Below are 1,007,519 nucleotides of genomic sequence, written 5' to 3'. Positions count from 1 at the left end.
CCCCCACCCAGCACCGCTTTTGTGTGCCCCCCCCCCCCCTTCCCCGCTCGCGCCGCGCGGCATCGTTAGTTTTAATTTCCGCGCTGTTTACCGGGGGATGGGGGGGGGGGGGGGGGGGAATTGAAGGGGGGACATCCCATAATTCCTTGCAGAAATGCATAAATCATATTAAGCCTTGCTACAAAGCGAGGGCGGGGGGGGCGGCGGGCCGCCCGATTTGCCGGTCTGTGCTATTACCGGAGGGGGCCCCATGCCAACCCCCCCCCAACATAACCTCGATGCCGCTTTCTCTTTTGTCTTTACGAAGAAATCCCTCGGAACAAAATTAGGGAGCGGAGTGCGGCTGTGCACGGGTCGGGCTGGAGGGACTGAGGCTGCGGAGAGGCGACCGGGGCTGCGCTCATCCCCGCGGGCTCTCTGTCCCTCCGCCCCGACGGCGCGCACCTCCCAGGTCTTCCCGAGCCGGACCAGGCCGGGCCGGATCCGCCGCACAGCTCAGCGAGGAGCTCTCCCCTCTAAGTGCCGTTTGTGTTCGGCTGCCTCGCCACCGCCGGTCTCTCTTCTCTTTTTTCCTCCCCCCCTACTTCCCTCCCCCTTTTGTTTCTCTTCTATTTCTCTTTTTTCCCTCTTTCCCCCCATTTCGCTCCCCCTTTTTCCCTCCTCATCCCATCCCTCATAGTTCTGGGTCCAGCAGCACTCACCGATCCGAAGTTGTTTTGCTCCGACAAGCACCTAGAGGTTAATTTCTTGAAGTGCCCCATGAAAAGCGATTAGCCTGGCTCCCAAGAAGTATTTTCTAATTACGTGCAAGCCCTCGCACTGCTGCTACCCCGTAATTAAACGTCTTCAAGGTTGCTGCACTTCAATATTTCGCTCCCGGGGCCGCTGCCAGGAGCCGCGAGCTTCGGCCCCCCGCACCCCCCACTCTCCCACACCCCAAAATCCCGTCGCAGAGACACGCAACAAATCACTGCGTCTCTCTGTCCCGGCAGTCACCCCACGCAGGGCAGCACCGCAGGTATTGCGGGCAGCGACGGAGGGCGAAGGGCTGAGCTGACACCGAACCGAGGAGACCGGGATGAGCTTATTTATTGTTCTTGTTATTTTAAATGATTTATTTTTTTTTTCTCCCCTTCCCCGGGGTTATTTTTTATGTCTCTCTCTCCCGAAGGGTTCCAGCACCGCCTTTTCTCGCCGGGCTGCGGAGCTTCTCCAGCGGCTCCCCGGGCGTAGGGCTTTATCTTGGGGAGAAAATCACTTGCGGGGGCGCTGGGAGAGCCGCTTTAAGAACAGGGGTTGTGGTCGTCCGTTGCCGGCCCCCGCCCTCCCCGCAGTTCAACCCCGTGTATTCCAACGGGGCTCATGTAGGGGTCACCCCTTTAAATATATCCTTTTTTTTTTCCCCTTCCTGCTCCCCGTTTCCTCCTCTGCCACCCGGTGTTGGGGGCTGAGGATTGAGGACAGGGCACAGCGCGCCGCCTCCCGTCCCCTCGGCCGCCCGAGGTCCCCGCTGAATTTCGGGATGGGCAAAGCGTCCGCAGTTCCCTTCGAAGCCCGGCAGCTTTCCTGATAGCGGCGCCGGCGGGCAGAGCCCGGCCTCGGGGCTGCCCTTCCCTCCGCAGCCGGGTTTTCACCGTATTATCGACAACCAAAAATAAATGTTTATTACTACTATTATTTCAAATCACCACATCTGTCAGGTTGTTCCCGTGCCAGCGCGATGCGACACATCCAGGGCTGTTGGTGCTTCTGCGGAGGACCGGGCCGGGTTGTCTGTGGCATCTCCCCAGCAGGGTTACGGTGATTTCCCCATGGCCGCGGGTAAGGGCTCGGCTGCCTCTGACTCGCGGGACGCCGTCGGCTTTATTCCAGCCGCTCCCCGGGGAGCGAACGAATAAGCTCGGTGACGGCGTCCCGGCTCGGGATGGGGCCGACCGGCACCGCAGCGATTCCACCCACGGGGCGGGGTAAGGACCCCCCCGGGGCGGAGGAGCGGGAGGGGGGAGCCGGCCCTTTCCCCGCCCTGCCCCCTGGCCTGGCCCGGCCCTGCCTGTCCCTGCCCGTCCCTCGTCCCTGTTCTTGCCTCTTTCTCTGCGCCCGTCCCCGTCCCTGTCCGTGTTCCTGTCCTTGCCCCTGCTAGGCTGTGTCCATGGCACCTCTGTGCACATCCCCGCACCTCTGTGCATCTCCTGGTCCTTCTCAGCTGGCGGCCGTGGAGGCCAACGCAACATCGAAAATAAGGAAATAATGGCAATAAAAAGACTTTTTTTTTTTTTGAAAACATAGTGGAGATTCACGAGGTAAACGCGAGCTTAGCGCTCGATTGTATGATGTTGGCACGGGGAAGAGCAAAAGATGGAAGGTAAAAGAAAGAATTGAATAAGAAATGAAATAAATGAAATAGAAGACAGATAATGGAAGGAAAGGGGGAAAAAAAGAAAATAGAAGGGAAAGAAGAAAAATAAAACAAAATAAAATGAAGGAAAAAAGAGTGAAAGAAGATCAGCAATGGAAAAGAACGAAAAGGAAAAACGGAAATGAAAAAGGAAACCGAAAAAGTAAAAGAAAAAACGGGAAAGGAAAAAGTAAGAAAGTAAAAGAATGGAAAAGAAAGAGAGGGGAAGGGAAGGGAAGGGAAAGGGAAGGGAAGGAAGGGAAGGGAAGGGAAGGGAAGGGAGAAGGGAAGGGAAGGGAAGGGAAGGGAAGGGAAGGGAAGGGAAGGGAAGGGAAGGGAAGGGAAGGAAGGGAAGGGAAGGGAAGGGAAGGGAAGGGAAGGGAAGGGGAAGGGAAGGGAAGGGAAGGAAGGGAAGGGAAGGGAAGGGAAGGGAAGGGAAGGGAAGGGAAGGGAAGGGGAAGGGAAGGGAAGGGAAGGAAAGGGAGGGGAAGGGAAGGGAGGGGAAGGGAGGGGAAGGGAGGGGAAGGGAGGGGAAGGTGGAGGGGAGGAGAGGAGAGGAGAGAGAGGAGAGGAGAGGGAGAGGAGAGGAGAGGAGAGGAGAGGAGAGGAGAGGAGAGGAGAGGAGAGGAGAGGAGAGGAGGAGAAGGAGAAGGAGAAGGAGAAGGAGAAGGAGAAGGAGAAGGAGAAGGAGAAGGAGAAGGGAAGGAGAAGAGAAGAAGAGAAGAGAGAGAAGAGAAGAGAAGAGAAGAGAAGAGAAGAGAAAGAGAGAAGAGAAGAGAAGAGAAGAGAAGAGAAGAGAAGAGAAGAGAAGGAGAGAGAGAAGAGAGAGAAGAGAAGAGAAGAGAAGAGAAGAGGAAAATAAGGAAAAGGAAAAGAAGGAATAATGAAGGAAAAGAGAAGAAATAGAAAGAAGAAAGAAAAAGAAAAGAGAGAAGAAATGAAAATTAAAGAAAAGTCAAGAAGAAAGAGAAAAGAAAAGAAAGAAAGCAGCCCGGCCCGCAGCCCTCTGCCCGCTCCGGAGGAGCGCTGAGCACTCTCCTGGTTCAAGCGTGGCCCCGCCGGGGCTGTAGGTGGCCCTGGGGTGGCACCGGGTGGCTCTGGGTTGCATTTCCCTGCCCGGGTGCCCGCTCTTTGTTCAGCCGAGGCTGCACCTCACAAACTCACTGGCCCGAGAGGCAGCCAGCGCCGATCTCGCAGCCTTTTCCCAGCATCGTGAGAAAGTTTCTTGATTCGGGGCAAATAAATAAAGTGTGCCTTCCCCCTCCCCCTCCCCCCACCGCCCCCCCCCCCCAAAAAAAAAAAAAACAACAACCAAAAACAGAAACAAAATCATCATCATAAAGGCAAAGAAGTCAATAAACCCAATAAAGCTGGGAGCGAAACTTCTGCCCCTGCCTTCGAGTCGCAGAAGCACTACGAATAACTTTGCCAAGAGGGACGAGAACGGTTCCCGAGCGCTGCGGGTTGGGAGCGGACCCTGCAGCCCCCGACCCTCCCGGCCCCCTCCCGGCGAGCAGCGACTCCTCTCCCCTCTCCTCTCTCCTTTCTCCCCCTCGCCCACCCGCCGAGACAGAAGAGATGCAGCATAGGAACACTCGACGGCGTTTTTCTTGTATTTTCCACACACTGCATGTCCCCCTCTCCCCGTCCCATCTCCCCCCCGCGCACCGCAGACACTCGTGGGCCGTGGGGGTTGTGTCGCGTTTCCCCGTTTTCCCCGTGGTTCGGAGGAGTTAATCCGCGCAGACACAACAGCTCGTGTTGTGACGGCGGACTTGGGCAACCCTACACCGAGCAGGGCTCGGCAAGGACCTGGGCTGCCCCCACGCGGACTGGAATTCTTCGGACTGTTCAGGATTTACACCCCGGCGTGGGCCCGGCCGTCAGAAAGCCACCGGCGCTAATGAACCGGGTGCTGCCCCAACTCCACCCAGCATCACGTCTGCTGCTGTCTCGAAGGCGATTTTCCAGCTGTTTCGGGAATATCGGCCCGCGGACACTCGCACACATACACACACGATTCGTTTTCTTTTTCTTTCTCTCTTTTTTTTTTTTTTTTTTTTCTTTTCTTTTCTTTTCTTTTTTTCCCCCGTGATTTTCAATGGAAAAAAATTAATAATAAAGTTGCTGCAGGGGATTCTCTTCCCGCTTGGAAGGCAGGATTCAGGCTGGGTGCGGAGGTGAAGAATGCTCGTCCTCTTTTTGCTCTTGTATTTCTTGTGGAAAAAGTTTCTCGGGAAGTCGGCCGAGAATTGCCCGTCGGGCCTCTCCCGCCCGCTGGCTGGGGGGGCCGGCACCGACCCCCCCCCGGGAGCCCTCGGGGTCTGGCGGCTGCGGGCGGTGCGGAGGGAGAGCGAGCGGTGCGAGGGGTGTGCGGGTTGTGCGTCCGTGTGTGTGCACGGGGGGAGGAGATGGAGTGGGCGCCTTCGTCCCTCCTCCCTCCTCCCTCCCTCCTCCCTCCCTCCCTCCCTCCCTCCCTCCGTCTCCCTCTCCTCTCTCTCCCCTCTCCCTCTCCCTCTCCCTCCCTCCCTCCTCCCCTCTCCCTCTCCCTCTCCCTCTCCCTCTCCCTCTCCCCTCTCCCTCTCCTCTCCCTCTCCCTCTCCCTCTCATCCTCTCTCCTCTCCTCCTCTCTCCCTCTCCCTCTCCCTTCTCCCTCCTCTCACTTCTCCCTTCTCTTCTCCTTCTCCTTCTCCTTCTCCTTCTCCTTCTCCTTCTCCTTCTCCTTCTCCTTCTCCTTCTCCTTCTCCTTTCCTTCTCCTTCTCCTTCTCCTTCTCCTTCTCCTTCTCCTTCTCCTTCTCCTTCTCCTTCTCCTCTCCCTCTCCTCTCCTCTCCTTCTCCTTCTCTCCTTCTCCTTCTCCTTCTCCTTCTCCTTCTCTTCTCCTTCTCCTTCTCCTTCTCCTTCTCCTTCTCCTTCTCTCTCCTTCTCTTCTCCTCTCCTCTTCCTCTCCTCTCCTCTCCTCTCCTCTCCTCTCCTCTCCTCTCCTCTCCTCTCCTCTCCTCTCCTCTCCTCTCCTCTCCTCTCCTCTCCTCTCCTCTCCTCTCCTCTCCTCTCCTCTCCTCTCCTCTCCTCTCCTCTACTCTCCTCTCCTCTCCTCTCCTCTCCTCTCCCTCCTCTCCTCTCCTCCTCTCTCTCCTCTCCTTCCCTCCTCTCCTCTTTCCCTCCTTTCCCCTTCTTCATCCCATTCCCCTTCCCACTTCCCTTTCATTCCCCTTCCCACTTCCCTTTCTATTCCCATTCCCATCCCCATCTTCTCCATCTCCCCATCCCTCTCCCATCTCCCCTCTCAGCAGCTCCATTCCTCCATTCCCCCATCGCCGTCCCACCCCAGGCAGCGCTCCGCGGGGCGGCGCTGGGAGCGGTGGTGGCGGTGCGATGCTGCGGTGCCAGCTCAGCGATCAGAGAGGCTCTGCTCCGCTGCACCTCTCCCCGCTCACAATGCGAGGCCCTGCAAGTTTTAAAAAAAAAAAAAAAAGAAAGAAAAAAAAAAAAAGAAAAAAACCCGAAACTCAGAAACTTCAAAGCCAGGTTGTGGGTCTGAAAAGGATGAATCCTGCCGGGGTGGGTCTGCACGACCGGAGGGGTAGCAGGGGACACAAACGGTTTTTTGCCCTGAGCTGCACATCCTGAGGTGGGCACCTCCGTAATCGGTAGCTTTGTCCGCAGGGTTTATGTTGTCTGTCTGAGGCCGCTTCTCTAAATCGCTGTGTAAATTGAAAGCTCCCCCCCCCCCCCCCCCCACCGCCTCCCACCCTTCCCTCCAGCTCACTACCTTTTTTAATTAAAGCTTTTGACTCTCCGGTGTTTACTGTCTTATGTAAAGTATCTAAACAAACAAACTTCAGGAGAACACAAACACCAAAGGGAAGCTGGGCCCCCATTCTTACCCCTTTATTGTCCCCCCCCCCCAAAAAAAAACAAAACAAAAACCAAAAAAAAACCCGTGCATCTCTCTGCATGTCATAGTTACAGTTCCAAAAGGAAATTGCTTTTATTTGTAAAGGAGGCTTTAAAAAGCAGTGACATGAAGGGGGAAAAGCTCCTTAAGGAGGAAGGTCACGGGGTTAGGGGAGAGATTAAAGGAACGATCCCCTCCACCTCACAGGCAGAGCAGTGTGGAGGCTGCCTGGCTCTGGGGGGGAGATGCTGGGGCTGGCGTTGGACTCTGAGCCGTGCTGGGTCCCACACGGGCACCTCGCAGCTGTCCAGGAAGGGAGAGGATGGTGGGAAATGATATTTCTTGTGTGCACCTCAAATCCGCCCCCCTCCCCCCCAGTGCTGAAGGAAATACCCCCGTGATATCTGGGAAAGGGGAGGGCTGAGATCCCTCAGAGCTCTGGGGGATCCAGAGGATTATGGGATGCTCTGTGCCCGTGGAGATGGAGTCATGTAGGAGTCTGGCCCCGACCCTCCTACCAGTTCTCCTGCATCCAAGTGCCAGCATTGATGCCGCCCATGCTACTGGGGCACTGCCAGCACAGGGAAGTGGCTGTGACATTTCCCCACCCATGCGTCTGTCCCAAAGGGGGACATGGCTGCACCTCCAGCTCTAGGCAGCCAAAGCTGTCCCATGCCCCACGTTCACCCCCAGATCTTTCCCAGAGCTGCATCGATCGTGGCCCTTCAGAGCCCCCTGGGAGTCCCCTGGGGCCAAGTGACATTTGTGACATTTGTAACACAAGGAGCTGGAACGATCCAGCCTCAGCTTGGCACTTCCACTCCCCGTATCCTCCTCCGGAGTGAGGCAGCAGCGTTGTCCTTGATATTTGGAGAAGGGCTGCGTCGGGGAGGCTGCTCCTAAATATGTGCATTTAGATTGTCCGAGGGAATTGCTGACATTCGCCCGCTTTGTTTTCGGGCGCTATTAATGTCACTCAGCACACCTCCATCTGCACGCTGGGCAGCCAATGCCCGGCTGTGCCCGCCAGAGGTGCTGCTCAGCGCTCATCCTGGAGATAAATAAATCCGCACCATTCCTCACAGCCTGTGCCCTGAGAGCATCCTTCGTGCTCTCGGCTCACCTGCCAGAGAGCAACACATCCTGTTCGTGTTACATCGTGTTTATGGACACTCATTGAACACAGCCTCCTCGCTTCCCGGGCTGGGGAAAGGCTCTGTGCCCCGGTGCTGAGCCCCTGAGCTGGGAGCTCATCCTTTCTTCCTTTTCTGCATCGCTGCTTTTATATAAAACGGAACGACGGAGCATAAAGCCCGGCACACACAACTGGCTGGGAACTGACTGGGCGTCGTAGATACACACCGTGGCCATAAATATTCATGGAGGTACAGTCGGCTGCGGTGGGGGCTCACAGCAGTGTAAATAGTGCTGTATATACTGAGCTGCTGCGAGCTGTGCTGTGCGTGGGAAGAGCGTGTCATCACCAAATCAGTGTTATGAATCCGTTACAGTGCGAGGGGTGGCATGGCAGTGCCCAACAGTGGGAGCGTAGAGGTGGTGCTGGGCTGTGAGTGGGGACAGGGGAAGGGTGATCCCCCTCCCTGTGCCACAGAAACATGATGGAGAAATGTGGGTGCAGGTGGCAGAAATGAGAAGAAATGAGACAGAAATGTGTTTTACTGGATGCTATGCGGTGTTAGATGTAGCGGTGGCCCTGGTTGACTATTCGGGGTGGGAGAGGGAAGACTTTCTGATAATGAATGGGTTTAGGTGGGAACTGATGCTGCACACAATGATGTCAAGCATCTCTTCAGAAGAATTATTTTTGTAATTGCTTTCAACTTTCTAAATGTCTGTGTGTCAGCCCGTGGTACTAACCAGCACTGCCAATGCTCCTAGGGCATGCAACCTGATGGAGCTGTAGGTGTCCATGCTTTTGGATGCCCCTTCCACCTCAAACAACTCTATGATTCTGTGACGCGGATGTCTTGTGCTTTTCTCCTGGGTAAAGGAGGCTTCATGAAACCAAGAAAAATTTCTGGGTTGAAATCCACCCCTTCCAACAGGCTTCCCAGTGTCTGTGTGTGAACCACCCAACCCTTCTCTTCACATTGTCTGCAGTGGAGTGATGCCTCCCAGCCAAGCACTGCCCTTCCCAGCCCCATCTTTGCTGAGTCATGCTGGGAGCCCTACAGCACAGCAGCCTCTGCCCCACAGCACTCCCACGGTCAATGATCAAAGGTCTTTTGTAAAGTGGATAAAGTGGATCACAACTCGTTCTCTTATTGTTCAAGAAAAAACTGATGGTGCTGCAAAAGAGTCTTCTTGTTTATGGGCCTTTCAGAAGTCCATAGGATGAGAAGTGCTGTGTGTACCTTAATGCAGAGACATAGCACAGGAGGTGGGGTTATACATGGATGTGACTGTGGGCATATTTCTAAAATTGTTCTCAGTCCATAGACTATTGCAAAGCAGTTCAACATTTCACATTTTGACCCACAGTGCTGGAGGTATGAGTTCTGTTAGTGCTGTTCTACTCTGAATGCATGGGCAGTACCATCATTCACGTTTTTGGACATATTTGCTTACAGCTTTCTCCTTGCAGGTTTGCCCCAGACAGATAATTAGCAATCCTTGCAGAACTTCTCGTTGTGCAGAGTCTGTGTTTGTGAGCTCAGGAGTATTACAACCCATGGAACTCCATGCAGAGGCTGCTGGTTGAGCAGGAGGGCAAAAGAGATGTGTTGGCTGTGTTATCAGATGTGATGGGTGACCAAGTTTGTGGCCAGGCTGCTTTGTGAATAAGTGGGCTGGAGAGGTGAGAGTTAGGCTTCCACCACAGACCTCAGTGCAGACATGAACTTTCTGTGTCCCCATCCCCTGCTGCAGGACAGCATCCCCTGCCCACCACCAGCAAAACCAGCCAGAGTGAGCAGTGGACACAGAGTGTCTGAGCTCTGCAAAAAAAGTCCTGAAAATGAACACTAAATATCCCTGCAGCACTGCCAGAGTCAGCTCAGTTATTTAGGCCATTGGTGCCTTTGGGAAGGCGGTGATGATGACGGCGGTGATGATTAGAGCGATGACGACAATGATGATAATAATGATGATGAAGATGATTAGGGTGATGACGACAATGATGATGACGATGACAGAGATGATGATGACAGTTGCTCGTTGCAGAGGTCAATGGGATGTGCACAGTGTGACCTCTAAGTGCCACACTCAGCTCTGTGGAGAACAGCATTTGTTTGCCTGCTCCTCACACTGGCAATCTGCACGCTACACAGAAACACATTTAACATCTCTAAGAACACATTTTAGCGGCCTGGTACTTGACCTCGCCATTATTTTCAATTAATTAGACTATCAGGCACTGTTTCTGTCCCAGAGGTTTGTGTGGCTGCACACCTGGTGCTGTACTGTGCACAGAGCAGTGTGGTTTGCTTGAGCTTTTTGGTGGGCTGACTAAACCATGCAGCTTAGCATTAACGTGGCCTATAAGTATTCTTCAATATGATGCAAATAAGTACAATCAGATGATTTTTACTGATTTATTTTTGCATCCTTTCCTATTCTAATTAATGGACTGGAAGGTGCGGGAGAGGAAAATAGCGAAGCGCAAAGGCCGGTGGTGTGTTGTGCTTCATGCAAATTTCCCTTTTGGAACTAATGACTGTGTCATGCGGAGGAAGGATCTGGAGCAAAAGTCTTGTGAGGAGCAGCTGAGGCAACTGGGATTGTTCAGTTTGGAGAAGAGGAGGCTGATCTCTCTGTACAGTTCCCTGAAACTGTGGTGAGGTGGAGGTGAGTCTCATCACCAGGTGACAGCAATAGCATAGGAGGGAATGGCCCTAAATTGCCCCAGGGGAGGGGTCAAGTTGGATATCAGGAAGAATTTATTCTCAGAAAGAGTGGTGATGCAGTGGCACAGGCTGCCCAGGGAGGTGGTGCAGTCACTGTCCCTGAAGTTGTTCCAGAACTGTGGAGCTGTGGCACTGAAGGATGTGGTTTAGTGAACATGATGGAGATGAGTTGCAGTTGGAATAGGTGATCTTAGTGATTCTATGATTTCAAAAGGCAAAATCTATGCCAAAAGAGGAAAAAAAAAAGATGCATTTTGTGTGACATGTGGTTTGGGTAGGGCAGCACAGTGCTGCTGTGGGTTTCCTTGATCGTTGTGCACAACAACAGAGGTGGGATCTATGAGTCCCCATACCCTGATCTCCCATCATAGAGAAATGAAGTGACAGGGACTTTGCTCTAGCACAGTGGTAGATTTGAAAAATTATTTCAGGCAGGTAGTTTATCAGTTTTAGTTACTCTTTAATCTCCCTGATAGGCATGGCATGGAGAAATCCTTTCTGAATGGGGGAGCTGGTTTGAAGAGACCCAAGAAGGCTGGGAGAGCTGGAGAGAGGCAGGGATGAATGGTGTAGTAGGATAGAGGGATGAAGAGAGTGGTGGAAAGAGGGATGTGGGGATGAAAGAAGGATTGGAAAGAGGGATAGAGGAAGGGTGTAGGATAGAGGGGTGGAAAGAGGAATACATGGAGTGATAGAGGGATGAAAGAAAGGATGTGAAGATGGAGAGAAAGATGGGTAGAGATGGAGGGAAGGATGGTGGGATGTAGGGGAGATAGAAAGATGGAGGAAGGGATGGAAGAAATAATGGAAAGAGGGATTGAGGAAACATGGAGGGAAGGGACAGCTTTTTTTGCCATGCCACAGAGTCTGGCCCTGCTCTGCATCCTGGTTCTGCTGCCCACAGCCAACACCTCCTTTTGTAACTTGACAAAACTCAAGGCTATTCTTTTGTTTCAGAGACACCTGCCCAGATGAGAGCTCCTCCTGTCTTCATTTCCATAAACACAAGAACATATTTTTTTCCTATTCAAGGCATTTGAATAATTTCCCTTCAGTCACAGACACATGCACATTCTAGCTCAAGGTGTGTATTGCTTTTTATCCCATAGGTATAATTCTGGTTTTATTACACATTAAGTTGAGTCCAAACTTCTGCTTGCTTGGGTACAAGGAAAAGCACTCCAGTTAATTCCCAACAATATAATGTGCTACTGGGAACCTGAGTTGTGTCTATAAGCTCCTAAGAAAATTAACCCAGGCTTTCCACTTGAGACTTGATTGGTTTTAAATCAAGATCACAAACCAACTATAGGCAGGTTAATGACAACTAGAAGAAAAAAATTGCACCGATGAGCCCAAAAGGCCCCAAGGTACATTAACCACGAGACTCATTTTTTCCAATCTTCAGCAATGCAAACTCTCAAGGAAAACCTTTCCAGTGCCTAAAATATACAATTCAAATAGGATTGCTTTCATTCTTTCTCATGGCACAAAAGAAATTTACACTGGCATCTTCCAAGGCAGAATATCTTCAAATCTTTCGTGCAAATTGCTGTAGCTGGAGGGTTGTAGACCTGCTCTGAGCAGCCAAAGCTATGAGAAACCTCAAAGACAGGCTGCTGTGTCTCGCCAAAGGAAAACACTCAGTTGCAATGATGCTGCTAGGGAGATTTGTGCTGGATCATGTGAGGAAGTGGCATATTTCCACCATGGAGTCAGTCATGTTTCTGCACAGCAAGGCGCAGCGACTTGGGCTGCGTTGTTCGTGTAGGAATGGATATGGACTTTCCCTTTTGGTTAAGACAAGAAAGGAGGTTCTGTTCCTTCCAGCATCCCAGGGGCTTCTTGCAAATTGCATGTCTTTACTCAGATATGAGCTAGGTGCAAGGGATCAGAATCCTCTTTTTTATCCTTTCCATCAGTTATTCCACCTGCTTGGGCACCCAAGGTATCCCCTAGGGCTCTCTGAGGAGCTGAGCATCCTCTGCCCCAGGTTTGGGCAGGCTTGGTCCCACCATACCCACTCCATGAGCCCTCAGCCAGGAGCTGGGTGCTGGAAATAGGCTTCTATTCAGGCAAAAAGTTTTGAGCTGGGGGTGATTTGCTGGTGCAGTGACACACTCCTACTTTTCCATGGCAATGGGATGATCTGTAATCAACCAAATGTTTTCACTTTCATTTTTCTAGCACGAGGAGAATGAACATGGAAATGATGGATGAAGTGACGGAAAGACCAGGAAAAGAAGGAAAAAAGTCAACTTCCTTAACTCACCACCACTAATAACGGGAGATGACAAGACAGCAGTGCCATAATTAAAGCAGTGCCTCATTCAAGGCCAGGCTGATGGCTGGGTGGGGATTTTAATCCCAACATTAATTTACATAGGAGTCTGCTTGGAAAAACCCGTGGAGCACCTGAGCAATTTGTCTGGAAACAGGAATAGGTTTTCCCTCTCAGTTCAATCAGTTGGGTACAAACATCAACCTGGTAAATCCAAGTAAATGATTCCTGATAGTGATGGGGCAGGAGAGTGATGTCAGAACCTCTAAAACATCCTATTTCTAATATGAAGCCCCAAAGTGACCCACTATGCCTTAACTCATTCCTTCCATGCCTTTTCTATTGTTATTTCCCAATAGCTTTCCCTCTGTATTGAGAACTCTACAGAGAGACCTCGTGTCCTTGTGACAGACACAGCCTGGCTTTGGGCTGCAGGCTTTTTTCTTTATCTTTATTTTTTTGGCAATTTCTCCATTGGCTGCCCGAGGCAGGAGAGTTTTGCTTCTCCAGGAAGAGGCCTTGCCAGGCGTGCTCCCCTGCCTCACACTGCTCTAATTACCAGCACAGGGACGTGCAGGTGAGGAGACACAAATGGGGTCAGTTCCTCCCGAAAAAAAAACACCCTAAAACTAAAAAAAATTATAGATCAGATCTGAAACCACCAGGTCAAGAGGTGGGAGGGCAGTGGGATGAGTGCAGCATGCCTGTTGCTGCTGGCCCTAGGGCAATACCTGAGCCCCAAAGTGGGATCAAGGGCACCGTGGGATATGGGCACGAGTTGGGGGCTGTTGCAGCTATCCAGGACCTGCCTGGATTAACAGGTGCATCCATTAACAGATGCACCCAGAAACAGCAAGGCAATGGCTTAGTTCACAGGTATGCTGATGTTCCCAGGAGAAGTGGGTGCTGGATGCCTCCACAGATTGTGTCCCCAGGAAGCTCTGCCCTGAGTTCTTCTCTTCCCTTACTTTACTTACCAAAAACAGGAGGGCTTCCTGTTCACAGAGTCGTACAACCATAGAGTTATAGAATCACGGAATCATAAAGGTTGAAAAAGACTACTAAAACCATCAGGTCCAACCCCAGCCCATCCCACCATGCCCATTGACCTTGTCACTCAGAGCCAAATCTCCATGGCTCTTGAACAACTCCAGGGATGCTGGCTCCCCCAACTCCCTGGGCAGCCTATGCCAGTGCTCTATCACTCTTTCTGAGAATAATGTTTTTCCTAAAATCCAACCAGATGAGAAAAGGATGCACTGAGTTTTGATTTCCAACCCTGCTGAGGGAGAAGAAATAAAGCAGATGAAAATGCAATTGGGATGGCAGAACCAGCAGTGTTCCACTGGTCCATCACTGTTTGCTCACGCCTGGGGGGATGATGCCCTGGTGCTTTCCTTCCAGGTCTCATAGCAAGGAGAAACTCTTCATTGCATTTATTTGGAGGAGTTAATAACTTCAGATGGGAAAGGACAGAGCAGGACACAGAAATTGGGAGATCACACGAGGTCACTTTGTCTTGACAGGCTGTGGCCAATTCCTGAGCTCTATCTTTATCCAAAGACCTAGAAATCGTGCCAGCATCATTGCCATGTGTAACCCTCTACAAAAAGCTCTCATTCTACTGCTGTTGGCTTAGTGAGGATGAACGCAGGTCCAGCCCCATCTCCAGCAAGGTACAAACTGGAGTTTCTACAGGTATCTCCCTGCAGGATGCATTGCTGAAGGGAAGTAGGGGACAGATCTCCTTGTCCTTTGCAGACAGGATCTGGGTTTTTGCTGTAGTTCCTGAGCATGACTGGCTGCTCCCACGCCCACTCCATCCCTGGTGGGATGCTCTCAGCAGGGTGATGGATGCTGAGTCAGGGCAGCCGATGGCATCTGTGACCTGAAAAGCAGTGTGGCAACAACATGGGCACTTCCGTGGTGACAGATTTGAAGGATCCTGCATTGTCAGAACTGAGCTGATGAGAATTAATTGCTGTCAGCGCGGGATCTAAGACCCAGCCTGGCTGCTGCTCCCAGCCTTCGCCATTTGAGCAGCCTGCACCCGCTCCGCCAAGTTGGCAAGTGCTCGGTGAACAGATGCTCGGGAAAATTGGATCATTTACAGCGTGTTTACAAATACTTGCTGCTGGCCCACTTCCAAGTTTAACATCCTCAGCACTTGGAGAAAACACGCGGTTCTGTACCCAGCCGTGTCCTCTGGTGCTCGCTGGTGGGACTTGCGAGCTCTTGCCCTGTCCATGGGCACAGGGGGAGCAGTGTACCCTGTTCAGCCTGGATGGGACACAGAGGAGGGAGCAGACCTGATGCAGGACAAAGCTGCTGCCATGCAGTGTCACGGGGCTGCACGGCTGGAACTTCCCATGGGGAAAAAGAAGGGTGGGTATGGCTCAGACCAAAGAATGGGCGAGGAATTTGAGTGGATTTCTGAATGTCTATCCATATGCCAACACCTCTGATGACAGCCAACTTGCAAATTCAACAGCAGCAGATTTGGGGAGCACAAAGACTTTGGCTTATAGCTGAAGTAGATACTGCTTATGAAGACTGGTGATGGTAAAGGCAAAGGCTGCTGCTTTCTTCCTTGGATGTGTACAACTTCCTGAGCCAGAACAAGCACCTCTTAGATTAGGTCATCTCATGGTCATTGATGCTGATAAAAGTAGATGTCACATGGAGATGTGACAGGGGAGGTTCAGGTTGGATATCAGGAAGAGATTCTGCACCAGAGCGTGGTAGGCATGGAACAGGCTCCCCAGGGCAGTGTGCACAGCCCTGAGCTGCCAGAGATCAAGGGGTGTTTGGGCACCACTCTCAGACATAGGGTCTGGTTTTTGAGTGGTGCTGTGTGGAGCCAGAGTTTGGAGTCAATGATCCATAAGGGTCCCTTCAAATTGGGATATTTTATAATTCCATGATTCTGGGTGTGCACATTTCGAATACTTCAAAATAAAACATCCCACTCTGCGAGCAACTTTCTGATCCTTCTTTCTTCCAAAGGTCCATTCATTGAGTCCCCAAAATATTGCTCTGAAATGAAGAGTTAATGTGATTGAAGGGCTTTGGGGTGATCACCATACCATGCCTCTGGCCATACTGATCACTTATAGCTGTTTGCTCCAGCTTTGCTTTCCATACGCTGAGTGAGCACAGCAGCCCCTGCTCAAGCAGAGCATCCTCCCAGCTCTTACAATTCCTTCTTTAATATAGAAACAGGGGAAGAGGAAGATATTTGTCTGTGCATCCCCTGCTGGCCTTTACACTGCTGTGGCAGCGACGGCAGAGGGAGCACGTGCTGCTGCCGGCTAGGCACGGAGTTTTTTACCTAGATGTGACTGTTAATTTTAATTTCCTAGCAGCAGCAGGTTAGCCTGGCCCCTCCACCCCCCGGTGATGTTTGCTGATTGGCACGGTGAGCCTGGAGCCATCGCAGCGGCAAGGAAGGGCTTTGCCTCATTGGTGTGAGATCAAATCCTGCAGCCTGGCTGCAGTTTGCTCCCAAGTCAGAGACTTGGAGATATCGATTGGGACTGGCGAAGAGATGCGTGCAGGAGAAAGAGCACAAGATTTGGGGATTTAAAAATGGTATAATTGGATTCCTGAATTAAATACAGCCAGCAGGAAGGCTGGCAGCAGCATTCATGTAGGGGCAAGATTTCTAAACCTTAGCTGCTTGCATGGGTAAGGTGGGACCATTGGGAATGTCTTTGCCGCTGTGCCCAAAGGAAAGCATAGATTCCACCTGTGTGGTGTTAGGATGGATTTTCCTGCAGCATCATAGCATAGGCCAGATTGGGACTGAATGCTCTTTAATTGAATCTTCTGTGGTTCTTCAACCCTCTTTCTGAAGGATGAGTGGTGGCTTGTGGTCTCCAAGGGTGCCTCATAGCTGCACTTGCCAATACGCTGCTTCCAGCCACTGAAAATTCGTATTTTTAAATATTTATAGCATTGTAAGTTATAATCCCTTTTGTCTCTTACGTTACAACTTGGAGACGCAGGCTTGCCATATGTCTCTCTACATCTAGATGTCACAAAACATATGCCCACACAGCGTGGAGGCCAGCAGTTCTGTACGATGATCCCTTCCCTCTATCTGTTCAGTGCTGGGTTCTGTGACACCGGTACTTGAGATGCAGGGTGATGTCAGTACCGGAGATGCAGAGTGACATTGGTATTGGAGATGCATGGTCTCTTTGCTCGGAGTCCCAAGTCAGTATTCCCTTGGCTAGAAATGCAGCTACAAGTGGCACTGACCTGCCTCAGGGGGCTCACCTTAAATACAGAGCTTCAGGACAAGGTAGGGACCAACCTGGTGCAACTCATACCCTAAAATCCCACCAAGGCCCCAGGGATGAGCATCTTCAGCATCCCAGTCCACATCATGGGCTCTCCATAACATTATCCAACTACAGGTATAAACTATGAGCTGCTAAACTGCATGTTTGTTATCCTGTAAAGTAAACGTATTCATCTTTTACATGCATTTAAATATTTGGAGACACCTGGGAGTCCCAAAGCAACAACAAGCCCATGCTTTGCAAATCACTACTTGTAGTTTTCAGGTATGAAAGCCTCCCCAGAGGGTTCCCGCTCCCCAGCTGCCTCTGGACAGCTGATGCTCTGGCTGTGTTTCCATGGAAACAGAAGATGGATGGGTGAAAAAAGGAGGGAAAAGTTCTCATACTCCCTCAGTGGCATTTCCCAGCTCAGAAAGTGGGTTTGCCCCAGGTGCAACCAGACCTGCAGTGGCACATGACCCAATGTCCCACGCTGGAACATGACTCAGTGCCCCATGGTGGGTCACCTCTGCTGCCTGTTGCCTTCGGAAGACCAGCATGGGGCAAGAGGCTTTAATGGCATTTCTTGTGGTGGCTTTGCTACTTCAGAGTGGGCAATGTGGTTAAAGGGAAGAGGTTCCTAAAAGTTGGGGCAGGGCGGAGACTGTCTCGGTGCATGAGCTGTGACATTAAGGCACAGCCCAAGCACATAATGATGCTCCTTTCCCTCAACCTGCTGCTACAAAGCTTTATTAGCAAACACCCACAAAGGGTTTGTTGCCCTCAGCCCTCTCCCTGACATGAGGTCCCTCCCGGCAGGTGGGGCTGGTGCAGAGCTCCCAACCCAGATTGAGACATCAAACCCAAGGTGCACTGCAGCCGGCTCAAAGCAAACCCGAAATTACACGTGCTGCAGGGAGAGATGACAGCACTGCTATGGAGATCAAGGGTTTATGGAGATGGGGAGGCCAGATCTCTCGCTGGCATCCTGATAGATTATGTGACATATCAGGTGTCAGGGTATCTCCTATTCCTAAGAGGGGCACATTTGTAGGGCTGACATGTCGGCCCAGGCAAGGAGCAAATCATTAAGTTACATCCCAGCACGAGACAGGCAGAGGCAGCTCACTGAGGTTTACATAGCCTCAGGTGAACTGTACGACAGGAAAATATACATTTGATGTGAGGTTAGGCATTCTGGAACATGAAATAATCATCAGGATGGCTGTTTATTATCGAGTTGGTTGAGAGGTGCTGTCATTTAGTGCAGGATCCTGGCTCATGATGGTGACTTCTCTATATATATGACACACACGTTCATGTGCACACACACGCACATATATACACACACATACTGAAGGTATTAGCATTCAAAGTGTAGTGTGTATGTATATATGCATTATATTTAGAGATATGGCTTTTAGGGGCACGGTTATTAGGCATGGTGGTGATGGGTTGGTGGTTAGATTAGATTATCTTGGCTGTCTTTTCTTAATGATTCTATGATATATATATATATTTATATGTGCACAACCTGGGGCTTCTAAAATTTTGTCCTTTGCTGTAGTTATTTGGATTCACAGAATAATAAAGTCACAGAGTGAATATGATGGGAAAGACCACTAAGTCCATCTAGTCCATCCATCAACCCCTTACCACGTCCACTAACAATGTCCTTCAGTGTAGCATTTACCTTTATAAGGGGATTCACCCATGCCTTTTCCATCCATGGTGGGTGGCTTTTGCATATTTGGGCTGTCTACCCCTACACCATTTCTCTTCTTCCATCTCCACACTTTTTCCTATGGGATAGGATAAGGAATTTTAGGGAGAAAATCCCTTGAATTCCCAGCAAGACAAACATCTCAGCAAACATAACCTTGAGCTCTGTGCAGATTGGCAGGGTCATGGGGGAAGAATTAAGATCTTACTTCAACACGCTGATGATTACTGAGCCACGAGCTCTATTCCCATCCACGGTACTGCAGCACATATGGTGAGCCCAGACACACGCTGCTCCGGCCCCGTGACATCCGGCAGCACAAGGGCACACGTCACACAGCAAATATCAGCTCTGATCTGGCTCCAGGGCTTTTTTTCCAGGTATTTTTCAGTGTGGGAAGGGTTTCTTTAAAGCTATGTCTTGAGTGAGATGAAAATAAAATTAACTCTAGGAGGGGATGAGCTGATCGCTGCGGAATAGCAAAAGGCTGGAGGTTTTTAGGTGATGTGGGGGATAGGCTGGCAGTAGGGTTGCTGTAGGATGCTGGGGATGGTAGGAGGGCCCTTGTGTGCTGCTGGGCTGCAGAAACACCTCTAGAGTTGGGAGAAGTGATAACAGCCCCACTGCTCCCAGTTTGACCACTGAATCAACATGATGCCTTGGATCCTGTGTCTGTGGGATCATCGCCTGCCATGAAATCCAATGCATTTGGGAACTAATGCCCTCACCTCTACAATCTTGCAGATACTCTTCTTTAGGGGATGTTCAGCCAAACCGAGGCTGGGGAACAGCACAGTGCTGTAGCTGCTGCCAGCATGCAGACTTCACTATTGATACATTCAGCTTCCTCCTTCATGGAATCAGAGGATCATAGAATATCCTGATTTGGAAGGGACACACAGGGATCGAGTCAAACTCCTTCATTATTGTAAGCCTAGTTATAATCATATAGAAGAAAGCAATGCCATGGATTATATTTTCCCCTTCCTTTCTCCCTGTGAATGCCAGTGCCATTCTTCTGCCTCCTTGACCATGCCCAAAGAAAATCCCCTCAATTTGCTGGACAAGATCCATCTACAGGACAACGGTCCTCATGCTGTGACCCTGAATTCATAGCCACTCTCCTCCACCAGCAGACAGGAGCTGCCTCCATTTCCACCCAGGAATCCACTTTTCTCCAGCTTGCGATGCTTTATGCGTTTGTTTCCAAGTGAACAGGATTATAATCATTGCAAATAAAAAACTTAAATAAATAACCATCTGAAATATTCCAGCAAACACACCCACTGCTCAGCTCCATTCTTCGTTTTTCAGAAGTGGATTTAATTCTGCAGTCTACCTGGATAAAATGAGTTGGCCCCAATTTCACTGTCGGAGCATTAAGAGGAGATTTCATTACTCTAATTTAGCATGAAAATACACTTAAATAGCATTTTCATTTTCCCCTTTTGCAGTATTAAGTAACTGCAAGTATCTTTTCAAGAGCAATTGCCCACAGCTTTTTGCGCAAACACTCTCTTCACAAAAGTCTCATGATGATTTGGGAGAAGCAATAGGGGAAAAAATTGTTCCGTTGGCAGAAGACAGGAGAAATCTGGTGTAATATCCACTACTGTCTTATTTATCCTGTGGCTAATTACAGCGATAATCTGTTTTATAAGGGAGGCATTTCAATGTCAAATTTCATACAAGAGATTAACTCAGTGAGAGGGAAGCAGCCATTTTAGGGAAGTGGTGTGGCAGGACAAGGGGTTTCGCACTAGGGGGGGAAGATTTAGATTGGATACAAGGAAAAGGATTACCCTTACCCTACAGGAAGGATAGTGAAGCACTGGTACAGTGGCACTCAAGGTCGGGCTGGATGGGATTCTGGGCACCTGATGGAGCTGTGGGTGTCTCTGTTCACTGCAGGGGAGTTGGACCAGATGCCCTTTAAGGGTCCATTCCAACACAAATAATTCTATGATTCCACGTTCATTGCCCATGTGGGACATCCCTGCTCCAGGCATGGGAAATCCAAGGGATGAGGAATTCATGTTTTCGAGAGTCCAACTGAACAGAATTCCAGGAAAGACAAACTCTTGTGCAACCTCCCCTTGACAAGCCATCACTGCTCCATAGGGTGAGCGCCCTGCCCTCTCCTCCTTGCACAACGCACTGCTGTGGCTCAGAGTATCTCTGCTCTCCTCCTAAAAATAAAGCCCTGAGCACAAAGGATGAGCCTCCTGCCAGCAATCTGGCACTGGGCAGAGCGTGGTGTTGACAAGCATGGGGAGTTTTGTCCTTGCAGGTCACACCCTTGAGGGCTGCAGACAGCACTGGGACATGGAATTCCCCATGCCACAACCCTTCCTCCTCAGTGTCCATGTCCCCATGGAGGTGACATGGGATAGAAGCACTACCACCCCAAAAGCCAGCACATAGGAATGTCCCAAGGACAAGACCCCGTGGAAAGGTAGCTCTTATCACTGTCAGCTCAGCACATTAGTGAAAGGGCTGAAAGCATTTACAGGTGGTACACGATTTGTATCAGAAGTGTGTCAGTGGTCCCAGTCAGCATTTGTCCCTTGTTATATCGGAGAAAAAACCTAAACCAATAGCAGACAACAAAAATATATATGTATATATAGAGAGAGAGAGAGAAAGAGGAAGAAATGTCAAGATTTCTCTTTACTCTCAATCATCACACAAGCAAAGTATCACTAAAACACAGTTCCTTAGAGAGTCCCCTCTCAGCAGTCCTCTCCCTTTCCGTCCCACCTTATGTGGCTCCCAAGGCAAGGGCCTAAGAGCTTACATACAAAGCCCTAAAAGAGAGCAGCTTTGAGGCTGACTCCAGCTGTCAGGATTTCTGCCCTGTCTCAGAAAAAGAAAAGTAGAAAATCTGTCATAAAGTGCTTACAGGCTATCCTTATGGAGTTCAGGCATAAGCCGGGTGTGTTTATTAAGCCCATAGCCTGGCAGAGGGAAGGTGCCTGTATGAATTGCAATACAGTACACTTCAAAAGATTGGTTTGAAACTTTCCCTTGGCTTAGTGCCATGTTGGATGCAGGGATAAAGCACCCTGTGCTTCTCATGGTGAGCTGCAATGGGCACTGGGGAATAAGATGCTTTTGTGTCTGCATGTGATTGTCTCCATCCAGATCTGAATAGGTCATGGAATGGTTTGGATTGGAGGAAACCCTAAAGCTTATCCAGTGCCAACCTCAAGGCAGCTCTTCCTGGGCTCTGTAGCTGTGCTGATGGGACCAAGGCTGAAGTCAGCTGTTCGCATTTGAGTTCCTGGTGATCCCTGATGTTCACCAATTATTCCCATGACCACATCCCATTCCGTGTAACCTTCTCCTCCTAGCAAGGAGCATTCCCAGCTCAGCAGCTCCACACTGGAAGCAGGGCCATGGCTCCAGAGCTGCCCCATTTCCCCCCCCCATATCCCTTCCCCGTCCATACCGAGAGACACTGCTAGGAGGTCGAAGCCAGGAGCCAGCCTTTCCTAGCAGAAAAATCTCCTCGTTTATTTACATTTTCTTCCTGCTGATTTCTGAAAACCATATGAAGTTATTTGCTTCAGCAACCTGACAGCAGCCCCCAGGCTAAACTTTTGATCCGCCAGTTTGCTGCCACCTTCACAAAGCGCCGCGGTGCTGAGGCAAGCGGCAGCCAGAGGAGCTGGCCCCATGCTGCTGCACGTCTCCCTGCCCTGAACATCTCCTCTGCAGCAAGGGATGCTTTACAGCACATGTCCCCATCCCACATCACAAGGCCTTTCAGAAATTCACAATGATTGCCCTAAAACTGATACAGCTGTTTCGGTATTTACACCTCTGGCACTGCTAATGCAAGGCACAGAGGGAAGGAGATCTCTTTAGGAACCTGTGAGCTAAGGAGGCCCAGTGCTGGATAGCCCACATCTCCCATCCCATCTTCTGTGCACATGGATTGCCATGGCACTCATGTAGCTTCTACAAACAGGTGTAGTAAGAACACAAGCACAGGCTGAAGTGTACTGATAGGATAAAGAGTAAAGGCTGTAAACAAAAAGAGTGTAGATGTAGATCAAACATTGGGAAGAAATTCTTCAGAGTGAGGGGAGGCACTGGTACAGGCTGCCCAAAGGAGCTGAGGGTCCGTCCCTGGAGGTGCTCAATGACAGGTTGGATGGAGCCCTGGGCAGTGTGGTCTGCTGGGAGGTGTCCCTGTCCATGGCAAGGATCTGATGGGCTTTGAGGTCCCTTCCAATCCAAACTGTGCTGTGATTCTATGCACCACTCTTTGTACCATAAATGAGCAGTATGAATTGTCTAGCTGATATATATGTGAAACCACAGGTAGGGTGCATACAGAGAAGTAACCAAAAGCACATCAATTGTCCTGATGATATTGAGGGATGGCATCAGAGAGGTAAAAGTTAAGGATCGTCTTCTACTCTGGACCAATCATCAGTCTCTCTTCATCGTATGGATCCTCACCAGCAGCTGGCTCCTTCCCCTCAACCTGCCTGAGGGAAATGTTTAAGAGCCCTGTAAACCAAGAGATGTGCAGGGAGCAGTGATGTATGTAGGAATAGAGCAGGAGATCATATAAAAATCCATGGCATTGAGGAACCTTGCCCACCATGGTTAAAAGCTCTTGTGTGTGAGGAAGATGTGAGTGTCTGTACTTTAGATACCATAGAACCATGGAACAGTTTGAGTTGGAAGAAACCTTCAAGATCATCCATTCCAATCACATGGAGGCTGCTCTTCCTGGGCTCTAGAGCTGTGCTGGTGGGTCCAAGGCTGAAGTCCCATAACACTAGAGTCCTGCTTTTGGGTTGGGCTGTGGTATGTTTGACAGAAGTGAGCATTCTCACAGTCCCTCTGGAGAATTGTAAAACTGATTCTCCTGTCCAGAGCTATGCAGGAAAATCTGTAAATCAAGAAGTTACTCCAGGCAAGATTTAAAAAGCTCTAATTGCTTGTTGGATTTACGACAAAAGTGCCACGGGAGACAAACTGATTTCAGTACTTCACCAACATAATTGAGAAAAAAATTATTTTTCTTCCTGCAATAAGTCATCATCATTTAAGGTCTAGTGTTCAGACTTTTCCTATTAATATTGCAGCACTCTATGTGCTTATAACTGGTAACCAAAAGTCCTTGAAGATCAGAAAAGCATAAGGTTTTTGCACAGTGAGCTTAAAAAGCAACTGCAAATAGAGGTTATCATTTGGGATGTTGCTGTGAAGCACAATGGGAGGCAGCCCTGGCCATACCCTGTTCTCACCATCTTGCAATTTGGACTGAGTCTATTGAAAGCCAGTGGGTTTCAGGGGTTGGCCCAAAATGTTTTGTAAATGTCGTTTTAATGCTCTGTAAAGCTCCTACTGATGTGCATCAGCTCCTGTGGTTGGCTGGATGGAAGAGGAAGTTGAGGGGTGGAAGATGAGGGTGATGGATGGAAGAGTGAAGGGTGGAGGGTGAAGGATGGAAGAGGAAGGTGAAGAGCGGAAGAGGAAGGTGAAGGATGGAAGAGGTGGGAGGTGGATGGGAGAGAAGTGTGAAGAGTGAAAGATAGAAGAGAAAGGTGGTAGAAGAGGAAGATGAAGGGTCAGATAGGAAGGTGTTGGATGGAACAGGAGAGTGGAGGGTGGAAGAAGAGGGGGTAGGGTAGAAGAGATGAGTGATGGATGGAAGAGGTGGGTGATGGGTGGAAGGGGAAGGTGAAGAGAAGAAGAGGAAGGTGATGAATGGAAGAGGAAGACAAAGGGTGGAAGAAGAGGATGATGGGTGGAAGAGCAGCTGTCTCAGCTGCTTCTGGGCACACTGTTCTAGAAACACGAAAGAAGCCTCCATACCTCACAGCTGCAAAGCAAGATTTCCTGGTGGATACAAAATAATGCTGTAAGCCCAAACATGAAGAAAGTTTAGTTTGAAAGGCCAGAATCTCACAGGGCTCTGTTCCAAAGCTTCAAACAATTAAAGTATCTGGTGCTGGTTTACAGTAGCTGTAAGAATTCTGCACAGCGTAACGCTAACTGGGGGAATATTGACTTTCAGTATACTGGCAGCTTCCAATTTAAACTAGTATTTTGAATCAAGAATCTTAAAAGAGTTCTACTACCAGCTTTTATGATAATACTTCTCCCTGATGGTATGGTATATTTCCCCAAGTTGCCACTAGAAGTAAAACTAAGAATAAAAGCACTTTTTTAATCTTTGCACTTTATATTAAAAAATGACTCTCAATAAACAGCTTCCAGGATCACTTCTGACATTAAACATTGATTTCTATGTCTGTTATAAACCTCCAAGAATTGCCTCAGGCACTTGTAATAATCTAAGCATTAGATCGCAGCACTTTCACTATCTAATTATTACCTGCTTTAATACAAGCTGTACTTCAAAAATATTTGAAAAAAGAAAGAAAGAAAGAAATTATCTTAAAAACGATCCATCCCCCTGTAATTCCACTGCTGTCAGCCAAATACAGTGCCAACAAGGGGAGTGCAAGTCAGACCACCCAGAAACACAGCCTCCATGGAAAAACATTGTGATTTATACAGAAATGTCAGGATCTTCTTCTTTCTGAACAGGGAAAATCCTCTCCCCGTCTCCCTCATTTCCAGAACAAATAACAGCTGGCTTCACCCTGTCCTATTTACAAAACATGCCTTATTGCTGAACTTGAGGTTAATGTAGCAAAGTGTGCTGCATGAACCTCCCGTGCCCAAGGCTAGGTCCTGCTGGTTTTCATTTTAAAACCATCATTTATTTTCACATTTGCTCCCAGTACACTGCTTTCCAGAGTTGAAAGCTGGGAACGTTCTTCTGTGATTCAATTCAAGGAGGCTGGTGGGATGTACCCAGGTGTGGGGAAGACATGGAAGGCTTCTGACATGCTCTGTATTTAGGGTGCCAAGTGCAGCTGCTTCCATGATTCAAGTGCTTGGTTTCGCTTTACAATTCCAGAAATTAAAGAAAAATGAAAGACTTGGGAAAGTAAATCATAGAATCAGAGAATTGCAGAGTGGTTTCTGTTGGAAGGGACAGCAGCACCCATCTGGATCCAACCCCTGACATGAGCAAGGACACCTCCTATCACACCAGGCTTCCCAGGGGCCTTATCCAGCCTGGCTCTGAGCACCTCCAGGGATGGAGCATCCACAGTGTCTCTGGACAGCTTGTGCCAATGCAAAAATATTTGCATTACCATTAGCTGCACTCTGAAAGCTGCAGACCCCAATGGCTGTGGGCCATTTGCAATCCGGTTGATCTGATGAAACTGATATTTCTTCCCATAAACATTGCTTCATTTCAGTGCTTCGTAAGGAATGGTGATAACATGAAACAGTGCTGTCAATAGAGTGGGAAGATTTCAAGCTCTCCTTAAGTACAGAACTGTGACAACCTGTGTGCTCCCAGTGCGTCACCGCACACTCTGCATGCAGTGCTCAACGGGATTTGCACGCTGTTTATTGGCAGCAGAATGCAATGTGATGATCAGAAAATGTCTCCTGGTGGAAGGCATCAGATTAAAGAGAGATGAAAGATTTAAGGAAGGTTTAAGAGAAATATTACAGAAAAACCAGAAGGTCATGATAGAGGAAAACCATCCTATTCCCACCCTACCTGCAGGGCTGCAATGCTATTACAAAGGAAATTGTGCTGCCCCTCGCTCTCATGGCTGTGCATTGGGAGTGGTGTAGGGGTCAGCAGTGCCACCTGTCCCACTGACTCTGGCTGCAGCAGGGTTTCTTGCATGGGAAAGAGGGAGAAGCATTATAAACCAGATTTTTGTCTCTTTGCACAAGGACAATTTGCAATAAAGCCTGTGGCTAACACAAAATGATTGCAGGCTTGCACCAGCACGAATGAGGTCAGGAACCAGCCTGTGGCAAACGGCACTGAGAAACCTGGCTGAGAAACAAGGAACGTGACATCCTCCAGCCCCTAAATGATGGCAGGACGATGACACCATGGCCTCCAGCATTGTGGGTCAGGCTGCTGAGCATCGCAGCGCAGGGACGGAGCGCACAGAGCCGCGCAGCGCTCGCCGGCACCGTGTGCTAATTACAGCCGTCTGCTCCACCAGCTCAGCTTCAACTGCTTGCAGAGCGTCTGCGGCCAGGTTGGGATTTCCTCAAATTGATTTGTAATTTGAGGTTACTCAATTTTTTATTCTTTTTCTTTCTTTTTTTTTTTTATTTCTCTCCTGCTCACCCGTGTGCCGCGAGCGCTCGCTCCCCGTGCCCCGGCACAGCCGTATCTCCCACTCTCACCACACTCCAGGAGCACGTTTCAAAGAAGCAGCATGGAAGAAATTCAAACTTTTTCCTTTTCTGGGCCACACAAGCCTTGCCCAAGGCACTCTTCATAGAAAAATTAGGCTGCTGCACGATTCATCGGCGGGGTGCACAACTTAAATATAATTTTCTCTTGTCCCAGATACACAGTCCCAGCCTGATTCCCCCATCCCTTCTCCTGCAGTCAGCGGGGAGCAGCTCCAGGGTGGGGATTTCCCCCTCACCACAGGGCCTGACCTCCCCCCTGCTATGAATACCTGTGCTGAGGACATCCAAACTTTGGTTCTTCCTATCATTTCCCATTCGGTTCTGAACTACAGAGAGGTTTACTTTGGCAGTGGGTGAGATGGGCTTCATGGAGAGCTGGACCCTCCTGCAAGGTGCTATGGACCCCTCGCTGCTGATGCCCAGCATTGGACATAGTTGTTCAACACCTCAGTTTCTGTTGGTGAGGATATTCGGAGCACCACAACTCTCCAAACATTCCGTCCCCATACCGTTAGGACCCAAAACATTCCAAATAGCCCAGAAAATATACTGGGACACTGCCTGCCCACTCAGACATGGACCTGGAGGGTGCTTGTCATCTACACACTTCAGTGCCAACACATTGCTGATCCTGCAGGATTTTCATGGCAAAGGTGGATTTGGGGGTTTTTAACTCCTTATGGTTGTGGTACCCAAATACAAGATGCATTGCCTACAGAAGCAGGGAGGAGGAAAAGGCAAAAAGGAGGAGGAGGAGGAGGTTTTTCCTAGTAGAGCCTTGAGATTTTAAATCAGAGCGACCTCACTGGCTTCAGAGAGTACCTTCTAATTTCCAAGCATATGCTCAAGAATATAATCAGGCTGGCAAATCTCTGCTGACAGCAGTGCTGAGTGCCAGCTTCCCTCCACAAGCAACAAAGTGGGGCTCCAACAGCCCAGAACTCCACTGCCTCACTGCCTCAGTCCTGGAGATACATTTTGGAGGCAGAACTGGAAATCAAGGAGTGACAGCACAGCAACTGCCCCTATGGAAGGAGGTGGGGTCAGCTGCTACCCTAAGGGCCCAGTGATCCCAATGCTCTTCTGAGCATGCAGCTGGAGGCCCAGTGAATGAGGGTAGGTTTAGATTAGACATTAGGAAGAAATTCTTTACTCTCCAGGGGGGAGGCACTGGCACAAGCTGCCCAGAGAAGCTCTGGGTTCATCTGGAGGAGGCTCAGACAAGGTTGGATGGGGCTTTGGGCAAACCGTGGGTTGGAAGTGCAGTGAAAGAAAACCACAGTATCAATAAATCGCCAAGGTGGGTTTTGGAAAAGTCAAAGAAGTTCTACTCTCTGCAGAGATCTAGGGGTTAAGGACCACTTGTATGGAGCCAACATTCACCTGGCTGGTTGGTCACAGTGAGGAGCATCCCCTGGATCTTGGAGGTTGGCATTGGCTGTGAGCTGAGGGAGCAGAGGGAGCAGAGGGAGCAGAGGGATGAAACGCTGGCAGCAGGACTGGGCAACTTTATGGGTTACACCTCAGTATGTCACAGCTCCACGGGTCACACATCTATGGACACCTCAGCAGCTCTGCTGCTTTCTGGAAGGGTGAACTTTGTATTCTTTTGACTTTGAGCTGTGCACCCCAGAGTGTCTGCAGGTTGGAATGGGTGCAGCACTGGTGGGATGCGTGCTGCATTGGAGAGGGCTCAGCATGGAGTTGCATGGGGTGGATGCTGCATTGCTGGTAGGTCTATGCAGCATTGCATGGCGTGGAAAGCTACACTGTTTGGTGAGGGTACAACATTGCATGGGGTGAGTGCAGTATTGGTGGGCTCAGTGCAACATTACTGGGGTGGCTCGTGCTTTGCTGGTGTGGGTGCAGCATTGCTCAGGATGGATAGAGCATTGCTCAGGGTGGATGCAGCAAGGCTTATCTTGAGTACAACCCAGCTTTGTGCACCCGCAGCTGAGCCACCAACAGGTGCCAGCATGCAGTACAGCTGCTCTCCTGGGTGCTTTAGCAACATGTCCCCCATCCACTGCAACCCATGCACAGCAGCAGGGCACCACACATTCCCTACATACCCACTGCAGAGGGAAATGGAAGTTGCTTTTGTCTGGCAGGGGTCAGACAGAGCCGGTTTGTTCGATAAAGCTTTAACGCTCTCTGAACACGCAGAAAAGCTCAACCCCGGGGCCCTTTGACAATCTCCATTGTTTTGCAGCTAAAAAAAAAAAAAAAAAAAGAAAAGAAAAGAAAAAAAAAAAAAAGAAAGAAAGAAAAAAGGAAAAGGAAAAAAAGAAAGCAAAAAAGAAAGGCTGATTCGGTTTAAAACACCAAGTTCATGGCATTTCAAAGGGAGATGATACACGGCGTGTGGATTTGTGTGACACGGGGAGATAAAGCCGGGAATAAAGTGCCAGGCAGGGCGCTGCTCTCGGGGATGAGCCCGGTATGCTGCCATCTGACTCCTTTAAAAGGTTTCGCCTCTGCCATGAGCTGCACACCAACTCTTGGACAACGGGGGCAAAGTCTGAAAAAGGAGATGGTGTGGAAAGATGGGAGAGAGAGCGGTGCTTGGCCGTAATGCCCAACGTGCATGCCCGTGTGCGCGGTCCGCTCCATCCACATGCACCTCATTGCCTGCAAAACACACGGCAACGTGATGCACCAGTGGGCAAGCACGGCTGGGAACGGGAACCCTCAGAATGGTTTGTTTACACAACAAAATAACAACAGGAGTAAAATCACGGGGATCCCGATAGAGCGATAGGAGCTGGCGAGGAGTTGGGTTGGCGGGTTGTTTCATTTCTTGAACGCGCCATCGCCAAAATAAATAACCCAGGGAGGACGGCAGCAGCCAGCGAGCTGCCCGTGGGTTTGGCTGCGTGTAGTTGCTCTTCGAAGGCTGCGGGCGTGCACTGTCCTCGGCACCCAGAGAGGTGAGCGAGGAGCGGTGGCTCCGTGCGCTCCGGGCAGCGCTGCGCGGCGGCGGCTCCGCTCGGCTGTGCTGCGCCCGAGGGGCGGGAGGTGTTTTGGGCGTCGGGAATACGCGGCTTCTTTTCTTCTTTTTATTTCCTTTCTTCTTTTTTTTTTTTCTTTCCCCTTTCTTCTTCTTCCCCCCCCCTCCCCCCCCCCCTTTTTCCTTTTTCCTTTTTTTTTTTCTTTCCCTTTTTCCTCCTTTTTTTAATTTTTTTTTTAATTATTTTTACCTTTCCCCTTTTCTATCGCTTATTTCTTTTTCTTTTTTTTTCATTTCTTTTTTTTCCTCTGTCTTTATTTTCTGCTTTTTTCCCCAGTTTTTCCTTTCCCCCTCCCTTTTTTTCTCCTTTCTCCCCTTTCCCCCCCCCCCCCCCTTTTTCCCCTTCCCCCTCTCTTTTTCCTATTTATTTTTTTCCTTCCTATTTTCTTTTTCCTTCCCTCTCCCCCCTTTTTTTCCCCCTCTTTCTTTTATTTTTTTTTTCATTCTTTCCTCTTATTTTTAATTATTTTCTTTCTCTATTAACAAATCCGACTTCGGCCGGGATAAAACACCGAAAGCCCCCGCGGGAGAGACGGACGGACGCAGCCTTCGCGAACGCCTCTTGCCCCCTGGCGTCCCCTCACTGCAAGGACAGCCGGGGCCGGGGGGGCCCGAGAGATGCGGGATGTGAACGCGACTTTCGGCCACCTCCGTTTCCCACTGCCTCTTTCCCCTCCAAAACTCAGCCAACAAAACCCCAAAGGGACACAAGAGACCCCCTCCTCCTCCTCCTCCACAAAACGTGTTTCTCCTCCCCATCCTCAAAGCATCTTTTAAAAATGAAGCTCCTGCCTGCTTCCTCAAAGGGAGATGGGGAGCAAAGAAGGAAGGGAAAAAAAAAAAAAAAAAGACCAAAAAGAAAAAAAAAAAAAAAAAAAAAAAAAGGAAAGAAAAGAGAGAAAAGCAATAAATTTAAATAGTTGGTTGCTAGGAAGGGATGGCGGAGACTGATTTGGCATTTCCATCCTGCTTTGCACGGTCTCGGTTTCAGCTGGCAGCGCAGGAGGTATGCGGCTGCCTCCATTAAATCTGTTCTCATTGCAGCCTGACAAGGTTTTAAGAAAGGTTCCTAATGACCGATGCGGGCTGGCACCTCGGCCGAGTTTTGTAATTAAACGTTACCGAGCAGCGGCAGGAACCGGGGATAAATGTCAGGGCTTATATTTTTCTTTCTTCTTCTTCTTTTTTTTTTTCCTTACGATTTTCGGAGGAGAGGCGGCTGTGCCACAGGGAAACTGCCAAAATCATGTACGGGAGTACGGCAATAAAAATAACTCCCCCAGCGAGCTAAGCAAACGGCAGCTGCATAACACAGTGCTGAGCATCTCCCAAAGCCCCCAAATGCTGCAGTGAGTGACTGCGGTGAGGCACTCGTTAGCCAAAAAAAATATAACTACATACATATATAAATATACACTAACTGGGGTGATAAATTCACTGTGGGGGGGGGGGAAATACAAAAGAAAGAAACAGGAAAAGAAAATGTCCCGGCTGCACACCGTGCGGTGGAAGGGAAGACAGGCGGTGCCCGGAGGTACCCGGCTGTGCCCGTATCCCCCGGCCCGGCCCGGCTCGGGCCGCACACAGCCGCTCCTCCCGCTTCTTCTCGCTCTCTCGTTTGTTTGATGGATTTTATTTCTGGTTGTCGTTTTTCTTTTTCTTTCCTTTTTCTTTCCTTTTTCTTTCCTTTTTCTTTCTTTTTCTTTCTTTTTCTTTCCCTTCCTTCCTTCCTTCCTTCCTTCCTTCCTTCCTTCCTTCCTTCCTTCCTTCCTTCCTTCCTTCCTTCCTTCCTTCCTTCCTTCCTTCCTTCCTTCCTTCCTTCCTTCCTTCCTTCCTTCCTTCCTTCCTTCCTTCCTTCCTTCCTTCCTTCCTTCCTTCCTTCCTTCCTTCCTTCCTTCCTTTTCTCTCTCTCTTTCTCTTTCTCTATTTTTCTTTTTTTTCCCTCTTTCTCTCTTTTCCTTTCCCTTCTTCCCTTCCTTCTTTCCATTTATTTTTCCTCTCCCTCCTTCCTTTTCTTCTCTCACTCTCTTCCTTTACCATTTTCTCTATTTTCTCTATTTTCTTTTTTCCCCTTTTTGTCTCTATTTTCTCTACTTCTCCTTTCCCTTCCTTTCCCTCCCTTTCCCTTCCCTTCCCTTCCCTTCCCTTCCCTTCCCTTCCCTTCCCTTCCCTTCCCTTCCCTTCCCTTCCCTTCCCTTCCCTTCCCTTCCCTTCCCTTCCCTTCCCTTCCCTTCCCTTCCCTTCCCTTCCCTTCCCTTCCCTTCCCTTCCCTTCCCTTCCCTTCCCTTCCCTTCCCTTCCCTTCCTTTCCCTCCCGGATCAGAGCCGCTCCCACCTGCACACCCTTCGCTGAGCCGCCCCCTATTGCCCAAGGTGCCACCATTACACGGGGCAGAAGGACGGCTCCATCCGATCCCACATTTCAACCATTTCATCAATCCATTCCATACGCCCAAAGTTTACCCGGGGGGGGTTGGGGGAGGGGTGTGTGTGTGTGTTCCAAACGGCGGACTTCGACGTTAATTCTTCATATCCTGTCTCAAAAATACTGAACTGCCCACCGCGATCCTGTGCCCTAAATTGCCTGCACAGCCGGGCGCGCTCTGATCTCCCTGCGCCGATACAGCCCTGCTCCGCGCCTGCGGACGGCCAGGACGTGCCGATAGCAGCGGAACCCGGAGCGCGGAGCGCGGCCCCGCGGAGCAGGGCATCGCATTACCCGATTACGGACGTGTTTATTTAAAGGACGGGATCGTGTGTTTACGGGGAGACGTTTCCTCACGTCTGTTAGATGAAACGCGTTTACAGTAACTCCGGCGGTTATACAGTGCCGCCTCGTAGGGGAGGCTTTCATGAAACACGAATTGCAGAGTGAAAAAAGTTGTGGACACCCGCACGATGCAACCAGCCCCGGCCTCGGGCTGTTTGTCTATTTTATTTTATTTTATTTTATTTTATTTTATTTTATTTTATTTTATTTTATTTTATTTTTATTTTATTTTATCTTATTTTATCTTATTTTATCTTATTTTTTTATCTTATTTTATCTTATTTTTATTTTACTGTACTTATTTTGCATTACCTTATTTTATGTTATTGTACTTCATTCCATTTCATTCCATTTCCTTATTCATTTCTTTATTCAATTTCTGTAATTTCTTTTTTTTTTTTTTACCGTTTTCTTTTTATCATTTTATTTACGTTTTTTTTTTTTACCCTTTCCTGTCTTTTTTTTCTTTTTCTTTCTTTCTTTCTTTCTTTCTTTCTTTCTTTCTTTCTTTCTTTCTTTCTTTCTTTCTTTCTTTCTTTCTTTCTTTCTTTCTTTCTTTCTTTCTTTCTTTCTTTCTTTCTTTCTTTCTTTCTTTCCTTCTTTCCTTCTTTCCTTCTTTCCTTCTTTCCTTCTTTCCTTCTTTCCTTCTTTCCTTCTTTCCTCCTTCTTTCCTCCTTTCCTCCTTTCCTTCTTTCCTTCTTTCCTTCTTTCCTTCTTTCCTTCTTTCTTTCTTTCCTCCTTCTTTCCTCCTTCTTTCCTTCTTTCCTTCTTCTTTCCTTCTTTCCTTCTTCCTTTCCCATTTCGTTTCTTCCTTTTTGCCATTCCTATTACTCCTTTCTATCCAAGAACCACCCCCAGCCCAGGGCCGCTCGCTCCCATTGCCGCACAATAGGACAGAAGATGCGCACCCGCATCCCCTTTCCCTCGGGGCCGCCCATGTGGAGGATCCGGCACAGCGGCCGCTGCCACCTCCGCGGGAGCGGAACCTGCGCTCAGGGACAGGCCCGCGTCTGCCCGGGGAGGCACAAAGTCCTTTATTCCCGTAGCAGGCTTAGTGTGGCTTGCAGATTTATTATTATTAACTTTTTATACACATTTTATTTTTACTTCTATTTTTAGTTTTTAAATTTTTAGTTGCATTCATTTTATTTCATTTTATTTCATCTCATTTCATTTCATTTTATGTCATAGTTTTATGGATGCTTTTCCTTAGCCTCCCCCCTCAGGTTTTCTCCTTCTCTCTTCCCTTCCCTTCCCTTCCCTTCCCTTCCCTTCCCTTCCCTTCCCTTCCCTTCCCTTCCCTTCCCTTCCCTTCCCTTCCCTTCCCTTCCCTTCCCTTCCCTTCCCTTCCCTTCCCTTCCCTTCCCTTCCCTTCCCTTCCCTTCCCTTCCCTTCCCTTCCCTTCCCTTCCCTTCCCTTCCCTTCCCTTCCCTTCAGCAGTGCCATGCACATCCAGATATCCCAGCACAGAAATCCCCAAATATTTCCTTGTATCCCCCCACAAAACACACAGTTTCCCTCTGCAGAGCACACATCTGTCTTCTTTTTGGACCAACGAGGCTCAAGCAGAAAACAAATTTTCCTTTTTGCTTTGCCTATTAGATATAATTTAACATAGAACGCCTGTTATAATTACTGATTATACAAGGGGTCCCTTGTATTTCCAAGGTACTAACAGAATTATCTAACAAGGACAAGACTTCAAAATGAAGCAGAAATATCACAGAAAAATTCATTGCTCTGCATTTGGGACAGAGAAATGGGGTGAGTTTGGAGTGGGGGACAGAATGAGTGGGAGTTCATACTCAGTGCTACTCCGCTATGTAAAACTGTCTGTATCACAAAAGAGCATTTACAAATTAACTGGGGGAAAAAAAACAAAAACAAACAAAAAAAAAAACCAACAAAACACACAGACGTACAAAAAACAAAAACAAAACCAAAAAACAACCCACATAACAAAGATTGTTAAAGAAATCTTATGTTTTTCTTGCTTAGGAACATAGGGAGCAGGAATGTCCCCAAGCTGAGTCCCGACTTGCAGAGATGCTCTGTCTTCTGTCTATCCTTCCCTCCATCCCTTCCATTTTTCCATTCTTTCATTCCTTCTGTCCATCGATCTTTGCAATTCATCCATTCATCCTTTCCACCCTTCCATTCTCTCCATCCCTTCTATCTATCCATTCCCATCCCTTCTGTTCATCTATCCATCCTTTCCACCCACCCACCCACCCATCCATCCATCCATCCCCTTCATCTCTTCTGTCTTTCCACCCCTCCATCCCTTCTGTCCATCTGTCCCTTCAATTCATCCATCCATCCTTTCCATCCCTCCTTCCATTCCATCTGTCCATTCCTTCTCCCCATCCATCCCTTCCATCTCTCCATCCCTTTTTTCCTCCTAAAGCTCTCACGCTTTAGGCCTGACAGAAAGTAAATCCTTTTAATGAGTCAAATAATTTTGGACACAAGAAATTTCCCCCTCTCCTTTGTAATTAGAGCTGGCCGCATGTCTAAAATGATCTGCTTTCCAGGGGAAAACAATAATTGAATTGTTGGGAATCTCCTGAGCTTTGCTGGGCTCCAGGAAGGCTGCGAAGGAAGCTGAGCTGCTCTCTCGTTAGCGCTTGTGATGAGAGTGAGACACCCCAGAATTCAATTACGCGGCTCCTCCAGGAACCACTATAATTATAACGTCAAGTTGTTTTTTAAAATTTCATAATTATGTTTCAGAATCCTTGCACGCATGTTTGGGACCCTGGTGGAGCTGGAGGTAGCCTCCCACTGCACGTCACCTGGTGCCTGGGTGCCCTTTGCCCCCAGCCTCATCCCTTGTGACCACACCATGGATATTGAGACCTTCTCTGTGTCCCTGCCCTTTGCTGGACGTCACTTCTGAGAGCTGTCAGAGTGTTCTGTGCCTGCACTAGGGCCACATTCCCATCGTAAGGTCTGTTCAGCCCTTCAGAATTCACTGCTGGCAGAACTGGTTCCCATGCATAGATGTTCTAGAGGGAAATTGGGAAGAATTGCATGCTCTGGTTCCCTTGTCCTGTGCCTAGCTGGATGCAGAGGTCGGCCCCAGGGCTGGGGGCACCTATGGCTGCATTGAGCTGGGAATACATCTGGCTGCTCCAAACATCTGGTTGCACTGAGATGGGCACATGCCTGGCTGCACTGACCTGCGTGTGGGTTTCTGGGGAAGAAACTGCTCCTGAGAGGGAGAGAGGAGGATGAAAGAAATGGAAAAATAACCAGAGAGCAAGAAGACAAAAGCTCAGGGACATGATTTAGCGGAGGGTTGTTAGGGTAGTATGGTTCGGTTGCTGTTGGATCTGATGATCTTTAAGGTCATTTCCAACCTGAGCAATTCTATGATTCTAAGATCAAATGGAGGAAAGGTGGAAGAACTGTTAGCTGTTTCTCCAAAGGAATTCATTCAGCTCCCTATGCTCAAGCAAAGAGCCACTCAGGCACAAAGCAGGTAGCAGATGTTCTGCACTCTCACCCCATGACCATGGCCAAGGTTACCCCAAGCAGGCAGAGCAAAGGGATGAATCCCAGCAAGACTCATCAGAACCAAGACACCAAATTACCTTGTTTGACAGTACACCAAGCACTCAGCCCAGCTTCCCTTGACCTGGACCCACATGCAGGGGCTTTACAGGTCCACCTCATTGCTTGCTGAGGTGCAGGGGATGATGAGCACATCCCAGCCCCTGCAGGTCAGGGCCCGTATCATTGCTGTGGCACTGGGATTGCAGAGAGGAATATGCGATGAGTGCTGGCTGCAGGCTGGGAATAGGCTCATTTCTTGTTCTCTCAGACAAGCAATTAGAGTTGTCTCCTGAAGCAGTTCCCACCCAGCAAGGAGTTCCAAAATATGAAAATTCTTTCCTTTCATATTATTTTCCAGATGTTCACTCTTCGCTTCCCTTTATTAGTGCTTCCTTTGCCAGGGTGACTCATTTAACAATTAGTTTAAGCACTGACTGTAGCATCTGTTACAGATATTACCTGTGCCTCTAAGGCAAAGTTTCTTACCTTCATTTTTTACCCATCTCTCCTTTCCTTCCAGGCCTTTAATAACATGTAAAAATATCTTTAAATTAATAGGAAACTGATTTCTCAACCAGGTCAACAGATGGCTCATTTGGACCTGCCTTCAATTAAGCAGGTGGAGCATGCCCAAGGAGCAGGCAGTCAAATGCAGCTGTTCTTTCCCCAAGTCCCACCACAGATCTGGTGGGATCTCCCGCGTGATGCTGCTCACTCCATCAGCCTCATAGCTTAGTGCTCAGACTTCACTTACCTGGCTCCTGGTGGTGGGAGTGATGATGCAGGGATATTTGTGCATTGCTGGCTTTGGGATACCCTGATATGGGGTGATGGTGGGACTCAAAACTTGACCCTCATACTATCTTGGACATCTCACATCCCATGTATAGCCTTCAGCTGCTGCTCTTCGAGGCCATGCGTCTCCTGCGCCAAATTTTCAGCTTCACTGGAATGCCTTCAATAACCTGGGGTGTGAAATATTATGGTAGATGTCTGTGTTTCTCAGCTGGGACCCATCAGGAGAATTACTACTCCACAGGTTGTATTTTTAAGTTTCCGTTGAGTAAGGACTAACTTGTACCATAGTAAAAGTCTCATCCCAGTTGAATAAAGGCGAAGTAAAAATGAAGCTAAGACTTTGGGATGTGCCGTGATGAAACAATAAATCTGATAAAAACAAAGTAAAGTCACAAGGACTGACTATCCTGTGAGATACCATCACTATCAGTAGTAGACCACTTGGACCCTTTTTCAACAACCATAGTCAAACCAAAAGATTTCAATATGTTAACAAATGTTCAAGTTGACCCAGACTTCCTGCTCTTGTTTTCACATAAAAAAGCAAGGGGCTGGAGTTGTTTTACTGCCTTCAGTGTCAGATCTTCCACAGTCAGCTCTGATGGAGGACTTCAGCTGGCACTGGAAGACACAATCAGTGGAAGGAAGACCTCCTTTATCCTCAGGAAATTCTAGGTAAAAGGAACCTATACACCAGCCTGCAATGATGAGGAGCAGTGTCAGCCCACAGAGCCTTGCACTATGGGTCTCCTCTAAGCCGTGAAGCAAGAGGTGGTTCAAAACCCTCCAGACACACTGCTGGCAGACAAGGAATCTGCTTGCTGTTTGCTCCTCAAGGTGCAATACTTGTTTTGCTATCACAAAAGGAGTGACCTTTTCCAGTGATCCTGCTCCTAAATGACCTCAGTTCTTAATGCAACATCTTTGTGTCCATGCCCAAGGTTTGGGAATCTTCCCCTATCCCCAGAGGGCCCTTGCTAAACCCTGCATACCCCAGAAATTCCTTGGTGATTGCAGGAAAGGCTGTAGATACAGCTGGGCATGTCCCAGTTGGCTGCAGGCCTTTCTGCATTACAGGATATACTGGCCCTGTCCAAGCTGTGGTTGTTTCAAGCCATCTGATCTATAGTTTTCATGTCCCTCTTGGCTAAGCTATAATTCAAAATGCAGCCAGAAAAGCTGCCAGGCCTCTTGCCCTGAAGAACTGCATGGTCACATCCCAACAACATACATTTCTGCATGAACATCTCAGCAAACCATTACAGGCCTGTTTACAGGACGTGATGCTGTGTCCCTTTGAATCCAGTTCATCATATTTTAATTCTGGAGCAACGACTTCAAGGGAACATGAAAAGGATGAAATTTTGTGCATTAGCATCCAGTTAACAGACATATACCACCCACAGACACATGCACGTATATATGTATAATGTGTGTTTATAGATGTGTATATATACATATATACATTCTTTTAAATCAAAACCAACCCAGATAGACACTGGGAAGGGGAAGCCTCCCCTGCTCAGCCCCAAGTCACGCCAGACTGGCTCAGGAGAAACAGGGTAGGTGTGCTCAACTTCTGTATAAAAATACTTATTTGTAACAGGTGTTTTAGTTACTACAGGAAACACAGTAAGTTGGTGTAATTTCTATAGCACTCATCTGATGTTTAACATAATAGCACTCCGAAACTTCCTAAATAGGCAAGGACAGCTTACTGTAAAAGAAAACATTTGCAGCTGGATGAAAACTTCATTGAGCAGAACTCATGTCAGCTCTGATCCTTTAGGACTTCTTGGGTAGTAATGTGGGATTTATAGAAATGATCCCATCTACTCTGAGTTCTCTTTAGAAGTTAGTAAGACTGGGCTAGCAGCACCATTACAGCCTACAGGCTTTCTTAACACACAGTTATGCAATAAAACTGCAGTCCTTACCTCTTTGTTATTAATCTGTCATCATAACCTGCACTTACAGCCTCTGAAAATGGAACATCACAGTAAGATTTAGGGACAGGGAAAGGACTACAATGCTGGTGTGGGGAAGCTCACACACTCCATCAGCCAAAGAAATCCCCACCACCTTTAGAAAACCATTCTGGGCTCTTAGCTGAAGGGCTGTGGTCACACACACCTTTCAAGTTTCCAAGATCAGAGTCCTTAATGATCTCTGTTTCAGAGACGTGTTTTTGTTCAATTAGTCCAGCATGTAATGCTTTGTTCTCCAGAATTTTGGAGCTACTCTGATGTGCAGCAAGACTACTGAGACTTCATTTCATTATTCATCTCAATATGTTCCTGTTGCATTCAGAGAACAGTCTATGGGCCCTCCTGTGGCTAATTTAGCACCTGCAAATCCCCATGCTTAAGCCAAAGGCTGAATAACCCACAGAATGAGTGCACAGAAACTATGCTACCCACAGGTCAAATCATACTTTCTGGGAACACTAATACGGATTTTATTTCTCTTTTCTCTCCTTTAGGAACATCGTGACCCTCCCCATCTCAAGAGGAAGCCATGGGTGATGTCCTAGCTGGGGGATGGGGATGTCCTAGCTGTCCAAGATCAGGAGAACACCAGGTCTTTTTGTGTATCTTTTCATTCCTTCTAACAAAACCTGAGCAGAGTGAGGGAAAGCAATGCACCTGGAGGACTGGGGCCATCCTCAGCTTGGAGCTGTTAACCACTACCGAGCTGGCATGGAGCACACACTCAAACTGAACAGAATACAGGCTGTCTGAGCCAAAGCAGCTTAAGCAGCTCCTAGCTAAAAATGCTCAAGTTCAGCCAGCACTGCACTGAAGCAGATGAAGACAGATCACAAAGCCATTCAACTACTACTAAGAACAGCAGCTTCTAGAAGCCCAAGATATACATTTAAGTACAGTAAAACTGAAGGCTTTTTGTTCAGGTTTGCAAGCTGCTATCATGTCTAATTCACACAGCATTTAGCAATTCATCACTGCAGATAACCAGGCACACCAGGAAGCAGTATGCTTACCCTACACTGTCTGTATTTTGTTTCAATTATGAACGTTGCTATCTTGGAAAACAATGGCAATAGTGTTCTCCTCCCCAAGTCACATAGCAGTAACACATACTTATGCCACTTTCTTGGCAAAACAGCAAGACTTGTTCTTAAACTTGATTAACCCAGGCTGGAAACCCTTCTAGAAGTTAATCTTCCTGTGTTCAGCTTAGAATTATTATTATTTTTTTAAATAACACTGAGTATGCATGACTGAATATTAGTTATGCAACCATAACAACTGTCCTTTTCAAGAAAGATTCCTGCATAATGTGAATACAGAGAATCCAAGGCAAACATGACTTGATCATAAAACTTTAATAGTAAAAAAAGTGTAAAACCAAACATACTGCTGAAAACTTATTTGTAAGAATGAGAATTTAAGTGTTCAAATTCAGAATAGTGCAAATTTTCTTCACTCCCCTCTCGTCACTTCCAAACTTAAATCACTTTGGTTCAGATACTTAAAAGTATTGGCAAGAAATGAACTTCTGACTTACATTTTTTTGGCTACGGTATTTGTAACACAGATTCAGCTTGTCTTTGCAAATAAATACTTTGTTATCTATCAATTACATGCAAAGATCACAGTCATCTTACATCTGGTTTTATAGTTTTGAAAAATGGTCTCTTAAGACTGTTACAAAACTGTCTTTCCAGCAGGCAGCATATTTCTTGAGATATCTGAGCTGATCCAGTCCCAATCCAAGGACCTGATCTCTTCAAGTGGTCCTACAAAATGTGATTATTGGGGTTTTAAGTGTTTGAGGAAGGATAGAAGGGTCTGATGCCAGTGAAAATTACTCTTAATTTACACCAAGCAAGATTAGAATTGGGGTCTGTTTTGTAATACAGCCTTTGTACGAAACTCTTCCTATAAAAAAGCACAAGCAGCAGCTACAGCAGTCCCTTTGAAGAGTGAAAACAGCCGGAATGCTGCTACCTTGACTCAACATCTTTTTGGATGGGCTGCTCTTTAACAGATGCCTCTATTCATATCTGAAGCCATGTAAGATTAGAAATGAACACAACACAATAATTGTAGAATACAAAAAGGCAAATGCATAAAAGTTTACAAGTACACCATAACCACAAAACTGGAGTATTTCTAAAAATTTGGGTTTGATGAAAAGTACAACAGAACTAGTTAAATAAATTATTGCTCCATTTGACTCCATGCAGCATTGAAATGAACTCAGAACCCTTTTCTCTTTAATCTGTCATAAGAAATGATCACTATTGAAGAGAATATGAGGCTCAGATTTTTACTGTACATTGCACTTCGATTTTAAGACCTAATACTTGCTATTTAGGTCCACTGTGGTCTAAGCTATCAAACAAATACATTGTGCTCACAAAACTAAGTATTAAGAAACACCAATGTTTAATGTAGTGACGTAAGCACTTTTTTGTTGTTTTTGCTTTTTTTTTTTATACAAGGCAATCACAGATTGCAAGTTCCATAGGGTTGTGATAAAAATAAGCAGTGATCTCTTAAAAACTGAGTAAGTGAGCTGCTTGCTACTCTTCACACAGTTTATATCACATTTTATATCACATTTTAGGCCTGCTTTTGTTTCCAAACACTTCAGTCAAAGCCCTGACTCAAACACATGCAAGATCACACACAGCCTGGGAGGAAACTCCAGCCTTCCCAGGAGCTGGGGCACATGCTCAATGGCCACAAATACCTGCACCACACATAACTTTCAGTCACACCAGACATTTAAAGTACCTGAAGACTGACTTTGGTGAGACACTGAAACTTAAGCCTAATTTTAAGTTGGAATAATCACCCACATTAAAGTTCTTACTAAAGTAGGGCCAAAACTAAATATGCTCAAGTCTGACTGCAAGCTTGTGAAGCAAGCAACCTTTCAGTCACAATTTCTTGATAAAGTTCACCTTGGAATAAGATTGTCTCCAGTGTTCACCTGTGACACGAGTAATTTATAAATTCAGAACCAGGTGACAGTCTTTCATCCCTCTGACTCCTCCAAAGACAAACTTAATGCAGCATTACAAGTAAGGGCATGATTCCTTCATAAGACTCCCAGAAGCATTAGTGCAATGCCTCTAATTGGTTTTGATCACTCTTACTTTTAAATAACCCTATATTTTTATAAGATTTGGATAAATACTATTCCTATTAAACCATACTTCTTCATTGTTAAGCACCATCGATCTACTTCCTTTGGGCACTGATACAGGAGCTTGTAATTAAATTTCAGTTTCAAGGCTTTGAAAATACGGCAGCTGCTTCAATAACTTACATTGGATTCTAATACTTGGAAAACTGCCACTTAGCCTGAACTCTTGTATTCAACTTGGTGTTAAACTCTTCCAGAGAACAGCCATATGCAAATGCTTATGCAGTAAATCAGGGTAAGATTTCAAGATAAGCAGTTAATTTCACTTGGCTATTCTAAGAGTGGATTAATAATTTTTTTTTTTCCCCCACAAGTCATTTGTGCAGTGAGCCCATAAAGAGATTATTTTTTTTGCTAAATAATCTTCAATTTAAAACAGGAACACATCTTCTTAATGTTGCTCTCACACTGGCACCACGCTCTCTCCTCCGAGGATTTAGTCATTGTGTGGCTTCTCTGGAATACCCTATGAATATAAAAAAAATAACCAAAAGTATGTTAGATGTTAATACCACATGAGAACTTAACTATATTATGCAGTATTTTCTATGACTAAATAGTCAACTAGCTTCATTTAGGCTGACAATGACCTAGCACATGTGACTCTTGCAGGACATGCTCCTCAACTGAAGACAAAACAGAAGTCACTACGGTTCTGTGCAGCCTCAATTCATTCATCTGATAAAAATCAGTGGGACTGTATTAAGACTTCACTGGCAATCCTCCCCACCTCAATTTATTTTTCAGCAGGAAATGCACAGCACTTACTTACTAGACATTAGTTTCAATTTTAAGGGCTCTCCTTTAAACTGTCCTCAAAAGTTACTGGATTTTCCAAGCAAAGCCTGGTATCAGATAGACCTGCTCATTCCTTTTCCAGTATGAAATCCTGTAATAACATCAGTGTAAGACAACATGTAACCAGCTTTTACTTAAACAAAGCTTATGGCAAGTTTTTCCTCATACTATTTCCAACACAGAAATAGCCATAAGTATTGAATGTGTTCACAGTTCTGCAAGCTCAAGCACTAGCAAACAATAGTTACTCTTGAGGTGGGTGCTTTAAATACCACTCTAGTTTACAAGACACTAAGACTGATGGTTACAACTAAAGATGTTGCCTCATTACCAGAAATGTTTGCTGTTTTTTTTTTTTTAATATTGAAATACTTCAAACCACTGTCAGCACCATTCCAATTTTCCCAATTCAGCAAAAGACAGACAGGAGAAGCAAGGCAACTCTACTCCATTAAGATACTTTCCAAAGGTGCTGCTTCCTACTCTACATACACCCAACACACTTCTGTTCTTTGATTCACAACAGTCAAATGCAGCCCAACAGCTCAGTGACTACAGAGTAATATATTTAAAGTGATCCTTCCTTCAGGTTTAGTTTGAAGTGGTAATACTGCATCTTCTTACCACCCTTACAGTGGCATCACTCTGGTTTCCTCAGCTTTTAGGTCATTTCTATAGAAGGACCTAGCAGACTGAGTTCTGCTTCTCTGTTTTGAAGTGGTATTCTCCAAGCTCCTACCTGGCATTCTCATGAAGTTGCTGGGCTTCCCAAACTTTTTCCAGATTAAGTAATGGTAACAAAATTCACGAGAAGATGCTCCCAGATAACCAAAATAGAATGCTTTGCCTTGCCAGCTTCCCTCCTTTGAAAGGAGGGTGACAAGTTGGACAGAGAAGCTGCAGGCAGAAGTCAGTCTGATTTCAACTACATTCAGGTAAAATGCCAGGTGAACAAGACAAGAAAAAAACAAGAAAAAAAAAAAAATCTTATGTGCTTGAATTTAGTTTCTTCTTCATTGAGGCTCCCTTCTCTTCCCAACCTAAAAAACACAGCAACTGGAAATGCTGCATATACCATTACAATATACAGAATTATAGCACAGAGCTGACTGCAGAATTTTAAGTCTGTGTGCAATAAGCAAGGACTAAATTTGCTTTTCACACCAGGTAACAAAGTTTATGAATATATTTTATTTATCAAATTCTACCTTCCCCCCTGTACTTAGTCCTAAGGAAACAGAGCAAGACCAGATAGTGTGAAATGCTGTGATTTTAAAGAATATCAGAGTAAAAACTGAAGACTGTGGCTGGGGTCCTGGGAAATCTAACTTGGGATCAAGTCAGCAGGAAATAACTTTTAGAACAACACTATTAAGAACAGAAGTAGATTTACCCCCCCCCCCTTTTTTTTTTTTTCTTTCTTTTTTTTAAGGAAACAGACTTTTGCACAAGAGGTAATTTAACTGAGAATCAATATCAGAGAAATTAAACAGTCAACATGGCTTTTCTTCCCCCCCCCACCTTGCCTGTAAATCAGTCCAGCTACAGTATCAAGTTCTGACTGGTCACTTTAGAGGTACACTAGCATCTGTCTGTTGAGTTAGAAAGGTTAGACAGAAGGGATTGAAAGCCTGTTTAAGGCAAGGCAGGCAGCTTTAGACTAACTTATTTGTGGTTCAGTCCTAGAAAGTGGCTTCTCCCTTTACTAAACAAAGACTGGTATTTTAGTAAAGTCTATAAATGCAGTGGAAATTAAATGAATATAAGTGAATATAAATTCAGTGGAAATTAAAGGCACCCAAGGCACAACAACCTTTGAACTGGAATACTTGAACATTTTCCAGAATAAAGAAGTTATGTAGCAAAAGACAGAAATAAGATCAACGAAGTATTAATTATTTAACGACCAGGCTGAAAGCTGATGTACAGTCAGGTTTACTGTTAAATACACTACAAGGGAATAATTAGTTAAGAACCTAGCAGGTAAGATACCACTTATATTGTATTATACCATTTGCGGAGTGATACTTGAACCACGTATAAAATGACCAGAAAGAGCATATTTAATTCCAGAGTGGTGGAATTTAATGCTTTATGAAGATATATTTCCTCCACAAAAGAAAAATGCTTTAGTGAATGTTTAATTAGAGCAAGCCCATCTGCCTCTCAGCTTTCTAGCTACCTTAGACATTATGTCAACCGCTAATAGAAAGGGAGTAGTTAAGACACTGATCAGATCTGCTACACAGATGCAGTTCTTATTTAGGCTGCTACTGGAAAAAAGTTTTCATATAGAAAGGTAATTCCTACTCTACTGGCAACACAGGTTATGTTTACATTTCAGCTCTTTTGAAGACACCTATTCATCTCTCAATCTGTGAGTCACACCCTTAGAGGCATAGTTTGTTCTTGGACTGTGAATGACAGAAGTTATTTGGACTGTTAAAGGAAATGCTAATTACACAATAATTACCATAGCCAGTTGGCGTCCTATGTTTCCTACAGTCACACCTCCTGAGAAAAATATACATGGAAGCCAAGAACGGATGTACAGAAAATCTGGGGATGTGTACCTAATAAACAAGAAGTAGTAAGTTAAAGACAAGGCATTATCATCTTCTTATGTACTGTTAACAAGATGCTATCAATTCTCTCCCCAGACACAGCAGAGAAACACAGGAGAAGAAATAGCAAGACCAAGTTAAATCTGTTAACTTGAAAGTCTTAAAAAAACAAAGTCCAGCATTTCTTTCACCTGAGAGCAAGTTAATGACAGACCAAGTCAGGAGAAGTTCAGCTGTTGAGATGTATGCTGAAATAACAGCTCAGTTTGAAAGCCACCTCCCTCCCCACTCAGTGTTCAATCTAATAATTTAGAACATGACAATTAACTGCTTTAGACATAGAAAACACTTCGTTATAAGAATACGCCAAGAATGTTAATAAGTAGCTTCCAATACATGCGCACTGATTTTTATTACAAGAGTTGAAATACTATTTTAAAGTGTAACTTACTGATAAACACCATTATATACAAGGAACTGGGTTATCAGAGTTGCTACAAATGCTATTGTAATTCCAAGTCCGAGGCCACTTCTTGAACGATCAAATGTCCACCAAAGACCCAGTGATAAGGCTGCAAGAGTCAGGGACAGCTGAACGTTGTTGGCAAAATCTAGTTTCTGGAAAGAGATGTTAAGGACAATTCTTTCAAATCTGCTAACATCCTACCCATATGGAAAGCAAGTGTGATTTTACATTTCTAGATATACGACATTAAGAATCTAGTTCTCATACCTGCTGAGCAATTACTCCCCTTGTTGTCTTTACACTTGCTCAGTGTTACAGAAGCCAATGTGAGTGGAGTGCATCTAAAGAATACACCATATAGTAATACATTTAACTTCCATGGATTTTCCTTTTTTATCTGAAGTAACCAAGCTACTCCTTCCTAATTTAAAGTTTTCTGCACAAGTCATAAGCATTCAACACACACACAAAAAAAAACATTCTTACTGAATAACTTAGTGCATCTCCCTCCCCTGGAGGCACTCAAGGCCAGGCTGGATGTGGCTCTGGGCAGTTTGGTCTGGTGGTTGGTGACCCTGCACGTAGCAGTGAGGTTAAAACTAGATGAGCACTGAGGTCCTTTTCCACCCAGGCCATTCTATGATGCTGTGATCTCACTAGTTACTTACATTAACTATTAAATACAGACAGCACACAGATTAACTCGTGTTGTTTTGACCTTGTTGCACTCAGTTACACCAGACACAGAATAACGTCAGGCCTTCTCCCATCCCAGAACCCCATAACTACTTCAAAGTTAACAGTGGTGAAGTATTGTAGAGCAACCATTGCACTGTACTGCATGTTTCTGCAGTCCAAAGTTGCCCCCTGGCATTATCATTACCTTTGTAGCTTCCTCAGGTGAGCTCAGGGCAATACAAACAACATGTCAAGCAACAAAAACTAGGTAAGGATACAGCACTTGCGTGATTAATGCCAACAAAAACTGCTATGCAGCGCATCACACTCGCCCACTCTCTCTTGAACTTGTGTGGTTCCCCAAGGTGGCTGTCAATGCAGGGGTACAGCAGGCCAACAACAGCTGCAAGAGAAGCAAGACAATATATTAACCATTATACATTGATTATTTAAATACATTAGACATTAGCTTGTCAAATAAGTGTTTGGCTAAGCATTATTAGTAGTGACACAAGTCGTACACTACTGTAAGCCTGGCAAAGAAAAGACAATTAACAACCCTTCATATACACTTTAGGAATGAAAAAATAAGAGCCTCAGACTTTATAAAGAGATGTTCCATTTGAACCCTTAAAGCAGAGATGTATGTAGTGCTAAGTGTTAAGGTATCTCACTTCAAGCTCTTTTTCTTCCATAAGCATGAATCATTTCTCACTGAGTAAACACTTGCCTTGCGCCAATAAAACAAAATCAAATAGCTTAATTACAGAGATGAATAGAATGTATCTTTACTGTTTGTGCAAGATATCTCCTTTTATTAATGTATTGCCTGTGAATCAGGCCCTGAATTACTATTTATGTAGACTAAGATGTTGCTTGGCAGAGCTGCTTCCCTTTCTGCTGGGCTCTAACTCAGCCTATGATCCCAATCCATCCCACATGAGTTTTGGTATCTAACAGAAGCAGGGTGGAATCTCAGGAAGGAGCTACCATCAACCACAGCCTGTGACCCACCCTTTTAGCTAGACAGGGTTTTACCCTCAAATTGTCTTTGCAGTCGAGAAATGGTGGCAGAAGGAAGAAGAGAGGCTACCATGAGCTTAGTTGTATGTTTTAGAATAGCAAAACTTGACCCTGCTAGCAGCTCCATGTGTTGACAGAAGGCTCAAATGAGGCACCAGTCTCGTGTTATGTGTTTCCTCCACTCTGCTCCCCTCAATCTTTGATTCCTAAAAGAAACAGCTTCCCTGTGCAGGACAATATAAGACATATAATAGGGCATAAGGCAGTAGAGCTAATACTTCAAGTTTTGTTTCTTGATGCCAGTCACAGGACTTTTACCTTGAGATAGCCGCTAACAGCCAGAGCTTAATGCAAGCACGATAAGACTACTAGAAAACTATCTTATGACAATCTTTACTACACAGCTTATCACTCATGCAAGCATATCATTCATACTTTCAGCAGGGGCACAAACAGCACCACCAAAAGATAAACAAGGCACGCAAGGCTCGCTGAAGCACTTCCAGCGCCAAGACGACGGCGCTCTGACGCCCCGCGCTTCCACCCCAGCTCCCCGCACTCCGTCCCGGCTGCCCGCACACAACGCAGCCCCGCACGTGACTTCCTTGTTGTCGGCCCGGCCCGTGGCCTGTTGGCGGCGGCAGCCAATGGGAAGCGCCGTCCGCGCCTCACCAGTTCAGCAGCAGCCAATGGCGGCGCGAGGGGCGGTGGCGGGACGGGCGCGGGGAGCCCCGCGGCGGCTGCGGGCAGCGCGATCCGCGATCCGACCGAGGGGCGTCACGGAGAGCGGGATGTGGCGGGGGGGGGGGGGTGTCGGGAGGGGTCGCACGGCACTCACCTGCCGCAGTCCCGCAGCACGGCGGCACCCACCAGGCGGAGGAGAAGAGCGTGGCGATGACCTCGTCGGGAAACAGCGTGACGTTGCGCTGGATCTGCAGCAGGTTCAGCACCAGCGCCATGAAGGCGCCCACCACGAAGAGCACGACGCTGCGCTGCACCAGGTGCTGCCTCCACGTCGTGCCGTCCCGCACCGCACGTCCCACGCTGGGCGATGGGCTCCGCATGGCGCCTGCCTTGGGGGCCGCTTCCCCGGGCCGCGCCGCGTGCCGCGCACGGGCCGCGCAGGAGCAGCTCCAGGCGCCGCTCTCCAGCCGGGGCATCTGCCCGGCCGCGCTCCGGAGATGGCGGGGACGGCCGGCGGCGCAGGTGACGGCCGCAGAGCCGGGCTGCACCGCCCCCTCCCCGCTACCGCCTCTCACCTCAGCCCCTAAGGAAGGCGCAGGCCGCCACCGCGCTCGCCGCCCGCTCCCGGCGTAAGGTTTATAACCGCCGGCGGCCGCCGTCACGTCACCCGCCGCCAACCTACCGGCGGCAGCGCCTGGCCCGCCGGCGCTCCGCCCCTCCCCTCACGCCGCGCCGAGGGCGGGACCGGGTGCGAGCGCCGAGCGCGGGAGTCGCGCGCCGGTCCCGGCCGCCCGCCCAGCGCTGGGGTGAGGCGGCGCGGCCAATGGCGGGCGGGCGGCTGATATGACGTGCGGGACACACCACGCTCCCGCCCCCCCTCACTCCCCCCCCGCCCGCCCGCCGGGTGACGGCCGCAGCGCCGAGCGGCCAATGGAGGGCGGGGCGGGGCGAGAACGCGGGGAGTGTTGCTGGACGGGCTGTGGATCCGCGCTGCACCACCCAAACCCGAACCGGTGTCTGAGGTCACTGTCCCAGCGCTCCCTGTGAGGAGCTGTGAGGCAAGGCGGTCTCCGCTCAGCCTGCTCCGCTCTGCGCCCAAGCAAACCCAGGGACATCTGCTGCTCCTCACACCCCTCGCCCTGCATACCCTTCACTATCTTGGACACGCTGTGCGGTAGTGACTGATGGTGATGGTGGCAGTGGTTGTGGTCCTCGCAGGCTCGCCTGCACCTCCACGCTGGGTTGTCCCTCAGGAGATGGCACCTGCCCCTGTGTGGTGTCTCCTGAAGGACAAAGGATGGGCACTCCTCTGTAGAATCCTAGAATCATTAAGGTTGGATAAGACCTCTAAGATCATCAAGTCCAACCATCATCCTATTACCACCGTGCCCACTAAACCGTGGCCCTTAGTGCCACACCTCCACACGTCTAAAATGGCCGTGCAAGGAGATCCTGCCAAAGCCAGGGCGGATCATGCGCTCAAGGCCGTGGGGTGCCCAGGTGGCTCTGAGCATCTGTTACGTTTCCGCACTGAGAACTTGAACAGCTGCTGCCCCAGCAGTGCCAAAGACTGGGCCAGGGTGCACCCAGCCCAGCGCAGTGTCACTGAAATGCAGCTAAGTGCAGGTCCACCCTCTGCAGGGTCTGGCTGAGCAGAGACAGTTGTCTAGATGCTGTACGTGATACCCTGTCTAGCACTAGAAAATGTCTGCTTAGCTGCAGGGTTTCTTTTTTCAGATGTCATTTCTCCAGGACACACTGGGACTAGTGTGTTGGTACAGTAAGAATAACCGTGTTTCTTGTTTATTTAGCTGGCCTCACTGGAGCCAGCAGGGCTTCTTTTTCACACGAGGCATGTCCTGCTTGCAGTTGGAAAGAGCACAGGACCTGGTGCCTTCCTGAGCGATGACACTGAGGATTTAAGAATATCTTTGCAGTTGCTGTAGGAGCGAAGGGCGGAATGATGGTCTGCATTCAACTTGGTTGTACTTAATCAGTATGTTCAATGTAACAAATGTCAGTAAAACATATGGAAAGAAACAGGTCTTCTCTATATAGTAAAGTGAAAAATCAACCTAGGATATAGTTATTCCTTCTAATCTCTTATGAATTCCTGGTGGTGTGCAAAGAGTTAGGATAACTGAGCACACTGCATAGGGCAACTTTGGACTAGATACTTGACTTTGAGATGGATGAATTGTTAGTGTCACTGCTGGATGGGGCAGAAAAGCCAAACGTCTTGTTAATAGTGACCAGCTTTGGATGAGCCCAGATCTGCCTCCTGGATTTTACTGCTGGACTGTCATATATGTGTTCTGTGTACGTGGCATTGTAAATGTTCAGTTTCTATTTTTGTTTTATTGCAATAGTATATTGAAGCAGCTTTTTTTTTTTTTTTTTTTTTTTTTTTTTTTTAATGAAGGGGAAGGTAAATGAAAATATCAATAAATAGAAAAAAATCTTCCATTTCAAAGATGTCACTTTACTGTTCACTGCTTCTAGATTGACTATAATGTTGATTAAGCAGTGACTGAAGAGCTGTCCTCTGCATAAACACTGCTGGTTTGGCTTTGTCATAGTGAAGTGGAACACATGGACGCTCTGCCACGTATGCCAGCAAAATGTGGATGTGCCCATGAATTGAGAGTTTCTGTTTGCATCTTGGAAGAATATGCCTTTTCCATCTTCCTGCCTCACCATGCGTTCTGGTGTCAGTGTACACAGTTCTGCTTGTTTCTTACTCTTGTAAGTTACTCACATTGCGATTGTGTTTTGCATTGCACCACTCATTTCCTTTTCTTCATTTTTTTTTCCCCCTGAACAAATGGTCATTAATTGCAGTAAATTTAAATGAATTTTTTTTTTTTAAACTTTACTTTACTTTACTCTATTGTCAGCGTTTTATGATTTCCTCTGCAGAAACATTTGATTTGTTCCAGGAAATCACATGCAGATACAGTGCTTCCCTTCACAGCAACCAGATATATGTTTTGAATTGACACAGGCAGTTTATCCACATTCCTGGACTGCTAAGCACTACTTTCAGCAACTCTGAGGACTAGAACTCATTCCCTGGGAAATTTTCTTTCCTTATGAATCTTCAAGATTTACCAGCAGGACTGCAGATCTGACATAAAACAACCCGTCTTTGCAAGAAATCTCTTTCTGGAGTTGACCTCAGGGAAACAAACACTAAATCATCCTTGCTTGTGCTACATCTCTACTTTATTTGAAAATATAACTTTCTGTATTTCTGTATTCATTTTTCCCCCCCGAGCCCTACCTGTATCCTCAGTGCCTGTGCAGAGTTCAGATTCCCTTGCGTTGCATCTGCTGGTTTTCTCTCCTGAAAGAACCTGTTAAGCATTTTTTAATGCTGTGTTTTCCTTTCCTCGTGTCTGTCTCCCTTCTCCTTCCCATAGCATATTTTCTTACCTTTTTTTTTTTTAATAACAGAATATGGTGGTGCCCTTTTTTTCCCTAGGCTTCTTTCAGTTGGCAGAGACCAACTTCTGATATGGTAAAACTTGTGGCAGTTTCTCTATGACCAATGGCAGCAATGTGAATATTCACCAATTGAGAAATTGGCCCCAGTCATGTGTTTCCTGAAATCATCTGCTTAGAATAAAGGTTAAATGCCCCATCATATTTGTGTTGCTTTATACTCATTACGGTTTGGATTTCCTTTTAGAATCCTAAAAAGGGTTTGGCCTCAGAAAGCTTTGATTACTGCCTGAAATTTTATGCTGAACAGTTATTTCTGGAAAGAAGTGCTCATGTGTCTCTGTGAGATTAATGACAGTTATTTTTATCTCATTCCTGAGCAAAGACAGCAGAATCTGCAAGTGCTCAGCATCACTACTCGTTACATAAATAATTTCACCTGTTCTTTCCTGCCTTCTGTATTAAACTTTGACATTCTGAAATGTGACAAAATGAGTTTCACAAAGGCTGTTTCCTGGGCCTCTTAGGCAGGAAACCTCATGTGGGATACTGGGGCATTTTGCATTCCTCTCTATTCACACTGAGTCAAAAACTGAGCTGACTGCTGAGAGAAGGCAGTGGCAGAGAACCACAGAAATGATCAGTTTCCCTGCTGCTGAACAAGACCTAATACTGCTCTCCCTCTGCTTCACTAGAGACTTTGGAATTTTATTCACCTTTCAGGCTTTCTCCTATTGATAGAGAGAAAAGAGGCTTTCCCGGTCATAACCTAAACCTTAATCTCTTGTGTCTCCATAAGAGGATTTAGTGACGTGCTTTGTTTGATTCCTGATGCCAACTTTATGCACAATAGTTCAAAAAATCTCTTGTCATGAGTCGCAGTATATCAGACTGAATTCTTTGCTTTTGTTTTCAGTGCAGTGGTGTGAATTCTCTGGAACCTTCACTGAAGCCTGTATGTTGCATGATGCTTCCTCGGAGATCACAGTACCATAGAAAGGTGGATGCAGAATTCTGTAGTGTGATTTTGTGAAGTTTTGTAAGTCCTTAAGTTGTACAGGATCTCATTAAAAGCTAAAAGGAGAAGTACAGAGAGTGATTACATGGTACAATAAGCAGTATGCAAAAAGGACAGGCTCCCAACAAAACAAGCCCTAGCCAGAACACTTCAGGCGTGTAAAACAAAGGGGTTGAAACAGAGTGTTGGTGGTTAGTATGTAATAATTTGAGTCATCCACAGTGAGTTGAATGTAAAAATGTTGCTGCTAGTCTATAATCTAGGGTGACAAACGGAAGTTGGAGTCTTAGCATGGAAATTAAACCCTAACAAAGCTATTTCTTTCTGCAGTTAATAATATCGTGCAGGGCATATGACAAATGAAGTTTTTTTCTGTTGTTTAGTTGCAGACAATTCTCTAGCTGCTTTCCTACCAAAGCAAAACAGAAAGAACAATTATATGGAGGCTGCAGTCTTCAAGTGTCTATAAATTCATGTAGCAGCTATCATATAATTAGCTAATCAGCATCCTACATACAGCTGTGGGGAGTGACTCACTCTCAATGAACCTCTGTCCTGACACAAAGACAGTGTCTTTGTCTCAGCTGCAACTTCATTCATTGCCATCATTCTGTGTAGTTCTATAGCAGCTAGTTCAGTCAGTCCAGACTTCATATTCAAGACAGTGATTTGATCTAAACTTCATTAGGAAAAAGTACTTTTTGTTGTTGTATTGGCAACAAATTGCTTCTTTGATGACATTAGCAGGTTTGTGAGGTTGGCCAGCTTTTTATAATAGTAGTCCACGTCATGGTAGTCTAAAAAATAGGTGACATAAATAACATATGTGCTGCTAAAAAACTCAGCAAAGCAGAAGACACATCATCTTTTCTATAGATTATTGTTGATGGAAACATTGCTTGCCTGCAGAAGAAACTGAAAAAGTACATTTCTATATCTGATGCTCATAAATCATCATGAAGGGGCTTCTCTGTACGTGGAAGGGCTGTCGTGGTCACTAGCTCAAATGTTTCTCACTTCTTTAGTGGTTTGGATCTCATGCATTCCCTCATTGAATGAAATGATAATTTCCACAAAGTTTGTAATGTGAAATAAGTTCCCCTGACAGCCTTCTTCTTGTGGTACATATTTCCAGCACTTTTTATCTTTTCTTATTAGAAATCTTCCCACTTTTGTCAAGTGCCTGGGGAAGATGCTTCTTGAATGCATATGACAGCTAGTAGGGTTACCATGAATCCACCACAAAGGAGCTACTCCCCCACTACATGCTTAAATCCTTAAATTTCCTCACGGTACAGCAGGGGAGACGTGTAGTGACACTCTTTCCTGTAGTTATACAGTTGTAACGAGTAGTTACAGAGGAGAAGAAGGATCCTTGCAGCATCTTCATTTTCCAAACTCATCTCAGTGTGTCAAACAGAATGACTGTTCTTCTCTGGGAGAACTAGCTGTAGCCTTGGTGTCTGATGAGATAGGTAAGATCTAAATCCGATGAGCTCTTTTCTGCTCTGCCTCTTCCTTGCCTGGCCATACTGTAGCAATAACTATAAATAGCAGAGCTGTAGCTACCAGGAATAGACTCAGTATCACACACCATGGTTACATCTCTCCATCTTTATTTTCCTTAAGCTCTGGAACACAGTGGTTGGGAGTTCTAGAGCCATTGCTATCATGTGGAAAACACTTCTGTCTAGAGCTCTCTATGTAGTATGGTTCTGCCCAATTCATATTGCCTAAAAAAAAAATGCTTAGGGGCATAGGTAGTTCACTTGTAGGACTCCTTATATCTACCTGAAAGTGGTCAGAGGACCATTTTGAAAGCGTGACTATGTAGAGCTGATTTCACCATGAAGCACAAGCTATTGTTTGATTTGTTCTCCCATCACGTTGTAGACTCATATTCAGAGAACAGTCTCAGCTGTGAACAGAGCATTGGGAAAAGCTTTGCAATATACAATACAGTAAGTGTGATGAAGCACTGGCACAGGCTGCCCAGAGAGGTGGTGGATGCCCTGTCCCTGGTGACACTCAAGGTCAGACTGGATGGGGCTCTGAGCACCTGATGGAGCTGTGGGTGTCCCTGTTCACTGCAGGGGAGTTGGACCAGATGGCCTTTAATGGTTCCATCCAACACAAACGATTCTGTGATACAGCCAGGAAAACCAGTGCACAGCAAAGATATCAGAAAGAGAACTTGTGTACACATGATTGCGTGATGTGATATGGAAATGTGGTGTCTACACTGCATCTTGATTAGCTGTCCAGACATTGCCACTTTCAGGCAAAATCTCAAGATTCCCATTTCATGATGACATCAGCAGTGCTCCTCATTGCAGTTCACTGTACTGAGGTGGTAGGAATTTTTGGATTGCCAAACTGAACTTTAAAGAAGCACCGCATGTGGGAGGCCTAGAACTTTCCCTGGGGCAATAGCTTAGAAATTGCTGAAGCCAGGATGTGCTGAAAAATGTGTTTCTTTAGAGCCAAACCCTTCAGCTTTTACTCATGAAGAAACACTTTAATTGTAATAATGAGATCAGGCCACTTGCATGTAAAATCAAAGGCATAATTATGAGCTAAGTTGTTGGTTATATGCTAATATAGGTCTTGCTATTTTTCTATGGGTGTTTCTTATACAACTGCTTCAAACACGCCATAGTACATTTTACTTTTTTTTACAGGTATTGCTAATAGAGTCATCTTAAATCAAGTACTAGGTTAAAATTCTGCAAATTGCAGCTTGTTAATGGTCTGAGCTGCACGCTGCCAGCTTCACTTACTGTATTCTTCAGGCTTGCTGGATTTGAAAATCCAGGAGAGCAGACTGTGGTGTAGGAACATGCACTGCACTCACTCAGCCTGCTCAGAGCAACCCACTTCATAGAGGTGCCTCTGCTCAAGCCCAGGTTCAGTTGCCTTCGCAGGCAGCAGAAGGAAATAGTTCTTTGATGGATCTCTATCTGAGCAGGCCTGGGAGGTGCCTGCTTCTCTCCTCTGACTGCAGCAAAAGCTTTTGCTTTCTGTACCCAGAAGTAAATTCTAAAGTAGTCTAGATTGAAGCTTTGAGGTCAGAGGGCAGCTGTATGTTTATACCTTGCTATAATGCAGTACAGTCAGAAGGTCCAGCAACCACCCAGATTTCAGTCTGGTCAGGTTGGTTTGTGAGTTGCCTCACAGTGTCAGGGCTTGGTGGCATTAGTAAAGATGAGATTGATACCTTCATTGCAGAGGTTCAGAAATTGTGATTGCAAAAAGACCTCCTGACAAACAGGCATTAACTGCAATATCTGCAATGTTACTTGTTTCTTACATCCCACATATGGTGAGGGAGAAACACAAGGAATAAAGAATGATACCTCAATCTGGGGAAACAGGAGACATAAGCACAAAATTTCTGAAGATAAAATGGTTTTATATTCTATCTTAGATGCTAAAATGGTTTTGCATCCGTCTTAGAAGCTATCAGTCTTCTCATCAGCCAATCTTGGCATCTGTTGAACTGCATACGTATTTACTCTTCCCAGATTCACTAAAGGAATCTCAGAAAAATGAAGCAGGCATCTATCTCCTGCTTTTGAATTATTAGCACAAAGATTTGTTGTTACAAAGAGAACTTGCCCCTCTTTTTTACGATTAGAAATTCTGCTGGCTTTGCTGTTTTGTGGTTAGCTGGTTGCTTGTGTTTGTGTGTGGAAATCTTTGTTCTTGCGGTGTTGTTTCTCTGGAATGCTATGAGCAGTTGTTTTTGTTTGCTCATACTTGGGTGGAGCTAACTATCTAATTGGGTAAATATTTGCAATGTTGTGCTTGCATGCACAGAAGACAAAGAGGGCCTGATTCCTACTGACACAAATGGCCTTTTACACTGGCCTGGCAATGTAAAGGCTTACATAAAATTGATAACTATGAGCCCACTTCTTGTGGTCACACCATGTAAAGTGGATTTAGTATAAATAATTGTCCTGCTCATATTTATTTCCCATTTCAGATGGACTGGTATTTTTTGGATGGGAGGCCTTCTGGTTACAGCCACAAAGGAGGAAACTGTCCCGTGCACTGACTCTGTGTTCAGAAGTGCACAACTTCTCCTAGCCTTAGTAGGACTTGGAGCTTGGCGCTGCTGAAAAGCAAGGCATGTATTTACCAGCCTGTCTTCCCGCATGTAAGTTTTCCACAAATGTTTCCCAGGTGAACATTAAGGCCAGATAAATGAGTCCGAATACCTGAAGCTGCTTTGAAAATTAGAATTTGCTGGTGCTCATGAAAGGCATGTTTATATCAGTGATAAATATGGTGTTTCAACCGTACCAGGTGTCTGCTACATGTGTTATTATAAGCAAATCTACAAAGTTCACTGTAAAGATCTAAGATCTACACACTTAGGAAGAGATCACAGTGAATACTTAGGACTGATCTACTGTTAACAGATAATTGAGTCTTTCTTTGTACAGGCGTTAATAAAACTGCTTGTGACATAAGGAATAGTGAAACTGAGCTCCACAGCTGAGGTGCTGTATAAACCTGACCCTCGCTCAGCTTCTGCATAGCTGCAGCTATAAAAGCCTGGAGCTTACTATCCTGCCTAGTCTTGAAAGAATTGCATAGTCTCCAGGTGCCATTGCTTCATACATGCCTTATGGGGACAATACAAAATGTACTTAGTGCCTTTCTTTAGATCTAATAAAAAACTTTAATATATGAAGGTTTCATTTTATTAAAAATTCTTTTTCTTGTTTGAAATTCTTGCTCACTTATTTGCTTCAAGGTTCAGCTATTTATTCTTGTCTTTAAGTAATAAATAGGAATAATTTAGAGTTTGAACTCCACAGAGCCAAACTGTGATGCTTTTACACTGGATGATATCTTACTGGGTTCATTGTAATTATTCTGCAGAGTCCCTCAGGCTAAGTAAACTTCCCAGGCTGCTTTAAGACTTTTATCATCACAGTGTAGCCATTCTTCCTCGTCCTTTACTGTAGGTCCTCAATTTTTGTCTGTCTTATAAAAAATGTGTTGAACCTCAGATTGTTCAAGCATTTATTGATGGAAAGCCTTCCTTACTGGTATCCATGCAGACTTATTCCTGTTGCCTGCCATTCCCCTGTTCCCAGTCTCTGTGTATGCATTCTGTAAAGCATCATGGGGTCTTAGGGACATGATTTAGTGGGCATGATTGTAATGGATTGATGGTTGGATTTCATGATCTTAGTGGCCTTTTACAACCTTGATGATTTTATGGTTCTGTGATTCTATGACTTGAGACAGATAAAACAGGTTGTTTTGTTGCTTGCAGGTGTATCCTTTCTCTGATCTAGTTCACTTCTCCATACTCCAATGCTGTGTTGGTTGGGATAGGAGCTGCAGAGGACCCTGAAGTTCATTGTGCTGGAGAAGACTCCTCATAGAGCTGGAGCTGTTTTGCCTTCTGTGTTTGGTAAGAATTTCTCACTGTGTTAACCACCAAGCCATGTCACAAATGTGGTGCTGAATAGTTTCCTATGAGCTCACATCTTTCCACTGACAGTAAACCACTAACTTTTCTAGCTTTTGGGATCTTTGTAAGCTCCTTTGTAGGTACTTGTAAACACATGTTGAGTTTTTCCCTCAGTCAGGTATAAGTGGAATTTATAAAAAGGCACATATAATTCTGTCTTATGATTGCTGCATTAATCCTGAACACATCTAGAACTTTATCACTGAGTTACCTTCATGCAGATGTAAAACTAGGTTAAGATTAATCAGAATATTTAAAGTTGTGAGTAGGGAAGCAAATACCAGACAAGGCAGCAATATTTTTTCATTAAAAAAGGAGGCTAAAAATGATACCAGTTCTCTTCCCCCACGTGATACTTGTTGAAGTACAAATATATATAAACCATCTTCCTCGTGACTTTGAGATTAGTATTACTAATCCTGTTTCTCTGAAGTGTTTTTCCTGCTTCTTGTAAGCAAACAGACTGTAGCTATAGGACAGCAGCACCTAATCCTCACCTTCTGTCAGCCACCCACAGAAACCTGTTCCTTCTTCAGGTCTTACCTTTTCCGTGGGTGCTGCAATTAATCACGTTGGTGAGGTGCGTGTGAGTGGCCAATGACATTTCCCTCTGTCCTTCAAACTCTTATCCCATCATCACTGTGTTTTCTGAATATTTCTGTCTGTTTTTGCCAACAGATTTGGGCATATCTTTCTAGCTCTATTTATGTTTGTTTCATTGGCACTGCTGTGATTTCTCATCTGACCTGGGTGAGCAGAATTTGCCATGTTGTTTGGTTTTGGGGTATTACCAAAGACTCATTTAGTGGCAAAGGTGCTTTCAAGATATTGTGAAAAGAGTGTGTCCCTTTCTGCTTCAGCTCACCTATCTGCACCTGCCAAAGCTGAGTCTTGCCTATTTACAAGATAAACTTTGTCACGAGTATCTGATATTTGAACTGGCAGCAGTCAGAAATGTCTGACTGCTCCATGACTTTCTCCATGAGCAGAAGTTAAATTTATACCTGAATTTTCTAGCACACGTTTAAAGTCCACAGCCTAATTTGCTGAGAGAGGTCATTAACTTTGCGTTGTATTAGGAAATACTCTTTACCAATCCATTTCAATGCAAAAGAAAACAAAACGGATTTGTTCCAAAAGATTCATTCATGAAAAAATTGAGTTGAATGAAAAAGGAAATGTACAGTATTTTTTTTAAAAATGTATCTGGTATGAGTGCTTCAGACTAGACTGTGCATTTTACAGATAGCTACTAATTACACTGATCATTGAGACGTGTGATAAACACTGTAAGAGTTATTGGCATATCTGTAATGTTTCCTTCTGCATAATATATCTGCACTCTCCATAGAAATAATGCCTACTGCTGTTTCATGTTCAAGATGAAATATGTCCATCAATATATTTCCCAGGGGAAAAGAGAGAACAAGGGCAGGGAGAAGGTTGCTCTGCAAATACACTCCTTATGAGGAGCAAAGTTGCAGGGGAGCTTGTCTGTAGCTCTTCCCAAGCAGTGGAGCGTGTCATTGCTTTTGCAATAAACCTTTCTTCAGGAACAGATAGAAAACAACTGAAAAACAATTAAAAACTTAATTTGATGTAATACTGTCCATAAAACAACTTTACTCAAGACTTTTTGAAAGACTGCTGTTCAATGTGAAAAAAGACTGCCAGAAGTCCAAGGAGAACAGAGAATATTTATGACTGGAGAAATACAATTCCACTTTTACCCTGGAGGAATGGCTTGGTGAGATGTAATGCTTAACCCAAGCTTGAGGAAAATAATTTGGACCTACACTCTAGGTAATGATGTTCAACAAAACTGTTACAAAGACTTCTTTACTGCCCAAATGATACCCAACAGAATGAATGGCCTGGGAGCCTGTGGTGACCTAACCCACAGCTGCAGAGTTGGTCAATTCTATCTTTGGAAAAGCTTGGATCGGTACCGAGATATGAAATGTATAGTTCACATTTTTTACACAGATTTATTTCCTTTAGCAAAAATCCTGTTTGACTTATCTCATGTTTTTCTTTACAACACCTAGCAACGTCAGGAACAACACTTTGTGCTACACTGGATCTGTTTAGAACAGATCCACTGACTCAACTGGTCAGAGGAACAAAAGGCAAAATGTTGTTCTTTATTCCAATCTAATGCATGTAAAAATCACCTTTCTGGGCCCACAGTCCCATACAGGTGTCAACACATGACTACAGAACAAAAGAAAATACAGCAAACCTTAATATGTATGCTTGGATTAGCTATCTAACAGTGCTGCTAGTGACCTAATCTGCTTCTAACTGCATTTAATTTTTTTTTTCCCCCAAACTGCCTTAGCCATAGCTGTTTCAGACTGATTTCCTGATAGCTTTCCTCCTTTAGTAATGCCACCTGATACTGTCGGGAAGACTGAAATGGGGAGGATGCAAAACTGGCTAAAATTCACTTTCCTCACAATATGTCAAGTTATGCTGGATATACTGTTCTTCTGTAACCCTGTCACATAGCATCTCTTTGCTTTTTAAACCAGCAAACAATAACTCGTGCCTAAAACAAGCTACTTCATTATCTTTTTGTTCTTTTTCTTAATGAACTTTGGTTATCACTGGTACTCATTAAAACATTTTCCTTGTAGCTCAAAAACTGAATGGACGCTTTGTAGTCAGTTGTCTATCATTCCACTATGGAAATCAATTCTCTGTTACCTATGCATGGGTTGCCTGGGTTATGTATTAACCAGGCTGGGATGTGGTGACCTCTGTTTGCATACTATGTGAAAACTTGACTTCGGACCAGGAGGCTGCATTGACTGAAGTAGAGGGGTGCAGGAACATCTGTCACATCCATGTCTCCGGGCAACAAGCTGCCTTCATCACAGAGATTTGAGCTTCCATGTATTTCTGGCTGTTGGCTCCAGCAAAATGTCCTACTTTTTCACCATCAGCAGCAGACATGGGTTGCCTGAGCATTACTTGTATTTACTTTAAGTTGGTAGAGGATGGGGAGTTTAGGTCTTAATGCAGACTGTCAGTTCAAGTTCAAATGTTTAGATGTTTAAATCATCAACTTTTAGTGATTTTTACTGGTGTATTGTCTCTGTATCTTGTACTGGAAATAGTGCAGTCAGGAGGAACATGTGATCAACCCTCTGTACTCAGCACTGGTGAGGCTGCATGTTGAGTGTTGTGTTCAGTTTTGGGTCCCTCACTACAAGAAGGCATTGAGGCCCTGGAGTGTGTCCAGAGAAGTGTATTGGAGCTGAGAGGGGACAGGAGCATAAGTCTGAGGGGGAGATACTGGGGGAACTGGGATGATTCAGTCTGGAGAAGAGGAGGTTCAGGGGAGACCTTATTGCCTTCTATAGCTCCCTGAAAGGAGGTTGTGGTGAGGTGAGGGTTGGCCTCCACTCCCAGGTAACTGATAGAATGAGAGACAGTGGCCATAAATTGTGCCAGGAGAGTTTCAGGTTGGATATTAGAAAATATTTCTTTTCAGAAAGAGTGGTGATGCAGTGGCACAGGCTGCCCAGGGAGGTGATGGAGTCACTGTCCCTCGAGGTGTTCCAGGACCGTGGAGATGTGGCACTGAGGGATATGGTCAGTGGGCATGGTTAGGATGGGCTGATGGCTGGACTAGATAATCTTAGAGGTCTTTTCCAACCTATGATTCTCTGATCTCCTCCATTTTCAGGAATATTTGTGCTAGCAGCTTTTTGAATTTCAGACTCCTCCAAATTCCTGTGCCTCTTTGGGAAGGCAGTGCTGTCTGCACCACTTGGGAGTGCTTGCTGCCTTGCAGAACCAAGTCCCAGGGGTTCAATCCTGTACACTTTGTGTCTTTGGCCATTGACCTCGATGTGACAATTTGAATCCCGAGGTCACAGAATTGTTTCTCCCATTGAATTACTGCTCCTGGCTTTTAGGATATTTCCCCATGCTCTTGCACATCCAAAAACTGTTTATTTCCCCTTCTGGCAACCCATATTCCTAGATGACTTATTTTAGCAGGAGTCAGATGCTTACAACAGTAAGAGGTTTGTACTGGTTCTTGCTGGTTTAGAGAGCTGACACTAGTGTAATGAGAGTGCTGGCAGCAGCAACAGCTCAAGCCCTGGCTGAGCTGGCTTCTGTCCTTCAGGAACCACCCCCCAGCAGTGTGTCCCCAAGGGGATGGAGTCCCACAGATGTGTGTCTGTGGGCAGAACTGACCCCAAGGCTGGCCAGCAAGCACAGCCAATGATGGGAGAGGGGAGCTGCTACGTTTAACTTAATGGTGGAGGAACAAGGATACACCTTTCACAGCTTAGTCTGGTACTGAATCACATTAAGGCATGCTTTCCTCTGTAGTTTTATCTTACTCAGCTAAAAGTTGTAAGGGTGTGACAGATCAGCAGAGGTCAGGTGAGACTGCATGGAAAGGGAGGAGTTGCTCTCGTTTAGGTGTTTTTTCCCCCTCCCCTCCCCCCCAAACCAAATAGACAGCACTTTTAATAGCTAGACTCACCTGTGCTTTTTTAATAATAGGTTGCTAGAGTGCTCAGCTTGTTCAGTAATTACAGCCAGCACCAAAGTCATAACGTGGAGCGTGGGGTGAGGTCTTAATGAATATCGTTGCTTGCCTCCAAGTACAGCTCTGTGCAGCTTCTGAGAGTATGGCTTCCTCTGGGACGTGCTGTTATCAGGTAGCACAGGGTGAGTATGTGGCAGCTGGGGACAGTAAGTGTTCAGGTGGCTCTATTGGATCATGGCAGTTTTGCAGGTTCAGGAAATCAGAACTCAGTCTTTATTAGTCACTTTTAACATCTGAGAGCTCAGTGTGTTTCTATATTGAAGCTGATATACCCAGCAACGTGCTGAGGCAGTGATTTTTATCACTCACAGGGAAAAAAAGCCGAGTACTGACTTAGCAACATCCAAACCTGCAGAACCTAAGCAATTTTTTTTTTTTTTTAGGATCCGAAGCCAGTCTTGTTCTCACTTGGCACCAAATAGACACAGATGATGAGACTGTAACATATAACACACAGAAGAATTTATTCTAGCTCTCTTCAACAGATTCTGACTTCTGAAACCTACAACAGTACGTTGTTTTCAAAGGTGGAGAAAGGGATAGAGCAAATTACTGGAAGGAAACCTATTGCATATGAAGCCATTTCTGCTCATAAAGTTGCTAAACCTCTGGTTGCCTGAAGTTTGGAAAGTGGAAGGGCAAACTGAAACCTCTGTTTGGTCTGGGCTGGCTGTGTTCTGCAGTCTGCACAGCGCCTATGTTCTCTGGACACCATGAGTAGTTGCTTAAGATTAAAATCATAGACAGTGGGTGTTCCCAGGCTGTCCCGCAGTCAGTAACCAATAATCAAAAATATTTAGTGAAAGAAAAAGTTCAGGTAAATGTTATTTGAGAATGTGAACAACAGGAAGGAGAAAAAGGTGGAAATTCAGAGGGAAAAATGACGAGCAGTAGAAAATATGTATTTTCCAAGATCTACAGTGGAGTGAGAATGTTCCCTGGGGTGGAATACTATTTGGTTTTAAAAGTAGACTGAGTAGGAGGCTGGAAAATGCTATGCTAGAAAGGATCCCACGTTTTCATCTGTTGACCCACTAACCTTTTCTTTACATCTGTTATCAGAAGTGCTTTGCAAAGTTTTTGTTTGTTTTTCTTTTTTGTTTCATCAGAAATTGTTCTACACAGATCTGACTTGTCTGTTTTCCCAGCAGAGATATGCCAGGACATCCAGAGTCATAGGGATTACCCAATATTTGCCTGTGTTGGCAGTAAATGCTGGCAGTAGGGAACTCCCTTTTTGGCCGTGTAGGTTGCTCTCGTCATATCTTCCAGTTTGAGAATTGCAGTAGAGGTAGAGAATAGCTACAGAGATCCAGAAAAAAGAACCCTGAGGCATTAAGTTCCACTCTTACACCAGCGTAAATCTGAAGTGGATCTCATTACATGGCTCTAATTTTAAAGAATTATACCTGAAATGGAAACGTTAGAGATACTATGGATAGGCAGTGTGCTCTCTGCTTTGCTAAATGGATTTACTGTGCTAATTCTGATGGAATTTCACTTCAGCAGATAATCAGAATTACTGATAGAAGAGTTCAGAGTAAGTAGGAGAAAGTACAGCAGTTAATTACAGTGATGTTAAAAATAGATTATGTGGGAATGAGAACACTTTCCAGTAGATGAAAGTGTGAAAGTCAGAACATGGTGCACAGCTTTTCACCTCCAAGTATAAAAGTCACCAAGAAATGTCCCATTGCCTCACCAAGGATGGGTGTTACCTACACGGAAGTGGCTGCTTTGCCATCAGAGTGGCTGCCTCCCAGCTGGTGATTCCTTCCAGAAAAAGACTCAGGAAACAATCCAGGAAAGCTTTCCCTCTATTTGGTGTATGCACTATGTAATTGGAAGGTTGTGATCACAAAAGCATAGAATCATAAAATGGTTTGTGTTGGGAGGGATCTCAATGATCATCCAGTTCTAACACCTGCCATGGGCAGAGTTGCCACCCACTGAACCAGAAATTAGATGAGGCTGCCCAGGCCCCATCCATCCTGGCCTTGAGCACCTGCAGGGATGGGGCATCCACAGCTTCTCTGGGCAGCTCTTGTACCAGCACCTCATTCTGTAGGTGCTGAATGTAGTCATATACCTACACAAAATAAGGAAGATGAACTCTTTGAAGGGGCTAATTCAGAACTGGCCTCCTGGAAATCTTTCAGCTGGAGTAGCTACATAGATTGGAAGAGTTGAGAAAGGCATCGTGCTTTGCACTTCTGACTGTCATTGCAAAGCAGCCAGAAATAAAGAGTGGAACGAGAAGCGTTTAACTGCAATGTCTGAAGGCTTCAACTATCAATGAAGCTAACCTGATAGCTCTGGTGCTCCCGTGGTTCATGATGAGAGAATGAGGAACCTCCAGAGCCCTGGAACACTGTTCTGTGCCAATCTCAGAGCTGCCTTCAGCTCTGTGCTTGGTAATCTGTTAGTGATTGCAAAGCTGTTCTCCTTCTCTTTCTTAACACTTCAAAGGAGAAAGAATTCAGCATTTTCCCATTCTGTGCTGTGTCTCTGGCACAGACATATGTCTTGTACCTTGCAGCTAATGTGTACCTTGCACTGTCACAGGGTGCAAGAAAGATAAATACCCACTGATAACCATAGCATCTTCTTTTTTAAACCTTCTAAGTGCTCTGCTGACACAGTCCCACATTCCACCTGTTTGGCTGCAAACTCTCAGTCCCCCATATCTGCATGCATTGCCCCACCAGCCAGCATCTGGTCCAGCCCCAGCTACCTTTTGTCTCTCTGTTTTAAATCTCAGTCTGTTTTTGAGGATGAAAAATTATCCTCTGCTTCAATTTCCTCTTGCTGGTGCTGGAATTAATTGTTAGTTGCATTCCTTGTGGGGAATGTAATGAAAATATGACTATAATATACTTATAGTGTGATTTGTGGTTACCAGTGGAAATATTTAATGATCTTTTTGTACACATGGAATAATTGCTTCTTCTGTATCACAATAATGGACTGCAATACAATTACACTCTTGTTCTTCTTCGTATAAGAAATAAGCACATGAGTGGAACAGAATCTGAAAAGCAGAATGCCCGTCATATCTCTCCAATATCCATCTGCTCACTGGAGATTCTGCACTCTTTTGAATAACACAGACTCTTATAATCAACGTGATTGTGCAGCTTTAAGATAAACAATTCATAAGATAGCTGAAGTTCATTTTCATAACAAAACTAGGCATTAAGGAGTCATTCCTGAGGCTTTCCCTAAAGGTAAAGGCTCGGAGGAATGCAATACATTGCAGATAAATCCTCCTCATATAAAGCAGTGTATCCTCAGTTGCACGGAGATGAGCAACACTCACTTTCTCTAACAAACTTCTGCTGTGAGCTGCCTCTGAACAAGGTGTTCCTGCCTTATGAGAGCTCATTGCCCATATGTTAAACCACAGACTTTTCATTTTTTCATTTGGCAGGAGAAGGAAGGGGTTAAAAGGCAAGGAGCAATCATGTGCTGGCTTTAGGAAAAAGCAAGTTGTGCAAAAAGTTGATGAGAAGTGAAAATCGCTGAGGAAGTGATTTTTTAGGGAAGGAAATGTGATGTTTGCAGACAGGAGCACTCAGTCTCCTTCTTCTGCCATGGAGTGTGGGTGAGAGCAGTCCCATGGGCGGGCCTGGTAGGGCTGGAGATGTTATTCTGTGCCACAGAGATGGAAAAAGGATCAGAGAAAGGGTCCCAGGTGTAGAAAGGAGGGACGGAATGCGCCCCAATGTTGGATTCCTTGGCACAACATTTGCTAGTGCAACCCTACTGAGCTGCCAAGCACCATGACTTGTACGTATGTCACCCCTCTGGCACAATTATGGCTGTGTGACTCATTCTCAGAGCAAAGATTGTAGAGAACACTTCTTCAATTTGGGGAATGGCTGAAGATAGAATGGAGTGCAGTTAGGACATCAATTTAAAAGCAGCTGGCAACACACAGTACAACAAACAGAGGGTAAGTTAAGCTGTCACCTTACAGTAAGCTGGTGGTCAGAGAGCCCTTTGATGCCACCCTTCCAACCTTTCAGCGTTTGGTGAGAGCGATCAGCCATGAGGTGTTTGCACTGCCCTGCTGCTGGGACCCATCACTCTAACAGGTTTAGTGGCCGACATTTTTGTGTTGCTGTGTTGCTGTGATGCATTGCTTTAAGACTTTTAAGCTGCAATTGTGCATTTCTTCATAAAATATTGACTTCAAGCCTGGGACAGTTCTCTTAAAACAGGAGATGTGGATGCTGCCTCAGCCTGCCTTGTGCCATTCAGCACTGGCTGGATCTGGGCAAGCAGGCAGTGCTGCAAACCAGGAGCAGCAGTGCTTTGTTCCCATCCCACGCCGGTACAAGTGACTATGTAGGTCAGTGAGCAGGGATGAATCATGTCATGTGGCCTGTACAAATGCAGAACCATGTTCTTTGTGTAGAGGCACATGCAGATTCCTATGGAGAGCTGCTGGGGGCTGGGGCTCACAGGGTGCTCTCCATCTAAGTGCATAGCATGAAGAGAGTCGCAGAATGGTTTGGTTGGATGGGACCTCAAAGCCCATCCAGTGCCAACCCTTGTTTTGGGCAAAGCTACCTCTCCCCTGAATACGTTGCCCAAAGCCGTCTCTGGCCCAGCCTGATGTGTGGCCCTACGAGTCCCTTGCCAGGGGCAGATAGAAAGCAGGATCTGCTCCCAAACACCATCAGCACTCTTCTTAAGAGCTTTTTCCCTGTTAATTGCTTTATAACCAGTTATGATTACCCAGTAATGATTCCTGGGTCTAATGATAGGAAGTACTCATTAGCACATGGGCAAGGGAGCAGTTCCCCAGAGCATGTGCATTTAGCAGAGGGGAATATTTGAGACTTGCAAGTTTCCAGAACAGGAAACTGAAATTTTAGGATCTAATATAGCAACCTATTCTCCATTACCATCAGCTGCCATAGTCTAGAGGAAGACACAGAGGGAATCAAGTATGCATAATGCAAACTCACGTAATTATAACACTATCAACCTGACTTTAGCCACTTGGCTTGGAAACAATTGCCCCCAAATATTGGCCTTTGACTGTAGAAATGAAATACTCTTGGGAGAAACTTTCATTTAGATAGCAAATTAGAGGCATAAATTAAAAAAGAAAAGCAAATCACTTAGAAAGTAGCTACCCCTGGTGTAATGCAACGAATATCAGCAAGCTCTGCTTCAGGGCTGAGAATGCTGTGTGCTAAATCAGCATCAAAATGGAGCATGGGGGGCTACTGTCATGTTGATGGTTTTCCTAGAATGATCTAAGTCTAAAACCTCTGAAATTAACAGTCAAATAAACAGAAAAGGGCACAGAAGGTGCTTCCAATCTGTTCTTAAAACACAAAATCGAAGTCATGCCTTCAAGCACGCCCTTCCTCCCGTGTGATGCTGGCCAGACAGATGGTCTTACACTGCACTTCCAGATCAATGCATTTAAAGAGTCCAAAATCAGAAGATTTTACAAAAAAGTAGCCAGCCTCTGCCTGACCTCAACAACTGAGTGTTGTCCAGTTGTCTGTAGCTCAAGCATTGCGAGCACCTTTTCTAGTCCAAGTAACAGGAGGATGATTTGTGGGACTGCAGGCAATTATTCCAGTCTTCAATTTCAAGATGCTGTTGACTTTTACCTCTGACACACTAGAACGATTGAAGTGTTTCACAATAGCAGGGTCCCAGGAAAACATTTCTCAGTCAGACTGATGGGGACACCCATTCCAAGAGGAGAAGATATTCAATTGTGTAAATGCAGAGAAAATGAGGAAAAGAAAGGTATTGTCTGCCATTATTATTAGCTGAAGACCCAGAAGAATTTCTGCAGATGGCAGATAGCATTGCTAGTTTCCAGAACCTAGTGGCTTTTCTTCATATTTGTTTTGTCTTCAGGGAAATGTGCAACATTTAGCAATTAGATGTTGATCCAACTATGAAACAAGGTCAAGGGAATCTTTTACAGTATTACAGCTATTTTTTCTCCCTAACATAACTGATTTTAGAGAGTATGTCTGTGCGCCTTGTGCTGTGGCAACAGCAGGGGAAAAAGTTTATCACTACAAAGTTCACAGCTTAAAATGCAGAAAAAGCCTTTACCAGATCCCAGAGAAATGGAGGATGTGGATAACAGTGGGGCTTCCCAGAGAGCCCAGGCAGTAGGGGAGAGGTGCTGCTCTTGCTTCATGAATTCCTAATAATTTCACTGGGATTCTGCAGATAAACTTCCTGCTTGAGTTCATCCTCCCAAAGACAGAAGGCTGCTGGTGGTGATACTCTGCAACTTAGGGATGTTTTTGTTACGCCTTACTCCTGCATGGTTTCATAGATTAGGCAGTACAGTCAGTGACTGAGAGCTTTTCTTTTACACTGCTACTTCATATAATCTCACTTAGAACCATAGAATCGTGGAGTAGGAAAAGACCACTAAGATCACCCAGTCCAACCATCGACCCATCCCCACCATGCCACTGAACCACGTCCCTCAGTGCCACATCTCCATTGTTCTGGAGTACATCCAGTGTTGGGGACTCCACCACCTCCCTGGCAGCCTGTGCCACTGCATCACCACTCTTTGGCCAAATAAATTGTTCCTAATATCCAGCCTGGACCTCCCCTGAAGCAATTTGAGGCCATTACCTCTTGTCGCACTCGACCATTCTTCTTTCCTTTGCACAACAATAATAGTAGTATAATGATAGTAATAATAATAATAATAAAAAATCCCATTTCCCTGCTGTCAAGAAGGATGCAAGACTTAAACATATGTCCACCACACTGCAATAAAAATTGATTTGAACTGAGCTGAAAGCCGATAAGTAATAAGGATTTGTTGGCTTGCATCGGTTTTTGTCTGACAGCAGCAGAAGATAGCATCAAGCAGCATGTGCTGAAATACACTGTTACAAACTGCATTGGAGGCAAAATGAAGTGGTGGTCAGTGAGGGTGCACCCAGGACCCTGCAGATTGGGATGGGGCTGGGATGCCTGCAGGGCAGGGATGGATAGGAAGGGTGGAAACGGAGAGAAACTGAGAGCTGAGGAGAAAGGTGAACTTCTGCCTACATCTCCAGCCTCCTGCCCACGCGCTGGGAGCCCTGCAGAACCACAAGGCATGTTGGCATAGGCAAAGCCCAAGGATTTGAACTGAGGAACCATGTTCTGTTGTCAGCAGCTTTTCTTTGGACTCAGGTACTCTGCAGTGAGTTTTGCAATCTGATTCTGCAGGGAGAAGCTCACTTTGTTAGGTCGGGGGGGGCTCCTCAAGGGCCTGAAGATGTCACGTCATGCCATGTCCAACACTGCTGAAGTCCACATCTGAATCAGGTTTTAGCTCCCACAGAAGATAAAAAAAAAAGTAAATGCTTTGAGCTCTGCAGTCACAGATTTCTTCCCCCCCTGTTACCACAACATAAGGCACATTTGCATGTTCTCTAAAACTAGGTATTTTGGAATTAGAAAGAAAAAAAAACAGAATAGAAAGGAAACCCCAGGATCTCCCCAGTCCTGTAGTGATGTTCGGAGCCCAGCACATATGATAACAATGCATACCTTCCAGTCAACTTGTTCTATCCCCCCGTGCCCACACTGTGTCCAAGGGGAATGTCGTGTATGTGGTGGATGAGTGCTCTATGGTCCCTCATGTGTGCTGGATTGGGCTACGTCTCATCTATGCAGCTGGATGGGAGCTGCATTTATGGAAGCTTCTCCATCCTCTTCCCACAGGAAGCAGGGACAACAGCTGTGGCAAAAGGGTAAAGCCATGTTAATCTTGGGTTTATGACTGCTTTTTATTTTCTATTCTCTCTGCACACCAAAGCTCATAAAAATGCTATGGGAATCTGTGTATTATCTTGGAAATGGAGTGTTGGATCAACCCCTGAATTGTCTTATTGTGTTCAAGACCGTGGCCAACAAACCAATGGCTTCCTCAGCGCTCAGCTGCTGTCATTCCTGTGATCACAGACTGCATCATCCTGCCCTTGGATTTATCTCATTGCTCCCCAGCTATGCTGTGTGTGGCTGTGTTCCATCACACTTGTTCTTTGTGGAGCAACCTCCTGGGAGCCTTCCTTATGGGCATATTGGGGAACCACCAGACTACCTCTGCCCAGAGGTAGACTTTCTGGTGGAAGGAACAGCGTAGAACAATACAATCACTAAATCATTAAGTCTGAAAAAGATCTCTAAGATTATCTAGTCCAACCATCAGCCCATTGCCACCATACCCACTATCCATGTCCCTCAGTGCCACCACGTCCTTGGGCAGCATATTCTAGTGCATTACTGCTCTTCCAGAGAAGAATTTTTTCCTAATATCCAAATGGAACCCCCCCAGATGCAACTTAAGGCCATTACAACCTCCCCAGATGCAACTTAAGGCCATTACTTCTTATTCTAGTTTGTTGAACACTTTTTTTTTTAACACTTTTAAAACACTTCTGTGAAGATCTGAGTTATCTTTTGTGGTCTGTTGGAGCCCTCTGCCTTGGTTTTGCTCCTTCCCATGTTTGCTTCATTTTTGCAGTTGGACATACATCAGTTTATTGACAAACTCATATGGACAACTTAGCATTCAGGAGCTGATGTTGCTGATTCTTTCCTAATTTTTACAAATGTAGCCAATGTGGTTTTGTAATCTTAAGCATCTTTTCCAGATGGCTTGGCTGGCTCAGTTAATACTATATTACAAATGTGTGTAGTGTTTTTTCTAATGTACAGGGACTTGATCAACTGGAGTCATGGCAAAAAATCTCAGCACAGAAATGCCTTAGGAGCATATTCTCTTTTAAAGCAAATGTAATATGGACTAGTATTGATGAGACTGCTCTGTACCGATGAAGGTCAGGAGAAGGATTTTGTGCTGGCAGCAGTGATGCGCTCGGGAAGACAAGGAAGCTGTCAAACTGTGTTCTAGAAGGTGCCGGTTACCAAGTGGAATTTCACCAGTTTGGGCAAGTGTTGGGCTGGGCTCCTCCAGGACACAGTCTTGCAGTGTGGCCCAAGTATTTTCTTTTTGCCTTTCCGGAGTGAAGTGTTTGGTTTTTTTTTTTCTGGGTGAGTTCCCATTTCAGCTCTTAACAATTTCAAGTGGTACAAAGCAAAGTGTCAAATAAAATTGGAATGTTTCTCTGCGTCACAGTCCAAATTTTGAATAACAAACTCCAACACAAAATCCTTACCCCATCTCAGCATCCTCGCCCCAGCTCAACGTCCTCACCCCATCTCAGCATCCTCATCCAGACTCAGTAACCTCACCCCAGTGTGCCCACAGCCATCACTGCTCCCGCTGGGAGCTGGAAGCTGCTCCGTGCCGCCTGCTCATTTGTCCTATTCTCTGGGCTTGGCAGGTGGCATTTTTGCTCAGTGATTCATTCCCTGGCATATGCATTTATCTGGGCTGACATTTTAATCATGCAAATAAGGATCTCCTTAATGAAGAAAAAAATTAATTTCACAACTGTTGCTACAAACACAGTGACAGTCCTGCTAATGTCATTACATTCATAATACAATCAGTGGCTTTTCCATAATTACTATAAACTGGTGCACTTAGCAGCAGAGTAAAGGTTACACAAAGAGCTGCACGACTCCTCTTGTTCACTCTGGTTTTATCGAGAGTGTTTGGCACTCCTCTTATGCCCCTTTGAAATCTTTTGGTTATCGCTGCCTCATTGCTTGTACTGCAGATGGCTTTGCCTTTGTTGGAGGCACAGACAAAATAAGTGGCACAGAGACAACTCCTCCATGACCTTTATTGCTCCTTGTCTTTCAGATCCCAGCGTGCAGAGTAAACAAGGTGACTCATTCTCTTCTGGTAAATAGCTGCCTCCCAAGGTTTTGCTGCTGACAGGATTTTTTGTTTTTTTAACTGCACCCAAAGAACAGAGGGATGTGAGCTATGAACCACATAGGTAAACTCTGCCTCTGAATCCTTATAGGCTCAGTAGCCATAAGGAGAAAAAGCATTTTATAGTCAAAAAGCAGTGAGAATAAATGATTTCCTAATGGGAAAGTGCCTTCTCTCTTCCCTTTTTCCTTAGAGATGCTGTGGGTGAGATACTTGAGACCTTAATCCCAGAGACTGGAGGGATTGGAACCAATTGCAAACGATGCCCATCAGCCTCAAGTGTTTTAGGGCTGGGATTTCACCTTCTTGTTATCAAGGAAAGATTTAAGGTTGTTTGAAAACTTATTCCAAAATCAAGCTATTGCTGTTAAGATTGGGGCCACTTTTCACAGACATTTGAGGTTGTTCCTTTAAGATACAGTATCTAAAAGGGGGCAATAAGAAAGAAGGGGACAGACTCTTTAGCAGGGTCTGTTGTGGTAGGACAAGGGGAAATGGTTTCAAATTATTAAAAGAGAGATTTAGATTGGATATAAGGAAAATGTTTTTTATGATAAGGGTGGTGAAACAGTGGAACAGGTTGCCCAGAGAGACTGTGGGTGTCCCATCCATGGAGACATTCAAGGTCAGGCTGGATGGTGTTCAGAGCACTTGGTGGAGCTGTAGGTGTGTCCCTGTTCATCGCAGGGGAGTTAGACTAGATGACCTTTAAAGGTTCCTTCCAACTCAAAAGATTCTATGACACTGTTTTATGACACTTCACATGGTAATGTCAGCCTTTCTGTTTCATTTTCACCAGAATGGGAAGAGTTCTCCTGGTGGCAGAAATGCAGGATATACATTATTCATCTGGCAGAGCTGTCAGGGACTGCAAGTTTGCTGCAAGACCTTTGGAATTTCACAACAGCAAAAGAAAAGTAAGAGAAAACCAAGAGAAGGGAGAAAAAGCACAAAAGGAGGGAAAGAATGAGAGGATATTGCTGGGGAGGTTCTGCTTGTTGGTGGGAAATTTAGAAGCTCTTCCTGGACCACTTTGGCCATCTCTACACTTACTGAGGACATAATATATTTAATTGATGTACCTAAGGTGGAGAAGAGCTGGTGTAAATCATAGAATTATAGAATGATTGAGTTTGGAAAAGACCACTGAGATCATCAGGTCCAACCATAGCCCACCACCCTGCCCACTAACCATATCCCTAAGATGTAGCATTGCAGCTGCATGGGACAGGTGGAACCTGCATCCTCAGCAGCAGCCCTTGCTGTATCTGACCATGGAGTTTGCATGAGCTTGGTAACAGCTCCATGAAAGAAAAATCCCTGTGTGTGTCCATGCTGAGCATGTTCCTTGTAGGTTTCTCCCGCTGGGAGAAGGAGCTGGGGCTGGATCACAAGGAGGACAGAAGGGGCTGTAAGGGATGTTCAGAACAGGAGGGAAAGATATTAGGCACTGAGAGGTGGCACTTGGTCGGTCAGCCAGGTGAGGGCATACAACCAGCAGCCATCTGCAGCCTGATGATGAATGCACGTGGGCCAACAGTTGTGCATTCATTGTTCATCTTGCTTGTAATGGATGCACTTTTTGTAAGAGGGAAAAATCTATAAAACACTGCTGTTCAGCACAGATGGTCATTGTCACTGCCTCACTGCCCCGAGAAGAATCATAAACCTGCACTTCAAAAAGATTTTTCCAGTGACACTGTAAAGGCTCAGAATCAGAGGTAAGGCCACAGTGCTGCCCTGCAAGATCATTTTGTGTCTATCAAAGCGACACCCAAGCCAGGCTATGAAGCCTGTGTTAGTCCTCAGGGCATTTTCTTTGCCATGTTCCTATCCAAGGAACCTGCAGCCCTGGTGGAGGGTTGCACTCCATGTAATAACCAAATCAGTGCTTCGTTTGGCTTCCAAGAACTTGGAATATGCTGTGTCAGTGAGGGATCCCTTGGGGATCCTTTCCCATAGTTTCTTGCTGGTTTGTGAATTGATTTTGGGGTTTTGGGATCAGACATAGGAAACACAGCTGTAGCTTACAGCCCCATCAGCAGGGTCAGCTTCCCTGGCTGGAGGATGGGAGGCAGCAGGGAGGGCACCCATGCACAGAGCTGTGCTGTATGTGCAGTCCCCACAGCCAGAGGCACATTGTAAGCTTTGGGTCCTACCATGAACCACCAGATACAACTTCCTCTGGAGTCAGTGGGAATTTGCCAGCACGAGGAGCACAATGTGATGGAAACAGGAGACACTGCGAGTTCACAGGGGACTTGAATTAAAAGTTTGTTAGGACATAGTCTATATTAGTTAACTACATTCAGATAATCATTTTCCAGGCATTCAAGGCCAGGTTGGATGGGGCCCTGGGCAGCCTCATCTGGTACCAGATCTGGAGGTTGGTGGCTCTGCCTGTAGCAGGGAGCTGGAACTTGATGATCCTTGGGGTCCTTTCCAACTCAATCCATTCTATGATTCTATGATTCTAATCATGTTCCAAGTACCTAGTAATTTCCATGACAGCAATGTGATCAATATCTGGCACATGTTGGTATCCAGCCTTTGTGTTAGTAAGAAATCTATGTCTGGGTTTCAAAAGCATGTTTCCAAACCTTTACTTGGAGTGGTCTGAATAAAAGTAAATGTGCTTCCATAGAGCACATTAAAAACATACAGAAGATGTTTATGTCCAAGCTTGAGCCGTCGGTCTCACTTCCATGATCCCTGCGAGCCCCTTACAAGCCCTGCTGTATGCTCATGGCAGTGCTGGTCACAAGTGCAGCAAGCAGAGGTGAGTGATGTGGAGTTATTAACAGAACATTTGGCCTTGGGAATAGAAATCAGCATGTGAGCAGTCAGAGCAGGGTCTGCTTCTGCCTCCCTCCCTCCCCTCCCTCCGCCTGCAAGGACAAGAAAGCTGTTAGCTGGTGCGTCACCTGCAGCCAATAAAAGTGACATTTCTTGGGCACATCACGCAGGGGAGGCTGAGATGTTTTGATCCATCTTAGGCAAGACTGATGGCAATTTAGAGATGTTTCTGTCTGTGCTGAGATGGCTGACGGACGGAAAAACTGCCAGTGAAGAAACAGCCTTGTACCAGGAGTTTTGCTGAAAAAGGCAGAATCTGATTTTTAGTTAACTCAGCGTCAGAATGGAAAACCCAAATGCTTACTTGCAAGAGTTGTTGGTTTTTTTTTTTTTTTTTTTTTTTAATGCACAGAATAATATTAGGAATTGATCTGAAACCTAGAGGACCTTCAGTCCATTGTCATTCTGACCTATCAGCTTTAAATCCAGATATTCATTGTTCTATAAATACGCAAAATATTGCTAATTCTAGCATTTGATATAATTTAATATTGTAACACATTGATTAAATAAATGAAAAACAATATATATATTCTAGCTACAGACATTCCTGTGTCATGTCAAACTGCTTGGAAAGCACAGCCATCCCAGTGCAGGCGCATGGGTCAGCAGCTGGCTGCAGCTTTGCATTCCCCATCCTCTCTTCTTGGTCTTTTTCCCTCTTCCAATCCTCCTCTGTGGATGGAAAAGCAGCATTGTGAGCCTCTGAAATTCAAAGGAGACCTTAGAACTGGACAACCTCTCCCTTCTGGAGCCCACGCTGCCCAGGGTGCATTTTGTTTCATTCAGAAACAGTTCTGTGAGACTGCAGTAGCAAAGAGCCAACACTAGATAGCATTTCATGTTTGTTTTGAGGAAGAAAAGCCTTTTGTTCTCCTACTGTAGATTCAGAAAGAACTGAAGCATGTTTTAAATGTGATGAATTGTTAATATTTTCTGGTGATCTGTGCAATATCTCCTATACATTCAAAACAGCAGGCAACAAGTCTCTCTTTTTCTATTGTTTTCTGTTGTTGTTGACATCACTGCATCTGTACAGAACCGAGCTGAGTTTATGAAGTGCCTCATGCCATTTTGCCTCTAGGTGCTGATGTAAGAGGCTTATGTTTGATCTTTGCGTAGGCATGTTCCTGATCCTATTAACATTGCATGTGAAATCCCCACCAGGCTGGGATCTAACCCCTTCTGTATGTAGGTACCACAAGCACTAACAGATAAGCAGTGAAGGAATAGTTCTCATGACATACAAGACAACAGAAAACAGAAAACAGGACATGGCATACACTGCCTCTCTGGGCAACCTGTTGCAGCTCTTCATACATTTTTTTGTAAAATACTTCTTATATCCAATCAAAATCTCCTCTCTTTCAGTTTGAAACCATTTCCCCTTGTGCTGTCACAACGGATCCTGCTCAGCAATGTGTCCCCTTCTTTCTTGTAGCTCCCTTTAGATACTGAAAGGCCACAATCAGGTCTTCCCAGAGTTAGGAGGTTGAGGTTCCGCTGTCCTTAAAAGATGGAGCTTGAAGTTCCTTTTGTATGGGTTTGTACATTTCTCATCAGCCTTGCTGCCCCGGGACCTCATTTTTCAGAGTTGCTGTGGATATGTAGCACATTCACTGGACCCTGGGGGTGCTTTAGAACTGCCAAGAAACCATTGCTCTACCTGGTGCTCACACTGTGCGTGCAGGAAAACCACAGGGATGGGAGTGGAGCAACAGAGGAACCAGCTGCTCCCTGAGGAACAGCCAGCCCCAACTGATCTGCTGGGAGGGAGGTTGCCTGCAGGCCTTCATCTTAGTGGCCCTCCTCTGGACTTGTTCCAAGAGCTCAGCATCTTTCTTGTACTGGGGTCCCCAGGCCTGGACGCAGTACTCCAAAGAGCCAAGCAAAGGGGGACAATCACCTCCCTCTCCCTGCTGGCCAGCCCTTTTTTAATGCAGCCCTGAACTCAGTTGGCCTTCCGGGCTGCAAGTGCACACTGCTGGCTCTTGTACAGCTTCTTGTCCACCAGGACCCCTAATTCCTTCTCTGCAGGGCTGCTGGCAAGGAGATCTTTGCCCAGTCTGTATAAACACCTGGGGTTGCCCCGACCCAACTGCAGCACCCTGCACTTGGCCTTATTGAACCTCATTAGGTTCACATGGGCCCACTTCTCCAGCCTGTTTAGATCCCTCTGGATGGCTTCCATTAAAATATACATTTTGTATATTGCACACAAAGAGGTGCTTGATACTCTCTGTGCTGTAACTCCTGAAATGCAGCATGCTGTAGAAAACAGCTTCAGTTTTGGACAAAGGATGCTCCCTTCCCTCCTAACAAAGCACCAGAGAGTAACCCTGTGGCTGAAAGCAACACAAACTTGGAATTGATTCCTAAATATGCTTTTAGGGGTAGCAAAGCCACAGCCTCAGGATGAGCAATAGTAAAATGATTACTCAGAATCTGTTCAGATTTGGGAGTGCTACAGAAAGGTGGACATTTGAGAGTTCTCTGTGTTGCTGTTTTACATCAGGTGTGTATGAAGTTGTCACACACAGCTGAGGAAATCTTTCACCTATTTAAGAGAGATGTTTTGTGCTATTTGTGTGAGCTGCAGTTTGCATGGCAGAGCAAAAAATGCAGTCCTGATGATCACTTAGCCCCCTGGTCTATTTGTAGAGCAGGGTCTTCCCCTGTTAAATGCAACTACAGCCAGTATTACTTCTTGTGCTAAGCCTATATTGCACTGAACATGTTACCCTTTGGTTTTCACAGAATCATAAAATGATTAAGGTTGGATAAGACCTCTAGGATCATCTAATCCAACCATCAACCCCCTCCATCATGCCCACTGAACTCCGTGCCACATCTCCATGGGTCTGGAAGACTTCCAGGGATGGTGACCCCTCCACCCCCTGGGCAGCTGTGCCAGTGCATCACCACTCTTTCACAGAATAACTTTTCCTAACATCCAACCCGAACCTCCTAGAGGCCATTACCTCTCACCCTACCATGAAGCATATGGTGTTATAAACAAAAATTTATTGTTTTTCTTCTTCATTTTGCATTTAAGAAAACAAGGAGGAAAACATACAAAAGGGTGCAGCTGCTGAGGCAGACTTGAATTCCCCCAAAATACCCAAATGGCTCTGTAGCCAAGCATCCCTGCGCAGGCAGCCACACTGGGATCAGATGTCATTCATCTTTTACATCTTTTGCCTAAGGACAGAACTATAGGACAACTTTTTCTTCCAATTAAGGTCCCAAATTTGAAATTGCAAGTAATTTTTCCATCTCATAACACATTCTCAAGTAGAAGATGAAAATATCAGGGAAGGGGGAAAAATCTCCATTTTTCTTGGTCAAATAAAAACTTATTAACAAAAGGCTGTAAGTAAGGAGAAAGTGCAAATGGAAGGTTGTTTGGGCTACTTTGACATATGTCTTTGCAGGATTTTATTTGCTGCAATTAGCTTTTACAGGCTTCTGACTTACTCATTCCTTTTGCTTTCTTATCACATTTATCATGTTTAATAGACTCGAGGTATAATAAGCTCACTAATTCGCTTATAGTAAAACCATAGCCGTACCCAAAGCTAAAGAAAGTGGGAACATACTGCTGAACTGTAGGGGGTAATGTTGCTACACATACTCTGCCTGCCAGCTGCAAGAGGTAGATAAAGCTATTGGCTGTGTCATTATGTGACAAACTGGATCTCTGTGGAAAGAATAAGAGCACGCTGTTACTCCTAGCAGCCTCCTCCCTCCTTCCTGTCAGTGTCTCATTTGCAAACTGTGGCACTTTGTTTCTTCAGATCTTGCACCAATACCTGTGCACTTACCTTAGGAAAAGCAATGCTGGACTTCCATGTGCGACCCAGGCAATGCACAGAGCGCACTGAGTCCTGGCTCTCTCAAGGACAGCTTTCTCTAGTGGTCTCACAGCCTTGACTGCACTCTTACTACTGCAAAGCAAAGCGCAGTGATGGGTGCTGGAGCTCAGATTCTTCTGAGGAACACAAATACCTGTTCAGAGAGCTGTATGGGAAAGTAATGGTACCTGGCAATGGCAAAAAAGCCCTGGTGCAGTCTGTCTGATATGGCAGGCCCAAGATGCCCAGGAATTGGGTTTTCACCACTTCTTCATGTAGCATCTGACACACTGGGGCTCTTAGGTCTGATCACAGCATAGCTGATGTGGGCAAAATAAAGCTGCTCTTAAGGCAGACTGACTGACAGACTTGTCATGGTGAAAGTACACATATTTGAAATGTTATGGCTGTGTTCTTGGAAACTCTAACTAGGGTAAGCTATTTCCTTGAATTCATGGGGTAAAAATAGAACCTGCTTTCAGACAGTGGATTTGACAGCTGTGAGGATATAGTATAGATGTCTCCAAAAGCATGATACAGTTTTTTGCTTTGTACACCAAATAATAATAGGATTTGTTATGGAAAGAAGGGATGACGAGATTTGAATTCCTAGGTACAAGGGGAAGAGCATGGTGGGGGATTACAGCTCAGTGGAACTAACAGAAACCATCGGCCATGCTTCTCACTTCAAGCTACATCACTACTTTCTCATGTTCTGCATGGATCCAATGACTGTCACCTTGCTGCTCACTGGGGCTCCTTGAAAATCATAGAATCACAGAATCATGGAATGACGTGGGTTGAAAAGGACCACAATGCTCATCCAGTTCCAACCCCCCTGCTATGTGCAGGGTTGCCAACCACCAGACCAGGCTGCCCAGAGCCACATCCAACCTGGCCTTGAATGCCTCCAGGGATGTGAAATGCGGTGCTGTTTTGCTGAGCCTGAAGTGCTTTGCCTTTCTTTGTGGACAAGTGTTTGAATAGATTCATAGAATGACTTATATTGGAGTGGACCTTAAAGATCATGTAGCTCCAACCCCTCACCATGGGCAAGTTACTCCCATGGCATACTCCCATTGCAGGCTGCAGAAACAGGTGGTGGCATTGCTTCTCACTCCTCAAAAAACCACCCAGAGATGATCCCATCCTTTGGTAGCTTGCTTGAGTGGCCAATCACTTTCCCCAAGAAAAAGCTGTGATGTGCATTTTAGTGGAAATGGTCTGCCCTTAACTTCCAGCCATCGGTTCTGATTTAGTCTGAGGGCTTCCTTCCTTTAAGGGTATTTGTGCTCTGGGTTCACATCACTTTGTAAGCTTTTCGATGACGTCGAACAGATGGAGCTTCTCAGTTCTTGTACTACTTAGGTATCTTACTCATTTCTCAAATCTTTCTCTGTTTGTTTTTTGAACTTCATGTCAAAAATGTTGCCAGTGAAAACTGCATTCAGTATTTTAGTTTTTGTACTCAGTCTCACCGTTGTTACATATATACAGGTAACAGCTCTCTGTTAATGTTACTTTTAATTTTCAGATGTCTTTTTCCATCTCCCTTTTCATGAATATTTTTTTCTACATTACAGAATCACAGAATGACCAGGGTTGGAAGGGACCTCAAGGATCATGAATCTCCAACCCCCTGCCACATGCAGGGCCACCAACCTCCACATTTAACACCAGACCAGGCTGCCCAGGGCCCCATCCAACCTGGCCTTGAACACCTCCAGGGACAGAGCATCCACAGCTCCCTGGGCAGCTGTTCCAGCACCTCACCACTTTCTCTGTAAAGAACTTCTCCATTGTTTAAGGAAAAACAGCATCGAGCTATTTACACATTGTAAGTTCTTAGATCTTTTCCAAGATGCAGATTTATAGGACAGAACCACCTACTCTTTAGATTTGCCCTCACAGCTGTATTCCAATCCTTATGTATTTGGTTTTATTTATTTTTATTTATATAAACTTTGTTCTGTATAAAAAGATAAAGCTTTCCAAGAAATCCTGACACCTTTGTGTGATACTGCAAGTGCTGCTGCATTCTTCTGACTTCTGCACCAACCATCCTTCTTGTCCCTCTTGATATCAGATGATCCTCTGAATTTATGAACTGAGAAATACTGGCAACAATCAGAGTGCTTTCCTAGAGAATATTTCTTTCTTTTTTTTTGTGAGCTTACAAGTTGAGCTGACAGAGGTCAACTGAATGCACTGCAGTTGCCCTTTTAAAATATTTGGCACCATCACATACTATGTTTTTACTAAAACTTTTCATTAAGAAAATGATACAGCATAGTAAGAAGATTATAAACTATGTGTCTAATCTCAAAAAGTAAGTAAATCTTTTCAATTAGGAGTTATTAGCTAATTTTTGGGCTTTGTATACCTTTGCCCAAGACTTATAAATATATTTACAATAGAGTTACAGAGCAATCATTAGTTGAGAAGAAAATAAAAAATATTGGTGAAAAATATCCAGATGATAGAGTGATTGTTGGCATGGTGATAACCTAGACATATCATTTATGTAGCATGGCCTTACTCAGTATTTGGAACATAATAAAAGAAAATCTGTGATTTTAGTGTTGAAGTACGTACATCATGCTGACAAGACAATGGACTGGATCCTGGAGAAGATGGATTCCTGAAAACTGGAGGGAATTCATGAAGCCATTAGTGAATCTGTAGGTAATACAAGTGTTTCAAGTGAGACTCAGAAATTACGTAGGTGTCCAAATCCAAAACTGTGATTCTGACTGCCCTCCTCAGCATTTGGGTAAAGAGCATTTTTGTGTCTTCTAAAGTTGTTTACTATTTTACTTTAAACCTCGCTGTCCTGAGGTGAGAACAGGAGAATGACTATTGGGCAAAGCATCACCCGGGCCTGTATCCCACCAGTGCTGGCCAACAGCAAACGCCTGAGAGAGCAGGACAAGTGGTGATATTTCCCAAAAAACACCTTGCTATGACTATGGACCTTCCTAAACTGAAGGAGTGATTTTGTGCCAAATGACCTGTATGGGATTCTTCTGCCACACTTGTGTCTGCTGGCCCTTGGGAACGCCTGGTACCCACCTCATCCTCTGACCAACCACAGCTTAATAACCTGCTGCACAAATAATGACCTTCTCATACCCTGCTGTCTGCTCGTGCACACCCCTGCCATGGGTTACCACTCATCACTGACCTCAACCTGGACATGCAACATTGACCGCAACCCTCTGGCTACAACCACCCAACCAATTCTTTGTCTGCCTTGCACAAGTCCAGACAGACGACATCAGCTGCCCTGCCTTTGTCCACCAATGCCATCACTCCATCATAGAAGGCGTGTCAGAAGTGGGAACATCTAACATCAGCAGGATGGGGCTTTTCACAACATCTCTAAGCGATTCCTTTTGCAATGTGTCTGATAAAGGAAGTAGCAGTTGTGCAACATCTTGCTGATTGATGAGCAGAGCAGAGCAGAACATGGAACATATCACATGGGGTGTTGCCTTTCTGTATCTTGTTTTATGATAAGGAACAATCTGCGTAGTCCAACAGAAAGCCAAACGTGCTTATCTTTGGGGTGATGCTCAAGGCTGTGCATCTTGAATCAGGTCCTGTGTCAGGTTCTGGATCTTGCTGCACAGATAGCTATGTATTCACACAGAAAATGCACAGAGTACAATTAATTTTCTTTTTTTATTTACTCATATCATTATCAAAGTACCTCAGAACCTCTGTCAAAAACACAGACTTTGTAGTTCTTGCTGCTGCATATACAGAGATGATGTAATTTGCCAGCAGCTTGTGGTTTCAGATTAAGAAGAACTGATACGCAGATGAGCAAATACAAAGAAACAGCTTTAGCAAATGCCTAGGTAAAACAGAGCCAGAGACTACTTACAACTACTTACAAATGCTGCCCTCCTCCCCATGCAGAAGAACCCTCCACTCCACTTCATTTGCAGAGCCAGCTGAAGTTGCTAAGAAACAATGCTCTTACCCAGCATGTGCCTTGCTCAGAGCACCATCAGTGAGGACAAGGTGATGACAGCTTTGACATGCAATATTCGCAGCTGTGGTGCAGAAGGAATGCAGTGTTGACACCCAAGAGAGCTCGTGGCTCACCATGCTGGGATGAATCCTGGCCTGCCCACAGACCTGAAGCACAAGGGAAGATGCTGTGCTCCCTTCTGCTTTCTTATTCCATGCTGCTGCAATGGCCACATCTCCCACTTGTAATGCTAAGACCTTCCCTTAAGGGTAGCACAAAACAACAAGTTCCTCTACATTCACTTCCATTCCCTTCTTGCCTTTCCATTCCTCCGCTTCTCCAAAGAAAACTGCAAGTCTTCGCTTCTTCCTGAGACATCAGTCACCCCATGGTGACTGATCATTAGGTGACCTCATCATTAGGCTTTGTTTTCAATCCGTGCTGCCTCTGATCCAAGGCTGTAAGTTGATGTTAGACACCTGGAACTATGGTCAAGCAAAGAGCCTGGAGCTGCCAACCAAAAACAATGAATTTCATTATGGCGTGTGACCACTTACTGATGGTCCCCTCCAGCAAAGTCCTGTATTTTTTTTTCTTTCCCACCTGTATTTTGGGTTGATCCTAATACTATCCTGAAGCCCCAGACCAATAGGCATTTGTCCTGGAAATGTCAGTGTTCAGCATCTTTGCTCTCTGTGATAACTGTGACCTGTGCATAGCTCTGAAGTCAGATCTCCTCCCATAGGATGTAGAGAATGGACACACTTCATTCTTTGACAGGGTACCCAATGGTGGCAATCCCATAAATCCTTCCTTCATCCTCCAGGAAGGGACTCTACAGCCAAATGAAAAACCTGCGGTGAGGTGTCACATATGGGCGTTTCCATGGGAGTCATAGCTCCTGTTTCTGTCAATAGATTCAATCAACAGAGCAATGTGTGTGCTGGCTTGCTTCAGAGTGGACTGCAATGCTCCCCAGAGCCCACTGACTCCAGACAGTGCTGACATGTAAGTCTAGGTGTCTTAATTTGCAGTGTGAATCATATCCACAGCAGCACTTCTGCTGTGATCTTCTGGCTGTAGTTATTCATCCTCGCCCACCTGCTAGATAAAACAGCAGTGTTTTTGTAGATTTAAATATATGCTGGTAGATTTTCAGTTGTTTATTTTAAATAATACATTACATCCAGATCTGGAGCGATTCTAAGCTAGCAAGTATCCCTCTAAATCAAGTGGCACTTCCTGGATATCTTTAAACACCCAGAAGTGCCAGGCCATGACAGAAGATAAAGATAAGCCACAAACTTTTTCTGGTGAGCTGCAGCACTATGGTCTCCAGCAGCTGAGCTTACCATGGGCTGACCCCTTTCTCATCATGATTTGCTCTTGTGCTTGTTCTTCATTAACATCTTTTGTAAACCTTTTGATTTGTTGAAAGCGGTCATTTGTTTTCAGGCTGGGAGCACTGCTAGATGTGGCCAATAGTGGAGCAGTGCTTCAGAGCTCTTCTAACTTGCAAAGTCCTGATGATGGATGTAATCAGCAGCACCCCATGAGATTGTAGGTGTACTCAGGTGCCTTCCATCCACCTGAAAGGAACAGCTGGAATGAAGGGGCTATTTTAAATTAGCCCTTCCAGTGCTCTTTGTTCATCTTTCAGTTGTGCTGTTCAGCACAGGGCATGGCCAGTGAGCAGGGTAGGTGGCTGGACCAGACAGCTGGTGTAATACTGTATCTTTCATGGACTGACAGTATTTTCACAGCCTTGCTGAAGACGGAGGGAGATAGTTCGTCATTTCTGTGACTTCTTCTGGAGCTGATGAGGAGATTAACCTGTAACAAAGCTTTGTTTTGATGGACCAATACTGTGGTTAAATAAATCTATTGCAAGTTGCTTGGGCTGATGAAGTTGCCTTGTGATTAGATTAACTGCTGATTAGATTTTGATGGGACCTGGAAAGAGTGTGAGTTGTAGGGTGCATTTTAAAAACACTGTGCAAGGAATTAATTCTCTGTTCTCACTCTTCTATTCTGTTCTATCCTAGCCCTTAATTCTCTATTCTTTGCTTTAAAAACCTGCCCTAATGACTGCACAGTGAATTGATTAACAGGCTAACGCTTATTTTTATTCACATAAAGAGTAGTACTGTGTTGGTTTTCTCAACATGGAGGAGACAACCGCACCCTTGTAGGGTGTGTGTACAAGTCTTAAGGCATGCTTTACCTGCCAGGTGAGCCTGCAATCCTCATCTGACCGATAACAGCATCAGCAGAACCAGTGAAAAGAGACAAAATGGCCAAAGTACGAAGAAATGATGGGCACAAACATTCAGCAGCTCTGCGGTCTTGTGCGGGAGGAAATCTTACAGAGGGCTGAAGCTGTGTGAGTGACATATACATGACACAAGCAGTCTTAAAATCAGTTTTTCTGGTCCAGAAGAGCAGAGTGGCTGGGTTTGCTCTCAGGAAGTGTTGCTGCACTGTAGAAGTGGTTTCACATAGATGCATGGGAGGATGGACCTTGGGGAACACAGAAGCAGAGGCCAGCTGCAGCACTGAAATCTGATGCAGCAGTTAATAAACCAGTAACTTTCTCCACCAGTGACTAGAACACCAAGATGGAGATAGGGCCAAGGCAGAGTTTTCCTACCCTCAATCCCACACCCTCTTCTGTTTCCCCTGCCTACATCAAAGGGAGCAAAACTTGGTGGTTTCTCTCTAGCTCAGCCTGGCTCCATCCCTTGCAGCCTTGGCTGCATCCCAGCAGGACGTGCATTGCACTGGCTGCATAAGAACCAGAGGCTGGATGGAAGGCACGAGCTATTCACTTTCACCAAATGATGAATGGTGGCTGTCACTGCCTCCATCGATAGCAGCTCTCTGTAGCTGTCAGACATGCACCATTTTGTAAACCTGATCGTGTTTACATTAGCAGTGTTTTATGAGCCTCATCACGTTGCAATGTAAATATTTCTGCAGCAGCTGCTCCCTGAGGAGTGACGTGGTGGGGTGGTGTTGAACAAACACCAGCCACAGACTTCAGTACATGCATATCCTCCAGGAAGGAGCCAGAAAACACAAGTGCACCAGGAATTAGATGAAGAAGCTTGAAGTCTTTGGTAAGAAATTTCAGCCATCTTGAATGTTAGAATAGGCAGAGGTTTCATACTAGTCTATCTTTTCTCTTATGAAAATAGCACGTCACTTAGAAAAGGAGGCTGGCCATCTGGCTACGAGATTTTGTCTGAGATGCTTCACTTGCATGTTGATCATGAAGCACTGAGCTTGTGTCACCTGCTGTACAGGTATGACTATCCTGCTATGACATATTCGATTTCCACTGCAATTAGTTTTTGCACGCACCTCTCCTTTGGCTGTGACGGTGGGGTTTGTAATGGGGAGCAGCCTTGGCACAGACGCTCTCTGGTGTCCTCTCCAGCACGATGCTGGCACACCAAGGGAAAAAGCAAAATGAACATTCAGAGCAAATCCTAGTTTGGCCATCATGAGAAACAGAGCAAAACTCCAAGTCTAATATATAACATTTTTATTTTCACTTTGTTTAAAGCATGAAAGCATAGCAGTGATAGCTTTCTGAGTGGCAAAACCCCAGCTGGTATCTGAAACCTAATGGCTGTAATTCAGATGTAGATATTTCTCCTCAGAGATCAGAAAAAATCCTCTCCTAGCCAGATAATAAAGGGAGACAAATTATATTGTTTGCTGAGAGTCTGAACCAGGTCCATGGCATTACTCTGGGAGATCCTGACAACATGATGCACCATCTACAGCGACTATCCTACATGATGGTAGCAATTACATCAAATTGTCTCCCCAATCTAGACCCCAAACATAGTTTACTATTTTTTTTATTTTTTTATTTTTGCAAATGAAGAACAAAATGCTGTGTTAAAGATTATATTTCCTATATTCCAATGAGAAGTGATGTGAACATCTACCAAGCATAGGGTAAGTCTTGGTCTCCCTCTAGTGATGGACCTACCAACAGCAATGATCAACCCAGCTGCAGCCTCACACTTCCATCCTTTGCCTCCATCACTGGCTTCATGATGTGGTTGGTGGCCAAGGGTAGCTCTAACCCTTCTCAAGACCAGCCAAAATCTCACAAAGATACTTCCTGATGTAGCATGCGTGATGATGGCTGATGATGCAACCTACAACACAAGGCTCGATGCATTCTGGCTTACAACTGTGCTTATATTTTGTATGCGGATTGCTAATCTGTGCAGGACTAGGAGACGTGAGCTTGTACCTCCCATTGCTGGAGAGATGTCATGTAAGAAGCCCACCACTGCACCCGGTAGCACTTTCCACCTCACAGAAAGGCAAAGATAACCAAGACACACACAGAGGTGTGTGGCACTTCAGCAAGACAAGGGGGCAGAGCTAAACTACCAGTGCTCCTCCTCTCTAGACATACCCACCTCTGACAGTGACTGCTGGAGGAACTGAAGGTCCTGAAGTTGCCATGGAACCACCTGGGTAGGAGCCCACGCAGACTGAACTGACATGGTGCATCTATGAGGCTCAGAGTACCCAGAGCATCTCTGGTGCTGGGTTATGAAGTAGCTCAGCACACACCCCTGTGAAATCCATAAGGATGCAGTTGAAGACTTTGGGCCATGTGTTGCAGGCTAATTTCTTTGGTAACTGTGATATGGTTGTGCAAGGGCTGCATGGGCTTGATGGTATCAGCCCTAATACCTACTAAATTCTAGAGCAAATCTTTTAGGTTGTCTCTTCTAGTGCTTCCAATTTTCATTCTGAGCTTTGTTGTAGGACATGATTAAAATGAGAAAGTTTCTGGAAGTCTTGCTCTTTAGAGGGATAAGCAAGGAGAAGATGCTTTGAGCAATACATCAATATTGCCTAGAGTGATGATTTAAAAAATAAGCAAGTGATACTGTTTAAATGCATGATTTAATTTTCTCTATATATATTTTATTTTTTAATTATTTTGGCTAAGGAATTTCCTAGTGGAAAAGTATCCATAAAGTTGGTAGTAACACCTGGATGCCCACCTTGACATGGATATGATCTTGCACTTAAATGACTTCAGGTCAGGAACAGAGAGAGAGTGCTGTATAATTGAAAGAGATGTTATCATTTGGAAAATTAACAAAATAAATGATGACATTTTTATGCACTAGTTCTTCTGTTTCCCTGCCATGCAACTGACTCACTATGGCAGTAACTTTTTTTTTCTTTACTGTCTTTTCTTCTGTTGGGCTGCTAAGTGGGAGAACATTTGAAAATGAGCAATTCCTGAACTCTTAGTTTTTATATACTAAGATTTTGACATGTTCAGACCTTTGTCATGGCTCTAAATAGACCTCAAATGCTACATCTTAAAATCCATTGGAATTGCTAAAGGCACTGATGGTACAAATTGATAAAAGCCCAGAGTTAAACGTCTCATTCATAAAATCAAAATTATTCCAAGTAAAGACAGCACTCAGGACGTGTTTTAGGAGTTCATGAACTGAACGCTCATCTTTGTCAGATGGCCTACCACATTCCTTCCTCTTCATTTCTTCTGAAGAGAAGCAGATGAAAGGGGGTGTTCCATACCTCAAATTGCCTCTTCTGTATTCAGTGGGCTGAAATACTGAAAGAGGAAAGGGTGTTATGGCAGACAGAGGATCCTCAGACAGAGGATGGTGCCTTCTTTACCAACCAAACTGCCTTAGCTGTAGTTATTCCAATAAGCTTCTTGAATGTGCCTTTAACTGTTCCTGGCTTTTACAGAAAGAACTGGAAAAGAAGTATTAGGTTTCACAAAGAGGGTCAAGCAGTTCTGCATCAGAATGACACCAAGGACTTTCTAGATCCTTCACGATGAGGCACATTAAGTATGGAGCAAGTGAAAAGGTGGTGAAGAACAATAAAGCTCTCAAGTAGAGAGCAACCAGCAACCTCAAAGGTCACAGCTATGGGAGCACTGCTGTTGTACATATTGAGATGTGTGAGAGATTTGAACATGGGTCATTTGAGTTAGGAAAATGCCTGATGTTCTTGGGATGTGATTTTAAGCCTGAAAAACCCCTTTAACAACCATCCTGTTGAAACAAAGAATGTTTTTCCTTACACAGCTTTGCTTTTGTACTTAAAGCTATTATCCTCAGAAATATCTCAATTTTGTATTGATTTATTTTCTGCCTAAATCTCCCTGATCCAGCAAAAGGGAGAAGAAAGCCTGGCTGATGCCCTCTTCTAGTACAGCTTCGCCAATCTTCAGAGCAAGATGGGAATGAAAATAGAGAAAACCCCAAGGACAACCCTGGGGGGTTGATTTGGTGCTGACCTAATGGTGCTGAACACAAGTGCTGATGAAAGAGGTGCTGGATCCAAATAAACCATTGGTGAAATGTAAAGGATGTGTGAGCACCCAGTACTTCATCACTGTTAGCACTGCAGTATGGAGGTGTGAGTGAAGGCCCACAGCCTTCTACTGAGCTATGAACAGAGTTGAAAACAGGGACTCAACCTCCAGCTGCTGCAGTTGGGACTTTCTGCCAGGAAAAGTCAGTGTGACTGTGGATGAGCCACTGAATGAAAGGCAGTTTTGGTGTTTGCGTGCTTGTTCAGATACTCACTGCCATATATGCTCAGCAGAATTTTGAACTTTGAGTTCCTAAGTGGCATGTGAAACCTTCCCAAGCACATTAATTTATTCACATACCTTTTCTGAGTTTATTAGAGGAATTAAAGAGAAAGATGATACCATGGCCAGAAGGACCAAAGGGAAGGATGAAGCAGCTGATAATCCCATCAGGAGCATATTAGACATATTTCATTAACGGTCAGATAATTAAAGCGGAAGATGTGAGACACAAATTCAGTCCATGTTTGATCAGAAGCTATGAATTTTGCTCTTTGATCCTGATAAAAGGTAAAGAAAAACAGTTTAAGAAAAGAATGGAGGAATATCCCTATTAACATCAAATATGAGACCCCTGTTATGGTAAGGAAAGGAAATGTAGATGGCAAAGATCAAAGGTGTATTCTGTAGAAACAAATGCTGTGTTACATAAACTTTGCTTTTTCAAAGTGGTGATTTCAGTTTTGCAGAATCCTTTTGAGAAACACACCAGAAAGTTTGGAATTTTTGTGGGCTAGAAACTGGTAGGAATTGAAAATAAAAATGCAAGAAGGTGCATTCTGGAAAGATGGTATTTCAAAAGATGGTCAGAAAATTGTTTTTGCTTCTACAGGAGCTTGGAGCTGCATAACAAAAATTCAAATACTGAAACTTTTTTTGCTTGAAAACCATGTAGCCAGTGGGGCAAACCTCCAGACATTTCACACCTTGACGCTGCTGGCAGCTGCACTCTTGCAGACACGCAGGGTTGGAGCCAGTCGTGTTTCCAGGCTGGGGTTAGGTCACTGACACGAAGCTCAGAGATGTGCAGCCCTGCAGCCCCACTGCAGCCGTACTGTGGGCAGTGGGCGTTTGATGCCAACTGCATCTATGCGCCAGACCCTGCAGTACACAAAATAAATGCTGTTTGTTGATATGGACACCTTCTGTCTCTTGTTCAGGACTCCCACAACTTTCCATTGGTCTATGCTGTCTTTATGTTACGTAAATGCCAGTTCTGGCTTTTAGTAGTCTTTAGCTCAGAGCTACAACAAACTCACACTGGTCTAATAATGAATTGCAAGCTTAATAATGTAAGAAACTAGGGGCTTAAGTCAGTCTCCAGAGTTTAATAAGGCTGCTAAATAAGAAAGTGTTATTTATGTATTACAGAGCTAATAGCTTAAAATGTCGGTGTGAACTGAATAGCAAGAAATTGAGCCAGCAAAGGTTTTTTCTGCTGTTATCAAATTGCTTGTGAAATTATTTTCTGTACACAGAGGATGAAAGAATGGAGTGTAGATTTCTCGTATATTTCTGTAGCTTTATGGACTTCACAACAGTTGCTTTGGATTTTGTCATTCACACACGTTTGTTGTTCCAGTTTGGTAGGTTGGGGAAGGTGGGGAAGGCTGGGAATGCTGGCTGCACTCTTGCTAATGCAGCATAGTGTGCAAGGTGCACTATTTGCTAGAAGGGAGCATTGCTGACTCATATTAAACTTGTGTCCATCACAACAACTACTTACTGTTCTGCAAGGCTGCTTTCCAGACTGCTGACACCAATGTTTTCATGGTAGAGTACTGGCTGGAGAAGTTATGAGTGACTATTTCAGATGATAAAGAACATCTGCTTCCATTTTATTTCTAGGTGAACACTTGACTGCCAAGAAGCTCAGATCTGAGCTTGAATCCAGACTTCTTACATGTTACTTTCTTTCTTCAGTAGCTCTAATGCTGTGAGCAAGTAAGAAGAAGGATTAGAAGTTAAGGTTGAGAAGAGAGTTTGAAATTATGATGCAGCACATGGTGAAAGTACTACCAAACAGATCTGCAAAGGTTTTTAAACAACACTTGTGATGCTTGAAAAATCTCTTGTAACAGAATTCATCATTCTTGGTGTGTTCCTGGGAGACAGACAGGTGAGAACTGAAATCAATGTGTTCTGTGTCCAAAGAGAAATGCTGCAGAAATAGAAAAGAGTAATAAGCAGTCGTTTTAAATGTGCTGCTAAATCCTAAAGCATATTCCTCCACAGAGTAAGACAGAATGAAGCAGGAGAAGTGAGGAGGTCTTAGACAGTCTGGCGACCTGCAGGAAAAAAATAAGAGGGGAATTAACCCAGCAGTCTCAAATTAAATACAGGTAATATGGCTGCCACAGGGACAGTGCCTACAACAAAACCAGAATATCCCAAGGGCTCCATTTTTCCAATTATGTTTGATATCTTTTTGGTACAGTAACTGCTTATACATTTCCACTAAGATGATCAGAGAGCTGGAGTACCTTTCCTATGAAGAAAAGTTGAGGGAACTGGGCTTGTTTAGCTTGGAGAAGAGAAGGCTCCAGGAAGACCTCATTGTGGCCTTTCAGTACTTGAAGGGAGCGCATAAACAGGAGGGGGAACGGCTGTTTAAGAGATAGTGACAGGACAAGGGGGAATGGTTTTAAACTGAGACAGGGGAGGTTGAGGTTAGATATTAGGAGGAAGTTTTTCACACAGAGGTGGTGAGGCACTGGAACAGGTTGCCCAAGGAGGCTGTGGATGCCCCATCCCTGCAGGCATTCAAGGCCAGGCTGGATGTGGCTCTGGGCAGCCTGGTCTGCTGGTTGGCGACCTGCACACAGCAGGGGTTGGAACCAGATGATCACCTTGATTCCTTTCAACCCAGGCCATTCTATGATTCTATGATTTCCATAACATCTGTAATTCAGATCTGTAATTCAGCCTTAGCTACAGTAGGCAAAGCTGCTTCTTTTCTGATAAACTGGGTTTTACGTAATGTTTTTTTGAGGTGAGAAGTTATGATGTAATATCTAATTTCCAGAATATCTACCAAATAGTCTGAAGTTGCATTGCAATAGATACAACAGGTAATCAACAGATCCTCTGTAAAATGACGTTAAGCCTCAGAGACAGAATATGTTGCAATTATAAAGCATCACTCAGGCATCACTTTTCTCATCTGCATCATTAAAATTAAATTAGAAGCAACACATCAGACATAACAGATCATATTTTGTTTTGAATTATCTTAGTTCCTGGGGCTTAATCATCTCTAGAGAGAAAGTCTCAGACCCACCAAGCTTAATCATAGAATCAGTCATAGAATGGCTTAATTTGGAAGGGACCTTCAGGATTGTCCATTTCTAGCCACTTGCTGTGGGCTGGTTGCCACCCACCAGCTCAGGTTGTCCAGGGCCCCATCCAACCTGGCCTTGTGGACCTCCAGGGATGAGGCACCCACAGCTCTCTGTGCAAAGGTGTCAGTATCTCACCACCCTCTAAGTAAATAATTTCTTCCTAACATCTAACCTAAATCTCCCCTCTTTTAGTTTGAAGTCATTGCCCCTTATCTTATCACTATCCGACCACATAAAATGTCGGTCCCCCTCCTCTTTGTAAGCTCTCTTCAAGTACCGGAAGGTGGCACTCAGGAGATACTTCTGGTCCCGGTCACTGACTGCACATCTAGGGTCATAACCCTGTGCTCTTTTCCTTCTACAGCAAAATCAGGTAATCTGTGATCTTGTAAAAGTAACAAGAATGGACACACGTGCATTTCCCTTCATGAACTTGAAGTCATTGGCTACTCAACATGTGTGCGTTCATGCTTTAACATCAAGCAGCCTCCCTGTCCAAGCAGAGCACTCAAGAAACAGAAATGTCTGCTTTCTGAAAAATGCAATATCTTCAGTTGAAGAATTAAGAAAGCAGAGGATGATTTAGACCAATGTTCACTGGCTGTACAACTCATGGCTTGGCCCAGAAAGAACTTCAATTAGGGCTGATTGCAGAAGTTGAAATGGAGACAGTAAAAAAAAAAACAAAAAAAAACCCACAAAAAAACCACGAGAACCAAAGGGAAATTAAAATGAAAATGAACCTCTAAGGGGCTAGATTAAATAACTGTGAAACCATTAGAGATAAAGGAATCTAGGAGAAGGCATTTACAAAAGAATTTGGGGAAACTGTTGGACCTGGATGTTCAATGGACTGTCACAGCAGAGCCCTAAAAAGCGTGAGGGTACATTGCACTTCAGCACCAAGCTGTGGATAAACACGCTGCCCTGGTTTATACCTGCCCTGAGCTGAAGGTGAACATCCAGGCACATATCTAAAAAACAAACTGAAAACATCCAAGTGCACAAATCATAAAATCGTAGAACCATTTGAGTTGGAAGGCACCTTTGTAGGCCATCTAGTTTAACTCCCCTGCCCTGAACAGGGCATCTACAGCTTGATCAGGTACACAGCTGCTATGTGAAGAGGGGACTGCTCAAGAACCTGCACCCCTGTGACCCTCAGCCCCACCATGCAATTGCAGCCACACTTGATATGTCTTTAGGTCCTTTTCCCTTGTCCAGCAGGGTGTCCAGCTGGGGATGCAGGACATAGGGGCACAGAGGGATGGATGCTTACCCGGAGAAAGACTGACATGTTTGCAATAAGCTTTCATGATGTTTGCTTTATTCTTTTAATGGCAAGTCATGAGCCAGGACTTTGCAAGCACTCTTGATTACCACAGTGGTTTGACTGCACTGAGCCCAAGTACTTATCATACCATATTGGTATGTTTAAAAAAATGCTTCCAAAACACTTTTTTTTTCAACTTTGAAATTCATCTTTACTAAAAGGCATCCAAAAATTAGAAGTTGATTATGTATATTTTTCATCATTAGAAATGAAAAGATTTTGGAATATGGAGGAAAATGAAAAATAAATGAGTGTATAGACTTGGTAAGACAACAGAGTGTGGGGCAATACAGGTTCATTACAGATAAAGCTTGAAAGAAGTTATTTCATTGACAAAGACTTTTTCTGACTCCAGTTGTGTTCTTAATAAGGTGTTGTTTTCCAGTCCCCATTTTATTGGTCCCTCTCTGTTCACTTGTGCCATATTCATGCTCATGTAGCACCGCATTTCTGCTTTCCTTTCCTACTTTATGTCAGTCTGAAATTCTCTCCATCATTTTTATTGTGTACAGTAGACATAGGTTCTCCAGTTTGCCCTCCGGGTTCAAAGCATTGCTGAGATCAGAGCAATAAACTGTCCCTTTCTTGCAATCGGAAAATAAGAATTTTTTAGATTTGGGCTTTTTTAAAGAACTCTTTGTCCTCTTGGTCCTTCCTTGGAAACAGGTGCTTGTGTCCTCTTGAACTTGATGCCGAAACATTCCCACTGATGGTCATGGAAATATTTATGAGCTGGTTGGAATGTCACCTCCATGCCAGCCATCTCCAGAAAGTGTCCAGCTCATGAGGATGATGAAGCACGCTCAGACTGTACATTTTCATTTCCCTGGCTTTCATTCATTCTCTGAATCACGGAATCATAGAATGGTTTGGCTTGGAAGAGATCTTTATGATCATCTAGTTCCAACCCTCCTGCTACAGGCAGGGTTGGAACACTTCTCTAGCTCAGGTTGCTCACAGCCCCATCCAGCTGGCTTTGAATGCCTCCAGAGAGGGCATATCCTCAACTTCTCTGGGCAACCTATCCAGTATTTCACCACCTTCACAGTAAATAATTTCTTCCTAATATCTAGTCTAAATCTACCTTCTTCCAGTTTAAAGCCATTCTCCCTCATCCTGTTACTGCATGCCTTTATAAGCTGTCCCTTTCCAGCTTTCCTGTAGCCCCCCTTCAGGTACTGGAAGGCCACTATGAGATCCCCCCAGAGCCTTCTCTTTGTGATGAAGAGCCCCAGCTCTAGCTGTATTGCGAGCCCCAGAACTGGACACTCCAGGTAGGGTTTCATGAGAGCAAAGTAAGTAGAGGGGCAGAATCATCTCCCTCAACCTGCTGTTGATGCTGGTACTTGATGCAGTCCAGGATGGCCTTCTAGCCTCTGAGTGTATGTTGCCAGCTCATGTAGAGTCTTTCATCAACCAACACCCCCAAATCCTTCTCCTCCGGGCTACTCTCAGGCCTAGCCTGTGTATGTGCTTGTGACTGCTACAACCCAGTTGCAGGATGTTGCATTTGGCCTTGCTGAACTTCATGAGGTTGGAATGGCCCCACCTCTCAAGTCTTTTCAGGTTCCTCTGAATGGCATCCCTTCCTTCTAGCGTGTCAACTGCACCACTCAGCGTGGTGTGATCTGCAAACTTGCTGAGGATGTGCTTGATCCCGCTTCTGTGTTGCCTACAAAGATGTTAAATAACACTGATCCCTGAGGAGTGCCACTTGTCACCAGACTCCACTTGGACACTGAGCCATTGCCTGCAAATCTCTGAGTGTGACACTCCCAGTATCTGGGTGCTAACACCCAGCTGCCACTGCTCAGTCATGGAGCAGCTCCTTCGTAGTGACTTGTGCTTCCCATTTTCCCTCTACCCAAAGTTCAACTCACCGTGGTTTTGTACTTCCTGCTTCACACTAGTCTTCAATCAAGCCCGGAATTATAGGTTTCAGCAGAGATATTTATGTCTGCTCCAGCTTTCTGAGAAGGCAGAGTGTTTTTTGGTCTCCTTCAGAGCTTTATGAGCCTTTCCTACTGGTCTCTTACCACTCTAGTCACATTATTACACTGGAAGCTCTTTTCTCCATCCCACTGCACGGAGCAGCTGAGTCAAGGGAATTATTTGCACCAATCTTAGTATATAATTAAATTTAGAATTCCTATTTTTTACAGCCCATCCAATAAATACTGTAACGTTCAAGTATTAATCTACCATTTGGCCTGAAGTATTTTATTAACTGAACTTTATTGCTTGAAGTAAGAGGCTTAGCTCATGCACATGGGCTATTGTGTGCAGGGCAAGAAGTCAGGGATGCTATCCTTCACAGGACAGTCATTGCATCCCCACAAATGTGCTCAGATGTTACAGGTGTGTTTTTAAGGCTTTGGCTCTTTTCAGTAGCTTCAAAGTGTCTGGACTCCCCTGGAACCTATGGCCCCTGTTCATCTGCCCTAGCTCCAACACATCTCCTGTTTCTGCATTGTTGTCTTCTCCTCCATTAACTTTCTTCAGATGGATAGCTCACATATCATTCATTAAGTTTTCTCTTACCTTTCTCCCATCCCACACTGTTCAGGGAACCGTCTGCCTTGCTATTCATCCTACATCAATAAATTCAGCACTGCTGTTTGACCTTTAAGACAACTCCTTTGTTAGTTACCATCGCCCTTTCGCATCCACGTCCTGCTGCACTGATAACAACCCAAGCACCTGACGAACGCAGTGTTGGCACGCTTCAGTTCACCGGTGAGGATTAAGCCATAATTTCTATGACAGTGCAAGATATGTAGGAATCAACACCTGCTGGAGTTGATTAACCTCTGGCACAAATGTGTAATCAATCACAGAAGCTGTAAGTGTAGGCCATTGCCATCATAGCAAGCCCTGTTTCCCAGCCTGGGGGGTCTGCCTTATCCTCTCCTGACTGTTTTGGGGTGAATGGTGAAAGAGTTGTCATTGATGCCATCTAACTATAGATAGAATCATAGAATCATAGAATCACCAAGGTTGGAAAAGACCTAAAAGATCATCCAGTCCAACTGTTCACCTTTCACCAATAGCTCCCACTAAACCATGTCCCTCAACACAACATCCAGATAGTAGAACTGGGTGCTGTTGCTATTTTCTACTTCTTCCATTTACTTCTCAGCGGTCAGATACGCAGAGCAATTACCTCATACATTGCTTATTCTGAAGGTTTAGGGTTCACTTGGCTCTCACTGCATCTATCCTGCCATACAACCCTCTTTGCAGGAGAAAGTACCACAAAGAACAGCCAGCCAATAGGAAAAGCAGCTTAGGAAAGCTACAAAATGCCTGGAAAGCATTGGTTGTAATGCTCAAAGATGAATAAGCAGAAATAGGTTATTTTTCCTGTTTGCATCTCTAGGACTTCTGAATACCACTTATCTACCTCCTGCCAGTTATCTAAATTTGGCTAACTGGATCCTGACTAGCTCACCAGCTCATTTCCTTCTCTTTTCCCAAGACAGTGGGCACAACCCCAAGCTGCCAGAGGTCAAGGAGCATCTGGACACTGATCTCAGACACAGGGTATGATTTTTGGGTGGTGCTGAGTGGAGTCAGGAGTTGGACTCAATGATCCTTATGGGTCCCTTTCAACTTGGGATATTCTATGATTCTATTTTTTTTTTTTTTTTTTTTCCCAAACAGGAAATGAACTTTAATTCTGTTTTTTTTTTTTTAATTAAAAATGTAAAGGTGAGGTAAATCAAGTCTTCAGCTATCAATGATGCAAACAGTTCCAAGCATCTCCAGGAAGGGTTCATGCTGGGCACCATCCTAGAGCAATGACCAGCTACTGCTTCATATTACAAGGGACACATCACATCAACAAACCTGAAGCAATTCCAGAAGTGTCAGCTCCTGGATTACTCTTTTCTGGTCATCTCCACAGCTATTTTGCTGCACAGGATGAGAGATGTTTTCATTAAAAGCACAAAAAAAAAAAAAAGCACAGCCACTTGAGTTTTGGCTTGCTTGGTTGCCTTCAAGCATGAAAATTAAAGCTAAATTAGAAAAGCAACAGCCAGTGTAAATAGTCTCATGTCTCTAATTAAAGTTGTTTTGATCAATCTTCTGCTGAGCACTTGTTTTAAAACATTTCTATCTTATTTTTAAAGATTAGAAAACATGACTTTTACAAGCCATGTGCTGCTGCAGACTGTATTTATGCTGTTTTTCTCCTCGTGGTTTTGCCCACACTGGCTTCTTGGGTATAATTAATGGAGCTGACTACCATGTAAGTGTAACTTAAACTCAGTGTCTCATTTCATGCAGAGAAAAGGAAATAATTATATAACAAGGGATAGCTAGCACCACAAATCTCATGCAGAGATTAGAGAAGAAGCAACGATGACCTGACTGTTCAATAGATGGCATTGGTCTGGAGCCATGTCAGCCTGCTTTCAGCCATACAAATACAACGCTTGCATACAAGATCTTGTGCTTCTCTGTTGGCCAAAAAAAACCAAAGTAGCTAAGCTTCTCCTTCAAGAGCCAACAGGACTGGAAGAGAAAGTGTAAAGCTAGACACACTGCATCAGCAATGCTTTCTTAATCATTGCCATCTAATTATTGGCAAGATGCAGTGCAGTTACCATATGTGATAACTTGGGGAAGCTATTTATGAATTCTTACTGATGTCACAGTGTTGCTACATCATTTTTTAAAATTCCCTCTCAAATGAGCTCCCAGTGTAGCTGCTGACAGTAATGTTTTGGACTCCCTGCTGGGACACTGAGAGGTGCTGTGGCCATGTTAGACAACAGCACTGATGGATTCTCATCCCTGTGTCCCCCAGGAAGGCTCCTCAGTGATAAATGTTGACTGAGGGATAGAAAATTCTGCGTGAATATTCCTGATACCCAGAGACACCACCACATCTTGGTGTCACAGTCTTCGATATCCCTGAATTTCCAGAGCTTCCCATCTTCCATTCTCTTCTCCGACACCACAACACCTCATCGTCCCCAGGGAACTGAGGGACTGGATGCAGCTTTTTGTCACCAAACACAGAGTTTTTCTCATCACGTCTCACTCCCAGAGTACATTTGCCCATCGCAATTCTAACGAGGGCTGGCACCTCTCTGTCATTGCTGGCGCCAGGCATTGCGCTGGCTCTGCTGATGTGATCCAGCATCCCTGAACCAGAGCTGTAGGCCAGTTCATTACTGCTTAATGCTCTCCCCAAACCTCTTACAGTGAGCAGTGTCTCTGCCCAGGGTGGAACTAATGTCATTTTTCATCCCTGTGAACACCGTTAGCAGCTGAGCAAAAAATGTCAGTTTTAATTACAGCCCTTTTACACATATCTCTCCCATTTTAAATTGGAGACCATCATCACATGGGGCTCACGCGTTCCTGTTAAAGAAACAGCCATAACTCTTGCCAAGAGGAGTAAATCTCTCAGGAACACCTGCTTATGCCTCTTCTCAAAGCAAATAACAGCGATCAATGACATTTAAAACATGAGATTTTTTTTTAATCATTTCAGCCTTGCTAAATAGATGCTCTAGTAAATCTGGCATTTCCCTCACATTCTGCTCTGGTAATCCCCGTTTGCTTTTTATTTCCACATGCATTGGTGAAAATACACTGTGGTCTCTTGACGACCACAATGAACAAAACTGGCATGAGACTAACAAAGAGATTTCTCTGGAGAAAGCACTCTAATAGGCATTTTCCAAGTTCCATTTCTGCTCCTTAAAAGCCAACTGTGATGCAAGATTTCAGCTGCTTGTTTTTTCCTTGATCCTCTAGACAGCCATCCATTTACTCCTCAGAACTTATTTCCATCTCTTAGAGTATACAATACTTCTCTTCTTCCTATTTACCTTTTGGTATTCCTTTGGGTGCCATCAGTTGGCACAAATGGGCTGTGGAGGATCTCATCCTACGCTTCTTTGCTGCATCACTGAAGATGAGTTGCATGGGATGGCTGGTGGTGACACATTAACTGCTTTGTTCACTTGTTTGTCTTTATGCATCATCCAGCTTCTTTCTTTTGGACTTCTGACTACTCTAATTAGGAGAAAATGTAGTTAGATCAATCCTGACTGCTTTTGTGGTATCAGCTTTAACATGGCCAACTGTACAGGTTAGAAGAAGAGGAAGGTGAGCTGTGATTCTCCCCTGCACTTCTCATGGCTTTTTAAGACTGTCTGGTGGGTACAGCATGGAAGATGAATACGGGATATTACACTGAAACACAGGCATTCCTGGTGCTGGGGATCAGGTTAGGTATAAATGCTTATACTATACACCAATATTCAACATGAATGAAATATAAATGTCCTATTTCAATTGCTTTTAATAAATAACTTGTAAAAAGACACCACCTTCTTCCAGATTAACATGATTTCTGAACATTTTGAAGCAGAGAGGAGTTGAGTTGATCTGTGTAAAACAAATACGCTGTTAGCCGATATCCTGAGATACCAAGCAGTGATTGTTTCTTTCTTCCCTCAGAAAATAGATGAGGAAAATCTTTGTTAACCTATGAAATGGGAAACATCCTGCTGGATACACTGTGAGAAACAGCACACTGAACCAGTGCAAAGTGGAGTCCCATTGGCTCAGTCTTGCTGGAGCCTGAGGGAGTAACCTTGGGAATATTCTATAAAGAGCTGATGGAAGAGTTTCTTTTTAAATTGAATGCTCATGGAGAGCAGAAAACCTGCTAGAATTTGGATACAGTAGAGGTCTGAGAACAGAAGTAGTCTTCTCTCTTAGCTAATAGTTGCTGGGTCTGAAAATCTCCATCCTACCTCTCTGTTTCCCTTGGAATAAAGTTCAGCTTTACTTGCAGTTAAAGCCTCAGGAACCAGAAGCGTCATTGCAGTGGGCTATGGGGACCACAGCCAACCTCTGGCAATGCTTATGGAGCCTCAGGAGCCAGCTCAGTGCTGGTGGTGGCTATCTACGTCTGAGGGCAAAGTATTGCTTTCCCACTGAGAGGAAAATCTCACCCTGAAACCAAGTACGCTGTGATGGGGCCCTGCTAACAACTCACAATCATTTCTTCAAGGCAGAAAGTTCTCTTCCAGCATCACTTTCCCCGTTAATTGGATGACCTCTGCGACTCAGCACTGGGCTGCGATTCAGGAAAAGGTCAGGCCTTTTTCACTGCTGCTCTTCCCAATTAACTTTTTGGTGTACTCAGGCACAGGCTTCCTGCCCTTCAAGTGTGGAAGCTGCTCAGCATGCCATCGAGCTCGGAGGAGCGCGAGGGCTAAGTGATCCTCCTGGGAGGCACCTGACCTGACTGCTAACTCCAGTTTCACATGGTAGAACAAGAAACGTCCTCTATTTTCTGCCATAGAGATGGGGAAGAGCTACAGTGGAGCAGCAATATGAGTTAATAGGGATTTTCTTTTATCAGCTGCAGCTTCATCTTTCCCCAGTCCCACTATCTGCTTGGCTGAATCCATGATGTAGGAGTCGCTGTGCTCTGTAGGACAGAGCCCTGCCTCCAATAATGCCAGAATGTGCCAGCAGAGACATAACCATTTTGGACTGAAATCCTATAAATAATTGTGCAACTAGTCTGTATTGGTTTCCTATGCTACGCATAGGTGCTGCTTATCCCCACTCCTCCTTGGTCATGTTTCAGGAATTTCTGCAGATGAAAAAGACTTGCAGATAACTGATTTTTTCTGAACTTGGGGGAAAAAAATTGATTGCCAGAGAGGAGAAAATTGCATTGTGGACCTGTGCCAAGGTAAGAGTGCAATGTGTGCTCAGATCATATCAAGTGCCTGCAAAGTCACATGGCAGAAAGCCTTTTAAATGCCAACAAGATGTGAATAAAACCCACTGAAGTGCAAAAAGTTTTGATTCAAGCTCACATTATCTCTTATACCTACAAATCAACTGTGGCACAAAGCTAAAAGGACTCTGGAAGCTCTGGTACTCATGCAACTAGCTCCTCTACAGCTCTCATGGAGATGCTCATCCTTACCTTGAGGGAAGGGAATCCTATGCCATGCTCATGGCCGAGTCACTTCCTGCTTTGAAGGTTTGCATGTTCCAAAGTGTTTAGTTGAAGTTTAGTTGATGCTGTACGTGCTGTACATGAGGTGGAGCGCCATCTACAGAGATAGATGATAAAGCCTCATTTCTAAGGATCTGCTTCATCTGGTTTAGCACCCTCCAAGACCAACACGTGGTCGCTGAATGAGAATGGGTACAAACCCAGTTTTATTTTTTACCAAATTCACTCTATTTTCCATCGTCACTCCCTGGGCACCCTGAAGTCTCTTCAGTGCAGAAAAGGTGGATCAAAATTGTGATGTTGAATGACTGGGCAAGAGCAGCCAGGGCTGGAAATCCAAAGTAGGCATCCACTGTCCTGCAAGTGCTTCACTGTGCACCCCTGGGAGCCCCGTTGGGTGGCTTGGTGTTGCACTGTCAGCATCAAGCCCAGGTTTGAGGTCATTCCCTTGCCGATTCCCTCAGGACTGTGATAGTGAAACATCTCCCTGCACAGATCAGCCTTCATCTGGAGATAAAAACCCAGCAAGGCTTTTGACACAATAAAAACATTAAGACATAACACTCTGCTAATCACCTGCTAAAATTCTGATTTCAAAAGTACCTCCTAATATGTGGGAATGTTGTAACCTTAAAGCCAGGGGGGATCCATAGCTAAAGATTGCTGTTATCACTAGGGCATCTGTCATTGCTTAATTAAGATGCAAATCATAGCTGTCTCTACAGCAACATATTCTGCTTTCTGTGTCAATGAAATACAAACACAGCTGGACCTGCTCAATTGAACTAGGTAGACACTAAAGAGAAAATGTTGGGGCTGGCTACAGATGCTGGCACAGCACCCTGTGATTTAAAAAAAAAAAAGACCACCCAACCAAACAAACAAAAAAACCAAACCCAGAAGTGCTTAACATGTCACTGTTAATCAAGGCAAAAAATATATAGGTGGGCTGGGCACTGTGTTTGACAGTGGTGGGGACAACCCTGCTCCTTGCTCCAGGCAATGCATATGGCTTACCTAGCTTGTAGGGGCCTAATTAATGGGGGAGGTAAATAATTACTTGAGCTACAAAGCTGCTTATGAAATGTGCCTTTAGGAAGGAAGCAAATCCTGCAGCAGATCAATCTTCAGTCCTTGGAGCTGGGCTAGTGGGAAATGCCAGCATCTGTGGCTGTGGTGCAGAAACTTGCTGGAAAAAGGGCTTTTCCTCACCACCAGCATTCACAATGCTCTTTTAAGACCCTAGTTTTTTCTTACCCATCTCTTGTCAAACCAGACCTGTTGCCTGCTTTTTGTTAGTAGTTTGAAGTTGTCAGTGCTGATAGCTGTGAGCCCAACTCATGACATAACCCCAGCACTCCTGCTGCTTCTTGCAGTTTGGATGCTCCCTTGCCTATCCTGCCTCGCTTTCTCTGCATCTAGTGTTAATAGCAACATCCTAGGGAGAAAGCCTGTGTTGCTTCAGTGCCCTATGGGGAAACTGAGGCATGAGAGTGCTCATATTTGTGCTCAGTTGAGCAGCTTCTGCTGAAGGCAGAAACAAGGCAGTAGAGTCTGCATGCAACAGTGGTTGCTGACAGCCTGTCTGCCTCAGCAAGCCCCTGGGAGAACAGGCTCAGCTCATTGCTGGATGCAGGCTGCTGTGAGATCCTCTGCACTTCTGTCTGCTCCCACTGCTCTCTGGCTGCTGCTGGGTCAAGGTAACTGCATTCTCCATTTAATGTCAGAAACCTGTTCCTGCAAATGCATAATTTGCAGGAACAATAACAATGAGATACAGTCCACGTGTATCAGCACGTGCTTTGAAGGTCTGTGGTGTTTTAACAATATGTGCAATTGCCTTCAGTGAAAGATTTTTGTTTGGAAATCCAGCATTTGCTTGTTTTGAGTTGTTTTGCTTTGCTTCATTTTTGCCACCAGCCCAGACTCATTATGCAGTCTCTGGATGCTTCTGCTCTGGAGGAAGCCAGACTAAGTCGCCTAATTTGCCCAGTTGCAGGTTGCCTTGACATTCTTCTTCCAGGTCTTACTCTCAGCTTGGGACCTTATGAGCAGTTCCTACTTGTAACCAGTCCTTCCTCCTTGCTCTTGCTCTCCAATCCAAAATTCTGTAAGTCTGTTTCTAATTCATGGGTGATTCACCAGATATATCTGAACATGCACTGTTAGGGTTTGTTATGATGTCAGACAGTGAACAGATAACCACAGCTGCTCTTGGCATTGTAAAATATATCTAGTTCTATAAGCAGAGGGACCACTGTTTTTTCTTTCCCTACACAGCTACATTTTCCAAATGCAGACAGGAGAGAACAGCAGACTCAAAGGCAAATCTTGGTGCGCTGTGCCACTGGGCAGCGTTAGCGCAGAATCCAGTGAGCAAAATGCACAGGAGGAACCATGTCCATCTCTGCCACAAAAGCCCTTCCCAAAGAGCTGCTGGGCCAAATCCTGTGCTCCCAGCCTGGATGAAAACAATAGAAGGAAGCTCTAAGGAGAGAAGTGCTTCCTCCGAGCTCCCTGGATGCACCATGCTGCAGAGAGCATGTCCAAGCCCACCCAAATGGCTGCTCCTTCCCTGGGCTGGAGTTTGGTGACAGTGGCACCCAGGCTCTTAGGGATGTCAGCGCTCACAATTTGCAGGTCACAGTGACTTACAGACCTGATTTGGGCAGGATTGGCTCGAAATCCTGTAGCAGCAGGAATCAGTCATCCCATCAGCTGCAGCACACAGCAGCCAGCTCACTGCAAAGGGCTGCAGCTCCGCTTATACCTGTGCCTTTCTCACATCGCTTCTCTGATTCCCTTTGCCATTCCAGCTGTTCCATACCATCTGTATGATCTCTGTCCAGACTACTAATGAGTGCCTTGTTAGAGCAATAATTGGCTTCTTATTTAGAAGACTCATAACAATTACGGCGGAAGTACATTATCAGCCATAGGGCATCATCTATTTTAAACTGCCGTACGCAGGGACCACGGTTTATGTGCTTTGATGTGATTTCTATTTCTTTTGTCAAAGCAATTATGTGCATTTGACTGTATACTGCTATTGTTGAAGCCTTTTATGCAAGAGTTAGCTGTACACAGAGCGATTTATAAATGGCAACTCAGAGAACAGGCAGCAGCACAATGGGACCAGCAAGTGGGCTTAACCAGAAAGGGAACAGAATACAGGAAATTCAATGTGCTCCTAGGAAATTATCTGCTTTCACTCTCATGATGGATTACGTTGTCAAGCAGTTGTATAATATTCAAGGAAATATCAATAACTCGCTGAGATTCTGTACTCCAAATGCCAGCAGTTCGACTTTGCAGCGTGCTGATGGAGTGCACGGCTGGGTGATAACCAAGCTGGGGGTTTGAGAAATGCATGGGGTCAGGAATGATTTTCTGCTGCTCCCTGCATGGATCATTGCTTTCTGCAGTTATTTCAGTAGGTAACAGGAGCTCTGGCTTTGTAAACTCATGCAAAGTGTTTCTATGAACTCATCTCCACCTGAATAACCCGGATGGTGCATGGTGCACGGGATGGTGCCATCAGCTCTCTTCTCTAACTCACTTGGTTAACAAAGCATCAGGAGCATTACAAACATTGACAGTTGTATCAAAGCAGAGCCACACCTGCTTTTGAAAAGGATGTGGGAAGGAGAGGATGGCCTTTCTGGGACATTTTTCTTCTTTAACTACAGTACACATGGTTTCCCAAAGTATTAGAAGATCGGCATGCTTTAGGTTTTGACTACTGAGATAAAAACTTACAGAAGTTACCTGATGGGAAGTGGCAAGCATCAAATTTCTGGCAAGTTGGCAGCATGCGTGTCTAAAGAGGAAATGCCCCAAATGTGAGGGCTGCTCTGAAAGTAATGCCTCCTATTTTATGATGTTGGCCCATGACATAAAAGGTGAGTGTTGCTGGTGTGGAAGTAGAGTCCTAGCCTTTCCCACCAATATTCCGTTCTGTTTTGTTGCTGTGTGGCAAATGGCAGCAGAGGGGCAGTCTGACACTATGGTGTCTGACACAGATGTGCAAAGGAATGCCACTGATGCAGAAAAAATGGAACCCATTGACATCGGCTGACATTGCCAAGTGAAAGACAAGCCGTGTTCTGGATGACCATGCAGATTTTTATGAGTGCAGTATGCAGGATCTTGTTCATTGCTGGTGGATATGCATAGCGAATGATGGTGATTATGTTGAAAAATAGTATTTTGTAGTCAAGAATTTGTTCTATCAAATAGTATTGTGGTTCCCTTTTATCTGCTGTAGTTACCATGGAAACAAATAGGAGGCATTACTTTTGGAGCAACCCAGGTAATTACTGAATCTGAAATTTTAGAATCCAGAACAAAAATTGCTTCGGGTTACATCTTCTGAGAGCAGTGTCTTTAGCTATTTTTCTTCCAATTCGCTTGTCTCATCCATGTACATCTTTAGATCAAAATTTAATGGTATTTACAGAACCTGCAACAAATTTTATTCCTACACAAGGAAGAACAAAGAACGAAGCTGACCTTTCAGTTAGGTGATGTTTCTTTGGTTTGCTGTCATCGCTGTCGCCATGACTTTGCTGCTCCTTGTGTTTTCTGTGCAAGGACACACACCTGGACAGCAGGAGCTCTGCACTTGCCAGTTTTTGCACACCTAGGACAATCTTCTGCAGTGGGTCCAACATCCTCCATAGGCATTGGACTCCTGGTGTGTACTTTTACAGCAAAGCATTCTGGTTTCCTGGGAGACAAACATCAGCCCAAATCAGACAGTATCTCCCACTGGCAGGAGGGCAGGACATGAGTTGTCGGGGCTTATTCCAATCACCCCAGACAATCACAGCTGGGTTAAAACATCAGTTTGCAGGCATTTCAATTTCCACCAGAAAAAAACAATTGGCCTGAAGGGAAATTTTTGGGTGGGTCTTGTTTTGGACTCTGGGTGACACGGATGATTTACTGCCATCTACCTGGACAGTACTAGAAAGGGGCTCAGGGCTGAATGGGACCATCAGCTACTGCTGTGTGACACTCCAATAAAATTAATGTGGGGAAATAATTAATTTTCAAAGCTTTGGCTCACCAGTGAACCTCCCACTTGCAGTCCAGAACAAAATGAATATCAGTTTCCTGTTTTCTTTTGTAAAACCTGTTTTAAGCCTCCAGTTCCCTTCTAATTTCTCAGAATCATTCAAACTTCATTACCTTCCTCATGGCACTGGGAACTGGAATTTCTCCATGCTTACTGCAATGCCAATTACCAATGCACATCCCCCTAGAAGTACCAACTGCATTCCCCTGAAAGCACCATTACTAGGAGCTGCTCATTTTGAATGAAGAAATGCTATATTAAAGGTAATTAAATTAAAATGGAACTTAATGTATAGAACTAGTGGTAGGAGAGATGAAGAATGGGTGCCTTAATTATATCTGATGGAGCATTTGGCAGCACATCCAAACTTTCACTTTTTCACTTGCTTAATATACTCCTGCCCAGTTTACAGCATAGGAAGCAGAATGTTGATTAGTTTCAGTGTATTTCAGCAAGCTTACGAGTGCAATTTGTGCATGTGGTTTTGATCTTGTTTTTCCTAAGAAAAGAGATTCTGACAGAAGAATTTTTTGTGTCCTCCTGGGAGCTAGGTTCTGCACAGACAAAGTATGAGAGGTAACGGCCTTAAGTTGCACCAGGGAGGCACAGGTTGGATATCAGGAAACATTTCTTCTCAGAAAGAGTGGTAATGTGTTGGCACAGGCTGGCCAGGGAGGTGGTGGAGTCATCATCACTGCAGCTGTTCAAGAAGAAGGTTGATGTCATACTGAGTGACATGGCTTAGTGGGTATAGGGGGAACTTGTATCTCATGACCTGAACTGATGATTGAGCACCTGGTGACTGGCCCAGGAAGCACAGGTGCAAGCAATTCACCCACTTGACTGGAAGGAGTGGACACAGGATCCACCCCTCTCTGGGCTCACTCAAGGGCTTGCCTCAAGAGAGAGAACTTCTCCTGGGTGAAGATCACTTTCTGAGATGGAGTGTTCTATAAACAGGGACCCTCATGGCTAGTTGGGTGAGTCAATTTTTTATTTTTTTTTCCCCCCTGTATGTGATTGTTGGTAATTCTAATGGTGCTTTACTTTGTATTGCAAAGAACGTAGTTAGAAACAATCTCACTGCTTCCAAAGACCAACGGTGAGCATGGTGGGGATGGGTTTGTAGTTTGACTAGATGATCTTAGTGGTCTTTTCCAGCCTTAATGATTCTATGATTCTTAGAACTTGGCTCTTTTCTTTTCCCTGATTTAACATTCCCCCTGGGTATTGATTGTATACCTGGAAGAGACATTCCTATGTTAAGATCTCTTTGGCCAGGGAAGAGGATTTTTCTAGTCAAAAGGAAAAACAACTGCAGGTAACTTCATCTACACTCCTTTTGAGAGTTTTTTGCCTGGTCCAACAGCAGATGAAGCTGCTTACCAAGATTTGGAGGAGGTAAAGCAGTTCTTGCTCAATGGGGATGGGCTCCAGGCAGGACCAGGGTGTGGAACCTTGGACCAGAGTGCCTAGCATCCAGCTCTGGGGTATCTGGTAATGCTTGGGATGCTGTCTTTAGTGCATCTCCCCAAAAGCAGCCTGATGAGGAGGTGTTTTCAGGGCTGGTTCTGGCAGAAGGAACCATGCACACCCAGTGTGCCTTGGCAGAATCCAGACAGGGTAGGATTCAGGAGTTTCCCAGTATTTGTACCACTTGTAACTATTCACAAATCAAAAGCCTTTTTGTAGGAAACAATGTTCTCCCCTCTGGGTCTTCAATTACTCTCCAATAATTTTCTCTACTCCCAGTGGTTAGGGGAAAAGACTTTGAAAGTGTTTCTGCTCTTTCCTCTTCCACTTGGATCTCATGAAATCTCAAAGCACACAAGATTCCTCTCTGCTTCATTGCAAACAGCTTTACAACCTTGTGCATGTCCCACCCCAGCTAGTTATTTCTGGCAAGGCATTTCTGTTGTCTTTGCATGGTCCTCCAGAGGAGTTGTCCTGCTGAGTGTGGTGCCAGGGTGCTGCTGTGTAACGAGATGAAACACGTTTGGCCACTCATCTCCCTATTTCTATGCTTTTGGGAAGATGAGGACACAGTTGCTGGACCACAACAGGACAATCACATAGTATCCATATGGGAAAGCATTGATGGTGGAAGTACCTTGTAGACCTCTGCATCTCCATGGAGTGCCCACCACCTACCTGAGGCTGGGGAGTATGCGTGTGTTGTTAAGGCTGCATTTAGTTATTCATTTACTCCAAATTTCATTTTTTCTGCTTTCCTGTATTAGAAGACAGAAAAAATGGTCTCTTTGCACCAGCTGTGAAAATTGTTGTCTTACTATCCAGTGACTTAGCAAATAAGACTGTTAGAGTAACTTGTCCTCCTGGCATGAGTAGTTATCAAGTTACTATAAAACAGCACTGCTGTTGCTGTCTCCTGGGGATCCCCAGCCTCTGTAGGCATGGTAATGACATGTTCCTTTTGCTTGCCTCTGGCACAGCATAGCATCCTCTGAACACCCTATTACTTCGGTGTTCCCTCAGGGAAGAAGGCAGCAGCTGTTCATCTCAGCTTGCCCAGGGAGCCTCCATGCTCCCAGGTGAGCTACTGAGGCCTAATAAATAAGATAGCAGCCCCCAGGGTCCTTATTTCATTTAATTCCTCTGCTCCATTCTCTGATTTTGCTCCTTTTTCCTCTCCAGCCCTCGTAAAATTGTAGAATATCCCAAGTTGGAAGGGATCCTTAAGGATCATCAAGTCCCACTCCTGGGTCTACACAGCATCATCCAAAAATCAGACCATATGATCAGAGCATTGTCCAAACTCTCTTTAAACTCTGGCAGCTCAGGGCTGTGCCCACTATCTTGGGCAGCCTGTTCTGTGCCCACAGTGACCTGACAGGATTGCAAACTCCTGTTCACAGCACAGACTGTTCAAATAGGTGCTGCAGGGTTCCATTTTTCTGTAACAGAGATCCAGCGAGGACTTCCTAATGTCTTGAAGATCACTTATTTTCCTTATGAGGAAAGGCATGTTGTGCTTTCTGTAAGTATGTTGAGATCCCTCATGAAAGGAGGTAGACTTCTTCTTGCTGATATTCTTAATAAACAGGAACTTTCTTACGTGCTCAAATTCACGACAGTGTGTGCTAGTTCATTCTCCTGCCAACATGACCTGACCAGTTATACACCTTTCCTCTTTCCCACCTATTTTACACATATACAGGTAGCTATACCAGCAGCCCATTTTTCCAGGCTGATCAAGCCCATCTCCTTCCATTTCCTTTTGATGAATGCCTCCCAGCTTGTCCAGTTATCCTAGTAAGCTTCAATGATCCCCTCTGGCTGAGCTGGCCTTTCACTTGACCATTTGCCATTACTGCTGGGGCAACTTGCAGATGAGGGATACCAATAATCATTTATAATACTTGTGCCACAGAGACCTTTCCCAATCCAAGGAATTGAATACCTGCCTCATCCTGGCCCTGAAATTGTTTGTCATTTCCCAGCTGCATTATGCTGATCACTGTCCCATCACCTGGAACTTCTCAGTCATTTCCAGGTGATAAGCCATATGTTTATATCATAACGCTGTGTGGATATTTAGTTCCCCTAAAAAAAATTACATTGCATTTTGTACCAGTGAATTTCTTCTCTTTCCTCATATTGCAGTCCTCAGAATCGTGTGCTGATTCTGCTGGTATTTCACTCCACCTCTGTACTGACACTGCCTCTAAATTATGCCATTAGCAGATTTTGTCAGATATTTTTTGCGCCTAAGTAATTAATAAAAATGTTAGTCTCAAGGCTGATTCTTGAGGAAATCTGTTAGTAATTTCCCTCCAGCCTGATCCTCACCCTTGCAGTAGTATGTGTTTCCATCTCCACACCTACTCTGCAGTTCATCCATCTTCCACTCTCCCCATCTGAGCTGATCTCCCAGATGGTGTTTAATCAAATACTTTCTTCAAGCCAGCATGGATGAGCTCCACTGCACATCTATGAAGTCAATTATGTCCCTGATCTTACTTTGAAATTTTCATAATGTTTGTTATATCATTTATCACCATTATACTCTTATTCCAAATCTGATCTGAAATTTCACCTGTTTTTATGGTCAGGCATAAGAGTCCGCCATTTCACTCCTCATTTTCTGTCTGCTTTGCGTTTCCTGTTCTCCCATTGAATGCAGGTTTCCAAGAGAAGGGTAGGTGTGGCACTGAGGGATGTGGTTAATGATGGGTCAGCTGTTGGACTTGGTGATCTTAGTGATCTTTTCCAACCTTTATGATTCCTGGAAGGGCATGTGGAACTCAGAAGGGTAGTGGGTCCTTCCAGCTGTGAGATGTGAAAACATTGAGTGCAATGTCTGCCTCCACTGCTGTGTTTCTGCTCTTGTTTCTTATCTCCTTTTGGCCCACAGACAAAATCACTGCTACCTTACTGACACCAAAGCTGGAGGCAAGCACTTGTTTTGCAGTTTTGTGTCCATGCTTCTCATTATCTTGCATGACTGGCAATTTTTGCTTTTACCATTTGACTTCACTATCAGCTCTTTATGTCACTCCTTGCTCTCTCTTTCTGCTCATTTTCATTGCTGTTCCTGAGGTGTCAGGAGCTCTTTTCCACATGTATTTCTCCTGTCTGGTGGGACAGATTGTTGTCTCTCCTGCGCACAGGGCAAGGAGAACTTTCACCACATCCACGGGAAGGAATTCTTTCCACCTTTAATATACCAAAATGTGTTCTTGGAATAGTGCGGTCTTCTCTTGGTCTACCTTTCCATTTCATTTGATTGACCTATATTTAGAGGTGTTCAACACACTGTTTAAGTTTCTATATTATCAATGCCATCATATTCTTCCTTCGTTTCTTCCCTGTTTCTGTGCCACATTTCTGATTACGGTGTAACAGCTTCAGATAATACCTCAATGCTATAAGGAATCTCACTCCTAGAGGATAAAATCTTATAATACCTTATCTTTTCTAGTTAATGTCTTGTAAAGGTAATTGAAACCAGGTTTTCTAACTTATATATTTAAATTTTTATGCTTTCATCTTAGGAGAAATACAAAATCTAGCTATAAGAAGTTATTTCTCAAAGCCCGACGTTTTCAGCATTGATTTCCAATAACCCTATGTATCCACAATAACTTCAGAGATATATCTATGTGTCTGGGTCGTCTTCCTTGGAGGAAGCGAGAAAGAAATGGGTGTCGATTCTTCAAATTTTGTTTAGATTTTGTTTAGCCTCTTTCTCTTTTAGTATGCTGAGATATTTGAGCAGTACTTCAAATACATGATGCCCCTTTGAGAAAGGCGAGAACTTGGATCTGTTTTTATTGATCAGGTGGATCCTGATGCCCATTTGAGCATCGCACTGTTCCAACAGAAACTGTCCTGGTTGCAACTCAGCAGTAATTTGCAGTGGTCATCCAGAACTGCCTCCAGCTTTTCCTTTACGATTCCTTAATTCCAGTTTAATGTAGGATTATCCCACTGATGTCATTTTCCTTTGCAAAAGAAGTTGCAGAGACAGTGGATTGTATTGGAGCGGTGACTGTTTGTCCAGAAAAATAGTGGTTGTTAAATCAACACTGCAGGATGAGATGGGACTCGGGTCACTAATTAAGATGCTGATATTCAAGTGTCTACGTGTCAGCACTTTATGAGCACTGTGTCTGAACTCCCATTATGGTCAACAGACCCTGGAAAGCTTTTTGTCTCCCACTATGGTGGACATCCAGGTGGGATTTGGGACACTACCAGAGATACCTAGAGGTTTTGGCAGTGCCTGGTCTCCAGTGAGAGGTGGAACTTTCATGTAAATCTGCACCATTCGAATCTCACAAAAGACGGCACCAGGTGCTTGTATAAAACAGCTGAAATCCTTCTGTACCTGTGTTCAGCTGAATATCCCCTGAAAACCTCCCAGATGTGAAGGTCTTTGATTTGCACTATGAATGGACCAGCAGCGCATTGCATCTGGAGCTTAGCGTGAAGTTTCTGGTGGCACGTGTTGATTTTGATGTGCTCTGGCTGAAGCACAGGTGGGAAAGCAACAGCAGTTACTCCCCAGGTGTCCTGAAGCTTTCTGGCCTTCCAGATCTCCACTGCAGGCAACGCTGGCAGGAGAACAAATGGGTATAAAATGACCACAAATGCATTTAACCTGGAAATGAATAGGAAGTTTATAATTATCAAACCATAATGTTCCCACAACGTTCCCGCAGGACCAGTGCCAAATGCTTTGGAGATAGATTAGTTTATTAAAGCAATCTGAAAACAAGGTTGCTATGATACTGAAGTAGGATCCTCACGGTGTGGGAAGGCTCTTTCACGTTTCTACAAAGTGGGATGTACAGGGATTGTAGGGCAGTCTGGGTCAAAGTTGTATCTTTGACTCAGAAAGGGTGAAAATGGTCTGGGATTCCTTGGTTTATCTGGTGAGATTAATTTTGTTTGGTAATTTCTCCTTGGGATTTTGAAAATTTGTCTGCTTTATGAATTAGAAAAAAAACCTTATCTGAGATGACAGCCAGTCTATGCTAGAGAAATTCAAATATTCACTTCATTTTAGATGTAACCTCAAAGAAAAATAGTAGAATCACGGGTTTTGGAAAGGACCTTTGAGATCATCTAATTACAGGCAGGGACACCTCCCTCTCGACCAGGTTGCTCACAGCCCCATCCAGCCTGGCCTGTAATGCTTCCAGGGAGAGGCATCCACAGCCTGACTGGGCAACCAGGTCAGTGTCTCACCACCCTCACAGTAAGGAGTTTCTTCCTAATATCTAGTCTAAATCTACCCTCTTCCAGTTTAAAACCATTTCCCCTCATCCAGTCACTACCTGCCCTTATAAAATATCCCTCCCCAGCTTTCTGATGGGGGAACTGTGATATTGCAGTTCTTTCTCTGCATAAAGAGTATCTTGCTGACAAAGCAGTAATTTGACTTGCATATCAATTGATACTTCTCTGCTCCACCAAGCAAAACATGCTACTGTATATTAAAAATGCATAAGTTAGGATGAGTTCCTTTTGCTGCTCACAGAACTTGCAAATGTTTCATGATCTCTCAGCAAAACTTGAGAATGCTTTGCTTCAAGTGGCTGCAGTGGAAAGGGTGTTTTGAAGGATGCCATCGTTGATGCTGTCTTTGATTTTACTGTCTGAAAGTAGAGCTCATTCAGATGAGCATGGAATTAAAGCTGAAAAAATGAACGTATATTCTTGAAAAGATTCTAGGAAAATATGACTTTTACTGCTAATGTAAAGATGTGAATAGAAAATGCTTCAGTAGCCTTTGCTATTCTTGTCCTTAAATGGATTTAACTACAGATTTCAATATTTCTTTCATGTCTTGTTCATTATATAGCTCTGCGAGCCCATTCCTTTCTGGTTTCTGTAGTATCATAGCCCACATCATCACAGCACCAGAGGAACTTGCAGATGTAAAAAGCATTAACTGTTAGTAACCTCTTCTTGCAAAATTCTTAAGATGTAGCTGGCAATATTGTACCTGATGCTTCTGCAGTGCAATGCACCTGGCTTTTCTGTAAAAGTTAGTAGCAAAAGACAGTCAGTGCCTTTAGGATGAGTCCAGATAAACAGCAATCCTGCAGTTAGTGCAGAAATGGACTTAATACCTTCTGATATGGAGATACTGACCAAAAATGAAAGTGTTCATTTTCTGCATTTATAAAGAAACTCTCAAAAATAAACTAAAAATTATCAACATCTCAGAAAAGCAAAATCCAGTATCTCCTGCTTAACGTTGTTTGTTTGTTTTTGGTCAGAATCTCCTATTTCTGTAGTCTTTGTGGCTCAGTTCTGACACTCCTTGAGGCTTAGGACCCGTCTAGAAATTACAGCAGATGTGTTTTCAGAGACAGCTTGCGTTGGGCATTCCAAATACCTTGTCCATCATCTCCTAGTGTGGCAGCACAAGTTATGGACCCTACCTCGGCTGGCAGGAATCCTGCCAGGGTGGCTCCTTTAGAAAGATTCACGTGTGAATGGGTGCTCTAGATGTAGTGGCTGAATCTACTGGAAGCAAGGAGGCATCACAGAAATAGCTAAAATCACAGTAGTATGGGGAAAAAAAATAACCCATAGAAGTATACATAAAGATGTGCTAGCTGGAAAATGAAACAGGGCAGGATAAAAAGTGATGGAAGGGCTTGAGAAAGGCATCAAAATTAATGATAAATCCTTTTTGAAAGACTTGAAGACAGAAGGCCTATCAAAGAGTTGTAAAAATGTGCAGTGAAAGAGGCACTCAGTCAAGGCCAGTGCAGAAAAGCTAAATTAAATTTTTTCATCTATGTTCACTTTCTAGTATCTTGGAGGTCTCTTTTACATGGATCTCATCAGAGACTTCATCCCAATTTGAAATGCTGGTAGAAGAGTATTCTGAAGAAATCTGTAAAATGATGAATAGCAAACACCCAGGACCCAGATAATGTTTGCCCAGAGAGGTGGTGGATGCCCCGTCCCTGGAGACACCCAAGGTCAGGCTAGATGGGGCTCTGAGCGCCTGATGGAGCTGAAGGTGCCCCTGAGCGCCTGATGGAGCTGAAGGTGCCCCTGCTCATTGCAGGGAGTTGGGCTAGGTGATATTTAGGGTCCTTCCAATTCAGATGACTCTGTGATTCTGTGATATTCAAGTAGGACCTAGGCAGGATGCCAAGAATGAAACAGATGAACAGCCACCAGAACTGTAGTCTCCTCTTGAAACGTATCTCATTATTAGAAAAGCGAGCGCTGATTAATTTAGTACCAATTGTTCCAAAGACGGTTGTGGAGGGCAATGCAGTCTTTAATCTGCATGGTGAAGCTTAATAGAAATGCAATTTCTCAAAGCCCCATGCCGGATGTGCCCTGAAGGGCAAGTACGTCACCTGCATGTCCCCTTCGGTGCCACCTGCAGACCACAGTCCTCATTCTAGTTGAAAAGAGCTCAGTTCTCTCAATGGTCTTGATACCAGGGGCTCCGTGAAGCCTCTACCTGCCTGGCTCACCGTCTGCTTCCCTGTGCTGCATGCTGTGCCAGCATCCGCCTGGCAGCATCCCTCCTCCCGCTGCTCCTCACCTCGCACGTGGACGCTTTCCACCTCGGTGCCAGGGAAGCACTGAGCCAGGAGAAGTTCACTTCGTTTTGGGGCTGTAGCCAGCAGGAATACTTCTGTGAGATGTGTTTTAATTGGGAAGGGTAAATAAGCAACAGGGGGTGCGACCAGCATCAATATTTCCAAGGAAGTATTTTGGGGGGCTGAAAAATCATGTATTATATGCTATAATAGAGATCCTTTAGAAAAATGTTGATTAGCTTCAGAGTATTAGCGAAGCAGAAAATTGGCTTGGAATATGATTGTTAGCAGCTACCTCGAGAGCTTCATCCATTTATATCACTATTTTCTTTTCAAATGAGCCGAGGGATTAGCTTACACTGACAGACTGAGGACACATCAAATTCCATTTAAGAAGAAGCAGAGGAATTTTTTGGTGTCTTTAAAAATGGCCTTTCTTATTAACTTGGCTATTCCCAGTGCACAGTTTCCTGGAACTGCATATATATGGCTGTTCCCCACCACCACTTTTTCCCTCAGGAAAACATTATTTCTGTTTTATTGGAATGCTGTATTTAAGTGGTAGAATCTGCATGTTCCCACCATGAGTTAGACAGGACTTTTTTCACTCTATATCCAGGGAAGGGCAAGTATGATGGGAAGGCTGAGAGCTCCTTCTTGCTGCACCATTCATTCTCATATAAGCTTTGACTCTTTGCTCTATGCCTAGTTTCTTTAAGAAATTGATGTTAGCTGTGCTTGCCTGTTTTAAAGGGAAACATAAAGTCTATAACTTGATTTTTGGATTAAAATGCCTTGGTCAATCCAACCTTTCTCATGAAGACCAATGGCTCCACAGTGTGGCAGATACAACACAGTTCCTATGGGAATCCTCATCCCTTCCATTGTGAGAAATCCCCAGCGGTGCATGTGTTGAGGCAATTGGGATGGCTTTGTTCTGGGAATTATGCTTGTGAGATTTTCTAGTGTGAATCCTGTTATCAAATCGTCAGTCTACCCGTAACTGTATAGAGCAGTTTTCACCAGCTGATAATTTAAAATACGTGGTCCTGTTGGAGCACATCCAGAGGAGGGCTGCAAAAATGACCCCAGGGATGGAACACCTCTCCTACAAGGATAGGCTGAGAGAGCTGGGCTGTGCAGCCTGGAAAAGGGAAGGCTCCGGGGAGACCTGAGAGCAGCCTGTCAGTATCTAAAGGGGCTGTAAGAAAGGAGGGGACAGACTCTTTAGCAGGGTCTGTGGTGGGGGGGAAGTGGTTTCAAACTAGAGAGGGGTCATTTAGATTAAGTTGGTAAGAAAGCAGTTTTTTATGATAACGGCAGTGAAGCACTTGCACAGGTTGCCCAGAGAGGTGGTGGATGCCCCATCTCTGGAGACACCCAAGGTCAGACTGGACAGGGCTCTGAGCATCTGGTGGAGCTGTAGGTGTCCCTGTTCATTGCAGGGGGGTTGGACTGGGTGGTCTTTCAGGGTCTGTTCCAACTCAAACAATGCTATGATTCCATTATGCCTTCCTATTTAAGGAACTGCTTAGCTGATTGTATCTCGGATGGCCACAAATACAAAGCTGTATGCATCTCAAATGCTTTGCTGTCATTTTCCTCTCTGAATCTTCATTCCTTCTCAGGACCTGCCATATTCCTCTATTCTTCATCTGTGGGAAGCATAATTAAAATTCATTTGTTGACTCATTGACATTTTCCCCATTGACCTAGAAGTTTTAACGGCCAAGAGATGACAATATCTGTGTGCATGTGAAAAAGGCTGATCAGTAATCAGAGCAGTGCATAGAATATGCAAGTAACTTCTGAAAATAGCAGGGGGAGGCTCACTGTCTTTTCACATGGGCTGAATTGTAAACTTCATGTGGCTTGGTTTTGGGGATGCAAACAAAAAATTGCCTTCTGAGAGAAGGGTAGCGCTTGTTATTGTAGTAGCTGGGTTAAACAAGACCAGTGTTGAGCTGTGCAGGTCTAGCAAGCCATTCTGTGTCATGGTATCTGTATCTGTACTATGTGTATCTTACAGAATTGTCAGTGCCTTGTCAGTGTTTCCCAGTGAAGGAACCTTCTTCAGAAAACTGAGTCGTGGCAAATGGCAAAGAGCAAGGGGATTGGTGGCTTGCAATGTGCTATGACAGATGCATTTGCAGGAATTGATTAACATAGGAACACCCAAGCTGGTAACTTCCACCTGGAAGCAACTTTAAAATAATCAATCTGGTAGCCCTGTCAGATGGCCCAATAGACTTTAAGAGGGAGGAGAAAAGCACTTATGGAGTGCAGGAGAGGTTTGAGGAGATGATAATTACTCATCTGTGTTATGTTGTGTGAGGTCTGAACAGCTGGATTCAGGTCTAAGCATCCAAAAGCTGTAAGAAAAGCTAAGCTGCAATCATCCCAGTTGCAGTTCTGTTTGCACATATCCGCCTATTATAAACAGAAGCTTTTGTATCTAATTGGTAATATCTCACAGTCCATCTCTAAGCAAAATCAGAATTATTTTCCTATTTGCTTTTCTTTATGCTTATTTATACAGAATTTCATCTGCCATTCTGTTTCTCAGACACCTAGTGGCACAAAAAATGCTTTGGCAGTTCTTCACGGTTAACTCATAGCTGCTAGCCTGAATTTCTCATCCTAATTATTGACCTAGGTTGCCTTTCTGAGATTTTATTGATTTTTATTACATATATCCAAAGCAGTCTGGATGTGGCAGATCTGAAGAAGTAAAACAGGTCAATTAATCACCTATGATGACCCCAAAGTAAAACAAAACTGCTCAGCCATAAAGTCCTGCACCTGACCTCCAATGCTCTCTAGTTTTGTGCTTAAGCTTAAGTAATTCTTGATGCAATCAAGTTATCTATGCTCAACACGAGGATATTAGCAAATAATATTAAGGAACATGAATTCTAGCTTGAACAGAAGTAAGAAATCTTTTCTTACACTGAAATTGTTTCAACAAACTCTGTGTGCAGTTTTACTCCCAAGAGGATGGGGGGGGGAGGGAATTTAAAAAAAAAAAAAAAAAAAAAAAAGTGTAGGTGATGGAGAATGCAGCCACATCCTTGGGTCACCACTTGCTTTCCTGACTGGTGGATTGCTGGAGCTACCTGAAAGCCCACTTGTAAGAAGAATAGTGTTTTCCATGTCAAGTCACTGGATGGGGATTGTGAAGAACTCATCAACAGCCCTGCATTTGATTTCCAGTTTGATTTTTTTGGACTGCAGTCTCTACCTGCCAACTGGGAATTGCCTTTATGAAGTGCATATCAGAATCCGCTTCTGCATTGAATCTATGAGGAAACACGACAGGAAACAGCTGGAGGCGGCTTGGTCACTCTGGATGGGTGATTTTCCCATGGTCACCTCATCAGAACTGGATCCAATCCTGATAAAATAGAAACAATATAGTCAGACTGCTCCCTTTCCTCTTTTCTCTGGATATATTGCAACACATTTTTATTCTTGATGAACTGCATATCTTCCTTCTGTCTCCCCAGATGTGTTCATTTCCTACCTACAAATCTGTAGTTTTTCTTTTAGAAGAAAAATTGTGTTCCATAGGATTTTTTCCTTGCACATCTATCTTAATCTATGGCTGCCTACAACATGAACTATTCCTGCTGTACTTCTCTGAACTCTTAGATTGAATTCTGCTGTCTAATCGTGGCTGTCCCAGTTCAGTTGCTGTCTGTTACTCTGGCTGTATCTCTTGATTATTGCTGCACTGAGATCATGCACGTTGTTTTTGCTTTTTCACCTAACAGTTGGGAAAAGCATTGTTTTCTCTTCTGTCAGGGCTTATATCCTGCTTAGCATTTGCCCATCACTCCTCTGTTCTAGGAAATGTTATATGAATCTTCCTCTCCTGTGTAGTTTCTTCTGCCTGAGCACCAGAGATGTCTGAGTCACAACAGATCTATGATAAAATTTTTGGTTTCTCTGCTCTTCTCCTTTGTGGAATGTGTATTATTGCAGTTGATAAATACACACTCCTCTCTAGACACAAGCAGTTTGACATTTGAACAATGAAATGTGTTCCCTTGGTCATTTCCTAAACAATTTCCATGATGAAACTGTCAGCTCTTAGCCTCTGCTACCTCCAAGCCAATGGCAACCTTGTGCAATTTATGCAAGGTAATATGTTTTCAAAAGCTTTCCTTTACTCTCCACCATTCAAACTTCTTCTGATCTGAATAGAGAACTGATGTTATTTCTCATCCACTGTCCTTCCGTGCATGGCAGTTATTGCCAGGCCCTATTCCACCCCACTCACTTCAGTGTCTCATGTTTCTGAGGTCCCTTGGGACTCTCTCTTCTGCTGCATAATCAGGGCACTCTGTATCCCTGAAGTCTGCCCCATCCCAGTGATTGATGTTTACTATGTACAGTCCTTTGAAAGTGGTCTTAATTTTGTGTCCTCAAAGACCTTCTGCCATGGGGAACAGTGATCCCTCTCTGAAAGAATACAGGCACAGAGGTATTTAATGTAGGGGCTGCATGTGCCATGTACAGACGTGGGTCATAGGGCTTGAAGGAATTTCAAGAATATGCATCTTTCCCACTGCAGTGAAAATGCTTATGAATTCCTGGCATCCATCTCCAAAGGCTTCTAAAGGCAGAGGTTCCCCTTCAGGATGCATTGCCCTGGAGCATTGCTTTTGCCAGCTTCTTGCTCTGCCAGAGACAAGGAGAGCTGATTGCTATCTCCCTGGCATTCCAAGTTGTACTTGAAAATTGTGCTAGTTTTGGACAGCCCTTCATTTTGGAACAGTTTTGTGTGGTTTTCCAGTGCCTCTCCATAAGGTGTTGGGCACAGGTGGTGTGCACGCTGCTCTGTTTCCCCACGACTGAGGTATTTCAGGCCACTTCATGGCACACAGATATTGAAGGTAGCAGCCCAATGCTCCAGGGGATGTTTGGATCTTCCTGCAGCTCCTGCTCTGTGGGCTGCTGCCTGTTCTGCATGATTCAGCAGCTCAGCCTCAAAAAAAAAAAAAGCAAAAAAAAAAGCTTTATTTTCTCCTTCATCCCAGCTTGCCAGGAACTTCTTTACACTTTCAAATCTGTCTCTGGAAACTCACTGGAGAAATGAGCAAATTCTGTGATCCTTCAAGTGTTGACAAAATATAGGCTGCTGGGAAGATATCAGAGGTTGTGTAACAACAAAAACCCAAAGACAATCAGGGAATCATAGAACAATTAAGGTTGGAAAAGAACCACTAAGATAATCTAGTCCAACCACTGATCCATCACCACCTGTGTTCCCAGGTGCTAAGTATGAGAGCTTTGGCAGCTGTCTGTTTCTTCAAAGCGTGGAAGATGCTGAACTCTGTGGAATTGCCTTCAGAAAGCCCAGTGACCAGCAGAGAAGATGAGTTGTGCTGTTATCTCAGCAGGGGCATCAACTGCATTGCTATAGAGATAATGAATGTGTCACGAACTGCAGGGCTAAGGCAGAGAACTGTGCTCCTCTGCCATTTGAAAGTACCACTTCTCTCTGGTTTTCTCTCCCTGTCTGTTGCTTATTTAGTTTAATACTGTTGGACAGAGAGAGAGCACAGGGTGAGATGATGGAACTTCCTCACTGAGGAACTCTGTGAGATCCTCCCTAAAATTGCTTTCTCTTCCTAAGTGCCTGTGAGAAATGCATGGAGGTGATTTACCTCCTAATACTTCACTTTGGCTTGGTGCTGCAGGCACTGATAAAACCAGGAGGCAGATATATGATAGCGGCGCTTTTTCATTTGAGGATGTGCTGTGCTGATCAAAGTGCCTTTCCTGCAAGTAAATTTTGCCCTCTGTGATGTCACCAGTTTGCAAAGTGGTCAGCCATGCTAGGTGGAAAGTAAGGGGGACACAGGCAGGATTCACCATTGTGAATATGGGACTTTTCTTCCCTTTCTTTAAATAAAGGATCCAATCATCCATGCTGTGCTGCAGCTGTGGGCTGAAAGGTGCTGGCTGAGCAACTGCAACAAAAGGACCAAGGCCACTCTCAGCTAAGGGCCCAATGAGCTGGGAGGGAACAGAATTAGGACAGCTGACTTAAACTGTCTGAAAGGATATTCCAAGCCAAATGACATCATGTGGAAGGAGTTTTGAAGGGGTTGGGAGTTCATCTCTCTCTCTCTTCTTTTGCCTGGGGGATTAGCTGGGCATCAGTCAGAGGTTGGTGTATGCATGCACAGTCATAACTATTATCATTTTCCTTTTCTCTATCTTAGTAAATAGTTTTATCTCAATCCACAAGTTTTACTTTTTTCTTTCTGGTTCTCTCTCCCATTTCCATTTCACTGGAAAGGGGGAGGAGTGAGTGGAAGACTGTGTGGTGCTTTGCCATCTGCTGATTTAAGCCACTTTGAAAGGGACTATCAGCATGGTCATCACAGCCAGGTGGGTAAATGGCAAATGTTGGATGGATATACAAGGTCAGGCTGGTTGGGGCTCTGAGCACCCATTCAAGCTATAGATGTCCCTGTTCACTGCAGAGAAGTTGGACTAGATGACCTTTAAAGGTCCCTTTCAACTCAAAGAATTCTGTGATTCTATGATAATCATTTATCAAAAGCGACTTATTCCAACTTGTTCTACATTTGAGTTGCATAGAATTATAGAATCATGCAATGGCCTGGGTTGAAAAGGACCACAATGCTCATCCAGTTCCAACTCCCTGCTGTGTGCAGGTCGCCAGCCAGCAGACCAGGCTGCCCAGAGCCACATCCAGCCTGGCCTTGAATGCCTCCAGGGATGGGGCATCCACAGTCTCCTTGGGCAACCTGTTCCAATGCATCACCACCCTGTGTGAAAAACTTCCTCCTAATATCTATCTAACCTAAACCTCCCTTGTCTCAGTTTAAAACCATTCCCCCTTGTTCTATCACATTGCAGATGATTTACAAAAACAACGAAGAAAAAAACAACTCAGTGCACTGAAGTTTATTTTTGTGCAGAAAATCTCAGGTTTATCTGTGATAAATTCCAATTCCAGAGATGCTCTACTTGCCTTATCTTGGCCTGTCTGCTGCAGAGCTGAGTGCAGCTCCAAACTCAACATAGATGCTTATTTCATGCTTTCACAGGAATGGGGATATCTCCCTTTATTATCCACTACTCTGACACCGCTGAGTTTCCTTGTAGAGGGTTGCTAAGCCGTGCAGCAGTGCCAAAGGGCGATCCATGTGGATGAATTCGGACACAGAGTCAAGGCATTTTTATAATTCACATCCTTTGTTTTTCTCCTCACAGAAGGAATTACCAGAATGGCGAGCAGCTGTGAATAAAATGAGAAATAATTGGGGAGTGGGTGGAAATCTCACAAAACAAACGGAGGCAAATTTTGAAGCAGAAGTGAGCTATGGGCTCTGCAGGGCTCTGCTCTGGAGCCCTCATTTTCTGCTTTCTCCCTTCCTTGGGGGCTGGAATGAGTCCAAGTGGCAGAACAGCAAAGCAGAATGTCATTACTCGGTCTTGTATTTATTTTCCTCCTGCCACCAATTGCAGGAAACTGTAAACAGTGATTATGTTTTTCAGACATCTACAAAACTCACACAGCAAGGTTTCAGCTCTTCATTTTATCATCTGTGAGAGGAACTGTTTACAGAAGTCACTGTGACCCAACACTTTTCCTACCAGAGCTGAATGGAAAGTTTACCATTGACTTTAGGGCAGCAGAACTGAGCCAAGAAACACAAGTTTTGGGTACAATGCTTAACAATGAATAATGTTTCACTGATTTTGAAGTGACTTGGGTTAGAATGTAGGATGTTCTACTCTAGATCTAAAACATGCCTACTCAATGGATACATTTGTTTTTGTTGTTCTTGTCAATTGCTTTCGTTACTTATCCATTTATTTAATTGAAATGATATTTCCTTCTCTTATTCCTCTTTGTGGGCGTAAAACACTTGGTCTGATGTTCCCTGGGGCAGTTGATAGGGCAGTTTGAAGGGAATACAGTAAGCAAAAAGCAGGTCGTATGAAGGTAAAAAGTCCAAGAAGACCAGGCTTGGGATGCAAGGTATGGGATATTCCTCAAGTGACATGACAGTGAGAGGGGTAGCATGGGCTGCCTGCTCTGTGTGTGGCGTGGCATCATGGAGAACCCTTTCTGTGCTGGACGGCTTACAGGAACACAGGGTTATGAGCTTACCTTGCTTTTAAATCCTAACAAAGTGGGAATGAGGAAGAATTTGAAAACAAAACAAATAAGCATAGAAAGACAGCAAAGTTTGACTTTATTCGACACATATTTTTGCTAGTCTGGAGCCTTAATAGCCATGTTGGTACAAACTCTGTGCTGAGATTTCACTTTATCTACTTGGAAAGTACTGTCATGTCACACCTACAGCTTCTTCAAAGACTCCTATGCTTTATTTGAATCAAAGAAAGCTTTGTACATATTTTTTATGAGTATTAGGTTTTAGATTGTTTTTGCACTGTGCTTGGTAGCCCCTATTTTCTGCATTTACCCATTGCGTGCTGGTCGATGAGAGGGTGGAGGTGTGGGACTGCATTTGTGGGCATGTGTCCATGTGGGAGGAGGACATGTAGCAGTGCTGGGCTCGGTAGCTTGATCTAGGGGTGACTTGTGGACACACTGTCAGGAGTGCCGCTGTGTACAGTGGCCATTTCTCTATTTAAGTCAAATCTAAATAGCAGTGAGCTATTTAGTAGTGACTCGTTACTATTGCCCTAGTTTTCTAAGGCTGCCTTGTACTCATACACCTGAAGTCCTCCTTTCCTATATCATGTAAATATATAGCAATCACGTTGGGAGCTTTGATAAGATCTATGCAGAAGAGAACTGGCTCTCTGAGCACAGCAGCAGCCTGGCTTTATGCACTGAAATGGCTCCTCTTTTATTTCTACTTATTCCTAGTAAACTGCAATCAAACTTTCATGGGATTTTAGGGATAATTACTATTATTACTAGAAAGCACATCTGTCCCAGTGAAGGATTTGTCAGAGCTTAGTTAGATTCTTGGAACACTCCATGTTCTTAGAGGAATCTGAACTCACCAAAAAGAGTGAAGGAGCACAGGGCTGAGGGCAGAGTGGTTTGGGGTCAATGTCAGGATTTCAGGAAGTTTTCAATAGGATGTTTCTCTGCGATTTGTAAAAAAAAGTGTACTATTGGAAAGGGAACGTGCTTTGGGGAGGGCTGTCAGATGAACCTGGTGGATCTGGTGCCATGAGGTTATGATTTTACGGGCAAGGAAAAACACTGCATGTAAGCTGTCTCTGGTCAACTGCACTACCTTGGGCCTTGTCGGTATGTCCTCAGACAGAGTTATCCTTAGCACTGGTAAAGAGTAAATGCCCAGTTTTCTGAGTGGATGGCAATTTTCACACCGCTCGTGGACCTCCTGCTCAGAATCTGTGGGATCTGGTGTTCAAAAATGGCAGAATTGGTCAGGAAAAAAGGAGCATAGGATAAAGGGACAGTGGTGGTTGATGCCAAACCACTGGTATTATGGGGTATGTCTCACCACTGAGTGCCTGGGCTGGTAAATTCGTCATCATTGAGAAGACAGCAAGTCATGCAGCAGAAAAGAGCATAAAAATATGCACAGAGAGATGAGTAGAGAACACTATTAAATTAAACAGAGAAATCAAATAGGGAGGAGAGTGCCAAGCCTTGTCCCCAGACCTACTGGGAGAGGATTTTGGCCCATGGGGAGTGGGAAAAGGTTTCTTTGCTATGCTTGGATGAACTTTCATCTCTTTCTTATTTATACTGAGCTCAAGATTTTCCCCCAAGCATAACAGGATTATGCTTCAGCCTTCATGTGATCCTACAAATCAACATTCAGTCCCACCTGGAGTAGCTGTAGGAAGGGTAGTGTGAGAGGCTATCTACATTTTTCAAAAGAAAGCAGGTAATTTTGGATACTAAATCCCATCCTGCACTCTTTCCACTGCAACTTGCAGTGCAGATGATCATAGATAAGTAAGGAAATCAGTATTCTTCACTTGCTACTCAGCAAACCCATACACTATGAATTTTGGAACAAGAGCTTAGTGGCCAGTATGCCTTAGCTGACAATAAAAGTACTGAAAAATTCTGTATTATCTTGAAGTTTTGCCTTTCACCTTTGTGATTCCATTGATCCCAAGGCTGCTAAGGTATGAGTGGAAAAAATCCATCCAATTAATTCTTAAAAGGGCACTGAATATTCCCAGGCAGAAGCCAGCTCAACAAAGCCATGCCTGCAGTGCTATCAATACTGAAAACTTGTTTTGAGAGTGGATTTCTTTCCCCCATTAAAATACCAAGACATGACATTAAGTGCACATAGGAAATTAAAAGCATTGATGAGCTAACAGTTTTGCTGTGTGCCTTTGGTCCCTGACCTTTATTTCACTGCAATTTGGACATTCCAAACATGTATCTCTTATAAGGGATGGCACACAAATGATGATACATTCCTCAATATACATCACATAGTTCTAAAATCATGGTCCGTTGTAGTTGCTGAGGCCAATGAAACATTTAGTAAGTGCAACTTTATTTTACTTTCTGGTTTCTTTACAAAGGAGCAGAGGATCAGTTCTTCTTGCTGAGGGACCAGAAATCAGGGGGTACCCTAAATTTGGAGATGGGTTTTCTTTTCCTATTTCCATCTGGCTTGTTCCCTTACCATGCTAATTCTAAAGTAAGAAAAATGCCGCAGAGGCAATGAAGTGAACATACGTGCATGGTTATAAAGTGGCTGATGTTATTGCCTTTCTCTTAACAGCTTTACATAGATTTTTTTGTAGTATTTGAAATACTGTGACTTAATTCACAGGAATGTTCATAGGCACAGAGCATTCTAGAATAGAGGTATAAATATTTAGAAATTGTTGGCTTAAATGGGTAAATGTAAGCATTTCCATGGGAAATCCAGTTTCTATGAGGACATGACCGGATAGGTTTCTCTGCCACTCAAGGACGAGGGCTAGGAGGATGAGGGCATCTTCCTGCAAGGGAGACAGGGCAGGAGGAGGACGGGGACTGACTCTAGGCTTGATCTTCCCAGGCAGTGTCCTATGAAATTGCTCTGCAGATACAGGACAGAAAGACTACATCAGTGCTTCACAGATTGCCCTCTCCACGAGCAACATATTTGGGTTTAGAAGCCCAGGATTGTTTTCTATAGCATTAGTGATCGTAAGGCTTCTTCCCACGTGATGAGAGAACCTGTTCTTCATTGACCTCAGTCCTCTGCACTGCTCCTATGGCATTGCACTGACCTTCTTTTGGGTGAAATCCAACATTCTTTCTGGGCTGAGGCCATCAGTAACCATCCAGAGCCATTCCAGCAGCAATGTGGCTATAGAGCACTGGAAAAAAGCTGTGCAGTGGACTGAGCTGCAATTCTGGGTAAGAAGTAGCTGCAAAATAATGTCAAATTGGTACAATATCGTTTGTGCCACATTTCAATCTACAAACAGAAAAGGAGAGAAATTCTTCAAATGAACCTTTTAATCAATTATTCATCCAGCTTTAATCTACTCAATCAGAAGTCCTCCAGCACCACAGGGCATAAACAGACTCATCTTTTTCATTCAGAGGATAACTTCTGGTCAGTACCTTGCTCCCACACCCAACATCTGGGGCTGTGAGATGAATTCCTGCACTTGGCTGAAACAGTGCTTTTCTAAAGCACATTTCAGTCATCCCATATCGAGGACAAAGCTATTTTCTCCTTTCTTATTATATTTCTACACAGTTACAGCCTTAGACACGTCAGAACCTGTTGATAGATCTGCAATGACCCGTTTGTTAACACTAGCTTAACCTCCAGGGATGTGCCAGCACAGTCCAATTAAGCATGAAAGTGAGAGAAGAGGTTTCTCATTCTTACCTTCCTGCAAGTCCCAAATTATTCCTTGTGCTTAGGCTCTGCATTCAGGACCACCCTGAGCTCTTGTTTTGCAAGGAGTCTGTATACATTCTTCCCCATCACAGCAACCATGCACTGCTTCATCATCTGCAATGTTATTCATGTCCTACAGTGAACTTTCCAGAGCTTACTGGAGAGCAGCAGTTCACAGCTGCTCCAGTTGGAAATATTTTCTGTTTTTCATTAAATGCTGAACGTAGATGGCTGAAGCCATCTCAGTTACCCCAATTCATGTAGCACTTTTGGTATGACGAATTACCTAAACCATCCCTACTATGGCTTATCTCCAAGGCTATGCCTGCTCCCTGTTGGGTTGGGCTCATGGAGTATTACACCTGCAAAGTGCATTTACTGTGAACAGTTCTACAGGGATGTATTTTATGCAGGCTTAGGAAAAACATGTCCCTGGGAAAGCCATTTTTGCTATGCTGCCCACAGGCAGAGTGCTACTGATGGGGCTGCAGAAGATGCAATCATGAGCTGCCTGCAGGGTCTGCGATGAAGGTATGACCAGGTTTTATTTTTGGTGCTGTACCTGGCATCATCAGGGCAGCTGCAGCAGTACAGGTCTGGAGGCAGCTTTTGCCTGCTCAGCCTTCTCTCCACGGAGCCCAGAGGCACGCTGTGATCCTGCTCTTTACCTGAGCATTAGCGTGGGTATTGCAGCTGTTTGTGACAACACAGCTTTAGCTGGAGATCCTCAGAGATATCCTGATTGTGCCCAGGCTCCACAGGTCTGACTCATTTTTGAGTCAATCAAGGGCAACAGAAAGCTAATGGGGCTCTCCTGAGCACAGCCGTGGGTTTGTTGCTCATTGGGAAGCTCATGAAGCAAGGTCAGTGGAGGAAAGCAGACTGTGGCATTACTGATTTGTTTGAATGGGGACACTGGAACAGCCTTCCTATGGAACTGGTCATGGCACCAAGCTTGTTCAAGAAGCATCTGAACAATGCTCTCGGAGATGTGATCTGGTTTTTGGGTGATCCCATGTGGAGACAGGGTTGAACTCCATGATCCTTATGGGTCCAACAATTCAGAATATTCCGTGATTCTATGATTCTAGGACTACTGTGCCTTATTACGCAGGGAAGTGTTTTACAAGCTCCAAATTGCACACAGGCAAACTAAAACAGAGGAAAGGCTGACTGGACATGGTGGCTGAAGCACAGAGGTGTGTCTTCATGATTGTAACCCTATTAGTGACAGATTGGCAGTGAATCAGTTCAGTGCAGTCATGCCTATGAGCTGTGGTCTGAGAGCTGCCAGCATAGCCCATGAGCTCGAGGCAAAAATCAGAGCTCAGAGTTTGGCTTGGACATTTTCTTACAGTTACTGCAAAAAGCACGAGGAATGTGAGTTGGAGCTGTACCACAGCTCAGTGGAGGTTTTCCAGCTCCCTTGGTGCCAGAAGCACTGCTGCTCATGGTCTGCACAACTCCCAGGCCCTGACCAGAAGTTCTTCATGGGCAACGAGGAAGAAATTGTATTTCGTCTTGAACCCATTATTTCATTTGTAGTTGCACTTAAATGAAATCTTTGTTATAGAGCCATAAAGAGCCTTGCCTACTGGTAACAGATGGAGTTAGCTTCTCCACTCCCTTTCACTGGTACAGATCAGCAGTTAGTATATTAAAGTTGGTGAATTCACACCATACCAAACCAGTGCAAAGCAGAAAGCAATCACATTCCTGTATTCAGGTAACGTTGCATTTTGCCTTTCCTCTTGTTGCAAACGCTATCCCACATCAAAGATACGTTTTCCCCTGCTTCTAAGCTCACTCAGTCATTTGAGATTTGCTTCTCACAACCAAAAAATTTATTAACCTCTTAGATTTTCAGATGCAGCATTTCAAGCTGTTCCTGAAAAATCAGAATTAAAGATCGTACAAAATATCTTGAATTTCTACTTTCTGTTGTTGCTTACCGTGCCAAATAAAATAGCAAAGCAAGATGTGATTCTCCACAGTAAATAGAGAAAAAAGTCATTGTTTGGTACATGATGTGTTCATAGCAACAAAGCCACCACCTCCCTTTATTGCTCTTAAGCATTTCTAAAAAAAAAATTAATTTTAGTGCAGCTTTCCCTTATCTAGAAACTAGATGAAAAGGAAAGGAGAGACAGATCACTAAGTGCAACAGTCAAAATAATGGGGAAAAGTATTAAACCAAAGAATGGCTTGTGTTGAAAGGAATCTCAAAGATCATCTACTTCCAACTCCATGCCATGGGCTGATTTCCACCTACCAGATCAGGCTGTCCAGGGCCCCATCCAGCCTGGCCTTGAGCACCTCCAGGGATGGGGCATCCCCAGCTTCTCTACATCTGGAGCAGGTTTTGTTAGAGTCATGCATGAGGTTTGGAGCCTGACTGATCTGCTGCAGCCAGCTGAGATTCAGCCATTGCTTTCAGCAGGTTCTTTTGGTGGCTCAGTCAGCAGATGCTCCCAGAGCATCCTTTCTCTTGGCCACTTTCTTGTCATGAGAAACACAGTGCAGCTGTCAGAGTGCCCAGGCAGTGTATCATTGCCTAAAAATCATGCAGCCTAAAGCATCAAAGGAAGCTGATCGCGGACACTCACAGAATCACAGATTAGTTGAGGTTGGAAGGGATTTCTGGAGGTCCTCTGGTGTCTAACAGGGCCACTAGGGCAGGTTGTCCAAGGAATGAGGTCCAGCGGAGTAGTGGTGATTAAAAAAAATTCAGACATATTTTTCAGCCAAAGCTTAACTATAAGACCATAAAATCTATCTAATATTTACTGACCCTGACACACAAAGCAATGTCCTTTCTATCCTGTAGTTGTACTGAGAAGAAAATGACTATATTTTATCATTTGTACTTGGTGTTTTCATGCCAGTGCTGGCTTCTCTGAGGCCTCTTGGGGAAGCACAGTCCAGGCAAGACTTTGCTGGGAAGCTGCTCTGCATGTGGTGTGGTCTAAGTGGAGCGTTCCCTTGGGAAGATGCAGAGGGTGAGGAGGGATGGGGAGAGAAAGGAAATCTGGGTAGAGATGGGGTGACTGGGGATTGAATCTTGGCTAACACACCATGTTCCATAGCTGGCCCAACTCAATAAAATAAAACCTTTAAGGGAAAGGGAGCCTTCTGCATGCCTTCAGAAAGGACACCATTTTATGAAGAGGAACGAGCTGTACACATGTATTTGAAGGCTCCAATTCACAATATGTATTACGGGCTAAAAGACAGATCTGAGGGGGAAATCAGATAGCGCTTCCAAAGAGATGTGAAGATCTGAGTGGTTACAGGACTCAAATGTATAAACTTGATCTCTACAGATGTATTATAATGTATTTTGTTTTTGGAACTAGTTTTGGATTTGAAACACGTCCAGCTGTGCCCATGGTGGAAGCTGTGCCATGGTGGATTACTTAACCCTGGGGTCTACACCTTGAGGCCCACAGCATCAGAGATGGATGTTGCTGGTATGGCAATAGAGGTTGAACCTTTCTGCCAATATTCCATTACATTTTGTTGCAGTGCAACAGATGGCAGCAAAGGGGCTGAATAATACAATGGTTTCTGATATGGAAATGCCCATGAAACAAAAGAGTGGAACTGAATTCCTCCATGTGAAAAAAAATGGCACCCACTGACACTCATTGATACTTGCTGAACATTTATGGAGACCAAGCAGTGGATGTGAGCGCAGTGAGGAGGTGGGTGGTGTGTTTCAGTAGGGGTGACAGTGATGTGAAAGGCAAGCCACGTTTCAGATGGCCATGCAGATTTTTATGAGTGTGACAAGCAGGCTTTTGTTCATTGCTGGTCAAAACGCACAGCTAATGGTGGTGACGATGTTTAAAAATAAAGGTTTGTAGCTGAGAATTTGGTCATTATCTGTGAAAGAGCAAAACCCTCTGATGCAGCAGAATCGAGTTGCTCTAGGGATCCTCTGCCAGGGACTTCAAACGCCCAGCAAATAAGCTGAAAACAAGAATTAAAGAACAGAGTTATCGAAAAGGATGATGCTGGCTTCTGCTTCATGTTTCTGAAAAGCCACAGGTGCAGACCTACAGCCCAGCACCTCACTCTTCCTATGTGGTTTAGAAGGGCCAGCAGCAGGCAGGATCCCATAAGGATCTCTGCAGGGCACAGGCAAGTGCTCAGTGGACTCAGGAAGAGAAAGTGTGGATGCTGCTCTCTGCTTTCGCTCTTTTCTTAAGGAGATAAGTGCTGCCTAATTCATGTCACTCTTGCACTTCAGCCATGCTTAGTTTTCAAAGGTACTGCATGTCTTTTATCTTTGTATTTTTAATAAAGAGTAAATGAAAAAAAAAAAAAAAAGCAAAAAACACCCAATCCTTTCAGTCTCAGCCATTTTTATCTCCATTAGATGCATTACCTGATTACTTAACCCACATTCTCGGATTCATTTACTGTTATTTTCCCCCTGTTAGTCTAAAAATCACTCAGTGACAACCCAGAAGATGAGCCCTAATCACCTCTCACAGTCCAGGCAGCTTAGTGATCTGTAGTTCAGATGAGATGGAATGAAATGGCCTTTTCATCTCCAGGTTTAGCACGAGCAATGGGCTCCTGCATGCTAGGATGGTGATCTTCCACTACTGTGATGGTCTGTACCATCTCCATTCCCACTTTCCAGCTCCTCATGGACTTAGCAGCAGCTGAGCCCTATGAATGCAGAAACCAGAGATGGGTGGCATAGAGGTGCCATAGTTCAGGCAGATCCATGGGGGTTCCTCCCATCTCAGGCACCACAAAACCACCTTGGGATTCATTGTACAGGCAGAACCAGCACTCTTGGCTGAAACTGTTAGCAATTGCAATTTAAGGCCTGATTTTCACCAGCAGAATGATCCTTTCATCCCAGCTCCAGTCCTATGGCCATGGCCTTTACACCTCCTCCAGGGTGTTTTTGTGCCATTCAAGTGGTGCATGGGGAGGTACCAGTGCAAAGGCAATCTCCAGCCCTGGATTTGTGGCTGGGCATCAGCTGTGCGAGCGGCTGCGGTAGCTGAGCACACTGATTGCATGTCTGTAGGGGAAAATTCAAAGCTGTGAATCTCGTGCTTTTCATTTGGCTTCTTGTTCTACAAACGAAAAAGCCACAAAGTGGGAGAGGAACTAATCTGACTGCAAAAGTTGTTTCCCCTGATGGAAATATTATGCAGTAAAACATGCCTACCCGCTTTCCACAAATTCATCTTAACCATAACTCTTTCCCTCTGTCCTCTCGATGTGTTTATTTCTTATTCATCATTTCTTCAGAATCGCTTCTCTGTTTGCTTGTCAGTCCTTCCACCCACCTTTACACTGCCTGTCCTGCCTATGATTAATTCCCTTTCATCCTTTTCTTTTTAGACCGAGCCTAATAAGACGTGGGATGGAGAAAACCTTCTGCTTCCCAGTGAAAAACTCCTCTTCCTCTCAGCCCTTGGGCTGCCAACAGTGAGGTGTTGGAGTTACAAAAACCCAGCTTGAAATGTATACACATGCTGAATTTCCTTGAAGATGTTTAATGATGCACAGAAGCATTCACTGAGCCCATCCCATTAACTCCTCTGTAATTATTTTCTTGCAATTAAACACTTTAAAAAAAAAAAAGACAGAAAAAGCAGGTAATCGCTACAAGGAAATGCATTTCTGGGAAGGGCTGAATAAGGAGTGAAAGTACCAGGCGTATTTCTGCTTCTGCAGTTTGTTTGTTCTTTGAATTCTTAGTTGTCACAAAATGCAGCAGTGAGTGAAAGGTTGTTTCCCATCTGTTCCTGGCTTCATGGTTTCTGCCTCGTGAGATCGTTTCCAGAAGAGCATTAGTTATACATTCCTACAGAGCAGTGCCAGTACTGCCTGCTAAAGCACGTACTGTGCAGCCACCGAGCGTTCACAGCCATGATGCCTCTTCTGTTTTCTTCACGCACTGAAGACATTCACCAAATATGATCACTGGTACGGCTAGGCAATAGTTGTCAGGCCTAAGCATCAGCTGATGAGTGAAACAGTCTTTGGAATGAGTGGTGACAATTGTAACTCAGAACCCTAACCCTGCATCCAGGTGGGTGCTAGAAGGTATAATTATTTATGGCAGCCATTAGATGTCAGTGCAAAATAGTGACAGGAGCTGCTTTTTAAGCAGAGATCTACTCTTCCATACTTGGAGCAAGACGTGGGCTGTGATTAACAGAACGATGCACAGATGACTGGGGCTTTTTAGTTCTCTCCTTTTCTTCCAGTTTAGAGCTATAAGGGTTTTCGCAGCCTTTTCCTGGTGCAGAGCTGGTCAGGATAAATGTAATTCAGCATGGATATTAGGAAGAACTTCTTCTCAGAAAGAGTGGTGATGCAGTGGCACAGACTGCCCAGGGAGGTGGTGCAGTCACCATCCCTGGACAGTTCAAGAACTGTGGAGATGTGGCACTGAGGGACGTGGTCAGTGGGCATGGTAGGGGTGGGTTGGGCTTGGGGATCTTAGTGGTCTTTTCCAGCCTTAACAACTCTGTGATTCTACGATTCTGTGATGATAGTATATTCAGATCCCTGTGATATCTGATGGCATGCAATACTATCTGCCCTTTTGGATGTAGCTTCATTAATCCAGACCCACAGCTTGTGCTACGAGTAACAGGAAAGATGCAGGGCTGAAAAGCAGCTTTCAGAAGAAGAGCTGTTGTCAAAGCAATTTCACTGCCCATAGCTGCATTTCTGATCTCAAGACCCTGATGGGAGCATGAAGGAGTGATGCTGAGTATTTGGAACAACTTGAAAGCACGCTCCAAAAAAACATGAGCTGGTCCTGAAACTGGAGGGGCTGCACCACTGGAGAAAAGCCCTTTCCTACTGCCAGTGTAACACAACTGGCCAACTGTGGCCCAGCAGTTGGGCTGCTTATCACATTGGCTTTGCACTCAGTTGCAGTGGTATGTTTGATAGAAATGATGCAATTACAGAGTGGCTGAGGTTGGAGGTTGGAAAAGACCTTAAAGATCACTGAGCTCCAATCCCTTTGCCATGGGCAAGACTGTCAAACACCAGATCGGTCTGCCCAGGGCCCCATCCAACCTGGCCTTGAGCACCTCCAGGGATGGGACATTCACAGCTCTCTGAGCAGCTTGTACCTGGGTCTCACTGCTCTCTAAGTAATTTCTTCCTAACATGTAACCTAAATCTCCCCTTTCTTAATTTAAAGCCATTTCCCCTTGTCTTATCACTATTAGACCATGTAAAAAGTTGGTCCCCCTCTAGCTCATAAGCTCCATGATAAAGCCCTACTTCTAATATTAAATCACATCCTATGCTCTGGAAACATGAAAACTTGATCGTCTCTCACTTCCTTCTCATAATGAAAAAAGAGAAGGGTCTTCTTCAAAAAATAAAGATATATGTTTATACATATACATATATATGTCTTCTGATAGACTTTTGCAAGGTGCTTGGGTCAGGAAGGGGCTCAGTGCCATTCAGAAAGCTGGAGGACCATGACAGGTGATGACACTGACAGTCTGCAAGGCCTCATGCTGCTGAGCAATGCTGTACTCTGCTTACAGCTGTATGGAGTGCTGCACACTCCATTGCATCTTTGCATCTTTGCAATATGCTTTTCATTTTACTAAAACATATTGTGAGGAATTTTAGTGGTTTAAAAATACTCATCCTGATGAAATTTGTAATAAGAGCTGCATGTATTTCATCTGAATGCATTTCCTGTACAACTGAGCACATTGTGTACTTTCTGATAGAGCTACAAAATGTTTGGCTCTCAGTAAACACCCCTCTAAAAAAAATGCAGAATTCACTGTTTGTTTAAGGAGACCATAGCCAGCATCCAGATCTGCCCTTTCTGTGCATAACACTCAGAGTTTCTAAAACCCCAGAGCTTCAGAATCTGCTAAATGCAGATTAAAATTTAAGAAGACGAAATAGCTGCAATCAAAATTGATAAAAATTTCTTGTTGTACACCAGTTAATTTTATAAACTGCTGTACTTGTGTTCAGTGAAACTGGGTGAAGTGGCCCGTCGTGAACCATGTGCTGAATAAATGATGCTCCTTGATTCAGAGTGTTTATGTGCTGCTGCTTTTGATTTTAAATCTCATTATTTTTAAGTCACTACTGCAGTTTTTGATTACTCAAGGTAATTACTCAATTTTAATTACTCAGGGTTGTGAATGGTGATAAATGTATCTGCAGGAGAACCCACCATTGGTAACACATTTCCTTCTCCCTGCCTCTCTCCTTTCTAGGAGAGGAGAGGAGAGGAGAGGAGAGGAGAGGAGAGGAGAGGAGAGGAGAGGAGAGGAGAGGAGAGGAGAGGAGAGGAGAGGAGAGGAGAGGAGAGGAGAGGAGAGGAGAGGAGAGGAGAGGAGAGGAGAGGAGAGGAGAGTTGGGACCTATAAAGATCATCTAGTCCAACTAGTCCAACTTTCTGACCACCTCTGAGCATTTTTGCTCACTCAGTTCTTAAAAAATAGCTTTTTTTGTGGAGTTTTTCCCAACCTATTCACTTTTCAGCTTCACCTATTGTTCACAAACCATTGTTACTCTTCACTAGAAATGGGTTCAGCACATGTTTGGAGTTGCATTAAGAGGCTATTCAAATCCTCCAGCTTTTTCCTCCAGAAATTTCTTTTCTCTGTGTACTGACCAGGTCCTACATCCCTCATTGCTGCAGCCTGCGTTAGGTAAAGATGTTTTCCAACCTAAAACAGAGAGGAAGAAACTCCTTTAAGAGCAGCCTGTACACACACAGCACATCCTGGGGACAGCCACTAGGAGCTGGGGCTGCCTTCTGCCCACCTCCATGCAGCTGGAAGAAGATGAGGTCTTCATCACAGCCATACGGGTGATGACTTCTTCAGCAAGAGTTGGTGCTATCAGAAGAATTGTTTGGGGAAAAATAAAAATGAAGCCGTTCTACCTGATCAACTCTTCCAAGGTCTTAACAGGGGAAGGTTGCTGCCAGAATTCTAGAAGCTCTTGGCCAGCTCTCTCATAGGGTTTGAATTTTGGGTGGTAATGTGCAGAGCCAGCAGTTGGACTCAGTGATCTTTGTAGGTCCCTTCCAACTCGGGATATTCTGTGATTCTGTAACTGTATAAACCCCCTGAATCTTCAAAAAACACATCAGCTGTACATTACATGTATTGCTTGTAGATGTGTAGCTATTGAGAACTGGGTTGTAGGTGAGCGTGAAACCAAATCTTGACTGTTATCTGTGCAAAAATGGCAGAGTGTGGCAAACATGGCTTCTTCTGCAGTAGGCACATGTTGAGAGGGATTTTTGCATATTCTTTTGGGAACTTTATTCACATATTCATGATTTTTCTCATAAGAAAAGCAATCAGAACTAGCTTAAGTGTTATTATTTTTTAATCAGATATTTTCTTGCAGGACTGTCTAATATCCAAAGAATTGCCATGGGAAGTTAGTGTTGCTACAGCTATTATTTAAGTTACACAAGAAAATAATGCAGCATCACCCTAAATCTGTCCCTTTCCCATTTCTGCTCATGCAGTTGCTGTTTTTCCTTTGTCCCAGAGTAGCTGCAGTGTCTCAGAGCAGGAAGGCTGCCGAGTTCAGGGATAAGTCCAGGGAGGTTGCAATAGGGATGGTGGAAGGCTTGCTTTTCACTGGAGGAACGTCAAGGTCTCTGGCTGTGGCAGTGATTCCCATTTGCAGGAGGGAGACTTTTTATAAGACGGAATAAACCTTATTAGGAGTTAGAGGTTTAATCAGCACCTTTAATGTGAAGTGATGTTACAGACAATTAAGCAGGAGCTTGTACTCATAAAAGCAAATGTGAGATTACTCAGGAGTGCCAGCAGTCTGGGAGGAGATTTGCAGAGCACAGTATTGGAAGGAACATGAGTGGGTGACAATAAGCAGTGGAGGTAGCAAAGAAAGGTTTAATGCGCTCTGCAACCCCATGGGCATCGAGACTGGGGTTTGAGGCCAAGGGCTGGCTGAACAGGATGCAATGAAATTCTTCATGGTTGCTGGTTTGCTTCAGTTACCAGCAGAAAAGTGCTCTTGATATCCTTCTGCACAACCATAATGGCAGCAGGGATGGATGGCTGTGCCTCTCCTTTTGCTGTGCAGCTAGAATTCCTTGCAGGACCTCTAATTCGTATACTGCTAAAACAAAAAGAGGTGGTGGGGAAGACAGCAGAGTCAGATTAATTTTTTTAAGGAGAATTGTGAGCTAGTCAAGGGAGAGCACAAAATGGAAGGCGTCACAAACCTGAATGTGGCACGAAGATTTAAAGCCCAGAAACTGTGCCAAAGAGATAAAACCAGATCTCTGTCAAGAGGTGTCAGTTTCCTGCAAACACAGAACAGTCAGACAGCACATCTGCATGAATTAGAGCCCATCTGCAAATCTCTCATTTTGGAATAGTGAAGCAGCTCTGAAGAGTGGCCCAGAGCCTCCTATAGGAAATCTCCCATGACACAAGGGAAGGCAGTGATATACTGGCTGACCTGGAATTTGCTGACAGATGTGAAAGGCAGCACAAAAGGTGAAAATTCATCATCAGAAGGGTCCCACTGTGAGCCAGAAGCTTGGCAATGCAGTGGGGCTGTTCGCTGAGTGGTACAGGCGTGGCATTTACAGCAGTTCTAAGGAGCTGAAGAAGACTTTAAGTATGAAAGAACCAAACTTTGAGTGAGAAAGGACCTCCGGCAATCAAAAGTTAGGTCAGGTTTCCTGCAGCCTCTCCCCATTCTCATTCAGGCAACATACGGCTTCACAAACTGTGATGGAAACACAGCAAGACAAGTTTCTTTCCACTTTCTTTGACTTTCTTAACAAAGCAATGGGTTGGGATATCCCATACAGATGGGTTTAATATGCATGAGGACAAAAGCGATCCTCAGCTGGCTCATGATATTACTGAGTCTTAGAAAAAGTCATAAATTCTACCTGCAATGACAGGGAAATTAGTGATTATGGGGAAAAAAATAAGGGAGGCTGTTCAGTTAACTGTAGAAACAGTGTAAAAAATTGGCAAGAAAAAAGGCTACTGTAACCTGAATACCAAGGATAAAAAATTTTTAAAATAAAAAATGTTTAAAATTGAAATTAGTCCTTCAGTCTGAGAAACAAGGACAATAAGCGGAAGAAGCTGATGTAGGACGTTGGACATCACCTCTCCTTGTCTGGTTTCCATCTGGGCAGCTTAGCCAGAGTTTGGCAGAAAAATCTTATAATTATGAGATGTTTTGATGGCAATGGTGTGCCTGGATCATACGGATCACTTCTGAGTTCAGTCACAGATGGGACTGAGGTGCCACCACCACAAACAAGGTGACCAGTGGGCAAGATCATGAATCAAGGATCCTCAGTGGGTGGCCCCAGAGGAGTTTCCATCTGGAATTGGGAGATGCTCCCCTACCCCAACACAAACACCACTGTGCTCAGTACAAGTTCTACCCCAGTGGTTCAGCCAAAAAGTGGTACTGGGGGCAAACAGATGGCAGCAAAGGAAAAGTCTCTTTTCACATTTCTTATCCTCTGACACAAACATATGGCTCCCTGGAGGCTTTAACAGGTTCATTTTTGTTTTTCTGCATTAGGACTTAAGCACTGCAAGTGGAAATGAATCTGGAGGACAAGGGGAATCTGTCTTCAGAGCAGAACAAAGCCTGTGGCACTTGGAGATGATGGCTCTCAGTCTGTGCATTGTCCCTGGCACATTTGGGGAGCTGACAGAGAAAGCATTACATGGCATGCCTATTGAATTTCAAATAAATGTAAAGCATCTAGATCCCTCTCAATTTATTCATTGAAAATATCTTCTACCTTTTCTACATATTGAGCCTACTACAAATTCTGGTAATATCAGTGCTAGCTGGAAGTAACTATATTTGCCTGTTGGGTGCTTTGATGTGTAGGATTTGAATGCTTTGGAGGGGATTGAATAAGTGTCACAACATGAAAAAGCAGCACAGATACACCTGACAGAATCAACTGAGAGGAATGCAAATAGAAATTTTGATAGAGAGATAACAGTGACACCTATAGAGTCATAGGTACAATGGGTAAAATCCAAAAGTGGGGAACTGAGCATGAGAAATCAACCTTCTTGTTTTAACTGATGAGACTGTTATTGCTCTGATTGATTTCAGCTGTAATGAGTATTTTCAGCCCTTTTCAATTCATGCATATTTCTGTACATATTGAAAGACCACATGTACCTGTTTGTCTCCCTTGGGCTTGTTTCTTGCAACTGGACACGCACAAACATTCACAGCTGAAAGCACCCTCCACCTCTTCATTGAATATAAGCTTGAAATTTGGCTTGCTTTCCACAATTTAGTTTTGCTCCTTTTAATGAATCCTTAATTCTCCTGAGAACATTTCAATTTGGAATCCCAAGGTTCAAACAGACATCCATCTGCAGAGCTCCAGACATGAATACCTGTAGCTGCTTTATATTATTTATACACGTCACTTACATGGCAGTTCTTTCTATTTGCCATGATGATCTTCAACTGAAGAATGCTGTATAGAAGCAGTAATGGGCATTACTTTCTATCTTGTTCTGAGGCTTATGCACTTTCCATGGCTATCAAGGCAGCCCTCCTGTTAAAAAAGGATTTAGCAAATAACTATGTGCTAAAAGAACAATTTAGAAGAGATGAGATTCTGAACTGGCAGGATTATTCTGAGGCTTAAAAAGTATTATTTAAAATGTACTTGGTTAAAATGATGGATATTCAGTACTATGAAGCATCCCCCAGCAAATGTGATCCAAAGTTTTTGGGTTTTTTTTGTAAAAGCTTTTCACAACAGGCAGAGCCTGCCTCTGTATCTTCAGTTGCTTGTTTCAGATTGCCTGCAGACTGTGAACAAAGTGGCTACAGCATGTGAAAACCCACACACTCCTTACTACAGAAGATTTCAATCCTTTTCTGTCATGAGACAGCTGCTACTACGAGCAGCGCTGGACAAGAAATTATAGCCCTCAAGAAAGGAGTGGGATTTGAGGACAAGCTGAGTGAAATGTGCAGAGTGATCTCACTTTGACATACTTATCCAACTTCTCCTGATTGTGTTGTGAGGACTGATGGGACTTGTCTGAGGGGCTGCTGCAAGTGCTGTGGGTTGTCCTGTTACCCAGGGAGATGGTCTCAGACAGTCTCTCCTTTAGAGCCAAGACTCCTTCTCACGCAACAGGCAAGAAGGGTGTGAGCAATACTGGCCCTTTCTACTCTGTACATTGGAGCTTGAGTACAAAAAAACCCAACACTTAAAGAAAATGGTACTGTCATAGAATCATAGAATTGTTTGAGCTAGAAGGGACTCTTAAAGGCCACCTAGTCCAACACTGCAATGAACAGGGATGTCTACAGGATGTCAGCCAAATAAACATCTGTATGTTCCACCAGGTCAAGGCTTGTGCACAAAGAACTGAAGATACATAAGCAAGCCAGGATGAAAAGTCACAGCTTGCTGAAGAATAGAGATTTCCCAGTCAGTGGAGCCACGCAACAATCATGAAGGAGCACAGCCTTTGTGAGATTGTTCTCAGCCAAACTGGCCATTCCTCTGCCCTCCTGCTGTGCAGAGCTGCTCATCCCAGTGCTCCCTGTGAGGAACCAGCTTGCAAAGAAAGGCTGTCCATTCTGTTCTCTAGGGACACAGGAGCTGAATGCTGCCAGTTTCAGCGTGTTCTTAAGACACAGTATGTGTTGTGTGGCCTCATGTGAAGGCAGCCCATGCAGAAGATATTTCCATCCTAGAGGGGAGACATGGAAAAATGCTGGAGCCTTGTTCTGGGAGCAGAGCTGTGCACTGGCTTTGTGCTATTCTATTCCACACATTTCTCATCTCAAAAGGAGGCATAATAAACTTGTCTTAAAACAGACGAGCGTTTAGGAGAATGAGAAGGGGGAATTGCTTCTCTCCCTCCTCAGATAACAAATTTGATTGCTGATGTGAAAAAGTCTGTTTTGTAAAAGCAGAGTGCAGCTGAGAAACATCAGACATCTTGAAAGGCAGCAGATTTCTCTGAAGGGCCTCTTCTGCCTTTGCCAGCATTGGGGTTTGGACTGGAGACCCCAGCACTCTGCTCTGGTTTGTATTGCTTGGACATATGTTAAAATTGACTTGTTTACTCATTTTATGTTTTATATTTTCACATAAGTCTGCTAACATCGCAGTAACTATTATGCCCCTGGAATTGTTGATGTGAGATGGGAATAATGGACACATGCTGTATTTTGTCACATCCCGCCTACTGGCCACATCCTGAGCAGACAGGTCAGAGAACACAGGTGAGCTGGGCAAGAAGGGTCAGAAGACGCAGGGAGGAGCCTGGAGGAGAAGGGAGGATGAGACTAGAGCAAGATGTGACATTTATCTTGCTGGTTTCTCTGTCACCATGCCTGTCCTAAAGGCAGCACCAAGGTCACAGGGTGCACCTTGCTGTATCTCTGTGGACAAAACGAGGTGCACGAATTCCTTCAAGGCACTGTGCTTTGTATCAACAGCAATCTCCCATATCTGCACTCAGTTCCTTTCTGTCCTCTGCAGACCTTTCCCTCTGAGGACAGCCAGCCCTAATTAATGCACTTCTGGCTTCTTCGCAGGGTTTTGCCATTTACCTAAAGCACTTCAGTGGTAGTCAGAAAGGTCAGATAAAAAAAGAAAAGAGTGAGGTTTTGCAATGTGTCTTAACTCCAGTATTGTTGCAAACTGTTACTGAGCCTGGCTGCGTGTTCAGGACCCTCTCTGTCTATGTGGTATCAGCTCAACTGCCCAACTTTGGGTGATGCAGACTAGCAGCCTACCTTAGGTGGCTCACATGAGTAGTCTTGATGTTGCATAAATGTCTTGGTGTTATAATTTTAGTCCAACTAGCAACATTCTACATCTTACATTGTTGCTTACTGCTGCTTGATAGTTTTTGACCATGCTATTTGAGAAAGAATAAATGTTTTTCATTAATAAGTATAACTTTAAGGAAAAGACAACTAAAACATACTCCAGACTATCATTCAGTCTATGGTTTTTCTGAGATGTGTTTTGAAATCCGAATGGATTCCAAAAAGCAAATGCACTGATTTGGAGGAAAAGCACAGCTCACCTGTTGTACTCAGAGGGATAGTGCAGGCAGTGCTCTTGAGCTGATGGTTCTCCTAATGGGAGAGCTCCTTTCTTGCTTCTACCAGTTCACACTGGAACAGGAAAACAGTCATGGAAATCTTGTTCAGAAAATAACTCATTGCTTAACTGAAGGAAGTGATCCTTTTGCAGAGATAAAGTAAAAATGAGAGACTTTTCAATATCCAATGTGTCAATTTTCATCAGTGCTTCCTAGGTGCAAGCTAAGAGCTATCGTGATCGTCTCATGCCTTAAGAAAAAGGGAAAATGCAACAGGAAATGCAGGGAAATAATTTTCTAGTCACTTTATTATTCTTAAAAATAATCAGAGGTTTCCACCTGGGCCAATTTTTTGTGGGACAATGACATAAGAGATCGCTGCTGGATATTTCCAGGTAGCCCTGTGTATCTGTAAAATTCATGCTTTTTCAAGGAAGCTTTGGGAATATAGCACACATTCATCTTAACTTTATTTCTCCTTTAAACAAAATGAGTTATTTCAGATCAAAATACTTTCTTGCTCTCAAAAAAACTTCCAAGTGTGGCTTATGATTTCTTTTAAAGCATTTGCAATTTATTTAATAAGCAGTAAATAAGTGATACATACCATCTTCATCTCTCTTCTGACAGAACGACAAATTCTGCCAGCCTTCTAGACTCTCCCTGCATGGCAGATGAAGCCACCAGCCATATTCCCAGGCACATCCCAAGCAACTGGGCAGGTCCATCATCAAGGTGTGGGCCAGCAGTGGAGGTTAACTATGGTTGCAGACTTCAAAGTATGATGTCTGGAAATTATTCCTTTCTTCCAAACATCCTCTTTATTATTTTATCTTTAGCTGCCTTCTAAAGGCCCTTATTTATTCACAGCCCCTCTTCTGCAAAGGTCATAAGGGTCACTTGAGGTAACCAGACCTTTTATGGGACCAAACCTGTGGGTCCCTGACCATGGCTGGGACATGGCCATTGCAGCAGGAGAGGATATCCATATCCTCTCGTGAGCATAGTCCAGCACTATGGAGCTCCAGGAGCATCTCAGATACATTCACAGGTTCCCTTTGAGTATCAGGAGGTAATTACAGGGGAAAAAAGTGGTCCCTGTTACATTAGTGGATGGTTTCTATTTTTCTGAGTCAACTATTGAGCTAACATGCCAGTTTCCATCTGTAATCTAGACAGTGGCTGACTACCACAGAGGTACAGCTTAATGCAGCCCGACAGGCATCCTTTCGAGTGATTTATGGGGAGAGCAGCCAAGGCATAGTGATTAATTGGTCTAAGTGGAAAGAGAGCTGTAAACAAATCTCCTTGGCTCCTACTCAGCAACAAGCATTCTCAGACTTCTTAGGGTTTTTTTTTTAATTATTATTTTTAGATCATTTTCTTAATTAGAGCCAAATGGTAGCAGCAATCTAAACTCTGACATTTGGGTTTTAGATTAGGATTGATCACCTCTGTAACATTCCCACTAAGACGATGAACAGTTTGTGCATCACTGAGGGTCTGCTCTGGCCCTGGCATTACATCTCTGGAGTAAGTAAGACCCTGGGATCTGCAGGTCTTCAATACCTCTATTCAAAAGGCCAAGCACTGTCCAAATCCAAACATCAGTGCAATGCAGGCTTCTCTTTTTGCCATTGAGAAGCCTGCAAGCCCTTTTGAATCCTGTAATGCCTCACTGTAGTATTCTCACAGCTCATCATCAGCCAGCAGGATCAAGCAAGTGGTTTATTGCAGGTTTATTTTGATTAGCAGGCTAGGAGTCCAAGGCTGCATTAATGTTAATGTGAGCATCTCATTGATTCAGGACTGTCATCTTTAAGCATGAGGAAGAGTGAGCATCAAAACCACTGGTATTTAAGAGAACTCAAATCCAAATACAAGCTGAAGCTGAAGAAACAATCTTCGGTCCCTAAGAGACTTCTGAGATCAATTAACAAGTTCCCCTCTTATTGTAATTTCTGTAGGATTCATCAGTATCCTCAGCCCTTATACCTGTCATGATCTGAATCTTAGAAAAAACAAATATTTGCCTCATGTAAGGGTAAAGTGCTTGGTTATCTCTTTCCACAATTAACCATCCTAACAAGCCTTGGCTTTTTCTTAGGTGATACTACTTTATTTTGGTCCCTATTGAGGAGGATCCCTATCATCAGACTGTCCACAAGAGAGCACCTATAGAAGTTTAGAGATTTTGGAGAAATTCAAGAAATTTATCTGTTTCCTCTTTAGGATGCTTTGAAAATAAAAGCATAACTGTTCAAATCCATCCAAGTTCTATATTTGCTTTGTTGTTATTTGAAAATCTAATAAGTAGGCTCATAGCAATTTCCTAGTGTTCCCGCTACCACTGCTTTTGTTTCTACTCGTTTAGCCTCAGAAACCAGTGAACCGCTCCGACAGCTCTGACTGCAATTTCTCATCTTCTTGTGTCAGAGCCTTTTGGGGTTTGCAGCCAGGATCTGATTCCAAAGAAGACCAGTGCAGCACCGCATCAAGGATCTCACCGTTTTCTACCATTTGCTGTGATCATATGGCAGGCCACCTGTCTGTGGGTGGGTGGGTGAGTGACCCCGCCAGGCCATCCGCCCATGGAGATTTTCATCCCATAAACTGGCATTTGCCCACTGTCCCCGAGGCTGCTTGGATGGACACAGACCAACTCCCACGTGTTTTCATCGAATCATGCCTCCAGGGCAAATCCTTGGCAACCTTCACAGATCCCTTTTCTATTCCAGTTCACTCTCCTTTTTTCACTTTTGAAGGCATTTCAGTTAAGTAGGTTTGAAAAGAATGCACAGAACAACATGCAGGGTGATGACCCCAGAACAGCCTGTGGAGTAGGAGAAAAAAAAGACAGAAATGTCTGAGCACAAGAGGTTTCCACCCTTCTACTCTCTTCTCAGCATGCACCTCTTGTAAATCCTTTTGTACCTGCATCATAGGAGCACCAAGATGCCCCAGCTGGCATCACAGCCCTTTTGCAGGAAGGATCGTATGACAAGTAGTGAAAGAGTAAATGAGATGGTGAACGTACAGAGATTAAAGGCAACATCCACGCTGTCTTCTGTCTTCTTCAGGGCTCAGTGCAGCAGAGATGACAGGTCTTTGGAGGGATGAGGATGAGGGATAGAGCAGAAAAGAAGGGTTCATGTGAACCTTGATGTCAGTAGAAGAATTGACAGGAAATCGATGTTACACGCGAGCCTTATTTGCACTGCCTATGGAGGGCAGAAAGGAGTAAGTTCTTGAGTATTTTCAGGATGAACATTTTTGACAGAAGACTGCAGGTTCTTGGAACTTCAACCAGCTCCATTGCCTCCAAACTCAAAAACATGTGTAACAGCTGCAGTTGCCTATTGAAACCACAGGAGCCATCACTTGAAAAAAGCATCAATATTTTTGCCTTTGGACATCTAAGTTCTCACTTACAAAGAATGGCCAGTAGCCTTTATATTGCATAAAGCTCACCTGACAGAGTGCTTTCTCATGCCTGAGATGTTCGTGGTGTTATTCCTGGCTATCGGAGTTATCGCTCCCTTCAGGCAGCAGCACTGAGGTGCCATGAGACCCAAAAAACTGCTGGCAAAGAGGCCATGAAGCTTGGCTTTTCCCAGAAGTGCCAATCAAATGGCCAACTGGAAGAGATGTTTAAGTTGTAAGCAGAACTCTTCTCTCTTCATTAGCTTCCCTGTGGTGAGTTTGACATCCATATAATGCACCCACACACTACCAAACAGATTCCACGTAACTTGTGCTTTTTTTTTTATTTTCTGAAAGAATGAAAAGAAGGGAAAAAAGAGGCTTTTGTATCTTTTCTCCTTTAAATACTTGTGAGACGTGTAGCTACAAGAATTCTCCAGATGATCCCTGAAGGCAATAACAAAAAGGAGACAATAAACATTTTCACTCTGTTAAAAAAAATAGTTTTCATTAATTCCAAGAATACTGGAAGTCAGAGTACAAGATATATCCGTAGTTCCCACACACAATCAGACACTGGAACAATAGATTTAATTGCAGTAGAGAGTATGAATGTGAATAAATAAAGTTATCTGTCATATTACAGTCAAAATGACTTGCTTGTCCCTGCAAGATTTTCAGTCCTGTTAGTCTAACACTGAAGACTTAAAAAAAACCAAAACAACACAAATAAACACAACCACAAACAAAACTTTCATTCAGGTATTTTCAACAGGATTAGGCTAAAACCAACCAATTCTAGCTCTGTAGTGATGAGCCACTGAAAATCAGAGTAGATTCCGCAGGTTACAGAACAGGAAATGAAGAATTCAGCTTTGCAAATGACTTGTTTTAGCAAGGATTGGCTTCGTTGCTCAGAATAGAATTTGAAACACAGAAGATGCTTTGTTTTTTAGCCAGTTGCTCAAACAGGACACCCACCATCAAGAGGAGATGAGGCACTGGCACAGACTGCCTATGGGTGCCCCATCCCTGGACGTGCTCAAAGCCAGCCTGGATGGAGCTGTGAGCAACCTGGTCTGATGAAAAGTGTCCCTCCCATTGCAGGGGGTGGAACAGGATGAGCTTCAAGGTCCGTTCCTACCCAAACCACTCAATTTTCTGCAATTCAATTACATTTGAGAACATATGGACTACTACACAAAAACAGTGAGTTTGCAGATAGCAAACAGGGACCTTTAGTGGATTGTCCCATTGAAAGAGGATCGATGGTGGTCTCATCCAGAATTCCTCTGAATTGTGAAAGCTAAGGTGGCACAGAGAGGATAGAGTATGGCTGCCATCTTCGCTCCTGCCTTAGTGGTTCTCCTGGCCAGGTTACAGAGTATGTGATACATACTTATCACTGATTTGGAGACGTGGCCCATTTGAGGAGGACAGGTTCCTTTGGAAGTCTGAGAGACCCCAGAGAAAGAAAAGTCAGGTTCACACATGGTCAGCAACCATGGTACAGTGGCATAAATTGTTTTTCACAGCCCACACACCAGTTGTTCCTTTGGCCCGGGGGCCAAAACTGACCTTCTACATGTCTCCTTTTTTAACGTGTGAGAAAAGAACAGAAAGAGAGAAGAGAATGGGGAAGAAACTCTACCAGACTCCTAGATTTGTCCAGTCATCAAAGAGAAAAAAAATGTAAATTAATTTTCTATACTTCTCTGGGTTTTAAATTAATTTGTACTCCGGGTGAAATTAATCTCTCCTCCTTATAAAAGTCTCCATATTTAATGTTTAAATGTGAGCTGGCGTCTGTAGACTTCTTTCATATTCAGGGCAAAAACTTCTATTTTTAACAATACCTCACTCCTTTTGAATGGAGAGTTAGGTAACAAGATGCTCCAGAAAATACTGCTCGGTGATGGCCGTGGTCTTCACCTTCTGGTCTTGTTTCTGAGCTGTCTATAGCAGCCTACCAACAGCCCTTCATGCATAATGAAGAGCATTTTGTTCTGAGTGATCACAGCAATTGCCAAAACTTTTTGCTAATCACCTCTGGAAAAAGTTCATGAAATGTTTTATCTCTGTAAATCACATCAATTTATGCAACAGATAAACGCAACAAGCTAACAGAATGTTCCGAGTGAAAATCAGCTTCCCTTTGGCTTGCCTTTCCTTTTATCCTTGATCAGAGAGAGGCTTTTTATACTGAGAGAGATTTTTGTTCTTCATACGTTTGCACAGAGAGTCTTCCTAGACAGGAGAAAGAAAAACAAAATGAAACACTGTGTGTATCCGTTTGTGCAATGTATGTTCTGTAGGAAAATTATGCACTTGGGCTGATGTTTTCTGGCGCACGTGGGCTGATCACTATGTCCAGAAAGGACACTTTCCTGGGTGTATTCAGACAGTGCTGTCTGCTTAGGTCAGTGGGTCTGATGCTGTTCAGAGAGCTGCTTTAAGAGTAGTAGAGAGGAAGAAAGGAAAGTATTTGCACAAAGCCAAGCATCCAAGTGCTAAACACCTTGAACACACTGCTCATTTCTCAGCATCCCACACAGCTGCAGCATACTTGTTGAAGGGCAGAGTGCACTTCGCTTTCAGCCTCAGTGCTGAAGCGTGGGTCATCAGGTTATTGGGGTGCTTCATTACCTTTCAGATAAAAGAAGCCTAAATATCTTGCCGTCTCCAAGGACCGCGTCTGGGAACAATAAAGGAGATATTGCTCTTTGGGAGGAAATTAAAACTAATCAGTCTCTGCTTGCCCTGCGCTGCCACCTCCAGCAGATCTGAGAGCACTCAGCTCCTGACCTCACTGAGCTGAGCTGGGCACAGAGGAACTGCTCCAACATGGGGCTGTACTATGGGGCCCATCTTTCAGGAACTGCTCCATAGGTCACCATGGTGGCAGTTTCCCCAGCCCTCCTGCCCCACAGCAGCCCCTCTCCATGGGCTGCAGCTCCAGCCAGAGTCCTGCTCCCATGGGGGATCTCCATGGGCCGTACCTCCTCTACTGCTGCACCATGGGGTCCTCCATGGCTGCACATAGAGATCTGCTTTGTATGGTGCCCATGGGTGCAGGGGAACAGTCTGCCCCTCCATGGCTCAGTTCTGCCCAGCACTGGATCCCTTTCAGGGCATCTGGAGCTGTCTCTGATCTGGGGCAGTTCCCCACTCCCAAAACCTTGCCATGTCATTCCTAAACCACAGGGGGTGCGAGCCTCTCTGTGAGGGTGTCCCAAAAGGAACAAATGCCACAGCAGTGCTAGCTTAAGTGCAGATGAGATATTTCATTTTGTTCCTGAAAGAAACAGGCTCCCTGCAGGTGGGTAACTGCTGCCTTGGAGACAGGTGGAAATACAGCGACAGCACAGAGGGTGGGAGCTGGTCTGAGGAGCAACGGTGGATCTGCTGTCAAATAGGTTTTGTTCAAGAGTTATTTGCTGTGTTCTGCATTCAAATACCAACTATGCTGGGGTCTCCAAAGGAATTTCAAGGCTTTGTGCTGTTTGTAACCTTGTCTGGAGGCCTAAACTTCACTTCAATAAGAAATAGCCTTGACTTTCATTTTGGTTGGCCACTATCAACACTGTATGGAATAGCCCAAAGGCATCAGCCAGGGTAATATGCTATGAATTCCCCTTAATGCCAACGTTTGTGCTGCTAAACAGTGGGAAGCAGAGCAGCATGGCTATGTGTTGCCTCTGCCTCCTCTTAAAAACTCTACAAAAATCTGAATCATTTTACAATGCAAACTTGCAGTTTCCTTCTCCACTCCCATTCTAGATATTAAGCAATCCCCTGTGCCAGTGCTGCCTCGCACTTCACATCTGCTGCTCCCCTCCTGTCTGTTTAATATTCATCCCAAGCATGAGCACCCTGCCTTAATGCACCTGCAGTCATTGGCAGTGGGTGAGCAGCTGAGGAGAGAGAAAAATTACAGCCCTGCACCTCCTGACACCGCGTGAGGGGCTCCATATGCTCTGTGCTCACTGGAAGATCTGAGACTGGCATTGCATCACAATCATTCTTCCCACTTTTGAAAGCAAGTCTGCATCTAAAGCGTGGCACGACGTGACCATCAGCTTGGTGCAGGGCTCAGCTTTTCCCTTTTAAGACTGGTTGGCATAGAGCTTGGGGAATCTGTAGGGCAGGATAGAAGGCTCCGTGAGGGCATCATGGGGTGATTATATTAATTTTCATGAAAGTCCATGTGCTGCAAGCTCTTCTGGGGTAGAAATAGCTCTGTTTGTTCCAGACAGCCCATGTGTGAAAGGCTCACTGATGTCCAGAGCTTCTCTTCTTCCTCCCCCTCCCATCTCTCTGACCAACAGGTTACTTTGATGACAGAGATTTCCACCTTCCACAGCCAGCTCATGGACTGGGCAGGACGTATGCCCAAGTGATGCAGTAAGCATTCCATCTCCAACAAAGGGGCTGGAGAATTGTTATCCTGCAGTTAGGGGTGCAGGAATGTTTCCCTTCATTTCCAGAGCAAACCTCTCAGAGCTGCTCCCAGCCTCATGTGGGCATTGCAGAGCTGCTTCTCCCACTGATGGAGGTGCTGGTCCAGCTGAAGAACTACAGTGGTGACTGGGGGATGTGGAGAAAGGGCCCATCTGTCTTGCTTTTGGGATGGTTAGGGGAAGCCTTGGACATGCCCAGCATGGGAAGTTGCACTGAGGCTGCACAGCTGATTCTGGCTGCGTGCAGGAGAAGCAGTGAGATCCAATGAACTGAAATTGCAGCCTCCCCTGCAGCAAACAGCTTAAAATCCATTCCTGGATGCAGACCATGCACAGGCAGTAAATACACCTATATGTTCTGAAGAGATCGACCTGTTCAGCTCCTTCTGTACTGCCCCTGAACTACTTTCAGCCTCATTTTCCAGTACAAGTGAGGTCATATTTACACCTTTTCCAATCTATGAGCAATTAGCAAATATTGGGCAGTTTGAACCACACATTGATTTCTTCTTCACTTTTTCATGGAGCTATTGAGTGTCACCAAGCCAGGTTCATTACCAAGGGATGAATACTTAATATCACCATTTGCAATGAACCACGTGTTGCAGTCTAAGAAAGACATCAACATGATTTATTTTAATTATATTTATTTCCTGTAATTTTTTATTCATTGAGTCCTTCATCAGCTATTCCACATTTTTGCCAAGGATCAATTTCCAGCTGTAAATCAGTAACAGCATTAGCCTTATGAATACTTGGCTCTCTCCATCTGCCCTTTTAAAGCACCGGCACAACTTCAGCTCTCATCCAAACCTCTGCACTCAGGTGTTAGTGAAAATAACAGCTATTTAAATAGCTCTTTGGCCACCTCCTTTAAAGTCAAGGCCTATTCTGGCAGGTTGGTGATGTTCGACGTACTGCAGTGGGGTCATAGACCTTGCCAGAGGTGTTTTAACCCAGTGCTCCACATGGAGCATCTGTGGCACCCACGTTATGATCCCTGTGAGTCTGCTACCTGTTCTGTGGGTACAGTAATGGATACAAGGGGAATACGGTGACGTGCCCCTCATGCACAAAGTAGCCCAAATCACTACTTTACAACAATCACTTTGACACTTTGTCAGTTGCACCACACTGCAGTGACTGCTGGAACCAATAGCCATTAATTACCTTTGTCAGCTGACATTTCCTTAATTGTCCACAACTTTGCTTCCATGAACTCGCCAGTTTGAGCTGTCAGCACCAGTTTAAAGGCTGCAGCTCTCAGGAAAAATCTTTAGGAAAAATCCAGGTGAGTTAATGGAAAGTGAAGTCACCTGGCTGTGTGGGATGGGTGCACATCCTAGTGTCACCTGCCTTCATTGAGGATTGTAGCAGGAAGGTGCTCAGCCAGCTGCTATTTAATTCAATGGAATTCTTTTATGTCCTTTCCCTAAAATACCCAGAAATGGGGCAGCATACTGCCTGGAGAGCTGCTGCTCCCTGGACCTTGACCAGAGGCACATGGAGCAGGCAGCACGCAGCACTGCATGGCTGCTGCATCCAGCAGCTCCATGCAGATGTTTGTCGAGCTGTCAGGGCACCAAGAGGGAAATGAATTAATCAGAGGTGTAGAAGGTTAGTTAAATCTTTTCTGGAAGTACTATACAGCCATTAAAATTGCATAGGAAAGTCAATAATAATGGGTAATAAAGTTCTTCTGAGAAATTAAATAGGAGCCCAATTTTTAATGCAGCTTGGCATTCAAAGCAGAGTGTTCCACATCCTGGTACATGATAAACATTTACTAATTAATCCCCACATACCCTCAGCAAGGTAGATCTCTTCACACCACTGACGCTGTTTAATAAATGGGAACAAGAAGGTACAAGACACATCCTTTGAAGCTGGGGTTATGTATATTTTAAACATGGTCTGGGTCCCCGGGAGCCTGCTCAGCACATGTATCTGAGTAGCTTTTTGTGAAAAGCCTCAGAGCTGGGATCAGAAGTCAAGGTTTCTTTATGCTCCTTCGCATGCCCTGATCACAGCCGCATGTTTTGATGTGAATCTTCAGCACAGTCTCTGAAATACTGATATTTTTCTTGTGTTATCACATTACATTGCAGGAATGGTATTTAGAAGAAAAGCCAATGGACTTAAGCCTCAAGCTGTAGGAATTGGCCCACAGTGAAGCCACTAATTATGTGCAGAACCAGAGGAACAAGACTCAGGACCAGCTGGAAGCTGCTATTTGCTGAAGATCAGTAAGGATTGTATTGGATGTGGGTTGTCACATAGATGTGGATGCAGATGTGGATGGAACACCTCTCCTATGAGGACAGGCTGAGAGAGCTGGGGGGCTGTGCAGCCTGGAGAAGGCTCTGGGGAGACCTGAGAGCGGCCTGTCTGTATCTAAAGGGGAGCTGTAAAAAAGAAGGGGACAGACCCTTTAGCAGGGTCTGTGGTGAGAGAACAAGGGGAAATGGTTTTAAACAAATAGAGAAGAGATTTAGATTGGATATAGGGAAGATTTTTACAATAAGGGTCGTGAAGCACTGGCACAGGGTGCCCAGAGATATGGAGGATTCCCAGGCTTGGAGACATTCAAGGACAGGCTGGACAGGGCTCTGAGCATCTGATAGAGCTGTAGGTGTCCCTGTTCATTGCAGGCAGTTTGATTACATGGCCTTTAAGGATCACTTCCAACTCAAACAATTTTATGATTCTGTGATAGTTTTAGAAGTCTATGGATTGTATTTTGGAGGAGTGTTGTTCAAAGCAAATAGTCTATCGTCTGCTTACAGGCTTTGCTGAAAATGACTGTGTAGCTCCACTACCTCAGCTGAATATGGCTGGATAAGGAAGTACTCTTCCAGCTCATTTCTGGATGAACAGCCCTTCACACAACAAAAGCACTTAAGTTCCCTTAACTCTGCATTGGTGATGAGCTGTCCAGAGAAAGCAGTGTAACTTTTATACCTTCACAAGAATAGCAGCTCAAGAGTTTATCACAATGTTTGATACACCAGAGAGATCACTGCCTTACCTCATGTAATAAAGAACTGAAACATTCTTTTACTAGCTGTGGGGAGGTTGGTCCCTGCTTAGTGCAGAGCAAGGACTATTGCAGGGAATTTGAAGATTGTTCCCATCCTGCCCATCTTCTTTAATTAATTAACATTAAAGCTATGGTTTTACAAGATAAGACACTGGGTAAAACTCCAATTCAGTTGAATTCATTGAGAAGTTGTCCACTGCCTTCAGTGAGGATAAGGTTTTACCTAGTATTTTGATCAGACTTTTATAAAGTAGTGTTGAAAAGGATCTCAAGGGCCACCTTATCTCTCTTGCTTGGAGGCAGATCAGCTGCATCTGTGTCACTCCTGATGGATGTTTGGCCCTGAAAGGGCTGCAAGGCTTGGTAGCACCTTGAGCTCTGCTTCCATTTGTACCTGTCTCAAGATGTGAAAAGAAAAAGGGATTTTTTTTTTTAACAATTCTAACAGGATTTTTGACTGGTTTAAAGGACCAGTGACAATTTTAACTTCTGATGTCTCATGATCCACTAAGGATAAGAACTAATCCTATCCATCACGAGGGAACTTTCCCATGATTTATAGACATTTTTCCCTTTTATCTCTTCTTCTTGAAAGATCTGACACCAAATCATGTCATTCCAGTTCCAATCTGATTTCAGTGGCTGCCCCTAAAGAAGTGATAGTTAAAAATAATGCTGTTTTTTATCTGGAGGCCTGTCAATCTTTCAGCAGCACAGTACAAAGTGCATAATTCTAATTCTAGTAGTGAAATGCCAACAACAGTGTGGGCAACAAGGGAAGGCATGGAGGCCACAGAGCAACCAGGCAGAATAACTGTAGAGGGGTAAAAGAATTATTCAAGTCTGGGCCTTACAGCAGAGCACATCTATGGGTTGGTTCTGCTTTCAGAATGAAACTGTGCCCATCATTAACTGCCTTGAGTCTGCAGTCCAGTGCCCGTGGAAATTAAATGGGGTCTTTGCTTTGACTCAAGTGAACCTGAATCACACTCATAAATAGAAATACACGGCTCCACATTGATGGGAAATCTGAAATACTCACCTTGTATCCCCTGCAACGACAGGAAACCTGCCCCACATCTGCTCAAAATACATCTGTGATTTAGAATGGCAAACATGGACACAGTTCAACATTCACAGCCCAAGAAGGCCTGGGGTTTTGGAAAGTAAAAGTCTGAAGCAGATGCTTATCAGTTAGGCAATGAGACAGGTGGATTTCCCATGCATTATTTCTCATTCCAGTGTATACCATGCACTAAGCTTTCACAATAAATATTTTTTTAAAAAACCTGCTACATGGAACAGAATAGCAAACAGCACAATCTGTTGTTGATGTGAAAAAGGGCATTGTGGTTGGGATTCTGCTTTTAACCCTTCAACGAGGACATTATCTCTCAAACACAAACACTCGATAATCTCTACCAGCGAAAGCTATGACAGTCTGTTCAACCAAGCCAGGAACATTAAGTTTCATCCAGAGTCACCAACTGCCCTGACACTGAAGGCTCCCATCTTTGCAATGGGACAAAGCTGATTAATGCTCCAGGAGACCAGCAGTGGGCCACACCAGAGTTTCAAATGGGAACCTTTCCCAGAAGCCATCACTGTCACCTCAATGTCCCGAGAGCATCACTGTGAAGGGAGGAGGAAAGCAGTGGGGCACTGGAGGCAGAACTCTTTGCTGCTAGCCAGAGAAACCTTTGCATGCTGCTTCATGAAAAATAGCAACTGCATAGGAATGGGGACCATTGCTGGGACATAACTATGGGGACACATCCGTAGCATCACTGCAGTGTTTGTGGTTCTCAGCTTCCTCAGGAGTTTGTTAGGTTCCACTGAGAGCTGACAATAGCCTCGTGGGGCAGAGAAAGCTTCTCTTGCTCAGTGCTGTCTAAAGAATAGGTTCCGGAAGGCATTGTTGTAGTTTTTGTTGAAAGCAGTGTAAATGAGGGGATTAAAAAAGGAATTGGAATAGCCTAGCCATAGAAAAATACTCTTCCAAATGGGCGGGATGTCGCAGGAGCAGAGTGGGCTGATGAGCTCCGTGATGAAGAAGGGAATCCAGCAGAGCACGAAGACTCCAATGAGGATGCCCACCATGAGGGCAGCTCTCCTCTCCTTCTGCTCTCTCCACGTGTCTCCGTCTGTCTGGAACGTAACCGTGGCGTGTCGGACAGTGAAGACCATCTGTGGCTGCTGGGCAGCTTCCTTTATCTGCCAAAGACAAACACAAGTCACACTGTATGCGTCTCGGACGGCTGATCCTGCACAGTGGGTATGCAGCCAAGGCACGGGGAAATGCAAGCCATCTACGTCATGCTCAGGTTGGAGTGAGGCTGGGGCTGTAGTCCTTTCGTGGGTGACCTGAGCCAATAGGGACATATGTGTGCATAGAATTGCTCACATATCACGAGAATATTATTTCCCTGCTTATGATTGGATCAGCAAAAGAGGCACACAACCACAAGCCATGCACACAAGCCTTGCTTTCTCCAAACACATCAAGAGTTTTTAATAAGGAAGGTGGGACAGTTAAGATACTTCTCCTTTCCCCTTAAGAAACCTTTACAATGCACAATCATCATTCTCAAGATCAACTGACACAACCCAGGAAGGTCTTGCATGGGTAAATCCAGACCCTTATCAAATCCCATTTGCTCACCAGCTGATCCTCCCAGCTGTGTTGGGATCCCATTCCTTCACACCCTGGGTGCAGCTCAGCCCTGTTGCTCCTAAGAGCTCCCTAGAGCAAAATGCAAGCCAGGTGACCTACCTCTAGGGCTTCTGGTGAGACGGGAGTGATGGAGTTGCTCTTCCGAGATCCGATGCGAAACTTGGCCGCCCTGTAGATCTTCCAGTAGACAAACAGCACCACACAGAGGGGCAGGTAGAAGGCCCCGAAGGTGGAGAAGATGGTGTAGGAAGGCTCCTGGCTTACCTGGCATTCCTCACTGTCCTCCGAGTAAGTCTCTCCCCAGCCAAAGAGCAGCGGGGCCAGGGAGATGAAGGCAGAGAGCGCCCAGATAAGCACGATCATGATGTTGGAGATTCGGCGCCGGGTGCGCAGCGTGTACTCCAGGTGCCGGGTGATGGACCAGTAGCGGTCGAGGGCGATGGCAGTGACGTTCCAGATGCTGGCAGTGCAGCACAGAACGTCAAAGGAGATCCACACTTGACAAAGTGAGCGACCCAGCCGCCACCGCCGCCCTGATAATTCGTGCACCAAGCTCAGGGGCATGACGAGGGCTGCCACCATCACGTCGGAGATGGCCATGGATGCCACCAGGTTGTGGGGCACCCGATGAAACGTGCGCACGCGGAAGATGGTGGCCAGGACCAAGCCGTTCCACAGGAAAGTGGCCACCACCAGCATGGCCAGGAGAGTGAGGACAAGCACGCTGAAGACGGAGAGCTGTGCCCTGCCGCCCTCCAGCCCTCCGGATGACCCGCTCCGGTTACTGGCATCCGGCGTCGCACCGCCGAGGCAGCTGATGTTGAGCTGGCGGTCCATGCCACCGCGCTGGGCGCCGGGACTCTTCGGTGCTCGGTGCTACCGCGAGAGCGCAGAGCCCCCGGCCGCCCCTCGGCGCTCCGCGCTGCCCTTCGCCGGGGTCTTCATCCCCGGGAGGAACAGCCGTGCGTCAGCAGCCGCAGGCTGACGGCAACCCCCCGGCCCCGCGCCCGCCCCGGCGGCGGCGGCGGCGGCGGCGGAGCTGCGGCTCCGCGGGCGCGGCAGCTCCGCGGCTCCCCCCGGCGGAGCGGATCGGGGCGGCGCGGAGCAGCGCGGAGCGGATAGGGGCGGCGCTGCCGACGGGCGCGGAGCGGCGGCGAAGGAGCGGGCGGCGGGCAGGTGAGTGCCCCGGGCCGGGTGCTTAGTCATGGCACGGCGCCGGTCTCACCTCGCCATCGGAGCCGGGCGGCGCGGGTAGCCGAGCCGGGATGCGCGATGCGGGATGCGGTTTTGTCTCCGCCGGGGCCGCTGGGGGTGGGGGTTCCCCGCGGTGGGGCGTAGGGTGGATAGCAAAGGGAGAAAGTTAGCGTGCGTGTTGCATTGTACGCAGGTCCTTCTAAAAATCTGCTGGGGAATGTCATGGCAATGTTACGGCTTTCATATAATCTGTATGAACCACCAGCTGGTCGTTCTGCTTGTCTGTGTCGAGGGATTATTTCTTTGAGAACTTCTGCTCTGGCGTTTCCTAACTTGTTAGCAATCGGTGAGCCCTTTCTTAGTGGTAATCTCTCCCTTTGCTATTGCTATTGACTAGTGCATGGGTATTTCACCTGCCTGAGATAAGAAACGGGATTGTGGGCCTCGGAGCAGAAAGCAGAATAGGGATGCACCGAGCAGGTTTCTTGTGCACCAGCTCCATGCAGGATCCAGCCTGGGCAGCTCTCGGCAGGGCTGTGCCTGCGTGGGCACACTGCTGCTCCGGACTGCCCCACTGAGGGCTTCGAAGGGCTTCCAGGTAGGAGCTGCTGTCACCGGGCATGGGCACATGACTGGGACAAGAGCAGGTGCCAACACACAGCACCTGCTACCTGCATTGGCAGGACGGCCCTGTGGGAAGAGTGTTAGGAAATGGGGGCAGTGGCACTTGCTGGTGAATTGCACTTTCAGAGAGTCAGGAGAGAAAACCCAAATGAAGGTGATGCTGTGAGGTGTACCTTGTGCGTGCTGTGCTGTGTGTTTAAAGGCAGCCTCACAGACAGCCCCTATGTGGAGTTGGGAATGCAGTGCAGGGAAAGCCCCGAGTCCAGTGAGAGTTCTGAAGGCAGTCACCTTGTTTTGGTGGAAGGGGGATCTGCCCGTACAGATTCATGCGTTGCTGTGACATTTGTCCTCAGAGCCAGGAAATAGGAGCTGGTCTGATTTGGTTGTTAGAAGGGATGTAACCTTAGGGATTGTAACATGATTTCTGAAGTATACTGCCATCTTCTTGGGGGAGAGATTGTTTTTTTGTCTTTCGTACACATAAATACTGACAATTTGGAATGGCTAGTTTCTGTACTTATGATTCAGAGGACAGATGAGGTTTGTGTGCTTTCATAAAAGCCTCCTGATTTAAAATTCCGGGTTTGCAAGGTGCCAGATGTCCTTGACTATCATTCAACTGATCAGAACACTTAGCAACTGCTGGCACTGAGAGGTTTTTGTAGTATGGGTCCTTCCTGGAGAATCAGATGAAGCCCGTAATTCACAGAATTATCCACAAATTATAGAAAATATGTCGTTATTCTTTGCTTCAGGAACAAATACAAAAATTACATTTAAAGGGAAATGGAAATTAAAATGTATTAAATCTGAAGAAGTAAAACTACATTATGTTCTAATGACAAAATTATTCATGTTTTCATGATCTCACTTACTGAACTTTTAAAAATATGTATTAGCAGATTCTGGAGTTGAATGAGTTGGTTGAGTATTAATTGAAAATAGAAATTGGAGACAAATACATACAAATATATATGTATGTATAGAATTTATATAGAAATGCAGAATTCTTCACTTAGGATGGAAGAACCCTATGCAGCCCTTTGCAGCAGGACCTGGGTAGCTTCCTGGGTGAGAAATAGCAGCCTGCATCTGGCCAAAGGTGCTATGGAGAAGAGTGTAGCCCACAGGTCAGGGGATGTAATCATTCCAACTTCTTGGAATATCATGTCCAGTTTGGGTTTCCTCTGTAAACAGTGCTGACAAACTGGAAGAAATCCAATGGAAGGTCATCACAATGGTGAGTGGACTGGTTTCTGATATATAAGGAGGTGGACAGTTGAGTTTTTCCACTCTAAAAAGAGGAGATAAAGGGAAGAATCTTAGTGCTGTCTCCAGCTGCCTTATGTGAGGGTGTAGAGAAGGGGGTGGCAAACTCTTCTTGGAGGTACGTATGGGACAGGATGCATTAGATGCAAGTTGAAATATTAGATATTCCAATGAGAAATTAGGAAACAAATGTTCACCTGGACAGCAGACAAGATTTGAAATGAGTCCAGAGAGGCAGTGAAATCCCCATCCTTGGTTATATTCAAAATCCATCTGGACAAGACTGGGAGGACATTTGCACTTTGAAGAGGGCCATTCTTTAATGGGAATTGGACTGAGTGAGTGTTCTCCAGTGGTCCTTCCCACGCTGGGGGATCCCACAGCTCTGATTCTGTAATCCTTAGGTAACGTGGCTTAACGTCCCAGATGCTGGAAAGTGACTGAATGTTGTTATTATTAAAGACCAATTGCTGTTTGCTTTACACACATTAATTTCCTCAGAATGTTGTTATTTATAATGTGAGTGAGGGTTTGGGATCTGTAGCAATTTGGTAGTGTTTGTGGAATAATCTCATCCATGAAACTCTTGAGAAAACGATCTAGGCTGCAAAATCAGGATTGTCTCACAGCTTCACAGATGATACTGGGGAATTAAAAGTGACACTGGTTCATTAGAATTAGCGGTTTCCCTCCAGTAGAGACCACTAAATGCTGTTTGTAACCAGATACCATATCACAGAATCACAGAATGGCTTGGGATGGGAGGGACCTGAAAGATCATCTAGTTCCAATCTCCCTGCTTTTGGCAGAGTTTGCCAACCACTATGCCCAGAAACCCATCAAACCTGGCCTTGAATGCCTCTAGGGACGGGGCATCCAGAACTTCTCTGGGCAACCTGTGCCGATTCACTCACAGTGCCAGCGAGTGAAGAATTTCTTCCTAACCCCTAACCTAAACCTCCCCTCTTCCAGTTTAAGTCCATTCCCCTTGACCTTATGCTATCTACCTGTGCAAAATTTGTTTCCCCTCAGGCTTGTAAGCTCCTTTCAAGTACTGGAAGATTTGTGCTGCAAAGCCTATTGCTATGTGAATGTCCAACTAGTTCCTTCTTGTGGGGATGGTGTGAATAGACTTTTACTGTCAACCTGTACAGAGATCTCTTGAACCTTTGCACTCAAAACAGGCAGAAAAGTGAAAGGAAATGACCCTGACAGGTGTTTTTTTCCTGAGCAAACCTGATGAATAAAGGAGAACTTCAGGCTATGGGGGAGGTGGTGCTGCTGGGTTGAGCTTTAAAGGAATATGTGTACTCAATTCATGCATACACCAGCACTGAAAGCTCTGCTCAGTTCCCAGCCAGGCTGCTCAGTAAGTGTGCAGCCTGTCAGCACAATTTGTAAAACTCAGGTAGTCATCAATTAAATTTCATTTAATGTTCCACATTTCCAGCTTGCTCATTTTACACCCAGACATGCTTTCTGAACACACTAGCACACCACCCACTCCTTTCCTGTAAAGGCAAAACTTTCAAAACGTAAAATACCCCAAATGTGAGGCTGTTCTCACACCCTCACAGCCTATCCACACTTCTGATTATCACTCTAGTCTTTCCAAAACGAAGATCTTCAGGCATGTGTTGTGATAGACTTGTGATGCCCCACTTCTGGCTTGGTTTGGATTTCAGTGCCCTGTAGTGATAGGAAGGCAGTTTTGGGAGTGAGAGGAGGCTGTATTACTATTTTAATTGCCAAGAGTTGTTCTGGATAGCTCTCTCTTTTGCTGAAGCTGTTTAGGAATGAGATATTTAGGGGAACACAGATTTACCCAAGCATTTGCAACAGTCAAGTGCCACAGCAACCGAAATATGAAGTCATTCTTTTTCTTCCAGTAAGCTGAAGTTACATTCTGCAGAGTGGAGCAGTTCCAGGCTGAGAAGCTGATAGGACACTTCAGGGTTGTAGAAGAACCCTGAGGTACTTCTCAGGGCAGGAAGAAGAAGGACCTCAGTGCTCCAATTCCCAGTGTCCCAGGGCCTGACCCCTTTGCTCAGTTGGGCTTTTCTGCTGCAGATGCTCAGGAAGAACACTGAAAAGTCTGATGCAGAAAATAGTAAATTGAAGTCCTTTTGTCTTTTCCTTTGTATGGCTGGAAAATTGTTCTGATTCAGCCTCTCATGGCAGGTTTAATTCACTTTAGGTCATGCAAGCCTTCCTTTAGGAATTATCACCATTTGTATGAGTTCAGTGACATATCTAAAGTTTAATTTTTGCAGTAAGAACAAAGCAGAACAAGAAAAAAGTGTTAAAAGAACAGCCTCTATCAGGTGTACCTCTATCACCTTCACCTAAGTCATCTCATGTAGTCTGCTTGTATGTGTCTTGAGTTTGTCCGCGATCTATTACATGGGTAGCCTGAAGGGAGGATGGACACAGTATCCAAGATACCACGTTTTTCTCAGAAAGTGTTCTGATCATCAGGAGTGTTTACTAACCTTCTACCGAGCGTGTGTTAACTCCTGTTGGAATTCATAGTCACAGAAACATAGAATAGCCTAGGCCAGAAGAGACCTCAAAGATCACCAAGCTCTAACCCCTGCCACAGGCAGGGCCACCAACCTCCACATTCAATACCAGACCAGGCTGCCCAGGGCCCCATCCAACCCAGCCTTGAACTCCTCCAGGGACGGGGCATCCACAGCCTCTCTGGGCAGCTGTTCCAGCACCTCACCACTCTCTCTGTAAAGAACTTCCCTCTATTTTAATACACATAATTAATATAATTAATCCTTGGCTTTTGCTTAGGAAAAGAAAATAATCTGTAGTCATTGTCAAAGATGGAGCAGAACTTCACAGATTCTTACGGGTAGCTCCGGCATCATTCACTGCCACCGTTAGGGTTGTACTCCATGTAAATAAATGAAATATAAATATTTTATCCCTCCTTTCGTACCTTCAGGGACAACATTAATCATCTGTGTAATTTCAGGGGAATCTGTGGAGTTGCTAAGTGTCAGACTGGCTTTAAGTCAAAAGTACTTTGCAGTGAGCAGTTGTGACAGCGATGCAATAACTCGGGGCCTGCCTCAGGGGCTGCTGCCCTCACAAGGCATCCACAGCTCTCATGTGTTGCTCTGTTGCTAGCAAATACTCAACACGTATATACACCTGCATCTGTAATATTCTGTACTTGTGGTCAGTCCCTGGGAGCTGTGCCTCTCTCCTGTCTCTGATAGAGTTATTTTCTGCAGGTTGCGGATCACTGTTGAAAATTACCCGTATTTCTGATTATTTTTTTTTAAGTTTAAGAATGTCAAAGCATATTAGGCTTCTAGGAGCACACAGTATCCTGTGGGTCTATCAATCTTCTAGAATAGCAGGTCTGTAGAAAAATAATAAGAAACTGTGTGTGAAGTCTAGGTAACTCCAACTTATTACATGAGCTCTGGCAATCAAAGCTGCCAGTGCAAACTCTCAGGGCTCTGCCAGGCTGACAGATGGCACGATGACAGGGAATGGATGGGTCTCTAGAACTCAATTATCATTGCAGTTCAGGCTTTTTTCCTTATGCCAAGTTGTGGAAGAGATTTGTTTATCCTGAGCGTTATACATTTTGGCAGATAATTTGCATAGGTGTGAAGCTACAGAAAGGCTGTGATAGTGTTAGCCTGAACATGGCTTTTCCTGCTGTGTGCTGTTTTCCAGGCTACTTTCCTGCTTCCTTGAGAAAGACGGGTTTCTGAACATTTACGTAAGAAAATCTATCCATAGCCTGGGAATGTTCTTTCAGAACTCCAGAGACAAAATACCTTAAGATTCATTTGCAACAATAAGAACAGAAATCAAATAGGTTTCCAGAACAGCACTTTTTCAACTATTTTTTTCTAAATGCCTCCTTTCTTCCCTATTGTGTTTCACTTGGCCCCTTGGCAGCATGTAGCCAAGCTCCGATCTTCCTTGATTTGATACCTTATCTCCAAACCATCATTATCTTTAGCATTCACGACTGATTTTGTTACCTTATCAACTTAGCTGCGTGTGCAAAAATGAAACCACAAAACCCAGCCATCAAATAATATATTCAGTGGGTGATTCTCTCCTCTTTTTCCACCTTATAGCCCAATTTATTTATTTGCCACTGGTTTTTGCCTTCTCTCCTTTTCCTCTGAGCAGCCACATCCTTCTCACTTACACAGCATGGAAAGCATTGGTTGTTCAGATTTTCTCAGGATATTGCTGATGGCTGTCTCGGGTTCACATGCCTCTTCCTTCCAGCTGTGGAGTGCTTTCCTCCTCCTGATTTTTCACCACACTTATCACAGGCAAATAACAGCAAACCTTTCCAGCTATTTGAGCAGACCACAGTTTTTAAAGGACCTCGAATGTTAGTTTGGTTCCTTCTGCTTCAGCAGGCACCTGATGAGCAGTGTCTTATTGTTACAGCTGTAAAATTCTCTGAACCCACAGGATGGAAGCAATTGTATAAATGTGTCTCTATTTTTTTTTCTTTGCAAGGATTTTTAACAGCAGCATCATTACTTTTGACAGCCAGTATTCATGGCTTTGACAGCAAAATGCTGTCAGATCCTTCTTAATTGTATGGCAATGTGTTTTATTACAAAATAGCTGATATTTTTGTTGTGGATGTCTGCTGGTCTGCTCTGTGCTGCAGAGGTGCTGAGCTGCAGCACTTACTGCTCAGCAGGTTTCAACAGTGGGTCTGATCTCAGCTACTAAAGGATGTGACTTCCCTACAGAATTTTAAAGCAAATTTAGTCCGAATCTTCCATTCTGATGCCATTAAGTTCTTTCAAAGTCTTGTGCAATCACACTTCATAGGATGTCTTCATTAAAGAAGATGTTACCATCTGCACAAAAGATGGTTCACAAATTACTTAAAAAGATGAGCCTTATTTTGGAAACAAATAAGTCTTGCTGTGTTTTGTAAAAGAACTTTTCATCTGCCCTGATACCTCTTCAGAGCCAGTGTCCTTCCTCCTCCACATACTTCTCTGTCTTTGCTTCACTTGTACTCTAATGCCTCTCCTTTATTTTGTTCCATATTGAGCACAAGAATAGTTAACATGGTCAGCTTTTAAACATCACTACTAGCAACTGACTTGGCATGTAGGTATAAATGACATTTTGTAATCACAACCACTAATTGAATAGAAAAAAAAAAATGGGAAAAAAAATAAAAACAGTTAAGATGTTGATGTTTTAGAGCCCTCCACCCAACACTCACATGTAACAGCTCTAATTGCTCAGCTCTGGCTTCCAGCACTGCATCAGCCTTGCAGAGCTGCCCACATGCACGTGTGCTCCCCATCCCTCCTTCCTGGGCTGACCTTCAGCCACCATAGCTCTGTCCTTCTGCCACTGTCCCTTCCGCAGCACAGCCAGTCTTGGTGGCAGTCTGTAGTGGAGTTATGGCTTGGTACACAGTGGGGAAGAGTCACAAAGACAAATGGTCTCTGCCACAGGTCATGTTCTCCATCTCCATAAGGCTTTCTTGCAGCTTTCCTGTTTTTATGACAGCTGTGATTCTAAGGATCCATAAATCCCAGTGTCCTTGCCTTAGACAATCCCTGCTGCCCAGTGAGAGGCATGCCCCATTAAACACTGCATTACAGCATCAAATTAATACCGAGTGGTACGAAAGATCATCATGGGTTTTGAAGAACCACAAGGAATTAATTAAGATGGTTCTTGCAAACAATGAATGATAAATATCAGCTGGACAGGTGAGCGTTAGTGCAAGGATTTGGCCTGTGTGAATAGAGTTAGCTATGAAGGTGTCTAGCATTCATTCTACAAATTTATGGCAGCTGTTATCTGTGAGCATCAGCAAAATAGTTGAAGAAATAGATTTCCTTAACTGGCCCATACATCTGGCAGTATCTCCTCCATTGATTTTGGGGAGAATTATTATTTTGAGTTAATAAAACTCAAATGTATAAATCCTATCCATCTAAATCCTCTGTAACACTTATAAAATCTCAAGACCCCTATCCTTCACCCTTTCAAAGTCAGGATAGACATGGGTGAGTTGTGCTGTACAAAAAGCAAGACCAGTCTCTGAGACACATCCCATTGGCAATTAAGTTGGCCTATTAGGAAAAATCACCCTCTATAAATTGAGATGCAGCAAGTTATGACATATATGGAGCCCTGGGCAGCCTGGTTTAGCATTAAACGTGGAGGCTGATGGCCCTGCATGTGGCAGGGGGGTTGGAGATTCATGATCCTTAAGGTCCCTACCAACCCTGGCCATTGTGTGATTCTGTGATTCTGTGATATGCTTCTGCTCTTGTCAGCTTAGTGTAAAGCGAGTTAGATTCGCTTTCTTATATTGCTGTCTTCCCTTCTTTGTACCAAAGCAGAACAGAAGAATCCACACCAAATCAGTGAGGGAAATGTAACCCTCTGATATTTACTGAGTTGTTTGTGAGCACGACTCCACACCTAAAGCAAGAGAGAGCTCTTCTGGGGAGGGTGTATCTTGTAATGGATCTCAATGTTTGCATTGATTAGGTCACAGTTTGGTGATCTTATCATTTGGTCACTGTGAGCATGGTGTGAATCAAAATTATAAGCACATACATGCAAAGCATAACATATGTGGAGCACTGTTGTAGTTGAACTAGACAGCCGTTCACTGCTTCCTTTCCAGTGGGACGGAGGAGGAAATTGGAAAAATGGTAGAACTCAGAGGTTAGGATACAGACAGTTTAATAGGATGGAAAAAAGAATGGAAAATAATAATAGTAACAATAACAATAAAAGAAGACAGACAACAAGCGATATACAACACAGTTTCTCATGACTCGCTGCCTGATGCCCAGCCAGTCACCAAGCAGCAGCAGCCCCCAGGCCAGCTCTCTCCAGTGTTATTGCTCAGAATGACGCCTCATGGCATGGGACATGCCTTTGGCCAGTCTGGGCCAGCTGTCCTGGTTCTGTCCCCTCCAGATGCACTCCCAGCTCCCTGCTGGAAGGGTAGCACAAGAATCAGGAAAGTGTTTGAGTCAGTGTAAGCGCCGCTCAGTAAGATCTTAAATATGGGTGCACAATCAAAATTGGTCTCATCCTAAATCCAAAACACAGCACCACACCACACCAGCTACTAGGAATAAAATTAACTCTGTCCTACCCAAAACCAGGACAAGTGTTAGCCATTGTAACATGCCCGTTGTCCCTCTTCATATGGACTTATTTCAGAATGCGTGCTCATTGAAGATGGTGTTTAATTTCATACGAGCACTTTAGTCCCACAAAATAAGCAGGATTTAAGGATATACTGAGAGCTAAGAAGGTGATTTCTGAATTTGACTGTGAGACAAAGCTTGGGAAAACTGTCACAAAGTACAGGAGGCAAAAAGATTACACTGCAGAGAAATGAACTATGGAAAAATCCCTTCCCTTGTAGGCAAAAAGAAATCTATTCAAATTCCTCAGTAGGACTGTAAGCAGTGCAAAGGAAAAGACTACTACACATTTACAATAAGTTAAATCAACTGATGGCTATCCTTCCACAGAGAAAAATAATGTAATTGTAATTGCGAGCAGCAAAGTGGTTCAGCCTAATAGTTAAACATCAGTAAGCACCAGTAGTGTGTCTAATAAAATGCAGATCTCATTATCTGTTTGTTATGTGCATCGTGAGATAAGTGTTCGCGTTGAAAAGTATAAAAATTTGATTTAATTCACTGACATTTTGGATACAACAGGGTCAGGTCGGTCTTGTAACAAAGAACAGCTTGGGGCATATGGAAAGGAGTGTAATTGAAGATAAGGCTCTAGCAAGATGAGTGGAAAATGTAATAGAGTTCAAGGATACATTAAACAAATGTATCCTGGCCTTCGCACTGTAATCACCTACATGTGCTGTAAGGCAAACAGCGAATGTAATTGATACCCCGAGGAAGATCATTTCAGCTTTGGTGCCTTCTGCCTCATGTCACAGTTTCTGCCATTTAAAAGACTGAGAATTCAGACTTGGCAAGTTTTGGGTCCCTGAGGCTGCTCTAATTTATACAGGGAACTCAGCAAGCTCTAAATAAATCCCGAGAAGTTTGCAGTGGCTTCTTTAAACATTAAACCTGTGTCTGCTGCAGTGTCATAGACTTAAACTGACCAACACTGACCAGAATATGTCAGGAAAGTCAGGAAAGGGAAAGATGGTCCTTTAGGAATATTTTTTGAGACCTAACAAGTTCAGTCTCTGGTATGCCAAAACCAAAAAGGGCAGATTCTTCTCACATTAGTGTCCTGGAGAGTTCCATGTGATCATGTTATCTTGCACGTAGAATAGCAGTTATCCCTTTTCCCCAGTTTCTGGGCAGTTTTAACCATCTCTGTCAGGGCTGTAGAGGAATCGGGGATATTCCGGAGGTGACAAACATCATTAGGTATGGAAGGAGCCATGCTGTGAACTTAATCCTTGCCAGTTCACAGAGGAATTGGGCCTTGAGACATGAATCCATTTGAGGCCTTCTTGGTGCAAAGAACTATTTGTTTGCACTCAGGGAGCTTCAGCATATCATAGAGCATATCTTTCAAATAGCCAAAACATTTTGGGATTCAAAGAGCCTTTATTTTCCTGAAAGCCTCCTGGAAGTGAAAAGGAGAGTTAGAGCCAGGGCTGGCCTGGAGTCCAAGCAATATGGCTGCATTTGCATTTAGCTCAGCAGGGAGAAGTCTTGCTCAGCGGGGAGAAGTCTTGACAGTGAGACCCATTTCCTTAGATTCCAGTTCCTGGCTATTACTGAGTAGCTGAGATTATTAAATTTGTTTGTTTTGTTTTGTTTTGTTTTGTATTGAAGAATGGCAGATAACTGGGGACCTAAGCAGTGCGTGTGTTATTCCTAATGTTTTCCACTTGGCATACTAAAAAGACAGAGAGTCCTAGATATCAATCTCTAATTAATTAAGTTGGCAATGAAGTCATGTTAAAATTATTGATCAGCTAAGAACAGCAGTGTATTCTTCATCTCAGTGTCTTTGTATCAAGATTCTCTTGATACTCTTTTGGGAAGTTCCACTTTAACTAACTACTCAGGATATTCAGTTCACACAAGGACTATTTTTGGTAAAACTTAAGGATAAAATATAATTAAATTTAATTAATAAGAAGAGCTGATGAGAAGAACTACTGGTCTCTTCTTCCAATCTCAGGATTATGTGAATGCATAGTTTTGTTTCAACTCTAAATGCTACCAGAAGGCCATCAGAACATATTTTTCAGAAATGTTGGTTCATTTCTTTTGAAAATACAGAAGTAATGAAAATCAGGTTCACTCCACAGAAAATATTGTAATGATCATAGAATCATTAAGTTTGTAAAAGGCCTCTAAGATCATCTAGACCAACCATCAACCTATTCTCACCATGCCCACTGACTGTGCCTCTCAGTGCCACATCTCCACACGGTGTTTCTTGAACACCTTCAGAGAAGTGGTGATGTCCCATCCTTGGAAACATTCAGGTCAGGAATTACTTTCCATTAGTTTTAGCATGGATCCCAAGCCTACGTGTGAATTTCTCAGGCTTGTGTGACTAGTGCCCTCTGCCTCCTCCTCCATGAACCCCGAATTAATGCCTGCACGGTGCCAATGCTGAGGCACTAACTGAGTCAGGGAAATGACCTGCCGAAAAAAACAACCATTTCTATTAGGCTGTTCTCAGCAACATCAGTGTGGGCCATCCCTGGGGCACTGCAACTTTTGTGTGAGCACGATGCAGAAAAAGTGCAGAGGCATAAATAAGTGACTTAAAGTGACACTGATAAGTGACATTGATTTAAATCAATGACATCGATGTAGGAATCGAGCGTACCCTCAGCAAGTTTGCTGATGACACCAAGCTGAGTGGTGCGGTTGACACGGTGGAAGGAAGGGATGCCATTCAGAGGGACCTCGAGAGGCTAGAAAGGTGGGCCTGGGTGAACCTGATGAGGTTCAACACGGCAAAGTGCAAATTTTTGCACTTGGGCCAGAGGAATCCCAGGCATCCATACAGGCTGGAAGGAGCGGTCCTTGAAAGCAGCCCTGTGGAGAAGGACCTGGGGGTCCTGATAGATGAAAAAGTTAATATGAGCCAACAGTGTGCTCTTGTGGCTCGGAGGGCAAATGGTATCCTGGGGTCCATCAGAAGAGGGGTGGCCAGCAGGGACAGGGAGGTGATTGTCCCCCTCTACTCTGTTCTTGTGAGGCCCCATCTGGAATACTGTGTCCAAGTGTGGAGCCCGCAGTACAAGAAAGACAGGGAGCTGTTGGAGAGGGTCCAGAGGAGAGCCACGAAGATGATCAGGGGACTGGAGCACCTCCCCTATGAGGACAGGCTGAGGGAGCTGGGATTGTTCAGCCTGGAGAAAAGAAGGCTGCGGGGTGACCTCATGGCAGCCTTTCAGTACCTAAAGGGAGCCTACAGATGGGAGGGGAATCAACTCTTTGAAAGGGTTGATATGTGTAGGACGAGGGGAAATGGTTTTAAGTTGAGGGAGGGGAGATTTAGGTTGGACATCAGGGGGAAATTCTTTACCATGAGAGTGGTGAGGTGCTGGAACAGCTGCCCAGAGAGGCTGTGGATGCCCCGTCCCTGGAGGTGTTCAAGGCCAGGTTGGATGGGGCCCTGGGCAGCCTGGTTTAGCATTAAACGTGGAGGTTGGTGGCCCTGCATGTGGCAGGGGGTTGGAGATTCATGATCCTTAAGGTCCCTTCCAACCCTGGCCATTCTGTGGTTCTGTGACTGGAACCAGGGGACATTTTGAAGCAGTTTAATTCAACTTAAGTGATATTGCAGGCTTCAAGCATGCCCTGTGTTGTGTGATGCTGTGTTACAGTGGGAGGGGAGACAAAAATTCCCACAGCTTGTTTTGATCTGAGAGCAGGAGTGACTTTAGACAAGTGTAACTGGTGCAATTACATTGCATACCACCCTGCTGGCAATGCAGTGCTTTGATAAAGGCATAGTCAGATGCAGCTCAGGGTTATTTTTTTTTATCTTTGCAACGTGACATGATACATCTCATTCAACTTTCCCCGTGGACTAATATGCCAGATAATTTCCTTGCCAGGCAACAGAAAGCCATGTATATCCTTTAATATTGCCTCACCTCTGATTTTAAAAATGCCCTTACGTTACATGTGTTAACAAGAGCACTCTCCTCCCCTACCCATTCATGCACTGCAATAGTAAAGGCATACCTTATCACTTGCCATTTGCAAAACATTTTGTAACTATTCCATTAAAAAAAGAAAACTGTCAAGCAAGTGACAACACAGCCTCAGTGCAGCTCTGGAACTTGAGGAGAATCAAAAATGAAATGATCAGATCCAGATAAGCCTTTTAGGATTAGGTGTTGTAATACAGTTAAAAACAAAGTTTTTAATTATAAATCCTGTTTAGCCTTTACAAGTAGTTCCACTGAAGTAAAGAGGCAACATGCATTTTATAAGCTTAAGTGGAGCCCTCTGTGTGTTTTGTATATTTTGGTTTTGATATAAAACCTGATTCTTATTCATGTTAAGAAATGTATATGTTGATAAGGCTGGAAGCCTGCTCTATATGACGTTTCAAAACCTTTCCAGATACACTGAAACTAACAGCATTCTGTAAAAAAAAAAAAAAAGGGTAATTTGTGGAGATATATTTTCTTGGAAAAGTAACATCTAAAGAGCCAGCTGGTACCAAGTGAGTATGTATTATTGATGCAGGCCTGGGGAAAGCTTCTGCTCACTGGAGTAAAACAAATACACAATTTAATTTAAGCTCTGAATTTAATTCACTGCAAGAAAAAAAATCAAAATGTAGCTTTTTTTCACAAGTAATTATGCTTCAGTATGATACTGTAGGTGAATATACATTTTTCATAATAATCATCAATACTCATTTGTGCACACAAATAATGTACTTATGTAAGCAAAGCCTAATTGCCTGCACAAGCCTTGTCATATTGGTAGGCTTTTCCTATGTGCAAGCAACACTTATTGCAAAGGAAATGTCATTCTACAGCTTTTGTGAAAATATGATCATAAAGTTTTATGCACAGACCTGGCATTGTTAAGGCATTAGGCACTGTGCTTGGTGTTTTTAGATCATTGGTGTTCAGATCATTGTGGGCTCTGCAATGTGCAAAAACTCTACCAGTCTATCCACCGGAGTAACTAAGCTCAGATATCAGTTTGTATTACAGCATTGTTGGTCCCTGTGATTGGTTACTCCCATGGAATTACAGTGTTGTGAGGCATCAGAAGTCAATTGTACTTTAACAGAGTCCAATCTTGATGTTTCTTGGGTAGATCAAGGTTTTGCTATGAGCTAAGTGCCTCTGAAAAGGTTAAATTCCCTTGGATTGGTCTTATCCCTCTATGCTGTGGTCAGACCAATGTTCATTCAACATTCAGCATATTCATTCAGTATTCAACAACAGCTGCTTGGCTTCACACACGAACACACCACCACATGGCTCAGCATCCCATGTTGTGTGAGTCACACATGTCCAGCAATGTGACAGGGAGATCCTGCTAACCCTTCTGAATGAGGATGAAATGAATGGGTAGAATGAACACTGTTAGAGAAAAATACATCATTATGGATCCAAGAGAAACGTGAGAGCAGCTGCTGAATGTCCCCAGGTCCAACCAGTAGCGAGACCGAGATTTATTCTCATCAGCTACTTTTATTCCCATGCACCCCTACTCTCCCACTCCTGTTCCTCTCTAAACTTACACCTTGCTACAACTAAGCAGGCTAGCCTGTTGATTTGACTTAACTCTGTGTGCTGTCCAGTAAGCAGAACCTAAAGGTTAATTTTGTTAAATACAGGGGTTGTTTTCCATGTTTAATATCATATGTTGGCTTCTAAACTAGATCACAGATATGATGCAGAAACATGAATTATTCATTTCTGTTAGTAGTCAAATTATTAGAAATTAAATAACAGGCTGCCCACAGAAGCTGAGGATATCCCATCCCTGGAGATGCTCAAGGCCAGTTTGGATGGGGCCATGGATAGCCTGATCTGGTTGGAGATGTCCCTGACCATGGTGGGGTTGGAACTGGATGATCTTAAGGTCCCTTCCAATCCAAACCATTCTATAATTCTAGAATTTTTAGTTGATAATTAAAGATAATAATTTGTGCATTTCTACAGTAGTTTTTTCTCTTGTGTATGATTGTCTTGAAGCCAGCAAAACTGTGGATAAAAATATAGTATCACGGCTTAGATTATATTACTACTTAGATTCGTATCACTGATGATAATACAACACCTTATATAACCAGAAGTCCAATACTGAGATTTACCGAACTACTTCTCAGCAGCACCTAAAACTTTTAGGTATCTAAAATAGAACATACAGAGGATGCAGGCATCCAATGTCCATATCTATCTGTGCTTCAGTGGAAAAGTTCTTTTTAACTCATTTAGGAAGAGAAGGAAAGACTTGAATGTATGTCTCTCACATCTCAGATAAGGGCTTCACCTTTATTTTTGTTTTCTGGGATCAAATTTATAAAGCAGATTTTTTTTTTTTAAGCTATTTTAATCAATTCTTAATCTCTATCCCTACAGATGGAAATATTTTTGTTGCTGTTATTACAATTAGTCAAAATAACAATTCTGTTTAAGCCTGATGCCATTTAATGGGTATCATTTTGCAAAAAAAAACCCCAACCAAACAAACAAACAAAAAAACACCAACAAGATTTTGCAGCGAATTTCAGTGTTCTAATGCCGTAGCATTGCTAGTGTCATAGAATCATACAATATCCCAAATTCAAAGGGTCCTACAAGAATCACCATCTCCAAGTCTTGGCTCCACACAGGACAACCCAAAACTCAAACTTTATGACTAAGCGTGTAATCCAAACCCTTCTTGAACTTTGAGAGTTTGGGAACCTGACCACTGTCCCAGGGAGCCTGTTCCACAACCAACAACCCTCTGGTGAGGTCTGATATTTTGTAGAGAATTTTCAAATTAGTAGGATTTTAAATAGCATGTTTACCTCATAGTCTTCGCATTTGATCAGTTGAACAAACAGAAGATCTAAAGTGACACAACCTGATGCTGAGATGAAGTTTTAGGAAAGGATTTTATTCTTATAAACCACATTCAAAGCACTGTTTGTTTGCCTTATGTCTCTTTACCAGTATTCAGTGCCTGATTGGAAATGTTTGCAATCTGATTGAAGAATCTGATGAAGAGCTAAAAATAATGTGGATATGGTGAATCCAAAGGATAGGAACACCAGGGGAACTCATTATAGTAACAAAGAAAATAGGCTGCGGAGAGGAATCACTTTGGTTTTCTTTGTGCAGAATGGGTAGATGCAACGGCATATAAAATTAGCTATGAAGAAAGTACTCATGTGAAAAGGGGCAATTTAGCAATCACACTGAGAAGAAAATGAAGCCAAGTAATGAATGACATCATGAAGAGAAAATAATTCAGAGAAAAATATGAAACAAAAACCTAAAACCAGATATATTTAAGCAAGAAAAGAGGTGAGAATTAGATGATTAGGGAGGCACCGAAATCCAAATGGAAAGAAAATTCAATAAGCAATGGTTTTATAGCTCATAGATCAAAAAAAAAAAAAACCAAGGAAAAATATTTCTCTCTAAGTGAAAGGATTATTGTGGTCAAAGTGATTCCAATTTAGTGGGAAGAAGAAAATGGATCAAAAATAGAGTTGGAAAGAATGAAAATTACATGACAAAGAAAGAAAGGTCTGGATTTAGGGGTCCTGGATGGCATCTTTATTTAAAAGCAGAAAGTAGGAAGGTGTTCTTCGAAGACAGTCCAGGAAATACTTGGAGCATAAGAATAACAGGAGTCAGTTACTAGGGAAGATAAAAAGTGAGAATATGAATTGTTGTGTGGAGGAGACAGACTGAGACGCAAGACCAGATAGTTATTTCTACATTTTTTCTGTACTACAAAAGAAATGTACTGTATAGAAGTGTAATGACTTTGCACCTTAGTTTGCACTGAAATATTAAATTGTAGTCAGGGAGCTAATACAATAAAACCTACAAGTAAAGGGTAAGGTCTCCTTCTTGAACAGGAAAAGAACTGGTTAGAGCAGACTTTAATAGGTTGGGTGTTTCTTCCTTGGCTGGAGTAGAAAGGGACACACGTCATGGTGAAGAATCTGGGGCATGAGTTTTATGAGGAGGGGCTGAAGGATCTGGGATTGTTCAGTCTGGAGAAGAGGAAGCAGACAGCAGACCTTATGGCTTTCTACAACTCTGAAAGGAGGTTGTGGCCAGGTGAGGTTGGCCTCATCTCACAGGTAGCAGCAGTAGGATTAGGTGTAATGGCTTTTAAGTTGTGTCAGGAGAGGTTTGGGTTGGATGTCAGGAAGAATTTCTTCTCAGAAAGAGGGGTGATGCAGTAGCACAGGCTGCCCAGGGAGGTGGTGTGGTCACCGTCCCTGGAAGTTCAGAACCATGGAGATGTGGCACTGAGGGACATGGGCAGCGGGCATGTTGGCATGGGTTGATGGTCGGACGAGATGTTCTTAGAGGTCTTTTCCAACCTTAATGATTCTGTGATTCTACGTGAAGATTCAGGAGACCAGAAGAAAGGCAAATGAAGTATCTTCCTTGAAAAAGGAGAAGTCAGAAACTTGTATACTGTACATTTCACTTCAGCCGCTAGAAAAATAATGGATAAATAATAAATTGCTTGTAAACAGACGATCAGTTTCTACTTGGTAAGGATAAATCGGGTTCAACAAATCTAATTTCACCTAAGAAAGGCCTTGTAGTTAGGAGACAGCCAATAGCTGTCCAGTAGCCTTATTTCAGCAAAACTTTTGAGGGAAAAGGACTCATTTCGGTAACATTCAGTACATTCATTAATAAGTTGGATGTTGGGATACATGCTGTGCCTATCGGATTTGCACAGACTCCCAGCTGGAAGGGCTGACAGATAAATTCGGGAAAGGACTGACTATGGAATGGATTTGACAAGTTGAAACAACGGCTTGGAGCTGGAAAGTGTTGTTATGGGGTGAATGCAGCGTGGCTGCAGCCAGGACTGCTCCGCCAAGGGGCCCCCAAATCCTGCCATCCTGCCTCTGGCAAATCGAGCAGCGGGGAACGGCCGAACTCATCTGAGTCTGAGCAGCTGCGGAGGTGAGCGGGAAGTGCCGGGCGGGGCCGAGGCGGTGGGGCGGGGTCCGGGCGGCAGAGGGGCGGGGCCAGAGGGAGCCGCTCTCCCCTCCCCCCTCGCCGCGCCTGCTCGCTAATGGGCGGGTCCGGGTATCCCCGCTGCCCGCCTCTGTCGTTTCGGGAGGAACCATTGCTTTCCGCGCGTGGGGGGGGAGCCGGGCCCGGCTGTCGGCCCTTACTTCTGTTCGGAGACGGAGTGATGAGCGGAGATCGCAGCCGCTGAGCGGGAGCAGGGGTCGTTCCGCTGCAGCGGTAGTGGCAGTTCGGAGGGGGGAGCCGCTCGGGGCCGGCGGCTCTGCCCACTTCTCTCGTGCCACCCCCGCGTCCCGGAGCGGGATGGTGCGTCCCGCAGCGCGCGCCTTGCTCGCGCGGTTCGGCGGCACGGCGGGGGAGGGGACGGGGGGACCCGGGCCCCGCGGTTCTACTCGGCGGGCAGCGGGCGGAGCGAGGCGGCGGAGAGACGCGCCGTGCGGGCGGCCGGCACCATGTCGGCGGACGAGGAAGAACTGAAAGTCCCGGAGGAGATGTTCAAAGACGTCAAGTTCTTCACGGTGGGAGACATCGACCCGAAGGTACCGCCTCGGCCGCCCCTCGGGCTCCTTCCCGCCGCGCGCGTCCCCACACCCCCCGCTGGGGTGGGGGGGGGGCAGGGCGGGATCGTCCGCCTCCGCGCAAACGCTGCCCCGCGAGCCTCAGAGCGCGCAGAGCTGGAGGGGGAACGCGGCCGCGTCCTCTCAGGGGCCGCGCGGGGAGCGCCGCGGTAACCGCCGCTCCTTCGCCGCCCGCCCGCCCGCCATGGGAGCCGGGCGGCCGCGGCGCGCAGGCCCCGTGCAGCCTTGCGAGCGGAGGAGGGGCGGGAGAAGGGACTTCCTGTGAGAGACGGGGCCGGAGGCTGACCCCGGCTGCGGGGAGCGGGGCTGCTGCTCGTTGAGGCGCTGAGGAGAGGCTGAGGGCCGCGGGGCCCAGCCCCACACCGCGTCTGTCTGTCTGTCTGTCTATGTGTCTGTCTTGGTTCCTTTGCCAGGTGCGAGAGTTGGGTCTTTGTTCCGTGTAGGTCGGTGTCCTGGCTTGCACTGAGCCTGAGAGGCAGTTCCAGGAGCACCGCTGACCTGTGAGATGGGTTCTGTAGGTTATGTGTGAACTGCAGCCTTGATGTGCAGTAGGACCTTAACCTTAAACTATTTGGAAATGGTGTGGGGATAACAACTCAAATCCTGTGACTGCAACGGCACTGTATGAAGAGGAGTGCAAAACGCAGCAAGATGCCTGTTACTGTAAAAATAACGGCCCCAAAGGCACGCTGCTAGGTTTGTGTTGACATAGCAGTATTGCCAGACAGGGAGTAAACAAGCAACCACTTGGGCAAGTTTTATTTTCACATAAAGTTTTATCCTTCGTAGCAATGTCATTGTTACAAGGCTTGATTTGCTCTGGATCAAGTATACAAAATGCTCATCTACCTGTGGTTGAGCTTCAGATAGACTCCAAAGCTTAAAAAAGCTTCACATAGATTTATACTATACCATAGTACCATAATACTAGATTGAATTTGAAAAGCAGTTAATTTCTTCATCCTTTGGGCATGAGCACACTTAGATCAGCTTGTTTCCAAATGTTTTCACTGAAGACCAGTTACCTTAATAAATATTGAAACAGGCCTAGCGCAAGTGAGCAACCTAATCAAAACAAATCCAAGAGTTAGAAAGGAAACATCATACAGTCGTGTGAAAGCTGCATATCCACTACCTGTTAAAGCATATGCGACATAAACTAGGATGGAAACAAAAGTCTGGAATTGTGCCTGATTGTTCTTTGGCAAATGAGGGAGAATTAGGCTGCTGGCACTCAAATTTGAATCCATTCCATTGGGATGTGCGCTTGGCTGTTCTCACCTTACAGGAGGTGATGACTAGATGTCAGCTATTATTGTTTTTTTAGGTGCTTTTATTGCTTTCCTAAATGTGTAAACCCAAGCTGTCAAGCTTTGGTAACTTTGGTTAAAATCAGTATTTCATGCAGAAAGAAGGTGATGCAACATAGCATGACGACTTTAAGCAGGGTATTTGGTTTCTGGTTATCTCTTATTTTAATAGTATTTTTTTTAGTATCCATTGCCTTATTTCAGAGATCTAAACTTTCCTTTTGTTTCTTCTAACACAGCTTTTAGTGGGAATGATTTAAATTTTTCATGCCTGCAAAATTAAATTTCATTTAGTGGATTTAAGCTTGCACCTGAAGCACAGGATTTTTATAGTAATTTTAGGGAAAAATCTCTGGGTCACTGCTTCAGCTGAAGAAGTCACATGCTCTGGGGGGAGTTTTGAAGCTGACATAGGCTACCCTGGGAAAACTTTTCTTCATACTGCTTTAATGCTGTGAAATCATCCATCTCTACACCACGTTAGACTTACAGCTTGGTACTGGCCTAACTTCCTGCACCAGCAAACTCTTTGCATTGACTCTTTGTTACAAAACTAAAAGAAACAAAAGTCTTCTTACTTTATTAGCTGTAACTTTTTCCTCATGCTGTCAGATTTGGATGCTTGGCTTTGGTTACAGTTTCTCCTCTCTTTAGCCTTCCCATAAATAGACGAAGGGAACATGTAACTCGCAGAGCTGTGCAGGACAAAGAGCTCGTGCGATGGGCTGATCTGTGTCTACTGCAGTGCTCATGCCAGTTTGGTTCTGAAAAACCATTACAAAGTCCAACTATTCATTTCCAAATAATATAAGGAAAAAGGAGGAGTGATCTTCATTGGTGTTTTAAGCATTTAAATTTTAGAACTCAGTTTTCTTGAATGCTTTTCTCCTATTCCCCTCCACACCCTCTGCCTTCTGCGTTACCTTTATGTTGAAGTGAGTCTTATTTCTTGACTCCCATTTTTTTATGAGCAGGGCTAGAGAGAATGGTGAAGTCTTAAACAGACACTTTCCATATTGGCCTTGCAAAAAAGGAGTAAGATACACTTTGAGTTGTGAGGGCTTTTTGTGATCACTGAAGGCAGAGTAATGGAATTAAAAATTTCTGCTTTAGCTCTTTAAAGGAGTAAGAGGGCATATGTCCTTCTGCTTTTCTTTTTCTTTTATGTTTTTTCTTTGTTGTATCAAAATCATCTTTAGTCCTCCATCGATTCAATTCTCAATACAGCTCTTTGTTAGAACCTCCACTTCTCAGGACAGTGGTTATGACTTATTTTGCTTTTAGGGCCTTCTCATATCCAAATGGTGTTGGTTTTTTTTCTTTTTTTTTTTTTTTTCTTTTTCCACCTGCTTTTCTGTAGCTTTCATAGCTACGCATTGAGTTAGGTTGCTTTTCTTTTCTTTGTGCCAAGTGTATTCAGAGGCTTCTGAAGCTAACATATGGAAAATCAAATGCTGAGGAGAGAGAGTTCCTTAGTCTGCCTAAGAAAAAAAACAGTTTTTGAGGACTGTATGTTTTTAAAAAAAAGGTTGAAACATTCCAAATTTCTGCCCCAGTCTGAAGTATTTTGGAAGTAAAACTTCAACTTGAATCATCAAAATGCAGCAGTCGCAAGCCTTAGGAAATCAGGACTTAAATGGGTTGTGTTTGCCAAAAAAAGAGTGCTATCTGTTTCTACAGGGCAACCAAGAGAGAAAGTTGAACTCATTCCCTTGATGTGCTGCATTTCTTTCATTACTGTTCTTCTCAAATGAAAGGTAATAATTTTTCACTTCTTTCCCTTCTCTTTTGGGTTTAGGTTATTCAACTTCTGAAAGCTGGGAAAGCAAAGGAAGTCTCTTACAATGCTCTGGCCTCGCATATTATTTCAGAAGATGGAGACCATCCAGAGGTTGGAGAATCTCGTGAAGTTTTTGATCTCCCTGTGGTAAAGGTGGGTGACTCCTCCACTATATTGTCTGACATAGCTATTGGGTTATGGTAACAGAAAATACCAGTGTTTAGATGATGTCTGAATGAAACTTACCTTTGTCTTACCTTACCTTTTAGTCTCATTTCATGGTTTTTTTCCTGAATTGTGAACTTTTACAATTCTGTTCCCTTCTTTTCTTTTGTGTTTTTTTTTTTTGTGATCTGGTGATCTGTTGATGGGTTTTCTTTTGTGTGTGTTCTCTTTCTGAAATTCTTCCTTCATTCATCTATCTGTGGGACGTTGCACTGTTCAATTTTACTTAGGAACTTTCCTGTCAGGAACATTTCTAATAAGTTTCTGGCAATGGAAAACCTCAGCATAAAGTTGTAGAGATTGAGATTGGTTTTTTTTCCTTGTTTGTTTTCAAACATGTACTTGGCAAGGTGCAGAATCACAGGATCATTAAGGTTGGAAAAGAGCACTAAGATGATTTAGTGCAACCATCAACCTATCCCCCCCATACCACCAAACCACGTCCCTCAGTGCCACATCTGCCCTTTCCTTGGACACCTCCAGGGACTGTAATTCCACCACCTCCCTGGGCAGCCTGTTCCAATGCATTATCCCTTTTTCAGAGAAGCAATTTTTTCTAATATCCAACCTGAATTTCTCTTGACAATGATTTCTACATATGTGTATGGTGCTAATTTTCAACAAAATAAACTTTAGAAAATTAGACTTCTTTCCTATATTAATTTTTTGAAGTCTTTGACTTTTTTTCTTTCTTACAATGAAATTGTCAGTATTTTGTTACCCTCTTGCGATATGGGTTTCTTTTTCCAGTGAAAGTTTCCAGGGTTCATGTTTGAAAATGTGAGCTTGTTGTTCTGCAGTTCATGAACAATGAGAAAAAATAATTATTATTTCTCTGCCAGTGATTTTGGATTATTCTTTTCATATAGTTGCAGGCGGCTGTACTGAATTCTGATGGCTTATAGCGTGAGAGTTCATCTGGCAGTGGAGAAGTACGAGTTGGCAAATTCCAAAAAATAAGGGGTGCTTAGCACAAGGCCATATGGTTTTAGATGGGAGTAATAATTAATTTTAAGCTTAGTTCTTGTTTTTATTTTCTCCCTTTCATGAAGTGTTTAGTGACATCGTTTCAGTCTTGAAAAACAAGAAGACTGCAGCCATTTTCATGGGATGGAAAGGCATCATTGTCCTAGCAGTACTTTCTGCTATTGGCTGCCTTTCAGTTAAATAATTTAATTTTCTTTTTAAGTACCACTGACTAAACTTTATGTCATTTGCCAAACAGCAGGCCTCTCAGTGATGTTGCTTAGTTGGACCTGAAAACATTGCAGCATGTTCTGTAATCAAGAAGATTAGACTTCGTGTTAAGGGAATGAAACTTGGAGGCAAAGGTAGCTTGCTGCAGAAGGAATGGAGAGTAAGGAAGAGAAAAAGTGGAGGGAGAGAAATCTCCCAATTTTTATTTATTTATTTATTTATTTATTTTGCAAACAGTAGAACTGGAAAAGACCGACAACCAACTTCTCTGTCTTTTTTTAAATGAGAGAGAATAGGGACACCACAAACAGTTACAGTATGTGTGTGAGTAGATGTGTACTGGGGGAGAGGAGAGCGTGGGGAGGAAAAATGTCGTATTAAATGGGATGGTACTCCTTCCTTCTTCCTTTCACTTTGTGTCAGGGGCACTGTCCTACATGGCCTCTATTTGCCATTTCCTTCTCTCTCTTTGAGCCATTCTGTTGCTGTGTGCCATTGGTTAGGGTCTATCACCGGTGTGCTTAGCATCCAGCATTATTATGTGTGTATAAACCCCTTTCTGTGTAAGGGTATGCTTCCCAACTCCTTGGTTAAAATGTAAGGTAGGGAATTGAGATTTTAGAACTGCGTGCATGAGTAAATACTGTAAATAGCATTCAAAGAATAATGGAATTAAAAGACAAAGGAGTCTTATTCCCATATTGCTGTATGATCTTTGAGAACTTTCTCTATTAACTTACAAATCAGTCAGAACATTTTTTTGGTAAAGCCCTAAGTAAATGTCTGTGAAACACTTAAGCTTTAAAGCTGAGAGTTGGCTAATGAAACTAGATACACTACAGAGTTGGTCACTAACTTGCACTTCACTCATGCAGTATGAGTTTGGTTTTTCCACCTCACAATTTTTGTTTTTCAGCCTTCCTGGGTGATCCTGTCTGTTCGCTGTGGAGCTCTCCTTCCGTATCCTTTAAGTTAAAATGTGATGAAATGCTGTAGGAAACATCTTAAATGCATTTCACATGCGTTGAGTGAATGAAGATTGTTACATGTATGTACATCGTACATTTTTGAAATGACAGTATATATTTTGCTTGTTAAGCAAAGTGTGCTTAGAGCTGCTTTGTCTTGCTTTACTTTTCTTCTCCCTTTGGCTATTGTGGATAAGTACTTAATAAGCACTTGCAGGAAATTTGTTATCAAATAGACCAAACATTTTAGCTTGATGTTGATCATTAACTGAGGATCTGGGAGAAATGCTGGAATGCCATAAGGGGACAAATGTTGGGTCAGTGGAATAGCCTATTTTTATGGCTTTAAGAACCAAAGTTAAGGAAGAAATAAACACACAATACCTCATGTCCATAGTCTTAGTAATAGTGCTTTGTTAACTTGTCATGATAACACTCCTATTATTGCTTAGCTTGACTCTGTCTTTTTTTGACTTTGTCTTTTGTTGTGGTTTATGTTGGCTAGATTTACGTTTCTCAACTTATTTGGAACATGTATTCTTGCATGTGGACACTGCATTCTGTTTTATTATTTATTACTGTTTTATCTCTATTTATTTTCCTCTGTTTTTCTTTGGATCCTAGGAATGATGAGAATAACCATTATTATAGGCTGAAATTCATGCTTTTTTTTTTCTCAGCCCATTCATAATAGGGATTATGTTTATGCAAAGACTGAAGCAGAGCAGTACATTTCAGTACAGATACCAGCAGATGATTGCAATGAACAGCAGGACTAAGGAGGAAGGCTGTCAGGCATGAGATCTCATTTTGGAAGGATAGCAGGTGGTAGTGTTCATAATGGAGAACAAGAGGTGGTAGAAGCCAGAGTCCAGGTGTTCATATTAGAAATTTCAGGTCTTAATGTGTTTCAGCGGTACAGAATTCCAATTTTATATCTCATATTTCAAAATAGGTGCCCTTGCATCTATTTGTGTGTCTGGGCTGTTTTGAAGATATGCCTTGTGTATCTTCTACCAGGAGAATTCAGTTCGAGGAGTGAGCTGTGGAAGGAAAAGAGAATAAAAAACCATGATATACTGAGGTACTTAAAGCTGTTTTAATCGTAATAATGAACATGTCAAATAGAATTCTCGAGTTAGTATGACACGTTTGCTGTAGTCCTGGACTATCTTCTGATCTAAGGAGAATTTTTCTTTAGTGATTTCACTTCTGAAGGTAAATGATGCACCAAACGTGACGTGGCAAAACCCAAAATACTTCTATACTCAAATCAGCTGCTGTTGTGGCATCTAGGCTGGTGATTTTTTTTTTTTTGTATTTTGTACTGGAAATAACGTGTTTATCAGCTTATCGTTATCAGGAAGGGAGTTTAGATCACACTGATGTAATGTGTAGGGCTGGGTGGAAAACAGAAAGTGTAAAATGACTTGGAGTTAGTTATATTTTCAAAGTTGTGTAATAGAGCATTATATTGCTGGTGGTTTTCTCTCCCATAGAGAAGTTGACTATTAGGCAATAGGTTTTCTGTCTGAAACCGTATGTTTTCAAAAGGATGCTTTAAGTTCTGATTTTATTACAAACCCAAAAGAGAAATCAACAGATAAAATGGACTGGTGCAGTCTATAACTAAATTGTAGGAAAAAGTGTGGGAATGTAGGCCTGAATGGCAATTGCTTAGGAAGTCTTTATTGTGGTTATATAAGAGCAGCCAAATGAAACGGCAGGTCTCAGGAGGATCGTATTCTTGAGTTGCATGGAAGAAAGCTTTGTACACCTGTCAGCAATAAATGTGTACTTGGACATTTACTTTTATTCTTTCTAGCCCTTAGAACCTGGTGTTTTTGGATTTTATTCAGAGCTCACTAAAATGGGTTGTTAAGTCTTAACATTGTTCTGTTTCAGTCTCTTTATGACTTCTACTGCTGTGGCATCCGGCCTTTCATCAGGGTTTTAGGTACTACAATAAGGAAAAAATGTTGTAGTTAATAGTAAACTTAACTTTTTTTTTCCCAGTTGATTGGTTTGGATTTCTTTTTAGTTAAGGCTTTGAGATTCAACTTTTTTTGCCTTTATTTATATTTGTGTTGAAATACTCAAGATACTGTATTTACTGAAGCAAGTCCTAGGAATACCTTTTGACAGTTAAATAAATGGATCTAGGACGAGTCTTAAATATTTTGTTTACAGTCCAATTTTGGTGCTTGATAGGCGTTTGACTATATAAAAAATTTTAATGCAGAATAAACACAGTAATTTTTCTTTTTCCTTATGAATACAGTTTAACATTCTGCTGTGGAAGTTGTTTTCCACCAGAGGGGACTTCAGAAGGCAAGGTGTTCTGAGCACTACTAACTGATGTCAACAAAATCTGACTATCCTGCAGTCAGAAGGAAGGAACAAAAAAAAAGGCATGTGGAAGCAGCCTTCCTGAAGAAGATGAGAGTTCTGTGTGTGAAAGCCTACAGTTACGATACCAGAAAGGGGGTGGTGATTTCTTTCTTACTTCTCTCGATAGCAGCAAATGCAGTAGTGATGAAGAAGGTTGTTTTTGGTTGCTTTTTTTTTTTTTTTGTGGTCTTGTGTATGTGTGATGGAAGGGAGTCAGAGCATTTCTGAATGTTTGTTGCTGAAGAAAAGAGATGTGAGCTTTGTCGCATCACTCTCGTTCTTTCAGAATGTTGTTCTACTGCTGCTAACTTGTAAGACAGTGTATTTCATTCCTGTTCTTTAGAGAGTGCAAGCTGGGGTCAAACTGATGGACATCTTGGAAGTGATGTATTGAGCTGTTGCTGCTCTGTGTGCTAGGAGCAGATGCCAAAGCAAAGAGTGGACAACTGCACTGTTAAAAGATGCAGTACTGACTCTCTGCATTAGATGAAATACTGAGCAACAGTGTGATATTTAGGATGCTCCTTGGACTTGTATTTCCTGGAGTACTCTGGATAATGGCAGTAAATCTGCTCTTAAGTTTTAATGTACCCTAGGCTTTGTTGTCAGTTTTCTATGTGTTGTCTTTTCTGTCTCAGAATTTTAACTATTGCTGTGCTTCAGCAGCAGGAGGAAAATAATTTTGTTTGATGACAGGTATTTACTTGCTCTGTGACACGCTGCACGTTTGTTTTTGTAATCTGTTTTTCCAAAGAATTATGTATGTACTTTAAAACCATATAAAAGTGTGGAAAAGACAGGGAGGCCGTAAAATCAGCCCATCATTTTTCCACATCGCTTCTGTCAAACCATTATCTCTCCTATTTCATGAGTCCTGACCCTCCCTCCCCCCCCCCCCCACCAAATGGAGACTTAATTCATAGTCTTCCCAGTCACCTTACAGCAGTGATGCAATGTATTGCTGAAGTTTAACTTCATTACCTGCCGCTTTATAGCCCCATGTTGATTTATTTGAGCCACTCTGACCAGGGAGAACAAACGACTTTTCATTTGGCAGCCTTTTATGGACTTGAAGATGTCTTCTTAACTTCTTAAGCCTATCAGTTCTGGTTCTTTCAGTTTCCTCTCATAAGTCTTATTTACTTGCTCTGTAAGAAGTTCTTGTTGCTGTTTTTGCATACTGTTTCATTTATCCATCTCTCTGATGCCTCTGAAAACAAATATACGTTGCTGTCAGAGATTTTGTTGAGTGTTGAAAGTATGGTGGAAAACTTTACATTAATTTCAGGCTGTGTTTCTGTTTTTACATCCTAATGTGATGTTTTCTCTGTTTGTCAGTCACAGTGGTGCCTGGATATTTTTTTCCTTCAGAATCTGTTGCCTGGCTAACTTTCTGTCCTATTTTGTACCTTGGTATGAAAAAAATAGCTGTAGAAAAATCTGATACTTGCTTATACTGATCTGTCTGCTTCTGTTTTCAGATCATCTCTGTAGTACTTAGTTTGATTTGTTATTTTTCTTGATAGGAGTTTATATGCTTGTTGCTCAGCACCTTTTGTGGACTGGATAACCACGTTGTGTATTGAGAACATGTTTCTACTTTTCCAGTCTTTGAGAATTTGAAATGGCAGGATAGGTTCCAAAAGATGCCTTCAACCCCCCAAAAAACCGTTATTTTATTGGAATTTTATGGAATTTATTGCACACTATATTCATCCTGTTTTGTCTTTTGCTGACTGTAACAAAACTTTCTTTGGATTCTCACTTCTAAGTATGGAAGATAAGCTCTCAATGATAATGGAAGAAAGCTCTGATAAACACTCAACTCCTGTGTGCTTTATTTCCTGAGCTGAGCATCCTAGGATAGAATTGAGGGGGCTGTTCTGGGAGTGTTTGTGATACTACCATAATTGGTCATAATGTTAAAGATGTCCTTATCCTTTTTACGCCTTTCTTTCCTTTTTTTTCTTCTTTCTGCTATATGCAACTTGAATTGTAAACAAATCACATGCTTTTAAAAGTAAAGCTTGAGAGTACTATGCACGCTGCTTTATTTCCTTCCAATATCCCTCAGGAAACTCATTTATTTACATCCTTGACAACTGCTATCCAGTGTTAATGGCTTCTCTCCAGAATCGTGTCAGACCTTTTTTGGAGTTACTGCCTGTCTCTCTCAGGTAAGAGGTGAACCGTGTTTCATTGTACAGAGTGTGTGTGATGCTTCAATTTTCAATGGAGATATCAGTATTTCTGTTGTAATGTGACTTCTTGTGTGCATGTGTGAATTAGCACCTTAAAAAGGTTTTTCACCTGGAAATAGTTTTCCACTGAAAATGAAGTAATGGGCATTTGAAGCTGGACATTCAGTCAGTAATTGATCCTGTATTCAATACTGTGATGATTCTAAAATGAAGAGTACAGTATAAAATCCTTGTTCCTGTTTTTCTGTTCAGGCATTAGCACAAAATATTCAGGCAACCTGATACACGAGCTTTGCACTGGAAGCTTAATAAGGATGCCAGTGAGTAAATTAAGTGCAAGTGGCTTCAGTAGCCTGTGATCATACGCAGCTCTGTGGCTTAAACACACATGGCTTGTCAGAGCTGAACATCAGCGTTAGAAATAAACCTTTGTTTATGTAGGCTGTTAATTTGGGGTCTACTTGTTAATAAGCTTAAAAAATTCACCTAAGATAATAAATAAATCCTGTTTGCTTGATCACTAATGTTTACTTACTGTGAAAGGCGATATGCTAGCGCTCTGTGTTGAAGAACTTCCTCCCCTGTACAGGCTAAAATGTTTGTTTAATGTCTTTTTCTATCACTTCTTTTCCTCTGTGATTTTCATGATACTTTGGTATTTAATAGAGATAGGTGGGTATACTAGCCAGATTTGTAAATGGGGATGGCAAGAATTGTACTGAAGTTCCTCAAGAAGAGGGCATCTGGTTACGCAGAGCTAAAAGGCTTCTTTACCTTCTTAGGTTTCATCTGAAGACCGAAATACGCTGTGGGCTTTGATTACTTTTTATGGTGGGAATTGCCAGCTGAACCTGAATAAGAAGTGTACTCACTTGATTGTGCCTGAGCCAAAGGGGGTAAGAGTTTATTACATGTACAGTTCTTCCTCTTGTTGCTCTCGTTTGCTTTTGAATAATGACAAATTTTACTTCACTCTGAAGTTAAGGTCCTTCAGCTTGTTTGTCACACTTAAGTGGCTAAATTTAACGGTTATGCACTGCTGTTAATCACTTGGTCTTTATTTTCTGCATGGTTTTAAGCCTCATTAATCTGAAATATGTCCAATTTCATACTGTCGTTGCTATCTCTGGTTGAATAAATCGTATTATTCTTTATTTTGTTTGTCCTAATCTAATTTGTCATATAATCATTAGTGATGATGACTTGTATATCTGTAGCTAAAATCAGTGGACAAAAAAAAAGATACGAGTTGGAAAATTGAGTAAAATACCCTTAGATGTTATGCCCTGAAAGGAATACAGTGTGGAAGGAGGAACAGATTTCCCACTTTTTTGAAATACAACTCTCAAAGGCCCACAGCACTTTCCTCTTAAAAAGGACTAAGCAGTATGCAGCATTCCTGCACAAGTTCTGATCAACAAAGTAGTTATGCTTCCAATCACTCCCTTGTAGGAAATGAAATGTTTTTATGCAGCTGGAGAAGCTGAATCAGAAAGATTAGGTAGCTGGCTAAAGGCGGTGCTGAGCCCATCAGAATAGCATTCTGTACTGTGATGGCTTTGGTTAGAATAGTTCTGCTGAAACTTTCTGATGTCTTCCTGAAAAAGAAAGAACACTTGTAATTGATTTAGTGCATTTGTTCAGAGCCTAAAAATACTGAGAAGAAATTGAGGCTCACTTAACAAAAATGTGTTTGTAGATTTTTCTGGTTAATGTAGTGGATGAAGGGAGTTTTTACTGTAATTTTCTGCATTATTTTTTTTATCCTTTAGTAACATGAGAACGTTTTCTTCATCACTTTTAAAATTCTATTCTGATCAGTGAGAGAGGCTACGTGGGTTAGTTATTTGTGAGCAACTCTAAGATCTATATAATATCTCCTTACATTAATATGTAATGCTTTATCAAGTTGAATTTTATATAAATTTAATATATTATTGTTCCACCAAGAACTTTTTTAGTATTTCAAAGTTAATATAAACTGTCGGAAGAGGAAAAACATGTAGCTATTGAGATGGCTTTTAACCTCTACATGCAACATGTAGGAAAGTGCTTTAGAAAAATCATGGGGTGACAGTGGGAGAAGGGAAAATAGCTTACACAGTATGGGTGATGCTTGCTTTTTTTCCCCCCTGTTTCATTGAAACTCTTAAAAGAGCTTTTAGGGTTTATTTTCATAGAATCATAGAATGGCCTGGGTTGAAAAGGACCACAATGCTCATCCAGTTCCAACCCCCTGCTATGTGCAGGGTCACCAACCAGCAGACCAGGCTGCCCAGAGCCACACGCAGCCTGGCCTTGAATGCCTGCAGGGATGGGGCATCCACAGCCTCCTTGGGCAACCTGTGCCAGTGCATCACCACCTCTGTGTGAAAAACTTCCTCCTAATACCTAACCTAAACCTCCCGTCTCAGTTTAAAGCCATTCCCCCTTGTTCTATCACTGTTCCTCCCCCCCTACCCCCCCATTTAAACGATTTTTTTACATTATTTTGGTCAAGTCAGAGACTTTTTTTCTTCTGTGGATGCTAAAAGAATATATTGAACACCATCTTAGTTGTCTTTTCCATTGCAGTAATATGGAATACTTGATTAAAGAGCATTAGTAACTAAAATTCAATGGCAATGGTATGCACTTCAGTGTTACCTTAAATCATAAGCCTTTTAGAATAAGGGCACTGTCTTAAATTTACCACTTGAACAGAAGAAAACACACTAACATTTCATATCTTTAGGACAACATAATTACCTTGCTTTGCTTCTGCAATGAATGAATAGAGGCAAACGTATGGGATGATTATTTAAAACACATCTAGGCCTGCTGCTCTGACATGCACTACAAGGGAAACTGCAGTAGCTTATAATGAATAGTTTTGATGCCAGTGAAAGCTTGAATGATTGCTTTGTCTAGACATGAGATGATAAAACAAGGTTCTTAATAATTCTCACCACAAAAAAAAATAGAACAAAAACTTCTATCTGCAAATAAACTGTTTCATCTGTAATCTCTTTATTGGGTATGAATGACAGTTTCATTGTAGGAAATAACTCTAGAGAATCATTAGATGAAATTAATTTCCTCTGTATGCCCTGATTGTTAATTTATGTTGTCTGACATATGAAGAAAATCCCAGTTTAATCATTTTTAAATATTAGATTCTGAAATCAGTTTCAAATCTCATACTAAACATTTTTTTTTCCACTATTTTGATATTTGTGAGAAGCTCCTATCAGAGAGAACTTTTGAACACAGAGAAAATTCATTCCGTGTGTACATCGGGTTAGTTAAGAAGATAATGGTGAAATCATAGGGAGGAATAAAACGTTCTACTTTGCCAAGTTCATAAACTTCCATTGAAATTTATTTAGCTAATACATGGACAGAAAAATAACTTTCAAGATGAGGACCACATTACAGTTTGCAACTTCTGAGAAGGTGTATGAAAAATAGCCTTCTTTTTTCTGACCTGTATTCATGTTAAAATTCATCCTTCCAAAGATTTGTGTCTACTTTATTGTGCCTTATCTCTCGTTCTGAGAAGAAATTTTTCCTAATATCTAACCTAAACCTCCTCTGGTGCAATTCAAGGCTGTTACCTCTTCTACTTAATGATGTTCTGCAGGTGAAGACTTGATCATCTGCATATTTGCATTCCTAGTCAATTATATTTTTTTGAGTTGGAAACTGTGGTTAAGCGCAGTGTTCTATTTTGTTCTGTTGGTTCTGGCAGAGAGCAATTTCTGTGATTGCTGTCTCTTGCAATCTGCCTTTCCATACTCTATCCCAGCCTCACCAAAAGTAACTTGGTTTTTTTTGGTTGTGTTTTTTTTTTTCTTTTTGTCTTTCAGTGAAATGTTCTCATCCTTTTATTTTTTCCTTTTTTTTCTTCCTAGGAGAAATATGAATGTGCTTGTAAGCATGACAGCATTAAAATTGTGACACCAGAGTGGGTATTGGATTCTATAGCTGATAAAGCTAAAAAAGAAGAGACTCCGTATCATCCTCGTTTAATTATATATGAGGAAGAAGAGGAGGAGGAGGAGGAAGAGGAGGAAGAAGCAGAAAATGAAGAGCAGGATTCTCAAAATGAAGCTAGTACTGATGAAAAGTTATCAAGCCCAGCATCTTCGCGAGAAGGATCACCTTTGGGTGATCAAGGCTTTTCACCAAAATCTACTACTGCTGATAAGGCAAAAGGGGAACTGATGTTTGATGATTCTTCAGATTCTTCTCCGGAAAAGCAAGAGAGGAATTTGAATTGGACACCAGCTGAAGTTCCGCAGGCATCCACAGCAAAGCGTAGGTTGCCCCAAGGGAAAGACTCTGGGTTAATTAATTTGTGTGCCAATGTCCCTCCGGTGCCAGGTAATATCTTGCCTCCAGATATGAGAGGCAACTTAATGGCTTCGGTACAAGGTGCCCAAAGTTCTGACCGACAGGAAATGATGGCTGCGTGGAGTCCAGCAGTGCGGACGTTGAGGAATATTACTAATAGTGCTGATATTCAGCAGATTAATAGACCATCAAATGTAGCACATGTAAGTGTTGGATTTTTTGTTTATAAGATACATCACTTGTTATTAAGAACTAACATTTCCAAGAACTTTCCTATTGTTGTTCTCTAATAGTATGAAGAATTAAATTTGTTACTTAGAAGTTGTTGCCAAATCAGTAACCTCCCCATAATAATTATCTTCATTCCTAGCAGGTTCACAGAAGTAAGAATGTGTGTGGAAAAAGAGTTGAGAGTAAAGCTATGTTTAACTATGGCTTGGTTTAGAGTTTCCCAGTATTTCAGTATTGGGGAAAATAAAAGGTTCATTAATTTCAAATTATTTGTCTAGTTGAAAAACCCTGATTTCAAACCCTTTGAGCTTCTTATTCAGTGCAAGGAATTATTAGTGCTATAAGCACATAGAAGTGTAAAATAGATTGTTCTTCCAGTAGGTTCAGTTCTAGACTGTTCTGCTGGGCATCATTAAGTTGTTATGCAGCATAGTCAGGATTATGATGCAGAAGTCCTAATTTACAACTTCTTTTGACACTCAGTTGAAATAATTGTAGCTTTTGTGTTGAAATTATTTTTAGAAGAGAAGAAAAAATGAGTGAGCATGCACTGAAATAACTTGCAGCATTGAAATCTTGTTTGTGGGAAGGGAATGTGGAAAAAGCAGGTGCTGCTAAATGTTAGGCATAGCTTTAATTATGTTGATGAATTAATATTGAGGTGTTCGTCTGAAAGTCAGCTTTCAAAGGTGCCTGAATAATATACAACCTTATAGGTGGTACTCAAAAAAAAGCACTAGAAGTGGAGGCATTCAGAAACATTGGTTCTTTGTTGCCTATATGAGAAGGAAGTGCTAGCTTCCTTGTGAAACTTAAATTCCTCCTCTCAGTGCCTTGAACTGTTGAAGGACTGAGATTTCTGGGTGAGGAATGAGCAGGTGCCAAAATTCTGGTAAGGTGGCCAGTGCTTTCACGTCTAAATACAACATTATCTACAACATGGTCATTATACCATATAATATGCTGTTTTGTGGCCTAATGTCAGAGTGTTTTTGCATAACTAGTACTGATGCAGCTACAAGGCAGTTGGTGGTATTGTGATTTGGTTGGCCCTTGTTCTGTTCTGCAAGTCTGTAAGCTTGGAGATGGGCTGTGGTGTACAAGGACTGTTTTCAGGTACCGTGCTTGGCTGCTATATGAATTAAGGAGCTAGCTCCAGTACTTGGAGGAAGTCTGTGCTTTTGAGAATTGTGAAACTGCCTCACAGGGGGCAGATCCTTCTGGTACCCCTGAATACTAGTTCTGCAGTTCTTCATAGAACTTCCCTTTGACTAGGTTAGGTTATCCTCCATCTAGGTTAAGTCTTCTTCCAGAACTTTGGGGGTGGCAGAGTGCAGGAACAAGCTACCTCTTTCTCTGAGATACTCAGATTCTACCTAGTAGAATGCTTTCCTATGCATCCTACTGTAGGGAACCTATCCTATGTTAGCATGGGCGTGGACTAGATCATCTCCAGAGGTTCCTTCTAGCCCCTACAGTTCTGTGATTCTGAGATATTCAGGGTCATGGATGGGTTTGGTATTACGGTGCACAGCCTTTGGAAGTTGAACCAGAGATTTCTGGTGAATGGCAAGATCCATAGCTACAAAACACCTTATTAATAAGGAATTATGTGAATATAGCCCAAGCGGTTTCCTCCCTTCATTTTGACATATCTGTCCCAAAACTCCTGTAATTTTGACTTTTGTGGTACTTCTTGTGGAGTTTCCTAATGCTAAACCACACAGAAATTCTTTCTGTATCTGTTCATTTTTACTTATTGAATACTTAGTGTCTGTGGTACTGTCCAGAGCTTCGTGTGGTGGGTGGTGTGCTGGTAATCATAATTGTAATGTGTGCTATACCAACAACCTAACACTGCATGTGTGAAGCCTGAGGTGTTTTGGAGTGCACTGTAAAAGCACTTGAGTCATCTCTGCTAAAGAGTTGATATCTAGAGGGATAGGAGACTGTAGGAATGTAGTTTCTTATTGCTCTGATTTTTAATAGCAGACTTTAGTAGGAATTTGCCCAGTTTTGTCGTTGCTAACATTTCCTCCTGCTGACTTGTTTCCACTCTGTTAATTACAGATCTAAAAATGAAATTCCAATTTACTTCAGCACTTTGTATCAACTGAGAATCTTTTTTTTTTTCTCAAAAAAACTATGAGTGCTGAGAAAATCCATGTTTCTCTTTGTATTTTGGGACACATTTTTTTTTAAATGTAGCTGAATATTTCTGCACTGGATCAAGAGAACAAAGGCTTGCACTAAACTCCCATGTTTCAAACAGTGCTAATTAATGGCAGCTTTATTAATGATTTTGAAGTAAAAGAAGATCTATGGAGCTACACTTTGAACTTAATGGGCCAACGGGATTGTAAATTGAGTCCTACAGTTGGTTGAGTTGATGAGTGTAATTACTGATACCTAATTAACCGTCATAATGCATATTATCAAGAATATGGGGATGGGTTTCAATCTTCAATTTTGCTGAAACGTGTTCTGTGTTTTATTAGGGGCAGAGTATAGATCCACATTTCTCTGTGTGTTAGTCCTATCTTTTCACTTTGAGAAAAGGATTTTTGTTTAGCTTAGTATGTATTTAAGATTATTTCCTTTTAAGAGAGCTTTTTCCCAGTCGTCGTTTAAATATTTTAAAAATTGAATGACAACAAAAAGATCACAAAACTAATCTTTGTTTTCTAGATATTGCAATCACTTTCAGCACCTACAAAAAGTTTAGAACAGCAAGTAAATCATAGCCAACAGGGACATCCAAACGCAGTGCTGTTTAGTCAAGTGAAACTAACACCAGAGACACATTTGTTGCAGCAGACACATCAAGCACAGCAGCAACAACAGCACCATCCTCTTTTACATCTTCAACCTCAGCAACTTATGCAGTTACAGCAGCAGCAGCAGCAACCCCAGATCTCCCAGCAGTCTTTCCAGCAGCAACAGACTCATCAGTTCTCGCAACAGCAACAAGTTCATCAACAGCACCAGTTTGCACAACAGCAGCTTCAGTTTCCTCAGCAGCAGTTACATGCTCAACAACAGCTACACCGTCCTCAGCAGCAGCTTCAGTTCCAACAGCAGCATGCTTTGCAACAGCAACTTCATCAGTTGCAGCAGCAGCAGCTACAGCAGCAACAGCTGCAGCAGCTTCAGCAGCAGAACCTTCAGCAACAGCAGCTACAGCATCAGCAGCAACAAATTCAGCAGCAGCAATTGCAACAGCAGCACTTACAGAGATTACACCAACAGCATCAGCAACAGCAAATGCAGAATCAGGCAACGCAGCACTTAACTCCGACATCCCAAACACTACAGCATCAAGCTGTAACCCAGCAGCAGCACCATCAGCAGCAACAGACACAACTGCAGCAGCAGCCACTTTTTGGGCACGATCCATCAGTGGAGAGTTAGTAACATCACCTTCTGGTTCTGGAAAGAAATGGCTAATGGCATGATGGAATTTGGGTTAGAATATTAGAAAAAAAAAAAAAAGTAGCTCTGTGTTGCAGTATGGGATTGTAAGGCTTAAACTCTGTTCGTGGCTCAGGACCTGTTTTGGTAATTTTCATGCTAACATTTAAATTGTAACTAAGGATGTCCAGAAACCAGAAAAGCAAGAGAGTCTTGAAAACTTATTATTTTCAAATCTGTGCTAGAGGCATGAAGTACGTAAATTATGCTGTGAGAAGAACATTGGCCTGTGCATACTGTTCTTTCCTTTGAAAGAGGGGGTTGGGGAGGCCTTCAAAGAGGGTAACAACTGGAAAGGTAGCTTGAATTTTGGAAATGCTAGTTCCAAACTAATGAGGAGTCAGTATCAGATAAAATTGTTACAGCTGGCTTTGAGTTCTGCTCATGCCAGTGGAACTGAAAGTTTTTAATTGTTTTAGTTGATCATAGATCTGTGTATTTCTCTCAGCATTGATTTTTGCATCCTGCTTTTTACAAGACTTTCCTTCAGAGTTGAATATAGTTTCTAACTTGATAATAGCGAAGATTAAAGTAATGAATGTGTTCTGAGATGAACTCTGCAGACCTTTAAGTGTTTAATTTTCTGTTCTTTTATGTGCTAAACTATTCCAGTTCCAGAAGATTATTTCCTACTGGGTTGTGTCTTTGCAATTGCTGATTACCCAGAGCAGATGTCTGATAAACAGCTGTTAGCAACCTGGAAACGGGTAAGATTCTGCTGTATTTCCAAAGAACTATTATAACCTTGCTCTCAGTAACTGAATTCTAGAATGAATAGTTGGAAATATTTTGGCACTATGCACTTTTATTTAAGTATCATTTGGTTTAATGTTTATAATTTAGATGAATATCAGCCTATTTCAGCAAACCAAAAAAAGTAAATGCTTTACACGTGGTGTCTGTCTGAATTGGGTTTTTACTCACAGCATTAGCTCAGTTAGAGCATTAACTGTTTCCCAGCTGTTCATACTTTTAATTAGACAGCTGTATAGCAGCAAATGTAATATAGTATTGCACTCTAACTTAATGGAATACAATTTTTTTGCATATAATTTTGGCACTTAGTAAGCTGTGAGGTATCCACTTGGGTGAATAAGATGAAGGAATAGTGTTTCTATTTTTTGCCAACTTCTATTTTTCAGAAAAATCTGATTGTATCCTTTCCTAAATGAGAGGACTTTGATGTTCTTCAGAAACTTCTGATGGATTTTGTAGTTGAATTTTCCCAACAATTTTACATAATCAAGTAAGCTGTTGACATTTTTAACAGCACTTGTGTTTATTGCTGAGATAGAATTGAATGGTTTGTGAAAAATTGTAGAGGAGTTATAATGCAAAAATAAAAAATGAGGTTATTTTTGTTAATATATAATAATAATAATAATAATTATTATTTTGCTTCTTAAAAAGTTTAATTTTTTATAGTTCATTGAAAAGGTACATATTTAATTTTGTTTTCTCCTTTTTTTTTCCCCCCAAATTCTGAAACTAGTCAGTGAACTTTTTTGGGGGGGAGGGGTGACTCTTTAGTGAAATAGTTCAGTCTCCTAAACACTAGACTTCATTTCAGGCTGTTTGTTTCCTAGGGTAACTTTAAAATTGTTAGGTAACTTCTTGTTTTGTTGTTTTCCCAGATCATTCAGGCACATGGTGGGACTGTGGACCCTACACTTACAAGCAGGTGTACACATCTTCTGTGCGAAAGCCAAGTCAGTAACATGTATGCTCAGGTAAGCAAGTTAATAACATGTATTACTGAGTTAAAGCATGGCATGGATTGGAAGGAACTTTAAATTAATTCCAGCCCCTGTGCTGTGGGTAGGGTTGTGCCACCCACTAGATTAAGTTGCCCAGAATCCCATCCAACCTGGTCTTGAATGCCTCTGGGGATGGGGCATCCATAACCTCTCTGGACAACCTGAAATGCCTGATTTTATTCCCTTAATGAAAAGGTAGGGGGGTTTCAGTATGTCCTTCATGCTTTAAGTGTTAAATAAGTTTCCCATGGTATACTTTCTTTTTGTTTTTTCAATCATTTGTTGTTTGTAATGTGACAGAATTTAATAATGCATATGGTAGTTTATTTCTGAGAACACTGAGTAAGATCCTGTGAGAAACAGGGTCATGAAAATGCTCAGAAAAACAGTCACTAAGATTGAAGATTTATCTTGTAGAAGAAGAGTAAAATAAAGATGTGTTTCAGTTTTTAAAATTTGTTCATGCATATCTTCATAGGCTTTGAGAGAAAGGAAGAGATGTATTACAGCACACTGGCTGAACTCAATTTTAAAGAAGAAGAAAATGGTACCACCTCATCGAGCCCTTCATTTTCCAGTGGCATTTCCACCAGGAGGAAAGCCATGCTCTCAGCATGTAAGAAGAAAAAGCTTTCCTCGTAATGAAGCAAGCATTCTTTAATGAGCTTTATGAAATTGTAGCTAGAAAGTGCTTAGTCAAAGCAAAATGCACATTTCTTATGTCATACAACTACAAACTTATCATAATCTTAGTCTTATGTTAATATGGGGCATACTACCATGTGATTCGGAGTGCTTTGCACATCTTGCTGGACTCTGAGAGCTAAATATTTAGAAGCTATGTTTTGTATCCTCTTAGAAGGAGGAAAGGTGCAAATATAACATGAGTTATTCATAATAACATGACAGGAATCCAAACCTCTTATGTCTTTAGTGACAGTGCATCCAACACTTTATGCTTCTTTTACAACTGCAATTTTTCCTTTTTAAGTAAAAGAATGGCAAAAATGAAAACTGGGCAAGAAAAGTGGGTAAAAAGTATATTAGGATATTATCTAATGATAACAAAGGTAAGAGAGAGAATTAAAATTTGCTTTGTATGATACTGCTTATTCAGTTTCATGGCAGAGTAGAGCTGAGAGTTGAGGAGATTTTTTTTCGAAGGGAAAGTAGGGTAAATAAGTAAAAAATTTTGTCTTCAGCAGGAGAAAGAGGTAAAATGTGTGAGAAGAAATCTGGACGTGAGCTTTTTTTGTAGTAAAGCTGTAGGAAAAATGTAGTAAATGACAAAAAGCTGACCAACATTATGAAAGTAATTTTTCTTGAGTCGAAGCTAGTGCTAGAAGCCTGTAACTTTTACGTATAAGCAGATTGGTTTTTAACTGTATGCTACAAGCCATATTTTGAGTGCCTACATACCATAGCTAAGGTATGTTTCATTAAAATGTTTAAAAAGTTACTGAAACAGAAATATTTTCAACAGGGATGGTTCATAAGTACCTTCTACTTTCAGTTATTTGTCTTTCTATCTGTACGTAGATAATCTCTGTGACAGGATTTGTCGATAGTGACAGAGATGACCTCAAACTAATGGCATACCTAGCAGGTGCCAAATACACAGGCTATCTATGTCGCAGCAACACAGTTCTCATCTGTAAAGAGTAAGTGCTTTACCTCCAAAGCCCTCGCATCCTCGGTTGCTTCTTGCCACTTGATGTGTTTCTAAATGTGAAGTACTCATTGCATCTCACTATGGATGTTTAATCATTTTCGTGGTTTGAAAGCATTAAACTTTGTGATGTTGCTTCTTGAAGGAAATCACTGCATGCTTCTATCTTAAATTTGGCCTGAAAACTGGCAAAAGAGAAGTCATTTCTTGTGCTGGTTTAGATTATTTTTGCAAGTGATCTTGTAAACTGTTGTATTGTCAGTAAGTAAAATATATTGGGGCTGGGAGTGGGGATGGAATGATAGTTTTTAAAGTGCTAGAGGAGGGAAAACTGAGTTAAATCCAGTTCTGGCCTGATGGCATTTGGGGCAGAAATTCTTCTCTAATTAACATTGCTTGTTCCAGCATGTAGAGCAAAAGTATTTTTTGAGAGTGCCTACTCTATTACAATTAAAATAGATAATAGGCAAAGAAATAAATACCAATATAGAAGTTTATTAGTATAAATGCTATTTATCTGTTTTATTAAAACCTTTTTTCTTCGTCTCTGGAACAATAAGACCCAGTGGCTTGAAGTATGAGAAAGCCAAAGAATGGAGAATACCATGTGTAAATGCACAGTGGCTATGTGACATACTGCTGGGGAACTTTGAAGCTTTACGGCAGATACAGCACAGTCGATACACAGTGTTCAGTCTTCAAGATCCACTTTCTCCCAGTCAGCATTTAGTTCTAAACCTGCTGGGTAAGTTTGCCAAAATTCTATGATCTGTAGCATTTGTTGATGTAAACGTTTAATCAAGAAAAGCATCTTTATTCTTGCCATAAGTAATTTTGTGGTGGATTCACTTCTGCGGTGTTCTTCATTTCGTAGATGCTTGGAGAGTCCCATTAAAGGTATCACCAGAGCTTCTAATGGTACGTTGAGTTATACAGCTGTTTTTGTTAGATTGCTGCATAGCGTTTGTAACATCTGAGCATGTGTGCATATGGTGTGAGGAGAGATGCCAGAAGAACCCACACAAACTATCCTGGTGGCACTTGCTTTTAGTTATCTGTTTGCATAAATCTTAAAAATAATCTTTGGCAGAACTACGAAACTGCAGTGTATTATATAAAATTGCTGCTTCAGAAATGTTGTGGCCTGGTTCTTCATTCTTTGTTTTTACGTAAGGCCTTTAGAAGAGGCTTTGTATTTTGGAGTCAGGACCTAGCACAATCTGAAAACAGGCCACATAGGAATTTTTAAAGCAGAGCACCTGAAATCTCTAAGAACTTTGTTATAATCATTACTAAATTTTAAATAGGTTAGGTAATGCAAATCATGGGGTGGAAGTACTTTGTACCCTGTCTAAAAACTGAAGCTGTGGGCACGTGTACCTAATAATTCCAAAAAATACAATGTGATTTCAAAAAGCGAAAGTGTAAGAGATATTAAGGAAGCTAAGAATGCACCATTTAAAAAAGTTTTTCCATGGAGTGGACTCTGATGTATGTAAAATATAACAGGTATAAATTGCTGTCCACACCACAGCTCTTCTAAACTGTTTACTTGCTCTGAACATGTGGAATACTGCTTTGGTTTTAGCCTTCTGAAAGTTTTTGTGCTGTAATTTCTTTCCATTTGAGATTTATGCTTGATAACTGTTTTCACTGTGCCTGTCTTGACATAGGTAATTCCTAGTTTGAGCTAATGAGCTTTCAGTTCATTTGTACCACAAATGACTGTCAGATAACATTTTATATTACACAAAAATACTTTGACTCAGCCTTTGTATTCTGGATTGCGTACCTCAGTCCATTTGCGAAGTCTTCCAAAGACAGGTGCTTAATAATTGTAATAACTTCATTAGTACCCAGACCCAATTTAAAATATTAGTACAAGTTGTTGACTCATTACGTTTCAGCTTTAGAAGTAGCCACTACTTCTGTATCTCTTCTGTGACCTTAACTTCAAAACAGTCTTATACTTGCAGTCCCCTCTGAAGTGGTGCTGTAATCCATTAGGAATCTGGTTTTTTTGTTTGTTTGTTTGTTTTTTAAGTTTGTGAATTTAATGCTTTCTCCTTGAAGAGATTAACTTTCAGGTGTAGATTTGAAAGTTAAATGTTTGTCACGCTTTCTGTCAGTGAGGACTTTCAGGTTAGTTGTGCCAGGGAGAGTCTGAAAGCTGTTTTTCACTTCTTCCGGGCAAATTCTCTAGTGGCTAATTTAGATTTAATCTAGAGGAGGCTGAAGTTTTTGTGAAATGACTGCCCAAGCATCTACTGGAGCTTCTCTTTCTCTAATCAGGGTACTTGAGTTTCTACAATGCAGGTGCCACTATTTTCTGTTGGTACAGTATTACTGAAAGGCTACTGCAGTCTTCACCTATTTTACAAATGAGCAGGTTTTTTGGTCTCTTTCTCACTTAATTCTTTGAGTTTTCCAGTAATAACCATCCTCATTATCTAAATGGAACAACAAAAAAAATTGTTTTTTCTTTCTATTTTACTTAAATGGTTGCATAACTTTGTGGAGAAGCTTTAGTTAATGCTCAGCTGTGCTCTTCAGCTCTGTAAGCAGTCAGTGCTGCACTGCACACTTGATAGCCTGTCCTTCTCATCTCTGTGTTTGAAGTATAGTCTCAGAATACTGTTGTACAATTCTCCTGTTTCAGAATAGAAATTGAGTTCCCTGCTCAGTTCAGATGTAAACATATAGATGGTCTAATTTCAGGGTGTGAGGTTGCCTTTGAAACCAAAGCAAAATGAATCCAGTCTTCAGCCATCTTCCAAAAGAGCCAGGTAAGAACAATGAGTGCCAATAGTCCTTAATTTTCTTTGCCGTGTAACTGTGAACTGCTCGTCATTCTGGTTCCATCCTGTGCCCCGCTAATTGAAATAACTAGCAGCATTTCTTGCATATTACTAGCTGTCCAAAAGGCAGAAATAGGTTAATAGCTGAGGAGCAGAATAGTAAGAGAGCTGGAAGAGAATTGAATTAGGAGAAAATACTCTGTTCTCAGCATTATAATTTTTTTTTATCTAGAAGATTGATCCTGCCTAATTCTTGTTTGTATTTTCATTCCTAGAAGTTGCAGGAGTGTGCTTGTTTGTTTTTGAAATAATATGACATTGCACCCAAACTTACATTCTGCTGTATTTCATGTATTCTGTAGGATTGAAGACCTACCACCACCTACTAAAAAGCTTACCCCAGAGTTGACGCCAATGGTGCTCTTCACAGGATTTGAACCTATGCAAGTTCAACAGTACATTAAGGTGACTTTTGCATCTTGTAAACTGTGTGGAAGCATTTGTGTTCTTCTTTTGCAAGACTTGATTAGCCCGTGTTTAGTGTGTAAAAACTGATACTTGCTGCAAGTGAGATTAGAATGTAGATTTATGTGAAATTAGTTTTGTTTGATAACTTTCCTGCTTTAGTTTACTTCATGCCTCTCTGCTACCTTTTTGTTCTCCATGGTTGTTTTAAAAGACAAGAGCCTTTCATGTTCTGTGGTGGGTTTTTTTATTTGTTCTGTTTGTTTGTTTTAAATCAGCAAACTTCACAACCAAACTTAAGTGAGGAAAGTAATGATTACTGTACAGGATAGGACCCAGACTTCTCATATAACACCACATGCTTCAGAGGAAGTTGATGGCAGAGCTGATGGCACACTTATGATCATATGTTCCCATGTATTGTTCTGTTCTCATAAATTGCTCCCAAAGCTTAATGATGTAAAAATCCAATCACTCCTTGAACTGTAACGATCACTAAGCATTAGTTCAAAAATAGTTTTTCATTTGTAATTTGTCACATGTTGGCTGAAATCTGAGACACAGAGGTGGTGGTTTGTTTTTTTGTTTTTTTGTTTTTTTTAACTACTCACCCCAGTAGGGCATGAAATATCTTGCTGCTTTTACCAGCTCCAAATAATCAAGTGAGGACTAGTTCTATGTTTTTCTATTCTATGTTTCTTAGCAATACATGTCACTTAAGCACACCCCAAGTATCCTAGTTTCTTCTTGATTGTATCTAAAGTATTTTTCAGGTAGCTGGAATTTTGGAATTATCTCAACAAAGTTCCAGTGCCAACTCCCCATCCTGTCATGTTGGTACCAAGTTGACTATATGAAGAAATTTCATTAGAGCTATGGCTCACAAATACACTGAATAAATTTTTGGCCTCAGGGCTTGTGATGTTGAAGCCAAATGTTGCAGTGATAATACCATTAAAAGTGTCAGTGTTTGAATACCTTCCTGAGGCTAGAGACCTCCCATCTTCTTGAACTGGAGAGTTAGTCTTTTTTTTTTCCTATGCACCCAAATGGCTCCTTGAAGATCAGAATGCAAGTCTTGTAAGGTACTCACAGGCATGCAGTGTTTGAGGTGAGCATATATTATGAATGAAAACAACAGCTTTTGCATTTCAGAGTGTACAAGTTTAGTATTCACAGTGTGTTTTTTGCATATCTCAAAGGAGTTTAGCAGTAGAGAGATGCAGTGTATTGGATAATACTTTTGTGTATCATCTTGATGCAAGCTGTCAAAATAAGCCAGTGCAGTACAGAAAAGCTTAAAACATTGTCCCTGTCTAACTTGTTTGTTACTATCAGAGCAGTACAGAGGGATGCCAGACCTTTCAGGGTTTCTAATGCATGCAGTAAGCCTTCTTGCTTTGTTACTGTCTGATGACTGATGTAATACAAACGCTCCCGTATGTTAAATTTTAATGCCTAAAAATACTGTGGTTTTGTTGATTCTTTTTAAATTTGTACAAAATACTTGTGCTGTAAAAATCAAAAATCTGTGGTGCATGGATAGTGAAGCTGTCCAGATACTTTCAAATGTTGTAATTGTTTAAATTCTTATCAGAGGAAGCACTCTTTATAAATAATTCCTATGTTGAATGGTTGTTAGTGGTGTGTGTATCTTAGCTGAGATGTCAACTGTGAGGTAGTTTGGGTTTGGTAGTTCAAACTTAGGAAAAAATGATAGTTCCTCAGTATCCTCTCAAATAGGTATGGAACTGATGTATGTAAAATATAGGTGGTTTTCATATAAAGAAATTTTGTCTTCTATGAATAATTGAGTAGCAAAATTAGGTTTACCAAAATTATGATGGATGTCATACATTTTGTAGATGAAAAGAGCAAAATTATTTCATTTTCTGCCTATAAAAGACCCCACAAAATTGACTTTATATACAGAAATAATCAACAGATACAAAAGTAAAGTTTCAGCACATAGCTCTCATTCTAGCTAGATGAAATTAATGCCTGCAAATAGCTGGATCTTCCATGTCTGTAAATTCTATTCATTAATCACCCTTAGTAAATGAATTCCTGTAATACAGAAATCTCTTACGTTTGCTATTTCATGAAGTGCTCAGTTTTGTTTGATGGCAGTGTTGTGATTCCGTGTTCTGTTCTTTCCAATTTCTAAGGACTGTTCCATTCTGATTGGTTTTTTTTACAACTTTCAGAAACTGTATATTCTTGGAGGTGAAGTAGCAGAATCTGCCCAGAAATGCACCCACCTAATTGCCAGTAAAGTGACCCGCACTGTCAAGTTCCTGACTGCAATTTCTGTAGTCAAGCACATAGTAACTCCAGAGTGGTTAGAAGAGTGTTTCAAATGCCAGAAGTTTGTTGGTAAGCTATGCTGCTATCAGTTTATAATAAAAAAACTTAAGGTTGTTTGATTTCAGTGTGTGAAGATGGCCTGCAGATTTAAAAAACCCTTTCTTTGTGAGATTTTGAATTGTTTTGTCTCTTGAAGATTCTCTGTAGGCTTCCATTTTGAATGCACAGGTTTTTAAGTTCGTAGCAAATCTGACCATCGTAGTTCATAACTCCCAGAGGATTACTTGCTAAGTTCAAACAGTTACACTAGCAAATAGTTCATATTTCACTTAAGGTAGAAGGTTATGTTGGTATTGTTAAAGCTGTCCCAGGACTGTTTTTATTAAGTTTTCTTACAATAGAACACTTTGTTACACTTAATTTTCATTTGATTTAATCTTTCCATTAAGTGAAATATAAAAGAAGTTTGTGTTAGTGTGGTTAAGATAGTTGGGTGTTGGCAAACGGTCTGTCTGTGATGCAGCTACTTACAGTTCTCACCTCTGAGTAGTTTTAAAGTCTTGGGTGATTTTAATTTCATTAGTTCTAAAATAAAAGCTGTGAAGAAGTAAGCAATGGGTGGCACTGTGTACAAGAATTCATTTAAATAATTAAAATAGTTTAATTTAGTGCTGCAACAGTGTTGTACATCAACTTTCTTTTTACACTTTTTAGACAGCAGAAAAGAACAAAATAGTTTGTTTGAAAGGGATGCTGGATCTGAAGAAAATCTTGAAGGCTGATTGTTTTATTACTGTTTTGTGCTTTTCATGTAATTTGTTTGGAAGGAGCAAGCGTATAACATTGCTGCCTCACAATCACAAACATTTAAGTCTGTGGATAATTAACCAATAAACCACAAAGATTTTGTTAATCTGAAGATAGCAACTCTCTTGATTCAGCATCAGTGAACTGAGAAATCAATCCATTTGAAAGCTATTAGAAAATAAATAAGGTCTGGGGGTTTACAAGGATGACTTAAATACTTGTCTACTGATATTTAGCAGGTTTGTGGAAAATGAGTTGCCTTTGCTTTTGTACTAAAATTAAGATGGAAAATGTGGCAACTCTCTAGAAAAATTGCAGATTGTCCCTGGGAAGACCAATTTTTTCTTAATGTAAAATTGTTTTTGCTCTTTGAACCAGATTGTTTTGAATTGAATCTCATTTTGAAATATGCTTAACATAACTTTTTGTGGAATGGTAAAGGTAAGATTGAAATCCCATCCCAAGCTTAAAAAAGGCAATTAAAAACAATCAGCTGAATAACAGGAAAAAGGGAAACAGAAAAAGGGAAATGGAAAGTTTTTTCTTTTAAGGCTGCATGAGGGCTTGAAGACAGTTTTTGGGCAAGTAGAAAAGGGGACTGTGTAACAGTGTATGTTGCTAGATAAACAGGTGTGAAACTGTTTCATTTTCCAAGTAATTGTGGGTCATCCTAATGAAGGGATACTAAAATCACATTGAAATTACGGTGTTAGCATTTAGAGTCATTCAGCCACTAATGTTTTCTAATTGGCTTAGATGTAAGGCTATGATGATGTTACAGTCTTTCCTGTATTGTGTTTATTACTCTTTCAGATGAGCAGAACTTTGTGCTGAGGGATGCTGAAGCTGAGGTGCTTTTCTGCTTCAGTTTGGAAGAGTCCCTAAAGAGAGCACAAGTAGCTCCGCTGTTCAAGGTGGGCACTATTAAGAACAGCATTTAAATGCTGGGAGCTTTTCAGCTGAATTCTTTCAGCACTGAGACCACAGCTTTTGCAGTTCAGAACAGTAGGACAGACAAGCAAATAACAGACATTTATATGTATTTTTATATATGTATAACAAATTATTTACGTAGAGAGAGGGTTGACTTTATGCATGTTTCTTGCTTAAGTATTGAGTCATAGTGGATGTACACTTCAGCCTGATTCTCCTTGAGGACTGCACTTAGCATCAGGTCCTTTGCTGGCATGGTGCAAGATGGTTTTTCTGCCTCTGATTGAAATTATGCTGCTGTGCAGAGAGTTTTGAAGATTCAAGTTGCTAGTGATTCTTTACCCTAGCAGAATTTGAGTCTTTTTCTTGAGACAAACCACCTAAAAAGTGTATTTTCACAACCTGTAATGAATAAGCATCTGTTTTCTGTTAAATCTGAATAGTACATTTCGATCAGTTTTGCACTCCTAGCTGATAAACAAAGCTGATCTACTTGGTGATCTGTATCACTCTGTATCACACAGGATGATTTTTGCTGGGGAGTAATGTATGTATTAATATTAAATAATATGTATATGTATAATATGTATTAATATTAAATAAATATTGGGATATTTATTTAAAAGATGAAAGCTTTAATTAGAATAAATCAGGTTTTTGGAGCCCCTTAGGCATACTTGTGCTTGAAGAAGCAAGGAGCATTGTTCTTAGTAAATTGCAGTTGTTTCTTTTCTTTGTTTAAGAAGTGGTCATTTCAGGTTTGTCCCTCTAGGGAAAGCAGAAGAGCAGTAATTAAAGACAACTCATCAGCTGTTGGATTTGTTGCTGTAGGCCACTGTAAGCTGTTTACAGGCAGCCAATGATTGCATCAGAATTCATCCATAAGGAAACATGGCTATGTTTCAGACACAGGTTAACAAAATAACATTTCTTGTTACTCTTTTTTTTCTCTTCTTAGGGGAAGTATTTTTATATTACACCTGGAATTTGTCCCAGTCTTTCTACCATGAAAGCTATTGTGGAATGCGCAGGAGGAAAAGTGTTATCTAAACAGCCTTCATTTCGAAAACTCATGGAGCATAAGCAGAACAAAGTGTGTATGGTGTTGCCTTCTGAAATTTACTGGTAATATCTTATTGTGTTATTCTGAGCTTACAGTTGCTTTCTTTGATTTAGAGTTTGCCGGAGATAATCTTGATTTCCTGTGAAAATGACCTTCACCTGTGTCGAGAGTATTTTGCTAGAGGCATAGGTATGTATGCACTGTCAATGTGATTTGAACAGCATAGGTGTAAAATAATAACAGTAAAAATCAATGCAAGTACAGATACCTATTGAAGATGTCAGATACTGGTAGAGGGGTGCGCGGACGATCCTGCAGGTCATAGAGATGTCTGACCCATCTCATTCCTAGGTGTTTCTAATAAGCACCTTTCTGGCCAGGTCACCACATATCTCTGCAAGAGTAGTCTTGAATTTGGGGCTGCAACTGCATGATGCATGATTGTCAAGTTAAAGACCTGAGGTTTTTCTCTTTAGCTGTTTTTCAACATGGAGCCTAGAAACGTGACATGTTTATCAGTGAAACCAATTCTGAAGCTTGGTAGCTGTAGCATGAAGTGTGTGGCTAAAAGTAGGGCTCTAGTAGTGATGGGGCCACATTCCCTTATTCCTTTGTACGAAGAGCAGAAAGGTACTGAATGGCTCCTCCTGATGTGCCTGCAGAAAGAGAAGTGTCATCGTAAGGGTGTAACTGTATACATGTTTTTGATATTTCCAGATGTCCACAATGCTGAATTTGTCCTCACTGGAGTACTTACTCAAACACTGGATTATGAGTCATATCCTTTTTGTGTGAAAGCTGTCAGCTGCTCAAGGAAAATGCTTAGAAGTTTTTCTTAATTAGGAACTAACTACTTAAAGTTTTTGTAGGATGTGTAATGTTTACTTGATAAAAGCACAGCTTAGCACCCAGACACCTGGTTTAAATTCCAACTGGGGTTACATTTTGATAGCAAATAGTGGAGGTGGGATGCAGGGTTGTCAGAAAGTATCAATAGTAGAATAGTAGCAACAAGGGAAAGTAAGTGTCAGTAAGGAAAGTACCTGCACAGGTGAATTGTAGTTGACAGAAATAGCTTCTACTAAGGCAGAGTATAAATTTTATTTGGTAAATGCATTGTAGGGCTGGGCAGGGTACTGCATCTTTATGGGTGTGCTTCATACTTGCAAAAGTTCTGTTTTACAGTCATTTCTTAAAAGTTGTTCTTTCTTAACAGACGTACATATAAATTTACTTGAAGGAATAGTGAAATGCCTTAGTGCTTCGGAGCCCTTGGAGCATTAAATCCAGCTATTCAGCCATTGTACAAAGTAACTAAAACTTCCTGTGGACACTGTTTTCCAGCTGTTTGCCTAGGGATGAAGAGCAGTTTAAAGCAGGGAAGCAAAAATAAACTGCATCATTTTTAGGATGTGTAATTTTATTATGAGGAAACATAATTTACTATGTTTTGTATTATACTCCCGTTTTAAAAGATCCCACTTTAGGTATCACAATTAGCCAGTTTTTAAGCATTTTAACGTTAATGATGGTACTTCAGCCAAAAGTGTAACTTGGGTGTAAAAATAAAAGGGCTTGCTGTCTATTAAATTATGGATGTTGAAGATGAAAATGTTTTGTACTTTATTTTTATTTCTTATACTCTATTTTCTTTTATATTGATATTTTGCCCACATTTTAAATAAATGTACTTTTAAATGTTTTACTCTATATTTTAGTGGTGGTTCATTTTCTTTAATACTGTGCAACAGTGGCACTCTGGTAAGAGTAAATTACTCAAATCTTTTTCCAAATGATGTAAAATTATTTTGAACTTATTTTTATTAGGTATGTTTTAATATATAAAAATCCCAATGCTTTAAAGGGGAAATTGTTAAAAATTTATAGATGTGTTTTTACTGAAGAAAAGAAAAAGCTTGAAGGAAGGAGAAAGCCTAACCCTACATAGTATGCTGTTGTGATAAGTTTTGTTTGTATAGTGAGTTTTACTAAATAAATATTAAAAACCAGTCTTCAAAATATATTCAGTTGTTCTTCCTGACTCGCACACAATTTTAATAAATGTGACTTTACATTTTTTAGTTCAGATTCTGGTAGATGGAAATTGTCCTAAAAATGTTTATCAGCAAGCCATTAAACTCTAGTGGGAGAGTGCAGATATTCACTTGTCTGCGTGGTGTTGGATGCATCATAACAGCTTGTGAACCATTTGGAAAATAATTCAAGGTGGAAGACAAAGCCTACTGAAAACAATGGCTTATCATACTGTTTCTTCTAATGTTTTGTATTTCTATGCAGAACTGTTTTACAGGGAAGGTTTTTCAGTCTCTTTAAAGAGAGGTAAGCAGCTTTTTTTAGCTTATGCAAAGCTGTCTGCAGAGAAGTTATTAATTTCAAATCTCCTTTGTGCTGTGGCATAGAATGTAAATCCACCTGATATTTGACCATTATTTCTGTTGCTTTTTTTTTTCCCCGTGCCTCAGTTCAACAAGATGCTTAAGCAAATGGCAAATTCAAGCTGTAAGAACACAGTAAATTTCAAGACGAGTGAAGTCCCATAGAGGTCAGTACTGTGCTTGTTGCCTTAGTGCTGGCTCTGGGTTCCTCAGCTATTATGATTTATTCTTGTATTCACCATTTGTTTTTTAAGTAATGAGGAGTTACGTGATGTTAAGAGGAATTTCTGCCAGCCTGACCTTTGGTAAGGTGACAAAGTGTAGTAAATAGATTAAGGTGTTTTTAGATCACGGAATCATAAAATACCTCAAGTTGCAAGGGACCCATGAGGATCACTGATTCCAGCCTGTGGTTCCACACAAGACCACCCAGAATCCAAGCCCTGTTTTTGAGAGTGTTGTCCAAACTCTCCTTGAACTCTGGCAGCTTGGGGCAGTGACCACTGCCCTGGGCACCCTGTGGCAGAGCCTGATCACCCCCTGGTGAAGAACCTTCTCCCAGTCCCCCCCTCACCTTCCTCTGTTGCAGCTTTGTGTTGTTCTATCAAGTTCTGTCACTGTCAGCAGAGACCTGAGATCAGCACCTGCCCCTCTGCTTTGTGGCAGTGCTGTAGGCTGCCATGAGGCCTTCCTCTCAGCCTCCTCTCTGGGCTGAACAAAATAAACAACTTCAGAGGCTAAAAAAGTATGGTATGGGGTGGGAGAAAATAGTACTTTTCCCCAAATGCCATTCATTGCTTAGAACAGAGCTATGTGCTTTTTTTTTTGTTTGTGAGTGCAGTTCAATTGTCCATAATAAACTTCATTAGGAATTTCTTTTTCTTAATCTCATAAATGTGGACATCTGGAAGTTGATAACATGTTTTTACACCTTTAAAACTAGTTCAAGAAAAAATAAAGGAGTTATTTTTTGGGTTAATGGGCTTTCTTAATGGCTTAAATGTTCAGGCACACAGACCTACCTGGTGTGCCTTCCCTTTACTATCAGTAGAGCATTGCTCTAAAACCTGACTTAAAGACGCCTGCACAGAGCACATCTCTTAGGAATTTAGCAAGCTTGTTTAGTTATCTACACTTTCTAAGGAGCACTAAAAATAGACAAGATGAATCCTACCATAAAGAACTTAACTAATGTACTGCATATTTTTTTAGTGGAGAGAATGCTTTTTTTCTTCAAATACATTCCAGAATGTGTAATATTGAACTAACTCAGATCTGTGCTATTCTCTGTATGGCTTAAGGCTTTCTTCATTATGCTGGTTACCAGCATGCAGAAAGTATCTTGGTGCCTTTTCCTTTAAAAAGCAGCGGTTGTAGCTTTTGAACTTTTCAAAATACTGTGATACCTGAGAGCTTCTTACCTTGAATAAATACTTTTTACTTATCAAGGATTCAGTATATCTTTCAAATATCTTGCAAATGATGGATTGCCTTATGAAGTGTAGAACCCGATTTCAGAAAGAAGCACGTGTGTAGAGTAGGTGTCACTGTTTAATGGAATCAAACACAAGACAGGAATTTGTACCACCAAGGTCTAGAAGCTAACAAGACCTACTAAGACAAGTCTTGGCAGAGCAAAGCTGTTTATGGAGGGGAGGAGAGGGAGAAAGAAACCAGGTTCAAATGTGTTGGCAGTTTGTGTCCTGGCTGCTAGATTCAGTTATTCGTTTGGCTCTTGGTAATGGTTCTCACCTTTTTCAGGATTAACCTCCACATTTTCTATAACCAAGCAGCGCTGAGGGTATGTTACACCTTTGCCAAAGACTGTTCTAGTTAAGAGAGGTGTGAATGCAATAGCGTCTGAAAGGTGAATTTCCTTTGTATGAGAACTATCCAAAATGCTGTCAGATATTGCATAGAGAAGCTTGAAGAAAAGCAAATGCAATCATGGAACAAATGAACCCTGTGGGAAGTATGAGTGGTAACGCATCTGTTTCATCATCAATGGAGACAGTGTGTTTATTTAGCCAACATACAAGTATGACTGATTTGATTAACCTTTCAATTAGAGTAGAAAACAGAACCTGCCAAGAAATAGTCTTTCAAGATCCACAGGAGCTGTCCAGAGCCAACTGGCTTGCACAGATGTTACTGTGTGTGTGTGATTAGCGGTAGGGAAAGGATTTGATTAGGGAAAGGATTTGATGAAGTTTTCTGATACTAGATTGTTGTTATGAGCTTGCTTTTCTTTAGTGGAAGATTATAATACTTAAGTGTCCTATTTGATCCTGGCTCCTGTACTTCTCAGGAAAATAAAAAAGCTTTCCCTTTGTTAATTAGTTGTCTGGAGAAACGTTATGTTCACATTATGAATTTTCTGGTAGAAAACATGTCTTGATGTTTTAGTTATTTGAAGATAAATAAATGTGAAATGTAATCTTGATAGCAGAGCTATTTCACTAGTAAAAGACTTAGAGGATGCTAGGAGGACTTGGTCTCCACTCATAGCCTTGCAACTTTTCATGGCCATTAGTTGTAAAGAACTGTAGAACAGAGTAGTGGAATTGAGGTTGGGAGACACCTCTGGAGGTGCAGTCAGGGTTTCCGTACCTCGAAGGACGGAGATTCCATGATTTCTGTTGTCACCCTATTTCTGTGTTTTGCCTCTGTCCATTAAAGTCACCTGTATTGGCCTTAAGGTTGATTGCTGGGAAGGATGCTCATTGCTAGCTGCTGCCTCCTATTACTTGTTGCAGCATTTTGAGTCCAGTAATCCAACAAGTTACCTACTTTATCTGCCTACTTCTCACACTTTGACTGTGCTGACAGTATGAGAAACAGTATTGAAATCTGAACCTGAAACAGATGACAGCCTGTGTTCAGCCTGTGTCTGTGCAGATTCAATTGAGGAAAAAGGTTCTGGGTACCTTGGCCTTCTTTGTGTCTTTCATCTCTAGGTCCCTAGCCATGTTAAGCTGCACACTTTCTTCTTTTTCCTTTCCTTTTTTACCACTGATGCTTTTACAGAGGCATTTCGTGCCACCTTTCACATCTCTTGATAGTTTCAACCCAGGATGAGCTACTCTTGAATAAAATATTAGCTGCACAGCTCAAGATGTGTAAAACATCTGAGCAGAACAGATGAGCGCTGGGATGGATTGTTTAGCAAGGTTGCAGAACTTTAATCTTTGTGCAGCTGTACTATTAAAAATGCATCAAATATCTTCGAAGAGCAATTTAGTTAGTTTATCCTACCTCAAGGCAAAAGAGTAGACAAGAAGACAGGTCTGTTGATGTTTACTTTATGTTCAAAAATCACGTTGTTTTACAGAGTGCTCGGAGGTGAAGCTAATGTGTGTTTGGTAAGAGTTACCCTTTTTATGGATTAAGTTCAGAGAGCAGTATGCTGTGGGTGTGGTGAGGCAGAACTAAAGCACAGGTTAGCTAAACTCAAAGTTTGCATCTTGACAGCTAGTCAAAGCCCATTCCTTTGGACTTTTTTCTTCCTGCCCTGTGCTGCCTGCAGGAAAAGTTACGTAAACATCAAAGCAACAGAGCTGAGAAATGGCTGTAGAAGAAACAAGGAAAGATACAACCTGCAGGCTGACTGCACAGAGAGCAAACTTTACAAGTGACTAGTGTTTAAGAGGAGTACATTTTTGTAAAATCATTAATGGAATAGCAGTAATGAATGCAATTGTGTTAATAATGGTGTTGCACGTGCTATCTCTAGCTACGGGGCTACCTCCAAAATGATTGTACTTGCTAGAATTCATTCTGCAGGAGCAGTGTAGGATATAGGCACTTCTTGTTGCTTAGTCTCCAGAATCTGATTTCATTGAAGGAAAGATACATTCTGGTTGTCTGAGCCTTAGTGTGATGATGTGTACAGGTTGTGGAGTAGCAGTTCTGACACAAGAAGCATCTACCCGACCCGTTGTGTTCTGCTGGTCACGATACATCTGATGCCAGCATCCTTAGCTTGCTGTCTGTGCAGTCTCTTGGAAGTCACATCTTTGGAATGCGGTTTGATGAGGAGCAGGTTAAGCTATCTCTAGGCAAGCAGATTAGGAATGTACCACTTCCTATTGCTTATAAGACTGCTCCAGTATCTCCTGGAAATGGGGCCTATCTCTAGAGAAAGGCACGCTTGATGAGCTTCTTAGTGGGATGTAGGAGCTTTCCCTGGAGAAAGCCAGGGAGAGAGAGTCTGTCTGAGCCCTTGGGAGACTCTCAAAGCTCTGCCAAGGGAATTCTAACTTACACTTGTGAAGAGTGAGCAAAGCTTGGGAAAACATTCCTATTCTTAGCAGTATGGTAAATGTTATTGGTCCTTAGGCAGTGCTTTGTCAGAATGCTACACAGCTGTGTCTGCTAGGGATAAAGCATGATAGTCAGGGGCACTCATGAGCAGACACAGCTTTCCATGTGCCTGCAAAGGGTATTTCCTCATAGCAAGGAGCTGGTGGAGTGAATCTGGAGGAAGCTATGGCGATGGCTGGAGCACCCCTTCTATGAAGAAAGGTTGAGGGAGTTGGCCTTCTTCAGCCTGAAGAGAGAAGGCTCCAGGGAGACTTCATTATAACTTTCCAGTGCTTAGAGCTTATAGGCATGAGGGCGAATGACTTTTTACTTGGTCTGATGGTGATAGGACCAGGGGAATGGTTTTAAACGAAAAGAGGAGAGATTTAGGTTTGATATTAGGAGGAAATAGTTTATTTAGAGGGTAGTGAGGCAACTGTGCCCATAGCAGGGAGTTGGAACTGGATGATCTTCAAGATCTCTTCCAACCTGAGGCATTCTGTGAATAAATTCTGTGCCTGCTGCCTCTGATCAGTAACTCCTGCAGGTGCTGTTTGCAGCATGAACAGCAGCTCTCATTTCTGCCTGCTGTTTTCAGTTTTTCCATGCTTCAGGTGAGAGTAGGGGTGTAGCATGGTTTGAGATAGGAAATAAAGTACTTTGCTCCCAAGCAAGTTACCAGGAGTTTCTGTGCAGCCTGGAGAAGCATCTCAAGGTGAGTCTCAGTGTGCTTGCAGCACAGAACATCTGTCAGCAGCAACTCTTTGACTCTATCTCCTGGTCAGCCATGACAAGAGGTTTTTTATTGCAGGCTCTATTTCTACTTCCCTGGAGCAGACAATAAAAGTCTACTTAGTAAAAATCAGTGCATCTCTCAGTCTTGGAGGCAGGTTAAGTAAAAGAAAACAGCACAACAGAACAAGACTTTATACAGTATATTAGGGCTACATGAAACACCAAGCTCTGTTGGCTGGCAGATGCAGCAAATGTCCCAGTATGTTTTGTGATGGCCATGAGGACTGAGTCCCATTGTCAGCCCAGTGATGGAGAAGCCCAGCAATGCAGCAATCCCAACAATGGAATAACCCAGTGATGGAGAAGACCAGTGATGGAAAAGCCCAATAACAGAGCAGTTGAGAGCCTGGTGTAGGCACAGGGCTGCTGTTCTTGTTCCAGTGCTAATTACAAGATGCAAAGATAACCCCAAGTAAAGGTGGAGGCTTCACACTCATTCTTCCAGGCAGTGAATAAAAATATGCCCTCTCTCCAAAGATGATGTCGGGATTTGGTAAGGCTACGAGCTTTTGGGAGCTGACATTATTAAATTATTCCATTTAAATTGGAGCATTTTGCAAGAAACTGTCAATTTTGTTGAAACTAGATTGGGGCTTTATGAGTAGGAAGGCAAAATGAATTATTAACATACCAAATAGTGAATTAATTGGAATGAAATTCATTGAGGAAACAAAGTTGGAGCAAGACATTTTATACCACTGTGTTCGGTCATGGGGTGTGGGGGTGAAATGGAAAGGGAATTCAAGTTCCTAGCTGTACAGCAGCACTGCTGGATTACTGCAAAAATGCTGCAGAATGCTTGCAGCTTACCTAAACCCTGAATAACCTAGGCTGATCTGCTTGTCAAATTCCTGCAATTTCTGGCTTTATTGCTTCTATGCCTGGTGCTGCTTTGCTTTACTTCTCTGTGGTGAATATAGTGATAAATTACCAGTTAGCATGTGTTCCAGAGGCTTCGTTGTTATTTATTGCTTGCAGCTCCTTGATGCATCTCTTCCTGCACAGTCATTACCAGGCCCTTGTGAAAGCAGGAGGTGATGACAGAAAGGGGCAAAGAGCATCATGGAGGAGGCTTCACACGTCTCGGTGCTGCTTCAGAATGCTGGGACTCATCAGAGGCGGGAGGGAATTGTTAGTTCCATGGACATGCAAGGAGAGGGATGCTCCTGCAGAAATGCCCCAACTATAAAGGCAGCACTGAATCACAGAATCACAGTAGAAAAGGTCGGAAAGGCCAAAAAGAACATCCAGTCCAAATACCAACCCATGCCTGTGACTGCTCAAAACTGTGTCATCTATGGATACAAGAGGGCTTTCCTTTAGGACAATTTGAAACAAAGCACTTGGAGCAACCAGACCAAGCAGCAGAGCATTGCCTTGGAGCAGCTGCTCACACCACATTGTTTTGTTTGCTGATGTCCTTGGGCGCTGCCACCTGGCAGAATGCTGAGTTCCTGGTGCTCGTCTCCTGCTTTGCATTGGGATCAAACTGAAAGCTGGTGAGATGCAAGCTGGTTACTAACATGCTCATTAACAGAGATTTATTGCTTCCATATATGCCATCACAACTTTAGATATGCCAGATGCTTGTTGGATGCACGTGTCCCTGCTCTAAGAATGTAGTTATTTATATTTAAAGCTAACAAGCATTAAATATTGATATATCACTGTGTATTTAACAAGCTACCCAATCGTATGCCAAGTCTCCCAAAGACACAACTTTGTCTCTTGTGTTTTGCTCACCAGTTGTATGGTGGAACTGGCTGTGATCCTGATCACAAGAATCACACAAGAATCACAAGGTTGGAAACGACCTACAAGATCATCCAGTCCAACCATCTCCTCATCACCATTGCCACCACTAGCACTAAACCACATCACGCAGCACGTCATCCAGATGCCTCTTGAACACTGCCAGGGACGGTGACTCCCCCACCTCCCTGGGCAGCCATTCCAGTGCCTGACCACTCTCTGAGAGAAGTTCTTCCTTATGTCCAACCTGAACCTCCTCTGATACAACTTGTGGCCATTGCCCCCTGTCCTGCTTGTTGCCTGGGAGAAGAGGCCAGATCCCTCTTCACCACAGCCTCCCTTCAGGAGGTTGTAGAGTGCAATGAGGTCTCCCCTGAGCCTCCTCTTCTCCAGACTGAACAATCCCAGCTCCCTCAGCCACTCCTCATAAGGTTTGTGCTCCAGATCCCTCACCAGTTTTGTTGCCTTTCTCTGAACACTCTCCAGGATCTCAACATCTTTCCTGTAGTGAGGGGCCCAAAACTGAACACAGTACTCAAGGTGCAGCCTCACCAGTGCTGAGTACAGGGGGATGATCACCTCCCTGCTCCTGCTGGCCACACTATTTCTGATGCAGGCCAGTATGCCGGTGGCCCTCTGATGTCCTGAAATGGGTGGCCCTAGTAGAACAGAAGGCCCTGGTGGTTCTGCCAACCCCAACCAGCCTGGATTCTGTGATACAACTCCTACAACTCCATTTGGAACTGCATGGTCCCTTCCAGCACAAGTCATCCTATTTTTCTGTGACTATGAACCCAGATTAGGAGTCTATGCAATTCCTACAAGGTGAGGAGTTGGCACTGCAGGTGAGGATATGAGTGCTGCTGTGCTCTCTAGGTATCATGCCAAGAGAAAGGAGAGCTTTGGGTTTTTGACCCTGAGCATGGAGCTGTCACTGTTGGGCTGTGAACTGTTCATAGCATGAAGGAAGCACAATTCACTGCTGTTACTTAGTTCTTCAGAAATAAAACCTGTTGTATCCTGGGTATTAAATGCCTAATCAAATCATGTTTACTGCTCAGCACTACACTGCTAATTTGCTTTGATTTAGAATTTAAAAAGATAATTGCAGATGTGTGTCTGCGTAAGTTTCTGTGAAAAGGCTTTCCTCTGTCAAATAAGCAGCCTATTAATATGGACTGCAGTAATTTGTCTTTTCTCTTCCAGTGTGATTGATTTGAATCCCTCCTTCAGAGGGGGAGATGGAGATGAGGAGGCAGTGTGCTCAGCCCCAAAGCTTGAGGTTCCCCTTGGGGGAGCAGTGAGGATGCTCAAAAATCAGCATTGAAGACCACTGTGCATGGTCAGGTTCTGTGGAAGCAACTCAGCACGTGATTCAAGAAGGGAGCAAGGGGAAATTGCCAAGGGCATAACAAGATTATGTTCTTACCTTGCTCCTTCACCAGACCAAATCGAATGAGTAACAAGCCTATTCTAGAATATGGCAGCACCAGTGTGCCATAGAGGTTGTTGAGGAAGGTGTAAGGCACTGCTTCCATCTTCTAGTATCAGCTTCATAAAGTGTGAGGAAGAGTGCAGGGAAATTCATAGAGTCATAGAAAGGTTTGGGTTGGAAGGGACTTTAAATCCCATCCAGACCAGCCCCTGCAGCATGGGCAGAGTTGCTGCCCACTAGATGAGGTTGCCCATGGTCCCATCCAACCTGGCCTCAAACACTCAGAACACAATTAGTTCATTGATTTTCTCCCTCTGATCCTGCTTGCAAAAAGACAGGAATTGGCTCTTCTGGTCTTCAGGAATGGGAATTTTGTCTAGAGATACAGTCCTTGTAACCATTAGGTAGTCATTAATCATTGCACTGAAGTGGCTTACAGTGACAAGCTGTTCTGGAATACTGAGCGAAAAACAACTCCTAAGGCATTGCAGGAGAAACCTCACCAACCCAGAGCTGTCTCCAGGACTACTAATCACAGGCATGGAAGAGGGTGCTGAACTCCAGGTCCTCTATACTAGCAGCAGGAGAGCTGCAGCCCACCTCATTGACCCACACCGAGCTCCTCCCACATCCAGTCTTACAGCAGCCTTTGCTGTCTCTGGCATAACTACTTAAACATTTAGCAGCCTGGGCTGTGCAATGCTGCAGCCAGCAAGGGCAATGCCCAGTCCCCAGGTGGCACGGCTTGTTCACCATCTGTATGGATTACATCTAAAAATTGAGATGCTCGTGCAGGGGGAGCAGCAAGCGAAGCAGATTTTGCATAGTGACAGGATGCGCTGCATGCATTCCATCAGTGCCTAATGCCGCATTTCTGAGGATGTGGAAAACTATATCTAATAATACACCTTACGTAAAATAAACAGTGCTCCTGTCTACGTCTTGTCACACAGCTCACACCTTAAAATATACAAGTGCAATGAAAAAACATTAGAAATGTTTCTATGACTCAATGCAGTAATAATTGCCCCTTTTTTTTCATGAAGGTATTGCCTTGAATTCCGCAGTCACGTCAAGGCTACTTGACATGTAAAGTATTTCTCAAAGCTTGAAACAGCTCTTTTGCAACTGTCTAAGTGCTGATATCCACAAGGAATAGGGTCTCCTAATAGAGTACAGCCATGAAATGAAAACAGAAGAGAAGGAAAATAAAAGGAGCTGCAGTAGAGAGCGGGGGTTACTCCAACAACAAAATATACTTCCACAGCAATGAACATCTCTGCTATGACAAAGAGGGAACCTTTCCCAGAGAGCTGATAGGAAGGCCAGTTTTTTGTCTTTTAAAAGTTAGCTGTTTGTCCTGTGTGCACTTGTACAATAAATAAGGGTACAAAGGTTAGGATTAGTAAGATTACAGCAACAGAAAGATAATCAAAATAAATGGAAACGCTCACCGGTGTTGTAGGCTTGCAGTAAACTCCAAAAACAGGGATCTCCAGAAAGAGATCCTCCTTCAGTTCCAGTCAGCCCTTAAATGGGGTTTAGGAGAGGTGCAGCCAGGCTCCACCCCTTCCTGGTAGCACAGGTGCATTGCCTTCACCTGTGCAGCCCAATGAGGGCTGACTCATTGCTTGCCTCAGGTGGTCAATCAGAGTTTCAGGCCGTGATCAGCAGTTCCCATACAGTGCCAAACCCCAGGCAATACCCTGAGACACTGCACCCCAGGGACACCACGTTTGCTTGCTTTGATTCGAGTTTTGGGGACAGTTTTTGATTCCTTGAAACTTCTGGCTATCCAACTCCACGCCCAGCTGGCTTCTTCCTACGTAAAGAAATGCAAAAGCACGTTGTGTTGATGCAACCTGCAGGATAAACTGAAAGATGCGGTCTGCGGAGGATCTTATCCCTACCGATCCTCGGCTCCGCTCCTCGCGGCCTCTGCTGCCATCTGCCGCCGCGCTGAGACCCAGCACGGGAGCGCTTCCATCGGCTGCCCATTCCAGCGGAGTTTTCCTGTTTAAACCCCGAGTGATGGCACTTTTAGGTAAAAACTAATGTCATCTCCCTGTTCACTGAGAGAAAGGGATGGTTTCTAGAGCAGAGAGCAGCACATCTGCTTTCTGGGGACCTCCAATGTGTAACTCCACAGCTGTGCTGCATAGGACATCTCAGGACATAACTCTATGCAAGCAAGTGCTTTCAACTTGTATCTCCCTAAATGAGATGATGCCCTAATGGCTGGAATTTGTCAGGGCTGGGAAAAGAAGGAGAACAGAAAGAAAAAATGACACATGCACCTGCACAGAATGCTTGATCTCTCTAGCAGCAAAACCACACCCCAATTTCCCTTTCCTTCCTTTTCCCTTTCCTTCTTCCTCCTGTGATTTCCTCTCCCTTCCCTTCCCTTCCCTTCCCTTCCCTTCCCTTCCCTTCCCTTCCCTTCCCTTCCCTTCCCTTCCCTTCCCTTCCCTTCCCCATCACTGGGACGTGCTCCCTGTATCCCCCTGAGGGGCCTCAGCTATCAGGGCTGTGTTTTGTAAGGCTAAAGGCTGCCCATGTCCTGCATTGCATGCAGCTCCTCTATTGTAACAGCAGTGGTCAAAAGAGAAATCTATCTGCACAGCAAAGAGGGGGAGAGCAGTCGGCAGCCTCAGCCCACATGCTGAAAGAGAAATAGTGAGAGCCTGGGCAGCCTCAGGCTGCATATTTCAGAGCTGACAAGCTGGAAGACTTGGCTTCCTTCAAACCTGCCTGCTCTCCCCGGTGAGCAATGGTAATAGGATCGAGGCAGGGGATCAGACGCGAAGGCAGGCTGAAGGTTACCGAGTGCTGGGCCCTGGAGAAGTGCTCTTTTTAAAGTCTGCCCAACACTTGGCAAGCACATCTTAAAAAAACTTTACATGACCTTGAAGAGATGGGACTGAAGGCACATCAATCTGTGGGAGGAGGAGACTTGTGGCTCTGCAAAGCTGCTGATGGCAAAGCCTTTCAGCTTGGTGTTGCAGCTCTTGTCCCAAAGTCTTTTTATGGCTTTTATGAGTGTGCACTGTTTCACTCATCAGGAAAACACAGTAGATTTGGGATGGTTATTCTGCAAGGATCAGCTGACACAGAAGTGACAGTTTTAGTGTTAGAAAACTACTTTATAGGCAGTGAATGCGGACAGCCAGAAGAACATGGCTGGGAAAGCCTGTGCTGCTTCCTGAGGGTTGTGGTGGGATCTCTTGCAGTGTCTGTTCTGTAGGTAAAACTTCTGAGCCTGATGCAATGTTCCCTCCCTATCTATACTTTTGTTGGGGAGATATGTGATGGGATCAGTGTTTCAGAGAAGCTGAACTTACCTTGTATTATTTCATTGGGCTGCAGACCAAGCTGAACTTTGCTGAAGTGGTTGGTAACTATGCCTATGGCAGGAGATTGGAACTAATGGTTTTTGAGGTCTCTTCCAACCCAAGCCACTCTACGATTCTATGAATGATTCCCTTGGAATACTAATGCAGAGTGATAAAAGTTCATGGTGCAAAGCTCTTCAGTCACATTTTCTGACTATGTGCAATTTTGTTGCAGAGATTCAAGAAAATGACGTCCAAAAATCGGTGGTAAATTTGTAGACTTTGAAGATTTAAGTGATGAGAATTGTATAATTTGATACGTATCCATTACTTGATTAAAATTGAGAAAAATAATTGAGAAAAATAATTCCAAGTGTCTCCTAAATCTAAAACGAAGTTTGCTTTCAAGTGAAACATTTGGTGTGATTCAGTACCTAGCAAGGGTTGATCTTCAGTGCTGTGACAGCATCATACTCCCAAAGGTTCCATAAAAATGAACTGAAGCCAATCAAGGAGTTTGGACTGCCAGCAGCCACTGGCTCCTGTGTGGGGATTTTCAGCCATCAAGCCCTAATCCTTTCCTAAAAAGCAGCGATTGCCATTGGATGGTTGCTCTCTGTAGGCTTCATGAAGGTCTTTCTTCCTGTCAGAATGGTGTCCTGACTGTACTGGGAGATGTGTACAGTATAAAGTAAAGTTCTACCCTGTGGCATTTTCTTGTTACTGATGGGAAGAGTTTTGTCTAATGCTAGTATAGAGAAATGCCAGTTGCAGCTCAGTGAACATATGCTAAGTAAGCAATTTCATTAGCTAGTAGTCAGTCTACAGTATAATTTCATTACTATGATGTGCATCATTACCTCTTCTTTCATTTACAGGGGAATTATAAATTTCACTTGGATGCATATTTTTTCTCTACCTTTTCTATTCATAATCTCTCCTTCCTGTTTTTTTTCCATTGCTGTTTCTCCCCAAGTGCAGGTGAGCTTTGAATTGATTCTGCCTCCCTTAGCTGCTGGATGAAGATTTCTTGAGCAGAGAGTGCTTGTGGCTGTCATGTGGTTGCTTCCTCCACACCAGGGCTTTTCTTACTGACCGTGCTCATGGACTGTATCCATCCATTCACCAGTTCAACCAACCATCCAGCTATTCACCAGTCCATCCATCCATCCATCCATCCATCCATCCATCCATCCATCCACACACTCACCCATCCACCCATTGCTTCCTCCATCTTCTCTACCCCCTTTCTCCAAGCCCCTGCTCACATCTCTTCATTCTTTTCATCCATTTTTTTCCCTTTGCCAGCCACTGAATGCTTCTGGGGGTTTCTTTCTAGGCTATGTGCTGCCTCATCTGATGTCAAACAGGATGAGATCTCCCACTGAGAAAGCAGAGACAGGTTGATTGGTGGTGTTTTACCTCTCCCCGAAACTCAAGGGTCTGCTTTTGTTGGCTTTTTAAAGCCATTCATACACTGTTAGTATGAAATTGTGTTTGCCATAACTTATTTCTGGAGATTTTCTATTGTACTCTCTGTGCTGGCAATTAATTATTGAGGCAGCTTATTTACGGGCAGCGCTTACTTTCTTCTAGCAGCTCCAATGAGTTGTGAATAGCAACATTTTTTGTTGCTGGTGTTGAGAGGTGGATATATTCTCTTTCAGAGCAAGACTGTAGTTTAAGCAGTAACTCAAAGAGAGTCAGCCTTGGTTATAAACAAGTCAGGAATTCAGCCTTTAAAATCACATGTATTGGCCAGTAACCTTGGGCTTGATTGTTGCTTTTTGTTTGTTTGTTTTCTTTTTTCAACTTTTGTTTATGCTTCACATAAAAGCAAAGCTTGTTCTCAGCTCTTCCCATGCTTCAGGGCTTTAATCTCAATAACTCTGGAGCATTTTGCTGGGCCATTAGCAACCTGGTGGATGTGGTTCCCTCTTCATCGCTCCTGTGAGGGCTGCACATGCAGTGGCACACTCAGTATCACCAGTTCATTTGCCTCCTTAATGCATGTGAAGAGCTTTGCAATTGAATGTGTCCAGATTCAGGACTGATCCTCCCACCTTTTTGTCTGCCCAGTCTACCTTTATTTATGCACAGATACTTAGAGAATCAAAGGATTATTAGAGGTTGGAAAGACCACTAAAATTATTAAGAAGTCCAAACCCAACCCATCCCAACCATGCCCACTGACCATGTTCCCAGTGCCACATCTCCATGGTTCTTGAGCACCTCCAGGGACAGTGACTGCACCACCTCCCTGGCCAGCCTGTGCTACTTCATTAACACTCTCAGAAGGATTTTTCCCTAATACCCAACCTGGACCTCCTCTGGTGCAATTTAAGGCCAATATCTCTCATCCTAACTCCTCTCTCCTCTCCACCTCTCTCATCAAAGGGTTTCCCTCTGACTGCAGTGAACAAGCCAGGGTTACCCTGCACTTAACAGGAGATCTGCAACAGGAAGATGCTAAAATACTCTAGCAACCAATTAGCTCAAATCCATCAAAGCCTGATTAAAATAAGCAGAAAGGTTTTTCCTTCCTCTGCAGCAAAAGAAACCCTCTTACACAGAAAGTGCTTCTCTTAATTACTACTCAGCAAATCCTCGGTGAGACAAAGACTCAGCATCGCAGCTTAATTCCTCTCTACTGTAATAATGCTTTCATTCCATAAGTGCACAAGGAAGATAATATGTGGGCTTTGGTTTTTCTTCTTTCATTTATATTGCAAACGTCCTTCATTCAGTAATGGAATTGCAGAAGATGTAGTCAGAACAATAAGAAGACATTGGTACAGCAACTAGAGATTGTGTACTGCCATGATCTTTGTGGGATGGGGGAGTTTGGGCTGAGATTGCAGACCCAACTGTAATCCTATTGGAATCCTATTGGAAAGTGCCATGGCTGGCAGCAGCATGTAGCAATAATAGCAGAGGTCATATATAAGATAAAGAGAAACAACTAATGCCTTATGGTGAAATTTAGGCAGGATTTGGTTCTGATCAGAAAGAAAAAGTCAGATTCATTCAGAAGGTGCTAAGCCCCTGAAATGCTGGTGGGCACTCACGAAAAGATGCCAAGGGATGTTTAGGAGTCAAATGTGACCTTCAGCTGGGATTAGTGCAAGCAAGTGAAGGGAACATTGGAAGTGGCAGGAGGCAGAGTAGCAAGAAGCCTAGAATCATTAAGGTTAGAAAAGAACACTAAGATCATCAAGTCCAGCTGCCAACCCATCACCACCATGCCCAACTAAGCATGTCCCAGGGCTGTCCTGTGCTTCCCTTCACTCTCTTGGAGAATGCAAAGATTTGGAGGACATTTTCATGGCATTCCTCCAGCTGCCTGCTAGGCCATGAAGCAGCAGTTTGAAATGTGGTGCCGATGGGGTTTTCCAGATAACAGTCAGGCAAATCCAGTCCCCAACCAGAGAGATGGGGTAACATGAGCATCCTCAAAGTCCCAGCCTGGAGGTTGGCAGTCCCCTCTCCATATTGGCATTTTCTTCTCTTGCGTGAAGCAGAGTGGCTCCTAGGAGGCTGACTGTGAAGTGTTTGCTGAATTCAGCTCCATGAGTTACTTAGCCTTTCTGATAAACCGAAACAAACAAACCACATTCTGCTGGCTGGAGCAATCAAAATGTTGGCTCCTGCATAAGGGAAAGAGGACTGAAGTCTTCCTCACCACTCTGAAGTCCCTCCACACCCAGCTGTAGCCACATCCACCTATGTGTGATGGTGAGAATTGAGGACAGCTAGCACAGTCACAGCACCAATGCCATGGGAGATGCATGCTTGTGCCATAAAGGATTGCAAGGCAGCCAGTATGGCCATGTAAGGCTGGGAATGATTCAGAAGGATAGAGACAACTGTTTGGTTGCTCTTCCATATCCTCACTAGCCCAGATCAAGAATAAGTTTCTGAAATGATTATCCTTCCCATCTCCACTCACCATGCTGGTTTTCATCAAAGAGAGGTCTCGGGGCACACATGGAACATGTCCCACGTCAGTTGCAAATAGAGATGCAAACACAAAATGCCTGCAGTGTTGCAAAGAGAAGACCCAGCTGTGGCTGTCAGCTCCTGTCTCAATGTTACAGGCTGAGATTTGTTCCAAGCACAGGCTCACCTTGAAACTCTCATGCAAATGAGAAAATTAACGGTGTGGAAAAAGCGAAGAGCGTGAATGACTCTGTGATCTGTTTTATCCAGTTTTTTTCAGAAGGCATTTTGGTTAGCCATGAATGTGACAAAGTTGATCTCATCCTCCAGGAGGGAGCAGGCTGCTGAAGCCTGATATGGGCTCCCCAGAGAGCTGCCCACGTGCATCTCCTGCATGGTGCTGCTTTCAAACACTGAGGCTGCAAAGAGTTAATGGACTCATAGCTGAAATAATGTCTAATTGGCTTTCTCTGTGGACTCCTCTCCTCTCCTCTCCTCTCCTCTCCTCTCCTCTCCTCTCCTCTCCTCTCCTCTCCTCTCCTCTCCTCTCCTCTCCTCTCCTCTCCTCTCCTCTCCTCTCCTCTCCTCTCCTCTCCTCTCCTCTCCTCTCCTCTCCTCTCCTCTCCCCTCCCCTCCCCTCCCCTCCCCTCCTCTCCCTCTTTTTCTTACTGCAGTCCTGCCATTTGAAAAACTCACAGAGGAAAAAAATAAGCAGAGAAATAAGAACCCCATGGCAGCAGTTTTCATGTCTTTTCCTTTTCTCTCAGTTCTAGACATGGTATCTTTTCAACACTTAATTCTTCTAAATGCCTAATTATGTCTCATACAACACAGTGATTCAAGCTGTGAAACACTCTTAAGCTCCCAGAAGAGCACCTTCTTCCATTGCTTCCAAAGCTAGGCAAAGCTGGTTTGTTTGAGGGGGAGGATTGCCCCAAGTCTGAGCCTTAGCTCCCACTTTAACCTGAGCTGGCTGAGCTGTGCTTCCTGTCCCTAGGAAGATGTCCCTAAGGCCTCTTGGGCCACATCTTTGTGTTCCACCTCTTCAGGTTGTTGGAAGGTCAGTGTGGAACAAGGAGAAGACACCAGTCATATATTTGGCTCTTGGCCTTGGAGAAGCAGGATGGCACAAGGGGCAGAGCCAGTCCCTGTGCAACATTTTGGGATCTCTTGTCTGCAGGAATGGAGGCATGAGCTGTTCAGAGCTTTGGGAGCAGAGAGATCCCACAGGGAACAAATCCAGCACTGAAACAACACATAAGAAAAGGCAAAGCTGATATTCACCATTCTTCTCAACAACCTCTGTGCACAGCTAAATGTCCCACTTCCTTATTTAACTGCTCCTGGGGGCTTCATCAGCCATTTGAGGGACTTTGTTCTTATATGAATTGATTCATTTCTACTTCTGGACTGTGATCTTCTGGGCCATGACACAACAGGACCAAGTTACTGTGGATCTTACCCTGGTGTTTATTCAAATGAAAGAATTGTGCTCAAATCCATGTCTATATATATATATTTTCTTCTATTATTCCTACTCCTGAAGACAACATTTGCATTGGGAAACAGTGTGCTAACAAAGCAAACAACTGCAGCCCGTTGGGACTGGAGTTGCTGAATGCAGCTCATCACAGCAGCAGGGACACTTACCCACATAACCCAGAACAACCAAGCTGTTAAACAAACATAATCCAACAGTAATGGATGGTTTTGGTATGCTTTAAGGAGCTGAGTGCTCATCTGCTCCAGCTGGCTGTGTGCAGGGAGGTGTCGGGCTGAGGACAGACAGGGGCTTGCCTCTTCTCCCTCCCTCCCTATATTGTTGCAGTGAAGCTGCCAGGGGTGTATGGAGAAAAGCTGCTGTTTATATCACTCTGCAGAGTGAGAAAGTTACGCGATTTAAAAGCAGACATCCTCCATATGTTCATCTACTGACTGAAAGCCTGGGAATTGCTTGTCTATATTTTAGGAAGGACACTGTATTTCTAGCAGCAAGCCTTCCATGTTTATGTTTCCTTGATCACAGCTAGACCCAACGCATATGCACCGAATTTACTGAGCATTTGCAGTAAAGACAGTGCTGAGAATCCCCTGCTCAGAATTGTGAGATCTGAGCTACGTGGCAAGGAGAGCAGGGGGCAGGTGTTGCAACCAAACATACTGCTGATGTTTGTGCAGGTGATCAGTACTGAGGAGACGTGGGTTTATTATTCCATCGTCAAGGAAAGAGCAGAGGTGTGATCACTTTTCTTTCCAGTGATGCTCCCTTGCTTCTGCTCAGCACTGAGGTCCTTGCTTATGGAACATCACAATGTGCAGCACTGCATCAGGAAGCCTTTCTCAAGGTATGTCCACTCATTTGGCACTGACTGAAGTGCCTCTCCTGCAGCTCACTGGGGCACAATACCACTGCTGTAGTCTTTGGGAACATCCACGATGCTCTTTGGTCTATGCTGGAGTGCCTACAACCATATGAATAGTCCTTTACAGTAGCATGCTCAAAAGGTTTGTCTTTCTCTGTCAAAATGCTGCCTTTCTCTTGTAAACATTGTGCATCCTTTCTCAGTGTTATGATAACCTCCAGAGCCATCTTTGGAGAAAGAGTTAAAGCACCTCAGTGTCAATGGTTTGGCCGTGGAGATGTGAGCAGTGTCTATTCCCACCCTGAACATCCTCTTGTCCTGCTTTGTAGGTAAGTGAATCAGTCACTGGAAATAAGATCTGAAGACCAACATCCACTGGTCCAATGGTACTGGATTTATCACAGCTGTATCAAGAGATCATTCCCAGAGCCTGTTTGAAGAAAACACCTGTTCCCAAAAGGCTTGGGAAACACTTCTACTGAGCAAAAATCCTCAAAAGGTTGATGAGCTTCACTGGTTCACAAATAGTTTGTTAGCTTAATAAAGGAGAAAAAAATCCTTCTGCAGTTCGTGCCTGAGCACCACTTACATCTCAATTATTCCCACGTGGCGTCACTGCGTGTGACATTATGAGCTAAGGCATCCTGCATGTCTTCCTCAGCACAGCCTTAAGAGCAATGTTCATCTCTGGTAATGTCATTTCTTTGGTCAACTCAGCAGCTCGCTGAGGTGATGCTCGCTGCCCTCATACTGGAGTGTCCGCTAACGAGGCCAAGTGTTTTATTCATTAAGGGCAGGGAAATCTGGAGCTTTATTCAAGAGGCCCTGGTGGGAAATTTGCATGAAAATTTCATGCTGCTCTCTTGCAGGAGCCCTGCCTGGCAGCAGGTGTCCTTCCCTGCTGGGCTGCCCTTCCGCCTGCTGCAGAGCTCTAATAGAGGTGGAACATGTAAAGCTTTTCTGTTTCCTTTTGTTTTGCTCCATTTTGCAAAATTCATGGGGCCAGGAAGCTGTCATCTATTTAGAGAAAGAGAGGGGCTTTGGGGACCTGGGATGCCTTCAGACAGATCTGACCATGTTTAAACACCGTCAGGATAGCAGGTTCCCAGTTCTCAAGCAATGGATTAAATCAAGATGGTCTAGTAGGTCTCTAGTGTCTGGAGACGAAAATAAATTTGGGTTTAATTTACAAAGTTTTGTTCAAATCCTCAAATGCTATTTGCAGAAGTTCAACATTTTATCTAATCTTGTCCTGCTCGCTTCGTGTGTGAATCATTGCAGGACATGGTTAGTGGGCATGGTGGTGATGCATTGCCAATCAGACTAGATGACCTTTGTGCTCTTTTCTAACCTTAATAAACCTGGGGTTCCTGTGCTGCATTTCATGCTCAGGAAAAGTCCCCACGGACCCATGGAGACTTGCTTCTCTTTTCTGTTTTCTCATCAAGCTCTTCCTGTGGCACCTTTGCTGTCTCATATAGTTCAGCTCAGGCTTCCATTTCAACAGCGGAAAAATGTATTGGCCCATAAATTAGGAATGGTCATAGAATCATTAAAGTTGGAAAGAGCAATAAGATCTGCTAGTGCAACCCACGCCTATGACTGCTCTAGAGCACATCACTCACTGCAACACCTACCCTTTTCTTGAGCACCTCCAGAGACAGTGGTTCCACCACATCCCTGGGCAGCCATGTGCCAATGCATTACTGCTCTTCCTGAGAAGAAATTTTTCCTAATATCCAATCTGAACCTCCTCTGGTGTAACTTAAGGCTGTTACTTTAAGAATCAGCAGAGCAGTGCATGATCATTGTGATGGAATCAGTGATTGTGATTGAAACTTGTCTTCAGCATGCAAATATCACTAGGAGATGGAGGGGAAGGCCATGATGGCTTCTTCATCACTGACAGATGGCTTTGGATGATGGTTCATCAGTGGAGGGAAAATCAAACCAGTGGGCTTCATCATTTCAGCAAATGCAGGGGTCCAGGAGTGGGCATGAGCACTGCCCTGAGCTGCCTGCACACCTCTGTGCATGGGGCACTGGGGCTGTTTCAGAGAGAGAAGAAATTTTTCCTCTTGCTTTTGATGCTCCCAACTGCCCCAGGGATGCAGCTAGCAACTGCACTGCTGCAGCTCTCGAGTAATGGATACCTCCTGAAATTGCACCTTGCAAGCTGCTGACTCGTTCCTGCAATGAGCTCCTGAATAATTGAAGCAATATTTGTGGGTTTAGCACTGAAGTACTAACAGCTGCGGTATGTTTTGATATTTATGAAGCCCAATAAATTATGGATTAGGCAGCACAGTGAGCCCAGCTTGATACTTAGTGCTGCCAGAGTGCCAGTGCTGGTGGTGCGCGGTTCCCCCCGTTCTCTTCCATCGTGTAGCTGGGTAGGACTGGTGTCTGTAACTGGGCTTAAAAGTGCTTACTCACAGGTTGAAGTTCCAATCCCAAGAGCTGGCAGTGTGTTTTGAATTGCTCCTCACTACACAGATTTTATAAAGATAAACTGAGGCTGTATTTCAGGTCATGGGACATTGCAGAGGTGGAGATGTCCATTTCCTTGACAACGGAGGAAGCAGAATTAATAGCAAGAGTCAAGCTGGAAATAACATAGAACCCAATCTTGCTTTCAAAGTTCCATGGGTAAATATCAGCCACCTTCTCCAGGATGCCTCATGCAGCATACAAGCTTTTCTTTGTCATTTATGAGATTAAACTCCGTGCTCGGCTTTTTATCACCCAGGCAAATTTTGTTTCATGCATGAGAATGGTTTTGCTTTGCAAATGATCCAGACGCAATCCAGATATCCCCCATCGGCACAGGCTGCACGCTGGGAAGGGATGGGAAGCAAGGAAATAACTGCTTGAAGCAGCAGATGGCATCCTACTCCTCAGAAGCTTTCCCATCTCTGTGGAAGTACAATAAATTCAGACTACAAGCGTGTGTGCTCTGGTCACAGTTGCACAAAGGGATTTGGTAGAAAGCTGTAGGCTTGCTTAGTTTCTCAAAAATCATTTGTCTTTAATACTTTCTTTGCTTGCTTTCCCTGCCTGCTTGGATGAGAGGAGGTGCCATGTCTCGCTTCTCACCCTTGTGCTTGCTCCCATTGCTTTCAGAATGTTTTTTTCCCCTCTTTACCCATAGAACCAGAGTTTGCAGATCACTTTGGAGGAGTTCAGGCTGAGGTTCTGTCTCTGTTGTGCTGCTGCACAATGAACTGCCTGAAGTCTGCCACTGCAGTAAGTGAGAAAAATTTCCCCTATCCCAAAAGCCTTGCAATTTATGCAACTATGAGAATCACAGCAGCAAAACCAGAAGTCTGCTGGATCACAGGAAAATCCTGTGTGGTGGACAAGGCTTTAATTTAAGGTTTTCAGGGTTTCTGCCTAAACAAAATGTCTCTTAAAGAAGTGATGCCCTTTGCACAGAGCAGATAAAGATGAAAAATATGTACACACTGCTGGTTTGGTTTTCCACTCAAAGCTGGGATGTTACTTGCTCCTTTCCCCCTCAAAAGCACTACTAGATTTCCTACCATGCTAACCAGATGTGTAACCCTCCTCTTCGGAGCTGAAATAGGTGAAGAATGCCAAAAGATAGCAAAGATCAAAACATTTCCACATGCACGCTTGCCTGGTAGCCCAAGGATGCAACATTACGACTAAAATGCAGGTGGAATGGTGTCAGGATTGGGATTCAAGCCTGAGGAATTGCTCCTATCCATTTTCCAGGAAAAATATTACTTTGGAGATAGAGCACAGCCAAAATAATCTTCCTGTGGCAAGGGAAAGGGTGTTATAGAATCACACAGTGGTTTGGGTCAGAAGGCACCTCTGGGGGTCACCTGAGCAGGTTGGAGCAGCACATGGAGGACACCCAGAAGCCATCTGACTGTTTCTAAGGAAGAAGTCTGTATTTTCTGTTAGCTGGGAGACTTGGCTGACCACATCTAGCCCTCTGTGGTGCTTGGTGCTACAAGGACAACCACCAGTGCCATCCCTTGCCCATGCTGATTTCTGTGCTCAGCAGAGGCCTGTAGTAGACAACCCCAGCACAAAGTGATGGTCTTTCTATTGTTCTGTTGGCACTGCATTAAAAAGATTCTAAATTAAGAACTCCCCATCTCCATTGGAGAGATGAGAGGAGGACTGGATGAACCAATGCTCATGGGATCTGACCCTACCCTCCCCACCTCCTGCATCTAATAGTCTTGCAAGGGGAGCCCAGAGAGGGCAGCAGCCCTATGTCTTCTCTACTGTGGCTGCTTTCTAAAGAGGAGGGGCAGAAATTCTCTTCCAGAATCTGGCAGCAGGAGAGCTCTTAGAAAAGGACAAAGCAACAAGCAGAACGCTGGCCAAGCATGAATTTTCTGTCAAAATAAAGAACTGAATCTGGTTGTGACTAATTGGGAGAACTAATCGAGCTTCTTTTTATATTTGTTTCCTCAGTATGCCAGGGGATGGCTGGGTTTGTCTTCAGATTGTAACCAGGCTGAATTAGGAAAAGAGAAAGGTGAAGAGGGAAGAAGATGCAGTCCCCTGAGCTCTGCTGGAAGCCTTCGAGCTGGAGCCTGAACAGGGAAAGGAAAATACAGATTGTTAAGTAGGTGGTATGAGGCAATGATTAAGGAGTCTGTAACTAACATTGTGTGGTTTTTTTTTTTTTTTTTTTTTTTTAATATATATTCTCTTTTTTTTTTTGCCTTTTCTTATTCTTTATCAAATAGAAAGTAGATATGAAGTCCAGGTAAGAAGGAGTATTCAGGGCAAGCAGGAAAGAGTCCTCATCCCAACCCTCTCAGAGGCACACCTGGCAGATATTCTACAGCCCCAAGGAGGGCAGATGTGCCCTTGGACCATGCGCGTAACACAGAAAGATCCAGTGACTTCACTGACATGCTGAGTGCACTTCAAAGGGACAACATTAAGCCAGAGAGCAAAAGCCATAGGAGAGCACCTCTCCTGGTATCAGCACAGCCCCCTGTGGGCTCCAGCACCAATAACTTTCCCTTGGATTCCCACATTAGATGCTCATTTCTCCCCATGGGTAGCAGCAGCCTCCACCGGTCTTGCAGTAAGCATCCCATGCATCCTTTCTCCTTCACTCATGCTCTTCCTTCCCAAAATTCAGATGCAGCTTTGTCTTGGCATGAGTTTACGAACAGAACTCGGATGGGTTTGTTTGCTCCATGCCTGAACCCACAGACAATTACAATCATGGCTGACTGCCTAGCTTTGTTAATTAGCTGCCAGCAATGGCTCATTTTTCCCTCTGTGGTTTCCTCCTGAATTAGTAGGGCACTGCTCATTAGCTCTACCCTGCTTTGGGATGCTACAGTTGAACATGATGGCAGCCAGAAATGCCAGCTGAGGGTATGAGCTTGATTTGTTTGGACAATTAAAAAAATATTAGTTACATTTAGGTAATAAAGCCAAATATTAGCAAAGCTATTTTGTACGAGTGCAATCTGCCTGCCCTGTGCCACTACTAAAGCTTCTGGTTTCTGGGTTTGCTGGCAACAAATATTAAAATGTCCACTATAGTTCATTGATGGCTTGGTATCTGCTAACAGGCTTGTTTTCATTTAGCTGACCTGCATCTGGAGTTTGGGTTCAATTCAACCAGGAACTGCACTTCCAGCCTCTCAACATTGACTTAAGTACTTTAAATAACAGAAGTAGCAACCGGGGTGGTAAAATAATGTTTTATTCCATGAATGAACGAACACTACCATGCCACATCCTAAAGTTTTTTCTACAAAAGATCGTGGACAGAGCAGATTGTTAACATTTCTCAGGTCAAGTTCATTTTGAGGCCGCTGAGCCTGTTCAGTGTAGCAAAATCTGGACACGCAGCATTCTTACTGTCTATTTGGCATTCTGCTGGATAAAGCAGGTTTATACTGCAGTTCTTGTTCACACAATGTCGATGCACTGTAAATTAAAGAGGATAATCAAACCAAACTAAGTAACTTCTGTGGTTTATCAGTATATATATATATATATTTATTTCTTTTTTTTTTTTTATGATGGTCAAAGTACAACCAACATTCAAAGCTTAAAATAATGGCAACTAAAAAGACACGCTAAAGAACACCAATGGAAACATCATCATTGCTGTCAGGATGTGAGCTTACCCACAGTACTATGTAAAAAGTAGGAACCGGCATTGACATTCAAGCTGTCAAAACAAGAAAAGAAATTATATTATTTGTTATATTTCCAAGCTAGTACTTCTAAAGAGTCCTGATCAGCAAAGAAGAGTTATCGCATGCATGCTGAACACAAGACTAATATTGGGTCGGGGACCTGACAAATAACTGACTTACATTCCTTTATATACAACAAAATGAAATATACAGTATTAATACTGGCTGTACATTTGGTCAGAGTATTTTACAAGGAGAGACACTAGCCAAAATTCTTATCAGGTGGGAAAATGGCAATGGATGAGCGCTGATTTTCTTTCTGAGAGTTAAAACATTTTCACAAGAAGTTTTAAAAGTTGCTTTGCACTGCAATGTAGAAATGATATTTTAAAGGAAAAGATGTTCCTAATTTTTTTTTTAAATCTAGTATGCCTGGCAAAGCTCATGCGAGCAGAAGAGAGAACCAAACGCTAATCATCGACCTGGAATAAAACTAAGCCACAGACAGCATGTGCAACAAATCTGAGCATACTGGTTCTGTTTAAATGGCCTTATGAGATGATCTGCAAAGTATCTGCCACAAATCCCTGCTGCCAAAACCTAATCTAGCCTTCTCCCAACAGGCTGCCAACCAGAAACAAAAAGCAAAACAAAAGAAGTTATGACCATCACATATTTTTGTTTAGTACTGTAAATGTGTCTCAATGTTAAGCTGATTCAGGCTGTTTATGTGTGTATTTTTCAAGGCTGCCAAAGAAAATGCTCGATCTTGTGAGTAAGGGCTCTGCCAGGAACACAAGACTGAGGTTTCCCTTGTTGAGTGTAACAGATTTTCTAATGGCTGGTTACCCTGACCCTCATTGCTTCTCCAGACCTCTAAGGTCTAAAGAGGATTGGTTAATTCCTCATGTAGTTGTTTCTCATCCAGAACAAGCTGAGAAGCTAATAAGGTAAGCATGAGACCAAATGAAAACAGAAGTAAAAGCTATACAAAATTCAGAAATAATTACAGGAAAGTAAGCATCAGTGTAACTCTAGTGACACTTCATACAACTGAATTTGTATGTCCTTTAGCAATGCTAAATCATGGGAAAGAGCAGGCAAATATGCATGAATCAGTGTCCTTTAAAATAACTGTGCTGTAATCTTTTCTGTGTATTAGGTTAGATTTTTTTTTTACAAAGTGTGATGCTAACTATAGGAACATAATACAAATGATGGATGTCAGGGCTGCTGCTTGATTGCTTGAATGCAAAGGGACATCACATCTTCCAATCCTCGAAGTGGTTTCATGGGGTGTTCCTTCAAGTCCAACGTTTTGCCACTTTCACACCAGAAGTCACTTTGTGGCAAAGTAAAAGGAGAGAAAAAGGAAAAAAATGGAGAAAAGAAAAAGAAGATGTTGGTCGTGATGAGTTAATTTCAGACAGCAGTTTCTGCTGAGTTCACCATGCTTAATGTTCTTCCATCTAGGAAGGAGTTGCTGTCAAGTAAAGCAGAGGAGCTGCTTTCAGTTGTCTTTAAATACATGCTAACAACATAACATCTCTTTCTTCAGGAAAATGATCCAGTTGCATATTGTTAGAGGGATCTGCCTTGTGCTTAGCACAGACACAAGGGGTTAATCATCGTCCTCCTCCTCTTTCAGTGGAGCTATTGGGAGTTTGTCTTGAACTTGGAAACATGATGCAAAGAAGTTGACAATGGAGTTGTACAAATGCTGCTCTAATGCTGGATTGCTGAAATAATGGCTTTCATCAGGGTAAATCTGCAAAGAAGCAAGGAAATACACAGTGAGAAGCTTGAAGTGTTGGAACTGAGCACTCAGCCCACTGGTCGCCCTGTGTCTTTCCATGGATGCCACAAGGCCCAGGTTAATTCAGTGCACTGAGAGCATGCCTGAACCAAAACGAACGTTTTTGTAGGTGGGCACTGCATTTATTTTGTTCTGAACAAGTTCAAGAGAAACAGAACCAAACCACCCAGTAAGAAGTCAGTAACCTCTGCACACGGTGAAGGAAAGCAAGTCATCACTGTTGGTCTAGAGTGGGGTAGTGAGTGGAAGGCAATGTGCCTGCTGGACTGAATCCTTACAGGTAGGACTGAGGGCTCCCACTGCTGCTCTGAGTGCCTCTATCCACAGTGTAAATCCTTGATCTCTCCCACTTACTCCTCAACAAATCCTTAAGGGCACCTACCCCATGGCTGCCTTCAAGCTCCAAAGCACCAATACTTCTTCACTGGGAATGCGCACCGAACCCTTAGTCCTCTTAGCAGCCATCAAATCCCTTCCAGGCTCATAGCCCCAGTGTCTGCGTTCCTACTGCCTTTGGAATCTGATGGAGCTCATGTGAAACTGCAGAAATGCAGCCAGAGGGAGCTGGTATTCAGTAGATGAAATGTTAGTAGGCTTTGGGCACTGCAATAAAACCATCTATACTTCAAGCTGCAGTCCCTGCCATGGTAGCTCTGACTGCTGGCACTCTCCTGGCTGTGGCTCAGTAGGTAGCAGAGAACAGGGACCATCTCCTTTGTCTGTGGATGGGCTTCTTTCAGAAGCTGTGGCATCACTGGCACAGATACAGGCAGTTCAGCAAATCAGAGCTGTAACTCAGCAGAAAGAGGGGCTTTTCTGACCGGTGTGTGTCACACAGGGATGTCAGATCTGAGAAACATTTATCCCCCTAACTTTTCCAGCTGATTTAATTTAGAGCCCTTTGTATCTGTAATTCATCCTGATTTCAGCCTGCTGTTCCCACTGAAAGATAGCAGCCATCAACTCCTTAGAGACACTCCTTGCAAAATCTAATTTACTGTAATTCAATAACTGTCCAACAACTGTCCAAAGCAAAACAGTGATATCAAGTTAGCACATGAACACATGGGAACGCATTATAAGCAGATTCTGTTTCTACTGCCAGGCTGTATTTGCAAGTGGCTTTTCGAAGCTTGTTTCGTAACAGCAGTTTGAGTTCAGACTGGGAAATAACTGTTCAAATATGAAAAAAGGAAACACATACTGTACCTGCAAGCTGTAATTAGCCTTTGCCTTAATTAGGTGTGTGATAAGGTCCGCAGTATGCTGAAAATGGATTTTTTCTGTAGAAACAGATTACAATCATTAAAAAGGCAAATTTAATTAAGAAAAATCAAAGCCATCTCAAATACATAACGAACTCAAGTGATGGGCTAACTTACCGTCAGCAGTAGCATGAATGATCAAAAATGTCTGTTCCTTCAGTAATGAGACTCTGTGTTCTAATCTGGTGATCTGTGAAGGTAGAGGTTGCAATAAGATTAAAACTCTTGCAAGAAATTAGCAATTCATATGGGGGGAGCAGAAGCACTTAATTCTATTTGATGCTCCCTCACATGGATAACAAGCAGACACCAGCACAGCATATTCTCTCAGCCACCTGCATCACTCCAGAGGTAAAACAGACTTCCACTCCTCCTTCCATGCTCTGCACCAGCAGCAGGAAGAGGTCAGAGACCCTCATCTATTTTAATACTTTAATGTTCAGCAAAAGCCTCAACTGTAGAACACGTGGAAAAAGTCCAAGGGAATATTCCAAAGTGAAAAAAATGCACTGACAAAAAGAAGCCTAACTGCACGAGCTAAAGCAGGTTCAGCGAGCTGCAGTAACTTTGGTACGGTTTGAAAGATGGCACTGATGAGCTTAGGTGGACCAAAGGAGGTTCTTAAGTATTTACTGCTGTGAATCTCTAGTCTCCAGCCAACTCCCAGATGCACAAAGGACCTACTAGTTGGAATGACTGCAAATACTACAGCCTCTGTGGACTTAGCGAGTATTTACTAATTTGCAAGAGCTGACTCTGATCATCCTGATATCCTTGAACTTAACTCTCATCCTCTCAGCCATGATATCCAAGTTCTTTGACAGTGCATGCATGTACCTTGCACTCTGTTCTCCTTCCTATTACCCCCTGATTGATGCTTCTTCAGTTGCACATTGCCATGGGACAATACAGGCTTTTTGGGGTCCACACCTGGTCTCTACTGATATGATTTTGATAAACTTCATGGGTGGTTCACAGAATAGGATCAATTCTTATTCCTTAAGCAATCTGTGGTCCAACTGCAGAATGCAGGAGATGTGTATCAGTTAGGAGCCGTGCCTGGAGGAGTGCAATGCCCTGCAGTAAGCTCAAGCTGTTGTCTAGCAGATAATCCCAAATCACAGGATCATAGAACGGTTTGGGTTGGAAAGCACCTTGAAGTCCATGCAATTTCACCTGCCTGTCATGGGCAGGGACACCTCCCACTAGAGTAGGTTGTCCAAAAACCCATACAACCTGGTCCTTAACACCTTCAGGAATGGGGCACCCAGTTTCTCTGGGTAGCCTATGTCAGTGTCTCACTGTCCTCATTGTGAAGACTTTTTTCCTAACGCTCAATCTAAATCCACCCTCTTTCAGCTTAAAGCAATTACCCCTTGTCCTATCACTACATGTCCTTATAAAGAGTTCCTCCCCAGCTTTCCTGTACGCCCCTTTAGGTACTGAAAGTTGCAACGAAGTCTCCCGAAAGCCTTCTCCTCTGCAGGCTGAACAACCCCAGCTCTCTCAGCCTATCCCCACTGGGGAGGTGCTCCAGCCCTCAGAGCATCCTTGTAGCCTACTCTGGACCTTCTTAACAGAACCATGTCCTTCTTGTACTGAGGGCCCCAGAGCTGAATGCAAGCACAAAACAGGGGAGAATCACTGCTCTCCATTTGGACACAGAGCCACTGACTACAATTCTTTGACTGCAACCATCCAGCCAATTCCTTATGCACTGGGTCCATCACATCTGTATCTCTCCAATTTAGAGACAAGGATGTAATGCAAAATGATGTCAAATGCTTTGTACAAGTCAGGCAGATTGTGTCAGTTGCTCTTCCCTTTTCCACCAACGCTATCACCACATTGCAGAAGGCCAGCAAATTTGTCAGGCACAATTTGCCCTTAGAGAAGTCACGCTGGTTGTTCCCAGTCAACTCTGTTTTTTGTGTGCATTAAAACAGTTTTGAGTAGGATCTGCTCCATGATCTTGCAGGCACAGAGGTGAGACTGACTGGCTTGTAGCTCCACAAGTCTTTTTTTCTCTTTATAAAAATGGGAGTTGTGTTTCCTCTTTTGGCCAGGATCTCCCTGTTCATCCATCCATACCTCCTGGCATTTTTGCCTGATTTCCTTTTGTTGGGATGCTCCTGAGCTCCTGAGGAGGTGATCTTTGAGCATAAACCAGTTTGTTTGGCTCCACTTCCCTTCAGTGCTTTATCCTAGGTCACTCAACCAAGAAGAACCCTGAGAGGCCCAAGTCTGCTCTTTGAAAAGGCCAACTTTTCAACACACAAAGAGCAAGTGGCAATTCAAAGTTCTAATTTCTATTAAATTTCTTATTTCAATATTTTTGCTTGCTTTCACTGCTACTGATCTGCCTTTAAATTCCTAAAAGAACAAAAAGAATTTAACATGAACTAGAGATCGTCCATGCAAAATCTGAGAGACAGTGAACTCAGAATCTAGATAACCATGACAAAGCTTCCACTGCAAGGCTCAGGAAGCTATCTGCCTCACGAAAATGGGCCAAAATTTATGTCTTAGAAGGTAACAAAGTGATAAGATCATTGGGATGAACTTGGATGGAGGTTGTGACTATATGGCTACATCTGAGTTTCTAAGCCTCAGTTCTTTCAATAGGTTAAATTGAAATATCTGTATTTACCCAATGTAGAGAGGTGGACATGAAGACTAATCAATAAAAAAAAAGAGTAACCATTATTACTATGAAGATGACAAGGCTGTAAGTAGACTTAATGATACCTTCCTGCCTCTTAAGTACAGAGAGTTTTATTGGTCAGTCTGTTGCGTGTTCTTGTTCCTTTCCCAGGAGAGAACACAAGGAGGAAGAGTTAAAACCCCTTTCACATTTTATGAGATGCAGTGTCCATGCACTTACCTCATACACTCTGTTATCAATCCCATACAAACCCAAGTATCTTTCAGAAAATGCTGAAGCTTGAAAAGAAATAAAGAAAGCATTCAGTCATATTTGAGTACATTGGCACTTCTAAGCCAAATACTACAGATGCTAAAAAAGTGCTTATTTTCTACTACAGCTTTAATAGATTTATTTCTAAAAGTTTTAGAAAATACAATCAGGATATGTACTATACCACAGGCTTTCATCATCACTATGTCCATCAGTAGCAGAAGAACTATTTTTTATTTACTTACTGCAACTGAGATACAAGAGGAGGAGTGTCACGTTTGTTCCTTTCATAAGCAGCTGACTCCATCAACTACAAGCTCCTGTTGCTCTCAGGGATAACTGCAGTGTTTAACACCCTGGCTTTCACTTAGTGCAAAGGGAAGTGGTGACCCTGAGAGGAAGGACCACTGTGTGCATGGGGTATCACCAGAAGAGAACCAGGGGGATCACCACCACAGGATGGGCACTGCATTGCAGCTCCCATGGAGGGATGTATCAGGCAAGAAGGAATAATGTTCAATACAGGTTGGTGGTAGAGGTTGGATGGTAAAAGTAGTTTATAGTCTTTACAGCTAGCTGAGAAAACTATCAGGATCTTGGGAAAGAAAGAGAAGAACACTGCGTAAGGGTAGGATAGACACATCATCTGCAGTCAGAGAGGCAGCCTGTGGGCTCCAGGATAATGTTTACCATATAGTTTGAAGTCTGTCAGTGGGGAAAGAGCAGCTCCACATGCAAACACCTGGTTTTCTTCGCCAGCTGGAAGCATGTAAGTGCTCAGGTAGCCACCATAGTCCTAGAACACAAACAGGAGAGGGACATCAGCAGTCATGCAGTGACATATTGATGCTTTTGGGTACAGAACAGGGCACTTGAGACCTTGCAGGAGCTTCTTGGCTGTTACAGAGCCCTCAGCACTTGGTCCTGGAGAAGGAGGGAACAAGGGACCACAGCCATGGCTGAGGAGGAGCTCTGCACTTGCTGCACTCTCCTGAATCAGAAGGGTTGTGTGCCCCAGAGCCTGCCCCTTCTTAACCCACTACACGGCTGTAGGTCTGCTCTCCAAAATATCATCTCAGCACCTCCTTTTTTAAAATGGACATCATAATTTTGGTGTCTGCTGTCAGTCTGTTAACAATTCCCCACAGAGATGCTGCTGTAAGTGCAGCTCTCATCGCTCACTCTAAGCCCATATCTCCCACAACAAACAGTTTCTACTCGCAGTCCCGTTCTCATTTCAAATTGTGTGTACTTTGCAATTGCTGTTTCCCAGCCGGGCACACGCTGGGATGTGAGTCAGCTCAGAGATCAAAAATGCTGTTGAACATTTGTACAATTCAAGCCAGGTCTGCCCACACACCCACAGGCCTTAAGGGATGCAAGGAAAATGAAAGTTTGCAAGGGAAAAAGTAACTAATGTTGACAGCATTTTTCTGGCAAGTTGTCACTTTCTGCACCCAGAAGTTAATTTACACACATTGATGAATGTACTGATAAAACAAAAGCTTTCATCAGCAGCATCTCTGAGCAAGAAGCAGCCTATGTCAAAAATAAATAATAACAAAAAATACTATTAGCATAATCAGGATTTAGCTCAGCTGCCTAACCTCATCAGCCAACCACAGCAGTGCAGAGGAATAAGAGCAAGAAGTTACCTTTCCAAACACACCAACTCGCATTTTATCGATGTAATGCTCTTTCAGCATTGTCCTAGAATATGAGGGGAGAAACTATGAATTAAAAACACTTTTCCCTTCACACTGCAGAGCCCTGCCTCTGAAAGGCATAATAAAGCTGTTTTTATTGCACTACGCTGGTGGTGTTTTTAGTGTGATTGTGCTCAGAGTGAATGTAACAGTATGACAGGACTTGATATTTAGGATTTTACACTTAAAAAAACAGTCTGTAAAAAAGTGTGAAGTTTTAAAGGGGTACATTTTCTCCCACTGCGAGTCCAGCGAAAAATTAATCTAGGAGCTGATATTCCAGCTTGTTTGCAGCTGTATGACTGTACAGAGCTAAAAATAAACAGGCTTTGAACATGTGACACAGATAAGTGTGCTCTAATTTAGCTCTTTAAGTTCGTTCTCCTCCATCTGCACAGGCTGGCACGAGCTTCCTCTCTCACATGCCATTGCTTGATCACAGCCACGGGATTACATTGTCCTTCCTTCCTGCTCTACCCTACATACTGCCAAAGGAAGCAGGACTAATGCCAGCCTTGGAGTAATTATTAGTAATTAATTAAGTTCACAGAATCATAGAATGGCTTGGGTTGGAGGCATCTTAAAGACCATGCAGCTCCAAGCCCCTGCCTTGAGAAGAGGCACTCTCACCATATCAGGCTGCCCAAAGTCCCATCCAACCTGGTGTGGAGCACCTCCAGGGATGGGACATCCACAACCTCTTTGGGCAGCCTGTGCCACTGCCTCCCCGCCCTCTGAGTGAAGACTTTCCTCCTAACATCTAATCTAAACCTCCCCTCTTTTAGTTTAAGTTCTTCAAGACGTTCTTCAAGAACAGTGTGATTCACCGGACAGCTTCCAGCTGGTCCTTCTCTTCCAAAAGGCCCAGCCTCCTCTTAACCTCGTGCAATAGTTTAGTGCCTTGGAAGCCGCTCCCGCGGCCGTCGAACTTCAGCACGATGGCGTTGTGCAAGCTGACCATCACGCTCTCCCACGTCACCTCAAACCTCTCCGTTACGATCTGGTTGCCCGGCGTCCCATCCCTGAAACACAAACAGGCATCAGGAAAAGGAACAGTGCTTCAAGAAACAAAGGCAACATCACTAAATGGGAGCCCAAAGCTCTTCCCAGGGCCATGGGTTTGCTGTGGGAATGGGATCTGATGTGATGCAGAAGTCAGTGGAGTTTTCCTCACTAACACCTGGATCTACTTCTCTACCATCTCTGGCTCCAATCTGTCTCCATTTCTCTACCACTCCCAAAGACAGGGTATTTCTGGTGGAGGATTTGCTGTAAGGAGCCTGGCTTAGCATGCTGCTAAGACACACTGGTTGAAACCTGCAGCTATTCAACCTCTCTTCCTTCAGTGGCAAGTGTTCAAGTTTCATCTATCACCCCAGTTCACCCAACGCAGACACCCCTCTCCCATCAGCTTCTTGGGTGGCTGCACGTGGAGCTGTCAGTCATGTCTGTCACCTCCCACTGAGGCAAGTGAAGAAGGTAAGAACACTTCTAGAAGTGGTAAAACCAAGAGCACAGAAACGCCCAGGTTGACCCAAGGTAAGTGGAATACATGGGCAAGACTCCCCTCACAATGTTTTGCTCACAGTCTGCACAAGGGCACTGCCTCAAGAAATACTGAGCCACTTCTGGAAGACAGCCCAGAAAAAACAAGAGGTAATGGTAATGAGAAATAATATTTTAGGTTGGCATTACTGGAGACTTGCAGGCACTTCCCCCAATTGTTGTCTTTTCTGGGGGGTTCTTGGGAACATCAGTCAACTCACTGCAGGTTTTTAACATGCATGTGACTCCTATTCATTTGCATTTATTCAGGCAAGACCCAGGCACATTCAGCTTCAGAGACAGCCTAATCAAGTGCTGTTAGCTTGATGAGCACCAATCTTCCTCAAGCACTTGTCTAATGAAGTACATTTTCTCTGCAGTATTTCTGTGATGTAGTGGCATGCTTATTGCAGTGTTTTCGTCCTTCATGGAAGGAAGTGCTGCATGTTGTTCAGGCACACAGCTACCTCTCTCACTCTTATGTGGGGCTTCTCTGCTGCAGGGCATCCCCTGGCAGGGAGCAAGTGATGCAGCAGGATGCAGCAGGCCAGGAAGGTGTCTCCAATGTCAGTCAATTCCCTCCCCACGATTCTTCCAAATTTCCAGAAAAATATTATTATTCCTAAATGTTGCATAAAGAGATACCCATCTGCTATGCTCTCCAGGAAGAAATTCTACCTGCCTAATATAAATACAAAAATTGTACAGATCTTCCAAAGGCACTAAGAAGGAAAGCAGGATGCTCCCCTTCCTCCAGTGTCTCAGCAGACATAGCTCCTGCTTTGGATGGAAACAAGTCTCTCCTTTGCCTGAGGTTTGCTGAAATACAAACCATGCAAACCCATGGAGAGCTGAGATCCCTGATGCTGGATCTCCTGCTTGCCCAGGTCAGCCACTCTCAGCCCTTCTCAAAGAAGCACTCAGCACACTCTGCACAGTGGCACAGAGTTAGGGCCCTATTTCTCACTCAACCAGGTGTGCACCTTAATGCCAGGATAGAAAGACTATGTCCATCTTTTCTTTCTCCCAGTGTTTCTGCTCCCCAAATAACTGAATTGGGAGTTTATTTGCAACAACTGCAAAACCCCTACAACGCATGTAGGACTCGACTAGGGAATCCTCCCGGGAGGTGAAATCCTTGGCCCAAACATATGAGAGAAGAAACCCATGTCCAACCTTGCCCAACTCTCGTGTGAGCAATTGGAAGGGAAATTGTGTCATATCTTGAAAGTTGAAACTTCCACACTGCCATAATAATGTGAAGAGAAACAAAAGAAGAGTGAAAACTTACACAACTAAAAGCAAGGGATAGTGCGCCATGTCTGAAAACGTTGCTGGCTTTAGGATCTGCATTGGTAATTCTAGGCAAGAAAACAACAAATGACAGCATGTCTTTAGTGTAAGAAAACCAACATAATGACAGTACATATTTCTGGTGTTTTGGCTACTTATGAACAGGAACAACACAGCATTTCATCAGACATGCTGGTAAATAACACCTTAGGAACACAGCTGTTGTCAATGAAAAGATCATATTATAGTAGCTGAGGTGACAAGAAATGTAAATTGAGAGAAGAGTGTGTGCTGTTCAGTCATGCATCCCTTTTACAGCATTCAATTAACATCTGGCAACAGCTATAATTTTCCTTCTCGGCAGCTGTATGAGTGACACAGCCAGATATCAATACTTCAGGGCAGCAGAGGAGGGAGGAAAGAGACAAGGAGGATGATAATTTAAGACCCAATTAAGTGTGGTGTGTTGGGGGGGAGAATGGGATCTTTTCTGCTGTAGTGGTGTGAAGACTGGTAGAGAAACATCTGCTTTAATCCTGTTTTTCAGGGGCCCTAAATGGTACTCTAAAACAGCAGGTAACTGTGCTGAAGGCTGCACAGTATGGCTGGTTCCAAACCAACAAAAGTGGAAAATGTCCAAGGTCCCCAGGCATGGGGACTCTCACCACAGCTCCTTTAACTACTTTCGATGGCCTGGTATTGACAGCTGAATGCTCCCATCTGAATGCCATCCACATCAACGAGAGCACATTTATATTTAAAATGTTAACTACAATCCAGATTAGCAAAGGCGGGCAATTAAATCGGTATTAGGAGCATTTTCAATAGATTAATACACACATTAGCTGTGCGGTTTAGGTAGATGGCTTTGCAATCATTGTCTGACACTCCACCTAATTAGTTATTCCATCTGAATGCTAATGGACTGCAAATTGGATCAATGGCCCAGGGACAGCCCAAAAGGCCATCACTTGACTTTAAATATAAACAAGCACCACTTGCAGGGTTCCCAGGGCTGTTCAGCCCAAGGCCACGGAGACATAGGGAGGACATGGAAACAGCCCACTTGTATTTATTACATGTATTTGGTTAAATGGGCAGAATCCAGTGTCAGTGATACCTGCTGGTAAGACACTGAGCGTCAGCCTGAGTTATTCACTATCAGCTGACACTACCACAAGTGAGCTGGCGGATGGAGGGGACAGGTATCATCTTTTTGACTGTCTCCTTCTGCTGCATGTGAAGCTTACAAGTGTTACTTTATGCACTCCTAACACCGGCAAGCAGAACATTTTGGAGCCATTATTATCCTTTTCAAATGCCTTTCAGCCTTTGCTGCACACTTTTTTTTTTTTTTTAACACCTGCTAATGATTGAAATTAGTAACCTGCCATCAGTCACACCTCCCTGCCTTCATTTCATATGCCCTGAGAGGTGTGCTGCTTTTTGGCTCGGGAAATGCCAAAATCCAAACACGCCATTTGAATCCAGGATCTGTGTTTGTTTTTAGAGTTACTGCCATACACACAAACTAGGGCTCTGGCGTGCAACATCACAACGCTGAATATGCGGATTTTCCATGTATTCCATCTGCTTACAACCAGAGCAGATGCTTATTAGGTTGGTCCAGGTGCAGCTCTAGAGACAGGCAGAGAATGCCTACACTTTACCTATTTGCCACTAGGTTTTCTTTCCTTCTGTCCAGATACAGATTCACGGGGAAAACAATTACACAAATGGTGCAAACAACGTGCCAGGCACTGACATATACCGCTCTGTTTTTTTCTTTTCTTTACTCCAGATGAAATCTCTTTGCTTTTGTTGAAAAGCTTTTTTTTTTTTTTTCCTTTTTTTTTTTCCAGCCCTGTCAAATGATATGGCTTTCTCAAAAGACTCCTGAATGACTCCAAGGGGCAGTCAGGTTCATTCACTGTGGTTCAATATCGTACAAATGAAAGGCAGTCCCAGCTGTAGCCAGCAAGCACATACACTATCCCACTTCACACCCATCTTAGATAATAAACCACTTGAGCTATGGCAAATGCCCTGAACAATGGGAGCACCACACTGTGTCAATTCTCAGAGCGGATTTTCATCTGCAAAGAAAACTGTCAAAGGAGAAAAGAAAAACTCAACACCACCCAATCCAATCATTTTGCTTTTCTTTAGCTGCATTCTTATCCAATCCTGTCTCAGTAATAACTTCCTTGTGAAGCACATCCTAAGAGAGAGCTTTGCTAACTGTGTGAGTAAATCGAGAGCCAGAGTCATTTTTCCTCCTGCCAGTCTAGGCAAGATGACTGTATCATTCTGCAGCAATAGTAGTTATAAAGAAAAATAAGATAGAGAAAAGTGCTACTTACTGTAATCATCTATCTTGATTTCCATGTATTCTACTTTAGGCATTTGCCTGTCATTTACAGCCAGTTGCACATTTTCATTTACCTCCAGCTCAAAAATTTCTGAAAGAAGAAGGATTAAGATCACAAAAACTTCCAATATTGTTTGTGAAAATGCAGATTAACATTTTATAGCCACCTTAATATGTGTAACACAGCTTTCCTTATGGGAGTGTGACCATCTGTGTTGAGACCTGGCTATGAGCCCCAGTCAGATGTCTACACGAAAATCTAAGGGTCAGATGAAGAGGCTCTCAAGTCTGTGGCCAAGCTAAGTATAACAAAACAGAGAAAGGGAGGAGACTTTAGAGTGCTTCAGGACAAGGTTGTGGTGCTACTCATGAGAAAGTCAATTGAAAGGAAAACTACGGGGAGAGAGATCACAGAAACATCAGGTCTGGGAGCAGTACCGGTTTGCAAACTTCTTTAGAGTTTGTTACTCTGCCTTTCAGTCCCACTGATGTTGGTGAGGCTGCTTGTACAGATAACAACGAACCACAAAGTCTACTTTAAGATAAAAAGCTTCTTTGGAATGTCCCTCTATCTTAAAAGCAATCACTTGCATCCTCTAACAGAGAAAGAGGAAGAAAAAATTAACAACAGTTTCAGCAATTGTTTATTTTTCTTGTTTCTCTTATTCAAGAACTGTCTGGGATGGGAATAGAGGATTCCTTCCTTCTTCCTTTAAGTCTCATAAAGGAATTAACCTTTATAGCTCAAATCCTGGCCCTTGAGGACCTCTTAGAAAAAGTGACTACCTCTAGCAACAGAAAGAACAAGTCCTCCTCAGTTGGCAAGGAAAGGGCCCATCCTGAGGGAATATTTCCATGTGTGATGATGAGGCTCCTGAGCCCCATGGGGAGAGATTCCAAGATGGTGAGATCCTGGCTTTGGATTTCAGTCATGGAACATGCTGCAGTGCTTGGCCCCTTGGTCTCAGGCTGGGATTGGACTGGGGGACCCAGAGCATCACTTCTGCATTGTGCGCGCAGAGAAGGCTTTGCACCAAATTATGAGTTTAGCTGATTGTACCTTCCCTTTAGAGACACACCAATAAACAGACGTGTAATCCTAACTCCTCCAGTAATACTTAGCTGATAATCATGCTGTCATGGCCCACCTTTGCTGAAAAGGCAGGCACACCACAAAAACATGCCTTCCCACATCTTTCAGCAAGACCCTATTGGTTCCCAGACTATTTACTCTGCTTCTGAAAAGCCTGTCTCATCCCTATTGAAATCACATTCCCCACAAAACTGCCAAAGCAACAGCCTATTACATTTAGTTAAATATTAAGATTCTCATTTAATTACGGCACACACAAGTAGCTTTATCAGCAGAAAGGGGCCTGCCACGTAGGGGAATTTAGTCAAGCCATTTTATTTGTTCACATAATTGCATCTTTAGAAAGCCAAGACGACTATGGAGGAAATAAAAAGATTGGCATATCTCCTAAAGGACTTTCTTTTCTGCTTTAGGACCACAGGGAGATTGAGTCTACAGAGTACAAATGGTCATTGCTTAATTAAATGTAAGCACGCTATAATATTCGGAGCGACGCACTATTATCAGATTATTGCAGAATACAGAGGCAAACTCCCTCTATAGAGTAATGCACTCATATTAAATGAGCAAATTCAGTAATGTGTGCAACTGTCAGTTGCTCTTTTTTCAGAAGAAGAAGAATGAGGGAAAAAGGGAAGCAAGGGAAATGCTAATCATATGCAGAAAATCATGAATTTCAGCAGGTGCTGTGTTCAGTGCACAACTAGATCAAGCTTTCTATGTAATACGCACTACTGGGTACCATCAGAATCAAACTAATTTCAGTGTGTCTTGTGTTCCTTTTTCAACCTTCATTTCCTTTATTTGTTTTTTCGTTTTATATAGCATTTATCGTTTTAATCTCCCAAAAGTAATTTGTAAAACTATTCAGGAGCCTGCAACACAGTTCATGAGAGCACGGTCCTGTATGCACTATTAGAGTCAGCCCTCTCCACGTCTACTGTAAAATGAAAGCATTGTTTTTAAGGAGAAAAACCACGAAGATAAAAATGGATGGAGAGGAGGAAGACATGGCAGCAGAAGGGACTGGATATTCTGAACTTGCACAGATGAGATCTGTGAATCCAGGTTCAGGCACCCAGGTAAGCTGTTACTCTGTCTTTCAGTCTCACTGATGTTGGTGAGGCTGCTTGTACAGATAACAACAAATCACAAAGTCTACTTTCCTCTAAGATAAAAAGCTTCTTTGGAATGTCCCTCTATCTTAAAAGCAATCACTTGTACCCTCTAACAGAGAAAGAGGAAGAAAAAATTAACAACAGTCAAACAATTTTGCATAAATGACTTCTAAACGGCTCTCAAGGCTTGAAGGTTGCCTCAATGGTAGCGTGTCAGCCATCAGCAAGGAGCCTGCCTAGCTGCAAGACAGAGCTCTAAAATCCCACTGCTACTACCCTGTGCAAAGATTGAGATACGAGCAGCCACTGGTGCAGAGAGATTAAAATGTTTGCAGTTTGCTATTTGCTGCCTGTTGTGACTCCGAAAAAAAAAAGCAATTCTTGTATCTTTGTCAACCAGGACAATTGCACATGCCAACTTTTGCTATTTATGGCAGAAGCATTTTCACAAGGGATAAAACCTGTTAAAAATAAAATAATAATCCCTCTGCATTTGGCTGTGCCTGGGCAACTTTGGGTATAGAGGGACTCCAGGCTTTTACCTGGAAATTTCAGACCAGAGAGGAAACAGAGACATGAAGAAACGCTAGACCAATGCTAGTCATGTAAGCATTTGGCAGCAGACAGTCCAGTGAAGCAGCATATTGCTTTAACCTAACTTCTTCCAGAATGCTGCTAAGTTTTGTGCATGTATTTTTTTCTGCAAAGGAACATCTGAATTTGAACAGATTAATTGAAAATAATGGCAGGATAAATTAGAGTTAAGTGTACATACATCTCCTTAATTACCTCAGATGCTTCTGGCACTGCATGGAACACTATTGAGCATTTCTATTTTAACTGCAAAGATTACAGTGTGTCACAAATCTGGTTTTAAATGTGATTTAAAAAAAAAAAAAATCCATCAGAATTTAGGGTTGCACTCTGTACTTGCTGTTCACAAGTCCAACTTTTCTAGGTGGGATCAGGGCTCGAAATGTGTGTTGCCAACAGGAACTGAGAAAACAAGCCATAAAATCACATATGACTCAGGGTAGATGTTATGTTTTCTTTCCTACACATCCTAGTGTCATAGGAATCCATCCTCTGACACTTCCCACCTTCAATGGGAAACAAAACAGCACAGATTTTCACAAAAAAACATTTGATTTGGGGGTGAAACACTCTGTTTTGCTCTGTTCCTTTGAAGACACTGCAGCAGGGAGTTGTTCTAAGTGTGGCTAAGCTAAACTGATGGCTAATAAACTGCTACCAGCCCCACAGAGAGCTACAGGAATAAAGCAGGTGCTTATTATTTGTATTACAGCAATGTCTGAAGGCCCTAATAGCAGGTTAAAGCTGGGCTAAATGCTACATTAAAGTGGTAGGAAAGGGTCTCTTATCAAAACAACAGGAGCAGATAAATGTTGGTTTCAGGTAAGACTGACTCATCTCCTGCTGTGAGGCTCATGGAGGCTCATAAGAAACAGAAGGGAAGACATCTGGGTGTTCCTGCCATGCTGACTTGGGGTAAAAAAAACGGACAAAAAGAAGGGAGAAAAAGCAGGTCCAGAGGAGGGCCACTAAAATGATCAGAGGGATGGAGCACCTCTCCCGTGAAGAAAGATTGAGGGAACTGGGCTTGTTTAGCTTGGAGAAGAGAAGGCTCCAGGGAGATCTCATTGTGGCCTTCCTCCCTTGAAGGGAGCGTATAAAAAGAAGGGGGAATGGCTGTTTATGAGGGTGGATAGTGATAGGACAAGGGGGAATGGTCTTAAACTGAGGGGAGGTTGAGGTTAGATATTAGGAGGAAGTTTTTCACACAGAGGGTGGTGAGGCACTGGAACAGGTTGCCCAAGGAGGCTGTGGATGCCCCATCCCTGCAGGCATTCAAGGCCAGGTTGGATGTGGCTCTGGGCAGCCTGGTCTGCTGGTTGGTGACCTGCACACAGCAGGGGGTTGGAACTGGATGAGCATTGTGGTCCTTTTCAACCCAGGCCATTCTACGATTCTGAGATTCCATGTGAAATCTGAACTGTGCATTTTTTGAGAAGGCTGATAACAAATGACATTTGCAAATCATCATCTTCATACCCCCAAGAGCAATATTCCTAGAACAGCATTGTATTCAGAAGGATTTCAGAGACGTATCTACATCCATGGGAACCCAAACAGAGAATTTTAACTGCAGGCTGGAACATGGGAGAGTTGGAACTTAGGGTCTGGCCCCCTGAGAAGATCTGCCTTTAGGCGGTGCCCTCACTCCCTCTTTTCATGAATATACCAAAGAGCAGCTAGACCTTACTGTCCTGCCTGGCTATACTTCACTGCAGAAACGCAAGGCATAAATCCAGTCTTACTCTGTGCATCGGTCGTGCTGTGAACAGTCACCATCGGAACCCGGGGACCTTGAAAAGAAGAAGGAAACAAGGTGGTTAAACAGCTACCCATGCACGCACATACCCATGTGAACCAGGTTTTGAATTCCATGGAGCTGCAGCCTCCCGAGGATTGCTTTCCATGCAAGAGTAATCTACAAAGCAAATCATCCAGGTATTAGAAAGAATCTATGAATAAATGACAGTGTTGTAGACTTGAAGACATGCGAGGTTTCAAAGCTTTTTCCCAATGGACCACTAAATGCATCTTTCCCTAATTTGTAAACATTATAATTAGCACAAACACAATCAAATCACTTGCTTTTTAAATTATTCTAATGACACACAGACATCACAGCACAAAGCATTTATGTTTTATATGCCATGGATAACTGTTGCTGTTTTGCAAACTTTTTTTTTTTTTTTTTTTTAAAGAATTAAACACCAGATTTACTTCTACACTGGAAAAAAAAAAACACCCACATATGCTGTCTGAAAATGCAGCTTGTGGGTACTGAAATCAGTGTTATAAAAAAGAGGATTATCATTCCTATGTAATCCACATGAATGAAGAAAAGAACTCACTGTCACAGGATGTGACAGATTTTAGGATGCTGTAGGATGATGTAGCACAGTGGTCTGGGTTCAGCTTCTAGTTCAGGAAGACACCAAGGGGCTGACTGATAGAAAAATGAGGTGGTCACTGGAATCGGGTTCATTTTGTAGCTGGCTAGCTTCTTACCCTCCTTTTTCCTTTCAAGTGTCATCTGCCTGCTGCTTTTGGAGACAGGACCAAAAGGAACTTTGGTCTGACCCAGCGCAGCCATTCTTTGGTTATACCATATTTGCTTACAACTTTTCTAATGGGATTGACTGCTCTGGAAGGAAGAAAACCCTCAAAGAGCTCAAAGCTAGGTCTTGTCTCTTTTTCCTTTCCTTTCCCATCAAGATGTAGCAAAGCTGTCTGTGTAGGGACAGCAGAAATTGAAGCTGGCTCTAAGAAGACTCTTGGAGGAAATGCTGCTAGAAATGCTGGTTTCTACTTTCTTGGGATGTTGACACTTTTGTGTCCTGGAGAACCCTGCAGCTGGGCTGGAGTTTTTTTAATAAAAGATAGGCCCTTTTACACTTCAAAATTAAGAGTTTTCAAAATTAAGCCTCTTTGGTATTGATAAAATTTATACTTCTTGGGATTCAGACCTCTTTAAGATGCCTTGTGTCATTCAGCCTACAAACCATGACTGCTGCTCATGTGCACCAGCCACCTGGGTACTTCTTGCCAACAGAAACCTCTCACAATATGAGAGTGTGTCCCCAGAACTCTGTAAATGGCAACAAAAGTGGGTTGATGTGAGCACCCACACCAGTTTGGTAAGTTGCTGACAGGAAAAAAGGCTTCAGGGCGGTGTAAGGCCAATGGCTTTCCTAGTGCTGCCCAGTAACTATATCCCATTGAGTGAAATATGGCTTCAGAAGTATTTAATGTAGTCCTCACCTATACAGAAAAGAGAAACATCAAATTTTATTTACTGTTAAGCTGACTGATGCAGCAGGTCTGACATTGGTTTCGTAGCCGCTGAGAAATGTCTTCTCTAACAGAGATTCTTTTATCTGCATCATCTTCTTAAAATGCAGCCAAGTCAGTACAAATCACACAGAAAAACAGTGCTTTACTCACTGAGATTTAGCTGAATTTACCTTTCTACTACTGATACACATTGACATGCTGACCGTATTTATGTATAAATCTGCCCTGCTTTTTTTACTGCATTCCCAGAAGCCAGCCTGTTGGAAATGGAACAAACCTACTGAACAATTCATCGTGGGCATGATAAAATCATCAATGAAAACAGAAGAATTCCTCCCAAATTATTTCAATTAGAGCTAGAGCAGTCCTCTATTTAACAGAAAAATGCCTAAAAACAGGAAAGAGATAGAGAGAGAAACACAACACGTATCATCATTTGATTTTCTAATATATTTTTCCTTTCTTTTCCCCATGTTAGCAATGGGAAAGCAATCAGAAACTAAGAAAGAAAAAAGTCAATACGCAGTTTACAAAACCCATGTATTATACATTGTGTTTAGTTCTCTCTCACTACCTCACTATCATCTTCCCAAATAAATATTTTAAAGTGAAGTCTCATACAAAGATACTCAGTTTCAGTCAATGTCAAAGAAAACATCTTAAACTATGCATTAATTTCCTTGAAAAAGTAGACTTCTGAGTTGCTCTACTTATCCTTTACAAGAAAAGAGGTAAAATGATAAAGAAAGAAATGTATAGAATGTAGGATTGTGTGAAAGATTAGTCTCAGTACAAAATATTGCCAATGATGCCATTCCAGTTAATCAATACATTTTGCTTGTGAATAATTTGAAAGTCATTCAGAAGAGAAATCACTCCCCCTTTTTTTTCATCTTTAGGGATTGGTGTAAACTACCCATTTTAATGCCAACTTTTAAACTGCTACATCCCAGTTACATGCCATACTGTGTCTTCTCATATGTGTACACCAAGCATCTTACAACACATGCATATTGAGTGCATAACGCCCAAGGAAGGAAACAAACTCTTGAAATTAGAAAGTGTATACTCCTTAGCCTTCCACACTTCATTTTTAAAACCCATAATGGTGTGACAGTCCCATTACACATGCCATCTGCTAAATGCCAGCCACTATCATTTGCAGCTGTGCGAGTGAAACCTAATTTACTTGCTGGGAGCTGACAGCAGTGGCACAAGGCCACCCCTGCCCCACCACTCCTCACTGCTCAGCCCTTCCAGATCTAGATGGAACCCTGAGCCTGGCACATCCTACTGCCCAATAATGCTGCACAAGGCTCCACTTACAGGAATTTACAATTCTTTTTCAGCTAAAAATTTAGCTCTGTCATAAAAACTTTGACTTTTCTCATTATCTGTGCTAGAAAAAAATGTTACTATTATTATCTACGCTTGAAGTAAATTAAGTCATATCGCTGTAATGACAAGGGCAAATATATCATCAAGGAGGTACTACTCCTTTCTGAATGTGCACAGAAAGTCTGTGCCTCAGTAATTTGGCAAGAAAAAGCATTGCCTATGGCTCATCATCAATTTTTAAGTGGTTCTTGCTATTATTTTCAAAAGAGTTCTGCTTGAACACTTCAGAAAGAAACAACTCTGTATATATTTAGGTAACCAGGTACAGATTTTCAGAATAAAAACTGAATTACAACTTTGAACAAAGCACTCAACTGACATTTGTTCTGCAATACTTTAAAGAGAATATTCTAAAGTATTCCTGATATTTTCATAGTCTAAATAGCTATATTATCAAAACAAAGTAGTAATTATAAAAAGAATATTATGTAAAATTGAAAAAAAAAAAAAATTAAGTGTTTAGAAAGTGGAAAAAAGATGAATTGTCTAAATTGTCTTATTCTCCTCATTCATATTCTCAAAGGCTTCAGTATGGAAGATAATTTCAGACCAGAAGCTAAATTCAGTGTGTAAACAATGAAAATTCAAATACTCTCTGCCAGCACCACCACAGTATCTCTTAAACACTGATGAATGATTTAAAAGAGCAGCTGCAAGCAATGGGAGCTGAGTGGGTCTGGCTCTGCACGAGTGAGATAATTGGCAACAGCCATCTCTGTGTACAGATTCCAGATCTCTTTATTTGCTAATCCATGAATTATTTATATGTGCTGCATAAAGTTCATATGTTGGGGTGATAATATCACCCTAATAAATAAAGACATGGGGAATTCATTGAGCCACTGCTTATAATTAAAATATTTTCCCATCTACAATATTTTCCAGCTTATGCTAAAGACAGATGTTCGTGCTGCTTGCTTTGGCAACCTTATGGACACAAACATCAAACAGATTTGTGCTGCTATTCACCCTCCTCAAGGCATTTCATCTTTTAATCTAATCTTTACTTCCTCAAATGTAACTTGTCTTGCAAAACAATCAATACAGTCTTATTGTCAGGAAACATGAAGAACAGCACAAACTGCATGGAAGGTACAGCTGGTGTCTGCTCTGTCACTTCCATGATAGATTTCATGCGTGCTTTGCGTACAGCAGAAACAAGGCTGATTCTGCTGAGACAGTTTCAGTTAGCTGTGTCTAGAGGGCAAAGGTGCAAGAGGTTAATTATATTGCACAAAATAGCTTTGAGGAGTTTTTGAAAAGGTTGCTTGAGTGCCTAAGTGTGGTCAGGAGCAGGGTCAGTTCCATGGGCATCTATATATGCCTATCTATAGGCATATGGGATTGACACCGACCCACCCAACCTGCTCCATTACATTGTCCCTCCTGTGACCGCTGGGACACAGAAGGATACAGGACTGAAAAAGCTCTCCCTTGCTTCTCCAGGCAATAGCATGTTATAAAAATACTGATAAATGCCCTCTAAATATAGCTATATTTTCTTTGATGTAATTGCTGCTGGTATTTCACTCTTCCAAAAGAAGCTGTCCTCTAACTTCAGGCTCTGTTGGCTGTCACTCCAGTTTACACCTCCGTGGTTTTGTGCCCAAAAGCTGTTTTCTACTAATCACACGTATTCCCTCTGCAGTCGTAACAGTCACGTCTCCCTAATGTCCTCATTCCATTAGATAAAATAGATTATTTTAGCTCCCTTTTGTAGTACAAATTCCTCTTATCCTTTAATCTAAGAGCATTTCACTTTCAGTTCATCCTTCCTAAACACAAATGACCAGGACTCCACTCCCTGCTGTAGAGGATGTCTTAAGCAGTCCTTAATACAGCAGAATTGCCAGTTGCTTGGTTCTTTAGAAAAATTTTTGCTTAATCCATCCCAAAAGTTCATCTCTTTTCCATAGCCACAGCTGGTAGGTGCTTTGAAGACATTCAGTGATAAGCACTGCATGCCCAGGCATCCATCCACTCTTAAAGCTGCAAGCATACGAGACAAAGTCAGCACGTGCTTAATTCTGCTTTTTGTACTATCAATTTCCCCCTTCTAGGTCTGTAAGACAGCCAACTCCTCCAGTATTTCTTTCTGCCTTCTGATGATGCTTATCAGCTTTGTAGTCTAATTCCATTAGCTGAGTCCAGCTTTGGGTTCCCAGGCTGTCATGGAAAAACCTCAGTAAGGTCATTCCCAAGACCAGCTCCTAATGAATCTGCTGCTGATCCCCATCATTCCCAAGACCAGCTCCTAATGAATCTGCTGCTGATCCCCAATTAGCCTTACATTTCTCTTTATCTTAATCTACTGCCTTATTTCATTTAGGCAATCCTTGACCTTCCCTCACAATTCTTGAACTAATCCTCACCCTCTACCTCTTAATTAATATCATCCAATGAGGCATCACATCCTGGTGGATGAGTGAAAACATGCCCTTCCTTTCATGAGATGGTGGCCAAGTTTTTCAAAAGACAATGTAACAACACACGTGGATGGTTTCAAGGTGTAATAAGGAAAGCCGATGATGTTCAATAAATGCTGCAGATACATTTACCCATTGTAGTGACTGATAATCAGATAAAAAAAATGAAATGTGCTAGGAAAATTTGCTTGCTGACTCCCTGAACCTCATAGCGCACCATTAATGTGTATCTGGAGAGATGGAAAGATAGAGCCTCTCCAGCTCACACAGGGATCACTGTCTTGCCCAAAGGTACTATTGTTTTGGCCTAGTTCAGATCTCCAGTCATAGGAATGAATCTGAACAGAGAAATTTCCATACCCAACTTCCTTTCTTTTCTCCAATTACTGCTGTATATCCTGACATTTCTAATTGAATCCCTCATTAATGTGACACCCGTCAATTCAATTTGAATTCAGATTTTCTCCAGTCTTTGAGATGAAAGTACTGTCACTATGCTTTAAATATATTTAAGTTTCTTATAGGATTAGCATATGCTAATCTGAAGAAAAATAACATACATAGAGGAATACTGTCTGTATTACCTGTCCACTTTGGAAAGCCTCTGGATATCTCAGGCTGCCCAGGAAGGCTGTGCACTCTATATCCTTGCAGGCTTCCAAGATCAAACTGGGTAAAGCCCTGAGCATACAGTTCTGGCTTCTCTTCTAACACTGCTTTGAACAGGAGATTGGACCAGAGATCTCCTCAGATGCTTTCTAATCTGAATTTTCCTATGATCTTGTGCTTCTGTGATTAACAAGTATACAAATAGCAGTACTATCACAATGGAGAGACTGCAACCATGTCCTCACCACATCTCCCAGAGCCGCATCCCTGGCAGAGCAGTAGAAGGGCAGGAAGAGCCTCACAGTCCCTGCCAGTCCTCCCAGCTGCTCTAATAGAGACGCTGATATATCCAAGGGAAAAGGGTATCTCCTCGCAACTGCATCATGAGAGAAAATATATTCTTAGCACTGCTTACAATTCACAAACCTCACTTCATATTTTATTTGTATATTTTTAATATTGTATAATGTGATTTAGATAACTTTAATTTATCCTTCTTATAATTAATTTTTTTCTTGCATACAGAATGGCTTCCTAGGTAGTTAAGTAATAGTTAATATTTGATATTAATGCTTTACAAGAACAAAAACAACACTGCTTCTCATTGTCCCATTATTAAGCTATTATTCTCTTCCGTGTGTTCTCAAGTTTTAATATATCCTCAAACGTACTGACTGCATTAATAAAGCCCTAAGTATCATGCAAACAGGAGACAAAAACAGCAATAAACCCTACAGCTGGTCCAGCTGGCCAGCGAGGTGAAAGAAGCAGTTTTCCTTAAAGGAAGCTTTAAATCTTGCAGGATGGTAACATCTGTACAATCCACTACAGAGTAATGAGTTCAACCAGGGTTGCTCATATAGCTGGAAATGATGCACCCTTGTTTCAGCATGCAGGGTGCCTGAGTTGTGAAGCTCCATTATTCCCAGCATCAGAGGAAGCCTCCTGTCATGGACATTTATCTTCTATGAGTAAAGTTCAAACAAAAATTTGTATTGTATGGACTGACCAGATGACAGGAACCCTGGCTGTAAGCGGATGTTGGATCACCTGCTTCTGGACAACATCAGACAGCTCACACCAGTGAGAGTCAACATCTAAACAGGATCAAAGCAAAAAAGCAAAAAAAAAGGTAATGCTTTGCAGTACGAAGTGATTTAAAAGGGCATAGGAGTTTCACTCCCCCCCTTTTTTTTTTTTTCTCCATGCAAGGGAAATTACAGATGTTGCCTGTTCATTTTTTGTTAAATGTTCATGCATATTTCTTTTCACTTGCTCCCTGTCACTGAGTACACAGCTTCAAAGATGTTTAGCAATACAGTATTATATCAATTCCCAGCTTGTAGCAGCGGGGTTGGAACTATGTGATCTTCAAAGTCCTTTCCAACACAAACATTCTATGACTCTATGATTCAACACATAAACAAATGGTCTACTAAAAGGAAGATGTAAGATGATGGGAACATCCAGAAAAGATACCATTGTAATTAATCTCAGACTAATATCTAGGTTGTAAAGAGCCAACAGAAAAGAAGTTCTTTAAATTTTAAACTGCTAATAGTATCCTCTCTTTTCCCAGACGAAAAGCTCTTATGATAGCTCCTATTTATGCAGAAGAGATTTTTCATGCCAGCTTGCTGTGTTAATACCGCAAAAGCGTTCAAGAGAGGGAGAGAATCCCCCACTGTGCCTCACCCCTGGGACTCCTGACCCCTGTCCCATGCACAAAGGCACTGAGACACCAGAGCCAACCTTAGCTGCTAAGTGGGAAAGGGAGTCAAGTGAATGCAAATGAGAATTATATAGTAATTATAATATAAATAGGGTCCGCAGATTAAGTCTGTGCATGCTTTCAAAGAGCAGAAACTAATTTAGGCTTCATAACCCTCAGGAAAAGTTCCAAGAGGTCACATTTTGCCTTGAAGCACTAATTACAACCTCCTGCTACTGGGTATACAAAAAGTCAAGCATCGCTGTAATCATCGCTGCATGGGAAACCACTCTGGTCACAGCAGATAACAGTCACCCAGTGACACAATATGTGAGCAGCAGCCAGGATTGTCTCACAGGCATGGCCAATGTGCTCCTTGAATGACTGCAGTGTGGGAAACCCACACTTGTGCCATTGGGTCATACCCAGAAAAACGTAACCATGTTCCGCTCCTCCTAACAATGCATCTAATATGGGCTCTCCACCCCTAACCAAACACTCCAGAGTAAGCCAACAACATCTCAAATGATCCAGAAAATCAGCCGTTCCATGACATGCAGGTAAGACAATTCCCACCCACAATGCTTGCGCAGCCATCTAACAAAACACTGTAACAGCTTCTAGAGCTGATTCCTGCATGAAAATAAATATACATACATCAACTGAATTAATATGAAGTTTTCATTCAGTTTGGATTGTGGACCCAGCTTGGAATGCACCTGCTTGTGATACAGGTGGGAAAAGCCCCAAACACGTATGGAGAACAGAGAAGCCTCTTTCAGGAATAGCACTGATTTTCTCTTCAGACTTGGTGGACATAAAGTGTTACAGTCCTCTATGACTTACTGATAGAAATTACTACAAGGCGCTTATAAAGGGTCATTGCATTTAACAGCAAGACAAGCTGGGGCACAGAGAGGCATGATCAGTTGGGGATGCAGGTGAGAACCACTCCCTCACAGCCTGGGAGTTATTGCTTCTAAAATTGGCTGTCAGAGGATGGCTATACTGAAGTGCTGCCAGATGGTTCACATTCCATTAGTAAAATCTGAGTATCAACCTTTTGTATTTGTTTAAACCCAAATGTGTTTCTTTATCCATAAGCTCTAAACTCAGTTAATAAAAGTCCTGTATCAGCATTAATAGTTGTTTCAGCACCTAATTAAGTCTCTTTAGCCTGCTTCAATGACATCAGTTATTACAATTCTTGCCAAAGGTCACTTGAAATGCCAAGTGCCGGCCTCCTTCGCAGGATCAATAGCACTTAGAAAGCTTTTACTTGAATTTCAGCAAACAGTGCTTCAGAGATGCTATATTCTCACCATGATGAGCAGTTTTATGACGTTACTGGTTGACGGTCAACCCACACACTTCACAAATTTTGCCAAGCAGCAGGCTTGCCACATAACTAAGCTTAAATGAGCAATGAACGGAGGCATTTTTTCTTGTACATTTAATGCTGGTTATCTGGAGAGGCTAAATAAGAGTTTTGTGTCTTTCTCTCAAAAGAAGAAATCACTGAATGCCATGCTTGTCTCCAAAGACACTGAGTGATGAGGTGGCAAAGGTGGCGGCTGCTCTTGCAGCATCCTCTGCCATCACTGTGAGATTTAAGAGCATTCAGCACCCGGGAGGGCTGGGCCCTTGCTTATTAAGGCCTGTGATGTAATTACAGACCAGTTACTGAATTGCTGTTGAGATGAAACTGCATAGGGCTGTGAACTAACTGCGAAAGTGTGCATCCACACCTTGTTAACTCTTCACTCAGGTATGATTTCATAAACATTACTGATGAGAGTATGATAGGTCACATTTCTATGTGATGTGCAAGGCAACACATTAGCAACATGGCTTGTTTTTGTAGATGAAACACTGTTTTATCAACTTGCTCTGTGGAATGGCAGACCTTCCATGCTGATGTATAGTTCTCTAGTCATCTGCTTGAGATTACTATAAAGCATCCTCATCTCCTGTTTTTTTCACTGATTTCAAGTGATGGCGGGTCTGGCCCATACAACACAGGTTAAAAGGTCTGATTAAATGAAGGAAATGAGAAAGATGTAGAAAAAGGCTCATTATCCTCCTGCCTGCAGGCATGAGCCAACCGCTTATTGTGGAGACTGGGCAGACACATCCCTGATGAGTATGTTATTGGAAAAATCCTGCAGACAGTAATTATGCACCTTCCACTGAAGAACACTGGCTGTGGAGATAGACCTACTTCTAATCTGTTCCAGTAGCCAACGGTGCTTTCCCTGGGAGTGCTGCCTTGCAACATGGGAAAGGAAATGAGGGTTGTGATACTCGACTTGAGATGCGGCCATAGGCAAACCACTAATTCTTGTGTACCTCTGCTCCCCGTTTGGTAAAAGCATGAAAATGATCATATGGGGGAAGGTTACAAAGGGACTTTTGTGTGTCTTTCCACAATTTAAATACAACTGTTACTGCTGCATTTATTTTACCAATGATAAAATTTATATTTCTTCCTCCCTGTATCTGAAAAGTCTCAATATACAATCATCTTGAGACATTAAATATTAAGCTCTTCATGTTCAAAGCGACATAAATATATACAATACTGCCAATAATGTCTCTGCACTGATCTCACGGCCTCTAATATAAATGAAGTAAGTGCAGCAAAATCTGATTTGATTCATGACTCATGATAAAAGATGAATATCACAATCTTCTTTAGCAATGCAAAAATAATTCAGATACCTTTATTCAGAAAGCAAGTCCCTCGCAGTAGAAATATCTGTGTCTTTGTGATGAATATTCCAGAAAGAGGAGCTGTCTGCTAAAACTAGTATTTTTTGTGAAGATACCCATGATTAAAAATCATATATCCAAGATTTTATGAGGCTTTCAAGCCAAGTGCATTCCAAAAACTCACCATTATAGAGTATTACAAAAGTGCAGATTAAACTGCTTATGTTGATAAGAAGATGGAGAAAACAAATTGTTATTTTGTTACCATGGAACTCATCAATAAATCGAAGAGCTTTATCAGTTTAATTTAGCTTTTCTTTGGGACACATTCAAGCCTGGCTAAATCAACCGATAATCCCATGACAGAAGAAAATAATAGGAGTTTTTCCAAAACACACATCTTCAAAAAACCAAAGTCTTTATCCAGCCATGGCATCTAAGAAGATGTACAATACCAAAAACAACATACAGAATTTTATATATTTGCTCACAACTTCGGAAATATTTTTTAAAATCCCTGGACTGAACTATGCCAGTAGTGATGGTGCTAGATACTGGCATTTCAGCTGGTTGAGCTTATCTCATACTGCACAGCCCTTGGCTATGCAGCACACAAGTTTTCCCATTTTTCTGGCCTCCTCCAGGCTCCTTTAAAAGTTGTTCTCCCAGGAGTGCTGGATTCTAGTAAAAAAATGACAATATTAAAAGAATAATGAGGCACCAGAAAAGGTTGCTCAGAGAAGCTGTGGAATCCCAAAAGATTGAGTTACTCAAGGCCAGGTTGGATGTGGCTCCGGTCAGCCTGATCTGGTGGGGGTCAACAGCCCATGGCAGAGGAATTGGACTTTTAATGTCCCTTCCAATCTAAGTCATCCTATGATTCCATGAATGCAGAAGAGATGCTAGTTAGCAGTCAATAACTGGATTTAGCATTGCACAGATCAAGGATGTGTCAATTTCTGAACCTTGGCCCTGACAAGTGTAAATACTAAGCTGATGCATTCTGCTAAAGAACTCTTCACTGTAAATCAATGATCGAATTGAATCTCTTTTTTAAACTTAGTCCCACCTACACAAAAACTTTCTGTGTGTGTGGAATCCTCAAGAAGTATAACATCTTGTGCCATCTGCATGCGCAGTAGCTTGTCTTGCAACCACATGAGAGGGCAGAAAAATCTATATTAGTAAAATGATTCCACAGCATGGTTTTAGACATGCCTGGAAGAAGCAGACCTATCCTCCGATAAATCCCTTCCCCATTTGTCATTTTGGGCACAGCTCAGGTACAACATATCATTTAGGTCTACACTTGCAAAATTGCCTGCTCAGAAAGATAGAAATGATTTCACTCCTGCTACCTGTGATTACTGATCTACAGCATCTAAGCCACACTACTGATACTACTAGAGAGGGCCTTCAAAGGAGGTGGTTAATACTAGAACATTACTAGGAGAGCCTATTTTGCTTTCTTCAAAGAGACAAACAGCTTCAGCACCAGTTGACCTGCACTCACTAGCAGTAAAGACTACCAGGCAAACACAGGTTCCAGCAGAGATACTCTTTGAAGAGCTCAACAGACTACAGCAATGCTGAAGTGTCTTGAATCAGAGCACTCATACTATTTCTGGAAAAAAAGAAGGGACGTGAAATGCGTAGGAAGAAAGTAGTGTTCTCTGTTCTTAGATACACTGTTATTTCTTTTCAAACTAATAGGTGATTTTTCCCAAACTTGTCAATAAAATGAAAAGATGATACACAGCACAGTGGCAAAGGCTGTATCACCAGACCATGCCACGCATGAATAGTTTCCCCTCAGTCCTTCTTACAGTCCCCTCCCTTCTGTGTAACTACTAATTTTCTTCGTGTCATCCCTAAAAATGATTATTCCCTTCCTGAAAAGGCATGATTATGGAGAACCTTAATTAGCAGGCTGGTAGGTATTCCATGAACAACACACACCCCTATCATTTTCATCACATATTAAATGGCATTAATTGCAGTAATGTATGCATGTGCCAAAGATCTTCCTCACCATTCCCTTTGTCTCAAAGCTAGCAGGCATTAACCCTTCATTGGGAACCTCATGACTCTAATTACAGTGAGGATACAGCTGCCTGCGTGCAATAGCAGGGACTTGAACTCCAGGATCCAGAAAAACCATTGTTAGTTCTGTGTGTTGAAGCCAAACTCTCAATGGCTTCAAACAGACTATTTAGAAGAATGAACACACTGGAACCAAACTGCTTCAGGGAGTGCTAGGGTACAAAGTAGCCTGCAACAAAAATGGCTGCACATTCTTTATTCCCCATGAACGTAGTACTAACATTGAAGTTTTAATAGTGCTGGGGAGTGAGGGAAGGAGTCACTGAAGATGAGGAGCACCAATTTAAAATGGAAACACTAAAACAGTGCAGAGCTGATTACAGTGATAGTCTTGGTAAAGCTTTATTCTTGCTAAGGACTAAGAGTTATCACCAAAAAATGGGCTTAAGGGCATTACTGGCTACGTGTCATTGAGCTTCGTACTTTACATGTCCAAACCTCACCAAATGAACAGGAATATAAAATTGCTTTCCAGAGCCGAAACTTGAGAATTCTTACCTTTTTCTCTACATAATTGAATTTTACATCATATTCCAGAAAAGAAAACCCCATCCTCAATGAAATTTAAGTATAAAGTGCCAAAAGCAGATTTTCCTCCTTTATTTCAGAGACTCATTGGCAGAGGCTGTGCCAGTTTATAAGAGGAGAGAGAAGGACAAGCCCATATTTTATGATGAAAAGGACAGTAGGAGTCACCTTGCTCCAGCACACATTGCGTTTTTGACAGTGTCTAGAGGAGATAATCTAAGAGCAGTCTGCAAAGCATCGCGTTTCCTTAGGTCCTACTACAGTAATTCAATCATGAGCATATAAAATTAGATGAGAAACAAGGTAACTAGCCTTCTGGGACTGAATGATTGCAAAAGGGCTTGCCTACTGACAGTAAGCATTACACTGTTTTCCTGAAAGAGAGGTTACCTTTCATTATGGCATATTTTTCCCCATTTCAGCCTCTGCCAGATAGCACTGCTGGACAGCAAAAATAAGAAAATTACATGCTGCATCTAAGGTACCGAAGCAGTGAGTAGAATTCCTGACCTTTGGGATCCACGAGCAGTTCCAGACCCTTTTTATACTTTAGTTTGTTTTGCCTTTGAATAGCTGTTTCCCCTTTCCAGTGCCCTTCATGTAAGCATCATAGAATACCTTATAAACACGCTGATTAATCAATTCTTATAAAACTATTTTAAAGAGTTTAATGTAAGTCACATCTGCTTCTGCATCTCTAAGTGCATTGAAGTTTTGAACTGAAGATCACAAAGCGAGTTATTAAAGCAAGATAGAGTGAAACTGAAGTATGGAGGAGGTTAAGTCTCTAAATCAGCCCAGGAATTGTTTTCTAGTCACAGAAAACTTCATATAAATATTTGCCCATGAAACATTCATTTAGACAAATGAGAAAATTTGATTTACTGGTTAGAGTAAAAACATGGGATAGCTATTTTCAGTAAGTCTGCTTTTCAGACACAAGTGATGATTTCCCTCACCAGACCCACTGTAACATGATGGAAAGCACAGCAATGATAGCAGGGTAACAAATTCCCAGCTTGCAGCAAGGACAAGCCTAAATGCAGCTGCCATAGACACAGAAACAAAGAAAAAAAGCTACTTACCCTTGGAAAACCTCAGATAAACAGGGATCTCCAGCAAGATACCCCTGCGCCAATAGCAACCCTTCAATGAGGTCTGGGAAAGGGTGGATCCTGGCTCCACACTTTCTAGTCACTCAGCTGCACTGCATGCACCTGAGCTCCCCTGGGTTGGCCCTGCCTTCCCACCAGGTGCTTAATTACTGTTTCAAGACCTGTCTTAGCATTTCCACTACACTCACATGAGCTACAACAGGTACTAAAGTTGGTTAACTTTGCTGTAGATGTGCACGTAGCAGACACTTGATGTTGAACCGATCCTGAATGAAACATGTTGAGAAGAAACGCTCCTGTAAACTGCTTGAAAGTAAGAAATTGAAAACCTCACACTCCCAGTTATGTAATGAAGTAATGACTTCACCAAGTTTAATGGACTGGTACTTTTATAAAATCATTGAAAAGGTAAACTTTCAGGATCTCTGTTTTCTTGCATAAGCGTATTTTGCAAAGTGAACTGAATGAAGACACTGACAGTAGCCCCACAGTACAAACCATGTTGTATTGGCATTGCACTGAGAGCAGAGTTTGACAATTTAGACTTGTATAATTAACATTCACATAAAACACATTCAGCAGATGTAAACAGATCTAACTCTAATAACCTGATAATAGTTACTGTTTGCAGCAGCTGAGGATCCGTCCTACAGTTCATTATGGAATAACAGTATCTTGTGTACCTGGATTAATGTACATACTAATAAAACTCATTAATCTCTTTAGGTACCATTGCAGGGCTTTTGTAAATGAGATATAATGCAATACAAACACATCCCCCCACAACTGTTGATAAGACCCTTTAGAAACTTAATACTGTTATTCACAAGTACTTCTAATTACAGCAAAACAATTATTTTGGTGAAAGGGACACTGTTCCTAGGAGCTACTGGAAATTTTCTTGAAATAAAAACAAGAAGAAAAACATATGGGTCTTTTGTTGTCAAGAGATAAACTTCATGAACATAATAACATTCACTGCAGCACTGAGCATTTAATGGGAAATGGCATTTCTCCACGTATGGCTGCCATGCCTATATATTCACAGATTTGCAGGTGGTCCGTTAGCATAATTAGGCCACTGCACCAAAGCTACTTCATTACACTGTATCACCAAGTGCTTTTTACTCTACCTATAAATGTCTCACAAAATAAAGTCCATCTTTAAGTCCATCAGTAAAGCGCATTTTAGAGTTAAGGTGTCAGGAACTTGTTCTCAGTTGCCCATGGTTGATCCCACCTCTTCGGTTTCTCTCTCACAAATTTTCTGATGTTTTATCTCCTCTTGTCTTATTTTAACTTAAGGATGCTTCAACTGGTTAAAGGGACTTACCTCTGACTTGAGTAGGAAGATGTGCACAGAAACAGGTTGCACACATCTGCCTTATCATTTAAAAACAACAGCAAACCAAAACACATAAAAGAAAAAACATTAAGAGTAAACTTTCAAAAGTGAAGTAATTCAGGTACGCACAGCCAGACTTTCAAAACTACCCGCAGGTACATTGGATATGTGAAGATATCTATGTCTAAATCCTATCCTTAGGCACAACAACCACAAAACCAATTCCCACGTACCTTCACATGTCAGTAGGAAGTATTCCAGGTTGTGACTGAAAGATGCACTGAAATAGGTACAGTTTTCAATCAGATCACAAGACAGACACTGCCTGTTGAAGTTTCCATTTGTGCTTGCACTGGAAAAAAAGTTAATATAATTCTGTGAAGGTCACTGAGCAAATGTTATCTGGAAGCAACATTATTTGAATCTCACTTTACTATAGAGCAAGAACATAAATATAATGTGCCCAACATTAGCAAGAGACAAAGCATTTCCATTTGGCTGAGTTTAAATAGCAGTAATGGCTATTTTTTTGCTTGAATGGACAGTGTTTAAATGGATAATGATGTCTATCTTTGCAAGGTCAGGTGGGTATGCAGGATTCTGTAGCTTTTAAAATAAAATCACAGTTGCAATTCCACAAGAGGAAGCTATAATTTAGTTAATGAAAGCATAAAAATAAAAAGGAGCAGTGTTTTCACACCAACTCATTTTATAGCAGGCAATAAAGACCTGGAACTGCTTTCTTGAAGTTTCTTACTGGTTGCCTCACTGGTTTGATTTGCTAGCAGCTCCCTTTGGGGCTTTAGGTATTTTCAGGAATTTAAATAGTTGTGTTATCATGTCCAAGTGGAAAAAAAACCACACCGCTTTGCAGAGTCTGTTTTTGTTGAAGGTAATGTGGCCTGTGCATATGGTCAGAAAGATTTTGTGGGAGTCTACTGTTGGTTGAAGAATGAATTACAGATCATTAGTAAATATTATTAAATACAATTCTGTACTGTTACAGCATTTTGCAACCTCACAGTGCTTCTTTCCAGTATTCTTGTGAGGCAGGTGACTGATTTTGCTGCCTTTTCAAGGTAGAAAGAGACGAAGCTGACAACTTGTTTAGGGCCACCAAAGACTCAACTGAGAAGCTCTGGGGATCTTGTTTAGGCTGAGATCATGTTTCTGGCTTTCAAATCATTCTGCTTAGAATCTATTAAATCAGATCCAAAATAGGAAACAAAGAACACCCAACAAAACCAGATTGTCATTTGATACGAGCTGCCTTATCTCAACTGCTCAGTTAATGAACATAGGCCAAGGATGCTTCTGAGTTGACTCCTTTGGACAAGGATGAGAGAATCAAACTATCCTCAAGAGACAATCAAATGCTTAAGGAGAGGCCAGTTTCATTGGGTAATGAATGTAAGGTTGAGGACATTCACATTTTGGGCACCTCTTTCCTCATAACCAGTGTGGGAAACGAAATTAGGGAGGCTTCTTGAGCAGCAGTACCTGGACTCAGTTGACTCTCTTTCCATCTTTCATTAGAAATTAACAGTTATGGCAGTTATTAACAGATATGGCTTTTTTTTTTTTTTTTTTGCTTCACCTTTTTTCTTTAAGAAAATAAACAGTGAGAGCTGAACTACTCTCAGAAAAGTGTGCAACAGGCATAGATGTTACAGAAGGAAAACATGACTGAACTGCAGATAATATGGTTTGCTCCAGTCTCTTTCCCACTGAGGAAAAAAAAAGGTATGAAGTCATGTCAGAAAGGGCAAATGTACTGAGAGTCCCTTATCAAACAATGCTATCACTAGTTCTGCACTTCATTACACTGAGAAAAATAAAGAGGAAAATAAAACAATTATTCCCAAATGGTTATAATCTGAATTTGATTTTCCTCTTCTATAATCTATTTCTGCAATAATTCTTGATAGCTATACTACCTATAGCTGGCCATAAAATAACCTTTTGCTCACTGTGCTGTTCCTTGAGGACACTGAAGTCATCTGGGATTGCAAAAAAATAAATTAAAAAAAAAAAATCAAACAAAAACAACCCACAAACACCTGTAAACATAACATCCTGCTTTTCCTTTTCAATTTCCTAACCAGGTGAGGTGCTATTAAACTCTAATGAAAATTGCAGTCTGGAAGAATAGAAACAATTCATATGTGTGGTTTATGCAATTCTGGAATCTTCCACGCGTTAAGCAGCGCTGTTGGAAAGTTGTACGACAGGTTATCAATCGTCAGAGTAATTTTAAATTTTCAAGAAAATGAGAAAATTGCTAAATTTCAGACATTTCCAGATGTCTGTCATTCTGCTCACTGTCATTACACTGCTCTGTGCCAGTGATGCACTGCAAGGTGCTGCGATGCTATTAAGGACAATCAGATGAGTGACAGTTTGTACTGCAGTCTCTTATGTAATGACTCATGCTCTGTATGTGAAGTTAACAAACTACAGACCTGTACAAATGCCGCCTTCTTGGCAAATCTTCTGTGCTGAGGAAATAACTTTAAAACAAACAACGACAACAAAAACAAAAAAGACATGTGAATTATTAGTAGGGTGTTTGCAAGTATCATGTATAACATCTTAATTCACAAAGTCATTTGACTGATCATACAAAGTTTGGGACTCGGACTACTGATGATCAAAAAAGAATCAAGTGATGAAGGTAACAACCTTTTTATTTTTTCATCAAGGTCTATGGTGCAAAATTACCTTTGAGCAAATTTTCTTATTCTCTGAAACCAGTTTTTAACTTTATTTTTATTCTTCTCCCAGTGAGCCAACCGGGATCTGATGCAAAACGCACTGAAATATCCTCTTTGAAAAAGGGAATCAAACTTTCAGGAAGGATAAGTGAAGAATGCTTCATTGCCCAATTTTTGTGCTGAGATTGTGATGAAGGCTTTTTCTGCTTAAATACTGAACTCACTGATCTGCCGTGAGGCAGTTTCTGTTCACCTTGAATGTGCTGATGCTGCTGGTGGCCAACATGCAGGGTCCAGAATGATGCTCCACATACACTTCATGTCAATACTGAAACATCACAGGGGCAAATGCAGTGCCCATGTGGAGAACACATTAGATAGGACATTCAGCCCTGCTGATCTTTTTCCAATAAGCTGCACTTGCCTCAAAGTATATTTTGATTGCTTAAGTTGTGCATGGTATTTTCCACTTGAGTGGACTGTGAAAAACAAGTAAGAGCTTTGCTGCGAGTTTGCTACTCCGCTCTGCTAAGTCTTAATGACCATTTTCTCATAGTGAAGTTATTAGTAATTGAGTGCATCCAACACCTTGAAGGAGCCTTATGCTGTGTTCTTAATGATCATTCAAAGGTCATCATATTACAGAGACATTAGTCAGATGTTTCAATGACCTTACAAAACCAAGTCAATCTTCTAACTAAGGCTTTGCATGCAAAGGATTCTATAGGCATTTTGAGTCCAGAAAAGCTTCCGAATATTTTCTTTCCATGTATTTTCAGAAAGTCTGTCTAATCTGTTTTTAAAAAGAAAATAATACAGAATTTAATTTACAGGCATAAATGACAATGTGTGTGTGTGTGTGTGTGAGTGTGTATTCTAGCTAAACACTATTCCTATAATGCAATGATATATCTGAAGGTCAATAAAGGACTCTTTCTAAAATTGTGTAAGAGGTCAATGAAAATACTCTTCCTTGCTTCAGAGCTTAACATCTGAAGTTGCTGTAGGGGAAATGATTCCTCTATAGAAATTTATCCTGCATTTGATAGCCACAGAAACAACCGGACAGAGAAAACAAATCTAAGACAAACTCTATGCAACAGTGCAGGATATTAAACCAAAGCAGAGACAAACAGAGGCTGCTGTCTTATCTCCACCTCCTGTGCTCAGACATTTCAGACGCATGTACTTCACTGTAACTAAACCAACAGCCCAGTGCTAAGCAGGGGATGACTGAATTGTCACACCAATATTTACTTACATTTTATGCCTCTTTTCATCATAGGCCAATATCTTTGTCACATCCCAGTCGCCAGATGTGATAGACTCCAAGTTATCGCTGCTGCTGTTGGGCTGCCAGAAACAGAAGAGAATTCAGTGTCTTTATTCTTGAAAGAAGCTATCTAAGCAAAGCTTCTCTTTATGTTTCTGTTCTGATGAAGGGAGCTCTTTAGACTCTGGTACCTGCTCAGGGCTACCAAGCACCTGCAATTTCCACCAGCTCCCCCCCCCTTCCCATATTTCTGAGAATAGACAGTTATGGAAATAAATAACAGAGTCAAAATCGTCTTAACTGTAACTCTTCTAGAGATAACAGGATAAATTCAGTATAGAACTGCTTCATATCCCTTCCTCTAATCTGGCGTATCCACAAGCTTCAGATTAATCCTTTATGACAGTGCAGGGATTTACTTATTTACACTAAGAAGGCATTAAAAAACAAAATAAAACAAAGCAAAGTAAAGCAATGATACTGTTTGAAAAGAGAAAGTTGGGAAACTTTTTTATCCTAAGTATCTCAGTCAGAAATTGGTATTATTTCATGCACAACCACTGAATACTTTCGTTTCTGCACAAGTCCAACATTCTACCCTTGCACCACCTGGTCTCTCTGGTCTGAGCACAGGTATTACTTTCACTGCTTCCTGCTGCAGGTGCACACAAGGCAGCAGCAGCGAGCCATTCACCTGTGATGATGACATGGCAACGTGGTAGAACTTCCCGCGTCCTCCCTGGGGATGGGCTCTCACAAAGAAAAACTTCCGACCGTCCTTGGAAAAAATCGGCTCTTCATTCTGTAAATGGCAGAATTAAGGACTATGTTACCACTAAATTGAACCATGCTGCAGAACCCTGTGAGATTAATTTAGAGTGAAGCAGAGAATGGCCTTTAACAGCAACCCGAGGCAAGTGGAAAACCCACTGAAAACTGGAGAACGTTTTGGAAATTACTGTGTCTGTGGTCTCAGAAAGCTGACACCTTCCAGCTGGGGGAAGACGGGGAGCTGAGCAGGAAGGAAAAGCCCTTGGGTGTAAAGTCAACTCCCATTTGCACAGCCAAAAGTGCATACATACAGCTGACTGCTCGCGGCAGCTGGCATCAGGCCTTCAGCAATGATGTGAAGCTTGTTGGCGTAAGTATGTCAAACTTTGTTTGCTCCACTGGAAGAACTGATCTGTTCCTGTCTTTGAGGAAACACAGCTAACAGCATACTAGAGCAGCTGTCACCTTTTCCTGCTCACTTACAGTTATTTATTTCACTGAAGTATTTATGAGGGGAAGGATATTCTTGCCAAACTGCCTTTGACACAGAGCTCCCAGGTGAAGGTGATGATTGACTTTTATTGGGTGACTGGAACATTCAACCTGAGATAGAAATGACCCAGTGTGAGGAACTGAAACCACACATATGACAAGTGAGCAGTTCCTGGAAGAGTCTTTGTTTTCCTTTTTGTAGAGGCACGTGGGACATCTCCAGTGCAAGAGATGGTCGAACAGCAGGTTACAAAGAAGGGCAGAAGGATGGCCGATAAGGTGGCACAGTAGCTCTGTACGAAGGGAATGGGCTGGTTGAAGCTCCTTTGCATGTTGAATAGATGGGACTAACACACAAGCTGAACCTCTGCTGAACTTTTCCTGGGGACCAGCTGAGCCCTGCCTGCACTGACCCATCTTTGTGGCTCCTTTGTGGCAACATGGTTGATAACGTTGAGCCTTTTCTGGTTCCAACGTTTACCAAATCTCTGCTTTCTGCTTTGGCTCTGCACTAAACCAGAACTTCGCTGCACAGGCTGATGCAAATGCACATGGTAAAAATAAGTGTTTTTATTTATCATGAAGTTCTTATTGTGTATTAATTTGCTACCATCTCTCCATGATTAATTACTTTCCACTATTTTTTGGTTTTAACAACACTGTGCTTGGTGTTCAAACTGCTTGCTTTTCTTATTTTCTAGTGCTAAGGATTTCATTATATTTTAGAATATTCCCATTTACAGCTCATTGAATGAAATAATGGTATCATTTGTTTCTGACGTTGTACTGAAACTTGAAATATGAAACAACATTATTTCCACATGTCTTGAACGACAGAAGAAAACTCCTTGAAAAACAACATGGGCAAATCTACTGCTCCACCAGAACAGAGATACATGCCAGAGATTTCACCCCATGTTTCTCTATCTGTGCCTCCTGCACATATATATTATATATTATATTTTCATTTATATATTTATATTATATATTATATATTCCAGCAACATGTTTTTGCCAGTGAGAACAGGCTTTGCACAGATTCATCCGAGTTTTGCTTAGACTTCATCAGGCTTTGTTTAAGGTTATGACAGAGACAGTGACTTATCCTGGATGGCAAACTGGGGCTATCAGGAAGGGAGCTTGCCTTGAGCTGCAGCTGATACGATTTACGTGGGTCAAACACCACCACACTGCAGCTCCACAGGAAGCATTTTCCAGCTGGTCCATCTGTGCTTCTTTGTGCAATATCCTCTCTGCTTCCTGCTCCTCCGGAGTACAGTGCTTAATATGCTTTTGGAGAGATTCTTTGAAATCCTGCTTAAGTTTTGGTCTGCTGTGTGTTATTGATTGTGAATAATACTTTGAGAAGTTTTTCTGGTTTGCCCTCAATTTTAAAAAAGGAAAGCAGTTTATCTGAATCACCCAGTCCTCTGCAATCACTCCACTGATTGCTTTTCCCTTTCTCAGAAGTCTCCTACTTTGTCTTAATGATGCACCTTTGCCTGCCTTTGTAACATCAGATCACTTATGGGGTGGTTTCATGAAAAGCTTTTTGCACAGTGAAAGTCAGTCTTGCTTGTAAGCTTCTGTGAGCTCTGCTTTTATTTTAAAGAACTTCATTTCATTCTGCCTATTAACAAGCTGCAAGAGAATCATTACTGGGCTACTCTGCTGGTGGAATTAAAACAAGGGAGCTGTAAAAGAAAAATGTTGTGAGATTTTCTACATCTCCACCTTTTGACAGAGCGTAAGTCTTCTCAAACAGAGGTGACCTGAAACACTAGGGGGACAGGAGGACTGCAAAGGCAAACAGAGCCCAAAGGAGCTGTTTTCAGGGGAGGTCAGGCAGCCCATGCAGGCACTTTTGGATGTGGTATGTCTATAAACTATTTTGTGGCAATCTCCTGGTTCCACTGACATCATTGTCAAAACCCACAGCTTTGTGTAAAGGTGGAATTGCACCCTGATTTATAATTAAATTTATTCAGCACAATTTCACGATTAAATAAATAATCCAATTTAAATGCCATAAATTTTATCTACGCCTGGTGCTGTAGAAAATTCTCCTTTGCTGTCTCCTTGTCTTTATATGGCCATCATAATCGTTATATGGAAATGGCTTCTTTACAAAAACACAAACAAAACTTTTTACAGCTGCAATTGTTTCAGAGAATTTGTATATCTAAGCAAAGGTATGAAAGAAGGTGAGTTTGGTTTTTACACTCAGCAGAGAACTTGAAGGTACATAAATAAAAGCAGCAAAATCTTCCAAAATCACAGAATCACAGAACTGTAGGGGTTGGAAGGGACCTCCATAGATCATTGAGTCCAACCCCCCTGCCAAAGCAGGGTATCCCTAGGTATCTTTGGTGAACTTGTACCGATTCTTTTTCATCAAAAAGGCTCGAAATCCCTGGCTTGAAAATCATCTGATGAGGAGTTACAGGCATTTTATAGAAGACTATGTGTATTTCTCATCGTACTTTGAGTAATTAATCCTGTTTTTTAGCCACACAATGAAAGCAATATTGCTATTGGCCTGTGTTGGAGAGAGGTCTCCAAAGTTTTGGGGTAGAATTCATTCACGCACTGAAGCCCATAATGGAACACAGGACCATTTACCATGACCTTCCATATTAAATTATTGAATGTCACAGAGTAACCAAACAGTTACAGTGAAAAGAAAAAAAATAAAAAAAAATTCATGAGCAATGAATTGTTGAAAAAATCAACAGTCCCAGCACTTCAGACAGCTGACAAAAAGTCAACTACATTACCCTTGGAGATTTGCTCATGCCCATTTTTAGTATCTTCTGTTATTTCACTGTTTTTCTCTCCCCCATTCAAGTGTGAAGTCTGTCTCTATTCTAGGAAGATCTAGGAAGGTAAACTTGAAGTAAAACGTAAAGTCACCGTACGGTTTTTAAATGATGTGCCTGGAGTATTGTGAAGCAGTATTTTAAGGAATGATGCAAACATCTATATTCTTTGATTTAGGTATGTTTGGACTAATTCTCAGTTGGTCTGGCCAATGGAACACGCTGATGTCTTCTTCAGGTTGGGCTGAATCATGCTCAAGGTCCATTGACTATGCCCACACTGCTGGCAGAACCTGCTGACTACAGCACCGAATTGCATCCTTGGCCCGTATGTATATTGAAATATATCAACCAAGGACTCTTCTTTCTGAGCTGAGTCACACTTCTGGTCTCCTTCAGAGGCTGCCGAATGTGTGATCCATCTTCTTCTTAAAGAGTTGACATTTTCACATTATTCTCATGCTCCGACACCCATGGCATGAAAATTGCTTTTCAATTTTTTAGACTAATGTGCCACAGAGTAAAAAGTACATACAGAAAATGCAATTATTCCAGTAACCATATGCTCAGTCAAAACTGGATTTTAAGTCATTTTCTTGTTAGAAATACAGGTGAAAAAGCTCTGTATTTCTTCAGACTCTTAAAAAGCTTTTGAAGAATAATCTCAAAAGCATCCGTAGATGCTACAGTTATCTTTGTTCAGTAATGAAATGCTTGACTCAATTGGTTATAATAAACATACTTTTCTGACCTCAGATTAGGTATATGATGTTTGCAGTAATACAAACTAATTCCTTGGAATAAGCTGGTTAGAAATTGGCAATTCTTTTAACAGTTATTCAGGACAAAACACCATCTATTAATGTTTGTACGTTTAATAGGTAAACGACTAAGAAGCATAGCAGTGTAAAGCACAAGTTCTTCTAATACACTGCTCTGGGTTTCAGGAGAATGGAGGATCCAGTTAATAGCAAGGGAAAGGAGTAAAATTCTTCTCAGATTTATAAAATAAAATAACTCTTTGAAATATATATATATTTTTTTTAATTAAAAAAAGATACAAAATACGGTCAATTTATTTTTCTCATGACTTGTCCTTGAAGATTTTGTTATCTATTTAAGCTAACACAGGCGATGTAAACACAAAGAATACTTTGGCAGCATTTTCATTCTACACCTGAGTACAGCAAAAGATTACTTGGAATGCTTGGAGCACAAAATCTATTTCCTCTGTAAAATCAATTTTAATCTGGATCAGACTGGAAGACAGACACTGGAACAGAGAAAAACATTGCTTTTGCTGTGAACTGATGTATGGCTGTTTCTATAGGTTCTTGAACCCTGTAAGCAAGCCACTACAAAAATGGGATATACTTTAAATCCAAAAATACAGAGCAAGTTCTTTTTGTGACATGCTCCTCCCTGTCTGGCATTCACATATTCCATGAAAACAGTTCTTTGTTGTGGCTGAGATCGTATCAGCAGCATCTCTCTAAAGAACAGCTTAATCAAATCTGAGATCCCTTCATAAACTACCTGCTGGGGAAGTGTTATACATGACCTAGAGATTTACATGCTGAAAATCAACGGTATATAAATCTATAAGCAGGTGTTAAAAAAAAATCTGAACAAAAAAAGAAAAATTCCATTAATAAAAAATCTTTTGGGGTTTTAAATTTACTATATATATACATACCTAGTGAATTTATAGGGATTTACTTTCATCTTAGTGTTATTTCATTTGAAGGATGGCAGCACCTATCACTATACAAAGCAGTAGTATGAGACAAAAGTGAGAGCATCAGAAGAATTATGTGAAATGAATGTGAGTTAAAACAGGATATTACACTCCACCACACAGTTTTTCCTCATTTTGGGATTCATGTAAGCCAGCAGTGTTTCAGCTGCCCTACAGACAATTTAATTCCATTTTTCACCTTTTTTACATTTCTGCTAACAGCTGCAGAGTAACAGATAATTTTGTCAGATTTAGCTTAAATGACTTGAAATCCTATCTGCATGATTTTGATTGGAAATGGACACAGGCTCTTTTAATTAAATGCTGTTTTCAGCCGTAAACTTCTTTCCAGTCTGGAAGACCAGAAAACCACCACCACAGTGCTTCAAATAACTGTCAGTCTCAGAGCAGGATTTGAAGGACTACCTATGAGGTTGCTCCACGAATGGGTGGATTACCATTAACATCAGCTTTTTGTCTCTTAAACCTCAGTAAATCTTAGGCTGAGATCTCTGTGCACACTAGAGAAGGTGACAGCTGAAGCACATGATGCTTTCTTATTACTGGGGAACTGTTTTATATAACACAAACCATGGCATCTTATCTTTCTTATTTCTGGAAATCAGTTTTTTCCTCTTGGTAGGACAAGAAAAAAAGAAAAAAAAACTTGCCAAAAGTTTGACCAGAAAGAGAAGATCACTATTACCTGTCTGTGCAGCCAACCTTCACTTTCATCTTCATGTTTCTAAAACAAAGCAAGATCATTAAAGAAACATTCCTGGCATGTATTACATGTTTCTTATCAGTGCAAAACTGTAGTTGGACTGAATCTGAAAAGTTGTGCAGAAGAACAAAAATGCACAAGTCACATTATTCCCCAAAGAAACAGAATTTGTCAGTAACAAACAAAGGTTGAAACAAAGGTTTTAAGAAAAGACTCTGTACTATGCTCTGTGCATAGCATATCTAAAGCACAGAGACAGATACGCTCCACTGCATATCTATCTCTCTTCTCTGCTACAGATATTTCTACTACAGAAATATCCTTGTTGGTTTAAAAGATGGGATGTGCTAATAGCTATGCATACATTTACATTAGTATATCTACTGGAGGTATTAATTAACTACAAGTAACTACATAATTTATAATATATTAATAACATTGTTTATATTCTCTGTCTGGCTAAATAAATATGCACCAGTGGACATGTCCCCATGTGAGATGGCTAGAACACTTTCTCCTCAGGTGCAGGTGGCCAAGGACCTCCAGGCTCTTCTCCCTACCTTGGTGCAGACGCCCGTGGTCGCATCGCACAGCGTCAGGATGGAGAAGTTCTGGGCCCTGTTCAGCCAGTTCACTGCCACCTTGGTGCTGGTAGCCCACTTTACCATGGTGATGTAATAGTCCCTGAAAACACAGAGGTGTTTCTGGTTATTAAAATGGCGAATCTGGATGATTCTGGGCCTCCTTATGTATGGATTTCAACCCCTGACAATGACATTTTTAGGGCTGTGCAGGTGTTTTATCTGCCACTTGTGAAAGTCATTTTCAAAGATCCACAGGCAGAGATAAAGAACTTTTCAAGCTATTTAGTCTTCCAAGAAGGACTGAAATGCCTGGAGCTACAAATTAATGCACCGATGGAAAAGAAATTGCAAACACTTGCCACTCTCAAACCCATCATCACCAACAGTAGGGTTCTTTATGCTTATGAAGAGTTAACAATCTCTGAATGTCCCTGATATACAACATCCATACGTACTGAATCAGAAGAACAAGAGCAGGAAGGACATGGTTTAGAAAGGTGTTGGATTTCAGTAGAACTGTAACAACTGGTTGCCAAAAAGAAGTCAGTAGAGATGTGAAACTTTACATCATCAAAAATATCATCCCACACTCCCTCGGCCATTCTCTGTGGTTGGACATTTACAGGTTCTAGTAATATCCACAGTAAATCACCACTATTGGCTGCACAGTCCTGTAAGCAATATCTTGCCCAAGAAAACATAGCAAAATTGAGCAATATGCAATATTGACCATTGCAACCCACTTAGGCTGGAGTAGGCTTGAAAATCCAGGGTCACAAATAAATATCCTGATGGTCACTTTCCAAGAGCTGCTCACAGATGTGCACCTCTGCACTACTCCATTTTCAGGGTAAAGCTCTTGCTGGGTTGACAAAGCTTTAGTATACCAATGGGCTGTGCAGACCAAAGACACCCTTAACAACTTCTCACAGCACACAGTCTATAAAAATTTATTAGTTCATTTGTTTGCTATAAAATATGTATAAGGAATTGTTGCTCCCTTTGGAATTAATGTGCTGTGTCACTGGAGAGTACTTTGCGTTCTGGCAAGCACTCCTGCATATACTGAAGATAAAGGGCAAAAGCAACAAAGACACGCTTCTCTAGCAAAATAACAAGTTGGGAATTGATTTTGTAGTTTTCTGAAACATTTAGTGCCTGAATTCGGCTGGGGATAAATAACAAAAGACCTCAACAACAGCATCCACCACACTGGGAGGAAGGATACTTCCAGGTGAGAAAACAGCAGTCTGAGAATTCAGTGCTTGAAATAAAATCGTAATTTTACGCCCTATCAGCAAGAGAGCATAGGCCCTAAGAAGGAAAGAAAGGCATTGATGCAAAATTAAACTGTAAAACCACCTCTTCTTCCTCTTCACAATGAACTGAGCAGATTCAGTCACCCTGAAAAGGAAGGTGAATTCAGTACATATTGTCGCTCGGCGTATTTTTATTTTTCATAAATCCAATTCAAAGTTATAAAGGCATGTATTAAATTTCTTTGTCATTGCTTGAACACAGGAGCCACAGTTCTTGCTCAGGAACTTTAAATTATTATTTTAAGTTATGTATATATCTTCTCTATCACCCTGGAGATGGCATGGAGACCCGATTTCTGTCTGTAGCCTCTGTGAAGCCTGCAGACACCCAGCAAGCAGACAACAGCACGTACTTGTAGAGTACTTGTTATTCTAGTCTCAGAGTCTTTAATTTACTTCTCCTTACATCTCTTCTGTAGGACAACTAAATTTTATGTCTCCCATTTTGTAGAGGAAAACGAGACAATAAGGTGTGATTCATCTCAGCTAATTGTAAACATCTGCACTTTGAGAGCTGCCCTTGTTGGGCAGCCAATGGAGGGGAGTGGGGCATTTCTCAGGCTCTGTCTGACCCAGTCAGGATTTTATAGGAGCTGAGGGAAGGAGAATGTATTTCTTATGTCTTCTGCACTCAGGGGAGTGCTTCATTTGCCATCTGAGATGCCAATGTGATTTGAGAAATACATTGGACGGCAGTCTGGTTCCCATCACCTGCTGATGTAGCAGTTCACTGTTGCGGGTCCAATGCCTTTCATCAAAATTAAAGTGCCATTTAGACATCAAGCAGTAAACCTTTTTTTTTGTTTTCTTTTTTTTTTTTTTTTCTGTTTTTCTGCAACTTTTTTTCCTTTCATTCACTTTCTTCTCACAGCAAAGCATGGAATTGCAGAAAATTTGGCAAAAAGACTTTGAAATGATATTCTATTGCTTCCAAATATGCTTCCTATCATCAACTTATTTTTTTTCCTGACAAACATTCCGATTCTGTGGAAAATTTTTGATTTCCTTTAATTCCAAGGCAAAACAAATGGAGTATTATCTCCTCTTTATTTTCAATTGTATTAACTGTACCAAAACACTTTGCTCCAGATACAAAGAACAACCAGACCTGCTGCTCTGTCCATGTGTGAATACACTGGGCACACTGAAATACTCCAGATCCTTATCCTTATCATCATCATTCTCCCCTGAATTTCTGATGCTCTTTTCTGTAACTGTCTGTACGGTGCACCTCTCATGTCTCTTCATGAAACATTATCACATTAATCATCTCATTTTGGAAAACATATGCATAATTAAAATGTATTCCTCTTTCTTCAGCAGCACTAATAATGTGCTTCGGGGATGGAAATCACCATGGTTTGGATGAAATTTAAAGCACTAATTGATCATGACATTTTGCATCATTTTACAATACTGATTGAAACCCAATAAATTGCAGCCACCCATAGCCACATAGCACTAATTTATTAGTGACGTGGAGCCTGCAGCCTCAACTCATTACTGTAATTAAAACACTTCTGAGTATACCTCTGAACAAAAAAATGATGTTGTCCAGGAGCAGCAATTCTGATGCTGTGATTTGGGTACTGTGAGCTGGGAATGCAGCCTGCAGACCTGAAGCTGTTGGTTTGAAAGGCAAACACGGCAATGCCCATTTGATTTGTTTACAGGTCATACAACTGCTGTTGCATAATTGGATCTGAATTGGAGCCATTCAAAATGATTCAGTGAAAACCTGTTCTGAGGTTGACATTAATTTCCTAACAGGAAGAAAGGTAACTTCCTCCATAAGTGATTGCACTGGTTTAGCATCCTCTCATCAGATGACTACACAGCGTGTGCACAACAAGGCAGAGACCTTATGTACCTATCATTTATAGGACTAGAGGTAATGGCCTTAAATTGCACCAGGAGAGGTTTGAATTGGATAATAGGAAAAATTTATTCTCAAGAGCAGCCAGGCATTGGCACAGGCTGCCCAGGGAGGTGGTGGAGTCACCATCCCTGGAGGTGTTCAAAAAACATGCAGATGTGGCACTGAGGGATGTGGTCAGTGGCCATGGTGGGGGTGGCTGATGATCTTAGTGGCCTTTTTCAAACTCAATGGCTCTATGATTCTATGATCATGCATAATGGGGTCACCTTTCCCTGCCTTCACAGTGGGCCTGTTCCATTAAATCTGTGCTGTACCTATATGTCTGCTGGCACTGGGACTGCCCATCCAGCAGCCTAATTTAGCAATCATTCAAGAAAGATGAAGTGTGATCGGGTGCTGTTACTTGAGTAAGTGATATGCAGGGAATGAAAACCTTGTTGCATCATGTCTGACATGCACAGAAAGCATCATGGTGCTGGGCAGAGGGGTCACTGCAGGTACCAGAAGTAGAAGCAGAATTCTTCTGCAGGATGTCATGCTGTAAAGCTATTTCAAGTGTGTACAGCGAAGCTGCTGAAATCCAGAAATGGCTCTAATCCCCAAGCTTTGCAAGGAAGTGTGCCAGGCATTGACTAAAGCTGCTTCTTTCCCAAAGGCAGGCTGGAAATACGTGATGCACCTTTCAAGTGCTCACAGACTACAGACGTAGTACCACTTTTGGCCATAGGCTGAAGTCCAAGCCAAATTTCCAGCTCTTGCTGAATGCAAACAGGTCAGAGCACTTGCTTAGATAGAAATGTGTGGCTAAGTGCTTGGCTGAACAGCAGGCCAACTTCTCAAATATACTTACCCTGAAAGCAGCAAAGAGCTTTACTTTCTATTTTTTTAATGAAGACAGGGCAATGTATTTGCAGAATGTCCTGATTTCATTCCCATGCTTGACTCACAAAGCAGTGAACTCATGATTTCTGTATTCATGTTTGTGCTTCATGGTGTCCCATACAGTACACAGACAAGTGTCCCTGTTCAATGCCAATGACTAGATGTGAAATGAAAATGTTGTTATGGATTTTGCAACATCCTGCTCAGTGCTCTAAAAATAAGCCTACTCTGAAGTTAGACTGGGTCACAGTGATTTTGAGTAAAAAATGAACAGTGCTCAAGAAAAACATGGAAGAAGAAAAAATATATGAAAACTTTCAGCTAGATTTACCCAAAGTGAAACTTGACAGTAGTGGCAGGAAAAGTTACTGTAAAATGACCTCAAAAAAGTCAGGGTCTGATATAAAGACCTAACAGAATCAGATTGGGCATACCAGTACAAGGAAGCACATACCTCAGTCTCTGATCATCTGGGGGAATCATCTCTAGATCATGGGTAGGTCCATTCAGACCAATCACATGCAAAGAAATAGTTGGATTTTCCATTCCAGCCTGGATTTCAAAATAAAATGAAATAAAAATAGAGTAATTACTACAACTTACACAACACAGAATGGTTTTGATTTATGATGTGCCCATGGACTGTAAAATGTGCTCTCCTGGTTAAGGTTATGGATTCGTATCACAGCCATTCATAGGGAAGGCACAACTAATGTGGTTTATCACAGAGGTGTGGAAAGCTCATTAGGCAGAATGAAGGGGAAATTCTACATAGCACATCTCTAACTTTTGTAGAAGATGTTGTTTTACATGGTGACTAGAACTAATTTTTTCTTTTCTTTTTATAAGACAGACTATTGGGATAATGGCAAATGTTGTAATACATGGATTTATTCCTTCATTGTAGGAAACCTACTGCGTCAGCTACTTTCCATAAAACCTGCATATATGTATCTCTCCTATTTGATTATGGCTCAGTTAGGACACATCTGTGAGCTCTGAGGAACTCAGTATACAAAGCAAGAAGTGACAGAAGAGACGACAGTGCTGCAGAGTACACATCCTGGAAACTGTAGAGAAATCCAAACAAATTTTCCTTCTTGTTTCTTTTCTCAGAAATGCCATGAAACCAAATGTTTTAAGGACTGCTGTAAGCTTTTAGATTTTGTCAACTCCTATCTAGAACACAAGCACAATTGCAGGCACAAAGCAAGAACTGAAACATTTTATTTTCATTACATTAGGAATGAATAATACTTTGATCAGAAAACTGCAGTTTTAATAATACAGCTAAAGAAAAATACAGACTTAATCCAGTGGGGAGCAGCTGACTTTTCTTTAGATCTGTTTATTTTCATTGCTTATGAGTATGTCCAATCATAATGTCTCCTATCTGAGCCTACCAAGAAAAAATAAAAACAACATGAGTTTGCTGTTTGCTTGTTTGTTTTTGACAGAACAACAGAACTGCTTGTTTTATTTTCCCTTACCTTTGGATAATGGTACGTTTTAACAGTAGGGTAAAGACTGCCAGTGTATACTGGGATCTCCATGGTGGGGACTCTGGAAGCATTAATTGTTGCATATGCTAACCTGGTGCCATCAGGAGACCACCAATGAGCAATATGAGTCTTCAAGATCTCCTCTAATTAAAAAAAAAAGATAGGAAAAGAGGGAGAGAGGGAAAAAAAAAGACTATTAGATGTGAATTGCTAGTTAGCAATAAATGAAAACCATGTAGATACAAAAATCCCAGTCTAATCACAGCATGGGGAGAATGTCACAGGAATATCAATTAAAAATGCTCATTAAATTATGCTGTATACACAAATGAACACGATTGATTACAATTACTCAGAATATATCAGTTATTAAGCATAATTACGTTGCTCAAGAAACATCAACTTATTCATACTAGTACACACACTCATGATAGAATACAAAGCCTGGCTGCTCCTGCCCCGTGTCTTGTGCTCACGTATATGAACATAAGGAATTTGACAGTAGCAAAAGCTGGGCTCCTTTGGGAATATTGCACTGATTTACTTCTCCATAAAGAGTTCACAAAGTCATGCTTGACTTATATCAATGGATTCAAGCAGCCTTCGTACTTAGTTTAAAGCACATCACCTGAAATTTGAATCTTCCTAATCTCTGCTGCCAGCTGGGAATTAACAGAAATGGTGACTTTCTGTAAGTTATGCAATGTTGGAGTTTTGTAACACTTTGTGAGACACCAGGCTTAGAGGTTGCCATCTTGAATATTATCCCTGCTTCATTTTTAAAAACATTTTTGCAAAGCAATGTTTCATACCAATGTTTCAGCCAGGGTCGGACGTGTGGCTGTTAGTGACAAAATGCTTGGAGAGATGACGATGTAAGTATGTCAGAGCTCAAGTATGTAAGTGGAAAGCAAAACTGCAGATATGTACACAGATCAGGAGAACTCCTTGAGAGTAGCCCTGAGGAGAGGAGCTTAGAGGTCCTGGTCGATGCAAACCTTAATATGAGCCAGCAGTGCGAGCCTGGAGCCCAGAAGGCCAATGGTATCCGGGGCTGCATCAGAAGAGGGGTGGCAGTAGGGAGAGGGAAGGGATTGCTCTCCTCTGCTCTGATAAGGCACCAGCTGGAATAGTGCACCCAGACCTGGGGTTCCCAGCACTGGAAAGATGTGAGGAGTTGGCAAAGGCTGCCCAGAGGGGTTTCAGATGCCCCAACCTTGGAGATGTCCAAGGCCAGATTGGATGGGGCCTTGGACAACCTGAGCTAGTATTTGATCCAGTGGCTGGCAACACCCGCCCGTGGCAGGGTGATGGTCCTCGAGATCCCTTCCAACCCAAGCCATTCTATGATTCTATGATGAATGGATGATTGCAATCCAAATGAATTATCTTGAAGTCTGGCAGAACCTAATTCTCATTAAATATCAATTCAAAGTCCTTTTAATTGCTAATACTTTCTCTTATCGTTTAATATGCTTCATTGCAAAGACGACTTCAACTGACAGATAGCCAGAAAAGCTATAAATTCACTGCCCAAAGTGTCTTCAGCTACCAACAAGTGGAAGACACTAACTTGGCTTTCTAAACCTACCATTTTGCAAAGTGCAATATCGTAATTCATTTTCATTTAAAGGCTTAATATCATACAAGTCATTCCTATTCAAACTGGAGCAGAAGGGCTTGCATACGCTGTACAGATTGATGGGCAGGAAGACAGATGCCATTACTTTAATGTGAGAATGAAGAATTAAATAGGCTTCAGAGTGTTTCTGAACTTTCACCACTGATACTCAACTACTGAGATCAAGCAGCTCCACTCTCTGTTGTTATTGTGGTCATTCAAAAAATGAATGAGAATCTTTAGAGTTTGGACCCACCATCTTAGTATAACACTCTGTGATGACTCTTTGCTTCAACCAAAATGCCCACTTGGTCTGAAGAGTAGAAATTCACCAGATAGTGTATTTCAAAGGAAAAAATCTTGCATCTATCCTTGGAGAACAGATGGGCAATGAGACATGTCAGAGATCAAATGGAGTAACCTTTGTTACTCCAGACTTGGATTTGTCTTGAGAAAGTGCTCAAGATAACACTAGGAAGAGTGCAAGGGAAAATCACTCTCAAGAGCCATACTTCTACAAGTAACAAATTAGTTAATCAGTACATAATGGGAATATCTATGAGAATCTTCAGGAAAATGTCTAGGAATTTGCAAATATCACATGGGAAAGCGTATTTCTGGCAGATTTCTTTTGCTGCATTGCCCCGCCTATTATTTAAAAAATGCTGCTCTTGACTTTTTATTGCTACATCATTAAAGACATAATTAAAAGTATAAATGAAGAGGAAAAATGGATGGCAGATGAATCTTTGGCATTTTAACATTAATTAACAAACTTTTTCTCAGGGACCTCAGACTTAAGGAAGCAGTTCTACTGAAGGTCACATGCCAAAAAAGGTTTCAGTGCCAAAAAAAGATTTTGTGTTCCTTTGTTAACCAGATTTAACGGTGTGCGTGAACCTTTGCCTTGATAGAAAGTCGGGACCCTGCCATTATTAGAGAGATCAGTTAGTTTTAGCAAACCAGAGAGCGTTCTATTGAAATACAAAATGCACTCGTGCCAGAAAGTTTCAGCTGAAAGCAGACTAATTTGCAGCAGTTTGCAGACTACATATTTTTGAGGACACTTAATTCTTTGCACTTGTATTTACCACACAATCTGAAAATCAACTGCACATAGTACATCTGCTAGTTAAAAATTTATAGTAATAACTGGTCAAAACTGGCTCTCCTCCTCAAGGCTTGCATCACTAGTTGCTACACGATGCAGGCATGCTGTGAGTGAGGGGTGGAGATTCCTCAGTCAGTTGCCGGTTCCTCTGTGCTACACAGCTGTGCATGTCCAGGTTCATACACAGCACCTGAAGCAAGTCAATGCTTACTCCATGTTACTTCATTCATCCTCAAACCATTCAGAGACAGCTGGCCTGTAAGTGGTGAATCCTTGGACACCACATACTAGTCAGCTTGTGATCTAGAGAAATGCAGAAACACAATCAAACAGTTCAACTTGAGGAATGTCTGGCTCCAGCTGAGGAAGGTGGCAGTCCAAATGGGTTAAAAGTTGCAACACATACCTTTGGTATTGAAATTTGAAGAGCATCTAGAGAGGATTGGGCTGTTCATGTCAGGGATGGCATCCCTATAGAAGAACATGTTCTCGGAAGAATGAGCAAGAGGAACAGCCCATTGCTACATTTCTTGGCTGGAAAGTAGCAACTCTATGATCATTGTGGTCCTTTTCAACCCAAGCCATTCTATCATTCGATGATTCTATGATTTAGGTTCACATGATATCTATCCCTCTGTACTCAGCTCTGGTGAGGCCACAACTTAAGAACTGTCTGAAGTTTCAGTTTTGGGCCTCTCACTACAAGAAGACATTGAGACCCTGAAGTGTGTCCAGAGAAGGGCAGTGGAGTTGTGACGAGTCTGGAACATAAATCTGGTGGGGAGAGGCTGAGGGAACTGGGATTGATTAGTCTGGAGAAGAGGACGTTCAGGGAAGACCTTACTGCTCTCTACAGCTCCCTAAAAGGAGGCTGTGGTGAGGTGGGGGTTGGCATCTTCTCCTGCATAACTAGTGATAGGACTAGAGGGAATGACCTGAAGTTGCACCAGGGGAGATTCAGATTGGATAGTAGGAAAAGTTTCATCTCTGAATGAGTGGTCAGGCATTGGAATAGGGAGGTGGTGGAGTCACCAACCCGAGGTGTTCAAGGAACGTTTGGATGTTCATGGATATGATTTAGAGAGAACTATTGGCGATCAGTGGATGGTTGGTCTGGGTAACCTTGGGGGTCTTTTCCAACCTTGGAGATTCTACAATTCTATGATTCTAACTAGCCCAGAAAGTGTATAAAAGAGAAGGAAGCATTTGTCTGCTTGAAGATTTGAAGTTATGTCAACAGTTCTTGTAAGACCGATAAAACTGGAGACTTGTATATTGTTTCAGGTAATACATTTCTCAAAGAAGGGCCTTGAGCATCAGGGCTTTATCTCTGGAACCTCAGTGGTAACCAGCAGATTCTGGATAAAACCTGTTTTGTGAACAACATTTGGAAATCCAAATAGGTGGTTATACTGTTATATAACATAATCTGCCACTGAGATATCGATACAGATATTTACATAACAAATCTGCTTCTCAGTCTCGTGTAGAGTTCACAGTTAGATGAGCTCTTTGTTAATAAGTGCACATCAATGCTATTGTCACAGGGGCCAATAAATGTATTTTTTCGAGCATTTCTAAAAATCTATTTCCACATTCTCTGTCAGTCCTGAGTCATACTATTGATTAATGCCATTCTGTTAAGTTCTGGCTGGTAGTGAAAGAATGAAGCTTTTACCAATGGCTGAGTGGGAAATCCATTGGCATAACAGGAGGTTCTTCCAATTTACGAAGACATTATGAATGATTTGCAGTTTGCAAGTGTGAGCTAAATGAAATGGAGACTTGCAAAAGGCAAGGACGCTTGGCTGGCCCAGTCCTCTGACAGATCTGTCATTTCCATAAAATGAATAAATGCAGAGTCAGAAGAAAAACTGGAGTAATAAAGGAATAGTTTTCAAGCGGAAAATGCATTTGTTTTCTGTTGTCATGGTCAACAGAAACTGAGATTATTAGCTGTATAATTTACCCACTGAGGCTATAGCTATCATAAGCATCAATAGTTCAGTTTCCTTGGAAGATAAGAACAGCTGCAGTAAGTACCTCGATCAAATACTTTCCTTTGGCTGCCCACATGCTTCTGTTTTGTAAGGCAGAATCTCACCAATGTGAGCCTCTCCACAACAATCCTCTGGATGCACTCATGCACACCTGTCCACATTATCACCTCCATCGGAAGTATGGTAGTAGGTCTGCCCATACAATCCCTGCAGTGTCATAGAAAGCCTTTCTAGAAGGGCGAGCAAGTTGGTGCAAGGCTGGTCCTAATGCCTCTTCAACAATTGACTGCTAACATCTCCCAGTATCCAGGAAAATAAATGTATAATGAAAACAAAGAAACAAACCTTGTCTCTTCAAAGAAAAAATGTCTCCCTCATAGATCTGTGCTACAGGCAAACAAGAGATGTTCAGGAAATCTAAGTGGTGTGTCCACTCTTGGTAAAGCCCCTTTTGTTAGACAGACAAGCTGTGGCTAAAAACTGCAGAGTCATTAATTTCCAAAAAGAAAACTCAGTTACTAGGGAGGTGTCCTTGGAGACTAAGCAGAAAGGCTTTTTAACTGCACCTGGAAAACAGAAACTGCATTTCTAGAGGTCAAAAGAAGGGTAGAGGCATTTAAGACATTTTACTTATTAAACAAATCAATTTCTTTCAAATAATTAAAATCTGCTTCTTGTTCCAAACATTGCACATTTTTGGGAATCAACACAATATTCTTAATGTTGTACGTTGTCTCTGTGAGAAAAAAGATGAAAAATAGTTTGATTCTCCTGCAAGCAAATGTGTACACAAGCAGACACAAACACGTTCAAGCATATCTAGTTTGATGTCAATAGGCCCACTAATTCCAGAGAATTTTAATTTTTACTTAAAGGACTAGACAAGGTTTTGTCTTACAGAGGGAACATACCCTTGTTTGTAACTCACTGCTGATGGTTTAAAGCACAGTGACTCCAGGAAGCAGAATCAATGGTTTTGTTTGTGCAATTTGGAGTAGATGATGCTCAGATTGTTAAGCACTTGGTGTGCTGATGGCATTTTAGTCTTTTTTTAAAAAGCTGTTAATAAGAAGGAATCTTAAGCAAAATGAAATTAAAGTCTAACATAAAGGCCAAGGCTTATGCTGGGCAAGAAAGCTCAAAGGAATTTGTCAGTAGGAAGCATCAAAAGAAGATGAGAGGAAGAGAGATCAGAGAAGCAGAAGGGGGTCTAGGAAAGGAGAACAAAAAGACTTCTGAGATAGCAAAACCCCAAGGGTTCCCAGAGAAACATCACATAAATACAAATGCTTATTTGACAGCTAGCATCTGTTTTAAAATCAATTACTAGATCATCTCAAATCACCAACCACACACCAAATCGATTACTATTGTATAGTTTGAAAGCTAGTATTTTTGCCTAGTTAGGGGAAACACTGCTCGTATTGGCCTTCACTGACGTGTTTCAGGGAGGCTTTCAAGGACCACCGTGCCATCTTTCATACATGTGCAAAGTATATTTTCTCTCAGTTGGTGTAATGCAGAATCAAAGAATCATAGAACTGTCTGAGTTGAAGGGGACCCTTAAAGGCCATCTGATACAATGAACAAGGACACCTACAGCTCCATCAGGTGCTCAGAGCCCCATCCAGCCTGACCCTGAATATATCTAAGGATGGGACATCCACTTCTCTGTAGGCAATCTGCTTCAGTGCTTCACCACACTTATTGTAAAAAAAAAATTTCCTTACATCCAGTCTAAATCTCCCCTCTTTCAGTTTGAAACCATTTCCCAATGTCCTATCACAACAGACCTTGCTAAAGACTCTGTTCCTTCTGTCTTAGAGGCCCCGTGTAGCTCTACATTGCCTTCTATTAAATCGGTATAAAATGAGAGTAAAAGTAGTTAAATGTATGAAAATTGCTTTCTTATATAATTCTGCTTTACATTAGTTTTATATCCAATCTACATTTTCCTACGTTGACATATTTTTATGCTTATGTCAACAATACCCCTGCTGTACTCCTGATTTCAACGGAACAAACCTTTTCAAGCTGCATAATTGCGTCAGGTGAAAAAATCATTTTTCAGGATCACTAAAGAATTCTGTGCCATTTGGAAGAAGGTAGAGACACTAAAAAAAATAAATAGATGTTCAAGGAAGAAGAGAGAATACTCCATTCTCAGCCAGATCCCATGATTCCTGTATGCCAACAATGAATGTTCTCAAGGTGTTTTGTCACCGTAACAGAGATCCTTAAGGAAAACTGAGTGCAATGCTCAACCCAATGCCTCCAAATTCCTTCTCAAAACACATAGCCTCTTCTTCTGTGATACGCAGCAAGCTTATGAAGAATAAAATATTACTTGCTTCTGAGGGATTTGAAGACATGCTTTAAAGAACATATTTTAAACACAAAATCCTTGATCCAAAAGCAATCACCACCTGATGGCAGCAGCATCACACAGTCGAGGTGCTCCCATGTGTTCAGCAGCTGAGAGAACGTGGCAGCCCCTCATGTCAGGGAAAGGAGCCCATGCATAGGGAAGGTGTGGGCTGTGAGTGTCATTAGTTTCTCCTTAGTCATGCAGTTTAATTGCTTGAACACATGTTGTTTTCTGCTCATGCAGTCTTGCAGCCCCATGTTCCTTTCAGAAGAACATCATGGTAAGATGCCAGCATTTTCCCCTGGTTAGTTAGGCAGCATCCCAATGTAAGATGCTATCTGCCTTCAAGGACTTGCTGTGCTGCAGATGAAGTGTGGAACAAGTACTGGCCTTTCGTTTTTAAGCAAACAGAAAGGAAGCTATAGGACATACAGAGCTCTCAGTTGTGCACTTCAAAGATGGAGCACAGGGAGTTGTGAGGGTTTGGCTTGTGCTTTCTGCCTCTGTGTCTGAAAGATGAGGCCTGAAGAGAAACTCATTTCTTAAGCTGGCCACTGAGGACAATGCCATACGACCCTCCAGTCTAGCCACTTCTCTTATGTGGGTCCCAGGGCTACTGCACATCCTGAACCAGACTTGAGCTTGACCAACATGTCAACCTCACCAAATCTGAAGACAAATAGGCCGTGGTTCACAAACTACTGTGCACACAGAAACTGCCAGTACAGTGTCACCTTCGGATGCTCTCTGAGGCCCTGAAAGAATAACATGGGGATGAAGAGCAAACAGCACCCAGTAGAGCCAGGGTGACTACAGCAGAGAAAGCCCTGCCTGACAGCCTGGCCAAATTCTGATCACATTAATCCAGGCTTCTTAGCACAGCAATTCACCAGCAATCCCCTCCTGAACAGGGAGGGTGTTGAGCTGTTGGACTGGATTTAGAGGATGGCCATGAAGATGATCAAAGGGCTGGAACACTCATCATATGGAGAAAGGTTGAGAGAGCTGAGCTTGTTTAGCTTGGAGAAGAGAAGGCTCTGGGGAAATCTTATTGCAGCCTTCTAGTACTTGAAGGGAGCTTATAAGCAGGAAAGGGATTGACTTTTTACACTACATGGAAGTGATAGGACAAGAGGGAGTAGATTTAAACCTAAACAAGGGGAGATTCAGATTAGGTGTTAGGAAGAAATATTTTACTGAGAGGGCAGCACTGGCACAGGCTGCCCAGAGAGCTGTGGGTGCCCCATCCCTGCAGGTGCTCAATTCCAGCTTGGATGGGGCCCTGGGCAGCCTGAGCTGGTGGGTGGCAACCAGCCCACAGCAGGGGCTTGGAACTGGCTGACTGCTAAGGTCCCTTTCAATGTAAGCTGTTCTATGATTCTGTATGATTTCTCTGAGGACAAACTTTAGGACATCTTTCCCCAAGGAGTGTGATTAAGACCAGCTCAGGGCAGCAGGCTGCTGACAGACTGAATAGGCTTTCTGAGGCTGCTCTTCTCAGCCACACCAAAAGTACCAGTTTCATGCTGCTGCTTTGTTCTTTTTTTTTTTTTTTTTTTTCCCCAGACCATTGATTCTTCTAATTTGTTGTGTTTTCTTCACCAAAAAATCCTGTAGTTGCTATATGAGTCAGGGCACTGGGGTGTTGTTAACAATGTTATTGACAAGAAGTTGCCAGATCTTTGCTGTCTGAGTGTTACAAAACACCAGAGGTATCGATTACAGATCTGGCTCTGCTCTTTGGTAGTGCTCTACGGCTCCTACCAGAGTGCATGAAGGTCAGGTGCAATAAGTAAGAAATCATGACAGTTTAAAGTCCTCCTCATTCATACAAATGAATTTGTTGAAATAATAAAAAAAAAAGTTAGAAAGTAAAACAAACAAACAAACAAACAAAAAACCCACAAAACAAAAAAAACCAAAAAACCAAACAACCTACCAAACAAAACATGCACACAAGTGATGCCATCAATAGCAACCCTCAGCTGTTTGCTTTCAAAACCACAAAGGATTTCTGCTCACAATAGCTCCTAATAGTTAGCAGGTTTCCTGGTATCAGTGAGTCCCAGACATCTGTAAAAACCTCCCGATCCATTCTGTCTATGCTGGCATGCAGACATTTCATGGAAGCAGGCAAATCTGTAATTCGTCAGGATGCCCAGTGATAATGAAAATGGGGACTGAATTAAGAAAGTAGAAGCATTACTCAGAGATCACATAGTCAGATATTCCTAACACTCACTCCAAAGAGCAAATGCATCTCAAAAACCTCTATGCAGTATGCCATTAATGCATGATAATGATGTATGTTTCCCTCACTTGGTGTAGGCATACCCCACAGTCTTTATCAACTCTCCATGAAAGCTTGTTAGCTAGAGGCACTAAAGCAGCAATAAAATCTGTAGTAACAGTGGCAAAAGTCTTCTGGGTCATCTGCACTGCCGCTCATTGCTGAGGGTAGATGTTCATTGCAAGGTCGCATCATAGCTTCTCAACTTCTAAAGGGTTTGACAAGACAGAATTCCTGTTGCCCAACTGACGTGATGCAGTGAGGCTCCTTACTGTCAAGTCTTGTTTTTTTTTTTCTCCCTGCCACTTAGCAGGCTGCTATGGCTGGAAATACAATTTGCTTATCTGTGCAATGCAGTGAGACAAATCAAGGCTTTCATTATATGCTGAATATTGCTCTATTCAAACCTGCTCAAGCAGCTTTCACTGCACCTTTCTTTTAAATTAAAAGTAACATATTCTTACCAGCTAATCTGTGGGCTTATGACAGCAGGAAGATGGACAGCCAACACTGACACAAGGGATCAATTTCAATAGCTACAGACATATCAAGAAAGTTAGTGATCACAAAACCCTCTGAATCTATCAAAAATTCATTAGATGGTTGCAATAGTTCAAGAACACAAGTGTCCCAAAGCAATCTCTTTTAACTTTTCATAAAGAAATACACTAGAAAGGAAGACTGAAGAGCCTGACATTGCTATTACAGAATTTGATTCTTCAGCCTCATGAATGCCTATCAGCACCTGCACCAGTCATCTTTCATGTGAATTAACTGCATGATTTATTCACTGTAAGCAGCACCTGCTAATCACCTAACACGAGTGCTAATAAACCTTTAGTACTGCAGCATAAGGCTCTATGGTCTAAAACAGGGACTGTACCACATGAACTGCATTTAGTTTAGCTTCAATTTTTTTACCCAATGTAAACTGCTACCGACATTGAAAAGCCATTAAAAACCCACTCAGAGTTTATGTTGCCCTGCTATGGCAAGATTCCCAGAGGTTTCAACCCGAACAGTGATTCAGGAACTGGCTAACTGAAAGACTTAGCTGAACAGTGACTCAGAGGATGAATCTGATTTTACTGTGCTGTATAATTAGAGGAACTACTGAGATCAATAGAATTACCCAAGAATAATCAAAATGAGAGCAGGATAAAAACGGAAGCAGAATTAGCTTATAGCATTATTTCAGTAAAAAGCACTCTTATTAAATAACAGAAACATTTATTATTAATAAAGGTAATGGCATATAATAAAGTTATACCACAGATGGATTGGAGTGGTCTGACTGTTTCTCAGTGGTGGCATTTGCATGTGCAAGCAGGAAACACCAAAAAATACTATTGAAGAGTGAGAACCAGAGTACAAATCCTTTTCATTTACTATGCACAAATCCCAACATCATCAGTTGTAAAATCACACAAAACAGTTGATACACACTTGAATAAGGAAAATGTGCTGATTTTTATTATCCTTTGCTAAAACAGCGTATGTAATCATCTCAATCATATGTAGCAGAAACTGCAGAAAACACAAATTGTTCAATAACCAGTGAAACTATTTCTGGTTGTGCAGGCACCATGAGGACGAGAACAGGTTGGTTTTGACCACACTCAATGTGTGTATGCAAGAATCCTGGCACTGTAAGCTCTCCTAGCCCATGTAGCCCCCATCTCCAAAGCCTTTTGTGGGCACCCACAAGCCTGGCCCTTCATGATGCTGTCAAAATCAGAAATCACTTGGATGTATTGCTGTGTGATGGTGTTGTGCATGTAGCAAGCAGTAAGAAGACTGAAGAAAAAAACAGAAAGGAAAGAAAAGGGTAGGGAGGCTGAGAAACAGTACGACCCTCTTCTACTTGAGGAAAAGGCATTAACAAAATCACTCTGTGAACTTACTGTAAGTTCTGTTCCTCCTACATACAAGCCTTGAGGGATCACCACTATTGAATCAGATAAGCAAACAGAAGAAACAAATATACCTGCATGACAGCATCAACTCATTGAGAGCTCTTTCATCTCTACAACGAGGAAATACAACTTTATCTCAGTCATTCTGAACTGAAGCCTACTATGCAGTAATTTTAAACCCATTCAACTACCACACAGTAGTAAAGAAAAACTTACATATTGGCCTTCCTTGGACCTCTTGGAATTAGTCCACTTCTCTGTAGGCAGGTGCAGATCTACTATTACGCCCAGGCAATACACAGAAGACAGCTGCAGCTGCTGTGGGTACAGGTGGTGGTCCCAGCATAGAGCCTGGGAAGAGGGCACTGAGCCTGTGTAACTGTCATCAATACTTGCAGCCCAGAAACTCCCATAGGTGACTGAGGAAGTAAACAAAACCCAAGGTTTTGTGTATGTCCAGAAATTGGCCAAAAAGCATTAAGGGATGGCCAAAAGTACTGAAGGATGTCTTACTCGCAACACGCTGCCTGGTGGCCTTTCTTGATCCTTCCTATGATCACCTATCACTTATCACTGCAGCTTCAGGTAGGAGCTTTGTGGACCAAGAGCCAGCCATCCTGTACACTCAGCACCACTGTGCCAGCAGAGCAGTGTCTAAAGCAACCCTACAGGATGGTTTTGTAGAAGTTATTTGAAAGAAAAACAGGACCTCATTATTAAGTCCAACACACAGGACAGCCAAGTGGGCAACGACGTCCAGATCATCTCATCCACTGTGCTGGGCTCAGTGATGAAGTCTGAGTAACTGCCTTACTCATTCAAACTGGGATTTTCCAATGGAGATAAATGTATTAAACATATTCTAGGAAATTTCGAAGGTGTTTTGCTATATTTCCTATTACAGGCACTATGCCTACATACTTTCATATTTACTAACGTTTTTATTTTTGAATTTATGAAAAAATTAATTTCCTTAGAGAGTCTAAAGTTTGTGTCTCTAACAACTGCTGGTTTTACTTTAAAGCTACAATAATTTGTCTTCTAATGAGAATTGTAATTGGATAGTGACTTAAACACCAGATGAGGTTCATACTGGCAGTGAAATTACAGAGGTTAGTTTTTTTTTTTCATTTTCTTGTATTGATTTGATTTTTTCTATTGCCTCTGATATCCTGCTTCTCATAGCTATACAGTGATTTCATTATTTTCAAATTTTTAGTTTTGACATAAGCCCATCCATACCAGTACATAAAATTTCTGAGCAAAATATATACCAAAATGCATGCAGAAATACACATATGAACACACACACAGCTATGCATAAGAAATGTAACAGTAAAAACAAATTGCCTACATAATTGGATCTAAAACTGGTAGAAAATAAGTTATTTAAAAAAATGCCATAGAAAGGCAATTAAGAATTTTAAGAAGCAAAAAACCAACCTGATTAATTAACCGCAAATTATAAGTATTACTTTGATCTGCTTTGTACAGAATAGTACCAAATTACTAATTATCCCTGCCCGCTTTGTTCAAAGATCATGAATGTGCATTTTAATTTACACTGGAGTAAGCTAAGTATAGTGAGAGCCAGCGTGTAGAATTCTGCAGAAATCACTTGGGACGAAGGGAAATTCCCCCATTACCATACAAATGACATGCACAGAGTTACAAATGACACGCATCACATCCAGCTCCTATTGTTCCTTAGGATGTAGCAGATAAATACCAGAAATTATAAGAAAGCCTGTAACCTAAAGGATAATAAACGTAACCCATACCCCACAAATCACTATCTACCAAAGGTAATTTTGTCTGCTGTTTTTCACTGATTAAGGGTGACTCTGAAAAAAATACCCTCCCCCCTTTCTCTCTTTATCTGTTGCAATGGCAGGTTAGAGGTTCTGTTTTTATCTACCTAAGAGCTTGTGATATCTAACGTAGACTAATCTTCATTTCCAAAGCCCTTCACAGCCACCTTTACCCTTAAACACTTCCTATTTAGTATCAAGGACAGTTCCCACATAAAAATGACTCATTATAGAAGCTGCTTTGCCAGTATATTTCGACCGTGACATTCACAATGTTAGCAGTGCTGCCGTGCAGAGATTGCAGCTGACCAATATCCTCACTACTCCTTGCAGCCAACTGGGAATGGGGCAGTTTCTATGGGGTGTTTGCTTAGCTCCAGGCACAGCAAGGCAAGCAACTTAGCAAGTACTTTCTCATGGCCAGGTTCTAAAACATATATTCTATAATGTCTTAAAACATTTGAATGGCAAACATCATCAGACTGCAAAGAAATTACCATCATCCTTGCTGAGTAGGATGAGAACTGCTGAGCTGTACTCCTTGGCCCTCTGTTTATCTCATAAAACAGTTATTTTATAAATCATGTTATTCCTGGACAATTCGGATGCCAATTTTAACATTTATTATCCTCTTCTTTCTCAGGCTTTGTTGGATGTCTTTCATCTCCTCCCTGTGATTTTCCCCTGGAAGATTCAGCAGCTCAGGGCTGGCTGACTGTCCCCTTCCACTGATGGCTTATGGCTATGGTTTCCAAAGGTGGGAACACTGACCCACTCCATGGGGACAGGTACAAGCGTGTGGGAATATCCATCACAGACCTAGGCTGTGATTTACTCCTTGGGCACCCTCAGAGTGATCATTCCCTCCAACTCCTTCAGATAACGAGCTCCAGAGTATACATTTCAGTTATGTTATCAGCACATCAGATGGAAGGTTTCATCTTCACAAGGCTTATCAGTACTCTGCTAATACATGAAAAAAAGCATAGTTACATCATGGGACAGACCTCAATTATTTTTCAGTTTGAAGAGCATTTATTGGAAGAGGGCTAACAGGAAGTTTGGTTTCTACTTCGCAGATCTCCATCTCCTAAGTGGAAAAGGGAGCACGATATACTGCCATGAAAACAACCACCTGGTTGCCTAATTGCCTGTAAATTATCTCTCTGTGCCTTGTGTGCTCAGAGAGTTGGCTCAGTGCAATTTTAAGTCCAAAATGATAGGTAGTGTAAATATTTAGAGAAAAATACTAAGGATCCATTATTTTTCCATTGTAATTTAAAGAAATGTAGCAGTGCTGTGCTTGCCCGCTAAGGATTTATGTGTTCAGAGGAGCCAAATTCACTCAGTTTATACCTGTGAATTCACAACATGATTTGCTATTTTCCAATTGAAACAAAAAATAGACACTCAGGAAAACTGTGCAGCCAAACAACTGCTTTATTCTTTCTTTCCTTTTTCAAGTGGCCAGCACATTGCATGCTGCTTCCACTCAGCAAACTATAAACTTAAAATGAGGTTAAGTCATACAGGAGAAGTGACTCCTCAGGCATATTTTGCTTGCTATGCTGTAGGCAAAGGGCTAATTTCTCCTCCAAACCTTTCTCAGTTGCACTTTCAGATGCATACTTTCTGCAAGAGGAGAAGTCCAATTCAATCTAAGGACTGAGATGGCCAGGAGCAATCTGTAGATGCCCGAGCAACGTTACTTTGCTGGAATCAAAGCCAAATGCTTTGTGATCTCCTGTTTACTGATAAGCACTGCCGTGGACTTGCATTTGTAATGTCTGTTCTGTCTAAGCAAACAGTTCATTCAGGAGATCATCAGTTCTTGGATGGGAACAGAAAGGTTGGTTGGCTGGTTTAAGATGCTTAACTAGGGGTAATAATTGGGCTTTCAGCAACCAACCAACCATCACACTGCCACTACTACCTGGAGACCATGCTTCAGACCACGCAATTTGTTATTTGCCACCTCACCTCCTTCTCAGGATCTCCTATAGGCCCAGGTACATTCTCCAAGTTAGAAGCCCAGAGGCATTGCTTCTTCTATGCCACACACTCTCCACACTTCCTGAAGCTTCCTTTCAGGCTGAGGTGCCAGTCAGAAGTGTTGTGCTACACAATCTCCTCATTAAAAATAATCCTGGCCTTCTGTAATGAGTATATCATGTACTACAACACTTCCAAGTGGTAGCTCACACCAGAAGAACATTGCTATTATGTCTGCCTTTCTGTCAAACGACTCCCACCACTCATCTGGCACCACATGCTCTCTGGTAACAGAACCAGAAAAACACCATGAAAGTTCTCTTTTCTTCTCACTTTCAGAATTGTTTTTCTTTCTTGCATCATTTTGGAGCACACTAAAGTGGAAACAGATTCCTTCAGGTTGTCACCCCTGATACAATCTGGGCAACATGCACTAAATGATGGGGATTTACAGACCTTTGAAAACCCTGCAGCAGCTTTGTGCCAAGCCTCTGCAGTGCAGTACAACCCTGAAGAACTTCAAGACACAGCTCTCCATCCTGTCCTGTACTCAAGGTTTCAAGCCTGCTTGTGATACACCAGAACAACACATAACAAGCTCTAAGTTAGGATGGGTCAGTTCAATAATCAAATGAACTTCAATTTTTCTAATGAGGTATTGAATCTTTTAAGTAATCTCTGTGCACACAGCCTAAGGTAGAGACCAGAAAATCAAAACAAATGCAATAAATACAGTGATCTCCAGATAATTCCTAATGAGTAAGATTTATTTCACTGTCTGTTTTCAGACTGTTGCCTTCAATTTTAGAAGTACAATAGTGTGAAAACATAATGTTTTGCTTTTAGGAGCTGTTTTCCTTCAGTTCAGTTTCTGACCACTTTCTCAAATCTGTAATCTGCCTACCTTGAATGCCTCCTTTAAAAAACTGCTTTTGATCTACTTTGATTCAGTAGCAACCGATGCTGATTTTTCCCCCCCTGCTATTGTCATTAAATCAAATACAAGGCAATGACTCAATTTCAAAGGAAAGCAAAACTAATGTAGGAGGCAAATGCTTGTGAGTCATACGAGTAGAAAGGGAAGGCCTGAAGTGATTTATTCCTATATTTGGGGTGATTTGAGAGTCAGGTGCGAGGCTGTCATCCCCTCTATGGTGCAGAACAGAAGTAGTAACACAGCAGAGCTGGGGCAGCTTAAACAATATGCATTTGTCCTCCTGTTCGTAGGATGCCCCCTGGGTTGGAAAGCCTCCTCCCCATGCTGAAATCCTCAGGGCTCACCTGGCCTTCCTGCTGATGCTTACCCCCTCCAGATGCTTCTCTCCAACTCCACCTTGTCACCATACCTGCCCAGGACTAGGCAGAGAACAACCAGATCTGGGTTTTTGTGACAGCTACACCATGCCTTTCATTTGACATCCAGGGCCCAAGGTGAGGCTCTCACCTCAGCTTTGTGTCCTAATTTCTCTGAGCTCATCTAAAATCAGGTCAATAACTGTGCCTCAGTTTGCCTGATTCTAGAAAGATGATAATAACTCAAGTTCTACCAGGATATAATGAGAAGTTTTATTAATTGATGATTGTAAAAGGCATTAAGATCAAGACAGAATAATTGCCTCTGTGAAGGTCATAATTAGATGTACCAAAAAATACATCAGAGCGTTCTCTGCAATGCTTATCTCATTTTATCCTTGTACTTCAGCTACAAGGAGTGTGGGTGCTAAGAAGAGCTGTGCTTATAAGCACTTTGCTACACTGACACCCGAACACACACATGCAAGTGATGTTGAACAAAAGAGAAACAGAGAAAGGGTCATGTGGCACCAAAACAGAAGAAAGACATCTTGCAGTGAAGCACCTCTGGGCAAAGATACGTGTCAGGGTAGTCCTACCAGGATATCCTGGTACGGATAGGTTAGATATTAGGAGAAATTTCTTCTCAAAAAGAGAGATAAGGCAGTGGCACAGGCTGCCCAGGGAGGAGCTGGAGTCCCACGGATGTGTTCCAGAACTGTGGAGATGTGGCACTGAGGGATGTGGTCAGCGGGCACAGTGGGGGTAGGCTTACAGCTGGACTTGATGATCTCCATGGTCTTTTCCAACCTTAATGATTCTAAGATTCTATGTGCTGGCTCTCCCTGCCAGCATGTCAGCTCAGGGTCAACACTAATCTGATCCAGGCAGGGATTGTGAAAAGCTCATCTGACTCAGGCTGTGAAATCATGCCCTTGGATCCTAATAACATCTACAGTGACCAGTTGTTGTGCCAGGGAGAATTAAAATCAAAAGTTGGGGGGGGGGGGGGGGGGGGGAAGAATAAACTGACACACATTCATGAATCCCAAATCCTGCTTTAGGGAGAACTGGAAGACTTTGCATTTTAAAAATTATTATTTATCACTCTAGTACATTCTAAAAAGTTCTCCATGAGACACTAAGGGCCATATTTATGAACATGATAGCACTGCGAACTATCCCAGGATTATTAAAAGGATTTGAGAAAAATCAAAATGCGTGTAGAAACTCTGGAGAAATTTTCAGAAAGACATGCAACGTAATGACGGATTTTTATATTCACAGAGACTTCTAAAAGAACTCATTTTAAACCTTTTTTTTAATCTTTAAAGCTCTTTTCCGCACTCTGCTTGCTTTTTATTTTCCACTGAATATTTGATGCAACAGTTGTAGTTCTGAATTAAAGTTCAGGTTTAAAAAAAACCACCCAAACAACCCACCAAAGAACCAACCATACACACTAATCAAAAGCAAAAATGGGATTTCATCTCGCATTGCTTCTCCTTTTGAATCAGGATGCTATTTGCATACTACATCTTCTCAGCAAATCATGCAGATTTGTGAGTGCAGCACTCTAACCACATCATCTCCGTGCAAAAGCTCTGGATACTCGCATCACATGGAGGCAATGTAACTTCCACTTTCCTGCAAAGGGCTAAGGAGATGAGTTTTGCCCAATTTCCTCCTTCATTACATCTTACATGATTTTTATTTTTATTTTTATTTTTTTTTTTTTGCAGGTGACAATTACAGTCCTTTGAGTTTCTGCTTTCCATTTCCTCTATAAATTTAATAGAGTATTGTTGGGTTTATTTTTCAAATAAACTTTGAAACATTTCCAAGGAGATTAAGCCCTGTTACATAAGGGCTTTTCTTTTAGCTAATGCAATATTGTATGTTTCTCTATTCTCTAATGAAGTTTGGAAGCCCACTCTGCACTTATTCCTTTTTATCAACACATGTTCCCATGCCCTTCTGTATTAACTCCTTCCCTGCGAGACAGATCCTCTTTCCTCCAATCCTTGTTGCTCTTATTACACCAACAGAATCAGAGAAGAAGAAAAAAAGAAGAAAATAAATAAATTGATCAAAAACCAGCGTAAGAATAATGCAAGGAGCACAAAGAAGAAAGAAACAGGAGTATTTACTTAAGGAAAAGAACTGTAAAACATTCAGCCTGGAAGGGGATTACAGATGCATAAGAAAATATGATCTACAAGAGATTTAACAGCTATACTGAGCAATACCTTTATAAGCCACAGTGCAAAGTAAACTTATAATCCTCATTTTGAATGTTTGTTACAACTTCTTTTTAAAATATGTATGTAGGTAGACTGAACCTGAAGTACGATATAAACCTTTAATAAAAGGTTAAAAATTGTTAATACATCTCAGACTGGAATGTAACTACTAGCAGATCCCAGCAGAAAGGTGTCATTCTCTGTTCCCAAGCATTGTAGATTTAAGGCTTAAATGGCTACCTTCAAAAATGCAATGCTGTAAAATTAAGTAGAAACACTCAAAAAAATCCAAGCAAAATCTTGGAGTAATACTCAGAAGTTTAAGGAACATGGTTAGAGGTATCAATTTCTGCTCAATCATACAATTTTCCTAGAATCTAAAATGTAAGTTAGAGTGCTGTGCATGCTAAATGAGATTGAAATACTTGAATTTCACATCCACTTCTCTGACCCGCCTGTTCCCTACGTGAATTAAGAGAAATTTTTTGTTAATAGACTGCAATTCAAGTACACTGACTGGCAGTAGTTGCCCTTTGCTGTGCAATCAGCACCAGGAGAGCCAGAAAGGAGATGTTCTTGTGGGGTAACTTACACCCAGCTGTGCAACAGTCAAGGAATCCTAGCTATGTCACAGAAAATGTTACTTCAGAACCATGCAATGCCTCCACACTTATTAAAAGCTCAAAAATCCTTTAAAGGTGAGAGTTTTTCAAAACTGACAGCCAAATGATTCCTTTATAAATAAGCAGCATTTTAAATAATTGTAAATAAATTATAATATTTAGCTCTTAGCAGCAGTTCATGGGGCTGCTCTGTTTGATGTCACTCAAAACAGCAGACTAAACTTCTCTTGTGTAGATACGAAGGGTAAGAACTTCATGTTCTTAAAGCTTCTGAAGGTTGGGGAAAGGGGCACAACAAATTTTCAGTAATTTTCAGAAAAAAAGTCTCAGCAAAACTGCCTGGCATGCAAACAACAGTTGGCCAAGATGGCAGCACAAGCTGGCTGAAAGCTGGATCACTCAGCACAAGGAGCAGTGGTTTGGTGGGCGCTGTGGTGACAGGTTGATGGTTGGACTTGATGATCCTAGAGTCTTTTTCAATCTTAATGATTCTGTGATTCTAAGTCTTCCTGTGCTACTGTAAGGAACCTGCTCTAGCAAGCGGGGTTGGGTTTGCTTATCTCTAGAGGTCCCTTCCAAGCCCAGTGAGTCATACAGCACCTGTAGGCAGCTACTTAACACCAGCACACACCAGTCAAGGTGTATGTGGTCACTCGTATTTTGCTACTTTCTTAGGATCTTTACAATTTTCGCTTTTCCTCCTCTTTTTCTCTTGCTAATCATCATCACTCAGTGACATAAACTAATAGAGAGCACAATATAATCCCTGGATGCTTTATCTTCTTGTAACTATGGTATGCCAATCACTATAAAGACCTGCCCTTGCTCTTCAGTTCTCCTGATGCAGGTATATCTGCTTCCACTGGTGATTGGTATGAACACAACAGTCACCACTGGGCTTAATCTGCAAAATGTTGCACTGTAACATCCATGTCCTCACGTGCAAGAGGCCCCTGATATCTGCCCGAAGGAGAGCTGGGAGCCTGAAACACACCTAAAACTGTTCAGTTTTCTCAATGGTAGCACCCAAGTGTGTTGGCTATCATTTCTCACGTAGCATCGAGCACATGGAACATAGATAGCAATGCTGGAGATTGCTTTCCAAGCACAAAGATTTAAGCTCCTGCCTGCTCTGCCAGAGGAAACAGCTGAGCTCAGCTCTGTGGGGCACTGTTCAGTCCAATCCTCCTCACATGAGTTCACCCTTTCATCCTCGGGTCGCTGCCTCCCTGCTTGCAGACCCGCTCCAACCTGTGGCTGCTTCCAGCTCACATTAGGAGCAGGCCTTACAGCTTTTTTCAAAAGCACGCTTCATTTCATCGATTTCATTTCCCCATTAGAAGAGCTGACGGATGGGAATTATGAGCAGATGACCAACTGCTGTCATTATTTCTGATATTCTTTTGATTTTGCTACATTTATGCAACAATGGATAGGTCAAACCTCTAGCGAGGCTCACATTTCTTGGCAGAATTTTCATTCTCTTGATGTACCTTTCACTTTTTCTAATTTAGACAGAGTACATTTATTTTTGCTTTTTACATTTTTTTTTTTTCTTCTGGCACATGCTCCTTATTCAGGCCAAAGATCAGTGAGATAAAGAGATAGCTATTTAAACTTCTTACAGGTTTTCCACTGGCCCCTGAATTTCCATAAGCAAGAATTCTTCCACTGTGGTGGATCAAGTGCATCAAGAGGAAAAAAAAAAAACAACCAAAAAACCCACAGAAATTTACTTTTTAGGTCAAATTGGTGGAATTATGTACTAATAAAATTTCTAAAGCAATCCTTCAGTTTCGGCCGTACTTATTTCTGTCATTTTAATCACTTCGTGAATGCAGCACTTTAAGATTTGTAGAGCCTTTAAGGATGGAAAAGACTTTTAAGATCATCTAGGCCAACCATCAGTCCAACATCACTATACCATTCTTAAATTCTCCAGAACAGAGATCCCTACAGTGCCCTGGGCACCATGCCCTATCTTTTCCCTAACATTTACATGCAACCATTTTTTGTGCAAATCAACCCAATTTCTTTTAATCTTCTACAGCATTATAGAGGCTGTTACATTAGGCACAACAAAAGTCAATTCTGCCACCACAGAAACGAAGCACTTCAATTTGTTCACTGTAACCTGAACCCCTAAATGCATTGTGTGTTTTACAGTATCAAATCACTGGTAAGACTTAATGGAGAAAAAACAAGGTCTCAAAATTGGGAGAGTTCTTAAGTGCTGTGTAACATTCACATTTTTTCTAGGAATAATGACAATTCAAACTTTTTTTTTTGCAACTCTGATAGTGGTCACAGAGCATGAATATTACAGCTCAGCTGTAGTGAAGATTGGCATCACTACTGTGAGCTTCCATGCAATTAATCCAGACTTCAGACTTAGCACAGCATATGTCAAAATATATTCTGCAATATTTAAACTGCAGAAATTACAGATTAGTTCCTCAAAATGCGAGTATAATCTGAAAATGGGGACAAAGTATTTCTCCTAAGGCTACTGTAAATGGCTCTGATGCATATAAACAGAACTCACATACAAGTAGAAGCTCCTAACAGTTGTGTTGTACAACCCAATACATGTTTTAGATATATTTGACTCAGTGATGCAGAATTTGCTGGATATCTGTAAGAATAGATCTGTAAATACCAGGTGCTACTTTCATACTGATCTACATATTTCTGTTGTCAGTTTTTCATTTTCATTCACATACTCAAGGAGGGCAGTAGCTAACTAGGTTTAATTTGGCTGCAAACTGGGTAGCTTTTTTCTCTCACATAAGATGAATAAGAGACAAATATGTGCTCGACAAAGCAACAGTAAAATAGCAGAACAGAAAGGAGACTCTACTACAATAGTTGGGTTAAATTTTGTGGGAAGCTTCAAATCTCAACTAAATCTGCAGAGATCAGAAGACTCACTATGGATTTAAACTACTGTAACCAAACTGCTCTCACGTGTTCCATGTAGACTGCAAATCTAGCTCAGGAAGAGATTCATATCAATTTCACGATTACTTTAATCATGCCCAAGGAGACCTGTTGCAACTCGAAAGAATGTTTAAGATTAAAATACTGGCAACCACAGCATATAACACTTTCTTTTTGCTATATACATATAGAAATCATCTAATAATAAAAGCCTAGCCAAAATAAACAATCAAAAAATTAAAAAAAAAAAAGAAAAAAATCAGAGCAACAATGAATGAATTGCAAGGCATTGCATGGAACTGGAAGAAGCTACCTGAAATATTATGAAGGTGGATCTGATTTATTGGAAATCTCCCCTTTGACAATGACTAGGCTGGCATTAGATATAGGAGGACAGTAACTTATTATAGAAAGGACAATTCTCTTTTCCTTTATTGGCTGGAGGTGAGCTCACACCAAGGTACTGCCTTCAGCATTCTATCACCCATAGCCACCAAGCAGGGTGTGTTGAAGGGAAAAATCTATGCTCAGCTTAGCAACAGACTTCGTGAGCTCTAAATTTCTCTCAGTAAAGCATGCAACACATGATCATGGTGCCAAGAGAAGTCTGGGGGCTCAAAGCTCTTCCTGAAAAAACAGCATGTTAAATAGGGAATCTGACAAGGGAAAGCACATGCTTCTTCAGTGCAAACACCAACAATCTCACTCCCTGAACACCCTGGACTTGGAGCATTGGCAGCTACTGACTGACAGGCGAAATCAGGACAGCCACCTGGCTTCCTTCCACTGCACCAAGGAGATCACTGACCTCAGTAAATAATATTCTGTTTTCCTTCCAAAAGTCATCCTGAAGCCAGAATGATGGCAATCCAAAAATTAGAGCATGACAGGTGTTGGGTTTGGCTGGCAATCTCCTTCTAAACAACCTTCTGCAGAAAGGGAAGGTTAAAGCCTGGGCTAGAGCTGGCATGGCTTATTGCAGTGAGGCAATGGATTTTGAAGCCTGTCCAGAGAACGGCACATTTAAAAGTTTTCAGGAGCATGCTGACTTCTAGGCAGGTGTTCTCAATGTGCATTGTAAATGGTTCAATTTTCTCTGACCTTAACCAACTGAGAAGGGCCAGGAGCCCATCCCCAGTGATGCAATCCATATGAAAGGGAAACTCCACCAATACTAGAAGATCATGGAACTTCTACCAAACCTTTCATTGTATGGCCAGCTGAAATTTAAGCCTTTTTCCTTCTTTTTAAACATAGATAAGGCAAAACATTGCTGCATACAGCTGACCTTCCTTGAAATAACTGTAAATAATTCTGTTACAAACACATGGCTGAGGTGTAAAGCTGCCCTTCATTTTTATTTGCCCACAACAGAAATGGACAGATCATGCAAATCAGCATGCAAATAAACGTAGGCTTAAAAAAAAAAAAAAAAAAAAAAAGTCACTTACATTTTCAATGCTAAAGCTAAAGAATGGCCAATTGGGAACTGCATGGCTGAAGTGTTATGCAACAGCTGCATGCACTTAATAGGCAATGCTGAACAATGCACAACATGCAGAAATAAACTTTCTATTTTAATATAGAGATGTCACTGAAACAATAACTGGGTCTCCTGCCCTACCTGAAGAGGCACAGAGCCAAGGGTAAAAATTCCACGTCTTCCTCATAAGCCATAAATACAATCTGCACGTTCCTGAGGAAAACTCAAGGATTTCTAGACTTAGGGTACACTGTGAAGGCATCTCCAAGTGCTCTTTGTTATCCTTTGCTCCACAATGGAAAAAATGCAGAGCTACACATTTACCCACTTCCATGGAAAACTTTACTTAACTGAAAATACATTAACTGTTAAAAATAAACAGATGAGAATTGCCATTCACTGCCCTAGTGGTTCTTCATGTGCAGTGTCCAAGAGCAGTCACAGAATCACAGAGGCTTAAAAAGATCAGTAAGATCATCCAGTTCAACTATGAACCATCACCACCATGCCCAATAAACCATATCCTTATGCACCACAGCTACATGTCTCTTGTAAACCTCCATGGATAGTGACTCCACCACTTCCTTGGGCAGTCATCTGCTTCATTAACAGTCCTATCCAGGAGGGCCCTTTTGATTGTCTGGAGTCCTGCCTTAAGCATCCTTTTGGTGAGAGATCACTCTATCCAGGAGATCTTAAAACGTTCAGTGATGACTCAGTCTAACTTTTACCCCCCCGTAAGCCTTGGAGCAGTTAATTACTGGGAAAGGCTAAACCTACACAGTGAGACGTTACACTACCTCATCTCCTCTGATGACACCAAACAGGAATTTTTGTAGTTACTAGCATTCAGCCTAATTATGACTGCCCCTTGCCAATCTGTCCAATCATCAGTTACTGTTTTCAAGCACTAAAGGTTTAGAGATCTCACATTATACAATGAAGAATCAAGCACACAGATGAATTAGGCAGAGAGCAATACTTCAGCAGACATATCTAGCATTTACCCAGCATTAAGGCCATTTCCAGACTTCCAGGATTAATGCTTCTGACCATAAGAAATATATCTACGTCAGTTGGTTGAAATACTATAAGCATAAAAGATACTGCTCAAGAGAAATGCTATTTGTTTTGGCAGCTGTTACCAGGCGCTGCACCTCTGAGACCAGCCATACAGGTTCTAAATATACACTCTGATTTTTCTGAGATGCTGATTAAATTATGGAAAAGATTTTTCTTTATTACTGCATTCTCTTTTCTCTCTTTGCAACGTCTAGGAAAGGAACAGAAGCACTATTAGCGTGAATCAGCCAGCAGCTTTGGCTCTGTCATTCCCATAAGCACAAAGGGAGTTTCAGGGAAGTGCACAGGAGGGGAAATTGGAAGTCTTTTACTAGATCTTGCAGCAAAAAATTCTGCAGTTTCATTGTCTTAATGATGATGACATCCTGGCCTCCCCCACCAGGTGTCACTACAAAGTCATTTAAGAGGATCTGTTGGTGATAAAGCAAGATGCGGGTGGAATGAAGATTAATAAGGCATGCGACTCAGAGCTGGAAAAAAAGAGTCTCTTCTCACTCCTCCTCTCGCTCCCCAGCCAAAAATAAAGCAGAGCAACACCACTGTGCATTAAGCTCAACAGAGCAGAGTATCAATTTTAGATGTCGGATACGTATAATTCATATTGCATAAGAGTTTTAAATGAGAGCCAAGTGAGCCATTCAGATGTGCTCCTCCAGCGTGAGGCTGAGGAGACCAGATGAGATGTCACAGCTACCAGGTCAGTACTGGTCTGGAAAAGGGTCCTTGCTTTGAGGTAATCTTCAGGGACTTGCACAACAAACCCTTACCACGGCAGGGAAAGGAGGTGAGGGATTAACTCATGTGTAACTCTTCCTTTTACAAGCAAAGTCCCTAAACCACAAACAAAACAAGTCCTTCAGATCAGGTTGCAAAATGGTTTATATGGTACTGCTTTTATGTCTAAGGGCACAAGAAATAAGCAGCGCCCTCCGTTTCGCAGTCTGCACACAGGATCAGCTCATCTGTGGGTAAAAATCCATCCTCCCCCTCCCACCCATGGAAGGAACACATGGAACGTGCCTGCTGCTCCACTCCCCTGTGACTTCCATGCAGCAGAATGCAACATCAGAGTCGTGTCTGTGAATGCAAACTTGCTGAAAAGAGGTCAAACCAGGACTTCAGAGCAGAGCAGCCAGGGAAGGTCCTTGTCCTGCCCAGCAGAGCCATGTACAGGGAGCCTGAAACAGGCTCAGGCAGGATTCAGCGCTCCCCAGGATTCAGCCAGAAGTGAAAAACCCTCTTTGTGCATGCTATCCGTTTAAATGCTGAGCTGGTTTCAGCCACAGCACTTTAAGTTCTCTCTTATGGGATCTCACAATATTTTAGCACAGGCATCTATCAGGCAGAACTCTGAAAATGTTAAGTCAGTCTACATGCAAACACTGTCAATGCTTATTTTAGTAATAAAAGCCATGTTTAATCTATGCTTTCATGTTTCAGTAATCTATGTATCAATCTATAGCCTTCCAGCTAAATATACTAAGTAGATTAAGCTCTGATTGATTCAAAATGTTTTTCACTATATTATCAAAAGTCTACAGATCAGCATAAATACCATGAGGAATTTTTTTTTCCCCTTTGGCAGATTTACAAAAGCAGAGCTTAACTTGAATTGAAATGAACTCCTGCATTTTTACAGGGCAAAAAAAGCCTGTCAAACCTCCTCTAGTTCTGCATTACTTCCAGACCTGGTAAAGACCTGTGATTAATAGCTCAGAGCATCTATTCTGTTGTGCCAAAAGCAACAGTGCTATGAAGAGGAGTGTTTCCCCTGTACCCACCATTTATCTCAGCCATTGGGAGATACCCCAAAGACAGCACTGCTGGGGCTGCAATCTGCCCACGGTGCAGGCAGCTCTACAAAATGGAGGAGTAGGAGTGTTGGTGATACGCTTTTAAAGATGACAGTAAAAATACTGCAAGTGGCTTCCTCAAGACTGAAAATACCAACATTTTTATTTCTGTAATGCATGCAGGAAAAGTGATAAGCAGGTCACGAACCCGCCAGGTGCTCCAGTGAAGCTCAGCTGCCATTGCTGGCAGTGGTGAACTTCAGCAACAAAAAGAGCATAGAGCAACATGCCCAACTCGCTGTGATCTTGTTTCAGCGGCTCTTTGCAGACTATCTGCTGGAGGTGGCCGCACAGATGGAACAAGATCCCTACATATGCTCAGCATCCACCCCGGGAGCTCGCTGAGACAGTAGTGATGCAAGCAGACGTGGGTTTGAGCATCCCAGCTCAACTAGTGAGGTGGAGGAGACATTTCCAAACATCACTAGGAATGGAGGGAGGTGAAAAGTAGCCCTGGGATGGTAAATTTTGATCCTAGCTCAGATTTCAAGAAATTCCACTCAGCTGAATTTGAATTTAAAGACTCTAGTTCTTTCCCCCACCTTTCAAAGATGAAGCGCCCAAGAAAAGGGGAGAATTTGGTTAAATAAAGTTGCTGGTAACCATGTAACAGCAGAGTATCCCAGCTGCTGGAAGGGTAATGCTTCAGCCTTTCTAATGTTAACGCCTGAACTCTCACAGACTCCTTACCCACTCACCACTCTGCCATATCCAATTCATTCTGGGATCATTCTCCATCCATCAGTGCATTCAGAGAACTGACACTTGGATGCTGCGAACCCATCTGATCCTGCCTCCCCACAGCTTGTTCACACATCTGCCTCAGTACTGATCCTACACCCAGCTTCACCTCCAAGGGAAGGAGCTCAGCTTACAAGGGCCACCTTTGGATTTGAGTGGAACTCTATCGCCTGAAAACACATATTTCAGATTTTCCTAGGGGTCCCTCTTTATCTTGCTTGATAAGTAAAAGGAGTTTTCATTTTAACATCAGCCCTATGTTCTTGGGCTCAAAGTGACATTTCCAAAGGGATGTTATAACCCGATTTCTGTTAAAATGTACTCCAAGTGAACAACAAGATCAGAGGTCTTACTGCATACACAGTACTCAGAAAGATTACAGAACCTGGCTTGGTATATTCACAGACTGTATTTGGTTCCTTTATCATCCCAGTATATTAATATACAGTTAACAAGTAAGTTCATTATAAAGGACAAACCTGAAAGTCAATGTCTGCCAAGAAATTGCCCGAGCAATCCAGTAATTGAATAAAAACACATGTCAGCAAAACACAAGTGTCACCACGGGCTTCGAGCTCACCAGTGTGACAAACTTCTCCTGTCAGCATGCTGCTGCGTGCAAGGCTCTATGAGAAGACCTTGTGTACCAAGTGATGTTTTGCAGCAAAAGACAGCTACCAACATGCACACCTGACCTACAGAGTCAAACCAGCCTGTCCAGAACTTCAAATTCATAACGTAGAAATCAAAGAAAATCAGCACTTCGCAACTTCTTAGCCACTCCTCTGGTGACAAAGAACTTCACAAGGGGAATATTTGCTCGTCAATGTTCTGCAGTACAACATAAACATGAACTTAAACACCAAAAGTAATCCAAACGGGTATCAGATTTCTGCCAATGTGTTCGATGAGTTTGGGGCTGTGCCTGCTGCCCTGGGCAGCCCATTCCATGCTCACCGCCCTCTGGGGCACAGCCTTTCCCTCACCCCCAGCTGCCCCTCCCCTGACAGTGCCATATTCCTTCAGGCCCCATGGCTGCCCCTCTGCTCCCTGTGAGAAGCTGCAGCTGCCATGAGCTCTCCCCTCAGCCTGCTCTGCTCCCAGTGAATCCTGGGCTCTCAGCCACTCTTCATATATCTTCCCCTCTGGACCCTTCCAGCAATGACCCTCTGCCCCACCAGGTCCATTTTCAAGGGAAGGAACCCAATTACTGAGAGAACCTGGCTTTCAGAAAACTGTCAGCTGTCAAGAGCTGAGTAGCTTCTAAGGCACACATAGAGCTGTGGCAAACAACCGATCAAGTAAAATTGTCTCCGAGCTTCTTCCCTTAAAATAGAAGCAACCTCCCCTCCATGTTTCTGTCCTTTCCAGTGACTTGAAAACTGTCACATCTCTGAGTGATTGCAGGTGCCACTAAATAATGAACCAGCTCTGTTCATTAATGCTTCGTGATTTATTACTTTTGGACTAAGGGAAAGAAAAACAGCCTGAAAAACAAAACAGGATTCTGACATCACTTGACATTATTTTCAGTCCAGCACTTCAGACAACTGTTAGAATAGCAAATTTTTAGCAAATGTCCACCAGTCCCCAGAAATGTAGCAATGAACATCTAAATTCAGACAGTTCTGCCAAGAGTGTAGAGTGTAAAAAAACTCATAACTAACTGCCATCCTAGAAGTTGTGTCCTACCTTCATATAGCCAGTCGCTGAGCCCATTGAAAATAACACCTTCTTTTCCTGAGGAGACCACTCGAATGGCTTGTTTCCCCACATGGGCACAGTAATAGATGTTATTCTCAAAGATAAAAATCTGATTTGAAAGGAGAAAGAAAAAGAGAAGAGCATTAAGCAGTGGCTCCATTTTAAGACGTTGCATTTAACTTTTACAATAATTGGTAGTAAAGGAAAAAAAAAAAAATCACATATGACATTTTTACAGCATTTTCATCCAAAAAAGATTTTCACAGCTTGCTTCCAATGTCATGAACTACTGGAAATATGCTAATTTATAGCAAACTAAGCCCTGGTCCTCCAACACAAGCTTTATTTTTCTTGGTCCTGTCCTCATTTCAGAAATTGAAGAGTGCCATGAGAAGGCACGAAATGAGGTACACTACCTCTCCAGATTTTGAAGAAGTGCTTCAGGACACAGAGTTGATGGCGACTAAACTGATTACTGGAAAATGCTTTTTACATATTTCCATTAAGACTTAGTGCTACCAGATCATTTTTGGGAATCAGACTGTTCATTTAGGTGTTTAAGAGATGATGAGCGAGCCAAACTTTAGCCAGCCACTTAAATATACATATCTCTCTATATATTTATATATATTGGTCTATGGAATCATCTGGTTAGGTGCTTAAATGTCACCACTGACACAGAGATCCTCTCCTTCCTCCCCTCAAAGTGAACCACAGCCTAGTCTTATTCGGAAAAAAATTTCTGAGATCCACTCAGGCTGCAGAGATGTACTGAACAGAGTACCAGGCAATCCATACAGACTAAAAGACAAAACTGTTAATAGAGTTCAGCAGATGTTTACAGATGAGTTTATAGAAGGTTGGGCTATTGGAACAAATGTTAGGTATCTACAGCACAATACGAGAATGCAATTTCTCATGCTGCACTCATGAAAGGATAGAATTGAGTAAAAGTATTTGCTTTCAGCTTCTGTTTCACGTCCTACTGTGGTATGTGTTTCAACTAAAGATGAGCTGGAAAGATACCACAAGAAAGTATAGGTCCTAACGTAGTTTTGGCAGTTGTTACTGCGAGTTTACCTAAGGATAAAAAGTCTGACTGTAACTGGAACTTGCTTTTTGCCCTTCTAGTCTACAAGGGCTTTTAAACTAAAGAGAGGCCATTAATATGTTTTTGAAAGAAAAAAATACATTGTGGAAGATTCAATCCTGCCTTCATTTTCAGTAAGCAGAGAATCCAGACTGAAGACCTCTAGTAGGGAATTCAATGTGTTAGCTAGCTTGTTCATGGGAGGGCTGCCAAAACATAGGGAAAAAAAAAAATAAAAAAAAAATCAGGAAGACCACAGTGGACAAAATATGAGGTTGTTTTTCAAAGCCTATAGGGAAAAAAAGAATAGAAACTGGTGAATATTATTAGCAATATGGGGTGGCAATGGGGATAAAAAACAGTGCTGGGACACAATAGCCTTAGTGCTGTGGACCATTCTTCTCTGCAGCTCCTCCTGCCACAGCCAAGGCTCTGCACTCCCTGCTGTGTATCTTCAATTTGCACAACAGACACCCTGGATTGTCCACAATCCATTAGTGGCATTTGTTGGTTAAAGGGAAGACTTGTCAGACTGGGACTTGAGAAACCTATTCTCAGCAATGCACAATGCCCTAAAGGATGCTATCACCAAACTGCAAGACAATCCCAAATCTCTACATCAACAAGTGCGATGGGTGTTTGGGCAACCTCTTATGCAACAGGTGCACAGCCAGGTGGAGTTATTCAAGTGATGCAGCCCATTTCTTGCCCGGCTTCTTCCCAGCAAATGAAGGCTTTGCAATATTTTGTAATGTCTTAAATGTTAAATGAGTCTACAGGAAAAATAAATAAGGCAGAATGACAATCTGCCTCTGCCCCGTGCTTTGTAAAGCACTGCAATGTTTTCTGTCTTCACTGCTTTGTCTTTCAAAGCGTCACTGCACTGGTCAGGCTGCATAGGGTATCTGGTAGCTGCAATGGAAAATAATAAAGTGCACTGACTTCAAACCATCTCCCATGTAATTCAGAACCAAACTGCAGCACCTCATAGAGAATTTAAAATTATCCTCCTAACTACAGTGCCTCGTACCCTAAAAATGTCAAGCATAATCAAGATAAAAAATAACTGAAGCAGCAGACGGAAGATTTCTATGTAATGTATCTTATAAATTAAGAAAAAGCTTTTGAAATTCCGTTATTCATCAAAAAGAGATGTCTCTGGATTACTTCACTTTCTGGTCTAGAGATATTAGATTTTTTTTTTTTTTAAACCTCTATAATATTTTCTACTGTTTACATTTTGTGACATTAAAGTAGCGCTTCCTATCAAGCAATCAGAATCCCTTGAGCTAATTAGAAAATAATAAATCAGTGCAATTAAAAAAAAAATCCACGGACATCATTTCCACATTATTTTATGCTTACTTTATGTAGCAATCTTAAATAATAAAAGAAAGGACAACAGAAGGGGTCAAGTTGAGTTTTGTGTGCCTCTGTACAGAAGATGGAGAGCATAATAATTTTCTAGTGCCTTCTCTTCTGGTGTGTGTATTTGAGAATGATTTTAGCCCCAAGATCCTTGCAATGTCTATGCCTTTTCTGATGGACAGCACATGATATCCAGCACTGAGTGCAACTAATGGCATGGGAAATAAAGCTGGGCAATGTTAGGGGGAAATCCCCACGTTGAGCACTGTGCAGGTTTGTTATTACATTTTACATTTACATTTATGTTATTACACTGTGCCCATTAAATGTTATTACATTTCACAGCCTCCAAAAAATAAGATATTTTGAAAGAAGTAAGAAGAGCACAAACATCCACATATCAATTGAAGAAACCGTAACCATTAACCCTGTAAAATACACAAGTCATAAGCTAAACAAGATGAAAGCATGAGACAGAAAAGAGGTAAAAAAAAAAAAAAAAAAAAAAAGTATTTTTAGCCTTCAATTTTTCTTTTCCAAGTATCACAGAAACCAACAAAACCTAAAAGAATGCTGTTTGAAAATGGATACAAAGACTTTCTCCTATTGAAATCAGAATTAGCGTGACACTCCGGGGTGTAATGGCAGACTCCCTTCTCTTCCTTCTGGATGTTATAATAGGGCTCAAAAAATGAAATATTTCTTCACAATGATAACTAGAGTGCCCTGGAGGACTGAGATAAAGACTTTTTTTAAAAAAAACTTACTTGCTCACTCCCAGGATAATAAACCCATGGGGATTTTGCTGATGCCCTTGTGGGGCTCAGGATATCACCTAGCATTTTCAGCGTAAGCCACTATGCCCTCAGCCTTGGGTATCAACACATCACTAGTTCCTGTGAACCGGGAAGAAATCTCTGCCTGATCACAATTTGTATTAGAACTGATTACTGCAAGCCATTAGTTTTACAAAACTAACATTAAAGAAGAAAGTACTATGCAGTTTGGACCACATGCCTAAGATGGAAGGAGATCTTTTAGTCAAGGATTAGGTGTTTATCCAGTAAAATAAATGTATACTAAGCTAATGCAAAGTAAACTCAATCATCTTACAACACACAAGATCCATCACAACGCTGACTGACCACGTCAAACTTCATTTGCAACTATTTAAAGGCTGACTATTCTGAACTGAAAGATACTATACTTCCTTTTACAGTTATTTCACTCTCCCTTCCTTACAGCCAAAGAGGTGAGAACTTCTCATTTCCTCAAAGACCATGGGAAAATAAATTAACACACATTAATCTGTGCTTTTCATGCTTTGATTTATTCTCCAAATTTCAGGAAGAATTCCGAGTTCTCTTGCCAACTAAATGAATGACATCTTTAAAATTTAGCATCGCCAAATATGAAGTTAATGTCTGGATGCTTATTACCTTACACATTGGAGAAGTGTGAATACTTCCTGCATGCCAGAGAGCAGCCTTCCCACTGCAAGGTCAGCCCACAGGAGACTAGTTAACATGAAAAGTTTGTCTATTTAGCATTGAGAGTTTAGTGAATAAGACCCAGCCTCATGTATAGACAGGCACAAAAGGTTTGAATGTGCATTAAATTCCAAGTCAGCCCAATTGCAGTCTGAAAGAGCAACGGTCTCAAAATAGAAGCCTCAATTAATAGTGGAACACAGCTTTAAATCAACATCTACTTTCTCCTCATCTAACATAATGCACTCCATTTTCTTCCATTTTTTAATATTAAAGCCTTATTTCATTTTTATTGTGATTTTTGCAGCTGTTGGTTTTTTCCATTTACAGAAGTCTTCAAATAAGCTGGCAAGCCAGTTTACCTGAGGGAGTATTCTGGCAGAATAAATGAAATAGCAGATTCATTTTAGAATTCTGTCTCTCAGAAACACATTTAATTTTGCAGAATCAGTAAAGATATCTATGTAAAAGTAATTATCCACGGACTTCTCTGTTCTAGATGCTGAACAAACGCACAGAAAAAGATCATCCCTACCCCAACAGCATATTTTCATAGACTGGTAAGCCTAGAAGCCTAGAATGGAGATAATAGTCTTCACTGAACATGTGGAGGAAAAAAAAAAAAAAAGAGCAGGGACACTGAAGACACACTGAAGACAAGACTCACAGGTACCCAGAGCCATTTTAAGCCCCTCACAGCATCTAAAACATTCTGTAGTATCATACAGAATGCAGGAGAAACCTCTACTGTCCTGGAAAAGCATCTATAGCCCACATATATTTAATACTATTCATCTGAATTGCTCTAGAAACCTATGTATATGAAGACAAATGCAGTTTTTAGTGTCACATAAGTGCACCAGCAAAACCATGAGTCACATTTGAGCTGCTTGAGCTCTATTCCAATGCATGAACCATAAGATCATCCGTGCTATAATTATAATTTTACATCAGGTAGACTATTATAAGCTTGTGAAGACTGAGAGACAAAAGATCCCAATTGCTCCTTGTCCTGTAATGAACTGCATGTCATACTGATCAAATTACTTGCAGAGCCACGGTCAGCTTCAACATGATACTGAACTCATAATGTTCCCTTCTGCACAGGCAGAGCCACAGCTGCTACAAAAATCCTTTTGCTGAAATAACAAAGAAAAATGGTTCTTTACGTATCTTGCTCTGTGTTTATGCCAATGCATGCAGGTTGGTATCAATCCTACCTCACCTTGGTTGTGACCTTCTGTCAGTGTGTGGCTCCAAAGGCGTGAGCCAGACTGTCCTAGATACCAATGAAGAATTGCCTGACTCTGTGGACTTCTCATTCTCTGGCAGCTTTTACGGCTTTCAGGTTGCTTCCATGTCCAAAGAAGTCAATCAAAGCAGTCCATGCAGTTTAGGTATCTACTGCTTCTACCGACCATAGACAGCCAAAAGTAAGTATCAGGTATCTTCATCTACTCAAGACATGGTCCACTAGCTCTCTGTTACTTGCAGTCCTAATCATGTCCAAGTCACACTGTTTCTCCTTCACATGGTTTCCTCTACTTAAATGCCAGTCACATCACTTCTTAAGAAGCAGGCACTGATTTATTCAAACAAGCCTAGCATGAATCTATGTGGGTAAATGAAGGTGATCACTTGAGGCAGATTTCTGTGTGGCTAGTCAATCCTTCAATAGAACTGGACCACCAAATTCCCTCAAACGAGGATTCTACCACCTGAAACCAATCTAGGCACAATTTAAGGTTCTTACTCCTTTACATCAACTAATTCTTCAGCCAGGTGTACATATGAAAAGTCCTACAGTGCCATCAAGGGCATTTTAAACTTCTTCATGTAAGGTGCTCTGTTAATTTTTAAAAGCTTCCATTTATTTTTTGGGTGAATACAGCCAGATAAAATTTCATGTTTTGAACTGAACTAAATATTAACTACCTTACACTTGCATGGTGTTACACATCACACAGGTCTGAAATCCATCTGAAAACAAGACAGCTTTAGCCTCTTGATGCGTTCAGTAAGAAAAGTATTACCTCTTTGTTTATATACTAAATAACTGGCTGCAGGCAGTAACAAAGCCACAGCGTGCAAGCAGTATCATGGAGCTGTCAGGTCATGGACACAAGTAATTTGGAGCATTATCAAGCTCCCGAAAATGCACACCCAGGGGAGATCTCTCCCTCCACCTCAGTTTCTACACTCCCTCTACTTCCATTCAAATATTTTGAAGATGGCCCCTCTCAAACCAGTTCTGTTTTGCCATTGCCATGTGACATCCGGAAGCTGAAGTCTGTGAAAATGAAAAACTGTCAGGAGAAAGATTCCCTTGCTGCTTCCCCCAACTCGTCCTTACTACACAGAATTAGCATGCCCATCTGTGTCCACACAGCATCTTGAAGCAGATATGATCATCATGTTCTCACTTTGGGATATCATGGAAATCTGACAAGCACTGCACTGAAAAGGTCTTGGCATTTTGCAATGATAATTCTTACACCAACTCATGCAGAAAAATGCATGATCAATGCAAAATCAGTTTCTAAAGCTTGTTACTGATTGATTATGCATTATTCAATGAATGATGATTATCTGAATGTGAAAAAAATGCATAAATGGAAGCTAGTTGAACATCAAAGTTCATATTTATCATAAGTGTTGTTCTTAATGCATATGATATGATTACACCAACTCATCAGTTCTTCAAAAAAAGAGTAATAAAAGCATAAACTGTTCCTCAACAGTAAGCTTATATAAAAAGAGAGAGTATTTTAATTAGACTTCTAACACCAGCTATTTAAAAAGAAAAGCTTGATAGCAATTGGGATAAAAATAGTGAGTCAAAACATTTTTATTCTCCTGCATCACAGAGTTCAATTTTGCAGGTTTGGAAAGAAACATACAGCAATGACGATGGAGAAGTGAAAGAAAGTTTTTAAAGTTGATTCTTTTTTCCACAAAACCAAAATGCCATCATTAAGATTGACAATGAATGAATGAAACTATTCTATTTAATCAACATGTTGCAGAGAAAGAAATTCTGATAAATTATTGACAGGGAAGGCTACAGGTTCAATTCTTCATTTAAGGGTTTAGCTTTGCTGTAATTCAAAGTAAGAAGATAACTGATTCCCAGGGCAAGGATTTAGAGGACATGCTTTCTGAATGTATGCACCACACAGATAACGTTTTCTTTGGACAAGGGTAAAATTTACTTATCTTCTTCCTAGAAGAGGCCAAAGGTGGCACTTATAGAGTGAAGCGAGGACTATTCCAGTATTAGAAATATTCTGCAGGAAGGCTTTCAAGATTGAGAAGCTGAAAACAGCTGAGAAGACCACTAAGACCAGAGAATACAGTAGTACAGATTGACACCCATAAGAACAGTGCTGGTTCATAGACATTTCAGGAGCAGTATTTTTGACTCAGAGATCAAAGGCTCCATGTCTGATACAAGTAGTGTAAGAGAGTAACTGAATGGAGATTTGTGTTATTAAAAAAACCAAAAAAAAAAAAAAAAAAGGAAATGCAGTCAGTTCTGCAAAGGAAAACCACCAGAATTACTGCAACAGAAAACTGCTGCACATAGTTGCTTTGATTACACATTTAGCAAAGGAAGTGCAGAGAGTTACCACCCGTAAACTGTACAAAACTCCCTTGTAAAATAAGCATTAAGACCCTAATTCTGCTGTCATTGCCCATAACCAGCAAAGAGACTAAGAAGTCAGAGGGATGTTTTTCCATTCCTCATGTCCTCAGACAAAGTATTTTTTATTTCTGCAGGCAGTGACTAGTGTCAAAGGCAACCAGGAGATGTAACAGCTTGCACAATGGTGTAAAGGCTTTGCTTCTTGATCCTCTAGAGCTATTCTGTTGTCACCGGAGGATCCTATGAACAGCATTCTGTAGACCTTTTCCACTAGAGATACTAAGGTATCCTTTGGAAAGAAGAAGAGTTTGTAAGATCCTGTAGTTCTTATGGTCTCTAGAGCTGCTCTAAGCTGGCGTGCTAAAAGAAGTCCCATTCAACAAACTATGGGAGCAATGACTGAATCACATTTCATTTTTTTTCTTTTTAAACTGGAGACAGATTTTTGTCTCAATTCTTTCAGCTTAAGTTCTTAACTACATTAATATTCTTCTCAGGTTTCTACAAGCCTCTTCATGTTTTCGACGCTGCATCATTACAAACACCATCTATTTCCATTTATACTTCATGAGCACGCTAGTCAATAACATGTAGAGATTCTAATTACACCCAGAATCTGCTAGAGTCTGGCCAAATGAGCAATTATTATAGCTTGGAAGATTTTAAAATAGATGTTTTAAGAAAAATACGCTGTCCTATTTTCTGTTCTTCGGGGAAGAAAGAGCATTTATTTCACACTGACAAAGAGAACCATGTCCGCTTGGAATTCTTTGCCCTGGATTCTAATGGGGTTATTTTAATTTATGACTGCCTTGTTGTATTAGAGTATGTATCAGTAAATGTACCATTTGGTATGGAACTCAGATTCTGCTTTTAAGTTCTCCTTGATGGATTATCTTGTATTCTGTAAACTAATACCACTGATGGTTATGTGGGGCATCGCTATAAATTAGATTATTTAATAAGAGATGATACAGTGTATAATTTTAACTATTTTACTCTGTTATAGAATGAGTATCTGGCAGGGGGCAGCACACGAATTACTTGTCAGCATAAAGAAAACTTGCAACTGGGTTCCTCCAAGAACACAACATCCTTACACAGTGAGCAATGCAGCGCAATATGCTTCTTTCATACAATGTTTAGTATGGTATAAAAACCATCAGCATTTATTCCAGGAGCTGAGCAGCAAGTACCTGAAGGACTAACGGAACTGTGCTAAAGGCTTTTTCATGCCTCAAACAAATGCCTGGGGAAGGTGAGATCACCAATGCAAACAAAGGTGAGCCACTCCACAATGCAAGTAGATTAAGTAGTGCAAACTAAGAGACTGCTTGTGCTGTCCTGAAGTATAGCATTTAAACATACTGTTACTTATGACTGCTTCTTTATAAACAAAAGGAAACTTATAACTTCAGTGGATTGCATCTACAAATCACAGCTAGCAGGATGCCAGAAACACTAATGCTCTTACTCAAGCAAAGTAAAGGAACATCAACATTTCAGATAGCAAGGAGGGAACTGTTTTCAGTGGAACCGACCCTAATGTGTTTTACTATCAGAAATTTTGTGCTTTTGTGACACTGCAGTAGCATACAATGAGCTACAGTAACATAATAGAAGAGAACTCGGTACTTGTACTATAGTGCATCAAGATGGTGAATTGCTCTGTGATTAAAAAAAAAAAAAAGAAGAAGCAAAATACTCTAAGTTAGCGTAGCACATCCATCAATATGTGCATTTTTGTTAGCTATATCCTTGTATGTATGTGTGCGCCCACAATAATTAATGTTTTAATCCTGTAAATTCACTGGGAAGGAGGACTGTATATTGTCATCTTCATAAAACACTTCACTAAAACAGAAAACACAGTAATGGCTATGAAGTCATGAAAGAAGTCTGTGGCAGTGGCAACCTCCAGGGGAAATGCCCTCAGTACTAAGTCACTGTATGGCTCTCACATTTAGATGGAAAAAAAGTAGATTTTTCTTTGATTCATTGGTAGAACTTCTATGGCAAATCATCTATTTATTTTTTTTCTTTCAGATACTTCACGTCCACCAAGTGGCTGATATGTTATCTAAAGTACCCATAACTTCTTCCAGTAATGACTACTGAAGCATCTTCTCTTGACATTGGTGAAAATACAGCACTGAGAATGTTGAAATGGAAAGGGACAGCAGAGCTCACAGTGAGGATGCAAAACATTCCCTTCATGAATGAGGACTGCATGTTAAAGTGATGTCAGAGAAAGCAAGAAATGTGTAGAAATGAAAAATAGTACACCACAGTCACCATGATCAAAGAGCAAAGCATCAAAAGGAAAAAAACAAACCAACACAACACCTTTTCAGTGATATCCATTAATTATAAAAAAAAAGGGAAAGGGAATTTCCAACTGTAGCAACCTGCCCATACACATATCTCACTGCAGATTTCATAAAGATTTTGACACTGGGAAAGGGGATGAAGTGAAGGTTTTCTGAAATTCTTGCTTTTCCCAGAATTCAGGAACTATGCATAAAGCCGTCCTCTAACTGTGAATTGGGCAGACACAGCGATTAGAAAGGAAGGAATATTTTCTTCCTTGCAACTAAGATAACCAAGCCAAAATTATTACATATAGCAGACCACAGTTAAATATTGATTCAGATGCCATTGTAAAAATAAAAAGTGAGAGTAGTCTAGCTTAAAAACAACACTGTAAAAAAACTGTGAAATAATAGTAGAAACAAATAGACCCGCAGCAGTTATTAGTTCAAAGGCTCAACTGGATTAGAAAAACAACAAATGACTCAGTACCTCCCATAGAAATCCTCCTCACTTGTGATCTGTGCAGATATTCTGCCAAGCACTAAGCTGGCATGAATTCATGCAGGGAACAACCTGCTAATTAAAGGAGTCAGGCCACTTCAGTTCCAGGTGCCATCACTTAACCTGCATTTTGCATCTAGATATCCTAGGGAACAAGACATTGTGCTAGGTGGTGAAGTTTCTTGATAACAAAAGGCAAAGCTGATTCATTGTGACCCTGTATGGCAGGACCTATCATTCGATGTTTTATATACAAATGAACTCCAGTATTTCTCTAAATGGCACTGCTTTGTTTTTTTCTTCTTTCTTTCCTTTTTGACAGCAATACTTAAAACAACAACCTCTTTAACCACCATTAGCATTCATTGTTTGAGGGCACCTGGCAAAGACCTAACGTGGCAGAGGCTGAAAGATTTGTTCCTCTTTTTCTTTGACATTTGCATTTCACTGAAATGGAGATTTCTTACTGCACCTGCTGTGATACCTAAGTTTTACTGCTTTAGAACAAATTATACACTTGATTGCTGCACAATCTGCAAGCATAAAAGGTAGCTCCTGCTTCAGAGGAGTCGACATCAGAAGATTTATTGGCTCTGAATGCCAGAGGAACCCATTTTGACCATTCTCTGAGTTCACCATAAATGCAAGGGCATACAAAAAAATCCTGCAATTAAATGCAATTATGATCCTCTTCCTGCACATCTTAGGAAGTATAAAAAGACAGTGGAAACAGTAAAAGACTGAACACCCAGGAGAACCTCAAACATGTTTTTCTTTGCTGAAAGATAAATACTGGGATACGAGAGATTTTTTGGAATTGTAGCTCCTGCCTCTAAAGCTGTGAAGAACTGCTGTCCCCCACATCTGATGTGTCACTGATCATTTGTCTCCATCAGACTGTTACAGGGAATTATAGGAAGGAAAACAGCATCACAGCAGAAAGTCTTCTGCCTCTGACAGCTGGAGTATAACCATTTCCATGAACGGTACTGTAGCGTTGGCAATGCATGTAAACACTGTGCACTATTAGAATAGCCCTACTGCTTGTGCCATCCTTATGACAACAGTGCCCATGTACACCCCCAGCTTGTCCTTGAGGCAAACATTCTGAACTTAGATGTGCTCATTTTGGAGTAACTTAGACAAAAGCATCCTGAAAACCTCAGGGTTTGGGATTCTTTGCACACTTCAGCTACAGATATGCACTAGAAGGTCTTGCTCCTAAAGCATTTCCTGCCTTCAGGGAAACCAGCCAAGGAAATTTCTGATTTTTTTGTGGATAAATAGAGAACCCAAGTCTGTCTTTCTCACACATTCTATGACAACTGATTTCAGACTGATAGCAACTCTAATATGCACAGACAGTACTGAGGGAAATACAGTATGGAAACCTTGCGTGACCCCTCTGCATGTATGCAGAAACTCATTCAAAAAATGTAAAAATGCAAAGCTATAAAGCATGAAAGCATTAAAATAATCCAGTAAGATCAATCAACAAAAGCTCTTTGCTTATCTTTTTTTTCTTTTTTTTCCCTGGTGGTATTGAAACTCCAAAAGGAGAAAAGTATGATTTCTGTTGGGTCACAAATATCAAGATAAGAGAAGAAATCCAAGATAAGCATACATGGAACAGGGCAAGGGAGGAGCACAACATGTTTTTTGCAGTCCTATCACGACATCAAGATCCTTATATTGCTGCAAAACATCATGCTATGATGCTGCTTGAGAGATATACAGCATACACACTGAAAATCACCTAGGAACGTGCTGAAGGTCATGGGATTGATGCCATTGCATACTGAGGGCTTTGGACTGTTGACTGTACCTTGGTAACAATGAATTTTTTTTGCCAATACCTTGAATAGACAATTTCATGCACAAAAAACTGCACTGCTGCTTAAATTTAACTGTGCTTTTCACTCTGCAAAGGCATAAATGATGTTTAATGTGGTAGGACAAAAGAGAAGAAGCAGCCCATTAATAAGTGCCATACTTAGAGAATGTTTGAACTGAAGTTGGTGGCTCCCCTTCCATACTCAGAAGGTCAGTACAGGTAAAGGCACGATCCTTCCATCAGCCTTGTCAGAATTCTATTTTTTTAAGACATGGGCTGAAAGCTGAGAAAGACAAAAGCAATTTTTTGAGATGCCAGAAGTGAGGGCTTTTCTGCATTTTGATTTCCTGACATTGATTTTCTCAGTTCCAATATCTGCTGCTATTTATGTAGATCTGTCAGAACGTATGGCATTCTGCAGGCTATTGAGAAGTCAAGAACCATGCTCTGGTGAGTTTATAATCCAAAAATTGGCATATAATTTAATGAGTAAAGACAAAAGAAAACAAGATAAATAGAAAATTGCTCCTGGGAAAATTCCACTGTTTATTCTAAACTGAAAAGAATGCAAATTATTCAGATTGTTCAGCTGCAGATCTGTTTTCATGAATCATTAGGCAAGCAAGCAAGAACGAGGTCAGACACGGTGACCAAAAGTTCTCCTTGGAAGGATGAAACAACGGAAATAAAAAGCTGCAGGGCTAAAATCGCCCAGCCTTCCTCCCCTTTGCAACGACAAAGAAGGAATCAAGAGATTTTGACAGGAAAGTATTCTGTTTTCTGAAAACTGGGATATCTTCAAGGTGATGAAAATCCATCCAACCCTTGCTCCCATCTTTCCTGGGACTCAACGTGTTTTGTTCTGACTGAAGGAGTCAACACATAGGTGGAAATAGCACCTTGGGAACTCTCTCTCCTCTTACAACACAACCCAGCAAACATTTACACTTGAAAGACTGCTGCTTTTCTTTGCATTAGCACTCTATGCTGTCCCTGCAGAAGGAGAAATTAACTTCACTTGGAGTTATATTCAGAGTAACTCAATCAGTCTCGAAATATAGAAGACTGAGTATTTATATTCTCTTTATCTCATTTGTAATGCTTGCAGTTTTGTTTTTTTTTTTCCTTTAAAGAGAAGCTTCTTTGGTAATCCTCTGCTGATAATTGGCTGTGAGTAGACTAGATGTGCGTGTGAAAGCCACCTTATTTTATAAACTACACTCATAGTTTTATTTCAGGGTGAATAACTGGTGAGGAAAAGATCAAAAGGCATATGTGTTAACGTGGTAACACTTAAAACTACTAATTAGGGTCTCTTCTCCATTCTGATTGGCAAAGCAGGAATAGGGAATGCTGCTGAATGATAGGCCAACAGATATACATATTTAGAAACCTGAAACAGAAACATCCAGAAGAAACCCACAGTTGCACAATATTTCCAGACTCGTAGGAGTGCTTCAGATTACTTTAAAAAAGACTGCATGTAGCCCAAAGAAGGGATATTTACCAAACTTTATGTATTAGGGAATTGAGATAATACCGTATTCTTAATAAAAAATGGTGGAAAGTGAGATCAGTTATTTCAGTATAAGAAGATGAAGCTGGGAGTTTAAAAACTTTATTTTTCTGAACTATATAGATAATATTTTCTTTTATATATAGAGTCATAGAATGGTTTGGACTGGAAGAGACATGTAATTCATCCATTTGGATATTTTTTCTTTCTGTACAGAAAGATTCCTTTGGTAGAGGAGTCAATAGAGTAAGCAGATTGATTGTCTTATCTTTGGCTTGAAAAAAGTGAAATCTTCTTTCTAAGATGAAAATCAAGTATATCCACTCAGCTTGGTAGAACTAACATAAACATGAATCAGTGTTGTGCTGTGACTGGAGGCACTGAAGCACATAAGTTCACAGCAAAAGTACACTAAAAAAAAAAAAGAAAAAAAAGGAGCTGCCCTTATGAACTTGAGAAAAACTAGTAAAACAGCTCAGGACTATCTTTCCATTAGCAGAGATAGCTTTTATTATATTATGCGTATGTTTATGTTGTGAAGCTCAGTTTCTTGGAAGCAAGAAAACAGTAAAAAAACAAACAAACAAACAAACAAACAATTCTCTGGATGCTTAATATCATGCGTTATCAGCTGATCGTACACTGTCAGTAACCAGAAGTCTAAAGATACGAACTTGCTGGTGTTCACAAATGAGTATGAGAGTTTGGTCAAATATCAAATCCCAATCTCTTGTGAATTAGCACAAACTGCTCTACAGGGATCTGTCAGGCAGCAGAAGAAGGAAGGTAAAATGGCACATATTAGAGGACAAAACTTGGGTATGTATGTGTGTGAGATGAGGAAAAATAAGCTTGTCAGGAGTCAATATGCAGAGATGCAAAAATTGCCTCATCTATTCCTGTGAGATTTGAGGTCAATAACTCCCTTCAACCTCATTTTCTTGATGGAGAAAGGGAGAGACACCTTCTTGTTCCTGCACCTGTTCTTTTTCTTCCAACATGGTTTAGAGACTTGCAGTGACAACTGTTGTTTCTTAAGTCACAACTTTGAAAATAACATAGCTAAGGACACAAATAAAGAAATCCCTGAAAAAAAGCACTGGGAAGAGGAGAAATAGACTAGATTTTCTTAGCTGTTCTAAAGCTCCTATTTGTTTTTACTTTTTGGGGGGAATAAGAATACTTCTTATTGGATTTATATCAGGAAATGAAGCATAGGAATGTAGCCAGCTGTGAAAAATAGGCAAACCCAAAGATAACAGTAGCCGAGAGAAAAAAAAACAAATTGGAGATTTCAGAACTGCTACATCAGGCTTCATGAAATACAAAAGATATTTAACGATTTGTGTTTTTTTTGGCTTTTTTTTTTTTTTTTAAAGGCATACTCTGAAAACTTCCTTCAACACCACAATGCGACGGAAAGTACAGCAATGATAGCGCAGTAGCAAGGCCCTGTGCTGCAGCAAATGAGGAGTTGCTGAAATACAACATCAATGGGCACAGAAATAAAGGTAAGATGCAGCTTATCCTAGGAAAGCCTCAGGTACACAGGGACCTCCAGCAAGACACCCTCACCTCTGCTGCCAACCCTTAAATGAGGTCTGGGAAGGGATGGAGCCAGGATCCACCCCTTCTGGTCACTCAAGTGCACTGCGCACACCTGAGCTGCCTGGGTCGGCCCAGCCTTCAACCAGATGCTCAATCACTGGTTCAAGCCATGACTTAGCATTTCTGTTACAAACACAATTCTACTTCAGTCTATTCTGCAGACAATTACAGAGCAAATTAAGAGCACACCTGTTCTAGATTTGAAATATTCCCAGTGCCAAGTTTGCACATCTGGAGACATCCTTGTGAAGCAGTGATATACTCACTAGCTCATATGTTCTATTATAAATCTGTCCTGTGCCCAACAATAGGAGAAGCAAGTGCTTCCTCTCAAAGGATTTTCATAAAATCTTCTTTATTTGCATTTTTAGACACAATTACTTTGCTGCACATTTATACACTTGGCAATTATATAAATAATTTACATGATAAAACAACTCCACAAAGATAACAGTAGCTACCACATGGGTTTTGGGAATCTAGTCATGAGCTGATTATTCTCTTTACTTCAGATCAATAGCACTATAGTGTCTAAATTCATTTGCACACTTGTTCTTTTTCTTACCAGCTGTTGCCCTTTTGGACCCCAACCAGCATACTGAAGCTTTGCATTGCTGACCTCAGGGGGATACAAATTCTGGGGATCCCTGCAAAAGAAAAAAACAAAATTTCAACTTCAGGAATGTCCTCATGTGGTGCTGGTGCACGCTCTCCTTTGGAAATCCACCATGTTTCATTAGGCATCTTTCAGCCAGAGTCATATCATATTTTGTGCCCAAATTCAGCATATGTCTTATCATATGATAAGAACTATACCAGTACCAAGCACTGGCAAAATCAAACTTTTACCTGACAAGCTATGTTTTCTATTAATATGATGTTAAAAACATTAGTTTTATCATTGATTTCCCTAAGCCTTAAGAATTACCATTGATTTCCCTAAGCCTTAAGAATTAGTCAAGGGATGGTAAACACAGTAATTGTATACACTGATGGTATCTAATAAGGATAAACAATAATCATGTATTTGAAACATAATGCCACAAGAAAAAATATAATTTCTTCTTCATCTTCTCACAGCTTTCCTGCCTAATAATTTTCCTTTGTACATGATGGCAAGCAAGTTTTGCAGCTGTATAACAACTGATATGAAGTCTGGCTTTGAAGGCAAAATCTCCTGCTAATACAAAAAATCTCTATCTTTTAGAAAATAAAATACTTTTCTTGTTCTTTCATCTATTACCTTTATTTTGTAGCTGAACAACAGTGAGATGTAGCAAATGCAATATAGAAAAAGGAATGGTTTTTTTTTCCCGTAAATGTCAGAGTAGCATAATGTCATTTCATCATATCACAGAAAGCAAAACTTCCAGTATATTGATGGTATTTATACTCAGTAAAAATAAGTACATTTTATATTCTGAAGTCACATTACTAAAACTGTGTATCGTAATGTTCAACAAATAAATGCACTTAAAAAGTCAGTATACAGTACGTCTCATTAGCAGAATTGTAACATGGCAATCTGAGGCCAACATTGCCCAAAAATGAGAAGAGAGCCAAAGCCTGCCTAGCCTCCTAGCAAAAGACTGCACTGCAGCATTTGTTACTTAAATAAAGGCAATTTTTTACGGATTAAATTTTCAAAACAGAACAAAACTGAAAGCAGTAATTAGACACTAACAAAATTCTTTTTGTTGCCTAGACTATGAGCAATGCAGTGCCATGGCTATGTTCCAGCTCTGCCTATTCAGATCAGATCTCCCATGGCTCTACCTTCCCATTGCACCATGGATGCATGTCCAATAGCACCAGCAACAGGAGAACTTAGCAATGCATTTTACAGTCTTTCAAATGGGAAAAGTGTTTTTCCTGTGTGCTCCAGTTTAAAGCCAACTACAATCAGAGTAGACCCTAAATGAGATGAGATACCGATGTACACAGAGTTCATTTCCATAACAGATCTGGTTGGAATAGCAACTTTTGCACTGCTGCTAGAGAGTGGTTATAAACTATAACCCACATTGTCTCTGTGAGGAGGCCCTTGGAGCTGATTGAACAATGAAGTGCTCATGATGACAGGTCTGATGTAGAAGTGGAGAGATGAGTGGTTTGTTGAGGCACTGACCCTTCAAGTCAATGTGCATCACCCAGATGGCTTCTGGTTCTACTGGCAAAGTGTCACTCAGCACTGATGCTGGTGGGATATAATTATGCCTTTTCTTGTGATGATTTTCAATTATAAGTAAGTCTTTGTGGGCAGCCTGAAGTCACTTTTGTAAGATAAGTGACTGTCATACTGAACTCCTGCTAATAACAGCCAGAAAAGTCCCATTCCCACAAGAGGAACAGCCCTACAAGTTCTGTATCTTTTTAGGTTTGTATGCATCAGCTACTTAAACTTCAAGTCAGCTGTTCCTGTTAAGACTCAATTTCTTTGGTTAGCTACTTTGATTATCCCAACAGACAGCAATATCTGAATGCAGGAGAGAGAAAACTAGTGAATCAAGTAAAAACCTCTCATGGGAGAAAAACAGTCATTTACTATTTGACAAATAAATTATCTATTTGTTGGTGGTTTGTTTGCTTGCTTGTTTTCACCTATAATAAGAAGAGGAGCAAGATACTACAAACAGCATAAATAGAGAGGGAAATATCATCGCCAAACAAACAGATAAGACAAATTGTAAGAATTGAAACCTGTAATGCTTCAAATAACCCAGGTGGAGCTCAGCGACAGACATACCAATTACATTCTGTAATTCAGACCATAGCCCAGACAAGTCCCATCATGATGCTCACTGCATCATGCTCTAGAAGAGGAAGACTCTAACACAATGAGAAAACCTGCATAAACTGGCTTTGGTGGCTGATAAGGTGAAAGACAAGGCAGAAGGTAAAAGCCCTCCATTTGGTTTACCAGGAAAAAGCTCTGCTGCAGACATGAAAAGCAGACATTTTCCCTTTCTCTGAGGAAAAATATCATTACATCTGTTGAATTAGTTCCTACGCTGCTCAGAATTGCTGGTAAATTTCTCTTGTAGCCTAATCTTGCTTATTGGCCGCTTGATAAATGTGCAGATAGAAAGGCTGACTGATGGAATTGCATATTGTGTGAAGGTGCCTGATTTACAAATTGAGCTACAATAAACCTCCTCTACATCGAATGCTCTTACACATTCAGTGTGTAAGAGCAGGCATGCTGAAGTCATGATGTAGACCACTGCAGGGAGGTATTAGCTAGGAAGTTATCCTCGTACTCTGAACTATTCTTTTCCACCATGGGATAATAAAAGCAGTTTAAGGTCCTAGTTTCCTCCAGAAATGCTCCTGACAATTGGACATGTTCTTCTAGTTCTCTTCTCTTAGAAAGAAGAGAATCCTCTTCCCAAGAGAACCACTATTCACTCCTTGCGGAAAACTTGAGCATCCCATCAGAAGGCCTGAGAAGACATCCCTCTTTGTCAGCCATGATCTAGAAGGCTTTGGAGAAACTGGAACATCACATACTCTGTATTAGCAGTGACCAGGTGAGACCAGACTGTCCGTAAGCCTTAAAATGGCATAAAATTAAGCTCACCTACTGGTAAACTCTACTGTGAAAGAGTAGATTCCTACATGCTTACATGGGCTACATGGGTGCTTAAACATGAAATCCCTCTATGGGCAGCCCCAAACAACTCCATTACAAATCCACTCCATCAGCTACAGCAGGAGTACTTGCCTACACAGCCTCTATAGTGGGATGGCCATAGCCTTTTACCACTCCCTCCAGGGAAGCTGTACATGATCCACAAACTGAAACACACATTTGGAGAGCAGCAAATCAAGCTGTTGTATTGCCTACTACATCAAACACACCTCAGCTTATCTCATCCTATTCTGGACCTTCTCCTTGTTATTCTCCTTCTTAATGAAGCCTGAAGGGTCTCAGACCAAATGCACACCAAAAAGTCAGGAGCACTCGCCCATTGTCCAAGCACTGCATACATGGAGTCTCATGATGGCCTAACCAGCCACCTCCTTCTGGGAGCTATATTACTACTGAAAAGCAATGGCTTTTCACAGCTACAGCCTTCCTCTAAAACATTCTGATAAAATTCTTCTATATATATGTTCTTGAATCAATCACAATTACAGGGAACACAGCCTCTCCAAAGAGCCAATGCTTCTCACAGACTCTCATCATTAGGTCTTGTTTGGACCCAAGCCTTCCCCTGTGAGCTCATTTGTGTCTTGGAAATGGGTTGTTCTGAAGTCAGCCTGTATATCTACTATTACAGGTTCACATGAAGAAATAGGTTCACTGCATCATTACACCACTTTCGGTGTTTCCTTGTGGAAAAGCACTCTATTTTTTCCCAGCCAAAGTAATGGCAAGGCAAGGGCTTTAACATAAAGGGTTGCTCTTATTTATTTCATCTCTTAAGATGATTGATTTTAAAGCCTGGGAAAGAAGGGAAAAGTAACATTGTTTTAGGCCAGACAGAGGATGGAGTGGGTGCTGTATAAACTCTTCCACATTCAGATGACATTGTCTGGAACAGAGGCTGTTGAGCTGTTCCAGGAACAGGAATTATTTCAGCACAATGTTCACAAAAGATTATTGAACTAGTAAACAGAGAAATTTACTCATTTCTTTAAATGAGTACTCATTTCTCAAAAAGTCTTAACAAGAAACGTTCCTGAATGTAATTAGCATGCCATCTACCAAGTCATTTTTTTCCTTGTAATTCAGATCAAAACATCTATGTAGAACAAAAAATCAAACAGTCATATCAGCTTGCCTGTTTTTGACCTTAAGCAATACTGTGATTAATGAAGAACTAGTTTTAAAGAGATTGCATTCTTTAAGCTGAATTTTTTCAGTCTATGTGTTCCCTCTTTTTCCTGTTCTGAAGAGCATTTTCCCTCACCAGCACTGAGTCTTGCTCTGAGCACAATCATGACAAATGGTACTATAACAATGGCTTCAAAAGCAGCTTAAAACAAAATAAAATGTCCCAATAACTCAGTCAGAAGCTCCTTGGATTTCAAGAATTCTTCAAGGAAAATATTCTAGAGAACCAGACTGAAGAAGACTGGAAGTTAAAAAAAATCACTCAAAATATGGGGTATGGTATGGATGTTCTTCCTTGGTCCTGCTTGAATAATGTTTCAGCTTGATTTGCAATACAGAACAGTATTTGCATGGAATTTCTTTGCATATACTGCCGATATGAACAAAAATGCAATGATTTCCACCGAACAGCACTCCCATATGTCTAAATATATGTGAGCTAAATATATGAGCTGGAGTGAGTTCCTGAGAAAAACTCTGAGCCCTCTTGGTTAACTGTGACATAACTTTGGAGAATAAAGAAAGCATTTTAAAACTGCACTGTCATAGGAAAATAAGTTGAAGAAAAAATAGGGAAGGCAGGAATACTCCTCCAGTTATTTTCATCAAACCATCACTGAATATCTTGATAGACAACAGCCCTAAGCACATCAGCTCTTCTCACTGTAAATTTTTTTTCATGGTTAGCTATTAAAAAAAAAAAAAAGCTATCCATCCTAATTATCTGTCTCAGCATTAGAAGTTGGTCTCTTCACACTGACTTTTAATAGCATAAAACCAGACAGCAGCTTAAATAGATTTCTTTTTCTCTGCGAAGAGGAAGAGAAAAAACAGCAAAAAGAAGAAATTTGGAAAGGTTATAAAGAACTGGAAACTTCATATTTAAGAACTGTTGGTGAATTAAAAAAAGAAGTAGACTTGAGGATATTTGCAAAAAGAAATTAAAGGGAGTAGAACACATGTTCATAAACGAACAAAGAACCATAGATTCTCCAACCAGAGGTTGGAGAAAGAGAGGAAGACTTCCAAGAAGCAAGAATGCCATTTCTCATGGAGCAAGAAGGCATTCTTAAATAATTAAATGACTTGTTTACTTCAGTATTCACCAAGGAGAAAAGGAGACAGGTGTCATTAAGAAAATTGCTTCCCAGGAGATACACAGTCTTACAGAGACTCTCAGCAAGAGGAAAACACAATACAGATGGGAATCAAAGACTTACCAGAACAGATAATCAAGAAATTAAACTATGAGAAAGTGCAACTAAAGGAATCATACTGGAATTCTAACACAAGTGCTTTAACAGATGGAAAAAGCTCTTCCATGCATGTAGGTTTATCCACTACTAAAGATTTAATGCATGTAGGCACAGATATTCTTTTTTTTTTTTTTTTTTTTTTTTTTTTTTTACAGCACTTTTCAGTGAATTGAAGTTGGAAGAAGCAATAGAAGCGATCTGAATCAACTAACTTCAAACACTGATCCACATCTTATCATTTAACAAGTCTTAAAAACAGCTTAGCTCACCCAGCGTTTTGTCCAAGATGAAGGAATTCCATGGAGTTAGAGCATACAGGATGAAAAGCAAGGGAATCTAAAACATATTTGGCTCTGATTTAGCAATCTAGTCAGATACAGCAGAGAATAGGAGCTGAGAGATCTGTCTAATTATAGTCTGCCATTGTTTGTAAAGCACCCGTGTATGTAATTTTTGGTACTAGACCTATGAAATATTGTACAGTACTAATATCACTTTAAAAATCAATCACATGCCATAAAGGGAGCCACAAACTTCCTCTGGGAATTAAATAAACTTAAGGCATTGGCTTGTATTTCCAGTGAAGATCTAATCCAATCTAATCTAATCCATGCTGGAGGACAGCAAACCACTCATTGAAATCTCTAGGCTTACCCGAGCACACAAAGAATGGAAATGGCCCTTAGATGTTGGTAACAACGTTCTTCAAATTATGATATTATCACATTCCAAACATTTCCAAATCCAGCTGAGTTTCTCACTAGTGAAGCCTGGTTTCTGTATTGAGTGACCCTGCACAATTTATTTAAGAATAGAAGTTAATAGGAATCCTACTTCCATTTTCAGGGAATGCTGCCTCAGATAAATATTATGGCAGACTTTGTTTCAAATCCTTCTTCTTTATTCCTCTTTTTCGGTTTTCCAATGAACAATAAACTGTTGACCTTTTCTGTAATATCAGGAAGTTGGACTTTTCCCTGCCAAACTGCTGACATGTGCACCTAACTATTAATTACTCAAGATTTTAGTTCTTTTTCCTTCAGTTTCTCCAGCCATTACTCTCATTCTTAATACCAAATCCTCCCATCAGGGGACTGCTCCTTTTTATTATCACTATGTATGGTTTCTAAGGTGTCCACCCACATCACAACTAACTCTGGAAAAGAGAAGCACGTGGTAAAGAATTGCTTTGCCTACACAGAGGAGGAACATTTCAAATTAAAAATGCTGAGCAGTGACCAACATGGGTGAACAAATGGCAAATTCCCAGTGGAAATGATATGGTTTTAAGCTGCTGAAGTGATTTTCCTCCCACTGGCACAGGCTACAACAGTCTTCAATGCTGAGCTGCTCTCGACCTGCCACCACTTGGAAGTGAGTGATGTTCAAATAAAGGCTTTGCTTAATGAAATGCTGGAGCTTTCTTATTAAAAAGGTACAAAACGAATTTCCAAGCAAGAAGCACGTGTATTTTAACTGCTGTTCAAGCACTGACCTTCAGTGTCTAATTCATATGATTAAAAAAGCAAGGAACCCAACTGATCCATCAGGACTTGAGCCAAATTCCAGTAAATTCAAAGATTCCTATTTGCTCCAGCAGATTTAAGGTCAGGCTCCACAATCAAAACACCAATATAACTTGTCCAGTCTTCTGTTGTCAAAAACAATGGGATAAGCATATCTGATAATGAGTATGTTGTTATTCATAGCCTGGCACAAGAATCACCACACAATGAAGCAAAGGTTCCTGGATTTGCCATAGAAAGCTCTTCAAAAAATGATACAAACAATGGACTGTAATTGGAAAACAGAGAGTAAGGAGGAGATGCAACATTAGCAGATTATTCACAAACTGCATAAGGCATTTGTTTTTGAGTTGTTTTAAAAATTTTTGTAGTATTATTTGTTTTCACATATCTCTTATAAGAGCTAGTTTCAATCCCCTATGTCATTGTTAGGGGAAGAATGCACCTCATACAGTAAAATCTAATTAGCTGAAAACAGACTCTATTAATTACCATGCTTTTTTATCTTAAAATAAAATATGGGCTCTAGTACAAATTTATAAAAGTTAAAGAGTGAAATCGTGCAGCACTTCTACAGTAATTACTGTGTATCACCACTGTGGGGTAAGCAATATTTCTCTCCCTGCTTCGCAGATGGAGACACAGAAGCACAGGAAGACTCTTGTTGTGCAATGATATTGGAATGCTAAAAGGAAGGGGCATTATAGAACAAAACAGACTTGGTCACACTGGAAGTTGTCTCCGGCATGGCCAGTTCTCTGAACGGTTTTCTATCTTTTCCTATAAATAGGAAAATAAGAGCACGTGTGAGGAAAACTTGGCCACCTTTCAAAATGCTCAACAGTACTGTATAAATTCTTATTAAACTTTCTTTAATGGGCCTTAATTTCTTCCCTGGCTATAGCTTGTATAAAAGGATTGGACAGGAATATTAGTGAGAGCTCTGCAGAAATCTGTAGCCATTGCTTTGAAAATGGGCTGAGTTCTTCCTCCTGTTACAGCTTGGGTGATCTCCAGTGCACATTTCCTACTGCACTCACGGGACTTCTCTTCAAGTTAATGGAAATTCAGTATGGGGAGCAATGCAGTAATTTACAGTGCTTTAAAGTGTACATAGGAAGAGCTGAACCAAACTCTACAATTGCTCTTATGATGTATTCATCACATTCTTCTGATAATGCGATACAAATTTGGGAAGGAGTGCAAATCATTGTGGTGATGGGTTAATAGTTGGACTAGATGATCTTAGTAGTCTTTTCCAACCTTAATGGAGTTTATGATTCTAACTAATCCTTTGCAGAAGTAGCTATTCACAATTTCCTCCTCCACGTATAAAATCACTGAGGAGTGGGAATAACTGCTAACGTCTCTTTGATCCCTATAAGAAGATATGCAAGCTCCCATTGGTGTGCACTGTCTGGATGTGCTAACACTGTACTGAGACTTCATTTGAGGAGTCAGTTCTAATCCCTGCCACTCAGCACAGCTGTGCTCAGTGGGCAACGGTAAGTGCAGAATGAGTTGAGGGCTAGGAGGTCTGAGGAAATGCACAAGTTTTATGCTGGTCTTTGTGTTGAGAAATGCAAACACAACATAGGTGTTTTTTTCATTTTTTTTCTTCTCTCTCCCCTCCCCTTTTTTTTTTTTTAATTGTATTACTTTTGGCTGCAGCCAGAAGTTAAATACAGAGGTACCCTGAGGGATACAAAGCTAGCTCTTGCCTAGAACCTGCAGTGCCAGATCAAGCTGTAGTGGGAAGTGACCTTAATACTGGTAAGGGAAATCCTGAAGCAGGGTTAGGGGAACAGTCCAATGAGCCAAACAAGAAAACTCTGAACAAACCAAGCCTTTTCCCTAGTCCAGCACAGGTTGTGAATGACTAGTACCATCCACTACTATTGGACTTTGTAGGACCACTGTATGTAAAACCCACAGGAGCATAAAATAGTTTTTGGTTGCTGGATTTCACAAGCATGTTGCTGGCTTGTGCCTACATCATATTAGGTAACTTATTTTTTTCCTAAGTTACTTGAAATAATATGAAATAGTTTCTATTATTTATCTCTGCTCTTTCCCTGCACCTCACATGTGAGCAGCCTGTTGCATATTTAAGCGTGGGGATGCAATGGCAGTAACTATCAATTACAACTCAACAGCAATTACAATGCAGCAAGTACAAGTTTGGGGTTATGAGAGGAGCTTTGCAAAAGGGTTTATCAAGCAGAGAGCTGTAAGTAGTTATCAGTGGGTATCTAAGCCAGACAGAAACAGAGGGGATGGTACATCTCGCCTGTGTCAGGGAGGATGAAAAGAGAGAAGAGCCTTGTTCCACTAGATGGCACCCGGGGCCAGCATCACATTTTTGAGCGAGCAGTAAAAGCAAAACCGGTGCCATGCAGGGAAGCAGAAATGAACCTAACTCCTCTCCGTGCCCCGAGTCCTCTGCAAATAAAATGGGAATGCAGATCTTGGCTTGTTCTCCCTGTGAAATATGAAAACCTCAGGCCACAATAAACAAACAAACAAACAAATCCAGAAGCACAAGCTGTACGGGTTTCGAACTGAATCTATGAATTTGCGAGAAGGCTGGGATTACAAAAAACAACATTAACAACAACAGCAACAACAACAACAAACAACCATATATAATAGAATCACAGAATCATAAAGTTGGAAAAGACCTCCAAGATCATCAAGTTCAATCATCAACCCATCCCCACCATGCCCACTAACCAATGTCCCTCAGCACCACATCTCCATGATTCCTGAACACCTCTAAGCATGATGACTCCAGCACTTCCCTAGGCAACCTGTGCCAGTACTTCACCAAATCCACACAGAATCCTTGCAGGTTTATTTGCTCCCTCTTCTAACCCAGCCTTTTTTTCATTTTCAGGTAAGATCCTCAGTGTATATGTCACTGGTATATACTAGTTGTCTGTAGAGAGCTAAATTGTGCTACTTCTCCTTATATGGGGAGTTCACTTCCACAGCAACTCTTATAGGAAAATGTTACAGTCCCACACCCTTTATATCCACATATGAGATGAGGATGTACTCAGATCGGCCATCACACAGAACACTCAGACACTGCCTGAATCTGGAGAGTCTGCAGAACATGGAAGAAAGAATTAGAAATTTCCCTTTATAAAGCAACTTCGGCTTACAGATTAATTTCAGGTTATTTTAAAAGTGATGTTTAAGATTAGATTAATTCACCTCCTTAATAGTTAGCCTCAGCAGAGATACACACCTTCTGTTATCAGCCAGAGGAGGTCAAGGATGCTTGCCTGGATTATGAATTTTGTTGTCACTGGAGAACCTGAGGCATCAAACTAAACTGCACTTTGTGCTTTGTCAGTGCATTGGGTCCTGACCTAATGCTCTTCACTCCCACCCATCCATCAGACAATGTCCCTGTATTAAATATGAAATATGCACTGAAGACATTTTCATGCCTTCATCCGACAGAGGCTCTACTTCCCTTGTAGGAGTTGATCACCTGCTACATCATCTCCACTCATTACACCTGCCCTCTCTCTTCTTGTAGAATCCTAAAATATATCTAGGATTTGTCCAGATGAGTGATAAAAGCCCATGTTTCATGCAAATGCTAGTAAGCCATGCATCTCAATTCTATCCTGTGCTACAATCACATAAAAGATTAATGCAATTGTTACTGCGTGATGTTTGCAATGCTTGTATGCATATCTACAGCCCAAACTGCTTTCTAAACCACACCTTTCGCAACATGAAACACTGAAATCCTTCCACCTCTCTTCCTGCCTGCTCCAACACTGCTTCATGCAAGGCTCTATAATCCACATCCCTGCAGGTTTCCAAAACTCAACCAGTTGAAATTCTGAGCAACCTGCTTTGAACTGGATGTTGGACTTCAGGAGATCCTTTCCAACCTGAATTGCATGGTGATTCTATGATCGCCCTGTGTATAGAACTGGTGCACTTTTTAAAACTTCACAGGTTTTGTCAGCTATTAGAAGGATCCAAAGCATCTGCTACCAGTGTAGCCATCACATATAGAAATGAAAACTCAGTGAACAAGCAAAGTGAATACTGAAATTATATTTCAGCACGATTATATTGTTACTTTTTATCATTCCCACACAGCTATCACCAGTGCAATACTTAAAACACACAATCTGGCATCAGATTCACAGCTTTTAGCCCTGTATTCACTGACAGTGATTTGAGGAATTTAGTTTATGCATTTCCATGGATGCTACAGAAATATCACTTTGAAATGCCAGGAATCATTATATGCCTGTATGCGTCATGTTGATATGATGGAATCCCACTCCTAACCACTTGGGTTAGTCCTTAAATAATCAGGAAATATATAATAAAATAAATAATCAAGAAAAAAACACAAACAAAACAGGTATATTTTAAGGGATAATCAGATAGGAACTATGGGATAAACTCTAGCCAAATAAGAGGTGAGCTGCAGGGAGATGGGGGTTATCTACAATGCCATGGAGACAGAGATGATTAAGAGGGATTTTAAAAACTGCCTCTGATCAATGATGAAGAAGGATCTCCTCAAGCTAGCTGATACCTATGTGAGTCATACTCAACCAACTTGATCAGCTTGTATAACAAAATGATCAGCCTGATGGATGAGAAGGGAGCTGTGAATATTATCTTCCTTGACTTCAGTAAGGCCTTTGACACTGTACCCCATAAAACCCATAGTGAGAAGATGTTGAAGCGTGGGGTGGATGAGCAGACAGTGAAGTGGATCAAAAACTGGCTAAACTGCCCAGCCCAGAGTAGTGGTCAGTGGCACAAAGTCTAGTTAGAGGCCAGAAATGCGTGGAGTACCCCAGGGATCACTGTTGGGTCCAGTCCTGTTTGACACCTTCATTCCTTATCTGGATGATGGGATAGTGTGAACACTCAGTAGAAATTCAGAAATGCTTTGTAAAGCCTACTGTTTGTCTGCACACTCTCTGAAAAGATATACCGAAAAACCCAAAGGCTTATGACTTTGGTGTAACTTTGAGTGCAGTGGGATCCTGCGAACACACAGTGGCTCTATTTGCTCTCTGCTGCGATGCTAAGTGAGAAAATTTGTGTCCAGGGAATCTGCTGAGAAATGTAAACTGAAGGGTGATGCCTCAGTTGTGGCTAAATTTAAGGAAGTGACATCCTTGGATAGATCCTCCAATAGTGCTCTGGTGAGTGGCCAACCATGGCTCCCAGTCAGATGCCAACACATCTACGTTCTGGCCAAAACCTTGACAACCAGAATATGAAATTCATGCAGTCTGATGTTCCAGGGAGGATGAGTACTTCTGCTTCCAGACTGTGTCATCTTTTGTACAACACATAGCACCACGGCTGCTGCAGCTGAATGCCAAACCTCTGCAAAGGGCTGTCATAGGGAAACCACTGGGCATGATACACATTATTTTGCAGAATTCTTAATGGATGAATTTTAATATGAAAACATCGAATAATTGCTTACCCGTGAGGAATTTTGCTGAGGACATAATGTGCCGCATACGAATGCCGATACATCTACAAAATGAAATTAAGAAATAGAAGAGAAAAAAAAAAAACAACAGATTAGTAATTGTCAACTCTATTAATGGGGCTCTTTTCCTGAAACTAGACAAATAAATAAATAAATACAGGAAACCTATCATTTATGGCTGGGGAGCAGTTATTCAACGTCTGCAGTAGAAAAGAACAATGCGTTCATTCACCTAATACTGCTGTGTGTTCTTTCTGTCTTGCACTTCATTACAGTTTGGCAAATGGTATACATCCAGATGCTCAGTGTCGTTACCATGACTACCAGGTCTCTGATTGAACTGGGGGCACAAGCTCTCCGTGCAGGCTAAATATAGAACAGTCATTAATGAGGACACCTTGGTCAGCTGGAGACAACCTCTCATTATAACTAAACACAACAGGGACATAATGCGTATTTCGCTTCTTTAGTCCTGCGTTAATAAAACTGGGAGTGACAGTGGGTGATCTCTGAGCAGGTTGTAGGACCGCAGTCAGCCAGCAAATGAAAGCTTATTGACTTTGGACACAGAACTGACCTCACGTTTGTTTGGCCTGCTCAGATGCTAAGCTGCATCTTCATATCAATTTACACTCTCCAGGCTTCGGGGAGGAGCTCATCAGTTTGTATGGCACCATCTCAGTAGGGAGAGTTTATTACTTATTTCATAAGTGGCAAATAATGACACCAGAGTCAAGGTCGGTGCTTTGAGAATTAGTACAATATTTTTCTCTAGTGAAGACAATTTTATTTATTTAATTTTATTTATTTATTTTATTTATGCTAAGAAACCATGAGATGTCCTGGACGGTGCTGCAAGCCTCAGCAGTGATCATCCCAGGCACACTGCAACGCAGACAAGTGTGCAGGACTTCCTATAACTCTCATGCACAGTGGTATCTATTTCTGGGGAGCTTAACAGAGAGGCAGAGAAACACCTGGTATATCATTCTGTAGATATTAAAGCCAACTTCTCTGTTACGATTTAAATCTTTACATTACTGCATAACCCCTCCTGGAAAATAAAATACAAAGATACATAAAAATCTACCACAGACTGCAGAAGTGGCAACAGCGACTGACACCAGAGTGATGTGACTCCATTTCAGCAATTCATTCATTTCCTTACAAGGATCAAGTTTCATACCAAAATCAAATCCTTTTTTTAGGCGTGCTGATACATAAAGTCACCCCTAACAAGGTCAGTCTCTGATGCGCTGGTATCAGGGAAGATCTAGGAGCACAAATGAATTCACTGCAAGATAGCATTGATTTTAGTACACATCCTTTTCAGATTCACCTGTTGCAGATAGCATCAAATAAATTGCCATTATCTCATCTACAGCTAATCACACCAAAGCCAAACAGCTCTTGAAGCTTATACTACTGAAAATGGAGACTTCAGTGATGCCTGAGGCCTTAGGTTTCATTTCAGCCTTGGTGAAATTCTACTACAATTCCTTATAGAGAATGCACTGGAGGAGTAGATTTGTCTGTAGAACTAGAAAACATGATTTAGAGGGAATTGGTTTAGTGGGCGCAGTGGTGAGGAGTCAACAATTGGACTAGATGATTTTAGTGGTCTTTTCCAACCCTAATGACTCTATGAAAGCCATAAAGGGTCAAATGATGAAATACTGGTATGATCTGCATGTTTTTTTGCTAAGTTTAAAATAGTTTTATAGGTATGACAAGATACATTTGTGTTCATTGTTTTCCTGATGTGCAACAGTACGTTGCCAACAAATACTGAGTAACTTTTGTTTTCAAGTATCCTGGCAGTAGGATGAAGAAAACAGTATAAACATATAAAAAGTGGGCTGGGCAAGGAGAACCAGAAGTCAGCCTCCAAAATAAGTATGAACAGAAAGCTTCAGGAGAAAATGGAGAAATGTGGCAGGCCAGAGGGAAAAGAAACAGCCAGGGAATTTGTGAGAAGGCCATTTCCTGATGTTCCCACTTGTGGTATAGAGTCCCCACAGCCATGCTGGAGGGCTTAAAGCTGTCTCAGAGCCATTAATGCAGATCAAGGTAAAAGATTTATTACTTAGATCCAGGAGGAACTCTGTGTCTTGGATGTCCTTCTAAAAACTGAAATAGATGCTTTCCTCTTAAGATACACAAACCAAATGGAATTATTTTAACTTCTTTTTCAGATGATGACTATATCTGCTTAATATCTCAACTAATGACTAGATGATGACTATATCTGCTAAGTTCAATTATTCATTTATCAGTAAGAGAATCCCACGCTAGGAAAAAGCGTAGGATCAGCATCCCTCTGAAAACCAAAGTCTCAGAGACTGGGTAGCTCTTGAAAGTTCTTATTTATTTCATATAACTTGTCTGGTTTTGAGGTTTAACCAACAAAAATAGCAGCGTTAACTCTTTGCATTCTTCCTGTCTATCAAGGGGTGAGGTACGAGTTCACTGCACTGATTTGACTATCTTAGCCCTAATTTTGGCTGTGTCCCAGAAGCACACAGCTCCTCTCAGTAGAGGGGCACATTCAAAGGCAGCAGAGTTTCTGTCAGTATTTTGCTCTGTGCCAAGTTGTTCCGCCAGCATAAGTCAGAATAGGTTTGGGATTGCTCTAAAGGGCTCTAGGTATTATAAAAACTGGGTCACAAAAAGTTCTGTGCCAGCAGTGATCAGCGAGTACTGTAGAGAAGTCATTATACTAAAACCACAGTGCCAGAAGCACTCTCCCACTGGGTGTCTCAGCCCAGGTCACAGCACACATCTTGCCTACTTTCAAGTCTACATTACCTGCTGCAACATGTGCATGTTTTTACTGAAATCACAAGGGGTCTAAGAGATGGCTCTGTTTTCCTCTCGCAAATGCAGAAAAGTGCAGGACTGATTATATATGAAAACATTTTTTGTTGTGAAGCCACTGAGCTCCTTCTTATACAATCAACAAAAGAAACCTGGACCTGACCATAAGACAGTGGGAATGCAAATGTTGCAGCACGTACAGCAGCAGAGTGCCGTCCTCTTTTTTCCTCACCACCAAATTCCAAAACAACACATAAACTGTGGGTCCTGCAAGCCACAGAAACAAACTGGAAGACGTAATTTCTGTTGTACATCACAGCAAAGTATGATGTGGATGGTAATGTCTCCTTGAAATCCCCTGTGCGTTCTCCAAGGATACAGATTCTAGTCCAGCAGAGCTTATTCAACGGAAAGTAGAAATTATTTAATACAACGGATTTAGACTCTTTCACTCACTGTGACTATTCATTTAAATTGTAATTTAATAGCTCTTGCTCATGTCCCGAAATGACTGCAGCAGCACTTGACATAAGCCCAAAAAGACAGAGAAGGCTCTGTTACCCCTCACATCTCACCTGCTTTGTCACATGGCACAGCCTAGACATAGGATCTTTACCTTCATTAACTTCTTTTTTAAAAGTTTGGCATTTTCATCATCATTTCCAACTTGGCACAGCCTGTGCAACTATAAAGCATTTGGGAAAGTTTTTAGGTGGAAATTTGGGATTATTATATATATGTATATATATAAATAAATATATATATATAAAAAGAAGTAAACTGTGAAATCTATTTCCATCATATGAAAAGGATATGCTGTCTGATGAGGACATTCCACCAGCATCAGAAAAAGAGGAAGAGTTTAGTTTACACTTCCATCTTCTGTGCTGGTTTCTGTCATACACTGTGGGCTGATGCTCTGCTAGCAACAGCAATCTGTAGTCATTGAAAGGCTTTTCTTTATGTCTGCATGACAAGGTGCTGAATCAATGCAAACAGGAGACACGGGCAGGCATGAAAAGGCCTGCTCATAAAGATGGTTAGAGGCAAAGAAGGGGAGACCTAGATGAAAATTCCCCATGTCAGCCCAACTATTCCATCTTCCAACACGTTGCTCCATCAAAACAATTAATTTAGGACCTTCTCTCTCAATATATTGAACAGCTTGCTGATCAGAGGTAAAGTTCAGAGGGACCGGTTGTCCTGATCTCATGATTATTAGTTACATGGTAAATACAGAAACAAAACATGTTTTCTATCCTTTTTCATCCATAGAGCCAACTGGTCTTTCATGTCCTACTACTGCTTAGCTCAAATTGTTACCTAGAAAACTCACAAAATGTATAATTAAGATTTTTAAAGGGAACAGTCACAGAGCAGGCTAGAAATATAAAGCGTATTATAATGCAGTTCAAAGGATTAATATCAAATTTCTAGTAATTTGTGTTTTCTTCATGTTTTGAAATCAAATATTACATCCAAAATGTCATCACAGCACCCTTAAAAATAATCTCAAGTCATCAGAAATGATACTGTACAACAGTTGCCTGAAGTGTGAGCACAGCAAGAAAACATTTTAACATAATTCATCATAAATCCCTCAGTAGTTATATGGGTAAAAGGAACCACTTTTCATTCTGTAACAATAAAGTATATCTCCAAGTAATAGATCCCCTCAGGACGCTTAACTGACCCAAATTGTCCTTACAATCTATTCCCTTTCATGAACTGCAGCAAGACATAAGTGGCTGGCGAAATGGGAACTGCCAGATCCATTAGAAGAGTTTCCTACAAGATATCTCTCAGAAGACATTTGCTGTAAGTAGATTATGCAGTCCTTTTTCCTACTTGTCCTATGAGCAGGACATCCCCCAAATGCACATATGGGAATCAGCCCAGTTGAATAACCCCAACTGTGTGACACAGCTGTGTACTATACCTTTCTAAACTGCTCTGGAACCCTATAAACCTGCAATTCATGCTATGATGCAAGTTATATAGGTGAAAGCAGGTTTGGCATTTGTCCCTTAATATTTATGCTATCTTTCTTCATGGCATTCTGTGGAGAATCGAAGGATGTCACTTACTTGTTCTGAGAATTCTCTATAATTTTGATGGAAGTTAACATTAAAGATTGAATTTGCGCTTAGTGAGTCACCCTTTGCCTTCATAAAAATCCTTCATGATGTCACTGGTTTTGTTGGGTCTGAGCAGCCTGAAAACTGATGGACCCATCTGTTCTGTTGAGAAGAAATCTTTCATTTCCCCTAATAGGTTGGACTTGCCCTCCAAATGGCTGAAAAGAAAAACCAAGCCCTACAGCTGAGCACTAACTTCTCAGCAATGATTTGTTCAAGTTACAATCTTTTAGAAATACATTCAGGTGAAATTACATTTTTCTTGATTCTCCCATGTATTTGTGATTCAGAGCACAAAGGGCTCCCTCTTGTTGAGTCATAGCTTGTGGGCAGGAAGGTAACAGACTTTTCTTTTTTTTTTTTCTCCTGGTGGAGACAGATTGGTCATCACTATTCTCTCTGTTAATAGGCACTCCACAATAACCAACTTTGAATTAGGCTCTGAAAAACCACAGTACCTATTCCTTTTGTGTCACTATCATGAAAAAAAATCATAAATCCACACCTGTATTTTGTACCCTAGACCTGATTATTTGTCAGAACCAAACAGCTCAATAAAGCCATATAATTTGAGATCTTTTCAACATTCTCACCTCCCAAATTCATCATGACACTGACCTACTTTGGTTTTGTCTGAAACAGCAAACTCTCTTATATTGTATTAGACTGTATTATCCCTTTATACTTTATCCCTTCCCAAGCAATGTACCTCTAACTTTCACAAGCTGTGTACCAGCCTGTTGATACAGTCTTCCAAGGAGCACTGCCCATTTCACTTTGTGCCTCAAATAAACTAGGAATACCATGATGAAATGGTATCCTCAAGTGTTTCCTGCGCATCAGTTCAGCTGCCAGCCAAACAACCCACAGCTGTTCCCAACACCCGATTTAGAATGCTCTTACCCCTTCCCAACACCCCATCCAGATGATCAGTCCCACATGCAATGTGGTCACAGCTGTGGGAACTGCCCATTGCCAGCACTGTGCCACACCAGGGAGGTCTGAGGAACTTGGGTAAGAGCACAGACAGGGGAAATAGGTCTAGGAAGGAAGGGCATTTAGAAGAATGGGTCTCTGGGGTCAATAGGTATACAGAGCATTTGGCAGATGGTTGCCTTTGCTATAATTGTCTCTCTTCCACAGAAACTAAAAGCACCAAGATCTATACCTGGTGAATGCAGGCATTATAGTGGAGAAAAGGTATGGAAATCCTTTCTGTTGGGAGGATCTCAATGCAGCAGCTTATTTACGCTTGTATAAAATGATGCTGCCCACACCTAGCAACCCATGTCTCAAGGAGAACTAAGCAGTCAAAGTTTCATCTCTGCTACATCACTGTGAACAAGGCACTGCTCCACTGCTACTCAATGACATATAAAATCAAGAAGCAGCAATTAGGTATCTCCAAAACTAGAAAGAAATTTTAGCAGTTGCTTTGGAAGAAGAGAATGACATCGTCTGCATAAGGGATGGAGAGTGAAAGAACATGAGAGATCATCAGGAAAAACGTTTGCATGGCTCTATTTCTTAAAATCTTTCAATGATTCATTCAGTTTTCTCTGAGGCTGCAGATTAAATCATTTCAACATGAGTCTGAAGGAGCCTAAGGCTGTAAGTTTGTCCTTGCTGTGTGCAGGATGATTGGAGCAGCTCTGCAGCCATGCAGTACTGTGGATGGCCAGCACTCCTGCCACCCATGCCAGAGAGGCTTCCTTGGAGCAGAAGTGATCTCACATCAAAATGACATCAGGAAGCGATAGCATATTCATGCCACAGGGTCTAGTTTTTCAGAAGCATTTGTCACCCAAACTTAAGCCATTTATAACAGTGTTATGTTCTGCAGGCAACATGTGCAGTTAACACGTAAATCTCTCCCACAGATGCATGGGGTGTGTGTGTTGGGACTAGCTAATTTTCCAGCTCTTGGCCCAAAGCTCTCTGAACCAGCTAAACCAAAGAATTGCTGCTTCACAAATAGTATCATCTCCAGCGTGCAAGATAATCACAAATAAAGTATGATGGCTGCATCCACTTCAGAAATAGATGGACCGCAGTGCTGTAGGTTAATGCTGCTGCTTCACACTCTACAAACTGATTATCTCTCTGTTATTTCATAATAATAATTCTTGATTAAAAGATATCCATCTGAATTACATGTATAAGAGCTTTATTCTGATGATGATGCCAAAAAGGAATTTTGATGCCAGCTTTAGTATTTATGCTTCTGTGACATGGTAGAGATAAAGTAAATGCTCTTTTTGTTACAAATACGGCTCCAGAATCAACTTAGGCTCCAGGTATTAACATACAACTCATGTGCCAGATCTCGCCCCTAGGAGAACGTTAATCCAATCTGCCAACTGCTGCTGCACTCTAATACAGCTCTGCCCTGCCAAGCAATTACAAAAACCTCCTTTTGCTCCCAAGCCACCTGTCCCTCACAGTGCTTTACTGGCACCAGCAGCACAAGCAGCCTTTTGCAGTCACTGGCTTAAAAGATGACTGCTCCATTTTCTACTGGTAAACAAAATGGCAGCTACAAAACACTCCACAATGTTTTTTGCACCAGCACTTGTGCATTCGTTGCTGCTCTGCACCAGGATATCAGGGAGCATTTCCAATCAATTTTTAAGAACTATGTGAATAATGAACTCATTTTGTTTTTGATCTTTTTAAAAACTTCTATCAATATTCACACAACATGGTTCCTTCTCCTGCTTTACAATACGTTAGTGAAAAACTGGATACATGTTCTCCAAACACTGCACTTGCTTATTTTGAAGTCCTGTTCAGAAACTTGGAAGTGAGAATAAAATTATTGAGAACAAAGTTAGTACATTGATTATGACATACTATACAATAATTCCATCTAAGGAAAAGAATAAAGGGAAAAACAAATAACTTGGCATTATTACCTAATAAGTGTAAAAGTACAAAAGTAGCCTACAAGCACATAACATTTTTAGAAGGAAACAATTTTCCAAAACTGAACAAACATAAAACCTTCAAATCTGTACAGTGCCCCACAAACCTGCAACTGTGCTCCTCTTGAAATATCACTGGTCATAATACTGGTCAGCACTAGGTTAGACCTAGAGTCTATCCAATTTGCTGCCTTGTCTTTGAGAGTAGCTCAGTGCAGGTTCAGAAAGATGACTGCAACTAGCATACAGGTGGTCATCCTTCCCTATAACATTTCCTCAAGCTCTTGGCAACTTGGAGCTTGGAGCAGCTGCCTTCCTTGAGGGCTGTCTTTGACACTGAGTTTTCTAGTCATATGCTTTTGCACCTACAACCTCATGTAGCAACACCCTCTTCCAGACAACTGCTCCAAAAGCATGGTTGGGGTGTTGTTCCTCTAATCATCATCTGGTGCTCATTTTAGCCTACAGCCTTCAGAAGCCTACATCCTAGCCTTCAGGCCTACATCCTACAGAAGAGTACTTCCAAAGGCAGCCCAGGGAAGCTAATGAAGCTGGAGAGTTTGTGTTGTTCACATCTATATTTACATCACTGACTCTCATCTTTATTGACTTTGGAGGTGCAAGTTGGGGGGTTGAAGGACAGTATGGTAAATCAATGCTTATAAGGAAACATTAGATACTGTCTTCTTTAAATGAAACACTTCTTGAGTTGGGCAGGCTGAATGTGGGGAGACTCTAAAAAACTTCTCTCTGTGGTGTTTACAATCCAAACTATACAGCTTTGTAGCAATTACATGAAAACCAAGCCAGGAAAATGGGCTGCATATTTAATATATCTAATTAATTTATTCACTTTTCAATAATTCAATTTAGGTATCGAGCACCCCATGTTCTTTTATTAAAATTTTCTCCTAGAATATCAAAATTTCTTTCTTATTCTAGCAATTGTGAGGGTGAATACTACAAAGAAGTTAGCACTTTCTCTGAAAGCTTTCATGACATTAATCAGCTCAGGGCAGACTTAGAAGACTCAAAGAAAAGAATCCAAGACAAGATGTGACCTTCAAATGTCGCTAGAGAGCAGAAGGGAATGAGCACCGAAGTGGTTGTGAAAGGAAAATGAAAAGCACTGAGATATATGCCAGGAACTTTGGTCCAAAAAAGCTCTCTCTTTTAAGCAAAAGATTCATTTTCCAGTTCCATATGAGATCAGAAGACTCTGAGCTGTATCTGGATGCATGCGTAGGTTTAATTCACCGAAGGCAACATTTCTATTTTCTGAGATAAGGAAAATAAACCAGTATCACGTAAGAGACCTCTAGCAGCAGGGTATTTTGTGTGTCATCCTGGCATCTGCAGACATCTTCAGAGGGGTCAATGGATGGTGGCAATGGTGGGTTGGTGGGTATCCCTTCAGAAAGTGAGGGAAGAGGCAGAAAGAAGAACAGAGCATCTCCAGTTCCTTGTGTGCTGCGCATCTGTTCACAGCAAACACTCGACCGGTACTTTTCCACACCTGCACACAAAAGTCTGAGGATTCTTGAACTTAAAGACTTAAAAAGCCCTAGAATTCACTTCCATTTCTAGGAAAATGCTTTTCTTATTCTTTTTTTTAAAAAAAAATTCTTTATTTTTTTCTTTCATGTCGAGAGTAGAAGAAAAACGCATAGAAATTCCCTGTTCCAAATCTGGGTCATTAGCTGCCCAAGGAGGAATTATAATGATTGGTTTTAACATGGCTCCGATATAAAACGGAGTTCTGCAGGCAGTTAAAGAGATAAAAGGCACTTGTTCAGCATAAACACAAAGCTGGATTGAGGCATGTAACAGCTAAAAAGGAAAACATCTCCATCAGGAGATTTGCATTTCTGAATATAGAGACTTCACTGGGGTGCCATGCATAGCAAAATCTGGTTTTCCAGAAGAGGGCACTAAATATATTTTCATTGATTTAAAATAAATAAATAAGAGAGATCAGAAATCAGAAGAAATAGATCATAAACTCCTGCAGGCCTGGACTGCTTCCTATGTCCCTGCACAGACATCAGAATTAAATTATTTCTGATTTTTGAATTCTAATGCCATTTTCCCATTTTGTATCCTATTCCTAACCTATCTTCTTCCTTAACATTTTAAAACAGCTATCTATAATTATCACAATGCAGTGTAAGTTGGATTCATCCCTTAAAACTTAGGAAGCAAAATTATGCTACAAATAGGAACTCACCCGTCTCTAATTCTAAAGCTCCTAGATGTTGCAGGGAACCTAGCTCTTTATTAAGATCTATTTTTTCAGTAAGTTTTATGTATCTATTTCATTGCTGATAAAGCATGGAAGGCTCCCCCATCTTTCACTCTGATGGTTTCCAATACAAGTACAAGAAAGAAAATGGCAGTGATATATCTGCAGTCTATCTGAGTTTGACTATCTAGGAGACCTTGTACACTTATGTTATCTGTGTTTTATTCAAAAATAAATTTCAGGCTATTTTTAAGGTGCTTTGTGAATTTTGTTAGAACATTATTCTCTGCTAGTCTGTCTGTTCAAGTTAGATCATCTATACACTCAGAATAGACTAGACAACTAGAATGAAAAATGTAAGATTGTTCCAACACAGAAAAAGGTTGTTTTTTTTATTGTGTTGTTTTGCCTTGATTTCTAAAAATTTTCCCTGATCTGTTTGATGAAAATCTCATTTACCAAAGAAAATATTTAGAGAGGAAGACTGCTGATAGCTGATAGCGACACATAACATGCCTATGTGCTCTTGCATGACAGGATAATTATTTCAGATTTTTTATATTTTTCTGTTCTTCCCTGGAACAGTGCACTTGCTTTCCAGTTCACTGACATGCATCTGTGTCTGAATAAATGTAGGATACAATTTGTTGGCCTCTTCTGCATGAGCAAGACTTAGTTTGAGGTATTATTTTGCACTCAGTCACATCTGTGCAATTTGTATTGAAGTCTGCCATCATAAATCACGAGGCTTAAAAGTCAGTCCTAACTCCATGCGTTTGTTAGAAGAGAAGCAGTAGTTTAATCCTTTGTTTCTAGTAGGAAATAGTTAAAGCTCCGATGGCATGATCAAAGAATCACAGCATCATTAAAGCTGGCAACACTACTAAGATGTCCAGTTGTCAATCCATGGAACAGCTGAAGCCACCACACTGAGATTTTAACGCTCTCCATTCCTTGCAGTCAGTATTTTGTGGTTATAATCCCATTAAACAACACTAGCTAGAATAGACTCAGTAAGCAACCAATATTTAGTGCAATTTTACTGAAACCACTGCTAAACAGGGAGCATATATTAGAAAAATTGGAATGTGGGGGCTGGGGATTGTACTGAGAGGTTTGTCTGTCATTTATGATAAACAAATCACATCATATTTTATGAATGTATTAAGATGATCATTTCATATACACCACAAGTAACCATAGTGGCTACTCATGAGAAACACAAAACCCCAGCTTCTACCTTCAAAATTGAGATGATTTTGATCCTACAGTATCTCCTGAGGATGATGCAGAGAGAACCAGTCCTACATTTAAGAAGTGAAAACATTCTTTCCCTGGATAATAGGCACAAGAGGCCTCCATCCACTCATTTTTCTTTTTACAATGACAAGTTCTTAATTCCTCTTGTCCCTACTGTGTAAGGAACTCAACTACCAAAATGTCCTTGCAATTCATGTAGGACTGCCCAGCTCCTATCTACCCCCTTATTTTTGCTGTATTTCTTTTCTTGACTTTTCTCGGCTATACCATGTCAAAGCAGAAGGATTGTTTTTAAGAGCAAAGCACCATTTAGGCCACAGAAAGGAACACATTTTCTGCTGGAGCTTTGTAGGGATTTGAAATGAACCACAAGTTTCCTCCAAAATTAATAAGAAAGAAGCTTGACCACTCTTCTTCCCCTGTGTTAGTCCAAAACTGGTGCTGACCACTACTAACATGAAATGTTGGTTACTCTGTGGTTTCTCCTGAAAGAAGATGCAGGATTAAAGCTCTCACTAATTGGCATTCCACCATTCTTTGCCTGCATCCAAAAGTTTCTATTCCACGCACACCAAATAAGAGAAGTTGCAGAGTAATCACTCTGCAGTAAGAACAAATAATCTCACCACGTGATGATATGTTTACTCAATTACAATGTGTATCCACCCTCCCATGGTGAGAATTTATAATTTTTGAAGCGTGTGCAGCAAAGAAAAACAAAAGATTTGTGATTGCAATCGCTCAGCAGTCAAAGACACAAATGAGGACACCTGAGCAGACACTGTTTGCACAACTCTCCAATAGTTCTAAAAATCCATAAATCCCTCCAGAGCTGTGTGGCAAACCTGCCAGTCCCTTTCTGCTATGGAAGACAATAAAATACTAATTAGGCTGAACCAATTGCTGATAGCAACACACAACAGAAGAACTTGATACATCGGTATGTCTGACAGAGATATTGCTACCTGAATACAGGCATCCCAAGGAAAATGTCCCAGTTGCTCAGGTTTTATTTCCAGCTGTGGTTTATTTAATCCAAGGTGATTGTGCAGCACAGTGTTTTGGGTGAGCTGCACACATCCAGGTCTGACAGTGCAGAAAAGTAAATGGAAATGGAGAAATGATCTTCAGTCAACCTTCTCCAATGCCTTTGAAAATATTCTTTTGTCTATCCTGTTGCTATTCAGCCCACACTGAAAACGACAGTTTAGGGAATTTATTCATGGTGGTTTTGAGATTTGAAAAGATAAGGAGTCTTTCACAAAGGGTATTTTAAGAAGAACAGATTCATAATTAAAAGAAATGACAACACACTCTCCATTTAACATAAATGAATGCTTCCAAATTTTCTCAAACAGCTGCTGCTTCAGCTTCAAATCCAAAGTGAACCATCACCCAGAAAATTAACCTCAGTTGTGTTCTTGAGACTTTCTTGTTAATACAGTACTTCTAGATGCACAACTCTTAGCTTTTGTTATGTAAATGAAGCTGGAGCACTTCTTATCATGGTCGCTACAAACAGGACAAAAAATGCACTGTTAGACAAGGATATGTGCTGTACTGATCTTGGCTTCTGAAGTAATGTGACTCAAAACAGGACAGAATTACAGAGCTGTAGGGTTTGGAAGAAACGTCTAGAGATCACCCAGTCCAACCCCTGCTAAAGCCGTTCCATGCACAGGAAAGTCTCCAGAGAGGTCCTGGATATCTCCAGAGAAGGAGGAGACTCTGCAACCTCTCTGGAAAGCCTGTTCCAGCACTCTGTCACTCTCACAGTAAATAGCTTCTTCCTTGTGTTAGTATGGAACTTCCTATTTTCCAGTTTCTGTCCACTGCCTCTTGTTCTACTGTGATGAGATCCCCTCTCAGCCTTTCCTCTGCACAGCCCCAGGTCTCTCAGCCTTTCCTGATAACGGAGATGTTCCAGGTCCTTAACCATTTTTGTATCGCTCCACTGGACTCTATTCCAGAGTGCTCCTGGTGTGGCCTCACCAGGGCAGAGTAGAGGGGAAGGATCACCTTCCTCCATCTCCTGGCTACATCACTTGATGTACCCTAATATACCATTGGCCTTCTTAGCCACAAGGGTGCACTGCTGCCTGATGGCCAGCCTGCTGCTCACCAGGACACCCTTCTTCACAGAGCTCCTTTCCAGCAGGTCAGCCCCTAACCTGTACAGGTGTATGTGGTTATTCCTCTCCAGGTGTTGGACTCTACACTTTCAGGTCTAGCTCTCTAGAGTCACCTGGCGAAAACTCCACATTGGCATGCTCATAAAAATGGCATGATTTCAGAAGTTGTGAGCATTTAATTGAAATATTAAATAATATCTGAAAGGTATTAGTAATATTTATTCTATAGGAATCAGCTGAAGATATCATTTTTATGAAATGACTGAAGGTTTAGCAAATCATAATAGGTTCAATGAGTCCAGTAGTTCCACTAATTCACTAAGAACTTATTGACTACAGCCCTCCAGTGAATCAAGAAAAGATACTTTGCCTGAAGATGTGCACAAGAATACACATGTACAGATTGAACAATAGAAGAACATTTTAACTAACAGAAGTTTTACATTTCTAGGACTGATTTTTTGCCTTCTTTTTATGTTATAACTGCAGCAACAGATTTTATGCTACTAATGGCTAATATTCTCTCGAGTAAACAGAGTTACAGTGCATTAAGCTTGGAAATGCCAATGACTTGGGAAACTAGATTTAGCCACCGGCCTTCGATAATGTTCAGCACCACCAGTATATTGTGCAGCTTTGCAATTGAGAAGGAGCCTTTTGGTTTATGAGCAACAAAGATTCAACTCTGCATGTATATGAAAAAAGAGTATAAAAATGAAAATTATAAGCTTTTCTAATCAAAACTCTCTGAAAACTCTACTAGTCTACACAGGTATCAAAAATGTTATAAACTGCTAAAACAGCTGTCTTGATTTTATGGAGCTACTCTAACTGCTTACTTTACCTAGTACAAACACTGTACACTATCACTGCTTCTGAAAACGAAGTTGGGTTGGAATGGTAAATAAATTTGAATTACATTTATTGCCACAGAAAGAAAACAACTGTAAACAGATCTATTTCTAGCACTGGTAAACGTTTCAATTAAGTAATAAATTTTCAGAGCTAAAATATTAGTATTACTGTTGATAACTATGACAGTATCTAATTTTTGGAGGCATATTTATCATAATAATAGTGCTCACCTAACTGAAAGGATGTTTGGAGAAGTCATTAATATTTATGCCTATTAGTGTTTTGGAAATAACAAGTATTATATTATTTTAATTTTTACATGCTTAATTAAAGCAATGATGAGGCTGTAATTGGAGTGACAACCACAAAACCTGCTCATTCTACATAACAACCACATTTGGACAAATACTAAAAAATATAACAGCTATAATAATATCCTGCATTTGAAAAATAACTGTTTTTTAGTTCCTTCATTTACTCAATACAAAATCTAGGGTTTGAGATAAGTCTTCTGAGGTCTCCTTGGTGTCACCTCTCTCAGCTCCTCTGCCTTCTCTCGTCCTTCAGTTGTTCTTCCAAAACCCATCCAAATTCTCCACCCAAGCAAAGCCCTCTTTAATGAAGCAAAATTCAGTCGTGTCTTAAATCCTCAGCAGGATACTTGCCTCTGGCTCAGGAACTACAATGAATCTCTGCCTAAAGGACCAACCAAAAAGCAACAGCATCAATCACTTGTAAGTCATCGTGGCACCCATGGCAACAGGCAGGATGGAAGGAAATACGAAGCTCATCACAGAAACTATTCTAAGAAAAATGCAGTTGGACCTTCTTTAATTATAATGATGATTAATTCCTTGCAGCTTTCAGCATTATAAAAATGCATTCCTTTAACTTGAAAATAGGTAATAGCGTCTGTTGTATCAGCTATGAAAGTCTTGAAGCCCTAATTGTTGTTGTTCAGAAGACTTAGCAATTTGCTGTGAATTAATCAGCCAGGATTTCTTGTATGTAATTGCTCTCAACGACTTTGCACACAGTAACAGACTGGTAAATTGGAAAAGAAGAATGAACAGCTTTAAGAAGAATGTTGGCCACTTTAATTCCTCTCCTGCACTCTGACGACAGCTATTCATAACAAAGCCAATTAAATATTCTCTATTTAAAGTCTCACGTGTCACTCCAGAAAATCACTTTTCTTCTCGTTTACTTTTCTCTGCTACTTTTATCACCATTACACAACACACAAATTGCACTACCACAGAAATCTACTCAAGCCCATGCCTGGTGGCTTTCTCCTGGCACCGGGTTCCAGATGGTACAGCTGCGGCCCACTCTAATAGGATGCTATGGCTCAACCCCAATTTACTTAAGTGGAATTACTGAGCAATGTGGGTACAGCCCCCTTACATATTTTGGTGAATGACAATTTGAAATCAGTTTCCCCATGGGTGCATTTGCTCCCCAGTTCTTCTCCAGAACTTTACCCTGTGGTTTCATTTGCAGCCTGCAGCTTGTTTTAGTGTAAGGAAACAAGAACAAGACAACGATTTGTCTTGTTTTAAAGATAAGCCTGGCATCTTCCCCTATGATCTTTCAAAAGAAATCTGTGGTCAGGGTGGGAAAAGCTCCCTATTAGTACAAGGCTTAGGCAGAATACTGCTGAAAGACTGAAGTTCCAGAAATAGAAACAATGGAAAAATGAGCTGAGCAGCCTGGCTGGCCACAATGCACCCATAGCAGCCCCACAGCTATCTGCTGAGCAACCTCCTCATACCAGAGCTGCTCTGAAAGTAATGCTTCCTACTTTACGATGTTGGCCCATGGTGTCACAGGCAGATGCTGATGGTATGGCAGTAAAGTCTGAACACGCTTGACAATATTCCATTACATTTTGTTGCTGGGTGACAGATGGCAGCAGAAGGGCGGTCTGACACAATTGTGTCTGACATGGAAGTGCCTATGAAGCAAAGATGTGGAACCAAATTCCTCCATGTGGAAAAAATGGCACCCACTGACATTCATCAATGCTTGCTGAACATTTATGGAGACCAAACAGTGGATGTCAGCACAGTGAGGTGGTGAGTGGTACATTTCAGCAGTGGTAACAGCAGTGTGAAAGAAAAACCATGTTCCAGTCAGCCACGAACAGCTGTCCCAACACAAAATGAAGAGCATCTCCATCAGCTGATCAATACGGACTGGGTGGTGACTATATTGAAAAAGAGTGTTTTGCAGCTGAGAATTTGCTCTATCAAACACTGTTATTGTACTCTTGGCAGCTGTTGTAGTTCCCATGGAAATAAACAGCAACTTATGTATTATGTATATTAAGATATCATGCATTCATGTAGATGCAGTAAATGTGTAAAAATAATTACAGTATCCCATCACCACTATTTCTATCACAAATCCAAAAGGAAACATCATACAAGCCTCTACAAATAAACCTAACTCTATCCCAGACAAAAACATGGCACACTTATACTCACAAGCATACAGAAGGTAGCACATAGTCCTTGTAAGTGGAGAAAAATAAAGCAATGTTTTCAGACATCTATTAAAAAAAAACATACACAATAGGCTCAAGAAGTTTCTTTTTGAAAGTATTTGTAGAATTAAACTTCAAAGAAATGTCCTTTGACAACATATTTCCTGAAATTTCCTTCTGACTTTGCAACAAGGACAACTGCCCAAGGCTTTACTAATCAATTTCTTGTGCTGTTGAAAACAGCTTAATTTGAATTTTGGCCAAGAATGTATTTTGAAACATAGAAAATGTGAAAAGCTTGATCACTATTATATAGCCATAGTCTGCATATCAAGACAGAAGAGGGATGAGTAAATAATTTAGCAGTGATTGCAACTTTAATAAATACAAATAACTACCCAATATGGCTTAGTAACCCTCTATAAGTACACTTCTTCACAAGCATGGATCTTAAAGGGGGAAAAAAAAAAAAGATTTTTTTCATTTAGTTTTGTTTCAGAAAATTGTTTTGGGAATTCTTGCTATCAGAAACTCACATATGTGAGTTTCTGATAGCAACCCCTGAGGAATTTTTCTTTTTGCACATAGTACACATCTAGTCACATCCTGAAATCTTCCCAAACTTTCCCTTTCCACCTTGGGCTTTCCTTTCCCAAGGAAGGGTTTATGAGTTATTCCTGAAGTTTACATTACAGTTTCATTTGACCTTTTCCTAGCAGCAGGCATTGTTCTCCAAACCATCACACTACTGTGAGTCAGGAATAACCCCAATGATGACAGCAGAGAAATCAGATGGGCAACAGGATGACAAACTCTACTACCCAAGGACCCACAAATTTCCTTTGGTTAGCAGCTCAAACCAGATTTATTGTATGGAAAAGGACTTGCAGTTGCTAGTGAATGAATTATTTTCATTTTGAGGAATTGGTGCATTCCTAAATTATGGAAACAGAATGTATGGGGCTTACAGTTTATCCAAGCGATACAACATAGCCATCATTCAAATTCTTTCAGATCTTACACCAGCAGTGTTTTAAAAGAAAATAAATATTATTCATGCCTAAGAACTGCTTTCCTTGCGCCTGGTGCTTTAGTTATTTAAAAATGACTCATTATACTTTTCTCTTTTGAAGTTTGGTAGAAAAGAATTACCCTAATCTAAAACTCAGAAGTAACCCAATGGTGATTTCTTACAAATGATTTATACCAAAACCTCCGAAGAAAAGGATTTATAATGGAAGTGATAGCTCAGCCCTAACTGCAGTACTGGGAACAGTGACACCATAATTAATGTATTATTTCAGTTGTGGGAGACACTGACAGTTGCTTTTTGTTCTTGGGAAGAAATTTATAGCGTGACTGAAAAAAAAATTACACAGGAGAGGAATAGAAATCCTTGTAGCAAAGACATGTCCTTACAACTCTCCTCCCAAAGCTTATAAAATTCGGGCAATGGCAGTGTTTCCTCCGTGCTGTAATTTATACCTTTCTTCTCTACTAGATGGCAGTGTGACATGCTTTCAGAATATCCAAGTGAGAGGTTTTCTTTCATTGTTTCATTAGAAGCAATTAATTTAAAATACCATTTTACTGGCATAGATTTGGGAAAAAAAAAAAAAAAAAAAATCAGGAAAAGAAAAAAAAAGTGAGGCTACCGGTGACTTTGTGCTCCAAAATCACATCTATTTACTTACTGGTTCAACATCAAAAGCAAAAAGTGCGTATTCCCGGTCAGGTGACACTTCATATCGAACGGCCTTCAAGGAAACCTAGAAAATAAACCAGACATTGAAATTATTTTTTTTATTTTCAATTTTTGAGCTGTCCTTATATAGATGAAGATTACTGCCAGACTAAGCATCTTGAAAAACAACATTTTGTATCTCTTTAAAGCAAACAAACAAAAAAAAAACACCAGAAAATTTATGCAGGCAAATGTATGTTTCCGTAAGAGAAAAGATAACCACACTACGACACAGACCAGGCAGCTTCCTCAGGAAAGTTTTCCTTCCAAATCCATTGCACAGAGGCTGGTGGACAGCAGGTAGAGGAAAAAATGTGGTAAACAACTTAATTCCCTCATTCCCTGCAGTCACTGGCCACAGTGCTGGAGGTAGCAAGCAGTAAATACCCATCAGAACAAATTAATAGTAAGAAGACACCACTGCCTATCCCAGTTAAGACAACACTGAGGAATTCTAATGCCGTTTTCCCCAGTCAAGAAAGTTTTTGGTATAGTGTGGTGATTCAGTTTTCCTTGTGCATCCTGATCTGAACTCTGTAAAAAGCTGCACTGTGAGTCTTGCTAACGAGAACAGATGCCAGAATATCTCAGACTTGTCATGAATTCTCCCTGCTGCACTGCTCTTTTGTGTAGTGCAGACATCCCTTCTCCTTTCCAGTGTGCTTCACAACATACAGTGCCAATACACACGGCACCAGAGAGAGTTGCTGCCAATACAACACTCATCCACTGTCTTTTAAAGCTCTTAAATCCTGTCCCCTCACCTAATAAACTGGCTTCAAGTCACTGAGATATTCTCTGGTAGCAGAATGGGAGGAGGAAGTTGGACTTAAGGGAAATGTACAGCATCCCATGAAAACAGACCTCCCCAGCATCAGCAGAGTGGAAGGGGCACGAGGTGGGACAACGGCAGCGGGGACCGATGGGCCCCTGTGGTTCAGAGTGAAGGCACATCTTGTTTGCTGATATATTACTGACACAGAGAAAGGAAAACACTCCAAGGCAGCAGAAGTTATTCTGACCTGAGGCTGGCAAGGAAGAGGACAAATACAATGTGACAGAAAGAGGTATTACAGCAGCTCTTAGTAGAACTTTTGGGATGAACGTGGAGGTGATGTTGTGCAGATTTGTTTGTCTAGAGGACAGAGGAGCAGGGGTAGAGCAGGCAGCAGGAAAGCTGTAACACTGAAGAGTAGGGTTATCTTGTAACACTGCACTTTTCTTGTGATTGGTAAAAATTAAAAATGAGAGGAATAAAAGAGAGAAGAAATGGAATTAGCCCGACTACAGCAGACCTTCTTGTTAGTGGATTGAACCCATGGAGAAAAGGCAATACATAACAGATAGAAGAATCACCATTACATCAAACTGTAGAAAGTCAGAGATCAACAGATCCTGGTTCTAGTCAGCATATTGCACTGATTCGTTTTATCTGGGATGGGTATATTTTACAACATTCATCTGTGCTGCCCTACTGGCCCTAGGTTACTGACACTTCATGTCGTGGTCTCTTAGGTTGACAAAAAAATGAAAGAAAAAAAGAACAGAACAGCAGAAGAAAGGGGTTATACTCTGTTTAAAAAAAAGAAAGAAAAAAAAAAAGATTGCTTGCATGGTGTAGCAAAAGTTAAATGGCAGGATGTGAAGTTTAAGGTTGAGTCCTGCAGTAATAATTCAGTGATGAATTCCTTGTCTCATTAAAATAAAATACTGTGCTCTAGCCTATACTCTAACTCTACTCTATATGAGTCACGTACTCAGGTTTACTGCATAATAAGCTCAACCTAGAATCCAGTGTTAAAATTTTCTTGTTCATTTAGTTCTATTTTTTGAGAACAAGTCAAGTCTGCAGTTTTCTGGAGACCTTGGGTCATTGATAGTCTGTTAGCTATTCTGTACTTCTCGACTTTTGAAATGATATTACATGAAAACCAAACCAAACAATGAACAAACCTCCAATCTGACTAAAATTGGAAGGAAGTGATGCAATTTTACCAGAACAACATGATTTATATCTCACAGCTGGAACAAACATAAGAATATTTAATCTCAGGAATTCGGTTTTTAAAGGATATTTTGCAAACACTCCGACATTTAATCTTCTAGCACAAAGCTGACTTCATCTGCTACACAAAAATGATGCTTCCTTTTTATAAATGATGCACTGTTTTAACTGTGAATTTATTTTATTTCCATTCATTTTCATAAGAGTCTACTAACTTCTTTCCCCAGTAATTTCTTGGGGTTTCTGCCATATGCAGCCCATTACTACTCATCATCGCTACTCATTAACAACACTGAAATCACATTACAAACATTAGGCAAGAAAAATCAGTAAATCCACAAGTTAAATAATAAGCATTGACATGGAGTAATGTGGAGAATGCTACCAACAGACAGTAAATAGAATCAATTGTTTTTTTTCTATTAAGCATGCGAAGACCAGAATTATGTACCTTCCAATTATATGTCATATGCAAGACTAACTTCAAATATCTATATGATACTTTCCTGTAGTATAAAAGAAACTGAGCTTGCAGTATAATAATGAAAACTGGAGCTGAATTTCAAATTATTGGCTGCTGCTTAGCTCACAGCATTACCAGCGTATTGTTTCTCCTTGACAACGCAGGGTTGAAACCCAAGTCATTCTCTGTTTTTCTGATCCAACTGCAAGAAAACTGAAATTATGCTCATTGTAGAAAATACTTACAATTTTTTTGTTTTCTATTAATATTGTTGAATTGTTAGTTTCAACATTCCTCAGAATCACTGTGCCATTCTGGTTTCGATAAATGAATTCATTATCTGCAAGGAGAAAAAGAAAATATCATTAAGGAAGTCTGATATTGTCTGTCTGTGTGGAACCCAACAATGCACTTGATTCAAAAGGACTGCTGGGAGCCTTCCTGTAAAGAGCATAGATTTTCTAATTCAGCCACTGCTTTAACATTAAGGTGGTTTGGAGGATAGCCATCAAACTGTTTGTCATATTGTCATATTATTAGTGTAGAAAAACAAGGTCAGAAAATATTCCTTGCACTGAAAGGTTTCCAAGATCCTTAATATATGTTACATCAGATGCCTGGAAAGTCCCTGAAGGCCAAAGGCAACTTACTTTTTGACACAGCATATTTTTGAAGCTAGTTTTGTACAGATCTTCTGACTCTGCAGCTTATCCTAATACCAGAAGGAGATTCATGGGAAGAAATGTCTATTTTCACATGCAACATGACAAATCACCTTACTCTTGTTGCACTTTGGGACTACCTCAGCACCCAGGATGTCTGCACAAGGACAAGAATCCTGCAGCAGGAGTAGCTCAGGCAGTCTCCAGCTCTCAAGAGCTCAAAACCTACTACAGAAAGGCTGGGATGGGCATATGAAAGAGACTCCAAATGAGAGTTGGGTGGCAGGTCGAAGGTTCAGGATGAAAAAACATTGCAACAATAGAGGGCAATGATCTTGTCAGATGTCATAAACTGAAGTTCATGTCTGATAAGTGCTTGCATGCACTGCCCCACAGATGAAATATGAAACCGAAGTCACAAGCATGTTGTCATGAAAGGATTCAGCAGTTCTTCCTGACACAGAGTTAGGGTTACTGCGTTTTTAGCAACCTAGCTAAACTAACATAGAGAACTGATGGGTCCTACCCAACATCTGCCTTTGGCTTCAGGTAGGGAAACCATCCCTCACTGTGTCTGCCTCAGGGTGATGTCATGGTGCATCCCACAAGTCTTAGGAACAGATGAATGATTAAACATAATCCATGGGTTGTCCAGGGAAGAGTCAAAGGTGGCATGTTCCTTCCTTACCCATATGTCAGACTTCTTATCAATTTCAAACTCATGATGACCAGTCATTATCCATCTCTGTAAACTACTTTGTGTGTGCAGATGTAAAGTTTCTGCACAGTACTTATTCATAAGAAAACAGTCAACACCTACACATCACTGGTTTACAACAACAACAACAATAACAACAACAACAACAAAAGGAAAAAATCTATTTTGAGAATAAGGTGAAGCAAATTCTTTGGGGGCAAAGTCCTGATTGTATTTTCAATCTGTAAATGTACTGACGGAAGAACTAGGACAGACATCCAAAAAGTTGTAAGCATGGAGAACATAAGTAGGCAATGCTAATTTCCTGCCTCTTCCAAAATAAATATTAGGAGGCATTAAATGATGCCATCCAGTGACAGGTTCAACACAAATAAAAGGGATTATTTCTTCACACAGAAGGTAATCAAGTGGTGGACATTGTGGTCTCAGAGTAAAGCAGTTGTCAGGAACTAGAAAAATGGATGAAAAATCCAGGAAAGATTATAGGCCTTGAGGGGAGACACTTTTTGGAAGGTCCCTGAATCTCAGAATCATAGAATTGCTTGGGTTGGAAAAGACCTTAAAGATCATCAAGTCCAACCACAACCCAACCATACTACCCTAACTCTACCAACCATTGCTAAATCATGTCCCTGAGCACCACATCCAAATGGTTTTTAAACACATCCAGGGATGGTGACTCAACCACCTCCCTGGGGAGCCTATTCCAGTGCTTAACAACCCTTTCTGAAAAGAAGTTTTTCCTAATATCCAACCTAAACTTACCCTGGTGCAACTTAAGTCCATTTCCCCTCGACCTGGCACCAGTGACAAGAGACCAACCCCCTCTCGCTGTAAGCGCCTTTCAGGTATTGAAAGAGAGCAGTGAGGTCTCCCCTCAGCCTCCTTTTCCCCAAACTAAACAGCCCCAGTTCCTTCAGTCTTTCTTCATAGGGCACATTCTCCAAGCCCTTCATCAGCCTCGTTGCCCTTCTTTGGACCTGCTCCAGCACCCCAATGTCCTTTCTGTACGGAAGTGCCCAAAACGGAACACAGTACTGGAGATGAAGCCTCACAAGTGCTGAGTACAGGGGCAGAATTACTTCCCTAATCCTGCTCACCACAACTCCTGATACAAGCCAGGATGCCACTGGCCTTCTTGGCCACCTGGGCACATATTCAGCTGATTGTCCGTCAGTACACCAAGGTCCCTTTCCATCAGGTTTCCAGCCACTCCTCCCCAAGCCTGTAGGGTTGCCTGGGGTTACTGTGAGCAAAATGCAGGACCTGACACTTGCCCCTATTGAAACTCATACAGTTTGCCTTGGCCCCTCGATCCAGTCTGCCCAGGTCCCTCTGTAGTGCCCTTCTCCCCTCAGGCAGATCAGCACTCCCTCCCAGACAACTTGGTGTTGTCTGCAAACTTACTGAGAGTACACTCAATCCCCTCATCAAGATCGTTAATAAAGATGTTAAATAGAAGCTGTCCTAGTACTGAACTCTGGGGGGCACCACTCGTGACCGGCAGCCATCTGGATTTAACTCCATTGAATGAGAGATTTGTGGTGACCAGAAGCATATTCCAAATTACTGCCATGAGAAATGATGTACTCTTAAAAATCTTTCCTAAGCATCTGCTTGTGTCCCCAGTCAGACAGCAGCACAGATGATGTCTGGGGTCTGATCCAGTACTGCTTATTTACAACCTCAACTTCCAGCTTCTGTGATAGGTCACAAAGAAAAACTTCTGTGCCAACAATTTTTTGCAGTATTACAATAAAATATATTAATGCACTCTACATATATTTCTCATTTATACATGTATTCTTAGGCCATTAAGGCTGAAGCATCATTTGTTAAGAGAGGAAAACATATAGTCCAAATTTGTATTCTCAGGTATCCTTGAAAAATGGAATAACTAAGCTCATTATCAAGCATTCTGAGAAAGATTAGCATTTTAATAATCATCCTATGTCAGCAACAGCAGTTGTTTTCCAATTACATTTTAAATTCTAGGTAGAAAAAAAGCTCATTTTAAATACAGCCAGTAAAGCATCTGGATAATTGTAATACTGTCAGAATACCTCTTAATCGCAGGAAAACCTTGCCATGAATGCTTGCCCTCAGCTCTAAGTTCAAGACACAAGAGAAGCATCTTGTTAAGCCAATGAGTCAGTGGCCTGTTAATACCTTGTGATTTTTTCTTGAGCATCACTTGATCTGATGGAAATTATATTACTGCTCCCAGTTACGTCGCTACCACACTTCTATTCCTCCCTAAGATCCTGCTTGGAGATACTGCAAAAAGTAACACTTCCATGATGTGTGAAACTTCAAGATCATTACATGGAAGCTACTATAGAGTTGGAATCAGGAAGTGAAAGGCCTTTTTGTTATTTCTTAAAGTGTAATGAGCTTAAAATCAGCCACTAATCTACTGCACATACTTCTGACACGAATAGGGAAGAACAAATGAAGCAGTGCAGATTTGTTAGGGCAGTAAATCTTGCTGTTATATTCAATATGAGCCATCAACGCAGTGTCTGAATTAATGAACAAAAAAATCACTCTGCTTAAAAGAGGAACAAATTGCTCTGCATTATACTCCAAGCAAAACACTGTGAGGTTTAGCTGGTCTGTAAGTTGCACTATCTTATCTTATTATCAATTAACAATATTCTTGGAATATTGTCTTGAAATGTGTGATTTGTTCCATTGAAGAAGCATTTATTTATATGGAACATATCTCAATCAAAGACAAAAAGCAATGCAGTAATCTCTGTCAGTAATGAATTCTGTCCAGCAAGCTGATGAGTATTTGCAGCCTGATTTATAGCTGTTGCCATAGCTGACAAAGGTCATCAGCGCATCTCATTTTTTATACCTGCCTTTCTTTGGGGCTGGTGTTCAATGTAAATGATGCTGAAAATTTTAACTTTCAGGCATAAAGCCTTTTATTCCATTAGATAATTGATTTCTTCAACAGCAGAGGTCAGGCCACTGGTTCCCCCTCCTCTCTTAACTTCTAGGAACCTGTCTGCCTGGTAGAATCCAGAATGTAGGCACAACATATAGTCACACTTGCAAAAGTGACCGATTACAGAAAGTAATGATTACTTGAAATAATGAAGCAGCCTTGCTGCTATGCAGTCAGTGTGAGCTTCAGCAATTTCTTTCCTTCTTCTTTTTTTTTTTTTTTGAAATAGTAAATGGAACAAATGCAACTAGGAAGCACCAGACTGATGACGAATTTGCAGTGTCAGTTTCCCAGACTCTTCGCAGACAGCTTTCTTAAATTTGGGCAGGTAAAGTGAATGCAGAGAAAACAAACTAAATGCCAGGAGCTCCTACCCCATGCAGTTGTTGAACTTGTGCTGTCTCCTCTCATTTAGGGTAAAACAAGATAAAAACACTGGCATTAATGGCCTCAGTTGTGTCAGGGAAGGTTGAGATTGCACATTAGAAAGAACTTCTTCATGGAGATGTGGCCATGCATTGGAACAGGCTGCCTAGGAGAGGGGGGAATCCCCATCTCTGGAAGTATTTGAAATGTGTGGATGTGACATTAAGGAATATTTAGAGATGAGACTTGCGAAGTCTAGTTGATAACTGGAATTGATGATCTTGAAGGTGTTTTCCAACCTAGATGATTCCATGATTCTATTGTTTTTTTTTAAGGGAAGAACGTATTAGGTCTCCAATTTTGAAGGCTGTTTTTGCTTTTCCAGGCATGAAAAGCTCTTCATTCCTTCCTAGGGTTTTCCTATTCAGAAAAGCAGAGGGACTCTGGGAGCCTGCACACTGGTGCTGCCACATTGCCAGACCTGGAAGTGCCAGCTGAAATACAAGAGAAAGATCACAAGGCCCTCAACTTGTCAGCTCAACAAGCCGAGGTAGCCTAAACAGCCACCTACACACTGGAACATCATCAAGAGAACAAGAAGGTATTTATCATTTCCCAAAACATAAAAAAAAGAGTATCAAAATTCATGGACAAACATTTACTGACTAATAAACTGGCAGATATTGAAGGAAATGGGCAGGATAATTATTTATCACTTGTAATCCAGTGCTTCTGTTATCACAAAATCACAGAATATGTGAATGACAGAATCCATGGATGACTAAAATAGGTCAGGCTCAAGTCCAATGTAGCATCAGCTACTGCCATGATTAGAAACCCAAAGCTGGACTGTAGGATTACTTGGCTGATCCAGGTCTCCTATTCACATGGTCCAAACTGGGCACCAGACAGACATCATCACAGAGACAGAAGGTCAAGGGACAATTTTACCCCCAAAAGGATGAGTTTCACTTCTGGCAGATGCAAGGAAGTTGAAGGAATTACATCTAGCTACAGATTTGCACGGCTCAAGTATATATGGCTATGGCTGTACAGCTTCTGCACTGAGACTCTGTAAGCACACATTTTCAGAGGAGAGAGACTGGTTTGTAAGGTAAAAGAATGGCAGACATGCTTTTGAGGATAATTTTCATTATTTGTCAGAGAGCATGAAAAGCAGAAAGACTTCACTGATAAAAGATAGGGGAGATAAGAAAAGTATTTAATTCCAGTTCTGATAAAATACTCCTAAAGAAACTGCAATTTTTTATCAGATTACAGGAGAAGGAAAAACGGGGGAAAAAAAAAAATCACATGCAGCAACTTAAAAGGACCAGTTGGTGAAAGGCAGAAGGTAATATCAGGGTTGTTAGGAGACTCTAGTCATTCAGAGCCACAGATTCAGAGGAAAAGGCAACTTCTCAATTGTTTCAAGCATTGTAGATTTGGACATGAAAGATAACCAAGCGTGTCTCAGTCTGATGAAAGTCAGCATCAGGGGAATTACTGTTCTCAGCCTCTAAGATGAAGGGAGACTGGCGAATAAGGAAAACCTAAATCTTACAATTATTCTGAGCCATTTCAGAGAGATTAGCCTCTAGACAGCAGTGTGACCAGTAGGGCTGGCAAACAAATTACACGGGGTCCAGAGGGCAGAGGGCAGGGATGAGGCAGCACTGCACTGGCCATCCGCACGGCTGTCACCATCATGGGGCTGCCCAGAGTGGACCAGGAGCTTTCAGTCATTTCTCACCTCTGCTGCTGTAGCAAGAGACTTTGCAATCCTTTTTAGTGGGACTGGAAAAGCTGAAAGAATCCTCAGAATTTTGCAAGTGGAAACACTATTCCACCTGGGGAGGCCAGCTGCTGCAGCTGGAAATGACAGAAGAGCCCACTGTTTTCACCCTTTAACAGGAAGAAAGCACACAATAGGGTAGGATGGTGTTACAGACTGAGCTGGTGTTTTCAAACTGGCGGAAGTGTGTACTATAATCATATTCATTCATAAAAACATGTGAGGATGAGGAAGTGGAATTTAAATTATTTAAATAAATAAATATATAATAGAAAAGATAGAAGGGGAGGGGAGGGAAGGGAAAAGAAAGGAGGAAGGAGATGGGAAAGGGAAGGGAATAAGAAGGGGAGGGGAAGGGGAAAGGTAAGAGGAAGGGGAAGAAAAAAGGGGAAGAGGAAAAAAAAAAAAAAAAGAGAAAAGGAAAAAACAAGGGAAAGGAAGGGAAAGGAAAAAAAAAGAAAAAGGAAATCTCACAACCGTCACCCCAGTACACACACACACACTGGGGCCAAAGAGAAGGTTCTGGATGGAGAAAGTAAATCCAGACTACCCACAGCAGGCCTGCAGCATGCAGGAAGAAAATACTTGCTTGTAGAGATGCCTGACATTTGTAGGACCAAGAGTGGCTGCTAGTTTATGTTGAAATTCAGAAGGTTACTGTGGGAACAGCATCACAATAAAAGCAGGCACCCAGAAGCAGGCAGGGCAGTGGTGGGTGCTTGCTGCTTGGACTGCCACATTCCCACCCACAAATTCACCCACAAGTGGATGAAGCAGCTGGTAAGTTCCAGGCAAAGCAAAAGGTTTATATCATCCAAACACCCCATGTGAGTACCTGGCATGAAAGGTAAGCTGTAAGAGGCTTAGGATTTCCTGGAAAAAAAGTGTTTTCTGTGTGACAAGTGAGAACAAATAGGGCAAGTGGAGGTTGAACAGGTTGCTGAGCATTGCACCAAGGCCCTAAAAACATTTAATCCTGCCAGATGTAGCCAGCTACATTCAGAGATCGATGTTCAGAGAGCCAGTGTGGTACGTTCCTTTCAAATAAACGGGCAGCAAATGCTAGGGCCATGCATGCTTCTTAACAGCTATAAAATCAAACTGCAGAGACTATAATGCAAAATAAAGGCAGCCAACCCCCCAGCAGAAGCCTACTTAGGTGTCCAGATAAACACAGTCCTAAATTCAGGTAGAAAAGAAGAATGTTATGATGACTCATTTAATACTATGACCTGTTGCTCTTCCAAGACACACTGTAGTGCCTCTATTTGTTATTTATCATAGGTACTCATAACTGGATCAAAATCCACTCCCCCAAGCACAAAGCAAGCCCATTTCTGTACTGAGCTGCTTACCAAAGAGAAAATGCAGAAGCACATCCCATCCCCAGATGTTACAATAAACTGACTTTGGGAGAGCAGACACAGAGAGAGAGGGAGAGAGTGTGTAGCCTATTTGGTGATTATTAGGAATATCGGGAAGAATTTCTTCTCAGGAGTGGTGATGCGGTGGCACAAGCTGCCCAGGGTGGTGGTGGAATCATCATCCCTGGAGGTGTGGCACAGAGGGACATGGTTAGTGCTATGGGATGAGTTGACTGTTGGACTAGATGATCTTACTGGTCTTTTTCAAACTTACAGATTCTACGATTCAGTGGTTCTACGAATGGCAATGAAACCCCATCTCCATACCCTTGTTATGAGGATGGCCCTTAATACACCTTGGCACTTGCAACATAACACAGACCTTCATAACCAGCCTGCTTTATGTCTTCCATCCACCTGCCCTCCACCAGCAGCTCCTGTTTGTTCAGCCTTGCTGAACCTCAGTGCAGAAATAGTTACAATCTGTTGTATATTGTGATGCTGATGCAAGGGTGCAACAAGGGATGGAGAACAGCTTGCCTCTAACAACATCACTACAGCCTTTAATTCCAGGAGACAACAGAAATCCCATTTTTATCTTCCTGGCATGATGGATCATTATTCTTTTGTTTCCAGCATTTTATTTTTTTTAACGTGAGAAGTAGAAATAGAAACTTCAAATAGGTGATTTACCATAATTCAGCTAAATATGCTGTGTAACACACTGCACTGGTACATTAAGTAAGTACAACATGAAAAAATGTGTTTTATTATGCAAGAAATGGTTTTAATTGCTTATCACTTCAATACAGCTGTAGTTGGTGCAGCAGTATAGTGCTTTGGCAGTAGTAGCCAAGTAAAATAAAACACAATTATAACTCAGATAAATTCCCAAATCAAGGTGCATCTCTTGTAGGCTTGTAAATCATTTGTCAAAAGCTCAAAGAAGGCTGAGCCTTGGGAAGATTTAAGACTATAGAAATCCATAACGCCAACCTGTTTCTCTTTTTTTTTTTTTCCTGTCTAATCCCAAATATATCACAACTCAACTCAAAGAAAGCTTATTCACTCTCATTGAAAGAATGCTGAGGAACCAAACCATAGGCCCAGTCTGTGCATATCTTTGAAATTCCAGTCCCAAATATTAAACCAGCTACAATTCTGCAGCTCATTTGTGAGACTGAACTTCACTTCAAAGGCCCCAATCTGGGAACTCTGTAGGCACACATCACAGCTCAGTGGCATAGACGTGAAAAGCTGAAGTGCATATGAGAAACAGTATGCATTTCAACTTCAAAAAGATTCTCTTCCCAGCTTCCATAACGCATGCATGGAAAAAGGAGAGAGAGACTGCCGTTAAGAAAAAAAATGAATGAGAAATCCTCTAGAGTAAATGCATTTTGATTCCAGCCAGGGCAAATTATGTCGTCCCCGCCCCCCATCTAGTTCAACCATCAACCCATCACCACAACCATGTTCACTAAACCAGATCTCAGTTCCACAAACCAGCACAGATCAAATGCAATTTAACTCCAAGCAACTAATTCCGAGGAAATAGATCCAGAACACCTTTACTCACACACTGTATAGGTTTCATAATCTCACCATGCATCAAAACAGCAAAACAAAGTGCAGGCAATTGGTAGCACAAAGAACATCCCAGTTAGTGTGGTGGCCAGAATGGGTGATATGCAGGCATTGAGTTTATCTGGAGTATGAGACCTCAAGAGCAACTGCTACTGTAGCTGCCAGCTGATGTGACAGCTGTCACCACCTCCTTGCTGGCACCTTTGCTCCAAGCACCCTTTAGAGCTGCAGCATCCCTTGGTGATCCCTCACTTCTTGGCCAACAGCAACCACTCTTATCTGCCTCATTTAGGTTGCCCTCACAGATGGGAGCATATAACCCTGTGTGTTACAAATGAATGGAATAAGCCATCTGACATTAAGAAAAAAAAAAAAAAAGGAATCCATGAATAAATTTTCATTAGAATGTGAACTCACAGCTTGCTTTCTTAATTCCTCCATGCATTTCCTTGGATTGTTCTCTCTCCCCCGGCCCAATTACACTTCTTAGTGGCCAGAACAGAAAGAACACACAGAGTGGTTGTTTTTTTTCTTCCTGTTACTATTATTATGCTCAGTGTTCTGACATTTCAATACCAGCTGAATGAGATCTTTGTGTATTAATAAGCATATTCACTACGCACACAGATCCCATTTACACCTCCTTATTTTGGACAGATGCTGAAGTCCAACAACAGAAAGAGCGTGGCAGAGCTGCAGCCATCGCTCTGACTCCAGACCTCTGAAAATCAAGGAAAGACACTAAACCCAGTGCCCTGCTCATTTTGGTTACTGCGTGCTGGTCACAAGAGGGCACTGCATTACAGAGCTGATGGAAATGATTTCCGTAGATGCAGAAGGCTGTTAATGAATGTTTGAGTATGGTGTTGGCTGCAAATCCAGCAAGGAGCAGCACCTGAAGCTGAACAGACACTCAACTCAAAGGGACAGCTACTGAGAAGAGCAGTTTGCAATTAAACTGCTTTCAAATGAATTCCCAATGAGGAAATTAAATTCGTATCAGCCATGTATAAAGGCTTTCCCTGGACATCTCAAACCTGTTTGTCCACAGTAATTGGCCCAGCTCCCTGGACTGGCAGTCCAACATGAATCACAGAAGTGACATATTGGATTTCTTGTTCCACGTTATTCTTGTTCTTATTCCTGTTCTCACCAAGAAACAAGTGTTGCGCAGCGCTCCCACCCTTTACTCCATCAGTCTTGAATCAGCAGTGTTTTGCAGCTAGGAGGGCAAGCTGATACAGACACTGAAGCAGAAAAGATGAACACCTACACATCCATTTAAATGCAATGGACTAAATATGATTATACCAAAAGAAGAACTGGTCCTTTCCTGAATCCTAGACAATATTTTGTCTAAAAGTGTCTTCTCAGTGGGCCCTCAGTGTGTTAATAACTTTCAGCAGATGGCTTTAAAACCAAACAATATCTTCTGTTCTGATTCAATGAAAAAACTGTCATCTCTTCATGTTTTTCCTTATTTTCTCAATTCTTACATCATTTCTATGCCATTCAGTGCAATCCTGCCTTTAACATGCATTTAAATGCTTCTCTTGTAGACTTTATGCTTCTTTGGACAGTGCCTATTCCCACAACAATCTATCCTTTTTGGATAGAGCAATCAAAACACAGTGCTTTGATTAAGATGATAGTGTCCCTCAAACTGGTAAAAACAGGCTATATTCAATATTGTTCTCTCCTGAATGTCATTCAATATTGTTTCCCTCAAAAAAATGATTGCAACAGCAAATTGATTATAAATCCTCTCCTGTTCTTCATACCCAGATCCGTTTTGGATGGCAATTCTGTGTCCATTAAAAAAACAACAGAATCATAGAATCACCAGGGTTGGTAAAGATCTCCAAGATCGTCTAGTGCAACCATTCACCCACCACCAATAACTTCAAAAAATTAAAACCAATTTTTAAGAAAATGTTAGGAATACTACAATTGTTGGTATATAATTCTTCTTTTAAAAACATCTCCCCATACAAGACATTAAAAAAAGGGAAAGAAACAAAGACTAAAGGTGTGACTGGCATTCCCTGCTCCTGCGCCCTAGAAACATGGTTATCCTAACCAATATTAAGGCAAATACCTGTAATATGTATGAGGGCTATAAATAATAAGCTATGCTGATTATTAATTTAATAGGAGAATAGGACTGATAGTAAGCATTTACTAGGGTGGTAAAAAATTTAACTACATGAAATCTTTCTGGACACGTTTTCCAGGTTGAATTGGTGGATATTATACGTTTGTCCAAGCCTTGCTGACTTGAACAAACCCACATTTCTTCTCATCTCAGAAGAATATGCTATGGTATATAGCAAGTGTACAACAAGGCCAACACTTCCAAGCAGCACCTGGACTGACTTGCTCTGCCTGAATGACCACACACCGAACATAGCTTCAGCAAGCCCAAAGTGTCTGTAAACTTCTGGGTTTATCACTCCAGCAACATGCAGTTGATTTTTCACAAGGTCCAGTGCATGCCAAAATAAATACCATTCAGGCAGCAGATCCAAACTTTTGCCCTTCATGGACAAATTGCTTTTGAGCTGAAGCTGATTTTTCCCTTCTTGGCACGAGCTTTTGAAACTCCTCAATATTTTACTAGACTTTGCATACTTTTACCACCCATTCCATTGCAAGCTGCCTTCTCCAGAAGGTGAGTGAGCTTTGAAGCCAACTGTCCTTATTTGGTGACTTACTGCAAACCTTAAGCACTGACAAATCACATACAAGACTGAAGCTGGGCCTTGAGGTGAAGTATTAACACGAAAGCTTATCACCATGCTCTGCTGGCAGGGCTGTGAAGGAGAGCTCCCTGCCCAGCCGTACACAAATCTGGTAACACATTCAGCTCTTGCCATCAATCAAACGTTTATTCTAGGAAATAGCTTCCTACTCTCTTCTTCCTTGCCTTTTATTTTCCTTCTTTCATTTCTATACCTTTGTTGGCTTACCTTGATTTTTTTTCTCGCCACTAAGTATGACATTAGAAGTGCCTTTTAAGAGGTGCTATAACCAGAGATTATTTCACAGCATGCAACAACTGTCTCAGAGGATCACCTTATTTTCTACCAGAGAGTCTTCTTCCTTGTTACTGACAATGAAGAGTTGCCAGCCAAATAACCAATACAAAGCTCTGAGACACATGCTGGGAAAGCCATGGTAGGTATATTTATTCCATGTTTTTACTGTTTTGTAGTCCCTCAGCGTGGTATAATTTGGCACAAGATCACATATATCTATCACAGTGGAAAAGATTCTGCCTTTTCTTTAGGGTCAAACAAATTGAATGACCTGCAGCTCTTGGTACTTCTGTGCAATTCTTATGTGTAGCCATGATCCTACTGTCTCGAAAATGAAGAATTAGAGATGGAAAGCATTCAAGAAACAAGGGTGACCCAGAATACTCATCTAAGGGCCAACAAGCAAAGCAAATGAGAACAAACTCCTAAGTGAGGAAAAGGAGACAGTTCTTCATGCAGCAGGCTCTAGGCCTAAGAAACCCCTTGATGAAGCATACAGGGATGCAGGAGGAACTGGAGGACACTTGGAAGTGATTTGGAAGAGAAATACATTTGGGCTTATCTCATAATAATAATAATAATAATAATAATGGATCTGATATTCCTCTGAGCTAAACAGTGCATAAATCTTGCTGCACTCTCACATCCCTGTGCATACACTTATTGCCACTGACAGAAACAGAATTTGGGGTTGGGCAAAACTTTGGTCTCTTCTGTTCTCGACTGAATTTTCACTGATGTGAGATTTGTATAGCTAAATTTTAAAGCATAATTCTATTCCCTTGATCAACGATAATTATTTCACTCTATTTCTTTTAATGAATTATATATATAAGCCTGGTGTTATTTCTTCTAAGAATAAAAAAAGTACTGCTTATAGAGTCAACAGCTTAATGCAGTCAGGAGATCCAAACTCACTAGAGGTTTTCTTTCTTAGAGAAGTAAATCTTTGCATGTTGAAATTTCAATTACAAATATCTGATATAAATTTAATCACTGCAATTTAATACAGCATTTCCCATCTCTAATTTGTGAAGTTATTGTTTCAGGGTATGTATTTATTTCATGTTCATTAAAAGGGGGCAAGTAGAAGAATACATACTACCCTAATTATCCTTTATAAGTACTCCATGTTCAACAAGCATCTAAGAGCAGTGGAGCGTGCTCATGGAAAGATCCTGAGTCAGGATAATGTGCTTTACAATACCTGTCAATACCTGCAACAAGGAATCAGACACAAAGAGCAATGCAATAAATGAAAAACTGCCTTGAGAAAGAGAAAAAAAGGAACCTTTTTGTCTCCTACAGAATATAGAGCTCAAAAGCTGGACTCTGTGGGTAGATTCCAGATCTCTGGAAATCAATGCTGAAGATGCAAGCTGTTTGTTGTTATCAGGATCAACTGTTTGACAAGAGGCTTGAACACACGGAAGGGCTCTCCTTTCTTATCAGCCCTCTCTCTTTTGTGGTTATCCTGCAATGATGCAACTCATTTCTTTCCTCTTTTTTTTTTTCTAGATGCTCATCTCCTCAGTGTCTCTATCCCAAAACATTTGCATTCTTACATCAGCATGATTACTCGGAAAACCCTCAGCAAATCCATGCAAACTCCCATTCTTGATCTTCTTTATCCAAAGCTCAAAACTGAATTCCCCACCTGTCTACTCAGATTTTCTCAGCAGTGCTGGATCTAAATGGAACACATTTCTTACACCCCCCACCCCCAAGGCAACCCTAATCAAGGCAAGGCACTGACAGATGCCTGGGTGAGGGAGATGATATTAGGAAGAACCTTCCTCTCTGAAGGAGTTCATGGGCACTGGCACAGGCTGCCCAGGGAGGTGGTGGGGTCACTGTCCTTGGAGATGTTCCAGAACAGTGGAGATGTGGCACCACAGGACACGGTCAGTGGTCATGGTAGGAATGGGTTGGTGGTTGAAGATGATCTTAGTGGTCAATTTCAAATTTAACGACTCTATGATATCACCATCACCTGGGAGCTGTGTACGGGCTGCCTTACTTTTCTCCCTTCTCTTTCCCTTTTGTGCTAGAGACATCTAAAGGGACAAAGGAAAAAAAAAAAAGGAACAAAGCACCTTTATTTTACCTTTACTTTGCTACAATACCAACCACTTTCACAGGCTTGTCAAAGGAAATTGCCATCACAGCAGTTTTCCTTCATCAGGGGCTGGGGCAGCTGGGAGTTTGGTGCCTGCTTTACAGGTGTAAGCCATGGAAGCACATTTATCAGTGTCACACTGGACCCGCAGCTCTTCACCTGGAATTTTAACTAACACAAACCAGAAAAACACCTAATCCAGTTAAATCCCTACAAAACCAGTGTGTCTCCTTTGGCAGTGAGTTCTGATTTCAAACCATTCTGAATAAGATGAAAAACCAGATCCTTTTTTAATTTGTCTCGAACTGTTAGCACACAGGCAAAGCTGGCATTTCTTTTCCTTCAGCCAGAGAAACACTGCTGATGCGAGCTGCATCTTCTAAAGTCCCCCAGCAGCTCCCCATGGAAGAATGATGGAAGAATGATGCTTCTTCCCTTCTTCCCTATCTTCCTATCTGCTGTTCTCTTTTTTTTTTTTTTTTAATCAAAATCCTTCCCCCTGTGAACTGTGTCCAGCTACAGGAAGCACTGAAGTTTGTATATTTCTATCAGCCACCAGCCATGCAAAGCTCTGGTGCAGCATAAATCATGACAACAGGGGTGGCTTCCACCCAATCTCCATGGATTTCTACCTCAAATCTGCAAACAAATTGAACGCACACCAGAGCCCAAATGCTCCTGGTTCTCACACCTGTTGCAGCATCAAATTATTCCCCACAGATGCTCCTTGCTGGCAGACACCATTGTGGCAGGAAGCACCGCCTCGCTGCTGAGGTATTTTGAGAGAGAAGCACTAATTTGAGTGGAGCCAGGCATGAAAGGAAAACTGGAAATCTCTTTTTGCAAATGGATATAAAAAGTCTAGGAAGTGCTTGCTGATCCAACATGTGAAAGTGTGAGTGTTATATTGCTTGTGGGGAAGCCTATTTTTCCTACTCTTTGAAAAATTATATCAATGAAAACAGAATTAGGCAGTTATGTAGAGTGGGCGTTAGCAGAGCTCTGACAAGAAGGAAAGCGAAGTCAAGAACATCTCCTGCATCCATCTTTTCCTCTTTAGCAGTTCCCTATAAAGTTACCCAAGCAAATGAATGCCTTTTCCAGCTACTTGTTTTAGACTATTAAGGCATTCTTGCACAGGACAGGGCTCTTCTCATCATTTCCACAACCCCAGCCTCTGCTCCTCCTTGCACACCCCCATAATACATGGGGTTCTCCCTCATCCTCACTGCAGCCAAACCTTCTCCATCACTTGCTCCCTTACATCTCACTCCTCAAAGGTGACCTTCACACCACCAGTCCTGTCCATTGGTTGGCCTCTTCACTCAATCTGGTGTGATGCACAGCCATAACAAACACGAAGCTATTATGCTGAACATCTGAGATCACTTTTCGTTTTTTTCTTTTTAAAATATTTTTTACATATTGTTACAGGCTGCCCAGAGAAACTGTGGGTTCCCCACCCCTGGAGGTGCTTAAGGCCAGGTTGGATGGGGCCCTGGGCAGCCTGATCTGGTGGGTGGCAACCAGCCCACAGCAAGGGGTTGGAACTGGATAGTCTTGAAGGCCCTTTCCAACCCAAGCCATTTTGTGATTCTATGATTTGATGATTTTTGCATAGGGGTGTTTAGGTTTTCATTAGGTAAAGCCATGTTTTGGTATTTCAAGAGGACTTTTGGCGCAGAGTTGCTGATGCTGAAAACCAGTTGACACCCAAGGGAATGGTTGAGGAAACTGGTTACCTATGGAGTCTATCTACCTGAAAATTTTGACCTCCTCAAGACATCAAACTACTCAAAAACAAGCAAAAATCAAATTGACCATTACTGTGTCACTTCTGCTTTTATAGTGTGTGATATTTTTCACTATCAGGACTTTCCCCAGTATATTTCTCCTTCCAAATCCAGCTGCTCAGGGATGATTTTCTCAGCCTGCCAGGCACACATGCCCCACAGCACCCTAGTGCTTCAGTGAAGCTGGGCACAGCCACCCTTCTAAAGGCAAGTACAGAGCTGCTTCCCAGCTTGTTCCTGCAGACTGTATTAATTTTTAAGAGAGCTAAATTGATTTCTCATTTCATTCTCTCTAGCAGCAATGAACAAAATAGCTACATGGCAGAAATGCTCTCCTTCACGGTCTATAATAGTATGTTAAAAAGCCATTAATTCCAGGGTTTCTTGTCTTTAGCAAATAGGTTACTGTCACTGCTAAACTTAGGGAAGTGCCTAGCAGCAGCAAGGCGGGAAGCAAGGCAAACTCCCTCAGTGCTCTCAGAGTAGAGTATCTATTGAAAACCCTGAAGATGACAATCCAGAATGGGCTGTAAAATCAAAACCATGGATCAAGACATTTAACCTGCTCTGCTCTTCTTGTCAACTGGAGTGGTCTTGACAGAGCACGAACCTTAATCTGTTCTGTTTTAGCAACACAGGATGTCACTTCATGAGGATATTCAGATTACAAATAGCACATGGAAACTTCCACTGGCACCAAAACAATCTCAAAGGTCACTGTGTGCCTACTTAACTGTTTCATACATTCACAGATCAAAGAAAAAGTCATTCTAAACGTCATTCCTGACTAAACCTCCATGTAAGGGTGTGCTAACAGAATAGCCTCCTTCAGTCGTTCCCCCAGGTTTTCCTCTGGTCTACATGGCGTTTTCCTTCAGTATCATGTCTCTGTGCCAGCACAAGGTCATCTGTATGGTTTCTCTGTGCTGTGGATCTCAAAGATCAATGAAATCTTCAATGCCACGAACCACTGTGCTGTGCTCCAGGTAACTTCTTGTATATTTCAGAAAATATTTCAAAAGTGACCAAAAAGCCAGAACATCCACACGAATATCACAAAAACAAATTGCCATGAGGTGGGAAATATGATGTTCAGCACACCAGAATTGGGAGTGTGATAAGTTTTCTTTGAGCCATTAAGTTCAGTAAACCCATTCTCTCAAACCATTTCAACACACCATTAAAAATAATTGAAAGTAACTATTTAGTATCTCTGTAGAGCAAAATGGGCAATGAAGCAAGTATTCCAAAAGAGTAACCTGGCTTTCTTTATGCTTCTTCCAAATTTATACTAACCAGTGAGCAGTTCACATTGATTTAACACAAGATAAGAGCTGGGGTGAGCGTGTGCCCCCAACTTGCAGCACCTGTGTTCAAGAGCACCTACAAACACCACACAAGACTGGAAATTGTTCACCTGGTGATCAAGGCTTTCCTTCTACTCCAGTCCAACTTTGCTAAGGAAAAGGCTCTGACTTTGGTGACTCAGAAGCTCTTAAGATCACAGAGGAGCAGCCTGGAGAAGCCTATGCCCCCAGCTAACCATGCTACAGCTCTAACAATGCTATTCTATTCTTCAGGGCTCTCAAAGCAGCATCTCAACACAACCCTTTTTCACAGTGAATAATATTTGCACTTATGAAGTTCTTAATATCTATGCAAAGCAAACTATAAATAATTCATTTATTCCACATGCATCTGCACCATTTGAAATGCATCAGTGCTTTTATCAATACAGTGGGACGAATTTACACTGCACTGAATAGACTTGGGGGCATTTGGGCTCTCCATGAACTGTTGATTTGAGCATTATTATTAAAGGTAAACTGAAATAAATTACCTCAGTTACTGCAAGACATTTTTTTCAGCTTGGTAAATAAAACTTATTAGTTCTAGGTCATTAAATTAAATATTAGACTTAAAAAGAGCTTTGAGAGCCTATAATGCTCTCAAAAATATGCAGTAAAACATATGTGTCTCATTATCAAAGATAAAAGAAATGCTGTATTATATTTGGTTCTTAGTTATTAGTGCATTTTTCAAGAGGACTGATGCAAAGGCCCCTTTGCCATTCTCAGACACGAGCCAGGCACACAGACATTGTGGCTCCAGCTGAGGGGGCAGGTTTCCAAACAAGTAAATCATTTCCAAAAATGCCATTTAGAGCCTCTTGCTAAGCAATCTACTGTTCTCCTTCACATTAGAATAAATAATGTTTTCCCAGTTTTGCAGCTGCAGCAATTGGGCAGGGAGCAAAGACAGCAACGTTTGTTCTTCAGATGCCTGGGGGCATCCTTCAGCATCCCATGCCCCTTGCTGACCAATATATTTTCATTTCATGCTTTATTCTGTTGTTTGGCTACAACATCTCTGCAAGGACTATCTCATCATGCTGAGCCAGTGTTTGGCACAAAAAAGATGCACTCTCAGTTGGATCCTGCAGCCTCCAAAGCACAGCCCCAAATCCTGACAGCAGTCACCACAACATACACTCTGTCTTGTACGACATCAACAGCAAGGCTGGAAATACAAGTAATGATAGCAGGCTGCATCCAATCAGTTGGGAGTACCCAGTGAATTCCAAGCTCCCATGACACTGGGGTTGGAACCTGATGATCTTTAAGGTCCCGTAAGCTCCATAAGCCATTCTAAAATTCAACGATTATTAACTGTAATAACCAATACTGCAATGGAAGCACAGTTATGTCAGATTTGAGACCAGTTCTCTCTCTTTTTTTTTTTTTTTAGCTCATTTGAAATCGGAGAAATGACAGTGCTATTGATCTGACACTCATTATTTCTACTTGCCCACCACGAATCAAAAAAATCCTTAAACATCAGCACATCCCATCAATTTCAGTAAGTTTTCAGAATAATTTAATGTGTCATCCTGTAAATAAATACTCTTCTGGGAAAGGAAGGAAACAGATTTAAAGAGCTGAGAGAACTGAATTTTGCAGATGTCTGAGTGATGGTGGTACTGCACAACATTAAATCGTAGGAGGAAAAGGAAAACAAGGATAGAACACAGGTATCTATTTTTTTTGTTCAGATTCTCCACAAAACGTTGCTAGAATCACTCATTTTGTGGCACTTAAATAGGCAATTTTTCTGCTAAGCCATTTCAGCGCTCTTGCTGTATGGAGCTTTACAAGTCTGCTGTAGGCATTCTTTCATTTGCACTTAAACTGAGAATATGACACCAATGGGAAAGTGTGCTTAGGAATCAGGCTACTGCACTGTCATTTGGCTTATCAGAATTCTTGATCCAGATTTCACCACTTAGCCAGCTAGAGAGAACTGTGAAAAGCAACTATAACACAGGCAAGAAATTAATGTTGCAAAATGGCTATGGGTCCTTGGATGAAGGACTGCAGATTGCAGTCTTGTCTTCAAACACCAAATTACTTTTGTATACAGAATATTTATGGATTTACAAATAAATTTTCTAGTTATATTAAAATCAGTATCAGTGGTATTAATAGCAAAGCAACAACACAAGTCCTTCAAAAATATCTTGGCAGTTTTGCTCAATACAACTTTATATTCTCTTCAACAGAAACACTATTTTAGTAACATCAGGGCAGGCAAAACTCATTGGAGTTAGAGTGCATGAGAGCAGGGAAATGGAGTCAAATACATGCTAGGACTGGACTCTTACTGAAAGTGCATATGATACCAATACGTGAATGTAACTTGAAAAACACCTTTTATCAACAAAATAACACACGCATCAGAGAGGAGAGGTTATACACAGCCCCATGGCAGTGTTCCATTCTCTCTTTTCCTGTAGAAGTTTCATTCATTATAATTCCCTCATAGTCTATCAAATAACTAAAAAAAATAGCAGTGAACATCTCAATAAAAGCACCTCTTCCTCTTCCTTTATTAGGATCGTTAGGATGAGGGTGACTGGGGAACATGCTCATTCAACACAATCCTTCAGCACTCTCTCTTGGTTATGGGTATTATAAATGCTCCAAATGGGCGTAGTAGACAAGGAAAGCCAAACACAAGGAAGGAACTGATCCTGTTCCCTTATTAAATTCAAAGGAAAGACTAATAACTTCAGAGATAAAAGGACCTGGACTGGAACCTACATGAATGGCACACAATGGATCAACTTATTCTTGCCGAAGCTTCTTCAGTCTGCAGCAACTTCCAGCAGGAGCTGGATTCTTCGTCCCCTAAAGAGTTCAATTCCAGCAAGCACTACGTGTATTAATTCCAGCATTACTTGGTTTTCCTCTGACTAGAAAACACACAGCAGCATAAGACAAAAAGAGTACATGGTGTGTGTGCAAGCACCAGACCGGCTGCTGCTGGGCCACTGTTTTCCAGTTGCTTAGCAACACTTCACCTCCCTGCTGGAAAAGAAGTGTTTTGATGAGGGAATATAAAGAAAATGATTTGTTTATGGGGAAATAATGATTTTAACCACTTCTTCTAACCATCACCTATTGAATCCTGGGAGCACTTAGGGACAAAGGCTGCAGCTGTCAGTGCCTAGCTATGAGTCCACTGGAGATCTTCAAATGAAAAGTGGGAAGAACAGGGCAGTAGTTTTTGCATATGCGTATCTATAAATTGGGAGGAAAACTGGAATAGGAATTTGAGGACTGCATTTTTGGGGAACCTATTTTAGCTACCACCCTTGAACAGAAGGTTAGACAGATGACTGAGGCCCCTTCCAACCTCAACCACTATGTGATTCTATGATACATACGTGATTCTGTAATTTCAGGAGCAAAGAAGAGAATAGGGCAAACAAAAGAGGAAATACAAAGAGAGATCAGGGAACAAACCGGAGAATTATTTGTACCTCACTCACCAGTTATCCATTTAGCCTCTGGGTCATGAATTTTGAAATCAGCACTGAAGAGATCTTCCACTGTTATCTTCTTCTTCTGAGATAAGCTGTTATCTTCAACTGTAACACATTCAAAAACAGTTATTAATTCTGCTTTGAAATGTATCTGAAAGTATAGTAAGTGAGTAACGCCCTATGATATTGCATTCAGAAATGGTCCGCATTAAGCTTTCTATCACTCATAAACCCCTTTGTATTTTTAATGTAGAAAAGAACCATTTAATAGATCACGAACAGAAATCCCTTAGTTATTTATGTCTGGAATATCTTTGAGCTATCAGAGACCACTAAAAATTAACTCTGAATGATGGTTTGTTCTGCCAAAAGGTGTGTCAGTACAGATCACTTTCACCAAATTAAAAGAGAGACTCCAGTGCTCTTTTTTATTATTATTTTTTCTAAAGTCTGATTGACATTTCAATTACACTGCTTAATTTGATTTCCAGTGTACCAAGACGTATTAAGACAAGTTCTTCTGCATTATTTTATGAAAATAATAGGTCAGAGGAACTTCAGGAAACTGTCGCAGTTAGTTTCCACCATGGCATAAGGTTCTATCATAGGGCACCCATGGATATTATGCAGAGTGAAGCAGGATGTCAGAGAACAGCTGGTTCAGGTGCTGCTTTCCAAATGCCACCTTGAAAGCATAAGAAAAGGCACAAATGAAACTCTGCGCTGGAGCTTTGGGAAGGGACAGGGTGGTAAGCTCTTACCATTCCTTCTTTGCAGCATCAGACTATATTAGCTGCCAAAGGTCTTACAGACTCTAGGGAAATCAACTCTTTACATGGGCAGTGATAGGACAAAAGGGAAGAGTGGGGGAGGTTTAGATTAGAAGAAATTTGTATTTGATAAGGGTAAATTTTTATGCCCAGAGAGTTTGTGGATGCCCCATCCACAGAGGTGCTCAAGGCCAAGTTGGATGGGGCAGCCTCGTTTGGTGCCTGATCTACTGGTTGGCAACTTTGCCTGTGGCAGGGGGCTGGAAGTGAATGATCTTTGAGATCCCTTTGAACCCAAGACATTCTGTAATTCTATAGGTACTATGTTAACCTCAGTCATAGAGCTGGAGAAAAAAATAATAAAATATTTGATTAATCAGTGATCTTTTGGTGAAAAATTCAGATCTACTGACCTTTCGTCTAACACAGGGGCAAGTTGGAATGCTAATTAAGGATGCACGCTTCATTTCTCTGGCCCCAGCAGAAAGACAGCAGACAAAAAATACACTTTCAGGCTCTGAAGTTGTCCACCCCATCCTGACTATCACACCTGAGGATACCTTAGAGCATCTCAGCAAGTTGGTGGATACCACACTGCTGCAGAGTTATTGGAACTTCCTCAAGTCAGGGAAGCAGAGAATCAAGCATGTTGCCCACCACCTCTTTCGCCCTCGTATCTCTTCAGCCTCAGACCCATATGGCCGATGCCACAGCAATGGTGCACACAACACAAGGACAGATGATTTGAGTGCCAGGTTAGAAACCCAGCAACCAAACAGCACACATGCATGCTGAGAGAATTCGGTGAAAACAATGAATTTTTTTACTTCTGATTCAGTTTCAAAAATGTGATGGGAACCGTGCTGGTCAGATTCTTTCGGTTCATCTATGAATACATCCTTTAAGTTAGTGCACCCAAAAGGACATAGGCTGAATTGATGAAACCTCATTCATCAGGACACAAATGTAACAAGGATCCAAAACGCCAAAACTCAGAACAAAACAGAAAAGGTCAGACCTCCTTGCCTGTTTTCCCTCTGCGATACCAATGCTGTTTTTCAAACTTTCTCTCAGTTTCAGCAATGTTCTGAGGCTGTCTGATGGATCAGGCAATCTCAGCCACCTTGCCTTCCATCAACCCTGGGGCTCAGCTACAGGTCACTGTCCTGGGATAGTCTGCACTGCAAGCTGACAGGTATGTCTTGCTTTGCAAACGTCCATCTCTTGGCAGCCCTGATCCAGCACTTCAGAAACTCCCACCCCACCTTGCTTTCCTGCTCACTGCTTGGGCAGACGTGAGCCCTCTTCTACCCCAACAGAGCTCCCTGTATCACAGTGGGTAAGCTTTAAAATCCATGTTTTTGTTGGAAATTAATGTTTCTGTGTAATGCTTATGAATTAAAAAAATGACTCTTTTTCACATCTGGTTTCACATTGGATATTTACCTGCTCTTGCTAAGCAGCAAAAGCCATACAAAATTAAGTCCTTCTTAGCCTCACTCTTCATAGAATGGAATCGCAGAATGACCTTAGTTGAAAAGGACCTCTAATATCATCTAATTTCAACCCCCCCTGCCATGGGCAAGGCTGCCAACCACTACACCAGGCTGCCAGAGTCACATCCAACCTGGCCCTAATGTATCCATGGATGGGGCATCTACAACCTCTCTGTGCAACCTGTTCCAGTGGAACAATATTAAAAAAAAAAACAACAAAAAACCAACAGTCTTTTCCTAAGCACAATGCCTAATGATATTTTGGTATAGATTTGTTAATCAAAACTTCTGTAGTTTTGGGCCTTCTCTTCAGCTTTGATACGTGTGTGTGCACATGCATGTCTATAAACATTTGCACACGCTAATACAAATACACACATAATTGTTAGGATGAGACCCATACAGATGCCATATGCTGCAAGAAGTGAGCAACTGTCAATTAGGAAAGCTTCCATCCCACACTTTTATCACTTATATGAATAGCCTCACATTTTTCTAAGGTGGGTGGAATGGCAGGTCTCACACACACACAGCCTTTGGCATAGGCAACTGCATTATTAAATGCAAGCTTTCACCAGTTACTGCTTCTTTTAAGAATACAGTTCTAAAATATCAGAAGATATACAAATCATAAAACTGTTCAAGTTTTATTAGGATTTTATAATCCTAAGAATCCTCAGAATTAGCTAGCAGTACCGCACTCCCATTTTAAGCCAGCTGAATGCAAACAGTGCTCTTTCCAGTTTATGAGATAATCCTGAAGCAGGGTGAGACCTGCCTCCCAGAAACCATAACCAGTAGGGATTTCAGCCTTTCTGAAGCTGAATCCACAGCTGGAAGGTTTGAATTGATCTTACAGAAGAATCTTGCAGATATATATGAATCCTTTTTTTTCCCCCTAAATCATTAAATACCTTAATCAGCATCTGCTCTGCTAAACAAGCCTTGTCTGTTCCCCATTCTAACATTCACTCTTGCTTTTGCATGAGACTGCTCTGATGTTCACATTATGGGCAAATGCCATCCTGATGATACCAGCTGGTGATCCAGCTAACCACTTTCCTTTGTCTGAGCATGGACTGCAAGCCTGTATATTGACTATATCCCAGACCTGCTCTAAATTACTCTCTGTATGCACTGAATGATGCTCAGCATGTTTTAGAACATCTCCACATAACATGTGTTGGTGTTGCGCTGTAAAACCAGCCTTCAAACCAAAAGGAAATACTAAAAGAGCAATGGTTTCCCAGCCAGGGAGAAGGCCAAGATAGATACAAGCATGAAATGCAGAGATAAAATGCAAATTATATTTGTACTAGCACAGTAGTGTCAGATTAGACTCCAATATTACCATCAGAAGAAAGACTTAAGTGTGAAGTATCCCCAAGAATTTCACTCTGCTCACGCCAGGCTGCACTATCCACTTGAGAGATGCAGAGAAGAGGATTCTTTCCAACATCACTTTCACTTGGCAGCAGCTCCCAACATCCACAAATCTGCTATGCCTCCTTACTTCCATGTTCTGTCCTTCCCTTGGCTAACAGCTAAAATATCCATCACTGTATTTTCTGGAAACCCAAAGATAAACATTTCTCCAACCAAAGAACTATTCTAGGGCAGGTAGATGCAGATTCTGCATCCCCTTTTGGACAAGCTTCTTTATCTTCCTCTCTCCTACCTTTCTGGTAGGAAGTGCTATCTGCAGTCAGCACTAGCAGTGACCGTGCTTGTGATGTTTGCCAAGCCGGCCTCAATGTCTCACTTAGCAGTGCCTGTGAAATGAGCCACTTGTTAACCCTGTGCCATCGCATGTCCTTATAACAAGCTCCAGGGCCAGTGGCCTAAAGAAGACTGATCTCAGCTGCTGCCAAGCCACAGCAGCAATCTAAGCTATCAGATTTTACCCTTGGCAGAGCCTCACCATGAAGCAGTCTATCCATAATAAAAACAGAAGCAGTACTGAGCTCAGAGTTTTGTATTTGCATGCAGGGAACAGTTCAGAAAGACCAACAAGGAATAAACCAACCCAAATTCCATTCTGCTATATCAGAAATCCCAAAAAATGTGGTTTGAAGTTTTGGCATATAAATTCACTTGGCACTTTGATCAGTTTTAAACAGAGACATTTTCAAAGGTGCTGCTTGGAACTCTTGCTAAATATGTGCTAATTAATACCTATTTATTTCTATACACGTGTATACACAGAAATACAAAATGTCTGTGTATGTGCACATACCAAGAACACATAAATACATATGACTTTTACTTAGTTCTCAGTGCATGCACTTCACACTCCCAGTTCATATCATCTAAAATAGAAGGTAATCATAATAACTCATAGTTACTTTTTCTTTTTTTTTTTTCCTAAGAGAATATTAACAACATGGTCTCAATGCTCAGTACACCTTTTCTGTATCACAACTTACCTGGACAACAGCACTGTAGTATCTACAGTCAAAACAGTCATTAATGGATATATAAAATACATAAATGTAAATCATGAGTCACCTCCTCTATGGAGAAGGAGGAGTAACGCTCAGGAGAAGTCCTAAATGAGGTCTATGGTAGAAGCCAGAACTGAAACCAGAACTCCTAATCCTCATTAGATACTATTCTAACTGTCTGTACAGACATTCTTATTACAGGTGCTCACGTGGAAGGAATGACTCGTGACTCAGACTGTACTTAAGGTATTTGTGCTGTTCCCCACGTATCCACCTACATGGGATCTTGCTCTTTATGGAAGCTATACCTGTGCTCTCATCTGTGCAGTGAGAGCCACTGAGAGCATCACGAACTCCACAGGTAAGGGTTTAGGAATCTGTGCTTCAGCATGCATTTTTGAAAAGACAAGGATTCAACTTCCATAAAGTAGGAGGTAACGTTTCCATAACTAATGGGTACCATTCATCACAGCAGGTAAGTGTTGCCCGATGTGAATACAAACCACAGGCCATGCCTTAAAATGCCTCAGAGATGAACTGCATGACCCAAAGGTGTTAATCTGAACCCTAGCAAAAGCATTTTAAAGAATGATTCTTAATTACGTTTAACCTTAATTAACTTAATTACTTAATTACTCTAGTGTGACCATGCACTGCTTATGTTTACATTAACAAATTCTGGATAGCATGAAATAAACTGAACATAGCATATCATTAAGTAATCAAAAGGACACCTCAGTGATTGTTTCACTCATTTTCCAGTTAATTATGTGAAGTCCTGTTTCTCTGTTTGTCGCTCTCTCCTCTTACAGCAGGACTATTGGATAAGAATGGTGTCAGGGAAGATGGGCCAGAACTGCATGTCAGTTCACATGCCACAAGTTCCTAGAAATTTCTGCCTTGCAGTTCCCATCTCAATTTTCCTCTTCGCCACCTTGATCTCTTCCATTTCCTATAGTTTAATTTCTCCCTTGCTGCCTTTCATCTATTCCATCTGTGCTTGCATGTACTCATCCAACGAGGAGACCCTTTTCTTCTACACACCCCTCTACAGGTGATCTTCTACCTTATTCTATGTTTTGTAGCTCCTAACCCTTTCCAACACTGTATTCTATGCTTTTCATCTCATTCATCTGTCCTTTCATATTTAGATTGCAAGTTTCTCAGAGCAGCAAAAGCACATTACTTCTGCTTAAGAAGTCATAGAAATTTCAAGAGCTGTATAATACATAATAATCAATAATCATAATGATATCACATTAAGATTCAAAACTACAACCTCAACAGCTACTGCAAGAGAAGTAATTTGTAAAGATTCCATGTACAGAACCGTGCTGAAGCTCCGTAAACAAGATTAACTTAAAGAATTTCTTATAGGGAAGTTACTAATTATCTGCTGGAGTTATCTAGCACATACCTATCTGGAGTTGCTTTGTAAAGCTGAAACACCATGGTCTGATATGAAAGCCAGTGCAGTGAAAGGATTTAGGTGCCTACACATAGGTATTCAATGCCATGGTAGATGCTCCTAGGTATGCAGTGAATTGCTGGTTGCAGCTCCATGTGGGCATGGACTTCAGGAAGTGCCATGTCCTAACTGAGTGCCCCACATCAATGTCTCAGGTGCCCTCTACCTCTAAAACAACACTTGCAATCTGTGCTGAGGGAACCAAGTTTCTCATGCTGGTACCTTCAGCTCAGCAGTGGTCTTGTTCTTTGAGTCAAAATGTAAAACTCTAAACCAATCTGCTTACAAATGGTATTGAACTCAGCATCTCATCAAGCTAAAGAACTCCAAGGATGATTCCTTAGATGCTGACTTTGCAGTCAGCTTGCAGTCCTTTTACTCTTGGAAGTGTAAAATTATAGAAGAACACAGAATGAAAATGAGTTAAAGGTGATAAATACCTGGTGTCAGGAGTATAACAGAGGTGACAATCAGGGAGCAGATAACGAGAATAACAAGTAAGGCAATTGCAATTCCTTTCCAGTTTCTTTGTGGAGGATTACTCCCCACCAGCTCCTAGAAACATTAAAGGAAAGCAAATGTTTAGAAAAGGCACTGAAAGACAGAAATAAACTGCAGAAAGTGAAGAGCAAAGTATTCCTGCACAACCACAGCATGTGGCCATGGTCAGGCAAGCAGGTAAGCCGAGTACAGTTCATGATGTTGTAACACATTGTGGTGTCAATATAATTCCTTCTAAATCAAATGATGTGATAAACAAGTGCACTGTGCCCACAGGATGCTCAGGCATCGCCTGCCTACACTGATCTCGCTTATCAAAGGCCCATTTCCCACCTACCCTTATTAGGTCTGAATGAAGAGCTTTCCAGTAACTTTCAGATGACTTTTAAAATAAGATACTAGAGAGGAATACAGGGAGATAAATAATTCACAGGGGCACACAGGGAGATAAAAATCCATTAGGATATCTCCATGGTGACCTTTTTGCCTTCTGAGAAAACATCACATCCACTCAAACCACCTCTCCTTGATTCCTATGTTGTTAGGTCTAAGGACATGAAGACAGGCATCATGTCTAGCACACCCATTGTATTTACTCTCATCTTTTGCTGGATTTTCCCTTATTATTGCACACTGAAAGTGAATTCATTCATGCATGAAGCAGCTACAGCATGAAACATCCATGCTCTCCACTTTCCTAGAAAGCTGACTTCCCTCCAGAGATCAGACCTCAGAGCCTGAACAACTCTAAAAGCTCAACCTTCATGCTGACCTCTCTAATTGTCATAGTTTCATGGTTTGTCATCAGTATGCTCATGGGTCCATAGGTCCCTCTGCCCACTTGTCAGGGAATCCAGATGAACCAGGCCAAACCATGACACTAATTTAGGATTCTTGCTTCATTTCCTAAATTATGAGGTATAATTTAATGATTTTCTAATACAAACATCCTGGTACCTGTTCAGAGCCTTTTCTTGCTCCCCTCCCTCTCCCCAAGGAACACAAAAAGCCTGTAATAGAGTAAGGGTTTCTGTGATCCAGAAAGCTTATTTTCAACTTTTTTAGCAACCTCTTCCCTCCTTGCTTTTTTCTCAACTGTACTTGGCTTTTTATTTGAAATGCAAAGTAATAAGAAGGAACAAATTTATAGAGGAATCTGAAAAGTAGGTCAGGGTCCTTGAGAAACACAATTTTGCCACCAAGCAAACAGAATGTAAATACTTGCATTTTTATAGCATCTTCATCCTAGGTACCTTTACAAATGTTAATCTCATCTTAGGACGGAACACCTTTACTGGGCAAGTATTTTGGACTCCATTTCAGAGAGTGCAAATAAACCCAGGAAAAAAAATCCAGGTGTTGTTATAAAGGGGCAGAAATATTCTTCCTTCCACAGCAGGGCACGGGGTGACACAAGAAGATGATGGGAGAAATGGGGAAAAGCAGCTGAAAAACCACAGTGCTTCTGTAGAGCCACTGCAAACCCTGTCTGTGTCTGAAGGACATGCAGAGGGAAGTGCAGGCAGCTCTACAGGACTGATGGAAACACTCCCTGGAAAGAAACTAACCAGCTCCCCAAATTTAAGTTTTAAATTTGAGAGAACTACTTCATGGGTTTGAATTAGATCTACAGACCCAGATCTACAAACCACAAAGTTTCCCCATTCATACATGTTCTCAAGCTTTCGATGCATTGATACTTCCATTTAATCTGTTATCATATCAAAACTCCATTAATTCTTTAGTCATTATATCAATAGTGGAGCAAAAGCACAGCAACTAAAACTAGGAACTTCTAACACATCCTGAAAACTATTCACCAACAAAACTTTGGGGTTTAATACACTGCAACGAAGCAGAAGGAATGTTTCCATTTTGCTTTCAAAACATCATCAGAAATTTTTCCCAAATAAAAAGCAAAGAGGAGATAAATGACATTTCAAATGAAGGCAAACAGCTTTATTGAGGACAGGCCTGGACAGCAGCTTTGTTGTTCTCAGTCACTTGTAGTCTCTTCCAATGGAATTACTTACAGGACATCAGAACACAATGCCATACAAACCAGCACCCATGTCTTGGGTCTTTCCTAGCTTTATTTCTCTTGATTCACAGAATCATAGAATCATAAAGGTTGGAAAGACCAATAGGATCATCTAGTCCAACCATCAACCCATGCCTGTGACCACTTCAGCACAGCGCCACACCTCCACATTTCCTGAACTGTTCCCTAGCTTCCCATGTCTTTGGCTACAAGCTCCCATCCCTTAAAAAGGAGCACCTGCAAGCATACATCAGCTGTTTATATTGCTCAGATAAGCTTCTGTGTGGGTTCCAGAAGCCAGAAATGTGTTTAATTAAGCCCTTGGCAGCCAAGGATTTAAGCAGATAAGAAGCACTCCTGAAGTGGCATCTCAAAGGGTTTGTTTCCAATGTGCAGCACAAAGGTCTAATTTGCCCATTACTGAAAGATTCTGTATCCAAACTCAACAGTGAACTACAGCTGTTAATTCTGAAGTTATTACTTTGTCTTCAATGCTGAAATCTGAGTATAAACCAAGTACACATAGTTTCTGCCCCAACAAAACAACCTACCTAAAAACAGGATAGGAGATGTCAAAACAAAGCCAATCATCTATGTGAATCACCTGCCCTCTGCTTCTTAGGAAGAATTCACACAAAGCCTGTATGACCTCTGCAAGGAGGCAGTCTGACAGCCTCTTTTTTCTCCTTTTTCCCTTATCCATTTCCACCCCCTTCTATCTCTTACATAAAACCTTAATTCCTTCTGGATTAGGGAAGTAAAACACAAGTTACCACAGCTTTTAAAGTAAGCAGCCACTATTGATGCTGCGTATTACAAACTGTAAATGTTATCACTCTCATCTTCATTTATGATTGAAAAATAACACTACCCACCTGTGAACCTGACTTTGAAGCCATAAATCCAGACAGATACAGTATTTTAAGACTCTAAAATATGGATTTGTGGTGACATATTTTCCTCCCTGTGAAAGAATCACTGCACTGACATGTTAGGGATGAAGGCAGGACACGTTCTGATCCAAGATGCTGTCAACAAAATTATTTCTGGCATAGTTATTTGAAACCTGCCAAAAGTCTGCCTGCGTGGTGGCAATATTACAATAATAGCTTTTTGAGACAAGAATTCAGTCATCTTTGTTTTCAGTAGCTATGTCAATGCTGTTCAATGAAAGAAGGACACTGCAGACCTCATAGAATTAAAGAATCAGAGAATCATGGACTGGCTTGGGTTGAAAGGCACCTCAAGGATCAGGAATCTCCAACCCCCTGCCACATGCAGGGCTACCAACCTCCATATCTAATACTAGACCAGGCTGCCCATGGCCCCATCCAACCTGGCCTTGAACACCTCCAGGGACGGGGCATCCACAACCTCTCTGGGCAGCAGTTCCAGCACCTCACCACTCTCCCTGTAAAGAACTTCCCCCTGATATCCAACCTAAATCTTCCCTCCTTCAACTTAAAACTATTTTCCTTTGTCCTGCCATCATCTGCTCTTTTAACGGATTGACATCGCTTGGCAGGCACTGGTATTACCAAATAATGCTATACATCTTGAGCCAAAATCCCTGAAGTATCAAGAGTGCCATAGAGGGCAGGTCGTGGTGACCTTTGGGTACTTTTCTACATGGAGTTGTCACTTCTGTCCTTAAAGAAAAGTAACTGAGAGTATGTGCTATCTGGTGTCATGCACCTACAGACCATTCAGAATACATAAAGTACATCTACATCTGCTGGAAATCTCAGTGGCACTGCTACATGTGCAGACAGGAAACTGAGTTCTCCTCTCAGTTATGCCAGTGTAAATCAGAAAGGATACAATAAAATAAAGTGAAAAGTAATTGTATGAAACAAAAGCTGCCTAAGTACGGGCTTGGGGGAGGTTGGATGGGGTTTATAGAAAACTTTTTGTATGGTTACCATACCTGCCATTCTTGCAAATGCTTTTGCAAGCTCTGCTTCTTGAACTTTCAGTTTGCTTCCCTATTTTAACTAAATAACCCGAGCACAGCCCAAAATGCTACACTCAAACAAAGCAAAGAAAGAAATCTTGTTGTCACACAGTTAATTCAGGTGTGTTCTACCTACTATTTGTGCTCCATTACTCTGGATTATAACTTTTCCCTGAAGACACAGCATGGTGAGTACAACATATGTGGCAAGCCAGCCCTCAAATTTCCAAGCACAGCCCAGAATAAATACACTGTTCAGGAAATAAACACTTTTGTCCCTGGCAATAATGACCTTCAATGGAAAATAATCTTGTCATTAATTAGCTCTACATAACACAAAATTGCTGCAGATTATGACTGCTGAATAATACCACAAATAAGATGAAGAGTCGTTAGTCCGTATCAACAGATTATTAACCTTGCCTTGCAAAAACAAAGTAGTAATTGCAGTGATAACAGCAGCAAATTGTTAGCATAGAAGCGGTTACAGTGGGAGGTTTCCTGTTGTATTGCTGATTGATAACACACTCCCCCACGTCTGTGTCCTCTGCTGCTCTCCTGCCTTGAATTTAGGATGGAGGCTCTTCCTGGGCAGGAATAATTTTTGGTACCCTGCCTGGCAGATGGCAGACCTCAATCACTAAAGAACTTAGAGCATATCATAATACAGGTAAACAATAATAAGCAAATAACTGCATCTTTATCTGTGAATTCAAGCCAAATTGCTTTTGCTGGGGCTTTTTATTTCCTTTCCTCTCCTTCTCTACAGCAAACTCCACTGTTAAGATGCTAAAGGTGACATTTCAGAGACCTCAGTGAGAGGAAGAAAAACCCTTTCTGCTTTTACAAATGAGGCATGGCACGCATGTGGGCTTTCCTGCACAAGTCAACAGACTGATTAAGAGGGATGAAAAATGACAACTGTTATGCTTTTCTTCACATTCCACTGATAAAGCTAAACACGGTGTTACTTCTAAATTTACCAAAAAAGTCTGTAAAAAAATCTAAATACAGTAGTATCTGGAATTCCTAGCTGTGCTGTTCCTGTAGAAATGGATATTTAATAACTTCCCATCATTTTTTATGAGTACTGTGATGAAATGATTTTGGATTCCCTCCAAACCTAACAGCACTGGAAGATTAATTTAGCATCTTTCAATCCTGAACTGGCATCTCACATGACTTTTGTACTCAAGCATAGTAATCACATCACAACACTCTCTTAGCACTTTACCATGCACAAATAAACAGATATTGCACAGATATGCACAAATATTACTACTCTAAGTATTCCCAATTTTCCCTAGTGCTTAGGGACAGAGAGACAAAGTAAATTAGAAACTGGGAATGTGAACTCTGAATCATAGAATCACAGAATGGTGTGGGTTGGAAGGGACCTTAAAGATCACCCACTTCCAACCCCCTGTCATGGGCTGGCTGCTCCCCACAAGATCAGGCTGTCCAGGGCCCCATCCAACCCGGCCTTGAGCACCTCCAGGGATGGAGCATCCACAGCTTCTCTCGGCAGTCTATGCCACTGCCTCACTGCCCTCTGATTAAGCAATGTTTTTCCTGACATATAATTTAACTTTTCCCTCTTTTACCTTAAAACCATTCCTCCTTGTCCTATCACTAACAGACAACGTAATAAGTCAGTTCCCTCCTGCTTACAGGCTCCCTTCAAGCACTGGAAAGCCATAATGTTGCCCTCCCAAAGCTTTCTCTTCTCCATGCTGAACAAGTCTCTCTCAAACCTCTGAAATCCTGCCAGGAGCTCTTCCTCTAGATGAGTTAACATCCAGCTTTGAACAAAGCTGGGATTGTTGCATGAAGCTCCAGCCAAGGACATGGCCATCTTCTGTGTGAAGCCTAGGAAAAAGGAGATGGCCATGGCTGCACGCATGCATGGCACACAATGTATGTGATTTGAGACACGTTCACTCGAGAATTGGGATGATTCTGCTTTAATGCATTCTTATTAATCATCTTCATTCTCCAACTTCAGCTTGATTCACTCATCCACCATGTCCTAGATCCTTTTACAGCTCCTGGCACAGTGGGACTGCCAGTGCTCACAGGGGCACATAACTGCTACTGTAATTCAAAGCATAATTAAAGATTTATTCCCAATAGCAACAGACTTGATAAAATCAACAGCTTTTCTTTGACTTCATTTCACTGTTTGATATAAGTACTTACGTTCTGCTACTAAAACTGAACCAAACTATTTGCTAGGGTGAAATACCTGCTACAGCATCACCTCAAATTGGTTTGATGCTTAGGATTCTATTTCATAAGAATCTGTGTTTCCATCAGATCCATGAAAAGACTGGAAAGCCCAAATGCTGCAGATTATAATAGATATAAGACCCCATGTGCTACAGAGCTTACTTAACTCCAGTTTTGCCACCATAAAGCACTGAACACCTGGCTCCATCTAACCCAACATGCACACAAGCCTCCAAACAGCTCATTCCCATACAAAGAACATCTGCAAAAGATGATGCTGCTAAGGCATGCCAGGATGCCACTTTTCCACCTTATTTCTTGAACAATCAGTTTCAAGGAATGGGAAAATAAACCTCTCTGCAAGATTTGAAAGCTTTGAGAAACTCTCCTTTACTTCTCCCAGTTCCAAACAAATCACAGAATCATAGAATTATTGAGGTTAGAAAAGACCACCGAAATCAAGTTCAGCTGTCAAAACATCATATGGGTATCAAATGCCATGATGCTAATACTTGCTAACAGACAGTAACAGTTTTTAGAGAAACTCTATTTCAGAAAAATAAAATATAACATTCAATTTCTGACTCTGAATACCAAGGAAGAATTTGTGATAAGGGAAGTGGTGAGGTGTTTAATCTCCCTGGGCAGAAAAGCAGCATAAGAAATTGTTTAATATTTTACTAAATCCTAGACACTTTTTTTTTTTTTCCCCCCTATAATCCATTTTGTAAATAATTTGTTTGTAAGTGCTTCAGGAAAGAAAACGTGAAGTGAACAAAATGTAATTCTTTAGTAATTTGTTTGGGAACAATGTGAGAATTGGCCATTAAGACAGCAGAGTTTTGTGGTCACCAAGCTGTGAGGGCAGCTGGGGCAGGAACACCAAAGCAATGGGAACAGCCGGGGGGAAGAAAATGGGTTTATCATTTCATTTTGCACTCTCCTGAGGTGTCCATCAAATTCAAGATGTAGAAATTGCACTGCGTGCTAAGAAAATAAAAACAACCTTGTAAGGTTACTTGGAAGCAATCCTGTGATAGTCTACCTATAATATAGATGCATGTGTGAATTATAATAGGCAGGGACAATGGAAGGGTAGATTGGCCCACGTTGGCCAAAACATACGTGACTCTCATTAACAATCAAAGCTTCATGCATATATGGGCAAATAAATAAAATAATTACAAACAAACAAAAACAAACAACCCCAAACCAACAAATATCAACCAAAAGAAAAAAGAATAAACATCCAGAAAGAAGAGAAGCACCTTCATTGCAACTGTTCATGCCACCTGCTGTCTTTAAGCAGAGGTTTAAATAAATCAGCTGCTTTTTAAAAGATCAAAACACCATCACTTCCACTTCTGGAGGATGGTGGATTTTAGATGAAGTCCCTGGCCAACATGAGTGTTGCAAGGTGATGGCTCCCAAAAGCCCTGCAGATATGGGTGTGTTTGGTCAAAGCTGGTCAGACATAGGACCAACCTCTCATGTCCCATAATGGTGATGGGACAGGGCCAAGGGTGGATGGACGGCGTGAGGTGACACCGCAGTGACAGCTCAGAGCTCTTCTGGGGAAAAAAAACCATTTGATCAAAGCCCATAATAATGATACCTAAGCTTCCCTGGTGAGACGCAAAGCAAAATTCTTTTACTTACTGAACAAAGAAAAATGTCCAAACTTACAGGCAGCTGATGATAATATCTGATGGGCACACACTAAAACACTCAAACTTTAGTGAAGGAAATCACACATTTCTGTCCTACTGAGATATGCATTATACATAAAAGTCAAGTTCAGCAAATATATATAATAAATGCACATCTCCCTTAAATAAGTCTGCAGTATCTCACAAGAAATAAACATTCCTTCCTGTTTTAAACCAGAACCTATCCTTACTGAGGTTGATAACATTTTTAGTAGCATGCTGGAGTCCTTTCATCTTTTCCATATAGCATAAATTAATCACATTATGATGCCACATTCCTCAAGTGTCTGAATATCCTATAAGAATTAAAATACAGTGCAGGACATATATAAACTGCCAAGTCCAGATTTATTCTCAGTGCTAAAATTCAGATTATTTTTAGACTTTTCTAACAGACCTTTTATTTCAAGCCAAACCATTTTATCCACTGTAGAAGACGACTGTATCACATCACCTTTCCTAAATGCTCAGGCATAGCTCAAATATTCTCAAATCAGAAGCCATTTCATGCATATCCTGATTTGATGGCCAGGAAGGCTTTTTTAAAAGAAGCCATAATTCGCCCTGGTTCTTGTCCAGTCCTTGCTTAGGAAAACTGCAGTTTGATGGATTATGGCTCTTCGAGGGTACTTGGGCTTTCAGCATGAAATGCCAGAGGACTGGCTCAGCACCAAGGGCTGCTGTCAGGCAAAGTGACACCAAGGTCTCTAGAGGTTTGTGAGTCTTAATGCTTCATCTATTTTAATTGATTTCTATTTTTACGAAGGCTCTCACAGCCCATTACAAAAAAACTTTGTTGTCATTTATTTTCATTTTCAAAACTTTCTGGGTGGCAGTAAACATAACCAACAAACAGTAAGTCATTTTTTTCTTGGGAAAGTAAAGTGCCAACTTTATTTCCCATATAATGCTGCATTAGCAATGAAGTCTCCCCATATTGAGGCAAAGAGCTCACGAGTACCTTGGTCTTCTCTATGCCTGCTGAAGCCAGTTCTCCTTTCTCTTTTATTAGAGGAGGTACATCCTCCTTTGTCTAATTCCAAATCCCTAAAACCAACCGATCACAATATTTTTCACCCAGACCTACTTCTCAAGGGTCACTGCCATCCAGCAGCAAAGCAATTGCATTATCTTGATGATTTTCAATCTCCCTGCACAATTCATGCTAGCACCTTAACAGCAATGAACATGCAGTAGGGTTTTAAAGGAGAGAAAAATCGCCCAAGCAAGCACAATGACCTTTGAGTGGATTTTCATTGCATCCATGCAAAAGTGCTTCAGAAAGAGATAAGAGAGAAGGTGAGTGCCTAAGAAGCAAGGAGATTATTCTCTGCACCTCATCAGTCCCTTACTCCCCAGAAGAAGGATTTCCTTTCCAATCTTTAGTGATTGGAACAGGTTCAACAGTGAGAGAGCCATCTCCATATTGCTCCACATTGCTGAGGATCTTCAGAACAACTTCTGATTAAATATCTCAAGAAGGTCCTCTATCTTCTCTGAAAGAGTGTGCTGGAAGGGGCTGCCCAGGGATGTGGTAGAGTCAATGTCTCTGGAGCTGCTCAAGAAGTAGATGTTGTACTGAGGGGCATGGTTTAGTGTGGAAATATTGGCAACAGATGGACAGTTGGACTGGAAGACCTTGGAGGTCTTTTCTAACCTATGATTCTATGATCTTCATCTCCTTGTCCACTGCACTCACCTTGTGAGATTTAAGGACATCTTAAACACAAGCTATGGTACCAAAAACCCTTCCAATATGAATTTCCTCACCAACTACCCCAACCAGCCCTCTCAGAACACCCTCTATGAGATTGTCAGTGTGAAATCAACCTCTCCTTACACCCTGCACAGGCCAATGTCCTCAGTGATGTTCAGATCCTTAATTCTCTGTGGCTTTACCAGGAGTCAGGCATGAAACGCTCCCAAGGACGTGAGTCGTGGTGCCTTTTTTCTCCTTCTCTGTGTTCAAAGATAAAACTCTTCTATCACTAACAATGGAGTTTAGAAGTGATCAGATATGTAGCAGGGGGAGAAAACAAATGTTGGGGGCTGAGGCTGTGCTATTTTTAAAGAGAGATGAAAATTAATATAGGCAGGATCTCACTTACTACCTGAAAAAAATATGTCCAGAGAAGAATGGGAACTCTACCAATTAACATACTCTCTACATATGCATCTCTTCAGTATCCAAAGTTACATCATTTTTCTTTGACACATACCATAAGGGAATGACAAAGTTAATGTACTGTACGTAGGTGCATTTTTAAAAATCAATTTAAAGGAATTCTGTCTGCTGCAAATTAGGCTCTGGCACTGGGGAAAACCATCAAACTCAAATTAACAAAAGGAACAAAAGAATTTAATTTAAAACTACAGTCTAATTGTACTGTCACTGTGGTGCACACACAAATACCAGCAAGGCGCATTTTTTGCATTTTATGATTTCAAGAAAGCTATTATCAGTGAAAGATAGCACTGAATCATAATTAAAAGCAGGACTCTCCTTCCTACTGGCCTGCACAGCTCAACATTTTCTGCAATACAATATAAAGTCATTATGGCTCAAAATCCCACTTATCAGCTCTCCTCACGTTCATCAGATCATGATCCCTCTAACTCCAGCTGCATACTCTTCTGTATACTCTGAAAAAGAAGGATTTGGCTTCTGAATTCCTAGTTTCCTATTCAGCAAAACGTTAGATGGCTTTGGTACAGCTGGACTCACATCTGCACAAAAGACCTCAATCAAAGTTTCAAGCTCACGCTAATATTGACTAACAGTTCCTCTAACTCCATGGTATTGCCTCCATAATGGTACTGCTGGAAACTGGGTCCCACAAGTTATCACAGAATCGTAGAATGGCTTAGGGTGGAAGGGACCTCAAAGATCATAGAGTCACAACCCTCAGCCAGAGGCAGGGACACCACCCACCAGATCCGGCAGCCCAGGGCCCCATCCAACACGGCTTTGAACACCTCCAGGGGAATTACGCACGTGGGCTCTCGATCGCCCTTTCTTTGACCTGCAGATTATGATCTCTTCTTCCCCTTACAATGACTATACACAGAGAATCTACTTTACCTGCTGAAGACACCAGCAGCATAGTGACCTTCATACTCAGTTACAACAAGAACACATCCTCCATGTTACACAGCACCACACAGTGTTTCCCAAAATTATCATGTCACAGACCTCATCCTTTTCTCATGTAACATTTGCTGTCACCAAATTCAGGAACAGAAAGCTGGCACCAAGGGCACTGAGATTTTGTGAAAAGTTCTGTGTCAAAGAAGTGACAAAAGGATGTGACAGCTGATCCATGCTCCACACACTGGCTATTGTGCTGGCTGCCATCAAGCAGCAGCAGCAGCAGGACAGGCGGGTCATATGAGCTGGCCTTATTTTCCTTCCCCTTCATTGACATAAATGCCTCTGCATTTATCAGCACTTCCTCTGGTCCATTGCTACCTGCCTCTGCAGATCATTGTTGATGTAAAGAATCTCAGTTATTTAATGATGGGACAAATATTCAGCCATTAGCAAATAAGGCCTTGAGGAAGAGAGAACGTGGCTGTTTTTCTGTTGGCATTTTACTCTCCTCCAGTGCCCCCAACACTGCTGGCCCAGTCCTGCTCTGCCTTGTCTGTCCTTTCATAGGGTTTTGTTATCTCTTTCCAGCCAAACTCCACCTGTTAACAAATGAAGCAGTATAACTACAGCCTTTTTGTCAGATCAGCCTGCTACATAGCATTTACTCCCTCCTCTCACAGCTGGTCTGAGCTACTAATGAAGGGAGAGCCAAGAGTTAGCCTTTTGGTTGCCAGGATAAAATACAGTATCAAAGCTTATTACTTCACATAAAAAAGAAAAAAAAATGAAAAAAAATACCATGGTACCAGAACATTCCCCCCTACAGACCCTCCTACTTAAGCTTTGCACAAGAAGCCAGTTCTCTTTTATTCATTAGTTTTCATTTCAAAGGAAATGAGAGACAAACTGTCCTTTAGCGAGCTGAGTGGAGCTGGACTTTTGTTCCCCTGATGGAACACACAGCCAAGGGCATGGCTGCAGCCCCTTCCAGAGGCAGCAGCAGTGGGAGCTCAGCACTACAGCTTCTTCTCCCATATGGAGAGAGACTCCGGCTGCTGTGAATAATTAATGAAAAATATTCCTGATCAGAAGAGCAAAAGCAGCAGAGGAACTGCAGAAGTAAAAACCAGTGGCTTTCTTTTCCCTTGCCTTCCCTTCCCTTCTTTTCCCCCCTTTCTCCTTTCCTTTTCTTCTTTTTCTCTATTTTTTCCTCTTTTCCTCCCTTCCCCCCCTTTTTTTTTTTTCTTTAATTTCATCCCATTTCAGCTCACAGTGGAAAATTACACTCTTAAAGCTGAAGGCACACCCCACTGCCTTTCGTGCTCCTGCCAGCATTTCATCACAGTAGTTGGCAGTGGGATGCATCTGATATATCTGCCTGGGACCCCCGTGTCCCCAATCTTCTCACTGGACACCTTGAACTACACTGCATTTGAAGCATAGATCAAGTGCTGCAATACCTGCCCTCACACTCCTGGGACTCAAATGAGCTCATTTAAAACCAGGACTTATGGCAGTGACTGAAGCAGACATGCTCTCATTTACTTTTCAGTAGGAGGAGAAAGGAGGAGAAAAAAAGCTATGTGTTTTATGACTCCTTGTTAGCAAGAAATATCTTAAGGCTTTGCTTTAGTGCCCAAACCGTTTTTGTTGTCCCAGAATTAAAGAAGACATTGCTTAATAAAGTCAGTATTCTGACTTTATAAAATGTTGCTATCATGGCCTCATAATGGAAAATGGAAAAGTCACAATTATTTTATGCTCTGTGAAAGATGCTATAATTCACATCAATAACATATCCCACTTTTCCCTTAATTTCCTTCCTAATTTCCTTTTTTCTTCTTTTTTTCCTGTCTTTGACAGTATTCAGCATCCTCCACTGTGAGAGAGAAAAACTCTACTGGGAAAACTGGGGAATAGGAAAAAGTGCTGGCATCTGCTTGCTTCAGTAACATATGTATAGATTTTATATATATATTAGGGTTTATATAGACAAATGTATGTATATGTATGCAAGGAATAAGTGGAGTTCTACTTTTTCCCTGTGGTCTGGTAACGTAATTCCAGCAATGCTGGGAGTTCAGGAACAAGTGCCACTTGAGGCGATGTGCTTGGCACGAGCTCTGTGGCCACACAGCATATCCCCTTTGCAGGCTGAAGATAAAAAGTGTAAAATAATCAATCTTCCAAGGTCTTATCAAGCCCCCACGTAACAGACTGTAACACACAGTCATCTTCTGGAACAACAAAATAGTGTCTGGCACAGATGGAAAAGACAGCTTGAGGCTTGCATCAAATATCTTTGTGAAATTACAGGAGGCACTTCAACTTTGCAGTGTAACTTTTCACGAGGAATGAGGATGTGGGACTCACTGTCCCCCGCAGGAATAAAAGATGTCTTGTCATAATCCTCATCCTTTGACAACAAGGCTTCTGAACCCACATGCCCACTACAGACAAGTCCACGAAACCTCTGCACTTGTGTTCACATGGACTGCCCAAGGCCCTCCATGCTTTACATGCCTCACAATCACAATGCAATTGATTTCCCATTTGTCTTAAGAATTCAAATTCCTATAGGAGAAAATGCTTCTCTCGGAGAAGGACCTACACAGGAAAGCCTAGATGAAAGAAATGTTAGAAAAAACTATTTGTATAGAGTCTTCCATGCATATAAAAATTCAAGATCCTGATTCGGCAACACTGTCACAGGTGGGAGAAGGATCAGGAGTGACAATGTTTGACCTGCCCAACGATGGGATTGTGCTTGGAATCAGTCTGGAAAAATGCTTGCTATGTCCATTAGGGATGGCATTTAAATTAGTCTAGATGGCACGCACTTCTTCTCATGCAACATTTAAGCTATGAGCTCAGTGTTGAGGAAATGGTGCAGACAGTTCTTCAGAATTCTAAGTGTCATGCACGTGGGCTGCAGAGAGTTTAAAAAACAGATACATAAGAGAAACGTGAGCATTAAGAAAACGAAAAGTCAGTAATTCCCAAAAAAGTCAAGAATGACTATTATAATTGTTTCTGTTTGTCTGCTTTTCTTACATTAAATAACTGCACAACGTGCCTTGGTGTGCTGTTGCTTTCTTCATCTAAAGACCATTTTAATACTGCTTAACACAAGCAGCTCCTCAAACCAGTAACTGTATTTATTACCTCACTAAATCCTTTTGGTAGCAACTAAAAAACAGTACTGGCAGTTAATGCACACTACTGCTCCTTCCTGCTAGGATGCTCTCCTCCATCCACAGGGGAAAAAAAAAGCAGGGGATGGGCAATGATTTCCTCATATGCCCTTCAGGACTTCTCAGTTATGGGATGCCTTTCTATATTTGGGGAACCATTTAAACTTGTGTTCATGTTCCATGGTCCTCTGCAGGATGCAGAGCTTAAGCATTTCCTAGATATTCTTGCATATAATTTACTAAAATAAACACCATCCCTGCAGGGAAACACCCAAGGCACAACATAGGTATCCATTACAGGGGCACCATTTTCCTTCTGGAGGATGTCTGCCCTATGCACAAGACCGTGCATCATCACTTATCACCCAATACTGCTCACAATGCAAGGAGCTGAGCCTAACTGAACAGTGTCTTAATTTCTAAACAAATCTGATCCTTAATCAGCACAATGATAGAACATTATGGGGTGATAAGATAGAATATTATGCTGGTGACTCAAGAGCATAAATTATATTTGATACAAACAGCACATTAGGCATCTCATAACACTTCCTCAACATGGCTGAATACATCCTGTGCTTTCCTGCTTTTCAGTCATCCTCGTAAGAAGAGAAGTGCAAAATCAAAAAACAAAAACAAAACCATCCTGCTACAGCACGCTTCAGAAGATGAAAAACAAAGAGGTGTTTACAAGATTGAGTCAGAAAAACAGAAACTCAAATTAAGTTTTGGTGTGATTGATACTGTAAGTTTAACTACTCCATTATACAAGGCAAAATGATGAAACAGTAATATGTTTTAGCTTGCATCTCAAGGGTGCTTATAAATAGTTAAACAACTGTACAGAATTCATCAGTTTTTAGTGAAAAATTAAATTTCAACATTGCTATCTATAATATAATGACTTAACAAGTCAGGGTATAATTAATCTTGATATTAACTGCATACCCTAGTGGTCTGTGATTTATTAAGGGTTATTCATCTAACTTCTTGTAGGGGTATTACTTCATGTATATACAATCTAATAACTTCCTTTGCAGTAACAAGTGTTACTTCATAACAATGAAATTAACATTTCTGGAAAAAAAACATTCATCAATTGATCATATTCTGTTTTCACTTCCCTAATGGACTGGGAGAGTGATTAAAAATTAAAGCTGAAATACAGATCTTCATGCTGACTGCCTTTTTTGTTCTTCATACCATGCTTCTCTTATTTCAAAATCACATTACATGCCTATAGTTTGACATACTTATAGCCCTCTTAAATGCTCATCTATTCTGTGAGAAAAAAACATACCATATTGCTTTCACGGCACAGGCTCACCAAGAGGTTTAAATATTTCAACAAGCAGCTCAACTAACAAGATTCCTTCAGACCATGCTGTAACACATCACGGTCTGCAAACATCAGATCTACAAAACAACATAAAACTAAGTTATCTTCCTCCCCGTAAGGAACTCTAGCTACTGCAAGGCTGTGGTTACTTTCCAGTGAGAGCAGCTGCCAAAGAAACAGTCCCTGAGCTAGTCAGACAGGTCCTCGTGTCTGAGGAATGTTCCCAGATTGAGCTAAATGGGAAAGCTCTGCACACACTCCCAGAGAGGTAAGGGGATGATTGGATAAATTGGCAATTACCAGATGAGAGGCTACAGCTTCTAAATACGATGGCACTGCCATTGAATGGGATGGGGAAGAGATATGGGCAACAGATGTCCACGGCAAATATATACATAATAAATAACGGAGAACTGACCAGGATTGTCAACCACTGTGCTAGTACCTAGATGTTCAGTTTATCAGCAGACTCAACAGCAGATGCTAAAAGTTCCAATTATAACTATGACCTCCCTGTGATAAGAGACTGTCCAAGCATGACCGAAAGAGAGCTTCATTATAAGAAGCAATGTTGACCTTAAAGCTTCTGCTAAGCAAGTCACTGTTGACAACTTGAAGTGTTTTAATATCATTAGTGTATCTCCGAGACAGTCAGCAGCTGAAAACCCTGACATTCCCTAACACTGTTAAAGCTCTTTCCATAACCTTGTTGTAAGGAAATGCATTCAGAGCTTCTGTCTACCACTACCTATTGACATAGTGTCAGAAAGCCAATTCGTTGATACGAATCAAATTCATGTGAATCTGGATGTATTTCAAGAAAGGCTGTCTTTCCTTTACCAAATTCCATCTCAAGATACCCCCTGGAACAGATTCACACTTAAAATTGCAGTAATCCAGCCATGGTAAAAACAAACAAAACAGTAAACAACAATTTCCACCAGATGTTTACCGGCTCAAATAAGATTGTTACTTAGGGGTGAGAGATATCTCCGCTGCAGCAGGCTATGAGCTACCATATGGATGCAAAAGTTCAGAGCCACCAGCAGCATGAAAGCTGTATTTCTGGAGAGCAAGTCCTATGAGGAGCAGCTGAGTGCTACCCAACATTTCTAGAAAAGGCAGACATCTAACATGGCAGTGCAATGATAATACTCAATTACAATCAAATCAAAATTAATTCAGGCTTTTTTTCTTTCTTTTTTTTTTTCCTTCTTTTTTTTCTTTTTTTCTTTCAGGGATAATTTGGGGCAGAGAAAAAGTTTTGAGGAAAGAGAAGAAGGCTAGAGTTTGCAAATGTTCTTCTACCTGGTGGTACCTTGCAAACCCTAAACAGAAACAGCACAACTGGATCTCTCTCTTTCTTCTAAACTAGGTTCTAGTAAGCCTGTATATTAAAATATGTTAATTTTACTCCACTGTGCTCAAAAGGTCATTTTCAATTTCCTGTTGGTTCAATAAAGAACGTTGGTGTTCAGCACTTGCAAAAACACTCCTTTTTAAATAGATGCTTTCAGGCAGGTTTAGGTGTTTACCCTGAATAGTCAACATCTGCAGATCCCCAGCAGGATTACACAGTCCTCCAGGGCAAGCTTCTGTGTTGTCATACGTGCTGCATGCTGTGCTAACTGGAATCCTCACTGTAAAGACAGGCCTACAATAACTGAACACAGCCTAATCTAAGCAATGGGAATTGGTTGCCCATGCCTCAACAAGTCCTTGACATGGCTTTGACTTTGCTATCAGCAAAACAAACCAATCTCAAGGGAAAGTCTTGAGTTTGATCCAAGAGCATCAGGTAGACAACCTGGTCTGAAGTAAAAAAAGAAGAAATTGTTGATATCCACATCATACTGAGTGCACACTGTTCCCTCATGATTCTGGGATGAATGCTTTTCCAGAATAAATGCGGACTTTATTCCTACAACAATCCATTAAATTCTTAAAGAAATGACAAAAATCTTGGAGAAAAAAAATAAGAAAAACAAGCTTTGTACTTCTCAGATACCGAACAGCCAGCACCCATACACAATTGTTGAAGATCTGCCAACATTTTCAATGATTTTCAAAGTCATAGTATTTTTACTTGCTTCAGAACTGCTGATATCTGCAAGCATGTCCTTCTAAATAATTTATTGGCATTTCTACATAAATTAGATACTTAAAGGTGAAGATGCCATGAACCTTGTGGAGGCTGAGTGCTCACTACATGGACTATAATCCATCAACCCAACAGATAGATTTCCAAACTGGCTCAAACCTCAGCAGGCTCACTGCTTGGAAGGAGTTCAAGGACTCCAGAGACTGCAGTATGTTGTTGAAATGTCACTTGTAGTAAAAGCACATTCTACACAGAAATAAATCACTGTGAAATAAGGTATAAAACTCAGATACTTATAAATTCTTCATTTAAATCACATGTTAGTTACTGCTTACAGAAATGAGCAATGCAAACAAAAATGTGTACTTCAGCTAAAGACTATTACAAAGCACAGGATAGTTTATAAGGCTGAGCCATCAACCAGAACACATATCTACATAAAGTTTAAACTCTTCAATAACACATTATTTTTCCACCTGTTCATTTCTAAAGCCACCACGGGCTTCTTTTTTTCCTAATAGTATATAATAGCATTTTAAGAAGGAATGTAAGGATGGGAAACCCGTGAACAAAATCCACTGTACTAGAAAGAAGAAATCTTTAATTTCCAAAATTTGTTTTGAGGTGAAAGAGCAAAAATAAATCTTAGCTTCATAAAATCACTGGAAATTGTTGGAAAAGACCACTACAATCATGTAGTCCAACCCTCAAACATGCCTCATAACCATGCCCCCCAGTGTCACATCTCCACATTTCTTAAACACCCCAGCAACAGTTTCTGTTTGAATATAAATTATGGCTCATATTTATTCAACTGTCTGATGTCTTCATCAGTGGCAATTCACTGCAATGGAAGCTAAAGAAAATGGTGAAAAAGTGAACTTTTCTGCTACTGTTCCCCTCTTCCTTCCTCTCCAATAAAAGATGTTTTTTCATACCTGAAACTCAAACTATGGGGCAAGCCCAAAAAGTGAATAAAATAAATGGATGAGTATCAATTAAACCAGGAAATTTTCAATTGTAACAGAATTTGGAGATTGTTTTGGCATTCTATTCCTGTTTGTTCATGACAATAGATTAAAAATGCCTCGTTTCCCATTCCTGTTCAGTTACCACCAGAAAAAAGTGTACTTGCTGCAAACTATGAGTTTTTCCTTGCTCCATTCCTTTCAGTATTTGTTTCTGATTCTGAAAAATCAGCTCTTAGCACTACCAGATTACAGTCCTGAGGCCAAATGCAAAATAAAGGATCATCTTCCTTCTGAGAAGAGATGCAGTAAATTATTTAATCAGAATTCAGTCACCATGGAGATTTAAATGATGCCTGACGTTCTACCTTGCTACTTGCCATTCCTAACATTGCCACCTGCTTAAGATGAGACACCCAGAGGAAATGAGGTTCTGCTCTCATATTTACAAACACCATTACTTTATCTTAATGACTAACATGCCCTGTTTAATAAAACCCTGGCAGCAACTTTATTACATCCTGCACTACTAATGATTTGGTAGTCACCTAATGCATTAATCCTGATTCATGGCTCACCTGGAATATTTATATAGCACAAAGTGCTTAAGTGAAGGTCAGCTGCATACAAAGCCTCCAAGAACAAAAACAATCTCCTGTTACTTCTAAAAAGTAAGTTTTGTGATTTCAGTTTAATAAAGGAAGTGCAAACTGTGATAAGATCAAACAGAATGCAGTATATCTCAGCTACAGCTAAGACAAACAAAACTCAGAAAACACAGTATAGCAAAACAGAAGATGCCCCACTTTTTACTTGCAGTAAATTACAATACCACTTTACGACCAGCTTGATTATGAGCTGGTAGTTCAAACACCTATTTCACTAAAATACACCACAATTGAAGTGTTTAGGGCTCTTAAACAAATTTTTAGAGAACTTCATAAATCAAAATAGCTCATCCAGTGGTACTTCACACACAGTTCTACGTGGTACTTCAGACACGCAGTTCAATAATTGGATGTGTAATTAAAAGAAGAGTGAAAGGAAAATTTTCTCAACTGCCATTGTGCTCTCAGCAGGACATCACGCTTTTCACCACCCCTATGCATTTCATTCTCTTCACCCATTCCAGAGACTGTCAATAACTCTACACAGATGTGCCTGGTCTGCTCCTTTTCCCAGCAACATATACCTCACTGCAAACTAAGATCTACTGACTACTGTAGTGCTCTGCATCCACCCTGAATTAGAAGCATCTCAGGTCCCAATTTAAAAATTCTTTGAGACGTATAAACCCCAAAACAGGTAGGAAATATCAGCCCTGCTTCCAGCAGCACTCATTTTATGCACTATTTCTGCACGTGGCATGTGGTTTTCTTCTGGAGCACTTCATCATGGGTTGCATGATGCTGTTGAGGCAGAAAGTTAGCTGTGAAATCGGGTTGGGGTGGAAGAATCTTGCACAGCTTGTCTTCTCTACATTTTGCCCTCTTTGCAGCTGTTTTTCGTTCCCTGGGCTCTGTGTAATGGGATGAATTACAGAACAGAAGGAACTGTTTAATCAATAATGTGTTTAATTGCTAAAAATTATTCCACAGCCACAAACTCACAGTCAAGAGACCACACTATTACTGAAGATGCATTATGAGGCCAAGGGAAAGAAAGAGTTTGGAGTGTCATTATCCAAACAATAATAAAATAATCCATAAAATTGAAAATATGACCCAGTGAGAGCATATGAACATAAAACAACGCTGCCCCTAAAATGGAATCATATTGCATTACAGATAATTCCACATAATGTGGTATAAAATGGCCGGCTGTATTTGCGGTTTAAGGTATGCAGACATTTATTATGTGCAGCCAGAATTTACTCTATCGCATCATGAATTCAAGGAAAAATGCAGTTTCCACCAGACTGAATTGCACCAACTGACCAGTGCACGTTGAGAAGAACACAGTCCATTGCTCCTAAGGGAAGGATCTATCTAGAAACATACGTGAGACCTTGAACATCTAAATTTTAGACATTGAGTCATACAGCAATGATTAAAATGAACTCACTGCTGTTCTGGTATTTTGTATGCAATGCTTCCTTGAACACTTACTCACTTTGTGATGAAGATATATGTAAACAGCTCAGGAAAATAATCTGCCTCAGCACTTCCATTATAATTAAACACAGTCACATGTTGGCAAAAGTAATGACCACCATCTGCTCGGATCCACGGCTAGTGTGTCCTTCACCACAAATCACAAACCTCCACATGTTCAGCCAAACACCCATCCCCAGCTGATTCTCCAAAGTACCATATGAATCATCTGAATATGCAATGTTTGTAACAGATGAGCGCTAATGCATTTGGCCTCTAAAAATGCCAGTCTGGTTTGGGATGCTTTAATACTAATAATATTAAATACCTTTTAAAATATGTACTAAACAACTGAGGTTGCAAAGTGAGGTCTCAGGAATTAGAAAAAGCCAAAATTTACAATGCCTCTTTAGGTTCTATGCATTTGGATGCCACATCATGCCCCAGCATCGTTTTGCCTATGGCCTTATCTCATTTATTTTGCCAAGTTTCTTTCACACTGTGGGTATGCTCAGTGCAGCTCTTTCACTAATTAATTTCATCCTGTATAAATTTCACACTTTTTTACTTCTCAACAATCCTTGCAGTATGGACACAGTCTATGGCAGTCTATGGCATTATCCAAAGCCTCAGAGTGTTGTTCACATAAGGAACTTGTCTTCCTAATATATTTTTTTAAGAAACTGAGAACTGCTATCCTTTTTTTTTTTTTTTTTTTTTTACAAATTCAGAATCAACACTCAGACAGATGAATGTCCAAATCTGCTTCTAATTAGGGACACTTAACATAACATTCACAATGCCCTTCTCAACATCACAGCAAATCTTCAAGACAGCAATTCATTTTACTACACAACCCTGGCTTAATCTCTAAATAGTAAAACCCAGGAAATGAATAGAATAGGCCATTGAGTTAAAAAAAGTATGAATGACCATGTGGCCCAGAGCAGGGTCACAAAGATGATCAGAAGGCTGGAGCAACTCCCCTACGAAGACAGACTGAGGGAGCTGGGCTTGTTCAGCCTGGAGAAGAGAAGGCTGTGTGACCTCACTGCAGCCTTCCGGTATCTAAAGAGAACTTGCAAACAAGAGGAGTTGACTCTTCACAAGGGTAGATAAAAGCAGGACAAGGGGAAATGGTTTTAAGTTGAGGGAGGGAAGATTTAGGTTGGATGTCAGGGGGAAATTCTTTACAGAGAGAGCGGTGAGGTGCTGGAACAGCTGCCCAGAGAGGTTGTGGATGCTCCATCCATGGAAGTGTTCAAGGCCAGGTTGGATGGGGCCCTGGGCAGCCTGGTCTAGTATCAGATCTGAAGGTTGGTGGCCCTGCATTCGGCAGGGGGTTGGAGATTCATGATCCTTGAGGTCCCTTCCAATCCAAGCCATTCTATGATTCTATAATTCTATGAATTAAGGACCATACAAGGATAACTGTATATACACCAGAGACACACTGTATTTGCATAGAGCTTGACTCTGATGATAATTTACAGGCAACTTCTAAATGGACACAAGTGATGAAAGGGAGTATCTATCTCATGTTCCTTCTTCTTTTCTCCCTTTTTGCCTTTTTTTTTTTCTTTTTTTTTTTGGTAGGTCTTTGTGGACAGAGAAACATTTCTTGGTAGATCTTTCATACATAGCAAAGGTAAAGTGTAATGGTGGCAAGTTTCAACATGGGAGATTCGGATTAGATCTAATAAAAAAAATCTTCACAATAGGACTGATAAAGCATTGGAATATGGGCCAGTCACACTGTGCAATCTCCAGCCATGAAGAGTTTTAAATCTGGACTGGATGAGGCCATCAGCAACCTGATGTAGTGTGTCCTGCCCCTGCCTAGCACAGGCTTGGGCTAGGAAATTCCAGCCTAAGGTTTTCTGTTCTTATGTGATGTCTCCACACAGCTTATGCTGCTCAGGAAGATGCAGAGGCTTTTCCCCACCACACCATGGACATGTTCATCCTTAAAAATGAGAAGGACTCTTAGGAAGCACGTTCCCTATCCACTTAGTTTCAAAGATCCTGGTTACACAGTCACATTCATACATGGTAGGTTATTTATGCAAAATCCTTTCTAGGTGTCCCCTTGACTGAGTAAGCATCACAAAAAATGCTTATTCCTATTGAGATGTCACAGCTTGGCTAAGGTAATTAGATCATAATTATTGAAAACAGAAGTGAGCTATATTCTGCCTGACATTAGTAAATTCAAGGGAATGAAATACCTAGTTCCAAATTACAGTATCATTCATCTAGGCTTTTGATAGTTCTGAAAGACAGATGGTCTAGAAAATGGTTGCAATCATCATATGAATACAGTTTAGCTCCTACGACATATACAAACAGTAATATTTGGAGAAATATAATCACAGAATCACAGAATATCCTGAGTTGGAAGGGACTCTAAGGATCATCAAGTCTAACTCCTGACTCCATACAAGAGTATCTAACATTAGCAACCTCCAAAAGTGAATGGGGCCTTCCAATTGGGTGGGTTTAGTGAAATACATTGGTAAAAATTCAGAGCACATTTCCTTCAGATATTCTTTACTTTCCAAGAATAGCTTCCCCAAAGAAGCATGACCACAATTAACTGATTTATTATTATTAATAATGAATACATCAAGCTCAGACTCTCTGATTCCTGCTTAAAATAAGTCCCTTATGAGGTACCTTCTGGGGTATGGAAAACATAAGACCAACTTGTGTGTCAGTAAATGGTGTTGAAAAGCTACCTCTTGTTGACTAAACAATGCCTATGCTCTGATTCTGAGGCTAAAAGTACAGCTGCTCCTCAAAACAGGGTGGTCATGTTTGGAAGGGTCATTTGGAACACTGTACCTCGAATTCTGCCTCTGGCTTTGCTGGCTGCTGTGGGCAGGGGAAAGGCAGATCTCCAGCCAGGGCTCAGGTGTGCATCCAGCCCTGCTATTTAACCCTACATTCACATATGTGATGCAGGGAGGATGTGGATGAACACGTCTGCAAGATACATTTGCCATTCACAATAATAATGCTGACCTCATGTGTAGTCACGTACGTATAAGGCTTTGTGCACTGTATACAATACAAAACATGGTTCTTCACGTTCTTCATCTGTTAACTGGATTTATGAACCAGCATCTCATGCAATAAATAATCAATAATAATTTACTGCATCTCACGCAATAAATAATAATAATAAAAAAAAACAATTAGTACTCAAAGCAAGAATTCTGTACCATCTTCATTTTAAAAGAGAGGAGCTTCTGGAAGCACATACTACCTCAGAAAAAGTAAAAAAAAAAAAAAAAAAAAAGTAGTTTAATCCTGGCATGATTAATTATCCCCTTCATCTCATGAAATATTTCAGTTGTTCTGTATGTCATGGCCTGATCCTGTAGCCCTTTCTCTTCTAAGTTACAGTGTTTTTATCAAGGGGAAAAACAGCTGCAGGATTTGGTCCTGACCTCCACCCAATATTCTCCTCAACACACAACGCTGCATTCCGCCTGCTCAGAATTGCCAAGTCAGGAGATGGCATAGTGAAATGTAATATTGCTTTGGCAAATAAGGTTAAGTTACATTACTTCAGTTTTTCATTTGAAGAAAGCAGAGACTTTCTTTCTCCTGGACTTATTGGATTCAGCCTGTCACACACATCTAGAGCACAAGGGGCTGGGATGCATGGCGTCTGTGGAAGCATCCACCTGGCACATGCAGATGGGATTGATCTGCTCATTCCGTAGATGTAATTGCTTGCACAGAAATTCTACTAAAACCAGTTATTTGACTGTAAATAAGATGACTAATTGCAAAAGATAGTTGCACATAAATTCCAGACTGCCATGTATGGCACAATGCTAACTGTCACATAAAAGAAAATGACATATTCTCATAACTCATTTTTCCATTTTTCCTAATTAAATGCAAAATATTTCATTATTCCAACAGCTCATATCAGTGAAAACGAAGGCTATTTCAGCTTAACTACCAAATGCAGCATGTTTCCCTGACTGTTAGTACATTGTGCAACAGAAGGCCTGAGCAGATGATTTTAGGAGAGGATCTGACCATGCCAAACATTGAGACCCCCACAGAAACTCCTAATTCAGACTCACTCACCTTGCTTGTCAAAAGTCCTGTACAAACTTCTGCAGTGGTGCTATAGGTCCCAAAGTAATGACTGAAGGATTAGGTGATGGGTTTTTTTTTTTTAATTTATTTTATTTTTCTCTCAAAGCTCTCTAAGTAAATAATCACAAACACTTCAAACAACACCACATTTTGTAAAATAATCATAGAATCACAGCATCATTAAGGTTAGAAAAGACCTCTGTGGTCATCTACCTCAGCCATCATCCCATGCCCACCTTGCCCACTGACTGCATCCCTCAGTGCCATATCTCACATTTCTTGAACACCTCCAGGGACGGTGACTCCATCACCTCCCTGGGCAGCCTGTGGCAGTGCATCACAACTCTTTCTGACAAGAAATTCTTCCTAACATCCAACCTGAACCTCCCTTGGCAAAACTTCAGGCCATCCCCTCTCATCCTATCATTTTTACCTGAGAGAAGCGACTAACCCCCACCTCATCAAAATCTCCCTTCATGCAGTTGTAGAACATGGTGAGGTCTCTCTGAGCCTCCTCCACACTGAACAACCCCAGCTCCCTCAGCCGCTCCCCATCAGACTTGTGTTCCAGACCCCTCACAGCTCCACTGCCCTTCTCTGGACATGCTCCAGGGCCTCAGTGTCTTTCACATAGTGAGGAGCCCAAACTGAACATTGATAAAGATACTGCAAGTCAGGGGTTTGTTAGTGATCTTTAATTGTCTCTGACTTGTTTGTAGCCTTTTGCTAAAACCACCCAGTGCCACAAGTTGCACAGGACTTATCTGGCAGAGGAAGATAAACCCAGACCTTTTGTGTCCCAAAGACACAAAATAATATATATATGTATACACACACACTCCTAATACTGAAAAAAAAGACTAACAGAAATTATGTATCCTTTGTTCCTATTTCAAAGCAATGAAACAAAAAAATCCTTTAAAATAAAATTATAGCATCAAAGAATCATGAAGGTTGGAAAGATCACTAAGATCATCTAGTTCAACCCATGCCTGTGAGCACTCAAAACCATGACATCGAGTGCCACATTCACCCTTTTATTAAAAACCTTCAGGGATGGTGACTCCACCACTTCCCTAGGTCACCTATTCTTAGCATAAGACGTTCTTAGCGTATTCTTAGTGCAAGATGTTCTGGTAGACACAAAATAAAAAAATAACAATCCTACAACACCAGTAGACTGAAAGTCTAGCACAGAACAGATGTGTTTTAGTAGTAGAGTGGGAATTTGTAGTCAGTGCCTTTACCTGTATACATACGAGTTCTGTCTCTCTGTCCAGACAACAGGATGAAAAATATTTCATTTTATTAATTGCTTAAGGTAAATGAAACAGCACAGCTTTTCCCATGTGGAAAAAGTAAGAGGGGAAAGAAAAGCACGCCAACATCAATAAAACATAATTTAAAGTGCAATATTTCTCAGCACTGGACATGAAAGAAATCCAATAAGAATGCTGTTGGTCAAACACCATTAGCTTGTCCTGACTGTGAGTCCTTCTTTATGCATGAGGATTTTGAACCCTAATGAGTATGCACACAGCATCCTCACTGATTCACCGCCACAGGGAAGAGATTTGGCTGGGATTTCATCCAAAAATCTGCTAACAAAATAGCAAAATACAGGTATGGGAAAAGCTGTGCTGTGCACTAGGATTCAGACATCCCTCTGTAACAGAGCTATCCTATATGACTATGGCTGTTTTCACTGCCTTGCTGCATGTGAACCCTCTCTAAAGCACACTTCTGACACTTTCCCATTAGGCATCATAGAATCATTAAGATTGGAAAAGACCACTATGATCATCTAGTCTAACCAACAAACAATCACCACAACATCCATTAAACCACAACCCTCAGTGCCACGTCTCCACATTTCTTGAACACCTCCCAGGATGGTGACTCCCCCTGGGCAGCCTGTTCCAATGCATCACCACTCTTTTTGAAAAGAAATTTTTCCTAACGTCTAACCTGAAATTCTCCCAGACCCAAGGAAAATACTCTGCAAGGGCTCTTCCTTGTAAATCTTATGTACTGAGCTTCTCTGCTCTGCAAAGAAGACTCATAATGCCCGGACACCATGGCCAAGAAAATAAGAACAAAACAAGAGCAGAAACACCATTCTTCACCTTTTTTTGATAGCTGTGCACTGTCAATTCCTCAGTAATCAGGGAGCAGGAGACAGACTCACACATACATCAAATTACCAGATTACTCCAAAAGCCATGAATATTTTCAAATAGAAAATCTAAAATGTATCATTATATTTCTAGATTAGATCTTGCCAGTACATCCATTTCAAGGTTGTTTGTTTTTTTTTTGTTGGTGTTCATTTGCCTGCTTGCTTTGAGGCATCTAGTCATGTGCTTCCTGGAGTTCTTCAGTTAAGAGAAATACCAAATACTGAGAAAACTGTGATAAAATCTGTGCCTGACAGCTCCTTCTTCCTCTCATGTTTTGCAGGAGAAAGCCTGGAGAGCCCCTGAACTGCTGCTGCCAGAGCTCACTTAAACCTTGCGGAGATGCTGGAAGATCCTTATCAGTGAATGTCCTTATCAGTGAGACAGAAAGCTGCAGTGTTTGCAGTAGCTGTATGTGGTCTGGATCTGAATGCAAAGGGTCAGGAACACAAATAACAGAGAACTGGTCAGGAGCAGGCCACATAGACTGGTGAGAATATGAAATTTTACTCCCATTTCAGCTGAAAAATGGCATCTTTGTGAGCGTATCTCAGCCTAGCAATGCATTCCTCAACACCAGAGATAAAATTTGGGATCATTCGCCCATCTACTGTGCAGACACAGTAACCATCTTGAGACACTGGCTACCCTCAGAAATTCTGAAGTCAGAGCCAGTCTTTTCAGCGAAAAGATTCTCATCTCCTTTCATTTCCTGTGGTTTAAGGACTATCAGAACTGATAGCAGAACTGATAGGGCTACAGGACACAAACTTTAGATGTTATTTAAATATATCAGTTCAGTGGAAAACACGAGTAAGTCACAGCAACAACGTGAGCAGCTCTATCAGCCTGAAACATTTTATGCTTAAACCTTGAATTCTCTAGAGAAATCTTCAGGCTCAAAGAAGCAGCAAACTGCCGTATAATTCATCTTCATAATCCCGATGTGTGATTTTTATCACTGACATACTACTGCACTCCTGGCTTTTATTATATTTCAACTCTTGTTAGAGGTGTCCATTGGCCTTGTTGAGATATAATGCCATAAAATCACCTCTTCCTGTTTATTCTTTCTGTTGTCAGGACAGGATTCAATGGCACTCCCTCAGTGGAAGCTAAAAGTCGGACTTTGCATTTGTTCCAGCAATGCCAATCTATTACAAAAGCACTGATTTCAGTGACAGTATATGAAGTTAAATCTGGAGAGATCCATCTTTGGCACTGCAGGCCCTTCTCAACAGATAGCTGGAAACAAAGAGGATGACCTGACATAAGGCAGTTGTGCATTTCCCTTTTTTATACTATTCTGCAGATATCTGGTACTGACCACTGCCCAAGACAAGGCACTGGACCAGACAGATCCTCTGCCTGCCCTCTTAAGGTCATTCTTGTGTTTCTTTTGTAAAAAAATGCCCAGAATTGCACTGAGCCTTCTTACTTACTCAGTAGAATTATGCTTCAGAATCCATTTATTTACTCACATAAAATATTTTGATTCTCTTGTTTAAATGAATATTAGAAATAATGTACTGTTTAATACATTTTTAAAATCACCCAGTATTGACCAAACCATTTAATCTAACACAGTTAATTTGGAGTCAATATTATAATTAATTCCCTACTTTATCTGTCTTTTGAAATAGCATAACAACATCGCATCAGTTCAGCCCCATGGGATTGCGTGGAACACTGCTACTTGAGTCCTACTTTCCCCCAGTAAGTAAGATTGATTAGCAAGGATTCTTGCTGTAAGGAATGCTCTATAGGAACAGATCATGTCAAAAGGAAAAAAAAAAAAAAGTAAAAAGTTGTACAATGGCATTCATCTGATCTGATGTTCGACTGCATCTTTAGATCAGGCTAAGCTTTGCTTTAGGTTAGTCCTTAGGACTTGTCCCCCCTGCGTCCGTGTGGAATGCTGACATAGTCCCATGCTCATTGTGCTGGAAGGAGGCTCAGGGTATGGACACTAATAGGAGAAACATCACACTCCTGCTGGCCCGTATGAAGGAAAGGCTCAACCAGTGGTGCATAGCCCCTCCGGTGCACAGTAGTGGTCACCCGTGTTTCCAGTTGTACCACAGCAACCAGACACAGCCTCCCTCCCCCCACATGCTTATGAAGAAAAAAACCTCTCAGATTTACAAGACAGTGCCAGCAAGTACAGCAGGCCTACTAGAAGAACATGTAGTCACCAAGTCTGTCTCGTCTGCTAATGACCCAGAAGCTGAAGAGTTACCAAAAACCATGTGTACATTTAATAGATTTTCCCAACTACCGGTCAACCAGACGTGCGGCCAGAGGGAAGAGACATGGCAGAGAGATCCCAAATGCAGCCCACATCACAAAAAGACCAATAGCTGCAGAAGTGAACAGCTATCTGCAGAGAGATACTACAGCAAACGTCGAACTCCCTATAACGACCAATGCAAATACGTTACAGCTCATTATTTTTAAAATCTTTTCCAAAGAAGCATTTCCATTACCTGTCTCCCTCTTAACAGAGTGGCTTTTCTGTCCCACAGGGCCTCTGCAGATCAATGGAAAGCAGGACACGTTGAAGAAAGCTGATTCCCACCTTCCTATTCTCAGCCACCAGTTGGTTGACCATAATGCCAACCAGCATGTAAGCAAGTGATCAAGAAAGAGGTCAGAAGGCTCTAAATAAAGTAGTTAGAAACTCTATGCCTCCATAGAGAGATCAGAAGGATTTAATGATTTAAAACTTCCTTTCCAGAGTCTTTCAATTCCCATGACTTATTTAGTTTAATAAGAGCTGTGAGTATGCAGATTTACTCACCAGTATTGGCAAGCTCTTGGTATTTCCTTAATGATCCTATTTCTTCAGCTGTGGGATTATTAGAGTGTTTCTTGGAAAAATAACCAAATAAAAGCTTTTAGCCCTTCATGGTGCAGGAAAACATGTTTTAAATGGCTCCTCAGTGACTCAGTATTGTTCAAGATAACAGTTTGAAATTTCCTTAGTTTTCTTGGGCAGTTATCACGAACTTGTTGAGAACTCAAGTCATGATTCCTAAAAACTTAAAGTCAACACCTCTACAAGGTTAAAACTTTTCTCTTGCTTCATCCTACAGTAACCACGCACCAGTACCTGAAGCACTGAGGGTAGGCACTGCTCTGTTAGATGGGAATCACAAAAGATGCTAAGAAGTGAAAATAAAAAATAAGTGCAAAACTAGCAGATCCTGGGAGGGCTACTGTGATCTACTGGTGCAAGGGACCATGTTCAATCCATCTTTTGCCACAAGACATTTCTCCAATCCAGCCTATCAGCTGCAGTTCGTATGAGTCCTTTGGAAATGGTAACACACTTCCCAGAAGCTCAAGCAGGACAAGGGCAAAATAAGTTTGTATCCAAATAACTTCCAGATTCTTGTCTCTCCCCTTTACTGCCCTTATAAGACCCCGTCTGGAGCACTGCATCCAGGCCTGGGACCCCCAGACCAAGGAGGATGTGGAGTTATTGGAGCCAGTCCAGAGGAGGGCCACAAAGATGCTCAGAGGGCTGGAGCACCTCTCCTGTGAAGAAAGGTTGAGGGAGCTGAGCTTGTTTAGCTTGAAGAAGAGAAGGCTGTAGGTAGACCTCACTGAGACCTTACATTACTTAAGCAGAAGGGAAAACTGCCTTTTTACATGATCTGATAGCAACAGGACAAGGAGGAATGCCTTTAAAACTGAAAGAGGGAAGATTTACGTCACATGTTAGGAACAATTTATTTACTCAGAGGGCACTGAAACAAGTTACGCAGAGAAGCCATGGATGCTACATCTCTGGAGGTGCACAAGGCCAGGTTGGATAGGGTCCGGGGGTTGGAACAGAGTAATCTTTAGGGTCCTTTCCAACTGAAATCATTCTATGATTCTATGATGTGGAGGCTTTGTGCTTAACATTGTGCTGCTGGCCAAGTCACAGTCTCTTAATGCAAAAGACTAGCAGGAGTGACAAAATCACAACAGATCCCCAGTTAATACAGTTTGCTTCACTGCTTGTTGCTATATCTACACTGACAAAAGCCAACTGTGGGCTGGCAATGGGGAGCTGCTATGAAACTGGTCTTCATTAGGAAACAGATTCCCTTCCACCAGAAATTTCCTGCTTGCATGGCACAGACATCTCTGCCAACATTTCCATCCTCCTTTAACAGATGCCCCTGTTACACATTTGCTTCTGCAGGCTTACTCACCAAAACAGCTCAAAGAAAAGTCTATGTGACTCGACTGTTATTCATTTTATGTAATAAGAAAGAAAAACAAAACGATAACAAAAACTTCCACATTGTATTAATTTAACAATTTTGGCAATTGCTGCTGCTATCCAGCAGAATTTTGGCAATTGCTGCTGCTATCCAGAATTTAACAGCACACCAAGTTGTAGCAATACTGACAAATACACAGCATGCTAGTTATGAGAGTGTTAAAAACAATGACAACATGAACCCAAACTCTCTCGGAAAATTACTGGGAATCTCATGGCTTTTTCATAACTAAGATCTCCCTTGTGTCTTATGAGCTCTAAATTTAAGATGCGCAGCAGCAGGCAGCAACAGCAGCAGACAAAGACAGTTCTTCCCATGCCAGCCCCACCAACCTCAAGGAAGATGCACAGGAAGCAGAGAACAATTAAGCCAGTTATCAGAATATGCCGTTTCAATGCAGAGCATCACTGCTACATTTTCTCCTGTAATTAATTTACACTTAGTTACCAAAATGTTGAGGGAACTGTGAGAAGAAAACTAGTGCCAGAATGGAGTTCTGGCTATCACACTTGGCTATTAACATTCCTGAGATCAAAAGGAATCAAATTAAAAGCTGTGAACAACTAAAAAATACAAATATTTGACAAGAGTTTTTCTTTGAGCCACGTTTTAAATTCAGTTTCCACTCAATTGGGAAAACCAAGCACAGGTAAGCCTGGATATAAGTAAAAAGCTATTTCACAATAATGATTTGGTATATGAAAAATCTCTATGCTTAAAATCAAAAAAGAGAGCTTTGAGCCTTCCTAAACATACATCCATGCAGATCTCCCTGTGGTCATTTTTGGACATCTGGTCCTTCTAGTTTGCTTTCTGAACAAAATACAGCATTTTCATCACTCCACATTTCTCTTTGGTCTATTTGCACTGTGTGTGATGACAAAATACAGGGGTTGGGAGCTCTGCATCCTGGTGACTGGATGCCCAGATGTACAGAGAAACAGCATATGCTGTGTCTTGTGCTAAAGAAACAAGCTAGCAACATGCAAAAGGTAACTGGCCATCTTCCCACTGGGAAAGAGAAAGAAAGAAAATGCAGAATAAGGTAGCAGACATCTTTGTTTTCATGCTTCAGCTTTCAAGGTTCATCTGGGAAAACGAAAATGCAGCCAGTGGTTCACTTGAAGAAATACTTCCTTACACTTAAAAAATATTCAAAAATATATGAACAAATGCATTAAACGTTACACTACCAAGGCACTGAAAGTAACCCTTCTGCTGGGAACATGCTAATTTTGATGAAACAGTTAGAAAAGTTTCATATTTAGTAGGTCTGGATGTGAGGGAGACATTGGGCAACAGCAACAGATATATCTGGTGACCAAGGCCAACAACTCAGAAGTAGGTCAGGAAAATTTACTTTAGCAGTTTCAGAGCTAAGAACTGAAGTTGGCCCATGTGTCCCAGGTGAGTCTCTTTTTTCTCCACATAGCCAATTCCCTTTCCTAGTCCAATAAATATTTAATTGTTTATACAGCTGTAACAAGACTGAGACGAACCCAGCCCAGAGCACCCAGCTGCTGAATGGCTGGCATGTTCCTCGTGGAGGTGAGAGAATGGCAAATAATGTAATTTCTGTGCAGTTTGCTCTTCTAGGCTCTATTTTTTTTTTCTTTTTAACCAGAATATTCATCACTTCTTTTTTTTTTTAGTGTTTTTTTGTTTTTGCTTTTTGTTTTTGTTTTTGTTTTTTTTCCCAATTAGATCCAAGAAAGAGTATAGCTTCAAAAAGGAAAAAAAAAAGACAAAGAATTGTTTTGTCAGACAGAATATTCCTGCCTGTTCACAATCATAGGTAAAATGTGTGGCACACCTTTGAGCCTTCTGCAGTCTCTCCAAACTGGTGAGATTCTCCTCATTTCTCCTATTTGGGAATAAGACCCAGATGGTCCCTCCCTGCTGAGGACATTTCACAGCAGGCTCTGCACTCAGCCCAGCTGGGTTTGGCAGCACCACACCATCCTTTCCAATGTAACGCAAGGTTAGTACAAGCGATGGGTTTGATCTCCAATTATCAAATCTTAACAAAAGAAATAAATCTAAAGACTAAATAAAAAAAAAGTTTAAACACAGAAAAACTTAGTGATGAACTCTGTTTTACCCAAGACTTCTAGGCAGGTTGCTCCTTCTCCACCCCAGTTGAGATAAGGCACTTTCTTACTCCTCTCCTTTTCACCTCATTTGCCTTTTTCAAATCTAGCCCAAGCTCACCCTTCTCAACCTGGTTAAATCTCCTCTCCAGAGCATCCAAGGTGGCTATAAAAGCAGACTGCTCTACACTGTCTGATGTCCCTTGAAATATCAACCAGGAGGTGTGATTCTACAGCTAACAGTTTTCTCTCCTATCCTCCTTCCCATTCTTGGCTATTTCATTGTTAGCAAATTACATACTCAATGAAATCACTACAATACCTAATCAACACATTGCATATATTATGTACTGGAATGTTTCTCCTGTCATTCTCATCCATCAGTGAGCCACAAGCATCAAACAGCATAATTGCGGACAGTACGTTGTTTTCAGAAGTTGCTGAATACACTGAATTTAAAAGAGGATCTATGAAAGTTGAACGATTCCCAGGTCTACTGCAATGCTAAGTACCAGTTACCCATTGCTAACTCAGCCATTTCAGCAATGAATGAATTTGGATATAGCACGAAATAGGAACTAAGTAGAGAGTTCCTACATGGAAGAAATCAAACAGTGATCTGTACAGACTCTACGTCTGCACCATGTGATGAAAAACTGTCTTATCTTGTGTGACAGCAAAAGGCAACGGACAAGGGCAACATTTATTGACCCAGCCATAGCTGTGACACAATTGTCAGCAAGATGGTTCCAGCGAAAATGCGTGTGACAGACCATACTTCATTAGTCTGAAGTCTGTTTTACAAAGTGAGAGCAAAGTGCCCTGACTGAACAGATGCACTGCAGTAGCTGATTCATTTAATCTTATTTCAGCTGCAACAAACACAGTCATCTTTATGAGATAATACATTAATGAAACAACATACAAGTACTGGTCCAAAGATAAAATAAGTGTATTTTTTCCAGATTTGTATTTCAAATAGATTTCTATGCAATAACTTTATTCAGCAGTAGGTGTATGACTGGGAGGGTAGGTAGATATAGCGTTTAAGCTGATCTATATTCAAGACATCACAAAGAAGCATCTAAAATGCTATTTTAGCTTTAATCATAGATACCTGACCCTGCAATAAATTATATTTTCTAACCTAGGACATCAGGTTATGAAGCTGCAGCTGAAGTAATGATACAGAGGACAGCAGGAAAACCTTTGCTAAAGACAATCTAAATACCTTTAAATTGTATGCTGTGATGGAAAATCACGGCAACTTGCCCTTGCCTCCTGCATTCTTACATGGAGCAGGCACAGGCCTGTAAAATTTCCAAAATGATTCTGAACTTGACTCTTTTTAGAGGTATATTGCACACAAGCCAAGACAGACTACAATGTTTTTTAAATTTCAAAGCTAGTAACTTCTTCCCAACTCCAAGTGTAGAACCATTTTTCATTTTTGCCTTAGAACTGCTGTAGAAATACAATAATGATCATTTGCACAGTACTATGGATGTCACTGTCTGGGGAGCGGGAGGAGCAGGACCAGATCCACAGTCCTACAGCCTTCCCATAAACTGCAGATGCGTCTGGACAGCATGGGAAAATAAGAGAGCACACAGTCCTCAGTGGAAGAAAAAACACTTCATCTGGTATTTCTGAAATGCCAAAAGGAAATTAGCAACTAATGAAGTTGCAATTTGATAATCCCAGCTAAACAGGAACATTGAAACAGCGCACCAAGAGAACTGCCATCCTTCCTGGCTCCGGCTCTTGCCTGGGGTAGCTCAGAGCATCTCCAGGGAAGTCTGAGCTGGTTTACATCAGCAGAGAATCTGAATATTATTAACATTTCCCTTCAGATGTTTCCTCCATTTTTAACATTATCTGTGTGCTTCAAAGGAAAGAAAAATCAGGCAACAGCCAAGCATCCTGTACTCAGCAGCCTGGTGATGTGAAACCTAAGACATGATCTGAATTAGGAAACCTGTCATTCACCCTGACTTGTCATAGATCACAGCTCCTTTACAGACTTAAAACAGCTGAAAGAAATGTACTTCCACGTTATGCTGAACAGACCTCCATCAGTGAAAACCAGTCAGTGCTATTGGGACTCTGGCTCCTGCAGGGAGTGGGCAGTGGAAGGGAGCCAGCTGGCACCAATGGAGCATGCTGCTGCTGTGAAGATAGCAAGGTTCCACCTGTCTTATCCTTAGGATGTGTGAGGATGTCCATTGTTTCTGCCAGCATTTGTTCAACTTATCCCACCAAGTTCTCTTGTTATGCCATTTGTTTTTAATGGGTGGTTCGAACAAATGATTATCCCACAAAATATTTGAGTCAAAGGAACGGCAGATGAGAAGCCTAGGAGAATTAGGAGCAAAAGGACACTTGGGTGTGAGCACCAAAAGATAAGCAAGCTTGTCTCAGATCTTCACGCCTCCTTCTTCTATTGCAACAGCAGAGGCAAATTGTTCTGCCTTTTTCTTAGAAGTCTATGGGATTTAGTCCTACCTAGCTTCTTGCTTTAGAATGGCATAAAACTTGCTCAGACTGTTCTTTCCTCCCCTCTCCGCCCCTTTCCTTTCCCTTCCCTTTTTCCCTTTCCCTTTTCTTTGTTTTGAAGATAATCTGTTTGCTGCAGATTTTCAGCCTGTGTTGATTAATTTAGCAGTTAAGCCTCCTTTTGTTTTTCTTCTGAATTTTAAAGATGTGGACTGGATAGCCATGAATCAACGATGTTATCATGATTGTTTTTTATTCTAAGCGGTAGCCCATTGCTGATTTCCAGCACAGAATCACCAGTCAGTTTGATACAGTTCAGCTTTAATAGACTGAATCATTGCCTGCTTTTCTCTCTTACATAAAAGAAGAATCAGCCTCAGTAATCAGAGCTAAATCCCAACACTAGGAGGAAGAAAAAGCCAAGCAACCCTCTCCTTCCTGGTGCCAAGAACCCCACATGTCCACTGAATAAAGATAGCACTGTTAAATGCCTCTAGCCTGCACCCAATAACCAAAGATCTCTTAATCTGGTCAAATATTTTACCAGCTCTTTGATACTGACCATCAGAAGGAAGGCACACTTCCCCCCCGTTCTTTTACTGTGGAGTGGACTCTGAAACAACCGTAGGAAAACTTACTTAACAGTTTCAGTCAGTTTGAATTTTATACCTTTTCTAATCTAAAAACTTTTAGGTCCAGGTTATTCCATGAGACACTTGTGTTTTTTCCATCTGATTTGATAAACTTCTTTTACTGATTATTTGAGATGGTAAAAAACGGCAGCTCTACCTTGCTCTCAAATCTACCTCTTTCCATCACTCTCTCTAATAATTTTACCTCTAAATGACAGTTCTGCTGCATTTCAGCTACTTTGGCATGATGGTGCTCACCTCCAAATGACAGGCAGTGTCAATTTGCATTATCAGCCTGGTGCACCACATTCTGTAGCAGAAGAAGCTTTGTGACTGTATTTCTCACACACGTTTCCAACTATCACCCTACTACTGCATAACATCCCAACCTTCCTGAGCAGGGCATGGGGAAGGACATAACCCACGCTGGGCAGATAAGGAAGCACCAATGCTCAATGGGATGGCCAGTTTGTAATGAAGGCATATGTACTCAGAAGCCTTGCTCACTAGTTTCTGAAATCACTCACATGCAGCATTCAGAAAAAGAAAGGAAATGAAAGCTGTCTGTTTCAAAAATGTTGACAAGATGTTAGTGAAGGGACAATGTCAGCAGGACTTTGTTCCAGACATGAAAAGCTCAGCTGCTGCTGGCAAGGTGATTTGCTGGCATTCAGGAAGATGCACTAAGTTCTGCTCCTGGCCTGGGGGGGTCTTTTAAGTATTTTTATCACAGCCAGTTGTCATAAAATCTTAAGGAGAACCAGCCAGAATTCAGGCTTTGGTTGTGAGCTACAAGGAATCAACACCAGGCATGAAAAATGCAAATAAATCGAGTCCTATGTGCAGAGAAGCTATAGGTTGGATTAACAGCACTGGCACATAACAAGCTGACATGAGAGCACTGATTCAAAAACGAAACAAACAAAAAAAAACCCAACAAACCACAAAAACAGAAGCACAATCTCTGCCCTCTGAATAGGCAAATATCTGAATAGGCTTTTCATTTGCCCAGAGAAGCAATGCATGCCCCATTCCTGGAGGTGCTCAAGGCCAGGATGGATATGGCTCTGGGCAGCCTGATCTGCTGGTGGGCAACTAACCCATGATAGGGGCTGGAACTGGATGATCTTTGACATCCCTTCCAACTTAACCCATTCTGTGATTCATTCTAACCCATCTGTCAAAGGAAATATCAGTATTTTGGCTTTCCATAATTACTCCAATCTGTAGAGTGCCTAAAACAGAGATGCAATCATGTAACTGTTTCTGTTTAAGGTGCAAGTAAATGTTAGGGAAGAGAAGACAGAAGAATTTCTTAAACATTCAATGGCCAAAACCATTTAGGCATCTATCTGCTGAATATCAACGGACTGAGCAGCTCCTGAAGACTACAACTAAGTGGGCAGATTTTAGATATGATCAAGTAACAAAGAAAAGGCCACAAAGAAATACAGCTGTGAAAAATCAAAACAATTTCAAAGCATGCTGAGCTCACCTCCTGGTTTCCACAGTAAAAAGAATGAGAGGTTCCTTCTCATCCTAAAAAGAGAACACACACCATAGCCTGAAAATCTGCCACTAAGGATCCATCACTACGCACTTCCACAGTTTGTACGTATCAGACAGGTTTCTCCATTGCACCATTGCTATAGAAGGCTCCAGTAAAAACTGAGTTAAGATTAAATAGCATAAATATTTTTTCAATTTCTCCATACAGGAACAAATTCTACTCTGCCTTTATTTATATGGCAGCATAAATCTTCACAGAGCCATATGCAGTCGACGTAGTAGCTCATGTTATGAGATCATTTGGTAACTGACCATTAGCACTATAATCTTTGGGCATTTTAGGGCAGAGCTAAGGGCCTAATTCAGGACTTCATGTCTTTGGAGACATAGCTGAACGCTTCTACAGTTTTCCTGTCTGTGTGTAAGCAGAGTATGACTGGACATGTCCACCAGGCCAAAATCCATTCATCCTCACTCCAAAGAGAAAGGGGATCACAGCGAGGAAGTTGTTTTGATATCCTTCCTATTCCCCTTCAAGCAGAAAAGCCTACCTCAACTTTTCATCTTTTGTCCTCATGCGAGAGAAACTTCAGGAAAGAGGTTCAAGTAGTCCTGTCATAGATATCTAAACACCATGTTTCATCCAAATAAGACTGGCAAGATTTGAAGATGTGATTGTCTTTTATAAGGCAATTGATACAATTTTGGCTAAAATAGAGGCAGGAAACGTCAGTCTCCATACAGATGTGCTGTTCTGAGCTTTGTTTAGTTATGTTAATCAGCTAAGAACTTGAGAGAAGGGCATCCGGAAGGGTAACCACGGGGAGAGGTGATAAGGCTCATTTCCTTATCAGTTGGACAGTGGGTGGAATAGAAAGAGTTTATCAAAAAGAAAGGCTTAGTAAAAACTGTAATGCAACATTAAAAATGATTCAGTTGTGCCTATATTTGTAACATCCAGCAAAGTTGTGCATTTTAACTCAAACTTCCTCCCTCGAAGGAGTTTTGCACATCTCTCTTGAGAACAAGGCTCAGCCAAACAGAGATAAAGCAGTTCCCCACAAGAAGTGCTGTCCTCTGAGGACTAGATTTTCTGTTTATTTCCAATTAAAAATACAGAATTATTGTGGTGCAAAATCACTGTTTGTTTTCACTTGCTTAACTCCAAGAGGGCGTTTGGTGCATTAGAGAAAGCATATTACACTCCAAGGCTCCCATGTGCAGAACTCACTGGTGATGCGGCTGTCAAAAACAGTTTTCAGTGATTGCTTTAGAGATATTTTGGCAGCTTTTGCATTTGTTATTTTGTACAACCTGATTGCATCATGCTTCTGACAATCAGTTGGGTGAGGTTTGGAAGAACTGTTTAGAGGACTGAAGGGAGAGGTTCAGGATGCGTTATTCTTCCAGTGGAACATAAAGATGGAGTCATTTTCTGTAGAGACTCCCATATGAGGTAACAGCATGAAGCCCCTAGAAGTATTTTAGCAGTGTGCTTACATGTAGCATGGAGGTGGTTTCATCAAAGACGTGACAACTTCTCCAGAAAAGCATCTTGCTGTATGAAGGTGGTGGAGGCAGGCTACACGTGATCAGAGCAAATGCAGTGACACGTCATGAGCATGGGGCATTTTGAATGGTAGCTCACTGTGCAGTGCTGAGAGTTTGGGTCTGTGTGCTTTCTATGTGGAATGCTCTGTAGATTGCCCTTATGGTCTTGAACATGGCACAAAGTTTTCCTGGTATAGGAATATTCTTAGAACAATCTGATGGAGAACAGCTAATGAATTTGTGCTAAAAGGGAGGAAAGGAGTTACCACCTGACAGAGCAGAGAATTACAGGTCTTACTCCTTTCAATCACATTAGTAAGTGGGTATATACTTGCTACTATCCCTACTTAAAATTCACCCTGTGTGTCCAGCTCTGATTTTATGTTGCTTTACAGAACCCGTGAGCTATTAAAGTCCATTTGCTCTGGGGATTTCATTATGTGAATATTTCAAAATGCATTTGTCAATGAACAGCAGAATCGCCGGTCTGCTCTTGGGGGTCAGTTCACACTGAATGTTTGTTGCGTTTCTACTGACAGCTAAATGACAACCCAGTGCAAGCAGAACTATTTGAAGTAATAGGAAACAAACCTATTTCTATGCTAATGTGTTTGAAATGCTATGCTTCTCTGATAATATCATCATGTTGGAATCTATAAAATATCTATATAAGATCTGTTCTGTTGCTGTGTTAATAAACAAAAATTCATTATTCTAATTTTGCCCTTCATTCTCTGTAACCTTTGCAGAAAGAAAAAAAAAAAGCTTGTAAATATCATCGATGATAAATTAGCAGAGAGAGCTAGACATATTTACATGGACATAGCCTTCATATCAGCACACTAATTACTGCAGGCAAATTTAGTTTTCTCTTTAATCAGATTTTACAGGTAATTAGCAGTTAACTAAGATTAATTACAATTCATTTTATGTTAATGACATCTTTTGGTCACAGAAAGTTTACACAGTATTTTATTTGCCAGATGTGAAAGCTAATGCTTACATTGACATATCAAGGTTATGCAAATAAATTTTTAGTTTATCACACAGCTCTTACTTGCCCTAAAAAACATCAATTTGTATTGTGGGGCTACAGAGAACCATGCAAGATCTCCAGAAAGCCATTCAAAACTCTCATAAATCTCAAGAGGTTCCACCCAAGCAGACTTCAGCATTGTTCATTTGCAATCAAAGAATTTATCAGATGGGTTAACTTTAGTATATTCAGGGTAAGCCCATACTCCTGTTTGAATGTCATGCTTTCCTGCAGCTAGATTCACGCAGTTCTGCAGCCTTTCTTGCAATCCATCCCCCACTGCTAATGAGTCCTTTGGCTACTGATGAGCTGCATGGCACTGTGGGGATTGGATCTGCCACACTTTCAGAGGAGATCAGCTAGCTAGCAGGCTCTCCAACTGCAGCTTAACACTGCAGACCCTTCAGTCAAGGAATACTACAGCCACAGAGAAACAAGATTTTGAGATACACATCCCAGGCAATCCTGGGCGCACTGCCTAGGAGTTGCCTCCAGGACAGAATGGGGATCTCACGGAGCAACAAAGCAAGCTTGGAGATCTGTGGTTGTATCTGGTTCTGAGAAATATCACAGAAAGTGGAAGCAAGTACTTTGCACCTTTGAAAAGGCTGTAACTATTGACCAGGAATCAGAGATATTCTTGCCTCAGTTCCTACTTTGCTGGATCCATCATTCTGGTTTGCTTTCCTATCTCTTGTCACATACTGCGTAGCCTCATAAGGCCAGAGACTGACTCCAGTGATCTAGCTGGCTAAGCCACATTCTTATCCAAAGCTTAATCTCAAATCAGCCACTCATTTCTGTCCTCTCACAGATCACACTACAGAGATGGAGACCCCAGAGAATTATAGAACTAACAAGGTTGGAAAATACCTCCAAGATCATCCAGTCTAAGCATTCACCCACCATCAATATTTCCCCACTAAAACACGTCTGTCAGTACAATATGTAAGCATTTCTTGAACATCTCCAGGACGGTGATCCACCACCTCTCTGGACAGCCTGTACCAGTGCTGACCGCTCTTTCGGAGAGGAAATGTTTCCTAACATCCAACTTCTCCTGGCACAACCTGAGGCCATTCTCTCTAGTTCTATTACTAGTTATGCAGGAGAAGAGGCTGACTCGCACTTTGCCACAACCTCATTTCAGGGAGCTGTAGAAAGCAATCAGGAGACCCCTGCACCTCTCCCCCTCCCCTTTGCCATCTTACCTCATGCCCTTCTAAAACTAGAGAATTATCAGGAGTTAATTCTTAGCCTCCAATTCCTGGAAGCAGAATATCTGAAATATCTCAATATTTTGGGTATACTTCACCTATTCAGAAGGTGTTTCAAATAAAAGATATAAGAGCAGCTGAAAGACAGCATCAACAAACAGCTCCCAGGAGAGCCACGCTGCCCCTGTGTAAATGGGAAGGCCTCCCTGGTCACAGATCTCTGAGTAAGTGAAGGTCCTTCATAGAGCATTGATGGTACAGTTTCTCTCAGGCTCGATCTCATTCAGATCCCAACACACAATGCTTCTGTTTTGGCCACCATTAAGCCTTCGTAGTTATGGAAAGCAAGATTTGGGTAGAACCAACACTGAATATGGGGACACAGCATCACGGTCAGACAGAGGAGGGAGGGGCAGGAAACACTGAGCTGCTCTCCCCTCCCGAATCATGATATGTGCATAAATCTGGTCCTTGCACCTCACTGATGGCTGTTAATACTCCTGCCTAAATCTAAAAGGCTTACAAGTCATAATATAACCTCACATAAGAAAAAATGACGTGACAAATCAGTACAAAAAGTCCTTCCCCATTGACCTCTTCTCATCTACCTCTATAAAATCAAAACAAGAAACAAACATCAGTGTATCAGCCAAAAATGAAAAAGTAGACATAAATTTGCCATGACTATTAAACATCGAGCTGTGGAGCACACTGAAAGCACTTAGCCAGAACGAGGAAACAAATCTGATAGAGAGGTGAATAACTGGCAGTATTTCATCACACACTTGAAGGAGGGAAGCAGAAACACACATAAAGTGTGCTCTCTGCAGTTACAGAAATCACAGAATGCATTCCAGATCTAAAAAGCAGAGTTTGAGGAGTTATAGGGGCTCCATTATGACAACACAGAAAAATCTTTTTCCGCATATCAGTTTCTTTCTGCTCAAGCAGAAAGTCTCTCGCAAACATTTGCCCCAGATGCAAATTGAAATGCTCACAGCAAGTCTGAGTAGAAAGGCTGCTTAGCTAGCCTTTGTTGCAGTACGGCAACTAAAAGACAAAACCCACTGGCACCCTATTTTTAATTTTTCAAGATGAGTCACTTTAGGGTGAGATAATTTAACAATGCCCTGCACTGATAATCTGCTTTCATCTAGTCATTTCAATGCATTCTGTAAAACTTGGCGAAGTTTAATCTGCAGTACCTCCATGAACTAAAAGCTACTGGGTTCTTAGAGAAAAAAAGTGAGAGAAGGTCCAGGGTCAGTAAGAGATTTCACCAGAGTTACACTAATAGTGATAACACTGGAAACAAGAATAGGAAGTCTGACAGTTTGATTTTCATACAGTTAATACCGGAAGAATATTCTTTCTGCATCTGTGTTGTGGAGGTGATCTGATCTCCTAATAAAACTGATAAAATTTGGAAAAAAAATATGAAAATTAATTCTGCCTGCACATCATTCCATCTTTGCATTTTCACAGAATCAGAATCTTTAGAGTTGGAAGGGAACCTTAAAGGTCATCTAGTCCAACTCACCTACAATGAACAGGGACATCTACAGATAGGTAATTTTCCTGATTGGAACCTCTTGCTTACCAATCTCTAGATAAATAAAGATGAAAAATCACCATCACCATCTGGAACCAGAGCAGTTGCCCAGGTCCATGCAGAACCATGTAGCAACCATTTGACTGGCAGGTCTGTGAATATCCCACAAGCTGGGGGTCCCACAAAGCTAGGTCAGACAGGTGTGATCAAGCACTACACAGCTCTGTGTCCATCTTGGAATAACATTCTTCTTCTCCCATTTAAGTGTGTAGAGGAGCGACTTTTCCCTTCCAGCACTCCTGTGCTTTTTTTTTTATTAAATCCCTTAGTATTAGGAGGGTACTTCTTTTCCTGTCCCTTTATCACACAACACAGTGATCCATGCAGCAGTATAGCGGTGAGCCAAGCGATGAGTCAAGAGTAAACGTACCATCTCCACTCAAGAAAGCTGAGCTGTTGAGGCCAATATAGAAGGATCCGTTGCCATTATTTCCACATGATTTCCCCTCGAGGACACAGACAGACCTGACATAATGTTTTTAATGGCCCCAATTATTCGGTCCCTTGAATCCTACTCTACAGGCCCTATTCCAATGTTCCTGCTGCTGCTGAGCAGCAATTATGCTATCACACTGTGGTTTCAAAGGAACTTTTTTTCACTGAATTTGCTGCAAGTGAGAAACTAAAGTAACAAGACTAGCAAAATGAAGTTGGGGCCTGTGATCAAATCAGTATGTTTGCACAGCATCTTGCACCAGCCCTGCTCAGGGCCTTTGAACATTACAGCACCATTAATATCAATGTTCCCTACAGACAGCAAGTTCATTAAATTCACTCAGGAAGTGAAGTAAGTTCAGTAGACAATGGAGAGACCAGAAGACCAATTAAATAAGACCTTATACATCATTCATGGAGGCTTCCAACAGAACTCAACAGAACAGTTTTGCTTCAAGAAGTTAAGCAAATCATTTATCAAGAGGAAATTAAAAATGAGACAACTTTCAATACTTACATATAACCAAGTAATTAAAAGTATTCTTGCAGGCTATATGGTACTTCAAAAGCTGAGGATACAGAACCAACTTTACCTCAAACAGCTAATGTACTTATACTACAGAATCTTTAAAATAAACAAGAATTCCTATAAGCAAGTTATATCTTTCTTCACAGAGGATTTCTTAATTCTTTTCCCTTTCAATATTTCTCCTTAACTACTTTTTGTTAAATTCTTTATTCTCTAAGATCTGAGATGTTTCAGTTTGTATTTCTCTAAATAGAATGCTGAAGCATACCAGGTCTGGCTCTTATCTGCTCTGCAGGCTTCTTATCTTCCATCCAGTCCAGAGTGTAAATACTCTCCACATCCACATTCCATTTTCTCTCACTGACTTAAATTGTGCCCTTATGATGCAATATTCAAATTCTTTCCCAGTATCTCCTTTGACAGAAATGCCTTCAGGAGCAGTCAAATTAATTTAGCTATTTCTCCTCTATTCTGACTCACTATATAACACTGCATTAAGCTCTATACTTAGAATATGGTGTAAATATAGGAGGATTTGGAATACATTTCACTAACAAATTCATGGCACCTATCAATATGAGGAATGAATCTGCAAATACATAGCTATCTATAAGGAGGAGTAAAATCCTGATTTTTGCCTGTAAATTAGATGAGTAGAAAAGCAAGTCAGCTCTGTGCAGTAGCTGTAAGAATCTAAGTCTAAATTACGTTCTGGAAGATATTGAGGATTCTCGTCTTCCAGATGAATGTAATGGAGGTACAACTTAAAATAATAAAACCACAGAATCATTAAGGTTGAAAAAGACCATCTAGTCCAATCATCAATCCATCAGCACCATACCACAAAAAAGACTTATTAGACAATAACTTGGATCATTGACCGTGGTGGTTGGCAGACTGCTGAGCCTTAATGCCAGTGCTGATCCACACCTCACCACCAGGCTTTTCATAAAATAGAAACAAAAAAGTAACACAGATTTCCATGCAGATACACAAGAACATGCACACACATACACACATACAAACACAGAGAAAAACATCACCAAGATTCAAAGTTGAGGCTCGTTTTTTTTTTTTCCCTATGCAATCCTGCACAAGAAGATTTGTGATTTTGCTTTTTAAGAATGCATTACTTTCAAATAAGAAGGTGTGAAGACAGTGATGTATGGAAATAGCCAGAACATTCACAGAAGTGAATGCTCACATTCATTAACTTGCATTAAAAACGTTTGCAAGAATACATTAAGTGCTTGACTCTCTATATTTTTGTGAGTTTTCAATGTATTAAGAAGCAGCTAAAAATCCCTACAGGGCTTTTTTAAGGCTACTACTCTCTGCAGGTAACTGCTTTAGCTGCTGTTTTCATGTAGCATAATCCTTAATGAAGACAGAACTGTCCATGGCATAACTTTTCTCTTATGATATAGTTCACTTTATAAACTTTCTTGATTCAGCATCTGGAATTAGTGCCAGTCCAACTTTCTGCAATCATTAATGAAAATATCAGGCTGGAATTTCCTTCCTCAGCAAGAATACACAGCAGGAAACTCTATGCAGCATGACTGAAAGTGATTAATAAGATTTCCTTGAAATAGGACACTGACAAAATTCTGTTAGCACTTTCAAACTCCAGTCAAGTAAAATCAGTCTGCACAAAGCAACAAAGAGAACCTCAGGTTCTATATTAAGGATGAGAGATATGCTCTTGCTGAGTGGGTCCCCTCTTTCCAGGTGTTGCTAACACTTTTAACCTCAGAGAGATGCATATGTTCCCCACAGACAACTACCAGAAACACAGAGCAAGTGGAACTCTTTGATAGCAGAACATTTCAGAATAAAGAGCTGTCCCTTAGAGAGCAGACAGGATTCAACAAGAAATCCTGGCCCTACATGCACTAGTTTAAATCACTTAAACTGAATTAATACTTCAAATAATTTAGTAAGATCATTTGCTTCAACAAAAGTAGATACTGTAAGGCTCACCAAAGGATTACTGCACTACATTTAGATTCTTAGGCCATCTGGATCATTTTGGTTCGGATTTTATAATGAAAGGTAAGGACTAAACTGGGGTCAGAGATATGCCCCCATTAATCTGCTTCCTGGAAAGGCAGCCTGTGTGTATTAATCTTTGTATATTAAGGTGAACAGTACTGTCATATAAGGTTATCAGGTGTGCTCTTGTTTGCTGTCAGTAAACTGGGATGAAATTTGATCCTTCCTAAATGCTGTTTTGCTCCATCAAGAGGTTTAATTCAGCAACTGGCAGTGACAAATGAAAACAGATTTAGTGAGAGATGGCTTTGAATAATCACAGATTCCTCTGCAGAAGAATAAAACAGCAGCAGTTACAATTGAGAGCACTGCAAACAAGGAAGAAAAAAGGACTCATATAATATGTGCTGGGGGGAAAGAAACAACAACAAAGATGCACAGTATCATCCTCACGTACACCTAAGCACAGCCCCTTGCCTGGGGCCAGCACCTCAGCAACAGAAACCAGCAGCACCACGGCAAGATCTTTTCTCTGCAATTGAAGAACAGCTTACAAAGAGCCCTCACACCCGGACAGAACCGTTAAACAAGAAATAAAGAAGCGGAAGAACATTGAAAATAGATGCCTCAACTGTGTAAAAGATACAGCAAAGTCCTGAGAACAAGTTTAAACAGCATTAACAAAACCCTCTACGCAGAAAATACAAACAACCCAGTGTATAACAGGTAGGCAGCAGGGAATTATATCTAGTGTATCTGTAGTGCTGCATGTAAGGTATACACGTTTGTATACGGATACTTCAGACACACAAAATCCTGGCTCTTCACTGACATTTTAATTTTTACCTCTACACTTTATTTATGCTTCCTTCTGTGAAACAAATGCTTAAAATGGTTGCTTCCTTTTCCATTATCCTTTCTCATCTTCTGCCTGATGCTTCTGTTGCAAGGTGGCCATGATAATAAGACAGTCTATGAAAATACTATATTCTGTATTGTGACATGTATTATAATGTCTTTCAGTATCTAATTACAATTTTCAGTAAAGGGAGATTTGGGGATATTGTCAGTAGCCTGGACTCACTGCAGCTGCAATAAGGAGATGCAAAGTAGATTTCCTGCAGCCCTCCAAAAAAGAACAAAAACCTAGAATTCCTGGTCTTTCAAACATTAAAATAATGAAGAAAATGCAAATATTGATGTACCTATGCAGAAAATAAATGGTCTTTTACACTGAGTTTAAGCGAACATTTAAAATATGGTTTGCCTTTCCTGCAGTAGATCATTTCCTTTGGGTTGCAGACAACAGGGAAATCTCATATGTAAGAATGCAGATCCTTCTAGCTCAAAAGGGATGTGGGATTTTAAAGCTTTGCTGCTGAGAATTTTATGGTTCTCTCTTCAGCACTTTATACATAAAGGAGAGTTACAGAAAACAAAACATTTTTTTAAATGGGAAGTTATAGCATTGATAAACCAACAGCCAGCTAAATGTTAAGGTCTGATCCATCATTATTACCCGAGTAATTCTTAATTAAAATATACCTCTTCTAGATTTAATGGACCCACATACACAAGTCAGGTGTGCAGGATTTGTCCATATATATCATACAACCAGTAATATAAAGATTCGAGGAAGTCATAACCACACTATCAACTTACACTTTATTCATTACAGATACATAATTAATATGTTTATGCAACTAGAAATGGAAAGAAGTCCAAAAGATATGGGTGAGAAGGAGGGCACAGGGGAGCGTTATGCTTAGTAAATGCATTGGTCTACAACTTAAATCATGTATATTTTTTAACAAATCTTAAAAAATTAATCTTCCTGATGATACTGAAAAAGCTGGGAGTTCTTTAACTGCGTTTGGCAGAAATCAGAAGTATTGCCATGCATACAGAGAATAGGTATCCTCACTCCACCAAGCTTGAGGGTAGCAATTCATTCTGATAACAACATTTCTTGTTGAAGGAAATAACATTTTTAATTGGAATTATACCACACCTGGTATTAATCTTTGTTGTATTGTACTTAGCAGCAGCTTCTCGCCCCTCTTTTCTCTCAGTACCTCCTGCTTCTGCCATCTCTTCCACCTGTTCATGTTGCCTTTCAGACAATGGCCCTTTGGGAGCTGGGTTTACTATTATTTGTGTTCATGCAGAGCACAATACAGCTTAAATTGTTTCTGGCCTTTGGGTAGTATTTCAGTGTTTTATTACTGCATATTAATATGGACATCTGTGTAGGATGAGAGTATCCTGGGTGCACTACAGAAATCAACAGAAACACAGATCCTCCCCTGTACCACATACGACTTTCAATTACACTTTGGCAGCCACCTTCCTGTGGGTATATAGGAACGTGGGTATACATGAATCATAGAGGAGCACCAGTGCCATTTGCAATAGTCTTTGCTCAGAGGCACATTTCTGCCATGCAGAGTCTCTGTGAAGACCATTCAGTACTGCATGAGCACAAACTCCCAGCCTGGCTGCAGCCAGCTACATGAAAACGGTCTGGGGCCACGAACTCTTCTGATGAGATAATCTGAGATTATCAACTTGCTGACTGTGGGCTGTGGGGAAATCCTGAATCTCTAGAAGCAAAGGGAATGGTACATTGACTTCTGCATACTCATTTGAAAGTCAAAGTCACCCTCTTTTAGGCAGTAAAACCTGGCCACAAGTTATAACTTTGTCATGTGGGTGATAGAAGCAATGCTGATGTCTCAATAAAATTAGGTATTAAGAGAAACAAAAAGCTATAATTGACTTAAAAAAAAAAAATGCATTGAAGCATGGAGTATTCAAGAGCCTATGACAAAAAATAAAAACAAAAAGTAAAAAATCTAACAACAAGCCCTGGAAAAAATCTGTTACGAGAATGTGAGGCAGCGAGCAGACTGACAGAAAGAAACAAAGAAAATTATGTGAATTAAAGGAAGTTAAATGTTACCCCTGAGATGCTCAAGTGGCTATTATCTGTTTAGGGATTCCTGATTTGTCAGGCTTTAAGGCTGTTTCCCTATTCAGCTTCACTGGAATGAAAGCCATTACTTAAGTTAATACAGTACCAATCAGACAAAACCACACATACACACAATTCCAATTGGAAGGCACTACCCTGTCTGGCACCCTTCAAGCAAACTGTGTTCTTTCAGGCTGAGATTTACAAAGCTGTTGAGCTCTTACTGCATGAGTCTTCTCGCTGATGCATCCCAGACAGAAAATTTTTCAGCTTCACGCCCCATTTGTGCCAACAGATGCTATTCTCTGGGGAATTACTACAAGCACCCAAGACTGAGAGCCTAATTCCCAAGTTGCAGTATTCCTGTCACTAACCACAGTGAATTCTGAAGTTCTTTGGTTGCAGGACAAGTGCTAAAATCTACAGGAATATGGACGATTACAGCCAAACAGAACAACTTCAACAATGTTTTGTTAGGACTTCAATCTTCACCTCCTAGACACTTCTTATACATTAGTATTAGTTACACTTTGTAATGTAAAATAATTAAAAATTTTTAGTGCATAATTCTTAATGGCCAGCAGAATCAGGGAGGTGACTGCTATCTTCTACTCTGCACTTGTGAGGTCCCATCTGGAGCACTGCATCCAGACCTGGGGCCTCCAGCACAAGGATGTGGAACTCCTGGAGCGGGTCCAGAGGAGGGCCACAAAGATGCTCAGAGGGCTGGAGCACCTCTCCTATGAAGACTGACTGAGAGCTAGGCTTGTCCTTCCAGTACTTGAATGGAGCTTGTAAGCAGGAGGGGGATTGACTTTTTACATTGTCTGATAGCGGTAGGACAAGGGGGAAATGGTTTTAATCAAAAAGAAGGGAGATTTAGGTTAGATGTTTTTTTGTTTGTTTGTTTGTTTAATTTTTTTTACTCAGAAGGTGGTGAGACGTTGGCACAGGCTGCCCAGAGAGCTGTGGATGTCCCATCCCTGGAGATGCTCAAGGCCAGGCTGGATGGAGCCCTGAGCAGCCTGATGTAATGGTTGGCAACCCCACAGCAGAGAGGGCTGGACTAGGTGATCTTTAAGGTCCCTTCCATCCTAAGTAATTCTATGATTCTGTGAATTTCTGTTTCTCAGTATCTACCTATGTACAATTCATTGATTATAGTAGATCTGAAGGATACCACTGCTGAAAAGAGAGCATTATAGCTTTTCCACTGCACTCAAAATCGTCAAGAAGCTTTCAGCTGTGGTCTGGACAGTCACAGCTTAAGTAAAAAAAGTGGCCAAGGAAAAGGAAACAACCCAGTGAGTCGCTCAGCCAGCTGACAGGCCAACTACACAACACAAACGCCAAGTTCATTCTGTCTTTTTTCTAAGAAGAAGAATTTGAGATTTTTTTTTTCCCTATGTATCCACTGATTTTCATATTCGGACTCAATACTTTTGAATTCACTGCCCAGTCTGTCAAAGTTTTATGAAATCTATTACCAGACTCCACAGTTACCAGCAAAGGTGAGCAGAAAGGTGAAGACACGGACAAAAAGTATGACTGGACAGATCCTTTCAAATCAAGTCTAGGAGTACTTTTGTCAATTAACAACTATTGGTCCAAATATGCAAAGACTTTGTCCTACACACAGAATGTACGTACTTTACAAAACGTGTAGTTTTAAGCATGAGCTAATCTTGCAAATAGCTTTCTTCAGATGTTAGTCATATTCCAATCTGTCGATCTGAATGAGTCTGGAATTTATTTGCTCATTCTCACTGTACTATTTTTTTTTTTCTTCATTTCCTGTTGCATTCCTGAATTAAAAATAGTTCTGAAATTATGATCTTTGAAATAAGAGTAGCATCATTTTCATGATACTGCCTAGTTGCATGTGAGCAACTGAGACATTTCTCCTACATAAATTACAGTGAGGAAGCATGTTTTCTTGTTTTTTGTTTTTTTTTTTTTCCCCAATTATCACAATGTTTTGCTGAGCGATACAAAATAATTCCTCCTATCATCTTTACAAAATGTAAAAAAATTCTTCTTTTCAGGGGACTGCATAAAATAGCTCCTGGCTTTTGTTAGCTCACAACCCTTTAGCCTATTTCGCCTGCACTGTCTTGAGCTAATACATCTTAGATCATGTGTGTGATGTTTTGCTCCTGACAAATATAAAAGATAAAAATCACTCTGTGTACCAAAAACTTGAACAAAGAAAGAAAACCTACCAGTAATTATCTCAGGTTGACAAAACACTTTCTGTAAATATCAAGCAGCTTTTTTCCATTTCTATGGAAGTTGAAATTGTGTCTATACATATTTTGCTGAGAAGCTTATCTTTAAATTTTAAGTCATTCATAAGTATATATAATTATTAGCTAGGATGATATATACAGAACTTGCTATGAAACAGTATAGTTGAGAGATACTGAAGAGAAGACAGGAAAGACAAGTTATATAAAAACTTTAAAAGATTGTTAGCTGAAACGGCGTGCTAAGAAACCAAACACTGCTGAAATATTGTGATCTGCACGACTGCATGGAAGGCAAATAACATCAGATATTAGAAAGCACTGCAAGACACTTGGAAGAAATGAAAGGGATAACAGAAGGATTCTTGTTCCCAAATCTTAGATGTCACAGATTATTTTAAATGTCAAAGAATATCCTGCTTGCTTCTCTCTGGCACTCCAGAAACATGCAGGTCTTAACTCTTCTATACATGTCAGCTGCCAACCCTCTGCAAGCACACTGGACAATGCAAGGTGTGAAAATGGCTTTACGTAGTTAGGCTTAAATAATTAAATGTCATTCATAATGCTGGCGGAAAAAAATCACACCTGAAATTTGCAAGGACAATGAATAACTTGAGGTAATGAGTGCTTAGGCCAAAATGACATTGGTCAAAACTTCAAGCTTTGTCTTAAGGTCGAAGTTTAAACACGTCTGACGTATTATCTGTCAATGGAACCAAGTTACAGCTCTCAGAAATAAGGAAGATTTTATAGAATTATTAATTATCAGTTATTCAATTTCCAGCCTAGTTCCTACTAGAACAATCTCACAAAACTTTCTACTTATCTGTGTCTGTAGGCCTTGTCTTCTAATTACTTACCTAGAAAACTATGGATGTGATTTCTCTGCAATTTAAATATACTGTAGATCCGTAAAACAGATCATACAATTTAATAAGGGCTCCAACGACTACTGACAGCCCTGCTTATGAACCATCAGTAAAACTTTTCAACATTAAGCCTGGTCTGGTACAGTACAGATGTTAAGAAGAACACAAGTTTTTAATGCATAAGGGTGTTTTCAGGTTCATCATCACAAATGAGTGATGACTGTTTCATACCATTTGAAATAGAATACGATTGATCTTCCACCAGTGGTGTATGCCCAAGCCACTGCAAGACTATTCTATAGCAACTTCCAACTTCCTATTGTTAATTTAAGCAAATTCACGCTTGTGCAACGACTTCTCTTGCACAAGGCTGTTCAGCCAAACATACCTACCTAGGTTCACCCAAGAGCCATTTTTCTGTTTACAGGTTTCACATTAAAGAACAGATATTTTCTAATACTAATATAATGCCAAACAAGCAGAAAGGGCTCCTTGAAATGATCTGAACTATGCATACACACAAAAAAATTTGCAAAATGTCATTATAATAGAAGACAGACATCAAGCATAGCCAGAAGTCTGATTACCAAAAGACATGTCATGTCTTTGATATACCTAAGCTAAAAATGGGAGGCTGAGAAGTATTTCCTTAGAATTATACAGGGAAGGACTCGTAATGGTTGCAGAAGAGAAAACTGCTTCCAAGGCACTAATTCCTGTGAATTTTCCAATATATACACAACAACACAATAACTGCAGATATAGAGTTTGCAGAAATCAAGAGTTTATCTCCTTTTTCTCAGGAGTAGATACTGCCCACAGAGAGAATGTCTCTTAAATTCACTCTCGTGAAGTGTTTGAGGAGAACAACATACGAAAGCAATGCAGCTACAAACAGGCCAGACAGTAGCATATGGAGTAGCAGCAGATGTGCAATTTGAGACTTTTGGAATAGCTGCTAGAATTCAGGCATGCTTCAAACAAAACTGAGCCCAGAATTCTTTGCTAACAGACATTTGTAAATTGATTGCAAGCATTTTTCCAGATTGATATGACTGGCATTCTGTACTCAGGAGTGAAGCAAGAAGGAATGTTCATCAGATCTGTGCTGAATGAAGGTTAAAATACATCTTGATTTCAACTAGCTCTGCACCCATGAACTCCAGAATCCTCCCTTTTCATTTATTTTCACAATATGTCTTAGATATCATCTCTTTTTGAATAACTTGTACAGTAAATGAAAAATCTGGCTTATGGCTATATTCTGAAAAAAAAAGTCATCTAGAGAGGATTGCTAAGGAATAGAATTTTGCTAAAATATCATTGATCCGCAGACTTCACTGAACATAAATTACGTGAGTTTTTAGCAAGTATGGTAAGTTCCTAGGAAAAGGAACAATAAATCACAGCAGAAATCATATCGAAAAAGACAGGAGTGTTTCCAGTAGTAGAGGTTAGCAGCCACAAACACCACTTACTTTGTATTTACGCTTTGAATAATTCTAGAATTTCAGAAGCCAAGTGTGCAGTTATGAGTTATACTATGTTACCTTCCTATTACTAAATCGGAAACTTCAGTAAACTTCGTTCCCAGAATTAAAAACGTATTTTGTTTGCTTTGATTTTACACGGTTTGGTTTTAAGTGTTACCTGCTATGATTTGGAGAATGTTACAACTGGAGCATTTATACCGATAGGTCATAGCTGCATTTATCATATAATCACCCAGGTTGGAAAAGACCTACAAGATCATCCAGTCCAACCTATCATCAATAGTTCTCATATCATGCTCTCTTTAACAAAGCAGTCCCAACAATGAAGCCATGTTTAATTTAATATGGGCTAGATAGCATCTGTTCACTTGCACAAGGAATATTCACACAAATAGACAATCCACCAAGAGGTGAAGGGTCCAGTTCTTTCAGTGGACAGATCTGCACAAGGGTTCTTGAGCTGAAGAAATCTGGATGCTTCCTACTGTTGCCACAAGCTTTTTCTATAAATTTCTCCAAGGACATGTCCTACCACAATCACGATGGATGCCATTTCTATTCAGCTGGGGAATAGGTTCTCCACCCAGCCCTACAAAAAAGGCTGAAACCTCAGAGGAAATTGAATATGCAAATACATTGGTCATTAACTTCAGTATTAAACAGAGCTTTGTAGTGCACACCATAATTCAATTTCTGGTGAAATCTCATTTTCATGTGCTTCCTTTGCCTTATAGAAATATACTGGGATGATATTCCAGTTTTGCTGATTTAGCAGGTATAAGTGGTTGATTTATTATCACTTTGTCTACAGAAGAACAAACAGCAATCTCACAGATACCACAAAAACCACAGGTGCAGCAGCACATGGGGTCTGGTCACACTCTTTCAGAAGCCTTACTTCTCGTACAAATAAACCTTGAAGTGTGGTAGATAAAGAAGTGAGCTTTCAAGCTATGAAACCACAGAGACATCCAGAATTTGAGTCATCTCTCACAGATGGGCTTACACAATTGCACTTCATGTGAAAACCCCAATACTCTTAAGAACACATTTAGAGCAAAGTATTAGCAATTTAGTGACATTCTTGTCATGAATTAGCCTTAGTTGTAACAAGGATTCATCTCCATATACATCTAGCATTTAACATCTTATAGGGACTCCATACCATTTCATTCGTTTTGAGATTTTTTTTTCCCAATAATAGCTACAATAAAAAACTGCAACACTACCAAAGCACAATTCAAAACAAATTTTCAGAAGAGAGTTCAGTACTCATATAGCACAAAGCGAGCATACTTAGAAAGGAGGAATAATGAAATCACTTGGTTCAAATTCCCCTCTGCATTGTGGTGCCAGAACTACTGCAGGCAATAAGCAATGCAGGCTCTCTTTTGTGCCACTGTTCAGCTGGCCTTGTTGAGCTGGGTGTAGAACTTTGCTCCTGAATGCAGAAATGGGAGAAGAGATTTTCTTTGTGTGTTCTTCCCCTTGCAGAATCCCTTTGAGAAAATACTGATTTTCAAAAGTCACACATATTTAGATGAATGCATCATTCATTTTAGACTTTCCTATATGCTGCAATGTGCATGATATGTAATCATGCATGTTGGGAGCCTTAACAAATCCTAGAAAGAAAGTCTCTTTTCTATTGTCTTCCCATTTCTTTCCATGTTGCTGTTTTTGCACATTCTCTTGTTTTGCACTTTGATCTTCTTCCCCTACATAAATGCAACCTCCTGCTAGCCAAATTTCACGTCCTCCAAATGAAAAACGAAAATAAGAGACCTCCTTTTACCATTTTTCAATTTAAACTGCCTTAACTTCACAGCAGTGTCTGATAAGACACAACAAGGTTTATATCTCTGATGCTTACAGCAGCATAAATAACACCAAAAATTCATTCTGTGTAATTTAAATGCCATTCAGTGCATGTCAGAGAGATACCTTTGTAGGTTGCCTCAAGATTTCTGATGTTCAGAATCAGGTCAATGAAATTTTGCATTCAAGGTTAGTAAGAAAAATCCTGCATACTCATGTTGTACACTACCAAAAAACAATAAATACTGCCAAGTCCTAATGTTAGCATATCATATACAAGGCTGCTCTTAATAAAGCTAACAGCCCACAGGTATGACAAGAACTTCACTTCAAGCATTAAGTACTGCATTTTTCTGAGCCTACTTTCACAACAATTTGCAACACAGCTTGTGACTTGAAAGGCACTCAGTGCTGGCCTAAGTCTGCTCCACTAAAATCATCCATGTCTCCTACCCATCGTGAAGTCTGCCACCAACTCAGGCAGGATAGAGCCAAACGCTTTTGAAAATCTCACCCTTATTCAACAGTAACAGACAAAATCTACCTTAAAAAATGGCTAAAGTTCACAAGCAAGCATTAAGCTGGGAAATGTCAGATTTAAGCCTCAACATCCACAAGCTGTAATTCAGTCCCTCGTGCATACGCATCGTGCTAGAGTCTGATTACATACCCTACATGCTTTCAGCTGCCTCACTCACTGCACCAAAGGGCTGGTGCTCACACATAACGAGGCTTCTTCAATATTTCACTTGATCCTCACCACTGTGTGCATGGCCTTATTGGCAGCACACAATCCCAACCTGCTTTAAAGGCAGTTATCAGTTTTCTCATAGCTGTTCCTACGGAGCTCATTATTAGAACACAGGACTGCTTCAGATACTCATCACTTCCTTTCCACAGCACCTCTGCATGGTGAAGAGGATATTATCCCCTTGCACAGATGGGGAGCCAACTCAATGATCAAGGTCAAATATTTTGCTAATTTAGGGTTTCCAATTTCAGATGCCTAAGATCAGATAATTTTCAGACTAATTATCGTACATTCACATTGTTAGAGCATAGCTCTGCAATTCAGAAAAAAGAAAAAAATCAGATTCAGAATTCTACTGAGCAGTTGAACATGGCAAAAAAATAAAAGTGACAGATAAGAACAGGTGGACCTATGAAAAAAAACAACGGCTAAGCATTCCAGCATCCATACAAACACACAAGGGAGTTAAGGACCCAATGACAGCACTTTAACCTCTTCTGCCACCTGACCATCCTTCTCTTTCAGAAAAGGTATCTTCTGAGACCTTCAACTACTGGAGCCCTAGACAGTAAACTCCTTAGTATTACAGTCAAAAATCACCCATAGTTTAGCCATAGTCCACTCATAATTAAAAATAAATAAACAGATAACCTGAAATACCAAAGACTGCTTTTCTGAAAACTTTTAGATTAGATGGTTGGGCTATTTTTTCAAGTCTTCTATTATTTAACTGAAGTATTATTTGGTTGTTTCTTTGGACAGGAGAATTATCTTTAAGGTGGGTCTGTATGTACATTTACAAATACACAGTTATATGCATTGCTTGATAATACACAGATCCAATGAAAACAGAAACAATATTTTGGGCACTGTTCCATATTGTGAACCTTTACAAAGTAGTCTAAGATAACCAAAAATAGACGTGTGTAGGTAGTAAAAATCCATTTAGAATTGAACTGTAAAGCCAATGAAAGAAAGCCATTTGGAATCTGTAGAGATGAAGCACTACCTTACTAAATTGGAAAGTATTTCTTGATAGTACAATTTATGGCAGTCAACCAATTTATGGCAGCCAACGCTAGAGCCACAAGAAATAGGAAAGTCCACCTGAAGCATTTCAGGATAGAAGCTGTCTTTAGTTTGAGATACAGAATTGCCAGAAAGACCTCCAAGGAACCAAGGAAACAGAGGATGGTGAGTATTTTTTTTAGTACTGATTTTTCCTTTTATCTTTTTGACACAAATCAGTACACATCCTGAAATTCCTCTCGCTTCAGGAACAAATAAACACATCAAATTTTAAACCATCTGCAGTGGAAGTGAACTGTTCTTTACTCTAGAGATGAGGCATTTTTCAAGAACACTGTGCGAGTTTGCTTTTTCTTTCCCAAGTCAATTATTTCTTTAACCATCAGGAGTTCAGTGAGAAAATAATGGCTCTCAAAGAGGAGAGACACGGCCCAGGATTTCTCTGGAAGTACCTTAGCCTTAAGGTAATTATTTCTTGCTCTCAGGTTCACAGTTTAATGAATGCCAACATGCAGAAGGATTCATTTGATGATTTCCATGGTGGCTTTACATTCACCATTATTGGAATGTGTTTTAGGAGCCCTTTCTTTAAATAGTTATCAAACCTCCAGGCCTTCGGAGACCCAGCGTCATCTGATCTTATTCGAAAGAGCAGAGACACGAGCAACTGAATAACTAAAACACTGTTAACAGTTTAAAAATGACTGAGCAATATAGGACATATCTATTACTTGTAACAAACTGCCTGGAGCCAGGCTGACCCTGGCCAATAATCCCAACAGCAAAGAACAGCACTGCATCACATGCTCTTGCAGGTTGAAACACAAGAGTGATTTCATGCTCTTATTAAGCTTCCTTTTCTGCCAAATGTGGGAAATGCAGTTTACCCACATCGCTGAGATATCAGGAGGAATATTTTAAAAAGCAATTTGAAGACACAGAGCACAAAGAAAACACAAAGTATTCTTTTGTGGCTATTTACGAGATGAAAGAAATAGCTTAGCAGCGTGCATCTTTCTGTAAGGGAGCTCTGTTTAAGTAGTATAAGCCTATAATTATTTTTCTTTACATTTGATAGTATTAATAAATATTTTAGAACATATTCTGTCCTGAGAGCTTGCAGTACCTGTCACGTTCAAATTAAAACATAAAAGAACACAAATATTCTATGATTAAAATGGTAATTTAGTTCCATTTTTATACCATGGCTCAAAAAAAAAAAAAAAAAAAAAAAAAAGACTCAACAGGATTGCATGGTTCTCTAAAGCCTGAGCAACTGCTGCCTTTGCATTCTTAATACTGACCAGCAGACCTCCCTTGGATTCCTGAAATTAAATGCCATCATTGGACCACACAGCATTTCAAATGTGTTTCTTTCTATTTCGCTACCTTTTTTCAGCTGCTTTCAAAATAAAAGAGAGGGAAAATAAATGGCTAGCAAGTGCAGGAAGCGTTTAAGAAGCACTCTTTTTAATACACAAGAAAAGCGACCCTTCAAAGCCCATGCATAAGCACCTCCATAATTGGATGGATTTTCAAGAGCTCTGAGCATGCAGCAGTCCCCAGTGAGACCAGCTCCTGGATGCTCGACAATTTATCACAACTCAACAGTTTCCCCTCAGGGTGTTATTTACAACTGTGTGTGGTAAACAGGAAGCTACAACATTTGAGACTGTCATTTTCGGCTGGACTTGTACACTGACGTCTATCAAGCTCCCCTGAAACATCCCCAAGTATTTCCACGTGTCTTTTCCCCTGTTTTTTTTTTTAAAGAAACAGGCCTAACTTGAACAGTCACTGCACACTTAGGACTCAAATGTCAGGACTGTACCGTGCTGCTAAATGTTACATGAACTAATGATTAATTTAGTCTTTTTTCTCATTGGGGTTTTACTTGTTTGTCAGTAAAAGACAGTAGATGATTGCCTGGCCAAAATATGCATTACATCCAGTTCTCTAATATCACCGAGCGGTAGGCAGCAGTTTAATTTACCAGCAATAATTTATTGCATAGAATCAAAATTCTGCAAGCAACCTCTTCTCATCTGTTAATTTCAGCATCTCCTACAGCTATTTGATTTCCTTCCTGGCCTTTCATGTTAACCGGTCACCTCCTGCCAGATCCCAGCTAGCACAGCAAGGCTCTGCAGCTTGCTCAGTGCTAATATAGAGGAGACTTCAGTGCCATCCACATCCATCTGCCCCTGTGGTGGCGTAGGTGACAGCAAATGCTGCATTACTGGTCTGCTGGCTTAAACAAATAGCTTGGCTTAATATGCATTTTTGTGTATTCTCTTCCCTCGCTGGACATGAAAGAAAATGGAATGTAACAATGGGTAATATTAGCAAGGACAATTTGAGCAAACGAGTACATCAATGCCACGCTTCTTCCAAGCAAAGGTTTCCACTTGGTTGATTTGTTCTTGAGTTAGTTGTAATATCTGTGATGATAAAGAATATTAAAAAAGCTGTTCAACAGTCTTTTGGCTTGGAGCCACGGACTAATCTTCATTTGGTAATTGAAGGCTCATAAGATGGAAATAAACTCTATGGAAACTGTCAAGTCAATGAAAAGTAATGAAGTATAAACATCCGAGTGTCACCTAAATTCAGTCTCCTTACAACAACTGTCATCTCTTGTTTTATCATCAGTTGCAGCAATAAAACTAAATAAAAGTTATGCATTGCACCTGACAAGCAGTCAACCACATGTAAAAGCAGAGAGCACATTGTGAATGGCTTAAAGCAAAAAGCAAATTAACTCCTTTTTCCTCACAAAAACCATTTCTCCTTGACTGACAAAAAGCATTTACTCAAGAAATGGGCCAGTCAAAGAAAAATACATATAGTTCAGTAGATATGATAGGGCATGCTTCTGGCAACCCCTAAGTATTTGCAACCAAAAATATCAGAATCTGGATAGAACAGAATGAAGCATGATATGGAACACCATATGAAAGCTTATCATTGTTCCCTACAAAGGGACTCCCCAGGGAAAGAACACACTCATGCAGCATGCATTATGGTCTCATTAAGTGCTTTCCCAGACCTCCAGAACATATATTCTCTGCAGTACTAAGCAGAACTCCTGTATTACAGCTGATGGTGCTGCAGCAACTTTGTTGGAGAAAGAATTCTTACTCAAACTTTTTTTTTACAGGTCAAGAAGCTGTTTGGGAAACAAAAGCAAAGAGAAACAAGTTCTTGTTTCAGTGAGAAGACTCGAAGTAGTCTGAACATCTAGCATCCCGCTAGGATCTATTTTAGATCATATTTTTAGCCTCAAGTACATGTTATTTCTCAGGTGTATTTTACGGACTGTTGAGTTAAAGACTTTCTATCTTTGCGTGCCAAAAACAGTATTTCCAGAATGTATTAGTACAGGAGTCAGCCAAGCTCTCTTTTCTTCAGTAAAGCAAGATAAGGAAGGGCTTTCCAATCCCACAGTTTTTGGGATATTAATTGGGAACTGAAAAATAACTCTTCTTGTGTCACAAATCAGAACAAAACATTTCAATTTTCAGGTATTTAAACCCACAAGAACAACTACAACAAAAAAGTAAGGAAGTATATTCTGGCTGCAGAAAATGTTTAGACCAATGAGCTTTCTTTGGTAATTCTCCATCTTCTCATATATGAGTTTACCTCCTTTTTGATTGCCCAGGTTGATGCAGATACTCAAAATTTTTTAGTGTAGTTATTTAATTTTTTAAGCAAATTTACATTTGTGGTCCAACCACGTTCAGTGCGGAGATTTAAAAGGTCTCTCAGAATATTTAGAGTTAGGAGGTTCCGTGGAAATAGCTCTTCATGGATGGACTACGTTTTACCACAAAAAACCAATACACCATAATTTCAAACACCTCTAACGTACAGAAAGGCCCTGCAGACTTGAACACTGAAGACTTTAAATCTGGGCTCAGGCTATGACACAGGCTGTGTGCTATCAATCACTGCAGTCTTTCTGGAACTCACACTAGGCCACTGAAAAGCTAAAAAAATTGCTCTCTTCTGGCATGAGAGGCAGTACAACAATTTATTTACCGACTCAACCAGGTGCTAACTGGTTGCCAAATAAGTTCTCAAATTTATAAGAAACTACAGGAATTTCTAGGAACCTACATAAATGTCTAAGAAAAATACCAGCTATCACAGCGGCAGGAGACCTACAGTCCTGGTCTGCATGAGCATTCCAATCACTTCCCAACTCCAGGTCAGGAGAAGACTTGTGTGAACAGTATTTTGCCACATGCAAGAGGATGTGAGCTAACAGATGCTCCAATAAATCTTCTGAAGCAACTGATGAAGAGACCTGGTCCTGCAACCTTGGTCCAGGGTGCAACCATGGCCTCATTTATGTTGCAGTCCTAAGCTCAAAGTGCATTTCTGTAAGAGAAATTTGACTTCTTACAGAAATATTTTTCCCAGTAGCGTGAGAAACGTGCAGAGAAGAGACACATAAAATATTCAGTTCTTTCTATGATAAAAGCCACATGAAAATGGAACAGGCTGTTTGGAATAAAATTGCTGGTTACAAATTCTTTGCATTTGCAGGTTTAAAGCCTCAGTTTGCTACAGGATACTGGGCAGTGTACCTAAGGGATATGTCCATCCTTAACTCTTTTGGCAGCCCTTTGTATTCCTTTCTCTGCATGAAATGCCAGGGCCAAGACAACAGAAGTGCACAGACTGGAGACCAGTCTGCCTAATAAAAACTGTTCCTTTTTGGTTGGCCTCCTCCTCTTACCAAGTATTTAAGGTGGAGGGAGAAGCACATACAGTGGTATAGACCGAGAGAAGAGAAGAGCATGCTTAGATTCACTGCTACATCAATTTTAGAGGGCTGAGAACAGGATGAAAACAGCAACTCCAGGATAAAGAAAAGGGCAGTCTCTTTACATAATATCAACCTTAAAATCTCAAAGATGTTGTAGGTAAAAAGGTAAATTTTCTTGGGTAAATAAACAGTAACTCCTTAACTTTTCCTGTTCCTTACATTCCCAAACTGTCCTTTGATTTACCTGCCCAGTTTAAAGTTGAGTGTGAGAATAAAACATGTAATCACAATATGATTTGCAACAGCAATGTCAAGCATCAATATAATCCATGTAAAGCCATATACTACACCTTACAAGGGACAGAACACAGAAAAGAATTCAATTTTATGTAATTGAATGCTCCGCAGATTAATTTCACCAAGATTAATCTCAAAAAGTCATTACATTCAATAGATCAGTATTTTCAGCAATGTTTGTAAATGGACTTTTACATCAGACATACTGGGAATACAAAACACACTGGGACGTACAAAATATGAAAAAGAAGACTGCTACTATTGTTAGATTCTACTAAACTATGAAGTGTCTGGATTGCTTCAGTAACAGAAACGTGGTTTAAATACAAATTTCCCATAAAACAGTATTATAGAATGGCCAGGGCTGGAAGGAACCTCAAGGATCATCAAGCTCCAAGTCTCCTGCCACATGCAGGGTTGCCAACCTCCGTGTTTAATACTAGACCAGGCTGTCCAGGGCCCCATCCAACCTGGCCTTGAACACCTCCAGCCCCTCTGGGCAGCCTGTTCCTGCACCTCACCACTCCCTTGGTAAAGAACTTCCCTCTGATATCCAACCCAAATGTCCCCTCCTTCAACTTAAAACCATTTCCTCTTGTCCTGCTATTATCAACACTTTCAAAGAATTGGCTCCCCTCCTGTTTATAGGCTCCCTTTAGGTTCTGGAAGACTGCAATGAGTTCACCCCGCAGCAAACAGAAGGAGAAAATAATACTGACAACACTTAGGGCAGAAATTGAAATTTAAGAAATATTTTAAAAATTGCTCCCACCTTGAGCAATTCCTGTAATCCAGTGCCCAAGCATCTCAAAATAATAAAGAACCTGAAGTTTTTGCTTACTACCTCCCTCAGGTTATGTCATCTTCAATGCAGTTAAGTTTTATACAGCTAGTAAATGATTACCTGTCTCTTCCTTCTCTCATTTTAATACGGGTTATTTGGCCACAACTTTTCCCTCTAAGTCCTTGAGTTTCTCTCTACAAGGAGTCACAAAATGCTGCATATACATTTAAAAATAACCTGTTTGCTCCTGGTCACAAAAATAGAAAGATCGAAATGCGAGGTTATCAGTGTACTCAAGATTGGTTACAACTTAATGTAATGTGCATCAAATCCTACAGGTATATGAAGGTGAAACAGCATTCCCCTTTAAACTCTGCATGAACAAGGTTGGTTGATGTGTAATTAAGCTAAATTAAAGACCCAAAACATACATCAAATAATATGCCACTGTATACATTCACCCCTCCCTTCCCTTCCCCCCTCTCTCCCCCCCCCCCAAATTAGATGTTTATTATGGTATCTCTTGGACAAGCTAAATTAGCAATAAGTTAATGTCTAAGTTGTGGATTCACTTCTGGAAATAATATACTACAACTAAGCCTTAAATAGCTGCTACAAACGTAAGTGAAGGTAATGGAGTCAAAAACTGCAGACTAATTGCTTCCGTTGAAGGCTTATTATCTCTCCAATTTCAAGCTCAGCAGCAGTTCAGCAGTAATACAAGCTACTTTTGTCAAGGCACTGTCAGCCTTTAGATGAAATTCACTTTTAGTTCTGTCTCTGTTAGTTTTAAAAATAACAAAAACAGCCATTTGCTTTCCAGGCTGACAAAGGTAAGGAGGTAAGCAGAAGGGTTAATGAAAAACAAAACACAATACAACAACCAACAGTTGAGTCCTGAGACACAGAGAGTGCCTCGTTTTCTCTCCAGCCTTTCCTACCACAGCTGCTGGAGGAACCTCTAGACATGGCCAAGATGCAGGGCTGTTGAACACGAGAAGACCTCAAAATGGAGTCCTTGTTATGTGGCTGTGACCAGCCTTTACCCAGCAGGCTAGGACAAATCCCACTCTGAGATATGCTCTATCTGCAGTTTCCACCTGCAGTTCTGATCACAAAACCATATCTCATAGTACTAATAGCCATACTCTGCCAGACTGATGCCATGCATCATCCAGTGCACAGGTTCTCTCTCAAAAAAGCTTTACCTCTGCAGCAGCAAGGGCACTGTCAGGACACCCTGCTTCACCCATGGCTTGTAGGCTTCAGCCTTGGCTCACAGCTTCAACCTGATTTTTGAGGAAGAGATCAAAGCCCACAGACCTTGAACTTCACCCTGCTTCTCTCGCCCATCTGCCTTCCTCTTCTGAAAGGTTTTGTTCTTATCCTCAACCACACATATCTCTGGCTAATCATTATCCCTTTATTCACTTTCCCATTTCATCTCTATGGGCTCCTAATTATACCACAGTATTCCTACTGAAGAAAAAAAAACAAATTACTCCTTCTCGGAAAAGATCTTTCTGCATTATGCAAGAGAGAGCTGAAAGATCTGTATCTTACCTCAAAGTTGAAAACTGCTTCAAGTTCCCAAAATCTTAGAATCAGATGCAATCCCAAAATTCTTTGTATTTTCTCTCTTTCATTTACAAGTCTGCTTATAACTATTCAAAGTCCTGCTAGGATTTACTTCTATTCTTGATCTCATCCTGCTGAAATTCTTATTCAGATCTGATGCTTCAGAATGAGTTTTAACTTTCAGGACTTCTCCTATGACTCTAAACATCAAGGAGCTCATCTGTAATGGAAATGCTAAATCAGGGCTTGAATTGATTGAGCACCTGGTGGGAAGGCAGGGCATACCCAGGGCAATGCACCTGAATGACCAGAAGGGTGGAGCCAGGACTCCCCACTTGCTGCAGCCTAGCACCTTCCTGCTCTGCTATTATTTCTATGCTTTCCACCATGTTATAGCATCTCCCTAACATCTCAAGTACTCACTTGTGCAGCCTGAGCTACTACAATATCTCAGAACCTCACATCAGGAGATTGTGCTTTTCCTTTTGGTATAAGATAACAGCAAACAGAAGCTGCTGACTGTCATCATGGCCCTAAGTCTAACACACCTGCTCAGAGCCATAAGGGAAGTCTGCAGCACAACAAGCACTAAATCCCATGCTCTGACCACTGCACCATCCCTCACAGCCACCTCCACATTCAGACTTGGCTCTTTCATCAGAAATTGATATTAACTCAGCCTTCCGTTCTTGACCACTTTCCAATATAGTTCCCTCTCCAAAGTTATGTTCTAGAAAGGCTTTGAAAACTTGCCAAAAGTGCTCCCCTCCTTTCTCTCACTTTTGTAATCTGCTTCTCCCTATCTGAAGCGGCCCACTGGAATAGAGGTGAGCTCAGCTTTCCTGTTCTGTTGCTGCCAGCATTCACCCTTCTCCAAATCTATTTCACCTACTTAGATCTCACTTTAGAATCAGATGGAAGGACAGAAGACAGTATGAAAAAAAAAGAAAAATAGAAAGGATCAAAGACCAAAAGACTAGAATACAAAGCATACAGAATGAAGTACATGAACAATAAATACTATTGTACTTTCCATCATTTCACAAAAACTACCCTTTTCTCACATCATCATCCAAAGTGACCACGATTCATAAGAATGTAATGCATTATAAAGTCATAAGGAAGCTGTATTAAAGGCATAAAAACTGAAAGCAAGTAAAAACATTGTTCATAAAATAACTGTAGCAAAGAATAACACTGATAATGGTCCACAACTGAACTGAGGCATGGAATGTTCTACAGTAAGAGTTGGAAAAAAAAAAAAGAAAAAAAAAAAGTTTTTTCTTGTTGAGTTCAATCCCAGTCTCTAAGCTCTAGATAAATGAAACAACTTCAGAGAAAAAAATTCTTCTGTCTTGACCCATAAGCAAAAGAAAGACTTAATAAGAAAGACTGCAACATAAGACATCATAGAACCACAGAATCATTTGATTTGGTAAGGACCCTTAAAGGTCATCTAGTTCAACTCCCCTGCAATAAACAGGGACATCTCTATGTCAGAAATTGAGAGAGCAGCACTCAACCAGTACTGACCCAACCACAAGTGGCTGAGCAAATCCTATGGGCAATCTCCACTTGATCTCTCACACTGTAGCCACAGTTCAAAGTTTACACAATCTCAAGCATCCAAGAGAATGCTTCAATCTTCTGCTCATCATACCTACAGCTCAACACCACCAATCAATCTAGACGCATCCCAGGCCTTCCAGAAGAACTTCCATTTCAGGACTGAACACCAAAAAAGCTCTTCTTACAGCCTTCTCCTTCTGAGACTCCACCATTATGCCAAACATGTCCCTTCCCATCTCTGTCTCCTTCTCCTTATTTCTCATTTGCCTGTGTTCCTCATAGAAAATTATCAGCTTGAAAAGACTGCCAATGTGATGCAATTTCATGTTCTTGAATACAGGGTTCTCAGGAGCACAATTACGGAAATTTAATCTCTTGAGAAATAGAGCAGATATCATTAACAGAATGAAATACAAATGATCTCTAAAACTTCCTGAAGAAAACCTCTCTTGAATCTACAGTAAGATACGTAATTTACAAAATTGTTATCAGGAAACAACGGTATTGTTTCCTATCAACAAAATTATGTCTTAAAAAAAAAATTATGCACTTCAACATCTAATACTAAACACTTCCATTTAACATCTCATACCAAACACTTCCATTAAAACAAACAAACAAAGAAAGCCCAACAACTTGGTTTTCCATGCAAGTCATGAGTTAGGTTTCTACTCTTTCTTTCCACTTTGCCAAATACCTTGTACAAGTGGACACTGCTCTGTGATTTCTGCACAGCTATAATAGTCAAAGCAAGAATACTGCAGCAAATCAGCAAGAAAGACTGATTCTCATGAGCAGAGACTCACCTTTGGGATACCACAGCTTTCAATTCTAGCCAAGAATGCAGGAATTTTGCTATCACAAGTCATTGAGATAATATGCTAAATTAGCTCATCTCCTTGGAGATTCACTCCCACCTGTTCAACAGCCCCAGGCCAAGCTCTTTCCTGCCCACTGTTGAATCTAGGTAGCACAGAGGTATGTCACAGTGCTCCTCAATTATTCTCCATGGATTTTATGCCACTGAGGTGCTGCAGTGGGGACTGTGACTGTGCCAACTAATAGCACCATAAATCAGAGCTCTCTTGTAATGCTTTTGGGGCTTGGTTTGCTTCTGAACAAAAGCTTAGAACACAATATCTCAAACCCTTAAAACATGGAGGATTCACCACTGGCTCTTTTTGGTCTAGCATATGCTGGAGATGCTACTGAAAAATGGAAGGGCAAAGTCTCTTCCCTATTTCAACAGATAAAATTCAGTTATAACATGCACCCAAACCTACGCTACAGCCTGCTTACAAAGTGGAGAGATCCTGCACTCTTTGGAGACGATTTCACATGATGTAAGGAGGCTTTAAATTCACAGAGAATCAGGATTGTTGCAGCCTTTCAATAAAGCCTGAACGAACCAAGACATTGGGCACCCAGATACACTGATTTGTTGGACAGACCTCAGATAAATAAAGCAGATCTGAATCATAGAATGTCCTGGGTGGAAAAGGACCACAGTGATCATCTAGTTTCAACCCCCCTGCTATGTGCAGGGTCACACCAATCACCAGACCAGGCTGCCCAGAGCCACATCCAGCCTGGACCTGAATGCCTCCAGGGATGGGGCATCCGCAACTTAAGTCTGAAATGACTTAAGTAATGCCTCACTGGCTTCCCTTTGGATGAAGCTAAATGAGAAGGTGCTGTTCAATCAGTAGTTGACACCCACACTGGCCTGAAATAACTCCCTCTTGAAGATCTGTGTAACACAAGCTTTTGGACCTCAGTAGCACTTCTCTCACCCTCATGGTTCCACACAACTTCCTAATGTAAGCACAAACATATCTTTGAGTTTAATCTACTCTGGAAATGAAATGGCAGCACAGGACTTAGATCCCAATGGTTGGAGCTTTTTATGACCTTGAAGGAAGACAATGGCACACATAGGGATTGGACTGCCTTGGCTACCACAATTCCAGAATGACCTAAATTATATCTATCTATGGAAAAAGCCTGCACAGTGTACACTTCTTGTCCTATTTGGACAGGTTTTAGCATAGTATATTGGATACTCCAACTGTACTCACTTTGCAACGTACTAGAGGCTATTTCTGTGAAGTACAGAGTGGCAGGAGAACATTAGGAGCATGAAATATTCATCTCTCCATCCTCTTATCCCTGAGCCTGGTCTAGGTTTTCCAAGGCAACTATGTTCTCTCTCTATTTGAAAACATCTATCATTTGGATTTTCATCTGTTCTGTAAAGTTTAAAATTGATTATCTTAATGACAGTTAATAGCCAGAACTGTTCTATTGATCTGATGCTTCTCCTCCACAGAGCCCACTTCAATAACGGGCAGTCATTGAGCTATTTTGTCTCCTTACTTAATATTTGGCCTTGTACACAGAGTTGCATGCAAACAATCATCAACAGTGTTGTCTGGGACATGAGCGTATTTGGAGCAGGATACTGCTCCCTCCAAGTCTATGACAGTTCTCTTCTACGTAGGAAAAGAAATGGGAACAGTCATTTATTCTGAGTGTTATTAACCAATCACCCCTTGAATACGTTTTTTTTTTTTATAAAAGGTGAATACAACATTGAAAGAAGGCCAGCTAACAGTTCCCAAGACTAAGACCAAGAATCATCAGTCCTCTCCAGCATGATCCTAAGACTATTAGTGCCTGCAGGGTTTTCTAGGGACTTCTGAGCATTTGGTAGAGCAGAAATCCAAATGTAATCACTCACAATGCACTGCATCCATCTCCAACCATCTGAACAAGAAAATCTCAGCTGTGGCAAAAACATCAAAACATACAGAGGTGGCTGCATCCAACTTACGTTGAGCAAACAATCCTAATATGACTGCAGGAGACCCGATTACACATCTTACAGGATGTTTTCTGCTTGTGATGCCCAAAAGACTTAAAGTTCAGCGCCATGAAATTGAGTGATATGGAGATAAATGATTAAAAAGCCAAACAGTTTAAATGGTTTGCAGGCAGGCAGTGTTGCTTATCAGGAGGAAACTACAGAAGTGCTTTCAACTAACAAAGGGAAGAAAAGGATGCTTATTCCCTGACTTCAAGCAGGTTACACAGTGCATTGCTTACCTCCACATCCTAATAATTTTTTAAGTATCTCTATATTTGCAAATCTCAGAGCAGAGCCTTCATTTCTGCATGAACGCATGGCTCCAAATTAAATTTTAACTTATGCCCACAGCCCTTCTGCAGATGTTCAGATGTTCTTTAAACCTTCCCCACCCTGTTCCTACAGCATCTTTTTGCATCCAGTTTCTGCTTAGGTTAACATGGTAGGACACAACCAATGTGTCATTTGCCTGCCTTTGTATCCCAAGGATGTCACAGCGAGGGATACTGAAAAGGGATGGTCACAATTCCTCTATGACAGCAGCAGCTGCTTCTGAAGCCTCAGTCCTCTACAGACCAGCAGTTTGTGTTCAATTTTCTCTCAGCGACATTTTTCAATTTCTTGACCATTTTTATGCAAGAAAAGAACCTTGGCAATCCTTGAAACATAGAAGCTAATTTTCAGCTGGAAATAGAATTTGGATAGAGCCTTTTTTCAGTTATGAACTATTTCAAATAAAGTAAAGGTTCAGATCTGCGCTTGGTGTTAGAAGATAAAAGTGCACAGAAATCAATGGACACAGATTAGATTCAACATCCCACTGCAAAGCCCATTTTACTAATAACATACTTTGAAAACGAAAAAAAAATATAGGAGCTAGCAAAGTTGCTTGTAGACCCAAACATTAATATTCATCAATATCATTGATATTTATATATGCCTGATAGCTCTATTTCATGCTCATGCTGGGGCAGAGCTGAGAGAGTATGTACTTTCACACTATTTAAGAATACCATATTGGATATAATTGCAACTCAGTCACGTATAGAATACATTCAGTCAGCATTCTGAGAGACCCATTCTGGGCATTTTGTACTTCACAGAGGAAGAGTGAAGCAGTGAAGCAGTAGGAAGTCAGTAGTAAGATGGCATTTGGCAGGTAACACCACCTGCAATAAAAGCTGTGCTCCTTTATAAAGGCAACCAACCCATGCTCCTTGAGTTACCAAACTTGACACTTTTACACGGTTTGAAGAAGCCTTCTTTGTTCAGCAGAGGCTGCTGTGCATCTCTCCCTCCCAGAAACACAGCCAGATTGACTGCAAGGAGCAGCACACAGAGACACAGATCAGTATTCCAGTAGCTGTAGAGCATGGCAAAGATGAGATCAGTTCATGCCATTGCTTCTTCACCCTCCGTAACCAAAGTTGTTTTCCCCTTGTTTCAACAGAATCTTTAAGCCTGCCTTGGCCATCAGTGAAATTTCACCATGCCAATGGAGAATTTATGATGCTGCTTGTGGTGGGAGGGTACCCTAGGAATTCCCACGCTTTTCTTTTTGTTATTTCCCTAAAAAGATCAAGTCCAAAAACCACATACATATATAAACCGATGTGCGAGGCTCTCAGCCCACAAAGTCAGGAGGAACTATTTTAAGAATTAATTTGCGCCCTGAGAGATCTGTTTAAATTATCCTCCTGTGCTGTCCTAACCAAAGATGAGAGCAGAGAACCTCCAGTGTTTGGGGAAGGACGAAGGGGAGATGTGGATGCTCTGTGCACCCACAGGCAGTGGGAGGACACTGGGACTCCAGTGCAGCTTTGCTGTCCCTTGTGTCACCACCTCTAACCATATCTGCCATTTACAGCTGAGGATGTGTCACTTTTTTTTTTTTTTTTTTTTTGACAGGGAAAGTTTAGACTTCCTGCTGTTTGGATTACATGCCATTAAATAGGAGTGCTCTCAAAAAAAACTCAGCCCCAAACAAACAGGCAAGGCAGAGGAAATTAAGTCTTTAACTTTGCTATCCCTATCGAAACACAAAGAGCATTGAATATAAGCCAGAAAAAGGACTAAAGGACTTCAGTTCAGATACGGTGTCAGCACTGCAGTTTTCCATCAGGTCCATGGGAGCTGTACCTTCTTATGGCCCTCCAACACTGACTGCATGCTGTACCCCGGGGCATCTCTCCAAGAAAACATCACCCTCCAAAAATCTCTGGAAGTGCTGCACAAAGTCAAGAGCCGAACCCCAGTTTTGCACTCTTCCATCCACCTGCAGAGTGACCACAACCCTCCTGCAGCAAGAAGGGGCCTCTGTCCCAGCACTCTGCCCCACACATGCACACAGGGACTGAGATATGGAGCAAAGCTCTGCAGCCCAAAGGAAGAGGTGCAGTCAGATAAAAATAGCACAATTCACCCCCCCCTCCCCCCACCCAACCCTCCAAGCCTCCACGCACACCGACAGCAGACCTTGAGCTCAGATGCACAGCACTTTCCTCCTGCCACTGACTGGTGACTCAGTTGACAATTTCAGGAACGCACGCCAAAATCAAATAAAAATCAAAAATCACACAAGAAACACAGAGCTACACAACACAGATCTATATTTGTTTGAAATCGAGGAAAAGAAGCATTACCTGATCCTGCTGCTGGGCTTGTTTCCCTGATGCATTTTGCTCCTTGGCTGTAGTCATGCTCACCTATTTGTGCCCACCGCAGCGGCAAACAGGATTGGAATGTATGTATGTGTGTGTGTGTGTGAGAGTGTGAGCTGGTCTGTGTGTGCTCAGACATATACACACACACACACACACACAGTGGAGGGACGAGTAACTAGTCCATCACTTAATCACCAGCTGAGAAATTTCCCACCCCCGCAAAATAAAAATAAAAATAATAAAAATTTAAAAAGTAAAAAAAAAAAAAAATAGAAAATAAATAAAAATAGAAAATAATAGCAATAAAAAAAAAACCCTCTAGTATAGCTGCCTTCCCCCTTGAGCGTCTAAAAATCAAAAGCAGCAGCAGAAAGAGATAGAGAGAGAAAAGGATGCTGTGGGGGGCTCCTTCAATTAGCAACAGCCTCTGCAATCGTCACAGAAACAATGATAACTGCTTGGCAACCGGAGACGGGCAGCCGGGAGGCAGAGCCGCGCTCCGCGCTCCGCACCTCCCCGCCGGCAGCCCCCGCGCTGCGCATGCCCCGCCGCCCCCGCGTCGTCCTGCGCGGAGAGCGGCGCTGCGGGAAGCCGGTGGGATGCTGAGAGCGGAGGTGCTCCCAGCCCCCTCTGCGAGTCCATAACGGGATGGGGTCACTTCGGAAGTCTCTTCTTGCCGCTCTCACGCACGGAGTGTGTTCTGTTCTGCGCTCCCCAGCGCAGCAGAGCTCTTCTCACAAATAGACCTTCCCAACCCCTCCCGCCTGGCTGTCGTACCCGAGGCACACTTAGGTATTACCTCTGCCCACGCAACAACTTGGAGCGATGTGAAGGATGCTGTAAATGGGACAGGGGCTGATGCGGTCCCATGCTCACCTCCACACCGGGTGCTCCGATGCTGCCGTGGTGCTGCTTTCCATCCCCACACCCCCTGCATCCAGCCCTGCTCTGTGCTGCAGGACAAAGCTCAGTGTCCTCTCAGGAGTGATACTGGGATCTGTGCTGAGTCTGCAAATCACCAGCTAAGGAATATCAAGTTATTTATCCAGCAAGCGATAACGCCTCATTTGACCCCTAATGTTATATTGCTGGTAATGCTACCAAGTTGCATTAACCATGAATTCCACTGGATGTAATCCATGGCTTTGCTGGATGCCATCACTCCTTACACTCGGGATGAATTTGATGCTCAGCTGAGCTTTGCTAGAGCTCAGCTTCCAGCCACCACTAAGTATTCCTGTGTTTCCACTATCATATAGCACACCAGTTCATGGAAACCATGACACAAAAAGTCTGCAACGTGTAATTGTGCTGGTAGGAAAGTGGACAACTTCACCTGGTCCCAGCTGCCAGCATCCAGGAACAGCTCATTAGAGGAGTGAATAGCATCTCTCGAGCAAGAAGCAGTAATTTACACTTAAATCTAACAGCTTGTGTCAAGCTCTTGCTGGGCTGTACTATGACGCAGCCCCAGCTTACACTGCAGTTTCATCTCTTTAGTCCCAGTAGTTTTAGTCACAATACACTGTAGATGTTTTTAGTGAGGTTATTTCCACTCAGGTATTTTTCCCCAATTGTATGAACAGAATTGCTTTCAAGGGCAGCACAAGTAGATTGGTTTGAGTTTTTCAGTTGCTTTGGTCTGTTTTCCCACCTGTTGCGGGCAGTAATGGAGTCTCGCTGTACTCCACACTTTTGCTATCTTTCTTCCCAAGAGGAATTCAAACAAAACACAATTGTTTGGGTTTTGCACTTCCTCACTGTATGTCCTGGATATCTCTGCAGAATGGATCTTCTCACTGCATGAATCATTCTCTGTGTCCCTGACTCTCACTTAAACTACACTTTTACTGAAAAGATGTATAACTCTTTCTGTCTGTTAGCCACTGTTAGCCCTTGCACACCCTCTCCATGCAAATTCAACTCTTTTGCAGCCAGCAATGTAAGACACAGTTTTCACTAGCTCTGCAAACGGCCAGACCTACATTTTAAGGATTTTTGTGTTTTTTTTTTTTTCTCCTTGTTGTTGGGCACATAGCAAGTTAATTGTGCTAATTAGTCCAGCAGTTAGCTATACAAACGCATATGGCTTAACCTCATTACATAGGTGCATTACGACTGAGTGTTCCCACTGCATATCCAAATGTTTTGGCACAGTTATTCCAATGTTACTGAAGCTCACTGGTCTCTCTGCATGGTGGTACCTCTCTGCTTTCCCTGTACAGAGGGTCTCATCCCTTCAGATGGCCACGAGTCATCTGCTGAGGTTGGCAGATCCTGATTCTCATCCTGTAATAGGGGAAGATTAATCTTTCATAAGATTCAGCCAAACAAAAAAGTACCCTACCACACAGTGTGGAGGTCACACTGCATGACCTCACCCTGCTGATGCGTGAGCAGATTACTCCATGCCTGTTAATGAAGGCTGGATATTAAGAAAAATTTCTTGTCATAAACATTGATAATGCAGTGGCACAGGCTGCCCAGGGAGGTGGTGGAGTCATCCTCTCTAGAGGTGTTCAAGAACTGTAGAGATGTGGCACTGAGTGGTCAGTGGGCATGGTAGGGATGGGCTGATGGTTGGACTAGATGATCTTAGTGGTGTTTTCGAGCCTTAAAGATTCTTGATTCTGTGTTCCAAATGCCAGCTACAGTCACCCAAACAGCATCCCCATTCAACATCAGTCAGCTGCTCCAGCACTGTGGAAGGACAAACATTTCCCTCCCACCAGAAGAGGAACCTCTGACAGGTGGAAGGACCTGTTCTCACTCTCCTGAGACCAGCAGGAACAGAACTGTGCTATGGGAGCATTCTCAGAACGCTCCCAGGAATTCTTGCAGGCCATCTTCATCACCCTCACCATCACTACCACAACCATTATGCCCTCTCATGCTCCAAGACTGTTGTGAGCCTTGTACGTTGCAAATGGAACATAATGCTGCAATGGTTCTTAAAGACAAACCAAACTAAAAGTCATTGCTATGAGCTCCCATGCACTCTTGGTAGCTAGAACACAATAAGGGTTGTGTCTGACCACCCATTACAGCTAAGTATGCCAGGGAAAGCAGCAGTTTGTTATTTTCGCCCCCAGATGGTTCAGATCAGTTTATTTAGGCCATCTTTGATCCACAGGTGGATGTTTCTGCTAACCATGAATGCAGAGCAGCCCCTTTGCAGAAGCAGGGATGGGAGTTGGTGCAGAGCATTCCCATCTCCTATGTGTTACAGAGGGCAGATCCAAGAGCAGCCTGTGCTCGCAGGGAGTCCACCAGCTGCACACATCTGTTGGAGGGAATAGACACTGCGCAAAGACATTAATAAGCCTGCTGCAGCAGCAGGCAGAGTTATTGGATGCAGAGCCCTTCTGCTCCTTTGAAACCTAGGGTTCTGGCTATATCACTCCAGGTTATTAATTCCCCCCTCATTACCACATCAAGGAAGTTGAAGCCAGTGGGCAGAATGGGGAGAAATGAATCCTACTTGATTAACTAGACCTTCCTACAGCCTGCTAATGTTCTCCCCTCTCCAGATGAGGACCAGGTCCCAGATGAAGAGCTACATATCTGAACTTTTTAGTAGAGCTAACCCATTAGTACCTGCAGTGCTGTAATATGCTGCCTCCAGCAGAACACACCACATGATCTGCTTTTGTACATCCAGTCCCTCTGAGCTCCACACTCAGCACAGACCACTTCCCATTGGTTTGCTTTCAGCTCAGGGAGGACACAGCCCAGGAAAGCACTTCGGCAATCTGTGGCACTACAAAAACATACTCCTAGGTAGGTTACAAAGGAAAAGTCCTAAAAGCTCTAGTTTTCAGGATACAGTATTTTGGAGGTAGCAGATGTTAGTGAGACAACTCAGTGAGAGAGACAGACTGCCAGCACAGACACCCACAGAGAGAAGGTGAGAGGAGCATGTAGAAATGTTGTAGGCATGGATTTTTAACATTCAGACATTTGAAAGGTGATTGATGTAGCTTGGATCAACACAAATCCACAGAATACAAGGTGAGCTGAGCTCAGTAGAAAGCAGTGCTGCTTTCCAGCAGGGAGATAGCAGGATGGGAACATGAGCTCTCAGCAGTTCCTGCAGTAACTATCTGGAAAAAAGGTCCATGCCATTCATGAAAGCCAACTGTATCTTGAGCTGCATCAAAAGACGCGTGGTCAGCTGGTCGAGGGAGGTGACCCTCTCCTTTCTTCTGCACTGTGAGACCTCACCTGGAGTAACTGCGTCCAGATGTGGAGTCCTCAGCACAGGAGAGACATGGACCTGTTGGAACACATCCAGAGGAGGGCCACAGAAATGATCCAAGGGATGGAACAACTGCCCTGTGAGGACAGGCTGAGAGAACTGGGTATGAAAAGCCTGGAGAGGAGAAGGCTCTGGGGAGACCTGAGAGTGGCCTTTCTGTATTTAAAGGGGGCTGTAGGAAAGAAGGGGACAGACTCTTTAGTGGGGTTTGTTGAGATAGGACAAGGGGAAATGGTTTCAGACTCGAGGGGAGATTTAGACTGGATGTAAGGAAAAAGTTTTTTATGACAGGGACAGTGGAGCACTGGCACAGACTACCCAGAGAAGTGGTGGATTCTGCATCCCTGGAGATATTCAAGGTCAGGCTGGAAGGGGCTCTGAGCACCTGATGGAGCTGTAGGTTCAACTGCAAGGGAGCTGGACTTGATGAACTCTAAAGATCCCTTTCAAATTAAATGATTCTGTGATTCTACGTTCTTCTTAAGAGCATGGCTAGAGAAATCCAATTAATCTCCAAGTCTGAGTTTATAAATTTGCAGCTTCCTTATTCTCCCACAGCTCCAACTTTTCTAGAGGATGTCAAAGAGTGGGGAATGAGAGGGATGGTTCTGTGCAATGCAGGCGGTCCATAGCATTATTATGGTTTTGCAGATGTGCCAAGCCATGCTGGTGACCAACTATTTGCAGTCCCAGTGAAAAAATATCACCGACCAAAAAAGCAATGGCATATCCTCCATAGATCCTACTGGAGATTAAGGTAAAACCATGGGAGGGTTGCATGGTTAAAAAAACCTCTCTGTATAGGATTTTATGCTTTTAGAGGCAATCTCAGAATTGTTAAGATTGGAAAAGACCTCTAAGATCATCTAGTCCAACCATTAGCCTACTGCCCACGTCCCTCAGTGCCACATCTCCACCGTTCTGGAACATCCCCAGGGACGGTGACTCCACCACCTCCGTGGGCAGCCTGTGCCACTGCATCACCACTCCTTCTGAGAAGAAATCTTTCCTAATATCCAACCTGAACCTCCCCTGCCGCAACTTAAAGCCAATAACTCTCATCCTATCAGAAAAGCAGCAAGATATACTAACTGTTCATTCTGGAAGTCTCTGCTTTGTGTTTGTCTGAATAAGCTTCAGAGAAAGAGGACTGAATTTTGTTTTGAAAGCACAGTTTGTTGATCTCTGCCACCCCTCTCATGTTGTCTCCAACATGTTTGCTCTATGAAAGAAGAATGACAAGTGAGTCTTTATGTCCAGGTGAATCTTTAAAGACTCCACTGAGTGGCTTAGGGACCCATTCAGATGATTTCCAATATTTCAAAGGTTTTCTGAGTGTGTTAGAGGCAATAAAAGACTACAAACACAGTTACAGATAAAAATAACCACATTTCCATTATCCATGACCAAGATCATTAAGAAAGCAATTTGATGTGGTATTCTCCCTTAACAGATCAAAACCAGTTTATCTAGTCAGTGCCATCAATTAGGCACATCAATGAATATCTGTTCCTACAAGGAGAGCACTTAAAAATGTTTCTACAAGCTTGAAAACTAGTTATCTGAGACAGTCTTCCTCTATTTGTAGCAGAGGACACAGAGACAAAGGGGCATGGCAAGAATAACTCATGGGTCTATGGAACAGTCCCATGGTGTTGCCTCTACCTGTGCATTATAGGAGCTTCTCTCAGATGCATTTATTTTTTTATTTGAACATGGAAGTGTGGTTTAAATTGATTATAACAGGTTTATCTGCTGTACAGTATTCTGCTGTTTTCTGCTTCTTGCTGCTGCAGCAAGTTCCAGGATCTCTCAGTTCATGGTAAACAAATGAGACAGTGCTAGGAGGCAAGCTGTGAAGAAGTCTGCTCACTTGTGTGCAGCTTAGAGCTGTTTTGCATGGCACTTTCCTGTCTAAATTGGAGCATATCTCTGGGGAGCACGACCAGTACCTCTGCCCTACTCACTTCTGCATTATGTCTCCACTTTGCTTATCCCAAAGATCAAGCAGGTGTACCTAATGTCAGACTTTCCTACTTCAGTTGCTCAACAACTATTTCTGACTATACGTGGTCAATACATATTTTTGAGCCAGCACATGTATTTTAATACACCATTACAACTCCAAAGGCACATCATTCGTAGTACCATATTGGTTCAGCACTGTTACTGCTGCAAGGAATACAGACAGCATTGCTGGTTTTTCCCCTCCCCTCTCTCTGGTCCTGCTGGTGTGACCTTGGCAGCTGTAATGAACAGATGCCTCTTCCTTGCTTGTTTATCTGTGCAAGAGACTTCTGAGGTCTCAGCTTCTGTGCCAGCTGTGAGTCGTCTCCAAATTGGTTTTTCAGACTTTTCCTCCTCACAGTCTGTTCCCCGTGATCTCAGGGATTGATTTTCCATTTCCCCCTCTCCTGTTATTTTTTGGGTGTAGCTGAGTCCCTTCCTCATTGCTTCAACATAGGTGCTTTTCTGTTGTTTTGGAAGGGAGTGGAAGGATTTGTTTCTCTGCTCCCCATTTATATACATATGTATCTATATATTACTCAATTTTGTCAAATAGCCACAATCTATATTTCATAACTGAAACATTCAAGTCAGGGAAACAGTAGATGTGGCACTGAGGAACATCATCAGTGGGCATGGTGATCATGGGTTAATGGTTGAATTAGATGATTTCAGCGGTCTTTTCCAACCTCAGTGATGCTATGAAATGAAAAATAAACCACTAGGGAAGAGAAAACAGAAAATACAAAAGAATCTCTCCCAAGTTACCTGCAAAAAGACAATCCACATTTCTAAACAGCTACAAACATATTATTCTATTTAGCAGACTACAGGTTGGAAAAGGGAGAGTCCTGTCTTCATTTTTAGCTACAATAATGATTTATAGGGTGTATAAATGAACTGCATATAAGATGATGACTGGTTTAAATGTAAATGTTGTGAAAGACGTCTTATGTAAGCACATACAATTGCCTGAGAGATCCTTGTACATAAAAGCCACAGCTGGAGCAAGTGGCTTTTTAAACATTTGCTTTATGAAGCACAATTTTCTTTGCAATGGTTGTTATTTTTCATTTACTTTCCATCAGCTTTAAACAAAAAGAAAAGGAAGAAAAAAAATACTTGAACTTACAACATGATCTGTATACTTTCAGTAATGGAATTCTGCAAAACATTGATGCTGTTAAGGAGATGGATGCATATAATATACATTCATTTTAGAAGTGTGGTATTTCATAGCTTCATAGAACGGCTTGGTAGGAAGGTCCCCTCTGGTTGGAAGGGACCTTAAAGATCACTGAGCTCCATTTCCATGCTGCAGGCAGGCTGGCTGCCACCCACCCAGATCAGAGCCCAGGGCCCTATCCAACCTGACACTGATCATCTCCAGGGATGGGGCATCCACAGCTTCTCTGGGCAGCAGTGCCGGGGCCTCATCGCTCCTTCACTAAATATTTTTTTTGTAACATCTAACCTAAATAACTCCTCCTTTAGTTTAAAGCCATTCCCTCCTTGTCCCATCACTATCAGAACTGTGCAAAAAGTCAATCCTCCTCCTTCTTACAAGCTCCTTTCAAGTACTGGAAGGCCACAATGAGGTCTCCCCAGAACCTTCTCCAAGCTAAACAAGCCCAGCTCCCAGCCTATCCCCACAGGAGAAGTGTTCCAGCCCTCTGAGCATTCCTATGGCCCTCCTCTGGACCTGCTCCAGCAGCTCATGGTAGCTTCTCACAAATGTTCCTGAACAGCACCAAGAGGGTCAAACACACGAGATGTGGCACCTGCAGCAGTATTTTCAGTTAGTTGTCTATTTGCTGCCTCTCTGAAATGCTCCCTGTAGCTGGATGGCTTCCAGCACCCTCATTTGCTGGTGGGAACTGTGATGGCTACAAGCATTTATACATTGCCTTGATCGTATTTCAAGTGTTTCTAGATTTATTGGGATGAAACTTGTTCTGGTAAACATAGCACCCTGTGCTCACCCTTCGGAACTGAATGTCTCACATGGTGCACATGCCAAAGGAGAGGATGGATAAAAACACATATATACCAGTATTCTGAAAACCAACAGAAACACTCTGAGGAAAGCAGGCCACCTGGAAATGCCTACCCAGAATCCTGAACACAGAGGTAAGTTATGTCTTTATCACAAGGCTGAGGAAAAAAAGAGAAGGAAGAGGATGTTGTTGACTTACTGCTGGTACAGCCCCAGTAGTCCATTTGTTTTGAGGCAAACAGAAACCAGAGCAGTCCCTGCTCTGCTTTTTAGAAATTGACCAGCAGTTTCAATGTGCCACTTGGAACACCTTTGAGAAGCTTCATTTTCAGTGGATGAGAGCTGCCTTGTGTAAACAGTGCTGTGCCCCTGCTTTAACAGATGACGCAAAAAAGAAAGTGGAAAACTTTCCACACCATGTACAATGTACAGCGCACAACATAGCTGCTGAATGCAGCTTTATGTAGCATAACTAAGCCAAGTAAAGCAGCAGCAATGTCCTGCTCCCAACCATCTATTTGCCTTGCAAGTAACACAAGAAAATACATGCATGAAGGATGCACAGATCTATATATAATTTTCATTTTACTGAGAACTTGAGAACAGTTGAGCTCTGAGCACAGCATAAGACCACTAAGAGGGGATAAGGCATACTTTACTCATCATTGATAATGTTCATTAATTCGCAGACACAGAGCAGGTATTCAGCCTTGCTGAATAACCCTGGCCAGGTAATGGCCCTTCAGGCACTCATGTACTGCTGAAGCTAATGCAAAATCTAGGAGCTAGAAAAAAAATGATGCAAGAATGCACATTTTACCCCCCGAAGATATATATTTCTTAAGAATCCATGCAAGTATGAAATCTGAGCTTGGCAGTGAGAAAGTATCACAGCCAAGACCATATACCTGTCACAAATAATTAATGCAGATCCCCTTCACATACTTCACAGATCTCTGTAATTACACATATATTATATGCCCACCGTATTTATTTTAATACAAATCAGATACATCACCATTGCAAGTACCACAATCAATTGCCTAAATACATTGCAGTACAATAACAATACCAAACAAAGATATAAAAACTGAGTTCATTCTAGCTTCCAGGCATCTGCAAGCTCTTATATTAACCCAACCTACGGTCTAGTTGCAAGAGAGCAAAAGGAATTAAAAATCTGTTGCCTAAATGTCAGCAGTAGTAAGCAATAGCAAATCATAGAATCATTAAGGTTGAAAAAGACCACTAAGATCATCAAGTCCAACCACTGACCCATTATCACACCACATGCTTGGTTGTGTACAGGCTTTGCTATAATCAATATCTTCTGGAAAGCTCTGGGTCTGCATTTAGCTCAAGCTGCAAAACATTTACAACTGTGATTGCATGAGGAGAGCTTATAAAGTCTCACCTCCATACAGGAACTCCTATCGCAAAAGAGAAGATGCAACACCCATCACTGCACGCTCTGTAGAGCAGACCAGTCTTTTTAAATAAGATGAGGACATACCTGAGAACACCATTAGCACGTTATTGCAAATATTATCCAAAGACAGTCTCTTGGATGCATTTTCTAGGGATAATAAGGCAGCCTAAGGCCTATATTTATTCACTGAATCAGCAGTCTTTTCATTTCTCTTGTTCTCCTCCACAGATCAAGACTTCTGTCGCTGTAGGAAGTGGCTGCTGAAGAGGACATTTAGAGACTAAAAGATCCCAGAAAAGTGGAAATAGAAGTTGGCCAGTGGAAAAAAATCAATTCCATCTGTCTTATAAAGTAATCCAGAACACTGAATTGCTGGTTTAACCAGCAATTTCACCTCATGTTGTAGTTTTGTGATATCAGAACAAGTAACAGCTTCTCCAAAAGGAGAAATACGAGAAGAAAGCATAACAGATTGATGGGAAAAGTACACACATTCATGTTTGCCAGTAAATCCGAGCTGCAGGAAAGGAAGGTGATTGTAAAGAGCTTTAATGGACAGGATGCCTCAGTAATACTTTGCCTGATCGCTCTGCCTTTTCCAGTAGTCAAGGAAAAGTCAAACTAATAGAAAATCCTAACCAACTTATCAAGCTATTAATTATGTCCAGAAGTGAAGTCAAGAGGCAAGCTTTCCAAAACAAATTAATCTATTTTCAGCAGAGCTTATTCCCTTTATAGATACCAGAAACAGGCTGTATGTGATTGAAAATTACACCAGTAGCAGTATAGTCAGTTACAGTCTAGAAAGGATGCTTTAATTCAGTATTTTCTTGAACCTGATTCCCCTTCAGTTGTATTGACAGCAGAACAACATGGTCATGATGCAGTAGTTACCTTTTAGACATGAGGCTGCTGGCTTACCCTTGTGGTAATGACAGAAAGAAAACAAATAATTTATTTGCAGTCCATCTAGCATTACATTTTCATGTTTTCTTATCAACTGACCCATCAGGATGACACTGTTCATAATAATAATAATAAAAAACCTCTTTCATATATCTTTGCTAAATAAACTCTGCACTACCATTTCCTTTACCACAGCCATAATCTTTAACAGTGCCATTACAGTATTCCAAGTAGTTATGTTAAATATACCTTTCTAAAGATTTAATTTTATCCCTATTAAGAGTATGCCTTGTTAAACTTAACAGAAGTGGAGATAAACAGAGATGGTAGAATAAATCCTTCTCAAACACAAAGGCCTTTGCTGAAGGAGCCCATCCTGGGTACCAGAACCCTTCCTCACTATGGCTTTCCTTGCATGAGGAAAAAGGGGTAGTTGATTGACCTGGGAGGAATCTTTTTCAAGAAACAAAAATTGTAAGTATCTTCATCAGATTTTACACTGTAAATGAGGCTTAAATTTCTATAATCAAAGACACCTGATTGCTTTAAAAGACTGGTACAGCTTCCATCCTGGCACAGACCTATGCATCTTCTTCTGCCAGGCACTAAAGCTCCTTGACATTACTCTACTTCTGTAAAGTGGATGTAAGTGGCACTGTAAGTGGCTGAAAGTGCAAGGCACATCAATTTTAAAACCTCCTTACACAGTCAGGGAAGTGCAATGCAGGCAATATAAATGAAAATCCATTTTTGTTGGCTGAAGTCAAATCTGAAAAGCTTCTATTCATGAAATAATCCCATGACACATGGACATACAATCAATATAGTCAGTAGCTATAGTCAGGGAATTCACTGGAATGACAATGTAAGAAAAATAATCTTTTCTTTATATGTGTACACATATTTATTTATTTATTACATATTCGTATTTCAGAAGCACCCAGTAGCTGAACAACCCAGGGTTCTCCTGTGCTTTGGGATGGAGATGCTTCCAACAGAATTTACTTTGCTGAAAATAACTTATAGTCTCAAGGAGAATATTCTGCCTGCCATATGCCCAGCACATGGCTATTTACTCCTCAACAGCATCTTTGCTATTACTGAATTTTTCTGGCTAAGGTTTGATGCACCCTCCACCAAACCACACTGTGCTTCTACCTGTGGTTCTGGCCACTACTGGGTCCAGGACCTGAGATTTACCTGTATCTGACCCTGCAGCTCAGCATTATAGAAATGCAAAGCTGTAGTTTGTGTAAAGAATCAGAGCATAATGTAAAACACAGCACTTTATTCCTTTTGAGCAATGCACATCTGAACTGCCATTAATGAATGAGAATCTTGGTCCATCCACAGTGGGACATCATGGCATATTTACAGTCCAGAATCCATTACAGCTAATATTGCACTATTTACATCCATCTGCCATAAATCTAATATTGTTGTGATGGCTATTCCATTTAATGTACTCTAGGAATGCTTTGCAAGCCAGTATCAATTATGTTTGGAAATAAACTGATGCTTTGGGTTAAACAAAATGAAAATATTCTTCCTCTGAGAAATGCAGTACTTTGTATCTGCAGCTATTTCAAGTGAATCTTATGTTTTATTCAATTAAGTACCACTGAAGATAACAATGATTCAGAAAATATTAAATGAAAATATTGATTCTGCACTAATAAAGTCGAATGAGCGAGGGACTCCTACCAATAACATGATCACAACACATCAAACTCACCTACAGCTTCAAAATAGCTCCTTAATTTTGCAATAATTATTTAAAGATATTTTTCAACTCAGAGAAGAATTTTTTTTCTTGTATTCAACCTGAACCTGCCCTGGTGCCACTTAAGGCTGTTACCTCTCATCCTATCACTTACCTGGAAGCAGAGACCGACCCCCAGCTCGCTACAACCTCCTCTCAGGCAATTGCAGACAGCACTGAGGTCTCCCCTGAGCCTCCTCTTCTCTAGACTGAGCAACCCCAGCTCCCTTAGCTGCTCCCCATCACATTTGTGGTCCAGCCTCCTCACAGCTCCTTTGCCCTTCTCTGGACAAACATTTTTCATTCCACCCAAAGCACAGCTCTTGAAATGCCAGTTTCCCTTACAGATCTGGAGTCTTTCCAGCAGCATTCTTTATAATTACATTGATTATTAGCATCAATTTCCATTTCACTCTTCACCTCAGAAGAACAACAAATGTCTGCCAGCATTTACAAGGTATTCCAACAACAATTACTTTACCCACTGTGGAAACATAGACAATGTTTGGCTGAGGCAGGGCAGTTCCTCCCAGACTACATGATCCCCTAATGACAAGTGAGCCATCAGCTAAAGAATAGCACCAGCCAGCTTTTGCCAGGATTAGCTTGAACTACTGAGCCTTCACTCAGGTTCAAAACACACCTGGAAACATAAGAGTGAAGACATGCATAATAAAAAGAATAGCTCATACGTGCATGTTTGAAGAGGTTGTTAGAAGATCTAACTCCTCCAAATGGGAGAAGGGAGGGATGGAAGAGTAGAACACAGCTATGGCTCCATCCTCATACAGTAACAACACAAACAGTTCAGGGCAGCAAGATCCTAAACTTTTAAGAAAAACTCCAAAAACATCCAAGGTAGACCACAGGCAATGGAGCCTCCATACACCTTTTACCCCATACCAGAGACCCAGACAGACAGCTTCCATAAAGCCAGACAGCCCATCTTCCATTTGCCTCAGCAACAATCTTGAGGAAATAATGATGCATGGAGCCTTCCTAAATGTCCTCCCACAGCGAGCCATGTGAGAAACCTGAATTTCATTAAAAAGAGCAAACCATCAGTTTCTGCCCTTCATGAAACAAGGGAAAAACCAGACTACATGAACCAAAACCTCAAAACCCAGAAAAGAAATAAAGAGGCCAGAAAATATATTCCTTTAAAAATAAAAAAGTCTGTACTCTTTTTTTTTTTTTTCTTCATGGATTATTACTTCTTGAACATTCAGGTCTGACAGCACAGCTACTCATCCACCCAGACATTTAGCCAAGTTGGCAGTACTTAGCTCTAACGACTTCAAAGCCTGAGGAAGCACGGAAACATTTCATGCATCAGATGTATTTAAGAACATATACAAAGCACTGCTCACAAGCCATAACAGAAACAATATTGTCCCAGCAATAAAACCATGGAACGGAAAGAAATCACAGATATATTACCCATTTTCAAATTTCACATTTAAAATAAAACACAGTGAAAAGTGAACAAGATTTTTTTTTGGTCATGCAGCTTTCATTGGAGAAAATGTAAAGATAAAAATCAGATAGCAATTTAACAGAGGATAATGAAATTATTCATTTTCTCCCTCTGCTTGAAGAAGCCCCTGGCCAAAAATGAAATCGAGCTGCTTTTCAACATGTAAAATTGTTGTGGGTTCTTTTTACCTCTGCTTACATCCTTATTTTTTTCTAATGTTATTTACGATCCAGTAGCACTAATGTTGTGAGTGCATTCATCTGACAAATATGAAAATAAAACTGCCTAACAGGGATCCTGCAAGTCCAGCAACTTTACTGGTGAAGGCAGTTTTGAATGAAGGATGTCTGTACCAAAAGGCAAGATAAAAACACAGAAGACATTGCATTGCATCAAGATGAGTTGAGCACAGCTTATGGTAATGACAACCCGAATCAGCCACAGAATAAATGTTCACCAACCTACTTCAAGGCACACACTTTCTAATATTAAGAGTCATTAATGTTCTTACAAAACCTTTTTTTTGTTTTAAATGTACTTCTAAATGTTACCATGACAATTGTGAATGCTTTTTATTCATGTAATCACAGCAGTATGGAAGATACCTGACCAGAAAGTACAAGAGGGTGAATTAACTGGGTAGACGGCAGAATTAATTTTCAGAAAGTATAAGAAAACAGGAAGAATGCTTTGCTTTTGTCTTCATACTAATAGTTAAAATTTGCTTTTGTAGAGTTTGAGTCTCCTTCCTTAAATGTTTTACTGCTAATGAAAGCAATACCATTATGCTTAGTTTTCATACAAGTTTCCAGATTCTTTCCAAACACAGAATTCTTCTCTCAGCAGCTTCTCATGGCAGTGAGTTTCATGTGTGATAACGACATCATGGTGTTTGATTGGAACACAAACACTGAAAATGTGAGGAGGGTGCAGTGAAGTGAGGGTTGAATTCTTGGCAGGACACTGGGCTCCATGGGTTGGATCTGTACCAGAGGCTGACACCTGCCCAGTCCCATGTCTTGGTCTGTGGGCTCCTTTACAAAAATAACACCAGCAGTTAGCAATTTCTCTGTGTTAGAATTGTTCAAGCCTCACAATACACTCATCAGGCATCTCTGAGCACAGCCCTGAATGCAGCGTTCCCAATGAAACTGCAGAGCTTACTTATATAATTATATTTATATAATTACATTATAATTACCCTCTGTATTATCCTCTATCCCATTTTTTATACATTTTAACATCTTGTTTGCATTCTGTTAATTCCCTTTTCTCTGAACCCTGCTAAGCTCCTGGCCTCACTGATGTATTGTGATGTAGCTCCAGAGGTGCACTGTCACCCAAGCAATTACTGTTGTCCATTATCAACTAATTTCCATTGTCTATAAAAAAAATCCAAGGTGACACTCTTCCTCTGCAGCTTTTGGCTGATCACCCCAAAGAGTATGCCATTAATAATTACTAGTTAAATACTAAAACAGATGAATTGCAAACACATTAGCAGCACTTTGACTATGAAGATTACACTAGAGGAGGAGATTATCACAATGGCAGATCCCTGAAGGCTGAGCACTTGCAATTCCTATTTGCATTCCTGGAGAGTGAATGCAAGAGGGTTGTTTTGACACAGTAGAGTAACAACACAAAGAATTGCAATGGAGGCATGCATGGAAAGCAGACTCCCTCCGCACTGTAAAACATTGTCATGGTCTTAGTTCCAAATGCTATGAATAAAAACCTTATCTTCAAGAAACATTACAGCTTTATCTTTCTTCAAAAGAAGAGAAAATGCAAGGGGAATAAAGGCACTTAGCCGAAAAGCAGCAAAAGAGAGGGCCATCCCTCTAGGGCTACCCTGGGATGTGGCAGGGTTGATGCAACACCTTTATCAGTTAGAAAGAAGAGATGAGCAAAACATCACACTCAGGACAGGCTGCTGCCCATTGCTGTTGTTTCATCTCCAAATAAGCATGGGAACCCTTCTTTGGGAAGGAGTTCAGCACCGAGAAAAGTTGGAATTACAACATCCTATTCTTCGCTTTTGTTAAATATTTTGCTACATCATCACATCCAGTACTGCTTGAGACAGTGTGGTTTGCCATCCTTACTACTTATAAGGGCAATCATTACCACAGACAGAGCTGAGCAATTTGAATATGGAACTGTGTCTCAAACACAACTTCTGTCAATGGCAAACATAAGATTTTGCATGGATTAAAGCTTATCAAGCGTTGTGTTGAAAGGCTCTTCACAGTCCTATCCCTTATTGAACCTGACCTATAACATGAAGCACATGAAGGACAAAATTTTTTCCCTGTACCTCCACAACATTTATAACTCAAAACAAGGCATACATTGCATAAGGATTTGTAAGAGCCCTCCAAATGCTTATAGATACTATTTAACTTATGCTTACTCTCAGTTTTCTTTTATCTCCCAGCAATGTTACTGATACTATTTATTCTTCCTAGCTATTTTTTAATCATTTTCAGGCGATAATGTGTGTTTATTAAGTAGATCAATATTTTGCAAGCTATGCTTTCAGGAAAGCCAGATAAATTGTAGACTTTGCTTGACATTTGTCTCCCTGTGCAATAACATGTCTCAGAAACTCAAGTAAATTTACAAGCTAAGAACTCCCTTTTCCTGAGTCCAAGCAAACAATCCTCTATCATTGCTGGCAGAAACAAAACGCATTTCTCCCTTATCAGTTATATTGTTGTCAATGAACTGCATAAACACTGAATTCTTTTTTCACGCACTGCTTGTGCACAGAGACTGCATTAGCCCCTCTTTCTCTGGTCCTGTTGAGCCACTCCATCCTTGGAGATAGATCAGGAAATCTGCCAAAGTTTTCATCTCCACTTGTTGCTTCTGAGTGCTGAGATGAAACTCGTTTGGACCCAGTGCACCATCAACTTCTAGGCTCCTAATTGCCGAACTATCTGCTCTGGCATAACCATAAAACCTTTTAGCATTCTGTGTTATCCCTGGGAAAACATATTTCTAGTCTCTGATGTAACCTTCAGTTTTCTCTCTTAATACCAATGGCAAAGACTTCATGCAGCTCTTTGCAATGACAGCCTCATCTATCATACCCTACTCGTGCCTCTTAACACCTATTTCACTCTGCATTGCTGCACTGTTTCTGTGATATTTAAGGATATTGCTCCTGTTTATCTCTGTTCCAGTTACTGGTTACCTAGCCCAGCTTAATTTTTGTACGCCATTTTCTTATCTCACAGAAGATTTTTTGTGTGATTTTTTTTTTTTTTTTTCACAACAAAGCTACGACAAACTGCACTGGGCAACAGACCTGAATATTTTTTAGGAAAAGGAAAGCAATAATCACAGATTCCCTCACTGTCTTTATACATATGAAAGCACACATACATTTAAAAAAATGTTGTTGGATATATTGCTGTTTACATTGGTAGTTTTAATTATTCAGGCCTCCAGCACATTGGGATGCTCACAAAGGGAATGAGAGGAAACGATCTGAAATAAAAACCTGTGAGTCTTTACATCCAAATCTCTGAGCAGGTGACATGTCTGATCACTGTATTTGTCTGTTTGCAGAAGGGGACTGAAAGGCTGACAGGAAGGAACCAGATCTCATAAGACTCATAGGGCTAGGTTGTCATTCATGTTAAGCTTCCTTACTCTTGCACACAGTGATGCGAGAGGGAGCTAAAATAAATGAAAATAAGGATGATGATGACACCTGTTATCTCCAAGGCCATCTTTCCAACAATTCAGCTTTTCCCTGGTGTATATTTTCCATATACTGTGCAGACCTTTCTAAGCCCCAGGCTATACTATCCGTCACAAGTGATCAGCTCAAATGCTCAATTGACTCCTTCAGTTTCCCCATTCTTAACTGAAGTTTTTCATAATTTTGCCCTTTTGTTCTATGTTTTCTCTGTATCTGTAGGCAGCTCCATCCCTTAGGTTAAGCAGCCTATCCAGGCTCTCTGAATCTTGTCTCACTACGCAGCTTTCCCTTCATCTTCTATACTCAAATATTAAAGTACACAGGTCATCAGCAACCAGCAGAGAAGAGAAATTCCCACATCCCACTTGTATTTAATGTCTTCTTGAAGAGCCCAAAGTAGTGCTCTGCTTTCAGGGAGCAATATTCCATTGCAAACCTAGGTCTATTATCCTTGTAACAGGCTTTTGACTGTCTTTTTTCCCCAGATTTTTATAAGCATATCTTCCTCTTCTACTTCACTCATATTAACTCGTATTATTTAGAGATTAAATTAACTCCATTACTTGTGACTGTTCGTCACCTCCATATGCCTTTGTAGTCTTTACCTTCCTGCCTATTACTCACAGTTCCTCCCTTTATAGCTTTGCACACAAGTTCATTAACAGTTTACTCCCTCATCAGAATCATTAAACAAAGTTGCTAAATGAGACCTGACCTAACACAGACAGCTGCAATGAGCAATTCCTCATAAGAAGAGTCTTGACCATTTATGAAAAGCTTTGTGCTAACTTTCAGTGCTCTCTGAACTGCTTTCACACTGAGGCAGTTTCTTGAGGTTTCCAAATTTAGACTTGCCACATTATTTCATAGAATTATAGAATTGTAGAATGGCTTGGGGTTGGAAGAGACCTCAAAGATCACTTAATTCCAATCCTCCTGTCATGGGCCCCCTGAGACACGTTGGTGAAGGAGGTCCATCCCACCCAAAGAGTTCTTCATGACATTAAACTAATCTCTGCAGATGCTCCTTCCAAATCGATAGGAAAAGCTCAATACATCTTCAGAGTCAGCAAGGGCATTCACCACCACCAGCCATCCTCAGCTCTCTCTGGAACGGAGGAGGTGATGTGTAGGGTACACAGCCCTGGGCTGTAGGAGGGTGTGAGTCAATTGGAGAGAATCCAGTCACAGATTTCCAAAAATACATTGAATCTAAGGAAAAATTTGAAAGAACTTGGATCATCTAATTTATAGAGGCAGAGAAGATGTAACCTCTCTCAGGAACTGCATGGATATAATTAGACTACGCCTTCGGACAAAAGAATGAACTAGATGACCTTTGGAGATCCTTTCCACTCTTGTTTTCTCTGAAGCTTTGACTGCAGAGATCGCCTGCCAAATGTCCCATACAGAAAGCTGCCTCTACAACCAAAAGCTCTGCAGCCCTAAGCTTTGCATTTCAGCCCCAGAATGCATCCACGCCTGCCTTGGCCTTTCCTCTCCTTGGACCCTCTTGCCCAGGCAGAGGATGCTCATTCCCCCACCAAATGTGTATCATTTGTTTGTGACATCTACATCAGAGAAGGAGAACACTTCTGGAAGACATGTCTGGTAGAGAAGGTCTGAGTGACACACCAAGAACAGGGAAGTTGCCTGTGGCCTTGCTGCCTGCTGCACAGCTGAGTCTGTCCAGTGCTGGAGCAGGGCATTCCTCATGTCCTGCTATACTGATGCTATTGACACTTTTTTTTTTTTTTTTTTTTTTTTTAATATAGTTGCAATTGTTCCCTTGGTCTTTCTAATGGAGAAGCATTGCGATACTTGGCACGTTTTACTGCCTGAGATCAGTCACTTCCAAGGAAGCGGTGCAGTTCCTGTCCCTGGAGGTTTTCAAGAAATGTGGAGATGTGGCACTGAAGGACATGATAGAGGGCATAGTGGCGATGGGCTGATGGGTGGACTATATGACCTTAGATGTCTTCCCCAAATTTAATGATTCCATGACTCTAAGGTCTGTTTCTGCTAATAGAGAAAAAAAAAATCCCTAATTATCTTTCTTTCACAAATAAAGCTGTGCATCATTCTCCACTCTGTTATCACACTGCAAGCCAGATCCCACAGACTCTTCCTTGCCACGTTCCCAGCATGCGGATGAAGAAACATCTAGCATGCTGCATCTACACCCATCTCCAAAGCAGTTGCTTTTTATGTTCTCTTGGATTTCTGAATTTGCACAGTATATTTACAAACATAAATGCTTTAACTATAACACGTCTGACATGTTTTCTTTCACAATAATGCCCACGAGCCTCAGATCAAATCTGCTGCTTAATTACTTTGCATTCAAAGAACATGTTTCTTTGGTCTTCTTGGAGCAATGCTTCTAATTCTGTTTGGGATCTCTGCTGCCCTTTCCATCTCCTCCTCTGCCTTTCCAAGGATGTCCATCGCTTCTTTTTCTCACGTACAGCCTTGTCTTTGTGGGCTGCATACAGCCATACAGATCTTATTTGGGAAGAGTTGTCAGCACAGGCATTTGGGGGGGATTTGGTTTTAATCAGATGCTTTTTGTAACTTTATGTAGCTCTTCTATTTGATCATCCAAAGAGAGAAAATACCAATGTTTGCTTTAGAGATCTCTGCTCAAGAGCAAGTTGTGCTATCCAGCCTAGGGAAGAGATGTACCTCTTGGTGAAACAAGCACAAAGAACCTTTTGTTTGATCACAGAGATTCATCTAATCCCTTCGCTTTATCCCTCTGCTCATTTACCTACAAATCGTTCTCTCCCCATCCTCCAGCTACAGCCTTTCATCTCCTCACAGCTCTCCTCCTGCCATGACTCTTTGCTGAACCTCATCCCCAGGCATTCCCAGGCCACCTCATCCTTACACTTCACTTTTTCCCCAGCAGTTCAGCTCCTGCCACCTGGAGAGCCCGTTACTTCCTCCACTTCCTGCCCCTGGAAAGACAACAAGGATTTCAGCTTGCTACACAAACGTACATCCTGACACATGCTGCTGGCTGGTAATGACAGTATAGCTGCCTGCCATCACCAAAAGACAGAGGAGCATATACGCATAAAGTAACAAATAGAGCACTGTATTTTGCTGCTTCCTTTCCCACCTGCAACCAGGCTTGTTTGGCTCTGAGAGCCAGAGGGGCACCAGTAAAGGAGACTGGATTTGCAATTGCTGTTGCAGTGTCATTTCTCATCCTGTCACTGCTCCCCTATGCAAAAGCAGAGTTTGAGCAGCTCTGCCATCTACACTGCCCATTCATTCATGATGCTGAGGTCAATGGAGAGCAGGCCCTATGAAGTCAGGCTGGGCACTGCCTGTAAATGTTCAACCCCCTGCCAGAACCCACCTACATAAAAATCACCTTTAGTATCAAAATCACCATAGTATCCATACTATGATCACTAGGGAGCTGGCCTTGCCCCAGGCTATGTCTGTATCACACGTAAGTAACGTTTTCTGGAGTTGTTGTCTGGTTCTTATTAAAGGCTTGTAAATCTACATACAACAATCTAAGAAGCAAAATGTGCCATCTGTATGTAATTCTACGTGGCTGCAAACCTGGGTCTTCTGCCCACCAGGCAGCACTCGGATGAAATGCTGTGAGCAATGCTCTGAGCAATAAGGCAGTAAATGAAGAGGCAGAGAATGGATTATCCAGTCCTCATTGTTCAGTACCAGAAACCTATTTGCTGGATTTTATTTTTTCCCCAGGAAAAATACTCCACTCTGTAAATCTCTGTAAGTTAAAGGAAATGAAACAAATGAAAGAACAAAACAAAGCCTTGAATATAGTGTGGCAATATCTTAGGTGAAATCATTTTGCAGAGCCTTTCAGAAATGAAGAATAGGATTATAATGGATTATTCTACTACAAGCTCTTGATGTTTTGTGTAAAAGCTCTATTTTTTTTCAGAGGAGATGTTTAATGTCAACTGCTGAAAATCTGTAAAACTGATAGTACTTATAGGCTTTATGTGCTGCCTTGAAGGTGTGAGTGAAATTGTATGCAGAGGATAGACATTCAGCAGCAGTAGAATTCCTAACAGAAGAAACAGTATTAAAGTATTTCTATTCTGACTCTTACACTACAAACCCCAAGTGAAATCTTACTTTAATGGTTATGAAACTTGTGCAATAACCAAACCAAAAGAAAGAGGATTATAAAGTAGAGGAAGAAAAATGCTGCTGTACCACTGAAGTGTCAATCATATCAAACAGTGGACTACACACAGAAGTATTCAACCCTGCAAATCCTGGAAAATATCATTACCCCTTGGAAAACTTCATTACCCCTTGGAAAACTTCATTACCCCTTCCATCTGTCCAATATCTTTGCCCAGGGTGATCACCTATAGAGCGTAAGACTTTCCAACTGTACTGAAAGATACATTCACATCCAGAAATACAAACAGGGAAATGAAAGTACAGAAGGTTTTGCATTAACAGGAAAAGAAATCTCTTTTCCCCACCAGTAACTGAAAGTCTTTGTTTAAATGAAACAGTGCAAAGCACCAAAAACTCTCCATGTTTGTGACACCTTCTACCCAAACCCAATCCTTGGGTCTCTCCATAGTCTGGAGCAAAAATGAGCCACACAGTGCATCTTCTGTTTTCCAAGGCAGCCTAAATGATCATTTAAAACAACATCCAGCTGATGCTAAGTGGTCAGAGCCTTTAAACACCCAGGGAACCACCGTTTTACATGTAAAATAGCAAGAAACACAGCACCTGCTTTCTTTGTAACATCAGCTTGAGTGCTCTTCATTTAAAATCTCATCAGCATAATCATCTCTCTCTCAAAGAGAGAAATGTTGTGCCCAGTAATGACTTACGGGCACTAGAAGCCATTATCTTTGCTTCATTGTGACTGTAGTTGTCACTACATCAATTGCACAGACTGATTAAGTTATTCACATTATTAAGGTGCAACAGTCAACAATACAAACGATGCTCTTCAGATCCCAACAAAACCTCTCTTATGGATTCTATGTAAGTACTTGTCCTGTGGGGGGATATAAGTAGTTTCCTGAGTTTGGGTTCTACATAAAAACTAAACATATGAACGGAGCAAAGAAAAATGTTACTTATAATCCTAAATATCATACCGTTCCCCAAAGTGACAAGATCAATATTGCAACTTGGCTCTTGCAACTGTGACAGATGGTGCTGTTAAAACACTGAGCACATCTTCTCTGGAGAAAAAAAAATCATAAGCGAGGACAATCTATGTTGTCATCCAGTTTGCATTTTATGTTACTAACAAACAGGAGAAAAAAAGTAGAAAACTTTCTGTAGTAGTTTTGCATTTCTCTTTCAAACATAACAAAACACTTGAAAGGACTGTTACATCTCTTTTGAAATAGGGAAGCGAGGGATGCTTGCAGCAGCCTAAGGTCTGTCAGAAAAGAGTTTTCATTTTCTTCCCAACTGTGCTTTGCACTAATTTTACCAGGGCTCTTTCATTTTTAATAGATGCCTGTGCAAGAACTGATGAGGTTGGAAAGATTACTGACGTCTTTGTGAGCACTCTCTGCTGAGAACCTTTTGCAAAACGCACCTGAGGACAGCTTGGCTAAGAGTCAGTTATCTCTTGATCCTCTAGATATTCCAAATGAAGATTAGCTGAGATACTGAGGGTCAGCAATCACAAAGCTCATTCTGCTCCTCAAGATGAAAAAGCCAAGGCTGAAAGTCATCTTCAAGTACTTTGCCAACTGAGATTATTCACTGACAGAAAGGCTCCCATTCTTCTACCTATCAAGATGTCCAATTTGTTTTAATTACTTCCACTCATCCCCACCACCAGAGCTTAATTCTCCACTGCGAGTTTTTAGGAGGTGCAGCAATTGGCTCTATTTATTTTCTCATTTAGATTACGGTGTTTAGAAGAAGAGGCATCAGAGAATAAATCAGGAGGAACTGTTTGTATTAATCATCATTTTGTGGAAGATTTTCTGTGTAAATTTAGGCTTGACACTTTCATTTCTCACATACTTTTAAAATGATAACTTCTCAAAGCAAATTCTATTCAATATGATCTCTTGCACTTCCAAGCAATTTGAGGCAGGTAGGTGACACAGAAATCATTTCTCCCTCTGCCCTCCCTCCATCCTCTCCCTTTTTTTTTTTTTTTTCCTCAAGGAGAATTAGCTGGAAAAGTAAGAAATTTCCTTTCAAAAATCTTTGTATTGAAAACTGTTTATCTTCTGCAAGAAATTTCTACTCAGATCTTTGAGGCAAACTTTATGCAGAACTTTGAAAATTAGTATCAGAAAATAAAAGCATTCATAGCATTACAGAACGGTTTGGGTTGAAAGGAATCCTTAAGATCATTTAATTCCAGCCCCTTGCTACAGGCAGGGACACCTCCCTCTAGACCAGACTGCTCACAGCCCCATCCAGCCTGGCCTTGAATGCTTCCGGGGAGGAGGCATCCACAGCCTCGCTGGACAAGCTGTTCCAGTGTGTCAGCACCCTCATGGTAAAGTATTCTTTTCTACTTATATCAGTCTCCCAGATGCAGCAGTCCCTGCTTTGTAGCCGTCTTCATTGCCCACTTTCTGTTGCTGAGGGCAAAGCCACTGTGTGTGCTTACACTGAACATATTTTACATTGCCTCGTGGCTACGTACACCAGTAGCAAAGTGCACTAACTAACTTCGGAGAAGCATAAAATCATAGAATCATTAAGGCTGGAAAAGACATCTATGATCATAAAGCCCAAATACAACTCATCTCCACCATGCCCACCTGTCCCTCAGTGCCATCTCCACGGTTCTTGAACACCTCCAGGGACGGCGACTCCTCTACCTCCCAGGGCAGCCTATTCCAATGCCTTACCTCTCCAAGAAGAAATTCTTCCTAATATTCAACCTGGACCTCCCCTGGCACAACATGAGGCCATTCTCCCTCATCCTAATGCTGTAACATGGAGATGAGAATTACCCCCACCACAAACTCCTTTCAGGAAGTTGTAGAGAGTGGTAAGGTCCCCTCTGAGTCTCCTCCAAACTAAAAAAAATCCCTTTCCCTGAAACTGGCCTTCTTCATCACAGCATGGTGTTTTGCTAGCCTTATGATGTTCATTTTCTCACCTCAAGTCAAGACAGCTCCACCAGCAGGATTTAATATTGCCAGTGTGACCTAAGTGCAGTGTTTGTACAGATGAAGTTTATGGTAGGCAGGGGTAGGATGGCACACTGAAATAAATATTCTGCCATAGCATCTAGTGCAGATGCAGCTCTGTCAACACAGAGGCATCTCATAGATGCACTACTTCTGAAGCAACTGTCATAAGTAAGTGCATCTGATGCACTTACTTCAGAAGCAACTGTAATATTACATGTATGGTAGGTATGTATTATAATGTATGGTATAAGGTATCTTTATCTGTTATTCTGTTAAGATCACTGCTTCTACAGAAGAAGTGTTGCTTTACCAATGCTCCCATAGGTAAAACGTGTTTAGGCAAGGCCACAGTCTAGATGTTGAGTTTTGAACACACAAACCACACAAAACCACTTCCCATCCCAAGGGCATGTACACTGTAGGGAGGTGAGCATCCTTACCAACTTTTGGAGGACAGTTTTTGTCTAGTTGCTTTGTGTTTGAACTGCCAAGTGCTGCAAGCCCAGATAATTTAATTTACTATACACAGTTATTGTAGGTTTCTCTCTGTGACTCTATGAGTCAGTCCACTTATTCAGATTACTGCTGGATTGCACTGTCTCTGTGTTAAGGACAAGGGTGGAAGAATGGTGGCTAATCTTAGCCAATGGGGAACTTCAGATGATGGAGCATGTTAAGGTGGGTTATTTTTGCCTGCAGTCTAAATCAAATGACATATGCAGTTATTAATGAAAATTAATACTGGTAGAAGACAATTGGGAAGTGAGGTAAAGGAAGTAAAAAGGTGCTTTGGAAGAATCATGGCAGGTGGTTACAAGGAGAGATATATACTTATAGGGAACAAATAATTGTTGTTTAGATGTTGACAGGTAAGGCTAAGGAAGAGAAATAATAATAAATCCAAGTAATTTAATGGTAAAAATGCTACTGTGCTTCAGTGCTGCTGTGCACAATATAGTCAATCCTGATGGCCACATCTGGGAACAAATCAAATGTCTACCAGATCAGAATTTATCTTGTGTCTACACATTTCTATTTTTGCTGAATTTAAAAAAAAAAAGACAAAACTGAGAAAGATAGAATGGAGATTTTTAATGCTAAGAATAGATTGTAGAACAAGAATAAGCAAAAAATAGCTAAGGGAAAGTGAGAAAAGAATTACAAAAAGCTCAGTATTACACAAGCATTGCCTTCTGTAATTACAGGTGACTGTGTCAACAAGTCATAGCAGCCACATTTTAAACAGATTAACCTTGAAGTCAGATTCTGCTAGAAGCAGCAGAAATAGTGCTCTTGTTAAAATCCTTTCACTTATCTAGGTAAATAGAGGGGAAAAGAACAACCAGAGCAGATGGTGTGAGGAAGATCAGAGACCTCCACCACTATCCAGTGGAGAGAAAGCTCTGCAGTGCCAGCAGTGATTTCCCTCCTCTTTGAGTGGTTTAAAGACTTCAACTATAGGGGATGGAATGTCTTGATAGGATAGGAGAGATGGAAGGGGCTTTCAAAGTCCAACTGCCTGACGACTTCAGGGCTAACCAAAAGTATAAGCGTATTAATAAGAATGTTAGCCAAATGCCTCTTGAACAACAGCAGGTATGAGGCATCAACCACCTCTCTAGGAAGCCTGTCCAAATGTTTGAACACCCTCAAGCTAAAGAAATTTTTGCTGATGCCTAGTCTGAATATCCCCTGGTGCAGCTTTGTTGTCTTTCCCACACATCCTGTTGGAGTACGCTCAGAGAAGGTCAAGCAAGTTGGTGAGGGGTCTGGAACAAGTCTTATGAGGAGGGCTGAGGGAACTGGGATTACTTATTCTGGAGGCCATGGGAGCCTTGTTACTCTCCACAGCTACCTGAAGCAAGGTTATGGCGAGGTGAGGGTTGGTCTCTTCTCCCATGTAATTAGAAATAGGATGAGAGGGAATGGCCTCAAGTTGCATCAGCAAAGATTCAGGTTGGACGTTAGGAAAAACTTCTCTGAAAGAGTGTTCAGGTGCTAGAACGGGCTGCCCAGAGAGGTAATGTAGTCACAGTCCCTAGAGGTGTTCAAGAAATGTTTTGATGTTGTACTGAGGGATGTGGTTTAGAAGGAAATATTGGAAGGTGGATGGTTGGACTGGAGGAGATCTTGGAGGTCTTTTCCAACCTTGGTGATTCTATGATTCTGCCATCAACTCCCAGTGAGAAGACAGCTCCTTCTCTTTTCCCAGCTAGCAGAATGTATGAGATCAGGCCATATTCAGGCAAAACAACAAATGAAAGTGTTGTTCACACCTATGCATGCTTGTACTTCACAGGTCTACTGCAGATTACTGCTGAAGAGGGGCTGTTGGAGAGATGAGGATGAATTAACCAGAGCTACAAAGATGAGCAATAAGCCAGTTCCTGCTGCATTGGACATAGGAAGCCAAGAGGAAAGTTTGTTAGCAGTACCATGATGGTGGAAAAGGAGCAATCAAAGAGAATGAGAAGCTAAATGATTTAGTCAGAGAGCAGAGAAGCTAAACAGATTTCATTTATCTTTCCCTTTGGAAAGTGAAGGGGAAATAACCATCCCAAAGTGACATTTTACAGGCAATGAAACAGAGGGATTTGCAAAAGCAGATGTATGGAGAAGAGAGGTGAAAGAATAGTTCAATAAATTAAAATGCAATAAATCACTCAGGCTGGCTGTACCTCTCCAAGAGTGGAGAAGAAATGAAGGTGAGACTGTTGAAAACGTACATTTCAGTATGAAAGCCTTTGTATTGCAGCTCCAAAGCAGCAGGGCACAGCCAAAGTAATGCCTGTCTATTAAAAAGAACACCGAAGAGTGAGAGAGGACTGGGAGTTCTGTGTTACACAGTCTTGCCCCAAAAACGAGGAAGGGTGGAGAGGTCACTAAGAGTAAAGGATGGGAAAAATCAATTCACAGCTTATTTTAAGAAGGCAGATATGGCCAAACCCACAAACCACTGTAGTATTTGGCAGAGCAATTGAGCCAAATAAGATGAGAAGGGGAAGCTGGGGGTCAAGCCACTAAATGCTTTGCTTTTTCTCTGAACAGACATCACAGAAAAGCTGAAGAGGCAGTGGCGGACTTCCAAAAAGCCCTTCCAAACACACTGTCCTCAGGATGATATTTGGGAAATAACCCAGGAATGGAGAGGAATAGGCTTCTGTCACTGCTCACTTGGGAAAGAAAGCACAATATTAGATGTGTTTTGTTTTTTTTTTTCTTAGCACAGTGCAGGATGATGGCAATGAGCCCTAAAAAGAAAGGGACTCGACTGACTGAAGCCATCCACACCTGAGCTCCCTGTGCAGCTCTCAAGTCCACAGCTCTCTGCCAATACAGTCAACGGGAGGCCTGGGGGAACCTGAGTCAGCAACCACACCATTTTCTCTTCTATAAAGAGAGCTGGAGTGACTGAGACAAATATACACACAGACAGGACTTTTGCTGGAATTTAGAATTCAGAGAGAGAAATCCCACACAAACTGACACCGCTCCTTTTAAGGTAGTTCTGAGCTTTTGTAATTTGTTTTTCCATTGCAAATACATTCAAATCTATATAGACCATGCTGTTCTTACAGACCACATTAGCAGCACAACAGCATCCTCACCGTAGCTGCCCCCTGCTATGAAGGGATGTCACGTGAAGGTAATGGACTAGCTGTTTAAAGGGACACAAGATGAGGACCAAATGTTCCTGAGCTCCTCAGTGCAGGATTAGCTCACTGCAGGAGTTTATCCTCCTCACCTCCTTACAGAAGAGCAACAAGCAGGCTCGGCAGGGAAGATGGACCAACACTGCCAGACTGCTAGAGTGCTTTCCTAGAGAGCTGTAATCTGCTCAGCCAGGGATGAAGCTCCAGGGGGACAGCAGAACCTTCTAACCTACTTTCAGATAGAAATTAAAATGCAGCAGCTGTTTCCCTGTGGAAGGCAGCGCTGTGAGCCAGCTCTTCACTCCGTAGCTGAATCCTCCAGAGCAGGGGAAGGGACCGGCTTCTCTTGCAGAGGTCAGCCTGGCTCATAAGTTACCGAGCCTTCAGGCAAGCTGGTCAGCAGGCCACAAGAATCTTATTTACTTTAAGAATTTAAACAAACAAACAAAAACAAAACAAAACAAAACAAAACAACACACAAAAAAAACCCAAAACAGAACAGAATGAGGATTTTCTATGATTTACTCTTGGTTCTATCTGAAAAATCCTTTTTTTTTTTTTCTGACCTTGTTTTCTTAAGATGGCCACAATCCTACCAACACAACAAATGTCCCACTGACCTCACTGTACACGATGAGGCTCTTTAACTGACAGAGGAAACCGAGGGACAGGGTCAGGCACCAGAACACCCTGCAGACACTAAACCATATCCAACACTGTCAAACCTCAAAGCAGACCACACATCACAGCAACTATCTCAAATGTTTCCATAGACATTTATCAGCTTCTTCTCCCTCCATTCTACACCTCTAAACTTAGGATCAGCCAAAGTAAGAAGGCAATAAGATTTTGAGACATGACTGCCTTGATATAGCTTCTCTCCTTAATTTGTAGGCAAACAATCCCTGCACTCCATTGGATTCTGGCTGCCACAACTATTAGATCAGCTAAATAGCTTGAAGGGGTCAGGCCAAACTCACAGATTAATTTAAATGGTAATCCAAGGCCTGTTTAACTTGAGGAGTGAAAATCATGAATTGCTTTCAGCAGTTTCAGTCCATCACTTTGGACCACCAAGATCAAGTACTCAGCTGGGACTTCAGGATGTGCAGCCTACATACTTCAGCAATGCAGAGCCACCCCTCACCTTCCCTGTGCTCTTAGGCATAGAATTATAGAATCAGAGAATTGAGTTGGAAGGAACCTTAATGGTCACCTGGTCCAACTTCTCTGCAATGAACAGGGACACCTACAGCTCCATCAGGTGCTTAGAGCCCCCATCCAGCCCGACCTTGAATGCCTCCAGGCATGGGGTATCTACCTCTCTGGGCAACCTGTGCCAGTGCCTCATCATACTTATTGTAAAAAACTTCTCCCTTACATCCAATCTAAATCTGCCCTTTTTTAGCTTAAAACCATTTCCCCTAATCAGCTAAAGTGGAAGGACAACTGGACTGCTTTCTTTGTGCCTGGGGAATTCTCTGGCTGTCCCATATGCAATTATTTTTAGCCACATTTGCAATCCTCACGCCTTAGAAATTTGTACATAGGCACTGAGGATCAAGGGAATGGGAACTTCCAACACTTCTAATCTGCAATCAAGTCTGACTCACAGAAATCTATTTACAAAATCAAATACATTTCTCACACAAACACATACACAGTAATTTGCAAAACCTCAAACTGCTTGACGTTTGAAGCTAAGCTCAGTTCTACCAGTGCCAGGAGGAATTTAGTCATACTAAGCATTGTGTGAGTGTATTTATAGGCAAGCATAAACAACTATGATTTATGATATGGTTATCATAAATGGGTATTTTTTCTTTTTTTCACTTGGTACGCAGCTTCTAGGCATACCTTTTTATATATTGCAAAGATTGCTGTACTTTAATAGTTGACATTTCTTTATCATTCTTGCAACGATCCCAAAGCAATCTAAACCAACAAAAATGTCTCATATCACCACAACTCCTTGCAAGTATTTCCATTTCAGTTCCTGGGGAAGCTAACAAGTGACCTGTCTAGAATGAGATAACAGCAAAATTTGGATCAGAAATTCTGAGCTTTGGCTCTGAACTCTGATCTTACCATTAATTACAGTGGCTCCCAAAACATTTCAACAATTTTTTACTCATGTGGACAGAAAGGGGGAAAAATGCCCACAACATAAGAAATTGTATTTTTTAACTAGTTCTCTTCTAATTATCCAGAGAAAGTTCCAGTGGGCAGGGGGATAAGCTTAAGAGACCCAGATTCATTTGTATTTTTTCACAATTACTGTGAGCAAACATGGATCAGTTTCCTTCCTGAACTATGAGTTAATGGCACTGCCTTGTTCAGCAAGTGTGTTGTTGGAATAACCCATCGTGACAGACACATTGCTGCAGGTTATTAAGAACCACTGAACATCTGCACACTAGGCCCAAGCTAAAATTATTCCTTGCCACAGTTGAAGTTATCTTGATTCATCAAAAACTATTTCTTGAAGCTTTTCCTCTGCAGAGCTCTTTCCTCAGCTCTGCAGATCTGCACTTATTCTGAAGTGAAATGATTGTATCCCACCAGCTCTTTTGAGCAGGGTAATTGGCAATTACTTATTTTTTGACATATGCAGGAAATCTAGTAAAGCATAATTCAAATTCTGTTACCAGTGATGAACTCCTTTTGCTTAACAGTGCTCATCTCTGCATCCAATATCCCTGGCAGTTTTAATTCAAATCTCAGAAGTATTATGTGCAGCACATTGTTTCTTATCTGCAAGTTCCACGCTACAGAAATTCTTTTGTTGCATAACCTTGAATCCTTTTCCTATACTTTTTGAAACTCTTTGCTGGTTGAAGAGAAAACAGAACTGATTTTTATCTTCAGCCTATTCAGTTTCATGGCTGAAAGTTGCTGTACAAAGTGCATTCATTATCTCCTGCTCTTGTTACAAACAAATAGATCTAGCCATGCAAATTGCCAAACAGCAGTTAATCTTACTAAGATGATTTTTAATGAGTACGAACAAAAGTGCCCACAGATATGCCTGGTGAAGCTCTACCTAGAAACCAGAGTAATAGGCTCATTACAAAAAGATTACACATTAGATATGCTGCTCCCTTAGTGAGCAAAATACGTGAGTGCAGATTAGCTGTGCACATTTAGAAAAAATAATTTTGCCAATGGCAAATCATACTTTGGGCCATTTGATGTAATGGATATGCAGCACATTATTGCATCTTAGCTGCGTCCAAGCCATGATGGATTATCCCAAGTATTAAATCACGCAGTGGCTGAATAACACCCATTAGTGGGTATTTCACTTTTGTAAAACCAAAGTTGATTTGAAGACTGTGTTAACTCCGGACAAAAAATTAAAATGAAGCCCATCTCTGATTAGTAAGAGAGTTTGCCTTATTTCTGAAGAAATTACAAAAACGATTTGAAAATACTGGAAGTTACATTGAATGGTTTGGGATTTTTCCCATGTTTCTTCAACTACAATTCTTAAAAGAAAGAAACATGGAAATCCAAATGACATTTATAGGGGAAGTTTGGTACGTAAGCATAGAAAACTGTTCCTCCCAAAAGCAGCTGAAGACAGGTAAGAAGACAAAGTGAAGACTTTGTCCGCAGTGCGATATGTAAAGAGATATTTCCACTCCACAGAAATATCTGCCAAAATTTTAGAAGTGCATGCAGATGAAAATAACCTAATTTATTACAAAATAAAGTACCACTTTTCTGACATTACTGTTTATTGAGAGCATATGTACAATTTAATTATGTGGTGCTTGAAGTTATTGATCTGGTAGTTAAAACACCTGTTTTAAAAATTCACTCAGTTATAAAGTATTGGGTTTTGTCATGATGTCAATCTTAAAGCTTACCGTTATCAGTGCAATAGAAAAGAAGCCATTCCTAATTAGATCTTCTTAATGTGATACTGTTCACACTGTTCACTATAGATTGATTTTCTCTTTTCCTGCTATTTCTAAATGAGTTAGGTGAAGTTTCAAGCAGAGGTTGATTTCTACTGGCAAAGACACAGCACAGAGGGTTTACAGAAACCTCCTTAGGCAGCTTTGTTGGATCACCTCAGTGTTAAGTTTCAGTACCATTAGCATTCAAGCCTGAAGCTCCCACTCTAATAGGTATTGAAAGATTTGCAATATTACACAAACCTGTGCAGAGTCTGAAAATTTTTCTTTAATGAACACAGACTGCACTACAGAGTCCATCTCTAAACCACATCCCTTATCACCATGTCCATATATCCCTTAACTAGCTCCAGGCATGGAGATTCCACCATCAATCTGAGCAGCCCAATGCTTGACTACTCTCTCCATGAAGAAATTCTTCCCAATGCTCAACCTAAATCTCTCTTGGTACAACATGAGGCCATTGCCTCGCATTCTATCACTTACCACCACAGAGGAAAGAGACCAGCACCTCATCACTGCATTCTCCTTTCAGGTAGTTGTTGGGAGAGATGAGTTCTCCTTTCAGTCTCCTTATGTTCATAAACCTCTTTTTTTCTTGTCCCCTCACCAGCTTCATTGCTCTTGTAACTTCATATGTGCTCAAGTTACTTCATATCCTTCTAGTAGAGGGGAAGCTGAAACTGAATACAATACTTGAGGTGAGGTATCACCAGCACCTTACCAAGTAAAAGGGGACAGTGGCTTCCCTAATCCTGCTTCCCACACCATTCCTCATACAAACAAGGATGCCACTGGCCTTCTCGGCCACTGGAGCACATTGCTGGCTCCAGGAATGGACAGCCAAGGCACATGCCAACTCCTCAGACCAGAGCACAGGGGTAATGCTGTCAGTTCATACACCTCCTACCCATCTGGTATGAACAATGCACTTCCAGCAGCAACTGGAAAGAACCAGCTTTCCTAATGCCACTTAAATGAAGGCCTAAGGGATTCAAAACTGAGAGATGAGACAAAACATGAACAGATTTTTTTTTTTCATTTAGACAGCTGTGCTCAGACTCAAATGCACAGACATACAAAAAGGATTAAATGTAGACCCAAACTCACTTCTGCCATGATCAGACACAAAAGCCAGTTTACTAAACACTGGCTTTGGGCAGGAGCCTTCCTTTACCAGTCCAGAATTAATAAGCATCTGTTTTTGCCTCATTAATGCTTATGTACCTCTAAATCAATGACACCATGATTTCCTCTCCTTAGCTTTCTGAGATCGATTTTTTCCTATAAAATCCACCTCTACTCTTTCGTTTTTTAAAGTAAAAACGTAGTGAAAAACTTTGCAGAGAGTTTTGTTATCATTTTTTCTTTCTGCATGGAAACTCCTGCTTTGCTGTCACACTGCAGACATATCACACATGGTGGGAACCAGGACCTGGAGGGAAGCTGCTGGCAAGTGGAGATCTATCACTTATCTACCAACACACAATAAAGTGAACTTAAATTCAGATTTCTACTGCATCTTCCTCATCATATTTGAACAGGTTGACCATTCAAAAATGGATATCATGATATAGAGGCCCTGCAGAGCAGTGCAACTGAAGATAAACTTCAACAAAAGCAAAGCACCACAGATTGATTTATCTGCTTTAGGTGAGCCAATCCACTGGAGCCCTCTAGCTTGCCCCACGTCGTTCAAATAGAAGTATTGATTAAACTGCAGCAGAAGCTGCTGTGCAAACACATCCTGGTGGTGTCCCGGCCTGTGAGAAAATTTGGAAGGGTTAAATGTGAAAACAGCATCTCTGTGCGGTTGCTAGGAGACGATGTCCTGCTGGTGGCATCACGCAACAGCCTGTGACAGCCTGTTCCAACCCAGCAGTCATCTGGTGAGTCATTGGTTGTGTGTACCACCGCTGAGCATGGAGGCAACAGCTCCCACCCCACAAGGAAGTGCTTTCCATAGTAATTCAGCCCTTTCATGTCTTGTCTTGGATGAATGCATTTTAGTAAATAAATAAGTTATCTAGCGTGGCTTGCATCAGGCCTTAGTAAGCACTACAAAACAGAGCAAAGCTATAGAGATCAGCTTTTCTTATTAAAAAGAAGCAGAACTGATGCAGCTCTCATGGCTGGTTGAAGGAAACCTGCTTGGAATGTGAATGTTGGACCAAACTGACTGGCAGCTGCTGGCATTTCTGGGCCAAAAATCATGAAATCAAAAAGCACAAAGGAATGCCAAGCAATACAGGAAGCCATAAAAACAAGTAACATACGGATTATTAATAGCAGTGCCTGGGCAATATTAGAAAAAAAAACAACTACAACCTTTTGAGATAGACTTCAATGTGAACACAGTTGTGGCTGGTCAGTAGAAGATGCACTGCCAATTAGTTAGTCCTGTTAACTTGGAAATATTTGCTGCAGCATTAAAGTCCAGCTGAATGGCTGCAGGTTGTACTGCACCTAATGAAGCTGCCAGGAAAAAAGGCGTTGAAGGAGGAGCTTAAAAAAATAAAATCACAATGTTTGTGACTGAAAGGAACGCACCATGAATCTCTGTATTTCGTCTCCGCTGTGCTTTAACACATTTGACAAACCACTTCTCTGTGCAGCTCTGTTCATCTGCATGACAAGGATATTGATGTTTCTTCTCACTTTCTTTGTCTGACCTTTTTAGATTATAAATTCAGCAGGGACAGGACATTTCTTTATCATTAATATAATGTGCCAGAGCATTAAAAGCATTAATGGATTATATCTTCACTGCATTTCTTCTAATACTAAACACTAATAATAATCTCCTTTTTGGAAATGGAGAATCAGACACAGCTCAAATTAACTGATGTACCCAAGGTCATATAAGAAGACTGTAGCTGAGTCAAGGCACAGACTTGAAGTTTTGTCCTATATATCACAGAAAAATCATAGAAAACCATTGCGGAGGAATCTGAGAGAGGGTATCCTACTAGACACCTTACTGTCCTTCTAGAAAAATAAGATGATGCCCAGGGTATCCCAGAAGATTTCCAAAAAATGAGATGTCCACAGTGCTGAAAGATGACCTTATCCTATGTTTGCTTAACTCTACTACAATTTACTAATGTCTGGTCTCAGTAATGTATTTTTGAAGCTGTACCCTTTGCCTGCCACCCTTTCACTGGTGTACCACAAAGCAGTATTGAGTCTGATGCCTCCCTAGGCTGGACAAAACCTTCTGTCCTGCCTCTGCTGGCAAAACTCTTGCCTCTTGGTGGCCTCCTCTGGACTCACTCCACTGCTTTGATATCTTCCTTTTATAAGGACCTCCAAGTCAGACACAATACTTCACGTGAAGTCTCACAAGTGGTAAACAGATGGGAATGACTCTCCTCTGAAGAATTGTACAGGAAATGAAGACCACGGGGAAAAAAAAAATCCATCCAGCATAACTAGGGGAATTTGTTGGATAATTAATCAACATTATTTTCATGAGAAACTGTGTTTTCAACACAATGAAAATGTTGTCAAGAGTTTTATCTCCTCTTTTAAAGCAAATGTGAATGTCAATACCAAATTCCTATAATAATTAAAGAACAGCTGGTTTGCATAATGACAGTTAGGCTGCTTTATCTATGGGTGACTCGAACTACCCCGCAATACCCAGGTGATTTATATTACAGCCAATGGTTCTGTTGGTTCCAACAGAGAAAACAACACAGCATCACATAATTCTGTCAAGGAAAAGAAGGGAATATGCAGCTCAAGAGCTGCTTCTCCCTTGAGGCATTACAGTGGCAATTATAAATACATATTTTGGTTTCTACTTCAGAATATACTTAAATGTTTTGCTTCCTCACACACAAAACCAAAACAAGAAAAAAATTTAAGCACTTCTTCCTTAATAGAACAAGATAAATATGCTATCAGAGTAGTTTCTTTCTTAATAGTTTTGGCTCAAAATGATGCTTCCATTGCCAAATTACGTCAATAGGATTAGGCCCATTATGTCTCTCATGGTTCTGTTCTTCAGAGTTTATCTTCAATAAAATGTATTTAATGTATATTTACCTGTCTCTGACGGGTGGTGTAAGGATAAATTCAGAAGTATTTCCATAGCACACTGAAAATATATTGGAAATTTTCAAAGCCATCTAGAGGATTTTTATGTACCATTCCCATTAATGTCACTAGGAAGTATATATCAGAAATTTGAGCTGTAAAGCACAGCAATAGATGAAGAATAATGAGGAATACAAAATTTAAGTATGACATGTAAGAAGATATACCTAAATTAGTTTTCCACATAGACATTTTTTATTAATAATTTTTATGTCCTTATATGGACCATAGGAAATGAAATCAGTAAAATGTGAATTACTTTTTCTAATTACCCTGTTAAAATAAAAAATAATCAAATTATTGTTGCAGATCAAATCTTATGATTGCCTCATTAATATTCTCTCTTCTCTTCAGGATGACCACGCTAATTTCTTGTTTTCATTAAATTAGAGGATTCTAGAACCAGCCATAGAAATTGGTCTAATCAGTCCATCTAATCTCCTTAACAATGACAGCAGACTGTATTTGGATGATCCTTCAATTTAAATCTTGATGGGATAACACTTCTAAAAAGATTAGATTTGTTCTTTTGAAAAGTCAGCCTGCTGTACCATGCTTTAAAATCAATTGGAGTTAAAATTTGTTTCCCAAGAAGGAAAGCAGAGAAGAAAGAAGCAGCAAATGAGGGGGGGGGGGGGTGAGTTTGCATAGGTTTCAATGTAGAAAGTGTGTGGGACAAGAAAGATATACTTGGTGTAGGCTCTACTGAGTGATTCACGGAGGCAAGTATACGATGACATTACTTCTTGAAGCAACAGTAATAGCTACAGAAATGCTTTCCTAACCACACACTGCCCACTGGTCCTGACTTTTCAGAGCTGCACAGCTCTCCCCATCATTCGTCCACTACTGTCATTCTACAGTTGACCTACCTGAAATTTTAATTTAAAAAGCAAATGGATAGTTGCAATTGATTCTGTAAAACATCTCATTTCAGATTAGCCTATTTAATCAAGAATCAAGCAAAGCAAAACATAAACCAGAAAACCTCTGAAGAGGTCCAACACTATAATCCACATCCTGGCCTACAATAAATGACTTTTCAAAGCTATTATGTGATGAGGACTAGTACACAATAGTCATTACTATTAAAGGACAGCAGTTGACAGAGTACAACTAAGTAAATCAAGTCCTTTATCTAACTTGCACCTCTGCATCATGTCTGGGTACATCAACTATCCTAAATCTCCAAGAGCAGCTTAGACAGCTCTCTACTCCTCTTCTATTGACACACTCACATGCATATTCTCAAGAGGGACCAAAAGAGAACAGAAGGGGAAAAGCTTCTCTATGAGGATGCAATGCTGACCCCTCTCTGTTAAGAACACATAAAATCTTTGTTAGGGCTCACAGCGTGGTTATATTCTGCGTACCCCTGGATCTAAACCAGATTATCTCCTACAACTACAGTACCTCCACACTCCATTCAATCTCAGCATAAACCTGCAGCTCTTGACATACAACCATATTTTCAGGGGAAAAAAAAAAAAAGAAAAAGAAAAAAGGAGTACAGAGTAACATCAGACTGTAAGTGAAGCAAACAGACAATTCCAGTTGGGGAGTACCTCATGCCAAGTCTTCATCCATATAAGAAGACCACTTTTATTAAAACAGACATCCTTATTTGTGTAATCCACTGCAGTTTGAAATGAATATATTGTAGGCTATTAGTAAGGATCAATTAATATAGAAACAAGGTTCCCATTATATCAAGAAATAATTGAATTGTGGTATATTTTACTAAGAGCTTATATTCTAATTCAAAAAGTTTATGAAAGCCTGGATTTCCTCCAAAGCTGTTCATCCATCTGCACTCTCAATTCAAGAGAGATGAACAATTACGCTCTGATGATTTTTAACCAATGGATCCTCTGGAAATTCAGAAAAGCTCTAACATTTTAAGGTGAAGATGAAACAATCTTTAAAAAGAGGAAAAAACAATATTTATATATTTCACAAAAGTAGAAATAATCTGTTGCAGTTTGTTCAGGCGCATATACCTCTAATCCCCTGAACACATATGCTCAAATGAATATGCTCTCGTGATAAGAAAATTAGCCTCAGATGTTTGTGGCCCTTCAGATCCTGTATCCTTCTGGTGGAGAAGTGGGGATGTTGCTCTCCCTTTTTTCTGTTCTGTATATTTTTCAGTGGAAGGGAATTTAGGGAATCAGTTTAGATAAAGGCCACATTCACACATAAGCACTCAAGATCGTTATCAGTTGTTTTGTCTGGATGACAACTATAAATTCCATTTGTTCATACTGCAAATTTCAGAAGCCCAAAGTGTAATTTGGGTAATACATTGAAGCTTCCAGGTTAGATATTTAGGCTTTCATTGCTTTAATAAATTTGTCAACAGTACCAATTCTACATCAACATACGCAGCAATCACTCAGCAGCAATGTATTTTCAATGAGTTAGATGATAGCATCACAGTATCAACTGTCTTCAGATTTGTGAAGTAAAACAGGAAAAACAATGAGGTGAAGTGTACTAGCTCTTAATGTAGAACTACTGAATATATAATTCAGCATTTATTTTACTGCTGGCATTATCTATGTAATGGGTTAGTGCACAAAATAGCCTACGAAATGCATTAGCAAACAAAAGCTATATAAAGACTCCTAGAACCAAAAGACGACTTATGAATAATTCATATTTCCACGCATTAGGACTCATCCAGATGAAAAACACAAAGTGCACTTAAATTGTCCCAAAGTAAATTCATAAATTATCTGAATAATTGTATACATTATCAATGCAATATTTCAGTAATTTTGAAGGATAAAGTTGCTTTCTTCGATGACTTTGAAGACAATTCGCAAGCTGGCTCATTTTATGCTGACAGTAATTGTTGTACAGCTGCCTGATTTAGGCAGAGAAAAAAAACAACAGGATGCACTGTGCAAATTACAACTAGAGAAATTCTGCTGGGCTACCTTTTGTGGTATCATTTTCTTTTTAAGTCATTGACAGGCACAGTGCCAGCTTTTCAATTACCTTTCCAGAATAGACACTATTTTATTGGTAACTGTACTCAGGCAAAGCAAATTAAAATTACTTTTGATTTACGTAGTATTTAACATTAGATAAAGTAAACAAACATATATTCCATTAACTTAACATGGGAGATTTGAAGATTGCACTACAATCATCACTGTAGTAGATGTAATATATTTCATGCTCAGAAATACAAAAGTTTTCACGAAGTTACAGAATGTATCAATTCTCAATGATGCGTTGACTCATGACTGTACATGTTTTTGGTCCTTTATTATTATTAATGAAATAATAAGAAACTACATGCCTGAGTCTGCAAACACACAAACACAAAACGTTTCATGCGTTCACAGCATTGGCTGTACACAGTGAATTTCAGAGCTGGTTTTCACTTCCACACTGAAACCCACCACTGCATTACCACCGGATAAACTAAGATTCAGTGGCCACAATTCATAGCACTGTTTCTGTGGTTTCTAGATGTTGCCAAGAAACCTCCAAGGAAAAGTTGTTCTGCAACAGTTCACAGCTGAATGACAGAGTTATCAAGCCATCAACGTAAATGGAGGTGGTAACGGTAATGGGGTGGACAACTGTAATCACATGGTTTTAGCCTTACTGTGGATGTCACACATACTCTAGAAATATATATCAAGTGCCCTTACTTACGTTTACATAGCTGTTAGCTCTTGGAGAAAGTGGGTGTGAAGCATGACCCAAGGTGTGAATGGGGGGCAAAATTCTGGCATTTGTGTTTAAGTGATGAGCATTCAGCCAGTGTACAGCAAAGACAAAGAGGTGATGCATGGCACACATCTTCCCACAAGCCTACAGAACTGCAATGCACTGCTGTACGTTTATGTAATCACTGTTGAACACAAATGTTTCATCAGGAAATATTGCCATTATCCTCAACTTCTTCTCTTCCTCAGGATTACAGCTGACTAATTACAGCAAAGTAATTTTGAATCAATTAAAACATTTCTCAATGCTTGTCATTTGACTGAGAGCAAGCTTCTTGACGAAGTAATGAGGAAAGGCATATACTAATCAGCCATTAACAGATAGGATGCTTAAACATCAATTCATCTTGCTCCAGAAAAGATTCTGTTCATCTTAATTTAGTGCCGTGGGCTCACAGGTTGAAAGCTGCTCAAAACGGGGGTCTGTATCTTTCTATTCATCCAAGTTTCATAGAGCACATTTTCTTTTGACAGAAAAATTAGATATTAGGAGGACATTTTTTACTCCAAGTCTGGTGAGGCCCAGGCCTAGGCTGCCCAGAGCTGTGAATTCCCCATCCCTGGAGATGCTCAAGGTCAGGCTGGATGAGGCTCTGGTCAGCCTGATCCAGTAGAGCTCATCAGCCCATGGCAGGCAGAGGGAAATGAGTGATTTTTAAGATCCCTTCCAATCCAAGCCATTCTGTGATTCTACGACTTCTCTTCTAATCTGTAGTCTTCAGGGAGTGGTATGTGATCTACATACCTTGTGATCAAAGGGTGGAACAAGCAGCACATCTAAGTTACCACGTAGAGAATCTACAAAAACAATTTCCACATTAAATATTTGAACAAAATTTGCTTTGAGCAACAACCAAGTCTGGATTATTTTTAGAGCATAATCTTTGCTCTGATGAAGCATGGTACAAACTGATTCTGTTCCACCTGTTCTGAGCATTTGTAATTTGGTGAATCGCCTCTGGTTTTGGCAAAGGATCGAGCACTGAGCACAGAGAGGAAGAGATCTGTGCACTCTCTGGATGTGGCCACTAGAAAGCAGAATGTGTAGAATGAGAAGATGAATGCTCTGTGCTGTTTCCAGCTTTATCTCATACTACAGTTTCTCACTATTCAGATAACAGGCATGGCTCTACATTTTTTTTTGTTTGTTTTTTCTTCTTTTTTTACCTAACATATCTAACACCTTCTTGCAGAGAATCCACTGCAGAGAACATGAACAATTTACAAATTATTAACAAAACCCTACCACCACTGCTCGTGCTTCTGACTGTGGACCCTGCAGAGCACCATCACATTCTCAAAAATGTAGGAAATGTGACTCAAAGAATTTCTTTTTTCAATCTGATTCTAAAACCTGTTTTTCTAAGGAAACAAAGCAAATGTGACCATGCTGCATGTGTGTCTGTCTCGCCTTTCTCCCTTTTGAGCTTGGGGCTTCACTTAAAAAATTTGACAAAGAAGTAAAGTTTAACAAACGCAGAGCTCCCATGAGTTCTATGGAAATGGACAGCCTGATAGAGCACACAGACAAGAGTTGACAACCATACAGAAAGAAACAATCAAGGATGAGCACAACGATCTTAGACTCATAGAATCAGTACAGTTGGAAAAGATCTCTAAGGTCATCTAGTCCAACCACCAATCCAACTCCATGCTGACTAAACCATATCCTTCATTGCCACGTTTCCACAGGGAACACCTCCAGGGACAGTTACTCCACCATCCAGGGCAGCCTATGCCACTGCATCACCACTCTTTCTGACAAGAAATTCTTCCTAATACCCAACCTGAACATCCCCTGGCATAACTTCAGGCCATTCCCTCTCATCCTATCTCTGTTACCTGGGAGCAGAGGCCAACCCTCACCTCATCACAATCTCCTTTCAGAGAGCTGTAGAGAGTGGTAACATCTTCCCTGAGACTCCACTTCTCCAGACTGAAAAACCCCAGCTCCTTCAGCCGCTCCTCATAAGACTTGTGCTCCAGACCCTTCAGAGCTCCACTGCCCTTCTCAGGACATGCTCTGTGGCCTCAATATCTTTCTTGGACCAAGAGAACAGGCAACAGAGAATCAGTCCCAGAGACCATCCACAGCAGTCAAGTCTCAGAAATTTCATCAGCAATAGAAATACAGCTTTTAAAAAAAACTTCATTTTCAAACGGCTGCTCAGATATACAAAACTGCGTTAGGAAGATCCATAATATTCTGTTGCAAATAAAATATGCACTTAACCTTTACAGAAGACATTTAATTTGCCTTCACTTTTTCTTTGTCGGTGAATCAGACTTTTAGTTAGCAGATCAATTTTACAAATTACATAACCTGAGTAATTGCTTGGTACTTATTATAGAGTGCAGGAAACAAGTCACAGCTAGAGTAACTCTACAATATTTCAGTGAGATAATCAGCTGAGGGCTTTTATTTTTGTGACAAGTGCAGGATTCAGAAGGTAGCGGAATACTCCACATTTGTAAAAATAAAGGCAGAATGCTAACTGCAGGATATCAGTTCAAAGTAAAATACATTTTAAATTCTACGGTCAGGCTGGGGGTTTTCCAGCTAGTATTTACGGATATTCGGTAGAATTGGTAGGTATAAATATCGTGCGTAAGCAAGTCAGAAGATTATGATGAATCCTAGAAGGCTTTTTTTCTTAAAAGCTACATTTCTATTATTTTTATTAGTCATGCTATTATTAGAATTACTGCTCACTGCAGTGAATTTTCACTCCTCTATCAGCCACCCTAGTGGAAATAATAGCAAGCAGATGCTCTATTCCCTTTGGTATCCAAAGCTATTACAGAAATTTCTTTCGCCAAAGTTCCTGAAATCCTGGTATCTTTCATGTCCTTGTAGAAAAGTTAGCCCCACCACACAGCCATTCAACAGAGAATGTACAGGATCTCCTGACATTATCATAACATTTTGGTCACCCAACAAGAAAAAGTGAGATCATTAGAACAGTCAAATTTTGCTTTGAGGCAGAGATTATTCAACGGTTCTTCACTGTCGTTGATCAATGTACAAACCCAATCCTATACTTCTCTATCCGAACACTTCTCCCTCCACCACAGATATTATCTGTTAAGAATGCTTGTGGGGTGTTAAAACATGATTATAAGTATTTTTTTACACATTAGAATCAATTTGCAATTTAAACCTCAAAACATCAGTGACAAAGGAGGACCTGGCTGTTCCCCTTGGCAGGGATAGCCCTTCTCACCTGCATCCCACAAAGCCAGAAGTGCACAATGCAACATATCCCAGGGAAGAGAACGGTAGCTTTTGTATGAAATTGTTGCACACTCCAGACAGCTCATCAGCCTCAGAATACATGCCTGGTGCAAGCAATCCCTAGCAATATTGTAAAGGTGCTTTTAAAGGGACCTACAGTCCACTGGTCTGCATAAAAAGGTCTGAAATTCTAAGACCATGCAAGGAAGTGATGATGCCTGAAATCCAATTCTAAACCAAATATGCTGAGAATTAGCTCAAACTAGCAACTACCTACTTTTCTTAATGATTAAGTTTTGCAAGAGCAAAACTAGGCAGAACTGCAACTCTGAAGGCAGCTGTCAGAAAAATGAAGCCTCAATGTGGATTTCAGTGAGACTGTAACTGAAGCAGGAGTTTTGAAATATTTATAGGACATTCAAAATTCACAAGTTATAGGACATTCAACCAATCTCATTGTCGAGCTCCCTGCAGAGCCAGCAGAGCATGCCTTCCATTTCATATATACACAGCAGATCTTTTATGAAAATGATTGAAGAATGAGGACTGTAAATAATAACAATCATAATAAAGTTATTTTCTCCCTGCAGAAAAGGTATATATTTACCACAAGCGCTTAATAACACTCTTATCCAAATGCTATCTCATCTTCTACCCCAGCACTCAGAATCCCAAGCAGCTTCCCTTTATCTTTTCATCTTGATTAGATTTCCCTTGAACCTGGCTCAAGATCATGATGGAGAACAACTGGTCCTCTTTGACCCTAGTGATAAGAGTGGGCTTGCACCTCCCAAAGACATGCAGCCTTAGGTCTCAAGCAGAATCCTGATGCTTTAGAGTGATATCTTCATAAGCACTTTGTGTGTATGGAGGAAGGTGCTGGTCCCTGAGCAAATGGAGTGCAGGGGTTCAAACCTACTGTGAAGAGCACTGTAAGACCAGAACAATGATTTTTCTCTCCTGTAAGTAAAAAGCCTTCACCTGGATCAGCTTCTCTTCCTTGTGAAGCTGAATTCTACCATACGCACAAAAGTCAGACAGCATTTCTTGGGATCAGGTTTCTGCTCACTTCAAGACTTGTGTCCCTGGTTATGAAGCTTTTTGTCCTCTCGCTCTGTGTCAGCCTACTGGCAATCCTGGCTGTCTAGGTCTATGGCCCTGCATATTTCTGGGCCATCTTGTGGCACTTCATTTGATAGATGACTTCATGCTGCTACAGTGTACCCAACTGTGCACTGATACTGGGGCTGAGAAATGTGCAGTGTAAAGAGAAAGAGGCATAGAGCAAGAGCTCCTATTATACAGCCGCACTGATCAGTGCAGGTGGGTATCCTTTACAGCCTTCTCATGGGCTGGTGGTTTCCACACTTCAATCATTCCTTCACAACGTGCACATTTCCACTTCAAAGCTCCAACAGTATTGAAGAGAGGTTTTTCCAACCTATACAGAGTTCATTTAAGTTAAGAGAGGTTCATCTTCCCCAAGTTTGTACTACTGGAAGGGCTTTATCTCCACTGTTCAAAGTTCTCTCTAAACACCTTTTGGTAAAGAGATATACCTCTTGTTCCTGAGAATGACTACTGCTCATGTATGTGCCCACACACAAAGCCATGCTTAACGTGACTGTGGCATACTTGGTGTTTGCACGCCTATGCATACGTAAAAGCACAGAATACAAAGATGTGAGGAATTTGCTTCTGAATTCTTTTGAATCCTGCTGTATAGCAAGAATTATCTATGTCAAACTGCTATTTGGTTTTTGAGCATGCCATTTCTTGGCCTTTTCTTCCATTTCTCTTGCCATGTGTTGATTTTGTGGGGATAAAAGGAATTCTTTTGTGAGCAGTGGGCTCATAAATGAGGGGATTTTGCTGTTTTTGTAAAGCTCTTCTGCAGAAAGCATCCTTCAGCAAGGGCTGGGCTGAGTCCCAGGCAGGCTGGGACTTCAGCTGAACTCCACTGCAAGGAGTCCAGTGGAGGGATTATGGCTGGTAAGTAAATAATGGACTTTGATACTATTTTGAGCCATGTACAAAAATTATCTGAGCATACCAGGAGCTTATAAAATGAAAAAGCCTCTCACCAGGCACTTCAGAGATGTGGGAAAAAGAGACCTGTGAGACTTAAGAATTCAGTGAAAACCTAGCTGCTAGTTAGGAGAAGAATCCTTAGATGACTGAGCCAAATGCTAAGTAATGCTGATGAATGGCAGGAAGACTGAGCTAAGTGCAGTCTTATCATGTAATCTTACGTCTTTCTGTAGTCCTATACATATTACTTATGGAAAGATAATGCAAGGAACACAACGTAAGATATCCAGAATCATGGAACAATACAGGAAGGAGCTTAACCTAGACAAGTAATGACTGTAAGTTTCAGCTGTGCTGTTTAGTTATATTAATAGGAGAAAAAAAAAAAAAAGATTTTAAGAAAATAATGAAAGCAAGGAGATTTGGAAGAAGTGGACTGAAATTTTCTATGGGAAGAAGTCAGAAATCCAGCCAAGTTCCAAATCAGTGAATAAACATATCGATTAACTTAAAGCAAAATGACTTCATATTAGCAGTGAAGATTTTTGTTCGCCATGCCTTTATTAAAATAATTTAATAATAGCATGATCAATTGCCTTAGAGAATTTAAGATAACTCTGTACAAGTTACATGGTAACAAAAGACTGGTTCTGTACCACAGTGATGTTCCTTGGCACGGAACCTGCTTTACCTTAGCAGACGGCCTGAAACCTCTTCTGAATCTTAAAACATACCTTTGAGCTGAAGGAAAACGGGGAAAGTTTTCTCTCCAGTTGGGTTAGCTACCTGCTACTGCTCTCTTAAGCAATAATTCAGTTTGGATTTTAACAAATTATCTTCCTCATACGTTTATTTTCTTTATTACTCTTTGTTCGCATAGCCATGCACTCATTTAGTATGTGTTACTGTAATGCATAAATCTGCCACGTCATCTCTGTATTGCCTTTTACTGAGCACTGAAAGTTTAAAGTAGAATTGTATTTAGAGTTGTAATGCTCAGTTCTTTTGAAAAAAATCTCTTATTTTGAATCTCTTGGTTCCAATTTCCCATCTAGAATCAACACAGCACTCTATCTCTGCATTATCTTAAATGCTAGAACATACTTAAATAGTGCAAAATAGAAGTAGCTGCTGAAAATCCTGGCATGGGTATTGTGCCTCTTTGTTTCCTCTGTGGCACATCTCCTCAGGAGGTGCAGTGCTGCCCCAGACTATTCTTGGTGCCTGACCTTGAGTTCTTGGGAGTTGCTGTGCCAACTTCCCCTGTGTGATGGGTTGTAAAAGCCCTGCACTGATGTTCCTGGTGATGTTCTAACCTGTACAAACTATACCACAAAGAATCACCTGGGCTGTGAGGCAGACAGTTGCTACTGAATCAAAGAATCATAGCATCATAAAATGGCTTGGGTTGGAAGGGACCTCAAAGATCATCCAATTCCAAACCCCTACCACAGGCAGCCCAAGGTTCCATCCAGCCCAGGTCTTGAATGCTCAGGGTTGGGGCATCCACAACCTCCTTGGGCAGCCTGTGCCAGTGCCTCAACACACATCAAGTGAAAAATTCCCCCCTGACATCTAATCTAAATTTCCCCTCCTTTCGTTTAAAACCATTCTCCCTTGTCCTATCACTATCTGCTCTTGTACAAAGATTTCCCTCCTGCTTATGAGCTCCCCTCAAGCACTAGAAGGGTGCAGTAAGATATCTCCAGAATCTTCTCTTCTCCAAGATAAAAATGAGTCCTCCAAGCTAAAGTGAGCGCACCTCCCTCAGTCTGTCTCCATAGGAGAGGTGCTACAGCTCTCTGAGAATATTCACGGCTCTCCTCCGGACCAGCTCCAACACCTCCATGCACTGAGGACTCTGGACTTGGACACAGCACTACAGATGGGGCCTCATGAGGGCAGAGCAGATGAGGACAAACACCACCCTGACCTGCTCCCATCCCTCATCTGACACAGCTAGAACTCTCTCTCTAATTCTGGGAGAGATACACAGTTTTTCTGAGAAATCAAGTCTGCAAGATGAGGGTGCAGATGCTTGCCCTCCTCTGAGGGTTGTCTGACAATTAATAACTGCTTGCGGTGTCCTGTGAAATTTCTAAATACCACAAAAGGGCTGAGCAATCATCATTACTGTAGGTAGGATAAACAGACCACCTTCTCTGGATCTGTATCAGAGCACTGCACAGATACCAATTCTTTTCCTACTAAATCATTAGCCTTTCTGTTCAAGCACCACTGGTGCAAACAGGAGACAAGAAACTATTCTTTTTTTTTTTTCCCATCAAGCTAAAATATAATATAGCCTGCAGAGCAATTAGATGAGATGCAATAATAGGCTTACAAAGGCATGCGCTCACTGCAGAGGCTGCTATTCATCCTCACTACACAGCACAAAAATTAGAAACCACATCTCATATTGTTTACCCTCCTCAGATCCTGAGAAATTCAAAAACCCGCTGGATCCTGCAAGTTAATGATGGAAAACAACCCCAAACAATCAGATCATTCAGACTACCTCTTTACTGATGCAAGACTGATCTCCTAAATCAATACTTCAGTGTTTCCTCTAGGTCAGTTTAAAATTTTCATATAATGGTAAAGGGATTTAGCTGCATCCCCTGGGAGCTATTCTGTCACTGAAGAGATTTTACGAGCAGGAAGCTTTGCTTTATATTCAGCATGAGTTTTGCCATTTAAAATTTAATTCCTTAAATGTAAATTAAACCCCGTCTTGTTATGACAAATATTTTCTCTTTTTCCCCATGTTTACAACTTTCATAAATATGCAGACTGCCATCAACCTGCCTCTACATTACTCATCATTAAATCAAAGCATTTCATACATAGTTGAACATTCTTTCAAACACTAATTGTTCCAATCCTTTGATCATTTCCTCTCCCTCCACTTAAAATCCTCTGAAAGAGCACTGAAGGCAACAAATGCATTCTGAGCAGACAGCTAGACTGACAGGGCAAGGCAAATACGATTTCCGAGTTTGATAAAGATGGAAGAAAGGGCAGTGAAATCTCTTCAAAACACTTTTATAAACATATTACCACAGAGCAAAGTCATTTTCACCTTGTGCTGGCATGCAGGGGGCTGATAAGAATTGAGGTGCAGAGAGGCTAAGGAAGGATCACGGGTGCAGTTTGAACACTGCAGAGGGTATCGCAGAATCCTTAAGGTTAGAAAAGACCTCTAAGATCATCTAGTCCAACCACCAACCCATCCCCAATACTGCCCACTGACCACATCCCTCAGTGCCGCATCTCCACGGTTCTGGAACACCTCCAGGGATGGTGACTGCACCACCCTCCCAGGGCAGCCTGTGCCACTGCATCACCACTCTTTTAGAGAAGTGATTGTTGCTAATATCCAACCTAGATCTCCCCTGACACAACTTCAGGCCATTACCTCTCATCCTATCACTGTTACCTGGAGGACAGGCTGATCTCGACCTTTCCATAGCCTCCTTTCAGAGAGCTGTAGAGAGCAATGAGGTCTCCCCTGAGCCTCCTCTTCTCCAGACTGAACAACCCCAGTTCTCTCTGCTGCTTCCCATCACATTTGTGTTCCAGACCCTTCACAGTTCCATTGTCCTTCACTGGACACGCTCCAGGGCCTCAATATCTTTCTTGTAATGAGGGGCTCAACGCTGAACACAGTATTCAAGGTGCAGCCTCATCAGTGCAAGTACATCTCCCATGGGCTGCAGCCAGCCCTGCAGCTCTCATGGTGAGGAGCCAGCAGTGAATGGCGTTCCCCTGAGTGCTCAGTGACAGGGAGGCAGGAGCAGACTCAGAGCCCCGCAGTCCCAGTGACAAAAGAAAGAGCTTGAGAGCTTTTAATAATGAAGTGCATAGCGTTTCTCTCTCTGCAAAACCCCCAGGAACTGTCTCTGGCTACTCAAACACAGTTCCAAAGCTAGAGATCAGAACAGATCAGTGGTTTTAGACTGCTTATAAGAAGACACGTTAAAAATAATACCAGATCACAAAATCACAGAACCATAGAATCACAGAATGTCTGAGATCAGAAGGCATCTCTGGGTCCATCTGTTCCCACCCTTCCCCATCAGGACCACTCAGAGCTGAGTGCCCAGGCCCATACCAAGGCAGCTTTTGGACATCTCTCCACCACCTATCTAAGCAGAAAGGTTTATACACAGGCATGAGGCAATGGAACATGCGGCTCAGAGAGGTCGTGGATACTCCGACTCTGGAGACATTCAAGGCCAGGTCAGCTTTGGCCCTGGGCAACCAGACCTGGTAATTGGCAAACCTGCCCATAGCAGGGGGGCAGGAACTCCATGTTCTTTAAGATCCCTTCCAACCTAAACCATGCTATGATCCTATGAGGGTCTGCCATTGAAGCTGAGAGCTAGTCAGACTGATCTTGAAACAAAGCGCTGACCTTGCCAAAAGAATAGTAATGACCTCTTTTTGGGTGGTGGTCCACAGCTTCTGTCAAAGTTGTACCTGGTACTCAGATACTGAGACCTAATTTAGGTCATTGCCCAGATTTAGTGCCATACACAAGACTGCTAAAGCAGACTACATAGGCTTTGAACATATAGGGAACCACAAATGTGCTTAATGGATGCTTTATATGCAACTCCACCGCAAAATCAAGTCCATAATCTGAAACGGTAAAAACAGACACACCTATAAACCTAAAACACATGTTCTGAGGGAAGCACGAAGCCTAAGGAGAATAGACTTGGAAACAAAGACCTTTGTCATAGTCTGTAAAGTTTTTGCACATCAGCTTGTGTAACACCAAAATGGCTAAACCAATTAGTTATAAATCCACAAAATCTAGTTCATATTTTAGAGGTACAAAGTTGTTGAAAAAGAATCTATAAAGAATTTATGACTCATCACAAATCCTGTGATTTGAGAGGAGACATCCACATGTCTTTCAGAAACCATCTCAGCTTCACTTTATTACCTCAGTGCTTTAAAAGTAAGCTGACTTTATCATAAATAATATATATTGTAACTATTGCATTTTCTGCGCAAACAACTGATTCTGGCAGAGCTGACAGGGAACATGACTGAAGCCAAGCACTGGATATCTCTGTGTCACATCTTTGCAGTACCTCTCCAAAGAACAAAGTGCCAAATAACTTAATTCCACCCTAATGTAGCTCTTAGTCAGAGTCATCCAACAGCATCCTTATAGCCCCAAGAGGGACTGCTCTTCAGTAAGAGAAGGAACATTCTCCCTAATCACTAGCTATACATAGCTCAAAACTACAGATAATTTTGAGGAGAGAAAAAAAAAAATATCTACTCATTGTCAATCAAGTTATTATTTGAAAGATTCTTAGTTTTCAGAAAAAGTTCCACAGAGGCAATAAATGCAGTGAAATGCAGGAAACAGCCATAAACCTTTTTCACTCCAGTAGTCCACAACAGCTTGCTCTAAGCATTATGGGGAAGCAAAAACAGTATAAAAGAAAGACTTGCAAGAAATGCACATTACAGTATTTCGTGTAGCTCAAATCCCAGCTTCAAATCAGATGATCCTAAATGCTACTGTAGTGTTGACCTTCCAGGTAGGAGTCTGGCCATATTCCCAAAGGGACAACCAAGTATAAAGCTTCTTTGCTCATGAGGGATCAGCTCTGGATAAGGCCAAAGTTTCAAGATGTGAATACCACCTTCGGATAAATCTATGTACCTTCCACTGAGTCACTGCCTCTCTTTATTTCTAGAGAATTGGTATTTACGGGTTGAAGCTTTACTATTCTTATTTTAGCTCAGATATTCCCATACGTTAAATCAATAGAGACATTCAGAACAAACAGATACTTTGCATGATAGAGAACTTCTGATAGCAAAAATAGCTTTCCCAGGCAGATGAGACTATCAACATATCAACAAAGAATTTTTTTCTCCCCTTCTCCCCGCCTCAGCCTCTAAGGCTGACTGAATTAAGACCCCGAAATGCGCACTACCAGGTCTCCATCCACCTCCTTCATATCAAAATGCCCTCTTGGGCTTTCTAACCACACAAAGGGTGCCTGCTGGCATCACTCACCTCCAGCTGCTGTCCTTTTCTCTGGGCAGAAAATAGGAAAGGCATTTCCTTTTTATCAGTAATCAAGAACTAATCAGTGATCAAAAATTAATACTGACTTCAGAAGAATACAGGAGACTCCCTTCTTCCTTGTAGGTTTTAGAGCAGAACAGAGTCAACACACTAAAATGTTTTCCCTCTTGCCTCACACATGATTTATTTAGAAGCCAATAATAATAAAAGGAAATCGTAAGTGGAGAAGAATTGCCATAAATAGGACAATGGCGTGTCTGGGGCAAGGTCAGAATGGATCCAGGAGTTGCTCAGTGAGTAAGATGACAACATAATTTTTCTCCATTTATCGACCTGTGGTATAACTGTCCAAAATGCATTGGAGAGGAAGGAAGTAACCATCTTCCTGACCAGTCTTCCACCATATGATGTGCTCAGCCTAGGCTGGAGACCACTTTTATTTTCATCATAGGATGCAAGTGGTGGGCAGTAGGTGATCATCGTCCCTGAAGATATAAACCAATAAGTGGAAGCAAAAAAATTGTTTTGTTTACTGTCACCAGAAATTACTACTTTTATGGCTTTTACTGACCAAATTTGTGTAACTCTGCAAAATTCTGCATTTGCAGAGGCATTCTGAGCTATTTGCACTATTTCTCTAATGTGTATGTTTTTTTTTTTTATTATTTTTATTTTTTTGCCACAGGGACACTGTTCCATTAATTCTGTACCCTCTCTAAATGCAGCAATTATCCACCAAACAGATACTCTGCACCACACTTCAAGGATGCTCTCACCTTCCCATCCCCCAGCACTGTTGCTGGGCAAAGGAGGGGAAGTCACCGTTACCCTGTAAGGAGGCAGGGTCAAGAAAAGTCCCTGGTACAATCTCAACAGTTCTTAAAATGATAATAAAAAAGCAATACTAGGCAATTATAGGCAAGCATTTGTTGAATGTGTTATTTGCCATTAGATTATACACAGTAGTTTGAATGAGCATATCCTATAAAACTTTCAGGTTAGATATTCAATTTATCACAGAGTGCACGCCAGATTAACCAGCTGTGGAGTTCCTTAGGTGCCAGGTTGGAGTGGGTTCATGTTTCCCTGCTTTCATAAACTACTTCTTATATCAAAGATGCATTAGTCCTTGGGTAACAAATGCTTGCCTTTCACCTGGAGAAGACAGACTGTAATGGGAGCTGAATAGGAGTGCCTATGCATGTACATTTATCTATGTGTTTCTTGACAGAGAGATGCCATTGGCTGCAAAATGGAATGGGCTGCTCCTTGCTCAGAATTTTGAGGAAGTTGCAGCCATTAAGAGTCGCATCGCATCGTGGGCCCTGTTGTCCCATGAAACCCGTGGGACCTCCACACTGCTCTAGGTGACAGGGGGTTATCATGTGAACAGTGTTAGCATCGGGATGATCTGCCTCACCAGGCTCTCTAAGGGCATCCAAAACCATTGGTCACAACTGATTCAGCCTGCTGGCAATCTGTTCTCAGGCAGAGAAGTGCCCTAAATCCTGCTAGCAAAGTTGCATTTTCAATTCTTTAAATGGGAGCAAATGTAACTTCTTCATAAAATGCTACTTCTGCTGACTGTAAATAAGTGGGCTGCTCCAAAAGTAATGCCTCCTATTTTATTACATTGGGCCACAATGTCAGAGGAGGATGTTGGTCGCATAGTAGTAGAGGTTGAACCCTCCCACCAATATTGGTACATTTTGTTGCTCTGTGACAGATGGTTGCAGAGGGGGCAGCCTGACAGAATGGCATCTGACATGGAAATGTGTATGAAACAAATGTGTGGCACTGAATTCCTCCGTGTAGAAAAAATGGCATCCTTTGACACTCATCAACACCTGCTGAGTGTTTATGGAGACCAAACAGTGGATATGAGCACAGTGAGGTGGTGGGTGGTGCATTTCAGCAGCGATTATGTCACCTCTGCTGGAGCAGACTTCATGAGCACAGCTTGCCAGCTCCTGTTCGTCTCTGTCAAAAATGTACAGCTAATGGTGCTGACTACATTGAAAAATAGTGTTTAATAGCTGAGAATTTACTCTATCAAATAGTATTATTGTGCTCTTTATAGCTGTTGTAGTTTCCATGGAAATTCATAGGAGGCATTACTTTTGTAGCAACCTACATAAATTACATTTCAGTTTCTCACCAATAACTACTTCTGGGAAGACAAAAAAAGTTCAGTTTTCCCCTTTTTGCTGCTTTGATAGAAAGGTAAAAAGTTAGATCTGGCTTGAGATCTTACTCTCTTAAGCTCCTCAAGCTTCCAGTAGCGTTATATGGATCCTTCAACTTAATGAACTGCAAGATTCTAACATGAAGGTCATCCTGTTGTTTATTTTTAAATGAATTAAAGGCCAAGTACTGGCTTCCTGTCATTGTTTTACTAATGCTTAGAAACTCGGTCCCTAGTAACTAAACACATGTTGATGTAGTCCATATAGCTACTTACAGACAGAGGAAAGGGAGACTGAGCTGAGCTCATAAGAGGTAAATAATACCAATTGCTCATACTGTCCCTGAAAAGAGCCAAATTCCACTGGTGTCCTCCTCTCTTCTTTACAATTTAAAAATAATTTAACTCACTTCCCAACACATTGCACCTCATTTAAATAAGCAGAATATTTGAAACTACGTAACTGCAAGCAGTGTAGCCAAGTCCCTGTGTCACATGGCTTGTTATATTAGATGCATCCACCCAGAAGACCCTCAGCATCTAGTTTTTGACCTATTGAAGGTGATGGTATTTTGCCAATGACTTCAAGCAGACCAGGATTTCACTCTAGATACTTTGGATCTCGTAATTCATAAGGAAAATGCTGACTGGAAACGATAACATAAATTATATGCAGCATGCTGTCACTGCTAACAGTGACTACAAACAGCCATTAGAACAGCATCAGCAAGACTGACTTCAGAACAGGTACACAGCATGTTTTATCATGAAATGGGAACCACAGATAAAAAGTGACTTACCCATTTTTATTTCCTTGCTGACTCTTTCCCTTTCGCTTTACGTTGCTAGAGTATGTGAACTGGAGATTGATATTTTGAGAGCATTATTACTTCTGTAAAATTCTTTTTATAAAAATGCTGACCCTCTGCTAAGAGGTTGTGATGTCATCCCTGGTAGTTCAAGCCAAAACTCAAAGTTAACAAGCAAGCAGCCTCTCCTATATATTCTTACAACCTCCAAATGTCCAAACTTGCTAAGACAGCTGAAGCATTCCAAGCTGCCCTTTCCCCCTAAGGACATTTCCCTGGCATTTCTTTCATGGGACCCTAGATAGGACAGGTGACTGAAGTGAGTACAGAGCCCACCAGAAGACCGTCCTTAGACTCCAGATCTGTGCATGCTAAGTTTCAATAGTTTAGGTGTTGTTTTTGTTTGTTTGTTTGTTTTTAAAGCCATATTGGCTTGCAAAATCCTAATGTAAAAGCAGAAGCAGCATTGTAAAGAATGTTTACAATTTCATTCATCCTACCTTTTAATCTAAGGTTACAAACACTTTCAGACTGGTTTATAAACCTCAGTTTGAACAATTAAATCAAGTAATTTAAATCTTGGTCACCGAGACTTGTAAGAATGACTGAAGTCCATAATCTAGTTTACACTTAACAGCTTTACCACACTTGGGAGCCCAATAATGACCCTAGGGAATGAGCAGTGATAGATCACTTACACATGTAGTGAATTAAATAGTCCCTATTTGGAATCGAAACATCTGGTATTAATAGTTGTACGTAACTGGTAGCACTATAAAAGTTATGAAAGGGGCAATACACAGCAATACCTGTATAATCTGTATTTCTGAAGATTTAGAGTTTGTTTTTCCAACAGAAAAGACAAATCTCAAATAACTAAAACCTGCTTAAGGAATATAACACCTGTCTTTCCAGGGAAGTCCTCTGCAGTGCTAACTGTCAAGCCCAAGGACAGTCAAACCTAAGATTAATCCACTTTTGTTTGTAATTAGCCTCAATCATCCTCAGTAGCAACACACATTACACACCCAGCAGAAGTGTCAGTGATCCCCCAAAAAGAGCAATTGAATATTTTCAGTGTCATATAATGGAAAATAATAAATAACTGATCCACATTTGCATGCAGTTGTTTGACATCTAACAGTTTTCCTTGTTCATCTGCCTGAACACTTTCCAAGTGAATCCTTGTAGTATCTCTAGACACAACCCATGGGTCTGGAGGAGCCTACCCAGGCACAGGGTAGGTGACTTGAAAGGGACACAAGAGTGTCCCTGGGTAAATCCATCCCCAAATTGAGGGACCAGGAGTGACATAAATCACTGTCGCTCCTCCTGGGTGGCTGCTCACCTGAGAATGAAGGATTCCCAGTGATGGAAACTGGACCCAGCAGAAACAGTAGAGTTGGAAGATGCTGCATTAAAACGTCTCCTTTCACTTCCCCTCCTCCACTGACTAACCATAAAACCATAAAACAGTAGGAGAGAAGAAAGCAAAGGAAGGACCACAATCCCAGAAATCCTGACCCATCTCTTGCCCTGCACCAAGAGTAAACAGCTTCCCTTGCCCAATTCCCACCTCTATAACTTCAATTTTTTGGGTCTCTCGTCCTTGGCACCTCTCAGCCCACCATTCCTACCTGCCAGCACTAACCAGATCAGCATCAGGCAGGTCCCCACTGCTCAAGCCACAGGAAGGCTTCTCCGGCTGCGTTCCAGCAGGTGCCCATGGACTCACTCCCCAACCACTCTGAGGGTCTACCGAAGACATTCAGCCTCTTCCCTCCTTCCCACTCTTCTTCCACTCGGTGCCTGCTGCAGAAGAAATACACCTTTGGAACTGGAGGGGGTGGAGGCTAATGGATGGACTTGGGTGCCTGTTAGTCTTTTAAAAGCTATTATAGGCAGCGGTAGAGAAACCATCCAGAATCCCTGAGTAGTGTACTTCCTTCCTAAATCCATCTCTGCTCATTCAAGTCTTGTGCCATCAGCTTTTACTATTTGCATGTGTCCTCGAGGACACTACAGGCAGAGCCCCTGCAGACTATTCTGACAAAGTATAACCCAGAAGCATCAAGAAGGAAAGGCAAGGAAGCAACACCACTCTCCAAAAAAGTTTACAATTGACCATATTGCTCACTAATGAAGATGCTGTGGAGAACAAATGGAATGTGTGAGGCCACATCAGCTGGAACTTGCATTCAGATCCTGCTCCTCAGCAATGAAACCACAGGCCATTGCCACCTGAGCAAGGGTGAAAGCATTTTTATCTAGAAATCAGGATTAGAAGACTGGATAGGCACTCCGTTAATTGGTTGAAAGCATGTCAGCCTTGCTGCTTCTGGGGCTGAGGGAGGCACAGTAAGGCTACAAATATTATTCTATTTTAAAAGCTATTTGAAACTGCATTATTTTTATATTCCAGCCTCTATGGTTACAAACACAAATTGTCTAAAGCAATGCTTATGAAGAAATGCCTTTAAAAAGCAATGAGACAGAGAAATTTCTTCAGAATCAGTGCTTTTTATACCAATTTTCAGCCCAGAATACACAAATTATGAATCAAAGAAGTAACATTTCCTGATGGAAATAGCTTCAGTTCGAGGAGCTGCTCCTGAAGAGTGAGAATTGCTTCAGCTCACAAGCATAAGCACTTTTCAGAGTAAATTATAGGGATTTTTAACAGGCATATTTACTCCAAACATCCCCTTCAAACACTTGAGATGAAAGATCATAGCAGATTTTTATAACCATCACAATCTATTGGGCCAAAAATCCATAAAGAAATGGAGCTTAAATACTCACAGATAAGATGGATCACAATGTGGTGTGAGTAAACGTGTGCTCTAAACATTTCCTAAATCAAGGTTTACACCAGGAGTTCCGTGCCTTTGAAGTAGCCAGTATATATTTTCATATCAATTTTCATTACTTTAGGGTTTTATAACTAACAAAACTTGGCACAGTAATCCCTTGGAATACGGCACAAGCATTAGCCAAATAGCTCTATCATTAACAAACACTACTAATGAGCTCTCAAGACTTCTCAGTGCTAAAGTTAAGTATGATATCCTTCAATCCTCATGATAGCCCAGTGTGCCCATTAAATATTGCAATCAGTAATCTTTTTCATAATGACTATTGGGAGATTACTTATTTGTTTATTTTTAGGTAAATGAACTCCCAGTCAAATACAGAAGGGTTGTTTATTGTTGCTGCTAATTCGTTTTCCTCATTTTTCCAATAGATTTGACTTTCTGTCCTTAATTAGCTAAGTTGGATGCACCTTCTGAAGGGTTTTGCTCTCAGCCACTCCACCAGCAGGGGTGGACAGCTGTTGAATGCTTCAGATCTGTCAGTCAGTGATAGATACCAGTGCTTTGGAGATCCATGTGAAACACAGGCCAGATCAAAAATCAACTGAAAATAGTGAGGCTTCTTACAGCAATCAAAGATTGCTGGAGAAACAGCAAAGTTTCCCTGACTCCAGCTGAAGGACATTCCATGTTGTGCGAAGATTGACATCGTTCAAGCAGTGCTACCTTTGAATGTATATAATATTTCAAAAAATATCTTGAAAGCCTTTTGTGTCCAATTTTTATGAATACCTTTTTAAAAGGGGAGTAGATAATTAACAGGATGATTCAGATCCTTGAGCAGACATAAATCATCATAACTCCACTGGTTTCAATTTGTATTGCCCGTGAAAAAGGCTCTCTACACCTTTTTGTAATCACAGAGCGAATTCATCATCCCCAAATAATTAAGGATTTAATTTAATTATCTGTTAATCTCTTCATTTTATGACTGTATTCTAAAGGATGGCAAGAAGTACAGAGAGCTATTGCAAAGGATGTTAATGATAAGTACAGTGCAAATCATCATTTTGATATAGCCGTAAATATTGAGGAAGTTAATGACGAGAGTTAAGTGGAGGAAGGGAGCATGTGCCACATCATAGGCATATAAATAACCTCCTACATAAATATATTATGGCTTATTATAAATGCACACACTGCACAATAAAAATAAAAAGATCTAGCTTTTATTTTAATCCCAACTGTAAAAGCCCTCTTCCAGATTTTGACATATTTCTATCCAGAATAACTTCAAGTGGGAAAAAGAAACAGCAGCATTCAAAACTGACATTTGCTTCTGCAGAAATTTAATTTTGAACTATATTACCCTGAAATATCAGGTATCAAGCTGATGAAACAAGGAAAAGTACTTTAGGGAGAAGAGCAGAAAATGTGTCAATTAAAGGATGCTTAATAGCCTGGAGTTTAATAGCTGTTAGAAACAGGAGGTAAAGGACAAAGTGTTCAGCTGCACAACAAAATACACAACTGTATGCAAATAAAATCTTTCTATGCAAGAAGGACATTTTGTCCCTTAAAACTAAACTGCTTCCTGAGCCCATTTAAGAACCGTGCCTTGTGGTAATTATCTCATGTCACTTCCTATGATATAATACCTCCTTATGCTTAATGGATATGTTTTAATTTCTAAGGAAACTGTGCCTGGTTGCACAAATGAAACTTGCATGATGATTAAAATATAATTTTCACTCAGGCAATAACATTTGTCAATAAACAAAACCATAAATAGAGACATTACTTCTATTTCAAGACAGTCCTTAAAATGCAGAAAACCTCCACAACTCTATGTGCAGACTACAAATTGCTGCATACCACAGAGATCATTGCCTTCTCATCACTGATGGAATCTCATATAAAAGCTGCTTTAAAATACTCAAATCAATGCTACCAGGAAGCAAGTCAACAGAATTTCACATTGTGGATAATTCCATCTCTTTAACTGCTAAATGCAAGACAATGTATGCAACTTCATCAGCTGATACCAGAGCACTGAATTCTGAAAGCATCCAGGCAAATCTGTTGGAGCCTGTTGAAATGAACAATGTTTGCTACTTAATTATCAGCGGGAAGAACCGATGCCGAACTTGTCATGAAAGCCTTCAAAGAATAGTTTGTGAGACACCAGAGGGATGCCTGTTTCACTTGTTGCACAAAATTAACTTTGTGTTTGGTAAAGAACGATCTGTTCCATTTCTCTGAGGTCTTATTTCTAACCTCTAGGACATGCAGATGTTTAAAAAGTAAATATGCTTTTCAATTATTATGTTATTCATTTGACCATCATACCGGACTTCAATGGAAGGTGGACTTTAAGCACTTTTCATATAGCTCAGCTTCACAATTTCATTTATCTCAGTTAAATTACAGCTTCAGGGGACGAGAGCTTTTTTCCTACACACTCCCCCCCCTTTTCTTTTTTATTCACTCACCTATAAATGGCATTTTCAATGTTACTGAGGAAATTGGTTTATCTGAGCTTTCCCAAGGGTTTCTAAATGTACAAGTGTTGCTGCTTCAAATTCTCCATAACTTTTCTCAGAACTCATATTAACCTGAATGCTTAACGCCTCTAGAGAAAAATATACAAAGATGCAACTCATCTGCAAAACCATAAAAATACAGTCAAAGCTGAACTGACAAGTCTGACCAAACAGCATGCATGCAGCAGGACAGCTTGCCCGCAAACACCAACATTATCTGCTTGTAATTTATGTTTCCCCATAGCAATCTTTCTAATAGACTAATGCATATTTTTCACTCACCCTCCATAATTTTTTAAATCTCTTCACTCTGGACAATTTGGATTTGTTCATCTCTGTTGTCTGTAGATCAAATATGTATCCTACGTGGCTGTAAGTATTTCTATAACCAGTCGGGTGCCTAAAACAGTAGAGTGATGGATAGTCTTGAAAACAGAGGCACTCCCTGGCTTTTAATGCTGCTTCCAATAACCACACAGTTCACAGCTCAGCATAAAGTAACCAATAGCCGAACATGACATTAAAAAAAAAAATAAAATCCCTCCTTTGAGATCATAGAGGGAGAAGGCTTGATCCATCCAATACTTGATTTAGGTCAGTGTAAAAAGAGATGCTATTATGTCAGCCATCCAAGTTTAAGACGACTCGTAAGCTGACAGCCATGGCACTTTAAAGCACTGTCATGATGAGTCTTTACAATAGGATTGTCTTAATCCTATATTTAAGGAAATAAAAAGAAAGCTATTTAAAATATATGGAAATTATATGATATTACAAAACTGTCTGCAATCATAGGATATTACAGAGCAGTTGGCAATATGCTCCGACGTAACGGTGCTGAGAAACACATCGTGTGGTGTTTTCTAATTTATTTTTGTAGTTTCCTAACGATATAAGGCTTATATAGTTGTGTGAACATGCACATCAGTCATTCTATCCAAATGATTTTTAACCCTTTCTCCCTTAAAAAAATAAAATGCCATTATGTAAGTTAGCAATCTCAAAGATGCTAGATTTTGAAAATCAATAGATGATACAATGGACTGAACTAATTCTTCTAAGGGAAATGAAGCCATGAGAGAATCCACAACAAATCCCAGAAGTGGAAAAATTTGATCTCATCTCATGCTTACAGGGCTGCTGAAAGAAAGGAGCCATCTGGTTCTATTGTTCATACCACTGGCTTTATGTTCCCTTTTATAATTTCGTAACTTCAGGAAAAGAAAAAGTAAACAGAATTTGTGTGAAACATATCTCACTATTAAGATATAAAAATAGAGATCTGCATATCAAGTCCTGGAGAAAGTAACATTTCTTGGAGAACTATGATTTCCTATAGGCTGTTACAACTTCAAAGTTGACCTCCCCATCATATTAAGTCATCTCTACAGATGTGGCTACACAGAGGACACTCTTCGTAAGTGTCACCTGGAACCAAAAGTCAGGTAGCATAACAACTGGGGTGTGCAGAAGTCATACAACAGACATTCTGAAATAGTTTTGCTTCAAGTACTCAGTACACATTGTGTGTGTACCCTATGCCCACGAAGAAAGGGTTACCACTATATTTTCATGTGAATTTTATTACTTTACATGTCACTTTCATAGATACTTAGTGTTTAGTTCTTTATCTTCGTGTTGCAGCATTGAAGAAACGTTATCTTCCCCTCTCAAAATACCGTGTGGTGTACTCTTGATCAAATTACACTGCACATAAGGGCACATTTTCTATTGCTGGCCAGTACTAATGCAGCCTCTATCAAACTTGGCCTCTTTCTCATCAAGAAAAGATCTACAGTGAAGTGCTGCAGGTCTGAAGCTATAAGCTTCTACTTGTGCAGTCTTTCTTTACTTATATTGTATAGCAAAATCATTATGGGGATGTGCAGTTACCAGTAAATTCAGGACCTGACCCATGCTTTCCAGCAGCCGCGAGATGCTTCACCAAATGTACAGCTTCACTTCAAACATGCTTACCAAGACTGGTTGACATAAGAGCAGATCAGTACTATTTTCAGAGAAGACAAACTGCTCCTAGATACCTATGTGATCGTTTTGCTTTCAGATTGTCAAAGTCCTAATGTTGTTACATTTGGAGCATTCTCATTAACAGAATCTCATCTGTTTAATAAAGAATAAAAGTGAGTCATGTCTCGGTTTTATGGAAAATAACAGACTATATCTCCTTATGTTTTCCATAAGCATTTCATTTCTCCCCTCAGGAATCGGCTTCTGAATTATCTAATGCTATTCCAAACTGTAAGTTTTCAGATCTGCCTTTCAGGTATTTTGAGAACACAGTTAATCTGCCTGCCATTGAAAAGAGTTATGAATATTTCAAACTCCTTAGTCTGAAATATTGTTAGGTTATTGTTAGGTTTGTTTACGGTTAGCTAGATTTAAGAGAATACCTAGAAACTTTTCTTGATGTCATGTGGTCCTAACAATTGAGGCATTAAATGCCTGCTGTTAAGCTAAATGCTGGCAAGCGATGGCATAGGAACAAATGCACTAACTGTATGCACAGTTCAGGTTATAGTTATATGACTTCTGCACATAGATGTGTCTCTAAAGAGAACGAGGCTGACAGCTCCATTCTAACAGGTGGATACTGAGTAAGAGCTGGGTCAGGGGAGAAAAGCAGCAAGATACTATCTTGTTTATGCACCACTAGACACTTGAAGCTGAAGTATCATACTAGACCCCAGCAGTATGTAAAAGAAAATGCAATCATTCCTTAGTTTCCTCAAAGAACAACAAGGATCTGCCTTACATTTATTTATTCTCAAAAGATTGATAAAAACTTCTGACATTACATACTGTAATGAGTGCAATTGCTCAGGACATCCCTTTTGCTTGATTTGCTCAAGGCATGTAAATAACATTGCGTGTCCAGGTCAAGGTCAATCTGAACATGGCTCTATCTTGTGGCTTTCTTCTTCATGGCTTCATTGTATTGGTTAGAAGCCAGAAAAAATTTTACTTCTGAATTACATACATCTACTTCAGAATGCTTCCACACCAATTTATGGTCTTATTTAAAGTGCTTTTTATGGTCTTCCCCCATTGTAATCTGCTGAAAAGTAGATTTCAGCACGTTTTTTACCATGATAAAATCCTAATTCATAAATAAACTAGAGTAGTTCATTCATTACATTCATTACTCTGACATCTTTTCCCTAAGTGTGAAACCCACGAGTGTCAAAGCATTGACATTTTTAAGGCATCTCCACCAGGTTGAGTGAACTGGAGGAGGTCAGAGCAGAGCCCAGCTAATGCTTTCCACATCACTCCCTCATGTTTGTAAACTCTGACCTCAAAATAAGAGTCAATTCCTGTCCTCTCTTCATTAAACTATAGAATTTTTCCTACACGACCATCATTTTGTAAGAAACAGTCAGATTAAGGGAGAGAAAAAAGACAGAGAACATTAGTATCAAAAAGAATGGGATTATGAGCCACCAGTGTGGAAAACAGTGAAAAAAGAAATCTGCAGTGAAAGGAATTATTGAAAATATCTTTACTTTCCAGTAAAAACAGAAATAATAGTAGAAAATCAGGGTACTGCTGGCATCTCATTTTGGACAGTGAGTACAATTTTGGTAACTTGTATCCAAGAGAAGTGAAAGCAGAACAAGAATTGATGCAAATAAATAACGGTTGGAGGATGATGGAGAATGAAGATCCTGTCATTTGCAGAAACTACAAGAATTAAAGTAGTCAAAGTAAGGCTAAAAAGGGTTATAGTTGTCATCTATAAATATAAATATCCTGAGAAAAAGAGCTCTTACAGTCCAAGATTAACACTGACACAGGATAGATATATATTACCAAGAAAGAACAAAGGTAAGCTAAAATTAAGACAGCTTCTAACCAACTAACCACCTTCTAATCAACTTCTTGGAAACACTAAATATCACTAGGTGAGAATCAGTGCTTTGCAAGTAAAAAAGCACTCAGAAGAAGCCACACTACAGCAATAAGAACATACTGAAGATCACCCATAAGAGGAGATAATGTATGTTTGATAGTCATTGGTATTTGCATATATTTTAACTCAAACAAATACCTCTGCCATATCCATGCATTGTGCTAGAAAAATACAAAAGGGGAAGAAAAACACTGCTTACATGGATATGCAAATACACAGCACAGAGCTGTTGCAAGAAGTAGAACCTGTGGCTTAGTTACTCAAAGTTGCACTTTGTGAACTGATTTCCAATCTGCAGGAGTTGCAGGAAAGAAGCCTTGAAAGCTGCACATGCCCTGGGTGGAACAAAGCCCTCCACTACAGCCTACCATCACCACTATCTGATGTGAAACACCATTTGTTATACACTTTAAACTTTTTTCAAGCAGTGCCTTCATTAAACCCTGGTATGCAGATTGTACTCCAGTAGGAGGCATTTAATAGGATCTCCTTCCCTGCATTACACATGCTCTGCATTTTGTTTGCTTGAACTTCACAGGTTTGAGAGGAAAAAGCAACACTCACTTGTTACTCTGTGCCATCCTTAAGAAGACCAGAGAGTCTTTCTTCTCTTTACAATTACTCTTCAGACAAATAAAAACTGCCGCTATGACCTTCAGAGGAAAGGCATTGAACAATACCTGATTTTACACTATGTCAATTAATCTTCCATCCACAGTGCAATATGAATTCTCAGATCTGATCACTCGTTCTTATAAAGGTAGTTTGAATTTATATCCTTTATTAGGTGTGCATTTCTACGCTGTATTTACAGCATACTGCTCTTTGTGGGAGAGTTTTTCTTTTCACTTTATGTTGTTCTCTGACATTGATCGGTGATACAACACCGTGCCTTGCAGTTTTCTGCTTTTCTTTATACACCCTGTGTAGATATAGATTGTTAGGAACAGTAACGGGCTTTTGTCCTGGTATTACTTCCATCAGAACTGCTTAACCAGCTAAAGTAAATTAGTCCATGACCATGGAAAGCAAAGGTTTATAAAATGAAACTTCAGCAAAGTAGATTTAAAGAAAATACACAAAAAGTTATTTTCTACCCTAATGAAAATGAGATATGCTTGAAATAACCAAAAAATGAATTACAAAGATGCAGAAATATAAAGCAATTAGGACAAACAGAGATCTGATGACTTGAAAAGACACTAGACCTGAAGGCAGGAAATGACAGGTACAAACAGAGGTCATGCAACTGTCCCCTCTGGGTGCTCCCACCTTGTTTAAAGGACAAACCCTACTAAGAAAACAGTCTCTGTCACTGTTCAGTGAGTTTTTATTCAAATCTGCACCAAGGTGATCAGTTAACGTTAATCGAGAGGGCATTTTGTGTGATCAGCCATTAGTGATGCAATCAACTCATATTATGGCCATCTACTGCTAACATATTTTAGTCATTATGAAGATGGATAACTTTTAGCTGCTCATTTGAAGTAAGAAGCTCCTTAACTCACTCCTATAATCATCTTGACTCTGTTCAGTGTAATTATTGCCCAGATGATAAGGGAGACTAAAGAGAGGGGCAGACAGAAACATGTTCCCAAGTGCCTTAACTATTTCAGATCTTAATTCTTCAAACTTGCTATTCATACTAAAAATATTAGCTTAACCATCATGGATGGGACTCATTTGGCAAAATGCAGATGTCTGTCATGTAGAGATCTTCATCTGAGCTAGTCTTCCTGGACTCCTTCTGATGGAGTTGATGGAGAGCAAATCAGCAGTCACTGTACCCTACACTAGGCATCTAAACCTGGTCAGAAGAGACATGACCAGCAAGTACTGATATTGTTCTTTCGATTATGAACGGACATAGAGTGACTAGAGTAGGTTTCCATCTCTCCTAGACTGATTAAAACTAATTCTACTTAATTCACAAGCCTCCTGAGCAATATTTCACCCCTGACAACATCCACTGCGTTGCAATCATTACACTTTTTTTTTTTTTTTTGCACTGAAGAGAACAGGGTTTATGCATGCATCTAGATGCACATGTGCATGTGAGCTCAGGAGGAGTGATAAGTGCACATAGGGCTGGATATAACAGATACTGATATTCCCCAGGGAAGTACAATTCTTTGTTCTAATTACTAGAAGAGCAGAAATGATGGCAGGTTCCCTCTGTCACTACACCTCCTAGCAATTGCCCAGCAAATAAGTTAGTAGTTGGTGAGAGCATTCATGGCACTTTCTAAATGTTTAATAGTTTATTACTCCCTTGAAACATCTGGTGTAAATCACTTCTGGAAACAGAGCTCTGGACCACAGGGAGTATTAGTTATTACAGCATTTGGATCAGGTAATTCCTATGATAAATTTTACAACATTTTAGATGGGCACTGGTCACAGAGCCTGATGAGAGTCAATTTTATTATAGGAAAAGGACACCTTTCCTCTTCTTACCCTCCAGTGGAAAAGAATATTTATCTATATATATATATATATATATATAGTTATTATTTGTATATATATATACAACTAAAATGCAGATTTTTCACAACATAGTTGCTGGAAAGAAAGAAGGAGCACTGCATATCTGCATATTTCAGAAGTGAAAAGCTGGGTTCCCACTGGTCCTTCAGACACACAATGAAAAAGGGAACATTTTTTCAGAGTTGTTATCTGCAGATTTGGCAAATGTCTCTTTATGAGCTTAAGTAATGCATTATATGTACCAGTAAATGCAGTATTTAGTAGCATTACAACCCGTACTGCAGATGCCTGCAGGCTCCCTGATGATTCCCAGTGGTATTGTTGGTGTTTAAAGGGATGCAGGGAAAAAAAGGAAAAAAAAAGAGAGAAAAGACTACATTAAAACATAGAATCATAGAATCACGGAGTCATTGACATTGGAAAAGATCAGTGAAATCGTCACGTCCAACCACCCACCCATCTCCACCATGCCCACTAACCTCATTCTTCAGTGCCATCTGTAACATCCAGAAATATGCAAGGCTACATTTCTTGAAACAATCAGGAAAATGAGCATACCAAAGTCCAAAGAGCCAGCACAAGCTATCATACAGGGAACCAATTTTCACTGAGTTACTGAACATCAGCCTTCTTTCCATACTGAATGTATGAATAAAGGCATCCCAAACTACCAGCTGTCACTGGAACATCGTCTGCAGTAACAGTGTCTGCTCTGAAATGCAGTAACACAGTCAGAAGGTCAGGCTTTGCCCCCACGTAAGGCAAGTTTGATTGAACATGAAGATCAGCTATATATGATACCACACAGACAATTTTATAGTCATGTCATTTTCCCTAATTAAACCTCCAGATTCTGTTTAGGTGCTTCTCTGTAATGTTGTTCTTTGCTTATACATCCTTACAATGCCAAGCTATGAAAAATTGTATGGGTCATATAATCTTGCCATTGTTCTGCTCTCACATTAACATACTGATTCCAAACAGCATGGAACAAAAACATGTCATGACTGAAGTGCTGTAGTCAGATGTGAGGTTTTACAGGCATTTTAGAGATTAGCAGTGTGGCTAATTATTATTTCCTCTAAGTACCTCAATCTGGCTAATGAAAAGCATCACACAAAACTGAATCATTAGCCTTTGGCAAACTGCCTCGGTTGGTTTTTTTGTTTGTTTGTTTAAGAACAGGCTTGTACAATTTGAGAAATCAAATGAGTCCCTTTAAAAAAAAAACAACAAAAAAACAGACACAGGAAAGTTGATAACTTTCCCCTCTTAATTGTTATGAACTGAATAAGGCCTAAAAGCATCCAGTGGAAATAGATTGGTTGTTCTTCCATTTGAGTTACTGCAGGATTCCTCGTTCCTCTGTGGCCTTTTAAAATATATGGAATGATAGAGAATTGCGTAAGAAAACACACACTTCCTTTTTTTGGTCTGTTTCTGTTCCCTTAAGTCACAGTGACAGAATGTCAAAGTGGTGACTGTGCCAACGAGTTTCTCAGCAGGGACATATTCATCAGTGGTGGTATTTGCTGCATGAAATTCCTCTGGATGAGTTTGTACCAATAACGCACGGTGTCAACTGAAAAGGACACAAAACTGAATCACTGCCAGCTATACCACAAATGCAGTCATCATTCCCATTGGATACAAACCACTATGGAGAAAACTGAGGCCAATGCTACTCACATTTGATAGCCCAGAGCCAAGGGAAGCTGGACATTAGGTGCAAGAGGCTCCTGGTGCACAGCTTTTGAAAGAGGAGCTCATTGCTCAGACAGAGCATATCATCGTGCCTCTTTTTCAGTTCACCTCTCACATCTGTGTGGCCTCTATTCTGGAATAAGCATTTACCAGAATTGCTTTTCTGCTTCACAATAGAAGCCAGTTGGACTGAACCCCATCTTGGGAGAGTATATCTGTGCAGGCCATTCTGAGCAGGGGAGCAGCATCCAACAGACTTTTTATCTCACAAATGTCACTGGGAGAATTTTGTTGCGTTAGCTGGATAGCCAAGTGTCTGATTTGCACTGAACTGAATATTTTGACAGCATTTTTCACTGCAATAATTAAAGCAGCAGGAGATAGAGACCAAAATCATGCTCACTTGAAGAATTAAGGTACCAAGAAATAAAGGCCTAGAATCAAGATGGTCTCATCCAGAAAGTTCAGAGTCTCCATAGCAAGGCCATAGACCAATGGTTCTAGCACTGAAAGTGTCAAAACACACGTACAAAAACCAGAGCCATACTTGGCAAAAATGTAACTCACACTGAGGGGCACAGAAAATTCAGTCTAGGAGAGGAGAAATTTATGAGGAGGGATGGAAGGCAAGCCTGCAGCTGAAAGATACGGGATAAGAAAGATCATCTTAAAGTGCATCTGAGTAGATTGAAAGCCAGAGAAGAAAGAAACAGAGAATCTCAAAGAAAGAATGATAAAGCAGTCTGGTGAGAAGGATACCAATAAGCAGAGGCTACAGGAGGGGGAGGCTGCTGAAAGGCAAAGAGAGATGCCAAGAGGAAAGATACCCAGCCCTGACAAAGTGAGGACAGACAGAAAGAAATGTTGATATCTGGGACAGAGCAGCTCCCAAAATAGAACACAATCTTCTCCCCTATTTAGAGTAGGAAACGGCAAATCCTATCTTTTAACAACTTCCACCATTTCTTCTTTCCCTTCTTTCTGCTGCCTCCATCAAAACCTTCAACTGCTTGAAGACACGTTAGGCAAATTAAACAATATGACATTACCCATTTGAATAAAAACCATCATCTGTGTGAGAAGTAATGCACGCTTTAAAACTGCATTCACCTGCACACTGCTGTCAGCTTTTCCATGCAATCAGAGCTATCTCATTTGGGTTGAAGTGTTTGGGAAGGTCAGAGTTCAAAGAGCAACCCATTATCTTGAGAGGCCTGTTTGGGAAGAATTCTGTCTTCTTTGCCAAGACAGGTGATTTTTCTGAACTGATTTCTGAAAGGAATAAACCTTTAAGATATTCAATTACACTTTTGCATCCGGGTGTGGAATCTTTAGTACAGGAGAGACGTGGACCTGTTGGAGCACATCCAGAGGATGGCCACAAAAATATCCAAAGGATGGAACAGCTCCCGTGAGGACAGGCTGAGAGAGCTGGGGTTGTGCAGCCTGGAGAGGAGAGGGCTTTGGGGAGACCTGAGAGCAGCCTTTCAGTATCTAAAAAAGGGCTGTAAGAAAGGAGGGGACAGACTCTGAAGCAGGGTCTCTTGCGATAAGACAAGAGGAAATGGTTGCAAACTAAAGGAGGGAAGATTTAGACTGGATATAAGATTATTATTATTATTGTTATTTTTAATAATAAGGGCTGTGAGGCACTGGCACAGGTTTTTCAGAGAGGTGGTGGATGCTCCATCTCTGTATACACTCAAGGTCAGGCTGGTCAGGACTCTGAGCACCTGATGGAGGTGTAGGTGTTCCCATTTGTTCATTGCAGGGGAGCTGGACCAGATGGCCTTTAAAAGGTCCCCCTCAAACCATTCTATGATGATTCTGAACAGTCTGAGTTTTTGAAAATTGGATAACTCATTTGAGGAAGGTTACCACTGAAAGAAGCTCTCCAGACCCCAGATGAATGGGCTTGGCTACAAGGTGGCAAATTCCACCAAATTCATGCCATTATCATTAATGATGCTACTTTTCCAATTCCGGAGGACACAGCATGGCCCACAGCTCAGGAGAACCAGCAGTGAGATTATCTGAAAAGTTACTGGGTCTGTCAGAACAGTCAAGATGCTAAAAATAACAGTGTTTTATTCATATGGATAAATTTACTTAATTTCAACTCCCTTCACAGTGTTCAGCTACCAGCAAAAGGCTGGGATTCACCCTCCTCCATGGACGTGCCCCATTGTCTTCACTCATTCACACCTGCTTCAGAAAGACCCCAGTGAGAAGGCATGGCTGAGGGGAAACTGAGGCACGGGGGACTATAGACAGAGGATGACAACAGAGTGCAGAAGAATGATTCAGAATCCTTCCAGAACTGATTCTATGAGCACAAATTTAATAAAAGGTAATCTTTTCTACCCACGTGGATTTACCCTCTTGTTTCGTGAGGCTTTCCTCTACAGATATTCACTGCTCATATAAAACTGATGAATGAGTTGGAAGTTGGATACATTTAGTAATTGATCTTTCAATTTACTTTTGGAATGTGTATAAACACATCCCATGTCAACCAGCTCACTGCCCTGTCAGTTACTTACGTATTTCACCTGACCACCCAATAAAGCCAAATACTTCAAACTATTTGCCTCGGTGACAGAAAGAATTTGAGACCTCATCAGACATGCCAGACTGCCATTTACCAATCATACATCTTAAACATCCAATGTAGCTACCTCAGTTGATTTCCCTCCCTTCTTGTTATCAACTGGGATTTTCCTCCCAGTTGATATAAGGCTCTTCCAACATTACTTGGTAGGTCTGGACATGCAAAAGAAACCGGGAGATCTGCTTCTAGCTTGTTTTTATCTTGTTTGTATTTTGCTTTTAAACTAACACTTTTGCTGTAAGATGTTTTCCATGGTCATTAGGACTCTACAGAATTAGCAGAGCAGCAGCAAATCTGTTGGGTTTGCAATTTCCAGGGTAAGTTCAGAGAAGATGCATTATAACCTTCCAGTGAGTTTTGCACAAAACCACTCCAGAAGATATTTACAGCAGAACTGGAGAAGACATTATACAGCAGTAGATACACAGTGATCCAACAGATACTTTGCAGCTTGATGGTTTCAGCAGAGGAGAACAAAATTGTTTCAGTAAATATAATAAAATCTCTTGCAATATCAAGTAATAATGAAGCAATTACTAAAGGCCATGACTGTTATTAAATAGCTTGATTTATTTTATTGCCAGTGTCTCATTTTCTATTCAATTAGATGCAAACTTGGCCAAACTAGCAGCCACCCTCATTTCTATATTAGAAATAATAGTAAAATACTTATAGAAACTTTATTAGCCAAATTAGTCTGTTATTCACACAGTCCATGAAATTTGCAACTTTTCACACAAATATAACTATTGCACAACAACCTTCTCTGCAACAAGGTTAAAAGTAATTTTCAACACTTGCCTTGTATTTCTAGCTATATTTATTCTTTTTTTTCAGTGCATGATTTCATTTTTTTCAGTGCACTTTTCTGAATCCTACTCACTTGTCAAGTCCTCTAAGTTACATTTTCTTAATGAATCTCATATAGTACTGAAAATATATAGCAAAATCAGACTATTTTTCCACTTGCCTTTTTTTTTTTAATTAAATGCTGAGATGGGGACTGTTTTCCATCTGACAAGGTATGAATACTGATTAGCAGACTTTACTTCTTTATCATCTGCTACTTCTAGCGATCATATTTCTGTTACTGCTGTTCAGGCTCCACCTCTAACTGCCATCTCTGTGCCTCTTTTTCTTTTTTCCATTAAGCTTTACTTGCAGACATAATGGAGCTTTGCCCTTTGCTGCAAAGGTAATTTCTGGACATGAATTCATGTCCTAAGCTTCCCACTGAAGGCTGATAAGAAGTCAAAAAAATTTCCTATGCAGAAGAGCCTTAGTTATAATGGAAAATAACAAGAGAATCTGCATAATAAATTAATCTATTCTAAAACAGAAGTTTAGAAGCATTGCTTCTAATGTACACTGACTGTCGTGGCTGGATTTCCATAGGAAGGGTAAATGTGGCACCAGGAGACACGGTTAGTGGGCATGGTGGTAATGGGTCAATGGTTGGACATGATTATCTCAGCGGCCTCCACCAACAGTAATCACTCCATGATTTTGCAATCTAAGTCCTGTATAGGAACCTGAACACTGGGCTTACAGTGGCACTGATAGCTAAGTGCATAAATTTAGTTCCTTCATCTTAGAATGAAAACTACTTGTTCCCTGTCTGGCTGCACGGGTAAAAGGGATTTATCTTCATATCTTCTCTATTCAAGCTGTTCAATTTGAGCCAGGTGTTTAACAAACTGACTGTAGTAGGGGTTGGAATCCATCTCTCTCACCTGCCTGGTATGCACCTGAGCCCATAGACGATAAACCAGCAAACACAAGCATTAAGATGTGACTTCCTTCATATTTGAGCTCTGATTAAGGAAGAAAGGACTGTGCCTCACATCCCACAAACATGGCAAAAGGTGGCTACAAAAAGTTGAGGATGAAAGAAGAAGGAGAAGCGAAGCAGCACTCCTGGCTTTGGACAGCAGATAAGTCAGTCCTGTAGGCTAGACAGAGCCAATGAACTCTACAGTGTGAGATACATAAACCACATAGCTCCAGACTGTCGTTTCCCCTGCTCTGCCCAAGCCCAGCAGCAAGGCTTCAGAGGGCCCCCTCAGACAGCTGTTCCTGCACCAGTTGGAAGTTATGATGCTTTACATTTGAGACTTGGGAGCTTACCCCAGTCTTCCTTGTGAATTGAGCCACTCACAAGTGGAATGGTTGCAAAGTGAAGACCAAATACCTTCTCTGAACAAACAGTTCCTTGCTTACTTGAACAGACAGCACTTTGGGTACTCAGTGAGCACAGGGATTTCCTACAGTCACTACAGATCAAACTGCCTAGGATCGTGGTCCTGAGCAAACTTGTTACTTGCATCACGGCCCTGTGCTCTTTTTCCTGAAATACAATCCTCTACTTATAATCTTACTGTTCAAAATATTTTCCAGATGGTCTCTCTGCATTAAAATAATGAAATTCAGTGTACCCAGAAATGCTGCAACCCTGAGTTCCCAGGGAACTGTCAGCAGGGGAAAAAGAAAGTCAGCAGAGATCATAGAGTAAGAGAGCCAAAGATGTGAGACTATGAGAGAAGGAGAGAGATAAGGAGGGAGCACCTGCGGGCAGGAGGAGGGCAGCCTTGCAGTTCTTGGGTTATCGTTCTCTGGCTTGTTAGGGTGATCTTAATCAATTTCATATTTATTTTATGAAATAAAGAAGGACATACCTCAATAGACTTGGTGTGCGTGAGGTATAGGGACTGAGCAGCCCCCAAACGCTGTGATACTCATACCCATCCAGACCAGACTGAGTGACTGCTGCAGATCTAGTAGCATTACATGGGTTTTAGTTACATCAAGTATTAGAACTCTTACAGCTATTACTCTAATCTATAGAAAAACTGCTATTTCAAACGTTTACTTTACTTAAACCAAAGTCTTTGAACCACTGCTTCTCAGCTAAACTGTGCAGACCTTCACAAACATCCATTAACTTGGGAAAAAAGGGGAAGATGGCAAAGCTGAATTCCCCTCTGCTTTTCAACATCCACTTTGAGCAATAGGTTAAAACCAGTGCTGCAGGATCCAGAACAACACAAGAATTGAAGTTTAGCAACTTCCAGCAAATTCCAGAGTGTTACCCTTCCATTTGTATCTGCACTGCAAATCACATTTACCAAGTGCTTTGAGTTTCTCTTTGGAAGAAGTTATTAATCTGACATAGGATTTTGCAGTATTTGGGCATTCAAGTTTCCACGTAGTTCTGACCTTCCTATTATTCTTCCTTCAGGAGATTTATACAGCATCCCTTCTTTGGAAAGATTATTAATTAGCATGCCAATAGAAAAAATGAAATTGCCTGCCATTTCCTATGTAAATGCTTCCCCATCTGTTCTGTTCTCATTTGCTCGGCACACATTCTTCCAAAGGTAGTTTCAGTTTTTATACTGCTCTTTGAAAATAGGACATTCTTTGTTGTGCAACTTAAATCTGTTAAATTGTGTTGCATTATGAAACGTGGCTCTATTAAAGTAACATACAGTTTCGTGCAGTCTTTCACAAGCAGATGCAATTTCTTCCAGTAAAGTTGGAGGCTGGCCTGTCCTTAATATCTATGAATTCTGCCTAAATAACCAAGTTTTGATATTTTTGTCTCTAAATCTGCTGCCAATAACAATAATAAATTAAACAAAGGGGAAAAAAAAAAACCCTGTCATTACTAATTAGTAATATCTTATAGCAGGACAGAAGTCTAGTGAGCTCAACTGAAGTTTCCATTTTGGGACAGTAATACCATCCACAGCTATCTCTGCTTCACTTTGTAAAGATAATCATGTTCGTATAGGTATAAAATAGATATAAAATAATCTTATAGAACGCAAAAAAAAAAAAAAAAGATGTTAAGGATGATGTTCAGAACCCACTTTTAAAGGGTTGTTTTAGTAAATACACACACACACTTTTTTTTTTAAGTGGCAGCTTCAACCATTCCTCAAAATTGCTTCAAGTAGGATTTGCTCCATGATCTTCCCAAGAACAGCACTGTGTCAAGGTGGAATGAGGTATATGGTGAGGACATAGTTAGATGTGAGATAAGCCCAGGTCCTGATAAAGTCTATCACCCATTTGCACAGGAGCAAAACAGTTGCTCTGACAACAAAGGCTGTGATGCAAAGAACAAAGACGATTTTATCTCTGTGTGGAAAGGTGCCAACACCTTTTTTGAATCTGAGACTGCAATTTTCAGAATTATATATTTAGATGTCCTTTGAAAAGCAGACATATTTCAGGGCCATGGCAAATGAGGAGCCAACCCAAGGACTGCAATAACCATTCTATTTAAAAGAAATAATTTTCAACTGAAACATTATCATAACTGTTTGTTAGTAGAGGGATCAGGATTTTAACTAGCTGATAGTTTTTAATTTGCAAGTGGAAAATGATTAGTCTGATCCACACAATATGTTGCAGAAAGGTTCTGTGCTGTACCTTTGCTTTGGGTTTCTTCTTTTTTGAAAACTGTTCTCTCTTCATTTGTGCTCAACAAACTTCGGGACCACATTTCCCATTAATTTTCTGAACGTGTAATTTTAAAAAATAATTAGAAAAATATAGTTGACTTATTCATTAAAATAACGTAGTAACATAAAAGAGACATATGCTGTTGTGGTTCTCCAACTGGGTGCCAGATGGCAATGCTAAGATTCAGACATACTCTGAGTTAGAGTGAGTTGGGAATACAGCATTCAAATAACTTTTTCTTTGCATGAAGAAAAACTATTTCCAGAATTTATTTTTTAATTTTTTATTTTATTTCTTTTCAATAAACCTTCTCTACAGAAGACTAAATTTTGTTTTGGCAAAATGAATGCAAACATCTTCCTCCGGGTTAACTACAGCCTGGTATGTGCTCATCCTGAGCTGCTGATAAACTGTACTTATCATATCTCAGCCCCCCTTTCCATTACAGACCTGGTTCTCCTGCCAGTCTTGGCTGTGGTTGATGTGACCATAAGATCCCTCTAGAGTCACACACACTCTGCACCAAGGAAGTACCCAGGTACAGGATGAAGCCTGGGGCCTCTGAACAGTACCTTCACTAATGCATCTGAATGGAATCAATGCAGCCATTATCATACACTCCAGCAACCTGAAAGAAAACCGGCTTAAGGACGCTGAAATATCTCCCTTCAGCCAAAACATGTTTTGTAGGTCAAATCATAGATAGCAGAGATTCTGATTTACCCAGAAAGGTGTACATCACTGTGGAGAGAATGAGAAGGTTTTCCAATGTTTGTCTCTCCAGATAATGCCTTCCTGGCTGAAAAATTGCATAAATGGCAGAGGTTGACCCAGAAATGGGTGAAATTAAAACCATGACCTCATGGTTCTTTATGAACTTAAATCTTACACAAAATAGGTACTTGAAAAGCACAAAGTGTATGAAATATGCACAAACCATAAAATATTTAAAAAACAGAAAATGAAACATAATTAAGTTTACATTATGACTGAGATTTCTCACAGACTCTACGCCTCTCAGCCAGCCAGCTTACCTTGTCTAGTACGTGGCTAATTTGGATAGCATGATAGTAAGTAGCCTAACTCAAATTTAAGTTTCCTAAATTACTGGGCAAAGTAGTGGACTTGAATTGTTTTGTCATTACAGCCCAGAATGATCTTTTCATTTCCTAATAATAGATCAGTGACCTCAAGGTTCACAGTCTGTTGCAGAATTCATGCACTGCTCTGATTGCCTTTCTCCTGCAAACATTTGCATTCACTCATAGGTAACATTCTCCTGTTCAAGACCTCATTCAAGCTTCCGTATAACTTCTCGCAAGGTCTGGTTTTCCACCCTGAAGAAGAAAGCTCCGTCAGCTCCACATATGCAAACAATGGCGTGCCAAGTTTCTCCTCTGCACATTTACAATAAATGAACTTTCTGCTGCTACTTGTTACAATTCTCAGCAGTTTGCTTACAAGCTCAACTTTCCTAGAGTATTTAACCACTTCCATTTTCTCTTCTCCCCTCTACAACAGTTACTTTGAAGAAGAGCATCACAGAGTCTTGGTGAATTAATAAACATTTCATAAAGAGGCTCTGTATTTCAAACTTCAGTCTCCCCCACCAAAAGCAACACTTGAAACTTCATAGAATCATCACAGAACCATAGAATAGCTTGGGTTGGAAAGGTCCTCAAAGATCATCTAGTTCCAACTCCTGTCACTGGCAGGCCTGCCAGTTACTTGATCAAGCACTAGTCCTTCAGTGAGGGGCTTCCTATTTAAATCTTCATGTATCACACTCACTCGACACTACCTCACATTTCTCTCCATCAAAGCAAAGAAGAAAAGGCTTAGATTCTACAGTGCACGAATTATGTTTCCATAACAGATTGATCAGAAATCAAGTCTGCATTTCTGGCACAATTTTGTTCTATGCATCCTTGATTTCCTCAAGTTCTCTATTTGCAAAATGAAGGAAGTCTGCGCACTTCCAAGCTGGCTGCAGACACAAAACACCACTGTGTTCACACTCAACGTGACTGTGAACACGTGTTCAGTATGCAGAGATGCACTGTGTTGGGGCACTACCCAAAAAGTTCCACTTTCCATCTCCAAATACATGAACATTCAGTAGCTTTGGGCTCTGAAATCCTCTGTGCTATAAAGCAGTCTACTATCAGCAGCTTGGTGTCAATATATAAAACAGCGAGACAGAGTTACCAAACTTCCTTTACTCTTATGTAAATAGAAACCAATTAGTCCCATTTGTCAAAGAAAAAAAACACAAGGAAATCTCAGATGTGCAGACAGACTCTCCAGAATATCTCCAGAATCACAGCAATGGCAATCACAATGCATCACTGCTGCGATCCAACCCGTTCACCTCTGGTGAGATACAAGAGTAGCCCTGGAGGGAGAGATCATATCTGTTCTGCTGCTGCATCAGAATAAAGATATTATACGGCGTTATCTACCACCTGTTCTGCTAGCTTTTTCCCTGAGTGGATATAGCAAAACATTCCAAGATAACGGGGTGGCTCAGTTTCACCTTTCCTTCATAACTCCACAGCGGCTTTGCAGAAGTAGGGAGTAAATCTGAATTCTGAATATTTTTGGATACATAAAAAGATAGCACTATGTAGTGGTTAATAAAAATGAGTATTTTGACCCTTATAGTTAAGTTTATAGTTGACTTTTTTTCTTCTCTTATCAAGCATGTGCATTTGGAGCAAAAGGCTGCATTTCCAGACTGGCACAGCTCAAGCACCACTGTGACTTCTACTCAAATGGCCTTAGGAACACACATAAAAGAAATCAAAGGCCATTCAGACCTACACTGGAGACTTGAACAGCAAAATTGCAGACCTGAAAACTTCACCCAAATTAATGAATGCTTTCCATATAAGAGCATTTTTCAACAAGCTTAAGTGAATGGTTTGGCCACAGACGAGGTCACATTATCATCTTTAACTCACACATTACAGCAGCAGGTTGAAGAAACCAAAAGATTGCCTTCTGCATGAAAAGTACAAGACAGATTTGTTCATTAGCCATTGTATCTGTCCGATACTCCATAACAGAGCATTTCCTTGCTCCTTACATTCTTTAAGAGGCAAAGATTCTATTACTTAGCAGGCTGGTAGTTCTGCAGACAAGCTACTCATCCAAAAAATGCAATTACTTACAGAAGGGATAATTACCAATCCTGACAATTTTGGTCAGAGCCTTTTACTGGAAGCAGAACCCATGGACTAGCTATCATAAATGTCTATAGGAGAATCACCAAGTTGGAAAAGATCTCTAAAATCATCTAGACCAACTGTTCACCTACCACCAATATTCCCTTGCCATTAACTACTATCATTCAAAAATAAATAAATAATCACACAGAGAAAGAGAGGAAAACAAAGGGGTGAAGAATGAACTGACCTCCCAAAGGCAGAGGCTGCAGAGGAAATGCCTTCTGCAACTCAAACTTCAGAGTCCTTTGAACCCCTTCTTAAAAAGAATGACAAACTATGGATTCTGAGCATGCCTTTCACTCACATCATTCTTGACAACTGCTTGGTAAATCTAGAGCTCAGAGTATTCCCTCAGAACTTCCCTTAGTTGCCACTAGATGTAGTCTTAACGGGTTGCTGAAAGTGTCAGTAGAAACAAGAGGAAAATGTAGTTCAACGATGTTAAACAAATTAAAACTAGAAAGAATCTGAGAAAGACAGATTCTTTCTTCACTGTTTTATATATATATATTTTAATTAACCATGGCTTGAAAAGCATCTTGCTATTTGTTCTCTTCTCTCCAGGCAAAGCTGAACATGCAAGAGAGGCAGTGGATGGTGCAGAGCACAGCAGAAAACCAGTTACCACTTACTAGGACAATGTAAGGGCCAAGTTGCACTGTAGTCAGTAACTCTCCACCATTTAGAGATATTTTTATCGCTAGAAAAATAGATCCAAAACAAGCCAAGCTACCCACTGTGACAAAACTAAGTTGAAACATGGGTAGCTCATTCTCATGCTTACATCTGTTACTTCCACTGGAGTCTGATCAGTACTTACTACTCTACCAAACAGGGCAGGAGTAATGCTTTTCTGTCACATAACCCTAGGCAGAGTTGTGATTAGCAGTGTCTTCAGGATGCTGTCACATTCATTTCATTAACATGAAATAGCAGTGCATCTTTCATTTGGAAGTGATGTTTCTTGCCTCAAGGGCTGTGAAGAAAACCTGAAATGTGTGAGCTTTTTGCTTAGCCAAGCAAAAAGCGCTGAATTCCTCCTCCATGTATAGATGGCTGTGGAACAGCAGAGGAGCAGAGGGAAGAACAGCATCTCTTCTGGTGTCATCAACAGATTCTCAGCTATGATCTTTAAATAAACCCTGAACTGGGACAATCACTCATTAACTGTTTTCCTTTTGATGATTTTTACTTGAATACAGCAAATATAATTGCCAAACAGTACCCAAACCTCTTCCAGTTTTTTCCTTTTCACCAAATGATCTATTTATTTTGAAAATTATTTATTTAAAATACTCACAGCTTCCACTACAACGACCTCCAGCACTATAAAGAACACTGAATGCCAAGCCCCCTGCAATGCTAAAAATTAAAAAGGTAACAAATATTACACAACATTTAGGGTAGGATTGGGCTGGCAGACCAGTGCCTTAGTGGGGCCTGTGAGCCACATCTCTGAGGTCCCACTGCAGGCCATGAAGATGCAGTCAAAGCAGCTAATGGAGTTTTGGGCACAGTTCAACTGATGAGGCATCTCCGTGTGATCTGAACTCTCCTGACTCCACCCATTTCATCAATTCCCTTCACTACCGCAGGAGCTCAGCTGGCTGACTCACGTTAGGGGTCTTACAGTTTAGATCCCATCATTCAGGATTATTTCAGTTGCCAAACAGAGGCTATGGTGCCATGCAAACAAACCACAAGGTACAGAAGGGTCCCTGACGCCTTGTTTTCCTGGTATCCTATTCACTGAGACTGTTTAAATATTTTATGACATTCCTGATGCAAATATGAAAGTAGTAAAAACCTTGTTTGCTATTTATTTTTTTGCTTTACTATTTTTCAGTGCTCTTGGAGCTGTAGGCAAATGTTCTTTGCCAAGGTGAGGTAAAATCCAAACTTCCCTCAAATTTTTTGTTTGCTTTCACTGTGAAGCTGATTCCAAGGGGGGTCAACAGCAGAATTCACTGACTGGGGCAACAACAACGCATGTTGTTGTATTATTTTCTGGTACATTGGTTTGGGATTTGTACTATGCATTGCACTGTTTGCATTTTGTGTATCATCCGTGTAGTTTTGCTTGTATGAGATACGGAATTTTTATTATATAAAGCACTTTGTAAGTGATTTCTAAACTATCACCTGAAGCACATAACTCATTTGCCAAGCAATACTATGTGTTTTACAGTAAAAATATCAGAATCTGTCAGATTACAGTTTGCTGACAGGGATCTTTCAGCAACATACAGTTGTCAAAGATCCTCAGCTTTTGAAACTAGTCCTTTCCTAATCCTTACAGGAGAGAAAAAACACATCAAAATTCCTTGCTATTTCCTCACAAAATTGAGGAAAATAAGCTTTCTTAAAGATCTGGATATCTATAAATACTGTTCTACGTCAGAATTAGGTAATATGGTAATCACAGTGGTCAAGGATAATTTGTATAATGAAAGGTCACTGACTGACCGAACAGTCCTATCGAAGCACTGTAAGGAAAAGTATTTAGAGGTACAGATCTCACAGAACGATGAGGTTTTTATGTTCTGTTGTTTTAATCAAACTCCAGGTAATGCTCTAGTCAGATGCTGTTGTTCTTGAAACACTTGTTGATTATACAGATTTTCATCTGGTTGAAACGACATTTCTGCCATCTCTGCTTTGTCTGGAGACATGCACAAGACTCGCCACTGCGTCACGTGCAGATACACAACTCACAATCTTGAGTGCCTTGAAGCACATCATAGAATGGCTTGGATTAGAAGGGACCTCTCACAGATCATGAAGCTCCAAACTCTCTGCAGTAGGCAGGGCTGCCAGCCTCCATATCTAATTCTAAACCAGGCTGCCTAGAACCACATCCAACCTGGCCTTGAACAGCACCATGGAAGGGGCATCCACACCTCTCTGAGCATCCTTTACAATAGCATATTCAGTCATCACATACTTCTAGAAGAAACAGCATAGTCAGTTACTATGTTTTTGGGTACACCACAGCTTTAACAGAGCTTGTTACTTCTGAAAAACAGACCTCCACTATCTTCCATTGAGCCTCAGAACCAGACCTTATTTTAGAAACTACTTGTTCTTACCTGTGCCTTGCGTTTTTGGCTTAATCAAGGGTTTCAAGATCAAGTACACTCATGAATAAAAAGACATCTCTTTCTTTCTAGTAATACTGGAAGGAAAAGTAAACACATAAAAATGAAAGAGAATGCAAGTTTCCCAGCACAGAGGTTGATTTAACATTTACAGTCCAATTTCAGTGCCTGCTGCCTGTGTATTATTTTATTCTCCTGAGCAGTGCCTTATTTCTTGTGTAAGACTTCCAGACTAAGCAGCACATCCTGAGTGGAAGTGGGCAGCAAACTCAAACCTCTGGTAAATGATAGGATCCTCGCTGAGTTCTACCTTATTACTGCTCTACAAACATAGCACTGTACCAGCCAATACACAGGAAATTACCTCAGCTGAAACCAGAACAGGAATATAGAAGATGGTGGCATCTCTTAAATCAGCAGTTATGTCGCAAAAATATATTCTATCTCTAGTAGCTCAAACAGCACGCATCGCTTTGGTTTGTTTCAGAGCTGTAAGTCTGAAGAAGAACCCAGAAGAAAGTATTATAGGATTTGTCAAAATAAAGAACACAAAAACACAGCCATGACCTTCAGAGCAGTGCTTTTGTACACAGCAAGAAACAAGACTGTGGAGCCCAATAAGAAGAAATATCACTCAAAAGCAGTCAACTAGCTTCCACTTACTACAAGATTTTTTTTATACATACTAAAGGACCAGAAATGTTACCAAAGTATTTTGTAAAACTATTATTCCCATTCAGTTTAATTATATGCCTAATATAATCGAGAAAAGTAGCTGTCTAGTTCTGGACTGTATGTGAAATACATTGGCTTTGTATGAGAAAGAGTAATTGTTAAATGATACTGATTTTCACCAAACCTCTCAGATATGTAAAATACTCTGAACGTAATTAGTAACTTAGATACTTTTTCTGTAAAGAAAGCTCAGTTCACATGCCAAAAGAATTAAGCTAAGTGTCTAACAGCTGAAAAGCAAGTGAATCAAAATAGAGACAGTACAAATAAAAGGCTTGGTAGGAGATTATTTTTCCCTACAGTTCAATTGAGTTGGCAGCTCCTTATGAGTAAGCAACTGAAATAACAGCTACTTCTTTTCAATCTCAGTCCTGATGAACAGCCATGTTAGTTCCTTTTGGGATTTCAAGATTACTGTGAGCAGACAGGTTGAGGACCTGAGGCTGTGACACAGCAAAGAGGTTCTGGTTCCGTGGTCTTCAACCAGCAGGAAATGTTCTCCAACCTGCCACGCTGTGAGCTGGGGTGTTTAGTTAGCAGCATGTGAGAAGCTTTTGAAAGTGAAAACTGATTCCTTCACATCTGGAAAATGCCTGGCACACTCCTAGGAACTACACAATGATGCTGAAGTTACTGCAAAGGACAGTATGTTCCCTCCTCTCCTTTCTTCTACTGCACCAACAGAGAGTTGCCAATTCACTAATAGGATGCTCATCCTTACATCATGGCAATGTCACTTGTGCTGCTGCATCTTTTCCTGGGGTGGGGAGCAAAGTTTCTTTTAATTATAATACACTTCTAAACAGGAACAGGAGGTGGCCATTGTGTCAGATTCACTAGTTAGAACTGAGATAATTAATGAACTCAAATATCAGAGCTGGAAATCTCTGTTCAACTGATGAAGAAGCTCTCCACATTTCTTTAACCCTTATTGGATTGGGAAGCCGTTCACAGAGCCATAGCTCCTCTGCAGTTACCTAAATGTGGCTTCTGAGTCACAGACAGGGAAAAATGCTCAGAGACACAGGTGGGTACAGAGGGGTGCACACAGGGCTAGAACTCCCACAGCACATCCAGAAAATCTGTACCTGGTTACTGGGAGGAGGGAGAGAGAGAGGCTTGTTTAGAACACCTTTGTATAAGAAGATTGTACATCTTTTGCCCCATCCACATCATCACATGAAACATAGACATGGTCATATTTAGTTCAATCACAGAACATAAACATCTATTAAGCATTTATTACTCTAAAATATTACTGCTTAAATGATAGCAAAGGACTTACACTCTATCTGTATTTTTCCTCTCAGTATGTTTTTAAATACCTACATTTATTAGGACTTAATGCAAGTTTAAAGAACTTTGCAAACTGAAATTCAAACACAATATTCCTTTCTGACCATACGGTCTGTAAATATGATTATATTCATGCTGAATCTTTCAGCTGTTTGCTATACAGCATGGGGGGTGGGCAACAGCTGTCACACTGTTTGGGACTTACAAAACAAGTTGACTTTGAGGTTATTTCTCATATGCATAATTGGATCTAGAGCATTTCCTCTTATCTTTGAATAAACCCTCTGTACACTTCCAGGACCATTTGCATCTGTGTGCTGTGAAATGGATTTGATGCTTACACACCATTTTCGATGGAAAATCTCCTGTCCTACTTTTCAGACATTTCTACAGGAGTGTGAAAAGAACATTCAGAGAATGCCTAAAGTCAACAGGATTAAGGACTGTCAAGAGTATTGCTTAGAAGGTATAAGTCCTATCTATGTTCTGAAGATTTTACTGTACTTTCACGAGGATATTTGCACTGGCAGCTGGGGATGTCTCTAGGGCTTAGCCTTTTTCTCTCTTTAATGATAGCTAGGGAGTAAAATAAGTGCCAGTTGGGATAAGAAATTGAGCCCTTGCCTCCCCAGCTCTCTACTGCCAGTTTAACTGAATTCATTGCATAACCTTTAATCTGACATCCTTTATATGCACACTGCATTATTTTACTAACCCTTTACTTATCAGTGTGTACAAGCGCTGATGACTCGAACACCAGCACAATTACACCTCGTGCTGCTCCCTGGGGAAGCCACCATGGAGCAGAGAAATCTGTGACTTGGAAAAGATGGAGGGAGGCAGGGAACTTGGCTTCTGGGGATAGATGAAAAAAAGGAGGCAACAGGCACAAGAAGAGCAAAGAAGCGTAGCACGTACAGAGGAAGAGTAAGCCCATAGTAAGCACAGCAGTGTAGGATAAACAGGGAGAAACTAGGGAAAGACAGCAGAGATGCAAAAGTGAAGAGCAGCGAGGTGGTAAACAGAAGAACTGTCAGGCACAATTCGTGCTTTGACAAATTCCACACTGGCTTGAGTGCAGCACAAGCATATGAAGCAGATGATGCAGTTCACACCCAAATTAAATTACAATCTGCACTTAGTTCACACACAAACACGTCTGACATCAGCATGGGAAGTATCTCCTGCTCTTTGGTACTCCACAGCCTAACAAGAGCACATAAGGAATTAGGACTCTCACTGAGATCAGCTAGAAAGTAAAATAACAGACTACTCCTTTCAGCCACCAATGAATAAAAATATCTGGGGAAAAAAAAAAAAAAAAAACTCAAAAAATAAGAGCTCAGGAAAAGAGCTTTTCCAGGGTAAGTAGTTCTTAAAAAAAAAAAAAAAAAAAAAAAAAAAAAAAAAAAAGTGCTATTGCACTCTTTGTATCTGTTGTAACTTCCATGGAAATAGATAGGAGGCATTACTTCCCACGTATTAATGTGAAACAGGTCAATTGTAATTCTTACAATTTACTCAGTATTGAACAGCAATTTTCTACAGTAGATTGCGTATTGAATGTTTCTACCTCCATCCAGAAGGCCAGTTTCCTTGATGATGAGGAGTAATGCACCAGACAGTTACCAGATTGATGGAGCTATTAGGGGATGGAATAATAAAGAAGGATTGCATTGACTGGGCACCATTCAGGCTCTGAAAGAGTTGATAAAGTAGTACTGTGTTGTGGAAGAGCAGGAAAAGAAATACCAGAAGTGCAAATCTCTGCAGAATGAAGTATATATTAGGAAGAATTTGGGGGAAGGAGGAGCTCATAAGCTTGCCAGTGCTTATGTCCAAATCAGAGAAAACATGAAAAGTCATTAAGAGAAATTCAAAGTCACAGAGTCCAACTCTTCAGGGCTGGGACCACCTGTCTGTCCTGTGCTTGTACAGAACCAAGCTCAATGAAGTCTTCATTAGAAAAAAAAAAAATAAAAAAAAAATAACATTGTTGTAGTTGAAGGGAATTAAGTGGATGTATTTTGAGAATGTAGGTAAGTGGGCAATCACTTTGACTATTCTATTAAAGTAATATGCCCATGCATTATTTTTTCTGTCAGCCAAGACTGTTCTGTTCTAGAAACATCCGCACATAACCAAAGTCCAAACCCTGTGATTCTACGGTTACAAATTCAAATGGAGTAAATCCATTCTGGTAGACAAGTCAACTACAGATGCTGACACAGCAGGAGAAGAGTTTTGCAGAGCTCTGTATGTCATGCTGCAGCATGGCAAAGCAACCATACATATCTGGAAAGCAGATAGAAATATTGAGAAGTTCGGTATTCAGAACACCACGCAGAAGACCAGATATGGAGCAGGAGAAGATACATCCTCCTCTCAGCAGCTGCTCAGGGATGGCCCTGGTTCCTCTGCTTCACACACACACACAAAAAAAAAAAAAGCACTTCATGCTTAAAACAGGCTGTCTGCACATGGTGAAGTCAGGCATTCATTTATTGCCTCCAGGACACACTTGCTTTTCCTATTCTGATATTCCAGTCATGTTATTGCAAGAAATACGGTAAGTCAGATTTTCTGCCGGTGCAAGTGAAGTTTCGTGCATTTTAGTTTCACATTCTTCGCACCTTTTTAAGTTGAAGTAGACAAAATAATAAGCTATCAGCAATGGCAGGATTAAAACGGTGCATCATCATGCTCTCAATGTAATTATTTCATCAGACAGAGGGAGGCTAACTGAGCTGAAAGGTGTGCAGTGCATGAAGATGAGCTTATCACACAGTATTTCTATCACAATTTCACCCACATAAATATCTGTTGGATGAGTTTCTAAGCCATCTTATCTGAAGTGGAACCTGATGTGGCTTGACACTTTTGCCTGCTGTTTGTTTCTCTTCCAGCAGGAATTCTTGCTTGGAATAGTGACTCAGAATCCTTATGGGTCCCTTCCAACTCAGATCACTCTATGACTGTACACCAAGATTTTTATTAAATGTATTCCCTCATCACAGAACTACAAAGCTTGAAACATGGCTCTCTATATTAAGTATCAGCTATAATCTGTGTTTAGATACAGGCTCTTTTTATTGAGTTCACAGTCTAATCAGAAAGCAGATCCACCAGTTTATATCAGTGCTGCAACTATTTCAGCACCTTTAATTTAAAGTGTTACCAAAATATGGTCTAGAGGTGTCCTCTACAACGAGTGACACAACCTTAGTAACCAAACAAATTAATTTTCTTTTTTAAAAAAATCACTGCTCATATTTTAGAGGCACAAACCATTCACCTTGTCTAAAACACAATAAGTTTGTGTTAGAACTAGTAACTTGCAAATCTGAACAAAGAAAACTCTTTTCCTCCTCTACCTTTCCTTTAGCTTTCACCTCTTAGTTTCTAGTGGAAGGTATGACGGCAAGACTTGAACAGAAATAAATACATCACTGTGACCAAAGTGTCTCCAATTTGATGGGTATATTTTTTTTGACTAGTTGCAGATGGGGGAAAAAATGCCAACGCCTGCATTTATTTTGATCAATAGCACCAAGAAACCTTAGAAAATCCTTCCCTAATCTGTGCCTGCCCTTGAAAGAAGAAAATGCAATAAAGGATGAAACATTTTCCTCTTTGAAGGAGCCATGAAATAACGGCTTTCATGACTCGTTCCACCAAAGGAGATTGTGACCTCAGTATCTCAGAGCCTGTTTTGGATATTTCAGCTTGCTTATTTCCTAATATGCAATGCAGATTTGGTCTACAAATATCTCCAAGACCCAAAAGTTTTAGTTAAAAAAGCCCCAGAGCACCAAAATATGAAGGCTTTGTTTGTTTTCCTTCATTTGTTTTATAGTTTTGTTTATTTCTGGAAATAGGAATCTAAAAACTTAGCTGTGCACACTGAAGACAACCAAACATCTTTAAGTACCAAAATATAGATATTAAATCACAGCTAGTATTCAGCAAAATTACAGCACAATTTTAACACAAACAGCTTAAATAATGTGGATTTCATGGGATTGAAAGCCCACTTTCAGAAATGAGCAGTTTCCTTAATTACATTTAAAATTACAAAGGTATGTTATAATCGCATGTTATACCAAGCTCAAAATTGGCTTGGGAAAGACACAGTATCAGAATTTGTGTGCTTATTGTCATAAATAACAACATGAAATACTTCCTGCAAGCTAAGAACTTAATCTGAACCATGGTGAGCATTCGGTACATCAGCAAATCAATCAGTGATACTAACAGAAGGCCCTTTTATAATGAGGCTTTATGGAGATTTCTGTTTAGTGATTTATATCTCAGTATCAAATTGTGACAAAAGCTCAGAGTTAAGACCCAGGCTTTAATGTATAAATAACTAAGACTATTTCTCACAGCTACGCTTAAGTTCAGAAGAAATGATTGAGTGCATGACCCAAATCCATAGAGGCTGTTTTCTGTACTCTCAATCATTTGTCCTTCAAAGATATTAAATTTTATTTGTTAAAGTTTACTAGGGAGAGAATGAAAGGACCTAATTTATTTCCACATTTTCAAGCTTGTATTTAACTTTCCAGAACATAATACAATTTCTGAAACGGAACGTATTTCAATTGAATCAGAATTTGTACCACACAAAGATCTATGTTGTATTATGGTGATTTTTTTTCCTCTTACAAACAGAACTGTTAGAAGGCAATATTCCACAAACAGAATTAATTTTATTTCTTTAACATGTCTTTTAAAAAAAAAATCCTCACTTTCTCCAAGGTTAGTCAATATTGTAGCCTGTAGCTTGAAAGAAAACAAAGTCAGAGATAATTTCTTGCTTAATTTACAGATACAGTGAAACATTTCTGATCCGAAACAACTTTGTTCCTAACAATTTGGCTGTTTCACAGTATGCTAAATGTACCAGGTAACAATGATATATCTCTTCCAGAAAAATCTATAAGATTTAAGATATTTTATCAATATTTTGCTATTTGTCTTTTTCCCTGACAATTATTAATAGTATATAATCTACTAAGAGCATAAATATGCTATAACATTCTTCAGATTTATCCTTGTATCTCCCTTATATGCATACAAAGAAGTAAAGAATGACTTCCATCCCTATTGTGAGTATAAAGTTGGATGAAATACTGCCTGCAACCTGAACACATTTCATCAGCCACAATCTGAGAGCGCTGATGATTCTCCAACACTCCTCACATGTCCTACTACAAAGGACAGATATCCAGCCAAAGACTGGGGAAAAAAGCAGCAAACCTCTACTGTCTCAGCACAGGACTACCCTGCATCCAGGCTTAGCAAACACGAGTGCTCAGATCTCAGCATCTATTTTGCTGGTCTTCAAATATAACTTTTGTTACGTACTGTTATTTCCAAATTTCAAGCCGGCTGCATTTCTTTTTTTCTGCTCTCTTTGGCACAATTCTCACTTTAATAAAGTCACCAGAATTGTTATCACTGATGTTACTAGGATCACGTTTCCATCCAGCACCTCTAGGTACCACGTGGCAAAATATCATCTCAAAATATCAGCGTAAACCACCATCATTACATAATTTCAGTCAATTTTAGTGCTAGGTGTAAAACTTCGTACTAAGCTATAGCAGTGTATCTAAATACTGCCTGTATTACAACACACAGTGGTTGCACTGTGGTCATCAGGAATCAAAAACTGTAGGTTTGCTGTATAGTGAGTCTGAGATGCTGTCTGAGAACAAGCAGCAAAGAGTAAGCAAGGAGGAGCCTGACTTCTTTGCCAGAACACATCTGAATAACTGCAAGGTGACCTAGACTAACAAAGAGTGAGTGGTAAGTGGAAGCTGCCTTGCTCAATGACTTGCTCTTACACAACATCCCTGATGATTCTAAGAATTCCTGAGTGGTGGATAATGAAGACAGCCACCAAGTTTATCCAAGTGCTACTGAGGAATACTGCCAATTCACAGTAGCTCACAGTATATCACATCTGCCAGTTTTAACCATTCGGCAGTCTTTATCCTGCTACAGGAATATCACAATTCATACATGATAAATCCACATGGCCTATTTTTATCACCTTATTATCCTCTATGGGATTATTAACAGGCAGGTCCTTTTTCCCTTGGGCTGTCAGTATGAGGTTGACTGGTCTACTATAGTCTCAAGAGTCTTCCTCCTTGTGGCTCACTCCCCAAGCATGCATGGACAATGCTAATTAATATAATTATTTTGAACTTGTTCATCTTCCACATGTTCCTAATAGTAGCTAGTTCCTATAGTACCTTTTCTTAACATCTTTTAGAGCACGTAATCTGCTAGAAGTTATTTTGTGTCTCAACTCAGTTTCCTCCCCTTCCAAATGCTTGTGCTATTCCTTTATGTCTTCCTAAGCTCCTTTTTCAAACAGTCCAACCTCTGAGAGCTGAACCTTGTGTAACTTGTTCCCCATGCTAAAAAAAAATTAAAAAAAAATAAAAATAAAAATAAAAATAAATCATCACTTTGCATGATCTTCCCCACATGTTGCTAGCAGTTTGCTGGGTGCACGTAGACCTGTAACCACAGAAATATATTCCACAAATCTGCCCTACGAGATTACACACATATATAGCAAAGAAAATTCAACTGATTTAATAAACTAGTCCAAAACAAGTTTCTTTGTTTTTTTTCCCTCCCCTCCCCTCCCCTCCCAGCAGGCAATCTCTATGCAGTTGCCAAATCCTTTGCAAGCCAAAAACATTACGAGTGAAAACCACAAGGAATGCACTAAAGGAGCTATAATTTGTGGCTTTCACAACTCATCCTTTACTTCAGTAATACAATTTATTATTATAGCAGGGAACAAACATAAAAGTCAAGCAGAATAGTATTTGGTGGAGAAGTAAAACAGAAAGAGTAAAAGAGAAACAGGCAATCTAATTGTTAGGCTATGCACCGAAAGGTCCTGTTCTACCTTTTCTCTATTCAGCTTCTATGGCTGTTGTCAATACAGCCATGTATAATTGCCAGTCTACTTGTTCTTTTGATCAAATCAGCAGCAATTTAGCCTGATTTCCAGGCAGCTGGAGGAATTTGGGCCCAGCTCCCCCATACACTGCTGTGGCAGCTGCATTTCATGGCTTACTGCAGCACACCTGTGGTAGGACTGCAGTCAGCCTGCTGCAGCACTAAAAAATACCATATTATGATGTGCTATTTGTAGATGGGTTTAAACATCTTAATTACAAAGGAACTGGAATGAGAGACGTCACTGGACACAAAAAGATTAATGCTGTCATTTCAAATGTGAAGAACTCATTCCAAACTCTCAACGTGGTGGCTTTCACAGTACCACACCAGTATTACACTTAATATAAGGAAATCATCCCAGAATAGAAATTCAAATTTCACTGAGACAAAACATTAAAAATAACAGAACATGAATCACCTATGCAAAACCAACCTGATAATGGTTCAAAGGAGGAGTCTGTAGTAACTATGAACACCAAAGGTTGGTTCATTCCAACTGCTCCCCAGTCACAGAATTATTAAGGCTGGACGAGATCTCTAAGACCATCCAGCTGAAACATCAACCCAGCCCCAGCACACCCACTAACGACATTCCCCACTGCCACATGAGTCCTTTTCTTGCCTACCTCCAGGTTTAGTAACTCCAAAACTTTCCTGGCCAGCCTGCTCCAATGCCTCACCACTCCGAGCAGAAATTTTTCCTAATATCCAATATGAACTTTGCCTAGTGCAATGTAAGGCCATTATCTCTCAACCTATCACTGGTATCTGGAAGAAGTGGCCAACCCCCCAGCTTGCTATAACCTCATTTCAGTAACACTGCAGGAAACAACAGCCTGATGTCAGCGCTCTTTACCTTGGTAGGCCAATTCACATATTACCATGCTTTCAAGACTGCTTTTCCTCCACAGCGTTTTACTCAGACCAACAATAAATCCTTAAACACACAAAAGTAACAATCAGTTCAAAGAACAAATAACTGAGCTTCAATTTTCAAGCCAAAATGTCCTGGGTAACAACTTTAAAAAAAGAGGGGGGAGGGGATGGAACACCTGTAATTATTTTATGCAGCACGCATACAAAAGACCCTGAGGCAATTATTAATGAAAAAAAAGAAAATTAAACTGGCCAGAGTTCATTTCCCATGAAAAGCTCCCCTTCCCCTGAGATTCCAGTCAATTGCACCTTGCAGCCTATAGTATGAACTTTAATAACAGAGCCACTGGGGATTTCAACCCATTTGATCAGTTTAATAGAAAAAGTGATATGACACCTGTTTGTAATCACAGGGGTTTCCTTATGTAAGTCACTCATTCCATGAGACAGGCATGACCCCACGCACTGTTCCAGTTTGTGTGGGACACCAGCACTACTACTGCTTATTCAGAGCCCGATCATCCATGAGATTTCACATCTTTGATTCTCAATGCATTCATTGCCATTAAACTTCCAGAAGAAACCCTCTACTGCTGCAACACAGTGGAAAGCACAGCAGTAATAGCTGAGTAGCAAGGTCCAGCAAGCAAGGCTTTGCTTAAATGCAAGAGCTATGGGCACAGAAACAAAAGAAAGAAGCTGCTTACCTTTAGAAGGCCTCAGATAGGCAGGGATCTCCAGCAAGACAGCCTTGCCTCCACAGCCAACCCTTAAATGAAGTCCGAGAAGGGATACTGGCTCCACCACTTCCAGTCACTCAGGTGCACTGAACGCAGCTGAGCTTCCCTGGCCCTGCCTTCCCACCAGGTGCTCAATCACTGCTTCAAGCCTTGATTTAGCATTTCTGTTACAGCTGCACAAATGCAGACTGTACACTTTCTGCTCCTCTATGTATTTCCAAAACACAAGACTTGAGCATAAATCTGAGAGAGAGCAGCTGAAGCCTGACTTAATGTTAATTATTTATCACCCCAAACTAAGTATCTGTAACGCCAGTTCTTTGAACTCTACATCCTATGCAACATATGCAATTGTAACTGGCTTACAGAAGGAGGGCAGAAGAAGAAAGGTAGTTCTGAGCTCAGCAGAATGAAAACTGCCAAGTTACTAAGGTCTGTTTAAACAGAAATTAACCCAGCAGTTGCTATTCAAGAGCAGCTATTCCAAGTTACCTGATGTGTACACAGTCTTATTACTTATAAAATATCTCTCAATAAGAGCCTCTCACTTTGACAGTGTGCACACCATATCCACAAGGCAAAGGGCAGAAAAGCCAACAGAGATGTCCGCAGGTCTGATTAGACCCAAGAACAGAAGTCCAGACTGAGACCATTAATATCTGAACACCTTCTCCTTTATGCTGGTGTGCCATCCCTGATTATACTGACAAGAGCTTGCTGATGTAACGTATTCATGCAAGGTTGTCTGCACCTTTTAGCTGACAGGAAACTAAACTGATTCTGCCATTTCTTCTTTTCGTTTTTCCATCAATTTTTCACCAGTGTATGGTGGAATTTAAAAGAGTGACAAACTCATTTTGGATTTGTGTTGAAAACCTGATCAGCTGCAGTTTTGTTCACACACCACTACTGTCTAAATAGATTTGCCAGAGACTCAAATCCAGCTTGGGTGAGTAATGTACATTTTGAATGACCTTATACACTGCCAATCTTGAACAGCTACATTTTGTCTGATTTGAAAAAACTGCTATAAAGAGTTTACAGCCACAATTGTGACTTCTGGTTTCCCAGAGTGTTTTCTCAATAGCAAACATCATCATGATTAAAAGCTGGTAATTGTAAGGGGGAGAAATACTTTGAAACAATTTTCTTTCCCTAATAGAGCTGAGGAAACACAACTGTATTAATCCTCAGTCTTATACCACAAGCACAGCCTCCTCTTTTTCCCAGCACATTTCTGAAACCATGAATAATACAGATCAATATTCATACAGAGTTCATCTCTAAATATTTCTACTTTTAATGTCAGTTACCCTGCCTGCTACAGATAGATAACTTTCTGACTGTTTTTTTTTACAGCTCTTTCATCTCATCTTGCATGCTGACTTGGTCCCTACCTGCCTTTCAATTCCATCTTTATTTCTTTATTGCTTTTTTATTCTTTAAATGTAACCTTCAAAGCTGAGCTCTTTGTTTGTCTTAGCATCTTAGATTCACGTAGAAAGCAGTCAAAGTTTTAGAAGCCTATTTCACAGTCTCAACAGAGCTATTTGGAAATTTTCAGACATTTTCCCAAGAAAATTTTAATTTACTTTCATATTGCCCTCCATATATTGACAAACAGCCTCCAGTGATACCTGCTCTAAGAAAGGCTTAGGAATAAATCATGGCTTTATGAAGAATGAAAAACCTGATGGTAAGGACAATCATTAAGGCCATGACTTATCTTCCAGTAGCTTAACTGACCAGCAATCCTAACTCCCATGGTGGGAACTTCACTGCCAGTCTGATGGGCTGGGATGACCCAGCAACTCACATCCTAATAACCATGCTCAAACGAGAGACTTACATCACATTACTGTAGAAAACACAAGGCAACTTCTAGGCTTTCAGGCACAGAAAAACATACAACTTTAAGGTGAGCTCAATATGAAGCACTCTCTTGCAGGCTTCACCTTGTACCTGCTCATGGGTGAAGCAATAAACGTCATGGTGAACATGACAGATGAACCCAGGTTCTCTGTAGACTGGCCTGTGGGTAGAGATTTTAACACAAAGGTCGTGATCTGGTAATGCACAATAATTTAAGGCAGTTATTTAGTTCCAGTTCTTTGATATTTGGCTGCCTTGCAGTTTGCAACTTATTTACTCTCCTTTGATGAAGGGAAACCATATTATTTACCCTTTACAGGGTGGAAACCAAGGCAGCAATAAATGAAGTGTATTGCACTGACCAACAGTTACTTAAAAAAAAAACCAACACACAGAAGTTGAGCACAAGGATGAATCTACTCGTAAGAGGTTTCACTAGTACTTGTCAGCTCCCCAGGAGTATATCTCCTCACTTACATAAAGGAGATGCATTTGAGCTGTAAGTCCCTTTTTGCAGGAAGAAGTTCTTAGCAGAGCATGTTTTCAAGGCTCAGAACTTCCTCTGTCTCCTTGTTCATCTCAACTGGATGCCCTTCCAGCAGGAGCTCTGGAAGAGCCCTTATTGTGCACAATCGGTGGAAGGAGAGCAGAAATCTTACGCAGGACAGACATGCAAGGGGATAATGATTTTGTGTAGTTTTGATTTATGAACTAGTTGAGGTTATGTATGTATGATTATTTAATGTCACTGGCTGGCTGAGCAAATTTGTTACCTAATTCTGAGAGCTTAATGGTGCTGAATGGTCATTATGTTACTGTAGGCTTAATTGGTTGCTGGGTGGTCTATAGTTTTAATAGTTTTAGTATGGATGGAAGCTTTTTAGTGTTATGAAAGGAAATGGTTTATTGTTTCCCTTTTTTACGCATACTGTTTCAGCATTGACTATAAAATATGTCAGAACACACTCTGAAATCTTCCCACAGTCTTTTCTGTTAGTGGTCATTTCATTTTCTTTAACTGTTCAGAAATATTCCAGCTCTGCCTAGGCATACTAAAAAAAAAAAAAAGGAATTTTGAATGTATTCATGTCATCAGAGCCTTTTACCATTTATATTTGGCTGGTAAAATTCACACTGAACTGACTTAACAGAGAGGAGTATCAGTCCAGCCAACAGACTCTGCTCTCAATGGGTCCTAGGGTATATTCAGTACAAGTGAGGTGATGTGCCTGATGGGCTGACAATCATTTGATTTCTAATTTCCACGTTTCTATTTAAGTGTGTGACTCAAACCTGTAATAATTCCACGATGACCCATGTCTCTGTGACATTTAAGGGACAGTCACTCCGACTGTGAATTATGTCAGAATAAATTGAGCTATTCGATTTATTCTACACCCAGGACTTCTTTACATAAATCCTGAGCTTATCTCCTTTTTGTCAGAAATTAGACCTGCAACTACGTGCCTGGAGAACATCAGTTTTTGCAGCAGTGGAAACTGGCTATTTGGAAGAAATCTTTTAGATGCAGAAAATAGCTTCAAGAATATTTCTCTGTCAAAAACGAAAGCACAAGTGCATCTGATGCAGCATCCCTGCGGCTGATGATCACTGGTCCCCCATTTCTCAGAAACATCACCAGGTGACTTGCAGCAACTATAAGGAAGACTCATGTAGATGTGGATAATCAACTTCTTACCTGGTCAGTCATTATAGGAAATATGAGCTATTTTGTAACCCAGCACTTCTCTTATCACAGCCCTGACAATGATCATAGAATCACAGAATCACAGAATCACCAAGGTTGGAAAAGACTCACAGGATCACCCAGTCCAACCATCTACCCATCACCAACAGTTCTCACTAAACCGTCAACACAACGTCCAAACATTCCTTGAACACCTCTAGGGTCAGTGACTCCACCACCTCCCTGGGAAGCCCATTCCTGTGCCTAAGATTGATGATAAGATTGCATAAGAAGTCCTCCAACCACTGCAGTGCTCAGAACAATGTGGTGCCTCCTCTTCAGCTCTCCTCAAGGGATGGGCAATGCGAGTGCTCAAAGCTCAGGTACTGTCACCATCTTTCCCAAGGCTGGCCTCTGCAGCACAGCAGGGATGACCAGGATGTGCACAGCTGAGAAGCTCAATTTCTCTAAGAACCAAACCTCTTTGCAAACATCTCTATATTGGTTTTACACTGATCTACACCACTGCTCTTCCCCTTAGAAGGTCTCAGTTTGACATGTGGCTCCTTATTAGCTAAAAGTCTTATAAAAAAAACTTGAGCTAATACTGATGCTTTTTATTTTTGTGTGTGTCACTTCATCTATTGTTACACAACAATTACTATTAAGTATTCACCACTACTGCATTTGAAAGAAATCACTTTGCTACTGTAGATATCTTCTAAATTATCTGCTTCTCAGCGTAAGCCACTCATAACAGCAAAAAAAGTGCCAATGAATCTCAGTTCTGCTCCACTGAGGTTTCTTGGAAAGCACTGAAGTAGTTAATTTATATGGCCCTGCTAAAAATCAAAGTGCTTTAAACAAGAACATGATATAAACTCTCCTAAATGTAGGTATTTAATTGACTCTTACAAATTCCATTGCCCGCTCAGCTGGGATAAGTAATTATTTTTGATGGACGAGTAAAATGTCATTAGTATTTCCATCCTGCTAAAGCTGTAAGATTAGTCTTTGTGGCTGAGCTGATAAACTTCCATGGCAGTTTTGCAAGGCTGAATGAATAAGTAAATGTACACTTTTAAAACTACAAACAGAGTCTAGCTTGATACCTACAACCACAACCCTTACAAGCAAAAGATATGAACCCTACAGAAATAGAGGCAACTACCTAGCTCAAAAGCTTGCTTGGTCTCTGCTATTTAATAAGGATCAGACATTTTCGGAAATGATAGGCATCCAGAAGCTGAAAAACATACCATGAGTAAACACATCAGGTCACATGTGCTGTGTACCTAACCCTAACTTCATTCCCATATGAATTTTGACCGCATGAATCAGGCCTCCTTAAGATATGCCTCCACAACATATGTTATCTCCTGAAACACCTCTCCAACTTTTTCCTCAGTGAAGTATTCACTGCTCCAGGCACCCAAACCCTAGTCCAGTCCACACACATGGATATGGGATTCACTTGAACCATGTGCTACAGTGCATGAAAGGCTGATGAGAACAGACAACAGAGGTCATTGGCAAGGAGATGACTGCAGGAGAAATGTTTGAAGACTACATTAGTCTTCCTAACTCTTCAAGACAAAGTCTCTTCAAAGGAAATCTTTTGTTTGAGGAATATTAATAAGCACCAGTTCTTAGGATTACCCTGAGACATGAAAGAGAAGGAGTGTCACATTAGGGACAGCACAAAATAGAAGGGAGAACTGATGTCAGATGCCTGGATTTGATTACAGCAGGTGTACGTGCCGCTGTTGAGACAGATCCTCCTGCAGCCTCCCACCATGCAGAAACCTGTTTTGTGCCTCAAACATTCCTACATCCTTCACTAGCATGGAGGAAAAAATAAATAAATGGTACAACCACTTCTGTGTTTACTGCATCACTGTGAAATGTCATTTGCATGGCAAGGCAAGATGGGAGTCGTAATGCCTTTCCCCCAAGCTTTCTTATCCCTCCTACTGACATCCTACTCCACATTCCTTCTGTAAGGACTTGGTTTATGTTTCCTTACTGGAAAGATCACTTTTACTGCCAAAAGAATTTTTGCTGCTGAGTCTTATGCTCAAACCCACTCAACAAGTGTATGCTGGGGCACTATTTAATAGCTAAATAAATGTACAGCCTGAAAGTAACTGACAAAAATATTTGTGACACATTCATCAGATGCAGCAAAGAACGAGAAGAAAATCTGCTTAGCAAAAAGGCTGGTCAGGATATGGCAGAACAGCACAGGTATTAACTAGATTATTTGGAAAGTATTTAAACATCAAATGTGAAACATAATATTTGGAGAGAATATTTTAACAGTGTTTTTTAGCAGCTCCAACTTGAATGTACAGCAAAAAGAAAATAAAGCTGATCATCATCTTGTCACTAATAATTCTCTCTCTGTAACATCATCACACTGTAGCTTCTTATCCACTACAATACTATCCTACTAACTTAGAAACAAGCAGTGTCACGTGCTCACAGATCAATGTCCTAGCAGATAAAGCACAATATGGAGCACTAATGCTCAAAGGAGGAAATGAACCTTTCCTTTGCAGCCAGAAGGAATCTGGTTTCACACTTCCCTCTGCAGTGATACTTTGCTACTCCTAAAGCGGAGGAACAAACACAGAAACAGGCACAGAACCATCAGGGTTTTTCTGAAGGGCAAAAACTACTACTGTTTGTGCAGGCTTTCAAAGAGCGTTAGGCATGTGAACGGCTGCTGTGCTTCTAAGAAATCTCTCTTAAACCATTTTAAATCGCTGTAAAGCATTATGAAGGGTTACACTGTCATTTAACAGGAAGGTTTGTGAGGGACAGTGTAAATGCCACACATTAAATACATAGAAAAGAGGACCTAGGTATCTGTTAGGTTACTGGGCGACTGAAAAATAAAGGCACTGTTAAACAAAATGGGAGTTTCTTTGGTTTCTTCCTACCCAGAAATAAATCTGTGTTTGCATCACATCATAGATGCAACCCAAACAAGTGTGAATAAGTTCCAGCCTTTGAAAGCATATGCTCTCTCCCACCTTCACTGCATTTCCTAGAGCCATTAACTTTCATATTCCTTTCACCTTGTGAGTTCTCCAAACAACCACTCACACCCACATCTTTATTTTGACTCATCAAGGCAAAAACTCATTCAACCATGTCTGACCCCAGGAATTTATCAGCTGGAAGAAGGCTGCAATTCAAGTCATGCTCAGAACATAAGAACACAGCAGTATTTTATCTGACGTCTTTTTCAGCAATCTATGCAAATGCATACATTGCTCTTTGGCTATCTTTTTTTTTTTTTTTAACTTCACTGCAACCAAATACAGGAAACTATTACAGTGGCATCAAATGGCATGAACATATACGATCTAATAAATGTGCTGGAATCAGAAGCGTTCTGTCAACACTCAGTGCTAAAAACTTTATGATGAAAACCACACTTAGTCAATCACCAGAAACACATTTCTCTAAAGACACCAGTGCTTGGACTAGCTGATGGGCAGCCCTCCAAGCTTTGACAAAGCACTGGAAAAAGTTCACCAGAACCATAAATCTAGAACGTCCAGTTTTTAAACCACTGACAAATTATCTCCACAAAGGGACTAAATTTCTCAAATAGCATTACTGCCCAAGGTCTGGTGTTGCAACTGGAAGAACCATAAGAAGAACCTCAAAATACTTGTTTGTTTTATGGTATATTTCCAATCATACCATGAGGAAGGAAAACAATACTAGAAAGCATCAAAACACACAAGTGATGGCAGGGGAAGAGAATTTAGCATGTTAAGTGTAGGGTCTCTCTCTTGCAGTGACATCCCTGTGAATGTATCCATCAGTGGAACCAGGATTAATGCCAATAACTGGCTCTAATAACAACTAAAGACAGAAGGGCCAACAAGGTAAGGACAGTAAATGAGATTGGAAGGGAATAACAGCAAGATTTTCCCAAGTGACTGTCAAATATCTTAAAACAAACCCTTATGGGTGATTGAGTACAGAAACGGTTGTCAAGAGACTAATCATGGAAAGTGATGCACTAAAGAGAAACAGTTCTATAGTCTACCTGAACAACAATGGATTTGGGGTGATTGGCACTCAGGAAGGACAGCCTGAACTACAATAAATGGATCCAAGAAAATACCAGCTTAGTGCTCAGAAGTAGTCAAAGATGTAAATCAAATGCTGAGAAATGCTTAGGAAAGAAATGGTGAGCAAAACAGAAAAATAAATGATCACTACATATTTATTTGAGTTATCCTCATCTTGAAGATGGTGTGCAGTTCCCTTGTTGCTCCCTGTCTCTAAATGGGCGTACAGACAGCATGAAGTCAAAAGCAAGAGGAGGTGACTGAAGTCAGGGATTGGCTTCCATATGAGGAATAGCTTTACAAACTCAGACTCTTCAACCTAGAAAGAAATAAGAAGATAGGAGTCTATTAAAATGTGTGGAAAGGAGAAGGTTGGCAGGGAATGCTTGTTCATTCTATCTCCCAGTGCCATAACTATGCAATATCTGATAAAAACAGGTTGCCTAACAGGTTCCATGGATTCAAAGGTATTCATAGAAGAAAATTTCATTTAGAATTACTAAATGCATGGAGAGCTCTGGCTCATGAAACTGCTGGAGGCTACAAAGGCATTTTGGGGACCATCTAGAAGTATGCTTCTGAATCATGAATTTCAAGATTAGTTATCAAAACAAGCAAACAAGAAAAATCCATGTTAAGTAGCCAATGTATTTTTTTTTTAATGTTTAGTTACTCAGCCACTGAGATAAAATACACTGTGATCATATCTTGTAGAGAATCTAGATACTGAATCTTTTTGTACTCAGTCTGCAAAGATGAATACATTGATCTGCAAACAGTTTGAAAGTAGATGAAAGGGCCAAGTTAATTGCATGCATTTCCTTAAGCTGAACTCGGCTCACTGAATCACCTCACTGAATACCACTGTACAGCATTCTCTATTTCCTGTTACTTTATTGCAGAAACTCAAACAGTCTGATGTACCGTTCTGATCATCCAGAAGACAGGCTGTTGGTAGATTTATTCATGTATTTACTTATTTATTCCTGCAGGAGAATAACCTGTTAGTTATATTCTAACAATTTTAACTCATGCTTTATACTAGTTTTGGATTGCCACAGCAATCAACAGGTAACTCCAGAAGGATCCACATATGCATGACACATCCATGTGTTTCTTAAAATATCTGTTAGATCATGCTTAAGCTGTGAAAACCTGCCTTTCCAGCAGAAAGCACTCAGAGCTTTTATATCTTGCAGTATAACTGTGGTAACTCTCACTAGATTTATAAATCCAAGAATATTAAATCAGCAGCATCCTTGTTTACTTGTTTTTATTTTAGGATTTTGCTAGACACTGAATCACTGGAAAAATTATTTGCCTACTACACAAGAGTTACAGATCTCTGAAGGCATTCCAGGTCAGGCTGGATGTGGCTCTGGGCAGCCTGGTCTGGTGGTTGGTGACTTTGCACATAGCAGGAGGGTTGAAACTAGACCATGTTTGAGGTCCATTTCAATCCAGGCCATTCTATGATTCTGTGATCTCTTTAATTCTGTTTACTGGAACTCACGGGAGAAACATTTTCTGTTTAGTTTTTACTCTGCTAGCCAAACAGTAAAATGGGACCTTTTCCAGTGAAGGAATCACTGGAGTACCCTGAAAGATTTCTCTGACTCATCCTCCTACTCCTGTGTTCCCATCTCAGCATAAAATACTGTCAGATATTCTGTCTTTAGCCAAAACTGGGAAAAGTTTAAAATAATGATTACCTCTGAAAGCAAACCTTTCAGAAGGCATCTTTGGGGTAGGGATGGTGTGCTTTGATGATAGAGAATGATGTTGATCAATGTAGGATCAATCGCTTGTATAATTTAAAGAATCAGAATTTAGGTTAGCTGTTAGGAAGAAATTCTTTACTCAGAGAGTGGTGAGGCAGTGGTACAAGTTGTGTAGAGAGCAGTGGAAGCCCCATCCTTGGAGGTATTCAAGGCCAAGTTGGATGGGGCTCTGGGCAACCTAAGCTGGTGGGTGACAGCCCTGCCCATGGCAGGGGGTTCTAACTGGGTGATCTCTGCAGTCTCTTCCAACCTAAGCTATTCTATGATTTTGTGATAATCCACTGAGGATGCCACACACACTGACTCCACATGACCTTATCAGTACTGCATACACAAGCCTTGTTTCTGCACCTCTCTTCCAAGACAGCTCAAAACTCTTCTGTAGCACACAACACTGATTCTCATTTCTCCCCCCAGTACATAGCATCTACTTTCCATAAAATCGACAGAAACATACTGCTCAAGAAAGCCCAGGGGACTACCAAGTCCCTTCCCACACACAGACAGTTTCCCAACTACCAGTGACAGATGTTTGTCTACTCTGTTCTGAATTCTTCCCTTCAGAAAAAATGCCTTCCATAATCGTGAACTTTCCCCTAAAATCTAAGCAAAATCTCTTTGTTGCAAATTAAGATTTCCCAGAGGAAACCTTTATCATTAAAAAGCAAACAAACAAACAAACAAACCTTTTGCATAACTAAGACTGTTAGAATTATTTCTCTCTCCATTTTCTCTCTTTTTTTTTTTTTCCTTCTCAAATCCTTCTGAGTTCACTTGGACTCTTTCCATTTTCCATATACTTCCCTCAAAATATTAGGGCTAATAGTCAATTTCAAGCTTCCCCAATACCAAATAGAGCAGAATAATTACTTCCTATAACTGAATACCACATATCTATCAATACATCCTGGTATGAGCTCTACTACTGCAACTGCATGCATTTTGGATTTATATTTAACTTGTCATCCAATATATATAAGCCACAAAAACCCTTTTCTGCAGAGAGCTGCTTAGCCAATTATTTCCCTTTTTGTCGCAGTGTCATATGGCTTTCCTTCCTAACTACAATATTTAGTATTTGTTTTTATTGAATTTTATCTTATTGATTTCACACTGTCACTCAAATTTATCACAAACATCTGAAGTTCTAAGCCTGTCCTCTTCAAGAGTGCTTGCAATTATCAGTTTTGCAAGCTTTAATTGTATTGCTTCTTCCATTATCCAAAATGCTTACATAACAGTTATGTAGATATAGTGCACTCTCCCTCCTCCTCATATTCATGCATCAGCATTTGTAAAAAGACTGCAAGCATAAGGAAATCTATAGTAATATATAATCACTGCAAATAAGAGCTTTTCCTTCAAACAAACTAACAAACAAACACAGAAAATTCCCCAGTTCAGAATTTGACTGATTCAAAGACAGGAAGCATTCCTTTCAGAAGTACTTCTAAAAGAAATGGCTGAACAGGATCCTTTGTAGTTTAAGAGTGCTCTTTACACTCTGGCACACCACTCCCAGGGGAAACAAGCAATTAAGCAGGGCACTTTCAAAGTCATAAATTCCAGACCAGCACTAACATTAAGTCCTGTTCCGCTTGGTAGCCAAACATCTGCATCAATGCAAATGAAAATGAGCTATCCAGAGCAAGCAAACTGCCCATATAGATTGAATTATGAGCTTATATCTCAATCATTCAAAGAAATATGCTTAAAGAAGTGGTAGTTTATTTCTGATGTGCCTACTTTATTTTAACCCAGGACAATAACTCCTCACTCTTCCAATAGATATTTTCAGTTATCTATGAAGAGAAATCAGCATGTGCAAAATAGGTGTACTCACCAAATCAGTTCAGAAACAGTGGGTTTTCATTTCAAAGAAGAGTCAGGAAACGTGATGCGACCTGACAAAATTTTGAACTTTCACTTCAAAATCTTACCAGGTGAATGTTCTGAATGTTTTTTTTCCTGAAGCTACTTAGCAGACTCAAATTCTACATCTTCTCTAATCAGAGACACAGACATCATCGTTGGATTCAAAACACCGTATCAGGCATGAAGTGAACATGATCTACCTCTTTACATCCCTTTAATGCATCTATGGTCTCATTAGATTCATGAAATATTTATCTACACGCATCCCCAAAAGTAAGGGCTATTATTCCCCTTTCACCACAATGAACACAAAGTCCAATAGACAAATAACTGCCCATCCATTCAGTAGAGCTCAGGATAGCGAGTCCCTGAACTGGTCAATCCCAGATCTGACCACAAGCCAGATAAGGAATATATTTTTGGGCGTAACTTCACATGAACACCCCATCCTGATTCAGAAAGCAGGCCTTGCACTGCCACAGCATACTTGAGCATCACTGGCAGCATCAGCCCCAGCAGCTCCCATCGGCTGTACAGGCTTTTCTTGTGCTCACAGGTTTATCCATTGGCAGTTATTTCCTCCCAACTCTCAGCTGTTATTTCTTGCATGTTATCTCTGGATTAGGATCACAGGAAAAGTGCATCAAGTCCTGATACTGCTACCTTAGCACAGCTTTGTTTGGAGTTACTCAAACAGCAGCAAAACTCAGCACACATTCCTGAGGCGGTAAAAGAGAATAATTCTAAAGTGTATCTATTATTCAAAAAATAGGCTTGAATAATTTGAATTTACACATTATTTTCCACTTTGAAAATCTCAATTTGTACAGTATGACACCTTAGGAAATTTAACTCAATTCTGACATATAATTTCACTTCAAAGACTGCAGCATCAGCATGGTGGAAAAACAGAAGAAAAAATGACTTTTGCAGTTGTCATTTGTCCTAACAAAGATAACGGTTCACGATCCAGGTTTGGTCTAAAGGTCCTGAGATATTGGTGCTGTTCTGCATCCTTTTTGCCAAACTTCACGGCATTAACTAGCTTCATATCTTCCCAACTCAATGATCAAAGTAAGTCATTTTGTCCAAGGTTCATGCTTGTCCAAAATTATGCTTGTTTAGGGTATGGCTGAGGCAGGAGGCGTAAATACCTGAAAAGTAAGCAACATGCAAAAAGGCAAAACCAACAAGTCACAGAGGAAGAAGATGCTGTGGGTCAGAACAGGGGCAAATAAGGGTCAAATTCAGTTTTGATTCAGTGATGTCAGTTACACCTTCAACATCACATGGAACAGAAAAGACAGAGAAGCAATGCCAATGAATACACCTGAGCGGGAAGCAGTGAAAATCCACCAAGCCTCCAGCCCGTTCTGCTCCTTCCCTGCTCTCCACAAGACCTCAAACCTGCTCTGCTCAGCCTCATTCATGCTGAATTCCCTCCTCTCTGGAAGATAGCCCTCTGCTGATGGCAACAGCTACTTGGTGAGCAAAATACGAGGAACTTTTTCACCTTCTTCTCACAGATGTTACGCCATCTTTATCCAGCATTACAGGCTGCTCTGAGCCATACCTGGTATGTCTTCCAGAGGCACCAGCAGCCTTGCTCATTCACAAGTAGAAAGAGTTTGCATGCTGGTTGGAGTCTTAGGTTATTATTATTGGATTTAAATATTGCTGACCGTTGCAGTACATCAGAGTGTGAGCACCCACCCCAGCCTGCCTACCTGTTCCACTGGAGCTGCCTCCTCTACAAAGAAGTCTTCCATTGCTGCAGCTGCTCACGTCTGTGCGAGGAACCGGGGCGAGGGGCGGGGATGGGGGTGGAGGGGAATCCTGGAAACTGGCACAACCTAGATACACAGACTGGCAGAGCAACCAATGTTTAAAAAAAATCTTAATTAATTACACAGAATCCTGCAAAATTCTGAACTACTGTGCTGACTTTTTTTTCTTTTTTTTTAAGCGCTCATTACTCTGATGAGGCAGAAGGTACTTTCAAAGGCTTTTTTCTCTCTGCAGAGAAGCAAGCAAGGATGGAAGCCATCCTTTGAGGAAGACACACCACCAACAGTCAGCAATGCCTTGGCGAGAAGTTCAAACAACCCCTGAATGTGCTTTCTAGCAGTGATGGTAAATAAAAAGGCTCAGTTATTTAACCATTTCAGTGCTACGGTGGCTTTAGAAGAGTTGGGGAAAGATTGTGTCCATTCGGAGCAATGGCAGATAGGAAAAGCAGGATAGAGGCACCCTGCAAGAGTACACTGAATAGCTACAGGCTTTGCAAAGGATGATCTCATGTCAACAGTTCTGGCCCTGCAGAAGTCACATGAATTTGAGCAGCTCCAAAGAGAAAATTCCTGCCAGGACAACAGGTCAGGCACTGCCCTGCCTCCGTCTGCAAAACCATAGCAGGCTGCACCCACGTGGCTGGGAAGCACCTTCTCCATGGCCTTACTGGCAGAATCCCATGCTGATTCATACAGGCCAGGATCAGACCTGCAGACATGGGTTAGAACAACTCTCCAATCAATGCCTAGCCATGCAATAGTAACTAAATGTTTTCACAATCCACATGGGAAGTATGTAAAATAACCCAAGCAGCTGTAAAAAGCAGAAGAGGATTCCTAAGGTAATAAAAATATGCTCCCCGAAGAGTAAGGACTGGGAAAAAAAAATTATTAATTGAAAAGTAAGTGATGTGGGATGGAAAGCTGATGAAGGGGAAGTGCATTTAAGATCTTCACAGAAACAAAATGAGCTGGAATCTTTTTCAAGTTATCACATCACAGCACTCATCCTAGCAGTCATATAAGATTTTTTTTTTCTAATGTTAGTAGAGGAAATTGACTTTCAGACTTCAAGAAACCCCACAGTGAACTCCCTACAAGTTCCCTCAGGAATGTTTTTTAAAAACTATGACAGTATAACCAGACACACAAAAAAAGAACCCTGTTGAGTTCATTACTAATGAAATGACCTTAAAAATCTATATTGCATCAAATGTTCTATGTGCTAAAATAGCACAGGAAAAAACAATATATTTTTATTTTATTCAATATTATCAAAAGCTGTCATTTTTATGGAACAACCCGGAGCTATAGGAAAGCATATTGCCATGAAAAATCAGCATTTGGTATTAAAACTGGGACTGTTTAGTTTGGGGAAAAGGAGGCTGAGGGAAGATCTTACTGCTCTCTTCCAATACCTGAAAGGTGCTTACAACGAGAGCGGGGTTGGTCTCTTCTCACTGGTGACAGGACGAGGGGAAATGGTCCCATGTTGCACCAGGGTAAGTATTTCCACTGCCAGGCTATGTCTTCACTGCATTGAATGGTCTTCTTGAAACAGAGATACTAGTCACTCGTGTAGATTTTAAATAAGGTTCCCAACAAGTCCAAACCTACCATAACTTCCTTCTTCTTACTGAAGGCTTCAGTGCACATGAATATGTTTGTACATCTGAATGCACAGGGAGCTTGTCCTTTACTTGATACCGAGAACCAAACCTTGCAAGACCAAGAACACTACATTTCCTCTGAAAATTAAATTGGATTGTGATACAGTCATTGACCACACATGCAGTTCCCTGAGTGCCATGCAGGGTGGTGGTCCAGAGCCAGGCAACTCTCAGATGTTACGTTACCAAACAAACAATGTCCCTGGGGGAATAAGGGCTGTAACTGATGAAACTTGATCCTGAGGAGATCATCATCTTAGCCTTTCCTCATCAGAGTTCTAGAAACTCCATCTTCTAATTTATTATAATGCTTATGATTACTAATTTTCACTTTTCTCCCATCCTGACTTCGTATTTTCGTATTTATAATCCCTTCTGCTCTAAGTATTTAAAAATCTCCTTTCACTTTTTCTTCAAAATGTGTATGTTTGAAAAGAAAAATCATAGTTTTCTTTCTATATTGTGGAGTTAGGTCATTTGGAGGAATGTTCCTGATGAGAATACACAGTGAAAGTTCAGCTTGCTATAATTAGGGTGTCTGAAAATTTCCTCAGCTTCAGTTCCTTCAACGGTTGTTGGGAATTGCGGATTCAACTGATATTCAACAACAACAGTAAGACTCTCTCAAAGTTGCTGGCTGGACTTTCTGTTTAGACATTGTCTTCTCTGATTTCTCTGTAAAATGATAAACAACTCCAGCCTTGCTTGAAGAAATTGCAAACTTTGGCCAACCTTAGAGAAGTCTAATCTTAAGAACGTACAGCCAGGAGAGCTTGATCTTCCTGTGGTCCTACTCTGCACAGGTCAAATGATGGCCAAACTGTGTGTCTCACAAGCTGTCAAACATCTTGACATGCATTCAGGAAATAACAGCAGTAGTCTCTTTGTTATCCTGAACACAATTAGCAGTACAGGGTGACGAAAAGATGCTGGTAGCTTGAAACACTCTTGCTTTTGCTCAACCTATAGCATGGAAAGGAAGAACATTTCCATTCCTCTTCTGAGCAATACTTCTTACTTTGCTTCCTTTTCCCAAATATTTGGATGAAAAATTTTATAATCATTTATTCTGAAAAAATACATATATCCTCAGTGATTGCTGATCTCTGCATTATAAACAGAGAATTTAGGATGGAGGAATATTTTTTAAAAATCCAAATAGCACAGCTCAGTTTTATTCCTTCTTTGATATCGTTCTTTTTTTATGTTGCTACAGTATGTGTGCACAATGTGAAAGGGAAGTTGCTATGGAAACTACTCATTATTTTTCAATAGTAGGCTAGCTACTTAAAAAAAAAAACTACATCTTTTAATCCTTGGAGAGCCCTAATTTATCCCATACACAGACTTTCCCTCTTGACAGTTCCTTTAATATTCACTGCACCGCAGAGCACATTAATCTGAACATGTCTAACAAATCCACAACTTCTGAAATCAACTTTCCTGCAAAGTTGGATTCCAAAGAAAGTTTTATGGGTTTTTTTTTGGCTTGGCTTTTCCTTGCTTAAATTTCTCTGACCAGCAAAACCAGAAGCAGATCTATGTAAGAGTCTCACTGACTGGAGAGTCACAAATAGGAAAATAAATAAATAAATAAATGGATCCCTTACTTAAAATAAATGACAAGAGGGTTGACAGTGGTCAGAAGTGTTAGCCTGGAATTCGAGGTTAACTTCTTAAAGCACCACAGGATTCCCCAGCCAACACAAATGATGTGCTTGGTCTCCTCTTCAGCCAAAGATACACAGAGCCCTTCCTATGTAACAGACTGAAGGTACCACTGATTCCCTCAAGCAAACCACATCACTACAGTTGGTGATAGCAGCCACGGAATTTTCCAGAAACCGAAACTGTCACCATGCTGCACTTCTTACTGTCTCTCTGCTCACACATCAAATTATTCCTTTGTTTTTCTTTAAAGAGCCAAATGAAGTAACCGTTAGTTATGAACCTTTTCCAAACCCCTCTCATTCTACAGTATTAGATAAAGTATGAGCTTGTTGTTTGCCATTCCAGTTTAAGAACATCAGCTTTTGCCTATAAAGGGCTCCTAATAGGGACTAATCTCTCCCAGCTAAAATTGTAATCCCCAGAAGAATCTGACTTTTCCAAAATACTCATGCACTCCCCACTCCCCACGAGTCTGACTATCATCACATTACTGCAGAGTTCAGCTGTTCCAATGAAGTCAGTGACAGAACTCATCCAATAACATCCACTTACCAACCAGATGAATTCTTTGCAGTTTAATAAAAGTAGGATTGATCTCACATGCTCATAGATTGTCATCTTCAGTACTTCAGAAATTACATTTTCTTTGTGTCAATGTGACTCCCTCTTTTTTCACTGTGATGTTTTCTTCCTTAGGAGTTGTACCCTGTGATCCTTATGGGTCCCTTCCAACTTGGAATATTCTATGATTCTGTATAACTGTGCATACATTTCATATGTGAAATCACATGTAAACCTAATCTCAATTCAGCCACAGATGACAGCAGCTACAGGGACAGATCCAGAACTAAGTATTCCTATACATAATCAACTTTCCTTCTGACAGTTTTAAAAGGAATCAGTGCTCTTATTTATGCCCTATGAGCCCTTATGCTCTGCCACTTAATCCAATTATGATTAAAAAAGGAAAACTCAGGAAAACTTCAGTGTTTTTTATATTTCAAAACATTTTTCTATTACTGTATGGTTCACGAGCATTATATATCAGTATTAGATATCATAAGTAGCTCAGTCTCAGTAATGTTCCACACACACTTTGAAAAGTATAAAACTTGAAATGCTTTACTGTCAGGTAAAAGGCAACCAACAGAGTTCACACTGTCTCTAACCGTTCTGTCTTGTATTTAACCAGGGCAGGATGAAAAAGACAATTTGTTCCTCTTCTCAGTAATTGAAACTTATTCCTCCAAGTTTTTGTCCTTTTCCCAACCTCAGCTTGAAGAAAAAAAAAAGAAAAAAATTCCCCACACTTCTTTCTGTATTGCAGTTTTGCTCAGCTGAACTCTGCTGTTATTTTAATGCTTCCAAACAGACAGAATATGGCATGCAATGATTTTCAAAACATGGATTTATGAAACTTAAAACGTGGTCCTCAAAGCTGCAAATGTATAGAATAGAATCATAGAACAGTTCGGTTGGAAAAGACCTCAAAGATTATCAAGTGCAACTGCAACCCAACCATACTACCCTAACTCTAACAGCCCACTGCTAAATCATGTCCCCGAGCACCCTAATAACTGAAATGAACTGAAGCATCAATAGTATGTTGGAGGTAGAAACCCAGAAATAACTACAAGAAATTTTCAAACCGATTTAAGAAACAAAGCTTAAGAAGAAACTGAAAAAGCTCAACTTGCCAAATGGGGAAGTAGGGGGCTAAGAATTGATATGCCGACATTTTTAGAATTTCTCCTTCCCAGGTTCAGTAACTCTTTCCTGAGCCTTATTTTTCTGAACTGAAAGAACTTCTACTCAGCATACCCTGCCCTCTGCTGACTAAATGCCACTACTGCTATCTGTGCACACATTTGTTTTTTTGCCTACTTACACATACACTGCAATGACAAATGCAAGCAAAAGGTCATTCAGTAACAAGCTCTAGATTTTGTTCATTCTCTTGTACAAGCTCCATCAACAACACTGCTCTGAAACTTGTCACAATGGCACAATTAGAAATGTAAGCCTGATAATGGGAATACTGTGAAATCAAGGTTTGTACATGATCCCTCGCATTAGCCTTTTTTCAGATCTTTTATTCAACAGCAATATTTAAAGCCATTTGCTAGATTACTTTCTCAACTGATTATAAGGTTAGCACAAAATATATTTCTATTGGAATCATATCAACAGTATATGACTCCCTCGCATAGTGCAGAAATCTACCTTGTTATAACAAATATCCCTTCAACAATGCTAAGAATCAAAATCCCAGGCACTATAAAACCAGGCACATGTTCTTCCTCTTAATTTGAAAACTGAGTAGCTAACAGAATTTTCAGTACTATGAATCTTTTTTTCTGCAGATTGTTACAAGGCAATGAAGCCTGACACAGGGCTCGTCATGCTAGGATACATCTGGACAGGCAGTAGAAAAGCCAAGGAGAAGAACACAAAGCCCAGCTTTCACCCACACCATGACCTGCTGGTTACTGACTGGGATCTGCATTGTGGAGGGAGAGGTGAGTGCCAAGTTGTGGAGAACTTCTGAATACAGGTTCCAGGTGACCCAAAGAGCACTGGGCTGGGACGAAAAGGCTATGAAGATGGTGAAAGCTACAAAGATTTTAAAAAGATTTAAAATGGCATAGTGGCCAAATCCTGTCATCACTTCCCTGACCAGGACGTACACCATACCTGTATGGCCACATGATTACACACAATTAAAGCAAAACTAGAATTATCTCAGGAAAGGAAGAAAGGTAAGTTTTACCTCGCGCCACAAATCCCTTCTGCTCCCAGCTTAGCACCAGGACTGGAAGTTAACTCATCATTCAGATTGCTCCTCACGGCCATGACAGACCCCAGAAATAAAAGACTCCTAGCCCTCCTCCCCCCACCCTGGCACATGTATGGGTTAGGGAGAGAAAGGCATTACAGCTCAGCAGTGCCTCCTTGCTCCCCAGCTCTACCACATAAGCCAGACAGACTGCTTCTCTGCCCTCAGAAGATTCAGTGTGAAGTGGAGACACCTATAGAGATCCAAATCCACCACAGCAGCACAAGTCTTCCTGCTCCTGCTCCAAGGATAGCTCTGGACAACCTGAGGCCAAGAATGTGCAATATGCCAGAGCATGGCCATCCTAATAAATAAAGTGAATGCAAAGCAGCCACCCCCCTCCCCACCTCCCACATCCCCCCAAAAAACAGTAAGAACAACAGAGCTTGAAGCACAATCAGGAAAATAATCACCAACCTAAGGTATGTTTTATGCCTTGCTACTTTCTCACAGTCACAGGGCTACTACTAATTAGAACAGATACAATTCTCAGACAAGAGTGTGATTTTCAAGTTGATAGTGTCCTTAGAAAAGCTTTTCTGGCTCTCATTGCTATTCACAGCATTGCCAGTTCCTCTTGCTTACCCCAACACGGCAAAGCTCTTATGGGTGCTATTCTAAGCATGAGCTAAAACCAGCATATTGCAATGATGGATACATGTTCCAGGTATATGTGGACACCTAGACTCTCAAAATAAATCAGTGTGACACCAAAGGAGCTCAGATCTGCTATGGAGTTGGAGAGATGTCATCAAGTAACAGGTGCCAGAGTATTAGCAGATGTGGGGTATACATTACTACAAGCACAGAGCAGTGGAGAGAAGCCAGAGCATGCTGCCAACCAAGTAGCCTTTAATATAAGCTTGGGCAATTGAGTTCAGTATAGCTTTCTACATAAAGATGCCATAGCAGGAGCACAAATCATCCTTCCTAGCCAGGGAGATAGGCTCTGTCACCATTAAATGCCTTGTGAATAATGAAACATCAGGAGGCAACTCAAAAAGCAATCTTCTAAAATATTTTATGTGTCGCACCGATCTCCTAAATGTTAGGACCCAAATTATACAGTAAAAGGGATAAAACAGCCCATGTAGACAGTAGTATAGGCCCTGAATTTGCAGTTGTCAGAGGCTGCAAAAACCTCATCTGTTCATGTAATCTGCTACAGCAGACAGCAGTGCTGTCTTGAAGAAAGGCTTCTGCTGCTGCAAGGATCATCAAATTGCTGATTTACTGAAGACATACTGAATGGCTTGGAGACACAGAGCACGTTCCTGTGCTGCTGACAATGTTGAGCTCTGTTCTTTGTTCTAAAGTACTGAAAAAGGAGGGGGAAACATGAAGAGAGAGTTTACTTGCAACTGTCTTATCACCAGTTCTGTCATTTGCTTTCTATTCTTGTTTTGCCTTGTCTGCTCCTGCCACAAATTTCTGGCTGTGCTTGTAAGGCCTTTTACCTGTACCTTGGCACCCAAGGGATGTAAGCCATGCACAGGGCTTACCTTCTGTCGCAGGGTTTCTGGAGGGCACAACCAGAGCGTTTGATGGAACACTATGATCTTCATTCCACTGACACATTCTGTTCACACTATTTTAATTGTGTTTTAGTGGTGTATAGCCAAGAAAAGGAGTGAATTTCAGGGCAGAAGGCAGACAGCTTTTTCCTTTCATTCCAGTCTCTGATACCAGGTTTTAGATCACCACACAGCCTGAGAAATGCATTACAATGCACAAGCATGCCAGCTTGATAGCAAGGCCATTTGGATACAAAGCAATGACACAGATCTATTCATTTCTCCTTTGCTTACTCTCTCTTTCTCAGTGTGTCTTTCCCCTCTTTTATCTTCCTTTCTTTTTCTTGAAACGCAGAGAACTTCTGTAACAGTTTGAAACCTATTCTGAGTTTTACACAATTCTCACCTGGGAGGCAAAAATCAAAATTTGGTCTGTATCAATCAGGAGAATCACAGAACGGCTTAGGTTGTAGAAAACCTTAAAGATCATCTAGGTCCAGGCCCTTGCCACGGACAGGGTTGCCCCCACCAAATCAGCACCTGTAGGGATGGGGCATCCACAACCTCTCTGGGCAGCCTGTGCCAATGCCTCACTGCCCTCTGAGTGAACAATTTCTTCCTAATATCCAATCTCAATCTCCCTTCATTTAATTTAAAGCCTTTCCCTTGCTCGTGGTTTCTCTCTCAGCTGCAGCATAAAATGGCAAGGCTTTTCTTCTTACTGCTATAATACATATAATAATACACTTCTTGCTTTGAATATTTTGGTATACTGGTATTGCTCTGCTTGGACACAAGAAGCCCCAGCTTCTCTCAGTTTGCTTAAGTGGTAATTTAAATTGCAGGGGAAACCCTGCTGCTCCATAAATTTGGATAGGATATAGGGGGAACTACTTCACTGTGTTCCAAAAAAATAAGAATTAGCCCACTTATGTCTCAAAAAGCAATGGAATACAGGTCAACCAGTTCATAGGTGGGAACGCAGGAGTGATGACTGTATTGTAAGGGTGGGAGGGCAGTGAAGTGGAATATCAGGGCTTGGGTGTGCAGGAACAGCAAAGCAATGAGTATATTCTCCTCTTCTTACAAAAGGCCTACATATCTTTTCCTTACCAGCAGTAGACTGCTGAACTGTAAAGCTCATTGCCCCAGGATGTTTATATGTTTTTATACAAACATTCTAGTGACACAACCTCAGGCACAGTAATGTTCTCAGCCACAGGCTGCCAGAGGGACACGCAAGGGAGCCACATAGGCAGCTTGTTCTCATATAATATCTTTTCTCTAGGCAACCACTATTGACAATTGTCAAAGAGATGGAAAACTAAACTATTTTGACCTTTGGTCTGATCCAGTCTGTCTGTTCTTCAGCTTTCTGCTACATTTTAGAGCAGCATTTCTTTGGTAACGTCAGGGTTTTTTTAGCAGCACATTGCCTGAAAGTATAAAAGCAAATTATAAAGGGCCTTAAGAAGACTTAGAATTGTTTAATCTTCTGATTATCCTCAGCAAATCTCAGTCTGTGGAAGCTCAGGTTTACAGGTGCTGGCTGTCAGCAGTATTGATGGTGCACATCTTCCATTTCAGTGTTTAACTGCTATATTCCTCCCTGTTGTTCTGCATTGCTCAACTCAAAGACATTTGCTCCTACTGTTCCATGCAGCAGCAATAGAGGAGTCAACCTACACATTGCTCTGGTCCCTCCCCCCTCAGCCTGTGTTTGGGGTCTGTGCAATAGGACAGCCCACCCATGTCCTGCCACATGACACACCACCTGCTGCTGTTGTGAAATTCAGATCACATGTTAGTGTTCCACATGTCTCCATTGCATGTTTCCAGCTGCAACAAGCAAGCAGAAAAGGGAAGGTTTTGGCAAAGCTCAGCCATGCTTAACTTTCACTCCCAGGAGGGGAAGAAAGCTGTGCAGGACTGCACCAGGTGAAAAAAACAGGTATGCACTGCTAAAACTGCAAAACAAGCTCTGTGTCCCACTACCACCAGCTGATCAACATTGAGTCCAATTCTTCTGTGGGGAGTTCCATTGACTCAACCCCTTAAAAGGAGTAAGTTCCCCACTACACAACACTCTCACAGAATGGGACTTAATAATGCCTACAGATAAAGATTACAGTCCACATGGCCAGCTGGTTTGTTTTAAGCTGCAATCCACTGTTTTCATCATGCTCAACCCTTGTGGGTAGGTATGAGCAATTTCTGCTCCATGGCCCATAGCCCATCCCAAATCAGTGCACACAGCTCTCGGAGGCATGCAGAAGGGTTTGCTCTGTGAACAGACAGACTTAAGATTCTAGATATGAAACAAGTTATTTCAGGGATACCCGTGGTTTACATAATTTAAAGTGAAACTGGACAAACACAAGAATGAGTTGAGGAGAAAACCCTGCTCTGGAAGGACTGGAGATATACTCCTTGGTTTCACCTCTCTTCTCATCACTTTAACTGTGTTAAGAACTTAATAGGAAACCATTGTGTCCAGTGGAATAAACTTAGGGCTATGCTATGAAGGCTTAAGTACATTTGAAAAGCATCAAAGTAAACCAGGAAAACCATATGGAGCTGCAAGTGCTGAGGACCTTCAGATATCCTTGGTGAAGTATCAGTTTTCTGCAAATCACCTTCTCCTGTTGCTACTGTGAAGAATTCAAGAATCTACAAATTTCAATTTGTGCAATCTCAAATTTCTCCATGTTATTTTATCACGTGCTTTCCTACTCTCTAAATAGAGACATTTGCCACTCCTTCTACATCAGCAGTTGTTCCTACTGAAAGTTTATCTGCCTGCATTTCCAGTCTATTCCCTTTGTCCATTTGCCACTACTATCATATTTTCCATCTGCTTTCTTTTCTTTCAGAATGCTGTTGAGTTTCACCACATACTTACAGTGTATTTTTGGGAAGAAAACTGGCAGTTCTTTTCCTTACTCATTCTTCACTCCCTTTTTCTTTCTTTTATTCTTAATTTTCATTTGGGATCTGCACACACAAGCCACGAGTCCACTATTTTGGTGCCCAAAGTGCAGAAAGCCAGGTCACCTCCACAGAAATACTTAAATTCCAAAGCTCTGCAAATCTCACTTCTCTCATGTAACCAAACTTACACGTAAGCAAACCATTCTTACTGTTTGCAATGTGCTTTATCACAGTTTTAAAGTACAATTCATTCTAAAACCTTTGCTTCCTGACAGACACACACTGCCAGAGGAGAGCTTGTTTATTCAAACTTCAATAATATCATTGCACAGAATTTCCATTTGGATCATTCCAATAGGCAATACACAGGCAATGTGCTAACTCCTAGGCAGCAAGAATTAACTTTAATAAAAAGAGATATAAATCTGTGAGAAATAAATTAAGAAATACTGTATATCTTCATAATCATAACCATTAATAGGAGACTGCAGCACACACTCTGTTCTAGCAAGTTCAGGTCCCTGGAGCAGTTCAGTTCCAGCAGCAGCTTCAGCAAGGTCAGCCAAGGAAACACAAACTTTTGTATCTGACAGCCATAAGGAGCCCGCAGTGAGGTTTGAACTGCCACAACTAAACTCCTAATAGGCAGCCAGTCAAAATAGCCTCTTATTAGACATGACTGCACCTACAGGAGTTGCTATTAAATCTCCACAGCTGCAGTAATTCCATTATAAACCCTTGTAGAAGCAAGAAAAGGCTTTTTTGTGACATTAAATGGCAAAGATAGGTAAAGAAGCAAGAAATGGAAGGGGCATTAGCACAGAGCTGTACTTACAAAGCACAGGTTTCTTCCTCTACCATGTATTTTGATTGATAGAAAGTTTTCCAGCCTCCTAGAAGAGGATCAACACCTGAAAGCTGAAGCTAAACAAATACAGACAAATACACGTGAAAAAATGAAGCAGAGTGATTAACCACTGTATAAGTTAAACACCTGGATGTATTCTTTGTCACTGAGGTGTATTTGCAAAAACTTTCTTTGTGCATACTCAGCCCATGGCTAATGTAAGGTAGTCTGGATACATCAGGCAAGCAAGCAAGCTGCTGTTGTCTACATTAAACGTGCACTCCTAAGGTAATGCAGCAAACTCCTGTTCTTCTGACATATGACCTGAGGATGTCTGGGGGAACTTTCAGTGCAACAAGTTCTTTGCTGGTTTAGAAGCCAACTCCAAACTGCAGTTTCATTCAACGCAGCAGGATCAGACTCAGCGAATGTAAGTATGGCAAATAGGAAATACATCTACTTTATTTCTCCAAGTAGTTCAGAACTGTTCATTTGAGCGTACAACACAACACCAAATTCTGCTCTGTCTGACGTCCATTCCATCACTTAGTGTTTCTGAATGCCAACTACAAGATACCTACAGGTCTTGAATGAAAGTGAACTTTTTATTCCAGTAAGACTTCTCAGTAGCCTCAGGAACCTCACCCTTAGGAAGCTTTCTTGAGAACAGACCACAGTTCAGCCTTGTAGTCAAGTCTACATAAATACTTTTCCCAAAAGACATTTACATATTTGAGTACGCACGGAAATATTTTCTCATTCATAAATCTGCCTTTGTTTCATTTAATTTTCCTCAAAACACAGGAAAACTACTCCTTTCCAGGTACATGAAGTTTCATCTGCCTGTAAGAATTTGGAAGCATATTTTTTGTCATATAAAGCAGTAAAAAAAAGAAATCCTGTGGTGCTGCATTTCTCTCTTAGCAGGAGGACTATGGTTTTCCATTAAATGCCAATGAACATGTCTTCCTGTTGACTCCTCCAGGATCTAAAACCCTATGGATCTCTGTTTTATTAAAAGTCTGAAAATCTTCCAAGTTTACATCAGCTCTGAAGTTCTGCCTAAAGTAACTCAGATGCGATATCCTACAGAGCAGCAAGATGAACAGGAGGCAGATTTCAATTAGCCTTTCTCAGGAATAAACCCAATGAAAACACAAAATGCAGACGTCTTTTGAAATGCTACAAAAGAAATAAAATGCCTGCAATAACAACTAAAGTAATATAACATTATAGCAGAGCATGCATGAGATCAAGAATGATTATGAAAAAAATAGTTGTGCTTTATGTTTTGGGGGACACTGTTTCTTTCAGCTCAATTGTTTATTTTCCACTGTTGAGACTCCTGGAATTTTATCCTTGAATATCTATCCATAAAGCCAAAACAATCTTGCCAGTTTTATGAGAACTGAAATTAAATTGCTTAAAAAAATAAGAAAAAATACATTTCATTTGGAAAATAGCTAAGTTTATCTAACTATCCCAGCACGAACCACATCCTCTCTGCGCCAAGTCCAGTAGAGAATCAACAGAAACATAGGTTCTACCAAAAATAATTTATTAATACATGATATAGAGACAGGCAGATGCATATAAACAGGGAACATACAGTAGAGATGTGTCAGAGTCAGTTCACCTAATTTCCTAATGAGAAAGTTGATATAATCTCCTAATTAGTCAGGTAGAAGTTACCATACTATATACTTGGCTATCAGAAAGTCGCTTTATTTCCAAGGCGTCCTGACAGCTATGATACAATAGGCAATAGAAGAACCTATTTCCCAAGTATGAATGATTCAAAGAGAGAATTAAAACATATTCTCTTTTATTTTTCCTTTAATCCAGCGATCTCTAGTAACATTCTCTTGCTTCTGATCCAACGATAAACGACTGGGGGACTACATTTGCTGTCACACAATGTTTTTCTGCTTGTTTTTTTAAGGTGACATTGCTTTAGTAGACTGCCAGGATGTAACAGAGACAATGTTGCTTGCTCCTGCACAACCCAAGGCAACCGAAGTGAGAGGAAAGGGTTCAAATCTGAAGGGCTCACACACTTAAAATCTGTCTACCCACAGAACATAGCAGTTACCACAATAGAAGACACTACTTTTTCCCACAGGTTTTGCTTTAAAACCAAGTATGGCACAATATTCAGGTCTACACTGAATTCACAAGGTCTAATGTAACCTTAACTTACCCTTCTTGTCCTTAAGCACACAGGGACCTCCAACTCAAAGACCTTTCACTCATGAGGGAATTAGAAAGCCAAAGAAAGGTATCTGCAGGGCCCACACTGACACACACAGCCAAAAAGAAAAATCATGCAGTACACGAAGCACTGAGATAAAGGGACAGTTTCATGATGAATCAAGTGGACTGACACCCTGAACACACAATGATTTCCCTCTCATACAGCCAGATCCTGTGATGACTGAGTTCTGCTAAGTGACAGCTACAGCATTTCTTGCTTTCTGAATGGCCACCTTGAGGACTTCGGATACCTGTAGAAATGCTGAGGATCAGCACTGTCACAGAGGTAAAGAAACTTGTGCCGTGGGCTGCCATTAAAACAGTCTCCCCATCAAGATATTCTGTATACATCAATATATGTTCCTCAATTTTCTGCCTGTAGAACAGCAATACACCCTTCCTCATGTTCAGCAGCTGACCTATGGAAACAAGTTCACTAAGATGTGAGACACATCCAAAATCTGTGACAGTAAATACTAAAAAAGAACCCATGAGGAAATGAATCATAGAATCACAGAATCACTCATGTTGGAAAAGACCTTAAAGTCCCTCGAGTCCAACCATGACCTAACCATACTACCCTAACTAACAACCCTCTGCTAAATCATGTCCCTGAGCACCACATCCAAACGGATTTCAAACACATCCAGGGATGGTGACTCAACCACCGCCCTGGGGAGCCTATTCCAGTGCTTAACAACACTTTCTGTAAAGAAGGTTTTCCTGATATCCAGCCTAAACTTACCCTGGTGCAACTTCAGGCCTTTTCCCCTCATCCTGTCACCTGTCACCAGTGAGAAGAGACCAACCCCCTCTTGATGTAAGCACCTTTCAGGTATTGGAAGAGAGCAGTAAGGTCTCCCCTCAGCCTCCTTTTCCCCAGACTAAACAGCCCCAGTTCCTTCAGTCTCTCCTCATAGGGCACATTCTCCAAGCCCTTCACAAGCCTTGTAGCCCTTCTTTGGACCTGCTCCAGCACCTCAATGTCCTTTCTGTACTGAGGTGCAACAGCATCTTAAGAGAGTGCACAGATTAAAGCCTAGGGCCACACACTAAAAACAATAGGAAATAGAATATTGAAGAGTTTTTCATCAACTCCTTGTGAACATGAGAAAAGGGGTCCTGTGCAAAGAAACAGAATGACATGGAATTATTAAAGACTAACAGAAGGCACAAAGGAAAAATAGAGTAATAAGTACAAGACAGAACTGAATGAGAGGATTCACCAGTACCTTAAGGCTGTCATTACCTGCATTTTTAGGGCCTGACATGGTGATGATTTCTCTAATGTGTTTGTAATACCATGCAGAGATATCCAAAGGAGCTCTGAACCACCTATACCAGTGCAGCTGTGTGAGTAATCAGTAGATAAATCAGTTCTGACTAATATGAATGAGCAGCAGATAACAGCTGGCACTGCACCAGTGCAACGCAGCACTTGCGGCAACGTTAGTTCTTCACCCAAAGTTCTGCATTGTGCATTGTGCCTGGTGCACTTATTCCTGATGTGAGGCAAGCTCTTCCCTTGGGAACACATGGCCCTGTGGGGGCACTGATTCAGAGCTACTCTGTGTTTCATGGCATGTGAAATTCCAGCTCAAATAACCACGGAAATCCTGACTGTTTGACATATACTAGCACTTTCAAACAGTATAAGCTGTACTGCTTGCTCTTTGTTTACTGTCTTGAGAAGTACAAAAAAAGGCAGGAGTTTCAGGGCTTCACAGTTCGTACATTTTGCTGAGTGAATCATTTCCATCACAATGTCTTTTAGCCCACGGCTTAGAAAAACCATCAAGAATAGAAAGCACAAGATTATAGTGCATAATAAGAATGCTCCATCTTCACAGCAGAGCAGAAACAACATTAGATGGCTTTTATTGCATAACCAAAATCTTCCAGAAAATCTGTCCAGTACTTTTAAAAGCTTCTAAAAAACTAAGTGCCATACGGCAATAGAAGCCAGCTGTCTAATTGCTGGCCCTTGTGTTTGCTGATTTATCTTAGATTGGTTTGGACTAGAAGGGATCATAGAGATGATCTTGTTCCAACCACCCTGCTATGGGCAAGGATAGCTCTCACTAAACAAGGTTGCTCACAGCCCCATCCAGCCTGGCCTTGAACACTTCCAGGGAGGGGACATCCACAACCTTACTTATTTGTAGCACATACAGAACCACAGAATCACTCAGGTTGGAAAAGCCTTAAAGATCGTCAAGTCCAACCACAACCCAACCATATTACCCTAACAACCTTCTGCTAAATCATGTCCCTGAGCACCACATCCAAACGGATTTCAAACACATCCAGGGATGGTGACTCAACCACCGCCCTGGGGAGCCTATTCCAGTGCTTAACAACCCTTTCTGTAAAAAAGGTCTTCCTGATATTCAGTCTAAACTTATCCTGGTGCAACTTCAGGCCATTTCCCCTCGTCCTGTCAGCTGTCACCAGTGAGAAGCTCCCTTTCCATCAGGCAGCTTTCACTTCCTTTGGCTTACACTTTCCTTTTGCTGGTGGGATGAGATAACTGGAGATCACCCATTCCCACAACACACCCACTGTCCTGTTAAGCCAAACCTCTTCTTCACCTTACAAGAAGTTGTCATCTGCATCCCTCGCCTCTAACTGCATGGATACAGCATCACCACCTCTCCCTCTTCAGTCATTTCAGAAAGTACTGCTCCTGCTGTTTCCCTCCTGCATGGCCCTGAAAGAGAGCAGGACCTTCTCTTTTATCAGTGCTGGAATAATTGGCAAGAAATTTGCTGTATTAGAGTAGACTTGTTACACTAAGTATCTTCACACCTATGATTCTCATCATTATATTTGAAAAAGTGGCTATATTCATTTTAAACAAGCCTGTGTCACAGATCGAGTTTAAAAAGTGCTCAGAGCCAGATGCAATGAAGGTCAGGGTTCCTTACAAGTCAGCCACTGTCATCACTACATTGTCAATATTTTGAGCCCACTGTAACCTTGAAAATATCAGTGTTAGGGAAAGAAGCTAATGGGAATAGCCTGGTGTGTGTGGTACCACTTTCTTGTCCATTTTTCAGGCCTACCAGCTGCTGAGGAGCAGAGCCTTACGTCCAAGAGCTATTCCTACTGAGTCATGTGGACGTGCTTGCTTCCCTTCCCCTCAGCTTCCTTTCCAGTTCACTTATCTCTCTCATGTTCACTGAGGTCAAAACAGAGCAGAGCCCTATAGAGGCTTCTGCCTTCATTACTGAGACAGATGAAGTTACCATGGACTAGGCTACCATGAGAAGGACTCTGGTAGCCTACATAGAAAAGCTAGAGCAAAGAACTTCAGAGGAATAAGAACATACAAATTTACAACAATGAGAGAAAGATAACCACTCTAAATTATACTTGTCCACACAGATCATCTGCAACTAAAAGCCATGTAAGATATACTATTAATAGTGCAGTGACAGATATTTTAAGAGTAGATCTTGAAAAGTAAAAACATTTGGCTTGCTGGGGAGGTAGCTAGAATTCCATAAATATACCTGGCAAACCTATGCAGCAGTTCAGGGACTCTTTAACAAGCTTGACCAAGTAACCTTAAAAATGGAATCAGCCCTGGATAACACATTTTACTGCAGTATTTTTTCACAAATATTCTGTGTAATAATAACCTTTAACCCTTCAAAAGATTATCCTAAAAGATATTTAGCCTGCATGATTAAAACTAAAGTTTCTGTCACCCAAATGGAGGAAAGGATTTCTCCACTGGTTCTATGGGAATATACAATGGATTTTGTTGTAAAACAGGATAGCATGGTTTTTTCAGCTTCCAAAAACAAGCATACCATATAAACAGAGTTATTGAGATCCATCATAAAGCCAGATATGACTTACCTTTGCCTAGTCTTACTGGAAGGCTCTTCCAACACTTCAATGCTCAAGATCTTAGAAATCTCTAATTTCCAGTCTAAATGAATTTACGGCCAGATTACAGCCATCTGTTCTTATTCCAATACTATCCTTCATCTTAAAAAATTGTACTTTCCCTCTGGCAAAGGGCCCATTGACCTGAATAAATGAGAAGCAATGATTATTGAAGCTGAAGAAGAAAAATGCTGGGAATGCTTGGATCTGACAATGAAAGTTTTTCCTAGACAAATATTCTCTGGATGGAGAGGTTCTTAATTTCCACCATTAGCAGCAAAGAGAAGAGACCAAGTCATAGAAAATTCTGATCTCCTGCTTTGATAAGAGGATCCTTTAATTAAAAACAAACTAACTAACTAACTAAAATGACTACAAAAAAAAAAAAAAACAAACCTAGCAACTGTTTGCCTCTTAGCAAGCACAGTCATTTCTGCTTGGGTTCTTTGAAGATAATATCACTGCTATAAGAAATAAGTTTTGGGCTGTACCTTGCTGAAGAGCTCCAAGATCCCTTGGGAACAAAGTAAGCAATAACTATGGCAGTATTTATTCTAAGTTTTCCTCAGAAGGTTTAGCCACAAACTCTCAGCCAGGAATAAACAATTCAATTAAAAGTAGCAGCCACGTTTCCTCATTGTATCTTAGAAATTTTGAGCATCCAAAAAGATGTTAAAAGGCTGAGTTTCCAGTCTGCAGCCCATTTTCACTTTAGTAAGCCTCTGCCTATTATTCATGCAGGCAACAGGAGCAGAAAAAAATAAAATAAAAGTAGCAACATTGTCTGTTTGGAAAGTCACGGCCAGTTTGTGTGAAAGGGGGAAGAAGGGGAGAGGAAAGGCAGCCCCTAATGCCCAACATTTATTTTGCAATGAGTCCATCAATCATTCCTCTTCTGTTTGCAGAAATGCCTTGAACAGAACACAATTGCCCCACAACGGGTCATCACTCACAAGCATTTGATGAAAGTGGATTCAGTTTTTGCTTTATGATACAGCGTGCTACAAGAGATGAATTTTCTGGAGGAGATACAGACAGTACATGTAAAACTGATCTGCTGTTCTTTTCCAGTGCTGTCCAAGGCAGTGGGGTAAAGAAAAACAGAGAGTGGGGCTGCTGCCAAAATCAACTACACAGCTCTCATTATCACTGCTAGAGACTTTGATGCTTCTAACAATTCATCTACGTGGCACTGTGGCAAACTGGGAAAATCTTTGTTACAAGTATGCTATCATTTATTAAGTTACTTTAAACATAAAGCCTTGTATTTCATTATTGTATCCTGCTGTTCGTATCTATCTCAGCAATCTCACATTCCAACAATGCTCAGCAAACCTTTCATAAAGGCACCCAAAGCCCACTGATTGAGTCGTCCCACAGAAGCCTTGCTAATAACGTGCATTCAGAGTGCTTTTAATCATGTTGTACAGTCAGGAAATTCTCATCTGTTGAACTCTACTGGAACACAGAGAAGTTCTACGGCTCATCACCAATCAAAACCAGGTGAAAGGAATGCAGAACACTACTTTCAAATTAAATTACAGCTTTTGGGGTTGGACTGGCACAGTTATCTTTAGCAAAATAGGAGCCTTTTGTGGAACTTCCAGAGCAAATTCAAACTTCTGATTCACACTGCTGCTCTCTGCATTTCATACTAAGCTGCACACTTAAAAAGCTGACCGTGGCATTCTCACATGTCTTTCCACTCCACTTGTGTTTTGCTATCTGACAGAAGCCCACTTTCAGATGATCTTCAGCTTAGAACAGACAGGAACACAGTTGTAACTCAAGGGATTTCACATATAGGTTTTCATGGTGAGATTAACTTGTTCTTAACCTTCTGTTTTTCTCTTTAGTGCTGGGGAGAATTTCTTTCTTGCTCTTCCGAAGAGAGCCATACAAAATTGGACAATCTCTATAAGCATCCTGGTGTCTGTGGAAGACTGAAGTCCTTCATAATCCAACACGAGACAAGAGAGCTGATTTCTTCCCCTCTCCCTCTTCTCTAAAACCAGGTTTGCCCTTCCACCTGGAGAGGAACAGTTTATTGGGAAGCACATCATTTGCTATTGACTGAATTGTGGAAACAAAACAACACCCACAGAAATAATCCTTTTGGCCACACTTACACAACCTCTGAGTTTGCATCCTGTGAATGTGCTGAGCAACTCTCCTTCGCCATTCACAGGAAGAGAATTTCAACCCACACTGAGCTCAAATGCTTACTGACAGTGAATCTTTCTTTCTGTAACCATTCTTACCAGAAACCTGATCCAACCTCTTGCCATGAGAACTCCATTCTTGCAAACCAACATTGATAGACCGACACAGAGTCTATCAGAATGACTGAACGCAAAAAGAAAGCGGTATAGAAAATGTGATTTTCAATTACAGTGGAGCAGCCATACTTAATGGTGTAGGGTCAGGAAAGATGAAAACACAGTGTGAAAAGACACGTATCTACAATTATGTCACACAGTGTAGCAATGCAGACTGCACTGAATGGTGATAGCATGGGAAGCTCCCATCCATATGTGAAGGCCTGAGGATATAAGGAGATTCTCTCTGAGTCCTTTTCCAAATGAATGCATCAACCCACATGCCTAAACTCACACTTCTGTACAACCCTGTGATACAAGCACTATTCATCTAGGTAGAAGCAATACAAAAAGAGACATATTCTGATGTAGAAAGAAAGTGAGGACTGTTTTATAAGTGCTAGAATATGCTCTAAATTTATTATCTACCATGCAAATATTTCATAATGAAAATTATGAGATTGCAGCTGTAACATTACATAATTGGTCACTAATTAAAAGCTTACAGAATACCAACCTAAAGACAAAGAACTGCAAAAGGAAATAGGATGAGAATGCTACATGACTAGCTTTTGTCAAATATTTTGTAACAATACAAAATATGCAGTGTATTCTAAATACAAGAGCAAATAACAAGAAAGAAGTTATTATAGAAGAAAAATGTGGGAGCAATGGCTTCCAATGTCCTCTTTCTGGAGAAATCAGAATACTTCAGTAACGGCAGGATAAGGGTGGGAAAGACATTTCAGGAAAACAAACCTATGAGACAAAGAATCCTTTCACCCAGGCAAGGGAGCACCTGCCCTCCTGTATGGAGTCAGTTCCTAGCTTAGGCTAAGTAGGATCAAAAGGAAAATGGAATATTTTATCTCAGCCACAAAAAAGAAATATAGCAAAAAAAGTTTTAAGTAAAATTTCTTTTTTTCCATACAAGGTAAGTCCTGATTCTGAACTGTAAACCAGATCTGTGCATAGCTTTCCTTTTTCTCCTTTCCCTCCCTTGTCTGGTTTTCATCCTTTTGCTGTTTTCTCTTGCTTTTGGAGTCTGTCTCACTGTTTCCCCCAGTGGCAAATTAAACAGAGGACACTGCCTGAAAATTCACATTCAGACTCTTCATCAGTGTATCACTGCAGTATCTGCTTTTGGGCAAGGAATTTATCTCAGAAAAGTTGTAACATGCTACAGGAGACAGAATAGCCCAGATAACACACACACAAGACAGAGTCTTTCACAACAGGAATAAAGAAACCTTAGAGATGGCTGCTATAAATAACATTCTTCTACCCATCTTCTTTTCCATACTTTTTCCTGAGCAGCCTTTCCCACCAGCCCACAGACATGACTTTTAACCCAGACAACTCTTCTATCTATCTATCAAGAGCCCAACGTGCATGTTGATACTCCCCCAGGGCTAACCTTGCCACTTCATCACATTAGCTTACATTTCCATCTCTGACATGTTTTCCCTCAACCAACATCTGCTTTCTTTTATATGACACACAGCAGTTTAGCAGCCAAAGCACAACAGTATGATAACTGCTCATCCAGTATCATGTATCTTCTTATTATCTGCCACATTATCCTTATTTAATTGCATGCACTTTGGCTCAATCTGACATTTTCAAAACTACAGATGCTTATTAGCTTTTCTTAGCTAAAAGAAAAATGTGTATTATAGTGATTATCAGCTTCTGGAATTGCTTGTGAGACATTATAATGAGAAAGACCTCTAGCTCACCGTAAACAAGCAAAATCAGGCCTGGATTGTTTATTTGCAATGCGGCCACAAATGTTGCCACTGTCAGAATTAATGATCACACTGCTAATTTTTAATAATCTCATGTTACTATGGGTTCTTTTCAGCCCAAAGCTTTAGATCAGAAGCAGTAATTATTTAATTCTTCACTACCACAAAGAAGACATGAATGAAGTCACAACCTTGGTTTCTTTATGGTATCCAACAGATGCAGTTCCTGCCCCAAAGAGATACAGAACTATCTGAAATTCACTCAGCAGGCAGACCTAAGAATGGTAAGATCTCCCTAACAGCCATTCCAATGATCCATGCCACCTCAAACAGAAAGTTTAGGAATGTACTCAGAGATCAGTGAAATCTATTCCTTAAACAAGCCTCTTCCAAGTATGCAGAACTCAAACACAGAGAGCAAACAAGGCAAGCAAAATAGATTGTGTTCCTGTGATCCAAAACATTGGTTATGTCAGTCCTTATCAATTAGTCTTGTTTGCAATGAATCACTGTATGTGTTTTGACAAGTGCTATTTGTGCTACAGTTCACAGTAGAAGGAAGCAGCTATTCAGCATCCCCACTTTATTAGAGGCACCATTGTGAAACACTGCAATAACTCCAGTGTTTCTATAGATGCCCCCTCAGTACCTGGAATTACATATGCTAAAATAAAATAAAATCATGTAAAACAAAAAGATGATCTGTGTCAATAAACTACTTGCATTCATTACGCCTAACATCAAGACCAGTAAAAGTGGAAATCTTTGCTTCGCTATAAACCATTTGTGTATCTATGGCAACAGCATTGTTGATTTCTACAGCAATTCTATCAACATTGTGATAGATGTCTTTTGTATATCACCTTTATTTTTCTGGCATCTAAAAGAAATAGGAAAAACAAAACCCAAGACAAACCACATTTTATATAGATTACCCAGAAACATGAGGAAGGATTTAGCAATAAATGACAAACAAATAAAGGATTCTACAGTCACATGAAGCATAATCCCATGAACAATCTGTGCAAATCTCAGAGCTGTGTATGCAGTAAACTTATCTTAGGTCAATTGCTTTCTTATGCAAGGGGTCAAGCACTACTTAAAGCAGATGTCAATATCCTCTTTCCTCTCTGCTCAAGGCTCCTTGTGTTCCTCTGGAGTATGAGATAACTTGACTCGCCTGCCCCAGGAAGAGTCCAGGAGAGACAAGCAGCAAATGAGACTTGCATTTTGCAGTGCTAGAGGGCAGGTCAGTACAAAGCAACTGGAGAGGAGTCATCTGAGCCTGTGCTGGGAGATCATCTTTTGGCACCAGAACAGAGATAAGGTTGCCCAGCAGACACCTGATAAACAGGGAATAAGAACTGGCTCGCAGCATCCTTGCAGTGCAAACAAAACTGAGTTCTACTTCTGTGATGACGAACGGGCCAAGGGAGGGCTAGGGTGGAGGAGAGAGGAAATGCTGAGCTGGGCTTACAGTTCTTACAATTTCTGTTGCTGTTAAGGCACTGGGGAGTCTTGGGAGTAAGTGGGAAGAGCTGCAGACCCTAGAGCCACATCCCATACCATCCTACTAAAAGTAGCTATCAGATTGCTTTTTCCCCTGCACAGATACCAATGTCTGTTCTGCTACTGACAACAGTCCACACTATTTCTTTTTCCAGAAGCTGGCCTTACAGACATAGGTCCTTTTTTTACTCCACAGTAGCAAGAGGCACTGCAGAACACTTGAGTTCATCTCTACAGACACAGCTCTACAGCTAGGCTCTGCAAACCACTGGTTATACCCTTGAGAAGGGCAAACAAGCAGTAATGGGCCTCCTGCTGCTGCCCATATGCTGGGCATTATTACCTCTGCCAGAATGGCAGGAAAGCAGCAGGCATAGGGATCCTGCAAAAACCTGCTGCTGGCTTCACTCACCAAGTGTCTTCAGATCTACAGCTTGGAGACTGCAATAACATCTGTAATTGTTCAGTCGCTGTGGGTTTCTTTTCTCCTCTAAATAAAATACTACAGCTACTTTCTTTCATGGAAAACTGGAGCTCGTTTCAATGAAAAAATAACAAACACAGACATACTTTTTTGTCATAAACACAATAAAATTAATGACTGTGGCATAAATAGAACTAAGGTTACTGGGCATCTCCCCCTGCAGCTTTTCCATTTCACTTGTCTCTGCATGTCCAAGATAGCAAGCTCGGAAAGAAATCTGCATTTGCTTTTGAGGTCTGCCTAGAATGAAATCTATTTGAAATGCTGGAGCTCATAATTTTGACAAATCTAGAAGGAACACCCTCATACCCCTGCCCAAGTATTACATAGTGAAAGTATTAAGATACTCCCATCCTTCCTTTTGGATGCTTTATATCATCTTTCTGTCAAAGAAAGCTTCCAAAACCTAGAACAGCTAGAGGAAAATATCAGAGATGTGAAATGTCTCATGTAAGCTCCTAATGATGGCTAGACACAAAACAGACTTAGATGTGCAAGACTTTGCAATTAGTGTGACACCTGTAAGGACATCTTTAGTGATAACTGAAACTATTTCTTAAAGACTGTAAAGCCCAGGATCAGAAATTGCAATGGCTCACAGGGCTGAACCACAGCAAGCTGTCAGTGCTGCTGAGCTGAGACACACCATCTCTGAGGCAACATGTCATCTCAGTCTCAGACTTTCCAACTGCAAAGTGAAGATAATAACGTTAAATCCAGTTTTAAAAGGCACAGAGACAACACTTGGTAGAATAGTCTACGTAATAGCAGAGCTACACTAGCAAGCACCCTGCTTAGAGGAAAATAATTTACACTATGCAAAGTGCTAAGCAATTCGAAAATATGCTCAATGGAAATCTGTAAAGATTTCTCAGCAGAGATTCACAATATTGGCCTTTTTTAATACTACCACACATATTTGATTGTCTTTGCTTTAACCGACCACTTGCAACATGTGCATCTATCTCGCTCTTCTCATCTCTATCTGGATCCACTTAGTTTTTAAGTTCCAGGGAACTTGCTATGTTACTCTTTGCTGTCATCATTGGTAAGACATTCAAGCACTATTTTAGCAAACTGAAGTATGGAAGATCTCTAACCTGAAGTGCTAAAAAGATGAGAAATAAACACTGAACAGAGGAAATGAAAGTTTCTAAATGCTCTGCAGGTGGAACAGCTGTGGAGAGCTCTATATCTAATATCTAAATTTGGATTGCATCGTGAACCAGTTTCAAAACAAACCGGGTTTACAAACTTGTATCATCTACATGTACTGCATGTAAAGTACACAGATACACAGCTGAATATGAACACAAGAGGGTTTCAGAAAAGGCTGTTTTTCATTTTCCTTTACAAGAAAAGAGCCAAGCATTTCCATAGAAAAAAAAAGATTTGTTTCTCCCTTCTTTCCCCTATATATCAATTTGGGACCACTGATAAATTATTGCTAAATTGCTACTTCAATTCAAGACCATTGCTAAATCATTTTTTCTTCTGAGCTTTGAAAACAAGCATTGCTCCCTGATGGTGAAAGAGAGAGTTGCTAATTTTTCAGCAAGTCAATCAAACCTAAAGAAACCAATGAGGAATTTAAAATATCTCTACCGTGTAGGTATGACTCTACAGTGTAGGTAAGGAAGTGATTGCTTGGTACTGTAGTATGAAAGCAAAGAGATGCCAAGAGCTCTGTAGGAACAGTGAGTGTAGTCAAGAGACACTGCCACCCCTCGGTCATGTAATGAAAATGCACGTACATCACTGCAGCGTCCTGGGAATCGTTCCACTAATAATGCAAAAATCCCAGTAAAATCAATTTGAAGTTAGTGACTCTTCAAGGAAGAATTATTTGAAAGATGACAAGCATAAATTTATTACCCCACACGAATTTAAATGTTTTCATTTAAAGGTACAAAATCTTCTGACTCCCAAAGAGTGTTTTTAAAGCTTGGATGAACACCCTAAGAACTACAACTGTTCTTGCCTTCTCTGAAAAAAAAAAACAAAAAACATACAAAGGAATGGAGAGCAGCACACATTTTTGGCTCTTTTCACCTCATACCTTGGAAAGCCTTTTGGAAAACCACACCAGCTGCTTTGACTCTGAGCTCAGTGTCTTTATGCTGTGTCTGTCCCAATTTCTACTAACTCAAGAGCAATAACGTGAGCTATGCACTCTAAATGAGGCATCCAACTTACTGAATAGTTCACTACTATCAGATAAATGATTCAACCTGTTGACACAATTAGTCAAGAATACTTCAAAATACATTCTCTCTGACCTTTTTTTTTTTTAGTGCATGCATCATCTTTGTCATCACGGCTAGCAAAGGTTGCAGTAGTAGAGCCTAATTTAAAGCTAGTAACAAATATCGTAGCATGGTTTAATTATAAATATAGCTAACCTGTAAAATATAAATATCATATAACTTCCAAATCAGTGTCTATTAATGACTGAAAATATATGTGATAAGCTTCCACGCAAATTAAAAGACACAAACAAACAAGCCAAAAAGCCCATACACACACACACACACACACACACACACACACACACTCACACTTTTAAGGCTTATAACAATTTCTCTCTGGGGGAGTAGGTTGTAATTGTTATTAATTTCAAAAGATGAGCTTACAAAATGCCAGAAGGGCCCAACTTCATTTCCTTTGAAAAGACAAATCTTAGCCCTTCAAATCTCAATGGCTGCTGGTAACTGAGTTTAGCATTAAAATAAAAAGAAAAAAGCACCACATAAAGGCAGAACAAGAGACTCTTGCAGACTAAAACAACAGTGGTTTCTGTAAATAAACACAGTAGCTCACATCTATGGACAAGACTTATGGGTACCATTCAAACTATTTTAGGACAATGGTACAATTCCTGCAGTCCAGTCAAACTTTCCATTAAATCAAATCTCTCATCTCTTTGGGAAAGACAAAAATGCCTGTTGTCTGCTACTCGGCACTCAAACTTTCTGAAACACTGTCCTTGACACACATTTTCAGAAAGCAATACCTCTTTATATTAGACAAATAATGAATGGAAAATTAACACTTTCAATTACATGCATCAGCAAGTCTGACATACCAAGTTACAATTTTTTACACTAATAGCTGTGATACTCTCTTTCTCAGATTCATTCCATTAACAACTGATATTTGATATACTTAATCCTTAATTTATGCTAGCAGGAAACACAGTTTTACTGAAGCATTTCAAAATTATCACTGTTTATATCTGAATGGAAAAGCTTCCCAATGTGAATCAGTCTGAATAACCAATCTGAAAATTAGTAAAGTGTAATATATGATCAAATATAGCTTTAAGCAAATGCAAGAAATTAAATTATTCAAAATCGAGAAGAATATCCACACTAATATTTTGTTCAGTAGGTTCAGCTGCTTTTATTTATGGTTTAATCTCCCATTAAATCCAGTAGGAGTTTTGGCTAAGTAACTGACAGGTAAGAAAGCAGCATATGGGTTTTTATAGATGAAAGTTTTATGTTCCAGTGGAGAGTTTCATATTCTTAACGCCTAACTTATCATACAAAATTTAATTCAAAAAGAACTTTCGTAATCATCATTTTATAGTCAGCGCCCTATAAAATAGATCGATATTCTGTGTGAGAGAAAAGTGCTGAATTTCATATGTACTTGATTAATGCATTATTATCATCCCAATAATTAAAAGGAGCAGAGTTATACACAATCAGCATGATACATCTTACTCAGCACCTCCTGGCAGTTGCCTGAAAAAATTAAACTCATTAATCACTGTGTGAAGCTTGGAAAAAATGAAAAAGCTCTATTTTATGGGAACAAAATCTCAAGTCAACTTCTAGGATAAAATCCTTTCCACAGTATAATGTGGAACACATGAAGCTTATCAATGTAGAAGCAGAATAACGTTACCAAAATGCTTAACATTCTGGTACGTTACCATAGTAGGTTTTACATAGTCTTCAGAGACATCCTTCTTACCTAAATAAAGGTAGTGAAAAAGTACATCTATAGCTAAACAAAATAAAAATAATATCGTAATTTCATCTACTGCTGTTGCAGTAATTAACTTCAGTATCAGCACTGCCACATAGCCAGCCAGGAAATGTTTTTTGCTGTTGGATTTTGTTTGTTTGTTTGTTTTGGGGGCGAGTTATTCATACAAGGCCTATGTAGTTCACCACTGATAACCTGGTTTTCTGATCAGACTAATGTTTAACCTTTAAAAAGCACAATTCTTAACACAGTTTTTGTTTATATGTCAGGTCCACTGTATATTTTTTCTTATACCTATGATTTGAAATACTGTAAAATCTAGTGAAAATACCAAATAATGATGTGGCTTATACACTGCCATATTTCATACTGCAAAGACTAAGTTTTCATACCCACCTTAATGGTGCTGTAAAGTGAAGTTAGCATATGTCATACAATGAATATTTTTTATATTTATGTTTATCTTATATCACATTGTATTATTATAATTATCTTGTATGTATAATTACATTTTCCTCTTTAATTACATGTAGGTTTTGTCTAGTATTTTTCCACCAGTGGTATTTTCAATAGACAAAATGCTTACTAACAGTACTGTGACCTTCAAGGCAATATCTTATCTTTTGCACTGCATTAAGGTTTTTGTTGGTGCTTAAACAAAGAGTACTGAATGCTGCACACACATTTCACTGTGGAAAGTTGTCATCAGTAACACATAAAACAATCTCAGTCCTCTTCTGACTATTAATCACACAACGTTAAGAACAGAATAATGCAGTTCTCTGGTTTGTTTTGTTGTTTTCAAGTGTGACCAAGCAACAAAACTTTCTGCATTTCTAAGCTCTGAGTCGTTTTACTAAAGCAATCTTTAAGGATCAACAACATGAATGTGCTATTGTTATTTCTGTGTAAAACTGAAATCTGAAATTCAACCACCATAGAAAGAAACTTCCTATGCCATCTTGTTAAACCCTCTCCCATGATAAGCAACATCACATGCTCCTAGTACCCTGCACAAAGTGACTGCCTCTTTGCACTTCTCCCACAGTCCTTCCACAGTACCTGCCTTGCATTTCCCTTTCCCTTGGAGATTTCACGTTCGGTGTTTACACCTGTCTGCTTCTTCAAGGGAAGAAGAAAATCCTGCTTGCTGCCACCGGGAGCGGGAGAGAAACCCTACTCTCTGCCGTGACCACGCAGATGCCAGACCCAGAAGGTTCAGAACCACGGACAGCTCCCTCGCGGCGGGACGGGTCAAATTCAGCACTACGGGGCGGCTCCGTCGGGTTCAGCACCACGGACAGCCCCGTTCCCTGTCCCTTCCTTGCCCTTGTTTTCCTACGGGGAGCCCCGTTCCTGCAGCACACACTAAGGCCATGTCCACTCGCTTTGTCCCCTCTGCATCCTTCCGACCCAAAAGAACACCCAAGCCTAAGCTGCCCAAATTCTGCTGCACGGGGGTACTTTTGAACTGCCCAACCTGATCTACTGAACTTTCTCGGACATGTTGTCCCCTTAAAATGTAAATCCGCAAGAGTTTCTCACATGTTTGTATGTCACTTCAAATCTGTTTCTGACCATCTTTTTTGCATTTCATGGTGGGGAACTCCTAGGCAAGCACTTATCCCTGTACAGATCATATTACACAACAGTGCTCTCCAGTCACCTCCAAACCCGTAGGGGGAAAAAAAAAAAAAAAAAAGAAAAAAAAAAGAAAAAAAAAAAAAGAGGGAAAAAGAAAAAAAAAGGAAAAGCAACTCCCCACTCTCCTTTTACTCTGGTAGTAGTTTAATACTATTGTTCTAAATATTATTTGGGAGTCTGTCAGCAAAAATCACTTGCACATGCTAAACTGCATCCTTTCCTTCTCGGCTCAGCGCTTCTGGTGATCAGAGATGCAGGTCCAGACATCTGCTGTCTCCAAACTTAGGAAAGCAAAATTAAAACAGTCAAATAATGAGGAAAATGTGTCTGAGCCCAGCCCTGGCAGCAACACTCAGCTGGCTTGCAGCGACACCTAGAGCCCAGCTTGTTGCCAGGAAGGACCCCACGTCTCCTGTCACACAGAGAAGGGCCACGGTGGGTTCCTGTGCCCTGAAAATGAGACAGGCTTCACGCAGCCAGGGCCATGAAACAGAAGTGCCAAAAATATCACCAGTTAATGGCTCACAAGGAAAACTAAATTCATTTTCCTATTACTTTCAGTGCTATCAGAGCAGCAATCATCCCTACATGGTTAAGGCATACCAATCTTTTCACTGGTAAAAGTGCACTTGCTCTTCAGAGCACAAAAGTTTTAACAAAGGGGTGGGAAAGCGGTCAGACACTTAATGGACAAACCATGGAAGTTTCCCTTCAAGCACAGTTCTCTCCTCCCAGTGAGCCACGGGTGCTACTTCAGCTTGAGGCAGTGCCTTTCCTGGGAATGCTTACACAGCCAGAGCTGAAGCTTGCCACAAAGTCCTGCTCATACAAGAAGAATTTGCAACCAATACAAACATTATTCCCAACTGTGGACATCTGCATCTCCTTCTGTGTGCTTCCATAGTGGCAAAACACCCCAAACATTTTCTGCAAACCTACCACCACATGAGCTACACCAGCTATGGGGAGCCACCTGGAGTGACTGACGCCCGCACTTCCCCGCTCCCTAGATCCCCTTTACCCTCAGAGGAGAACTAGGTGCAACGACTGGAGCAAGTTTAACTCCATCAGACACAGCAGTGGCCTGAATGAGTCACTCATTACTAAGGCGATATGCAGATGCACCCTTTGAAGTCTTTGCTCTTGAGGCAGAGCTGGAGGTGAAAGTGCACAGCTGAAGTTTGCTTCTTCCTCCAGGGGCTCATGTGGGGGCAGAGAGAAGGGAAAGGGGAGAGCTCCAGAGATGGATATGAAGGGGTTAAAAAGTTTCCCCGAGGCTAGGCTGCTGGAGGCGGGGGTAGGCTGATGGGAAAGGAGGGAGGGAGGGAGGAAGGAACTAGGTAGACTTCTGTCCTAGGAGAGCGATAAAGGGTAAAAAATGGAATAAATACTTAAAAAAAAAAAAAAAAAAAGGGGGGGGGGGGGGAAGAAAAAACAGGAAAGGAAAGAAGGAAAGTGTCAGCTTGCTGGGAAGGAGATGGCCGGAACTCGCTCTCACTGTTTTCAAATGCGCTGACCTCGTGGCCCCCAGCCCCACTTCGCACAAGGAAAGAGGGAACGGGGCAGCACAGGGAGGGTGAGCCCTGCTCTGGCCCCGTCCCATTTCATTCTTGGCATTTCAGGGGAAGAAGAGAAGCACAAAGACCGGCTTGGGAGAGAGGACACCTCAGCAAACCTAAAGGGGCACACACACACACACCCGATGGGGACGCCCGAAACCGAACGGAGCCGACCGCGAGCGACTTGGCGCTTACATCCTCCTCCTCGCAGTCACTTCGCGGCTGGTACTGGAAGCGGGGCCGGCTGCCTTCCTGTTGCAATGGACGTGGGGTCTTGCCAGCAGAGCCATCCTCCTCGCTGCACTGGGCGCCCAGGAGGTGACTGGCTTCGGGGGGGACGGGGAAGGAGCGGGAGGTGTTGATCTTCCCACTGAAGCGTTGGTATAGCGAAGCCATGAAGTCAATCCACGGGAAGCGAGGGGGAGGGAGGGAAAGAGAGCCGCTTCTCCCTCTTTCTCTTCTTTTCCCCCTCCTCTCTTCCTTTTTGGCTACAGCATGCTACACGCGGGGGAGGCTCAGTCCCACATCGGTGGTAGAGAGAGTGCGGGCTCCTCCTTGGTGCCCGGAGAGATCGGGGGGATTGGGAGAGCAGGCAGAGGGGGAGCGCCAGGGGGAGAGGAGAGAAATGAATAACAAAACGCAGTCGAGCCGAAACACCACAGGCCACGGGAATGCTGCACCATCCAGTGTTAGGAAAAAGAAAGAAAAGAAAGAAAAAAAAAAAAAAAAAAAAAAGAGAGACAGAGACAGAAAACCAAAACACTCCCAGACGTAACCCCGATAATGGCGCCTGAGTGGATCAGCGTTAAATATGCTTTGGGGGTGTGCGTGTGTGTTTGCAAAAGGAGGGGAAAAAAAAAAAAAACCCACGGGAGGGGGGCTGGCTCAATGGCTGGCTGTCAGCGGCTCCCCGGGCTCGGGTGGCGGAGCAGTCGCCTCCGAGGTCGCATACCAACAGTGGGCAAAGCGAGAGGCAGAGTGACAGCGTGTGTGAGACGAGTGGAAGAGGCTGGGAAGCCTCATTCAAAGCACGTTGTTCTGGGGAGGGAGGGCTCTTCTACAGACAGCTCCTTTTCGGCACCTGCTTTTTATTCTTCCTCTTTTTTTTTTTTTTTTTTTCTTTCCCGGGGAAACAACTTTAAAAAAAAAAAAAGGGGGGGGGAAGGGAGTGGAGAAGAAAAAAAGAAAAAACACAACAGACACACCTGACGGTGAGGGAAAAGGAAAGGTGGGGAAGGTAAAGGGTGGGGAGGAGGGACCAGCAGCTGGAGGGAGCCGGGAGCACGGAGCCGCTCGCAGGGAAAGGAGCAAGAGAAAGGAGAGCTAAGGCGCCTCGGTGCCCTCCCCTGCCCCGGGTCCGCCCCAAAGCCGTGCCCACAGGTCTCCGCCACCGGTCCCTTTCCCTTCGTCTCCTCTTTCTCTTTCCCCTGCCTCTGCATGGTGATTGGGAAAGGGAGGCTGCGAGTTTTTGGACGTTATTATTGCCGCTTTAAAAAAAAAAAAAAAAAAAAAAAATCCGGTAAATCTTATCTCCTACTATTTTTGTATTAATTCATTTATTTTTTGCTGCATTAAAACGTGCTTCAGCGCCCCTCTGTGGATATCTGCCCAAAGTGGCTCCCGGTAGGAGAAGCAGGAGATAAACAAGCGGTCCCGGCACCGGGGTCAGCCGGGCTGGGTTGAACTGCAGTTGGGACCGGGCGGGGGTCCGCCCGCAGCACGCCTCGGCCCCATCGCCATCCCTTTTGCCTCGGTCCGTGCAGACTCAAGGCGGAGAGCAGCGGCCGCTCATCAACGCTCCCGAAGGAGAAAATGGTCGCGGGCTCGGATGGGCAGCGGGAAGTGGGCTGGAGGTGTCCAGCCGCTCCTCCGTATAGGGACACACGGGGACTATCCTTGTTGCTCCAGCATTAGGCTCCGGGGTTTCCATAGCAACAGATGCTTAGGTTGAAAGGAAAGTGGCAAGTGGCAGAGTTGCTGTCCCCTCTTCTTCTCCCACAGCAAAACCTTTCTCTTTGACCTCTGGGTTTGCCAGTGATATTCCCTTCCTCTTCTGGGAAGCACATCTAGCATAAGCTAGATCTTGCCCATTCCCATCCACTGATGTGAACAGTTCACATCAGTGAACTGTTTTGATTATACTTCAGCAAGCAGACTTGATGGGCTAAGATGTTTCTAACACTATCCTTAAAGTTCTAGCTACTAAGAAAATATCGTCTTTGAAATACACAATTTCTTCCATCATCTTAAAATCGAACCACAACCAAGTAGATCCTACGTACAATATTCTGAAGTGTAGCTACCCCCACCCTCCCAATGATTTCAACAACTGTCTGATCAAAAATCTCTTTATATCCAAACAGTTTCATCTGCTGCTTTTTATTCATGTCTTCAAAGTCAGAGATGAAAAGTCTTAACATTTAGATGAAAAGAGAGCCTTATCTCAGAGAGAGAAAACACAAACAAATGCTCTGTCCCCTTTCCGATGGAACTTGAAAGGAGGAATCATTTTGATCTTCAGAACTGAGATCCTGACATTTAATTAAAAAATGAGATGAACACACAATGCTCTGAAGTTCTAGCTTCTATGTCACAGCAACATGCATCACAACAGAGGTAACTTTCCACTTGGCCCCTTCTTAGTTATGTTTCTGCTGCTAACTAACTACACACTAACACAAATACAGACAGAAATTTCCACTAAAGTTTATCTTAAACTGCATTAACAGTGGCTTTTTGACTATTTAAAATTGGTGACAGCTGGGAAAAAAAGAAAAAAGAAAAAAAGAAAAAAAAAAAGGAATAAGAGAAACAAATTAAAAGAAATAATATATTTTTGATTTTAAGGAAAAGTAGGACACGAGGGAATAATCAAAGAAAGCCACAAAAAGGCACTAAAACACCAGGCAGAAAAACACCAAAGATTAAATGTCTGAATTAAAAGGTCTCAAAGAAAGCACAGAAAGAAAGGAGAACATTCTGCTCGAACCGTGAAGGATCAGTTTAGCTCCAAATGCACTCTGCTTGTGCTTTTAATTCCTAAGATTCAAGATTTCACATAATCAGGTTTGTCTAGTCATGCACACACATATTGTTCATGTATGTGTATCCACAACTCATGGGAAAATTGTATTAAGGGAACATAAAACTGCAATGTCAAATGCTTTAAAAGCTCAGTGAAAAACCACCATCCAAATGATCCTCATCCACCAAAAGCCCTGATCATGCAGCTTTGGGCTGTGATTCATTTGCCCTGAAATAAATAATCACAGCTATTTAAAGGTCTTCCCGACTCCAGCTCTCTTCTCCATGATAGACCACGGACAGCAGAAGCAAAGTCATAGCATGATAAGGTTCCCATTGGGAACTGCATCCCACGTTCCTGTAGCCCTGCTACAGTGCGTGACCCCACACAGAAGGGCTGAGCGAACAGTGAGACACAGAAATATCTTGAATAACCAACTCCCTGCAACAGGATCCGCCAGAACTGGTCTGCCAGAGACGTTATCGAAAGCAGGAGGATTACTCTGAGTCATAGGGGACCGGATGATTTCATTAGAGACTCTGGAACCTGCTTGTGCACAAAGCTATCTCAGGATGTAGCTCGTCCCCTTTGAGCATGTATTGTGGTACCTGTCCACCTCTTGGGGGAGGACACAGCCTAGCATTCCTGAGTCACAGCTCTGTGCTGGAAGCCCTGTGTTCTGCTTGCAATTCCATGGTTAATTTGCTGTTTACCTGTGCAAAACCTGGAGCCCAGAGTCCTCTACAATGCCATGGTTGTGTGACCAGACATTGTCTTACAGTGTGCGCAGCGGCAAAGCATGGCAGACAGCGTGATGCTAAAAAGAAAGCAAACGCAACACAGAAGCACGGAGATAGAATGGTAAACGGCAATGAATTATCACTACATTAATAACTGTGGCTTCCTCACAGCAGAAAGTGAGATTTAAGCACAGAGCAACTTGCATAGTGAAACACGTTTAAAGAGGCGAAGTAGTTCAGAAATGCAAAGCTAAGATCTGAGTCCTTAAACAAGCATCTTACATGTAATAAAATCCTTTCCTTAGCTCCTGCAAACAGATAGAAATCTGTTCCCAAGACAGAAATCAAGGCATTTCAAAACCAACAGTGTTCTCAAGTGCCTCTTAGTTGTATATTTAATTCAGTATCCAGAGTTCTGCAAGGAGGTTTCATTCCTAACTAGTGACATTTCCATCAAAATAAAGTGTGTTAGCTTAAGATATTTTCCTGGCAGTGGCAAAATAACTGTTTTACTGACATTTCTAAAGCACGCAGATAAAAATGACACTTTGTTTTTCCACCTTGTATAAATAAACAGCATCCCCACATTTGAGCAATGTTATTGAAGCACTTGCAAACACAGGTCAAACCCAGACCCTTCTGCCTTTAAAACTAGACATAAAAGATTTATTTTTGGACAAGACATCTCAGAACAGCACTGGCAAAGAAGCAATCGAGCAGTACATCTCTCGGATATATATTTGTTAAATTATGTCAGAGAATTCAGTGTTTGTGAGCAGTTATTCATGTTCCATTCTTCTGTTTTGACTAAGCAATTTATGTTTGCTTAAACTCTGAACTTGTCATTTAAATAACAGCACATTTGCTGCACAAAGAACTAAGCGTATTTCTGGTTTATATGGCAAGAGAAATGTGAGCAGCTGCTTAACAGAAAATTATTAACAGAAATTAATTTTTCCAATAGCTTAAGTACAGTTTTTATTATTTAAAATATGAGATAATCCTTTTTCAATTAACTTTTAAAGGAATGTTAGAAGGGTCTGATTATCTTTTCATATCTCTCCAGGAAGCTCCAAATTATTATTTGCTCTTGCAATGACCACAGTTATCAGTACAGTTAATAGATATTTACTAACACAAGTGTAACACCCCTCTGAACTTTTTTATAATAGCAACTTTCAGGCACAACAGAAACAACATTTTAACACCTATTATTATTGTTAGCCAAGATAAACACTTCCAACTCCTGAATCTCTACTGGCCTCGGGCTTATGCCATCTATACATCTGTTGTCTGTTGTCATCTAAAGCCAGACACAAACCAAACCAGAACAGAAAGTCTCTTTGCTGTGACAAAATGCATCAATACAGCAGTCCCTGAGGATACACTTGATCGCTCATTTTGATCTAATGCTTGTGCTGGGGGAAGCATATAATTTTGTCAAGATAAGTGACAGTAGGGCTGCTGAAGACTGAGGGACATTATATACTGTGGAATTAGTATGCTGACTTAGTATGCTTACTTGCTTATATCGTTATTTGTGCCAGTAGCCTCTTGAAGTGAATTCTGTAGAAATGCAGCATTGGACAGCAAGTGAACCTGAGACATAAAAATGTGAACTTCTCTGGCATCACAGAGATTATTCTAAAAATTAATCCTCCTGTCCTTATAATTATAAGAAAGCAAAACAAAACAACCTAAAAACAAAAACAAAAAAAGCAACCCACCACCAACAACAACAACCCAACACCTAAACAAACACACAAAGCAGTTTGCCAGAGCAGAAAAAGGTAAGTGCTGGAAAAGTTTGTTTTCTGGGCATTTTGAGAATAACTCAGGGAGTAGATGAAGGCTCCTTCTGAGACAAGAAAACATTGATACTCAAGCACTGGGAATAACAGGCAAGATGGCTTAAAGGATACAAGGTTTTGGGAAGAAAACAGAGTAGAACAGGAAGAAAAGGCTGGTCAGGTGAAGAGACGGATTGAGGGTGAGCAGTGAAGAAAGAAAAGTGGAAGTACCAAGAAAAGGCATGAACACAGTAACATACCGAGGGGGATGAGAGAGAAAGGAGAGGATGACCACTGGAGTCGAAGAATAAGAGAAGAAATGGAGCACAGCTGGCAGAGTTGCAAAGCACCAAGACGTCTGGAAAACTGAGATACGGGCTGCAGTGCTACAAGGTTAACTGGAGCCATGTAACGAGAGGATTTTCAGAAGGGTTACCCTCTCAAGAGGATGCTTCCAACACCTGGAGGATGAACATTCTGCTCTGCAGCCAGAAGAGAGGTGATCTGATCCATCAGAATTCTTACTGCTCGCCTAGGCCTCACTGAATGAAACCAAGAACACACAGTTGAATATCAGCAAGTTCTTCCTGGTGGTGTGAGCATGACTGTTCCCAAAGGAAATGGGTGAAAGTCCTAATGCTGAGAACATTTATAAATAGCCTGTACAAGGCATTAGAAAATGTGCTGTAAGGAATTATCCTGCCAGTTGGCAAAAGGATAGACCATATGACTGAACAGGTCTCTCGCATCCCTAGTTTTTATGAATTCGCAGGTGGTGCAGGGAAAGAAAAGGAAGAAAAAGAGATACAGAAGGGAGTGCTCAGGAACAACAGTTACACTTTGCTGGCAGCAGGCATGAACAAGTAAAAGGTTCAGATGCACACATTTGAACAGCTGTACCGCACAGTGAGGTCTTGGCCCATCACTAGACCTAATACTGCAACAAACATAATGAGTAATTTGCACTGAAGACTTTCTTTTCTTAATGAATATTCTGTCTGTTGAAGCTTTGTCTGAGAAAAATTAGAATGAGATCCCAATTTCATATCTTCAAGACAAGCCAGGAAGTTAAGCACTAAAGTTACAGATAAATACATTTTCCTTTGGGTGACAAGAGCTGTTGGCAGCCAGGCAAGACTCAGCTAATGTTGCTGCACTGGTCACCATACACATTCTTCTCTGCTTTGCAACATGCCAGTATTTGATGTTTGAATCAGATATGCCATGACAACAACCAGCTTGCTTGATTAATACTGTCTCTCAAAGAGGCTATCAGTAAGAAAAGGAAATAAATTCAGTGTTAGAAAGGCAAAGAAGGCTGTTGAAAGCCTATCAAAATAACAACCATTTTGCACAAGTATCCCCTGGCCCTTCAATCAGCTACTTCATATGGACTCTATATTGAGACAAGAGATAATGCTCAGCTACACATGTGAGGGAGATACACAAGTTTCCTGCTCCACCTTATATCCATGTACTGCATCCTCAATTGCTCACGTTGAGAGGAGCTGACAACATTCCTCTCTAATTCAGCACTATAAAAAGGAGTAGCAGACAGATACAGAATTTCTTTACCTTGGAGGAATTCTGTATTTCCACTTGAGCATTCAAAATCACAGAGTAACAGAAGAGATTTAACCAGTCAGCATTTCAAATACATGCCAGGACTTCTAAAGGAACAGACAAGACAAAAAGGTTTCATTTAAGGACCTCCTCTTTACAATATAGAGATTTCCTTTAAGCAGAACTGTTACTCTTCGGACTAGCTGTCACTAAATTGACTGCTTTCTGGCTGGTTAGAAAAGAACAAGAACATAGACTGAATAAAAGCCCCGGGGGATGTAATGACACAATTTTAGGTTTTAGACTCTCGGAGCTAAAGGAAAGAACCCAGAGAGAAATATGAATACACAGAGAAGCAAGCATATGGAGAAAGATGGACATCTCAGGCTAGCTACCACCAGGATAACAAAATATTCTTCCAATCCTATGTTTTCACCCTGGCCTATCAAGCATAAAGTTTCTTCTTCTAGTGTGACACAAAGTCACAGGTTGAAATATTCTCCATTTACAGTGTTGTACAAAGAGCACTGAAAACTCCATTCTGTGAGCATGTTGGGTAGTTTCTGGGAATAAATTCTGGATTGCACGTCTTGAAATCTTCAGTTAAATTCAGCCCAGTTCCTATTTCCCTTCGGAATTGCATTCAGGGAAGAGCTTGTGTTCTCAGGGCAGTTTTCAGTGTACACAACTGCCTCCATAGGTATTTCATGATGTATTTGGACTGAACAGGAAAGCATCTAACGAGCCTGAGTCATCTGAAACTAAATGGTCTGTAAGCAGAGACTTCATGGAACACTGTTTTGGATTTGCTGTTTAACGTCCCTTGAAACCACCTTAAAAATAAATAATTCCTTTTCAAATTTCACTCTAATTTATATTGGTTGATGCTTGTGATACTTCACTATTTGTATGTTCTTTCCTACCCATTCGTCTTCATAAACTGATTAGGACAAAAACGTTACTAGTTCATTTATGTTTTTCTAATTGAAAATATTCCAGTCATCCAATTCATCTGTCTGTCACTGTGATGCAGTGCCTAAAAAAACTGAGGCTCTCTTGAAGGTTTAGTAATGCTTTAAGTCAACTGCCATGAGGTAACAGAAAATATAAAGGATTATCAATAGCTGTCCAAACACTGTATTCAGTTTTCAAGAGGTGGGTGGCACAATGACAAGAGTGGAATACTAACAGGACGTGAATAAAATACATTCTTGCTGATTTAACACAGGTTTATGTTGTGTAGTATCAACAGACCAGATAGTACCCAAAGAGAGATTTTCATTTTAGACACCTTTTGGGATGTGCTTTAATTTAACTCATCAACATATGTGCTTCCCACTAACCTTACCACAGCTTTCAAAGTATGTCAAACAGACACTGAGGTCAGCTTTGCAAAGGTATTTATTAACTCGAGGTACTGGAATACAATGGAACTACTGAAATCAAATAAATGATGGCATAATCAATACAAGCCACTGCTTTGGACAATTCCAGTGGACATTCACATTCATCTTCATATATTTTCTGCATGTAGCTAAATTTAGGGGCATTTGATTGTTAGTTGTTAGTAAAGCCAGTGTAGATATTATTAGCTTGCTAAGTAATGCTAGAAACAAGTAAACCCTTGAATCACGGCATGTGTGCTTTTAGTACTTCCTAACTTAGACATGGATTGATACGTATATTTATTTGCATGTGCCAAGGAATCATAAAAGAATGCCAAGTGCACCAAATTAAAGCAGGTATGGTGTTCAATAATTTTACTGTAATGACAAAAGCCATTCAGTACTCTGCTAATCGAGAAAATACAGACTGCTTCATAATGATCTGAGCATAACTGTGGCAAAGGCAATCCTGTAAAATTCTGACTGCAACTGATATTTTCAGAAGTCTGAAAGAAGTCTGATTTGCCTTTCAATTAAAAAAAAAAATCTAAAATGCTCTTCAAGTTATGCAAGAATACAGCAGCATTCAGAGCCTCTTGTTCCTCTCCACAAAGCAGACAAGCAGCAACAAGGCAGCTAAAAATGTCGCATCAGAGCTCCATAAAACAACCTTTGAGCCCATCACAATTTCTGTAGCGATGACATCAACAAGACTTCAGCAACACAGCACTGCAATCTTTAAGTGCACCAGAACTGAAAGCAATTGTTGCACAGGAAAAGAAAAAAAAAAGAAAAAAAAAAAAAAAAAAAAAGAAGCCACTGTGACTTCAGGCAGTAACAACTTCTGTTGGAAGTCCACTTGTTTGTTACACCTACAGGAACCTCCATCAGCAACATGCAGACAGAAACAGCAGCATCGTTCATTTGCCATTTAAGGTTCTCGATAATCATAGAACGGTTGGACGAGTTCAACCATCATGAAATTCTTCCTCATCAGGCCGTATTCAATGATCTCAAATAAATAACCACACTAAAACCTCCTTCAATTTCATGAGACTGGGCAAAGCTTACCAATCTTCTGTGTGAATTGTTTATTCTAGCCATAATTCACCAACCTGAACACATCTTTGCTCATCTAGTAACTCAGTAAAACAGAATTCACTATTGATTCTGAGGATAATAAACTCCTTGAAAATATCCTTTACTGAGAAAAGAGAGCTTCCATCCAAAGGAACAAATTCTTACACTGGTATTTGCTTGGTATTTTTGGAAGTGGATGACACCTCCAAACAATTAGTGTGGCCTACTTGTGTCATCTGCACACATACAAGACCATCAGCACAGAGCACAAGTTGCAGCACATGATGACAAAGGCAGGCAACAACTTGTCAGAGGTGGAAACATTTGGTGGAAAACAGAGATGATGTATCCAGAAAGTGGGACAGTCACCCCAAAGAAGGCCAAAACTGTTTGGGCTGGAATATGCGACGTCATATTGTACATATAAAAATTTAAACGAGCTGGGATTTTACTGTCAAAGGCATCTTCCTCACCTTGAAAAACTCAGTGTTTTGTGTTAAAAATGAAAGAAAATATACAGAAGGAGCTCAAATCTTTGCAATTTGCTGGTCTTTTAAGCCCAAAATAGTGTTACTTTTAGAACACTCATCAAGACCTATTTCTAAATAAACGACCAACAGTTTCATCCTTGGCCTGCTTTTCCCAGGAAGCTGTAGAGAAGCAACGCTTTTTCTGTAATGCACCTGTGCCTAGAGTTTACTGTACAGGGCCAAGAAGCATTCTAATGGCTGACTCCACTGGGATTCTTGCTCCAAGCCCCAGCTCCCCATAGAATCAGAGTCATTAAGGTTGGAAAGACCAATAAGATCATCTAGTCAACCTATATTTGTGACTGCTCTGGAACACATCCATCACTGTGACTATCTATTGTTTTCTTGAGCCCCAACAGGGACAGGACCACGCCAGCCCCCTGGGCAGCCTGTTCCAAATGCATTACCACTATTTCTGACAATACATCTTCTGTAATATGCAACCATGTGCCACAAGCACTTTGAGACAGGCAATTCCCTAGCCAGGCCACCTAGTTTAACAGGCATGAGAAGCCACATGTTCTTCCACCTCACAAGCCTCACATGTGCCCCCAAATGTTTTAAAGTAGGTTTGTGGGTCAGTTGCAATGCAGGCTGCCAATACATCCCAGCTCAGAGCTGCAACCACAGTGAGAGAGGTCTGATGGCACTTCTCCACTTATTTTAGGAGCAGCCTAAGGCAAGTTTACAAAGCAATCTCTCATATGCTCTTCTATAACTGTTACTGGTAGTGCCTTTTATATATATATATATAATCCTTATATCTTCACAGTGTGACTTCTAAATTGACAGTGGGCCTTTAAGATGAGATCACAGCCATTATTGCAAATATGCTCCATCATGCATTATTTTTGTCTATTATCTACTTTAGATTAGAAATAGACATCATCTCTTTATATCCCTTTGGAGACTCACTGCTCTCAGACCCTGCCCTCTGCTGTTGTTTGACTTGTTTCTCATGTGAACACAATGCAGTCTGTTGCGTGCAAGACAGCCCAGATGGTACACTTCAAATGATGTGAATCTTCTATGGGAAGAGAGAGTGAAGAGGAAAAGAATGAAGTGAGGAAAGAACAAAGCATAACATACCAGTGATTTCTACTTCCAATATCAAGTATCTCAGAGAGAGGGTAAAAAGAGAAATAACCACTTTACTTAAAAATTAAATTACATTTTTCTTAATAATAGGATGAGAATGTAATTTAAAAAATAAAAGCCTGGGTCACTTTCAACTCCCTAAAAATAAAACTGTTTTGTTTACAGTGGTTGTCAAGCGTGCTGAGTTTGATGCAGAAAACACACCAGTCCTGGTGGAAACAGCAGTGGTAAATAAGGAGCTGTGCCATCCTGCTAAGCCACAGCATTAGCAGACACTGCACAAAGCAGCTCTGGGGCAGAGGCAGCACTCCCACCGCCACCTGTCTGTGCCCTCTGCCCTGCACACACCATTACAAGTGACATGAGAGCAAGCATCTTGATATCTGTTTTCACTTAAGGCCCTTAAAGTGGAGACAACATCCATTAGGCCTACAGTAAACTTCTGAAATAAAACTCCTTGTCGGTGTTTTACCTTTGAGGACCAGTGGAGTTAAATGATTTGCTCATGCAAGTCTATACCAGGGGCACGAGAGTGCACAGACTTCATGCTACAGCCATTTATTGTATGAGGTAATGGTTCTCTTTTCTCTGAGCGCTAAGAAATCTAAGAAATTAAAAGAAGCATCAGGAGAGAGATGCCGATTGCTAATTGTGGAAGCAAGGGGCCCCAAACCTGTGCCATTCATCTGGTCCAGCACTGTGCCTGCTTAAAATACATAGCTAATGGCAAAAAAGAAGAAAAAAAAACAAACCTGGAGTAATAGAAATTCAGAACAAAGCTAGTAAAACTTGACTGAGAGAGAGCATGCCTCCTCAGTCATTACAACAGATGTCACTGTTGATGAGGAGCGCTCAAGTAATTTGTGTGGTTTGCACTGCTGATGCCTCTTAAAACACACGCAACTGCAGCCCTGAGAAAAAGCCCCAGCATGCTGGTTCCTCTTTCTGTAGGGCACTCAACATTATTTATTCCAGCACAACTGACAGAAAAGCCAGAGTTACTGCAGGTAAGGCGAATGCTTTATGCCCTACGCAGAATCATCTGACAATCCAAGGAAAACTTTCCTGAGCCCTCTGTGCATTTTCCAGTGTCATTAATTGGATTCAGTAGGAGCTTTACCTGAAAAAGGAGTGCAGGCTGTGATAATACCGGGTCGGGTCAGCCCAAAACATTAAAATGAATCATCACCCAGAAATAAAGCATTAGGAAAAAAATCGTAAATACAGATCAGCATCGCCACTTGAGGGTGCTGCAGTAGTTCTTAAATATTAACTCAAGGATGTGCTATCGGGCAGGTGCTGTGCACTGTTACACAACAATCATCCACTTAATTACTTCCATGCAGGCACTTAGAAAATGCAGAGCTAAATTCACACAAAACGCAGGGTGTGGAACAGGAGATCTCACTCTAAAATTGAAGTTTAAAGTCCTAAAAGTTTCATGGCTAAACTAAAGTGACAGAGTTATCCTTAAAGAGAGTTGGAAAAAGCAAATTTAAGCAGAACAAGAGAACCTTCAATTACACAAGCACACGCTTTTCTAACTTCAAAAAAAATTCATTATGAATACAAATTCTCAGCTCTGTACACACATTTTCCTTTAATGTAGCAGAAGAGAATGTTTTCCAATGCATACCAATTGATTTTGCTATAAACTATTAGAGGATTATAGGCTTTTTGAATAGTCTTCACTACAGGAAACGTACAGAACTAGTCCCTGTGGGAAATATATTGAATAGCCAGTAAAACACAAAGAGATACCAAAATACAATAGATAATGACTCAAAAAAAGCCACAGCAATCTAAAATAGAGAGTCTGAGTCAAACATTACTTAGGAGTCCTCCTGTTTTTTTATTACTGTCCTTTTATCAGAAGAGCCATTTGCTCATGAGGATTTACAAACATGGGGGAAAAAAGAAGAGATAATAATGAAGTTAAAAGAGACTTATGAAATCCCTCTATTGGTGAAATATTTGTGAAATATGAAAGCACAGAGTCTGCACATAAAATGTGCTCTGGTTTGGAAAGCACATCCCTTCATCTGAGCCTTATTAGACACTGTAGATAGCTGGTCAGGAACTATTTGATGATACCCTTGGAAAATGCTGAACAATTGAAGTTAAAACTGCTGCTGGAAAAAGGGCTGATTCAAAACAAAATTCCTAGTTCAAAAACATTCACAGAGGGGGATTTATTACTTAGGGTTAGAAGATATAAGTGCAGAATTTCAAATGGAAAATAATACTGATTCATTCCTAGAAATGACTTTGAAATGCCAATGAAGGATAGCAAAATAAAGAACCTAAAATAAATAACAAAAAAACTGTTTCACTTGACACAAACTGATTTTATTGTGTCTTGCAGACATTCCCAAGATTGATTACCTATCCCAACTGCAGCAGCAAAGTTCCTGAAGTCTTGAAACCCGAGTCCCATTCAGGTCTAATCTCTCCATTGGGTATCAGCTAGAATGTGTTTGGATGAAAAGAAAATGATGGCTACCTGCATCTTGGTCTAGAAATCAAAGTGTTGCAATCAGCGAAAAGAGTAAGAATGACTTGGTGCAGGAGTGAACCAGGACCAGGGAAGTACTAGGAATAGCACTACAGAATGAGAGCTACAGCCTCAGTCTTCTTCCATGTATTCTCCTTTGGTTACTGTTCAACAAGTCAATTCCCTCTGCCCCCTTGATCCAAAGCATGCCACTCCCAGGGCAGTATCCAAATACATAAGGAATGGTCTCCATTTCAAAAGAGGATTGCTCTACTCTCAATTAACATCTTTACCCACTGCATCCTCAGTACCTCATGCCTTGCTTTCACAGCAAAGGAAAACAAAGCAATAAAATGCAGGAGAATGCATCATGGAGAGGTATGCAAGAGCCAGAAATTCATTTTGCAAATGATGTGCTTCACTACACGCTTCCTTGGCCTTAGCCTGCTAATACACTGGAGTATTTTGGCCCCTGTATTGTAGCAGTCAGCATCAAGAAAAAAAAAAAAGAGAGAGAGAAAGATTGAGAGAAAGCTACTGCAGAATCTTTACAGGAACAGCAACAAACCCTAAACTTATGTAGCAAAACATTGTTTTACTAGGGCATCTAAAATTAGAGCCAGTATGTCAATATTCCCCTTCTTTATTGTGTTAGAAATAGGCAGACAGTCTTGACTTTAAATGTGTTTTTTTTTTGTATAGCCTATTCATTCCTACAATGTATTGTTCAACTAGCTATTTTTAAATTTTCAGTACTTTGCAGACAGTGCCCTGATTATTCCTCTGGGAAGGGTAACCTTTTAAATATCTCTATAAACGCCTTTACCCATAATTAACATTAGCACAAGACTTACCTACTTGTCTATAGCAAGGTCATAAACGTCAGATAAACTTCTCCAATGAATAAATACACGAGTAAATATATATATACATACATACACACATGTATTATTTTTTTTTCTTTTTTTTTTCCCCCCTCCAAGTTAGAGAACTGCTGTGAGGACTTTTATAAAGGCAAAAATAGCAGAAGGTAGAATACCATCTTGGCCTCATTTAAAGCAAGACTTGATCTCACACTGGTTTATACAGAGCTCCAGCCTGGCCTAAACACATTAGAAGAATCAGCAACCAGGTCACAGGGAAGTGATTTGGCTGTTGGTTGTGCAGACTCTTGATTACAGACTCTCATCTACACAATGAATGAAATTATGCCGTCGGCCAAGTGACGTATTTGGCTCCTATAAACTTCAATCTGACCAGGATTAAATTTTGGACAAGCTACTTTGATTCTGTTTAAGTTACCCGGGGAGTATGCAGACCAATCTCCATCTTAGGGGGCTGTGAAGATTAATGGTAGGAAGGCACCCAGATGCCAAGGACAGACATGTGTCCCGGTTACGTCTACATGTGAAAAATGATCAGTCTTCTGCACTGCAGAAGATGGTCTCAGTTACTTTGATACACATTCAAGATAAAGAGTTGTGAAATCAAAAACCAGAAGAGTTGAAACTATTAACAACTAACAAGTGACATAAACATATTTCAGTGGGAAAAGGTCAGCATTAGAAGTGTGAGAAATTCTTTTACATTAGAATAGTTAATATCATTTTCTCGTAAGTCATGCGTTTCCACAACTCCATTCTTTCTTTCAGTCATCTTATTTAGCAAGGATTTATGTCTTGATGGAAATAGCACTACAGAAAAGGCACATTTATTATGTCTGCCACTGCAGAATCTTTTCTATTAGATAAGTGTTAGAAGCACTTAATTTTTTTCAATAAATAATCTTATTATTTATTGCACACTCAAATCTTACGTTTCATTCAGTTCCATTATACTCTAACTTGCTGGATAACTTTTCTAATTTTCCTTCTGTAAATAACTGGTAGCACAGCAGATGCCTGGAAGCACTCATGACAAATAATGAATGCCTGACACGTATCAAACCAATGTGGTTTTCTATGCACAAATGCTTTTCTAACATTCAAACCTTCACGTTGAAATATTCCATTCCAAAGAGTACGTGATTGCTTTGTGTCAGTGTACACAGGAGAGTCTGACAGCTGTGTAAACACTGAATCAAAGCTGTAGCTTTGATTCTCCTGTAGCACACCCCAAACTTCTCCACAGAAGGATAGCAAATGTCCCAAAGCACCTACACTCCTACAGACTACAGCATTTTCTGCATGGATCTACTCTATTTCTGTGCATCTTGTATAACAAGGGGACAACAAAGTGACTGTTATTTCTGCTCCATATTCTCCCTCCACGGCTCCACTAGAAGAGCAGGAATGCAACTCCTGTTGAGCTAATTAGCACAGGCAATTAGTAAGAGATTGTTAATGTCTCACCAAAACAGAAATAGAAAAAGATAAATAATTCCTCCCTTAAGATCTAAACCAGAAGAATAATTAACAGCTGGAGGGGAGGGGAAGAAAGAAGCCAGAAGGCACTCATGACAGAACTGCAGTAAGCTACCCAGTTTTCGCAGGAAAACGTGTGTTTGTACACAATGCTCTTTACTCAAGCGTGTGTTCTACATCAACAAAGTCCTCTGCTCAATACTTTCCTGTTTCTAGGTTTACTGGAGAGTTGAGAAAGCATGGAATGATTTGCACTCATTTCTTAAAATCACCCTACCAAGTCAGTGAGAATCTTTCTATCGGCAGCACTGAGTAAAGAGGAGTTGCGCAAGAAAGGGTAATTTATGAAGACCAGAATGGAAATAATGCACGTGCTGTGACTATTTATTTATTTAGATTTAAAATGATTAACAAATTTGCCTCTCTGTGGCTCTCAATGCCCTAACATCATTAAATAACACAATTTCAACAGATTTCAAGTAATCTGTTTCATAGAAACCCAGTCAGCCAGCCACTTGCTTCAGTGCAGGAGGAAGAAAAACTTAAGTCAGGTTCTTTAAATACAGGCGCTTTCAGATCTGTGATTAGGAAGATACTGCAGATTCTTGGAGAAGAGACTGCTAATTGACTTCACTTTTAATTGGCACACAGGTCAGGTTTTCTGCTTATCTTAGCTCAATGTTTCAAGCGTGATCCTTGCACTGAACCAACTCCAGGCAGACAGATCACAACTGGCATCCTTTGTACCAGTGGAGTTCCTGGGCTGGCCGTGCCAAACAAATGATTCCCTCTGAAACAACTGGAACACCAACATTGTCCAAAGGGGACTAGATATAATACCTCCCTTCCAAAGCACAGGTAACACCTCTGCTGGTTCATCTGTCTGCTTCCTCACTGTACTCTCATGTTCTCTGCATTGCCACAGATAAAACCCAGCCAGCTCACTTTTACCTACACCCAGATTGGAGTGCAGAGAGCAGCTGACTAGCAGCACTCTGGATTCACTTTGAAAATGACTGCAAGTGTGTCAGTGCTTATCTACACGTACTTATGCACACATTCATAAAACACTGGCATGACATGGCTGGAATTTAAGTGCAGACAGGAGAAACACAAGGCTTCTGCCTGTGACAGTCCAAAAGCTGGAAGTCAGGCTTGATGCAAAATTCATTCATAACAAAGGCAATCTTTGCATAGTTATAAAGGATACTTAGACACCAGCTAGTGAAAGAAGGACATTCTTGCTAAACTAGAAAATTAACCCCAGGCAGGTACTTGCTACAGAAGTGGAACGTTTACGAGACACTATGTTCATTTCTGGAATTATTTACACCAGAAACATGATTTCTCAAATATATTTGTACAGAAAGAATAAGCACATCATGCTGCTTAAATGAGTATTTCACTCTCCTGATGCACTCCGAATTTTACCCATGACACCCCTGTACAGGGTACATGTCTGTCATGACTGGCACAAATGGGTATCAGATATTTCAAAGCTTCACCAGTCATTTCATTAGCATACCACACTGCAGTAAAATATATGGCATATTACAGCTACAAAATACATTTTAATCTTTCAGAAACCTGCTTCTTGATGACCTATAAAAGAGAGGCTCAGAATACTATTTCATTGCTCAGCTTCCCTGCCCTTATACATGCAAGCTGAGAAATGAGTCTGAATGAACTGACCATCTGCAGTAGGCAAATTTCTTCTACCTATTTGAAAAGCAAATATGCACCTAAAAAGCAATAGCCTATGATATATGCCAAAAGAGCAGAAGGATCCTGAAGCTAGGTGGCCTACTGATATATCAATGAATTAAACATGATCAGTGCTGCAAGCTTGTACTAAGGGGCACTGTTCTGTCCCAGCTGGAATTACACTGCTTTCCCTTTAGGAAAGCAATGCAGAATACTAATGTGTTAAGAGGGATGCATGGAAGCAACTTTTGATAGCATTCACTTTACTCATTTCCTTGATGCAGACTTCCTCCTTATTTCTTACTGTCTCAAATTAGAGTAGCAACCTTCGCCTCCTTGGATTAGCACAGTGACTTAACGCAGACATTTCATACCCACTGTTGCCATGATTAATTGAAATAGATTTGTCCCTTCTGTTTAATGTTAAGCTTCAGAGGTCTGTATGTACTAATTTAAGCTTCAGACAATCCTACTGGCATTGACTGGATCATGCATGGTACAAATGTAGCTTCATTTGCAGTTCTGTTTCCTGAAGCATTCCATGCACCTTTACATAGATCTCTGGTGATGTTCTAACAGGTACATAGCACTGAAAGTCATTCACAGCAGATGGTATTTTGCACTGTTGCTAGACTGTACTTGCCAGACACACAACAAATCACTGGCCTAAAAGCAGATAACAAGGGCAAAAATTGGGTAGTTTTGTAGAGCAGCAGAACTAGTGAAGAACAGTTTTCTGTAGAGACGTGTCTAATGACAAGATTCTCTAGCTTCTAGTAGCCTATCAGTTCCAACTGAAGCTTGTCCTGCAGATGAGACATTTCACAATTCCTTCTGTATAAGGTCTTTAGTGCTTGATAAGACAAAAAAAAAAAAAAAAAAAAAAAAAAAATCACACTGCAGTCTTTCTTCAAGGAGCTATGAATTGCATCTTTGCTCAACAGATTCCTATTTCCGAAGAAAACTTGCAATATGGACCTCTATCCTCAGATGGCTTCGGAATAAGTCAGTTGGTTTTGACATTATTAGAATAGGGGAAATACACCTAAGCACAATTGTACATGCCTATTTCCTTTGGAAATAGGAAGAAAAAGTAAGGGGAGAGAAAGCAAAAGTTGAGATCTTCAGCAAGGGGAAGTAAGTAAGCTTAAAACTTAGGAGCTCTGAAGGCACACTGGAAGGGCATCCTTCTCTCTACTGCCTACAGCAAGCCCAAGTTCTTCCCTAACCCACCAGAACTGAATGCCTACAGCAAGGTGATCTAAATAATCCTTGAGGTGGCAAATTTGGAAAGAAAAACTTCTGTGAACCTAGTAGCTCCCAAAAACACTCTACTCAATGAAGCCAGTAAGTTTGCTTTGAAGCATGATTGACGAGTTTTGATCGTCTCTGGATATGAGACATTGTATGACCTGCCACTCAAGAGCTGTGTGGTAAAGCTCATTCTGAAGGACTTCAGGGAAAGTCCACTATGGTGAAGCATAGCTGACACAAGATTTCAAAAGTACAGACCTTTTGTGAGACTTTCTGACATGGATCTGACACACCTTCATACATACATGTGAAGATTAAGATGTGGTGGTGGGTACTCTGTTTCAGCAAAAGGAGAATGCTACTTTTAGGCAAAGCAATTGCTACTTACATCAATTCAACACGCACAAAGCAAACAGTATATTACATACAGAAAATTCATTACTATTCCTGCACCTGTCACTATTGGAAGGCTGCCTAGCCCCACAACTCCAATTTTATTTCTGGTAATGCTCCATCCCAAACTCAGATGCATCCAGTAGAGTTCCCTGCTAACATCACCAGGATAACTGGTAAGCAAGGACTGTTGCTATTTCCTGAAATATCTCAACATCTTGTCAAATACCTGAACACAAGTAAGGAAATATCAACAGAGGTGGTGTTAAAAAGTATAAAAAGAAAAAAAAAGAGGTTTATTTATTTTAGCACTGTTGGAGCAGAAACCCCCAACAACGATCAGAGTCTCAGTATGGAAGACAGCACAAATATGCAGTGGATGTTAATTCTGGCTCTGAAGAGCTTACAGTCTTCAGAAGGTAAGAAAAGCAACAGAGAGAACTAACATGAAGCCAGCAAAATCAGTCACAAAACTACGAGTAAAACTCTGTAATTCCCAATATCACTATGTCCTCTGCCCAGTTGGCTGCATTAGCTGCTAATCAAAGGAGTTTGACATTTTGGACACATTGAACATTCCGTAAGATCTCTGCAAGCTAAGCTGTGAGAAGCCTCAAGCAGAAAACAAGCAGAATCACATCTCCAGAAACCAAAGTGATCAGCTTATTCTGCTGTGAATCTCCATGAATCTGCGTTAGGTTATTGCTCCTTAGTCCTTTACTTCTCTTTCACTGTCTTTTTTTTTCCCCCAAGTAGGTCACCTCATCTCCTGAAGTATGAAGCCATAAGACTATGAAAACATAAAGGAGATTTATTTCCCTCTCTGTGTGTGATCTTCTTCACTGAAAGAAGTATGGGAATGACTACAAGGCTCATCATCAACTTCCAAGAACAGACAAATGCCTTTGTTATGCTTCTGTGGCATATCTTAAACGCAGGCAGGATGAAACCCACACCAGAGACAAAAGAACTCTTGCCATTGAGTTGCCCACTAAAACATCTGAATGTGGTCAAAAGGTGGTGAATAGTAAGACATTAATTTCATTTGAGAATTTTAATTCACTGGACTTAACATCAGGTCATCATTGTTTATTCTTTCTCCCTGTCTCAGATTTCTCCTTGCTCTTAAATACACATTTATATTAAATTTATGGTTTACAAGCATCACAACTGAGAGCTCCTCACTAACACCTTAAAGGTTCTTAGTCACAATTTTTCACATATGATGCCTGATTATATTATAAGAAGTTGTTCCAGAGGAAGAAAATTCCTAACAAGTGAAAATGACAAAAATTTGACTCCTGCACATGCCTAAAACACAACCTTTGAAGGAAAAAAAAAAAAAAAAAAAAAAAGCCTTTAAAAAAAAAGTACTCTTGCTTTTCATTTATTATTTATTACCAATTCTTATTATGTCTTCTGCTTTTTTCCTTTGTACTAACTCCATAGGTCTCAGTTTACACCATTAAAGGTGATGCCATTCAAAATAGATGCTTGTTCTTTAGAAATTTCTCCACATAATGCATGGCAAGATTGAAGAAACAGAATAAAACAGGGTTGCTTGCACTCATACTGTCTGCAAAGCATTTAAAGTAAGGGAAAAGCTTAACAAGCCTATCAAGAGATAGATGCTGATTCTATACAGCATACACATGCTCACTTATGCAGATAAACATAGAGTGCTCAACAGTCACAACCCTCATTCACAAGTGGCCATTTAAATAAACGTACAGTAATACCAGTGTTTCAATGCTACACAATATGCTTCTGACAACAGACTATATAGACTATAAAATATAAATCTAAATCCTTAAGGAATTCATTCTATAATTCTATATTCCTGATTTCTCTGAAAATAGTCTCCTCCTAGTAAGTAAGAAACAAAATGCTGTGAAATAGGAAGATCGCCCTAAAAAGTTAATGAAAAGTTAATGAAATTAAGACATTAAGAATCTGAAACTTTTAAGATATTGCTAATTCCGTTTTTCTCTAACACTAAAAGCCTACTAACTCCCCTAACAAAAGTATCAAAATTTTTGGATCCAACATATTTCCTAGGAATTAACCATGAGACTATGGACTCCACCACCACCAAATACCTTCCATATCTTCATCTACGGACTCCTCTGCATGAGTACATTTTTCAACCAAATCCAGCCCTGCTTTCAGGGCATTCTTTATCATCGCTTTTGACAAAATAGAGAACAAAACATTGAAAGCAAGAAAGCTCTTGGGATAACAAATCAATGACATCTGCAAAATGAATCAGGCATCTAGCTAAACTAAGATCTGACTCAAAGGAAATAGATTAGTAAGGGGTCTGCTGACCTGGAGCTTTGATCAGACCCTCAAGAAATTTTAAGCTGTTAAAAACATTTGTTATTAATGCCACATGACATAAATATGGAAATGTCATAATCTGGCCCGTTAACTTGGTGGTTTACAACCACTAATGAGTGGTTTTTCTACACTCCGAAAAAATTGGTGAAAAACAACATTTACATTAGAGTAGCTGATAACACAGTACTGATACCAGAAATCCTATTCACGTTCTTACTTTATTATTTCATTAATTGGAAAAAAGGACTCATTCTTGTTTTGATTACATCAAGAATTGGAAAAGAGGTCTCTTCTCAGGGTTAGGAGAAAAGGTTAAGATTCCAGATGGGATTCACTTGACTAGAAGCAAATATCTGCAACTGAACAAGTCACTCCATTCAGAGTCAGTGGATAGCAACCAACTATAGTTAATAACACCAAGGACATTATTGCAATGATGTTAGCATCACCTCCTGCTGAAGCAGATACCTAAAAAGGCTGTGTAAATCACTCCCGTAAAGCACCTTGATTTTCAAGGAAGCTATGGCTTCCTAACTCTAACTCTAGATGCAGATGTCTGTAGTGTAGACAAGTGAAGTCAAACAACACCAAACAAACTCTTTCTCAAAAAGTGAGAGCCCTATGCCCTTGGTAGCTGCCACTTCAGGTTGCTCACTTGTCTAGAGCCATTGGAAACACAGTATTTGAAGAACCGGATTTTTCACACAATTCAGCAGCTGCAACATACATTCCATCTACCCAGGAAAACCACGAGCACGATCACTAAGAAAGAACACACTGAACAACTACTAAACTTTGATAAGACTTCATCTGACCTACAAGAGGAGTGAGCTTAATAGTGCTCCATCCATTAGCACTGCAGGCCAAGGCTGGTCAATAAAGGCTTTACGATGAAAGAATAACAACCACAGTAGGCATAATTTTTAGTGTTCTTTTAGACAATGACTAAATCGATACCAAGCACCAGCCTCAGAGTTTCCAGATAGAAACACGGTTAAGTCTTCCTTCTTCATATAGCTTCACTAATAGCATGCAGTAAAACATTCAAGCAGGCACAGAGGCCCTGCATTTCAATATAAGAGAAGATTTTCCACTTCCAAATTGTCCTCTACAGTGCAAACAGGATGGATAGGTTAGTGTAAAGTATTCTACCTAAATACAGATTTCCTTCTGCACAATGCAATGTTTCTTTTGCAATATTTAGATGAATGCACAGTCATAAAGCTCAGTATACCACAAATGCCCGTTTTCAACATGTATCTTCACTGATTTCGCACACACACACACCAAAAAGCAATCACAAAAGGATCTCAAACCAACAATTTGCATTGGATTTTTCCTATACATCAACTACAGAGTCCACTTTTAACTCAGTACTTTCTTAGTACTTGAACTGTATGGATAGAGATTTCTTTCATACCAACAAAAACCTACAGTGTACATTTATAGCTAAGATCTAGTTAAATAGGCTCCTTTTGTAATTAGCAGCCATGTTAGGTACTGGATTATCTCCTAACCTATGTCATACAGAAAAGAGTTCTTTGTAAGCCTCCACAGGAACACTCAATAGGTCACCAAAGACCTCTGTAGGGCAGCTGGGGTGACCAGCTCAAATGTAAGGTGACTACCCTGCACATGACTACATTTAATGAGTGCAATTCTGAATTCATCCTGCCCTGTGCCTGTCTGTGTCCCGAGTGGACAATAATACTATCCAATCTCACGAAAATACTGTGAAGAAAAAGGTATTAAAGGCTGTTTCATGTGGCTACTGCAGCAGCGTGGCAACAGATGAACACGGCAGTGCTGAGAAAGTGTAGCCCCAAATAATCAGACATTTGGACAGCCTCCTGGGGAGAATTCAGGTAAACGAGGGGAGACTTGCAGCTTTAAGAAAGAAGGAAGCCATCATAGTGTTCAAAATAAAGGGAATGCTTTGGGTTTCACCTAAACAGAACCTAATCAGAACACTCTGCCCAACACTGACTTAACAGAATTTCATATAAGCCAGCATTAAAGCAAACCAAGTGTTGTTTCTTAACTGCGCGCATAAGCACTTCTGTAGCATGCATGAAATCACCATGAAGCCACCACAAACACATAACAATACCAACAACTCACTCTTCTTAAACATCTGCAAATCCTCTAGTTACAAGGAGGTCTGGTCCCAGTCCCATATCTGACTTGAGAGCATGAATGCTTTCTCCCCTTAACTCACTTCTGAAACTGCTAGGCACGGGCCAACTGACTTCAGGGCTGTGAAAACTGCAAGGATCCTTAAAGAAAAATTACGACTTTAGTATGTGTGAAATCACTTGTCATGGAATGCAAAAGGAAAGCAAACAAAGCTAGTCCCAGCCACAAAGGTGATGGAAAAGACAGAGTAAGACCACAGTTAGTGTTCTTCCCCTGAAAAAAAGCTGTTTTCTAGTTTAATACTCTTTCAGTAGATTAAGCTAATATGGAAAAAGCAATGGAGAGTGTCTGTATCCCAAAGCAGGCGCATGCACAGGCAAGCATCAAGGTAAAACACCCACTGGCAGGCCACTAAAAAGTACTGTTTGATAGCATCTGCTACACTCAGCATCAAGCAAGTGGAGAAACTAAAATGAAATCTACAGTGACAAATAGATGTGGATACTTTCAGATGTGGATGTGTCCCCATGCATCACACCTTGAAAGAAGAGAGCTGTGAATTTAGGCTGCAGCTGGAAGAGCACACATTCTATGGGGTCACAGAGCAAGACAAAAATCATGCATACTTGAAAAGCAAGATGCACAAGATGGGGGGGCTGGGAGTGAGAGGAAGAAGCCAGATGTGTGATTTTATACTCGGTTTGTGAGATTTGTCAAAACACAAACCAATGCTCAGCCAGCTGGTTTGTATTTTCATTGCATTTCCTACAGGCAGAAAACAGTGTCTGCTCACAAACTTCATTCATATTCTCCCTGTGTAAATGTTGTTTTTCAGCACAGCTATGATGGGCTTAATTTCACCTTTATGTCTTTAGAGGGTAAAGAATTACTGAAAAACTAAAAAAATACATTTCTTCTGCTTTGCCTTCAGACTGCAAATGACAGCAACATTCTGTGAAGAAACTGGTAATGCTGCAGTGATTTTTATCACTAGCACTTGTATCTCCTGGATATTAATGCACATTTGGAAAATTCAATAGTACCTCATTATTTATAAAATTTAACTGGCTGGAAAACTCTGCAAAGAGATGAATACCTCTCTATCAGGAGCTGAGCTCATTCCTTGTCTTACCCTGTAGTTTACATAAATGGACCTCTAAGATTCAGCTTGGAAAAGTGATGCATGCATTGCAGGCTGAACAGATCTATGCTTGCTATGTAATCAGCATCTACTTCATTATGACAGAAGTACAGCTTTACTCCTGCACTCCAACGCAGAGTAAACAAATGAATGCATCATCTGTAACATCTTCCTCTCTGCATCATCACACATCACAGTTATGCTTGATTTTGGAATAAGTTGATACACACTGTTGTATATTAGAATTCAGACAGATCTTTAACTGAAGAAATAACAAAATGCAGTAAGGATCAGAATTAACTTTTGGCGAGAATAAGAAAATACACCAATTTGACTTAGGGAAATTTTGCATAGATGGAAGCTCTGCAGGAATGGATTCGATATTAAACTGACCTTAAAGCAAATATGAGACAACAACATCATGCTGTTGTCAAGCACAAATACTAGGCTGCGACTATTGGAAAGAAAAAAAAAAAAAAAAGAATTTACAATATACTTCCAATCCCAACTGCTTTTTAACAGCCAGTTATCAAGGATGTGGCAAAAGCTGCTGTGCCTGTGGTGGGCGAAGCAGATACTACCAGATACTCTTGGGAATGTACAACAGGGAAGGTCTTTATAAGTACAGGTAAGTGCTGCAGTATCAGTCAGGAATACTGCAAAACCGATCTCATTACATTCAAACAAATGTGCCCCAGGAGTGACTGAGGTAGAGCTGGTCTTGGCTTGGAGCCAGGCAAATGAGCTAGATAAAGCCCAGTGATCTCTTTTAGCTCTATTTTTCCATTTTGTTCTCATCCATAGATTTTGTTTGGTGTTGTGTTGTTTTGCCTTTTTTTTTCATTTAGTTGCTTATTTCGTTTTGCTTGTGGATGAACAAGAAAGAATACCCATAGTTTGGCTTTCAAGTTCTCTTAGGAGACTGCAGGGATGAAATGTAAAGGAAAATCTCACTGTTCTGTGGAAATTGTGTTTTGTAACAATACAAGTCTGCAAAAAACTTCTGAGCCTCAAAATGACCATATGCCAAAGCAAGTATCTTTAGGATGTTTGTAAATACAATACAAACATCTCTCAGCTGAGTATTCTCTGATTCTGTTCTTACTTCAGCAGGCAATACTGCTGATTTCAACAGTATTGTTCCTCCTGTTTTTCCACTATATTAAATAAGGACAGACCCGTCCCTAAAGTAACAAAATGGATTTGGGATTGTAAGATTTTAATGTTCTGGACTTTTTTTTTTTTTTTTAATTTACTACTGTCCTCGAACTTTCATTCATGCCTACAAAATGTTCATTTCATGGTAGTGGCACAAATGTATTTGTTTAAGACACTGCTTGTTTCCACAAGCACATAAAGATAGATGAACCCCTGCAGAACCCTGCAGCTGGGGCTAGATTGATCTGTAACTCAGTCCCACAGTTCTTAAATGCAGGTAATTTGAAAAACTCTTCAGCAAGCTGCTGAATGCAGGGGACTGTTTAAAAATCATAGAAGTGATTGAGTAGATTTATCTCCTAAGAAAATGCTCACACACTGAAACAACGTTCCTCAGAAGGCTGTATGTATCAGTCAGTTGCTGTGACTGCATCCTCTGGTAAGTCACAATAGTGAGTATATAGGTGTAACAAACATCAACATCTGAGCTGTTTCTAGGCCTCATTCCACCTCTACAGACAAAAACCTTAATGATGCTCTCTACATCTCTATGGGATAATGTATTGTAAGGTATGTAATACTCTACAGATGGGATGAGATCTGAAGAAACACTCACCTGAGTATTATCCTACCAAATATTCTAACAACCTGCAAGAAGAACTAAACTGATAATGCCCCAAAATTACATTCTACTACGATTAGACATAATGATAAAATACAAGAGATCTCCAGCTCCATCATCAGCACCTTAGTGGGAACTTCTGTGGCACAAACTTCATTTCTGCAGACATAGAAGTTCTCCACCTTCTGGATGTTAAATTAGGATGTTGAAGATTTGACCAGAAAAATCATGAATGAAAACTGGCATCTGTACATCTCAGAGTACTCCCTCCTGAAGAAGACAAAATAAGGGCATACCTATTCAATATCATGAATACTGGACTGCCAAAGACAGCACTGCTGAGAATCTCTCTCCTTGAGCACCTCCAAGAGTAAAAGTCCTGGTATCCAAAAAGTTATCTCTGAACGCATTTGTAAGCTATTTTCCTCATTTGTCTTTTATAGAACAGGAATTTGTCTTTTATGAACTCAGGAAGAGTTCATTCTAATTCATAATCAAAATATAATATAGGTCTCCCGAAAATACATTGTTTAACCATGACAGATAACAGATACTGGCAAACTGTGGAGAATATCAAATTGTGTCATTATTAATTTATTAGTATTTTTTTTTGGTTGGCTGAACTCCTTCATTAAACAGAGGAAAGCCACATCCTCTCTGTCAAGCATGAATACATATAGCAGAAGAGTTTTTCAGGTGGAAAGGAGTTTCATTCCTTTCACTGCAAAGGAACTCTACCTGTCAAACAACACTTCTAATGTCTTACTAATAAATTAGTCATTACTGAGACATTTATTGTAAATAAATAAATAGACAAACAAACAAGAATTTCTGATTTCTACAGTTGATGTAAGTGAAAGATCCTAGAAAAGAATTAAAAAGAAAATGCCTAGAAAAGAAGGAAGGCTGTAAAACCTAGCATTTGGAAACCAATCTCAGCTCCAGAACTGGGGTTGACTGAGGATGCCACTGACACTTGCGTGGATCATCAATCAAGATACAAACTGCAAAGGAAATGCTCATCTTCTCCTCCCTATGAAAGAATTCCTGCTGTTCCTCACCTCTTGCATGGCTGATGAAAGGCCATTTCAAGAGAACTGTTCCCTTGATTGTGCAGACTGTGCACAACTGAGAAGATATCTAATCAGCAAGACACAAGAGAAATCTTAAGGATCACCCTGCCTCAAATTTATAGCAATTCTCCAGGTCAGGTGTCAAATCCTCTGGCAATTAGCAGAATAAATTGGTTTGTTAATCACTTTGGAGGAACAAGCACCTAATTAATGGGGTGGTGTTGTGCATGCATGACTAAAGATATTCACATAATCACATAGCTAAAAGGACCTTGTTTTGAATGACAGATCTACACAAAACAGCCTGCAGCAAGAGAATGCTGTTGACACATGGCCAACAGGTAAATCTGTTTAAGTACGCAAGGACTATATGTTGCCTTAAGCATCATAAGTGGATCTGTGTGTACAGCTAAACCACAGCTTTGAAATAATTTCAAAGTAATAATTACAAGAAGCTATTCAGAAAAGAATGTTTAAAAAGTGTTTAAAAGTGACAAGACAGTTTTGGTGGCATCAGTCAGAAGTTCATACCCCTTCTAGTGCATAAAAAACTGGGAAAACCTGTGCAGAACTAAAATTAGGAGAGAAAAACTATGGGTATGACAACCAATTAACTAAAATTGCCCACTGGTGAGGTATGAGAACTAGACTTCTCCTTAAAATCACTCCACCATTTTGCTTTAGGTAGGAGTTCAACATTTAATTGCATGACTTGTGACCTGAATGCAGGGCTCAGGGTATGCTCAAATTTTTCCAACAAACAGACCTGAAGCGTGTCCCTAGTTCAGAGCAGAACATTATGATCAGTGGATCACAGCTTCTTAACTGTGTATTGCTCTCAAAAATACTTTTCAGTATAACCACCACCACCAACAACAACAGGACAGGAACAAACAGGACAGGAACAAACAGGAACAAGCCTATGCAAAAGAAAAAAAAAAGAATAAGAATCCTTCAAGATTTCTTCTGGAGTCCCCTACAGGCAGAGAGCAGAAAAGTGGTCTCTTCCATGAAAGCATCCCAGTTTTATGCAAGGTAAGTGACAATGCACTCTGCAGGTAGAGTCTGCCTGCCAAAATAGACCAGAAACTCTGCTTGCTTCCCTATACACTTGTGCTGTAAGGTAGCTCTGATTAGATTATCAGCTATCTATTTTGGGCCACTAAGTCTATAATTATTTCCATAATCTGAAATAGCACATCATCAGAAATAATTTTGTAAACTCATGTTGACATTACAGAAACTCAGATTGCTGTTCAATCAATATTTTGAGCATTAAAATAATTCCTAGGAGTCCTTGTGTTTATCTACCATATCAGTCACAGACTGTAGTATTTGCAAACTAAGGGAACCAACTAAGGGAAAGTATCAAGTCTATTTGATTAGTCAGAAGAGGCTGCTCTGAATTTCTGATGAGTTTCTATGACTTAAATGAATTTAGATAACAGCTGCACTTAACAATCTTACTGCATTTTTTAATGAGTCCAAGGAAAATCCTCTAGGATGTATCCACAGGACCAACATTCTTTAGCCTATGTAGGAGTAGATATTTCAAAAGCTTTTCAAAGAATTAGAAAGTTGTTTGGAAATGACTTTCCTTACGACATGCATTTAATTTCATTATAACAGCAGCTTGCCCTTAACACATTCCAGCTGTGAGTTAATTCAATGATTTTAATCTCCACCTCTGTTTTAAGGTTAAAGATCCTAACTACAGACATTCATCTATGAGGATTTTTACCTTGGACAAGCAGCTCAGATAATCTCATTTGACTAACCCCATCACACCAAGCTTGAGAGTGAAAGCAGTGCATGGTGGTGTCTCTGTGGTGAAAGAAGCTATCAAGAAAAGGGTCAGGAGAGAAAAGCTACTGCAGAGCAAACATCCACAAAGGGAAAAGCCAGAGTTCTTTCCCCTTCTCATCAGTGCACAAGTAGCAAAATGTAGGCATCCTCTCACAGCCTGACAATCCACCCTCAGCAGTCCTCACTGGTCCAGCACTCTTCCCCATGAAGAAGGAAAAAGTAGACAACAACAGCAAGCAAAAGTACAGAAGGCAGAAACAACTATTTTAAACGCATGCTACGGAAATGTTAAAACCAAATTCAGTTTATAAAATAGCCCAACACTGCACTAGATCTGTATTGTCGATCTGGTGGAAAATAACTCATTTCCACACATTCGTCTGAGTATCTCACCCAGAAACACGTGGCCCAAGACACATAATATTAGCATAGTATTAGTGTAGTATCTGTATCTTCTCAACTACACTGAGCACCAGAGTGGAAAGTGCCTCACCATCAAATTACTTCTCAGCCACTATGATTAACTGACTCACTGATGTTGACATTAGAGAAAAACGGCGTACAAAACAATTACCACATTTCAAATGGTTCATCACACACTGATTTTCCAACCCCAAACTTCAAAGTTGTTTTCTTTCTGACCTTCCACAGAAAAGAACAAAACAGAAAACGGGCACATCAAGGATCACCTTCTGCAGCACACTGGTCCTTCCAAGTACTTTCTCAGATTCTTTGAAGTCCAATTCCAACGGCTGAAATATGTACATATGTTACATTTACATAACATATGGCCTAGAAAACAAGTGAAAGAGCGAGAACACAAGCAGACTCCTTTCACATCTAAGCATAGTTTCCAAAGTTCATTGAGGAGTTCTTCTCAGATGTGTACATTTGCATTTACTTTTTTCACTGATTGGGCCATAGAACACACATAGAACATAGGTTTTTTGATCCAATCTGACAGGGACATCAGTTCTAAGGCAACATGATGGCCAAACCAGGAATATTTCATAAAAATTGCATCTCTTCTAAGCAATAACAAATGGTACAATGGATAAAGCCTACAAAAGGCAACAGCTGTCCCACTACTGCAAGTTGAGTATTTTGCCAGAAATGTAGTGACAGTATTTTGCAAAATAAGTCTCAGAGTGCAGAGTCTAACACTGAACTCCTGTATTAATAAGTCTTCCAAACCCCTTCAAAACTAACAGCTGTAGTACAAGGAAAGGAAGGGCTAGGCAGTTCTGGCTCTTCACCCTTACACATTCAATAGAAGACTGATTTTTGTCTTCATGTATACATATAGACACAAATCCTTGAGAAAGCCATAACAGTGAGCAGCACGTTACAAATATAAAGAGGAATGCATGCTGCTAATATTTATTTTAATATATTTTCCAAACCTATCTCAGCACATTTTTAAAAGGCCCATTTTATAAATGGGGAAGGCAGCTTAAAGCCTAAAGCCATGGATATAATCCTCACATGATAAGCCATAAAAACGTTAATGAATAAATCTTGTGAAGGACAGAGGAAAATACATTCAATAGTGTGATAGTATCTGCGATGTTCCAGTGCCAGATCACAAGTTAACAAAATCAGACCTTGTAAAGGGGTGATGGATAGAGTCTAGATCATTGTATATTATACTGAATAGAAAGCAAGTTGTGTTTTTTAAAAACAAAAGGAAAGGAGAAAACGTAACTTTAAGAAGTCTGGAGGACACCTCAATTGTGATGAGTTGTGAAAGTTCATTAGCTGACTTTAAACAGATAAGGAAAATCTCCATTGCTAGACATAATGCTAGGGACATTCTGATATTGTATCTCTCGCTTCTTTATTTCTTCACTACATACTAGTTCTTTTATCATTAAATCTCCTCATCAAGTAGATTCTCAGCAATCTGACATCTACATGAATCCACTATGCAAGTGTAGAGCAGCTGAATTAAGACAGCATTTGCAATTCATTCCATTGCTTGACTTCAAAAGCCTTAACCTGTTGATAGGGTGAAGAAGGGCATCTTCTTTCAAACCATTATTTGTGGCTCTCATTCAAAAAAGAGTTAGTAAGTTTAGCAAGAGGCCTGACCTGAACTATTGCAATCAAGTGAAACATTTTGCAAAAGTTTAGAACTGAGAAGATAATGAAGCCTTAAGAAAAAAATTGCTAATAACTGGTTATCCTCTGCAAGCATTCCTTGTGGTCAATCTCCTAGTAAAAAAAAAAAAAGCTAAACCCTGTTAATGTTCAAGTGTGAAAACAATACGGATGGACTTGCCATTATCCTCTGCAGCAAGCTGTGATACGTTATGTGTAACCTATTTTAAGAGGAGAATAAACTAGATACATTTGAATGCAAATCCACTTTTTTTGCGCAAACTGTTAAATAGACCTTGTTTTGTTTTGTTTTTTTAAATGCTTGTTGTAACTAAAACTGCACAAGTGTTAGCTTCTAAATATTAATGAGCAGAGGTAAGAAGAATTCCAAAACCTCACATTTCCCTTCTCAGACTTCTGTTCAGTAACACAGTAAATTTGGTTGGCAGGCTCACAGAATCAGATCAAATCTTCTACCTACACTGCATAAAGCATTGTCCCAGTGGTAACTCACTCTGCTGGTCTGATTTCAGTACAGAAGTACAGACAATTTAAGGCTGTACCAGCAGGCTCACGGTGAGATCAGGTCCAGATTGTCTTCCACAGCAACCCTGAAAGCCTGCATGTGTGCTAGGGAAGCTAACAGAAATGTGGGCACGTGCCAAAACCCAAATTAGATCCAGTTTGTCTTGCTGGAAGATCTGGTAGTCCACAGATGAGTGAAAATTATTTTGGAGCCATAGCTACTTTCTCCAGGGAACACAGATAGGTCTGTTTGTTCCCACAGATCTGTACCACCCTCAAGCTGTAATATAATTTGAAAAGCTTGAACAGAAAGAGAACAGGACAAGAGGACGTCTGGACTACAGTAACGCGTAAAAAAGCAAAAATAACTTTGTTTACAGTGTTTCTCAACAATTTTAGGCAATTCTAACAGAAGTTCAGGAAGAAATTAAAAGAAACAAGGCAGAAAATATTATCCACCTTACCACTTTGCAAGCTTTCAAATGTCTGAGTTCTTGTTTAGTTAAGTTTGCGAGGGTCTAAAAAGCGTAAGAGTACAGACAGCAAAGTGCTGCTCCTGGCAAGTGTATGATCTGTCAGAAAGTCACGGAGTCTGATTTCCCAATAAGGCAGCGACATTTCCTCTGTTTGCACATGCAAATTTCAATTGCAAAATGCATCATTTTTGCGAAAACCAATATTGCTTTTTGGCAAGGCATACATAAAATACAGGTACAATATAGGTATTGCTATATGCACTCTAATAGCAGGCCTCTTCTGGAAGGAGCAGAATTTCTCCATCACCAAGAAGCCAACGAATCTAGCTTGAACACTTCTTTTTACTCCTGCCAGATGTTCTCAAAGAGCACGAAAGCTAGATTTTTAATCCTCGCTGGGTTTAAATCCAGACTCAAGTTCTTCATAGTCTGAAGCAGATCAGAACATTATTAGTAGTTGTGGAATGATACGACTCAGTCTGAATTAATATTTACTTAATTTGAATTAACACTTCCTTGTATATCAAGGAAAATGTAGACAAAACATCACTTTCTGCCCAACTGTACTTTTTTATATTTTGCTAATGCTGTACCATATGCCTAATACAGTATATAATAACCTGGAATTAATGAGAAGATACTCGAGGAGCTATTATCTTTTTCAAACTGCCTGTTGCAATTACATTTTAGAACTCTCCTAAAGATTTATTATGTTTCTGTGAAGTGTAGTCGTCATTTGGGGACTTTCATGGATAAGAATTTTGAAAGTATTATAAAATAGAAGTTTTTCTTCCCTCGGTGTATGCATGCTTGTATTTTGCTTTTACTTTACTCAGTCCAATTTACTAAGATATTACTATTCATTTTACTTCCAAGTAGCAAGCAGAAGCATCAATGAACATGCAATAAAAACGTTCCCCAAAAAGCCAGGATTGCAAGTTTTGAAGAGCTATAAGTCCAGTGCTATACTTTTCCAAATAGTGCATCTGGCTTAAGAATCACATGGTTTAAAAATTATTCACTTACACTGTTTTAATTTGCTCTCTGCTTTTGAAATGATCAAGATTTCTATTTGCGACCTCCTTCATAAGCATTATAGACTGAAAGTGCCTCTAAAAATATTGTACCTGAATAGACAATCTTCAATAAACATATGACTTCATGATTATGACTGAAAAATGGGAGAAAGTTTACCATGAACTTAAGCAGCATGAACACACTTTCTTGACCATAAAGTACAAAGGTAATAATTGCCTCAACATCAGAGCACAATGGCCAAATATAACAAATATAGGGGGGTTGGAACTCAATGATCCTTGGGGTCTCTTCCAACCCAAACCATTCTGTGATTCTATGACAGCCAAGGCATAAACAAATATACATGTTTAATTTCATATTAATCTTCTTTCTATCTAGCATGTGTAAACTTATGTATAAACCACAAAGTAGTTTAGTCTACTGCCTCTGCAGTAGTTACAAGATGTTGAATTTGTGATTTCTCTTCCCTTTCTACCTGCAACAAGCTAAAGCGACCAAGTTCTTATTAAGGATTCTTAGTAAGATTGGGTGTGTGGAGAGAGTGCTTTTTAAATATATGTCTTGGATAAGGATTAAAAAATGGGAGATTTTGGAGAGATGCTGAAGGGCCTAAAATGCTTTTACAATCCTTTCTTCTGTATGCTGGCTAAAAGCTCCTTGAAGTTGAGGTGCTGATTTTATCATGTGTTTTCAGTACCACAACAAAATAGCAAGGTAAACTGAAAATTTGCCTGGCCTAAGGTATATTTATATTTATTTATTTTTTTGACCTGACAGAGACGGTTTATCACCTGGCTCTACGTGATGAAACTCAGAGCTATAATCAATAACTATTTAATTCAAAAGACATAAAAAGGCCTAGAAGCATGAAGGAGATCCCAAGGCTCTCCATCCAAAGATAAACATTTTAACCACCTGGTACGTTACTCATGTGGTATCTCTTGGCCTATGAATCCCAAATTTCTTCCACTCCAGTATTTTAAAGAACAAAGGGAAAGTGGTTTGCTATATGTGGGAAGCAACACATAGGTCTGAAACACCCTCAGGCCCCTCAGAAGAGTCTCACATTTTATATATGCGAAAAATAATCACAATGTCCTGAACATCTTTTCTCTATAAATTTCTCTACCATTTAACTGAAGGAACAAACATGTTTTCCAGTAAGATTCGATGGAAGCCTGGTGAGCACACAGTGGCAGTACCTACTGGAACAGCCTTACTGGGAGTTGAACGCTCTTCCTTCTGACAGGCACAGACAGGAGACTGGCATCTTGAAAAACAGGGACAAACCTCAGACTGCAAAGACAAGCTGCCTACAGTTTTGGCAAACCAGGATTAAAATGATATTAAAGTCATGTAGACATCCTTAGTTCTACGCTCTATCTGAGCCAAGGACTGTTCTTCTAGATTCATTTTCTTGACACTTCACCTTCAACCAGCTGAATCTTGGTTTTGGGTCGAACTCTTATTGCCCAGAATAAATATGTCACTATCACACTTTATCCCATAGTCTATGCATACAAAGGAGAATTAACGAGTCAGGTTAATACAAAATTATTACTCAGGAGCCTTATGTAGAAAGTATACAGACGTTGTGAAAACTTGTGAGATAGTCAACAGCAGAAGAATAGAAAGATGAATATCCAGAAAACAAAGATATGTAATAATGCATAACAATCTCAATGAATTAGTTTACTCTAGAAATTAAAAGTTTTCAATTCTCTCACACACTGTAGAATCATTTGTCTACAGCGTTGGCCTAACAACTATGAAACCAGGAAAGAACAAAGCAGATCTTGAAAGAAGTTTTCTGAAAGTACAAGGCAATCAGCATGTTTGTACATTCAATAACACACAGCATTTTTGCAAGCAATTCTCCTAGTAAAAAGTGAGTTCAGTTTTAAAAACTGGAAAGAAGAAACTAAGGCAGATAGATGAAGATTCAAATTTCTGATTGGCAACTGGAAAAAAACAGTTTTCTACATAAAATCTTTGTGTAGAAAAGAAAAAAGTTTAATCTATAGTAATCTATATTAAGAGCTAGCTATCAGGAACAAGAATGAGATCTTTTACAATTGCACTGCAGAAAAAATTGAAATCCTCTTGGGAGAGATTTGCCAGGAATACAGCCTTAAACCACCTACTCTAATGACTTCCTAGTAAGTACCAACATTCAAGGAAAAAGCAAAAAAAAAAAAAAAAAATAGCCTGGAGAGAAATACCCTTCTTCATGTAGACAGAACAAGGAAATAGAACACAACAGTTGGTTGTTACTGACCAACTATTGCTGAGCAACAGTGTTGAGCGGCCACAGTAATTAGGGCTTTACTGCAATCAGTTTGTAACTCGTAGGCATTAAAGCCTGAAATCAGAGGATAAAATGATTGGGATATTTGATTCTATTATATAGGAGAAATACTTGAATTGCAGCTGATTTTTGAGAAAGAGTTGTGAACAGCAAAGGCAAATGATCTGAAAGAGGAAAGCTTATAACAGTAACAAGATGGAATAAGTACTGAAAACCTAGGTAAAAAGGAAACATGAAGCAAAACAGACATACAGGCTTTATACAGGAACATAAAGGATAAGGAAGGAAAGAAAAAAAAAAAAGCAGTCTTTATGTAAGGTATGCTGGAAAACATTTTGTTTTCCCACTATGACAATCACTGTGAGAAGAAAGAGTGCAATGCAAGCAGTGATTGAACATACAGCAATTTCCAATGAAAGGGAGCTCCACAATGTGACTTTAGCAAATCCAAAGGCTATCAATGTGCACACAGGAGAAAACTGCCAAGAACTCAGTGTTGGCAGGTATATTATTAGGTCAATGACCAATTTTGTTCCAGCACGACTGAGCAGCCAGCTGCAACGTTATCCATACAACCCTGACAAGGCAGTAATAGCAGACCATAATGCTCGTGAGCAGGAGCTGATGAAAGACAATAAAGCCACTTTGAGGCCAGCAAGCAAATGCAAGATGTTGATAAAACAAGACGAAAACAAGAGATAAAGCACAGAGCAGCCAACATGAAGGAGAAACAACCACTGCTGGGAAGCACAAGTTACAGATCTTCAAAGGCCATATAGCCCAACCTCTCTGCAATGACCAGCTTCCTCAGGTGCTCAGAGTCCTGTCCAGTCTGACCCTGAATGTCTCCAAGAACAGAAAATCCACCTCATCTCTGGGCAATGCATTCCAGTGTATCACTACACTAACTGTAAGATCTTTTTCCTTATATGAAGTTTAACCTCTGGTATTTCATTTTGAAACTGTTTCCCCTCGTTCTACCACAGGAGACACTGCTACCGTCCAGCCCCTTCTTTCTTATAGCTCTTCTTTAGACACTGAAAAGCCACTGTCATGACAGTCTTTAAAAAAGATCAGGGAAATGAAGAGAATTTCTGCACTCATTGAAATGACCACAGAACTGGTGAGCCAACAGTAAAATAAAATAAAATTAAAAAATTATCTATGAAGACAGGGGACTGTCTTTAACTTGAATCCACTTAATACAGAACCAAATGGGGAGGCGTCTGCTCACAGGTTACTGATCTGGTTTCTCTAATGTGGGGTATTTGGAGATGTTTAATGTAGTCTGTTGAAACAAAGAGTATCTGTTGTGCTAGATTCAGACAGGGAATTAAAGAAGATGCCACCAGAACTGTGGTGAAACACAGAAGCACTGTGATGCTAGTTCTTCCTGTTTACCCATGGAGGAAGGCAGAACCAATTATCCTTTGCATTATTAGGATAAAGAGTCAGGACTCTGCTTGATCTCTTCAGAAGAGGCAACTGCAGTCTAACAGACAAATGACCACTCAGAAAAGCAGCTAAAAGAATTCCAAAGCCAGGAGGCATCCTACTGAAGTAAAGAAGCCAAGAACCGAAAGCCATCACAAACAGATGACCTGGATTGCTTCCAGCTCTGGAACAACCACACAAAGCAAACAACATAAGCTGCAGCAGAAAATACACCATACTAGACAGTGATGAGACTTGGGAAGGGAAAGTGGTTGAGGACATAATTAAGGAATAAAGCCAGAGAAATGCATCAAAAGACATTTATCTTTGTTGTTCAGACAACAACAAAGTACTCTACAACACCAGTATTAACAGCAAATGAGCAATCAGCATTTAGCAGAGCACAAGGCACACGAAATCCAAATGGTTTGTTATGAACAGTCACATCCAAAAAATTTACTACAAATTACAACAAACTACTACAAACTAGCAACCATTGGCCCCAGTAAGTCAGCAAATGATGCCAAAGAAGTCACAAGAATTACATAGGTCACTGCATGGGATGGCAGGGTGGGGCATAGGTAGTGTAGGATAAGTTTAGAGGAGGAGCAGAAACTTGGTCTGTTCATCTACAGACTATCAGTCAAAACTGCTCTATTAGGGTAAAAAAACCTCCTTTAACCTAAGGCTTCTTTACTCTAAGGGCTCCAAAGACTTCTCACATTATTTCCCAGCATGCAAAATGATTTTCACTCATGCAAACTGAGACCAAATTGCAACTCCTATGTTGTGGCAGAGGGTTACTCCTCCTTGCCCAGGGTGTTAATGACTGCCTCAAGCACAAAGCATTGGAGAGGCAGGCTCAAAATGATAATGAGTTAAGTGATCAGCCAAAGATATTAAATGCTAACATGATCCAGATGCACTGGATTAGCATATTTTTGATAGACATGCACACTATTAAATATTAATACAACGTCTTAATATGTGAAATTCTCTCAATTTGTTTTGCATGCATTGATTTTCTGGAAATCTGAAAATATCAGCAAGGTTCAGTTGGCAGCAGTCTATTCTCTGGGGTTTATAACTATGCTTAGTTTCCAGGCAAGAGCTGGCATTTTCTGTAACATTATAAAAAGAAATTGGAAAAAAAAAAAAAAACAACCAACAACGAAACAACCCAGAACTTTAAGTGTGGCATCACATCCACAGTGATTTTTTCTTGCCTAGAATGAAATTATTTATCATCTCTTCACATTACTTGGAAGTACAGCACCTTCATGGGGGGTTGGACTCGATGATCTCTGGAGGTCCCTTCCAACCCCTACAATTCTGTGATTCTGTGATTCATCTTCACAGCTTTCATGCCCTGGAACAACTGTCTGAGCATTGCTACCTGTGTTTCCACAAACTCAACTCCTTCAAAGAGTCATGGCTGGACCTCTTCCACTCCTGTTGCTGCTAGAACATCCACAGGGCTTTGTTGAGCCAACAGCTAATCTATTAAAGACTTAAATGCACACATCCCATTGCATCACCTTCTGCTCCATCTGTGCAAAGTTTCATTCACCTTTTGTCTTTCGCTGTCAATCAGGAATCTCTTGTGCAACATGTTAATGTGGCTACCACACTGAGTCCTTCTTCCCAGAGCAAAGCCCATGGATGCTCCTGGAATATGAATAATCACATCAAACCATTGATCCTCAGATCTCTCCAGGGTGTATTGCTCTGCAGCTCCTGTTTCAGCCTTCGCCATTACTTATGATTAAAAGTCCCAACTCCGTTATTTAACTCTGTGAAGCATGCAGTTTGTATGAGGCAGTGCACAATTCAAGCCAAATCTCACAACTTGAAACACTTTGTGATACTAAAAAGAAAAGAGAGCCTCATAATTAATTCTGATTCCAAGCCCCAAAATGACATAGTTTAAAGCCATCTTAAATATACTCTTCACAGTGGGAAACAGAATAAACCAGCAAAATAAACTAAATATTATGATCAACCCAATTATTACCTCCTATTAGACAAGTGCTTAAAGGGATTGGTATTTTAACCCCCATGGGGCATTACTAAGACATTACCACAGAATCATCATAGAATGGCTTGGGTTCAAAGGGACCTCAAAGATCATCTATTTCCAACCCCTTCCACAGGCAGAGTTGACAACCACTAGAGACAAAGCACCAGTTCAGGATGCCCAAGGCCCCATCCAACCTGGTCTTGAACACCTCTAGGGATGGGTCATCCACAGCCTTTCTGGGCAGCAGTGCCACCATCCTCTCTGAAAACTCTCCCTCCTTCAGTTTAAAGCCATTTCCTGTCTTCCTACCACTATATACCCATGTAAAAAGTTGATTTGCCTCCTTGGGAATGGCTCTGCTCTACTTTCAGCTTAATCCTAGGGGAAAGGAAAAAGGAAAAAAAGCCTCTCATTTATCCTAAGGGCATTAGGTGATCAATCTAATTGATGTGCAGGCGATATATTAAATCTCAGGACTTCTGCTTCAGTGGTCTTCAGATCTCTCATGGAAGAGCATCAGTAAGAAATATGAGGAACACTGTCTAGCGGTTCTTCCCTTAATAATAAAAGACTGTGCACATACACTAATTGCTGTGTGCTAAGCCAGTGTCTGATGACAGTGTCAGAAGGGCGAAGGGGAGGGGAATCCGAGCAAAGGATCCATCAAGCAAACAAATGACCTACCGACTTCACATTGCCTAGTTTGGCATCCAAATCACCTCCTGCTTGAGGTTTAGAGCATCAGGCTCTGAGCAGCGGGTGATTTAAGCCTTCTCCTCAGAAATAGGGCCAGCACCCGCTCTCCTATTTCTCTATGTTCCTCAAGACCACCCATCTTCCACAAACCCAAAGCAGGCTATAAAACCGACCATAGATTTAGGTTGCTGCCAAGCCTATTGTAAATCACACCGGCTTCCAGCAAAAAAACCAGTCTGAGACTGTGAAGGAATGCATTGTCAAGTCAACATGAGACAATCAGCAATACTTGATCGATAGTTTACATTTGAAAGCATTCCTTTGGACACTGCCAGAAGCTGTTTGCCTTTGAATGGAAAGGCCCAGGAACGTTTCCTGGCTGAAGACGTGGTCTGGGAGCAAGCATTTTCAGCTTGACACAGGAGGTTAGGAGATGATACCACTGTATCCTGTGATGGTAAGATGCAAGCTGGCGTATCCCTGCTTCCTCTTGTCCGGCTGATTTAAATTTGCAAGGCCTGGAAGACAGGAACAAGAGTTCCTGCTGAGATCCCCGAAGCCAGAAGCTGACACTTCAAAGAGAACACGTGTGTTCATCATGGTAGTTAACTGACCACCACTCCTTAGACAGCCCACCAGTACCAAAGGTCTGCACTCCCTGAGATCAACTGCTTTGCTATGTTTGAGTATCTGTATTTCTATCTGTCTTTATTTCCCAACTGTCTATCTTATCTCTTTATTTTCTTTTACTCTTTCAACTCATTGCCTAACGTTGTCTTAGAACTTTTGGCATAGAAATAACTCTTGTGACAAAGTACTCTTACCTGAAATACTTATTAACTTCTATTAGCGAATTAGCCAAATTCACCTCCAAATAGTGTTAGTTGTTAGAAAGCTCTCAATAAATTAATTTGTATTATTCCTCTAAGTCTTGGATGACTCCACCACAGTAGTGACCTCTGCTAACTAGGAGGCACAATTCAAGAGACAGAAAGATTCACCTCCCTCGAAACCCACTGTGTGGGACAAGACAAACCCCTCTGACTCCACATAGTGTGCAGTTTTATTTATGTCATGTTTAAACATCTCAATATTGAGCTATGAATTTAAATAAACAAATCAGCTCTACCCAAGGGATGGGAAAGGGGGAAAGAGGAATCAAAGTGTCTTTAGCTTTCCTCCCAAAGCACAAATTTGGAGGAGCAGGAGGGAAAGATGCTCATGAGGTGGAAAAAAACTCATCTGAACCTATTGCCCATGATCTGATTAAATCAATATTGTTATGATGGTTTGGTAGTTTGATTTTTTTAATGACAGCTTTCTAGTGGCAGTGATATCCAAACTAAAGGCCAAAGTGCAGCTTAAATTCATGCTATAACGGGGTTTCCACTATGATATCTCAAAATGCCCAAGCAGCAATTTATTCCTGCTGTCTAATTTGTTAGTCTGTGCAATTCACAAGGAGTCTATTGTTTTACACTAATAAGTGGATTGTTCCTATCAAGCTGCAGTTTCTTATCTTGTTAATCAATGCAATTCACACTGACTCTTCACAGGGGTCAGCCATAACCAGAAAGTGGATTATTATCTATCAGCAAAGTCTCAGCTCTTGATTACTGACCTCATTATTCAATTCAGCACATTTAACTCGAAGGATAGAGTAACTTCATAGAACTACAGTAAACCAAGTTCAGAACATTTATGTTATAAAACCCCAGGCATGCTGGACTTGAATATCTGTGTGCTAATAAGCCCTGCAATCTATTACAGGAGCTCAGTTGTCCTTTATTAGCTATGGCTGATGAATGAATGGAGCATAGATGAATAGTCCCTTACAATAGTCCTAATTTAGAGGAATCTAGATAGCTTCTATTCCCAGCTTGACTAAAAACGTCATGCAGTTCAGAGGCACAACTTCATTTTTATTGGCGCTATTATTTTACAGTTGCAGAGGTAAAACCAAGTCAGTCACAATGTGGCCAATCTGCACTAAAAAAAAAATGACCGATAAAACTGAAAATATTGCACAGCCTCCTCAGGACAGACTTTGTTTTGCATGCTCTTGGAGCAAAATACAGCTGTAAAAGTCATTTTCATATTCAGTTGCAACCCTTGTGAGTACCTCCTAACCCAAACCCACACTTCCATTATTAACAATAAATTTACATATCTTTGAAATTGACCGGGGAAATCATATAGAGATTTTAAGATGGGAGCGTAAGACTGTGCAAATCAAATGTTTGCTTCTTTCTTAATGCACTTTTTTTAGAAGGTATCTTTCACAACAGCAAAAAGTTTTAACACCAACAAATCCATTTCCTAAGGAGACAAAATGTGACTACTGCATTTTTTTTTTTCAGATATTCTTTTTCATACAAAGATCATGAAAAACCAACCCCAGAGCAACATACTTCAGGAAAACATCTGTATGGATTAACACTGAACATCTCTTCTATATTGTATGCTCTAGAGAACAAAAAAGGCTTCTGCTAGATCCCTATTGGAAGCTTCTTGAAGGAGTAAGGTGTCAGGTAAGCAGCAGTATTAACAGCTTGCTCCCTGGCTTGCAAGAGGCAGAGGGAGTGACAGCTTACATAAGGTAAGGCTTGTCTTAATGTTTGAAAGATTTAAAGTGATACTTGCAGTTTTTCTTACTGCTTAGGGGTCCATCATTTCAAAGCAGTACCCCAAATAAGACTGATCCTTGTGCTGACAGTCACTGGCACAAAACTTTGCACTTCAGCTGTCGGAGAATCACTGCAGAATTGAACACCGATGTAGTTGTTAGGGTTTCTAATTTTTACCACAGCCATACCTACAAGGTCTCACCAAGCTCGTGATTGTATTGAGATCTTACAGAAAAGAATGAGAAACTGCCTCTTCTTCCTGAGCAGTTTTCTTATGCGTAACTGTATGTGGGCCAATATCAATATGCATTCTATTATCTGCATTGATGCAAAGTCTTGAGGCAATAAATACTACTACTTCAGACCATTCCTATTCCTCCACCACTGCAGGGGAATGGGGATATAGAGGCTAACAATGATGTCGTGTTTTTTCGCCCTCAAAAGTGACAATGTAAATCGGGGTGCTCCAACCTTTTCAGGGCTGGTGACCAAATGTCAAGCTTAAGCTCCCTCCTTTGCAGTGCATGAGCTCACATGGTGCATGCAGGGGAATAGGGCAGTGCTTGGCTACTGGGATTCACAGATGCACTAGAATGAAACAAAGGCAGCAGGACAGAAATTGCCCTCCACATTACTGGAAGTAGCTGTTAGAATTGGAAATCAGGCTCAAAATTCCTTCCCCTTCATTCCTTATCCTAGGATCAGCTCTGATCTTGCTGCATTTGCTGCAGCACATGTTCTGCAGTCTGGCTGACATGTCATGTGTTGGTTTAAATTAAAAAAAGAATGCTGTTGTTTCTGATGGGGACACCCCAGCGACTGCCTTAATTTCACTTAACATCCACAAGTTTAATTTCCAAGCTCCTTTTGTTTGTTGTCCCTATGAAGGTGATGTTACATATGATAGTACTCAAAACTAACACTGTTAATATTAGCAACATCTTCCGCTTCCAGAAAATCTCTGCAAGGACTGGTGAAAGCTGAAATGCTAAAAATTCTGTGAAAAAGAAGTGAAAAAGAAGCAATTCACTGTTTTAGCAGTAAGCCAGTTGCAATCCTAGCAGAGATTTTCTTACCGTAATCAGATGAAGTGGATCAGGTACAGTACAGTAATGCAGAGAAAGAACAGTTTCTCTTCCCTTTGATCCAAAAACTGAGCAGGAGGTGGTTTATCCACAGTTCAGTGCTCAGTGTCTCCTAACCAACAAAGGGCACAAGGATAACTGTATACAGTTTTCCAGACACCCTAGAAAACAAAAATGACTGTAGAAACAAATAAGCTGGGAGCCTTTGGCTGTTCACAGGAACATTTGCAGTCCTTCTTGGACTCCCCCTATTGCATGCTGATATTTTCTGCACTCCAGCTCTCGCCACCTCTGTCTCTCACATCTTCTGTTTCAGATATCACTTCACACCTGCCTCACTGCTTTCCTTTTAGCCAATTCCCAGCTGAGCAAGCAGAATCACAGTAAAACGTCCCAGCAGCCGTTATGGAAGTGCACTGTCCTCCTCTGTGTGCATAACACAAGCATTAAGAGTGTCTAAAATATGAATTGTGGACTCCTGACCTATTCCCTACAAATCTAACTCCCATAGACCACGTGGGTTTTGGGTAAGAGCTGCATGTTCTTTCTCTACAAAGCATCTAAGATGCCAGGGTAGTCTCCTTGGTTACTTCGTAATAAACATGACTACATTATTACTTCCTAATAAATGAAACTGATAATAATGAAGTTCTTCCCCAGAGACAAAATATCTGTTAAATCTACTGGGGGAAAAAAAAAAAAGAAAAAAAAGAAAAAAAAAAACGATCAACCTCATTTTTAATATCTCCTTGTGTACAGGAAGACCTCCTTAATCAGCATGAAGCTTAAATGTGGTACTTGCTTAGCAGGAACACCTACAGAGGAATTGATGCTCAGCAAATTGTTTGAGATGGCCCTCTACTCCGGATAATTTTCAAAGAGATTACTCCATCATGCTTGAGGCTGAGAAGGAGAGCATTATAGGTACTAACAGGTACCTACATTCTCTTCATTACAAACTGTGACATTCAGATCAATTTTCACACTGCACCACACCTCACTTAAAACTGCACTTGGGTTTCAAAGCCAACCCATTTCAGTATTCAGCTACATGGGGATATTAGCCAGCTACAAAAGAAAGAAATATCTGGCCACAGGTAAGTCCATGTTGCCCCACTGCATTAACTCTAATCTGGAATAAAATAAATTTTTTCAGAAAAAAGATATTTATTCTGAAATGTAGAGCTGTGGAACAACAAGAGTACAATTAATCTTTTGCTTATTTTGCCTTTCATTTGAGAAAACAGAAGTTCTGGCAGCACTATTACCCTGTACTGCTAATAACTAACTGATGTGTTTTAGCATTCACCTTATCTGGTTCCAAGGCATCTTCATTGCTCACAAATATTGCAGGTCCTGTTTTGTTTTTTTTCCTTCTTGTGTTAAACTCCTTGTTTTATATGTGAAATACTCAGGAAATTGCAGGGTATCCATAGGTTCCACACCACACTACTCTTCACCGTACGTACAGCATGAGATAGCCAGAACTGAGTCTGCATATATCACCACTTCTAATTTTGCCTTGCGAGTACAACTCGTAGTTCATTAAATAAATAAAAGTGCAGTTAAAAACAAATCTGTCTTTTTACCCACAAAGTTCCCTTCTCCCTTCATCAAGCCATCATTAGGCTCATCTAACACTACATCAACACTAAATGGAAGGGTTCTTTGTCCAAGCTCTTTGCTATGTGCTCCTTGTTGACTTTGACGTCTTTCTCTGGCTCAGTGAATCAGATCAGCTCATTCAACCAGCAAATCCAGCAAAGGAGAAATAAGATTCAGTTTCCGCTCATTAATGAGCTGATCTCTGGACATGAGATTAATAATGAGCAAAATAAAATACAGGTATGACAGCAGAGAGTGTAAGCATGGGAGATGGTTTTAGACTCACTTGTACTATAAAACACTGTGTTGAGCATGCAGCCATTCAAACTGCTCCTCGGGGACTGAAAACTTCACATGTGGGATGGAGGAGAGATGAAGTGAGAAGAACAGGAATGCACTGGGATGGGCCTCTAATAAAGAAGCAGCTGATCATTTGGGTATGGCACTCTCACCCTTGCCATTCCCTGTGCTGTGTCAAACACAAAATCAATATCTCAGGCAGTAATCTGAAGCAAAGACCATCAGGTTCTTCTGAAGGGAATGAGAACACCTTACAAGGGTATCAAAAACAGTAATTGAGGACAATGCGAAAAACATGAACATGATAAAGCTGCTACTGCTTAACACTCTTAGTAGGGACATCTTGCTGAGGAGACACAGTTCATACAGTGATCAGTTTTTACCTTTACAGAGGAGCCATTTCTCAGCTTAAAAGAGATACTTGGTAGATACCTGCTCACTTCATTTTATTTTCAGCCACACAAGATTTCAATAGGCCTTGGCTAAATGCTTGCTATCCATAAAGGAAAACCAAGACACTGAAGCAAATCACTCTGGAGAATGAAATACTTATTAAGGATTACTTAAAAAGGAAATACTTATTAATACTTATTAAGGATGGGAATTATCTGATCAAATGTAGACACTGCAAACTTCTGAGATAGCCTTCTCAACTCCCTTGACAGCCAACAGCCTATGAGGCAGCATTCATCTCCTAATACAGATATATAAAATAGGTCAGAGGAATTGTGCCCTAAACGTGCCAATTTCTTTTCACTGACTATATAGGAAGCCCAGAATAACAAACACAAAAGGAGACATTCACACTGTAGATGCCTAGAAGAACCAAGTGAAATTAATATCTCTACAGCTGTCTGTATTATCACATCACATACTGTAGTGTGGCACGTTGGCTCCATCATCTTTCCATGCCAACTGCAAATAATTGAGGGTATTGGAAGGATTCAGATATATTTACATGGACATGGATACTTTTGTTCTTATCATTTTCTATGGAGATGTTGTTCACTAAAGATGACAAAGAAAATGTGAACTGAGATGATATTCCTAGAAAAGCTGTTTTTGCACTTGCTGTAGCCCCTCAATGCTGCCATACCTGGCAGATCACTCTTGAACCAAACTGTTCCTGTCTGGAGGAACAACCATAACTTAGCACATGCTAGATTTGCCTATGTGTTTAGCTTCAATCCTCATAATCCCACTGAACTCATTTCAGATCACTCACAGATTTCAAATTGAGCATGCATCAGTGTCTGTAACACTCAGTCCAAAAAAGCACAGTCCTGAATTTAAGACCCTGGATTAGGGTTTGGGTTTTGATAGGTTGTATGTCTCTTGCTCCAGTCATTTCTTTCTTTGGCGACTTAGCTTCCCTGTTAATGAATGGAATTAAGTAATTTACTCTCATTTTTAAAGCAGTTTTATCCCCATGGACAAGAAACATCACAGAAATTAATATGCCTTTAAGAACGCATCTTTTCTGTTTCACTACATGGTGTAAAATTAATTGTATCCAGTTAGAAGAAATGCATTTCTTCTAAACTAAATCTAAACTAAATTCCTCGCAGGAAGGATTTAAATGATTTTCAAAACTTGTTAGTCTGGTGACCTTTTGCTCACACAGCACATTTCAAAGTTGTTTCTAACATGTAATCAGCATAATGTAAGAACTCATATTAAAAAGGAATGAAGTTGAAAGAGATGTCTGAATTGCTGAAACCATAAAGGGAAGCTTGATGACCTTTTAGTCACTTCTGATGTAAAAAGAAACTCCAGATTTATGTTTCTCCCAAAAATGGGCCATTTTTAATGAACACAGATACAAGGTTTGAGGAGTCTGGTTCAATGAAAATATGGAAATAAGTTGTCACTGACCCTACTGGGGACAGGCTTTCATTAAACACAGTGTCATGCCCTCAGGAGACCTGTGCCAGAGGACTCCAGGAATCGTTCTCTAATTTATATTTGAGATGACAGGCAGGAATTTCTGCACCACACTCTGCACAGAACCACCTGCTTCAACCACATCTGGATCTGACATCGGCTCTCTGCGCTCTTCCATCTTCCAGCACTCAATACAACAAGAGTAACTGCATTTGACATCTCTAAGCTCTTTCACTCAAGTGGTATCTGAACAGCGAGCCAATTGAAATGACTCTAGGACAGCATCTTCAGGTCAAAGCATTATTTAATCAGACCCCTGGAAGGAACAAAGTACATAGAGCAAAAGAGGGAAGCAGTAAAAAGAAATCCTGAGACTTACTCACCTTTATTTTCATTATTTCATCTTTTTCTTAGTACTGACATTCCTCTTGGTTTAGCTAACTAATTGCAGCTTGAAGCAGTCCTGCTTCCAGTACACCCTTTGAACACTGCTCTTATGAATTTACCTGTCCTTGCTTACACAAATCTGTCCAGCCTCTTCTACCACACTGAAACATCCTTCCTTCCTGGGTCAACCATTTTGTTGTAGGTATCTCCTTTACATCAGATTCCTTTGTAAGTAAGTTACCCTACATCAATTCATAATTTCAGTAAGCTAAGAAACAGCACTACTGACACTTCCCAGTTAGCAGAGACATCTTTAAATCTAGTGCTGGTTTGTTGGAATATATTAAGGTGGAACAATCCAGTACTCATCCTTCCCCCCTTCTGCCGGATCTGCTAGTCTGCCAGACTCTTAAGGCTGCTTTATACCTTTATACCTATAAGCACTTTCTAACTTGCAAAAAGAAAATGATACCAGTTCTTTCCCCATATTTAACTTGTTTGGCAAAACACTTTGAAGTACAGTTCCAAAACAAAACAAAAAAAAAAAAAAAAAAGGAAATAGTTGCAGATCTCTGGCAAATCACAGTAAGTACTGTGATGGTGAAATAAAATAAGTCAGAAGCATCTTTCTCTGAGCAGAGAACATTTCTTTCTCTGAGTAATGTACAAAGCTTGAAAATGCAAATATATAAATAATAACATAATCAATCTTTTGTTCACTTAAATATTGGAACACACTCAAAATTCCTTTTTTTTTTTTTTTTTTTTTTGCTCCCTGGAGAACCTTCCTTCACTCAGATGGAGTACACAAACAGTGACAACAAGAGCAATGTCAGGGTGTTGCAACTTTCTCTTCTGCTTTTTCAGCTCTTATTTACTCTAGGAAACTTGGACTGGCTGTCCTGAGTGCCCTGGTCTCCCATTCACAGTAGCAGCTCTGTAAACTTTGGTGAGGATGCTATGCCTTAATAACCTCTTAGGGCACTGTATTTCTGCTTTCCAAGTCCCAAGGGTCTCATTAGAGAATCTGCTAAATCAGGCTCATACAGTCTGTCATTAATTGTGGGATTTAATTAGTCTAAATTTCTGCTGATTCTCATGTAGGTAAGACTGAAGTTTGCTGAGTGGTTGCTGTTATGCTGTGCTTATCTTTTCCTCTGTCTTCTAAGTTCATTTTTTGTTGTTTGGTTTGATTTTACAGTACATCAAGGTCAAGGAATAAACACTCCTAGAGCAAAACCACACTTCAAGATGCAGTCATACTAGGAACATAGACAGATACTGAGTAATAATAAAACAGATTTAGTAGCAACACTAGAACATATCACAGAATCACAGAATTGCAAGGGTTGGAAGAGACTCGAGATCGAGTCCAACTCCCCTGTCAAAAGAGGTACCCTGCAATAGGTCACACAAGTATCCAGATGGGTCTCGAATGTCTTGAACTACAGAAAAAAGACACCACAGCCTCTCTGGGCAACCTGTTCCAGTGCTCCATCATACTTACCATTATGAAGTTCTTCTGCACGTTAGTACTTCCTATGTAAAAGCTGCAGGCCATTGTTCCTTGTACACTATCACAACACACCACTGAGAAGAGCCTGGCATCATCCATTTGCCTCACAACTCCATTTAGATATTTATAAACATTTATCAGATTCCTCCTCCTCCTCCCCAGGCTGAACAGATCCAGGTTCATCAGCCCCTCCTCATTCAGGAGATGCTCCAGACACTTAAACACCTTTGTGACCCACCACTGGACTCCATCCAGAAGATCCTTTTGGTGAACTGGGGAGCCCAGAACTGGACACAGTAGTCTAAAAGTGGCTTCACCAAGGCCAAGTAGAGGGGGAGGATCACCCCCCATGACCTGTCAGCCATGCTCTTTTTAATACAACTGAGGACACCCTTGGCTTCTTGGCCACAAGGGCACACTGCTGGCTCATGTCCAACCAGTGGATCCCAGGTCCTTCTACTGCACACATCTGAACAGCCAGTGTTAGTATGGTATAATCAAATGAAATTATGATAAGGGAAAAAATGGAGTTCTTGTGTTGAAACTTTTTGAAATGCAGGTATGGGAGATGTTTTTTTACATTTGCAAACTGCTTTAAAAACAAAAACATACACCAGAAGACCCCCAAACCCATATCATCACTGAGAATACACCCAGTGAATCTGATACTTTGGAAATTACATATGCAATGGTGAGTTGCTGATCAAGCTTGTAAGTTTCTTAACTACATCACACTGGATGGATACTTGATAAAATACACTCCAGATATTTCTCTCGTTGTTAGAATTTCTGTGATATTATCTGTAGTAATAGCATGGCACAGTCCAAGTACTGTTAAAAAAAAAAAAAAACGTGAATTCCCTCAGAGCTCTGCTGCTGTAGCTGAATGTCTCACATCCCACCAGGGGACAGGGTCTTGCCATTACCAGCTTCTACTTCAGTACTTCACACACCACTACAGATCTGAGAAACCCTGTGAAAAGCTTTTTCTATTCTTATTCTAAACACAGCAAAAGAGTGATTACTCTTTGCCAAAAGGAAAAGACTGCAGCTGGTAAGGAAATTAAATTTACTCAAGATCTTCCAGTAATGCATTATAGCATAAATGATGGAGGGATAACAATCAAGACATGCATAAAAATGTCTCAGAGAGTGCTTTCAAAGTTCAGGGCTTTATCTAAAGGAGTAAAAATCTATCTAGTAACCATGTTTAGGCATTTTTTTTCCCATTTGGATGGGTTAATAAAAATAAAACGTATTAACTGCACAAATACAAAACTTGCTTTCTTAATTTATCACTCAGCTTTTTGAAACCCAATTAGTGCTAGATCTTTCATCACTTCTTCCTTTTTAATTAAAGATTATAATCCCATAGACCAAGTCTTTGAGAGCAGCTCATATTTTGTTTTCTCCAGTGCAACTTACCCTTTACTGGGTCTAATTTCCCAAAAGTGCAGAGTCCCTCACCAAGAATCATTAAAATGTTACTTAACACTGGAAAAATAAATGCCTCCTCAAAAGATAATTTCTCCTGTAATTCTTGTTATCAACCTCACTATAGTGAAAAAAAAAAAAAAGTTGTTTATCAGAACATAAAAGGAATAATCCCTCTCCTTCTCCTTTTTTTTTTTTTTTTTTTTTTTTTTAACCTTGATATGTTTGTCATTAGAATTTCAACTGTACCTGCCTTAAAAAGCTGAACAGAAAATCCAAGTTACGTGGCTGTCTGTAGAGTCAAACAGATTTAAACTAAAAAAAAATTTTTTTTAAATGCTTATTGCTAACTGAATACTAGGTCTAATGTAGAGTAGTAGAATACAAACAGATATTCTAAGAGCTAAGTAATTTGCTCAGAATTTTTCACCCTCTCTAAAATTGCTTTCAAGCACCTGGAATACATTGCTAAGCGCTACGAAGAAACTGTCCTATTTAACATACTAGAATTCAATTGGCTTCAGAGAAAAATGCATTTGTGAAGTATTTATGTACACAGAAGCATAACATTAACTGTGCTGTGGAGATGTTATCATTTACAGTCACTAAGTGCCTCAACTACAAATTAGAGCATAATTAATTTTAAATAGTCCTGTACTAAAACACAAAAGAAAGTAGATTAAGGGAAAAGCTTTAATAGATCCCATGGTAGAATTTTCTTTCTAGGACTGGCACAATTGTTTGATCAATTTACTTTACAATGAAATATGGAACCAGGCTGTAGGGGAGAGCTGACCTTACACAGTACAGGGCCTTGAGTGAGATTTAGGAACATGGATCTGCATTATTCCTAGATATGCCTGTGTCCCATCTCAAGGCCCTATATTACCTCCATCTGTACTGTTTTGCTTGCTGCCTTCCCCTTCCAACAGTAAATCCCCACTCCCTGCCATGCCTCAGATTCTCCATCTGTGATATTTCTGTACTTCCCTTGACAAAGTGTTCAAATTTCAACATAGTCGTAAGTCCACAGAAAAAGCAGCACATAGTGCAGCAGAAAGCACATGTGCTCTTCAGTTCAGCACTACTCATGGAGCAACAGGATCACAGAATCACAGAATGGCCAGGGTTGGAAGGGACCTCAAGGATCATGAATCTCCAAACCCCCTGCCACAGGCAGGGACACCAACCTCCACGTTTAATGCTAAACCAGGCTGCCCAGGGCCCCATCCAACCTGGCCTTGAACACCTCCAAGGACAAGGCATCCACAACCTCTCTGGGCAGCTGTTCCAGCACCTCACCACTCTCTGGGTAAAGAATTTCCCCCTGATGTCCGACCTAAATCTCCCCTCCCTCAACTTGAAACCATTTCCCCTCATCCTACACATATCAACCCTTTCAAAGAGTTGATTCCCCTCCCATCTGTAGGCTCCCTTTAGGTACTGGAAGGCTGCCATGAGGTCACCCCACAGCCTTCTTTTCTCCAGGCTGAACAAGCCCAGCTCCCTCAGCCTGTCCTCATAGGGGAGGTGCTCCAGTCCCCTGATGCCTCAAGCCAGCTGCTTTGCCGTTGTTACTGCTACGCCTCTTCTCATGCTCAACTGAAGTCATTAGCTTCTCTTTCACAGGGTTGCAAGTAATCAAAAATTATATGATAGCTGCTTTAGGGAAAGAGTTGGAAGACAAGCAGTTGTGGCAGAGCCCCAAACCCTGAAGCTGGACCAATGCAGATCCTAAGATGCACTGCATCACCATTGGGTAAAACCTGCTGTGGTATCCCACAAATACTCATGCCTCACTGTCCAACGAGTTCCAGAAACAAGTTACTTGAGCAACTCAGCATTTACAGATTCAAAGCTTTGGCTGCAGATGAGGAAAATGAAGTCTGGCCAGAGTCTAACTGAATTTCAAATTTAATTCTTTCTTGTAGAATTTATTTCACATTATTTACGATGTACACCTCCTTTCTAAGATGTTCTTTACACATTTGTATAGAAACCCATTGCAAACTTGCAATTACAATCAAGAGATGATACTTTAAATGAAAAGAATCATATTCCTTTCAAGTTCTTATGATTTGTTTTTCTCTGCTTGCTTACTAAAATACTAAAGAAAGTTTATGTTAGGTTATTAACTTTACAGGTTTTATGATTTCTCAGCATACTCAAATAAATTTAGTGGTATGAAGGAAGTGTTTTCTGTGCTATTCCAATGATACTATTCAGGTGACTTTAAAACAATACTCATTCATATTAAAAGTTTTTAAGTGCCCAGGTAAATTCTTGCAGTTAATAATTTAGTTGTTTTACATATTTAAAGATGTTTTTCTGTAATTAAGAAAAAAACAACAACATTCTTTTGAGATTTGTTTGTTTGTTAAAAAGAAGCTTTTATGATCCATCCCCAGTCTTATTTATTACATGCATTGGAAGGTGTACTTATTGTGGTAGAACAGTATGAATTTCATGGCAGTATTTAGGTGTTGCATGATTTCCCCAGTGATCCCTTCTCTATCACCATTCCCCCAAGAAATGCTTATCTGTGACTACAATAACGTACATCAACAGCAACTTGCTGTTAACATTTTTCACTTCCTAATTAAGACGGACTTCCTGTAGCAATAGCTGCATGTTTAAAAAATGCAAAAAAAAAAAACAGTCTCTGTAAAGTATTCCGCTATTTTTCCAGGAAATTAAAAAGGACCAAAAAAAATTTAAAATAGCCTTAATAAGTGATAAACAACTTAAACTGAAAGAAGGGATTACAACGCAATGCTCCAGCTGCCTGTAAAAAGCTGCCATAAGTAAACTAATTTCTGCAAACAGGTCCTGGTACAGTCTGTACTAAAATGAACAGAATGATTATATCATCTAGACCAATATTAATTCTGAAGAGAAATTGTGACTTTTGAATTATTAAGGAAGACTGTAATTGAAGTTTTCACTGTACCCATACCCTGAGGCCATATAAATGTCACAAAAAGACTGAGCATTTTGGCTTTGATTTAGAACAATTCTTAACCAACCAATCCAACTACTACTTTTTTTTTTTAAGTTAAGCATACGCCTAGTGTTCCCTGGCAAATCAGGCCTTAAACTCCACCCTCACTTTATGCATCTGTGATTACCATGTTTCTAAACAGAATCTAAGGTCATAAATTCCCAGGAAAAGATTTAGAGACCTCAACAGAATGTTTTGTCTGCAAAGAGGGTAAAGTAGTACAAATTAATGCAAAAAGTGAATTTATATTCCATTTGCTGTACTGTGCCAACTCCCCAAGCAAACATTTGGTGCCCTTGTTCATTATAACTTTACACACTTCCCATGTGTACTGCCTAACAGCAAACTGTTTTCTTGATAAGGACACGTTTATATTGAGATTCTCAGAGAAACTGCATGTAAATTTACTTTGTAGATGGATGAATTATGCCACATTAAATTCCTGAGAGGACAGTCCCACATGGAATTAAAAAAAGCTTTAATTTAATTTAGTTTAATCCACTTCATGAGTAAAATAAATAAAATTAAATGAAGGCTACTTTAATTCTGAGCAAGAATTCAGAATTGGCTTAAATAGCCAACTGACATCTAATTAGTTAATTAAGATAGACCTTGCTGAGGACCCCCAGATGAATAAGCTTTGACAGTGTCCAAACAAAAAGTAGGAGGAGGTGGTCTTGTTTAAAGGTTCTCTCTGGTCTGTAATACATCAGTATGACAGAAAGCAGAGTATTACCACTATGTTTCCAAACTGGTTGCTGAGTGGCTAATTGTGCCCACATTTTAATAGATATCTTCCTCATGAGGGGCAGGAATCTTCTTTCCAGTGATAGTGTTAAAAGCCAAGGGAATAGCACAAAGGTTCATCAAAGGGCGGGGGGGGAGGGGGGGGAGGGGGAGGAGGGCAAGTTGAGTATTAGGAAAAGGCACTTCACTGAGCAGGTGGTTGGTACAAGAAGCATTTGAACAATTGTCCTTTGTGGAGCTAGGAGTTGGATTGGGTTATTCTTGGGGTCCCTTGCAATTCAGGATATTACATGATTTCACACCATTCTAATGGTATTTCTAAAGCATGCCTATGAGCACTGCTTTGTACAAAGGTTTGTATCACAGTCACCTGATAGTTTCAACTGAATCCCTATGTGCTGGCACAGTGTTGTGAGCTATACCGCAATGCCAGTAGAGGCACTCATCAACCCAGTGCAGAGCAAAACATCCCTCAGCGCCCAGTCTCCGCACGGCGTGGCACCGTTCAGCACCACGGACAGCGCCTGCTCCACCAGCAGCTCAGCGCTCTCGGAGCCCAACCTCAGCTGGTTCCACTTCCAAACGTCCACCAAAGAACGATCAAACTCAAGACTTGAGTTATTCCTCCCTTCTGTAACTAACGCTGGACGAGGAATTCTAGCAACATTTCTTCTGGATGTGGAAACACCTTCTCAGTGTGTTCTGCTGCAAGTTAAATCGACTTGGAATTAAGTAGCTTTACTCTAATTTCTAAAGGTAAATTCCAATATTACATTTCCCTTTCTGTACCATGAAATGGGCACCCCAATATTAAGTTTGTTCAAGTCTGCAATCTAAGACAGCATCACCTGTAGCTGCTGTTTTGGCACCAGCATCAGAACTTCCCCTTTAGATAGATTCGAAAGATCAACATACTGCAAGCTTCCATCACTAATAAAATTATTTTTAAAAACCTTTAAAAAATCCAAGCTCTCAAATAAAGCAATTTTTTGGTATAAGCTGCCCTATAATGGCTTGAAGTTTAATTGCTTTAACTTTTAGTAATGAATAATAGCCACCTATAAAGCAATCTGATTAGAGAGCACAGATTCCATTTGTTATAATTTAAAATCTTGTTCAATGTCTCTCACTTCATTTGTCATTTGGTTCGAAAATGCAGAGTCATTTATGAGAGTGATAATCAGGGTCATTTATAGGATCACTCCATCCTATTCACAGCTCTACAAGTATCTACTGTGCAGCGCCAGAGCAGGCTAGGTGAAAAGGGAACAGTTCATTTGCAACAAAAACATTCTTCTCCTTATCTGGGTCAGTTTGCTAATAACCAGGATTTTCTGTCATTACAACACAGAAGACTGCAGATAGCACGGCTAGCCAGACAGTTTTTATGTACTGCAGCTTTGAGATGAAGCACTGATTTTGTTTTAAAAAAGGCTCAGCACATCATTCTGAATAGAAGTTGGCAATCAAACTCCATGACAATTTTGACTACAAAAATATTCAACTGTCTCCCCAGTTGCTAAATCCAGCACTTCAGATTCGATGTTTATCAACTATGTTTTGCAACAATATATAACAAAGTACTCCCAGCAACATTGCTGAGTTAAAAAATAATAATAAACAGGAACACCTCAATGTAAAATCCAAATTCTTTCTTGAGGAAGTTCAGAGATTGTCTGCCTCTCTTCTTCATCAAAGCAGAAATTATTACCTAGTAATGCACCATAACCCCGCAAAGGTAATGGGAGAGAAACTATGAGGAGGAGATGACTCTCTTTCCACAGTACACATGTAGTGAGTCAAGGCCTGAAAGAAACGAGGGCAGGGTGGAAGCTAAATATTCCACACTAGGAACAAAATCAACCAGTTTAGGACTGCAGTTAAAACCTTTGCTATTGATGCTTTCACAGTTATTTTAGACAGTAATACAGAAACATGCAGTACATGCAAGGAGCAAAAATGCTGTAAGTGAAAAAACAAATAGCCCTTTGCAAATTCGCTCCGAAGAATTCATGCTTCAGCTCATCCTGCCACCAGCTAAAACACTTCATATGACTTTTAAGACAAACTTTGAGGTTTCTGCTTTGGAGGAAAGAACAGGAAACTACAAGGCAACGTTATATGCGTAGCTCTTTTCCAAGCCAGTTTGGACCATTCTTGCAGATTGCTGGCAGTTACCACGAGACATTAGGATCTCGTTCCACAAAGTCACACTTCTGAGAGGACACCCCACACTACCAGCCATGCATACCTGTTATGTATTAAGGATTACCTTAGTGATAGCATCTCTCTGGGAGCTGTTTGTCTAAAGCGAACAAAAATCTCAGCAAATTTGACAAGGCAAACAGATACAGAATACACTGTACTTAGAACAAACAAACAGAGGTGGGACTGTGATCATGTGCAAGCTTAAATGCAGCTGGATATTTCAACAGCTCTGATATTCCTACACATGCAGGTTTGGGGTGATATTAGACTAGTCATGGGAATGTGGTACTCAAAACAGCTGCCTGACCCAGATTCACTCCCAGTGGCTGACTAAATGAATACAGGATGAATAGTGTCCAGTTTCACTTTTGGCAACATTTTTTCTTGGAGTTTGATGATCTTTAAGGTCTCTTCCAATTTAAGCCTCTTGAATGAAATGACACAACTGCATATGAAGTGCACAGAGAACTAAGATTGAAGTTGGTGGAACTGAAATTGGAGTCAATTTCAATATCCAATGTAGGATTTGGACACCACATGCAGCTGGCTTGTTTGAAAGTTTTGTCCATGAAGGAGTCTATTTGAAACCACCCCATAGTTGATGCCAAGAACTTCAGCACTTGTCAACGTACTCAGTAATGAATGATTTTGAAAGTACATTTTTACAGACATATTCACAACTGCAAAGGAGTAATTGTATTCTTAAGGGGAAAGCTGTAATGTCTCCTCTGGAATTATCTCAGATCCATCAGGGTGTCAAGACAAAGCAAACTACACAAAGCCACTGTAAATCTCAGACAGCAGATGTTTTTCCTTCTGAAGGCAGAGAAACAAAACACCTCTTATTATAATATGTTCCTATCCTGCAGACAGTTCCAGACTCAATGCTTTTCATTTTATTTATGCAAATGACCTGACGTAAGTCAATTTATGCTTGAAATATCATGCTGGATATTAAAGGAATTGTTCATGGAGAGAGCGGCCTTGCACAACAGAATGGCTGTGATGGCAAAGAATGAATTAAGCATTAATACCTTGTGTCTAAATAAGCTTTTTCAATCACTGCAATTTACAGTGTATTTCTGATGGTATTGATAGGTTGTAGACTAATGGGAAAGTCACGTATTAAAAGGCAAAACTAAGGTGAGGAAAGGAAATAAAATCTCCATTTAGCAGAAAAAAAATAATAATTTCAATATTTGTTTTCTTTCCCAATAAGTATAAACAAGGACTGGTGAAACTTCCCAGTAAACAAAGTTTCAGTTCCCATCAACCATCTTACTAAAACTGAAATAATTAATTTTTCACATATTACTTATACAACAAAAAAAGCAAACAACCATCAAAGATTACAAGCCAGAGATTTTTTTCTAGACATCTGATTTTAGCAGAGCTCTAATTCCTTGTTTTCTAAACAAAGCATTATCAAAATCATTACATTCTTCTACATACCTTCTATGAGGTTAATAGCACAAATGCAGAAAGCTTTAATAGTTGCTCTGAAATTTCTGTCTAGATTACACTGTCAGAATTTTCTCATCAACTGAAATATTACCAGTTCATTAGTACATAGGATGTTGTTTGATCCAGTGAAAAAAAATTAATTGCTCTGCACCAATTGTGACAAATGTTGCTTAGATTCATAATAAAACCCAGATTCAGACCCAAAGACAGACATGAATAGAAGTAGCTATCCTGTGTGTCTTTTGAAATTTAGAATAAACCTATTCTACAACTGTAGTTTAACTACCACTACATGGATTTACAGGCTCCTGTAATCTCTTACTAAACACCACATCTTCAGCAGATCAGTGACATCCTTATTATTTAATATAATGTTAAATATAGACAAGTAGTCCAACTTAGAAGAGTAACACCCCAGTTTTTACACTATTCTAGTATGCATGTATATCATGGGAACTTATGGCAAGCCAAAATCTGTATGAAGCTGAAGACAGCAGAATGGCCACAACTCAGCATGGCTTCTTATGGGCATTACCCTCATTAGCTTTTACATATATTTTTTGTTTAAAATTTCATTTTTTTTTAATGACCAGATCAGACAAAGTACCCACTGGCTAAATGTCACACTCTCATAGTCACAAGCAAAGGCCTTATACTTTCCATTTTATCACAGTTGATTTACACACACTGTGGCCCCCAGCCACAGTTAAGAAATTTTTTAAGCCATTCAATCCCATGCAGCTCTGGCAGGCAAACAGAAGCAGCAATACTGAAACGTTACCACACTGCAACTAAAATGGACATCAAGGGCAACATACACTGGAAGATGAAAATCTTGTAGATGATGGGGCTCCAGTGACACGTTCATATAAAAGATTTACTATTCAGATTAACACACTGAATTGTGATGAGACACTCTGTATTTCATTACCATAGGTTAGTCCTTCCTCTCGTTTATAGTCAAATCTCTAGACTTGCTTTTTTTCCCCATGGCAGGACACATTTGCATTAACAACTTCTTAACTTGCTCCGTATCATAGCAATGTGGCATAGACTTTTCAGTTGGATTGTATGACACATCATTCCACTCCAGCACAGCATACACAGATCCACATCAGTATTCTTTTGCTTTTCATTCCAGACTGCCCTTGTTATAGCTGAGAATTGTTAGTGCCTTTGTTTTGTCTCATCATAAAGCTGTTTCTCTACTGAATCATCAATATCATTTTTACCTCCTCTCACACCTTCAGCATACTTTCGTACTGCGTGCAAACAAAATTTATAACCAACAATACCACCACCTTAGGACTTTGACTAACATCAATTTTCTCTGCCTCATGCTTTCCTGTCCTCGTATGGACACACACGCATCATTTCACTAATACTGCAGAATCCTGAATGGACTTTTTTTGCTGATAGTGCTTTGTCTTACCTCATATCACAAAGCAGACCTCAGCACTTCCCCCTCACCTTTGTGGTGTCTTAATTCTTAAGACTAATAGCATTTACAACTAACCTCTCCAAAACTACTGCCCTATATACCACAGAACTGATACAGTTTGCTAGCATCCCTACTGAGAGACTGCTAAGAATGGAAAAATAGTAAAGCTGACATGGGAGTTAATTAATTAAGAACTAAAGAATAGGAATATAATGAAGGTTAGCCTGTATGGCTTTCTGGAAAACAGGCCTTTTCAAACAAGCTTGATTTCATTTCTTGATGAGATCACAGATTTCACTGATACAGCTAATGCTCTGGGTGTAATAGACTTAGATATCTGCAGATGCATGCAACTGTTTTAAGACATTCTATGATTGAATTCTGATAGTTTCCAGCCCCCATACTAAAATCTTTTCCATCTATGCCTTTCACCAGCGTGGCTGCTATCACATGGTTGGAAAGGTCAAGATGTGTGGCCTCCATTGTCATATTACACATAACCTACCCCAACACACAGACACTTGCTGGTAACAAGAAATGAATTCTTAAGTAGGCAGGAAATGAATGCAACAAGTCCCAAGGAAAGACTTTATGGAAGAGGATGGTCTTTGTCAACAAGACCTCAGCATGCTTTTGCCTTCTCACCCTCATTCTCTCATCATTCATTGCAAACTTCTGAACACAAAGATCTGGGTGTTGAAGTGTCCTGGCCAAGATGATTCAGAGCAGCTATGCTGGAAAAGTGATGTCAACTATTAAGATTGCATGTCAACATCTGGGTTGGTTTGTTTTTGTTTTTTGTTTTTGTTTTTTTCTTTTTTAACTCTCATAAAGAATGAGTTTTCAGACAGATTCTTCATATTTTCTGTAAGTCAGGTAGTCTTTTGCTTCAGGATCTTGTCTACTTTGGCACTCAAACTTTAGAAGCTTATTATCTAGCTTTACTTGTATGGTTTATATCTAAAAATATGTGACCAGCCACAGTATAGTTTCTTCTTGACTTAGCAGGAAAACGAATTACATACATGCACATACATCATGTACATGATGTGCTAGTGTATTTTTGCTATTAATGGTCTCAGAAAAATTGAGTCTTATGCCTGTACAGAATCATAAAATCATAAAGGTTGGAAAAGACTGCTAAGATCACCTAGTCCAGCCATCAACCCACCACCACCTCCACAACTACTAAACCAAGCCATTCAGTGCCACAACTGCTCTCTTCTTGAACAGGTATACAGGTATATGCCAACAGTATAGAACATATGCAGTATACTAGAGGTGCCTAGTATATAATTTCTATCAGAGCTCAAGCTTTCTGGGCTTGACATCACATTACACCCCTCAGATATACTGATGAGAAAAATGTTCTTCGTCAACAGTGAACGACACTACTTCCAATCTAACTTCCCACATTTTTTCTCATGTTTACATCTGTATTTCAGTAATACCTCAATACTTCTGTTACAAGTCTCTATATGTTTAGTTACATGAGAGAAAAAGTGACTTACGTGAGAACCTCCAGAAGCAGAAAGCATAAGAGGCGAAACAGCTGAGTGGATGTAACAGCGTGACACATTTACAAGGCAGAGGAGAAATAACTGTTTTCACTGAACAGACAGTACATTTGCTTATCACGCTCAGCTTTTGTGATCTGATGGACTCTACAGGCCTCAAGCAACATTCCTCCTGCATATACCAATGACAAAAATGCTGTGCTATGATTTTTTTCAGAAAGACAGAAACTAGACTCAGTATCCCCCAGTCCAGCATTTCCTATGCACTGCAAGTTCTCCATATGCCTGTGCATGAATTCTCCAATTGCAGCATCCTTTGCATACAGACTCTGCCCACAAGCAGAGACTGCATGCATCCTGACTACACATTTAACTCACTCTTTATTTCACTCCAGGAAAGCAGAGTTTAGCATCTGTGTTTCACACACGGCAATTCGCTTTCATGCTGCTTTCCAGGCAACGCTGCTGGCTCCCTGTAAAAGACAATGACGAAGAGCCCACTCCAGACAGGGACTGTCCCACAGACACAATGCACACTTAAAACACATCTCAATCCAGAACTCTCCTCCAGCTCTTTCTCAGCTGGCCTTCTACTTTCAGCTCCTGCACGCAACATTTGTCACAGAACAAAAACATTCTTCAGAAAGACTGAATTCTGCCCTCTGGTATTTCTGAGCTGGAAAAATAAAACACACACGCAAACTTTTTTAATTCCAGTTACAAGGCCACTTGGGCACTGAAGCATTCCTGCCAAGTGATGTGTGATGTGGACTCTATCAGTCACCTCCAGAGAGCACTTGTGCAGTGTGACCACACACTGTTTCCCAGCAATTACTCACACAGCTCGGGCTCTCCTCCTTCTCCAGCACGCAAAGGTTAGCAAGCAGGCAGTGTACGTTAGCATCCATCAATAACTATCAATTTAGGATAGATTCAAACTGTGGCTGAAGATTGAAACCTTCCCCATAACCAAATGCAAATTGCCCAAAGCCTTCCGGTCTTTCCATTGTTCTGCTTTTCTTTAGTCACATCAATTTATGACATGTCTTCTTTAATATAGCAGGAAACAGAACTCAGAACAGCACCACAACCATCTTTCACTGTTCTGCAGATTAGCCCACTTTGTCTCAATGTTTTCTGTGATGTCACTCTTAACACGTAATGCTTCATAAGGTTAAAAGAAAAAAAACAAAAAACAAACAAAAACATTAAATACAAGAGGACTCTCCAGAAAACAGAGATTTGGTTGTACAGCTACAACTGCACAGAAGAGACAGGGTCTCTTCAGTGGAAACCAATGCAGACACTCCTTGAAAATACTGGTAGATAATTTTGTGCGACTGAATACAGCAGAAGTGGTGACAGTCCTCCTCGAGTATTTGATCTCTCCCTAAAAAATGCATGCTTTTTATTCTCGTTTTAACCCATCCAGAGGCCTGGAAGCTAATACAATTCTCACTGATGCTCTGTTACACCATGGAAAGCTGCTTCCTGGTACAGAGTGGGATTATTTTCTTCTCTTCATTTGATAAATAATAACTCCTCATATCTACAATGCAACTATATCCCATTTCACGTGCTTTAGTGAATAGATGAATAGAGCACCTCTGAGTTCCCATAATTTTGAGCTTTCTTGCAAGGCTTTGGAGCATCAAGATTATTTTCTCCTATACTGAGTCAGAAATTTTTCTTTTACTGCTGATGCAGGCATAATGAACTCTTACTAATATTACAGAGAAATCCAAAAAGCCATTACATTTTATGAAAAATGTCTGCAATTTGTGCTTACAGCCAGCATCAAAGTTAAACACATGGTTAGGTGAGGGTTAGGGACAAATGCATGCATAATTTATGAAAGCACACAGCCATTACTGGTAGTTCCATAGAATAAATAGTCCTTGGTAGACATAGTGCGTTTGAAGTATGCATCATACTCACACTAGCAACGTGGAACCAAAATGGTATTTATGGTATACTCACAATCCACTCAACTCTTTTCCAATTGAACCTGCCAGTGAAATACAGTGTGATGTTCTGTTTCAGTTATTGGCAAGAGATACACTGCTTCAAACAGAGCGCCTGATAACTGGAGAGTGCAGAAGAGCTGATGACTGCACAGAGTCCACTAGGGATCTCGTTATGCCAATCTAATTAACCTGCAAAATGCTCAGCTAGCACTGTGCTCTGGGCTTGCACACAGATGGAAAATGGGCTGTTCAACTACTGTGTGTGTGCAAGACAGACTTCTCATAACTCCCAAGTCATCAGAAACATTTAAGCATATGCTTACCATTAATGTTAAACAGGTGCTCAAGTACACTGCTGAACAGGGAACACAACAAGGAGCCTTTGGAGTATGTGCTTTTTGCTTTATTGCTGCTGTATACATACAGTTCTAATTCATTTATTTGGCTGCCCTCAGATATCACCAACAGCCTCCCACCTGCACCCCTCTTAAAATCTGAATAAGAAAACAGTGGAGATGCTCTCTTCATACAAACAAAACATAACTGTAAAACCCACAATCCTGGAATCCAAAAACAAGAAACAACATTTCATTTTTTGACTTTGATTCATACAAGAATGTCCAAGTCCAAACTGATACTATCTTCCCCAAAAAAGTTCTTAACAAATTGTGAATCTAAATGTATATGGTTAAGGTAAATGGAAATAAAGGCACAGAGAATAACATAATAATCAGACACCATTGTATGAGTTTTCCTTCCCTGTAAACAAAAGTGAACAAAACAAATCAACAAACAAACAAAAAGCCCTCACAAATAGTGAGATAAGGAAAGGTGCTGTCATATTGATATGAAGTACAATTAATTTCTGCTCTTCCCAAAGCAATTCACATATCCTTCATGTGGACCACAGATATAATTTTAACGTAGTCAGTAAACTCAGAGCTCACGAGTAGTAACATTCCTGCATTACAATAATTTGCTTTACAAATGAGACATTCCTAAGAGGCACTTTCAGCCCCCTCAAAGCCGGATGAGAAGGCATATTTTTCACATCCTCGTAGACAAATGAAAAGAACAATATAAGCTTATTTGTAGGTTGCTCTAGTTATATACTGGAGAAGGACTACTCAATATTTACAGAAAACGTGCCAAGCTATCATTTCAATTTTTCTCCGTTGTTTTAATAACTTCACTCCTATATCATAAACAAATAGAAAGGTTTAATTTTCAGAATGTTTCCCAGTTCATCATCGTTAGTGAAAACCTAAACATAACTGCAGGCACACAGCATGCCCTATGAAGCATCTCATGGGGAAACTTATGGAGTTCTCCATGGGGGACAACATGAAAAATGAGATAAAGAAAACCCTCAGAATGCTTTCCTCAACCTGTAGCATCCTTTGGGATAACTACCTCGCTCACCCTTTGTACTCTGTGCATCTTTATCACTCCCTTTGCCTTTGATTGTTATTTTTTCCCCTCTCCAGTACATTTCACTTTACAACCTTTAAAAAAAGGTATTGAAAAACCCTAGTGACACAGAACACGGTAGGGTTTTGTGTTGAGATTCAGGTCTGAAGGCGCTTGAATCTCAAACAAATTTCTTATTCAGTTCAGCACAGGTAGTAAACCCATTAAGTTCAGCAAAAGTTGTGCTTGAGTAAGTGCTGAATAATGACTACAGAATGAGGCCATCTAATGCGTGGCTGGAATTCATGCCAAGCCTAACCGTCTCCACACACACCTGAGTTGACAAAATCTTCTAGCCAGTATTCTCTGTAGCTCCAGAGTGATATTCCACAGTGCTCACCACTCTGCTTACCTGACAGTGCTTCATTTAGGCACGCAACAGCCAACAGTGCAGCTAATCCTACTGCCTCAAACAGCCAGTTCTCTCAAACATGCTTTGGTTGGACTTTCGGATGTGTCTCAGAGCAACCTCTAAAGCCATTACTATGGTGGAAATAGTTCATATTTGATAATAAAGACACCACCAAAGAGGCCTTATCACAGACAAAATCCTGAACTGATCACTGGACATGCAATGAGTGTGCGATTCTTCTAACGTTCCTTTTAAGAGTACAGACTGTGAAGGACCTATGTACAATGGAGGGCAGAACTAAGATTCAGTAAGACATATAGTAATTATCCTCTCCACTGCTGCTGTTTCCAGGCTTTAATTTGACAGTGAAGAAGAGAATACCATTGGACATACAGTTCTTACAGCAAACATTCTATTCTTGGAAATCACCTGCAAGACATAATTTTCTTCTCAATGCACAGCATAAGCATTACAGGTGCCCCACAAATTTCCAGGACCTTAATGATACCAAAAAGACAGTTACTGCAAAAGCAGAAATGTAACATAACCTTGATAATCCATTCAAGGGCACATGGGACAAGGCAAATGCAGACTTTACTTAGTACAATGTCCTTAAGACAGTAGCAAATTCACAGCATTTACAGGTATACACATGCTATAGCTGGGAACCAGTTATCAATGCATTGTCAGCATTGAAACTCTAATTATTTATATTTATACTGTAAATTAGTTGGTTTTATTACTATTAATTATTTTATTCCCAACTGCAGCCTTTTTAAAATGACCAACATAGGAATCTACTAAACACAATGCTCTATTGGGAGAGAATACCAAGGTTCCTAACTTACACTATTATGCATTGGTGGATTACACAGGATTTACAGTACATAAAACAATTTAATAAATAGGCTTTGCTTGTTAATCTCACGTGAGACAATGTTTAGTACAACAGTGTTCAACAACACACGTGCAAACAAACCCATCTAGAAAAACGAATGAATGTATTGAGTTTATGATGACATTAATCCATTTGGATTAAGTTCTCTTAAAACTAGAGGTAGATTATAATGTTCTAAAGGACCTCTATAAACATGCAAGCCATACAACAAGCAATTTCCACAGCAAGATGGTTGAGATGGAGCTCCTTTGCTGCTGTACATAGGCTGCTGCACTGGGAGACCCAACACACTTCCACACAAGCATGCTGAGATTTGGAAAGAATAAAGCCCCAAAGTTTAAGTTCATGTATCCCCAGATCCCACTGCAGATGGCTGGCAAGCCCTGGTGCAGAGCAGTGCTTGTCTTATATAACAGCAAAGACCCAACTGCATGTGTAAAGCCATTTGAGATGCTCTGAAATATCTATGACAATGCTTCAGCAACAGACTCAAGCCTCAGATACCAGCAGGGTAGATGTTTATGGCTCAGCCAGTACCCTCATCTTTTATAGTGCCAATGGAGAGAAATTGGCACTTGAGTAAAATTCCTCTGGTCCATTTGACACAACCACACGAAGATGGATGAATCATGCCCCAGACTCTACTGACTAATACAATTATAAAGGGTGTCTAGGCTGATTACATTAGATACAGATGTCTTAGATGTATTGAATAAACCAACGTTTAGTCAGAGGAATCCTATTTCCATCTTGTTCTAATGAAGAACCTGAAGAGCCTGAGAAACTACTGCACTCCCACAGAGATTGTTCCAGCAGTTAATCGCCTTCTCTATAAAAATGGGGCACTTTATTTTTCTAGTCCAAAATGTTCTGACTTCAACTTCCAGCTTTTGAGTCTTGTTCTGCCTTTCTCAGCTACATTAAATAGCCTGTTGCTATTAGAGTTCTAATACCAGTTAGAGTCATGCCTCTGCAGGATTCTTTACGATTTTTTAGCATAACCTTCCCCTTTATGTAGTTAAACCAATACCAATTGAGTGCAAAGTTCTGTGAAGAAATGCAACCTGTGGGATATACAGGAACGATGGTTGGTGCAAGGGAACATGAGTTGAATTATCTGGCATTTACAGACTCGTTCCATAGCCAGGCTCTCTCCCTCCATTCCTTGCACAAGGATGTATCTAAAGGCACACTCTGCATTAGAAGGGCTACATTCAGATCCCACTAGATATCTCCTCTTGGAGCTCTCTGCCATCCACTTAAAATGTGCCACCACTCTTAATTTCCATCAGATACTGATATGACATTTGAACAGTCACAGAACATCTCTCAGCTTTTCCACTGGGCACAATGCAGGAATCTCAGTAACTCTTTTGGACTGTGCCCTCCACTGCATGTATCATCCCAACAAAAGAGGATGCTTTTTCTCCTTTATGCTTGACCCAGAAAGAATACCAGACCTCAAAACATAACCTACCTCACACAAAGCAGAACAGCCAAAGATCTTCTGCTGCAATCCTTGCTGTTGTTTAGCAGTTTCATTTCTACCTGACTTAAAACTTCACTTGGAGTCATGATAGCTCACCAGGGAACTGCAACAGTTCCCTTGTTTTCAGGTCTGGAGGTCCTTTTTCAGCCAAGACAGCAGACAGTTGATGGATAGTACACAAAATCTGGACAGCATTTGGTTTCTAAATCAAGTGGGATCTGAGGCAGAGGGAAGGAAAGAGTAGCAGGTAGACTGTGCTGGAACAGAAACTCCACCACTTACTTCAGGTAGGAGTTTCAAGAAAGATTAATCTCCATGCAGCTTCTTTACCCCATGGTAAGCCAGCTGCATTCTTGGCTGAGAAGCATTACACCATGTATGTTTCAGTGTGAAGTGATTGATCATTGCAAGCAATAAACCTCAGATAAAATACAGCAAATAAGGAAAATTACAATGGGACATTGAACTTTTTTATTTATGGTTTCAATATGAATTTACTGCACTGCAGAGGCACCATGAAAACAAAAAGGGCAGGAGGAAAGCTGGATTTTTTGTTAGGCAGCACCAGTGTCCAGGAAGACACAGAAGGAGCACACCAAGGATGGCAGCATAGCTCCACCTTCGTGCCATTTGTACCCTTAAAGTCTCTGATGCTTCAGGGATGCCAGCAGAGATTATGGGTGAAAACAGTCACTATGGGGCTTGCTTTTATTTGTTTTTATATAACCACTCAAGCTGCAGCTATCAGAGTCAGGATTTAAATGGCCAAACAAAACATAGAAGAATCTGGAGATTTAGATAAGTCTTCCCAATGAACCAAAACAGTCTCTTCTGCCTCATCCTTTTTTTTTTTTTTTTTTTTTTTTTTTCCCAACAAAGGAAAAAAAGCAGCACGTTCATCAGAGTTTCTGTTGGTAGTTTTCAATCATTAGGGCAAATGTTGCCTAGATTGAAATTCAGAACGAGTTTCATAGCCACATCCTTCTAACAGATAGCTGGGTATAGCAGAGTACTCGCTGCTCTGTCAACTAAAGACACCAAAATAACAGCATGATCACATACAACAGATTAAATTTTGCATCACAAGACCCTATGAACTTCCACTGAGCTCATTCTCTCTGCTCACCAACATGCCTACAGTCAAAGGTAGCCGTTTCTCTTTATCTTCACTGTAGCTCTACCATTTTGTTCTTTGGCTCTGTATCAGTGTTGTACATAAGAGGAGAATATGACACTATGTTAAAGGTCTTTAAAAAGCTCTTCTTAATGGATTTTCTTGCAAATGCGTTAAAAAAAAGAAAAAAAGGAAAGAAGAAAAAAAAAACCTGTGCGCATGATGGATTATGACAGATAATCCTGGGGGAGACAAAGGCAAGAGTAGAATAAAACAAGTGCAACTGCAGTTGGTATTATCATCCTTTAAATGACAACTGAATATGTGGAGGAATAACATATTTAACAAAATAAATTACATAGCTGCACCTTCAGTTAGGATCACATGTAAGTGCATTAAAGTAATCTCCAAAAGTGATGCACTTTTTTCTCCAAACCCTACTTGTTGCATATTAACTTGAAAGGGACTGTGAAAAACTCATGGGATATGTTGGTTGCTAGTGTAGGAAACCACCATGTATTATTCACTCCCTACAGTATTTAATTAGAATTAAGAGAAATCTCATTGTAAGAGGGTGAACTATTTCGGTAAGCAACATTCCCTTGGCTCAAGTGATGAATGGGAAATAGTGCAGTAAAACAAAAGTAGGCACCTTTCCAGGTATGCATTGTTGCTTAAAAAGCCAAAACAAAGCTCTGATGAAATACTGTCACAAGGATAAAAACATTTATCTCAGTGTCACAAGACTAGCTTGGTTTTTGCTGGTCTAATTAGGTAATGAAGAAATCACAGGTGTAGTAACTTCATGAGCTATCACTGCACTTTAAAAGGGCCCATTGGGTGGCCAGGGAGCAGCATCCCACATTATTGCTTGGTGTTACATCATTTTAAAAATGAAATAGCTCAGTTTAAGGAAGATTTCTAAAGAGAAGAAAATCAATACATAGTTAGAAGCTTGTCAAGATTCTAAGCAACAGCAAACTGCCAGGAAACAGACCAAAAAAATAAATAAAAAGAAGAAAACAGGAGTGGGCTTTGAATCTTCAATGATTTCTCAAGTTCTGATAGGCAATAGAGCAGTGCAGCACAGAGCAGCCCCTGGGACTCCATATACATCCCTCCTCTACCTTCAGTGACTGCCAGGTGCATAGGAGAGGACACTCCCAACAGCAGGCTTAGACATGACTGTGCCAGGGCTCTACACTAGTTGTAACAAAGTGATAAATAGATAAAACAAAATATACTACTGTTTAATTTTTTTTAAATAAAACTTAATAAAAAGAGCAATAAAAGTACTAATCTTTATTTGCTAGAACTTTCATTGAAAGTACACCTGAGATATGAGGATTAGTTCTTATCTTGAAGCTTGAAACCTCGCCAAATATTTTAAAGCTGAAATATTCACCTAAATTTAAGTCTTATTAAATGAACTGCAGATCCAGTCACAACTACAGACCAGACCAGCATAGAAACCAGCTGTGTTTCAGGTGGCCCATAAAAACACAGGCACGAATTAAAGAAATCATCTGTGTCAGTGTAACAGCTTCCTTGTCTGCAGATTTCATTGACAGTGCCCTTAAAAAGAGTTCTACAAAGGAAAACCTGCACTCAGGTCAGGGAAACCACCCTGTATCACACAGTATGAAAGAGATAATTGTGACACAGCAGCTTGGCAGCTGGATCCTGCCCTATTTGAACCAAAGCTAAAAACTATGGTCTCTGGAAGAAGGTTTTGTACTGTGGACAGCCCCCAGCACACAGCTCTGCGTGCAGATCAATCATCCCTGCCTGTGCTCATCTCACAGAGGGGTGTGGATGCGGATCCATTTTGCTGACCAAAAACCCCAGCAGAAGCAGCACTGGGGAATCCCTGCCTGCTCACCATGCCCGACTTCAGAGACCAGCAAGGAAACGTGCGTGAGGGTTTTATCAATTACACAGGACACTGCCTATGCAAATTAGGTGAATCCTGTACTTTAAACACACAGTGCCATCTCAAGTCGTTAATTATTTCTTCTTAGTGGCATTGTACATCATCCTCACCAACTACAATGACCTCTAGGATCAGCAACTTAAGCAAATAATGACCTCTGTTTCCCCATGTTACAAAAGTTGCAGCACCAGAAGCACTGCAATATTTCCAGGCATTTAAGAAGCATAATGAAAGGAATATGATACAATCACTCTGTGCAATTCTCCTAGAAAAATGTTTGCAGAAGTTCCCATTCAGTTCCCTTAGTTGAATTCACAGGTCACATAGCATTGCACCTTCCTCTTAAAAACCAATGCTAGAGAAAGCAGCATTATTGGATTTGGAAAAGGAGGCATATCCTTAAAAAGCCAGCAAAGCATTTTATAATTAAAGGATGGAGAATACTTTGGCCACCTCTTGAACACGTCAACCCAAAGCACAGGAGAGACAGATACAACCATTTGTATGACACACATCTCCCCTCAAACGGTGGGCAAAATCCGAGCACTTCTCTTGACAGAAGGAGGGGACAGGAGACCAACAGGTCCCCTCCACATCGGGGAAGTAGCTTTGGCAGTAAAGTGCCCTGCAGACAACCTACACCTCTGCTAACCCCAGCTGTTGGAGCATACAGAGCACACCGCACCCCCGGTATCCCCAGCAGGTCAAGCTGGCGGGCAAAACACACCAATATATTTCCATCAGCACAAGATGGCAACCAGCACTTCCTCCGAGAGAGCAGCTGGCTTTTTATTGGTATTATTACTATTTTTTTTTCCCCCCACCTCAAGGGAGGGAGCTGATTTAAAAGCATCCCAAGCAGGTTTCTTAAAAACCAACACCACAGTAAGCATTACCAATACTAACGCCAAATGAAACACGAGGCAAACCACCCCCCACTTCCACATCCCCCAACACGCACACACACCACAGATATCAACTTATCGAAGTTGGCAGTGCCAGAGTGTGGTACCGACCCACAGACCCACAGCCTCCTCTGCACCACAGCCCCTCCTAAAGAGGGACATCACCGCAGCCTCCGCACCCCGAGCCCCCCCCCCCCCCCCCCCCCGAGCAGTGGGCGCTGAGCAGAGATAGCCCCTCGCTGGATTCCTCCCCCCCCCAACACAAAGGGGCCCCGCAGCGACCGTGCAGGGGGCTGTCGGGGGTGTGGGAGCACCGAGCACGAGCAGGGACCCCACCGCTTACTTACAGTCATTGGAGGCGGCGGCAGCAGCCACTTACCATCATGTTCCCCTGCATTTTAGCGGTTTGAAACATTGCCTTTTCCTTCATTTTTGCTATGTGTGTATGTGCGTGCGCTGCTCTCCCAGAGTTACTTAATCCAGCGGCTGGATCACTTTAGCGAAGAACCAGCGTGCACTTGCGATGGCTTTTTAGTGTGGAGTGGAGGGAACTACGAGTAGCAGAGGGGGAGGATGCTGGCGTGCTTTTTCCCTTCCCCACCCTTTCATAAATTTTTCCTTGCCCGTTCCCCCCACCAAAAAATAAATGAATAAAACAACTCCTATCGGATGGGAAGGAAGGAAGGATTGGGGGACAGCCAGGCTCAGATCCGCCTCTTCTCCCCCCCAGCTTCAGCTCTTGCCCTGAAGGTGCCGGTGGGGCGGGCAGGAGAGAGCCGCACGCCCGCCCCTCGCTGTGGCCATGCCCGGGGGTGGGGGAGGGTCCCACCAAGCCCTCCACACCCCCGTTAAGATCCCGCTCGCAGACTGGAGGGGAGAAAATGATAAATAAAAAGGAGACGGGAAAGGGCGGAGGTGGGGGGAAGGAGGTGATGCTTTTTCTCACTTCCTTGGCCGTGCCCGGCTCGCTGCTTTCCCGAGAGATGCCCACGCGTTTTACAAACAGGAACCGGGGATGGGGTTGTAGAGGGGGAAGGAGGGGACCGGGGGATCGGAGCCGCTTCTCACAGCATTAACTGTTCAGCGGCTAAGGCCAAGCCACGGCTGATGCAGGGAGGGTGGGGAATGGAAGCACCGCGGGTTATAGCGGGGACAGCACTCTGCGTTCCTAAGACTGCGGCCCCTCTGCAACTCCCTGCCCGGAGCCCCTCGGCGCAGTGTGTGGGGCTGGGGCGTTCCCGGCGAGCTGCCCCCGAGGCTGTACACGGGGTTGGAAAAGGCTACTAAGATGATTATCGGATCTTGGACCCATCACCACCGTGCCCAGTAAAAGATGTCCCTCAGTGCCACAGCTCCGTGCTTCTTTAATACCTCTCCAGGGACAGGAACTCCATCGCTTCCCTAGACAGCCTGCTCCAGTGCCTTACCACTCTTTCAGAGAAGAAATGCACGTGGAAGGATACAGCCCCCACGTTTGCAACCAAGCCTTGACCACACCCTTTATTCCTATTCAGTTTTCCTGTTGTTTTTCACCAATATGACCCCTCGTCCCCCACCAAAGCTGCCCTGCTCAGTGGCCACTGGAAGATGTTCCCTTCCTGCCATCAATGTGGGAATAAGCCTCTCAGTGTGGCTTTCCAGAGACAGCCATGCCACTCATCCCAAAGGCTCACACCTCAGCAGGTTCCTCAGTCAGGAACATTCCTTCCTGAAGAGTTGTGTTATTTTCTCTCTTCTTTTATTACGTGTGTACAATTTGTTCAGAAATAATGATTGTCAGCTGCAGGAGAATTAGATATCACAGAATGGCTTGGATTGTAAGGGACCTCAAGGATCATCAACATCCAACCCACCTGCCCCAGGCAGGACTGCCAACGTCCATATCTAATACCAGACAAGGCCAGAATGCCCATCGATTTCATGTGGGATGGACACAGCTGCTTATGAACTTGCACGCTCCAAAGAGGAGAAAAAAACTCTGACAAGGGAGGAAGTGATTTGCTTAAATAGCTGAGAAAGAAAACCAAGAACAAAAAGCAGAAGAAGCCAGAAACTCTCTTGTCATCCAAAGTTTAACCAAGACAAAGGCTGGAGTAAAAGCTCCGCTTCTATTCATGGAGACTTTTGTTGTGCTCATCTGTAGTGCCTACAACTCCGGTCCTACACGGCATGTAACACTGTTTTCTCATGGGCAATGGTCATCCATTGGAAACAGAAAACCTGAGGATCAACCTGGGTGAGTTCTTCTGCAATAATGTCACCCTGCACTTGCAAGTCTCTATTATCTTCTCTGTTATCTTTATTTCAGAATTGCATACACCTGACACACTGTGCATCTTGAGTAAGAAGCTCTTCATTTTGTTTCCCAAATTCTTGTCTCTTGTTTTCTTCAATTTTTCTTTTATCAAGCAGCTCCTGTTGCATCTCAGTATTTTACCCTCAGGTGTTTTAATTATGTATGAATGCAGAACATTTGTTACCCACTTCACAGTTAGCAGTCCCATTTGCCTCTTGCTTTACTTTATATATCAATACAATTACTTACCATATATTGAACTCTGGCAATAGCATCTTTTGGATGTTTTCTCCTCAGCTTTGGCATGATGCAGCTACTGGGTTTGCCTGACTGTCTTCATTTAAATTACTCATTGTTGGCAAAACCACGGCAATTGCCTTGATTAAAATAACTTTGTTTAAAGTCAAGACTTCAAGCAAAAGGCTTAGTTTCACCTTTGACACCATTCCATTGCTGAGGAGTTTTTTTTTATTATTATTATTATTAAGCACCAACCATGGTGTTTAATGCAGGAAGGACCTGAGATTTCTTCCACATTTCTGTAGGGAACATTTTTGACTTCTAATGATGCAGAAAGATAACCAATCACCCTACAACCAAAGACAGTAATGGCTTATGGTGCTAAACTGTTTGCTGGTGGTCATCCTGAAATTAAGGCCAAAAATCCACCCCAGAGAACCTCAATATAAAACTAAAATGTTTCTTAAACACGTCAAGCTTTCTATTAGTGGAAAATGGTCAGAATTCATGATTTGTTGGTTTAAACTCAACGTACCTCCTTTGTCAGTAGAGTTACTTCTGATACAAACATATGGAAGTTCAGCTCAGACTCAGCTGGATCTCAACCTCAAGATCTTAAGTGAAATGACTGTACACTTATATATATGTATATGATACCAATGTATTTGCCAATCTATTTCTATCTAAGGTACATACTGGGACAAAAACCCTCGGGCTTCTTTTTATACCTGATCCAGGAATTTCCTCTGTATCTCAGGTACTTTGACAAAAACAAAATGCCATCTTCATGTGCCAACATTTCTATAGGTTATTTTGAGGAAATCTACTTTTCTTACCTCTATCACCGAATGCAATACATGAAAAAAAAAACTGCCTTATAGAAATTTTTTTCTTTGTAGGTTTCAGCACTCTGATGCAGACTTTCTTTATCTGAAAGGGAACACAGCCTACAATGCTTACATCCTATTGATAGTACTTTATTTAAAACCATGATAAGAGAGTGGGAGAATTTATTTTATTAAAGAAAACCCATTCATTGTATTTGATGCTGGCTCCCCTTCTCACTAGCCAAAACAAGTCTGGGAACAGTCCTTCTGAAAAGAAGAATTAATTTCACACAATATTAGCTGGCTGCATAGCACACACTTTCTTTTATTCAGTATTTTTAAATAAGTATTTTAAGGATATAAGACCACAGAAAAATACAACAGCTGTTGAACTGAAAGTCCTTTCTGAGACTATCAGGACTTCACCATTTCTCCCTAAACTACGGTTACTTTTTCTTCTCCCCAATAAAAAACTTTATGTAATTTCAAAATATAACAAGCAGCATTTTCTTCTCAAACCCATTTGTAAGAATTCCATCTCCTTCCTTTCAGCCTATCCAACAAGTCTGTGCTCAGGATTCTCTTCAGTCTCATTTTGAGACTATGCTTTCTAAGATAATTCAAAGTCATGCTACAACTCCACCAGTTCTTCCTGTCCTTTACATCCCAGCAGACTCAGGACACAGCACTGTGCATATTTATTCATTTTTGGGGGCCAGTCAGTTCAACTGAGCTCTAGAAAAGTCTATTTGCACTTTCTGCCACGCACCAGTTTTCCATCGGAACACACTATGCAGAACTTGAAATATTTACCTAGTGTTAAATCTAAAATAACTCTAGAATTTCAGATAACCAACTGAGACACCGACAAGCTCTGTGCTAGTGTATTGTCACAGAACTGCTGAGAGGGAACCCAACCCAAATGCCTGTGATCAGAGGATCACTCTGGCTGGATCACTCTGACCTCCCAATCACCTTCTCAAGTAGGGTCATCTCTGATGTTAGCCCAGGTTGTTGAGGGCTTTATCAAGTCATATCTTGAAATCCTCCAGAAATGGCAACTGTACAGCCTCATTGGGCAACCCATTCCAACTGACTGTCCTCATGTGAAACAAAAAACAGTGCTTATACTCCATCTGAACCGCTGTCGTTTCAGCATAGGCCTGTTGCCTCTTATTCTCCTGCCCTGCCTAATTGGAGAGAATCTGGTTCCACCTTCTTGATAACCTCCCTAATGGACTGGAAAGCTTCTTTCATGTTCCTCCAAACCCATCTCTTCATCATGCTGAACAAATCTGGCTCCCTCGGCCTCAAGGGCTAAGACCCTCAGACTCCAACCACCTCAGTGTCTCTGCTGAACTTGCTTCAATTTGTCTGTCTTTTACTGAGAGCCCAGATCTGGACCAAGCATCAAGGAAAGGAGATAATCACCAAACAAAACATCACCTGTAGTACTTGATTTGCTACTGATTAAAGCATACAAAGGAATGGGATTGCTGATACCTTAAGTAAAATGATTGAGTGTAAAACACTGCAAACCTAATGGAAGCCAGGGACAGAATAGTAAATAGTTCAATAATGGTCCACACTAGTGGAGAGAGAATTACAGCAAGAAACCTCTTCTTTTCTTACTAAAGTGGACCATTTTTGAGCATTCTGCTAGCCAAGACATGCAGCATGTCTATTCTGAAAAACCTGTACTCAAACTATGCTGGAACCTTGCCTATGTATTTAAACAAAAACATGAGGACAGCTGTAGTGATTGCTCCTTCTTGCAAAGAAAATACATTAGAGAGACAGATAAAGCAATTATAATGTTAAATAAAGATTAAAAAAGTACTTCTGAGAATCCCTAATTCTTCAAGAAATTAGAATAATGACAGAACAGCTGCTGCTAAAAAGACAACATTCCCTACTTCTCACTGCATGAAGGTACTTAAGCCATCTCTGCTAACCCAAACAGGAGAGAAATAGCTGAAAATGGGGAAATTAAGTTATCTCAGATATTCTGAGGAAAAACAAATGTGATAGGAACCACTGAATTTCCACATGATTTGTGGTGCTACTGCCAAAATTGTGCCAGATGGTGACATTCTCCCCATGACCTCCACTTTACCTCTCTGGTTGAGGCCATTCACTTCTCCTTGTAGAAGCACAGCCTCATCCACTGAGATGCAGAACTAAGCAACTTCACGTCCCTGGGGACTTTGCAACAACATACCTGAAACATGTTGCATTTGAGAAAAACTCACTAATGTGTTCCTATTACAGCAGTAAGAATGAATTTTCTCAAGGTATAGCTGGACAGTTCAGTTGGCACGTATTAACTCCATTCTGGGGGAAACAGTGATATTATTCAGACACTAAATGACCATGCACTAGCTTTGACATCTAGCTCTTAGAAAGCAAGGTAATTCATTAGATTCACCAGGGATGTGACTTGAGACGCATCACCTCCAGACAGCTACCTGGAATGCAGTCAACTCCCCACTATCTGCAAGTGAATTATTCAGCTGCAAACAGACCATAACATTGCTACAAAGATCTCCAGCTTGTATTCCTGCAGTCCATGATAAACCACAGAGCTTACAGGCTCACATGGAGCGCTGCTTTCATGCTGTTACGCTGCCATCTCAACTACAGACAAGACCTTGGAGTGCAATTCATAAAATGGTATGAGATGGTAGATCTCACACTATGATCCACTGCACTAATGGATGTATAGAGTTACTTGCCCACACGTCCCAGATTATAACCTTATTAGTAGTAGAACGTAAGAATATTTCTCGGATTTTGAACTGAATACCATTCTTTGGTGCTGTCTAATATCTACGTGCCTCAGACCTCTAGGAAGTACGCCTGTGGCATTAATACAGCACACAGAAAATGAGAGAGACTCAAATGAGTACATATGGACATATATGCCCATATGAAGCACATGAGGTTTCTTGCTAGGAGAGTGTATAGACCACACACTATACGTACAGCACAGCCTGGGCATAAGGCAACATGGACAGCTGCAGGCTAGGACAGTAGGATCCAGGACGGCTACTAAAAACTATAGATTCCCCTTTGAAGCTTCTCTTTCTTCACATTTCCAGCTTCTAAACTCCATGAATAAAAGCTAAAAATACACAGAATTCAAATAATTACTTTTTCATGAATGAAATCGACTGTTGAAGTTGCCAAGGGATTCAGAGAAGGAGGAAATGAATTCAGAATATAATTTCTTCATAATGAAATGGCCTATGAAATTTAAATATATGTGAATGCTAGGAAAATCTAGGCAGAATCATTAGACACATTAGTAACAATGAGAAAACATTAACATGAAGCAGTCTGAGATCTTGCTTTCCAGGCATATACTGCTTCTGGTTAAACAGAGATAATACGTTTAAAACTTTAAAAACCACAAGTTCCGTAGTAGAAATGATGTGCACCATATTCATATATTTTAGCAAGTATTTTCAGTATTAAATGGACTTTGAATTTCCAGTTAGACTTCATGAATTTCACTGTGTAAGCAACTGATCACACTGCTAAACTAAGAGTATGCTGTGCTACCTAGTTCTCCCAGAATAAGAAGGTGCTTCAAAGTTTAAAATACATACTAAATACATGGAAGGGTAACTAAGGCACAGTTTGCCGAAAGCAATGTGTGCACTAAGATTTCTCATTAACACTGAATTGAAAACATTGACAGACTTGTGTTAAAAAGTAAAATTTTGTCATGCAATGGATTTCACCCTCTGGAGCAATTTTAATTTCACTGCCATTTTGACAGTTACATACTGTAATGAAAATTGAGGACGCAAAAAGCATGAGCCCCTTCATTCAAGTGTTTACTGCTGACAGTGACTGCAGTTGAACTGGAAAGATATCAAAACCACAGTTCCCGCAAGACAAGAGAATCTCACATAATGGCTAGAAAATGCCAAGTCTTAAGATTCAAGCAAGTTCATCTCAATGAACCCCCCCCCCCAATGGCAAGGGACTTAGAACTAGATGAGCTTTAAGATCCCTGCCAACCCAAGCCATTCTATGATTCTATGATTCCATTCTATGAATTGAATGGAAGTCCTGCAGTTGAATCTCATAGCTATGACCAGGTTCCAACCATAAAATTTCCTTGAACATGAAACACCATAAGTCAAGCTCACTATCGGTTAAATAATAATAATAATAAAATGAATAATAATAAAAAACAGTACAGTTCCCAATTTACCCAAGAATGAACATTCTTTTTAATAAATGACCTACTGGCAGGTTATTGCTCACAAGGCATCCTAGCTTTGGTATATGTTAAGAACAACAATGCTGCAGTCTTGTAGAGAAGGCTTTTTATTTTTTGTAAGTATCAGTACATTTCTATTTCTTTCATGAAACAGTACAGGATCTTATAGGTAGATAATTTAATGCTTGCCAACTCCCATTAATTTCTAGCTAAACTTTCTAGCCTGGGAGACATACTAAAACATTCTAATTTCAAATCAGGTGAGTCTATGTTTTGATTAGAGAACCAATTTTTTTTCTTCCATTGTGATACAGATGATTACATTTCTCTGCTAATTATCTGTATCACCTCATAACACTCTGTGCCTGATAAAAATATTTCAACAAAATAAGACTGCATCTAATTGCATTACTCCTTTTATGTGATGAGAGGTTGATATAAGCCTGTCAATTCAGTCTGAGTTCTCTTCACCTTGAGGATAATATTAGTGCATCCTACTGCATCCACATCTGCAGATATTTTTTTTGCTCTACTATTCAGTGGACTTTCAGTGGATTTTTACAATAGATGGCCAACTCCTGCAATAGAGGCACTGTAACACAATTTATTCTTCCTAGGTAAGCGAGGATGAAATTCTCAATTATTTCAGATTAGGTATGTAAATCCTTTCAAATAAGGGATACAATCCTACAATGTCTACTTTCTGTTAATATGCACAAGTTGCTAGGTTGGCATTGAAGTCAAGGACTTAGTTAATCTGTTCTGCTGATCACCTAACTGGTATTATTTGAGTCTGTAAACGTGTGGCGTTTTATTACATTTCCAAAATGCTTGAGCAAACAGAGCCCTGACTTCTATTCAGTAATATAATAAATATATACATAAATATACAATTACTTTTTTTTCCCCCTAGTATAATAGCAAGATGGATCCAGACTAAGAGATTGTATCCAAATGCCCAAATCTTTCGGCACAGTCAATCTAATTGCTTTGGTAAGTTTTCAGCCTCAAGTCAGGGTACTTTGAAGGCACATGATAACTAACATCATCACTTTATCTTCAATTAAAGATTGAGTGCTGCCTGCTATGGAACCAACAGTTCCAACAGTTAAACAGTTAAAGCAATAGGAGCTTTAGAGACTCTCTTTTTTTTTCTTGATGAGTTTATCAGCTGGGGAAGCACCACCAAAGTGCAAGCCTGCCTTAGCCATCATTTTCACTATGAGATATAGTCATAAGCTTCATTTTACTGGACACTAAAATGAATACATCTTCTCAGTTTGCTTCCTAATGCATGCTATCATTTAAATTAGGGGAAACAGTAAGTAAGGAAAAAAGAGATAATTGAAATAAATGAATGCCCATAAAGCATGAACACTGGAAGTTTCATTAGAAAAAAATTTTAAAAAGAAAAAACTATGACATCCTTGTTTTACAAAGACATGCTGATATGAAACAACAAGCTAAATTCGCTAACTGTAAGAAGTCTCACAAATTTCAACTGTCAGAAACTTATCCAGAGAAGGTAAGTTGGAGCTTTTTTGGCTCTCAGTCAACTTAGGTAGATATAATGTGTATAAAGAAATAACCAACCTTACCAAGTATTGTAGAGAAAGGAAGGAGAAAAAAAATGTGTCCCAGTCAATGTTCTGTCCCACCCTCTCTGTAATTACCCCAGAGGAACTATGACCCAGGCAGCCCAACCACCTTCCAGGAGACCAACTTCCACACAAGAACACTGAAGTTTCAACCATCCCTTCAGAGGAAAGGACTTCGTGCTTGCAGCGTGCTGACAGAAGATGGCATACAGTGGGATCTGATCACACATCCTTGCCTTGATGGCTCTTTCACACCTGGCACGTGAGAGCATTATTTCAAACAGCTTTTTGTGTGCTACAGCCTCTAGCAAGCACATTTGCTTGCTGATCCCCACATCAAGAAGGCTGTGAGGACAGTTTCCCAAAGCAGCAGTGAGCAAGAGATCCTGGCCAAGGTTGTTGGCAGAAGACTTTGAGCAGTGAGCTCAGTACACAAGCAAAGGCCATGGCAAGGATGTGGTGAAAAGCAGGAGGCTTGACTAGCATGCCATATGAAGATCTTGTGATTGCAATGGGCTTTCATTATCTATTTTGTTTTCTATTTCAGTCTTAGTTGTATTGTTGTTTTCTTTTCCTGAGGAATAGAGCTCAGTTGTTGGTGTGGCTAGAAGATATTTACGTATAATTTTTTGGCATAGCAAAATATAATTAGAAAATGTAAATATAACTTAACTCCATTAGTACACTGAACAATAAAAAGATCGCAACACAGGCTACTCTGTATCTCCAAGAACTCATCATCCAAATTATACAGCGCATCTACATTAGACCATCCTTTTCAACAAAATTAATCTTTCCTTGTCATGGCTGAAAAACAAAACCGATTTATTAAATATCAGCACACAGCATAAATGACACTATGAATTTTGCAAGGGAAAACATTTTGTAATAGAGCTGATTAAAACCTTAACTTACAGAAAAGAATATATTTTTACGGTGAAATTTTCTGTAAGCCAGAATTCTAACTGAGTAACTTGGTTTTGAAATGCAGCTATTTTGCATCAGGGGAGTTCATATTCCATTTAATCCTTCCTATAGATCTGGCTCCTTAGATAAATGAATAATGTGACTTGTGAAGAAAAATCTTTACTAGAAACAAGGATGTGAAAATTTGATGCATGATTGTAAGACAGCAAAAATCTTTTCTCTTCCACCTCTCTAAATAAAACCTAAATATACAAGTAAGAGAAGAAATATTCTCAAAAGAAAACATGAATGTTTTTGTGGAAAGGAAATTCTGGCCATGAAAACCTTTACTTAGCAAGCTGCAAAAATTCCATCTTAAAATTATTTAGTTTGAAAATATTTGATTATGTATTTATTAAGCCACTGTTTTCCAGAGAAGCTGAGTCCTGTATGCCATAGAGTCAGGAAAACATTACCCTAGTATTCACAAGGAAACACACAGGGCAAAAGGAATTAAGGCCAGTGGAAGATGTGGAGGCCTAAACCAAGACGTGAGTGGAACTTACATAGAATCACTGAATGGCTGAGGTGTAAATATCCTTTCAGAAATTTATAAATATTGGTAAGCTCCCATATCCCCCCTGAGCCTCCTCTTCTCCAGGCTGCACAGTCCCACCTCTCAGCCTCTCCTCATAGGAAAGTTGCTCCAGTCTCTTCATCATCCCTGTGAACTTGTGTTGGACATTTTCCAGTATGTCCATAGCTCTGTTCAGGTTTTAATCTGACTGCATGTTTGAATATAAAACTGAAATCATGGAAATTGCTGCTTTGCTCTCACAGTACTATATAAGACTAGGGTCCCAAAGTCTTCTAGGTTCTCACATCTTCTCCACACACATCTTCCAAGTCAGACACATGCAGATACCCTGAAGAGCCAAGGAGAGGAAGAACGTGGAAGTTTATATGACGAAAACGACCTTACTTTCTCATCATTTTACTGAGGCACAAAAGATATCTTCCTTCATCTGCTGCTGCAGTTAGAAGTGGTTTGAAATCCTAACCTTAGGGAGACACTTTTTTCCTCTCCTGTCTTCTATTCACTTCCACATAAATGCCTGCTGCCTCTCTGAAATTCAAGTGTTCTCTGTTTTCCCAGAATGCAGAGAAAACAAGTTCTGAAATGACAACAGGTCTTAAGAATCTGGGCCAAAGTCAGAGTGGAAAAATTGATTTAAATCCAAATGCTGGATGAAATTTGCAATTACTGTTGTTATGTCATGCTCTCTCTTAAAATCACTGCCATTTTCTCTAATTAAAAAAAAAAAAAAAAAGTGAGTGCTTTCTGGTACAAGAGAAGGAACTATTCCCTAATCAGCTGCAATATCAAGCCTATTTACGCCATTGTTCTAATACTACTTCTCTCTCTGTAAAATAACATGAAATCAGAGCTGCTTGTGAGATAAGAATTCTTTTAAGTTTGGGATCAGAATATAGATTTTGGTGATTCTTTTTTTTTCCTGGCATTCCTTGGTCTGCTCTTGCCTGTACAATAAATACTCCATTTTCAGATGAATATGGTTCTGTGTCATCTATGAAATGTATAAATTAGATGTTAGCAGTTGCCATGGAATGCAAGAGAAATTATTTCCCTTCCTTCGTAACTCCCACAGCTGCATTCCAATGCCATGGCTATTGTTTATGAAAACAAAAATGGAAGACTACTCAATGAGTTAATGCTCTAGCTCTGTAATACCTACAGAACTGAATTTAGAGCCTGGCTCTCATCCAAGTAAAATGGACATAGGCATTTCCTCTCCTTTCATGTGCATTACAAAACAGAAGTGGCTTTATATCATATATGATACATGCTACACAACCCCCTGACCTTTTCTATGCAATGTGCTCATGAGCCAAGTCCCCTTCTCCTCAGTATGTGCCCACCTACTCCCAAGATATTTTGAATGACTTATCTTTGAAAATTATCATGCTTTTATATTTTCTTTCATTTTCCCAAATTTTTCCATCACTCTTCTGCCTTGTCTATCAAAAGTATGTTTAGTGAGCTGCTGCAAGGCTTGAGCTAACAACAAAGACCTTCACGTCATTATCTACCAAATAAACATTACAAGGGGACATTATAACAAAGAGAACATCTGCATGTTGCTCCACAGACAGCATAGTTCTAGACTCTAAAGTGAAAGGAACTAAAACACTGTAATATGTTTATTAATAGAGAAGCAATTAAGTAATAACACGCAAGTTTGCAAATCTTATTAATTACTCAGGATCGATGCAGCATAAAAAAGATGGTTCAATGAACATGTCTCATGCCTCCTAATATCACTCCATGGCCTCAGGCAGGACATAGATTAGTTCTTGAAACATCTGTAAACGGATAAGTGACTTCAACAAGGCTGACTGCCAGGGAGCAGCTGAAGAAGAGCTGCTCCAAAGGCAGAATAAGCCAGGAGCTGAGGGAGATGGGGCATAGTCCCACAGCACCTGAACAGGGCCAGGGTGGTGACAGGTGACCTCCACAAGTCACAAATCGTGACAAAACCACAAACGGTGTGTCAGGTTCTGATCCATTCTGAGAGCTCCAGTAGAAGACTGGTCTGGAGATACTCTACTAATGCTGCAGATTAAGGGGTGTAACCAGGGTGGGCAATCCATGCCAGGACAGCAGGAGACAGCAGTGGGCTCTGAGACAACCCAGCACAGGCAAATTTAAATGATGCTTGAACTTAAATGGTGCTGTTGGGCCATGGGCCAAGGTCCAAAATGAGGCTGTTCAGGGCAATTAAGGTTAATTAGTTTATTGACAGCACTGATATTAAGGCCAGAAACCTTTGAGGATCCAGATCTCAGCTTCTCTGCATGTCAGTCCATGGAAAAAAAAAATCAGATTCTATTCCAGGATTATCCTTAGAAAAGCATCATAAAAATTAATCAGACACCATAATTACAGGGGACCTTCTGCCTGCCTTAGACAGGCAACTGGTCTGATGAATAGCTTGGACTTACAGGTGGAAAGCTATAAATAACAGATGTTGACATAAAAGCTAAAAAGCTTCCCCTGTGAAAAGCTAGAAAGCTCCCCCTCTTTGTCCTGCTACACAGAATCAACACAATTTGTGGTCTACACTCTGCAAGCCTGAGAACAGAAACCCATGCAACAGTCACAACAAACGTTCAGAGGACTGCTGTCCCAGGAACAAAGCCACATTGCTTCCATTGCCTTTTAGGCCATGCACAATCAAACATGGTAGTGTTCAGGATTTATCCCAACAACATCAGTTACAGACCAAAAGTTAAATTAACAGTCTACTGTCAATAAAAGAATTTCCCCCACAATAACACAACTGTTCAGCTCTTACCAACATGCTCTGTTCTTGCTTGTTTATTAAGAGGAAAGAACGTGACCCAAAGATTCCCAAAATATGAAATTTCAGGGCATGTGGGATTCAGGACATTCAGTATGGGATCTCCTCACAGCTTTACATTAATTGCTGGGGGAACTATCAACCTTTGACTTCACCTACATAGACTCAGAAATCCAAGGCTGATGAGGTTTTCCACCTTTGCTGGTCAGAGCAATTAGTGGGTTCTCCATTGCATCAGTCATCCTCTTAGTCCAACCTACTGGGCATTCAAATATTAAAAGTCTTCTTCCCAAACATAAGCAGCTGCACTCTCTCCTGCCTGCCATGGATGTGCTTGCCCCTGACATGAGCTATAGAGCCATGGGCACATTAATTTATCATATGCCTTTCACTACTGATCATTTGTTGCTTACCCCATTTTACTACGGACTTTAGCTCCAAAACGGATGGTGAAATAAATGGACAAATAAATCAGGCAGCCAGGAATATCTCCATTTCTATTACCTGATGCTCCATGATATGTCATCTTCCTCCTGCTCTCCAAATTTAGTCTTGACTGGTGGGCAGCACCAGATAATATTCAATCTCCATGCCTCTTTCAGGATAGCCATACATAAAACTATAATGACAAATAAGCAACCTGCCGGCTCTGCAAAATTATAATGCTATTGAAAGGAGCTTCATATGTCTGGAAAAGGTACATTTCACTACTGACTGGGAATCTGAGAAACTCTGCCTATAGTGTGGCACATACTGGTGAACAGGAAGCAGAGCATGCTTTGGGGTTATTTGTAGTGGTTGCCCTGATATTTACACTGCTACATTTGGGAGCCCAGGAGCTTGTCACTCACCATTAAGTATGGAGGAGACATCTCAGAAAAGTAAGCTCTGTGCTTCATCATCTTGTCAAGTTGAGGGCTTTCTACCTCACAGAAAATGCAGATCCTGACTCTCTGGGAACTGTGGGGAAACCAAGAAAACTACTGGGTTCTCTGGCTTCATTTTGATTTCATGATTTTTCACCATAACATTCCACAAGGACATGGACACAACTTCATAGCAAAAGTATCAGAGCTTTTCCAGCAGCTCTCAGCATGGCCTTCTGGTTCATATACCTGTTGAGTGCTCCAAGAGCTAGAGGAGAGCAGCAAAGGGAACCTATAAATTGTCATCAGCTGCTTGTAACATATTGGCACTGCCACAGACAGCAACATCAGTGCCCTACTGTGCTGAATGGTGTTTCTTCAATACAGAAGAAATCTGGACACAAGGTCAGAACAAAGATCTTCTGAGCACTGTCCAGTCAGCCATTTTTTTTCTTTTTATAATTAATTTAGGTTTGACATAACATTCATGGTAGTAAAACAAAACCCGGCAGACCGAAAAATGACGAACAAGGTCAGAAATTCAAAGTGGCATGATGAGGCCAATAAACTTTCATTACAAGCCCATCCAAAAGAATAAAACAACAAATGAGAAATGACATTAAAAATGAGAAATCCTTAGCCAGAATGAGTGAGCACAACTCTGTTCAGGACAGACAATTTATACTGATTTACATTAGATGAGCATCTGGCCTCATATACCTTGTGATTAGTTGTAGGGAAAATTAGCTTTCTTGGGTATGGCATCATAACTCCGGGATATCACCACTGTGGAGCTGATCCCAAAATACAGCCTGTTAAAGACATGTATTTGCTACTACTTTTAAAAGCTACAAGACAAATAAGACCCCAAATCCCACTACACAATTAGGAATCGGATGCAGCACAGTCTCATGCCTTGGCTGTGAGTGGCTCCATCCATACTAAAGTGTTCAGTAAATACACGACAGGCAGCAGGACTGGCAGAGAAAGAGCAGGAGCTGCAGCCCCTTGGGTGCCATTTACTGGCTGTGACTACAGCTTGCTGGAGACCCCAGCCCTTGCTGGAAACAAGCTGTCAGAGGGAAAAGAGAGGATCTGTTCATGCAGATGGCTCCTGTCAATCCTGTTAGTTTATTCCCAATGTTCAGAATTATTCCCACTGCAGAAAGTTTTCATGCAAAGGAAGAGTATTCAAAGATAGCACTCTATGCAGTCATTTTTAAGAGAAACAACTCTTAACAAAAAAGCATCTCACACAAAAGTGTCCAATGAAAGATGACACAGAAAATTCCACACTCTTGAGGTAGAAATGGGTATGTGTTACGTCAGGTAATGTAAAACCACCTTGGGAATAACAAGCACATAACGTCTCTAGATGGTCATAAAGTCAGCCATGTAATTCTGCAATCCAGTAGAGGGCAAACTTAGTCTGTATTTTCTCAAAATGCACCTAGAACTGTCAGCGGCAGGTTTTCAGTCTTGTTTGTCTTTCATTTGATAACCTATAAAAATACATAGTTACCTACAGCACCAGAACTTACAAGATGAAACCGCATCAATTGCACCTACCATTCAGTGGGTCTTCAGCCAAATTGGTATTTATTATGAAGTCAACAAACCAACGAGGAACAATGTACATTTTGAATATTTTCCATTATTGTACTGTTTTATGCCATTAATTCCAATACATGATTAATGCGTAATTATCAAACTGTGTTCTGGAGATTGCTCACTTCTGTAACAAAGAAATGAAGAACAGCCTCACTACTCCTATTAAAAATGTATCAGCACACCTGCTTCAAAGAGCGCTGCTTTATTTTAGCTGTAGAAATGAAACACCCTCTTGCAACTTTAGGTTCTGCTGCATATTGAGGAAATCAAGGATTTGTTTCTTTTTTTTTTTTTTTTTTCTTTTTTTTTTTCTTTTTTTTTTTTCGAAAATTCTTTCTGGAAGAATCTCTCGTGTCTAGAGTAAAATTACACTGCTGTTAATGGCCAAGCACAGTGAGCACAGCAAGTCTTGCATGCTCCTGGCCAGATGAATTCAGTAGTCCAATTCCTGTTTTTGAAAGAATGATTCATGTGCATGTCCTCCTCTTCTCACAGAAATGAAGGCTTCCAACCATCTGACAGACAACCAAAAAGTTTGGAACCAGCTCAAACAACTCTCCTTATGAGTAGTAAAGTTAGCACCATGTTGTTCCTGGTCCTATTGGAAACCTCAAAGAGATTGATGAGCCCCACCACCTCGCTACAAGCTTATGCCCACAAGAAATAGCATGAGGACTGTATCAGTCACAGAGACCAAAGGAAGAAGGGATGCTGTTCACTCTTTCTGTCACCCAGTATACTTTTGAGCAAGAGATACAGAGGCCAAGACAACTAATAATTCCTTACACAGGAACTTTTTATAGCGGTAGAGCCAAAAAAAAAATCTACAAAAAAACGTAAGCAACAACAGTAGGGACCATATGTATGTGACAGTAGATCCTCAGGAAGGATCAACTGACCTTACTCCATGGCTCAAGACACTTGAACTTAACTTGCAAATCTGCCACTGGTTGATGGGTAACCTTAAGTAAAAGATCTTTACCATTGCTAACATGAGGCAAAACCATGATCTTTTTTAAAGCGCTTATATGAAAAGCATCATCATGTCTGAGTACTGTCAGTATCAAATATCAATACTAACTGTGAGCAGTTTTGGGCATTACAGCCTTCCTCTTGAAAAAAGCTGAGCAATCTGATGGACCAGAAAAATGTTTATGAGCATGCTTTGGCCTACTGGGACTATTCCCATACTAAAAGTTCAGTACATGATTAAATATCTGACTGATCTGATACTTGGTGTGCTCAGTAGAATCCAGCTTCATAGTGATTCTTGAGGAACCATCAATGCTATCCTCGCTTGGGAGATCCTTAGTTAGTCCAAGACCCAAGGGAGCCAACAATGGGATGCACGTGTATAAATACGTACAAACACACTATTTACATTCAAATTCCCCTAGAGTACAGTTAATCAGGTTTGTGTAGGAAAGTACACCTGACAAGACTATTTCAACAGGAACAAACCAAAACATCTAGTTTCAGCTGTAAATGTCCTTTCAGCAAATCCATTTCAGCACCAGCCCAGCTGGTGCTCCTCCTAGCTCTAAATGAGCCATCCACCACTAATTAACCTCTCACATCACTGATCTTGTCAGGGATGCCAACCTGTCTCTCTGAATCTGCCACCCACTCCATCAGCATCTTAAACTGGCACCTCTAAAACCAATGTCCTCTTCCCTCCCCCCAGCCATTAGCAGCTGTGTGCACACAGTGCCTTGCCTCATGTCTCAGACAAAACAGACATGCTTCATTCACGTTTCACTTCATGTAGGCAGATTACAAAATATGCAGCTCTAAGAGATGCAGCATTCAGTACTAAACCACTGGTGAATGCAGGTCTCAGTGTCATAAAAGGAAAAAAACAAGAAAAGGCCCTGTACAGGCAGTGGACACTGTCAGACAAACATCCTCTCGGGCCTACCAAGAGATGGGCCAATCCTGAAACTTTCCAGTTAAGAGCACAGGAAACATTGGTCAGAGTTAAGATCCTCAGTGCCAGAAGTTGTACATCCGGTACAGCCAGTGGTGTGTTTCTTATGAAGAGAATTTAATTCCTCTAGTAATGTGAATTCCTAGAGACGATAGCCATTAAGTAGGGCTAGTGGCTAGCTTTTATGCAACATCAAAGAGAAGAATATTTTTAATTTCATTTATGCACCATAAGATACCTTATGGAGCAGAAGAGAGATTTTTCTTTTTTTCTTTTTTTTTTTTTTTTTGAGTCTGCTTAATCCTTCCCATCTCTCAAAACACTCAAGACAAGCATCTCAAACATGTTACACATACGTAGTTTGTGTTTGTGTGAAAAATTTGGCAAAGGAGCACATCCTGAGGAGCTAAGAACCTATTTAATAATAGCTCCAGTTAGAAAAGACCCCAAAGTAGTAACATCAAAGAGCTTCTCAGAGGGACACGTGAAAGTTTTCTGTGAAGACCATCAACTCCATAAATCACTGCAGCCTTTTCTGGCAATTAGCAGCAAAGCTGGCCTTCCCATAGACATTCTATCAGCCCATCACCGGTGAAGAGGACTCCTCATCAGATACCACACACCAAAGAACACCAAAGAACTGCTATACCATATCCTCTCTAGCCATCAGGATTCCACTGGCAAGCCCAAGAACAGCATTTCTCTAGGAATATCCATCTTATTTCTGATGTTGTATGAGATAAAATGGTCATCACAGCAGCAGCTCCCCAAAGTGCCCCAGTAGCAAATAAGGGAGGTACAACCTGAGAACAGAGGAAGGGATGACAGGAGCCGAGACACAGCCCTAACACACCGTTTTTATAGTCACTTTTCAAAAGTGACTTTTCCAGCATTAAGGGTCTGGGTATATTTCACTGTCAAGGATCTTAACATTTTAATACATTTATTTCATTTATGTACTTCAGAGCCACACTTGACAGCACAACGCTTTGCAAGAAGGCAAGCATGAGATGAATAAGACAGCGATTATAGTGAACTCTGGCTGTGAATTTAATTCTTGTTTGACACAGTCACACTCACTGAAAAGTCTGTGCCAGAGCTGCATGTTTAAGCAGGGCACTAAATCAATATTTACCATAATTTTGAAAGATATCTGAGCACAGCCTGAGAGCCAAGGAAACACTTGATGCATAGCCATCAATGAAATACAGGGCTCTCCAGCCTTCCAGATAATAAACTGCTCACAGAGCACTGGGTGACAAAGAAAGCTAAATCCACATTATCAATACCCAGAGCTGGGTAGTGCTGTTTCAGTCTTCCATGCCATGGTCTTTTCCAACCTTAAAGATTCTATGACTCTATGAAAGTAAGGAGAGAGGCTTCATTATGAGTTTATTGCCAGAACTAGGATGCTCTGGAAAAGTGCCAAACTCAATTTCTCATCAACACCAAACTCTGAAGAAGAAAAGAGAAAAGCCCATTTCATTATAGAAAAGTTCTGATCACACCAAAGCATTTTAATTAAGCACTAAATACAAATATAACACAATGAATGGCAATATGAACAGTGTTTTGACTGACAGTGTCACAGGTAAAACAAAACTAATCAAAACGGTAAAAATAAAACATTTCATATGTTTAAATGAAACAGCTGACAGGATTCATTTACATTTTTCCTCTACTTAAAACTGTATCAAAGCTGAAACCAATTTGCCCCTTCAAAATGTGTCTACTTTGATTAAGATGAATTTCCTGATAGCTGTTAAATTCAAAATGTTTTTGATCATCTCTAATGAAGAGACCTCCTAAAGCCTAGAAACTGCTTGGAACAGAATAGAGAAGTATGTTAGATGAGAAACAGATATTTGAATAGATGCTAAATATGTGAAACAGCCATTTGATGATAGCGTGCATCAGGAACACAATAAGAGAAAGGAATAACAGATGATAACAGGAATTTTTGTGAAATGTGTATGACTTCTTAACTAGCTTCAGAACAACCTGATGTCCCACTCCTGAAACATCACACTTTAAGTCTTTTCTACAGACCTCTTCCATTAGTGATACCCATGAATGTCACTTTTCTTCTTCTAAAGAGAAGAGTGTGAGAGCGTATAAGTGCAGGTGTATGCGATAGAGAAACTGTATTACATCTTTAGTTCTTGTGCCCTGAAACACAGTGTGATGACTACAACAACAAATAATGAGGCTTTCACAATGCATGAAGATGGGGTAGAATGATAAAATACTCCGCCAAAGAGATAAGTGGTGTCTAAATGCACAGGTCCCTTCACTGTTTCCTTTGTGTCTATCTTAGATACACTAAAAAAGAAAAAAGAAAAAAGAAACCAGTGGCCTGAGAAAGTTCCTGGGAAAAGAAAGCAACAGCCACAAGAGGCAAAAAATGCCACAGTGTTGATGCAGATAGTGAGAGAAAGCAATGTGTAAGCTTCCTACAGTACAGAACTGTGTTTTTTTATGCTCGAAACAAACTCCAAAATACTTCCATCTCATCTTCTCCAAATATCAATTCCCATTTTTGGTGCAGATTTGCTACAGATCATTTCTCTTTTATTGAACTTTGGATAGAAATATCTCTATTATTATCAAATATTTGTAGGGCCACAATACCAGTACAGGTGAAACAAATTCAGACGAGACCAGGTGCTGAGAACTATGAAGACAAATGACACCGACACAGTCTGTTACAGGAAGAGACAAGGTTTGCTCGTTGAGACTAGTAAAACAAAAGCTCAGAGGGGATAGGACTGCTGCCTATAAATATGTCAAGGAATAAAGCAAGAGAAGAAAGAGAGCTATTTAAGCTAAAGGACAACATTGGCACAAGAACAAATGTGTATAAACTGTCCATGAACAAACTGGGACTGAAAATTAGAAGAATGTTTCAAAGCAATAGAGAATTGAAGCTCTTGAACAATGTCCCAGAGGAAGTAATGGTAGCAAACGACCTAATTTGTTCTAAGATGGATCAGTTTATTTGTTTGAAAGAGACTGTCTGGCAGAGGGTGGCCATGGAGGGGGCAGGCCTTAACCCCAAATGTCCTGTACAGACCTATGTTCCTAGGTAAACTGAAGTGTTACTTTCTCATTAAATTGTATATTAGGGTTTCTATATCCAGAAGGCCTTTTTTTTTCTTTTTTTTTTTTTTTCTGGGTGACTCCATCATGCAGTGGCACTGACAGACAAGCTAATTCCCAAACACCAAGAAAAGTTCCCTGCACTGAGCAGTTACATTTTAAGACACACAAACAACACAGCTCATTAGCAGAAAGTGGTATGGTGCTGCCCAGAAAGAATGAAATTGAGCTTGAAGACAAAGATAATTGAAGACAAGAGCACCACCCATGTGAAAGTGCTTGGCCTTCTGTAAGGGAAGAGCATCAAGGCTTTTCTTACAAGTTCTAATCTTAACATTTCCTCTTGCTTCATTTTTTATACACCAAGCTATCAGCAGATGAAATTGATGGATACTTGTGAAGTAAGGTGGTTCATAAATTTCTGAGAGATGGAGATAAGCGGTACTTTGGAAGACAGGAGCTCTTCTTGATTACTCATTTTTGGCTGTTCATCACTTCCAGCTAGCTCAGAAGAAAGCTCTTCTCCTGCCTCTCTCTTTGGTGACATCTCCATTAGGTAGCTAGCCACATCCCTAGCTGCAGTCCTCAGCCTCAATAAGCAGTGATGCCTCAGTAAAGAAGCACAGAGAAAGGCACAAATAGACCTATTCCATTAACTTCTCATCCCACCTACTAACAGGTGCTTATATCTTCTCTATTTTAAGGAATGCAAACGCACTACTGTAACTTGATATACTACTTCAAAAAACATATGTCCAATGAACTGAAATGTCTAATTTCCCAGTCTCCTTTACAACCTAAGGCATTTTCAATGTTAGGCAGGGCTACTGATACATCTTGGAAAGAAGGACTCTGCTCTTTCACACGTTCTGAAACACACAGTGCAGTCTTTCCCTCGGGGAAGGTTCTTCCTTCAAAGTATACATGTGAAGGATATAATCTTTATTTTAGCCAACTGCCTACACGTAATGAAAAAGATAACCATCAATTTTAAAAGAACCACTAAACATCCCGTATCATTCTGGATCATTTGGAGAACAACCCTATCCTGATCTCAGAAAGGGATGTTCTGCACCTATTAAGACCTCACTATGAAGGTGACCTGGAGAAAAAGACTGATTTCCTTCTGTGCCTGTCAGAGTCCAGTAGTCAGTCCCAGTTCTGTCAACCTTCCTTTGGGCACACAATGCCTTGACATCCTGTTCACTCACCAAATCAAACACTGTCTTAAGAATCAATCCACAGTGGTACACAAGTTATGCAAAATACACAACTCAGGAACGCTTGGTTCGTTACCAGTTTGCATGCTTGTATCTATGCAAGCAGACAAAATTAGCCACGTGATGACCTCCTGTCCTGAGGCCATGCAGCACGATCACATCCATGCAAGTCTGAAGTCCTTTGCTCCTTCAAAACAGGGAGCATATGCTGACAAGTCACCATGAAGGTCTTTAGCCTCTGCTACAGTTGGAGCTGTGCCTGAACACTTCTGGGAATCGTGACAGATGAAAGTTGTGCCAACGGCTGTGTTAACAACCTAACAGCAAGAACAACCACATGCAGTTGTCAGGCCCTGGCCTGGCCCTGTTCAGTTTACTACCATCAACACCCTTGATACATCTAGAGTTTGCAGGGATTAAACGAGGTCTCTGTAGTCATATAGTGCCTTGGCAACAGAATGGATAAGATTGACAATGATATTACAGCAACTCTATTTTATTGGAAAATCCCTTGTCTTCTAGGGAAATAGTTTCAATCTTTAAAGAGGCCTTTAAAGAGACTCACATCAGCTTCAGTAGACTTGCATTACGCTCTACAGGCTCACAGACAGAGAAGGAAATGCCATGGGTCAGAAGCTGGTTAAAAATAAAACACTAAGAACACATGGCACATTTCAACATGGTGACAACAGGAAGAAGTTTTTGCCTCCTCACCCACATAAGAGAAGAATTTCTTCCCAGTGTCTAATCTACCCTCTTTTAGTTTAAAGACATTACCCTTGTCCTGTCACTAGATTTCCTGACCAGAGTCCCTCTCAAGACTAAACATCCTCTCAACCTATCTCCATAGATGTGCTCCAGCCCTTCAAGCATCTTTGTGGTCTCATCTGGACCCACTCAAACAGTTCCATATATATATATATATATATATATATATATATATATTATCGTGACTATTATCTTGTTTTTCCTCTTCTTTTTCTAGCTTAGTGAATAGTTTGTGAACTGAACTGTGAATAGTGAACTGAACCCATGAACTCTGCTTTGTTACTAGTTTTTTTTTTCTTTCTCTCCCCCAACCCACTGGGAGGGACAGAGGAGTGAGCAAACGACAGTGTGATGATTAACTACCAGCTGGGTTAATCCACAGCATCACCACACTGCTTTTGACACAGCCCAGGACACGGTCAACATTCTGGACCAGTTTACAAAAGAGACAAAGTTTCCAGAACCAAGCTCCAAATACTTCAAATACACACACACAAACAGATCAAATAGCTCAAAAGGCATATGGGATATATTTTCAATGTTATTGGTCACTGCAACTTCAAACAGCTACATTTAGATAATGCAAAAAAAGGATAAGTTGCTCTTCCATATATTTTCAAGTAACATGGTGAATGAAATAGACAAAGTAGAGTTGCTATGCTAGGAACTGACCTGATCTACAAGTTCAACAATGCCAGGAGCCAAAAGACAGTAATACTCAAGACTGAAATTCTGATAAGAACTCACAAAAACATCAGAAACCAATTGCAGAAATTTGGAAGTGAAAACCAAAGAAATTAAAATTTCATTTTGATTCAAGTACTTGGGCAATCTTTGATGTTTTGCTTTGGTGGGTATCAGACAAACTTCTTTGATGCTATTCTGCTCATCCAGAAACATCTTTTTTTCCTGGAACACAGTTGGAAGGTTACATCTTGAAATGCAACCCAAACATTGATTTTCCTGCTCACAATAACAAATCCCCCTTTTGGCAAAAAAATAGGAAATGATTTATCTTTTGTTTTCATTAGGACCATGCCATAACCTCTCCTCCCTCTCTATGCATGGTAGTGGACACTGGAGACACAGCAGCCAGTGTGCTCCTAGATTCCTGTGTTTTCCTTCAGTCTATTTACCTGCTGTTTCCACTTTGCAAATCAGGATCCCTTTCTGGCTAGTGCATACATCCTGCAAGGTGTTGTATCAAACACACCTTCTGCAAGAGATGCTCCACCAGCACCACAGTGCTGTAGAATCCAAAGTATGTAAAAAGGAAAGGATCATATGCTGCAGACTGAAATCCATCTTACGATGGCTCAGACTAGTTATGAGGGCTGATGGAGGAAATGAGATATATGCCCTGAACCCAGGCGTCAATGTCAGATATTATTGACAGTAGAGAGAAAAGGTCATTTCCTGCAGCTCCATCTCAGCTGGTGATGAGCAACCCTGGGGAGGTTTTTCTCATCCTGAATCCAGTTCGTTTAGTGAGCAGTTCAGCCACAGAAATTAACTCTTGTGGAAGTTTCTCTTCAGTCAGAAGAAATGATTTGGCCCCCAGGCAAGCAACTGCATCAGAAAAACAACAAGATGCTTCTGGTGCACAATGTGTTCACCCTGCACATTTTTGTTAACCACACAAAATGTTAATCTTTGTTTAAAGCTCGTCTATGTGTCCACTTCCCTATTTTAACGTTTCTTTAACCCACAGTATTGGAGCATTAAGAAAAAAAATCGGCACAAACAGCAAAAATTCCTAATGGACTCACTTTGCTGACAAAATGTCTTCTTGACGCAAGGTTTTGTTTTATCTTCATTTAAATGGCATCAATTTCCTTTTCTTTTTTGGTAGCTAGAGGGGTGCTGAGGGAGCTCTTTGACATTACTGCCAAGATATTACAGCAGATGAGTTTGCCTGGTTATGTCCTCCCTGTGGAAGTCTGAATCCCACAGAAAGTATGTACAAAAAAATGATTCCAAATGGATGATTTTCTCCTATAACAACATTTTAAGTAATCAAAACGGCCAAAAAAAGAAGACTGATTCTAATTACTTTTACACAAATGCTGTGTTTTTTCCTCTATGTATCTCGAATCTCACTGCAATTTTAAACTGATTTAAAGACAAGAGTTGCTGCAGTTTGCATAGAAAAAGCTTTCTTCCCCATCACTATTTAGCTGCAGCTGTCCTTTCACCAGTCTTTCTTCAGAGTTTCACTATCCCTTTCTGTGCATTGTTTTGCAGCCTGATTCAGTTTTTTGACACCCATTATTTTCTCCATCTCTTGAAATGCTGTGCATCTCATTCAGGTCTCTTCACATCCATTCTTCTACTATTAATAGAAATGAATTTTCCTTAAGCTGTCTCTTGAATACATAGACTGTCACAGCACAAAGTTGGTTTGCACTTGTAATGTCAGTGTCGCCTGTCTTACTCCGTATTTTTACATTTTTTTGCCCCTCCACCATTTCAAAGGAATAAATTAACAAATCAAGGAATAAATTTCCATAAATTATTATGGAAAGCATACAGTAGTGGAAATTCCTTGCAGATAGGGGCTAAAGGTGCCCAATTCAGCAGGAAAACATGCCGATTCCCACTCATGTTCATGCATTAAATACAGCCTCATGTCTGTACATTACAGACTGGTGGCACACAACAGATAGTAATGGTGCTATTGAATCTCTTAGGGCCCTGTATGAGAACTCTCAACACAAGAGAGTCTTTTATTCTTCCTGAAAAGCTGATCCTTTAAACTACTGTAGTAAAAGGAAGAATGGAACAAGGCAAAACTGAAATTTTAACTTTTGCATATTCAGACCAATGCTAATTAAGGCAAATTATAAAAGAGATGCTGCTAGGGATCTCAAGTCTAAACGTATTTGTGTCTACTGTAACTACCAAAAAAGAAGATGAGAGAGTTGATGCTGAGTTTTAATGAATCTATTTCTTTCTCAGAGTGAGACACTTGGCATTGTGTACACAGAGCTTTTCGAAAAGCATTCATGGCAACCCAAATTTGGATCAACTTCACCTGATTTGGGGTCTTGTTATAACAGCCAATCTCTGAGAGAGTTGCATAATCCTTTTGCTGCTCTATATAGGCAGTCACTGGAGTGAGCAGAGCACAGTGCTGTTTCAGTAATCCGTATTGGTGAGGAGGCTTAAAGTTACAATCTGAAGTAGATTTGTTTTGTGTTGGATTTTTGGTTGTTTCTTTTCTGGGCAAAAAACCATAATTCTTTTCAAGGTCAGACAAAATATGCTGCAATACTATAATTGGGAAGCAATAAAGGCATTTAGTGTATTATCAAGCCATCAAGCCTGCATTGTTTCTGGCAAAGATGGCACACAGCTCCCCAGAGATGGGAATGTAAGCATTTTCTTCTTCCTCTAAATATGTGAGTCTCAAAGATTGCTATGCACCCCTCATAGCTGGAATAACATTTTTGAAGGAAGAGTCAAAATTAAAACTCTTTCATCTGTAGTAAACCACCACCACGCCACACAATCATGTACTGGTACAGATTAGAAACTTAGTTTTCTTACAAAGCATAGATCTATTTCAGTGTTTTCTTAATATAGCTTTAACATTGCATCTTACCTGTGGATTTCATTGCATTTTCTTGCATCATATATTGTAACCAATCCAAAGAATTTTGAAAGGTAATTAAAACAACACTAACCTAAATCCTGTGCTAAAGCTACTTGGGTTTTACTATTTAAAAAAAAAACTGGGCAAAAGATTATCCTATAAACAGGATTGTAAAGTGACAGGTCCCATTCCTTGGAGGCCCCCTAGAAGCAAGACAACTTTTCAAAGCATTTAAATGAGAGAAGTAGATTCATGAACTGGAAAATGTGTTAAAATACATCCTATCTGTTTAATGCTCTGTAGCTTTTCATGCATAATATGCATTTCAAAAACGAGTTGATATCGTATTTGTAACTTTCCCAAGTCTATACAAGCAATCAGCATAGTTTTTGATAGAACTTGAAAGAAAAGACTGATCTCTTGTTTCTATTTTCTAAAAAGATCTATACATGCACACCTGTGCTCAGCACCACTCATGCTTGAATCTACACCTCAAAGGCTGCCATCAGCTCTGATGCTGAGAGGTTTGGCTTCCACTGAATTAAAGGGAGTGTGGAGGAGCCCTGGGTTCACCACCAATACAAACTCACAAAAGGTTCCTGGTCCAGCCCATCCATGACCTGCGACTAGGTTATTAAAAGTGACAGGAAAATAAAGCTCAAGTTTATCTTAACACACTGATTCTTGCTCACATCACTCTCCTAATGCAGAGATGGTACCTTCCAAAATGTTTGTCAGAATGGAGCCTTAGACTTTGTGCCTAAAGACATTAACAATGGCATAGAGAGGACAAGGAGAAATTCCTTTGGAGTAACTCGTATGAGAAAAATGCTCCCACACCAGCCCAGGCAGTGGGCATCCCTCTCTGACCTGCTCCACCTGTCTTTGCACTATGGAACGAATGTGTGCCAAAGCAAGCAGAGACATGTGCAGGATCTGAACATGGTGTCATATGACATAGAAGAAATGGAAACAGATGGTAGAAATGCAAAAGTAGATCTCTTGAGTCAAAACAATCTGAGCTTAAGCCAGGCTCAGACTGTTGTCACCAAAGGCGACATTTTCTCACTATGTCGCTTGATGAATGCTTAGCTATACCAAGCCTAACCTGTCACAGTGATACAGTCAGGAGCCTGGTGTCTGAATTTTTGCTTTTTTGTTTCGTTATTTTTTTAATGACACAGAGGTCCAGGGATGTGAGTGATAGCTGTGTACTAGAAATAGAAACAGAAATAATGATATTAAATTAGAATTGGTCCACTACAGATGGTTCTGCTGTTATAAAAGCTGACTGCTCTCAAATCAGCATTTGTTTACACATAAATTTAGAACACCATAATAAATTAGCACCCTCCCAACAGAAATGCACTCATCTAAGTGGTTCCTCTCTCCCCAGTGAATAATAGAAGGAAGAAAATGGTATTTTCCCTTCAAGGCATTCACAGCACACATTCAGCAGCAGAACAAACAGTGGAAGCATTGTAGATGCTTCCCAAACAACTTCCAAGTGCCAGTATTCGCTCTGCACAAAGGCCTTGGATAAGGTCATAAGTTTGCAAATACCAGTTGGGAGTAAAACATGGTGTAATCAGCCTCCCAAATCTAAAACATATGCAGCTACATATTAAATAAAGTGGTTAAGCTTAAAGCTGATGTAAAAAAAAAAAAAAAAGCAAGAAAGAAAAGAAGAAGACGTTAATGGATCTTGAGGAAAGAAAATGATATTTATAATAAAATAAAAAACATGATTGAAAATGAGAAGCTTCAGCACACTGACCAGGAAAGTGATTTGGAACTGGGAGATTAAAGATTTTTATTGTGAGAAAAAAAAAAATAAAAATCCCTAAATCTGTTAGTCCAATATGCAGCTGAAATGAAGGTGGCAAACAGAATGTGTGGTTGCTAAGGGAATATAACATAAATCAAAAGCACTTTTATAATTGCTAGACACTGTAAGAAACTGATAAGACCTCTCTGGATATAAAATATCTAGCCTTGGTTATCATATCGAGGAAAGCTCCCATGCTTTTTCAAAGAATGAAATGCAGAGGAAAACAAAGTGAATATAAAACTTGCAAAATCTAAATTACAAACTACAAGGAGATTTTGTATGAAAAACTCAAACAGCAAAAGACAACAGCTGACAGATGTGAGTCTGATAGTTGGGTATTATTCATCAAAAAATTCTACTGAGGCTAGTCAGCCTCAAAGTTTGGTTATTTATTAAATTTTCACTTCTTGAATATCAATGAACTACACGAACAACTCCTACCCATCCTTGTATTTTATCCATCATCTCTCCAAGGTCAGCATAGAAGCTGTATAAAATTCTGAATCCATCCTGGTTGAAAGTAACTCAATTCAGGAGCTAGTCACAACTCATTAGTAAACATTCCAAGTGAAACACAGTCTTACATGGATTTGGCCACAAGCCTATTGCCTCAGTCCAATCTCCCTTCCAGCAGATGCCTACTGTCTTGAACAAAGAACATCTTACTGCCTCCATTACCAATTGCAGGAGGGGCTAGGGAGACTTCCCTACCTCCCATGAATAACATGAAGATGAAAGCATGAAGAGCCTCTCTCTACAATGAAGCCACTAATTTTCATGAAGCTTGTTGAGCCTTTCATCAGATGTGGTTGACATTTGCCAGCTGAACTAAAAAACTACTGAGGGGAAACGGGAGAAGCAAGCTGATGCTTGGACACGCATTGTGGCCACCATCTCATTTCCCCATGAAACTGTAAGAAAGATTTTTCTATCTGAAAATTCCCTTGAGCAACTGTTTCCATCAGACAGTAACAAAGAAGACAAGTTCCCAACATATACGCTATAGTAACTATGCTCAGTCAACACAGAATCCACCAACTCTGAGATCTGAATCAACATGCAGACCAGCATTACAAAACCCAGTCTCTTCTGCAATTTCAATTCATCAGTTCAAGCAGGAATGAACACACTTTTTTTTTTCTCTCTCTAGATGGTTGGAAGCGACAAAGCAATTTAACAGCCCTATGTTCTTCTAAAAAATTATCATGCTTTTTCTTTCCTGGGTGACTTCAGCTTCCCATGCTGACTGGGCTAATGCTGCTAAGAGTTATGGATTTATATTGTTCTTATATTGTGACTTTATTTTTAAATTGCATTTTGACACATAATCTATCATGGGTCTATTCGTGAGTCTTTAAGGAAGAAGTTCTGCCCATGTGCTTCCAACATCTAAGTAACAGAATGACAAACCTGAAAAGATACTGAACACTAAACAAGGATCCTTTGGGATGTCCATGCTCATTTTCAATCCTTTGAAAGGGTCTTAAATCCTCTGGACAGGCCAACAAATACTTACTGACTTTTAAGGGCAAGCGAAACACCTCAGGAGAGGTTTTGTTCTGAATTTCAATCCTAGTTTGGAGCCATGTAAAGAAATCCAAAATCTGTGCACACCTGTAAGAAAATATTGTTCTCTTCATTAAGGCATCACTGATATTGACATCTCCCTGCTCCTTATGCATCCAGGAGCACCAAGCTTGACAGTGAGACTTGTCTCCTGAAAGAAAAAAGGGGAAAGGGCCATGCGTCTGAGCGTAAAAAGCTAACCAGTGTCAAGGACCATTCATGGGTACAAGTGCTGAGAGCTTTATAATGTTAAATCGTTATCCACCACAGGCCTCTGCCAGTTTGCACTCTCCCATTCAGCTCCTGGGTGTAGACTGGAAATTAACACAGGTGCTGATCCCTTGGCAAAAAGCAATTTGCATGCTTTTGGGGAGTTTCCAAGAGGTTAGCAATACAGTGACAAGCAATTTATGCCAGATGGCTTGAACATCTGAGAACTGTCCGAGGCACATTTAATCTACTGGAGTCAAGGCAGCCCATTAATCTACAGGAACAGAACTGTGCAGACCATTAGGCATAGGGACATTGTGTACCCTAAATCTGCTGTCTCTCCAGAAGGACCAGGCATTACAGAAGAGACTATATAGGGAAGCAGTGGTAGAGAAGGGCACACTGTGTCTCCACAAGCACATCATTGCTTGTACCTCCCTGCTTGGGAACACCAAGGACAATTAACTCAATCCCACTAACAATCCAAATGTTATTGTGGCAGATTATCAAGTAGGAATATGAAAAGTGCTGTGACAAGAGGAAGGCAACAAGTTGTACTGCAATGGCAAAGGGCTTCTAGTCAGCTACCAAACATACAGGTTTCAGGCCGTGCCAGGTAATTCAGTTCCTGCTTCTGTTGGCAGAAAACTAATGGACTTGGTCTAGATGAGAGCATTTGAGGTGACTGCCACTGTCTTCACTAGCCCACCAAAGATACAAAGTAGAGCTTCCATGTGGACAGAGAATCAGACATGAATCCACACTTCTCCAGAGATCAGCTGAAATCTGTTCTGTGCCATCAGGTGGATACTTTTCCCATGGTGGGTTTCCACCTGGAGACAGTGCACAATAAGCACATGCAAATCTCTTGGCAGTCAGCTGCATAAGACCTCCCCTAACAAGCTGTTTTCAGCTTCTACATTAGGGTTCAAAGCATATGCACACCTGCAAAACAGTCTGATTGCTCCAAGCTACATCTTAGGTTATTTCGGAGCCCAGCAGCCACTACCAGAGACACACAGGTCATCCCTGTCATCCACCAGGAACAGTTTTAGAATCAAAAAATACACTCAATAAAGACAAGTGGGGCTCCTACCACCCCTTATCCAGACGGTACCTACTGAAAGCAGACAGCAGCGTCTCCTCAAAATCAGGGATCTGCAAGCCTTCCTCCCCTTTATTTCTTTGACTGTTCAAGAAAGTGAGCAAAGCATTCTGACTCTGACTCTACACTGTAGATATCGGTTGTTCAATCTGGGGGATCTCTCAGATCATTATAAACATCATCTAGTACACAATTCCAATGAAAACTGCAATGCAAAACAAGTCTGTGACAGATACCTTCTCAAAAGATATTTGCCCTTTTGTCTGCAATGCCACTTTTTCCTCTGGTTCATCTCTATATTTCTTCCTTAATCGCAGAGGCTGTAAGGTGAGCTTTGGGAAATATACTGTCATTATTTAAAGATATCCCTGCTGTAACAAACGGCTTTCACGCTTCTGATTGCTAATTACAAGCAAATACTTTGATAGCTGTGGAAATCAGTTCACTCTCCTCCTACCTTTCAGGGCATTGCGTCAAACTTGTCACTATGTATGAAGGCACATCTTAATCCAGTTTGATCAAAACCAACAATGAATATGCTAAGAATAGACTGATGCAACTGAGCCTATGAAAGCTGAAATCATTTGCTTACTATTTGGGACTGTATTTTTATTTGAATTAATGAGTACAGTGCCATAAATACCTAAATATCTCGAATTCTGTATTATGTGGGAAGCGCATCTGGGTTGCCAGGGTTGGGAAAGGACCATTTTTGTTTTTTGCTGCCGTGACATTTCCATACTAACTCCAGGCCCCAGCCAAGACCCCATAGGAATGGCTTTCTCTCCCTGCTAACATGATTTTTGCTGCTGACCACTCAGGCTTAGAGGCATGTTACAGAGACTGTCAAAATCCAGGAATTGTAACCTGCTTTATTAACTGTATTAGACCTATTGCTGATACAAATGATCAAGAGAGCAGAACTCACCCAATGAGCAAAATGGAGCATTGCTGTTGAAAGATTCACTGTAAGAAAACACACTTCCATTATTTAATTTGAATATTATTTAAACCACGCAATTGAGTGGTATGTATTTAGAAGCCTGTCTTTTAGGTGGAATATGTTCTCTCGCCAAATATTGCTATAAATACGCTGTGCTGTACAGTGTTTTTTATCTGATGGTGCATTCAGTTCCCTGGTTGTTATTGGTTTTGCATCTTCAGTTCAAATGTGCTTTCCATCATCAGCAATAAAAGTTAAAAATAAAATACTATTTTTTATTTTTATTAAAAATTTTATTATTTTAATTAAAAATAAAATACTATTATTTTAATGTTGCTTGCATCTGTTTTTTTTTTTTTTGTGGGTTTTTTTTGTTGCTTGTTTGTTTTTTCCTTCCTGCAGAGGGAGGTGTGCAGCTACATACATACTAAAACTGTTTTCTCAGAAGTGAAGTTCAGCACAAAGGAACTGCACATGCTGAGAATCAAAGCAGGAGATGGATGGAGAGCTGCAAAGTCCCCAGGCAGCAGCTCTTGCTGTGGTGGGACTTATTTATTTATTTATTCTAAGTGCACCAACAGACTACTGCCTCACTCCTCAGTCTCAGCAGTTTTGGGATCCATATGTTCTTCACTGAGGTCTGGCGGAAGACTTCCACTGGAACAGATTTCCATCAGGAAAAGCCAGATTGTGGAAGCCAGCTCTGTTTACAAAATGATCCTGACTTCGACAAAAATTTGGAGGAAAGAAATTCTGAGTTTTAATCAGCCCATCCAATTAAATCACAAGGGATGAAAAATCTGTATGTTACTCTGTTAGACTTCTGCGCATGGTGGGGGAATAGTTTCCTTCCGTTCACACCTGTGTGATTTGAGCAAGAGCCCTGCTAGAGGAAAAAAAAACAGGATAGGTCAACAGTCAAGTGATGAGTGGTGCCCCTGGAGGGTCAGTACTGGGACCAGTGCTCTTCAATATCTTCACCAATGACTGACAGTGGGATCCAGCTCCATTTGAAAGTGTCTGTCTGTTTACGATGGAGCAGTGCCAGCATTTCTGCTGGTGTGCACAAGCACATTTCCACCAATCCCAGAAGTACTGACACAAGCAAAGAATTTGGCTACAAGTACATCTTGGGCAAACAAAAAATAGTAAAGGTGAGAACTACCATTACTAGGGACTACTGGGCTGCCAGCATGGAGCAAAACTATCCTATCCATGTGAATCAGAGCACAGAGAGAAGCAAAGTCTTCATCTCAGACTGCAGTAAGAAAACTGCTCAGAACCTAGCATCAAATCAAGCAGACTTCAGCAGCAGTCTGTCCATTACTTCCATTTTGTAACACCAACCTTCATATCTCCTGATTTTCTTGTACAAGCTGTACAATGCCAGTTAATTGCCTGTCTGACGCAGTCTCCTTAGCATCTTAGACTCCTCAGTGTCTTCTTTTTTTCACCCCCTTCTGTAGTGCACCATGAAAGGAACTTTGAAATAGAATTACGGAAGCGAGCGGTAACCAAATAGGTCACAATTTGAGCCTTTTTGGACAGAGAGGGGCTGGATGAAATTGATGACAAGGTAAACGCTTTCCTCTCATGAAAGGGAGATTTTTAAGACATTAAAGAAATTAATTCCACAATGAAAGTACTGTATTACATACATATACACACACATATACACACATTTTATGTGAATTTTTGAAAAGTGATATTCAGCTACCTAACTTTACTAAATAAATGAACTAACTAAATAACCTACCAAATAAATGACTTTCTTCTCCTTTGAGAGGCTAAACCCTGTCTGGAAAAGGTCTCTCTCAGTGGGAATCTCAGGTTGAGAACCCAAACCCCTCTGGTACCAAGACAGCAGTCAATGAGTTCTATATTGACGGTATGTTACATGGATAATATATAACTATTAGTGAGTTAAAAAGCTGAAGAGAGTAAAGATAAGCATAGATAAGCATGGATTCTCATCTTGGAAATAAGCAAAGCTTCCACAGAAGAATGCTAAGTGTATCAGTACTCACCAAACTGCAGCCACAGAATATTCAGGTTCCATCCAGCCTGACCCTGAGTGCCTCCAGGGATGGTGCATCCACCACCTCTCTAGGCAACCTGTAAACTAGCAGCAAACTATTGCTGGTCATCAACTTATGAGTGAAGCTGTTGCTTAAATAAAGATGATGCACATCAGTGGTACATCACTGCAACCCATTTGTTCTGTCTCAACAAAACATGTTATTAATTACTAAACAGTGTGGTTTTCCCACTCTGCTATGTTTCTGATTTTTATGTGAAGAAAGAGAAGGATTTACAGAAGCACTGTGACTGGTTAGACAGCAAGACTGTTTAATGGCTTATATCACCTTTCTAAAAATCTAAAATTCATTTCAAGCCACAAGAAAGCAGGGAGATACATGTCAGCTTACGGAAAATTACACATGCATGTATTCGGAAATCCTGAAATGTCCTGTTTTTCTTTCAAATAATGAAGGAAATGGTAAAAAAAATTTAAAAAAAAAAAAAAGATGCTACAAAGAGCACAAAATGTCAAAATCTCATGATCAAAATATTTTAAGGAGTGACAGAGCACCTGAATTATTATTAGTGCATGTCTGAGTCCAAGTAAAGAAAAACCTATGCTTGAAGGAGTAGGACTCAAAGCTTCACTCAAGACAGGCATCTCTGCTACCTCACCAGTAAACAGGGCCAATGAAGTGAGCTCATCTTTGAAAAGATGTCAAGGATATTCAGCAGAAAAAAACCCACCAAACTAAATAACGTAACTTAAAACGTATGGGTGACTGCACAGTCCTCTAATCCTCTACTCCAGCAAGGAAAAAGTGAAGGAGGGAAATTCTTCATGACTTTTGTTCAGGGCCTTGAACACATGAAGTAATCACACATCATGGAGGCGTTTTACTCAACAGAAGCCAACTGAAGGAACTGGGATTTTTCATATATTGTGGTCATGGCATGCAGAAAGACATCAAATCTAATGCGAGAAAGTAGAACATGCCAGAAATCTCTTTTGCAGAACTAGAAACTTGAGAATAATGATCAATCAGTAGTATTCTGTATTCATCATCCAAAACAATTGATTATATGCACCTTTCTGAGAATTAAATACCTCAGAGTAAAATTCTGACATCTATTGAGCAGGAACTTGCTGAAAACCAGCCCCAAACCTCCTGAAATTGCTCAGCACCAGCCCACATGAAAGGCTTAGAAATGAGATGTTCTGAATTCTGAACTTCTCCTTCCCTCAGGGCTGCATAGGAAACTCCCATCCACTTGGGATTCACACTGCACACTCCTCCCCTGGACACATCAGTTTTTATTTTTCCCTAGAGAGAAAGAGAAAGCTGGTGCCTTATTTTTTAAAGCATGTCTGAAAAAAAGAGCAACGAGAAAAACTGAGTCTCATCTCTGTTTTAGACATGTTCTTAACCTCTTTTCCAGTTCAATCCCCCAGTGATTTAGGTTGACATTTAGATATATTTTTCTTCCTAGATCCCCAATGTCCTTGTGTAGAAGGCCTTATGTACCTCAGTCCTACCAGACCCAGTGCTTATAAATTTCTAAGTATTGCTGAATTCACACAACTCATTCATGATACAATTTATTTATTTCTACAGGCAGTGAAGCCGATAGCACTTGAGGATCCTGCCTTCAAAATCTCATCTCAGCACTATGGTATTGAATCTTCCTATTTTGCACATGGCCCCCTATTCTGAGTACATGAAAATAATAGTTATAAGTGTCATTCATTTATGTGAGCCAATTTAAAAATAATTCAAGGGGCAAAATTAATCAGGACAATAACATGTCCCTGAAACCATGCTCTAAGTGTTTTGCTTCCAAAGAAATGGATAGATAGGAGCAAGGGATTACTCACAAATCTGTTGTTCCTGATGGCAGTGGATAATCCCAAATTAAAATAATTCAGAAGCAATTTTGAAGGGTTACAGTTCTTGATGTATCCAGAAAGCTAACTTCTGAAATCAAAACAATCTAATACCTACATTTCCAGAGATACCTGCACATTAGATAAAAGCTGCAATGGCCAGTATTCTTAAGGGAAGCCTCTAAACTGTCTGAATAGGAACACCTTCCTTCTGCCAGCAAGAAGGAAAATAATTGAGCTGTTGATTTATTAATATGATATGCTGAGCCCTGGAATAATTTCTTCTGCTCTCTCACAGACTGCAGAGGAGAATATCCAGGGAGGGCCATATAAGCTTCAAAATTACAAGTGTTTCAGGGGTGCATGACCAACACAGAGGCCTTCTGTCATGGTGTAACTGCATCAGCAAGCAAAAGAAGAGCCACTGATGTCATCTATTTCTACTTCACTAAGAACTTTGCCGTGGTTCCCCATAACATCCTTCTCTGTAAACTGGAAAGAAACAGGCTGAGAGAGCTGGGGCTGTTCAGCTTGGAGAAGAGATACATCCTACAATGTAATCCCATCTCCCATGTAATGGCCATTGCTCATGAGAAGACAACAAAATGTTATCTTTTTATATGTACGTAACTAAATATCTTCAAAAATCCATTGCCATCGTTCCCCAGTTCCACTGTCCGTAAAACCAGACTAACACTAACTTAATGTAACTCAATCCAGTCTAACAACGATCAGTAGCAATCTGAAGAAAATATCATCAGAGATTGTGAGGAGCTGAAGCATTACAGCAAGCAAGTCCACAGGAATGTCCTAGCTGATAACTGCCTCTTCCTTCACTCCCAATCTCCTATTCTGAGGATAATGCCAGTAAAACACAGTTTACTAAATTCCAGGAGTTTTTAAAACAACTTTTCATGTGCTCATACTTTTCCCCACGAAAGGATATTTCCCCTGCTGACTTTTACAGATTACACTGTCACTTCACTACAGAGTTATTTCTAAGCAGAAAAATGTACCCTCTTTAAGAAGCAGAACTGGAGAAGAAAATTTCACTGTCATTACCCAAAGCTACTGAGCAGAGAAGGAGACTAAAAAGAGCTATCTTTCCCAAAAAAGCAATCTTCCAAATGTTTTCTTATCTAAATGTCAGAATAATTTGGAATTGATTTGCTGAATACGAACAAACAAGGCTAGGATGCTATTATAATATCATTACTACAACAAGAGCTGTTAGCAGTACTGACAGTCTGGTTTTGTATGTGCTGGATTGTCCAGCGAGTTTATGGCAACCAGATTAAAGGAGAGAAGTCACTATGCTGGCACTAAACACATGTTAGAGTCTTGGCCCTAATTTTGAGCACTCAGACAAATACCTCATCTTTACTTCTTGGAACTATGGGAGAGGGATCCCTCTGTGCCAAAATAAAGAAAAAAAAAAGAAAAAAAGAAAAAATCATCAACAGAAAGCAGAGTATTTTTTAACACAAGCTAGCATTATTGATTAAATATATTTTGAGAAACATTTATAAAATAAGCCACGGCCTGGCACGCAGCTGACCAGCTGATGTTTGCACTGTGTGCGCAAGGCTCCCAAAGGACCTTGCAGTCAAAGAAACCGACGTTGATATCATGCTCAGAATTACTGGCAAAGCATGATTTAACCTTGCCTGCTTTATCTACATCTGCCTTCCCCTCCACATAGAGATTCATAAATCTTCTGCGCACTGATATCAGATTTTTTGCAGCCCTAGTTCCCTTGGTTCAAAAGGATTGGCTTGGATAGTCCAACCTTTCAAAAAACAAAAATAAATAAAAATCTATCCTATTTCCCAATTCACATAGGCATTCTTTCTTGCTCCAAACAGGCTCTCAGCAACATCAAGATTGAAGCATACACATCAACCTAAGCCCCCTGCCACATTTACTCTGATCCAAATAACCCAAACTTTTCCAAAACTCCAATTCTTTGAAAATAAATCAATCATTTTGATCCGAGATCTTATTATAGATAAAGTGACGTGAGGTACACTGATCACACTGTACTACTCAACCCTTCATCCTGACTCAAAAGAAACTGCCTGGACCTTAGGAAATAGCAGGCAAGAATTTAATACTAGAATTATTTCCATACTTTCTTATGCATACAGACAACACATAATGAAGTGGACAAGGCTACAAGTGACACACAATTTGAGACTAAGATAGCCAAGTTACTTATGCGAGGTACTTACAGAAGTACCAGCTATCTAAATTCCTGCTATTGTCAACAAGGACCTAGAAAAAAAGTTCATGGAATACAAGAAGGAAATGAAAGAGCAACTGTCCCACAGTGAGCTTACAGCAGGCTTCCCCACACAGACCATGCAGTTTTGACTATAATCACAGTTTAGGGAGTGATTAGCTGTATTCAGCTAAGTGAAGATAGCAAAATCACTTGAGATATCCCAGGACCTCCAAGATGTATTGCAGACACAACACAAGACCTGCTGGAAATTCACATCCTCATGGTACAGCATCCAGAAGGATACTTGGCACATCTTGTGTAGCATCAGTAGAGCAAAATCCTGCCCCTAGATTACATTTGAATTGAAATTCCACACACAAACATTGGTGTAGTAATCCATAAATGGAGTCCTATCCTTCAAAGATAACCTTACATTAATTGTCTAGTTAGAACAAAACACTGCAGTTTTGGAGGACTCGTGTAAATATCCCTGCATCCTTCTGATGGTATTTTTTCCATCCTTTAATGGAATATATCTGTAGCAATATCAGATATACACTTGAGTATTATTTTACTTTTATTTTTATATTTCTTTAGTAAATGAAATTGGACAATACATGAAATTTCATGCTTGGCATGAAATGCTCTTACAGTGATACTTAGGAGAGCTGTTACAGCACAGCTAACCATCTAGACAAAAAATGAACATTCCTTCTCATTTATACATCAGAAAAAAGCTGCCTTTTCAGTGATGCAACAACATATCCTTCCCAATCATCAAATAAATCCCCTTTTTTATGGCAAACACAGTAACTGTGGAACCACTGACAAGCACATGCCGATTGGCTTCCATGCACCTCAAGGGGCAGCAGATTTCTTTTGTACAATACAAGATAAATCAGTGTCCTTGCTTTGACAATGTTTACATGCAATCATCGTACTTTAGTGTTTGGGTGCATCTGACTGCTTCAGCCTCTGCAAAGGATGGCTATTTCTCAGCTGAATGCAGTCGTTGTTCCTGTGAACAGCATTACAGTCTTTGTTAACTCGCTAACACTGTGAACAAAGATGGTAAGACTCCTTTGTGATTTGCTAGATTTCCCCTAACTCTTCACAATGTCTGTTTCCAAATCATGAGAATATATAAGAAAGTGTCAGCGTTAGCTAAAATTCTGATTTTTTTTTTCTTCTGGATGATCTCTACATCAAAACTCGAATCTAATAAATACTTACAAGAAAGTGAGAAAAATGGAGTTTTTAAGAAATAGTAAGATATTTGTGATAATGCCTCTGCAAACTATATTTTAAATGGATGGAAGACCCATTTTTCTGCAATCATTAAAAACTGAAGCACTAGAAAATCCAGTTTTTCCTTACTGGGTCCTTCAATCAACTTCACACAGACTTGAAAAGCTTTAGGAGCAATTCTTCCAACAGCACACAAAAAATTTAGATATGTTTCTTCTGCTGACATCACCAATATTTAGACATAGACCTCCCTCCTGCAGTTACAATAAACGAACAAGCAAACAAATACAATTTTGTCTCTTTCAGCTATCCTACATCAGCTGTAAACTGGAATTTTTCAGATGCAAAATGTATACTGTAAAAAATAATGAAGCTACAGAAGGAGAGTACCTGAGAAAGGCCACTGGAGGTGACTTAAGGCTATATTTGACAGCAAAATATTGTATCTGAGGTATTTTGATCATCATACTATGATGGTGCTCAGCATTGATTACTTTCCATTAAAGTAATAAAAAAGCACTGAAGTTTTCTATTGGCTTGAGAAGGGCGAAGGGAGGAAAGGAGCCCAAATACTTGAAACACTGCCATGAATTTGAGGTTCCCAAACCAGTTTCTTTCCTCTCTCCATTCTTGGCTAACGTTTTTACATGCTCTGCAATGACCACACATGGCTCCAAATTTTAAGTGCAAGTTCTGAGCCATGGCTCAAAATACCTTCCCCATAGCTCACACTGTAGTGATCAAAAACCATCATTACCTTTTCAGAATAATATGTAAAGCTATCTGTGTTTCAACCTGAGTCAGTCCTTCGGCATCCATGAGCTGGATAGATCACATCAGCTCTGCATTCAGTGTTTTCTTTGCTACGAAAATCAGTAGGTGCAGAGAGATACAGGAAGGAAGCAAGAATAAACCCCAAGTAAAGGAGTGAAAGATGCTCCACAGCCTTTGGGATTATCAAGATAACTCAAGCGATTAATGTGGAAACAAATAAGAAGATATGGAGATACAGAGCGCACACACAGAGAAGAACCTGGGAAATCCAGGGGCAGCCCTGAGCTCGGTGGAAGATTCATAACAATAACAATTGTCTACACTTCCAGTGACTGAAAAACTTTGGCAGCCTCTCTGCTGGCAGACTAACTGTGCCACAGGGGGTCAGACAAGAGAACAGGGAATACAGTACGTCAAGTAAAATGTGTTACAGTGCATGATTTCATTGAGCTCCAGATATGACCATGATAACAAACCTCATGACAATCAATGGGATCACACACAGAAATCAGTGCTGAAGAACAAGAATAAAACATCAGGAATAAAGTCCTTAGTTTGAGAGATAACCCTAAGCCAGAGAACAAATTTTAAAAAGGATGTTCTTTGATGCAGGAAACAGTACCGTGCTTTCTGGACGCAAAGCCTCTTGTAAAACTGAATCCCAATATGCAACCAGTGCTCCTAGGAAGTACACAATAGAAGGAACACTGAAGCAGGTCCCTGCAGCTGGACTTAACCTGAATGTGCTTCGTTTGAAAACCATCTGATCTTCGACTTCAGAGAACAGTTAAAGGAGTGGAAAAGGCTCCGTGTGAGGTCGCTATCTAGCAAAATCTTACCTGAATAAGAAAACCTGCGCTAAAAAGCTGCAAGTACAAGGATGTTGGGATGCTAAAGGGAAGTCCAAGAAGAGTCAAAAGCCTTAAAGCATAAATACATCAAGGTGGGGGGAGATGAGGAAGCGTATTATGTATCTGCTGCCTTGAGTAGCAGTAAATTAGCAGCTGTCTGCGCACATCTGTCTGCCATAATTTACATCTCCTCCTAGAATTCCAATTTGAGATACCATCTGCAAATAAGCGAGCTATGTGACCTCGAAAGTTGATGTTCTGCTCCTTTTCAAGTTGCAGGCAGAGATAGGAGGAGACCAGCACCTGGCACATTCATTAGTCCCCAAACTTCCCTCTGGGGCTCTCACTGATGACGAGCCTTACCCCTGCTGCAGCATATTTCATAATGTCCACTTGAAGTCATAACACCTAGAAAGTGCTGTATATGCTGTGTTTCTCCATACCCCACCATTTCATAATTTTAACAAGCTTCTCTTCAGATTTTAAACACAATGACATAAGGTGAACAGACAGAATGGGAATTCCACTCAGTGGGTCACAAAGTTGTTATCCTCCACCAAAGAGCTGGCAGATCATGCAAAGGAAATGCTCATTCATATTTTTGGCAACCCTGCTCACAGCAGGGGGTTGGAACTGGATGATCTTTGAGGTCCCTTCCAACCCAAGCCATTCTGTTTTTATATGATTTTTTGCCAAAAGAAAAAAAAAGAAAGAAAAGGGAAAAACAAACAAACAAAAACAAAAACAAAAAAACTACCACAAAACGTGGGCATAAAGCATTTGTCCCAGTCTTGGTATGGAGCAGTTAGCACTGACTCCTTTGATTTCATTGTGGACATCCAAGACCACTCCTATACAAGACTGTTAAATGCAGCCTGGCACGTGTTTTCTTGATGACAACAGTGTTTGGCCTCAAAAATCAACTAGAATCTATAATAAGGTGACCATACAAAAAATATGAAGCTAAAAAGATTTGGTCAACAACCTAGTGGAAGTCAGGGCTTAATCCACAAATTGAGACATTTCCCTTGAACACTATCAAAAGCCATTACACCAAACTTTGGCAGCACCATGAATTACAAATTAGACCTTCCTGTACCTAGGTAAAAGCATGCTTCTTTCTCAGAGCTGGCTGATATTCAAACCAGTTTAGTTTGATGACCAGCCCATTGGTCTTGGTACTGTAAATTAACAGCACCATTTTGACACAGTTTCTAGCTATCTATATACCTGAAAACATGATATTACACTAAGATTTTGCTTGAAATTTCAAGTAACCAGTTCTAGTCAATAAAATGTTAATACAAAATTGGTTTACAGTTATGTGACATTGGCACTTACACATTTGCCCTGTCCTACACCAGTTAAAAAGCCATTGCAGATTCCAGTTATAGCAGTCACAGCTCTGGCTGCTTTTTCAGAACACCAACTGTTAGTTAATTTTGTTAGCATAAACACCCAATAAAATTTTATGGTGTGTTCAGCTCTCATTAAAGATGAAAAACAGCAGCAGAGAGCAGCACCCACAAATAAACCTGGTGCAGGATAGCTCTGGTGTCACCGATCCCCGGAGCTCATTCAGATTCAGAGCTTGAGGCTGCTTGTGCCAAAGAGCACTGAAGAGATGGAGATCAAAAACCCCCACACTGCTGGAAGCCCCTCAAGCTCTGCACAGCCCTGCCATAATGCTTCTGGCAAGCATTTGTTGGTGAAAGGACCATCCTTCTCCAGATCCTTTCTGACGGTCTCTCCAGACCCTTAAAACAACAGCTGTTCAAGGTTAATTATACTCTTGCAGGTGCACACTTGCACAACACTACAACCAACCCTGCTCCTTTTACTCCCCATCACAAAAAAAAAAAAAAAAAAAAAAAAAAAAAAAAAAAAAAAAAAAAAACACGAGAGAATAGCATCCTTAAGTGCTGCAGGGACTCTTTCACAGGTTCAATCCCACCACTGCATTCTCTCCAGTTGGGGGAAACGTCACTCCTACCAGTAAGTTTTTGATCCGCAGCCAATTTATAAAGTCAGTCTGGTCATCTCCCTTGGCCTTCATATCCTTCAGAGGGACACTTGGAGACTTACTCTGAATTTTTCACCACCCCCCTGGCAAAATTTTCTGTTAATGGAAACTTTACAGGACAGCTGACTCTAGGATGGTCCAAGGAAGCTCTCCAAGGAATATCTCTGGAATTACTGACAAACTCATCAGGTGTACAGGAAGAACTGCAGACAAAGCAGACTTCACTGTTTGAAATAATGAGAGTTACAATCAAGAATTTCCCTCGGTCAATACTCATAAAATCCTTAATGCTTTGTTGCTTCAAAGTTTTAGAAGTTTCTGAAGTCTTTCCATTTACACCAACAGAAGCAGAAGATGTCTCAGTAACTCAGCACTTCCACCACACACTGTCAACTGAAATCTTACAGTTTACAAAAAAGAGAATGTGACAAAAACAGTTTCAAACACTTCCCCTGAAGTTCCCCAGCATTTTTTTTTTCTTGATTTTCACACATTTCTCAGTTTTGTCAGGCTTTGCCTTCTGCTGCTGCTTTGTGAGAAATCCCCCACAAAAGATAAAGTAGTTGGAAGACCTCTAAAAACTGATAAAGCGTTGAACCAACACTACACAGTTCAACCCCTCTTAAAAACAAATGCTACTCCAGGAGCAGCCAAACCAACTCCTAGAATCCTAGTGGGAAAGTCTACAGATTCCCTAAGTCAACATATTTCTCCCTCTCAACTGACCCTGGCTTTCCCCTGCCAACACCCACAGCGGGCAAAGGGCTAACATATTTTGTAGGGAGGGATATGCTTGTGGGTTGCCACCAGCACATGCATTAATTGGCTCTTCAGTGGACAACGGCCAGTTTTGCCTTCTTTTTCCATGTCAGAGAAACTCATTGTCAGGCTATCTTCTCTAACTGTTTTCACTGAACTTAAGATCATTATTATGCTAAGTTTGTAAAGTTTGGTAGGTTATGCTCAGCTGCTTAATTCTCTGTCTGTGTAATTAAGGTGATTCTCCCCTTCTCGAAGATTTTTGCTTCTATTGTTAAGTTAAATTCTAAGGTGACTGAAGGAAAAACTGTTTCTGTCTCCATAGGGTTAAAGCACCCAGCAGGATTAACTCCTGATCTTAGCTGGGGCTCTTAGGCAATGCATATTGGTCTAGTCCAAAGACTGGTGTTTTGAGATGAACATATGACTTCTTAAGGAACTGCCCTTTAAGGAGAGCTGGATTTTGGAGACAGCTGACTGGTCATTCTATAAAACCCGAGCAACCATACCAGGTTTTATTTTAATCCTTATTAGATGCAAAAGTCAACTTTGCATTCCAGTAGAGTATTAGATTGGACAAATCATAAATATCCTCCATAGTTGTGCTCATACATGATAACTTGCCACACACAGTAAAAACCAGTGTGCAAGTAAAATGTGGAAGAACTTGTTTCCACTTCAGCAGTAACACACAGGAGCTACAACAGCTTCCTTATCTGTATTCTCTGCATCCAGAAGTGCTAAGACACTACAGCTTTACTGCTTGCATAATTTTGGAGGTATTGATTCTCCACAATTAAAGCAAAATAAGTAAGTAGTAATTCAACTGAAATAAGTGAATTTCACATAGGGGCAAACGTTCATATAAAAGACAATTACATTCATCATGTGTAGAGGTGATAATGTCTTATTAAAGAACAGTTTAAAGAATAAGCTACTATAAAAAACAAACTTTTTCATATCACGTTTAAAGGGCATTACTGACGTTTGACCACAACTGTACAAGCACTGTGCTGCACCTTTAGATCAGGGCCACTCCTTGCAAATATCCTGTTTTGTAGGAACAGCCCAAATCTACCATTTCTTTTTCTTACAGGTCAACATTGCTTTTCAAAAGAATGGGAGAGCAAGCAGGGGTACAATCTGTACTTCCATTTCAGCTTAATTTCACATACTTTACTTTTACCAAGAATTTAAATTACTTCGTTGAGTTGTTTTCCTATCTACTTTCTCACATACTGAAATTGATAATGAGTAAAACTGTCTCTCCTTTAAAAGAAAAAAAATCCACAAAACTAAGAACAAAACAAAACCTCCATCCAAGTGATTTGCTGCTATCCTCAGGCATTCATTAGTGCTGATTAAAAACCACGTTATGGTTATTCAGGCAGATGTCCCAACCTCAACACTTTCATTCAATGAGCTTTTTTAAGGTGTAGGCATACTTTAAACCAAGAGAGGAAGAGTGACTGCTTAGCATCTGTGATAGCGTAAAATGTACCCTTTAAGACACAGCTAGAACAGACCTGATGGAAATACACACTAGTTGTTCAGTTTTAACACTGTGTTGTTTCTTTTTACCATACAGTCTGAGTGACTCCTATCACTCCTGTTGGGAGAAGAAAAAAACACTCATCTCCTACCCACCCACTGGGATCTGAATCAGGAATAAGTTAAAGCCTAGATCCATGAAAAGCTGTAAATGTCTAACAAAACATCACTGCCATGTAGGTAGCAAAATGAAAGCATTATCCTCAGAAGACATGCAGGCTCCTTCAGTACTCATTGCTGACGTGTAGCTGGGGCTGTATTTGTTTATTGATGTACACCAAAGAAGTTGCACCCATATCTGATGGGACAACAGGAGACCTGACGCAGAAGATGCGCTCTGTGTCCAAGACAGCTCCACACAAAACAGCTTCCACAGATCATTCCACATTCATTCAAAGGTGCAGTCAGAGAGAAGTCAGAAGAGACGGAATCAGCAGCAGCAGCGTAATGCCAACCAACAAGCACAAATCTACAGATGAGGCTGCTGCAGGAAGCTGGGGGATTCTAACCTTACCCTGCAGATTGTGCATAGCAGCCAACAGTCTGGCTAAATGCATTTTTGTACAAAGCAAAGAGATGGTGCATCCTTCTGTCCCCAGGAGGCATTGAGGCTTTCCATCTCCATCCCCTCTCTGAAGAACAAGCATTGGCCCACTTTCAGGAGGGCAGAGCATTCCTGCTGTGAAGCAGTCAATCTCCTGATACCTACTGCAAAGGATAGGAGCTCATAAGGCTCTGAATCCCCATCATCACTTAAAATGACACCAGATCCACAAATCCTGCTAGCTGGGATATCTCCTTGCTCACTGTACACAGATCGGCACCAACCCAGAAATTACTCCTTTCTAAAGAAAGAAATGACACCCAATATTTTCTTAGATTTGCCTCCCTCAAGAGAGATGAAATTCGGTGTCTCAATTGGTAAATAATCTTATAGAAGAAGTGAAATTTAAGACAACTTCTGTGCCCCTCGTTAGCTGGCACAGGGCTCCTCACTGCTGAATGAAAGCCAAGAGCCAGGAACTGCACTGTGCACTGTTGAAGTGCCTGAACCCCCATATGGAGCTAGACCTCCTTAATTCCTTCAAGAAACCTGTCAAAAGGAGATAACTGGGAACTGACCCCCAAAGTTCTAAATAAGAGAACCATCTTTGCAGAAAATGCTTCTTCCTTAGAGATGAAGCCTCCTCCTAGCCCACACAAGAGGAGTGTCTGGCTTTGTGTAGACTCTCAGCAGTGTAAGGCTCACTACCCCAGGCACCCAAACATGACAGAAACGTTCCCACAACAAAGCTTTTCATTATAGCATTGGGGCGAATCCATTTGCCTTCCTCCCACAAATTGTCTTAGGAAAGGCAAGGGGATTAGTCATAAGCAGGAAAAAAGAGCATTGGATGCCGTATTTACACAAACTATTCCTCACTATAGGTCTCTAATCAACAAATTGCGATCTCTCAGTAGCAATCACAGATGGCTTAGAGATAGCTCTTGGTTAGAAACAGTTAAATGTGTTACATAGAAATGCCTGTAAATATATATATATATATATGTTTTAGTAGGCATACATTACCACAATTTGGAATTATAGTCAGTTATTTACTTAAGGTCCTTAATAGTATCCCTCTTTTTAGAACATTGCCTCTGCTGCCCATTGCATCTGTGCAAAGCTGTAAATCTTGCAGAGGGAAGTTGGACTCTGAGTTTATTGCCTAGCGAGACGAAAAATCAGCAAAGCCAGGAAGAGTGACCTTCCCTGGTGACTTGGCAATTGCCGCCCCTCAGATGACACACAGTGCCAATGTATTTTGGAGGGGAGAAGAGAAAAAACAACCAAAAAAACCCCACCTTATGTCATGAATAGAGAAAATAATGACAGAGCAATGTCTGCCTTGCAATGGATTTCCAGCCCATAGCATTGGCACAACCCAATCCCTCTTATATATATATATATATATATATATATCCCAGCTCTCACATCGCTGCTGCTCTCCTACCAACAACTTTCACTTCTTCTGAAAGTTTACTCTGCACTAATTCCTTTATCCCATTCTCTCTCAATCTTTGAAATCTTCAGTGTATTTAGACCCAAGTACTGAGTGAGCTAATGTGAAAGTGCAAGTAAAGGAGGTAAGGGAAGATTTCTCCTTGCCTCTTCTCCTGCTCAGCTATCAAATAGTTATTCTTCTCTATTAAACAATCAACTTCCATGCCACTTGTAGAAAGTCAGTGTTTGCAACACTTTTATTCTGTCAGTTTTGATTAAAACTGGCCAATGAGTTAAGAAGTTAGGAGATCAGGAAGATCAGGAAAGTTCTGTTTGGTTGTTAATATCTGGTTTTCTGGGGGAAAAATAACATCTCACAAGCATTTCCATGCTTCAGAAGTCAGCGTCACAAAACACTCCTTCATTCTGCCTCTTTTCTACTACAGTCTACTACATTGGGGTTTTTTTGTTTTGTTTTTCAGCTCTGTTTTATACAGTTCCATTTCTGAACTCTTCCTGGAATCAGTCGTGCATGGAGCTTTCTATGTTTTAATTAAAAACCTGAAACCATCAATCACGTCAGTCTTCTGACTTGAAAAAATATATTTATTTCCAATGGAAAAACATACATTCCCTACAGCACCTGAAAATAACATGAGGATGCCAAGACAATGACAAACATATCAATTATCATGTGCTAAGAATATAACCATTTTAGCCCCATCTCTTCCTTGTGCATTAAAGCATTAGGTTAGCAGCTTGATAAAATGAATTATTACTGATACTCAATAACATTTGCTGTTCAACCCAAAACTCAAACAAAACCAAGATGTACAAAGAAAGGAGGCTCAGCTTTGAAATTACAGGCAAGATCCACGGAGGACCTCCAATTTCAGGCTCTCTGATTATGCAAAGTGCTCATGAATGGGTTTAACTTGAAATATATGATTAGTCATGGAGCTAAGTAAACAATTTCAGCAGACTCATCTGAACTATCTGCGTACTTCCACAGCCCTCATCGCATCTTTTAGTACAGCATCTTTTAGTACTCATGCAGATGCATGATTAATGGGTTTAATCCTTAAAAAATCAGGTGATAAAAGGAGCAATGACAAAATTCATTCTACAGGAGATGTATGATATAAATCTGTGTGGCTAAGCCTGCAAATCTGCAGAACCAGGTACGCACTGACTAAGCACAAAGTTGCCAACCAGGTGAGCAGCAGCACTGGCATTTCAAACAATAACATGACATCAAGCCTAGAAGATGGATCATGAACTCCGTGTTAAGTGATAAAATAAAAGCTCACTGCACCATTTCCAGCAACCCATAAATTTTGCATTTCTTTAAGGCGCATCCCATTAACCAACACAGAAACATGCCTCATGACAAAATGCAGTTTTTGAGATCCTTGGAGAAAAACAGGTAAATGAATAAATGAATAATACCCCATAAAACAGAACTACAAACACCAAAACACGCTTTGAAGAGTTGCAGAAACAGCACCAACAGAAATGCCTACAAGAAGGCACAAACCCTCACAACTCCCATTTAACAGCATAACACTGTCATATAGATAAATGCAAGGGCCATGTTCGTTAGTACCAGAAAAAACAACAGTGCAAATCTGACTGGAATCAGGTGTGAGGACCCAATTACATCTTGGTCGCATTCAGCTGAGTTCACAATCAGGTGCTTTATCCCAGCTCTTTATTTTTTCCAGCTGCCTAGCTAGGCAAACACACCGTGGCAAGAAGTGAACACAGCAGCTCTACCTGATCCGACACAACGCACCAGCACCAATCTCTATCTTCAAAGCATTTTAACCCGTTTGAAGCAGGAGCGCAAGTTCGGAGCGTTCCAGCACTTGGGACCGCATCTTTAGTCCCTATAAACCCGGTCATCACCTCCTCGAGCCACAACACCGAAGGGGTGCCAAGAAAGAAGGCTGAAGTTGGCAAAGTGCTGGGATGGAGAGAAGAGCAGGGGATTGTCGCCCCGGTTTGGGGGGAAACGCTCCCGGATACACGTTTAGGGACGAAAGAAAGGGGAGTCCGGGCAGCCCCGCTTACCTTGGGCCCCTTGCCGCTGGAGCAGCGCACGTTGTTGGACACCCCAGCCGTCTGGTTCATGTTGAGGCCGGGCAGGAAAGTTGTGCCGGAAGGGGTCGGAGAAGGCGGGCTGCCCCCGCAGCGGAACTTCGCCCCCGGGCTCGGGGCTGTGCGCGTCGGCTGCGCACCGGGCTTCCCCGCTCCGAAGCAAACCCTAAAACAACCCGCGGCCGCCGGCTCCGCTTCCTCCCCCGCCCTCCAAAGCAGAGGCGAGGCGAGCCCGGTCTGCCCGCCCCCCACGCTCCGGGGCCGCCGCGGCAGCGGGGAAGGAGGGGGGGAGGGAATGGCACCGCACGGTTCGGTTCGGCCCCGCTCCCCGGGGCGCGCTGTCCCGCAGCCCGGCCTCACCTAGCGGTCCCCCGCCGCAGCGCTCTCACTTCTCCGCCGTTTTTTTTTAATCCCCCCTCCCTTCCTCCAGCGTGGGAAATCGCGTTAAAAACCGCCAAGCCTTCCACTTGAGCTCGGTTCTTTCTTTTTTCTTTTCTGACCCCCCTCCTCCTCCAGTGCTTGGGGCAGTTAGAGCAGCAGTCTCCAGTGAAATGAAAGTGTGGCTGTGATGCGATGGAGAGATGTTTATTTACTCATAAGCCTCGGGATTTAGGTCTTAGTATAATTTATATAATTCTTCTTCCAGGTACACCGGACAGAAATGGGGGCTATACGACCTGCCCCACTTTGCTGATGAAAAATGATTTGAAGTAAAACAAACAAAAAAAAAACAAAACACAACACAACACAACACAAAACTAAATCCACAGCATGAATCACGACCAGATCCTAGAAACACAGAAGGGACACGTGAGGACCATCAAGTCCAGCTGTCTGCAAGCTCTGTTTCCCCTCCTCCATTTAGCCCATGAGGGTGAGTGCTGCCTCCTCTGTCCTTGCAACAAAAACTTGCGTGAAAATCTATTTGCGAAGTAAGGAAAAGCAGAGGAACAACAGAGCAGAGTATAAACAACCCTACCTCTGACTAAGAAAATCTGCCTAGCTATAATCATACACAGTTCATCTTATCAAATTGTGTAGTTATGGGTTTTTTTCCCCCCTTAGAAGTTTAACTATCCAAAGAGATCAGTGAAGGCATTGCTATATGCTTTCGTAACATACTTTGAAGCCTTTAGATAAATGTTTCCCAGGTGTTGCTTCTGTCAGGGAAGCACTTGGGCTTTACAGCAGTGCCTCAGAGAATCAAGTGGTTGGGTTGCCAGAGCCAACACCACTTTGGAGAAGCCCAGCTCCTCCATTTATGAGGGATACATACACCACTACATGCTTCACTGGCTAAATCTGCATGCTGTGTGGCTAGGAGAGACCATCATGGAAGCTGACTTCAGAAGAAAGTGTAGTTAAAAGGTAAACTTGGTTGAAGCCACGAACCTTCAAGCTCTGGTATAGGAGAGAAGCCCCAGAGCCTCAGCACATTGTCAACATGATTCCCCTTCAGCAGCAGGGCATGCAGTTTGGAGAACAGCAGATACTCAATGTCTGGTTTGCTAAAAGAAATGGGTCCCTCCCCAGAGAGAAACCATCTCTTCAGAGCAGGCTTCCTTTCCAAATTGCTCTTGTATTGTAGTGACAACGCTCTGCTCCTTGGTCTCTCAGTGTCTGCTCCCCTTGCTTTATATCCCTCTGGTGGCTTTTACTTCTTGTTCCAGTTAGTAGTTGAAGTTTACTGCTCTGGCTGCTTCCTTCAGTGGCTTTTCTGTCTTCCTAACCAAGATGTTATAAATCCAATTATAGACTTTAAGTTGCATATTTGATGGGCCCTGCTGACATTGTAGCCTCTCAGTAGTTTCTGCACTGAGACATGCAGTCATCCCCAGACTATTTGCAGTTGTACAAGGATGTGCAATGCTTTCCAAAATCAGAGATAGGCAGGAAAAGCTGCCCAAAGAGATACATGGCAAAGCCTTATGACCACTGCATGCAACAGGTGAAAAATCTATTCTTCTGTCTTGCCTTCCAAGCCAAATTTTTCAGGGAAATAAAGGAAATACATACCTGTATATGTATATATAGGTGTATATGTGTTTATTTATCTGTTCCAGCTTACACCTTGCACAACAAACACTTTGTGTTACAAACTGATGGTGGGAGCTTCAGCTGTTTTAGCTCAGTTTTGTCCTGAAGGAAACAAGGATATGAAAGATATCACCCCACTACCCTTCCCAAGCAGTAACCTCCTCTTCCCTCCACAGCCGGACTAGCAAAGCAGACAGAACTGTTTTCACTGTAGGGTACATTTTGTCTTATGCTCTGGCAAGAATGAGCCAGGGAAAGCCTTCTGCTGTCTCATTTTTCCATTTAATGCCTGCACATGGCTCCACTTGCAGAAGTCCCCATTCTCTCCTAAAACCAAGACAGCACTGTACTTATAGCTTCCATTTGGGTTAGTAGCAAGAAAAGATTTGCTTTCAGAGCAGTTGATGTTTATTTACACTTGAAAAAACACTACTTAATGCATAGAGGAAGTTAAGCCTTTGAAATCTGTGAGAAGTTGTTTCAACTGCAAGTTTTGCCCATTCCTACATGTATCATCTTGGAGAAAAAAAAATATGGCCACCGTCTTCTGCCATCAGTGCCCTTTCTTCCCTGGGGAGGCCCCCATCTCTGCCCACACACTTGTGGCTCCCTGAAAGCAGCAGGATATACCTATGCTACAGGTTCCAGCATCATTTGCCCGTTGCTTCAGCTAAGGCCCCCAGGTACTGTAGAAAAACAAATGTGAAATCATTAAAGTCTGTTCGCTATGCAAAAGTATCTTTTATACATCTAAAAAAGAAGAGATAATACCACAAGCAGCACAAAGTTTTAAAGTGCATATGAGAAGAGTGAGTGTTTTATAGATTAGTATTTGTAGACTGTTCAGTGAAGTGTGAAGGAACAACAATATGCTGTCATATAAGCTCCAGCATATAAGCATCCTTTGGCATTTTACACTTTGAAAAGGATTATACATAAGCTGAGCTGAGAAGAGTATTAAGAAGGAATCTCAGTCATACTTTTTGGGAGCTCTTCGTAAAGAGAGCTAATCTGTCTTCAGAGCTGAGCAAGAGCAATGCAAAATGGATACAGGGAAATACACACAATAATGACTTAAGATTAAAAAAAAAAAAAAAACAGTCAAAATTATGTCATAGAATTAAAGAATTTTAACGTGTTGAGAGTTTTTCAAATTCTTTAGATTCATATTTCAGAGATGAAGCCTACAAAATAAAAATAAGAGCTTTACAGATTTATCTTTCTTCCAAAAATTGAGACCTTTGGAGAAACATCCAGTATCACAAATCTCACCATTAAACTGGGTGACTGCTGACCATTAAATGCAACCAGTTTCAAGTTCCAGTTCAGACTGAGATAAGGCTGTATCCAAAATACACCCTCATTTATAAGTTATTTTTGTGAGTCTATTTTGATCTAAATTTGGGCTGTCTGGTGTGTGGTATCACTGCTCTGTGAACTTCAGGGGTGCTCAGGCTTTCACAATAATATGGCAAAGATACAATACTTCCTATTTCCTTCTCTGACATTTGCAATTGGAAGCTCCTCAAGGCAGACTAACACTTAATACCACTGCAGTTTTTGACATCACTTGGGACGTAACCAGAAGGCCACATCTATTTTGTATGAACTCGCACACAAAAGTCAAAGGGTTGCAGAGAACACGAAGAGTCACCTGGGCAGAGAAATGCGATTAAAAGCGTGGCTTAAGGAAAACACTTAGAAAGATGAGCAGTAAACATGCAGTGAATGCAGAGGAGAGCACAGGAGATGAGAAGGATGTGAAAATTGAGACCACGGAGTGCTAAGGAACACAGTTCTAAAAATCAATGCAAAGATGGATCAGGAATGAATGCAAAAAGCACAGCATGGGGAGGCTATAATTAGATGATTTAGTCATAGCCAGAAGCCTGACTGAGCTTTTTGAATCCACTGAAGTGGACACAGTTAATGCAGAGTTTGGCTTGATTGTTAGAGTTCTTCCCATGACAGCAGCTCAGAGGAGGCTCACAACGTCTTTTAGTCCCTATTAAGGCAATACAGATAAAAACCTACCACTGCACACAGGTGACTCTTACCCCATGGAAAGAAATATACATTCAGACAAGGCTGAGCATCCCCTGCAGCAGTTGCACTTCTGGGAGCCCCGATATGAGCTCAGCAAAACGCTGGAGAGAGGGAATAACCCAGCAGTACTTGGTTCTGTTCTGTCCAATCATGCCCTGCAGTGATATCACAAGCAAGCAGTCTCCAAGCTCACTTTCCTCTTACTGCAGCCAGCAGGGAAGGAACATAGTGATGGGAAAAATAAGTAATATTGAAGCAAACATTAAATCACCCCTAAACAGTGCCCAGCTATGTGGAAATCCAGGCTTTGTGAATAGGAAGGGATTATAGAATCACAGAATGGCCAGGGTTGGAAGGGACCTCAAGGATCAGGAATCTCCAACCCCCCCACATGCAGGGCCACCAACCTCACGTTTAATGCTAAACCAGGCTGCCCAGGGCCCCATCCAACCTGGCCTTGAACACCTCCAGGGACGGGGCATCCACAACCTCTCTGGGCAGCTGTTCCAGTACCTCACCACTCTCTGGGTAAAGAATTTCCCCCTGATGTCCGACCTAAATCTCCCCTCCCTCAACTTGAAACCATTTCCCCTCATCCTACACATATCAACCCTTTCCAAGAGTTGATTCCCCTCCCCTCTGTAGGCTCCCTTTAGGTATTGAAAGGCTGCCATGAGGTCACCCCGCAGCCTTCTTTTCTCCAGGCTGAACAAGCCCAGCTCTCCCTCAGCCTGACCTCATAGGGAAGGACTGATTTAATGTTTGCTTCAGTATTCATAGAATTCATAGAATCACTAAGATTGGAAAAGACCACTAAGGTCATCTTGTCCATCTGTTGACCCACCCTCACCATGCCTAACCCATGCTCCTCAGTGCAACATCTCCATGCTTCTTGAACACCTCCAGGGACAATGACTACTTTCCTGTGTAGCGAGTGCCAATGCTTCATCACTCTTTCTGAGCAAATATTTTTCCAAATATCCAATCCATGGTGTTCAAGGATGCATCCAAAGTCCCCCAAAACCTTGATCATGAACAGTCTTCTCTCAGCAGACTATCAGGACACATTCACGCTGACTGTAACTTCAGGTAAATGTCAAGCTGATGCTGCCAGCACAGCACTCAACTTGATACGTTATTCTTCCCTCTAAAAGTACCGACTTCACACAACCAGAGCTAGCTCACAGCATCCCCACAGTTCCTTGAAGGCTGCATAGGTTGTAAATCCATTCCTGAAAGAAGTTGGCCCAGTGAGAATCTGAGAAGTCAGAATGTGAGAGCCACAGATCTACACTTTTTTGGTATCATTCTCTCCTAGAGCACTCACAACAGTTCTCATGGTAACCAAGCCTGTCCCATCTCTTCAGTTAGATTTCCCAGTTCTTCTTTCCTCTGTCGCATTGTTCCCCGAAGACACAATGGCAAAAGGGTGCTTATAAAACAAATAATTAATGGAACAGCAGCTGGGCTCCTCAGCTTACCCACAGTATTGTCCCACTTTTCTCTGCCTACTCAATTTGCCAGTGTAATTCAGAGGGAAGCAGTAGCTTGAGCCTAAGCATGGCATCTAGGATCCAAGCTGCATGACCTCTGGAGCAAAGACAATGGCCTAGATTTGATATGATAAAAGGCTTCAATGCTACTGAAACACTCAGTTAGAAAACAGTTAATCTCAATTTTGTTTCTGTGGCTCTGACAGGCTCCTAAATTTAATGAACTCAAGGGGTACCCAGAAAGCCCACATCTCCTATGAACCAGTCCAGCAAAGAAACCAGGGCTCATGTTACTAAATAGCATATACCCAGGATGGATGAACCTCATCTACAGAGTGCTGTTAAGAGCATTTTCATAGTACGTCTGTTTTCTGTCTCCTGACTGCACTCTATTGTACATTACACAGCTGCTGGGTAAGCAGTCCTTTGGCCCAATACGTTAACACTCCCAGGTGAATGCACCCTAACTATTAGGAATGTTTAAAGAATGACATTATTAAGTAATAATTTACTCATCTCATTTAGTCTATGAGGTCTCCTTATGGAGGTATGTTATTTCTCAGTACCACTCTAGCTCTCACTCTAATTTATTTGTACTTAATGACCTTTCAAAGTCATCCCTCCACATAACTCTCCAGCTTAAGAATATAGATGGGATATTAAATCACATTGTGATATATGATGTTACAAAAATCTTGCATATTTCATACAGATTATAAACATAAGAAAGATCATCCAAAAAAACCCTACCATCAAATGTTTTTCAGGCTATGTGATGGCTATTAATTTAATAAATGAATGGGAAATTTTCATTCAGATCTCACCTTTGCAGAAGAAGCACGCTGTGTAAAGCGATTAAGAGTGATATGCATGCATTGAAAATGAATAGTGTTAATCTGGCTAAAGCACTGCCCATTTGCATTTGCTGCAAATGGGTAGGAGAGGGATTTCTGCAATGATGCCGTAATCCACAAGACAGTGCAATACTTTGGCCATGCACATGGATGGCACATTCAAAGAGCAGCTCTGATTCTTGCACATATCACTACTTAGATATTTTGAAACTTCAAGTCACCTTTGACAACTATTACAAAAATCCACAAAACTGAAAAAAAATAATGGTAGCAGGAATTCCAGTCCATCTATATGGACTTCTCAGTTGCACTTCATCTCTCATGTTCTTCACTACTAATCATTCAGAGATGAAGTAGCTGACACAGTATAGTGGCTGCAGTGTCTCTGTGAATCCCGAGCATCAGAGAATGATAAGGAGATTTGTGTCCACCAAATCAGAATTTTTGTAAGATTGAACAGTCTTCCCATAGATCACTCCCTATAAAAATGATTTGTAGTGAGAGTGAGAGAAAATCTATTGAGGTGAAAATACAGTATTTTTCCAAGGGTCAGTTTTGATAAAAAATTCCCAAGCAGCCTTAGTTTCCATTTTTGTTCTCTGTGAACTACTTTTTAGCGTGAAGAATGTGCAGTATGCACAATATCCTCAGGACAAGCAAAGCATTTGCCTAGATGGAATAGGAAAAAAAGAAAAAGAGAAGAAAAGGGGTAAAAAGATGCTTTAAGCCAAGATTCTTGAAAAGAGATGAGTTATTGTGAATGCTTCAGTTACTGGATGACCAGCCTGAAAGACCTCCCTCTTTTTCATAGAGCATGGAAGCATGAGCTTCTACTCCATAAAAGCAGGTGCCTTTAACATAACTGTAATTAAACTCCTCGAAGTCAAATAGCTGCTTCTATTGCATTTTAAGTCTTTATTTGGGCAACTTGCAGTGGGAATTAGAGTAGAGGGCAAGCAAAATATGACCCATCAGCTGATAGCATGCACCTCCTGTTTGTGAAATATATATTACCTATACCACAGCAGCCACCTCCATCTGGACTGTCCCTTCTGATCCAAAGGGGCTTTACGTTTCCTTTCTCCTTCTGTTTTTGATTTTGAAGAGAATGTTCAGAAATGAAATTACCATGAATCCCTTCTAAGTCAAAATTCTAAGCCTGCATAATTTGCTGTAAAACTGTCATGTGAAAGTTTGTAGATTTTCTAGAATCAGTAGTAGAAACCCTCTGTTAAGTCAACATGAAGATTATCTGGGAGCTACTTCCAAGACACTATTAAAAGTTCAAAACTTTACAAGAAGAGAAAAAGCAATTAAAAGTTGAAGCTCCAGTACTGGAAAACAATAATAGGATGTACAGAAACACAAATAACCTGATGAAGCTTACATTAACCAGAGCTGCACAGAGACATTTAGACAGCACTGCCTTTTCATGGTGTCTTTCCTGAGCAATTGGAGGCTTTGTCATCTCAGTTTGGTACAGCTGTGACCCATGTGAGGTGAGCCTGTGTGGAATATCCGTTGTCCCTCATTCTATTGCTGTGGGAGTAACCAAGTTAAGGTTCTGCCCTCACTGACACCACCACAAGATCTAAAGAAGTAAAAAAGCCTAAAAACATTTTTCTAGAGAACACTGTAGCAGGCCTTTAAAAACCACACAACACTGAATTATCAAACTATCACATCATGCTTGCAGATATTGCAATATTGCCCAGGAATCTCTCTCCCATCTTAAGTACTATTTCTTAAGTATTCTACCTTGCACTTTTGGTATAAAGTTACATTGTCTTACACATAATTTACCTTATAATTAACCCCCACACAGACAACATCTACAAAGCAGCAAGAAAAAAGTTACTGCTTACCCCTGAGGCTTGAAAAGGAAAACAGTAGCAGGAAGAACTCAGGCAGGAGTTGCATACTGGCAACCATCAGTGAAACACTAAAGATTTAGCTAACATTAACTCTCTGCTTTGCAAAACAAGTCCCTTTGGTGAAGAATAGTGATGACTGCTGCAACAGAAAATTCAGGAGTAAATGAGATGTATTAATTTTGTACAGAAAGAAGAAGCTTAGACAGTTCTCCCTTTCCCCTTCAAGAACAGTGATCTGTAGCTCAGTATAGGCAGCTCTAAAAGTTCACAGCTGGTCTCGGAATAGTTCAGGCACAGCTTGTGGAGGCAAGGCTTAGCTATGCGTCCAATGGATATAACACTCTATGCACCTTATGACTCCTACATTTCCAATGAAGCCTGGTTTTAGCTGTGCATTAATTATGGTTTGAAGTTTGATATAATAGAGCTGTGGTCACATTCTCATCTCAGCTCCAGATCCCATCCCTCAGATTCACCTGACCAGTAGCTTGAACCTGAATCCCTCCTCCTCAGCCCTTCAGCTAAACTTACCATATCATCCCAATGCTTCCCACCTGTGGTCAAAAAACTCCTATGGAAGATCTAACTCAACCAGGAACAGGTGTGTTGGCTGGCTCCAACCTGTGGCCCTCTAAAAACCTGAGGTTGTAATAAGTCCTCTGATTGTTTATACCTCAGGCACAAAATGTTAGTGCAGTAAGGTGACATCTTCTGGCATCCGGGCTGCATCAGAGCTAGTGGTTTCTGGTAAGCCTACAGCCAAGGCCTATCAGACGTCTAAGGCAAGGTACTTTTGTAGAAGTACTCCCAAAGGACAAAACCTGAAAACAAAGCTGGTAACGTGCACTACCTAGCAGGGCATTTCAATCTCCAAGTCTACTACAGTTTAGCTGGTTTAGTTGCTTTAAATGTTTGTGAGTTTTTGTTGTTTGTTTTTTGTTGTTAGGATTTAGAGTGGTTGTGGTTGTTTAAGCAGGCTGTACTGTCTCTCCAGGTGTAGTCACCTGGCATTGTTGTATGGGAACAACTTTTATTTACCTGGAAAAAATAAAAAAATAAAAAAAAAAAAGCAATGCAACCCACAGCACATACATTCATAAGAATTCATAAGCAATGAGAGAAAACTTTTGAGACAACAGATTATCCCTGCGTTGTGGGTGTCAAATGAAGCAACCATTGCTGTAGCAGTTACCAGATGAATTAAAGGCATTGCTGTGCAAGCATTTGCCTTTTCTAAGTTTTCCTTCCCCTCACGCATACTGTTTCTGGTGTCTTAATCAAAACATTTACAGAAATAAATTCTTCTGTATAGGCTTTTAGATAAATTGCAAATCTTATAGGAAAACAGAGAAAACTTGACAAGAATGCTCTTGGCTTAAATGGATCAATGCTTAACAGAGAGCTGCTTTGAACCATAGAGTCTGTCTAGGCTCTCCCCCCACACACCTCGTGTAAGAGATAAATGAAGCATAGTTTGCACTCTAATGCTCTATAGGAAGTCAGAAGAATTCACCGCAGTGTGATGAAAAAGCTTGCAATATGGATACTACCTAATTAATATTAAGGGGATGCTGTCCAGTCTTTTAAACTAAAAAGTAAGTGTAGCTTGTGTACTTAAAGTTGTAAAACCTCATAAGGAATGTGGTCTCTATTAATTACAGCCTGCTGGGAAGGGGAGGGGGATATTAAGTCAATGCTTTTAGTGATGAATTATTCAAAATGAGAAGGAATAAAAACAATTGACAGCAGCATTAGAGGCAAGCCCTACATATTAACCTTGCACTACACATTGGTGGTTCTATAGCAACGCATGCATACTCCTAATTTGTCAAATAGATTAAACCACTGGGGTGCTCTTGCTGACATGTTACATTTAGAATTAATCAGTGCAGGACTGATGAGGAGGTACGTTATAAAGATGGTTGAAACAAGTGTAAAATTCTCATTTTCTTATTTAAGAGTTAGGCAGAAATGACACTCAGCACTAAGGACTACAAATTCACACTTATTTGGAGCAAAAGAACTATATTCTAATTCTTGTTCTAAAATCACCATGACCAATGTTACAATCTTTTGAAGAAAAGATTTTGATAAAACATATACACGTAGAAATAACATAAAGAAGAGATCAGGATTTCTATGTATTTCAGATGCAATCTAAAGAATATGGGTAGCATTCACAGACAGCATAAGTTTCAGGCTCCAAGACTATAAAAAGTGACACAGTACATAACATTTCTTCAGTGTTATCATCAGTAACAGAACTGCTTTAACAACGTTTTGAAGTATTGGCTGCAATAGATAGAAACCCCTACCCACTTGACATTGCAGGCAACACCAAGGTCTTAAAAACAGACATCTTAAATAAACTCTAGAAATCATCCATCAAACTCATTATATATAAAATAAATACTGGTGGAAAAAAAGTGAATCCTACTGAAACGAAGCTGCTACATGAGTCTAACTATAAATTATCTTCTATTTTTTTCTCCATTTTCTCTCCACAGATGATTTTTAGCCTTCAAAAAAATAGTATATTTTTTTCAGGCTAATAAAATGTCTTCAAATTCCCTCACACACCAAGCTGCACAATCAACAATTAGTAGATGAAAAATGTGAAGAATATCATAGGAAAAAGCCTCACGAGCATAAAAGTAATGAAGACCAACATCTTAGGAATTGAGCTTTCTCATCTCCAAAATAGGACAAGCCTCAGCTGAAACATTTGTTCCAGTTGGCATGTTTGTAACAGCTGTCCTCAATTTAGGTTCTCTAGTAAGGGTTGGCTGCAGACTGTAGCCCTTTCCTTGGATTTGCTATAGTCTCCATCCCTCTTTTCCCAGGCTATTTTCACATCTTGCGTAATAACTCTGAAATTCCTGATTTTCCATCCAATCTGATTTTAAACGGCCGGTACCTTCAAAAGGTTTTAGGGCATGTTTATGTACAGAGACATGCACACAAGCATGCGTGCATATAGATATATATATAGAGAGAGAGAATGTGTGAATATATACAATGCAGATATAAGTGTAGATACATGAAATTGAGATGAAGGATCAAGTACTTGTTTTGGCAATTTCTCATTTATTCTCAAGATGCAAATTCCTAATGGATGATGATGGTGTTGATATGGATTTATTGTGAGACTTGCAGTGGGTGACTTTAAGTCCAGCCTATTATAATATTACTTCTTCTAAGCCTGATGAAGTCCAACCCAATCTGACCTCCAGCGGCTAATTGAAATCTTTCCTCTCTCTCAGCCTTAGTTTTGGAGTTGTAGAGAGGGTAGGAAATTCAAATTGCCATTCATCTTCTGCTTGTTTATATGCTTCATATTAAAAAAAATTAATTGTTCAGACATTAAAACTAATCACTTTCAGCTGTTATCTGACTGTTCAAGTATGTTGTTTGGTATTTCTGTGAACTCAGCTTGACTGAATTGGACAGAATGTGGCAATTAAAAGGGTAGATCTTAATGCTGTAAATGTTTACTGAAGTACATAAAAGCAACTTAAGCTTACAGAGCAGTCTGATTTTAGGTCAAATTATGTAGTCAGAAATTAGGATGCTAAGACGTCTTTAAGCAGAGAAATAAGAAGAATTAGTAGAAGATGTAGCCACTCCTTACCATAGATAGATCTGTGTCAGCAGAAAATTGGAATTCAAGAGGTTTTTCTTGCTGGATTTGCACTCATCTTAAAAAGATGTAGATAGAAATGCTGTTTGCATGTCTAATTGCAGTGGCTTTGTGTTCTCCTCCACTCTGATAAGAAGATGACACCATCTTAGTGAAGTTCAGTAGGCTTGTTTTAATAAGGTCCTAGAAGTAGCAAACTGGAATATTCTCCTCTCTAATTCTGTTTTCCTCGTGATTTTGAACTGGTTTGCCCTAATATTTTTTTTTAGTTTTTTTTTTCTAATGGATAGATTTGCCTGACATCTGATTCTGCCCATTTGATAGAAACTTCGATCACCATCACATCTAATCTGTCTCCTTATAATTTTTGATTTATTTATACTCAAATATGCTATTTTCCACAGTCTGAGAATGGAGACTATCAGGTCCAGAGAAAGCCCCAACACTCCTTGTCTTCTCATCTCATACTAGACATGAGGTATTTTGAACATTGAAACTCCCAATGCACATGACGTTTTCTGTGAGGGGACAGTGAGAATAACTGCCTGGAGAACATGGAAGAGATCAGCTTTGTCCATATCTGACTCCCTGGACACATCAATTGAGGCAAAAAAAAAAAATGCATCAGAAACTGATTTCTTCAAAATTGTCTGCAGCTGGTAGTGTGGTTGCCATCTTTCCATAACAACCGATTTCTAAAAGCTCTTCACCAGGATCTGGTGGACAAAGGGTTGGCTGTCTTATATTATGGATAATCTGGGCACATTTTCTGACCAAAAACTAACGGTGAACCTGAGGTGTGTGGGAGCTTTCTTTTTGGGTAGAAAGCTCTGGGTGGCACTCTCACTTGCTCTTGTAGCTTCTGCTTTGGCTTTTTGCACAAAGATCCTACAGACCAAAGAACAAAACTTCTGTGTCTTTTGGTTTAGGAACCCAGGTGCAGAAAGAGAGAAGTAGGAGGCCACTAGCTTGCTTGGCTGGTAAAAGTTTTTATGTGCTCAGAGGTGATTCTGGTGTCTTGTGGCTGCTGAATTATCCAGCACAGGGTATGTGTGATACATAAGCCTTGTCACTACTGCAGTAAATCCTTTGTAAGGCAGTATTGACCGCTGCTGTGTTTCTCCAGGAAAGAACAGAGCTCAATCCGGCAATGAAGGTGGTAATGCATTAAGCACCTGAACTACAGAGAGAGCAGGATTTAAGAAATACGTCCATCTGCTGCATCTCCTCTGCTCTTTCAGACGCTTTCCTATTCTAGCTGTGAAATCCCTTCTAAGGCATTTGTTTTCCCCAGGCATTTCATGGGATAACAAGCTGATGGAAAACCAATTAGAAGTCCAAGAGCCAAGTGTTCAAACCCTCCATGGACATAGTGGTCCAAACATGCTACCAGGCTACTTTCACCTCGCAGGAGGACATCTCCGGCAGAACTAGAAATTGGACCTGGCCCAGCACTCTCCACCATGAGGACTGAGAGGAAGCTTGTTTTGGCAGAAGGAATTAGTGTCAGAGGTAATAGATTCTGTCTCAAGACAGTGATTTTGGTGAAAAATACATCAATATAGGACCACATTTGTTGGACTCCATCTCATCAGTATTTAGTGCTGATATAAACAATCCTACTAATACAGAGCTGATGCGATCAATATATAGTCTTCATCCTTCCCTAAGATTCACATGACCATATATGTGCTGACAGCTATAACTATACTTTGTTGGGAAAGTTAATATAACTGCTTTTTTTGGTCATCTTTCTGTCACAGTGTAGCTCTGCTTGATTAAAGTGGCATTCATGCCCATAACATACAAGGATGATAATTACATTTTACAGGTTATTAGTGTCTATGCTAAAAATAACAGTAGAGAAAGCAGGAAATGTGTTACATTGCAAATCTCTTTCCTGCTCCACATGTTACAAGTTGGCACATAATGTACTTTATTCCTAATTAAAAAAAGGCAGGGCTTTTTTTTGCAGTACTTCGTTATCCATTCGCAAAGAGACATGGCCCCATCAGCCTTGTGATGAGATGCCACCAAATAAAATGATTATGGCAAAAAGCAATCTAGGGAGAAACTATTATCTGGTTTTCTACAAAAAACTGTTTCTAGGCTTATTAGCTTGAATTACATAGTAGAAATTGAACTTAGGAAAGTTCATGCTATCCATTTTACAGCCTAACTGAAGGGCATTAAAGCTCCTTTAGAGAGATCAGAGCTAGTAGGCCAAGATCTTGAGGCACACAGTTTCTCAGCTGACTACAGTAAAAGGAGCCGTGCAGTTATAATAAAAAGAGTTACGTGGAAGTCTTGGTGAAGTTTATTTCTCATCAAATTTGGTTAAAAAAAAACAAAAAAAAAACAACAGCAAGTCTGAAAAGAGTCCTGCATATAATTGCAAGTGCCTTTACAAGCTGCTTATTTACAAGAACAGTAGCCCTTGCATGTGTAAATCTTGCCATAAACAAATTGTACTATACACAATTTGACTGCACAGTGGTAAGCCTCCATATTCATAAATATGCATTAGGGCCAGGCTTCAGATTAGAGAAATCTAATCCTGAAATGTCTTACTGAGCTCTGCAAAACTGTAAACTTTTGTTACCCAGACATTGCTTTGAAGTATTTTGACTGAATATGTACCTGGGGGTTTGCATAGGAATAGAACAAGAGGAAAATTTGTCCTGTTGGAATGATACTACTGGGAGCACAGCTGCTATTGCAGTCATATTAGAAGGAATTGCTGTGACAATTTATTCTGAGGATTTAGGAAGTGCAGTAGAATTCTGATATCACGACCATCCAATATCAGCAGGTATTGAGATTTGAACAAAGTTTAGAAAGTAATGCATCAATTCATTCAAGTTAGAACAGAAAACGATTCAATCATGGGTACCTAGGCATGAGTATTCATTTTCAAGGTATTCAGACAGGGATTTAAAAAAAAAAAAAGAGAAGGGGGACAAAATGCAGACAGAGAAGGTGGTAGGAATATTTTGAGTCATTTCACCAGTTTGAGATTGAAACATGATAGCAAAATAAACCAACCTACATGTGGAAGGATGTAGCACACAGAGCAACCTTAAGAAACAAGAAGAGTTATTCCTTCTTCCTTCGTGGAATTCTGCTGGTTTCTACCACAGTACTTGTTTTACCTTAGCTACTTTCTTCAGTCTCCTGTTTAGATCTGTGATTCAAAACTCTGGCATCTACCACTTCTCTGGGCAACCAGTATCTGTGCCTCACAGCTCTTATCATAATAAGACTTCTTCCTCATATCCTGTCTAAATCTCTCCTCTTTTAGTTTGCAACCATTTCCAATTGTCCTATCACGAGGGATCCTGCTAAAGAGTCCATCCACTTCTTTCCTGCAGCCTCCCTGCAGAGGCTGTATCTGAAGATACAGAAAGGCCACTCTCAGGTCTCCCCCCAACCTTCACCTCTCCAGGCTCACCAGCCCCAGCTCTCTCAGCCTGTCCTTGTAGGACAGGCATTCCATCCCTTGGATCATTTTTTGTGGTCCTCCTCTACATGCACTCCAACAGGTCCACATCTTTCATGTGCTGAGGACTCCACATCTGGATGTAGCATTCCAAGTGAGATCTCACCAGCACAGAGTAGAGGGGAAGAATCACAGCATCCGTGGACACAGAAACAAAGGAAAAAGCCTGCTTGCCCTTGGAAGGCCTCAGGTTAGGAGGAATCCCCAGCAAGATACTCTTGCCTCCACTGCCAACCCTTAAATGAGGTCTAGGAAGGGCTGGATCCTGGCTCCACCCTTTCTGCTCACTCAGGTGCAGTGCATGCAGCTGAGCTCCCCTGGGTTGGCCCTGCCTTCCCACCACGTGCTCAATCACTCCTTCAAGCCCTGAATTAGCTTTTCCACTACAGACAGAAAGGCATGTGATCTCAAACCTCCCTAAGAAGTTTGAAGGAGACCCAAAAGGAGAAGGTTATTCATCCAGAAGAGCTGACAGAGCAAAGGAGATTGAGAGAAGGAATTTCATGTCTCAGATTACTCTGTCATTGGCCACAGTTCTGGATGTTGCTAGTTAAATCATAATTCTGGGCACGTGTGAAACAAAGGCTCATTTCCTGTGCAGAAAGGTCTTCCACACAGAATATGCAGAGGACAGGGAGGAGACAGTGCCCTAATCCTGAAAATCACCTTCACGAGAGGACATTTTGGAGGCCATTCCTTGTCTGTAACAGCTCATGTAGTGACAGTACTATATTATCAAGAGTACCACAACAGCAGTAAGTCAAAATACTTCATCCTATGAAGTGCTTTCGCTGATACTAACCTTGAGGTTGACATTAGATTTACAGTTCAATTCCCTTGGGTAATGATGCTGATTACATCTATGCTAAAAGAGTAAAGTGAGTTCTATTCCGTCCCCTCTGTAGTAACACTTCAGTCAGGGCTGTCACAGGGAAAGCCTGTGACAAGTCCCTGAATAACTTTAGACATTCAGTAGCTAAAGGATAGAAGTCTCTTCACTGCTCCAGAGCAACTGACAGCTGAAGAAAGATGGTCAACTAAATTTTCTCATTTCCACACCACACCCTAGGATAAATAGAGTGATTAAGCTGATTTATAGGGTTGGGATACCCAACAGCTTTTGTCTCCAGAATAATATCTACACAGCAGATATTCAACCTCATAATAAAATGAAACAGCCATCCTTCCATAGACAGTTATTACACACATGTAAAGAGAGGTATCCTAAATTGTCAATTTAAGTTACATTCACCTTTCACATGTGACTTGAGTTAAAAAAAAAAACTGGGGCTCAGAATGAATGAATTTGCTAGACAGACATTTAATATAGGGGTCATCTGGCTAGTAGTAGGTATCTCCAGTGGAACTGTGTAACTCTGAGGTAGTCAGAGATTAAGACAGAATTAAGATTCAATCTCAGGGCTAAGATTTAGCTTTAGCACATACATGATGCTGTGAACTAGCATATAGTAGTATATACTAGTACATAGTATATGTACTATGAATGTACTATTTAGCATACACAATAGACAAGCCAGGCACCAACCCTTGGTCTTTAGTCCATATGACCCTGATGGGGCTATGTGAACTTGCTTAGGTCTCACTCCTTCTAGAGAAGACTGACCCCTGCACACTATGTAGGACCTAGGTCTGGGGTTTTTGAAAGACTGTTTATGGGGAATGGAGAAAGCAGCCTCCAAGCCATTGTCCTTGGAGAATACTGTCTTGGAACTGTTCTAAATTCTATGCAATTGAAAGAGACAGTTAGAAACATCTACGGTAGAGCCAAGGAGACTGCCAGTGACCGAGTGGAAAAAATCAGCAGTCTGTTTGCACCCCTTATATGGGAACTGTTGAAGCTATTGAAATGGACCCAGAGGAGGATCACGAAGATGATCAGAGCACTGGAGCACCTCTTCTATGATGAAAGATTGAGGGAGTTGGGATTGTTCAGTTTGAGGAAGAGAAGGGGAGACCTCATTACAATCTTCCAATATTTGAAAGGAGCTTACAAGCAGGAGTGGGACCAACCTCTTATGCAGGTAGATAATGATAGGAAAAGGGAGAATGGGTTTAAACTGGAAGAGAGGAGGTTTAGATTATTTAGATTAGATGTTAGGAAACTGATCTTCACTCAGATGATGATGAGGCACTAGCACAGGCTGCCCAGAGAAGTTGTGCCCCATTCCTGGGGTGTTCAATGACAAGTTGAGTGGGATCCTGGGCAGCCTGATCTAGTTCCAACTGCAGGGTTGCCAACCACTAGATGATCTTTGAAGGTCCCTTCTGACCCAAGCCATTCTTTGGTTCTGTGGACTATTTGTCAGTAGCTATGAAACCTGGGATGCTGTAGTTAGGATATAAGCTTAATCTGGGAGGTTACTGGATTGAGTGATTTCAGTGTCTTTCTACAGAACACTCATTGTTTTAAGTGTTTAAGTATCTTCTCCTATTGGATCTTAATGACTTATCCTGAGAAAAACATGGTGGTGTCTGAAATAACACAGCTATCAATGCAAACTCACAGTACTTCTCCTCAAATGCTTTGGCTGTCTGTATTTTAGGAGAGCCAGACAGCTTTCCCTGGGAACAGCCAACTATCACCATATGCTGTGTGGGTTCCCTGTTTCCGCTCCTCAAAGGATCTGACAGCTTGGCCTGGCCAGGAAAACAAAACAATGTGCTTTACACACACAAAAAGAGGTTTTGAATATTTTGTTCAGGATAGGAATAATTAAAAAAATAGGTCTTAAAAAGGAAAATACAACAGAGGAATTCTAAGCAACTCTAGAATCTTCGATATTGGTGAATCCATTTTCCCCACTTTAGTTAGTGGAATTTCTCCCTTGGTTTCTCCCCAGCTACAAAGGAGATTTGGCTACTGAGATATTGGCTTTTACAAAGAAACATGCTTAATCCCTTTCATTTAAGAGTCAACCTTTCTGGACTGGAAATCTGCTTTTGACTAGCCATTTTCTAATGAAGAATATTTTTTTCCTGCTGTTCTGTAATGCTGAACACATATAATTACAGTAGGGTGTTTTTTTTGGGCACCACTCTCCTTCCTTAAAAAAAAAAAAAAAAAAAAGCAAGCTGTTAACTCCCACAAACTGATTCACATATCACCATAGGCATGATCCCACAACCCTTGTGCAAGCATCCTCTCAGTGACATCAATGAAAGCAGTACAAGTGGAGAACCAAAAAGCTGTACCTTTTAATATCTGTATTACTAATATGAGAATTAGTGCTCTGGGTTTTATTAGACGTCTTCATTCCTTTTAACTGCATCATCTGTTCTCCCAGAGGATATCATTCAGTTAGTTACTTGGCTGACATCAAAGCTGTTCTGAAAGTAGGGAGTTTTTAAGTACTGAATCTACAACGCCAACACTTCACTGAATTCCTGCTCTTCTGAAAAATGTATGCCTAAGATAAAAACGCATGCACTGAGTGCAGTTGCCCCCCCTTTTTTTTTTTTTTTTCCTTCAAACTTGGGTTGCAATGCCAGAGCTTCAGAACTGGATCAGCTGAAACTGTGCTGTTTGAGGAACATGGAAATTATTTCTAGGGCCAGAAATAAGCCCACTCTCTGGTGTCAGCTTGAAATAAAAACCTGTTGGGAATTGAAGAGGTTCTAACTAGAGCCACCACAAGTACCTCTCCACTGTATTTCTTGGACCAAGATCCAGAATCCCACCCTGTGGTCACTCTATATTCAATCAGCCCCATTTATGCCCAGACCCTAGTTACACCACAGCAGCTTACTCAAGCTCAGGGTCAAAAGGGAGCAAAATTAGCCTGAATGTTTTTATCTTTACTTCATCCACCCCAGCAGAATGGCATTACCAGGGTTTTGCTGCTATTTGGAATATTCCAATCTGTCAGGACTCTAGAGGATGGAGGTAACTATGGTGCCACAGTCACAGTTAGTGATAAGCAACAGTTATAACCATAAAAATTTCCACCATTAATAACAAGTGTGAGCTAAGTAATACACAAATGCTTCTTCAACCACGCATTCAGCATAGTATAATAATGTATAGATATTAACAAAGCAGGTTACATACAATCTGATAAAGGATTAGAAATTTTATTTCTCCAATAAGCATATCACTCATGGTATTCTGTTCACCTTCTAAATTAAAATATCTAGGAAAATGAGTTCATTGGAAGTCTCTTAAAGTAAGTTTGTAATGTACTTTGCCTTGCATTTTTCTAAATACAATAAGGTACATCAAGGCTCCTGCACATACGATGTGCTAATGAATTCTCCTTTCATAATGTCTACATTAACAGATTGTTGTCCATATATCAGCAGCACTGAATTGGCCTTGTTCAGTCCATATAAAAATGTATGCATCTACTTTACGTATTCAAGACATGTTGAAGGGAATGATTTAAGTAGAGTGACTTTCATTTTGGAGAACAGGCAAGGTCTATGGAAAACAGACATCTAATTTTCTTATGAAGTTACAGCTGAGCTGCCTGGGGTTTCTCTTGCAATTTTGCTATCATGAAGTTGCATTAGAATTTGTTTTGCCAGGCAGTGTTCCTACAGCTCCAGTGAAGTTGATTTATGACCAATCAACTTCTACATGTTATAGCAGAAATATTAGCTAAGCTTCTTCAGTACGCATCCACTCTCAGGCTTTCTGGTTTAGAACAAATTGATTTACTCTGCAATCTTACTAGGAGCAGGGTCTCTATTCACACTTTGCTCCCCTTATCATACGTAATCTAAAACCAAGAAGAAAAGCCCTGTGCAGAAGTTCTAAGCACAAGGTATCTTGTCTAAAACTGAAGAAAAATGGTTAATTGGTTTCACAGTGTGAGTAAAGCTTACAACAAAAGAAATCCTTTTTTGTTACTTTTTCCAGGAATCTGCATTTGCTATCTTCTGTTTTGAGATCTTGTTGTGGGGCACCTGTAGCATTCTTCAGTTACTTTTACCTATAGGTGCAGCTTTCAGGTGCATTAATTGTAAGGCTAATGAAAGAAATCAGACCAGGACAGACAAGAGCAGAAAAAAAATATATTTGCCAGCATTTGGCACAGAGAACAGGGAGAACAAGCAGCATAAGGGAAGCTGCAGATAGACATACCTTCATGATTTCCATCTGCTTCTGATGATGCCTGATAATTGACAGAGCCCCACTCCCAAGAGTAAGTAGGGGAAGGAGGAGACAAAATGAGATAAAACCAGGTGGAGAAGGCCCAGCTGCTATTCATTTCAATAATTGTCCCCCAGCATTAAGCTTTTCTATCTGTTGTTCTAGTAACAACTGTTGAAGATGTAAGAACACTGAAATCCAAGCTTTATCATCTCACATTTCCCCAACAATACACAGCTACTCCCTTTATAAGGTAGAATGGTAATTGGTAAAGCTGGGATAAGTGGTTTCCTAGGACACTAGGCAGGTTTGCACTGCTGTTTTGGCAAAAATAATGCCAGAAAGAGCATCAGCTCTTTGCACCTTTCCTCGGGATCCAATGGCACTACACAGATTTTCTAGTCTTCGTGGACAAGGGCCCAAGGACAAACAAATGGAAAACCTGTAATTTCCATTGGGAAACTTTTTCCACAACAGTTATACAGCCACGCTGATATAAAACACAATCATTTTTAAATCCTGCGAGTTCTGTTTTGTGTCTGTGTATTGCACATTGGCCCTTCCACAACGAGGATCTGAGCTGATACTAATCTCTTCCATGAGCTAGATGAGTGACTCTAAATGTCAACTGTGCTGCACCTCAAGGACAGAGACTCTGATGCCTGTTGAGCCTTTTGTATCTATTGCACAGTGTACAAGCTGTACACTTGTTCAGCATTGTCTAAATGGATATATGGACCATTGACTGTATGGCAACTCATTTTCTGCAATATGATTCAGGAGCAGCTGATATGCCTCCTCCTTCACTTCGACCAGGACCATCTCAACCCACTGCAACTCAGCTAGCACATTGGTGTCTGCAATCTGTACATTCATGCTATGTTAGCTCATGAGTCAATATGCACAGGTCACTCCAAATGTAATGCCTCCTCTTTATATCCATGAAAACTACAGTAGATACAAAGAGCACAATAACACTATTGCTAGTAGAGCAAATTCTCAGCTACAAAATACTATTTTTCAACATAGTCATCACCGTTAGCCAACTACCATGGATAGACTGATTGAGACACTCTTCATTTTGTAACAGAATTACAGAATTGTAGGGGTTGTGCACTGCCATCTGAAATGTGGCTTATCCTTCTCACTGTCACCACTGCTGAAACTCACCACTCACTGTGCTCACATCCACTGTTTGATTTCCATAAACATTCATCAAGCATCAATGGTTGCAATTTTTCCCATATGGAGGAATTCAATTCCACACCTCTGCTTCATAGGCACTTGCACATCAGATACCATAGTATCAGAGTGTCCCTCTGCTGCCATCTGTCACATGGCAACAAAACATAATGGAATACTGGCCAGCAGATTCAGCCTCTACAACCATACCATCAACATCTACCGTTGGCATTGTGGGTCAACATCACAAAATAGGAGGCACTGCTTTTGGAGCAGCTCTTATAGCTCATTCATTTGCAATTTGGATGAATAAAGTAATTTTTGCTATGGCTAAGAAATTAAGCCCACTATCTTCAATTCTAGCTTTCTGGAGAAATCAAAGTATAGCCACAAAATCATCATCTTCACAACAGAAAGAGCAAAGATTAAAAGAAGGAGACTGAAAGTTGATGCTGTGAATTAATGGCATACAAATGTTTTATTCAAAAGACTTCCAGCAGCAGCACTGGAGGAGAAGCACACTTCTCCTGCACAGGTGTTTAAAGATTATCCAGCATTTGGGCTGTGTGAACTCCATGTGAATAGCTCATTGAAAGTGTTTTGTCTTTGATATATTAGAAGTAAAACTACCTGATCCAACAGTCTATAGCAACTTAGGGAAGTGAGCAGTAAGCCCTGAAAGAAGTGAATTCCAACTTAACAATCCTTCTTACTTCAAAGAAGCTTTAAGATAAGTACCACATAAGTGATTTTATAATACTTACTAATTCCTGATGTTCTATTACTACGCCATTTGTATATTCAGAGTCTTCAGCACAGTATACCCCTGCACCTGTGGAGACCTTTAGATGTAGCTTTAGCCCACTTACACACATTGAGATTATACACTAAAGTTTCCCTGTCCGTCATTCATTAGTTATCTGAGCTTTTACCTACAGAGCCCCCACTTCTACAGATTTACTAAGCAAAGGGTATACTTTCCAGATGATAATTTACTTGTGGTGAAGTACTTAACTGTCTTATCTTAGTGGAGCACAGCTATTTTAGGACAGTTAGTAATTTTGTGGTTCAGCACTGTTGAGCTGTACACGCCCTTCATCTTTAATACATGGATTTTGCAATGCAAAGTGAAATTACTAAATAGGCCAGAGAGCAAGTGAATGTTCTGAGATCACAAGATAATAGTCCTTGCCCATTTCATCCATAAAAATCACCTCCAGAGATCTCAAGCTTAGACATTTTCTAGAGAAAATAAAGAATAAATGAATCAATTTTTAAGTACTTTTGAGGCACCTGGCATTCATTTTCTAGAAAAAAAAAAAAAAAAAAGACTGTTAAATCACATAACATACTCTGATATCTTTTAAAAAGAAGGAATGTATAATTCACAGAGCTAGAATTCAGATCTGAAACAAGATTTGCAGACAAGGAAAGTTACATTTATAAATCAAGCATTATTGCTCCGTACACCCCTTTCTCCCCCTGGTTCCCTATTGAAATTGAGAAATACAAGATCACTACAGCTTTCTGATCAGCATGGCTAAGTTAGGTGGCCGAGTGGCATGACGTGGAATCATGCTACATTAGAATATGGATCCTGAGAATCTATCCCAGCACTGGTCAAGTCCTGAAAACAGTGTCTACTCCACAGTGGACAGGCAGACCATCAACTTCCTCACATCTGTTCAAACTCTTTTCTCCCTTAGTTTAAAACTTTCTTGGCATCCAAATCACAGGAATTTCTTGGAGGTGTTTCAGAAGCTCCAGACAGAACCATCTGAAAGACAAACTACAAGCCATCATGTGTTTATGCTTGTTCATCTATTACCTTACTGATCTTCCTAATCAAGTCACATACCCACCATGTGTGTGTATCTTTTTCCATCAGTTTTACTTTTCACAGAGTACTGTCTGTTTCTCAGTGCATTTGGTAAAATTAGTTAAATGTATTGCACTCAAATGCAGATAAAATGTGTTTGCATGTATGTGTGTGTATATTTATTTCTAAAACGGAAGCAATGCCAGCATGGTTAAAGGACAAGATAAAGAAAGCAACAAACAAACAAAACAGTTTAAGCAGCTGAGTCCAAACATTTCTACAAAAAGGGACACCCTTCAGAAATCTGCTTGGGTACTTTAAGGAATCTGCAATCATAGTACATTTTTCTCTGTCTTGGAGTTGAAAAAAAAAAGACCTTAGAGTGGCAAATTGTTCTCCGTACCACTTGAAATGAGGGAAGGTTGTACAGCTATTGTCTAGATCAGAGAAACAGTTTCACAAGAAAGTCTGTAGAAAGAGCAGAGCTCAGCACTGTGCAGGAATTCTTCCATCCACAGGGGACCCCAAGCCCCTCCAAGCTTTGTGCTCCCAGGAGCTTGCAGCTTCTCCTTCCATCTGAAATACTGCTAAAGCTTGCCATCTGGTCTGGCATTGCCCTATGGTGATGTTATAGAATCATGAAGGCTGGAAAGACCACTAAGATTATGTAGTCCAACCATCAACCCATGCCTGTGACCACTTTAGACCACATCCCTTAGTGCCACATCTGTGTTTCTTGAACACCTTCAGGATTGGTGACTCCACCACCTACCTGGGCAGCCTGTGCCAATACTTCATTACTCTTTCTGAGACATTTTTCCTAATATCTAACCTGAACTTCCTCTGGTACAACAAGGCCATTACCTCTCATTCTATCACTGTTACCAGGGAGAAGAGACCAAAACCCTCTCCTTTCACTACCACCTCTCAGGAAGCTGTAGAGAGGGATAAGGTCTCCTCTGAGCCTCCTCTTCTTCAGAAGAAAAATCCAGCTACAGGAGCCATCCCTTCTTCTCCAGCTACATGAGAACTGGCAAGTGCGAGCCCTGGCAGCTTTAAGAGTTGAAAGCTCTTACTGTTAGACTCCTCTGCTCTGGAAAGAAAGTGCCTTTAACAAAAACAGAAATCACGCCCTTCCTATTCAATATGAGCATGAAATTGTTGCATGATTAAAATAACCTGCCAGCATGAAGCCCAGAGGGAATTTGCAGCTTCCTCCATAGCTGATTTTCAAATACAAATACTTTAAAAAGCAGTAATGTTGCTGTGTAACACGCAGATGATTTACAGTCTGAGTGACAAACACCTTGGGATTTAAAAAGTAATCTCTTACATTTCAATTTTCTCCACATCCCTCAGAAACTTCATGCACCACAGCTTAAGAGGTGGTACTAGCACCTGTGAAGGATATCCTGATGAAATGGCTACTGCAAACAAGTGTATTAACACAGCAGGTAAAATAGAGTGAACATAGCAAGATGCAAAACGACCCACTCAGCTTTACCATATATATTTACCCAGAGTAGAGCAACACGTAAATAATATATAAGGAATGACTCCTTATAGCATCCTAGGGGAGGAACAGTGTTTACAACAGATCATCTTAATAGGACATAATATCTAGCAGGTCTTGGAAAATTACTGCTGTAGAACTACCATACTCTGAAGATGTGCTTGCCTCTGATCCAACTTCTACAGCTGTTTGGGTCACCCATAATATGCCTTTTGTGCAGTACTTATCTACAACTGTCTCATCTGAATTTTCGCAGAAGCGTCAAATGCATCAAAATCCATTCAACACCAAAGCTCTCCCCCTTGGAAAGTGTTCCTTCAGCTACCACCCTGTTTACCTTGAGTGTAAGGAGAATTTAGGAAACTGTGATCTGCTGTCTCCAGTGACCAGCAATAGAACACAAGGAAATGGCATGGAGCTGTGACAAGGGAGTTTCAGACTGGATAGCAGGTAAAGATTTTTCACTGTAGGGCGCTGGGCACAGGAACAGGATACCCAGGCCAGTGGTCATGGCACTGAGCTTGCCACAAATTCAAGGAGCATTTGGATAGCGCTCTTAGACATCTGGTCTGATTTTTAGGTGGCATTGTGTGGAGCCAGAAATTGTACTGAATGATCCTGGTGGGTTTTTTATAACTCAGGATAGTCTATGATGTGACTGGGATGCTGAGGAGAACAATGGAGGGTACATGAATGATTATTGCCAGCACCAGGTATGGAGAACTGGGGTTGTCATTCATTGCTTATGCACATGACCAGGAGAAAAACAAAACAAAACAGAAAAAAAAGGAAACAAAGACAGTTGGACGAGAACTGCTACTATTGGAGACAGTAGGCCATAAAGCATTGAAAAAGACTGAGAAATAGTATCAGAAGCAGCCTAAGTGTTATGGAGGACAGGGAGGGAACAGAAACCTAATCACCTAGTAAAAAGCCAAGGTTGTCAGAGAATGCTCAGAGCCCACCCATAAAATTGGGTAAAGAGCCAGCTAGAAAGATGGCTGGAGGAATATAAACTTGGGATTCATTGCTGTCATCAGCATTCTTAGATACTTGAAAGAAGAAGGAAACCAGGGCTATCATAACATTATTAGGGAAGCATGAGGTACTGTCCTGGCTGTGATGCATAATGGCTTGGACCACTTGCTTAGGAAAAACTCATTGTCTTCGGTAAAGTGAAAGAGATACTACTGCTTTGGTCTTTTTTTTTTTTTTTCCCCCCTTCTAAACCTCGGATATATTTGGATATTGAAAGTGTGCATCACATTTTGAAAAGACAGCTGTGAAAGAAGGTGAGGCAGCCAACAGCTGGGAATGTAGAATTTAATCAATGGAGAAAACAGATGAGAATAAAGAGCAAGCAAAATACCTGAAAGTCTGAGAGAGAAAAACAAGGGAGAACAAAGAGGAAAAGACAAAAAAAAAAAAAATCTTGAAGAGGGAAGGATGGAGGAGCCTCGAGTTGTTTGCCAATTCACCCCAATTCACAAATGCGGGTTTCAGTTCAGGAACTGAAATCAGACCTAAAAGAGCACAGGCAGATGTTTGCAGGAAATTCCGCCAAGGAATCTCCTCACTGTGAGATGATGTTTTGGTAGGAGTCAAATGGAAGACAGAAGGGAACAAAGCACCAAGGACAGTGAGCAGATGAGAGAGAAGATAACGGTGATTGAGCCAAAACTTTGTCCTCCACAGAGGAGAAGTGCCTGAAGCCACTCATTAGTAATGCAGAGTATATAGTATGGAAAGTAACTGAGAGGGAGTTATAATCACCATAGAATCATAAATGACAAAACACACTCCTCCCGTGATCACATTAGCAGTTGAATCACTCAGCATCTCCATTAGCCCATACTGGGAGGAAAAAGAATAATTATTTATTTATTTATTTTTTAAAAAGCAATTCTTCTAAACAAGCACGAAAACCACAAACAACCCAGAAGAAAGATCCTGCACAGAACTCAATGCAGGTTAGTTGTACATCGTTTTGTGTTAAGCATTGGACTTATTGTTGAGGGACCAACTTGTTGCTATTTTATATTTCCCAGTGGAATGATGTTTCTACACTGATTCCTTTCTCTTGACAGCTCTAGTAATATTCTAGATGTGATGGGTAATAGCTTGTAAATTCTACTCAGAAAAAAACCCTTGCCTGTAGTTTAATGTTCTGGAAAATATATTTTTCTTCCATACAGACGTGTCTTTGTACTCACATGTCTCTGCGTGGCACAGGTAACTGCAGAGGAAGGGGATATGAGAGCTTCCTTTCCTTTTCACAAGCAACAGAAAACATTTTGAGGTAGATTTCTGGGGATTTAAGCAAAAGAGAACAGCCACCTGCTCTAGATCCTCTTGCAGCTGTGTAGCTGAAGTCATGGTCTCCATTTTTTGCTCTCATTAACAAACTAAGAACAGAAACGTCTTCATTCTTGTCCTATCTACCAAGCAAAGCCAGTGGCATTTTATTCTCTGTGGCTGGCCCATGAAAACCTTAACAGTCTTAAGCCCTTTAGCCCTTATAATATTTTCAATTGTACACACATAACAGGACTGGGGAGAAAGATTCTTTCTATTTCTACAACACCTGGAAAGACGTGAAGGATGACATTTAGCATGAACAATTCCTATGACAATCCCCAAGTTTTACAAAGACTGAAGAGATGGAGGGAATCAAGACTGGAACATAAAGCAAGCAACCTGCCTTGCCCCCTTCAGTCCTAGAAGAAGAGATGCAATCAAGCTCAGTGGTTAGAGCCCACCTGTAATGTAAGCTATATTGTCTGTAATTCTACAGAGCGATGGAAAGTACAGCAATAACATTGAAGTGGCACAATCCTCAGCTACAGCAAGTGAGAACAAGCCAAACACAGCAGCCACACAAACAAAAGAAGAAAAATACTTACCTGTAAAAGGCTCACATAGACAGGAATCTCCAGAAAAACACTCTCACCTCCACTGCCAACTCTTAAATGAAGTATGGAAAGGGGTGGATCCTAGCTCCGGCCCTTCTGGTCACTCAGGTGCATTGCATGCAGCTGAGCTACCATGGGTTGGCTCTGCCTTCCCACCAGGTGCTCAATCAGTGCTTCCGGCCATGACTTAGCATTTCTGCTACAATTGCCTAACAACATTTTCCAGCTTTTCTTCTTCTATGGGTCAATCCTTCATCACTGAAGGATGAAGTTGTCCAGCATCTCTGTGTTTTCTCCCGGGGTATAATTTAGTTAGCACTGAAGTATCAATAGCCTGCATACACACATTAAAACAGGAGGACCAGGGAGATACTGGAGGGTACTGTGCTGTTTGGGCTTCAATTTCTGATTGCAGCAGCCCTCTGCAAACAGTAAAACACTATTCTTGCATCTCTGGCTTATGACCAACCAGGTAGGTATAGCAGCAGGTAATATCACCAAGTTCACAAGAACAAAGAATTTCACACAGTATGTATATATATATATGTATATACTATATGGTATAAAATAATTGGGACTAATTCTGCTTTTACAAGAGCCTAAACAAGTAACTGCAGAGGAGTTAGAATGAAAAAATGTCAGTGTTTAAATTCCATATACTCTCCTGTCTGAACTGCTCCTATGAGCCTCTTCCTCCATGCTCCCAGGCCTCGTCAGCCTCCAAGTTTTCACAGCCACCTGTTTTATGCTATTAAATTAAATGCTAATTTCCCTGAGGTCAACAGTGACTTCCTCTCTGTCTTTACAGCTTCCAGCATAATGGGACGCAGGCTCAATAAAGCTTTAAAAGACACCACATAATGCAAAGTGCATATCAGTAGCAATATCACATTTTTCAGTCTCCCTCTTGAGTAATTATTCAGTAAGAAAAAAAAGCAGGAAGAATAACTTGAAAGCCAGAAGGGATTCTGTGTGAACAACTTGTTAGATCTTGGTGTAGTTTAAGTCCAGGGGATGGCTTTATATTAATTTGTTTCAGTTCAACAGCTTTGGTTGGACCAGAACTATTTATTTATTTTTTTTTTTGGGGGGGGGGGGAATTTTCTTTTGATCAAAGGTTGCTTCTCTGTGCCTTTTGTACCTACCATATGTATTAGCAAGAACAAGCATAAGCAAAGCCCTTCTGCAATCCAGAAGTACAGCAATTCTAATTCAATCAGTTGTCAAAGAGCACATCTGCAAGGACAACATTAGGTGAGTGTGAGTGCAAACTACAGCAGTGAGTGAAAAATAAGCTAGTGAAAAATTCTAATATCGGTTTTCAGTGCGTACCAATGGGTCTGAATTTGTTCAAGAAACATTGCATTGCAAATCAACATCAGACATATGGACTTCCTCAGGGGCTGTACAACACGTACCTTGTGCTTCTACAGACTTCTGCTTCCCCTGTATGACACTGGGGAATCACACATGCAAGGCATGGGACAGCAGCAGCACACAGACCTACAGATGTGTGCACAAACCCTTCTGCTGTATAACGTGTAGCTTTTAGGTAAAAATGCACACTGGCAATAAGCGTCAAGTAGTGAATGGACACACACACAAAAAAACCTGCAAAACAGAATGAGATTTTAGAAGAAAATCTGGGTGATCCACAGGTCATGTAGCCAGTAGGAAAATAACAGATGGGCGAAGATAATCTTGGATTGGAGGATGAACACTGAAAATACAATGGAGTTACTTAAAATGAACTTGCAATCTGAAATGGTCCCCTCCAGAGCAATACAACCCCCTGTACTCTAACAGGGATTTAAGTCAGAAGCCATAAGAACCAATTCTTCCTGTAACAGGGAGTAACAGAAAAGACAAGAAATAGATCTTACTGATCCAGAGAAAGCATCTTGATCTTCTTTTTAGAGTAATGCAATATGATATTAATATATAAAATAGACTGAATCTGCTACAAACAGGACTAGAATTACTTCACGGTTACTGGAGTCAGCAGTGGTCTAAATAGGTGTGAAATGAAGATCTGGGATATTCACATCACTGATCTGGGAAGCAACCACAGTTTCTGGAATCAAGCCACATTATCCAGTGTAGGGAATGTCCCAGGAAAGAGGCTCTTTGCACAGGCAGCGAGAAAACGAAGCGAGGGGCAATGGGCAGTGTGAGTAGCTGCTTCTTGGCTTTGTTGTAAGCTGTGTGTTTGCCTTGCTGCTTTTTTATCTTGCACTGCGTAAAGCATGCTCCCTGGAGAAATCAGGATTTACCCAGCAAGCTGAAGGAGCTCAGCTATTCAAGCTGCCTAATTACCAACTACGTCAGAGCGGCTCATCTCAACCCCCACGCGCAGGGATTATGCACCATGAGACCGCTAAATCTGGATTCACTTTGAACATTTCATGGATAGCTACTAATCACAGGCACTCTGTTCTGAGCGAGATAGTTGGCAGGGTCACATCTAATCTGGGAAATCAGTGCATCCTGCGCAGTGCAGTCCTCCCTGGTTAAACACAGGATGTGTGGGTGAAGGCAGGTACCCTGCATTTCCCCTGCTTGCTGGTGGCAGGTTTGTTTAAATCAGAGAATGTATTGTGCATAGAAACTCTGATGATCTGGGAGCGAATGATAGGAGTGACAAGCCAGTGACCGGGTGGCACTGTAAGTTGAAGGCTTTGAATTTCATTCATTTAAATTCCCTTTCCAAGCAAGAGGAATGAGGCTTGCTGCCTGGAATTTTACTGCTGAAAGCAATCATTCAGTGTTGATCTTATTGTTGAAAATACGAATCTGCCAACTTCTGAGGATTTGATGCTGAAGAATGGCAGCAACTGATTCTGTGCAAGTTCCCCAGCAGGCACAAATTCTCTTTTTGATTACATCGTTGCAGTACTTCCTGACTGAAAGCACAAAGCACCTTTCCTGGAATGTTAGTTACAGGATTTTTGGCTCTCTGTAGCCTCTCCAAATTATACTTTGCTACCTCCCCATCTCCGCCAGGAAACAAGTAATGAAAACAGCTGGGAAAAAAAAAAAAACAAATTTCTGACCAAAAATGTGTTCTCAGATTTGAAATTTAATTTGGAGTCACGTAGAAGACATAAAGTCTGTGGTCTGTTTGCTTGTTTGGTTTAGTTCAGTTTTGTTTGGTTTGTTTAGTTTTCCCCTTAACACACAACAGTTTCAAATAATGTGCTAGTCCTTTATGAAATATGTTTTTTCTTGAAAAGGTCAAGTAATTTTCACTAATCAACAATTACTTGTTTTCATTTTGTTACTTTAAATTGTATACTATTGTAGTATACATTGTAGTTTAAAAGCCAAAGCATTAACATAGGAAAATATTTGAGCATGTAGGAAAAATTATTCTATGTACGTAATGAAAGTTGTCACTGAATAACAGATTCTTAAGCAAAAGGTGGGGTTTTTTTTGTTTTTTTTTTTTTTGTTTTTTTTTTTTTTACAAACCATCATGATAATATGAATTTCATGTCATGCCCATTACTTGATTCCCATGTACATTACTGGCCAGTTCCAAACTGGCATCTTTGCCATCACTTTGTGTCGCATTTGACATTCTATAAAGTTTACACAGTAAAAGAATCATGAATTCTTCTGCTTGTTTCCAAAGGCAACATCCATCTTCATGTGTTGGGAACAGACACAATGAGCAAGAGCCTGCTCCAGCACTCAAAATACTCAGGGCAGAGGAGAAAAGGTTCAATTTGTTCTCTACTCAGCTAGTTTATAAAGCGTTTAACAAATCTCTTAGGGACTCAATTTCAAAAGAAATTAAGCATTGCTTCCTTTCCATGGCATCCATGCATACGAGGTGCCTAAAATGCTTTCAAGATTCAGGCCACAACCTCTTCTTGCCTTATTCCCTGTTCCATGTGACACGTCTCTCCCCACAGGCTGGTAAGAGGAAAACTGAGCTAACACCACTGATGCCTGGGCATTGCAGCAGTGTGATCTGTGCACACTTCTTCACATTCAGCCTCACTGAAAGTGTGAGCAGTGTCTGGGTTAAAACCTGGTCTTCTCAATATCTCAGAAAAAAAATAAATATCTATATACATACATATATTTATATGTTTATGTTCCTCATCAACAGAGCAGTCCAGACAACATTAAATATGCTGGATGTTGGACAGCCACCTTGCTGCAGAGCAGTAGCAAGTAGCTGATGCATCCATTGTCTGCACTCCTGATTTCTTCTCCTGCAGAAGCCCATCTAGCAGTGCTCCACAAGCATCTCATTCAATGATTATCAAGCAGCAATATGAAATTTCCATCCTTGAAGATACTTGAAACACAGTAAGGCATGGCCCCATGCTGAAGTCTCTTCTGGGATAAATTATTCCATGATTCTGTTTGCATTTTGAAGGCTTCTTGATAGCCTCCTCACCTCTTACTTTGACATTTTTTTAAAGAAGACCTTTATTCAAAGTCAGGTTTGATTTAATTTAATTTGACTGCTTTTATTAAACATTCAAACATTAAGAAGACTCCTCACACGAGCATTTTGTTTTGGATCAAGTACAAGATTTTATTTAATGTGACATGAATTATTTGTTACTTTCCCATTCACAAAGGCTTTGGCTTTCAACTGAGTGAAATCTTCTCCTCTTTCCCACTGCTCCCTGTCCCATTTTTCTTTTTGGCTAATGAACTGAAAAAACAGATATTTTGCAGATGTTCTAGTGCATCAAGAAGAAATGCCAAAAAGAGACTAAATTCTGCAAGTTTACATGTTTCTTTCACTCAAGAAGCTCTCTTGATTAACCTGATATCTCAATACATCTAACCTTGGCATTTCTTAAGGACCTGACACAGCTCTCCTGTACATCCCAGGGACTGACTGATGGATTTCTGACAGATCAGAGTCCTCGTTCTCTGGAGTGGTATTTCGGTGATGAGAAAGACCATTTGTGACTCAGTGCAATTTCCTTAGGCCACCTGACCATCCTGCAGATAGAGATCAGACTCCCCTTGACTTCAACAGTACAGTTTTACAGCCATAAACTGGTTGGAGAAAGGACCACAACAGCAGTATTTTTGCAGCCAGCCCAGGGATTCCCAAAGCTGTCACAAACTGACAAGAAAGCCTGGCAGGTTTCAAACAGGCATTTACCAACTCTGTGGCTTTTATCTCATTGTGAATACAAGAAAGAAACTTGGTGAGGTATGAAGCTCTGTAGGTGTAAGTCCTCTGTGCTCTAATAGATGTTCTCAATTTCCTAAGAAGAATATAAGCAAGACAGTGATGTAATTTACATCTCCAGTGACACAAAAGCTGCAATAGAAGATGCCCTGCAAGAGTGAGTATGTTTGGGTATATGGATAAGAGGTATTAGCTGATATGATATGCAAGCTTGTCTGGGTATATTTAGATCTTCAGGCCCTCATTCAGCAAAGCTGTTAATAAGGTGTCTTAACATCATGCTCCTGAGTAATTCTTCCGAATTACATAAGGAGCTGTCTCCTAGAGCTTGTTGAACACATAGCTTACATGAGCAGTGGTTGCACTAGATGATCTTAAGGGTCTTTTCCAGCCTGAATGATTCTATGATCTTTGGTCTACGTTAAGGATCTTAATTAGAAAAGCACTTATTCAAGAGGTTCATAGCTGAGCTGAGTGCGTGGTGGAAATCAGCCTATGAATCTACACCACCTTGTAGACAGACTTTAGGTTTAGATGTCCAGGTTTAGGTGTCTTGGGTAGAAGAACGATACTTTTTGTCTTCAGAAACTTCTCTCGAGTTAATTAAAATAGCCTGCGGAGAGATACTTTTTGTCTACCAGCCCGCTAATTGCATTAGTGTCTTCCTGCATGTGCAATGTGAATGATTTTTCTCAATGTGATTTGAGGGTTTCACAAGCCTTGCTCTGAAAGCAGTGTCTCCTATTTTATTATGTCAGCCCATGATGTCAGAGATGAGTGTTGGTGTTACGACAGTAGAGGATGAACCTTCCCACCAATATTCTGTTACATTTTATTGCCATGTGACAGATGGCAGCAGAGGAGCAGTCTGACAAAATGGCATCTGACATGGAAGTGCCTATGAAACAAAGGTGTGGAAACTGCTCAAAGGATTAAAACGTTTGTGTGCTTTCAGAAGACAACAGATAAAGTTCTTCTGGGGCAGCTTTACCTTACAGAAGATAAGAGGCAGCATAACTCCAGTGTCAAACATCAGGACGTAAATGGACTGAGATTTATCAGTTATAACAGCACCTATGTAATTGCTTGAATTTCCATAAAATGGGCCCAGAGGAACTGCAAAATCACACTGCAAAGTCAACACTGACATTAGATAATAAAACAAGTATTCTGTACCAAGCTGCAATAAAATAATTTTACATTTATCATCCCACTTAATTGTAATGAGTCTAAAACTAATGAGCCTTACCTCTAAACTCCATTTAAGACAATAGTTAATTGCCTCATTTTAATAAATGTTGGCAGAATGGTGAGTATAACAATGACTGAACGCTCAATTACTACCTAGGCTAGAAAATGAAGATATAGTGTATTAATGATACAAGCAATCTGCAAAGCAATTATGATCTTGGAGGTAGAATAGGCAACTCTTAAAAATAGGATAATAAATGAACTTTCTGATCAAACATAAACTAAAAAGAGCTTTCAGAAGCAAGAAAGCTCATTGCCTGGGATTTTAGTTTGATTCATTTCTTCTTCCCCTCCTCTCTATCTGTGACGTGTTCAAAACCTGTCAAAAATAGTGTCAGGGGAACACAAGATCGACGAGTAAAGAGCAATACATTCATGCTGAACAGCTAGTGCTGTAAAGAAAGGATGTATTAAATGTGTTAGAGAGCTTAGCACTACTGCAGCACCAATAAAGGAAAAGGATACACAGCAGACCTGGAAATTGAGGGTCAGAAATGAAGAGAGATGCAGTTGCTGAAAAAGCCCATGGGAAGGCAATGAATAAAATAAAACCTTGCTGTACAAATGTTTTATACCTCAGAAACAGCTGTGTACTTCTAACTCTACAAAACTGGTGTGTGGAGATCCTGGTTCAACGACTATGCTTCTAAATCACCGCTCTGCAAATGTCTTGCTGTCTCCAGTTGTTTTTGTCTACCTGCATAGCAAGCTCTCTAGAGTAGAGCACATCTCTTTGTCAGTGATGTGTAACAATAGCTGTTGGTTCTTCAGGACATGGATGTGACTGCACCAAGGGCACCTCAGATGGAGGACCCTTCCCCAGCACGTTTCTCCTCAGTATTTCAAAATTATCTACTCCTGTGGGCAATGCTGTCCTCAGATGGCAGAGGGAGGTCATGGCATGGAGGGCACTAAGAATTGTTGGAGGGCACTGTATTTCTTCTCTGTTATTCTTACCTGTGTATATTCTTTCTCAGAAACAATGCTATTGATTAATTATAAAAATGTTTACATGCATGGCATCAGGCACTGAGGAGCAAGTCTCATTTTTATACAATTTCTCTTTCATTCAAATCTTTGAGATATTAGGATTCATCTCTATTTTGCCCTATTAAGAGAAATAAGGTTCTTCCAAAAGCATAATGATGGTTACTAGAGAAGGCCTTTAACGAATATGTTGTACAGAAACACTGTTCTATCTCTTCCTTTGATTTACAAATGTTTTAATTCCCCAGCAGTGCAGACAACGTCCTGTTTGCATTCATTAGCGAAGCTGCTGCCTGAAGTTAGGACATCTTCTGATCTATTTTCTCTTTCTTTGACAAATCTCTTTTCTTGGCAGTTCGCAGCAGCAAATTTCCATTTTTGCATTTGCCTTTTTTGTTTTCTTGTTCCATGACTGATTGTTCTCTGTTTATCTATATTTAATCACATTCACTATTTGATATTGCTTCAGAGTCCAATTTCAAAGTCCATTATCATTTGTCGCTCTTTTGTGTAATTTACAAACCAGAAAACCTTTATTTCTCTGCTATTATGCTCATTGTTAATATAAACAATTACAAAGCTCACATCCCACATCTGACTTCCGCAGAGTCTCTCATGATTGTTAATTTTTTTTTAAGAGATGGTTTCTAGAATTAGCTTAATTTTAAGCACTGCACTAATATCTCATGGCTCTATGATTCTGCCTTTCAGATGTTATTTTAATTGGAAACCAAGGAATTGGGTTAAAAGCTTTATGAATATCCTACCCAGTGTCATGCTCAGCTTCATTGCAGAAGCCTTTACACTGACAGTAAAACTCACCATGTTCTAACAAGCCAGTGGAGCATAACTCTTTTTATGAAATCACATGGGTTTTTTCCTATGTATAGCTGCATCACATGCTTTGTGTCCTTCAGAAACGGATCCATCCTTTAAGCCAGTTCTATTCGGAGGCGATAGGGCCTTGTTTTCAGGTGGCACAAAGCTTTGGGGATTTCGTGTAGGATCAAAGGTGCAGCCTAAGCAGAGCATGAAAGTCCTGGCAATCCTGGCAATGGCTGTGATTGCCTGCCCTTTTTATTTTTATTTTTTTTATTAGCATGGCTACACACTGGAACTGCTTTTCTGAACAAATATTTTCAAGATGAGACTTTTCCCATTGCTTTACCTTCTCTGTTTTCTGAATCAGTGAGGGTATACATATCTAGATTAGAGCAGGGTGCTGTCCTTAACTGATCCTTGAAGCAATTTCTATTCAGCTGATTTTGACACCTGTTGAGCAAGGTGGGTGCGTGCTTTGACGCTCCTGTAATCTTTTAATTTGAGAACTCACTTGGAAACAAAGCTTTTTTATCAGTAATTGCCTAAATCTTGTACATAGGAAGTTCTGTACTGACATGCTGTAAGGTTGACAGAGCACTGGAACAGGTTGCCCAGAGATGTAGTGGAGTTTCCTTTTATGGAGATATTCAAGAGTCACCTGGATGCCTACCTGTGCAACCCATTGTAGGGTACCTTTTTCAGTAGAGGGGTTGGACTCCATGATCTCTTTAGGTTCATTCCATCTCCCACAGTTCTGTGATTCTGTGATTCTTGCCTGGTGAACTGACACACACAGGCACAGAGTTTGAGTGAGGCATGATTACTAAAGTACCAACTAACAACCTGCTTTCAGTGCTTATAACTTCACTGAACATCAGTTACCTGAATGCTGTAAGTTGGAATTTCTCCTGTGTAGCAGGGAGGTTCTCTTTAGGCTTTTAAAATATGGAGGAATCTTCATGCTGAACAAAACTTTCATTAGAAGTTCATAACAGAGACTGCAAAATCTGTCAGTCAGGAGGTATAGATTGACAGCAAGAATCTCTCATTACTTTAAACACTTGTAGTTACTGAAAGACACAAGAAGAGGCCTTAAATCCCTAAATAATTACAACTTCTGATGCTTTTTTCTTAAAACATCTTAATTTTTTTTTAAAGCCCTGCTCTATCACCTGTTATATCCCACCATACTTGTGTCTCCAAATGTTTATAGGATATCAGTCAAGAATGCATTTCAGCCATGATTTTTCTTTTCCTAAAGGAGGGGTAGAAATTTTTGATATACAGAGCAGCGAGCAAAAGTTGGGCAGCTATATCTGGAGGTGAAGTAGCCCTATCAATCTTATTAGCTGCTTTAACATCTCCGAAGATGGGAATTGATTCTTCAGCTCGTCTGTGTGGAGGGGAAGGTGAAGTGACTGAATGGGAATGGGTAACTTGGAAAAACCTTACAGTTTACAACTCTATAAAGAAAGTCCATTGTACAAAACGGTCTACTTAACAGAAAGGTGTAAAATCTTGAAAAGGGAAAGTAAAAGTCTCATGTTTGAGACATATTCTGCTTCACCTGATCTCTCCCAGCTCATACTGCAGAATTCAGTCTTATGCAGTCTATTCTATAGATAGAAATACCTAGATGGCTTCCCCATGATCATAACAGTTCACCATCCAGAATCTTACATTCGTGCCCAGAAGAAAGGGATGATGTAAGGTGAGATATGGGAGCAACCCAGACTCAAGGATATGGAAGAGGCAGATGTCACTTTAACCATTCTAAGAAGCTGAGTTAGCCTGGCTGTAAGCTGAATCTTCTCCCCGTTTGACTCTCAGAAAGTATTCTATTTCAGAGGTTTTGACACCTTCCCAAGATGAGCTGCTGCAGTCAGCACTTTGTCCTAGAAAGGACAACAGTTAAACTGAATTTTGAAAGGGTTGAGAATTAACAAGAATCAACTTCTCAAACACTCATGGTATTTTACATTTCTGACAAAAGAACTGAGAATGCTGAATGCATTGCTTAAGCCAGGCTAACGTCGCTCATAAATAGTAGTTGTTCTAAGGAAATAATCATAATCATGTCTCTGGCAACACATCTCTTGGAGTTTGCTTCAACCACGGTAGGATAAGAGATCATAGAAGCCTCTAAGGACTAAAAAACTTAAGAAAGAAAGAAAGAAAAAAAAATCTATCTATATATATATATACTTCCACATAAATAGACTTTTTGTATTTCCAGAACAAAAATTTCAAAAAAGAAGGAGTCAGTTTTCTTTCCAAAGGACATGCTAAAAAGCATAGACACAGGGTTGTCAGCTCTTCACTTTTTGCAGTGAAAGGTGATTTATCATGCAAGCAGCCTGAAATACACTTCTGGAGGCTATGTACTGCCACTTATTTTGGATGGTAGAAAGAATGATGTCATGAGCAACCATGAGAAAGAATGAAAGAATGAGTGCAACTGCATTTTATTTCCCAAACTACTGCAGTGTTTCCCAGTGGTACTGGTAGGTGAGATAGCTGTAAGGTTCTGTCTCAACGTCTTCAGGAGATTACTGTTCATTAGTACTAGTAGAGCAGTTTAGAGGCTGACAGCAGAACTGGAGGTTGAATGTCCAGGTGTCGATGGGCATTTATCCTAATTGTATTGTTATCTTCCCCAAGCTATGTGACTTGACAAGACCATGAAAATGAGAGGGATAGTGCAAAATGTCATCGTCATGCCTCCAGTCACTCCAGTGAAACATCTCCAAAATGGATTGGTAATCAGAGGCCCTGCTCTCAGAGCCTTATCTTGGCAGATCCAGCTCCCATGGTTGCTTTTAGAAAGATTCATTTCCCTAACAAGGCTGAAAGCAATAAGGACTGAATTAGTCTCCAGATCAGCTGTGTTTATCCCTGTATAAAATTAAACTAAGTACCTCCAAAGAGGCTGTGATGTTCTGCTGCCATGGATGTCAACTGAATTTCTAGATATATTTCAGAAAGTTTTGGCCTTTGCTCTGCTTTAACTCTTTCCCATGCATTTCAGTCATCTGGATTTATTTATTTAGCGCTACTCAGGGCAGAGCCAAAATCTAACAAACTCATTTCCTCTATAGAGAGAAGGGCAATAGCTGCTCACTTTGTGGATGGTCAGAAAGCTGATCAAAATATTTTACAATGGCCAGAAGTTAGAAATATTAGATTACTGATTTTTAGTAAGTTATAATTCTAACTCACATCTTCTAGAACAAGGGCTGAAGAGCAAGTAACATGCAGTACTCTGTATCACACAGTCTCACTGTAATGAAAATATCCTCAGTGTTTACATTTTGGGGAAATGTTTTCTATTTCACATCATTTATATTGATTTTTACATTTGCAAAAAAGTGTGTTTGAGATTACACATAGTGCAAGCCATACATTTCTCCTGCTTTCATCGAGTGCCTTGTAACCATTTTTAGAGAAAAGTGTTACTATATTCTCCTCTCTCACCTTTGTTATTGCATTGCTTCGGGGCCTCTTGCTCTCACCGCAGACTTTGCTGTGTACTTCAGCTCTCCAGATATAATTTTGCAGCATGAGAGATCTTTCTTCAATTTTCCTAGTTTCTTTCTTGCTTGATCTGTGGTTCGTTTCCTGAGATCTAAGTTAATTAGTCTTTGATCTTTTCTTCTTCCCACACAAACCACATTTCTCTGATTTTAAAAACTAGTTTTGTTTCCAGAGCTGATCATAAGGGGCTACATGGAATGTGCAAACATCCCCATGGGATGTGGGGAGAGCAAAGGGACCCTTCAGCCCTCAGATCAGGGCTGAGCTATAACGCTGCCCATGTCCCAAGTGGTACCTACCTGATCAGCAGAAATTTTGCTGTGTTCCTACGCACACACTGTGTTGGCTGTGCTAGATGTTGTGAGTTTCTGAATATCCACAAAAGCTTCACTAAACTCTGGCCAACCATTGCAAGTTCTGCTCCAGTCTATCTTTTTAATATCTTTTTGACAGATGTTCACAGCCAGGCCAGCTAAGCCAGGCCACAGCCAGCTTTTGTGATTGTTTGGTTTCAGTCTTAATACCCTCCTCAGGCAGATTCAGAAGTAGGAGGGGAGCAGCAGAGATGAGATATGACATTACTAAGCAGAGTTCAGACAGTTGCCCAAGACAAGCAAGCAATATTAGATAGATGCTTCCACACTCATTCCTGAATCATTTTGATAAGATTTTTTACCCAAAAAAGGGATGTTACCATAAAGACTAACAGAGTTATTGCCTGACCTTGAAACTTGTTTCACATAGCAACTGGATGAGAGTATGGAAGAGGAAAAGGCTACTAATAGGATCTTCAGGGGGAAAAACCCACAAGCCTAGGACAGACTTATTGCATTCAATCAACACAGCCTGTGAGCCAAATTATGGTGCTAGCTTCAATGAGCTTAAGAGACAGAGGAAAAGTACAGAGGCTCAAGTGCATGACAGTTTGCAGGATTTCACTGTATGATACAGATAATTACAATTGCCCTTATGCTCAGCCACTTAACTGTAATTAATTCATAAAATAATTATCACAGTGCTGCTCTAGTCAGATTTCACATTGAACTTCAATAGACAGTTCTCTGCTGCTGAATACTAAGAGCTAAAAACAATCAATATGAAATAACGACTGCCATAAATACTGGATGGGCCCGACTCACCTTACATAAGGGAAAGACTGGAAAAGAAAAAAGGATTGCTTCAGCACTGAGGAAATATTGATTGAACACAGGGTGGTGAAGGGCTGTACTGAAGATGTGTCCTCCCTTCTTTGGATGAAAGATCTTCTGATCTTCTCTTTGGGCTTTACATGCTGTATGCTGTCAAGAGGTCCAACTTTCAGCTCATAATCTGAACGCTGGCTGCTCACAGCATGGGGAGACATTTGTTTTTTGTGGCTGCTTTAGGGTGTGTGGACAGATCTCTGTTGAGACCAATTATTTCACAGTGTGCAGACCTGCAAAGAGGAGAGTGCTCTCACTTCTCATGCCCACTGCCACTGGTACAGCCCTGGCACAGGGCATGTGGAAACCACAGTGCACCATGTGCAAACTCATCTTCTGGCCAGACATTTTGTGTTCAAGGATGAGATTTTCCACAGAAATATCTCCTACGGCTTCACAAAGCACCCATATGCCATGTAGTACCTCTTCATAAAAGATAACCATCACATATCCCGTGTGCAGGTGACAGAATGATAAGCCATGCCTTGTGTTTCCATGTAGCATACTTGCTGGTGAGTGCTGGGTGGAGATCCAAAATGAATGGAGCGTGCCTTTTTATCTTAAAGCTGCAGAAGATCACAAGACCCTTTCTCAGCCCATCAGTCAGGTGTAGATTTAGTCAAGCATCTTCCCTTTCTCCAAAGCCTTTTGGGAACAGACAGCACAGAAGTGAATGGAGAACCTTAAGGCAGAAACCCACCTCTTCTTGCTCTCCAATGTGAAATCAAACTGTTCATTTCTAATCCCTTGATTCATTAATCAAGCAGTTGCTAGTTTAATTGCTTTCAGTAATTAATCTGAAGTAGGACTTTCCTTTAAAACTTTGTTTCATTACAAGTCTTCGTGAGACATTTGAGGTTTTTGGAACTCCAGGTCTTCTGCATCAAGAAAACCCTTATTTATCTTCAAGCTCATGGTCTCTTTTCAAATAATCCTAAAAGAGATATGTGAATCACCATTCTTTTTTTTCTATAAAAATGCCATTAATTCTAAACAACATATCAATCTTCCATATCGGTGTTTTATAATTCTTTATTATAGCTTATATTTTTTGTGTGCTGTAAAGGAGAGGATCACTAGTCTCAGAATCCTTATATAACTCATAAAGAACTTGGAAAGAGTAGTATCATGCTTTGTACACTGAGATTGTATTTATTGACCTGCATTTCTCAGATAGGAAGGCACAGATAAACAATACTTAATATTTCCTCAATTTCATGTTTGAGCACTTGGATTAGTACCATCTAGCTCTAGAAATCTGGGGCTTTTTAATCTATTAATTCAGTCCTAAATCTCCTCTGTAGGTACTTCATTTTGAGGTGTTTTTTTTCAATTTTGCAGCTGTAAAGAGTGATTTTGGTGTAGAAATCTTCCAAAGCTGTGGTGAACTGTGAAGCAAGTTACACTTTTCTGTAAAACAGCTACTACTTTACTGTCTAGTCAAGGGTAGTTTATGGGCATAATAAGAGCAATTTCTCAATGTATTTTCTCAGCTTTTGTTGCCTGTAATAAAAAGTTAAAATAGAATGAATAAAATATTGCAATAAGCCTTTGTAAATAAATCTTTCAAAAAACTATTAGAAGGCACTATTGAAAGAACAGAACTGCACACTAATTTTTGAATTATACATATGTGACAAATCATAGCAAAGTGACCATCTTCTGCAGTGAATATTGACTTAATTCCCTGTGGGTTTGGACCTGCTGCCTGTTATCCCCTGGAGATCTCCTGCCTTCAAATAATCTTACTGCTTTAATCATTCCTAAGCATAAAGCCTGGAGCTCATTATCTCTGTCCAGGTATATTTTAGACCTGTTGCTTTCTGACAGACTGTACAAAAATGCAGGTCTCGGGGGCATGTTCTTTGGCAACTGCTGTTGGAGGGGAACATCTTCTTTATATGGGCTGCACCCATGAGTACTGCACTTGTGTTACTAATGCTCTGGTATCCAGACCTCAAAATGACACCTACTTGGCTGTGCAAAATGTAAATTCAGCTTTACAGGATGGGTGCCTGGGGGCTGTGCTCCCACAGCAGCTGTAACTGGGTGAAGCCAGTGGGAAATGGCAGTTCTACCTACCAGCTCCCTGGTAGATGTCTGCAGGTGGAATTTCTAATGGGAACCAACTCTCCCCTGCTCTACTGGGAGCTGGATGTGTTCAGCTGGAGACAGCCTGAAGTGAGATCAGGTGGTTGATAACTCAAAGAACTCTGCAGACCCTCAAGGGAGCTTAGGGTAAACTGCTTAAAGGGGGTCACCTGCCTTGGGCCCCCTCCGCTTGCAAATCCTCTGGGAGCACCACAAGCAGGCGAAGTGCCTGAGGACATCAGACTCACTCTGCATTTTTTCTTCCCATTCCTTGCCAGAGAAGAGAGCTTGAGCAGAGGGGAAAACAGAGGAGAATTCCCCTGAATTTCCCAGTTCCGTGCCCCTGCTGCCTTTTGCCCTGCAGCAAAGGCTGCCCTTTGCTCAGCACTACAGCCATATGTCCAAGGGTAAGGGTAGGAGCAGGCTGTCCCTGGGCAGCTGGCCAGGTGACTAGATGGCCACACAAAGGCACTAAAGACTGTGAATCAACCACGGCTTCAGAGGGCACAAGTCAAACAAGAACATTTATTGGTCTGTTCAGCCTAAACTCAGCCATCTGTGTTAACAGAGGAATGTCACTATGATGCCCATCTAAGGGGCTTCTCCTTCTATCTGAAAGGAGAAATGCATCCCATTCTGTGCTGTTCAGAAATAAGAGGCTCTCCGGTTCCTGAAATAGTAGTCTCTAAGGGAAACATCTTTTATTTCAGCATAGTGCATCGTTTGTTTTCTTCTAAAAGCAATTAAATCAGACCAGACCATCACCTCCAGGGAGTTGGTGAAGTCACTGTCCCTGGAGGTGAACAAGAAATGTGTGATATGGTTCTTGGAGACATGGGTTTGTGGGCGTGGTGCTGGTAGGTTTATGGCTGGATTAGATTCAGAAGTCTTTTCCAACCTTAATGATTCTATGATTCTATGAAATTACTCTGAAGAACTTTAGATGTATCACAGAGTTGCAGAAACACCATGGTTGGAAAAGACCTACAAGATCATCCAATCCAACCATCCACCTATCACCAAAAGTTCTTACTAAACCACGTCCCTCAACACAACATCCAAACTTTCCTTAAACACTTCCAGGGTTGGTGACTCCACCACCTCCACTGGCAACCCATTCCAGTGCCTGACCACTCCTTCAAAGAAGGAACAGCAAAGCATTTATCAAAGTTCTTGACACTGACAAAGCCTGACAAAGAGCAGCAAATCCCTCTCTTGCAGGAATGGTTTGAAGGAGGGAAATACCCACTGATGTAAAAAAAAATCTGTGTAATGAGACCAGCACTGACTCCCATTAAGACTGATGATGACTCGCCTATTATTTAAACAAGAAGCACTGAGTGCCTGGGAAGCCATCAGCAAGATTTCGCCTTCTCCTCTGTGTTTTTGTGGCCAGTGGGCTACAAAGGTGCTAAATTCTGCTGTAGAGAATTTTTACTTCACAGGATAATTCACTGATCACTCATGAGAAATGAGTCCTTTTTGCTTCAGTGTGGTCAAATTTTCTTCTAAATTTGTTGATTAAATTGGGGAAATTTCATTAAGATCCTTTGAGTAGAGAAAGCTATTTCCCATTTAATAGTGTTTTACTATTATCCTAATTCCAATTCTGCATTAGTCATACCCTGATTGTTTTAAAGGAAACTGGTATTTTGCTGGTATCTTACTATCTTCTTTTTCTGTTGTTTTCTCAGACTTCTTTTTGGAACCAATATTTGAGAATTTTCAAGAGATAAATTAATATATTTTAAGATGCATAGCCAAAAGTAGCACTCACAGTTTCAGAAGAGTTTCAGTAATAAACCTGCCTAATTCCCAAGTATAAAGGAGGCTACAAAAATGATCCAAGGGATGGAACATCTCTCCTGTGAGGACAGGCTGAGAGAGCTGAGGCTGTGCAGCCTGGAGAAGAGAAAGCTGTAGGGAAAGCTGATAGCAGCCTTTCAGTATCTAAAGGGGCTAAAAAAAAGGGGGGGGGGGGACGACAGACTCTAGCAGGGTCTGTGGTGGTAGAACAAGGGGAAATGGTTTCAAACCAGAGAGGGGAGATTTAGATTGAATATAAGGAGGAAATTTTTATGATAAGGGTAGTGAGACATCAACACAGGTTGCAGGATGAGGGCATCCATCCAAGGTAAGGCTGAATAGGGTGCTTCTGAGCATCTGATGAAGCTGTAGGTGTCCCTGTCTATTGCTGGGGAGTTGGACTAGATGACCTTTAAGGGTCCCTTCCAACTCAAACTGTTCTATGATTCTATGATTGCCTTCCAATAAATACTATCAATTTATAATTATTATGGGAACAGCGGTCTGAAGGAAAATGTTTCTTATCACCCCTCTAAACATTTATAATGTTAGAAAGTCTGGTACTTAAACACATCATTAACTGTCCGTAGACAATTATTACAGTTTTGTTGCCAGACAGACACAGAAAAATGACAAAGGTCCTGGTCAAACTTCTGCTGTAATGCAACACTAATGCAGCACTTCCATGCATTACCATCACTTGGAGATGAGCTGAATAGTTGGTGCTCAAACACCACCACAGATGTACTTATTCCCTTGGGGACACATTCCCATGGCCCAGGATTGGTGCTCCAGATAAGTCCTTTTACCAGTTAGACAGCAGGCAGTTCGCTAGCTGCAAAGCAAGTCATTGGTGTGTTTAAACCCATGGAGATGCCAATGCTGTGCTAGTAAGGCATTTCATGGGTGGGATCTCTTTCCCTTTGAAGCTGGGGAAGAGATTTGGCCCTGGGTTAAGCAGAATCGGCAGCTGCTCAGCTGTGGGATGCACAAAAAAATTCCCACATAAATGGGGACCTACAATGGCCAAAAATGCAGGACCCCATGGTTAATGCTGAAGGAGGGAAACTGTCAAAATAATCTCATTTAGAAACACAAGGTGCCAAATCATTTGCTGTCTTGTTTCTTCATTTACAGTTTATAAAGGAAAACAAATGTCTCCATCAGGGCCTGTGTATAAGCACTGCCAACTCACTTGCTGTGTAAGCTTGGAGGAATCTGTCATCTCCTATGGACACTGATGTTTGCATCCTGGAGAGCAAGGACAAGAGCACAAATGGATCAGCAGTTCAAAACCACATGCCTTTGATTTACACAGAAGCTGGAGCAGAGCATGCAGCTCTGGGGGTTGCCCCAAGTCATAGAGGAGACAATGACTGAGACTCAACAACACTGCAGACTTCTGGTCAGCCTATGCCAGGATATCTTCCGCATTTTGGCTCTCCGAACAGCACCAGGTGGCTTGGCTTCTCAAGCTTGGCCATTGATACAGGAAAGGAGCAGTGATGGCTCTGGGCCTTGGCTGGAAATGGAGAGCACCTTTTGCAGGATTCTGGCTCCTATAAGCTCCTCCACACTTCAGCCTTCCAAAGACAGCCAGCATGTGGCTGTCAGACCTTTAACAACCATCATACAGCAAAGTGTAGGCCTAAATCCCACAGTACATTTTTATTCTGTGGGGAGAAAATAGGGAATGAATGCCATGATATTTTTTCCACTGGCACTCTTTTCTTGTCTATTTATAGAAACATTATAGGAGGGGAGGGGTATGAGGCTAATGAATTTCGTCCAGTTTAGTCATAAAGATTTATATCTGTGCCTCAGAGCTAATATTGACCAATCAAATGGCTTCCCAAATCCTTCCCATTCCATAAAATTTAATCATACCCTCATGACAGCTCAGGTATAAAATAACTTTTGATTTACTACTGTAGTAAAGTGATCAGTATTTTATGCTGATTTTTAACCATATTTCACACTGGAGAGTTGTTACATTAGAAAGCAGTAAAACAGTGCATATCACACAATGATATCATACTTAGGTCCCAAACAGAATATCAAGGGATTATTGAATTTGCATCTAAAGAGGATATTTGTTAAATGTGTGGCCACTATAATTGGGAAATGTGTGTTATTTTTAGAAGTTTATTCTGCTAACATGTAGTTGGTGTTATTATGACCTTTTTGACTTTTGTGTTATAAACGATGTTGATCCATGTATTACTTTGCAACAACCATGTGGAAGGCTGAATATTGAGATGTGATTCCACTTTTGACTGTGGATATTACTGGAAGCTGCAGAGGATGTTGGTGTGGGTTGGCTTAGATGTATTTTTATTCTGTCAGCAGAGCTAAGGTTGTAAAAATACTTTTTTTTTTTTTGATAATTCACCTTGTTTAAAAAATTGTTTCCTGTGCTAGGATTTAAAAACTGATGAAGTCAGCACTGGGAAGTTCTCTTGAAAGATCTCTAGATATGGCCTCTGGCTTAACAAGCAAGCTACAAGCACACAGTGTAATTTCCCTGAAGAATAAACATGATACTCGTAATCCCATCACCTGAAAATTCAAAGAGAAATCTTTTTCTAAAATATATGTGTACATGTATATGTGTTATATGATGCATGTGCTCTGGGGAGTTCTAATGGAGATATTCAGGGGAAAAGGTGATGGCATGTAGTTCAGCAACAATGCCACCACACCACTGCAACTCCAGTAACCTAATTTCCCTTTCATTACAGTTCACTTAATATATTAAGAAGTTCAGAAAAGAGCTTTTTAACATTTTTTAATGTATTTGGCCCACGGGGAAAAACCTGGGGTGGAGCAGGAGGCTTAGGGGGATTTGCTGCCCATGGAGACCCATGGAGTGGTATCTGAAAGATAGGCCTTGTGATATAGAGCCACATCAGAGCAGTTCTTGAAGGACTGCAGCCTGTGGGAAGCTCACATAAGATCAGTTTGGGATGGGCAGCATCCTACAGGAGTGACACGACTTGGAAATACCACCTATGGTGTGTCTTTCTTGTGCTATTGTTTTAGGTGTCTGAAATTTCACCTGTGATGAGGTCTTCTATGAGCTGCACTCCAGAAATGGGAGGTTTGATAAAAGAGTTGCATTTCATGCCAATATTCATTCCAGGCTGCTAGATACAAGACAGTTGCAATCAAAAGAAGACAAGTCCTTTGCAGACAGTCCTCAGTAATTTTTATCTTAAGAATTGCATTAACTACTCAAAGCACTAGCAGGTAAGAATTTAGCCATGTAACAGGTCGCAAATAAGGTTCACTTCAATTTTATGTGAGTTTCTGGGACCAGAAATGGATTGAGATCTCTCCTCCCAGCTCATTTCTGCTCTATATGAGAATGTCTGAACACTCAAAAGGAAGATAATTTCCACCTGCAAATATCAAACCACTTTAAGGTCAGAACAACTAAAATAAGCAAGCTTATCACAAGTCACAGTAGCCAGACTTAGGAAAAGAAGTCCAAATAAGGCAGAAAACTCTAGACACAATGCAAACATTCAAAGACCCATTCATAGACTGGCAATTCAAAATCCAAGGGTATACTTCCCAGGCTTTCAAACAACTATTTTTAACGTATTTACTTGATCACTACTGCTACATTTCAGGATTTACTTCACTGCATTGCTTTGAGCTGTGCTTTTCCAATCATATGTTCAGGGTCTAAGTAACGTATTTTCTCATCTCATTTTCAGCAGCTATTCTGGAGGAAAGGGAAGTACAAAAAAAAAAAAAAAAAAAAAAAAAAGAAAACCTATGAGTTTTTCAGCTGATCACTTGATCACTTACGGACCTGGCATGAAGAAATTAGATACACATGTGAAGATATTATTTATTATTGTATGATCACAGTTTTTACTGGGTCTAAATTCCTGGGATGGAAAAGAAAGAAAAGGATTCTTGGATCATCAGGGAAAAGCTTCGAAACAGAGAGAGTTTGACAATGGACTTCAGCAGCTTGCTACTCTCTGAATGGCTGTTGATTATAAGCTCACAAACTTGAGGCTTGTGGGAGCTCATCCATGAAGGGGGAATGTAAAACCTGCTTTTATGAGTTTTAGAACACTCATAACTTTATTAAGCTCCCCCTTTCGCTAGGAAAAGAAGTTTAATTGACCTTCAAGGATGAGGAATTATGTTTATTCTGAAGTGATTCATTTTTCTCTCCCATTGAAAGGATTCTTTTATTTTGTCTTTTCTTAAGACTCTATGAGCTGTTAGCATGGCACAGAGAAGAAGGAATAAGAAAGCTGTCACCAAAGCCCTGGCAAACCACTATTTTTTAAATTCTCCTTCCTCTCCACAGGTTTACACTAAGCCAATTTTTCCAGTGGTATGAAGGGATTAAGCTCTCTATTTGCCTTTGACAGTTAGTGAAAGCTAGGAACATCGTAAACATTTCACCATGACAAGCTCTATAATTAAAAACAATTATTGCAAAATTAGAGGGTTTCAAGCATCAAGCAGCTTCAAATTATTTGTGAACATTCAGTTTTTAGAAATACTACCTTATGACAACCACAGCTCTTGTTAAGCTAGCGAGATGATCAGAAGATGAGGTCTGACCAACATGTCATTCTGGAAGGTTTTGTATCTTGAGCACATACCTGCACATTGTGCAATAAAAGATTCCCCAGAAGTCATGTTGATTTGATGGCTCTCTGCATGAGTTTCCCATATCCCAGAATTTATCCGTCAATTTTAAACAACAGTTTATGAAACGACACTTGAAGGGTTTCCTTCCTCTGGCTGAAGGTGGACTTCCAGGAGGGAGAGTAAATTTGGACAACAATTTAAATGAACAGTTTCTTTGTGTTTAAAGTGTCTTTTCTTATGAATAATGTTTTATTTCTGCATTTTTAATGTAAATCACTAACATTTGGAAATAAGTTCTCTGTTACAGTCAAGATCTTATAATGACTTACATAAGCAGCAAGAAGAGACAACCTGTCTACAGAAGGACCTAGGGGCACTATCATGGACCAAAACATCTTGGTGCTGATGAAGCTGAGAAAAAAACCTGGAAGGAGAAGTTACCTCTGTTCCTAAATTTCTTATTATTTACCAGAAGACTTTAGATTACACACAGCGTAGCCTGATGCCAAATATCTCTGAGAAAACTGGAGTTCAGAAGTGATAAGCAGACATCACAGAAGGGTAGGTGCTGGAAGGCAGCAGTCCAACCCCTTGCTAAAGCAATTACCTACAGTAGGTCATGCAGGAAAGCATCCAGGTGGGTGTTGAGCACTCCAAAGAATAACAAAGTTCTTCCTCATGGAAATTTCTTGCCTTCTAGTTTGTGTCCTGCTGCTAAAATGGTAAGGAAATGAATGGACAGTAAGTGCAGTGCAAAACACTGAAGCAAAGACAGAATTTACTAAAAACCTTGTAGCCGAAGACGGGGATGTTATATAATCACCATCTCCTGGTTTCTTGGCTCCCTTTCTAGTTAACTAGCTTGTTTTGTCCCAGAGATTTAATTTCCTGTATACACAGTTTGTCTCATCACATTCACTTTCTTTTTAGTGGTGATAGAAAAGCCAAAAAAGCATTTTGGCAGAAATAACCCCTTCAACAAATTAACAGGCTGTGCATTAGCTGAGCCATCTCTTTTTTTTTTTTTTTTTTTTTTTTTTTTTAAGTTAGTCTAAGTCAGAGATTGAGAGTTCAATTCAAAACACTTGTCTTGGCAGCAGAAGAAATTGTGCAGAGTTTTGATTCAGTGGTTGTAAGGACCATATGTAGCTATCAAATTGTCATCTGGTTACTTCCTCTAGCAGCAGTTACTACTGAGAAAAGCAGACTTACCCGCCAAGACCTTTCTTAGAGTTTGGTACAGCTCATCAGTTCTTGCAAGCATTCTTTTCTGGATCAGGCTGGTCCCTGGCTCTCATTAGTTAACATAGACTCAGATGTGTTCAAATTTCACCTGTAATTCCTACAGCTAAGTTATTTCTAGCATCCTGAAAATGAGCATAACAATTCCTGTCACCACATTCCTACTCTATGGAATAAGATCAGCATTTTATAAGAAGTACCTGAGAAAAGAATTTGTTCACAGTTTCATTCCCAGGGGTTTCTTCGGGATTTTCATAGACTTGTGGTGGTCTCCTCTGTCTTCAGCACTGGCCAACACAAGAAGCAGCCAGCTACATATGTACTCTCCTATTCAGCCAAGATGTTCAAGAACTTCTATGGCTTCTCTGCTATATAATGCAGGGGAGGTTCCACCTAAACCAACGTTACATATTTACAATCTACAAATGAGAGAACCTGCCAAAGTGTTTTCCTCAGTTTGTGGAAAGAAACACTTTAAAGTCATGTTTGTAGATGTATTTACAATGAGATTAACTGCGTCTTAAATTCCCAAAAAATTCATGGAGTTCCCAATGATCACACAAGAAAGATCTCACCCAGGGAGACTGACAATTTCATAAGTCTATATTTTATATATATGGATTCTGCAAGATTAATTAATCTTGTAACAATTAAACAGTAACGATGTCAACAAGCAAAGAACCCACAACTTAAGTTTTTTGGATTGCCACTTTTTTTCTTTATAATGCACGGTGAAAATATTTCCTTTTGAAAATAATTTATTTTAGTCTGGAAATTCAGATGTATCCTGACCTATTGATACAACTGAGATCTTGCCAGTAGAATGCTTCCTGTATGATTAATAAAGAAAACGGAATTTGCTTTGATGTTTCTTTAGAATGTTTACTCTGCACTGTAAGGTGAAATGTGTTAACAGCATTAAGAAAAGAAAATGGAGGTTGCATTTGCAGGATCTAAATACCATCCCACCCTTGATGTTACAGTCTATTGGGATTTGAATAATATACTGGTATCTAACCTCTGTAAACGGATTGAATTTAAATTACTTGTACAAAAGATTCAAGGACATCACTTTTGTCCTTACTGCTATTCCCTCTTGCCCAACTGGTGTACAGCAGGTTAAGAAAACATTCCTACTTTTGAGATTGATGCAAAAACTATTTCCTAGAGGACAACACAATATTATAAGCAGAACTCCAAGATGATAGAGGAGAATGTGGAACAACAAGAACTACAACTTGCAAACTCATGCCAGTTTTTCCACTGCATAACATAAATGGCTCCTCAATTAGACAATTTGCTGTAGTATATAAATTGGTTTTATGGGTTCAGATATGTATTAATCTCAGCTTTCAGCATCTGTTTTCTGCACAGAAACTTGTCAACAGAGAGTTTGATAGCAAAAAATTCATTGGAATCATATCCAAAGGTAACATTCATACGGGAATCAAATTTTCTGAACAGTACCTGGATGGTGATGGAAGTCTGGGTTAAAGAACTCTAACAAGTGCATCTCTGTCTGGATCATGTGAGAATCTCCAAGGATCAGTTCTTACATTACTTATTCTCTAGTAATGCATGAACACTACAACAAATGAATGGCACATAGCCATTGGCTTTCTTAAAATGCAAACATCTCCTACTTCAGTAGAAGAGTACGTAACAGAACAAAAGCCCCTTATGAGCTTTTCCAAATCTGCAAACCATGTTCCTACTGTCTATTTATGAGTATCTTACCTACATACAATTTGATCAATTTTTCAGTTGTTGACTCCATGAGGCAGTTACATTCTCCACCCAGAGTATTAATCAACATGTCAAAATGTAAAAAATTGTTTATGCACAGCAATTTAGGACTGGGGACAGTCCAAAATTGCCAGCTTGTGGACTCTGCACTGAGTGGCAAAAAGCTTTGTGTGAAAGGTGGTCAAGGAGGGCAGTCAGTCCCTTTGTCTCCAGTTAGTCCATTGACTGAACTTTGGCCACTGAGTCATCACTGCAGCTGGGGATAAAAATACATAGGGTATGCACACAGCTGCAGCCCTGATTTCCCACTGCACCACAGCCATTGCTGCAGGGCAAACATAAGTGCCTGCCCAGGACTTTTGTCTAGTCAACAAGCTAGAATAGTCCAGCTTCAGTGCAAATTTGGTTGTGCTGCCTCTTTCCGATAAGAAGGTAGCAAGCTTTCTCCCACCTCAGGTGCTTTGCTTGGAGATTAAATATACATCAGGTAAATTCAAGTTTCAGTTCTGTCATTATCTGTGAATGGTCAGACCCCACTTTTAGCACAGCAGCTCCTGCAGAAGCAGATGCACAACTCTGCCCTCATCCCTATGCTGTAATACTGGCTGCTCAACAAACATTAAATAATCTCAGAGAAAATCCTCCTACACCCCAGGAATTTTCCAAATGAGTGAAACATCACCAGGGCTGGATTCTGGCTGTATACTGACAAAGGCAGATAGTTCAGAGATAGTATGAATCTTTCCACAGCCAAAAGATAGCAAGAAGTGCTGTCTTGCTATGGTCATGCCAATCCTGCAAATTAACGCACTCATGTAAGTGCTCCATATGGAGTAAGCTTCAGTATTTCTACCAATAGCACAGTTCATGATTCTTGCACAGAGAAGCCCAAGGCTCTGCAGAGCCTCTCTACATAAACCTGAGCTAATTACACATTCCTGTATTGCTGCTTTCAGCGGACTCCAGGGACAGAGTTACACGTTTCAAGGCATGAAGTTCTGGGAAAGGCATTGGGTAGATGACACAAATTTTACAAAGCCAGTCTCAAAAACCACTAGTCAGAACACTTTCGTTCATCAGATGTGTTCACAATGCTTTACAGACCCCAGAGATATTTCAGATAGGGATGTAACAAGAAAACTCTAATCAGGAAGTAACACCATGAGGAAGAGACGAAGGATAAGTTCAACATGGCAAAGTGCAAAGTTTTGCACTTGGGCCGGAGGAATCCCAGGCATCCGTACAGGCTGGAAGGAGCGGTCCTTGAGAGCAGCCATGTGGAGAAGGACCTGGGGGTCCTGATAGATGAAAAAGTTAATATGAGCCAACAGTGTGCTCTTGCGGCTCAGAGGGCAAATGGTATCCTGGGGTCCATCAAAAGAGAGGTGGCCAGCAGGGACAGGGAGGTGATTGTCCCCCTCTACTCTGCTTTTGTGTGGCCCCATCTGGAATACTGCGTCCAAGTGCAGAGCCCGCAGTACAAAAAAGACAGGGAGCTGTTGGAGAGGGTCCAGAGGAGGGCCGCTAGGATGATCAGGGGACAGGAGCACCTCCCCTATGAGGACAGGCTGAGGGAGCTGGGCTTGTTCAGCCTGGAGAAAAGAAGGCTGCGGGGTGACCTCATGGCAGCCTTCCAGTACCTAAAGGGAGCCTTCAAACAGGAGGGGAATCAACACTTCGAAAGGGTTGATATGCGTAGGACGAGAGGAAATGGTTTTAAGTTGAGGGAGGGGAGATTTAGGTCGGACATCAGGGGGAAATTCTTTACCCAGAGAGTGGTGAGGTGCTGGAACAGCTGCCCAGAGAGGCTGTGGATGCCCCGTCCCTGGAGGTGTTCAAGGCCAGGTTGGATGGGGCCCTGGGCAGCCTGGTTTAGCATTAAACGTGGAGGTTGGTGTCCCTGCCTGTGGCAGGGGGTTGGAGATTCATGATCCTTGAGGTCCCTTCCAACCCTGGCCATTCTGTGATTATACTTATTTAATCTTACTTCGTTTTCATTTAGCTGTTCCTCTTCCTTCTCTCTTTTGTATCTCCCTTATTTTATTCCACATATGAAGTTTTCACACATCTCTCCTAGACAGGGCTGTTTGTACCAACAGTTTATTGGCATTATTGCTTCACAGTATTAAGAGCTCCTTTACATCATGAAATTTTAATGAAGTGAAACATTAATTCTAGTGAAAAAAAAAAAATATGTAGGGAAAATGAATTGATCAAGACTGTCTGATAATCAATTTCCTCTGGTAAGCATACAAAAATAATTATTCATCCAGACTCTTTAATTTGTTGTTTAATTTGCCTCCTCTGCTCATGCATTTTATAGACAATTCATCAAAATTTCCAAGCTACCACCAGAAATAAAATGGTATCTTCACAACAACACTGCATTCATATAGAGTTTGATTATTATCTATAAAACATATATTAAAGTACTCCCCTTCTGAAAAATGCTCTTCAAAATCTTTAACCATGTCCACAAAATAAAGATTTCTCAGGCTGAGAGCATTCAATACTAACAGATTTTTAAAAACGACAGCATTAGTCAAATGAAGTAGTGACTGTTTGGAAACAATGTCATGGTCTCTTTTGTAATGGGTGATTAAAATTTAGTGGTGGCACCAGCAAACAGAGGTTGATGATTTCTGTGATCTGACCTCTGGTCATCACGCTACTGCCTTGGGAATCCCTCCCGAGAAAATAAACTAAAAACAAATCAATACCAATATCATTTTAATTATTAAACACCAGTTGATAGCAGAAGCATGTTAATTATTGAACCTTCAGAAAATGTTTGTGCCAGATCTGACAGTCTTGTTAAGGAATATGGTTCTTCATACTATCTGGCATTATATAATGCATAGAAGTATTATCATAGGTTTCAAACAAAAAGAGGAAAGACTTAGATGGGTTATAAGGAAGCTTTTTATAACAAGGGTGATGAAGTACTGGAACAGGTTGCCTAGAGGTGTGGTGGATGCCACCCATCATTCTTTGTTCATTGACATTCAAGTCAGGCTGGACTCTGGGCAGCCTGATCGAGCTGTAGAGGTTCACTGCACAGGAGCTGGACCAGATGGACTTTAGGAATGCCTTCCAACTCAAACAGTTCTACAATACTATGGCCATCCGTGCCCCAGAGACCTTGCACATGTAGTGGAAGACCAGAGATAAAGCTAGTTCTAACTAAATGCAGATGCCCAAAGCAGGAGTACGGGCTGCAACATCCATTACAGTCATCAGTGAAGCAAGTGTAGATTTTAAAGTGCAAGTAATCTAAAAGGTCTAACTAAAATTACATGAGGGACATCCTAACAGAGTATATCCATTAATAGTACATTACAGTTTCCATTAACTGTAAGAGCGACTGGCTCAGATGGTAGCTTACACACTGCAGACACCCCAAGCTAAGTAAGATGATCCCAAAGCAGATACAAGCCCAATGGAGCTACCGAGATGGCTGCAAGTCCTATCCCAGCACATCACAGACAGAAGCCATGAGTTCCCTTGTTCATCATTGCAGCAGTTCCTAAAGAAAGCAGCAATTACAGTTAAAAGTAATTGCTATCTCTGCCGTACTGTCCAGGAAGATTAAGACATTTTCTGAATGGCTCATAATAAATGCCCAGGGGGATGACAGAGAATCAGTCTCAAAATCTGCACTCAGACAGTAATGCTGGTTCCAGCTCTTCTTGGCTGGAAGTCAAAAGCCCCCTACCACGCTCAGCCACATCCCTGAGGCAAAGTCCTGCTGAGGGTACCAGCCAGAGTGACACCCCAACAAAGCACCAGGCCTGGTACATCCCTCTGTAATGGAAAAATAGATGAATGACCATGTACATCAGCTGACTGGAGAAAGGCATGTGTGGGGCTGCTCGCTTGCTTGTCTTAAAGAGCAATGCAATAATTACTCAAATAACACTTCTGGACTGCCTGGCCCCCAAGGAGCACTTCTGTACTATGAAAATAGAGTACAGAGAGAAAGCTGTGGAAAGTGACTCAAGCTAATAAATTCCTGCTGGGGGGAAGGAATTGGGCATTTGGCTCTGGGCATGCTGAGCTCGTGTTCAAGATTGATTGCTCCATTGATCCCCATACCAGGGAGCTTACTTATTTCCCTTCTGGCAAACATTAACTTTCTTTGCTTTCCTCTTACATTTGCTAATCCTAGAGGGAAATATTTTGCTGACTACAACCACATTTTTCATGCTAAATTATACCACTTCCGTACAGATCTGGCTCTGCAAAATGATAAGTCCCCTCTGCCTTCTCCAAAAAGAAGTTGTGACGCAGGGAAGCTCTAAGATCTTCCACCTTCATGCTCATTGCAAATGAATTAAGGAAAATGAGCTATCCAGTTGGTGAACTTGCTAAGCAAATATCATTGCTCATGAGAAAAGCAGAAGTGGATGAACAAGTGGTTACTTTCATCTGAGAGAACAATTTGGAACTGAATATGTTATTTGACAACTGCTCAATGAGCTTGAAAATGTTAAACATAGGTGGCTAAGATGGGCATTTAAGCTTTTCCAAGGACTCTCTGCTCTTCAGTCAGCACCAGCACCTCTCACAGTATATTTAGTTAGATATATTTTCTAGCAGCTTCTTTCACAGCTATAACATGATGGAAAGTACAGCAGTGAGAGCAGAGTAGCACAATCCTCAGCTACAGCAAATGAGAACAAGCCCAAATATAGCAGCCATAAACACAGAAAAAAGAAAGAAACCAGAGAACAAACCATTGTGTTTCCATAACATTTCTCTGACTGGTCACTGAGTATGATGAAGTTTGCAGACCAGTGTGGCCAAGTTAAAAGTGGATTAACATACTAAAGAGGTGCTAGAACTGACAGTGAAGCAGAGTAGCATTCTTTTAATCAGATGTAAATCCTGTAGTTCTTCATAGCATAAGAAGTGCCATTAGGTTGTTAGAGTGAGGACCCAACCTGAGCTTTCTGCTTTATTATTTAGTTTCTGAATGGGAAAAATCAATAAGAAAAAATACTTATAACAGTCAAACTTGAAATTACAAAGACTACTTTGAATGGGATTTTTAGATGTATGTATATTCCATATATATATGTATGTATGTATGCCAAAGAAAATAGTAAGAGAAGGTCATCAACTTGTTTGCATCCAGACAGCTTCCAAAAGATGCTGTGTTACTAGCAAAAAATATTTGATGCTGTATAATCAATAGATATCAAGATGTTATAATCACAATATAATCAAGAGAGTTAGGCAAAATAGACAGCGATCACAAAAAGAGAATAGGTGGAAGAGCTTACCCTTCAGCTGAGCTCACCACAAAACACCAAGAGAGGTGATCTCCAGAAGAGATCCTTCCCCTCTGGTAGCCAGCCCTTAAATAGGTCTAGGAGGGGTGGAGCCAGGCTCCACCCCTTGCAGCAGCACAGGTGAATTGCCCTCACCTGTGCTCCTCTGGCTGACTCAGTGCTCACCTCAGGTGATCAATCAGAGGTTCAGGCCATGACTCAGCAGTTCCCATGCAGATGCTATTTGATATTTCTCTAAATATTTTATTTAAAAATAAAGAATTTAGGGGTAAGGAAGAAAGAAAGAAAGAGAGAAATAGAGAATGAAAGAAAGAAAGAGAATGAAAGAAAAGCCAGCCAGTATGAGCAGGGTAAAATAAATGCTCTGTTGAAAAACTATCAGGAAATTATTGATCTGTAACTTTGTTTTAAGGGTTGTTTTTTTAATTTTTTATTACTGGATTATTATTATTTTTAAGTTTGACCCATGGTTATGGCATGGATCATACTTAAATAATGTTGGCAAGATAATATTTGTGGCAAAGCAGCTGGTCGAGCTTCTCAAAATGTGTCCGTTGTGTTTCAGTTTACCAATGAACACATGGGGTTCACCAAGGATAAATGAACAGAGGGCTCTGATGTTCAGATAGAAAAAAAAAAGATCTCCCTGCATGTACACCCCTGGGTGCCACTGAGAAAGACAACAAAACACTGCCAAGGACTTATGAACGTTGCTGGTTTTGGAAGCACACAGGCAGCAGCTGCAAGCCTCCTAAATTATGTATGAGCAGTACAAGAACTTTCTCATTTGTAGCAGATGGAACCTTTAAAGGTCAACTCTCTCCTGAATCATCATCACCGAAACGTGTCTGCATGACTTCTTCATGATGACCTGTAAGGTGGAGATGCTAGGCCCTTGTAGCACTTATAGGTGACATGACAAGTTTTCTCCTAATGCCTAACAGGAATTTCTTGTTACAATCTAATGTTGTGGGTTTTTTTTTTTTTTTTTTTTTTTTTTTTCCTTCCCACATGCAAGGAACAGGGTGAGCAGTTTATCCCCTTACTGCTTACTGTAAATTTTTTGCACCTCTGAAGGCTGTTACTGTCTCGCTTCTTTGACCAAAAAACTCCAATTAACTCCTCAAAAATTCTAGAAGTGGCTCACAATATTGTTTGAGTTCCCTGGACAGAATGCAGTGGTAGAGCTGAATCTGTACTATTTCTGCAGTGTGTAGAAGATTGCTTGTGACACCACTCTTTGCCATCCTAACATGAAGACTATTTCCACAACCACAATCGCATTTGTGCTGGGGCCTACTCCTATCTCCAAAATATTACCACAGCACTGCTGCCCACCCCAATACTCCTTAAGCAGTGATTCTGTACTACTGATTGCCTCCACTCAAGTGGAACCAGTCTTTACTGAGCTACTGCAGCGGATGTATTTTATGAGTAAGTAATCTCCAGTAGCATCCCTTTGTGCATCGTACAGCCAAAAGTCCTTAGCACAAACTCTTGAAAAATACACATTTGGGACTTCAGGGATTTTTTTTTTAAGTACTGTGACATGCTGAAATGACATTAGAAATTCACTAAAGTTACAACACCATCTGGGCACTGATATTTCCTCCAGACCATTTTCTCCATTTCAGAGCATGCAGGTGACTTTGACTTCGCAGCAGGGTCATGCATATGAAGTCTGTGGTGGATTACTTTAGTACCTTAGTTACCTCCACTGAGAAAGGAAGGACTGAATATGTTATCAGTCAGGTCTGCAATATAGGTTGCTTACAACTAACCCATAGGAAACCTGGGTATATATTATCCTGAAATGAAACATCACTCACGTTACATGTTACAGACAAAGCTGCCATCCCACTCGCTTGGGTTGACCTGGAGATATGTTGCTCTGACACTTCAGTCACTAGAATTTCCCAGTTGCATTCACAAACACAGAAATTCAGAGACAATGCGTCGTCGTTAACAACACAAAGTAAAGAAGTAATTTAAGTCTGATGGACTTTTACCAACTGAAAGTAAACAAGACTTCTGAAAAAAGATAAAATGCAATCCTTGTGGAATGATAAAAGTAATTCAGAAGTCACTTAGCCCTCTTAAATTTCAGTAGCAGTACAGATGAGTTTCCTCAGTTAAAGTGCTGTATAATCAATGAATATTAAGATGCCATAATTACAAAATAAACAAGAGAGTTTGGCAAAGCAGATTATGATAACAAAAAGAGTATAGATAGAAAGCTCACCCATATCCTGGGCTCACTTACAAAACTCAAGGAGAGGCAATCTCCAGACGAGATCCTTCCCCTCTGGTAGCCAGCTCTTAAAAAGGTCTAGGAGGAGTGGGGCCAGGCTCCACCCTTCTGGCAGCACAGGTGAATTGCCTTCACCTGTGCTCCTCTGGCTGACTCAGTGCTCACCTCAGGTGATCAATCAGAGGTTCAGGCCGTGACTCAGCAGTTCCCATACAAGTGCTCATGCCTGTTGGCTGCTTTCCTATCAAACCACTTTAATTTGCTGAACAGCAGCATGCATGTTCCTGCACTCATATCACACGCCAGGCTCCATGGGAGGAAGGACAAAACCTTCTCCATTTCAAAGCTGCTCTTAACCGGGATGTATCAGGCTGTGCAAACCACCTGGGGGCTTTCCATCTATGATCAGTTGCTAGTAGGAAGCCAGTACTCCTCTGATTCACGTACTCACACTTCAGAAAGGTTTTTGCCCAGCCCTGCCTGCAATCCACATGTCAGTGGATGGCAGGATTAGGCTCCACTTAGTAATACTTTATTTTATAGTTATACCTAGGAGATCTTGTCATAAATCAGATCTGCAAATAGGTATCTTGCAGCTTAACAGACATGTTGCTTTAAAAAAAACAGTATTTCAGGCGTAAATGCTAAGTCAGTCATACGTGACCTCTAAGGCACTACCAAAGGAACAGCAATGAAGCATCATTGCGTTGCTATAGCAAACCAGCCAGGTCAGTGCAGAGGTGACTTATTCACACAGGTCTGTGCATTTCAGTTCATACAGTTCCTAACAAGACAGATAATATTATCACACTAGAGATCACTCTAGGTTAGAAAAGAAAAAAAGAAAAAAAGAAAAAAGAAAAAAGTTATAAAATTAGAAGTGGAGCTCTGAAAATCAAATCTGAATAATTATATAATAAGGTAGATTTGGGACGTATTCAAAGCTCGTAGAGAGAAAATAGGCAACAACAACTGACTTACTTGGCAAGAACAGGCAGGCTTTAGACTCAAAAGCTCTTTACTGGGTCAGAAATAAGTACACCAAACTTCAAAGGTGAGTGCGAGCTGAGAACAAAGGCATGAATTTAACTAGATTCTCTTAATCACTTAGAAAAAATAGTAGTGTTTGGTACCTTTGGGATGGAAGAGAGAATATTACAAAGCGAAAGGTGACACAGCAGTATCTTCTACTGGAATGAGGTAGAGTTACAGAATAGAGAGGGAGAATTTATAGTTTATGGAATATGGATGGTTTAGTTGAGAAGCGAGATGTGTGGCGATGAAAGGGAAGAATTATAACATGCCATAAATGCTTGTCTCTGTTGATGCTATGATTTTTTTTCTTGAGAAATGTCTTTTGATTGTCATCTTTGGAAAGTGTTTTGTAGCTTTCTCTTGAGGAGTGAAGACTAAGAGTGGAAATGGAGTGACTGTGTTATAAAATTTTTCTTCTACTAATAATTGAGTAGTTTTGTCCTTTTGCTTTGCCTATTCAAGTCCTTTCTGATTCACGGGGAGCTGTTTAGTTTCATCCATAAAATTTCTGAGGGCATTGTGAAGCGGGTGAAGTAAACTACATTCTGGGAGGAGAAAATGTGGAATTCAGGAATGATAAGGTGCTGTTATATGGGGATATTTTTAAGATTGGGAACATGCTGACAGTTCTCATATATGTTATTCAGGCATAACATGACTCCACCTTGTACATGTTGTCTGGCATTTTGCTTTTATTGATACGCTCAGTGATCTGAGTGCAGCTAAAGGCTTGTGAAGCAAGTTTCCAAGAAAATTTCAAAGTCATTTTCATATTTTACTGACTTCTTTGAATTTTTTTACTGGCAAGCAGCTTCTTTAGACTGTTGAGATTCTCATCAACACATACATGGCAGCAATGAAAACTTAACAGCCCATTGTTGTGTCTTTGATATATTTTGAACAACTGCTGGTTTTGTACAGCTAGGTGTGCTGACCTGCACATTTTTATATAGTGTAGGCTTTCAATTTCCATTTTTTATGCTGACATGGTTTCTTGGACTTTGGTACTGCTAGAGCAGAGTTCAGGAGATAGTTTCATGGGAGACTAAAGTATTGGTTTCTAAGATAGATTCTCTATGAGTTAATCCAAGTTTTCAGTTCAGCCAGTTAAAGATGCCATCTGTGTTTTCTCAGGTAAAATGCTGACTAAAGTTGGCTTCAAACTCTTAGGTGTTGAATGATGAAGCTGTCAGAGTGGAGTCACTTCAGGGCCTATAGTTGTTCACGTGGTCTGAAGGATTGTGTTGGTATTGACTGTGAAAAAGATCAACTTGGCAATATATTTGGGTCAGCCCAAAGCTTGATCTTTTTCTGACAGGTCCTCAGTGAAGTCTGTAGGCTTGCAGGACAGACTGGTCTTGGTGCATGTCCTTTGGGACAAGGTTGATAGCAGCAAGGTGATTTCAGCTGTATCATCAACTTAATTTAACTTTGAGGCTGAGTGCATTTATTTTTAGCTGGAAGAAGGGCATATTTACCTAAAAGCTCTGCTAGTTTGTCTAGCGACGACAATAAACACAGAAAATGATTTTACCTTTCTCCATAAACCCTCCTTCCTTCCAGTCAAGATCCAAAGATAATTCAGTATTTCTACAATATTGCAAAGGAGTGCCCTTCTCGCATGCTGTAGGAGCTCTCTGCTGTGGCCACAGCCTGGACCAGGATCCCTGAGCACTGCTTGGCCACACAAGGCAAGAGACACCTTAGAGGTGGTGGTCTCATCTCACCAGTCCCGGTTCGGCCACCACTGGTGCTACATCTCCAATCACACTCAGGAGCTGTTGCTTCTCCTGTTTTTCTGTTTTTGTGTCTCCACCCAGCTCCTCCATGTTCCTGCAACGAGTACATTTGAAGATGCTGTTAAGAAAACAAAAAGAGTTTAATCTAAAGCCCATTACAAATTACTGCATGCAAGCCAAGGGCACTGATTAAATATATCAAGAGGAGTGAGAGTGTGGATTTTTGGCAGCCATGTAATGAACTGTGATTAACAGTGCAGTCACTGCTCACAGATGAATTATAGACTGGGGAAGGAAAGGAAAATGGAACTTTTGATAGCAAAGTAATTATTTAGATTCCACTATTTCGAGTGCTTAGGCAGATATAAAGGGGAAGCAGAGAAAGAAAGGGGGAAAATGATGCAGGTGGAGGTGAATAACAAGAAAAGTGAGAGGCATGTCCACCAGCAATCGCTGGCACCTACCCAAGCACAATCAGACCATTAGGACATGAAGACAAAGAGAGAAGATGAGCTTTAGAAATAGCGTGAGCGCTGAGTTATAGCAGTATTACAGAGAAGTACAGGAATTGTTTTAGGGAGTGAGTAAAATATGTATAAATCAAGAAACTGGTGCTGGGAAGAGGACAAAAACTTGAAAGTAGAGAAACATTACACAGCATTGAAAGGCATAGGCAGAAAATAAAGTAAAACTGTGGGCAAGATTGCACTGTAGCAAAGAGGAAAGAAACTATCTGGTATTATGATAGCTGAAGCATTAGGAAAAAGAAAAGAGCTGAATCCCGAATGCAAAAGCACTTAGGAAAATTGAGGATCTGATTAACACAGTGTTGCAACTTTTCTTTGAAATGGGAGGGAAACGCTGAATATTGAAAAACATATAGTTAGAGAGAGGTAGAAGTCCATGGCTATGGATTCTCAATCACAGTCAAGGGCAAAGCAGGGCTAGGAAGGGAAAAAAGCAAAAATTATATGCAAAGACAACAGGGTTTTGTGCTACGTACTAAGCAGGAAATTAGACAAAAATGCAGCTCTAGGAAAAACAGCAGCTGTACAACACAATGTGGTGATGAAACAATGCTTGTAACAACAAAAAGTCACTTGTGAGGAGAAATTGTATCCACAAAAACAAAGATGAAAATAAAGGGATGAACAAGTGGAAACAATTGAAGGTGGAAATATTTGGGTTAGAGAAAGTGTAACAATGGCAGAGAACTCAGTGACAAATCACAAGCACAGCTTTCACAGTGTTTCCTTACAGTTTGTATAAAAGAATTGCTTACAGCAGATGTTCTTCCCTGCACCTCTGTGAAGGCATAGATTTCTTTTAAGCCTGTTATTATTATTATTGCTGACATTATAGGAGGCTTAATGTCCTCAGCCATGGGTCATGCCTCCATCTATGCTACAGACTGTACAAACAATCAGGGCAACTTTATGATTTATGGCCAGGCATAAGGAATAAAAGTTGATCAGCAGGTGAGGGATCGTGTTCTGATAAATTCACAGTTCATTCAACAGTGCATTTCTTAAAAGCACAGTCACAGAATCCTTAAGTTTGGAAAAGACCACAAGGACCACCTAGCCCAACTACCAACCCACCACACCACCATGGCTGCTAAACCACATCCTCAGTAGCACATCTCCATGTTTCTTGAAATGTTCTTGAGAAAAAGTCTGTGCTCTGGACACTACAGTAGTTAGGTCTACATTTAGTACAACTGCTGGACTGTTGAGTAAGGTATTCATGTAGTATTTTCTTACATAGACCAGTAGTTCCTGATGAGCACAGATCCCATACAATTTACAGTTTCAAAGGGCTATGGATTGCTACTGAAATAAAGGACCTCATACCAGTTGTTTTTTGTGGTGTTTTTTTTTTTTTTTAACTTAATGTTCATTCAGTGATATCTACAGAGGAAAACTAGTATGAAGCCAGGAAAACTACTGCGCATTTAAAATATTTCTCAATGTAGCATTTAAGATCCTATCAAAACACCTTCAAAAGATTATATCCAACTTGCAAACAAGAAACTAAACGACCTGATAGCAAAAACATACCAGAGTTCACAACATAATCATTAATTAAAGAGTCTGGGCAAGGATAGAGAAGGAATTTGAACAAGACAGTGGGCTGTACTCACAAAATTCTGCAGCATTCAAAGGCAGCACCTTTCTTCAGCAGAGAGTAAAGAAGATGAAGGACAGCGTGGGAGAAAATCTTAACACTGTATTAAGACTTGGCACTACTTTGGGCAACGCGGGAGAAGCACAGAAGCAAAAACAACTGTTTTAGTCAAGGAGAGCAAGTAGATAACCCAGAAGGAGAGAGGTATGATGAGGAAGTAGACCTGAGATATTGTTGATGTATCTTACAGTTCAATCTTTAACTTGTTTCCAAAACTTTAGGTATATGTAACTTAAGTAAAGATGACTTCTTTTCTTACATCTTGAATAGAACTACTACTGTATTAACACTTAATATAACTCACGAGAAGCCCTTAATTTCCTAAAAACCAGCAATCTTTACATTGGGATGCCACCTTATCGAATACATCTTGTCAATACATATAAAGCACTCAGTTGTCAAGAAAGCAGGTTCCCATCTTCTCCAGAAGACAAAGAGCACATCTCTGAGGAGCAGCACCAATCCCCAGAGTGAACAGAACTGAGGGGGATACCTCACTCCTTACATACTGAGTTCCAGAATACATTCAATTCTCTCTGACACTGGTATAATTCATCTGGCCTCTCAAACTCTTTCTGGCTTCAGGAAATTGCAGAATTTTTACAAAAAGTGAAATACAGATGTTATGTCACAATGAACCAGGTTAGGGAGAGCCTGAAATTACAGTCTGTTGTCTTAACATTGAGTTTCATAGTGTTAAGAATTTTTCCTGAGAGCTTTCGTTTTTTCGTTTTGATGGCTCGAGCTTATCATAAATGACTGGAAAAGGTTAAAAGTGCACTGCCAGACAAAGTCTTCACTGACAGAATAGCAATAGTCTGTTATTAGTGCCAAGGAAAACACTTACTGCTCTTCCAACTTAAGACTTCTGCAACTTCTAACACCACACCCCTGCAGTGAGGCATTCAGATAAATCATTGCCATAGAGTTCCAGACAATGCTTAGTACCCGACATGTAATCAAAGAAGAGGAAGCAGTCCATGTATTGCACTTAGGCCACGTTATCAGTTAGGAGGCAGCTGTGACCACTGGGCACATTTAATTCTGTTCCACAGGTTGCTCATTCTTCAGAACCTCACAGCTAATGACAGACACAGAGGTGACTGGGACTCCATAAGACCAGCAGTTTCTGTGCAAAAAGCACAAAGCATATTTTCAAGTAGGAAAACTGATAATCCTTTGGATTTAGTTAGTTAGGTTTGCAACATCATTTCAACACAACTCCCTGCCCCCCTAAGTACAAGTTAAATTAGTGTTTTGACCTAATTTTCCTTAATAAATAGCTTTGCTTACACAACAGCAATCCTGGTTCAAAAAAAAAAAAAGTTAGTGGAGGTTAAGGTCATGATATTCAGAGAAAAAGTGAGTTCAGAGGCTAATTTTAAGGGAAAAGGCAAAATGTGAAGGAGGGTCTGTAAGTGAATTGCAATCCAACTTAAGAGCATTTTAACGAAAGGGAAGAAATAGTTGTGTACTGCTGCTAGTGTGCCAGCTTCTCATCTGATAGAAGAATTTGGTGTGTCTGTTCATTTCTTTGTTGTTTTTGTACTTGTCATCTCTGACCCAGATTCTCTGTATCAGCCCATGGATTCAGCTAAGTAAAGGCATCTGTAGCTAAGCGAGTTGCTGCAAGTTTCCTTTAGACTCATTGGATATCTAGCCAGTGGGGATAGAAGTGGAAGAAAATTATTGTTCTGAAATAGATAACCACAATAGATCAGAGGGCCTCCACTTTTAGCATAAGATTTTCTTTCCATTGACAACAAAGCATCCCACAGATGAAGATCTTCTTGAGAAGTATGAATGGGGAGAGCTATTTCAATTCTTCTGTGATACTACTTAGATCTTACAAAGTCATTTTTACTCATGTACCCTTCTTGTCTGGAGTCACCTCAAGTCAATAACAAAGAAAAAAAAAAACACAAAGGAGATGAGAAACTGCAATCCCCAATGCAGATTTACATGGGAAAGCCAGCTCCCTAAGGCAGACCAGCATGACCCGAGAGTAGTGAGTTTTCTTTAAAAGTAGAAAGTTGAAGCTTCTGGAGCTGTAAGTCAAAATTTCACTTCCAGGTCAGACATTCTTTCTTTCCTGCATTTGTGGACTCCAGAAAAACATGTCCTTGTGGCTGAGGAAAGAACTCAACAGGCCTCAGCATTCAGCCTGTCTTCAGAAGAGTTCCAAGCATTCATATATAGTAATAAGCATGAAAAGCTAACACCAGTTCCACAATATTTTACATTATTCATGCTTCTTACCCTCCATTCCACTTTGTACATTCATTTTTCACTTGTAGAGTGGAAAACTGAGCTTTGTTTTTTTATGCCCATTTAGCACACCAGGTTCTGTAGGACAGATGTCCTATGAAATGAAAGCAGAGCTCTTGCCATGCCTGGTTTGACCGGGACTCAGTCCAGAAGAAGAAAATCAACCCAGCTGTGTGCTTTGGGGCATGCTGGAGTTAAGCACATATATATTCACATAATCTGCACCTACTGCTGCTACATTCAAAAGCTTAATGCTTATCTCCTGTTCGTTGTTAATGTAGAAGACTTACTCCATTTCCAGCTGTCTCTCTCCACAGAGGATTCACTGCAGGTGTCTCTTAATTTAAGAACATAGGACTTGTTAATTTGTGTCAACTTAGGGGAGGCCAGAGCAACTGTGTCTTCCAATATTACTGCTGCATTGAGGAGGTGTGCTACCTAGCTATGCACTGGATGAAGATACAAGTTGTATGGGTCCTGGCAGACTGTCTTAGCCATTATATCACACATAGATCTCCTACATAGCAAGGAAAATACTCAACTGCTCAATCAAAACTATAAGGGGAGCAGCATGAACAGCATCTGTGCTGTCCAACATGGGCTATAGGAGAACATAAGCATGCAGCTGTTTTGTAGTCGCTGCCACTGCCATTAAGCTGTCCAGTTTTCCCCCTTTTTTTAGTACATTTTATATTTCAGTGCACATGGGTTTTTTGTTTCCAGATTGCAAAGAGCCAGCATTGTTTCTGCACTTTTTCATTTAGTCAGCTTTATGCTTCCAGATGCCCATTTCCTGCCTATGAACAAGCCAAGCAGGCCACTTCAAAATCAACAATGGCAGCTTAAGAATAATTGCATATTTCTAAGAGATGTACACAGGGTTAATCACAAGCTGACATCTCTCAATGGACACTACTCTGGAGGCTGCTTGGATTTCACATCTCCTGCTTGCAGAAGGTTACCAGAGTCTTGGCACAAAGCTAAAGCAGTGTTTGCACTGGGAACTTCTATTTTTGACCCAGTGGTCCTTATGCTAAACCAAGTGCTAAGTCCACCATCTCTTCTTCCTCATCTCCAAAGTCATCTCTTGTCTTCCACTTTAAGAACTGTGAGACCCATAGGTGATGCAGGATTCTCTAAGTTGGCACATGGCATTTGTTATTCCATAATGTAATTGCAAGCCCACCCTCTCCTCCAAAAGGCCTTCTCAGCCTCACTTTGAAATTTTGTCATTTACATATCCAAAAAAGTGCAAGAGTCCCCAAAGGAAATATATTAGTGTTACCAAATGTGGATGTTAACAATTTTCTCACGAGGCTTTGAAGATTTGTTACAGTCTCAGTTAGCAAGCGCTGACACATAATTAGAGTAAAAACAATTAAATGAAAACTCAGCTGCTTTACATGAACTGATTTCCCAGTTTTACAATAGTCATGCATTCGGGCCATAGCATCCCACGTGAGAGTGAAAGGAGAAATAGCAGTAGGAATCACAAAATGAAAGACAAAATTTACATCTAAGATGGTGAAACCACAGTACAATCTGCTTAAGAAACTAATGGCACTATTTCTGAAATATTCTCCATCTGCTAGGTGTGTTGGTGCTTACAGTGTGCCAAGCAGAGCATGACAACTGGTTAACAAGGGAATCAAAGCTGGAACTCAAGCCCTGGGGAAGTTTCTTTTTTTTTTTTAGTGCTTGTAGTCTAAAATCTGTTTATCTGAACATCTGCTTCATTAAGAGATATTGTGAAGCTTTTCACAGCAACAACAAAGAGCTTCAGAAAGCATTTTGTATCTTTTTTCCCATGCCCATGTTCCAAACCCCATTCAGAACTTCTTCACTACCAATCTATGTCTCAGTATGTGCTGTTGGCTCTCACTGTGTTACCCAATGAACAATGGCAATATTGTGCTCCAAGGAAGCATTATAGAAAGCAGACTGATGATTTCTGACTGTTTATAAAGTAACAAGCAATTTTACTGTTGTTTCTGTTGTTGTGAGAGACCTTTGACTGGAAGAAAGGGAAGATTTGCAAATAATCTGCAATTAACGAGATATTGTCAATGCCCTTGCTCAGAATCAAGTTGAAAAGGCTGAATTACAGACATGGTTATGGAATTTTGTGCTCCACTGAAGAGCATCTGCAAGAGAGGCAGAATTTTAAGCCATCCCTTAATCAGGACTGGAAGCTCTACTTTTTCAATATTTCCCCCTTCCTCAGTCTTTGCTATTTCACAGATTCCTAGAAAAACTTGTATTGCACATCCCCTTTAAACAGGCAGGCCTGCTAGCTTTGTACTCCTTACTTGTTATTCCAATCATTTTTCTTACTAATCTTGCTTATTGCTTAATTTGCCTTTGATTTTCTACTTGATGACTGCCTGCTCCATCCTTATATTGTGAAGCCTAGCCAATGATTGCAGTACTTTTAGGACAATACCATGGATCCTCAGTCTTTACACTGCTAGATTACTCAGTAACATTTTAATATAATATCCGGAGCAGTCAAAGTAGATCGCAGTCAAGGCTGCCCTCCCAAGAAAAAATAGAAATTTCCTAGGAAATCTCTAGGATTATCCAACAGAAGAGTGAACAGAGTGAACCAGACCCTGCAAAAAACAAGCACACATGTTGGCAACATCCCAGATTTCATCTCCCTGTCATTATGCAGCACCTAACACACTGGGAGCCTGAATTTACGGCTGCGGTTTTTAAATGGTACAGAAGTACAAACATTCATCTAGACAGAAATGTAGATTTCAATGGTATTATTCACATATATTTGCTTATCTTTCAGCAGACATGACTTGCTGGAGTAAGATGAGAGAATGTTGCACTTTGCAGACTGATCATAAAAGTAAAGCAAGACACATCTTTAGCCAGCATTTACCAGCAACTTTTCCTTTAATAATACTTGGCAGAAACTCAGTTACCCTCCCCATACTTTGGCACAGTTTGTGCTGAGATCTGCCAGACAGCCAAAAATTAAGTGGATACAGTGGTGTGGATACAGCCCCAATGTTTTCAAAATAGTGAGTACCAATGGCAGTGAAGAGCCATTAATAAAAAATAGTAATTAATCAACTACACAGTCCTGGAGAAATGCTTTCGTCAGTGTTCAGCAATGCACCAATGAAGACAAGACATGAAAGAGCATCAGCCATTCCCTCATGCTTGCCTATCTCCCTTTGCTTTTTGTCAGAATCCTGCAACTAGGCAGAAGATAAAATTCAGGCAGCTGAGCCTAATAACAAGTCATCTAGCTATGAGAGCCAGATATTCAACTTGTTTATGCTCAAGAACTCTTCTGACAGTGATATGAGACAATGAGACAGATTGCTACAAATGAGAACCCAGACTGAAAGAAGACTGAGTCCCTCAAAATTTATTAAAAAATATATCAAAATTATTTACACTCCAAACTTGAAATTTCCCAACAAGTATTTTTGCGACCTGGAACTCAGTGCAATTTTCCAAATTTTCTTTATTAACAATAGATTTTTAAGTAGTTTTTCCAGTTTTTGCCTGAATCTGTTCTTTTCTACGCCCACTTTCCATAATCTGTATATTTAGCAAGCTGTAAAAAATGTATTCAGTGACACATTGGTCTACAGAAAAGGTCTCTCTAGCTGTGAATGAATATCACCAGTTCTATCAATAGACATACTAGAGAACAAAATCCCCAATGCTTAAAGCAGCTTATTAGAGAGCAAAGCTTTTTTTTTTTCCCTCCCAATCAGAATTTTACGATAGTATTTGTTTTCTTGCCTACCGCTGCTTTTCACATCACAACTCAAATGAAACTATCTAAGCACTTAGTCCTTCCATCACCCCCTGCAAGGACATGAACAGGAAAGTCAATTGCAGAGCTTTGGATTTTTCCAGTGGCTTCACAAAATCTCACAAATGCTTTGCTAGCCTGTCTCTTTCATGGAGATGTTCTGCTCCAGTGCCCATTCCTGCAGTGGAGCCAAATGCAGCAGAAGGCAAAGTAGAGAGTAGAAAATAAGAGAAGAGAGTATAGCATGAATAACAGTAAGAGCTTCCAAGCAGGAAATACTCCTAATTCATGGGATACTGTGCAAAGACTGGTGGAATTTAAACGTGGGTAGGATGTGAATGTAGATAGGAAAGACATGTCTGCAGGTGTTATATATTACTCTTCTTTCTGAAAGGTCCTTTTCCCAGAGCCCTGTAGGAGTAACTCCTACAAGTAATAGACATAAAAACATAAAACAATTTGAGTTGGCAGGGACCCTTAAAGGCCATCCCATGCAATGAACAGGGACACCTACAGTTCCATCAGGTGCTCAGAGCCCCTTATAGCCTGACCTTGAATATCCCCATGGATGGGGCATCCATCAGTTCTCTGGGCAAACTGTTCCAGTACCTCATCACACTTAGTGTAAGAAACCATTTTTTCCTTTACATCCAGTCAAAATTTCCCATCTTTTAGTTTGCAGCCATTTTCTCCTGTCATATCACACAGACCCTGCTTTCTTACAGTTCCCCTTTAGATTCTGAAAGCTCTCACTTGGGTCTCCCTGAAGTCTTCTCCACTCTGATCAGCCCCAGCTCTCAGCTTGTCAAGACCCCTTGCCTGAGGCAAGGCTGATATGTGAGGTCTCAGTGAGCAAAGAAGCCATGATGCTGTGTTACAGCCAAGGACAGCAAGATTCTATCCTTTAATAAATTCTCATTAGCTAGAAATTTTCATCCATATCCTCATATCTTTGTTCCCAAAAATATCATTTGCTTTCATATACATGTCTTCTCTCTTCTACTGCATGGTCTGGCAAACAAGAAAAACATCTTTTAATGTGTCCTGAGAGTGACAGTAGAGCTGCAAAGTCACTTGCGGAGGCCAGTGGTCTGGGGTGATGGCCAGGAGCCCCCTGGTGATACATCTGTATCACCTGTATCACCTCACAGCAGTCACTGCTAAGGCAGGAAAGTGCCCAGCTGGGTTTTTGTGGAGTTGATGCATCTAGTTGACAGGCAAAGCCAGCCTGTGGAGGGACTGCAGCTGGAGCAGCACTAGAGGGAAAGGAAGACATGAGATCCATGCTGGCAGCAGAATGCAATAGGCAGGACTCCAACTGGCCATTTGCATTGCAAGGCTTCCTGAGCAAGAAAGGCAGCTTTGCATTTGCATGGACATCTGCTCTCTCTGTCCAAGGCCATAGGCATTTAATGAGCAATCTTCCTGAATGGATATAGGTAAATATTTTTGTCACTAGGCTACAATTTTTCCAAAAGGAACTCTACAAAATAAGACCCATTCATAATGTCCTAATTTTCTCTATTTGTCCACGCTTTGTGTCAACATAAGCATTGTTGCATGGCAGTCCAGCAATTATTTGTTCCTAGATATGACTTTAGGGTTTAAGTGGGGAAGAAAAACAACAGTCTCCTAAATCTATTACGGAAAGAATTATTAACTGATATGACAAAAAGGAACTGGAAAAAAAAAAAAAGATAAATCAGTATTATTGATCCTGGAAGTTGTTCTTGGGATATACAGGAGCTGCTCTTTTGTTTCATATTGACAATCAAGCAAACAAAACTAAACACAAAGCAGGAAAATCTGGGCATTTCATTCATTACCTTCAACAAAATATGTATATTGCCTAAAGGTACACTTGCCAAAAAGACTTCATTTCTCCTGATTTTTTCCTCTAACCTCATTCTTAGATAATCCAAATGTCAACAATTGCTTGGTATTTGCTCAAGTGGTTGCAGGCTCAGTGTAATCACTGTGCTATGATGCATCACACACTGTAGCATAAGCCTTCTCAGCTGCAACACAATGGTGAGAATAATAAGTAATGGAAACCTGCTCACTGATGGACCTTTTAGTCATCGGATCATTATTAAGGTTGGAAATGACTACTTAGATCTTCTAGTCCAACTAACAGCTCATCCTCACCATGCCCAATAATCATGTCCCTCAGTGCCATATTTACTCTTTTCTTGAACACCTCCTAGGATGATGACTCCGACAGCTCCCTGGACAGCCTGTTCCTATGCATTACCACTCTTTCTGAGAAGGAATTTTTTCCTAATATCCAGTCTGAATTTTCCCTGGCACAACTTGAAACCGTTACCTCTCATCCTATCAAATTGATCTGGCTCTAGTCCCTTTAAGAAGGTAGGACAGTGTTTACCTTTGAGGTTTGTGTTATTCGAAAAGTAGAATAACACTAGAAACCTCAAAATAACTTATATTTGAGAAGATACTGACCTTAGCTAGCAATCCTCTTTTTAAGGCAGCACAATGTATACTATTCAGAAATAAAATACTTTGTTCCAGGATGAAATCCAAATTGCTTACCCTGCTCTTGAAGGATGTTTTAATCATTTCTGATTAAAAAATAAATATATTAAAATATGTCAGAGGGACTCAGATTAAATAGAGGAATTATGTGCTTCAACTCATCTGTCCTCAAAAGCCCAAAAGACCATGGAAAGGAAAATGCCAATATCCAATTGCAATAAGGACACAGACAGAAAGGATCAATTTTAACCTAGGAAATTCTGAGCAAAAGCAAGAAACTAAGGCAAACTCCCTGGTATACAGAGAACACTGTGCACATCTTTTATCTTCTAACAGCCAATTAATACTGTACTCTGCTCCATGGGTTCTGAAGGTACTGTCTCCAGAAACAAAACTGGCACTAGCTATATACTTAGAAATAAAATACACAGAAAGGTATAACAGGGTTGTAAGTTGGAGGAAGCTGGTATGTAGAGCACCCTTAACAATAAGGACATGTAAGCTTTACAACAATTACAATTCTTCCCCTCCCAGCCTTCAAGTTGGAAGTATGGGAAGGGTACAAACTTACCATTCTGACTAAAAAAAAAAGGCACATCCTAAGCTGTGCAGTAAGGACAGGCTAGGGAAATAGTTGTGTGTTGTCTTAATCATATCACTGGCTCTTGCACAATTCCCTACAACGAAACGTCTGTGCTGTGACCATGCTAGTCCACATGGACAGTTTTGGCTCATTCTGGTAAATGTGGAACTGATATGACACTGAAAAACAAAACTAGAAAACAATTCCAAAGTCCTCATCCACCAAAATATTTTGAGTTGGACAGGACAAAGTACCATAAATACTCTAAATAGTCACATAACAGTAAGGGAATGAATTAAATGGCCCAGTAATCCACTCTGTCTGTAATCTTTGTAACTATGAGATATGTGACAGAAGGTTTCTAGAGCCAATAATATTCATAGACAAGGTATCTTTCATCAGAATAGAAAGATAAAAAGGTGAAAGGTGTGCTAAAAAAAAAAAAAAAAAAAAAAAAAAAAAACCAAAAAAAACCCCAATAGCTGCATTTACAAATCCATTCGTTCTGAATTTTTTTCCCAAGCATTTGGGTAAAAGTTACTCATGAGAAAAGGCTTTAAGAAATGTCTCAGGCAATGGAGAAACATGAAAAGCACTTTGCTGCTTCACTGAAATGCTTAACATAAAAGAAATTTAAACGTGATCATTTTTCAGCTGAACCGTTTTTGACTTTGTAATGAATGAGAATTTGGGTAAAGAAGAAGAAAGTCACTGTATAAGAAAGTATTGCAATCAGAAACCTCGTATTCTGATGCAAGGGCACTGGAAAGGCATATTTTTTGCAGCCTATGGCTACATTTCCCATTTATGTTAAGTTTGCTTGGCAAAACAAACAAACAAAAAAATGAAAGATGAGAACAAGTTATGTCATAAAGCATTTCCCTTGCTGGCAATGCCTGCGGGCTTAGACACCCAGATATGTTTGCTTACAAAAGTTACATGGTGTGTTCACTGGTGCAACCTGAATGCTGACTCATGCTTAGGAAGAACTGCATATCACATCTTTCAATAAAAAGTAAGGATCCAGTCAGTTTAAGTCTCTCAGAGCTTTCATAGAATATACCAAATTGGAAGGGACCTGTAAAGACCATCGAGTGCAATTCTTAGTTGTTTCTTAATGACATCACACAAGGTCTAGATCTGGAGAAGATGGTTCCCCAGCCCCAATGGCAGCAGCAATGAAGACAGACTGGTCCTCTAGGACTTGGCCACTCTCTTCTTCCTACATCTCCTTTTGCTCTTGCAGTAGTATTCTGGTGTGAATGTAGCCTAACCCCATGCCCAAAATGGCCCAGAATGGCAAAGAAGCCTGACTACCCTGACCCTGACTACCTTCGCTCTGAAGATAAGACTTCAGTAGTTAGTAACTACTTGCTCCTTACAGAATCACCTTATCACTGAACTGCTCAGAAAAGTCAGAAACTAGGCACTGTAACAAATGTCAGCTTAGTCATGTTTCATTTCTTCTACTTAACAGGCCTGAGCATTATTTTTCTTACAATGAGGTAATTAAGAACATCTGTCATGTATTTGACTTCTAAGGTTATAGTCATTTGGTGAGACATTAAATGAAAACTGAAGTGATTCAGTGTTGTTGAATAATGAATATAATATTAATCCTCACTCAGCCTTTAATGAAACAAGCACATTCACTCACGTACACTCTTGCTCCCCCTGCTTGATTTTTCAAAATCTTTTTCTTACACCAGTAGTTATTTTAATACAACAGCAGAATGCTTCTGCCTCTTTATAATACAGCTGCACAATCATTCCTTATCACCAGCTTGCAAAGAAGGGACTTTTATTTCCTAGAAAAACAATGTACTTCTCAATCAAGGCAGCCTGTTGTTAGTTATAGGTACAACACATAAGGAAAGGCTTCATGAAAAGTATCTGTGAGGTCTGTTTTCCACCCTTAGACCTAGAAATGAAATAGATCCCACATATCAGGTCAGGCTGAGTTTATGGGAAGCAATATTATTCAAGTGAACTGGGAGCCCATGATGCTTCTGTGCCAAAGACAAACACCAGAGAGGAGTATCAGGTCAGCAGCAATTCATTTGATGAAATCTATCAAAAAGATTGTCAGAAAACCATTTTCCTCACACTTCTATCCATTAAGGGAGAGCTGCATTTTTTCTTACTTGTCTGTCCCCTGTAATTTGCTTTTACCTTCTCTGAAAGTTCCTCACAGGTTCATAAACTACAAACCACTAACAGTGCCATAGAATCATAGAACTTAGGACCTTGAAGATCATCAAGCTCCAGCACACCTGCCACGGGCAAGATTGCCTCTTATCAGTCCTGTCCAGGGCCCCTTCTAACATGACCTTGAACACCTCCAGGGATGGGGCATGCACAGCTTCTCTGGGCAGCCTGATGTCACCTTGCCATCAAGGTTACATTAATGGCTTCAGTAACAATGCACCTTTTAAAATTCAGTGGCAACCTGTTGCCCATAGACCCTGGTAAATCAGAAGATTGTGTCTCCAGGATCAGAGAAAAGTGAAAAAATAGACTTGTTTTTCTTAAGTAGACATAAATCTGTACAGATCTCTTCACCTCCAGGGAATGGCTCTAGATTAAAAAGTTGAAATATATGCATTAAAAGCTAAAAAATATTCTAGTAAACAAATAAGAATCTTCCATCCACCAAAGATGGATTCAGTCAGCTAAATGTAGTTATCTATCTGCACCTGAATGTCTTGAGCCACTCTAGTGCCGCAAAGGCAGCCTTTGCTGAGCCTCCTTCAAAATCAGGCGCCTACTTAAGATCGTTAGTAGCACTTATCTATAGGTGCCCATTTCTCTTATTGATTTAAAGGAAGCCCAGGATGACGCTGTGGGTGTCTAAAGTAATGCGAGATTAGATCTACTTGAAGTGAGTGGACACAACAAGGATCAAAAAGCAGCTCCTTGTCCCACCCAAAGCAGTGTGTCATCCTCAAATCCTGCACAGAATTGAAGGCAACCAGGGAGCGTTGCCGCATATTCCTCACCTGTAGAATACATTCATGATTCATTCTTAGCTCAGTTATCTGCACAACACAATCTGCCCCCGGGCATAAACAAACAGGCTTGTCTCATTGGAGAACAATGGGAATGACAAATGCACACAAAGCTAAACCATCAGTCTGTCAACAGCCCTTCTGTAACAGTGTCAACATTTTAAGTATTCACCTTGGCTCCATTACAGAACATGTGCCTTTTTCTTTGTTATCTCAAACAAAACCAAACTACTTTTTTTTTTTTTTTTTCATTTCCCAAAAATACTCTGTGGATTCAGGTGAGAAGTTTACTGCTTGTGTACAAATTGAAACAAACAGTTTGATATCCTCAGAAATAGTCCTGCATGGCTCCAGAGGCTATTGCTCAAAATACAACTGGATTAAAAAGAAAACCAAGCAGGAACATTCCCAAAGCGTGGAACTGCTGCTGAAGTTATTCTTAAACCTAAAGGGCAGCAGAGATAGTCAGCCTATCAGGAATTACCCAGAGCTGTTGTTCTTCTCTCAGTTTGCATATCACAGCCAAATCCGTGCTGTTAGGTAGATGTTAGCTACTAATAGTTACTAATAACAAAGAGCTCAGCTGCAGCATTTAGAAGATAGTGCAAAGCAAGGGTCTCTTGAAGCTCTGTCCTCCAGCAGACAGAGACAGCTGACGTGCCGACGGCAAGAAAGTTTGAATTAGTGCACTGAGGGATGGGTTGTGCTGACTGCTCATTTTTCTTTTAACCAATTTTCCTATTTAACCAAAAGATCTCAAATGCAGCATAACTAACAGGCTGCCTATTTGCTAGTGACATGCCGTAAGAACTTCTCAGGCTCTTGGGTTAGCCCTGGAGGAATAAGAGACCTCTGAAAGGCTGTAGTGTCTTTCCTTCTCTTTCTGGGCAATCTTCTACGTCCTCTGGGCTCTGATCCAGACCAACTGGAGATCAGTGTACAACAGTTCAACCAGTTTCTGCAAAAGGATCAAACAGACAGGAAGGGAAGTCCACCCCCATCCCCACTATAGCCAGCAAGTGATGTTATAGTAAACAAATGCTGGGTGCTTGCAAAGAGAAATACATGGGAGAAATTGCAATGCATCTGAGCAACTCACAGCCTATTCTTTATCTTACCTAAAGTAGAAATTAAGCATTATTCTTGAAGTATTTTAAAGAGTGGAGAGCATTTGTTAGTGAAGTCATTGTCCAGCAGATAGTGGATGCTACAGGACCAACCCTGCTCTGTGCAAAGAGGGAGACAGGGTTAGGAGAGCTGTCCATATGGAACCTGGACAATTGCTGAGTCTGGCAGATGAGATATGGCCTGCTTCTTTTCTACCCATCTCCAGCTTATGCAGCCTATCCTCTAGTCTTTTTTACACCTACAAGAATAGAATCATAGAATCATAGAATGGCATGGGTTGAAAAGGACCACAATGATCATCTAGTTTCAACACTCCTGCTGTGTGCAGGGTCACCAACCACCAGACCAGGCTGCCCAGAGCCACATCCAGGCTGGCCTTGAATGCCTCCAAGAATAGGCAGCTTGTTAGGAAAATGAAATCTGTTGTACGTTTTGTGTGTTGGATAAATTAACAGTCATGAGTCAGAGCAAAGTGTGGGACAGGTAAATCTGATAGAAGATGAATTATGAGATGACTTTTTAGGAGCAGACATTTGTGTACCTGACCCACATAGAGAGAAAAGACATAAACAGTACTGCAGAGGTTTGTGAGAAGTATGTACCAAATGGAAAAATTTTTATCTGCTGCTCTTGTTTATGATTTAAGCCCTTCAGTGCTCCACTCACGTGGCTGCATAAGAGTAACGGGGCCAGAGCTTCCACTAAGGCTCAGATTAGCTAGCTTTCCTTCCCTTGGCATCCCCTCCCATACCTAAAATCACAAGATTAGGACCTCAAAGTAAATGCTGGTTGCCTCAGGCATTTGAGAACCTATCTCAACAACTCTCCTGCCACTGGTCAGAAGGACCATGCAGTGCATCATGGCATGCAAAATCCAGTAGGATCTGTCCAGTCACAAGACACAGAAACAAAAGGCTGTTTTGTGGCTTTGGCTATGATTCTTTAATTAATCTACATACAATAACAGCAAAGGCTACTTTAATGATATAACGCAATAGAATGCACAGCAATGACAGCAGGGTAGCAAAGCCCCAGGCTGCAGCAAGTAAAGATACGCTCAAAAGCTGCAGCTGTGGATACAGAAACAAGGGGAAACAAATCTGCTTACCCTTACAAAATCTCCACTAGGCAGATATTTCTTGCAAGACATCCTTGCCTCCACTGCCAACCCTTAAATGAGGTCTAGAAAGGGGCGAATCCTCACTCCACCCCTTCTGGTTACTCAGGTGCATGCAGCTGAGCTCCCTTGGGTCAGCCCTGCCTTCCCACCAGGTGCTCAATCACTGCTTCAAGCCCTGACTTAGCATTTCCACTACAATTACATTTAGCTATATTCAAATATATTTGTGATTAAACTGTATAACAGCAGTACTAGAGGTTGCAATCATTACATACTTTTCAGGTACAAACCTACTTCTCTATTTCTTTTCACAGCCCCTTGCACAGCACACATACATCCCTGTCTTCCTGGCATGGGCAAGGCATTTCTAAATGGAACAAGAGCCAACTGGGAACCACAGGGCAGAATGCTTTAATTTACATTATTCAGTTGATCAGTGATGTAACTAGAACTGCTGTATGGATTTGCTGAATATTGCCTAGCTTTTGCCTGCATCCATGTGAGAAGGAGAATGTGCAACAGACGCAAAGTTGACTTATTTGTATAGAAACTTCTTAATGAAATTCAGGAAAGTTGTAACATATACAACAGGGAAGTACATTGGTATGTCAGATTCTGTTTGAAATTGGCCATATAGTGTATGAACTATACAGTGCAGCTATAAATTTCAAACATAAGTGATTTTGAAAAAGTCATAGATCACTATGGAAGTTGCAAAGTGATCATTCTAACTTAGCTGACTTGGGACCCCTCCTTGGGAATGTCAGTAGTGTGCTTTCCTTGCTTTTCAATGTAAAAAGACAGTTCTGCCTTCTATAGTCAATGAAGGTAGTGCCCAAAGTGTGATGGATTAACTAGCTCATATCAGTCAGATAACATAACACTTACTGATTTGACCTAAAAAAAAAAAGATAAAGTGTATTAAACTTCAAAAAAATGCTAAATAAGGATGGGCTTCACCAAATTAAATAATAGAAAACACATCCCAGTAGCTCTCTAGTTGTAGAATACTTAAAAGACATTGGCTTCTGGAAATCGTCAACTATCAGTAGTGATATTCCCTTGGCTAGTTTGATCTCCAGCCAAGCTTGCTAGCTCGGTCGTGTAGGAGTCATCATAAAACTCCTGCCCAGTTCAGAGAACTCACTTCCATCTGTACACAACTTCTATTGCGTTGTGTCCCTTTCGTTGCAGTATATTAGGGCTAACAACACGTTGGATGTGTGACACACCAAGAGCAATGTTTCAGTTGTACTGTCCCGCCTGGAGAAGTGAAGGGGACCTTGCGGCCCCAGGTGAGTAGGGACTGCCCCTTGCAATGGCAGCCTGAAATTGCCTTTGCCTAGGAAATTTCTCAGTTGTACTGAAAAATCACATTACACCTTTGCCATCTGTATTTATCCGTGATTCAGTTAGACAGGACGTTAGTCCATATACTGGCTTCCCTCACTCAACCACACAGTTATTCTCAGATTATAACATTCACTATTGTTTTCTTTTTAATAGCCAGAATATAACTGAAATTTTCATGGCCAGTGCCCCTGTTACAAGTTAGTTTTGCAGGTGGCGTTGTGCTATTTCCCATCTTTACTTTTGCAGCACTTCTGTTAAAAAATATCTATACTTCAATTTCACATATTTAGGTGAAAGGTTCTAATGAATAATACATTTAAAAATGATTTTTACTTCAGTCTATTTTACTTAAAAATAGATGTGATGTTAGATATTAGTCTTTACTGACAGGATATAACTGTCCTACTCTGTCCTAATCTTTTGAAGTCAGATATGTGGGGAGTTTCTGATGGAATCAGAGCACTGATAATTACATAAGAGATTGTTTTCAAATGTTTTATTGCATTACTAATGTAAAAACGATGAGCAAATGCAGACTAATCTGAGAAGACATATGCAAAATAGATGGTTTTCCACTGCCTGAAGTAAGATTTTCTTCTGCTGGCACTCTTATCCACCTTTTTAGCATACAAAAAAATCTGCATTTTGGAAAGCTATGTTGTGAATCTCATTGAAAAAAAAGTAATAATTCACAGACAGTTGTTCATCACCAATGGAAAAGTCAAGCTGAAGGGCACAGCCATCAAACACCAACTCATTAACTGGAAGTGCAGGAGGCTAGGAAGATCTTAGAAGCACTTTTTTTTTTTTTTAACCATGGCATTTAGGTTACTACATTATGTCTACTAATGACAGAAAATGACAGGAATGTAAAAGAAATTGAAGCATTCACTCTCATTCATTCCAGTCCTTGTTAAATGACCGCGATGATGTCAGCATCTGTCTTCTGCAGGAACATTTCCCAGATTACCACTGTATAAGGAGGCTCTACCCAGCTGTCAGACAATGTCATCCTCTCTCTTCAAGCAATTCCACTTCCTTACTCATGCATATAACTTTGTTTGACTACGGAAAGTTCTCTCCTTCTTGGGGTGACCATGAGATAGAAACCAGACAATCAGCCTGGATCATTTACCATCTGCAGAGCATTTGAATTGCAACTGTGTTGTCTGCTTTTATAGGATCATGTAGGTCAGATATTTAAAGATATTTATAGAGAGGTAAGAGAGGTACTTATCAGCATTTTCTAAGTCACTTAGCATACTTAAAAATGAAAGAAAATTAGTCATCAAGGTGCTTTGTACACTCTATTCAATGCCATCATGTCAAAACACCTTTTAATAGCCAAACTGCATTTTGTCTTTGACATAGGAAAAAACAAAACAATAAAATAAAAAAATACATGTATACTTTGTCTATGTGAGAAAAGGATAGCTCAGAGGTTATTTAAAATAACCAAGGCTTCTTGGTTCTGAATAGCTCTGCATATCAGGATGAGGCAAACGGAAGGCAAACTTTTCATAGAATATTTTCCTTTAAAAAAGGAGCTAAACCTTTCAAGTTTCTCCAACCTTATAACCACACCAGGCAATAGATGTGGTCCTCCTTAGTCTCTTCCATGAACCTTTGCACTTCATTCATCTCATGTGTCATCTCACTCACTTCCATTGCAGACCTTTTTCTGTGGAGGACAATTCTGTAATACAGCACAGCTGTTCCATTTCCTACTTTCCAGTTAAAAAAAAAAAAAAAAAAAAAAAGACAAAACTCTCCTGGAACCACATAACAGACAAAACATAATAATTAGGAATAAAAAGGCTGTCGCCATTAGAAGCACCACCAGAACATCCTCCCCATCACATCCTTCCTATCACATAATAACCATTTTTTCTTTGTGGTTTCCTCCCAGCAGCAAAACTATGGTTTAAAAGGGAAGATAAGTCTTTCCTGACACCTGAGATGACTAGAGATTATGGCTAAGTAAGAGATTAATAGGACATAAACATAATGTGCATGGAAAGTAGGTTAATTAAGTTTTTATTTGCTTTCTGTAATCAGCGATTTTGGATTAAAACTTTCTCTGGGGGGAAAAAAAAAAAAAAAAAAGATTAAGAAGAGCATGTTATTTTTGCACTACTGAAACTATTAAGAAAAATAGTCACTGATTGTAATCAGCCCAATGAGATCTGTTCAATTCATGCTTGCCCTAACCACCACCAATAATGGCTAGTGTGACTGCTAAAGACAAGCAGCACTCATCTTGTGAAATTCTCTTCTGTGGATTTTTATGAAACTTCTGCTTTTCTCTCTCACAAACTAGACACTACATGCATTTCCTGCAACAATACGATGAAAAGAAAAAAAGGAAAGAGGAAAAATAAAATGAATAGATTCAAGCAAACTCACTGTGCCATTCCAGATAAACAAGCTTAAGTGTAACATGTAGATGAGTCCTACTGAGACGTGCTTCCAGGTGATTAGCAATGATACAAAATCCTATAAACCTAAGCATGACAGGGAAGGGTGTAAATGATAGAGAATTTGTGCTCAATTCCTCTTCAGGGCTTCATTTCTACCTTTTGACTTCGCTGGTTCCTCCTCTGATGCAACCTACAGATCTGGGTATGCAAAGAGCAAAGCATGTAATCAAATCCATTATGTATTATTTGTTGGCAGCCTTTAAAGATGACTTAGCTTCCCTTGCCAGACATTTTCTAATTATTTTTCTACTGCTTTAAGGAGAGGCTGTGTTCTGCTTGTTTAGACTTTTTTTTTTTTTTTTCCCCAGGCTGCACACACTTTGGCTTTTTAGACTGATATTTATCACCCTTTGTTTATCTTTTAAAAATAATCCATTCCCAATCCTTATAGCTACTAATTCTTCCATCTTTTTTCCCCCTTTGCTTCACTTGCCGTGTAATGCTACATGGTTTATATTCATTATTGTGTTATTATTTGCCTCAAATATGTTTCGCACTGCTGCTTGAATTATTTTTGACAGTTGAACAAAGGAAAGATGTTAATCCAAGGAGCCTATCTGTAGAAAGTACTATTAAACAAGAACAAGACTGTCTGTGCAATCTATCCTACCTGAAGATGCATGGTAAAAACTGAATATTATCACACTGATGAAGCCATCAGCAACGGGGAGTCATGGACTAGGTTGCTTTATCTGCTTATCAACTAGTTGGAAACTGCTACATTTCTGCTCTGGGCTCTGAAAAATAAAGATGAAGTCAGTGCAAATGCAGTGAATCCAACTGAAGAGAGACATCCCCACAGACTACAGGCTCACTGGGGCTGGATAATATCCCTGGAGTTCATTAAACGCAACTTTTACGCAATGGAGTTCATTGAACAAGCTTTGATTAACAGCAAAGCGGGTTGTGCATACACAGTTCTGTTGTGTTCCAATACTTGACCACTCTCATGGTAACAAAAAGAAAAAGAAAGGTGTTTTCTAACATTAATATGGTATTTCACTTATTTCAATTTGTGAATATTGCCTCTTGTCCTGATACCAGGGCCACTGAGAATAATCTGGCTTCATCATTCACATTCTCTCCCTTCAGTTATAAACCATGAAGAAATGCTCCTCAGTCTCTTCATCACCAGGATAAGCAGTTTCAGCTCTTTCAGACTTTTTTCATGCTATTTCTCACCCTTCACTGTAGGTCACCCATAATTAAAAAAAAAAATAAAAATCATGCTTTGATGAACGGCATTACAGAAGTGTGAAATCAGGCCAGAAATGAGTTAAGCCTCATACCTAATAGGAAAGACCCAGGGAAACACCAGTAATACAAGACTAATATGTTCTTTTGGACTATTTTGCTGAGAAGATAGATTAGTGGGTGCTGGAAAAGCCACAGATTCTATCCGAACATAGATGAAGCATTTCAAGAACTGGATAATTACCTAAAGTGGCCAGCTATTGCACTGTTCTGTTTCCCACTGGAATGAAAAGTAAGCATGTATTCACTGCCAATTGGAACAGTAATCAATAGGTAATGGAGAAGTAATTTGTCTGATGACATCTACTGGATGCCAGTCCTTCAGCACCTCTATTAATAAATGCCATGTATCCATGCCAAGACACCTGAGATGACATTGAGCTTTGAAGTCATAGTACTGACTATGAAATATTTCTGAAATGACATCTCAATCAGTCTCTGTTGCCAGTTTTCATATGAGATTCCAGGTCAGATTTACCTCTCATTTCCATTAGCTATACTTCACAGCAACTCCACTGGCTCCTGGAATTAATGTTGCTGAAGACAAGAGCTTAGCTGGTGTTTAAGTAACAGAGGTAAGTTTAATGTCTCTCACATTACTAGCAAGACTCTCAGGGTGAACAAGCATCTCTCTGTCGAAAGCAAATAACTCATCCTGAAAAATCAACATAGCTAGAACAATCTTCTTCAGAATGGACTGATCCTTAAAGTAGTTCATTCACTTTTTACATATAAGATAGGGGTCTATTTTCCAGCCTGGATTCTGTTTAAACCACATGCATCTTCCAAGTGCAAAGCTATCTGGTCCAGTGGCAGTTCTGCAGTACTGCTGCCTCCAAAATCTCTCTCAAAACGCATAGATATACATCATGCCTATGCCCTCTATAAAGGGCTGAATATATTTTCATAACTCCAGTGAAGGCAAGACTGAGACTACAAGCTCACAGTGTAGACAAATGAGTGTGTTAAACTGCATGTGACAGCACCCATTAACAGACTGTTAGACAGCAAAATGTGATGCAATTCAAAGTGAAGTGAGCAGATATAGCATGTGTACCAGTGCATCTCCAGGGTCTCCAAGGAACTCTACTTCTATTCTATTTTGATTTGAAAATCAATTAGCTAATATAAATTCAGAAAAGCAAGAGAACTGCTAAATAGAGCTTTCCAAGAAACATTCTAACATGACCACCCTGGAGCTGAAAGCACAGAACATTTGCTTTGGTAGCCCTGAAGCTGAGAGGACCTGGACACATGCAGCAAAGTAATTTACTTATTTTCCACACACAGAAACATCATGTTTGTTTCTGAACAAGTGCTTCCTTATTCTAAAATAGTTTCATAACTGTTTCGAGATTGGATATAAAGAATATTAAAAGACCTTTAGTTGACAACTAATATATAACATAACTTGAGCTTTTTGAGTGAGCCAAGCACATACAATAAAATGTCCATTCTTTCAGTTCAGTGAAACTTCTCTTTCATCAATAAGAGAGCAGGCACTGCACATCCCTGAAAATAAGACCACTTTTATTTCATGCATATGTTGTCAGCTGTCAACTCATTAAATTCCATAAGAAATGGAAAAGAATTGGGAAGTACTGACATTTGCCTAAATCCTGCACCCAAGCCTCTAAGCAATGTTGGGTGTTGTTCCCATCTGCTTGTTTACTTAAACAGGGAGCAGACTTTCACTCAATTTGGTAATAAGGAAAAAGAAAGAAAGAAAGGAATTGCAGTGGAAGTGCAAGACAGCAGCATGAAAGTGAAGATCCCTGCAGATTCATATATATAATTTCCTGAAAAGTTTTTTGTTTTTTATTTTCTGCTGGGGGACAAAAAAAAAAAAAAAAAAAAAAAAGGAAGATTTTAGAAACATTGAAGTTTTGTTTCCATGCTTCACAAATAAACTCTTCAATTTCTTACGTGAGGCATTTCATTTTAACAGCTTTCAAAATGAAGCTTTTAAGGTTTCATTTTGAAGCTATGCCTTCCACTCAAAAATAGATCTAAATTTAAAGATCAGAAGAAAAACAGAAGGCTTTTACAGCCTACTCAAATGAAGCAAAACATTTCAACACAAGTATGATGATTACAGTATAAATATGACAGATGCTCTGAAAGTAACGCCTCCTGTTTTATTATGTTTGTGCATGACAGAGGCAAATATTGGTGGTATGGCAGTATTTTGTTGCCATGCAACAGATAACAGCAGAGGGGCTAATCAACAAAATGGTATCTAACTTGGCTTGGATTGAGGCCCTTCCAAGCTGAGCCATTCTAAGAGTCTATGACATGAAAGTGTAATAAAGCAAAAATGTGGAATTGAATTCCTCCATGCAGAAGAAATTGTACTTACTGACACTCATCAATACTTGCTGAATGTCTATAGAAATTAAACTGTGGATTTTAGCACAATGAGACTGTGGATGGTACATTTCAGCAGTGGTAACAGTGGGTCATCTCCACTAGTGCAGATTTTTATGAGCATGGTATGCAGGCTCTTGACCATTGCTGGCAGAAGTGCATAGCTAATGGTGGTGACTTTCAGGAGGAAAAAAAAAAAAAAAAGTGTTGTGTAGCTGAGTAGTTGCTCTATCAAACAGCATTATTGTGCCCATCGTATCTATTTGTATTTATTGTAGAAAAATAAATAGGAGGCATTCTTTCAGAGCAACATACACAGATGCCCCACTAAAAAACAATGAATCAAAAAAAGTAAACGAGGCTGTAGAAAAAGGTTTCCCTTTCCTTTTACTGGAAGGACCTGGATTGCTCAGGTTTTCAGTATGAAGGCATGGGAGCAACACCTCCCAGAACTAAGGTCATTCGAAAGCTGTTGTGTACAGTTTTGATTTCTACATAACACCTAGGGAGGCTTGCTGTTCCCAGGGGAGTAGAAAGCATTTTTGAAAATGTCCTTTTTCATCTTCATTCGCTTTAAAGCTCTTACAAGCATTTAAAATGCCTTTTTGAAGCTAAGAAAGAAGGTTGAGTTTGCATAGTGAGAAGGATTTTAAGTCAAGATTATCCCAGCCAACTCATCTGTAACCTGTTTCTTCAAGTGACCAAAAGATGGTGAATGCTAGTTTTGTAATTTCTTGTGTACCATTATCATAGGAATTGTTACAAGTCACTACATGCTAATCTAGTGGAATATTTTTCTTCCCATAAAAAGAAAAAAAAAAAAAAAAAAAAAAAGGAAGTACTCCAAGAAAGTGAATTCCTCACTTTCTGTTTTAACCATAAAGTTACAAGCAAGTAACCATATTTTGTTTGCCTGATTCCTTTTCACTCAAAAATGAAGAAATACATACTATCCTTTGTTAGGCATGTTTGTATATATTTAAAGCTTAAGGACTAGAAAGGAAGTGCATTTCTGACAAGGGCTGATCCCACTCCACAATGCAATATCCTGGTACATGAGGGCTTTTCCAAACAACTGTCTTGGGTGCTAACCAGACCTAAGATAAAGAGACAGGGAATTGATTTTCCAAGAACAGAGCAAAACAGATTGAACTACCTGCAAATCATTTAGATGCAATGAGCATTTTTATTGTCTCAGAAGGATTCAGATTTTAACATACTGGCAGTGAAACATGATAGCTGTACAAACAAAATATCCACAACTGTAAGAACATATCTACTTATGGCAAGTGTCCATTGAACCTTTTGCCTTCAGTATTACCTCAGCTCATGTTTAGTACATCGATTTATTACCCACTCAGAAAGCATTTTTGGCAACTTCCTCTTCTGTTGTCATCACATTATCCCTAAAACAGGAAAGCATCACTAAGAGTTGAAGTGCTTCAAAGAGACTCATTATGACACGTTTTCACAAACTATAGACATCTAAGTAACTCATGTATTTAACTGCAACTAAGGAGAAAAGATATAGAAAAGTTTAACAAGTTGGAGGAATTTCTCCCTTGCCTTACTTCGAAGAGAATGAATCCTGCACTGACAGATCCTATGAGAGCAGAAATGAAAAGTGGGGAAGTGAAGACATTCTGTTCTTCTTTGGTCTTGTAGTTTCAGATGTTTGAAATAAGATAGACAACACAGTATCATAAGCATATTGGATGACAGCCTTCCCACCAGCTGAATATAACTGAGTGGAGCATGTGGTGTTGCACAGGAGATGGAACAAGAAGAATGCAACAACAAAAGGTAAAGAATATAAGTTCCTAGACATATGTACAGAAATGCCAGATTTTGTTTCTTTATTCCTACTGTCACTTGTGGTTCTAATTCCCATATCTGTTTATACTGTGAGCTCTCCTCACTGGTGTGCACAATTGAACACAGACAAGCAAGAAGAGGTGGTGATCCTGCTCGAGGAATGCACTAACTGCAGTACTTCTGTGAGCACTGGAGTCTCACTTCCCATATTACCTTGCATACACTTGACTTGTACAAGACCTGACACAGATTTACATGGGGTTAGAGCATTGAAAAGGTCTGTCCTGTTTCCTCCCTTTCCCACATATCTTCAGTTTGGGATCTCTAATACCTAATAGAATGGAAGCTCAGATTGCAGACTTTGTCTTACATGGGATAATTAAAGACCTCAGCTTGATGCCCATTTCCACAAAATCTTTTCTAACTTCCTTATTCTTGCTATTTGTCACCTTTTATGAATTTAACTGAAACTGGGAAATGGATCACAGATTATTACGCACAGACACAGTTGTACGCCTTGTTATGAATCAGGAGAGCAATCTAAATAACAATAAGAAATAACAATAACAAATAAGAATCAGAGGAAGAATCCAAAGAAGAAAGTTTTCAGAGCAAGGAAAATTGGAAGAAGAAAGCAATCACAATGATGTGAGACTTCTGTCACAACCCAATCAAACTGCAAAACAGTAGAGTAATACTGTTGGCTTGGTAAATCTGATAAATCCAAACTTGTTCTCTGTGACTAGGAGAAAGGATTGTAAAGAAAAGTCAGACTTCAATTCTTGTTCCACTTAGGCGACGCTGATTATAAATAAGAGATGTATGCTTTGCTAACTGCCTTGAAGATGCTTGGAGATTTTCCTGGAAGTCACAGAATCATACAGAAAAGACAACTAAGATCATCTAGTCCAACCATCAACCCACCCCACCACACCCACTAATCATGTCCCTTAGTGCCACATCTCCAGTTCTTGAACACCTCCTGAGAGGGTGTCTCCACCACTTCCTGGGAAAACAATAGCTTAATATATGAATGAAGGACATATAACATGAAATTCTTCTTAAGAAAACTAAGATTATAAACTCCAATATCCATAAAACCACACATAACCACCTCAAGAAGTTAATTAAAAAAAACAAAACAAAACAAACATCATCAAAATGGCAAAGAAACAAACAAACAAAAAAAAATCACTAAGTTCTTCCAAGCTTAGAGACTGAGCTTGAGACATCCAGGAGTAATATGGATACAAATAGTTTCAATAGGTCAGCAAAGTTCTTGTAGCAGTTGGACAGACCAATGCAATGGAAAAGGTGTTACAACAAAGGTAGGATGATAGAAAGCCTAGCATAACAGAAAGAAGCTATAAAGGAAGAAGATTGCTCACCTGTATCAGAAGGTTCCAGGTTCATAGGGAAAGCTCCACCAAAGAGGGATCTACAGAGAGAGATCCTTCCCCAGTAGCAGTCAGCCCTTAAATGAGGTCTAAGAGAGGTGCAGCCAGGCTCCACCATCTTCCAGTCACACAGCTCAATTGCCTTCACCTGTGCTTTCGGGGCTGACCGGATCCTTTCCCTTAATCAGTGATTCAGGCCGTGACTCAACAGTTCCCATACAGTCTTGAACAAGAAAACAGGCCTTGCATAGTACTGCCCTGAATGGCAACCTTTACACAGAAGAAGTTTTTGATCTTGCTATAGAAGAACACAGTGACAAAATTTCAAAAGAAGTAGGACGTGAGAGAAAGCAGCACTGCAGCCTACATTACAAAAGGCATCAAGTACATTTCTAATGAACTGTGAACGAGTTGCTCTCTCAAATTTGTCATCATCATTGCAATAATAATTCACTTGTCCCACAATAGTTATGATTCCTAGAGAAAGCATGAGGTCAGTGTGAATTATGATGACCAATGTGGAGCTCTCTGTGATAACAAGAAGTAACTCCAGCATGGAGAGGAGTGCATCCTTCTGAGGACTGCATAAATGTCAACTGTTCTGTTGACATTTATTTGTAAAGAGAATACTTCACTCTCCTATAGCCTAGATTTCACACAGAGCACTTTATTGCTTTGTGGGATACATTTCTAGCTAAAATTTACACACGATTGAAAATAAAATTTACACACGTTTAAAAATTTGTAAATAATTTGTTTGCTGTGTTCTGAAGTTCAAGCAAAGTCCTAAGAACTTTTTTTTAATTTGTAAGATCACAAAATAATATTCTAAGAGGTGCAAAGAGATGTCCTATTTTATAATTGAAAATTTAAGAAATAATACATCACTGAAAGAAAATTCTGGTCCAGGAAAATGCCTGGTTAGCAGTGATGTGGTCAAACTGAGAGCTGGAGTTTAAATCGGGTTAACAGACAGACACATCCAAACCTTCACCTGTTGCAGCTCATGCTGTGAAGCTGCTCTAATTATCAGATAATACTTCACCAGTTAGTCAAGAAAAATCTCTAGCCTGATCCAAAAATTCAGCATGTATCTAAAAAGATGAACTCACAGATCATTTTTCTCTCAGGATCTGTAGTTACTCCCATTTACACCCACTGAAAGATTCCCACTGACTCACTGGCAGCAAAATAAAATGGGAATAAGAGCTCAGATTTAAGATGCCCATCATCCGTGAAGCTATGACTGCGACTGTTGGGCTGGAAGTTTCCTTTGCACACAGAGACAGTGGCTGGAGGGAAGCCAGAAAGAAGTCCTATCACCCAGCACCTTCAGATAGTGGTTTTGCCACAGTGATTTACTGCTTGCGATCTGTAACAAGTGGAACTGGCCACTAATTCTCAATTAACTTCATTTCCTCAATGTCACAGCAAAGGAAAGGAAGAAAGGGGAGGCTGGCAAAGGAATCAGTTAAAGAAGAAGAGCTCTTCTTAGGAAATACAAGAATAATTTATATTTTCCAATGATTACTTCCAATGGTTATTTCCAGATTACTTTCCAGATTACTTCCAGAAAGAAGTACTTCCTTGTGAATCGATATTTAATGATACTAGCATTTCCAAACTGCATGTTTATTTTTCATAGAAACCATGAAAAAATCTACAGAACTTTTAATCACTTCTCAGCAGAACCACATTTAAAGCACAGGCTTGTTACATTTTGAAGAGTAAATACATGTTAAGACATTGACATTTCCCTCTGTACAGAAATTCCCTGATCCACATAGTTCTGCTTTGAAACATTTCTGCCCCTTGTTCCTCTACTCTTGCAAATGAAAATGAAAATGTGTACAAAACTTTTGCTTTTGTCATTGCTTCGTGTGATAAAATCAAACAGAAGAAACAAATAAACATATTTTATATCCAAAAAAGTTCACTTTACATTTCCTCTAATGCACTCTCACAAAATCTGCTGCATGCATACATGGAGTCATTCATGCAATACCTCAAAAGGAGGTAGATTTGATGTGGGAACTTTCAAGTGTTATTTTCAAAGTCAATCTCTGTTTTTTTTTCGTGAAGGTACAGGCAAAAAAATAAAAATCAGAGCGCTCTGATTCTTCACAACAAACCTCTGCAAAGACTTTTGCAGTGCATCTCTGCACTTAAGAATTCCCTGCCACCATGATAGGTTTATGCAGGTTTATGCTGTACTTTTTTCTAGTCTAGTGAAGCATATAATTTCAAGTGCGTCAGTAATCTTGCCGCCTAAATAAAGCTCATGCTAGAGTGTTTCTGAGAGCAGAATCAAGTGCTGAACATCTAGCAAAACAAAGTTCCAAGCAACATTAAGAGTGTGCCTTACTTTCTTCCTGAGTAACTGCTCTGAGTTTTATGAGTTAGGAGATATACATTTTTTCTGGCAGCTACTCACTCTTAGCAATCTCCTTCTCTTGGGAGTATGAGGAACTTGCACTTCAAAGGGATTCAAGCGGTTTAGATTATACCAAAGAGATCCATATGCCATATAGACCCTTTTTCATTTCTCTTGGCAGTTTGTTGTGTAAAACAGCCTTCATTTGGGTATTAGAATCAAGATAAGTTGTCCATGGAAAAGTTCAGACCTAGGGAGGACCTCTGCAATTTCATCTGGTCCAACCTCCTGCCCAAATGAAGCCTGCTTCAATTGAATGGAGTTGTTTATGGTCTAGTCCAGGTAGGTTTTGAATATCTTGAAGGATGGATAGTCTACAGCTCTCTCAGTCTCTGTACTAGTGTCTGGCCTAATGGAAATTTGTCTTCATGTTTCAGGCTGTGGCTATCTTAGGGCTTTTGCAATGAACTCAGTTCATCCAGTTAGCATCTTCCTTGCACTAGAAACTCTTACTCTGGGGATGGTACATTCATCCCCACCAGAAATTTAAAATGCTCAAAGAAATCATTCTCTGTCTTGCTTCCTTCCCTCACAGCCCCTGGTGGGCTAACACAAAGCTGTCTCACTGGTTATACCCATACACAATGCTTTCTTTCCATCTCACTGTCTGCAGTGTGCTTGCATCTGAGCTCAGCCACCGAGCAGAAAAGTATCCCAAATTACCCAACATTTACAGTGTTGTGAGAACAGGCACAGAGCGAGAGGTGAGATGCTCTTGTGTAGCCCTACTTTCCACCTTACAATCATGGCCTCCTGATAAAAGGGGTGATCATTAGCTTTATCTACACAGAACCAGGTTTAGCAAATTTCTGCTTTTCAAGGATTGGAGTGAAAATGAGCAGTTCCAAGCAGCAGCTGTTATATCTGTTCATACAGCTATTTCCAGTATCTTCAGGTCTGGAGGTGGCTGAGTTATTGAAAAAAAAAAAAAAGAAGAAAACAAAGATATGAAATATCCTTCAAGCTCCATTTCAGAGAATGATTTCAAACACTCTGAACACAAATAGACTCCTTCTGAATTAATTTCTTATATTAATTTCTTCATATGAAAGATGCTCATGAAATGCTTGGATTTGTTCTGGGTTTTTTAAAACTGTGATTTGTCTGCCAGTTCACTTTTCCAGAAATATATGGATTCAAAATAGCTTTGAAAAAATTAGATGATGGCCCACAACCTGATCAGTACAGCTGACTGCATATAAACAGCAAGATGTGAATGATTTACTTATGAATAGTAAGCTGAATAAGTGACCAATCTGTTTTCTGGGTGGAATTTGTCATCCAGCAGAGAGGACAGGTCCTGAGATAAACCCCAAAAGTTCGGGTTTGGAGCACTAAGTCTACCAAAGGGCCCACCTGAAATCAGTAGAAAGCTTTGATGTCTGCATCCTACCAGCCACACTATCAGCTTCCCTACACTTCCCTTAGAGCTAATCTTTTCTACTGCCCTACACAGATATCCTGGTTTCAGACAAAACAAAATTAATAGTACACCAATGTCTTGGCTGTCACTGACTGATGGAAGCACACCCAGAACCAGGCCAGGCCATTCAGTGTGGAAGAGCTGCTGCCTTTTTAGTGTGGCTGAGTTGGATGGAGTAGAGCCAGGATGGTTGGCCTGAATTAGGCCCACAGTAATTCCACACCCTGTAATAACATGCAGAAGGCCATAACGCTGTGGGGAGCTGGGCTGGGAACAGCTGCTGCTCTGGGGTTGCTGGGCTAGGTTGGTAGGGGGTGAGACCTTGCATTGCTTTTGGGATGTCAGTCAGCAAGTAATTGCATTGTGTCCATACTGAGTGTTATCAGTGCATTTTTATTTTGATTTTTCTGGGAAAATAAATCAATCTCTGTCCGTTGCCAAACTCCCTGATCTTTCAGGGAGGCACTTCTCATGAAGAAGAGGCAAAAAAATACATAAGATGGACTTCAGATCTGTTCTCAGGTGGCAAGGTTACTACATTTCTTAAACAACATAAATTTCCTTTTCTCTCAAAGACAATGGAACTTCAGAACACAGCAAACAAATTATTTACAAATTTTTAAACGTGTGTAAATTTTATTTTCAATCGTGAGTAAATTTTAGCTAGAAATGTATCCCACAAAGCAATAAAGTGCTCTGTGTGAAATCTAGGCTATAGGAGAGTGAAGTATTCTCTTTACAAATAAAAAAAATCACATGATCGTGTGAAATATTCGTCAGCTTTTTAAAAAAGGGTGCAGTGCTCTCCAAGTGACTGTACTGGGAGCCCTGACACTTCTCTTCATTTGATAGGTGTCTCATCCAGCCCTGGAACTAGCACAAGAGAAGGCTCCAGAAGCCCAGGCATTGGGGCCTATAATTAAGGACATGTACATGTCAAGGGGACAGCCCTTCTCTCCACACCTGACACCTCACTGGCAGGCGAGATGCTGGATGCAAGAGCAGTGATCTCTCTCCATGTCCCCCATCCCTTTTGCACTCTTTCCTTCTAAAGTTGCAAAGACAAGTTTTCCCAAAAGTTGTTACGGAACTCAAGGATTACTTTCATCTCCCATAAAACTGCACAACTTACGTAATATACATGTGAGAGGGCCAACGCTCACGGGATAGCTATTCTACATAAATTTCCCATTAAAGTTGATGTTTATCTATGGATCACGAGTGTTCTTTCACCTTCAGCCGTGCCAGAGGAATTCAAAATCTCACTCATACCTGAACGCCAAACCCGATTTCTACATTACACACCAGTGAAAAATCTACAGTTTACTATTGAAGAAACAGAGGGAACAGACGAACAACTAGAGTTGGTTTAATCAGAGAAAAAGAAAGGCCTGTGCACTAACGCAGAGCTTAAAATGTGGACAGGAATGAAGGGGAAGGTACAGCAAATTAGGAAAAATAGGAAAAGGAGGTAATATCTGAAAGGTGGGTGGGGGCGGTGGGGGCGGCAGCCCGTGGTGACGTTCCCCGAGCAACAGGCTGTGTGACATCACAAGGCGATAGGCTGTGACTGCTCAGCCCTCACTGCTCGTACTGGGGCGCTGGCTCAGTCTGGCTCGTTCCTGACCCTGCTGAGCAGCTCTGCGAGGCTTGGAGGTTGAGCAAGGTTTTGGCTGTGCTGTGCTGTGCTGGGTCGCGCCTGGGGCTGCTTGCAGCATCTCAGTGCCTGACCCCGCAGTATCGCATCCGTTTCCCTGGCCCTGCCTAGTGCAGGCAGCCGGGGCCCTACAGAGCGCACCCGCAGCAGCGGAGGTGAGTGGTGAGGGGGCAGCGGTGTTCCTCAGGGCAGCCATGACGGCAGTATAGTGGGCTTGGTAGGGCTTCCTGCTGAGGGAATGCTGAGGACATTCACACGCTGGCACAGCGAGTGACTGTGATCTCTCTTCCTCCTGCAGAGTGCAACACCACCGCTGCAGCTCCGGTGAAGGAGGACAGCTTGACATCGTCAGTTCTCCCAGCCTGCTGCAGCGAGAAGACCATGGCCGCAGAAGAGGCATGGACATGTCCCGTCTGCCGCGATGAGCAACGGGACGTTGCACGTGTCATCCCGTGCAACCATACGTTCTGCCTCGGCTGCATCCACCGGTGGGCGAGACTGAGAGACAGCTGCCCACTGTGCAGGACGGCCATGCGGACCATCCAGGTCTCTGTGCGGGGAGACAACGAGTACGTGGAGTGCATCGTCTCCCCGCCCGCAGTGCCCGCGCCCGTTGGCTTCGGCACCATCACCGGCCCCAGCGGCACTGTGGCATCTCCTCCACCCTCTGCACCACCGTCCCCTGGGCCCATGGCCGCGGAGCCTGAGAGAGTGGGCGGCCTCCTGCCAGAAGTCTGGGCAGCACTTTTCCGGGAGAGAAGAAACATCCTCGACCCCGTGCTGCCCTGGCTGGAGCAGGAATTACGCCGCAACGGGGAGCTGCCGTGGTGGAAGATCAACTGGTGGAAGAGCATGATCCTGGCATTCCTGTGCCAGGCGGGGCCAGACCGGGACATCCTGGTGCAGTGCGCAGAGCACGCCCTGGGGCCCAGCGCTGCACCGCTCATCGACGCTCTCGTCGCCACCATCGAGAGCCGGTGCAGCCAAGAGGCCCGGAGGCTGCTGGGTCTCGAAGACCCCAGCGCTGCCCAGGAGGAGGAGGACGGCTCCGCGGCCCCGTCCACTCCTGCTGGCTCCTCACAGGGGACCGTCGCCACCAGCGCCGCGCCTTCCTGCAGCTCCGCGCCTCCTGACACCGAGGAGCTCCCCAGCACTTCCAACGGGGCCCTCGGCGGGGGTCCTGCGGAGCCAGGTCCCGAGGCAGCCGGTCCCGCTGACCAGGGCTGCAGCCACGGCCCCTCCACTCGCAGCCGGGGCAGGAAGCGCTCAGCTGGAAGGTCCCGGCGCCCCACAAAGAGGAGGGCCAGCAGCGCCCAACGCGCTCCTCCGCCCTGCAAGAGGCGGCCCCCCCGGCGCCTCTAGCGGAGCTTACCTTATTTCCAATAAAAGATAAAAACCTAGATGCACGTGTTGTTCCTAGCGTCCTTCTTTCAAGATGGTTCCCCCTTCACGCACACGCCCTACCCGCGCTGTGCCACACGAGTGCCAGTGCTCTCAGCCCCCGGTGTGCATGTGCCACCATCAACCCTTCTCCTGGGCCGTGTGCGAGGCGTGAGCTGCCGAGCCACAGCGAGCAGGATCCTCTGAGTGGCAGGTGAAGGCAGCCAAAGCACCGGCACCTAGAGGTCTTGTCCATAAAAGCCTGTCTATGCACTCAGCGCTGCACATTCCTTCAGATGTTGCTCCAGTGACTGCAGAACCAAAAAATTTGTTTACCCATTGGTATTCTTTATAATCAAAGACTATTAGGATGTTATATTCACGAAATAAACAAGAGAGTTAGGCAATGTAGACTGTGATAACAAAAGAGAATAAATTGAAGACTTACCGTTATCCTGGGCTCACCCACAAAACACCAGCAGAGGCGATCTCCTGAAGAGATCCTTCCTCACTGGTAGCCAGTTCTTAAATATATCTAGGAGGGGTGCAGTCAGGCTCCACCCCTTCTGGCAGCACAGGTGAATTGCCTTCACCTGTGCTCCTCTGGCTGACTCGGTGCTTGCCTCAGGTGATCAATCAGAGGTTCAGGCTGTGACTCAGCAGTTCCCATACATATTCCCTGATCTCCCCTCCTTTATTCAGCCAAAGAATGAACATGGTATCTCCTGTAGAAATTCAGAGAAACAGTAACAGTAATGATAACCAACAAGCAATAATCAACCAGCATTTACCACGAGAGGCATAGGGCTAGAAATTGGAATAGTTTCAGCTATATTTTCCGTCCAGTGATTCAAGGCATGAATCATTCACTGACGTTTTCTTGGCCCATAGCTCACCTATGATATGTATTTCACAGAGAAGTCACAGAGATTAATCTTTTAGCATTAATAAACCCCCCCAGGTGGAGGTTATGGGATTAGTTTTGGAGTCCTTTTATGATAAAGCTCCAAATGTGTGTGGAGGAGCATTGGGGGTTTATGTGTATGTACATTTCTTCTCACAGGCCAGGCCGTTAGTATGAATGTGCTTAAATACAGAGTTAACAGCCCATTTTTTAACCATATGCCTTGGAACCCTTTAGACAACAGTTCAAGGGAATTGCTGCACAACACCTGCACAGCCACAGTAGTATGATTAACCTTGCCCTTGACTTTTCTAAATCTATTCTTCTTGCACAATGCAGGGATTACTGAAAAACTATCTGCACAGGCAGTTGAGATTGTGTATCAACACACAGGTAAAATGATGTGGACCAGAAAAGCAAAGAGTGATACCCTCCCAAAAGAAGGAGTAAATGCAGCAAATAACATGCATGTTGTGAGCTGCATTCATCACCTCTGGGCTTTCTGAGTGACTTGGATCCAGTATCAAAATAGCCTAAAATTTTTAATGCATCAGATCCAGAGGTTTCTCTCATTTCTGATTGCACGCTGCATGGCTTTTTATAATTTCTGTTATATAAGGCAGTTCTTGCTGGCCAGCTCATCCATTCTGCCCCTCAGTTAAGATCACTCTGGGTCCTTCTGTGCAGCTGTGCAATGTGCAGTTTGCTGCCAATTTACACAACACCCATCCTCCTCCCTTGATGACCCAGGAATACAGAAGTGAAGTGCCTTAATGGTAGCATCGCATGGCCTCATGCCATGCATTTTTAATTTCTAAAATTGTCCTTGTTAGAATTTCAATGTTCTGAGAACAAATGTAAAACACTGGGAAAAAAAAATGGATGAAAACATCTTTCCTAAGAAAAAACTATCATCCAATTCGTAGTGCATCACACCAATCAATTACTGACATTTTCTCTGGCAACTAACATGGTTTCGTTACCACAGTGTCCAAATATCTGCTAATCATTGAGGATTTTTGGCCGCATAGCACCCTAGAGATGTAGTAGTGTGAAATATAAAGACTCAATCTATTGACGGTTGATGAAAATGTTCATAGTTAATGCAAGCTCTCAGCATGTGTGCTCAGATCTTGTAAAGCCTCAAGAGGATTATGAACTGCCACCATATCAGGATTTATGTTTGCCATATGTCAATATCCAGTCTTTAGGCATAAAAGACTTGGTTTGTTTGTCAACTGCCAGTAGGCAAGCTTTGTTTCTTATATCTCCCATCCTCAGTCTGCAGAAGACTTCATCTTATCACTATTAAATGGATAACACTTTTGTAAAGGCTCCCTTCGACTATCTGCTACTCCAAGAGCACTCTTGCTGGGACTTAGAAAGACTATCTGCTAAACTCTCCTTTTCCTCTTTCCTTTGTTTGCTAACAGATATCAGGCCACCATTTCCAATCTTACTCTTCCATCCAGAAAAAAAGTACTGCTTTTCTGAGCTTAATGAGAAATGCCTGAGGTAAACAGTGCTTTATTTTTCAGAGGAAGAAACTGAACAAAAGATGTATCCAGTCTTGTCCAGGGCTGAGCTTTAACACAGACATTTTGATCACCATTTGCTGCTATTTCCATTGCTCCATTTCCTAGAGCTGTGGTGTTATCATGGTCCATTATCTTTTGCTATTCTCCTCTTTCTGCAGAGCACAACAAACGTGATGTGCTGATTCAGAAGAGAGTCATGGGTTTACTCTGGCAGCTTTCATGAAAAGAAATTAGGTTGGTACCTCAGGTCCTGATAAGACTCTTATCTCTGATAATGCCAAAATTATTTGGACTACTCATCTCATGTGTCTTCAAAGTATCTGTATGAGCAACGTGAGGCTGAAACAAATCTCATTTTCTTCAAGTGCATTCATTAGCAACATGGAGACTGACCAGAGCTGTATCACATGCTCTTGTGGTTCCATTAGGATTTGTGGAGATTTGATCAATAACTTCAGAACTCTTAGGACTTGCAAACAGAAGAAAAAACTGTATATAATCCCTTAAAGATTGCAATTAGGCAAAAAACAGAATTATGTTAATAAGCCAAAAGTATTTAATATTAATTGAGTAGCAATGACTTCTGCCTGAGGATTGGGGATGGCCTACATTAATCACCAAGAATTTCAAAGCAGGTGATAGATCCTAAAAGGAGCAAAGTAGGCAGCAGCTGGCAACAGGATCTGTTTGGCAGCTCATCTCCTTTTTAGCACAGAGCTGTGGGATGTTTTGTCTTAATTTCCACTGAGCTTAATGTTCAGAAGTTTGTGGTGCTCAGAAGCTCTAAGTGAAGCCTTATTTTTAGAAGACACCTGCAGCAAGCAACCAAGGGTATGCTTTTGACTATCTGGAGGCTTTGTGTAGGTCAGAGGGTCTCAATTCCTTTCATATCTTTGAATTCATGTCTCCAAATAAAAATATCTCGACACTTATTGCATCTCATCACCATTCAGTATGTCTACCTTGGCTTTTTCTTTTGCAATATAAAGATGAAAAGGCATACAATACAGGAATTATCCCTGTGATCTTCAGATGAAGATTTAATTATCTAAGTTTCATAACTTCATTTGATGATTTTGCTAATTAATTTGCTGCAGATATGGCAGCCTTAACAGAAATACTTCAAACTAGAGATGCTGAGAAAAGAGTAATACAGAGTGGAAAGCAGAAATGCTAGACCTGGCATCTGACTTCCCTTTTATTTAGTCACCAATAAAGAACAGAGATGAAGACGACCACAGTTATTTGCTATACCATATATAATTGTCATACAGTTGGAAGGAACCTTGAAAGATCATCTGATTCAACTCCTCTGCGATGAACACCTGCAGCTCCATCAGGAGCCCTGTCCAGCCTGACCTTGAATGTCTCCAAGGATAGGACAACCACCGCTTTTCTGGGCAGCAAGTTCCAGAGCCTTGCCACTTGTACTGAAAAAAAAAAAATTTTTTAAATCCAATTTATATCCAATCTATATCTCTCACCTTCTAGTTTGCCACTATTTCCCCTTGTCCTGTCATAACATATCCTGCTATAGAGCCTGTCTCCTCCTCTCTTACAGCGTTCCATCCCTTGGATCAATTTTATGAACTCCACAGCCCCTTTCTGAAGGTTAGAGGTTATGCACCTGCTCCCACTCCTTAGGCCTGTCTTCTGTCTTTGATGCCTGAGATCAAGTCGTTTTCTTCTCTCACTTTTTTGATTCCCAGTGGGCACTTGGAGCTACATGAAGAATATCCATTAGCCCAGAATACAAATGCAGAGAGAGGGAATATTTCCTAAAAACAGATTAGCAGTCCCTGCTGTACTTCTCTAGCTAGCTCATTCCTCACCTGTTATACTTACTGTGGTCAAGCCTGTTTGAGCTGACTGATTTGATCCCATATGTCACATACTAAAACAGAAACAGACCTGCAGCTCTTGGCACTCCTGCCTGCAGTCACTTCTCCCACTCCAGTTCTGCCACCAAACAGATACAGCAATGACAGGCAGGTTCAGCACATAACACTCTTCTTAGTTTTGGAACTCACTTTTTAGAGAAAATAATAAGAGTCTGGAAAGCACAGGAAGTACCTTAGAAGATAACTGACATTCTCCAGGTAAGCAAAATGTTTGATTTTAAGCGTAGGACACACATAGTAACTATCCTGACCTGCATCTTCAACCTCTTACCTTTATTGCTGTTAGGTAGGGGGCAGAAAGAAGCATATCACTTTTAATCTCCCTGGTGTAATAAAAAAAATAAATCAAGGCTCTCACTCACATTTCACAGGGGATAGCAGAACTTGAGGCTCTCCAAGTCCCTCTTCACAGCAGTATGTAAACTGACCTCACAGCTATCCTTGAAATACAACTCACAGCCTCTGGATGAATGTAAATCATCACCAACTGCAGAATTTGTATGAATGCCATTCACTTCAGCAGTTCTGGCTTAACTACCTACAAACCTGAAGAAGTGGTTACACAACTGAATATTGCCATCAAAAGTGCTGGTCCTATTCCTTTTCCTGTCCAGGGCCACGCATTCATGGGGAGCTGCTCTGCATGAAGCCCGATTATTTGTTTGGCTCCATTGGTACTGGGGCATGGCGCACAGTTGACACAGAAAACACTGCAGACTCAGGTTGTATTAATCTAGCTATTAGACTGCATTCTTTATTTTATAGTTTTAGAAGCCAAAACCAAATCATTCTTTTTTTTTTGTCTGAAGAAGCTGTCTTCCTGGGATGTGTATTTTGGGCAATCTCCAGGGCCAGTGCATACAGGGCTTTTGCTTATTATTGTCAAAAACACAGAGAAACAGTTATAGGGTTTTTTTAAAAAAATGAAACAATAATCTTCCAGATGAAAATCAAAACAAAATCACTCAAAATCCTGTAGAGACTTCATTCTCCTCAGCTTCAAAAGTGCAATATAAAAAGAAATCACTGTTGCCAGAAAAAACAAACAACATGTATTAAGCCTTTTTATCACCAAATTGAATGTTTTACTAACTGTGAAATCACATTTTCTAGGATGAACTGTCTCAATACACTTTTGAAATATTCCAGTAATGCTCAGGGGCCACTTGAGAGAGGAATTCTGTCACGGCTGTAGGCAGAAGGTCAGCTGTAGGCTGCCTGGAGGTCAGTATGTGACACGTGGCTTCATCCACAAGCATGCAAGCAATGGAATCAAATATGGTTGCCCATCCTTCAGTTCAAACAATCCAGCTTTTCAAAACAGGGCTTTGGTTTTTAAGGGGAGGTAATTATCTCTTAACTTATGGAGAAACTCATGGGGAGGTGATGGGACTGCTCCACAAATACCAAACATATTCAAAAAGGAAAGGAGATCTCCCACTAAGTTTTTCACCTATTAAGGCACACTTACTTCATCCTCTTAACCATCCCATGAAGGATAGTTGTCTACTTTAAAGACAGTTGAGATAGGAAGAAAAACTTCAGTTTGGATGGATAACTGTAGAAAGATAGAAGAACGTAAACCAAAACCAAATTCTCAAGAGTAGAGAGAAAGCACTAGCTGTAGCAACACCTGCATACCTCTTCCAGCCTTTTGTTTTGGGCCATTTTCTGACACAAAAATAACAGAAAGTGCAATTTAGTTGGTTTCAGTTTTTTTATAGTGAGTGTACAGAGATAACAACAAATGGTGACTGAGTGTGGACATTTGTTTTCTTTTGAAGTGTGGAGAACAACAGTGTTCAAAGTGCATGCTGAGTTGTTCATGCCTGTGAAGGACCTTCCAGTAATTAGAAAGTGTAAATGCTATTTAAATACTTATAAATTCCTTGGGACTTGGTCTTTGGTGTCCTACTTTGCAGCAAACAGATACAAAATTGTTTTACTGCTCCTATTAAATATTATTTGTGTGGTATTCAAGAAAAAGGAAAGCTAAAACAATTAAAGCAGAGTTTCATTGCATGACATGCTTTAGGGCCAAGCAGTTCAGAGTTCTTTACACAAAAAGCATGGAGTTTACTAAGTAAATAGACACATATAACTTTAATATTTATTTCCTTTTTGTTTTCCATATTTTGTGAAGCAACAAAACCATTTTCCCCCATATATCTGCACAAACCAAAAGGTATAATTCTCTGACTCTTTTGGATGTCGAGAACACTGTTTTGGGGGTGTCTGGAACTATTTCTGTATTTTCTGCACCTGTCGAATTCAATGCATTATTTCTGCAGAAATAACAATACAATGAAAAGTGTCAGGAATGTTGCAGGGCTTCAGTATGGTGATCATGCAACAAGAACCAAAGAATATGAGTCTGAATCAACTCTAATCTCATGAGGATATACCACAAAAGTTTTAACCAACTTTCCTCACTGTTTGGACAACTTGAGATGCAGTCATCTTCCAAATTACTGGCTGTGTGACTAAGAAGCAGAGCAGCAGGTCCCAGGAATCTGACAGCAGTACAAGCAAACCTACATTCCATTCTCTATTTGCCTACATTCCATTTCTCTATTATAAAAGCAGGACCAACTTTGCCTTTCTCTGGAAACAAACAAACCTAAATCTCAGGTCTTCATAACAGAGCTAAAGGGCAGATGATACCGAGCTGCAATAGTGTAGTACAATATATGCTACAGCATGAGACACTATGCAGATATTGGATTGTACCACAATAATTTGTGAAGAATCTGCTAAACCGTATCAACAAAAGCAGTAGATCTCCGTACGTTTCTACCTTATAGCCCTGACAAGTTGTCTTCTCACTGAATCTACAAAGTGACTTTCAATACACAAGTTCAGAATGTTTTACTAATAACCAACAGGCTGTAAGCCAGAAAGAAAGCTTTCCAGGCATTTTACAAGCACATCATGGTGAAGGAGAATGAGCTGTCTGGGGAGTATATGAATCAAGCACTGGATGTCTTCAAGAACAAGTTTGACGGGAATAACACAGATGAAGTTTGTCCTGCATCGGGAGGCAAATATATTGGCTGACCTCTTGAAGGCCTTCTCAAGACTCCAATGCTACGACTTTGAGAAATCAAATGACTTCTTTCAGTGATTCCTCCTGGGAGTTTAGGACAGACCTAACCACACAATTTCCTAGCAGAAAATTGTAAGTCATATATCTTCCTTTCACTCTGCAGTTACACTAAAACTGCAGCACAAAATTTGCACTGTCCCTTTAACATTGCTACTTCTGAGAGACTTTATCACCACCCCAACAGCATTTCTATTAATTATTTGCTTCTTTGTTCTCTGTAACGTTGCCTTTCATAATCAAATTACAAACATTCTATTACAATTTATTACTGGAGAAGAGTTTTGCTGAAAGAAACTCTTACAAATGCAGAAAGCATTTAGTTGTGATATTACTTCAGAAATAATCAAACAGAACTGAGAAGTTCATTAGAGTAGAGAGGGAGATCTGCCTTCAGCACTTCTCATCTTGTGGCCTTTCTAGCATCCTTCACTCTGCCATTGGCAAATTTAATTCTGCCCAATAGTCCCACATGCTCTTCACAATCAATTTTTCCCCCCCCCACCTCTTTGCTTCTCTCAACTCTGTGCATTTTTCCATTACTTTCTCTTCTGCACCCCATTAAAAATACATAAATACCATCATCTCCATTCTGATGGCAGCAGCCAGAAGCCACTGAGCTCCCACCTCTCAGTCCATATGTAACCAGAGATGGATTTTTTTCAAAACTGCAGGGAACACAAGTCCGTTTGGATGTTCTGAAATTCTGAGCCATTTATTTGAACACGATCCACATGAAGAACAGCAGCACAAATTCAATCTGCGTGGCATCTTAGTACTGTGACTTTCGTGCAGGCAGTGACTATCATGATAACCTTTTTCATACAAGTGCAGAAGTGCTTGAAACAGAGAGTACCTTGAAATAGAATGTGCCACTTCAAATAAAGAAGTGAATCAGAAACTTCAGTAGATAGTAAAACCATTTCAAAGGCAGCAACAATTTACAGAAAAAAAAAAATCAATTTGTGGATGTGGGTTGGAAGGAGATGAATCTTTTTGGAGAAGTAACTTTCTTTACCCACAGAAAGCTAGTGAGTCACATACAAAGGATCAAATTCAGCTCTCCTTAAAGTATGTTAACCCATACTTGAAGAGTGTAGACCCTTTGATAAATGAGAAGGGAGAACTGGTTCCAACAGACACGGAGAAGGCTGAGGTACTCAACATGTTCTTTACCTCATTCTTCACTGGTAGCTAAGATTCCCACATCTCTCATGTCTCTGAACCTCTAGGCAGGAGTGTGGGGAGCAAAATGCCTCCCACTGTATGAGTAGAGCAAATCTGAGATCGCCTCATGAGACTGAATGTTCCTATGGAGTCAGACAACACACGTTTGACGGTCCTTGAGAAACTGGCTGATACAGTTGCCAAGACACTCTCCATCATATTTAAAAAATAATGGCTGTCAGGTGAATTCCCCGATGACTGGGAAAAGGTAAACATTACTTCTATTTTCAAGAAACCATGGTTCTACAAGTTAGTGAGACTCACATACATGCCTGGAAAGATCAGAGTGGATCTTCCTGGAAGAGATGTCAAAGCACACGTTACACAAGGAGGTGACTCAAGCCAGTAATATAATTTTACCAAGGGAATACAGTGCCTGAATAGTCCGGTGGCCTTCAATGATTGAGTGATGAATCAGTGGACAAAATAAGGGCAACTAATAACATTTATCTAGACCTGTGAAAGGCCTTTGACTGACATATCTCGCCTTTGAATTGGAGAGATGTGGATTTTAAGACTGGTCAACTTGGTGGATAAAGAGCTGGTTGGGTGGTCACAACCAGAAGGTTGTAGATGATGGCTCTTTATCCAGGTGGAAGTTGGTCATGAGTGGTACACCTCTTCAATAAAGAAAGACTGGAGGAGTTAGGCTTGTTCAGCTTGGAGAAAAAAAAAGATTCTAGAGGGACCTCACTGTGGCCTTCCAGTACTTGAGGGGAACCTGTAAGCAGGAAGGGGACCAACTTCTTACACGGTCTGATAGTGATAGGACAAGGGGCAATGGTTTTGTACTAAAACAGTTGAGACTTCAGTTAGAAATAAGGAAGAGAGTATTTACTCAGAGACAGTAGAACAGACTGCCCAGATAAGCCGTGGATGCTCCATCCCTGGAGATATTCAAGGCCAGATTAGATGGGGCCCTAGGCAGCCAAATCTGGTAGGTGGCAACCCTAATCATGATGGGAGTTGGAACTAGATGATCCTTAAGGGTCCCTTTCAACAAAGCCACTTCATGATTCTGTTACTATACTACAACAACAGACTGATAAACAAGCAGGTAGTGTTAAGAACTACATAGGAATACAATTAAAAGAATATTGAAGACAAAGTTTAAAATATCACTACCTTATGTCAGTGGCATGGTCAAATGGAAATGAAAACAAAGCCATGTTTTATGAAATAAATATATTTTGGTAGTTAAAAGACAGAATTAGTATATCTGTTACATGGCAGATTATAAACAACATAATTCCCTAGTGTACTTGCATATACTTGAAGGTTTAAGCACTTCAGATTTGACTGAGGAGACTCACAATATAGACTAAATTCAACTTTGGAATTCAAATTCAAAACTAAATTCAACTATAATTAAGTCTCCAAAATGTTATGAGATTGCATCAAGAGATAACAGTATTATGGTAGAGCAAATAATTTTATCATTCCTACATAAACATGGCTTGTTTTCCACAAACATGTAACAAGCACTAAAACTTATGTATACAAGGTATAAAAGTGTTAAAGTTTCAATGTGACTTTTTATTTAAATGCAAAGTAAGTTAAAATTTAGTTTAAAATGCCTTCAGGTTAGTCAATAGCAAGGAAGGAATATAATATGTCAAAATATGAAGTTACCTTTACAGTGCAGATTTCATTGTTTGACACTGATGCCTAAAGCAATAGCAAATTCATATCTCTGTAAAATATTTTTTATATTAAAAATTGTTACTTATCCCACTACAGTCATTACTTTTCTAGCTGTGCGTGAATTTTTTTTAATGGAGGATTTCATAAAATCATGGAAAAGTATCATTTCTAGAAATAAAAGACAGATTAGATATTTCTCTGTTCTTCAAACTCACCAAGAGATAGATTGTACTTCATTGAAAAATTTACAACAGAGACAGAAATTCATAGAATCACCACGGTTGAAAAAGACCTCCAAGATCATCCAGTCCAACCATTCATCTACCATAACCACCTACCACCCTACTGAGTCACGTCCCTCAGTACACCTATTTTCTTCAACACTTCCAAAGAGAGTAACTCAACCACCAACCTGGGCAGCCCATTCCAGCTTCTGATGACTCTCTAGGAGAAGAAATTCTTCCAAACATTCAACCTGAATCTCCCCAGCACAACTTGAGGCCATTCCCTTTCATCTTATCACTTGTTAGACAGAAGAGGCTGATCTCTACTTTCACCAAAATCTCCTTTCTGGCAGCTGTAGAGAGCAATAAAGTCTGAGCCTCCTCTTCTCCAGACTAAACAATCCCAGCTCCCTCAGCATTTCCTCATAAAACTTGTACTCCAGAAACTTCATCAGCTTTGTTGCCCTTCTCTGAACACATTCCAGGGCCTAGATGTCTTTCCTGTACAGAGGGCCCAAAACTGAGCACAGTACTCAAGGTGCAGCCTCATCAGTACCAAATACAGAGGGATGATCTCTTCCCTACTTCTGCTGGATGCACTATGTCCTATATAAGCCAGCACACCATTGGCCTTCTTAGCCACCTGGGCACACTCCTGGCCCACGTTCAGCCAAGTGTCAACAAACACCTCCAGGACCATTTCTTCCACACAGTCCTTCAGCCACTCTGCATCAAGCCTGTAGCATTGCCTGGGGTTGTTGTAGGACCTGACACTTGTCTTGTTCAATTCAATTTTATTTTCTCTGAATCCTCACAGTATAGGAACCTCACTTCAGCAGAACATCTAGTAAGATGAGTACTAAACCAACTTCATCTACTCCCTTATTCCCACCAACTTACCCAGTAAAAATTTTAGCTGACAACTAAACTGTTTGACATATTTTTGGCTTTGAACACTACAAAAAGGTCGTGCTTCCACAAAACTAAACAGATTCTGCACCCAGAAAGCTCATGCCTACGCCTCCTCTCAAATGCATTCAGTAAGGCCAGGGAGGGCTGCATGAATTCATGCAATTAGGAAGAAAATAAATCTGCCTTTCTTCCTTCTGGGGTCCCCATTAAATTTTTACTATTTTTCTTTTAAATGCACCTCCCACAGAGGAACCCATCTAACCAAACCAGCCTATAAAATAATAAACAAAAAATAACAGAAGGAATCTACTCTTTATCTTTAGTCCAATTTCCAAAGTGAACTTGAATACGTTATTTTTACCCCAGCAGTCTAGAATTTGTTCCTCATTGTATTGATTAGACAGAATTTGATGAAAGGCACTTGCAGGCACTGGATATATTTTACATCTTTGTCATTGGTTCATCTTTCACTAACAAGTTTGGAGTGTTCTCCTTATCTTTTATTTCCAGAATGCGATAAAAAGCTGCATATTAACCACTTCTCTTCCTGCACTGGAAAAAGTTATCACTTTGATGCACAGAGATCTTTTGCAATACAGTTTTTGGCAGCATAAATTAGACAGGAGTAGCTCTGTATTTCCTTAAGTAGTTACACATTTTGGTTTGGGATTTGATTTCCTGTTGTTTAGATCCCCTCTCGAATGCTCTGGATAGAGCCTTAATTCATTGCTGCATACATTTATTTTCTGTAGGTTTCAGTCAGTCATACTGCAAAGGAGAGGCTGCTCTTAGGGGTCAATACACTCAAAATGAAACAAAGAAAGTCTTTCCAAAGAAAATTATTTTTTAACAGAAATAATGTAAGAAATGTTTTAAGAAAAATCTGACTTCTAAATGTATGCTTAGGTAAAAAGTATCCCCACTTTCACATGCCTTTTTCTTCATTGATGAATTTGAAATGAATGTGAATTCTGGAACTGCACTAAAAAGTAGAAAGTGCTTCCAGCACTGGTGCAGATCACACCATCCCAGGTGCAAGAACTTACGAAGCAATGGAGAAAAATATTCAAAGCACGTAGCATTTAGAGGTATGTAATTATAAGGAAACCTCCAAGACAAAGACATCCTGACATCTGACAGAGACCCTTCTAGGCTAACAATGAGCCATCCCAAAGACTTTCACTCAAAAGTGTCACTTCTCAGCCTCTTGGGCCTGGAGCCCGGAAAACATAGATACATATTTAATATCACCACCAGCTTGGAACAGCACATATAGGGCTGAAGACAGTGCTGGGTTGAGCAAGCAGAAGGGGAACAGCTCTCCTCACTGACAAAAAGAGTTGGGCCAGGCTCTTGCTGCCATGACAAGGGGACAGAGAAAGCTCAAAACATGGAATCCAACAACATACTCCTTATGGAAGTGAACAATGCACCTTTCCCCTTTGATGAGCCTTTAGCACATCAAACTGAAGCGATAGCTTTACAAAAAGCAAAGAGAATTCAGGGGCAGAGGTTGGAAAACCGCCCCACTGTGAACACAGCTGTCATTAGAGTATGACACTGATGAGATCATGGCAACCACTGGCTTTCATCTGCAGATGAAAGATGAGAGATAGACACTCACAACATTCCAGAAGATTGCTTATTCTGAATGGTAAAACAAATGTAATTTTTCTTTTTTTAGAAAATAAGAAATTAAAACAGAGTTCGGAAGCAAAGAAGAAAATATTCATCACATCAAATAATTAAAGAGCCTGAAATCACATCAAGAACAAAGAGGGAATTCAAGCAGGAAAATTTCACATTCAGAATAGAAAACAAAAGGCTGTGATTCTAATTCTTATAGACAGTCACCTGCCACTGGGCCACGTACAAAAAAGCAGATCAGCTTTTACACATTTGGCCAGTAAATGATACAAGCTATGTAGTGATGTGATTTAAGCTGAAGGTAAACCAAGACAGTGAGACTGGGAATCACTTAAAGCAGCAAGTTCAAGCATTGCCATTTTAACACAAATTAGCTCACATCTTACAGAGAAGAAGTAAAAATTAATTAACTTCTGTTTTGTTGGACAAACTTACCGTTTAATTTAAGATACCAGGCTGTAATTACCAGCCTTCACTCTGGAGATCAGTGTTGGAGCTAACAGGCCTGTGAGAGACATCTTTCATTTATTTAGCTACTGCTATCTGAGTACGTTGCAATCTGTCTGTATGAGACTTCTTTGCCCTCACAACTCCCCTGCGTGCAAACAAATGCTGTTACTTCTGTTTTCCAGCTGGGACGCGAGTGTTGATGCCTACTTCAATGACAGAGTGTGGCACCACAGGCCTGAATGCCACTAAAAAATTGTCTGCAGGCTGAAACTCAGAGTCCTGCCAGCTAGAGCACTCATACAACAGGAAAGCCTAAGCCCAGCCCTCCTCTGATATGACCAGGTCCTTTCTCCCAGGGCTCTCAAACCTAAGGCAGTTCTCCCAGGAGTCAATGCAACAGATCTTTGCACTCTGGCTGGTCAAGAAAGGTCAGAAGAGAGCTCTTTTTCTTTCTGAATCCTCACACTACAGAGCCATATTGTAATTAATTACGAAAAGAAAATTATAGTGGCTTTCCATAAATTAGCAGTTTTCCCTTACTTCTGGCTTTCCTTAGCCAGTGTGTGTCTAATCATGTTATCCTAATGATTATTTCAAGTAGTTTTTATGGGTATAACATAAGTACATACTGCTATCTTTATTTATAGCTGATATGGACACAGAGAACCATCATGTAGTCTGACTCCAACCATCTGCCATAACACAGGCCAGGTAGTGCATCCAAAACTTGCTATACATGTTTGCATTAAAGGTGCAGGTGTCATGGAGGTGGTGGAGTCATGGAAGCATGGAGATGTGGCATAGAGGGACATGATTAGTAGGCACGATGGGGCTGAGTTGGTGGTCAGATTATATGATCTTAGTGGTCTTTTCCAATCTTAATGATTCTGTGATTACCTGTTTAAAGGATGTCTCTTGCATCTCACTGTCACTTCAAACTCTGTGCACTTCTGTTGGGAAATAACAGTGTCTGCAGTGTGGGTTTACTCTTAGCTCAGCCTACAGGGTCCACAAAACACTCTTTCCCACATAAGAGATTTGGCAGAAACTGGCGCTGTATTGGGGAATGCAGGCAGCTCATTTACCAGCTTGAAAATGCGATGCTCATCTTCTTAACACCTCACAGAGAAACAGTACGTTCAGCTTATATAAATAAAAAAAGAAACTGCAAAATGAACAATACAGAGAAAGCTTCTTGAAAAAATACTTCTGATATGATTCAGAAAGCAAACACTCAAATGCTCAGTCATAGCTTTGGCATCTTGTTCTGTATTTAAGGTACAGTCTCTCTTGACAGCTTCACCTATACTGCTTTTCTCTAGCTAAGTTTGCTCACACTCAGCTCTTAAAACTGTGGTGCGTTAACTACAAAGTGCAGTACTCAGACATGGAGCTGTGTCTGAACACGTCTCCATTCTGCTCCAGCTTTCTATGCACAAGCAGCGCAAACTGATACAGAACAGCAACTTTGAGATTTAGGAGCCTAAGTACCACGTCATATGGTGACATCTGAGAACAGAGAGAAAATAGAGATCCTCAGTTGCCTGGAGGAGTTTGTCATCGCATTCCCTAATGCTATTTACAGGAAATTAGCTTTGCTCTCCTCTGCATCTACACCTACCTTTCCTCCAGAGGTAGATTCCAGGGAGAGACAATCATCATTTCCTTTGCACAAAGCAAAAGAAGAACTCAAGCTGCAAACCCAGTTACAGAAAATCTAGTCAAGGATGTGGGATGTAGTTCTTCATTGGAGAAAATGTATTTATAATTAAAACAGCCACTGCATATTTCTCAAGTGCCAATTTCAGAATATTAGCACATACTGTGCTCAAAAAGTGGCAGAAAATAAGGCACAATGTGAGTACATAAGAACCACACAGGATGCTGGAGAACATCTACAGAAAAAAAGTATATGGAATTAAAAGCATAAATTCTCTTCTTAAATTCTTTAAGACTGTTTGTAAACCTCATATTCATATCTTTATGGTCAAAGTAAAGGTTGTTCACCATGCCTTTTTTAATCTTTTCTGCTCAGAACAGTACCGCAAATAAATACCTATTGTGCCAGTGTGTTGCTAAATTATTCATGCTTTAAACTCATAAATTGGCAAGAATCTTCCTGACTTTACACGCTCTCTTAAAGAGATGTGTTATCACTGGTGATTTTCATATGTGTTCTTATTTGTCTGTCAGTACCAAGCAGAGTTGGAACACAGGAGAAAAACTGACAAACAATCTTAGATATTAAATTCCACTCTATTTTTCTTTATTAATGAACAAAAAAAAATAGCTAGATGTAAATGCAAACAGCTTGGATGGTTTTAAAACTTGCAAAATTGAAGGGCTGATGATTAAACCAGAACAAAGCAGCACCATCTTGTCTCTCTATAGACACAGAGACATTTAAGAGCCCAACAGTGAGTGTACTCCTCCTCAGCTGAATCCTATTCAGATGCATAACAGTTGGTTCTCTCCTGCCCAGCAGAGCTTGCACTTAAGGTGGGAGACCAGGAAATAAGGGAATCAAGTGGCAGTGCTGTGTGGTGAGGGATAATAAAATAAATGCGCATGTCAGAAAGAGTCACCTTCCCATGCTGCACTCCAGAGGTCTGATGGGAGCTTGCTGTAGAAGTTAAATTGGATCAATAGGCATGAAAGTGATGGTTCATCTCATGTCAGAAGGACACAGCAATGTTCTCTCTAAATCATTCCATTACAAATTAAGTTCTGCTTACAAGAAAAAGAGTTCTGAGTTCTTGTTTATTTGGCTTTAGCAAATGACTGCTATAATCCAGCCTGAATAACAAAGGCAAATTGGACCATCCTCTCAGAAACCTTAGCAGAAGTTTCAATCTGTTAATGCTGTCAGCAGTATGAGAAATGCCAAGAGTTAAACTGAGTTATTTCTGTCAAAAGAAATAAATAAGAGGCAATGAAAGGTCTCTAGATATTAAAAGGAAGAAAACTAAAGGAGGCAAGGCCAGTGTGGACTGGGAGCGGACTAGAGCCTTGGACAAAACATGAAATGAGCATTAAGTTTCTCATTTTAAATGTAAAGAGGAAGATGTAAGATTGTTAAACTCAGGCAATCAGGAGAATGGAGCAAAGAAAAAGAGTATAGTCATGTTCCAAATATAAACCAAGTCTAGGGATATCAATATACTCAGGACTGAGAAATCTCCAATTCAAAATATTCAAGAAAAAAAAAAAAAGCCCACATAAAATCCAACTCTGGAAGCCAGAACTATAAAAAACTAGCGAGATTGAAATAGGCAGCCCCATATGACAGGGAGAGGGTAGAATTCAGCATGTAAATGGTGACTGTGAACCAGGGACTTCTCAGATGAGGTACTTTCAATGGTGGTACAGAAGGATTGATTTTTATTTTTTTTTTTCCCCCCCCCCACAGGAATCAGGGAACCCTCATCTTCCGTGCTTCACTGCACAGCTTCAGTTCTCTGTTGTCTAGAGCAGCAAACACAGCTTGGAAAATTTGCTGTACAATGAATGAGCTCCTCTCAGCCTGAAGTCATCTATCTTATTTTTATCTAGCTTGGTTTAACAAAATAGAAGTGAGGATCCATTCCGAATAACTTGTGTTGAAGAGTAGGTATAAATCACAGGAAGACAACTAAATGCAGTGCTGGAACAGGGACTTAACCCATCTCTAAGTTCAGGCTTAGAACGAGTTGTAATTTTTTTTTAATTATTATTATTTATTTTTTTTTTCAGGCTGCAAATCCTTAGGGACCAAATCAGTCATACAGAGATCACTTGTACTCAGTTTGTTTGGCTTGTGCCCAAGCAGCTCAGTCCCACTGGCTCCTCAGATGTGGTTTGTGGGACTCAGGAAGCCTGAGGTACATCAGGATAGCAAATCCCTGCAAACTTTGTGGAGTCTTCACCACAGCATGAACAGGGAAAATGCAGACTGGTCTCTGAGACACTAAAAGAGCCACCAAAGCACTGTGATTGAGAAAGAATGAGACACTGTTCTGCAAAGCCTGTGAAATAAATGAGATGCAATTTTGAGATTCTTAGACTGGGGGATTTCATTCATGTAGATATCACGCTTCACTTATTGCAGAAATAAAGCTCTTGTTCCCAATATTATCGCCTAGAAACTGTGTTCCTAGAAGTGCTTCACAATACCTATAGCAGATTAGGGGGCACACAAGCTCTCACTTCTGCAAGCATCCTTTGTGCGATCATTCCAGTGTTCCTAGGTGTAACCTAAATACATTCACTGGCAATGCAAAAAAAGGTACATAAAGAGATTCCAGTTAGAGTGCAAGAACCCTGAAAACTCACAATCAGGAGTGAAGAGCCCAAAAGACCCTGGCACAGTAAACTGTAACTTTTAAAAACTGAATGGAAGGATTACCTCACTTTTTACAGAAAACATAATCACAACCACAGAAGTTACCTGGGGGCACTGCAGTTGGATCACTTTCAAAGTTAAGTTTCTCTTTTAAGCATGCAGAAAAACTGCTGCAACTGAAGATTAAGAAAGATAAACCAAGCATACTTACGCTAAAGACAGATTAGAAATATCTTTCTATCCAGTAGTAAATACTTTCCCTATCAGTTTACCCTGGCTTAAAGTTACAGGTGCAGGAAACAGATAACATCAAAATAGGATTGAGGGAATTGACCCCAAGTTTTACCCAGAAAAGGAAGTAATAAAAAAAGTTGTTAGCATAAGTAGATTCTGCTCAGATTGGCTGTTCTGTTCACAGAGATTGCTTCTGACAGGTTCTTAACAACACCAGGCAAAGTATTCTCACAGGTTGGCCAACAGCTGTATATGGGGAAAAAAGAACAGAACTCACCCAGCTGGTGAAGGGGCTAACTACACAGCACTCCTGAGGAAGCACCCAAGTCCAAGAAATGCTCTCCTTTCAGTGGCTGATCCTTATATGAGCCCAGGGTGGCTCCACCCTGGGTCCTCCCCTTCTGGTCACATGGGGTGTGCAGATGAAAACAATTTACCTGAGCTCCCTGGGTCAGCCACATTCCTTCACCAGGTGCTCAATCACCACTTCAAGCTGTTTCCCTACATAGGTTATATTTTTGATCGTGAAAAATATAGTGAAAACAGCATGGTCACATAAAATTGATGATGTTTCTTAGTCGGAAGTATAGACTGGTCTAGTGGGAAAGTGGGACAGAAAGAAAGGTAGCTTGTATTTGTCTCTTTTATAAAAAAACAATGGACACTGGAGTATCTGAGGATACTGATATCTGATGACTTGCAGGGCCAAAAGTTATCCAACATTTTAGTAAACCAAAGCCCTCCTTCAGAAGATCTTATGCAGTAAGCACTGCTACTGACAACAACAAACACTTCCAATAAGAGCACATGTATTCTCATGTAGTGGTCTCAAGTTGTGCCAGGGAAGTTTAGATGCGATATCAAGAAAAATTTCTTCATGGAAAGAATGGTCAGGCATTGGAACAGACTGCCCAAAGAAATGGTGGAGTTGGCATCCCTGCCTGTATATAAGAGATGTGTAGATGTACTGCTTAGGGACATGGTTTAGTGGTGGACTAAGTGGTCAAGTAGATGGTTAGACTTGATCTTAAGGGTCTATTCCAACATAAATGGCTCTGCGATTCTAAGGACTCACAGAAAAAGAGCTAATAAATTTGGACCATCTTCCAGTCTCTACCTGCTTTTTAGCAAGCCACATCCCTTGGGGAATTTGAAGAAGTCTTCTCCATGACACAAGTGCTTAGAGGCAGAACAAACCAGAACTGGCACTGGAGCATTTGCAGCTTTCAAAGAGAAGAAAAGAGCCACACCTTCTGGTAATGCAAAACAGAGCAGAAAAAGATACGCAATTATACATGGAAATGGAAGGAGATGATACTGTCTTAACTAGGAAATATTTAAGAACATTTTTTGGCACAGTAGAATGGATGCAGAATTTTAGAAAGATGATTTTGTTTGAGTTAGAAGGAATCTGAAGTTTGATAGTTATCCCACTTTGTAGTAACTGCAAATCAATTTCTAGTTAATAAAACTCTGCAAACTAGACATTACTTGTGCGTGGGCATGGTTCCAGAAGAGCAGTTTGCTTCAAGCCTTCCTCTTTGACTGAAGTGCTGCAAAGAATCTGCTTTGCAGCTTTGATGACAAGTGCTGTCTGTGCCGTCATTAACAGTAAAATGTATTCTTTGAAGGTTATTAGAAGGCTACTTTGCTGTTAGAGGTAACTCAGGTTTTGGCTGCAAATGCCCCTCTGAGACAACTTATAGTAGACAGAAGGTGTCTCTCGGTCTCCAGCAGAGATGCCATTCTGTCTGAGGTTTTTAGTGGTTTTTAAATATACAAATCTGACTCGGGGCGCAAAACACCCAAGCACTCTCCTGGAAGCTCATGTCTTCCATGCTGGCTCCCAGGTGGTCCATTTGAGCCTGAGTGTGGAAAAACTCTGCTAAAATGAAGTCTTCCTACCATCCTGAAGAGGTCCTACACTTACGGAAATTGAGCGATCCCAAGCTCTTTGGCTTTTCAGTTGACTGGATTTGCAGTTGTACAGAAATGCAATCATTATCCACCCATGGAACCCTCTTCCACCTTGCTGAATGTCTGGGAACCAGGCATTACAACAAAACCAGCAGCAATAGATGGAATCTTCCTGGCATTGCCACACACCCGTTAATTGTACATAATGCTTTCAAGACATAAAAAGCATTGGACACTGCTATTTTAGATGAATTAACTGACTCAAGAAGTGCAAAATGGATTTCTTATATCACATACCAGCAAAGGGATGGTTCCCTGAATAAAACATGGTGGCCTTGACTCCCAGACTTCTGCCGTAGCCAATGGATCATTTCTGTGGTCATTGCTAGAAGGTTGTGTGCGGTTCTACAAAGATGACAACAGAACACATATATGGCCAACACATAGAAACAGGAGAAAAACAGCACCAGAACTCATTGTCCAACAGGCTTTCCTTAAGGAGACTATTGCAGATAATACTGCTTTCCTCCCTAGCCAGTGAGGTCACAGAGCAATGTTCAGCGCAAGCTAGCTACAATTGCATGCTTCTGTATGGAGTATTTATACCAAAGTCAGTTGTAAGTTTGGAGTTGATACTCCATGATCTTTCAGTAAGAAATCTGATCACGTCTCTGGTACAGTATTCCCCCATTAAACCCAAAAAACATATGAAAAAGTGGTTTTCCTGTCTGCAGAAAGCAGAGTATTGTGTTATTGAAGAAGGTGACATTCCAAAAAGCTGCAAAGTCATCAGGAAAATCATGCCTATATTCTTCAGATAAATGCAAGAATTAGAATGTGTTAGAGGAGAAGCAGAAGTGCCCAGGGCTCCCTAGCTTTATAATCTGCCAAGGAGAAACTTTATCAATAATTTATCAAAAGAGGAACAGTTAGCCAAACAGTATTTCTCACATGTACAGAGCACTTAGTGGGAATAAACGCACCACAGTGAGAGGCCTCAACCTGTATGCATGGCTGCTCATGGGAGCAATGTCATTAAAGGCCACAGCACTGTCAACATCTGAAGCAAAGGGAGAGTTTCAAAAGATTTTGCATCTCAGCTGTGAGTTAGGTGGGGAGCTGCACAAGGTGCTCTGGGCAGACAAATCCACTCCCAGTCCTCCCTTAGCTGTCGACAGTTTGGAAGATGGGGTGCAGCCTTGGAGGAGATTTCTGCATCACCATTTTTCCTGCAAATGTGGAGAAACTGAAACCTGAGTGGACATGTTCCGTTTAATGGTTCATAAACAGAGGCTGTGCAAGCTCCATTCCTGCATTTCATAATAAGCTTTCAACTACTTCCTGTACTATCTCCATGAAGAGCAGCTATGTTGCATTCTTGCCAGAAGATTAAGAAGTCACTGCTACAGATTTGGTGATCACTTGTATTCCTGTATTAGAACCCCAAGCCTTGTCTGTGGTGCATAGATATCAGCATCTGTACAAAGTCAGCAGAGTCTTATCCAATCCCCTCAGCAGACTTGTCAACCTTAAGGTTAGGAGTTTACCTCTGCTCTGAGTTAAAAGAATGCAAAACAAACAAACAAGCAAACAAATAAACAAAAAGTCATTCTAGTCTCTGAAACTTAGTGTTTGGCGAGACATTGATTTCTTGGTCTACCACAGACTTCCTAGATGTCCTTGGGTAGCTGCCCCATGCCAGCCAGGAGCTGTTCCAGCTATGGGGATGCATGGCAGCTGTACTGGGCAGAAAACTGCTGCTCTTGATTGGTGTCACATAGGGCTTTGTGCTAGCCACACTGAAGGATGGTACAATAAGAATTGAAAATAAAAATCTCATATGATTGCTGTCTTCCCTATCACCTGCTATACAAGCAATCAAAAACACCCAGCAGAACTATCCAGTATGGGAAGTATTTTCACTGCTTTGACAAGGGGAGGGCAACGGAGGTATTAATGCCTTAGACATGGAAACAGGAGAATTTGAGGAGGTGGTGTAGGCCAGCACACCCCAAATCAGCATTCTGAATGGCTCCCAAGAGAAGGGAAGAAGGAAACAAGAGTCAGTACTAGGGGACAGAGAAGGGCAGAGGATCAGATCCCAAGGAATAAATAAAGAAACAGCAAGAAGACAACAAGGACTGCCGGTTCTCAAGGGCAGCAGCAACTAGCTTGGATCAGATCTATCAATTTGGGAACACTCTGAAATTAGATCAGGTCATAGAAAGCCATCTCCTTCTTCCTAGCATGAAATGGAAATTCTGCATTGGCATTACCATTAAATTTGTATTTAGCTTTGTCTGCTCCAGAGGATGGGTGCTTACTACTAAACTTCCTAAGTCACTGCCCTTTGGAGATAAACACTGAATAACTGTGTGGAAACTGCAGCTCACTGCCTCTCTCTTTTGTAGCAGAATCAAAGAAGTACCTGACCTGAGTAGGTGTTAAATCTCTCACTGTACGTGTTGCTTTCAATAGGAATTTCCTGAGATCTGCTGTGAAACGGAGCTTTGTGCTGTGAACTGGAAGACAGCAGAAATGTTGTCTGACAGTGATCCAGCAGTTTATATGGTGGGAAGAAAGTGCCATAGGCAGGAACCAGCACTATGTTTCCATCCTCATTTTCCTGAATGCTAAAAGGTATGTCTCAACCATAGAGAAAAAAAATAAAAATAAAAAAAAATAGACTAGCATGTTATTCTCCTAGAAACTAATTATTTATGCACACTGGCTAGCTGGTGACTAACAAGCATCTCCTGTGGAGATCACTATGACCTTCTATTCAGATTCTAGCAGTCAATTAGGTTGTTTTACAAATGCTCTAAGCTCAAAATATAAACAAAACCTTGTTGTCTTTTCTTTGTTTTCATTGCTCTGAAGGTGGACCAAGGAGGGAGAGCTCTGGGGAACAAACCTTTGCCCTAGTGTGACTAACAGGGCATGAGTGATGACACTGGCAGGGCAAGGGAGAGCAAATCTCCTGTTTCTGAGGCCTCAGACAGGTGTAACAGTTCTTTGCAGCACATCACAGAAGGGATGGTCCTATTCCACATGAAAATAATCCTTTTAACTGCAAATATCGTGAGGTACTTCTTTAAATGTGCCATCAGGCCCTGAAAACGACTACTGTAAATCAAAATCATGAGCTTGGTTTTGACTGTCTTTAGTAGCTGCCTGTGGAACAAAGAACAAAAGGGGAGGTTTGGGAGGATTTCAACTGTAGCTCACTGATCTGAGCTCACAAAAGAATTCTCAATATCTATTCCTTTAAGTGATATTTATAGGCTTAGTAAAGGCTGAACTAATTCAGTTGTTGCTTGCTTATAAATATCCTAGTACTATGTGGGGAGTTGATAAATTAGATTTTGAATTTTTTTTTTTTTACTAAGATGGATGCATTTAGGAGAGCCCTGTTATTAAATGGAGGAAGAAAGTAACCTTTAATTTGCAGGTATCTGTCAAGAGGCTATTTGGAATACTAAATCATTCCTGTTGATCTCTAAATGAAATTGCATTTCCTTTTCATATTACATTATTCAGATAACTGATAACTTTACTGTCGAACTGCAAAGATAAATGCTGCATCCAAATGAACACAATCTATGGCAAAGGCCATCAGGATGACCAGACCTAATCTTGGTGTAAGAAGGTGGAGACCTATTGAATTCTAATAACCAGGGCTGTGTTTCTGACCTACGGAATCTTGAAGATTTAGTGAGTTATGGTAGCAAGCTGCTTGTAAGCCTCAGTCATTGGATTAAAGACCAAAGGTCTTCTTAGAATTGATGGAATGTGAAATGTCTTAGTAACTGTAGAATTCATGCTTGACCCACAGTTTATATTCTGTACTTCACGTGCTACTCCTTCCCCACAACAAATATGTAAAACAGAGAATCTCTTTCAACTGCTTATCTACCTTCCTGCAACTGATGCATTGCCTTCTCCCAGCTCTTTTGGAACATCCTCACAGGGCAGCATCCTCCAGGACATATTCTGCTGGGTGACAAGTCTGGGGTGAAAGGATTGTCAATTACTTCCAAAGCTATCAGATCTAAGAATCAGTCAGATTCTGCTCCAACACTACTGACATAAATATATATATATACCCACAGCAGAGGGCAGTGAAGAACAGTTCCTACCAAGATCATGTCCCCACCTAGGACACACCCCCATTCCTCCTTACCATAGGAGGGCTCCTAGATCGTTGAGTTCAGTCCCTGCGATTGCAAGCAGCCCAAACTGCGTCATCTCCAAAACAGTTTGTCCCTTGTACAATGACCTCTTCCAGAGCCTCGTCCCTCTGCTGGTTACAAATTTCTAGCTCAAGTGTGTCCCTCGCTAGTCTGTGTTTGTCTGCTCTTTCACCTGCATTATTAATGTTTCCTTCTTTTGTGCTGAGTGTATCTTGCACAATTATATTTGCTAACCTGACTTTCTCTGTCACGTATTTTGATGTCAGTACTCATACACTACCTCTTTTGGTAGACTATAAGGGTCATACTCTACTAGTTTCTTTTTGTAAATAGCCTCACTTGCTCCTGTCCACTGTACTTCCTTGCTCTTGTTGGCCTGTGATCCATCTCACTTGAATGTAGTTGACCAGAATATTGCATTTACAGGTACAATTTCTGATGCATGACCAGTGCCTTACAAATTGGCGTCGCTATTTGTTTACCTGGATGTGCTGCTCCCAGTACAGCTTGCTACAGTATCTGCCTTTACATAGCTATGTCACATCTGTTGCTCCTAGCCACCTACTAAAGGAAGGTATTTCTTTCTTATTTCCTTTTTTGTCTATTGACCAATCCAAGAATCATCCATAACTTCTCTGCGACTGACACAGCTCCTTTTGGTGCAACTGCTAAAACCTCCTGATTGGTCACTTCCTTATTCACCTTACAACTCTTGCACTGCTCCCCGTATTTTCTGATTTTACTGATAGTTTCCCAGGCTCTGCCTCAAACTTTTGATTTTCTAAACAAGGAAAATCCCAGAGACACAATTTTGTATCAAAGGAAGATATCAGGCAGCATGAAGCCCTCTCATTAAATTTTCTATTTTCTGCTCACCTCCCTCTCTTCAATTTTTTCCTGCCTTAACACTGATTCTAAAACACTTGCAGCAATTAGTCAGATTATAGGCATTTTGTTGTTTGCCACTTTTTCTGCTTCTTTTAAATGCCAATAGTGCATTCTCCAACAGTTGTAGCATACACTTGTAAAATTGCAACTGTGAATTTAATTTCACTCTCTTGGCTTTTGGTATTGCAGGACAGTCATTCTCCAGCCTCTCTGAACAAAGCACATCAATTACTTTGTGATCATTACTGCTTTACATCTAGCAGTGTCTTTTTGTTCACACAGACATCCTCACTGACCAATAAACCTTTGCTTCCAGTTTCAGCCTCACCTTCAATTTTCTAAAAAAAGAATAATTGAACAATTGGCTTATGACTTATACTTGGTTTATCCTTAAAGACTATAAAAGCCATCTTCTTCCCTTGGTCACACACCAAACTTGAGATTAAAGGGAAAGTTCTGTAGGAAAAGCTTTGTGGTTATCGGAGTACAAGCAAGAAAGGAAGACAGCCAAAAAAATGTTAGTAAGGCAGAGCTGCATTTATATGCAGTCCTCCCTTGCCATGAACTGTCCTGTTTTATGGATGAAGGATGTACTAGAGACGTAGGATTTCATTACCTTTTCTTTGATATATCAGCACATTCAATGTTACAATCCTCCCACCTGTCTTCTTTAGTTTATTGTCTACCCTTACTTTTCAGTAGTGCTAAGCACTATCTAAACTGAGCTCCTCACAACAGATACCTGCCATTTCAGAGGTCCACAAAGTGCTGCACCTGTAAGGCTGTCTGAGTAAGCTATAAGGAAGCAATAAACATGACTGGAGTGCAATTATATTTGCTAACCTGAAAACTGCCATCTTAAGTCAGGAAAGTCCAATCAGTAGAAAAAGGGTAGGCTGCGACAAGAAAAATCTTTTCTTTTCACACTGTCATACCCCTGCAACCTTCTACTGATGCTTTACCTCTCCAAGCATCCCTTTCCTCTCCTACCATTCATTCACTTATCTGTTTAGACAGCTAGATCTCTGAGGTCAGAAGATTTTTCTTTCACTTCTTTTTTGGTGTCTGATCCTACTCACAATACAAAAATAATACCAATCCCCTCAGGTTATGATTCTATTTTAATGCTCCACTCCCTCTTGGAAGCTAAACTCTTCTTTCTTGCAGTGGGTGTTTTCATGAGCAGATGAAATTCTAGGGAGTATGAGCCTTCTTCTCTGTGCACAAGGTGTGGGTGTGCTCAGGGAGCAGGGCTGCCAAAGAGCAAGGTGGTTGGCCTCTTCATGAGCCAAATACAAAGCTCTATTTGAAGTGAACCTCAGGAGAGCAAGGACATGTTTTTCAGTCTTTAAAGGGCTGTGCCACAAAGAACAACACTCATTTATTTCTGCATTGTGCCAGAGGTTTTACAGTAGAACAGATTTTTCCTCATTCTTTTATGAGCAGGTGCTCACGTCACTGTCCTATATTGCTTAAGTACTTTCTGCCTGCTACTAACTTTCCTTGGCTGTGGCTGCTCTCTCCCATAGTGTCAATATGAACACCACAACATGCTGCACACGTCCCAGGTGATGAGAAGGTGCATCTATGCTGCTGTTTCTTAGTTCATCCCCCAGCACTTTTTGGAGTCCTGTAATATATTGGAATTCCTTTACAAAGTATTACTGCAAATAATGTTCATTGAATCATAGAGTCATTCAAGTTGGAAATGACCACTAAGATCACCTAGATGACCTATCCTCACCATACCCACTGACCATGTTCTCCATGCCACATCTCCACGGTTCTTGAACACCTCCAGGGATGGTGACCCCACCACCTCCCTTGGGCAGATTGTGCCAGTGCATCACCACTCCTTCTGAAAAGAAATTCTTCTTAGTGTGCAACCTGATATGTTGGGTCTTTAATGAGACAAAAGCTCAGCATGAGTGAAATGGGAAAAGGAATAAGGACATTGACCTTATTTTTATTTTGTTACATATACCAAGCATCACAACATCTGCTTAGAAAGCAATTCCCAAGAAAGCATTTTTTCCCAGAAGCTTTCACAGTTCCTTGACTGAAAGGGGAGTCAAAATACATTAACTTGCATTGTACTGCCCATATCTGTGGCCTTAGCTCCCCAGCCACATCTTTGTATCTGAGATATGTAGCAGCTTTCCTGCCTTCTCCTTGCAGAGCAATCCACCTCATAGCTATCTTTCCTTTCTCTGGCAGTCACAGACAAGCGTGAAGAGGCAAACAACCAAGGAAAATACAAGCGATCCTCTGTGGAGTTGGTTCAAGTCTAACTCAGCTAGAATCCTCAAATGCACTGAATGCTGAGAAACTCTCTCCATTGCAGTAGTCCTGCATAACCAACTATGAACACTTGGAGTGTCAAATGGTTCTACTGGCTCTAAACAGGTTTGTCCAATGCAGTGAGATCAGCCATAGAGATCACATGACATTTTCACCATTTTCACCACTGCAAAAGCACATTTTCAGATACAGCAGGATATAGAGATTGTATTTTCAAAGGCAAAAAAGTTTTCCTTCTTCCCAACTTCTTCCCAATTTCTTTCCAATAGATCACTAAGAATTCTCCAATATTAAACTTCTGGAGCTGATTTCTGCCATAGATGCGTAAGATTCCTCAAAAGTCATTAGCAGGTTTAAAGCCCTGACCTGCAGAGCTGAGCACTGTTCTATATCTCTTAAACTCAAAGCTGAACTTCAGCAGCTGCGTTAGACTCTTATCCTCACAGACAATAGGGATGCATAAAATACACTTTGAAGGCACCTGCAAGTTCTCCTGAAGCCAACTATCTGAGCACAAGGATTTGGCCTCTCAGTATTTTGTGGATTTCCATGCTCAGACCAGTCAATTACAACACTCTGACATTTCATATAATATTCCCTTTCCAGATGTCTTTTAGGATTTTTCCAACAGGCTTTGGTGCCCAGCAGGAGCTATAACTGGAGCAACTCTTTGGCATTTTAAATTCAAGCAGCCGTGACACTTAGTGCAGCAACCCTTCTGAAGTCGATCACGTAGTGCTCCCCTCATCCACTCATCTGAGCAGCACTGACAGAATAAGTTTGCTTTGGCAAATTTTTGCTTTTAATAATACTGATTGATGAAGGTTGAACTGAAGCTGAACTCAGCCTATAATCCTTCATATCCCCCTCATCCCACTCCCCCCCCCCAAAAAAAAAGAGATAAAAAAAGGAAATAAGCCATGAGCTTCATGACTCAGAACAATTCTGTATCAGTGTATAACAGGGGTTTTACCCAGTTGAAATATTTCTTTACAAGATCACTGACCTTTTTCAAGCAGTAATTTCCTGCTTAAAAATAGAGAAACACATAGCCACTGCATGGCCAGGGATGCTGCCATGGGGAGCAGGTGTGTTGGTAAACTCTGCAGATACAAGCATACAGATGAACCTCTTTTTCAGAGCCAGTACTCCTGGAAAAAAAAAATAAAATCTATACATATATAGATATAGATATATATAGATATTAGATTTATGTGCAGGCTGTTGTCTAAAACAGCAAAGGTCTTTGTTATCATATACAAAATACCTGCCAGCCTAGTGCAGATGTTATCTGAGAGATCTTTGGTGATCTAAGACAAATGACCCCTCAGGACCATAAATTAGAACAGCCTTACCTGTGTTCTTGGTTGTGCCATGTGGATCCACGTGGCCACAGCAGGATTTGGTCACCATCGATTGCCCTCTGCTCCTGAGTAGTCATCTTGGCTGCCACAGGGAAAGGGCTGCCAAAATAAGCCGTGCTCTTCTGTAGAAGTTTCCCATCAGGAAAACTTCTTCAGTGCTCTCAGAAAATGGCACACAAACTAAAAAAAAATAATGGGCCAGCTTGATCAGTGCAGAACATCTCACAGTACTGTATCCACTTTTGCTGACCAACATTAGTAATCACAATATATATTTTTGAAATATGATTTAAATATTTCTTTTAACAAAATAAATTCCTACAGAGCAATTTGTGGGCATGAATGCCCATGCTTTGGGCAACATTTCTATTCATCTCATACCTCAATGCCCAGCTATGTGGTTCTATCAGTCTGGCACAAGCTGGAGTGATGCAAGTTTTAGCCAAGGAAGCAACTCATTCCTGCTCCACCTATTTGCAGCCCGGAGACATTAAAGAATTCCAAGCTGGGATTCTCCTCTATGTCATGCTGTGATTTTCGCAACTCAGTGAAGATGAAGTACTACCATAGTGAGTACGCGAATGGCTGTAAACTGCAATTGTCAATCAAGGCACTGCTTTTTTCCCTTTCAATCAGATGGCTCTGGTTCATTCAGCAACACAGATATCTTCAGCTTTGGAAAACTTTTCAACTGGGCCAAGCAAATAAAAGCTGTAACTAATCCCAGTACTCCCCTGCATGCTGCCTTCCCACTGCAGAGGCATTGAGGTCTGCACACAAAATGGGATATGAACTGGGCAGCACAGAAATACTGCACCAGTTTTAGTGAACACAGTAGTTGAAGTGAAAGGAAAATGCTGTGCTTTGATCAGGCTCAGTGTGGAACAAACACAGTAAAGCCTCCAGTGTAAAGATTTCAATAGGACTCAAGCCTTGGAGAAAAGCAGAATGAGCGCTGCTATTTAGAGCAACTGGTGGAAGGACTGTATTCATTGGCAAGGATTAAACTCATGGCAATCAATGACTTCTAGCTCTTCACCTGTCCTTTTCCAGTATCTGATGAATTCTGGTTTTCTAATCTCACCATAAAATTACACAATTTAAACATCCATTTGAAGTAATTCTATTCTAGACAATTTCAGAGCACTAAATTCTGCTTGATTACTTTTTTCCTTGTTACATTCATCATTACAGCTATAGTGTGTTATTTGTTTTAGATGAAAGGCAAAAAGAGGTACATAAATCTTTTAGCGATACCTTGTAACTAGCAACCTCTTTGTTTAGAAAGGCAGATTGGTGCAGATGTATTTAGCCCTCTCCAAACATGACGGAATAACACTGAATATTAGATCTTGGCTGTTTCTGTTTGTTCCAAATATTTAATTAAGCTGCCAGACAAGTTCATTTTTAATGCTGGAAAATACTATTTCCACTTAATGGAATTAATGGAAATTAATGCATTTAAATTATCTACAAATCTTTAATGGAGTTTGTAATATGTGTTTAGGTAGATTCACAACTTTAATATCAACTAACTCCTGCTTGCTATTTTAATTTCATGGAGCACCAAGATAATAATCTCTGGCATAACATAAGAAATTAAGTCAGGATTTATTAAAAGCCTCATTTAACATTAATAGACATACAGGGACCATTGACCTCTGGTCATTGTTGTACTCTTAAGGCAGAGCACAAAAGTACACCTTAAAAATGCATTTTCCAGTACCATAAGAGTAAAGAGAGAAGTGGTACTTCAGAATTATTGGTCAACCTAAACTGCAAAATGGTTGAGTAAAAGACCTAAAACACACTGAGCAGTCTCAGGAAGTACAGTCCAGCCACCAATCTCAGGCCTCCCACCCAGCAGTGAAATTCTGATATCCTTGCTGGTGATCTCCAGACTGGTCTAGGCTTAGAGGGGAGTTCTGCACCCTCGTGTAACACCACATCTCATGCTAGAAGAAACTGCAGACAGCTGATTTCTGCACCAGCCCATTAGAAGTCTTCCCAGATGCAGACAGAAAGAAATAATAAAATCACTGAGCTCAGAAGAGCTTTTTATTTTTAGCAAATGGAAGGTATCATTTCAAAACCTGCTTCAACCCCATCCTCATACTCTCTACCATCTTGCTGCCTCCCTCCATGTCCCTCTCAGAGGCTTGTTAGCACAAACGCTGAGCTTCAGACAGTAGTTCCTTTCAAAAGGCAAGTTGCCTTTTTAATGACTCCTTAACACTGGTAATTATTCTGCTCACAACTAGATGACAAACTATTGGGTCTAGAGCCAGTAACAGTATGTTACCTCATTAAAACCTCACTCAGATTTTTGACTCTGCAGTACAGAGAGAACCATCATCTGTTTCTTCCACAGTCTGTACCTTCACCGCAATAATCAGGCTAAGCTACAAAACAAAACGTTACCCCAAGCATTCATCTGACAAATGCAAGCCCTCTGAGCTAGCAAATCCTTTCCGGTAAGAGTCACAGCACTCAGACCTACCTGATGCAAAGAACACAAAGGCAACTTTTGTCTTCAAGAACATCACGGGAAGGTTGAAGTGTAGACTCATTAAATAAACAGCTGGCCGTTATAACGATGATTTGCACACCCAGCAAGCACATTCAGAACTAGATTAACTATTTGGAGCCAACAGTTTTTAAACTCTTTTTCTAAGGATATAGAGGTTTTGTGGATGTGAGTGAGAGAGGCTGCGACAGTATTTCAGTGGCCACAGTAGTGATAGGTTGATAGTTGGACTAGATGACTTCAGTAGTCTTTTCCCACCACGATGATTCTATAACTGTGTGACTGTCCAGCTGTGATGAGGCTACATTCAACTCAAGCAGAAGTCTCACAGATGTTGCATGAAAATTGGCTAACAAGAAAAGCTTGCAAAGCAGTAAAAGATGCATTATGAACACACTTCATTAGACAGTAGACAGCCAACAACAAATTAGAACCTAGAAGAAAACAGTCTACATTAACTGTGCACACAGATTAATGCATCTTTAAAAAGAAGGCCTAAGCACCCACCATCCCTGTTGCTTTTAGCATGAAGTACTTTGCTTTACAACACCTGGAAAATTTTATTTTTAAGAAGTATGGTGATGCACTGAAACAGGCTGCCCAGTGAAGTGGAGGAATCACTGTCCCTGGAGGTGTTCCAGAACCATGGAGGTGTAGCACTGAGGGATGTGGTCAGTGGGCATAGTAGAGATGGCTGGACTAGACAATCTTAGAGTCTTTTCCAACTTTAATGATTATATATTGGGAATGGTAACTTCACTTGGTAGTTTAACAGAACCTCTCAGAAACTGAAACTGTGTCATTCTTTTTTAAGACTTAATTTCTGAGAATGATAATTTTAAGTGAAGTGCATTTCCTGATATCATCAGCAAAACAAAACACAAATTTCAACCTTTCAAGTCTAAGGATTATTCTTTCCAGAAATTTTTATTTTCTTAAAATGAGAACCTCTCTCCTTCTGACAGATGGTCTTGCTGTTTAGAACCATAGAACTGAGTTGGAAGGAACCCTTAAAGGCCACCTAATCCAACTCTCCTTCAGTGAGAAGGGACATCTACAGCTAGATCAGGTTGCTCAGAGCCTGGTTCATCTTGACCTTGAACATCTCCAGGGATGGGGCAGGGACACTTGACTGTCCTGAACTAAGCACCCACAAGGTACAGAAGGAACCCATCCAGTCAACACAACTCTAAAATCAGCAGAAGAGCTGTATATGTCTCTCTTGAATTCCACCATGTCTGTCTACCCTGAGCATTCAGTATACCATTGCAGAAAACTCACTGGCTCTCAGCAGGTTTAAGTGCCACCACAATTAAAGCGAAATAAATTTTCAACTAAAACACACTCTCAAAATTTTCTTTCACTTAGACAGAAGACAAAATTTGGGGCAAAACATTACAACGTGCTCTGTATTTTATATGCTGGTTATTTAAGCACTCTTTCAACTCTGTTGGAGTCAATTTCCCAGTTCCACTACAGGAAGAGACTACATAAATATCATAATCTTTTTAAACAATGCTGTCAAGTTAACCATAGCTATTCTATTAAAAATATATATAGATCTCTCTCTAAGCAAGAGCTCAAAAGATTAATCACCAGCCTAATTCCAAATACAAAATGATTTTCCCTCTTCTTGATACAGAGAGTAAGCCAAATGCTCTTTGATACAGGGCAGCATCAGCTGGATATGTGCAGACAACACCACAATCTGGCAAAATATTAGCTTTGACAGTAGAGCATGTTTTACGCACGCTAAGCACGATTTCTTTCACCTCACAGAGTGTTAGACCAGAAAATCTTGACATGCCTGAGCCTGCTAGAAGTTGTGCAGTGTTTTTAGAAATCATTATGTTTGTTAGAGAACATCAGCAGGAAGATGATGTTGGTAATTATTTAAGCAGGTGATTATGCAAAATATTATTACCAAACAATTTGTGTCACTTCAGAGAAACCTGAAACTCATTTCCATTAGTGAAAATCTGATTCTGCTACTATCCTTGGGATTAAGCAATAAGTAGAGCTAAGATAAATGCTTGAGTCACTGTATAAAATCAATTTTGCATCAATAAATTTTGTATTTACATTCCTACATAACATCAAGCATTACCTGCAAAAGTGCTCATGATTTTAAGGGATCATCAGAGAGCAGTTTAGTGACATCACATCTATTTATCCTACATAGTCATTCCAAAGGAGATCAATTATGAAACTTGTAGTCTTATAATTGCTAATTGATATCAGTTAATTATGTCTTGAGATATACTGATGGAAACATGCAAAGCACTGTCTACAGAGCTGCTCTGCTCTGGATTGCAACCAGAGTGAAGGCTAAATCAAAAAAATGTATTTTGTGCAAATACAACAAATGTTTGTAACAGACAGGATAATGAATCTGCACAATTTAGCAAATTGAATTCTTTACACTGATTTCTGAGCTGTACAGTGACACCTCACCCATAGTTGTTTAAGTGAGCAGCTTCATTTGGCGTTTTAAATGGTCAAACTCAGGCAGTTGACCTGAGCTACTTCCCTGCACTGTGGATAGCAGCTGACCACATCTCAAGACAAATCTTTGACTCATAAGTCACTAGAACTATGCTTTGTTTTCTTCCTACCAGAATCTGTTGTATTTGAGGAGCTTCGTCAGTGTTCACACATGACCAGTACAATAAGAGATGAATCAATCTCATTTCACATCTGAAAAATATGGAGAATAACAGCAGAGAATCTCACATGGGGCTCTCATTATAGTCACTGGAGAGAAATAGACATTTCTGGGTTGTCAGCCAAGCAACCTTTTGAGATGTATGCTTCAGGAGGAGGTGATCTGTACCATAGATCTCAGTGATTCTGACTAAATCGCTATTGATTTAGTCATGCTGTGTTCAGTGGGCTTATTGACTAGCTCATACAAGTGTCTGCATTGTAGATGTTTAGATTTACTCTGTAGGAATAAAATTAGTTTCCTAAACATAGGCTCCATGCAAATTAACCACGGGTATCTGGGAAATCCAATTGTGTTTTTCAGGCAAGATGCAGGATCTACAGGGGTCTTGTCTCCAGCCCCACCACTGAGTTGAGGACCATTGGACATCTCCAGTGGTCCCAGGTCTGTGTACAACTGAACTTACCCACACTACATGCAAGAAAAAAAAAAATAAAATAGGTGACCTCAAGAGATGAGCAGATATCTCCACACCATCTTTAGTGGTGGCAGCAGTAAGATAATGACACTGAACATGTGTCCAGGAAAAGGAGTTCTCCTACCTCACCAAGCTTCTCAGAGACTTCCATGCTCACTGAGTCCCACACTCCGCTATTGCGGTTATCACATCACATAGTTTGTCACATAAACTTTCTGAGTTCTACTTTAAAATTTGGCATGCTGCTTTACCTTTGTTAAATTAATTGAAAGGCAGTTTTGTTTATTGGAGTAATCCATTCTAGATTCGTTAATGTAAAACTTCCAGTGATTTTCAGTTCTTCCACCCCTAATCTTTGGACAAAGCTGTTCTTCCTGTTTGTGTACCTGTAACAACTTTCACAGTGTTTCTGGAAACCCACAATAGGAAAGTCTGACTTTTCCCCAGAAGAGAAAAAGAGGAGAAAACATTTATTTTTTCAGTCTGAAAACATGAAGATTTTCCTAATTTTTATTTAAAAACACTATTTAGCTGATCTTATACATCTCTGTTCAGTACACAGATAAAAAGCAACTATTTTAAAAAGTGCAAAACATTTTTCTTCTCTAATGCTTGTTAGAGGCTAGTAAGATTCATCCTTCTCTCATCTAGTTCAGTGTTACGTATGCATCCACTGTCATAGAATCACAGAATGGCCTGGGTTGAAAAGGACCACAATGCTCATCCAGTTCCAACGCCCTGCTGTGTGCAGGTCGCCAACCAGCAGACCAGGCTGCCCAGAGCCACATCCAGCCTGGCCTTGAATGCCTGCAGGGATGGGGCATCCACAGCCTCCTTGGGCAACCTGTTCCAGTGCATCACCACCCTCTGTGTGAAAAACCTCCTCCTAATATTTAACCTAAACCTCCCCTCTCTCAGTTTAAAAACACCTCCCTTGTCCTATCACTATCCACCCTTGTAAACAGCTCTTGGTTAGTAGCTCCATTGTCCTACAATCCCAAAGGAGATAGTTCACTTTCAAAAATCAGCCAGAACTTTCTCAGATTTTTAATAAAGTCTCCTGAAGTGAGTCAGGAACTTTTGTCTTTTTCTCTCTATGCTTTTCTTTATCTTTCCCAACAGTTTCAAACATTAGGACACCAGTCTTGCTGCAAGGCACGCAAATGAAGTCACTACAGATAAGGAAGCACATAAACTTGAACATGATATCAAATAAAGTACTGGAGACAGGAAGGATACGTTTTTAAAAGAGAGAAACCAAGTACCCAAGACCGGAGTTGGGGACTGCTGAACACTTGCCTGCTCTGCTTATTCTGTGAAGTGCATACTCACAGTATAATCTTCTATTTCTGTATGATAGTAAAGGAACTATTACTTTCAAAGCTAAATGCATTAGTGAGCAGCAAGCAGCATGGACTGAACATTGATCTCTGTGTTGTGAATCCATTTTTGAAATACAAAAGTAACATTATCAACCTGTGAAAGATATTTTAGGAGACTGGAAACCATAAAATACCTAGTTCTGTTTCACAAATCATGCAGAATTCATGAATTGTCATGTTAGGACCCCAACAAGTAGCTATGCTTGGACTGTTACAACCTTTATACTGCTTATCCTGCTTCAAAGTATAGATTTCAAAAAATAATAATAATAAAAAAAAAGCCATAAAAATGCTCGCCCTCCAATAAAGCCTCATTTCCATGAGTTCTGCCTAAAGTCCAGCAAAAAAAAAAAAAAAAAAAAAAAAAACCAACATCTATTCACTGATTCTAGTGGATTTAGATTAAGTCATTCATCCAGTCATGTAGAAAATATTACAAAACTGTTTTGTTCAAGTTTTGACAAATGGACAAGTTACAGATCAATGTTTTATGCTGCATCAGTTACTCTGGCAGTAGAGTGCAAAACAAAAGCATTAATCTCATTGACTGTCAAAACAGGAGGTTTGCCCAAAAAGTTCTTATTCTCTTCACAGAGAAAAGATAGTTCAGGTTCTTGCTGAGACAGTATTGATCTATGATGCAAAAAACCTTCAAGTTCCAGTTCCTCCAATCTGACACAAGACACTACTACTAGAATCAACAAACATTGTTATGAGTGCAAACTAAAACCTAGAGAAAACAGAAACATATTATAAAAGAAATCATTCAGAGTGAGCTCAAGATTTGGGATAGCAAGGACCATCTATACAGTAGTCACCCATCATCTGCATAGCAAGTAGTCAAACACACTTATCCAGGAGGTCCTCTAAGTAAATCACAATGTTCAGAGCACACATCTTTGCTCTCTAAATTCCTTAAACAAAAGAGGTAAGGAACCTATGTGTAGCTGAATCCACTGCTACTCTCAGTCTTTGTCTACTGCTTATACCTAAGGGCACAGTCAACCTAATATATAAATGTTAGCAAGGCTAGCCAAGCTTAAGCAAACTATCAATCACTTACTAAAGTCCTGTACCTGCAAGGCATCTCTCTCCATCAAGGTTTAAGAGATTTTTACAGCAGACACAACCTCAAAAGGTATTCCTTTCCCAAAGGGGAATCCCATCACACAGTCAACTACCATCCAGAAGAACTCAAGGGGCAGTGGGCTGCTCACTATTTATGGATTAAGATGGTTGACTCAAAATCATGGATTTGGCACGTGCTCAGCTGACTCCCTACTGCTGAACCAGGTGTCTGCTATCAGCTCTCTCAGCACCCAATTGAGACGTTATAGTGGTGATTATCAGTCCTAATGAGACAATGAGTGTTATCAGTACTGTGCTCTGCCCAAGCAAAACCTTGGGTGCTGTTTTCTTCAGTCATGTAGGTCTCAGAAGCACTCACAAACCTGCCAAGCATAATTCAAAAAACAGTAGAAATTTACACAGAGCTTTCAGTGAATGTTTTCAAAGTTCCAAACTTGCAACAAAACCAGGAACGTGTTTCTTCAGGCTTGAGTTTCAGGCTGCAAGTTTCATAGCTGTTTTTCTGCCTGATAAATGCCTTTTTGAATGGTAGAGCTCCCTCTGAAAGCATGAAAGGTGTTCCTCCTTGAAAAATGTCATCTGTGTGAGACAGGCATCCCTGTGATCAATTTTTCATGCTGGTCTTTTTTTTCTTCTGTCTTATGGGATTCTAAGTTTCAGATGATGACCTCCTAAAGTCGTTGCGCATTTTATTTTAGCTGAGCTATCATTAAAAATAACATCTTCATCATAGCTCCTGGATAAATCATATTATTTGATGCGGGTCTTTTTTTTCTTTCTCTATTTAAAGAAAGTAGTATCAGGATGTCTTTCACAGCAAAGTTTTCCTCAAAGAGATAGACATGTTGACCAGGCACACCAGCTCTTAGGAATCATGGACAAATTGCATAAACTAATTTAGTGCTAACTTGTATGATTGTCAAAAGGAGTTAAACTTGCGACATTCAGGTTCCAATGTAGATCTCCATCATTTCTGCTGGCTTGTAATGATCAACAGCTCATGTTAGAGCTAAGAGGTCACATAAACCTATATCCAACTGATAAAATGATGGCAGAAACAAAAAATATTGCAATCATTCTTTTAAAATTATTACAATTATTAGTTGTAGCTCTTGATTTTCCTACGATGTTTCCAGCTTAGTAAAATCCAAAATGTAACCAAAAATCTCAGAAAAGATCTGTTTCTCAGAAGTTTCTGATGTGGTTTCTTGAGGACGATACATTGCTTGTATAAAATCAGTTATAAGCAGAAAAAGAAATCACATCGTATTTCAATAAGGAAGCCTTAGAAGGATGACTAGAATTAGCTATGAGACTGCATTTTCCCTGTTACTTTCACACAAAGAAATGTAGGAGGTTCCAATCCAACATAGAACATGGATCTCTGGGATGCTTCTCTTTAAATCACTATAGTAGAGAGCTCATACCTCTTCCCAGAAGATTCCCATGAAGAATAGTTCAGCTTATTAAAATAAGCACACACTGAGGTTGTCAATGAGTTATGCAATTGATTCTGGGGCTATGACTATTGTTATCCTACAGGCTGGCAGAATACATTTATCCCAGGACTTCTGTTTATAGAAGACAAAAAATCAAAACTTCAGATGTTTTTTTGCATGACACAGTAATTATCTACACTCCATAGATGTTCCATTGTTTAAAAAAATACCATGGTAGTTTGTTTTTTAATGGTCAGGTGGCTTTCTTATGTCTATAAGAAATAGACATACTTAAAATTAGTTAGGTTTAGTAAGAATTAATAATTCATCACACACTCCAATAACTACTTTTTATCCTTCATGAGAACTTCATGGAGTGAATGCCCAAAGCCTAGCAACCAAGGCTGCTCAGTGTATTTGCTTAGAGTCTTGAATCTGTTCAAGCTGGAGCTACATTCACAGAGCCCAGTGTAATGTTCTCAAAGCCTCTGCAGTCTATCGTGAGACTGTCTGCACAGCTTTATGAGACAAATCCCACCTGGCTTTTTGAACAGTGAAGTTCACTGTACTTTGAAAGTGCCTGCAGCACTGGGCTGCACCATCAGATGCTGGGGTTTGCCCAGCTATGCTCATAAGACCTCTCTGTGATACCTGAGCATTAAGGCTCTCCTATTACAAACAAGCCGAGAGGCAGAATTGAAAACTGTGATCAATATACACACAAAATGAAAGAAGGAAAAAGAAAAAAAAACCACCAGGTCAAATAAATTCTTTGTTAAACATTATTCACACTACATCTCGTGGAAGCAAGTGAGTTCGTTGCAAAGTCTGATGTTCCAGTGTTGCTACAGATTAATGGTTTTCAGCTCTTTTTTTCCTATTTGCATATATTTCCCAGGAACCCCTGGACAGCAAAATTAGCCTGAGGTTTTTTTTTTCCTAATTACTTCTCAAGGATCCCTAAGAAATAAGAACAGCTCCTTTTTGCCCCCTGCCCTCAACCTCCCTCCAAGGAACCACAGACCATAAGCTGAAAATAAACCTACATGAATTTTTCTTTTTCTTTATGTATGCCCTCCCATTTTTGAAGTGTTCTCCAAATGTATTGAAAAACAGTCAAGAATCACAGAGTCATAGAATGGCCTGGGTTGAGAAGGATCACAATGATCATCTAGTTTCAGCCCCCATCCACACACAGGGTCACCAACCACCAGATGAGGCTGCCCAGAAAAAAGCAAGCTCTTAAAGTAACATCCTGGGGCTCATAAAGTTTGAATACTGTGCACCAAGGTCAGAAATATCCCATTTATTAAGATTTTATTTCAACATGTAATAGCCCGAAGCTGTTCCTTTTTAATTTTTCAAATACCTGATGTTTGGACAATTTTTTTCTCTCATTCCTATTTTCGATTAACCCATGTACTCTGAAGACTGAACTTCAAATATTTGGGTATTATCTGGAATAGTCCAGCTTCTACCAACAGATCTACACTATCCAAATCACGACCCAGAGAGTCTGTTTTGTTCTCTGATTCGTAAATCTACCAAAGAGCAGAACTCTGTTGTCAGCATACCTCATGAACTGGTCAGGACAGTAAATTTGTGTTTGCTTGTGTTGTTAACCTCACTCTCACATTTCCCAACATATCTCATGAAAGATGAGGGCCAATACAATGTGAGTAGAGGCAGTGAGGCTTCTAGTGACAAGCATCACTTTCAGCCATTCCCCTGCGCTTTCTAAAGCTTTTATTGATTATAGAGGTATCTTTCACCAACTGCACAACTTGAAACATCAGATCAGAGTATCACATTAGATTATTTCTCTCTGAAGCATAGTGCAGCTTGGATTCTGAAATAAGGAATATCCTGATGCCACCAAGTTCTTTACAAAGTCCCTATTTGGATGGTACAAACTGTACAAGCATTATTCCTCCTACAGCTGCCAATGGACCTGTCCCAGTGTACTGTACAAAGGCAAATGCTAACAAAGCTTTTAGTACTGTTCAGCCAGAAAAAGTAATGATCGCAGATAAGCTGGAGCTTTTGATTTTGTGACAAGTCCAACATCCTGCTTTAGAGACCTTGCAAGTCTGTTTACTGCAAACCTTATAAGTGAGAGCCATAGTGCTGAAGTCTCCCTCAACATCGAAAGCTCAAAACCCAGCCATATGTACTTCCCTGGGAGCTTCCCTCTGCCACTCAAAGCAGCAGTCTCTTCTGCCAGCAGCATGGATACAAGGAGAGAAAACATCTGTCTCAGAGAAATATTTCCATAATGCCTTAATGCCTCTTTTTCAGACAAATTGTTTAACTTGTATGGAAGTAGAGAAGGCACTAAAAAACTGGGGAACTGTCAAAAAGGGAAGGGAAGGGAAGGGAAGGGAAGGGAAGGGAAGGGAAGGGAAGGGAAGGGAAGGGAAGGGAAGGGAAGGGAAGGGAAGGGAAGGGAAGGGAAGGGAAGGGAAGGGAAGGGAAGGGAAGGGAAGGGAAGGGAAGGGAAGGGAAGGGAAGGGAAGGGAGAGGAGAGGAGAGGAGAGGAGAGGAGAGGAGAGGAGAGGAGAGGAGAGGAGAGGAGAGGAGAGGAGAGGAGAGGAGAGGAGAGGAGAGGAGAGGAGAAGAGAGGAGAGGAGAGGAGAGGAGAGGAGAGGAGAGGAGAGGAGAGGAGAGGAGAGGAGAGGAGAGGAGAGGAGAGGAGAGGAGAGGAGAGGAGAGGAGAGGAGAGGAGAGGAGAGGAGAGAAAAGAAGAGAAAAGAAGAGAAAAGAAGAGAAAAGAAGAGAAAAGAAGAGAAAAGAAGAGAAAAGAAGAGAAAAGAAGAGAAAAGAAGAGAAAAGAAAAGAAGAGAAAAGAAGAGAAAAGAAGAGAAAAGAAAAGAAAAGAAAAGAAAAGAAAAGAAAAGAAAAGAAAAGAAAAGAAAAGAAAAGAAAAGAAAAGAAAAGAAAAGAAAAGAAAAGAAAAGAAAAGAAAAGAAAAGAAAAGAAAAGAAAAGAAAAGAAAAGAAAAGAAAAGAAAAGAAAAGAAAAGAAGGCCAATTTAAACCCTAACAGATGTTTCTAAAGCTCCGACTTCTTTATTGGAAAAGTCTGGCCATCCCAAATCAATTTTGATGGCTATATGATATTCAAGCTAGACAGCAGCAACCAACCTTGGCAATTGGCACAAAATTAAAATAGCAAAGAAGTAGGTGATGTTTTCAAGTAGGAGAGGAGGAATGACTGGGAAAGAACAGAGAATGAGGTACCTAATTAAAGGTGGCTTTTATCTCCATTTGAGTCAAAATCACTCTGGATAAATTTAGTTTCATATGTCCAAGTAAAGCAACAGCAAGAGGAATAAGTCAACATTTGAGAAGAAAAAGTGATGTTTTTATGCTAAACAATGTAATAAAAACAAAGCAATCCTGTTTCTCACTTCTTCCATGCAGTTACTATGCTGAATTGTCTCCAAAAATAAAACTTGTCAGTGGCTCAAAAAGGCATCACTTGGAGCCTGCTAATGTCAGCTTCTGCTCTAAAAAGTGGGTTTGCTTTAATGCCAATGTGTGATTCTGTGTTTATTACTTCTCCATGGTTTCCAACTGAAATGGACTCAGGTATTGAGTCATTGTCATATGGGGCTACTCCAGTCTCAAACTTTTGAAGGAGACAAAAGAAAAACAGAAAAAACAGCGTGCAGCCAGTGTGGCCACAAACCATTCTAAAGACTTACATGAGTTCTTTTCACTTCCATAATCCTTCCTGTGGCAGTTCAAGAGAGGTTACACAGTCCTCGCATGAGCCAACATGATATTCCAGAGACCAGATAAATTTAAATATCATTCTTGCTGGAGAACTTATTTCTCAAAGCCAAACATCCTCATTGCAAAATGCCATGTGGTGCTGGATGGCTTTGGTCTATCCCTTGGAGTCCCATAGGGGCCAGGGAGTGTTGAGCAAGGTGGCCTGGCTGTGGAAAATCACATTCATCTCACATGCAAGCAAATACAAAAGCTTCCAGTTTCTTGCTTCCAGCCATGCATATTTATTTAAAATAAATAAACATAAATAGCTAAAATAAATAGCTTGTATTCATGTTTCCCTTTCTTTTCCCCCTTTTCATCTCCCTTTCCTCCTGGAATTTGTTATGGATCACATCCCACATCACAGCCTGGTTCCTAAATATTTTGCCAGTGGCAAAACTTCATACATCTATATGTTGCCTCCATAAATCCTTGAGTTTACATTCACTGCCTACAGTGTTTCTGAAATGAGTTGCAATGAGATATCAGCAGGAAGGGGTCCATGATGAAAAGTACAAGGAGAACACAGGTGAGCACAGGATGGTGCAGAAGCAGTTGAGGTGCCAAGGAGGAGAAAAGGGTGATAAATTTAGTATAGATCCAGCCTGATCAATGCTTTAATATCCATATCCTACATCAGAGATTGAGTATTGCTCAGAGCCCATCAGCCAGCCACAATGTGCCAATATTGGTCTTGAGCAAGTACTACTTTGTGGGTTATCAGGGACTGATCCTGAACTCTGATTCTGATCTCAGTCTTCCAGTGCCAAACTCTTGACGTTGTAGGAGACCTTGTCTTTCTTTTTTTGAGGGGAAAACACTGCTCCCCTAGAAAAGGGAACAGAAAGAGATTTTAGCAAGTCACTGACAGGCTTGTCGGATTTGCATGGAACTACAAAATGACTGTTCAAAACCTGATGGGCTGCACAAACAGCCTCTGGTTTATGTGATCTACAAGACAAGTCTACTCTGCAAAGTAAAAGTACCATTTCATTTCAGATCATAGATTATTTTGTGTGGGCAGGACTTTAGCTGCAAATCTGAAGTAATTTTGCAGCAAAGGAAAACAGTTTGCAGCCTTAACTATTTTCAAAACCATTGTAGAGACAGGAAAGATACTCCAATGGTAATCCGTGCAAAGAATGCAATGAACCATTCATTGTCTGTTTGCCGTGCAATTGTCTTGGCTACAACAGTAATAAAGTGCCTTTGTCACTAAAAGAAAGCAATCTTACTGAAATAAAAATAGGAAGCCAGAAATCTGTGGATAAGAAGGTACCATTCTTTTACACCATTTTCAGATATGCACTCCAAGCTCTTTTCTTGAGTGATATACATTACAATTCAAATGATTCATATACTGGCTTACTCCAGTGTTTGCTCAAGCTGTATTTTCATTTTTAATTTAAATACTAAAAAAAACTTACTGGCAAATGTACTGATAGTGGGTAGGCAGAGAGTACAGTCAAGATTTTGGAAGCTGTTGCCAAATCACAGCTTCTATAAAACATATTAGTAGTGGAAGAGTGAAGCTATTTCCTCACCACCACCATAAATGCAGGATTACATTCATGCCATGATTTCAGAAAGAACTTGATTAAAGCATTAAGTACCAAACCAATATATATTCTTCAATAAATCTTCTCAGCACGGTTCAGTCACTGTTTGTTATTTATATGTAAAGCATTTCCATGGTAATCTGAGACAACTTACCTACTTTTGTTTTTGGCTTCTATATGATAGATGACAAAAAACAAATTAATCTCTTGCAACAAAAGTATTATCAATACTTTTCTGAATATTAATGGACTTAGCAAGGTGCAATTTGGTAGATCTGTCATGGTACAGATATCAAATGCAAATATTTCCAGTAAGCTGTCATTCAGACACTTGTGTTTGCTCACATAACTTGTATTTTGAGTCAATAATTTTCCTAAGTTAATAGGAACAGATAGTATTCCTATGTATCATTTAAATATAAGTACTTGGTTTTTTTTAACAAAAAATATTTTGCGAGTAGAGCTTTATTTTCAGTCAATATATAACATTCCCTCACAACTACTTAAACATAAGAAGCACATTCCACATTCGTTAGGTGCTCTCAGCCCATGGGTCTGGTGTTTATGAATGTTGTATTTCATGTTTATCTCAGTAACACACAAGTATGTGTACTGCTCTATGTTGATGAGATTCTCCAAAGCCCGTAAACCCCTACCAAAGTTATTTTCTACCACATCTGCAGAGGAGCTGCGTGACAGAAATAATAATCTTTTGCTGTTCGATTATATTCACACTACCAACATAACTCTCCTGACTGGATCAATTAGAGAAAGTACTGCCAGTGAACCATCCTAGAATGTGGAATGTTTACAGCTTAATAACTTTTTCTTCCTCTGAAAGAGGCTGTGGTGTTTTGCAGGGCACCTATTAAAGAAAGCAAAAACAAACCAACAAATATATTCCTTGCAAATGCTCTGAGATCAGCTGCTTCACCAGAAGACTTTACAAAACGTGGTCCACTCTCTCCCTGAAAGCTTTTCAAGCTACCTCAATCAAGAGCACATTTCTGGCTGTGGGTTTGCTCCAATTTCCCAGGCCCGTAACCCTGAACCTAAGCTGTAACTACTGAATTTCTATCAGGCATTTATAAATGTCACGTATCTTTTAACTTTTAAGCATTATAAAACAGCTATACCGTGAGCTTTGACTTCACATACAAAAACAAGACAGAATGGGCATATTAACAGTGTTCATGCCAAATCTTCTCCCTAGATTTGACCATTCTTCTACTTACCTGTTAAGTACACAGCCTAATCCTTGTGTCTAAGAGACACCCTCCTCCATTGCTCTGAGCAGAGTGTAATATAAGGAGACATATTAGGGAGTCCTGCAACTCTTTCCTAGGTAGATTACCACCAGCTCCTAAAATGAAGTGTGAGAAATGCAATACCCTCTTTTATTGACTAAAACGTCAATCAACCCATGGAGCAAAACAAGTTTGGTTCAGAGCATTCTTCTTCCTTTATACCAATAAGTAGCATGTAGGGAAAATAGTTGCACTCATTTTTTGCAGTGTGAAGCCATTTTCATAAGATAGCTCTATGGCTTGCTACCCTGCAGAGTGGAAATCATTTAAAGACAGATTATTCAAAACTAAACACGTTCCTGAAGAATGAACATAGCTTCATTCTATCCCCATTATGGTCAGTGAAATCTCATTACAGACTGTGATAATGGAAGCAGAAAGTCATCAGCTCTTATCCAAATCCCTCTTGAGTCAATAACTCAGATTTCCATGAACTTCAGGAGTATGGACAAAAAGTGTCACTACTGCAGCCACACAATTATTGCGTTCATGGTTAAACTTAACCACTTTTAAATGTACAGAAACTCTTACAAATGTTCTTTGCCAAAGCAATAATGAGATTTACGTTTGAGAGAGCAAGAAGAGTTCCTGCTCTCCATAATTACACCACTTTAGCAAAGTGTTGACAACAGCACATGGCTTGACTGTCTCTTTATGTCTTCTTGTTAGATAGTTGCAGATCTTAAGGTCAGCAGGGACCACCTGACCCTCTAGCAGAATAAAAGTCATTCCGTTCCATCTGGTCGCTCTTCTGCATATTCCAATAATTAGTGTCTGACTAAAGCCTGCCTTCCAGAGAGGCATCCAGTCTTAATTTGAAGGCTGCGGGAGAAAGCAAAGCCACATCTGTTAATTTGTGAAATGTTTTGCTTTCTTCACTCCCCATTTTCTAGTCTGCCTACCAGTTGGCCATGAGGGCAGCTCTTGCTGGAGTGCCAGTGCTGTTTGCAAAAAAAAAAAAAAAAAAAGCCCATCAACATCTACCCATACTGGAAATCCTATGTTATAGGAGTTTTTAAGTGAAAGTGACAGCTGTGTCTTTCAGAAGCTTTTATCACTCCCTAGCCTCCAAGACCGTATCCTGCCTAAAAACTTCCTGGCTTTACAAGGGTTACATCTACCCATCCTCCCCATTCTGACAGGGCATGAAACAAACCAGTCCTGAATTAACAGCATTGTTAAAAGAAACATTTAGGGTACTGTGGATCCAGTGCATAGTAAGTGGGAGTTTAGTTGAAATTTACAAAAAACAAAAACAAAAAACCATCTGCCTGAAATGACATCTGGCCACCTGGCTCAGAGATAGTTAAAGTTCAAAAAATTTACTGAGGAGCAAAACCAGCAGTTAGAATGGGAAAATGCCAGAATATGAAGTTAGGCACTGCCTGCATTGCTTTGCCTTCTATTTCTTATGCTCCAGTGTCAAGTGCTTGGTTTTGTTACAGGTGGCTAAGACCAAGTTGGATCTCCTAGCTGAACTCACCTGGTGTCCAAGGAGTGAAGGAATTCAATTTTTTTATCTATACAAACTAAGACAGTAACAGAAAAGTGCTCTCCATACCTATTCCTTGCAATGAACATCAAAGGATCTGAACAGCTAGATCACAACAAATTGAGAATGCCTGAAGACATTGTCAAGGGAGAGAGATGATCTAGTAAATGCAAGAGGGAAAAAATATAAAGGGGCTTATTTTATTTTAACTTGTATTTGCAAGAAGGTTTTGCATTACTTAGACTACATTCTTCTTCAACCCTCTCTGGGACTCCTCATTCCAGAAAAAATCATTGAGCTAGGCATAATATCAAAATATCAGACTTTGCATCAGAAGGATAAATTCTGGCAAGAGGGGTTTGCAAAGAAGTGACATTGACTTTTCAGGACATATAAAAAGAATACAAAAGAATTTAGAAAAGTTGTGTCCATACATCAGCAAAGACCAGGAAAAAAACAATCAAGATTTCTGGCTTTGAAATAATAATCCCTCAGCCTGGCTAGTTCACAACTTGCCTTTGTTCCATAAAAATTATTTGGTTGAGGAACATGGTGAGAGTGTGAAAATTTCTTGAGCTCAAAACCTAAGTACTCCTTTCTCTGTTATGATATCGGCCTGAAGCCTGGTTGCAAAATGATAAATCTAGAGTAAGTAACAAGTCTGGGTGTTTATATATGCCTATGTACAAAGGGAACAGGGAAGGATGAGGGAAGAAAAATATAGGAACAGTAAGAAAAGGAAAACAAAATAAATAAATAGTCATGCAGAGCCAGTTTCTCAGCTAGGGTAAATCACTGTTTCTCTATTAAGGTCAATACATCTAGACAATTTTTATGCTTAATATAATAGCCTTTTGCTTTATCCGTGGTAGACCAATTTCATTTAAGCCTGTGCCAATTACTCTCAAAACTGTCTGTAGGCAGAAGGTATCACACTCACTCCACAAGGCTTCCCTAGTATAGACATTTTTGAAATAGCATCATTTCATCCAGGCTGAAGCAGATCAGTGTATTTTTGACCAAGGAAGTTAATACAACCCCCAGTCAAAATGTGGCTTGTGAAAGGGCCCTAACACAAAGCAATGGAGCAAGATTTCTGCTGAAGGCAATCTCATATTTTTTCTCCTGCAAAATTGGTTCCTGCAGCTGTAAATTACACGTGAAGGTCTTGCAAACAACCTGCTGCTTCACATTTTCAAGCCAGACTACTTTTTCCAATCTGTATGGCATTTTACCCTATGGGATGCTGTCTCAAACTTGAGAGGCTGTAGGTGCTTTCAGGAGGAATATAATAGATATTTAAATAACTTTAAATATCTTTCATTATCATCAGTAAACTATAATATCACTGGAATATCTGAAATTAAGTGGGATAGCTTAAATGCCTGAAGTTGTGTTACAGATGGATGTAAAGTCTTCAGGAGGCACTCATGGAGAAGATGAAAGGTATTGCCTTCTACATGAAGCAGGAGCTCAGGTACTGAGCTTTTGTATGAGACTTGATGGGGGTCTGTATAAGAGGAGGAAGTAGTGAGGTTGATATAAGGGTGAGAGCATGTTGTCAAACAGGATGTGAATGAGGATGAAACATTTGTGTAGGCAGCTCAAAGAAGTTACATTACACACCCTGAATTTTATACAATTTCATGGGACCAGATGTCCAAAATTATTTTGTGTCCAATTATTTTATGTCAATTATTTTGTGTCAAAATACTTGACCAATTTCATTACAGTCCACTTTCTACAGCCATTGAAAAGCCACAGATCATAAGAGGTTACCAGTGACTGTAGAAAGAAAACCTTCATTTCATCTTCAAAAGCAATCAAAACAACAAGCTAGTCACTCTCACTCCAGCTCCTGAGAAAAATGTGGAACCAATCCTCAACACAAATGAAAGAAGATGACTGGAACTAGTCAGATGGATCAGAGATGGATCATGCCTGATTCATCCAGTTGCCTTCTATGATAAAACAGATGGATTTGTGGACAAGGTGAGAGGAGTAGATGCCATTTGCTTCAGATGGTTTTCAATACCATCTCCCACCATAGTCTTGTAGTCAAGTTAAAACGTTAGGGTCTGAATGGGTAGTCAACCAGCTGGATAAAAACCTGGTTGGATGATTGACCGCAGAGTATCATAGTTAATAGGTTATATTTCATCTGGCAGCCAGAAGTCAGTGGGTTACTGCCTGAGGCTATTTCAGGGGACATCCTATCCTAATTGAAACTTGGAGCCGCAGTAACTCTCCTGTTAAACTGGTTGAGATTTTTGCATATGCACTTGATCACACACAAACACACTGATCTTTGAATGACACTTTTACCCAGACACTAATAATGAAACATCTGTTATAATGGGATGAACTCAGGAGACATTCCAGCTTCCATTAAACTGAATGAATACTTCAGTGTCTTTGCTGAGATGTTCTTGGAAATAAAGCATGTTCTACATGAAATTGTTCACAGAACTGAACCTGGTATTTGTTTTGTTGTGTTTATGTCATGAGAGCTCCCTATCAGGAAAAGATGTACATTGTGAGTATCTACATAATGGGTGCTCTCCAAAAGGATCATTACAGTCTGTACAATAAATGGTATTCATTTAACTCCTTTTGTGAATATACACAGTTTAGAGACAAACAGAGAAAGTAAATTAAAGCACAGAAAACCACTGCATCCAAATGAGTTTATGAAACCAGCAGGAAAAAAATCCAACCACAAGATAATGGGAGAGTATCTTGTAGTGAAGTTCCCCAGCTCAGCAAACTCTTAAAGCATATCCTCAATGGAAAAAAGGACTCGGTATGCTCCTACACGCTTTTCAAAGTGAGGGCTAGAAGATGTATTCTAAAAGAAAAACAGGTCACAGTGTGAGATGTTAAAAATCTCACCGTGTCAATCTGACATTTCCCGATTCAATAACAAGGAGCCCCTCAGCTCATCTGCTGAGACCCCAAACCAGGAGGCCATGTTGAGTCTGTTTTACCCACCCTGAGCAGGCTTTCTGGGGAATCAGTTTCTCCAGCAACTGTCTTCATCCAACATTTGTTCTTGGTTCAGTATCCAATTTCACATTTGCTATTATAAAAGACATGCAGCTAAACCAACTGTTTTAGACCACTCCATGTCCATCACTTCTCTTCACATTATTTATCACTCCCCAGTGTTACTGTCATCACTAATCTTTATCAGAAAGATTTTTATGCTTTCTTTCAAAGCACTGACAGAGCTGTTAAACAGCAGTCTTCACTAGCATTTCACTTGCCCTAGTAATGATCCTCAATTTACAGGAATGTTTTGAGTTCTGCTCATTAGGAGCTTTTAATCAATTCAGTGTACCTGTGTTGATTTTCTATTTTTCTATATGGAACTACAGCAAATGTTTTAGGAAAGTCTGAATCCATTAAACTGATAGCATTTCCCTTGTCAACACAGCTTGTAAAGCTATCAAGTACAGTTAGCCTCTTTAGTTTGACAAGATCTATTGCCCATGATCCTAGATAGATTAGCATTAATTGCATTACTGTCTTTTAATTCTTTATCAGCCAAATCCCAGATTGAACATTCCATTATCCACTCTGGGATCAGTGTCATCTTGAAAGAGTTGTAATTATCCAATTCTTCCTATTATCCTTTAAAAATGTTGGCATATCCACCTTCCTGCAAACTCCTGGCCTTGCTAACAGTCAGTTTTAACAAATCAGAGAGTAACATAAATAAAATAAATTCCTGGGAGAAAATTATCCACCTCTATACTTTAATGATGCTTTAACTTTTAGAACTGACTTAGCAGATGCAAGGAACATGAGAGCACATGTATGTGCAGCAAGATGAATAAGACTCATCCAGCAAGAGAGCAAGCAACTGAGTACCAGCAACCCCAGCAGTCTGCCTGCTGGAGGTCCCATGTACAAGAATGTCCCAGCAGAGTCCAGAGCTGCCACTGGTACCAGGGTTCTCCACAGAAAGAGCCTTTCTCAACACAGGCCAAGTTCTATGATCAGTTTGATATATGAAGAACAATGTTTGAGCTCCTGAGAAAGGCACATCTTCCACTTTCTCTGGAAAATCTAGCTGATATGGAGATGTCTGATGATTCTCTTAAATCCAGGCTGTGTAATTTGGGATTACAGCAGGATGAGGCAGACAAATCTGGACTAGTAGGACTAGTCAGGGAGCGAAAAGTCTGTCATTCCCCAAGGGAAGCAGTTTGTATCTGGCACGGTTTTCTTACCAGGTGGTAAACAGGGTGGCACCAGGCACTGGAGTTTTATCAGTAATCATGCTAAGAATCACTTCTTTTGTGGTGTTTTTGTTTTTGGTTATTTCTTGCTTGCTTTGCATTTAGTTTATTTGGTTTATGTATTAGCACCATGTGAGACACATAGTTTTTTTTTGTTGTTGTTTTTCTGGTTGGATTGGGTTTTTTTTGAAACAGTCTGTCAATCAACAAGAAAATCAAAGAAACAATAATCCCTTTTCTCCACTACACCAATTCCTAATTCTTCAGGAATTTTCAAAAAGGACTGAAAGCCAAACACTATCAAAGATGAGGCCAATGCGGTGTTTGAAGTTTTAATTACATTACTACTGAATCAGTCACCTACTAAATTTATCTCCCTGAAGTAACAGCAAGATTGTTTGAAAACCACAGGATAGATAATAAATACTTAGCATGACAGTATGAATTAGAAAAATGTAAATGGTTTGATTTACACTTTTTAATAAAAGATCTTATTAAAAGAAACAAATCTTTTTGAAAGTCTCATAATTTGTTTTGTTATTTACTAAACACAGAGTTGACAAATCATTAATTCTCTTGGCCCTGCACAGATTGCATTTGGTTGCATCCAACCAATTATTTCTAAACTTGGAAAGATATCTGTGTTTGGCACTAATTTAAATTAAGAGAAGAGGTACAGGCAGATATACCAGATATTGCTTTGTCATGAGATGCAGCCTATCCATTCCCACAGCACTTGGGAGGAACAGGATAGCTCATAAAGCACCTTTGCCAGAGGCTGATCAGTGAAGGATTGCTTGAGGTGTTTCCAACAGAACCCTTCTCCCAAATCCCAGACTTCCCACATTCCTCAGCACTGGAGGTGTTTAAGGTCAGGTTGGATGGGAACCTGGGCAATCTGATCTAGTACATGATCTAATGGCTGGCAGCCCTACCTGTGGCAGGGGGTTGGAACATGATGATCCCTGAGATCCCTTGCAACCCAAGCCATTCTATAATCCTATGAAATCAGCTCAGTGGACTAATTGTCTGTAAAATATAACAGAAGCAATAACTTCGAATAAAGTTTTCAGTGATATATGTGTTGTTTTCTTGCTGTTGTCATTTTCTTTTGTTTGTGGTGTGTTGTGGTTTTTTTTTTTAATGTAATTCACAAAGGTTTAGGAAATATTGAAGTATGAGATGACTTTGCAGTGAAAAATGATGCATTCAGAAAATGTCAAAGCAGAATGTTTGCTACCCTCAAAGTACCTCCTGAGATGTGCAGGGGTGGCCATGTGTGATAGGAAGACACAGGGTGGCTTAGAGCATTTTATTTGTTTGAGTGAAATGCTGTTGAAACTGATAGATTCCTGTTGATCTTATTTTTCTTCTCCATTTGGGTAAAACCACCTTTTTTTTTTTTTTTTTTTTTTTAAACAGAAATCACAGTACCAGGAAATTTGAAGTGGCCCCATCACTCATCTTTTCTGATGGTATATAGGGCCCTCAGAGCAAATCCAGGAGTTTTAGTGCTTCATCTACGGTTTTGCTTTGGCTTTCAACTGCTGTTAGCCTAAGTACCCTGCAGACAAGGTGCTGAAGAGGGATATGTAACATATACTGAATGCTTTGCATTAAAAAAAGGGCTCACATCTTTTGCAGTGCAGCATTTTCTAATAATTTACTGAAATTGCCTCGTCCTGGAGCATAGATGCCAAGATTCACAGAATCACAGAAGAAGATTCCTGCACAACTAGCTGCTATAACCCTGAGCACAAATCCCAACCATGTGTGCAAGCTCATTCTGTCCACAGAAATATTCATGCAGTTTATGAATACACATACACTACATTCCTGAGGCTTCTTAGCAGCACTAAGCATCTTCCTATTGTTTTCTTGTGTCTTTAGGTAAGAATTACTAAATAGGCGCTTCATTTAACTGTAACTGAAAGCGGATATGAAAGTAATAAGTAACAGCAATTTAAAGTAAGAAATTCAAAGCATCTCCATTAAAGCATCACCATAAGCATCAGAGCAATGGTTATGAAACAAAAGCGTAGCACTTTCCTTCTTAGCTGTTCCTTTGTGAGAAAGGAAATGGATCAGGGAAAAGACAGAAAATCTATATCTATTTTTTTCTAAATGGCCTATTACATCTGACTAACACCTCCATATCATACTATCAATTTTATAGCTTAGCCTATTGGATTCACATAAATTTTAGATCTGGTTTTACTGCTGAAGACAACTCATTGTGGGCAGAAACCTGGTGAGGCCATATGGAGGCTATTTTCTTGTCCTTCCTGCTCATATTCTTCTGCACGTGTTTGAATATACAGCTCACTTGCAAATGAATTTGACTGCTTCTTTACTAGGATTTGATTTGCTCAAATATAGCAGAGAGAGTGGGATCAGCTGTGGTTCTTCAGAACTCTGCTGTGAAAAAAGAGTGGAGAAGGACGTATCAGGTGTCAAGAGCATTAGCAAGGGATGGGAACTCAGTCCACCAGCTCCACCGTGTTGGGGCACTGCGGCAGGATTTGTGGTTTGGGAGTGGGGAGGAAGGCTGTGTGCTGCAGGAGTTCCTGGGCAGCACATCATTGATGTGGCTTTCCAACAGTCACCAAACACAACTGTGACAGACTCAGGGGATCTTCAGCTGCCGAATGAGAAGTGCTTTCAAATGACTGAAAGAACTCAGTTCAGTTCCAAAAACCAACTCTTCATACTCCAGATCTATTGAGATAAGAATGAAAAACAAAATCCTGTAGGAAACTGGATTGTGTTCTCAGATACTCTCTCAGTGGCAAGACAGGGTCTATTTTTGGTATAAACAAATTGCTGCACATACTTCACATGGTTTTAGAAACAAGCACTTTGGCCTCATTGACAACTTGGAAGCACCCTCTTCACCTCAGAAGTAAAGATATCATGGGGCAGCATTAGTCACTTTTTTTGCTGCAATGATCTTAAAATAAATCTCATTAATAGAAACCTGTATGACATTTCGCTATGACAGATTTTGATGCAGAAAAGGAAGAGAAACAGGAATGTGGGCTACCCCAAAGCTGTTTCTGACACATAAGTTGCAATCAGATTTGCAACTGGAAAACACTGTGATAGCAGAGCCCTTGATTCACTTCCCCCAAAAAGACTCTCTAAACCATCACATTAAGAACCTCATGCTGACTTAAGTACAAGAAAATGCAAATTCTTCCCTCTGTGGAGCAACACAAATAGTTCTGTTTGAGTTCTGCTAGGAGATACAAAATAGCAGTATTGGCTTGGGGGAGACATCATGAAGAATGTTCTAAAACATAACGCTATTTTTAAAGGTACAGCTGTGTTCTTTTTGCTTACAAATACACTCCTACTAACAAATTCTGTCATGTTGGGAACTGATGACTCCATAGTGCCCCATATCGATTCTGATGGAGAGTAAGAAAACGTAACTACCACCATTCTGAAGTAAAGAAACCAAGCCATGGAAGAGCAAAATTTCAGAATCTTTGACATTTTTGGTCACCTTTCTGACTGTAGGCTTGACTCGTGATACACTTTCATATTTCTAATCAATATGGTCCCCCCAGAAAACTTAAGTACTAAGGAAGTCTGTGAGAGTAAAATGTAGAGTTGTACCCTGAGTCCACAGACAAGCTCTGAAACTCCTGGGCAGCCTTTAGTTGTCTTACTGCATAATCTTCCTGTGCAACCTCTTTTCCTATTCCCATCCTGTAGGTTTGACTGCATGTTTTGAAGGTTGGCTCCCGTGTAATACAACTTCTACTGCATCCAGAAATCAACAGAGTTTGAGAAAGAAATGCAAGAAGCTTCCAGAGCCTCCACCTATGTCCCATCCCAGCCTTGCTGTCACCACCAGCTCTCTTCCTCTTGATGACATCTAAACACAAAAACTAAATCGTCTCAAGTTACAACCTTTACCTCCATCACCATTCATCCACTGGAAACATAATAATGGGAAATATATATATATATATATCTGAGCAAGAATTTAGGATGGTCTCTAGAATGAGTCTCAGACTTACACAGAGACTAACAGAATTGAAAACAGACCTGTGAAAGCAAATTGAGGAGGAAACAGTTTCCAGTAGGATCTGGTGAAGAACAACAGCAATACAACGGAAAGGTCAGAAAGAACCAGCCACTGTAAGGGCATTGGTGAAGTGGCACCTTGCCATCTGGCAGGCTGGCTGTGTCATAGAAAAGTACCACAGCAAAGAATATGTCTGTGACAGGCCAAGGAGGTCACTGGAAGGTTCAGGAAAGTTCATGGTGGTCATTTTCACTGGAGTTTCAGCAGAATAGGTGATCTCCATGGAAACATCCAAATCTTGTCAAATTTGGAAGAAAAAATGTCCATTGGTATTTTCAGACCATCTCAGAAGGATAATTAGGCTCATTAACTGTACCCTTGTACAACCAATCTGAGTTCTAAGTAGTACATTGGTAAATAAAATGCCCTCTCACTCTAACTGGCTTGACTCCAGCTAAGCTCTGCTATTCACCCCGAAATTGTGGCTTGTCCTTAAAGCTTGCTGGTCTCTAGTACTCCCCACACACTAGCTGACACAGCTCAATTTATGAATATTTTATTATCCTTAGAAACCAGGTAATAGGTCTCAGGTTTATACACTGGCATTTCCCTGTTGAAATAAGTCTTAACTAACCCTCTGTCCAAAAGCAGAAATACCCCATCAGACTAAATGGGGACCATCATTTCCCTGGGATACTCCTCACAAATAGTGCTGGTCTGATCCTGCTGAGTCAACTTGCAGTTCTTTTTCTTGCTGCACAAGAACGAGAGGCCTTAGCTGAGGCTCAGTTGCCTCAGGATCCATGAACCTGTAATTAATGCCTTGCTCCCAGGTCTATTTTCAGTTGTTAATGCTGCAAGTGGTTCTTCAGTCTTACCTGCCCATTTAATTACACTACAACAACATCCTGAGAAGTAATCTTTTTCCTAGGATATTACTTCCAATTTACTTGCTTTAATTTGGGTACAGGTCTCACCAGCACAATTTTGCTAGGTGTGTTACCCTGATAATAACACCTGCAGCCATTGAAGCTGCCAATTTCTGTGATGCCCGGCTCTCTGTCAGATATTTACAGTTGTAACAATTTTCCAGGGATGCACATAGCAAACTGAAGCCACTCATTCCAGGCAGCAACATATGTTGAGTTTTCAACTGTAAGATTTGAAGTACATTTATTTTATATTTCCACAAAAGTTGTGCTCCAATGCTGCTTCCAAAACATAGTGTAATAGCCATCTTTCACACAGTCCTATGCCTCGGACTTGCTTGCCAGTTTCCTGTTAGAAAAAGTTAATGCCCTGATACTGCCAGGTTTAATGTTTTGACACTACTGCATCAACCACTGCCCTTGAAAGAACAAAAAGGAATATTCAGAGCAGAAAAAAAAAAAAAAGATAATCAGGGAAAAAAAGATTTAGAAAGGTATGGCTCACATTCACTAAGACATCACTCAACGTTTGTCTTTATGCTCAAAGGAATCTGTGTTACAATTTATATCGTTCCAAAGCAGATGTCTAAGTAATCACATATATCATCCTCTAAATTGCCCCTCATTGTTAACTGACTGAAAAAGGAGATAAAGTAAGACAAAAAACATCCTGCCTTCATAAGGATTAGCTCAAGTATTTAGATTAATTCCACTCCATTCCTGTTTAAATTAAACAGGTTCCAACGCTTCCCTCACATTCACAGATATAATATATCTGTGGGTGGAATCAATTCTCCTTTGCAGATACCCACTGGCAGCTTAAACAGCCATGAGACATTGGACAGCCATTTGATACCTGACAAAGGTGAATATAACATACAAATTTAGATTCACTTCCCTGTCCTTCTTCCCTATCTCTGTGTCAGAAATATGGGAATATAGAATACTGATGGGGACATAGTTATAGTTAACAGTGTGTTAAAGGCATACATTTACATTATCTATAAGAGATTGCCACTAGCAAAAGCATGTGAGAAAATTATACTGAGCAAGTGTCCTCTATTCAAAGTAGAGCTTCCCCAGCACACATTAACATTCAAGCCTGGTCTTTGTTGTGTGTCCAAATGGTGTATTAGCACCAGTGTGCAGCAGGAATAAGGAATCCTGTGTGTTAGGTGAATCTTTCACATGCCTGTCAGTACATCTTTTCACATCCTTTTATCAGAATGGGATTTTTCCTGTGATCTGTCAATAATAAGCAAGCTAGCTTTTATCTTTTTTTTTTTTTTTCCCCAGAGGATTGTTTGTTGGAAATCAAGATAGACTGAAATACAAATTGTGAGACTCATCATCTATTTCTAGACTATTTTCACTGTCTGTGTCCACGTAAGGGTTCAAGTTCACCATGTTCTTTGTCTTCAGCCAGTTCCATCCACATGACATATGAAATTGCTTTTTTTATGCTTAAAAATACTTGGAAGATACTGTCATATTCATTTCTTTTATAGGCTCCAAGCATCTCCTTAACCTTGGGTGAAAAGCTGAAGGATTCCTTCAGAAGAACTGTTGTTTTTCTGCCTTAAAATAATTAGACTCATAAATAAAGAACTGTGCCCTGGCAATCAGATAGTGTTTCTCTATATGCAAACTCAGGAAACAGACGAAGGCCTCTGTGGCCTTCATGACTCTGTCTGTTGTACAGTTGTTTATAAAAATGAGGCTGAGGAGGCACTGCGCTCCTCCATCTGTGATCTTGCATCCATAGTAAGTGATTTATCTGACCTATTCTGGAGATCTTCTTTATCACCAGATGAAGCATGTCATGATCAATAGTGTGATTCTTCTCAAGCTAAACTGACGTTTAAAATAGGGCAGGTGAGACTCTCCCTAAAAACACCTATTTCTTTCCCTTGATTAACACCTAAAGTTAGGTGAGAACCTAAAGTGAAACCTGATGTTAGGTGAAATCAATCCTAGGAAAGGAAGCAAAATAGTATTTTGGGAAATCTAAACACAGCGGTTCAGAGCCTGAATGAGGTATAAAACACAGTCTCAACTTCTATTTGTTGTGATATTTCTGTCCCATTGAACCTATAGTCCACAGAACTCATGAAGAAAACCAGGCATTCAGAGCTTTATATTTCTGTTGAAAGGCTGGTGGAAGAACAGGCTCTAAAACTGTCTTTCTGCATCATAAAGAACCAATAAAGGGCACAAACTTGTTTTTTTTCTCATTTTAGCATTGCAATTCACCATAAAAGGGAGAATCTTCCAACAGTGTAGATAGCATCCAGAGTTCATAACATCACTCACTCGCTGTGAGACTTAACAGAACAGTGTCATCTTCTCTAACTCATGGAGAAATAACTAAATCCTAATGAAATTACAAAAGACTGTAAATAAAACTTCCAACAACCACATTGTTCCTACCCTAAACACTCTTAATGAGGTTTGCACAATTATACTCTTACTTCTTAAGGCTTTGTTCCCAAATTAAGATCTTAGCAAGTGGGATATGTAATTTACTGATCTACAGCTGATCAAATATTTGTCATCTGACAGTCCAGGGAAATAGAGTGGGAATTCCAAATATGTGTTTTACTTCTGTTTTTGGCTCTCTTTTATGCTCCATTGAGTGGCAAAGCCTACAACAAGGGCTGACAGTGCTGAGAGCTGGTTACCAAGATAAATAACGAAGAATGAAGAAGCCACTAGACAAACACACTCAGAAAATATGTCATTAAATATCTTCATGGGTTTCTATTCAGTTGAGTTCTTGCAATTAGTGTGATGCTGTCTCTAATTTATAATCAAAAAACATTGTGAGTGCAGCGTAGTGAGGGAACTTGTCCCTGCACAGTCAGAATGAGGAGCAGAGGTAAATTCTTGTGCTGCATCATTTTTTGTATTGTTTTTGGGTTATGGAACTTTACTTCTTTTCTTTTATTCCAACAAAAAGTTACAGCCTTCCAGAGAAAGATAATCTTTTCCCTCAGCTGCCATCCCTTACTTCCATGACAGCTTTCTCTTGCCATGGGTTTTGCCTTAATGGCATCGACATTGCTTTAGTCCTTGATAATTTTTCATCTTATATGAGCATTTTCACAGTGCAATAACAAAAATGAAGTTCAGGAAGCATGAGTCTACATCCGCTTCATCTGCACCAGTTTCATAGCTGCGTAGCAGAGCCAATGGTCTGTGATGATTCACTTCTTGCATTTATGAACTAGAGACGTGGCTTTCTCTTCTGGGAAAACTACTCCATTCCTGTCACCTAACTGTTTTTCCCCTAAAAACACTTGCAATTTTGTTGCATACATCCATGCAAATATAACAGGGAATATGACGTGTAAATGGAATTAATATATTACCTTTTCCTATTGCAGGATGAGTTTAATTTGATGTCACTTTTTTTCTCACTCTGAAGATTCTTCCTAATACTACTGAATCCAAAAAACGAAGGAAAAAAAAAAAAGTAGAATACATGTATGCTGCTGTGTACTGAAGATTCCCCACAGCTGTACCTGAGAAGCATGAAATGACAGCAAGACACAAGATGATAGTTTATCTGCAAAAAAAAAAACTTTCTGGTCTGTTTTTTATAGCTTTACAATGCTATATGGTACAAGTACCAAAGGTTGTGGCTGATTTGCAATTGGAGGGTGAGTAGTTTTTCAGATTTCCTCTCTCATCCTACAGCCCCCGTGCAGGTAGGAGATGTTTGAGACTGACAAATAATCTGATCAACATGAATTAGATAGCAATATCTTTCACAGAATCATAGATTCATAGAATCACCAAGGTTGGAAAAGACCTTCAAGATCATCCGGTCCAATCATCCACCCGTCACCAATAGTTCTCACTAATCCATGTCCCTCAACACAATGTCTAAACATTCCTTGAACACCTCCAGGGTCGGTGACTCCACCACCTCCCTGGGCAGCCTATTCCAGCATCTGACCACTCTTTCAGAAAAGTAGTATTTCCTAACATCCAACCTGAATCTCCCCTGGTGCAGCTTGAAGCCATTGCCTCCTATCACTAGTTACACGAGAGAAGAGGACAACCATCACCTCACTACAACCTCTCTTCAGGCAATTACAGAGAGCAGTAAGGTCTCCCCTAAGTCCCCTCTACTCCAGACTAAACAATACATTCCCAACTCATGAGCTTTCCAAGCAAAGTTGCTCATGAACTAAGATTTATGAAAAGAGTGATTGCATTCCAGAATCCGGAGAATTTCCCATTCCTCCAGCTATCCTTTGCTCCACTGTTCAAGGCTGCTATAAATGGGTTTGAACTTCAGCTTCCCTGAGTGAATCTGCTAAAACTGTGATTTCATTGAATTCAGTGAAAGGGGAGTTATATCACAGATTTCAGTTAACAGCAGTAGTTTATTGGAGCAAACGGTGAGATGAAAAGCAAACCATACATTTATACTGAGAAATGCACTGGATCTGGTTCAAATTTGCACAGTGGAAGCTCTATGTTTTAACAGAGACTAAAATGCACTTAGATTCACTCCTTACAGGAGCAACAAAAATCCACCACAGCAGAGCTAAACTCCAAATACGGCTTCAGAAAAAAATGAGAGAGCTTATTAGGAAATTAAAACATGCAGCTAAAGGAATTGAATCCTTTTACACTATATAGACTACCTTAGGATGCCAAATGGAAGTACAGCACCTGTGACTATCAAGCATTAGAATAGTTTGAGAAAGGATAAAAGAAAAGCTGTGATGACACAGCAAAGAAAAATATATCAGAATTGAGAAAGCATCACTCAAGATACTGAAAGTCTACCCACATTTAATTTAATAAAAATAGCAATAGTGAAGTATCACAAACTCTGTTTAAAGTACACCAAAATGAAATAGTCAGGTGAACAGTCTGAGAAGCAATTATCTGAAAAATTAAAACAATATTTTATTCTCCCTACACACTGCAAGAAAAAAAGCTTGCCTGAAGATTCTGTAGTGCCACTGATGACACCAGTAAACAAGGAGCAGCTGAATGGTAAAGAGCTGATGCATGCTGAGCTTCAGCACTGCTACTGGACATCTCCTTGTGAACTCAGAGATGTGGATAAATGACCTCTCCACTCCTCCCTGCTGCACAGCACAGCTCTGAATTAGTTACTGTTTGGGCATGCTTGACATCCAGGTCTAGCCAGATTGTTTCTGCTTGTATTGATTTATCAAATCAAGAGACACAAAGTCACTGTATGAAAATTCAAACACAAATATTTTTAGTTTGGCTGTAGGAAAGACAAAGCATTTCTCTGGGTTTGTCCTCCACTGAGCTGTGTCTTCTCTGCAGCAGTGACAACCATAGCTGCTTCTCACTGCAGCACAGATCATTCACAGAACAAAAATCCACGTTACTTTAAGGAAGGCAGCCATACTGAGTACGTACAGAGTAGCCAAAGAAGTAATAAAGACTGCTGCTGTGGAGGACTACAAACCTGCCCACAAAGCAGCACACACTGCTGTCTGAGAGAAAAATGAATCCTTACAGTCCTATTTGTTCCTTCTGCAAGCCAAAGCACTGTCTTGTGGAAATGTATTACACAATGCTGAGAAGTAGAAATCTCTAGAGCACTGGACTCTGTGCAATGTTACTTTATCTTTGGAAAATCCTACTTGCTGCACATCAATGCTTTCAACAAAAACGTATCTGACACATGGAACCACAGCCAGAAACTCCTTCTGGTTTTGGTTTTCCACATGCAGTCACAGAAATATTTGGAGCTTCTGCTAGTGACCACACATCTCTTGATTTGATAAATCAATGTAATCAGAAACAGTATATTGAGTCTTGCATATCAGATACACCAAAACAGTCAACACATCCAAAATTCACCAGTTATTTTACAGTGAAAGGGCTCCTTTAATTCTCACTAAGTCTCTTAGCCACATTCTTTTATAAAGCCTGATATTGAAACGATTGATAATGAAACAGAGGTAGAAAATATTATCGTCAGTATTTCTACATGGAGAGTGCTAAAGTATTGTAATGTTGGGCAGCTGCTGAGACTGACTGACAGACTGATCACCCTGGTATGAATGTAGCAACTTCATTTTGAACTCCACAGTTAAAAGCACAGGGTTTGTACAGAAGACCATCCCTCTATCACCACTGGATATGAGGCACATCTGACGTAGAGAAAAATTCTTGCAAGGAGCACTTTTCTGTAGTTCCATGCAGAAGGAAAATAATTCCTTGTTTCTGCACCTACATCTCCTAAGTGGAGCTGACATCACTGTACAGCAGAGATGTGTCTTTTTTTTCAGCACTCTCATGATCAAAACATTAGCAGATGACAGCTCTTGTGCAGCACCCCATGTAGTACTGGTGCTTTATATGGACCAGAGCCTGACTCCACAGCTTTCTTTGGCGACAACATTATTATTTGATATAAGTACCTGAGTTTTTACATGATGGATATTAGTGGTACAATCTTTAGATCTGCACTTCACAGCGGACTGAGAGAACTCATGCCCACCGATCTGTTCCTATTTTTAAGCATTCCTATGACAGGTATGTAGTGGAAAATATTTGCTTAGGTTCAGGGTCCCCGATTAATGCTATCTCAGAAAACTGAGAAAAATAATTTAGAGTTAATATATATTCTTTCTAGCAAATAAAAATATATGCACACTGTTTAAGTAAAGAAAACAATTTTTTCTGTGGGACAAACCAAGATAGTTTCCTTCAACTAGACTATGTTAGCTCAGAAAAAAAAAAAGTGAATGCTCATTTGAAATCAGTAAAAAAACATTCTGTTTTCTCCTTTCAGGTGTTTTTGTTTGTTTTTATTGGAGAAACTTTTCTTGTACTATATATAAACAACTGGTTTTCTTTTCCTGGATATAGTTCTACACCATCTTTCATAGAGACTAGAGGCAAAAACCAGATTTACCACTAAGATCTCTCCCTTAAAGCAACCATGAATATATTGTTCCAGTCAGCATTCACCAAGAGAATGAATTCTTTTTTGTAGGATCATACCTCCAACAACAGTTCTGGAAACACAGTCCAGATGTTACCTGCCTACCAAACAAGATTTGTTCTTATACCAATACATGAGCCCTCTGGATCTGATATCAGCCACAGTATATTTTTGTTAGTCGCACTAGAAATTATCTGAATCCTCAATAAACAGATGTACTTTAAACGCTTGTGAATAGACTTGAACAATAGGTGGACTATGGTCAATTTCTTCTAAGTTAAGATATGGTCTTTTCTCCTGTGTAAGAAACCATTACCTTCCTCTGTATGACTGCAACGAGTGCTTTCTGTCTTTGCTGCCCAAACTATTTGACCTCAGCTTAAAACAGTGAGGCACATCTTGCCCAGAGAGGTGGTGGATGTCCCATCCCTGGAGACCCTCAAGATCAGGCTGGATGGGGCTCTGAACTCCTGATGGAGCTGCATGTGTCCCTGTTCACTGGAGGAGATTTGGACTAGATGACATTTAAAGGTCTCTTCCAGCTCAAATAATTCAATGCTAAACCAATCGCAGACAACTATGTCAGAACCACTCTCAGCATTTCACTCTCTGCAGTGTAACATCAGCATTCACACAGCACTTTGTATGCCAGCTGGTACTTGTAAGGGTCTCTTCAAAGCTTTGGTCCTTGCTGGGATTTACTCCCAAATTCACAAAGGCAGTTTAGTAAATAATTCCATCAAAATTAATGAGTGTCAGATATCAATATGTACAATTCATACCAATAAAGATTTGGGTCTTGGCCCACACACTGGTGTCATTCAGAGTAAGGAATATGTCCCTGGATTAATTTTATTTAACGAGACTGAAATTAAGGTTGTTTTATGATAAACGTTAAACACTATTCATCCCATTAGAAATCACTAGTCCAAAATAAATCTGGTAAGAAGCTGATCTCTTCTAAAGGCTGTAAGTTCCCAGAGGCAGAAAAATTAAATTTTCCAAAATACTTATCATAATGATGTTTTGTCCTGAGAGCTATACTCTCGGGACCAATTATGACTCATCCTAAAGCCAGAAGCAAAAATGTTTTTCAGTAAATCCTGTTGGAATGAGTACCAGCTGCTCCACACAATAAAGTAGCACTTTTCCCATTTTTGAACATTTTAGCAAAGTTATTAAAAGATGCTCTTAGTCATTTTTCAGCTTTCTGCACAAAGTGATTGAAGGTTGTGCCTAGCAATTAGAGATGGGATATGCAAAAGTATTCTCAAGGTGAGGCAATTGAGGCATGGGAGATTGTTTAATAAGAACATAAGAATATGTGGTTTGCTACAGACAAATTAATATTTTTCTGCACTTTCTGACTGAAAGAAGCAGCAGATTAGAAAAATAGAACAGAACAATAGAAAGGAATCAAAGGATCCAGTTCTGATTATTCTAGCCATGGTTATGAGCTGTAGCTCATACATATTTCAGAGGCCCACATTCTGAAAACCACCAGGGTGTGTCTGTGTGGACCTGGCATCCACACCCTCCTTCATACTACTGCAAGACAGCTGGAGCTAAATGCCATCAGACTAGACCAGAAATCCCCTTATATTTATGATGATCTACAAATGAATCATATAGTACTATAGTAGGTAACAGACTGAAGGCATCACAGTGTGGCATGTACTGTATTTAGATTAAAGAAGAGCTGCCTTGACAGACTGGGTGACTGGCTTGGTTCTCATCGCATTTACTTCACCCAGATAGCTTGGAAAAGAGCAGGGCAATGTAGTAGCCACAGGTCTCCAAAATTCAATTGTTTCTTTCCATAATAAAATACACAACTCATTATTAACTTGAATATGTTCAAGAACAAGCATTAAACAAGCTAATTTCACAGAGAAGTGAGAAGCTTCAAATCCTTTATCAGTCTACATCCAGTCCGTCATCCAGTCTCAATGGCAGGTTTAGTTGTTAGATGGTTCTGTTTAATTTACAACACAAGTTTAGGGACAAGAGTAATTTCATGGCTAATAGTCTTCCCGTGAGTAGAGAAAACACTTTCAACTGTCAAGAGTTATTACAAGAAGTGTTTTCCCAGCCAAAAATTACCTTAGCTTTTTATTCATCGTGACAGATCTCCTCTCTGTATCAGTAAAACTTTTACTGCAGAGAAAAAGATATTGGTGGGCAATTTCTCTTGTGATACTATTCACAAGGGAAGGATTTATCCATCAGCTTGTATTGTGAACATCATCAGCCAATCAGCAATAAAAGGTAAAATCGATTACATGAGCCAAACAGATCAATACAAGATGGAGCAATTAATTTTGCTAAAGAAATTTTACAGGATATCATCTGCCTAACAAGGAGCAAACACAATGACATCAGTGTTTTCCTGGGGTTAGAAAGACCAGCTATAAGAAATAATTGCAAGTAATTACAAACATCAGATTTCAGAGTTTACAATGATTAAAGCATTCCAAAGATTGATCGCTCCTGTTAAAAGACATTTTTTCAACAACCAAAGATTACTATGAGCAGGAAGAAGGAAAAATATCCCATTTCCATTACCCAAAATTCAAGCCAAACAGTTGAGAATCATCATTTCGAATTGACAGAATACATTCATCTGAGAGAAGCTCTGCTCAGACTTTATCAAGTCTGTTATCAAAGCCATTTTTATCCCTGCAGAGCACCAACCACCACATCACAAATATTCTCACCTGGCTTCAATTGTTCCTGTTGAACCTGGGAAATCTTAATATCAGAGGTTTTCCTCATGGGAAAAGGCTTCTGCTCAAATTATCAGCTGTGGAATCGAGGTCTGTGTGGAGCTGAATGTTATTTTTACACCAGGTGTCAGGTATAGGCTTGCCTCTGAAAGGCACCAATGGCTAAACTTCTCAAGCACACACAGCTGCAGCAACTGCATGGCAGAGTGTCCATATGAATTTATTCACCTTAATTTGTCAAGTAAACTGCATGATAAACTGACAGCCTATTCTTCCAGAGCAGTATCTGTTTATTTAACTTCCCATAAATTGCTCAAACGTTTCTAAGGGACTGGTCTGTTCACAGTGCTATCTGCATTGGGTCAGCACAGGATTACATGCAGACAGCGTTCTGGTATCTTTGGATATAAAACATAGCATAAACTGCAGAAGAGGGGCAGCTCAAGCTAAAACAATTTTGTCATCAGTCCTGGAGGCCTCTATCCCATTTGGGACAAATCTGAAATGCAGCTTCCTTTCCCTCTTCACTATTCCCTCAATGCCCTTAAAAGATCATTTGAGTTCTCCTCTACCCAAGAAAGGGCTAAAGAAAAGCTGGAGTGGCCTAAAAAGGGGCAGTTTTAATAACAGTAGATATGCAGCTCAAAGGTTGGAAAGCTTCAGAGTGTGACTGATAAGCAATTAAATACAACACTAATGAGCAGTCTGCCTGCTGTCCATCAGAGAATTAATGAAGGTCTACATGGGATACATGTGGTATTTGTAGGGAAAAGGATGAGCAGAGTGAGAAAATATTCTAATACAACATTTAAAGACATACACTGTGAATACTATGCATGGTTAAGACTGAAGCTAGTGTATGTGCTAGGAGTATGGGTAAAGTAGTTAAGCAATAAAAACAGGCACAACAGATGCTTAATGAAAACTGTTGAGGTAATTTTCTCATTACTAAATGATGTATAAGGGGTTGGTCAAATATACAAAATGAGGAAATGCAGCTTGGGTTCTTTGAGATTGGTGCTAGGAGGACTCTTTACTGAGGATCTCTTTACACAGGTTTTGATCCTGATTTTGCTTATGCTGGTATTACACTGTCATTTTGGCTTCTGATCTACACTTGGTGATTGAGAAAAGAAGCAGTCTTGGTGCAGAACCACGGGTATTTCTAGGTGTGGATCTGTGGCTTTGTCAATAAGAGGGATAACTGCAGGAAGCCCAGGAACTCAGTGGAACAGAAAAGAAAAGCAAGCTGGATAATAAAGAGTAGTAGGGGGCTCTCATGTGCGTTGGAGTGATCCCGTTGTGCTAAAAAGGACTAATGTGTCCCTGGTGTTTGTCAGTGACTTGGTGAAGAAATGGCTGCACAAACAAGCAGGCAAGCAGGAAACCTGTAAGAAGACTGTTGGGGCAAGAGTATATGCAGCTGACAGTGATAAATCCAAAGAAAACACAAAAGAGAAAAAGCCCATTAAAGGAGCACAAGAAGATGAAAAGGGAAATTAGCCAGGCACCAAAGAGCCTTGCATTAGAGTGAAATTTGGTGTTAACGACCACTACTTATTGTCATCATATGGCCTTAATGAATAATCTGTCTTTGCCAAAGCCTGCTGTCCCTACTGCAAACCACCAAGTTTGATGTCCTTTTAATGCTCCATGTGTTTCATTTGTAACAATCCAATTAACAATCAGGCTTTAATAGCTCTAATCGTCAACTGCTGTTAATATGGTTTCTGTACTGTGGAATATTTCAGTTTGCTAAACTATATTTTGCACTATCCTGATTTTCATCTCAAAGATCTGCTCATGCTGTGCAGCTTCCTGAGGGGAAAGAATTGTTGAAGACAAGGATAATATATGTGCAGGAAAAGCAATGTCACTGAGCAGGTGATTTTTTCTTACAGAGCCAATTCTTAGCAGCAAAGAGCATTTTAAGCACACAAAGCATGTGATACAGGGGTTGCAAGAGCCTATGGGCTGATGATCAGCTTTTGGATCTACTCTGAAAGGCAGAGATGGTTTGTGTATTTGATGTATTTGCTGGTATCCTGGCAGAGGAGCACACACTGCTGGGATATTGCAGCTGAACACCACAGTCCTTCACCCACCCCACCAGTCCATGTGCTGCAAACAACCCAAATCAGTGAAAAGTCACTGCCCCAGGTAGGGAGTGGACTCAAGTATGCACAAGTCTAAACGAACCAAACTAAGAGGATCACCGTCTTTTTGTGAGCCCGGTGCTTCACTTAGGTTAATGTGCACTGAGCTGTGCAGGGTTTGTCTTTGTACCCAGTGCCATGCAGAAGGGGTTTGCTGCACTGGGGTAATGCTGCTCTCCAGACAGGGGATAAATATGAAGTAGACCTGGAGCAGGGAGGTGATACCCTGAGGCTGTAATTTCTCCATTGCCTCCATGTATTAGCTTGTGTTAACACTACGAGAGTGGTTAAGGTACGGTCATTAATATGGCACTCGTAGTTTTATCATTTTGAAGTGCATTACTTCATCTGAAATTGCTTAACATGATCTTCCAGAAATAGTGAATGCAAAACAGCCACGTATACATAGGGAATTTTGATATCATTAAAAAAAAAAAAGTGATAGGTAAGACAGTTGATTCATGTGGGGAGCAATCTAGAAAGTCTGACTATTTACATCCTGGCTGCTGAAATGACAGCATAAGAATAACAAAATTCCAACTGCTATGAATCTTCTACACAGTTGCAGTCTCTTTGGGGATTTACAATGTGTGGCCAATGCAAAGGACAAAATTATAACTTGATGACAACATGGATTGACTTCCTACCCACTAACAGCCCCCTTTGGGTGTACTTTGAGGTCTGCAATAAGTAGGAAGTAATGAACAGTTTTAAAGTGTCCTTAGTATGACCTCATTATCTCCTTTCATTCTAATCCTATTCAGGACAGCAGTCTCTCAACTTTATCTTTTAATCCCTTTGTATATTTTGGATATTGCTATCTTCTTAGAAACCACACATGCATATAGCGTATGTATGTATATATACATAGTATATGTATACAATGGCAAAGATTTAGCTGTGTTGTACCCTTGGTGGTGTAAGCATTAAGAGGAATTTTTGTAATGTCCAGTTACAGAAGCTGGAAGAACAGATCAGTCCAACAACAGCTTCTTTTTCATATTCCTTGTTGATCTGCTTTCCCTGATTTTCTGCATAGATTGGTGACATATTTCTACACTGCGTAGCAAAGAACAGCAAGCAACCTGAGAAAAATAAACAGACTTTCTATTTATTATTAAAGAATAAATACTGTTTTTCTGCAGTGGGTTATTTTTGTCTTTGCATAAACAAAGATAGAAAGAATATCTAGTAAATCTCTGAGATTCAGGAAGTATGCAACTAGATTAAACATAAAAGATACTGCATAGGAACTGAAACACAAAATGGAAGTTGTCTGCCTGTTATTGCCACTGTTTACTGCACTTATCTCAATTTAAGTGTTAACCTAACAAAGAAAAAAAAAACAAAAACAAAATGACAGCTATCATCTGTTCTGGGTCTTGTTTAAAATGGTCTGAATTAACCCCTGTATTTTCACAGCTGCAGAGAAATCATGATAGCTGTACATTTTATAGATGCAATTAAAGCAAGAATATCTGAAACCTAAGTAATCTCTTAAAAAAAAAAAAAAAAAAAAAAACTACAGGGCTGGTGAGCCGTGAAGATAAAACAACTCATAGAGACAATGTAATATGTCTGCCCCCAGCTCACTGAGACCTTCATTCAGGTATCCGATAAATGAGAGCCCTCTAGAAAACATCTGGGATTTTGGAAAGTATGTGAAGTTTTTCTATTATATGAAAGGGCAAGATGGTTTTTCTTAAGACCAGCAGTTTTGTCATAATGACAGAACTGATTTTTCAGAAGAAAGAAGAGCTTGTGGAAAAGCACAGATTAACAGCTGCACTTTGACAAGATCAAACAATCTAATAAAATTAAATCACTTAACAGGATCAAAATAAAGTCCAGAAAACCAGGCCCTACTCGATAAGCATGTTGTAGCCAATAAAAGTTTATGTGGAAACATAATCCTCAGAGCTACTAAAAACTAATTTAACCCAGAAGAGTTAACAGGACACTGAAATTAACCTTCTTTATCACATAAACTGACAAAATTGATGAATAAAATGAAACATCCTTTAACATCAGTTATATTTCAAAGTTTTTATGATAGGTCTCAATGCTGACATTGAATTTCCAGGCTGTAAAATGCTGATCATCTACAACTGAGTAGAAATCAGACACCAGCCCAAAGACAGTAAGATATATAAATGATTATTACGTATTTCCCCCATAATATTACTGAGAGTTTTTACTGCTATTCTGGGAACCTGTACCTGAACCAGCATATCAGGAAGTATTCCTTGGTCAAGATTGAGGCATGTAATTAATTGGATCCTTTAGTACTTGGTGTATGGAGAGATAGAAAGTACTCTTCTGCATTTAATGCAGTGACTTTATAGGAGGCTTCATCCCTCCTAACATTACATGTCTGTAATGTGAGCACTTATATGTGAGCTGTATAATCACTGGAAAGAAATAAGCTCATCTGGGAGTTTCATCTGGCTGTTGTCTGCTTTTAGATGAGTCATGCCTTAGCTGTGCCTACTTGTCTCCCCTGGTATTAAGGAAACCAAGGTCAATAGGTCAAATGAACATTGGATAAGACAGTGTGGTCACCCTTGTTAAGTACACAAAAATAGTAATGTCAAAAAAATTACTGTTTCTTTAAATTATATTTCTCTTCCTTTTACCCTCACTTCCTGTCAAAAACAGCTCTCTAGGGATGCTGCACTGTTACTGGAAAAATTTTAATTCAGAGGTTGGCTCCGTGTAGAAGAAATTTAATGCTATTTACAAAAGACCAGTGTTCATTCACAGCTGTGGTGTTACCCACGTCACAGCCCAAAACTCTGCTTCAAGTTTTCAGGTTTGATTGATCAAAGTGTGATTTATGGACTAATAATATAGTATTGGACAGGAGGTAATTGCTTTAAATTGCACCAAGGGAGCTTCAGGCTGGAGATGAGAGAAAATTTCTTCTCAGGAGTGGTGAGGCATTGGCACAGGCTGCCCTGGGAGGTGGTAGAGTCACCATCCCTGGAGGTGTTCAGAAGCATGGAAAAGTGCCACTGAGGGACATGGCTTGGTAGGTATGGTGGGGATGATTTGATGGTTGGATTAGATGATCTTAATGGTCTTTCCCAACCTTAATGATTCTATGATTTCCTGTAATATGCATAGTAATTGTTGTTGATGCCAGCTGACTAGAAGATGTAGGAGAAGATAGGGAAATTTAGAAAAGCTGGTTCCAAATCCTTGAAAGTATTGACTGCTCTCTGCAAAGGGTTTTGGATACAATAGCTCAAAGTTGTCAGCATTGTGTTATTATTAAAATACATCTTTTTTCCTGTAAAAGTACATAAGTAGCTGATTTATGATAGTACACTTACAGACAGCATAATAGTGGCTAGGTGATTTCACTGTTGGCAGTGACAAACTATGCAAAATTCCAGTTGTGTCAGTATTTCTGAGTTAAGTACAAGGATAATTTGATCCCAGCTCTATGCCAGGTAATGCTCTCTCAGTTGCTATATTCTATTGCCTTTTATATATCCATCAAATGTATGTTAATCTTCACTACAATAAATAATTGTGGCTGAAATAGCTAGTCTACTGAGAATGTTTACTGATTTATAGTCTGTATTTATCCATACTACGGATTTAAACCGTTCCATCTATTACTATAGCTGCTCTACTGCAGTTCCATTTGTGTAGGCTCTTTGTGGTAATCAACCACAATTTGCAGGAATGTCTTTACTTGCCTTCCAACAGGAGTGATTTTTGCTTGTGTAAATGGGAGCTTTGGTTGTCACAACAAGATTTGTAATTGTGCCCTTATATCACTGGCAGAAAATGAGGAAATCCATGGTTTATGCAGAACTACAATATGAACAATTCATTTTAGTGTCTTAGTTGCTCATCAATAAGTAGATGTGAGAATATATAGTAATATCCTGGAGTTTTCAAGAAATAAGTACATTAGAAAGTCTTCTACCTTGTTGAAGAAATTCTTTACTTTGGAAGAAATTCTTGACTATGAGAGTGATGAGTCACTGGAACGGGTTGTGCAGAGAAATTTTGGATGCCCTATCCCTGGAAGTGTTAAGGCCATTCTGGATGGGGTTTTGGGCAAGATGACAGTTTTAATTAAAAAATAATTAGCATACTAAAAATGTATTAATCAGAACTAAGATAGTAGAGTTATTCAGAGTAGGAAGAGGAAAAATACACACCATGAAACAGCTTATCAGTTTCCCTTTGGAAAAGTTATTTTTGAGAGCTCCTACTCCTCTTTCTCTTTCACTCACAAAGCTTCTTCATCTTTCTATCTAAATTGCTCTTTATATCCCCTAGATTAAATGTAAACCACATTCCTGCATATATTGTATTATTCCCTTCAGACAGCTATTCTAGGTATGTTCAAGCCTGTGTTATGTGGAAGATAGATAAATATTAAGATGCTATATTATATACATAGAGATAAATGGGTAGATATATTTAAAGATCTCCTTTTCATATTTCTCATACTCTGTTTAATTCTAGCTGGCAAAAGGAGGCTTCACATTTAGGTTGTGATTCAAAGTCAATTAAACTCAATGAAAAGCTCGTGCTGACTTCAACAGACATTAAATCATGTTCACAAAGAGGATAATAGACCTTTCAGCAGAGGAAGTGAAAGTGTAATAATACACTGGCTCAGTGTATAACCATGCTTTCATCTAACAGCTAGCCCCAGAGTCTGCAATAGTCCACTGGCTTCTTACAGATAAAAGATATGGTTTTTGGCTTAGGTAATAAAGTTTTGCTCTTTTGATACTGAAGTTCATGGATTCACTTCCCACCAATAGCCATGATGGCTGAAGGGAGGAAGTCATAGCAGAGTATTGAGGCAGCTGAAAAATTAAGTGAATATTTTGGCTTTTAGAAGCATTTGTTTAAAAAGAATAGTATTTAACAAAACAATCTAGTTCCTGAGTTACTGAATTATGTGTTCTTCCTCCTCTAAATCCAGCCTCAAAGATGCTAAAACCTTGACTTTTACTGGCATTATATGTAACTGCTACATATCTCTTTAAGCTTTATTGGTAGAAGCAGATTGTAAATCTGAGTACTGATACTCAGTAAATGCTGAGTATTGATAATCATGACATCAAAATCCATGTGTAACTCTGTTTATTGTAGAAGCTGTATCTATACTACTAAAATGATAATTAAAAAAAGGTACGAAGCAATGACTCCCAGCCTTTGAATTGGTTTCAAATGCCAGCAAGCAGAGTCCTTCCAAGAGCAGATTTGGCCAACATATCTCACAAGGTTTGTGGGCAGTTTGTCATTCCTAGTAGCTTGCTTTGGAGAGAAAGAGAATTTGGCAAGCTGACATAGCTTGTTTGGTGCCACTTGAACTTAGTGCTGTTCCCAGGCATGTTTAATTCCTTAGAATAGTTGCAGCTGAACACTCTATCTACTGGCATCTTCACCTAGTAATCATTTCAGAGTAAGATTCCTGCTGTAGATGTCTGTTACATGTGGTATTACTGCATTTTGAAGAGTGGCCAGCTATGCTGGAATGAAGAATATTATAACTCTTTGTCTATACTTCTACTGGAGGAAATACATAGATAAACAGAGACTCCCGAGGAGGTTTTGACCAAAGGAATGAATTAGATGAAAATATTGGAGGGGGAAAAAAGATAACAAAGCTTGTGTAAGAACATCTCCACTAAATTGATGTATTTTCAACAGACAGGCATTTTTGGTTTGTAATGTAAGTAGAATTTGAAAAGAAAAAAAAGTAGTTTGGTCCAGATTCAGCTGCTGATGACATTTTATTGGTGTTGTACAAAGACTTTTTGAGTCATTGTGCAGAGATTTTTCAGCTCCTACCTCAGTGGAACATTGATTGCAAAAAGGAAATATCCACAGAGAAGAGAGCAAAGAATAACTATCTTACATCTGTGGAAGGCCCTTTTTGTATTTCCTCACTCAAAGAAATAGAAATAATATAACTGAAGGACATGAAATTAATTTCAAGACTCTTTCAAAACCTTCATAGTTCCTGTTAACTTGAGCTAATCAAGTTTGGCACAGAAAATGACTCATGCTAATATCTTCATTTTTGAAGAGTAATATCAAAAGAGTTGATCAAAAAGGAGCAGGCAGTTTTTGTAAGTTTTGTGATAATGGTTAAAACCACATTCTTTGGAGAGATGAGACTTTGTTGAAGCTGCTGTTTAAGGACAGGAATGGCTAACCAAGGTAAATCAGGAAGTACAAAGGAGAAGAATAGCTAAATACTACTTGAATCAAATTATTTTATGTTGTAAGCACTGCAGTATTTAGAGAAAATCAGCACTTCCAGTCTCTGCTGCACCAGTCTGGCAAGGAGCCATTAAACTGATTTGATGCCCACATCTGGGACATATGAAATGCCTATGACTCCTCCAAAAACAAACAAAGCTATGGATGCTCACATCATAATGGGAACAGGAAGTTATCATTCTCATTTTTCAGTTTGATACTGTAGGAATGTGCATTTCATAATAAAAATTTCTTCTTCCTTCTCTCACTATAACAAGCTGCATTTGCAGATTCGTATAAGCTACAAATTCATACTCTCCTTTTGAAACACATGCAGCGTAAAAGCATTTTTTACTTTGTTGAATTCTGAATAATCATGAAATGATAATAATTTATTATGATTAACCACCATAAACAATCAAAAACAAAAAGCTCTGTGAACATTTCTCTCCTATGAAAATTTGGCTATTCCTGTTCTTACGACCATGAAGCAAGAAAAGAACAGAAACAGGACAAACCTTTAAAAAAACATTGACAGAAATGTTTTTTCAGTCACCTCCTCCTACTACAACAGAGTCCTTCTGGAATATATGACAATAGCTTATGAGATACTGTTGTAATAAAAAGAAAACTAATGAACAGAAGATACGGAATTCATGGATTACTGAACAAGAATATGTAATTAATATTGACCAAATTATAATTACAATGCCTTTCACAAGACCACAGGCAGAGCATTTATTTCTGTATTACGTTTTAAAAGTAATTTCGTGTATATTCTTCTAATAGCAAACATAAGGAAAATCAACAACAACAAAACAAAACAAGCTGAAGTGTGAGAGGAATGCTTTGAAAACAAAAAGAATAAATTATCATTTAATTATTCAGTACAATTCAAAGCAATGGAACCATTATTAGTGTTTCCATTAGCACGCAGCATGTCTTCATTCACATTAGATTTATCACTGCTAGTGAGGGGCTGTCTCTGTCTAAAAGTTACTCCGTGCTTAAATGGATCTTACAAGAACAGGATCAGCTCAGTTTCTGAGAAACTGAAAGAAAACTCAAGTCTACTCTGAAGCAACCAAGTTAATAAAGACCTGCAAATCAAGGAGTTCAACACAGTAGTCTCAAGAGGACAGGATAACTGAGGTATTACCTGCTCCACAGATGCTCAGGTTTATTAGCCTTCCCTCCCTGAGGCTGAACTGATCTGGTGTGATACAGGCAGACGACGCCAGCCAGGCAGGTACTGATGGAGACCTATAAGGGATGGAGCTTTTATAGCACCTGTAAACTGAAGCAATAATTTGAAGCAGCAAAAAATATGCTGGAAGCTTCCTCTTTTCCCTTAAGTGCATTGAAGTTGCAGAATGAGGCTTAACTTGTGTAGTTTAGAAAAATATGACATCAACTTGTCAACAGGACAAGAGGTAATGGCTGATATGACAAGAATTAATGGCTTTAAGTTGCACCAGGAGAGATTCAAGTTAGAGGTTAGGAAAAAATTCTTCCAGAAGGAGTGGTAATGCATTGGAACAGCCTGCCTGGGCATGTGGTAGAGTCCCAGTTCCTAACCTTCTGTAAGAACTCTGGAGATGTGGCACTGAGGGACATGATTCAGTGGGCATGGTGGGAATAGTTTGATGGTTGGAGTAAATGATCTTAGCAGTCTTTTCCAACCTTACTGATTCTATGTTCTACGATTCTATAAACTAGAACTTATTGTGGATGTTTCCTGTCTTGGTGCCTGGGCAGTGGTTTGGACAGTGCCTATAATTTAGTCCAACGGAAGAAGGAAAAAATAGTAGTTTAGGAGGATTTGTTAAGCTTGATTGCAAGCCATGCAGAACAAACCTTCAGACGGAAGGTTTGAGCCTTCAGATGGAAAATGAGTCTACAAAACATGGGATGAATCTCTCAGACAAATCTCTCAGGAATTATGATATGGATTTGCCTTTTCTGATTATCAGTTCTATACTGTGGAAAATAGGTATTGCCAAATTTTTGTAATTTCTTCTACATGCAGCAGATATGCAAAGGTATTTATAGGCAGCTGTGGACTCCGGGACAAACGTACATTGTAGATGCTACGCTCCAGTCTAAGGGAAATTCTTGTTGTTCTCAACAGTACCAAAGCATCAAATAAAAATTAATTCATGATTGAACAGATTCAGCTTGGATATTGATGAAATGTCAGTCATAGCAAATTCATTTGAGCAATGCCCAAGATAAGGAGCCTACAAAAAACTGACCATGGTTGATTTAGTTACCACTGAATACAATTAGATCCCCAGCCTGTTGCAATAAGATGATCAAGGCAGCTAATGCTTGATTTACTTTGTTATGTTACAGGAAACATATCTGGGTTGTGTTTGTTTTTCTTTTGTTTTGTTTGTTTTTAAAGTACTGAAAAGCACAACACTCAATCATTTATGCCTTTATATATATATATATATATATATGCATATATATAAAATTGTCATAGTCTATTCTATTTTACAGCTGCTAATCCATAATCTTTGCAGCTCATCTGCCACCTTGTGGCCCCATTGCAGACTTTTCCTGGAGCTAAAAAGGAAGAATGAATTGTTTAGCAAAACCTTTGCATTTCCTGTGCTCTTGCCTACCTTGCAAATACAGCAATTATTTTTAGCCTGATCAGCTTTTCATTCTGCAGTGTGGAAAATTAGAAATCCAAAGATGAAACTACTCTTCCAGCAGGCCATGCCTCTAAACTACTAGTATAAGTTGGTCTATGAGCAAAGTATGCGTGCAGTATATATATACAAGAAAATAAGATCATTTACATGTATTAAATCATATACATGATGTTGAGAATATCTGTACACCATAATGTGCAACATATACATGCAAGGAATTATAGAAATTGAGACTGAAAAAACAATGTGAACTCACATAGACACTCTTCTGCAAAACTAGATCAGCTGTTACTGATTATTCCTAAGCTTTTCAGAAAAATCTCAAATAATACAGATTGCTCAAGCTCAGCACTGAACTATTTTAGTGCTATCTTACTTCTAGAAAGCTGCTCTTCATAGCTAAGATAAACCATGGGACTAACCCCCATCACTCTGCCCTGTCCAATCTGGATGTTATGAATAGTTTATTCTTTCCTTTCACATACATATAAAACATTAATGAAAAGTGATTGCATTTCAAACTGTTTCCCTAATATTAACTGACTCTGATATGGATGAATGGTAAGTATTTACATTAGAATCATCAAGACCTGAATTATTCACAGATAAGAAGGGATTGTGCCTATCCAATTTAAACCTCGTTGGAGGTTTGATTTCTGAAGGGCCTGTCTGCAAAAATAGCACTCATAAGTACAGTTAAAAAAAACGAGGAAACTATAAACTGGGGTAACTGAAATACCTGGCTGTTCTGAAAATTTAAGCCCTGATATTTTAAAGAATGAATTGGTATTTTTATCTCATGGTGATAAAAGTTTTAATGATCTTGCTGTCATGAGGTCTTCCATAATTAGTATCAGTAACCATTCCTAAAAAGAAAAAAAAAAAAAAAAAAAGCAGCTGGTTCTTTTGTGTTTCTGCTCCGTTTTAAAACAAAGCTGCTATTCCACCTGCTGCAGCAGAATGCATTTAGAGAGTTGAAATGCATGGTCTACGTGCTACTGCTGTTGTGTGAGCTTTCATGATTACTGCTCAAAGACAAATAATATCCACGCATCAAAAAGATTCTACAGAATACACTAAATTGAGGTATGTGTAAAGAGCACTCACTTTTACAGCTCATTCTATTCCTACTAAAGTCACTAATGTACATTTTTAGTATCAAAGACATCTCTTAACCTGATCTGGTTACTTTTTATATAAAATGTCACCTGAAGTACATTTTCTTTGGCTTAAACAGACAGAAGTAAAATGTGCAGCAATGCACACCAAGAAGTTGAAATAACGTGGCACCTATATTAATTCTTGCTTTGAAATGTCTGTCCTGTGACCAGCTCTCTCAGTGGCAGATACTAAATATGCTCTCTACTATCTGTGGTGTTGCCTATAGACTTCTTCTCCAGTATTTTAATCCACATCAGCTTTTATGCACACACCATAAGAAAGGCTAACAAAAGTTCCTCAGTTATCAGTAAAAATTGCAGTATTGACCCCTTGCCCACAGGGTTTTCAGTCTGTCATGGCAACTCTCTCTCAGGCAAACCTGTGCTTTACTCGTGCCAGCCTAGAGTAAGTTAAGCTGACATGAGACCTGACAGTTCGCTAGCACCATTCCTGATGCTTGTGATGGCAGAAATAAATCCCAGCTTCTTTCAATGCCATATCGTAGAATTGCAGAATGGTGTTCAAAGGGGTCAAGACCATCTAGTTCTAATCCCTTGCTGTGGAACCTCTGGGTAGATCAGGTTGCCCAGGATCCCATCCAACCCAGCTATGAACACCTCGATGGACAACCACACTCCTTGACCAAGAATCTTTCCCTCATCTGTTCTGTTGCTTTCTTTATGTACTGGAAACTCAGCTTTCAGCCTGTCTCTGTAGGGGATGTGCTCCTCTGAGCATCCTCATGGACCTTTTCTGGATTCACTCCAAAAGGGCAATGTCTTTTTTATGTTGGGGGCCACAGAGTAATGTAATTACTGGTAATGGAAACTGAAAGATCTTTTGTGAGGCTTACAAGGGAGGGGTTCAGGTCACAGCAGCAGTTCAATTCAAGGCTTAAAAAGTAGCATAAGCTCTTGTAGGTGCATGGGCAGCAATACAGAGGAAGCAGAGAGGGTATTTCTCATGAGAAGCAGTCTCCAGTGTGTTACAGGAAAAGATGCACATTGGCTCCTTTGTGAGCAAGCCGTAGTGTGAGTGTGCCTCAGAGGGCTCAGAGCATCAACACCCAAATGAGGCACAGAAATGTCAGAGCATAGATAAAGATATCTTCCTTCTCACCACTGAAGAAGAAGTGAGGATGAAGAGCTCAAAATCAGTAACATCAAACAGGAAAAATAATAGTGTAAACAGGTTGAGTAACAATCAAACTCTTATCAAGGATGTCTAAGAAGGGAGATGCAGGAGAAAGTCAAATAAGGTAGGCAGAGAAGAGAATAAATGAAGGAAAATAAGAGGAAGGGAAAATAAATGCTGCAAGTTAGAAGGCATCCCTGTAGAGCACCTGATGGAATCACAGCTGGGTCTCATTTGCTACTGCTTCTTCAAGTTTCTCACTTACACATGTATATAAGACCATCTGCATACATTATTTTCTATTTCAGAACTATCCCAAGGAGCTCTCTTGAATAATACATTCTTATCCACACCAATATTTTAAAACAAAGCACTTACATGTTATTTGTTCCAATGTGTCTGCAGCATAAATTGTCCTTCAGCAGAGTGTTTCAGTATGAATTGCATCTGAAATAGAAAATTGCTTATTCTGCATTTTCCCACACTCCAATTCAAAGCAACCCAATGTACCAGTTGTAACGGATTTTTAAACACTTTTATCATCAAAGAATATTTCCAAGGAGGAAAAGCCAGTACGTGGAACATGAACGGACCCTCCTCATAACATTTCCCAAAAGTGTGGCTGTGTACTGTGCAAAATATGATGCCAGAAGCACACACCTTGTAATCGTATTTTCCTTATATTTGTGATGAATCAACTGTTCAGCTTAAAAATAGAACAGATTCTTTAAGTACCGTAACTAGGCAGAACGTGATTCTTTTCATGCCTTTCTCAGCACAGCTTTCCTCTCTGGCATTTATAGAAAAACCCAAACAAAACTCTTGAGAGAGCAGAGCATTCCTAATGAAATAAAGGATTTTTATTTTCTGTTTAAGAGCTTGAAGATAGTTACTTCTCAAACCCAGAAATAGCTAAGAGCATCCCCCAAGTCCCAAGTTCAATCTGTTCTAATTTTCATTATGTGTCAAACAACGATTAATTATTTGCTTAGTTACCTGGCACAGACACAGCTTCCTCAGTTCTTACTGTAAGAGGCACTAAAAGAATCTTTTATGCCCACGTTGATGACTTTTCTGGATGCAAGAGTACTGAAGAAAAGCCATGTTGTTATTGTTGAGATGTCTTGCCTCTGGGAAGCTCTTGCAAGAAGACCATTTACCATATGCCCTAATTTGTCCAGGCAGAGTGAGGTATGAATGGCTTTGTGGTTGTCAGGAATGAGAGTTTGATTTGTTGTGTTTTTCTGAACATCCCTCTAGATAATGAAAGATTTATATGAACTCTATTAAGAACGTGGATTCCATACCATGGGTTTTTCTTTTAATAAGAATTGATTTGCAAGGCCCTAAGACACTCCATTGTTAAGGAATAGTAAAAAGGATGTATTTGATGTGTTCCTTATTGGCTGCATCCTAAGAAAAGTTTCCTGAATCTGTTACTGTCATAAAATACCCAATCTATTAGTAAAACAACTAAAGGTATACCCATTATAAGGTCTAAGTTACCCACCGTAGGGCACTGTTATGAAAATCTTACTAGGTAGAAGAGAAGTCCTCATTTTGAGTGCATGTTTAGCAATAAAAGGTAAATTTCTGGTTAATTACCAGAAAGCATCAATAGCTGCAGAGAATACAGGTAAATGTCACCACCCATTTGTTAGATTAAAAAGGGGAAGGAGGATTAAACAGGTTTCTAACATTCCCAAGCAGCAATTGCAGATGCAGGTAATTGCAGAACTGAACATGCCCAAAGCTGTCCTAGAGAGGTAAGAATTTCTGAGTTCTTCAGCAGCATTTCATCTCTGTAGTAATAACTGTTGTAATAGTTTTAGGGACCAGAGGAGAGAATTTTACAGCAAATACAAGCTGTAAGCTGAATTTCTGATCTTTGCCACCGTGACCTGAAAGCAAGAGTTTCATGCATTGAAACAACACGCGTATCATGACACACATCTCTTTCAGTCTTGCCTCTACACGGGACAGACAGAAGGCCTAATTTTACCCTCATTTACATTCAACCCTCCTATCAGGAACATATTTCTGCAGCACTTCCTACCTTGTTGTGTAGTGTAGGCACACTACAGAGAATCATAGAATCAATATCATGAGAATGGGGAACAAGTAATGATACAAGGTTAGTGGATAGGTAGGTGGGCATTGCTCCAACTCCTTTTTTAATAAGAATTACAGTTGTTTTTTTTTTAATAACAACTGATGTAATTGGTATTTTCACTATTTTCTGTAGTAGCTAGTTATGCTGGTGGGGAGGATTGAATTTGCCATGTGTTTGATAGGTGTGAAGATGTTATCACCCCATTCTGCTCTGTCAGAAGTCAAAGAGAAATCTCAAGTATTTACATCTTTCTGATAGTTTTTGGAGTCTTTCTGGATCTAGTATTTGTACTCAGACATTGGAAGGTATTTAAAAAAGAGCACAATGAGGCTCCACTCCGTTTGCACAGAAGAAAACATGAGTATGACTGATGTTTTGCCCTTACCCAGATATTTTCCTGAGCATGGACTGTCTTGAACAAGGTTGTCAAAGCTTAGCTCTGTAAGCTTTCTGAACAATCAGAACTTCATAGATTATGTACAGCATGTCAGAGCAGAGTACATCTCCAATGCATCATTTCACATTTCCTCTGCTTGCACAGCACTTGTTCAGAAATTTCTATTATTATGTGAAGTTTTATCAAGGAATCATAGAAAGCAAGACTCTTAGACACAACTGGAAGCACTTTGGCTGTTCCTGATATAAGTGTACTTTTTGTACCTTTCCTGATGTAAGTGTATCTTTTGTTAAAGAAATCCAGCAGTGATGATTCTCCCCTCGAAGACTTGATCTCTATCTAAGAGCTTTGGGAGAAAACTCAGTGCTGAGGAAGAAAACAAATAATTAAAAGAAACTTAAATGTTGGGTAAAGAACCTCATTTAAAAGTATGTACTCCCCTGTAACATATTCATTTTGATTAAAAAATAAACATTAACTGAAATAAATAAATTAAAATAGAACACAAAATGTCTCTGTAGTTGTAACCAAACAGGGAAATGGAAACAAATGTATTCATAACAAGGATGCAATTGGGGATGGCTCATTTTCTAAAACCTTTTTTTCCATTATCACAGCTGCATGAAATATGCAGGCAGAAGCCCAGTGCTGTTCTCAGAAAACAATTTATTTCTTGCTAGGACAATAAATTATGTTCACTGCTACTTTGGAAAAAAGCTCTGAAGAGAAAAGGAAGACATTACATATTCCAGAGATCTCAGCCTGTTGATTCTGACTGCACCGGGTGTTGCACTCATTTACATCTTTGCATCTTTATTGCACCTTTAATACACACTGACAAGATGTGGCAGACAAAATTTAACTACTCCCTGAATTTGCTTTAAAATTTCTCTCTCTCCCCACATGCATGCTTGGAGCTGCATGTGTGCATGTTAGTGTGGGCATACACGTGTACTTTTACATGTAAGTGCTATTTCTGCTGAAAGAAACTTGTTAGCATGAACATCTCAATGATCTGTTTTTATGTTCAAGTGGCAATAAAACACATTCATATAATCTGATTCCTTTGCTTTCAAGAGTACCTTCAGGAATTTCCTTTGGAATTTCATTGATGTTAGCGGAGGCTGAATGCTTAAGCATCTCCTTTATGTAAAGATTTATTCTCGAGGCATATTTGAAAATCTCAGTTTGACTTATTTTGACTAATTTTTAAATTTAACAATTGGAAAATTGTTAATGGCATGCCACCATTATTAACACATCACTTGGCCACTCCACCATGAAGGAAGGAGTCACTGTCCCATGAGGTGTTCAAGAAATGCGTAGATGTGGTACTTAGCAACATGGTGTAGTGGATGGGGTTGGTGGTAAGTGGTTTGTTGGATTAGATGATCTTAGAGGTCTTTTCCAACCTTAACATTCTGTGATTCCGTGATTTCCCAATACTCTGGACAATATGGTCTGCTCATTGCTGATCAGCATGCACATGTAAGAGAAAAAACACTGCAAAATCTTTAGAGCTTCAACATACAACATAGTAATTACATATTTATTTTTAAAAAAGTCTTTTTTTTTTAATTGATAACCTGCCAGATTTTGTATTATAACAAGGCTACATATGCCTTAGGACATGCTGCACAGTAATGACCTCACAAATTTGTGATTAAAAACAACCACGTGTTGAATTTTCTGATGGTGCTTCTGGTAAGGATAGAGTGAGGAAAAGGCAATCTCTGTAAGGAAGTTCTTTTATTAACTTCCTTTCTCACATTACACACAAAAAGAACACAGAATTGGAACTAGGTTATCCGTAAGGTCTTTTACAACCCAAGCCATTCTTTGATCCTGTGATACTGTCTAAAAAATATTAAAGTTATTGCTGCAATAACATAATAAAAAAAAATTGTGATTTGTAGCATTTATATTTCTACCTTGCCTATACATATACACATTACAGAGAATTACGGTAAAACTTGTCCACATCATACTAATAAAAAACAAAATGTGGGGAAACAGGTTGGTTAAGAGATGGGAAGCCTGAGTGAGAGTTGCTGTTAGAGAAGATAGGGTGGAGGGAAGATTTCAGCTGATCTTATAAAGTAAAAGGAGGAAATAAATAGAGAAAAACAAAATAACAGGTGTTTAGAATAGATAAAAGAAACAGAGAAAGCAAATGTGGGATAGTGTGAGAAGTTTCAAGGATAAAAGAAAATGGGAATGAGTAAGAATGTGGGCAAGAAGCAGCTTTGCCAAACAAATAGTTTAAAAAGAAATGGACATACATTTTTAGCCTCCATGACCCTTCTGGAAAAGCCACAAGAATGGTGATGTTTCCATCCCTATCTTTAAAACACTTTTACCTACTTTTTCCACCCCACCACAAAGAAATTCATCCCAAACACCTTCAATCCTATGAAAAAACTGCCCACAGAAATTGTGAGTCATTAATAAGGGAGATCACTAGTGATGTCTGATAACTGCTTGTTTTTCCAGCTCTATAACGCTGCCTGAAATCTGGGACCATCCCTCCTGTTCTCTGTGAACAAAATAACCATAGTTTGGGTAAAATACTAATTTAGCATAATGATCACAGAGAATAGCTGCACATTAATTCACTCCAATAATGTGCTTGGGAAGCCTGACAGCACTGTCAAATGACAGAAAAGTGGAATGTCTGTCAGGAGAAAGCATTTTATGTATGGCTGTTATGTTATTGCACATGCTGAGCAGTCTCAAACCAATGAAACAAGACAGTCAAATTCCAGATTAAACACTCCCTTTCTACCAAGAAAATACCTTTGTCTGGAGCCACGCTGATTTTTTTTTTCTGAAAATGCTTGATGTGATTCAGGTCATGATTAGCTAAATCATCGATCATTCAGCTCAGATGTACTTACTCACCTTGGACTGTGCTGTGATCATTACAATCATGTATTCAGAAACCATTAAAAACCCTATTCCAGTAAGGGAAGAGATCACAGAACAGCAGTGAGATACAGCACTATCTGCCGAGGAAGTATGAACGGATGGAAAACATGAAAGCTGCTGAGTATGTAAGATGTGAATTTGAAGGTTTTGCTATTTAATCTTATTTTTGGCATTTGCTTCCATTTGTTTCCCACATTCAGGATAGTCTTGTCTGTCTTTTGTCAAGGAAAGCCAAACCTAGATGAAAATTACAGTTCTTTTACCTGAAAAAATAACTTCCCACTACCACTGCACCTAGCTCCCATCAATGCATGAAGAGGCATTGGTGCTCATAGACCTCAGCAGCTGTTTGTATTATATAATTATATATATTGTTAGATATATATTATATAATTATATATATAATGTATATATATTATGTATTATATAATCTATATAATCTGTATTATATAGATTTATTTCTGTGATTATTCAAGTCCTTCTTCTACGATCCCATTTGATCACTGACAACTGCCCCTTTTGGAACATACTGTTCCTGTTCTCTCCATGCCATCTGCCCAACTTGATTAGTGTTTACCTGAAAGCACAGATGGATTATAAAATACATGCTAAAGTGCTAAATAGTACATAATAAGCAACTGGCTCTGAAAACAATTTAAACCATGAATAAGCACGAGATAGGTTTTTTATGGTTTTTTTTTCAAGATTAACAGCTGTGTCCCACTCAATTAAAGAAAAACTGGAGCGATGCCAGTCTGGAAATGGGAACTCCCTGGTTATCTCTCCCAGCCATGTCTGCCACCTATCCTCACAGTGAGATGAGTTCACAGCTGTTCTTCAGTACTCAAAGCTGCCCCACGGCATCGTCGTAGTGACAAAGTAAACTAATTTCTACAGCACGTTGTGCTCTCCTAGCAAAAGTGAACAGACCCAATAATCTGTGCTTTTGTCACCCTAAGAGTAAGCTATAGCTCACTCAGACTGAATGAAAACTCAAGAGTTTTCTTCCGACTTGCAAGCTAGAGAATGAGTGTCCATATAAAACTTTCCCACCGGCAGCTACGCTATAGTTTCTGGAACTGTCAGATGCTATTAGCAAACATAAAACCACAAGAGACAGAGTCCTAACAAGAGCCAAGATGATGTCTGGACATAATCCTGTAAATATTGATTACATGGGACCTTCCAATGAGATATAGGTAGTGAAGAGTGTTATCTCCGCCAACTTTAGACATCTATATTATAGACATAAAACAATAAAGCTGAACTGTACTCCCTTAGCTACTGTCCTAACAGACGGAGAGAAAAATGATGCAGCTGATTTATTTTGGATGCATATCTTAGGAAGGAAGAAGAAATCATACCCTGTATTATATTCACAACACTTGTCTGAGTAACTTCAGTCAATCCACATTGCAGTTTCTACACTGAGTCACACTGTATTTCTCATGGCTAAATTACATACAGACATAGTAATTTCTAGCCTATGCCTCAAATATCCCCTTTCCTCACTTGTCAACTTGGGAATGGAAGGAGAAAAAAAATAAGGTAAAAAATGCACATCACTGTAGGCAGAATGTTTCTTGAAGAAGAATTAATAATCTGTATGAATTATAGAACATAGGAATGAGCTACTATAAATTCATCCAAGATATCATTTAAGACATAGCAGGTAGCAAAATAGCTTCATCCCAGATTCTCATCTTACTTCAATAATCTTTAATGCAAACACCACCTCGTGCAATCACTTTCTTCCAAAGCTGTCTTCTGGCTTGAGGTATCAAGTCATATTTATACAAGAAAGGAAAGCTAAAGAAAACAAGATCAAAAAAGATTTATGGAACTGGGCAAGCTCTGCTATTTAAAAGCATTCTGCTGGAAGGGACTCAACATTCCCAATGTTTATGGCAGATCACTGAAGTTGGATATTCTTTATTTGACTTTCATAAGGCACTCAGACCCTCCAGGGTAAGCCCTTAGACAGATGCATTTTACCTGGGTGGTATCTCTGACAGAAAACTGCTGCATCTAGCCAGCCACAGCAGGCCTGGATCCTCCAGAATTTTGCCATGAATACACTGTTCCCTGTCAGAGAAGCATTGAACAACTCAAAAGCTGAACTGCACTCTGACTGCCACTTCTAAAATATTCATAAATCAAATGTTTGCTGTGTTTGGGGAGAAGGAACCAAAACATTGTCACATTAAATCTAATTACACTCAAACAAGAACACAGAAGCATGCAGTTTTCAAGAACTGAATTCTCACAGACCAATGAACATTGTCCCACGTTATTTTCTCTTCTCAGGAGAAAAGGTTGAGCATCCATTTGATTGACAGACATCCTCACAAGAACAGTACAGAAATAAGGAAACATGAGCAGATAGCGTTATATTTTAAAGTCATACCTAAAAATGTAGGCATTGAAATGCACTTGAAAGATAGAGAGATGAGTCAGATATTCAGCAATTACACTGCACTTAAAGTGAGTGAGCAGGCTGCTGCTGGGAGGTCATGCGAGATCACTTTGTCAAGCAGTGTAAAATGATGCAGTTGTCTCGAACCAACTCTTCGAAAGGGTTGATAACAGCAGGACAAGGGAAATGGTTTTAAGTTGAGGGTGGGAAGATTTAGGTTGCATGTCAGGGGGAAATTCTTTACAGAGAGAGTGGTGAGGTGCTGGAACAGCTGCCCAGAGAGGTTGTGGGTACCCTGTCCCTGGAGGTGTTCAAGGCCAGGTTGGATGAGGCCCTGGGCAGCCTGGTCTGGTATTGAATGTGGAAGTTGGTGGCCCTGCATGTGCGTGGGGGTTGGAGATTCATGATCCTTGAGGTCCCTTCCAACCCTGGCCATTCTGTGATTCTGTGTCTTTCTTCAGAGTTGCTCTACGAAACACAGCACTTAGTAATTTAAAGGTGAAATGAAGAATAAGGTGAAGAGTTTTAGGAAGAAAAGCCTGGATATGTACATTTGACTCCTTTTGCAAAGCCATGTGCAAAAAAAAGGTGAAAGGCTTTTTGTGTAAGTCATGCTCCTGCTCTGCTGAAGGGTGAATAGGGATTCTGAGGGACTTGTGCAGGATCTTTGCACAGCAGTGAAGCTTGACTGCATGCACTGAGGTTTGATTCTGGCAACCACTGCTAAGCAGAGTAGCCTGGATGATGAAAGTGCCCCATTTTCTGCACTGCAGCCCTGATACTGGTATATATCTTTTATACCAAGATATTCAGCACATGCAAAGTCTAGCCTGGTATTTCCATATGTGAAGTGTATTCGGCCAACATCTTATCTCACCATTTTGCCTGTCTTTTAAACATTCCCAACATGTGACATGAGTGCAAGAGATCAAGTGCCTCCTGATACACTGGATGTCTGAAAAACAGCTTGGTCAACAAATCTCTTACAACTTTGATGTGAGGTACCACTCACAGTGCATATGCACCATACCTGTTTTGGCTTGCTGCCTGATCCAGCTGTAGATTTGTGGACCTCTGTCCAGTATTTGTTCTGGACAAAAACTTTTTGCGGTCTCCTGGTATCTTCTTCATGCAGTGCATTTGCTTTTAAGAAATGGCAGCACACAGGATCTTGGCACTGTTTTGCTTGGAATAGTACATGTACACAATGCAGCAATGGCCCTTGCACAAAGAGATAAGGATGTGATACTGACTGATAAGAGAAAGAGATGTCTAGAGTGAAAGTTACAGTCTAGCACAGCTTAGCATGTTGAAACATCACTAACTTTAAGCTGAATAAATAGGGGGATTAAAAAGCACCACCAGACAACCCTCCAGTACGCTCTTTGTGGCTGCAGCAAAAGCACTTGATAGCATTTGCTCTTTAATGGGATTCCAAAACTCTTTGGAATCCTTTAAAAAAAAAATACAATCAACAGAAAACAAAGCTGCACTTTCAATTAATGAGGACAATTACTTCTAATTGTAAAGCTCATACATTTTTCAAAAGAAGAGAGATAATTTTGCCTTAATTGCTAGATGCCTTGAATAGGCAATTAAAAACACATTATATTTGGACCGCTGATAACAAGAACCAAATTCCTGTCCTGAACTGATTACAATCGCAAATGTGCCCCTATTTTTACTTTAAAACCAGCAAAGGGGCTCCCTTTCCTGGTTCCTCCATTATTGTAGCCACAGATATCAACATATCCATTACAAACAGCTGATATTCAGGGGGACTCAGCTAACTGTTTCTCCAGGCAGAACTCTGCCATTGCTCAGCTCAAGAGAGCTGACTGTTGCTTTAACAAACACTGGACTGCTCCCCTTAGCCATGCAGCAGCTGTATGCTGCACTACAGGGCTGACCCAAGGGTGGGGGTACTGTGCTGATGCCCTTTAGACGCACCTAAAGTAAGTAGTCGACATGACACACAGAGGAATTAAAAACAAAGCAAGTAATCTTCTTTTTCTAGTTAGGACTGTACTCAGGAAAGCACAATGCTCATGTTAATAATGGTTTATCATGCAAATAAACTTATTTCATCAAGCCAGCTTTACTCAAACATGCCTGGAGCTAAGGCAGCAGCGTGCTGACTGAAGTAAGACTGATCAGGTGCTTACAGGTAAATACATCCAAGTACCTGACTGATTTGAGTTTTTTTCTGAAATCACTTGTGGAATCCTAATTTATTAGGATTTATTCTTTATTGATTTCTTGCCAAGACAATTTATAGAGCTACAGAACCCATAACTTCATACAAAGATTTCTGTAGAGCTAATAGAAGAGTGAAAGACAGAAAGGGTCCTTGTGCTGATGGATGAGACAGACAGGTAACTCCAGCTCCTGCCTGTCTCTCAGATAGCTCATTTAGCTTTCCAGAAGAGGATTAGTGATGTGGACTCCAGAAATGCTCGCCAGTCAGCCATTACCTAGGGAAGAGAAGGAAATCTAAATTGTTCATAGGAAGTTATTGTGATAGCTGTGAAAATAGACCATGGTGGGAAGGTTGAGAGAGCTCCAGGGTTTCCCCCAGAGCCTCTGACCAATCAGATGAAAGTACTGCTATGTAATGGTTAATATGAGTCTTTACACATATAAAGAATATTGCTTCTCAAGTCCATTTGTATAGACCTGTCTTTTAAACAACTTATTTCTATGATGCACAAGACAGACTTCAAACTAATGGAAAGAACAGTCTGAATGGGGCTCTGAGCAGCCTGATTTAGCAGATGACCCTGCTCATCACAGTGGAGTTGGACAAGACGAACTTTAAAGGTCCTTTCCAACTCAAACCATTCTACAATTCTACAATTCCATACAAATGAGAGCTTTGATAGTAAAAAAACTCCAATTTCTTCATTTACCAAAGACCTGAACTTTGGTTTGATTTGTTAGATGGCTTTCAAGGCATTGTGTCCTTTTTTGATGACTGTCTTCATTATACCTATCTGGCAGCACTCCTTTGTGCTCTCAACGATTTCCTGAAGAACTCTGCTCATTTTGGACTTCCAACATCCAATCCAAATGTCCCCTAGTGCCATAAATAACCAAATCATCATGTCCCTTAAGTCTCAAGCAATTATTCCCGGCAAAGCAACTAACATGCAGGACCTTGGGCAGCCTCTGGCAGGTGGCAATCCTGTCCACTGGAGGGAGTTGGAACATAATGGTCTTTAAGGTCCCTTCCAACCCAAGCCATTCTATGATCGTATGATAAGACAGTAGTTATAGCACACGTGGATGAGAATTCAGACACACAGCATATCAGTAAAACTGGTTGGGAGCTCCTTTTTAAAAGCTTCAATCTTCCCAAACGATAGAGGTTCAAGAGTAGATATTTGAAGGAGTCAGTTTCTCTGATGTTTTTTATCAGAGTAATTTTATATTATCACTCAGCTGGAAAATAGAAACATGCATGAGAAACAACAAAATATGTGAATTCAGGCAAGGTCAGATCAACCAAACAGAGCTGCCCTGGAGGACAAATCTATGGCTTGGAAGGCAATGAAGTTACATTTTGAGTACCTGGAAGAGTCTGTGTCAAAGTCTAATGGTCTGTCACATTCAACATTATTCACACTTTTGTAAATTACAATTTCATTTTAAACAGAACTTTTCCATTTAAAAAGAATAAATATCAAAGTCAGAGCTTACCTAAGCCTTGTTTCAATTCTACACTCCATTCTCCTTTGGTAAATAAATAATTTATCTTCTGCCCAATTGACACTGGCACAGGCAGTAAAGTATTTCTAATATACATTTACATGTTAACATTCTTTTTGAGAAGTGCTGTGGTCATAATTGTGATTTAATATCAAATCAATGAATTCAGGAAAGCTTCAGATATGTTTGAGACTGAAAGAAGTGGTACTCCAGAAGCCATTCAGCCATTGCAGAAAAGCTGAATGGGCCCCACGAGATGGTAGTCTGCAAGGAGAAAAGCTGAGGGTTTCCCATCTCAGAACTGTGCTTTATGGGGGATATACTTGAGGAAAAGATCCACGAAAGCATGGCAGCAGTTGATGACAAATGTGACTGAGGCCACCAAAGGCTGGAGCAGTGAATCAACGAGTTGACTCCTGCACCATGTAATGTGGAAAATTATTATACAGACCAGGTCTACTATATACCCGAGGAAGAACCAATGTGGTTCATGCATCTTTTTTTAGAGGTCTGGAAGAAGTCAGCAAAAAATGAAGAGAATATTATTGAGTCAATACACCCTTCTTAAGATTTTTAAAAGTTTTAGATAGAATTGCTTCTCAAAAGCTTTAAGAGAATGTAGGTCAGATAAGATAAACTCCTTACAGAACAATATGCACTTAGAATTAAGGAAACAAGAAGTATAGCAGATAACTCAGAATGAAGAAAAGTTGCCAGAGAAGCCCTCAAGGATCTGTCCCAGAGTTTGTTATACTCAGCACATTCATAAGTGGTGTGGAAATGGGAGAAAATAATAGAGTTATTCAGAATTGTCAGTTCTGTGTTGATTTCAAAGACTCACAAAAGGACCTCACAATGCTGAGTGACAGCGTTATAAGATTGCAATTGAATTTAAATACTGATGAGTACAAAGTAATGCATTTAGGGGGAAAAAAAAAAACAAAAAGCAAACAACAAAAAAGCAAGACTATAACCACACATTCAAAATTATAGACTATAGGAATTACAGAGAGGGAAGAAAAGGATATAGCTTGGCACTGAACAAGTAAGAAAAATTGCAAATGATTATTTGCAATTATATGTCTTACTGCCCAGAAATAGACAGCCTGAAGTAAAATAATCAGAAAGACAAATTAATAAAATTAATAGAAATTATTTTTCATACAATTTGTAATTAAATTGTGGAACTCGTTCCCAAAGGAACTTGTGGAGACAAATGTAAAATTTGCATGGCAGTATCAGGAACAAATATCATGTTCCTCAATCATGAACAAAAAATGTCCTGCTTGTCAGTAGAGATTCACCACATGGCTTTAACCATATCATTAAGCAATAATAAACAAACACAATCACATGATGGATTCAAACTGCAGACTCCATCCAATCACAGAGTTCAAATTCTTAAATCATATGAAGAACAAGTTAGGCATTTCTGTTAAGTTTAGTTCTGAAGGAGAAAAAAATATAAGAATTACTTGAAGAACATCATTTAGTCTTAAGAGAACACATTGCAAGGCAAACATGAACTGTAAGTTCAACTGCCTTTGATCAAAGCTTCTATTCATTTGCAGTTTATTGTATAGCATGAAGCTGCCCACTCTGGTTCTATTCTTTTTTAAAATGCTTGGCACAGTAAAATAGAAGATTAATCATATGCAATATTTATTCATTAGGTAAGCATTGAGATACTGAATCAAATAGATTACTTTGCATAAGCATTTCTCATAAAATATGAGTTGGCATCATATTTAATAAAAATCACAAACAAGTGGAGAATGATTGCCCTGAATGCAAAAGCAATATAAAATAAACACCTTCATAAGCAGTAGTTTCACCACTTATCTCCAAAAGCTATTCATATATACAATCCATTTATAACAGTAAACTAGATCTGGTTTTTGCATTTTACAATTATTATTCCCTCAAGAGGAAGACAATATACAACTTTATGGTAACTTTTCTTTTACTTTATATTGCACATAAATTATTGTCAGGTCATGGGGAGCAGAATAAACCTTGTTTTCTTCCTATTCCTCCTCTATTTATTTTCCTTTCTTCTTATTTTGAGAAAAAAATATTGTTTGCTACAAGAGCATTCCTTTCCACATTAAAGTATAATAACTATTTTGGAAGAAGAGTAATCTATGGATTTATTACTGCCCATTAAGAGACCAGTCATTGCTTTGCAAGTGCAGAAAATCAACTACATTGCAGAATCAGAGGAGCATTGAAAAAGAAGGGGGAAAAGAAATTGAGATAGGAGTACTAAATTTGTTGAAACAAAACAGAGGTTCATCATAATATCTTTCTCAGTAAAGGTGAAAGCCGGGGGGACATGAGAATACTTGGTCACTTGCAGCCACCACACAAAGCTGCCCAGAGCCAGCACAGCAATGGAGAAGGGCTGCTTCAATACACATCCCAAAATTCACAACTACATAAGTAAAATCTGACATAGTCAATGTCCTAGTTCCCTGTTACATCCCTCCAAACAAGAGAGCCCTGCTTCACACTGAGACATATGGCACTGATGTCAGCATCCAATGCTATCTGGCCAGACAATGTGAACTGTTATTTATGCTTGGCAATTTGAATCTAGGATGCCAACACTCTAGAGTGCTGTACAAAGCATTTCTTAATATAGTAACTTCAGTATTAAAACCAAGGACTTCCTTAATAATTCATCGTTTTCTGGTGCAATCTAACTGTGTTCTTTGTATTCTTTATTCTGTAGTAGTTAAAATGCTTTTAAAAGATTGAGTATAACAATGTATTTCTGGGGTAATGTATTCTAGGAAGAACTCTAGAAAATTTAACAGTAAGGGTAAATGAGCAGAAAATTCTGGATTTTTAATAATTCACTTTCTATCATGATTAATCTATGCTGTGTGCTTTTCACCCTAGCTGCTGTAGACAATTTGTGAACATAGCAAATGTCAAGGGTTTAGCTCCGTGTTTCTGTTTGTATTTCTAGAGAACAGTTCAAGGCACCTAAAAGCTGGGACTGGCAGCTCTTGAGCTGTAAATCCAAATTCAAGCTAAGGCAAGAAGATAATCAATGCAAACTTTCCTGGGCATCTCCATCAATCATCAATCACAGAGTAGATTCTCACCGAACAAAGTCTGCAGAGTTACTGTGATGATTTACACTTATTGTTAGACAGAAGTTCAGGACTTTTGCTTTCCAAGTGAACAAGATTATCTCAAAAGAGACAAGCAGGAAATACTGCATTTCTTCTACAGAAGAGGCTGAGCTCTAAGATTGCTTTTTGCCCACCTTGTTGTGCCACCTGTATTTCATTGCTCTATCAACAATCATTTTCTCTTTTTCCTTTGGCCTATTGTCATATCCTCCCCTCTTAAGGCTACCTACATACATACAACATCGTGAACTGTATTAGCTAAAAGAGAAAATTCTATCATTTGAATTAAAATGAGGAAAAATATCATGGAGTTTATCTTATTTGGCAGAATCACTGCTTGAATCCACCACGATGTCCGCAGCAGTAAGCTATAGTCCAGAACCTTAGGAGATGGCGTGATTAGCATTTAATTACCCAGCACACTGATGCTGTGATAAGAGACACAGTATGCTCTTGATTTCTACCCAAATTGTGCTGTGTCAGATATATGGCCTTGACTAATACAGATACCAAAAAAACTGGGATGAATGCTACTGAAAGTGATGATGATGATATCTTGACCATCATAAGCCAGAATAAGTCATGCACTGTAGTTTGAAACATAGTATTCTTTCCTCCCCAAAATTTCAGAGTCTTGGTGCTAGGTAGCATATAATTTTGCATATTTTTACAGGTATTTCCACTTGCAGAAGGCTTTTTATGAAGTGCCTAGATTTTAGGGGAAAACTGTCTGCATTGCAACAAGATAACGGAGAGTCAGATTTAAAATATTCATAACTTCTTTGAATATTCCATACAAATGTTTTTCTTCTTCTGCCTTAGGAGCCAAGCTCTGCAGGGTAATCTGTAAAACATGAACCCCATAAGGTATATATGGACAAAAAATGTACGTGCCAAAACATTGGTCAAACAAAGCAGCACTATCAGTGATTAATTTGATCTGTTGCACTATGTTGATGGAAAATATGTTGAGGAGGGCAGAAGCAGTACGAAGAAAAGCAAACTCTGCATTCCCCAGCCACAGATGCAAAAACAAAAGCAAGGTGATATTACTTCATATTTTTTTCTCAGGGCACAACACTCGGTGACAGTGCTGAGATTAACAACCTCCCTCTCAAAACGTGTGGCCAGCCTTTGCACTCAGAATAACACTTTATGACTTCATTCCCTGGTAGGTCTTGATAAGGCTTCTGCAGAATTTTTGATGCAGAACATCATCATACTGCTGTGGTATTGACTGATTCACAGCAAAATGGGCAGGAGGTGCTCACATAGGCTTGAAATTCCCTGCTTGGGTTTGCAAATAGCTCCCCTCAGTAAGATTTATGTTACTGAGATGGGAGGAAGTGAAACAAAGTTCACATGGATTTTAGAGATGTGATTTCATCTCCTAACTACTTTGTATGTTTTCAAACGTGTACAAAATGCATGTTATTTACATCCATTCACATCATTCTTTAAAAATGCTGTGTTACCAGGGATTTCAAAATGATTATGGGAGAAGGCTAATCCTCCTACTTTTCATAGCACAGCTGTCAGATTTCTCAGGCTGTGCACAACATATTTTTGGATCATTTTTAATTGACACCTGTGAGAGCACTGTAGGGATGGTAATTGAAACTGCTTCTTGCCAGTATACTCCATGGAGTACCCTAGGTCCTCCAAGAATAAAGTTGCATTTGCTCCCTTAAGCTAGTAGTATCATCCAGGAAAGAGAATACAACCAAGTGAGAATTCATACAGAAATGAAGGTGGAGATTGCAGAAGACCAAGTTCAGTTGTAGGATTCTTGTCCCACTGAAAGCTGAATGACAGCTATCATGCTAAGGCATCTACAGCAACAACACGTGGCATAAATACTGAGGGAACAATGCTGCCCTTTTGAATAAAAGTTTTAGGACACTTTAATTACTGAACCAGTTTCTTCCAGATTGAATTTTGGTTTTCTTTTGATTGCAAATTGATCTATGCTTCCAATTCTCTTATTTTTTTAAGAGCTCACACTACAATATAGTAAAGATGAAAGTACAAATACTGTTCATCACAGTAGAACATAAACAGGACTGAAGTTAATTTCCTATATTAGTCATGTATTAATTTCCACACCTTACTGATTACCAGTAGTTACATCCTCAGGCTCGTAGAAAAAGAGATGGTAAAATGTTCCTAAATCTCACGAATAACTTGGCATGTGAAAAGAACCCAGCTGGTAATGCATCTCTGACCTAGAGGTGGTGAGCAACAGCATAGTCTGCTACTTCTGCTGCAGAAAATACCAGGACACCCCATTCTGACTGTTTCCGTAGCTTTTGATAAAATGCCACTGGAAAAAAAAAAAAAAGCCACCAAAAATTTCCATTATCCTTTTAGATTTGAACTTTTCTGCAAAATGGATCCAAGTCAGTGTTTAACTATGCACATATGTTGTACAAGACAAAAAATACTTCAATTAAAACCAAAATTATACATATTTTTCCAAATTTCTTACAAATAAAGGTGTGTTCTTCCTGGCCACAAAACTAGCCAGCAGGGTGGTGACTATGGTTAACACATCTCTGAACTAATGCTAGAAAATTGTGCATCTTTGCATAGTGAATTAATAAAATTCCTCCCTTGGCAAAATGGGCAGTAAGGAAAGGATGAAGAGAACAACTGCAAACTGCAGAATAATCATACTGTAATAGAAACATAGAATGGTTTGGGATGGAAGGGATGCTCAAAGGTCGACTTGTCCAACCCCTTGTCCTGGGTAGAGAAACACCCCACCAGAACACATTGCCTCATCCAACTAGGCCTTGAGCACCTCCAGGAATGAGGCATCCACAACTTCTTTGGGTAGCTAGTGCCAGCGTATCACCACCACAAGATATTTCTCCCTTATATGCAATTTGAATTAACCATCTTTCTGTTTAAAGCCCATTGCCTGTCATACTGTAATTGCAAATCCTGATCAAAAGTCTTTCTCCATCTTTCTTGTTGCCTTCATATGTTGAAAGGACACAGCAAGGTCTCAACTGCCTAAAATCTGGGATGTCACTGGTTATGCAGCTACTCTACAGAAAGCATACAGAGTTTCTAGAGAATTACACTGTAAACAAATATAAGTTGTTTTGAAAACATTTTAAAAATGAAACATACAGAATAAATTTAAGTACAGAGCTCCCCCTTTGCAACTCTGAACCAATCAAATCCTTAAGAAAGCACCATCTTTACTTTGAGCATTACAGCTCAAGGAATACATGAATCAGAGGGAGCAGAATAACAGTGAAAAACAGGAGCTCTTGAAGACAAAATTCATAAGAAAAGCATGGGGCCAATTCAGTTTGGGAGAAGGAGACTGAGACAACAAACTTAAACATCATAAAAGATACATACAGAAAATAGACAAATGAACCATTTTTCACATCTGGCTTATGCTACATTAATGGATGTTTAGATACTGGGAAAACTCACTAACTGTATGGATATTGAAAACCTAGAATAAGCAGTATGGAGGAGGACGTAGACTGCCATCAGTAGAGTCTACTACAAGCACAGCAGATAAACTTCATCTACACCAGAGCAAAAATAACCATTGGTGTCAGCTTTATTAAGCACATACCCTTTGTTTCCTAGCAGATGGACTTTATATTTCAGATTTAAAACAAATAGAGCAAATCATTTTAATCTTCAAGTGACTAGCCTTCTTTATGTACCATTCTAAGAGTTGCTCAGGAGTTTTTAATAAATCAATACATGTGAAATTTCTTAAGATAACCTCAAAGATGAGGGTGGATTTGGAACATAGACGAGAGGAAGTAGGACAAAGGCAAATGAAAACAAGAACAAGAAGAGAGTAGATTAAGTTCTGTTTGATTCATGATAGAAATCCAAGACAGCTTTTTTTGGGTTCACATTAAGTGCATCTAACTACAAAAATTCACCTCTTCTGATGCACAGACTAGAAAAAGGTACCACTTACACCCTTGTCATCCATCTATTGTTAGAACCATAGAAACCTTAGATTTGGAAGGGATCTCTGAGGGCCATCTTGTCCAACTCCCCTGCAATTCTTTCCCAATCAAATTTCTTACAAGATAAGAGAAATATCACATGTAAAGAGAAAAGAGCCTCAGTATCACATCTCCATCTAGTGGATGTCACAATCTTTCTGATGCATAGTCTGATCGCTGATCTCCATGAGAAGAATGCTGCTACACTACAGCAAGGCACAGAATTGGAAACAAGACGACTATTTTAACAAGAGATTCAATCTGCATCCAAAATAGATTATATACTTTCTAATGTAAGTTTCTTCAGGGCCAAATTTGCCCAGAGAAGCTATGGGTGCCCCATCTCTGGAGGTGTTCAAGGCCAGGTTGAATGGGGCATGGGCACATTCATCTGGTGGATAGCAATCAGCTCATGGCAGGGATTTGGAGCTTAATGACCTTTCAAGTCCCTTCTAACCTAAATCATTCTATAATTCTATGAAATGAAGACAACTGGCTGCTGCAGCTATTTTGGGTTGTCTGATAAGGCATGTTTTTCAGTCTACTTTTCATATGTATCTGACTATTTCAGGGTACAGATCTTATGCAGTTTCATTTCTCTTTCTTAAATGAAGGAGAACCCCATCATATTCTTTCTTCATGTCAATATTTATACCATCCTGGTCCATTGATTTTCTGGTTACTCGTGCAGTACAGTCTAGACCTCCTCCCACTTGATGCCCTAATCTAACTGTCAGACCCTGCTCTTTCTGTGAACTTTTAATCCTTAAAACCTTCTTTCCCTCCTAATACCTGTGCAAAGATAATTGGCCTTAATAACTCACAAGCCCCTTCACAGTTCCCTTCATGTGGGTCTGTGTCAGGGTTCACAGATACTCTCTAAGGTTCCCATTTGTACAACTGCTACAGGTGCACACGATCAGGCAGCTGCCAGCACACCCATGCACTCACAGAAAATGTCATCAGATGAGGCTGAAGTCACATTCTTATTTCCCACTCTCCTCCTGACTAATGAGCCACACAGAAAATGTATATGCTTTTAGTGACATGATGAATACGGAGCTATTATTTTACAAATAAGAATACACCTGCACCCATTATTAAAGAGTTCATGCAATCTGTTAGGGAGAAATTGAGAGAAGGTTGTACAATATATGTCATTAAAAGCATTCACCATGCATTCTGCTGACTAGCAATCACATTTGAATCAGGAACAACACTGTGTCTTTGAAACTAGTCATACAAGACTGCACTTGGTATTGTGCATTACTGCTATCCTCATGATTCACATCTGCTCCTTTGCTAAATACTGCTGAACAGAAATTCAGGTTTCAGCCTACAGTACCCACATAAGGCACACATTTCTCACAGGCTTCCATTGTAGTCAGCAGGAGCAAAACTCACTTCACCTGACTCCAGCCCAGGTGAATAAGGGACTTCTAAGGCCTAATAATTAAGAGACTTTTGGATCCAATTTGAGATTACAGCACATGAAGGTCTGTAACCATCCTCCCCAGGCAACAAGATCAGGTGAAACACCTTGCTTTTATAAAGCAATAAGAAGGTATGATGAATCTCATGTTGAGTTATATTATTCCTGGAGATTAGCTCTGCCATACCCTTCTGCTGAAAGCACAGTTTACTTAAGCATGTATTAAACTGAAATAATTAATAAATCAATTAATTAATAATGCAGGCTTCCTTGCTTTTAAATATTGATGTTTATTGTTTATTTATATAGACATCAGCTAAAGTAAAACCCAGGCAGCAACTAAGGCACACTGAATCCTGCTTTCTAAAAACAGAAAGTAATCTTCAAACCTAAGCAAAAAATGCTTCTAATTTTCACTCTGCTTTACAGCTTCCCTTTTAGAAGGCTTACTCATTCTCAAGAATATTTATACAAGATCATAACTTGTTGAAAGAAATTCCCTTAATAATTTGCTAGCATATAACCATTCATTAAAATGCACATTTTTTGCAGCAGTGTTCAGAAAATTTCAACAGAAATAAGGCAGAGTGGTAGGAGCATGCACTTAAGCCTGACTGTTTGTTAGCCTGAATCATTTGCATCCAGTCTGGTAAGTGACTGCTTTTGCAACCACAGCTACCCACGTGTTGGAGAACTCATAATTTCCAAGGACTGTAATTCTGCACAGCCCCAAATTTGACCTATACTAAATTGAGAATGCTGGGCTCTCATACTGACACTTCCTAACCTTTTAAGATATCGATACTGCAACTTGACCATCTTTAAATGTGTATGCATGGGTGAGTTCTGTACTATTTCTTATAACTGAAAAAGAACCAATTAGAACATTAGAACCAAAAGAACATTATGTTCAGTATAGATCATATGCTCATCTCTGAAAGCTTCTTCTCAGGAATGGTCTCTGCCACATCGCTATCCAATGCAGAATTGTTTTTCATATTAGAAGGTTCGTGTGTTAAAAGTTCTTGGAGGCCACAATTGCATCAGAGGAGCTGCTGATACTTCGGTTCATTTGCATTCCTCTGAATACCAAAGAAAGAATTGCTCTCCTACTAATTATTTTACTTTAAATTCCTAACAAATCAAAAGATTTGAGAATTCTGGCTTACCTAATATCTAATTAATTATAGTCATTAAAAGATTAGACATTTACACATGAAAATAACCTGTACAGTCAGCATTAAAACTAAAATATATGCAGCCTATATCCATCTTTATGCTGTATGAAGGGGCTAAGCTTTCCAACTTGGACTGTACAAATGCAAGATTACAAACTGAGAAATAAGTACATACTTATTGACATCCAATCTGGAATTTGCCAAGTCAAAATTCTTTGTGGTTACTGACTTTGACTGGGACATTGGCATTACAGCTGTCTCATTTTTAGAGGTTTCACTGAAAAATTAAAATATTCTCCAGCAGATTTTGTTCATACGAGTGTAGACTACCTGCAGGCTATTCTACAGTAAAAACGTTTCTCTTTTTATACTCCAGGAAAATAATCCTTCCAGGAGACAGACACATTTCCAGCAAATGCTTCTGGTTTTGAAAAACTCCAGTTTTCCAAAATGCTACCCCACTTTTCTGAAGATCACCTGCATAATCCAAGATAAGATGAGATGCTCTCGGTCCTAGATTTCTTATGAAGTACTTTTCATTATGGGAAAGAAAGTGATCTGTGTAAAGTTCCTGGCTCTCATGAGTTTCACGAAGAGAAGACTGGGGATGATAGGAAATTGTATCTTGTAGCAGAGAATGGTGATGTTACAGTGAAATAAAAACAAATAAAAAAAACACAGCATCCACCATTAGGACTTGTCTGGCAGTCAATTTGGGGCAGTCTTTTTTTTTTCAGTGCTCTGATTTACTGCTGAAAGAGTGCATTTTTTCTGTTTTCATCACAAGCTTGAAAGCACCAAAACAATGAAAATTTGGATTTAAAACATACAAGTTCTTCTTTTTAGAAAGGGTAAGGAACAGCCAATACAGCGCTTAGACACTGATATTTTAAGGAAAAACTCGTTCACAAAGAGCAGTCCCTCATGAAAGGTAAGCCTTAGTAAACATATCTGATGAGAAAAACAAATATTTGTGCATTTTCAAAAGCAAATGTTTAGTAATGAAATTCTGAGCATGTTTCTTACATGGCTTCCCAAAAGAGGTCATAGCCCTTAAGCTCTATTAAAGATATTTCTGAAATCTCAGTGAACAAGATGGATATCAGATTCCAGGCACACCTGTGATTTTGCATAAAATTTTCACAAGTGCTAAAACTACTAATTTCAAACAATGTTTTGTTTTGTTTTTAAACACCTTCCCCATCTGTAAAATAGAAGTAATAACTGTTATATTACTTCAAGGGAAATGGTAGGTTAGCTCAGATTTAAGAACAATCTGAACATTGAAACATGCCAGAGCTGAGTGTTGGTTTTATTACGCTTTAAAAACATTTATCACCTACTACATTTCCCAGAGAACTGCATCTACAGCACTTGACTATATGTTCAGAAAATATTTTCTTGCACCAGACAGCTTTGGCTGGAGACCTGCCATATAAGACAAAAAAATCTGCCCATCTTGCAAGTGAAACAAGAAGCACCATTCAAATCAAGGACTCCAGGAATCTCATTTGTTCCAGACTCAGTTTCGAAGTACTGTAAGAAATTAACTTTGACAGATTTTTAAATTTTTATTATTTTAACATTAAAGGCATAAAAACACAATTGGGAAGCACCTTTGAAGAGCTTTAATCCATACTGATGCCAACTTATTCTTTATGAGACTGTAAACAATAGCCATGCCAAACATGCTCATATGTCCACGAGTTAAATTCAGAAACACTACTGAACTGTTTAGGGGAAAGGTGAAGACATCAAACTATTTACCAATAGTTTCAGCTATTCTACTTTGATGTCCAAGTCTTTCTTATTTTCTAGGGAGCACCACAACATGAGTAGGAGTACATAAACCCAACCACTTTACTGCAACTCTCATAAATAAACATCAACAACCATGGAAGCAAATGATAATCACCAGTCAAGACGAGAATCCAGTGTGGAAAATCCAGTCAGGAGCAAAATTGAGGGAATTCTTGCAAAGATATAATAATGCAATAGCTTCTCATTGTGCTGTAGGACCAGGGTGCACATTTACATCTTTCACAATAGCCTTAGTAATATCAAAACTTCTGCTGAATGATCTGCTAAGAGTCTGATTAAAGGGAAATTCCCTAGCAATTAGTAATTTCTGTCTCCTATGACTTCAAAACCCACCAGAAAGTCTGTCTTCAAACACTTCATCATAATAGCTCCCATCTTCAGAGACTTCTCATCACTGAAGTTTCCTCTGACATGAAGATTTCACTGAATTTGTAAGTTCAGGCTTTGAATAGTGATTAAGTCACCAAACAACTTAGAAAATTTTCAGTTCTGAAAGAAAGAATTTTTTCTCCAATCTTTTTATTCAATATGGAATTTTTAGAGGAAATTATAGAGTATGTGTGTGTTAAGCATATTCCAGCATTAATGGAACAATATTTTTCTTGTGTGCTTTACTTTATGGTGTTAGTTTTACAACCAGTGGGAATCTAAGCATCAAGCCAACATGCTGCTCTCTTAGTCCACACCTCAAGTGGCCAGCAGGAGAAAACAATGAAGAAGAGAAAAGCTGGTTGAGATAATGAGTAATTCGATAAAGGGAGGGGAAAAAAAAGCAAACTTACATGGAACCAAAGAAAGAAAATCATTCTCTACTTTCCATTAGCAAGTGATGCTCAACCATTTGTTGGGAAGTTAACTTCAATACACATATCAGCCCATTCCTTGACCTTTCTTCTTATGGCTAGAAATAGATGAGATCAGTAATACAGAGACTGCTTTGATTTACAACCAAGGAACCCATGTTACAATATGTGGCTGTAAGGAAGACAAGCATCTGAAGATCTTTTCCTAATGAAAGGGGCCTTGCTAATCGAATGCTTTTCAGTAGTACTACAATCAGAATTAGGGAATATATTTTTATCACTTTTTTTTTTTAATTTCCATATTAATCTACTGCCTTTAGAAATGTGGATACGTTTAGCTAATACTCATCATGACACTGCACACATTGTTCTCTTTTTATATCAGAACACACAATGACACTAACAAATACTTACATATATCCAAAAGCACAGGTCAACATTCATCCTGATTCAAAAACTCATATGATATGGCTTTTCAGCTACCAAGTATGGAAAGTCACACTAGCATCACAAATAAACAAGGTCCAGGACTTGGAAAAACAAAATCACTTCCTACTGCACAGTTTCTGCAAGATGAATAAACCTTTATTATCCTTGTTATTGGTTGTTACAAAGTTGTAACTGACTTGAATTTCATAATCTAGGCTATTAATTATACTTAAGAGAAAGCGGAATCTAGATCATTATCTGCTTTCCAATGTCTCAGCTCTGAATTGCCAACAAGATAGATCACATTCAACATGTTTGAAATTGGGTATTTAGAGTCTTAAGTAAGAGGACAAATTTTGTTATCCTGAGTTCCTAAATGTTCCCTGATGGATTTGTAGCTTTGGACAGTCACCAGATACTGGCCTTCTGTTGCAATTCAATGAGCTTCAGCAAAACTCCTCTCAGAAGTCAAGGCATTTCTGCTACAGCTTCTCCAACGAAAGATGTCCAGAGGGGTTTTCCTATGGAGCTCCGTATATTTTAGGGTAGATCCATGTGGCTCCTGCTTGACCTGCTAAACCTGTGCCATGCTACCGCAGCTGTACCTCTACCATATTGCTTACATTTTGCAATTCATAGTTAACTTCTGTAATAAGATGACTCTTGTGCTTAGGTCCTCTGCAGACTGGACATGTAGGTATTGTAAAGGAAGCCCTTGTGCACCTGACTGTACTAATTCCATGCATTTCTTATCACCATTTTATTCTCCTTTGTGTTAGTAAATCAATCAGTTGGATGTTCCACTGGAACTGGAGTAATGCAGGCAGCTTCACTACAGCCCAACATGCACGACTGTTTCAGAGGAACAGTTTCATAGCTGTATCTCCTGTAATGAAGGAAAATGAGTCTCCGAAGTCTCTGCAGATCACTTAGGGCAATAACAACACTTAGCAGTTACAGCCCCTGATCTACTAACCATTATCTTAATTGAAATAGAAGAGTTTGATTCTTCTTTCCTCGCTTAACTGCTCCCTCGGCATCACTAGCGTTATGAGCAGCAGAGTCCCAGAGGGCACATAGTGACAAGGCTGAGCCTTAAGAACTCATCTGTTTCCAAAAAAACTATCTCCAGAGTCTGTTTACAGCAAATCTAGATCACACCAAAGATAGTTGCATGCCAGCACAGAAGCAAGACCCTTTCATTGAATCCACACTCTGTGAAAGAATAAACTCAAAGCTGCCCCTCTGTTGTTTCCAAGTACAATGCTGCAGGTCAGCCATGTTCAGGAAGAAATTATTTTTTTTTTCAGTACCACTCAAAGAAAATAACCACATACTCCTAACCAGAAGTGACACTGGTTGTCCCAGCATCACGCCCAGGAGCACAATCCTTCCTCCCTCCCAGAGTCTGAAGCTCAATGATCCATAAGGCCCCTTCCAACCTAAACAGCTATTCCAAGACATTTAACGATTTTATGATTGTATGACTGTCTTGTTCTGACCAGATTCAGAGAGAATGTGATCAAGGAGTGAGCTCAGAGTCTAATTCAGCAAGTGGCTTACATTAATCCACTTACTCCCACTAATAAAAAGACAAGATTAAGACACTGAAGTAGCAAGAAAGAGTCTTTTAAATGGCTTTGACATCTGGGGACCCATTCATTTCCATTGACCCTGATGTGACTAATTAAGACAGTTTACAGACTTCACAAAGATCATTATGGAATACATGATTTCTTCCAAGTTTAAAAGCTGTATTGGCAGTCACAAGAAATGACATCTTGAATGTCTGTCTATAATTTTCCTATCATGCACAGCACTGCATTTGAATTACTTTAATATTTTATGAACGTTTACAAAGTTCCTTCATCTGACAAATAAAAAATGTAATGGGAATAACAGACAAGTGATACAAAAGCACTGTAAAAAAAGAAAGAAAATATATTTAATAGCTCAAAATACATTGAGGAAAAGACAGTGAGTCCTCTATATAGGCACTTAATTTTGCCCGAAAATAAAATAACCACAAGTGAACTGCATTTAAATCTTTCTGAAGAAAGCTGTGAAATATACAATGAATCTGGGAAATTCTACTCCTGAGTACCTTAAAGCCTTTCAGATATAATCCCTAAATTTTCTTTGCAGAAGATTATAAATTCTCCCAATAGAATCCAAAATAAAAAAACTTCTCTCTCAGTTTCTCCTCTTCCTTGTTAATCAAGGGATAAGAACTGGTTTAAAAGAGCTCCTCTGAAAAGCTAAAATTTTCCACATATTGACCTACTTCTAACTTAGTTTTCATCTGTAAACAGCATCTATGCTCCCTCTTCTGAAGAATTTCCTTTTGTGTATTTCCAGAATAACATTGTAAGAGACTCATAGGGTATTATCACATAATGAATGAGCACCGAAGCTGCTGAGTTTACCTCTAAAGCTGTCTCTCCATGCTTTCCAGGGACACTGGTAGCATTCAGATTTTACTTTGGACTCCAGAGGAAACCTTGAATAGAATTAACTTAATAAAAGAGATTTTACCTTGGGTGCAACCCAGGAGTCTTAGCATTTCTTTCAAGGTTATCAAGTACTCATGAATAGGCAACAAATAAAGCATTTACCCAAATGGCCTACATGAACTAGAAGAGCTGCTGTGTTGTCATTTGATTCTGTTTTCTTTAGTAAAGATGAAGAGTATATGAAGAAGTATATTTTCAAACTGGACTTTGAATAGAAATGCAGAAATGTAGAAGAGCAGAAAAGGGTATAAGCATGAATCCTCCTTTGCTTCTCATTGCAAACAGTACAAGCTTATTTTCTCTGGACACAGCTGGGAAAAAGGAGGAAAGAGTTTATGTGGCAACTCAAATACTCAAAGTAGACTCAATCACCAACATATTCAGTGCATCTCAGTTCAGACAGTAGGGCAAATGTATACGAGGGCTGGTCCAAATATAGTTGTCAGTAATTCAACTGTCTGTAAGAATTTCTATCCTCTGGAAGACTGAGAGCTCAGAAAGAAAAACTGCTCTATTTGGGTGCAGTAAATACTCCATTTTTATAGTTTTTGGGTTTTGTGTTTTTTTTTTTTTTTTAAATAAAGTGCTGACAGACTCAAACCCACCTTCCTGGAGATGTCCACAGCAGCTTATCTGGTTATATGCCCCTAAAAATTGGGATAATAAACTAATTGTAAAATCCAGATGCTGTCATTTTTAGAAATAATTTGGGTCTTTAATTCTAAGAACCTGAGCAGTTCTTTTGAGTTCAAAGCACCTTCATTCAGTAAGATCTGGTCTTGACTTAATCACATTGAAAAACTGTTCACAAGCAGTTTGAGCAATTGCTATAAACTGTTGGCAATTTCAACAGTACAATGCAAACTGACTGAACTCTTACAAGCAAATGTCAGGAGGGAATACCAAAAAACATTTACTTACAAAACTCCTCAATATTTTCTTGAAAATTCTCAAATTAACAACATCAGCTTTCATGAAATCCAAAGCTTTATTTTCAACAAATCTGTATAACTATGAGGGGAATTTATGTCCCAGCCCTAATTTTTTGGAATCTGCAAAAAAGCGATCATATATGAATAAGTATTTTAAACACATCAGAAGTAAGGAATATTCGTGGTCTGAGCCCTTTCCCTTCAACACAGTCTGAGAAAAATCTTTTGGGACATCGATTACCATTGTTGTGTGGTTTTTTTTAATCGACAACAAGCTGAGGTTTGTAGTATGCCATGGTTTGCTCCCATGGCAGCTGGAAACAGCTATGCAGAAAACATGAAGATGTTTGGAAGTTTTATTAACTGAATGATTTAGACTCTGGTACATATTCAATATTGGTTGTATCAGCATTTTCCTCCAAAACTGCACAGTATTGGCAGACTGGTTAGCACACAGCTGTTCCTACATTAAAAAGAAGTAATTCTAGGGAGGTGTTTTGTTGATTTTTTTTATTTTTTTTTTAAGGGTTTGAAGTTCTCTCCAGATTACTAGATTTCATCCCCTCAGTTCGCAGTATTTAATTGCTCTGCTAGCATGTACTCAGTTATTTAACCCTAGCCCTTACCTATTGAATGGTATAGCTTACCATGAATAGACCACAGATAAACTGGCTCAATAATGCAACAGGAGTCATTGGCATAGTAATAAGAGTCAAGATGATGTTGATCACCTCCTGTGTTAGCAGCCAGGCTTTATAGAGATAAAAGAGACCAATATAAGCCAGTTGCAGCAAGGTACAAAGCAGAAAGGACTGGCCAGTCAATTTTTAAAGATATGAACATCTCCCAACTGAACTAAAGGAAGTTCAGGACAGGTTCTACTACCTATGAATGGTTTTCACCTGGAGCTAGATAAAGCCAAGAAGGAAGCTGCAAAAGCCAAAGGAGAGATAACACAAAGGAAATATTTTATCAAATTAAACTTGAATACTCTTAACACTGAAATAAATGCTGTATCATTAGTTGACTGCCTTTGCAGGGTGGTTATTCTCTCTCAGACCAGAATGATAGGGGGTTAATTCTCCCTCTCATGTATTTCCCTATACTTAACACATTAAAAATGTGACAGTGCTATAGTTTCAAGGATACTGGAGAAGTATAGAGGAAGGTGACTGTTATTAGACGAGCTAATGTAGTCAGAAAAATCTTGAAAGCTTTTGATCATCTGTTACATACCTATGGGGCAATGGGTTTTAATGTTATAAGAGACAAGAAAAACAAGAAGGCTAGCAGCTTTGATCTTACAAATAATCACAAAGCCCCACCAGTAGTCCTTAAGCAGCAGCCAAGAACAGAGGTGCAAAGAGGAGGAATTCGCTTGCAAGGAGGCAGCGTTTGCCATGAGAAAATTCCCGCCCATGGAGTCTCCTGGTTTTCACCATGTCTTGGTTTTCTATGCTGCTTAGAGCATGATTTGTAGAAAGTTAAGAAAGTTCCCTAAAATAGTTCTGGAGGCTGCTACAAGGGAAGCCAAAGGCCACTTGTGTCAGAGGTTTGTGTTAGCTGTGTGAAGAAGTCTACCTCATTGACCCCTCCTTTGTAGAACACTGAAGTTTGTGCAAGTGTTCTCCAGCTTTCCAACCCTCCAGCAACAAATAAATAAATACATACATAAAAAGAAAACACATTCTTAAGGGTTGTTATTGTCCAACACCTCAGCAGAGGCAGAACTGCTGTGCCTTACTTTGAAAATGCCATCAAAAATCCAAAGGTGACTATTCAAATTCATTGTACATCCCAGTAGAATGTCCTCGAGCCTGAAGCATTCCTGGCACCTCAGAACAGGGAGCAGTAAAAGAGCAGCAAAACAATTCAACCTATGAGAAAATGATCCTCTCAAGCAACTGTTTTGAAAAAGTTTAGCAGGGAAAATCCCTTTTGACTTTTTCTACTTTTTGTTAGAAGTACCTCCAAGCTGAGCACCATGGGTAACTGGCTTTTGGGCTACAAGAGGCCATCTTCCAGGGCTCTTCATAGCTCTGGCTTTACTTGCAGATCCATCAGTTCCAAAGGCAAGTCCTGCATGTACTAAAGTCTCCTGTAATGCCACTTGTACCTCCATCCATCTCTGCCTCACATTCCCCAAACCCTCAGTGGTCTTAAAGGGAAAACTGCAGGAAAAAAAACCATATGCCCCAAACTCTGAATCAGACTTCGATTATTTACATCTGTTGCCTTTGCATCTGAAACAGAGTCCTATCCCAATTGTAGCTCCATGTATATGGACACATTATTTTTCTTCTTCTCTGAAGAGGATGGTATAATTTTTAGATTCGCAGCAGCAAAAATGCCAAGTGATATGTTTGTTAGGAGAATGATGTCTAATTTCTGAGGAAAGGTTTGACTTTAACAGACCAGGGCAGTTTTATATAACTACCATCTAACACCAACAAGATTTCTACAATAATTATCCTCTTCCCAACTCCAATTTCCAAGAATTGTACCTGCAGCAATTCTTTATCAATTTAAATATGATATCTGCTGGAATTTCCTTTACATTAGCATCACATACCTAATTATCTAAGTAATCTTATTATATAAAGCTTTTGAACTACCAGGATCTAAAATAAATAGATCAAATAAAAAGAGACTGTAGTATTTCATTTGGCTTTACTGAACTCAGTTCACTTTTATGAGACTCACTTTTTAATCTATCACTTTTACCCACCCATTTCATTATTGATTCCCCCCCTTTTTTTTTTTTTTTTTTTTTTTGAGTTTAGAAATAACTCACATTGTGTAACTCCCATCATTTCTCTGACATAAGTGCTGAGAGTACTTCTGGAGATGTTCTTCTGGTAGTCAGCTATAATTAGATGACTTTATCATCAATGATTTTGGAGAGACATGGAGAGATGTCATTTCCAATGCTGACATTTTGGTTTACAAGAGGCATCTGGGATATTAACTGACACTTCCTAGTCCTTGCACAACAGCAGATAACATCCTCCCTGTCATAATCATGCTCCACATTGCCTTGGGGACACCCAGTGCTTGTAGTAAGCCCAAATCAAGTTGCTAGAAGCACACAGACAAGTGCCCTATCCTGGTTATTTGTGTATGTGTTCACCAGTAAGTGACAGCTAAAAGATTTTACTGTGAAAATATTTACTGTTGTTGCAATACCAGATGAGTGATGAGAGAACACATAGAAACATAAACGGAATTTTACCTCTAGAGAGACAAATATGCTTTCTGATGTTGGCTTAAAGACTTAAGGGTCTGTGAGTAAGGGACTGCTCACTGCTCAGGCATCCAGTCCATCCCTAAGCTTAGAAGAACAAAAGCTGAAGGCTGAAATGAGATGAGAGGTCCCAAGGAAATATCTCCTTCCAAAGAAAACAGTTCACAGCACCACTGCAAGATTGACTATATTTTGCAAAGCATATCCTAGACTCTGAACTTTTTTGCAGTAATATTTGCAGACAACAGAATTGGAACAAGAGAAGGAAGTACTGTGCTGTTTGTTTCCCTCACTATAAATCAAGATACTGATATGTAGAGAAGGAAGTACTGTGCTGTTTGTTTCCCTCACTATAAATCAAGATACTGATATGTTTTTCATTCTTTGATGGTTGTTTACTGAGTCCCTTCTGAAAAGAAATTAATCCCAATATCTGGAGAAAAACAAGAAAAGACAACAGCCCAGTAAAATCCATAGCCATTTTCGAGGCCCACACTGATCTATCAAGAATTTTCAGGACTTGTTCTTGCTATAAAATGGGGAGGAGAGAGAAAGAGACTTCTGCAGGGCCAAGTGAGCTTTGAGGCTGGTTGTACTCTAGGAAAGGCAGAAGCAGTCATGAATGAGACAGTTTGACTCCCCTGTTTGTATTTTGGCACTCTGCATGCTTTCTGTCTTCACTGCTAATGTCATGGAAGGAGAGCAGTATCTCTTTGACTTTTCTATTACAGCTACTGTTGATTGCAGGCAGTTGTCTCTCACTTAAAATTCCTATTTCAAAGGACATGCTGAGTTTCTAGTCTGGAGTTGCTCTATGCTCATCAGTATCAGCAAACCCAAATATTTTCAGAGAAAAGAGCGTGAAGGTTAGGTGGGATGTGCAACTTCTCCTTCCTCCCTCATCACCAAACCTTTCACATAAGGCCTCAAACATACCAATATAGTGATGCTTTTTGTAAGATGAGGTCTCTTAGCAGAAGGGAATCAGGTGTATTACAACAGAGACAGAAAAGTTGTTAGGCCTGATTTATTTCCACCTCTGGAGCACTACCAGTGAAAGCAGAAGACTTAGGAGGAAAATATATTGCTTAGGTCTCCTTGTTATACCTAGATAAGAGACAATGAGGAAAGACAGCAGTACAAAAAGCACGAATTTGAATGCAAATTAACCTTGCCCCAGGGAAGGCAAGATAACAGCTGATAACACAGCCTCAGTGAGCTCATATGAAGGACCATTAGCTGTGAGCTGTATAGGTCCAGCAGCCCTGTCAGAAGTAAGACTGGGGCTCGGGGGAGGGTGTAATTAGAAAGATCAGCGTGCTCTAACATCGGTCTATGGAGTGTTCAGCATTAACAGATGGTTCTTTCAGATCGTTTCCTACTCTGCCAAAATTATAGTTTCAGCTCTGTTATTTTAGTCATTCCCTCCCAAAAGAGCAGACACCAACAGAAGGCTTTGTTAGCCTGATCTACTGACAACCCTTTCTCCCTCAATTACATACACACAGGCTCAGAAAGTCAGCCCACTCACCACAGGGAGCCTCACAACCTGCTAACAGACAGAACCTCATATAGTCTGAATCCTTCACTGCACCTATCATTTTGATCAGCAGCACTGTAACATCATCTATGCGTGTGTGGAGGAGACAAGCTGAAACGTTCATCCTCATTCTCTGAAACAAAATGGATAGGAAAGATCCCAACATATAGCTTAAGAAAGGATACAAACTCCTTTCCTGAAAGGAAAATATAATGCACGGGAAAGTCATTGTTGGAAAAGGGGTAATTCTGTCTGAGGGGAATAAAATGAACTCATTAAAAAAATGCAGGAAAACTTGAACAGAGCAGCTTTGTACTAATGATTTCAATCACCTGTGTAGAATATACAAAACTCATGAGCACTGAGTGCAGAACAAACATAAAAAACAGTATAATAATAATAAAATGAAATTTTTAAAAACTGCCATTGACTCTGTAGAATAAAACAGGTCTGCAATTTTCATCTCGACATTTCATTGAATTAGGTCAGTTACAAGATCTGGATTACATGTTAAGAAGTGGGAGGAAGAAAAAAAATAGTGCCACAAAAATATTGCAGCAGCAGTCCAGAAACTTTTTGGAACACCATGACATACACTGAACACAGAGAATACCACCAGAACATATAATGCCTTAGATCTAGAAAGTTGCCTCTTTGATCTAGGGAAAGTTGCATTGATAAGGGGAGAGAAGTATCAGTGAGACCTGGTTTGAGAATCAGGATCTGTACTGATGTCTTCTGGGTTAATAACAAGGAGAGACTCCCTGTGCTTTCAGGAAACCTTTCTGAGGAAGCCGTGGGCATCTCTGCACAAAGATGTTTGGTAGAATTGGTAGAATGCAGAAAATATTTGTCTTCAGTTCAGTATGAAAGAGAAATTTCTCTATGCCTTTTAATTTTAATAAAGCTGGTACATTCAAAACACAGAACAGCCTTTTTTGCTTTTAAGCAACTCAGGAAAGAGTTGCTGCAGAATGCTTTTTCCCCCCCTATATGCCATATACTGCGCTTATAAATAAATAGCTATAGAATGCTCTACCAGCAAGCAGCACTAAGAAAAGATGTAACAGGTTTTAAAAAAGAGAAATGAAGATCACTGCCAGAGTATAACTTGAGAGGTAGATTGCTTGTACATATATGATGTGTGTTAATCCTGTTTCTATTTCAGTCAGTGGTTTGGAAGGTAACTCACAGTAAAAAGGAAATATTCTAATGGCACCTAGGAAGCAATGCAATTTCTGTTGCAGCAACGTGGTGCCTCCTCTTCATTTCAGGGAAAAGCAAATGGGTTCTCAGGAAAGGTAATATTTCCCTAAAAAATTTCTCTAAATATTTTCTTAATATTTCAGAGAAATGAAGACAGCCCAGTGTCACAAGCTATTCATTAACAATTGTATTTCTCTAAGGGAAAAGTAAAAATAAAAGCAAGAATAATTTAAGAAAAAGAGAACACATCAGCAGGATTTGCAACCCTCACGGTCTTTAAGCATGGACTGCAGATTGATACAGAAGTAGATACCTGGCAAATGCAAACTCTTTGTTGTTAACTCTTTGGACGTGTAACAATAAACAGAGAGAATACTTGGCCACAGTAGTTTCCATAACAGAGCTGTAGTGCAGGAGAAATGGATGAAGTTCCTCTTGACCCTACGAGAGGTAGGGACCAGCATAACCAGAAGATGCTGGTTTGTTTCCTATTTCCTGCAGGTGAGGGGAACAACCATGAATAATCTAGGCAATAAATAAGAAACCAAACTTCACAGGGCTGCACTGCACAGTGCTCCCACAATGGTACAAATGCACCAAGAAGAAAATTGTTTTGGAAGATGATGGTTGAAGGAGCCCTTTCCAGTGACAGAAGCATGGAGTTGCTCCTCATGACTCTCAGCATGGTAACTGTGTCTTATCCACATGCCTTCACTCCTCAGCATTGCTGAATAATATTTCAATAAAAATAAAACCAGCAAAAAATCTCAAAATCCCAAGATGATGCAGAGAAGCTTCATGTAAAAAGTACTGAGACGAGATAATCATTCAAAGCTTCAGTTCTTCAGAAACTGAGACCTCTTAGCTTCCGTACAGGAGCCAAACAGTAACTCCCAACCTTCACCTGATCCCATTTAACTTCTACAGCATTTTCCTCCAGTAGTAAATGAAGTTGCTTGCCCTCCAGAGTTACTCAGAAATCAAAGGCAAGCTGCTGAGAAAAGCCATTGTGTTTTACTGAGGTTGTACAGCTGGCAGCTTGCAGTCCTCCCAGGAACAGACACGTGAAACTTTGAAGTACTTTGCAAGTGCAAGGCGCTGCTTCATGCACTCTGATTGCAGCTCCCCATTTCCAAGTTCAGCACAAAGGGATACAATATCACCTCCATGTGCATGAGTGGTGCAACACGAGCCACTATTAGATATTGTCCTCTGACGCAATTGCTTAGAGCTTGTACCCGAGCCTTACTCCTCATACCAGTACTTACTTTCTCCATCAGTTTTTAATATGCCCTTCTTGGCCCTATTTTGCAATCTGAATTCAGAAATAACATCAGACAAAACCCTTCACAAAGTCTTTCTTTAAATTAAGAAGGGAAAAGATTAGGGTGAAGCAGATTGGCAGAGGTCCTTAAAGCCATTTATCCTGTACCCCAGAAGCTGCTAGATAGGGATGAGAAAATCTCTGCTGTTCATTGTTTAATCAACATGAGGCTAGAACAAAGCCATTAATTTCATTAGCAGGAATCATGGAGGGGCTGGTGGATAAAATAAAATGGGATGCATTTTTCAGTTAATTCCAGACTTAAATCCCAACACAAGATTTCTGGCTTATTTCTTCACCCTACACACAGGCCAGTGGGGTGAGATGGTGGCCAGCTTTGTAAAGGGGAAAGTAATATCCTCAGTCTTTCCTCCTTGGAGCTAATGGCTTATCTCCTCCACCAGCCAAGCACATCCTTCAATGGAAATGCACTTCTCTGAATTGCCAAGACTAGGCTTTGGTTTGCACTTCACTACTGATGTAAGAGAGAGCAAACAAAGTAGGACACATAGATTCAGACCGGTGGAGCTCCAGATTTTTTTAAAGTAATCATTAAGCTCTTAAATATTAATCTTATTTTGCAAAATATATTTCATGTGCAATAGTCCTGCATGACTAGATAGCACCAGAAGAAGAATATAAGAAAGCCATGAGTTCCCACTAGCAGGAAAGTACCCAAACATGGCCTCTAAAAGAAAATATATCAGGCACCTCACAATGGTTCCAGATGGCTGACAAAAGAAGTAAGGTCCTGAAATAAAAGTGGGAAAACTTCTAGGAAGAGCATAAATGTAGTAACATCTTTTAAAATGTCAATCTCTCTGTCCATCAACCAACTTGACTAGATAGGTACCGTCACTGCTTTCAGGAGAGAGAAGAAATCAGCACAGACAAGGTTTCTTCTTCTGTAATTTAGTCCCATGGCTTCCCTGGGGGAAAGCACAGTTCAGTTCAAGCCTGTTCTTGTTTTTCTAGTAAATGAAATACAGGACAAGTGTTCAGTATTCTTTATATTTGCAGTCATTAGCCTTTTAAATTAGAGGAGGGAGTACTTGAAAGGACACACTCTCAAGTACTTTTCCTGCAAGTTCAACTTGGTTTTCTTTTTCTCTTCATAGCTTGGAACAGCTTCGTTTTCCTACCAAATGCATCTTCTACCATTTGTCAAACACTAATTCCCCGAGCCCCTTGTGTTACTAATTATGCTTAAAATTAACATGCGAGTAAACAGCTAGTACCTCGTTTGTGCATCTGCATCATCAGAGATGACAGGAAAAGAAATGTTATGTCAAGTCCCAATCCTCAGAGCGCATCTCTCAGAGCACAATGGTAAAATCAGTGATGTTTTGAGCCCTGCTATTCCACATGGATAAATATAAACAATACCAGATCTTCAAGGCAGTAACCACCACTCCTCAGACAAAAGGATGGCAGAAAAGACATAGTGTGAAGAAATCCACAAAAAACTACCAAAAACTCTGTTTGGCATTTGTTTCTCCTAAAAATTCCTTACCCTCTGACTGATATATAAAGTGAAAAGTACCTGCTTCCAGCCAAGCAATCACTGGGGAAATTGTAGTTTGAAATACTGTAGGAAAGAGAGGAGGTTTAAACTGCATCAGGAAAAATAGGCCATCATAACCTTTTGTGCAGTATAGCTAATGACCTGGAGCCGTATGAGAACAGGAAACAATTTCATGTCTATACAACACACTTATGGCCTCTCCCCTACTCTATATGTAATTTTTCTATTTGCTGAAATACAGAAGCTGAACGTGCTTCAGAGTATCAAGTATCAAGGTTTGTTACCACTTTCTCAGATTTAAATACTGGACAAAGTCCCAAACAGAAAAATAGAGCCCTGAGTCTTATTGTCTTCCTAAACAATTTACACAGTTATAAATCTTGTGTAAAATATCAGTGTGCTATAAAACTGCAATTTCTAGTCTTGCTGTCTTGTGTTGGGCATAGAGAAGTCTCATTGGCATCAAACCCTCCAATATTTGGAAAGCCACATTTTTTGAGAGAAAATCACTTTTGATCAGCAAAAAAAGGGATTGTTCATCCCTAAAGAACCATCTGGAAGTGACAAGACCGAGGCAAACGCCTAACTCCCCTACACTTACATGGAGGATACATACAGACATGCTGCTCTCTATCAGCAAGGCACTTATTTTTAGACAGGCGAGGCTCACAGGGAAGGTCCCAGAGCTTGTGTCACTGCTGATGTCTGGGAATATGAAGCACTCAGATAGAAACCTGACCTTGAGGTCTCCTTTCCCCCTTTGATAATTATTTCCTCTCACTAAGTCTAAGAGGAGCTGTGGCAATGGCTGTCATTACATGCATGGAGGAAGCATACTAATACAATTGAAATTCTAATGACTCCAGTTTCCAAGCAGGTACTTTCTGCCAGTGAGCATTGAAAAAAAAAAACAACAAAAAAAAACCACCAGAACAACTCTTTCCTATCTCTGCCCACTCACAGGAGAGACCATGAGCTATTTCAGCCCCTCAGACAACACTGTTATCCTTATTACACCTTTGGTTTTATTAAGAAGACATATGGGAAGCATTTCTCACCACAGACGATGGTGAGAGAATTAAGGCCATGGGTAACATATTTCTAATCAGAGAGTTATTTTAATGCTCCAATTTCTGGGACCAATTCCATCCACCTTCCATTTTTTACCTCCTACTATTGATATATTCTCATTTCTGGGACTTATGCACAGGGTAAAACAGTGAAGCCGTGGCTTACAGTAGTGACATTTCTGGAAGAAATAACCTTTTACTAGCAAAGTGGTAGAGATATGACCTACAGTAAATGCCTCTTTGTATTTCTAAATTTTTCAGTAAGCTGAAGGCAGGTAACAGGAGAGGGAGAAGGATGAAAAGGGCTCCATACTTTAAATGAAAAAGCTTTTCCCATTTTGAATTAAATCGACTGTTTTCCTTAAGCTTTGACATTCACAGGTTCAGCTGTTTCCCAAAGTAAATTTCACATCAGATCCCTCTCACTCCTTCTGCAGTATCTGTGGATTGTAACATCAGAAGAACCCGATTATAACATCAGCTCTTACCTCTTATATTACCCTGCCACAGAATGTCTTGCCTTTATTGCAAATACTCCTGCACCAAACTGAATGACTAGTGTTTGCCTAAAGCTTATCCCTTCACTATTTCATATTATTTCTAAGTAAATACAGCCCATCCAGAAAAACTGTTCTATATAAAAACAGCCCACCAAACCATTTCTCCAGGCTTATATTTCCAGTTAGTTTATGCCAGTTTTGTGACATGGAGCCATTTCCTTCAGTTCAGAAGGTGGCTTAATGTCTGTCTGCTACCTGAGTGGTAATTCCATCTCTAATTAGGAAGTACTACTTCCACTAATCTACATGTCTGAGAAATGAACTGTTTATAATATCTCCTCTATGCAAGACAGATTAGAAAGATTTTGGCAATGGTTCTGTCATTTCCAGCAGCTCACATCAGTGGCTGCAGGTAGAAAATGTTTACATTTGTGAAGCTAAGTGCCTGAAGAGATAAACTCTGCCCTTGTTCCACCAGGATGACAAGGACATGAAAGTGTTGTTAAACAGTGTGGCAAAGCTGGGATTTGAACCTGTTTCTGCCAAAATGCACACTGACATCCTCCTCTCCTTCCGGAAAGGTAACGCATACGCATTGCTGCATCCTCATTTCTATGCTAAGCACAGAACTTACCATCACAAGTGTCTGAAACACAACCACTTTCATTGTTGCTCTTGGAATCTAAGTGCCACATTAGTGTTTATGATTTTTTACCAAGACACAGATTTTCTGAAGGTTCCAGTAATGTTGAAGAGGGAATGAAAGCAATAAGAAAAGCAGCTGCCCCAAAATCATGTTGTTATGCAACTCAGTTACATAATAGAGCTAGAGGATGATAGCATTCAGACCACTTCAAAATCTGTAAGAGTCTGGGGTCCCTGAGTCAGTAAGCAGAGATGGAGAGAAGTGGTCCAAATGAGGTTGTGGTTCTTGGGAAGAGATAGTAGTCCCAACAGACTGGCACAGAGAGCATCTCCATGAAGGTGGTGTTACAGGAAAGCAAAGTCAAAGGCAGAAGGAAATGGGACTCTAAATTAGGTTTCTGGAAGAAAACTCAACTTCCCTGTTGCTTTTACTAGGTGGTAAAGCCAAGGTAACCAACTCTGAAGAGCAAAAGGAACCAAACACTTGAAGATATGTTGTATACATCAACTCAACATGATAAAAGACTGCTTGACTTTCCATCTCAAGAGAGAGCTGAGTAAAGGCTGAATAACATACTGAATGTTGAAAAAAAAAAAAAAAAAAAAAAAGCCCCCCCCCAAAAAGCCCAAATTATTAATGGTGATACAGGAACTTCTGAGCAAGACCATTTGCTCCAGAGAAGGATGCAGCAAACGGTATCCTGAGACTGTAATCCCAGTCCCATCTCCAATATCCAATGGAAATATCAGATGGCAGAGGTCACCCAGGTCCCCAGCATCATGAATTCTGCATGCATTGTTTCGTATTAAACAGATCAAACAGGCACTATCAGGAAAAAAGACATATAAATGGCCGGCCTCCAGCTCTACTGAAAAGGAAATCATGCTACTCCTCTGCAGATCCCCAGAAGGGAGTTGTCATTCTGTTTGCTAAATCAATCATTCAAACTTGAAAGTAAGCAAAGTAATTAAGCATCATTTTCAAGATTCATTGTGATACGCTGATAAAGATGCCGCAAAACCATTCAGTCCAGGTGACTGTTAATATTTCTTCATACTCATAGTCCAGAAGACACCTGTTATTTCCAATTCATTTAACACAAGCTACAGAGATGTCTCTTCGCTTACAAGGTTGGATACTTCCTTGCTTCCTTTCTACAGGCTTTGCATTGCAATCATATAACTGCGTTGCAGTATGACTGGGCAAATGCAATGCTCACACATTGTGAGCTTTGCTGAGACCTCCTTCCCAAGCATCGCAGAAACTATTCATTGAAGGTCAACATTTACACTGAATTTCACTTTTAGTCTAGATGCGAGGCTAATGCCTCTATTAATTTTTTTTTATCCAGTAGAAGCAGTCTTTGCAATTTGATAAATGTCCAACTACAGGGCTTTCAACTGCACATTACAGTGAAGAATCTGATATTGAAACAAGGCAGAAACAAGAGAAAAACCAATCAAGCTCTTTCTATGATCTATGCTGTGAAAAGCATTCCTACAGGGAACAGCAGCATACCTCTGAAATATAAACGTACAATAAATTCTCACTACGTTAATAATTTAAGGAGTCAGTAAGCCAGGTCTCCAAACCTAATAATCATGGAAATTCCAGGAACTATAGGAAGTCAGAGCCATACACAGTAATCACAACACTTCCACAGGTGATAGCTACAATTCCACACAGATCAGTCTCTCTTCCCATCTAAGGCAGCTTTTCCTGCCCTACCACAGTATGCCACCCAAGGCAGCAAACTTGGATACAGAGCTGGACACAAATCTCTAATAAATGGATGAAAGCACTTTGCTCCATCTGTATGGAAACAATATCAGACTATAAAAACATTACTTATGAAAAACTCTTCTCCAGTTGAACAAAATGACTCTGAAAACGTGTGTCCTCTGTCATCTCCCAGACAGAAACTTGACACCACAAGATAAAATGTGATGGAGCTGTAATGCAAGCTCTGTCTGTTCATTTCACACAAGTTTTCATTTCTATTTAAGATGGGACAGTAGTGGAGAAAGAATCCAGCACAGGATACGAAGAACTTCCTACCAAGGGAAAAGTGTTCTCTTCGTGATCCCTAAATCATTTTGAAGTTATTACATACACATAAGAAATCTTGATCCTACTCATAGCCTTTCTCTCTGCTGTAACAAAAAGTTTCAAAACCATTAGCTATCAAAAGTGCCAATTACACCTACCTCTTATATAGCAGCACATTATTTTCCATGTGGTAACTATTTTATACTGCCTTAAGTTTAACTAATAGATGTAGTTGGTCCACTAATCCAATCTGGCCAAAAATGGCACTTTCATATTTCACTTTAAGTTCAACAGCTTGTGACAGAACAGCTGCAATATATTTCTGCCTTTGCATGAGCTTTTCTTCTGGAAAGATAATTAGTTTGCAGGGTTCTCTTCTCCATCGAATGGAAACTGTTCTTTCAGAATATTTGATTAAAAAAAGAAAAAAAAAAAAAAAAAAGCCAGTAAATCAGCTCAGAAATCTTAACAGTTCTTTTACTGTCTTTTTCATTGCCCTCGCTTATATCAGTCTTACTCCAGCTGCCCTGCACACATCTCCTCTGTTCTCTAGCCTGCCTCCACTATGTTACAAACAGATCCAAATTTCAGTATGGGTAAAAAGGCAAGCTGGAGTGACACACAGCAAGCCCCAGTCTTGCCCAAAGCGGTCCATAAATCCCATTTCTACTATTTCTCCAACTGAATGCATGCATTCTTTTCAACTAGATCAAGTACAAATCTCCCACATTTTTCTTTCAAGGCCCTACATCAGCCTGCCTACAATGTGATCTCTTCCTTTATGCTGCTTCCTTTATGCTCACTCCAGCCAGCTTTCATCCCCACAGATCTCTGATTAATTTCTGCCGAATCATCACACCAAATCCATTCAAGCTGCTTCTATGTTCAGAGCAACTTCTTGCCCCACAGGTACACCCGTGAACTTACTAGTGCTTTCTTTTCCTCATCCTTCCACCAAGAGAGTGGTGAGATGCTGGCACAGGCTGCCTAAAGATCCATCCCTGGAGGTGTTCAGAGATAGGTTGGATGGGGTGCAGGGCAGCCTGGTCTTGTATCAGATCTGGAGGTTGGTTGCCCTGCCTACCCCAGGGGGTTGGAACTTGATGATTCTTAGGGTCCCTTCCAACCCAAGCCATTCTGTGATTGCACAGTCTTCTCCTAGCCACTGTAAGTTGCCAGCCTGTTGCCAATTAAAAATATACAAATGCAACACCCTCAGCCAACAACCACCATCCTTCAGGTCTTAATCTTCTTGAAAGCCAATGAGACATCAGCTTCAGATTGTATTTCTGACATCAAAAACTGGGCTGGTCTCCTGTGTTTCTTATCGCTTTTGATAGCACTACCCTTGTCTTCTGAAGTTTCTAACAGTTCCATAGTTTAATTAAAAGCCAGTAAAAATTGAATCATTAGAGTACCGGGGAGTCATCCCTACCTGAATAGTTACAGCATCCAGGCTCTTTCCTGTATTCAAGGAGGGAGGCAATGCTGATAAGCTCCCACACAGCTATACTGCCTGGCTATTATTAATCCATTTTCAACCACGTGCTTAATCCTCTCTTCTCATACATTCTTCCCCACGATTGTCATTTCATTTGTTTTCTTTACAAAAATAAAAATCCCACCTGAAAAAAATCTCCCACCCAACAAAAAGTCTTTCTACTCACATTTTACTGTGTTAATATCCTAAGCTGTATAATCAGATTAAATTTTTTTTTTTTTAAATGGATCATGCTAAAACCAGACTTACACTGTTACAAAGAAAGTAAAAAAAAAAAAAAAAAAAAAAAGAATTGAATTGAGTAAAAGGAGTGAAAACACTTTCAAAGGATTAGCTGAACTCTATTAGTAATGGTGGCAGGGAAAATATTTGATCATGGATGCTGAGCAATGGCTCTGCAACTACATTCTTCCTACCACTTACTTATTTTCACTATTAAAAAAAAAAAAAAAGAGACCCTAAAGTTGGGAGTCAAGACTGAGATGCTGTTTTGATTAATGCTGCTCATTCATAGAAAAGTGACTTTCCTCCAAAAGTCCAGTATATAAAACTGAATCTCAGAAGAAAGATATTTTACAGACAAAAACTAAATGGTACCTTTAAGGGACCCGGATTTTAACCAGTGCTGAATTTCATAGCTGGATTCAGTTCAATCTTTAGGACATACAAGAGGAAAAGAAGAAAAAAATATATATATACATATATATATATATATGTATATATATCATTAGTTTGTGTTACTCAAACTGCAAGTTTGGATATAAATACATGAAAATGAAATAGAAAATTACAAAAATCAAAACTGAAGATTTCAGGGTTTTTTCCAATAAAAGCTGACAGAAGAAATGCCAAGTCCATTTACCCTATGATTTCTGGCAGATTTTGAAATATAGCTTTTCTCTTGCTCAAATCTCAGAATACTTTATAAATAGAAATAAATGAATCTGTGTAACAAAAAGAATAAACATCTTCTGGATGATCCAATGATGATATTCATGAAAGAAATAAAAGCACTTCAGTGCCCAATTCTGTTTTTGCATGGATTCAAAGGTGTTTCAAAACAACGTGCAAACAGCACGGGGGGACATGGCTGGGGACATGGCTGGGGACATGGGACATTACAGCAAACAAATGCACGTTGCATTGGAGCACGGTGGTAATGGGCTGGAGGCTGGACAAGATGGTCTTAGTGGTCTTTTCCAACCTTAATGATTCAATGATATCTTCAGATCTGTCCTTTTCAATTCACAGATAATGTATGACAAGGAATTAGGAAACATGCTCTAGAACAGAGTCTTGTCCTGGGCTGGGGGATGTAATAGGACTCAGGCCAGATGATTCCTACCATCTCTCTTTGGAATCTTTCTTTTGCGGATGGCTTGGCAAAGCTGAGCAGCAAGTTCAGCTCAGCTTGTGTTTTCATGTCTTGAACTATTCAACGTTTTAAATGAACTGCATGGCCTCAACCTTTTATGTACTGCATTAGCTAAAGCAGTCAGTGACCCTTCACATTACCTACTAGCTTGCAGGTGTGGTTTTTGTCAGAGGTTTCTTACTTGAAGTTCTCACTAACAGGCATTAATGTAATTAATGCGCAATGTTTTGCTCCCATAATTAGCTTAGTCAGGGAACATGAAATGAAGTCATACTTCTAGTTGACCAATAAAATGAAATCTGTAACTATTCCAGTGCTGAAACACCTCACTGGGAGATCTGGAAGTTCTGTGCTTCCCTTGCATCCTTACATCTTGCTAGTTCGTGGTTTCTCAAGTTTGAATTGAAACCTCCCATCTTGCTGATTGTAAAATGGATACCAAGGATCCCCAATACAAATCTTTTAGTTATTGTTCAACTGTTCATAGCCAATCACCTGCTTTTCTGGTAGGTTATGATGCATAAGAAAAGCAATTAAGTGCAATTTGTGGTGCAGTTTTACAAAGCTATCTTTGTGATGACAAAAACAGGAATGCAATTTGGGAAGTATATGAAATAAACCTAGGGCAATGAGAAAGGTGAGTCAGACGGGAAAGAAAGTAAGTGGCAATATAATGTACTTGACAAGCAGAAATATCAAAGCTAATAATGTGCAGCTGCGAGAGGCACAGGAAGCTATGTTTGATTCTGAATCATTTATAAGAAGCTATTCAATTGCTTGTCACCACATTAGCATACTTAAATAGTTTTAATCTGATTTCACTCTGATTAAAATTGCTGACAAGGATGGAAAATAATGATGAACAGAATCAAGCAGAACAAATAGCATGACTGTAAATGGGCTTATGGATGCATTAGCAAAGGCAGCATACCTAATACAACAGCAGAACCAGAAGCCAAGGGAAAAATTCAGGAGGCAAAACTACAAGAAGGATGTGCGTAACAAAGGCATTTATCCTTTCCCAATTTATTTCACTCTTTGAATTAGATCATAGCTTTAGCAGATGTGGAAGGGGGCATCACTGAAAGGGCAAAACTTGAGAGATTAATTCTCTAGCAATTTGCTGAGAGGGCTCTGAGAGATCCTTTAGGTCTGAGATGTATAGGGTTAGCCGGGACATGGTATTATAGAATGGTCTGGGTTGGAAGAAACCTCAAAAGACCATCCAGTTCCAATCCCCCTGCTGCACATATCTTTAGCTCTGCCAGAAAAATAACTGAAGCAAAGTGACAAGATCTCAGAAACACCAGGAGCTCAAAAATTCATGAAACACTGAAACAATGAAACATGAAACAATGGGTAATTCCAATTCTTAAGGAGAGTAGTAGTGATAAACTCACTTCCACATTAAGAAGCAGCTGATATCATGCAGAATAGTCCTCGCAGTATAGAGGAAGTTCGACACTATTTCCCACCATTTGCAGAAAGCTGTTTTAAGCTTTCTTTGAGGTTTCTGCATTCCCACGAGGTTGAGTTAGCAACAGGAGCAGCTGCTGTTTCTGGAATCCAGGGATCACAGACCACAGCAGAACTGCTTTCCTGAAGAGCCCCCTTTCCTTCAGGTACTGTTGTCCTGGGTGCTGTATGCTTGCCATAAGAAGATGTCTGTTCCAGGAACTCTTCCATAAGGCCATTTCTATATATATATTATTTTAAATCATTAAGCATCCCAGAACACTGTAGCATCTCCATATTAAAAGCTCACAGAAGCTTTGCATCATTAAGTCATCAAAATATATTTGCGAATTCAGTTTTTTCCAGTATTATCTCAATATTGGTCTTTTTTTGAGAGATATGGAAATTAATCCCATGGACTAAGTTTCCAGCTAACATCTATAAGACCATTCTTCCTCTTCTCCTTGAGGTCTACGAACCCTCAGAATATTGGAGTAATCAGAATCTCTTTGTTTGTTCTTAACCAGGGATAAGGCCATCCACTGCCTCTCTGGGCAACCTGTGCAGTGTCTCACTAATTTGGATGTCTGTCTTTTTAAACCACAGGAAGGTACAGTAATGTTCAGTGGGAAGGCAAAACAGGGAAAGATAAACCAATTGATACGTAAACAGAGATGGAAGAAACACAAAAAGAGAATCCCCTTATTCTTGCAGCTTTATCTCCCTTAGTGTCTTTCTGACAGAGGTTTTTTCCATTTTAAATGACAGAAGGAAATACGTCACTGAGAACCAGAGTTGACAATTGCAAACTGTAAGTATGTTCATTAGAAATTGCCAAAACAAATTTTGATGTCTTTCTTGCATGGAGGCCTTTCAGAAGGAAAAAATAAAAAATAAAAAATAAAAATAAAGGAATAAAAAAAGATGCCCTGGAGGTTTTTTTTTGAAACCTGGAATATTGCAGTAAAATAAAATGCAGTAGAAGGCTATGTAAAATTTATGGGGCACCTTTTATGAGAACATCCCAAGGGGCTTCACATAATAGCTATAAAACAGTAAAAGGCACCACAGCACAGATTTAATTTTTAAAATGGCAGAATATATATTAATGATTTACTATCATTACTCTTGATTGAAGGTCTAAGATCACTCATAAAATGGTTCTGCATAAAGTTAATTCAGGTGAAAGGCATTTAATTTTAATAAAGTTAATTGGTTGATTGAAATACCAGAAGGAAAAAATAAATAAAGGAAGAAAAAAAAAGAAAGCAAATATTACCTATTTCAACTAGGAATGGTTTCTGAATTATAGAATCATGAATACTGGAAAAGGCCACTAAGGATATCAAGTCCAATCATCAGATCTTCACTATCATACCAGAAAAGCACATCACTCAGACATTATCAGCCACTGTACGTCCTTCAGTGTTCTCTCACATTACTCAGGTCTCTCTCAAGCTTACAAAAGGACAACTGAGCATCTAACATCTGAGCAATGCATTTTGCTCCTGTTGAAGTGTGCACCCTTGTACAATTTAACCTGTCCAAAATATCACTACTCTTGCTGATTTGTGAACAAGTTCAAGAACCTTGGCTAAGAAAGGCAAGAAAAGCAATGGAAGGTGCATAATCTATGATTAACAGCATCAGAAATGTCTTGGATCACTCGTAGGTCTTCTTCACTGGTATTCCTGTAAATTACTATCTCTCTGCATCACCCATAACTCCTCACATATTATAAGTTGACTCTAGTTGTGCAGCCCAGAGCTTCTCTGCATTCCCAGAAGAGCGGTAGTTTTCTGCTGAATCTGTATTTAAGTACTTTTAAATGAGAACTAACACCAGTACACCAGGAGCAAGACTGAACTGCAATTTCTGCAGGAGTTGTTTGGAGAAAGATAAGCCAAGCACAACACAACACACAATTAATAGGCTGAATATGTTATGAACTGACCTCAGGGAATAAAAAGTCAAAGAACAGTATCTGTTCTCTAGCTCTTTGATATAGAAAAGAGGTCAAAGCTAGAAAAAAAAAAAAAAAACCACTGAAGTAAGAACATCAAGTCAGATGGGACAGGAACAATTAAATGCATTAACAGTTGTGAAAGCTCAGCAACTGTATTTATCTGCTTCTGTACACTTAATTTAACACTGAAGTCAGCACCTGACCACGCACTTAAGAGAACGTACCAAGGGATCTGTAAGTAAGCAGGGTCTTACTGTACCAGATAATTACACTAGGTAACCATCTGGGCTAATTCTGTCAGCAAACTGTCTGTGGGAGGTTAATTTGAAGAAATGGAGGTTTTGCTTTGTTCTAAACTCCAAAGTCCTACATTCATCTCATCTCTCCCCTGGAAACGAGCTGAAGGGCAAATGCAAGAAAGTGTTCAGGAACCACAAACTCTGATCTTGAAGGGGATGTCATTTGCCATGGATAAAATCCATATTTACCTGAGAACTTTCCAGCAGCTTTTAAGATCAACACAGAACATATCCCACATCCTTGAATTTGACATAAGTACCTGAGAAGACAAGAAATGCATTCAGCAGAGCATCTACTGAAACCACTGCAGTTTTAACCAGGAGGGATGACAGTAACAGTGTTTCTACCTGAACACCTCTGCTATATAGACCACTTGGCATGGGGTCAAAGGCACCCCAACAGCTGGGCATACCCACTAGCCTGGAGAAGACCTCTTATAGCCATAATTAACAATATATGGGAAACAGGACCATGAGAGGGTGTTTTTCCCTCCTCAGTAAAGTAATTCACAGTAACATTTTCACTCTGTTCACATCTTCTGGCTACCTCTGTACTGTGTTGGAAAAGGGACACAAAGACCTACACTCACAGCCATTATTCCAATGTAGCAGAAATGCGTCCCTAGCCTGGAAAGCACTGTAACAACAAAGTGAGCAACTGGATTCTTCCTCTCCTCTTCCACGTTGCCCACGTTAGGGCAACGAAACAGGTGAGAGGTCTGGAGCACAAGTCTTATGAGGAGCGGCTGAGGGAGCTGGGATTGTTTAGTCTGGAGAAGAGGAGGCTCAGGGGAGACCTCATTGCACTCTACAACCTCCTGAAGGGAGGTTCTGGTGAAGAGGGATTTGGCCTCTTCTCCCAGGCAACAAGCAGGACAAGGGGCAATGGCCGCGAGTTGTACCAGAGGAGGTTTAGGTTGGACATAAGGAAGAACTTCTTCTCTCAGACAGTATTCAGGCACTGGAATGGCTGCCCAGGGAGGTGGTGGAGTCACCGTCCTTGGCAGTGTTCAAGAGGCATCTGGATGACGTGCTGTGTGATGTGGTTTAGTACTAGTGGTGGCAATGGTGATGAGGAGACAGTTGGACTGGATGATCTTGTAGGTCATTTCCAACCTTGTGATTCTACGATTTTGTGATACATGATCTTTAGAAAATAGCATGAGGTGATACATCTTGTCAGATGTAGATTGGAAATAGTTCCACAGAATGGCAGAAAGTCAACACAGCCAAGCCTGGGGTGTTATCTCTCCAAATCTCTGGGTGGAGTTATACAATGTCAAATAAAAAAAACCTTCTGATCCCATAAATTTTTGTGTAATCACTAATGAAAGGGGAGTTCAATCCTTACAGTCACTGAAATCCTTATGAAGGCTACATAGGCTTTACAGAGTGCTCTGTAACGACTAAGGACACACGTTAGTCAGGCCAACAGGAGATAGCCTAGCCATAATAGGGTTTGTCAGCAGGATATTATCTAGCAGACTTAATAGTTCAGACTTCTCTAAAAAGCTGTAAATGAACAAAATCTGTATGTTTTACAAAAATCGGTAAGTAATCAGAGCCCTGCAGTACCAAAATGATAAGCTCAGAGATAAAGCACAGGAGAAAGCTCCTTAATGCTTAATCCTCAACTCTCAAGCAAGCCAAGCGTAAAATCCTTTAATCAAATCTAATAACCCGGCATAATCTTTAAAATAATGACTGCAAGGAATAACCCATCCCTGCATTCATTAAATCCTGAGACTTTAAAAAATGGATTTTCTTTAACAGCAGTGTTAAAGGTATTCTCACATGTTGCATTATTCATAACTTCCCACAAGTAATAACAAATATTAAAACACAAAAACATTTGATTACACATTCCTATTGTATTCAAGTCTGCATTCTTAACTTTAATACAGCTACATTCTCAGTACAAAGCAAGATATACGTAACAATACCAAGCACTGAAACTTGATGTTTTTGTCCTGAGAATATCATCCCAGATATTAGAAATATTTATTGCTCATGAGAGCAATTAGAAACAAGCTTCTCTCTTTTTTCCTCGTTTCCTTGTAAGCAGGTTAGCTGCCAGTGATTGAAGGTTTCCAGTTCATCTGTATTAGATAATCTACAGCAGCATTTCTTTCAAGAAAACTCTATCTACAAATGTTTTAGAGAACACAGACATACTGCCTCATGGAAGGATTTAATGCCATTTAACATATCAAGTTCTTTTTTTAAACATAAGTCATTTCAGAGTCTAACAGAACACTCCCCTGGCACACTAACAGGTTTACCAATCTTGCATCATTCACTTGTGTTGTTTGCAATTCACTGCCACCCATTCACTCCTCTCTGAATGTCCAAAGAGTTTCATTTTCATCTTACATTCACATACATGATCATTCATACATAAGCTTATAGTCACTCCTTATTAACACTCTCATTTTTTTTATATCATACCCCCATCCTGTCAAAATTAAATTATGATCTGCATCAGCATATTTACAGTGGTTCTTATCTCTGTATCCTCTCCCTCATGCACATCACTAACCAAAACAATGGGCAGAGCAAAACTCAGAGCAGACCCCCAAAAAAACCTCACTGACAATATACTACTTTTCAATATGAAATCTTAGCATTCACTACATTGTTCTCAGAATACTGATCAGTCTACAGTCATTTCCTCTAGACCATTACTCATTACCACCCATGCACCTGCTGGGTATTAGTCTGCAACCACGCTCAAAAGAAAAACATTAGGGGCTGGTAGAACTGCCCTTAATTGACTAAATCTTTGCATATCCCCAAAGATTTGAAAACTTCCTCTGCTGCATTCCTCTCCTGCTCTAACATGGCTTCTCACTCCTTTGGGCACTGATATTCATAGTGCTATCCATCCAATTGCAAGTGAAGAACAAAACAGAATAAAGGATCCATTGCTTCAGGTTTTTCCAAACCTATATATTAAGTATCAAACTATGTACTAAGATCATAACAAATGCACCTTGCCATATCTTCTTTCTTTTTATCTTGGCCTTTTTGATTTGGTCTGAGAGCTCTTGCAATGCCTTTGTTCTCCTTCTTAGCAGTCCAACCCAGTTTCTACTTTCTCTATACTTTCTTCCTGTGTTTGAAGTCAATAAAAAGCTTGTAATGTAGCCAAACTCATATCTTACTGACTTCTTATCTCTACTCTACAATGAGAGAGCCTTATTAATATTCTCCTTTAAGGAATTACCAGCATTCTCATATTCCCTACTCCATTAGGCTTGCCTCCCAGGCAAGACCTACATATTTATTGAAGTCTTCCCACTTGAAATTCATTGTTACTGTTTTGCTATGTGCTGTTCAAGTCCTATGGATCATGAACGTATCATTTCCTGAACATTCTTACCTAATCCACCACTTGGCTAGACAACGCTCAGCAACTTGTTTATATTGATCAGTATCTAATCAAAGATCATCCTACTTTAGAAAAGTACATCAGCAGTGCATTCACAGAATGTTTCAAGCAAGATATAGCTAAAATTTATTTTCCTTGTAACAAAAGTGATAAACAACAACCTGCATTATGAATTTTAGCTCCTTCTGATTATTCTTCACAATTCATAGGATCACCAAGGTTGGAAAAAGACCACCAAGATCATCTATTCATCTATCCACATACCATCAGTATTTCCCCACTAAACCATGTCTTTTCTGTGTTATGGCGGTTGTTATCTGGTGCTATGACTTCTTGTATGACTTCTTTACGCCCATCCAGGTAATGATTGTCTATGCTACCTCTGGGAAAAATCAAAGATTTCCTCCAACCTCAATTTTGCTCATAAACCTGTAGACAATCACTCTTAGCTGAGGAAAACTGAGGTCTCCTGGTATGGAGGCATGTGTTTATTTCCAAGATGCAAATTACAGCTTCCTGGACACTGATCCCAGACTGAGTGGGTAACAGCACCAGCTGTGCCCTTGTTTCCCTCATCCTTACCTCTCTCCAGCAGCCTTATGATCACCCTGACCTGCAGTACAGAAATGTTTAATGAATAGAATAGAAGCTCTGCAATACAGGAGACCTGAATGGATCACTGAAATTGAAAGCTGTCTGCACATAGCTGATCTCAGCAGATCAACTGATTTTAGCACTCAGTGTAAGCATCAGCTGCTGAAGGGAAACAGGATGATCTTAGCAGCTGGAGTATGAAAGGACATAAGATAGACAAAGGTTAAAAAAAAAAAAAAAAAGTATTTGCTCTAAGAACATTCAGCCTGGGCAGTCCCATATATAATATAATTTTTGGAGATACTTAAATCTCAAAGACATTTAAGAATCTGAGCTTCATTTCCTTTACAATCATCTGCAGCGTTGAAAAACATTACTCTGAGATGCACCAAAATGCTGAAGGCAGGCACACAAGGTCCTCATGGATTTTAAGGACAACAACAGCAGAATTTCACTCACTGCTTTCATTACATCCCTGCAGAAGGTTTCTTTACAAGGCAGTTGATTGAAGGAAGCATCACCTAGTTTTTCATCATGTGAATACACTGTATTCCAAAAAAATTAATACAGAAAATCAGCAAAGATGGAAATGCAAGTCTAGAGCACTGTGTATTACTTATTTTAAGAACTGCAGTAAGAAGGAAACAAAATGAAGAGACAAATTTAAGGACTCTTTCCTCCAAAGATGGGGTCATAAAAGACTTTCTTATTAAAAAACAGACAGGTTATAACTATTACAAAGCAAGTCCATAAGATCTACTGGGGTGGATTTAACACTACTGACGTCATCATATATTCAGATATACATATATTTAGTAGCAAAAGAAACAGTTATGCAGATCCATGGAGAAAGTCCTGGAATAAATAGATATAAGCTTCTGCAAGCAAAATTAGGAAGCAAATGTAACAAAGATGTGTCTTATGTTATCCACAAAGGATGGAAAGCAGGAAGCAATGCCAGCAACACAGCAACGAGCAGGAATACAGTGAGATGTGTTTTAAACACAGAAAAGATTTCTTCAGCTCTACTCTTAAGAGGTCTTCACACCAACTTTTGACTTACTGAAAGACATTGAACTCTTTTCCCAGAACCAGCAAAGAGAGAACAATACTGCAGGTTGCTTACTGGACTATGTGTTCCCATAGTGAAATAGATGGTATATTTTTTTTATTGATCTAAGTAGGATCTTTGAATAACATTTCCTAGTTTTCCCTGGAGTTGCAGCTTCAAAATGGAAACCAATCAATGAACACCTCCCCAAAAAAAGAAACTTAGCACAAACCTCCAGTGAGGATTTTGCAAATGTGCAAGTACTTCACATTGGAGATTCAGCTTGGGTGCTGTCAGTAATGGCACAACCACTTCCAAGAGCAGATAATGACCTGAAACAAACTGTAAAAGTGTATGCAAACACATTAGGAAGTTTAAACTGAATCTGCAAGTCTGTAAGATGAAGAAGAAACAAATCACTCAAGGAGCAGCACTGAAAACAGAATATGCATGCTGGTTGATTCTCTTCTATCTATCAAAATACTAACACTGTTGTTGGGGGTAGTTTTCAGAGATGAACAAACTGTTTGCTGCGATGATGGGAAGAAAAGTACCAGACTGATTATAAGCATGAGAAAACCTAGATTAATAGAGGCATTGAGAAATTCCCAGCACACCAAAGGAACAGAGATGCTGAAAACAAAGCATTTCTAAGGGATAAAGAATACCATTTCCACAATTTTAAAGAAAAAGGTGAGAACTTGGCAAATGGACAGCGTCAGACAAAGCTATGCTCCAGTAAGAATCTTTTTCAATCACAGCCAATAATCAGAGACGAAGACAAGAACCTATAAGGATACCCAGCTTTTAGGAGTCCTCAGAATTTGAGAGAAACAAGTGAAAAGACAGATAACTATCCTTTCAAAAGTAATAGGCAAGATAATCCCTGCTCTGACAAGCTAGACTCCCCATTACCACAGAGGATTGCAATAGTTGGAAAGACTTTACTCCCTCCTAAGAGAATGAAACACTTTAGAGTTGCATGAAAGATAACTAGAAGGTTATGCCAGTTATTGGATTAATAACAGCTTATTTAGTTTAATAACATTTTAATTAGAAAATTGGGTTTAAAAGGCAGAGAAAATAAGGAGCAAAAGTGTTCCCTAGGAACAAAAATCTTTCTTATTCCATGATTTCTATATGATGTGCTTTCTGCAAGAGTCCACACTCAAGTAGAGCAGAACAGCACTAAGCACAGCCAGAATACATTGCTTGTAAGCAAGCGTTTTATTGCCTTATTTTCATACCAAATTTCATTTATTTACATAAAATTGTCTATACTAGTCAAAAGTAAAGGCAAGATACATTTTTTTTCTGACACTTTGAGTATCACACAATAACCATGGTCATTAAACTGTGCAAAAAAAAAATATATATATATAGATACCTGTGATTGCAGTGTTATTTCATAGCAAAGTTCTGCACTAGCTGCATACTGCTCCTATAGTCTGAGTCATCCTCTTTAGTCCTCCATGGCAAGAAAGAGTTACATTTACATCATTTCTTATTACTGTTGCAAGCACAGTTTTGAGATAAGATTCATATTAGCTATTTTCTGCTCTTGGTGCATCATTTGTCAAGGAAATGAGGAATAAGAATTTCAGTGCCTAATATGCTCTGTGAATTATAGGACTGCATCAGGATTATACTTCAGCTTTTCTAATAGTTGGTAGTTCTCTTTCATACCTTGCTCTGCACACATCTGCTTGCGTGCTGACTTATAAGTAGCCTTCATTTCAGATCTCTAGTGGGACTCTTCAATTCTAGATCTGATCACGTTGTGACATTTTAAAGTATAGCACAGTCATAAACCAGTTAGGCTCAATTCATTCTGGGGAACTTGGCTGATCCCAATTGAGGGCCTTACTATGTGTGTTGACCATTTGCAGTGTTTCAAGGAGACTGGGTTGTCAAGAGTGCAGGATTTTTTTTGTTAAGTGTTTTTTTTTTAAACATGCGTGCACTTTTGTTCTTGTGTGTGCACTACAGGAGCAATTACAAGGTCCTGAGTACACCAGTGTAAATGTATCTGGGTATGGAGAGTATTGATTATCCGCATAGAAACGGCTAAAGATTTCTGTGCTTTCATTGCCTTAGTCTTTGCTGGCAATGCCTTCTCTCAGCCCTCTCACATCCCTGTGCTTAGAGTCTGGGTGATGAAGTACTAGTCATGGTAGTAGAGCTAGTTAGTGACTACTATATCCAAAGACCAAGCAAGATCCAAAGGTGCTGGTTTTGATGTCATTACCAAAGTTCTGCCTCTCATCTTTGAGAGGTCTTGAAGGTTCCTGATGACTTGAAAAAGGCAAGTTTTACATGAAATTTCAGTAACTGCAAGAAAGATGTTTGGGAAATGACAAGCCAGATTCTCCCTGGTCTTAAGAAAGATATGCAGCATATCCCACTTGAAACCAGGTCAGATATGTCCAGGACAAGAGAGCGACTGAAAAGAGCTACAATAGATTTGCCTAGAAAAAGTCATGTCTGACAAACCTGACTGCATTCTACAAGATACAAGAAAGGACAAGAAAATGAGTAGTATGTGTTGCACCTTGATGTAGCAAAGATTTTGTCAGCATGCCCCTTAGTATCCTTAGAAACAAGTTGGTAAGATGTGGACCAGATGGACTGTCCTAAAGGCAAGTGGATGGCTACCTAAATTGCTAAACACAGGGAATTAGAGGTTGGTCTTCAAAAGCACAATACTCATGGTATTAATCAAGGTTTGGTACTGGAGTCAGTAGTGTTTAAATGTTGTATTAACTACCTGACCAATAGCAAGGGCTGCAATCAGCAGTTTTGCAAATTATACCAAAAGGGGAAGAAACCAATACTCTAGAGAGCAAGGCTGTTGTTTGAGACAACTTAAGAGATGGGAGAAATGAGCTAGCAAAAATATCCAGAAGTTCAGCAAATACAAAGTGTACACAGCGAGGAATGGCTTGCACTGTGGACACAAGCTAGATTTTAACCAGATGGAAAGGATCTCAAATCTCTACAGGTAAGGACCCACGGGTTCTGGTGGAGCAGTGAGTCCTTACAGCAAATAAAAGCAAATGCACAGACAGTAAGTCAAAAGAAGTGAATATTTTTCTCTCTGTTTGGCACTTGTAAAACAGCATATGGAGTACTGTATCCCACTTGATCCTCTTATACAGAAGAATGGCACAAACATACCAGAGTTAGCACAGCAGATGGCCACCGTGATGCTCCAGGGACTGGAGCACATAAAGTACCACAAGAGGCTGAAAAGGCTGGTTTGGCTCAGCCTGCAAAGAGAGAGGATCTAAGGGAATCTTGTTATTGCTTTTAACTACTCAGTAGTGAGGGAGTGGGTATTATAGGGAGAAGACAGAATCAAACTTGCCTCAGAGGTGCACAGCAACAGAACAAAGGGTGGAAGATCTAGTTGCCACAAGAAAAAAATTCTAGCAGATATAAAGTTTTTCTCCACAAGGGTTATTTCCATCCTTGGAGATGCTCAAAATAAAAACTATACACAATCCTGAGCAACAGTAAAGTTTGCCCTCCTCAAAGTAGGGGCCTGGACTGGAAATCTCCAGAGGTCCCTTCCAATCTAACTCACTCTGTGACTTCTTGATATAAGAGAAAACAAGTTCCATATCATTCCCTTTCTTCTCTTTTTCTTCACTCTTACAAGGTTATTTGTGTTGCTGTTTCAAACACTCTCGAGCACACCCTCCTCAGGGAGCCTTTTCCCACTTATTTAAACTTTTTGAAGTACTCTAATTCTGCCAATAATTGCATTCTACCTTTATATTAGGTATGGAAAGGGGCACGTTGTTGAACATTAAAAATGAAGTCACTGACAATGTACATTATAGCAACAGGGAAGCTTGAAGTGGAATTAATGACTGATGAATTGAGAAAAGGGTAATGAGCTCCCTGTAGCCTTCACTGTGCTGCCCACATTCCATTATCTGCTAAAATCACTTCCTTTAAAAATCTAGATTAAAATGTCCTAGCTGAAACTAATGAAAACATCTTAATCAACACAGCAGTGTGAAACGGTTTGAAAGTGTCTCTGAATGGCAACAAACAGCAGTCCTAGATACAGACATGCTGACAGCTGTTGATGGAGGATGAGGATTCTTTTCTGTAATTAATTCCTCACATGGGGGCCAAATCCAGGAATGTATTTCCACTTCTTCTTAACACTAGGTATATTTTAACTTTTCAAATTAGATATTCCAAAACATTCACATCGAAAGATAAGGGCAAATTTGCTGGCTCCCATCATAAACTCACAGCCCAAATTCCAATGGTAACTGCACAAAGCTTCTGAACACATTTGTGCAACTTTATGGCCTTCAGTCAAACTCCCAAGTTCCCACGAGCCTTCCAACAGCCATCTCCCACACAGACAATATTACAGAGGAGGAAAAATGGGCAAGATCCTATCCTGCTCCAAGACGCTTCTTGCATACAAAATCCAGTCCCAAATGGTATCATAGGGAATTTTTCTAATAAGACATATTGCTATTATGTTTCACAGTCATCATTTTAAAACAGCTGGGTGTCTCTGGAGCTCCACAGGACTGCACAGTTGGACTTAAAACATTGCCTGAATTCTCGGGGAACAGACATTTACTGAAGAGGAGAGAAGGTTAAGCATTACCAGTATCTATGAGCCTTTGCTCAGAAATAAATGCTCATTTGTTGCTTTCATTCGTTCTTTTCATTGCTGTGTGTTGGATTAATTTAGATCATTGCCCGCTTCCCGAGACAGACTTGTTTTCGCAGATGTAATTTATATCTCTGGACACAGATGAAAAAAATAATTTTTTCCATGTCCCTCAAGCAACTAACTCCAGAAAAACAGTTTGTAACACAAGAGGAAAAGACAGGCTGCATTAGTTGCACCACTGCACATCTGACTCCAGGACTGGACATGGCTTATGGCACGTGCAGGACACACTGCAGTTTGCTGGCACCTGTCCTTGCAAACGTGTCCTCACCTTATTCCTACAGCAGTGGAACCACTGCATCAGCTCACAGCCCTGGAAAGGACTCTGATGTCCCCGAGAGAAAACTGTTGCTTCTCCTTCCTGTCTTTTCAGAGCTACGCTGCAAATAAGTTGGGTGTCAGGAGTAAGTTCTTTACTGTGAGAGTGGTGAGGTGCTGACACAGGCTGCCCAGAGAGGCTGTGGAAGCCCCGTCCCTGGAAGGCACCCTGGGCAGCCTGGTCTACTATTAAATGCACAGGTTGGTAGCCCTGCCTGTGGCAGGGGAGTTGGAGCTTCATGATCCTTGAGGTTCCTTCCAACCCGGACCATTCTGTGATTCTGTGTGAAGAAGCGCATGAAGGGACAGTTGTGCAGAAATTAATTTACCAGAGTATTTGCTGCTCTGATTATCCCCTTTAAATTCTCTTGCAAGAACAGCTGCCAAGGATCTGCTCCTGCAGGTAAACTCTAATTTATGGGTATTGATGTTGCCCATCAGCATATCATTGCAAGACACATAGCACCATAGATTTTGTTCTCATACAAAACAATCTCATATCCATTTAAAAAACTTAATGTGTAGTCTGCCTTCTTCCACAAAGTTGAGACTTCGTATTTCAGTCAGCTTTCTGGAACAGACTCTTGAAGGTTCTAATTCACCTGACCTATTGACCAAGAAGAGCACAGACTCGCTTGGTTCAGCTGTGGGTGACTAGATCACACACATCTATCTAGAGCTGAACGGTATGAGATCACCCTTAAATACACAGTAAAGTGAACTCAGGAAGAATGATATCAGCCCTACATTAAGTTTTTCTGATGCTGAACAGATGGAGCAGACCCTCCTCTGGGGTTATCCAAGGTAATTCTTTGCTAACTTCTGGGAAACTGTACTGCAGAGCATCATTACTTTCATGAATTAAAAATCTGCTTCTTTGACACAGTTACATTGCAAGAAACTTTTCTGTAGCCCACTTTAACTCAGAACTTCACAAGCACAACAAAGAACTCAATTAAAATGAAAAAAAAGTATTCCGTGAAAAAGACTGCATTCCAGCTCTCTGCTGCCACCGTTCAACAACATGGATTTCCAGTTTCATAGTGAAAAAGACAACAACATGCAATACTATTTCAAGTACCAATGGGATGTAGGCTTTCAAAAAAACTGATGTTCGCTGAATTCTATAGCTACTGTTGTATGCATCCACTTACAAAATATAACCCAGATTCCATTCCAAAGCTATTAAAAGATATGTTTGTACTGAGAGCTCCTGAAGAGTTTTAGAAGGTTTTATATTTATAGTCTTTGTTTAAGATTTTGTTTCAATTTCTGCTCTAAAGTCTAGAGCTAGAATATTACATTTGAGCTTTAAAAAAAAAAAAAACAAAAACAAAACAAAACTACCAACTTGTTCCCTCTCAGTTTGATAAGTTAGTCTTAGCACCGAACTTAGGAACCCATTCTCAAGAAATGAATAGTCATGGCAGTGCCACAATACTTTAAAGCAAAGAAGTAATATTTTATGACTCGAGGTAAAACAGAGGTTAGAATACACTTTAATATTCTTATTTCCCAGCTGGATTAAGGCAAGCTAGCTGCCTTCATGAAAAATCAGCAATTCCCATATCACCCCTAGTATTTGCTGGCCTTTTCTTCCAGGTTTCAGAATAATGTAAAAACAACAAAGCACCATAATGGGAAAGTGCATCTGCTTATTGACCAGAGAGAGGAAGAAACTCAATAATTCCCTGAACCCTGCCCCTACTACCAAAATGCTTTCTTGGAGTGTGCTGTGTTCTTCTAAAGAAGGGAAGGCTTATTAGATTGTACACAGCCCTTGGTTATTTCTCACTGAAGAAGCTTGTTTCATCACAGATATCACAACCCCAGCATAGTCAGAAGCAACAGACATTGTATGCTACAGAACAGAGGTCAAATGAAACACTGACATGTCTTGATGTTGTAACAGACCACTTTTCTCACTGGATTCCATTTAAATCCTTACATTCCTGAAACCCTGAAGCTTACAAAATCTTTCAGCAAAAGAAACTTATCTCTCGTTAGTGGAAGGAACACAAGCTGAGAGTAGCAGGAATACCTTGCTATAGGAACTTCAGGATACTGTGCCCACAGAGCACATTTATCAGGTCTGCGGAAGTCTCATTCACCAGAAGAAATACACTTGTAGCAATCCTCTTCCTCTCTTTTCCCATGTGCCTTAGAAAAGTTTCTCGGAGGATCTGCTCCATGACCTTGCCAGGCACAGCAATGAGACTGATTGACTTACAGTTCCTCATGTTCTCCTATTCTTTCTTTGTAAAAATGTAAAAAAAATAATTCTTGTTTTCTGTCAGTGACCATTTCATCGTACTTCCCAGCTTCCCAAATACATTGGATAGTGATTTAGCATCTTCATCAGCCAAAAGCGTTCAAGTCCAACACATAGAAATGTAGCACAAGGGATGGGGACAACTGTCTTACTGCACAACTACCTACATTCATCAGATACTGAAAATCCAGGAATGTAGCAGTCAGTCCTTTCTCTTTTCACAGACAGCATTCTCAGGTGGATATGCGTCAGTATTTCATTTTCAGCTCCACACAACAGCTACCACTCCACTCTCTACCAGTACACAAACTCTTCCAAATCTCTTTTGTGGTTTCATCATTCAAAAAGTCAGTGCCCAAATCAAGGTAAGCATGCACCAAAAGATGTCCAGTAACTGTAGAAGTCACGAGGGAACACTATTCACGTAACCAGAATCTCTTTCGAAAGATAAATAAGTACTCTCCGAGTGCCTACAAGCCTGGATTTTTCTCTTTAATCATTTCCAAGAAGCAAAGTGTTCTTGCAATTTACAGAGTTTACACAGTAATGCAGCCATGCTTCCTAATCCTATGGGAACACACTTCTAAGATAAGTTTCTATATTACAAGGGTAGATACTTTAATACTTTATGAAGTTCTATTTCTCATTGTTTGCATAGAGTGAAACTGTCGTAGAAGAAGAATAAACCTTGTTTTCTGTATCTTCTGACAAATGAAGACGGTTTTAGTGCAGGCCCAAGAACAGTGGATACTGACAGTGTATGTGTAAATCAGAGAGCGTGTATTGAGTGTTACTGACACCTTACACTAAAAGACAAGAAGGGAATTTTGTAGACAATCCTTCATCCATTCCAGTAGGTAAGATCACCATCAGTTTTCAGAAGATTTGGATAATAGGTTCTGATGCAATCATTTCTCAAATGTTGGTTTGAGACAAAGCAGAGTCATGCAGTCCCTGCCTTAGTAAGTCCTTCTAACATTTAACTGCTCCGACAGTTTTGGTGAAAGTTTGAAAACAGAAACTGAAGTCTTAAATTCATTCAGTCCTCAAAAGTTTTCTGAAGAGAAGTTGCAGAGCAACTTTGACCATGAGTTTGATAAGAATGAGTTTGATAAGAAAGTTAGAGAAATCCTCTAAATGCAAACTGTTACAAATGGTCTTACAAACTAAGGACAAAACTTAGTCAGTGCATGCACTCAGCTTGAGAAAGGATAATGCAACCATACAACAAAATGCCACAGGAAACTGAGATTTCTGTTCCCTTGGTCACAGAGCTTATAGGTTGCTTTGTTGTGATTTTTTTTTTTTTTTAAACTTGCCTGGTCTTATTTCTGCAACTCATCTTTCCATTCCCAGTCTCAGCATTAGCCCATTAATTCTTACTGAACTCATTAGTTAACATTAGTAATATTTACAGCTTATAGGCTAGAACACAGGAAGACCAGAAAGGTCTTGCAGTTTAATGAATTAAAAAATTAAGGAAAAACAGCTTAGAAGACTCTTCTAGGGGCTGCTGGTGTCAATGGAAGAAGCATCAGCCAGTTTCAAAAAGCTTCTGTGGGAGCCTAGGGGATTTTCATTACAGCTTCAGAAAATAAATGAGATTTAAGCAAGGATAAGTATCACAATTAGCACAGAAAATAACAATTTAAAAAGGGGTAGAATGCTGCATGAAATGAAGAAGCATGCCAGAAGCAAGAGAAAGATAAAAAGAGAAAGTTGCGAGGTAGGAGGCAATGTTGGCAGGCTCAGAACAATGCAGTAGCTCTGAATAGTAGGCAAGTGAGGAAAAAATGAAATAAATCAAAAAAACAACAAAAAAAAAAAAGCATCAAATTGAGAAATTGAGACAAAGCAGATCAGCAAAGAGAGCAACACAAGTACTGTCATATTGCTCATAAATTACTCATAAGAAACAGTGCATAACAACCAAAAATCACCACTTGATCTTACAAACATGCAGCAGTCACTAGTTCCCTAGGAAAGGTGTATTAAAACCAGTCAAATTGTTTTGCCTAAGGCCATTTTTTCCCTCAGATTTGCGTATACTTCATTCTGCTTTTCCATATCTCATTTTTCAACTTCACCAAGACTTATGTGGTCTACTGATTTCTTCATTGCAGACATAAAACTCAACTTGATTACAAAGGGGATTAAGGTGGCCACTGATTTAGTAGAGCAGATGTAAGTCACTGTTGACACATTCGCACAGAGTCAGTGAGAGAACAGAACCACAACATCATACAGCAAAGTTGTATCAAAAGCAAATATGCAGAGCTGCAGTATCAACTGAGAGTCGGAGGAGTGATCCGTCAGTCAAAATGTTAGCTCCTGTGGAAAATAATGACATCTGTGGAATCAAAAGCTTCACCAGGAAGATGTCATTCTTCACCATCTTCCTTCCCCTCCCCCCTCACCTCAAAAAAAAGAATTACTTCTCCCTTCTTCCAACATGTAATACAATGGAAAGCACAGCAATGACAAGAGTAGCAAGGTCTTAGGCTACAGTAAGTAAGGATTTACTCAAATGCAACAGCTGTGGGCACAGAAATACAAAAGAAGCTGCTTTCCTTCAGAAGACTTCTGGTTTGCAGGGATCTCCAGTGAAACACCCTTACCTCCACTGCCAACCCTTAAATGAGGTCTGGGAAGGGGTGGATTCTGGCTTCACCTTCCTGGTCACTCAGTTGCATTGCATGCAGCTGAGCTCCCCTGTGTTGGCCCTGCCTTCCCACCAGGTGCTCCGTCACTGGTTCAAGCCCTGACTTAGCATTTTCACTACATCATCCTATACATAAACCAAAGTAAAAATGAAAACTTTTCATCTTTGCACAGCTTCAGTGGGCAAGACGCTGTTCTGTACAGCACCCTGATAAACACCGGAATCACTTGAGCAACATATACTCAATGATTTAATGAGCAATGTTTTAAGAACAGTTATTTTTGATCCATGTGTAACTGGAATTGGGATTTAGCTCACTGACCATAAATAGAATATGTTCATCTATTCCTTTAAGGCATAACATAAAATACTTCTTAAGCCATGGTCTACATTGACAGAATCTCACTTGTTCATACTATTGCACCTCCTTACTGCACCACAAGATCTGAGTTTAAGACAATCATTAATAAAAACATGACAAGAATTTAAGAGTTCAGCCATTCTTAATATACAATGAAAACAAAGGTCTGAGCACATTAACTTAGCGAAGTTCTGGCAGAAAATGTAACACTGGTCATTTGCTTAATCTAACAGTCAGTAGTGAAGGATATATATATTCAGGGAGCAGTCTTGTTCATGGTAACAAGGTAACATGGTAACAAGGTCTTCCAAATGTTAAGTTTAGTTAATTAAACAATCTGTCATGCTATGATGCTCCTAGACAAAGCCCTTCACGTCTAAAGGTTTAACCGGATTGAGAAGAGCCCAATTCCATTTTTCACATTAACGAAATGAGGACTAGATTGCCATTAGGCTAACACATGTAATAACTCAGATCTCAAGATCTGGCTTTGTTTCTGCCAATGTTTCATTCAAAAAAAAACGTGAGGAAACCTAAAGTAAGATGAGAATCCAAACCTACGTAACAACTCATTGTTTTTCTCATCTGTTCAATAGCAAACCAAATGGACACAAAAGAAAAACGAGATAAAAAATCTAAAATGCTAGACTGTACAGGAAGTGAAGCACTTGGACACAGCAGTAGTTGCAACAAATATGAGACAGCATTGCTGTTATTTAACACATTTGACTGTTAAAAACATTGAAGCAATCATCTAAAAGGACACTGTACTCAATGCAGTTGAATAGAGGGAAATGGTTTTAAGATCATGCATCTCCTGTCTTGTAAGGTACTAAAATACAAGTGCTCTGTAACCTCAACTTTAATTGCTTCCAAGGTAGAGGGATTTCTGATGGTAATGAACAGACTTCCCAGAATGCATCAGCATGATGTGGCTTCTGTTCTCTGTCACTAACCCTGCTTTCAGAGTTTATCATCTGCAACCTGAAGGCACTTTTGTCCAGGTTTATCTTTAGGTTACCTCTTGCAAGGATGATCTTGTCATGGGCTAGAGCCTTTATGATCTCAGCCTTGTAAGATCTCAGGAATTTACTCAACTTCCTTTTCGTAAAGATTTGTTTCCCCTGAGAGCTCCATATCACTGTCTATTGTCTTCCCATGGGATCGCCCAGCAAATTGGACAGTGTTAAAAGAGATCCCACTGTTCCCCAATTTCCTCTTAAGGTTATACTCAACCTTGACATAGGCAAGACATCCAACATACACTTGAATCTTGCACAATTAGTAGTTCCACTTTGAAATTAATGTCCCATTCTAGTGTGCATAAAGAAAATCAAGGAGTAGAGGTATGAAGATGTTGTGGCACTGTTTTACTGACAAATACTTACCATGTTTTACGGGATTTGCACAAGGAACACACTTTACAAAGTGCAGTATGTTTTCCTCAATGAAGATGGCCTGTTAAATTTGGTCTGAGTCCATAACCTCATACATATTTACTTCCAGCAAGTGCTTGTAAGAATACGCCACGATAAAGAAAGTAAATCTGACAGTCATTAATGGACAATTCTCAGAAGAGGCAGTTGTTGTTAACACTTCACATGTTGAACACTGACGAACTGCTCTCTCTGTAGATGCCTGTGTCCACTGACAACCTTTAAGTATGATGTCCTTTTCTGAAGGATGGCTCAGTAGCAGCACAGTACTCTGAGTAGTTATGAACTCTAAGATTGTAAGAAGTTCAATTTTGCAATTAAATCTTGCTCCTTTCTAGTCAAAAGAATATTTTAATTCCTTGCAAGTGTTAAAAAATATACATACTCCTTTTTACAAGTGCCACAACTCTTCTGCTAGAATACACTGATCACATGGGAAAGCACTTGCAAGACATTTGATATCTACTTCAAACACTATGGTTGTTCTCTTCTTCTTCCTTATCTTTACTGAAATGATCTAACACTCTATTTTTCTCTTCAGTATCAGCCTTTTGATTTGTAATACTTGTGCCTGATTGCCTGAATGCACTGTTAATGCCCCCACGTTCATAGATTTGTCAAAAATGAAGACAACTGTATTTCATTGTCTCCTAGGCAGCTTTGTATCCGGCTGCTATCATCTACCTAAAAATATTGCACTGGCATCAGCAACTTAGTTCTTATTCCTAACATCACATTCCCACTGTCAGAAGCATCTCCTCATTAATAGTCTGCACCTGACACAAGCAGGTACATTGTGATTACTGTCACGTCCATTCTTTTTGGCACAGAGAGCTGTTAATAGCATTCACCGATTTTGACTTCGCAAGGGTTTTAGGCTCTTCAGCTTTTTCTTATCAGAAAAATCTGTAACAATGTCCCGCTCATCAGTCCTGTGGAAAGTCAAGCAGGAAAATCAGTGTTTCCCATGCAACAGTTCCAATGGAAAATTAAAATTCACTAACGTCAAAAACCCTTGATGTCCAGACGTGACAGATAATTATGTAATGGTATCCTCTTCATCATAACAACCAAAAATTTCAAGGTACTGTCTTAGAAGTGGAATAGACTTATCTGGGATGCACTGAAGTTTATGACATCAGATTCACTGAAAACAAGTACAAAAATAAGATGAATTATTTAAGCAGAATCATAATTTATATTAATGTCTGAGAAAAAAAGAAAAAAGGAAAATATGGGAAAGAATTGTGATATACATTGGCTTAGCTTCTTAAGGAAAAAAAACTCTTACCCTGAATCAGTCATTTCCTCTGGAGAGAGGAGGAAAACAGGGCTTCTAGGACTATTCCAAGCACTGATCGGTCATCATAAATCTAAATTTTTTTGTTCAGTGACTCAGTATGACAAATGCACAGATCTCCAGGATTTCCTATGCTGTTTTTCTCACCTTTTTTGAAGCATGTAATTTATTACACCTTTTCCTACCTCTAACACAGCAACCCAAAGAATAATTTTCTTCTAAGATGGATTTGGAAAACGGATTCTGCTAAGGCTAAACCTCTGTTAAAATTGTCAGTGGAACAGGTATGGATTATTTTTTAGTAGGTTTAAGAAAACAAACAATGAAATATGTAAAAAGTGACAACATACACTATTTCAACAAATAAACTCGAGGCTTCCAGTGAGTGTTTCCTTGAACACTGTCTAAAGTAAAGCTTCTATCCCAGACCTGACTTTCTCTCCATGACAGTGATCTGGCAACAAACAGCTCATTTTTCCCAAAAAGAATCATAGAATCATAGAATCACAAGGTTGGAAACGATCTATAAGATCATCTAGTCCAACCATCTCCAGACGTCACAGTCTGCTTTTCAGAGTGCAGATCAGATCAGGCTCCCTGAGTCCAAGGCACTTCCCAAACTCTCTGTCTTGAATAGGATGCTTGACTAGATGTGCATTAACAAAGTAACCTCACTTTTCAGCAGGGTTTTTGAGTAACTTCCACTCCCAGTACAAATTGAATCTACCCTAGCTTTTAAATGCAATGTTTATGGCATGCTAGGTCCAGAAATTAACTATCCACATAATAGTTCTATTTTTTCTTGTAAGGTACAGTTCAAAATGGGAAAAATCTTCCAAGATTTTGAAAACATTGCATTGAGCCAGAGCGTCTGTAGAAAACCCAATTTACAGACAATGAAAGAGCCCCTCTGTTATTTGATGGGCTCCGTTTTGTGGATTTAATTTAATTTTCTTGCCGAAGCCAAAAGCAATGTGTATGTAGAGCACTTGAAGCACTTACAGTGGCTGTGCTAACACCCCTCTCAAACAAAGAACTCAATTTTTCCTGTAGTCTGAATTGTCACAACTTAATTATATATTTATGCTTATTTCTATGTTCTATATATTACTAAATCCAGAATGCTATTAGAAATGCTTAGAAATAGGAGTGAGACAGATCTACAGGTGACAGAAGCTTTGCCAAAAGATCACTATCATGAACTGTTTCATTTTCATTCAAAATATGTTGGTAATTCTCTTCCCAGGCTTATAGGGAGATTATAGATTCCTGAAAAACGGAATATCTGTGATATGAATATAACAGTATTATATGTGGATGCTTGCTGTATTGTCCTAGTGATTCTCTGTCAGAATTAAAACTAAGCTCACTCTTCCTCTTAAAAAAAAAAAAAAAAAAAAAAAAAAAAAAAAAAAAAAAAGAAGTTCAGAGTTGTGGGTTTTTTTTTTTTTTTAAACCATCATCCACACTGAAAGATATCATTTAGTCTTCTATGGTCTTTACACTGAAAGATAGTCAACATTTTTTGCTCCTAGGAAATTGTCCTGAAGTTTTTCGGTACAGCCTGGCAGACTCAGACAGAAGACAGCAGAAAGATTATTTCATTCAAATAATGAATTTCCAATTTTATACTATAATGAGATTAAGAAAGCAAGGTAACTTTACAGGCTAAGTAATGGGTATGTAAAGCTGCATTATGAAAAACATTGGACTACTACTTTATTACTCAATTATATATTAATATGGAATTAAAAGGCATCATAGTGTGATTTTATTTCTAACTGTGTCTGTTTGCCTTTTTTTCCCTCCCAAATAACCAACCACTGAGTCTTGTTGTAAGACATTTTCTTTATAAAGTCTGCATCACTGTGCCAAGAGGAAACCTTACAAATTCAGCACTCAACAGGGCTGATCAAAAGTGTGTAATAACAGCCTTATACCGGAAAATTGAGCTCAAAGTGTTCTCTTAGGATAATTTCAAACTTTAAATGAAAAGCTCAAATCACTGTGAATTAAAAGGAAAGAGGGAAAAAGAGATTGCAAAGTACGTCCAAAAATACAGCTTCTAGCATAGTCCAGCAATTTTTAGTGGGAGTCTTCATGCTGATGCCTGGAGCCATCTCACTGTGAGCTGCAACCAAAGAACCCCACAAACTTTCATTGTTCCCCAGCTCTTACTACAGCTCACTGAGCCAGTCTTAGAGGAAGACTCACAGAACCAGCTGCAAGAGGCCCATAAAGATTACTGAGACCAACTCCTATCTCCACACAGGATCACCCAAAAATCATACCATATATCCAAATGATCCTTGCACTCTGGCAAGCTCAGTGCCATGATCAATACTCTGGGAAGCCTGTTCTATTCCCACCATTCTCTATTGAAGAATCTTTTCCTGATGCACAACCCTGTCACAGCTTCATGCCATTCCCTCAGATTCTTCTGCCAGACACCAGAAAAATGGTCTACCCTTGCCTCCTGTTGCACCCCTATGTGCTATCTCACAGAAGCCTTTCTGAATTGATATTTTCCTGTTTGCAAGCAGAAGGAGATAGTGAGAGCAGTTGTATAGGAGAAAAGTCCCTATCACTTCTAATTCATGCTCACTTTTGTCTACATTAGGGTGGCTTTTGTTTCAAAGCAACAATGAGCCTTGGAAGTGAATCCCCAGATGGCTTCCAATGCATTTGTTTGGACTGCAGCACAGGCAAAATAGATTTCCTCCAGGGGAAATATGTTTCTATCTCTATGTCAATTGCATGCCAAATCCCATTCCCAGCTGGGATGCAGAGATCCAAGCTAAGGGCAAAATAGTATTACTTGCACCAGAAAAATCTGGCCTTAAGTAAAATCTATTGCAATATACAGCTGTAGAGAGACTCAGCATCAGATCCTCTGAGCTGTCTTTCCTAATGGACAGGCAGCCAATTGCCAAATGTAACTTACTAAGGCCACCAGCTAACAAACAACCATAAATGTAGTAGTACTGATGGATGCAGAAAAAAAGTGTTCTCAGTGATGCTCATATAAATTCACATATAGACATATTCTGCTTTTATTTGGTGTTAAAACAGGCACGTGAACTGGTGTAAAGGTTGCCAAAGCACTGTGGACCAGCCACTCTCTCTGCCCACGATCACCATCTGCACGAGTGTGAATCCACAATACACACAGGAGAAGCGGAGGGACAAAAGCAAACCAATCTGTTTTGTTATCATATGGGAAAAGAATGGCATCACTCCAGCCTTGTGCCTTTAATTAAATATATTTCCTCCCTGGAAGAGCCTCGTGAGACAGATATCTAATTTCCTTAGGATTCCCAAAGAGACAGCAGTCACAAAACCCTTGTTTCAGCATCCTGTGCATAGCACAATGTCAGGCAGAAGGGATGCCAAACTGCCCCCAAGTAGGAGCTGGGAAGCAACAAGCGACCTGTGCCTCCCCCACATCTGACAGTTGAACAATCAAGAGAGGCAGGCATTGCTTGCAAGCAAAATTCAATTTCCAGCTTCTGAACAGCCCTTAATAATATTAATAATAATAATTAAAATAAAAATAAAAATAATAATAATAATAAAAAAACAGAGCAAAACTGAATGCACCTTCATGGCATTGTTTCTGCTCATTAACAGCTACAAAGAGAAATATTACAGGTAAAACTATAGCCAATGAGTTGGTGACCTTCTTTCCCTTCACTTGAATTAAGGCAGAGCCTCACTGCAGGGCAGTTGGTGCCCTAGTCCCAGGCTGTTAATGAGCAGCCAGGAGGTGACTCCCACAGTTACAACTGATGGGGAACATTGGAGGTAGTTTGCTGGAGTTTAGTCTCAGGAGGAGTGGTGGGGCATTGGAACAGGGAAGTGGTGGAGTCGCTGTCCCTGGAAGTGTTCAAGAAATGTGGAGATGTGTCACTGAGGGGTATGACAAGTGAGCGTGGACTGACATGGTTCTGTGAAACACAAACACAGAACTGGGGAACAGGAGTCCTTTTCAAGCAGCACACAGAGCAGAAGAGGAGCTGACCCCATGTGTAAAAGTACATGAGTACAAGATACAAACGAACCAGTGAGAGTCATCAGGACAGGCAGTAGCTGCTCACTATAAACCAAAGTCACTACTGTGTTGAATTCTTTGTTCCAATTTCTGATTTACACATTACTAAAATGCTACATTGTCAGCTGTAAAGCACTGGCTAAGGACATTCTCATATAGACATTTTGTCGTAAAGATATTCAGAATACATTATATCTTAACCTGTCTTATCCATAAAACCTGTGTGTTCTGGTTGCATCGTACCAGAGCCACGGGTCTCATTGCCCCCACACTTCCCCACAACTTTGCAGATGACAAGCTCAAATGCACAAGATGAGATCCACCCCCGCTATTTGCTTATCAAGTCAGTGAGAGAATTAACCAGCAGTAAGGGAAAGCTCTTGCATTAATCTTCCCACAGAAAAGTTCCTATTCTGGAGATATGTTCCCATGTTATCAATATCCTTGTGAGATAAACCATGCTGGGATCCACGTCCGTCAGGAAAACAAATTGCAATAGCAAAGAATTTGATAATAAGTGCAGTGTCATAGCCCCCAGCCTTAAAAATGAAGTCATGTGCTATAATATTTACCTAGAAGCAATGTGCTACAGCTCCCTTCATGCTAAATAATAAGAATTAATCAAGTCACGTACAAGGAAAGGACGTGGCATCACCTGTGAGCTGTTCTGCCCTCTGTAACTTACACACATTTTGTCCACATCTGTAAAAGGGCAAGATTTTAGAGCAGGCAAAGTATCTCTAAGTTAACAACAACAACAACTCAGCACAAGCAATATTCATCTCCACTTGTGAATGGTAAACAGGAAAAAAGAATACCCAAGTTTAGCGTTTGGCCAGAAACCAAGCATTGTGTTAGTAAACCGTATTCTCCCAACATCACATTAGAAGCCAGAAAGGCAATGAATTATTGGATACATCTCTTTGTTTTTAATTTATGTTGCACCTCACACTAAGGTCTCTGTAGAAGCCTGATAACAAAACCAAAACCTATTGGTAGCTGATAGCAGAGCTTTGCTAACATAAACAAGGTCTATGTTGCCCAGCATCATCTGTCAACAGGCTGTTATCAGCCTGAGATCTGCTGTGAGTGCAATCCCCAACTCTGCTTTTTGATAATAGCAGAATGAATGAGAAGAGAAGGCAGCAGAGTCAAAGTCATGCAGTCTCAAAACAAGGCCTCATAGCTCTGGCTTTTTCCATTTGTCTAAGCAATTCAGTGCCAGACTGGGCAGTAGCCATGCAAGTCCTTCTTTCACATAACACCAGGATACACTGACAGCCAAAAGTTCAATTGAAAATAAGAATATTGTGTTTTCTGTTGACACAACCCTCCTGATAATTATGGCAGGTACATAGGATGTGGTGAGGAGAGAGGCCCAAGTTCTTTCTCAGGTTCCTCTAGATGCACACAGCTAAGAGGGGTTGGGTCCTTTTGAAAGCAGGCAGTCAAAACAATCCATCTGACTGGTGAAGGAGGAGCAGGCATTTTCAATGGGAGACAAATGGAGACTGAGCCACAGGACTGAAAAGGAGCTGGGAGCATCTCACATGGATGAGCTACAACAGAGCACATCCATAATGGAGCTCATTTACTTGCTTTTTTCTTCGCAAAAGTGTACCAGAAGAGACACCCTTGCAAAGGGGACACAGGGACTGGGGAAAAAGAAATAAGATTTATCATCAACCTACAGCAGAAGTCCCTGGGGAATAAACTTGAGTCGATGATTGAACTCTCACCCTTTGTGAGGCACCGTTATCCACAGAGGTGAGAGCATCCTTCAGTGCTCTTTTGCCTTTGAAATGTTCTTAGTAACATAATTTTTATAGCAGATTTCATAATGTAATATGGATCAAAGTCAAGTATAGCAGGGAACAAGCCATAGAGGGGATCAGTTGTGCTATGCCTCTCATTATCTGATGGTAAAAAGTTAATAATTCACAACTCTCTACTCCTCATTTCTGTCTCTTCCCAGGAGCTTCGTGATCCTCCATTAGCTCCTTAACAATCATTGAATTAATATTCCTCCTACTTTGCTTGAAGTAAACCCTTTATTAAATTTAGATGCTTGATATTCATCTTGTGTGATCCTATTAATGGGTGCAGTACTTCCTCTGGCAAGAGGTCTGGACAGCTTTGCAGAGTTTAGCTGTACCTGTGCCCTACTCTCTCTCTCTTTCACACACACACACACACACACACACACACACACACACACACACACGAAAAATGGGAAAGTCTGCAGCATCCAAGGATGCTTTTGTTCATAATTAGTCTGTAGGTAGTTATCCTTCAGCTGTGTGTGTCAGATTGCATCAAGCAGTTGGTTCACCTGGTTAGTCCTGGCTGGAAGAGCTAGAAATCTTAACATTGCAAAATATTTAGAGAAGAATGTGGTGGTGTTGGGAATTTTGTTACTGGTTTTTTTTCCACTACAACATTCTTGGCACATCCAGAAGATGTCAGCATCAATACCAACATAGCTGGTCATAACAGTGATTGTTTCTAAAGCGAAGGCTGTACTTCAATCTCTGTACAAACCTAGATTTCTAATACATTAGACCTTAGCATCCCACTGTTCTTGTACAGAACCAAAACTGCAGAAGCCACCACACTCAGACACACAGAGCAAGATCCCTTGTGAAGCCCACACAGCAGACACTCAGCAATATCTAAGGTGAACTTCTGCCTGTCTTATAACTTCTTAACAGCTCAGGTGGGTGCAGCAGATCCCCTTCTAATTTCTGGATAAAACAAGAAACAAAAGCAGTTTGTAAAGGTCAGACATTTAGAAACCTAATGGGTTTTCTTTGTGAACCTGGGTAGATAAGTTCCACTGCTCCCACCTCCAGCTGAGATCAAGAATGGATCATTTCAGAGCAGAGCGATGAGTCTCTCCAGAATGATTCAGTTAGAGACAGAAACTGAAGCTGTACAGCCTGAGCTGCAGCAGTATGAGCCTCCCTATAATCCATTATGGCTGTGCAAAATGTAATATAAGGTGCCCTAATTCCATTTACTCATAATCGTAAAAGTGTTTGAGATGTGTCTAATGAACCATTTAAAAGATAGCATTTTACAAGGATGACTTGTAGTAAAAAAAAACCAAAAATTAATGCCACATAAAGGAGGTGGTTTTGTTGCTTTATAGTTGCTGTTCTGTCTTCACTGAATAATTTCTTCTGAGCTCTTCCCAATGAATCACAGAGCAGGAGTAATATTGTCATTTGTCATTTTTTATCTGCAGATGCCATTCTGTTCACTGTAGCTCTACCCAGAGAATCTGAAGAGCTTCTGACGAATTGCATTTAGCAAAACACACGAAATTATTTTGCATTTAACTAACACTCAGAGTAGCACCACCGACACATCAACTCCTACACACTGCAAACACACTAATGTTTTACTCTTCCAAAAACGGAGGCAGAAAGTGCCAGAGAAATGTACAGATAAATAAATTGATCATGAACCAGTCTGCCACGCTGCTGAGATCAGCTAGTTTGCTGGGTGAAAAGTGACTGCCACCTTTTGTCTTACCATGAGTTCAGTTGCCATCATCACAGAGCACCTGGGCATCTTGGAGCACATTACTGGTCTGACCCCAAAGTGAGAAGTGTGGGGTTTTCCTTATTCATTTGCTTTATGCTGCCTTGGATCTCACATTGCTATAATGAAGAGCCTCCTTAGAGGTGCAGATCTCTCTGCTCTCTCCTCCTTCTGGAGAGGATTTAGCTGCTAACCCCTAACGCATTTAGGCCACCCATTACCATCCGGTAAAACTCTGTTTTACCGGAACACTGGGGATGACTCATACAATATCTTGAATTGGAAGGGACCTTGAAGATCATCCATTTCCCAGCCCCACGCCGTGGGCTGGTTGCCACCCACCAAGTCAGGCTGTCAAGGACTCCTTCCCAGCCTGACCTTGAGCACCTCCAGGGTTGGGGCACCCACAGCTTCTCTGGAAATCAATGTTATATGATTTAAGAATTCAGACAGAAAGCAGTTAAGCTTTTCATTTGTCACTAACATCAGAAAAACAATCCCACAAGACATGTTGAAATCTGTCCCCCTACAGGACATCAAAGCATCCAGGAAATTTTCAGAAATCCTCTATCTCGACATCAAAAGTCTACAGAAAGAGGCAGCACTGCCACTGATGTATGTTAAGAGCAGCACAGACTCCCAAAAGATGCCTTTGCCACGTCTATTCAACTTTCTGCACTTACAGAAGTACTTGCAAAAAAAAAACAAAACAAAACAAAAAAAACCACAAAAAAGAACAAAAAACAACATTGTAAGAGAAGGAAGCAAAAAGAATCTGAGCAGCACCATGCAGTCGCATATTTCCTAAAATGCCCTTGTGAAGACCTGTGCTGGTGTTTTTTTGGCACATCCAGGGGGGAAAAAAAGGAACTAAGCAAATGTCTCACCTCCACTGCCTTTTTTAGACCGTTGTGAGGCAGGTTAGTTTTATCCTACTGATGATGTGTTGTTGCACTAGTAATCCTGCTAGCACTGCTAATAGTCTGAGATCAGCTCTAAATGCAGCCAGTGAAGGAAAAAAATAAAACCCTCTGAAACTAAAACCCTCTTAATTCAGCCAATTCAGTGAGTGTAAACATTCCTTGGTTTACAGAGATGAGGAGGTTCCTAGCACACAAGTCACTACTCATTCTAGCTTATTAAGAGGCAATTTCTCATCTGGAGCTGCATACTGTAAATTCATAGCAGATTACAGAGGATGGCCATGTTCTACCACAGAAAACAGTGCTGGGTTAAAGTGAAATTTTGGCATTCCTCTCCCAGTGTCAAAGAATATACTTTGGGAAAAGGTAGAAGAAGGAATTCTCAGTATAAGTACCCACCTCTTAAATGAGGATTCATCAAAGAAATCAACTCCTTTTTTTAACATTTTGTGGGAAAAAAAAATTCCCTGTTTCCATCACCACCCCCAAAGATGTTACTGACTCCAAGTTAAGAATTTGCCTCCATTATAAAATGAGAGCACTTGTACACCATAGACACTCCCACTCTAGAGTAACATAGCCCTTCTTTACAGCTTGGCATTTTAATCAGCTTAAACCACTCTGAGAAAACAGTAGAAAACAAATGAATATGGGCAGAGATCTGAATGGAACAAACACCAACACCTTCCCTTCCCCTGTACACGTTACCTGCTCTGCCCCAGCTGTGTATTTCCACCCTCTCACCAAAAGAATAAACTTAATAAGATCTCATTATTTCACCAATAGCATTACCAGCACAGAGTGGACTTAGGTAAATCAAATGGTGCTCCTGAGTTCTCTGGACATTGCTTGATACACTGTTACATCTGGGGTGAGACCTTAGATACAACAGATACAGCCACAGAAAATAACTGGTACACTTCTGAGGTCAAACAGAGTGCTTCGTATCACTCAAGGTGGGCTTTGATCCTTGATCTGAGGGAGACAAACTCACATTCAGGGAAATCTGCTGCCCTCAGCCCATAACAGCCCAGGCAGAAATGCTTCACAAGCACAGCTAGGGCAGCAGATTGACAGCATACGTTTCAACAAAGATTTTGACTAGATAGACTCTATGCACCATAAGCTACAAAAACAAGAAAAAGCAGCAGGGAGGATTTCCATTCTTCCCATCTCTTTGTGCCTCTTCTTCTGTCAGTTCAGCTCATAATGTTTTCTACATTCCAGGCAGCAAGAATAGCCATAAATCCCGAGTTTCTGACTCCCACACCTTACACAAAACCTTTGCATTTATCTCACCTGTTTGCCAACCTGCTGCACCACACGTCTGGCTGCTGCATCCACACTTCCAGGAGTCATTCCATCTTCACACAGTGAAGATTGTATTGCACAATTCAAGCTAAATGAAATGAAGAAACTTTCATTCCAAAACCAGAGTTATCACCATCTGACTGGAGCACATAGCTATAATCCAAGCACAGACCACAGGTAGCATTACAGCCTGGTTGCTGTGAGCAGCAAGAGACTTCAGCTGGGGGATTGAAAGGAAGGCTAGCACACAGCTTGCACTTATTTCCAATCAAACTAAATGGCTGCAGGTGCCTTTGACTCCTGCAGATATAGAACATGCGACAGAAAATTGAGTGATATAATACAGTCTGGGTTAAAGTCCTGAAAGTTTGCATTTTCCTTTATTTCCTGTGAAATTACAACTGTAACAGTTTATGTTGGCAAAAGTATGTTTCTGGGCAAATGGTCCCTGCATAAAATTTCTGGAAGCCAACAGAAACAAAAGTTAGAGTTCAAATCTGCAAGATTTTTGTGAAAACAGGAAAATAAACCCTTGTGGAAAAATCCCACAAGAAACCAGCCAGTAGGGGAAATTTTTCAGCCGTGTTTCTTTACACATTTCTCTTTGTTATTATTATCAGTCTTGAAAAACTCAATACTCTGTCAGAAATATGAACAGTATTCTGAGCTTTACCCCTTCATTGGTAATGTACAGTCTTTGAGGAATACAGGACAGTAGGGGCTGGAAAGGTTTAATGACATCTGATAATTTATTCCCTTCCCTCTGTGTGTGTTTGATTAGTTTAACTTACACACCTCACTATCACAATGTGAACAAAACAGCATTTCCAAAAGAAACACGTGATCCTCCGGTCATTAAATATGTCAGCTTCATGTTTGATTGGACAAGAAGTGGTAGCCTTGAACTGCACAAGGGGAGATTCAGGTTGGATATTGCGAAAAATTTCTTCTCAGAAAGAGTAGCAATGTGTTGGCACAGGCTGCCCAGGGAGGTGGTGGAGTTACCATCCTTAGATGTGTTCCAGAACTGTGGAGACGTGGCACTGAGGGATGTGGTCAGTGGGCACAAAGGGGATGGATTGGGTTGGATAATCCTGGTGGTCTTTCCAGCCTTAATGATACTATGATTCTCTGATATGTTCCTGGGGGATCATCAGAAACCAAACTGAGCTCGGCAGCCTCAAGAAGGAAACTCCACACCTGTGTCCACTCCACTCAGTTTGGTGAAAACCTACACAGCTGTAAACCCATATGGAAAGACAGGACAAGTTCAAGATGTTTACATGGGAATTTTACCTTCAGCTGTAAGCTAAATCTCATCTGAGAGAATATGTCCTGCCAACACATGGTGTTGTGTGTTCTCACACATTTTCAATGCCATTCTACATTTTTAATGCAAGCACTAATGTTTCTAACATATTACCTTCCAAATGTTTCAGCACAACATGCTTTATAGGAACTAATTAATCACACAGTAAAAACTAATTGCAACTTACATACTGTTGTGAATGGAGTTTTGCAACATAAAAGCAATCAGCCAGCAATTAAAATGCTAATATGGGGCTGAGCCTCATAGAACAGTTTGCCAAAATGTAGTGCAGTACAGTGCTTCCCGGAGACTTCTGAGCAGATTGAATTTAGTTAGTAGATATTCATTCTATCAAATTTAAACATATCATGCTGGGGGAAGGTTCCCACCATGATACATTACATACATCCAGTACTAGAAATGGTGATTCAGTATCTGCCTAACATGAGACATTTTCCTCTTTTATCTGGCTTTTTCTGTTCACATGATAGTGATTAACAAACTCTTAGCAAGTCAGAAAGGAGCAGTATATAACATGTGCTCTTTCCATGCACAGATGTCTTGGATTTCTTTTTATTGCTTTAAACTGCAAGTTCTGAAGATCACCCCTGATAAATTAATGAAGGTGGACTCCCAGCGTGGTCATGATCATCATCAAATCTTCTTTTGTTTTTAACCACAGGAACTGCTTTTCATAGACTCACAAGTGCAGTGTTGTGAATTGCATGAAACAATTGCATTTTGAATGGGCTTTCCTCCCTCACATCCAAATTTTTCATTACAGTCCTAATACTAAGACAACTGAAACACATTAATTAATTAATTCAAGTGGGGAATTATAAATTTTCAACATCATCAGCCTTGGAAAAATTACCAGTGATCCTGGAAGAAAGCCCTCAGGAAAATGAAGAGATTCAGGCTGCCCTGTATCTGGGTCTAGTGTCAGTAACATAAGAATTCACTTTCCCTGAGGACAAGAAATGTCTCATCAAGATCTGATCCTGGGAAGATATTGAATTATTCTTTAGCAATCTTAATTTATTGCAGGTTTGCCTCTATGTTGGTCCAGTTAGTATTGACAGCAACAATAGAAAAACACAGACACCAAGCCTACACTTTGACATCCACCAATGTATAGGTTTCATCGGGCATAATTAGCCACTCTACACATCTAAAACATAAATGTACTAATTTAAAAGGTCAGTAAGTTAAAGCAAAGCTGAGACATGAATTGGGTATGATAAAAAATGTTGCTGTGATACCTTACAACACGAAGCCCCACTATTCTCCTCTGATGCCATGGGATAAATACTGTAACAGGGCTGAAGAACTCATTTCATTGCACCCTGGGAAGGGATTGGGCTCAAACTGCTCTGGGAGCCTTGGAAAGAAAATATTTTGATGGCCTCATAATATTTAGCTTTCTCTCAAAGCTTTGGGATAAATTGGAATCTGAGCATACCTGAAGTTCTGCTGTCATCTTATGTGCAATAAGATGTGTGCCACAAAACATCTCAAAGAGCAGTGAAGGCAGAAAGTTCTCCATTGATTAAAAGTGTCCTACACTGTGTCCTACACAGAAAGGTAATTTACAAGGAAAGAACAAAAGCAACCACGTAATCAGAACAGATATGTATTTTCCTAAATTATGCTTTCTTTAGCTTTATTGTCATATAAATATCTTTTTAGTGTGAAGGGAGAGAAAAAGAAAAGACTTCTGTAGCCGGCAAAAGAGGTTAGGATATGAGCTTACTTTTTGTGAAGTACGTGAAAAAGGAGTGCAGTAATGCCAAAAAGCAAAAATAGGAAAATACACTTTTTTCTTCAAAAAAAAAGGTAAGATGAGGAACCCTTCATACCATGTTTATGATTGTGAGACTGAGCAGTAACGATTCATTTCCTCTGGAGCAAGCTCCAAGTAAGAAAATAATTCAGGAAAATCCTCATGAATATTCCATAGCATGAAATACAGAATGTCTCAGATTGGAAGGGACCTTAAAGATCATCCTGTTTCAACCCCCTGCTGTGGCCTGGTTGTCACCCACCAGACCAGGCTGTCCAGACCCCATGCAACCTGGTCTTGAGCAACTCCAGGGGTGAGGCATACGCAGATTCTCTGGGCAGCTGTGTCAGTGCCTCACCACTCTCAGTGTAAAAATTTTCTTCGTAATACCCATCCTAAATCTCCCTTCTTTTAGTTTAAAACTATCCTCCTTTGTCTTTTCACTATTAGAGCATATAAAAAGCCTGTCTCTCCCTTGCTCTAAAACTCTCTTTAATACTGGAAGGAGGCAACGAAGTCTTCCCAGAGCCTTCTCTTCTTCAGGTTCCCTCAGCTTGTCTTCGTAAGAGAGATGCTCCAGCTCTCTGAGCATCTTCATGGCTTCCTCTGGACCCACTCCAACAGCTGATCTTTCTTCCGCTGGGTGCCCCAGGCCTGGATGTAGTACTCCAGATGGGGCTTTATAAGGACAGAGGAGAACAATCACCCTTCTGATCTGCTGCCACCCCTCTTTTGATGCAACCCAGGATACCGCTGGCCTTTTGGGCTGCAAGCACCCACTGCTGGTTTATGTCAAATTTTCAGTCCACCAGGACCCCCAAGGACTGCTTTCAAGGAGTTCTTCTCCCAGTCTATACTCATATCTGGGATTGTTCCACCCAACTGCAACATTTTGCCCTTGGCCTTGTTGAACCTCATAGGATTATCATGGGCTCACTTTTCAAGCTTGAAAAAAATCTTAGTTCTGAGATGGCACTGGATAATTGGCTATTGACTTTAGGAGTCACTCTAATACTGGGGCTGGTGGCAATCATTGCAGGAGAGAACAGCCCAATGTCTTCCTCAGAGACTTTCCCATATAGGGGGCTCATCTACAATATGTTGGCCCCTGTCTTAAAGTGCACAGCAAAATACTTACCATGACAAGAGTCAGGTACAATCCACAACACAAAGCCTTTGGAATGCAGATGTCTTCATGGCCACTTCTCACTGGTAAGAAACTGGCTCTGGTCTTCAGCCAAAGCAAAGGAAGGGAGCTGCTGGCATCAATCACAAATTCCAATTTTTGAAAGAGAAACGAACTGAAATGGGAAAAATGGGAAAAATTCATGAGGAATGAAAAACCTGATCAGTGAGTTTGGAATTTGTGCACTGTAGAAACAGCAGTTTCCCAGAACTCCTTTCTTCTCAGATGGATCACACTTAGATCTTCTCCTGTCATAACACCCCAAATGTGGGGCACTGTAGCAGTGCCCACCAATTGCAGAATTTCTTTTTTTTCAAGAAGCACTGATGAGGCAAGTGGAATTCACTGATACCAAAGCTCAAAGGACTGTGGCATCAGTATATAAAGTATATATCAGTATATTCAAGTCACCCACAGAGATCTAAGCAGTGGCCAGAAACCTGCTGAAAGAGAAGGACAGAGCTGAGGGTACAGCAGTCATGGGAAGGGGCTTCAGAGTAGGAAGATAAAAAAGGAGGAAGAGGGGAAAAAAGTAAACCCCAGCACTTCAAAGGATTAGCATCATGAGAGATTAACCTCCATTGGTATTTCTGCAGAGCAGATAGCATTCTTCTGAGAGGTGAGCAATCCCCAGTTCCCAGTAACAACCAATAAATCACTCAGAAATCACCATAAAGAGGAAATTAAAAAAAAAAAAAAAAGGTTAAACAAGAAGAAAAGCAAAGGATGTTCACTACAAATGAATCACTAAGCTTTCTGGAAAAGAGAAAAAGTAGGGATAAACAGAGCAAAACAAAGAGGGAGAGGAGGAATACTGAAGGCATGAGAGAAGAAAATGCTAAGACTGTGCAGCTCTCTTCATCAACTTAGATTGCCTTGTAAGAAGGAAAAGAGGAAGGGGCAGAACAAAAAAAACAGGTCAAGGAAAAAAGGAGGTGGGAAATATGCTATTTGAAAGAGAAATACCTAAGGATTATGACCCTTCTGCAATGGAATAGTGGGAGAAGTGTAAATAGGAAAAGGAATGAAAGGAGAAGGAAAGAGGAGGTGCCCAGAAAGCAGTGCAAAAGCTTTTCTCAGGAAAGTGTTTAAAATAATTGTATTGAATAGCTTGTCATGGGCATCTGAGAGCTCCTCACAGCTGGGCAATAGGTGTGGGAATTGCTTTTACCCCTGTTATTAAGTGCTGCTGTATAGATCAAGTTTTCAGAAACCAGGAAAAGGTGTTCTGATTGAAGCTGCTGATTGCTGAGGGTCCATCTGGGCTCTGGTAACAGTCTTGTTGCTTCTGTCTCTTCTTTACAACATCCTATCGTACACCAAATACATAGGAGAGGTGAAGGCAGGGGAGCACAAAGCAAGCATGTCCTTTGTGTATGGAAGTAGTCAAGAAAATGAAGCTAAAGGAGAGAGAGAAAGAGCTGAGGTCCCTGTGGAGGGTATTGACTTTGCACAAAAATAATAGGCAAAGTCAGAGAGGTGAGATTTGATGAGGACAGAGACATCAGGTCAGCAAGATGAAGGCTGTAATTGAATATAGTGAGGTGGTAGCAGAGGTAATTAGGGCTCAGTAAGCTCCAAAGGGCACAAATTAAATGAGGATAAAACAGAAGTTAAAACACAAAGACAGTGCATTGGGTTTCTTTGCCAACGGCAATCTGGCTGATGAAGATCAATTAATTGAATTCAAAGAGCTGCAATGAGCCAGGCCTCCTGGGAAAACACAGTTTGGTTATAAAGAGGAGGAATAAAGCTGGCAAGAGAACACTGGGTGGTGCTTTAGAAAAGTAATTTGGGCTCAAAAGAAGATAAGAGGCAGATGCCATGAAAGGAGAAATTATGTGCAGGTAGTGTATGAAGGGGGCAAGTCTAAAATATTCAAAAGAAGGATCAGAGAGCAGGAAAACTGAAGAGAGAAAAGCATTACCAACAGTGAGAAGAGTGAGGAATATCAACTAATTTGTGCTGCCAACCAAATGCTGAGATGGATAGGCAGAGATCCTAGCACCTCTCCTCTACTCAGTGGCCAACAAGTCTTCTCAATGAAGAATTATTTTGGCGAAGCTTCTCTCCATTCAACACTGTATTCCATTGCTTTTCTCTTTGCACTGAAGTCATGATCCGTGCTATAACTACTAGTCATCCTCCCTGTTAAAATAGGAAAAATTCCAGCTGGAAAAAACTACTGGTGATTTTCAGGATTTTCTCCCAATTGGTTCTATGGGGCAAGGCCTCAAGGTCTTGCTTTGTAGTCAGAACTTTTTCCTGCTCCTAGACATTTCTCAGCCCTTTTCAGGCACATGGTGACCTGAGAAAACGAGATGCAGGTCTTCTCCACTGCATGGCTGCCAGTGAGGCTCTCAGGTTGGTGCTGGGGAGACTCCCTGTTGGTCCCTTCAGACAAGCCTAATTGGGTTCTCTGATGCTCTCAGAAGGCATTAGGCTTTGTAGGGGCTTTTCTTCCACCTCCCCTGTCTTTGAAGCCCACATGATACTCTTTGTCAGAGTACATTCTGGGTAGAGATAAATTTTAGGTGGATCAAACATATGAGCATGGTGGACCAGAAAGTAAAAAGTGTTATAAATAGATCTGCCCATTCTCATACAGTGAGTCTGTTGCTTCCACCTGCATGTCAGCCTTACAACCCTCAGTGACTTCAGAGGCTCAGTAAAGTCTGCATCACTTGGGATTGACAGGAAATGTCTCTTTCCTCCTTTTCTTTTGAAGGCCTGATAGAGGCTATATGCCAAATGCAGAAATTAATTTACCAACAGAACAAAATTTGCCAAAGATGATGGAGACCTTTCCTTTCACTTTAAGATTCTTGAAAGAACACAGATTGTATTTGTTTTAAAACCAGCTATGTAGTATCAAGAGCCACTATTCCACTGTGGGACTGTAGCTTTACTGATAAAAGAATAATTTTCCACTTGAACAGTTCGTATCCCAAGCAGTGCAACAGAAGGACAACTGTGAGGACAAATGGGCCTCTATATGTGTTATCTTGAAAAAGAGAACATTTAATATTATGTATTTGCCTCGCCTGCAGAACAGTTATTGCTGCACCTGACCACCTCCATAAAGCACACTTAGATATGCTGACTGAGAGCTTTATTATCTGTATCAGTAACTGATGTTCATATTATTATTACTTAATATTTGAGTCAAATGAGCTGATCGTAGGATAAAAACAGCATGGCCATGAACAGTTCATTTATTATTCACATCCTAGTAATATGAAAATAGTCAAGAGAGATGAAGTTCCCACTAGGCTGGGAGCTGTACACATACAGAGCCTTCAAATTCTGCCAGAAGAATTCTGAAAAGCAGGAATTCTAGGAATTCTTTCCTCCTCTTTTTCCTCCCCCTTCCCTTCCCTTCCCTTCCCTTCCCTTCCCTTCCCTTCCCTTCCCTTCCCTTCCCTTCCCTTCCCTTCCCTTCCCTTCCCTTCCCTTCCCTTCCCTTCCCTTCCCTTCCCTTCCCTTCCCTTCCCTTCCCTTCCCTTCCCTTCCCTTCCCTTCCCTTCCCTTCCCTTCCCTTCCCTTCCCTTCCCTATACATAGTGAATAATCTATAGATTGCATCTTTTTTTTCTTCTCAAAAATTCATTTAGGTTTCCAGTATTAGTTTGATTAGATTGTACTTGTCCAAGTTATACAACCAGCCCATTTGATATTCCCAAAAGAAAGGAAAGAAGTGCTCTAACTGGAGTCCATATTTTCTGTCTGATTGCTTTTCATTTCACACTTCTTTGTTTTAATTACATTTTAAGATTAAATACTGGAATTGTGGTTAGTTGCACTTATTGGTTGTTGTACAGATTTAAGGGTCATAGGAAAAGGAAAGGAAAAAAGGCAACTACCACCTAATCGTTTTGTATAGCTCCTATACCATGAGCAATCAAGTGCTGAAAAAGTTCTAATAGAAATCTGGTTTGATTGTGATTAAAGGAAGAATTTGCTGAATTAATTCCTCAGCTCAAAAGTTTGGACTTTTAATTTTCTTACTTATATTGAGTCCTAAAAAGCTGATTCAGCAAAGCTTTCCTGATCTCACCAATTGCAACCAAGTACAGAATGGATGGCTTAGATTTAAAAGTATCAGTGTGTTGCAGCAACTGGCCAAGTGCATCCTAGACAGCTCAACAGAGAGATGGTGGGGAGGAAGGGGACACATTATGGATTTTGTGATTATTTTCTTTACAGCAGTAAAAATCTTGCTTGGCTAGACTTCAGGCTATTTTCTGAAATTAATAAATAAGAAAAACAAAGCTTTTCTGGCCCTAGCGCTTCCTTACTTCAAAAATATTAAATTAATATGATTTTTAATTATTTAAGAGCCATTCTTTTTATTTATTCTTATTCTCAACAGCACTGAGAAATATTTGCACACGATAAATATGGCACCAGCTATCTCCTAGTTGCCTTTTTTGTTTCCTCTCTGATAATGGCTTCAAGAAAGATGCCCTTCTAGAAAAACAAGTTCCAGCAAACCATGCAGGAAAAGGACTCCCAGTGCTTTGACATCAATCCTAGTTTTTAACCACATCTAGAAGTCATTGATTGGTTATTTTAGTATGCCAGTGCTTAGATTTTCAGCAGAGAACAATCAAGGAGAAAATCTACTTTTTCTCCATAACCTTAGTATATACTACTCACTGCAGTGAGAACACTCTTCTGTAGGTTCTGTGCTATGCATTTAAAACAAAAGTAGTGCTTAAATAAATGGACTCAAGCTAATTAAATCAATAGATTGAGCAAATTACTTTTCCAAGCTAAGTTTTATTAAGCATTATTTTACTTTATTTGGAGTCTATTACCACGATAAGAAATTAGATAAAGTAGTGAGCTGAGCACAAAGCACAAAGTCTCCTGGGAATTTCTTTTTCTGGTTCCCAGTATGCTAGTACTAAACCTGTAGTTCAATTAAGCATTTTACCTCTTCTCCTTTACCTAAACTACTATGAAGCTAGATCACTTATGATGCGCGTTGCACTCAGCCTTTTATTTATACAAGAATTGGTGGAAACAAACAAAACAGATCGTTAATAGCTGGTTATATTAAGACTAAGTTGCAACGTATGTACACCATATTACCTTAACTCACCAAAATGAATGACTGTTCAACTCTTTCCTGCTCTCTGTCTCAAGCTAGAAGTACAGATTAAACTCATATTTCCTATAGCCCCCACTCAAGAGGGTCATGGATGGTTCTGACAGGGAGAAAGAGGCTACCATTCCAGAGATGGCTGACCAAGTGGAAACGCACATTTCACACTAGTGGAGGAGAGCAGAGCTATCAGACACCAACTCTACATCTTTTTATAGCTAATGAGCACAGATCATCTGCTTCTGACCATGGTAGACACCACTGAAGGTGAGGAGGATATATCAACTGATGTTGTCAACCTGGAATTCTGCAAGGCCTTTGACAAGGTCCTGCACCACACCCTTATCTCAAAGTTGGAGAAGTATGGATTTGAAGGCCAAACTATCCAGTGGATAAAGAATTGATTGGATGGTCATAGCCAGGGAGTTGTCAGTGGCTTTACGTTCAGGTAGAGGTCACTCACATATGGTGTCTCCCAGGAGTCCATCCTGAGACCAGTACACTTTAACATCTTTACCAATGACACAGATGGTGGGATTGGGTGCACCTTCAACAAGTCTGCAGATGGCACCAAGTGGACAAAGGAAAAAGGAGTCAACAGTGGACACTCTGCAAGACTTTTGGTGGGCAGCCAAATATGAGTAGAAGGAATTTCGTGAGGGTGATATGTATTTCCTTTGCAATTACCTGTTCACAATAACTTCTGTGAATTTATCAGCAATGCATTTCTTCTCAGAAGATAAAAGAAGAAAAAATAGACTGCCATCATAGATGATTATTTTCATGGTTTAAAGTAAGGAACCACATAACTTTTTATCTCATTTTTCTCAGCCCTAAATCCTGCTTAAGATATTGGGTTTTGTAATCAAGCGTATGGATGTATGCAGCAAACCTGTATTTTAGATCCTCTTTAATCTGCATGCATTCACCTTGCAAAGAATTGCCCACTACTCAAGAGCAGGAGCCAGGCAAGCTGTCCACGTGCAAGGATGTTACTGAATGGCTGACAATTCTGTTAGCCACTGAATGGCTGACAGTTCTGTCCCTGCTTCCTCTGCCAACCAGTGCCAGCTGTTCACAGATAAGACAAGCTGAAATGATCACCTTGTCAGCATCATCTCCTGTTGCAGTACTTACTGAGCAACTCAAGATACGACAGGCTTTTAGCTCATCTACTGAACGTATGGTAGCTGCTGTATTTATTTTGGATCCTCTCAAATGCAGGAGGTGTGAAAAAGAAAATGGAAGTCCTGTGGAAAACCTCCTCATAGCCAAAAAATAGTGGTAGCACCATCCTCTTTGGCACAGGAGCCTACCAAGAGTTCTGGGAAGGGTTGATGGTTTAGGAGTTGGCTGAAAACTGCCCAGCAGTGAAAGAAAGAGCATTTCCCGAAAGTAGAGGAAGGATGAAAATTAACTTGAAATGGGCAGATGGATCTCTGAATTTAATAAGCCAGTAGTAAGAGCAATATTTAAACATGAATGTGCTGAGTTATAACTCTGGGGTATGTAATAAGGAGTGGGGGTAGGTGGATTTAGTACCAACAGGATGCTGATGTCTCACAAGATACTTTATTGAGGAAAGTTGGGAATTTAAACTGTTTCTGTGACTGCTTGGGCTGATGACAGAAAAATAAAACAGGCACATCAGCACTTAGGAAAGGAACATAGAAATCTTGACATTCCTTTTGCAAAAAAAAAAAATTATAAACTCCCCTGTAAAATTCTTTCCTGGAATGGGAGGCAGGAAGACAGGTAGCAATGAAAAGGGGAGTTTTCTGAGGTAACTATGACTATATAAGAGTTAATTTCCTGCAGAAAAAGCTGCAGAAAAAGAACTCTGCAACATGAGGAAGGAAATTGGTCGATCATCCAGAAGTACTAACCCATCCTTAAATCTTCTCTGTACATTTCTGTGTTTTCTGAACAGCAGTATATGAAATATCTCATGTAAATAAAGTGTAAGTACTTCACTGAAATAGTCTCTAACTTTAGTTACTGACACTCATAATATGTGGAGATGAGCTTGACAGAAACTCAGATCATTCAACCCTCTACTGCAGAATGCCTTTGCCTCAGACCAAATGTACCCATGTCATCCTGTGCCATTGTCCCAAGGAGCAACTTCTGCTTGAAGCACTGGAGATAATGGCTAGAACTTAAACATTGTTTGGGTTATGGACAATAAGGTAGCTGGGACAGAGCACAGAATAGCACTGACCTCAGAAATGGGAAGGGAATTTTGCTAACTCCTAGATGTACTCCCTCCTTTCAAGCTGGGTGTGACTGAGACTCACAAAATCAGAGGGGTTGGAAGGGATCTCAAGAAACCATTGACTTCAATCCCATGCTGAAGCAGGTACAATACAATAGGTCACATAGGTAGGCATCCTATTGTGTCTTGAATACCTCTATAAAAGGAGACTGCATAACCTCTCCGGGCAACCTGTTCCGGTCATCCATCACCCCTAGTAAAGCTCTTCTGCTTGTTAGTACAGAAGTTCTTATGTTCAAGTTTTAGGCCATTATTCCTTGTCCTGTTGCTACACACCTCTGAAAAGAGCCTGGTCTCATCCATTTGCCTCCCACCTCCGTTTTGATGTTTATAAACATTTTGAGTCTTTTTCTTTTCCCAGGCTGAACAGACCCAAGTTACTTAGTCTTTCTTCCTATGAGAGATGTTCCAGCCCTTTCATCTCTGTGGCCCAAAATGACTTCCCTGGAGGAGAGATAGGGCCTAGGCTGAGGGAGGGCATCTCAGTTGCAGTCAAGCATGAAGAAGTGAAGGTTGAATTTAGTCTCAACTGATATGCAGACTTACTTGAAGAATAAATAAAATGGCTGGAAACCCCTTACACACAACATTCTTCTTTTATATTAAATGACATCTCTTCCTTTTCATCTGAGTTTACATTGCTCTAATGTCAGACTGTCACAGAGACAAACTGCACATTTGGTTATTAAATTTTCTCCATAAATTCTGCCATATAATCCCTATTATTACCTGTGCTTGAGTTCTATGTAGTCCATCAGTGTCTCCCAGCTATGAGCTGCCCAGGGAGACCAGAAAACTCAGTGCACACCAGCTTGGGGAGGGTGGAGGAGATGCCTTCTTCTCCCACGGCTCCCTCACACAACATCCGTGGCCTCACTCTGACTCCCTTCCTACTGCTCTTTATGTGTTTGGTCACTCCACCGAATCCATGTTTTGTGCCAGCATTTTCTTCTCTGAATTTCTTCTCATTTCATTTTTCTCTCTGTCCTATTTTCCAGTTTCACCAGTTTGCTGTCTCAGAAGTTTCTGAATCATCAAATACCACTACCTTCAGGGACAAGAAGCAGCTTCTTTACAAAGTCATGTCAGGCATGGCAATTACAGGGGGTCCAGCTGTGTTCCTGCCATGATCTCCTCCACTGTTATTCAGCACAACTCTTTGCATGGAAACCTAGTGCAAACATCTGCCCTAATCCAGAAATTTTTCAAGTTTCATCAGCTCTAAGAACTTTAAAATTCCATATTAATCTCAGAGCATGAACTTACTTAACACATGATTAAGAAACCAAAAGGAAACTGCTGTAGCAAGCATTTTTGTTTTCCACTAACGCCCCTGTGTAGAAAAAATTGATAAGATGTCAAGTTTTTCCTATAACCAATTTATCTTCCCTGCACAGTTAATAGTACAATCATCTTGACTAACTAATCCACAGCCCTAAAGCAAAAACTATCCCTTACTTTAGTATTTGCTTTTAAACCAAATCATATTAAAATTCAGCAAGACATGATACGCAGTCCAATATCCTACAGTAATGTAATTCCAGTCCATGTGGCTATCAACCCCATAAATAGTCTGTCCATACAAACCAGCACAATTTATAGCAAGTTTTGTAGTATTTACAGTAAAGGAAAGAATAAACACTCTTGGCTTTAAACAACTGATTAGCTGAGCATCAAGCATTCTCTGGCCAAAATTTCATTTGCTTTAGTATATCAGATTTGTTATATGATCAATTCTGACTTTCTCTGAAACACCAGCAGGTGTCTTTTAGGGCTTTTCAAGAGAATTCTGTGCCAAAGTGGACTTACTGATGAAACATAATTCCTAGAAAGACAAACAGGACCACCTTAACTCTTACAGAATGGGACATCAGTGTCTCACTATTGCTAGAGAACCACTCAATCCAGTCAAGTCTTTGTTTCTAGACCGGCTGATGACCTCCAACTCTGGACTATTTCTAAAGATAGGACATTTTACCACTGTGGCAGACTGGCCTACAAAGGGCTTTTCACTGACCCCATTCCAAAGAAAACATCAGATTTTCTCATCTAAATCTAGAGCATGGCTACTGATTTCAGCACCACGATCTATGCTTGTGAAGGTACGAGAATAAACCTCAAAATAAAGAAGTGTATACTTATAGCAGAGATGTAGACAGCTGACAGTAAAGAGTTCATGTTGTTCGCTTGTTCTTTTGTTCTCTATTTTTACCATGCAACCTTTACTGACTGTGTCAAACACAGGCATGGATCAGCTTTTGGTCTGACCTCACCAAAGTTACTCTCACCTTCATTCAGTCTAGTTAATGCCTGAGCTGGGAATAGTTGAGATACAAGCTGAGGAAATGAGAAATCACCAACCCATCCTCCCAGAGCTGTCCATCAGTGAAAATTTCTCTATAAATATTAAAGTCTAGAAAAGTTATGTCAACTTCATATGACATTCTAACACTGGGAATTGTCAAGTGGTTACAATGACAGGAATGTTATCAGTGAATCCTGCAGGAGATGCTACATGTATTGATGCCTTTATGAGCCTAGTAGCCGAAAAAATACTGGTACACAGTGCCTGTAGCAGCTCAATAGGCCAGGCAAGCAGAGCTTTAATGTCAACCTGTCTATATAGTGTAACCTTTTTCATTTTTACTATTTTTTCAATCACTTGTTTCAATGTGATGGGCACCATGACAGCCCAGAGCAATACACTTCACAAGTTAAGTATTCATCAAATTCATTCAGCCTTCAGGTTGAGAATTTCTGTCTCTGAGTTTCTCACTGTCCCATATTCTTGAATTATGGAGAAAGACTTGCAATCATTTCATCAACAGGGCAGGCTACTGCTGGTTTCATTTTATAGGCTGGAGAAGCCCCAGAGGTGTTTCAAGGTTACCCATGGGAATAATAGCACTCAGATCTGTACTGATATTAGAGGGACGATCACAGACGTTTCTCCTAGACCTAAAACTCTTCAAATAATAACCTACTTTCTTTCCTCTTTATAGGCTGTTTCTTACAGCCTCTGATTCTTTACCTAAAGGCAATAACTCCTCATAAAACTCCTAGTTGAAATTGCATTTGTTACTGTACTTTGCATTTTTTTTCCATGTCTATCTACCTGATTTTTTGACTGGAGCTTTACTCTTACCACTGCTTTGCAATTAGTTTGCACCACCGTTTTCCATTCCCATTGCATTGTTCTTTTTATTTACTACGCCTTTCAGTCTTCCCACCTGATCTGGTATTGTTTGTCTGAAAAATGCCTGCTCAATTGTTTATCTGATAACAGAACAGCCTTAACTTTCTGAGAAGCTGAGAACACAGCTCTGCTCAGCTCCTGAGAGTTGCTGTGATTCAGTGAGCCTCAAATCAGATGCAAGGTGTAGATATGATGTGGGTAGGATAACCCAAGCTATAGTCTTCCAATCTCACCTTGCCTTAGGAGCACAAGAGGTTTTGACACCTCATGAAGCACAAGAACTCTGCTAGGTACCTGTGTCCCTAGCCCACTGATCAGCACTTACCAGTGCAAATTAATGGGGCTGATGCCACACAAACCCTGGTCTGTAAGGGCGTCCCAAAGGAGGACAAGCATCAAGCCCTGCACTTGGGAAGAAGCAGCCCCAGGAACCAGCACATGCTGGGGACACTCAGCTAGAGAGAAACTTGGCAGAAAAAAAATCTGAGTAACCTGACAGACACCAAGCTGAGCACGAACCAGCCATGTGCCCTTGCTGCTGGAAGTTCAGTGGTGTTCTGGGATGCTTTAAGAGGAGTATTGCCAGCAGAGGAAGGTGCAGTGCTGAATCAGGATTGCTGAAATGTTGCTTGAATAGGGTGTGAACATTCTGGTTCTGCTCAGCAGCCACCCAAATAGCCTTCCTGCATTACAACTCTAGCATTAAATCTATCCCTTCTGCAATCTGGTGCTAGCACTGGCTATAGCAAAACTTAGCACAAGCAAGGCTTCCTGGCACTGACAGGAGCAGATGCAGTTTTGCAAATAAAATGTATTTGCAATTCCAGTCACTGCAAACAAGCCAAAGGTTGGCTCTCACCTCTGCTATCTACCCAGCCTAACACAACCTCTCTCCCCAGAAGATGTCTCAGACAGCTTTCTCCTTATAAGAATGCAGTTTCTGTACCAGATCTGCCCTTTGGTTGTGCATTTCTGGATATGCACGATGGATATGTAATGCCAGAAAGGGACATTATGATCTGTGAGTATGACAGCACCATAACATCGGGTGTAACATTTCACCAGATAATTCCTGCATAACTTCTGCTTGCATTGAACATAACTTACCTAGAAAACCCAGCATTGCTAGAGAAACTGCAAGATTGTTAGTGCATTATTGTCTGAGCTGTTAGCCCATAAAGTTACTTTGCATTGTTACCCTGAATATGCCAATTCAAAGTTCCAGACACCAGGTCTTACTGTGCCTTTACTATTTTTCTAAACTCGGGTAATTTTGAAAAATGTTTGTAAGTATTACAGCAGCAATTACAGCATTGTGCAGTAATTCAGACTCCAGAATCAGTTCAGACAAAGGGACATGCAGCAAACAGGTCTAAGAGAACTTTCCTTCCTTTACTTAATTTTCCCCTGGCTGCACATCTGGGGCTCCCATTACCTCTCAGCACACTGTCATATTGCACAGCCATGGCGCCATGTTTATTGACCACAGCCTCCCATCCTGTCAATGGCTTCCAGGAGGCAGTTCCATATCCTGTAAGCGTTGCGCAGCTCCACTTCCCAGAAGCATATGCTGGCAATTGGTTGCATTAGAAGTACTTGCTACTTAAATCATTCCAGGATGTATAACTGCCCTTACCATTACTCACCATTGCCGGTTATTGCTCCAGCCTTGCTAGTAATGAGCTGGTCTATTCTTTTAGGTCAGCAACAAATGCATTGCACAGAGCAGCACTCAGTGTTTGACCTCAAGCAAATCCTCCAGTAAATCTACCCACTGAGATCTCGTGGTAAGTCATCTTTTTAAGACACCTCGTATTTATTGTGAGGTTTAATTAACTGCCTAAATTCATGTAACTCCTCAGGGCAGCTGTATCAAGAATTGCTTTGTAATCAGACATTTCAAGAGAGAAATATCTACACCATAAACATCAATACAATTTTAATCCAAAGCCAAAACAGCAACAGCACACAGCTATCTGCGTCTACATCCACACATCTATAAACACACAGAGCATGTGCATTTGCAGGCCATGTCGGTATGCAATTCTCACCCATGTACCTGTGCAGATGTATTACACCAACACATCATGAGTAGAGCAGCACCCTGATTAGAACTTGAGAGGACAGATGGTTGAAACCTGTCACCTGGGTTGTGAGCAGCTCGCAATCCATCAGGTGGTGTTACATGATATCCTGCATTACTAGAGGAATGGTCAGCACCAGAGCTGGCAGAACAGAGCCTTTAACGATCCATAAATTTGCAGTCAAGTCTGGGGCTCTGCCTGGGATGATTACTTGGACAACTTATCAATACTTTCTAGAAAATCCCACATTTTCAGGGTCATGATTCATACTAAGGATGTGTTCATAACTCAGTTTACAAAAGGTCATTCATGTTATAGATGTGACTGCTGAGTGCAATGAGCATCAAGAGCCCCTGTGTGACTTTCGCAATTTCCTTCTGGAGACCAAAATCCCATCGCAGGCTTTGGCAAGATAAAACTCCACAGGCTGAGATGAGGTGCCATCCCATCGAATCTGCACCCGTGTCTCAATTTTACACTCTGTGGTGACAACCTTTTTTAGGCAGAGTCACATGTATAATTCAAAAGTGCATTGATGGGTCAAGAACACGATGCTGCATGAGTTACAGGCTGGAATTTTGTAGATTTTAATAAAAGTTCTGCTCCTAAATAATCCAGCTGCCTTTTGTTGAACAGCAAGATCCTCTATTCCTGCAGAGGTTCTGTCTTGGTTAATGCTGATGCAGTGCCAGTGAATATGGTGGGGGGAACAAATGGCTGATCTGTTTATTTTGATGACTTCATTCAATGCATCTGTATAGAAAGATACAGAGAATTACTGTGTGATTATGTATTCTTTGGCATTAATATCAGTAGCTGAAATGAAATATTGGGCTATTATGAAGTGTGAATGAGCTTTTAATGTGATAAAGAGGTTAAGATTTCAGCAGTGGTTTGGTTTTCTTGTCTTTCCTCTTCAGCATACCAGATGGTGCATCACCAGGCTTTTATTGGTTCTTTATCAATTTTATTAAGCAGAAGATTTGATTGATCTTATTTTGCCTGAGAAAAAAATCAATTCAAATAATATAACTTAAAGAGCAGTACCCTACCTTAAAGAAAAAGAACCTAATGAATATTTTAAAATGTCAAAGACTGGGGTGGTGAGAGGGGCTCTGAAATGCACCCTTACAAGCATATCATCAAGCGACATGGCCAGCAGGAGAAGGAAGAAAGACATCTTCATCAGAACACAGGAAAAGGGCTGTTCCTGGAGATTCAGCTGAGAACAGTCACCCAGGTGCACTAAGCCTGCACAACTGGCAGGGCATATACACCTGTGAGTTATAAGAACTGTTCTGAGAGACGGTTCTTATAGTTACTGACATCCAGAGAGCATTCAGCTCACCCTTCTTTTTCACAGAGTTGAACAGAGCTGGCTCAATTGACTGGATCTTCATAGATTGAAATGGGAGCTCAGGCACCTGGCTCACATGCAGACACCACGATCCAAGAGTTTTGCTTTGCCTAAATTGAGCACAAGCTGAATTCCAACAGTAGTTTCTGAAATTAGGACCATTATACATCTGTTTTTCTAAAGATGAATGCTTTTTCCATCTCATACTGGAGTACAGTCAAGGCAGCTTTCTGTAAAATCGACATCCTAAATGAGGTGAAATAAACACCCTCAGACTGATGCACAGAGCTTTCCTGCTCTATGAAATGGACGCAACAACACTGCATGGCAGCAGCAACATCAACCCTAAAGCCAACAGTGGGATTCATGAACAGCTAGATCATCCTCACTTGTTGCTGGGAGCATCCATCTGGGTGTTTTTATGCTTCAGTCTCTGTCAGGGTGTTGCCATCAGGCTGCAGCTCTGTGGATGGAGTAGTTTTTTCCACACTCTAACAGGCAGAGGTCTGCCAATAGCACTGCTGGAGCACATATCCCCTCTGTAGCCATGTGCATCCCAGGCCATTTGAAACACCACCAAAGCCTCAGCTTCCTGAGAAGAAAGAGTGCTTCAGAGTTAAGGCTAAAGCAGGAAATCAAAAAGGAGCTCCGCTCTCTCCCCTCAGACCAATGGGACAGGGAATAACGCAAATAAAACAGTTTGTGAAGAGGAGAGAGAAAATGCTGATGAAGAGAGTGTGGGTGAACATCATGAATCCCATTAAAGCTCTATCTTGTGCAGCAGATTGCTGCAGGCGGGAATTTCTGATGTACTGTCTAACTTGCTGTAAAGTCTTATCACATATAAAACTGCAGTAATCATAATGCCAAGGAATGAGACAATGACAAATGAAAAAGCTTTCAGAAGTTAATGTTCACAACACACTGCCAGCAAAATGCACAATTTATTTAATTAGTAAAATGCCATGAGATACTGTGCAATTCTGCATTCAGAGAGACTGTGAGTAAATATGCAAGAGTGTTATAATACAATGAGATGGCTACATTAAAGATTGAAATATATGTGGCTGGTGAGATGTAGACACTGCACATTAAAATAAACACATTGCATCATAAATTCAGCACACTTGACATTATAATGGGCAATGAAAGCTATGTCACCTATGAAAGCAGATGCACCTCTTTTGGAACCGTGGCACCAATGGCTGCAGGCTGATGTAGACTTTCTGAGCCTCTGGTCTTGCTGTTTGAGTAGTCCATAGCCACAAGTACAGCCAATGGGCTAAGAACTAGTAGGTCTTTGTTTGGGCAGAGGGAATCAATCACTTCTTGCCTTAGTGTCAGTTCTCCCATCACAGCTCAGTTCCTTTTTCTTGTCTCTTCACTTTACTCCACACCTCAGTTTAAACAGCAAATTCCACACTCTAAACCATGTTCATACCATCCTCAGTCTTTCCCATGCAGTTTTCCACGTCTTCCCCTCCTGTTTGGGGACTAAGGCATAGCTTGGGCTGCTCCTGGTGGAGGTATGACCCAGGTTGCAGTGTCTATCAGCCACCAGGAGCAGCATCTTAATGGTCCAAGCCAGGAAAGCTCAGATACTCCAAGCTCCTACTTTTGTGGCCACAGACTCTTTCTATCACCTTTCAAGCCCCCTCTTACTAAAAGTATTCTTAAAACAACACTGAGTTCACTAGAAGCCCTGAGAAGCATCCTCAGCAATCATGATCTTCTTGAGATACAGTGAGGCTAGTGGGTAATTTATTCTGCTCTCCTGTGCTAACAAAGAAAGCACAACTGCTCTGGTTGTGTTGGGCCCAATTTACCACAGAGGGTTTGTTACAAGGTTGATTACATGATGAAAAGATCACGATGGCAGGCTGCAGTTCAGCAGCCATTCCCATCAGTTGAGGTCAGTGTGCATATTTTGGAGTTTTCTCTTGCAATTTTCACGTGTGGCACTGAATATTTTAGTATTCATGGGACCCCATATGGTTTACAGAACGTCTATATCCAGCAGAGCATACATTCTGCTCTATAAGCAGTAATTTTGATTTAACATTGCCAGTGTCTCTTCCTAAATCAGTTTTGATGCCTCCAATTCCATATCATCATATTCCTGTTTCAGCAAGTGTTGGTGTGATTCACAGTGAGCAACGTGGTTCATCAAATAATCTATTCCCTTACCTCGGTAATTATTTTTAATGGGTGATTTATCCTTTTATGAGTAAAACAGATTAAATGCACAGCACAGCGTATTTCAGTCTGTGGTACATATCTGCTGCTTTAAGGATGTGGATGTGAGTTTGTACATCTTTCTCAGTTGCAGGATTGACTGGTGCATCACAAAATGTCACTTCATTTGGAGACAAACGGAAATAATCCAAGCAGAACCATTTTTATTGATAAAGTGGAGCTGCAAAATATCAGGGTCACTTATCATTTTGTACGTGGAGGACAGGCAATGAAGTCTTTATTGGAAAATTCTCTATGACAGGAAAGCTCTTAATCTTGTCAGAGATAACACAGGCACAGTAATGCATTGCTTGATATTTATAATAGCTACAGTAGATAGCCCCAACCAAACATGCTGTTTCAGCACTTCACAAGGCTTAAATGACTTTATGTCAAATGCCTTTGAAGATTCCATTTCTCTTTATCTTCTTTGCCAGGAAAATCTGGTATCCAAGCATTTCTTATGTGACTATTGCAAATTCTCAGCCCCAAGGTGGTGCACAAAAGGTGTGTGCCATACTGATCACAAAGGTTTTGCTAGGACTCCTGCGGCTTCTTCTGAGTGACACGATAGCCCACATCTTCAAAATGGCAAACGGGATTCCTTGTAATAGCCAAAATGCTACCAGAGATGTTCATACCACTTGCTTTTAAAGATGAGTTTCCCTTCGTTTTCTAAGCAGTCTAAGCTTTTTGCATTGTTCCAGAAAGCTTATCTTTTTTGTTGTCGTATCAGCATCTCTTTGGGAAAAAGTAAGCATGGTCAGTGAGTTGTGAGGACCATCCCAGTCAGGTGACAACCCCAGCAGCAGGGCAGGGACTGTCCCTCCAAATAAAGCCACAATTTGTGTAGTACTTAATGCACTGACATTCAACTATATTACAGTAGTGAAGTGACCTTATATTTTAGTCACTGAACTAAAGGAGTAAAGGCGTTTAAGCCAACCTTCTCTGACAGATATTTGTTTATAATTTGTTAATAATCTCCAGTGCTGTCAGTTCTACATCCTTCTCAGTAAATCTATTCAGTGTTTCATTACTACATTCTCGTTGTTGTTGTTATGCTGATTTTAAATCCTCCCTGTTGCAAACAAGAGGATGTTTCTCATCCTATTCTCGAGAGACATGGAAAATAATTCCTCTGTGTATTTGAAGAGCATCACTCCTCTTTAATCTTTTCAACTTCAGGCTGTTTTCGCAGTCTTTCCAGGTTGTCACTTCTATTCATTTATGGCAAGATTCAGGTCTCAATTAAAGGAACCTATACGTAAGTCACTACCTCTAGTCACAGATGCCAGGTGTCCAAGTACCTGGCTTAATTCATAGAATCATAGCATCATCAGAGTTAGAAAGACCACTAAGACCACTTAGTCCAACAAGCAACTAATGCCTGTGACTGCTCTATTTAGCTGATAGGGAATCCATCAACAGATTCCATCAGCAGTCCAAGAGATGAATCAATTCACAGCAAAACAAACTCCACTATTTTGCCAACCTTTTCATCAGCTATGAGAGCTTAAACATCTGCTTCACCTATAGACACATACATTGTAGCCCCACAAGCTTTGGTATCTAAGCCAGATAATAAATAATTCTCCATATAGTTTTTATTTCTCACACTGAAGCAGAAGACTCGGTCTAGCTCCAAGATTCAGCTCTTTGATTAACATGCTAAACACTTGGCTTGTATCTCACAATAGCTGCATTCTAAAAGTTTCCCCCAAAACTACCTCTTTACCTCATAGACAAAAAATTTAGCAGACTCATATCCCGGCCTGGAAACATTCACTGGCAGGATCCTTTCAGCCAGAGATTCTTTAATGGCAGATGTTCCAGACCTGGGAATTTCAGAGAGATTAAATATTGGGCTATGAAGCAGTCACTTTCCAAGACCAGAAAATAATTATAGTAATAGTGGGAATCCCCTTGACCTTTCAAAGGGCCAGATGTATCACAATAAAAGTGGGTGGGCTGTGCAGCTTCAGAGCTGAGTCCTGATCAGATGAACGTGCATCAGTCTGGTGCTGATCACAGGATCAGGATTCTTCTTATCCTGCCTCCTGTAAATGAGTGCCTAAATATACGGTCTGCAGGTGCAGTTGTGATGAATGCTGTCACAGTTTTCCCTATCACAGAGCTTCCTCTGGCTGCTGCCAGTTTGCCCATAGCTCCTGGCAGCTGTGTCCACAACGAGAGAAGTGAAAGCCAGAGCATGTTACCAGGCAGAGCATTTCTGCAGGACAAGATTGGAAGTGACCTCAGCAGCAATTGCCACTTGGAGCATCTTTAACTGCAGGTAAGAAATGCTGTTTTCAACTTGTTTTCTTACAGAACAGAATGATTGATAGGATAAGAGGCTTTAAGCTGTGCCAGGGGAGGTTCAGGTTGGATATTAGGAAGAATTTCTTGTCAGAAAGAGTGGCAATGCACTGACACAGGCTTCCAGGGAGGTGGTGGACTCACCATCCCTGGAGGTGTTCAAGAACCATGGAGATGTGGCACTGAGGGACATTGTTTAGTGGTATGGTGCTGGTAGGTTGGAGTTTGGACTAAATGTTCAAAGTGGTCACAGAAATGACATTTTGTCCTGCCCAGAACTAACCCTAAGGAAAAAGGTTCATGGCAATGGTGAAGCTACATAGCCTTCCCTGCAGGAAGGCAAGGACATGCCCTATCCCTGCCTTCAGAAGCCTGCTTCTGGCACAGACACACCTGGCTGGGACATCCCAGGTGGCCTCCTGGGGACACCACTCATCACCAGTCTCCATCTGAACACAGAGCCACCGACCACAGCCTTTGGCTGTGACCTTCCAACCACTCCATTATCCTCTGAATAGTCCATCGCTCCAATCTACATTTCTCCAATCTAGAGATAAGGACGTGGTGCAGGACCATGTCAAAGGCCTTGCAGAAATCCACACAGACAACAAAAGTCACCCCTCCTTTGTCCACCCAAGCTGTCACTACCGTAGATCAAGGTGTTAGGGAGCAAGCTATCCTGTAATCAAGCATGCTTCTGGCTACAAAACACCACTTGCATACAGATCTGCTGGCATCAGATACTGAAAAGATTTTTTCAAACAGTTATTTAGTTCTTTGCCTTTGCACCTTATATTTTCAGCCTTTCTTCAGCTCCTAAAGCTGGCTCATTAACACTGATTCCTAAGTTTGCTTATAAAGGAGGTTGGGATCCTGCAAGCAGAGCACGTTGTTTCCATTCCCTGACTGCTGACAACAACTTCACATCTGGATAGCTCTCCTGTAAGCCAGGCTGGTGTTAAACCTAGAGCACTCACCTAAGCAAGCAGCCCTTTGGGTCTAAAATCCATGCCCATACATGAAGCCAGCACACAGCAGCTGCTCAGCATCTCCTGCAGCAAGAATTCTTCTCAAGGGAAGTGCAAAGATTCCCCTACTGAGACAAACAAACTTCTCCTTGAAATCAGAGAAGCAAAATCAGCATTAAATCTGTTTCTTACACAAAAAGCCATAACTTCAAATGTCATTTTAAAGTTTGGAAAAGAACAGTTGTGACAGCAATTTCAATATCACCAGTCTGTTTAACAATGGGGAAAACAGGGCTGAAGAAGTAGATGTGTTAGACAAAGAGCTCCCTCTAGCTAACGAGATAGCATTCAAAAGCACAGAAAGCATTGCAGTATGTGTATACACAGTATGAAAGTTCACTTCTCATCATCCCACTCGTTAGAGGACAGCAAAAAATACAAATAAGCTGTAGGGCAATGTTAGCAATTACATCAACACTCAATACTGTTACATCAAGCCACGTAATGCAGCCTGTGTTTCTAGGTCTTCTATTTAGGTTCGTCAGGAGGATGTGGTTAAGCAGAAATTGTTCAATTACACCTGAAATGCTGCAGTTTTATGCAGGTGCTGAAGCACCTCTTCAAATTCATCCGGCAGCACTAGCTGGAGGATTGTTTAGATTGTCAGAAAGCATTCCCCAAAAAACCAGCATGCTGAAAGCAGAGGTAACACACGGCTACTTACTGGCCAAGAAAGAGGCAAACACTCCTTCAGCAAAATAAATTCCCTGGAACTTAATGAGATTGATGTCTGTGCTCAATGTGGTCATGCTAATTAATTCAAAAAAGGTTGGTTTCACCTATTTTAAATCCCCCTTGAATGATGTCAAGTCGGTACATACTCCTGGTCCATGAGCTGTACTACTAACTGGCCTGCTGCCTTGTCACTGGCTGAGGTGGGGGACAGGTCTTGAAGCAGCTCCCATGCTGGAGGTGGAGAACCTCCTCCTTCTTCTGCATGGCAGAGCAGAGACAGCACCATGTGAGGCCATGGTGAGAGGTTGTTGGGGTCTGTAGCGCCATAAACTTACATCTAAACAGTGCCAGGATTCATTGAATCACAGAATAATAGAATGGGTTATGTCAAAAGGAACCTTAAGAATCATCCAGTTCCAACTCCATGCTGTGGGCTGGTTGCCCTCCATCAGATCAGACTGCCCAGTGCCCCATCCAACCTGACCTTGAGCACCTCCAGGGATGGGACATCCACAGCCTCTCTGGGCAGCAGTGCCAGTGCCTCATCACCTTCTGAGAAAGGAATTTCCTCTCTTTTGATTTAAAGCCATTACTATCAGACTGTGTACAAAATCAGTCCCACTCCTGTTTATAAGCTCCCTTCAAGTTCCAGAAAGCCACAACGAGTTCTCTCCAGAACTTTCTCTTCTCCAAGCTGAATAATCCCAAATCCTTCAGTCTCTGCCAATTTCCACCCTTTGCTGAGTATCTCCAGACATAGACACTTCTTCAGAAGACATCGTGTTTAGAATCATGCTTGATTTAGAATCATAGCATCATTAAGGTTGGAAAAGACCATTATCATCACCAAATCCAATCACTGGCCCACCCCCACAACGCCCCATGTCCTTTCAGTGCCACACCTCCACGGTTCTTGATCACCTCCAGGGATGGTGATGCCAGAACTCCCCTGAGCAACATGTTTCAATGTGTTATCACTCTTTCTGAGAAGTTTTTCCTAATATCCAACCTGCACTAGGTGCCATGAAGGAAGAATTGATAAACAAAAAAGTATAAATGGGGCTTAGGGTCAAATAATGTCCACTTTAAGCAGGACCTGCATCTTGTTCCTCCCTATCCCCTCCCTCCCAGATTCAATTCAGCATTTCTCTTCATTAGGGCAACACTTAACCAGGTGATTAGAATCACCATAAGACTTTAGCTCGTATCTTAGTACAACTTTTCCTGAGAAATAAATCCCCATAAGACTAGCTTATATCTCTGTGTAACTTCCCTTGAGTCCTACCTAAAGACAAGAAATTCAGGATCAGAAAAGTTAAATATATCAATCATCCCAAGGTACACCAAACCATCTAATTTTAGTTAAAATTCAGATTCTGTATGTATGCACAGTACTCCAAGTTGAGCTTGCATGTTTCCCTAGGATGAAATCCTGGTTAAATACCTAATTCTAGCCAAGGAGATTTGTATGTGCACAGTAGCTGTTGGGTTTCAAAGATTAACTGCAAAGAAGCTTCCTTCATCTGAACTTAATTAACGTGCACTCTTATCAGGGTTTATAAAATTGCTGAGAAATCACAAGCATGGTATGGAACATTTCTAGAGCTATAAAGCTCTAGGATTTTCTTTCTGATAGACATAAAAGATAAAAATTTGTGTTCCTATTACTCTCTAACAGTCTAATAAACTGCAAATATCTGATTTCCTATTAAAAGCCAGAAGCCAAGAATTCAAATAGAAACATCTTCTATCGCTGTGCTCTGTACATAAAGTAATGTACAGATGCAATAAGAAAGTTAATTGGCTTCTTGTTGCTTGGAGTGCATGTGGAAGAAAATTAAAAGAACCAAATTGCTATATCTAATTAGAAATTCTGTGGAACAACATTGTAGAGATGGATTGTCAGCTTCCTCAGGCATTTCCTACTCACATCAGTCAAATTTATGCATCTCCTTTCCAATTAGTATCTTAATTGCCTTCCCATAACTAACAAACAAGTGCTGGCTGTCAGTTTACTTTAATTCACGCAGTCGCAGGGTTGCTAACACTCATCTCCCAGTGAGCAGGTGTCCTACTGGGCAAATCACAGCATTGCACTGCTACATGGAGAATTTCTGTTATGAAATTAAATCTGCAACAAACACCTCCTAGGAGACCAGGGTAATTCTGGTTAGAGGAGAAGAGGAGGAAGTAGAGGACAGATAAAATGTTTTGTAAACAATATGGCTGTTGTGATATGTTTGGATGGGCTGTCATCAGTATCTCTACTCTTAGCTTCATTTAGCAATTTGTGCTAATTTGTCCCCCTCTGCTCCACCCTTGTAACGATCCATCTGGAGTACCGCAACTGGTTTGGGGCACCCAGTACAGGAAGGATGCAGGCTGTTGGAGCGGGTCCAGAGGAGGCCATGAAGATGCTCAGAGGGCTGGAACACCTCTGCTACGAAGAAAGGCAGAGGAAACTGTGCTAAACTAGAAAAGAGAAAGTTCCTAGATGTTAAGAAGAAATTATTTGCTTAGAGAGTGCTGAAACACTGGCACTGCTGCCCAGAGAATGTGGGTGCCCCATCCCTGGAAGTGCTCAAAGCCAGGATGGATGGGGCCCAGAGACCTGGTGTTTGTAGCCCTGCCCATGGCAAGGGCTTGGAACTGGATAATCTTCAAGGACTCTCCCGACCTAAGCCGTTCTGTGATTCTATGATCCTTCACAGGCAGCAGAGGGAAGAACTCAGAATCTTCTCTCCTACATTATCAAGATCTCCAAGGATACCAAATCCTCCAACTTTACCACCTCCCCTAAATTGTGCTCTCCTGCAGCTGGTAGAAATAGAAGATGAGGAACAGCCAGTCTTCCCAGGCCCAGCTTAACTCACTGCTGAACACCATATTGTGTATTTGATCAAATCTCTTACCATGAGACAGCAAAGACCACACACTGTCAGATGGAATCATTACCAAGAGGTAGGTATCCTCTGAAGACTGGTAAGAGACACATTTGCACCATATAAAGGGTATATCCAAATGTCAGCACCTCTCCAGCAGAATCCCAATCAGCCTGAAAGCTCTCCTCTGCTGAATTCACTCTCACATATGAAACCAAGAAGGTAAATCTTGGGCTGCCTCCATGCTTCCATTGTGTGCCCTAGTTAAATCTCAAGAAAGAGCACTGGGGTGAATGCTGGGGAGAATTTGCTGCCCAGTAGCTAAAAATCTTCTCCCTGCAGGCTAACTGCTGATCCAGTTCTCTTCTGATTCCACAGATGATAGCTGAAGATGAAGGCTTACATCAGTTAAAACATCGTGCAATGAAGCTTGGATTTCTTTTAATTTACAAGAGTAATAGTAGGAGCTTTACTCTGCAAGAAGGATTTTAAAATGACCAGAAAGCAGGAGTGGACAGATAAATGGTCACTGTTCAAAATGGTGGTGATGAATGGTAATTGGAAAATTTTTCATACAATATTTTCATCAGAATTGAGAAAATGAAAGGTTCTTAAATGATTATTCAAGTTAAGAACAACAACAACAAGTAGACGATATATCAGTTTTCTAAGACCATGTGAACTTTTAGCAACCTCCCTAGTGAAAACTACAGAGCAATAAAAACACTTTCCTTACAGACCCCATGGGATAAATGATCGTATCTTTTCCCATGTCATAAACCTGCAGAGAAACTCATGCTTCTGCTGACAATTATCATAAGAACTGTGGTAGGCAATAGGATAAAATATAATACTAAGATAAACCTAGAAATCTCCAAAAGAAGATGCATATGATAGAATTTCACCCAATTGCTATGCATATGTAATGTCAAGATCCTTCCCAATTGAGGAAGAAAGAGATAATTCACTCCCTGTACGCTGGTGTCCTAAAAACTTTGCTCTGAAGCTGCTAACAAATAACACAACAAATGAACATTATTCAAGAACTTTCACCCGTGAAACATTGGTCTGTTAAAGCTGCCAACATCCCGAAGTGTTGGTATGCTTTCAGAAAATGCCATTGTTATGGCACATACAAAATCCATGTGACAGACAGTCCAGATGATGAAAAAGGTACTGTCCTGGATAGCATCAACACTGATTGCAATAACCAACGTTTGAGCTGTAGGTGTTGCTCCTGTCAGTCAGACAGAAATTGAGTCGCTGCACTTCCCCTGGTGCATTCACAGAGAAAATTGTCCTGCAATGAACTCAAAAGCCCAGTGAGTTGCTCAGCACTGTTGATCTCTTACTGCAACACTGTACACCCTCCGGATACCAGTTCTATTAAGACACAGTGTGGGTAGTCCAGCAAATCATCCATCTGTAAACAATTGAATTAGAAGCCTGTCCTCAGAGCAATATGTTCATACAACGGCAGCCCACAGCAAGTGAATACAGGGAAACTCCATTCTGGGTTAGGAGAGAAACCTCTGATACCTCACCACTGTTTTCATCACAGTCACAGACTTTCTGAATGCCAACCATGTACCCATCCTCGTGGATCCTCCACCTGTGAAAGGGCCATAAAAACATTTAGTTGCCTTGCACAAATCCTGAAACAGAAACAAATAGAAAACCTGTGATATGGAATCTATTGTTTCCTTCTACAATTACACATTTTTAATCATGGTGTGACTTGAAGCAGCAGATATAACAGTACAAATAGGTAACAGCACACTGCCTTTTCTTCTTTCAGATTCATCTGAAAAAGAGTTAACCTACTTTACTTGTTCGAGTCACATCATTGTCATGAGGCACTCAAGGTGTGCCTCAAAATTTGGAGCTGACTTACAGCACTCTGATGTCAATGGCAATTGCTGTTGTTCACTGCAGGACATAAATGGATCATACAGGTAACAGCAAATGAGAAGAAACATGGCTGAAACAACAGGACTCTTGCCAGTAATCTTTGGCGCAAGAAAAATAGCTGGATATTGTACAGGTGAATAGCTTTTATGACAGACAACCACTGAATAATATCAAATATCGTAAGGCAACTGAGAACAAGGAATGAAGGAACTGTGTTCATTTTTATAGCGACAATGAAAACATGAGTGAGAATCAGAAAAATATTGAAATTTTCAGAAGAAGCGTTAGCAAATATCTTTTTGTTGGGGACTAGATATAGTAGCCTAAGGTTCTGACACAGATCTGAGTTCCTGGAAAGAAATCTTTTCTCAGCTAAGTTCAGCTGTGCATCTTGATCTAACTTGTTGAAAGAAAATATATGGTGCTCTCCTGCTACCACAGAATCATTTGTCTGACCTAATTTAGACTCTATGAATTGCTCTTACAGATACATACCTCTCTCCTTGCAGTTAAAGGGAGCCCAAAGTGATGAGCTTGGATTAGTTAGATATCTGATCCTGAGAACCCTTAAAATCTTCAAAAATAGTGCCCCGTCTCAGGATTATGGTTCCAATTTCTTAGCACACAACCATGATTTACTTGTATCCACTAGCACACAAATATCAAGAATACCAAACATGTGAAAGCTGCCACCTTCAGAAGGCTGCAAAGTAACAAGTTCTCCATCCTAGACTGCTTTCCAAGTAGATCTGCTGGCATTTAGCTTCACTCCACTGCTCTTCACAAGGACTGCCTGCTGAAAAAGTGGAGACAGGGCAAGACCAAAAAAAGAGTGAGAAGAGAGATATTTTGAGCAAGAGAAGCAAGTGCAGACCAGGCATACCAGGTGGCCCTATGTTAGCCTTCCTAGTTAGCTTCCACCCTTCTCATGATTATATGAGGGATCATCTACATTGAAGAAAATTAGTATCTGCTGCTACTTAGTGCTGTGACTGCCTGGTAGCATGCTGAATATTTCTCTGACACAGGCAGTAGAATTGGTCAAAATATCAGATTGATTGGAATTTTGCCCACAAAAGCTAGAACCAAGTAATTTTTAGATTTCTCATTGAAATAAAAACTTATTCACAAGGAAATTTGAAGAAAATAAAACATCTATTTTAACAGAGCAGGAACTAAGCCCAGTGACTACAAAGGAGGTTCAGGTTCTGTTTGTTTGCGCTTCTCTCCAGTAAAACCTCAGGGAGGACATGCTCCAAGGCCTCAATGTTTTCTTTAGTGAGGGGACCAGAACTGAACACAACACTTGAAGTGTGTGAACACAGTACTCGAGGTTTGTCTCTTTTTTAATTTTATTTACTTTTTGTTTGAACTAATTGATCACAGTTTAGCCGCCAGTTGTGCTGATCCAAAAATCCTCCTCCTTGGGATTGATGCTGCTTGGGTATGGCATTGGGAATCCAACCCACTGGACGCATTCAGAAGAGACCTCACTGATCTCAGTGGGATACTGACCTGCCTGGAGCAGATAGAGAGCAGCTACAAAGAGGCAGATCTGCTTCCACCTGACTTATTATTCAAGTGTAAAAGTTTAATGCGCCTATCTGAACAATTAAAGCGTGTTCTCTGGAGCATAGTTGTCTCCTTGCTTCTGAAGAGACAATGGCTCATGAATTAGCAAGCACTACGGGCAGTACCCCAATGTGGATTTATTCATGAGCTGCCTGTTTCTTTGTACACACCTATGAGGAAGAAACAGCTTTAGTAATACACATCACCAAAGGATTTTAAGAAAATTAGGAACCATGTAGAAAATTCATTGGGTTTCTAAGATAAATTTTCTCAAAGATGGAAGGCCAGTATTTTTAAGGGTGGCTGATTCTACTCTGATACAGTTTTTATAGGATTTGTGCAGTCTTGTTAAAAAACATCTGTGGTGCAAATCATGACTGGAAGAAGCATGACCTTCCTTTGGGAAAGAACTGAGCTTGCTTTGCCACAATGTCCTCAGTAACTACTTTTTTGGACATTCATATCAACGCATCCTGACTAATGACACCTCTTAATCTGTTATGTGACTACAGTTATCCCCAGAAGAAGAAAAGGGAGTTAATTTCACAGCTACCTTTGGTTACTAAGGCCATGTACTCATGGCCAGTCTGTAACTCACGGCACAGAAGATTTAAATTATCATTCTGTGAAAGATTTGCTTTTTCCTTTGGCTTTGAGGAAAATTATGCCATTACAAAACTTTTATTTTTCTGGTATTGGCAATTTATCCAGTGTTATTCTGCTGCTACACAAATTATCATGGCAAATTTACAATTCCATCAATTTTTATGCATTTGGGAATGCATTGGTTCAAAAGACTGCATCTTGCCAAATACCGATAATTGTATTCCTTCTTTCAAAGAAATTACTAACAAAAGAGATTATTTCTAGCAGAGTTACCCCAAAAAAGTCTTTTTCCTTCTTTTGAAAAGTACTATTTTGTCATAGTCAATCTTTGTGTGAATTGATCACCTCACTGAAACATATACACAAGACTCTTAGATCCAAGACAGAAGAAAACTGAGGGGAAAACACAGGGAGTACACCATGCAGACATGAGAGGAGAGAACAGAATTTTGACTACAATCTCAAAGCAACTTCTACTCAAGAAAAAAGTCTTGTGAGCCTTAGTGCTGATGCAAGGTGCATAGCAGGCTATTTCCAGCTGCTAGGTCTGATTTGTGGCAATACTCCAGAACAAATTGTTCAATATATAATTCTATCAAGTCATCCAGAAAACTGAAGAAGTCAAGCTGGTTTCTTTTTCCTTCTTGAATGTTGCCATCAGGAGGAAAACTTCTCAGACAAATTAGATGCTAGATATATCTCTGCAATCGTAGAGCCTTATGGAGACAGGATGATAACTCATGCAAAATAGTGACACAAAAGGATTAAGAAAATAAAGATTTACTGATGAAAAGTTGCAGAACCTATGACCCCACAATGTGGAAAGTTAAGAGTATAAACTGACTTGTGTACTTACATATTTACAACATACACCCTTAAATATTACTGACCTTAAGAACTGCAACAGTGGTTTTGAAATTGACACCTTTTCAAAACACATTGGAGAGTTCATCATTGTTATCTGACAGCTTATAATACAGTTTCCTCCATGGTAGAACCAATTATAGCAGAAGTATTCTTCTTACACACAAAACAACTGACAACATTTACATCTTACACACAATTGACACACAATTGACAACAGCATAACAAAGACCTAGAGCCTTAAGAAGACAAAATAGCCCAGTATTTAAAATATTTTTCACCACTCTGACACTGAAAATATGCAAATTTTATTTATGCTGGTAAATTAAATGGTGTCAGGAAACATTCCCAGGCATCAGAGTACTATCAGCTACATGTTTAATCACAAGCATGACCTAGAGCACCATTCTGGCCACAGCCATCATCACTGAGCCAACTAATGTCAGAGCACAGCTCAGGAATTAGTACAGTCCAGAGACCATCCTAAAAGGTAGTTTGCATGTGCTCACTTTATCAGGAAGCCAGGAGAGTTGAGTAAGAACAGGCTGCACCGTGCAAGTAGGCCTCAATGCCAGAAAATGATTTTGAGCATGTTTAATTTACAAGCATTTCTATCACTAAGAACAGACGTGGGATGCAAGCTGTTGCATCTCCAAAGTTAATAAAAGGTTCTATATTATCCTTGAAGAGAGTCATCCAAGTTCACAGAAAATTAAATGACATTTGGTTTACTTTTAATTTGGTAAAAAGAAGCCTAAGATCTCCATTTGGGGATCCCATCAACAGCTCAATACTGTTCTGCTATTACAGAGATGATCCTTAGTTATACTCTCATTCATTTCATGTTCATTACAACTAAGTATCTGCAGTTCTTTAGAATAATGTTGACTGCAAAGGTAGTTGTCATCAGGTAAAAACATATTCAGATATACTCATGCAGGCTCCCATCTCCATTGCACAGAAATGGAGGGTCTAGAATACTTTCCTGAGATGTTTCTTATCATCTTCAAGGGTGTTTTATTGATTTCACTTCGTGGATACTCAAATTTAAGAGTTGCATACTCCAGATATGAGCCATTTTGACGAGTCACTGCATAATAAAGTCCAGGTGAGGGAGGAAAACAAGCATATTATAACACAAAAACATTACATTTTGATTATCCTGTAACAACATTTCCCATAAAAGGTCACTAACTCCTTAAAGCCAGCAAATTGTAAACTGTGTACTCAAGAAATAGATGTTATGGAAAAGCAGTTCATAATCCTCCTAATAATCTTTGGCATTGGGGCACATTCAGTATAATTATAGACTGTGGCAGAGTAATTTGAAAACTTGATTCCACAGAGCCATAATTACATCCTGGCTATAATCCTTTAATAGCCAATATCATTTAATGCATAATAGACATACAATATGACTAGATGAACAGACATCCTAAACATTCTACAAGCAAGCCACAGTAAAAGCAGAAGTATATGTAGTGATGCCGGCTACTAAACAAGATGCACAATTAATAAGCAACAGAATACACAGCCTAGAAACATTAGAACTTCTACTCTCATTTGTGTATTTGCTGCAACAACAGCTGGTTTTCTAAAGTACCCTGCTGGATGAATAAATTGAAAAGTACTGAAAGAAATCTGTCATGATTTGCCACTCATTTCAATCCACAATCAAGCAAAGGGTAGAAACAGACTTACAGCTATTCTTTGAAAAGACATTGTAAGGACTTACCCTCCAGTAAGTGCTGACCCAGTCCAAAATGCAATGAAGCCACAGCAGACCATCCATCCAGCTGCAAGTGAGGAGCATTTATCTGGTCACCTCTCATTCTCCATGTTTACATTGTCTAAATATTATCTGCGTCACGTAAAATAAAAGCCAAGGAAACAGGGAGATTTGTTTAAACTGCTTATTTGTGCCTAAGAGCATATACAGTGTATGGGACCAGAAAGGAAAAGATTAAAAGAAAACATGATTTGGAGCCTAGTTGTTTGTTTCAGGAAAGCAACACAGTGTTCAAGAATCTCTTTAAAATCTAAAGTGACCCTGAAGCACATAATCAGATGCTCCGGAGAAAAGACAGGAATCAGGACATGTCTAGTTCTTCTAGTACCTCACCAGGGGCTGGTGCTGCCTCTGCTCACTAAGCTAACATCAAGTCACCCTACACAACTGAAGGTTGAGACAAATGCAGCTTTTTTTAGTCCAACTACACTGATCTTTTTTTATTAATACACTATACACGTGATAGGTCACCACGAAGAGCATAATGGAGATGCCGATGATTGCAAAGGCATCACAAATTAGGACACTCAGTGAGCATCATCCTCCAAATTGCCCATTGCTTTGTTTTTTCCAGTCTACACCAGTTCATTTTGTTTCTCTTGCAGTCAAAGGGTCAAATATCACTCAGTACAGATAGCACTGTCTTCCTTGTACCAATTACAGAAGAAGATAAAATAAGGGGAAAATTCCTTCGTTGGGAAGATCAGACAGGCTCCTGAGACTACAAGCAAAACAGCAGCAAACTTCAAACTAGACAAAGGTAAGAAACAATGACTAATACTATGATCCAGTTATATTCATCAGCTGAATTCACAAGAACTTAGAAAGAAATATCTGTAGAGAAGCAGAAGTGACAGTTCTCCCTCCTCTTCTGAATTCCACCAGAGAGTTGAAAAGCAATCCAAATCGTCACAATTTAGCTTGACCTCTCCTTCCAATAGCTGAAGGCAGCAGACTTTCTTAGGCTGGCTCCACAGCCTTTCATCTACCTGGCAGGAGACTGCTATGAGACACAAATGTCACCTGAACTGCACTGCATGGAGGCAGAGTGGAAGCAATTTTTTTCTTGAACAATGTGATAAGTGTTGGTGCACGTGAGAAGGCCACAGCTACCCAGGAGCTCCGTGCCGAACTCTGTGAGAACACAGCATGGCAGCTGTTAGACATGCAGTGTTTCTCGAGGCACATCAAATTTGATACACTAACACACCCTTACCTCCCACATGAATAAGCTGCAGCTTACAGCAGTTGCTTTAAAACATCCTTCTGGAGTCACCAATTTTCATGGGTATGGTGCAGTGAACTGTCATCCTTTGTCACTAGTGAGCATGCTCCCTCACCACCTGGAGCATCTGCAGTGCCCAGACATTAAAACCAAGGCCAGGGTGAGATTCTTTTCCTCTTACCTTGAGCAACTGAGAATTAGATGCAACATTTGTGCTAGACACCATAGCCTTCTATAGTCAACAGAGAGGGGGGAAGCACTACCAAAGGCAGTGACTTGTTTTAGGTGCACATACTAGGGTAAGATTATTTGCCCCTCACATGGTTCATGTCAGACATCTGCACCTACCTTCTGATAGTTCAATCAAGGCAGACAATTGCTAAGGGGTACCTTCCTAAGAGGTAGTCCCTTAGGAAAAGATCAGAAAAGAAGAAAAGCTTACAAAAATGAAGTGTCTTCCCCCTGATGATGCAACAGTCAAGACTGGCAGTGGGAGATGGCAGTAAGAAACGGCCAGTGCTCTAGAAAATAGCAGGATCAGAGATCCCAACAGGATGACCATCACAGCTGAAGCAACAAGAACAAAAGAAACCACAGAAGCAAGCTGTGAATACAGGCAATTCTTTGTCATCTTCTGCAATGTACAACTGTTCATGAACTACAATGTCCAACTTGTTGCGATGGATAGAAAAGAAAATTCAAATGTTAAAAACTACATGTACATTCATGTGCTGCTTTCCCTCAGGGTGTATTTCTTTACCTCTTGAAGAGGCACTTACTAAAGTCCAGTGTATGAAAATGAGATATCTGGCTATTTCTTTACCACAGTTTTATCTAAGCTTTCATTCACTCTAACTGCTCTAGCCGTTCACTCTAGCTGCTATATGGATGTCTTAACATTATTCCATGAGCTATTCAATTAAGCAGAAGGTTGCATATCTCTCTTCAGTATCCCTGGTGGTTTTAAGTCAGCTTTTCACTTGTTCCATCTCCAATGCTTATTTGGCACAACAGAAATTTTTCCAGATGAGAAGGAACCTACTTATCACAAAGAATGAATTATTTACAGAGAGACTGGTATTCCAGTTTGTGTCAAGACTTCACTAATTGTAGTTTATTGAAAGTATCGCATTGAACACAAGCACAACACTCTTCAGGTTCATAAGAGTCTTGAGAGCTTTTAAATACTACCAAAAAAAGAAAAATTCTGGGGATTGTCAGCAGGAAGCAACACCTTCCACTTCTACGGTATTGACTCAAATCAAGGTTAAATCAAAGCTAAAATAAATCATTTGGTAATTGGTTGCTGGGGATAGGTGAACCCCTTTCCTAACAGGTGCATGGTATCATAAACTCTCCAAGTCAGAAGTCCCAGTTACAACTAGACAGAACAGAATGAACCTCCTGCTGCACTTCACCTTACCTGTGTTCAGTCTCCATGCACGTCGTATCACCTCACAGAAGAGTTCTGTGATTATCAGAGCTTGCTCCAGAGACCAAGCAGGACCACAACCCCTTCAACAGCAGCATGCCATCACAGCAATTCAGATACTGTTTAAATCCCAGCTTAGGCCACACGGAGCTCACAGATAAATGATTTTTCACATGTCAGATTCAAACTCTGAAATTCAGAGTGCAGTGGCAGATGAAATCAAATAGCCTGTCAAATGTAACACCTGGTTGAGCTACTTTTAAATGTCAACTTCTTTTACTCTAAAGAGCTGTATGAGCTTTCACATAGTTAAATCCAAAATTACACTGCTGAATACTGTCATACCAACACCACCTCACCACTTTCAAGTAGATAAAAACAGGCATTTTTCCATCCAAGCATACTGTCTTCTACACCTGCAGATATAGACAGACTTGTCTTAGCAGGATAGGTAACAGATCCACCAGGCTCCAGAAATTTGCCCTAAAGCTCTGGGTATTAGTAGAATACACCTTACGAAATCAAGCTTTGTAGAAGTACTAGTAAGTGCTGGTGCATGTGACTGGAGGCAAAAGAGGTATCTGTCCCTCTGGGTCTGTCTCAGGTTCAATTCCTTCCTGTCCAAAAGCAATCATGCCCAACGCATGCGTTCCTTCTCAAGTGAGTGCCCAGAGCAACAGGTTAAGGGAGCAACCTCCAACTCTGTTTCCAGAGAGTAGTGTGGGTCCTCATGAACTGTTGGCAAGAAA

The 1,007,519-nt window shown here is 40.8% G+C and overlaps 4 protein-coding genes and 4 long non-coding RNA genes across 17 annotated transcripts; 4 read left to right on the top strand and 4 right to left on the bottom strand.

The window, feature by feature from the left end:
- Positions 1-40,184: 40,184 nt before the first annotated feature.
- INSIG1 (insulin induced gene 1) lies at positions 40,185-48,856 on the bottom strand. Its single transcript, XM_052692615.1, has 5 exons — positions 48,403-48,856; positions 46,820-46,944; positions 45,849-46,015; positions 45,307-45,406; positions 40,185-42,501 (listed from the first exon to the last, which is right to left on the bottom strand). The coding sequence occupies exons 1-5, from the start codon at positions 48,722-48,724 to the stop codon at positions 42,472-42,474; spliced, it is 744 nt and encodes a 247-aa protein (XP_052548575.1). The 5' UTR covers positions 48,725-48,856; the 3' UTR covers positions 40,185-42,471.
- Positions 48,857-52,084: 3,228 nt separating this feature from the next.
- LOC128085382 (uncharacterized) lies at positions 52,085-76,746 on the top strand. 3 transcript variants are annotated; one of them, XR_008208940.1, is made up of 5 exons: positions 52,085-52,692; positions 56,699-56,872; positions 58,004-58,144; positions 63,161-72,688; positions 73,424-76,746. It is a non-coding gene; the product is annotated as an uncharacterized LOC128085382 (long non-coding RNA). The 3 variants fall into 3 exon arrangements; XR_008208939.1 differs by having other exon boundaries at positions 63,161-76,746; XR_008208941.1 differs by lacking the exon at positions 52,085-52,692 and adding an exon at positions 56,502-56,588 and having other exon boundaries at positions 63,161-76,746.
- A 4,110-nt stretch (positions 76,747-80,856) lies between these two features.
- LOC128085383 (uncharacterized) lies at positions 80,857-90,487 on the top strand. 2 transcript variants are annotated; one of them, XR_008208943.1, is made up of 3 exons: positions 80,857-81,171; positions 81,915-86,618; positions 89,513-90,487. It is a non-coding gene; the product is annotated as an uncharacterized LOC128085383 (long non-coding RNA). The 2 variants fall into 2 exon arrangements; XR_008208942.1 differs by having other exon boundaries at positions 80,857-86,432; positions 86,511-86,618.
- Positions 90,488-108,413: 17,926 nt separating this feature from the next.
- On the top strand, positions 108,414-122,866 carry LOC128085385 (uncharacterized). The gene is made up of 3 exons (XR_008208945.1): positions 108,414-108,455; positions 121,797-122,012; positions 122,830-122,866. It is a non-coding gene; the product is annotated as an uncharacterized LOC128085385 (long non-coding RNA).
- Positions 122,867-155,499: 32,633 nt separating this feature from the next.
- On the bottom strand, positions 155,500-157,936 carry HTR5A (5-hydroxytryptamine receptor 5A). The gene is made up of 2 exons (XM_052692609.1): positions 157,199-157,936; positions 155,500-156,639 (listed from the first exon to the last, which is right to left on the bottom strand). Exons 1-2 carry the CDS (start codon positions 157,934-157,936, stop codon positions 156,307-156,309), a joined length of 1,071 nt encoding a protein of 356 aa, XP_052548569.1. The 3' UTR covers positions 155,500-156,306.
- An 18,793-nt stretch (positions 157,937-176,729) lies between these two features.
- On the top strand, positions 176,730-208,906 carry PAXIP1 (PAX interacting protein 1). 2 transcript variants are annotated; one of them, XM_052692595.1, is made up of 21 exons: positions 176,730-176,938; positions 180,086-180,220; positions 182,406-182,449; positions 186,962-187,025; positions 187,832-187,945; positions 190,943-191,587; positions 194,304-195,021; positions 195,699-195,793; positions 196,721-196,816; positions 197,322-197,459; positions 198,383-198,504; positions 199,073-199,257; positions 199,387-199,430; positions 201,231-201,298; positions 201,673-201,775; positions 203,983-204,151; positions 205,703-205,803; positions 206,781-206,915; positions 206,999-207,074; positions 207,603-207,667; positions 208,112-208,906. In XM_052692595.1, the coding sequence occupies exons 1-21, from the start codon at positions 176,852-176,854 to the stop codon at positions 208,121-208,123; spliced, it is 3,216 nt and encodes a 1,071-aa protein (XP_052548555.1). In that variant the 5' UTR covers positions 176,730-176,851; the 3' UTR covers positions 208,124-208,906. The 2 variants fall into 2 exon arrangements, with proteins under 2 accessions (XP_052548555.1, XP_052548556.1); XM_052692596.1 differs by lacking the exon at positions 176,730-176,938 and adding an exon at positions 177,291-177,390.
- A 23,990-nt stretch (positions 208,907-232,896) lies between these two features.
- Positions 232,897-719,290, bottom strand: DPP6 (dipeptidyl peptidase like 6). 6 transcript variants are annotated; one of them, XM_052692599.1, is made up of 26 exons: positions 718,846-719,290; positions 389,474-389,588; positions 382,862-382,960; positions 361,878-361,972; positions 359,115-359,189; positions 340,556-340,608; positions 328,011-328,092; positions 312,068-312,188; positions 282,996-283,150; positions 281,960-282,057; positions 277,402-277,525; positions 276,824-276,862; positions 270,992-271,099; positions 270,286-270,377; positions 268,773-268,820; positions 266,544-266,662; positions 250,818-250,865; positions 246,260-246,358; positions 243,895-243,964; positions 241,886-242,080; positions 241,008-241,062; positions 240,043-240,148; positions 239,320-239,378; positions 236,553-236,625; positions 236,380-236,453; positions 232,897-235,122 (listed from the first exon to the last, which is right to left on the bottom strand). In XM_052692599.1, the coding sequence occupies exons 1-26, from the start codon at positions 718,903-718,905 to the stop codon at positions 234,976-234,978; spliced, it is 2,409 nt and encodes an 802-aa protein (XP_052548559.1). In that variant the 5' UTR covers positions 718,906-719,290; the 3' UTR covers positions 232,897-234,975. The 6 variants fall into 6 exon arrangements, with proteins under 6 accessions (XP_052548559.1, XP_052548561.1, XP_052548557.1 ...); XM_052692601.1 differs by lacking the exon at positions 718,846-719,290 and adding an exon at positions 669,606-669,767; XM_052692597.1 differs by lacking the exon at positions 718,846-719,290 and adding an exon at positions 597,786-598,421.
- A 32,107-nt stretch (positions 719,291-751,397) lies between these two features.
- Positions 751,398-760,460, bottom strand: LOC128085384 (uncharacterized). The gene is made up of 4 exons (XR_008208944.1): positions 760,324-760,460; positions 759,755-760,050; positions 753,013-753,150; positions 751,398-752,097 (listed from the first exon to the last, which is right to left on the bottom strand). It is a non-coding gene; the product is annotated as an uncharacterized LOC128085384 (long non-coding RNA).
- Positions 760,461-1,007,519: the final 247,059 nt, after the last annotated feature.

Source organism: Tympanuchus pallidicinctus, unplaced genomic scaffold (genome assembly GCF_026119805.1).
Source record: "Tympanuchus pallidicinctus isolate F22 unplaced genomic scaffold, pur_lepc_1.0 scaffold3, whole genome shotgun sequence".
NCBI classification, from domain to species: Eukaryota; Metazoa; Chordata; class Aves; order Galliformes; family Phasianidae; genus Tympanuchus; species Tympanuchus pallidicinctus.
This window is presented reverse-complemented; position numbering and strand designations above follow the sequence as displayed.

Bases quoted from the DNA above. Each gene is read 5' to 3' on its own strand.
- INSIG1 (XM_052692615.1), bottom strand. From the start codon at position 48,724: ATGCCCCGGCTGGAGAGCGGCGCCTGGAGCTGCTCCTGCGCGGCCCGT. The intron at 46,945-48,402 runs GTGAGTGCCGTG...CTTCTCTTGCAG, and splicing joins GTGCTGCGGGACTGCGGCAG to CTGTTGTTGGCCTGCTGTAC. The intron at 46,016-46,819 runs GTATCCTTACCT...ATCTCTTTCCAG, and splicing joins GCATTAATCACGCAAGTGCT to AAACTAGATTTTGCCAACAA.
- HTR5A (XM_052692609.1), bottom strand. From the start codon at position 157,936: ATGGACCGCCAGCTCAACATCAGCTGCCTCGGCGGTGCGACGCCGGAT. The intron at 156,640-157,198 runs GTAGGTCACCTG...TGTCTTTGGCAG, and splicing joins TCTCACCAGAAGCCCTAGAG to ATAAAGGAAGCTGCCCAGCA.
- PAXIP1 (XM_052692595.1), top strand. From the start codon at position 176,852: ATGTCGGCGGACGAGGAAGAACTGAAAGTCCCGGAGGAGATGTTCAAA. The intron at 196,817-197,321 runs GTAAGCAAGTTA...ATATCTTCATAG, and splicing joins TCAGTAACATGTATGCTCAG to GCTTTGAGAGAAAGGAAGAG. The intron at 198,505-199,072 runs GTAAGTGCTTTA...TGGAACAATAAG, and splicing joins ACAGTTCTCATCTGTAAAGA to ACCCAGTGGCTTGAAGTATG.
- DPP6 (XM_052692597.1), bottom strand. From the start codon at position 597,986: ATGGCTTCGCTATACCAACGCTTCAGTGGGAAGATCAACACCTCCCGC. The intron at 359,190-361,877 runs GTAAGTATTTTC...TTTATTTTCTAG, and splicing joins TAATAGAAAACAAAAAAATT to GTTTCCTTGAAGGCCGTTCG. The intron at 235,123-236,379 runs GTACAGTATGTG...GCTTCTTTGCAG, and splicing joins AGGCTAATTACAGCTTGCAG to ATTTACCCTGATGAAAGCCA.